This window comes from Lepisosteus oculatus, chromosome 3, assembly GCF_040954835.1.
Source record: "Lepisosteus oculatus isolate fLepOcu1 chromosome 3, fLepOcu1.hap2, whole genome shotgun sequence".
NCBI classification, from domain to species: Eukaryota; Metazoa; Chordata; class Actinopteri; order Semionotiformes; family Lepisosteidae; genus Lepisosteus; species Lepisosteus oculatus.
Genome location: NC_090698.1, coordinates 20,901,860 through 22,055,292, shown reverse-complemented (window position 1 = coordinate 22,055,292; position 1,153,433 = coordinate 20,901,860). Strand labels below are relative to the sequence as shown.

General features: G+C 36.5%; 15 protein-coding genes across 39 annotated transcripts; 7 read left to right on the top strand and 8 right to left on the bottom strand.

Moving 5' to 3' along the window:
- Positions 1-65,656: 65,656 nt before the first annotated feature.
- On the bottom strand, positions 65,657-95,842 carry npffr2a (neuropeptide FF receptor 2a). Of its 2 annotated transcripts, XM_006627126.3 has the most exons (5): positions 95,651-95,842; positions 84,480-84,817; positions 77,706-77,805; positions 73,611-74,424; positions 65,657-67,808 (listed from the first exon to the last, which is right to left on the bottom strand). In XM_006627126.3, exons 2-5 carry the CDS (start codon positions 84,808-84,810, stop codon positions 67,791-67,793), a joined length of 1,263 nt encoding a protein of 420 aa, XP_006627189.1. In that variant the 5' UTR covers positions 84,811-84,817; positions 95,651-95,842; the 3' UTR covers positions 65,657-67,790. The 2 variants fall into 2 exon arrangements, with proteins under 2 accessions (XP_006627189.1, XP_015194438.1); XM_015338952.2 differs by lacking the exon at positions 65,657-67,808 and having other exon boundaries at positions 71,941-74,424.
- Positions 95,843-268,056: 172,214 nt separating this feature from the next.
- gc (GC vitamin D binding protein) lies at positions 268,057-327,881 on the top strand. Of its 3 annotated transcripts, XM_069187018.1 has the most exons (14): positions 268,138-268,208; positions 270,359-270,436; positions 271,675-271,744; positions 273,715-273,847; positions 283,699-283,910; positions 299,677-299,809; positions 300,963-301,051; positions 301,429-301,555; positions 302,575-302,774; positions 305,058-305,190; positions 308,033-308,127; positions 308,538-308,670; positions 309,670-309,714; positions 311,349-311,441. In XM_069187018.1, exons 4-13 carry the CDS (start codon positions 273,785-273,787, stop codon positions 309,712-309,714), a joined length of 1,230 nt encoding a protein of 409 aa, XP_069043119.1. In that variant the 5' UTR covers positions 268,138-268,208; positions 270,359-270,436; positions 271,675-271,744; positions 273,715-273,784; the 3' UTR covers positions 311,349-311,441. The 3 variants fall into 3 exon arrangements, with proteins under 3 accessions (XP_069043118.1, XP_069043117.1, XP_069043119.1); XM_069187017.1 differs by lacking the exons at positions 270,359-270,436; positions 311,349-311,441 and adding an exon at positions 327,578-327,881 and having other exon boundaries at positions 268,057-268,208; XM_069187016.1 differs by lacking the exon at positions 270,359-270,436 and having other exon boundaries at positions 268,058-268,208.
- Positions 324,520-423,447, bottom strand: slc4a4a (solute carrier family 4 member 4a). 7 transcript variants are annotated; one of them, XM_015339888.2, is made up of 27 exons: positions 422,976-423,447; positions 410,482-410,555; positions 404,563-404,736; positions 391,850-391,985; positions 387,347-387,507; positions 386,525-386,677; positions 383,003-383,098; positions 381,098-381,174; positions 371,377-371,534; positions 369,677-369,764; positions 366,499-366,653; positions 365,483-365,596; positions 363,617-363,791; positions 358,864-358,997; positions 356,369-356,640; positions 349,857-349,927; positions 346,164-346,349; positions 341,436-341,549; positions 340,297-340,458; positions 339,044-339,222; positions 336,831-336,903; positions 334,790-334,858; positions 333,476-333,649; positions 332,615-332,776; positions 331,359-331,455; positions 329,506-329,582; positions 326,252-326,340 (listed from the first exon to the last, which is right to left on the bottom strand). In XM_015339888.2, exons 1-26 carry the CDS (start codon positions 422,993-422,995, stop codon positions 329,539-329,541), a joined length of 3,318 nt encoding a protein of 1,105 aa, XP_015195374.1. In that variant the 5' UTR covers positions 422,996-423,447; the 3' UTR covers positions 326,252-326,340; positions 329,506-329,538. The 7 variants fall into 7 exon arrangements, with proteins under 7 accessions (XP_015195368.1, XP_015195380.1, XP_015195382.1 ...); XM_015339882.2 differs by lacking the exon at positions 331,359-331,455 and having other exon boundaries at positions 324,520-326,340; XM_006627127.3 differs by lacking the exon at positions 383,003-383,098 and having other exon boundaries at positions 386,498-386,677.
- Positions 423,448-425,514: 2,067 nt separating this feature from the next.
- On the bottom strand, positions 425,515-444,267 carry dck (deoxycytidine kinase). The gene is made up of 7 exons (XM_006627128.3): positions 444,091-444,267; positions 442,464-442,579; positions 434,551-434,744; positions 432,831-432,978; positions 432,005-432,120; positions 429,203-429,302; positions 425,515-427,253 (listed from the first exon to the last, which is right to left on the bottom strand). Exons 1-7 carry the CDS (start codon positions 444,179-444,181, stop codon positions 427,227-427,229), a joined length of 792 nt encoding a protein of 263 aa, XP_006627191.2. The 5' UTR covers positions 444,182-444,267; the 3' UTR covers positions 425,515-427,226.
- A 2,180-nt stretch (positions 444,268-446,447) lies between these two features.
- On the bottom strand, positions 446,448-468,517 carry mob1ba (MOB kinase activator 1Ba). The gene is made up of 6 exons (XM_015339654.2): positions 468,312-468,517; positions 457,171-457,337; positions 452,118-452,211; positions 451,578-451,711; positions 449,693-449,856; positions 446,448-449,373 (listed from the first exon to the last, which is right to left on the bottom strand). The coding sequence occupies exons 1-6, from the start codon at positions 468,323-468,325 to the stop codon at positions 449,296-449,298; spliced, it is 651 nt and encodes a 216-aa protein (XP_015195140.1). The 5' UTR covers positions 468,326-468,517; the 3' UTR covers positions 446,448-449,295.
- A 631-nt stretch (positions 468,518-469,148) lies between these two features.
- On the top strand, positions 469,149-483,049 carry grsf1 (G-rich RNA sequence binding factor 1). Its single transcript, XM_006627194.3, has 10 exons — positions 469,149-469,619; positions 471,350-471,497; positions 472,021-472,176; positions 476,554-476,688; positions 477,893-478,031; positions 478,117-478,280; positions 479,233-479,345; positions 479,593-479,728; positions 482,264-482,313; positions 482,657-483,049. The coding sequence occupies exons 1-10, from the start codon at positions 469,383-469,385 to the stop codon at positions 482,687-482,689; spliced, it is 1,311 nt and encodes a 436-aa protein (XP_006627257.2). The 5' UTR covers positions 469,149-469,382; the 3' UTR covers positions 482,690-483,049.
- A 784-nt stretch (positions 483,050-483,833) lies between these two features.
- Positions 483,834-516,485, bottom strand: rufy3 (RUN and FYVE domain containing 3). Of its 6 annotated transcripts, none has more exons than XM_015339620.2 (19): positions 516,387-516,403; positions 515,971-516,259; positions 500,040-500,213; positions 498,961-499,078; positions 498,130-498,231; positions 497,408-497,531; positions 497,079-497,143; positions 496,140-496,205; positions 495,942-496,011; positions 495,584-495,676; positions 495,051-495,134; positions 494,070-494,237; positions 493,064-493,161; positions 490,453-490,572; positions 487,374-487,503; positions 487,021-487,097; positions 486,283-486,307; positions 485,883-485,960; positions 483,834-485,374 (listed from the first exon to the last, which is right to left on the bottom strand). In XM_015339620.2, exons 2-19 carry the CDS (start codon positions 516,230-516,232, stop codon positions 485,231-485,233), a joined length of 1,998 nt encoding a protein of 665 aa, XP_015195106.1. In that variant the 5' UTR covers positions 516,233-516,259; positions 516,387-516,403; the 3' UTR covers positions 483,834-485,230. The 6 variants fall into 6 exon arrangements, 5 of the variants coding, with proteins under 5 accessions (XP_015195106.1, XP_015195111.1, XP_015195100.1 ...); XM_015339625.2 differs by lacking the exons at positions 515,971-516,259; positions 516,387-516,403 and adding exons at positions 503,679-503,738; positions 509,379-509,984; XM_015339614.2 differs by having other exon boundaries at positions 515,971-516,485.
- Positions 516,486-520,748: 4,263 nt separating this feature from the next.
- On the top strand, positions 520,749-523,644 carry LOC102697725 (vimentin-like). The gene is made up of 3 exons (XM_015340175.2): positions 520,749-521,347; positions 521,819-522,487; positions 523,310-523,644. Exons 1-3 carry the CDS (start codon positions 520,882-520,884, stop codon positions 523,381-523,383), a joined length of 1,209 nt encoding a protein of 402 aa, XP_015195661.2. The 5' UTR covers positions 520,749-520,881; the 3' UTR covers positions 523,384-523,644.
- A 938-nt stretch (positions 523,645-524,582) lies between these two features.
- nop14 (NOP14 nucleolar protein homolog (yeast)) lies at positions 524,583-542,924 on the bottom strand. Its single transcript, XM_006627197.3, has 19 exons — positions 542,828-542,924; positions 541,992-542,184; positions 540,380-540,514; positions 539,323-539,464; positions 538,164-538,312; positions 537,147-537,281; positions 536,369-536,491; positions 535,827-535,958; positions 534,672-534,999; positions 534,206-534,336; positions 533,658-533,743; positions 532,745-532,880; positions 532,483-532,584; positions 532,046-532,199; positions 530,153-530,312; positions 528,003-528,150; positions 526,772-526,890; positions 526,412-526,567; positions 524,583-524,964 (listed from the first exon to the last, which is right to left on the bottom strand). Exons 2-19 carry the CDS (start codon positions 542,172-542,174, stop codon positions 524,865-524,867), a joined length of 2,619 nt encoding a protein of 872 aa, XP_006627260.1. The 5' UTR covers positions 542,175-542,184; positions 542,828-542,924; the 3' UTR covers positions 524,583-524,864.
- Positions 542,925-544,790: 1,866 nt separating this feature from the next.
- Positions 544,791-560,474, top strand: mfsd10 (major facilitator superfamily domain containing 10). The gene is made up of 13 exons (XM_006627198.3): positions 544,791-544,935; positions 547,190-547,394; positions 548,628-548,724; positions 549,848-549,951; positions 552,186-552,344; positions 553,518-553,706; positions 554,323-554,431; positions 554,869-554,980; positions 555,549-555,657; positions 556,884-556,974; positions 558,434-558,481; positions 559,721-559,810; positions 560,174-560,474. Exons 2-13 carry the CDS (start codon positions 547,209-547,211, stop codon positions 560,275-560,277), a joined length of 1,398 nt encoding a protein of 465 aa, XP_006627261.3. The 5' UTR covers positions 544,791-544,935; positions 547,190-547,208; the 3' UTR covers positions 560,278-560,474.
- Positions 560,475-561,349: 875 nt separating this feature from the next.
- On the bottom strand, positions 561,350-614,171 carry add1 (adducin 1 (alpha)). 6 transcript variants are annotated; one of them, XM_069187008.1, is made up of 19 exons: positions 613,955-614,171; positions 595,605-595,818; positions 592,473-592,635; positions 591,976-592,127; positions 590,588-590,668; positions 589,928-590,077; positions 589,679-589,822; positions 589,130-589,228; positions 587,985-588,158; positions 587,152-587,496; positions 582,359-582,454; positions 580,428-580,517; positions 580,303-580,320; positions 577,387-577,473; positions 573,799-573,955; positions 572,579-572,875; positions 570,909-571,010; positions 568,075-568,108; positions 564,864-564,955 (listed from the first exon to the last, which is right to left on the bottom strand). In XM_069187008.1, coding segments are annotated over exons 2-19 (2,385 nt in total). In that variant the 5' UTR covers positions 595,800-595,818; positions 613,955-614,171; the 3' UTR covers positions 564,864-564,954. The 6 variants fall into 6 exon arrangements, with proteins under 6 accessions (XP_069043108.1, XP_069043109.1, XP_069043110.1 ...); XM_069187007.1 differs by lacking the exon at positions 568,075-568,108 and having other exon boundaries at positions 561,350-564,955; XM_069187009.1 differs by lacking the exon at positions 564,864-564,955 and having other exon boundaries at positions 568,074-568,108.
- Positions 614,172-617,425: 3,254 nt separating this feature from the next.
- dym (dymeclin) lies at positions 617,426-768,112 on the top strand. 2 transcript variants are annotated; one of them, XM_015339502.2, is made up of 18 exons: positions 617,426-619,210; positions 621,414-621,516; positions 629,190-629,386; positions 634,125-634,177; positions 634,445-634,538; positions 638,403-638,536; positions 641,107-641,179; positions 649,888-650,013; positions 652,210-652,349; positions 675,566-675,748; positions 677,580-677,758; positions 680,100-680,225; positions 693,365-693,478; positions 693,841-693,935; positions 717,619-717,724; positions 750,143-750,325; positions 751,928-752,041; positions 766,146-768,112. In XM_015339502.2, the coding sequence occupies exons 3-18, from the start codon at positions 629,247-629,249 to the stop codon at positions 766,293-766,295; spliced, it is 2,010 nt and encodes a 669-aa protein (XP_015194988.1). In that variant the 5' UTR covers positions 617,426-619,210; positions 621,414-621,516; positions 629,190-629,246; the 3' UTR covers positions 766,296-768,112. The 2 variants fall into 2 exon arrangements, with proteins under 2 accessions (XP_015194988.1, XP_069043114.1); XM_069187013.1 differs by lacking the exon at positions 621,414-621,516.
- A 16,141-nt stretch (positions 768,113-784,253) lies between these two features.
- On the top strand, positions 784,254-805,856 carry smad7 (SMAD family member 7). Its single transcript, XM_006627130.3, has 4 exons — positions 784,254-785,845; positions 786,885-786,938; positions 791,763-791,834; positions 804,905-805,856. Exons 1-4 carry the CDS (start codon positions 785,380-785,382, stop codon positions 805,441-805,443), a joined length of 1,131 nt encoding a protein of 376 aa, XP_006627193.1. The 5' UTR covers positions 784,254-785,379; the 3' UTR covers positions 805,444-805,856.
- A 69,153-nt stretch (positions 805,857-875,009) lies between these two features.
- ctif (CBP80/20-dependent translation initiation factor) lies at positions 875,010-1,014,853 on the bottom strand. Of its 2 annotated transcripts, XM_015340089.2 has the most exons (14): positions 1,014,698-1,014,853; positions 987,766-987,986; positions 983,916-983,996; positions 977,918-978,040; positions 976,887-976,960; positions 975,128-975,232; positions 973,972-974,047; positions 948,859-948,935; positions 935,460-935,528; positions 924,041-924,548; positions 922,759-923,058; positions 903,235-903,390; positions 890,282-890,335; positions 875,010-886,065 (listed from the first exon to the last, which is right to left on the bottom strand). In XM_015340089.2, the coding sequence occupies exons 2-14, from the start codon at positions 987,943-987,945 to the stop codon at positions 885,850-885,852; spliced, it is 2,019 nt and encodes a 672-aa protein (XP_015195575.1). In that variant the 5' UTR covers positions 987,946-987,986; positions 1,014,698-1,014,853; the 3' UTR covers positions 875,010-885,849. The 2 variants fall into 2 exon arrangements, with proteins under 2 accessions (XP_015195575.1, XP_015195580.1); XM_015340094.2 differs by lacking the exon at positions 935,460-935,528.
- Positions 1,014,854-1,026,336: 11,483 nt separating this feature from the next.
- LOC102698737 (zinc finger and BTB domain-containing protein 7C) lies at positions 1,026,337-1,136,600 on the top strand. Of its 4 annotated transcripts, XM_015338826.2 has the most exons (4): positions 1,026,337-1,026,467; positions 1,074,390-1,074,445; positions 1,129,516-1,130,775; positions 1,131,967-1,136,600. In XM_015338826.2, exons 3-4 carry the CDS (start codon positions 1,129,529-1,129,531, stop codon positions 1,132,571-1,132,573), a joined length of 1,854 nt encoding a protein of 617 aa, XP_015194312.1. In that variant the 5' UTR covers positions 1,026,337-1,026,467; positions 1,074,390-1,074,445; positions 1,129,516-1,129,528; the 3' UTR covers positions 1,132,574-1,136,600. The 4 variants fall into 4 exon arrangements, with proteins under 4 accessions (XP_015194312.1, XP_006627264.2, XP_015194310.1 ...); XM_006627201.3 differs by lacking the exon at positions 1,074,390-1,074,445; XM_015338824.2 differs by lacking the exons at positions 1,026,337-1,026,467; positions 1,074,390-1,074,445 and adding an exon at positions 1,097,409-1,097,691.
- The last annotated feature ends 16,833 nt before the right edge of the window (positions 1,136,601-1,153,433 follow it).

Genomic DNA, 1,153,433 nt, shown 5'->3' with positions numbered 1-1,153,433 from the left:
TGCTTTGCTTTAATTCTTTGTTTTTTATCTTCAGTTCAGGATTGACTTAATATCTCATTACTGGTCTTACCTGCAGCTGTGTATGTCACATTTCATCTGCACCCTAAAGGGGCTTCTCATGCAAAGAACTTTCCAAAGTTCTAATTGAAAGGTTAATAACAGGCACAAGTGAACGTGGAAGAAAGGTTTTAATTTAGTTCTGAGGAGAAGCTTACATAACCGAACAAAAGATAAATGATAGTTTAAAGATAAGATTAGTTTGCTTAGCTATTATTTTTCTTGCATTAATTATATCATTTTAATAACAGGTCCAGATGTGCTCAGTCTACCTTAGCAGTTATGGTTGGTTTTTAAATTTATTGTATATGAAATGTTGGCATTAATTAGTCTTGCCATAACCAGTTATTATCTATGTGCAAATAATTCATCAGCAGGTTAATTTTATAAGCTTGGCATTCAGGACTTTGTGATTAGCATTAGCATTATTAGCATGTTAATTACCTACTGACATTGGGAACCAATATGTTATTCCTAAATACAGTTTTAAGAATGTTTCTTCTATCACAGATATAATTATTGTTGTACATACAGTATTCCCCAACATAATAATTCCTTAGCAATTCTTTGTACAGATTTTTTTGATGAATGGAGGCACTGTATAAGAAAAAATATATACTTCTGGTTTAGAAAATCACAAAACCGTGCTTTCTCTTCAAAGCTAGAAAAATGAAGCCTGGACTATCAGAGACAGATTGGGTCTTGTTGCTTACTTCCGGAATTGTTTGGTAGATATTCTTCAGTAGAAATCAGAATAGTTCCCATTTAATTCAGTAAAATATAAAACATAAATACCCCCCCAAGGATTTCATGTTTTTGAATATTGTGACATTCGTGTATAATAAATACAGAAATACTCCTGTCTGAGCTTGTTTACACAAAGAAGCTGATTTCGTTGGATTCTTCAAAAATAGCTAGATCTGATCTCTAAATGAGGAAGCCACTAGAAATAAAAATGATGGCACAATGGCACCAAGTCCTTCGAAGGTTTCTTACAGTCTTATGTTCTTAAAAGGCATTATTACTGTAGATCTCCCTATGTTGAAGAACACTTAATTCGTGATCTTTATATACTGTACTGTAGGTTAGTGTTACACAAATAGGTTGTTGTTGGAAAGGTAATATATTTTAAGGAATAACATGTGAAGTAGCTGCCTCTTGCAACCAAAATTTGTCCACAGGGATCAATGGAAAACGTCAGACTTAATATTGTCAGTCCTTCATATTCCTATGCATCTTCAATAGCATCCATTTCTCAGATTCCTAATAAGAGTACTTGATTTAAGTCAACAAAATATATTCCATAGTGCCCCCAAGGTTTAAGATTTTGAATTTCTCTTGCAGTATTTTAAGATGGATTATGATTAGATTTAACCATTTTTTTCTGGCAAGATCCGGAGATGTTAAAGCAGATGAGCAGGGATACTAAAGAGGACATTTTAACCGAGTGAAAGGCACATTTCAATCTGAGTTTTTTTCAGATTCTTCTGATTAAATGATTAATTCAGTTCTTGCTTCATTTTTTTATTTGCTTTATGGGGATAGGTGAATTGTGCATACCTGAATGTTGACTCAAAAAGAATCATTGGGGTCCAGATCTCCAATGAGAAATTCCTTAGAAGAAAAGCTCATTGCCCATTGTCTGACCTACAGTACAGTGTGGTGAGAAAGTTGACCGCCTTAAGATTTTATGGTTCATATTACTGAGACACATTTGACCTTCATCTAGTCCTCACCAAGCCCTGGTAGAAGAAAAAACTAAACTGATTTGAGAAATAACACACACAGTCCACATTCAATATCTTTTTGTGAAAACGGATGTGCACCCTTAGTTTTACCATCTCAATAAATAGGGTATGTATAATCACCTTTGTATCATTGACTATTTTGCAATTATTTTTTATCGTTTTATGTTTAATAAGTAATTAATAAAAATGCATAAAAGACATAAATACAAATAAAAATACACAGACAGGAATTAATACTCATTATTTGTTTTTAATGCCTCAATATTATACAATACACTTCATTAATCCCCATGGGGGAAATTATAGTACGTTGCCAACACAGTTCATAGACATAAAAGTAATTTAGAGTACACAAATTTTGTACTTTATAAAAATAACTTGTCTGTGGTTTAATTATCTTTCAAGGCCTCTTTAAGAAAAAAAATATAATTGGCTTTTGAGTTTATCAAGGTTTTTCATTTGTACAACAGATGTTTCCCATTAAAAGCAAAAATAAGATCCCTATTCCTATTGCTGAATACTTTTTCATTGCATGTAAATAAAATCTATTCTTAATATGAGCCATCAGAAGGTTAGAAAATGTTTATGTAGATTAATTTCATGCTCCTCTGAGTTCATACTAATAAATGCCATATGAAAGCATCTTTATGTGCTTCTCATGGCAAGTTAAATGCATACAGTATGTTTTAAACCATCGCCCAAATTATAAAGGATTTAGACACTAATCTAATTTGCTCCAAATGCCAAGTACTCTGATACCACAAACATGGCCTTCTTGAAAGACATGTAGAAATCACTAATGATTAATAGCTTGATATGTATTTCCATCTGTACAACAGGTACAAGAGTTTGAAGGAGATGTGAAACCTTATTGTTGTGCTGAGACTTTAAATGCACCTTCATATCCACGTTCACTTTAATCAATTATATGCCCTGAATCTATTTATCATTTACTGCTATGTGGCTGAGGTACTAATGGAACAAAAATGTAATGCCCTTTTTATTAGCCAGTTACAAATAGTCTATATAGCACTTAAAGTTGTACTAGGTGTTATAAAATGCAAAATGGTCCTGGGGAAAAGAAAATCAGGTTTCAAAAAAATGACTAAACATCTACATGTTCCCCCCTCTTGTATGTTACAAGTTAAAAAGGGAATTGTTTTTTTTCCATTACTGCTATTTCTGCAGTTTAAATTAAATTGAATGATTTTAAATATGTAAAATGTTCCAAAAGTTATATGTTATGTTACAATTACTGTACGAAACAAATGGTATAATTAATATTTCAACATTTAAATTGACTGAAATGAAGGAACAGTTAGAATATCCAGCCAAATGTATTTACAAACCAACACAAAGAAGGCACTGTCACATTTTCTGACCCAGCAACCTCGTGAAATATTATGAAGAGAAAACTAAATACCACTTATTACCTTCTCTAGGTCTTTCAAGGAAGCATCAAAGTGTTTTTTCATACATACATGAATTCCATATTCAATATCACCCATTACCAATCTCCTGTTATCAAGGAGCTGTGTATTAGATTTGCCATTTTGAAGTACTCTGTTGATGAGTGTTTTTAGGAATTCACTTTGAATCCTTTGACTATATGAAGCTTACCATCACATTCCCCTGAGTGTTTGTTACAGCCAGCACTTACATACAAATGTCAGACAGTCCATTACAGATGAGAAAGTGATTAACAAAGAGCATTTATTGATAAGGACTCAATAGTCTGACTGAAGGATGAGCCAGAATTAATTCAGTGACTCAAACACAACAAAGAATACAAACGCTTAAGGATGCAACATGTATAGTACCATTAATGATCAAATTAAAAAGATGTGATAAAATTAAAATGAGAATCAAGTACAGGAGAAGACTGACATTAAAAATGATGTAAATTCAGACAAGCACCTGCTTTTTGCATGGGGCTGCCAGGAGGCTGTAATAAACTGCAATTCAGAGCTTTATTTCTTCAGTTTCTAACTAGTTACAGAGCTTTACATGGTTTTGCTAATCTGAAGGACAGTTCATAATATTGACATTCCTGTCAATTCTTTACATAATGGAATCGTGAGGAGACAATTCTTAGCTGATTAGAACAAGCACACTATTTCTTTTCAGCATAGTATTGTGATACTCTACAGTCTTCCTGCATATTACTTTAAAATTAATTATAGGATTAAGAGCTTAATGTGAAGAAAACAGGGGACATACAGTAAGGGAAGTTCAACAAACCAGAAAGGGCTCCTTAGTGGGCTAACACAGGGACCAGTGTTAGATTTGTTAAGCTGCACTTCATTATTTTATCTCAGATCTGGTACATCTACTGTATAACTGTGTCGGATTTGCAGCCTGCATAAAAAATAGATGAAGTTGAAAATATTAATATTTATAGCACAAAATATAATTATATACTGTTCAGACTGGCATTTACTGTACTCTTGCCAAATGAAATTTAGCCTTGAAAAATGCATGGTATTACATGCAGGTAGAGATGTAGTTATATTAAAGCAGATGAAGCAAATTATGAGAAGTCCAAAATGGCTGTTAGGTAAGTCTCATTTGCAATGGAGTATTCTGTTTTGGTATCTGTGGTAAAAGGTTTTTTGCATCTCTTGAGGTAGAACAAAGAACAGCAACTTTACTGGAGTAAAGACCAATTAGAAAATAAAACTCTAATCAAACAGATTGAGGAAACAATCTTTTTAGCTAAGAACACAGAACTGTACAGTACATGAGACATTTATTTTTTATTTATTTTAAATACCGAATGGTAAAAATAAGACAAAAAAGTTAGACAAAATTGTATACATCATTCGTGTAGAATTTACTAGTGCAAGACACAATTGTGACACAGCACCCCTTGATTTAAACATTGTACTTTTAACTATACAGTGCCTTGCGAAAGTATTCGGCCCCCTTGAACTTTTCAACCTTTTGCCACATTTCAGGCTTCAAACATAAAGATATAAATTTTTTATTTTATGTGAAGAATCACCAACAAGTGGGACACAATTGTGAAGTGGAACGAAATCTATTGGATTTTTGAAACTTTTTTAACTAATAAAAAAATTAAAAGTGGGGCGTGCAAAATTATTCGGCCCCCTTGCGTTAATACTTTGTAGAGCCACCTTTTGCTGCGATTACAGCTGCAAGTCGCTTGGGGTATGTCTCTATCAGTTTTGCACATCGAGAGACTGAAATTCTTGCCCATTCTTCCTTGCAAAACAGCTCGAGCTCAGTGAGGTTGGATGGAGAGCGTTTGTGAACAGCAGTTTTCAGCTCTTTCCACAGATTCTCGATTGGATTCAGGTCTGGACTTTGACTTGGCCATTCAAACACCTGGATACGTTTATTTGTGAACCATTCCTTTGTAGATTTTGCTGTATGTTTGGGATCATTGTCTTGTTGGAAGATAAATCTCCGTCCCAGTTTCAGGTCTTTTGCAGACTCCAACAGGTTTTCATCCAGAATGGTCCTGTATTTGGCTGCATCCATCTTCCCCTCAATTTTAACCATCTTCCCTGTCCCTGCTGAAGAAAAGCAGGCCCAAACCATGATGCTGCCACCACCATGTTTGACAGTGGGGATGGTGTGTTGAGGGTGATGAGCTGTGTTGCTTTTACGCCAAACATATCGTTTTGCATTGTGGCCAAAAAGTTCGATTTTGGTTTCATCTGACCAGAGCACCTTCTTCCACATGTTTGGGGTGTCTCCCAGGTGGCTTGTGGCAAACTTTAGACGAGACTTTTTATGGATATCTTTGAGAAATGGCTTTCTTCTTGCCACTCTTCCATAAAGGCCAGATTTGTGCAGTGTAAGACTGATTGTTGTCCTATGGACAGACTCTCCCACCTCAGCTGTAGTTCTCTGCAGTTCATCCAGAGTGATCATGGGCCTCTTGGCTGCATCTCTGATCAGTCTTCTCCTTGTCTGAGCTGAAAGTTTAGAGGGACGGCCAGGTCTTGGTAGATTTGCAGTGGTCTGATACTCCTTCCATTTCAAGATGATCGCTTGCACAGTGCTCCTTGGGATGTTTGAAGCTTGGGAAATCTTTTTGTATCCAAATCCGGCTTTAAACTTCTCCACAACAGTATTACGGACCTGCCTGGTGTGTTCCTTGGTCTTCATGATGCTCTCTGCGCTTTCAACAGAACCTTGAGACTATCACAGAGCAGGTGCATTTATACAGAGACTTGATTACACACAGGTGGATTCTATTTATCACCATCAGTCATTTAGGACAACATTGGATCATTCAGAGATCCTCGCTGAACTTCTGGAGTGAGTTTGCTGCACTGAAAGTAAAGGGGCCGAATAATTTTGCACGCCCCACTTTTCATTTTTTTATTAGTTAAAAAAGTTTCAAAAATCCAATAGATTTCGTTCCACTTCACAATTGTGTCCCACTTGTTGGTGATTCTTCACATAAAATAAAAAATTTATATCTTTATGTTTGAAGCCTGAAATGTGGCAAAAGGTTGAAAAGTTCAAGGGGGCCGAATACTTTCGCAAGGCACTGTATATCTTAACATTTTGTCTGATTATTTGATTGCTACCCCACATTGTCTGGAAGATGTACAGTAAATGATTTGTCAAAATAAACAATTACATTTCATAAGTAGCCTTTTCCAGAGCAGCATGTTCTATTTTGTATTTGTAGTTTACATTTTTACTATCCCCATAAAATACTGTAGTGGCAAAGAATATTGAGTTTAATTGTGGTCACTATGCTATAGAAAAGATATTGCTGTTCTGAAATCAGTTCCGAAAAGAGCAACCAAGAGCAAGCATTTTGTACTTTAAGGGAATGTCCTTCACTGACAAGTTGACGGAACCGAACCTATTTAATCTTCAACAGAGATGACTATGTGGGGACCTAATTCAAGTATTCAGAAATCTAAAAGGCATTGACAAAGTCAACACAATAGATTTCTTTAGAATGAACAGTATAATTCATAACCAGAAGAAGCCGATACCCTGACTTCTTTTAAGAAATGGCTTGATGAGCTCTTTAAATCAATTAGCTACTAATTACAGAAAATACTGACTGGGATGAAAGGCCTCCTCATTTGTGCCTTTATGTTCTTGTGTCAAAGTCTGTACTTGAGACATCTATAGAATCAATTAAGATAACTTTCAGATCACCAAAGATACAAGCAGAAACTATCTTTAGGAGGATCTATGAGAGAAAATGGGAGGCACTTTAGAATACTGAAGGACTGGAATAAACTCTTTATCCATGTTATTGATGCTGACCAAATTGAACCTTTTAAGTAGATCGAATTACAGTATTTGAAAATAGTTACCAGTAACCATACAAGTAGCACAGGCTTTCAGTTTAACAATTTATAGACAAAGGAATCATAAATTAATCTTTGAAGGGCACTGTCATAACAGGGAAAACAGATAGCAATGCCATTTAAAAAGTCAGTAATATTTTTGAAAAGTTCTTCTATTTGTGCATAGGGCAGACATTTTTAACACCGATACTGATAATTTTGAAACCGCATGACAACAGAAACTATGATAGCTTAAAGCAAGAATTTAAAATTAAATTTATATTTAAATTCTTCCATCCATCCGTTATTAGTAAGCCGATTATCCTCGTAAGCATTGAGGCAAGCCAGGATCTGTCCCAGAAATAAATTAAAATTCTGCCCTTACGGTGTTGAAATAATGTGCTTTTTGTTTTACAAAGGCATCATGGAAGGGTGGTTCTTCCACTAATGTAGGAAAGTTCCATTAGTAGACATGGTACCCAAATCAGTACACTTAAATCTTGAGCTGATCTAGCTTGATGATTTCAGATACCAGTGAAATCATCATTGGAAAATCCCACCTTCAGACCTTGTCAGCCTTGTTCTTTTTTCCATTTTTTTCATGAATGGATTCCCATAGTCTGTGTTTTTCTCTTTTGCATTTGTTGACTTGTTGCATTTTGTACTACTCTGAAAATCAATTCTCATTGACATTGTGCTAATATGCGCTGTAATATTTATTGAAGTTTATTGCTACTATAAAACTCTGTTAAGTACTGATCCACTTTTATATACTTTGGATGATACAGTACATGTAACTGTAGATTCAGCTCTGCAACTTAGAGAGGGCTAGCAGTGAATAAATTGGTGTTCTCAGTATGTTTGAAGAGAGCACTTTTTTCTCATGTTCCTGTGTTCTAGAAAACAGGATATACAGTGCCTTGCGAAAGTATTCGGCCCCCTTGAACTTTTCAACCTTTTGCCACATTTCAGGCTTCAAACATAAAGATATAAATTTTTTATTTTATGTGAAGAATCACCAACAAGTGGGACACAATTGTGAAGTGGAACGAAATCTATTGGATTTTTGAAACTTTTTTAACTAATAAAAAAATGAAAAGTGGGGCGTGCAAAATTATTCGGCCCCCTTGCGTTAATACTTTGTAGAGCCACCTTTTGCTGCGATTACAGCTGCAAGTCGCTTGGGGTATGTCTCTATCAGTTTTGCACATCGAGAGACTGAAATTCTTGCCCATTCTTCCTTGCAAAACAGCTCGAGCTCAGTGAGGTTGGATGGAGAGCATTTGTGAACAGCAGTTTTCAGCTCTTTCCACAGATTCTCGATTGGATTCAGGTCTGGACTTTGACTTGGCCATTCAAACACCTGGATACGTTTATTTGTGAACCATTCCTTTGTAGATTTTGCTGTATGTTTGGGATCATTGTCTTGTTGGAAGATAAATCTCCGTCCCAGTTTCAGGTCTTTTGCAGACTCCAACAGGTTTTCATCCAGAATGGTCCTGTATTTGGCTGCATCCATCTTCCCCTCAATTTTAACCATCTTCCCTGTCCCTGCTGAAGAAAAGCAGGCCCAAACCATGATGCTGCCACCACCATGTTTGACAGTGGGGATGGTGTGTTGAGGGTGATGAGCTGTGTTGCTTTTACGCCAAACATATCGTTTTGCCTTGTGGCAAACTTTAGACGAGACTTTTTATGGATATCTTTGAGAAATGGCTTTCTTCTTGCCACTCTTCCATAAAGGCCAGATTTGTGCAGTGTTAGACTGATTGTTGTCCTATGGACAGACTCTCCCACCTCAGCTGTAGTTCTCTGCAGTTCATCCAGAGTGATCATGGGCCTCTTGGCTGCATCTCTGATCAGTCTTCTCCTTGTCTGAGCTGAAAGTTTAGAGGGACGGCCAGGTCTTGGTAGATTTGCAGTGGTCTGATACTCCTTCCATTTCAAGATGATCGCTTGCACAGTGCTCCTTGGGATGTTTGAAGCTTGGGAAATCTTTTTGTATCCAAATCCGGCTTTAAACTTCTCCACAACAGTATTACGGACCTGCCTGGTGTGTTCCTTGGTCTTCATGATGCTCTCTGCGCTTTCAACAGAACCTTGAGACTATCACAGAGCAGGTGCATTTATACAGAGACTTGATTACACACAGGTGGATTCTATTTATCACCATCAGTCATTTAGGACAACATTGGATCATTCAGAGATCCTCGCTGAACTTCTGGAGTGAGTTTGCTGCACTGAAAGTAAAGGGGCCGAATAATTTTGCACGCCCCACTTTTCATTTTTTTATTAGTTAAAAAAGTTTCAAAAATCCAATAGATTTCGTTCCACTTCACAATTGTGTCCCACTTGTTGGTGATTCTTCACATAAAATAAAAAAATTATATCTTTATGTTTGAAGCCTGAAATGTGGCAAAAGGTTGAAAAGTTCAAGGGGGCCGAATACTTTCGCAAGGCACTGTAACTCTTTTGTTTAAAGCTACAGTCAATGTACTGTAATTGTCTGTTAAACCTGGTTTTGTTTCCAGTTCATTCTGCTTCTGCTAATGAACAGCAGCGTTTTCTGCATCTTGTGTTCTGCAGTTGTATCTGGTCCAGGTGAGGCTTAGACCTCTTTGACCCATCCATCATCACCTGGGATAGGACAGTGCTTCTGATCCTGGAACCTGAGAAATGCCCAAAAGTTAAAACTTCATGTGGCAGCACAGCAAGGGATGTACCTGATATAAATGAGATGATAATCATAATGGATTCTAAATTCTTGATCAGTAAGCACTGGTCAAATGGGTGATACCAGCTACTAAAATCACTCAGCAGGTGTCACTAACTGTTGCATTGTTATGATGACTGATGTCAAATGTCTGTGCTACTAATCTTATAAAAGGAAAAGAAACCACAGTTGGATGTACTTTGCATCAGTTTGGAGGTACCAAATTACCACTGGCAATGATCCTTCAGTTATGTCTTCTGATCTACTGCAGAAAACAAGCCTTACAAAATGTCCTAAATAGTTTATAATCTAGACTTCTAGCATGGGCTATGCCTCTTTTATTGAAATCAGCATCAATCCACCCAGGCTCCACCTTTGGAGCCCTCACTTGTTTTTAAAATCTGGAACCTCTTTGTTACCTTGTTTTTCTTCAGCTGCAAAGCTGATGCTTCAGTGATTAAGGTCTTCCTAACAAAACAGAAAAGGTCATGTTTGCTTTGCCCTTTATACTGTACCTTGAGAGGCAAACTATTTACTCAATGGTAAACCTCAGCACACAGGAAACAAGCCAATCAGTTTTCCATTTTGTTTCTACCAGAAAAAAAGTAGTTTCCTCACTGGAACAGTACAGAGGAAACTGTAAACTTTAGCACTCCAGATGTGTTCAGGCCGTTATTGTGATTCTTCCCTCTACTCACAGGAAACAGTTACTCAGTAACTCTAGGGGAAGAAACCACACTCACTACACTTCCTTAGAATTGTGATCAGCAGTATACACACATACTGTACTGTAGAATGGAGCATTAATTACATGGTTAGGTCTCATTCAAATATGCCTTTTCAAATAGTCCTATCAATTTCATTTTATCATCCTCCCCATGGCTCCTCAGCTGCAATATGTTAATCCAGTCTAAAATAAAGCCAAGGAAACCAAAAAATTGAATAAGGATCAGAAATAATAACATTGATATGGAAGAATATCTTTGGTTCCAAGAATACAACATTTTTTCTAAGAATAAATTCCTGAAACATAGCTGTGGGTTATACTTATTCTATTTACACTTGGACAGTAATATTGAAACTTTCATAATTGTGAACCTGTAACAAGTACAATACTAACTCAAGAATCTAGATGGTAATTCAACATCTTATGATTTATTTTTGCTTTGTATTTATAAAGAACTGTGTGAGTGCTTGTTACTTTAATTCACTGGTTGTTCTTGCTTTTATCAGTGAAAAACATGAAAATGTGTTTTAATTTGGATTTTGATAACATCAAACAGCTTTGTGACCCATAAAATATCCTCCTGGATGATGACCCGACTTTGTCTCAACCTACCGTACCGCATCATTGGAACAGACTGTGGAATTATATAGGAATTATAAGTGGTAGGTCCAGACAGGTTCATGTACTGCAGGTTCAATTGTCTGGTTGATTTTTCATTGTTTGGAAGATTTGCTTTTAAAAAAATACAAGCAGTCAGAAAATTTACATTTTAAGCCTTTGTTTAAAAATACCATCTTCTGATTAAAAATTAGAAGATATTAAATGTAAACCACATGTTTAGACAGCTCCTAAAATATTCAATAATTTTCAAAAAGACAATGCTTCTTTTCACAACATGTAAAACTAGAAATTCTGTTTTTTCTCTTAAGTAATAGATGTCATATTTTATTTATTAATGAAGAACAATATTGCAACTTCATAGCTAGAAAGGTAATCTGTCTTTGACAACTGGAACATTTAGTATTTAAAAAAATGTAGTACACTTCTACGTATATATATTGTTTGTTGTTGTTACAAATAATTTTGTATCACTAGTCATCCTCAACTGACATTACTTAATTGATGAGTATTCAGTTCGGGCACATCAAAAAAAGGAGATCCTACCAATCATCTGATAATGAATTAAGAATACAGACTGGAATCGTTTCACACTTTTCACACAATGTCTTATGATTGAGGTCTTGGTATCATGTTAACAAATGTGAATCATACCCATAGTAAAAAGTAGAAATATACAGGGATTACATACTGTATATTGATGATTAAATAGTTACTGTATTTCTGTAAATTTTCAAACCACCTTGGGAAGTTTAAAAACGTTTTCAATACCTTGGTGTAAGATATGGTATAGAAATGTAAAGAATAAAACAAACACTGAATGGTACAAGTACTAAATGGAACAGTATGCTTTATTAGCATAAATGAATGTGATTAACCTTTGGAGCATAGAAAAAAATTACAACAGAAAAGACTAAATGCATTTTTCAGATGAAGTGAAGACAAATACATGAAAATATAAAACTGATGTTATCTAAACTCACAGACTAATTTCCATTCACCTTTCACTTGTTTGTGTATCAAGGCTATGGCCTTAGATTGTCAGTCTACTGAACATGCAATTACCATTGCAAATCATATCTGTAAGTAGTTTTACACCTACATAAAGAATTAAAGAATGAATACCTAAATATTTAAAATCTGTTGTGCTTAATATGGAATGTATACTTGGAAATGCATATTTTAAGGTTCACAGCATGAAAAAAGAAACAAAGACCCTTGCATATATTCAAATAAAAAGTACCTCATTTGTCTTCTCTGCTTTCACTGTGTGTTACTACTATTGTGTTATGTGCTATTATAACTGCATAAACATATAACCACATATAAGTCTTCACTATAATGGCATTTTTTTTTAAATGGTTAAGGTAGGGTAGAGGAGAACAAAAAACAATTGTAAGTTTTATTTTTCTAAAGTAAGTTTTATTTTTCTAAAGTAACCAATGTAACCAAGTTTCCTCTTGATCTGATTGTTTGGTTTCTGTGAAGAAGGAGCTCTCATAGAAACTGAACTGTCACGACCACCAGCCAGCAGAGATCAACGCGTAAGCGAGCTAATCAGTACCAGCAGCGGATTACTATTAACAAGCGTCACCGCACGAGTTAACACACCTGTATTTGCTCTACCGTGCGGCAAGCCGGGTTATTTATATTATTCTAAATAATTCTACTTCCCGTTGCTCGGTATTGAGTTCACTTCTTGTTGCTCTGCCTAGCGTTTCTTACCCCTTTTGCCTTCCTGGAATTCTGTCTACACCTTTTGCCTTTGGACTTCGGATCTCGTCTCGCCCCTTGGATTGTTTGCTATCTGTGCCTATTTCGGATTTGACCCTGCAGCTCTCTTTTCGACCACGATTCTGTCTCACATTTTGGATTGTTCGCCACCAGTGCCTTTACCGGATCTCGACCTACCTTCGCCTTTGGACTACAACTCAGCTCCTGGTTTTGCTCTGTACGCTTACTTACCTCCCTACAACTCCTACATCTGCATTGGATCCTTTTCACCTCTACAGAGCAGCGTTACATGAATGTCAGATAACAATCGAGTTATTTTAGATATTACATACAATTCAGATAATTGAGGTCACAGACTCAAAACAAAAATTCTTACAAACAGCCATTAACTGGGAGTGCAGGCCTTTATATAACATTCAGTATTCATCCCTTTTCTAACTGCTTGTCAGACACAGACAGAAAAACACACACAGTCACACTAAGACCAAGTTTCCCAGAAACCTACAATACCATACCATACACAAACATACTATATGTTTGGACTATGGGAAGAAACTGGAACACATGGAAGAAACCCATTAGAATGGGGAGAACATACAAACTCCACCTACTTTTGATAGCAGATCGGGTCTGGAATTGAACTCACATCCACAGCTGTGAGGCAGCAACGCTTACCATTGTTCTGCCATGCCACGGATAGCCTTATACAACACACCTGAAGAAGGCTCCACGGCCGAAACGTTGTGTTCTCTTTCTTCTTTTTTTCAGCATGGAATAAACGTATTACTTGTTCCTTTGCAGCCTACGCATGCTGACGCAGCTACCCACCTGAACTACAACCTTATACAACAGTTGATATTTATTATGAAATGTATAAATAAATTGTTAAATGGAATGGGATGCTAAGATTACCGTATGTATAGTATATGCTTAGTCTTGAAAAAAGGACAGATTTTATTTGTTAACATACTCATGGAACTGTTCTAACAAGCCACAGGTTGGTACCATTGGAATGATAAATTTTACTAGTCTTGCTCAAGCTTTTCATGTTTGACTTTTTGACTGAGCATTTTAAGAACCACAAATCAGTATAAAGATCACTTTGGTCATACTGTAGCTGTTACTATTGTATTATTGTACATATTGTTTATGAATGTAATGTTTGTGTGAGGATACCTTAAAAATCAAGTGTATAGCGATAACCTTCAGATAACTGAGGGTCTGAAAAGTGAAATATCAAGTTGCAGTAAGATCTGCAGAAGACCAGTTGGTTGCAGTAATGTAAAACTTCAAAAGAGTGCAATCAGTTCCAAAAAGGGAACCTACAGGTATCAATTTTGCTATGTTAAAAAATACTCCCTTTCATTCGCATTTTAAATATTGAAGAAAACATTTACTGTATCATTCACAGCACAGCAGATATATGGGAGAGGTAAAATTTCTGAAGACCCTGTACTGTATTAATATTATGATGCATGATGCATGGTGGTGTCTGGTTGGCGTGGAGGAGAGCAGAACACATGCCGAAGCATAACAATAACTTCCCTAAACACAAAACAGTCCAAACTGTAATTATATGCAAATATTTACACAACAACCTTTAGTTACATATTCCTTAGTGACAGTCAAAATTCTGTCTATTTATATACAACCTGGCCCAGGGGAGGGCAGAAGTCCAGGTCCTTTTCCCCCAGGCTTTGAAACTCTGATTCAGCTCACTACAGAATGAAGATTTTCTTGTTATATAGAAATACTGACTGCTGCTTTCCATTCAGGAGAGACAATGACATATTGAAATCTAGCAACAATTCATCTTTGCCTACAGTGAGGAATATAATGTTTTCTTCAATAAAGATTTTTTTTCCACTAGCCAGCCCTCATTATACAAAATCCAAATAATTGTGATAGGTTTAAATGATCTTGAGAGTTTTCTTGTCTTACTTCTTAAAAAAGACTGTATCAAGTCTGAATCCAAAAACCCTCTGAAATTTGAAACATAATGTTACATGCAAGGTGTGATTAGGGTGCTTTGTTGTAGGAGTCAGACTCTTGACTCTAATTTTGCAAAACAGTTGTAAATCTTTGTAGTTGTTATCTTTAGCACTATATTTCCAAGTAGTAAATTAGAGAAACTGAGCAGAGAAAACAGATAGTTTTGATTAAATGATTGTTTTTCCTGCCTTTGGTCTCTTTTACTGCAGTTCCAGACTTTTATTGAACAGAAACTCATGTTATGTTTACTGTAGTATAATATATGGTACATACAATGCTTTGGAACAATGTCAAAATGACTATTTGTCTCAAATACAACTTTTGTGTTTTGTATTTTTGTACCATGTTATTTAGTAATATTGGTTTATTTACATTTCATTTTGCTTTAACTAATTATAACCTTAGATTGGATCCTGCATTGTATTGTAAGACTAGTTGCACAAAATGAACATTTTAAGAACAAGACTATGGGACTAGATATGTATTAATGTGGATCATGGGTGACACCTATTAGCAATGGTCCATATGACCCATCACATAACTAGTGGTAAATTGTTCTTGGCAGGTTTTCTAGCTGACCCAAACTTTACACTTGTGATTTATAATTTGACAGCTCAATAAGATAATGAAATCGTCCATATGCTGGGGTTGTACAAAACTCCAACCTGTCAGGTCATCAGGTGCATGTCCTACCAATTAAATATAGTGCCATATTTCTCTACTAGGGCACCAATTTTTGTAGTCAGAAGACAGGACATAACCTTGAAAATCCAGAAACAGATGTTTCAAGGTAGAATGATACAGTAGGTAGTGTAGGGTAAGAGCATGAGCTGATATGAGTGATAGATGCAGAAGAGAACAAAATAGGTGAATTTGTTATCTCTCTTATTTTTGGAGTTTCAAAGGATATTTGTAGGCCCTGGGCAGGTATAGTTTTTTTTTTCTTGTCGTTGCAGGATCTTTAGGGGAGATAAGAAAGATAAGTTAAAAATTACTTTGTCTTTGGTGTATAGTTGCCTGCTTCTCTACAATCTGAGTCAAACAAAATCTATATCACCATATGAAAAAGGGATAATTAACAGAAAAACACTTAATTACAAAGCAAACAAAAGAAAAAAAAACATTTATTATTATACTATAGTTATATTTATAATAATACTATAGTACATAGGTTGTAAAAATTTTCCTGGAAGAATTTTATGTATCTTACACCCTTTCAGAATGCTTTTTGATACTGAAGTAAGCTTAATCATTAGGTTTTGATCAGTGATGCATATTTACCTGGTTTTACATTTGTGGCTTGAGATTTTGTGTTTACTTTTTGATTTCAGTGATGCTGTGCATGTACATAGTGGGAGACTGTGGTTTATTTAGAAAGAGTTTCATCAGTCTCAGAAGATAAAATAATTTCCAAAGAAGATATTAATGGGGCTGAACTGGATCACGATTTAAAACCAGAGGTACCCTGTGCTACACAAGCTGATGATATTGATGAAAATGTCCCACAGCTAGCTAGCAGGATTTTTCTGGGAAAAGAAGACCGATTTGGAGTACCAAGAAGGAAAAGATCATGCCATCTGTCCTCCAACATTCTCTGGGGAACATAAGTTGAACATATATAAAGAAGAACCTGTCAACATTTACTTGAAACTAGTCCCCAGGGATATTCTGAAAGATATAGTTTTTCAATCCATCTTATATGGAGTGCAGTACAGTTTTATGCTGTCTGTATTTTAAACTTACTGTCCTTGAGCTTAAACTTACAGTCCAAGACCTTCATTAGAATAAACTTCATGGCTCATATTTGCTATACCCGAATAAAAATGTACAGGTGTGGGAAAGCTTCAGTGCCAAAATCTCTTTATTAGTGTTCTGTGTTTTTAGTGATTTTTTAAATCTAAAATTAACATGCATATGTTTCAGCATTTGAATATTTAAAATACAGTATATGAATTTATTATTAATATTATTTATAATTTTTTATTGTGAATATTGAAAACCTGAATGCTCAAACCCTTACTTTACAAAATATAATGAATAACTTTTTTTTCAGGCACTTTACCATCTGCATTTAAGGTTGGCATGTTAAAGTCATTACTCAAGAAATTAATTTTGGACCTAACTCCCTAATCTTCCATTCTTGGAAAATGTCTGCAAATTAACTACTATAATTTCATAATATTCATAAAATATTTAAATCTGATTTTCATCCCACTCACAGAACCAAAACAGCTTTAATAAGAAGGGTCAATGTGCTTTTGTTTACTTTTCTTGTCCTTCTAAGTGTTGCCTTTGACACAATTGACACAAAAATTAAACATCTTCAAGTCAATCTTTGTAGCTACTTCGTCTCCTGGATCAAATCATACCTAACAGATCCACGCATGCATGATCAGATGGTCAGAGACATCACAACCCAGAACAATAGACCTAAGATGTAGCACCCAGGAAACCACAGTTGCTTTACTCAGATAACCCTGACAAGATCCCCAAGACGTGCTGTCCCAGCTTTGACTTTGCTAAGATTATCCATGTTTTACTGCAATTAATGTACCAAATACATTGTCTGATGTGGGAAGGGGCATCCATCAGACTTGGGACCCCCAGAGGTTCATTTGAACTCACTGGAAGCTTTATTTTCCTCTCCTCTCTGAGCACATGGCCTGTTTTGTTACATTAGTGTTAATTGCTATATAATTCTGTAAAGATATCTGTGGCAATTCTTTATGAAAGGTGCTATAGAAAATAAAAGATTGATTAATTGATTGGTAGATAGACACAAACACTGAGTAATAATTCTAGAATATTTTAAATACAGACCAAGTAGCCTTACCTCAGTTGCAAAACACCTCAATCAAAGCTGGTGGAAAAATATAATAACCACAGTAATATCTAAGTGAAAACTGTTTTCCCCAGAAGATAGTCAGCAAGGGATTAGTAGAGGGAGATCACACCTAAGTTATATGATTTCTCTGAGCAAATAAATACAGCAGTGGATAGCTTTAGGACATACTGTACAGTATGACATACAGTATCTTTGGACTTTCAGAAAATGTTTAAAAAAGTACTATATGAGGGACTCCAAATTAAACCTCAAGTTAAATCTTCATGAATGAAGTGTGTGTACACGGGTAAACAATTACTTGAAAAGCAGAAAAGTGGCTAATAGTATAACAGCTACACTTGTAATGAAAGATGAAAGATGCCGTAGAAACCAGACAAATTAAATTTATCATGGACAAGAACAAAGTATTACATGCAGGAACATCTATCATTTTCTACCTTTATACAATACAGGGTTGCGGGGGAGCTGGAAGTCTATCCCAGCAAGCATGCAAGAACATATATTTCAGATATCAAAATATTGGTATTGAACTACAATAAACAATACATGAGAAATCTGGGAGCTTATGGTGACTTATAATTTTCTTCAAACAATGCAGGGAACCAATAAAATGCTTAAGTATATTTCTAAGGGCTCATGGGAGGTCATATTAAAATTATAAAATGCATTATTTATACTGTATCTCGCTTGGAATATTTTATTTAGCTTTAGAGAGAATAAGGGAACTGAATCACTTAAACTTGCCACATAAAAAAATATATATTTAGGGATTTGATTCAGGTATTCAAAATCCTGAAATGACTTGACTATTGTAAATACTTCAAGATCAGCAAGATGCAAGGCACCAGAATGTCAAATAAAAATTACATTAAAGGGAATTCAAGTAAAAAAATCAGAGATGTATACAGTATAGGCTAATAGAAGTGAAGTCTGGTCATGTGGTTGAGATCCTTTATGAAAGGGATAAGTAACCCTGGTCTTTGAGCGTCATGCTAATTTCTGGTTTTTGTTCCATATTATACCTTACTGACCCAATTGAACAATTCAAGACAAGGAGAGAGATCAGTTGTTTTCCAGCTCTTAATACGTTGCTAATTAAAGAGTGCTTTTAAAATCGTGCAAAATCCCAACACTGGAGAACAACGGTTGCCTACCTGCTTTAGCTGAATTGGATAGGAATAAAACGTTAAGATCATTCATTTACTATCAAGCAAATATGCAAGATGGCCCTAGTCAAGAGGCCTAGTCTAATTTGTCTAATTTCTTATGTTCCTAAATCAATTACAAATGTCGTACGTTAGGCTCTACCAGGTGATTTATGAGCTCTGAAAAGCATACAGTACTAACTGGTCTCGGGGTTTCTAATCCATTTGATGACTTCAATACACATTTTTTTAATTTTTAAGAATACTGTTCCAAACACACATGCCTATGTGTATGGGTTTCTTTTGCTTAGAGAACAGATTTCTTATTACAGCCTAATCTTCTGAAGTCAAGATTTAAAGGGAATCCTATCCTCCAGCCTTGAAAACTTTATAAGTGCATCAACAGCAATTTAGATTATTTATAGGGGGAAGCGTATAAATGCTGAAAGTATACATTCCATAAATAATGTAAATTCTGTAATATACTATGATCAAACTGGATTCTTTGTGCCATGAGAACCTTTTTAGAAGTGTTGAATTCAAGAAATCTTTACATATTGATACATATATTGTTTTAGAGTTCCTAACTATAGTAAATACATATACTGTAGATAGAGTTTTGATCATACTTTTTGAATACTTTCTTTGAATACCTTGCCTTTGACAGTGTGTTACACTCAGAATGCTGCTAGCTGCAGAAGAAAAATCAGTCTGTACAAATAGGATTAATAAGTGAATTATTTTTAGGCTTACCTAAAACCAATACTGAAAAATTTGTAGTGCACAGGGACATGATTAAATGGCACTTAGACATGCTAGTATTTAGTGTGTTAAGATTAAAATATTCCCTAACTGCTGAATGATTCACAAAATATAAATGGTGCTCCCTGGACAATAACAGAGACATTATTGTTAAGTAATCTCCGGTTAAAACATTTACATTTACATTACTTGAAGAATCCCTCCAAAAAGATTATAGTTTTAGAAGAACATCTTTCTTATTGCTGATTTATTGTGGATATACAATATGAAAAAAATGCATCACTTTCACATCTTTCCGCACCATATTTGAAATTAGGCTTCCTTTCTGGGAAATTAGCACCAGCTGGTGAAAGATTACATGTAGGCTATAATGAACTGTGAATGCTATTTGAAAGTTTTTCTTTACATGCAGATGGTTTCTTTGAGAGAATGAGGTGGAAGCTTCTTTGGAGTCTCTGAAGTATTTGTTTAAACAGATGTGATCCAAATACTACAGGACAATGTGCTTCCTAATACGTAGTGCACAATTATAGAGAACTAGTAAAAAGTACAATAATGATAATGTTTTACCTTATTGAGGTTATCCTTTTTTATGTATTGTCTGTACATTTCATATATGCCTGTTTCATTTACTCAGATTCTTACTAAAATATTTTTTTTTATTAATTGCCTCTTGCTCCTATGTACTAAAAGGTTAATGTACGTCTGTGCCATTTTATCACAACAGGCAATGGTTTAGGATTAATGAAAAGTTCAAACCACAAAATGTAATAAGATACTTTCCACTTATCTTTTACAGCTTTGTGCCACACTATTTGCTAAAAAGACTATTTAGGATTAAGTCAATATCATTTGATAAAGGTCTCTAGATTAAAATTAATTTTCCTTAATTTACCAATTCAGACCTCTTTGGAATTTTTTATACATATTACATAGATCAGTCCATTATACTATGTATCTAACCAGAGGCTTCCTTCTGAGCAAGAAAGGCAATTTTCTACTAATAGCTGAGATCCCAGCAAATTTGATACTAATTTTTGTAATTCCCCACTAAATACACTACCATAATTTGAGTATTCCACCCTTATCTATAATAACTTATTTCTATCAAAAACACATGCATATAGTCTAAGAGTTATTTTTTTGAAGAAGTTTGTTAAAGGTCTTAAAAAATCTAAATACTTTAAATAATTATTACATATGCTCTATTTGAATCCAATACTACTAATGAAAAATAACATTCCTTTGACACCTGAATGTCATTGCTTGTTACATGAATGTCATACATCATGAAATGCCTTGCTTACATTTGTCATAGTATTAAAATGTTCTGTACAAAAAAGAAAAGGCTAAATTAAATCATATTTGAATGACAAATGTCACTTTGAAATAAAGCAAATTACAGCTGAAGGTGAGTCACTTGAATTACATTTACAACTAATCCACTAATAATTTTGTACAATTTCAAAAAAGAAATGCACATTTCTAAAAAACTCTATGACATTTTGATATATATTTATTTCAGAAAAATGTGTTTGGCAGATGGATCTAGGGAGTAACAATGACATTTACAGGCAACCATGACTCTGACTCAAATGACATTCAAAAGGGCAAGTTATTGTCATCTATTATTATTATTTTTCAGTATACTGTATAGAATACAATTTAACAGGTCAAGTTTGTTAACCAGAAGAAAGATAGTGTTAGCATGTCATAATCAATGAAAACCCTCACTAATTTCCAAATCACCAATAATTTTGCAGCTCGTCTGTGCACTATAATATATAATGGCAATAATAAAATATGGAAATAACAAAGAACAGCAGTATAGTACCTAAAATAATGAATAATAGCATGACTTTATACCTCCAAGATGTTACGATGTAGTCTTTGGACTGCCCTCTTTGGAATTTTTAATTGCATTCCACTATTATATGACAGTATTATAAAATAATGGAAACCTGTTGAATACCAATTAAGGATCTCCCTATGATTCTGATGACCAGGAAATTAAGAAAAGAACAGGAGGGAGAAGCTACTTCCCTAGCTAGGATATTCACTTAGAGATCCTTCCATATCTGGCATTGCTTAATAAAATATTGCCATTGTCTTCTAAGATACGGTTATTGTAATTATCTATATTTATTTGTTTTGATTAAATTGATATTCTTTACTATTTTTGTGTGTTTGCCATGGGAATGTCCTCTATTGTTTGGCCACATTTCTTTTCTTCTTAGCATTGTGTGATCCTCTGGTCAGGCAGCATAATTATGTTGGAGCTGCAGGAAACCAGATCATTAGAAACTGGAGGGCTCAGTCGTGGAGGTGGTTTCTGCATGATTGCATACAGTATGTGCCTCAGTGCAGCTAAGAATTTCAATCCAATTTCTTGCAATACCAGTAAGAAATGGAGGGAGTGAATGCAAGGCACTGCTAGACTAAAAGGGCATCCATAAGGAATATATTCCAGGATGTAAGGCATGTACAAATGTCTGCTGGCAGGAGCAAATAAATATTACATTTGTGTAGCCCCACCATCCTTTTCTCAGTAGTCCTAGAGTGAGATGATTGGATGAAATCCAAAATTCAATACTCAAACATAATTTTAGTTTCAGTCAGTTATCCAAAAGGGGGGAAAATGGGGATACGGTGCCTCTAGCTCCATTCAAAGAGGATGGATAACATCCTGGAGAGCACGCCAATCCACTTTAGACTGAAAACTGACAATATGAGACATGAGCACAAAAAGGGTCATATTCACTTGATTTGGCAGATAATTTAAGGTGAAATGATATTTGTCAGACTTTTACAAAATGTTTCTGAAAGCTTTTGTCTCTTATGGAAACTGCATTCAGACACAGTAATATGGACTTCAGTGGGTAATTGGAGAAGAGTCCCTCAGCATACTGATCTACAGATGCAGCCATTCAAAATGGGTGAGGTATTTCGCGGCATACCCCGGTGGGCGTGTCGCGGTATCACGTGGTATCACATGGTGTCACGTATCATTTGACGCTCTGCCGGAAACTATCTGGCGTCGCCTAGTAAAACCGCCAGGGGGAGCTTAACCTCTCATTTGAACTGTGTATTACAGCATGTTAATCATCAGTCATTAAAATGTTGGTATATTTTATGAAAGCAAGATTGCTCAGTTGGACAAAAGTACACAACCTACATTTATCAGAAATATTTATGCATCAAAGCCTTTACTGAAGATATTACTAATAGTATTAATAATGGATGACTTTGGACAAGCTGTATACTCAAAGTATAATTTCTTTAGCACATTTGTACAAGCACTTGGAATCTGTCCAAGCCATACTTTGTCAGGCATTTTGTTTTACTTCAACGGGCATAAAAACTTCCTTGCTTTTAACAGGGCGTTTCATAATTTCTAACTACGAAAATGATTTAAAATGCGACACCTATCTTTCAAATAGAGCTTAAAATATCACAAGGAACCTCAAGAGCACAGCAAAGAGTGTATTAAAAGACACTTGTATTTATCAACGCTTTCTTTTCCGTATACCAGATTTTATGGAACCACTTCAGAGGGGTGTCAGCCAGTCAGATTCCAGGAATCTGCACTTTAAAGGAAAAATACACACCGGTATTCCATTTCTCCCTAAACCTTGTAAGCTTCGAAGTCTTTAACTAACGTGATACCGGAGTCAACAAGCATACTTTTAGAATTTGATTTAAAGGGAATATAATATGGAATCGTGTATCTAAAGAATTTAATAACGGTATGATTATATCCGTGTACTGCGACAGGGCTGTGTAGGGCTGTTTCGCCTGCTTGTTCATGCGAGCTGTCTTGTAGCCTACTGGTCTAGGTGTGTGACTACCAACTGCCAGGATGTGTGTTCGAATCCAGCTGGTGCTGGACTTTTTAACAAACATTTCTTCGAAAAAATAGGTAAGCGATATTATGGGCAATCAATTGACTTTTATATTTCAAAATATCGCAACATGATCGATATTTGCGATATTTTGAACATATCTTCCCTTCTGACAGCGGTTCCTGCTTCTAGTGTGTGTGTGTGCAACAGAGTACATTTTTATAGAGAAATGGAGGCTGGACAGTATGCGTTACAATATAAACATTTATATTGATTTAAATCATGTTCTGATTTAAATCGCAAACGCGTGTTTAATTATGTGTTTTTTAATCATAATCAGGCTAATGCATTTCTACATTTTCTGTATGAACCAGCTTAGAGGTTCATACAGAAAGACAGCTTGTGTTTAAATTGAGTGTAAGGTAATTTATGCTTCTAAAGTCATGGTCAGCATTTACTAATGTACTGTGCTGTAAACTTTTTCTGTGCCTAGTCACATTATTTTATAGCGTTTTTATTGTGTTATTAAATCCGGTGGCGCTGTGTGTTAGTTTCCTGACTCCCATGTCATATGGTCTGTGATTGAATCCCATAGAACTATGACTTTATTTTTTAACAAACATTTCTTTGAAAAAATGAAACGTTTCCCTTGGTCAGAGATTAAATAAAACCTCACTCGCACCAAACAAATTTATATTTCTAAATATCACAAAATACGTTCATTGTCTTCCAATCGAGTCGAGTTGACATTGGAAGCCTGCCACACCCGGACTGTTAAACCAACGCATTAGCACGTCAAAGCCCATCGAGGGTATTGAGCCAGTATTGGCTTTAGTATTCCCCCCCTCTCCCCTCAATTCAATTCAATTCAAGGTGTTTTATTTGCATGACAGATGGGTACAAGCAGTGTTGGGTATGTATATTGTAACGCTTACGGCAGACAGGCACTGTGTAAGAGCCGGCGCACCAGAGCAGCGCACCGAGGGAGCGTCTGCATTTATAACTTAGTTTTTAAAATTAGTCAAGCAATATGAAGCATCTCGTTTTACTTAGTGCCTGAGCATAAAAAGAATAGGAGCATACTGCAACGCGTGTGAAGTCCATAAACGATATTAATTTTGGAACTTAAACATACAGTATATGGCTGGTCTCGGTACTCTAAAGAAAACATACACACCAGTATTCCATTTCTCCCTAAACATTTTAAGCATCGAAGTCTTTAACTAATGCGATACCGGAGTCAACAAGCATACTTTTAGAATTTGATTAAAAGGGAATATAATATGGAATCGCGTATCTCAAGAATTTAAAGACCAGACAATCGCAAACGCATTTTCAATAAAATTATTTTATTCATTCAGCAGTTTGTGAGAGGGACATCCAGCAGGGAGAGACACACACACCGGTTTTCATTGACAAAATTGTTTTTTTTTCAATTCCTCTTGTCTAACCCCCAAAGGAATGCCATTAGACTCAAACTGCAAAATAAACACATACAGAAAGAAAATATTTGTATAATTGCAAATCCTGGTACTGTATGAGTGATTGGTATGACTTTCCTCATTACAAATCTCTTATTAGAATTTAAATTTCTCTGTAACTCCAGGTCAGAACAGAGAAAATGTAACTGCCTTAAGGAGTTTACGATTATGAAAAATAGAAGGATAAGCATGATACGTATGTCTTCTGACATTTTCTAAGTCATGTTACTGAGCACCAAATCTTATTGAGAATATGAATCCATTTAAGGTTTATACCATTAAAGTAACTGTTTATTCCATGCTGAAAATGTTTGGACCAGACTTTTTTGAGGCCTGTTTAATTGTGTCTGAAGTCTGATGTTGTAAATTTTATTGTTAAAAAGATCCATGAAAATGTCACTACTAAAGTTAGCTGGTACTGTTGGTATTGTAAGTGGCAAGTAGAGCTCATATTTTAGATTTTGTGTAGTTGCTAGCGTTGAACTGTGTGTTGGATGCACATGAATTGAAGGAATGGGCAAACATAGCTGATGCGGATCCACAGAGCCAGCATATTAAGATGTTTATAATTAGAGGCAATTTGTTTAAATAACTAGGTATGGATACTGATGTGCAAGAGAGGTGGAAAGGCTGTTTCCTTAAGCCAGCACTATAAAATGTTTTATTCTCAGTGAGATGCTGCCATTTCATAGTGGGTTTCTAACACTGTGTATAGTTCCATCCACACAGTGCCTTTACTTCCATCCATTTCTAATCTCTTTATCCAGTACAGAGGATTTGGAGCCTATCCCAGTAAGCGACGGATACAAGGCAGAATACACCCTGGACATAGCGCCAGTCCATCACAGGACAGACAGACACAAACACACACACACCAGGGCCAGTTTAAATCTAACCTCAGAACCTTTCTTTTCAGAAGACTTAGTGTCTGTATCTGCTTCATTTTCTAATTTTGGTAGCACCTCTAACTGCTTGTCTTTCTTATATGCATTTACTTTGTAATCTGTGGTCCTTTTATCTGTTTTTCACATCTACTGTATTGCTTTGAGATGCCACCTTTAATGGTGATATATCAAATAAAGTTTTTTATTATTGTTATAGGGAAACATGATCAGATTTTCCCTGGTTCAGAAAAAAAGATCTAAAGTATACTAGTTTGTCACTCTTCTCATTCCCTTTGCTAAATGACTTTTCATACTAATCTGATCAATCTAACTGCCAGTTTTCTGTGCTTTCTCTATCCTGCTAGATTTGCAATTATTCTGAAAATTTTCATCTTGAAATAACTAATTTCTAAATACCTTTTTCACTGTTAACATCTTGCAGCAACTCTGCAACAAAATATGCACTCTGACAGTTCATCCTGCTACCAACATTAAATAAAACAAATCTTAAGATTTCTATATTTATGTCTTTATTTAGTGGTTTCATTAGTGACAAAGGCTAAACTTTCTTGGGAAAATGTCTTTTATGTGTTGCGGAAAAAACTGACTTGCTTTAACAAAATATATTTACAAATCCTTTCACCTGGCATTTTCGTAGTTAGAAATTATGGAACGCTCTGTTAAAAGCAAGGGAGTTTTTATGTCCGTTGCAGTTCTTTTGCAACATGAATATAATTATATCGTTATTAATTTATTGAGATACGCGATTCCATATTATATTCCCTTTTAATCAAATTCTAAAAGTATGCTTGTTGACTCCGGTATCGTGTTAGACTTCGATGCTTAAAATGTTTAGGGAGAAATGGAATACTGGTGTGTATGTTTTCTTTAAAGTACGGAGACCAGCCATATACTGTATGTTTATGCTCCAAAATTAATATCGTTTATGGACTTCACACGCGTTGCAGTATGCTCCTATTCTTTTTATGCTCAGGCACTAAGTAAAACGAGATGCTTCATATTGCTTGACTAATTTTAAAAACTAAGTTATAAATGCAGACGCTCCCTCGGTGCGCTGCTCTGGTGCGCCGGCTCTTACACAGTGCCTGTCTGCCGTAAGCGTTACAATATACATACCCAACACTGCTTGTACCCATCTGTCATGCAAATAAAACACCTTGAATTGAATTGAGGGGAGAGGGGGGGAATACTAAAGCCAATACTGGCTCAATACCCTCGATGGGCTTTGACGTGCTAATGCGTTGGTTTAACAGTCCGGGTGTGGCAGGCTTCCAATGTCAACTCGACTCGATTGGAAGACAATGAACGTATTTTGTGATATTTAGAAATATAAATTTGTTTGGTGCGAGTGAGGTTTTATTTAATCTCTGACCAAGGGAAACGTTTCATTTTTTCAAAAAAATGTTTGTTAAAAAATAAAGTCATAGTTCTATGGGATTCAATCACAGACCATGTGACATGGGAGTCAGGAAACTAACACACAGTGCCACCGAATTTAATAACGCAATAAAAACGCTATAAAATAATGTGACTAGGCACAGAAAAAGTTTACAGCACAGTACAATAATAAATGCTGACCATGACTTTAGAAGCATAAATTACCCTACACTCAATTTAAACACAAGCTGTCTTTCTGTATGAACCTCTAAGCTGGTTCATACAGAAAATGTAGAAATGCATTAGCCTGATTATGATTAAAAAACACATAATTAAACACGCGTTTGCGATTTAAATCAGAACACGATTTAAATCAATATAAATGTTTATATTGTAACGCATACTGTCCAGCCTCCATTTCTCTATAAAAATGTACTCTGTTGCACACACACACACTAGAAGCAGGAACCGCTGTCAGAAGGGAAGATATGTTCAAAATATCGCAAATATTGATCATGTTGCGATATTTTGAAATATAAAAGTCAATTGATTGTCCATAATATCGCTTTCCTATTTTTTCGAAGAAATGTTTGTTAAAAGAAAAGTCCAGCACCAGCTGGATTCAAACACACAACCTGCCAGTTGGTAGTCACGCACCTAGACCAGTAGGCTACAAGACAGCTCGCATGAACAGGCAGGCGAAACAGCCCTACACAGCCCTGTCGCAGTACACGGATATAATCATACCGTTATTAAATTCTTTAGATACGCGATTCCATATTATATTCCCTTTTAATCAAATTCTAAAAGTATGCTTGTTGACTCCGGTATCACGTTAGTTAAAGACTTCGAAGCTTACAATGTTTAGGGAGAAATGGAATACCGGTGTGTATTTTTCCTTTAAAGTACCAAGATCAGCTATATACTGTATGTTTATGTTCCAAAATTAATATCATTTATGGCCTTCACACGCGTTACAGTATGCTCCTATTCTTTTTATGCTCAGCTACTAAGATTTCCCTTCAGTGGTAAAATTCAATATCTACAACGGGCACAGTAAAGACGTTTACAGTAAGTCTTTCTACGACAGACCAACGGACCACGAGTGCCCCTGTCGGTCAACCAATCACGCACCGCGGTACCCCGTGTCATCTTACCTGCGGTATGTGTCTGTACCGCTCACTTTGAATGGCTGCATCTGTATCACTGTTGACTAACCTAGCAGCTAGGCTTTTATGCAGTAGAATTAAAGTGATCAGAAAGAGTATAGCAATGTTCCTGTTGCTTACAACGTAAAATTACCTGGTGCAGCTTAGCTCCTGTGAGCCATTTTCTTTGGATTGTTAGGAGATGAACCTCTGATAAGCAGAATGTTAACCGGAACATCATACATTTGATCAATTTTCACATCACCAGTAATGAATTGTCCATAGCTGCCCTTTGTTAAATTAAAATTCCAATATAGATTAATGTATCTGCCCTCAAAACCCTTAGTGCAGGTCAACTATCAGTAATTTGCTGATAAGGCAAGCTTGATTTACCAGTGAGGATCCTTTAAAGTGGGAAATAATAGTACATGCTGTATGACAATGTTGCGAACAATCACCACTCATGATGACATTACAAAAAAAATACTTCACAGCAATTTTGATTTGCTATATTGCTCTCCAGACCGCACAGTAACCTGAAAACAACAACAAAAAGAAATTACATGTCTACGTCCATTGTTGTCTGACCTGCAACTGAATTAGCTTGTCTTTAACTGCCAGACTGAGAGAGACTGTTGGAAACCTCATCGATAAAATATGATTGTCCTTTTGTTAGCAGCACTGAATATCAATGAATATTCAGAAAAGCAGCTACTGTACAAACGTGGGCAAGCAGACTTCCACATTTCTTCCTATTAAAGTCATGACTTGCAGCCAGACCCAAGAAAGTCTTGGCATAGACTCAGCAGACCATGTTTTGACAATGCTAGATCCAGCATTCAATTATCTCTGGGACGTTTACTGTAAGTCTTATCAGGACAAGCACATGGACAGTTTCTAGTATAGGTGAGTATACACTCAATGTTCACATAATCAATGTGAACAATAATCAATAATTAAGCTACAAATTCCTCATTCCAGACTTGTGTATTTGATATAGATTAATTCATGACAGTAATTATTTACTTGCCTAACCAGTGTTTGAATACAGATTTGTTATATGAGACACATTACAAGTTTCACTACTAACCAGATTACAGTTAATGTATGTTTAACACTGTTGCTATGATTTGTTGTAATCCCTAAATGATCATTCAGCCATTTGCAAGTATCACAGCAAAATGAACCACATTTTTAGTCAATATTTTGATGCTTTATTTTGCAAATTTTATTACTGTGCAAAAATAAAAATTATGTACTGTATCCTTTGTGGTTATGTACTGTATGTTGCTTTGTTGCATTTGGTATGATTGATCAATTCCTAGTTGTCACAGAGTACTTCAAAAATATTATTGTAATTATTTGTTTAATTAAACTCAAGCCATCATTACTACAATACACAATTTAATACCCCAGGTGTTTCCGGTCCACAGCATGTCAGTCTCCACATAGTGGAGAAGGTGATCAAAGTTTTTATATGGGAAATTGTCTCTGGACAATTCTGGATCACTCAGATGACATCTTGTACCTCCAGAAACTTATTTACTGCATCTCTTGCAGAAAATACCCAGCTATTGGTGAAACAGGAAGGGGATTGAGAGACCAGGGCTGTAAGGATCAAATATATTTTCAAGTCCATAGTTTGCCAATTCACCACTAACTGCCAGGATCATATTGATCTCTCCATCTGTGTTCCCAAAGAGGGGTTTTGGAATTCCTATTGCAGAAAGACATCAGAAACCAAAATTATCTTGAAACTAGGATCACATCTTCTCTCAACAGACTCGTTTCCTTCTAATCCTCTCTATCCATTTGCAGGTTTTGACTTCACAGCTCTTTTCACCTCTCTTGACATCACACCACCTGAAAGTCAGTACTGCTTCATCTCCTGCTCCCGCCCCCTAACCACTCCCAGGTTTTGTTGTCCCATGCTTTATGAGCTGCCAGTTATCCTCTCTTTTTCTCACACGTGAAAGAGGCTCCACAGTTGAAACTTTGTGTTTCTTTTCTTCTTTTTCAGTGTGGAATAAACCTTTATTTGTTCCTTTGCAGCCTTTGCATGCTGACTCAGCTATCCACTTGAAAGTTTTTATATGGGTGAGGATCCCAAAGGAGATCCTACTAGATCAAGGCACTTTCTTTACATCCTGCATTAGGTAGAAACTCTTCAGGATGATGCATATAAAAGTTATTCAGGCATCTGTATTTACCACCTACAGCAGAACAATAATTAGCAAGATAAGTCGATAAATATTAAAGGAAGAAGTAAATAATTATTAGATTTTTCTGACACTATTCTCTGTACTTAGCAATATATAGCACAGTATAAAAGAGTACTGAATCCTTGGTGTATAATTTACATGTTCACACTAAAATACCCAGGAAAGGGTCCAGACACATCAGTACATTTACAGTATTACTTTCTCTTTCTGGCTATGTATCTGATTTGTATTGCCATAATTTCATTTCATTATGTACAGTAACTCTATCTACCATTCAGCTTTCTAAGAGCATTTTCCACTACAGATCTTAGCTCCTTTTATAATTCTATTCCTGCTGCCAAATCAATCTGCTGATAATGGTAAAAAGTTTCATAAGTCTTTTCATCAGAGGATATTCAGGATCACTAATGTTTTAGTAGTAAAGTCCCACAATGGTCCTTAAGGTGTTTGGGAAAGGCTTTTGCTGATGCTAATGTCCGTAGTATTTTTCAGCAGTCTTGCTCAATGCATATTGCCTGAACACTGCACACATCAGTCCCAAAACAATCCCCTGTCACACTTCTGTGACAACAATAATAGGAATTTGACAGCTGTCAATGGGAACAACATACAGAGACACTCTTCACCTCTGATCATCCATTTCAGCCAATTTTCTGTGCTGGGAAATGCAATGTGTTCTTGTACCAGTGATGTAGAGACAGACACACAAAAACCTTACACACATTTGCAACTGTAAAAGTTGCTATCCTCTCTTTCCTATGCAGAAGATTATCCCGTAAGTGACCAAATGTAATATATTCATCTACATCATACTACATAAACTCTTAAACATAGTGGTCATAATTTAATTTACATTTCAATCTATTGCTATTACCAACAATGTTATATACTGTTACTGTATATAAATAATTCCATTAGGGTTAAAATCGTGGTTCAGACTGTGATTATAATTATGGAGTTGTTGGTAATATGCAATGAACAAATAATACAGTCTAGTTTTATTACTTTTACTGTATGTTAGTCTATAAATATTAAAGATTATACTGTATTTTTGGTATTTAAGTTTTTTTTTGATTGTATAAAAATATTTAGTTTACAAATAATTTAAAAGTTTAATTTTGCAACCATTAATCTGACGTGTATAAACACAATTTTGGTTATAAACAAATTGTAGCATTTTCATAGTAATTCAGAGATTCTCATAATACATCAGAACATTGACATAAAACAGAGGTAATTTTTAAAATGTTCTTTTATTTATTTTTATTATTCTTTTGTTAGAATGTTTACTTGACAGTACTGTAACATTAGTGTGGTGGTAGAGCATTGTAACATTGTATGTAAGTGTTGACTGGTGAGTTGTGGGTACTTTTCCCTGATTGCTCCAGTTCACCCAGCTACAGTATATGACTGGGGACCAGCATTTCCTGGGGACAAGCCTTGTGATGGACTGCTATCCCATTCAGGGTGGAAGTCATGAGTTCTCTGTTTGCTTAATATTAACTTATATATTTTTTGCTTAATATTAGCTTATCCTGGCAACCAGAGCTGGAAACCAGGATAAGCTCTGGAGCAATGACCAATGACTTGAATGTGCAAATCACCTACCACTGTCCCAATATGATATTTTCACATAAGATTACATGTAGGATTTAAGACAACACCTGCTGTATGCTACACACATTTTAGTTAATTAAATGGTGTGCCCATCAATCAACGTAGAGGTGGTATATTTTACAAGGAATTTGTAGTGCCAATTACTGGTAAATGTGCTTTAATAGATTATAATTGCAAACGTTTAATGAGGAAATTCCACACATAGACATTCCACTCCAGATCCCAGATGTCTCTCATAATAAAAAGCATTTGAAAGAGAAACCTCAAAAGAGAGCATATTAATTCTCCAATTTAAGCAGTCTACTATAGAGGAAACAAAATTTGCTGTTTATCTTACTAAACTCCCCAGACACTTTCAACCTTATTCTGTTATAGTAAACCTACATGGGTTTTTCATTGTTTTTTTATGGTTGCACTATCTACAGATGCAGCCATTCAAAACGCACATTACAACCCCGTACCACGCAAAATTATCTACAGTTCACCGCGTTGTACCACAGTTTGTGATTGGCTTGCCAAAATGACAGACAGGGGCACTCGTGGTGCATTGGTTGGTAGTGAAACGATTTGATCATTTCATCTCTTTACTGTGCATGTTTTAATCCGCTTAATATTGAATATTAATATGGAATTTTACAACTAAAGCACAATTTTAGTAGCTAAGCATAAAAAGAAGAGGAGCATAATGCATCTGATAATGATATTAATTTAGGATCAGAAATATATTATGTAAACTGTAGTTCAGTTGGGTAGCTGCGTCAGCATGTGCAGGCTGCAAATAAACAAATAATAATAGGTTTATTCCATGCCGAAAAGAGAAGAAAGAAAACATGAAGAAGGCTCCACGGCCGTAACACTGTATTTTCTTTCTTCTCTTTTCAGCATGGAATAAACCTACTACTTGTTCCGTATGTAAACTGTGGCTGATATTGGTAGTTTAAATAAAAAATACACACCAGTATTCCACTTTCTTCCTAAACATTTTAAGCATCAAAGTCTTTCATTTGGTTACATACAGAATGAAATACTGTAACATACAAGTTTTTATGTGCTTCTGACTGTATTAAGTTTATTTACTTCATAAAAAGTTATAATGTTTTAATCTTTCCTATGAATATTTGCACACGTTATCGCAGTAAAAAAACGCATACTTTTTAGAATTTGATTAATGGGGAATATAATATGGAATTGCATATCTAAAGAAATTAATAAGATATGAATTTAAGGATCTAAATATATGTATTTATATAGCTGGTAGCATTACTGTAATCCACTTTCTTTGTAAACGCTTTATTTTTAATTTGACTCATTCACTCATGATGAAGTATTATGTCTACTGTATATAAGATTTTTTGTATATATAACATATTCAATGTTAAGTTTTATTAATAATGAAATAAAATAATGAATTAACAAACTTGAATAATGTCACATGTTTAACCGGTTTAATTCAAAACACTTTATTCAGTGGGGCAATTTAACACACATCTCAAGCCTTTAAACGAAATTGTATATATTGTAATTAGAATCGAAAATAACAAAGCAGTATTAAAAATACCACTGAAACTATACTGTGGCTGCTCATTATTAACAGTATTATTTTTTAATAATAATTTCAAGCTTCTTGTGTCTTTTTCAGAGTCATTTTTTTCTTCAGTTTTCATAAGCTTTGCTTATTAAAATACCTACTTATGAGACACGATGTTTCAGATGTCAATAACTTTTTTTTAAAATGACTTAGAGCTTGCAACCTGCTGCGATTTGGACACAGAATGGTTAAAAATGGTAACAGGTGAGGCAGGCAGAGGGAAAGGCAATGACTTTCTCTGCAAGCTAGTTGGAGAAGTAAGTAGGTGACTCAAAGCCCAGCAGCAACAATAATTAATGCAGTGTGTATTCTCCTGTCCAGGTATAAAATAGAACAGTAGAGTACATAATGTGGTTATGAATCAGGAATGTTTGCAAATGTTGCAATAATTGTACAGTATATGCTTTTGGGAACACATTCGTTTTCAAGCAGGTAATTGCTCTATTCTGCTGCTGTAGAGTGTTTTGGAATCTACATGCTCTCCCCGCATTGTTATCGACAATGAAAAAGTCTCTCGAATAGGCATACTGTATAAATGATAAAGATGAGGATACGGAGAAAAACAAATTGCAACGGAAAACAACTGGTTTGACATGTGACACCTGTGGTGCGTCAAGTGCATATCCTACAGCGTGAGCCCATTTGCAAGGCTATTAAAAAATGTTGCTCAAGTTAACAATCTGGGTATGGCACGTTTCGACTGTTTCCTGCCAGTCATGGGCGAAAGGAACCTGTCTTTTATTGGAAGGTTTGCCTATTCTACTCGTACATGAGAATATAGGGGGGAAGGAAAAGTGCCCACAGTCATTGTTTTCACTGACAGACAAACTTGTGTTGTTAACACAAACTATGCTTAACAGAGCCGCTTGTAAGAGCATGGTGACTTTCTGCTATCTAAACCATTTTTTACAGCTTTTAAAGTCACGCAATGTTTGAATTAAATCAGTCAGAATCTCGGAGTGCCAATTGTAAAAATAACCCTTCTTCCTTCCTTTGTTTAACTTAAAGAATTTCATGAAGAAACCCTTAATGAAAATTCCATCACTTAATTTATCCAGATACGAAAATTCACACCAGAGCCAACAAGCTATAATAGTGGACTATTTTATGTATTCACTATATAGAAAACAAACCAAAAGTAACACTCTGATTGTGCTTTGAACTATTGTGTGTAGGGCTTTGTTCATTACAACTACAAGGACAATAAACGTTTTTTTAAAGAACGTTTAAAAGGAGACTCGGAGACTCTAGGAGACTCGGAGACCGCTTCAGAGAACACGTCAGGGCTGTGAAGATTAAAGATCTCTCCAAGCCCATTGTTTTTCATTTCACCTCTGACGGCCACGACCACACTAATCTCTCCGTCTGCGTTCTCAAAGACGGTTTTCCGAACTCATACATCAGAAAGACCACCGAAACTAAAATTATTCTGCAGTTAGGATCACACATTCTCCCTTCCCTTAACGACAGATTACTGTTCTTTTAAATTTTCTCCATTCATTGGAAGTTTCATTTCACACCTCTCTGCACCCATTCTGACTTCACACCTCTTGATTGGCCTCTCTTTCTGTCCCCTGCTCCCGCCTCTCACTCCTCCTCCCTCCCAACCTTTGTTCTCCAGCTACTTTACCTTTGCCTACTGCCCTGTCTCTCTCACACCTGAAGAAGGCTCCACGGCCGAAACGTTGTGTTCTCTTTCTTCTTTTTTTCAGCATGGAATAAACCTATTACTTGTTTTTTTAAAGAAACATGTCCAAATGTTTCTGAACTGTCCAACTGTGATATTTTAGCTTCTTAGTTATACGATTTCCTATTCATATAACTATAAAGTAATGTTAAATAACTACAATAACTTACAATAACAGCAAGCGGTATTCTTACTATGTATTCTTAGAAAAGGATAAACCATTAAAACTTTTTATGAAGTACAGAATATAAGCTTAATAAACTTAGAACAAGCACGTTAAAACCAGAACTCATGTAAGTTACCGAGTTAAAGACTTTGATGCATAAAATATGTATAGTATGATGAAGGTTGAAGGATGTGTACTTTTGTCAAACTGAGCAATCTTGCTTACATAAAATATGCAGACTTTTAAATGTTAAATGATTATCATGCTGTAATACACAGTTTAAAAATATTTAAAGTCTAAAGAGTATACAACTTAAATTATTGGAAAAAGATTGTCCCTTTGCAGTGACTGGGATTAAAAAACCGGGCGTTTTATGGCAACAGCTCAAAAGCTGTACATGAGACAGCGCCACCTGGCAGTTTTACTAGGCTTCCTCATACTATTATCATTTGAAAAACACATACAGTATAATACATTTCACAATCTTACCTTAGGCATTCAATGCACATGCATATTAACAAAGAAAGCTCATATTTTGGGGGTTCTATTGATTCTTACCCCAGTTAAGCCTGAAACTGCACTCATTGAGATCACAATCCAACACATTTCCAATAGTAGAATACTTGTCCAAATATAGAATTTTACTCTTGTTGGTACATTCTCTTTCATTTTCTGTGCTTACTTAACCATTTCTGCCAAAGATTTTGTTTCAGTGATGTATATTTTGCACTCAAATGAGTGGAATGTTGCATTAATTCTTTGGAGAAATTCTGAACCCTTACCCTAACCCTAACCTAGCGCAAACCCAAAGCTAGGGTTAGGGTTAGGATTCCTGCAAAACATAGATACTTTTTGATGGCATGGTTTTATGGCAGAAATTATATTTATTTCAATTATATAGAATTTTTTTTCTTTATTTTTCTTTATTTTGTTTTGTCTTTTTTATAAAAACTGTGAAAACATTACTTTTTCATCTTATTGTATGAAAATAATCTTTTAGGTTTTCAAATGAATTTTACAATACAGTACATAGAAAAATCATCAAAGCAGTCCAAATAGAGCTGTCCTCTGTCCCTGCCTTTTTATAAGAATGTTAGTTATGCAGAAAAATCTATGGCCGGAGATTTGCTTTCCTGTTTATTATATGTGTAGTCACATATTAATAAAAAGCTCTAAACTTTGTTAATGTTCCTGAACAATATAAACTACATATTGTAACTAAGAACATTAGTCCCTTTCTGAGCCACTGAATTGAATTAAAAAAAAATAAAAATGACCAGAAACTTATAAAATATACATGGGTTCTGGTTACTCTGCATGTACAACATTGCTCACCTTAAAATAACCTAGGGTTTTAATTTAGTAAAATCCATTTTTCCTAAATGTTACATAAATAATTGCCTAATATTTCATTTAAAAAGTCCTACCTACAGTTTAGCTGCATTCACTTTCCATTCATGTAGTTTGCTTCTTGTGTCATTGATAAAGCTCACAACGAGTTTACAACAAAGGTTTGGGAGGGATGACAGCAGCCAAGATCAATCAGAATCAGTTGTCAGTAATTCACAGTAGTCCTGATGTAATTTTTTCACCTAAAACATTAGAAATACTATACATTATAAATAGTGTACCTAATCCCATTTCCTCTCTTGCATAATGTACATGTTTATTAATTTCACCTCCACTCCATCTCCACCTTTGCAGCTACCTCTTGTTCACTCCTCTCCTGTATGCGGGTCCTAGCCACCTCGTCCTTTGGCCAGGAGGTTAGCCATTACCAAAACGGGTAAGCCAAACTTTTACTAAACACTCCATAATCCTTTCAGTATGCTTAATTCTTGTGTGTTGTTAATCTTAGTGAAATGGGATTAATTTCCTTCACCTTGACAAACAAGAATTACCATGCTCATTCTTCTTTGAAATTTAGAAGTAAAACTATTTTTGTCATGTGCTGAACAAAGCAGACATGCTCAGCTCTACAAATGCATTGTGCAATGTAAGCATTGTTGGATACTGTGAGTGCATCACATTACAATACATTAAATTGTTGCCCACCATCTTTCAAGTTCTGCATCATTTCTGACCTATTGTATTTTATTAAATGCTATTGACAGCAGTCACTTCCTCCCTTTTCCCCCTAACATGTTTCTTTATTGATATAATAAAATATTTTTTTAGGTTATTATTGCCTAGACTTTGTTTACTTTTGAGATAAATCTGCTCTGTACCACTGGCAAAACATTTTATATAACCTAATTCCATTGTCTTCTAATTCCATATCATTTACCTCATTTTACTTATCTAAAACAATGCCTCAGTCCTTCCTGATCCTATTTTCTGATACTATTAATAATGATATTTTAGAACTGCTTTACATTATTATAATATTATAAAGAATAGATCATTGTTAGCTCTTGCTCTTGTGTATATACAAAAAGCATTCATACTGTTACAGCTATAAGTGACTAGGAAGTGTCTCTAAGAGTTTAGAGAAAGTGTGTAACACCTGGCAGCGTAAACATTTCCAGTTTCAAAGTTGGATGTGTGCTGAGATGTACTGTAGGGGGTCCAAAAACTATGAATAAAGCACATCATAAAGTTTACCTTGGTTTACCTTTTGTTAAGTAAGTTGTATGTAAATGTTTAAGTGTAAATCAACAGTCCAGAAACACACTATATAAGATCATATCAAGAGGTAACAGGAGAGGGGAAGAGGAAAAGAAGAGAAAGAAAATAAAACCACAAGAAAGGAGTCAGGGGGAGTTGGAACATGATCATCCAGACAAAACCCAAGTGCAGCTATGTACTTGAACCTTGCTAAAAAGAGCTTGGTATTCTATGTTTAAGGGAACTTGGGTTTCCTGAGTAAAATATACTGTACCGAGGTTAAACTCAGCCTTTCCTGCTTGGGCAAGCATTTTTAGAATAGGGAGATAGCATCCCATTTATTGTGTGGCATTCAGGTTTGCAGATAGAGAGATTTAACTGCAGGTTGTATTGTATTTAATTTGGAAGGAAGCAAGGTCACTGTAGGCATTTTTTAACAGTTGAAATGTGATAATGTCTTTCTTTTAGTTTATTCTGTTTCTATAAGTTTAAGGTGTTTCTACTTTATTGATCTACTGCAATGTTTTGATAAAATCATTCTCCTTTTAACTATATTCGAATTGCTTCTGCATGTTTTTCTAGGTTAATAATATTTAATTTGTCTTTAATTTAACAATTGATTCTAAATATTGTTTAACCATCCAGATCTAGTGTCAGATCTACTTTGTTTTAATTTTTGAACACATTTGAATCACCTATCACCTATCAACTATCACCGATTAACACATTCTCTTTATCTCTACCATTGACCAAGTAGCATATCCTCTCTGTAGCTTTAGCAGCTGAAATTTTGTATTTAGCAATTAATTGGTTTGGCTTGTACTGTATGTACAGTATTAGTGAAGTTTGCTCAATCTATATGTCTTTTAAATTCAACCACACTAATTCCATCAATCCTACTATTATAATAGTACAGGAAACCATTTTCTTAAGAATACCATTTTGTTTTATATATACATTGTATAAATACATTTGTACATTGTACAAATTAAAATCTTTATATGTATATATATATTAAGGTAATGTTAAAACCATTAAAGAAATTAGAAGGAAGAAATATTTTTAGGTTTCAATTTAGGTTATATCCCAAAATATTCTAAATAATTATTGCTCTGTTATTTGTGGTTAAGCATGATAAGCATCATGAAACCCATTATTGGTTTATCAAATATTCTGAAATGGAGGCTATGCTAGAGAAGAGAACACAGGGTAAAAGACTGGGACTGTTTTTTTGTTAATCTGGATTTGAAAGAAACATCTATTATAACTTTTTTTTTAAAAAAAGTTTTGTTCTTAAAAAACAGCAGAGTGAAATTCTCTCATTCCTCATGATCATTGTCAGCAACAACGTAATTAAAATGTCAGAGATGTGGAGCTGTGTTTTTTATAGTTCTCTTTCAAATTGCACGGTTTCCTTAATCACATCTTTAATTGTTTTTTTTTCCATAAACAATACATATACTTGATTCTGTTGTCTGTGTTTAACCAGAGAGAATCTATTTATATTAAGCTTTCAGATTCCAAAGGGTTCTTATGAAGCTATCCTGTTGTAATCATCTCTCTTGGAATGTGTACCATTAGCATCATAATGTGGGCAGCAACAGTTTTTTACTGAACATAAATAGACACAATACAGATGTCTTGTAAAACTGTATTTTCTCTTTTATATTTTGTTCTCTCTTGAACAACAGCACGATAACATATAAATAACACAGAAAAAATGTTTATTAAACACATTATTTTAAATGCTTTAATTATTTTGTTTATATGCAAATATATTTAATCCTTTCAAAAATGTTATCATGTATTTTAAAATAATCGTGTACACAGATTTGAACACAAGAAGCTCTAGTCAAAGTATTTGGCAGACTACGTGTTTATTCTATTCATGTTAAATTTTAGCATACTTTATTGTAATGAGTTAGTGGATTGTAAAATTATAGAATGAGGATTTATCCAAGAATCAGAATCATTATCCTGACTAAATCAAACCTTGTGCTAAACGAATCCCAATAGACCAAAATACAGCATCTCAAATCATCTACCACCAGGACTTGAATAAAAAAGAAGAAAAAAGTCTTTAAGATCATAAGCAACAGGTCCAGCACTCAAAGGATATTACGTTAGGACCTGTAAGATGGGGAAGTTTCACAGGGGATGGTCAGTTTCTGGGTCCTCAAAGGAAAAACAAAACTCAGTGTTATCATCAATATTTTTATGACGAGCTGATATTGCTGCCATGAAGACATATAATGTGACAAGCAACTTTCCTGAGAAGGGATAAGAAACAGAGGACTTTGGAGATAGAGCAGGAGATTGTTGTCCTCTTCTGAGCTGTGCCACCAGTTGAGAAGACTCCCCCCTTGTAGGAATACTGGCTGCTGGGGAAGGGTACTCATGTGTTCTGAATGTTGTGGCCCACAGGGTCTGATAATTCAAATAGCTTTGAGTGTCTGAGATGCTCAGAGAACAGACATAGAGGTTTCACAGTTCTAGCTGGTTCAGTAGATTTTATCAAGGGTAATCTTGCCACTGTTGTTCAGCAAACACTATCATGAATAGGTGGAACCAGTGTCTTCTTGGCCACATTGGCAGGCAACCATTGGCTTCAGATGGTGATAGACCTCCTAGGAAGCTGTCAAGCCTTTAATGTGGTTTCTCACCATCAAGGACATTATCCTCACAACCAGGTAGTTGTCTTCAGGCCATGCTGTTGGGGTTGGCTCCCCTATATAGAGGTTAAATGCTTGGGACAAGGTGGAGGTTCTCAAACTGAATGCTGCAGTAGAGACAATACTGTCAAAGCAGTAATGTGTTCCATATCACTGACAATGAGAGCAAATGCACAAGCTGTAGTTAAGACTCACAATCACAGGGTTAGTTCTCCAATCCCTTGCAGACCACCTAGATTCTGAACACAAGATGCTCAAACTAGGGCCAACATGCTAGCCAGTTCATCCTCTGATAGTTGATGTTCAATGCTAGTCATGACCTCTTTTTTACTGAATAACTCTACTTTTACATGTTGTGCTTGGACCTTGTTTGCCTGTCTTTGAGTATTGCTCACACTATGTATTATGTGTCTCCTCTATATTATTCAGTTAGTCCTGGCATGGCCTGTACAATGACTTGCACTGATTTCACCATCTCTATACGTGTCATGAAACTTTACACTTATATAACGCTATTCTGGACATTCCCCTCAAAGCTCTTTACACGTAATGGAGTCTCTCCTCTACCACCAATGTGTAGCACTCACCTGGATGATGTGATACAGTAGCAGCCAAAGTGCACCAGAATGCTCAACCCCAATCAGCTATCACTGGGGAGGAGAACAGAGTGATGAAGCTAATTCATAAATGGGGATTATAAGGAGGCCATGATGGATAAAGGCCAGAGGAAACTTAGGCCATGAAACATAAACATCATGGAGTGAGAACCTATCATACACCTTTACACAAGAATACTAGAATGGTGTGCTAGAGGGAACCTGTGGATAAACTCTACAACCTGTATACCTAAACAAATACTGTAGTAACTCAATAACAAAAAATAAATGCTCTGAAAGCATGCACCTTGTGCCATACCATAGAACCTTTGGTGACTTTGGATACCTTTGTCTCCTCCCTGTTGTACTCTGATTTAATACCATATCTGAAAGTATTTTTACAAAGAATTAGCTTAGAGCAATCTTGGCTTTCAATTTATGGAAAGTGACTATACCCAGACTTTATTTAATCTGTGATGCGATAGTGTATACTTTCTGCTGACAACATATTTTATTCTAATACTCATGAGACATTACCACCAAGCAGACAGCTCAAATGCTGTTGCACAAGCTGTCACATCCAAAAGTTGGAGGTCTGATTACCAGAACCTGTTTCATTAATCTTTAATATTAACATCTGTTCATTGAAATATAGGAAATAAATCATGGAATTGACATTTTCATAATTGACAGTGGTATGCTTGAAATAAATTAAAACTGCTTGCAAAATTAGCTGTGAAATGAACACAAAAATCTCTGGCAGTGTTTAAAGACCATGGTGATGAGTGGAATGGTTACTGCTTTACAACTACATGCATTAGTTTTATATTCTAAGCACAAACAAAGGTTCAAACAAGTTTCATTTAGATTCATATGTTTACTTCTAACAATTATCTTGAAACACTTGATCATTCACCCTCTAAGTCTAAAACAAACCTTTATCCATTGAGAAGACCAACATTTTTCTTTTTATCATTGCCTCAGGACAGTTTTAGATAGGGGATAGTCAATGCTGATGCCTTTTTCTGGAAGGATGAGTTGTAATACAGCGTGTAGTATACTTTCAGTCAGTTAAATCCTGTGACTTGGTGTCTAATGCCAATGCATCAAGGTATAGTTTGGTTACATTTTACAGTGCTATCACTAAAAGTTAATTTACTGCATAAGAACTTAAAAAGACTTCAAAGGTTAAGGTGGTCATTTGGTTCATCTCACTTATTTACAATAGTTACAATTAATTGATAGATTCAGACTTGGATCTCATCCAGACATTTCTTGAAAGAAGTTAGGGTATCATCTTCCACAATGTGCATGGATAGCTTGTTGCAATCTTTGTAGAGAATAGTACCTCCTGTTCTCAGTTTTTAAATAAATCTTAGTGTTTATGTATTTGCATGTGAGTCCATATAATGTGACATTATTGTCAGATACCCTTATTTCCACTAACTTTCCCCTAGTTAAGTTATTTCAAGATGTGAGTGCAAGACTTCTAATCACGCTTGGGAATATATCAGGTTGCACTTTATTGGACTGATTCCAGTGCACCTGTTAAATTTTGTTATGTCAGAACCGAAGCTGTACACATTTTTCAAGTTTAACACAACATTCCTTGATTCAAATGCTACATTTATTAAGAATACAACCTAAAATTCCATTATGTAACTTAATAAATATTCCTTATTTTAAATGATACACTTTAAATTATGTATCATAGCATCATATAGTACAGTGATTATATTACACTGTTTTCTTCAATTACTGATAATTAGAAGCTGTGAATTAACTGGTTTAAGTAACCTTAAAAACATAGTGATACAGTACATTTCCATTGCACAACAATAACTAAAAATGTCATATTAGCCAAAGCAGAAGTTCCATTAAATATTCATGTCATGCAATTAAATCTCTTAAAAAATGCACAGGTAAGGAAAGAAAAAAATACATTTATACGGTGTTTCGCTAGTTAATTCTGTTGTACCTATGAATAAATGAGAAAAATGGCAAATTACAGTATTCAAACCCCATTTCGTGTCATAGAGTTCCAGATTGCTCCACATTTCTGCAATCCAAATACATACAACAGATTTGCTACAACCTAATAGAATTTTTCTTTTGGTCACACTAATATAAATTTATGTCCATAATTATCCATGTTCAATAGGACTAATCTAACCATAACAGATGTTATCTTTGGTAGTGTATGCCTCATGAGAGTGTTCATTAGTGTTCTTTTAATTGAAAAATAGACTGAATCAAATATTATGGGATGCTCTATAATAAATGACAGTCATGCACATTTGACACCTAAATTACATTGTATCTCTAATTTAATTAAATATTATTTTAAGGGATGTAAATGAGAAAAGATATCTGTCAAAGATATTCAGTGGAATAACAATCACCATTCAAAAAAAGAAATAATATATGTGCAGTTTTGGCACCTGCCTCAGATAGGGAAGGAAATTGATTAAACCATTAAACAAATCTGGAGAAATCCTGCTCTAGAGTGAATTTGAGTTATAACATGTACAAAATGCCTGATGTATGATCATTCACCAAAAGATGACTCTTGTTCAAACAAGCAATTCTAATAGGATTTTTTTGTGACTGGTAATTCACATCTTAATATACAAGGTTCAATAACAAATGGTCAGTGAAATGTATGTCATTACAGTATGTGTAATTATTATTGTAATGATGCTACACATATGGATAATTTCTAAGCCTAATATAATAAATTATTTATGTACTGAAGAGAATTCTTTACACTCTTAATGAGGCATTTTTTGGAAAACTGAATGACCCATTGTACTTTATTTTTCTTTCTATCTTTTCATATAAAAAGCTTTCATGGTAGCCATAAATTGTATATTGTATGTTACTATTAGTCAGTTATATTGTGATGGAAAACATTCAGCGTTAAAATACCTTAAAATATATACATATATTTATAAATAAATATATCATTTCAGGGTATGAGCTACTCTCTATCAGCTATTCTGTTTTGGTGTTCTGTCAATTTGAGATGCCTGAGATCTGCTAGTTCTTCACTGTGCTCTCTCAGTTCCTGCAACTGCATCTCCAGTGTATTCACTTTTTCCAACTGCCTTCTATATCTGTTTTTGCAGATATAATTTAGCTGTGGGGAGTCTTCCAGGATGCTCCACATTGTACACATTGCAAATCACAGGCTTGAAGATGATTTGTGATGGATGTTTTGTGAGGTTAGTGTTAAATATAGCTTGTTTATTGCGTCTGGCCTAGGCTACCCTCTGTATCACGATCTTCCACAGATGGAGTCCCTATCCACTGGGTGTGGGGAGGTTTATTACTCAACTGATAATGACAGATCAACAAACAGCTGTTAACTCAATTGCACTTCATCATTTAGCTCCAGGAAACAATACAAAAAAAGCACTTTGCGATTGTGTCCTAAATCTCCTAATAAAAAAAATAGATTCCAATATTCACAGACAAAATTAGTGGATATATTTAAAGCCATGATATTCAGCAGTTCTTTTAGTTTAATAAATATATACTTTATAAAGATGAAGATTTTGAGAAAGTATACTGATCACCTATTTATACTTAGAGCTACTCTAAGTACTGTATGTACTCTAAGGATTCCAGGAGAGTCCCAAACAGTGTATACATACAGTGCCGGGAGTAAGAATGCAGTTTTGTAGATATCTATCAATCAGCCTTTGCTCATTAACCTCTACCTATCATATTATATAATCTTTGCTAATATAACTTACTTAATTGTACCTTTTCTAGGGAAGTTTGAGAACTAACTTATTTCTCTGACCCATGCAAGAAGAAAAAATATTTAGAATTAATCACAACTACTTTTTTACTTGCACATGACAACACCAGGTTTCTAATTGGAAGTGAGGGATCAAATGCTCACAGTATGTTACACTCCTGCAATAACTATTTGAGACAAAATGTCCTACTTGTAACAAACAGTTCTTTCCGGACCCTATGCGGATGACACAATCCGACGGAGTGGGGAAACACTAGGGAAACGTCATGCAGGAATACGGGGCAGAAGACAGGGGGGCGTGTCCAAGGTGCGCTGGTGCACGGGGGAGGTGTGGCCGAGGCGAACAATCCGAGAGAGTAGTCCTTAGGGAATATCCAAAACACACGAGTAAGTCCAAAACCAGGAGATCCATCAGAAGAAGGATTAAAAAACCACGAAGGCCGGGTCGGAACCGGCGGACGGGGAACAGGAACGGGAACGGGAACGGAGGTAAAACCTTAACGGGACCAGGCGCTTCCAGGTCCCGGACTTGCACGATATGGAAATCAGATGCAGAGCCCGGATGAGCGTCAGCGCCTGGCTTTTAAGGTGGGCTGGGAATGGGAAACAGGTGCAGAGAATAAAGTCTAAGTGAAAGGGCTGGAGCACCCTTAAGGAGGGGGAACTATAATCGTGACACTACTAAAACATCAAGTTAATAATTTCCTGTAGTGATTTAAAAAATAGATATGTAAATAAATATGCTTTGAAATGTCCCAAATCATTTAACTTTAAGTTAATCTGCTCTTGGGATACAGCTGAAGCCTATTTGTACAAGCTTAAACCAAGATAGATCTGCTCCACTGTATCAAAAACATGAAACAAGCAGATTTTAATTCAGTAATTTCAAAGGCCAATCATCTAGTGGTTTTGATCTGAAAGCAAGAAACATGTTTATGTTCATTTATGCTTAAAATGTCTGTCCTGTAAAAATTCATAGTAATTGAATAAAACTAAATAAAAAACTTTTAATTCCCAAATACTATGAATAGTTCTTCTATGAATGTTCATTCAAAAGAATTTTGTATTTCTACATTTTTAAAAGTACCATGGACATGAGTATAACAAATTTAAATGTTCAACTACTTTTAAATATCCTGCTTAATATGATGATCATATGATTTATTATTTACGGGGCACTGTGGGATTAAGTGGGAGAAGGTGATGCCACCTAATTATTTTTAGTTTTGACATTAGTTTGCTCTGAGGCATATATTTATAGATTTTATCTGAAGAAGACACAACAGAAAACACAAGTGCAGAGGCAAAATTCCCATATTCCTCTGAAGAAAAAGCAAAAATGTATATGATCAGAGACAAGACAGTACAGTATGTTTTATCTGTTAAGAATTGTTTTTAGATTATCTATCACATTCCTAACAAATTAGTGGTTCACCTGATAAACATTGGGAGTTTTTAGCTGTGTTGTAAGCTTCTATTTCTGTTTATATTTTAAGCAATTATTTTATGAATCAAAACAGGTCTTCCAATTTGGGCTGGCAGTGGTAGATATAATTTAGTTTATTTCATTAATGTCTTCACCCAAAAAGCTAATGGGTAAGATTATCTTTTAATCACCTGTATAAGTTTGTCTGTTTACTGCATTTAAATTAGTTCAATTATTTGGATAATAAGTAATGTTAATACATCAAATTCACAATCATTGTAAAAATGTGTTTTTTATGCACTAATGTGATGTTAAAATAGTGGGTCTAAGAAACTTAAGTTAATGATGGTGTGATTTTTGTGTTGACCCCCTCCCCAAATACATACACACTTTTTATTTAAACTTAAAATTTTTCCATTTAGTTATTACAAAGTAACTGCATGTTAGCACTCTATTACAAAAAGTTTGTGACTTTCTGTAGCTCTCAGAATTGATTTGAGATTCTTCTTAGTGCAGTTTAATCAAAACTATCTGATCTCTATTTGTAACTTCACCATTTAAATATGTGCCTATTTTATTCCTTTCATTAGTTGAAGAGGATCTCCTAACCCTGACTAGACTGTGATTGGAAGTGGTAGGGGGCAGAGATTTTGCTTGCAAAATTCCACATTTATTAAACACTTCACCTCTATGTCTTTGAGATATGAATTATTTTACCCTTTTTCCAGCACATTTGAAAACTTATTTATTCTAGCTTTTATAAAATCCTTTCAGATGTAAAACACCTTGAAGTGCTTCACACAAAAGACACTTTCAAAATCTTTATCACTGTGTTTTATTGTGGTAATCCGAATGATAAAAAGCACAGCATGAACTGCTAAATGTGTAGCTTCCATAACCGTCATAAAAACTGAACAGGGATGGCACTTAAACATCTATAATAAAGTTTACAGTATTGTAAAATGTGATGTGAAGATTGGTGAAAATTATCCCAGAACATAATAATGTGTAAAATAGTATGTTACTATTATACCCCATTAACTGAAAATGGGGTATAACATAAGAGATAAAGACAACAACAATAATACCTAAACACAACAAGGAGTTGCTAAACAGAAGTTCTGGAGGCTATGAAATTGTAATTTTGCACTTCTTATGTATAAATATTTTACCTGCTAAGCCTTTTAAGCACTTGGCTACCTTCATTGGGTCCTACACCTCTCTCACTTCATCATCTCTTATTACTCACTAGCCTTTTGACTCTGGGATCCAACCATCATTTGCCTCCTCCAAGAGTTCAACAGTGCTCCAAAGCACAAGAGTTGCTTTTTTGCTTGTTCTGAAACAAATAGGTCTTTGGCTTTATCCTCTCAACAGAAAACAACCAGCTTCCTGCACTTGCCACAATGTCTCTCTTTTCTTCCAGTTCTCTTGATTCTTGTCACCACTCCCTGGAACTCAGGGACAACTCAAGATGCTTCATCTCCCATTCCCCGTCTCTCTCCCTTTATTTCCTCCTATTTCCTACAGTCCCAGATTTCACTGCTCTCTCATTTTTGGTTATCCAACCCACCACACCTACTGTACATCCCCAGTTTATTTTATAGTTTTGTCTCTTCAGCTTCTGAAGTCCTCTTTTTGTGGTCCTGGTAGGAGGCCCAACAGTTGCTGATGCCTGCTCCACTCAGAGGGTGTGAGTAATGGCATTGGTCTGCACTGGGCATGGGCTCCTCGTTCTCAACTCTCGCCAACACTGCTACTCCCCATTCACTGGTGTTAGGTCTTGATTTTTTCTTCTTCCCCATAAGTTTCCACCCTTGGTCTCTCAAGCACACCAGACTCCTCTTTGTTCTTATGACCATAGCTGCTGTTATTTTTTTATTTTTTGGAGTGTTTTACAGTATGTGAAATCCAACCTCATTCATTCAGTTCTTGCAAACATCAGAAAGTTGCTACTTACTCTCGTTCCTATTCTAATTTCGCATTAGTGCAAAAGACCTCAGACTGAAACCTCTTTCAAGGCTGACACAGCATCTTCAACAGCCTACAAGAGAATGCACATGATCTAGAACTCTATTGTTGTCTCTACTGACACCTGTTCCCTGTATTGTATTCCATTATCTGCATCATACACAGTTCTAATTCACTTCACTCTATGACAGACCTTCTCTGATTGAAACCTTGCATTTGTGACCCAACTGAATCAAAGAAAATTAATGCTCTTCACCATAGAAGAAGCCTACAGTACATGTGTTTTGGCATTCCTTTAATTCTTTTTGGGGGTTGTGTTAGCTTTGCCTGAGCTACAGTAGTGCCAAATAATGAAATATTACATATGATGTCCCTGTAGGTTTGTTGTCTTATCAAGGTAAATTAGATTTTCAACCAATCTACTGAAATCAAGTCATAATGAAAAAAATGTGCAATTTGGAATCATAATGGAGAAAAGCATATCTAAAGATCTAATCCTGAAACATTTTGAGCACAACATTTTCTAGATGTACAGTAGACAATTTTCTTCCTAATCGTCATGTAACCGATGCAGCAGATGAATGTTAACTCATGATAATTTGTGAAAGTTTAAAATAAAAGTGTGCCTCAGAAGCAGAATAACATCATTGCCAAAACCCAGCTCCCATTACTAGAAGTTGTTTCTAGAAATTGAGAATTTTAATGTGGATTCAGTTTCCCTGGATGGTGGATTATATACAGTACATCACAGGAGCTCTGCCCCCACCAGTCTGAATTCAATGAAAAATCCTTTTTGATACTTTGCACTAATAACATTTTTATAGCAATAATATTGTCTACTGCTTCTCCCTACATGATCATGCCCATGAGCAATTTTCTCCTGCTGTTTCTGCAACACACTAAATGGAATGCCAGTATGTTCACTTCTGTGCAGCAAGCTTTATGGCCTTCGTTGCCTAGCAAACTGGCAGTATCTCCAGTATGAGGAGGCTTTTCTAGTGTAAAAATTATTGACAAATGCATTCCTAGCAAAAGGATTTTGAATAGCAGCTAAAAAGATTAAGATCCCTACTGATTTCTTGGAATGTTTTAAAATCAGTGTTAAGGTGTACTGTACATATAAAAGCTAGCATCATTGTGGTACCAAGAAAAGTACACGGATACTGCGGTTAAACTTGTCATGTAGTGTACAGTAGATAGATGTAGGTACACACTATAGTGGAAAGAAAATAACATCATGCCGTAGTTAAATCCATAAATGTATAAATATTTTGTCTGAGACAACTACATTCACTTTCATGCTTCTTATAAAATGACAGCGTATTTCTGTCCTTGATTAAAGTAATGTATACTGATCATTCATCAATCATTGAGTTCTGATTGTTATTTATCGTGTGAAATTATACATTATATACATCATAGAAACTCTTATTGTGTTACCTCAACCTCAGATGAACCATAATTTCAGAATTGTAATCTCTAGTTTATAGTCAATAGCGTCTGATAATTTATGAAAAATAAGCAAACATTTGGTGGTGTGGTACCCACACACTTGCAATAATGTGATGCTTTTCACAAATTTCCCTGTGTTCTCCAGCTTTTTTGCTCTGTAGATCAAAAGTGTTTTCATTTTTTATGATTTTTACATCTAGGGCTCTGTGATTCGAAGGTTTGAAGAAAGCACTTGGTACTTCAACTATAGTTCAGACTTTTGTATACTACACAATTCTACACAATTAAGGTGTTTTGTAAACAGCAGGGATCTCGCAATCTGCATATACTGTAGATCCCAGTGGGCCCAACAATATTTATTGTGCTGTGTACAGAATAATACTCTTGGGGACAAATTTAAGATGTGGATGAATCAAATGCTCCTGCTGTTCCTGCAGCTGCTGTTGTACTTAAACTCATCATTTTAATTTTACAGCACCTGCAAAAATGGTCTCGCCATTGTTTAAAATTATTTTAATTATATAATTCTTCCGCATTTCAGAAAAAAAGATTTTTGTGAAAGGATGTTGGCTTATTCAGACTCATATTTACTATGATGAAAGCACATACAGTACTGTATATTCATATGAAACTGCCTACTGTATATTGATAACAATAATGTCAAACATATGTATAGCTGTCTGTCCATACTATTTTTATCCAGCAGCCATATCACTCTGCAACTCACAACTGGCAACCCACTGAAGCTAAGCAGGTATGAGCCTGGTCAGTACCTGACTTGGAGACCTCCCGGGAAAAACTTAGGTTGCTGCTGGAAGAGGTGTTAGCGGGGCCAGCAGGGGGTGCTCACCCTGTGGTCCATGTGGGTCCTAATGCCCCAGTATAGTGACGGGGACACTATACTGTAAACACGTGCTGTTCTTTGGATGAGATGTAAAACCGAGGTCCTGACTCTCTGTAGTCATTAAAAATCCCAGGGCGTTTCTTGAAAGCGTAGGGGTGTAACCCTGGCGTCCTGGCCAAATTTCCAATTGGCCCTTACCAATAACGGCCTCCTAACAATCCTCACCTGTGAATTGGTTTCATTACTTTGCTCTCCTCTCCACTGATAGTTGATATGAGGTGAGCGTTCTGGTGCCGTCGCATCATCCAGGTGGAGGGGAGTCCCCATTACCTGTAAAGCACTTTGAGTGGAGTGTCCAGAAAAATGCTATATAAGTGTAAGCAATTATTATTATTACCATTTTGATAACTGATACATTTTCCTTAGGAGTACAATGTATTCCTATTTACAATGAAATTTTATCTATGTGAAGTAATCAAAGACACTTTGTTTTTCCACCTTTTATTGACTCAATTTATTAAAATTATACAGTATATTGACACATTGACAATGCCTCAGGGCCTCAGGTAAAATATTTACATTTGTAGATTCAGAAATTCAATTTTAAAATGCCTATACTGAAAGTATTTTGTACCATCTTAATTTCAATGAAACCACAAAAAACATTTGCTAATTCGATGTAAAGAACAGCTGTTTCTCTTTCTAAAACATTTGAATAATCATTTGAACATAGACTACAATTATTTCTATTCATAAGTGACAAAATATCTACCCACTTTGAATTAGAAAACAAAATAATTAATCCTAAAATGTTTTACATACTGTATGTTATGCTCAGATGAATCAGAACTCACAGTTCTCTGTCTCCACAGAAAATGGCCAAATTTACCATGAGGAGTCAAACACCACCTGGGGCCATGAGAACTTGTTTCAATACTTAAACTCTGATCTGCCTCTGGTACAGTGCTTTGTCATTGAGCTGCTTTCTTGCTTGGGAAGTCCTCACAGCACAACACCGCTTACCTTGTTAGACATCATTAAGTATACTTTAACCACTTCATTTGCTTTTTGTGTAATTACACACACTCTCAAAATTTTCATTTTCTTAAAACCTTTAGGATCCATGTTAAAGTCTAAACCACAAATATCCTTACAAAAAGTAAGAACGTACACCACAGAAAACAACACAAGAAGCAAGACGTGGTAAACTGTTTCACATGCCTCTTGTGCCACTCTGCTAGCTCTCAGCCCTACTACTTAGTGGAATGTGATGCGTATACTCAATATGAAACAAGTCGTGTGATGCTTTCCCCCTCACTCTCTACATTTGGCAGAGGTTTCAAAATATTTCTTCATAACGCTAAGTTGTCTTTTGTTATTCAATATGTGGGTAATAATTCACATGCTTCATAGTATCAAATTTTCATAAAAAGCGGTACAGGTGTACTGTATGTTGAGACTCAGCACATGTACAGTACCACTGATTTACAGCAATTGAAACAAATGAAACCCGCCTAGCACCAGGTTGCCCCATGTCAGCTACCTGAGGGCCTAGGTTTCTATACAGCATTTCCTGAACAGCTGAGCCTGGGCTAACCCCCGTCTCGTCACTACGCATAGGGTCTTTTTCGCTCTCCTGACATTCCACGGTTTGTCCTTTCCGACATCCGTGACACTATGTTTTAGATAAATACTTTACATCATACATGCACAACTCCAGTTATTGATTTCCAGAATCCATCATGTTTTGGGATCTCTTTAAATAATCAAAAGCTGTTGTTGAAGAGTGTTTGAAGGGTGTTAAACTCGTCAAGTTAACCATTTACTCTATTAGTGCATTATGAGCAGAGAAAGAGCAAAACCAACAGACTCCAAGACCTTTCAGCATGAGGTGAACACCATTGCTTTATATAGCCTTCAGCTAATACGTGATGTAGTAATAATAAGAATTTAATATGACACCTTTAAAAGCGGCATCTCAAAGTGCTTTACAGTAAGAAAAAACTACAGTGAGAAGAGACAGCAAAATTATATGATTACTGTTAGGTTGGATTATATAGTGGGAAAGCAAAGAGGCACAGAACCCATTAAATAAAATCCCTTCTAAAGAATACGGTTTTGAGTCTTGCTTTGAAAGAGTTATGGGAAGGTGACTCTAATATCCTTAGGGATAGAACTGTAGAGCTTTAAGGCATAGCAGGGGAAGGCCCTGTCACCAAAAGCTCTTTCAGCTGAGCATGAGAATTTTGAAATCAACATGAAACCTGGTAGGAAGCCAGTGCAAGGTCTCCAGGATAGGAGTAATGTGATCACTTGCACAAGACCTAGTTAGGATCCTAGCTGCCGAATTCGGGACATACTGACGTTTGTTCAATGTGGATTTAGATACCCCAATGAGTAGGGCTTTAAAATAATATGAGAGAAGACGGAAGTGTTTTAGCAACAGTTTGTGACAATATACTGTAGGATGTAATCTGGCAATATTTTGAAGTGTAAGATTGATATTTTTACAATATATATGTTTATTACATTCTGAAAAGAGAAGAATGAAAACACAACGTTTTGTGTTGTGGAGCCTTGTGTCTTGTGGAGCCTTCTTTGGGTGTAAGCCTACGTATGCTGACGCAGCTACCCACCTGTACTATTTTCACAATATGTTGCACACGTGGATCTAATGTAAAGCCTGGAATGTGGTGTTCAGAGTAAAATCAAGTCTCTTATGGTAAAATCCAGCATGCTGTCCAATAAGAGAAAGAAGTATTGGTTTTGTGGGTCATCTTTGTCATAACCTCATAATTTACATTACCTTGCAAAAGTATTCAGGCCTATCATTGCTGCCTCGCAAATGTGGGGCCCTGGGTTCTATTCCAGGGGTGTTACCTGTATAGAGTTTGTACAGCATATTCTCCCTTTGTTCTTGTGGGTTTCCTTCGGGTGCTCCAGTTTCCTACAGTCCAATGATGTGCTTGAATGTTAATTGGCTTCCAAGAAAATTTGCCCAGGTCTGAGTGTGTTGTGTGTTGGTGTCTGTGTTAACCCTGCAGTGGACTGCTGTTCTGTCCAGGGTGTATACTGCCTTGTGCCCATTGCTTGCTAGGTTAGGCTATGGCATCCCCCATTACCCTGTACAAGATAAAGTGGATAGAAAATGGAAGGAAAATGGAAGTACTCAGGACCTTGCGGATTTAATATTTGTAATATACACAACATACTTCACATACTAAAAGCAAAAATCAAAAAGAAAAAAGTCTTTATTAATATGTTTTCAAACCCTTTGATTACAATTTAGGTTCAGAAAATTACCTTCTAAACCATTTATTTGAGTAGTCTCTGTGTGTGCAATAATAGAACTGTACTTAACATAATTTCAGTATAAACACATTTGTCTCTTCCGTACGTGCATCAGTTAAGTAGTGCATGTCAAGAAGATTCAGATTAAGAATGTCATCTGAGGAGCAAGGCAAGGGGAATACTGGTTAGGTACTGTATATGACTGTAAATAGTGAATTGAAATATGGTTGAGATTGAAGAAAATTTCCATGAGTCAAAGCTGGCTTGTATACAGAGTGTCAAGAAGGGAGCTATTACTTAAGAAACTGCACTGAATTTGCATTTAAACAGAGCATTCAATTGATTTGGCAAACATGCAGCAAGATTTGAGTAAGACAGAACTGAAATATTTTAGCCTAAAAGTGAAATGTTATGTCAAAAGTGCAAACAACACAATGCTTCACTAAGACAACACCATGCCTACTGACAAGCATGGTGATGGCAGCCATATATTATGGGCTGCCTTTCGTTATCCTAAGCAAAAGACAAGACATGGAGCATGATTAAATAAAACATAGGGAAATTATAGTAGAAAACCTTATATTGGATCTTCTAAAGATCTGAATCTGGGGCAGAAAATCACATTCATCAGGAGCAAAATCCAAAGCATACGACCAAAGCTACTGTATACTGGAGAAGCATAAAATAAGTAACTGAAAAATACTAAGAATATGTGGAAAGACTTGAAAACTGCTCTCCATAAGCAGTCCACAAGCAATTTTTCTAAAGACTTACCCAAAACAACTTGTGAGTTTCATAACTACCTTATGCAATCAACATATTTCATTATTTTCTCTTTAGTTTTTGCTAGCATTTACTGTAATATATCTTACCACCAGATGTATTCAGTTTGAGCTTTAATGGTTGGTTTTGAATACAATATTAAGTTTAATATATATATATAATTTTGTAATTTCACAAAAATGTAACACCATCCAAAAGGCCTAAATACTTTGCAAGGCATGGTATTTTCATCTGAATAATGTCTTGCTTAAAACTATTTCACAAGAGATTTATTTTGATTTGTGTTTTGCATATGAATACTCGCTAGAGAACTCGCCAAACCTGGATTTTCACCTGCAGGTTATTTATTTTTATATTTGAATGCTAAAACATATCTTTGAAACCTATGGAGGAATTGAGGAAGGCAGTAAAAACATCAGTTAATAAATGCACCTCTTGTATGCTTCCCATTTAAAACCCAAACCCATTGAAATCCAAAACTAATTTAAAACTGAATTTCATTAAACCTGTCCACTCTTAATTCCTTCACAGTGTAGATTGTGTTATTGTATAGATGAAGAGCAATATTTTGTATCCAAAGAATATATTATTAGATTTTCTTAAACCTCATCAGAGTTCCAGAGTCTGATCTTGAGCCAAAGCCAAAAGTAATTTAAAAATCTATAGGCTGAATTTTAACCTTTCTTAAGGAAAGCCAAGGATCAAAGTAGATAAAGAAGATGGCCTTCAAAGAATTAAAAGAATTACTTCACATACTTCATATAGAAAACTAACAGGGTGATTAAGACCATTGACAGCAAAGAACCATTTTATACTTGGATTTTTTATTTTTATTTTGATTGATTAATTAAATTTATCAGGGTCTAATTTGGATATTGCCACAAAGTTAATAGACTGAGAAAAGTTAAATAATTCTGTGGGAAATGTCTGACATCACATGACTCTATATGTATTATTCAGAACCATGACATTACAGGCAATGTCCATCATATGAATAGTGGAAGAAGATGGATTTAAACTATTTAAGGTGGGTAGCTGCGTCAGCATGCGTAGGCTGCAAAGGAACAAGTAATAGGTTTATTCCATGCTGAAAAAAAGAAGAAAGAGAACACAACGTTTCGGCCGTGGAACCTTCTTCAGGTGTGAGAGAGACAGGGCAGTAGGCAAAGGTCCGGGGGGTGTTTTTGGCTCGGGCAAGGGCCCTGTCAATCACACTGCTGGGGTATCCTCTGTGGATGAAAAATGAGTACATTTCGAGGGCTTGGTTTTCGGAGTCGATGTCGTCGCTGCATAATGGTATTATAGTATATAGTATTACAGTATATAGTAATCGTAAAGTATTAAACTATTTAATACTTTCTAACATTATTTCCAACATTCTCATTAAAAATATCAACGTGAAGTTTACTTTGAAGTAAGCAGTTTGCCAACAGACAGGAGGAAAAATCAAGATGTAACCTCACCAATAATTTAGCACTCAAGCCCTATTTAATATTTATGGAATGAGCTAGTATGCTGTGTGACATTTAGGACTCAGAGACCAAAGATCAGATACATGCTTGTCCTAGCTATTTGAGAGAAATTTGACAGATTACCGCAAGACACCATTTGCAACCAGGTGTAAATTATGCACTGCAATACAGTATACAGCGTGTATTGTCTCCAACAGTGACCACACATAGAGTATTAATAGTTTGTGAACTGCATAGATCATCTCCTGTTGGTGACAAATTGTAATCAACATATAATGAATAATAACAATCCCTATGCCATGCTTGTTCAATAAACCTCAGAGCATTTAAAAAGATTTTTAATTTTTCCTGTTATTCGTCTTCTCTAAATTTGTTGCATTTTAACTGACATATAACCTTTGATGCTCGATTTCCTGTACTTATTACTATGAACTCAACTATTCTAAAAAAATAATCCCCGATAGTCATATTGTGACTAAAATGTGGCAACCTCCTTGCCAATCTCAGACATTTCCATGAAACATAATATTAATTTATTGTAGGGGGAGAGAATGTTTTTCATTCACATTTTACCACTGTTTTCCTGCACTGATTTACTAAGACTGAAAAATAGGAATCTCTGAGCTGACATCAGTTGTCACACTTTCACACTCGCATTGATGGAAGGAATTTGTCAACTAAAAGCAGTGAGAGAATTTAAAGTTCTAGTATAATATTTACCTGCCTATACCAGCCAATGTTATTCTCAGAATAGTTACAACCGATCGGACTTTTCAGAATGTGACAGCTGTCCTCACTAATGAACTTGAATTGGGTCTCTGTTTAACTGTTATCAGTTTTGCCACCACCAGAGTTTGTGCATGGATTTTTCCTTTCTATTGCTTTTTGTGCAGATGTTTTGTTTTCTTCACCTTACCTCTATGACTGAGTGTACTCGCTGACAATTTTTTCAGATTTCCCTTGCTCTTAAATCTTTGATTGACACCTGGATTCTGTGGCGGAAATCCCATGTGTTGGAATTCACTTCCCAGATTGTCTCTTAAAAAAACTATACTGTAGTTTTGCCTGTGTCTGAGGTCTGAGAACCTCCATAGTGTATTCTGTGGTCTTTTATGCCACCTTGACACAGGAACTGATAAAAGGGCAGAAAATACACAACAGAGATCAGAGTAACTCTGAATGTGATAGGGTAGAAGAGTTAGAAAAAAAGGGAACAGTTTGCCTTTGATTGAAAATATATTTTATATTAAGCATGTTTTACATGTGAGCACATATGTTTTAAGGAAAAGAAGGAATAAATAAAAGTTATGTTAATATGTACTCAGATGTCATTAACTACAAAATGTCAATACAATGTGAAACACCTTTCAATAAAGTGCTGTTAAGGCATAAAGAGGTTGCAGGATTTAGTTTGATGTTACCTACATTTTATTCATTGCAATAAAAAATATTATATACAGGCATGTAGGCAGCTGCACAGTTTATAAGTAATGTATTTACATTCACACAATATGTATAATTGAAAAATAAATGTAGCAAAATCCAAATCAGCCTCAAATGTCTTGTTGAACATGTAGTATTATAAGATATTCATTTATTTCATACTGACACAAAATACACATTACAGAAGATTTTTCCATAATCATCCCACCCCGCCCAGCAATATACTTATTTAATCAAAGACACATTGGTGTTACAACACCCACAAACAATTGCATACTTTACTTTACTCATTTTAGAAATATAGAAATGGACAGCTTTGCTCTCCTTAGTATTTACAGTAGATGAAATATTCAGAAATACATTCTAAGGGACATTTATTTCAGTATTATGCTTTAAAGTATGTTCATGTGAATATATATTATCAAAACTTTATTCTCCTTGACAGCTTCCTAAAAACAGTAAAATTGTTAAAACAAGTTGATGTGCATATTTCACATGTGAACAAAAATAACTTCACAATTATTATATACTGTATTATAAAAAATACTTTCATAATACCATGCCCTCCAAATACAGTATGTCAGCCTGAGGAGTTTTGCATTTTTACCAATTTAAGAAAGGTGTGTAAAAAAAAACAAATAAAATGTTTCTCAGAGATACTGTGTCTTCTTGATAAGTGTGAAGATGAAAGATGCCCAATAATTTTCCATTTTTAAAATCTGTATAGTATTGTCAACCATGACGTGAACGTGTCTATAGTCTAAATCCGAATAAGGTCTTCATGTTGAATCTTTCTCTCACATTCCCCAACAAAATACAAAACACAGCACAAATACAAGTCTGTAAGATGTTAAGCCTAGCCTTAAGAGCAGTCTCAAACTCATTGCCTACAGGCTATCTACTTCATGAACAGATCTACAAAAAAAAAATATTACACATCAAAACATCCACAAGAATATTGGAATTACCAGAGAGAAGAAAGAATCTTCTCACATTTAAAAAAAGTATTATCAAAGCAACAGCTACTTTTTCAGAAAGCGAGCAATTTCTGTCAGCAATCTTAAAAGTTATGACGAAAGTGAAATGATTACTAAGTCTGGGAAGCCATTTACTGTTTGTGAATTTTTTAAACACTATATTATTAAAGTAATTGAGATTGTATGTTACAGTAAGAGACTTTTCAGCATGATCATTGAATCTTCACAAACAAAAGCAGAGCATGTTCTTGAGCTCTCGAAGGATACCAGAGAAAAAAGTAGAGAGAAAAGTACCTCGAAAAAAGTAGTTTCTAAAATTTTCAGTGTGTTTCAGACACAGTTGAAGAAAGTTTCAGTTTTGTTAACAGTGCACAGCCTGCAGTATATTTGAGAGGTACTGATGAAAACTTTTGTAGTTACTTTAGAGTGAAATCTTAGCTTGTCAACAATGGCCAGCAAAAGTTTTACTGCCTCACATGAGCATTGGAACAAAATTTCTTACCTGGATTAATAATTGTCAGGGCCCCAGCAATGATTGGTAAAAAAGTGTACTTTGTAATCCCAGTATGGAGAAAGATGGATAAGCAAAATGTCAAGCAATTAGTAGCATTATACTGCATCATTTCTCAATAAGTACTGCGCAGTATTGTTTAAATCTGACTGTCATATCTGTTATGAAATGTATGGAATACATTTGCTCAAGGTGCTTTTTGTATTCTTTCCTGGAAAAAACTTATTCTAAATATAGTGATTCTTTTTGCTTCACTGAGCTGCATTGCTAAGCAGGACAATTGCTTTTTAAATTGAAAACAAAGATGAAAATAGTCATGGAAGAGATTACATAATGTTATATTATCAATATCATGATCACAGAATTGATGGCACAAATGTTTTTCCTTCTAGACATAAAAGAAAAGCTGAATATTCTAAACTTGAAGCTGAAAGATCTAGTCCTTACACTGGTGACAGCAGTGTATTATGACGTATGAGCATTTACAGTCAAACAAAAATTCTGGAAATTCTGGATTCTAGTTCTTAACTACAGTTTGGGAGGGATTGTGACAACCAAGCCATCTTCACCCACCTGTTCTAAATAATAATTATTCATCCATCTTTTTCTATCCACTTTATTCACTACATGGCTAATGAGACACTATGCCTCATAGGTCTAAATCATAATTATTCATTATTCAATTTATTGTTAATTACTGTCCATATACCATATGCAAACTCCTCTTTTCAGATTTCTCCATGTGCATCCCTCCTTCCCTCTATTTCCACCATTGCAGCTACTCTTTGGCTAACTTTCCATTCTGCATCCTAGTCTCCCTGTTCTACGGCCAGGGTGCTGGTCCTCAGCCAAGCAGGTTAAACCAAATGTCATCATACTTCAAACACTCAATAAACATCTTCAAATGTATCTAACTCTTTGATGTCTTTAAATGTCACTTGTTAAGGAGCCCAGCACTGAAATACAGTTCACTATTTGTAAATACACTATCAAGCTTGACTTGCTTTTCGAGAATTTGATCAGTGATTTGCAGATTTCAGAAAGTACAAGGAAAGCATTGATATACTTGATCCACTTTCTGTTGTTGTGGAAGCACCATGTGATTTACACCTGATTGCATTCCTGAAAATTTCTGCTGCTTACTAGCAATGAAATAACAGAAAGGAAATATCAACGGGATTATGGCAAACACTAAAAACTCTCCAGCAAACAGGAAATTCTTGCTGTTTTAAATGGAAAAATTGTTTGACTTGCTTTAAGAGAATCACATCTACATCAAACTGTTTAAACTCAATCTCCTGTAACAATACTGGTGCTCTAGGAGGACGTGAAGACTGGCCCTGATTGTAATGTAAATTGAAATTGTGACCCCTGATTTTTTTAGCTGGTTATCCAAGACCAGATTTGGGTTGAACATCAGCCTTTTTGCATTCTTGATACTTTCAACATTTTGAAACGGATCTGCCACCTTTTTGAATGCACACCCAAGAATAATTAAAATGTAAAATTAAAATGAAATCTTCACATACCTACATTTAACATCTGCTATTGTCAACAGCTCTACAGTTTTCATGTACCATGTAACAGCAGCATTCCAACAGAGTTGATGCCACCCATACTCTGCTCACCTCTGAATAAGAAAATCAAAATACACACATGCTTAGGATGACGTTTCCAGACTCGTTTGTCTTTTGTATCAAAATCAATCTTATTCTTTTGGAATGTTCTTCCTCAAAAAGACATGAAAGATTAATAAATACATTTTTATAGTTTTAAGCAACCTTGTTTTCCCACACTATACATAAACTCCTTTAGCACAAAATGGAAGGAATGAAGAAAATGAACTTTACAACCGAACAGCAGAAAGTTATTTTGGTAACGAGCAGCAAATCAAAATGTTTCACAGTTAAAATGTTTTCAGATTTAAAAGAAAATCAACAGCAGTTGGTCATTCAAAATGAACCTAACTGAAAGAGTTTGTGACTTGGTTTGATTTTGGACAAACTCTGAAATTGGTGGTGCCTTTAAAATCTGCTATACACAGAGAAATTGAACTAACGTACTGTATACTGTACCCTTCATTACAGTAATCTGTCTCACATTAGAATGACAACTTGAACATTTTATGTAAAGTCACTTATATTGATCATTTTTTATAGAGAAAGCTACATATAAACCTATGGAATTTTAGCCTCAATATACTTAGGGTTACAATTGAAGAAATTAATATGAACTGATTTACAATACTCTTAATCTGAAAATCTCAACTATATACATTACATGTCTCAAGTGGATGTCAGCACCATTCCAATCCATACTATAAAAAAAACTCAATATACTGTAGATTTAAAACCAGCTTTTTTTCCTTTTTTGTGTTCTGCTGCATGCAACCTAATATCCTACACAGACATCAATAATTCTTGACACTGACATTAAAATTCCTGATCCCTTGAACTATAAACCATAAGGCAAATTCGAATCTGTCATTCAATATTTTTTTTCTTATATTATTACAATTTACAGTATGTGACCCTTTAAAAGTAAAGTATTGGATAAATAGAAGTCTAATGAATAATTGAAAACAGTAATTTTACCTTGATGTAATCATTTGTAATATTAGGAGTTGTACTACAAATATTTTAAATAACTGTACTCTACACCTAAGCACATACAGTACATTATTTTAGAATGTTATATTTTATTATTATTTCTGTTCATTTATGTTTGTATTATGTTTAGGTCTTTACATAAACTTTGGCTCATATGTAATAGTTATGCAATCATTTCAGGCTTATGTTCAGCAGAACTGTCACAGAATATAAAAAAGATATTGAGAAACAACCTTCAAAATCTTCAAAAGTTTCAATGTCCAAAAAAATGATGGCTCTTTAAAATGTATTGCTAATCTAAATATTTTGTAAATGTGTAATGTGTTTTAGACGCAAAACTGCAAACTGATTTAGATAGCAGCAACTGCATGGGCAAATCCTAAGAGAATATTTTACACCAAAGTAATGGTTTATTTTTAATTAAAATAATTTTCAAATACTTTTCAGTATTCCATGAAATCCACATTTGCCTAAAAAATTTCCAGTTTAGTGCTGTTCTAATTCTATGGTAACAAATAAATTCTTGAGTTTTCTTATTTGCAGTCTACATTCTGTTAATGGGAAATGCAGAATAATTTGGTTTAAAAACCCTGACATTTTATATTTATATTTTACTATGTTGTAATCTATAAATTTTTTAAAGAAAAATATACAATAAAAACCTAAGATCAAGATCATACATAATGAAGTTTTCTAAACTATTAAATATCTTGTGAATATGGAATTAATCAAAACTCATGAAAGTAAGGCACCTGTTGGTTCCAGCCCTTCACAAATACATTAAGAGCTGAGTATTAAAATCATTTAAATCAGGATTTAAATCAGGATTTCTATTAGTTTTACAGTGGTAGTGAAATGCAAAACCAGGAATGATAACATATATAATAGAATATAATTTTTGTTTACGTTGTGACTCAACAATTCTAAGAAAGTGACTGTATTTCAGTTTTAGACATACACTGTAGCCATTATAGTTAATAAAAATACAGCTGACATACAGTAGCTCTGTTTTAATGGAATGAAGACAAACACTGGCCACTTAAGTGTAAATATTGTAAATATTCAATGGATAATGTTGTACAGTATATATCCATCTTATTGTGATACACATTTAAAGGGGAACTGCAGTCCCAATTTCTCAGACCTGTTATTAAATCTTGGTAACAAAATGAGTTCATTTATGTTATAGAAATATTTTACAGATTTAGAATTAAACACAAAATTGTAAACACTGTGAAAATACTGTCGCCATGTTGTCACATACTTGCATTTGAGTTGGAATGCACTGTGGCCCTTCCGTCTCACTAGCCCCTGTCATGACAATTGTATTGCGATGAAGAGTGAATAAGTACAGGTTGTGGAGCAGACATTTCACCTCAGAAATGCTCCTGTGTGATCTTTATGCATATTTTACAAGTAGTATTTGTTGGCAAAACCATCTTAAAATCAAAATTAATATTTCTGTTAGGTTAAAAGAGATGCATGCACAGGCCGGCTTGATCACAATGTACTAAGTAAACATCACTGGAAGTTTAGTTGCCTCATTCTGAATCACAAAACATGGAGCAGTGCATACTTGCAAATTTAGTCTATTTTGTGATGTAAAATGGAGGTTTTATAAGTTATTATGTAAATTTTACTTTTTTGTAAAATGTTTTTTGTAAAAAAAAATGCAGTCATCCATGCTGATTCTTTCTAACCCCAAAATAAAAAATACAGTAGCTTTGCAGTTCCCTTTAATTATGTTGTGTGTTAGAATTACTCAGTCTTGTGACACATACTGTAAGAATAGTATATTAATAGCTGTCCAAAAATTAATGTGGTTTTTAACTACAGTACTAAACATCTCTATAAGTGCTTTGAAGACTTCATAAAATTTATCTAATTACAATATTTCAACTGTGAGAGCCACTAAGAAATGCACAAAATAATGAAAGTTAAACTTACCTGAAATATTTATTTTTCAGAAATGACTTGTGCCATATGAATCAGAGTTCAAAAGCAAAAAAAGTAACATTTCCTTTCGTGCTTTGAAACCCTTCGTAGAGCATATGCTGCTATGTTCTTGTATTATATGAATCAAATCCCTGAGAAATGGTATAATGCTAATTGCTGCCAGACATCAAAGTGAAAAGTCATTACATGTTCTCTTGCTAATACACACATACCCCATGTGTTCAATTTTTATACTGGGTAACAATTAACATGTAATGATCAGAATGAGTAATCTAAATATGAAAAACTATTGCTACATTATTGCAAAAATCTTTTTGGTCAGTTTTTTTGTAATTTGAGTTAATTTCTTAATTAATTAATTAAATGTATGCCAGTAAAAAAATCTTTCATATTAGAATGAATGTGACGAATTGAGCACCATTTCTTCTTAAAAGAAAGCCTTGTTCATCCTAAAGACTTTAAATTTAAGACTTCTATCCTAATTTCATAGTAAAAGTTGCCGTGATCAATATTATCTGATGATAACAAAATTTATAGCCAGGGTCAGTGAGAGAATGAAAAACTGATTCTTCAGGCAATTTACCGAGTGACTGCAATGAATGACAAAATATGTATGGAACTTATCTGTGTAGTATAATCCTTTGGTTTATGTGAGGCAATAAGATCAGCAGCCCTGGTCTGTGCGATTGCAGCTTATTCATGGCAGAAAATCTGTAATAGGGAGTCCTACGATAATACTGATCCAGAATTTCAGGGATACAGTAGATCAAGGGCAACCAGCATGTTCATTGAAGTTCGTGTCTTATGAATGGCAAGACCATAGCGGGGCTATGATGCACCAGCTCAGTTTAAATCTTTAAACTAAAATAGTTTTAATGTTTACATTGCATGGACTGTGAGATCTTAGGCACGATATTGTATAAAATACATAAAATACTACTGTCTTTGCAAGAGATTACTGCCAGAGGTAACAAGCTGTGTTATCATGTCCAGTAGCCCAAATTACCTCCACTTACAATGGCATTGTTGGATTTTTTTTTGTGATTAATGGGGATTTAACTAAATTGAGGCTCTGGAAAACATCATAAACATGCAAATAAGAGAGAACAGTGAAAAATAAGAATGGCACTTACTGTACAGTATAATGAAGACAATTCAGCTGTGGTAAAAAAAACAATGTCTAAATTGGAGGAAATATAAGGCAGAAAAAATACAGTCAACTGATATAGAGTCTGACATTAGTACCTTGGATCTATAACTACAGTGGAAAAATTAATTTTAGTATTCTAGTTTTAATGGTCATTTCTGTATGACAAGGTCATATATTAGGATTTCTTCTCTTATTAAAATGTAATTAACCCAATTTTTTTTCTTCTTTGAGAAATATCATGTTGAACAATGTGGACTTATTATTTACAGTTTTCATACTTAAAAATATTCCTCAAAAATGTATTTCCATCGAATAAAATGTTCGTAGAAAGTATAGAGTATTTCTGCACAAACACTACATATTTATAATTTACATAATATATTTCAAAGATACTGATCAAACAACTAAATTGCATTTAAAGATTAAACAAGCAATTAGTTAAATACATCATAAGTACACAATGTGCTAATAAAAACATACAATGTTGGGTAAAGAAACAATTCGGTAACCAGTGTACTCCTGTAGTTTTACACAGAAATGCAGTGAAACTTTTTCAGTCCTCAGTTGTCAGCAAACAAGCTGACTGCTACGCAATGTGCACATTTCTGAAAAGCAAAAAGCGGATGCAGATACTTTCTTCAGCAAGTATTGTGTTTGTAATACCTAAGGTGAAGTTATCTGACTTGTGTTTTTGCCTTCTGACAATTTCCTACATGTATTCAACCTCACTATTTTTACCTTAACATGTAAATTACTTTTGCATGTAAGGTACTATTTTTGTATTATACCTTATATACATTTTGTAGAAATTAGAAGTTTCAATGGTTCAGCCTCTGTTTATCCCCATAATTTATAGTGACTGCTTACTCTTAAAAAGATACCACAACCCTGAAGGTTTTTTCTTGTAAGACACATACAATTGTTTTTTTTCTGTTTAAAGTTAACAATATCACAAAGATGAACTCTATATATATAATCTATAATAATGGCTTAACATGACCAGCATCTAACTTTGACTTAATATACACATAATGCAGAACTACTATAAATGTTTATGTTTATAGATAACAGTTGGTGTTCTGCCTCTCAGCATCATGAAACTGAGGTAATTTTTCTCATAAAATTGTATGATTGTTATTTATGTTTTGCAATTATCTTTACAAATAATTCATGGCTGCCTTAGAAGATGTACTATATTTCTATACATTGTTCTAAAATTTCAGGTAACATCATGAAACCTTATATCTATCAGACCAGGATGACCCAGAACCCAGTAGATGTCACAGATCACCCTTAAACAGTTAATTTTTAAAGACTTGAAACACATTTGAATTTTTATCAATTTACTAAGTTAATAGCAAATAATCTCTAAACTACAGTGCTTCATTGAACACACCTCTTGCAGAAAGTGTCAAAATGTACTTCTTTTAAGTGCTTTGGAACTGGGATATGAGATTGACCCATCCCATAAAATCTTCTGAATTGTGACTGTCCAGGACCAGGGTTGGTAACCTGTGCTCTCGACACATGTAAAGCATGCAATGGTTTGGTTTCGTTGTCAAACAGGATAAAATGTGCTGAATAGTTTTACCTGTTATAAAAGCAAAAATGTATGGCACAACAGCAGGTGCTGTATTGTAATACAATATTTAACTTATTCTTATTTGGGGTTTAAAGCATTTTTCCTTAATTCATAAATATGAATGAGTAACGTCCTTGCTGGAATACTGTGGTTTTGTTAAAGTTTTTACAATATTATTGGAAGAATCCAGAAGGGTCAAGTCAGACATTCAGATCTAGCATTGTTCCCACATTACCAAAACATTAGATATTTACATTGTATATATATATGTCAATATATTTCATATACAATTTTGTCAGAATGTGACACAATCCCAAACTGGCAAGCGATTATTGGAACTTCATTGTTTTAACATTTTATGTGGGCGGTAACATTTTAAAGGATATTTCAACAACATTCATAGGCGTCTACAAATTGGTAAGCATTGGTTACATTGGAACAACATTTACAGTATATGTAAAGCTGTGATTTTTTAATGAAGTTATTGCACTGTTACTTCCTTGGCTTTGATGTACCACTCTTGAAAAACATGTACAGTATGTTTAAAGAATTATACAGCAGCTTTTTTAAATATACCAGCTATAATCTAATATGTATATTTAAATAAATCAAAATGCCAATTGCTATTGCACCACCTGCTGTTATTCAAATGTTTCCAATCGCTGTGTGATACCACAAATCTTGAAATGCTTGAAGTTAAGTCTTACAACTGCTGTGCAACCCTAATACAACCATTTTTTGAGCTTTTAATCTATCCAGCAAACACGTTTACAATGACTTTAAGTCGTTTAAAGTTATTTTCTGTAATTGCCCTGTGGATCTACGGAAATATAGTTTAATCCAAAGCTATGTGACTCGGCACAGCCTATGCATATTATATTGTAAGACCATATGTGGGTTCACTTGTGTTTCAAATCTGCTGCTGGTTTTACAGGTACTGTACTGCAGTGACCTTTACTGCAAGACAAGTGGCAAGGAATCTCTGCCTTGTATTTGTGGCTTCAATATCTTCTTATCTTCTTACAGGTCGTAAATAACCTGCCAAGACAGATGGAAAAAACAAATCACTAATACTTATAAATAATGTGCAGCATCTCTACACTTTTTTTGACTTACAGTAGATTCTCATGACATTCTAATCATCTAAAAATGACATGCTAATCCTTCCTTTTTATTTAATATAAAATGTGACCTACTCTGTAAATTGTCTTTCATACTGTACATATATATCCTGATGCACAAAAGAAGCACATGACTCAGTGGATAAAATCGACTCAGGTCAGGTGGATTTTATCAAACATTATAAACATGGACATTAAACAAAACGTCAAGATTTTTGATCACACATACAGACCAATGAAGCATGATAAGCAATAAACCTGCTTGTGGTCTACTTTAAATTGACAGTTTTCATCTTTTGGCTCTATAGTAGAAATGTCACACATGTTAGTGGATGGCGTAGTTTGTTGATGCAACTTTTCACCATGTGGTCTATACCTCACGAAGCCCCGTTTCTATGGATTAGTCTGCTGATCGTTGATGTAGAACATTTAATTATTCAGGCAACCTCTTCCACAGATGATTTTCATTAGGAACACAGAATATGGTTGTAATTTTCATTGTTCACATTTTAATATTTAGATTCTTAATCAACCCACTTTAAACACATAAAAAACATAAGAATGTTTACAAATGAGAGGAGGCCAAATGGCCCAAATAGCCTATTAAATTTGAACAATTTAAGTTGTTTTCTTATTTAAAATCACAACATAATCTAAGTATTTAGTTATCTCAAAGAACACTTATCTGCATACTATTTAAACTGTACATATTATCCTAGAAATGTAAATGTATAGAATTATGCTTTAATTATGCATTAGTGTACTGTGTACAGACATATTCAAACAGAAGGAGTATTCTCTTCCTATAAAGTAGATTATCTGTTTACACAGAAGCATGCTTGACACCGATTACACAGCAGACTGGAGATCAAAATGAAATATTAGTTAACACTGTATATCACTTTTGATAACTTTTCAAAACAAATTTGAATGTATATGTTGTTTAAATAGTCATCATGCACATATATTATGTGTTTTGTTTAAAAAAAAACATTGTTCTTGTTTAAATTATATTTTACTATACTCTAAATGATATTCTAATCTAGACTGTTCAACTCTGTGCTTAAAATTAGGCTGTTGTGCCAATATACCAACATCCACAAAAGATTCACACATGGTGCTCTAACCATCTTTAGTAGTAACTATAAGGGAAGTTCTAAGTTAAGAGATATGATGATCATGTAGAAAAAGAACACACTGTGCCAATGCATGTCAATTTAACTGGGAATGCATGGTACTGGTAACAATGGTTTTAATTGGTAAGGTTAAAAAGAATATAGGAACACTAGCTATTATTGTTGAAGGGATTATTTTCGTAATCGTTGCTCTCTGACCAACTTGTGCACAAAAGCATGAGGTGGATGATCTAGTTACTTGTTGAATGTGGAACAAATGCACCATAGTGAGGCCACCTTCATTTTAATCATAGTTGAAAAGTTTCAATAATGGTATTATTTGTAGAATACTGTACAAAGCCCGTTTTGAATCAGCAGCTCTTGCTTCACCATTTTTCAAAGGCCACCAACTTTTTAGAGTAAGAACCTATTCTAAAAATGATTAGAGTAAATAGAGAGGACTAACATCTTGTAAGACTTGTCACATATTTCCAAATACACCTAATGCAGCTTTAACATATAGACTGGAAGTTAGAAAGGATATTATGTAATTTTGGCAGGGCATTTTAGGTAGATCTGAATTATTTACTGTAAATGTACTGAAAATAAGACTTAAAAATGTATCTGTAATTACAGGAATAGGTGGCATTTATCACTGCTCAAACACAGATCCATTGTATATCAACTACTTATTTGTAAGGAATATGATCTTGTATGTCCATAATGTCAATTTTTTACATGATTGTAAAAATTTAGACATCTAAAATTACTGAAAAAAATGTAAATTTGTTTTCATGACCCCTTTTCCAAATGAACATTTTGCAGGGCTGTGTTGCCTTGTTGTCCTAGGTAGTAATTTCATTTGTAGGGATTACTCCTTTCTTAATGGTAAATTACAAGCTGTAGTTTAGTGCACAAAACAAAAAATGGGATAATTGAGTATTTAAAACTAATAAACTGGTCAAGGAACCATGTACCTAAACCTATATTTGGAAACACAGAGCTGTATTCTATTCTGCTGTTATCCTTACAGAAACCTTAATGAGGATTTCCCAACCACTGTCTTTCAAGGTATAAAGATGAAACTGTTTCCAAGAAAAAGAAAGATATTTTTCTTTTTTTAAGACAGATATCTATAATTCAGTGGATAGATATTGATTTCCATTGGAAACAAAAAGTTTTTTTAAAGGAAGGAAACTGATGCAGTAGAACATTCCTCTGAAAAGATTCTGCAATGTTGAAAGGGGCACAGAGAAAAATCAAACCAAGAATCTTGAGATGGTTTTAGTTTGAAAGAGAAAAAAAATCAATGTAAAAGTATTATACATTGTTGGCTAAGGTTTCTTTTGTCCTGAAGACATAAAAAGACAAGGTTGGTAAAAGCATGCTCATATCCGTCACTCATCAATAAGGATGCTGTTAATGTATAATTATTTGTTGCTGCACAATTGGTATTGTGATTTCTATGTGATCTTATTAATTCCTGTAAATAATACTGATAAAAATAAGCATGCTTTCAAAAGTCAGAGACATATCTGAATTTAATAAATGCATGGTCCGATACTGACACATTGTCAGCATGCTCAAAATCTCATGGCAAACAATAATTTCACCAAGTCATTTCAATTGAGCTGTAAGGAAATATCAATTTTTTAAATTGGGACAGTCACGTGGACAAGATTATGAAATCACAAACAAAATAATAGTTACATGAGTCTGTCAAATAAAAATTAAATGGTTTACATACTTTAATGACAGATGAAAAGCAAACATGTGGTCACATTTGTATCAAGGCATGCACTTTAAGAATGTGTTGTATGAAATTCATATTTATAGAAATGAACAGATAAATTTAACAAGACACCCAAAATGCTCATTTTACTTGATCATTTTGTGGCTTTCTGTGTTAGTTGTACTTTATTTAATGCAGTCACCAACAGATATATTCCATTACTCAAAGAACAGATGCATATTTAGTTAGAAAATACCAGCTTTAATTTATTTTTTGTTTTATCTTTTATTTAATTAATTATTAAATAATCATTATTAAAATTAATTATTTCCGTATGTTCCTGAATGACTGCATGCTGTAAGGAAAATGCATATAGCTTTTTGGTGAAGTAAAAATATATCATGCTTTTATTGTCTACATCAAATTTGGAAGTATTTACATGAAATATCTATTCTTTCTGCATGGTACTTAAATAACCTTGTAAATTCAAAAAATAAAAGCATAAATTATAGATAAAATGTATGTGTTTGTCGGATAAAGAATTGAAAAACCTTGTTCTCTTTTCTTGTGTTGTTGTGACACTCTGTATTCAACATGTACAGTATTATGAGTTGTCATGGAACTCAACCCATCTACCCACAGAGTTTTTCAGTTCTCTGTTTTCTATGTTTTATACCTGTCCTATAATTATTAATCTGAGGATAAGGAGAATATAGAGGAAACATGAAAACATTGTTATTATTGTGCACAGACATTAAAACCAAATTCTCTGGATGTAGAGTTTTAATACAATTTTAAAAAATCACTGAAGCCTTTTCTATTATCCTTCCTATAATTAAAACTGGTCTGATTTGAATTATTTGATTCTTATTCCTATAGGCATAATGAACAATAGTGAAATGAATGCAAGAGAATTGCTGTTTTAGTTATATTCTGTTTTTCTATATATTATGCAAACTACAAATGCACATAATACTATTTTATATAGTATTTTGCTCATCACAATGTAAACATTATGTAATGAAAAAATCTTAAGGATCATATTAAGGATCATACAATATTATAGATCCCACTATTTCATTATGTACACACTATGTACATACTATACAAAATAAATTTGTATGTTACTGTATGTATATATTATATTGACAAACATTAAATCTATTGGTTTTAATATTCAGTTTTTACTTTTGGCTCTCAGTATATTTTTAGAACTAAACTTTTGTTTATGTCAATTAATGAGAAAGTCTCTTTTCTTTTACTAAAATAGAATTCATATGATGCTTATCACGATAAACTATGCTTCAAAATTGCATTGCTAAAGTGAATTTAAATTACCAGGAGAACAACAGTAGTTTTGATTGTACAGTACTGCAAGTAACCTCTAACTAAACCCCAGTGTTTGATCTTCTTCCATAAACCCTGTGATTGGTCATCTTCTATTGTTTTTGAATAAAAAGAAGCTGCACAGCTATAGATGGAATATGTATAGTATACTATTATAAACAGTATGAGTGACTCAGTTAACAGCAATGAAGTATTTTTTTTATTTTTCTCATATTAAATGCCACTTTTCTACTTCTTCCAACCTCTAATTTACTGATGGAAAAAAGAAACAACATTTCCTGGAATGAGAATACTACTGTACAGTTATAGCTTATGTACTTTCACAAAAAGTTGTCACTTTGTTTTAAGCCCTCTGACCAGCAATACAGCTTGTGCAGTGAGGCATTGCAACTTGCCAATCACATGAAAGCTTTTTAGGTGCACTTTTACCCATCAAGGTCCAGATGGAACAATACCTGATCAGGTCACCTTTAAAAAGGCCCTAATTCAAAGCTTAGGTTACTGCAAGAAAGAGGCCACATTTAGTCTGTTTTCTGTGTATTCCATAATGTTTCTAATGTCACCAGAAGCAAGGGAGACAGCCATTGGCCTGCTGCAACCAATCATGTCATGTGTCAGTGTTGCCAGACACTATGAAGTAAGCCGCTCCACTTTGTCCCGACTGCACAGAAGGTTTCAGCAGATTGGCAGGACAGATGACCCATCCGGTCGCCCTCGAGTGACCACACCAGAGCAGGACCAACATTTCAGATCTGCCACCCGTATTGCTGCTGAAACTGCCGGCAGACACAATGCCCGCATCAGTGACAGGAAATACAGGCTCCATACTGCTGGCCTTAGAGAAAGGCAACCTGTCAGAGGCCCTCTGCTCACACCTCATAGATGTCACACCCATGGCTTGGGCCAGACAGAGGCTACGATGGACTCATCAGCTGTGGCATCAGGTCCTCTTCACAGATGAGTCACCCTTCAGCCTGTTCCAAGCAGATGGGAAGGCCAGAGTGTGGAGGAGGAAGTGTTTGTTTCTTTTATCCATCAGTATATATTGAAGCACTGTTGGAGAATGAAGTAGGCTAATAATTGAACCCAGAAACCAGTGGCTGTGTACATTACATCTTTTGAAGCATATCATATGATATCAAAGTTGCAAATTAAGTTTAAAATGTACTGTATAAATGCTAAATACAGCAAAAGTCAGCATTTCTTATTTAGTCTACAGACTGCATTCTGAAAATGAATGCCTTTGAAGAGTTGAATGGATATAAATTAATTGTGGTTGATGAAAATGAGCCCAAAATAATGCTGGATTAATCACATTTCTGTAATAATGTGAATCATCTTTAAAACTTCCTTCAGCTTTTTTTCTTTTTGATGAATAATAATTCGATCCAAATTTGTCAAATAAAACTAAATAACAACTCAGTATATTGAAAATAAAAAATATATATTTCTCTCAGATTTCTAATATAACGTTGAAGATCCATTTTTATAGAGAATCTCTTTGAATGCCATTGTCATTTGATACCTTTTCGAGGTCTTCCATTATCAAGTCCTGCTCATTTTGATTGTTGTTCCTTTTAGAGCTGTGGTTGTCAATGCTGTTTGTGTTCATTGAGATAGGATCTTTATTAACCTGGATGCCTGCTGGCAGCACCGCGTTTCCTTGAACTTTGTGCGAGTATGTGTCTCTGCGTTCAATGTTGGCAGAACACAGCTGGAATTTGAAAGCTGCCTGAAATCCTCTTCGGAAATTTTCATTGAAGAACCCATAGATGATGGGGTTAACACTGCTGTTGAAGAAAGCAAGCCAATGTGCGAAAGGATAGATGTAAATATTGATTACTCTGTACTGGTATTCAGTAAGATTTGCATAGTCGCTCAGCATCATTAAAGTCCATAAGGGTAACCAAGACAGAATAAACAGCAAAGCAACAATGAGCAACATCTTGATTACTCTTTGTTTCTTCTTCGATCCTGTTTGACGGTTTTCGTGGCCTGGTTTTTCACCCAAAGGAACTGCAGTTTTAAAAAGAGTAATGCCAATTCTGGCATACATAATCACAATAAGGGAAAGAGGAGCAAGGTAAATGTTGGCAAATAAAACAGTTGTGTAGATTTTTCTCATTTCTTGATTGGGCCAATTTTCTCTACACCAGTAGAATGGGTTTGTCTTATTGCCTTCACCCAAAAGTACTCTCACATTTTGCTCTTTAGTTACTTGCAGCATGACTCCAGATGGACACATGATTGAGATTGCCAAGACCCAGATAATTACAATAATCAGTGTTGAAGTTGAAATTGTCAGTTTCTGCTTGAAAGGGTAAACAATGCAACGAAACCTGAAAATGAAGCAAAAAACATACAATTTACTAATAGTGACATTTTGCAAGCTACATTGCAAATCACCATGCTTTTTGAGCAATACAAATGTTCCAAATACAAAGATACAGCTACCATATCAATGCATTTTATAGTAATGTTCAAATGAATAATACACTTGTTGATGGATTTCTGCTTGACATTTTCCATACATTTCTTTCACATATCCCTTGTTGAAATCGGTCAACAATAGGGTGCTTCTGATTTAGAATAGTTTTATTTAAAAAAAAATTATTGTTAAATTAGACACATTCTGTGTTCATGAGAGTGTTTTTAGATATAATCTATCAACAATAATTTGTCTAACAAGTGTGGAATAACCTGTAGAACAATCTCTGTACCTTGGACTCCCTCTTTCCAACGATTTAAATCCAAAATTGTATTCACCCTGTACAATATGTATATTAACTGTAAATAAGGTCTTTCATTAATTTCAAACCGATTAAACCAGGAGTATTAAACCATAATTTTTAGTGTAGTTACTTTCAACCCACTAAATAAAGTACAGACCTTAAAATAATATCAAGCTATATTCAATAACATTTATTGTACAGGGTATGTTACTTTTTTACAACCAGATTCTCCTTTTAGTGTAGTACCTTTTTGTGACAACGTTAATGCAACAGAACACTGTAATTCCAACTAAAGTCACCAGAGGGACTCAAAGCCCTAAAGAAATTTTCACAAGATAATTATCCTCTAGTTTCCCCATGTGACAAAGAGATCACTTAAATAGGAGTTCCAATAATACATAGGTGTCTTGATTCATAGATTCAAACAGCACTGTGAAAGCTCCTTTTTGTTTTCTTGTAAAGCTGTATTGAGAAGGCTGTATGCAAGTGCAAATATAACAATGTTACTCTCAGAATGAATTAAACTAGTACAATTACAAGATAAGACAAACTTCATTCTTTTTGAGTTTGCTGACATTCTAATTATCTTCATGAGCAAATATTGTTTTAAAAAACCATGAAAGGACAGCTTTATTTAAACATTTAGAGACAACTATTGATATCTACTTTAGAGGGAAAATGTTTCACAAGTGGAGGCAGCTTCTGGATAGCACCCCTAGTGGTTTATCTTTTATTATACTGTATATATAACCTACATTTGTTAAAGTTCTCTTTCAGTCCATTGTCTCAAAGCAGGAAGTTAACAGAGTCTAGCCAAGCAGAACCTGCAGGCATATATTATTGCACAACACAAGGCTTCTAATAAACACCAGGCACTGACATCAGATATTTGCTGGGCCTTGTTCAAATGTTTGACACCAGGGGTAACAATAGTGATATGCAGTAGATATGCAATCTGTACATATATTACAAAAGATGACAAAGAATCGTATTTGAAACATCCATCCCACCTATCTTGGGACCCCCAAAATAGGTTGTGTGAAAATTAGTATTAGATCAATACTTATACCGTACATCCTGTCAGCAGAATTAATGCTGAGTGCTGGCCAGTCTGACCCAAAGTCTTTTGCTTAGCCTGTGCTCGAATGACACAAAGCTATCAAAGAGCTGTCTGCTGAAATACAAGGATACTTTGGGGTTATTGTGGAGCCCCTGGGGCCATAAGGAAAAGGGAGCATAGATGATTCGGCTATAAAAATGGACCCAAAGGCACTGGCATTGAAGAAAGATTCAGATGTTTAGGTGCCTAGATGCTGGAGGCACACGTCTCTGTAGTGCTTCTCTATCAGAGGACCTGAGCCATTGGATTGAAGCTCAGTATAAGAGACACAGTTTTAATAAAATCTACCTAAATGGAGGAACAGTTTCTCTTCATTTCACACCTCTCTGCACCCAATCTGACTTCACACCTCTTGATTGGTCTCTCTTTCTGTCCCCTGCTCCCGCCTCTCACTTCTCCTCCCTCCCAACCTTTGTTCTCCCGCTACTTTACCTTTGTCTACTGTCCTGTCTCTCTCACACCTGAAGAAGGCTCAACGGCCGAAACGTTGTGTTCTCTTTCTTCTTTTTTTCAGCATGGAATAAACGTATTACTTGTTCCTTTGCATTTCTATGCAGTTGTGCATATGGCAATAAACTGAGCTGACCTGAACTGAGGTATTAGAACAATAATTACTGGGGGTTTGTGAAGAGGTCAATTCTTATCTCTTTGATTGCCCCAGTAGTCAGTTAAACTGCCCCAAACCCAAACTGTGCAGTCCACCGTAGCTACTCATGATTAACGAGGAACCTATCCAGTGGACTGCAATGTACTTAATGGGACCACTACCAGAAACCTCCCATGGACACAAACACACCCTCGGGATTTTCAACAATGCAAGATACTTCTATAATTTATTTTACTAAGATGAGTAACTATATTGGAACCATGTATTATTAGGTTATTTAAGAGCAGGAGGTATGTAGCATATAGCAGAATCTAAATCATTTTATTAGATAAAGCAAAACAAATCAAGGGAATCTGCAACACTTCTCAAAAACTGGATAGAGTAAAAATTGGCAAAAGCTGTGTAATAAAAAGTCGAATTCCATTCAAATGTATTTGAACACATTTTATACAATAATTGAAATATTTAAAAAAATATTATATAAACATAACAGTATTACAAATGCATAGTTGGAATCATTTTTCTAGCTCCTTTGTTACAATAATGGACTCTTTCTTACAGTACATTGCAGCTTCTAATTTCATTCTATAATCGAATTATATATAATATTTCTTTTCTATTTATATATGTGGAATGTTGTTATAATACAATACTGATTTGTGTATACCATTAAAATGATAAAGCTGTTTTTTTCTTTCAGTTCAACAGTTATTGATCAGAGCTGTCACTGAAGTGTCACAGGGGTAAAAGGATTGATGCTTTATGTCTCATGTGAGAATATGATAGTAGGCAGCAAGAGAAATTCATGTTCATGCTTTTTGTTATCCTCAAGGCAATTTTTGCTGTGAGGATGAATCAAGTGACCAAATTGTGACAATATTCATGGCCTCCTACAACTGTGGCTTAAGCACAATTTCTTTATTTTTAAATAACAAGTTGAATATCTAATCGACAGAAACGTAGAACGTAATTTTTTCTATCAGTTGTACCCGAGTACATTATAATTATTTTTACAACTTTTTCAAATTGCAACAAGAAATGCCACATTCAATCTCTCTGTCAATCAGTGCTGCTATGCTTTTGTGAACTAGTTTTTTGCAAGTCACGAGGTGTTACGAAACACTTGATATATGCATCTTGGTATTTAAAAATCTAAATTACCTGTCAACAGCAATTGCAACTAAAGTAAAGACAGATGCAGAAACTGATATTCCTTGGACCATCCCACTCATTTTGCACACCAGACTTCCAAATGGCCATCCTGTTAAAAACAAAAAGACACACATGTACAGTACTGTGACAGGCACATATTGTATAGGTTCAGAGAAAATTTAAAAAAAAATCAGAAGATGCCTTTTCTAACTTGTGCAGCTTCTTCGGGGTAATTAATCTAGAAAGATAACTGCTGTATAAACGTCTTGTGTTTTCTGTATTAACTTTGACTGTTATTAATACATCTTAGGTATGGACAGAGGAAAACAGGCATGTCATTTAACAGTCTATTTTAACATGTCATTTAATTCACATTGATCAAAATCTACACAATTGTGATCACGATAATTAATGGTTAACTACGGGCCAATATGAGCTTCTGTAGTAGCTAATCAAACTCATTTATTGTATCAATCAGCTCTAATTGACCAAGTGGCAGATATTCCTTGCCATTAATATAGTATATTCCACTTTACATATTCATAAAACCAGAAGACTACTTTTTGTACTGTTTCTTAAAATAAGATTACAAAGTTTCAGCAGGAAATTGTTTCTGAATAAAGGAAAACTGCCGAGTGAAAAGAACAAAATAATTAAATTGTTCTTGCCAGATTTAAATTTGGCACCGCAACATCCTGTATACGTCAGAAAATAAACTAGTTAATTGTATTATGTCAGAGAACAGTCACAATTTACATTTAACATGTACGTCAGTCTACGCTAATAATATTTTGTGCCCTAGGACATTTCTGTATATTTTGTCATAATTATTTATGAAAAAAAGAAAACGTTTATCCAGGCTGTTTACTATTTTTGAGAAATAATTACAGAGTAACTGGCATTCAATAAAATAAGTTACAAAATCACAGATATCACATTATGACAGTTCTCTTATTTTTAATTATCATGAACACCTTAAAGCAAATGCAAATTCACCACTATCTTTTCCACATTGAACTGATAATGGAATTCCCTTTCTAATAGTTATAATAAGCTTCAGAACATGCACATTTTGCCAAAAAAATTAACTATCAAATTTAAATTCTATCTACATAGCTTTCACATACATCACAGAAAAGCAAGTCCCTAGTCCACTATGTACACTATGTCTTTACGGTGCACTCACTACAACACTTTAAATATGTGGGATGGAGGAAATGTAAATGCAACCATTATCTTTAGTAATGTAATCGATCATTCGTAGTTATTTCGTAGTCTATTGAATATGAATATTACTATTAATTCTGAAACCGATTTTGATTTTGTCGCTGAATATTCTAAAGGATTATTTGTTTTCAATGGGTTTCTAAAACAATTTCTGTGAGGAAATAACTCCCGTATCATGAGAAGGTACTGTGCTTCACAGATAAACTGTGTAGAAGCCTGAAAAGTCATTGTAAATGCCATTACATGGTTCAAGTTCCAGTCGCTGAAAGTTTAAGTGAATAATGGGAGTGAATATTTTGGTGTTTCATATCCTTTTCAACTTAACCCACAGACGTTTTTTAGCTATATAAGATTTTCAAAAAAGAGGCCAGCCAAGGAACCTTTTCCTAAAGCATGAATATAGTAAAAGAAGCATGGAAAACCTTTTATTAGCTGCTTTGAAGTACTTTAGTGTTATGGAATGTATAACTAAAGATCACACAAGTTGTTACTTCAAAGACTGGTATTCACTGGGTAATGCAAGTTAAATCAGAAGGAAATTCTAATGGGGGAGTTCGATAAGGCTTTATTTTGGTTTCATAAGAACCCCATTTTTATCCACCATATTTTGTGCAATTAAAAATTGTAAAAACATTTTTAGTGCATTGTTATCATTCATTATGGCATTTACCATTTTAATTAAGTATAATATTACTATCTACTTGGTCCTGAAGCCCATTTTATTAGCACACTGTCTGAACAGTGTCTGCCAAATAATTAAACACCTTTATTTTTTTTATTTTAGTTCTTTGATGAGAGGTCAGCCGTATCTACATCTACATTTAGTAATATTAATAACCATTCAAATGTTAGTTAACACCAACCAAAGTTTATCGAATACAGAAAGATTCTTCTTACCATTTTCAAAAACATCTTAGTCCAGTACAGGTCAAGCTCCACGTCTGACCTGGCAGACAATAGGCACAAGCTAGGAAACACCCTGGACAGGAACACCAGTCTACCACAGGGCACAGAAACAAAGCAAAAACCCACGCAACCACTAGGAGAATGTGCAAACATCATACAGAAGGCTCTCCAAGCTGGAACCAAACCCAGCACCCAAGAGCAGCAGTGCTTACTACCATGCCAAATACAGTAAAAATGGCAAAACTGAGTTAAACATCTATATGGTAAAAAATGTAATTTTGCAATTATATTCAAAAGACTCCTAATAATATGGATAATTTAGCTCTGTTAAGGTGTAATACTGCACTGTATATTCCTCTAATGTTAGTCTCAAATATGAGAGCCAATAAAGTGGTTAAGTCAATATTAAAAAAAAATTAAGGGATAATTCATGTAAAATTAATCTGAATTTCTATATTAGTAAAAATAATTAATATTTACAGGCTTAAGTGCTTTCATCCACGTTTCGCCAATTTCTTGCCAATTTGATCTCAGCTTTCTGTTAAGTACTCTCTGCATTCAGTCTGTCCATTATGCCTCAGTGGATTTCTTAAGTTACTATGCAGATCCACAAATACTGTTTAAACCAAACTTGGAAAAGCTCTTTAATAATTGGAGAATAACATTAAGTACTTATTAGAAAAAACATTTCTCTAACTTTAAAATAAAGGGAGTGTAAATAATTGTAGAAAGGGGTAAATAAATTACAGAACTCAACTTATCGTGTCATCACACAAACTTACTGTGCTTGTGTATATATGTTTTACCCCCTGTAGCCAGGTAATATTGAGCCATAACCAGATATATATTTTCTACTAGTTTTTACATATATTTACAAATCTGTGACTTTCAGAGCCCTGCAAATAAAAGATCCTGCTTGGGACTAAATTACTCCTTAAATGGATGGGATTTTTTTTCACTATTCCACAATATTGCATCACCAAAGCAATTAGAGATTTAGGATGGTGGATGCCACAAAGAGGAAATCAGTATTTCCACAAATACAAAACAACAGTCCCTAATAAGACTACTGAGATATGGTCAGCCATTCTTCCTGTAGCCAGCTAGAAAAGGCTGAAAAGTCAAGATCATCTCCTGTTGATGGCACTAGCAAATAACTCTAATGTATTTACTACAGCTCTCAGAAGAATATGCCGTTTATGCACAGATCTTGACAGTGTTGTCTTGAAGTGCGATGGATTGCTTCATCCTACTGGAAAATCAAAGCTGCTGGATTGGTTTGAAAGCATAGAAAACCTGGATGTTGTCTATATACAATATCTGCATCAAAGGTGCTTTTATGTTAAAGGAAACTCCTTCCCACATCATTATACTTTCATCACCCTGTATGCCCTGTATTACCCTGAAATGCTCACCATATTATCTCAACATGTTGTCTTCCATTAGGTTTGTCAAGAGCAAATCAAAGATACGGCCTGTTATCCCTAGGAACAATACTGACATTACTCAAGAAATCAACAAGCTTGCCACTATTTAAATATATAAAAATAATGTTACATTTATCGAGTGAGCTATTGATATGAAACATAGATTTTATGTTCCAGTTCATCATTTTCTGTTCGTCGGGCAGATTCTTCAGTAGCTACTTAGGGTGGTCATCTCACCTTGGAGTGCTAGCCTGTTTGCACCCCTTGCGGAAGATTCCTCTCCGAAGCTGAATTCCTGTTCGGAACAGGATTCTGCTCCAAGACCAAGATACCCGAGTGTCCTCCTGTTTTTCTGAGATCTCGGCACTGGATTCCGCTCCAAAGCCTTGGCTGTCCAATTCCTGTAGATGGGCTAATTCACCTGCATTGAGATCTCTGGGCTGGACACTGACCACCCTCATTTTTTGCCACTCAAGCAGTCTGCTCTGATTTCAGTTCAGGACTCCACCCTGCAGTGTTCTATTCCAGTCTGCTCTAACTCCCATTCCAGTCTTCCAGGACATCACTCTGCACTGCAGAGCTCCATTTCAGTCTATTCTGGCTCTAGCCCAGGACCACTCCACTTTGCACTACAACTCCCAAACTTGACTGCATGATGGCTTCTGGCCTCCACCCTGGACTTTCTGCTGCCCTCCGTCTCCTGTGGTTCCATCCCACTTTCAGGAGGTAGCATCCATTGTCCAGGACCCCAGGGTGCAGCTTGTGCAGCCTTTATCCCTGCTACTCAGCAGCCCCATCCTAGCTTTGTAGAGTCCTGACCTAATATTTTAGTTTCTTCTCTGTTGCTCCTTTGTTTTTGTGCAGTTTCCTTCTAGTGTCCTAGCAGAGCCTTCTTTTCCTTCCTGGGTTGCCAGGCATCCTGTTTCCGCGTTGTCTGGAGAACATCTCTCTGTTAGCCTGAACTCCCTGAGGATTCCTGTTCCTGGGCCTGACTGGGACTGCTCCATACGACAGTGCTGACCCAGTGATCTGGGAGTTGAGAGGGAAGTTAGGGCAGGTCCATTACCTCCTGTCTGTTACAGATTTGTCCTCTAGTTGGTCCAAAGGGTGCCAGGGTATTCGCACCCGGGTGGCACGTCAGAGAGTTGAACCTGGGAGACCGAGCTGATAGTGCACGTCTGTCCTAGTCTCAAAGGAGGCCCCCCATAAGGACATGCACTGTGAATCACTGGCTCCTGGGTCCCCTGAAAAGAACACTGAATGGGGATGTCCTACCTCATCAGTTCAGTGAGACCCCTCCTGTCTGTTAAGCCTACAGGGAAAGGTATAGCCGTGCCCTGAGGAGGCTCTTCTTTTTTTCCCTGTCCAGCGCATTGGCCTCTGGGATTGCCAGGGCTTGCCAGCCTGCATCTCTGGCTACTTAGAAGGCTGCCTCTTGTGCAGCCCTCCTCCTTCTGAAGGCTTGGCAGCCGGTTCCTTCGTCAGCAGGCTGGGATGAGATGTTTAACTCGGGGCTGGCACTTTGCTATGCCAGCGTCTTGTTGGTCACCAGGAATACAGAGAGCCAGCATCTCCCAGACCATCGCACCTCACTTGGTTTCTTTTCCTGCTGTCCGGCTGGGGCCATCCTCGCTCTGCCGGCCAGTTCTTTTTACATTTTTCAGTTTTCCTTCTCATTACTTGCTGGCCTGAGCTGATTTAGTAATAATCAATTATTCTATTACCACCTCCTGTTTCCTGTTCATTTTCTCTCTGTCCCAAAGAACTCGTGCTCTCAATCAGTGAGGTCTCATCGGGTATTCTGTCACTCTCCGGTCTTTTGCACCTAGGTTCTGACAAATCACCACCCTCATGGCTCTAACTGGCTGTGGCATTACATAAGCATCATGGGTTTATTTGTTTGCTGAGCACCTGGTTAAAAATGTGTGTATTTGTAAATAAAATTACATTCATTTGTGCTATAGTATGGGATTAACTACAGTATACAGTGTCTTCTGTTACATTCCATTACACCCATACATCCAAACTGTACTACGCTTTGTAAGGATTATTTGTAATGTTAGTATTTTTCCTGTTAGTTACAGCTATAATAAAGTTGTTCCATTTAGGCACATGTTAACATTATCATTATTTTGATCAAATTTGTTGGCAATTTTTCATTGAAAAATTGTGGCTGCTGGCTAATTTTTCATTAGCCAGCAGCCACATCACCCTGCAACTCACAACTGGCAACCCACTGAAGCTCAGCAGGTGTGAGCCTGGTCAGTACCTGGATGGGGGACCTCCTGGGAGAAACTAAGGTTGCTGCTGGAAGAGGTGTTAGTGGGGCCAGCAGGGGGCGCTCACCCTGTGGTCCATGTGGGTCCTAATGCCCCAGTATAGTGACGGGGACACAATACTGTAAACAGGTGCCGTCCTTCGGATGAGACGTAAAACCGAGGTCCTGACTCTCTGTGGTCATTAAAAATCATTAAAAAAAAGTGTGTTTCTTGAAAAGAGTAGGGGTGTAACCCCGGCGTCCTGGCCAAATTTCCCATTGGCCCTTACCAATCATGGCCTCCTAATAATCCCCATCTATGAATTGGCTACATTACTCTGCTCTCCTCCCCACTGATATCTGATGTGTGGTGAGCGTTCTGGCGCACAATGGCTGCCGTCGCATCATCCAGGTGGATGCTGCACATAGGTGGTGGTGGAGGGGAGTCCCCATTACCTGTAAAGCGCTTTGAGTGGAGTGTCCAGAAAAGCGCTATATAAGTGTAAGCAATTATTATTATTATTATTATTATTATTATTATTGAAGGTTTGGAATCCGCTTACTATCCCAGCAGAACTATCTCCTGGGATGTTGCGTTAGGGTTCTGCCCAGATTAAATGAAAAACTGTCAGATGGGGTATTATCATTTTACTGCACAGAGATTACTTCTAATGCTGTGGTACTGGTTTCTGTGCTCCTTCTGAATTACAGAAAAGTAATGCATCTAGCTTGGAGGGTTTATACTGTACATGTTTCTGTCTATACTTCTCCATGGAGACATGATGTCAAGAAGGTTAACTATAAACTGGCATTTGCCAAACACAAGGTATGAAAAAAAATATGTTTAACCAATTAATATTATTTGAAGGATTAAGTAAAACACCACTGCCATCTGAAATTCCATTTAAAAAGTTGTTTTCATTTCCTCCATGGCATTAGGAGTGTGATCCTATTCAGTCTACTTACCAGTAATGATATTATCCAACAGGGTTGTTGGCATACAAAATATTCCAACTAGCAGGTCACTGACGGCAAGATTCAAGATGAAGAGATTGGTGACAGTTCGCATGTGTTTACTTCTGAGCACAATGAAGCAAACAATTCCATTCCCAACCATGCACACCAGGAAAATAAGAAGGTAGGAGACAATGAAAACAGCTGCCACAGGAGGCTGATGGAGGTAAAATCCAACATAGGTAGTATTGTATGGAGGATAAAAGTATTCCTGGGAATTGTTCTCAAAATGCCAACTCTTTCTGTCAATATATGATATATTTGGATCCAACTGTGTATTCATTTTGGACCTGAAAAACAAAAGATGAATGTTTTATTTACTCAACACTTTCATTTATTTTTTTATTATTCTTAATGAACAGAATAAAGTTGATCTACATTGATAACTGGCACTGTTTGTATGACAAGAATATTCATACATACCAATAAAATACCAATAAAAGTAACCTGTATATTAAAAACAGGAACTTAAAAACAGAACTAAACCACGGTTTTTCAACAGAAACAGAACTAAACCACAAACCATGGTTTTTCTTTTATAAGTGGTAGAACACATGCAGTATCATTCTTTCTTGAAATTTTAGAAGGAAATCCAGTACAATTTCAGACTCTAATGCGTTATCGTCAAGTGCAAAATAAGTGATGAAGAGATTAAATTGAGTTCATACTATGTTCTCACTTCATAATAGTTTAACACCAACATCAATCATAAGTTAACAATTTAAATAGGTTTTAACAAGTTGACACAATACTGTGCATACTGGTTACCAATATGGAACATGTAAAACTTAAAACACATTCACAATTTACAGAAAACAATGCATGAAATTTGAAAACTGATGTAATATTGACATCAAGATCCAATATTAACTTGTTCTTTATAATAACAGTCTCTGGAAGAAATTTATTCACTTCACATAATGACACAATTACCCAAGTGGAAGGATTTAGGCAGAATATCACTAATAGGATTATAGTTTTGACCTCCTTTACCTTCTCCTAAAATAACTTTCAAAGTTCAAAGTACAGTAACTAATGAATGCAAAGCAATATCATAACTATAAACAGTTCCAATTAGTTTAGTTTTTCATTTCCAAAGTAATAAAGAGAAAAAACGGAAACATATTATTTTCCTAATTGCCCATTTGAATATCAGTGCAACAGACAATCTAGATTGAATAATTATAGTTATATAGTACATTACTTTCCATTCTGAAGGATCACCACACTACGTGAAGTACTGTAGGTCAGTCATTATGCTCCATATTAAAAGCCAGTAACATGCAGACAGAAAGGGAGTATAGAATTGGGGTTGAGCTGCCAAAGAGCAATGCTGAGACACTCCCAAAACAAGAAATTATGACTTTCTCAAAAGGATATTAAGGACTTGAATGCACCACCAGATGCTGATTCCCTATAAAAGAACAATAAGAGTAGACAGAAGTTATCTTCTCAGACATTCGTAGTCTCTTTTATGATTAGACCTTAGATCTCAGAGTGAGATTTTCTTGTGGCAAATTCAAAGGTGTGAAAATATTCCAAAACTGGAAACTAAGACTTACTACTATCAGTAACAGCCTCAGTTGTTGTCTTGCCAACTTTCTTACCAGTGGGTAAGAAAGAAGACAGGTAGAGAAGCCTGGCCTAAACAGGATTGACTGTTACTGTATTTCATTTTGAAGTAAGAGTTAGGAATGCACTGGTACAGACAGTACAGGGTTTGAACGGTATTTTATCATCAGGATTGATCAGTTCGCCACCTGATCTCCCATATTAAGAGATGGTTTATGTGCAGGTTGCTCCTGCTACATGCTAAGGGGGAACTGTTACACTAATTGAGTCAAGGTTTTTTTTATAGATACTGTAGGTCTCCACCTACTTTTCTGAACAGTGCCATGGTATCTTTAATGACAAAGTTGTCAAGACATACTGTAGGATATACTGTATACTGTATCTCAACTGAAGGACTGCACCTCCTGCAGCACTGTGTGCTTTGTGACCTGTGAGAATTGGTTTAGGAAATTCTGGTCTAGAGAGAACAGTCCCAGTGTGATTATGTGAACGTGGGGGCTTTAATATACAGTATTTGAGTGAAAATTAGACAAACCTGTCTTAATTGAGTAATTGGCATTCAATGTGAAGGAAATTCCACAGATAGAATAGAACATGGCTCTGTGGGAAATTGGCAACACCCTGTGCTAGCATGTGTGTTTAGGATCTTGCAGGAATGGAAGAAAGTGAGATTTTAGAAATAAATATAAGGAGTTTAGATACTGGTGTAGCAGAAACAACTACAACAACAACAGCAGCAGCAGCAGCAGCACCAAGACTTGTAGTTTTGGTGTCAGGGAGGGTTTAATAAGTATGAGAATGAGGAATTTACAAGGACTAAGATTAAGAATTTGTGACTATTGAAAGAAAGATCTAGAAGGGTTGATGGCATTAGAATCTCTTGTATGTAGGTATCTAGTTATTCCCTTAAGACAATTTCAAACCTCCTTTTTAAAACTTAGTGGGTGAATGGAGCTTCTATTGGTTAGTCAGGAAGATCCAAGCTCTTTATATAATTGATTGTGTAATGACGCATACCTGTATATGGCATATTTTCAGAAGTAGATGGCTAGATTGAATGAATTTGTTTACAGAAAATAATTCCACAAGAAAATGCATCTTCTATATACACAAGATACAGTAAAACAAGGTGATACATGTTTATTTGTTATCAGCCATGATTTTTGTAATTGGATTTAGTCACCCTGAAATAAGGTTCCGATCAGTCACTTTGACTCCCCGAATGTATTAAATAATAAATTCAGGCAGAAATAATTTTAAGAAAAGCACAAACAAACACTGATTGTTTCAGACAAATAGCAATATGCACTCTGTTGTCCTGTTTTCAAAACACACGATTTGCTTAAATTTCCATAGGAAGCAATGGAGAGTTAAACACCTAAAGTGTTTTAATATTAGGTCTTATATTATGTATTTAAACAGGCAATACAGCATAAAAACTGGTACTCTTATTTAATAGGGTTCCATATGCTCATCTATGACATTAATGACACTAGGACACTACAGAACCAATCTGACCAGATTTTCAAATAGGATAGGAAGAAAATGCCCCTACAGTGCTGATTACAGTACAGGTTTTACTGTATACCAGACCATGTGCCATGATGAGTTACACTATTTATCTTGGTGCATGTTATGTGTGTACTCCATACATTTCCATCATATACTACTGTCCAAAAAGGTAAAATTCATAATGGTGTTCCAGATGCACTACAAGATCATCACACTACCGCCTCCAAAGTGAACATGGTCACACTGATTCACCACGTCTTCCTGTTTGTCAGATCTGATCTAATTTGCTACATGACCTACATAACTGGAAAATTGTATATTTTAATAAAGCAAATGAAAGTTAAAATGGTTTTCTTTAATAACTTGGACAATACAAACAACTTGAGATATAAGATTATGACAGTACAGACAGGTGTATCTGCTGCAGAAAGATTGGGATTCAGTGCAGCTAGCCTCTTTCAGAGCTCCCATTCCTAATCTCTTCTCCTTTATTAACAATATTAAAGAGAGCACAGTATTATCATTATAATAATGTCTAAGATCAAACCAGAAATTTGGAGCTTTAAAGAGTCCTTATTATATGTCCTAACAATAATTAATAATAATATCTTATTCATATAATATTTTTTCTTCTTTATTCTACCAAATGAGAGAAATTCTGATTATGTTTTCTTTATTGTTTTATGCTTGCATAAAGATCTCTGAAAATCCTGTTTAAAAAGAAGTCTAATAATGACACTAGTACTGAATAATATTACTTTTGAAAAAGGAGGGTAAGAAGACGCCACAAGGCTATAGGCAAAAGTATTTTAGTACTGATTTATTTCTTCTTTGGCTAATCCTTTCATGTGGAAGCTAGTTCTATGGTACATACAATATTTAAACAACTCCTACAGTAGGTAGCACACAAACTTTCATTTATTATGTCTGTTATTAGTGCACAGAGGTACTTTTAGAGGTTAAGGACATTTATAGCCTTGCAATGTTAATTCTATGAATTGCCTTATTTTCTTCTGTTTATGTTTCTTTTCCCTGTATTTTGGATACTCATTGAGTCTATTTCATAAATTAGCTGACACTGCAATGGCTTTTCAGCAGGGAATTATCCAACTGAGCCCATATGCAAGAACCATAACTAAATGAATTAGCTAAGAATTTTCTCATTCCTAGCACATACTACACATTACGGCTTACACTTGCTTCATCGTTGCACAAATGCAACTGTAAAACTGTGCAAGTTTTCAGTTGACGTGCACTGTTCTTAAGTCAAGACCAAAATGGCAGATATCATATTTACTGGAGAGGAGAGTCTTAAAATATAACTTGACATACTGTAATTCTGCCACACATTTAGGTTCATAAAGACAAATTACTCTTAACAATACAATTGTTTTTTTGGTTTTTTTGACACTGCAAAGCTAATATTGGGTTTACTAATTTATTAATAAACCATTGCTGGCATATACAAAAGGTGGAAAGCTTGTTCGATTTATGCAAAAGGCTACGATAATATGAAACTGACAATTTTCTTGTCACCTTTCTGCAAAGATTTTTAGTAAAACTTTCTTTTGGCTTTGCAAACAATATATAATCTTTGACCAAAGGTAAATATATAACCTATGATTAAGATAAAAAACACAGAAAGGGAAATAAAACAACCAATTGTTTGCTTGTTGCTGGCATTTGGTTGAATGCCTGTTGTAAGTAAACATCAGAGGAGCAGATATCTAAATTCGATTTCCATTTCAACTGAGCTCGGACACCCATAACCAACTACATTTGACATATACTAATCAGTTCTTCTGGACATTTATGTGTTTTCGAGCAGAAATGCCATCTAAATTAGCCATTTTTCAGATTCAGATCATTACATTTTCCTTCAAAGTGTTTGAAAATTCATCACCAAACTTAAGTAGGACTAGCCTGCATAAACAGTGAACTGAATAACTTCAGATTCACTTTTTGTAGCTTATACTACACATTAATAACCAGAATTTGGCAATTTTCTATTCAACATTAAAGCATGATGTCAGTTTTGTATTTACAACACTGTTCAAAGGTGCCCTGAAGGCATGTTCCCTAATTGCTTCCTACAGTATGTAATGTATAAGAAAGTGCTCAGTATTGCAAAAGACCTGGTTTTGCTTAGCACTATGAGTATGTCTTAGAATTACCAGAAATGACACCTGTGAAGAAAATTCAGACATCCCACAATAAAACAACACTAGTGGTAGAACAGTTAATATGAGAGATTGACTCATATACTGTAGCTTATGAAAGGCAGAAAATAGCTTTATGTTTCTTCTTTAAGAAAATCCTGATTTTATGGTTCTTTTACCAGAATGCCAGATTCCACTGTCAATCTCTTGGAAGTGTTGCTGTTGATTTTGTATTATAATTACTCTTTAAAGTAAACCTGCTAGCTGTATATGTAAGCTACAGTATAACTAGTTGCACATCAAAACTATAACTAAGTGGCAGGTCTGCTCTTTTTAGCTAATACAACTACTTGTTTTTTTTCTAAGCCATCAGTTATCTGTCACTGTCCAATGGAAATGTCCATGTATACAGTTACTTCCATCTCCCACTGAACATTTAATGAACTGTTTTGAGCTGATATTGTGCCTTGTTATTTTGTGTACTGCTGGTTCAGTGGTTCATTGTTCTCATGCAAAGTGAGGGATTCCAGGGGTTAAAACTGTATGTTGTTAATCACTGGAGAAAGTATTTTCAAGCAATGAAAAAAGAGCAATTTCAGTTTTCAGAAAGGGTCTCAGGTTTACGGATGTCACATAAATTTGAATGACAGGAGACCTGAAAAGTTTTCAGAGCAGTTACAAGAACATTTTTATGCTGCAATTTTCAAAAACATAGATATTTAGAACAAATATATATTAAAACATGAAAATGTCTTTTACACATAATTATTGCACAAGATGCAAGTCTTAATAGCTAAATGACTGGAATGAATCTATTGGTCGTGCTCTACAGGGTAAATAATTCCAATCACCATACACAAGCATATGAAAACAACCACTTAGACTAAATGGGGAAATAAGAAATACCAACCACGTTTAACTATTTTTCCAAATTATTTGGAAAAGAAAATGGGAATAATGAACAGTTCCAGGAATTACTTGTCAGTTTGTAAAAAGCAAGGTCATTCTGCAATCTGTAGAAAACACCAGCAGTATTTTTCATGAGGCATAGGTATTTCCTGAGACATATGGCAGAAAAAATGCCTGAAGCAAAAAGCGGAAATGAGAGAAAATAGAATGAGTATTCAGAACTCGCAGGCTAATCACTTCTTAACTTATAACCACATTCCTGTTGGCTTCAATTCCACTTCAAATCTCTCAATTATTGAAGTAAACAAAGTCACGCCTGAAAGAAAGGAAGAACAGCTGCAGCTTAAACCTTTTCTGGGATGTGTAAAACATCCATAAACTGGAATGCAAGCTAAACCCGTAATATTGAGAAAAATCAACAGCACTTGGAGTGTTATAACACTCTTCATGACAATACATTTTGAGTTTCAAGAGTAAACAACATATTAGAATGTAAACAGGAAAATATGATTACAACTCAATGGATAATAAAAGTGGTATACTGCTGATTTTTAAATTGACTTTTAACTTGTAAACAGAAATGAAAAGTATTGAAGAGAAAATAAACAGTCCACTAAAATGATTGCCCTCTAAGGTAGCATGTGGTAGCCATTTTGGCCGGGTGAGTAGAATGATAGAAAGTTTGCATATGTCACTGACAATAATATTAAAGAAATCAGAGTCATAAAACAGTTTATATTAAAATTAACATACATTACACCTTACCTTATGTGCAAATATAATATTATACAAAAATGGAGTTAGTTATTTAAAATAGTCATTTATGTTCTTATAAAAATAAATAGTAAAAACATGTAGCAAAACACTACCACATGAGCTACATACTTTTATCTTAAAAAACAGAAAGAAATTATTAAACAGGACTCCATTTCTGAATGGAAAAACCCTGCGTGGCATTGCTGTCATAATTAAGTCTTTTTAATCCATTTCTTCCTCCATGACTGTAACTGAGCATATCTATTCACAAATGTTAAGCTTCTGTTCTGAGTTACAGTAAACTGTCAGCCTTCTGCAGTTAGATCTGTGATCAGAAGTCCCAGATTTCCAATTGTCCTCTGCATGATCTATAATGTAGGTCTATTTGATAGATTTTATCTTTTATTATCCTTTACTTTAAAATCGTTTCTCTTTACTATATCGAAGAAGTGATAAAACATGAAATAGAAATAATTACCTACATTTTCCTAGATTGCAAACTTCCCATCCCATAGGATTAGGGAAAATCTGACTCAAGGTGTAAACATGATTAAAATTATTCCAAGAGTACAGTACCATTTTAACACTATTGTTATGACCCCAAGTGTCTAGGGGTAAAGGGGTGTAACATTTAGGATAATTTTTGGGGGATGCAGGTGGGTTCTGGTGAGGGACTAGGAAGCATGTCAGCAAGGGTTGGTGCAAAAGTGAATATTTTAAGGTGAATAAGTGACTGGTATGAAAGTAGGATGCAATAACACACAGGGTAAGGGAACTAGAGTGGTGCCAAAGGAAAGAAAATAACAAACAAAATGGAGCTGACTAAGAAAGTGAGGGAAAGCTGACCTAACTACAAAAGAAAACCCAAAACACACGGTCTTCGGCATCCTCAAACACCCTAGCTAACCTCCACTGACTACCCAAAACCATACAAGACAAACGGCACTCACCCGTACTAAACTAGTGTGACTAATTCAAAAATCAACTATGTGTGCAGAATATACCCAACAACCTAAACTAACCCTATACACAAAAGTTCACACAAATACACAAGTGAACTCGTAATACAAATAAGGGAAAATGAGAGTAGTTACAGTAGTAGAACAGGAACAGGGTACAAAAGAACAGTTTGGGCACGGTAATGGCGAAACAAGGATAAACACAAACAAACTTAAGTACAAAGTGATGAAGAAACCAACAAAAGCTGAAGCTATATGAAAACAGACACACGCAAAGCAAAACAACAAACCAACAAAGCAAAAGCAAAAACCAAAAGCGAAATGAAGCAAAGCAAAACCAAGCGGGACCAAAGTCAAACGAAAGGCTCCTTCCTTCTGAAAACCTCCATGTTATATACTGAATAAGATGAGTTCTGATTGGTCGAGAGTTAATTGAAGATGATGTAATACGTAAACAATGGTGTAATGATGGACCAATGGGTCCATCAAAGAACAATCAAAGTCAGAAGTGTGGAACAACAAAAACACACATGGACTACACACTGGGATGTAACACTATAGTCAATTAGTTTAACTTGCCTTCATTTACTACACATACAGTACATTATAACCTGTAACCTGTGTCAAGCACAATCACTGACCTAGGCCAAACCATTTCAGGTGAAGGGAACTGTTATATTTTAAAAAGAGTTGTATTCACTTTAAATCCATATGTAATACATGTACACTATGATATGCATAGGCAACCATGAAACTCATATGAAAGTATTTTCTATGGTATAAGAAATTCAATTTTATGTAGCTTGTCAAACAGCCCTGGACAAGTTTTATGGAATAATAAGATACAGATTTCTCTAGGCTGTAATCTGTCACATACTGGAAAACCAAATTAGTAATTGTATTAATGAATATTATATATTGTGAGATACTGACAGTGAATAGTGGATAAAATTAATTCTTTGAAGCACCATTTAACTTTAAAATGAATTGATCTCTCTTTAGTCAGTCATTTTCCAGGATTCATTACTGATATTGGGAATAAAAATCCTACTTGCATGATACATATCTATTTGGAGTTGAAAGCAGATGTTTAAAATGCTTAACTGTTTAAAGATGTTTAACTGCTCAGTGAAATCTTCTTGACTTGGAGGATTTAAATAAGTGTTTAAGGGTTTAAAGAAGACATAGAAGTTTATAATCACTGAGAATTGTAATTGCCTTTTCCAATATGCAGCAGTAATAATATTCAGTGTGGAACTAAATGTTACCTTCACAAAGTTGGATGGAACTACAGTACTGTATGTCTTCAGTAGGTTTAGAACAATTAATTACAAAAAATTAACTGTCAAAAAATTAATTACAAACAACAGGATGTAGCAATGTGTCTGTAAAATGATGGTGTTTTTCAGTTGCTGCCAGGAAAACAGACATAGTACTATAAGCATCCTGGCAGGAAACTACTTTCATCTTTAAAAGACTGACAATCCAGTGATTCCTTTATACATACTGCCAGGGTTTACATTCACTCTGACAACCCCACCTACCTCCATCCAGTTCATTTAGCAGATTTATCAGGTCATCCTCACTCCCCCAACTGGACACAGTGCAACCAATTATCATCTCAAAATGCGTGTAAATATACTTTAAAATATATAAAGAGGTAATCACAATATAAGAAATTAGCAAAAGAGAGTGTTCCTTTCAGCATCCAGTCTCTCACTAAAGGCTCAGCAGTTACAGCTTCATGGTCCTGCCAGGCTCATGAAGACTTTCTAGTGAGACCATTAAGTTATTTCCTAATAATATCCTGTATTTAAAATAAGACAAAAAATAACTGTGGAAAACATTGTAATTATATTTCCAGATGTGCCATTGAAGAGTGGATAAGCCATCCATCCATTTTACATACATTTGTAGATATTGTCTTATCTCAGCAAGCAACAGTCACAGGCAGAATATTTCCTGAACAGGATGCCAGTCCACAATGGGTAATGTATTTCACAAATAGAAACATATACAGTATAATCAGGTCACAATTATACAATGCAAGACTTTGAAATACAGACGATACAGTACATACTGAAAGAATGGTTAGTGTTTAGATAAACATGACAGACCTGTTGTAGCATACAGTACAAATTCTAACTTTATATTTATTTATTGAAAGTAATCATCCTTATTTTGTCAAAGCAAACTAATGTCAATCACTGCATTCTGCAAATTCAAAGACTGGGTTAACATACTGTAGTTACTATGTCCATCTTTATCCCCCATTGTTTAATATAAACCAAAATCCTTAAAAGATCATTAAAACAGTATACAGTACACACTTTTTCAATTTTTGGATGAGGTGTCCACTTGATCACTTCAAGTATTTTATACAGATTAGTGCAGCAAAACACTTTGCCAACTTTCAGTCAGATCAACAGGATGAAACACCTATGATACAGTTACTGCTTATTCAGACCCTTGATAAACAGCATTCAAGATAAAATGTGTAACCATGTTTTATGCTGTAAAATAATTACAGCATCATAGGAACCCAAAGAGTACGGCCGAAACGATCGACTTTATCTTGCAGAAAACTGAAACATCAACTGAAAACGCGCTGGTCTGTATATGAAAGACACAAACACTATTTGCAGTATTAATGCATTCTGCGATTAATCAGAGTACTGCTTTATAAACAAAATGTTTTTCAAAGATTATTCTGATGCTCTGAAAAACATTTTTTGTTTGTTTTAATGCTTTGAGGATCAAACTTTAGATTTTTAGATCCAAAACAGAGTGTTAGAACACGCAAGTATACCTATACAAATATCTAAAATAATGAAATGTAAAATAAAATAAATTAGATATTTAATGGTAAAATGGTAAAGGGCAAGAGCCGGTACCTTAATAAACGCCTATATATCACTTGATTCTTATACGTGAAATGCACAATAGCACATAGAAAATTGCATGAATGAGAACTGATTTCAAAGTGTCAGTGTCAGTAGAGTGATCTGATAAAGATTAACCGTATTGTAGAGATATACTTATTGATGATAACAACACTAAATAACAGTGATAATAAAAATAAAATAATAATGATAATTCAGAAGTTACTACATTTCAGTTTTTTCAAGGAGAAAACTTATGACATCTGCCGTTAAACGCGTAATGAAGTACAGAACGCTGTTAATTGTGATCACCACAATCATATCAGACACAGCCTTTATCTCCATTTCATTTAAATAGTAATTTTTTTTCTTACCTCGAACGAACACCGTACTTTACTCTTTAAGGCTCTGGGGAGTCAAACAACATTTACAAATACGAAAAGTTGTATTTAAAAGCTGTATGATTAATCTGTAGCAGGATTGTTGTAGGAATGACGGATTTTCAGCCTGACGGTCGTGATAAAGGAAAGGGGTCAAGGTCCGACACTCTCTACGGCGAAAATGAAAAGTGCTAACTGCTGCCAGGAGAAAGAAAAAGACACTCTAAGGCGTGATGCACAGTTTAGCGTCACTGCTAGGGGCTGGACCACAGACTAAAATTGGTTGATTAATTCTGCAAATAAATCAAGAATTGTTGGCACTGGCATGTGGTGAGATATGCTGATACAGTTACAATTATTCACATGTATCACATAGTAACTCTTTTATTTTTTAAGTATTGCTAAAATGCTATTTATTGAATATAATTTATCGCATAATATTGATTGTTGTCTACACCATATTTGCAGCTACAGTAGTTACATACAGTACAAATAATAAAAGTGTTATAAACGGCAAGAATGCGAGTTATTTTTTTCTAAAACAGGAAAATCTGTTCCCTTCTTTTGATTTGTGTTTGCCATTATACTATAATACGTATTTTCCCCTACTGATTTATGCCTACTTTACTAGTATTTGCTTGTAGTATAGATTTAGCTGTTTTTGATATTTCTCTTCGACGAAAGAGGGCACTGTAAGCCAAAAAAAGGCGATAGTACAATGAAAGTTATACTTCGTTTTAATAAATGTGATTAATGACTAAATCATACAAGGAGCGTCTTGCTTTAAGTTGTTCTCAGTTGAACTTGCATTCCAGTATTTAGATTGTACCTTCAAACTTTTGTCCCCAAATCTCATTAATATTTACAACTAAACAAGTCACTTTGCTTTCACAAATTCCATAGTTTTTATCTTTTCTTATCTTGTACTATTTCCATTGTATATTCTTAATTTATAAGTAAAGATTCTGATTTTCCTGCTTTCATTAGATTTAAGTCAGTTGATCGATTGTGCAGCTGTGACGGTAAACTGTCCTGATGTGGATTCTTATTCTATCGTTCATTATTTTATTTTTTCATACAGCAGTCATAAAGTTTAAGATTATTATTCTCTACGTTATTGGTTTAATGAGTTGTTGTTTATAACTAATAGCATTTAAGCCCGTCTGTTTTTGTTAGGAAAATGACTGTCTACCTCTCTTAATTCCTCGTTATGCACTCGAGCTATCAATTCATAAAATATTTTAATCTACTGTACATCAAAACTTAATTGGGATTTAGCAATTAAATGCATTCACACATACGATTATATTAACCTTCTCAATGGTTACCATCTATCTGTAAATCACTAACTGCATAATTCAAATACGAGCATGCCGAAAACGTCAGTTATAATATTTTTAACACTGACTCCCCATGGCGTGAATACGTAGTGTAGGAAGGCGGTTAGTGCTAATCTCTTACTCGCAGGTCATGTCATTGATTCAAGCGCCTTCATTGTGCTATTTCCGTTCTCCCTGTGTTTTGCGATTGCTTTTCTTTTCCCTTTCAAATGCATGGTGATGTGTTGTAATTAGTGACTACCAGGGTGTAGACCTGCCTCACTTTCAGGCTAGACTCCAGGTTGTCACAAGCCTTACTAAGAAAAAGAAGATTTTTAATAAATGATGGATAATTTGAAATAAATGTATTGAGCTTTACAAAAAGTGCCTTCACAAAATGTAAGCAGTGATACCAACTTTTAGCTTGACGTTATCTGATCTTAAAAGCTAAGAAGTGCAGTGCCTGCCTGGATGATAGTGGGATGCAAGACCTCTAAGGAAAATCAGTTTACTGCTGTAAGTGGAGTTGGGGGACAAGAAGGTAGTGCTCTTCCCACTAGACCTACATTTCAAAGCCATTGCTCCTGTATTGTGACCATGAACACTGTGCTGTTGGAAGTGCCTTCCTTCAGATAAGATGTTTAACTGAAGCCCGAACTGCTACAGTAGCTCAGTAAACTCCCCTGGCACTGTTCATTAATGAACTCCAAAATGAAAGGTTAGAAGTTTAAATCCTGTGTGGGATGCTACTGCTCTACCCTTGGGGAACATACCTCACTCATTTTGCTCCTGTACATGTCCAGCTGTATAAATGGGTACTCTCCAAGTTACCATTGTAAAGGTTTATTTTTCTGAACTGACTCTTCTGGTCAAATCAAATATAAATGCCAATTGAAATAAAGCGCTAAACAGTCATAAAAATCACATCTAAAAGTTACATATGATGAAAAGAGAAACAGGCAATAAGTAATGTTATGGAATCACAATAATCAAAACCTCAGGCCCATTTCTTAGTCAGAATTTTTCAGGGTTCTGGTACTTAAATCATAGTCTGAGCTATTGTTAACCTTTGCAAACTCTTGTCACTCTTCATCCATGAAAAACCTAAAATGTTAAATAATTTAAAATCAAAAGGATGTTCTTTTCTACACCCAAACCTTCAAACACACATAAACAGTATATCCTATAAGGGATATAACCATGGGCAGTTGCTATAAGGAGTTATAATATGTTTTGTTGTAACAGAAAAAATAGGGCACTATTTAAAACACAAGGGTTGCAGAATTTGTTATCCTAAAAGGCCATTCTGAGAAAGGACTGGAATGCCACCTGAGCAGAAGAAACTGAGAGGGGATACAGTATTAACAGCACACTTATAGAGAAGCATAAATGTGTATTAAAGATAATATTTATATTTTCTTTATATATTTTATATTTATATTTTTTATATATGATCATGTTTTTTAGATATGAAACATATATTTATTGTAAATCCACAGGTGAATAGTTTATAAAATCACATTCATCAACATTTGGACAGCTGGCTGAAGGTAGTGACGGCACTAAATATGATTTACTTCTGCTGTGATCTGGTCTTCATTTTCAAAACGGGGGAAAGATTCTATTCCTGCGATATATTGTGAAAAAAAACGAAAGAGAAGAAAATAATGAAGGTTTGAGAAAGAAAGCTAAATCCCACGTGTACATTTTTAAAATAATTGATGATTTTAAAGCTTTACTCACTTGTTGAATGTGGAACATTCAAACCAATTAAGTGCTTAAGTGAAATGACTGGCTAAGATAATTATAACATTTTAAACTGAAGTGATCATATACATTCTTAATTATGGAGTTTAGTAAGGCATTGTGCTATTGTGACTCATTCTGAGAAGTTCATTGTTTTTTTTTACTATGTCATATTTACAGTACTGAGTAGTTCTGTGTAATGTAGTTATGTTCTGTGTCTTTCTGACTTCTAATATGAAAATACAACAACTCTTCACTGAATATAGGATACCTCAATAGGATGCTTAAAATAAAAGTCATAGAGCAGACAATCACTGTGGAGGACCATAAAGGGTCTAGCCACATGTTCAGTTTAGATACAGTTCACCCCTAGGTTTCAGATTCATACAGTACTGTAACTGTTGAAAGCAGGTGATAACTCTCCTAGAGGTTATCATTGGCTCTGTTCCTCTGGAATATGGAACATTAGGAAAATACCACACCTCTCCCAAAAACTGGAAAAAAATATTGTCCCTGTGCAAGATAAATATTGACATTACTTTCATTTATCACATTTTGCTGTATATCATCTTCTTTCACAGTCAAGGCTTCAAACATATTACAGTGTAACAGCGTGAATCATATTTTGCATCTACTATCTTTACTCCCAGTTATATATATTTTTTTTATTGTAGGGACTAGTATCAGAAATTTAGAGATTTTGTCATGTTGCTGAATTAGGAAATGCAGGGAAAATAACATAAACAATATATATGTATATTATATACTGTTATCTGTTACACACATTCATACAGTATATGCACTAATAAGGAAAACACCAATACATATTTTTGGTATCAGTACTCATTTTCTGCACTAAAAAGTACAAATTCATACATGTGCAAATATTTCTTTTTAAAGATAAATGCCATGTGGATTTTAACAAAATAACCTATACAGAACAGTAGTGATGCACAATACATAGAACTGTTTCTCTAAACCAGATATCGCTTTCCAGAGTTATAAACTTTGTCTGCTAAGCATTAAAAGGAAGTAAATACTTCATAAAATATAAAAATACAAAGTCATTTGTATTTAATTTACTTTTGGTCTCTCCAATACTCAACATTTGCTGTTTTAGACCAAAAAAAAGATACAGTAGCTGAATTGCTGTTGCTTTGGATGTGTAGGAAGGTGGAATATCATTCATGGTATCTTGTTTCTTCATCTCCAGATGATTAGAGTGGTGTGACTGGCACTATTCTTCATATACTAGCAGGTCATCTTGAAACAGCACCTTTCTGCCTAAGAGTACCTCCTTCTCCAAATGAAGAACACCATTATGTAGATAAGGATGGTTGGCACCAACCCTGACGATCCATTTTAAATCGCTCGTTCACATCAACTGACCCTCAATAACGCTCCATCTTGACCTAAGGCTATGCAAACTGCATAACTCTCCAGACATAGTGGAACCCAGACATCTGTGTGCCCTGATCTATATTGGCTACATGGTACAGAATGTTAAATGGTTTTGACATTATCTATACTGGTACTGGTATAAGTATTGTGCCTTCCCCATCACACATGGCTAAAAGAATATACCTGTACTTTAATTCAAGGTATGTTATAGTTGTACACTGCACTAGCAAGACCTTAATTAGAATATTGCTTACAATTTGGTTATTTGTTTTATTTGAATTACTGCCTGAATACACAGACATGTTTTCAGCCAAAAACAGTATCGGAAAGGGATTGGAGAAGTACAGAAATGTTGCTACTGCTCACCACAGTGTTGCTAATGCTTTAGAAGTGTCACCTTCTTTTTTATTGCATTGGTTTCAGGAGAGCTGATGCTTCCAATCTTACAGCTTTCAGGAAACCTTCCTACAAAAGCTATATACAGTCTTAAGTATATATTCACTGTCAGTGTGTAATAAAAATAGCTTTAAACTATTCAGTATTGTAAAGTGATTTACTAATGCTTCAAACTTACAGCTCACATACAGTAGGCATGACAAGAGCAAGTGTTATGACTGAAGTACGGTATAATTGAATTCACTCTTCTCTCTTTTTAAATACTTTTCCCATTAATCCTATTTTGAAAACACTGTCAATCACAAACATGGTAGCAGCTCCATGTGAAGAAAGTTTTTTTTTATCCCTAGAACTAAAGTAACTAAGAATTCATAAAGGTTCTTACAAGGCATTACAAGAGAATCAAGATGCCAAGCCCTCCTTTAAATGTCCAATTGCAGTTCTTGAATTACTGCTATAAACTAGAAGACAAACTACTCCTTTATAAGATGAAAAGAATATATTTTTTAAGCACATATAATACAAATCTACCTGTTTTTCCAACAGTTCATTGGCCATATAGCTCACTCATTTTCTGTCTGTAGTTTTAATGGATTGGGAACTGGGCTAAGGAGAATCAAATTACATTAAGACTAACTAGCCAAACCAAAGAGTTGTCTAAAACGTTGATGTAGAGGATGTAGATTAATGGAAGTGGGTTATTTCTTAATCTACTGTGTCAGAATAAAACCTACACAGAGACATTAAACATGGAAAGCTGCAAAATGATTTCATTAAATGCATTTTAATGGAAAAACAAGCAGTAAGTACAGACATATTGTGCAGTACTAACTGATAATTCTCTTCCTGCTTCCATGTCAAACCACTCTTCTAGTCTTCAGTCATTACATGGCCAGTATTTACACATGATGTTTGTGATTTAAAGAAATTAACACAAGCAGCTTTTGGAGATTTAAGTGTTGGCTGAGTTATTGCAGGATAAAAGACTAGAGATGTTGGTAAGAAGAAGATAATTTGGGAAAAGCTGAGGAATACACTTATAACAAGAACACTTCCTAATGGGGTTAGGCATACTTTTGATGAAGATGATGAAGTTAACAGACTATATGTTTACATAGATACTGAAATAAGGATTGTATTTTAGATTATGTGTAGTTGCTGGCATTGAACTGTGTGTTGGATGCACATGAATTGAAGGAATGGGCAAACATAGCTGATGCGGATCCACAGAGCCAGCATATTAAGATGTTTATAATTAGAGGCAATTTGTTTAAATAACTAGGTATGGATACTGATGTGCAAGAGAGGTGGAAAGGCTGTTTCCTTAAACCAGCACTATAAAATATTTTATTCTCAGTGAGATGCTGCCATTTCATAGTGGGTTTCTAACACTGTGTATAGTTCCATCCATTTCTAATCTCTTTATCCAGTACAGAGGATTTGGAGCCTATCCCAGTAAGCAACGGACACAAGGCGAATACACCCTGGACATAGTCCATCACAGGACAGACAGACACAAACACACACACACACCAGGGCCAGTTTTCCCATAAACCAATTAACTTACCAGTATGTTTTGGAGTGCGAGAGGGAGTCATATCACACATATGGAGAAAAATGTAACCCAGAGAGAACATGTAAACCCCACACACACAGGATGGCAGGAATTGAACCTAGGACCCCAGTGCTGCAAGATAGCAATGCTAACCACTTCGCCACCATTATAAATGGATGGATATCTTAGTTATCTTTCTAGTTCACAGGTTTGCATGCATGATTTAATTTTAAAAGCCACTGAGACATCAGGTAATACTGTTGTATTTATGAAAAAGAAACAAAACAAAAAACATACTAACAACTGTGCCATCCTACTCCTTAGTTAATACATTTTATTATTCATAAACAGTTTACATTGTTAGCACAATATTTTGAATTATATTTAACCCTATTTTTTCTTTAGTTTTGTATTTAACTTATTATATGATAGTCAGACTTAATGTATATTTGAACAATGAAAATATATTTTTACAAGATGCGGGGGTAAGTGCAACAACTTATTACAATGCTAAATTTAATATTATTGATTGCTAATAGTTTATGCTAACACCTAACTTTCTTAATTAGATGTATTTAAAACAGTGAACTAAGTGTAACATACTATTCAGAAATACAATCGAAAATAGTTTTGTGGTGTTTGTATGTATGAAACGTTTCTAAAATGTATAACGTAACAAAATTGAAGACGATTAAAATCTGTAATCTTTCCACTTGTAATGTTAGACAGAACAACACGTTTCTGGTTTGACTAAGGATGGTATCAAAAAGTAGTCTAAGTGGTGAGAAAGCTGTGCTTAATGATAATTAAGGGACTTAAAAGTAAAAAGAGATGCTTCATATTGCTTGATTAATTTTAAAAACTAAGTTATAAATGCAGACGCGATTGCTGCTATAAGCGCTCCAGGCAGCAGAATGTTCGTTCTGTACTGCTGAGCTCCGCGCCTCCTCCCTCTCTGTAAAATCCTGGGTTCAGTAAAATGTTTCAGGCATTGATGTGAAGGACAACAGAGCTTTCACTGGCCGATTATCATTATTATCATTATAATCATTATTATTAATAATGATATTAATTTAAGGGTCTAAATATCTAAATATATGTATCTGTATAGCAGGTAGTATCACTGTATTCCGCTTTCTTTGTAAACACGGAAAAACAGATTCACAATGCAAAGCTGTATCGCTGTGTAAAAAAACCCGATTTGTAATGAGCTGCTGAGCTAAGAATAGGAATGTTCCTGCTGGCAGAGGGGGTGGAAAGTGCCTGCGGTCATTTAATTAATATTGCAATTCGCACTGATTCCCTTGCGAAGATATGGACTTAAGAATATTCGTGCCTGGTCAAAAAATGGCATTAAGCACTTAAAATTAATATGGTTAATAATAGTAAACTGTAACATGCTGTAACAAGATCGGCTAAACTGCGAAGAAAATGCTTTCAGAGAAAATGTTTCAGGTGTGAAGAACATAGATCTCCAATGCAATTTCAACCAAACCTGTTCCCACACACCCTGCCCCCACTACCATTAGAATATACACAAAGCACTGAAATCTTTCGAGCTAATGATCAGGTGACCCGAGAGAGAGCGAGAGAAACACCAAGGGGTGCGGAACCAGGGAACTATTTACATGGAAAACGGGCGATCTCCCCAGACTGTCCGCCCGTTTCACTGTTACCTGGATACCTCTTTATTTAGAACTCACTAACACTGATTTTTAGTTTAGAAGGATTCAAGTAGGGTTTTAGATGAAAGGCAGCGACCTTAATCAAGCCCAAATCATAACTGAACCCATTCAGAGCCTACATTACATTTTAGCGTTTCATTCTGAGCAGAAGACCCTCACACCTGAAGAAGGCTTGCGTTTTCTTTCTTCTCTTTTAAGCATGTGTACAATGTGTAATACAATTACAATCTGTAATTACAATGCTGTAATACAATTTGAATAGTATGGGGGGGGGGGTGTCTTTTGCTGGAAATCTCGCCTGCTTCTACTTTACGAGTACAACACCCTCTCTGCCGGAGTGCTGGCTGTGACGAATTAAACCGGTTTCACAGGTATTTTCAAAGTAGGAAGTACAGTGTTAACTGGTAGCTGGTTCAAAACGCGATTCAAATCAATATAAATGTTTATTTTGTAACGCATAGGTGACTATTCATTGTTATCAAAAAGACTTAAATTCGATCATGTTGTGATATTTAGAAATATAAATTTGTTTGGTGCGAGTGAGGTTTTATTTAATCTCTGACCAAGGGAAACGTTTCATTTTTTCAAAGAAATGTTTGTTAAAAAATAAAGTCATAGTTCCATTAGATTCAATCACAGACCATGTGACATGGGAGTCAGGAAACTAACACACAGCGCCACCGGATTTGATAACGCTATAAAAGCGCTATAAAATAATGTGACTAGGCACAGAACAAGTTTACAGCACAGTACAATAATAAATGCTGACCATGACTTTAGAAGCATAAATTGCCTTACACTCAATTTAAACACAAGCTGTCTTTAGCCCTCTAAGCTGGTTCATACAGAAATGTAGAGATCCAGGCTCAGAACACACAGCTTCATTAGCGAATACATATGCAGGACAACTAGAGAAGACCTTTTAAAGAGGATGGATTTTTAGAAACATCCCATCAGTGACATCACTGAAGTCAACTCCTAGGTACTGTAACTGTCGTGTGGATAGTTTCACAAGAATCAGACAAAGGTTTAAGCATCGCTTGTTCTAGATAAAACTGCAAAAAAAAACAACAACCCATAATGTACTTCTTTGCAGCTCTGTTTGCCCAAATCATATATTCACAACGTGAAATCTAGAAAATAATATTACGTAACCAAAATCCGCAATATGGAAACAGAACCTGTGTAATTGTTGATAGATGATGTACTCATAACATTTTTACAAGACGAACTACAACATTTAAAAAATGACTTGTATGTACTTGATATCTCTAATCAATCCACGGTGACATTGTTAAAAGCAGAGTCCCAGCACAAAACGAAACTAAAACGCATACAGTTTCGCGCTTCTTATTAGTTGCTCAAAAGTAATTTGACTGTATGAAATGCATAATATAAACCTAGAAACATATACGTGAGCAGTATTTACGCACTGTAGTATCAGTGTTAAGACATACCTCTCAAATACTGTAAATCAAGTTAAAAATATCTCAAGACCGATTCTGGTCATAATGAAACCATGTTTCGTGTATGTTTTCTTTAAAGTACCGAGACCAGCCATATACTGTATGTTTATGTTCCAAAATTAATATCGTTTATGGCCTTCACACGCGTTGCAGTATGCTCCTATTCTTTTTATGCTCAGCTACTAAGATTTCCCTTCAGTGGTAAAATTAGATATGAATATTCAATACTTAAACGGGCACAGTTAAGACATTAAATATACATATACATACTGTATACAGTACAGTTTTCATACGGTAATACGTTTATTTTCCTAAATCAATCTCTTTTATGAGCATGGGAAAGGCATGGAGAATCGATTCTCAAAAATTAATGTACTTTGCATGATTGGAAACAAATGCGTGATTGTGAAATGCTGTGGTGTTACTTTTACAAAGACGGTCACCGGAAAATAATGCGGTATCGCCCGCGCATTTTGAATGGCTGCATCTGTATACTGTATAATTCACATTGTATTATATAGTAGTGTCAATACAATATGACACTACTATATAATAATGAACAATTTACCATATAACACCCATATGGTAAATTGTTCATTTACCATATGGGTGTTATTATATTTAAATATAGATATGAAAATCTCATGTACATACATAAATTTCAATTTATACTGTTGATACAGGTGTGGATTTTATGTATTTTTAATGTTAATGTAATATATTGTGTACATGTATTTTACAGCACTAAAGATATCCCATGAAATCTTTATATTGTTATGTTTCATGATTGAACTTTTCCAGCCATACTTTTGACTTTTGCCATCAGTTTTCACTCCTAAGGAAAATTTCTGTTTTAATAATATTATAGATTTAAATATCTTTTTGGGTTGTTGAAAACCTTGATCTTAATCTTTAAATGACGGCTATTGATAAACATTCTAATACATTTTCTCAAATTGCAAGCAAAAGGAATTAAAAAAAAGATGTGCATATGAACTGAGATCCACATATTCTTCAAAGGCAATAATAAAATCATCCCAATACACTTCTTTAAAATTAACAATAAAACAAAATTCCGGGGACAGAAGTGGAGTCTATGTGGAAAAAACATTTAAAATGGAAAATATGCATTTCTTTTAATAAAGGGATGTGTAGGTTTGGAACTAGCTACCATGCCATCTGCTTGTACCAGGCTTTTGTCAAGAAACAACTGGGTTCAGAGTTCCTTATAGACCATTTCACCTGCTGTGCATTTAGTAACCAAATGAATGAGACCATGGGCCAAATGGCTTCCTCTCGTTTGCAGCATTTCTTACGTCATTTGATTGAACTAAAAATGGCATAATTTTTGCCTTACAGTACTGAATCACTAAGAACAGATTACTGAAATGTACAAATGTGTGGCACTTAGAAAATGAGATTTCATGGAATTACTGAGCTGTACTGTCTTGACAGTTCTGTATGGATATACTTGTTACCACAATTGAATTTTGGTCTTGGCAAGGGATTATTATTTCAACCATCACCTGCTGTGTCTCAAAACGTTTTAGAAACCAATCATGAAACATGACTCAATTACCATGTAATTGTCTCCTTTTAGTAGATTAGCACTCTTGTATTTACAGAAGGCAAATGGGACCGGAAGATGCTTAGAAACACCAGTATGGGTAAGAGGATATGATGAAAATCTAACAATAGACCAGCTAGAGTGAGCATTAACCTGTGATAGGAAATATGCACAGTGTTTTTCTTTTGTAAAATAAAATCTGGAGAGCACAAAACAGGAAATGAGAGTTTATGCAACAGCATCTCTGCTGCTGGTGAATTGATGTTCCAAGAAAGGAGTTTGAATATTAATGTATCTTGAAAATGTGCAAAAGAGGATATAATAGAAGACACAAGTCATAGGTTTATTACATGCTGAAAAGAGAAGAGAGAAAACACAATGTTTTGGCTGTGAAGCCTTCTTCAGGTGTGAGTGAGAAAGACAGGGCAGTCAGCAAAGATGAAATAGCACAGAAGAACAAAAGCTGGGAGAGGGGAGGAGGCAGAGAGGCCACTCAGGAAGTGCAAAGTGGAGAAGGGTGAAGAAAGGTGTGAAGTCAAAACCTGCATGAGAATAGAGAAGATTACATGAAAATAAATTGGTCATTGAGAAAAGGGGGATGGTATGAACCTAGTTTCAGGATGAGTTTCGTTTCTGTTGTTTTTCTGCTATGGGAGTTGAGAAACCCTTCTTTTAGGATAGAGACAGTGGAGTGGATGGAGTGGTGTTAGAAACGTTGCGCTCAAGCTGTTGTATAGCAGGTGGAATATTTATACATAAAAGAGTAGAAGTACAGAATTACAATTTGACCTCATCCCAGACTTCTATTTAATAACTCCATTAATGACAAGTGTAACAATATGGGTTTTTTGGGCTGCCCTTTCACTGGCATTAAGTTAAGCATTGGTGAAAAATGATGTCAGCAAAGTTCCATGTATTTTTCACACCACACCCTCTGATTTAAGAAGTTACTAGTAAGAAAGTGAAGACTTTCAAAGCAGTTTGTCATTACTTTTTCATAGATTTCTTTAGATAAAAAATGCCAACTCTTAAAGGAGAAGATCTTTTAGAAGGGATTGACTTTGATTTTAATTTCATGTATTGATAAGCAGGACATGAAATGTCAGATGTGATAGTTGAGATATATGTTTTCATTTTGTAAATATTAAATAGACTAAATTTTAGCCACAACAGATGTTAGCTGAAAGAACAACCATGGAAAAAGCAGATATGAATTGCAGAAACCAGACAATTTCCTTTGCCACCACTCCCAATATCAGTTTCTTTAGGTGAGTGTGCCACATGATATCTCAAAGATCATATGAATTGGCTGTGATCTTAGCTGAGCTGGTTGATAGAATTTCAAAGTAAAATAAGCGAAAATACAGTTATTAAACTTGATAAATCTAAAAATCGGCTTCTGTGCTTTTGCAGAAGATTTACCAAGATATTACTGCCGTGTATTTCTCATTCAATAGGCCTTTCTCTGTCTGCTGATGCCTTAACTCATTGTATGCCTCAAGATTTTCACCAAATTACAGCTATTGCACCTAACATCTTGTTTTTGTGCTATATATTATCTCCTCTCTTTATCACCTCATCAACAGCTGAACATATTAGCTTACAATTTTGAATTGAGCTACTGTAGCTGTTTAGTGACCCTGATTAGATTTTATAGGGAACCCTAGTAATTGTAAGATAATTTTCTGGACAATAAATCACAAGCACAGGTCTTTGATTGTATATGATGTATAATAATGAAATAATATAAACTTCCTACTAGCAGACTTCAGTTTAAAGAAGTCTATACACAGCATTTCTGTACTGTCGATAAACTGAATTTTGTACTATTCATAGTTTAAAACATAAATTCATTTTACAATGGGAAACATTGATAAAAATCATAGACGTGTCAAAACCAAGAAATAAATGGAGATGAACAGTAAATACAGTCTTTGGTTTTGGTCTAAGATGAGTTTCCTCCAAAATGGCATTTTAGCTCAGCGCACAGGTACACAAGTATATGCCCAATCTAGTGCTTGAGTGTTTTAATGGGGTTGTAATATCCTTAGATCCAGCCAATTCATTTTCATAATGAAAATTAAACACATTATGCTATAAAAATTGTTCTTTTTTTGTAAGTAATTTGAAACAAAGTTAGAATAATGTCACAGAGCAACAGAAATGCAATAGAGGAGGTAACTTGTGGAATGTGTTAATTGGGTTTGTGCATGTTTTTTGTGGATTTGGTGTGTGGTTTCTTGTACTTTCTAGTAGTCCCTAGTTCGTTTATATCTTTCTTCCTCCAGTGATCACATAAACATTCTCTTTTCCCTCATTTAAGTTTTTTTGGATATTATAATATAATGATATTATAACAACATTTCCTAAAGCTGAGACCAAGCATGTTTGACGTGTTTGATACTACTGCTAACAATACATTTTTATCTTACTAACATTATTTTTTCCTTGCTTTAATTAGAGTATACGGTATTATGAGCCCAGTGCAATGCACTCACACTGCGATGTCAAATTAATCTAAAATCATTACTTTCCTATCATAAATATATTTTTTTTGTACTAATACTACATTTTCTGTATTGTTGAGAATATTGGAAAATAGAGTAAAGTCATAATGCAAACTATGGTGTGGGGACACTCGTTGTGAAAATTGGGAGCTTTATTCTTGCTCAGAGGGCCCTGGATGGAAAAGGGTGTTTTTCTTTTTGTCTTGTTCTTCTGAACAGGATGCCAACTGCTCGCTAGGAATATTTTTTTATTTTAATCTTTTACCGAGTTGACACATATAGTAAAGGGTGGTTTCTGTTTTTAGTAGTAAAATTTAAGCATGTTTGTTTTTGCTCCTGCCATGAAAATCTTTTTTCTTGTACTATAAAATTCCCCTACACTGTTAGTACACAGCTGTGAATAAAAGCCTCAGATAAATTGCTTTTCATGTATTATTGATGCATACTTGAGACAAGAACTTTCTCCAGGCCGTACAATGTTACACAGATATAGATAACTAAACATTATATTATTTAATATACATTGAAGTGAGCTGTTGCTTTTTAATTCTATCCACAGGCATTTCATTGTCATGCTTCCTGTGAAGCAGAACTTTTTGTTTCCACAGTACTGTCTACTCATGCTAATGCCAGACACCCCATGACGTTACACAGCAACAGTGCCTATGAATGTCAGACATTTAATTCAGTACCTCACCTGTTATACTGTTTTAGCCATGTACTGTATTGATAAAAGTGTAAATCTCTGCCATATCCCACATGATTAGAAAATGAAACTTATGAGCCACTTTTTGCACTTGCATAAAGAGAAGTAGGTTTTTTAATATACTTGTACTTCTATCAGTTTTTCATTTTCCTGAGCATCATGTTCTCTTTCCTTGGTTTGATTGGGGTGTACAAAAACTAGATATTTGTTACTAATCAAAAATGAATTGGTCCATCTTGCTCAATTTGGTTTTTAGCAGCTAATTGATCTCACAAATTTTATCCAGCGTTTCCTTAAATATTCCCAGGATGTCAAGCTTTAACTTGGCAGATATTAATGTTTTGCACAATTAAATCCTGCACATGTTAATTTCTGATGGTGATTCTGGGTTTCATTGCTAAGCTTGAGTTTGTGCAGACTTTTTCAAAATCTTTATGGACTTTGATTATCTCAAGTGAGCAAAAGCCAACACTGTAGACCAGTGTAAATTATGTCATACTTGTCCAATACATTAACCTGGGTTTTGTAATGTACTGTATTGCTCATTCTTTTTCACTGTAATCTTTACTCGTTACTTTGCACCCCTAAACAGATATCTTTCAATAGAGCAGCTTCAATAGGATTAGCACAGCTGGAGTATAAAAATGTATTTTAGTGGAATACTGTAAGTATCCTGTAAGAAACTGGGATTCTTACTGTTTGTTTCTGTATGTAGGATTGTGGGTGGGGACAATCTAGATAACAGAATTAACACTTATTTTTTTAAATGTCTTGCTTCTAGAATATTCATTGATTTAATACATTTAGTGAACTGTTTTTTTAAATCAGCTGTTGGTTGAGAACGCCTTTGCAAAATCTTGGTTTTAGAGACACAGCCCTGTATGGTATGATTATGCAAAGAGTGTTCTGTTCTTTCCCCAAGCAGGTAGAATCCTTGATCCTGATAAGATACCAACTGTCAGGGTTGACTGACATTGGAACATCTTCACATCCCATATTTTGCTGTTCACAACATCATTAGTATTACAGGCAGGAGTTTTCTGTTGTCTATAGAGCACAGCCTGTTAACTGAAGAGATTAATTATATGGCCAAAAAAGAGTGATGACTGCAATGTATGTAAACATGTCTGTAGTATGTAATATGTAGTTTATAGCATTCTACAATGTGTTGTGTCATACAAATGACAAAGTTCAGATGTCTGTGAAGCAGAAGTCTCTTTATTTCATACGCATATGGAAGTCCGGCTTGCAACCACCAGACTTAAAAATAAGTAGCTGAAGATGGTTCTTTATACCTTAAAAACAAACCAGTTACTATGACACATTCTAAACAAATGATAAGACAGCAACACATGCCAATTAATTATATCTAAGTTGCAGACTAGACAACGGTTAGTTCTTTTCATGTTCTGGGGATATAGCCAGCTTACCAAATACATGACCTTTATCTTACTGACCAAGGACAGGCAGTATCTTTATACTGTATATTTGGGCGCAAAGCTAACTGGACTGCATAGTTCACAAAAATACAAAAACAAAAAATGATATTATCTCACTTCTCAGGTGTCTCTCTTATCTCTTCAAATGTAAGATACAGTAGTTATCTATTCAGGGATTCAAAAGTGTATACATGAGCAATGGATTCAAAACAATTTCATATACCCTCTGTAATGCATGTACATGTAAGTAATTTCATTCCATCCTAATTTGAACTTCAGCTTTTTAAGTACAATCTTTAACATTCTGTATGTGTCACAAATTCTCTCTTATTATTATAGTTTCAATATTAGGGAATAAATCTGAGATTCAAGTTTATTTTTAACAAATGTTATTATTTATCTTTTTTTCTTATTTCCAGGAGAACTTCTGTACAGACACCAGTCATGTCTAATTACTGTATTTCACCCATTGAAATGAGACTTCCCATCCCAAATCGAAAAGCCCACAATGTTCCTCAAAAGTTGGTAGAGGCATCTATTTCTACTGTGGAACACTGAATTTTGAATTTTCTGTGTTCAAAGAGCTGTGTGATCTCCAAAAACTGTCCACAAACCTTCTTGACTTGCTTTAAGATAATTTTTTTTAGGATTTCATTACAGATAGTTGTGGGTATTATTTCTTAAAATATGCCACTTTTGATGAAGATACTAGAGAAATCAAATTCAGGAGCACCAACAAGGATTTCAGGGGGAGTGTTAAAGAGCGCAATTAGACATGCGATGTTATCGCACTTGCTGGCTGCCAGATGAGAATACATTTACTTATTTTTATGATTAATTGTTTCTGCACCAAAACTTGCACTCTAAACATTTCCCTTGATTTAACACGACATTTCTTTAAATTGAATCAAAATCAAGTATAAATTGGAAATGGGGAGCAAGACAAGGAATGTGAAATACACGTACTGTATATGTTTAGAATACTTCAGTTTTACTTTTCTACTGTACTGTATATACTCCTGATGTATTAATGTCATTTTAATTTGCATAATTTAGATTTGCCTCCTTAAAGGTACAGTAATAGTATTACAGCATGTCTGGTATTTCTTATGCATGAAGCATATAGTAACATACAATCACATACACGTATTTTCCTTTTCTTCTTATCCATGCATTAAACATCTACTATCCTTTGTCTGTCAATGATCCAATTATTTACTTGTCTGCATGTAAAGCCTCTAAGTTAAAATTCTATGATCCTCCTAGTCCAATTAAAACAGTTATCGTGATAAATAATTTTTCATTTTAAGTGCTCATAAAAACAGACAGGTGATTACCTGCACTGCACTTTTGAAAGGCAGACTTTTGTAATGTACAAACCAGTGATGTAAGAATTTTTGTAGGAGTGAAATCAACATTTTTAAACACGTTTAATAATTAGGTAAAGATGAATAATGAGATTATGCTTTTTGAAATTAATGTCATTGCTGGTAATGAAAATAAAGATCTTAAATATGAAGGGAAAGTCTTATCTGAATAATTGCTGGTTTTGTTTATTGAATTCCTATGCATTTAGTATTTAGTAAGTAAAGTATTTTGTTGAGTTTTTATCATAATACAGGTACGTGATATGTGTCCTCCTTTATAATAAACAGCAAGTGACATTTGTAAATGGCTGTCCACCATACAATAGAAAGCTTAGAATCATGTTAACAGAAATTCATGAAGTAAGCAGCAGGGGTTAATGTAAAGCTTTATCAAAAAACTAAGAAAAAGCATTTTTTGATTAGTTTTGTTCTGAAAACATGAGCAAACATGACACATGCAACCAATTTCTGAATTCCGTCTAGCACTAGGGCAACAAGGCATAAATATATTTTTATCTCAAGTATCTAGCAGAACTACGCCAAGTCTTATGAAAATGTTCTGTAACTTTGTGGAAAACAGACGTAAGAGGATAGATCTGCATTTAGATATTTATTTTCACATTGCATCATAAATTCTTTTATTTTTTCTACGTTTGATTGCATATATAGTTTGGTATCACATGTTTAGTACTACAGTAGGTCATGTAAAAATAAAATAGGTTAGGGACAGAAAAGAAAGAGACACTTTCAATAGATTTAAATGGTCATGGAAAATGTCAAAAAACTTATATTTATATAAGAATTAACATGTATTTACAATACAGTAGTACTTTATTACATTAGTACAATAAAATGAAACTCTAACACTTTTTGAATCAAATCATTAATGAGAAGGTGAATGCAATTTTCATTTTTCAGTTTACAAACAAAACCAAACAAATGAATAAACCAAACCAAACATAAACAATACAAATAAGGGACAAAACAAACATTTTGTTTTTCGCGAATATGCAGCAACTATAACTACATTCAGTTGCTTGATCTACCCAAAAATGGTTGCTTTCTTGTTCTGTCCACTCCAATCTCTCCAATGCTGACTGCACAACAGGGGTGACACTGTTTGCCATTCCTTAATTAGATTCAGCTGGAAATGAAACCATTTCACAAGTTATTAAACTTCATTTGTTGTGTTAGCTGCAAATAAAGCAACAAAAACTCAAAATCTGTTACATTAAAATAAATTATTTAAAGACCTAATTTCTCAAACATATCTTAAATCTAACATAACATGAATCCTTTCAAAACTAGTTTTAGAAAAACTGGCGCAGACAACACTGGCTTGATAAGCAGAGTGTAAAATAGGTTCCCTAGGTTGTAGCACACACTTGGCTGAGGTTTGGGTGGTCTTAAGTCAGCTAGGATATCCTGAGATGGGCATGCCATGAGGATTCAAGTTTGTTATCAGATACAGCCTCATCATTCTTCCACTGAGTACAAACTCAGTCTTTCCCCCCACAGAACACACTGTGAAATAATGTGAAAAAAGAGTCTTCCGAGGGGCTCAACCATACAAAGCTACAGCTCAAAGCACAAGCACAAGCTGTGGACTCACTATTCATTGTTGTGGGTGTGATCCTTGGCATGTAATTAGTTGGCTGTGACCTTGATTCCTCACATGGTGTTGCACAAATGGAGCCAATGTTGAATGAGCTAGTTACAGTAGCTAAGGTTTTTCTTGGCTTGCCATAATCATTGTTTCCTGGGGTGTAATATGAGCTTGCAGCACTGTCAGTGAGAGCCATGACCCTTGGCCAATGCATGAAACATCTGCTTTAAAACAGCGTTGTGCGCACAGTATGTCAAATGATAAATGTTCCTGACAAGTGGGCATTTTCAGGGACTGCTAGTTTTCCTTAGCAGTATGAAGGATGTAGCCTTAAGCACAGCTGATAAACTACTGGCATTTCCACATTTAGATAGTTTAAACGTGGTTGAAATATATATACTGTATTTAAAAACAAGATATAAAAAACAGATGGCTATGAAAGTATTTGCAGTGAAGGAAAGTGTACATTGGAATCTGGTACAAGAATTGTAAAGCTGAAGTAAATAGGAGATTCAAAATTCGGAAAAATATGAAAAGAATAAAGTAAGCATTACAAATTAAAGAAAATGATGATAAAGAATTCACTGTGTATGAAGATAATGTGTTTCAAGTTTCAATTCTACAAGTTAAAATCTACATAATAATTTATGAAATAATAATATTTCCTTTACTAATATATCAAAATACCAATTCTGTAGTACCTCTAAAAATAATTTATATGAACTAAGTGCAATAAACTCACAACATACTGTTTTTGTTGTATTGTAAGTTGTACATTGCACTACTGTATATATAAATATCAATATATAAAATGTTACAAATTATTGCCTCAGCAGAATGCCTCTTACCTTTGTTATTACTGACATCTTGTCATTGAGATTCCCATTTGTATCCAGCAAATATTACTTCAATACACAACCTGTGTAATTTTCAAGCCCATACAAAAACACTCCATGTGTCATAAGAGATTAATGTCATCATTCTATCAGAAGACCAGACATTCATTTTTTTCAACCTACAAAGGAGTGGCTGCAGACTAGCTTTCTTCAGTATTCTATAGTACTGTATATACTAATATACTAAATGTAAAGTACTTATTATAATGAATTCTAATTAATAATGGTTACACATAGCAACAACATTTTTTTGGTCATGGACTTACAGTAAAGTATATTGTAACACTCCGGGGTTCATGTGGGTATGTGCCCTGGCCGCTACCGCCTCAGGTCAGCCCCCCACTGTCAGGGACTCCAACCTGGGCCTCCAGCAACTCAACAGGGACCCAGCCACTTGAGCTAAAGGGAAATCTCCCGTCAGCCTGGTGGCTACGGTCCCTGCTATTCACAGGGAAGGGCGGTGACGTTACTGCACAAGTAAGCCAGCTCGAACAACCTGCAATGGTGGCCGTATGCGTTACGCTCTCCCCCGCTTAATTTGCCATCCTCGGCGAAGGGCCATCCCACCCCACTGCTGACACCAACGTATTGCTCTGGGGTTCACGTGGGTATGCGCCCTTGCCGTTGCCGCCTCAGGTCGCCCCCTCACCATCGGGGACTCCAACCTGGGCCTCTGGCGTCACTCAACAGGGACCTAGCCTCTTGAGCCAAAGGGAAATCTCCCTTCAACGGCTGCAGTCCCTTCTATTCAAAGGGTAGGGCAGAGACGTCACCGCGCTGGTAATCCGGCTCGAACAACCAATTTTCCTTTTTTTTATAAAGTATTGATCTTACCCTTTCCAAGTGCACATTAATACTGCAGTATGACCAGCCCCAGCACAATATAGAATTATTACATTAAATCTCTCCTTGTAAAAACTGCAGATCTTTCACTGCAGAGTCACTTTAAAGCACAGTACTGTTGCTAATAGTCTAATTGGGAAAAGTATTTTTTGCAGATCTGCAAATAGATAAGAAAGTTAGAAAAAGTTTAACTTGGGTGTGGAGACTATAAAAACCCTATGTAAGATCAGAAATACAGTATTTAAAATATACGAGATGTACAGTAGAAAGTCAGTAATCAGATTTTTCATCAATAATTATAACATGTTCTCCCTTTCATTTCTCTTTTAAAGTGATAGATCACAAGATGTCTGAGAAATGAAGCGTGGATGGATTGACATGTCATTCAGAAATGTGGTATTAATAAGATATAGCATATTTCTTATATGGAAGAAATCCTCCTTCTAGCTTTTCCGATGGAACTTTGCATATATAAGATTCTGAACTTTGATGTACTTTACATGATGTTTTCCTGGCTTTATTTTTAAAGATGGTTTAACAAATCTAATGAAACAAAACAAAAGATTTCTCAAAGTAGAAAAGGGTTATTAATTATAGGGAACAATACCATATTTGGTGATGGGAAGATACCACAATCCCTCAACTACTCACATAACTACTAACTGTTATAGACTGTCCTCAGTCTCCTCACTACCCTTCCCCAAGATGACACTAAATGAAAACTACAATTTTTGCCCTCCCAGTCTCTGAAGAATTTCTCTCTGAGCCTTCAATAACAGTGCATCATTAGACTATTTCAGCTCTGCCCCATTTCTCACATTTGTTTGCCTCGCACTTTGTGCCATTTTGTGTCCCTCCACCACTCTAACTGTTCAGCTTTCTGCTTACAACAGCGTAGGTACACCTGTTTCCCTAAGCATGCATAACCACACTTCACTTGAAAGAATATACCAGGTTATTACCATAATCTTAATTTCCAGAAATTCTGACATTAACTTTCTGGGTCACTTCACAGTCGGTCTCTGTGGGTTGCTGGTTCAATGATGAATGGTAATGGTCTGTCATATTTTCCAAGTGCCAAAAGAGGATAAAGGTGGTTCTTGTTGACTAGGCAGCTAATAACCATCAAGTCAGACCAAAGAGTTTTCACGTTACCCATTCCACAATTTGTTTACTTTACTATTGCTGGCATGAAGAGCATTTCAAAGCTATATCCTTCTACAAGATGAAGTGTACATTTCAGTTGATGACGACAGCTGTTGATGACAATATATGCTTTGGATATAAAACATATCCTAATAGTTTGAATCTGTAATGTTCAAATAATAATATAAATTAAGTTGTGACATGGGTGACATGGTGCTCTGGTTTCCTCTCATAGTCCAAATACATACTGGTAGGTTAATTGGCTTTGGGAAAAATTGGTCCTGTTGTGAATGTGTGCATGTTTGGGTGTATTCTGCCTTGTATCTCTTGTTTGCCAGGATAGTTCCAGCTCCCTCACAACCTTCTATTGGATAAAGAAATTGATGGATGTACAGTATAGACCCTATAAATAATATTTACAGATTTATTAGTTTATTAAGGCAGCACATTATCTCATGTGAGCAAAACAAATTAGAAAACAACAGTCATCGGTCTTAAAACAATTCCACTTTTACTTAATTTACAGCCATATAAACAATTACAGTGTTCTCCCTGATTAACTTTTTTGGTAATTTTCATAAGTGGAAAGCAATTGATCTGAACATAAATAATGGGTAACGTAGGATAAGTTGATTCTAAGCTACCCATTATTCAAAATTTCAATACATTTCTCCTGGACAAGAAAGTCCGTGTCCTGTAACAACTGCACAGTCCCTTAATTTCATCTTGCACTCCAACACTTGACAAAAGTTATTACTTTTTAATGGTGCGAATGTGATGCTGAGAAGTAAATCTGAAAAAGTTTTTTTTTAAATATATGTCTTCTTTAGAGAAATGAAATGTGTCCAGATCAATTCCTGAGTTTTTAAATTTCATTTTTTTCCTTTTTAAATTTTAATTTGTTGGTAATGTATTATGGATTAAAGGAAACAGCCATTGATCAAGAAGGAAAAAGATATTGCTCTGATATTCTTCAAAAAGTTGATGTCCTCAGAAAGAGGTGCTACAGTACATACAGTACTAAAGAAAAGGAGTATTGTAACAACTAGGAATCATGGGTGTTCATTATTCTGACTACAAATGCATACTGTAGTTCTTACTTTATACAACATCGTTATAGTTATTTAGTGACATACTGTAATGGTCAAGTGATTGCCACATTACTGTCCTTCACATGAGCACTCAAAAAATACTGTATTGATTTATTGAATAAACATTCTTCTGTAATGTGCCACTGGGGTTTAATCATCATTTTAAATACCTTTGAGTCCCTCTCTGTAGTTAAGTAGATTTTGATACTGTATCACCCCCTGTAGCTACTAGCTCCTTAGTTATATTGCTGTTGTTGTTATGTTTTGATCTATGGTATCAACATATCATCACAATACTCATATAATATCAATTTTTTTTATTGTATAAAATCAGAATAAATGTGTAAATGATCTTTTTTATTCTTGTCATTGGCCCATCCTCATTTTAATTATACAAATATTTAAAGTTATAATCATAACACTTTCTGTGCCATAGCAAAATAACTCTCAGAGATATGCACATTTTGCCGTAAAACCATACATGATATCTGAAATATATGCAAATAACTTTAGAATGCAAGAAATCCTGGAGGTGTTAGAATTCACTGTTGGATATAATAACATATACTGTACTGTAAAACAGACAGAAACAGGGATTAAGGGAATGATAAAAAATAATACAAAGACTCTAAAGGAACTGTTTGAGACAGAAAGCATAAATTTGAAATGTGGATGAAATTACATGTAAACAATTGTGATGTACTAACATTTTTTAGTTTTTAATAGCAGTAGATCTACGTTATGTGTAGGTTCAGTGACCTTGATAATGGATTGGTGATTAAAAAAATAAATCTTCCAATCAGTAATATTCTTAGTGAAATGTATTACAGTACATACAGTATGTGTGTATTTTTACATACACATCTGCAATATTTCTAAACATATTATTTATAAGGTCTATAAAATTGATTTTATATTATAAATTGAACATGATAGATTCAAAGTATTAAAAATAATATTTACTTTCAAAATTTATAAAACCATGTTTTTTTATACAGTATTATTGATTCATATTATGAGTTTTATTTGACAAACCAATCTTCTTTGCTTTGCTTTGATTTATAATTTGATTTCTTATTAGCCCCAAATAATGTTTTTACTTTCTATTTAATAAAAGGATAAAGATGTTATGGCTGTGATTATTGATTTTGTACCACCTTAGACGAGTGTCCTGGAGAAATAAGGAACAAAGATTCTTTATTGGTACAGTATAAGGATTTCATCATCATTTTATTAAGTGCTAAGGACATAGTACAGCAGCATGTTGAATGTTTTGATTATTGTTTTTTCAACAGCTACTTTCAATAATAACACATTACCCTGCATAAGGGAAGTGTGACAAACCATGGTTACGAAATTTAATGCGTTATCTTGTGTACCAGCTTTTAGGAATTGCACCAGTTTAGGATTATTGTGTTTTTCATAGCCAATTTTCACTACAATGATGTTGAAGCAGAAAAAAATGAATGTCTATCATGTGTTACACTGGTAGAAACACTTAAATAAGAGGTAAAACATCACTGACTTTTTTTTCCCCGTATTTCCCAGTATTACTGTATGTGACAGTATAATGGTACCAAATACAGTATAAGCTGGTTGATAAAACAGGAAAAAGGAAAAAATTGCTGCAATGGAAAAAGAGAAGAAAAACCCAACATTTTGGTTTTGGAGCCTTCTTCGGGAGAAGCAACATTGTGTTTCTTCACTTTTCAGCATGGAATAAACCTTGACTTGTTCCGTTGCAGCCTACGCATGCTGACACAGCTACCTACTTGACGTACTGCTGCAATATTTAGTTGAAATTGTTATATTGCTCAGTATTTTTCTAGTTAGCTCAACACTTCAGTCTTTCTCTTTCCCAACCAAAGTGTGCATACTGTACATGTAGGGGTGTTGACAGTCTATCTTGTCTAAATACTATCACACAAATCAATAAAGTGACTTCGGTAACTTCAAATGTCAACTTCAAAAATACATAATCATTATGTTTATTGTTTTGTAGCAGACAGCCACGTATCTACTGTACCTCACTGGATAGCCAAGTTATGAAAAGAAAAAGACACACATCCAATTTACATTAAAAATTAAAATACAAAACATGGAGTTTTCTCTGCACTTTCACTGTACTTTTTCAAGATGTTAAATGGTAATAAGATAATACATTAAAAGGGTGAAAAGCTTCATACTGTAGCTGCTACTGTATATGGGCTGGATATACTGTATGGGGCAATGTACTGACTAAATAAAGATGGAAGCCTTGTACACTATGTGCCATTTGGATTGGTGGAGATATCCTTGAGTTTAACACAACTCTGTGGAGTCTGTACAGAAAACTTTTCTCAGATGTTTTGAAGTCCCTAGGGTTCTTGCTCAGCTCAATGCTAACTCTCAAAGATTTTTCTCAGACTATGTGAGAGTTAGGATGCTAATAATCAATGCAAATAGTTACACTGTAAACTGGAGCTGACTTTTAATTGAAAACTGTTTTGATGTTCTTTTGGTATTAAGCTTTCTCAAGATGAGAAAAAAGCATAACTTTTAAATAAAATGTTAAGTATACTCTAATCAAAAATATGATATTAAAAGCCTTTTACACACACACATTCTCTGCCATGTCAAGGAAGCTAGACATAAGGCACAACATAAAGCACAAAAGGGAGCAGACCCACAGAAGTATATTGGCTACAATAAACTTCAGTATCATGCATTGTCTGTGTCTGACTTTTGGCCACAATTCAAAGGGGCCTGGACATTCTAACCAAAATATAACTTAAAGGAGAACTAAGTCATCACAAATGATTAATTCTGCTAGAAAACACACTTAATGTCCTTCTCAAATGAAAATGCAAAAGGGGTAATGATTTTCTGTCATTTTACAGATAATTTTTGTCATGAATATCCCCTTACCCCATGTTAATAATCATTCTTACATTTTGTAGCCATTTGATTACATATCTGTCCTTTGTTGTCCATTCTCACCATTAAATTCCCAAATGTAATATATTAAATTGGTAAAATCTGTATATTTATCCCAGCTGCAGTGTTATTTGTATCTGTGCTGTCAAGCTTGGGATGCAATGTCAGGAGAGTTGTGAGACAAGTATATTTATACCTTTAACTATAATTTTTTATTTTTATGTTAAGTACTGCAGCTTTTACCTCATGTAAATCTCGGGCATCTAAATGATAGGAAACATTCCACACAGAGTGCCTCAGTTATCATAAATTAATAAAATGCTGTTTTCCTCTTTTATTTGTTCTTTTGAACAGTAGTCCTGTTAATCCCATAACATTGCCTTCTGTACATGCATGTATACAATTAAAAAACATGCAGTATTGCATATCCACCATTCAGCAGCATTTATTCTGAATACAGTTTAAAGTCTATACAGTATAAAGACATATAAAAGTATAAAACATTACAATAAAGTAATGTAATTCCTTTTAATTTACTGAAATTCTAAACCACACTGATGATAACCTGATCTGTAAGAACGTGATCCTAGACTAGTCTAGTCAAAATAATTTAATTTAGTCAAGATAATGGCTTGAAATTAACAAGAAAAACACAGTTTTCACATGTGAAAACCTTTGCATGAACCTATGTAGACAACCAGTGTTGACTGAAACTTACCATAAGCTTCTAAACACAATTACATAACACTGGCTAGCTTCGAGAAACGTACAATAACATGAGAGAAAGTGAGTCCATATGTAAGTAAAAACTCTGCCCCAGATATTTTCTGCAACAAAAGAAATTTTGTGACTCACACACCAATCATAATTTCAACTTGTCACTGATATTTATACAACTGGACCTTTGTCATCAAGCCTGAATACTGATGTATATCAGTAGCATCTTAAAGTGTTTTAGAATAAATTAACATTCTCAGCCCATTTTTGTCTCACTCACAGACTGGATCCAAGTTAGACCTTGAGTGCTAACCATTGGAAAACCAATTAAGGTCAAATCTAACTTGGATTCTTTCCAGGGTAGGAAAAGAACGATCAGTGCAATGCTAGCAAAGAACTGTCTTCATTTAATTTTTTCCCTGTGCAACAGAATATATTTGGATTAGACACAGCTATAAAATGAGTTAGCAGTCTCTCTCTCTACAGGACGAATTGCCTACAGTACTGTACAGTACTGTAGCTAGCATGTTGTAAGTGTAAATTCAGTGTTCACATTAGAACTTTCTAGAATTTAACTTTTATTTCAACACATTTGATAAAGTTCACTTCACAACAGTAACTCAATCTTAACTTGTATTTAAGAATATGAATGTGATTGATACAGTATGTGACCGATTTAACTTATTAGGTTGACCATAATGAGTGTTATAGTTGATGCATTTTAACCCTGAAAGATATTAATATCTGTCATCTTTCAATGAATTATCTGCCTTTTATAGGCAAATTGATATACCTGTTCTCACATATTATTATTACTCTTGTCAGTTTATTATGTAAATTTCGTCATTGCATTAATAAAAAATATATCTTGTATACTTTGACTAATTGTACCGATATTGCTGTTTATTTTGTCTGACTGATTCCTAGAAGTTGTGAAAAAACTGTAGTAATTTACTGTTCCAATTTCTAATGGTTCCAGCAATTCAAACCACATCAATATACAGGTACATACGAAAAAGTAGTAATTGTTTTAATGTCAGTATCCAGTGTAAAATAATTATTTATAATGCTCTAAAAGATGTGAAAGCATTGTGTGTTCAATCTTTTCTAGTACTTTAATTTATCAAACTTCTGATTTAAGTAACCTGTCTTTAGTCAATATTTTTAAATTGACATTAGTTTTCATCATGTAAGATTTTCTATGTCCTTATAAAGATTTTATCTTTAATTCAGCATACAACCAGAGGCAATTTCAATAGCTTTCTTATTCATTCACTGTGTTCACTCCCATGGCAGTAATGCAATTTTCATTTTATAGTCCTTGACATGCCTTATTAGAGACAGAGAAGGAAAGAAGGGCATTCATACAGTACTTAATTTTCTGCATAATTATTTTTTCCTACAAGCTTCCTTGCATACATGTTATATTGACCAGGGTTATTTTTAAATAAAATGTTACATTCCATTATGCATTCATATGTAATTTACTATTATGTAACTACTATTTATAACATTAACTTCCTCAGCCTAATGGAGTACATAGAAATGCATGTAATATTGACCAGCTTCAGTCAATCACCACTCAAAATCAGCATTTTATTGTAGTATTATTTCAAATAAAAAGTATTAGTTCATTAAGTATTCATACTTATTTACTACAAAGATGATTAATACGATGATATTTCTCATGTACAGCATATTGTACACTGTACATAGTAAGGCACATAGAATATTGAACAACTGTAGCCACTCACGTTTACTCCATTAAAATGCTTATTGATGTCATTATGCATTATTGTGCTAAAATGAGTGGGAATATTATATACAGTGGGTCAGTCATGTACTTTGTGTTGCATGTGTCAGTGGATGAAATGCTGTAGGTTTTTTATTCAACCTATTTTGGAAATCTACAGACTACTGTATTCTTGTGCATATTATTTTCTCCCTAGTCTGATTTACAGTAACAGTACATTTCCAGCAGAGTTTGATCCTATGGGACCTTGAAAAAATTTAGCTTTTGAAATGCAATAAACAACTAAATTTATTGTTTGAAAGGCTACAGTAGATTCATAGTGCTTGCGGTTTCACGACTATCATTTGAAGGATGTAGTCTAGATGGTGGAAAAAAGGTCAGTATCACATTTCCCTTGAATTAATTCTATGTAAAATCAAATTAGCTTGTAAGAGAGTGATAATAATGCAGTAATTAAAATTTGCAACATGTAATGGCAGTTTTTCTTTCAATTTAATATAAAAGAAAATAATCCTAACCCAGTGATTTTTACTTTTGACAGTTCTTTAAGTTCTGCAAGTTTTCTATTATCTCTACAATGGAAACAGTCACAGGTTAGACACAAGAGTTCAGCTGAAAAGATAAGCAGAAACACCATGGCTGTCTAGGACATGCAGCTTGGTCAGCTAAACGAGTTCACTTTAATTTCAATTAAATTACATTGTTTAATTTAATTGGTCATCTGATGTAATGTTCATGGTTAAACAGTGTGGACTGGAATCAGTCTAGCTTTTGTATTTCATGTAAAGTAGCTATAACATGAATTTGTTTCACATGCCTAGACTAACAATATGATTGACATTTTTAAAACATAATTTAAGTGAAACCCTTGAACAGGTGCGCTGGATCAGGATAAGTAAATATTAAAACAATTTTTTTTTAGATTGCAGATCATGCTAAAAAAATATTTGGGTGTATACAATACGTTACCCTGCCAATGACCATCTAGCTTTTTCATAGAAGTGGAATCTCCAAGAAACCTTAAACCTTATAAAGTGGAAATTCAAATCTCATATTTTCTCCATGTACAGTATGTTGCCATCTTATGATAGTTGACATTGAACTAATTGTTTGCTGTTTATGTATACTTTTTGATAGTGTCAGCTCCACACCATCATGCAGTATCATTATTAAAAGTGCTTTCAACAATCTCTGAAACACTGACAAAAAAAGAGTGAAACTGATTTGAAACTTGTAAAATTGCCTAGTTTGTTTAAATAAGGTGCTCAAAATTCAACATGAACTATGACCAAGAAATAAAATACAAGTTTTTTCACATTCATTCGAGAACAATGATTGAAGTAACACTGGGTCAATGAACAAAAAAGAACAGGAAAAAATAAAAAAGTAGGAAACAGGAGAGGGCAGCATTTTGGCACTATGGTTAGCATTGCATGAATTTCCTCCAGGCTCCCCAGTTTCCTTCCACAGTCCAAAAACATACTGGTAGGTTAACTGGCTTCTGGGATAATTGGCCCTGGTGTGAGCGTATGCATGTTTGTGTGTGAGCATGCAATGAAACTGGCATCCTGTCCAGGGTGTATCCAGCCTTGCCCCTGCTGCTTGCTGGGATAGGCTCTGGCTTCCTCCTTATTCTACATTGGATAAAAGAGTTACAAAATGGATGGATCAATGGATAGAGGTGAGTCAAGTGTAACAGTAAGATCCAAAGCAGTGGAGGTGGAAGAGAGCAACATGAGTCAAAATAAATAAGAATAAAGGGTAAGAGGTATTAGATGAAAATAGTTCAGGTGGGTAGCTGCGTCAGCATGCGTAGGCTGCAAAGGAACAAGTAATAGGTTTATTCCATGCTGAAAAAAAGAAGAAAGAGAACACAACGTTTCGGCCGTGGAGCCTTCTTCAGGTGTGAGAGAGACAGGGCAGTAGGCAAAGGTAAAGTAGCGGGAGAACAAAGGTTGGGAGGGAGGAGGAGTGAGAGGCGGGAGCAGGGGACAGAAAGAGAGGCCAATCAAGAGGTGTGAAGTCAGAATGGGTGCAGAGAGGTGTGAAATGAAACTTCCAATGAATGGAGAAAATTTAAAAGAACAGTAATCTGTCGTTAAGGGAAGGGAGAATGTGTGATCCTAACTGCAGAATAATTTTAGTTTCGGTGGTCTTTCTGATGTATGAGTTCGGAAACCCGTCTTTGAGAACTGGTTAGATGAAAATAGGCAATGGCTGATTTTGCACGCTGAGTTTGACGTAATTAGAATGCAACCAGAAAGAAATGCAAAGGAACAGGTAAAGGTTTATTCCATGCTGAATAGAAAAGTGACACAATGTTTTGGCTATGGAGCCTTCTTCAGGTGTGATTCTGAAGGGGTACAGTATACTGTATAGTTGTATATTAAGTTGAGAGTTGTATATTACTATGAATACAAAGGGAAAGAAATTATTGCAATTGTACCTAGACCAAATTATTGCAATTGTACCTGGACCAAAGGTACCAAATGTCTTTCCTTCTTTTTCAAGTACTCTTTTGTTCTTATGTTTAAATGTCTCTACTCATGCTGAGGTGATGTTTTGCCTCTTAAGTGTTTTTTGTTCCTGAGATATCATTTGTTTCTGATTTGTATTAACATACAGAGAGAGCGGGCCTAAGCTGGAATTATGACATAGGATGACTTTTTTTTTTAATCATTTCTACAAACAGAATTTTGTTTTAGTTTGAAGAGAAAAGCACAGAGTGCTGACAACTGCTTAAGCCTGGATCTCAGGAGATGACTAAATGGCTGTTAGAACTACTCTATGTAACAGTGCCTGGCAAACAGAAACTGTCTCACAAGAGTGGAAAAAGGAGTGATAAACTACCTAAAAAAGATATCTATATTGATCCCAGAACAAGTTTTCAGGAAGATGATCCCATGGAAATTAAATATCCAGGTACACTGGATGATGTTCTGAGAGCAGGGCAAGCATGCACTGACTGAATGATCACTCAGATACTGGAAAAGGTGTTAAGGCACAAGTTGCCTATTGTATTTAGTTTTGTAGAGAAAGCTTTTGACATTCTAGAAATTATCTGAAGAAAATTATGTCAAGACATTTCATACCATGCAAGTTTGTTATAGTCATTGCAGACCTACTGAATACAAGGCAAATGAGTGCTGAGCAAGAGTGGATGACAACTGCACCAACACAAAACTGGTTTAAGGTCAAACTGGGCCAAAAAGTGATGTGTGTTGTCTCCATGGTGATCCCAAATTAATGTAAAAATTTATTCTAAATTACTTTTGTTTACCTGGTATTGTACAAGTAGAACAAGCACTTTGATAAAACTTGGAAATGTAGAATCAAACTGAATTCAAATTAGGTGATTATGTAGGCATTAGACAAGATCAAGGTCCTAATTCACCAGCTTGTGTGTGACACTTCCACGATTTGTGTTTCCTCATATTTTAGAAATAATTGTGAAACACACTAAAAGTCCTCCAAAAAGAAAAACTGTGGTACTGGATATAGTATAATGCAAATACCAACAAATTTTATTTTTATCTAATTTCATGTGATATATAACATTTTTTTTTTATTTTCAAACACATTAGAGAATTGTTTTAATTTGTTCTATATGTCAAAATCATATTTCAAAAAGGGCACAAGCAGTATTTCAATAATCATAAAAAAGTTTACATTAAGGCAGTAACATTTACTTTCACGTGTCACAGTTGTGCTGATTGGGAATTAGGGCCAGCTCTACAGTACAGTACATTGCCTGTCAGTATGATGACTAAATTATGAGTAAGATAAATAAAATAATAGCAGTACATAGGATAGCAGATTGGGAGTAATATTGCAAGAGTACAGAATATTGTTCAATGTGAGTCTGGTGTGTATTTTGCATGTTAAGTGTTTTCTATTTTTAACCTTTGTTTGATTATCCCTTAGATCTTATAAACTTTGATATATACAAAGTTTCAAATCACAGCTGTCTTCAGATCTTCAGTACCCAGTCAGTCTGTAGCAAATGTGCATTACCAAGAGAAATATGACTGATGAGTGTTATGTATACTTTATTTGAAAACAAATTAAAGATTAATTGGTTTTATGCTTTGATGGTGAACTAGATTAGAGTATTACACTTGAAATTATAAGATTACTGTACGTCTATATGAACCTACCTGTAGTTCAGCATAGGACAACACAAAAATTTATGTAGATGCTAAATTCAATATTAGATTTTTTAAACTATTCATAAACATTAATAATCATTATCTAGAAGTGGGGTAACAAGCCTGGCTCTGAGGGACAAACATATCTGCTCTGTGGCCAAGATGGACACTTATAAGAAATCCAGGCACCAACTCCACCTTGGATGCCTGGTATGCAATTCACAGATGATGTCTTCGAACATTTTACATTACCTCACTTTACACACCCTTAATGTAACTACATTAATTATCATTAATTACTGTAATTATCCATGTGATCCAATTCACACAATCAATGTGTTCAAGGACAGGTACTTAACTGAATTGTTAAAAGTATTATGCATTTATTTAGGTCTTTTGTAATAACAGAATAGTCAAAGTACAGCAGTACTACTACTAATGGGGCGTAGGCTACTGAGCGATATACTGAACGGTATATTCTTTTTCTGTAAAGACCATACAATTCATACGATAGAATCTTTGAGGGAAATATTAGCAGGAAATGCAAATTCCAAGGAAATACAAAACTGTGCTTCTGAAAATGAGAGCTCACACTAGTGATGTGTTATCCACCGTGTATTGCTACTACAGGATATTCCTTTTCTTCACTTCATATTACCGACTTCTGACCAAACTGAAAATTGTACACATGAATGTATTAGTTCTTATAGCCAAACTTTTCATGGTATTAGATGCTTTTAGGTGAGCTGGTCTTAGGACTGACCTTTCATTTTGCAGCCACAGAGAGGGAACAACTACATGAGAGTGCAGGTGCAGATCTGTGAGAATACATTGGCTGTATTGTTGACTGCATATAATCATGCCATCAATCAGCTGAAAGTGCAGCTGGGAGCTGGGATCTTGGCTACCAGAAGTGACAGGAGTACCTCTCTTCCTGATAATGGGATATTATTCCTTTGGATCAGACAATATACAACCATTAAAGATTTTATGGCACTTATCAAGAATAGGGGGTGGTAACTGGTGTCTAAGATAAAATTGCATTCCCACCCAATGTATAAATGAGATAAATTCAACTGGTGAAGCAATTTCTTATTCCTCTACTTGATCTGCTCTGTAGGGGCCAGGGATCTGCTGACTTATAATGGCAGCTGTGCATTTCAGCTGGAATGTGCACTTTAGTGGTAAACAAGTGTCCCCTTTTATACAGAATTAAAAAAAACATATCATGTAATGAGTTATAAGTTTTTTACAGTGTTGTCCATTTTTTCTGAACACTCTTAACAAAGTACACTATTTTCTGAACTATTAATCTGTGCAAATGCTGTATTAAAATTGTATTTCCTGATTAGACAAAAAGCAAAATTACGCAGAGCAGTTTTAAAGCTGATGATTATAGGAAGTAGGAAAAGAAAAGTTTCAGTACTGAGATCAGCAAATTATTTATAATTAAAAGTAATGGTGATATAAATACAAATTGAATAACCAACACCCACATATGAAGAACATATGGCAAACAGCACAGCATGATCTAGATCTAACAAATAATTAGACATAACAATGTCCTCCAAAAGTTTTGAGACAGCAATGTCAAAACAGTCATTTTTACATTACAGTCAAGCAGTTTGTATTCGTGATCATCAGATGAATATGAATTGTAAGTAATATAGAGTATGTTTTTACATATATACAGTATATACTTAATATACAATATTTGAATTACTTTTGGGTTATTTCATGTATGCTTAGGCTATGATGTAGTATTACTGCCACCATGAATCAGAGATGCCACAGATGAGGTGCTGTTCTTTCTCTACTTCTGAACCTTTCCATCTTATGTAAAGTTTTATTTTTGTCGCATCTGTTCATTAAATCGTATTTCAAAACTCTCCTGCTCTTCTTTGAACTTTCAAGCATAACAGCAGCAGCAGAAGGAATCCTGAAGGAAGTACCTCCTGATGTTTTGACAACATTGCAGTACACAACATGCAACATGACCAGAAAAATATAACCTATGCATCATCAGGAAAAAAAAGTGGAAAATCTTACAGTGGCCAAGTTCATCTTAAATACAATTGAGCATGCATTTTAGGTGCTGAAAAAAAATGAAATCTGGACACCATAAGAATAAGGAAGAATTCAGTGACATCAACAAATACTTGGCAAAGCATCTCAAATGATTGGATTATTACCTCAAATGAATAAACAGAATTCCTTTCTGTTTTTGTTCTAATTTGTTCAAATGTAATAATGGAATTACCCCTCCAAAATAAAATGCATATTATATTATATTTATAATTGATATTAATCTCATGGTCATGAATACAAATTGCTTGACTATCAAGCAAAAATAACAGCTTTGTCTTTGTTATAATGGAAGCTAAGAGCTTATGCTGAGATATTTGGAATATTGTAAACATTATCTCCACATTCAAAGAAATGGATGAAAGGGGAATTGTGAAAGTCAAAAGAGCAGAAAAGGTTTTAACACTAGGGTTTAGGTAGGTGAGCTATGAGACAGAGTGCAAGAATATAACATTATCAGTCTCAGTCTTGTTAGCAAGCAGTTAAGAGGAGACTTGTTTCAGGTTTTCAAATTTTAAAAAGGAACATATAAAAGTGAATCTAGGATTTATATAAAAAAACAGTCCAATGAATAGACCTGAAGTAAAAAGGTGAAAACATATGAAATGCCAATTCTGCTCTGGTACTAAAATACTTTATACACTAAGAATACACTTTTGTTCGGAAGAGTTTGCTCAGAACAGGTTTTTGATACAGTAACATTGCGATCTTTTAAAACTCAGCTTGACTTTGTGATGGGCAAAACAGATCTTTGATGTGTTAAATAATGTAACAATGTGTATTTTGCTTTCATTTTTCATTTCATTTTATTTTAGAATTTCAGAATTTACCTGCACTTTTTTTGCGGTTTACACACAGACACAGCTGTCCACTGTGCTCAAAGAAGGATTTTTGTGATTCACTGCATTGTCTTATTCAAATTAATATACTGAAAACACATTCTCTCTCTTTCCTAGTGTTAATCCCGCATCAGCAGGGTCTGCTTGTCGGCACACCAGTCTCCATTTGGTGGTTTGAACCAAATCTTTGAGCTGACGTTGCCATTAACTGCGAAGGAGAAATACTCCAACCGCCTGCCATCGGAGTGGGAAAGGGGGGGGAGGAGAACAAAGTAATGTAGCCAATTCATAGAGGGGAATTATTAGGAGGCATGGGAAATTTGGCCAGGATGCAGGGGTTACACCACTTCTCTTTTAGAGAAACACCCTGGGATTTTTAATGACCACAGAGAGTCAGGACCTCGGTTTTACGTCTCATCCAAAGGACGGCACTTATTTACAGTATAGAGTTCCCATCACTATACTGGGGCATTAGGACCCTCCTGGTCTCCCATCCAGGTACTGACCAGGCTCACACCTGCTTAGCCTCAGTGGGTTGCCAGTTGTGAGTTACAGGGTGATATGGCTGCTGGCCCCATACTGAAAACACATTAAAGCAGCATATTTTATGAGTATATAGAATATTACATTACTTCAAGTTATTAGTCATGCCACCTGAAGTACTTATAGTGTAATAATTTCAAATTCAGTGTTACTGCAGGAAGATTAAAAAAGCTTGCAGAAGGTATCTGCTCTGTCTACTTCCTACATATTTTGGTTAAAATTACCTACTCTATTGTATTTTTCTGCAAAGAACTAAAAAAAATATAAAAAAAATCATGTTGAAACATCATAAGATTTAAAAATTTTATTTGGAAAAAGTATTTGTTCTGATTGCTCTCTGCTCATCAGCTCTCACCCCCTGACCAAATGAACTATTAAGCAATTATTTTGCAGACTTAAAATTAAAATGTACTTCAGTGCACCATTTATCTACAACCTGTGTTAGATTGTATACCATTCACTCCTTTTCCTATTATCTAACATGTACTTTTTGCCTCACTGCTGCCCTGACAGTATGTCTCTTGCTTCACTGAGTTTGTTACTAGTAAATTCAAGACCTTCCTAGACTCACTGAGGATTATCCCCTGAAAGGATGAGTTGCTTGGATACAATTTTTTTTGCTCTTTTATTTTTCTTTAAAGAAAGTGAGAAAAGCTCAGCTTTCCACATGGTACAGGATGTTAAAGGCAGGAGAAAGATTTGAAGCAAGCGTCTTATTTTCCTATGGTCTCATCTTCTATCAAGTCTTGATGTGGGACCACATTTGTGAGAACTTGGCAAGACTATATTTCAATGTGTGATTTGTCTCTCAAGAACACAGCAGGGACTCAGGCCTTGACATATGTACAGTAGTATCTCCAAGGGCTACCACTGCCTAATTTGCAAGAGGTACTGTATGAACAGTAATGCTATGACCATTCCTTAGCTGTCCAGGATTATGGACTTTTATATGAGGATGATCAGGGTCTTCAAAATTTTGTCCCACTCTATTTCCATGATCTGTAGCCTGGACAGTGCTGTTGTTCTAGCACTCACCAAGGTTTTCAGGTCTTCCAATTCTCTCTAGCCCTTGAAGATGGACCTCAGTACACTAAGGCCTCAATGGTAAATTGGACTTTATGTTATGGAAAAAGTCTGAGCAGGATCAGCGACTTGCACATGACAGAAAATCCAGGAATCCATGACTGAGATGTCTTCTGGAACAGCATGGATAACCTCAGACACGGGTGCACTGGCTTACCACTGCCACTCTCTGTGTGGATTCTAGCTCTCAACAAATCTTTAATATGTAAAAGGTGAATCAACATTTTCCAAGCACTTTTAGCACTAATGTTAATGCTCACTCCTGTACTTGCAGAAGGAATATTCTCAAGATGTATACTAACTCTCAGGCCTAGATGTTACACATCATCCCAGCTCACAGATGTTTAATAAGACTCAGGCAACAATTAGCTCACTGATGTCCACCATGATGCTACATAAAACCCTGACGTATCACTAATGAGGATATAATATAATGATAGCTTAATTTTGATGCTCAGTATGTAACCAACTGTACTTCCATACATGCAGAATTTCTAGGGGACGACAACCACTGTTCTGTAGGAAGTGAACAGAGCCTCTGTTATGTGCTGCACCATAGGGAGAAGGGGGAGAGGAAGTGACTGACCAATGAGCCCATAAATATGTTTGAAATATGAGTTTTTATAAAGTTTGAGTTTTGGAGAGAAAAACATTTGTGTTTGGGCTTGTTAAGAATGTTAGCTCCTGGCTATTGATAGAGGCGATGGAGCTTGCTAAGTTTTTGTTTCCATTTTGTATGCATTTTCTCTCACTGAATTAAGGGAATTGTTTTTTTTTCCTTTATAGCTGTTTGTCTGTGTTCCTCAGACCTACCGATTTCAAAGACTTCTAACAACAGTTAGAAGTCTGCCTCACTACTGCCAACAATGTCACAAAAGTCAATAAATGTGTCATTAGAGGCTCTTTTATAATTTTTTTATTTTGGGTTCACAAAGAGAAAAAAAAGCAATTTAAAGGACAGTAAGTCAAGATATGTTCCTCTGAAAAATGAGTTTAAGAGTATCCTTAGTGCTAGTGTGTAATTACAGGTACAGGCAGCTCTATTGTGAATGTGTTGGCTATCGTGAACAAAAGGAGCATTTATCTTTTATAAAGGCTATAGAACACAGCAATGATGCAGCACTGTTAATCATCCATGGGTTCGAATTCATATCTCAGTAATTCCAAAGGTAGCACAGACATGATTAAAATCAAAAAATTCTTAAAATCACCTGAAATTTTTTATTGAACTTCTAAACAGTCTGAACTCTTGATAATCCTGTAAATCTGCAGGAATTTAGAGCAACCACCTAATCCATGCAAAAGTGGAAATCTCCTATTCTACACAATAGTGAATAATTTCTGAGTTACTGTTGTCAGTGTGGGATCAAAGCTAATACTAAATTCTATTGATTTTTCATTTGAGAATCTCTTTATAAATATTTAAAAAATCAGATTTAATAACACTTCTCAAAAAAGTTAAAGATGCCTTACAAAACTGAAGCTACAAGCTGTTATCATTGTTAATCTCAAAGATTAAACTGTTTGCAAATGTCATATCTAAGCAAATGGAAACATATTCCACCTAATTCCTCACAACGGGCTTTTTCCACAGTCACTTTGCTTATGATCTCTACATTGTCTTTCCACATTCTAGGCCAAGCTCCTTGTCAAATAACCTCATGTTCAGTGTTTCAATTTCCTTAGGTGCTTTCATTTGATTGACTAGAATTGAAGCACGTCTATGCTGCACTAGAACACATTCGTTTCATGATCTCATCAATAATACAGGAGTGTGTTCAGACCAGGTCAATAATGTCCTTATAGTCTGTTCTCAGCAAAGGCACTTGAAAGTGATGTCCATTGTCTCTTTTCTAATTCATACTTACATTAGAACCATAGATTCAGGCTTCATTAGACTGCATGTCAGCATCACATCTTTTTACATAAAGAGATATAAACAGATTTTGCACTATTTGTTTCACAATATATTCAGCATCAGACTTTCTGAATACAATGTAAAATACATTGGAGAAAAACATTCTTTATGCCTGTGAATCCTGCTTCTATGACAATGTGCCTTCCACCCTCACGTCTTATCAAATAACAGTCCTTAGATTTCAGTTTAGACATTAAGATCCTCCCTACTATCCAACACATTGTAAAGCAAATCTGCTTGAGGACTGGAACAAAATTTAAGTGGATTTGGAGAGAGGGGCTTTATGAGTTTCTGTGCATGGTACAATTATAAAAATGCACACATATATTTAGCTTTTTTTCCAAGGTTTTACACCCACCAAAACACATCAAAATAGAAAAAAATAACCCTATTAAATCTATTTTTTTCATGAAGGATAAGGGGCAGGTTGCTACTGCTGAGGTAACATCTGTATTTTGCCTGAAAAAGATCACCAGATTATTATCATAGGTATGGTTATCTGAAAAAAGATATTACTCACCATCTGGGTCACAACATATTGGCGACACAAAATGGTGATGAGCTACCACATCAACCTAGTCTTGTAGGAGGGGGTGCCTGGGTGACATGACAGGCTCTAATTGGGTGACACTGTTATGTACAGTATACACAGTGTAGGCTCAGTGACAAAGACATTTCCTAATCAATAACGACTTTGAATCAATTCCAACTTTTCAGGGAAACTACTATTTCTTAGTTCTTAAAATAGTCAAAAATTATATCCTGAGAGCTTTGGGATTTTTTAAAAACATTTTTAATGCTTTAACATTTTAAGTAGTTTCCTAGACCTGTATATATAGTATGTTATTTCAGTTCTTGTCTTCCTTTACCAATTAAATGAAATGCATGAAATAATGTTGTTTGTACTTTAAAAATAAATTCTATGACATTCTGTTTCTTTTAAGAGTAAGTAGTAAGTTATCTAGACACATTAAATCAGATACTGTGGATTCTTTCAAAAACTGATAGGATGAACTTGTTACCAACATCCAAAGGAGCAGAATGGGCTAAATAGCCTCCACTCATTTGTAACTTTTCTTATGCTTATGTTCTTATTCATCCATCCATTTTTTTACCCACTTTATTTCATACAGTGTCATGAGGGAGCCAGTGCCCATCCCAGCAAGCAAAGGGTTCAACCAGTTAATCTACCAGAACTGTATGTGTTTGGAATGTGACAGGAAATTAGAAGACCCAGAGGAAACCCACACAAACAGGGGGAGAACATACAAACTACATGCAAGTAGCACGCCAGATCCAGGACTGAACCCAGGGCCACAGTGCTGCAAGGCAGCAAAGCTAACCTGTGCCACCATGCTAGCTGCTTGTGTTCTTATGTTCTGTCACTCAAAAATTAAACCCCTTCCAACAACTACATGGATTTTGTCAAAACTGCAGCCTGTATTGCTCCCTATCTGCCTGTGAGCTTTCAATTTTGTCAGAGAGAACTGCAAGTAAACCTCCAAATCAATGCTAACTCTCTTAAAGGCACTGTCATACTCAAAGTGCCAAAAAGATGAAGAAGACTCAGGTACAAATGCAGTTTGGACATTTATCATGCTGCCTTGGTTAAGGATGGCTGCTAAAATAACAAGGAATTGCAATAAAAAGTGTCTACAGGTCTCATCATGTCCAGTTTGCTTAGCTTCTGAGATCTGAAAAGATCAGGCTACAAGGCACAAATGCCACTGTCTTCTCTTTCAGAATAAAATTATAATTGCACAGCAATTTCACTCTGAGCATGTGTAGAACATTCTTTCCGGTCAGCTCATTGTTTGCTTTACTTTCTATTTTCATCCAAGTTTGGGAATTTTGTCATGCAATGCAGCTACAGTAAGCTCCTGGATTGGCTCATATAGTTTAAAATGGTCTCGGTTCACAAAACCACAACAGCAATCCTTATGGCACAGCAGACATTGTTTCTGAGCAGAAAATCTGCTGATCGCCACTTGAGAGCATACTAAGACAAATAATTTTTCTTGGTTCGCCTCCCTGCCATCCTTGTGGGCATGCGATAATAATAAAATTGCCAGCAGCTGCTCCCCTTCAACATTCGTTGCAGAACCTCACCCAAACTTTGTACAGTAGCTAAGGTGTACCTTTCTTTTCTTCTCCCTCCTAAGAGGCAAAAAGTCTATTTTCTTACTTCTACAATTCCGACAACTGCTTTTCAAGTAGAATAATTATCCCCAAGAGTTCTCATCACTGACCTTCTATCTCCGATAAGAGGTGTAGCAGCGAGGCTTATTAATAAGAAAGAATTAAGTGTTCTGAGCTTTCCCAAATGAGGCCCCATCTCTCTGTTCATCTCTGTGGTGCAGCCACAGAGAAGCTACTGTATTCATGCAGGCTGATTTAAGGATGTTTTCTTTTGATAAGGGACAGCTCCCAAATGGGGATGCAGCTTGGCTATCATGATCAATGGTCATCCATTGGCGCCTATCTGTCTAGGGAGTGCCAGATGGACATCTGGACTGCATTCCTAAGTGTCAAGAGTAAGTGACTCATATCTCACCTTGATCAACCAATCAGGGACTGGTAGGGCCGAGTAACCCATGTGAGACTCTGATGCCCATGGAACTTTCAGCCAATCAACGAGCTGAAGTTCCTCCAGGTAAAAACAGGCAACACAGAGAGCCTGTAGTGGACTTCTGTGGACTTTTCTAAAGGGAGTTCAAAGGAGAATTCCAGGGCAGGACGGACCAGGAGCAGAAGGCTCCCAAGGGCAGGACATTCTCGCAGCGCGCCTCCTGACCATCCTGAGACTCAGCCCGGACAACCACGGAACGGCCAGTGTGTCGAGTGCCAGAACTTTCCTTTGTTCTAAGAGTTGAGAGCGGAGGTTGCCAGAGAGTAACCAGAGGATCCACCCGAGGTTAGCACCAGCAGCAAGCCTCGTGAACAGGTCAGAACTGTGGACAGCTGAATCACAAATCAGAACTAGCGCTTCATCAGGAACGAACCGGTCCTCTTCCTGACTTTCTGGGACCCACAGTCATCTTTTCTCCTGTGCACAAACTTTGCTAGTTAAAGCCAACACTAACTAGCAGGCCAGTGAGCATCTGCAGCGCACCGTCGCAAACCGCACAGCACGCCTGGCACCGAGCCAGAGAGCACGGATAAGACAGCAACAGCCTGCAACTGTTTCTTTGTGCCCGCAGGAGATCTGAATCCCCAAAGATTGGATGAGTATTCAACTTCACTGCATTACTGCTCGAGAATTCAATTGTTATCCCAACCAGTCGATATCAATTTAATTCCTAAGAGTTATGTACTTGTTTTGAGTATCTAATGCAGAAGTTATAACCAAGTTCATTTACGAAATGTTCTTAATGAATGATATACTGAAAAGTGGGGCGTGCAAAATTATTCGGCCCCCTTGCGTTAATACTTTGTAGAGCCACCTTTTGCTGCGATTACATCTGCAAGTCGCTTGGGGTATGTCTCTATCAGTTTTGCACATCGAGAGACTGAGGGTGATGAGCTGTGTTGCTTTTACGCCAAACATATCGTTTTGCATTGTGGCCAAAAAGTTCGATTTTGGTTTCATCTGACCAGAGCACCTTCTTCCACATGTTTGGGGTGTCTCCCAGGTGGCTTGTGGCAAACTTTAGACGAGACTTTTTATGGATATCTTTGAGAAATGACTTTCTTCTTGCCACTCTTCCATAAAGGCCAGATTTGTGCAGTGTAAGACTGATTGTTGTCCTATGGACAGACTCTCCCACCTCAGCTGTAGTTCTCTGCAGTTCATCCAGAGTGATCATGGGCCTCTTGGCTGCATCTCTGATCAGTCTTCTTCTTGTCTGAGCTGAAAGTTTAGAGGGACGGCCAGGTCTTGGTAGATTTGCAGTGGTCTGATACTCCTTCCATTTCAAGATGATCGCTTGCACAGTGCTCCTTGGGATGTTTGAAGCTTGGGAAATCTTTTTGTATCCAAATCCGGCTTTAAACTTCTCCACAACAGTATTACGGACCTGCCTGGTGTGTTCCTTGGTCTTCATGATGCTCTCTGCGCTTTCAACAGAACCTTGAGACTATCACAGAGCAGGTGCATTTATACAGAGACTTGATTACACACAGGTGGATTCTATTTATCACCATCAGTCATTTAGGACAACATTGGATCATTCAGAGATCCTCGCTGAACTTCTGGAGTGAGTTTGCTGCACTGAAAGTAAAGGGGCCGAATAATTTTGCACGCCCCACTTTTCATTTTTTTATTAGTTAAAAAAGTTTCAAAAATCCAATAGATTTCGTTCCACTTCACAATTGTGTCCCACTTGTTGGTGATTCTTCACATAAAATAAAAAATTTATATCTTTATGTTTTAAGCCTGAAATGTGGCAAAAGGTTGAAAAGTTCAAGGGGGCCGAATACTTTCGCAAGGCACTGTATGTCCTCTTGATATGTCCAACACTTTGTAACTGACTGAATATATACCTTTTGTATTCTGATAACCCTCTCGATAAGATCTGTTAGGTTTACATGCATATTTTATGTATTAATAAATATATCCTCGTGTATTAGTACCTGTGTGTGTGTGCGTTGTTTGAGTTATATCGCATGGTTGGATTCTAAAGCCATCAAAAGAATCATTTTGTGATTTACTGCTACAATTAATAATTGTCCCAGTAAATGCCCAAATCCTACAGAACTGGTGCCTTCAGAGAGCACACTACAGAGGTATCAACTTGAGTCAGTGATCACCACAGGTTCATTTACCATTACCCGGACAGGAACCCTGTCACATATTGAGAAAATCAGTTCAGTTTAATTGTCATATGCTCAAGTGCAATTAAATGCTTATTTGAATGTATGCTCTGATACTTAGACATTAAGGACACACCAAAACATAACAGTTGGAGCAGCAAAAACAGGTTAAATAACATACATCTTAAAAAAAATGTTGGACAAGCAGTGTGAGAAGAGAAAAAACATCAGTGTGAGTGAGTGGTAGAGATAGAGCTCGCTGGAAGACACTGTCACTGTATCTGGAGGTATGTGCCTTTTTGCTCCTACAGTATAATGCTTAATGCTCTTATAACACAGAGGCAAGGTGAGAGAAAAGTGAGAAACCAGGGTGATTGTTATCCTTAGCAATACACCCAGCTTTCCTGAGACAGTGAGTTGTAAAAATGTCCACAATAGAGGGGAGCTGTACTCCAATAATGGACTGGGCTGACCTGATAACTCCCTGTAATGCCTTTCGGTCAGACAATGAGCTGTTGCCAAACCACACGGTAATATCACACATGAGCACATTTTCAATAGCGCACCTGTAAAATGTAGTAAGGATAGTTGAAGATAGACCAAGATACAGTAGATAAACTTTTTCAACATTCTGAGGATGTAAAGGCACTGTTGTACCTTCTGTGTAAATCCATTTACATGCTGGGACAACATAAAATCATTGGTAATGAAAGTACCCAGGAACTTGAAGCTGCTAACCATCTCTGTAGCCATCCCATTGATATGAATAGGGATGTGGTCCCACCCTGCTTTCTAACATTGACAACCAGTTCTTTGGTTTTTCTGACACAGAGGGAGAGATTATTGTCAAGGCACCTCTACACCATGTTCCTACCCCTGTAGGCCATTTCATAATTACTGGTGATTTTGCCAATGGTGGCTATGTCATCAGCATATTTATAGATGGAGTTGGAGCTGTGTCTGGCTACACAATCATGGGTAAACGAGGAAAACAGCAGGGGGCTAAGCACACAGCCCTGATGGGAACTTACTGTATATTGACAGTCAGCATGGAAGAAAGCTTTCCATCAGCCTTCACTGTCTGTGGTCTGCCAGTCAGGAAATCCAGAATCCAGCTGCAAAGAAAGGTGCTGATACCCAGATCATTAAGCCTGCTGACTAGTCTGGATGGAACTACTGTACTGTAGATGCTAGGAATTTAAAATTAAAGCACAGGAGCAAAGGAACAAAATATTTTTTGCTAAATGATGTCTATAACCACAGCTCTCTTAAAAATAATAATAATAAACTTTATTTTATATACAATAGTGCCTTTAAAGGTGGCTTCCTAAAGCGCTTTACAGAATGACAACAACAATAAATAAAAAGAATACACAAGATAAACCATCTACAGTTGAGAAAATTCACAATGCAATTTGTAACGTGGAGCAGAAAACGTGAAGCGGATAAAAATAAATAAATCAGAAATCAGTGTTGCCGAGAAGAAAAAGAAAAAAAAACATAAATAAGTAGATAAAAAATGAAAAACTGGCGAGAGGAGCGGCAGCCAAATGCGCCAGCGTTCCCTCTCAACCAAAACCGGTTAACTAGACTATTAGCAACCATACCCTTATGAAACCAGAGCTGGAGTTCATCAGTGATAAAGGAAGTTTAAGGAGTGAACTGTCCCTATATTCCCTGAGGGCTGTTGGCAGAGTTAAGAGACACTCCTTGCCAACCTATTGTCAGAGTTGGTGTTAATGAACTGTCCTTTGCCCCTCATTCAGAGGTTACAAGGAGCAACCTGTTCTCAAACACGTATTATAAAAACCATAATTAGTTAAGGGATGGGTACCAAATATCTTCTTTACCTTGAATTTAGAACTAATAATAATAATAATAATAATAATAATAATAATAATAATAATAATAATAATAATAATAATAATAAGGAACAAGTAATAGGTTTATTCCATGCTGAAAAAAAGAAGAGAGGAAAAACACAATGTTTTGGCCGTGGAGCCTTCTTCAGGTGTGAGAAAGACAAGGAAGTAAGCAAGAGCAATGTAATGTTCAGGTCAGAAAGATTCTGATTCTGTCACCTGCTCCCGCCCCTCGCTCCTCCTCTCTCACAGCCTTTGTTCTCCCACTACATTACCTTTGGTTACTGCCCTGTCTTTCTCACACCTGAAGCAGGCTCCACAGCCGAAACATTGTGTTTTTTCTCTCTTCTTTTTTTCAACATGGAATAAACCTATAACTTGTTCCTTTGCAGCCTACGCACGCTGATGCAGCTACCCACCTGAACATAATAATAATAATAATAATAATAATAATAATAATATATTTTGAGTTCTCTTGATCTTGAAGAGTAATATAACCGAATCTCTTTTATGAAAAAAGAAAAAGGAAAATAATGTATAGACACTTTATGACAGCTGTGCTCTATGAAAAAGAAAACTGAAAACATACTTGAAATTCTTCATGCCCTTTCTGGAGAATGGAGAAAAACCCAGAAGTTTCTTAACTTTGTGTTAATGTAAAAACACATCCCATGCCAATACAGACTGGACTTCTTTTCCTTTCATGTTTCAATCTCTCCTGTGCCCTCTCTTCATCTGTGATCTCTCTTCATCATTTTGACAGGACATTGAATTCCTTTGTCAGCTTCAGCTATTTATATGTTCATCTTATGAAATTTCAGGAGACAGTTTGTGCCCAGGATTTTAATTACCAACCAAAATGTGATTAATTGATAGATACAATAGATAGATAGAGTGGCCTTGTTACACTATCTCCAACAATTATACTTTATTATAAAACAATATAATACATTCGGCATACAATGGCATACATTCTTTTGCATTTAATTCATGGCATATATTGTAACATCCCATTTTATCAATTTACAGGTCTTTATCGGGGGAAAAAACCTCGCATTTTTTGCAGCCTTCTATACTACGGAAGCTTATTAGTGGCACGGAGGAAATAAATCTCATTTATACGAGATAGTCTTTCATTTATACGAGAAAAATATTGTGTTTAAATGAAAACATTATTGCTTTTATATGAGAAGAGTATTGCATTTAAACTTAACAGTTAATTTGTAAACAGGTTTGCATATTATATTAATATATTGCATTATATATGCAATAATATTGTTCAGTGCAAAGTAGGATTGACTTTAACAATAGTAGAATATCGTCACACTCCTATTTTTGGAAAACCAAATAATCTAAAGGAGCCTGTGTTCTAACTTGTATACATGAAATTCAACACCGTGTCAATAATCTTTCCCAGGTTAAACGCGAATTGTTTTAGCTGTTTCTGTGACAAGTAGAAATGACATGGCTATCCAAACATTTGTTCTTTTTGATGTGAAGCTGTATAAACATGTACTGTACATGTGGTATCTGTAGTCCATTTGCTGCCCGCAGCTGTAGCCGCTCAATGTCCTCTTTGTTCCCTTGCAGTCGGCAGCCCAGGTGTTTCTGGAAATATTTTTTCACTAAACAAGGTTAACTGGGACCCGGTGTCCAGCATGCAGGGGATCATGATGCCGTCTACTTCAACCTCAACACTAGGTCTTTCTCCTAAAATGACAGGAACTGCTCCAGGTGGTTCCGTCTCTGTCTCCCCATCCAAGCGCTCTACCGTGGCTGGGCGAGGTAGTGTAAAGGACAGGGAAGTGTTCTTTTTAAGGGGGCAGGCACATCGTAGATGTTCAGTTTGGTTGCACTGGAAACAATTTAGGCCCTGGCTGATGTTCCCTGTGTTGGTCTCTCAGTGGATCCCTAGAAGAAAGCAAAGACTGAGCTCCCCACAATTCTCCCTTTAAAGTCCGACCAAGCTCAACTACCTGTTGTCTGAGTTCTTGTCTGATTTCTTGACGGAACAAGTCCCTCCAGGCCTCTCGATTCAACGGGCAGGTAATTTCTACAGCACTAACCTAGTATTCCTTATACTTATACTGTATATTGCTTTTCTGGACACTGCACTCAAAGCCCTTTACAGATAATGGGGACTCCCCTCCGCCACCACTGATGTGCAGCACCCACCTGGATGATACGATACGACGGCCGCCATAGTTCATACTGTAGCTGTCAGAAATTTAGAAGGGGGAACTCTCCATTTTTCCCTGCCTTCCCTGCCTGCAAACAACAAAATTATTGAGAGAGAAAAGTACCAGGTACACTATAATATGTTTTTTACCAGCCATTTCTACACTGAGGATAAACAAAATGGCTTCCTCTATTAATTGTTTTTTTCATCTTTGTAAAGAAGATATTATATCATGAAAATACAATTAAGCTCCACCATAGAGTATGTTTAAAACAGTATGTTTAGTATTGCGATTACTGCAAATGCCAATTTCAAAACCGTAATCTCCTGGAATGCAGGTGCCCTTACTGTGTTCTCATTTCAGTAAAAGGCAGTAAATGCACATTAATGACTCCACTCCCGGAATCACAGCTCCATGCTCAGAGACAACAGAGCGTGACTTGGTGCTGAGTGCTGTTCATGGTGTGCCCTACCAGTACTGATTTATTTGTTGGTTTTTAATGCAGCGGTAGCTTTTGTAATGCCGCTTTGACTCCATAGCAAAATGAGGTCTATCAATGATATAAAATGATTCTATTTGTTTTCAAGCACTTGCTTTGTTCTAATGTCAAGAGAAAGATCTTGAGAATGAGAATGAACAAAGGTTACAGGGCTCATTGAGCCTATTACAGCTAAGATTCTGCAGTTTCATTGTTAAATTGCGTTTCAATTTATGTTGTTGGTCTTAATGATGCAAAAAGAATGTACTGAACAATCAGTGAATGCTTGGATTACAAGTTTCAAACTCTGCAGACATTGTTAATTCGTCTTCAAGGTGCTTAGTTATACTAAAGCTTATCCAAATGTTTTAGTAGAAGTAGAATTTTATTGTCTTCTGTACATGTACATTGGAATTCTTATTCGCACAGATCTCTCAAAACATACATAATACAACAGACAACACCACACAATACAGACAGCACATTACAAACATAATAAATAATAACAACAGACTAATCACAATAAAGTATAACTATAACAATAAATCGCTTTAATCAGGGAAGCAGATAGTTTGCTTGATTGTTTAATTCAGAATGAACACACTGCACAAACCAAAACATACTGTATTATTTACTTGAAAACATAACTTTAAATTATTAAACTTTGTGTGCAAGATTTTTTGTCTACAGTCAACTTTGTAAAATGGCTTATGTAGGGCAGAGTGGTAGGGAGTAACAATCTAAAAGATATGAGGTTGTGACATAATAATGTGCATTCGAATTAAAACTACCAATAGCAAATCCCAAATATATCTGTGATTGTTCCAGTAGCTTTTTCTCTTTAACACATGGACAGGCAGCAGGTTTGTGATGGTTCGATTTAATCCAGGCCAGTGACTCAGTGGTCGTTGGCCTGCATTAAATCGATCTTGAAATTGAATGGTTCTCTTGGTATCTCTGAACACATTGCAATTTATGTTACCGATTGAGTTTTCTGGTGGTAAATGCTTTCATAAGTGGTGCAGTTGAGATAAAGTGATCAAGTCAGATGAATTATCCAAGAAAGGCTTAATATGCACGGCATGCTCATTAATATAGATGCTAGTTCATGTCTGGAACAATGCTTTGCAAAAATGTTTTAGATGTAAGTGTTAGAAGTTAAGGCAGCTGTTATACTGTAGCATGCAAGCTGAAAAAAGCACCTTCTGTGTGGTGTTGGCATATCCTCCTTGCTGTTGAGTGGGTACTCTGTAAAGGCTATAGTTTCTCCCCACAGTCCAAAGACATGCTGTCCAGGATAATTGGCATCTCTAAACTGTCCCTTGTGTGAAAATGTACAGTATGCGTACCCTGTGATGGACTGTGAAGTACAGTGTGCAGGACTGGCCCTAGCTTTTAGGGGGGCCTAGGCAAGATCTTAGAAAGGGACCCTTCCAGATCACAATATGCATACACTATTATTATCAGCTCCCAACATATCCTTATTTGACTATTGGAACAATAGGAAACTTTTATTAACCAGCTTTAAAGAACACGTAATAAATAACTTCCAAGCAAGAAGCACGTATTTTACAAAGATAACGTGTTTTAACATTGAAAGTAAAAACGTGAAATGTGAGTTTGTTAACTTGTAGTAAAACACCTCAAGTAGTCTACATATCTACCTAGTCAAAGGTGGCTTCTCTACTGTTTGCTAGTTAGATGGATCTGACAGGCTTAAAATCAAATAAAATATAAATACATTATTACAATGACAATATTAAGTTTCTAGTGCCTCTCAGAATATTTTATCTAATTCAGATGGGAAATGTTCAAAATGCTAAATGTTCCATATCTATTCTCTGTACAAAGGTTGACACCACATTATAAAAAATATATAGTTTCTCTGAAATCAGTCCAGAGAAGGTATTGTAAAAGTCAACCCAGTGTACTTATTCAGAATAAACAGTGAAACATTAACCAGAGGATGCAAGTGGAATTTACATGGAAGTGTATTTAAAAGTAATAGTAGCAAAAGCTTCTTTATGAAATGGGTAATTCCATTGAAGCCGATACCATAGCTTCTTTTAAGAAACAGCTAGATGAGATCTATGGATCAAATAGCAGTAATAAACAGAACCTGTGTTAATGTATAATTATATCGTGCAAAAACTGAGGCAATGTGATCCGATGCTTTTTGGTATCTTCAAAACTTGTTAAATTATACCTCTTTATTTCTTCATTTACTTTTCTGTTAGCTAAACCATTAAATGATGGATTCAGAAAGCTGTAGCGTCTCGCAGCACATTCACACCTGCTTGAATTCTCCCAGAGCTCTTTTGGAACGATGCATTCACATTTCAAGCCTGGCCAGTGTACTGTATGTGTTGTGCATAGATGGATAAATATTTACATGTTTGAATAGTGCTTGTATACTATACTGTAGATCAATTTGATTTAATATACACCTGATTCTTCTTCTAGCTTATCTGAAATTACATTTTAATTAAATTATTTTGGCCAATGTTGAAAGAAATCTTAACTTGAGCTTGTATATTGTGAGTTTTTGCAACTGATGGATCTTAGTTAAAATTAAGCGTGGTTTGAATTTTAGAAAAGCTGGTAATACAGGAGAAAGAGCAGCAAAAATATTAATGCCCAAGTTTTAAGTTTTACCTTGTCTTTTTCCTTTTATCAGTGTCTTTGTAGTGTTTGTTCAATTTATTATGCTATCCATGCTTGGTGGCAGACAATATGAATCATTCTAAACAATAATCAGATAGAACTGCAAGAAGCCATGTCTTTGCAACACATAAACATTGGTCATTTTTAATGCACATGAAATCCAACTGAATCAAATTATTTTTGTCTCCAAAATGTAACCTACTTCATAATGATTGTACAGCTAATATTCAAGTCGGAAACATAATAACTTAAAAGACGTAGAATAACATTCCTTTAAAAAAGAAAACTCATGCTTTCTATAGAATAGGAATTGTTAACATCCCCTAATGCAGAGATTTAGATCCTAATTCAGAGATTTTTTATCACATATCTTTCTTTTAATTTTAGAAAATTAAAATCAGTTTAAAACTTTTGAATTTTCTCTTCAAAAATGAAATTTAATTTGTCATATACTTATCATATACAGTATAATGTATATGTAAGTGTATCTGTTAATTAATATTTGATTACATATACATCAACAAAATGTCACATTTGCCCAACTTATAAATTAATTGGCAATAACCAGACAATAACCAGTTACAGTGTTATTGATTTCTGTAAATAACATGTCCTATACATCAGTGAGCAGCAGTATTTGTTATACAGTATGTGTGAAATAAAATAATAATACCATAATACAATAAAATGTGCTCTTCTCTCTTCAGTATCCAAAAGGCAGACTAACTTGTGTCAAACAGGATTAATCATTGCTAAATTTGCTCTTGAGACATTTGTTGCCTTTCTTTCAAGAACACTTAGTCTGCAATTATATATTGTACTGGACATTTTATTTGTTAGAACCAAACTACTTGTAAATCCACATGACATTTCCAATTTACCTATTTATGAGCTGTAGCCTGGATAGACCAAGATAAGCAATTTACAAATTTCACAAGGGGGAAGCACATGTAGGCATTGTGGAAACAGAGAAGCAAGGAAACTATGAGTGTGCTTGAGACCTGACATATGAAACAGCTGTGCCTTCCAGAATGTGCATTCATGAAATATCAGTCTAGTTTTCCTTAATTTGTGGCAACACTTCATAACATCTGTGTTTGAATTTCGTTTTTCAATATGGGCTGCTCTCTCTGTACTGTAATGTTTTTTTTTCTTTCTGTAAGTTTGGACATACTGTAGGACAAAGAGCATCAAAACCAAATGGTTTTGCAGAGAAATATTACATTTCTCTTATATAATCATGAGCATCACTGGGCACAGCCCCAGGGGCTCATCACCTGAATATATTTTACAGCGTCCAAAACTATTTTAACAAAGCTTGAAAAAGTAGAATTGAAAACTGTGGGTCAGTCTTGTACTTTTCATTGTCTTGATTGAATACAGTACAGCAGTGCACAATGGGGGCAACTGATGATTAATCATGCAAGTAGTGACAATAAGTTCAAGTTACATTTTCAGCTCCTCTAGTAACATTGTTTACATGACAACATGTCAGTTGTGATCAGCTTGCACAGGCACAGAACTAGGAAAAAGTCTAGATAAAATGAAGCATCTCTGTTTGCCACCAGGCGCTAACTAAACACATTTTGTGACCCTGTTAGTGAAATGGATATTGAAATTTTGCTATTTCCAAACCAGACCAAAATATTACAAATTATTTTAATTTGATTTAATTGTAAATAGGCCCTTTTCCTTATATATATATATCTATGATACAACTATCCAGGATGCTGGATTATGAGTAAACTATTAAATATAAAAAATGGTGTATGATTAATTTATTTTTTAAAGTGAACTGTTTGAAAAAGATGGCTGTGAAAAATCTGATTATTTTCCAATATGTTTAACACCAAATTTTACTTCTTCCTGGGGACTTGTAAGAAACACTTTTTAACAGAAAAACTGATACTGGATTGTTTTGCAGAACACGAAAAGGCACAGGATAAGCCTGGTGGCATAAGCAGCCTTTAGCGACAGCAAGAGGCATGGCAGTAACAAGTGCAGTGGTTACAAGTAACAATGCGATCAGGAAAGATGAGAGTGCTTTTTGGCATTACTCAATGTCTAGAGGAATGGGGCATACTATTTCAAGTTCACTAGAAAACTGAATGCCAAAATACAGAATATTCAGCAGAATTTTCAAAATGTACTGACAAAATTTGACTCATTTCCTCAAAAGTAATCCCATTGCTTAGCTACTTTTCTCCTTCCTCTTGTAATGAAGTTATTTATTGCTGCTAAATGCAAGAAACATTGAGCATAGTTAGATACACTAAGAAATTAGGAATGTACAGTAGTTGATTATGGCAGGTGCAAAAAAGCCATAAACACAAGTAGACTACAAAAAATGGTGTAAGTGATATTTGGGGATTCATACAACAAAAAACCTTTCAGTAACGAATCAACCACCAAATTAATACAACACTGCCTAACAGTTAATGGGATGTGGGTTGAACAGACATATGATGATGCATCTGTTACAATTTTAATTGATGCAGGAGTGGTGTTCAAACTTTCATAAATACTGAATCTCCCGGGAACAATTTATATCCATTGGTATTCACACATTCTATTTTCTGCTCTGCAACACATGGGAATTAATTAAGGAACCTATTAACTTATGAGGTTTTTTTTAATACATGAGAAAATGTATTGATAATACCTACTTTACTGAGTCACTAGTAAATCACAGACAGGTCAGCAATGATCAATATCAACTAGGACTAAAACAAAACAAGCAGGTAAAGCTTTTAGAAGTTCAATAGTCTTGCAAGATACTTTCTGTGAATGCAAACTTTCCAGCAATTATTCAGTAACTTTCAGAAATGAAGTCCCCAACAGTAATCCCAGTGGGCAAAAGACGTATAATATACGTCTATTAAACGCATACCTTAGACGTCTAAATGTGGTCCGCAATTTGTCTAGAATGAAATTCTAATATACGTCTATTGTTATATGTCAATTATACGTCTATGATTAGATGTTCATTATACGTAAATGGTTGGAGTTCTATTATACAGATAAATTTAAAGGGCTATTATACATATATGGTAGGAGTTTCGGATAACTTTAGAGGACTATTATACGTATATGGTTAGAGGTCTATTATACGGATAACTTTAGAGGTCTATTATACGTATATGGTTAGAGGTCTATTATACGGATAACTTTAGAGGTCTATTACACATCAAAGAGGTTTTACAGGTGTAGAAACTAGTAAATCAAGCCAATGATTAGGTTTAGAAATGTATTCTGAAAATACACATTCACACCTGAAACATATGTATTTCAAATTATACATTGTATACAATCAATCAACAATCAACATATGGGCAATAATCATAAAAAACACAACTAGTCTTAAACTTCAGCTACAAATTCTGGTAACATGGCAAAATTCAGTATAGTAATGACAAACACAAACTAATTACATTAACACACTAACTCAAAACTACATTTTGATTCAAATATATATTTTAAAATGTACAACTTCTATATTTCCAAGAAAAAAAATATTACAATGGAAGTTAAGACGATTGTTGTCCACTATTTGCAAACCCTGTCTAATTGTCCTAACAGAACCAAAAACCTATTATTTTCAGTGTCCAGATCTCTTGGCCCCCTGCCTTGCATATGCATTCTTCAAGTAACACATTGCGTGCTCCTTTATTTCTGTTGATGTAGGGTGGGACTTCAGCACCTCAGCTAGGAGAAAATTATATAATATTACTTCCCAAATAAATGATGATTAATATCTTCTTTAGTATAATTTAAAAAATGAACGGTTTACTAAGCTCAAAGCTGAAATAAATGTATAAAATTTGGCTTGCATCATAGCAGTTGAGCAATAAAGTCTGTCCTAATTAAAGAGTACCCAAAGTTTGAAAGTACAACATAAAATAAGAATAGAGAAACGGCAAAACGATTTTTTGTCATCTTCCCCATTCACACTATTTTTATGTGCCATTTTTTGCTAATATTATTGCTAATAAAATAATATAAGAAAGATCTGTATATATTCAGATAGTATTATTATTGTTCATACTTACTCATCAAAAGAGGATTGCTGAGATATTTGTGGATATACTTCTAAGTTTGAAAAACGTGTCCAAAATGGTGACCAACGAATACTAGCAATGGATTGTGGTATATAACCGGAAAATTTGCTGAGTTCGATATTTTCTCAACGTATGCGTTTATTAATGTTGTCGATATTATGGTTGAAATTTAACATTGATAATACATCACGGCTATGTGCCCCCTGCTATGTGCTGATGTGCAATTTTAACACATGCAGTTAGTAAGGATCAGTCACTGTTGTATGGTATTATATATAATGACATTATGGAATAGGATGGGGACAGGCCTGGCATCACGGGGGGAGGGAGGAGTGTCGCCCCTTCAGTTTTGGGCAAATAGATTTACCTAACTTAATTTGCGCCCTAAAAAAATAGTTGTACTTTGTCAATGGTCAGACAACACTAAATGACACGAACAGTCGATCAGTCTGTTTGATGGGCAGGAGGGCTATGCGTCCAGGAACTGCACATATCAGTGTCGTTATTGAGTGTCAACATTACGATCCTGTTTGCTCAGGTGGACCGATTCCTTGCAGTAGTTTATCATTATACTTAAAATCGTTATATAACTAGGACTAGTTATAGCAGTCTGTGCTTTCTGTTGGTTTTACAACATTTTTTTCTTAACAATTCAGAACGTCCATGTAGCTGCAAAAATGAACGCTTATGGTACTTTTCGCTCCAGGCAATACAAACCGTGAGATTGACAAAAAATGTTAAACTGAACTTCATCGCAAATACCAGATTGCTTGTTGTTATCTTCTATCATGAAACACTAATCAATGGCATAGCTGTGACATTTCATTTGGGTAGCTGCATCGTACAGCTCCGTTTCAACCGAAATATCACCCCCCCTCAGAATTTCAGACGCCCCCCTACAGATTTTTCCCTGGGCACCGCGCACTGATGGGGGATGGGGTGTCCAGGAAATGGTATCAACTTTTCTCAAGAAAATAAAAATAGAAACTCTATAGGCACTCAAACATTTTACTGTTTTTTTTTCTGGCAGGTGGCAAGACCCCCTCCGCAAAACCCTTGTATGCCAAGCTGTGGGCATTGCAACCGTAAAATCGACGACATTAAAAAACGCATATATAACATCGAAAACACATCTAACACAGTGCCTGAGGCTTTTTACTGTATGTATCGTGTGTGCCGCAACTAGGAGTATACGGCACTCTGCACAGTGTCCGAAGTAAATTATTTTTGCAGTAATTCATTTACACGTTTATAATAAATATAGTAAATGTAATAAATGAATTACTGCGAAAATAATTTACTTCGTACACTGTGCAGAGTGCCGTAATTTACTTCGTACACTGTGCAGAGTGCTGTATACTCCTAGTTGCGGCACACACGATACATACAGTAAAAAGCCTCAGGCACTGTGTTAGATGTTTTTTCGACGTTATATATGCGTTTATTAATGTCGTCGATTTTACGGTTGCAATACGACGTTGATTATACGTCGAGGCAACGTATTGTAACGCAACGGGGGCTCAGGCGGGCGCCCTTACCGCATTAGGTCGGCCCCTGCACCGTCCGGGGCTCGAACCCGGGACTTCCGCGTCTCTCTGCAGCGACCTAGCCCCGTGAGCTAAAGAGAGATCTCTCCACAGCCCAGTAGCTGTGGTCCTGCTATCACAGGGAAGGGCGGTGACGTCACCCGCTCTGGTACGCCGGCTCTTACACAGCGCCTGTCGGCCGTAAGCGTTACACTCTCCCCCGCTTAAATCGCCGTCCCCGGCGAAGGGCTATCCCGCCCCGCTTCTGACACCAATGTAACGCAACGGGGGCTCAGGCGGGCGCCCTTACCGCATTAGGTCGGCCCCTGCACCGTCCGGGGCTCGAACCCGGGACTTCCGCGTCTCTCTGCAGCGACCTAGCCCCGTGAGCTAAAGAGAGATCTCTCCACAGCCCAGTAGCTGTGGTCCTGCTATCACAGGGAAGGGCGGTGACGTCACCCGCTCTGGTACGCCGGCTCTTACACAGCGCCTGTCGGCCGTAAGCGTTACAGTATATATACGTATAGCCGTATTTTCGCCGTGAATATACGTATATTCGACGAATCAATCCCCACTGGGATTGGTCTGTTAGCAAAACCATGCACGTTTCACACAATGATTTCTTGTTCCAATCTCTTTTCAGCACAACAAAGGGCTTTAATAATCCACTCCAAAAAGATTAAAAAAAATGGTTTGGCAAAAGCAACAGAGTTGCAATGCAAAGTGGCATATAACACTTTAAATATAAATGAAAAGAACAAAATGATAAAGATAAGCCCTCGTGCAATAATACTGACATTTTAGTGAAGGAAACAACTGCAAAGGAGAAAATAGTAATGCCTGTACAAATTGGTGATTGAATTTGCAAGTAGTATACTGTAAGTGATGATGTCAGTACACCGGATTATTTCATGACAAATGTTTTTATCCTTGTTTAGATAGACCAGTAGATTCTGAACTACTTTGTGCTAAGAATTACAAGAAAATGGCATAAATCTCAACATGAAAGTTGTGTGATATTTTAGAGAATCTTTTTACAGTTATAAAGAAAGTGGAACAAGTAAATGACTTGATCATTCAGTGTTTAAAGACATCTACACTTCTGGTTGATAAGCACAGTGGGACAAGTTAGACTAAAGCACCTCGCAGTACTGTCAATTAAAAAAGAGCAATGGAATCTATTTTAAAGGATGCAGTCATTGACTGGTATGCTATTTTGCTGTGCATTCGGTGCACACTAATGCTTCCTTAAAAAAATTAAAGTAAGCTATTTACAAACTCTATATTATGTACTATACTGTATATTTTATATTTAAGTATTTGAAAAGAGATAAAACACATAATCAGAAAAACATTTTAGTTGAACAAATTAATAATTGCAAAGTTTTTAAGCATGTGGTTAAAATGTGGTTAATTAGAACTGAGGCCCTAATAAACAATATCAATATCAAATATATATACAGTAGCATGCAGTTTAGTAAAGAGCACAGTAAACCCCTGATATACAGTAACTGTGTGCAATGGATATCTTAACTTCATATAATGTGACAAATGAAAATAATTTAAAATATTATAAAATAATAAAAACAACTAATGCACCTGTTTTTAAGGTTTTTGTCATTTTCAAGATGAAAGCCAGAATACACTTTGGGAATGGCCGTAACTGTAACATTAGTCTGACTGCTAATTTTTATCACTGCGAGCAGAAACGAGTATAAGTCTTTTCAGAATGCATAGGCCGCATTCATTTTTCAGATTAGTGTACTGTGGTTCTTTAAGAAAGCAAAAACGTACTCTCTTAGCTCGCTTATTTCATTAATAGCAAAGCCATCTACTTAATTATTTTAAATAACATCAATAGGAATCTAGGAATTAAATCAAAAGGTTGTAACTGATATTGTTGTTTTGTTATTTAACCTTGTCATCTTTGGAGCCTGCAAAGCAAATTCAAATGAAATTCTAATTGAATTTGAGAGATAAAATACATAGATTGTCATTCTTTTAAAACTGAAATTTAAATGAAAAAAAAAACATGTTCTCTAACTGCTAGAGCTGGATGTATAAAGGGAATTGAACCTGAAACCATTTAAAAGAAAGTGTTTTGCTTGTCACTTCACTAGATACTACAATAATTCAGAATTGCTTGGATTTGTTTTATGTCTGAGCCTGCAGCCTGCAGCTTAGTCTGATTTTATTAATTCCCAGGGGATAAACAAGGCTGGATAAAGTCGATACTCACACAAGAAAAACCCAAGAAAAATAAGATACAAACAGTAATGGTGTGTTCCTTTACCTAAGCTACAGCAATGGGCAATAGAATTGGAATCATTTGGAAGAGACATTAGTATGACAGACAGGAAGGAATAGACGTTAATATACCATTAGACTGCTGTAAATTCTAGATCCCTGGGCACTTTTACAGAAAGTCAGGGAACTTAAACTGATTGTCAAGGAGAAATCCAAGGACAAGTCAATATATTATTGACCTTTCAAATTTTCCAAATGTGATTGTAACCGATTCTTAAACCACATAATCCACAGGGCATCTTTCCTTAATAAAACCTACTTTGTGTTAGGTTCTCCAACTTACCTACTGCTTCCCTCAAATATATTCAATATTGTTACAAGTGTTTCTGTTTCTGTATAAATGGCGTGGGGAATGAAATGCTGGAGATTAATTCACAGGTTCGCTGACAGTTTTAGTGCCTGTTTCATTACAGTAGAGTTTGCTAATCACAAAGCAGGGAAATAGCTGGGAAGGCACAGAGAGAAATAGCAGGCAGCCACTGGATTTCTTTCCACTTTCCCTTTTATAAAGTCAATAGGTGGGAAAGGAATGTGCTTGGAGTAAAAGGTGGGAGGTCAAGTTGATCCGTATAATCAGTATGTACAGTATATAAACACACAGTGTGTGAGATACTGTTTTTCTCTCACCAGTTTTCTTTGATTTTGTTTTTAATCTGCAGTGGAATCTAGGTCTGGCATTGATCACTGTTTTTGTATTTCATTTCCTCTCATATTACATTAGAAGTGAAAAATTAAACAAGGCTTAAACTTTGTCCATCAAAAATAAAGAAAATGTTAAATCAATTTGAAAACATAAATCTTATGGTTAAGATCAATTTGTTTAGTAGTTCTGGCCTTTCAAAAGTGTAATTTTCTACTTTAAAAATTCTGGCTCTGTAAGATTATTATTCAACTGAACTCTTTAAACAGGGCTTGGTTTGAAAGGGGAAATCCAACTGGACAAGGGAACTACTGTAAAACCCTCAATAAAATTGACCAATTAGACCAAATGTCTTCTGCTCTTCGAAAAGGACTTGCTCCTCAGTCCAATTTCACAGAGTCTATTAATCATTACACTTAAAAACTCTGAGCTCCATAAAGCAGAATTGATTAAGTGGTTTTATGCTTAACATGGCAGCAGAACTGATGACATAATTGTTCTTTTGCCAATTACTTATGAACAGTAAGACTATTCTCCAGTACCTTTTGTAACACTATTCTTATTTCAGGTCATTAAAAATTATAAAGGAAAAAAAATAAACAAACTATTGTATTGTATTAAAAATAAAGACAAAGCTACAGTATGCAGAGCATATCTCATCAGGTATGCTTAATCTCCTCTCCACAGTTTTCGTTGGATGATAATTGCACCTGGGTTACTGTTACGTCCCATTGTGTGTTCTGTGTGTGTTTTTTCTGTTATGTCCACACTGCTGACCCTTGATTGTTCTCCCTTTCCCATTGGCCCACCATTACACCACACTTTCAGTTGATGTTATCATCAATTAGCTCTCAGCCAATCAGAACACATCTTATTCAGCATATAACATGGAGGTTTTCAGCAAGGAGAGGCCTTTAGTTTGACTTTGGTCCCATTTGGTTTTTGTTATCGCTTCTGGTTATTGCTTCGGCTTTGTTTGCTGGTTTGTTTTGCTTTGTGTGTGTGTATTTTCATATAGCTTCAGCTTTGTTGTTTTGTTGGTTTTTTGTTAGTTTCTTTGTACTTTCGTTTGTTTGTGTGTTCATCCTTGTTTTACCATTACCTTGCCCCAGTGTTACATGTTCAACTTTTGTGTTCTTTTGTACCCTGCTCCTGTTGATTACTCTTGTTTTCCTTTATTTGTATTCCTGGTTCACTTGTGTTTTTGTGTGAACTTTTGTATATAAGGTTAGTTTAGGTTGTTGGGTAGACTTTACACACTTAGTTGATTTTGTATTAGTACACTAGTTTAGTACGGGTGAGTAGCATTTGTCTTGTATGGTTTTGGGTAGTCAGTGCAGGTTAGCTAGGGTGTTGAAGATGGCGAAGACCGTGTGTTTTGGGTTTTCTTTTATTGTCAGATTAGCTTTCCCTCACTGTCCTAGCCAGCTCCATTTTGTTTGTTAATTTCTTCTTTTGGCACCTCAAGTTCCTTACCGTTGTTCTCACGCTTCCTAGTCCCTCACCAAAACCCCCCTGCTTCCAAAAGAATTATCCTAAATTTTCCAACCCTATACCCTTAGACACTTGGGGTTGTAACAGTTACATTATCAGTGCATAAGGTAGCTTTTGGTTGGCAAAAGAGGCATTACAAAACAAAGCACATACTGTAGGTTTTATCATGGCTTTTGTCAACATTTCAACAAATTCCAAAAGTTATTATCAGGAAAAATCATTTTACAGGGTCAGGTTTTAGATTTTCAGAAGTAGGAAATTAGAACTTTGAGTATAGAGGGTTTTTCATTGTATTTACATTAATTCATTATTTTTAACCTCTTTGCAACTTGACTGCATGCAGATATAGTGTAATGTATCTGATTTTTTGAATGGATGAAAAACTAGATCAGCTTAATGTGGAGGATAACATCTGCTCAAATGAGACTATTTGTTCTGTACCAGAAACAATTTTATGTGTGCAATTGTAGCACTGCAACATTGTGTGAAGAGGCATTAACAAAATGATAGGTTGTGCAACACATTTTTTTCAGTAAGAGGAGTGGTGTACATGTCTGTTTTAGCTGACCTCCAGTATTCCGTCAAGAGAATGGTCTACACTATTCCACATGTTCTTGCTCTAGGTAACTAACAAAATTACAAACATAGAGAAGGTCCTATCTTATGGTCTTTTATACTTCTATTTTATGGTCATGAGACTTTATGGCTTAATATTACTCACTACAAGATTTACACATTAATTGAGATTAATAAATATCAAATGGGATGCTTCTGATGCAGTAACAAGATGAATGAATGAAGTAGTGAATCTTATGCACCAGTCAGTGAATTGGATATTCTGCATTATTTTAATTTCTAATTAAACAATGCCTGTATTGAACAACTGTCAGTGGCTTATAATAGACTTTTGCATTGCAGCTCCATATGCTTTTTGTAACAACTGGAAATGTGCTATGAAAAGTGCTATCAGATTTTGTGATGTGGCAAACTCATACACCATCCAGTATAACTAGAAACATAACCTATTTTATGGAGAAGAAATACATAATATTGTATTGATTTTTATTCTATTACTGTTATTCCCTGCTCCATTAAAATAAAACTCAATTTGCATTAAATTAGACTGGAAAAAATATATTTGACTATGTAGATTTATGTTTAAAAGATGGTGCCATTTGTATAATCAAGTTATTTACATTTTGGGGATATTTCAAGAAGTGGTTACCAATGCTGTTTTGAATGAAGCCCCGAGTTCAATTCCTAGGGTGCTGTCTGCATGGAATTTATATGTCGATGTGGGTTAATTCTAGGTGTTCTGGTTTTTGTGCTTGGACAGATATTTCAATATTGTATTCACATTTGCAGACAAGCACACAAAACCTTAAGACTTGAAAGGAAAAAAGAAAATTATATATTTATTCCAAATTAAGTGATAAGAACCCTGCATTTTTCTCCCTAGAAAAACATGTAATGTGTATCCCTGGTGAGTTCAGAGACTGTTTGTATGAAGCAGCTGCTAATCATACCAGGTGGTCACGTTTCTTTACCTATACCAAGAAAAGCTTACTTGTGGGGATTGTGACTTGGATTCAAGCCCAAACTTAGACTAGCATTATTACACTGGTATCACAACAAAATAGGGCACTTGTACACTTGGGAATCTATGGCAGGTCAGGTGTACGTAGCTACTGGGAGAAAGAGAGCACAACACACTCACACCACTGGACCAGATCCAGCGATCACAGATGTATTTAATAGCTGATTCCTCCCTTTCTGGATGATATTGATGGTAAAAGGCATGCATGTAGTGCGGGTTAGATTAACAGCCAAAAAAACAGATATACCTCTGAATGATTGTCCATTCAAATATACAGTACTGTAAAGCTTTGTTAATCTGAATTAGAAATACTGTTTTAAATAATTAATTTAAAACAGTACAAATTGGAAAACCACCTGAAATATTCAGTTAAATAACAGATCTGTACAAGATCCCGTTAATGGTTACTGATTTTTTTTCCTAATACAAAGACTATACTTTTTTACATCTATTCATTGTTGATAAGATTCCAATTTGTACATTTTAATAAAGTTTAAGTTTCTGGATTCAAAGAATAACTGAGACAATTGTATCTGTTTTTTTATTAATCCAACATAAAGGAATAAGACAAATATACTGCAAGATGTAAAGTTAATGCAGTTTAATTAGTTTTTTATTTGAATCCCCCTTTGTCATTTGTCTGATACTACCTGAGTAACAGCTTCAGTGAAATACCTCAGAATAGTACAGTACACATCAAAATAGAGTTTTGCCTCCCCCAATTGAAAAAAAAAAATATCTGCATGATCATACAGTAAGGAGGAGAGCAGAATGAAAGCATTTATAAGAACAGTACATTATAATTCAGTTTTTGTAACATACTTTCAAGGAAAATAACAAAAGGACTATGATTATATTTGATCTCTTAGGATCACATCAAAGTTTGATTTTATTCAAAAACAATAAAGACAAAGAAAATCCAGAGATCCATAAATCCTTATTGTATAGTGCTTCATGTTTCATGTTTCATCCACATATTTCCAAATGTATTTTTAAACCTGCAGTAATTCCTTAATTTGAAGCTACAATTTTGCTGTTTTTCTTGCAAAGGTCACTCAGCTCATTTCCAGTTTATTTCTACAATTCCAAGAACTTATTTCTTATTTCTGTTGTGCAAGGTGATGTTTACTTGTACCATTTGTATGTTTTGTAAGTTTCTCTGTTTGTATAAAACATACAGTACAGTAGTTGCTGTGATGGAAGGCTAACCCTACAGAAAGGACACAATCCATGGAATAATTACCATGAGGTTTAAAGTTGAAGTTACATACATATAATAATGTTAATAAGTGCTAATTGCATGCAGTTGGCATCACCAAACACCTCCCAAGAAGACATAATATGCAAAGCATACTTGATAATGGATGCTCCTGGGGGGCTTCTATTGGACATCATTACAATTAAACATAATGGAAGTCCACAACATGAATATTTTTTAATTATTACTGGTTTTGTCTGAATACCTGCACCTGCTGTTTTGTAATGCTAGATCTGTTATGTTCTTTCTTACTGTACAGTATGTACAGTCTTAGACTCTATCTAAGTGTATCTAAGGGTACAGTGTGAGATTGATCTTGAGATTGGAGTGAGAATGGAACTAAAACACATTCTTCTAAAGTCTGAGTGTCTCTTCTTTTTGTTGAGCTGTGTTTTGGTAATTGGCAGAGTAAGCTAATTCAAGTCATCATTTGAACTCTTCAGACCTTTTCATTCTTACTGTAGATTGTTGCACAACAGGGAAACAGTCTTTGTTTAGGTAATTAACAATTTGGTGATTTCTTCTGACTATGGACACTTAATATAATTTTGCTTTATCATTTAATATAATTTTGATTTGGGATTTAAATCCAAATTTTATACTACTGTATTCAGTGCCTTCAATCATAGTGTTTGATTGCACCCAGACTTCATTTGTTTGGGCTGGCTCCTTTTTGGGTGCCAGGGGGGCATTGTAAATCTATTCTGATCTGTTGTTCTACAGACTCAGGGTTTGTTAGAACCTTCACTCTTTAGTATTTGTAGTATGTGTTGCTTATTGGATACAACAAAAGTTTTCGTACGCTAAACAATGACAAAGCTGAAGTTTTACTCTTAGTCTTCCATCACAAGCTTCTCAAATTTGCTGATCCATTCTTGCTGCAGATGGTGCTAAATTCAAAGCTTTCATTGATGTTGGAAGTAATGGCCATAAACCATTACTTTAAATCTTGCATGTTACAAGGATCACAAGGGTATCTTTTTATACTGTACCTATGTAACATTGCTTTGTGAAGTCCATTGGAAAGTCTGTCCAATTCTGAAATATCAAAACATTTCTTTGTTTTACCAGTATTAGGCTTCTTATTATAAAACTTTAGCTCTCTATTACATGCATTATGAACCAATAGAACATTTTATTTATACTTTATTATTCAAATTAGAATTATTCAGAAAATTCTATACAGTATATTAGCATTTGCAGTTTGTTAAAAAAAGATTGTGGTGCAAACTCTTCCCACAATGACCTAGAACCTAAACTTTTATCAAGTGCTCTTTGAATTGGAATATATCTCGGGTAAACCGCAGGAAGAAAACCAAAAATCAAAAAATACTGTAACGCTTACGGCCAACAGGTACTGTGTAAGAGCCGGCATACCAGAGCAGGTGACGTCACCGCCCTTCCCTGTGATAGCAGGACTACAGCTACTGGGCTGTAGAGAGATCCCTCTTTAGCTCATCAAAATAGTGACCATTAAGAGATCTCCAAAATTAACACAGCATAGAATGTTAATTCTGACTTAGTCTCTCTATCAATACAGCCATTTCTAAACAGTGTTCTTTCTACAAGGGTCTGCTCTTTGCTCCTGTTATGGCTGATGTCCTGTGAGGTTTAGTGTCAGGTTCTGATCTATTTCCTTTAACCCATATCCTTAAACTAAATACTCAATAAACTCTTACTTGCTGTACATGTCTCTTAATTGGATGGTGTTGTATTTGCTCTTAAAGCTTACTTTGGGTAAGCTGAAGGGGCCAAAGAAATGTCCTTTTTTTCCCTTCAATAGCTTTTCCCTAACTTCTCAGAGTAAATGCTTCCTATTCCCTTATGGTGCTTTTAGCTACCACATTTTCCTTGATTATGGCTTTCTACTGTATTTGCAGCTGTTAAGCCTGCTTTACTTCTGCCTACATGTTTTATATAGCATAGCTTACATTTTAGCTCCTTCTAAACCACCTTAGTCTTTGTTGCAAAGCAATGTTACGTCATTGTTGTTCAAAGTTATGAAGCAAAGCAAATGCATTTCATTTTGTTTTTATATTGGCTCTATGGAACTGGTTTTTCAATAAATATCCACTGTCTATGAAGTTTTGGCTCTTAAAATGTTCTGGAATTATGGTTTATTCTTTTTACTTTTACCCCGATTCTTTCTCTTTACAACATATGGCAATGGGATTGAATCTCTCTTTTATTAGGAATGTGAAGGACTTCAAACCCTAAATGTTAATGTGCCATCATAGAATGTGAGTTATTATAAGGACAAATTGTTAGCAACATAAAGGCTTGCTATTTGTGCCATTTGCCCCTTGCAAATACTTCTCTGACATTCTTAAACAATTAACAGGTTATTTTTGTGGTCTTAATTGGAAGCACAAATGAATACTTACAGTAGATAGTCTTGTACTAGGTCATGTTAATTAAGTTCTTCTTGTTAATGTATGAATTTAGTGTTTCAAAAAGAGCAGTCAGGCACGGGAAATTAATCTAGATGAATCAAGGGTCTCGGAATCCTTGTGGGTCGGCGCTATAGTGTGCTACCGGGCACCAAATAGAGATATCAATTATAATGCAGTTGTAAGTAATGAAATGATGAATGCTTGTTTTGTACAGTACCTCATGATAATTTACTATGGTGATGTTCGACCTGAACAAATAATCCACCAATGTCTTTTATTCATTACATTGAATGGCCTGAATCTTTTTTTTCTGCAAAACATTCAATTCCAATGATTGTGAATACTCAGATGGAGATACTCAGTTGTGATTTAGTTTGTTGCCTATCCTGAATGCCACATCCCTTTCAATAAGAAGCTGAGGCTGGAGTGAAAGTCATTTGGAAGCCTTTGGAAGATATGCTGGTGGATATAATAAAAAATGTAATGAAATTGTTAAATCCTGCTTATGGACTGCTCCCTGCAGTAAGCTTTTACTAAAACCACGGGTAAGCATTTAGCTGCTGCTTTCACAGCAAATAACACTGTATACCGTACCACTGCATTACTTTAACTCTAGATCCTGACCACTAAATCACATAAAAAATAAGAAAAATAAATCAGATCTGTTTCCTAAGATACTATTTTTGCCCCTGAAACTCTGTCCCAGGCAAAAAAAAAAGCCAACATTTTAATGTTCTATTCCAGCTTCTAATATTTAATAATAAATAACTTGCAATGATATGAGGTTACATTCCATATCTCAGAAAACCAAAATACTTTTGTTATTTTGAAAGCATGTAGGCTTCATCTTAAATTAAAAAGCAAAATATAAATTTAGCTAATTTTCCTACTTTGTATTTTGATTATCAAAACAACAAAACAACATATTTCCACATCATGATAAGCTTTATCCTTTGAGGGCATATGCGTTATTTTGAGATCTTTGTGTACTGCAGGCTCAGGAGCTGTATTTATTGTATTCCAGTGAAATTTTGTGTGGGAAAAAATTTTGATTGTTTGAAACCTGATCTTTAAAATCCTTCTCAAGATGCAAATAAAACATCAGTATTTCAGGATTCAAAAATTAAAATCAAATACCACTTGTCTTCATGGATTACTTAAAACTACATGCAATGAGTCTTTTGCATTAAAACATTTGTATTTTTCAATGCAAATGGTGACACATAAGGCTTTATTGTAACATTTTACTATACCATGTAATAAAATAAGAAAAATCAAAATTTTCTTACTTAGTGTTGTCACGATCGTAATCCCCCCCCACCCTTAAGGGCGCTCCCACTCTTTCTTATTTTGCTAATGTCGTGCACCTGCCCAAAAACCTGCCCCTCTTCATTTAAGCCTGGCGCTCTCGCTACTCTGGGCTCTGCATTGGAAGACAGACGCCCGGAGGTCCGCCTACCATCAAGTCACCCTACGTCTGTGGCTTGACCCAGCTGAGTCTGGGGCTCGGAGTGCCTGGCCTCGTCATCCCATTTTTGTTCCCTGTCCCTGTACCGGATCCCGTTCCGGTTTTTAACTCAGTTTTGTCCCATCTTGGTTGGATCACCCTGTTTTGGACTTTTGGACTTCTCCCCAGACTTCCCCCCTGGACTCCTTGGACTTGTTAGCCTTGGCTACACATCCTGAGCACCATTGTTCACCATTGTCACCAGTTCACCATTGTCACGCCCCCCTGTCTGTCAACCCCTCCTGATCCTCATCATCTCCTCCCTGTTGTCCTTTTCCACTTACTTCTGGATTTTACCATCTGCATAGGGTCCAGAACTACGCTTCACAGGAGCCTGGAGCAGATCCTGTTAAGTGGTAAATGTGATTGCAATTAGCTTGTTTCAGTTGGTAAAGTAAGTTTATTTAAATTATGTATTTTGTATTATGAAAAATGTCATACAAGTATTAAAACAGAAGAACAATATACAATATACTGAAGGTTACCAGACAGGGGGGTTATAATGGAATAATTTCAGTGAATACAGTTGTCTCTTTGTGTCGCATACTGTACCTGGGCTTTGTTAATACTCTAAAATGAGCATGTTTTAAAATCTTACAAAGCATTCACAGAGTAAAATGTCAGTTAAATACATTTAGTAAGACATCTTACTTTTTAATGCTCTTGGAGCTGAATCAGCAATGATATAACGGAAACATTAATCATGTAATTACTTGTGACAGAACAGTTGAGCTTGAACAAATATTGTCTTGTCTTTGTAAATAATGACATGCTTCTAAAGTTCCTGACCTCTTTCTAAACAGAAGATAGTAATTTTGCATGCAGGTTCATTGATGCATTGTGGATGAAATAGGTCCTGAGAAAAAGATTGTGTTATATTATTTAATCAGTGAAAATAAGGTTTTGTTGTACAATACTTCAATGCTTGATGTCACTTAAGAACTTACTACAATTTGGCAACAGTGTGCAGAAAACAACACCAGCACTATTGTATGAATGCAACAAGTTGGGTTTTGTGGTTAGAGGTGAGAATGTGAAGCCAGGCTTTAGAAGATCAAAATCTCAGCAATGAATGTGAATTTGTGTAGAATGCAAACATGTAGATTCTAGAAATTCTCCACCACCCTGATGAATGATTGTTGTTTTCTTTCATTAGTATGTACAATGTCCCATTTCACTAAATAACTGATATACTACAGTACTGTACATTACTGCACTAAGCCATATTTGTCACAAATGTTTTCATTATAAATGTCTCATCTGCTCCAATCACTTTTGCAATTGGCACTGAGAAAAACAAAATCCTTTTTCCACATATTAATAAATAATAATATTCAGCAACAATAAAAAAAAATCTTTCAGTATTACAACAGCAAAAGAACAAAATAGAATGAACTCAAATGTATTTGGGATAATAATGGGAAATGCTTAGACAATAAAGGCGGAGCCCTGGAGGAAGGGCAACGCCTCACCTTCATGTTAACAAATGCCCTGGCTCCTAGAAGATGAGCCACAGCTTTGCAGGTCCTATAAAGGCACACCGGACACCCCTGAAAGGGACGAGCAGGGCTACCCCAGAAGGGGAAGTATTTTTACACCGACAGTCCCAGAGGGGATGTCACTCGCGTAAGGCGTTTTCTTCCTGCCTTCCTTCCTTCCTGCCTGTCCCATCTCATATTTTCACTAGGGCGGGCACACCTTTTTCACATGCTGAGTTTTGTTTTTGGCCTTATGCGCTGAGCTCTACCGGACTGGACCCCATTAAATAGGGTAAGCCCAGCATGGAGGTTGCAATGCACAGCAGTACACCTTTCTTTTTGTCTTTTCATGTTCACCGCCTTTTGTGTTATTTTTGGCCCCTGCTAACCTCACAACGGTGCTTCCGTCCCTCAGTGAGGGGTGTTGACTTTTTACGGGTGTGTCACTGTCACAAAGGGTAATGGCATCTGTACTAAATAAATATTATGCTCAGGTGTTTAAAGAAGAATAAATCAATGACATGTCTGAGGTAGTGGAAGAACACAGTTCTGCATTAGTAAGTAGGTACTGGAAGTTTTAAAGATGACCAAATCTCCTGGGCTTATTGGTATTTTACCTATTATACTTAAGAAAACAAGCAATGCTCGTAACACAACTTAGACCATTTACACAACTCTTCTTACACTTGCTCAAGACTAGGACTGTGTTTAAAAGAAAAAAAACAGAACCAAGTATTTTTAGACCAACATGTCTAAATTATAAACTAAATATACTGTAAAACATATTATAAAGCTTGTTGAGGCTTACAGTATCTAAGAAGACTCATGACAGTAATGTCTGCCAAAGGTCTCCCTTATTGACTCGAGGGGGAATTAATATTTATGTAATCACTTGTTTTCTGGTTTATATTTATAATTCATTTCAGAAGATTTGTAGAATGTTGATTTCTTTTTGACATTATTAAGTGTTTTGTATTGATCAAAATCACAATATAATACTGACTGTACTGTGTAACTATCCACTACCACTACAGTAGCTAAGTACTTTACTCATTAGAAATGATAGAGGCCTTTCCTGTCCTCTAGTTGAAGGTTGGCTGCAATTCAGCCCCTTCCAAACCCAACCTGCCATAACTTGTTTTTTAACACAGTGTTCTGGCATCATAAAGCTAAAAAAGATCTCCCTCCATTTCCTTACATGGACACGGGATCCTGTGTCGGGGCTCAGCTGATTTCTCTATATTTGTGCTCCATGGAACTAAACTGTAAAGAACACGGTTGGGAATATTTCTTCACTGCAATACCTACTTTTGATTTTGACAGAGCTAGAATGCACATTGGTCTGAGTATCACTGTATTTTAATTCAGCAGGCAAGTTATTTATTAACACAAGTAAATAATTCTAAACATTTTATTTCTTATCAGCTAACATACATTTTTTACAGATGCTTAAAAAAAACAAAAGTGCTTTAAGTTTTTAAAACTTTGTTTCAACACTGCTGCCTTTCATGCTTTGCAAACTTCAAAAGAAAAAGAAACCTGCTTAGAAATCACACATTTGAGTTATGTGATAAAAAAGAAGTCGCACATCTGAAGTTGTTCTGATTATTCGCTGCTTGGTGCCTGGGATTTAATAAGACATGCAATTTTTCTTTTCTAGAAATCAGGGAAGAGAGAAAATATCAGTATTCCTTGAGTGCCACAAGAATATGCTGGGGAAAAAAATTCAGGTGCTGTAGCTGAGTCATTACTGTCATCATCTTACCAAGCCCAGAAAGCCCAGAAAAAGGCAAACAGGATGATTAGCTACATCACAAAAAGCATATAATGTTATTCCGTTGATGTTGTGCTAAAACTGTATAATGCCCTACTTACACCACATGTGGAAAACTGTTTTTAATGTACTGTATTAATGTAATAATAAATATACTATTCTAAAATATATTTCTCTGTATCACAAAATGTTTCTAAAATCCAATAAAGCTCTTTCCAGTGCTTAAGGAGATACATTGTGAATGACTGATGCCATTTCAATCTCAGTGAAAATCAATGAAAAGGTGATTTAAGTAAGGCTTTGACCTTAATTGTTATACTAAATTAAGCTCAAGAAGTAGAACAAAAGCACACACCGTAGTAATGTACAGTAGTATGTCAATATTTCAGAAACACAAGAAAACAATTTTTGCAGATATATAGAAATGCATGAAGTACATTAACAGGCTATTATGGCAGGAGGATAATAGAATCACTTAGCTATGTTAAATTTAGCACCATGTCCTCAACATTCTCAAAATTGCTTTTATTAGGTTGATTCTTCACCATGGAAATGCTTTGGGGCTAAGAAAGATGAGAGAGCAAAACAAAAAGAGATAATTTGGAACTGAGCTGGCAATAGCAGGTGGTGATAAATTAGTTGTGTAAAAGAAAATCAGATGTTTATGAATTTTCTTTTGAGATGATTACCTGTAGCACACTTTAATCTGAACCAGTTGCTTATTATGATGTGTGGTGTTGGCATGTTCTCTCCCTGTTGGTGTATGCTTTCTGCAGGTCTTCTGGCTTTCTCCAACCCCCTCATGCTAGTTGGTTGATTTATGTTGCTCAATTATGTTTCATTAGAAGGTAGATGGAGCTCTCTCCTCCCCTACTATGCCCAGAACTGAGTTACTCTGCTACATGGTGTAAAATGACCAGAGGAAGGGTAATCCAGGACTGGTATTTCAGGAACGATCTGCTCAATATACGTGACTTAGACCTGACCAAGATGGCCGCTAAGAGAAATCAGCTGACCTGCAGACGGACGACTGTAGGGGTGGTTGGAAAAATTGCCTCACCCGGTGGTGTTGGGACGAGACTGTCCCCACTTTCTTCAACTTTGGAATACTGTCCAGTCTGCTAGGCAATGTCCACTTCCATATCCTGGAGTCTTGGAGGACAACACCAATTCCCCTGGAGAGGCAGACCAACAGGACATAGGCTCTGAACTGGGAGATGAATTCTTAAATATGGATTTGCCAGACTGGGAACCACCAGAAAATCGAGGGAGGTTTGGGACGGCCCAGTTGGAAGATGGAAATTTGAGACATGCATGGGGACATGTGAGGAAAATTGGGGGAAAGGTTTATGTACTGTAGAGACAAGTACTCACACCACACTTCTCTTTTAATTTCCATGGAGTTTTTCGCCATTTCTCCAGCTCATCCGTCTTCCAGGCCAGTCCGCAATCCGTTCTCTCAATCCTTATTCAGTCCCAGTTCCAAAGTCCGTAAAATCCACGCCGTATCCAAATCACAAACTGTAGACCATACTCCTTTATTTCTTCCGTTAATCCGTTATTCTTAAATCCATATAAACACCGTCCTAATACCACTATCGCCTCCAAACGCATTCACCTACTGGCTTCCATGCTGGTTCACTGTTTCCAGGGCATATATATTTTGTTTCCTGATGAGACCCACTGTGTCTTGTTGTTTTTCGGACTGACCCCTTTCCGTCTGCAGGTCAGCTGATTTCTCTTAGCGGCCATCTTGGTCAGGTCTAAGTCACGTATATTGAGCAGATCGTTCCTGAAATACCAGTCCTGGATGACCCTTCCTCTGGTCATCTTACATTGGTTAGAGCCAGGCATTCAAGGAGAAGACAGCTAATATACTGTAGATAAAATAGTTTACCTACCGTACCTTAACTGCAAAGACAAGATTCCAAAAATATTTTATCTTTGCAGAAAAAATATTGTTAGGGTTTGACCTTTCCTTTCTTGAGTTATACTTAATACTTCCTTAAGAAACCTTAACAAAGTAATGGGAATGATGTGGTTTACCTTCATAAATATAAAATATAACAGTGTAAGGCGCTTTTAAATGTTGTGGCATTGTTTGTGTCAAAATATTTGCTTAGTTTTTTTAGCTTAGTAACAAACATCATAATTTTTGGTTTTTGTGAAGAATGAAGTGGAATTGGTCAGTACAGAAAAATCTAATTCTTTCATTGAACATAGAAATGGCCTCAAAGTATGTAAGAAAAAATTCAAGTAGTTTTACTCCACTGAAACTGCAACACCACTTTTAAGTCCATGAGTAAGTGGTAAGTGTAAGTATAAAGAATTCTTTAAAATGTTTCAGTTATGAAGTATTAAGGAAATTAAAAAATATTACATTTTGAAATATGATAACTGTATTACAATGGCATTCTAATTGCTTGCAGCTAACAAAAGAAACCGTACTGTATGTCAATTCAGTATTTGCAAAAACAACTTATTTCATAGGGTTCTTTGAGGCACAAAAAGGCATGCTACACTAGGGCACTATGATCACCCCACAGAACTGCTAACTGTATTTGTTACAACCCCAGGTGTCTAGGGGTAAAGAGGTGTAACATTCAGGATGGGTTTGGATGCAGGTGGGTTTCTGGTGAGGGACTTAGGAAGTGTGACAAAAGTTTGGTGCAAAAGTGATTTTCTGTATTTACAAGTAAAAAAAGTGAATAAGTGACTGGTACGTATTTACATGACACAAATAACACAGGGAAAAAGGAACTTGAGCGGTGCCAAAAAAAAGAAAATAACAAAACAAAACGACACTAGCTAATACAGTGAGGTGAGACCTCATAAACACGAAACAAAAGGTCTTTGGCGTCTTCAAACGCCCTAACTCACCTAGAGTACGCTGACTACCCAAAAATACAAACCAAACCAGAATACAAAGGTGGCACTTGCCCCTAACCTAGTGTGTCTAGACCAAAACAAACCTACGTGTGCACAATGTAACCTGACAACCTTACCTATACCTTTTTCCCTGGTGCACTACATGTTCACATTTAATACTAACATGGCACGAGTGAACCAGTTGCATGATTATGGGAAACGGGTACAGTTGCACGAAGAGATACACAAGCAAGGAAAGGGGTAATTAATGAGCACAAACAAGGTAAAATGGAAAGTAACAAGTGAGGCAAGGTAATAACAAAACACAAGTAATCAAAACCAACAAACAAACTAAGCTGGAGCTAACAATGAACACAAGTTGATCAAAAAGCTGATGAGTCAAGACTTCTTCAAGTATTTAAACTGTTGATCTTGGGTTCTGATTGGCCAGGAGTAGATTGGTGATGATGTCACAAATGCAGTAATAGTGTAATGATGGACCAATGGGGCAGGGGGGCAGTTCCTGAATAGAGGAAGTGGGAAAAGAAACACCCAGACATGCAGGAGGATGTAACAATATTAAAAACATTTTATAAATGACCAATACATTTCTGTGTGATATCATGTCATGGTACATTATTGCAGTAACGGTTTTACTGTACAGTATATAAATACACCATGAATCATCTGACAGATGCTTTAGAATTGCCCATTGTTGTAAATGTGTTTGAGATATTTGCTAAGCTTTGAACTCAATATTTGCAGCATTGCTTGTGCAATATGTACTGCACTTCCTTTTTGCTGTTATATTTTAAAATGTCTTTCTGTACAATTTTTTTAAAATGAAAACCTCTTTCAGACCTATATAGTTCCATTTCTACAGCTGTCACATCAGCAATGAGCAGAACTGACAGATTCACAATCCAAACTCTTCACAGAACATGGTGTAATTCAGTTTCTTCTACATATTGTGTGGAGACATTATTCTTTCAACTTTCATCTATGAGTTAAATCGTTATATAAACTGAAGCATGTCACTGCTGGTCCAATTCTGTTCTTTCTGGAACTGGGAAGAAAAATGGGGAGTCCATTGTTTTATAATCCACCTGAAGCCAAATGAGTGGGAAGCTTTCAAAACAGTGACACATTCACAACAGAATGAATGTATTTGGCTCTTAGTTTGTGTGTTATTTTTCATTTAAGGTATATTATGTGATAATTTGCTTTTTTATAAAGCTGAATCTGTATTTGAATATATATCTTATGTTGTCTTGTGGATGATACGGTATATTAAGCCAACATTCCTACTCTTTGGTCTTAAAAGATTCTATGGCAGTTATCAAAAGTGTAGCAGTGTTAAAATCCCCTTCTTGGATTGCAAAATCTTGCCTTTCTAAAATTCCCCCTTTGTTTAACCGGTTAAGCAATCATCTGCTATGTAAGTCTAGAACGCAGTGAAGTAGTTGATGAATACTTCACTGTGTTCTAGACTTCAGTGGAGATCTGGGTCCCCTTCTATGACATACCCTATGAAATTCTTTAGGACGATAGCACTATATACTGTAGATGCAAGGAATTAAAGTCTGAATTTCTGGGATATTATTAACTGTCCAAATACTTTGTATGTAGATGCATGAATATTTCACCAGATTCTTGAGGTTCATGCTTTTAGTATCCAAAGATGTGGATCTGGGGTTAGCAATGAGATTGCTAACAGCTAGCAGGTCCATTCATTTCCCATTACAGCATTATACTGAAACTTCCTGTTTCTTTAGCTGGAACTTTGAATGTTGATTTTTGTGTGGACTTTGATTTTGTGTTGAAAGTATAATTTGATTTCTGGGACTTTTTGGATGTATGGAGTTAATATCATGCCTTTCGTCAACGGTTTGTGAAGCTTTGTATCATTCAAAATTGTTACAAAGTAAAGTCACATTTATCTATGCATTATAAGGAAATGTTAATTCTTGAATTTGTAATTGCTATAGGATCTTGCCTCATATATACTGTAACCTGCTCAAAATTTTAGATTTTCAATTATTTGTTGCACATTCTGCAGGCTTTTTGCATAATTGACTATGTTTTGAGTTTCTTCTAATAATTCCACAGTATCTAAACTCTGTCTCTTAATAATGATGTCTTTCAAGTGAGTCAGGGATTCTTGTGTGGTGTTCGATTATAGTGTGAATTGACTTCATCTATTTGGTTAGCCTGGCACTAATGTAATCTCTTATTCTTATATGGAGGATATTATGCTTTCTGTTTTCTCAACATTGTGTTCTTTTTTATGCTGGTGTTCTCTTGACTGTACAGTGTCAGTGCTTGGTTGGCAAATTCAGTTTGCCTACTGTGCATTAAGAACATGTAAGACTTGCTTTTATAAGCTTTAGCAATTTCCAATTTGCTCTTTAAATCTGTATTCCACTCATAGTATTGATTGATACTATGTTGATACACACAAAACAAAATACATTGAAAGAAGCATTTAAAATTAATAAAATCAAAATATAATACAGGTAATCATAATAAATGATTCATAGAATATAAATAAATAAAGCACACATTGCATTTCTCTAGACTCCGAAAACAAGGAATGTCATTTCTGGTATGATTTAATTGTGAAAAACAGAGAAACTAATATCTCTTCTAATAATACCACTACTACAGTCCCTCCTTGATTGTGAATTTGTCTCAGGAATTGGTGGACTCCCTAATTAAACATTTGTACAGTATGTTTTCTTTAAATGGTTCACTTTGCTTGTTCATCAACGTGCTTTTCATTCTAAGTATGTAGTACATACCATAATTACCCTTAGTACTTCAAGCTCCTTTTGGACTATGTGTAATTCAAATAGTTTTGGAGCTTTGTCTTATTCGACATGCACTGGAAGAATATATCTAATTTCACAATTTTTTCCTCCCCTTGGAATTGCATGGAACCGCATGTTTGAAATGCCTGGGGATGCATGTATTTGAATAGTTTTTACATTTAATATTGTCTTGTTGAAGGCACCTTAAAATAAATATCATTTAAAATATATATATTGCCTGTCTTGACAGAGTATAGATTTGATTTAAAAATGTTAGAAAGTTACTTCCTGATATTCAAGCTGAGAAGATTCCATCTGTTTTTACCAACTTCTTCATTTTTATAGGGCTGTGATGAGACAAAGCCTAACCCAGAAGGCATGTAAGTCAATTGCAAAGACAACACATACAGTATTCAGTCACACACAAGTGTGAACCTTATCCAATTATGACAATGTTTAATTCAATTAGTTAATTAAGAATGACAGAATGTCAACCAGGCATCACTGTGGCCCTTCGGGGGTGAAATTATGAACAACATTTGTTTAATAAAAAAGGCAAATTTGTGTCAATATTTGTAAAACATGATCAAGGAAATTGATTGAATTTGGATTTATCAAAATATGATAACATAAGAAAAACCTGGAGAATAGATTTAGTATGTAAACTGTATTTGAAATGGAGCATCAATCCCAATAAGTTAGCATAAACCAGAGTTTTCAACTTACTTGTATTAAGGGTCATCAAATATATTATAGATTTAGCTCTCCTAAGGTCATTTACCATTGAATTATTTACAATAATTTAATAATTTAATTCCTATTTGAGAGGCCAATGTCCTGGTATTTCATGATAGAGTATATAATACAATGAATAATGTAGAGAACATAAAAAACATTTATGACATTATTTGCACACAGTGCAAAAATAGTGATATATCTAGAAACATATTAAAAGTCAGTGTAACACTGATTCCAGAAAATGATACCTCGTTACACAAGAGTTATTGATGGTTATTACTTTGCCATGTTGAAAATATGGAGATGTTGGGGTCTTTCAAATGAAAGCTTGTTCTAAAACATATGGGCTGAACGATTTGCACTGTAAGGGTTTTTTTTATAACTTTTTTAACAGACTAAAAGGCAAGCCAATAGGTAATAGATACTAAATTCCAAATTAAGCTTATTCTTGGATAGCCCTGTTCACTGAAGTGTTTTGGGAGAAATAAAAGATTAGTACGTATATTGAGTGGATGCAGCAGATGGAGTAATGTCAAGACTGGGTTTGCTGAGAGTGGAAGTGTAGTTGCTTGCTAGATGTGGGAACAAAAGATGTTCCTGTAAATGCATTTTGGCTAACTGAACAGAATAGGCAGCACTTCTTTCTCTCCTTCTTGACTTTGTGGACTTATGTGGACTCTCCACCTGTTTGCCAATTAAACGCAGAACACAAACGGTCGGGTTCACCTGCAGATCTATATTCTGTGTAGTTAACTTAATGCTAGCCTCTAAAACAACACAACAGCAAAAGATTTGTTGAATAGTAGGTGACAGATAGTCGATGCATACACAACGTGTTTAAGTATAGATAAGACTACAGAAAAAAGAACAAAAGAAACAGAAGCAATAAAAAATTGAGACTATCTGGCAGTCAATAACAGATCAGATCCTCCTTAAAATGTCCCTCTTTTCAACAACTGTAACAAAAAATGTAATCAAAATAATCAAGCATAATCTTGCATGATTTTTTCTAAGAGACTCACATGTTCCACCTTTTTGATTGTGATCCTCCAAGTCTCCGGTACTTGAAGCAGAGACAGAGGAGAATAAGTTGTAATGAATTCTGCAGACCTCAGGTGTCTCCGACATTTTCCACTTCTCTTTTATCACTTTCAAATAAAATTTGTCCACCCACTGTGTTTCAAATCACACACAGCAGTATTTGTTTCTGGGAACAATTTATTCATTATATTTTTTGTTTTCTGTCCTTTAAGACGCATTTCACTAGGGAAATATGTTTATTTTAAAATATTCAGTTTAGTCTGTGGCAATTCTAAAGGAACGTACTGTAATTTTAAGACTAAAAAGCAAGAAGGTGACATCACAGACATTTCGAGTCCAAACATTTAGAGGTAGATCTTTGTTTCATTAAAACAAATCTTGCACAGTTTATACTGTAGATATGAAGGTCAGGATGAGCTGAGATTGTGTATGAGAAAAATACACAGATTAACTGAATTCAAGATAGGAAAAGTCACCTGCATGAGTTTATTCACTTTAAACAGCATCATAAAGCAAACATGAGGTTTGCCTGAAATTTCTATTTCAGTTTTTGACATACTGTACCTAATGGTGTTTCACAATCTACTGTATGTGAGGAAAATTATAATAATAATAATAATAATAATAATAATAATAATAATAATAATAATAATAATAATAATAAACTTTATTTTATAAAGCACCTTTAAAGGTGGCTTCTCAAAGCACTTTACAGAATGACAACAACAACAATTAAAAATAAACATGAAAAATACACAAGATAAACGATGAGAATACACAGAGGAGACAGTAGATGGTGGTACTACTGTAAATACAGTAGGAACAGAGGGATAAAGAATGGAAACAATAAAGTAAAGGCTCTTCTAAAGAAGAAGGTTTTGAGTCTGGATTTGAAGCAGTTTAGGGAAGTTAGCTCTCTGATATCCTTGGGGAAAGCGTTCCGGAGCTTAGGGGCATATCGCGAAAAGGCCCTGTCACCCATAGAGTGTAGATGGGCTTGGGGGACAGTTAGGAGACCAGAATCAATTTGGGAGAAGACAAATGTGTTGATCAGCTTTTCAACCACAGTTAGTGATAACATAGGGCGTAGTCTAGCGATGTTTCTGTGGTGAAAGAAAGATGTTTTAGCAATATGCTGCACATGTGGGTTGAATGTTAAGCCTGAAACAAATATCACTCCAACTCTTTTCAATTTCGACTGAAGCTCAAGTACAGAACCATCCACAGCTAGGGTTACAGGACTGGCTTTACGAAGTTGATGGGGGGTGCCAATAAGCATGACTTCAGTCTTCTCACAGTTAAGATGAAGACAATTTTAAGTCATCCAAGTTTTTATGTCAGAGACGCAATTAGATAGAATAGAGACAGCCACATTAGTGTCAGGTTTGGTATGGTTGTATATCTGAGTATCATCAACATAGAAATGATAGTTGAGGCCATGTGATCTTAAAAGCTGACCAAGTGGAAACATATACATTCTGAAAAGCCCTGAGGAACACCAAACTTAATGAGACCAATTTCAGATCTAAATCCGCCAAGACAAAGTGACAGTGATCAGTGAGGTAAGACTTGAACCATTTGAGAGCAGTGTCAGAAACTCCAAACACAGTCTCAACACAAGAAAGTAAGATGTCATGGTTAACAGTGTCGAAAGCAGCACTAAGATCAAGAAGAATGAGCATAGAAAGAGAACCAGAATCAGAAGCTACTAGAAGATCATTAGTAACTTTGAGCAGGGAAGTTTCTGTGCTGTGAAGTTGACGGAAGCCAGATTGGAGGGGTTCGAAAAGGTTATTTACAATGAGGTGGTTATGTAATAGAAATGTAACAGCACATTCGAGAATTAGTGCAAAAAAGATTCAACTTTATGTAAAATCACACTTTTACCTGTTTTTTTTTGTTATTGCCAATGATTTTAAAAAACACGTGAGAAAAATAAGGCCTAGAGTAACATCAATCCATGTAAATGCTTAATTAACAATATAAAGTTTAAAATACTTTAAAGACTTCCTGCAGTTCAGCAGGCAGTTGACCAAAGTTTTAATGTAATGAAAAGACTTACAGTAGTTTATATACCAATGAAGTCTGTTACTTGTTACCTGAAAATCTTGCAAACACCTGGTGAATATTATGTTGGCTGCAGTGTGTTAATGAAATTCCCTTTATAAATGTAGGTTTGGGTAAAATGTAGATGGAAGTGAACAACTAAAAGATGAAGCTGAATGTGACATCTCAAAATCCATTACAGTTCCTCGTATCATGGATGACAAACCAGGCACACAAGTTTCCAGTTTCCCAGTGAGAGAAGGGAGTTCCAAATCAATATCAAATTTAATTACAGTATGTCTGCCAGGAGAGGACAGTTTGCCATGGAATATGTTGTCCAATTGCCAGTGCCTGCACACATACTATACTACCAGTTTCCCTGCTGCAAAATATTCAGAAAGTACGATTCCAGGATCTACAGTATCATCAGGCAAGCCTCTGCTTTTCCAATCAGTGACAGTTGCTCTTTGATTCTGGAAATCGGTATAAAACAATATTTTGCAAATGTAATGTCAGCACTATTTTAAAAGAAGTTACATCATACCCTTACAAGACTGAAATCTATCGACATATTTAAATAACATTTCTAAAACATGTGCTTCATGTGGAGGATCAGTTTTCTGCTGAATAGTAAATTCAAGAATGTAAATCCGATTCCTACTGTGGTTCCCACAGCAGTTTATGGTTTTATGAGTCATAGCTTTATGAGCTTCATGATGTAGTACAGTATTTAAACCATCATATCAGGCTCCACAGTTTAGAATGTATTCCTTATTTTGAAGAGTTTTTACATGCAGTATCTTAATTTAAAAAAAATCTGCAGAAACATGAAATAATAATAATTTGTCCCTCCATCAGCAGTAAGATTGCAGCTTCCAAAAAACAGAAATGAATTAAAGTGTTATGCAAAATTAATCATTATTACATCAACTCTTATTTGAATCAATAATTTGTATAGTGCAGAAAAGATTTTTTACAAATCTAAAACATTTTCAAAATAGTGGAATTTTGAGTTTTGAACACATCAGACAGCTCGGTCATGTCAATCTGACATTTTACCACTGATACTGTATTTATGAAAGCAAGGATAAATGGGGTAGAAGCATTTAGATTTTCCAGATAATTCATATGTATAAAGGCTTATTTTATGAGGTATTGTACTGTAGTTACAGACACTGCCCAGGTTTCATATCACTTGCAAATTTGACTTTATGTAAAACCGCCACGTTATTTCCATAGACTCTTTTTAGTCCATTTTTTTATTTTAATGCAGAATACAATGTATTTTGGTATTACGTTACTAATGTGCAATCTGGAGTTTATAATAAAAATGTCATTGTGGGAAGCAAAGCAAAATGAACATGAATACAAATAAAAGTAAAAGGGATGCAATTCCTACTGTAAGTATAAACTGTTATTTAAGTTAATTTGTTCATGTTCTATTCATGGTAATTGGAAGCATTGATATTAGAGGACCACTGGGTGAAATGTGTTTTATTTCATGTAATAAAATGTAAGGGAACATTAAAGAAAATGCCCTTATCAGGTTACACTGCCAAAACTATCCCTTCTGTTTCTGTGTGATTGTGGTCCTATAATAATCGGATTCAAACAGCCATTGTGTGTTGCATGCCTTAGATATGGAAAAGGTGGTTTATCACAGTTAATAGAAAATATACTGCACATTCCTCAATGATTCTGTTGGGTTTTACTGGACTGGTGCACAAAGCAAATAAGAGGCAAGCAAAACAACATTTTAAAATTCTGAAGGATCTTTTATAACGTGATTTCCTGCCTTTTTATTAGTCCTGTCACATGGCAATGACAAAACCTCAAAAATTCATTTCAGATGGCTGCTATCAAAAATCCAAGTGTCATGTGTTCATAATGTGCTGCTGCATTACAGAAGCCTAGAAGCCTAATCTCACAACATCTGATAGAACTTTACCTGCACTTATTTAAACTAGATCCTTTCTTTGCCTATGGAAGCAAATAGAGGAGAAAGAACAGTCAGTGGCTACATTGCTAATCCTATTACTTACTACTACAAGTATACTATATGTATAAATACTTGCTATTACCATTATTAGTAAGTGCTTTTAGACAACAGTTTTATTAACACTGCTTCCTGTATTGCACTTCATATATAAGATAAGATAACATCTTTATTGGCCATATACAATTTCTTGCATTAGGAGTTTGTCTTTTCACATACCCCAGCTTGCTCTCCATGAGACACACAGGCACACAGACAGGAAGAGAGAAGCTTGAGATCAGAGCGCAGGGTCAGCCATTTATACCGCACCCCTGGAGCAGTTGGGGTTAAGGGCCTTGCTCAGGGGTCCAACAGAGTAGGATTCCTCTGCTGGCCACAGGATTTAAACCAGCAACCTTCCAGCCACAGGCGCAGATCCTTAGTCACAGTTCCGTACAGTTCTGTATTAATTTATGTATATAACACATATATTACAGCACACAATTTAGTACCTCGATATAATATTAAAAACAATTTCATACAGTATAAACAGTGAACCCTTTATATCCAAACAAGTCTTTGTCACTGTGTGTTTGGTGGCCTCAAGTGGCCACTTCATGGTCATTACGGCCTTCAACCAAGCAATTTACCACGGCAAACTGTTAAAAATGCAAAACAAAATGTTAGTTCAGGTGGGTAGCTGCGTCAGCATGCGTAGGCTGCAAAGGAACAAGTAATAGGTTTATTCCATGCTGAAAAAAAGAAGAAAGAGAACACAACGTTTCGGCCGTGGAGCCTTCTTCAGGTGTGAGAGAGACAGGGCAGTAGGCAAAGGTAAAGTAGCGGGAGAACAAAGGTTGGGAGGGAGGAGGAGTGAGAGGCGGGAGCAGGGGACAGAAAGAGAGGCCAATCAAGAGGTGTGAAGTCAGAATGGGTGCAGAGAGGTGTGAAATGAAACTTCCAATGAATGGAGAAAATTTAAAAGAACAGTAATCTGTCGTTAAGGGAAGGGAGAATGTGTGATCCTAACTGCAGAATAATTTTAGTTTCAGTGGTCTTTCTGATGTATGAGTTCGGAAAACCGTCTTTGAGAACACAGACGGAGAGATTAGTGTGGTCGTGGCCGTCAGAGGTGAAATGAGAAACAATGGGCTTGGATGTGTCAACAGTGTCAAACTAACAAAATGTTAGTTTGACACTGGTCCATCATCAGTTTTATTGGATCACTCTTTTGGTTCTATAGTACAGATTAAATACACTATGTTGACAAGAATATTAAACTTTGCTCAACAGTGAAGGGCTCATAGATAAAATAAGAAAAATCAAATATTATTAAATGCTGAATGGAAAATACAAATTGTTTTTGTTAAAAAAACACTAATAATTACTTTATTCCCAAGAAATAACAAATTGAATCTAAGATTAATTACTACTATATGTTGTGAGAATCTGTGAACCCAGCAATGACCCCATGCGTTGGTAAAGTAAAGCAGTTGGACAGGTATAAATAAATATTGGAAAATATGCATTGAATGAGATTTATACTACAAACCCTGAATGTTAGCTAAACAAAATTGGTCCCAAAAAACTACTTCATTTAAAATGTAAATCTAGATCTAAAAGATGGGAAACCTTCTACAGAAGCTGAAATAGTAATTCTGCTCTTCTAGACATTTTGGTAGGAATTCTAGTTCCGGTCCCCAAAAAACAAATCTAAATACTCCAAACAATAACTTGGTGCTTTCTGTACAATGAAAAGATGCACAACAAAGGAAGTGAAGTTAGAGTACCCGACCCTCACAAACACATTCATATACAGTATATTAGAACTCATCTACATTAGTTCAGGTGGGTAGCTGCGTCAGCATGCGTAGGCTGCAAAGGAACAAGTAATAGGTTTATTCCATGCTGAAAAAAAGAAGAAAGAGAACACAACGTTTTGGCCGTGGAGCCTTCTTCAGGTGTCAATCTACATTATCTGTTCAAAATTATTCGGCCTCTGATATAATGAACTGTGAGTGTCGAAGTGGGTCATCAAGAACAGTACTAAATGTTAAGCACCCAGACTGACCAGGTCCAACCTTTCTAGTCTTGACATGTTCAGACTAGAAGATGGTAACAGTCTACTGAAGAATTGCATTTTTAACTTTATTTATAAAAAGATCATATTTTCCAGAAGTTATTAGCCAATGTAGTAGATAGTAATTACCCTCAGACTTTAATTCCAAAATACATCATAACATGTACACCAAATTATTGTCATCTTCTAACTTCATTCAAATCTGAACCACATCCAAGCCCAGACCTCCATCTGCCAATTAACTATCCCTGGACACTCCATAGGTGATCTTCTCTACACACAGTCTGAGCTTTATAATTACAATTTCCCATGGGTTGAAAGTGTCCTAAATCCATATGACATTTCTTCTAGTTCTTTCTGTGCTTCTCCTATGTTGATCATTCAGTGGACAGATGGGCTACATTTGAAAACAGGCTTTCTGACATCTAATTATGTGATTTCTAATTTAAATAATTTTAGCTGCAAGAGAAGAACATCATTCAAATACACTGTAAGAGGTACAGAAATATAACTAGAATACAGACGAGCAATACTATACAAAAAGCAGTACTTACTGCTTGTTTTGTAATGTTTGTGAAATATTTGGTCTAGGTAACCAATTTGAAAAAATATATACTGTATATTGCCTTGTTAATGAAAGACAATATAAACATGCTTAGAATTTCTGGCCTACAATATCAGTAATTGAAAACTATTGTAAAATATCTGGAATGGTGCTTATTGGGACATTGCTAATCAGAGAAAAAGAGGGTCTGTAAAGTGTTGTTTCACCTCTCTGACTCTTTTCCAACAGCTTATAACTAGCCTTCCGTTCTTCTCTGTAATTGGTATCAAGATAGACGACAGTCCTTGATGTCAAGTTACAACAAGGGGATGTCTTTATCTGTATTACCAATAGTCCTGCTGAGTTTAGGATATTGCCACAGCTAAATTAAATCACCCAGAAGCACTATTACACTTTTAATGCACAATTCCAAACATTCTTATGTCAAATGTTATGAATAACTTCATAACCTGTCAAACAGCAAGAGCAATAAATTACTGGAGCAAAACAATTTTGCAATTCTCATACTTTCTCTGGTACTATGAAAAACAGTAAATCTCTAAACATACTTCCAAGTAGGGACTGGGAGTATAATATGATATAATAATTTCAAATGAACAAGTTGGATAAAAAAAACAGTTTAGTGCAAAACTATAAATTTGTGCATTACAGGTTTATGTGAAACATGGATTAAATACAGAGATTCTTTAACAATGGCGATCATAAGAAGAGCTGGGAGTTACTGTATAAATAAAAAAAAACATGGTGAGGTGATTTCTTTGGAATAAGTCTAGCTTTGGAATCTGAGGTGATGTCTTTTCAGCAACAGAGAAATACAATAAAGACCAAGCTTTTAGAAAGTGTTTGTACTGATCAACTGCAAAATGTATCATATTAGAACTCCTAGCACCCCAAGACACTACTGATCCAAGCGTGAGAGAAATGTCCCCCCAGTGACCTGGTCATGTAGTTTACTGCCCTGAACCAAATAGACACCAGCCAGCCTTAGGTCAACATTGCCAAAACAGGACAAATAGAAGTAAACTAAATTACAGCAAGAAACCAGAAAATATAATCTCACCCATAGGGACACACAAAAACAACACAACACAATACTGAGATCTTACTCCCATAAAAGCCTAGCTGTGGGAGTGTAGACTACACTGCCAGCTGTGATGCACTTTCTGTTACACTGAAAATATATTTACAACTTTGACAAATATTCTTCCTTACAATAGAAAATCTAATCCCAGAATTCCCAAACCTGACAGAATCAGATGAGCTGTCATTCCTACTGAGGGAGGGAGGAAGAAAATACAGAAGTGGCAGCCCAGTATGTGATATCCTTTAAGAGCTTGAGGAACAGTTATTGAGCCTACAAAATAATAATTATATTTTATTGTAAATCTTTGCACATTTCTTGCTAATTGATAATGATTTGGCAACATGTTTATTAGTCATGCCAGTAAGTCTCCTGAAATACAAATGTGAAGTTTTAAAAAGGAAAAATAGATTAACTCTATCCTTCATCATCTTAACATGTAAGAAACTACTGGAAAAGAAAACATGTCAGAAAAGGTCTTATTGATGATGGTGAAATTTAATTATGAACCAATAACTACAAGAAGGCATCAAACCTTTGGTATTTTACCATTATTGTGCAAATGGGCTATCTTTACTGCCTGAAGATAACCAGAATACAGCAACTGAACATTTTCATAATTTAATGAAATATGGACAAGCAAACGATCCAGTCTTTCACCACTACAAGTGTTACTTTTATCAGTTACAGATTTGAAGGTCATAATTTTCTGTTGGGGTCTGACTTCAGATACGCCAGGTTGCCACATTGCTTGAAAAAAGTACTGATAAGTATAACACCACCTAACAATGCTGGAATTAAGGATGTTGTAAGTGAAATAGTGATTGCACTAACAACAAGATCAAGGCTTTCAGCCAGTCTGGGTTAAATCGATATGAGTGTCAGCAGAAAAACCTTCAGTCATGCACCTGAATGTTTGTAAGTACTGAAGGTAGTAAAACCATTTTTCTCCATTCATAAATTACAGTTAACCATCCCTGGCAGCTGGTCAAATAAGGCACTATAACAATAGACATGGATAGCAGAGTTGGATCCTCTTTCTACTATGGTTTTTACAAGACAGTAAGATTCAAGGCAGACTACAAGAGATACAGTACAAGAGGTGCTCATATAAAATGCAAATAGCTACTGTAATTAATCACAAGTAGTAGAATGGACTTCCACTTCAAGTGATGGAACTGTATCTAATAAAATGCATTTTATTGATAAAACTTACGATAAGCAGAGCAGCATATAAAGGTGCAAGATCAAGAGTCAAAGAACATCTGGCCGCTTTAAGAAATCTCATGCCATGGATGTGAGCACAGTTATTCAGTCTTTAAAGTAATTTCAGATCACCAAGCTAGTGCTATTTTACAGCAGAACAGATGACACCTCAAGGGACTAAAGGGAGTTTTTAGATCCAGGCTTGGTTACCCAACCTCACCTTCTGTGTTGGACAGGCTATGAGGTGCTGTGTCAGAGATGGCGTCAGGAGCACCAGGTTGGACCCTATGCGGCGCTGAGCGTGAGGATGACTTGAACCAATAAGCAACTAAATCCAAATGCAAAATGCAAAAAGTGAAGTCCAAAAACTAGAACAAGTCAGGTCAGGAGTAGAAGCGCGCACCAGAGAAAGCCGAAGAGTACTTCTCAATAGTGAGTGGGCACTGAGTGGAGTGAGAGGGTATAAATAGGGAAGAGCGTGAGGAATGACAATTGATTAATTAGTGCGTGGGCGTTGGCAGCGGGAGGTGCTCATTATTATGCGGTTCATGACATGCTGAAGAGAGGAATTGAATTGTTCATACCACGCCACTAGGGCTTGCTACAGACAAAACTACAAAGACTTTATAAATAACATATTTAAGTATAAATTATCTATTATAAATAGTTTGGAATGCTGCATATTCATGGGACACAATCCATCACATTTCTCAGACTCTTTCCTCAGACTCAATTTGTTTCTTACAATTTCATGAAAACTGAAACATTCTGATCATGACAAGCACAAAAGAATCAGTCACTGAGACAACTGTCAATATCTGAATCAATTTAACTCATGAGGTGATGCATTATTAAGAATCAATGCTGTCTTTCTGGTAAGGTAATGTGGACCTTGTGGAGTATCCAATGACAAATGTCTCCAACAGGAAGATGTGTCAAGGGTGTCCAGTGGTCCTTATTTCCTCCTGTGGTACAGTTTAACAGTACGATTAGTTGATTGTTTATAAACAATTAGCAAGGTAGACTAAAACAACAAAAAAACAATTCCAATTTAAAAATATAATGTTCAGAAGAGGCAGAGGTGTTTTTGGAGAGCTACATACAGATGCAGCCATTCAAAGTACGCGGCACAGACACATACCGCAGGTAATTGGCTACGGCCTCGCGCATCGTGACGCAAAATACCGCGGTACGTGATTGGTTGACTGACAGGGTTGGTCGGTCGTAGAAAGATTGAAATGTCTTTACTGTGCCCGTTTTAGTATTGAATATTTATATGAAATTTTACCACTGAAGGGAAATCTTAGTAGCTGAGCATAAAAAGAATAGGAGCATAATGTAACGCGTGTGAAGGCCAAAAACGATATTAATTTTGGAACATAAACACACAGTATATGGCTGGTCTCGGTACTTTAAAGAAAAAATACACACCAGTATTCCATTTCTCCCTAAACATTTTAAGCATTGAAGTCTTTAACTAACGTGATACCGGAGTCAACAAGCATACTTTTAGAATTTGATTAAAAGGGAATATAATATGGAATCGCGTATCTCAAGAAATTAATAACGATATAATTATATTAATGTTGCAAAAGAACTGCAACGGACATAAAAACTCCCTTGCATGGTTTCATTACAACCAGAATCGGTCTTGAGATATTTTTAACTTGATTTACAGTATTTGAGAGGTATGTCTTAACACCGATACTACAGTGCTTAAGTACTGCTCACGTATATGTTTCTAGGTTTATATTATGCATTTCTTACGGTCAAATTACTTTTGAGCAATAAGAAGCGAGAAACGGTATGCGTTTTACTTTCGTTTTGTGCTGGGACCCGTGGATTGATTAGAGATATAAAGTACATACAAGTCATTTTTTAAATGTTGTAGTTCGTCTTGAAAAAATGTTACGAGTACATCATCTATCAACAATTACACAGGTTCTGTTTCCATATTGCAGATTTTGGTTACGTAATATTATTTTCTAGATTTCACGTTGTGAATATGATGGGATGTCTGATGGGATGTTCCTAAAAATCCATCCTCTGTAAAACGTCTTCTCTAGTTGTCCTGCATATGTATTCGCTAATGAAGCTGTGTGTTCTGAGCCTAGATCTCTACATTTCTGTATGAACCAGCTTAGAGGGCTAAAGACAGCTTGTGTTTAAATTGAGTGTAAGGCAATTTATGCTTCTAAAGTCATGGTCAGCATTTATCTTTGTACTGTGTTGTAAACTTGTTCTGTGCCAAGTCACATTATTTTATAGCGTTTTTAAAGCGTTACCAAATACGGTGTTACTGTAGTTTACTGAGTCCCATGTCACATGGTCTGTGATTGAAACCTGTAAAACCGGTTTAATTCGTCACAGCCAGCACTCTTCAGGTGTGAGGGTCTTCTGCTCAGAATGAAACGCTAAAATGTTTGTGTATATTCTAATGGTAGTGGGGGCGGGGTGTGTGGGAACAGGTTTGGTTGAAACATTTTCTCTGAAAGCATTTTTTTCTTGTAACCGATCTTGTTACAGCATGTTACAGTTTACTATTATTAACCATATTAATTTTAAGCGCTTAATGTAAAATCTTGTAAAAATATATTTTCATTGTTCAAATATACATTAAGTCTGACTATCATATAATAAGTTAAATACAAAACTAAAGAAAAAATAGGGTTAAATTCAAAATATTTTGCTAACAATGTTAACTGTTCATGAATAATAAAATGTATTAACTAAGGAGTAGGATGGCACAGTTGTTAGTATGTTTTTTGTTTTTTTTTAACCCAATCTCCGGGAAACCATTAGTACATGTAGCCTGATCATGATTAAAAAACACATAATTAAACACGCGTTTGCAATTTAAATCAGAACACGATTTAAATCAATATAAATGTTTATATTGTAACGCATACTGTCCAGCCTCCATTTCTCTATAAAAATTTACTGTTGCACACACATACACAATAGAAGCAGGAACCGCTGTCAGAAGAGAAGATATATTCAAAATATCGCAAATATCGATCATGTTGCGATATTTTGAAATATAAAAGTCAATTGATTGTCCATAATATCGCTTACCTATTTTTTTGAAGAAATGTTTGTTAAAATAAAAGTCCAGCACCAGCTGGATTTGAACACACAACCCGCCAGCTGGTAGTCACACACCTAGACCAGTAGGCTACAAGACAGCTTGCATGATCAGGTAGGCGAAACAGCCTTACACAGTCCTGCCGCAGTACACGGATATAATCATACCGTTATTAAATTCTTTAGATACGCGATTCCATATTATATTCCCTTTTAATCAAATTCTAAAAGTATGCTTGTTGACTCCGGTATCACGTTAGTTAAAGACTTCGAAGCTTACAATGTTTAGGGAGAAATGGAATACCGGTGTGTATTTTTCCTTGTGATATTTTAAGCTCTAGTTGAATGATAGGTGTCGCATTTTAAATCATTTTCGTAGCTAGAAATTATGAAACGCCCTGTTAAAAGCAAGGAAGTTTTTATGCCCCGTTGAAGTAAAACAAAATGCCTGACAAAGTATGGCTTGGACAGATTCCAAGTGCTTGTACAAATGTGCTAAAGAAATTATACTTTGAGTATACAGCTTGTCCAAAGTCATCCATTATCAATACTATTAGTAATATCTTCAGTAAAGGCTTTGATGCATAAATATTTCTGATAAAGGTAGGTTGTGTACTTCTGTCCAACTGAGCAATCTTGCTTTCATAATATATACCAACATTTTAATGACTGATGATTAATATGCTGTAATACACAGTTCAAAATTAAAGGCTCAAATGCTGTACATGAGAGGTTAAGCTCCCCCTGGCGGTTTTACAAGGCAACGCCGGATAGTTAGTCACGTGACACACGTGACACCGCGTGATACCGCGTGATACTGTGACATGCCCACCGGGGTATGCCGCGAAATACCTCACCCATTTTGAATGGCTGCATCTGTATTTGGGTTAACATGTTCAATTTCAGTGTGTGGTAATTTGTTTGGTGCGAGTGAAGTTTTATTTAATCTCTGACCCAGGGAAAAGTGTGGTGTGGACGGTTGAGGAGAGAATGCAGGCTCGCGATGTGTCCGTTAGTCTTGATTCTTTTTTTCTTTTTCTGGTTTGGTCGGATAGTTTTTGTTTTTGTTTTGTCAATAAAGTTTGATAATCGGCCAGTAAAAGCTCTGTTGTCCTTCACATGAATGCATTTCACATGAATCATTTTACCGAACCCAGGATTTTACAGTATTTTTTCTTTAAAATACCAATAACAGCAACATACAGTTTACATAATGATGTTCCAAAATTAATATTGTTTATGACCTTTATGACCTCCGTTATGCTCTTCGTTAATGTCTAAGCCGGAACATATTATTACAGTATATCTCATTTTTTATTTCTTTAAAAAAAAAATTAAAAATCATTTGCCCAGCCTAACAGTATTGTTGTTATTGTTTTTATCCTGTAAAGCTCTTTGAGGAGCCACCTTTAAAGGCGCTATATACAATAAAGTTCATTACTATTATTACTATTGTTAATTTGCTGGACAAAGAGGTGAACATTATTACGCAGAAGACAAAGATAGCGATTTACGTTACATTGTGCATTGTGCTGTTGTAATAGAGTTTAAAATAATTAAAAGTCTAAACAGTATCAGCTTTATTTATGGGTTGTAATTTTAAAAAAGTCAAAAACCGCACTCAAAATGCAATTTAGAGCTTTCTGGCAAGAGGAGACACCCAAATTAATAATGTAACATTATTACACAGTTTGTGCATGAATAAGGTTATACTGCTATTTCCTTAGATACGCGATTCCATGTTTTTGTTTTTTTTTAATCCCCAGTGGAACCAGGCATCCATAAGAATCAAGTAATAGGGTTATTCCATGCTGAAGAAAAAGAAGAAAGAAAACACATTCTATAAGAATCAGCGCTTTTATATAGTGCCTTTAAAGGTGGCTTCTCAAAACGCTTTACAGGATAAAAACAACAATAACAACAAAACAATATTGTATTTCACTGCACTTTGACAGATCGTCCTTAAATCAATTGTTGATTTAAAGTTTGACAATAACCCTAACACTAACCCTATTTTATTTTTTCAAAGAAATTTTTGTTTAAAAAAAAGTCATTCCGGCTGAATTCAAACACCCAACGTGTGATGTATAAGTTGGGAACCTAGCCCACAGCACCACTGGCAAGGTCGTGTGATGAGTGTTGAAAAAGCCCTACAGAAACAGTATCAACAGATATTGTACAGAGTGTACTATTCTTGTGTTGCAGTACATGAATATAATTATATCGTTATTAATTTCTTTAGATACGCGATTCCATATTATATTCCCTTTTAATCAAATTCTAAAAGTATGCTTGTTGACTCCAGTATCGTTAGTTAAAGACTTCAATGCTTAAAATGTTTAGGGAGAAATGGAATACTGGTGTGTATTTTTTCTTTAAAGTACCGAGACCAGCCATATACTGTATGTTTATGTTCCAAAATTAATATTGTTTATGGCCTTCACACGCGTTACAGTATGCTCCATTTTATGCTCAGCTACAAAGATTTCCCTTCAGTGGTAAAATTCCATATAAATATTCAATACTTAAACGGGCACAGTTAAGACATTAAATATACATATACATACAGTGTGCATACGGTAATATGTTTATGTTCCTAAATTAATCTCTTTTATGAGCATGCGAAAGGCATGGTGAATCGGAGATTCTCAAAAATTACTGTACTTTGCATGATTAGAAACAATGCGTGATTGCGAAATGCTGTGGTGTTACTTTTACAAAGATGGTCAATGAAAAAAAGAATGTGGACCAGGGCAATACTTTGAGTTTACAGTCCAAGGTCATTCATTATTAATACTATTAGTAATATCTTCGTTAAAGATTTTGATGGCGACAGCTCAAACATGAGAGGTTGAGCTTTATTAGCTCCACCTTGCAGAAATTCCGGATACTATTATTTTACTTAAGGTACCACGTGGTATTATGAGGTACTATATGAGAATTTACGGTAACTCGCGCTAGGCTGTGTCAAGCGCACCACAAAATAATGCGGTATCGCCAGCTCGTTTTGAATGGCTGCATCTGTATACCTTTTGTATACACACCACTATACTGAAGACAGGTTTTAAATTTGCGCCGAAAAAGAAATCTCACTCAACCCCTTTTTAAAAAAAATGGAATTTTGAAACATCCTTGGTGCAGTATTGGCAGATTATTTGGATGGTACTTTGCTTAACTAGTTGCAATACAGTATGTTTAGAGGTATCTACTAGTAACAAAATCTTTTTAGGTTAAAATCATTTCATTTTTATTAAAAGAACCCATATAAAGCTATGTAGCTGGTTTGGGGAATAAAATCCCCTTTTGGGAAAATTCCTTGGCAAACATATTTTAAAGAAAATCTGCCATCTGTGTATATTAAAATGCAGCATCACTTTCATGTGAATTGTAAAATACGTACCATTTACAGATGCAGCCATTCAAAGTGTGCGGTACAGACACGTACCGGAGGAAATTGGCTACGGCGTCGCACATCGTGACGCAAGATGACACGGGGTACCGCGGTACATGATTGGTTGACCGACAGGGGCACTCGTGGTCCGTTGGTCTGTTGTAGAAAGATTTACAGTAAACGTCTTTACTGTGCCCGTTGTAGTATTGAATATTCATATGGAATTTTACCACTGAAGGGAAATCTTAGTAGCTGAGCATAAAAAGAATAGGAGCATACTGCAACGCGTGTGAAGGCCATAAGCGATATTAATTTTGGAACATAAACATACAGAATATGGCTGGTCTCGGTACTTTAAAGAAAACATACACGAAACATGGTTTCATTATGACCAGTATCGGTCTTGAGATATTTTTAACTTGATTTACAGTATTTGAGAGGTATGTCTTGACACTGATACTACATAAATACTGCTCACGTATATGTTTCAAGGTTTATATTACGCACTGATAAGAAGCGCGAAACGGTATGCCCAGGGTGTTTTAGTTTTCGTTTTGTTTTAATGCAGTGCAGTGGATTGATTAGAGATATCAAGTACATACAAGTCATTTTTTAAATGTTGTAGTTCGTCTTGTAAAAATGTTACGAGTACATCATCTGTCAACAATTACACAGGTTCTGTTTCCATATTGCGGATTTTGGTTACGTAATATTATTTTCTAATTTCACGTTGTGAATATATGATTTGGGTAAACAGAGCCGCAAAGAAGTACATTATGGGTTGTTGTTTTTTTTTTGCAGTTTTATCTTGAACAAGCGATGCTTAAACCTTTGTCTGATTCTTGTGAAACTATCCACACGACAGTTACCTAGGAGTTGACTTCAGTGATGTCACTGATGGGATGTTTCTAAAAATCCATCCACTGTAAAATGTCTTCTCCACTTGTCCTGCATATGTATTCGCTAATGAAGCTGTGTGTTCTGAACCTGGTTCTCTACATTTCTGTATGAACCAGCTTAGAGGGCTAAAGACAGCTTGTGTTTAAATTGAGTGTAAGGTAATTTCTGCTTCTAAAGTCATGGTCAGCATTTATTATTGTACTGTGCTGTAAACTTTTTCTGTGCCTAATTACATTATTTTATAGCTTTATCAAATCTGTACATTGTCTGTCGATAATGTTTCTGTAGTGCTTTTTCAGCCCTCAGCATGTGACTGTGCCGGTGGCACTGTGGGTTAGGTTCCTGACTTCCATGTCACATGGTCTGTGATTGAATCCCATGGAACTATGACTATTTTTTAACAAACATTTCTTTGAAAAAATGAAACGTTTCCCTTGGTCAGAGATTAAATAAAACCTCACTCACACCAAACAAATTTATATTTCTAAATATCACAACATGATCGAATTTAAATCTTTTTAATAACAATGAATAGTCACCTATGCGTTACAAAATAAACATTTATATTGATTTGAATCGCGTTTTGATTTAAATCGTAAACGCGTGTTTAAATATATGTGTTTAAAGGCGATATACTGTTTAAAAGCGCTGATTCTTATGGAATGTGTTCCGCCGGGGATTCAAAAAAAATATTTTTTTTAATCGCGTATCTAAGGAAAATTGCAGTATAACTTTGTTCATGCACATCATTATACAGTATCTCATTTTGTATTTCTATTTAAAAAAATCGTTATCCCAGCCACTATTGTTGTTATTGTTTTTATCCTGTAAAGTGCTTTGAGGAGCACAGCTTTCTCACCACTTAGATTACTTTTTGATCCTTACACAAAGCAGAAACTGATTGTATTTTCCGATGACATACAAGTGCAAAGATTACAGATTTTAATTGTCTTTTTTCTGAACTAAGGAAAATCTGATCATGTTTCTCTATAACAATAATAAAAAACTTTATTTTACATATCACCTTTAAAAGTAGCATCTCAAAACAATACAGTAGATGTAAACCACAGATTACAAAGTAAATACCCAGACAAACGCAAATGCGTTTTTAATAAAATGCTTTCAATCATTCAACAGAGAGAGAGCGTAAAACCTGGGTGTAACAGCTGTTCCTTTTTCTGATCACTCGCTCTCTGGATAAACATCTCGCCTGTCCAGTTCTTTGTTTTCCTAATTTGCCGATTCTGCCTGCTGCGATCCACTCCTACCCTCACACCTAAAGAAGACTATTTTAAATTTCTTTGCGCATCCTTAAGGTGATATCACATAAAGGTGATATGTAAAATAATGTTTTTTTTTATTGTTGTTATAGAGAAACATGATCAGATTTTCCCTGGTTCAGAAAAAAAAGATCTAAAGTATCCTAGTTAAGGAAAATAAATCTAAACGGGGAGAAAGCTATGCTGAAAGTTTATTAAGATACTTAGAAGACAAAGATATCATTTTATTTTAGTCAAAATTTTATGTATCACCTTTAAAAGTGGAATCTCAAAGCAAAGTAAATACCCAACACTGATTGTACCCATCTGTCATGCTAATAAAACACCTTGAATTGAATTGAATTAAGGGAGAGAGGGGGGGAGGGCGAGCAAGATAACCAGGACGCAAGGCAAATAAGATACACTCCACAGGCATTCACAACAGCAACATATGAAACGTTTGCACATATAGTTAAGTTATTACTTGGTTTTCAAAGTGCAATGAAATACAATATTGTTGTTGTTGCTGTTCTTGTTGTTTTTATCCTGTAAAGCATTTTGAGAAGCCATCTTTAAAGGCGATATATACTGTAAGCGCTGATTCTTATGGAATGTGTTCCGCCGGGGATTCAAATTTATTTATTTATTTAATCGCGTATCTCAGTATAACTTTATTCATGAACAAACAGTGGCATGTTACATTATTAATTTGGGTGTCTTAATTCGATGTATTTAAAGCAGTGAACTACTGTAGGTGTAACATAACATTCAGAAATAAAATGGAGAATAGTTTTGTGGTGTTTGTTTAGATGAAACATTCCTAAAACGTATAACGTAACCGTGCATCCATATGAATCAAGTAACAGGTTTATTCCATGCTGAAAAAAAGAAGAAAGAAAACACATTCCATAAGAATTGACTGAGCTCCGCTCTGTACCACGCAATGATCCCCCCAGAGTCTCTGCCCCGGGTTATTTGGGTTTTTAGACAGAGGGTAAAAAACTCTCTCTCTGGGTTGACCTCCCCCTCCCTGTGTATTGTCTGTTTTTTTGTTAACAAGGCTCGCCAGCTAATGTGAATCAAAACCTGTCTTTCTAGCTTTTAAAGTCGTGCGATGTGTAAGCCACAATTCAAATAGAGAAAAAAGAGCTGACTGACAAGATTTAAGATGTGGCTGTCAATGTTGGATTAAAAAAAACACATTGCCTGACGTTTGTTGTATTGCTTGAAAAATAACTTTATTTCGAGAGACTGGATAAGTAATTCAAGTGTTTTCTTTAACTTCCTGAAAAACAACGAATAACTTAACTATATGTGCAAACGTTTTATGATATGTCGCTGTTGTGAATGTCTGTGGACATATGCTGGCTGGACAGGAGGCTCTACTGTACACAGAGAGGGGTGGGAGGAGGGGACAAGCCGATACATACTCTTTGAGTTTGATTAATAGGGAATATAATACAAAAATATAGTACTAAAAATAAGATACACTCTACAGACATTCACAACGGCGACTGTCAGAAGATACGACACAGCGGCTCAGGCACCCGCTGAATGGAAAAGGGGCACTTTAATGTTCTGTATGGCTTATACTAAAGCCAATACTAATTTCAATACTTTAATATTCTTTTCTGTATGTTTAACAATAGTGGGTACTGGCCTAATTCATCCCTGCTCCTGTTGTTAGGTGTTAATGTGTTGTTAAGTGTGAATTTGTACCTGTTTCCCTGAGGTCTGCCTTTTTTTCTGGAAAACCATAACTCTGGTCTTGTCCAGATTGACTGTCGGCGCCCAGGTCTGACAGTGCTGCTCCAGCAGAGCCAGGTTCTGCTGCAGCCTCTGATCTGTGGGCGACAGCGGGACCAGGTCATCTGCAACGAGCAGGAACTCAATTTCCATAATTAATGCAGATCAGTAAATCAAGGGACAAAACAACTATTGCGCCCGGGTCCTCAATGGGCTTTGACGTGCTAATGCGTTGATTTAACAGTCCGGGTGTGGCAAGCCTCTAATGTTCAACCTTTAACTGTTTTTCCATCTACTGTATTGCTTTGAGATGCCACTTTTAAAGGTGATATGTAAAATAAAGTTTTTTATTATTGTTATAGAGAAACATGATCAGATTTTCCCTGGTTCAGAAAAAAAGATCTAAAGTGCTACACCTAACTTTCTTAATTCGATGTATTTAAAGCAGTGAACTACTGTAGGTGTAACATAACATTCAGAAATACAATCGAGAATAGTTTTGTGGTGTTTGTTTAGATGAAACGTTCCTAAAACGTATAACGTAACAAAATTAAAGACGATTAAAATCTTTAATCTTTCCACTTGTACTGTATGTCATCGGAAAGTTTCTGCTTTGTGTAAGGATGGTATCAAAAAGTAATCTTAAGTGGTGAGAAAGCTGTGCTCAATGTATTTAAGGGACTTAAAAGTAAAAGGAGATGCTTCATATTGCTTGACTAATTTTAAAAACTAAGTTATAAATGCAGACGCTCCCTCCGTGCCGCGCCGGGTGTAAATATCAAAATATACATTCGTCCCGGGCAGAGGCCGAAGAGTGCCCGGCTGGGGTGCGCGGGGAAGAGCAGGACAGGAGTGAAAGGCGGGGTTTAGGAAGGCATACAGTCTGGGCAGGTATAGATTACACTTTTCTAAAACGTATTTGAAAAATAAAAACGATTACAATCTAATCCTTCCACGTTTGATCCCAAAATCCCAAGAAATATAAATCTAAATGGGTAGAAAGCTATGCTGAAAGTTTATTAAGATACTTAGAAGACAAAGATACTGTATCAATTTATGTTGCATTAGCCTGATTATGATTAAAAAAACACATATAATTAAACACGCGTTTGCGATTTAAATCAAAACACGATTTAAATCAATATAAATGTTTATATTGTAACGCATACTGTCCAGCCTCCATTTCTCTATAAAAATGTACTCTATTACACACACACACACAATAGAAGCAAAAGCAGAAGCAGGGACCGTTGTCAGAAGGGAAAAAGGTGACTATTCATTGTTATCAAAAATGACTTAGAATCGATCATGTTGTGATATTTTGAAATATAAAACTCAATTGATTGTCCATAATATTGCTATTATATTTTTTCGAAGAAATGTTTGTTAAAAGAAAAGTCCAGCACCAACTGGATTTGAACACACAACCCATGAGTTGATAATCAGGTACGTAGACCAGTGGGCTACAAGGGAAGTCACAGGAAGAGAGAGGCGAAACAGCCCTACAAAGCCCTGTCGCAGTACACGAATATAATCATATCGTTATTAAATTCTTTAGATACACGATTCCATATTATATTAGCAGAAAAGCTTAAAACTACCACTTTTTCACACGCTATTTCACATGCTAGTTAAATACTTCGATGCTTAAAATCGTTAGGGAGAAATGGAATACCGGTGTGTATTTTTCCTTTAAAGTACCAATTCCTGGAATCTGACTGGCTGACACCCTTCTGAAGTGGTTCCATAAAATCTGGTATACGGAAAAGAAAGCGTAGATAAAAAAGCCTGGATTCTCATGTATGTCATACAAGTATCTTTTAATACAGCTGTGCTCTTGAGGATCCTTGTGATATTTTGAGCTCTAGTTGAATGATAAGTGTCGCATTTTAAATCATTTTCGTAGTTAGATATTATGAAACGCCCTGTTAAAAGCCAGGGAGTTTTAATGCTCGTTGAAGTAAAACATAATGCCTGACAAAGTATGGCTTGGACAGATTCCAAGTGCTTGTACAAATGTGCTAAATAAATTATACTTTGAGTATACAGCTTGACCAAAGTCATCCATTATTAATACTATTAGTAATATCTTCGGTAAAGGCTTTGATGCATAAATATTTCTGATAAAGGTAGGTTGTGTACTTTTGTCCAACTGAGCAATCTTGCTTTCATAAAATATACCAACATTTTAATGACTGATGATTAACATGCTGTAATACACAGTTCAAAATTAAAAGCTCAAATGCTGTGCATGAGAGGTTAAGCTCCCCCTGGCGGTTTTACAATTATTGTGTAAATTAGACAAGCAGCATCAATTTTTAAAAGCACACATACATGAAAGCCACTCTAAAGCTACTTAATATCTCCATATTAAGATACAGGAAGTTTAACTCTACATTTGTTTTACTTCTCCTTTCTTCCACAACCATTGTCTGTTTGTTTTGGTGCAGTATCTTGGTGTGAACTTGAGCAAAGTGTGGCCTTCAAGATTTAATTTATACAAATGTTCCCCTTGGCCACTACTGATTGCATTTTGGTCCTATAATTAAGTACCTAATTACAACTGGGTATTCACTAGAATCATGAACCCCCAGAAGACATGACAATCTCATTCTCCTATTTTTCATAATCAGACACTTCTTACATGTAAGGCCTTGATTAAATGTTAAGGCTCCTCCCGTGAAAAAGAAATTAACTCAGCGAAGACCACATAGAAAAGAACCAAGGCAAATGGTGGAGATAATATTACTTTTCTGGAAATAAAAAGGCAACAGCAAGGTGGGAGTTTATACTGTAGCATCAAAAGGTACCAAATCACAAAAAGTGGAGGATCTGATGTATTGTATCAGTATATTTGTTGGTTTGTAGTTTTAAGGTTAGTAACACAGTAAATCTAAATGACTTCGTTCTTTTTATACACAGTATGTGGCCAAATCAAACAATATCTTTTTTTTTACTCCCTCCTTCTGTGATGTTCTGTGATGTTAGAACAAAACAGATGTAATATAATTCAACTTTTGTGTTATTTTGGTCCTGCTGATAACAACAAAATAATCCCAGGGGTTGGTCTGTACTGACATTTCATGGATGTTTTTAACTCAAGTTCAGGAGGAACCACAAGAAGAAGTTAATTTCACACAGCTGTTCCTAATCACCATCATTAAACAAGGTGAGGCAAACCTTTGACTGTCGCACCACTGCAGCAGGAGAACAGCATATTGTATTGCAGAAGGGGTTTCTGAACTAAATTGTAAATAAAATTTATAGTTGGAGCATAAATTGAGATATATATTGAATAAGACAAATAAGTAATGTTGTTATAAAGCTATAAATTGTAACCATTACCTACTATGGATACACTGCAGGAGAAATACTCAATTGATAGATTTGTTAAAGACATTCAGACCATTTCTCTACTACAGCTTCATAACAAAAGTGAACAATATGCATACTTAACCTAAATTATTGGTACTTGTGGAGGTAGCAAGGTAATGTATATATGTTTCTACCACCTATTGTGTAAAGGCAAGACGCAACGGCACCAGGAAATGCAAGTAAACAAAAATACCTTCACAGCTCAGAGCTAATCTAATCAAATAGCAACCTCAACTCAATGAAAACACCTGGTGAATGATAATTTCAGAGTACGGAGTTTCCCTTGTGGGAACATGTGGGGGTTTTGATTATCTACATGTAAAGGAGTCCAGGAGGTTAGAAAAAGGAAAACATAGCAGGGAAGGACAAACAAAAAACAAAATGAGAGTGTGTCTCCATTTAGTATCATTTTATGGTACTTGCTCGCATACAAATGATTATATTTTTTGAAAAGAGCTTTACTTTTTCCTAGATAATGATTTATGTCCACACTGTTGTGTATCAGGGTGGTAATTGTTTTTTAATCTAGTGTAGATGGTTGTCTGTCATATGCTGGACTCAAGGACTCAATCCAATTGTAAATATTATTGCATATGTTTTGTGTGGGTGTACTAGTTTTGTGCAATAAATCTTTATCTTTAATTATTAACTATTTCTGTACCATCATATTGTTAAAAGAAAATTAAAGAAGACAAGTGATCTTGCTTAGCATATCCTAACTTTTGAGGTGTTCTTTGGGTGTTTTATTCTCCTTAAATTTCTTGTACTTAAGCCAGTATCAGGACTTTAACCTTGAACCTCTGTTACTAAGTCTTAACACCCCTGCCTTTCACAGAAATAGGTATGTGATATGTCTATATGAAGGACCATTTACATTTTTTGTTTTGTATTTTACCTTATGCTTTTAGTTGTGTGGAAATACATTACTCTTGATCTTTTTTTCTTCATGATACGTCTTAAATTCCAAAGGTTACTTCAGTTGGGTCTATCTTGTTCCTATTTGTCAAACTTTCATATCAAGATTGATTGTCTTTGTGATCTATTAACATTTTCAGTTGTCACGAGCATTCAGCTTTTAATATGGATCGGTATTCAGTTATGAGTTAAAAGTCTTTGAATCGCATAAAGCAAATGTGATGTTGTCAGCAATGTCACTGGATGTAACAAATGGAGACAGGTCATTGCTGAGGATACATTTATTCTGCTGAGTGAAGAAGGCAATGCTATTTATTTCACTTATGAGCCCTTTCCTTTTCTTTCATAAAGACAAATGGTAAATAAAATAGTTTCATTTATAAGTTCTGATAAATCAAACTCCTGCAGCAACCTAAAACCTTATGAAGCTTTTAATAACTGCAAATCAGGCAAGCGTACATAAAATTAATAAAAATAAATTTAATCGATAAATCCATTTATTTTTCACTAGTGGATCTTAATCATTGTGTTGATGTCTTCATAAGACGTGTCATTATAAATAATTTTAAAGTTATATTTTTCTGCTCTCCCTCTATAGTTGTTTGCACTGGAGATCTAACAAAATCTAGATCTAACTTTAAACATTCAAACACGCTTAATTTGTCTATACAATTCTACTCCAGTGTTCTATTTTGACCATTCTGTTTAGTGGGCATTCTTGTTTTTTTCTTGTTTCACCAAAGATTAATTATCCCTTTCAGCTAAAATGCAGAATTTAAATCAATAATTTCCTATCCTATAACATCTCACCTTAACAAATTCCCAGATCTCCAATACTTTTCTATAGCAAATATGATCTCACTGATTTCACTTGGTACAGTATTTGTATTGGAAATGCAAAAGAATTGTTTAACAAGCTTTTGATCAGTTGCAAAGACTGTTCTCTTAGCTCCTGAGACTTGTAATTATTTAAAGATTTGTGTTTACTGCAACAAGAACTCACAAAATTATAAGCCCCAAGACCAAGTAGTAAGACAGTACTAGCCAGGAGAAAGGAGCAGGATTTCTGTCCACATCACTCACAAGGACACTGGAATCCACTCTTACAGTCATATCTGCACTCAATATCATAAATAACAGTGAGAATTAGCCTCTCTGCACCAAGGCACCCATTAGGCCTAATAATCTATCCTCCTCAAAAATTTACTATATGAAGAGGTGTTAGTAGGGCCAGCAGGGGGCACTCACCCTGCAGTCCATGTGGGTCCTAATGCCCCAGTATAGTGATGGGGACACTATACTGTATACAGGTGCCGTCCTTTGAATGAGACGTAAAACCGAGGTCCTGACTCTCTGTGGTCATTAAAAATCCCAGGGCGTTTTTCGAAAAGAGTAGGGGTGTAACCCTTAGCGTCCTAGCCAAATTTCCTATTGGCCCTTACCAATCATGGCCTCCTAATAATCCCCATCTATGAACTGGCTTTATTGCTCTGCTCTCCTCCCCACTGATAGCTGATGTGTGGTGAGCGTTCTGGCGCACTATGGCTGCCATCGCATCATCCAGGTGGATGCTGCAGATTGGTGGTGGTGGATGGGAGTCCCCATTACCTGTAAAGCGCCTTGAGTGAAGTGTCCAGAAAAGTGCTATGTAAGTGTAAGCAATTATTATTATTATTATTATTATTATTATTATTATTATTATTATTATTACTATTATTATTGTATGGTTACCTACTGTATGAAAAGTTACAAAGGAATGTTTTTAATGGAGCTATTCATTGCTTGGTACGAGCTGAAGCTTCATTGAAATGTATTGAAAAAAAATGAATGCTATTTATTTTGACTATTGGGATATGTTCAGAATTAAAGAGTTACACAAATCTAAACAATTTCTATAATACAATAAACAATTTGTGTTATGTAATATAACCATATTTGCCAGAATATACTGTGATCTACACTTTTTTTTCCAAATTTCAGGGTGGTCCAACAGGCCTGTGGCTTACAGTATATTCTACTATAAGTTAAAAAAATCTGAAATTGTTCTGGTTGTTGACATACAGTATTTACCACAAGAGTGCTGAAAGTATTGAACTGTTTGTGCATATTGTAATGGTCCACCATTCTTCTTGGTTCCATAGTCTTGTTGCAATCAAGTGATAAAAATGAATATACAAGTTTTTTAGTTAACCAAAATGAACAAGATATCACAGTACACCTTTGCGTTTAAGAAGGAGGTTTAAAGGCAGCCAAAATCCTTATAACTGGAACCCCTTCCTCCCCGTTTCTTCCAGATATGAGGGAGTTTACTGTAATATTTACATTTTGTCTTTTCAACTATTTTTTTTTATTTTCCTTTATTTATTTAAAACAAAGAGACCTTTTTTTTTTCATTTCAACCATTTATATTCAGAAAGGTAACCTGTGCTTTGTAAAATTCTGTTTCAATTTCCACAGTCCAGATTTCTGGGTGTGGCTTATATTCAGGTACGGCTTATATTTAGGTAAATATGGTGTACTGATAAAACTAAATATTAAATATTTTATTTTAGTAATTTCAGATCACATAACAATTGTTTATTGGCAGAGAAAATGTACTTTGCACACAGTACCTACAAAGGAACAAGTAATAGGTTTATTCCATGCTGAAAAGAGAAGAGAGAAAACACTATGTTTATGTATAGTTAACAATTGCCTTTGTAAAAGCCTGATTTATTGCCATGATGGGTGATAGTTTGCTACCAATGATATCAAAGCTAATCTTCTTGCCATTTCTGTGTCAAGAGGGGATTGAAGGATTGTGTTTTTGTGGGATGTCAAGGAAAACACTTTGCAATTTACATAAATTTCTCAAATATTGAAATGGGCAAAAGGCCTTGTTCAACCACAGTGATTTTCTTTTGCTCCTTTTCCCATTACTACATGTACTGTATAGAGCTCAGCCAGCCAATTATGCAATGGCTACAATAATATCCAATAACAAATTCAGTCTATGTGCATAGAGACCCATCAACCAATAGGAACCAAAAGTGATGCCTCAGCTACAGATAATGTGCCACAGTCCTAAAGTGCACAAGCACATTTTTGTAAACCTCCAAGATTAATTGTTATTCAGGAGAAGATGTGTGCAAAATGTATAGGACTGTCAGAAAACACATCTCCTCAACATTGTAAGAAAAAGTAAGGGATATTTTATTCTTTGTTGATATTGCCTAAAGAACAAAACTTAACAGTGCGTGAACAATACAATAATAGCAATTGCCAAGGTGAAATTTTCATTTACAGTGCTGATGTAACAGCTAATTTCAAGAAAGAGGGTAAGGACAAATATGATTATATCAAATCAAAACATACTTGAAATAACTTACATTGCCAAGAAAAAAAATAATAAATTGATGAATGATATATTAAAACTAGATTGTGATAGACAATTTAGACTTCTTGAATTCATTGAAATAAGTCATCTAAGTAGTTTCATTTATACCAGACAGGTGTAGGAGGATGTTCCTGCATTTTACATTAATTTGTCATCATTACTGTTTTGGTTGAGTGAGGCGTCCATGCTTAACACCTGACATTAATTGACATTTATGACTAAATGTACAATTTCTGTTGTGATTCATTAAGTTGTGTTGAGCTCTATCTTTTTACATCACCTACAGTTTGGAAAGTTTTTCTGTAGCGATCGTATTGTATTAAATAGAGCTTGCATATTCTCTATTCAAAGCATGGAAAACAGAGCACTTGATATGGATAATTCCAGAAGTAATGGCAAAGCAATATAGTAAATTTCCTTAGATCTAGTTGGAGAAAAAGGGACTCAACCATATCATTGAAAAGACTGGGTACCATTGCAGCTCATGTTGTCTTAACTGACAGAGGCTTTAAACATTATGATTTCCAAGTTAACAAATTTCTGACCATCAAAATACTGTAGACTGTTACTGTATCTAGAAGTTGAGAAAACTAGACATTGCATTGAGAAAACTGCATTAGTGTACATCCACATGGAGACAATGGGTGGTCGAGTGGTAAAGAAATTCATAGCGGTAAAAAGACATGGCCTTTATCACTTTCATCTTGCTGTAAAAATGAAATTTGTGTTCAGTCTTACGAATTCAAGAAATAATTAGTTTTGTGTGCATCATAAATTTCTACATAAAGCTGAATAATACTTATTATTTTGAAGAAATGCATTTTAGGCATATTGCTGTAAAGATCAACAGTTGTCACACAAAGTACTGAATATGACTAAAAAGTCACAGTAAGTACATGAATGGGATGTGATTAAAATAACATTTGATTACATAGTGTTGTTTTTTTTGCTGCTAAGCTTTTTCACTCAATTTCTCAATTGTTGACTTCATTCTAAGGCAAGCAACTGATTCTGTCTTGCAATATCAGAAAACAGGTGTACAGTATACAAAGATTTTCACCACAGCTACAGGTTATAGAAAAATAAAGGTCAGCTTTGTGATGCAGTAGAGTTTGCTCAATGTGGAAGGCACTATCTTGGCTCAGACCCTGGGCCCAATAGTGTAGCTTTGAACCAAGATGATTACTTGGTAATTAAAATGAAAAGCAGAATCAGACAAACTTCTGGCCTGCTGGCTCAGCCTTTAGCACTAACAGTAAGGAGAATTCCACTTGAATGTAGGAAGCTGTCTGGATAAGCTTAATGTGGAACTGAAGGTAGTTAGATGCAGAGATTACGTCTGGGTCTAGGCTCCAGTAAGTAAAGAGAAAGAAAATGAAGGCTTTTTTGCTAGAGGTTTGTGCTATAAATGGATTGGGCTGATTAATAGGCATGTGGGACTCAGTTGGGAAAGCTTGAAAAAGACAAAGAAAACGTTGAAGATATAATATCAGGAATCTGATTGGTTAATTAATTAGACTAACGGTGTTCAATGCTAGTCTTGGAGACTCATTATCCAACAGAACGTGAAAGGTCACCTTTACAGTTTAAGTTTGTAAATACTACATAGATTTTTATCTAATTTTTATCATTTTACTATGTTAATAATAATTAATTCTGTTATGATGGGAATCGATTACTCTAGTCCCTGAGAGTCTTTAATTTAATTTATTTTAATTTTACATGATCTGTAAACAACTTTAATACATAGTATTTCTGCTTTAGAGGTTAAAATAAAATTGTCCCACATATTTAGAAATTCTTTATTTTATGATCACCCATTCATTACTTGACCAAAAAGCAAAAATAAGTTTTGGTTTTTGCTGTCCTAATAGTTCCGAAAGGCACTTTATGTTCAAACTGATAAATTTGTGATAAAAAGTAGAAGTGTTAGAATGTTCACTCTTCAAAAGAATTCATTCATTTTTGACATAGTATATTAATGGCCAAATGGCAGTTGCATTAAAGTGGATTTTGTTTCAAATAATTATTCAAATGTTATGTTATTTTTGCATAAGAATAAAAATAATACTTTGGAATGTTATGTAATAACAGAAGCACTAACATTTTACAATTCATACAATTATACAAAACAGTATGTGGTAAAACTGCAGTCAATATCTATACAATGCACATTTTAGAGTATTACTGTGACTAAACAAAATCACTAAATAACCCCATTCTTCTTTAATTACATACAGTAGTTCCAATCATTCCTAGGTCAAATGTGAATAAATAATTCCACACTTTTTGTTAATGGATTGTCACTTTTGACAAGGGGTATTTGTCTCTGTCCACAATTATGACTTCCTGCAAGTACTGTACTGTATATCAAACTGCCATAATATGCCACTGTGTGGAAAGATCAATAAATTGCTCCTGTCTGAATAAATACCAACAAGAAAATTCATCTGAAGCAATTCTAAACAACATTTTAATTGTTTAGAAAAAAACATTTTGGAATAGGAGGCAAAGCTTTTCATTTGTGATTGATGGATTTTCTGCTCTTACCTAGTACGTTCGGGAAGGACAAGAAATCAAGAGAATTTAGACCAAAATTACAAAGGGAAATGGGAGAGGTGTAAGCTAGACTTACAGATGCAGCTATTCAAAGTGAGTGGCACAGACACGTACTGTGGGTAATTGGCTACATCCTCACGCATCGTGACCCGGGCTAACGCGCAATACCGTGGTATGTGATTGGTTGACCGACAGGGGCACTCGTGGTGCGTTGGTCAGTCGTAGAAAGATTTAATTATCTTTACTGTGCCCGTTTTAGTATTGAATATATATATGGAATTTTACCACTGAAGGGAAATCTTAGTAGCTGAGCATAAAAAGAATAGGAGAATACTATAACGCGTGTGAAGGCCGATATTAATTTTGGAACATAAACATACAGTATATGGCTGGTCTCGGTACTTTAAAGAAAAAATACACACCAGTATTCCATTTCTCCCTAAACATTTTAAGCATCGAAGTCTTTAACTAACGTGAAATAGCGTGTATAAAAAGTGGTCGTTTTAAGCTTTTCTGCTAATATTATATGGAATATATTTGTGTACTGCAACACAGTAATACACACTGTACAATGTCTGTTGATTCTGTATGTGTAGGGCTGTTTCACCTCTGCTCATGTGACCTTGCCGGTAGCCTGGTGGTCTAGGTGCTGGATTAATAACCCACAGGTTGGCTTTTGAAATCCGTCCGGCGCCGTGACTTTTCTTTTAACAAACATTTCTTTGAAAAAATAGAATAGCAATATTATGGACAATTAATTGACTTTTTATATTTCTAAATATCACAACATGATCGAATTTAAGTCATTTTTAATAACAATCAATAGTCACCTTCTTTCCTTCTGACAACTGTCCCTGCTTCTGCTTCCTGCTTCTATCGTGTGTGTGTGTGGGGGGATCCCTTTAGATCTCCCTTCAGATTGAAAAGGTTATTAATCATATCTTCTGTGTCGCATCTTCCCAGTGTAGCTGATCTTTTGCTGCCTGGTAAACTATCACAAAGCTTTAGATAACTTAACATTTCTATTATCAACAAATTGTAAATACGGCATTTACATTGGCATTATTAATTTTTCACTTGAGTGTATGGAGGATTGTCAGCTGTCACTGAGAGTAGACCCCCCCTCTTAGGCTGCGCAAACGATCTTTTAAATTTTCGTAGAGAAATGGAGGCTGTACAGTATGCATTACAATATAAACATTTATATTGATTTAAATCACATTTTGATTTAAATCGCAAACACGTGTTTAATTATATAATTGTATTTTTTTATTCACAATCAGACAAATGCAACATAAATTGTAATCTTTGTCTTCTAAGTATCTTAATAAACTTTCAGCATAGCTTTCTCCCCGTTTAGATTTATTTTTCTTGGGATTTTGGGATCAAACATGGAGAGATTAGATTGTAATCGTTTTTATTTTTTAAATACATTTTAGAAAAGTGTAATCTATACTAAAAAGCTGTATTTATTTAATACCACTCGATACTTATATTAATTGATACTGTTTAAACTTTTATTTTAAATTGTATTACAGCATTGTACACATTTAAAAGAGAAGAGAGAAAACTCAAGCCTTCTTAAGGTGTGAGCGTTTCAGCTCTGAATGAAATGCTAAAATGTAATGTAGGCTCTGACTGGGTTCAATTCAGTGTGAACTGTAATACTAATTAAATGACCGTGGGTACTTTCCACCCCCTCTGACAGCAGGAACTCCTATTCTTACAGTAGCTCAGCAGCTCATTACAATATAGGAATGAGCTGCTGTTCAAACCGGGTTTTTTTACACACTGACACAGCGTCGCGTTGTGAATCTGTTTTTCCATGTTTACAAAGAAAGTGGAATACAGTGACATTACCTGCTATATAGATACATATGTTTAGATATTTAGACCCGGCGCAGCACCGGCGCGGAGCTCAGTTCTGCTGCCTGGAGTGCTTAATGCACCAATCGCGTCTGCATTTATAACTTAGTTTTTAAAATTAGTCAAGCAATATTAAGCATCTCTTTTTACTTTTATCATTAAGCACAGCTTTCTCACCACTTAGACTACTTATTGATACCATCCTTAGACAAAGCAGAAACTTGTTGTACTTTCTAATGACATACAAGTGGAAAGATTACAGATTTTAATCATCTTAAATTTTGTTACGTTGTACATTTTAGAAATGTTTCATCTATACAAACACCACAAAACTATTCTCGATTGTATTTCTGAATGTTATGTTACACTTAGTTCACTGTTTTAAATACATCTAATTAAGAAAGTCAGGTGTTAGCATAAACTATTAGTAATCAATAATATTAAATTTAGCACTGTAATTAGTTGTTGCACTTTCCCCCGCATCTTGTAAAAATATATTTTCATTGTTCAAATATACATTAAATCTGACTATCATATAATAAATACAGAACTAAAGAAAAAATAGGGTAAAATATAATTCAAAATATTTTGCAAACAATGTTAACTGTTTAGAAATAATAAAATGTATTAACCAAGGAGTAGGATGGCATAGTTGTTAGTGTGCTTTTTGTTTTGTTTCTTTTTCATAAATACAACAGTAGTACCTGATGTCTCAGTGGCTTTCAAAATTAAATTATGCATGCAAACCAGAGAACTAGAAAGATAACTAAGATATCCATCCATTTCTAATGGTGGCGAAGTGGTTAGCATTGCTATCTTGCAGCACTGGGGTCCTAGGTTCAATTCCTGCCATCCTGTGTGTGTGGGGTTTGCATGTTCTCTCTGGGTTACATGGTTTTTCTCCATATGTGTGATATGACTCCCTCTCACACTCCAAAACATACTGGTAAGTTAATTGGTTTATGGGAAAACTGGCCCTGGTGTGTGTGTGTTTGTGTCTGTCCTGTGATGGACTGGCGCTATGTCCAGGGTGTATTCTGCCTTGTGTCCATTGCTTACTGGGATAGGCTCCAAATCCTCTGTACTGGATAAAGAGATTAGAAAATGGATGGAAGTAAAGGCACTGTGTGGATGGAACTATACACAGTGTTAGAAACCCACTACGAAATGGCAGCATCTCACTGAGAATAAAATATTTTATAGTGCTGGCTTAAGGAAACAGCCTTTCCACCTCTCTTGCACATCAGTATCCATACCTAGTTATTTAAACAAATTGCCTCTAATTATAAACATCTTAATATGCTGGCTCTGTGGATCCGCATCAGCGATGTTTGCCCATTCCTTCAATTCATGTGAATCCAACACACAGTTCAATGCTAGCAACTACACAAAATCTAAAATACAATCCTCATTTCAGTATCTATGTAAACATACAGTCTGTTAACTTCATCATCTTCATCAAAAGTATGCCGAACCCCATTAGGAAGTGTTCTTGTTATCAGTGTATTCCTCAATTTTCCTTAAATTATCTTTTTCTTACCAACATCTCTAGTATCCTGCAATAACTCAGCCAACACTTAAATCTCCAAAAGCTGCTCGTGTTAATTTCTTTAAATCACAAATATCATATCTAAATACTGGCCATGTAATACTCTACATTGCAGAATAATAGTTTATTTTAAAGGGAACTAGAGAAACTAGGAACTAGAGAAATCAAGAAAGGCTAACTGCATTTTGGCTTGAAAGTGTATGGGAGACCTGTATGAATAGACTAATGGGCATAGCTCTAAGCAACCTCATTTAACTAATGAGTGCATAATTGGATATGCTTCTAATAAAACTCCAGTAAGTGATTTGTGATGTCTGAAAATGCCCTATTCCAGTAATTTACAGTACAAAATTACCAACCCATTTATCAACATAAAATGTGTTTTCAGCAGTATTGTTCTCATACGTACCATACTGTATATTCACATACCACTAAACCAATAAAAGTCCTTTCAATGTAATAAGCTTGACCATTTTGTTTTTTAGAAAAGAGTTACTTTCTGAGAATATAAATCATTTTGGGGGGCATAAAAAACAGGTCTAGTAGCAGGAATTTTGACAGTAAACAGGATCAATGAGAAAGTATTGCTGGAAAGGAATGCAATATCTTGGGGAATTAAAACAGAAGTAGTCTTAGTTATAGGAAGTAGTAGTTTCAGGGGAAAAAAAGTGTTTTGAGTTGCAATTTCAAGGAGTTTATGCAGGAACTTGGTTTCTCTCAGTATGTGTTATGTCGGCACCCATTTCTCCAGTGTCTTTCAATCAGGCAGGCAGTCCCAAAATCAATCAAGTAATTAAGCAGGCTATTTAAGGCATTTTCCCCATTTATTCAGTGTTCAGACATTGAGCTGGAGCTTTCGGTGCTAGCTTTTGCTTCGACTTTACGCTCACCCTTACAAATGCTGTTTTCCTAAATCTTTGACTATTGATTCAGCAGGATCTCATCGTCCTAGTTGCATTTTCTACTGGCTTAGTATTCTTTCCCCTTTTTTTCTGTCTTGCTGTCAGCCCTGAGGCTCTGCTAGCCAGTCTTTTCCACTGCTGCTACCTGACAGCCTTTTTTCCGCTGGGAGCCCTGCCTCTTTTATTGACAGCTCTTTTTTTCACTTCTGGCTAGGCACTGTTCTGCAGCCCCTCCTGTGCAGTTAATAGGCAGCCTTTTCCTGCTGGTTAGAAATCCATCATTCACTCATCTTCTCTCACGTACCCAATCAGCCTGCATCATTTTTTCAAACACCACTCATTTAACCCTCACTCCCACCGAGCCTTTCTGAAGGCCCCCATGGCTTCTCTGAAATCCTGCACTTGGAGTTTGCCATGTCATCCGCCACAGCCCTGTTACTACAGGTGCCGCAGTAAAAGTGTGTAAGTGTGTTGAAAGAACTGATGAATTCGAAATCAGTTTCTAAGGATTTTTCAAGTTCTTTGTACAAAGATATGTTGGGGTTCTAAGATGGTTTTCAAAAGAAAACAAACCTTTAATATATACAAGTTTCAAAAATGCACATCTGTTAGGCCTATTGAGAAAATGCAATGGTTATTTCCCCATACAAAGGACAGCTAAGCTCCTGAGGACTGAGTCTATTTAATAAGAGTGTTTATTCTCAGAATGTCTTCTATTCAGACAGTGCAATTAGAGAAGGTTATTTCAGCTCTCTCAAAGCAAAGTTCAACTATGTAATCCTGGAGACATTCTGAAGCAAGCATAGCTTTTTTCTAGTGTCATTCATTTAAAGACATGTTATAATTAAGGAAGACGGTGAAAACATGTAAACTTACTGTTGCAAAATTCACAGGACTGCTTTAAAACTCAAACAGAAACCTTAAATTAATGTATTTAAATGTATCAGTTCAATTCATTCCCTTAATCTTCATACAGTATATCCTATGGAAAGTTCAAATACAACAACATTTACAGTATATATTTTCTCCAAAAGGAAGTCATGTATATACTTTGCATTTAACACAACATAGTTGAAATATAGAGTCTGTTTAAAATTAGGAAAGAAAGGTATGCAAAGTTACCATTTTAGGTCTAATGCTTCTAATGATGTGTGATTGAAATACTATCAGTCTTGGAAAATGACAGAAATCACATTATAGGACACCTACAGATTTTGAAACTACTGGATGGTGCTTCGGAACCAAAAATGCATATTGTACTTCAGGATGCCCACAACTTTTGTCAGAGATAATTTCGAAACCTAAATACCTAGTATTTTGTGTTTCCATTTACGGAATGCTTACTGAATAATCACAAGTGATCAAAGGCACTGAAGCAGTTAGGTAGACAACATCAGCATCAAGGCATATGGTTTTACTCAGTAATTACAGTTCATGATATTAGTATACAAAGCAACTATTTAAGATTTTGCTTGAATTATTTGAGTTCTTAATCTTTGCTTCAGAAAGACCAATCAAAAGACAGTAGTAACTACTTAAAACAGAATAGATGTTTTAATGACAGATGAAAAACAGTGAAACAGTGATTAGCATTACTACCTGTGTGGAGTTTGTATGTACACTCCTGTATTTGCATGAATTTCCTCCCACAGTCCAAAAACATATTGGTAGGTTCATCAGATTCTGGGAAAACTGGCCCTGGTATACGCATATCTACGTTTTTGTCTGTATTTGCCCTGAAATAGACTGGCGTTGCATGCAGGGTATATTCTGCCTTGCCTCCCGTTGCTTGCTGGAATAGGCTCCGGCTCCCCACAAACCTGAATTAGAAGCATTTGTTAGAAAACGGATGGGTTTTTAAAACCATTAAATATTGTAACAGATTAGTCATTATTCCAGGTATACTGGGACATTAATTTTTTTTAAAAAATATTTATATTTAAACTTGTGATGTTGTGTTTTTGCTGAATATTTAAAGATTGCATTTTCTAATGGCAGCGTTGTGATGTAAAATGCTCAAAAACATATAAAATGAACAATATTTAGCTAAATGGATCCTTAAACACCTTTGGTTCATGCCAAATATTTTTTTCTTGAAATAAGATGCAGTACGCAGAAAAAATAGCATATTTTCAATAACTGAAATGTTTTCTGACTTACAAAAGGTTACTGACAAAAAGAATATACAGTATATATGCAGTACAGTATGTGTATACGTGTGAATGCCTTTCACTTAGCCAACTTTAGTTCTTATTAATAAGTACAATTGAAGATTTCTATAGATGCATTTCTATTTCTATACTATATTTCTACACCAAAAGAAGGCTCAACAGCCAAAATGCTGTGTCTCCTTTCTTTTGCTTTCAGCATGGAATAAACATTTACCTGTTCCTGTAGGTAGCTGTGTCAGCATGCGTAGGCTGCAAAGGAACAAGTCAAGATTTATTCCAAGTTGAAAAGAGTAGAAAAGAAACACAACATTTCGACTGTGGAGCCTTCTAAGGGTGTGAGGAAGAGAGGGAAGTCAACAGCTGGTGGGAGAAGGAATGACAAAGAGATCTAGAAAAAGATTTAGAGGAAGGCATAGCGGGTCGTAGTAATATACTGTACTTTAATTTCTATAGAAATATTCCCTCAGTCTCCATGGAAACTGGATACATTTGCATGAGGAGTTGAATGTCTCCCAGGGCTATGAAGACTCATTCAGGCCTCTTGTCCCAACCACCTGCCTCCATTTAACAGATGATTATTCCATTAGTTCAGGACATTTAAACCCTAATCTGCCTATGGTCCAGTACTCTGTCATTGAGCTTCCTTCAGTTAGGAAAGTGCTCACAGCTCAACCAGCCCACATCAGTGAAGGATAACCTGCCTGAACGCAGCCCTCTCCAGTTCCCAAGCCGTGTTGCCAGGTGGATCTGCGTCATCTATCACCTTTTCAATCCAGTTTAGCACCAGACTAGTGGCACAGAGCCAAACCCTTGCATACCAGCCCTGTTAGCTGCACCTCACCTTCAGTCTAAGATCAGCCCATTTGCGATGAACTGTCTTGTTCAGCTACTGTGTTTCAACCTTGCCTTGGCAGCTTCAGATCTCACAAATTTATTGTGCCTTCTTCAACCTTTCCAGAAGAAGCATCTCCTTCTTTCTACCTACCATTTTGTAAGAGCAATAAGGGTTCTTTTTTTCAGCAGGTCTATGAATACAGTAAAAATGAAGCAATATGTAGTGCAATTTTGTCAGGACCTTCAATACTTATACAATAATGGTTTAAGGGGTACAAACAAATGTAAGGCATACAGATTCTAATAAAATATATTTATTTGTTTAAATTATTTTCCAAAGGAAAAAAAGTACATTGTATTGCAAAGGTGGCATACTTTGAAAGAACGGGAACAGCAGGACACAAAGCAGGGGAATGTAATTTCAATGTCTTAAAGATCCGAATATTTGATTGATTTTTATTAAATGTCGAATGTAATCAAAAGACCTATTCAGAGTTTAATCATTTCTTTTGAAAGCTGGCTTGTACTTAAACACCTACAACTTAGCACCAACCCCTTAAAGTGTTTGGCACTTGAATTTATTTTTCTTCCTCCAGGCAGGTGTGCAACACAAGAAGAGAAATCCTGAAGATTAAAACTCCAATTTAACCATATACAGGAGCACCACCAGAACATTAGTAATCAGAATTAATACAGTACCTGCCCAGACAATGTGACAAGTGGATTTTCTACCAACAAATGGAAAATACACATCACTAAGAAGCAGAAAGAATGGGAAAATGGCTACTGTAGAGCTTATCAATAAAAAGGGTGTGAAAATGAAACCATATATTAGTGTGTAATTAAGTCTTATGTCTATTATGTCTGTTATACTGTAGAAAAGATAACTAAAACTAAACTCTGTTTAGCAGGTTAAATGTTTTTAAACAATAAGACATTCAAACCACATTATTATATTCTAAGAGTACACAAAGTTCAACAAAAGCAGTGACATTTACATGTTTAGCTTATTCCTCTAATAATCCATTTTTTATAAAACTAGAAAATTGATGTTAAGCCAGGGAACAGGATAAACCACGTTAGAGGACCAAACGCAGATTCTCAACAAGATGTTTCACATCATCCATCAAATTAATTGGTGAGAAAATAAAAAAAAAAACTTTTAAAAATGCCATTCAGGCACACTGCTTTTGTTTTATTCGAATGTGGCAAATGCAGAAGTGCTGGCTTTAGTACTGTATATTTACACTATGCCCATGTGAAAATTAAAACATTCAAAGTTTATGTAAGGAGTTTTTTAACAGCGAGCACAACAAATTACTCAACAGAAACAAAAATACCAGTTTTGAATATTTTTGTGTTTCTACCATCTGTTTTGATACAACTAAACCTACAGTATGATGATGAACTGCCTTCAAAAAGCTAAACCACTATAAGGCCTGAAGAACAATAAGCAGTGTGTTAAAGAAACAATTAAGCCATTATTAATGCATAAATAGATATAAGACAACTACCTACAATAATTTAAGACATGTTGGAAATGACACTACAGTTACAACTACTTTCCTTTGAATGTTTGAAACCTTACAAACTAAAGGAACATTTAATTACAAATATGGAATTTATTAGGAAAAGCTGTTAATTTTTGAATGAAAAAACAAGGACATGCTTGCTACTAAAACAGTAATGAAATCCACAACTACTACAAGTAAATGGCCTGTTAGGTTATGCTACATACACTGTAGTGACACAGAAAACTGGTATAGCAAAAAGCTATGCAATTCCTGAAAAACTGACAGTAGCTTGTGCTAGTGAAATTACATAATAGGAAATATTTGATTTCCTTTGTGAAGGCCAAGGTACTGACAATACTGTATGGTGAAAATGATGAATCACATTTATTTTGGAAGACAGTTTCACAGTGCATTGATAAGCTAACATGAAACAGATTTTGCTATATCCACATAATATCAGTAATACCCATTTACATGCCCATACTAAGTGTGTGTGAGATAAATAAATACTGTTTTTGAATAGATCACATCAACAAAGTCAGATGACATTTTACATATTAAGTGGACTAATTGTAAACCATTCTTATGAAATGCAAAATTTTAAAACTATGCAGTATGTGGACAGACTGTTTTGAAATTTGCTTTAAAATATATTGAAACAGGTACAGACAGTATTCTGAAGATAGCCCCAAAACTTGTACATTTTATTAAATGAAGAGAAAAACACTGCCCTCAGGTGCTCTGCTACATCTTGTGAGAAAATAAGCATGGATCATCATTCGTTTCTCATACATAAATAAGTAAAATAGCTATCTTGAGGCAGAACACTTACCCATATATCTAAACTCAAATAAGAATTGAGTGTTTTCTTAGCTGATAAGAAATCTAAACTTGCTGAATTATTGAAGGAAACTAGATGGCAAAACTATTTACCTTGCAGTCATATTCAGTGAAATGAATAAGCTGAATAAAGCTACAGTATGAAAAACAGAAGCCCCAATTTTGTTGCCTGTACCTTGCATGAAAAAAGAGACTTTCAAAAGGAAGCTACAGCTTTTCAAAGTACTCAAACGTTTGACCTGTTTTACCTGTTACAATTAATTATCTGAAACATTGACTTTAACATAATGACAGCTCAGCTAGTAGCACATTTCTGGTCCACTCAAATTTAATGCATATTATCCCAAATAGAACAAACTGCTACACAGATGGACTACTAATTGCATTAGTAAGAAAAACAAAGCTAAATTTCTATCAGATCAGAACTAAGAACAGCTCACTAGCATCTCATCGCATACTGTACTTCGCATCTTCTTCAGAACCAGGCTGTAATGCTGCAGGAGGTTGGAAACAGTTCTGCTGCGAGAGAGTCGAAGCCCAGGCGCAGGACTCTGTGCACTTACAGATGGTATCTAAGTTATCAGAGTTAGGTAGGACTAGGTTGAATGCAAGCTAATGTTTGGTCGGTCCAAAGTAAAAGATGTGCAAGAAAAGGAAAAGGAAAAAATAAAATGAGGCACATGACTCCCAGCCGAAATAAAGAAAGGCTGGAGAGTCAGAAGAGGTGCAGAAAAGGAAAAAAAAAATTATCTCATACCGAGATGGAGTCTGGATAAAAAATAAATAACTTCTTAACGGGAATAATGTTTCTGAATCAGAAATTAGACGCAAGGATTCGGCATTCTAAACAGACTTAAATGAAGTACTTTGTGGCAAAATAATTGGGAAAAATCAAATCATTAAGTATCCTTTACAAACAGAGGGTGACTAAGAAAGCCAGAAGCATCATTAAGTGTGTGTCTCACCCCCTCCATTGCAAATTCACACATCTCATCTGGGAGACGTCTCTGTGCCCCCAGGTGTAAAATCTTTAATTCCCACTGCAATTAAGATCTTTATTGGCCATATACAATTTCTTGTATTAGGAATATGTCTTTCCACAGACCCCTTCATGAGAAACACAGACAAGGAGAGAAGCTTAGGGTCAGCCATGTATACAGGACCTCTGGAGCAGTTGGGGTTAAGGGCCTTGCTCAGGGGCCCAACAGAGTAGGATTCCTCTGCCGGCTGCGGGATACGAACTAGCAACCTTCCAGCGACAGGCACAGATCCGTAGCCACAGAGCCACCACACCACCCCTTTTTTTGTATATATATATGTTACACTCTTAAACAATGCAAACTAACTATAGTACCTTGTCTCTTGTTTCTTTTCTTCTGTAACACTACTGTATTCTCTTCCCTTTTGGCAATGTTTATTTGTCATTGTGTTGTGTTTGACTGTGCCGTAAAACAAATTTCCCCTACGGGACAATAAAGCTTGAATTTAATTAGCGTGATTGAAAAATTGAAGGCTTTATTGTGTAGCGGCGAGGCTTAATAATAAGGCAGAATTAAGTGTTTCTGAGCTTCCCAAATGAGGCCTCATTTCTCTGTTCATCTCTGTGGTGCAGCCACAGAGAAACCATTCATGCAAGGTGATTTAAGGTCCAAGGACAGCTCCCAAAGGGGGATGCACTTAGCTAAGCCTGGCTATCATGATCAATGGTCATCCATTGGTGCCTATCTGTCTAGGGAGTGCGAGTTGGACATCTGGATTGCATTCCTAAGTGTCAGGACTAAGTGACTCATATCTCACCTTGATCAACCAATCAGGGACTGGTAGGGCCGAGTAACCCACGTGGGACTCTGATGCCCATGGAACTTTCAGCCAATCAATGAGCTGAAGTTCCTCCAGGTAAAAACAGGCAACAGAGAGAGCCTGGGAGATTCAGACAAGATTCAGATTCAGATTCAGATTCAGATTCAACAATTCTAAAGGGAATTCAAAGGAGAATCCCAAGGGCAGGACATTCTCGCAGCGCGCCTCCTGACCATCCTGAGACTCAGCCCGGACAACCACGGAACGGCCAGTGTGTCCGAGTGCCAGAACTTTCCTTTGTTCTAAGAGTCTAGAGTGGAGGTTGCCAGAGAGTAACCAGCAGCAGGCCTCGTGAACAGGTCGGAACTGTGGACAGCTGAATCACTATTCAGAACTAGCTCTTCATCATAAACGAACTGGTCCTCTTCCTGACTTGCTGGGACCCACAGTCATCTTTTCTCCTGTGCACAAACTTTGCTAGTTAAAGCCAACACTAACTAGCCGGTCAGTGAGCATCAGCAGCGCACCGTCGCAAGCCGCACAGCACAGCCTGGCACGGAGCCAGAGAGCGCGGATTGGACAGCAACAGCCTGCAACTGTTTCTTTGTGCCCGCAGGAGATCTGAATCCCCAGAGATTGGATGAGTATTCAACTTCAATGCATTACAGCTCGAGAAACTCAATTGTTATCCAAACCAGTTGATATCAATTTAATTCCTAAGAGTTATGTACTTGTTTGAGTATCTAATGTAGAAGTTGTAACCAAGTTCACTTTACGAAACGGTCTTAATGAATGATATACTGAACATATGTCCTCTTGATATGTGTAACACTTTGTAACTGATTGAATATATATCTTTTGTATTCTGATAACCCTCTCGATAAGATCTGTTAGGTTATATGCATATTCTATGTATTAATAAATGTATCCTCGTGTATTAGTACCTGTGTGTGCGCGTTGTTTGAGTTATGTCGCATGGTTGGATTCTAAAGCCATCAAAAGAATCAACTTTGTGATTTACTGCTACAATTAATAATTGTCTCAGTAAATGCCCAAACCCTACAGAACTGGTGCCTTCAGAGAGCCACTATAATCTACATATTTGGCGTCCCTGAACCGGTATTCTCTACAATTGAAAGACATCCCGACCTAGTTTGAATGACAGGTTGAGTGCTTGTAGTAAAGTTCCTGTTGTCAGGGAGCGAGTCAGTCCTGGCCCGATCATTTCACAGGCTCAATGAAATACCACAGGAGACATTTTGGTGTGAGAACTCTGATCGTTCGAACACCCCTTCTTCTGCAACAGCGAAAATGTTGTATTACCATCTATTATGACCCCAAGTGTCTAGGGGTAAAGGGGTGTAACATTTAGGATAATTCTTTTGGAAGCAGGTGGGTTTTGGTGAGGGACTAGGAAGCGTGATAAGGGTACGGAACTAGAATGGTACCAAAGAAAAGAAAATAAACAAAATGGAGCTGGCTAGGACAGTGAGGGAAAGCCAACCTTAACTACAAAAGAAAACCCGAAACACACGGTCATCTGCGTCTTCAACACCCTAGCTAACCTGCACTGACTACCCAAAACCATACAAGACAAATGTTACTCACCCGTACTAAACTAGTGTACTAATACGAAATCAACTAAGTGTGTAAAGTGTACCCAACAACCTAAACTAACCTTATATACAAAAGTTCACACAAAAACACAAGTGAACCAGGAATACAAATAAGGGAAAACAAGAGTAATCAACAGGAGCAGGGTACAAAAGAACACAAAAGTTGAACATGTAACACTGGGGCAAGGTAATGGCTAAACAAGGATGAACACACAAACAAACGAAAGTACAAAGAAACTAACAAAAAACCAACAAAACAACAAAGCCGAAGCTATACGAAAATACACACACACAAAGCAAAACAAACCAAAAAACGAAGCCGAAGCAATAACCAGACGCGACGCGACACGACACGACACGATAACCAAAACCAAATGGGACCGAAGTCAAACGAAAGGCCTCTCCTTGCTGAAAACCTCCATGTTATATGCTGAATAAGATGTGTTCTGATTGGCTGAGAACTAATTGATGATGATGACATACTGAAAGTGTGGTGTAATGGTGGGCCAATGGGAAAGGGAGAACAATCAAGGGTCAGCAGTGTGGACATAACAGAAAAAACACACACAGAACACACACTGGGACGTAACACCATCCACTTAGTAAAGCTACATTGAGAAAAAAAGCATATTGAGAAAAAATGTCCCCAGCTATGTTGGCCATTGTCAAAGATATGTCCATTTGCTTGTCAAAGATACCCTAATGTCTGAGATACTGTATATTGTAGCACTGTTTCAATGAAAAGTTTAACACTAGATGAACAAAAATGATAATCAGAAATAATAAGATTGTATTTTTTTAAATATTAACAAGTATGAATTGATTAAATATAATTAATCTGGTTAAAGCACAGTACATTTTTCAAATGAATTACTTTTTTTTATTATTATGCATTATTTATTTTGTACCACTTGCATTATCCTTATAACAGAGTTTTTATAGCATGTTGGTGTGTTCAAAAAGGAAAATGTAGGATTAAAACTTACAAAGTGAGGTAAACTGTTTGAACTAGGTTTTCCATTCGTTTGTTCCCTTGTGTAAAAATAAATGCAATTTCTTATTATAATACAGTATATGAAATTCATTGAAGTGAGTCTGATCATTAATCTATTCATTAATGACTAATCAGTGTGGTCAATTCTGTCCATTATGATTTTTTTTCTTCAGATCCTGATTAAAATGTACATTTTCTTTTCAAATATAAAACTCTGGGTATTTTCAATTAGGCATCCACCGATCCCAGATTTCTTTTTCCTTTTCAAGATGTTGATGATATAAGAAAGTCTGCATGCAGATGAATTTACCTGCCTTTAAAGACAAATTACCTTCCTTAGATCTTTTTGTTGGGGAAGGTAAATTATGTGGAGTAGATGGAGACACACTGATTAATCTGTACTTCTTAAGACTTTGAATGTCTGTCATTTATATATTTTTTTTTGTTTCAGCCAAGAATATATATATAGAGATAATTAAAGCTACTTCTGTGTAAAAAATCACACTGCTCTGTTTATCTGACATAGCTTGACTCATTCAATTCCAAAACCTTCTCTAATTTCTGTATGAAACTATTCAGCTATTTTCTGTTCATGTTTGTTACATCACCTACTATTTCTCTTCTCATTCCTGTGTTTCAATTATTTTGCAGCTTTGTATAAAAAAATTAAAGAAGACTAAAAAAGAAATGGTTAATGCTGCTAAAATCAATGTCCTTGTAGTTTTCACATCCCACACTATACTACACTCAGACTGACTTGCAAGATGACAGATACAGTACATCACAACCGAAGAAGGCTTGTTCCTTTTCAGATACAGTACATGTTTGGTTATCACTCTGCTAGTAGACTCTTACTGCAGCTACTGGTCTTACAAAGATTTGTTCCTGAAGAGGCATCCCTCAAATGCCAAGTTTATTCTCATGGTGTACTTGCAGGTCTGACATTACTTATCCTTCTTCCTCCATCACCACAAAACCTAGTGATTAAAACCACTGTCCAATCTTTAAGTGGTCTACTGCAGGGAAAGACTTGACATGTCCAAAGGATTAGACCTTGTTTACCTGCCATAAAATTATATACTGTTATATAAATTAATGCACTGTACATGCCTTTAAAACTGTATAAAAATACATGTTTTTAACCTTGAGTTGGTAGCTATTGTACTGGTGTAGCTCTAAAGCATAGTAAAACTACTTAAGCAAATTTTGATGTATGGTACTTTACAGTGGTGCCAATCAGGCAGAGATCATGAGAGCAAAAATGCGAAGCAATCTCCAGACACATTTATCGTGGGTGCCTCCCTTCCCTCTTAAGCGCGAATATACTTTTAACGAGAAGTGGGCTGATGATCAGAAAATACACTGATGAAGGCATTTGCTTAGAGTTATTAATACAGCTTCTAAATAAAGGTTTGTGCTTCTAATCAACTCCTGAGAATAACTAATCTTTTTTTTTGCTTCCACTGTCTCTAACTAATTTTAGAGAGTTGATAATACAAGAAAGTGTGAGTGCAGAAAGAAAAATGCTACAAAAATGTGAAAAATACAGTATATAGCTCCTAAAACTAAAATATGTATAATGTTGTGTACCAAAATATAACATTTTGGAAGCATTCTTTCCATGCGGTCACCAGGCTGCATTCAGTTTTAGGAAACGGAAGAAAGTTGGCTAGTGTAAGGAAGCAATTTGGAACATCTACCTTGTTTGGTTACTAGTAGTTGTTTAATCGTATCCAGTCATTTTTTTTAAAGCAATGACATCAGCTATAATTATTTGCTGGGAGACTTTTTCTAGATTCCCACATTCCATGATTGCAACAAATACTCCATCAACCCTTTTATTATAACTGATACCCAGATCAGAAAAAAAAATAATCTAAAAAGAAAGACTTTCATCATTAGCTGAATTTGCCATTTGCAATCCAGTTATGATTGTCAATCTGCCACACTTTATATTAAATTCCCATTTGTACACCCTTTTAGATGCTGACTTTTCCTTTTGCAAGCCCCTGCTGATTGTAGATCTCTCACACTTGATTCTAAATTCACATTCATCAGCTTTTATGGGATCATCGGTGAAAATAATGATCTGCTGAAGTGGTTATAAAATCAATTTGAAACTTTAGGTTGTCAATCATGTTATTCAATTTAGGTGTATTTAAAAATCAATACCAATCACCACATAAGCTGCTGGCTAATCATAAAGTATATTATAAAATATTCCTTGATACTGTGGGGCAAGTCAGACTGTAAAAGTGATTAAAGTTTACTGTTGGCAGAATTTATTCTGAGTTAAAAACAGACTGCATTGACGTCTACAAAGTAACAGTATAATGGGATGCTGAGAAGCCTTGTTCAAGGTGATGGACTGGTGTATCTATAGTATCAATTGTTTTGCTTGTCCAAACAAAGCCCAGGCCCACTCAAAATTTAGTATCTGGCTACACCACTCATGTGCGCATACAGAGTTAACATTATTACCTACTGTATGAGGACCCAGGGAAGAGTCATTTACAACCGGTATTTCCGGAACAAAACACTGAAAATACTCGATATAGACCTGGGCAAGATGGCCACCAAGATATAACCAGCTGACCCGCTGTTGGAAAAGGCCTTTGCAGCGAAACAAGGAGACACAGCTGAGCGACATCAGGAAACAGAATATAAATGCCCCAGAAGCGGTGAGCTGGTGCGGAAGCCGATAAGGTGAATGCATTTTCGAGGAAGGAGAGGAATAGGATTGTGCTTGATAGGAATAAGGAAGAACGGACTACGGTTTATGGTTTACGACTACGATTTAAGGATTTCGATTTGGTTACGATACGTATTGGTGTGGACATACGGACTTTGGATTTTGGATTGTTTAAGGAAACTGGAAAAGGATTACGGACTGGAACTGAGAAACGTACAGGCAAAGAACGGAGAAGATCAGTGTGGTGTGAGTAACATCCCTTTTACACCTGCTTTTCCCCCAGCGACACCACACTACCTATTAGTGCATGCTGAATTCTGGCCAAGGCCTGTATTTACAAACTTTTACAGATCTTGCTCTGAGAAAGTTTTAAACACAAATCTGTGCACAAGAAAAGGAAAAGAGAAAAAGATGCACCTTTTCCAATTTATTCCTATGTATGTCATATAATTTAGAAACCTTATTTAGTTTTCTTTTCCATACCCTGCAGATTTGCAAACACGGAATAAGTGGAGAGGTGGGCAATATTTAATTGGCAGTCACATTGTGCCATAATTAGTGTTAGGGTTGATTGAGAAGGAATGTACTCCAAACACCACATTACTTGCTCCTCCCAGCTATTGGTGTTGTTTGAAGATGACCTTAAACATTTCTTTGTGCTGTTCTTTTGGCCACCCTTTGACCAAGAAAGGCAGTTCTCAGACATCCAGTATGAGTGATCGACATTATTACTTAGTTTCATTTCTTAAGAACAAGGCTTCTTTGCTTGTGGATCCTGTGTTGTGATACATTACAAATGCACTATCAATAAAAGTGTATTGCTCTTTTACCATGGAATGGCTTTATCCAAACCTGGGACAAGAAGGCTGTATACAATACATTCATCCTGTATACATGGTAGAATTCTGATTAGAACAAGAAAGACATTAGTTAGATATTGTCTACCAAAGGTAGAGATCTTCTGATAAGAAAATAGTTTGGGTTTATTTTTCCTCTATAAATGTAAAATAATTACAAAAATATTCTGAATCAGTTTACTCCTGCAGAATTTTACACGTATTCATGTAGAATAATTCTGTTTTTTTGGCTCTGAGTGAGAGGTCATATTTGTGAAGCAGGTGTGTTTTTTTCAAATCAATGCAGTGGTAAGAAACGGAGTTTAGTGGTAAGAAACTAGTGGATTATCATAATCAATTTAGTATCCAAACATCAGTGGTTCCCAACCCCTAGTCCTGTAGGAACATGGTGTCTGCTGGCTCTCATTACAGCTGACCTCTAAATCTCTAGTTCTAATGGATGACTTAATTGATCTGTTTTCAAATTTTTTCAAAATTCTGTACATTACTTTAAGGTTATTGTTTCTAGAAACTTCAACATACAGAACTTTACACAGCCTCTCCTCGACTTCTTTGCTATTATTTTTTACTTAACAGCCCTTACAGTTTGGTCAATTGATTGTCAAGTCCCAATATTATCTTTATAAAACAAATATATTAATTTAAACTTAATTAACAGTTTGCATAATTAAATTACTGAAACAATTTAAAAATGAAAATTTCAACCTCATATTTAAATTAGTATATATGCGTAAAAAAGTATTTCAGGATGAGATAACATTCTGAGTAAAGAATAAATGATAAACATTCAATCATTCATCACAATGCAGGTGTGTTTAGCCATTCTATACTAGAGATGGACCGATCAACATATTGTGAGGCCCATAGCGGTCGCCGATTTTCTGTCCGCAGTATCGGCCAATGTCGTTACCGTTACCGATACGATTCGGGACTAACCAGCCAAAGACACAAAAGATGGTATAAGCTAAAATTGTTTTATTAACAAGTAAGACAACAATTGTTGCAATCAACTCACATGAAGTAACAAGCTACAGTCCAACAGTTCATTTGTCTAATGAAGATGACCAAACGCCATAATCAGAAAAGTATTTCAGTCCGGGAATGGCATAGCACAGCTGTAGGTGAGATATCAAGTGGCAGAATCCTACATCTTCAACAACCAAAAATGGTTGGTTATCTAGCGCACAATAAATTAGATTATTTTGGTCTTGATTCCTTTTGCTTTCAGGCTATTGCTGCTGTACCTTTGGTATCTCTTAAATGTCACCTGCACTGACTGTTGTATTAATGTTGGTGCAGCTTTATCTGTCTTTGCTAGCTCTGCTAGTTTCTGATACTCACTGTACTCGGTCAGGTGATGTGCTCCTAAATGAAGTTGGCTTCTTATTCTTAAATGTCGTATCAGGTTAGTTGTATTAAAATGTCTTGTGTTGCTCCCCCCATGAGACACGTTCGTTTTCCAAACATTGCAAATAGCATTGGCTTGATCTGGATCAGATATTTTAAAAACTGCCAGACGAATGACATGTTTTCATTCCAAGGCACGTGGCAGAATTTTGGCTCAAATATATTGCGTCATAGATCGGCTCTCAGTATTGGACAAATGAAAGGAACATTGGCCAATCACCGATCACATATTTAGAATGGAAATCGGCAGATTCCGATCTATAGCCAATCAATCCTTCCACCCCTATTCTATACATTTTAGATGGCTCTAGCTGTGGGGAGTTCGTGACAGATAATCAAGAAAGCAATATTTACCAATCACTCTGGTACTGTATATTTTTGAAAAATTCTTACAAGTTAAGATAATTTATTTTAGTTATTGATTCATCCAGTTGGTCGTTTCTTAAATTTATCTAATTTCAAAACCCACTATTTGTAACAATATGAAATAAATATCAAACATAAAACCAAGTGTACTATCATTTAATGTATAATTACTTTTTTGTATATGAAAAGATTTACTTAAAATGGCTTCAAAAAATTGTATGTAAATGTTCATGTAGTATATCTTGCTGTGCAATGTTCTGTTGAAATAGTGTTTAAGAATTAACATGCCAATCATCAATTTCAGAATTCACTATATGACAAAAACAAAATTAACCACAATATGTGGATATTCCGACATTCGTGTTTGTCCTATTTCACATATTAAATTTAAGAAATGAATATTTACAGAAAAAGAAAAAAAATACATTTTTTTAACACCCAGGACCCTACAATTCTGGGCCTGTGAATATATATTTTCTATAACAATACTTTATATTAAGTCAATTTACCATTTACATAACTGATTAGTAAAAGGGCTTCTGATTTCATGAATATTTCCTTTTTTTTTAAGAATCACAGCTCTGCCAGACCCTGCAGTAATTTTTCCTTTGTAAATGTTTTACTATCTTGTTTTTCTTATGTCCAAAGGATTCTATAAGGAATTTGAGCATGTACAAGGAAGTTGTTTGAAATGTAATGATGTTACAGTCACTGTTAACACTAGCATTTAATGGGCAGGCGAGCCCAGCCATTAAAAGTGGAGATACAGTATCAGTAACATGCCATGTAACAATAAATAATTGGACTAAAACTAGCTTGCTTCATTTGCTGTATCGTGCCTAATTGCTTGCAAGTCAAGTTTATCCCAGATGCTTCTTGCATTTAGCTGCACATATGCCTGTGCATTACTTTCTTTCTCTATTTTTTTACTTTTCCGTCAACGATATCCGATTTCTTCCGTGAGATTAAGAAAAAAAGAAAGCACGGCTTCCATGAAGACACACATTATCACTAAGTCATGGTTTATAAAATGAAGCACACAGGATCACCTCCTTCTTGTACACAAAAATATACTGTGATCTCTAGTTCATTTTGGATATAACAGCTTTTTTATCACTCGATATCAACAACACATCTTAACCAAGTAAAATAGCAGTCTGTTACAATACAAGCAAACAGTTCAACACCGTTCAGTTCTCTGGTGGTAAATATGTCTATGACCATTTCAAATTTTTTGGTAACTTATATTTGAAGATAAGCCGCAGGTCAATTGTACCATCCTGAAATAAAAAAAAGTGTGGCATATATTAAGGTTAATACAATAGGTTTATTGTATAAATTTTGACTGTGACAATTTAATTAATTAAACTATATTTTGTATTTTTACCATTTAAGTTCAAGAATATTTTAAAGTCATATAATACTTTCAGATCAATCCAATTATTGTTATTGAGTTATTATTCCCTGTGTGTCCAATACAAGCAGTGTGGCATTTACTGACAGCTTATGGATCAGTAATGTTATTTGGTGATAGCAGTTACAGTATAAACTTTGGTTCCTACCCTAGGTGCCTTTAAAGTAAATAAATGGGTTAAATTAAGGCCATACAGTCCATTGCGAAGTCATATACCAAACTGAGCGAAAATACCATTCTTTGTCTTTACCCAGAGGGTTGTCATCAGTGTTTCAAAATGCAGTTCTGCAGCTTTGTGACACTACCACTCTGAAGGTCCCAATTATAAGACAAGCAAGTTACTGTAGCTTGAAGTTTGATTACATTTTGTTTCTTGACATTGAATGGTATTTGAAAGTTGTCATTCTTGGTGAAAACAAATAGAAAAGGATTTAAGGCTTCTGGAATTTTATAAATTTTAGTTGCTTGCATTAAGCATTTATCAAGTAGGGAGCTGCATCAGCATGCGTAGGTTTCAAAGTAAAGGCTTATTCCATGCAGAAAAGAGAAGAAAAGAAGCATACTGTTTCAGATGGAGACATTGTGTTTCTTTTCTTCTCTTTTCAGCGTGGAATAAACCTTTACTTGTTTCTTAAGTATTTATCTAACAATAACGGAAATATTGCTGGGAAAGACAAGAAATAACCCTCTTAAAGAATAAATGCTCAACAATATAAAGATAATAACATTTTGTTAGGTATATGCGCTTTCTTGTCTTAGCAGGCAATTAATTGCATATAAATTCATAGGTACCATTACATTGGATCTAAAATTCTGTAAGTTACTGAATTTCAAGAAAGCATGGGTGTAAAATAACACAAATCTTCAGGTAAACGACATGTTTCATGTTTAAATTAATTTTACTCAATTTAAATAGTAATTGTAAATTAGTAAAACTCAAACCATCTCTTTTTCTCGCTCTGCCCCCTGGTACAATGACCATCTGCAATCTACCTGTATGAAGGTACTCTCCCGGGAACTTGAGTGTAGGTGGCATCTTTCTGGCCTAAACACAATATCAGGCTTTAAAAGATTACTTGTCTGAATATAAGGTTACGATAGAGTCTGCTAGATCTACCTACTTCTCTCACATCATTGAAAATAACCATAACAGCCCCAGGCATCTTTTCTCCACCATCAACAGACTGCTAAAGCCTAATTGCACCACCACATAACCTCCCTCATCGCAACTTTGCAACATATTTTTAAATTTCTTTAGCTCTAAGATAGACAACATCTGGCATCACATTCTCTCCACAACACAACAAACTTTTCTGGTTTCCTTCTCTACAACTTTTCTTTTCTTGACTCTGCATCCCTCAGTAAACTAGTTTCACACATGAAATCCAACTCTATATTAGATCCCATTCCCACCACTTTATTTCAGTCCTGTTTCACTTCTCTGCTCTGTTGTCCTCAATACAATAAATGAATCCTTGAGCACTGGTGTTGTTCAAAACTGCTGCCATTACCCCCATGCCAAAAAAGCCTAACATGGCTCTGGACAATCTAAACAGTTTCTGCCCCATCTCCAACTTACCCTTTTTGCAAAAATTCTAGAATGTGCTGTCATATTTCAATTACATAACCACCTCATCATAAATAACCTTTTTGAGCCCCTCCAATCTGGCTTCCGTCACCTTCACAGCACAGAAACTGCTCTGCTCAAAGTTACCAATGATCTTCTAATAGCTTCTGATTTTAGTTCTCTTTCTATCCTTATTCTTTTTGATGTCAGTGCTTTTTATTTCTTACTTTCTCATCTTGAGACTGTGTTTGGAGTTTCTGATGTTACTCTCAAATGGTTCAAGTCTTACCTCACTGATAGATGTCATCTTGTCTCTCTTGGCGGATTTAGGTCTGAAATTGGTCTCATTAACTGGTGTTCCCCAGGGCTCGATACTGGATCCCCTACTTTTCAGCATTTACATGTTTCCACTTGGTCAGCTTTTAGGATCACATGGCCTCAACTATCATTTGTATGCTGATGATACTCAAATATGCATCTGTGACATAAAAAACTTGGATGACTAAAAATTTCATTAATCTTAACTGTGACAAGACTAAAGTCATGCTTATTGGCACCCCCCATCAACTTTATAAAGCCAATCCAGTAACCCTGTCTGTGGATGGTTCTGTACTTGAGCTTCAGTCTAAATTGAAAAACCTTGGGGTGATATTTGATTAAGGCTTAACATTCGACCCACATGTGTAGCATATTGTTAAAACATCTGTCTTTCACCTCAGAAATATCGCTAGACTACACCCTGTGTTATCACTAACTGTGGCTGAAAAGCTGATCAACACACTTGTCTTCTCCCGAATTGATTCTGGTCTCCTAACCGTTCCCCCTACTCGCCGGGGTATCTAAATCCACATTGAACAAACTCCAGTATGTCCAAAATTCGGCAGCATGACTCCTGACCAGGTCTAGTGCAAATGATCACATTACTAGTATCCTGGAGTCCTTGCACTGGCATCCTGTTGGGTTTTGTGTCTACTTCAAAATCCTCATGCTCACCTATAAGACTCTGCATGGCTTGGCACCTCAGTCTGTCTGAGCTATTATTGCCCTGCTCCCCATCTCACAACCTTCGCTCCTTTAATTCTGGTGTGCTAACTGTCCCCAAAGCCCGTCTACACTATATGGGTGACAGAGCCTTCTCCTGTTATGCCCCTAAGGTCTGGAACTTTCTCCCCAAGAATATTAGAGAGTCACCTTCTCTAAACTCCTTCAAATCCAGACTCAAAACCTTCTTCTTTAGAAGAGCCTTTACTTAACTGGTTCCATTCTTTATCCCTCTGCTCCTACTGTATTTAGTACCACCATTTACTCTCTCGTCTGTGTATTCTCATTGTGTTTATTTTGTGTATTTTTTATTGATGATTTTTAAATGTTGTTGCTGTTCTCATTCTGTAAAGTGCTTTGAGAAGCCATCTTTAAAGGCACTATATAAAATAAATACATTTATTATTATTAAATAGTAACTTTAACCACTCTGCTTCATTATTATAAGTAGTATTCTTTGCCAAATCTTCAACATATTCTGAAACACAGTGTTAAAAGTTTACAAATATGAAGAAACAATAGATGGTTAAACGTAATTGCATAAGTGATGTCACTTTTTAAATTAATTACCAATTATCAAAATGTGGAAAGGATTACCAAAATATCTTGGGGAGGTGGAGATTCTGGTATCATTCTAAACAAAGTCTAATTTTTTTATAGAGTAATAGAAAAGAATAACCACTGTAGAACTGAATGGCCTGTTGCCATTATTAAATGTTTTTATGTTCTTTAGCTATCTTAGCATTTCTAAATAGCAATTGGTATTTCTCCAATAATTATATTAAGTACCACTATTTTGTATTATGCTTGTTAAAAAGATATTAATTAAAGACTTAAATTAATTAATGAACTGAAGAAAGTGGCCATCTGATCAAAAAAGAAATGCTTCATTAAACTATCAAAGGAAAACAAATATCTGGAATGTGAGGATAGGAAAACTCTTAAAGATTTCCATTCTCTGTTCCTTTCAGACCAGTATTTGCTTGATTGGAAGAACAGATGATAGCTTTATAATGTTTACCCCACTTAAGAGATTTCCTTGTGAGATAAGCAGATGGTCTGATCTGGTTCATGAATTTACAGAGACATAATCATGGAAAACACTACCTAAATATCAATATCTGGATTGCAGCATTTAAAGGATTAAGGAAAAACAAAGAAATATGGTACAAATGGACTGTATACTGCAAATCAAGATATTATTTACACAGATTGTTATCCAGAAAGGTAATTGTTTAATTAATACATGAATACACCATTGAATGATTTTATTGCTTTAGCTCCTAGTAACATTCATATTTTGTAATGTATATAAATATACATTTCCCACCTGTAGACCTCTTTATTTTTTATTTACATCAGCACTGCAGTTGAGGCAATAAAAACAGACCAACATCAGGTCATATTCAATCTGTAGAATAATCAACTGTATTTATAGGTAAAATAATTGGTTTTAATAAAGTGAACATAGCCAAGTGCTGTTTTAAAAAGTTTTTTTTTAAATGCTTTTGGTATCTTTTTTAATGATTCAATGAGAGATTACTCTGCCAGATAACTTTAGTAAGTTTTCTGTGCTTTTGTGTGAACATAATAAACCTCTCCCAAAACCACAAGAGTTGGCATTTCAGCCTTAAAAAGGTACTGTAACATTAGCAAACAATTACATTTTCTTAAAAAAAGACTAACAAGCAACACTACCTAAATAATATCATAATTGTGAGGATTTAATATTATCATAATACTTCATAGATGTATCAATTTTATTTAAACCGAAGAAGGTTCTAAGTAGTTGTTTTAAAAATCTGTAAAACAACTTTGAATACACTACCATATTGAAGCCAGTATCTTCTGTAATAGATTTGATTTGGAATGTTCTTCCAACAGTCTATCAATTTTTTTTACCTCTGAGAGCATTGAGAGAATATACTGTAGTTCACTGTTTTAAATACATCTAATTAAGAAAGTTAGGTGTTAGCATAAACTATTAGCAATCAATATTAAATTTAGCACTGTAATAATTTGTTGCACTTTCCCCCGCATCTTGTAAAAATATATTTTCATTGTTCAAATATACATTAAATCTGACTATCATATAATAAGTTAAATACAAAACTAAAGAAAAAATAGGGTTAAATATAATTCAAAATATTTTGCTAACAATGTTAACTGTTTATAAATAATCAAATGTATTAACCAAGGAGTAGGATGGCTCAGTTGTTAGTGTGCTTTTTGTTTTGTTTCTTTTTCATAAATACAACAGTAGTACCTGATGTCTCAGTGGCTTTAAAAATTAAATTATGCATGCAAACCTGTGAACTAGAAAGATAACTAAGATATCCATCCATTTCTAATGGTGGCAAAGTGGTTAGCATTGCTATCTTGGAGCACTGGGGTCCTAGGTTCAATTCCTGCCATCCTGTGTGTGTGGGGTTTGCATGTTCTCTCTGGGTTACATGTTTTTTCTCCATATGTGTGATATGACTCCCTCTCACACTCCAAAACATACTGGTAAGTTAATTGGTTTATGGGAAAACTGGCCCTGGTGTGTGTGTGTTTGTGTCTGTCTGTCCTGTGATGGACTGGCGCTATGTCCAGGGTGTATTCGCCTTGTGTCCGTTGCTTACTGGGATAGGCTCCAAATCCTCTGTACTGGATAAAGAGATTAGAAATGGATGGAAGTAAAGGCACTGTGTGGATGGAACTATACACAGTGTTAGAAACCCACTACGAAATGGCAGCATCTCACTGAGAATAAAATATTTTATAGTGCTGGCTTAAGGAAACAGCCTTTCCACCTCTCTTGCACATCAGTATCCATACCTAGTTATTTAAACAAATTGCCTCTAATTATAAACATCTTAATATGCTGATTCTGTGGATCCGCATCAGCTATGTTTGCCCATTCTTTCAATTCATGTGAATCCAGCACACAGTTCAATGCTAGCAACTACACAAAATCTAAAATACAATCCTCATTTCAGTATCTATGTAAACATACAGTCTGTTAACTTCATCATCTTCATCAAAAGTATGCCTTACCCCATTAGGAAGTGTTCTTGTTATCAGTGTATTCCTCAGCTATCCCAAAATTATCTTCTTCTTACCAACATCTCTAGTTTTTTATCCTGCAATAACTCAGCCAACACTTAAATCTCCAAAAGGTGCTTGTGTTCATTTCTTTAAATCACAAATATCATGTGTAAATACTGTCCATGTAATACTCTGCATTGTGGAATAATAGTTTATTTTAAAGGGAACTAGAGAAACTAAGAACTAGAGAAATCAAGAAAGACTTTTTTTCTAGAATTAATAAATGCACATCCTGTTCACTGGGGAAATTAAATCCACACTGAGCAATCTTCAATATGTTCAGAATATGACAGCGAGAATCCTATCAGGGATGCATTACACCTGTTTTCGTCCTTGCATTGGTTACCTATCAGGTTTCGAGTCAACTTCAAAATCCTCATCCCCATTCAGTACCTACAGTATATGGCTTATTATCTGTCTACTCCCCACCTTTGTCCGTCTGACTCTGGTCGTCTAGCTGTCCTCAAGAACATCTACATTCTGTGGGTGACAGGGTCTTCTCTAGCTGCACCCCAGAGCTCTCAATTTGTATTCCCAGTGATATCACTTTCACTTATGTTGGCAAAAGTCTCAGAAAAAAAAAAGATTCAGACAGGAACAAAAAATCAGTCATGCTAAAGCTGACTTGGGCCCCAAAATCCAGTGCTAAGCTTGAAAATTGTCTAAGTAGTACTGTGACTGAAAGCTAACTCTAACCCTAGCTGGGGTTTCAAATGAGTAGTTTCTAGTATCTACAGTATATCTGAAGCCCTCCAGTCCAACATTTTCCCCATACCAAAAAGTATGAGTGTGAAACAATCAAAAACAATTAAGAAAAGCTCTTGCTAATTTATTAGATTCAATAAAGTTTTTTTACAGCTTTTCATCCGACTGCCTCAGTTTTTGGATTCAATTACGGAACAGTGCACAGTGCCATCCAAGCAGCCAAAAGTGTTAGAAAAAAAAATTTCAGATAGAAGCAAATTATCACTGGTCCTAGTGCTGACTTCGGCCCAAACATGTAGCACTGAGCGCAGAAATTCTCTAAGTAGTGTGGGAATGCTAACTCTAAACCTCACTGGAGTTTCAACTGAGCAGTTTCGCAATCTCTGAAGCAATCCAGTCATCAGATTTTGAAATCTTCCTCAAACCTAAAAGTATGTCAAAAGCATTGATAAAAGATCATGTAATTTTATTAGAATCAATAATCTTTTTCGGCAACTTTTGATCCCACTGACTCAGTTTTGGGATACAAATACTGAATATTGTACCACTGCACCACACAGGCAGCAAAAAGTCTCCAAAAAAAGTTGCAGATAGGAACAAATCATCATTCGTCTTGAAGCTAATCCGAACTCTGTCTGGGGTTTCAACTGTGCAATTCCACATTTTGTCTCTGAAGCCCTCAAGTCATTGGATTTTGAAATGTTCTCCAAACCAAAGAGTATGAGTATGTAACACTCAAAACCGTTAATAGAAGCTCTTGTAAATTTATTAGATTAATTAAAGTTTTCATGCAACTTTTGATCCGACTGACTCAGTTTTGCGATACAATTACTGAATGGTGCACCACACCATCCAAGTGGCCAAAAGTCTCTGAAAAAAAAGTTGGAGACAGAAGCAAATTATCATTCATTCTGGGCCCCAAAATCAAGCTCTGAATGTAAAAATTTGAGCAGCAGGGCAAGGAGGAAACCGCTGATGTCCACTTAAGGCCGCTGTGTCAATAGAAACTTTGAAATAACTGAATGTCTGAGATGGGCGAAAATAAGCATTAAGCAAGAAATATCCTGGTCACTATACAATGCTGAACTGCATGGCAGTGTGGAAAATCAATTTCAAATATTGAGTCCAGTGATACAGTAAACATGTGTAGGTGTTGTGCTGTATTCCCTTTGTCGCTGTGTGTGTAACCCTGGTCAGCAGCATTAATAAATGTGGTGCCAACCCATGTCCAAGCCTTGTGCCTGCTTCATTCTGTACCGAAACCCCGCGGTCATTACAGTATGAAAGTGAGATGCAATGATGTGTTATTTTGTGCAAGAAGCAACAATATTTCCTTTCACTTGTTATAAATGCTTAAGCCAATAGAGAGTCATGACAATCCAGAGTATAACACAAAGACAGAGGACACTGGTGATGGTACAATTAATCTACACAGAATGTCTTTGTACTGTGGGAGGAAACTGGGGCACTTGGGTTCTGCAGCAGGACAATGATCCAAAACACACCAGCAAGTCCACCTCTGAATGGCTTAAGAAAAACAAAATGAAGACTTTGGAGTGGCCTACTCAAAGTCCTGACCTGAATTCGATTGAGATGTTGTGGCATGACCTTAAAAAAGTGGTTAAGGCTCGAAAACCCTCCAATGTGACTGAATTACAATAATTCTGCAAAGATGAGGCCAAAATTCCTCCACAGCGCTGTAAAAGACTCATTGCCAGTTATTGCAAACGCTTGATTGCAGTTGTTGCTGCTAAGGGTGGCCCAACCAGTTATTAGGTTTACGGGGGAATCACTTTTTCACACAGGGCCATGTAGGTTTGGATTTTTTTTTCCCTTAATAATAAAAACCTTCATTTAAAAACTGCATTTTGTGTTTACTTGTGTTATCTTTGTTTAATATTTCAATTTGTTTGATGATCTGAAACATTTCAGTGTGACAAACATGCACAAAAATAAGAAATCAGGAAGGGGGCAAATACTTTTTCACACCACTGTATCTAAAATATGTTATATATATTATAGTCTTATATTAATTACTTTACATGTTAATTTTTCAAATACAGTGGTCTTGGGTCATCCTAGTGGCTTGCTGTTGATTTTATTTCTTGATGTTCTTCTTTCAGCACTGACTCCGCATTTCTTTCTAAAACCTAATTCGTATGGTTCCCTAGTCTTCAAGATTGAGAATATTTATCATGTACAATGCTAGAAGAAGGCTAATTCCTTTTTGGCAATTTGCCCCTCCGGTTAGTAGCTGCTGACTCCTTTAAACATTTTATTTATATTCACTTGCAAATGAGGTAATTGAATTTCTGCTGGCTTGTCTGGATCTGGAGCAGAACATTAGTATTGTGTATTGGTAATGTTTTAATTGAATGCTACACTTGGTAGCCTTTGTAATGCCTTCATATTTATGCAAAGTCTGCACTACTTGCAAAGCATTGGCATATGAAATAGCATACTGTAGCTATATCAGATCTATCTTGGGATTTTTATTTATACAGTATATTGAACTTTTATTTTTATATTTATACTGTATATTTTGTATTGAACATCTTAAGCTTATTGTGGGAGAGGGATGGTGTGAAGGTTATAATTAAATTGCTGTTATTAATGTTATGAAAGTATTAATGGTGTTATATTTGTAGCATCTCTTCATAGTGTTGGTGCGCAGAACTCTTTTCAAAGTCACAAGAAAGGGATTTTGGCATTTCCATCCATGTACACTGAATATTAACAAATCACAGCTTGATTGTTTTATTTCTGAAATATTTGAATTATAATGATGTTTTAGATAAATAACACTGAAGAACATGTATAATGAAAGAGATCAATAATGTTTATACTGTATAGACCCAACAACCTGGATAAAACGTAGTTTAGAATTAAGTAGGGGTTGCTTAAACCTTTCATTTAAGACAACAATGTTTTAGAGTGTAAAGAACCACATTAATGCTTCCTTCAGAAGAGGCACTAACAGCACTAATGAGTAGCCTTTTCTAAAAACTAGTAGGTTTTCTAGTTATTTTAGCCAATTGAATGAATTGCATGTGCTGCATATAGTGTTTTTAAACACACTTTAAAAAACACGTTACATAGTGGATGGTCCTTGCTTCAGTATCTACTAAAGTGCAGCACTCATCTTCTTAGTAAGATTGCTTCACCAACTGAAAAGGTGAATATACATTAAGATGGAAATTTCGGAAGAGTGGATTGTACGAGTTTAGGAGGGAATTTAACTAGGGCACTGGGATTAACACTCCTACTGTTACAAACAGTGTTTTTGGACCATTAAAGAAAAAATAGTCAGGACCCCAGTTTAACATCTTATCTGAAGGATGCCACATCCTACAGAGAAAGTTAAGTCCTTATCTCGCCTTTTTCTGCTTCTAAATAGCAAGTTTCTAGTTTACCTACTTGCTTTGTTTCGCATCCCTCTCTACCTCTCTCTTTAACCTTGTATCAGCTCCCTGGGTCATCTCTTGAAAAAGGTGTTCTAACTGCCTCCTCCTCACAGCCAGCTTATCACTATGTTAGCCAAGAGAGGATAAGCTAATAAAGCAAACTTCGAATCACGGCTCTACTCCACCTTAATTACGGTTAAACCAAACTATTGAGTCAGAACAAAAATATAATAAAACACTCACATAAGATAAGATCACTTTATTATATACAATTTCTTGCATTAGGGATGGATTTGTCTTTTCGCATACCCCAGCTTGCTCTCCATGAAACACACAGGCACACAGACGGGGAGAGAGAAGCTTGCGGTCAGAGCGCAGGGTCACCCCTCCTCTTTCTCAGGAAATCACAAAGTATTTCAAATTCCCTTTCATTCCATATCATTAACCGTCCATCCATTTTCTAAACCACTTTCTCCAGTATAAGATCTCTGGGGATGTCAGATCCTACCACAGAAAGCAACAGGTGCAAGTGGGATACTCCCTGGATGGGACGCCAGTCCATCACAGGGCAAACACAGACACCAACAAGCACGCACTTGGACAAGAGGCCAGTTAACATACTAGTATGTCTCTGGGCAGAGGTAGGAAACTGGATCACCATGAATAATCCACACAAACATGGATAGAACATACAGTACAAACTCCATGCCAATAACACATGAGCAATTGAACCCAGGGCACCAGTGCTGCAAGGCAGCAATACATTTTATGATAAATGTGTTTATCATAAAACACATTATTGCTGCAGTTCATTGAGTCAAAGGAGTAAATGGCACATTCTGTATAGATGTTCTGCAAGTTATAGCATTTGTTACTATCAGAACATTAATTACAATGTTACAATGGACCAGTGCACACCCTCATCACGTGACTGTAAAGTGTATCATAACTTTTATTCTCTTACTCACTTATTGTCATTGTTTGAAGAAATAAAGGCACTTGCTTTGTGCTTTTACATACAGTAGATGTACAGTGCCTTGCGAAAGTATTCGGCCCCCTTGAACTTTTCAACCTTTTGCCACATTTCAGGCTTCAAACATAAAGATATAATTTTTTTATTTTATGTGAAGAATCACCAACAAGTGGGACACAATTGTGAAGTGGAACGAAATCTATTGGATTTTTGAAACTTTTTTAACTAATAAAAAAATGAAAAGTGGGGCGTGCAAAATTATTCGGCCCCCTTGCGTTAATACTTTGTAGAGCCACCTTTTGCTGCGATTACAGCTGCAAGTCGCTTGGGGTATGTCTCTATCAGTTTTGCACATCGAGAGACTGAAATTCTTGCCCATTCTTCCTTGCAAAACAGCTCGAGCTCAGTGAGGTTGGATGGAGAGCGTTTGTGAACAGCAGTTTTCAGCTCTTTCCACAGATTCTCGATTGGATTCAGGTCTGGACTTTGACTTGGCCATTCAAACACCTGGATACGTTTATTTGTGAACCATTCCTTTGTAGATTTTGCTGTATGTTTGGGATCATTGTCTTGTTGGAAGATAAATCTCCGTCCCAGTTTCAGGTCTTTTGCAGACTCCAACAGGTTTTCATCCAGAATGGTCCTGTATTTGGCTGCATCCATCTTCCCCTCAATTTTAACCATCTTCCCTGTCCCTGCTGAAGAAAAGCAGGCCCAAACCATGATGCTGCCACCACCATGTTTGACAGTGGGGATGGTGTGTTGAGGGTGATGAGCTGTGTTGCTTTTACGCCAAACATATCGTTTTGCATTGTGGCCAAAAAGTTCGATTTTGGTTTCATCTGACCAGAGCACCTTCTTCCACATGTTTGGGGTGTCTCCCAGGTGGCTTGTGGCAAACTTTAGACGAGACTTTTTATGGATATCTTTGAGAAATGGCTTTCTTCTTGCCACTCTTCCATAAAGGCCAGATTTGTGCAGTGTAAGACTGATTGTTGTCCTATGGACAGACTCTCCCACCTCAGCTGTAGTTCTCTGCAGTTCATCCAGAGTGATCATGGGCCTCTTGGCTGCATCTCTGATCAGTCTTCTCCTTGTCTGAGCTGAAAGTTTAGAGGGACGGCCAGGTCTTGGTAGATTTGCAGTGGTCTGATACTCCTTCCATTTCAAGATGATCGCTTGCACAGTGCTCCTTGGGATGTTTGAAGCTTGGGAAATCTTTTTGTATCCAAATCCGGCTTTAAACTTCTCCACAACAGTATTATGGACCTGCCTGGTGTGTTCCTTGGTCTTCATGATGCTCTCTGCGCTTTCAACAGAACCTTGAGACTATCACAGAGCAGGTGCATTTATACAGAGACTTGATTACATACAGGTGGATTCTATTTATCACCATCAGTCATTTAGGACAACATTGGATCATTCAGAGATCCTCGCTGAACTTCTGGAGTGAGTTTGCTGCACTGAAAGTAAAGGGGCCGAATAATTTTGCACGCCCCACTTTTCATTTTTTTATTAGTTAAAAAAGTTTCAAAAATCCAATAGATTTCGTTCCACTTCACAATTGTGTCCCACTTGTTGGTGATTCTTCACATAAAATAAAAAATTTATATCTTTATGTTTGAAGCCTGAAATGTGGCAAAAGGTTGAAAAGTTCAAGGGGGCCGAATACTTTCGCAAGGCACTGTATTTACTGTGCAGATTTAATCTATGTATTTGCTATGTATCTGTCTTATCTATTGTGGATCCCTGGTTCTGTTAATATCCTTATCTGTTTGTTCCACCATGTTACAGTATGTCAGAGTTACAGAGACTATCTCACACCAAGTTTCAATGGAAGCCTAGGGTAGAGCTTAGAGTATTTCCCTGGCACTCCAAGCTGGTCTGTGTTGAAGTCTGACTTTATATTATACCTTTATGTCTACATAATTAACACAGAAACTGCTTTGACATACTGTATTGTACCTAGAGAGAACCATTCTTGAAAGAATTAAATTTACTGTTTTTTGGATGTCTGTTTTCTTTGCTCAGAACATTAGTAGTAAATAAAATAAAAGTAAAGTAAATAAAAATAAAAGTCTGTGACCACCACTTTCACTTTACTTTCACTTTGTGGCTTTATCTCACATAATATTGTTAAGGCAATCAAATGTGTTTTTAGGTTATATAATTTCATTCTAGCACTTGCTTTCTTTGAACTTTTTGTATATTTTGTATATACGATTGTATACTTGGATTTTTAGATGGAACCTCTTGAACTCCAGGTGGCAATTTGGTAAAACCGACTCCATGTGTACAGTATGTGTCTGCAGCATTGTTTTATAGAGGTTTCCACAGGGTATTCCAGAATGAATTCAGTCCTTGAAACAACCTTCCTATGTATGTGGTCTGTTAATTTTAGGACACGTCTAAGACTTCTAAGAAGTCTAATATAAGTTTTAGTATTGATATATAATACTATGCAGTGGTAAAACTAGTAGCATCAAAAGGTTTGCAGGCTGAGGTAGGCCTATGGCTATGGAGACAGAGTGAATTATACAGAAGAAGAACCCAGATAGCAAAAAAAGCACTTGAGCACATGTGCACAGTGATGAAGGCCAGACTAGTAGACCCCTACTGCTACAGAGAGCTCTTTTCAGAGACTCTCCTGGGGGAGGCAGGAAAAAATGAAGCTCTCAATGCTGGAGACAGTGCCTTTATTTTCAGGAAGAAGCACCCCACCTCTCATCCACAGATCATAGCTTGATATGATGCATTAGAGCAAGAGTTTCAGTGTTCTGTAAATCCTAAACTGGCAGGGTGCCTTCTGCACAGTATTCAAAAACAAATACAAGCTTTGATTCACAGTACGTGAAAGACCAATTTCTGGCACAGCTTTCAGATTATTAATGTACATCAGAATTAGTAACTAACACTTTTAGGTTCCTAATTAATTTGTACTGTACATTTATATCTATAGAATTTACAATCTATTGATTGAAGCCCAACATGGTGTAATACTTTGAATAATGGATGAAAACACATATGACTCATGTTTGCATACAATAATAACATCTAGATACAGTACTTTATGTCTGAGTTATGAAACATTGTTGTTATAGTCAATATTGATCAGCTGGTCATAATTTGATATTTTCAAATTATTTTAATGTGGCTAGAGCCTGCCCTTTAAACATGTGTAATGTAAGCACAGTTGCTCTGATATATGTTTATATCATTAGTTATAATGAAGAGCAATCTTAAGAATTACTTTAAAAATTAAACATTGGGTATTATTTTAGACTTTAAATTTATGTTTGACTTTAGTGTTACCTAAGCTTTAAAACATTACATTAAAATAAAGTAAAAAATAATACAAATTGTATTACATGCAAAAGCAGCACAAAGCACCACAAGCAGCTGTTGTGGTGTGGTGTAATGACCTATATATCTTTGAAGCCTCTAGACAACTAACTGACACTTCTGCCTACCTCCCTCTCCAACAGGACCGTACCACTGACTACCAAAAGGAAGTGGTATCCACCATCTCCCTTCTTATCCGCAGTAAAGAGCTCCCCCAGGAGGCCAACTGGCTCATCATTGAACATCCGCAGGTATCTCAATTTTACCTCCTCCCCAATATCCACAAACCGGACACTCCTGGATGTACCATCATATCAGCATGCAATTCCAATTTCAGGGCCCCAAATGCTACATTTTTACCATGGACATCACATCTCTTTACACCATCATTCCCCATAATGAAGGCCTTACAGCCCTCAAGCACACGGTGGACAAACACACAGTGCTTGATCCATCCACCCACACCCTGGTATGCCTTGCAGAATTGGTCCTCACACTGAATGCATTCTCATTCAATAACCTTTTTTACTAACAGTTTAGTGGAGTTGCCATGGGCACCAGAATGGGACCCAGCTATGCCAATATTTTTGTCGGCTGGGTAGAAGAACACTTCTTCGCTTCCTACACTGGCTATGTCCCTGACCTCTACAAGCAATACATTGATGACTGCGTTGGTGCCGCCACATGCTCTAACGACCAGCTTGAAAGCTTTCTGCATCATTTCACCAACTTCCACCTGTCCCTCAAATATACAGTTAACATATCTTCCACTACTCTTACGTTTCTAGACATCAACTTCTCCATCAACTACCCCCAACTCTCCACTTCGGTCTATTACAAACCCACGGATTCACACAGCTATCTCCTGTATAGCTCATTTCACCCCAAACACACTAAAAACTCTCTCCCTTTTTCACAGTTCCTTTGGCTACGACGATTTTGCAGCAACGGCATTGACTTCCAGAACCATGCCCTCAAAATGTACTCCTTTTTGATCAACAGATGATACCCCAGCAGTGTTATTGACAGAGCCAAAAACACCCCTCGGACCATCAACTCAATCAGGAACTCCCGCCGTAACAACTGCATTCCTTTGGTGCTTCCCTACCACCCCAACACACTTCCTTTCCCCAGGACTGGGTAGAAGAACACTTCTTCGCTTCCTACACTGGCTATGTCCCTGACCTCTACAAGCAATACATTGATGACTGCGTTGGTGCCGCCACATGCTCTAACGACCAGCTTGAACGCTTTCTGCATCATTTCACCAACTTCCACCTGTCCCTCAAATATACAGTTAACATATCTTCCACTACTCTTCTGTTTCTAGACATCAACTTCTCCATCAACTACCCCCAACTCTCCACTTCGGTCTATTACAAACCCACGGATTCACACAGCTATCTCCTGTATAGCTCATTTCACCCCAAACACACTAAAAACTCTCTCCCTTTTTCACAGTTCCTTTGGCTACGACGATTTTGCAGCACCTGCATTGACTTCCAGAACCAAGCCCTCAAAATGTACTCCTTTTTGATCAACAGATGATACCCCAGCAGTGTTATTGACAGAGCCAAAAACACCCCTCGGACCATCAACTCAATCAGGAACTCCCGCCGTAACAACTGCATTCCTTTGGTGCTTCCCTACCACCCCAACACACTTCCTTTCCCCAGGACTATTAACGATAACTTTTCCATCCTACAAGATGGACTGCCCCATCATCTCATATCGCTGACCACCTAATCGCCGTAAAATTCTTGTTCACAGCTCCCTTGACCGCCCTCAGCAACCATCCACACCAGGCACTTTCCCTTGCAACAGAGCTCGCTGTATCACCTGCCAGTACACATCTAACACCACATTCATTCAAGGCCCCTCAGGACAATTCTGGATCACCCAGATGGCATCTTGTACCTCCAGCGACCTTATTTACTGTATGTCTTGCAGTAAATGCCCAGCCATCTACATTGGAGAAACAGGAAGGAGACTCTGAGACCACTTCAGAGAACATGTTAGGACTGTGAAGATGAAAGATCTCTCCAAGCCCATTGTTTCTTATTTCACCTCTGACGGCCATGACCACTCTAATCTCTCCGTCTGTGTTCTCAAAGACGGTTTTCCGAAACCAAAATTATCCTGCAGCTAGGATCACACCTTCCCCCTTCTCTTAACGACAGACTATTTTTCTTCTAACTTCTCTCTATTCAATGTAGGTTTCATTTCACACCTCTATACACCTATCCTGACTTTACACCTCTTGATTGGCCTCCCTGTCTGTCCCCTGCTCCCGCCCCTCGCTCCTCCTCTCTCCCAACTTTTGTTCTCCCACTACATTACCTTTGCTTACTGCCCTGTCTTTCTCACACCTGAAGAAGGCTCCACGGCCGAAACATTGTGATTTCTTTCTTCTTTTTTCAGCATGGAATAAACCTATTGTTCCTTTATAAACAAAATAAGACACCTCCACACATTTTGAGGACTTCAAGAACATATGTACTACAACACTACAATAGCAAGAATTAAAATAATTCATCATGAATTCTTATTTAGGTTTTAAAAATGTTTGAATTTTAAGCAGACAGATTCATTGTTTCCTTAATTGAGCTCAAAAAACAGATTTTTTTTGTTTATTGCTTTTGGGTCCCTACAGCTTTAGGTTATTATCACACAACACAAAGTAAGCATAAATTTGTTTAATTGCATTTTCAGTGCTGAGGTACTGTACGAGTGAAGATTTGCTAATATTCCCCTGTTTTGCATTAGACTATGATGTTTGATAAAATCTAAAAGTGCAGAACTTAAAATTTCCACTCACCACCTGGCTTCACAGTAACACTTTCTAATTTCCACGATCCTATGGGTAATCATTTATGACAAGATTCTTCAACCTCCTTAGTGGTTTGGTGTAAATGACACTTTAATGTTTTGTTGCAGTACAGTACATTAAAGTTTGCATCTTACATTTTGATTTCTGTCCAAATGTCTTTCTGTACTGTGAATTGATCTTGTTGACTCTTTCAGAATTTTCTTCTGTACTTGCATTAAGTCTCTTGTTTTGTTTTGATCTGAATTGAAGATAATACCATAAAGTAGCCAGCAGACATGATACTGAACTACAAAAGCTGCAAGTGTGTGTTTTTTGTTTGATGTATTTGAGTGGTCTATCCTCATCTTTCAGACCCTTCTAATCTAATACTGCTCCCCTCTTGAAGAAGACTGCAGAGTCATCTTCAACTCAGTTCAAATGAGATACTGTGGTTTCTCTTCAACAGGTTGTCACTTAGTGACAGTGAGGGAATTCCACTTAGTGACTCCATGTCACCCATTTGCTGAAGTCTCTAAGTTGTCACAGCTACCCAAAGAAATACTAGTGCATTGAACTAAGCTTATCCCTTAATATCAGATTTCCAACTTCATATAAATTGCTTTTCAATGACCCCCACTTCACTAGAATTATTCATCAATCCCTACGTTGGTGTACCTGGCTGGTGCTAAACACCTCTCCAGCTGACACAAGAAGTTGGACTACGGGTGATCAATCTAAGGCACTGTTTAAGTCTCATTCACTTCACATTAACATTGAATTCAACATTGAATTACTGATTACTGATTTGTGAAAGCACCCTTTGAAAACCCCTTGTGAAGGACCCTATACCAAATAAAACTTGAATTGAATAGAAATGAATTGAAAACACCTTTATAATTGAAACAGTGATTTGGGGATTTAATTTTAGATTGTACAGAAAGAAGGGTATTCTTAAGAAGGGAGATATTTGGAATTGGATGGTAAAATTCCTGATACCATAGAGCAGTGCGTAGAGGATGTACTGTACTGTAAATAGGAATTAGGGTTTGACATCTCTAGGAAGGAGAGGCAGTTTCCATGACAGAGAGGAGAGCAGACTGAACATGAACTCAAATAATTAAGAAGAAGAGAAAACAGCCATGTCATTAGAAACATCAAATTACAGTCTTTCAAACAATGAACACGGTAGAGTTTGTGTTAGAGCTGCTCTTCAGAAAATGGGCTCAAGGATATTAACAGGGATGTGTAATATTTTAATACTCATTCAACAGCGGTACAAGGGAAGAACAAAGGGTAGACAGTGTAAGAACATAAAGATGAGCAGAAACAGGAAAAATGAATTTTTCAATTGTACATGTAAATCTTGGTGTCAAACATGTTTTTCAAACTGATTGCAAGTCTCATAATACCTAACCTGGAGAAAAAACAGGTTTATCCTATCATCTTGCAAGGACAAAGAAAGCCTGCTGACACTGAACAAAGGGTGAAAGGAGGAAACCAGAGGTTGGAGCTGGAGCCGTAACTGCCACAGAGCACTGCATAGTGGAACAGAAGAGTTAAAAATATCACAGGCAAGTGCTCGTAACACCACAAACAGACAGTTGTATCATCAGTACCACAAAACTAATATCAAGAAGTATCCCCATTAATCCTGTGATTCCGAAGGTGAGTAGTTGCTTTGTCATAAAAATGTTTGGAAATTTTGAATTTTAGAATCAAGGAAATGTAATTATTCAATTCCTGTTAAAATCCTGGATATACTTAGAGATACAGAGTACTGTAGGCAGAACTTAAAATATATCTATGAACAGAAAAGGTCAAATTAAATACAGATATAAAGTTTTAAAATACTGTACAAGGACCAGAGGACTTCAGCTATAACAGAATATGAACCACAGTCATCAGTGCTTGAACTAACAGTATTGTAACTGAGTGAACCAAGATGGAAGCCAGAAATTAGGCACTCAGGAATTGTTGAAGAGCAAAGCACTGTATGCAATAAGCAATGGGACAATGGTGGCACAAATGAAGTCCTTGTTGTCTGGGAAATAAATAAAAAATGGAGGAAATGGGATAATAAGGGCAAGAACAGAGATACATGAAACAAAGGGGGAGGGATGGAAAGAATTACTGTGACAGGCAGTCAAATATAGGAGCTTAGTGAGTAGTTAAGACTGTGGGGACTGATAAGGACATATGGATGGTGACACCAACAAGGACACCCACAGATTTATTTTTCTCTTTCAGGAGCTTTTTTCTTTTATCTGTGCCATGCTTCATGGTTTTTCTGTACACTCTGATTTAATGATTAATGATTTGTGAAAGCGCCCTGTGGAAAAACAACCCTGTTGTTTTTTAACCATTATCACATTTTTAAATATAAGGGAACATGTGATTAAATTTTAATTTATACACCTTTTTCTCAATATTACTGCAGGACTTTAAACACATTATAGTTCATGCTGCAATGTTGTTGCCATATTTTAAGAAAAAATATAAGCTGATTATTTTACATTACGGGTATGGACCACATCAAGCAATAATTACAGCTCTACTGGACCCATTTCCTGACAAATATCAGGAAATGATTCATCACAAGTAATCACTCAAAAAATCCTGTCCAGATCATCAGACAGATCACAGTACAGCTGAGGACAGTGGAGTGCCCGATAGGCTGCAGCACACTAGGCCGAGAAGAGATGCTAGATTTTGCAAAACAGGAACAGGGAAGCAGAGCAGGAAAAATACTAGTTAATGTCACAATCATTTGAATTGTAATAATAAATTACTTAATATATATATATGTGGATTTTTTGCATTCCACAGAACTTGTTTCTGCCTGATTGATTTCTGCAGGCAGTTTAAGTGATGCAGTTACACTGGATTCTTAAGATTTTTTATATTGTCAATAGTCACGCAATGTTATAAAAACTGTTCTTTTACTACTGTACATTGGATGATTAAAATTATTATCATCAATATAAATTTGGGGAATTCTTTGTCTTTACAGATCATTGCTGTTTTGTAAAGATGTACAGCATACTGTACCATTTTCATGCACCTTTTGATTATGAAGAAATAATCTATTCTGTCATTACTTTCTCTGTCTCTTTGAGGGTTCTGAATACTTGAATCAGGTCCCCTTGTAGTCATTCAAAATTAAACAAATTCTTTTTGCTTGTCACTATGGAAAATTTTTAGAGCCTGGGATTATATATGGTTACTCTTCTGTGGACTGATTCCAGATTCCAGGGACATACTGTATAGCAAATGAGATGCAAGTACGCAAGACTCACCGTTTCTAAATCCATGTCGACTATCCCCTAGAATCCAATTACAACAGGTTTATTGGTCTATAATTACTTGGTTCAGTTCTGTCATCCTTGTTATGGATGGGAGCTAATTTAGCAAATATCCAATCTCTCAAGAGACTACTGAATTGCCTATAAATAGCATTTTAAATACAATTGGTAAAATATTATCAAACCCTGGAGACTAATTTATCTTGAAGTATTTTTAGTACTTGTAACAGTTTTTCCTCTTCAATGCTAATGATATTTAACACACAGCTTTGTGATTACTGAGCTCTTTGTCCAAAAGAGAGATGCCCATGCAAATACAAATTACCCCATTAATAACAAAATGTGTTAAGTTCGATATAAAGATGGTCCAGATCATCCAAGCATGCAGAATGATCAAACAGGGTTTACATGAGGCATTTACTGCAAGCTTGGACAAATAAAAAGAAGCTGGCAACAATAATACACCACAGAGGACTGTGTCTCACAAAGTACGATTACAAAATGTTATGAAAGGAGATGTTTCCTTCAAATTACTAAATTGATGCACAGTCTTAGGGGAATACAAACAAATTTTGTATAATATAAAGAAACAGCTCTCAAAGAGGGGTAACAGTTTCACATACTGAAACCAATAAATAAAAAATAAAAAATAATGAGTGGGTTAATTAATGTTATTAATTATTTATATGTTATGTGATGGGGCAGAGCGGTGGGTCTGCGTCTGTGGCTGGAAGGTTGCTGGTTCAAATCCCACAGCTGGCAGAGGAATCCTACTCTGTTGGGGCCTTGAGCAAGGCCCTTAACCCCAACTGCTCCAGGGGTGCTGTACAATGTCTGACCCTGCACTCTGACCCCAGGCTCTGTCCCTGTCTGTGTGTCTCATGGAGAGCAAGCTGGGGTATGCAAAAAGACAATTCCTAATGCAAGAAATTGTAAAGGATTAATAAAGTGATGTTATTATTATATTAATTTGTTATGGAGAAAGTACCAGTTTCTGTAAGGGAATGTATACTTGTTACAACAGCAAGAAGCTTAAAATTCGTTTGGATACCTCTCTTCATTATTTTATTATTTTAAAGTATTTAAAGTATTTAAGTATTTTTTAATTATTTAACTCACCACTTCAGTTCAAAATCACATTAGCATTCTGAAGGCACTGTCTAGTACATACTGAAAGACTCAAGTAGTCATCCGTCTTAGTTTAAAAAGTATTAAGGAAATTAATGTCAAGGAGATCATTCAGAAAAAGCTTGTAATACTTAAAATTGTTTTGCACATGCTACCTGACCTGGCAAAGGGTAATTCTTATCACAGAAAGAATCATCTTGATGATACTTTAATTAAACAATTAATTTAGTGACCAAGCAAAACATTTTCTTAATTGTTCTATGTGTGTATGTTTTATATGAATCTGGAATTTTGAAGGAATGATTTGAAACTTAAATTATTTTAAAAAGTTGAATTTGTGTTTATACTTTACTGTGGCTCACACCATAAAAAAGGTCATCGCGGTAGTAAAAATAAACAAATCTGAAAAAAAAATACTGTCAGACAACTTCTAAATAATGTTTCTCCAAATGCACTGCAAACAAGATATATGAACATCATTGTGCTTTAAGAATGTATAAATATTTCCAGTTGTGTTTTTCAACTTGCCTATTTTTTCTATTTTTCTTTTTTTATATTGCATCCCAAAAGTGACAATTATTGGATACACCTGCGCTGAGCTTCATTTTGTGGCCTCCGCATTCAAATCCTCAGATTTCTAATAATCTGTTTATTTGAAGATGGTAAAAATGTCAAACAAAGTAGGACTGTCAGATCAAAAGTTGTATGAAAAAAAAATTGAATCTTATATATTTTCAAGAGCTTGTATCAATGGTTGTGATTGTTTCACACTCATACTTCTGAATTTGGGGAAAATGTCAATAGCCAGTGACTCGATGGCTTCAGATAAAGTATACAGTGTACGGTATACAGTATACAGTGTCCAGATGCCTTCCACTTCTCAAAGATCCACATCACCATGCTCAAAGACATGTTAAGCATCTTTGAAATGTTTTATACTTATTCTGATCTTTGCTTTTATACAGGTTTATTCCTGAGTAGTTTTTCTTGGTCTTTATGTTTAAAGTTTTGCTTGAAATCCACTACTCGATTGAGGGATATTAAAAAGAAAGGTTTAGTTATTCTGAAATCATATGAACAGCTATTTTTGTGCTCAGACAGAGGAAACAAACAACTGTACTCATGTAGCTCATTAACAAAATTTTGTGCGCTTAAATTTATTTAGACTTACCACATCAAAGGGTTTGAATACTGATGCAACAATGACTTCATTTTTTTTATATCATATTTCTTTCATATAGCCTTTTTCTTTATTTTTGTATTTTGCTTTGAATGTGCAGAGAAGGCTGTATACTGTATACAACAAACATTAATAGCTACTTCAAACTAACTGCAAGACTTAAAACATCTGTAAGGGTCTAAATACTTTCAGAAGGTACTGTGTAATGTACAGTATAACCTTTTCTGTTTGTGTATAATATTTTGATGGAATCTAAATGAATGAAATTTAAGTATACAGTATTATTGGCATTACATTTATAGGACACAAGGAAGTTAATAGTATGATTTCTAAAGAACAGAGCAATCAATGCAAAAGTCATAGGGTGTGTCCTTAATTGGTTTGCACTGAGCTTAGCTACAGCTGCTTAGAAAATCTCCCAACTGAATTAGTTTAAAAATGCTTGCTTTAAAGGGAATAAATCCTTACAAGACTGATATCAACAAGCAATCTAAAACTACAAAGTAAACAGTTGTTCTCTGCAATAGAAGCCAAATGTACCGTATTTGCATATATATTGTCTTGTTGTTACATAAATGGATTTATGTTTAATATTATCTTGATTTTTATCACCCTGTACATTGCAGAAATTGTTTAGTCCTCCCACCCTGATATGTTTGTGTGAGTGTGAAGATCAGAGGAAGATAACCAAGTGCAGTGAACTCAATAACCTAGAAAAGGCATCTTGACAGAAAAGAGATTAAACATTTGTTTAACATTGTAGTCCAACTCTTCTGTGATTCATTACACAACAGTTCCCTGAACAGCAGGTCATTGACAAATAACTGGACAGTTAGTTTTGGATTTATCAGTTATGGTCTGCCATCAAAAGGTTTTAGAAGTTGTTCAATCACAAACATATATAGAACTCACACTTCCCACTTTAAGAAAACTTGCAACCTGTAGTTTTCTGGCAAAATGTCAATATGTCAGTATTTAAAGGGCAGGGATTTTGTGATTTATCCATTTTGTCAAATTGATATTGTAAACAATAAACCTTAAATTGTTTCAAAAGCTCAGCTGCCACAACTCACAACTAATCACAACTAATCACCATAGTTTCCCATATATGCCACAAGTCACTTTCTCCTCTTCCTCACTCGTGTTTGTATCCCTCCTCCATTCCATCTCCACCTTCACAGCTAACCCTTGGTCACCTTTTCACCAGGCATGGGGGTCCTATCTTCCTTGTCCCTTGGCCAGGACGTTGGCCCTCAGCCAAGTGGGTGAAACCACTTTTTCTCAAAACTCAATAAACGATTCTATTTTCACACAATCTGCTGTCATTCTTCATGAAATCTGAATTACATTAAAGGATGTATATTTTACACTTGGTTACTGAAATACAAATGGCACTTTATGAATCCTGTGAAAAGTAAATCTTGGGAAGGTGATGTCTTGCAACAGGCTTCCTGAAGGACCATTAAGGATATGGTTCAACATAAATTTAAATATTGCCATTTAAAAGAAAGAATAATGTTAAACAATAAAGATTTGGCACGGTCACGTTTCACACATCCTGCTCTAACAGTCATCTTCAGTCTTCTAAAAATCCAGTCAATCACTGATGTGGTTTGTCAAGTGCAGACAGTCTTAATTTGACACTGGAGGCACAAGGTCAAAAGTATTTGTTGAATCAATAACAATTGTAGACTAAAAGAACTGCTACTTTCACCAGTCAAGGTTCGGTAACTAGTATACAGTATGTGCTTTCCTACAAACATCTGAGACTTTAAATACAAATATGATAACTATTTAATGGCAGATACTAATATTTTAATAATTAACAAGTAATAGGTTTATTCCATGCTGAAAAAAAGAAGAAAGAGAACACAACGTTTCGGCCGTGGAGCCTTCTTCAGGTGTGAGAGAGGTGTTGCTCTCTCACACCTGAAGAAGGCTCCACGGCCGAAACGTTGTGTTCTCTTTCTTCTTTTTTTCAGCATGGAATAAACCTATTACTTGTTCCTTTGCAGCCTACGCATGCTGACGCAGCTACCCACCTGAACTTTTAATAATTAATATTTTAATATTTTAATATTTTTACACCAGGGATGATTTTTTTGTCCTTTGGGTTTAAAGAGCTTTGTTTATGTTTTCACCTCTTTGGCCTGTCCTAGGTTCCTGCAATTAAATGTCAATTGTGCATGTGAACTCAAAAGCAAGACCTTATAAACACAATAACCACTGAAGCATCATGCTTGTAACTTAACCCTTAACCTTTCAGCTCCAGTGAGAACTGGACTGATGTCCTTGGTAAAAGTAGTTTAGTACAAACAATTCAGTGTTATCTGCTAAGAAATCTCCATTAACATGGCCAAAGGCACAGTAAATAATGTTAATTACTGTACGCCCTTGTTGTCTTGCAAATGTTTAGAAAATCCTATTCTATCAGGAAAAAGTAGAAATTAATGTCACATTGAAGAGAATTAGGGATGGAACAGAAAATTGAGGCTGAAGGTTGGGAAAAGAGGACAAAAGAAGCAATAGTGAGAAATTTTGGAAAGTGAGAAAGCGTGTCCAGAGAGATGGAAATCTGGGAGGCAAATACAGTACCATAGGAAGGGTAATCTCAATCTGCAAATGAATGAAGAGAGTCAGAAATTTGATTTTATATGCTTGAGCACAAGAACAACCTGAACATTGTATTCAGCAGTACAAGATATGGAATCTGTTAAAATGGAACTGCAGTCCCACATTCTTAGAACACTTATTAAATCTCAGTAGCAAAATTAATTAATTGATGGTATCATAAAATTTTACATATTCTGAATTAAGCACAAAATTGTTAACTTTGTGAAACTACTGTATGGTTGCAACATGAAACTGCCACTCTAATGACTAATGTAATGTGATGCTCAAGTGAGTAAGTACAGGTTGTGGAGCAGACATTTTACCATAGAAATGTTCCAATGTGATAGGGCTGTTTCATCTCATTTACAGCTTTATTGTCTCGTTCTAAATTGCAGAAAATGGCGCTGGGCATACCTGGAAATTGTGTCCATTTTGTGATGTAAATTGGAGGTTTTACATGTTAATGTGTGTATTTTAGTTTCATAGTGGTTTGAAATGCACTCATCAATTCTTTCTAACCCCAAAATATAAAAATAGCATGCAGAGCATGTAGACAAGAAATATTGTAGAAGTTAAGTGTAGTACGTGTAGAATTTTTAAGACGGAACAAAAAACACTGGATTTGGGAAAATACATATTGTAAAGCAGAAAACATGACTGTCACACGCACCAGCTATGCTTGTTAGGATATCTGTTTTTTCCACACTCCTCACTAGTTATCATCCATAAATAGCTAACCTTTTTAAAATAACTGCCTCTGGCCAGCTGCATACTGCTTAAAACTAATGGGTGCACTTCAGATTTATAAATATATAGCAAACGCTATAACACTTATAGCTTAATAGATAGCAGACACTTTCTCAGGCAAAAAAAAACCTCTAGTGGTCTACTAGAATATTAATGTCTCACTTGTCATCCTGGGCTTAGATAGTAGATTGCTTTAGAAAAGGATTTAGAGACATATTTGAATCTTATTTCAATCTAAACGACAGGAGAAAGAGTCCTGGTGCATCTTGAAACAAGAATGACATTGAAGTCATGCTATGATTTGCACTCTGTATTTTAGGGGGAAAAAAGTGTTTTCTGAAGAATTCATTGAATTAATGCCTGATTAAACATTTTGTATCAGGCGATAATGCTTTGCATACTGAAAGAGATTAAAAATTTAAGGAATGCTATTACGGTAATTCCTTTCCCCCAAAGTATATATTCACAAATTATCAGTTAAATTATTTGCTTCATTTCTGAATCCACAAATAACCAAATGTGAAGAAAAAAACTTCTTGGTGACATGCATGTACTGTATGTAACACACCATATACGTTGGAATGGTTTGCAGACGTGCAGATGTACAGTAGATGTGATTGTGATCTGTTCCTATATAACAGTATATGTGACCATGGGATACAAGGGAAAATGTGTGCTAATCTTGGCAGAGCCAAAATCCCATGTCTGCCGCAAGGTAGAAGAGGTAATTAGGATGCTGAGAGCAGGAATTTCAATGTTAATGTCCACAGTCTCCAGATACAAGTAAAAAACTTCATGTCTGCAGTATACAGTACATTCTAAGGGATTTTTGTACATGACTGACAGTGGTGAGAGCAGCAAACCATTGTCACCTCTGCACACGATCAGTTTATCCATTTGAAGCATTTCAACATTGTCCTGCATCTCAAACCTCCACAGAGACTATTAAAAGAAGGTTTTATTCATTTGGTCTTTGGTCTCTGCCCTCCTTTTAGAAGCAGCATAAGAGAAAATAATCTCATGAAGGATAAAGTGCCAAAAAGTGTTTTATTTTAAAGTATCCTTTCAAATAAATTGTCAACTCACTTCATGAACTGTTAATTTAACAAGAGCTGTAGGAAATAATTTCACCTGAGGTTCTTCTTCCAAATTTAATCTGGCACCTTAACGGATATTTAAGTGGTGATTTTAGGAAAAAGCAGGTGTATCCACAGAGAATAAACGGAGGAGAGTTTTTTAAAAGTCAGCATGGCAAGGTTGTAAATAAATTAATGATGTTTACAGTATGTCCTCTCTTGAAAGGCATGAATTAGATGTCATGCATAGTCCTGAGGTTTTAAAAAGCATGCAATATGCACAGTTCAGAGCCTGTCACAATTTAGGAAGAAACTGACAATATTGATGATAAGTTAGTTCAGGTGGGTAGCTGTGTCAGGATGCATAGTCTGCAAAGGAACAAATAATAGGTTTATTCCATGCTGAAAAGAGAAGAGAGAAGACACAACATTTCAACTTTAAAGCCTTTTGACACCTGAAAAAGGCTTCACAGCTGAAACGTTGTGTTTTCTCTCTTCTCTTTTTAGCATATAATAAACCTATCACTTGTTCCTTTGCAATATTGATGATAATACATTTCTCTGTCATCACAGCTGGTGGCTGACTAGTCTAAATCAAACCATTTAAGAATGCTTTTATTTAAGAACAGCTTGTGAACCATGAAAAGAAGAATTACTAGGTTTTTGCATGATATTTTCCATTGAACTTTCCAGTTATACTTTAAAGAGATGGAGTATAACGCATCTTGCAAGAATGATGAAGGGTCGTGCTGAGTGTGAGCATCACTAGGATTATGTAATTTCAGTTATAGACCTGTAACGATCTTATTAGAAGCTTATTTTTAGCTCCTCAGTCAATTGTTGAAGATAAGACATTAAATAAAAATGTTTGCCTCCTGGTTAAATAACTGGAAGTTGAATTCTACTCTGTTCTGCTGAAATAATGAAAACATACAGCAAAACATCTACATGTTGTTTTTGCTGTAGTGAAACATGATGGAGATATTTTTAGTTCAATGTACTAGTCTTTTATATTCTCTTTAAATAGTATAAAGGTAAAATCACTATACAAATGTCAAACTGATAGATACGCAATGTAGTATCTCTTAATGAAAGTTGTGATATCTTGAATATCTTCCCTGAGGTATTCTGAAATCTTCATCTCAGAAACATTTTCTGTTGATCTCCATTAGAACAAGCACTGTTTTCATGATGTTGTGTGCTGAACAGTAATTGCATATTTATGTTATGTGCGGCACAGTTATTGTACTGTTAATGGGTCTGCTTCTCTGTTTTGTTTTTCTTAGGCATTTGTATTTTTAGTTTTTCTTCAATGCATTTGATTCACTTCTTTTAACATAGTGTAACACTTACGGCCGACAGGCACTGTGTAAGAGCCGGCGTACCAGAGCAGGTGATGTCACGGCCCTTCCCTGTGATAGCAGGACCACAGCTACTGGGCTGTGGAGAGATCTCTCTTTAGCTCACGGGGCTAGGTCACTGCAGGGAGACGCGGAAGTCCCGGGTTCAAGCCTCAGTCGGGATAGGGCCGACCAGATGCGGCAAGGGCGCCCGCCTGAGCCCCCGTTGTGTTACAATATTTACTAATAAATCTGAACTTTTATTCATCTTGGTGGAAAAAACAATAAAAAAAAATAAACCCATAAATACATGGGATGCAGATGACATGTAGAAAAACAAAAATCCTTCCACAGAATTTAAACAATCATTTAATTTAATAATTGAAACTCAAGATATCCATTATTAAATAATTTTTCATAGCAAAATATGAAAAATGATAACTGTCATGTCGGCATCCTTTGACTAGCAGTTGCCTTGTGAGACCGTCACATCCTCACGGTTTTCCAGGGTTTTGCTGCTCTGACCGGATCACCTTTTCGTAATCCATGTTAATTAGCTTATAATTCAGTTCCCGCTTTCTGTGTATAGCCGAGGCACCGCTTTGATGGCACTTCATCCTTTTTCCAAGGCACCCTGATTTTCATTTGCACTTCTGTCTCATTCTCCTCATTTATTTTTCTGAGGTAGACAGTCTTTACCCTCTACGTAAGTTGCACTCTCAGGACTGCCCTGAAACCGTTTGGTCTTTTTTTATGCAAGCTTGCTATTCGTTTTCTCCGCACCCAAACCTCCCTTTATTTTTCTCTTTTTTTCAAGTAGCTCGTTATATGATTTCTCCATACCTGAGCCTGAGCCTTCAGCTCCAACATTGCCTGGTGCACACAGCCAGCTTTCGCTGTGCAAAGTCTCAGCAGCCTCAATCTGCCCTTCTAAGCTGTCCGCATCCTTTCACAGGAAGCTTGCAACTCGGTTTCTCCCGTACACTCCTCAGGGGGCTGCCTTTCCAAGTCTGTTCGGTTCCTTTCATGGGTCTCGCTATTCGAGTTACTTCTGTACCCGAGACTCCCTTTTCCTGCTGGGTTGCATTTAGGAGTCTTTCTTTCCGCCAGGGATGCAGTTCGTCCAGCTTCTCCTGGGATCAGCGTTCCTCCCCGTTACAGACAGGCCTGGGCTGCTTAAGCCCTGCCAGTAATTCATTATCTCATTTTCACCTTCACTTTTCACTTTCTCTTGCACTTGGGTTCTGGTTAATCACTATCCACATGGGTGCATCCTGCCACAACATTACCGTTTTAGTAAAAAGCAAGAAAAGATCATCTGGAAGCTCTCCGTTGAAAGACCATACAGGAGGGGAAAGACATTTGCTACCTCCAGAGATGTCCTGTTCAGCTGTACTTTAATAGCTTCGGCAAGATACTAGAAGTGTAGTAAGAACAATATTGGAAAACCTAACTAAATTAGCCTTTGGAGAGGATCTTGATGCACAAAAGATTTGATTCCTCATCTCACCATCAAATAACCACAGAATTTCAAAGAACTGATGATCCTGACATCATTACTCTCGCTATAACAAAATAGAGAACAGGATAAAATATGTCTCTCAATATTAATATATGGTATCATTTAAATTTATTCAAAGCTTCAGTAAACTGTAACTGAATTTATTCAGCATACATAGAGTTGATGAGATTGACAAGGTTGATAGTCTATTATCTTGGATCTTTGGATATTTTTTACAGCCATGATGATGTTGTTATGACAAGTGTTTGCTTTATTTACAGTTATGATATATTCAGTACTAATTTTCATATATTTTATTGCATTTAAAAAAATCATAATAAATAAACCCTTTCACCTGTTTTTTCTTTAATAAATTTAATCATAGATAAGGTTATGAATAGTTTTGTAGTTATGTGTACTGCTAAAAACTATATTCACTAATATGGAATGCACAACAGTAATAGAAAAGAAATTAGTTTATATTATGTACTGTACTTAACCAGAACGGGAATTTGAGAGCAATGACAGGAATGGAAACAGCCAGTAACAGTGCATTGTTCATACCATTGCTGAAATCAGAAAAGATCAGTCTGAGTTGTGAATTGAATGAAAAAAATAGAAATGCAGCAACATGTTATGGTCTGATAAAAGATTTAAGATGGAATCTTAAAATACAAAGCAAACCAGCAAAAGCCTTTCAATAAATACTGCCCTCAAGACACTTTGCAAAAATGAACATATCAAATGAAAGCACAAAAAGCCTCTAGCTGAGTTTTAAAATGAATAGTTTTAGCAAAAGAGTTTAATGTATAAGGAGGTTGATAGCAAAAAGACCTACAGTACCACTGCTGTTTTCAATTGTTCTCTGTAAACAATGATACTTCGATCATGTGAAAGCTGGAATAGATTTTCTTAATAAAACTATGGCACCAGAGAACAGCAGTAGATTATTTAAGATAATGTTAAAGATAATGATATTTCCTTCCATTCAAATGAGGTCCATCAAAAACCATTTAATCCCATTTATATCTGCTGATTTTTCAGAGAACAAATTGACCTTTTGTCCTGCTCTTGACTATAGACTATTGTTCCTGTACCATTTTACTATTATTGTAGTTCAAAGAAACTATTACTTTCCTGTTCCTAAAATAATTTGCATATTGTACATGTTATTTTGTTAAACATTTCACCATCTTGTGGTCTTTTGATTATGGTACATTTAGTCAGCTTCTTTCATTTTAAACAATTGCATTCATTTATAAAATCTATTTTATTTCCATCTTCTATACCCCATTTCACAAGGCACTTTTCATTCTCAACCTTAGCCTAATACATCAAACTGCTTATATTGTATTATTGGTACTTTTTCTCAAAAGCCTGTGAAATAATCAGTTTTTTTCTGTATCCTCAGATTATTTCAATGAAATCCTTATGATCTATTTCCATTTCTATCAACTATAGTTCTATTAAATTTTAACGACAATAACTGACTTTTATACCTCTTCAACAAGACAAATTACATATTCAGATTTACAGTGGATTATGTAGTCTATTTCACAGTTTATTAACGTGACTGTTGTCTTGAGTGAATCTGCAAAATAATATTAACAGACTCACCTCAAAGGGCAATAACTAGCCACACAGCTGTCCAAGACATACTGTTTTGTCTCAGGAGGCACTCAGGAGGCCACTTTGCACTGCAGAGAAAAAACTTACCACAGGGGGTAGCAGCTAGTCATAAATACTCAAAGCTTAACAACCCATGTGGTTATGTTCTAACCCCATCACCAACCTCCCAGTGGTCTTCACTTGACACTGGGAGAGTCCCCAGGCATTTAAAAGACCAACATGAGCCTGAGCTGACCGAAGATCAGAAAGGATTTCATTAGCTCTCTTTCAGTAATTGACTTCAGTGTGCTGGATTCAAAAGGCTCCACAGAGACAGCATGGAGTTACTCCTTAAAACAGAGAAGAAAACATCTTGCAAAGCCATGACGGAGACCGGGGACAGGACATAGTCAAGGATCCACCACTGCAGCATTCATAACAATATCCTTCCTGCCTTGTTTCTGTTTCCCTGCCTGCATAGATTTTCCTTGTAGCTTCCCTAATTCCTCATCCGCCTGGTGTCCGATTGAGGGTCCCATTAATGTTGAGTTGGGCAGTATTGATCAAGCCCGCTTTGTGTGGTTGCGGACTCTGCACTGGTTCCGGTTCTCAGTGGGGCCAATTCTCGGCCCAGTCCAGGGCTTCCTTCTGATGGTGTGTGCTTGGCACGCCCTGCTCAGCCTAGCTCCTGGAGAGCTCCCAGTCGACTGCCCCAGCACTGCATCCTGTTTGCCCAGTTCCAGGTGCCAACCCTTCAGCTCTGCCCTGCACCCTGGAATACTGCACAACCTCAAACACTGGTGGCTCTCCCCTTACTCAACAGGGACTATGCACAGTTCTGGTCCTCAGTAGGCACCCTATTCAGCCCAGTCCAGGGCTCACTTTCTGTAACCTGTCCTGACAGCGCACGCTTTTCTTGGTTTACAAGAAGACCCCCCTGAGAGCACACACCCTGTTTATCCCATTTAAGAGCACGGTCCTGGTGACTATCCTGACGATGTGTGCTTTGTCTGTCCCAGCTCCAGGTGCAAACCCTTCTGCCCAGCCTGCACTCCTGTCCTGTGTCCTGCACTGTTCTGTACCAGCCTGCCTACTGCCTTGGGACCATCCCTGGAACTGCTTCAGGATGCCTGCCTCCTGCCTGCTCCTTGTTCTGACCTGTTCCTGAGACTCTACACCAGGTCCTCAATGGGGGCTCTAACAGCACAGGCTAAATCTACTTATCTCGGTTCCTCTCGCACCCCCCGTTGACCACCCAGACGACATGCGCTCTGTCCTTCCTGGCTCCAGGTGCAGACCGGACCAGGACCTAACCTGTCCTTGATTATCCATCCTGGATCTTACCCTGTGAAGCAGAGTCCATCTTGCAGTATGCCTGCCATACCTCCTTGCCCAGTAATACCTCCTTGCCCAGTAATACCTCCTTGCCCACCTGTGCTGTCCTAATGGGCAGCACAGCATAAGAATACTTATGAGTTGTGCTGTTTCTAAAGCATTTTCTTTTCAAGTGGAGGGCAGGTGGAGGGTTTTCTGTTTGAGTACAGATCTTCAGTCACATATGGTATTGAATACAGGATGTGATGGCAGCTGTTAGATCCAGAAATTTTTCTAATTTTCATGGTTTTCAGATAATCTCTCAGATCAGATCATCAGCAGGCTTAGAATATAAAAACACAAAGGATGAACCAGAAATATGCAGGACCAATAATAATGAGCTACCCATGGCTTTAAAGGAACAGAGAACAAGGACTGACTAACTTCTAACATTTAGAACAAAACATGGGATTTCAAAATCAGCATGTCAAAGGGATACAAAATATAGTTTAAAAAATGCCTCATCGCTAATCTCTCTGCAGTTTCATTGATACATTGTTACCCATACATTTGTTATTTTCAGTCTCCAGAGTCCCTCAGGTTTTAAAAATATGTTAATCGACAATTTATCCAGATCTATAAAGCACATGGTTTGCATTTGCAGAGAAATTGCCATTCTTGATTTTGCAGCAGTGACAGCAAAATCAACACTTTATTAACTTTTCAGCATGCTGGAGGAAAGTCCCTAAAACCAGCACCCCAAAGGCCCAGCTGACAATGATTAAACCTCAGAGGAAAGTTCTCTTCAGAATGCAAACTGTACAAAGCTTTATTACAGCTCTCTAAGACAGCCAACAACAAACAAAAATCTATAATAGGAGCAATTAATTGGCATTTTTATGGTCTGAAAAGCTGTTTCGGGGAGTAAAAGAGAAGAGACAGAATAAGCAATGTGCCACCGGCAAGGAGTTAGTTTATTGTGTGCAAAGCTTGTGTCACTTCAGTAACAATAAGGGCTTAATGCCAGTGATATACAGTATGATGAGAGTTTCTTAAACAATAGCATTGCTCTATTAAATGAAAGTTAAATAGTTAAACTACCTTATGCTGTGGTGAAGCAGAGTAAGAAAAAAAATCAATTCAAACATAACTAGCAAATTAAAACTAAAAACATTTACCACTAACACTTTTTCTTTTTTCCCATTTAGTAATGAAGATGAACTTTGGAATAAAAACATGGGGATCCTGCAGCCCTGGAAGACCAGAGCTGCCCCATTCTGCTTTTGGGGGCACACTCGTCACCTAAGTGATTTATAAAATCAAGCATGCAAACACAGTAAATAACCAGTGTTTTAATTTGTGAAAGACATGGCTTTACACAAATCTAGAAGGCATACAATGAAATACAACATAAATGCAATGTTTAACAAAGGACATAGCTGTAGTAATAAATACTAGCCATACTAGACTATTAACAACATTCAACAGACACTAAAATTCATAGGATTAACTACAGCAGTTTTAAGATGTGTTGTACAGTGAGTAGGCAGTGGAGAGAGTACAATCCTGAAATCACCTCATGGTAAATGGTAAAACTCACGGTTTGGGAGGGAAAATAGTCAACAAGAAAGAGTCTGACAATTGAACACTGCATGCTTTTGTTATTTGTAAGGCAGTGAAAACCATAGCCACTACAGCAGCACAATAAGTTAGTATCAACTCAGAACTGAAAGTGTCAGAACTTAAGTGATTAAGTAGCTTTCATGGTGTACAGTACAGTGCTAAGAGCAAAGCAGTTCCTTACAGTGGTCTGGGATGAAGGTTTCTGTCACTGAAAACATTTTTTTTCTTTCACACCTATCCATCACATATGTTCAAAAAGTTTTTCTTTTTGTTCTCTCATTGTTGTGGATTATGTATGTTATGTAGATTATTATGTATTTCTTAATGAAGAAACATTGCAGGATGTGTACTGAGTGGAGTGTTGGTTGGTGCACTGGTATTTTGCTTTTGGGTCCTGGCAGCATTTGTGCCACTGCAGGTTCAAGGAGGGGAAAGATGTGGTATTCTCTCTTTGGGCTGGGACTCTGGTTACTGTTGGGGGCTGATCTAGCCCATTTGGTAGTTAGTTAATTGATTAAAGGATTGCATCCAGACATTTCTTGAAGGATGTCAAAGAAATACTATTAAAGTCAGTAAGAAATTCTGCTTTGTTGTTCTGTCTCTGCTTTTGTTTAGTGGATACCCCATATTCTTTATTCAACCTGAAATTGGATTTGGTTTTCTACTTTGTCTTGTAATAATTCCAGACTAAATTTGGTCTTGTAACATATCCAGAATAGACTATCCCACTAAATGTACTGTACTAGCTAATTGTAGGTAGATTTCCTAAAAAAGGAGAAATATAGATGTTGATTTAATGTTGACATAATCTGGGAGTCACATTGAAAATGTTTAAAATTTATTACAGTATGTGACAGTCTGGAGTCAGGGTTGATTGAAATACAGTATTTTAAAAACAATATTTCAAGTGAACAAAATTGCTTTTTTTTTAAATGTAATATAAAGATTCCTATGGTAACTTGCAGACTTTGATTTTATTTTGGGAGCAGACATGAATGCTGTCATGAATCATTTACTTGACAGATCAAAGTCAGCAGAGATGTATGCCCAGTTTCAGACTTGTACAGGACTGAGAAACTGTATGGCTACAAACTGTATGATTTGGATGGGAGTTACAGTATATGGTGTGTGTTTAATTTCTTAGCCAAATAACTCCCTTTTTTAGAAACCATATAATATGATTAAGGGGTTCTTAAGTAGAAACATGAAAAGGAGTACCATTGAAATTGAAAGGGAGAGGTATAGTGGTCTGGGGGTGGGGAGAATACAGTACTGTGTTCCTGACAAATCAAGAAATAAAAAAATGATCACAAAAGCATCTTCCTTATTGAGTGAACACATTTTGTTTTTTTTATAATATGTTATATATCCAAATAACACTTTAAAGGCCAAATAAAAAATATCTCATTTTGGCTACAGTATAGTTATAACAGGTAGAAAATTATGGAGCATGCATATCGCTAGAAAAACGGGTCTTAAAACATCTTTCAAAATACCATACATAAATTATGGCAGTTATAAATCTATATATACTGTATATACTGTATATGTGGGGTTTTTATATGAACATTATTAATATTTGTCTGTTGATGTTATTTACTTGGTTTGCAATTATTTGCAGCATATACATGTAGGAGATAAAACTAAAGGTCTAACATCAGGTTATTATTTTTTCACATTTGGGGTCATGTTGAAATAATTTGTGGGTGGCAAGTGTGCTGTTAACAAGCAGAAAAAGACAAGGAATTGTTACACATTAGTATAATATTATCCTATAAACTGTGGTTTATCCTTTGAAATGTGTGGTGATTTTGTTAAGAAGAGCTGCTGTATGGAGAAATTGATTTTAGTTGAAAAAGTGGTGATGACTACTCAGTCATCATTGCAGGATAACTACTGTGTTCATTTGGGCTGTTTTCTAATATTCTGTGCAGTTGAAAGATTATCTGTAATTAGATGTCCAGACTTTATCACATTCATTCTTCACTGACAGCAGGGAAGTCATACTGCTGCTGCCTTTTAACTTTTTTGTTCTAAATGTTACAATTGTTTCCGTTTTTAATTGTACTTAGTGTACTCAAAAATGAAAAAGGTTAATTAACTATTTCTAAGGCATAATACAGCCTCTACAGGGTAACAACACTTAGACTGAAACCTAGAATCATATCTGCTTTTGATATTAATATAATTTAATAACTGACAAAGCTTCAAACAGGATGTCACATCTAAACTATAGTAAAGAGCCAAGTTACAATAAAGATATCCATGTTTAATATTAATTATACATGTATCTAATTGAATTCAGATTGCTTTAAGAAATGTGTTACCATGGAGATAAACTTTGGTCAGCTAGAGAGGTTTGTTTTTCATTTCTGCACTAAAGATCTGTCAGCTACGATGAAGACAGATAATAGCCTTAATTATACTGAATAAGGAGAAGGCATGTCTCCCCGCTGTAACCTAAAAATAAGTTATTTCAGTGAAATTTTTATTTTCATTTTTGTAAAAGAAATATAAAGGTATAATAATTTATTCGGGTGCCTATTACTTGTTCCTTTGCAGCCTACGCATGCTGACGCAGCTACCCACCTGAACTAATATATTATTCTCTTTATTTTGTAAATAACATGAAAAAGTCATTCTATTAATGCAGTCATTAAACCGTAATTTCGGTAACTGTAGTTTTTTATGTCATTCCTGTCCACTTCTGTTATCGCTAACAAAAACATTAAAAAGTGACTCCCAATGTCAGTGACTAAACAACCCTTGAACCTTATTTTTCAAGGACCTTTCAATGGCAAACATGTTGGAGAGTGAGTTGTGAACAATAGGGCAATAGGGCATCTATAAGGTAGATGGTTACTACCTACAATATAACTTTGCAAAATTTACCATCATTTCTAATTCTAGCAAACTTGTATCTTTCATAGTGACTTTTAATTTGTGAATGATGTTGGATGTGCTAAAACATGTTCTACCCCTCCTCCTGATGTAGAGGCATTCAGTCATAATCCCACAGATTACAGTTTTGCACCACTGATTCCTCACCCTACATTTCCAAATTCCTATAATCATTTGGCATCACATCTGTATTTACTTATTTGTTTTCAGATTGTGTCTTTGTTTAGTTTTGATGTTCTACAGCTCATCTTTTACTTTTATTCTAATCCCTACAGTATTTTTTCACATTTCAGCCAAGTTTTAGCATACTACAAATGTATAGTATTTCTTAATAGCCATTTTAGTGGCTGTGATTGGAATAGTGTGATTGGAATAGTTTGATTCTGTAGACACCTTATACACAAATATTTGGTAAAACAGTATAGAAAAAGTATTACAATTCTACAGTGCATTAAAAGCAACCATACAAATAGTTAGTATAGAGCGGTTACACCTCATGCAGTGATGTGGTTGAAATACGTCTCACAGCTACAGAGGAAAAAAATTTCAAGTTAAGGGAATCTTTCACAGCAAGAATGGTTAATGTCTTTCAGAAGATATGTCACTTGAAATATGTCCAACACTGAACTATTTTTTTTATTGCCCTTTATACAAATCCTTAAATGTTTTACATAGAGGACCTGGTAATGTGTCTGTCTTTTTGTATAGTTGAATGATCTTATGAAATACCAAGAACTACTTACCTAGTGTTTTGTTACAAAACAGGAAAGTGAAGTAATTGTGATTGAAGCAACACAGAGCTTTTCCCCTACATCTTAATACAAACTTTATTACAAGGAAGAATGCAATGTGTACTCCTACAGAAAGATAGTCACAATGAGCCATTACATTGTGGTATTATTTATTCAACATCTACTGTTGTTCTGTAAAATTACTTTAAAAGCAAATACTAGGTTCTTATTTTTCATTTCAAGGAAAACCTAAATTAATGTAATTTGACTGAAAAAAAAACATTTGAAGAATAATCCAATACTCTAACAAAGACATTTGTCAATGAATAGTTAAAGGCTCAATCTGACTTTTTTCTCACAGGGCTATACACTGCAGCAGGGGGATTGAGCATGTTATTTGAAGAATGCCAACAAACATTACTAAAAAACAGTGTTATATTATTTTTGTGCAGGCTCCAATATCTTTTTACCCAACCCGTTATTTTCTCACATACACACATTGTATTGGATATGTTACTATGTTCATGGGTTCCTCAAACAACTAGTTGATATTGCAGAGCGAGTTAACTACAGACTAGAAGAATACTAAAATGCAGTATTTAAAATAATTTTACATTTATCAAAACTCTAAATTTCAAACAAAATCATATTTTTCCACATTGTATTAAGTCTTAGAATGTCTTGCTTCACAATCAATTATCCAATCCATGGGAAACAGAAAGCCATTTATGCTGTGTACTGTAAGTATTGTGGAATAAAATTGTGATTGTCAGCTAATCACAATTAATATTGTTCTTTTTTTCTTATGCTGATCTACAGTATCTGAATTAAATTAAATATACGTGAGACTGGTTTAACAAGATCTTTACAGATATTTTGAACTAGTACCTGCAATCCTTTTGCGAGTTCATCTCGTTTTTTTGCTATTGTGAAAAACAACATTTTACAATACAAGCAATTAACTCCAGATATTTAAGAGTTCTACTACTGTAGGTGCTTCATAATACACAAGTATTATACACAAGTCTTAAAGACTGGACAGACACTCTTGAAGGAAGAATAAAGAATTTGTTGTGGTAATTCTTTGTGAAATTTAAGGATATTCAATTATATTATCATGCATATTTCTGGTATGTATCTATAAATGAACTGACATCCCTTCCAGGGTGTAGACCACCTGGAGGCCTGTGGTTGTACAATGGAAGCCTTACCATGATTAAGTGGCTTTCTGAAAATAGATATATAGAAATATGAACAGAGTTGCAAGGGGTAGATTGATTATAAATCCAGGCATATATCAAGTGGCAATCTTGGACACATTCTAATTCATTGCCTGCATTTATTGTTTTCAGTCTTCTGACATGGACCAGAAATTGATGTGAACACATTATTGTAAATTCTATTCCCATGGGTTCTGTCTCCAAACTGAGTGGAATAAGACAATTTCAGGAAAAGGATGAAGCCGTTGCATAAATAGTTATAAACAACAAGCTAAAGGTAATTTAGCAGATGGAAGCAGCTGCTACAGTATGTTTTTATCTCAACAGTTTCCTGCTAAAGAAGGTGGGTCATAATTTATTGAAGTTATGATCCTCTAAGACCATTACCTTTGTAATTGCTCAATGCTTTCAAATATGTCCAAATAAATTGACAAGATGTAGCTGGTTCAATCAGGCAGGAGAAAAATAATATGAAACATTATTAGGCACGTCCTACAGTTGACTGAAAAAAGAAAGGAGAGACTGAGTGTGATCATAGTCTTAAACAGTAAGACAAGGCTATCACTTGCGAAGTCTAAATTTACAATAACGAACATATACCATAGAATCGTAAGGGAACCACATTCATCATATTTTTAGATGATTCCTTAAATCAGAATTAAAGATATGAAAGACCAAATATTCTTCAGATAGTTTTGAAAAATTCTGACATCAGCTACTGTATATACTGTATACACTTATAAATTAAAGAATAGATACAAAAAGATCCCACTGCTGTCAGTCTTTACCAATGTAAAAAAAATGTATTAATATGTTACTTCAGATATATATATATACATAATGCCTCCCAACACTATGGAATAAACCACAAGATTTAGTTCTTTTTGTTATTTTAGATTCACGGAAAGGAACCAAAACATAACACTGATCAAGAAAACACCATCTTCATATCCAGACATTTCGACTTGGAAAATGTTACAATACAACAGAATACATGATTGACTGGCCTTGGTCAAGGAGAAAAGTCAAGCCACTTCATGAAAATCAACACATCATTATGCAGCATCTGTATAAGAATTTTTGCACTGCGTTATCCACTGCTTTAAAAGCGCCAGGTTGCCACAAGTGATAGACAGAGAATATGACATTTATGTCATAGATGTCCTACTCAATGGACGTAAGCCCCGTGTTAAAGGTCTGTTATGACTAGCATTAGAGTTCGATTTATTTGCACAGGACTATTGGCTCCTAACAGAGACCTGAGAATTGTTAGACGTTTACAGGCTTGCAATCACATCATGACATCCATTCCTCTGGTTGGTGTTGAATTATTGCTGTGTGTACTTGCAGAGCTTGTTGCATTACGCTATAAACAGGTTGGTCAGAGAAGCTTGGGTCAATTCCTTATTCTTCTAGCATGGGTACAAGGACTGTCACAATGAGCCAAGATGTACAGATACAATTTTTGATTCCAAAATGGATGGGAAGCTTATAAAAAAAACTCAATTTTAAAAACTTAAAATATAATAAGGTTGTATAACAGTAACATTTTTTAATTGTGATATTTATTAACTGTTAAAATTAATAAGGAATGTTGTTGTGTAAATGATAATAATGATAAATATGGCACATATAAGGTTTTAGAGAGAAATCAGGTCCTCACACCAATTTTCATAGGAATCAAATTCCTAAATGATATTATTGCTTCCCTCTATCATCAAGAAATGTTGAATGTGACCAGGTGGTTTCTTTATTTCTTGCACGGTGTTGTTCCAGAGCAAATTAACAAACAGAAATAAAAAAATGCAGACATATATCTATATATACTGTATATATATTCTGTATTTACATACAGAAATTAATGAACAAACACATGTATTATAATTTAGAAATATTTACATAATTGTGAAAACCTAGGCTCAGCTATTCACAGAACCAGGACTTATCCGACAAATGGATAACAGTATCATCCGGAAGAGGAATAAATACAGTATGAGGAAGATAAAGCTGTTCATACACAAGAAAATGACCTATCCATTACAAAACTGCTCTCTATGCTGATATTAATTTGTAAATGTAACACATGAAATAAATATTTCCACCACCATATGAGTTGGCTACTTTCAGATCTCAGTGACCTGGTAAGTTTCTGTTCTTCAATATGAATGCCCAAAGCACTGAACATCTGGCCTGTACAAGCTGGCACACGCTCACAATTGATCTTCCTCATCATCTGGGGTAAAAAGAGAGACGTGCCTGTTTCTGCAGAACATTACATGGTTTTGCAGAATACCTTTGGTTTCCTTGGAGACTGTAGCTCTCCTGTTTTTACTTTCTAATTCAGATAGGACATTTGTTAAAAAACAACTTAACTTCAGCTCAATACAGATCAGTATTAGTCAAGCCTAGACAAAGGATAACTGGATGTGATGGTACAGCTGGCAACATACAATAACAACTTTTTGGAGTGGGAGGTAAGAAGAGTTTGATGCCTGCGAAAGATGCATAAATGGAAATAACAAGACTTGGGAAACCAGAAAATGGTCATGCTGCAGAAACAGGACACTGATAATCTTTATGAACAAGAGCTGGTAATCTTAAGGTCATGATTGTCCACTGATTTCGGCTGTGGAGCCTTCTTCGGGTGTTTCTTTTCTTCTCTTCTCTTTTCAGCATGGAATAAACCTTAACTTGTTCCTAGCATGCTAACACAGCTACCTACTTGAACTGTAAAGTTCTGTATACCCAACCAATAGAGAATCCTTTGGAGAATAAATCTGAATGGAAATGTTCAGATTTCCGTTTGCATCCTGAAATTAGAATAGACATTAACATTTTCTGTATATTTGGCTGAAGACAAACATAATATTGTTGAAAATATTCAATGGTTTGTCAACAAGTAATATTTGTTTCTTCAGCCTTATTGAGAACTGAGAAGGGCACCATATGCATACTGTAAGCTAACACTGCCTTTAACTCAGCTTTGAATGATTTGTAGGGAGTGCAACCAACTGGATCAAAAGTCCAAACAATGCTTATATGGGTGTATGTTGAAGTGATTCTTAAAATGTATTTCATGAGTTAAAAATAAGCTCCATATCTGACTTGCTGAATTTCCATTGACTAATTATAAGGCTGCTACTGTATTTTTTAAACACTTTGAGTAAGTAACCTCTGTTGTTTTATTCTTTTTTTATTTTTTTAAGAGCATAACCTATATCCATTTAACATTATGTAATGATTAATATATTATTATAGAATTGAAAGAGACAATAAAATAATTTCATTTCTCACTATGAACTAAAGAAAATAAGAACGGTTACACGTCTGGAGGCTACTCGGTTCATATAGCCTATTCAGTTATTAGTAATTATTGAATCCTAGGATTTCATCCTAAAAGACAACATGGCTTTCACAACATGGATGGGTAGTTTATTCAGTATTTCAACATCTCATTTTGGGAAAAGTGCCCAATTTAAATGCATTTCCTCATACAGTAGTTTCCACTTGTGTCAGTTACGTTGATTTTATCAGTTTCTTTGACATGTTTGCATACTTGAATCGGGTGCTTTTGTATTTTTGTCTGTTCAAGATTAATGAAAAACTTTGTTCTATTAGCCTGTCAGTGTAGAACAGTGTAGAATCTATTTACTCAAGAAAAGTAGCAGGTTGCTCTTCTCTGGACTGATTCCAGAACATCAATATCTTTTTTTATAATCTGGTTACCAAAATTGTGCGCAATATGCTACATGAGTTAATGATTTCAGTTCTACATTTTATCTACGTAATGTTCTGTTGGCTTTTGTATAGCTTTTCCAAATTGTTTAGAACATGTAATGCATGTGTCACCATAAAGTAAACACCAAGTTTTTTTAGTAGTGTGTTCACTGTTTCCTATTTCATATCTGCAGTTTCTGTGTCTTCTACAGTATATATATGTGCTTGTCTACATTCAATTTAATGTGCTACAGTAGGTGTTCTCCCATGCTTGAATTCTGGCTACATTTTTTTTAATTTCCTTTTTTTCTTCTACAGGTTTTGTCTTCTGTTTGAGTATTTATTTCAATTTCACTTGTTTCCTTACTATACTAGTGTAGAACATTGATATAAATTAATAAGAGTAGTGGTCTTAATATGCATTCGTGTGATACTCCAGTGTTTACATCATCCCATCGGAGCATCTACCTCTGTAACCTGTAATTTCTCAGTTTTCTGTCCATTTTTTGGAAATGTAATCATTCCCATAAGTATTCATCACAGCAAGATAAAAGCGATAACATCTTGGCCAATTTGGAGATTCAGTCCTGTCAGTTATGTACTATGCACCCTGTTAAATATTTGATCAGATGTGCTGAGACTTGTTTATTTAATCTTACAATATTTTGTTTTTTTAAATGATTAACAAATGGCAATCTTTAATATTTGTGTGAAAAAAAGCTAACAATAAGAATATTGTTTATTGCTGTCTTAGTTACTGTACATGAAGAAAATGTACTGTAGGTATGGTTTGCTTGTGGTTTTATTCCTTGTAACACACATCATTTGGCAATACTTCAGTAAACCATTCATCTCGTCTGAAAAATGACTTGAGTGTCAACATTTTCTAAGGTTAATGTTTTACATGGCAAACTTAAGTTGACATTATATTAAACAGACCTGTGTCCAGTACTTTAATATCGCATTAGAATCTGCAGATTGGCTACTAAAAGAAAATCTATGTAAGTTACAAAATGAAGATCATTCCAATTATTTTACTGACTTCTACATTTGCCTGTGTCTTGTCAAGAGATAGAGGTAAGAAATGTGTTTTATTACAATATGGTTTGATGGAAGCACATTTCTCATTCAGTGTTTTGCAAATGTGTGTGCCAATTTGTGGTTTCACAAGGATTGAATGTCTTGTTTTTTTTAAGAATTGCATATATTTTGTTATTAAAATCTGCACAGCAACTCACAAAAGTTATTATTGATAGATTATATTATTTTATGTTTCTTTTGTTCAGTATTCTAATATTCTTGTAACTTGGTACAGTTTAATACTAAAAAAAAAACATTTTAAAGGTCAATGGCAATGCAGTAGTTTCAACAAAGAAAGGTGATTGATTTTTGTATTATTTTTAAGTTACATTTTAATTTCTGAATTGCATAAGCAGAACAGAATAGCAGACATACTCTTGTGAATCTTAAGAAAAAGCTCCCAATCAAAGCATTGATCTTGTTTTGATTTTTAAAAACTCTTTCAGTTTAATAACATTGCTGTTTGGAATGGCTAGTTTGTACATTTAAGCTTTGACTTAATGTATGTTTCTTTTACCAATGTTCATAATGTAAATTATATAGGCTATTCTATATCACACTCTAACTCCATGCATACAGTATATTTTGGAAAATGCACCCCCCTAGAAATTGAGTAGCAGGTATAGGAGTACAATATAAAATTACCATGTTGTATATTACATCTGTGATACAGTAAGATTCAGAGAAAAAACTACAATTGCATTTTTTAACTTTGACTAATGGGAAATGCAGAAAGATATCAAATAGGCACCCATAGCAAACATTTAACTATATTAGCAACTTTAACTTTTTTTTTTCAATTTGACAAAAAATGCAACAAATTTAACATGAGACTATTATTGATATGGGATGGAGTATCTTAAAGACACAGTAAATAAAAATGTATTCCAACTTGGAGTGAAGTGTCAACAATCTCTGTTGAACTTGTCTATTACTGACTTGGAAGAAAAACTGTCCTCCAAAGCCTTTAAATACACCATCTGCCTCAAATTTACATTTTTATATTAAGATTTAAATGTATTTAAAATATCACATCAAACATCGATGATTTGAAATAAACCAATTAAATAACTTTTTGGGATCTTTGGATTCATGTTACACATAGTTACCCAGGGTGGTGTTGCAATAGACTCTGATTCAGCTTCAATATACATTATGATAAACAATAACATCTAAAAAGTAAATAAATGAGGAATGGCAATATTTTGAAGGTTGTGGCCAGTCCCAGAATCTCAGGCTGCTCTTTTTTTTGGTGCATCCTTGGGATCTTTGGGATATTTTGCACACAGACCTTGTAAATACGCATTCTCTGGTTTCAGTCTTTATTGTTCCTGTTCCAAATTCCACTGACATTGATTATGACATTGATTTCTTGTTATGTAATTGAACATGAAGTAATCCCACGGATTGTCCCTTTGCATGTGCATGAACACAACTGATTCCACTTATGTTCATCATAAGTATGTATAGTAAGGTACATATTGCACGGAGTACAGTTTTAACTCACCAACCTTTGTAGCTGCATAATTTAATTAAATAAACATTGGTAAGGTGCAACATTTGCTGAATTGCATCCAGCTCCATGGTCTCAAAAGTCCAATTGAAGATGTTTTTAATGTACTGTAATATGATGGAGAACTCTTACAGTTAAGCGGTATATCTGGTAGTACTAGACCAGATCCAGATGCGTATAGCTAAGTGTCATCTTGAATCTGGGGGTGACAATTCCAAAGCAAATGAGGCGACAGTTGTGACCAAACTGAAATACTTAGTTGATTTGAAGCTATGCAATTATGCAGTCAAGTGAACTCGAATGCAATCTAAAAACTAAAGTTTCAGTTCCTGTTACTCAGCTTCTCATGAAATTCCTTTGGTGCTTTTTCAAATTTAGTGTGTGTTAATGCATTCCAAACGTTTCATTTGTCAATAGCAAATGTCATTTACTAGCCTAGTCTTGAATAATTTCTGAGTATTTTGCTTTTTTTTTTGCTATTTCTAGATTATGGAAAAAATAATAAACCCTGTCGATGTTCTGATTTAGGGAATTTATTTTGAATTAGAATGTCACTCTAAAGTAAAGAGAGGTGTTAGAGACACAGAATAAGATTAATTTGCATTAATTTTTTCTGATCTTCTTTGAACTCCAGGCCAACAATGTACATTTTCTACATTGGAAATCAGAAATGAACACAGTGTTCTAAATAAGGGTCTTACTCCTGAAATATGTAATGTATTTTTTCCTTTAACCTCTATGATTTTCTCTTTTATTTTCTTGCTTACCTACTTTACCTAGAAAAGGAAAATGCCTAAATCCTTTCCAAGGGTGCCTCTTTTAATTCAGTTTAATACACCTTTGTGCTAACTGCATGCAGAACCTTTAATCTGTCAATGTTAAATGTCATTTGCTAGATGTGTGCCTAGACTCTAATTTCTGAGTCTTTTGTATTTTTTATTGCTATTTCTAGACTATGGAAAAAATAATATCATTTTTAAACCCTGTCAATGTTCTGATTTATGTTTTTTAACTAGAAAGTCATTTTAAAGTAAAGAGAAGTTAGAAACACAGAATAAGATCAATTTGACTTAGAGGAAAGAAATATTGTATATTTTAAGTTGTGTATATTTTACATTTTTTGTGATGTGCTTTGCAAATGTATGTCTGTGTTGTTTGTATAGATTTACAAAGTTAAACAATTGAATGATATTTTCTGTTTCTTTACATTACACAGTTAATACTGCTTTACTGACACTAAATTTCTATTTGACATAGATGCCAAGCTAAGAGGACAATCAAATGCTTTTGTTTTGCAATGTCAGATTTCATTTTTTAGAACACTACTCCAATTAATATAGACTGAGATGATTTGCTTTGGTGCCATGGTAATGTAGCTACAGTATTTGCTAATGTCCAAAACTTTCCTTTAAGTATCTGCTATTCTTTCTCGTACATATTCCATGCAAGGAAAAAAGCAAAATAATTAAAATAGGTAGCCATGTTAGCATGCGTAGGCTGCAAATGTTCAAGTAAAGGTTTATTCCATGCTGAAAAGAGAGGAAAAAAAAACATGTTGGCTGTGGAGCCTTCTTCAGATTTAGGGTTTTAGATTTAGGGTGACGCCTGAAGAAGGCTCCACAGCCAAAACATTATGTTTCCTTTCTTCTCTTTTCAGCACAGAAAAATAATGACCTACATCTTATTGTTGCCCTATGTTGTAGAGCAGCATTTGGAAATCTTATTTTTGTCATCACTTTGTTTTGTAGATCTGGACAAGAAAACCTGCTAACATATTTGCTAAAAATCCATTTTAGTTCCATATAATTATTTTGTTTTGAAACATACTGTACAATAACATAGAACATGCAATAATTGAAAAGTCAGTAGGAGTTTTAATTCATAAATAATGATATGATAAGACATTAGTATTCTATTTTTATGGCAGTGATAGCAATGTTTTTTTTCTAGGAAAACCATATGAAAAAGAAAGGATTTGCCAAGAATATGCAGACTTTGGAAAGGAAACATTCAAAGCAATGTATGTATAAGTATTTAAAATGTGTTTGCTGTCCACCACAAAGAAACTTGATTTTTATAATTAATTAGAAACTGCCCAGTAATATCACAATTTATTTTGTACGGAAGAATTAATGAGCCCCACAATTAGTTGAATGCCCTCTGTTTGAGTGCAATAATAATGATTCTCATGACTGCAAAATAACAACATCTACCCCTGTCAGGTTGCTTCATCAAGCAGTGAATTTCAAGCTAATTCTCCACCATTAAAATTATAAGGAGCATTCAAAGCAAGCTATGGATAGTTATTGAATAAAAACAGAGACGGGAACCAAAAATATTGAAATCTGTTAATATACCTTAATATACCTTAATTATAATTACCTTATAATCTGTGAATGAACCATTTATTCATCTATGCATTTTCTAAGCACTTTTATCAATTCAGTGTTGCAGAGGAGCTAGAGTTTATCCCAACAAGAAACAGGTACAAGAAGACCAGTCCATCATAGGGTACACACAAACATGCAGACACTCACTCACACCAGGGCCAGTTTTCCAGGAAACCAGTTAACCTACCAGTATGCCTTTTCACTGTGGGAGGAAACCACAGCACCTGGAGTAAATCTACACAAACATGGTGAGAACATACAAACTCTATGTAGATAGTAATCCAGGTCTGGAATTGAACCCAGGGCCCCAATGATGCACCACTGTACTGCCCCACAGTTTGTTCTATCATCAAGAAATGGAAGGTGCATTATATCACCCAGATACTGCCACAGACAACTGGTGAGAGACACCACTTTGGAACCAAAGACAACTTTGAAAGAGCTACAGAGTTCAGACTTTAAGACATGAGAAAATGTGTCAACAATATTTGGGACCCTTCACAAAACTAACCTTTACGGCAGGATGGAAAGAAAGAAGTCATTACTAAAAATAAGCCATCTCAAAGTCTGCATGGCATTACATGCAACAGTTCACCTACATTAGCCTGTAAAAATGTGCTAAAAGGTGTTGTGGTCAGATAAGACCAAAATTGGACATTTTGGTCTAAATGCCATGTAACATTTGATGTAGACTCCACACAACTCATCTCCCTGTCAACACCATTCCTATTATCAAGCATGCTGGTAGCAGCACTGTACTATGATTGAAAAGACTGTTAGGACTGAATGGAAAACGGGTTGAGCAGAATACTGGCAAATACTAGAGGACATTCTGTTTTAGCCTACAGAAAACTTACAACTGGGACAAATATTCACCTTTCAGTAGGACAATGATCCACAGCACAAGGCCACTACTCTGGAGTGGCTTAGGATTAAAAAAGGGGAATGCCTTTGACAAAGGGGATTCACGGTCTTGACTTGGATCCTATAGAGAATCTTTGGAAAGCCTTCAAAACTTCTGAACATACAGTAAGCTATACCAAGTAACATGAGAAATCTTGAACTAATCTGCCAAGATACTGTATAGGCAAACTTTATACCAAGCTGACATTCAAAGTTAGTAGAGACATATCCAAAAAGGACTGCAGCTCTAATGGCTTCTGAACAATCCATATATTTCAGCTAAACATGCTGACATTTTCTGTAACTTATCTTTCCCTTAGTATCCTTCAATTTGAACATTTCAGTTTTTAAAAATATTAATTAAAAATATTAATTAAAATATTAATTAAAAATGTGTATGCATTATGTTGTAAATTTTTTAAATATAATGGATACCTTTGTCACAATCTTGTGTAGCTTCTATGTAGTTGCAGTGAAATTCAGTTTCTAGATACATAAAAGACCAATTAGTTCACACTTGCAAGTACATCTGAAATTATTTAACTAAATCTGATTTGATCATTTTTATATTTTTGAATTAGTCAGGGGAATATAAATCTTACTTTATAAGATCAAATGCCTTTTTTCAGAAATTATGCATGTGTACCTAAAATGATTTTAGTATTTTGTTTTTTTTTTGCTTTGTTTTGTTTTCCAGAGGTGTTATTCTTTACAGCCAGAAATTCTCCACTGGAACATTTGAAGAAATAAATGCTGTTACTGATGAAATGGTAAAGCTGGCCGACAAATGCTGTGCAGAAGAAGCTAGTCCTGACTGCTATGATAATGTGGTGAGTTTTGTGTTGTAGGAATGGCATGTACAGTATTTAAAGAATACCTGTCTGCTTGGCATTGTGTGATATGTCCTGCCCAAAAAGCTACCCAGAGACACTAAGACTTTTATATTGAATTGTAATTTTATTTTAACTAAACGTGAGGAGAAACTAGTCTCTTGATAAAATTCTTTTAGGCATGTTTTTTCTGAACACGTAAACTGATCACTACAACTAAAAATGAAAATAATATATTTGGATTCATGCTAATAAGGTTAAACAGTTAATATTAGTATTTTTAAAAATGTGACTGCAAAAATGTAATCCTATTAATCATTCCATAGGTTTTTTCAAGATAAAAATTTGTTTTTTCAAAAGAAAACATCCATCATGCCTCTTATAACTACAGTATATCCTTTTTAGCCTGTCATCTCCTACAAAGGAGACAATCAGCTGAATTGGTTTCTATGTTTTGTTGGCAAGCCATTTCTAATTCATTAAACCTGTCAGGCACCTTTTTATTTTTATATCTCAAATGTATGCATTTACAATTACATCTGGAAAGAAATGTTTAGTGTATTCTTAATAAAGAGGAAACATTATTACATACAATACAAAAGTTATATTCTTTTCCTTAATGTTTGTGTAAGTAAAATTGTAAGGTATTTAGCAGAGGTAGAATAGTTACAAAACAGAACTACACTTCAGGCTTACATAAAACACCAAAGAGTTAAAATAACATAATCCAGTTATTAAAGGTTCCCTTTGCTCCATTCCTTTCACTGACCCTAAAGCAGTTTGAAATTGGATGCATAAATATTTGATTCTGAAAATGTCTTATTACCTTTAATTCCTAAACAAATCCATTCTTCTAAAAGCTAGTCACAGAATGTCCTATATAATTTTCTACCTGAACCTAATTATCTTTGCTTTACTGTCTGTGTGGTTATATAAGAGCCTGAATACTATGTTTAATGTTAAGTAGTGCTTTCAAAGCTTAAGTTCCATTTCACTGTGGAGAAGACCCAGTTTTCACAGAAAACAATTAATAAATACTTTTCTGGGAATATATTTCATGGTTAAAGCTTAAACGAAAATGAATTGATTAATTTGATTAATTTGATATGTCATTTTAAAGCAAAATTAACTTTTTGAAACTCGTCAAAGAATCATTATCCTAATAACTGCAACAGATTCACAAAGCAACCAAGAAAATAATATTTTTTGGAGCAGGTGCATGAACATTGCTCAATCATTGATTGAACCAACAAAACATAGGTAAATTAATTTACTTTGGAGATCTAGAGGAAAACAGTGAGTGGAATAAATGAAAGACTAGCACCTGTCTTTTGGTGTCTAGGGAGAGATGGGGAGACTGTCAGAAAGTAGAGAGGGAGGAGGAGACCTTTGACAATGTTCATAGTAATTTTGTAACTGTTCTGATGTTCTTCCTTGAAGCCAAAATAAAAACCTGATCTTAAAAACATTAGCAAATTAATTATGCTGATTAACATTTGAGGTGGTATGGTGGCACTATGCTTAACATTTCTGTCTCACAATGCTGGGGCCCAGGCTTCAATTCCTCAGGTGCTGTCTGCATGGATGTAGAAGTTCTCCCCATGTTTGTGTGAGGATTCCTCCCACAGTCCAAAGATAGGTTAATTGGCTTCTGTGAAATTTGGATATGGTGTGAGTGTATGCGTTTTTGTGTCTGTGTGTGCTCCGCAATGGGCTGTCATCCCATCCAGTTTATGCCTTGCACTCATTGCTTGCTGGTACTGGCTCCAGCTTCCCAGTGACCTAGTATTTGATAAAACGGTTAGAAATTTGATGGATATATCGATTAACATTTGTCACCAACAAAACTAATTAACAGAAGGTCTACAGTGAAAGTCGCATACTAGTAGAATACGTTAGAAGTCACTTATGCTATAAATGTTGTTGTTTTTAGGATTCTGTCCCATCCCTTTCATACAGTGTGGACAAGCATGTGTCTTTTCACTGGTCTCTGAGCCATAGATGCCACACATCATCCCTGTTCACCCAGCAAATGGCAAATGGGGCTCAAGACTGGCAAGTAGAGCACTCACAGCACAAAAGCCACATTCTCATCTCAGAATAGAGCAGCATAAAGATGTGTATTGTTCTGCTGAAATGTTGTCACAATTTTAATAAGCTTCCAAGAAAGGAAAAAGAGAGGTCCCAGGAATTAAGCTGTGTAGCACAGTGCAGTCAGATTGCCATTAATAACTGCAAGTGATGTTCTACACTGACTAGAAATTTCTGCCCAGACCATGACACTAAGACCTCCCTAATAATTTACTGTACTCTTCGCTGCACAACAATTAACAAAATAGGTATTTTGGTCTTAATAAGTAGGGCATACTTTCCTCTTCTAAAAACTTCCATCTATAAATAGATTGATAGCTTTCTTTTAATTTTCTATATATATATTACCTATTTAATAGTTACCTGGTAAAAATACATTTCTGTGCACTGACAAATCATTTTGGGAAAGCAATAATTGCATGACATTCTAGTGAATTCTTTCAAACAATCTTTACAGATAGTATCTTGATAACAAATTACCATAGACATTAGTTCACTGGCAAATATTAAAAGGTGTAAGGTTGATAGAGACTATTAGAGACATAATAATAATTGAAGACACTGAAAATGCAATTAAGAAATGACCACCTAGGCTTTTACTAAGCAAAGACATTTGCAAAACTGAGAACTTTCCTAAAATTTCAGATGTAATTTAGAAACAATACAGCAAAAACTACAATAAAATTAAAATGATTTTGATCATTTCCAGACATTCTTAGGTCAAATGTGAAAAAATAACTCCAATTCCTGTTTGACAATAAGAATAATACTTTGCCAAAATTAGGCAAATTTGTACTTCTCCTCCTTCCAGTTCAATCAAACCTTTTGTTAACATACTGTCACTTTTGAATGGCCCATAATTTGGACACATTTTTTACATTTAACAAAATGTACCACTATAAAAAGTATGTTACTGCCCCTATAAAAACACATTTTAATATAAAATGCATGCATTTATCAACAGAATCAATGAGACTATGCAGGTATTCTGGAATTCAGAAATGTTTTATTTAATGTTATATTTAAAGCAAATTTAAAAGTGAGCTTTTACCTGCAAAATGACTAAAATTCTAATTTCTATAAATTTCTTAATTCTATATTTTACTTAAATATAAATTACTACTCAGTTACATTTTATTATTATGAATGTAGTCTTAATATAAAAGTGCTGTATTATTAAAATTACATGTAAGAAAATATTATCAAAGTGTCTTAATTCATAATACCAAACAAACATCGCCTTGAGGCACTGTAGTGAAACAAAAATAGACAAGAAAACAAATCTCAGCGTGATTAGACTCATCTTGTAGTTCTAAAAGTCAGATAAAAATGTTCAATTTATCCATCCATTCTCAGCAAGTTGCTTATTTCTGGTGAATGTTGTGGTCTTTAAATTTTGTCAGAGTATTATACAGTATGAATACTGATTTAATAACATTAATTGTGTTGCAGGGTTTCCTGGTGTAGTAGATAAAATACATTGAATAAAATACTTTGAAGTTAAAATTAATTATTAGAAGTTAACTATTAATTATTTTCGAAAAATAATTAGAAATTAATCTTTCTCATTCTTATTAGAAGAATATTATATATTGTAGATATTGAATAAATATTATGTCATGTTTTTTATTATGGTTCATGATAAACTCAAGTGACTTTGGACATTGTATAAACATTGTAACACTTCAAAAACAATTAGATGTTTTCACTTGTGTAATATCACGGCTGATGAAAATCAAGGAAGAAAAACAAATCAAAGAATTAGAATGCCTTCCTTAATAAGGAAAAAAACATCTTCATCCCAACACTTGTCGGAGCACACCTCCAAGGTATACTCTGATATTAGATGTGTTTGAAGGCAGTCCTGAACGCCCTGATACAAAGCCTAGGAACAGGACCCTCTCCTCATTGGTGAATTCCTCCAGAGTCTGCCACAGCCAGCCAATCAGCTGATGCGTGTCAGTGACATGTTCAAGGTTTTGTGTACACAAACCTGATGGATTTCAGAAAGTGTGGTAATATTGTTGTGTACTGGCCCTACAGACCAGTTAATGGGATGGCCCATGTGTGATGGTCTGGGCAGGAGTGTCTGGTCAGTACAGAATTCCACTTCTCCAGTGATTAATGGCAAAATGACTGCATGGCACTGCATTGAAGAAGTCCTGGAACCTCATTTCCTTCACACACTCCCCCTGACATGGCACGATTCCTGCAGGATTATGTATGTCCTCATGCTGCTTGTGTAATAGTTTGCAAGATGAGAATGGGACAGATATGTATTCAACAGACCTGAGCCTCATGGAATATTTGTGTAAAGAGCTGGAATGACATGTAGCAGGCTGAGAGATCAGGCTCTATAAAAGACAGCTCCTGCACCATTGTACAAAGCATGCATTAAGACGTATACCTTGTATACCTTTCATTGGTGGCCAAATAGTCTACGAGCCAGTGACTTTAACCCCTTTTGATCCACCCTGATTATGACAAATGTTAATCATTCAAATGAAGTTACCTGTCTCATGGCTGTTCATTGAAATATCAGTTCATTAACTTCAAAAAGTATTGTAATTTTTCTGATAACTTTGTGAATTTGCTGTAGTTATAGATGATAAGTTTCGTATACATACCATACTGTCTGTGTTGTAGATAGCATGTGCAATATCTACCCAGGGAGAATAGAGTAAATTGCAATACATTACAATAAAAATATTGTCCTTTAAATATAATCATTTTAAAATACAAAACAAAGTAATGTCTATACTAAAGAGCTGTGTGAATGAGGAACAACAGACAGTTTACAATTGAAAGTGGAGACATCAGAATCTGATGTCAGGTAACTTGGGATCAGATAGGCTCCCAAGCAACAAAGTGCTTTTTTACACGTAGAGTGCCTAGATTGATTATATATCTGAAACCATTTATAGCTGGGTGAGCTGTCTTTTAACAAGGGAAAATGTGTTTGTCCACCTTGTAAATATCTCTTCAGAAGCAGAAACCTACCAGCACTGCATTGATTCAATTTTAGTTTTTAAATGCTCCACAGGCACAGACAATCTGTAACTAAACAAATGAAAATTATGTTGTCAGTCTTTCATTATATTAAATTATTGTACTCAAAGCTATATTGCATTTCCTGGTCTCTAGATGCTAGTAACATTGTTTATTATGCATACATTATTATTTTAATAACTGAAGCATTGCAAATGGTTTAGCATTTCGACAAAAACACAAATCATAATGTAGTGTCCTAAAGTTTTATTCGGTGATATAATTAATTTTATTTTGTTTGTACACAAAATCTAAGACAAAAAAGCTAAATTAGTCATTGGAACAAGAGAAAGAGGGAACATTAATGCTTTATACCCTTGATGAATGAAGCATTATAGTTCCTTTCTATGTTTTTCTTATTTGATTTTCACCATGTTTCACATTCAGCATGTTAAATTGCCTCATCCCCTGTGGCAAATCAACACTCTCACAACTGAGCTGATATAGTGCTTGAGTAACTATCAAAGTCACTCAGGTATATCATGGTCAATCTTGATTGATTAATTAAAAGACCATTAATTAAAATATTAATCAATATCTGAAATAAGAATATTTGTTCTGAAAAAAATTGAATGAATAAATAAAGTGATTCGGTTCTCTTGGTGATTATCATATACTATAAAGGAACAAGTAATAGGTTTATTCCATGCTGAAAAAAAAAGAAGAAAGAGAACACAACGTTTTGGCCGTGGAGCCTTCTTCAGCATGGAATAAACCTATTACTTGTTCCTTTGCAGCCTACGCGTGCTGACGCAGCTACCCACCTGATCATATACCATATGCAGTATACCATGTATGTAATGGTGTATGAAGTATAAGTCTTACTAGTGATGAGCTTTACATGTGTGGAAGCTTACTTAGAGTTTCCATACAGACTTTTTCATTAATTTTTTTAATAAGATAGGATGCTGATCCGCTGGAGTTACATCTGTCTTTCACTGCATCAGTTTACTGTTATTAGTGAAGAGAGAAAATTAGAGCAATTTAGAGAAATCAGATATGATTGTGTTATTTCTAACAAACATACAGTACACGTATAATTTACTGAGCTACAGAATACTTATTTTTTTCACACAAACACATACACTGAGCTCAAAGCATACTTTTTTTCTTAACTGCAAAAATAATCTTTTGTTTCTCTTCAACTAAAAGTTTTTAGCCAATGCGTAGGTATCACATTTTTTGTATTATTTAGGGGGGAATCACAGTTAAAGATATTAACTCTTTGTGTCGGTGAAAGAACAAGAACTGATCGTGGAGGAAGTGTTAGCTGACACAATCACGTTTTCACATATAGTACCTGCTAGAAACAGTGCTAGAGTTTCTTAATTGGATGAATTCACATTTATCTCAATATAAGCAAATAATAGAAACAACATTTTTCAATATATACCAAGCTCAAGACAAGAGTTATCTTTTAACATGTGTGATGTAGTCAGTCAATTGAGAAATAATGAATTCAAAGTGTCCCATTTTAATTCCTTTGAAGGGTCTAAGTGTCAAACAAAATGTCAAGAGTCTCTGAATCCAGACCAAAAAAAAGGAGATAATTGGTGACTGTGACAAATATTCTTTCAATGCTAAAGCTTAGAGAGGTAGATTCAGATAGACCAATTAGGCTGATTTTATTTCAAAATGATTTTTTATATAATCAATAAATCATATGCTTAATATTACCATACTGTCTATATAAGGCCATAAACAATTCAGTAGTTTGGTTAGATGCTAATGAACGCGAAAGAGAGATGAGCCATCTAGAGTGTATTGGACATAAGGCATCTAGCTGAGGGAATGACAGCCTAGCTGTGAGGATAAGATGTCCAACCCCCCCCTCACTATTTTGAGGATTGAGCCAGGAACTGCTGTGAGGGTCTAGAAGGGGTGGCAAGAGGGGTGCGAAAGAGATGCACAGTGGGGAAGTCCTAGGTGCAAGATTAGGATCTAACCTTTCTCTCAAATTACTGATATAATCTTCACAAAGTAAATTCCCATCAAATCAAATTCTTTAAAAAATAAAAATAAATATAACGCTCAACAGAAACTATAATCCAACATGTCAAGTACTAAATGCATATTGTTACTGATACAGAATGTCTTTCAGTGATATATCTTCATCTAGGACAACATAAACCATAGTATAGTAACCATAGAATTCTTGCTTATAGTGAAGCAACAATTTTCATCACAATTCAAAAGTGTGATTTCACAATGGCATGGAATGACAAATAATCTAGATTTACATCTTTATCAGCTTTGGGTGACAAAGAAATCATCCCCATCAGGCCATCAAGACCAGATGACTCGCCCCAGTTGAGCCTCTTTATTCCCTCAATTCAAAGTCTTTTTCAGACTCGGTTAATTATGTAATGTGTTGAAAACATACTTTTCACCTTAGATTTACATTTCACATCATGAGAAAACTATGTGAACTGAATCTCCTTAGGGTGAGAAAATACCTGGGCATTCTACATTCAAATCAGAACAGAAAGTAACAATCCTAACAAGCAATTGGCTTCTGGGGTGATTTTTAGGATTCTGCCACTTTGTTTCTTATGAAAATAAATTATTTAGAAACTTGCTCGACCATTTTCAGGAGGCTCTTTCAAATACAATAAAACATTTATCAAAGGAAACTGGTTTTAATAACCTGATTTAAATGGAAATATGTAAAACATGGCAGTATTACTCCTACTTTGTAAATATATATTTATCAAAATAAAAATGCAGTTATGAAGTTTCATTGTAACTACAGTAAAAGACATTAGTCAAAATCATCCATCACAGAAACAATAACTAAAAATTAAAAATTATTTAACAAGACAGCTTTCCCTGTGGAATGATTGGATCTATGCATACTATCAGAACTGAAACAACATTTCATTGAAGTTATTTACAAAGGGGAGTAACATCACTTGACAACACCTGATAAGTGTCAAAACCATTATTTCTACCCAGTAATACACAACTCTAAACTCTGTAAACATTATACTAAATACAAGTGATAAATTACTTTTGCTCAGTATCTTTTTTTAATCAGTGATTATTTATGGTTGACTCTTTTTTGCATGTTTAATGGAAATGTTGATTGTGTTTCAGAAATCACTTGTATTTATTGTTTTGCCATCTGGCAAATCAGTTTTGTGCTTTTATGTGCCTTATAGTTTTTTGTCTTATTTTAAGTTAAGAGTGTAATTGCTTTTGTTATTTTTACAAAGATCTCCAATACCCACCCCTATACAAACTGTAAAAAGTATTTGAAATTTTGGTCATAAGCATTTGGTTTGACTGGAAGTAAAATACCAACTTGATCAGTTAAGGGACAGGTGCACCTAAGTTGAAACTTTGGTTGTATATTTATTTTAATAGTTGTTGATGTTATTGTTGTTCTGTCTTGTTCAACTGAATTTTTATATATAGTAGGTAAATAATACAATGTAAGGTAATTGAAATTATGTTTGTGTTTACAGTATAAATCTGGTAGTTTCATTGTGGTTTCACATGCATTAATCATTGTTGATTCATTATAACCCCTACATATAAAAACAGAGTTGCAGTTCCCTTTAAAAAAACAAATAAGTTTGTTTGGTCAAATGTATAGCCCATGTTCCCAATTTTCTGTCTAGCCCATCTCAGCCCCTCCGCTGTGAAGAGGTTAACACCCTTGAGTTACTGTAATTCCACACTGAAAAGAGAAAGAATATAACACACATTTTATAGAATATTTTATAGAACTTTCTTCAGGTGTGAGCACAGATAAAACATTTTCTCTGCAAAACAAGCTCAACATTTTTTCTATAACTTTGTGAATATGAAAAATTGCTCCTTGTTTCTTTTGTTCATTCCGAAAGTACAGTATCCCTTGAAAGAGAACATTTATGTGCTTTCAGAAAATGAGAAAATTTTGCTTTGGAGTAAAAGACATTAAACATGACAATTAATTTGAAATAAAACCATGCCTGCTTTATAATACAAACTGTAGCTAATGAGCCATGTGATCCTACTATAGCTGTTGGTAATAGTGCTATAAACTTTTATAGTTTATTGCAGTAGACTTGATTATGCCAGAATGAGCAATTAGCAGAATATCGTACACCTTGCAAAAACATTTTCAGAAGAATTTGACTAGGAAAATGTTACCTACAGTATTGTAGGCCTTATTTTCCATGAGTTCATTACACCTCCAGATCCATTTAAAAAATCAAACAAATCAATATCAGAGTATTATTAAATTTCACATTCTGAGCTTTTGTTGGCTGAATGCTTCAGCAAAGGAAAAAAAACCTTGAGAGACACTTCACTTTTTCTTTATTAATCTACTTACCTCCATTAGCTAAGGGGGAGGCTGCTAGGACTTGAATTAAATACAATACATAGCTAGGAAATAGAATTGCACTATTTCTTTGGTTGCTGTGTTAACTGGCTGGCAGACATTGAAATACCACCCTGTTGCCTATATTTACACATACTGTACCACATACTCAGTTCTCTTGAGAAAGCAAAAGGTGGGCTTTAAATATACCAAGGTTCTAAGAAAGTATACTGAAGTCACAACACTCCTTTATAAATTTAAATTTATCTCAAATTCTGTAATTACCGTTTTTTGTAATCAACTGCATTAGAAATATTTTATGTTCAGTAATGGTCATTGCAATTTCAGAGTATCTACTGTATCTTGTTTATTTTTTTAAAAATGCAATGTTTTCTTTCATCAGGCCACTAAAATGTCTGAAATCTCCTGTGGAAAAGATTCGCCATTTCCAAAACATCCAGAAATCTGCAAGTGTTGTGGTGAAAAGGGCCTGGAGAGAAAATTGTGCTTGGCTGCTTTGCGTGTTACTTCTGAGGAGCTGCCTTCTCTCCAAGAGTCCTCAAATGATGAGATATGCAAGCAATTTAAACAGGATCCAAAAGGATATTCTTTAAGGTACGTGATTGCAAAAGGTATAAAAACAGAGTAGAAAACAGAATCCATGATTTCGCATATCGTGTAGCAGCAGTCTTTTTCTGGTTGTAAAAATGCTTTAGATCAAAATGTACTTGTTTTTTAAATCTTAAAGCAAACTTCTTTTTTCTTTGTTGTAGTGAACTTAAACCTATAGGCCCAGATTAAATCAGAAGGTGTTAAGGTGTTCTCAAGAACTCAGAGACCCTTGTAACCTTGTGTGCTTGCAGACTTGCAGTGTTGTACTGTAAGTGAGTGATGTACTGTACTTCTCCATCAGCTGGTGCTGAAACTTTAGTAATATAGCCTGTAAAGTGTTAAAAAACAATTGGCTCCAAGGTGGAAGGGTGGGTTGAATGAATCTTCCTACACTTCATTATTTTTCCCATGTAAGGTCAGAGGGTTTGTAACTATGCATTGAGAGATGATAAACACAGAGATGGCTATTCCAAATAGGAATTTTCCTTACTGTGTGTTAGAAAAAGATTATTAAAAAATCTAATTCTAATTAGATTCTAATTATTCTCTTGAGAAATTATATTTTTCATTTTATTTAAACGTTGACTAGTTTTAGACTTTAGTATTTCTTTAGATAAGGCTTGTTATACAGTAGGTGGGAAAGATGTGGGATGGTACAACTCTTGGGTCCTGGGTTCAGTTCCGGACTGGAAAGCCTCATGTGTGAAATTTGTGTGGTCATTTCCTCCCAACTTCCAAAGACATGCTGGCTAGATTAATTGGTGGCACCAAAGATTGTCTGTGTGTCTGGGGATGGAGAGGCACCCTGCCCAGGATGTAGTCTAACCTTATACCCTAAACCTTTATGATAGTCTTCAAGTTTCCACGAGCATTACCAGGAATAAGTAATAGGTTGCAAAGGAACAAGTAATAGGTTTATTCCATGCTGAAAAAAAGAAGAAAGAGAACACAACGTTTCGGCCGTGGAGCCTTCTTCAGGCACCTGAAGAAGGCTCCACGGCCGAAACGTTGTGTTCTCTTTCTTCTTTTTTTCAGCATGGAATAAACCTATTACTTGTTCCTTTGCAGCCTACGCATGCTGACGCAGCTACCCACCTAAGTAATAGGTTTATCCCATGCTGAAAAAAAGAAGAAATGGAACACAACGTTTCGGCCGTGGAGCCTTCTTCAGGTGTCACACACATGAAGAAGGCTCCACGGCCGAAACGTTGTGTTCTCTTTCTTCTTTTTTTCAGCATGGAATAAACCTATTACTTGTTCCTTTGCAGCCTACGCATGCTGACGCAGCTACCCACCTGAACTATTACCAGGAATATGTTGTTTTCGGGTAATGGATAGATAATCTTGAAAACCTTCACTTTATGTGTAGGATGCAATGTGATGATTAAATAATTTTACCAAACATCATTTTTGCGACTGTAGTTGTGGAACTTTTTTTAACTTTAGTTTTTTATTACCTACCAGAATAGCAGAATTGCTATAAAGAACCATGTGGCCTCAGGATGCGCTGCCATTTCTGACTATATTAAGCTCACATATTTTATTACTAATGTGAAATTTGCTGCCATAGGTTATGCCTTAAGGTGTTCTTAAATGTTAAAATGCTATTGCCATTATAGTTGTAAAAATCATTTGATACTGTCACTTTGTGTGAAATATTAAGGTCCAATAATACATTACTGCTGCTGGGTCAAGTGTTAATATTAAAAACTAATAGCCTATGTGCCATTGATAAGGAAAAAAAACTCTAATATGGAAACAAAGACAAACCTTTTCTTGGAGAAGTTAAAAAAAACTTTATATTTTGTACATTAAGGGAACGAATTAAAAAGAAAAGGACTTAATAATGCAACTCATTGCCAGCCATGCAACTGGGAAACAAGTTCATTAGTCCAAGTGAGTTGCCCTCCAACATAGCAATGATATGATACACTCAGGAAATAACCGAAAACAATACCTGTGGGAGAAGGAAACAAACGGCTCATAGAATGCTGTTAAATTGAGTTTAAGGGAGTAAAGTACTGTAAGTGACAGAAAAAAAATATGACACTGTTGAAATGAGTCCTGGTAAATTGGATTAAAAAATATTAAATTCTTAGGGGTGGCACAGCGCCTCAGGGTTAACAACACTACCTCAAACTGCCTGGGCCCTGGGTTCGATTCCTATGGTGCTGTCTGCATGGAGTTTATATGTTCTCTACATGTTTGCATGTGTTGCCTCCAAGGGACATTTGTTTTCCTCCACAATCCAAAGACATAGTAGTAGGTAAATTGGCTTCCTGGAAAATTGACCCTTGTGCACTTTAGTGCGTGTTTGTGTCTGTGTGTGCCCTGCAATGGTGTCTTGTCCAGGATGAACAGTACTCTGCTTTGCGCCTGTTGCTTACCACAATAGGCTTTAGTTCCCCCACAACCTGGAATTGGATGAAGCTGTAAGAAAATAGATTTTGTTATACACCTTTTCTTCTTTAAATGCATTTTTCTTCATAGTTGCTAAAAGCACTTTTAATATAAAATGCTTTCTTTTTCCTCTTTGAAAGACATGCACATTATGTGGATGACAGTAAAAAACAGTAAGCTAGTAAACTTTGGTATTTTTTAATGAATTTAGACCAGAATTACAACACGCTTGCTGAATCTAAAACAAAAACATGATCCTGGGATTTAGGAGTAGGCAAATACATGTATTATATACAGTTTATTGCATAAACCCGCATGAAACTAGAAAGTACTTATTGAGGAAGATTGTGAAAAGGGATCTTTATTGTCAAAGTTAACGTAATGTCCGTAACGTAAGCAATAAGCAAACAAAAGATACTGGCATGCAGAAAAAGGTAGAAACTGTATAATGATACACTTACAAAAAAGCATCAATTGCTTCATAGTTGTGCACCCTATTTCCTAAAGAAGTAATGTAGTTATCCAAGGAAAAGCCAAGTATGAAATATAATGGACATAAAGGAGTAATAAATTGCTAATTCAGAAGACTCATTTACTGTATATTCAATGGCTGTCGAAGTATTAGGTGAAACAATGAATTGTAAATGACAGTTATTTAAATGTGACAAGACAATGTAGAAGGATTTATTTATTGTGGAAGATTCAAACAATGTCTTACTGTACATTTCTTAATGTAATGTCTTACATTTACAGTTTAAAAAAAACTCCATTGAATCATGCCACACCTGTCTTAACCTTGTAATTATCCAGAAAACTGTCTATGCTTTAGTTGTATGGTTTTGTTTAACTTTGTGTATAAGAACATAGCAAACATAAAAAGTTAAGAATTTGTTTTAAACTTTCAACCATGTCAATAAGCTATTATCTAAGAAATCAAGGAAACATGTTTGTGGGAATAAAATAGCAGCATCCATAATGGTTTAAAGCTCCCTGTCTAAAAAATGTAATTGATGAAAATTGCAACATGATAGTTTACCACATACTGTGCCAATTACAAAAAAGGCTACAATCTAGTTCTTCTGAAAGAAAACAGAAAAATATTATCTGAAAAACTTAATAACTATGACATGGAATCTGCTCCCAAGGACATAATAGGACAATTTTGTTCAAGAAGGTAAAAACAATAAACTTCAAACAAACAGATGAACACTCAAAGTTGTTGAGCATGATAACACATACTTTAAAGCTATTCACTTTTAAGTAAAACCTGGGTAATGAAGGAAATCTTGAAATTGAGCTCTTCCAACATCATTACACCTCTCATATAAAAGGAGGGATTGATTTATAGGAGAAATGGTATTATAAGGATACAACGATGATGGAAAGATTCATTGATATTAGAGAGTGTTGCATGACAATTTATACTTCATAGATTGAAAAGTCTTCAGAGGATTCATATTTCAAGATAAAAGTGTTTCAGAAGTTTTCACCTAATGCTCAATAATCTCAGTTAAGGAAATTGTATGTCTCATTGTATTACATTTTACAGTATATACATAAATGTATATGTATGTTTTATATTAACTGTATAAAGCAACACATTAAAATTAGGAGTGATCTACAGTATAGCTAAAATCAAATATTTGTTTATTTTCTAATCTGGACTTCTCAGCTACGCAATTCTTAAGATAATTGTTCCTCATTGAATGACTTAAAACAAAATATTGTATCTACAGTATGTATCACATTTTTCTCACCTTCTCATTTGCCAAATACTGTACATGCCTATTTCAGAATCAGAAACCATATTGTTATCCCAAGTGCAAGCTATTCTGCCTAGCATTCTAGTTACAGTATCTAATGTGTTACTACATCAAACAAGAAGGATATATTTTAAATGATGCAAATTAGATCTCTTATTGCATAAACAGGGCAGAGCTTATCAAAATTATGTACAGTGAAAAGCACCTACAGTACCTTGGGCTATAAAATAATCTAATGTCCCCAATATGAACATATGTTCTTCTTCTTCCAACCTTTTGATCTCTGGGGTCTAAAGGTTATCCACAAACCTTTTCCTCTCGATGCTGTGCTGTTCTCTCCATCGTCCTCCATGATGTTCTTGTTTCTTTCAGTTCGGCCTCCACTGTTTTTCTCCAGCTGTTTCTTGATCTTCCTTTCCTCTTCCCCTGTGGATTTCAAGAGGGAGCATGCTTGGTGTTAGTTATTGGTTTTCTCATTGAGTGCCCAATGTTTAATTTGTGTTTGTTCTTGGTTCCTTCTCTTCCATGCAGTAGATGTTCATTACTTATTACTGTATGTTTGGCCAGTGTACAAAAGTTGTTTCTCAGGCATTTATTTATGAAGATCTTAAGTGTATTGTTTGTGTTTCTTGTTGTCATCCATGTCTCCACCATATAGTAAATATGGTAAGTTGACAGTTTTTAGGTTTTGGTTTGCATCTGATTCTTTGTGTGAGACATGAGGACAATGCCGCCAGGGAAGTCAAGGTCTTCTAACTGGGACCAGGGTATCCACTGCATTGCAAGATTCTGCCAGTAGTGGTTTCCCTCATTATCTAGTCAGTGTCCAGGAGGAAGAGTAACAGAGATAGTAGGTAGCCTGTCCAACTCCTGTTTCCAGCTGTTGGTGAGATATCTGTTGTGAACAATTCAACAAGTAATAATATGCCATGGCTTTCCATAAGATTGTTTGATCAAGGCTGTCAAAGGCTTTCTGGAAGTCCGCAAATATGAGATATAAGAATGCAATCTATTTTATGGTCTGTTTGACAATGATATGCAGCATGGAATTGTGGTCAGTGCATAGTGTCTGAATCCTGCTTGCTGGTCTCTCAGTTCTTTGTCCAGAGCTTTTGATAACATTCCTAGACTTTCTTTGGCACAGATTTAAAATAGCATGATGTCATGGTCGTCTCCCCCCTCTAGAGGGGGCTCCTACACTTTTCATATTGTTTTTAGTTTATTACGTAAACCTGTTCATTGTTTCCTGGTTATTATTTAAACCCGGTGCTCCAGGAGCTCAGGACTCTGAATTGGAAGATGGACGCACAGAAGCCTGCCTACTGGCAAGTCCAGGAGAAACCAAACTACATAGGCTTTACCACGGCATCCTGACCAGCTGAGTCCAGGGCTCCGAGCCCCTGGCCTCGTAATCCTGTTTTTCAGCTCCTGGTTCCTGTTCCTGTCCCTGGTTTTAACCTTACTCTTTGGATGGATCTGTGCCCTAGTTTCCCCCTTTGGACTTCCTTTTTTAGACTCGTTCGCCTGCACTCCTCCCTTGCACCCGGATCACCATCTGTACTGCCCTCTGTTCATCATCCCATTTATTACTCACAATGTTTTTCCTGTTGTACTTCTCCAGTCTCTTCCAGATTATACCGTCTGCACAGAGTCCTAAACTACACACTTCACGGGAGTCAGGACCGCCTCCCGTTACACATCATACTCATATAGTTTTTGTAGTCTCAGAGATTGTCTTTTTTGGGGAGTTTTACTTGATGATCTTCTGTCCACTCTCTGTGTAGTTTACTTCCTTCTCCTCCCATATCTGCCCAAGGAATTGGTATATCAGGTCTGTTTCTTTAACTGAGTGTGTTTTGATGTGCTCTGTTGGTATTACAATAAGGTCTATACTGTATGAATCTACAAGTGATGTCGTAGAGCTCCTGTTGTGGTTTTGCTTTCACTGCTCCAGTGTGACTGTGTTTGAGGCTCTCTTTTTCCCTTGCTTGGATATTTTTGAGTGATTCACCCAAGGTCTATTCCTTGTTTTCCCCACCACAGGATTCTTCACACACCTCTTTCCTTGCTGTGTTTAGTCTTAGTCTGCCATCTCTGTTCCAGGGTTTGTGCTTCCTCCTGAAAGGTTAAAAGGTTTGAGTCTGTTTGAGAGGGTGATTTGGAAATGCTCTTATGTTTTTGTCCTGGATTCCTGAGCATTCCAACCAGGAGGTGGAGATTTGTTACTGCATCTGCTCCACTTATCAACCTGATACCTAGTAGAGGTCTCCTGAAATTTTTACTGATGCAGATTAACACAAATGACCAGCAGAACAATCAGGATCATGAATCCTGTGCGGTACCTCAGTGGTTAGGGAACAAGGGGAAAAGATCCAGTAGCTTCTGATCTAAGAGAGAGCTAGGCAAGAGACGTGGTCAAGGGCAAGTTCCGTAAAAGATCCAGTAGCTTCCGATCCAAGAGAGGGCTAGGCGAGAGACGAGGTCAATGGTGAGTTCTATAGTTCATATTCAAAAGGGCATAGAAGACAGCAAGGTAGGACCTCTGTAGGAGCTGTGAAGGGGCGACCAGTACTGGGAGAAGAACAGATGGTTTAGAAGGCTTAAATATTATGACAAAAGGAAGGTGCGCTGACAGGGGGAGTGTCATGGTTGGTTGAATGACAGAAACGGTATCGTTTGGAAGAAGTGCTTGGGGCTGGAGTGTAATCAGCATGAGAGCGCTTCCATGTGGGAATCTGGTTGGATGAGGGCGTGACAGAAGTGTGATGAATCTGGCTTTCTGTACTATTGTAAGGTGACACCCAAGTGGCTCTCTCTCTTGAGAGGGAAGACAGAACCTCCAATAGGAAGGTTGTTAAATGCACAAAATCACTCCATTGTTTTCCATTTTCATTTATTACTTTATTATTTATTAAGAGCACAATTACTCATAATTTGATCCAAGCCATTGTTTTCCTGTCCAGTTTTGGTATTGAAATCACCTTTTAGGAGGATGATGGCTTTCTTTCTCTGATTATTAATTATTTGCTGTAGGACTACAGAGAATTTGTCTTTGATTTCTTGCTCTGTCTAGATTTTTGGGCCATAGCACTTGCAGTGATGATTCATGAGTTTATTTGCTCTCATTCTACTAGGGATTGGCTGCTTCAGTAGAAAGTATTATACCAGCTTCCTCTGTGTGAGGGACATTGTCCTGTTTGTGTACATTATTGTCTCTTCACTTGACAAATATATTTTCTCTGGTTAGATCAATTTTGTTTCACTGAGCCCTATCAGTGTTAGGTGATAGTTCTTCATCGCTGCAGCTATTTGTGAAGATTTTCGTGCTTTATACAGCATGCACTGTTTTACGGACTTTTGTGTTTACAATAGTTTGTTAAAAAGGATGCCAGCTGAAAACTTCCTCTGGGTTTCGTTGCTCATTGTCATTTTTCCTCATTTTGTGGAAGAACTTTCTTGTTACAATCCTACTCTTGTAACCGTAGATTTTTGTGTAATCAAATTAATTCACTTAATGGTATATTTATCCACCCGTTCCAGACAAACCTTCATGCCTACCTTATCTGCCCAGTTGGCATTGCCATCCACTATACATCACCCTGTCTGAGAAACCTGTGCTTTTTCATTTTCCTGCCTCCCACATCCAGGATAAGGGATTGGATTTTGGGAAGTACTGTATTATGCACATACCCATTGCTGATAATGTCTGTAACACCCAGAGCTTCTACAGTATGTGTCTGTACATTATAAAATAATTTAGATTTGCTTTTTGTGCACATTGTTGTGCTTGCTACTTTTACCTAGCATCTTTAATAGATAATCTACTAAGATTCTGGATTCATTCAGAGGACGAAGAATATATATGAGTCAATAAAATAAGCTTTCAAGAGGAAACTACCTGATCATAATATACCAGTTATTTAATGTAACTCCATTTGACAATATCTATGAGCACTTTATGTGAAATTTTAATTTTAATTAACTATACCTGTCTTGAATACTGAAGAAATTGAATCCCTTGTTTCCAGAATATTTTGCAATAGGGTTAAGAGGATTAAAAGCCATTTTTTATTTAATTTTTATTTTATTAATATTTAAAACTATAAATATAATGCAGGTGTAATAGATGTTTTTTTTGTTTATTACAAAGCAGAAGAGGTGAAAATGTATCATTAAGATATTTTTCTTCCTAAATACCAATTACCTCCTCAACATGTTAACCATAATTAGAATAATTTTAAAGGCTTTTTTGAACTTCATTACTGATCAAAGAAGAAAGATTCTAATTATGTCTTTTTCAAATAAATAAGTAATTTAAAAGATCTAAGGTAGTGCTTTCTAAAAATCAGGATTCTCAAAAGGGCTGATTTTTTCAGGTGCAAAGAATTAAATTCCATGATGAACAGCAGCATAACCATAACAGAGCTGACATTAACATACATTATCATTGAATAAATCTTTCAAATTGGTTCAGCATTTTTCAGCTGGACCCCAGTTAAGATTATGAAGTCACTGCCAGCATCTCTGTGATGTACCTGGGCATAACAGAGTACACCCTCTCCTCAGGTAATGCAAAACTTGAAAAATAATTTTGACTTTACAGTATGTACAAACAGCCCATAGGTCCCACAATTAAATTGCACAGTGGCACCTTTGCTGATGTTGCAGTACTGGGACTCTGGGTTAGTGTTATGTGTATTCATGTCTGCCTGCCCTGCAATGGTATGGCATCAGATCGTGAGTGTATCCTGCCTATTACTTGCCAGGATAGGCTCTGTGTATTAAAATGGCCGTGGGAGACACATATAGAGTGGTTAGAAAATATACTGAAAGGATAATCAAGTTTATTTTAAGGAGCTAAACGCTGAGTTCCTTTCATGGATGATGAATTAAATTTAGTGTGGTCATGACCAGGATCCACCAAGGCTTCATTTTACACTCATTTTGCTCTCACAAATGTGTGGCATCACATGTGTTTTTTTCACTGAAAATGATAAATTATCCATACCAGATTCATAACATTTCATTACTTACAAACTCATTTCATTACTTACTGAAATCTCTCAACTTATTAAAAAAAAACTCCTGGTGCACATTTAAAACTAATCATGGATTTAGTTTGTGTTTGTTTCTTCCTTTCCATGAGGCTGTGATGCCCACTGGTCTTGTCACAGGTCTGTGACCATGTCATCCACTATAGGCTTGTCACCTAGCAGCCCCACCATTGATTTGCTGCTTGGCAGTCGACCAGTGGCAAGGCTCACATTCTTCAATCTAAGTGTTCGCTTCTGCTGTTCTTTCAAATTAGTGATGATGAAGAAAGTTGTCAATTGAAGATGGCTCACCAAGAATTTCACTTTCTCCGCTGCAGCTCATCTTTATGTTGAAGTGCTCGGATAGGAACATTTCATTGCTTCATTGGCTGCAAAGATATTTTCAAAATGAAACTTCTCCTTCAGTGTCAGGGCATGTCATGTCTGCTCTTGTGAATATCAGAGTAGCCTAGCTAACCAGCTGAAGATTGTTGAAAATCACAAATTTTAAAATCAGCAAAAACTAGTCCTGTTTCCACTCAAAGTGCTTCTCTGTCTGTTAATAAAGTACTTACTACACCCTCATTCTAGCATTTACTCAAGGAAACACATACTCTCCCAGCCTCCATCCCTCAAATTTATAGCCACTGAATAGCTTCTTCCCTCCACTCCCAATAGAGATTATTCTTTATTCATATTGCAATTCCTGCCCATTCCTTATGAAATGTTGCTGTTTAATCCTCCACATGCACCACTTTCCCTCCATCAGCAGGTTGGACAAGACATTGATATTGATTTAGACTTCCTCGTAAACCATACTATTGATTCTGCAAGTACTCAAAGAGTAGATTATGAAGCAATTTAGCTAATATTGAAATCTTCTGATCCACATGCATTCAAAATGCATTCAAAATTTCTGAATTTTTTGTAGGCTTCAGTACTAGCAGTGTTATTATACGTACATTTTGCCTAGAGAGCCTGGGTAAACTCAATTACATAATTCAATTTCTATTATTTTACAAATCTTATCTGTTATACTTAGTTTCTCTCACTTAAACAAGAGATAACAAGCTTTTCTACTTAGGAATTTTAGCACTGTATCTATTGCTGGGTTACAAGCTCTCCTACGCAATATGTACAGTATAATTTGTCCTGTGACTACTCAGATCAATGGAATTGGGCTGTTTCATTTGCTCCATCTCCATTATCAGGCTCAATTTCAGTATCTCCCTCTGCTCCAACTCACCAACATGAATTCTTTGTTCCCTCCAGGTCTAGAGATGCTCACAGTTGCCCCCTATCTAGTGGTCAGTGAAAAAACATGTAACAATATTATTAACTGTAAGCTGTTTTATAGTATGCAAAGGAACAAGTAATAGGTTTATTCCATGCTGAAAAGAGAAGAGAGTAAACACAACGTTGCGGCTGTGAAGCCTTCTTCAGGTGTGAGAAAGACAGGGCAGATAGCAAAGATTTAATAGCACAAAAGAACAAAAGCTGGGAAAGGGTAGGAGGCAGAGAGGTAGAGAGGCAGAGAGGCAGAGAGGCCATTCAGGAAGTGCAAAGTGGAGAAGGGTGAAGAAAGGTGTGAAGTCAAAACCTGCATGAGAATAGAGAGGTTTACATGAAAATAAATCTGTCATTGAGAGAAGGGGGATGGTGTGAACCTACTGTAGTTTCAGGATGAGTTTCGTTTCTGTGTTACAGTATGTCCTGTTGCAGTCTTTTGTGTGTTTCTCTTCTTCCTCTGTTGAACCTTCATATCTGATTTCTTCAGTCTAGCCTCCTCTCTTACCTCACTACTCGACTACACGATTCTTACAGTGAACCAGAACTTTGCCTCTGGCAGTTGGTCTTTCAGCAATTAAGTGGACTCTCATTCTTTGTTGACCAACACATGTCTCTAGAAAAGACAGATCTATACCGATGTTGTACAATTTAAGAATTTTTCTGGTTATGGTAAGGCAAGTAGTTTAAAGCAGGGTGGTCACTTGTATTTTCATATCAGGTTCCCCCTCTGCACGATTTTAATTGTGACCAATCATTGCTGTGGTTTATCCTTAGAGGTTTAAATGGAGAAATGCATAGCTATCTACTCAGTAGTTAACATTATTAATATATCATCCCATCTCACTCTACCTACCACTACTTCAGTCTATTAAGCTGATCATGTACTTCTCAATAAACCAGAATTGAATTAATGAGAGTAGGTATACATTTAAACTTACAAACTTATGGTATGATTATAATATAATTATAAATGGGTGGCACTATGGTGCAGTTGTTAGCATTGCTGTCTCATGGGTTTCCTTTGGGCACTCCAGTTTCCTCCCACAATCCAAAGACATAGTGGTACTGTAGGTTAAATGGGTTCTGTGAAAATTGGTGTGAGTGTGTGCATATTTATGTTTGTATCTGTCTGCTCTACCATGGACTAGCATCACATCCAGGGTGTATATTGCCTTCCATCTTTTACTTGCTAGGATAGGTTCCAGCTCCCCAGTAACAGTGTATTGAATAAAGCAGTTAAAATGGATGAATGGATTATATAAAACTTCGGTTGCTGCTGTATGTCTTACAACTGCTAAATAATAAATAATATTCCAAAAAAGAAAACAGGAAACAAAATTAACACTGTTCACATCTATTTTCTTTTCTTGGATTCTTTATGATACTGTATGAGATAATCTACTTATGTTTAAGTTTTTTGTGGGACTATCATGGTCCTCTTTGAATGTTTCTTTCTAGCCTTTTTCCATTTTATTTTTGTACTGTATGCCTTTCAATTCTTGGTACTTACAGGCTCTCCAGGCTCTTCTAAGTTTTATGCTGTACTGTAAATTATCAACTTTTAAAATAAAGCCCTTGTCTTGGGCTGGGCTGCTGTAACACATCAATTTCCCTTCAGGATCAATAAATCCTTATCTATCTATCTAAAATGTTTTACATGACTGTCAGTCTGTTATATGTTCATTTTATAGCACCTTGCATCCCACATCTTCTAAACAGCACGTCTGCTTCTCCGTCTCAATTTGTTTTTTCAGAAAATGTAGAAATTAGTTCTAAAAGTACATTGCAATCCAGTTTAAATTCCTCTACTTTTAGAGCTGGCATTCTTCTAAATCATAGACTTCAGCCCTTTTACTTCAGACACAAAATACATGCCTAAAAATATAGTTCCCTGTACACACTGTTGATTTGAACAGTCAGGTAAAGTTTTCATTCTTTTCAAATAACTTTCAGTTTTGGTCCTTACCTTTGATATTTTAACCTTTTCTTTTTTTATATTATCCAAAGTCAAACGTACCATGCGCAAGATTTCCTTTGGTAAACTGAATATGTGGTTTACAACTCCTTTCAAACCTTTTATTTCTCATCTTCAAATTTATGTCTTTCTTAGAGGTCTCCAATGCTCATAACCCCCTCTTTTACCAGAAAGATCATCTTTATATCAGAATGTGATTTTCAATGAGGTCTGCTTCTTTCCATTCCAACTGAATCTCTAGTAATTAAGCTAATTTCTTGTTTAGACTTGTGGTGTATTTGTTCCTGCTTTCCATCCTGAATTTTAAAAAGCACTCCACCGTGTGTATTGTTTCCAAAAACAACTAAAAAACAAAGCATTCTGTTGTGAACTTTCTTACATTTATTTCTGACATAACAGAATAACAGGTGATCAGGCTCAGATAGGAATGGCAATATATCATACTGTATATGTACTGTATATACTGTTATACTGTACTGTATATACAGTACCCTGTACATTTTTTCTAACATTCCAATATTAAATTTTCAATACTACTGAATAAGGGGAGTACTGAAAAGGTTGATGCACATTACAAATCCAATATAACATTTCCAGCAGCAATTCCACACATTAAAAATATTGATTGAAATTAAAAATTTAAATCAACCAAACTAACTGAGAATTCCTCTTGCGCAAAAGCCAACCAACACAGTTGGTAGCATCAATTGATTTAGAGCAATGATATTCACTGCTGGTCCTGAAATCCACCAGGTTTTATAAGTAATTTATAATCCTCAAGATCTGTAAACAGTGGTACTGGAACCCAATTAGGCGAGCAACTGATTCAAATCAAATCATTAGGACTCCAGGGTAGGATGAAAACCAGCAGGCACAGTGGTCCTTTAGGAAAAGGAATGAATATCATCAGTTTACAAGATAAAAATAATGTGTCAACATAAGAACCAGATGTTTTTCATCGATAGCACTGGCAAGCTTATTGTTTCCCACCTTAAATCTACAGTATAGTTTGTTTCTGTTTCTTTTTCTTTTTATTTAGGCTCAGATTTCAACTATAGATCTTATTATTATAAACTTTCTTGGAAAAATGTATTTTATGTAAACCATGTTTGCTATTAATTCATTTAGGGCTACAATATGTTCATTGTCTTCCAATCGAGTCGAGTTGACATTAGAAGCTTGTGACTGTTACACAAACGCATTAGCATGTTAAAGCGATTTTGAGGAGCCTAGCTTTCTTAACTAGTAAGTACTGAACTTCCTTGGTTTTGGAGGGGGAGGTGTCTTTCGCTGGAAATCTCGCCCCCTTCTACTTTGAAAATACCTGTGAAACCGGTTTAATTCGTCACAGCCAGCACTCCCGCAGAGAGGGGGGTTGTACTCGTTAATGTCTTAGCCGGAACACATCATCATATCTCATTTTGTATTTCTATAAAAAAATCGTTTGCCCAGCTTAACACTATTGCTGTTGTTTTTATCCTGTAAAGCGCTTTGAGGAGCACAGCTTTCTCACCACTTAGATTACTTTTTGATACCATCCTTACACAAAGCAGAAACTTCTTGTATTTTCCGATGACATACAAGTGGAAAGATTACAGATTTTAAATGTCTTTTTTCTGAACCAGGGAAAATCTGATCATGTTTCTCTATAACAATAATAAAAAACTTTATTTTACATATAACCTTTAAAAGTGGCATCTCAAAGCAATACAGTAGATGTAAACAACAGATTACAAAGTAAATACCCAGACAAACACAAATGCGTTTTTAATAAAATGCTTTTATTCATTCAGCAGAGAAAGAGCATAAAACCTGGGCGTAACAGCTGTTCCTTTTTCTGATCACTCGCTCTCTGGATAAACGTCTCACCTGTTCTGTTCTTTGTTTTCCTAATTTGCTGATTATGCCTTCTGCGATCCACTCCTGCCCTCACACCCAAAGAAGACTATTTTAAATTTCTTTGCGAGGTCCATTGTGCAATTAACCCTTGTATGTGCTGTCCTTAAGGTGATATCACATAAAGGTGATATGTAAAATAATGTTTTTATTATTGTTATAGAGAATCATGATCAGATTTTCCCCGGTTCAGAAAAAAATATCTAAAGTTTGTCACTAATATACTTTTAATACAGTCTTTGCTGTGCTCTAGAGGATCCTTGTGATATTTCGAGCTCTGGTTGAATGATAAGTGTTGCAGTTTAAATAAATTTCGTAGTTGGAAATTATGGAACGCTCTGTTAAAAGCAAGGGAGTTTTTATGTCCGTTGCAGTTTTTTTGCAACATGAATATAATTATATCGTTATTAATTTCTTTAGATATGCGATTCCATATTATATTCCCTTTTAATCAAATTCTAAAAGTATGCTTGTTGACTCCGGTATCACGTTAGTTAAAGACTTCGATGCTTAAAATGTTTAGGGAGAAATGGAAAACTGGTGTGTATGTTTTCTTTAAAGTACCGAGACCAGCCATATACTGTATGTTTATGTTCCAAAATTAGTATCGTTTATGGCCTTCACACGCGTTACAGTATGCTCCTATTCTTTTCATGCTCAGCTACTAAGATTTCCCTTCAGTGGTAAAATTCCATATAAATATTTAATACTTAAACGGGCACAGTTAAGACATTAAATATACATATACATACTGTATACAGTACAGTTTGCATACGGTAATATGTTTATGTTCCTAAATCAATCTTTTATGAGCATGTGAAAGGCATGGTGAATCGATTCTCAAAAATTACTGTACTTTGCATGATTGGAAACAAATGCGTGATTGCGAAATGCTGTGGTGTTACTTTTACAAAGACGGTCAATGAAAAAAATAATGTGGACCAGGGCAATACTTTGAGTTTACAGCTTGTCCAAGGTCATTCATTATTAATACTATTAGTAATATCTTCATTAAAGACTTTGATGGCGACAGCTCAAACATGAGAGGTTGAGCTTTATTAGCTCCACCTTGCGTAAATTCGGGATACTATTATTTTGCTGGCGGTATTATAGGAGAATTTACGGTAACTAGCGGTATTTACCGGTAACTCGCGGTAGACTGCGTAAAGCGCACCGGAAAATAATGTGGTATCGCCCGCGCATTTTGAATGGCTGCATCTGTATACAGTCGTGTCTCCAAACACATGTTCTGTTGGGGCCACAATGGTGTGATGTGAATTATCACCCTCATCCTGTTTTTCCTGTTTAGCACCTGGGAGCACAGATGTCTTTATTGTATATGACACACTGGAGACCCAACTGGTATATTTTTTTAATTCACATATTTAATGCACCTTCATTGCATTTTTTAGGTACATATATGAATTTGCAAGAAGGCATGGAAGTATCCCAGCTGGATTAGTACTTAATGCAACTGATAGCTACCTGAAAATGGTTGGAGCTTGCTGCAGTCCATCTGTATCCCAAATCTGCTTTCTTAGAGAGGTATTTCACTTTTTTCTCTTCTTATAAGTAACTTCTTTTATGTTTTACATTTGACAGTCTGCCTGGGAAGTAGTTTTGACAAGTTGAAAAATAAAATACATTCCCTGTCAGGTGGAAATCATTTCAACCTAGGGATCACAACTCTTTAATGAGCGATTAGCTCAAAGACTATGTGAGTACAGTATGTGGTGTTCTGATGTGTTTTAAAATTGTTTCATTATATTTCCAAAATAATGTCACTGTTGTCTACAAAAGGTCAGATATAAGCAGAATAAATTTCATGCATTTATCTACAGTAATTTATTTATCATTATGTTCCTTTTTCAAGTGGTATTTAAAAAGTAATTTTCAGACAAAGCTAAAGATAAATTATACATATTGAATATCAAAAGAAACTGATCACTATGCAGGTATGTTTTAATGGCATAATTTACAAAGGAATTTTTATATTGATTAAGTATTTTGGCCAAATGTTGATTAATTGACAATGAAACATTAAAATGACTTGGACTGTTGCGTAAGTAGTGAATCACAGCATTAGTGAGAGAGTTGACATGTGCACCAATAATGAAGTCATTTAACTTCGTCAACCTGTTGAATGTCAAGCCTGATGACAATCAGGAAAGAAACAATATAAATGTAAACAATCGTATCAAGAGAATAATCCCTCACTGCCATTGCTATGTTGGAGGCTGTTATTTGTTGTCTGGGAAGCACATTTCTAACCTGGTAAGAACACAGATCATCAATGATAGGCCACAGTCTGAGAGAACCACATACCACAACACTTCACCAAGATCAATAGGGAGGTCCAAGTGTGATGGTATAGGCAAAAATCAATTTGTAGTGATTAATGGCAACCTGACTGCACAGCTCTCCACTGATTGAAGTCAATGTACTTTAGATGGGACCTCACTTTTTGTCCTTCCTGTGGACTCAACAATGAGAATGTGACAATTTGAATGCTTTAAACCCAAATCTTAAGTCCCATGGATCATCTGTGGGATGAGCTGGGATGTATGTTCAATATTTGTTATTTTACAGATACAGTTCATTTTGCAGTCATAAGTGATGTTTATACTAATGCTCCATAAAAATGTAATTATATACTGAATACATGAAAACTGTACTGTTTCACATTCTGTATTTATAGAGACTTCAGCAAAAGGACTCAAACCACAATTTGCGAATAGTTTCAAATCTTTGCCATAACCATATTCACCTGAAATCTTTCAAAATTGGGTAAGTAATACTATACAGGCTTTTGCAAATCTGTGTAATTAATTTCTGTTATAAAGAAACAATTAATAAACATATTAATGTACATCACCATTAACCAAAGGGAAACTATTTTCTGCCACAAAATGTTTCACTTCTTATGTATTAGACTGTATTTTGTCTTCTGAATTTACTTCATGAAAGGAAGTTTGTAATTTATTTGTCATGTAACATGTCTTATGAGTTGTTTACTTTGAGAACATTAAGTGTGTAAAATACTGATCAATAGGAAATGTTACAGCATATCATTCATAAGTCAGTGGAATACTATGAGGTTTCCTTTGTAATGTACAAATTATGCTTAAGAAGCATTTCTTTTTTCATTTGTAATTTCTTTTTAGATTGACCACATATTATGGACAAATCATGAATGGCTCATTTGAAGAGGTCTCACCAATAGCCAGCTATCTTCAAGAAGGACTCTCAAACTGCTGTTTAGATCCACAGCCTGATTGTCTTATGAAGAAGGTGAGAAAAGCTTACTGTGTGTAGAGGAATACAAGAAAAGTTACAAATGAGAAAAGGTAGTTTTGTCCAGTTTGTTTGTTTGCTTTCTAGTACATAGGTTAATAACCTCCAAATCCTAACAAACTATTTCAGAGTATCATTTTATTTTAAAGGAAAGTTTTTGTAGTGCTGCGCATCCAGAGTACTTAGTGCTTCTTATACTGTAGGTACTGTTTTTGTGCCACAGCTGTGGAAAATACTGTTTTATACAAATAGACCAAGATAAACACATTGAGATAACCCAGCAGTTTCCTGCCACATATTCCTTTCACATCTGCACTGGAACAAGGTATTTAATTCGTACTTGCCCTTAGCTGTATCTGGAAAGCTGAATCTCCAGCACTGAATTTTGTTATGGCTGCACTGTTACTGCCAACAAGTACAGTAGCTGTGTTTTGGCATTAAGAATTTTATAAATATGTTGTTTATTGTATGTTAAACTAACTAGGATTGTTCTATTAAAACAACTTTTTCATGATGTAGAGTAAATATTCTGTTTTCAGATACTTGTGTGTTTCAGTTTTAATGAAATAGCTTTTTTCATTTGACTCTTGTTGAACTCAATCAACCCTGGTTTTTCCCATGAATTACACACATCACCACCTTTTAGATAAGGAAAGCTGTTTTACATTTTAGCTCAGTGTTTGAATACTTCTTGTCAAGAATATATGGGGATATAAATTGGAAATTTCTGTAACGTGTTTAGTACTACTATCTGTAACTGAAAGATTGCAATATAAAACTTGTATCATTGCTGTAGCAATAATCAGCCTGTTTTTGTAGATGGGGTTTGAGAAAAGGCATTTTTGATGCATGACATGAAAGAATTCAGAATCTTTATGTAATGTGGATTCTGTTGGGGTAATACTCTTCTGAATGTACATGCTGAATTTTGTACAAGTATTGAAATTATTGATGCATAAAAGCAAATTAATCTTATCACACTTCATGTCCTTGTACTGTATGCCTTTTTTTTTTAGCTCACAGGATTCAAGACTGTCCTCTGCAGTGCATCAGCATTCATTAATCACAGCAAGTTACAGAAGTGCTGCAGTAAAACTCATTTGAACCTGTTGACCTGTGTTGGATCTTTGGATGTCCAGATTCCTCCTCAGTCAACAGAATCTGAAGGGCCTTTGAAAACAGACCTGTGCAAAAATGCTTCTATTGGGCTTGAAAAGTAAGAAATGCTGACGTTGAAAAATAAAATTTATAAAAAAAAGTACTATGTAATCTAGAAACTCAAACAGTGTTCTCTCCCTTTAAGAAATTAAATAAGAGACATCTTTAGTTCTTAGCACATTGTTTAACAAAAATCTCTGCCATCAGAACAGACTATTCATACCCTATTATAAATAATAGTAGTTCTAAACTAGAAACCTAAGACATTTATCTGGCAGTATTTCCAGGCACAGTTGACTGGTCTATTATTAGTGAACATTCACTGGTTGGATGCATATAATTGTATTGTAGTTTTTCAATTTATAATAAACGTATAAGGCACAAGGAGTGTTTTTAGAGTGATTTATGCCAACTTATATTGCGGTGGTACATTTCCTGCAAAAAGGTTCTGCAAAAACTCCAAAAAATATTTGACTGCTCAAAAATGTAGGATTATCTATTCCATATCTACACTTTACGATTTTACAATTACATTCAGAACATCTTATCTCATTTTAAAGAAGCATTATAGAGTACCAGTACAAATTATGGCAACTGATTACAAGTAGAATGTTTCCATCTAGTGGGAAACCTTTGTAATAACAGCATAAACACCGTGTGCTGCACTTCTGAAATTCATGGTTTGGGGAAATTGGCAGGGTGGTGCAGTGGTTAGCACTGCTGCTTTATAGTGCTGGGGCCCAGGTTCAATTTCTGGGGTGCTTTCTGTGTATAGTTTGTATGCCCTCCCTGTGTTTGAGTGGGTTTCCTCCAGGTGCTCTGGTTCCCAGAAATTGAAGAGATGTACTGGCACTGTAGGTTAGTTGGTTTCTGGGAAAATTGGCCCTGGTGTGAGTATCTGTCTGGACTGGTGTCCTGCCCAGGGTTTATCCTGCTTTGTGACTGTTGCATCTGCCAGTTACTGCTATTAAACTGTAGACTAAAATGACACGATTTGCTCTTGTAAAATTGTTTAAAACAAATGTGGCAAAAAAGTTTTTATGCTAATGTGCATTTATTTGGAAAATAAATTTTAGAGTAAAAGGAACTGATATTGTGACTCACGTTGAGGGAGATAAACTAGTTTGGCCAACACATATACATTTTTTTCCACACCTGCACTTTTAGAGCTCTGTCACCTTAGTATCTGAGGTGAAGGTGATACAGTGGTACTAAGAAGAAATCTTTATTCAGCAGTTAAGAAAATACATTTACTGGATGAGTAAATTGTAAAGATGGGTACTTACTTTTTTCCTTAAAAAAGCCATTACTTGTGTGATAGTAATTAGTTATTTTTCAAACATTCTGATACTTTATCCTGATAGAATAACTTGGGTTACCCCATAGATAATTGATTTTATTATCAATGCCAGGTAGACGCAAGTAGATGTTTGCATATGTTTACTGGGTTGACTTCATGAAAAAAATAAACTTCCTTTTACCAATAATGAACTTTTAGGATATTTAGTTAACAATTGACTTAATATACTTGGAAAAACATGGCAACTGTATAATAAACTGTATAAACTGTATAATAAAATAGGATATCATTGACAGTTCCTATTTAAAATGAATTTTTAAGAAGGGATCTTCAGACAGAAACACATGAGAAACTGATGTATACAAGGATATACCTGTATACAGTACAATGTAATCCTAGTACACATTGAAATAAATATATTTAGTATATACACAAATAGGACCATGGGAAGCACATTACAATGATGAATGACTTCTTCCTATAGGGTATAAACAGTATTTACTGTATAATGTAGAGTACCATATCTTCAGAAATAAATCAGGCAGTGATATCTTTTTATTTTTGTTTTAATTTTTTAAACTGAAAATGCGCTGCCAAGAAAGAAAGTATTGGGTTTCAGTATACAGTATATTGAGGCAATACAAAAAAAAATTCAATAGAATTTCTCTTAAGTAACTTTTTGCAAAGATTCTATACCTTGCGTAACCAGTAATTTAGGTAGAAAAATAAGTTTAAATAGATTATAGTTATTCCAACTTCTATATAAATCAATAGTGTAACACAAAGTTAAAAACTGAAATTTGACTTGTTTATCTTAGGTAAGGTATATTTGCATGCTAATTCCTACGTGAAATAGTATTACAAACTCTTATTGTCTCTGTTTCTGCAAGAACTTTGGAGTTTCCAACATGTTTTTGTAACTGTATATACAATAAGAATACATAAATCACAGCTGTAATACATGTGCATTGAAAATACTGGTATTTCCCATGGGCATGGTATGTAAGATGTAATGATTATTTGTTTGTTTTATCTATTTAGATACTTGTTTGAGATTGGAAGAAGGCACTATCATGTCTCCGTTCCAGTTCTAGCTTCTGTTTTTGCGGACATCAAAAAGATAGTGGATTCTTGCTGCAGCGCTGGAGATGTCAGTGCTTGCATAGATGATGAGGTAACTCTCTGTCCCACCACCAGCTCACACAACTTCTAGACTCTACATTTTCATAATCGTATTTTACATTCAGTTTTAACTGGCCTCTTATACAGTATCTCTTATCAGATAGCACATTCATTTGTAGGGTATACAGTATAACCCTAACCTCCACACAGTGTGGGGTGGATGTTTGGCCAAACCACAAAGATATGCTGTTATTTCTTAATGGGGAAAATCCAAGAAACTTAGAAAGGTGAGTGCATCTTTCCTTTTTCTGGAGACCCATCCATTGAGTGGGAATCGGGAGAAAAGAAACTTAGAAAAAACACTAACCCTAACCCTCAGTATACAGTTATATACAGTGTATTGAAACGGTTCAGAAATGTTTCTTCTCCCGTAATTATTAAAGATATAGCACTAACTATATTTTAATTAGACACATTTGCAAGGTTGATATGAACAGCCAGTTAACACAACTTTGGTTTTTGCCAGAACACAGATGCAAAAGGTATTCTTGCATCCATTTGTAAAATCATCTAAGCAGTGTGACAAGAAAGATATTGGGTGATACAAATGTGGGTGAAATTCACCATAAACACCAAACCTGATGTCATATTAACAAAGACACAGACCCAGTAATAATGTATAGATAATAGACGTTACTGGATCAAGAACAGAAACATGAGAGGTTATCTTTCGGATTACAATTATAAATTTAAACTACAACAAAATAGTTCCAATAGTACCAAAGTTATTCAGCAACATGAGTAGAATTGAAGATCTTCATACAGTATCTTCACAGAAGATTAATTGAAGAAATAGAACATGTTTTGAGGTAGCAAAATCATTCATTTAGAAAGACATGGGGGGTTTCATTTTATTCACACCAAATGTTGATAATCAAAAGTATCAAAAACAGCACTAAGGTCCAGCTGTAAAAGATCAGATAAAAAACAATTTAGTAATTGACTTTCATCAGCTTATCATAAGAAACCTAAACGATTAGTTTATTAAGAATGCATTGATTTGGACCCAGATTGGAAAGACTAAATCTTATTGCAGAAGATGAGGTTGTAACTGCAATGTTCCACTATAATAACTTTGCCAAAAATGATAAATAAAAATGTTAAATATTGGTCAATAATTGCTAAATACTCTTGTGTCTACATTGTACCTTGTTCACAAAGGGTAATAATTGCAAGTTTAAAGGTAGAGGGAACAATTCCAAAGTATAATTCTTTAATGATATACTGTACATGACAATGGGACAGAGGATTGCAAAACTGTATTGGATTATAGATTCTCCCAGACAACTCTCCTTAACTGGATTTACAGATTTTAGAATTGAGAAATTATAAATTGTAGAAAAACGTTCTAAAACCTTCTAAAATTACTCTTCCTCTTATCAGCTTCCTACGATCAGCCTTGTGATAGTCAGCAAATTACTTCAGCATTGCTGGCCTTGCTAGAAATCCGAATGAACAGATAGGCCAATGTCCCCCGATCTACTTTCAGGTTCATGCTGATGGGATTTCATGGAATGAAAACTAGATTTTTCCAGAGCTAAGTGATTTAAAATTCCTTCAAGAATGGTAAATTGGTTAAGTGCAATAGCGTACTCAAGTGTAGTGGACAGAAAGTCACTGACAGGAGAACTTGAAATGGATTGGGAAACAAAGTCTAAATTAACAGAACTATACATTTAGGTTTGTGAGGAGTTAATGGAACCTCCAGATAAAAAACATAGGCAGATTCAAGGACATAGAGGTAACTAACAGACTGAACAAAAGTAAAGTACAGTTTGTGTCGTTTGGACATACAGTATTCACATGATATTCATATTACTGTATGTACATTATTTAAACATACAGTAAAATATAAAACTTACTTTTCTTTTTCATTTATTTGCATGCTGATGTTCAGTCTTCTTTGTATTTTTATAACTGATATATTTATATTGGACATTTTAATTATTCTAGCCTACTACATGGAGGCTGGAGACTTCAAGTGACCACTACAGTATATGTACAGTATATGTACAGTATATAAAACATTTGGTCAGAATTTGATTAGTCCCACAGTGTTAGGTGAAAAGTTATGGTTGCACTAGAATATTAAAGATGATTTAACAGCCTTTAAGGTCATTTACACTTTTTAAACACTCTCAAGTTAAAGAAGGTCCAGATCTAGGTGTTTCAGTCATTAAAGAAAAGTGCTTGTTATCTGGTATTCCTGGCCCTAGCCCTAGAACAGTTCCTGGCTTCCTATGTGTTATTCTGATCAGGTTATTGCACCTGCTTGTGTTCTCTACTTTGGGAAAGTTTATTTTCAGTGAATCTGCAGCTGTTGGTGGGGAAGCAGGAGGCAACAACTAGTCTATATGAGTTGCAATGGGTAAACATGCCTAGTAAATTATTTACCACTGTTGGTATTATTGTCAGCATTTGTCTGCAAAGAGACTGATAACATGTAAAATACTACAGATCATCAGTGAGTGCATACTGTATAATAGCATTATATTTTCAAAACCATCAATTGATGTTCTCCAAATTTGTTTAATTTGGAAACTTACCAACCCAAAGAGAATCATAATTAATTCTTCCCATTCCATTTGTTGGTGTTGCTACTGTTGCTATTGCTGTTGATGGTTATCTTTTGTCTATTAGAATAGCAATACTTAAATAACACTTTATTTTTTTCAGAATGGATACTTTACAGCCAGAACTTACTGAAGTGCCGATTTTATCACTGTTATAAAAATATATTTCTCCGGTTGACTGTTTCTATGTGAAGACTCAGAATCGAGGCTTTATGAGGTTTCATGTTTCACAATTATTGCTCGTAAATGTTTATCTTCCAGAACAAACAGCTGAAAGAAATTGAAAATGTTTTTTCAAAGACTGATGAAGTATGCCAAAAATACAAGACACTGAATTTCACCGATTTCAAAAAAATGTAAGAACCTTTTGTTGTTGTTGTTGTTGTTGTTGTTGTTGTTGTTGTTGTTGTTGTTGTTGTTGTTTCATTGTCTTTGAAGCACAAGATTTGTCTCTCAACCTGCCGGAATTGATTTTTTATAACTTGTTAAAAACAAAGTTGCTCTTCAGTCTGGTCAAAGACACACAAGTAAAGTAAATTATTCATTATTGTTTTACAAAATCAGATTTAAGCCAAGGGGTGGAATCACAGATGGAGAGGTGTGGGATTGCAAAGGAGCAACTAATTCAAAAAAGAAAGAATGCAAGATAATATTTCAGCTATGAAGCCTTCTGTCTTCTGTCTTTTCTTTTTATGTTTCATAGTGGAGTTAACCTGTAGTTCTAGTTTTTGTCATGTGATTTTCTTCTTTTTACTGAACTGACAAGGATGCTGCAAAGTGTCCAGGAGGAGACTTCTAAATCCAACAAGAATGTAGTGGATACCAAAGTTCAGCAGTGGGTGGATTTTGCTTCAACATGTTGTTCCCAAATGGCCCCTGCACTGCAGTGTAGGAAACTGGTGAGCTCCATGTTTAATTGGTCTCTGACATGCTTTCAGGTGGTACAGACAAATAATGTGATGTCAGAGTCTTTTTTTATATTCATCCTGCATGGTTTGAGGGATGAATTGCTGACCATATGGAATTGGAAGTCAGAACCCTGTCCCAGATAATCAAGGGGCTATAAACATCATTAATAATATGCAAAAAGGTCACCAATTCAATGTACACTAATGTACCTATGATTGAAATTCTTGTGTAATGACTCCTTCTGCTCACGGCAAGATTGTACAGGAAAAATGACCAGTCTGGGAACGTGAGCTCACAGTAGCAGAAAAATTGCTGTCTATCTAGGATTAAAAGTCTTTTCGAGTCATTTTTCTTCTGCCCCATATGGAAAGAAAATGCATTACAAAATTGTGTGATGATATCATTAATTACAATGAAAAATGTGTTCAGGTCAAAATAAAGTTTAAAAAATGAATGATACCTTAAACATAATTCATATATTTTACTAGATATAATTAAATTTTCTACAGAATATGCTACATTAATTTGCAGTATTATATATACTGTACAGTATACTGTACAGTAGTATGTTTGTATACAGTCCTGTATACAAACCTAACCTAACACCTCTAATTAAAGCAGTATCATGTGCAAATAAACCTCCATTCCTGATTATTAACAACTACCTATAATTACTTAATATTTACATAGACCTAGTAAGTACAGCAATATGACCAATTACCTTTAATATTATTGGTGATTTATTATTGATAATCCTAGGCAATTGGAAAAAATGTGTTCATGCATCAAAACGTGTCTTTGTTTACAAGGTCATAAGTCCTGATATAAGGTTAAGTCTGAAGGTATCCCTAATCTTTTGTTTTTTGGTTATTTATTTATAACAGGTAAACCATGACTTTTAACATAATTGATGATGTAGGTGATTCATAGAGTGTTTTCAGTGTCTCTACGCTTACCTTAATAACCAATTTTTTTTTTTTAATTTGCAGATTGATTTATGCATAAGTGGTATCAAGGAAGACTCATCACAATAGGTATGTAATTAAAGGCTCAAACTTTAGGAATGTATACTAATGGTTTTGGTTTAAAAGATCTATAGCTCATTCCAGATAAGCATCATGCTTGTGCTCTACGAATGAGCTTGGAAACTGTAGTTTTAACTCAGATATCTTAATTTGGGGTAATAGTTTCTCAAAAGTAATAATAATAATAATTGCTTACACTTATATAGTGCTTCTCTGGACACTCCACTCAAAGTGCTTTATAGGCTTATGGGGACTCCCCTCCACTACCACACATCATGCCAGAATGCTCACCACACATCAGCTATTAGTGGGGAGGAGAACAGAGTAATGAAGCTAATTCATAAATGGGGATTATTAGGAGGCCATGTTATGTAAGGACCAATGGGAAATTCAGCGTTACACCCCTACTCTTTTAGCAAAACCATGGAATTTTTAATAACCACAGAGTGAGGACCTCGGTTTTACCTCTCACCTGAAGAACGGCACCTTTTTACAGTATAGTTCACCCGTCACTATACTTGGACATTAGGACCCACATGGACCGCAGGGTAAGCTCCCCCCTGCTGGCCTCACTAAGACCTCTTCCAGCAGCAACCTTAGTTTTTGCCAGGAGGTCTCCCATCCAGGTACTGACCAGGCTCACACCTGCTTAGCTTCAGTGGGTTGTCAGTTGTGAGTTGTAGGGTGATATGACTGCTGGCATAGTAGAACATACTTTAAATTTAGATGTTTTTTGTATAATGTACATTGTGACAAACTCTAGTCTAGACTAGAGCAGTCCAAGGAATACACACACACAGAAATTCACACTGGCCAAGATGCGGGAGACTTTATTGCATAGTGTTTTTAAGATAGACAGTGAAAAAACCTCCAAGAAATGACATGCAACAAGTAACAAAACAACACCTCACCCACCCCTATGTACCTCTATTGTATATCAAACATACCACTAATTAATCCTCTTGTGACAATATGCAGTTTTTCACCCAGCACCAATAATCTAATAAATAACACTCATTGAGTCTAGATACAGAATTTAGAGACCCTTTGGTTACTTCTAATGGCATGTCTGTGTATTACAAAAATAAGAGTACTGTATGTACTCAAAATGGCAAATGAAAACATTAGAAATCATGACGCAGCAGTCTAAAGCAATTCTAAATACTGAAAATAACATATACCGTAAATTGCTGCTAAATCATATGTTTACAGGGAACTGGGAAATGTTACAGGATATGTTGTTATCAGGAAAAATAATTACATGATATATTACTTGAAAAAGAAAGCTACAACATAATAAGATTTGCAGAACATTGCAAGCATCCATTGATACACATTAGCAAAAAAATGGAGAAAAAATATTAAATCTCTCAAGAACAAATGTCTGAACCAAGGAAAACTATCAGTCTTTAAAATGAACAGAATTAAACAGAACTAAAAACATTGTTAAATTTTATGGGAACATAATCTTCTGAACATACAGTATCCGCTGAAATGTGATCATTAGTCCGATAAAAGAAGTCAATAGAAAATTACACTATGTTCTAATGGTGTTGGAAGAATTACTGTATAATTCAGTATAATACAGTATTTTAGCATGTTTTAAGTAGATTTAAGTTGATTCTAGATTTCTTTTTTTGCAGGAGTTCTGAAGCATGTGTCCTTGATTTCTATTGTAGGGATAATACAGGAGTTCTGTGAATGTGTGAAAATAACAATAAAATTACTGATTTTAACTCTTTTAAATGATTATTTTGGTTGTGAAAGACATTAATTTGATATTGCATTAAAAGAAGGGCACGTCATTGAATTGCATTATTACAGTAAGTACACAGTAGTGCACTTGAGGGCATTACATTTATAACGTGCAATATGCATTTGTTTCACTAGATGGAGCTCATACACTTTATTTGTGGCTTACTATGCCATATATTGCATTACTACTGTAGGTCTATTTTACAGTATATGAGTAAGAAAGGAATCACTACTGTAAGAGATGTAAAATAGTAACACATGTCTAAATAATACAGAGTTATTAATATAAATAAATGTATATTGCAATGTATCCCAAATACTTCATATGTGGGACCGGACTCCTTCATCCATCCACTTTGTATGTCAAACATTATGAGCCAGCATGTACCACTACACAGGAAAAAAAAATTCATTTCAAAATACAATTCATGTGTTTTTGCTACAATATTTTGAAAGTCAATCATCAGACAAAGCCACAGGATGACCACTTCCTGTTTGAAGTTAGACTGTTTTTTTATTATTCATTTTTTTGTGTCTATAATGTTAAGTGATATTAACGGGGACTTAGGAAAAGCTGGTAGAGTAAGATCCAAGAAAACAAGAGTTTGTCAACACTGGACTAATTAGAGACAAAAGCAGTAATTCAGTAATGTTTCTTAAAACCGCAAAGCCCTACAGCGGGTGGTGAAAACTGCCCAGTCCATCACTGGGGTTACCCTCCCATCTATCCAGGACATTTATGACAGACGGTGCTTGAGGAAAGCTCTAAGCATAATCAAAGACCCCACACACCCCAGCTACAGACTTTATGATCTGCTACCATCTGGAAAACAGTACCAGAGCATTCGGACCCAGACTACCAGACTCAGAGACAGTTTTTACCCCCGCACTATCAAACTGTTAAATTCCCAGCCTCTCTCTCTCACTCTCACCTCACCTCTCACCTATGATCCGAACCTCACAGTGCCTTCTTCCTTTCTTTCTCACCAAAAACCCAAACACACATTGAAAATCTACCTCTACTATACATGTCAAAAGCTCACTCCCCATAATTTCTATCCCTTTATTTTATTCTGTTGATGCATATTTTTGCACATAACCTGTTACCTTTTTGTTGTTTTGCACATTGTCTGTTGTTTTGTTTTTTGCACATTGCCTGTTGTTGTTTTTTGCACATCGTCTGTTGTTGTTTTTTGCACACTGCCTGTTGTCTCTGTCTTTCTTTTACTACACAATTGTATTGTTGTTGTTGTTGTTTTTTTCTCTTTGTTCTACTTATGTCCGAGAGTTAGCTAAATAGCATTTCGTTATACCATATACCATGTATGAGTGTAATGACAATAAACTTGAACATGAACTTGAACTTGAACTTGAACATGAACCAAACAAGCATTTATTCAACCACAGTGTGAACATTGGTTGAACATAAAACATACTAATTGAGCTCTATAATCTAAAGAACAGGAGATAATGACACAACGATCCATGGATAATGTCGATTCATGGTACAGCAGGAATGTCCAATGCTGAGCCAGTTGATCTGCAGGTTTACGTTCCACATCAGCTTTTAAAAATGTAAAGAAGCTCATAATTATGGGTTTAACTGGACCATTTTCGCATCAGATGCTGCTGTTTTAAAGAGACATAGAAAACCCACTGATAAACCTGATCTCCAAGACCAAGATTGGACTGGCTGTAGGGTGTTTGCAGAGTTTCTGGCTGCTGCTTAGTCAGGAATATGTCATAAGGCAAAACAGCAAACTTTTTTTAGGAGTGTAGTGTCATCATTTTCTTAAAAGATATTATCTCCAGTGCTTTAATATAGTACTGCACCTGTGATCCACTCCAGGCAGGTTCTCTTATTACCAGACAGCTAATGACATGAATATAGAAGGTGGTTAACTGATATCTATATTGTCACATACTGTAGTTTAGTTTTTAGAAATTCTGCTTGAATGGTTTTTCTACAACAGCTCAAGCTGTTAAATAGACTTTGCAATAGAAAGCACAAAATTCAGTGTTATCACAGTGTATAGTAGAACATTAATGGTATGAGCAGAAGAAAGCACAGTTCAGTCAACCAGTAGACACTGGAAGGTTTCAGCATGGAGAAGTGGGTGGATATCCCTGAAAACCTAATAAAAAAGCTACAGGAAATACCTGCTCAAGACTATCAAAGCTAAAGGTTTACAAAATACTGATTTCAAAGATATGAATAAATTTGAATGTTGGGTAGTTCTAAATGTACTGTATGTAACTCTGCTGGAGAAAGAGTCTGTTTCTAGATACAACATTCAAGTTAGATGACAAAAGAGATGGAGAAACAGAAAATGGATAAACAGAAACTTGATCAAGGATGGAGGAAGCCAGAATCCAGCAGCAAAGATAGACATGTACTGGGATGGATTTTGCAATGAGAGAAAGAAGGGTCAAAACAAGCAAAAACATTTTGGCAGTGATCCAGAACAAATCCAGAAATATATGTTTGAGGGTCAGGAAGTACTGTACATTAGCCACCTAGTTTGAAGACGAAAAAGTAAGTAACTGCTTTTAAGAGAACTAGGTTTATGTTTGGAGTATTTTTATTCTGAGAATAACCCTGTGTCAGATGGTGTTATGTGCTTAGAACTGTCCCAGTTGGCACTGGTGTCCCATGTACCTAGGATACTACATGGAGATCTGTTATATCAAATAAAGTATAAAGTCTTTCAATTTTCTGGATAACTTATTTTTATATGACGGCTGTCTGAAGAGCAAGTGTTTGCAGTATCATTCTCTGTATTGTATATGTTTCCCACTACTTCATTCACTGTGCTGTTCACATTCAGAACAGAGTGTACTGTGCAGTGTAATATGGAATCAGACTATTGTACATTACTTCCTAGAGGCAGCTGAACTTTTAGCTAATTCACTCCTGGTTATTGATTTGGGAGGAAAATTAATAACAAATTCCTCATAGCTTTATTGAAAACTGTGTAGCATAGCATCAAACCCATCATCTCACAGGGGATACATTCAAATGCAAAACAATTGACTTTATTATAAAAAGCAGGAATGCCAACTAATTGTGCATTCACTTTGAACTCTTCAGATTCTTTTCTTGTATTTATTATAGAAGACTATAATGTTTTTTTCAGAAAACATATGAACTGTTAGAAATGTGAAAGCCACTTACTGTAGCTCATCTCGCTTGTTTGGTTACTAGTAGTTAATTGATATGAAACTCTTCAGCTGTTTCTATAATGACGCTATGGAACCAGGTTTCACAACTTAACTGGGCAGCCTGTCCCATGCACACACACCCCTTTGTCTAAAGTGCTTCCTATTTTCATTTTTAAATGCGTTACTCTTACCACTATTTCATTTTTCATTGCTGAGTTATGGTTTGACTGTTGATTCTGAAGTACAGTAGGACATACCTGACCAGGTATTAAGCGAGTAGAGCCTTTAACTCTTTTTTGTATGAAGTACAAACCTATATTTTTTAGCAAAAATGGGACATACTGTTACGATCCCTGCCTCGCGGCAACGAAAGAGGCAGAAGAAGGCGTAGCCTTAGTTCATCAGTCCACCTATCACGGTACGCATTCACCACCACACCTCCGTCTCAGCTGGTATTTAAGCATTAGTCTTTCCCTACCTCCTCGCTCAGTATTGGTTTCCCTTTCGAGCTTCTTAGTTGCGCTACGCCTTCAACCTCCTCGTACTGTTCTGGTTCCGACTTTGGTTTTTCCCCTTTTACTACGTCTATTGGATTACGGTTCGGCTTCGGTTGCTTTCTTCTAGTTTGGTTCTCTGGCTTCCCTTGGATTCTCGGCTCTCCCCTTCGTCTACGGTTTTGGATTACGGTTTGGCTTTGGCTACTCCCTCTCGGTTTGGATCACTGGCTTCCCTTGGACTCTCGGCTCTCTCCTTCGGCTACGGTATTAGGATCACGACTCGTCTCTGTCGGCTCCCGCAAGTGGGTTCACTACTTGGTTTCGGTTTCACTGACCGAATCCGTAACAGAGAGACATAGAAGTCATAGTTAGTACTCCAAACAGTACCTCCTCAGTGCCCTCAGGACAAGTTATTTGTCTCGACCCCAGTCAGATCTTCTGTCTTGCAATGGGGACATGACTCCCGCTTCGCCGGACACCCTGGATTCCGACGTACCCTGGAGTTAATCTCTAGAGATTTCTGGTGGCCAACCATAGTTAAAGATGTCAAGGAGTATGTCCAAGCCTGCTCAATATGTTCCCGAATCAAGTCTTCTCGGATGAGGGTGGCAGGTCCTCTTCAACCCTTACCTATCCCCGACCGTCCTTGGACCCACCTCTCAGTTGATTTCATTACTGACCTTCCACCAAGCCAAGGATACACGACAGTCATGGTTGTAGTAGATCGTTTCTCGAAATCCGCCCATTTTATTCCCCTACCTTCCTTGCCCTCAGCTAGGGAACTAGCAGACCTGTTCATACTGCATATCTTCCATCTTCATGGCATCCCTAAAGACATTGTTTCCGATAGGGGCCCCCAGTTTATTTCACGATTTTGGAAGGCCTTCTGTAAATCACTGGGAGCCTCAGTTTCGCTTACTTCAGCTTACCACCCGCAGGCCAATGGTCAAACTGAACGTATGAATCAAGAACTGCTAACCTACTTACGGGCATATATCTCATCTACCCAAGATAACTGGGTATCATTGCTTCCATGGGCAGAATATGCTCATAATTCTTTGTATACTTCATCGACGGCATGTCACCATTCAAGTGTGCCTTAGGTTATCAGCCCCCTCTCTTCCCGGACTCCCCACCAGACACAGAAGTTCCTTCTGTTCAAGAATATATCGCTAACCTACAGGAATTCTGGAAGAAGGCTAAAGCCGCCCTTCTTTACACTGCAGCTCGGCAGAAGACCGCGGCGGATCGGCGCCGTCGAACCGTACCCAGATTTCGACGTGGACAATTTGTCTGGTTATCTACCCACAACCTTCCTCTAAAGCAACCTTCTGGCAAGCTGGCTTCCAGGTTCATCGGCCCTTTTCGTATCCTCACCCAGGTTACCCCTGTAACTTATCGACTGGCCTTGCCTCCTACCCTCAGGATTCACCCTACGTTCCATGTTTCCCTCCTTAAGCCCTTTCGCAGATCCACTCTGTCTAAACCGCAACAAAAACCCCCACCACCTCGTGTAATTGATGGACTTCCTGCCTACACCGTAAATAAGATCTTAGATTCCCGATGGTCTCGTGGATCCCTGCAATACCTAGTGGATTGGGAAGGCTACGGTCCAGAGGAGCGGTCATGGGTAGCAGAAAGAGATATACTGGATTCAAATCTGATCCGGGATTTCCATCAGAATTTCCCTAATCGTCCAGCTAGGGCGTCGGGAGCCGCCCATAGAGAGGGGGGTAATGTTACGATCCCTGCCTCTCGGCAACGAAAGAGGCAGAAGAAGGTGTAGCCTTAGTTCATCAGTCCACCTATCACGGTACGCGTTCACCACCACACCTCTGTCTCATCTGGTATTTAAGCATTAGTCTTTCCCTACCTCCTCGCTCAGTATTGGTTTCCCTTACGAGCTACTTAGTTGCGCTACGCCTTCAACCTCCTCGTACTGTTCTGGTTCCGACTTTGGTTTTTCCCCTTTTACTACGTCTATTGGATTACGGTTCGGCTTCGGTTGCTTTCTTCTAGTTTGGTTCTCTGGTTTCCCTTGGATTCTCGGCTCTCCCCTTCGTCTACGGTTTTGGATTACGGTTTGGCTTTGGCTACTCCCTCTCGGTTTGGATCACTGGCTTCCCTTGGACTCTCGGCTCTCTCCTTCGGCTACGGTATTAGGATCACGACTCGTCTCTGTCGGCTCCCGCAAGTGGGTTCACTACTTGGTTTCGGTTTCACTGACCGAATCCGTAACACATACAGCCTCTTAATGTGACAATTGTGAAACAAAATAATTGCTACAGTAAAAATACAGAAGTCAAACCCATGCTATATATTTAAAGAAAAATAGTTTAAAAGATTCTACAGATTTATATTTTCAAACACTGTTTCATTATTCATGAATCATTATCCTTTTGCTTTCATGAGAACTGGAACATAGATCATTGACGGTATTTATTATCATAAGTCAAAGATGTTAGATTGAAAACTGTGGGAAAAATCACAGACCTTACAGGATCAAAGTAAAGACCAATTTTTAGCAATTAACTGTCTTAGCCTGGAAAATGCTAGATGATTTTAGAGACCTGTCATGACACAATTTAGGTCAATCCTGTCTTGTGACAGGAAAATATTTAGCTTTCAAGGCATTTTGTCTTTAACCCTTGCTTTATATGTCTTATAAGAATTACTGTAAGTTTAATTATACCTGAACCTTTATTCAACCTTATCATATACGTATATATTCTGCTTTTTCACATATATGTATAGCGTAAAACCTGGTTTTCACAAGAGTTGTGCATGGACATAATCAGAGTCTACCAAATGACATTCTGAGGACAGGGGATGAAGAATGATTTAACTAATGTATATTAAGTGCTCCTACCCTGGAGTATATTTTTCCTGAGAGATTTTGCTTTCCACTTCAGTGATTATAGTATTTCTATCATACCAGTTAGATCATTATTAAGTACAAGACAGAAAATGAAGACTGATTGCATGTAACTAAACTTCCGAGATCAACACTGGAAAATTTCATGTCAAAACGAATTTAGCATTTAAGAAAAAGACCAAATCTTTCTAAATAGCTAACAAAAAGCTTGCGCGGTTTTACATTTCGCTTCTTTGTTTGATCTAAATAGTCTCTGAAAGTATAGGCTGACCTTCTCAGCATTTCAAAATGGGTTTCTGGCTGACGTGAATAGAAGCCTTAACTGTCTCGTAAGCAGCCATAGGACACCACCTACAGCGCAGTGTTCTATCTATATATGTCAGCATGATATTACAATATTAAATCCCTAAAAAAGAAAGCCAAAACCTTTCTTTTAGTGCTGAAGGGGATTTTAACCTTAGTTATGCTTATGTTATCCTATTTGTACTGGAATGTGGAAAGAAATGTCATCAGTCTCCTTTTGAATCTGCTTGCATTTTCAGGTTTTTGATAATGTAAGTTTCTTGAATCATACACCTAAACAGGCTTATTACATGTATTTTGAAAATAGAACATTATGTACTCTGTTTGTTACAGTGTGTTCACCTCACATTTGTTGTTTATGTGCAATTCTCTACAAAATGCCCAAATTATTGTAATAAAATCACTGTCAAAACATCTTGCTCTCTCCAGGGACCACTATCCAAAATATTTTACACAAATAAATATATGCCTGTGGAAACAGTGTTCTCTGCCACCTTAATCTGGCAAAGAGTGATGAAAAACCTTGCTATGCTGAAAGTCCTAGGGCCTATCAAACAATCAGGAATGATTCATATCACAATGCAATAATGCATTCCTTCCTTTCTTCTGATTGCTACCTAAGTGTAGTACCGGCCTAACCAACATCAAAGTTTACTTTTTCTCTGAGAAAAACAGATGAAATTCAGGCCTAAAATAGGAGTTTGTGTGATTCATAGTAAAGAGAATTCACAAAGCAAAGCTTGGCTCCAAACCCAGGTCACAGGTATGATATTGGGAAGCATTACCAATGTCATACAAAGTGCACTCAACCATGCCCAGGTACAGTACATGGAAGAAGACGTGGCCTAAAATGTCCTGACAATGACATTATTCCTCAATCTGGAGGGTTATTCTGACTATAGACATGAAGAATGCAGACTCACCCCTGCATTAATAAGCAGACTCTTATTACTCTGCTCTCTTCCCCACTGATAGCTGATGTGTGGTGAGTGTTCTGGCGCGCTATGACTGCCATTGCATCATCCAGGTGGATGCTGCATATTGGTGGTGGTGAAGGGGAGTCCCCATTACCTGTAAAGCGCTTTGAGTGGAGTGTCCAGAAAAGCGCTATATAAGTGTAAGCAATTATTATTATTATTATTATTATTATTATTATTATTATTATTATTATTATTATTATTATTATTATTATTATTACCTTTGGGCTCATAATTTACTTCAACTGTGAGTCGTAAAATCTACCTTCCAAGAGTGAGAAACATAGACCAGTACAGCAAGTCACAGAGACCACTGTGAGGGTTCGAAAATGAATGTTTTATTCCTCAAGTACATTGATTAACCAGAAGTAAATTTAGATTAAATTTACAGGTGGTATTTAAAACTGGCTTTCTACTAGAAGTAATAGCATATTTAAAAGAGAATTGGTGCCTCTGACAGACGCACTGTTCGGCAAGGTGGCTCCATGGGTCTGACTGCATGGAAACCCATGAGGAAGATACTATACAAAGGAGAAGGCTTTATTGCAGAGTTAATAGAGATTCTTCCACTTAAAAGACTATGAAGTGAGGCTTCCCTTTACTATTTTGGCTACAAATGTCCTCAAACCTACCTAAAATCCAATCTCTTTATATACCCAAAACAAGTGTGGGATTAATGTTTTAGAAGCATCACAGGCTCCCTCAAACCAATTTATGTAGACAGGCTTTATTTATTTTCTTGCTTTGCACCCTAGAACATCCAAAGAATGGTTTTGTCAGTTATATTTATTGGTGGAGTCAGATTATGGATCCAAGAGAACTAGCCTTTAACCAAATAGTGATACCTGTAGCTGCTGCTGAATAGCAATTCTGGTAGAAGTATTCAAAGTAAAAAGTAATTTGATTATTTATTTTTTACTCAGAGAAGGTATCTAAGTTATCAGACAGTATTAAAACATGCAAATTCAGAAAGAACTAAAAAAACTGGAAAACATCACTGGCATAGATTGAAACATGATATTTGGACAGCTGCATGTCAATGAAAATAATGTTGATAAGGTCAGCATTGCACATGAAGCTAGTTAATGAGGGACTTGATACACAAGTAAATCCAAACTACCCATTCAAGCCAATCTGGTCATCATGGATTAGATTATTTGTTTCCATCTTCTTAGAAAAACCCTTGCAAATAATTTAATATCTGATTGTGGCAGCAATGATGGACTATAACTACAGTATAGCGATCCACAGGGTCTTTGGCTTTTTAAAAGGAACAATCAAGAATGGAGATGATTTTTATTCTAATGGAAACAGCCATTCTCGGACAGAGCATTACAGGGCTAATTCGATCCCACGCTGTCAGCATCTGTTCAGGTGGAATGCCAACTAATACAGAAGATTTCCACTGCTGCATCAGTTGAGCAGCTACCTTTAATTCCTGTGGAGTTTACTAGGGATTGTAAATTTTCAGCTCTGTTAGTTCAGGAGGTAACTGAGATAGTTTCAATGCGTATAAAATTTTCCTGATCTTTTCCAAGTCTGCACTGGCTTCAGAAATTTAGAGATGCAAATAGCAATCTTGGAAAACTTCATTGATCTGCTCAGATACAAGGACTGGAAATACACAGTTTCTGAGGAAGAAATGGTTTAACACACAGATAAACAACGTTAGTATGATAGTATATTATGTATACAGTATGTTTAAGTTTTCACAATATCAACAACATATTTTTGACCTCCAAGCCCAAATCTAGGCTCCATGAAGTTGCCCCTCTACAAAGAGCACAACTAATGAATCTCACTGATTGTGTGTAGTGGTCTGCTTGTGCCATTGAAAGTAGTGTGCTACTTTCATTACCAAGCTATCACTTTCTGTAAGGTCACAGGAGAATCGAACCAGTCTCATTCATTTGTGTTCCAGCTGTGGCATTAAAAGTAACTGCTGAGCTGCTTTCATCCTTGAGATATAGTGTTTTCACCCACCTTGTAGCTGGGCTAAGTGCTGTCAAACCCCCCAAAAGGACGGATGCTACTTTCAACTGGACAAACTCGCACTAGCAGAGCAGAAATGAATGACACCAGTTTGGTTCTCCAGTGCAGTTGTAAGGGGTTTGGGTGACATTACTGCCTTTGTTTGTACTGTTTGTAGGGAAGCCAGCTTCATGGAGTTCCACACCCAGTGGGATGTGGAAGGTTTTAGAGAGGGAAGCAACATAAATGTATTATAAGAAGAAGTGTTAGATGCCGAATTGAACAGAAATTAAATTCTCCTCCTAAGACAAGTATGCACTCCACACAGTGTACACAATTCTAAGATTTTAAGAATTCTGTAATCTAGACAACATGGATCAAAAACATAAAGTGAATAAACTAAAAGCACAGCTTAATACAATTTAACATTACTGTGACTTTACAGAAACAACCTCTGATTTCATTATTAAAACACCTGCCAGTAATATTACTCTTCAATAAGAACAGCCTTTTTTTATCCTTTGTGCAGAAACCATTGACTTTATAATGCTTATTTTGTAATCTGTGATCATCTTCAAGTGGTTCTGGTGAAATAGAGCAATGTGGACATTGTACAGTGTAAAAATACAAACATTTAGTTCTTTTGATGGGTAAATTCAATAATGGGATTATTTTTGCTTTTGTTGTTCATGAAAAAGAAATGTTTTAATATGGATTTTAGTACATTTATTTTTCATTACATTACATGTATTATTGGTATGTACCAATAACAAAATATTACATACAAAATAAAAAATATTAATGTGATTGGGGACCTATTAGCATTTGATCAAATCAAGGTGTATCAGAAATATTTTTATAGTAAAGAGACAATTGACATGAAGATAATAATTGTTATAATTCCTCTTCCTCTGAATTATGTTCAGAGGAAACATAATTTGCCTACATGGAGATTTTTCTCTCTGTTTGCCTTAAAATCTGAATGTTAAAGGGACAATTGAGATAGTATATTGTTTGCACCTGAAGTCAATTCAGTTCCCTCTTTTGGGTTAAACAAATTGATCGAGCTGAAGCTCTTTATGTTGAAGGGACAAATGTACTGGCTCCTTCCAAATAAAGTACCGAGACAATTGGCTCACACATTGGCTCAAGTCTGTTCTTTATCAGGTGTTGACTGTTGGGTGATTAGGCACCCATAATAGAGTTGTGACCATTCTATCAGTGTGGCTTAGGTTGACTTAGTTTGAACTTTGTAGCTAAAAGACAAACAAAAAATGTGAAGGGCAAAGACTTTTTGTAAGCTGAAATTAAAGAAATTCAGTCAGAAAAATAGCCCAGAAACTGGGCATGCTACAATTAACAGGAATAGTGAAAAAGTCTAACATGTCTAATTATCAATCAACCAAAAATGTTTTTTTTTCACTGTAGGTCCTTATCATGTTGGCCAGGAATCCTCTAAAACAACTGTCTATAAAATTATCAATAACCTGCAAGGGGTGAAGTTGACAAAATCCAACTTCAATGGACTAGAAAGACTTTCACAAAAAAGTGAAAGTGATGGCAGTGCATGATATAATGATAAAACAAATTAGCCATGTTATTTTTCCTGTTTGCTGTAGTTTTAAATAAATCTACAAAATCCACCATAGCTTCCACAGAAATATCAAATAATGTGTTTAATATAATGCAGTGTATTACGGCATAGAAATAGAAATCTACACTATTACAACAATATGTATCTGTACTTATGTACCAAAATATTTTAGATTGTCGGTCCTGTGTTTGAGACAAACCTAATTAGCATCCAGTTGTATTTGAAAACTAGTGTTTATACTAACCTTGAATACAATATCCTCCAATCCGTTGCTATACACACACAGATGGAACTAGCTCATTTATTGCTGTATTGATCCTTTTAATTTAATAAAATGATTGGAACAAAGCTGTGTAATGGAGCAGATGGAATGGTTTCAAGCTCAGTAACCCTCCTGTAAAGAGTATCTTTAACCTGGATCAATGACATTAAAGCAAGAAGATATCACTTGTAAACAGCATGCTATTAATATCCAGTTGTAATAACAATTGTTCCTATTTTAGGCATAAAAAATATAAGAAAACATGGTGAAGTGCTTTAAGTCAGTTTATTTTCAGTATACATTTCATTTGAAAAATATAAATGCTAAAATAAATCATTTCACTTGTTTTTATTCTAAAAAGTCACAATAAAATCAATGAAAAAATATCAATTATTAATATCCTAGAATTAAACGTATGCTTCAAACAGCCTTAGTATATAGAATTTGTACGACATGCTGATATATTTGATTCTCTTTAAATAAACTCCATAAGTGATTTATGTGGTTATAACATTGCCTTATGGTGAAAGTACAGTACACTCAATTGTGCAGAGCTACATTGGTTTGGAAAACAGCTATAAATTAAAGAAATAACACAAGGAATGAACAAAACAGTATGGATTTATAAAAGATAAACATAACTTTAGGGATACATTACAGGTCATCGTAGTAGTTTTTTTTTAATTGTATTTTTATCCCATTTCTACACCATTCTTTATTTTTAAGATTAAGACACAGAAACTTTATTTTTTTTTAGTCCCAAGAGTATAAACTTTAGTAGACAGTGGAATACTTCTTAAAAAAGCTGGAATTACAAATCAACATATAAATTAATAGTTGTTAAAACTAAAACAGCATCATGGGCTGAAACAAAAAGCAAAGATTTGATTCATTTAATGTTTGATCTCATTTGAAAACTTTGCAATTGAACAAAACAAACTAACCCTTCTATAAAATAGCTCAATTGATATATACTGTATTGATAGTTACCTGCATCATCATTTTACTTTACATGTATAAGCCACTTACTGTAGGTAAGCTACTTGGTGCAGAATAAGCGTTACTTCTTATCCAAATACAGTTGGCAATCTGCTGAAACCTCATTTTTAGCATTATTGTGCTTGCAACTGGGGAAAATGTGCTGTTTATAATTGAGCCTGTGTTGGCCATAACAAGAAAACATGAACCTGTAACATGAGTCATGCAGCCGTTTTACAATGTGAAAAATTGGACTAAGCTCAACTGAACGGCAAACTCTTCAGAAATAATGTCACACTGGTGGTACTAAACCCATGGCTTAATCTCCAATGCCATGTTTTCCAAGGACATTCTGAAACGGGAATTACTAAAACATCTAAAAAATAACACTACAGTACATCTCCAAGAATCTTAAAATCGAATTTCAAAAAGCATATGGGAAATGTACCTGAGTATTTCTCCAGATTCAACCCAACTGAACTTGCAGGTGCAGAAACATTTTTTTTAAATTGCAATACATTAGTAGTAACTCAAAATGTCCCCTTTACAGAATGATGTGCCTGTTTCTTTCCCAAGACATACAGTAGGTATCTTTCTGGCAACGTTGTATCACCAAAAACTATTTACAAGGAAAACAAACACATTGTAGGAACATTTCTTTAGATTAAAAATGAAAGATATCTAATACAAATGACTGAATGTTCCTGTTTTGGTTCACAATAGTGAGTGATGACAAGCAAACCGGCTATCTTTTGAGAAATGCCTTTTCAGGGTAGTTATGGAAACATTAAGTGCTGTCCTATATTAAATTTACAGCTTGTTTTTAAGATTGTGTTATAATGCAGCACAAAAGCAGCATGTTATTTATTTTGATGTGGATAAAGTGCACATGTTGCTTTTAAAAATATTATTCCATCTGCAAACAGTTCAGCTTCCAAAAACAAATCAGTTCTTCACAAAATGAACACCAGGTACAGTATTTAAAGGACTGGTCCACTTTTCTGACCCCTCTGTACAGACACTTACAACTTCTGAAGGGTAATACCCATGAGATTTCAAAAACAGAGTACTATTCGGTCTTGCAATGATGCAAGGTGCTTTGGAAAATCTTCAGTACCAGAACTATCAAACACTGGCACACATTTATCTTAGTGAGAGAAGACTTTTGATTCAATACTTCATATGAGATATTCATTGTTTTTTGTTAAACAATCATCAAACAATACTGTATTTAGATCATCACTGTGATTACAAACAGCAATAAAAAGGGCATTAATGCAAACAGATCAGAGAATCATTATCATTAAATCTTCTTACAAATGCTGTAAGCCTGTCACTATTATTTGTATATTACAAATGTTTTTTTATTTCATAATACTTTTAATCTCTTGATTTTTTTTGTTCCAAATGAACTAAAAAAAGACAGAACAAGAATAAAGAATATTAATACTCTATTAAAATCCTATGCTGTGCCCTTTAAAAAAAATATTAAAAAATCAACATAGTATGTTTTACAGAATGCCTGGCATCTAAAAATAAGAGGTAGAGCTACAAAAAAGATCAGATTATTCTTTTCCTGCTACAGGAAAGTTTAATTACAGTAATTTCTTTTTTTAAACAAAGAAAAAAGTTCAGATGAGAAAAATAAAAACAGCAGATTAGGCCTCAAACTCCGTTGCCATGTATATTGAAAAATGACAACATGAACTTCACTAATGCAGGACAGCAGATGACAATGGTGATGTTTTGCATAGTAAAGGATGTAAAAACATTTAATATGAGATGGCAGTGCTTAGTACTGTTTGTGCATGTGTGGAGGAAAACAAAAAAAACAGAAAGATAAACAATTAAGGTTTCTCACACTTAAAAATAATTTCGAGGCATGAAAGTAGCATGGCAACCACAGTGCAAAAGTAAAAACACATCTTTCCTGGGTTATTCAGTTTCAGCTTGTTCTCTTAACAGAAAGCACTAGAGAGGGGAAGACGTCCTTCAGGTTCGTACAAACAATGCTCTGGTCCCTCAATCTTGCTTTCAGGAAAGAACAGAATTCCGGCAGTCTTGATTGCAGAAAGATATAAAGACAGGGTGGAAAGGTTTCTTATGTCTGTGCAAGGATTGGCTAGTTCAGAGAAACAGGCTGGATGTGTGTGCATTACAGTGATGTCTCTGATCCCCGACTCCTCCAGAAGAAGCCATTGTCTTCAGGTTCAAGTTCTATTCTAATCTGAGGCACAGCTTTTATTGGATTTCTTTGCAGCCTGAAAAAGAAAAGTGTCCATTCATCAGCTGTCACAGGTCTTACAAGTGCATTGCAAAATTATCTGCCCCCCTTCAAAAGTACTACCTGTTGCTGTCTGACCTTACAATGAATATAGTTCCAAATAGGACTTTGTTTAGAATCTACTCCAAACTGATCATGCTAAAATGCTTGTGTAAATAATATGACGTTTACAGAGAATTACAAGATTTCACATGCATATTGTACGTTTTGAACCCTTTTGCTATGACAACCCTAAATAATTCCATGTGCAAAATGACAGTTTAAAAGATCACAAAATCTGGGTAACATTCTTGTCTGTGGAAAATCTAAGTTTAATTTGACTTCAAAGTTAATGCATGTGACTCTGTAAATTCTGTAACATATTGAATATGAAGCTACAACTCACATACTAAATGCAAATTGACAATGAAGACCAATGACTATTTGAAACAAATGGATGATAGTGGCAGAGAGGCACTGATCAGGAGATGGTGATTCCTTTGAGTACAGTTAAATTCATCATGAAGAAGTGGATTGTGCATCATACCACCCAGACACTACATAGATCTAGTACATTGATCAAGTCACCTTTCTGAGCAAGCTAGAAACTAGTTAGGGATGCCACTGTGAAGTCAACAGCAACTTCAAAAGTTCTGCTATATACCGTCTACTGTATATGGATGTTTGGTAAGAACGATGTCTTTACAGATTCATCTTTACTCAAGGTTGTGGTAGCGTCTTATGAGGGTGCTTCTCATCGGTAGGGGCTGAGGTTTGTCAGGTTTTGGGGAAAATCAAATGGTGCAAAGTACAGGCAAATACTGAGAAAACCTTGCTTGAGTCACCCAAGGACCTAAAACAGGGTTGAAAATTCATAGTTCAGCAGGACAATGACAAGAAGCACAAAGACAAAACCACAGAGAAGTGGTCTGATCAGAAGAGAGTGGATGTCTTTGAGTGGCCTAGTCATTGTCCTGACTTGAATCCAACAGAAACTTTATGGTGAGGCTTGATAATTGCAGCCCCCAAACTTACAGGGTTAAGAAATGGAGCAATTGGACCAGAAAAAAATGGGAAAAAGTATACCACCCAATTGTACAAAGTTAGCAGAGACCTATTCCCAAAAAAACTGACAGAAGAAATAACTGCCAAAGGTACTTCCACAAGTACCACTTAGGGGGGATAAATACTTGTGCAGTCAATAAATTTCCCTTTGTATATCTTCTTAAATACAGGCACAGTCTCAACGGGCGGAGCGGTGGCTCTGTGGCTAAGGATCTGCGCCTGTGACTGGAAGGTTGCCGGTTCAAATCCCGCGGCCGGCAGAGGAATCCTACTCCGTTGGGCCCCTGAGCAAGGCCCTTAACCCCAGCTGCTCCAGGGGCGCCGTACAATGGCAGACCCTGTGCTCTGAGCCCAAGCTTCTCTCCCTGTTTGTGTGCCTGTGTCTCCATGGAGAAAAGCTGGGGTATGCAAAAAGACGAATTCCTAATGCAAGAAATTGTATAGGGCTAATAAAGAAACATTAAAATAACTGGTTAAATAAATTTTTCTAAAAGAAAGGAATTCCTAAATTAATGTTATGTTAAAGTTTATTCCATAAGTTGTTTTTTTCACTTCATTATTATAGTGTTCATTTTGTAGAAAGGTACTGTATGCATTGCACGGCTGATTAAGGATAATTTCCATACTAATAATAGTAGTCTATCTTATAAAAATATTATATCTAGCTGTAATTTTTCAAAGTTTGAGGATAAAACACCCTCCATGATGATAATTGATCAATGGTATTTTAGAAACAGTCATACAAAACCTATAAACCAAATATTTCAATTTCTAAATAATATAACGACAAAATTATATTTTTGCTATATTATTTATTAATCCCTTATTAACATTAAGTAGTAAAAACATTTTATTCAGTTGTAATATTGAAATGTGGTGGTGAAACTCAATGAAGAAATACATTTCATATTTCCAAATAAAATCAAAGGTAGAACAATAATACAGTCCTCAATTTCAGTCCTCCCAAGCAAAGCTTGGTGCACCTAAACGCTTAAACAGTACTCTACACCAAAATGATCTTATAAAATCTTTTAAAATACTTTTAAGCTCTCTGAGTCTTCCTGTCCTGAGCTCACTGGTAAAGCTTGAAATTGGCTTTCCTAGTGTAAGCCAGCCTGCCCTTGGCTATCTTTGTCTAGAAGATTACCACACAAGATGTGTACATGAAGTGGATCTAAAAAAAGATACTGAATTTTTTTTATCTTGGAGAACAATTTCAATGTTCTTTTAAAATCAATGGATTTTAACTCAGCCCCCACAAGTCAGATAACATGGTTACCGTATATTCAGTAAAAAACACCAAAATGAGAAAAAAACAGGGGAATGACTTGACATTTGAAGAGCTTATTGTTGTCAATACAATTAAAATAATAAGAATTATTATTATTACTGTTGTTGTTTGCGAATGCAATTGCAGGATTTATCTAAGGCCACACTTTAGCAAGATAAACGTCTTCAGTAGTTTACAGTCACATGCTGTGGCCAGCACTCTCATGTTGCAGTTTCATCATCACCTGCCGGATGATGGAGGCAGTTTAAGCTCAAATTCCCCATTTACTGACAAATCTCTGCTCATCTCCAAGGATGATCTGTCATTCAGCTGGAGAGCTCACTGAAAAACTTATTTTCAATAATTTTAAACATTAGTTGTGTTCACATCTCATTTAAAAAAATACAATTTTTAAGGACACTTAAAACTAGACACTACATTTTTTCATTTTTGAATGTTTGAAACCCTTTATTTTTTGTATCATCTGCAAATGATCAAATGCTAACTGTAGCTGAATCTAAACAGTTGATATAAATCGGGACAAGCAACCAAACCTGATTTTATATTATCAGATAGCATTCCTTAAAATAAGTATATGCCTCCCGAGTACATTCCACATATTCTTTCTCACATGTCAGTTTTCCATGAAACGTGACCACTAGCCACCACTGCCTAAATGGACTGTTGCCCTCTCACCCAAGAACTAGCCCTGTTTAAACTGCACTGAACAACTTTATTCCCAGCCTTACTGATTTACTGGAAGAAGCGTGCTGTGTAAAAAAATGCTTCTAGTAATTGTGCATTTTTTTCCACTACAAAATAGATTACCTGGACATGGAGTTGGATTTTAAATAAATCCGCTCAGCATGATGTGTGTCGTTCAAGGAAAGCTGGTGATTTTTCTCCTGTGGAATAGAAGACATATGGTTTCTGATTATGACTTGCATGAATTACTGTCGAGTCTTGTACAGTACATAAGCTCCAGGATCTATTTATGGACTACCCATTCCCTGCTCAGTTTTAATTTATGGACAGTATTCAGAAACATTCTAATAACCACAATTCAGTACTGATTGTACTTCACCAGCATTGTATTTAAATTAATGAAAATGTTATTTTTTAAAAAATAGCTCACTTATGATGGGATAGATTTGTATGACAGATATAATGAGAGGGATTAAACACACAACAAATTAGTATTTGGAAACCAGTAACATAAGGTGCCATTATATATACTCTCAGTATATTTGTTATAATATATTAATAACTTAAATAAAAAAACTGGACATATAATAAGCCCAAGAACTGCTAACTAGAAGTAAAAACATACGAGAGCTTCAGTTTACCAGCCATCCTCTGAATACACGAGATTCATTATAACCTCCACAGTACATTTATACAAGATGACAGTAAATATCCAAGACCCTAAAAATTCTACTGATTAACGTGAAAAGAATTTTACACCCTTCACAAGGACCATTCATGCACATCCTAGACTCTAAACAACCAAACTAGCTGCCCCTGTTACAGCCTTAGTTTCAATAGCCCAGGGGTAAAAAGCAGTGAGGCACTCCCTTCTCACCCCCTGCAATGACAGAATTGCAGCTGGTGGTCTACAAAAGAACTGTAACTTTGGCCCAAATACATCAAGTTCTCCCACTAGGACTTCCAGACTGTCTGAGGCTATTTATCTAAAAGAGAAATATTTCTGGATCCTAAAATAAATCTGAAAAGCAAGTCAGGCCATGACCACCCTACCATAACCTGGTTAATTACCAGAAAGTAAGCTTATTGTGCAATGAATTTTTAAAGTGTCCTGCTTTTCCAATACAATGCAGTTAAAATATACTGTATGAGTAGCATGTTAGTTAATGCAACCATTGTACAGAAAATACAATTTTCCCACTCCTGTAAATTATCTGCTATTTCTACATAGATCTTGTAATCCAATCAAAAGAAAAACAAATCTGAAAAGTGAATATCATGCATTACATAGGTAAAAAATACAATGCCTAGTCACAGTATATTGCTTAGGCTGTACACAGAATGTCCTGCACTTACTGTAACTCACGTAGCTATTTATGTTCATATCTAGTTTCAAAATAAGAAATGTAAGCAAATGAAGAAGAATTTTTGTTTCCACTATGCTATGTCATAAAACAAATATATTTTTAATCATTTGAACCTTGTGTACAACAGAAGAGGTTTCTTTCCTTCTAGTCATTTATTTGTACACTGCAGAAACACCTACTCTTAACACAACATGTCCAGTATATAGCCAATCAAATATACAGTATAGGCAACTTTGAGTAAATGTACTTTTCAATGATATCTTTCAATGAGTCACAGAATGACATTGCTTCTGATACTTTTATTTGCTTAGATTTTTTAAAAGGCAGAATTAAGCTTTGAATGGGATTAATGGTACACGGAAAAAAAAGTATGGTTAGTAAGACCAAAACAATCTTGGTGGAATTTCAGTCAAACAGTATGATTGAAGAGTTAGCAACAGAGTTGACCTAATAAGAGTCCAGAAAAAAGGGAGTTAGTCTAAGAGAAAAAGTAGACATCACAAAACCAGACAAGCAATGTGTGAGCAGCTCATGGAAAAAAAAATTCAAACACAGAAAATGAGTTACTAGACAAGGGAGCAGAGAATTGGATAAGGCTCTGCTACTCACTGTCTGATGTTTTGCTATCACTTAAGAAGGGTTCCTGTTCCATCATGTCCATGGGAATTTTAATGCTGGGAACATTTTCAGGATATGGAAAATCGGACTGTGGAGGAAACGGGTAGAAATCTTAGAAAATAAAACATCTGCATTCACATTGCTAGCTTGAAAATCGGGTCTTCTATTACACATTCAGGAACACAACTGTGAGAAAAAGATTAATCATCTTATAGAAGGCACTGTACTTAATCTTGTATGGCACAGAAAATGTTAAAATAGCAGAAAACAACAAAAGCCTGGAAAGAGTAGGTCTTCCTCTGCTTTTTAAATGTGTTTAACAAAATGAACACAAACACATTCTGATCTGAATGAAACAAATGTTGGTCCTGAAGATTATTTCCATTCTGGCAGAGTTGATAAAACCCCAGATGCTTATTGGAAATGTAAATAAAAGATGCTGGATTTGATTCACACAATGTACAATACGACAGGGATCTGGAGGCCTGGAGGACAGGTCTCTTCAAAGAACCAGCACCTGAAGAGCTGGAAGAAGATGTTTTTTGTCCTATGAAGTCAATAATGAATACATTTAGGAAATTAAGATCTGAATTGGAATGAAAATGTGCAGACATACAATTCTTTAGGATTTTCTTAGATTGCTTTTTTCTGGGTACTTTTATCCCATCCCCTAAAATTGTTTTTCGTACTGTGTAAAGATGTATTTTCTAATTTAGTTATGCAGACCAAGCAATCAGTCTCCAGTGTCTTTTTTTCCAAATTCTGCCTAGTTTTAGAGGGATAATAATCCTTTCTGGTGAAACAAGCCAAACACATATTAAATCAAAGTCATAAATGGTTTCATGAGAAAACACTACACTTCATCATATGGATGCGTAACCAGTTGAACTTGTAGATCCCAGTAGGGTTTACTGTATATTGGTTTAATAACTGTCAGCCTTCTGTTAACTAAAAGAGAAAGATTTGTAATGACCTAACCTGAATTAAGTTGTTTATATTTTCAAAACGTCAACATGACATTCGGTTTGGCACAAGCCTCCAAAAATGCTTAAGCTTGAACAGTCAGAATTACTCTTTCAGGAATACCCAGCTCAGCGCTAAAGTTATCTAACACAGCTTTGAAGAAAAGGCCATCCCGTAATCCATTAATCCACGGATAAGTAAAAATGTTACACCTACAAAAGCTTTTTAATCCATTTCCTTTTACATACAATGCACTGACCCCTTTAAAATAATAAATTGCTCACATCATCAAGGTCACTGTCTATGCTTCCCTTCTTCTTCTTCTTTTTCTTCTCATCCTCCTTCTTCTTCTTATCCTTTTCAGGAATCACATCATCCAGGAAGCTCAGATCATGCTGTGAGAAGAGGTAGTCCATAGCCTTTCTCACAGCCACTAAGGCAAGGATCTGTGGAGGGCAACACCTTGAAGTATTAGAGCCCAACAAAAAAATGTGACAGCTTGTCAAAATGAAGGGGCAAAACAGAACTGTTTCAGCTGTTGAGTCTCACACATGGAGAAGAGAGATCGCTTTATTGGCCATATACAATTTCTTTCATTAGGAATGTGTCTTTTCACATACCCCAACTTGCTCTCCATGAGACACAGACAGGGAGAGAAGCTTGGGGTCAGAGTGCAGGATCAGCCATTTATGCGGCGTCCCTGGAGCAGTTGGGGTTAAGGCCTTGCTCAGGGGCCCAACAGAGTAGGATTTTTACAGCCAGTGCAGATCCACACTCAAAACAACAGTTCATTATAATTCCAATGAACAATAATTCCAAGGTTTCTTCTAATGACTCTGATCAAGTCATCATGTCATGCCATTGTATATTCAATTTGTTACTTCTAAATTTATCTAATTCAGTAGAGGTTTAATAGTCTTTTACATTAACTTCCCTTAGTAGGTTAAGTAGAAATTCAAAATGACAAACATAACTTCAAAGTTGAAGTTGAATTCAAATCCTACAATACACTGCGTGTATGTGCAAAACCAAATTAGTTCCAACGGTGCACAGTGGCCTTTATTTGGCAAAGTGTTGAGTGAAATGGAACAGGTTTGTGGCTTCTAGGAAGCTGGAAAGGAGGTGTGCCCTTACGCAGGACTTACCATGACTGGGAAAATAATAGCAGCCACGGTTGACTTGAGAATCCAGAGCAAGGCCAGACAGAGCACCTGAATAAAGGTGAACAAATGCACTCGACGCAATGGGACATGCCGAAGGTAGATAAAGTCAGGCTGATGTTTCGCTGGCATTAAAAGCAGTTGCAGGCGGTCCATGAACTATAACAAAACAAATTCTACACTCAATTCAACTAGTCACAAAATGAGGGATCTAAAGATTTTTTTACAAAGTTTAACAGAGCTGTGAATTTTCTCTTTGCAAGAAAGTTTAGTCTCAATCATCTCAATGGCAAATAACACACTGAATGTGCCATAATAAAAAAATAACCTTTTTTCAACATTTAGCTTTGAGTTATGACAAATATATCAAGCCAACACTTCACAAGCAGATTCGCAAAATGTTATTAAAAAAATATTAATGTCTAATAAAGATTTGATCTTTATTAATCAAATCACATTTGATTGTACTGTAAGTACTCTCTAAGAAAATGTACAATTGAAATTGTGACTTCTAAAACTTCTCTACAAAGCTATGATACAATACACTTCCTTTTTCTTTTAACAATTAAATTAAGTATTGCCTGCAAAACCTTTCTAACTTTTAAAATGAACCATTTTGTAATGGTATTTTATTCTGAAGGGAAGCTAGTTATTTCTTGTGTGCTTCTCTGGTTGTTAAGGTCAAAAAGCACTTGTTATCAGAGGTTCAAGACCCAGTTTTTTTTTTCAAAATCAAACTACATATTTTTATGGAACAAGTAATAGGTTTATTCCATGCTAAAAAGAGAAGAAAGAAAACACAACGTTTCGGCCGTGGAGCCTCCAATTACCACCAATTACTTGTTCCTTTGCAGCCCACACATGCTGATGCAGCTACCCACCTGAACTACTAGAGGACATATAATTATTCTGTGAAGGTAGAATATATAGCCAAAATTAATGTCATTAGTCATGGATATTAACCATTAATCAGCAAAATGGCTGTAAATAATAAATAAATAAGTTCCTTTGCTGAAAATGATGTTAATAATTTACGTTTGTTTCAAAAGGAAATTAAAAATGTAACAATGTGTGATAAAGGTTTCGCTCAAGAGATGTAGATGATGTTTATTCTGCGAGCACCACTGGTGTTTTCAACACTGAAGTTATATTAAGCACATTAAAGAAAGACATGCACTGATCATTTTTGCCAAGACAAGCCTGGCTTGACTAAATTCACTGGTTGCCTGGTTAATGATTATTCACCCCTGTGTAACCTCTATTCAAACACCTTTATACATTTGCCTTCTAATAACTCACCTGTACTCCATTCAGGGAAGCAACACCCATGTAAAGGAAAACTCCATACAGCACAGGCATTGGAATGAACTTAATAAAAGAGAATATTTCAAAGTTAAAATAACATAGCCAGAAATTAACATAGGTAAAGTACAAAATGTGTCCTCTTTGTATTTTAAATTGGCATACATCTCAGAAAACTGAAATTGCTTTATTCAGATGTTCATACTGCTTTTAGGGAAAGGAAATTTCATTTTTTTTCCAAAGAAAATATTTTTTTAGGAGTTAGGAATCATGCAAAACTGAAAATTAAGGTGCGGGTAATTTCTTTACACTTTCATATTATTTTCTCTGCCTTTCTTTCTCTCAAATTTATATAATTTGTAAATGTATAATTTAAAACAATTTTACACCTTTATTCAGTATCCCTATATAGTTTCTTTTGCATTACTTTTCCTATCCATCTAAATTTAATTTGACCACATATACAGTATATAAGATATTAAAGCAAATAACCACTGTGTTATATCATTATTTATACAATACATTCTGTAATATAACTATTTTACATTTGGTTAAAGGTGTCACAAAGTGTACTGGGAAGGCTATCCCTTTTTGTAACTGGGCATCCTTGATCATTAACTAAACACCATTGGCATGCCCTTATTCACCACCTACTGTACTGTATATACGTAGCATCAAGATCAGCTTGTTCATATTACCCATGCAATTGAGAAAAGCCCTAAAAACCCTCTGTAATCTCAGCTGACTGGGAACATACTGTAATTACAGACAAATCTTAGCATACCAAAAGTGTGCTAGGGAACACACCTTTCAAATAAACAGAAATTCTTACTGTGTCATTTACAAAATGGTTAATTGTTTTCTTTTACATCTGAAGATAATCCATGACAATATTTACTAAATGAATGGATATTTAGTTATTTATTCACTTCTAATAAAACCCAAGCCCCAAAGAAAAATAAATGTTATTAAAAAGTCAAAGGAGCACCATTTGTGAGACACAATAAGAATCAATCACATTTTAAAATCTGAAATAAGCATCTTAGGGTTATTACAAATGAGGCCACTGATCACTTGCTTACACTCAAATGGTTTATTATGGGACCAATGAAACGTTTTATGTAATGTCAAATTTTCGTACTGTATGTCAAGCCATGTGTAACCTGGGGAGAGGGTGTATTACAAAACACAAGCATGTAAAAAAGTGGAATATCCAACTCAGGAGGACAAATACTGTACATCCATGCAAAAAAACTAAAAACAGAAACGAAATAAAGTAAAAATAATTGACTTGTTCTGCAGGCTATATGAATAATGTGTATAATTAAGATGATCTCATCTTAGTAAATTGTCAACTCAGTAAATTGAGCTTGCCACTAGGAGGCAGACACGACTTCACAATGTGAGATGTAATCTTCATGTCTTGGGTCTACAGCTCTTGAAAAGTCATAATATCTTCAGGTTTTTCTTATAGCTCAGCTCTGAGTGACTGAATTACAACAGTCAGTTACTTAAACAGGAGACATTAATATGTTTTTCAAATCTCTGATTCTTGACCCTTCACTGATATTTATAAATCCTGCAGAACTATTGTTCTCCAATACCAAGTCCTCTCTTACAGTTATGCACATTGAAATGTCCACTATTAGTTTTTTTTCCCTAAGCCCTTTTAAAATTTAAAGAGCTTTTTGTCCAAATTTAACAAGAACAAAAAACAAATGTTTTTATGAGGAAAGATAAACCTAAACCTTTGTTTTCCCAGACACTTAATAAGATTTGTCAATTAATTTCAGTTAATTAAGACTAACACATAAAGCAACTACTCTGACACTGGCAAAAGCATTTCCGTTTAAATAGGTTATAATTAATACTTGCATTACTGTTGTTTTTTTAAAAGCTAAAAAACTAGGCCTGTATTGTGAGCAAACATTTGAACTACAGAACACTGCACATCTTTGTCTTGATTCTCCTAATTTTGCACGTGATTTTGCACTTCCCTAAAGATAATTCCCACTAATAAATAACAAAATCAGTGTACCTTCAGCATTGGAGACATGAAGACAGACACACCCGTCAGAATGAAGACAACGAATCCTGTAACCCTTTGTTCTCTGAAAATACACACAGTTTTGTTCACCAAACCTGCCATGATTTTGTATTCTCTTTCTGAAACAAAACAAAGTTGTTCAACTGTATTTCAGGATTTTTTTAAAAACTTACTGAGCACTCTAACTGCTATGAAGCTGCACATTGTGCCATTTTCAATTCCTTTGATGTTTAAACCATTTTGAAAAAAAAACTGCCCCGCTTTAATCAGATGTTTTAATCTTTTCGATCTCAAAGTGAAAGCATGCATATATGCCAAAGAAAATAAATTACCACTTGCAATGATATTAGTATGAGAACAATTCTTGTACCCAACAGCTAAGACCCAGATGTTTGTAGGTTTAATTCACTCCAACATCCGATAGAAAATACATGGATTTACACAGTTAACTACCGTCAAAATACTCTTAGCATTGTAATCGCAAACATAACAATACAATAAATAACTGTACTTTGTTTATTTTTGTACCAAACTGAACCTGATTAGAGAAATATGAAGATGGCCTTTTGTAAAAGCATTCATAAATCTTTGTTGTTTATTATGAAACAACTGCATGGAAATGAAGTCTTTTAACATTAAAAACACAAACGACATAGAGGTACTGTGTATTCCTGATTGAGCTACATGTAAATGTATCTAAGGACATCCTAAACTGTTGGGAGCAGCTTTTAACACAAGCAGCCTGATACACTGTACTGTACATTTACTATATGTTTATTAAATTGTTATGATAAACTGAAATTTCCACACATCGTCTTTTACCAAACACTGGGAATGGCAGGAAAAGAAAAGCATCTCATCTCTTCATTTTTGTGCATTAAATATACCATACGCTTTTGATTTGCAAACTTCATTGTGCTTCATAACAATGGCCTAGTTTGTTGATTTTGCCAAGTGATCTGTTCAGCTGCCTCATGACCTAATAGGGGGTAGTTAAGATTATTAATCTAGTTTTCATGCCTGTGCTCAGTTGCTCACCTAAAGCAAGAGTAACTCAGACCAACTCACTAGTATTACAGATTATCAGGCAATAAAGACCGTGCTGAAAAACTACGTGATAGAACTGTGAGGGGGACTCCTCCCTCTGGAAAATAAAATAGCAATACCTCCACCCCTGGAAGAATCCCAGAATTTGTGAAATTGTGAAAGACCACAGACATATGAAACACTGGTGGCACTACTGCTTGAATTTAATTTAGTACAATATTTTACATTGAAATAAGAAAAATTGTATTTAAACCAATACTGATACATACAGTACAATAGGCATAAATATGTTGTTCAACCAATAGCGTTATTTTGGGGTATCAGTAAACCTACTACTTACATAAAGAGATTTAAGGTTTGTTAGAAAGAAGAACTACATCAAGAAGGAAAGAGTAGCTTTTGCAAAAATAATAACTACAAAATGTAAAAACATTCTTCAGCAAAGCCATGTGGTCACGGAAGTCAAAATAAAGCCATTAGAAAAATATGTGGTAAAGAAATAAAGTAAGAGTGCCTGTAATGTGTTTTAAAAGATACTTTGAATATAATGTAAAAAGCTAGACAAAAGTCCTGTGAACCAAACACATGCAGTACTGATTTATATTTTTCAGTACATCTACAGTAATACTTTTTTTTTAAAATACTTTTTTTTTTTCATAAAACCATAATTTTTCTTTCTTCACACTGTACTTTAGATGCAAACAAGTAGCCTTTTCTTGCATCTTTGGTTTTTAATATCAAATATTCTAATAAAATAAGAAATTCTGAAAACCACCTGATTAATTATTGTAGACAATGCATGTGTATACACAAACATTATTGAAAAGCTGGTCTCTGTCCCCGATAACACTGGCTTGGAAGGATTCTAAGAAACCTTCTAATGTACTGTATGTGGTTTTACAGTACAGAATACAGTATGTGCAGTCACATCTTGGATTCAAAAAGGCACAACACTGAGAACTTAAACCACACAGTCGAAACAAATGTGACTCTGCTACAACAAAAGGTCCTTTGATGCAAAGGATTTGATAACTCAGTAGAGTGACAGGGCCAATGGCGCACAATAAGCAAACCTGGAAACAATATCTGGAAGTCATAGTCAAAACTTTTTTAAAGCCGATTTTGTAAAAAAAAATAAATTAAATCACTCTGCCTACCTTACTCCCAAAAACTTGGGCTGTTCTCCTGGAGCTGACGTTTCAGTTTCCATCTTCAAGCTATCAATGTGTGCAATTGAGATTACAGTAGCAGCTACATACCATGGGAGTGCCATAAATGAGCACACAATCATAATAATGGCTACCCAGAAGAGATCCAGGTGGTACCCAGCACCTTTCTGTAAGAGGAGAAATAAAAATGTATCCTCAATATAAACATAAATAGTTACCCATGAAATAAAATAACAAAAGGGTCACAACCATCTAGTGAGTTTCCTGACTTAATGGCTTTTTTGTCTCAAAACTACAATAGTATGCAATAAACTAAATTGTTATAGTAAGCGCTAAAACATGCAATTCTCAGAATCTTCTCTGTGTCTTTATATGATGAAAAGCAAAAATTTTATTTTTAAAACAATAACCTGCAGTATTAAAAATAACTCAATAAGAATTTTACACATATTCCAGTTCATCAGGCCTTGATAGTGACCCTGCTGCATTAAGACTTCAGAGATGCTGAAAACAGGCAAGGCTAACCTGCCTCACAATCCCAACATTGTACTGTTCTGCCAAATCATCCCAGATATAGTGAGTGATGAACACAAGGGAATTGGATCTATTGCAGAGTCGCAAAAAACAAACAAATCTATTGCTACAGTAAGACCAGCCATAAAAGGCAGCACTACCACTTAACCTCCATTCAAGGCCTGCATTCCCCTTATGTGATCAATAAAGTATCTGTCTATTCTTTCAAACTACACATTAGAGAAATATAAAATACTTCACTTTTAACTTTGTATTTTTTCTTTTCCATTCAAACTGAGTGCAAGCATTACTTTATATGAATGATGAGTTTCTACATAACTGTGTAGAGTAATTGTTAACCACTAGAAAACACATTTTTTTAGTTAAAATCAGTCATGCCTACACACATTTATTTATAAAATGCAAGTTCTTATAGTAGTTCTTCTTTCTCACAACCTATGTTTGTGATTTTTTGTAAGGTAAAATATATGCCTCAGGGGTGCTGTTTTTTATGTTTTCCAATTTCAAAGAATGTTTCAAAGAACAAACGTGATATAAGTTTATCTGAAAGAAAAAGATACACCTAAACAGTCAACACAAAGGTTTGAAAACAAAATGACATCTTTAGCCTACAGTACATGTGTTTCCTGTGTCCAAGAATTTGTTCTTTAAGCACTGCAAGGCCATTCTGTCTAAGCCTGCAGAGCTTTCAAGTCCGACTGACCCACCTTGAGCTTGTGTTCTTTCCTGTTGACAATGACAGCAGTGATCTGCTGGTCCATGAAGATGAGGATGGTCACTAACAGGGCAGGGACACCAGCAGCCAGGTACACCCACCAGGGGTTCTCTCCAAACGGGAAGACAAACCATCCTCTGTTGGGACTTGTTGGCTGAAAACGCCAAGCAGAAAACATCAAACACCAACACAACCCCCAATCGTCTCAACTACAGTGTAAAACCTTCTAAATAAAAACATAATCATACTGTTTAAGAACCTTCATTTTTGTGGGTCATACAGTAATATGCACTTTTATTGCCATTATTAACATGTTTAATTTATGGTTCCTATAAATATTTTACTATCCAATGATATTACCTGATGAGATTTGATGACATTGAAACCATTTTCAAGAAAAGCTTATTTAGGGGTGTATAGTTTATGTTTTTTACTGTGATTACATGACACTCAAAATCAAGGACATGATTTCCTTCATACTACTTAAGATTTAAACCCTTTTGTAACTGACAATATAAATCAATATGGCCTTAGTTGTACCCAATATCAAATTCCTTTTTTAAAAACTTGTCTTCGTGTTATTTGATATATAGAACTTCCAAGACCAAAAAATAAAAAGAGGAACAGTGTCTGGGTTACAGGAAATATAAATCTGTTTCTATGGTATTTGTGGTGGATTTATGTAAATTCAGTGGTAATTTAATCCAAAACACTCTAGTGCTAAAATACTTAGCAAATTCCTGCAGTAAATTTGAGTACACAAAACTCTACTCTTTTACCACCTGCATGGAAGGGCCGTTCAGTAGCAATCTTTGCATATTAGATTAAGTATATTTTTCAAGACAAAGTAACTTTCTAAACAATCTCATTCAAAATTCAAATTTGCTGCACCTCCTCTAATTCTAAATGAATTAAGAATCAGCCAGCTGTGCACAATATGTTTTGACTATTTTAAAAAATACCACTTTCAAGTTTTGTTCTTTTAAGCATTTAGAAGCACTGAATAGTTTAGTAAATAAAAATATCTTCTCAATAGCAAAACCATTACACTCAGCATGTTGAAAATATATGGTCTTGGAATGTGAAAGTGAATTGTTTAAATACACATACAGTAAATAGCAAGTCCCATACCTTGAATTCACTTGGCACAATGAGTTTTGGTGTATCCACTCCAACCAGTGCATCCACTCCACAGAAAATCAGGATAGCCAGAATAATGGCAAAATCACTGATCAGCTTTCTAACCTGGAATGAAAGCCAATATCACCTTTTATCCAATGCAAGGCATTAACTGAAAAGCAGCACAGTTTTTATCAGTTTCTGTAATGTTAACTAACATTTCAAACATACCCAGGTATAAAACAATTTTCAAAAACTATAATTTACAGATTAGTAGGAAAGAAGACTGATGTTCTATTCTCTAACAGAGAAATCAGAGGGGGTTAAAATAATGTGCATTTTTTCCAGGATTGTAAATGTATTTGTTCATTTCCATTCAAAGTCTGCGTGAGCAATAACTTATAGGCCCAGAACACACACTATTTGGAGCAATTCCTTTTGCTTTTCATGTGAATTATTTTAGCATTTTGATCCCAAATGCGACAAAAATAACAATTCCTCAGCCAACATTAATCTAATTAACCCATCCTCCACAGCAGTATTCCCCTCCAGGTTTCTACTTAATGGCTCCTACAGTATATGGTCAAACAGCTCAATGGAGCCCCCATACAATAAGGCTTTGACTGTGTCCTGCATCAGCAGGCTGACCCTGGGGCACCACACCGGCACCATGAATCCTAGCAGTCTGAAGGTCCCTATACATCATATCTGAAGGACGTCACTATACTGAGGCATTAGGACCCACATAGACCGCAGAGTGAGCATCCCCTGCCGGCCTCACTAATACCACTTCCAGCAGCAACCTTAGTTTTTCCCAGGAGGTCTCCCATCCAGTTACTGACCAGGCTCACATCTGCTTAGCTTCAGTGGGTTGCCAGTTGTAAGTTGCAGGGTGATACAGTATGACTGCAGGCCATAATGTCAATTACAATTTTTGGCAAAAGCCATATTCCTGCTGCTGCCAGAGGCCCAGACTAGAGTCATCATCCTGCGAGAGTATTAAATGTAACAGGGAATATTCCTATTTAGAATAAAGGACAAGCATGAAAATACTTTTTTTTCCAGAATTTAACAATCTCTGGTGTACAAATGTGCCTGCTGGCCACAGTGTGCTTATCTTTTAAAAAAAAAAAATAAGTATGCAACAATGGTATAAACTACAGAACCTTCTTCAATGGCTATATCATGTTAAGCAAAAACAGGACTACACTGTGTCCAAAGAGAAAAAATCTCGAGAGGGATGTCGTTAATGCCAGGTATTTTACCCTTCGTCATGCCATGATCCTTCTCCTTTAGCTCAGAAAGATATATTATTGCCTCTAACACAACTGTCTCAGCTGTAGGAAAACAAAGAACCTAAGCAAGAGTTCTGACAATTAGGATTTTTTTGTTGCTCAAGATGGAAATATGAGAGCAAGAATCTACATGAGTAAAAAACTGCTTAACATGTAACTTCATTAAGGATGGGTTCAAATCCATGTAGTTTAACAGCCAAGACCTCATTTGGTGTTGCTACAGTATGTATCTTTTAAGAAAACAAAAGTTAAAAGATAACATACACAGTATTGTCAGCGTAGGGCTCTACACATATGCTTTTGTTTCCATGGAAGCAGACACCCATGGAGGTTTATAGATACTGTATTCATATGCCAGTGCCTGCATGAAATACGAGTAACTAACTGACGGACCTGGACAAAACCTGTAATCGCCTAACAGCAATGGAATGGAGATCATATGGTAAATTGAGCCAGGCTTTGGAAATTTAATTTGCTGCACTTTGTCAGATACACCTTACGTATAAAGAATGGATTTTAGTTGGTCAGCACTATATTCCTGAAAACCCCCAGTTTGTAAACTCTAGACCTGTATGAAAGGAAAACTTCATTAATATCTAAAATTGCAGTCATACTGTATATCATGTCCTCATCTTGTACTTTTTTGACAAAAGCCATTTTCATATTGTTTTGTATTCATGAATATGATACGGAGTGTATTAATATCTCCATGTCCTTTGGTCCAAGGCTCAACTGAGTGATAGCAATTAATGCAGACTTAGTATGATGTACCAAACATAGTCTATGTATTGACAGCATTTAAACCATTACAATACTATAGGGCAGTAAATGTTTAAAAAAGTAAGTGTGAGAGCAGTCACATTCCACATCAGATAGAACCACCCTGTTTGGATACAAAATCACTTATACAAAATACAAAACATTTAAAAAAAATCTGGTTTGGTCAAATAAAATGCATAATAAAGAAATATTTGTCATTAGTTTGAAACAAACTGAATTATTCTTTAAAACCTTTCTTTGCTATTATATCTTTACTTATATTACTTAGCTGGGAATTTGGGCTTTCTGTTGAGAAATAGTTTAATAATTCCAAATACGTTTCATTTCAGAAACCAAAATGTTTTTTTCCAATTGTCCTCCCACTGGCTTTGGACATTGGGGGTTTTACTCCAGGCCTTCATTACTGATTACATACCAATGAAAGGGGAAAAAAGATGATAGCCTAAAATATTCCTGGAAAACCACCAAAAGCCCCATCACTATATGCAGGCAGCAATACTCTTACATACCACAGAAGGAACAAAAGAAAATTAAATTATTTTAGTACAATTGTAAGATTTGACCCTACTTATTACAGTTTGTTTTCTATCTTCTGCTGAAAATACTAACCCAAATTCAAAAGTCAACAATATAGTATTAAGTGATATTAAAATGCTCCATGAAATACAAAAAGAGTAATTAGAGCATTTAGGAAAATTTAATTTGAACTCCCCAAGAGATTTGAAATAGTAACCTGTGTTTAAAAATATTTAAGAAACAAATCACTAAGAAGAAAGGGTTTCCCAAGCCCAAATTTTATAAAAATTCAAGCATTTTAAAATGTCTGGTTTGTCTTAAAGCAATTGCATGTTCTAAGTCCCCTATGCCAGGAACTTGTTGAACCAAAGCTTCACAACATATTCTTCTCTATTTTTTTCATCCTCTTGATGCACAGGTATTTTATTTTATACCTCTCTTGCACTTTTGATCCTGAATTAAACAATTTTAATTGCGCTTGCTACACCAACCTAAAACTACTCTATCGAACAAAGTAATACAGTAGCTATTCCAGTGGAATTGACATACAAAACATGCTTTGTTTGGAACACTTAACACTCAAAAACTGTTAACAAAGCCAACACATGCTGTATAGTCTGATGAAGTGGGAATAGGACAAAACTTTAGAGTTGTGGATATCCAAGACTTGTCTCCTGCAGTAGAGCCCCTCAGAGGTGGAGACATTCTTGTAAAAGTGCTGGAAAAACTTAAGTGAGTGAGGATGTAGGGCATATGGGCATAACTGCTTTGTATGTCTCCTTAATGATTTCTACAAGCCAATATGAGGACATCTTGAAGAAGCCTATTTTCTTTAACATGGGATCTGAAACCAATGTACAGCAAGAGGGCACAGTGATGTAACATTGTAAATACCTGACATTTACTCATATTCCTTACTGATTTGCCTGATTTGATGTCCAACACCCAGGCTCTCTTCAAAGTATGTGGTGACACAGCCTTTGACATGTAAAATTCAATGACTGTGAGTCAGGGCAGAGTAATGCTTGTTATTTAATTTATTTTATTCTCATATTCAGGACTTTTACTGTGTTGCACCAAATTGAGCATGGCCTGATTGGTCTTAAAAGGCGCATTTATCAGTCAATCCACCTGCTATGGGAAGATTGCTACTGTACGCCGTGCAGCTGAAGACAACCCCCATCTTCCTAACAGCATTTAAAGAGACTGTGAATGTTAAATGTCAAAGTGAGCAACTGCTTTCTGATCTCCTAGGTCACCCCTTGGCCTTTAATGTGGAGAAACCTAAACCTCGTCTTTGTGGACTATGATGGCTTCCTAGTGCTTTTCTAAGTGGAATCAACTTCTATTTGCAAATTGATATTATTATATTTGTACTTTTAAATGTCACTTTTTTAATAATGTCAACAAGGCCAAATATATACACAGTGCATAATTGTGATTACTTGGTTATGTAAGCTTTGTGGAATTTTGTGATGCTATTTAAATTATTATTCAATGAAATCTCAAAAACCTCAACCTTATTCAACCTAATTTTCCATTGTTTATCAGTTAATTTTTCATACTCAGCTGCAATGTATCTACTCCCAAGCAAGAGTGTTCCCTCAATTATGTCTATTCATGGAGTGCAACTGATGAACATGCAGAACATTAATTTTTAACCTGCAAAACCACCTGCTATAATGAATATAAATGCAATAGTAATGTGCATTACCTGTAGCCTTTTCTAGGAACAAGTGAAAAAAAAACAACAAAAAGTTAGATGATTGATGGATAGAATAATAGATAACCTTTTACTAGTAATGCTATTTTTCTGATCTTACCCCTCAGACACATTACTAAGTATTACATGTTTTCTTTATGTGTTCACTGGAAGGGCAACTTAAACCCGATGACATGTAAAACGGCTAAAAAAAACCCAACATAAAGTGGCACCTAGTGTACTTACAATTTAACCATTTTCTGGTAACAATTATAGCAAAATCCAAGGGGCATCAATAACCATGTTTTTGTTGGGGAAGCAAATGTTAACTATTAACATTAATAGTGGCATGCACCGATGTCTTTAGGTTCACAACACCTACAAATCAAAGCTGTCTTAAGAGACAGAGATATATTCAATAGATCATACAGCCTATTTTTTACTTACAGTAGTGGGGAAGAATGGGCTGGTCTTGAATTTCTTCAGACACATGGAGCAGGTATACGTTCCAAGGAACAAAATAAAGGACATCAGGGTGATATCTGGAACATACTTGCAGGCCTCTCCAACTAGCTCCCCTCCATACTTCAGGCATTCCTTCTTTGAAAGGGAAGACCATGTGGTATTTAAGAGCTGAGGAATTTAAAAACAAAGAGAGCACAAATGCAAATGCATTACAACACAGTATGAGAATTGTCCTGGCTGTTGTCATGGACATACAGTATGTAGAGATACAGTCTTTAAAAAAAATAAAAGCACTATAACTTTAACGATTAATTTTAAAAACTCCAAACATACAGTAAATACTGCACTGATATTTATATAACTAAAATCAATTTATTCTGTGTTGGCATTTGAATGAGTCTTGCTAAAGAAAGGTCTGGTTTGGTCTAGAGGCTTTCATGCAAATGTTCTCAAAGGACCTGCAAATACAATGAACCATTGACATTTCAAACCTTAATCAAGAGTTTCATATGTCATGTGGTTTGTATAACACATACAGTAGACCTGGAAATATCTTCAGGGGGTTTTTCATATCTATATAGGAAAGATGTTTAACTTTATTTCCATTTTTCTTTTAAGTATCTTATGGAAACCTTAATATCCATGCTACAAACCACAGGTAAGCAACAACAATATGTTAATTCATGTCAGAAATTATCCTCCAAACCTTTACTTGCAAAATGCAACATACACTGGTTCACCAGAAATGCACAGTCTTCAGTTAGCCTGAGCAATAGCAAATGTCCAACAAAGCATGATTTCAATTGAGAGGTTTTTGCAGGATTCTATCATACTTTGCTGTGAAATAAATATAGGGGTTTGCAATAAGGATGCAAAGCAACATTCAAGAGCTTCCTAAACATTTTTTATTGGAAATAAATCAGACCTTCCCAGTTTCATTACTGAAAACCAGAATCCAGTAGAATTCTGTCTCCTTAAGTTATAAATAGCACATCACCTGGAAAAATATTAAATTACTTAATTAAGAGATAAATGATGCCATTTGAACCTTCTCCACAGCATTGATCTGTTGATGACCTAGAGATGTGGAAAACCTTCTAGATTCTAGACTCCCAGAACCTGGGATTTCTGACATAAGATGACATTGAAGCCTGGAGATTCCTTAATCTCTGAGGAAGTCATCAGAATGAATTTGGACCAACATCTATTACGAAAGGTTTAAATATTGAGCAAAAGAATGCCTTCCATTTGAGTGGATGCAGTGACCAAACACAATGCTAAAGACATTGATGCATACATCTACAGTATATCAATCTCTTTCCCATGTCCTTATACCACGATCATTGTAGTGTCCTCTTTCAGAAGCCAGAGCATAGAAATGTAATGATCAGGTTCACTCCATCCACCTACACATCAAAAATGACTTTGTAGAACATACAGTACTATGAATCATCTGCAAAGAAAATAGAAGCTTCACTAGTTCATGGCCTGTTTGTCAGCACAAGACTCTCGACAACTCTGATGCTGTGGCTATAAAAGGACATAAACCACTGGTTGTTTGGCATATGGCCCTAGTGTGTGTGGTCAACTCCTCATTGTTTGCTTTGAAATACAACTTCCACTTGCTTTTAAGGGGTCAAAACAAAGACTCAGGCAGCTGTCGCCTGATGTTTCTGCATCATCATAAGGACCACATCTGCTGTTGGGGCAGGCCATGTATGACCTTGCCCTAAAGTTCTATGAACATCTCCAGACTCTGAGAAATAGTCACAAACTCCCTTGATCACCCCTTTCTAATGACGCAAATATTTGACTCTATTACAACAGTTCCATGTTCACACCAGGTTTCTTCTTTCAGACAAGATGATATAATGGTTTTGTCACCACTACATATTTTATAAAAAGACTTTCTTCAAAGTAAAAGCCTCTTATGTGCCCTGAATCTTAGTATTCCAAACCAAATCTACAGAACAAAGATAAAACTGAAATATTATTTTTAATGCTTTTCTACATGTTCTTGTATCATTACTTTACAGAAATTAGTTTATTTAAAATGATCAGTTTGTTAAATAAAACCAGATTTTAATGTGAGTGATTTTCGATCTACAATTGCTAATTGTAGCATAACTGCTACATTGCTAATTAAAATAAATAAATAATATTTTGTTTACTTTCACTTATTGTCACTATCAAAATAATACCAACAACAATGGTTTGTATAACACGTAGACTTGGAAATATCTGCAGGGCTTGTTCCATTTCTGTACCTTAAAAGCGTGACCAACATTAATTAGCTTTGTTGTCTTGTCATAAAACATGCCATTTTCTCATTCATTAGGCACTGACAAATGGCACTAGTCCCCTGCATTTAATTGGTTCAAATTATCATGTTGCAATTTAATTTGATTTTCATGAACTTTTCGTTGATCAATAAAAGGGGATATTTTCAGTTCACTCATTTCATTTTTTGTCTGATTAAAACCTTATTAATGTGACTTAACGTTTTATACAGATCTGTTTTTAATATTGTGAAAATAAATGCATTTTAGTCATTTAAAGCTAGATTAAAATGTTCAAATACATTAAACTGCTGAAAATTAAAATGTTTATAGCATATTTTTCCATTCTTTCCAGTATTAAGTTCATGTTAAATCACCCATACTAAATTACAGTAACTCTTCTAAACAATAGATTATACACAAGTGGTCTATAGTATCGCTGCAAAGGAACAAGTAAAGGTTTATTCCATGCTGAAAAGAGAAGAAAAGAAACACAACATTTCAGCTGTGGAGCCTTTTTCAGGTGTCAGTATCACTGCCTGTTAAGGGCCCCAGGAATGGAGGTTTTATTATAATCCCTGTTATATGGAGGCTTCAGTGTTTATCTCTTTACCAGAAACTGAAACTTTCCAGGAACAGCAGGAGAAGCAGTAACTATTCCTAGATGAAGACACAGAAATTTGAGCAAGTACCCTAACCAAGATTTAGGGATTCATTGTTGCCAATAAACAACACGGCAAATAATTCACCAGTATCTTTAAATAAAGAAAAAAAAACAGAATAAACATGCATTCTACAAACACAGCTTACATTGTCTATACAATATCTGAATGGATACAATATGCAATATACAATATTACAGAATGGATAGGGAAATTAATGTATAATATCCTCCTAAATGCAAATTAATTCCGAACAAATAACGTGGACTGCCTGAGTGTGCATATTTGCAAACTATCCTTCCTGCTTTTCAGATTTCCAGAATGTCAGATTTTTAACCAACTACTGTATCTCTAAGATGTAGATATTTTTACAGATCCATTCTTATAACTTAAGTTACTTAAGAAAAAGAACCACTAGGTTCATAGTTGAAGTGGGAAGTGAATTGAATTTTGTACTTTAATACATATAGTTGATATATCTCTAAGAGATTCATAAACGTAAGTGTAGGCATTTGGTGTCCCAATACAGCATTGCATCAATCACACTGCGGCCTTATGCATTTGCCAGTGAAACGCTGAGTGCTCCTCTAAACTGTTACACAAATATCATTAAAGCAAAATGACCAAAAAAAATGATATTCATTGCAGCTTTACAATGTAATGGGCATTAAAATCCCAGATGCCTAAAATTTGTTCTCACTCTCAACATCTTAGAGAAAAATTGAACATTTTACCAATTCGGTATGATTCAGTATCCAGGATGGTGGAGAATCCAAAGAATCAGTGAAGGTTCCTGAGCTGTTATCTATGGAAAAACACAAAATAAGAATTTGTAAGAAAAAAACATTGTTTTAATCACATAGTATTTTTAACAAATTCTTCTTTCCTCATAAACACTTGAAATAGTGAATTTCTATGCACAAGTTAATATTGAATTCTGTTTAAGCTGTCAAATTGAAGAAAGACAGTAAAATAAAGGATACTGCATTTTATAAACAGAGCAAAAATTTCATTATTCATATAATTTTATATAAATATAAAAATCCTCCAGCACTGGATAATTAAGCAAAACAATCTATCAGTTTTGCTTTCATATGTATTTTATTGTAAGCATTAATTCAGCTATCAGTAACTCACAACTGATTTTAGTTATCAAAGCTAATATACAGTAGAATAACAACAACCGGTTTCCCCTGACAACAGAATTGTTAATTACTTATCAAAAATTATGAAAAAGATGTTGACAATTTTTATCAAACAGTTCTGACTCAATAGTGATTTCACAATTTTTCAACAGAAATCAAAACATTAGATGAAGATCTGTAAAAGGTCAAATTAAATTAAATGTATCCACCAGACTCGTGACATTTACAGTACCAACAAAAAGAAAAGCAAAAGGTCTGTAAGGACCAAAGGTTGGTAAAATAAACTGGCCATAAAAATTAAAAGTAAAGTTTTCTTTCTTTGATCAGTTTTCCTGATCTTCCTGATCAAACATATAGTTTTTGTTAGTTAATTTCAAGTAATTTTTAAATAAATAAGGGAGATTTACTCAAAATGAAACAATGAGGATCTTATCCTGTTTTTGAGTATGCAACAAATCCAAATATATGGATTTGTTGAGAAGGAAGGCTAGGTATGCCAAGGAACTGCACCTTCTAGCATATCAGTACGCTGTACACTGCACAGATAGTACATGTACTGTACAAAGGCAATGAAGTGTTACTAAAAGGAACAGAACAGTTTGTATTTTCTCAAATTAGTACAAGGATTGTAATGATTGTTCAAATATTTTTGGGTTGTGCCACAAATCTTTGACATACCTGTAAGAATAAAATAAAACAATACCTCAGCAATTGTACTGAAATGTTTTGATTCTGATAGGAAATAAAATTTCAAAGTTTGTTATACACATTACAGTACACTTAAAAGGACTGTTCTTTTAAGCCTGCGTTCAGAGTAAGCAATCAAATGTTATAACTCTGTATGTCAAAAGAACAAGAACCAGAAAACCTTCCAGCAGACAGGTGGCATTTACACACAGTCAGATTATTATTTAGATTATCTACTGTACTTTATATGGATTCTCACCATTGTAAGTACACTTTGACAAGCACTTTCAGGTTCTGAAAAGACATGAAGCACTATGGAAATGGAGAAATTTGTGGTGAAAAATCACTTTACATCTAAAGATTATTACATCTAATAAGATTAGTAATTTATATAAAACTGTTCATTTTTCGTGCTACCAGTCTGTTTTGACATTAGTTAGTGGTTTCCCAGACTAGTAAAGACTACATATAAAGTAGACCTTGAAATTCTGCCTTCCCATCTGTTTCAACAATGTGAGAGAGATCTCTGCTTAATATCTGTTAACATGACTTGATGACAAAGCTGTTTCCTTCTTTCTGTCTGAAAGCATTTAGTCCAATACGTATGTATAATCAAGGTACTCGAATGCAGAGGTTATTCATTATGCACAATAATAGACAATTTCAAAAGCAACATTAAAATAAAATGAAAAAATAATTCAATTTCCACCAAAACAACTATGTAAAATGAAAGCAAGGAAGCTGGTTTAATAAACAATTGGAGAGCAAGAATCTATCATTCTTAGTACGTTTCTGTATGGCTAAACTTCATAGGTGAACAGAATCTAATAGTAATTCAATAGGAAATTTTGCCTAACAATAAATGCATTATGAATGTAAACCCATAACTCTAAACGTACAATGAGATGCCCTTTGTTGGCTTCCATTATTCTTTAAAGAGTTGTCATTATACTGCATACTGCCTTCAGTATTCAGTATAATTACTGGGACTACATTTGTAATCTCTAGCATCTGTTGTTTCCCCTAGTGCTGTCTATCACATTAAATTGTGTTTATGCCTTCTCATGCAAGGCAGAACAGACTACACTGTTACAGCCAGAACTGAGGGCCATCATAGCAGAAGACTGCTTGTGGAGAGAGCATGCTTTTGCAGTTTGTTTGCTGACTCACACTGTATCTGTTTAGCTAATTTGGTGGAGTTATGCCTAATCGCTAAATGTTGAAAAACACATGTACTGTTTTGATATTGATTAACATAAATTCTATTTATTTTTTTATTTATTTTTTATTAGTTTTGGTTTTGTCTTTTCTTTCAGCAACAGACTGTCTATGGTTTTATACCTTGAGTGAATCTGTTCACAGTATATGACGTTGAAAAGGGGGAGCATTAAAAGCCATTTGCGCACATTCACGGTCACGGTCATTTTAGTTTATCTCAAAATGTTTTGTACTTGATTCATTGTTTGGTGTTCTATTTAATCTGAATGCAAGTTACATATTTCCAGATGAGAAACAAGAGTAAGAAAATATCTCTGACCTCAGTGATTGCAACTATGATGCAATTCAAAGATCATATCCACAGTATGCTGAAAATGACGACAGCCTCTAATGATAAAATACAAAAGGTATGTACACAGCATGAGATAGGGTCATATTAAAGAGTGACACACCAATAAAAGTATCACTTGGAGTTTTAGTGGAGCTCAATGATCTGGATAACATTATTCTCACTGGCATAATGCCATTATACTTCCAAAGAAGAAGTGTAAAATCAGAAGAGCACTGCCAACATTGGATTGGGATTAGATGGCCAGGATTTTCTTGGTGTCCTATCAAAGTGACTGTACTGGGCATCTGCAGACTTGCAATATGTAAAGGCCCCTCATCCATTCAGTACTTAGACTCTTGTATCACACCATGGAGCTTGTAACATGTTTTGATCATTTTGAATTACAGCAGTATTACCACATTGTAATTCTGATCTTGTTAAAGTTGTTTAAACAAGGGGGCACTGTGTTGCAGGAGGTTCCATCCACCAGATGAGATAGTCAGAAATTTGGTTTACTAATTCATTAAAATCATTGAAGTTTCCATGGTACTGTAGGTAAGGGTAGGATGATTAACCTTGATGTCCTGGCTAAATTCCACTGTGGGCGTGCAAAATCCAGCATACCTGAGTCTAGATTCAATTGATTATTTATTTTGTCACTTGATCTGTTAGCACATAGAAGCTTCCCCTTTAGGTGCTACCGTACATTTTAGCAGTGGGTCAATTCTTTGGGTCATTTGGGATGAAAAGCACTAAGCACTAATTGGCTTAATGATTGGAAGTAAAAATGCTTTACAAAGGTGTAAAGGAAATACTTCTTGCTCTCTTTCAGTACGTGAAAAGTCTGTCATTATGAATCACATGATGTACTGTAGGTCTAATGTTAATTGTTGTATCATTGCTAATGTGATATTGAATGTATCTGAATTTTGAAAATGAAAACCTTTCTAGATATTTATTTGAAACTTGTGAATTTATGTGAAAATCTGACATAAATAATCAGATCATTATCTGACAAATCCACAGATAAGCAATGTATTTGACTGGCAAGACTGCATGAACACTGATCTTATTAATAAAGCAAATGTAAAAGTTTCTTACTGTACATGAAACCAAGTCTAAGAAGAGTGAATGAATACACTGTCAGAATTAGACTCAACACAATTGTATGTTACTGCACACAATTGCCCCAACATCCAGTTAACCATTGGCTAGAATTCAGTCATTTGTATACTTTTATGAGAAAACAAAACAAAATGAAAACTTACTAGTGAAAGCATTTTATTTTAGGACTTCTAAGCAAAGCTGAAAAACATCTCTTTGAAAAGTAGTGATTGAATATAAACCTATTGTAAACTTCCTTTTTGTCCTTTTGTGTCATCTTAAAACCTATATTTTTAAGGTAGCAACAAAATGTCATGTAGATGGCAAAATTATAGAAACGTTGAGAATCCAGACATTTGAATACAGAAAGACATGACAAAAACATATGCCAATAAGGATTATCAAAATTTAATGTAAATGCAATTAATAATTTAGGAAATGGCAGCTACCATTCTCTGTAAGAAAGACTCTCCAGAGGTATGATAATGAGACTAATTGCTTTTTACAAGCAAACCTAGAAAAATCAAACAAAAATTTAGCTGCTAAAGCTATCTCATAGAAAATACTTGAAATTTGCAATAAGGAATGGTTTAATCATCTGCATTTTTTTGTTTAGATAATAATAATAAGGAGTATTAAATAGCATTAAGTATTGTCACAGTTTCTGAGCATTTGTCCACAGTCTACAGTACTGGCACCACACTGCTGCTGTAACTTGTTTTGGTGGCCCAGTAAGTGGTTGAGGTTGCTCAGACTGGACAACAGTACCTTAACCTCCCCCTAAATCAACTGCTAAAGCAACTGAATTGTAAACCTTCTGACTTGTGTCATGGGGCTACTGGCACATAGTGGCTGCCATGTGCCACTAGCTGGGTGCCAGTCTACACCAGTGGGTAAAGTCTTTCCTGTCCTCCTGTAGTATATGTAAAATGCTTTGGAATGAAAAGAATTATATATTGTACATGCAAGTCTGTGCCATAATTACTTATCATTATCTACTGAGGATGTCATTGAGGAAATTTCAGTGAAATGTTTAGAAAAAACTGAGAAAATTGAGAAATTCAAGACAAACAGCTAGAGACTAGCATTGTACAGATAATATTGTTTATGAAAAATATAATAATGAGGGAGCTCTTTTTCCTTTAGTTCTCTTTATTTAGTTACTGTATCTTTGTTAATCCAAATCTGTACTTGGCAGCTGTTTGAGAGACCCTCCCTTCATGCTAGGTGTTTCTATAACATATTATCCTTTTGCTATTTCTTAATGGTATTAGCACTACAACAGATGCCTATTTTGTGGTCCCTAAATGACATTTGTTTCCTGTAAAGGATTTTTTCAGCCAACAAATCTTCTCATTAACAACTACAGTGACTCAGTCCACAAAGAATTACCTCACTAATGTTATCTGGTAGTTCAGTCAGAAAATCACTCCCTACTCATTGTTCGAAACTCTAACACCAATTTTTCCACTCCAGCCCCTTCTTTGTTTCTCCTTGACATAAATTAACCTTGTGATCTGAGTCAGTTTTCAACCTCATGTTGATTTCATTTGTGTGGACTTTCAGAAATCAATAGCTTCCACAGAGCTTGCGTCAGCTCAGTCCAGAAAGGCTCTCAGCAGCACCATGCATTAATGAAAGATAGCTGAAGTTACCATATGTAGAGCTATGAGAGCAGAGGAATGCCCTGGCCTCTGCACTTTGGTGCCCTTTGTAAAACTTTGAAAACCATTTTATTATTAACCAAGCTGCAGCAAGATTAATTCAATCATATAATGAAAAATGCAATATACTCTCTTCTGTTTTGAGTTTTGAGTAATCAAATTAGGTGAGTACACCTTATGAGTACATCTTTAATGAGTACTGTAAATTTCACTGAGTGAAATTAAAAGTGTTAGGAAAATGCATTCTATTGGGTTAACTCTCTCAATTCTGTCATTTCAAGTGGAAACAGAAGCATAAATGGTATCAAAACTGGATGGGTCTTCTAACCCTAATCCTAGTCTGGCCTGAAATGCATGCTTATTTAAATACCTTTTCTAACGGTATTTTTCAAGTGAATGAAAATTTGCCTCGAGAAAGTACAGTAACTGCTGAAGCTCATTTCCCCTCCTAATCTACTCTGTAGTGGGACTGCATATGACAGATAACATACATCAACAGAACCGTCTTTGTTCATTAACTTCCCCCCCCCAAATAACCTTTACTCAATTACGTGAAATCTTATTTAAGCACCCAAAATAGACATTCCTTAGTTTGTGGGTTGTTATCCTTCTGGGAAAGAATGATATGCCAATACTTGCCTCTTCAATATGCCCAGCTGTAAATGCATTTATTACCCAATAGGTTCCAAGCACTGCAGAGACTGACAGGAGTGTTAGTGCCAACTGGAGACAGTATCTTGAGATCATATCAAACCTGCAGTTACCCAGGAAAGCACAGCATTTGGTGTGTGCTGGAAGACTTGAGGGAGCTCAGACTGATTAATCCCAGACCTTGAAAGCACTCTGCCAACTGTACATCTATGGTTGAGGAATCCCACTCATAGTAGGCTACTAACATGACACAGGCTCTGATATTATAGCACAATCTGCTCTCTTTCATAGTTTTCATCATTTGGTTTTTCTTCCTTTGTTAAATTCTTTCATGACACGTGTGATATGCATGAGATTTGAGGTGACCAATGAATGGAAGTCTTCATAACATTATCATAGCTTAGAGAACTTAATGGAAAATAACAATACAGTAAGTGAATTCTTACCTGCCGATGGTGGCATACAAGTACAGTCATATTGTGTCACATAATCAAATTTAAAGTCAGAGTTGATAGGGTAATAATGAGCCAACTTGAGCATCTTCTTAAAGGCATCATAGATAAATATGAAACTAATCAACGAGGAGAATCCTTCTTCAGTGAAACGGGTGAAATATTGTACAAGGAAGCTGGCATCCGTAGCAACCAGAATTAGGCAGAAAAATGCAGACCACAGGCCTATCCACAGTCGAAACTCCAAATAGTCAAAGCTATTATCCCTAAAATAGAAAAAAAACAAAACTGAAATACAATTTTAGTTTTACCGCTAAACATTATAACACCAACCAGTTATTATTGAAGAAAAATATTCTAAAATTTTGCACACTAGAGAATTGCTCCAGGAACTCCGGAAAAATAACCTTGTACTTTTCATGTAACATAATCTCTTGGATTTGCAAGAGGTTGTTTGAAATCGTGAACTAAAATATTTGTTCAAAATTCCACCACCCACGATATAAAACAATTGCTGCACTCTCTGGAATCAGTCCAGAGAAGAGCGATTTGATACATTCTGTGATTAAGTAAATGTCCAACAATGAGGTTGAAAGAATTGAACTTTATGCTTATTCCACATTTTAGTAGTCTTAGCAATAAAAAGTTCAAAGCACAACATAAAATGTAGCCTCCATTGACCTACTTAAATTTCCACCAAAAATCACCTACTGTATTATAACACTAGTTTAGCTTATTACTAGTAATAGAACAGGTAGTGGGTTTTATCCATGCTGAAAAGAAAAGAAAGGAAACACAACGTTTCGGCTATGGAGCCTTCTTCAGGCGTGAAGAAGGCTTGAAGGCCACGCTTTGTTTATTTTATTTTATTTTCAGCATGGAATAAACCCGCTACCTGTTCCTTTGTAGAATGCGCATGCTAACGCAGCTACTGTGCCTACTTGAACTACTAGTAATAGAATATAATTAGATAAATCAGCATATCTGTAATATCACGTATAAACCTACCCCAGGTAACACAAAGCACCTGAATAAGAATTCTTTATCTCAACAGGGTGTAGAAATCAGGATTCAGAGAAAATTAATCAACAGTTGGGCACATCGGATATCTGTGGTTCATATATTTGTTTTGTTTTTTCAGATAAACACAAACACAATATATTGTGTTCAAGCCAGTTCTTATACAAGCATTAGATTATTATTCTTTTAAACACATATTATAATTCACACTAGAGATTACTTTAAAAAGTACCCTTTACAGGTAACATGATAATACTAAAGTTATATAATGTCCATTATAGTTATTCAGAGAAAAACATTGTACATTGCACTTGCACTTTTTTATACTGGTTATGTAAAGTACATGTGCAGTATATTGCACTTTTGTACAGTAATTAGTAAATTTATGCTCTTAGTTCTGTTTAATATTTTAGCCTTATGGGTAAAACTAATGTACAGTAAGGCCAGTGAACACAGAGAGACCAAAAAGAAAATGAAATATTAAGGACATAAAAATTCAGAACTGGGAGGCATACAATAGATTCTGTTATCAAATTAAACAGAAAGTACCCTAGTATTATAATATTTTTAGGTCTTAAAGTAGACCAGACCCCTTATTTACTTCTTCTACAGATGCCGCCTGTCCATTCTGCTTTCATAATCTTCCAAAATTATTTTAATGACAGCCTGCTAATGTGCACATAATACTTCAGAGTATACAATTCCAAAACCAGCTTTTTTCACCAAAAATTCTTGATGGAGCTTATCCATTTGTTGCCCAGTAAATATCAGTAAAAAAAAGCTTGTTTCCCTTCATGAAAGCACATTGTTGTTAAGGGTCTATCGGACAGCAATATAAGTAAGCCTGATCAAGTAATAGCCAATCTTGGAAATACTGTTTGTTTAACATTATCAATAGTTCTGAGTCATCAGCTTTTTGTATTTTAATTCAGTGTTGAAATTGTTTTTTGAAACTTATTTTTAAAAGAACTGACGAATATAATAAAAACATAGAAAGAACATGTTTTTAATGTTCTTTTCATTTAGAAAATATATTTCATAATGGTAACATGACTAAATACAAGGTCATCATTCATTAAAATTACAAGAAATATGTTTGGGTTCAAAATAACAAAAACAAAGCTTTTAAATGTAAACAATCAAAGAAAACTAAATCAATTCATTCATTTTCTAACTGCTTTTATCTGCTAAGGGTTATTGGCAGATGCTGGAGCCTACCCCAGCAAGCAAAAGGCATAGGGCACTCACATCAGGGCCAATTTTTACATAATCTGATTAAAATAGCTGTATGTCTTTGGACTGTGGGAGGAAACTGGAGCACCCAGTGGAAACCCATGCGAACATGGGGAAATACAAACTCAACACAGATATCACCTCAGGAATTGAACCCAGGGCCCCAGTGCTGTGAATCATGGTGGTGCGTGGTTTCTGCAGCCTACGGTTTGATTGGTAAAATACCTCGGACCTACTTGCTGAAATTGAAGAGCAGCCTCTCAAAGACCAAAACAGGACCTGTACTGCTGAGGATAATTAGAGGCTGACCACCAAAAAGGCAGAAAACAGCTCCAGAAACCGCAGTGCCCAGGAAACTCTCCAGAACTCCCTAAAAGAGAGGGGACAGCACATTTGTTCATGAATTAATAATGCTGTGTCAGGGGACATGCAGGCCGGAACCTCTCAAAGCAGCAAGCCTGCCTGCACACAAACAGCATGCCACTGTTTGGTGGAAGAAAAGCTTCTGTGTGAATGTAAAGTAATAGCTTAAGAAATGATGTGGGGAATAGGTCAGTTAAAATGAAAAACAATAACCTGGATCTGATGATAATTTCCTAGTTCTATTACAGAAAAGAGAGTTTGGGAGTATGAAAGTGAAAGGAAAAGAGATTATGGGAGTATCCATAGCTATGATACTGTATTTCCACTCTCACTTAAGATAGAAGTTGTATCCTAAGACTGGAGAATTGCAAATTTAAAAACAATTCATTAAAAGGGGAACTAGAAAAGACCATTCAGTCTTATGCCTGTTACTGGTAAAACTGATCGCAACAATTTGACCTAAACTGGACTAATAAAAAACAGTGATACTGTATGTTAGGAGCAAGAAAGGCCGGCAAGAAAGGCAGGTCTATTTGACTTACTGTACTTCTAGAGCAAGCTACAAGGACAGTTTATTTAGTATATTTAGACTTCTAGAAAGCTTCTGAAAATTTCCATAGTAATCTAGGTTAACGTATGCATGTGGATTGAGAACTGGTAAATGAAAAGGAAAAAAGTGCATTGTACATCACATTGAGTAGGTATAAGCAGTTGTATACAACAGGAATTTTAGGGATCCAGGTCTGGATCAAATGTTTACATTCTGATATAGTTATCAAACTAGTTTAAACTTAGCAACTGAAAAATAGTGGCAAACCTAGATGCACTGCAAAGCAAGAGTAAGACACTGTAACAAAAGTGTTCTTTCTGGACCCTATGCAGACGAGACGATCCAGGGAAAGTGAAGAAAACACAGGGAAAAAGTCATGCAGGATACAGGGATGAAAACAGGGGGGAGTGTCCATTGAGTGCTGGTGGTCGGGGGAGGTGAGACCGAGGCAAACAATCCGGGGATGAGTCAAAAGTAGAATCCAAAGACAGGGCAAAAGTCTAAAGCCTGGCAATCCATCCGGGACTGACAATTAAAAACCAGCGCCGGGTCGGGACCGGCAGGGGAAACGGGAATGGGAACAGGAACAGAAACTAAAAGCATAATGGAGCCAGGCGCATCCAGGTCCTGGGCTCGCATGATGTGGAAACCAATGCGGAGCCCAGATTAATGTCAGCGTCTGGCTTTTAAGGTTGGCTGGAAGGAGGCTGGAACAGGGGGCAGGTGCACAAAATCAAGTCTGAAGTGATAGAGCCAGAGCGCCCTTAAGAGGGAGGGACTACAATTGTGACAGACACTTTGAAAAAAACATGGATCGACCAGACACTTGACAGATAACATTTAAAATGCAAATTTAAGTGCAACGTGATCTATGCATGAAGTAGGCATAGACACAACACATCTATTATGAGTGACTCCGAGCTGCAGTAAGCCATAATGAAAATGATTGGGTATTTAAGTAGATTCTTCTAGGCCCTCATCAATACAATGCAGACACATAAAATAGAGAAGGTTTGGGTATGTAACAAAAATGTGTTTTAAATTTCTATAAATAGACATGATGCTCAAACATTTAAACACATGATTCAATTTAGAAAAATGTACTCAAAATCTCTTTACCAAAAAAGCATATTATAGCCATAGAGCTCAAGTAACTGCAACAAGAATGATTCCTGGTTTCAGGAGATTGTTATACTGTCTATGGACTAGTTATAGGAATAAAGCTCTTCAATCAAGAGCAAAGTACTGTAGACTGAGAGGAGATATGAGCCAACTGTAAAATCATAAGGAATACAGATAGGGCCAATACACTATTTGAGATTCTGTAACATAAGAACAAAGGGTCACATTTTAAAATTAAAAGAGAATCCACTTAAATCAGAGCATAGAAAACACTTTACTTAAAGAGCTGAAGGTATCTGGATCAATTTCCAGATTGGTGGTTTAATAAGAAATTCTAAACTCCAAGAAACAGCTGTCTGAGATTTTTGATTCACTTAGCTATTAAATTTAAAAAAATGAGTAAGATGCACTGAAAGGCCTTTTCTCGTGTCTAACTCTTCTTATGTTGTAATAAATGTGTCCTCATCTTTTAACAGAATAAGATTGCTCAACAATACAAAAATAGGACATTGTTTTGTTCTTTCACTTTTCTATTTCCAGGAAGTTCCTTTGCAGTTGAAAAACAACTTATTCTGAAGAATGCAAAGTTTATTATCAGTACATTAGAGACATTACAGTACACTGTAATTGGAGGTGCCAATAAAAATAAATAAAAGTTCAATGAAAGCCAAAGGATTTCAACAGTGTGCACTTAAATGCACACTGTTGAAGGAACAAATCTCAACATTATAAACCCAACGTTAAGACCAAGTTTTTGCCTGCTTTTATTTATTGTCAGTTGGCAGTCATGATATTATATGATAAGATTCCTTTTTTAATTAAAATTTGATATTGTGACATTGACCAGACTTCAAGCATTACTTATACACAATATAAACAAATGTTGTTTTATGTTTTTAAGACAGTAGATACTGTACAAAGATAATGATCTGGTCTGTATCTATAAAAACTGTGTCTATAAATACAATTTGTATTTGCCAAAATCTCTATGAACTTCAGACTTTGCCTAAGACTTTGGCCAGGAGTTCAATGAAGAGGAAAATGATAAGGAGATAAGTGTTAACAGTATCATATCTAACAACTAGAACTAAATATACAATAGTTTTACTTAATTAAATGAAATACATTTGATACATGCAGTACAGTATACCTATCCATCCATTTTCTAACTGCTTTATCCAGCACAAGATCACAGGGAAGCTGGAGCCTAACCCAACAAGAAACAGGCTCAAAGCAGGACACACCCTGGAGAGGACCTCAGTCCATCACAGTGCACAAACAGACAGAAAAACACATATACTCCCACCATTTTACAGAAGACAATTAACCTACCAGTATGTCTTCGGACTGTGGGAGGAAACCGGAGCACCGGGAGGAAACCCACATGAACAGAGTGAGAACATACAAACTCCACACAGATAGCTCCACAGGAATTTAACCCAGGGCACCATCAATGCAAGGTAGCAATGCTAATCACTGTACCACCATGACGGCATATATATACAGTAAAAAGAACAATTAAATTTCCATTTAAAGGTGCTTTCTTTTTTTCTGACAGGATCAATGCCAAATAAATGTTAAGGCTTCAAATTTTGTTAGTTTTATTTGCTCAGCTTTTTTACCATTTCTTCAAAGTTAAAACCTCAAAGAGCAAATTCAGAGAGAAGGTACAGTAACTCAGAGAGCAGAGACAATAAAGACCCACTGTAATATCTTTAGCAGCTGGTAGACAGATTATGTTTCCTATAGCAGACTTTTGATAAACTGTAAACAATCTGACGCTATTTGGTGTGACCCATGAGAGCATGCCAAAACAAAACAAACTGCTATAGTGAAATAGTGGCATAAAAGTTAGAAAACTGAGCTGAATATCTTTTACAAGAGATCATGGTGCTTTTATACAGAAATAAAGAACTAGTGGACTTGACTGATGTAGCATGCTGAATAGTAGCTGTAGCATACTGAGAGTAAGGAGAAATGATGAAGATAAGCTGCTACCAAGTCTTGTTTACCTGTCAATTTGGACAGCAAACCACAGGTGTTACTATGTTTCTGGCTTGAACGGATTTTCAGCTCATACAGTATATGTCACCCCAGGTAATGTAAGATTAGTTTTTCAAATATCTGTAGTTAGGCATGCTTCAAATTTTAATGCGGAGCACAAGATACATTCACCCATGAAACAGTGAAGCATTACACTTAAATCAATTCAATGATAAACTATTGTTTGACTAATATGTACTGTAGCATTCTCACTAAATTTCTAATCCTATATACTGTATAATTTCCATTTTTTAAAACAGGTTGGACAGAAATCTTGCTATCGTGTGTACAGCATGTATATCTATTCATCCATACAGTATGTGCAGCAATATTTCCTTTAAGTTATGTCATAATAATTAAATATAAAAATATTAAATATTAAATATAATTAAAACAACTGAATGCTGAATCTTTGATTTTCAGTTTAAAGTTTAAATGTTTCTATATAGAGATAATTCAGAATATTACAACATTTTAACACTAATGTGCATCTTTTTAAAGGTTAGTATAACATTCCTCATCCTTGATCTTTACCAGTTACAAAAAGAAGCATACAACCAGAAGCCGACTTTAACAAGGACTGCTTTGTAATCTGGCTCCTTAGTTATTTATAGCTCTGTTCTGAATAGCTCAATCAAGTCCATTGTAACTGGTACCCGCAGGTGCCGCACAGCTACTGCTGCACATCATTTTCAATCTAACTGCCTCAGCTACATAATACAAGGCTGTATGACCACATGCAAAAGACCAAATTACAGGGCGACCAGCAGGCCTGATTTTATGTGTCCGGACAGCTATCCTATCTATATATGCACATAAGGTTAAAAGAAAAAGAAGCTGATGAGTTCTCAAAACATTCTTCTCAACCAAATTACCAACAAAGCATTTCGGAAGAACAAACAACGGCTCACCTGCATATTGTCAGTCGCATCACCTAGCAAACCTCCGAAAGTGATTGCGTTGGTGACTGTTGCCAGATAGATGAAAAGAATTGCAGATAGTGATTGGATGTTTAAAGCATCATAAAAGTCACTCGCAAAATATGGGAGCTTCCTTTTGATGTCAAGGATAAGGCCGCCACAAAACCTGACAAGAAACAGAAGCATGGGATTTGGATTTTTTTTATTCAGAATTTCACAATAGTCAATTTTAAGTATATAAAAACTACAGATTGCTCGCATTTCATCCCTTTTCTCCATATTAATTTTCAAAAAGATGCGTCATAGCAATTTAAAAATGTTTTTAGTTTATGTGGATACTCAGCATTTAAGCATTCAGCAACACTTTCAGGATATATTTATTACCAAATGTAAATTCATATTTTAATATCAAATGGACCTATAAAACTCAAAGTGAATGATGTTTGTTTCAATCATATTGCACAGCTCATTGATGTAACAATGAATTGAAAAGTACAGTAATTTAAATAAGTGCCAAATAATTACAGATGTTACAGTCATTTTAAAATGTCTCAAGTACTTCTAACCTCAGGGACAAGTAAGTTTACCCATTCCTCTCCAGGCTATCACCCTTACATTTGTGTTATTAATGGAATGTTTCCTAGAGGGTCATATGTGGTGCGCTAGGGACAGCCACTTCCTCTCTATGGACCAAATGAAGACATATTTATTGCTTCTTGTGGAGACTAAGAGTAACCCTGTTTCCTGTAGTTAGGCAGTTGAATGCTACTGGACTCACAGCTCAGACAGTGCTGTGCCAGAGTTTAAGCAGTTGTATGACCTGTGCGAATGAAGTTATCCAATCACTGTTCAATAATAAATCATGAATTAATTTCAAGAGACATCTGCTGTCCATAAATGGCAACCTTAACATCTCCATTTGACTCTATAAACTGGAAAATAGTTACAGGAGGGTCACATTTTTTACATTGATCCTGTTGAAACATGTTTAAACACTGTTGTGTAGATTGCATTAATCTCTTTGCTTTGCTTATTTTTTCTGTGTTTATTTCTTCTAACTCACCTCCAAAACCTGTATTTATCTATTATTATATGTTCACCACAGTAATTCCCATACCAACACAAGACAGAGACCCAACACAAAAAGAACAAGCGAAAACATGTCTCAGAAAGACACAACTTTAACATATTAACGTTTATCCTTATTAATATTTAATTTAATTTAAGGCCAGTTTAAGGTCAGTGTGTCTTCAACAAGAGTAAAATAATGTTGTCTTTTCAATATTTCTGGATATACAGAATATCATGTTTATAACAGAAAACAATACATATTTAAGGGTCATTATGAATTTTCCTTACATCTACAGCATATAGTTTGCAACACAAAATAATTTACCCTTCTGTATAGAGTATTATAAAATTTGTATAAAAACCACTTTCCTACAAACCATATAATACCTACAGTATACAGTGTTTATGTAATGTTTGCGCAGATTTACTTAATAATTTTCATAAGTGTTTCCAGAAAATGAGGAGTTATCATTTATATTGATATCCAAAAATGCATACTGTAGCACTATGAAAATGAGACAAAGTACTGTACTTATTTCTATTTACCTTGTAATGCTGTTATAAACATGCTCAGAAAATGAAACCACATACTGTACTACAGCCATCTTATGCTTTGCATTTGTCATACTTCTGCACATCATGCATTGACTGTCAGACCTGTCATTAGCCATTGTGCCTGTAGCTTCACAGTACAATAGCTCTTTGTGGGGAAAAACAATGACCTGTGAAGTGTGTGTTTAATGGGTCTATTTGAAGCATTAAGCACTCAGGAAATTGATGGTTTACCTTCCAGTCTTCTTCAGCTCATCACTCACATGGTGCCCCCCACCTCCATGACCTCCATCATGAGGTGTGTCTCCATTCATCTGCACATTATCCCCTCCAGCATACATGTTCTTTCTGTTCAGAGGGAGAACAGACTCCATTATTAACATATAGAGACAAATTTCATTCACCAGGGACACAAGAAATAAATAAAAGGCAAAACACAATTATTGAACAAGGCATATACAATAATATGTTTGAAAATGTTCCACATTTCTTTTACAGACTATTAGTGGATCCACATAACAACTATACCATTTAAACAATACTGAACAGAATAATCTAATTCACAGATTCAAAAAGTTATTATCAAGAAGATTACTAAATCTTTGTAGTGTGTGTACTGATATTTTATTGAACAGACATAGGTAAATTCATTTGACATCATCAGTGCCACTCAATATGAGTTGTACTGTGAAAGCTGTGCATCTGTGACACTTAGCATCAGTTTGTAAATGTTGTCTTTTTTGTCCTATTCCTCTCATAGACCGTGGTGTGATTCTGCCAGTGGGGCCAATACTGCCCTAACAAATTAACACTTGGTCACCTTTATTGCAATCATTATTATTATTATTATTATGTGTCAGTTTTATTTCTCAAAGAACCAAATAAAATAAACAGAGCAAAATGATTTAACTTTTTTTACAATACAAATTACAATATTTTGTAGATAAGTTTTACTGACATTTATCTCAAAGGTTTCCATGTAGAATTATAACTTCTGACATTAATATGAGGGTCAATTAGATATTTTATGTAAATTCACAGCATTTTAATTCACGGTCATACAAAGCCTTCAAGCCTAACCAACAGCTCAGACTAAAGATGATGATTTCATTTTTGTTTAAATGAAACCAAAAGCAACAGCAAATTTCAAGTAAGCTTGAGGCTGTCAGCACAATTTTCTATCCCATAGCTCAGTGAGTGTGAACCGCTGCATATTAATAAAAACACAGTTTTTTTGCTCTTCTCTTAACCTTTTGTCTGAAGATGGAAGTGATTTTGGAGGTTCTATCCTTATGGCTGGATCCCATTCTCCTGGTGGAAGCACAATAACCTCATCCAAGAATTCATCAATGCCAGCCAGCAGGTCTTGTCTGTCCTTGGCTTTGTATGCTATGTCATGGAACACCTAAAGGCAATTAGAAACAAGATAGTGTACATCACAAGGTGGCATGGTGGTACAGTAGTCAGTGATGCCATGCAGTGCTGGGGCCCTGGGTTCAATTCCAAACCTGTGCCAAACAGACAGCACCACATGTTCTCCCCATTTTAGTGTGGGTTTCCTCATTGTGCTCTGGTTTCTTACCACAGTCCCCCTAAAATATTTATAATTATAAAATTGTAATCAAATTAATAATCATAGCAGATGTGGACTTTTTGAAGGAATAAAGAGCTCCTCAGACCTTCTAAAAAATTAGAATCTAGGACCCATGCACAGTATATAAGATGTACAGCTAAGCTTGCTTAATTTAGACATTTATTTTTTTGAAAACACAGACATTACTACAGCGCAAGATTAACCATTTAAAATCTGTTTTTCCTGTCATTATTTGTGAGTAAAATCAATTCATGAATTGAATTAATTTCCTTTTATATTAAAATGTTTAAACGCTTAAGCCCTTATCACCTCTTATCACTTGTTTAATCAAATTGGTAGAAAATTAACTACTAAACATTAATGCAAATGTTTAAAAGGAGGAAGCCTTTATTAAGCTAATTCAGTTTTCAAAATTATTTTGATTATAATAATTTATTTATTTATATATATTTTGAAAGAGAGCACACATTTTTTATCATTCCATACATTCTTTCAAATATTGAAAACTTTACATCTTTACATCTTAAGGTGCCTAAAATGTTTTTGAAAGAGAAGTTACAGTAGGTCCTATTTTCATATGTTTATGGTCAATAATGTCAACTTACAAGAGAGAAAAGTATCAAATGCTGACTGTACAACATTGTTCGGAACTGTAGCAGAAATCTAAAGTTTACATATAGGTTTTGGGTAATATACAATATATTAATGTATAGTAATACAGTATATCTCAAGTGAACCATTTGCTATATTCCTACATATTTATATGTATACAATCATTTTAACTTTTTTCTCCTTAATTAAATAAAAAATAATTCTTTGTAGTGTGGCTCTTATAAAAGAGACAAAGGAAAAGGCTCAACCCAATAATGGTCTTACAGGACAAATCTGTCAAAGACAAAATCTGATAAATACTTTCTGGGCGCAGTTTTCACAGGGAAGTCACTAATTTTGTTTCAAAATGTAATTTTAGGAAATCCTGTTTTTGTGAATGTTTGCTTTTCTAACTACAGTGCTTGCTTATGTTCAACAGATGGTGCAACTGGAAAGTACTGTATGTTGATAGTTAGCTTTAATATTCATAACTGTAGTCGAAATCACACACTGAACTTTTGGTTCAAACCAAAAATAAGGGTTAAAATAAGTATACGAGAAAAAAGTCAATATTAGGGAAATAGAGATATGCAGGGCTTGTAAACATTCAGTACAACTTGAGGAAACAACAAAACCTAGATTAAAAGATAATTGAGATACATTTGTAGATTTGAGTACAGGATCTTGGTCATAAAGCTTCTCTGCAATACTGAAAAAACTAATTTTATCACCAGAAATACAAGATTTTGTTTTTATAGACTTGTGGGAACAATGTAGTTAGTTACTTAATGCATCAAAAAGGAGTTACATTATCCACAATTTTCTAATCTGACCTAATTTTTTCTAATGACTCTAAAATAAGTCTTGACGCATACAATTACTGTTTGAAAGCCATCATTACCATATAAATTATATTTATATATAATATATATTTTGATTAGATTTTCTTAAATGGAATGCAGTAGTAGAATACATTTTAATCAATTGGTGTGTCTATTATGTTTTTCCATTTAGAAACAAAGTGTAAAATTCACAAGTGAAAGCTTTCTAGAGAAAAACATTGTTTTAGTAAAAAGGTTACATCCTTATATCTTCAGAATAAAAGCTTGTGTATATTGTGATGAGTGGCCAGTAAGAAGGAACACTTATTACTGAACTAATACAACAATTCTATTTGCTGTACTGCCGAAAAAACAATGAAATATTCTAGGACACACAATTGCCTAGAGAAATAAGAAAAAGGAAGGAAAGTGACAAAGAAGAATAAGGATAAAATGAAACATGCCACATGACCAGTGATGAAATTCAGTGAAGACAACTTAAAGCACTTTTTTTGCACAAAAAAGGTCCTAATGTACTGTATGATAAATAAATACTACATTAATTCTCATTTACTTCATTTTCACAAGAGACTGGTATACATGTAGTCACTTTAACTTTTATAGATTCCTGGACCACCAATTATCCAAATTCCCAAATCCAAGCATGGTGTAGTGGCTCTTTTCCAGTATTCTCTAATCTTTTAATACATGCCATGTGTCCAATGATTAGCCCTGAGAAACCATTGCTGTACCTCAAAGCTACAGTACTAAAGCTGTCAGTCAGGGGAAAACATGGACAAGTACACTTCTAAATTGAGATTTGTTTTTTGTTTTTAATACAAAAAAATAACATTTAAAACTGAGACTTTACAGAATGTCCAGATTTCAATTAAACATGTTTAAGATGCAAACGACTAAAATTGTAAGACAGCACGTAATCAAAAGGTAAAAGATGTCAAGACTTAAATTAAATTAATAAGCATTAAATTAATCCTTTAAAGTGAAAAAAAAAACTAGAACAGTCTAAAGAGGATTTACCAGTAAATGATACCAGATTAAAATTCTATAATTTGCTAGTTACCTTGTTAAATTCATTTGCACTAGTGCCTTAATGACTCCTATGTGTTACAGGATGGGAGCCCATTAATTAGTTATTTTGTGATGTCACGAAAAGAAGTCTTGTTAAATGAAACTCACCTAAGCAGAAGCACACCAAAGTATACTTTTAATTGTTACCAAATCTCCTGCCTCCTGGGACCCTCTGAGGAAATAGGTTGGCCCATAATCTTTTTTGATCTCTCCAGACCCAATTTGTAATCTTACTACTGATGTAATTAACCCATCTGAAAGTTTCCATTAATTAGCGGCACATTACCATCCCGTTTAAAACGGACAAAAGTCACCAGCACGCGGCACACGTACCTCGTCTGACATGAGGGTGGCTATCGCCCTTCCAATTTCATGGTAGGACTTGGCTTTGCCTTTAGGTCCCAGTAGGATAAACAGGAATCTGATAAGGAGAAATGGTTTACATTTTTAGAATAAGGAAATCATGCAGTGGGTAAGTTTGTGCTAGACGCTTATCGCGATCACTTCCTTCAGATGCAACAGCCCCTTAGTTTGTGCTTGTGAATCTACAGTATGTCTGTGGCTCATAAAATCCTGGGAAAAAAATAGTTTCTTCTGTTTCTTGTAATAAACGTAGGATACATGATCATAATGGGGCCCGGTCTTTGTTGTCACGAATCTCATCATTTTGTATCTACTTGTTTTCACAGATTATCTACCATGGCAAATTAAAACATTTAGTTGAATTCAGCTTCTGAAGTGTTTTTTTTTTCCAACCATTAAATGTTATTATTTTCAGAGCCAAAGTAAACACCTAAAACAGTTTGACAAAAAAGATTAATATTTGGGGGGGTTCCCATTTCTTGGCAGCAGGATGCTTAAACGTGAATATGAAGTAGTCAGGAAATAACCAATAACTCATTTTATCTAACTTTACCTATACCCTTTAACTTGATTTAAGTTCATTTCTCTCTAGGGTGCTATAAGCCACATTTATTTGAATTTGAAGTAATCACCAGATAGTATCATCTTGCATGTCCGCAATTATATAAAAGAGCAGTTTGTGCCGGATTTCCTTATTTTGGTTAGATTTGTCATGCTGTAAAGGTTAAAATTTAAAACGTACTTCATATTTCAGGTCCTCACCATTTAACATATTCACCTTTTGTCAAAATATATAAAAACCAAAGCTAAGATTGTTTTTAAAATGTCACAGTACAAAACTCTTCCAAAATATTACATAGAAATACAATGGTAAAGGTCCTATTCTAACCAAATTAGTATTCAATTATCAATTTGAAAAGGGTTTTAAATAGCTTAAATAATATACCATATTTATAACATGATGCACAATAGTTTTCATCTCTTATGTATGTGACCTGCCTTAATACAATTCCTTCAAATAACTTTAAAGGACTCTTTCCTTATGCTGTAGAAGCATGTCACAATTGACCATTTATTATTAAAAAAAGGTTACATCATTGCCTCTGGATTAAAGACATCTGTCCGTGAAAAGAGGGGGAAACATAACATAATCTGGAAAATACTTAGATGAGAATTATATGTAAGTAAACATTGTACTACATACTGTATACAGTATATGTAAAATGTTGTATATGCAGTAAGTAAGCTAAATAATATACTGTAGGATGGGTGGAATGAGGGAAAATTCATTCATAGCATGCTTGGATACATGGAAAGATTACTTCTTTAGAATGCTGGTGTAGATAGTTAAAACTCAGTTTGAAGGATATAATGCTAGAAACTTTCAGAATTATGACTCAAGTGGATATACAGTAGAAATGGTAAGCGTTCACAAAAATGGCCTCAGTGGTCAGAATGAATTGTTTGCCAGAGGCGGATGCTCGAAGTTGTCGTGTTTGTAACTCCTCTCAATCGATAAATATAAAAAACCAAGAGCTGAAGGAGAGGTTGATTTAACCGTCATGACGATAACGGGTGTCAACATTCAGTGGAATTGTCTAACCTGAAAATATTTTCTGGCCGGTTCCTTTAGGTTTTTTTTTTCTCTCAGAAACATCTACATCTCTTACCTTGTTGGAACCGGAACTTCGGTCAGAGCTCCCAGCATGACTGCTTGCTGCAGCCGGACAAACGCCACAAAGGGGCTGTCCAGGAAGTCCACTTCACCCACCAGCACATTGGAGGCCTCCGCATCCCGGGGCAGTTTTTTCATGAACTTGTTTTTCAGCTTGCAAACGACAGAAAGAATGAGCAGGCCAATTAAAATAACAAGCTTAAAATGAAACCCCTCACACCAACTTTTTGTAATATACATCCATAAGAGATTAGAACTTAATTTAAGTCAATGTGAAAAGTAATCATATTTTTCCTGGAATCTTTAAATACCATGCAATTTTGCTTTCAATTAGGCCAACATATAGGTTCAGCATGACATTATGTGCTAAGATATGATATGTGGAATTCATGACTTTTAAGATTCATTTGGATTCATATTAATGTTTCAGTTTATATTTATTTACTGTATACAAAATAGTCACCTTCAACCACTTAATATACTGTAACTGTGTATAATCAATTAACTGTATATCAGTAAAACATTCATGTTCTGAAAAAATAATTTACCATTTAGTTGAAGTAATTATAAAATAAGGACACTTCTGCTCATATAGTAAGTTATCAATTACTTTAAATATTACAAGTTACTTAAGTGCTTAATAACTTAATATATACTTAAGTAAATAACTATGTACTGTAACATACATTATCAATCAATGGAACAGAAAAGGTGTTAGCTGATTCACTGTTTCACATCTACTTGAGCAGGGCACAGTACTCCTTCTATCAAAGTGATCATGGTAATCTCTCAAGACCTTCAGTCTACTACTGTACTGTATGTTGTTATAAAGATTTTCATTTGTATTGAATGACAGCCTAATTACATTTTGTAAGAAAGAGTAGAATTAACATTAAAACCAACTTTCAGTCTGACATTGTCAGAAATATAAAGTTTACAGGTCAATGTACACACAAGTGACTAATAAAACTTTAAATAAGATCATAAATTTGCTCATCAGTCAGAAAGCAAATGTGTGTATTATATATTTCTAAATTTCTAAATGACTGAGTAAAACACTATTTTCGAATACTTTCAAACAGAAAGAACTATAGAAGACATACTGTATACAATGCAAAACATTTAAATACGGAAAAGTTAAGATAGAGAATTATTTTCAGCAATAACCTTCTTACAGTGTACAGTAGTTCCAATCTGACAATGCAAGGGCAACTTACTGTAGTTCAGTAAGTATTCTTGGAGTTGTCTTAGTTATGTGTTATAGTGCATCTTCTCAACACATGTACTGTTGAGAAGTGCCAGAAAAATTAAGCACTTGTGCCTAAATGACTATTTAATTCTTGGCCAAACTGCTTGCCAGATTTGGATGTGCTGGAAGCTTTAACTCATATAAGCATAAATGGCTGAAAAAATGAAGTGATTTAAAATGTCAGCTACATTTTGAAATAACACTTTCTTTTGGAACAAAAAGAGCCTAATTCTCCTCTAAAAAGTAAGAAGAAAAAATATTTTAGCAGTTCCCCAACAGTGACACAGCTCCCCATGCAACCCTCTTCAGTGCCTCTTAAGTCTTTAGGAAAAGACAGCGAGGGAATGTGATTCAAGTTTTCAAAATCCTTAATGCTAAATTAAAGTCAACTCTAGTTTAATAGTTTTTTGCTCAAAAAGATGCATAAAAAGCTTTGGGGGTATGAAACCTACAGGTCAGCCACAGCGATGATGCAGAGTTCCTGAAAATCTTGAAGAAATGACTAAAAAGAAGGACTGAAAAGCAAATTTTGGGGAAGCAATTTGTTACGAGCAATACAACATTCAGGATAGACCAAATGGTCTTCTCTTGCTGTAATCATTATAGACTTGTGTGGCAGAGAAAGTTTTCTGTGAAATACTTTTGCACGTAAGACTATATCCCTGTATAAAACATAATTTAAAGTAACACATAAGAACTGTAAAGACCAGTTAATAAACTAATTAACTAACTATAACCCCAAATAAAGAGCATTATTAAGGGATTTACTAAATCTGATTATTAAAATTAATTTGCAATGAAACATTTCTAGACAGTTTTACGTAACAACAAACCTTGGGAAATGCATTAATACAAACAAACCTAACTTGATGCAAAGCATTAAAGATCAAAATAGTTAAAAATTTGGCAAGCAATCGTAATGTGTTAAAAAGCTTCAGATCCTCATGCCATCCCAATGACATTTCATTAAAAGCATTCTGTCCAAAACTATGATTTCTACAACATCCACTCAATAATAATTAGAATATTAACAGTAATCTGTAAGATACAATGTAAGGAATGCTGAGTCAGTATTCATGTCCTCATTGTAGTATGCAGCCTTGCACTGTGCAATCGGACATTGACAGCCTTTGCAATTAGTTCACAAGGACAGTCTTCTTAAGGACGTAGAGCAAATCTTCTGGAAAGGTTCAGGTTGTACTGTTCTTGTAATTGGTACACACAGTATAGGCATGAATAGTACTTTTGGCTGTTTATTCTAATATCAATCAAATAAGTAAACAACTACAACATACAGCCTTCATTTATCTAATTCGTGAATGAATACTGAAATGCATTTCTGGATTTTCTTTTCTTTTATTGCAGAAGCAAGATGGTGGCAAGAAGGGGAGGGATAGCTGCAGGTTTTTTAAAACTTGGAAACGTTGACTTGTTTCTATTGAACTCTTGACAACTAAAAGTTATTTCTCAGTACAAGGTGTCAGAAGATTACACACACATTTAGCTGGCAACAGTAACAATGAATGTGATGGGGATAAAAACAGCTTAATTCCACCCTGAGAAGTGAAAAGAACATTTAACACCAGTGGCATCTCCCAGTCCAGACAAGGTTACAGGACTGAAACAAGGATTTTTATTCCAAAATCTGATTATATTTTTATAGCATTTCTAACTGTACAAATGAAGCCACTGTTTAAAAGAATAATTAAACAAAAAGAAGCTGGTAAAAGGCAGAAATCGCCTTCTGTAGTAATAGAGCATAACTAGTACAGAAACCGATAGAGTAGAATCTGTATGACTTCTGTGTTAAATTCTATGTAGAACAGACTGTAGTAATAGTACTAGAATATAGTAGTACAGCAATTATGGAGCATAAAAGCACTGAAAGGGCACAAATTCAGCCCTAGGCGGGTGGAGCCTCACAAAACCTACATGTTACAATGATGAACGAGGAATCACAAACTATCAATTTGATCCAGGACGTCAACATAATATGAAAAACACGTGAACAACATGAAAACTTTAACCTGCATGTAACTTTTACAATTTAAAAGTGGTTTTAAAGATAACTGTTGTTTTATCTCTTTGGAGTCTCTACCTGCATTTCTGCAAAAAATGCATTTGCTCTTTATACTGTATGTGAGCACTTTCAAAATTGGCTTGAAGTATAACAAAATGGAACAAGAATCAGAGACTAATGCCTCACCATGTACACCGCTGGTGTAATTTGTCAGGAATTGATTGAGATGGAGATGGGATGTATTTTTCACTCCAACTGTGCGTACATTTATCAGAAATGAAGAGAAAGTTACTTGAAGACAGTGCACTCCTAAAATCTGGCAAATAGCTGATGCGGCTAATAATTTCAGCAAAAAAATACCTTGATTGTTTTACACACTTGCTCATACCGTTTTTACTGTATGATCATGAAAAGTCTGGTATACTCAGATTGGTTATCATTTTTGGTGAATGATCAAATTCTAAGATTAAATGTAACAGACATACAGGTATGGCCTTCTTTCTTATAGCCTCCTTTCTGTTGTTTGGTTTAAAATGAAAATCTTCTGTTCTATATCTCTGGTCAAGTTACACTGTGGAGTGCTGGTAGAAAAAAACGTTGAACAACAGTGGCAGTTATGAGGTACCCGCCTGGAGATCTGCAACCCCTGGGTGATCTGAAAAGCACTATAAAAATGAAGGTTAAGTTGTAATTCAGTCTAGCCAAGCAGACCGAACTAACCATTAAGCCCTACCACTGCTAGAATTAAAACTTGAAAACAACTAAATCAAAATCGAGTATGAGCTTCAGTAAGTTACATTTTACTACACAACTATCACCTTACCATCTCCTTTACAAAATATCTAAATAAAGGGCTCCATTAAGACATATGAGGAAATGCTTTTCAAAATTGGATTATTACTTTTTGCAACTAAATGAATATCAGAAACAGCATGACACTGTACCAAGTTAAAAATCAAGCTGTTTAAACTTTGAACTCTGACTGCCTGTTTCAATAAGGTGCTAAAGTGTATCTGTCAGGTTTAATAACTGCTGTAAACTTTCAAAGTTGTATTTATTAGTGTGTACAATACTTTTCCTACTAGCTGAGCTGAACACTATTTAACCTTGCAATTGTTCTAGTAAGTACTAAGTTACCTTATTTCACTGCTTTTCAATGCATTCTATACTGTACAAATAAAAACAATGACAACCTATGTTCTGTGGCTGATATGTATGCAAAAGTTTTCATAACAACCACAAGTCTATTAGGAATTTTTAAATACTGTCCAATGCTGTTATTCATTATGTGACTGTTGCTTCTTAAGGTACCTTCCATAACAGCTTTGTATTCATTACTGTAATCACACAATTACAGGGCTAACCTGACCAAACACACTAATTAATTCAATTAATTCTAGATACTGTAACATGGCAGGTCTGTATCTGCCTTGAAGAACATTATATTACTCAGGAGAACTCACTCAAGCAAAACAGTTTTTGCAAGCTAGAACATGGTTTCTTCACAATGAGAACTGTTTCCTGCTTTTGAGGAGGGTCAGCTCATTGCTAAGTTTATTGAATCATAAAAAAGAAAAACCTGCTTTATTTGATACATCTCTAATGCATTTGGCATTTTAATACTAAGTCTTCTAGAGATATGAATATCAATACAAATCTTTCTTCAATCAATCCTGAATATAATGTATTAGAGTCTTTCTTAATGTATCAGAAGTGTTTAAAAAGTGTCCATTTTAATCTAGAGATGATGATCAACAAGTCCTTCATAAGTCAACAACTTCTTCATAAGTTTTAAATCCACAAGTTAGACAAGGCAATTATCTTTATCGGTCTGGTAGTTATTTTATTAACTATTATGGTAGTATGAAGGCATTTGACATGCAGTAAATTAAAAAAAACTCAGATTGCCAGGTGATAATTAACAAAAGGCTGGAATGTTTTTCTAAGGCAGAATGATAAATAGGGAAGGGTATTTTCAGGTTAATTTTTCAAAAGCACTGCTATTGAGCTGACAAAGTTTCTGTTTAAAAGCATGACTTAACAGAAAAATATATTTCCTAATGTTATTCTCAGGTCACTCAGGGTCATGTGAACATTGTCTATGTACAGCAGTCTGCAAACAATTTTGAATAGTAAAACTCAATTCATGGTTTGAGCCTTCTTTGATTATGGCATCCAGTTTTGACTGGTTCTTTATCAGTGCTTATAATTTCACTAAGTTTCATATGAATTCCTTTTGGCTTTAGCTCTTAAGAATTAAGCAGCATACCAGTCACATTGTGACATTAACTCTGGAATATACAGTTACAACAAGAAGGATTCTGTCTGTTTTGAGCGGCACTGAAAATGATATTAAATAAATAGGGAAAATAAAGAAAGGATTAATTTGATCTCTCAATAATGTCAAAAAACAACATATAAACAGTTATAGAGACATTTTAATAAGTCACTGCATTGTTAACTTATGATTATCAAGAAATCCCAGAAGATATTCAAGTATTACACTATATACACTACCTTATACTTTGCTGTGAAAAAAAACAACAATCACAACTACAATATGTCATCATTCACACAATGTCCTGTACTGTAAAATCACCTTTCCTCTTCTTGTCTCTTTTAAACTGGGGTATTGTTAGATGTATAATATTGTAGACACTATCTACAGCTTGGGATCATTGGAACTCTTCATGCCAATGCATTAGAAATTAATATTTTTTTTTCTACAGTCAGACTTTCCCATATTAGCCTCTTGTTACTTATACAAGGAATAATCCTTCTTTTGGCAAGAAAGATTACAATATCAAATCGCTTTAAGCTTAATAAGCACAATAATTGGAAGTTCCAGCATGTAACTAACAGTGTTTGTGTGATTAGGAGTCCTGTAAAAATGAGAAGAGCAGAGAGCAGAAATGAGCGTCATGGAATATTAAAAGGCTACTGTTTTGCATTCCAGTTATATCGAAGTCATGGTCTTGCATGAAAATCCACAAGAATATCCAAAAGTTGCCCTTATTGTTGAAGATAAATAAGGTCATGGTAAAGTCCCTCATCTTATCTAAATAAAGAGTTTACCAAGGCACCGAGGCAAGAACTGTGAAACATGACAACATGTGGCTCTGCACGTGCAGTGTGGGGTAGAATGTGAAGAGGAGGGCAAGGTGAGCAAGTTAATAAACAGTCAGTGGAATTCAAAGCACAATCAGTAAAAGAAGGATTGCCCAAACATCCAAAACATCAAGCAATGGAAGTGCTTTACATCTGATCCAGGTGTTTTCAAAAACACATGAGACAGTGCAAATTAGTGAGCAAGAGAGCTGATCAAAGAGCAGCACCACAGCCATTCAACTCTTTTATAAAAATAAATCAAACTTAAGCCCCTCTAACCAGATCATCAAAGCGGTGGAAGCATTTATACAATTCAAGGAAGTGCCACAAGAAACCAGCTGGCACAGTGAAGGGACACCCTAGCTGTTTATTTCATTTCTGACTGCATGGCTTATGTGAGTTTACTGTACAATCCCTTGCAGTGACGTCCAACTGTCCTACATTGACCTTAGTATTTAGATATACAAGCTGTTGCTTTTTCCAGGACACAAGTCCTAATTCCCTTATTTATACACAAACGCAAGAAACACTTAACAGCAGAGCACTACTGTAAACTGCACATCTCTGGACGAATGTCTTAAGTAGGTTTCTTTGTTATACAGTAAATACTGATGTGCCAATTAAGATTTTTGTATGCATTCAAGACAGATAGTCCAACAAGGACTTACAAACAGCAACATTATTTTTCAAGTAATTCACTTTTGTTATTAATGAAGAGTTAGACAGCCTGTTAAACAGGTTACAGGCTCAGACATTCTATAAAGGAGTCTCTTATGTTAAATTAAAATTGTCCATTATATATGGTTATGGTAAATGTTTCATTTTTTTCTGAAATCCAGAGAACTACATTATTAATATACAAACAGTATATATACTATATATAATATATATAGTTTATATATACTCTTCAATTTAAAAATGTACCTTAACAACATAGATCTTAAACGTAAGTGATTCGTTATTTTAGGAATACTGTAAACTAATTTACTGCTTTTATAAGCCCTAGCATTATGATACTTACCAAAAGTTTTGGCTTTCCTAACTGACCACATAACATTGGTCCTTAAAAAATAAAAGAAAAAAAAACACTTGCCTGATGTCAAATTAATGTAATGATAAAAACATGATTGATAATAATCTACAGTAAACTACAGTATGGGTGTTACATACAGTAAAATATAATTAATAATATTATTATCCCAACAACATATTGCCAACATTTTTGCTCTACTGTATGTTCCAACCACCGTGTGTGAAAACTTTAATTTATCTACTTGTATAACCTGACACAGAGATTTCAGAGAATGCCCATTAGGCACAGTGCTCTGAATCAGCACTTCAAGAGAAATGTCTGATGGGTGTGGAGGAAATGTGGTAGGTCTTACTGTTGATTTTGGACTGCATTACATATTAAAATTTCACATCAGAGACACTATAACATCACATAGTTTGGTTTTAAATGTGTAAACCTAACATCATATGCAAATACAGCTGCATTTCCTGTAATAATATACCATCTATGTGAATGGTAACAACATTGCAAATTCAAAGAGGCACCAGCTTTCAGTAAATGTTACAGTACATCCAAAGGTAATGTTTTGTTCAGTCTTCTCTATGGCTCATTTCAACCTTATGCATTATGCCCTTTAGGATTATGCACATACTGTATAGGAAACAAATTAAAAAATCTCTAGGGAACCATACATTCAGATATTAGTTGTCACTTGTACTCTAGATATCTTCTACCAAAAGGGGCTATCAAAAAATGTTATTTTTATTGTATCAACAAGATCTACAAAATAATGCCTACTTAATGCTCTCATATTATTCAGGTACCAAATCACAGTTCAATCTGGGTAATATGAAAATCCAACCATCCACCCATTTATCCATTATGAGAAAGCATGTCAAGACAAGAGGCAGTACAAAAAACTGACAGAGCACTATCCTGACTTGATAGGCTACATACCAGTAGGACAAACCCTCCAATGCTATATCCATCTTGCCTTCTCAAGGCTATTTTGACCTACCAGCAAGGCAATTTTATTTACACGCACAGTTCATGAAAAGAAGAGTCAAATTATTAATCACAGTTATTCTAAGAATTTGCATTTATCAGTTCTCCCTTGAGCAATAAAAGGTTAAACAAAAAAAAACATCTCACACAAACAAGAAAGAAGTCCAAACAAAGATGTTTATTTAATGGACCTTGGCATATAAAGCAATGGATAAACATCAAAATCATAACAAATGAGGATTCACAACATGTGACATTTATTTGAAGTACTTACTGTATTATAAGAGGTACACCTTAGATGATCAGCATCATCAAAGTCAGCAATTATACTGTTTTTATTGTAGACTAAACCAAGATTTCTTTGACCAGTTTAATTAAAATGTACTGTAACTACAAACGTTATTCGTCTTGCATCAGACTAAATGAAAAGGCACAAATGCTGTGCATATTTTGTATCAAAGAGCTATATTTTCACATTTTATATTATAATATAGAATATTAAAACTTAAGAGTGGGGAGCCATGTCAGTGTGAGAACTGCTTAATAATAAGTTGAATTCCATACTGAAAAGTAAAAATAAAGGAAATTCAATATTTCACTTGTGGAGCCTCTTCTCTGTGTTTTTATTTCATTCTTTTTACTTATCAGTGCAGAATTAACCTCTACTTGTTCCCATACCAAACTTCACAGAGATTATAAGGGGATTATCCTTCCCTCAACTGTGACTAAAGTACAGTTATCATCAATCCAGACGTTAACCCCTGTAATTTTCTATAATTTAACTGCCACAGCTTTAGTTTGTAAGTATCGTACAACTGTCTATTAAAGGATAAGAACTTCAGTTTAGGAAATTATCAAGGGGCACCTGACTTTACCTGTTTACAGGCAACTACAGTATTTGCAGGTAAAGGATGCACTTTAAGGAATGCAATTCAGGAAATAACAGGAGCCATCAGAAGGGAGGAGAATTATAACTGTTAATTTCATTAAATGCATGTGAGGAGCTGTTGTACCATGTCTGCGGCGTAAAGGGTCAGTCTGACAATGTGATGTAGATGTTAAACATATATACAGCATTATGATTCACCACACTCTGTTTCTCCAGAGTCCAACATTTAACCACAGCACATGTTTTTGTCAAAGGGAAACTAAACTAGTCTACATGTATATACCGCAGCCTACAGTGTACTGTTACAGAAGTTGTGATCTGTCAGTTTTTTACAGTTCTGATCACTTATGCTTATTTGAACATTAGGAGTGGTAGCAGGCATCAGCACTTGTATATCCTTTAAAATAAAAATAAATTAGGTCAGCACACCTACCTGCTCCTTCTCTGGTTTATCAGAAATGTCATTCAGGCTGCTTGATGTCAGGTTTCGGTGGGCAGTTGTTGGACTACCTAAAGAAACAAATGCCATGGACTTGTTAATGCAATCTCAGCCATCTCAAATTAACATATAATGGAATGAAAGCTCAAGTACCAGAAATGGCAGCAGCATCTCAGTTTACTCTGGAACTGAGGGAAAGATGGAGTCAAGCAGAGAATGAATTTAAAATGTTCTTGTTTGGTTCATAAATGAATCAACCATCGACTGGGGCCCTAGAATATCTGATCATTTGCTTGTTGCCGCTACTGCTTGGAAACAGAAATCATTTCAATCTAAATTATTTTTTCTTCAATTAAAGATAACAAGAACTAATTTAAGTGATGTTGGTTAATATATGAATATTTGTGTAATGTCCAAAATATAAAGCATTATATCTGGGGACAGTAGCCTGTTTGGGTACTAAATCTTTCCTCCTTTAAGGAGAATGTACAGTACTCTCATAGGTAAGTGGGAGAAAGTTGTCACAAAGATCTGTGGGTTGTGTGCCTTGTATCTCCTGCAAGAGGTGTGGAGGGCCAACAACTAACCAATGCCTAGGCATAGCCTGATGTAGGTCAAAGAAGTTCACTGAGCTCCAGAAATGGAGCAAAGGAAAACTACTCCTAAACCAGATTCCAGCCTAAATGTTTCAGGGGTTCATTCATCATTCAGATTTAGATTTATAGAGGAAAACAGTCTGAATTACATTTCATTAATACAAATCTTGTTAGGACATCCAACAATTAACAATTAGTCCTTAACAATTAACTAACTGCCTGAAATATTTAATATGCTAATCTAACGCCAGCCAAGGTGATTGTATATGAACCAGAAACAAGACATAGTGACATACAAGAAGGATACTTAAAAAGCAGAATAGAGTGGAAACAAACTATTGCACCTGTGATTTTCTTCTAAAAAGCTTTTTAGCTTTTTAGCTCTTGTATCCACTTTCCTCATGCTACGTCTTGTTCTCTAGGATGATATTTTTAATTGTCAGTTTGGTGCAGCCACTTTGAAAAAAAACATTTCTCATTTGCTCTCCTGGGGGTGATAACACTTGCCATTTTGTTTAAAAAATAAGGTTGCAGCATATTTGAAATGGTGTGTATGTATGAGAACTGCATGTGTCCGTGCCTGGTAGTGGTCATTGGAAATTAGGTGCCATTCAGGGTTCAGTTACGTTCTGCATCAGCGGCAGCCATTCGCAGACGCGGCACAATGTGTTCTACAGTAAAGCATAAAATGTATCCCACTTGAAGGCCAGGGATTCTAAAACAAAACATTGTTTTGAGCACTTTATAATCTTTGATGATAAAGTGTGAAGGTTAAATCTGCAAATTAATTATCAAACGGAGCCAATTGTTAACTAGCAGATAGTTGGGCCTGTTGATAAGCCCAACCACTCATCACTTCAAAGTGCACCTTCAATATAGTTCTGATAAGACTGGACAGCTGCCAAGAAGCATAAAACTGACAGCATTAATCTGATTCCATGTGTTTACTTTTAGGCTACTTTATTTTCAAGATTTAATATAAGAAATGAAAGTGACATGCTATTCACAAGTTCTAATGTTCCTTGAGGTCACTCAACTTCAATTAAAATAAAAAATACATTTGCTGTATGTCCAGTAAGATATCTTTGAAACTTTAAATTTAAAAATAAAATTGCATGTTTGCATTTACATTGAATAATTTACAACATAATAAATAATACTGATTTAATAAGGCCTTAACTTTATAGGTCCTAAAAGCCGAATTTCATGACTGAATTCACTTGTTTCAAATTAATTCACCATTTACCATTTTCAGAAACATCAAAGGCTGCTGTATTATGGCAAAAAGTCCCTTTCAACTTACTAAGCCATCCCACGCTCGAACTCCGCTGGACTCGAAGGTCCTCCTCAGAGGTGCGGATTGTTAGACAAGGCACAGAGTTTTCAAGCGGACTACGTGCTTTAGTGGCAGAAGCAGATTTGGAGTTCACGCAGTAGCAGCAAGGCAGGAAAAGGAAGGAAAGAGAGTAAGTGTGACAGAGCCAAAAAGCAAAGCAGTAGCGGTTAAATAAACACATGGGAGTTACAAAAAAATCCATTAAAATATGAACAAGTCTCTGAAGCTTTATGGTGCAGAAAAGACAGAAAGGCATTTCAGAAATTTATTATGAGTCTAAATCCCAAGTCACTTTGGTTGAGGGAAATTATAATTCCAATCTAATGTGAACTTCAGAAGTTTTTTGAATACCTAATATCCTCCACATTTTCTTGCTCACACAAACTCCTGTGAACAATCCCAAATTGCACTTGTTAAAGCATATATGGTATTTACCATATACCTTTGTTTTTACTTACTAGATCTTTGTTTTAAGACAACTGAGAATGAACGGGCATAGACAGACAAAATACAAATCGACACAAGTTGAAATTAAATATTGTTTGAGAGATTTTTTTTAGAATAGATTTATTCACATCTAATTTTATTCCAAAGAAAACAAAACAGTGTTTTGCTGGAAAACACCAAAGAAGCACAAATATCAACTGGCAACTTTACCTACCAATTACTGTAAATCTGAATACACTAAAGCTAAATTATTAACTAGGTGGGGATATGAATAAAACCTAGAACACATAAACTAAAGCTGAGCTTGGATATCAGACATCTTGTACCAAATATCAACATGAGAAGATACCTCTCTACAATGAAAGGATACATACTGTACTACAGTATACCTTAAGAACAAATTACTTTCGCACTTAATATGATCACAAAACAATGCTGACTTTGAAAACTGAGACAAATGACTGAAACTGATTAAATTGCCATAAAACCTTTATCCATTTATCCAACAAAGATAAATCTACAAATCAGGGATCATTTTTTACAATTAATTTGTGTCTGCTCCTGTTGAGTTTCCACCACCTTGGGTATCTAGTTATGCATGCAAGCGAATGTTCAGCTTCTACTGTAGAAAAACACAGTGGTTCACCCTGCATGGTCCTTCTTTTTGGGAAATCCGATGGGAACCAATGTTCAGTAGTTAATACAGTCAGTGAAGGTTCATTAGATAAATCACCCTGCCAAGGGCACAAGTGTCAAAAGTGGGTAGTGCTATAAAATGTTGAATTAGTCAAGCAAAATATGAGCTCTAGTATTGGCTGTGATGTTTTGAGTGCTTTAGGGAACAGTTACAGCATAATCTGAAAATTATTGTTGCCAACGATTTGTTAAAAAAATCAATGACATTTAACATCTTTTACGGCAGGGTGTAGCACAATAACTACCATAAATTAGATTTTGTTAGAAACGCGTGCACAATATTATACATATCTAAAAATATTACGCAATACACTCTCTGAGTTGGATTAATATCTTCTCAGTTTATATACAGTAACTGAAGACAGCAAAGGTTTTTTTGATATGATATAGTTCTGCACTCGGAAATAGAATGTGTTCTATAAACATTCAATCAAATGCAGCTCAATACGGTGTATAAAATAATAATCAATTATCAAAATGTAAATTAAAATGGGAAAATTCACATAAGGAATAGTAATCTATGAGGTTTCCAATAAGTAATCATACTTCTAAGAAGTATGATATTAGTTTTAACAATTTAATTGTACTATTTAAAGGCACAAAACAACATTTACTGTACATAGAAACTAAATTAGATAGCCATAAAACTTGCTGTCAATGTGAAAGAAATGAAAATTAGGTAATGCACTATTCAGCCATAATGTTTTAACAATTTTGTTTTGTTACATCTTTCCTATATTCATAGTACTGTTATAGCTATTTTATCTTCTTTATATTTTGTGAGGTTATTTTATCATCTATACCTAAAAAACACCCTATTACTAGAAATATTGTAAGTCACTTTTAATTATTGTAAACTCATTGTAAACTTTTAATTATTACTAAAATTAACTGTAGTACACACTACCCAAATTACTTGTGTAAAGGATTACATTTTAAAATTCATATGTCTAGGAGAAATTGTTTTTAAGAGATAATATATTACTTTACATAGTAACTAAATACACTGTATATTGTAGATAAAATATACTGACAACCTTTTAAAAATTATTTCCCACAACTTTTGTTAATTTAAAAAATAATCCCTTGCAAAAGTAACTTGAAACAGTAGTGGATTATTTTAACTTTCCCCAACACTTCTTTCTGGTTTGTTTGTATTTCTAACAACAGCAAGGATTTTTATTCAGATCTAAATGAGTTGTTTATATCATTAGTATTTTTACCCCTTTGTACATACGGTATATAGAGGTGGCTAATTACTATAAATTTGAATACTTAGAAGCCTGTATAAACAGCTCCTGCTTCAAGCATTGTGAAACATTCTCATAGTTCATAGCAAAAGCATGAGTATAAAAAACACCATAACATTGAATGGTGTTTTCTGTAACATACAGTATACCGTACAGTATATACACTTCTTGTTACATTTCTCCATTATCCATATGTGTTGTTCCTGCTTATATTATTATTTAATATGCCCATCACACATTACAACAAAAACACCTTTCTTCACAAAACACAAAATTTGAAAGGACCAGACTAGACCAGAAGTAGCAGCAGGAGAAAGCGTGTCAATGGTACACTATAATACCTTAGCAGTACTGTAGGTAAGAATGTCTAGGAGTAACACAAAGGCCAGGATGGGCTATCAAACCTTAGTATTAATGTCAAAAAGAGGTTTAAATATACTGTATTTGTACACTTCCTATTATTGTACAATATTTAATTATAAACAGTTACAGGTCTACCTATAATGGGTAGCCCATGCACTGAAAAACAAATATTTACCTTTATTATAAAATATTGTAGTTGATTTTACACAATCTGGCATGGTTTGTGTAGACTTTGAATGAAGTTCAAAATGATTTCTCAAAAATATTCATACTACTTCTTAAAACATGATTTTGGGAAATGCATGACTCATACCACAGCTCACTTCTGGATTGTTTTACAAAATCTTAATATTCTGGTCATATATTTCTGCAAGAGGAAGGCACTGTTAAGCTTTGTTTATTGAGCAGGGATAAAAGCTAGCCACAAAGACTGCAATAAAGCTCTGGATATCTATAATAAATCTATACTTTCCTTTGTCTTGTGATGTTGTGAACTATGAACATTAAAAAGGACTTGGTCACCTACTGTACATTAGTCACCCCAAGGAAAATCAAAACTTGGGGTAAAAAAGAAAGAAGAGGTGAAAAATAATTGTATGTATATACATACAAATGGTTGTAAGCAAGAAAAAAAGATGAAAGAATGGAAAAAAGATTCTTAAAAATAGTTTTAAAAAAGACTGCAACAAACTGGCATCTGTATTACCATTATCCGGGTTGGAAAACAGCCTACTTGCACTGGAGACTGTCTTGCCAATGTCAGCCAGTGACCGCAGGTTGGACTTCTTGGTCTGGTGACGATGCTTGCGTAGAAGTGTGTACATCACTTTGTCCTTCAGGTCTGCTTTCAGCTGGCCACTGTCAATCTGGCTGTCAGTGATCATTTCTACAATAAAAGGTCAAGACAGCTCAATCTTGAGCCTGTCACATATAAATTCATAAAGCATCCTCTCATGCCAACTTACTCACAAAAAATGAACTTTAAAAGATTATTAAAGATAGAACATGAGTGATACGTCACTGCTGAATTCTTTTGCGTATTATTTTATTTTTCTTACTGAATTTAAACATACATGCAAGTACATTTCTACAATGTCAAAGAAGAAAACCACACCCTGGACAGGACACTAGTTCACAGCAGGGCACACCACACTGTGGCACAATTTAGGGTATCAGTTAACTAGGCCCAGGCTATCTTTGGAAGGTGGGAGGAAACCTGAACATGAAAACCACTGAAACCCACCTGAAGGTGATGAAAATATACAAATTCCACCAGAAAGCGCCCCAGTCCAGAATCGAACTCACAACCCAAGAGCTGAGAGCAGCACTAACTGCTTCATCACCGTGTTGCCCAACAGCATTCCATTTCTCAAAAAACTGCATTGTGTGGCTGTCACACTCAGGCTCTCAAAACATTGTCTTCTTTGAATGTTTTTTTTATCATTTGCTAAAATCACTATATGACCAATAATCTCTCAATTCATTTAATCCAAGTCTTTTAAGCATTAAGGCCAGGCAGTCAAGAGAGCAAAACGGCCTGGTTCCCGCAACTTACCAACAACCTGAGGAAGAGTAGAAGCCTCCATGTCTAGCATGATGGTGCCTTTTTCTATACACGTTCTCAGCTCAAACAAGCTGTGTAAGGACAATGTGGCTACATGAGGCTTACTCCACCGTTCCCCTCCTTTCTCTACTTTCTCTTCAAACTTTATCCACCTGTTTCAAGACAGAAAGTATTCATCAGGCTGACATGTTTAAACATTTTTTACAATGACATCTTCCTGAGCCTTCTCATCTTAGATGGGACACAGCTTCTATTAAACCAGTAGTTCCCAATTCTGACCCTAGGGAACCAGACAAATGCTGTTTTTATTCAACCTCAGCAGTCAATTAATTAATTGAATTCTTAATATACACAATAATAGGTTTAAGTTGAACCCTTAACTTGTTTCAGTTCCTAAACACATAGGATGTTGTCATTTAATCACTGTGTTTCTTAACAGTTTAATATACCATTATTTAAATCAGTGAAGTACATATCTAATCCCTGTGTTTCTCTAGAAAATGTCTTGTTTATGGGTCCTGATCATGTAGAAAACTAGTGCATGCCCTGTTGCTGCGTTTAGAGACATATTTAAGTTTCAGCTGGAACAGAAGACCTGAAGAATGATCTTCAGAAAAATGAGCCTTCTTCAGGTACGTAAGTTATCTCCACATAGTGCACATGTGCATATAGTACTGCTATCAGTTATTTAAAGAAATACGTTCCTCAAAAAATAGAAAAGAAGAAGCTAAATAAAATTAATTTGTGATATGGAGCACTGTCTACGTTTTAGCCTCCTCGTTCACACAAAGCATTGTACAATCTGTGTTAAATGTAATTTGTATTGGTTCAGGCATTTACCCTTTTAGAATAATAAATGTACTGATATTAAGGCTGAACTACCTCTTTATAGAAAGAATACCCACTTTACCTCCTCACCTCATTCACTTTTGCTGCTTACCATAGCTTTTTTTAATCAGGCCGAGTAGACACGTGTAAAAATCTCTTCTGCTCTCATATTCACTCCAAATCCTGGAAGACTACAGTAAGTCTTTTGGTCTTCATTCCATCCTGGGCTCTTAATTATTGTATTTATATCAATTATTAACTTTATTGTTCTATACTACCGCTGTTTCCAGATCTCGTTGAGAATTATTTAATACCTATAAAACGTGATGGACTGGATAAGGAATGAATACCACTACCCTATAGTACCCAGTAAAGTAATCTGAGGGATGAATGCATTACTGATTTAAGTTCTCAGTAACTCCAGTGATGCCACATGGGGCGGCCCATAACAAGGGCACAGGTTCTAGAGAGGCCCCGATCACAAACACACCCCACACACAACATTTAAAGTGAAAAATAAGGTTTTAATTTATAGAAATCTTGTCCTGCACTAAAAGAGTAAATAACATCCTGCACTGTGGGGAAAAAATAAAGCTCCTCCCACAGGATTATGAGGAAAATACTGTAGTTATCTATGACACTGCCCTAGCCTGAGCTAGAGAGGAAAATAATAGTAACTTAGTGCTGCTCTTTCAGCCGGAGCAGGGGAAAAATATTAATTAGTAGCAAGCCTTCAGATGAGGGACAGATTCGGTCTGTATTGGCTAAAAGCTGAGTGGTCTGACAGGGCTCCTCCTAGGATTCTACTCCTTGTCAACACCCTCTCCTTCCCCTCTTGGCTGTCCATTTATACAGTCTGGAGCAAGATGTACAGCTGATCCTGCTCCAGTGAATGCTGGTGTCCTATCCACCAGCCTGTGATCTGCATGCTGCAATCGTGGACAGGAAAAACCACAGGAAAGGCCACACTTCATGAGGTACATCCCTATGCAGCATCACACTATAAAGTAATAAAAGTCATTAGGTATACTTAGACTTAAGGTCTCCAACCACAGTCATGGCCCCAGTTATAAACCGCAATTAAATCAAAAACTTCTATAGTGCTTGCAACATTGTGATCATTTCATTGTGATCAGTTATGCTTCTTATTCATTAAATTAAGCAATTTTAAGATAATATGGGACCGTAATCTGAGTGTCTTTCTGTCCTCATGGACTAGAAGTTTGTTCATTGAACATAATTATTTTTTTACTTCAACAGTAATTCACCATCATTTCATCAGTACTTTACAAGTAGTACAGTACCAGTCTTAAAAAACAGGTGACGTACTGTATCAAACTCAGTGGATTATATATCTACTGACAAGACTGGAAAACAAAATAATAAGAAATCTAGGATTACAATGTCATATAAGAAAATACATTTGAAGGAAAAAGGCCAAATGTAACTCCTATACATTTCCTCTTTAATAGCTCTGCAATCAAAAATGTTTTGTCTTCAGACAAACAAAAACATTTTATTATGTTTTTAACTTCCTTAAAATGTATAATTCTACCATTCTTCATGCAATTTTGCTTTCTACAAATTGCATTTTAATGTTTGATGTGGATTCTTACTTACGATGTTATTTATGTTATACTATCATCACTGAAGCCTCTTACAATATGATCATGTATTTTTATAATCAAGGTTAATCGAAAGCTTTTGATATTCCAGATTGCTCAGTTCCTCTTGAAAACATTGCATAGCACTGGTCCTGATATGGATTCCCTCTCAAGGTTTCTGAATTACTTATAGAACTGCATACAACAGGTAAAATCATTCATTTCACAACCTCTTTCAGGTATTAAGAAGGCTGAATGGAGCAGAAAAATCAAAGTATTGTTTTTATGCATTCAGTTGAAGGATACCACGACCACAAGGCCCCACCTTGCCCCTTGTAACCAAAAACAAATTGCACAAGAGAGGACAGCTTTAAAACAGAGTGATATGAGCTAACCTTTTAGAATAAAAAATATAGATGTTAGGCTCCCAGGTGGTTCAAGTAATAAATGTGCTTGCTACGAGCTGAGACTGAGCTCTGTAACCAAGACTCTGTGGATGTGAGTTGATGTCATACTACTAGTCGAGCGTAACCGGATTTCCCCTAGCAGCGTTACACAGTTGGCACACCGCTACCTAGTGGCAGGGCTGGGATTAGACAGCCACTGGAGGCTACTTTACGAGGCTATAGCATCACAAAACATTCCAAAATGTCATCTTCAGCAAATGATTTATGTTGCATGAACAATGCAAAAGCGAGATTACATTTGCAACATTCTGATTATATCTGATCAGCACAATCTGACTGACCAAATAATTTCCATTGACTGGATTAGGACACAAATCAAGAAGAAACACACTGTGCTATGTGACAACTACCGTTAAGTGGTAATTCAAGAAGCTTCATAAATTAATCAGAGAGTTGTTTAGTCACATTTGTTTCAAGCAGACATTATCACCACACAACAGATGCAGAGTTTACTCTGGTCACAGGTCAAACCAGAAACAAAATCTAAAGTATCTGTTTTAACCCTATGCCAAATTTATCATCCCTCCTTGGAAATAAAACATGAAATGAGCATTTTTTTATATGACATGGTCCTCTTTAATTTCTTTTTAAATGAACATGCAGTACATAAAATAATTTATTTCAATATTTCATTTTGACTACCAGCTTTATCCTTAGATGGTGAGACAGACCCTAACCCGGCACACACCATGGATGGAATACCAGTCCATCTTAGGGTCCACAGACAGACATATTTGGGGGGACATTTTAAAGATGCCAATTAACCTGAAAGCAATATTTCAACTGTGGGAGGAAAACAGACCAGCCTAAGAAAACCCACAGTGCCCTAGGGATAACATGCCCTGGAACTGAACCCAGGATATGAAGCTGCAGCACTAAACACCAGTTCAGTCGTTGAGAACATTAAAGGAAGATTATTGAGTCTACAGTATACTGTATGTGTTTCAGACAATCTTGCCAGGATTCTATTTTTAATCCATTACTATGATACATTTACTAATGTTACTAGAGCATCCTTTCAAATGGATTTTTTTTTTCAAAGCCTACTGCTGCACACCAACATTTTAACTCAAACGGGTGCTTGCCAAGTATTTCACATACTGTAGATCCATCCTGAGCAATGCAGCTACCAGATAAACAGCAACTTCTGTCTCACAGAAGGTCTGTTGTTTATTTTGATGGGTGAACTTTTAATAAATGTCATAAGTTGTATTTTATTTAGACTGCATTAAATTTTACCTTCAAGAGCAAAACCGTGTTAAATAAATATAATAATTAAATATAATAATGTTGTCTTGCATCATACTTTGAAAAAGAATGTTTTTATCCAATTCATCTGAGGAGTTGTATAGTCTTACTGGCAGTTTGTTATAGATTATTTTAGGGGTTCCTCCCTGTTAAATTTGTAATGCTTTTGGAAATAATTTTTTACATATTTATTTTTTCGACATTGATATATAACATTTCTTTTAAGATCAGCTTGCAAGCACTTATCAACATTAGTTACAGCGGAATCTGGTGGCCTACCACCAGATATCTTATTCTGCTGGATTCTGTCACACCAAGCAGAGCCAGTGTATTTCGTGCATACTTACCGAGCCGTTTCCTTCCATTCCATCTCCTGTCCATCTACAGACAGCAGTTCATCAAGCTCCGTGAAGAGCTGTGGGGGGGCTGGGCTGTCATCATCCTCCCCCAGAATGAAGCGAATCCTCTCGGCTGCCGGGGAGACTAGAAAAGGGAAAATACTCCAGTTTACTGCCTGGGAAGCAATTGTGGATGTGAGGTTCTTCTTCTTGTCCTCTTCCCCATAGCCATTCAATTCCATTGCCGGTGGCACCTTTCCTTTTGCCCTCAAACTGTTCCTGTCTCTGGAAAAAGACATCTCAACTCACTAAAGGATCAGGGGAGCCGTTTAAATGTGGAGCCGTTTAAATTCAGTAAATGTGGCTTATCTAAATGGCAAGCCCCCAGAGAGTCAAAATTATAGCTGGACATCTAAGTAGAGCTTTGAAAGCAAGATCCACCTGTACTAACTGCTTGTCTTCTTGGGTCCCCACTTTATAGCAGTCTGTCCCAGGTAAAGTGGACAGAATTAAATCTGACCACTGTTAGCACCCTCCTCCAGACCAAAAAAGTGCACTTCATCATTGGACTTCAGTGTGGCTTGGCTGTAAGCCCTCAAACCCCTCATTAACAACTAGGAAATGCTTCACAAAACTGTCCATTCTTCACAAGAGGGCTTTGCTTGCCTTCTCTCTTGTCTCCTAATTTGAATATTTAGTTAAGCATCACTGCACAGGAAAAAAAGGACTTGAGAATGCAATACTGCTGATATATAAATACATTTTCCCACTCTCTGGTAATTCATTTAAATTATGTTCATAAGTGTGATCACTTATATTCTGTATAAAAGCAGTTTCTTCATTCAAAAGAGGGTTAGAAAGACCAGAATCAACAGAGGTACAGCACTTGTGTAACCTCTGGTGCAGGAAGACCAGTAGGTACAGTTTCTCCCACAGGAGAGTTGGAACATCCGAGGTTCTGAAGTTACTTCTCTTCAAGTAACCATTTCAACTCCCCGCTTTTGCTTTTTTTACTTTGGAGTCATGAAAACGGCATGAAGATTCGATTAGTTTTAATTCGCTCTTCATCCAGTCATAGAATATGGACCTCGAACTTCATATGTGACAAACGGCAGAATAATTAGTTATGAGACTTCCTTCGCTTGAAATATTGTGATTGATGAGGAGTAATCAATATACACAACACACTGAAAAAGATTCATAGTAATTTGTGCATCAGTTTCACAATACATGGCATTTAAAAATATGCTTTGTATCAATGTCAGTCAATATTCAGTATTGACAATCAACCTTTCTTAAATTTTGACACTTCCCTTATACTGGTGCCTGCTTTACTAGGTTTTGTATTTTTAACAAATAATTATTCTACATCCAAATACATTTAAGAGAAAATAACATAAATGGCACTTTTGTGTTTTAACAAACTGTCTCATCATGTATCCATACCCTACAAAACAATGCTGACAATCCTGCGTTAATATGATAGCAAATTACACTGAACAAACTGTTTCCAAATTCACAGACAGGAGAAATGCTGTTGAATATTGCACTTACAAAACATTAAAGTTGTTTTCCCTCAAAAGCCATTTGGGCATAGAATAATTATTTGTGTGACTGGGTACATGCAAGTCATTATTGCATATGTTATTTTACAACAAAGACATAAAACGCAATAAGATGCAACTTTAACAGTGTGTGTCAGTTCTGAATCATTTATTCTCTAGTAGTGGAGGATGGTTTTCATCTCTATAAACACAAACCCATCAGTATGACACCTGGTTGTTTAGGCCTTGTGACGTTTTTGAAAATGTCATGAAGAACCCTGAAGTACTGCATGATTCCACTCCATTCCATTTCTAGTAATGTAAATATCTCAACTCAGATTGATTGCTTCCAGAGTTTCTTCATCTCCCCCAATCTCTATGTCCTTCTTTATATTACTTTTAGAACTCAGCTAGGCTAAGATTCACAAGATACTGCACTTTGACCTTCCCTTGGCCAGTTGATTCAACAGTACCTTGTCTTCAGAAGACAATCTATCATTACCATGTTTTCTAGGCCTTTTTGTATGTTTTGCAGCATAAGATACTGTAAGCCCTCAACACACAGACATACAAAATGTCATGGTGCCCAGAGTGCAATATGACTCTGCTTAGCCCTAGAACCACTTTCAGCAGTCCAGCTATTCATGGAGACTTTGTATTTGACTCTATGTGCTGTGGCTGTACAGTAGCTGTCGCTGCACACAGCACACGTTTCAGTTTCACAGCCTCGTTGCCAGTGAAAACAGATTAAGTTATTGCACACACAGAACAGGTGTTTTGCCTCACAGAGCAGCACTGTCAAAACTGAAACATTTCTGTTAACATAAACCATATGGCTTTTGTCTGGTACTACTCAATGTTGGGAAGCAAAACACCACAGGTGCTGGTATACACAGGTCTTTTCTTAAACCAGTGTAAAGGAAATGCAGAAAGCTGTACAGGAAGATATAACCTAGACATCATTGGAAAACAACACTGTAATATTATTTACATTATCACGTGTCAGTCAAATATTAGGATTGACAGTTACCTACAGCATACAGCTTCAGATGTAATGCCAATGTACTGTTTAATTGCTGTATATTTTTAATTGTAGAGCCTAATTTATCGCAGAAAATACACAACATGATTTTGTATAATTTTTGTACAGTTAATAAATCACAAGTTGTTTTTTTGCTTAGTCTTTTCTGTTGTTCTTTATAAAAAAACATTCAGTGGTTACTTCATAAAGGACACTGTTGTATAGAAAAACTACCTCATAAATTCCTTGCACTGTAATACCAGAGGCTATTGGCCTCTAACTCTTGCAGTTGCTAGGGGGAAAGGGGTTCAATATGGGTAGGTAACAGGGAGAACAAGGGGGAAGAAGAAAGATACAAATTAAAATGACACAGTTCAAGTGAATTTCAAAGAGATACATGCATTGCAGCCAAGAACCATGCCTGTACAAAGAACACTTTGTCTCTTGTGTAGAGCACATGGAAGTCTGAAAGAATGCTAGCTGCCCAAATGAGATTAGCTGAGTTGCCATCGTTTGCAGCATTAGAAGATTCTGAGTTTAAGCAAAAGTTGTCACTATAAATAACGAAATGTCTTTTTTATCATTTAACATAGATGCATTGAAGGAATTAAAAAAAAATTGAATATTGTTAAGACATTTACAACCTGCTCCATGAGTACTGAACATTATTACATAAAGTAATAATTTGCTTTAAATTATTTTCTTTTTTGATTATTCATTACAAAACCAAAGCTGTCCTGTGATGAAAATGGCTCGCATAATCAAATCATTAGTTACAGTAATACTAACAGGGGCAGGTAATATACTGATGCACAAAAGAAATGCAAGACTAAAAATGAATGTATTTCATTATATATTGTAAGTATATATATATCAAACAAAACACAGAAAATAAGAATAAAATAATTAATAAAATAATAATAAAAATAGATCAAAGAATCAAGATATGTTTCAATACAAAACTTGACCCACTGTCAAAATGAAAGCATGTCAAAATTGAAACTGGATGTGAGCTCCCTGACACAATCCTCACAACATTAATGCAGATCTTAAATAATAGACTTTAATACCATTAATAGACCTGATAATACTCTATTCTGCCACTCCATCTGTGCAGTTGCAGCCAGAAATTGCAGACTGGACAACTGTGATTGACAACAAGGCCTCAACACTGATTTCCTGAAGCAGTCATAATCCTAGCACTGTGTGTTCTTGCATCGTCCTTTGGAAAAGTGACACTTCTAAATTCTCTTCTAGGAAACAGAAACATCATGCATGACTACACTTAACTCAACAATGAAACTCAGAAACAGTTAAACTGGAATGATAATTTAAAAAAAAATCAAAGCTCACAGCTACCCACTGATAGATTTTTAAGCTAAAATATTCATACTGTTACAATATTGTATTACATTTTGTGGATGTCTGGTTAATTTTTAAATCTGAATGTAAAAATAATCCAAGACATTATTTTAAAAGTAATGAAGAAATGATATATTTTTCATATAACAAAAAGGATGTGGTGCAGTGGGAGTGGAGCTAGGAGGGTCTTACTCATGTACCACCAGGGGGCAATGCTTAAGTTTTGAGGATACTGAGGTCAAGTGTTCGTGTGCCTTGCAGAACAGAAAGGAAAAATGAAATAACACTAAAGTGTCCACCTTCCCAGAAACCTGTAAATGGTTGTGTAAACTCTGCTTCAATAGACAACAGTATTCACCATGCAGAATTGCACTTATTTCTAACAATCTTTTTTAAAAACAAAAAACTCTTAGATGCAATTACTAGTATTGGACACATGACTTATACTATACTGTCGTTGCCATCTTACAAGATTAAGTACGTCTTTAATAAGAAGAACAGATTAAACTGTTTCTAACCTTTTTTCACTGCAGTATTTGTCTTACTGTGAGAAGTGACTCAAATGCCACTATGTCTTGTTCAGCGCCTCTTTACCATATGAAGCATTTGACATTCATCCAATAAAAAAATATAATCTATAGTTAGCTGATTTACAAATGTAAAGTTCCATAGTATTTCTACCTCCTCCATATTACAAATACTCTTAAGTTGAGCCCAGTTTACATCACACGTACAATAAAACTACTATTATTTTTTAGCTGTTACTCTTATCCACAGCCAACAATTTGTACAGCTGTGAATTTCACCACAGCTATCTGAGTGAAGTACGGGGTATAACAGGAGTGCCCCACCCAGAATTTGGGAACTCAACCTTCCAGCTCATTATATAGTTATAGCCACTCCTCTGCGGTGCTGCCAAAATGTTTAAATATTTGCAGTTAATTCACCAGCAAGATATTTTAATACCTAGCTATGACCGTGAAAATCATTGGTTTCTAATGTGCTCACAATATTCTTCAGGTCAGATACCAGTATGTGCAGATGCAAATCACAAAAGTGAAGCAATTAGTTCAAACCAGGAAATACACGATCTGGAATTACATTCAGCTAGAAAATATTAAGGGAATATATTGCTATTTTTTATGATAATGTTCCATTTAGCTATTTGATTCGGAACAGTTAGTATAAGCAAGAGGTTAAATATGGTCTTAAAAATCTGTATACAGGGAAAGGCTGGTGACTTTAAATATTTTATAAAGAAATCTCTGATCCTCAGACCCATGCCGGTTTAATCACAACGCGTCAATGTGCAATGATAATGAGAAGGCTGTGTCTTATCCATGCGCAGGATAGGCAAATTAATATCTAATCCTGAGCATGCAACCAGTCTGAACCCTTTGTCATACAAACTGTGTGCTGTCACATTAGGCTGTCAGAGTCCAGTTGTCCAAGGACTAAAATCCTTAAAGTAAGAGTCCTATTAAAAGAATCATTAGAATACATATGTTACATATGTTATTCCTATAATCATACCAATACGATAATACTGGTAATGCTAATAATCTTATGGCAAATAAGTTTATGGAAACAAGTTTGCCTTTAATACCTTATTGACTTTGTGTTGCTTTGATCTGAGGTTTGTAAATATTAAGACAACCACAAAATGCCAAATCAGAAAATATTGATAGCATGGCATGATTTGCCAGACTGTGCAATTTAAAAGCGTAACCCTCCTTGAACTCCAATCTATTGGTCAAGAAAAAATACGTAAAGGAAACCGTGCAGAAACAGCAGGGCTGTCTTAACTAATTACATCTGCCACCTGAAAGACAATTGTGTGCTAATTTATTTAGACTCCTAAACCAACATTTGCAGCAATGTTTTATCCCAGCAGGATGTAATTCTTCCTAAGTGACCACCATTCTCAAGCACGGCATTGTCTGGATAGAACAGCCCTATGGTCGATATATAAACGAAGTGCAGTTTGCAACTACTGAGGCTGACTGCTTTATTACTGAGCCTCAGACAGGTCTGCCAAGTAGAAAGAAGAGCCAAGGCGTATTTGGCCATCCAATCTGAGACAGGGATTCAACGGAGAGATTTTTGTAATTACATTTTAAATCATATTTTGAAACTTTTACTGCTGCAAATGTAAAAACAACTAAGATAATCTCCAGTTTTTTTAAATGTAAAATTACTTTCATAAAATAGTCTCCAGTAGCTGGTTTTAATACATCAGCTGCAGATTGCACTTTTGAAAATAAAAATAACATTTCTACCAAATTTCCCACCAGTTAACCACGTACATGTGGACACACAAGCCAGATTTATTAGAAGAATTAGGGTAGATTAGCTAATTATAACCCCCTGCTGGAGAAGCGTTAGTAAGGATTAGTGTGGACTGGCTTTCAAATTAAGGAGTTTGCCTTGTGTCTGCAGGAGACAAGCACTCCTGTGCAATTCTAGCCCTCCTCCTTCAAAGATAAACCTACAGCATATCCCTGAGGTCTTCCAGACCTTCCTGACACTGACAACATGGACAAAATACTGGATCCAGTTTTTGCACAACTGAACCACAAAGATTAAACAGGATGCTGGGAATTGAGATGTAATTCTAACTACAGTATGTACTGTATATAAAGTTTCAATTTATTTGCTGTTTCATAAGTAAAATGCTATATATTTTTGAATGTTTTTAAGCCATTAGCACAAAAATGCAATCCATATACAATATGTATTCCTGAATCAGTCACTTCAGGTGCTGAGCCTTAGGCTGTGAAATAATGTAATGCACATGGAATGCATTCACTTTACAACAATTATCACAAATAACTGCCTTTAGGGTGTTAAGCCAATAGGAATACAACTCCATTCTCTATATTGTTTAGCTTGGATGATGAGCAAGACTCTGGGGATTTCAGTTTAACTTTCGCTAAAGGTTAGAAAAAGAAGTCCTTGGGACGGGCATATATATTTAACACCCGTTTTCATTATTTTATCTTTAGAACATACTTTTTTCCTCACTAATGCTTAAGAAGCTTTTAAGGTCCTTGAACTTTGCCTCCAAGTCACATTCGTCATACTGTAGGTCAGGGGTGTGTTGTAAATTACATTTTAAAAGTTTTTCATATACTGTATCTGCCAAAGCAAACTACAGATAGCTAACAGCAGATATACAATGAAGAGCATCAATGAAATCTGCATAGCAACATATGGGGAATTGTTTTGAGCATCATCTTAGGGACCCCTGCAGGCTGTTCCTTTTTGAATCAAAATGCATGGCACTTTCTGTTTTGCTGTATATCAGTTACTAATTTCTTTATGATGTTTCTATAATTATAGGAGAGTTACAAACAAAACACAACAATAACAAGGTCCTTTGCATGAGTCTGCTTCACCCCTATGCCTATTTCTCAAGTACTGTAAATTGGAAGTCTATGCAAATCTTGATTTATTGTATACTGTAATTGTTCAATTATAGTTACTTTAACTTGGAGACTTTTTTACATGCTACCTGATATCAAAACATAGCCCAGCTACTGTAAATATGACAACAGCAAAAAAAAGCATTTTTAATTTTAAATTATGTCTGTGTCTTAGGCAAACTAAGAATTTCTCCTTCAAGCTTATTTCTAAACCTGCAAATTGTCAGAACAATACTTTCTTTACTGAAGGAGTAAAAAAGGTCTTTACTGCATTGGTACATTGTCATAACTGTTAAGCAAATGTCAAACAAGCTGGTGCAACAGTTGACAAAGTGTGATTACTGAGAAACACCCAATTGCTTGACCTGTTCTTGTATAAATTAAATCCTAACTACTCATAAAGAATGTGTGCTGTAGGCAAATTTCTAATACTGCATTGTTTGTTCACCCGGAAATTCTGTATAAAAGATGGCTGCCTACTTGATGGCCAAGCACCAAAATGTAAATGAATCCCTGGCAGTGAAGGCCCTGCACAAGGCTTCAAACAAGACCTCTTTTAGGAGGAGGGTGGCAGGAGTACAGGGAGGCTTTATACCAAGATATAAAACTGGGAAAGGATAATGGAACTACCAGACATATCAAAAACCAAGTCCGACAAAAAACGATCCTCCATTTTATGAAATATTCTTTCAAACTCTTTGTTGATATGAAACATTTGAGCTAATACTGTATCTTACATATCTACACACAAGCTATTCGTGGCTTTATATTGTATACTGTATAAAGTGCTTTTTTCTCAAGCAAAGCCTCCTTAAAAATAACCAACAGTTCTTTACTCTGCTTTACAGGCCCTACAGGAAGTGCTTATACACAAGTGCATTTGCTTGATTGATGACTTCAGATTTCAATAATAACTACTTCATTTCAATGTAAATCGTTCTGCTTTTTTTCCCCCATCATCAAGGGTTCAACCTGGTTTGAAATATACTGCGGGTGTCTGATTCACACATAGATGAACCCCATAACAGTTAACATTGTCTGCTTGAGATTGCCGTAGGCTGTTAATGTATCATATGATGACCACTTCCCTTAAAATGATCATTCTTCTAAAGTGCAAATGCTTCACAGAACAATCTGAAAATCATGAGGATGCATTAATCACCAGTCACGTTACTTTGTTCATGAATCCAACACACAGCATGAGAGATACATTTGTATTTGCTAAATACCACTCTGAGCTTGCATACTCTGCCCTCTCTAAATTTCCTCCTTCATTCAGTTGATGATGTAACTTCTCACCTCACTTGACCTGCTGTGTCGTTGGGCTGCTGGCACATAATAGAACATAATATGTACTGTATATGATTATTATAGTAAACTTCATATCTGTATTAGAAATTATTATAGATTAATATTACTCACCATCATAATCTCACTAGGATTTTAAAATCTCTGCAAAAACTCAGGGGTGTTTGAACTCGCCTTTCAAAAGCCAAATAAAATCTTTGTTGTGAACTACACTCCTCCCGTGTACTTTTACAGTAGATTTTATAGTAGATACTGTAACTGGCCTGATTTCCACAGAAAGGCTTGCATCTGGCCATGTGGGTGCCTGTGTATCCACGCATGTGAGTGAATGTTTTTTTCACTGAGTAGTTGTTAAAAATTATGGCACAAATTTATATTTTAATAAGTAGTCTTAAAAATGTTCAATCAATGACATACTGTAGATCTCTAGGCCTTTGCTGTTGATATGTAGCCAGTTCCTAAGAAGATGATACTATTTCATCTGAGGAGGTCGGGGAGCTCCAGAATATTTTGTCAGAGACCAATAATGTTGACAAGTTACATACAAATCTTTTTTTTTTTCCAAGGGATTGAGTTATTGAAAAGTTAAAAGTGAAATGATTAGGACCTGGTCAATCAGAGGTGATCATTCTGTTGTTGTTCAAAAGAAGAAATTGCTGTGATGCTGCTGCAAAAAAGGACAATTCTGCTTCAGGTGTTGGTTGTTTACAGGGGACCTGGACTGAAACTAGAATGATAAAAGCAAATCATGTTAATCTCATAATTATATACAGAATATACTGTATATTTCCATGCAAATATATACAAAACAGTTAGACAATAGCTACTGCATAAGAATTGAAAAAAAAACAGAATTTGATAAAAAACCGATACAGGCCATTGAATGTGACAGATTGTCTGCAATTTTGCAGTGCTTTTGAACAGGCAATATCATAGATACAATTAACCGGAATCACCTTTGAACCCAGGAATGTTTTAATGACCAAGTGGACTTTGTGTTGAATACTGATAATGCAGTACAGAGGCATTTAAAAACAGTTTTATTTAAAGATATTTCCAAGTGTGGAATGAACAGTTGGACTGTATGCTTAACGTAATCAGGAACATCCGAAATGAGCATGCCAAATGCAATATACAGTGCCTTGCGAAAGTATTCGGCCCCCTTGAACTTTTCAACCTTTTGCCACATTTCAGGCTTCAAACATAAAGATATAAATTTTTTATTTTATGTGAAGAATCACCAACAAGTGGGACACAATTGTGAAGTGGAACGAAATCTATTGGATTTTTGAAACTTTTTTAACTAATAAAAAAATGAAAAGTGGGGCGTGCAAAATTATTCGGCCCCCTTGCGTTAATACTTTGTAGAGCCACCTTTTGCTGCGATTACAGCTGCAAGTCGCTTGGGGTATGTCTCTATCAGTTTTGCACATCGAGAGACTGAAATTCTTGCCCATTTATATTTATAAATATAAAATTAAATATAAAATTAATATAAAATTTATATTTTTAGTTTTTAGATTATCACTTTACAGATATGTATCAGCTGCTACTCAGAAAATAAGAAATGAAAGGCCCAACTTTTCTATTGTATCTAAAATTTAATGTAGAATAACAATTACCAAAATAACATTATTATGTTCTTCAGGAAAACAATTATGTAGGTCACTGATAGTGTCCTTTTAGTACAGTTTCTTTTGTCATAAAATCTTTTTTTTAGAAACTGGAACTTTATTCTCTTTAACAACAATAAGCCCAATTGTATTATAAATCAATTTCCTCAGAGACAAAAGATGTCAGGAGCAACCTGAGATCACTGCAGAAAAATCCAAAGCTACACTAAAAATAAGCCTAGAAAATCTTTAAAAATAAGCCTAGTAACCTGCCACTGACCTGAAAAAATATTTGAACTATTTTAAATGAATCAATAGCTAACTGTAACAGTGAACACTTGAATGTGAAAATGTTTATGACACCAAAACACTTTTCAAATGTCAAAAAAATCAGCTACTGTGACTTCTGCATGTGCCTGACTTAACGTTCAGATGCACACTCTGTAAAAAAAAGAACCTCAGTTGAATCAATCCCCAGATACCTTCCACAGGGTTGGCTCATTTTAATCATTCAGATTTATACTGACAAACGATTAAGGGATTTTTAATACTTATTTTACATAGTTTCTCAAAGAAAAGACAGGAAAATAATATTTGGAAAATGTTAACACAGGCATTTTAAATTCTAACTGATTAATAAAAATTCAAATGTTTACTATGCACCAGTCTATTCACATTGGATTTCATGCATCTGAAAGGAGAAAGATGAAGTAGCATTGAAAGCAAGTCAGTTCATCAAGGCAAACTCATAAGGTACTTAATGGTGACTTGATCAATATTTCACTGCTGAACAGAGTATCAGTCTGAAACAGGTATAATGGCTAACCTAACAAACATATTTTTTTTTCAAATTATTTTGCAAGCTAGCAAAACATCAGGTTACTATCATCCAAGACATTTAATAGTTTGACTTTGTATACATTAAGATAATGCTTTCTTTTGTACAGTACAGTATTAGATCTGTGATTCTGACTTCAAAGTTACCTGGAACTTGGTTGTGCCTGTCTAGAAAGAGATGTTCATAGACTGGATTTTAAGAGTACGTTATAAAAGATTCACTTTCTGATAACATCTTAGTTATTTATACTAACTCTGAAATATATTTTTAAATGATATTATTGCTGAAGCCAGCAGCCATATCACCCTTGCAGCTCTCAAATGGCTACCCACTGAAGCTAAGCAGGGTTGAGCCTGGTCAGTACCTGGCTACTGGAAAGCTATGGTTGCTGCTGGAAGTGGTATTAGTGGGACCAGTGGGAGGCGCCCACCATTCGGTCTGTGTGGGTCCTAATGCCCCAGTATAGTGGCAGGGACACTATACAGTAGTGGACACCATCTTTCGGATGAGACGCTAAACCGAAGTCCTGACTCTTAGTGATCATTAAAGATCCCCAGGCATTTCTCAATAAGAGTAGGGAGTTATCCCATTGTCCGGGATGAATTTCCCCCTTCTGCCTTTACCATGGCCTCCAAAGTGTCCCCATGTATGACTGCCTTGCACTTGCCCTACAATGCACTGACGTCCAGTCCAAAGTGTATCCTGCCTTGTGCTTGTTACTTGCCAGGGAGGCTCCATATGGTACACCATATGGTATAAAGCGCTTTGGTAAATGACATGACATGATATAACTGCTGCAGATCAACACTGATGCATTGAACAAAATGTATGGCCCATGCAAATGCAAGACTAAAACACATTTAATTTACTTTGATCGTGTAATAATTGTAGAAAAATTCAAAAACAAAACATAGTGCACCTAAATTTACTAAAAATAAATGTTCCTTGTATCACCCTGTTCTCCGTGAATCTAACAAAGGTCACAACTTCAATTAGTGTGGAAACTATAATTAATATTTACACTGGTTTTGGTCAGGCTATTTGCTTCCTCTGTTGTTAGAAAGCTGAATTCACTTTCCTAAACAATGTACAATAAACAGCACTTGATAAATAACAGTAGATTCAGTTCTGAGCAGAGACCAATGTCCCTGAAATGTAGAGCAATTCTCAGCTACTGACGTTCACACACAGTGATAGACACTAAACCATCCTGCCCCATTTGTGTGGTTATTACTTACACACTGAGAATCCCTATCTAAGTACTACTCCCTGGGGAATTCTGCAGACATGGAATTTTCCACAAAAACTGCTTGACACTATATGTTACTAAAATATTGTGTAGCTCATATGTTGCTGACTTGACTTTAAAATACTATTCCTCTCGGATATCTAACTGATCCAGTGAGAGACAAGCAATTCTGTTGGAAAATTCCACATCGTACCCAGCAGAGCAAAACCCATCTGTCTGATTTGACTGTCAGTACTCCATTCGTAGGGTGACCTAAAAATATCAAAAGGCTGAAAGTCCCTATTCCACAAGTAAGCGCCACTCCTACAGAAGACATCACAGGCTGTAAACAGAATGACAAGCGCTTTGCAGTAAGTACTTACTGAGTGGTTTGAGGATGCTGGTGCTGGTCTCATCATTGTTTTCCACGTCTGACTTGTCAGAGGCATTTTCTGTCACTCTCTCCTTCCTCTCCTTGTGTGTCGTTCTCCTCCTATGGCGTCTTCGTCTCCTGTAGCTTTTGGGCACGTGAACCCCAATATAGATGGTGTGGTGACCTACAGTAAGATGACACAATATATGACAAATTGTTCCTTGCTTGGCAATTTAACTCTTGCACTGGAATGGTTAACTGTATAACTTAATTAAATTAAGTGACTTAAGCTTATTGTGACTTATTATATGCTGTAAAACATACTGATATTTTTTTGTCTGTTCAACCACACAGGCAATATTGTTTATATGCATATATGGTGTGATGTGAAAGGGAAGGAGTTCTCTGTTGTATCCGTGTCTCAAAGTAATGATTAACTGCAGGAAATAAAACAAATCATGCTAAATCAACACCTAATTTGTCCATGTACTGATATGGAAAGACAAACCCTTAACATTTTGGCACCATAACAAAAATGAAATAAACTCACTCAATTTAACACACTTAACCAGTGTAAAACCAACATACAAATCCAAAATGTCAGTTGCAATGCAAAATGTAGATCAGTTACAGATAAGCTAGTTAACAATTCATATTCAAGTGTATGGAACTTACAGCCTAAAGTTGAGCTTTGATAAGAGCTGCTTTTGAGTGAATCAAGTTATGAATTAAGATACATTAGCCATTACCTAACTAGACTGTTGTGAACTTTAAAGTTCTGTTGATTTTTTATTCTTAACAAGATTGAAAGACTGTACATTCCTTCTTGTAACATGACATCATCAAGGCTCCTGAGAAACCTGGGTGTTAACACAGTTAGGGGAAACGTTGAACAAGATGGTGAAGTCAGGAATTGGGTGTCAATTGTTTCCTTCTGGACTACAGGGAGGGGATTTCAGCCCTTTGCCACAAAGTGAGGATGTAAATAAATGCCAACCACTTCCTTAATGCAATTTATACAGGAAATTGCTAAGCTTTTCCAGGAAACAACTTCTGAAAAATTACTTTTCAACCTCCTCTACAATTGTATACAATTATAATTTTGTTAACCTATACAATATTTTAACTAAACAAAGAAGCAGGTAGATGAAAAGTTTGCTTTATTTTGGATGGCATGGAGGGTCAGTAGTTACTTAATGTCCAAATGGTTTATATTGCACTTGTCAATTTTTACAGTTTTTGGAAGCTATGTGCTTAAAGCTTCATTGTATTTCATCTAAATAATATTTAACAGTACATAAAAAGCAAGCTCTAACAACTGAATACATATATAGCTGTATATGTATAGCTATGGTACACACTTGTAGGGCTTGTCTTAGTTGCTTTAAACAGGCTTTAATGATTGTTGAATCATGGCTGTAATGTAACTTTTTAATGCTAGATATGGCACTAAAGGACCTGGAAACACAATACCCAGGACTGACATTCAGTGCTGTGTACTACTGGAATGTTTTACAGATCGAGCCAGCTCCTGCAAAGAAAAGAATTCTTCAGCTTGTTCAATATAATTTAATTGTTTTTGCAATCTTTACTATTACAATCCATATTACATATTACAAAAATATTTTATCCTGAGCAATTTTGGTATGAAGAAAATAAGCACCAGTGAATCAATTTTAATGCAGAAATCATTTTCAAGAGAAAAAAAAATCACCGAAATAAAATATAGAACATTTACTATTATTTGTATGTCTGTTTTCATGTAAATTTGTATTTGTACAGGAGTGTTCTCCTTGATAATTACTGATCTCATTCTGTTGTGATTTTACAACTGCTGAAAGAAGTGAAATAGAAAAGATTACTTTTCTTCCTTTCATATGAGAAGAGTGTTTCCTTGACAACCACAGGCATTCTGAGGTATTAGCTCAGTGACTGAAGAGTTTCAGGAGCACAACTCTGACCTTATTACTTATGTCACCAAAGTGGGGAAATGATATTGCCTAACAGAACAATATGTTTTGAAAACATAGTCAGTTTAATATCTTTAAATGTTTGTCAGTTCTGTTAACAGTCAGTGCTTTTCTTTATACTTATCACCATATTGAACTCTCTATTTTTTCTCCTACCAACCATAACGGTGACCTAAAAGCATTTTAAGATTGCAAAATGACAACTTAAACTTTTATATACTGGTGGAAAAAAGAAACACAACATTTTCTGGAATGAGAATACTACAGTTATAGCTTATGTACACAAAAAGTTGTCAATTTGTTTTCAGCCCTCTGACCAGCAATACAGCTTGTGCAGTGAGGCACTGCAACGTGCCAATCACTCAAAAGCTTGTTAGGTGCACTTTTACCCAACGAGATTCTTTTTTTTTTTTTTTGATGATTCTATTTTTTTCTGTTTTTACATACTGTACTCAATGAGCTAAAGAATAAGTAACACTTAATTTTCACATCCAGGGGCCAAATGTAAATACCAGTTAATAACAACTAAAGTAATAAAAATTGATGCATAAAATTAAGAGCAACAAAGTCTTCCCATGCAAGTGTACTGTATATTATTAACTTTTTGTTATGACATGTAAAAAATACAGCTTTAACAGACCTATGATCTGTTTCAAGTGTGGGTTGCCTTGGATAACGACTTCCGGCAAACAAATCAATAATACAAATAGCACAAATTGAATTCACAAATCAGAACTGTAGTTTCATTTAGCAGGTAATTCTAGGAAAACATCTGTAAGTTCCTTAACAATGAAAACATAAGAGAACAAAACAAACTTTATTTTTTATATTTAAACTAAACTTAAACTAAGCATCTCCACAATGAGTGCTCAGAATTCTCAGTTGTGTTGCAGGACTTTTGGAAGCACGACATTCAGCTCCATTATTCCTGATGTTATTGGAAATGAACAGATATAAAAGACAAGACAGAAGGGAAAAGATGTAGATTAAGATCTGTAGGTTAGTAGTTCATACATTTATATAGTGTTAATCCCATTGTGGTCTTATTTCTGGATCCACACTTAATTTTCTGTATTTGTCATTTTATATGTTTTGCATATGCTTGGTTTTAAAGGGTTTACAGCTGTTTCACAAACCCTACCTTAACCTGAGCTGCTGGGAGCTGTGTGTGATCCAAATAAGAGCCTTTGATGAGTTCGTAATGCACATCAAAATCAAATCAAACCACTTGGCTGTCGAAGGCTGCATGGAAATGTTCCTACAGCTAATAAAAGGTGGGAAAATTGCTTTTTAAAAGTGCCAGCAAAGGCAGAGCTCTGTTCACCGAGTTGCAAAGCACCCCTTGTATTGCACTTCCTGTCCTTCCGTGAGGAGATTTATTTATAACATTAAAAAAGGGTCTGAATCAAAATGTTTATCACGCGATGAAGAGAATTTCTCATGTTTGCAGTCAGTTTTGTTCTGCTCATTTAATCACTGGTGTTGTTTGCTTGCAGTTACCCCAGTAACAGAGTCAGAGGAATAGTTGCGATCAATGCAAGAGGTGGCACAGTGCCACCTGGCCCACAGAGCATGCTAATCAGACATGTGATTCTCCAAACAATCAATCAAGCACTCTCCAAAAATAAGTAAAGAGACAAGGCTTAACTATTATGATAATTCATTTTTAATTCCCTTAAATTACTTTATTCTTCTTTGCTATTAGCTATAAAACCATTACTGTAGCCACAGAGTAAACAGTTGCCATGTAAAAGTGGACACAAGTATGAAAGAAAATGTTCACACATCTGTGTGCACTGCACTTAAAGTCGGCCTTTAACAGTTGTGCATATGATTACTCTTCAATGGTTTTCACACTTTCAATTTTCTATGGATCCTGTCTGTGTTCCTTCAATATGTATAATAATATCACTTTATTAACCCTTTACAATTTCTTGCATTAGGAATTATCTTTGCGCATACCCCACCTTGCTCTCCATGAGACATACAGACACACAGACAGGGAGAGAGCCTGAGGTCAGAACGCAGGGTCAGCCATTGTACGGCTCCCCTGGAGCAGCTGGGGTTAAGGGCCTTGCTCAGGAGCCCAACGGAGTAGGATTCCTCTGCCGGCTGCGAGATTTGAACCGGCAACCTTCCAGCCACAGGCACAAATCCTGAGCCATGTAGTAGGTTTTAATTGTTAAAAAGCAGACAGAAGGGTCCTGCAATAGGTCACAGCCATTAAGATAGCTCTCATTTGTGATCAGGATAGCATTAATAATGGGCTCAAGTAGTGTGACAGAAGCTATTGAATCCCATAAGATAAAAGTCACTTTAATATGTCCCATTATACCTAGCATTTTCAGGAAACATTATAAAGAGGTCTTTTTCACAATAGAAATAAACCTAGTATTGAGGCCTTACTCAAATCAGGTGATAAGATCTCTGCTCCCTGAAGTCTCTCTTCTTTGATTCACATTAAAGTATATTTCCTGCCCTAAGCAATTTAATGAGGCTGTGTTCTGAAGCCTCTGGGAATCAATGGTAGCAATTAAGTTATTTTATTTCTTACAGTATTTTTACCCAGTTGCTTTTATGTTTAAGATGTCAAAAATAAACAATTTATTGGACTTAATAACATCTGAATATTTTTTCTACATTTACTGTAATCACAAAGCAATGATAAAGAAAGAATATATTTTAAGATAACTCTAACATTATGGTTTATTCAAATTAACAAAATGTGCAAAATATGACCTGTGTTAACAATGATATAACTGAAGAATTGTACAACACATTTTGGATTTTAAAGATACATACAAAAGGGTAGAGACAAAAAAAGTTGTATGTTTGTTTTAGAGCAGTATATTCTTAAATAAAATGTATCAATTTTTAGAGCTATGAATGTTTGTTAACATTTCCAAGAGTGCTACTAAATTGTTTCCAGCGCAACACTCAGTATTACTACCACTGTTCTCAGAGAAATGAGCAAACAGTGATGAGCCCTCAGTGAAAATGAGGTGGAAGATGGGAGCAAAGCAGAACGCCCTGTAAAAAACATCTAAATCACATAGCAGGATGTTTGGACAATGAATACCTGTGCAGAGGGCAGTTCAACCTTAAATAAACGCTACTGGATTTATACTGGTAGACTGATGAATTAGCGTGTTTGATTTCAAGAGAAAAACTGGTAACCTTAATAAAAAAGGGCTCAGAAGCCTACGGAAGTGTGCTGTAACCTTTATTCAAAGCCGCACCCCACAGAGGAAGCCAAAGGGGGCATCAGGGACAACGGAAAGCCAGCAGGAGGATTTTGCCCCATGCCGGACACAGCATTACACAAGCAGCAGGGAAGGGGATTATTAAGGGAGTCAGTTTAAGGTAAATGAGAAAAACAGACACTGCCACAAAAATGAGCAGCTAAAGATGAAAAATCTTCAGATTCATTTTCTTCCAGATCCATAAATGTATGTTCACAACATAAGAAAACAACAAATACAGTGAAAGAAATGTTTCATGCGCACGCTAGTGTTCTTCCAGAGAAACTCACTGAAAGATGACAACAGGCAGCATCATTCAATAATCATCCTGGATTTTTCTCTGTACTATTTTTCTTTATACTATATCGGAATATTTAAACAATGGAAAAATCATTCTTTCTCCACTTTAAATTTCAGCACAGGTGAATATCCATCAGAAGGATGTTCTGCGTAGAATCAAAGCAAATAAGCAGGTAAAATTCCTGCATATCTTTGTTTTAATACCCCATTTTTATATCCAATAAAATGCCTGAAAAACAAACTGCTGTACAGCACACTGTACTGTTGTTTACACGTACAATGGTGTAGAAACATAGAAATTTAAAAGGACCAGGAAAGATTAAATAATAAGAGCAAACTGGGAGACAGTGCAGAGGAAACAGAAAAACAACATGTGCATCAGCTGGGGGTTTATATTACAGCTTCAAGCTAGCTTACCTTCCACCTCTTCCTCATCACAGACATGCTTCAGGAAGGATGCCCCTCGGTCCAATACTGCCTCGTCCTCCATCCTGTAGTAATAAAATAGAAAGAAAGACTGCTCACACTTCTCCTGGAGGGAACTCGTAGAGCCAAATCTACTCCTGGGGTTGCTAACTTGCAAACTGTTGTTCATTTTTTTTATGACTCTCTGTCAAACACAAAAAGACACTGTCCAAAGTGGTCTCACTTTACTGGAAATCCTGTCCTTGGAAGGACAAGGATGCTGGCAGGTGTAAGCGAAGTAATCCACAACAGCGTGTCGATGGGATGGGGGTGGCTTGTTGGTTCAAGTCTGATTGAGCTTGATGTCCACAGAGGTGACAGCTAGCGGTCCTGAATAAATCCTACGTCACCCAAGATGTCCACTCTAGTGCACTGTCTGTATAGTAATGCACACTTGAGATTCCAGCTCCAGCTGGCCTATAATACTATCGTATCCCACGCTCCTCACCTCAGCAACAAGCTGCCCATCACGTGGCTGCCCTATAATGATCTGTCGTTTAGGGATTAGCCCAGCTATAGTTAAGAGTGTAACACACAAGCACACAACAGGCATCCACTTGGGGAAGTCGACTGCTAGCTCACTTGTATTGACTTGCACCACATCTACTCAATGTGAATTCACATTTCCACAGTAAAGCATGAGAATCCAGCCTCAAGCATACATTTTTGCTACCTTAATGAATATCAATTTAGCTCTAATGATTTCGGTCACACAGCCTAAACATCTAAAGTGAGAATGTATGAACTGCTGTACAAACATCAGTGTTGTTTATCAACATACATTTTCTACAAAAGCCCCAAAACAAGAGATTCCTAAACACAGAGGAAATGCAGTTTGGCACTGCAGAGCTGGTGTTTCAGTGGATGGCTTTTAGAGTCATTCATTGCAACATTTTCAAGACTGAATTACAGGATTTTAAAATTGAGATTTCATTTTGTTATTATATAAATATTCTAATGGAAAACAAAAACAGTTTATGGGGTTAACAACTTAGAAAACCTAGTGGTTTAGAAAATGAGACAAATCAAAAGTCCTAATAATTTCCCATTGGATGTTAAACACCACAATGTACTGTAACACCTGTTTTTGATTTTCACCTTACTTTGCAGTCCACAGTATAGTCCAGGAAGAAAAACTGTCACCCTCCTTGCAGACTGGTGATAAGAATAACTGACACTGTGAAGATGCTCTTTTCAACAATATGTCTCTTGTTCTTGTCCAGAATTGTCAAATACAAATTTGAGGACAGATTAAAGCCATCACTAATTTGAAGTTTTGAAAAAGATTACATGAATTGGAACAACATTTTGTGACCTGTAAAGTGACTCTTTTAATCAATAAAGATGATTCATTGGCAGTAGCAGTATGTACAGTGTATATTTGTTGATTATTGATTTTACTAGCTCAGTAAGATGAAATAGTAAGATGAGCACTTTACTGACAGAATATTCAGAAACCTCCCATGTTCATTACATGTAACAGTACTGTATGTTCCTAAACTGTACACTGGGTCAAGGAGATACAGTACCTATGCATTATTATAAATTATTACATTATTAAATATTCTAAAAGAGCTGTTGAAGAATTTTTAGACACATTTTAGACAAGAGAATAGTATTATGAGAGAGAGAGTATTATCAACTACCTCAGAAAAAAGGATACACAGTAGTCCAATTCACAGATTCAGTTTCATTTACCTACAGTACATCTATGGTCATTATTCATGATTTTTTACAGCTGTTTCTATTGTATATAATGAAGAAATGGTTAAACGTGAAATCAAGCAGGTGAGATATAGCTGGATCTGATATTCTTCTTGTGACCATTACAGTACGTATTTACAATGGCTTTTATCATTATTATTAATATTTAAACATTCCAGAAATACCTCAATGACAGACAAGTTAACTAGGGAAATAAAAGACAATATCTTCTTTTACATGTACACATACATCCCCTCCTAATATCCTGCTGTACGATTCAGTAATCCTAGAGAATGAGGAACAGACAGCATGCTCTCTCTCGCCTTAAAGCTACAGTATAAGCTTTCAACTTCAGAACAGGAGTGGCTGTGTTACCGCTGAAAACATCCTAAAATCGGCAGTGGAACATTAGTGGTGAGTATATGAAGGTCATTTGAAACCATAGGTGGATTGGAGAGATAGTCATGGACCAGTCAAGCAGTAATGAGAAAACTGTTTAAGAATACTGGCTAGGACAACAAAGACTGCATTTATTTCTATTTGCATAAAAACTTTTGCAGGATTCATGCATCAGAAAGGTCCTTGTTCCATTCCCAGATCTTTTTTTAAGCTCTTCTTTTCTGAAATCTAATAAATGATGATGATTAAGTAACCTGCCCCACATTTTTTCTTTCAACCTACTTATTGCTGGGACATTCGCATCCTAAGGGTACAAAAGCTTTGTGATTTGAGTCCTCACAGATAATAGTAAAGATTCTATAGACATGTTTGCTACAGTTAAGATACAGAAAGACTTACAAGCCTAGCACAGAATCTACTTGATACATCTTCTCTGGAATATTAATTTACATCATATATGCAGTAATTTCAAACAATCAAGAAGAGTCCAGCCAGCGGTTAGTGACTGTAATACATCTACCTCTAAGGTATCCATGACCACATGAATTTTGTTTTATCAAGAAATATTTAGGGCAAATCTGAAATTACTTCAAAAAGGAGAATACAGTTGATTCAAATTCTCCATATGACCACCACATTTACTACCCCCATTCCATAAAAAATACATCATGCATCTAAGAACATTTAAACTTGTTTTCAGATGTGTTTTCTCACAAGAAAAGGGACCCCATTCACATTTTATTACATTTCAATGAAAGTCCATTTCAGTTAAAATACCTTTCAAATCACCATGAGTGAGTGTGGGTGTGAAGGCAGGAGAGCACAAAGTAATTACAGTGCTGGAAATTTCAAATTGCTATAATAATTTACTGTAAAGGGCTTATTCTATGGTGCAGGTAGCTACAGTATATGAGTCACAATGGTCAACCTTATAAAGGCAAGCCACACAGGGTCCCAATCAGCAAGCACAAATCTGTAGTCTGTATAATTTCGGATGGCGAGACCGCGTCACAACATAATGCATACTCTCTTGTACTATATAGCAATGTCTATCCATGTAACATTTGTGTGTGCTGTTTTAACAATAACCAATTTTTTTCCTAAACCTCTTTTTTCTTTACATTGATTAGTACTCACATTTGTCAATTTTCTTTCAAAGTCTAGTTTTAATTTAAAAATGCATATGTCACAGCATGAAGTTGCTGTATATAAGTTAGGTTTAAGATTTGCAGTTCATACCTGTGATCAGCTCGATAACCCTCTTACATTAGTACACAGAGTCAAACTAAACTGAGTACTGGTCACAGAGTGTAAAGACATATGCAAAGAAAGGGGATCAAAAACATCTTTGGGACATTTGATCAGTGGAATTAGTATGGACCATTGACTTAAGCAGTTAATGTCATTGGAAACCAGAACTGAGGGAAAGGTTCAAAATCCTTTTCTTAAAGAGGTCCTTACTGCATTGTGTAAGATCAATCAATGAGTTTGTAAATTAATACATTAGAACACTTAATTAGTGACACTTGAATGCAGACTATGTATTTTGTTACCTTCTGATATGGTAATTGACAAGTGTGTATGAAAAACACGAAAAAAACTATCATAATGAAAGTTTAAATACCTGCTGATTTGTTCAATTCAATCAAGAAAAAAAATTAAACAAATTAAATGGCTAATTCCAAACTGAAAAGTATAAAAGGTGTTTTCATGTTGTCCATACCAAAGCAAGCAAGGGCTACAGATAAGGGTCAAACTAGCATTTAATAATAATACATTCTAGAGAGCACGTCTACAGAATATGTGAGGAGATTGCTGAAGTGTACAGAAGGCTTAAGTTACATTCTGTTAGCTTATTCACCGTATTACCACTGTGGAAACTCCAAGTAAAGGAAGTCCTTGGAAGATGTGAATGTAACTGAAAATTTGGTATTTTTCACTCATACTCATTGGTGCAATAGCCAGCTGGCTTTTATTCTTTTGATAGATGCTTTTTATCCAAAGTGACTTAGAATCGAAAGGGCCCCAGCTAATCAGTGCCAGCAATGTCATCACATGTGTCCAAGGTTTACATTATGCAGTGATGAGCTACAGCAAGATGGTGGTAACCATGCATTCATCAACAGAGATGCAATTCCAAAGTCGATGGGAAGATGGGAAGGTTTCAACATGACAGCGTGTCTGCATCTTTATTTCAGATTGGGTATGTATAAGCAAGAAGTGGACTGCACGAGTAACTGCTGGCTAACAAGGTCACCTTCCTACTGATAGTTGCCGATATGACTAAATCCCCTCTGCCAATACAATTTTCATATACTGTACAACCAACCTTTCACAATCGTCATCCCTCCTCTTAAGGGTGCTCTGAGCCTTTCGTATTTTACTTTATTACATGCATCTGCCTCCTGTTTAGTCTGTCATTATTTAAGACTGGTGCTCTCACTATTCCTGGTACAGTATTGGAAAATGGATGCCACAAGGCTTGTCCATTCCCTGGATTACCGTTGGCACCGCCCCCTGTCAGTACCTGTCTCTCTCTCATGTCCTGTGTGTGTACATTCCAGGCCCATATGTGGTTGGGACAGTTCCTGACTGTGTCTCCTGTCCTGAGTGTGTACAGACCAGGCTCTGTTGTGGTTGGGTCAGTACCTGTCTCTCTCTCTCCTATCCTGTGTGAGTACAGACCAGACCCTTCTGTGGTTGGGTCAGTTCCACCCATCCATTCCTCTCCGTGTTTTCCCTATGTCCTTCTCCAGTCTCTTCTGGAATTTACCGTCTGCATAGGGTCCTAAATACGCACTACATGGGAGTTAGGACCGGCTCCCGTGACACAACCTCTCCACTGAAATCAGCAGCAGTATCGCTACCACTGATGGTTCTTCCGAAATGTCAATGTCACGTCCTGAGCCAGAGTTATCTCAGATGAGACAAGAATACAGTTGGAATTCTACCCATTTACCCCCAATTAGCCTGAAAAGTTTAAAAAAATTCAAAGTTTGAGGAACGATGATCAGGTGTAACAGAATTGATGGGTGATGATATTTTGTGTATAAAGCCATAATTCCTCATAAGGCAACAGAAGCTACAGTACAATTTTATCTGTCTAGAGTTCAGTTTCATCTGGATTTTTACAGTAATATACTGTAATAAATGGAAATGATCATCAATTCTATTATAAGTGGCAATAAAAACAAAAAAGACATGGATGTTCTGCCAGTTCCCTTTGTCTTTAATACATAACTATACATTTTATTAACTAAAGCTAGGATTTGACAGAATCTGAATGTATACAGTATGTGGGTAGAATGTGAATTGATTAAGTTTATCCTGCAATTAAAATATTGGATGTAATTGAACTGGACTGGAGACAGAACTGAGTTGTAGTGGAACTGACCCCAGAATTGGCACACATGTAGATTATTTGTGTTTGCTAATTCATCGCAACTGGTTAATCACACTCTTTTGTTCTAACCATGAGTTGATCCCCAGTTAGTACACTGCTTTTAGTGTGGATCAACTAACCCCTGAAGTTTCTAAGAGTCGAAATAACTATCACACCAAACATAGGCCTATCAAACTACAGTCTTGTAACATGAAATGAGGTTGTTCACCCTATCATTTCTTAGAGTTGGCCTCCAGCAGTGTCACGAATGGGTGTAGAGTAAGGTCACAGTGTATCTGCATTCCCCCTCTAGCTACTTCTGTTAAATCAAATATACAGTATGTTGAGGAGCAAGTAAACTGAAAAACAAACAAAGACAGGAAACACCTACAATTTTTCATCAGATAACACTCCTGCTCATCTCTATTTAACACAAACCTGGCTGGAACAAATTAATTATTTGATAAAGAGATTGTCTCTAAACCAGCTAACACTGCACAGCATCTGGTAAATATAAATATATATAAATTATAAATATATCATATAAAGGAAATATGAAGAAAAACACCTTGTTTTATATAAAACCTAACTGAAATACTAAAGAATCTGTTGAACAGTTTTAAACATTTTAGAAATCTCTGTGGGACACAGCTGCCTTACTGCACTCCCACTTCACAAGAAATCCAATGAGCATTGTGTCGAGTTCTGTTTCACGACAAGGAACTTTATGCAAACATGAGCCAAACTTTAAGGGAATGCACATTTGTCAGCTCATCTGGAACTTAACCCACCAGCATTAACTCTTAGGATTAAATGTTACTAGCACCCTGTGCTGCCTCACTTTGACACCAGACATGGAGCTCTTATTTCACTAAGTGCCAGGCTACTTTCAATTCCAGAACAGATAAAGTTCTGTACTGATATAAAGAGCCCTTACTAACGAAGCAATTTATCAGTCTGCAATAGTAAGATAAGGATTGGTGCAATCTTACTATACTAATAATTATTAAATCAGAGACAATTAATTATATACAGTTGGTCATTGTGGGACAAGTACAGTACAGTATTGCACCCAGTATACAATATATTTCTTTAAGTTTCTAATGTAGTGTTTTAGATCCAGTGGTACAGTACAATCAACCATGTTAAAATGAGGTGTTTAAATTCTAGGCAGTACCACAAAGACAATCATTATTAGCTTCTGCATAGATACAAATAAAAGGGTTTTCAAACCAAAATTTGCTTCAGATAAACAAAACACTTCATTCTTTGTGAAGAAAATCTGTCTATGTCCAAAAATCTTTGCTCTATGGGAGACAAGGCATTTTATTGCTGCTAAGATCTCTGAGTAATACAGTTAATACAAATAATACAAGACTGTAAGAGACTTTGAATTCTTTAGCATCTTAAAAACACTACCCACTGCACAAAAAAGGTTATTTTTATCCTCATAAGCTAATATTTTCCAGGGAATCTCTAAGAAGCTAGATCTCACAGGGGTAGCTCATCAGCAGGGGTTCCACATGCTCACTGAGGTGAGACTTCCCAAGCCCATATTCTCTTTTCAGCCTGCAGGTGCACATTACAGGACTTCCTATGGGTTCACAGCCAAGGCTGACTTCTCTGCAGGTCTGGGACTGGTACCAGCTACTGGCCTGTTGTATGACTCACCCATTGCACCACGCTTTGAGGGCGTTCTGCTAGGCAAAGGACAGATCTTACTAATATCAGAACAGTGAATCTTATTTACCAATTAACCATCTTCTGGTAAATAAGGTATTTTTTAAATTTTAAAATGAATATTTTTGCCATTACATTCTAAATGTGGTGCTAGTCCTATAGGGTGTACAAAATACTTGTAATTTTGCTTTTAATACAAAGGTTATACCAGGTAATACTGATCTTTTAATTGTTGATGGTACCTATAAAGGTAAACATGGTTGTATTTATTTTTAAATATATTTTTAACTATATTGGAGTGACACAAAAGGTCAGTGGGAAGCATTGCTGTCTAGTAGTTCTGGGGTCCTGGGTTGAATTCCTGGGTGCTATCTACATGGAGTTTGTATGTTTTTCCTGTGTTTATGCTGGTTTTGTCACGATCGTTACTCCTCCTCTTAAGGGCGCTCCAGCCCTTCCTCGTTCTGTCCCATTCCCCACACCTGTTCCTTATTCCAGCCCCTCTTTAGTTCCACCTTTAAAGCCAGACGCAGGCGATTGCTCGGGGCTTCTCATTGATTTCTATGTCGTGAGAGCCCGGGGTCTTGCCGCGTCTGGGTCCGTTATGGTTTTAGTTTCCTGTTCCTGTTTCCTTGCCCCGCCGGTCCCGACCCGGTTCTGGTTTTAACTACGGATGGATCCCCTGGTCTTGGACTAAACCTCCCGTCTTGGATTCCCCCTCTGGATTTACCCTTGGAGTGTTCGCCCTGGATTCACTCCCCCCGGACACTAGCACTGCATGGACACGCCCCCCTGTCTCCTGACCGACTCCTGCATGATATTTTGCCCTATTGTTTCACCACCTTTTTGGATCGTGTCGCCCGCATAGGGCCCGGAAAGAACTGTTCCTGACAGGTTTCTTTCCACAGTCCAAAAACATACTGTTAGGTTAATTTGCTGCTGTAAAACTGGCCCTGTTGTGAATGTGTGCATGTTTATGTCTGTGTGTTCCCCTACGAAGGACTGGTGTGCCCTCCAGTGTGTATCCTGCCCTGCTTCCATAGCTTGCTGGATTAGACTCCTACTCCCTCGTGCCCCTAGAGTGGAAAATTATGAATAAAATTCTAACGGTTATAAAACCTACAGAATCCTAGAGTGAATCTTGTTAGTTAAATGACACTTTTAAATTTCAATGATTAGTAACTGGCTAATCACTGGCTATTCACTGGAAAGAATACATTATAGGCTTTGGGATTTTTAATGTTACCATTGGCATATAACAGTGCTCATTTACATTTAATGTCACTCTTTGAGAGAAAACAGGAAAGTGAAAATTCATGTACACATTTCAAATCTATTTGTGCATTCAGAACTTAATGTTTAATAAGGTAAGTGTGTTTCCCTACAGTATTTACTTCAAGCATAGTTTTCTTTTGACAAAGGAAAAATGTCAAAAATACTCATTAGCTTGTTACTCAAAGTGTTTGATTGACACAGCTTTGCACATTTATGAGCCTGTTTATTGTTGTGTCTTTTCTAAAAAGGAATGTTATATCACTGAACTGAAAATAGATTTATTTTAAACGGTTTTTCTTCTGGGGCTTCAAGGTGGCATGATGATTAGTGTTTCGAGGGCACTTATTAGTGATTAAGGCTGGGGCACCTTCCATGTAGAGTTTACATGTTCACCCCACAATTAACTGGCACCTTGTAACCCGTGTTTTTGGGATAATCCTCAGATTGGACCCATACCAGGGTTTTCAGATAATAATAAATTAATTTAGGAACAAGTAAAGGTTTATTCCATGCCGAAAAGAGAAGAAAAGAAACAACATTTCAGCTGTGGAGCCTTCTTTGGGTGTGAGATTAATTTATTCTAAGCCTCCAAAAACATTTTCTAAACTCTAAAAGGTTTAGAATTACCAAGGTAATTCTTTGTAAAGGTGCAAAGAACCAGAAATTGATCACATTTACGACTCAGCAGATAGGGAATTTAGTTCTTATCGTGACATGAAAATAATGTTGTGTAAGAAAGAGCCTAAGCTCTGTATGAATGGCTCAACGGACCCTTTCGCAAGAACCTTTACTACAGACATGGATGTGATCAAAAGCTAAAGAGTGTTTCTTGCTCTATTAAGATGGATTTGTACCAAGCAAAGGCTTTTCCCAGCTCTCTAACCTTCTACCCTTAGTCTCCTCTCCCCAACTCTCTCAGCCTCTCCCTCAACTGGTTCCATTCTCTGACTGCTTTGACACAACTTTTAATACGAACAAGAAAATGTGAGAATTTCATTCAGCTACTGCTAACTACAATCACTGGTCAATTCTAGACAAGATTCCCCTTGAGGCTGTCTTCCAGGTTGCTGCCAATGGTGCCTCTTGTCAAAACACCCCTTCCATAGAGCGATCTGTGCAAATATCACTAACATGTCGGTAAATCCGATTGCATGTTAAGCTTTGCGAGCTTGATCATTTCACTAACTGACTGTGACCAGCATTTCCCAAGCAGTATAAGAACAATTAATAGACATAGAAGAGGCCAGGGATTTCTTGGCTCTCAGTGACAAAGCAGTCCCTGAGGGCTCCTGGGCACTTGGTGGTGCTGTTGATGAGAGTTGATTGAGTGACATGTTAATAGTAACTTGAAGGTGGGTGGGTTGGCTCTTTTCCATTTTCCCCCTGTGTGCAGCGGTGGGGTTTGCAGCCCTGATCTGATACAAAAAACTGGCTACTCCAACTCGAGTGGGTGAAACAAAAATATTTGGTGTTTTTAAAACAGCTTTGTCGTGTTCAAGATAAAGTCACAAATCTAATTGAAAGGAAATTCTTAATATGCTCCTTGAAAAGGCACAGTGAAAACAAGAACTAGACATCAATCCAATACTGAACTGCAACAGATATGTTATATGCTTCGATGGTCATGTCACTGCTGTTATAGTGTGTCATCAAGGATGTAGTTCTTTCTTTAGCACAACTTGCAGTACATGCTTTGAAAGCAAACCATTGTTAAATGCATCCCAAATACTTTTAGATATCTTATCTACAGTTTATCTATAGTTGTAATCTTCCTGTGATAAAAGTTTCTTTTTTCTTTTATGTTCTCCAAGACCAACTTAAATCTGTCTCACTGTGTGACTAAATTGATAAATTGATACCAAAAAATGCTGCAAGTAACTGGTTTCTGAAACAAAATGTCATTATTTGACCAACATTTTTATTCTCCTCTGAAGATGTACTCCTTCATTTCTTCATTCTTCAGTGTGGTATGAGAAATATGCCCAACTATAGATTACATAGCCTATAAAATAATATGAAACTACTGCAAGGTAATAAAATACACCTGCTATCCCAATTTTCTGAAGCTGATATCTCTTATCTGTTGCTTTAACGAAACCTATTTTCCTTCAACCACACTGTCTTACGGAATGACTGAACTATGTATTCAGAATAAAGTATCAAGGATCAAGGACAGATTATATTAATTCCATAATTGTGCTCCAGGAAGTTTAATGATTGCTTTTTCACCTGAAAATGTGATTTACTTTATAAAGCAGGCTATTCATCTGTGCAAGTCTGTAGTGCTAGACACGTCAAAGGCCGCTGCAAAAGCCATATGTTTAAACCTTTGCACAGTAGCACAGTATTTCAAGCTTTTGAGGTTTACTACTGCTTCAGAAATAAACACATGGATCTGAACATTTATTTTAGTATTTTCTATGCTTACATCCATTTACACAAAGCTTCATTTTTTAACAAAGAATGGCTTATTAAACTACTGAACCTTCCACTGTTTCAGTGACCAACAGGTATATGTCATCTGGTATGTCTCAGAATCTTCCCATATTTAATCATATATCAATACAGGTTGTAAAATGTGACATGTTAAATGCTAATGAATAAAGAAAAGGTTCAAAACAATGTGCAATTAATTCTATTTTTACGTGATCTTGAAGGTACAGAAACTGAAGTTTTCTGCTTTTGAATTGCAACCATAAATATTAAGTTACATAATGTTATAGAAACTGGTGGGTGTTTTCATGTATCAAATTATGATTTTAACCTCTTCTATTTGATAATTGTCTTATTTTTTGCTTGCATGTTCTTTATTTGAAAAATAACCCAAAGTCTTTAAAATAAGAACGCTAAGTTAATGAGTTCTAAATTACTGATGTCAGACTGGAAGAAAATGAATCCAACATACTGTATCAGCAAAAGGTGGATGTGTTAGAAACAAGGTATTCTTATTCTTCCCTCTCCCCCCCAGAAAAAAAAAACAATTTCCTATATCTTTTAGGAAATTAAATTGTTTATGTGGTTTATGAAAAAAAAAGTGCAAAACATCCTATTCATGAACAATTTAAGGAGAGTAAAAAAAATGTCCCGATTAGGAGTACAAGTAACTTTAAGACATGACTGTATATTGCCTCGTGCACAGACACTGCCCAGCAAGTGCAAATCAGAACAAATCAGTGTAAGTATATTTATTCTTACTATTATCTATTTTCAGTTATTAACATTATCCTAAAATCTTAATGTTTTGTCATTCTACATACACTTTGCAGTTTACAAGTTCGGGAATGTAATTTTATTTTCTTGGATTTAACAAACTCTTCACACACACAACACTGTGCAACTAAACAAGAAGGAAGACTATTATACAAAACAATTTCACATCGTGACTATTAATGCGGAAATCATACAGAAATCAAATGCTAATTCTCAAACAGAATGATCATAATCGCGAATTACCCCCAGATGTCGTCTTGTAATAAACTGGATGAATATAAGCTTTTTTATTTGCTGTTAACGCATTTAATTATTAGAATATGGATTTTTTTATGAACCTTCTTGCTAGTTACATTCGTCAGTCACTAAAATAAACAATGCCATTAGTTTAATTTTTAGTTAAATTGTTCTTATTTACAAAATGTACTACATTGGGTTCCGGATGTTAGCCTTAATCCTGTTAGTGGTAAATATCTTGTACAGTAGTACTTGAAACATAATGCAGAAACAAAATTAATAACAAATCTCTATGTAAAAAGCACGTTTTGATCCTCAGTGTGTGCAATATCCAAGACGCTGAAATGTGATACAGTTTCCAATAGGCTCTCTCTCACATCTGCTGCAAGATCTTATTACCTACTTACTTTTGACCGGGGCAATATTCATATTAACTTTACAGCTGGTTTCAAAAGTACATTAACCGGAAGCATAAATCATACGTGAACTATTTTGAATACAGTTTTTAAGATAAATCAACACACAATTGTAACGCTTTGAAATCGATTTGATTACTTACTTGTTCTTATCGGCGCTCATTTTGTCTTTTTCTTATCCTGAGCGATTTCCTCTTCAAGAACCCAGGAAAAACTGCACAGTCAAGTGCGTTGGCTCAGTTAAAGGGGCGAAGTTGTCTTATCTGTTTTCTCTGTTTTGATATGCGGTCTTACCTTTATTTTTTTTACGTTTAGTATTTTTCCAGTGTGCTAATCCCTGATATGATAAGGCGCGGCGATTAACTTCCAAGATAAAAGTTTCACCATGCACAATGAATGCCTTGCATGACTACTGCAGTGTCCTTGATTATAAGTATCATTCTTCAAACAACTTTTAAGTTAATTTTGTGAACAGCTAAAAACGCTGCAATGCCCAACAAAACGGGCAGACCATCTAGGAATACCTTCCTTTATTTGTTCGTGTGTGCTTTCTGTGTCGGCATGCAAAATGTCTAGTGTTATGTGCCCGTGTGGTAGTACTACTCAGTGTTCTGCGTGTCTTTTTTCCATATTTAAAGCACCATCCCTCCTCCACGTCACAAACCACAAGTGGGAGGTAGAGACAAGAGGTCACTTACTACTATGCTGAATCTTCTCACACTTCATTCAAGTCTGTTATGGTGGGTTTTGCTGTCATGAATGAACTGAAATTGGTGACATAATTGTATAGCTTAGACAATTTCAAGTACGTTAAAACACATAACGCACTTACGTTTTTGAAGTTATTAGAATCGGCAAACAATATACAATAGGTCTACAGTATATGTAAATATTTTATAATATGTCTTTGTTGTAAATGTATGTAATGTCTAGATTTTATTTTACTTTTATTTTTTGTTGTTTCATGTGAATTTCATTCTTTTATTTGCTTTGGCAACACTGAGTGTACCCATTGGTCATGCTAATAAAGCACCTTGAATTGAATTGATTTGATTTAATTATTTTTGAAAAATGTTCAAAAACCTGTCCTGCGTTATATTGATCCACTTTTATCATTACATCAATAACGTTATATGCTAAAATTGATTCTTGTTGTGATATTGTTTATATGACGTGTATATAATACAAATTTAGTTTTATCACTAAAATTCCCAAAATATTTGCTAAAAGTACTTTTCGTCTAGTTATTTGGTTTTAGTTAAGTTAAGATAGGAAGGTCACAGTAACAAAGACAAAACGCTTTGAAACAGAATTGAGCTTTTTGCGACCTCTGCTGGTTAAATTAATTTCTATTTCAATATTTCTCCTCGTGATAGGTTTACTGTACCTGTAAAGTATATGTGAAATTACAAAAGCAATGATTGATGGTTAAAAATAACCACTCACACTCAATGATAGAAATGTGTAGTGCAGTTTAATCATTTTTAATTCCTTTCAGCGTATCTTGAAATTCCAAGATATGCTGAAACATCCAAACATTAATTTAGAACTAATGTATGCATACATTGACAATGCATGCTGATGCTAATCAAATGTTTTCAGAAGAAAATAATAATGTATGAATACTGTATGAACACACTTCAGGATTCCTAGCAGTGTGAAAACAGACAGGACTGCTGCAGAATACACAAACGTTCTATAGAGAATGTAGAATTCCTTAAGGATTAGCACTGTGGAAGTTCTGTAGGGATTTCTTCAAGATCCTTCTTGCCTCCTGTAGGAATGTAGGATTTTGCTGGATTCATATGGGACTGTGGATTATCCATAAAAATCCAATATTCTGTTTTCAAACATAGAAACTCAGAAGCACCCATTTGTGATCTTTATTTTTTTTTAAAAAAAGGTAAAACCATTTAATGACACAGTAGTGACTACCACCTTGACAAGTAGTCAGCTACAAGTCAGAAGAGCAGGAAGCCTAAACACTGCTCTGGTTTTAAACTTGTTAGCAGCACAGAGGTGTGTGTTCATATTTAAGAGGTGGCTCACAGCTGCGGGGGACAAGCTTCATTTGATAGGTTTTAGTGTAAGGTGTTCCATCAATGTCATTTAAATTCTCATATATAAATGGACTTTTGTACTTTTTAAATGCCAACAATGAACTTACCTGTAAAAATATTCACTCATTCTGCCTTCTGCCGGTCCCTACCTGTTCTAAAGATCAGGTTATAATTTATGTGATAATCGCACCCCCAAGTGTCTTACAGACTTTTTTGTAGCAGAATTACTTTTTAAAAACCTTTTACAGGAAAAAATGCATTATGAGCAATAAAAAGGAAATGCTGTATATCAGTAGCACACAATTGCAGATTCAGTTTATCAACAAATGTATTCTAAGTATCAGAGAGAATAATTTAATATTCACAGTTTTAATAAGGTGAGGCATTACTCTTGGGAAGAGCCCAGAGCCGAGTTAGGTCCAGTTGTGAATTATTGGGATTGATATCTGCTTCATGATACTTAAACTTCTACAAGAGTCACAGATTAGGGAATGTTATTGAGATTTATAAATCCAATAGTTTGTTCCATCTGTACACATGCCCATTCAGGCCTGTAAGCAAGTTAAAACTGATTTCAACAGTTGCCAATGAAAATGACAAATGGCACAGGAGAACACATGACTCGAGTAAAATTAGATTCTCTTTAATGCCAACAATTGTTCTTAACTTGACTGTTCGGATGCATTTTGATCCCCCTTCAGTAGACAGTTACCAGAACCTTGTTATCTGAATATATTTAATGTGAATACAATTAGCATAGGAAAAGGCAGAAGATAATTCAATACCAAAGAAGCCTTTACACCTGTAATTATGTTTTTCTTTTTCTTTATTTCAACTTTTCAGTGTGGAATTTACCTCTGCTTGTTTTTTTAGCTTTCTCCCTGATGCTGCTTCCCTGTATAAACTGTATAAGTATAACTAATATCCCTAAGTTCCTGTCCATTCCTAAATTAAATGTTGCTTTTCCTTTGTATCTTTTGTCAAGATAAAAACGAACTGCATATACAATAACACAATCGTATTTTGCTGTTTAGAATCAAGCTCACTTTATTCTCACAACTGGCAAAAAAGGTGGGACTGATATTTCAGGTACAGTGCCTCCCTTTGTACAGAGGTAATGAATCTGTGCCTTGTGTGGACAAAATCACCTGTCTCTTTCAGGTGTTTTTCTTCAAACTTGCTAATCTTGTCTATGGAGTTTCTTCATCATACAGAATTCCCTATTCAAATAAACCCAGTTATGCAGTTCAAGTCCATTTTCAAAGTGATGATGTCAGACAATGTAGGAAAATCAGGCACCACTCGAATAATTTCACTAAAACCACTATTGAAAAAGCAGAGCTGGTCTTTGCAGATGACTCCTGACTCCTTCAGTGCCACACTGTTGAAGTGTCACATGCCACTCACTTCTCTCATTTGATTATATTAGCTTTCAAAATCTTTCAAAATACCATTCAAAGTCAGTGCATTGTTTGAATTACTTTTTTCTATTAGTGTCACTTCTAATGCAAAGTCAGACCAAGGGTAATATTACTGCACAGCATGTTTGATCAGGCAGTGAAAACTGGAAAATTATGTACATTACATACATTTAATACTTATACTTTCAACATTTATTTTAAAAACGAATTACTGACGTTTATTCTTTAGCAAAAGGCTTTGACATTTTAATTTAATAAGTTCTGTGTTTGTGAATCTACTACAGAAAACGTAAAACATTGCAGTTCTTCTAACATTTTGGAATCCACATTACAATGGCACTTTTTATCAATCCATCCAGTCATAGAACTACAAGGATTCTTTTAAAGACTCAGACCTAATAGAACAAGTTTAACACTTGAAATTTGAATAGGAGTTCTAATGAAACAATTTTACTTTTTCTCCAAGTAGTCCAGATCAAGTCTTTTACACATGATTATAGAAAAATAACAGGGATTTATATCACTGGTTTTATACTTTCTGTTACTCTAGGTATCACATGCTTACATGGTATATTTTAAGTAATTTCTCATTTTCATTCAGAATAAAGCAAGCTGTTTACATCAATGTTATAATATGCAAAAACATCATACAAATATAAAAATCTTTTTTTGCAGATACCTTTAGTTATCACATACACCAGAAAACACAAGTCTGCCAATCTTTAAAAAAAACTTGGCAGCACAGATGACACAAAAAGGAACAAAACAACAACAACCGATTACTTAATTAGATAATGCCTAACTTTTAGTTTCAAATACTAGATAAATGATTCAACCAAACATCTTTGCAAATACAGTACATCTTTTCTTCACAGAATTCATAAGGAGCTGATGTGCAGACATTCACTTCAGTCTATAAAGTGCTCAGGAACTCACTGACCTGTAAAATAATGATCATACCATTATAAGAAAAAAGACTCTCTATGGGAAACATTTTGCAGAACAATTTACAATTTTACACAAACAAGATGGGATCTGCCTAATGGACAGGAACATGTAATTAGCATTGAAATTATGAAAACATGATGATTACCCATTTGCACTTTATATATTACTCTTCAACTATAATTTTACAATTCCTTATTGCAACATAAACATTGTAAATCACAAAAAAGCAGAGTAACTATAAGGTTGTGGGTTCAAATCCCAGGCATGGCATTGTTGTTGTATGACTGAGCAAGTTATTTCCCTTTAATTGCTTCAGTAAAATGCACACACGTACAAAGGAAAGCTGCTTCGGATCAAAAGTATCAACTATATAAATTAACAATACCAAAAGTAAATCAATTTATCAAAAATGTAAAACTTAACAAGTTATAAATGGTTCACCCCATATTTCTAAAACAGCATAGTACTTCAGTATTCAACCTACAGTTTGCTGTTGTTTAGTGAATTTGAGAATTTTGAGCTTGTGAAAATGTTCCTTATCGTAGCATTTGGATATGCATTTCTAGAATTGTAATGTACAAGTTGGCTTGTTTTTGCAGAACTTTCTGCATAGGAAGGATTTTACATATGTAACTGTATCTCTATGTATATCTGAATATTTAAGAGATCTGTTCAATTTGAAATTTAGTGTTTACATTGTTACAGTTTTCTTATTGAGCTGTGAGTTACCAATAGGTAGGAATGCATATGCAAGTTTAATATTGACACAACCAGACATTGATGTTCCGTTACAATAATTTGTGAAAATGAATTCAGCATCACACACAATGAACACAGCAACACAGTCCTGCAATGACAAGGAATTGTAGGAGGTACAAATGTCTGTTTTTGCTTCAGATCTATTAATCTTTTAATAGCAATTTTCTTATTTAACTGTAAATTTTCGTTTATTTGCTCATTTGAAATCACCTTTAGTCCTTGCACTCACTGAAATATAAATATAAACAAACATTTATACCTGAAATTATATTTAAGTGCTGTGGAAAAAGCATTAAGAGAGCAGCCAGCTATTATTGATGAATAGAGCACAATGATAGTTTATGTGGAGTTATGGCAATAAAACACTCCTTATTAAATGATGCAGGCCATGGTTCTAAACTATAATAAATAATGCTCCAAACATCACTTTTTAGATCTCAACAACTGGCTGAACTCCAAACCATGTTTTATGACTTAAAGTACCACCTGAATTACAGTTTTAACTTATAATTCTAAGAACAGCTACAATAATAGAGAATTGGTTTCAGAGAACTTTCAGTTTTATCTATATATTTTTCAGAAAGGGGACAAGGTTCTGAACTGGCTCATTTGTGACTTGTCTTGTTGGATGTTTTCACCTGTGCAGTAATTTCAGTGTACACCAACACTTTTTTCATATCCCAGAGACATTAAAAAAACAGTGGACAGTTTTCTGTGATCGGGTATGTGTGTCTGTCTGGTAAACATTAAAGCCTCATATATAGGACTTTATATCCCAAAGTCCTAAAAAAGTGGTAAAAGCTTCTGTTAGCTCTGCTAAGACGTTTTTAGATATTGCAGGATTTACCCAGCTTTCAATATGTCTCAACTGAATGTCTGGGTCTGGGAACATTATTTTGGCAAGATCTACTGAAATGGATCTCATCTCTAACACTGAGATGAAGTATGGAACCACAACAACACTCAGGGAATTTACACGTGTCTTCCCCACCTCGAGCAGCATGTTCTCAAAACAGAATTATATTATTACTCATAATATTGTTCTCTGACACAAAGACAATTTAAGGGTTCCTATTTCAGACATGTTTAAGCTGACATCAAAGACCATTCTTTTCTATGCTAACAAAAATACAGATGCAAAAGATAAACTGTGCCCAGAGAACACAAAAACATTTTCCATACCTTTTCAATCATAGTGGCACACTTTCTTTTATCGCCTTTAAAGTCTTCATTTACATCCAAAGTCAAGACAGGAACATCATTCAAGTAGTCAAAATCCATGCTGCAGAAAACAAATATTAAATTGTTTAGGTGTTCTTATACAACTCTTAAAAACAGTATCATGTCCTTGGATTTTTATAGCCTGTTGACTAAACCTGACAGGTCCTAATGACAGGTTCTACATAGTCATCAAAATTTAGTGTAATATACTGTATTATGAAATTAACATTGTATTGAGTAAAGGTACAAATTCTGACCAAGGGTCTGCCACTGACATGTTAAGTATTGCTTGTGGTTTGAGCTTGAGTTTTGATTTCCTCATTATTAGCAGCAAATTTTATCAAGAAGAAAATATCCTGTGGAATATAACAGAGCATTAAACCTTTCACTTAACAGAAATTCCTGTAAAACCTATTTGTTAACAATATATGCAGTAAATTAAGAAACAAAATATCCTATGAAATATTCTGAAATGATAGATGAACATGTTGTTTTCACATGTAGCATGTTTTATATGCTTTTTTATAATAGCACTTTAATGTTTCAAAAAGCAACACAGTTGGTGTGCTTAAAAAAACTCTTCTCCACATCACTAAAACCACATAAAACTCAACCTAATCAAGCACCTACAGAGTCTTTAAAGAGGACATGATGGTAGACCACCAGCTTGCTTTCTCTATGGGAGTTGGGAGTGTAATATTCAGTGCAGTCTGAGCACTGTTGTCCAATGTAGGAGCACAGTTCCATTCTATACCTCTAATTATTGAAAAAGTATTAGTTTCCTTAAAATATTAAAATTTAACATTCGGTCATATCACTATTATTGATCATTATTATTAAAATATTATAATTAAATTTGAATTTTAATATATAATTATTACAAATATTAAGGGCAAAAATAATATTTAGCATAGAGTCCTATGTGTTGTATCTGAAATGTTTTAACAAATCTGCTTTGAAGCAGATTTTCTGCACACAAAATACAATTTGCCTGGCATTCTAAAATATAAGTTAGAGTTCTGTAGAAATAAATACAATCTTTTTTTAATATCATCATTTGTTCTGAACATGTGTTGATTAAAATCTTTTAACCAGTCCAATGTTCTGGCAATATTTAATGTGTGATGCATGTACATAATACAGAGCATTATTTATTTTTGCTCCCTAGAACAGGACCTGTCTTCCTCTGCTATTCATTTCTTTGCTTAATTTTCTGCTTACAACATTTAAAAAGCTGGAAAGAAAGATTGTATTCCTTTAAACCTATTTACTTGAAAACTCTCCTGAGGAAAATATGAAAATATTCTTGTTTAAAGTACTTTAATTGCTTTCATGAATGCTTCCCAGCAGGTGACTCGAACACTGAATCAGTCATTGGCACAGTAACAAAGTGTTGGAAAGGCTGTGAACAGGAGAGGCTGACTTTTAAACAACACAAAGGGTCATTTTAGAGATCTGCTTTGTTCATGATGGCCTATGACCTTCATCAACTGATTGCAGTTTTGATCCTATAACCTAGGTTAGCAGAGTATTAAAAGCAATGAGACCAGAAATACATGTACCATCAGAAGAATTATTACAGCATGATACAGTACCTGTATATATATATTCGTTTTATCATACTTTCCCAGTTTTCATGCAGCTTTACCATATTCTTACTTTAACTTCTCTGTGCTTTACTAAACTTTACTCATCTTAAACCATACAATTTTTAATAAGGGTTTATTTGTTTCAAGCGGAATCTTTGCACCAAGCCAATGCAATTTAAAAACCAAACTGCTCTGACCTAGATTCTATGGTCAATTGAGTCTCTATTAATCATTCTACACTTACAGTACATGGTGATAGCTTTTATAATTCTAAGTAAAACGTCCAAGTTAGACCTCTAAGCAACACTTTCTGGCACACTCTCCCATGCCCTTGTTATGAGACTTTACAACTCAAGCTCTTGTATAACTTTAATTGAACACTCACTGCACAAGGCACCAATCCCTTCTCTGTGATAAAACAGTCACAGAGTGTCTGTGTGTCAACATGAATATGTATACAAGTCTGTCCAATGCATCACAGAATCTTATTAATAAGAAGAATTCCTTGCACTTATATAGGGATTTTCATGTAATTTTTCATGACAATTAGTGAGAAATTGTCACACCGATCGGATTAAGGGACAACTTTAAGAAGGAGCAACTGCACAAGGCCGGAGAGAAATTTAGCCAGGCCCAGGGTAATAACCCAATCTTACAGTCCCATGGGATTCATAATCAGGACATCTGTTTAACATCTCAAGGACAGTATCTCCTAAAGCACAGTGTCCTCTGTCAAAGTGAGGGCGAACTGGGTTGAAAGGTCTGGTATAGATGAAAGAGTACTACCTACCAACCCTCCTGCCCCACTTAACAGCAGTAACATGAGATTCTTTAGAGGTCTCCCATCCCAGTATTGATCAGGCGAGAAAGTGGTAATCAACACCATGCAGGTTTTCTATTTCGTACTTATAGCAAATATCAGAGGTTGAAAAAAGCAGCACTTAAAAGTACACAGGTACTCTTAAAAATACTGTATGTTATTTGTCACAACAATGGACAAAAAATAGCCAAGTAAAAATACCCATGGTTAAAAACAAGAATCTTGAGATTTACAGTATCTACATCAATAGGGATTTCAGTGCCTCTGTGACTGTGTTGCTTTTGAAGTTTTAAATGAACTCCTAAACCACACAGCTGGGAGGATGTTTCTCTGCAGCAGGGATAGAGGTCTCACCGCATGGTTTTATGCTGAAGCCAGCTCTCGTGCTTGAAGTGGAGCTTCTCCAGATACTCCAGGGGAATGCCTTGTTCTTCCTCTCGGCCCCGTGCATGCAGTCGTTCCATGCATTTCTAATATTGAATAGTGACAACAATTGACAAATTTGCAAACACCAAGCACTATAAATAATCATTAATATATAATTTTCTACATACTCTCACTTTGAGATCACTGTTTCACCCCCTCTTTTTCTTATGATCATAATGCAGCACACTATTTAAAACAATAATGACTAGCACTTTATAACAATAATCTTTTTTAATACAGTGCCTATGATGTAAGTAATTAGTGTGCAAGTTTATTGGACAAATTTAAATTTCCTTTGTGTGCTGAGGCCTGAATTGTTAAAACCCTGCACTGAAAGCACATCTGGGTTTCAAAAATAAAAACAACACTCCTACAATGAACCTAGGACTAGTTATATAACCATAATAAATAGTCTGAGACCTTTGATTGTTGTCAAATGCCGCATGTATTTTATATCACATGACAACAGGCCAGAGGAAAGCTGCCATGCCTCAAAGGAATGCCCAACAGGACAAGCAATACTGACTGCTCTCCATTAGAGAGCATAATGACACCCTTCCCGCCAATATTGCTCACAACAAATGTACAGCTGAGGGCAGCCTGTATCCCCCTGTACCAGAATAAAAGCAGGCTGCCTCACAGAGCCTACCTAAAAGGACCCTGAATTTTACACTGAGTGTCTAAAAACGCTGAGGATATTGGTTACTGGATTCTAAGACAGTGAAATAAAGTGAAATTCCAGGTGCTCCCTTACCTCAGGAATTGCGCGGAGATAGATAATTCCATCTAGCGCAAGCTGTTTTCCAAACTGAGAGTGCAGCCATGTATGCCAGTCCTGATAGATAGCCCATTCAGTTTCATTAAAGCATTCACTTTCATACATATTAGAAGCAAAAATGTATCTGAAAAAAACAAAAGACAGGACACGTATATCTGGGATGTTGCAAGTGCCATAAAACAAAGTTAGCCTACTTCAGTATTCAAGTGCTCAACTATCTCTTTATTCTCTTTGTTTTACCACATTAAACCACAACCTACTGCTTTTTCCTCTGCAGGTGGTTTAATAGATAAACATTTAACACCCTGTTCTTACTGTATGTTTCGTAAAAGATGAGTATTTCAAGGTATATGTTCTGTCTGGAACAGAACGGACTGCAGTCTTGGAAGACTGAGAGGGTGCATGACTGATCAATAAACAGTTCTACAGGAAGCTGCACTTACGATATTACTCTTGTTTAGGAAGATCTGACTGAGTGGAAAAATGATACTTTGGAATAGGTAACTAACTCAGAGATATTGCTTTCCTTTTAAGTGTTAATGTGTAACAAAAAAGCCATAAAAATGAACTTATTAGAACATGACCCTTTCTGAAACAATTTTACTAATGCCAAGAAACACTGAAAAAAAAATGTCTTAAACCAGTTACAACAGGAAAGGCACTACTGAAAATCATTTTCTGAACTAAAGCTGGGGATCCACAATTATGGTATAAACATAAGTGTTAATAGCCATAAAAAAGATAATAACTTTAATTTAACTCTTGAACAATGCTTGCTAAGTGAGAAAAAAAAAATGTTAAGAGTTGACTTTCTGTAGCTGATTAGGTCAGGGACTTTCAGCATTTTCCAGAGAAAGTTTTGTTTTGTGCAGTATACTGTTTATATATCCAAAAGAAGTGGACAGCTATCTATGATTTTAATATTGTTTGTTTTAAACAATGTGCACATTTTCTGTTATCTATAATTGTTAACATTAACCATGTTAATGTGCTCACTGTCAGTAGCATAGAGACAGGATTTTTTCACTACATGCTGGCTTGGGAGATAGAATTAGATCATATTTGAAAGTTACAAATCAGGTACTGGACTAATAAATATATATTATATTATATTTTATAATTATAAAATATTACAGATATATGATTCATTTCGTACTTCTTGACATACTCAGACTTCTGCAGTGCATTTGAGCATCTTCCTCTGAATACCCTGGCTTGAGATTACACATCATGGCATGTGCACACAGCATTATAATTCGACTTAAGTAAATCAATTCAGATAGCACGCAACACAACTATGTTTTTAAATGCTGTATGCTGGAAAAATCACTGCAGAAGTCAGATAAAAATAAAATTTACCTTAGTTGCCTACCCACCAACTGATCACAAAATAACAACACACTTGTTGTTTACCAGAGGCTTCACTGGGTTTTTGATTTGGTCTTGGAGGGCAAGTCAAACGTTTGAATTAATCTGAGACAGAGGCTTGAATCGTGTCTAAAATGACAGGGCCAACTATGATTCAGTAACTTCCAGATACCGTAGGTCTTAGAAACAGGCACTAGTTCAAAGCCTGTGAAAACACTCAATGTGTGACGTTCTAGTCACGTGGCTTACTAAAATTGGTAAGACAGAACATGGTGCACAGAGGAGGGGGAAGAACACTAGCACAGTCCATCCGCCTTGTATACTGTACCTGTCACTGTAAACCGATCTCTCAAAGAACTGCACTGGGTTCTCAGCGTCCAGGAGCTTTCCATTCCGATAATTGAGCTGTGCACGCACTCTGCTCATGCAGGCATAGGTCTGAAAGGTGTAGGCCCATCTCTCTGGTTTCTCATACATCATCTGGAGGACATTCCCACCACTCTTCTGAGACGTTGTTAATTCCTTTTTTAAAGAAATTAAATACACAGTGTTACCTTACATATCTTAAGGCACTCTATAAATGAGGTGGAGTAAAGAGAAAGACCATTTAACAGACGTACAGTTATATAAGCTTCACTTAGATGAAACCTGTGCAGTATATAATTAAAGGTTTTCTTGGGATCATTAAGGAATATTATTTTTTTTCCAGGGTAATGCTCCCACGATCATTCAATGCTGAATTGTACTGGGTTTTTTTTTCTCACTGAATGTCAAAACACATAACATCAGGTTGAAGGCTGTTTTCATATGAGGACATTGCACGTGAATATCTAGAGAAATACTTTCTATGACTCAGAGCTGTAAGATATGAACAAATCCAGGGAATGAAGAATATTGTCTCTTCCCTTAAACTTCCAGTACATGGTACTTCCAAACATTTGAATGGTACCATATAAACATAAATATATTTTATAGGTTTTTTTTAGTCTATTAGAACAGCACAGGGGACACCACTGTACATTATTCACCGCTGGTGGTTATAAGGAAAGGTGAAGGTTTACAGTTTAAATCAATAAAATGCCCCTTAAGGTACTCAAATTACATTACCCATTCCATGAATACTGTACTATATTAGTGCCAAACATTAGTGCCAAAAAGATAAGACAGTCTGATTTGGTACAGTTAGTTTTACTGCAAATATTTGCAGTGCACCTACGGTAAATTTACTGAAGTTCCAGTCTGTATAACAGCAAGCAAATTTACATCCTCTGCTTTAAACAGATTATGAAGTTTAGATAAAGATAGCAAATTTCCACAGATGGAAAAGATAATTTTTTCCAAGAGACTGTCAATGTTCATAGCATCTGAGATCATGGAGTCCAAAGCATCAGATGACCAATATGATATGTTGTCTTGAGAATGACATGGAGCAGCTGGGGGACAGCTGCCTCTGCATGCTCCTAATAGCCACTAAAGGTTTGTCGCAATGGGAACTGTCAGGAATTGGAGCACATGACCATATTCTCTACGGCAGATGCAGAGTTGCTCATGTCCCTTCATGACTCCTCACATTAGAGAGGCTGGTCAGGCCTTGGGTACTTTCAGAAACATCAAACAATGCAAATGTGGTCTGATAAGTAATAGTACAAACTTCAGAGTCAACACTGTGTATGGAGAGTATCTGTCCATCTTCATCTCTCGCCTACAAAGGGATCCTAGGGTAAAATATGGGGATTTGTCAACACAGAGCTTCCCATTTTTCACTAATTCCAACATTACTGTTATAACATCTGAGCATGTCATCCTCCTGCCTTTCTTGAGCTGCAGCACATGATCTGTATTTTAATGGCTACAACAAGCTCTCCTCAAACTAGGCTAGTCAGCAGGACCCTCGGTCGTTGATTCACAGGCCTGCAAGGCCAACTGATCTCAACCTCACTGAATGTGCGTGGGAGACTCTTCCAGGATTACGTTCCCACAACATACTCCTAGATCCATTCCCCAGCAAGACTCTGCCCTTGAAGAAAACAGCAGACACAACTGAAGTGAGCACTGAACTTAAGGAAACAGCCTTTACTGTTAAATAATAAACCTTTACGTCCTACTGAAATAAATACATTTCCATTATTTCAACCTTACGACTTCCAAAAACAGAATTTATACAGTCATAACACTGACCTTTGCATCGATATTTGCATAGTCTGTTTAACGTCCAAAGGTTATCTCCACCATGTCTTGAGTAACAGCGTACCATTTGCAGCCAAAGGAAGAACCTTGATCAAAAGCTGCCTTTGTTCCTAGATCTGCTAACACCAACTGAACAATGCAAACATTCTCTGTTAAGGGAGTACATAAGTTACGCCTTTGGCAGAAGTTTCCTTTTCGAGCCTCGCAAACACCTTGTGCTTCTGAATCTCCCATCTAACTTGTTACTTTACAGGTTAAACTGGGCTCAATCGCTGCTGTAAAAAGGACAGCGCTAAGGAGAATATTTTAAAATGTCCCCCACTGTTACCTCTCTTCTTATGAAAGAGACATTGCACGTCTGTTGCCAGGTGAATGTTTTTGTGTGTCGCACAAAAGAAAAAGAAATCACTTCAAAACCTACTGTCACAGCACCAGCTAAAAGCGATTCAATACAATGAAAACATATAAAGCTGAAATCAAACAAAATGGATACAGAAGATCAAAAAAAGATTTTTTCAGGCAAGAATCAAAAACACACAATGTGGCTGCCTAATGTGGCTGAGCCCTTCTATCTCCGGAGATGGAGACGAACATTTGGAACACATAATAAACCAGAATCTACCGAGTGAAGGCAGTGCGTAGGGAAGGTAACTGATAACAGATCAGCTAGATACTGAGAAGTCATGTAATGGACAGTAGAAACTTGAACAACAGCGAAATGAAGGATCTCAAAACCTGACAGGAAGGCAGTGCAAACACTTCAAAACAGGAGTGATCACTTACAAAGACACATTCAGAATTCTAGCTGCCGAATTCTGTTCATAATGTATGTGTACAGTAATATACCGTAAGTGTTGTTTCAGAGGCTCTCCAAGTAGGGTAGTCCATAAACAATCGTTGAAAACAATGCATGAACCATTTGTTCTGCTACAAAGACAGACAACTTATCAGTTTTTTCTGTGATTTATTTAGATTTCCAGAAGGCCTTTGATCAAGTTCTCAATTCTCAAGTTACAGGTAGTTGGCATTCAGGAAAAAGTTACCTAAAACCTGATTTACAGTATATCAACAGTCTTGAGATGATTCTGATGACACACAATTCTGCTATAGTTAGTAGGCAAGTTTGTAGATGATCGGATGATCGGAGGATCGGCGAAAACTGCAGAAAATGAATTTAGAAAAGATTTTGATAAAATTCAAGATTGGGCAAGCACGTCGTAGGTAACGTTTAATGTAGACGATTGCAGGGTTTTGCAGGTAGTAAAAATATCAACTATAAATGCAAAACTTAAAACACTAAGCTACAAGAGGCTACTTATGAAAAAGACATGGGTATTGATGTTGACACATTGTTTACATCTTCCAGACAATATGAGGATGCAATAAAAAAGAGACAAGCTATACAGCCATGTGTTTGAAACCCATGGCTGTATCCGTCAACAAACAGCTGATAAGATCCCAGATTCTTGTAGCAATATGCTTATAACCACCAAATAGGCTATATCGGCCAAAACGCCTCCTCACTTCTGTAATTTTACTTATGTTTTAATGGCAGCAAAGGAGTGAGCCCGGCAATATTTCTAACACAGAAAAACAATACTTTTTTACAGGAAGTTCAAAAGCCAATACAGGATACTGCAGATAATCTGGCCCGTGGCACCAGCTAAAGATAATAAGGCATTGGTTTCACATAACAGATGGGAGGAAAACAACTGAGGCATAGTGCATTAAATACTGGTAGGGATAGGGAACACAATGAAAAGATGATGCTACAATAATTTATGAACACTCATGGATCCTCACAAGCGGTATTTAAAATTCCTAAGAAATTATCAATTTAAAATGGGGTGTGTAACCCTACAACTCCACTAACTTCTGCGGAGAAGCAGAAATAGACTGTGGCTTACATCTGTCATTTAAATAACAAGTAATTATATTCAATAATTAGTAAATAACGAGGCTGGAGCCAATGCATATGTTTGTGAATGCATTTAGCTCTTTTCGATTAATGTGCATAATGGTACAGTATCTATTTTTCAAGTTACGCAAAGAGCCATTCTCTTGCCACGCCTCTGGGTAGAAAGGCGTGTGGCTAAGGCAGAAAGGCTTTATTGTCTGTCTTTGTTTCAGTATTTTGTGAGGACATTGCCACCTTGTGGTTAATAGAAGAAATAAACTATAATAATCCCTTACACTTCCACAGCGCTTTTCTCAACATTCCACACTAAGTGCTTTACAGGTAATAGGAACTCCCCTCCACCACCACTGACGTATAGCCCCCACCTGGAGGAAGTGACGGCAGCCATGACTCTCACCACACATCAGCTGTCAGTGGGGAGGAGAACAGAGGGGTGAAGCCAATTCAAAGATGGGTATTGTTGAGAAAGGCCTGGGGGAAATCTGACCAGGAACACTGGAGTTCACCTACACCTTTTGAGAAACACCCAGGGATATTTAATGACGACAGGGAATCAGGACCTTAGTTTTATGTCTCATCCGAAGGACAGTGCCTTTTTACAGTATAGTGTCCCCATCACTATACTGGGGCATTAAGACCCACATAGACCTCAGGATGACTGAGCAACCTTAGCTCTCCCATCCAGGTACTGGCCAGGGTCACACCTGCTGAGCTTCAGTGGGTTGTCAGCTGTGAGTTGCAGGGTTATATCAGATATATTAGAACTGTGGAAATGAAGCTCTTGTCATCCCATTAAATATAATGCCTTAGCCCTTTATATACTACCTGTTGAGCATCTCTGCCCAGAGTAGCACAGGCCAATTCAGAGGCTATGGAATGGTGTGTGTAGGAAAGGTTAAAGCTGCCTTTAAGAATGTGCAGATACTTTGTGAGAGGTTTGCAAAAAGTTTGACACATGAAGCTGAGACACAGATTTAGTGATGGGCTAAAGCACTATGGTAGATTATGTGCATGTACTGTTAATATACTTTAATTACCCCTATGTATGGCAATTTCCTTGCTGTGGAATAAATTAAATTGTATTATTTATTTTACTGTTTATTTTATTTTTTCTTTGCAGTGAATATTTGTTTTTGTGCATCTCTACATTTTCTTGTGTATGAATTGCTTTCAGTTACAGCACAGTTCTAGTAGGGAGCCACGTCAGTTTGCGTAGGTTGTAAAGAACAGAGAAAGGTTTATTCCATGCTGAAAGGAAAAGAAAATGTTCTCTTTTCTTTTCCTTTCAGCGTGGAATAATCCTTTACTTCACTTGTAAAAGTTGTTTTCCTTCAAAGGACCTATATAAAGTTAGATAGTTGCCAATAAATAAAAAACATGGAATAAAACAAGTCAATATATTTTTACAAGTGTAATAGCTGCCTAACATTTAACTCAAGCTTGTTATAATTAGTTTGCAAAATGGCTCCAATGCAGACATTCTCAAACCACACAGTATTTTATTACCCCACTGTGAAATATGTGACTGCCGTTTGCCAATGAGATCCCGGGAATTTGTCAGAAACATTCTCAAAGTCACTCACGAGATCCAGTGCATGCCAGTTAGCAATCTAATAAAGTAATTTGTTTTCCTGAAATCACTTGTTCAGAATCAAAGAATTACTCTACATTCTGTCCACTGATCAAAATTGTAAGCAGTGGTCAAGGAATGTCACAAAGGAACTAGCAATTCACATACTTTTATACAGATCCACCGCGCTGGTGAATTAATGAGACGCATAAGGCAGAAATAAGGACAGCTGGTCATTGGGGCATTTTGTCAACAATGTGAAATGCATGAAGGCACTTGTTGGGGCATGATTTCTGAGACGGATCACTGACATACCACATGCACATTGTTCTGCCCTCAGCAAGAATGTAAAATACATTGTCTGTGGTGATAAAGCAGCTCTCTAGCTGTTGAAAAGGTGCCCTTTTAAAAGCTTTTGTGTGCAGGAAAGCACTGCATCTTGTTTTCTGTATGGTACGTTTCACCTGGTTGGCACTACAAGACACAGTAAAGATGGCATTCCCAGTGTAGGAGTGCCCACTGGCTGTAAAATGAGCCTGCAGTTATGCATTGAATCTACAAATAGAAACACATAGAATCATCTGTGCCTACTTAGATGCAAAATGCATTCCTTCCAGCTCACAAAAGTACATCTCTTGCTATGATTCTGGTGTGTCACTTACTCTAAATTACAATTTACACATTTCAGTTATGATTACAGACTATTAGTTAATACTTTTCCTCTCTGTGCATATATGCAAGGGTCCTTTTCACTTATTCCAAGGATGTTTCCTACCTGAAAATGAAAATGTTATTTTTTCACGTGTTTGGAAAGGTTCCTTATTAAATGTTTATTTAAGCTGTATACAAATGTTATGCATTAACAAAAGACCCTGGATGCCACAAAAAGTCCCTGACTTCCTATGGCGTTTCTCAGGTGCTACTAAACAGATGGTAGGTTTGCACTTCTGAATAAGGACAGCTGAATCCATAGTGATGTGCTCTCTACTGTAGATCACCCCAAGGCAGATAACTGGAGCCGGAAGAGGACTGGACCATAACGCAGCTATTCAAAACTATGCCATCTGTTTAGCTGCTGTGTTTAACCTAATACTGCAGGACGAAGCAGCTGCCGTTTCAGAAGTACCCAACAGATGGCAGCCTGCATTCCTCACGCAGCACAGACAAACCCTCCTTTCCTTAGGACAGAATCCCATCAAGCTTCAAGATATTCCCTTCAGAAGGCAAAGTGATGGTGTTTTTCATTGGACCACTCCAACTGGACCAAACAACAAACTCAAAGTCAAAACCGCTATAGCTTGTGGACAAAGTTTAACAAACAAAAACTATGTTTCATTTCATATATCCTTGACAGGATTTTTCCAAAGTTTATTTAAAATACCTGGAATTGGTTTATTCAGACAATAACAAAACTTAATTTTCATTCAGACTTGACTCGAAATTTCTCCAGTGTAAACCATGTGAGAGGAAAGCCCAGAGGTTAGTCACACACCTCAAAAACAGGTGATCATGTTACCCATTATTACCCATAATGCTAGACCATTGCTACTCACCCTGGGGTCCATGGAGAGGGAGTCCCTAGAAACAAATTAAACTTCTGATTTGTTCTGATGAAGGTAATACTTTGACTGCTCAATCTGTGCCTTTTCAATATTAATTTTATTTCATATAGGATTACTAAAATTAATTGTTAATTTCTGGGTTTTATATTTAATTAGCGGAACCTTATTAAGAGGGATTTCTCAGATAGGAGTTCCAGCCAAAACAGGCTGAAAACCCTGGTGTAGATTATTACATTTCAGTGATATCAGGAATTGTGTATTCTCTAGAGATCCCTGTTTAAATCAGGCACCTCAGTTCAGCTAGTATGTGCACCATCTGCTTTACAGACTTCAGGCACACCCTGCCCTCCATATAATGTGAACATTTTACAGTGGAGCATCTATCACAGACACTAAAAATACTGAACAATTGGTGCACAAGGTCCCCTGCAAAATACCACTTTTACAAACTTTCTATAACACATTACTGAGCAACCAAACTTAGTTTTTAGCAGAAATGTTGTGACTAATCGACTGTGAATTTGAGACTACATTGACATACAGAAAATACTCCATTTTGAATATTGCCATTACAGTTGTGCATTCTGTCAGTTTAAATAGGACGTTTCTATTCATAGTGATATCCTTAAAACAGGTCCCTCTTCCAGAATACTCTTGAGCAACGCCAATCTTGAAAAATAACTTGAAATGCAGTCATTTAATATCTCCCTAAACCTCCACACTGCACCAGTGTATTCGGATTTAGACCTGGGTGCTATGTGAATGGAGTTGGTATGTTCTCCCTGTGTTCACATAGGTTTGCTCCCACAGTCCAAAAGACATACTGGTAGGTTAATTGGCCTCTCAGAAAATTGTCCCTAGTGTGAGTATATCTGTGTTTGTTTCTGTGTGCCCTGTGATGGACTGGTGGTATCCTGCCACCAGGGGTTGGGCTCTGGCTCCCCTGTGATCCTGTTTTGAATAGAGTGGTTAGAAAATGGATGGATGAATCGAAAATCGGGCACCTCATATTCGCTGTGTTGAGTCTGCACATTGCACCACCTAGCTATGGGCTCAGGTACGATCTCCCACTCCTCGCTGTATCCCTCCAGCAGACGCACGAACGTGGACTTGCCTGCAGCTGACAGATCAAATAAAACAGGAATTCAACTGTTATTCAAACCTTCAGAACCAGACAATGGGCAACACCTCCATCATTACAAAGGGGATTTCCTAAAAAAATAAAATACCTGTCCCTGAAGTGAAAAGCTAAGTTGAAAAAGAATATTCTCCCATTGTTAGAAAGCTTTGTATTCCTGGTGATGGTCATGGCAACCTGGAGCCTAATCCGGAAGCACAGTGCAAGACTAGACTCTTGACAGGATAGCAGTCAATCATGGAGCCGACACACAGAGACAGGAACAATTTTGAGACACCAATTAAACTAGACAAAACAACAGAAGACAAAACTGGTGCCCTTTGAATAAACTCCAGGTGAACATGCACACTCCACACAGAAGGTGCTTCAGTCTGGAATTTAACCCAGGATCCCAAAAATGGCACTAATTACCACGCTCCAAGCTGATCTTAAAGGGAATAGTGATACACTAGGTGATTAGTCTATTTTAACTAATATCTACTGGTCAGCCTACATCTAGACATCATTTTCACACCTCTAGTTACCAGACTAGTTAAGTCATAAGGCCAGAAGAGACACATTACCTAACTTGTCTTCTTCATAGTGATGTATTTGTTCCAAATTGACTAAGTTGCAATCATTAAATATTATTTAATACATATATCTATTTAGAAACATAAACTGGATGTGTCAATTACCATGTTTAATGATTACTTTGTGCACAGTGGTTACCTGACTTGTGAATAGGGCTAATTTCAATTAACTGTGAGCAAGAAAATTTACAAAAACGTGTATTATTACACAGTGCTATTTATTTTTACACATTTGCCTTATTTCTATAAGAGTATAGGAATCTGAACAACATACTGTTCTATTAATTAGAATCAATTTTATTTTACATGGTAGAAAAGCCTTCATTTTAAGTATTAGTTAAACAAACTGAGAAGCATAAGCTCTCTACACAAACGATTCTAAGTAAAGACTCTAAGATACTTATAATAGTATCTGTTTTATTGTTCTGTTCGATCTTCTAAGTATTCATGATTTTTAAGAAATGTTTTATCACACGACTGACTGAAAATAAATTGCAAGACCAAAAAACGGACACACCATAATGAATATTGAACTATGCGGCACCTTCGGGAAAAAAAAAAAAACTTTAGTTATATTTTACATTTTAAAAATGCCTTGGTTTGAATTACTTGATTTCACAAAATAAAAGAAAGGTTAATTTCTTCTTGTTGACACAAAATCAGTACATATTAAGGTACTGTAAGATCTTACAATTATGAAAACCGCGCATAGATTAAGAATTTGGCGCCACATACGATAAATGTATGAAACAAAACTGCAGCTCTGCCACTTTAAGCAGTAAAACATTATATTAAGAGAATTAAAAACACAGTCATACTCGGAACATTTTATGTGTAAGACAAAATAACAGTCTGGATACAGATTACCAAACTCATATCGAAAGAGAAACTCTAGTTTACATTTTATTTTAATATACTTACCAATATTGCCTTCTATTGATATTTTCTTAACCCTTGTCTCTAAACTGTCGTTCAGAGGACTTGTGCAGGCTCTTTTCGGCGTAGGTGACATACTTGAAAGACTGAAACTTTAATTTTAAAACGACAATAAGCGCTTCCCGGTTCTGTGTGCAGACTGCAGCAGAAGTACAGAAATCGCCCAGGAAGGAAGACAGTTTGAAAATTTGGCGCTCAGAGCTGTCAGTCCTATGAAAGAAACCACGATTTCTTAAGCACCGCCTACTGCAACACTGCAGCTGTCAAAATCGAAGTTTGCACTTTTCAGCTGTTTCAAAATTGATATGCTTTCTGAAACTTGAACTATATAAAATATATGAAAGGTACTCCAGTGGATAAAACAAGGTGTATTACAATAAATAAAATGTAATGTTGTTTATTATTGAGCAGAACCCCTCTAGCGCCTTCAGGTTGCACAGGACTCTTACTTTATACCCCTACTACTGCAACACCTACCATAATGTTCAATTACACTGTGAAGACCAATCAAGAACATGGAATTGAGTTTGATTACTGTTTTATACTTTTATTCTTTTGTAAAATGTATTTACAGCCAAGCTTGAGCTTCATGATGTAATGTAATTTAAAAAAAATATTCTGGTAAATTTCAGAATCTGTTCCTCAATTCTAACAAGGACACCAGTAGCCCAGGATACAAACACCTAAAGAACAGATCCAATTCTGTCCTGACAATTCCTAAATGAGCTTCACCAGTCTGTGCTAGTAATAATGCCACAAAAGTCAGTGTGTGTTTTCTCCAATAACATTGTGTAATCCTATTCAAATTAATGGCAAATTCATGCCTTTTCATTCGATGTTGTCATGGAACTCTGGCACTGACTCTTGATTCATCCAGTCAACCTCGATGGAAGTCTAGGAGACATCAAAGATTTAGGAAGTTTTTTTGAAGCAACCTAAACTAATGGTTGTGTGATCAAAAAACGCTTTTTCTTATTGTGCATTTGGATAACAGTTTATGTCCTCTTCCTTGTAGGGTAGCAACCATTGCATTAGACTTGCACCTCTATTGATGGCACCACAGTCACAAGTGAGAAATCCTCTAGACTAGTTTTATCATTCAGGTACAAAATCCACTATTGTGTGTACTGAAGGAGAAAATGAAATTATTTCAAGTACATTATACACTTAAAATACATTCTCAGTGTGCTTTCATCAATGAACTATTTGCCAGCCCATATAAAATATTAGTCATTAACAGCTGCTGTACTGTACATACTCCTCCAATTAGCCTAATTGAAGTAAAACTTATATTAAAATTATTTTGCTTTGTTTGAAGTAATACCTGTACTTCCTCTGTCTCCATCTTCTTCTAATTTAGAAGAGTCCATTGCTCTTACTAAATTAAAGGAAGATAAGTACAGTAATTATTCGTAGAAAAGCACTGAAATTAAAAGAACGTTAAGACCTGGAAGAACCATTTTTTTCATGTGTCTTGTATTTTTCACCGTCTTATTGGAGGGAATTAAAATCGATACGTGCCAAACATTTATAATTACATCATATCTTTTTAGGTGAGGAAAAACAGCTAGTACGTTCTCCTGATTTCAACCAAAGGTAGAAAACATTCTGAGGTAATTATTGTTATGAAAGACTTTTACGGATGCAGTGGTCACCAGTATTACATCAATTTGAAGTTTCATGGATCTTTCAACAACGTATAGTGGTAATCTGTCCAGATGCACACAACAGAAATGTGTGCTACCCACCCAGAATAAGCTTTCAGTGGAAAGTGCCCTAGAGAGAAAGGGGTATCCCATTTTCTAAGAGGGAGTTCCCTGTGTGATCATGTGCAATTTAATCTTCAGCTATCGCATGCTCATTTAAAATAGCCCTTCTTCACTCCCATCACAAGCCCTTCATCCAAGTGAGCCCTAAGGAAATAAAAAATGTTCTGATGGAAAGGTTTCTTATTAGAAAAATATTTATTAGGAAGCATGTTTAATCTGCTTGAAATGTCAGCATTTTGCAAGGAAATCAATTAGTTAAGGTTTAAATTTTTAATCTACGCATTAGAATCTGGCAGCATTGGGGAGTAATGGTTAGGGCTCTAGATTCACATCTAGGTTGTGGGCCCGGATTCTGGTAGGGCACTGTTGTCACACTCTTGAGCACACAACTTTATTTAGATTGCTTCAGTAAAGTGCCCTGCTTTACAAGAAGCTTTGGACAGAAGTGTCAAATAAACAAATTTAAACAGAATCCAAAGAGTAAACTCTGCAAAAGGACTAAAATCTTCAATGACTGGTAGGAGCTCCTTTGTTTAGTTATTGGGGAAAGCCTTTAAAATAACACAATAACGGTTTGGTCAAAGGTAGCTTTTATTGTCCTTATAAACAGCATTCATCATACCACAAAATCCTATAATTTTAATATCTTAAATCCCACCACATAGCACAGTCTGTGTACATTATTTACAACCTTCTCCGCATAAATGTGTTGTATATTACAACTAAAAAATTAATTTCACATGGGCATTTTTACAAATCAGCACAAATCTGCCTGAATCTTTTTTTCAAGAGCAGAAAACAGTTGGCACAGGTACTTTACAGTATGTCAGTTCAAACAGCATTATATAATGAACTCTTCAGTTTCTTCCAAACACACTTCATTAAACATTAACGAAACAAATCTTAGATCGCATAATATTATTTTCAAAATAAACGTGTCACTTATTCTTTTTACTTAAACCCCTTAAAAATGATAAAATGGACATCTATGAATAAATCTATGCCCAATGTTTAAATGAGCTCTGAAGTAGTAGTGTGTGATTTTCTGCATATGCTACAACATATGCAGTTTTGTGGAACAGTCTGCATTCCTTAACTTTAGCTAAATTGGACCTCCAGAAAATGCTTTAAAATAAAAGCAATAATACAAAAAACAAAAAAGTGCAAAACATGAATAAGAATACTAATAAGTATAACAGGAATAAACTAAAGCAAGTACTTCGGATGACCAGTTTTACAGTGAATGAGTTAAATGCAATTTACTGTAGTCTGCACCTTACAATGAAAGATAATGTGGAAGTCCTTTGAGTGACCTATTACTCTCTATTTTAATTCAGTTTTAAGTAGTCTGTGTATCAGGTTTACTATGGAGTTAAAAGAAATGTCGTATTATCTGAATAACTGTAAAAGTACAACAAACTTTCATTTAACTACACAAAATGCTTTAAAAAATCCCAAATATGTAATTTTTCCCTCAGGCAACATCCTTTTAACTATTACCACCACAGTCCTTGAAAATGCAGGCAGCTGGTGTCCTCTAACATGTAACAATGCATTTCTGGATGAATAACTCTGAATATCTGTATATACGCCTTTTGAAAAAAGAACACCACCACACTCCAGCCAAAGTTTAATATTCATACCTAAAATTAAGCTAATTCTGAAGTTTTAAGTGCTACAAGGATGTATATGCAAATACTTATCTAGTGCAATGGAAAGCACATTAGATTGCATAGTAAACTACAGCTCAAATACAATTTGAAAGTCCCTCAAAAGCCCTCCTTTTACTTCAGGACTTTGGCTCAGCTATTGCTCACAGTGAATCACTATACTTAAATGCTGTAACAAAATTCTGTCCATACACTGATAAAAAGGTCTGCAAGTCTGGCACTTTGTGGGGGAAAACTGGGGCATCCTGAAGGGATACATTGAGGAAGGCATTTAATTTCAAGTTATCAAAGATGCTGAAGTACATCCTAATCTACCACTGATTTCAAATTCAATTCCATTGAATAGGTTCTCTGAACCTGAGGGTGTGTACTTCAAACCATTTAGAAAATTCACTGTCTTTTACCAGTGCTCTTATGCTGCCACTGGACAATGGTACTAGAGCTATTCACAGTGTTGGACATTTAACTGCCCAGTGTGAGGTACTACAAATCATTTACTAGACAGTTAAAATGAGTAACAGCGCAAAACCTTTTCTGTGGGTTTTTTTTAATTTGGTTCCATTGTAGAGACTCCTTTGTTGACTATTATAGCAAAATAGTTCAACAGAAGTTGTTAGTTGTGTTCAAAGCAGAATAAAAATCAAAGGGTATAAACATCATTCGGCTTGAAAAGCAGTCAGACCAGGCTTTCTGATTCATCCCAAGTGAATCAGCTTTTTCATTTTTCTAGCTGTTTAATTAAAATCTTAATGTGAAGGTAATTAGGTGAAGACAAAGCGATCCATTAAATTGGGAAAATAAGTAAAAAACAGCATTGCCCACTTAAGGATTACATGGTACCATGGCTGGTGTATTCGTAAACCAATCTGTTCTGTGCCTTTTATACTGAACTATCCTTTTCAGCTAACCTCTCTCCATGTTTTAACAGAGAAACTGTCACTAAGACCTAAGATTTACCTAATTCTCCATAGCCGAAACTACTATAATGTTGCCCTGGACCAGTAGCTAGCATCTTCTTCTTTTGTGTAAGGTTCACTGCCTGTAGTGTGGCACAATAAACTGACAAGTGCTATTTTTCCAAAAAGGAGGTTTTTCAAAAATGTACACACATATATACTCTGTAAATTGTTCAATATACAACTTTCATTATACAACGCCAGAGTTCAGTATAGCTATTCATAAGTTATTATTTTTTAAAAGTCTCAAACAAAACAAAATGAAAACATATATCCCGAACACCTTCGTAGTGTACCATCATGAAGGTCAATGGAAGTACCTTTGAGTGTGTGAAGATTTTCTGCACAAAGACAGATCTCACCAAGCAAGCATAGGTAAATAAATTCATTAAATAAACTCTAGAGCACTGATTTTAATTGCATTTTGTCAGTCATCTAAATGTACTGTAATTGCAGCTGTTTTCAGCAGGACTGTACCTACATATCTGTGAACCTGATTAGGCACTTGAATAAGACATGAGCTCTGTTTAGGGATTTACTTCAGAGTAACACTGGCGATATGTGAAACATTAACCCACCAGTAATGTGAATGTGTAGGATGTTAAAGTCACCTGCCCCAAGTAACATTTGCCAACAATCTGCTAAGCATCAACGGTCTGTCTTAGTTCTACAGCACTAAGAAACATCCCCCTAATCCTTATCACATAATGTAGTACATAAAATGAAGCAAGTTGTTTGTACAGAAAAAAAGTGTCTGGAGAAACTGAAAATAAAACAGAGCTGGCATATCCCCATTTATCTGTCCTTGGAAGTCAGCTTTTCAATCAGTTCCTGAAGAGGAGCAAGCTCTTTTCTATCTATCAGGTTGAACTCCTAAAGAAAAAAACAAAAGAACAATTTCAAGTACTGAAACTATATAAATCCACTTTGTACTCTATAGCACTCTTTTTTATTGTTTTTTTTATTTGAATTCACAAATGCATTTTTGACAAGATTTTGTCTTCAGGTGGTATAAAACCCTTCCAGTCTTTGAATCTTTTATTACACTGATTTTAATCACAAAAGTGAAAAACAGCTCCATACTTTGCATGGTTATTTTTAATTTTTTAATTTTTAATATACGTTTCAAGACAAATCCAATAAACCTCTGAACCTCGGTGGCCAACCACATATGTGCAAAGGATTCATTTACCTGAACGAAATAAATAAAATGCTTGAACGATGTATTAAGATGAGCCTCTTCTTGTAGCTGAATTACAGCATCAAAGTGCTGGTGGTATATATGGGCATACACCCGAAACAGACGCTTCAAGATGGTCTTTGCCACAGACATGAAGTTCTTTGGAAAGGGAACACCTAAAATAAAAAGTTTACAATGAAACACACAGGGGAATGTTGAACCACAACATTCTGGAATTACACTGCAGAACCTTGTAATGTTTTAATAATGAGCAATTTAAAATATGGGTAGGGCGGCACGGTGGGAACTGTAACTAGGAAATGATGACGCTCTGGCTTGAGAATGGTATCACAATGCACAGTTGACAATCAAAAAAGCACAACAGGGAGAAGAAGAAAAGGAACATGACAGAATTTTAAATTCCAGCCCAGCTTGGAACAGACCTACACAAAATTGTTCAGTCAGTGCAGTGTAATTTGAAAAGAGCATCTGCTGTTTCTGCAATAAAAGTTTATGTAGATATCCAAACGCAAATGAGTCTGCTACAGCAGGGATGGACCGTACTAATCATGTTTGATCATAGGGTGGTTCCTGCAAGGCTACAATCCAGCAGATTTCATGGGTCATCCATAAATGATCCATTTCTAAATACGTGGAGCATTTTTTAACTTCTGAAGCTGATTAATTGTTCCATTAAAAGAGAACTGCAGTCCCAATTTCTCAGACCCATTATTAAATCTTGGTAACAAAATAAATTAATCAATGGTACAGAATAAATGTAAAATTACGAATTAAGTACAAAACAGTTAACTTTGTGAAAGTACTGTAAGTCATGTTGTCATAAAATTCTGGTCTCACCACAGGTAAGAGCAAGAGTTCACGAGAATTGCGGCGTGAAGCCACCATTCCTGCTCACTAGTCACTGTAATTAATGACTTTCTGCAATGGATGTATGAGTGCATAAGTACAGGTTGTGCAGCAGAAATTTCACCGTAGAAATCTTCCAACATGATCTTCATGCAGAGCTGACAAGTAAGGTCCATTTATTGGCAAAACCTTTGGGAGCCATATTTCTGTTGGATTAAAGAAATGTGTTCTGCCTGCTTGTTTACAATGTAATAAGGCTGGTTGACATCATCTGATGTTTTGTTGTCTCATTCTGAATCACGGAATATGTACATACCTCGAAATTCCATCTATTTGTCCATCTGATGTGAATTGGAGGTTTTATAAGTATAGATTTTACTTTTATTGTGGTTTGAAATGCACCCATTAATGCTGATTCTAATCCTGAAAATGAATATATTTTTGCATTTTCCCTTTCAGTAGACAGCTTGATTGAAATGGAAATATTTAAACCCTGTAGATCTCAGGACCACAGTTGGTTATTCTTGATTTAATTGAATCAATCAGCTTACAATGTTGATCAAAACCCATGTGTGTGCCCATTCTGTACAAACTGATTATTGAAGGATGAGATACACCCATGATTTACAGTAGACATTCACTGCATAATCCTGGAATTATGGGACATAATCCAAGATGAGCTTGTTTTTAAGTGACCTTTTATCACAACTGTTTTTGCAAGTTATTCTACTTTTATAATTATTTATTATATAGAATAAGCTATTTTAAGAATGTTTTCTAACCGCAAATGGTCCTTTGAAAACATCCCTGAAGGTGATAATTTAACACATTTTCTGTTAGTTGTCATGACTTTGAGTTGTATTCTTTTTGTCAGGTTATCACGTATCACTATATGTCACTTAAAATAAAGGAATCTGCCAAATACAAATACAAAATCCTTATGGATGTCAGGCATATTTCTAGAAACACAATATCATTTCCATAAGCGTTAACATTAAACAACATTAAAACAAGCCAAAACCTTTTGTACCTATTTTTGATGGAAAGAGTGTCTCATCATCAAGTTGGTCCTGTACCCAAGTCATTAAGTAATCAATATATTTCGGTGCAGAACATTTAATTGGCTTTTTTATATTAGTTCCATCTGCCCAATGGTACTCATACCTAAAAGAGAATAAAGCAAAAAATTAATCTACGCAGTTAAATACAATAAAATAAGCAATGAACTGAGCAACCACTCAACAACATGGCTGAGTTTAAATACATATACCCATCTATTATTAGGAATCTGCTTATTGCTGGTGTGGTAACTGGTGTGGTAACTTGGAATCAATCCTAGATGCATTCAGCACAAAGCAGGACTACACCCTGGGCTCAAGAGCTGAGAGGCAAGAGCACTAATCAACATGCCACTGTGTCACCCTAAATAAATACATGCAAGTACACAAAACAGACATTCCTCTAATTAAAAATAATTTTAAATTTAAAGCTTGACAGGATGAGGGAGTTCTTCTAACTCCATGCAAAAAGGACAGCCACAAACGGAAACACAGAAAACAGAGTGTCATACTTGGGTCCAGCTGACATAAGAGGGCAGCTCTCTTCCGTGCAGAAGTCAGTGATCGTCCCATACAGCATGTTGATCTGATTGAAGAAATCTACAGCTGCATAGCAGAAATAGAAAGGTAGAAATAAAGTGTTCACATGCAAAGCTGGAATATGTATTGGTACCTACATGAAAAGCATGAATTGGAAAAGAAAATTGAACTAAGCATCTTAGACTTCACAGATTTGTTCTGAAAGGACAAACACAGCTGTGTTAAATCAACTGTAAATGAAGAACTGTTTTTAAGGTAGCGGGGATTTACAGTACTGTTCAAAGGTTTAAGAACACAATATTGTGCATTGGTCTTTAGTGCGGTTCCTAATTTCCCCAATATCACTGCTGTACTGGACAAATAACAGTGTCCACTTCTTAGGGTACTACAGACACCTACTAGAGTCTACATTTATTGACAGCCCAAACAGATCCATCTTTTTCAAGAAATCTGTACTTACTTAGTTACTTAATGTTGCTTTCTCTGAACACTGTGGCTTTCCTAAAATGTTGTAACATGGTGAAGTGTGAGATTATGTACAATTTAAGCTATTATTCAATGCACAATAACATGATTTATCAGGCATCACACAAGCCCTCTCACATTATGAAGTATTTTTGAGCCCACAGCAACAATTACACTGCACAATGTTGTCTAAATTAGCTAACAGTTCTATTCATTCATCAGCCTTACTTATTATAATACATTATATCATATAGTCCTCTGCAATCAAGAACAAAGGATCAATTATATTTATGAATGTGGCATATTGCCACCTATTGATTTCTAAGACTGTTGTTTTCAGCCCAAAGCACTTGTTTATAAAACCATTCATCCATTTTCTAAATACTTATTTCAACTCAAGGTAATGGAGTCAGAGCCTATTCAGGCAAGCATCAGGTGCAAGGCAGGATACACTTTGGATGGGACACCAGTTCATCAAATGGCAGACACACAGACACAAACACAGACACGTACACACTCTTAAATAGAGCCTGTTTTCCCAGAAACCAATTAACCAACCAGTATATCTTTGGACTGTGGGATAAAGCCAGAGCACCCAAAGGAAACCCCACAAACAAAGGGAGAACATTCAAACTCTGAAGAGCTGTGCTGCCCTACTGTTCATAAAGCCAATTGGTTAATATTTGTAAATTAAATACATTGCAATTAAAATTAAACTGAAGCCCTAAGCAATGTTTTTGCTTTTATCTTGGAGTGCTTAAAAATAAAACAGAACTCAAACCCATAATGTGAAAAAAATGCCTGTACTGATGAACAGTAAAATACAGATATAATACCCAAATTAAAATACCCAACTTTTTTCTTGATACATTTCCTTTGTGATAATTAGAAATATAAGCACTATTATTATAGTATTGTCACATTTTTTGGGAATCAACACACTATGGTGTGCTCTCAAAGAAATTTGGATTTTTGTATTAGGCCTAATTTTGTATTAACTTGATGTGTTTAGCATAGTGTCTCTGACCAAAGATACCAATTTTAACATGGGGGATATTGATTTTCTTTCTGGGAGTGATTCCTTTGCTTTTCCAGAGCTGCGGCTCTCGACAAGAGGCAGTCCACCTCACAACCTTTTTTCCATTCCAAACTATAAGACTGCCTTAGGAATTCTGCCCAGACAGTGCAGAGGTAAAAAACTGTGCTGGTTTTCCACATGGAATCCAGACAAATTGTAACCCTATTTCCCCACACAAATATTCTTTTTTATTTGAATGCACATAAGACAGCAGCAGTGCGTTAATGTAACTATAATACATGGATCGCTAAGTATTTTGGAAAAATGCAGATTAATTAATGCAAATGAATTGTGACGAAAGTTAATACAAAATTGACTCAAATTTATGATGACTGACCTGCATTGGCTTTATAAAACATTCATTTTTTACATTCACATGATCTATTTCAGGTGTTTAATTGGCTACTTTTGTAAAGTTTAATGAGGGCAAAATGAAAACTCTTTTGATATCAAAAGATTGCTTGAATAACATTCTCTCACCCTCCTGAAACTCAGTTCCAACACTGTTCCTGAAAATGTGGCATCGTGTTCCCTAAGCCTCACAATGCATGACCTTGAAGCTAGTGTCGGTAATATATCCCACGAGCAAACACTTAAAGGAAAAGGAGGGGAGGCCAGGCATCAATTTAACGCCGATTACACTGAACGAGTTCCAGTGTCACAGAGCGTGAAAAGGGAGCTGCTTTTCCAATTTTATTAAATGTCAGAAGTAAATCTTTGATGTCCAGAAAAACAACCCAACATGATTAACGGACATCTTTCCAGCGCAGGAACACCATAAGTTATTATACTGGCTAATGCTGCATTATTTCTATCTTTTGGTATGTGTTTACGTGGACTCTGGGGAAATTAAGCAATAACAATGCTTTCCTAGTACCATTTGTCTAGATCTAAATTGCCACATAGCTTAGATTCAGGGGCAAGTAGAGAGAACAAAGAAACCATGGAGGCTCTTTAGGAAATTCCGTGTTTGTCTATCTGGAAAATTTGGAAATGTGTGGTGGTTTTTGACATCCCATTTAAATTGGACACTCTCACTCTATCGGCTAAAGAACTACAAAGGCCCTATATTATAGACTACTAAATTGAAATTGTTGTCTACCATAGAGGCCTGCTTATGTAATAAAGTATATATTGATGCATCCAATAGTAAAGGTTATTTGAGGTTTAACACTCAACACTGTTCCAAATGTTTACCAACCACTGAAGCAGAATAATTTCTGGATCTGTCATGAAATAATTTAAGCACACCCTCAACATTTTCAAAGTAAGCATATTCCTTTGCCAGTTTCACTCACAGTATCACTGACAATACAATCAATAATATTTTAATTGGGATACTGACTCTTCTTTACTTACATCCCTTTTATAAGAGACTGTTAGATTTAAAAAAATAATAAACAAAAAAGGAAAACAGCTAGGCATACTCATTAATCTCATTCTCTATTAGCATAACATCTAACATCTCTCCATACAGTCTTTTTTTTAATGCTGTACATGTCATCATTCAAACCATATTCAGCTGTGCCTGTAAATGGAATATTGATCTTTTTTTTTCATGAGGTCACAAAGTTGTTCGTCCTAGGGGAATGCATCAGATAGGCTCCCTCTTTACCCTAGACTGCAAAGGACCCTCCTAATTGCCCAGGGATGTCTACAATTGGGCTTACTGAGCCCAATTCTGAGACAAGTAGAAAAGCAGAGACACCTCAGTGGTGATTTACAATGGCTCCTTCATAAAGGGCATAGGGAACTTGACTAAGTGAAAAATGGTAGAGTGGAGAGCTGTAATATTATGCAAGACACAAAGAAACAGGTAGAGGTCAATTCTACAGTGAAAAAAAGAAGCAAAAATACAGTGATTTGGCTGTAAAGTACAGCACCCAGAATGCTGTTTTTTTACCTTCTAGTAAAAGGTTTTCCATGAGCTTTTTTTTGGAATTGACCTCTACTTGCTCCTAAGTGAAAATGAGCCTGACGAGTTTAGGCTACATCCAGCGTTTTCATTTCCACTGTTCTACACAAATTGAAAATGTATTTTAAAAAGGGAGCAGTGATTGAAAAAAATATCCAGAGTATTGGTTGAGGAATAAAATGATACTGAAAAAATCAGAGCTGCTGAGACACACAATTCTTATTGCATATTTTGAACATATTTTGTCAAATTCTTGCCATTTTGTCATCTTTTTTACAGGAGTAGAAACTGTGGATTTAATACTTATGACACCACTGTGTACATAGAGTTGTCTGATATTGCCTATATAGTATTTTCAATATTGCACTGCAATATGTTTTCAAGCCTAATTTTTAAACTTATTATTCCCTATTGTAATCGGCCAGTACTCTACATACATGAGAGCAAATACTGAGGTTTTTGACACTGGAACAAAGACAATGATACATTTTAATATAAAATGTATTTATATTATAGCAGTTAATGATCATTTTGCTGCCTGTTACTCTACAAACCCAATGTTCTAGGGCAGAGGTCTCAAACACCATTCCTGGAAAATTGTAGTGTCTTTTGTTCCACCACAGCTCTCAGTTACAGCATATGCAGTACTGTAGTTGTGCTAATCATTAAATGAACTGAATCACTGTAATGCTTCTAACCTGGCCCCAAGTTGATTTGTTGGTGACAGTACCCTTACTGAAGTAAATACTTTGAATAATCAACAGTTATTAAGACATTTAAAAAAATTCCATACATGTTCAAGAAAATAATAAGCCTATTTGTCTGCTAAGGTTGAAACAAAAATCAGAAAACACTAAGCCCTCCAGGACCTGAGTTTGACACCTCTGTTCTGTTACTAATATTTCAACAATTAGTATAATTTAGTATAATTAGTAGAAACCAGGGCTACTCATCTTGTGGCCCTTCCAAACTAAGCCATTTATGAATTTCACTCCAACCATTGAATTAATATATTTATTCAATTGGCCATCAGCAGGATCAATATAAGAATTAGCAAGGTGTTGGGACTGGACTGAAAGGGCCACATGTTAAGTAGCAGTGATTTAAATTGCCCTGTACAACCTCTGTTTGCAAATAGTCTACTGTCATTGTCTAACCTCTGGACAATGATAATTTCCATTTTGGAATGGTCGCATTAAAAAGCTTTTGGCCAACTGTGGAAATACGACAGTATTCATTTCTGTTTGGTGATGACATCCTATTAATCATGACAAAGATTTTGTTCTCTTTCAGTAAGCACTACTTTTCCACATCATTCTTCAGCCAGTGGCACTAAATCCAAGGAAAGAAAGAAAACTGGTGATCTGCAAGACATTTCTTTCCAAAGTACTCAGATTTGTACACATACTCTGCAGAGATTGGTCCTATTTTTAAGAGGATGTAATACTTTTTTCAAGATAATTGCCAATTTTATACCGATTTAAGAGTGTGCAGAATTCATGCATTCACCTCCAATTACTTTCAGTGAATGTTTTTTGTTCCAGTTGTTGTTGTCCTGCAAACTTACTGTTCACTGCCACCCACTCATTCAAGTCTTCCCCTTCAGGCAGCATGACAGCCATGCAAAGGTTTCCACTTCCTAGAGTGGCTTCGGCATGTTTCAGGAGCTCATACTGGTGGGAGCCCTCAGGAATATTTTTCTTCGGCTTAAACGTCTTCGATGAGCGACTTCCGCTGTGAGCAAGAGCAACAAGAAAATGAAATTAGAACACATTTTTGAAGGAAAGCAAAGCAAGGCATGGAAAAAACGTTATTGTTCAAAGGTACCTGATGACATGAAGGGTAGTATACATTGTTTATAGGTATTAGATGACATGAAGCTCTATACATGTTAATGAGCTCAGAGGAAATCTTAAATGCTATGACATCAATAACAATGGTTAATTGGTATCACAGATTGAACACTTAAAAGCACATCTATCACCCCGACGGAGATGCAAGCCCTCCAACTACAATGTCCAGCAGCACCAGCCATAGGATTTGTATTTGTGTGACCATACAAACAAACCCTGGGAAACCATAAAGTACAACAAACTATTTTTGTCACATTTTAATATCAGCGAAACGTCCAATGCTTGTTAAAATAACAGCACGATTAAAATCTGCAGAAGAAAATACAGCAGAAGAACCTCTACTTTAAGTTGAGAACATACACTGAAAACATAAAGACCTTTAATCAAATGTTTGTGCATACAATCCTAGTATAAATGTCCTGGATTTTAAAATGACCTTATATTAAGCAATATGCCATATACAGTACTGACAAAACACACCTTTAAGATAAGTAGTAGGGCATGAAGTACTAGTATGAAATTTGTTTTAATATACATTTGTATTATTTTAATTCAACATTATAACACTTTCAAACCCAGTATATAGTGCCTAAGCTATATTTCATGACTCAACCAGTGAAAAATATTACCATTAGGTTAAAGTTTATGTTGAGCTAAGAAAATATTAAGGGTAACTGCAGGCTACAAAATTCTTGTTTCAGAATTCTTTTGTATGGCAACAAATTACCTAAACGAAAGAAACTTGATGAAGTTTATAGCCCTGGAGGGTAAACTTTCTACTGAGAAACCGAGTCAGAGGTTTGTTTCTTGCCTTGTGAAAACACACTTCCCTGTGCTGACTTGCAGAAGATTCCCCTCATATTCAAACATGCATATAAAAACTCTTGCGCCATTTGAGTGTCAACAGAAATGAAGGTAATGATTCACCGACTTCTGCTCTGGAAGCTGAAGTTGCATAAGGCACAAAATAAAATAATTTCCAACTGAAATGAATTTACCTGGTGGCATCCCAAAAACACAGTAATACAAACTGTACTGTATCTATTTTAGCCATTTACACCTTCTGATTAAAACAAGTGAATGTCCAGACAGTGCTGTTTATTTCATTTTAACAAAAAACTGAAACACTAAAATCAAAACAAATCTGGTTTAAACTGCTAAAAGGCATCACTGATATACATACAGTACATGACAGATAGTTAAAATGCTCTTAAATACAACATTCTACAGAGACAGAGGTACAGTACACCATTTTCTAAACAAAATGAAGAACCCTATCCAATTTACCTACAAGACACATTCATGAAGTATTTGACACATTATATGGTTTTCACTTGGGGTGCTTATATTGGTGTGATGCAGATCTTTTATGACATTTAATGGTTTAGCAGTTTTCCTTCTGTAATAGTTGAACAGCATATATCACCCAGTCTAGTCCTAGAATGTCAACATGTTGGATTTTAATTTAATTTAATTAAGCTAAATTAAATGAGCTATTTAATTAAGGCCTCAATCCAACTGAAAGTCATCTTACACCAGTCCTTTTCAACTCTCGTTCCAACTCCATTTCCACCACAAAATCAGATGACAATTTCAAACTACATCAAAAATATCAAAGCTGTCGTCCTTAAAACAACTTGATAAATGATTGAGAACATGTATGGTTACGCTAATTACTTCAATAATGTGTCCAACTAAGTAACCCGGTAATCAGTTGGAATGAAAACCTGAAGGTACTGAGGTTCATCATACTCGAACTTGGCGTTCCCTGTCCTGCTGCTGTATAACTCTGTAAGGATTCAGAAGCTCTTTCAACAGAATTACTGCCATATCTCATTTTTGCAGTAGTCATGCACAGAAGTTACAAATAAAAGATCAATAAAAATGTACCTTATATACAGATAAAACACGTCCTCTAGATAAATGTGTATATACTGTAAATGTATCCAAATTCCCAGAATCTTTTCTGTGGGGGCAGTCTTGAACATGATGAAGCATTGCTAATTTTGGAGGTGATAAGTTCACATTGCACACTGTAAAACAAATCTCATTACCGTATTAGTATGCTTGATAATTTGAAGCATGTTTATCTCAGCCTTGTGAGAAGATCACATTGTAGCATCCAATCAGATAAATAAACCTTCAAGGACAGCCCTACCACATGCAGTCATTTTAAAGAATGCAGTGCTGTCAGCAAGGGATGTGTTTCTTCTCCCACTGGCAAAGGAGCTGTATACTGGGACTGTTGGTCCTGTGACACGTTAAAACACAAGTGGCTCACAGGTGGCCAGGCCTCAGGACTCTGCCCACACTTCCTTATTTTCTCCGGTGTATGGCCATGGGGTTGGTAGCTGTGAGCCGTTAGCCGAGAAGTACAAAACACAAATACCAAATCCATCCATTTTCTTCTAGTTACTGGAGCTATCCCAGCAAGCAACGAGCGCAAGGTCTGGCCATTTTCTCAGTACACTCTGGAGGGGATGCCAGTCCATCACAGGGCAATCACATAGACACAAACATAGTCACCAGGGCCAATTTTCCCAGAAATCCAGAAACCTTGGGCCCCAGTGTAGCGAGGCATGGTGATTCTAAATTTGTATATTTCCAAATAGAAATACTAAGAAATAAAATCAGCATCAGACCAGATCCTCACACACAACACCGGGACAAATCAATTTGGAGAGCACTGATAAACATGGCCCAAGAGACAGACATGGCTTTTGAAAGAAAGGGTGTTACCTCTTTGCAGGAGAAACATTAAAAATAACCTGATTAAGGTACAGGTTTATTACCCACACAATGCAATGTTGTTTTAATTTGGGAATCTTGAAATGGCAGCAGTGTGCCAGACTCACTGGAGGATGTGGGTTAAAATACTAGGTGGAGTACTAATGTTTCACCCTTGAGCAAGACACTTCTGTACAAGAAGAATTAAAAAGATTAATTAGAAAGGAATGACGAAAAATATTCAATCCTGAGCAAAAACTATTCTTTTATATTCGCTTAGCACTGTACCACCCATAACCTATCCTGCAGGTACAGCAGGCAGCTCAAGTCAGAGCTTGAACAGGGTTTAAACTAACATATCAACATCTACTCTTAATGTTTTATTCAAATATGCTCTCTAACACACTAAAAACACACAGATAAAAATGTTTTCTGATCCTAAAGAAATTTCTGTCAATACAAACATCAGTGAAACTGATCTCAGTCTGGCCATTTCTTGAGTAAAAATCTTTATTGTAGACTTTGCTCGCCATATTTTTTAACAATAAATAAAATTAACTCACTCATTTGTCCTCAGATACAATAAAATGTTTCTATTTTGTTGCAAACAAAGAGTAACTACTGAAAATTAATATATAATTTTAAATAAAAATGTGAACAAAACATTTTTACAACTTCAGTTTCTCCTGAAGCAATGAATTGGATGAGAAGTCTGAAAATAAGATTTGGGCTAATTGATAGGTGCTCTCTTACATTACACTTGGCACATTCATTTGCCATATTCACATATACTGTATAGTTCTATAGGTGCTGATGTAACCTCTACAAAATGCAGACAATCCTAACAAAATAAAAACTGGCATTTGTTAACCACTTAATAAAGACTACCCTGGTTTAGCAATTTAGTTTTTTAACGATGAATCTCCCCTTTTCATTTTCAAAGTCTTGAGCATACAAATGTTTTATCTTGTTTCTCCATTTATCATCAGTGCCAGAGTCTTCAAGCTTTTACTGGTATTGTGCATCAAAGGCCTGAAATCACGGCAACACTTAAAAGATTTCTATATGGCTGTGGCCTGCTTTTTTATTCAAACCAGAAAGCTGATAAAACAATTGGACAAATGCATACCACTTGCATAACCACATTAGTGCAGCTGAAGAAATGTATGTATGAGAAGCATTTGAAGTGATTTTTCAATTCTGGGTACACATACTGCATTAACAATATCTGAAGTTATTAACAAGGACATGCACGTTTTCTAAGGAAACTGAAGAGGATTCTCAGTGCAAACTAAGTGAATTCAGTGTTTCTTGAAACACAGATTCTATGCATCTGTGTTTCAAAAACAGAACCTGATTGTGTGTGATATTCCACTTTGGAATTGCATGTCCTGGCCTACCTAAATTCCGTTTTAACTCAATTTGTGAAGTGATTTCTAATTTCTCTGCCTGACCCTTCTGCGTAATGGGGCTGTTAGAATATTTTTCTATCCCTCAGAACAGCGATTAAAATGACAATCTAAGCATAATAACCACAGTACTGTTCTAAAGCTGCATTTGCAACTAACAATGAAATAACAGAAAAACACAGATCTGAGCTGTTCAAAGGGACTTGTCCATCAGAGTTCATGGAGTTGTGAAAAATGTAGCAAGTGCCAGGTCTTCAGGATTTACTGTCACAGCCAGATGAGAGAAAGGAGTTTTCTTCAGAGTGTGAAGATGGAGCTAAGCATTCAAGGAGCATTACTGTAGCTGGTGGGCAATAGTCTTTTCATTTAAGTGGTGAATTTCTGCCATACCTGACATTCCAAACTGGAATAAGAACAACAACAAGACTTTGCAAAGGACTCCTTTAATGTGTGCTTCACTAAACACAAGAACGTCAGGAACATGGTTTTATCATATTTTATTTTTTATTTTGAAATCAAATCAGATGGCTTTACATAAACTCAAAACCGAAGAACTTGCTGACTTTTTATGTGGGCTTTTCCAAAGCTTCTTTTATTCCAGGTCCCAACCCAAGCCTTTGCGTTTCCCTAGCAACACCTGAATTCACCTACATCATTGCTGACAATTACACAGGGCCTCAAAAACAATAAGCTTGGCCACACATTTTAAGCAGCTGTCAGGCATAAAAAGAACTTATGCTCTACATATTGTGAACACATTAAATGGTCTCTTCTTTTATTTATTGATCCTTTCAATATACTGGTCATATGTAATGCTGTAATGTTCCTGTGATAGATCCCCCACAGTTGCAGAGGCATGCTCCTATGTCCTAAATTTGTAAACAACTTCAAAAGCTTACTTCTTTAGAAGGTAGTTTATAGGACCAATGTTAGGTACAGAATGTAGGACAGATTGAATTAAAACAGTCTAGAGCATAAAAAAATACTCAGCCTTCAAACTGATCAGGCAAAAAGACTAATTCAGTTTTAACAGTTCTAAAATGGAAGGTTACAAGAACAAAATGAAACGTGTCCTGTAAAATTAAAACTGATAATTCTGACATCAGACAATTTCCTAGCCTTCTGGAACAGTGACTTTTGAACACCATACCATATACTGTACAACCACTACTCTTGGTAACAGCTGGTACTTGGAAAAAACCTTACTCACACCAGCACTGAAACATCAAATATGCGCACTAAACAGCAGGTTTGATGAGTCATTAAAAAAACCTGTGAGAAACGGGGAAAAATGCTTCTCATTTTGCAATGTACAGACCAACGGTGAGCCAGAGCTAACCTTCGTGAAAAAGATTCCCCCTTCAAAAAACCTTTATGAAGGACACAGAATATATTCCCACAATCAGTTACAATTGCATACAGATATGAATTTATCAACTTGTAGGAATAAGTGTTGATACAAAAAAATGCATGTCCTATTCAACAGAGTTGCAATGCCAAACATATTTTCTTTAAAGAGAAAGAATGTGTCACTTCCATATACAGCATAAGCAAAGAAAGAAGGAAAACAAAGAGTAAATAAAACAAATATGAACTATACTAAAAAGAGACAGTGTAACTGAAAAAACTTTTAAAATATCTGGTCATGTCCTGCTGGTAAAAGAAAAAAAATGCATAATTAGAAATGTATACCCATTAGAAATGTTTACAAACACGTAAGGTAGAGTGTACCCCAATCCTGAGCCTGGATTGCCAGTATATCTATAAGTGTCGAAGAGCTGAGAGGAAGTGTAGATCGTCCAAATAAGCTAATATAAAGCTGGTTAAGATCATTAAGAGCTCCGCTAGACTGAAAATCTGTAGATACACAAGCCCTAGGACCTGAGAGTCAAGGCAAAGAGTTAAATGGGGGATGTAAAATGAAGGAGAAGCCTTTTTTTGTTGTTCAGATGAAGCTGATGCAAATGATGAGGATTTCTGTAGCAGGAGCCACAACATGACTGAATTGTTTCTGCTGTGTGCTGAATGCGGGTATGTAGAGGAATGAAACTAATTGTTGTGAACGTTTGCTACATGTTTTTACTTTTTTGAACTTGTATATCCTTAGCAAAAAGCCACCACCACCTCTTCTAAGAGTGATTATAAGTGGAATTGATGCCATCCAACAATAAAATAAGAAATTCAGATTTATTCTCACATTTCTAGGCAGGTGTTACAGAATCAGTTTTTTGGCCATTTCCTGTGGGTTTTATCGTAACAAATGCTTCTAATACAGTTTTCTTATTTACTGCATTGCTATGAGAAAATGTGCAGTTCAGTAATATCCTCAGGAAAGGTCCATCCTTCTGGATACAAAATAATCCTTTTTGCTCCTTTTCTTCACTATCTGAGCATTGTGTACTTAGAACAACTGCTTCATGACAGCAAAATAAATACTTCATTTTTTTACCATCTGTCTGGTCTGCTTTCTACTTTATATTAGAAAGTTTAGGAAGTATGACTGGATGTTCAAACAGGACACTATGGAATCATAATTTAGCTGTTTACAAAAAATATCTAAGAGTTCACTGCAAAACATGTGAAAAGTCAATTCAGTTGCTTAAAATTTTAAATAAAAGCCATTTTCCTTGTTATACCAAGCATTGTTTTTGCTCAGATTCTGTACATTAGCGGTATTTTAGAGAATAAATCAATTACATTATTTTCCAAAAAGCAAAAATAAGGTTTCACATAGTGCCATTTCCTACTTGGAGAAGTCTGAAAGGGTGGAACATTTAAGCTGTGATAAGAGGTCAGAAGCTACTGTGAGTCAGAAATTGAACACCACAAATCTTTTGGAAGGGGAACTGAACAACTGACTAAGAAATAATCTAGAACACTCTAGCGAGTTGTTACTTGTTTCCTGTTGAGGTTCATGAAACATCAGATTTTTAATATTTCTTCTGCCCAAAATGCAAAATCTAGACCAAAATTTTTTACAAATACTGAAAATAAGACAAATATTTCACATTTTAGATATCTGAAAATGTATAATGTTGGATAAGCTGCTATGATGTTGTATGACATTGGAAGGACTGTATTTTATTTCTATTTAAATCGTTACATATTAATTTTATTACAAATACTATTTTCATTTCTTCATTTATTCATATATCATTCCATTACGGTAAATCACAGAGTCAGTTCCTTACATTTCAACCTTATTGTGTCATGGGACAAACGCATTCAGATATGATAACAGAGCCTAGAAGAAATATCCTACATGAAAAGAGAAGAAAAACATCTAGAAAAGGATAAAGTGGCTGATTTCGCCTCATTTGTTTCATGCATATCTACCTTATACATTTTAGTTGCATTTAAGATGCATATCAACATTATACCTGTACAATTTGTGTGGGTATCACAAAGTTAAAATGAAGGAAAATGGAAAAACGCTAAATAAAAGAAATGAATGACCATGTCCCAATATACTCAGGAAAATTCCATAAAATATTAAGCTTGTTTATATATGTTAAAATACATATTCTGTTTTCTTTCTATGTTTTGGAACTATGGTCTAAGAAAAATGAAGACTGACTTACTGCATACAAGATTATCGATATACTGAAATATAGAGCAAGGTGACTGTTTAACAGATATCTCCAGTCACACAAAATCCTTTCAGCGTCAGCATGCTACAAATATAAATCTTCATTTTGGAGATGCCTTTAAAACTGAAAATAGAGACATCTGACATGAACCTCCCAAGAAATTAATTTTGCCAAACTAAAAGGCCTACATAAAAATGACTTATCGTGCAAGACTTATTTTTCCATACACAACCATGTGTCAACAGCAAGAAGTTTCTGCTGACACTGGGGCAGCAAAAAAGCGCAGAGACTTTTCCTGGAGATTTTCAGTGTGACTTATCAGAATTCTGCTACAATTTCTACTACTGTGCTTCCTGATGCTGCGAGATTTTTAATAGGATCACTATGGGAATTCAAGACACTATCTTGTTTTTGTTCTCACTTGATAATTTAATTATACAATTAACCTAATTACCTCAGACTTGTACTATATATAGTATCTAAAAGATGCTCAAAAGTTGTAGTCTTGCAGAAATACAACATTCAGGAATGCTGTAGATGGAAGGTTGCCGGTTCAAATCCCGCAGACAGCAGAGGAATCCTACTCCTTTGGGCCCTTAACCCCAACTGCTCCAGGGGCGCTGTACAATGGCTGACCCTGCGCTCTGACCCCAGGCTTCTCTCCCTGTCTGTGTGTCACATGGAGAGCAAGCTGGGGTATGTGAAAAGACTAATTCCTAATGCAAGAAAATGTATAGGGCTAATAAAGTGATCTTATCTTATCTTAAATTTGGGTAAGGATTACTCATTGACATTTCAATAACAGTATAGTTAACTAAAACACCTTGGAAGTATAGATTTTCTGCAGTTAATTATTCAGCCCAATTATGTTACCAAGAGCTCAGATGGAACAAAAACAAAACCGGAACAGAAACCAGAATCCATTAGACCCAGCCCTCCAGGAAGCCCTTGTTCTAGGGGCTGGTTTCACACACCATCTTAAGCTATATTCCTAGACTGGCTTCAAAAGATTGTTAATTAGATAACTGTTAGGGCTTGTCAGCTGATTGTATTTAAAGAGTGGAGAGAACTCCTGATTTTATCTCTGCTAAAATCACTAATCTGAACATTAGACGAGCCTTGCTTGCAATTCCTTGTTATACAATAGAAATATTATTTCTGACAGATGACAACTTTTGACCATCTTTCAGATACTGTTTAGAAATACAGTACACAGTACAGCAGGGAATACAGTAAGAGGTTCATCAAGAATGAGTATCTTTTATTTTTTAATCAAGGAAATTTTGCATAGTTATCATTTCCATGCTCTCCCTTACGACAGAATGCATTATATAACTCCAGAAGATGCAAGTGGAAACTTTGTGGAGCTACTTTTTTAACCAAAATGGGTAATGTCTAGAACAAACCACCCAGCCATGTTGCTGAAGCTGATACTTCAACTTTTTAAAAGAAATAGCAGAGCACGATCCTCAGATCAAATAGTTACTAGGAACCAAATGAGCAAGAAGAGAATGGCCTCTCTTATACTCTTACGTAATTACAAGAATAATGTTACGTGGATGAGTAGTCTCTCATTTGCTCTTCATTGTCTTTAGTTATATGTACAGTACAACCACAAAGAAACGCACTATCTGGATGATAAGAATGACTGAACACTAGTTAATAAAATACCGCATGTTCAAAAGCATTTTGCTGCCGAGTTGAGTAAACTTAGATTTTCTTTAACCAAAATCTCGCTATGTTTACACAATACAGAACTAGTTACAAGATTTGTTGGACTGTTGAGGACATAGAGAAGAAACTTGAAAAAAAACACAGTCAGGGCATTTTTGTTTAGAGAAGATAATAAGGCCAGAAAAATGCGTAGTACATTAGTAATTGCTAGATTTACTGCAAAACCAATCACACTAGAGGTATTAGGCTAAACCTTAATTCCACATGTACTTCTATAATCCTGAAGGGAAAATTTTCATTACCACAAAACAAAGCCGTAGACACGATTTGCATAGATAGATATTTAAAAACGCTAGTAATACAACTTCTCCAGCTATATAATCTCTAAACACTTAAGTACAGCATTTTAGCTAATTTCAAAACCGATTTGTCAGAAGCTACACTTACATATCTCTATGGTCTCGGTATTATTCATTCAGCTCAGATAGTCAATGCACTGGAAATGTAGCCAATGATAATTTTGAGGTCGTCCAACAGAAATCTCCGATAAAACATTAAAGCACACAATCAGAAAACTGGCATATACCTGGTTCTTGGGAAAACACATACTGTATATACAGATTGAAACAATTCCTTAAAACAGTACTTGATTACAACACTGTTCTGTAATGAAACAAGCGTTCAGACGAGCAATGCTGGCCTACTACAGCTTGAATTACTAAATCACAGTACTATGGGGTCACGAAATGTGCAGATGTGACTCTAAATGACAAGAAAACGCCAGAGATTTTTTTTGTAGCTATAAAATTGTTCATCCAGATCTGTGCTTTTTAGCTGAATGTTCTAAGTCACTGTCTCTTTGTATCAATCTAGTATATATTAATAGTTACTGGGTTGACTGCATGCAGAGCGATAGGCTCGGTTTCACATTGTCCAAGATTAGTCTAGAAACGGCAAAAAGTAATAAACACTGCATAACGTAATACTGATGACATGTATCACCTTAAGACTACACTGATGTTTTAGCGATACCCTACCATCATTTACATGTACTAGTGTAAGTACGGTGACTTGCTTGATGCGGTTGACTGAAAAAAACGTCAACGCCACCATCTACTTTGTCACATTTATAAATAGAGCAGTCGAGGTTTAAAAACGTAATGTATGGTACCGGCTACACTCAATGACAGCGTGCAATTGTAGCAGTACTTAAAATCCATCGTCCACCCCTTAGTTATGTAAAATAGTCGCCCAGTACAGTAATATCAAGTGATTCCGTTTTACTTCAAACAGCAGATTACCCACTTCTACATCGCAAAAGTAACACCTCGGTTGAGTTTTCACCTTTCGAAAAAGACCTTAGCTGATATGAGGCAGATCTGCAGTACCATGCAGTACCGAACCTTCCAAAAGCAAGTTGATCACAGGCACGCACACAACAAAACATATACTCACAACAAAAAGCTCATTTCTCTTTGCGAAAGAAGAAAAAACGCGAGGACAATTGGACTCCAAAATGCTATTAAATTAAATATCAGTGTATCCCAATCCAATTAATAATACAGGGCACAATCGGCAGCTCTTCCCTTTTCCTTGTTCTAGAATCCGAAGCCAAACTTCTTCTTCCTCTGCGAAGTCTCAGCGTCTGGTACCAGCGCCTCGCGAGACCGAGCTCCGTGCTGACAATGCGAGATTGAGAGATCAGTGGAAAAAAACCAACAGACTCATGTGTTAAAAAATAAACGAGAAAGTCGATTTATTGAAAACCAAAAACGTCAAGTTTTAAAAATATTTCGCTATATAAAAACGTTCACTGCCATAATTAATCAATTCTAATGTTGCTTTAACTGGGTATGAGCCAGATAACGAAACTGCAAATGTGTAAATGCTGCATGTTTTAATTTATGGAACTTCGTTATCTTCGGAGTTCAATGTAATGCTCTCTAATATGAAAGATCATTTTAAAGAGAAATATACTTTTATGTATATGACTCACGATTAATGTAATAAGGTAGGTGCTTATAGAAAAAAAATAACTTTCAGCTGTCAATCTAACCGCCTTCTGACATCTCATACTTAGTTGAGGTATTTTCCTAGCTTGAATGGTAAAAATAAAGTAAAGAATATAAATAACTTTGAACCTATCACATTATTTTAGCATGTACTTCATTATAAAGCAAGACGCATTCTTCCGTAAGGTACAACACCGTGCAGCCAAAACGTATCTTCGCCCCTAGATGTCACTGTTCCGATATTATGTGCGAGTTTTGATGAAGGACGTTCTCTTTGTGGTCTTGTTTATTCTGCTTGACCTTAGCGCACATGCGTTCATCATGCTGTTCCTTTTGCAGTGACATTATGCTGTTAACGTTATAATTAATATAGTACAGTGTATCTCCCTTTAAAAGTTATCTGAATACTGTAGCAATTTAAGTACAAAGGCTAAAGAGGTGCTGTACAAAACAAGGCACTGTAACGGCTATCTGAAGAGATCTAACTTTTCCGTAGGTTAATGCAGTACCGAAGATGTCAACTCCCTGTAGGTCAATGTTCATCTCCGTGCTTCTCCGAAGGTTCAATGGGAGGCTGTATTTCTCCTCGAAGAAAATCTTACAGCACTCAAATGTGCCGATAACCTTCTGTCCTACAGCAAGTACAAGCGGACGACTTCCTCGCCACCAGTGTGTATCTACGTATGCTCACTTGTTTCAGGCCCCTAATAATCTGGGAAAGCTCCCGGTTCAGCGTTGTCTATCCAGTCAGGTAAAATCATTTGAAGTGCAGTGCTGCACGTTCAGACATTTTACATGTAAACCTCATTATACATATTCTGTTCGGTCTATAAGTACCCTACTGTCTTTTGGGTTTGGTTTCAGCTTATTGACCTGTATCTTATTATAAGGAGTATTAAGAAGCTGGGTGTGTTTACTTATTGCATTAATATTGACTTTGAACGAGTTTCTGGGATGTACCCTCATTAAGGTGTGCGGAATGTAAGTTGACCCCAGAGTCGTTTGTTTGAGTGGACGTTCGGTACGATGTCACCTGGACCCATGTCTAGTATATATTACTATTAAGTCAATCCATTACGAGTTGCTAAAATGCAGCAGCAGCCTGATAAGCAAATTGGTAAGACAAAGATCAGGGTTTTGTTTGCTGTCTGTATTTGTTTACAACAAAACACCTGCAGCAGAGTATTTGTGAATCCAGATGTTGGGTACAGAAACTTAAAAGGTTTTAATCATCCAAGAAGTTCAATAATAGGGATCAGTTAGCCTCATTGATTAAGAGGTCAGTTAAAAGTAAAACCAGAAGAGACTGAAATCAGAAGGTCTAAAAGTAGCCACCTTACCTCAACACCTCTAGTTCACGGCGTTACAGGACTTTGAAGTGTCCAATAACGTTTGAAAGCGTGATTTCTTAATTAACTCATGTTGCAGCTCATTTTGATAATTAAAGATTAGCTGGAGCAAAGATTTGTAATGGAACAAGTAAAAGTTTATCCCATGCTGAAAAGAAAAGAAACACAACCTTTTGAATGCGGAGCCTTCTTCAGGTATGTCCTGAAGATGTGCACTTCACACGCCTGAAGAAGACTCCATAGCCGAAATACTGTCTCTTTTCCTTTCAGCATGGAATAAACCTTTACTTGTTCCTTTGCAGTCTGCACATGCTGATGCAGCTACCTACTTGAATGTCAAATGACTTGTAATCCAGGTGTTAAGGATGGCTGTGGATGGAAAACCCTGGTTTTGGAGGACTGGTGCCTCTGCAAATTTTTGTTCCAGTCTTGATGATGTAAAAGTTCATTACTTTTTTAGCGGGGCCAATCTGACAACTTCTTCCAGAACTTCAGGTGCTGCTGCTTTGTAGAGTGATCTGCAGCACCCACTTAAATTGTGTAAATAAGAACCAGTTCAGTAATTGTTACTGGAAGTATCAAAGTCTTGTAATAACATGGAATCTAGATGCCAGCATTTCCCACCCCTGTAAATTGTGTTTGTAATTTAGAATGTCATAGATTGCAATAATCAGAACAAAATACTAAAGTTAACCCAAATCTTGAAGTTGTTTTATATGTATCGAGAGCAATGTAGTTCACTGATGCAATGAACAGTTTTGCAGAAACTGTCCAACACACATAATAGGCCCCAGAGTCTAGGGCCCCTGGGGCTCCAGAGGCCCTAGGAAGTTAGAGAAATTGAATTTGTTTGAGCTATAACGATGTGTGTAATTGAAAAAAAGCTAATTTTGTGCCTGTGGTTTACAAGGAGGTTGAATAGCTGCCAGTACCAAAAAAATGCAGTTGATCTTCAGATGGTCATAAGCTGAACATCTGAACACAATTGAATGTTTCATCTGTGTGGTATAATAAACATAAACAGAACCTCTAGTGCACAGTATGTATATATCTATTTTTGCTAAACAGCTTAGATAATGGATGGAAATGTCCATGCCTGTTGGATGTAATGTCTGATTGATGTCCACAGTAGATTGGGGTTCCTTTCCAAGAAGATGAATACCCTCCCCTGCCAGACTACAATGCAAAACCAGAAGCAGAAGCAAAGGAGATCTTTATTGTTCGAGCCAAAGGCCTACCCTGGACCTGTACAGCTGATGATGTGCAGAGGTTCTTTTCAGGTAAAAGCATAATCTTAGTTAAAGTTAAAGTGGTCAAGAATCATTTTCATTTTGGTGAGGCTCACATAATAACATGCACGTTGTTTAGAAAGATGGAAGGAAAGTGTGCAAAAGCAACACTAAAAGCTCAAGAAAAGTTGTATAGCTAGATGACTCCAGAGAGATTTACATGACTCTTTTTTGGAAATATGCTTGTGTACTACCAGCAATTCTTCCTATCATTGCATTTATATATATATCTAAATAAATAGGCATCTTATCTTACACTGTAAATCAAAACCATCTTTTTGGAGAGACCACTGTCTGCTGAGATAAATTAAATCTCTCTGTAGACTTTTTAGATTTTGGCTGAAGGGCTCCAGTTCTCTTAATCTGTGTTGACCTTCCATGGTCGTGGGGCTGCTGGCATCGCTGTCCTCTTCTTGCGTTGTATCTGTGTCATTGAAAGTCAGTTAGATAGCTAAGTTTTTATTGATGGCTTTAATCTCTTTTGGGCAAAATAATCATTTTTGCTGCTTTACAGAATGCAGAATCCGCGATGGTGTCAATGGAATACACCTAACCACGAAAAGAGATGGAAGGCCAAGCGGCGAGGCCTTTATTGAGCTAGAGGATGAAGAAGATGTCCAAAAAGCTTTAGAGAAGCACAGGCAGTTCATGGGATCCCGCTACATTGAAGGTTTGCCATTTTTCACATTCTGTGTTACAAATGCCCAGGTAGTAAAACTCAGGTAAACTCAGATTTGCCCTGAATGCTGTTTTTTTTCCAATACTGTATTCCCACATTTACAGTTTGTCATACTATAGTTATCTTAAATAATATCCGTAAATAATTTCGGAAACGTTGTTTTGTAAATGTTATTTTTGGTCAGGTCCTTAAATAAGAAAACAAATGTGTTTTTACAAGGTGTGATTATGTGAAGCAATGTGCTATAGATCACACTTATCTAATAATATTAGTATTTTAACATAATAAGATTTTTTTAAGGATAGTCTTTAGTACCGTTCACAATGGAATTTCTGTTTTTAATAGCAGGAATAGAAAAGTAAAATCTGCTTCATCAGAAGCTAATTTACTTCAGTAAGCCTGAAGTAAGTTAGCTTCATTCACAGACGTTAACTAACTGGATTGAAATCTGGGCAAAAATGTGGTGGATAGAATCACTATAGGAGACCTGCTTTATACCATATACAGTATTTAGAATAAACATTACACAGGGTGATAAACAACCTAGTTACCTTTTAATTCCACAATAAACAATCCTCATCTGTCTACAAAAAATCATTGTAAACTAGGGTTTTCAACAATGAATCTGAGCTGTAAGACTACCTGATGATTCTTTGCCTAAACAGATTCTTTCAAACCCTTTGGATAGGAATAGATGAGCTGGCCTATCTGGTTACATTGTACCTGGAGGGCAGTTTCACTGCAGTTAATTTATTCCTTATATATACAGTGCACTAAATTAGTGGTAGTAAGTTGATCCAAGGTTCTCAAATGACTGGGTGATAAGCCGTACTTGTTGTTTACTACATTATAATTAATTCACATTGATCAGAATCTTCAAACCTCTAATTACAACAGTTCAAGTTAAATTGATTTATACATAAATTAAAAATACAGTGCCTTGCGAAAGTATTCGGCCCCCTTGAACTTTTCAACCTTTTGCCACATTTCAGGCTTCAAACATAAAGATATAATTTTTTTATTTTATGTGAAGAATCACCAACAAGTGGGACACAATTGTGAAGTGGAACGAAATCTATTGGATTTTTGAAACTTTTTTAACTAATAAAAAAATGAAAAGTGGGGCGTGCAAAATTATTCGGCCCCTTTACTTTCAGTGCAGCAAACTCACTCCAGAAGTTCAGCGAGGATCTCTGAATGATCCAATGTTGTCCTAAATGACTGATGGTGATAAATAGAATCCACCTGTGTGTAATCAAGTCTCTGTATAAATGCACCTGCTCTGTGATAGTCTCAAGGTTCTGTTGAAAGTGCAGAGAGCATCATGAAGACCAAGGAACACACCAGGCAGGTCCGTAATACTGTTGTGGAGAAGTTTAAAGCCGGATTTGGATACAAAAAGATTTCCCAAGCTTCAAACATCCCAAGGAGCACTGTGCAAGCGATCATCTTGAAATGGAAGGAGTATCAGACCACTGCAAATCTACCAAGACCTGGCCGTCCCTCTAAACTTTCAGCTCAGACAAGGAGAAGACTGATCAGAGATGCAGCCAAGAGGCCCATGATCACTCTGGATGAACTGCAGAGAACTACAGCTGAGGTGGGAGAGTCTGTCCATAGGACAACAATCAGTCTTACACTGCACAAATCTGGCCTTTATGGAAGAGTGGCAAGAAGAAAGCCATTTCTCAAAGATATCCATAAAAAGTCTCGTCTAAAGTTTGCCACAAGCCACCTGGGAGACACCCCAAACATGTGGAAGAAGGTGCTCTGGTCAGATGAAACCAAAATCGAACTTTTTGGCCACAATGCAAAACGATATGTTTGGCGTAAAAGCAACACAGCTCATCACCCTCAACACACCATCCCCACTGTCAAACATGGTGGTGGCAGCATCATGGTTTGGGCCTGCTTTTCTTCAGCAGGGACAGGGAAGATGGTTAAAATTGAGGGGAAGATGGATGCAGCCAAATACAGGACCATTCTGGATGAAAACCTGTTGGAGTCTGCAAAAGACCTGAAACTGGGACGGAGATTTATCTTCCAACAAGACAATGATCCCAAACATACAGCAAAATCTACAAAGGAATGGTTCACAAATAAACGTATCCAGGTGTTTGAATGGCCAAGTCAAAGTCCAGACCTGAATCCAATCGAGAATCTGTGGAAAGAGCTGAAAACTGCTGTTCACAAACGCTCTCCATCCAACCTCACTGAGCTCGAGCTGTTTTGCAAGGAAGAATGGGCAAGAATTTCAGTCTCTCGATGTGCAAAACTGATAGAGACATACCCCAAGCGACTTGCAGCTGTAATCGCAGCAAAAGGTGGCTCTACAAAGTATAAACGCAAGGGGGCCGAATAATTTTGCACGCCCCACTTTTCATTTTTTTATTAGTTAAAAAAGTTTCAAAAATCCAATAGATTTCGTTCCACTTCACAATTGTGTCCCACTTGTTGGTGATTCTTCACATAAAATAAAAAATTTATATCTTTATGTTTGAAGCCTGAAATGTGGCAAAAGGTTGAAAAGTTCAAGGGGGACGAATACTTTCGCAAGGCACTGTATATATATATATGAAAAGTGTATAAGCAGACTGTAGACTTCAGGATTTAATTTAAATGGTGTTCTCCACTCTTAATTACGATTAGATGTCTTGTATAAATATTGCCGAAATTCCAGAATACATCAAATTCCTCCTTTCCTATTTTCCAGTAAAAGGTAAAGTTAATACCAGAGTGAGGGTTTCTGTAGTGTTTAGCAGACTAGGGAGCATGTGAACCCCCTGGATGGGTGTTCACTTCATCACTAGGATTAACCCCTGGCAACGATCCCGACTTACACAGCTGGGAGGAGCAAGTTGGGTACCTCACGCATGACACAACAGCAGTGTCTGCAGCAGGAATGTAAGCCCACAACTTGTCAGTTATGAGTTCAAAGAGTTACACACTGTGCTATGCTGCTGTCACAAATACCTACAGTGATGTGTAAAAGAAAATTACACCCCCTTACAATTCTAGGGTTTTACACATTAAGAAATACCTAACTTTCATTTAGCCATCACCAAGTTCCAGCAGCAGATAAATCTAGCTTCATGTAACGGATAGCACAGAAATTATACTTTGTCATAAAAAATCAACATTCAGTAGCCTTGTGTCAAAAAGTAATGTGTGGTAACCCCTTTAGCAGCAGTAACTTGAAGTGAATGTTTATCTTAAGAGGTTATCAGTCTCTCACATTGCCTGGGAGGAATTCTTACCCACTTCTTCTTACAGAACAGCTGGGCTTTCAGCTCCGTGATGTTTGAGGGCATTTGTTTATGCACAGCTTTAGGTCCTGCCACAACATCTCAAGACGTTGACTTGGCCATTTCAAAATCCTGATTCTTTTCTTTTTAAGCCATTCTGTTGTAGGTTTACAAACATTAAGCAGCTGTTACCGTTAGGAATAATGAGTTTACTGTTACAGATGAAGAAACATAAATATAGTTTTACATTTTTATAATCTGCATAAACCATAAACCATTTTTGTCACTTTTCTGGAAGGAAGGAGTCTTGGTAGTGTGGTGGAGGAATTGTTTTGACCTCAGGGCCACACCATGACCACATTCTGCGAACTGTTACTGGAAACTGGCAGATATGCAATTTTAAGGAGAGACTGGTGTGAACCCTCTTGCCTTGTGACAAAAGGCAGATACTGGGCAGCTAGAAATCTAAGAGAAATAGATTTACATTTCTTGCTTGGCTTAAAGGTTGCCTTTGTCATCTGTAGAGATGCTGTGGGGGCGTCTTGCATTAGTGAGTGATCATTCACTGCGAATGTCACCACTCTTTTATCTACAGCTTAACTCCCCTCATGAAGACGTTAATTGATGACATACCCATTTTAACGCTCAAGAGGTGGTTTTAGTACTGTGAGCTTCCTTCCTACATATCTCTAGCTTAACTAGTTATGACTAAAGAAAAGTTAGTACTCCGAGTACATTTTTAGAGCTTCCACAAATAGTGTCCTCAAGGCAAATTTTAAAGAAAAAATAGTGTTTTAATGAAAACACAGAATGATATATTGCCTGTGTTTGGGAATCATAAGAAACTTACTCTTTCATCGACCAAGGTAGGGCAATACAATAAGGCTCATTCATACAGTAGTTTTTTAACATAGACTTTAGAAGAAATAGTATGGTTCAAACATATTGAAAACGTGTCCTAACAGTGTGTAGGAATTTCAGCTGTTAACTGTTAAACACTCATAACCACTTCCTTAAATGCTATTATTTAACGTTCCAGGGCAGTTGGACTAACATAATAAAAAAATTGCACTTTTCTCAAGTGGTTCTAAAAGGTACCTGAGGCATGTTTAATTTTTTCCAGTGTTTGAAGTGACAAACAACGATGCAGAAGATATCCTGAGGCAGTCTGCAGATTCTCCAGTTAAGGATGGAATTGTTAAACTCCGAGGACTTCCATACACCTGCACTGAAAATGATATAATTCATTTTTTTTCAGGTTGGTTTAGTTTTGTTGTTGTCAAAGTAGCAGTACCATTTACTGCTGCATACTATACTTTATTTCTCAGCTTTGTTTTTTCAAACCTTTATTAATAAAAGTAAACGTAAGGTACAAAACATAAGTAAATCAAAAAGTTAGTTGTTTGGTACTTACAATACAAAATTGTCACTGCAGTATGTGTTCTTTCAGTACATATGTAGAGACATTTATTGCCAGCACTGTGCTTTAGTGGCACGCATTGTCAATCCAGTCTAGTATTCTTTAAATTGTTTTTTTCAATGTCTGACAGATCTTTCCAGTTTTTATGCTAACCATCAGCTGAGTATTCCTTGAGGAATAGAGCATGAGCACATTTTGTCTTTATTTTCATGACTGTGTTGCATTATTTGAATTTTTCTTTGTTGTTATTATCATCTGTTAATTTGTTCATCATTTGTATATTTCAAGAATTACAAAATTGTACACAGAATACAAAAACAACAGGCAACTCTCCAGAGTCATACTACAGAAGATAACAGTTGCATAACAAGCAGAGTAAAAGGAAAGCCTTTTTATTTCTCTCTCAGAGGATCTGAGCATCCCTCAAGCTCCTTCCTGTCACATTTAAAATGTATTAGGATCAAAGGAAGATGTTCCATAAGTTCAATACCAGTGACAAAAAAAACATTCTGTTCCTTATTGTATATACAAGCCATTTTAGGGCATATGCATCTAAAGCATTCAGAAAACCCTATTGAGATTGCTAATGCTAGCTAACAATTTAAAGCTGTACATTTTTAACAATGGCCAGTGCTAAGTTAATAAATCTGTATTAGTGATCTGTCAGCAAATCTTCTATTCTGGAAAGGGATTTCATCAAGTGCATGACATAAAAATCTTTGAAGATTAGATCCGTGTAAATTATTCTGTAATCTTTGAAATATAATCTGTTCCTCCAATTACATATTAAGGTTTTTAGCTGTACAAGCACACTGACGGATAAAAAAACTAACAATAGAAATGTCACTTCGTGGCTTGTATAAATGTTTCCTCTCCTACCTCAGATTCAAAATGCACTGAAAGTAGTGCAAAGTTAAATCTGTGTAACTGTGAAGGAGTGTTTTGCTTTTTTTTTTAGAAACTTTAAATACTGTATCACCTTGAACATTAAAAAACACTTTCATGCTGCATCTGTAATTAGTTGAAAACATTTTGCACACAGGTCTTGACATCATTCAGAATGGAGTGACACTGGTAAAGGACTTCAGGGGACGGAGTACTGGGGATGCTTATGTGGAGTTTGCATCACAGGAAATGGCTGATCAGGCATTACAGAGGGACAGAGAAATAATAGGAAACAGGTACGAACACACTTCACAAGGATTGCTTGAGCATGTGACATTTCTATGACTTTGTTTATATTAAAAACTACGAGCTCCTTTTCAGATATATCGAAGTGTTCCCGAGCCAGAAGAGTGCGATTCGAGCCAAGTATGATTCGCAGAAGAAGAGGGGAGACTTCCAACCTTCATTTCTGGAGCCTGGGTCCAGTCATACAGCCAGAAGGACTGTTGAAAATGTCACTGATGTACCTCCTCAGCATAGGAGAAGTAAGATTAGCAAGTGGCTTAAACTGATATGTTTTTAATGGTTTCATTGCAGAAAATGCTGGATCTTTTCTGGTATTGAAATGTGCAGATTTTTTGGACTACTTAATTTAATTAAAATGTTCTTAAATAAAAAAAAAGATATATATACAACTCATTTGCATTGCAGGTTGAATACTAAAAAAAATCCTGCTTTGACAACTACAATCCAGTTGCAGTTAAAAGAAGCCATATGACCCCCACCGCGTTGTCCTGTTTCACACTTGCAGATCCTATTCTCTCTCTGCTGCATGGTCACATTCTTGATCATTTTCATCTTAGGCTTAAAAGAATAAGAGCAAGTGGTTCTTCTTGCCCTACCTCCTCTTAAATTAATATATTAGGCAGAAACAAATGTTTTTCACTTTTAACACATTACATGTAAGGCAGCAAGAAGAGTGGAATTAATGACTATTGACTTAAAAGTACAACTTTAAAGCACATGTACATGTGTTGGCAATAATCACTTAGTCCCACACAGGGTGATGGTGGGGTAGGGCATTCATCTGCCAGGCAGAGGGCACAAATCAGGATATACCCACGACAGGACACCACTCCATCGCAGGGCACAAGTACATTTATTCACATGGGAGACAATTTCGAAAAACCAGTTAGCCCACACTGGTGAGAAAATCACGGCAGCCAGATAAAACCCATGGAAATTGGACTCAGAACCCAAGAGCTGTGAGACAGCAGCACTAACCACCACACTGCCATAAGACATTCTGTATTCTCATTAAATCCCTGTTCACCTTGGCCGTTGTTCACTATGAAATTAATTCCTCAAATTATTAAAAATTTAAATTAAATAAAAAATCTTTTGAGTTTAACCATTCACTGTAAATTGGGTGTCTGTAAATTTGGCATCTTGGAACGCGGCAAGTTTTAAGAATGTAAATGTTTTATTTTTTAACAGGCATTTGTGCTCCGGAGTGGGAGTCTGAAAATGATCCAAGTGCAAACCTGTGTGCTTACCACATACATATTAGAGGCTTGCCTTTTCAGGTTACTGGACAAGATGTTGCAGAAGTAAGAAAATCTCCAATTCTTTAACAAACAGTTTCATATATTGTGCTTATTCATGTATCGTGATTAACGGTATAGCATGCAAGTGACTTAAGAAAATCCAGTACTCTCAAGTGATTAGCCCTCCTGTATACAGTATTATAAAGAACTTTAAGCACAAGATTTTATGTTACTTAAATCCTGTTCTTTCTAGAACAATTAATTGTAGTTGTGTTACCAGTAATGTGCAAGCTTTATGTTATTTTTGCAGTTTTTCTCTCCGCTGAAGCTTGTGAAGATCCAGATCGAGTACAGCGGGGATGGCAGAGCCACTGGTGAGGCCGATGTGTACTTTGCCACTCACGAAGAGGCAGTGATGGCCATGTCCCGAGACAGGATGCTTATCCGTGAGTTTCCTTCACTTCATGCTCTTACCATGGGCCCTGCAATATTTTTTGCAGTGCAGAAAATGTACAATGCAGCCAGCAGTTCTTTTGTTGGGGTTTGTATTTTACAGCAGAAACAAAATTGTCTTAAGTGGACCATTTTAATCGTTTCCCTGGTCTGAAGCAAGCAGGTCCATAAGGGAAGGTACTATATGTAACCTGCAGACCAGTGGTTCTCAAACTGTGGTACGCGTACCGGCAGTGGCACGTGGCGTGCCGCCAGGTGGTACACCAAATGACCCTGGAACTGTGTTGTGTGCGCTGAAAAATCGGGACGGGTTTTCATATTTTGTATTTTAATACGTGTCGAATACGCAGCCTGTGTACTACGATACAGTGCGCGCTAATACTTCAGTGGACACAAGAGATACTCTGTAATTCTATACCACTCTATAGGAATGCATGCTACGGATGCAAGTGACCAATTGTATTTAAAAAAAGCTACTGTATCTCCAGCAAATAGGGAGAAAGGAGAATGAGCGTGATTTTAGAACAATGCCAACGTTGTAAACACAGGAATGCATAGAAATACGTGCTAGGAACGCAGGTAATCTTGTGAGCACACGAAAGCATGATAACAGAAAAATATTTAATAACTGTTCTAATTTGAGAAAAATACACCGAGCTTCTCTGTGTTTCGCTCCCACGCGCATGAAATAAAAACTTTAAATAAATACGGAAATAAAAACGGAAACGTGGAAAAATGCAAGCTTGCAGATTGCTAAAGCAGGTAAGCTACACTTTTTTTGAAGAACCTTATTTACCGTTGGCAAAAGAGCTGACACGTATTATGTGTGGAGAAAAAGCTGCTAAACAGCTCGACCTGCTGCCCCCCTCCCTGTGAAAGACACAGTCATTCATAGAATTATTGAAATGAAGGATTATATCAAAAGAACACTGATAGAGCGCGTTAAGATGAGCAGATGTATTTCACTGCAATTAGATGAGTCTGTAGTCGATTTGGTCAATTTGCTCGTTTACGTTAGATACGAGTTTGAGGGCATGTCCCATGAAGACTTTCTGTTCTGTAAACCGCTACCAACAGGAAGTACAGGAGAGCACATATTTCATCTTCTGAATGAATTTATCGAAGAGAATGGCCTCGACTGGATAAAATGCGTCTGAGTTTGTACAGACGGTGCTAGAGCAATGACAAGCCGACATAACGGTGTAGTTGCACGAATTAGAGAGGTTGCTCCAGAAATTAATGTACGTATTACAACATCAACAGCGAGACCTTTGCCGTCAAGGAAATGCCTGACGATTTAATATCTGTTAGATTAAAAAAATTGTATCAAGGCTCGAAAAATTAATTCACCTCTGCTTTGCTCAACTAAACAGGCTCACCCCTCTCACTGAAATGGTGCTTTTTTATTAGTTGTTGTTAATGTTTTTTTCCTGTAAAACACTTTGAGAAGCCACCTTTAAAGGCACTATATCAAATAAAGTTTATTAGTGTAACGCTTACGGCCGACAGGCACTGTGTAAGAGCCAGCGTACCAGAGCAGGTGACGTCACTGCCCTTCCCTGTGATAGCAGGACTACAGCTACTGGGCTGTAAAGAGATCTCTCTTTGGCTCACCGGGCTGGGTCTCTGCAGAGTGAAGTGGGAGTCCCGGGTTCGAGCCCCCAAAGGTGGGGGGCCAACCTAATGCAGCAAGGGCGCCCGCCTGAGCCCCCGTTGCATTACATTATTATAATATTTATTATTATGTGTGTGTGAGTGTGTGCGCACACGCACGCTCATGTTGGTCATTAAGAATTTCTGGGGTTCCTATGAGATGATGCCTTGTAGGTGGTACTTGGATGCTTTGGTTGGATTAGGGGTGGTACTTGGTCCAAAAAGTTTGAGAACCACTGCTGTAGACTGTAGCCTCAAGAAAAAACATGTAGAACACTTTTCTGTAGCTCATTTAGGCTGAGTTATTGTGAACTACAATTAGAATTAAAATATGAACCACATATGCATCACGAACAGAGGAATATATAGCACTAGCTGTATAGTACGCATTGCCAAATTAAGAGGGTTTAATTCTCAGGTTGTGTGGGTTTTTTTCCCAGAGATTTTTAAAATATCTCAGCACTATCATGACCTGGTACGTCAAGACTTGGAAGAATTCACCTTCTCTTTATTAAAAAAAGATTTCCTCTGCCATCAACTGGAATGTATTCATATTATGCATTATGCATATTTCACATAGTTCTGTGATCCTGCCATATTAAAATATCTGTGCAGAAAAGCACAAAAGGGAACAGACTAAAACATCAACACCCTGGTAGCTTTGGCACAAGAGTGGGCAAGAGTCCAACATAACCTGTGTTCGAAAAACTGAATGCATTCAGTACATATGAATGTGCTTGTTTTAACATGACAGGGCTCCTTAAATTGCAAATGTTTAATTTTCAAGTACTGTCACTGTAACTTTCTTTGATAGTTTTTAACATTTCTTGTACCAATACAATGGATATAAATAGTTTTTCTTGTGTTGTACCCAGAACATCGGTATGTGGAGTTGTTCCTAAATTCTGGAAAAAACAAAGAGGAGGTAAGATTAAAGCTAATATCTGTCCTAGGCGGCTTGAGATGTCACAGTCAAATTGAGGGGAAAAAAAAAAAACTTAGGAAGTTTTCCTACCTACTTCTTGATTGCATGAGTCACTTAACCTTAATTTAAAACTAATTTATATTTCTTATTATGCAATTAGTGATAGCTATTCTGAGAATGTCTTGTATGTTATTTTGAAAAAGATTGTAAGTTTCAGCACAGTATCAACTATCAAAAAGTAAAAGCTGTAGTATTAGGAATGACATACATATTCATAGTAATTTTATTCAAAAAGAAACATTTTTACTAATAGTAACTCTTACAATTTCTTTACCCCCTTCAGGTGAAAACAGGAGCCAGTGATGACACACTGTGAAATCTCAAGAATGTTTAATAGAGCAATATCATTTTGGAAATCTGAACATTTATTTATTGATTTTTAAAATTACCATGCTTCTTTTCAAATGCTGTCCATGCAATCTGTTGTACACGTCGAATAAATTGCTTCTGTGATTTCTTTGAAAACTGCAGAACCATATGATTTTTGTATCATTTCACCGTAATATTAAAAATGTTATTTAAACATTCACTATTAGTATGGTTCTCAATGTATAAATGAATGAGCAATAGTTCTTCAATGAAAAATGAAGTATCCATATGCACAGTACTGATATGTATAGTACCACATATTACTGAATTGTTAAAATGGCTTTTAAATAAAAATATGTTCTTGAGATTCTTGGGTACATCAAATGAACATTAAAATATGTGTCTGCAGCAAGATATGTGCTAAACTTAGCTGCCAGTCTAACCTAGGCCATTGGAGAAGGCAAAGCTGTCAAATTACAAAATTATTTTGGCACTTAGTATAAGCTGTTTGAATTGAGAGGAAAATTCATTTAATAACTTAGACTCCCCAATCTACTGAGCAGCATGCACAGTAGGTCGAAAAAAATATTTATGAATGCACAATGACAAAAAATTACTGCAGGTTTGGTTTATGAGTAGCTCTAACCTTATTGTTTTGGAAGGCATTTCGTGGGGCTGTGCTGCATTCAGGCAAAATTCTCACAATTGGTACCAGAAGATGAATCCACTCCTGATTACTCTTGGGAATGCTAAACTAGATTGACGTCTGCTGTTAATATAGAAGATGCCTTATTCACATCTTGAATGCTGTTCAGAAGATCACCTTTTTTAAAACGTACGTCTGAATTGTTCTAAAGGCACCCATCCATGAAAGCAGAGTGTAAAAATGAAAGGAAGGATGTGATGCAAGACCTCAGTAGCACTACGCCCCAATGTTTTTCAACATGCCCCAGCTCTGCAGGTGCATGTTCTGGTTGGACAGCTTTGTTCTTTTAAGATTAAGATTCTTTTAAGATACAATGCTGTTGGATCTTCTTATAAGTTATAATTATAAGCATCTGAGAGCTTAATGACACAAATTGTGCAAACCCCTGCTTTTAAATGTTGGTCTAGAAATACTATGTATCTAATTAAAGATCTTAAACACGCCAGTTATTTCATCATTTATTTATTCATTCAAATCAAGGAACAGATTTAGTTTAATAATTTAACCATTATTCAGCAACAATTTCCATAACCATATAAAACAATGAAAAACATTTGAATTACTGAAAATGATGACCATTCTCTATTACTTTAATAAAAAGTTAAGGTTTAACAGTTTTCAAAATAAAAACTGAAGATAACTCAGTTCTAACCAGTTACTATTCTGCAAGAAAGTCTGCATCTTGAGAATCCAAGTTATGAGGATAGAGCACAATTGTTAACAGCTTCTATTATTAAACAGCAAAAACTTCAGCTAATAAATGCTAAAAAAACAGTACTTTTGTGAATTTAGAGGTCACAAAATGCTTTTCACACTAAAGCTCCAATAAACTGCACACTCGTATTTTGATAACAGGAATAATGATTAAACTTGTGTCAGCAACTAACAATACATCATACAAAGCAAAAGTTAAAAGGTCTTCCACTTCAGTTTTTTTTAAATTGTAAAATCATACTACTTCAACCAAGAATCCATATTTATTCCAACTGACAGGCCACAAACAAATGTAAAGTAGGGAAGTGGTGTTACGTTTGGCTTAAATCTGTGCATGTTTCTATGGCTTACAAAGTACAGTGCAGGAAAAATGTCTTCTCTATTGCCCAGTGACATTAACGTTTTGGGGTGTGCTGCACACATTTGTGTAAGAATTTAAGAGAGAAAAAAAGCTGTCCTGCATATTGAACTAAAAAGTGTTACTTCCTAAATGAAGACTGATAATCATAGGGTGAAATAAAACACTGTGTATTGCACTTAGAATCATTATCACGATTGTAACATTTTTATGGTATAGTACATAAAGAGAGATTAAAATTAATTCAGTTTGCACATACAGAAAGTATTGGTTACCTTTTAAAATGGTAAATAGAATTTACAGATTATAGAGTTTATATTATTTATATTGTGTAATACAACAAAGATGTTACCATTTAGATAACCTTTCATTGCATTACCCGATATTATATATACACAACACAACAGATGCAGAAAAACCAGTTAACTCATGCACCACATAAATCCACTCGGTGGACATTTTCTAAAATTTTTCATAATTCATTCTGATGCAGTCATCAGAAAGAGGTATTAAATGTACAATACAAGCACTTGAAAGAACATTTCATGCATTGCCTTGACTGTGTTGTTAGTAACTACTGTTGGTCAAAGTGAGCATTCAGATTACATCACTGAAAATAAATCCAAAAAGCCTTGTAGTATTTTTTTCTCAGATAAAAGCACCCAATTAAGATAACTGAAACCCTTCTACCTGTTTTAGATGATATGCTAACTCATTTATACAAAATAAACAGCTGCTGAATTCCTGGTTTTACCAAGATTCTCGATATGTTAAACTGGACTTGAGGAGTATTGCTTGAGTAATTTCTTATGACACACAGTGCACACTTGCACAGGATTAATTGAAGAGGGCAAAGGCAATTCGTTCGCAAGACAGTTCTCACAGAAGTCTTCTCTGCAGTTATTACATTGCTTCTGTAACGATAAAAAAGTTTAAATCACCAGACATTACAGTTTTATAAATTAATTATGCCCTGATTATAGCTCTCTGTCATGGTCCAGACTGCCACCGAGTTGTCCTAGGTACTGTGCAGAGTTTATTGCTGTTAGAAATGTAAGAGTTAAATGCACACTGATTTTCTGAAAGTTAAAAACATGAATAAAACATAAAATAATAAATGATTAGCATAACGCTTTATATAATTAAAATTCTAGAAATACTTTGCCATGTCTTAACTTCTGGTGCATTACATTCTGGGACATGTAATCCATTTGCAACCACTGTCACAAGTCACAATAATGCGGGTCGATGAACATTAGCCACTGGCTACATTATTCAGTTAATCTTCATAGTTAAATTAGTGTTTCAATGTAAAGCCAAAAATAAATTTTAATAGACATCAGGAAAAGTCTATATTGAAAACAAAATTAATATCAAAATGCACTACTTTTTCCTTTACTTAATGTTTCCTTTCTTGCATACCTTCACTCTTGCTAAGGAATCTTCCTCTTTGCACAGTCTGCATAATGAAGGTTGACTGTTTTTAGTTGAAGACTGGTCCTGGAACAGCATGCAAACCATAAGTGAAAAAACATGGTAGAACACAACAGAAAATATGGATTCAAGAGAAAACATCACTAATGAAACGAGATACAGACACCCATGCACGTGTCTGCCTTTACATAACATCAGGCAAACTTTGTCAGGAAACAAATTAGAAAGTTATCTCAAAATAAAACACTGACTGGGATGTGAGGCACACAAACAGCAGTTCAATAAAAAAGCCCTACAACTGGCCAGCTGATATTGCCTTCACATTCCATTAGCAGTACAGGGTACTGTACCTAGCTGGGGGTTTAAGTATCTTGCAAAACCTCATTACCTGTTCTTCTTCAGTCTGAGACGATCTTTAAACAGAGAAAAAAAAAGTGCATTATATCCTTTATCCAAATCAAGTTCCACATTTTACTCACACATTCTATACTGACAAAGATGGAAAGATCTGATCGATTTTGATTTTTCAAAGGTATATTTTAGAGTACCGTATATAAATTTAAGATATTTAAAATAAAATTGGCAAGACTAGATGAGAAGACACAATAAAAAACTGTTTCTTTTGCATGTAAAGGTGTTACACTGTATTTTATGGAACTCTACTTTCCACATCTGTTTACACTTATAGACACTGTGCCCACCACAGTCTTCTCCAGTTTTCAAAAGGCCATATTAAAAGGCTTTTCAACCCTCTTGACCAGCTGATGTCTAGACTGCCTTGGGTTATTTTGTAGTTGATGTCTTTAACCTGCTCTTTGATGTAGGCTGCAGCATTAAATCATCTCATTGTCAGTCTTTAAAGGCATGATCTTCCCTGGCTACCAGTTCTAGTTTATTTCAACAGCTGTTTCATAAGTTACACCTTTTGTCATGTGTATGGTAATTGGTGTCAAAGAGTCACCAACATTATTAGCATTCATCATTTTCATTTGCGTCTCTAATTTCCTTCAACTGTGTTAAAGTGTGCTTTGAAAAATCCCATTTCTCACTACACTAAACATGTTCACACTGATCCACAGTATTATTACCGTGTTATACTGTATATATTATAAAACAACCAACTTACAAACTTGAGTTGAGGCTTTCTTTTCCATCTAAAACAGTTCTTAATTTAACATTTTCTTCTTTAACAGCCTGAAGCTCCTGTCAAACAAGAAATTCTGTTAAAACTCATTTTAGAATTTCCATTGTATTACTTAACACAGACAGGATAAACTGCAGCAAAAACAAGAATGCAGACCAATGTATTTAATGGAAAATAATTTCCATACCAAAATCTCAGTTTGATGACTTTTTAATTTGATACTTCTTCACCTGACTCCAAACAACAAAGTTGCATACTGTTTTATGTCTGGCAAGAGCGATTACATACCAAGCATACCTTTCATACATTGTTAAGTCATTTCTACTGGCTCTCACCCTTTTTATATCCTTCATCTGCTGCTTGTAGTTTTTCACTGGTGGAGATGCCTTTATATCCACTGCTACGGACTCAATATGGAGGCCTGTCTTCCTCTCTCTTTCTCTTTTCTCCAGCTCCAAAACGGACCTGCATAAAAAACAATGTGTAGATGTGCATTTAAAGATTGCAAAAAAACTGATGCGGTAATCAGCTTCAATTAAGACCAATATATTTTGGTATACACATGCATACTTCCAGATTTTCAGAAAACCACTCAATCCTGGTAAGGGTCACTACAATCTGAAGCCTATCCTGGAAGCACAGGGTGTGCGACAGGCAGGACTATGCCCATGAAAGGACTTCAATATTATTTTTATATTAAAAATGAGTGATATGCGCCGACTCAAAGTGAATCATTGAGTCCTCAGTCACTGCATTAAAAATGAAGTTTTAGTAAGGCATGTAATATGCATCTGTAGAATATTCTCCCACATGCATTTACAAGACAATTAAAGAGCATATACAGTACTGCAATTTGTGTGTGCATTGGAAAATGTAACATTTGAAGCAATCACCCACCCACTTATATCAGTATAGATGTTTTGAAAACACTGGATTAGGACACTCAGTTTTGCACCACAAAATAAAGAACCAGCTCTGGCTAATCTGCTACTATGCCCTATGCACAAAACATCAATTTTTTACACAGCTGTTTAGATCACTTCCTACAGTTTTGAAGACATGCTAATGTACAAGCGTACCACAGAGACTTAAGATCAGGACTGTGGAACGGTTCTGCAAACTCTGCAAAGTTCTGTGCACCTTCTAATATGGCACATTCCTTGAGTGTCGTTACAATGCCTGCAGCATCAGAACATGCCCCTGCCTCATTACCTAACATGGCACCAGCGAAATACCTTTCAAACAATCTTTAATATCGCCGCAGTGTCATGTACTGCCTCAGAAATGTCAATTTAAAAAAGTATTTTTCTGTTCACAAGTAGAAGAGGAAACTTCAAGAATATAATTAATTAATTTCATTATTGAGGTGGCACCGCATAACCTGAGTTACCAGTAATGAACATCACAAACAATAATAGCTCCTGAATGCCGACGATTTCCAAGTTCATCCTCTGTGAATACGAATCATTGTTCAACAAGTTATTTGAAAGAATTTCTATTTATTCACAATACATTAAGAAAAGTTACACTGCTCAAAAACATATCTTTAAAGATGGCCTGTCAGAGAATAAGGTTACATATTCTAAAGAATTTACACTACATCTGGACTTTAAGAAATAGAAGATAACTATTTATGTAGGCCTTAACATATCCAGTAATCACCGACTTCATTCTTTCATCCAGCAGTTGTAATTTGATCCAATTAATCACTATCAGATGTGACTGACAGAGCTCTAATTAAAAAAGAAAGCTTGCTTATCAACAACAGATTGATGATCCTGACTAAGCACTATTCTGCAAAGAGCACATCCCCCTGTTATTATTACAAAAGTTGTCTCTTTTCTGCAAGGTCCACAGCAATCTTTTAGTAGACTTTAGTTGCTCCGTTCATTGTTTCTTTATTTGCAAGCAATGTTAGTAATAATGGCAAACTAAAACTTCCATGACATTGAAGCTTATGTCAATAAAGAACATATTTTAAGAGCAAATGAAGGAAAAAATCCTAATTAGCTCTAAATGTTCTTGAAAGATGTTTTTCATAAACTTTAAGTACCCCCTGCCTAGGGTCGTGATAAAAGACACATTAAAATGTGCAGCAAATGGAGAAAACATCTTTCCTATTAATTAATGAGAGAAACTTCAAATAATCCATCATAAACAAAAGTGATCTGCAGTGCATCTGACACAAATGTACCAGGGCTCCAAACTCTATCGCTTCAGAGCTTCTGTTTGACGCAGATTATATCAAAACCAACCCGATTTTCATTCTTTGGATATAAAATGAAAAGTTGCAATGATCTTGTTTTATACATTTTAAGTAAATACACGTTTTGAATAAAGTGCATGTTTTACCTAGGAGATTGTCTTAATGAGTTTATGTACATAGCATAAATGCATAGGTTCTGTATTTCAAAAACATTAAAAAGTTACTACTACATAAGACTACATTTAGTTTTCAATCTTTTAGAAGGTTTAAGAAAACTGAAGGATAACATAAATGAACATTCCTATTGGTTTCAAATTGAAAGCAAAAGTTCATACACACCCACTGCCTGCATTCCCACTTCTCCAGTGTGCCTTATAAAACTTGTTTCTAATTGCTGCCCTCTAAATCCTGATATCACTCTCTTCCTGTAACTGAAGAGGTAAAAAAGAAATATCTGTGATTTCATTAAAACCTTTGGTTATTTCTTCTGCTGTTGGTATGCTGTTAATATGGTGGTACAATAATTAAGTACAATTGTGCATTTAATTAATAAACATGCTAGGTAATTACAGTGTTCAAGTTTCCCCAACCATGAAAGTTTAAGATTAAGTTACAATAAAACAGATCTATCAAATTCTGCCTCATTTATTTCTGAATATACAGTTATTTGATTGCAACCAGTCTCCACTAAATAGACGATATACTGTAGATATAAAGACGTGCAGTAAAAAGACAGGGGGGTAAGTATTTTGTAACTATTTGTGTGCAACTACTAAGCGAGGGTGTGTCTTGTTATTTTTAAAGAGAATTGAGAGGGAACAAATATAGGAAAAAGTATAAATCTACAGGCTTCTCTTTGTGAGAAAGGCAAAAGTATTCAACTTGGTATGGTCCACACAGCCACTAAAAGTGGGAAGGGTTGAGACCAGAGAACAGAAACCTTGGAAAGTGATTAAGAGCTGAGACCTTGGAGAAAAATAAATGTTAAAAATAATATAATGAAGGCTGGTCCTTTGCAGGGCCTGTATAAACTGATTATTTAATACATTGTACAAAAACCCACAGTGAGGAATGTGCTAATGGTCACATGTACTGTGCTGATATAATACAGCAGGTTTTAAATTCCAATAAGGTTTTGGTAGGATTAACAGACCTGGAATACCAAGAACCTCCTGGCTCCAGGCTCACCAGTGAAAGGTGTTGCATACCTCTGCTTTCTCAGCTGCTCGATCTCAAGCTGCAGGCTCTCAATTTTGTCCCCAAACTCCTTCTTGAACAGCCGGTTGGCCTCTTCTGCTAAATCCCGTTCCCTCTCTGCTTGACGCGATCTGGATTTGAGCCAGATGAACTTGTGGTAAAAAACTAAAGTCATGGTGGGGAGGAAGATCCATTTTAAAAATAAAAACAGAAGAACCCAAATGAGAGTTGAAATAAAAGTAAAGGACTGTGAGAAAGATGGAGGGGATCTGTCAAAAGAATGTGAACCAGGCAGATTGTTTTTTAAATGTCTTTTATTATGCTATTTCTTACTACAGTTTACACCTAGGTTAGATCAACATACATTTCCACGTCTTTCAAATGCTGCATATAAATAACCAGCCCATCCATGACTTTCATACAGACAAGAAATCCTTACATATTGTTGTGGATTGTTTATGGTTATGTAATGCAACTATCAGTTTTATTGTCTTAAAAACTAGATTAATTTCTTTCTCCAGATCGTACTGATGCTACCAGCTAACTATGCAGTTCAGGCACATACTTCCTTTGCAAACCCCAGGCAGGCATATGACATCCAACGCTTTGTTTTAATTAGACTTGTTTTGCTCCAAAGCCAAACAACCTTTATGGGCCCAGTATTCAAAACACTTAGCTGCTTGGCTTCCTATAGGAATATAAGGACCCTAGTGTTGTGAACATAAATTATAATATAGAAGGCCTTTTACTAGAGCAAGCTGGATCAAACACATTGATCAGGGGCACAACAGCTTTGCCTCATCTGGGATCTCATCTAATCTGGGATTGTGGGGAAAACCCACAATTTCCCAACCTCTGGAAACAGAGCCCTGACCACTCCTCCAAACTGCTGGGACCCAACTGTTATACAAGAAAAAGCCTTTAGATTTGAAAATGGTTAAATTTGCTGCGATGAAATGAAAAATGTATTGGTAAGCTATTTCTAAGTGGCTGACAGGTTTAAATGCTTATAAAAGAAAAAAAAAACTTTTTGAATACAAACTGTATTCAATATTGTTAAAAAACAATCATTATGCCCCTTTGTGGTGCAGATCACCATAGCTTCCAAATTTACCTTACACAACTAACACATCTTTGATTTTGCAAGCATTATCAGCCAAAGTCAGCATTTTATAAACATTTTAAAAAGGTCTTGTGCATATACTCCAAAACATTCCATCTGGTTGGTACAACTACTTGTTAGTTCACATCTGTTCTGTTTTTATTGATCTGTTTACAAATGCAAAACTCCAACTGGCTCCTGAACCACAATGCCGACGAGGCCACACGCACACAGCGTCAGATAAATCCACCATCAAGAGTTTACTTCCTTTCCTACAAAGCGCTAGAAAGAATTCTCACGTTATAAAAACATATGAAGGCAAAAGAGGAGGCAGTCTAAGGTTAAACTGTACTGACAGAGAAAATTCAGATGTCTAGGACCTCAAAATTTCACTGCATTTACTCTATAAACTGGAAACAGTGTTTGGCGCAAAACAAAAGGAAACAGAGGAAAAGGGACTGATTTTAAGTTGCCACTTCATGATTAAAGCAGATGATAGGAAAAAGTTACCTAAGAAGATTCAAGGAGATTTATTTTACAGATGATAAGAAAAGTAACAGTTATGATCCACGTTTAACCTTGAGATTATTTTTCTGGCTTTGTCATATCTATATTACATGGGGTTTAAATTCAGTCATTTGCAGATTTACGAAATGGTTCATCATTTAGGTTACAGCCTAATGCTGTTTCGGGAGGAGTTTGCCTGCAGCAGAATTTAGGTTTCTGGCCTGTTTCACCATATCCTTTTCACTTTTTGGAAAACACAAAAGAATAAGCAATGAAGAGGATGAAAATGAAGTGATGGAACAAAACAATAAGAGACAGAACAGGAGAACAGTTGTTATTACAGGACAGGAGAACCACCAAGTCCTTCAGAAGTGGGTTTTGTAACTCAAAGGAAACAAAATACAAATCTCAAATACACATAGGTGTACAATAGACACATATTTACCCAAAGATCTTTAGAATCTGACTCAGCAACACACTGCTAAGGCAAATCTAAATCAGAGATGGGCAGCTTTACAATAGCAACCGATCAGAGCCTACATCACAGGAGATTCTGCTTCTTATCCAAATAATTGAATCAATTAGGAAATTGTGCCCAAAAGTGGAATAAAAGCTGTGGGATACTGCAATTCTTGATCACTTTTATCTCCCTAACTGGTGGTTTAATCCTTAGGGAACTACGCAACAATGTGTTATTACCAAACAGGTATTTATTGAAAGCTGTTTCAAAAATATGTTTAAATAGAAGAGGACACTTTACGTAAAAATGGTGCAAGGGTCCCTAAGTTGTCATTTAAAATCAGTTTGATTTTTTAGTATTACACAAAACATATTCATATCAGTAAGTCTGGCTAACTACTGATATAACCCTGACATGATCCTCTATTTGTTTGTCAAACAACGCACAAATCCAGCAGTTAGAATACTGGCTTTATTAATTATCGATATTTGCAAAATATCAAGAGATGCTTTGCAAAATTGCCCTGAGGAAGCACATGTTCCTTTTTTCTTACCTCTGTTCAAGTACTTTAATTGTTCCAGCCATCTGGTTTGCTTTTTCTTCTAAACGGCTGATAATGTCACTCTTCTGTTTTAGAGCAGTGTCAGAGCTCTAAGCAAAAATAAAATGGATATGATAACATGAAGTCTGATTTATAACATGGGACAATCTAGGAATTATATCTCAACTCTGACACACCCATAAATTTCAAATGGCAGCTGTCCAATGGCTAGAAGCCGCAAACTCCAGTAAACAGGAAGTCATCACCATATGCTGGTTTCAGAATTTACTTTAGGCAGATGAGCTGGGGCTTTGATTTAATATTTAACAAGGGCAAATCAAAAAAACATTTCACTTTAAAACAAAAATTAGGATACTTGCCACATAGCTGACTATGAATGTTAATCACAATTCTCTTCAGTTTAGAATATTTATTCTATTCTGTTATAATACATTTCTAAAACGGATACTGCTACATTTCTCTGCATCATTTCACAGCCAGCTTTAGAGATTACACCTATCTTCACCCCAAATAACACTTATCCCTGACTGCATCATACAGTACATCAGTACATATAAAATAAGAACACACACTTCCTGTTTTCTTTATCCTTAAATTAATGTCTAACAATTTTCAGCTACAATGTTCCTCTGGTTGCTCCAGCTTACGGGGATACTCATCAGGATAGCTAGCTTACAACCAAAGGATCAATCATCAAATCAATTTTATTAAAACAAAAATGCAATTTTATACTGTATCTCTTTTCCATTCAATAACATTTTAACCTAAGAATATTTAGAATCCTCACAAAGAACTTAAAAACCTCTTTAAACGACTGTTGTACAAAAAGATGACTGGATTGTCTTCCTTAACTTCATTACAAATTAGAAGAAATAAATAACAGCTTTTTTTAATTTCATCAAAATAATCAGAACTATTTGTTAACTCTTATTTCCCTCCACACTAGCAATGGCCAGGATGGGCTTGTCTCATTTGTTCTTATACCCTTATACTATACCTGTGACTTATGAGAAAGCTCATGATTGAGTGTCCTGAGGTCATCCAGCTGCTGTCTGAGAGCCACCAGAGCATCCTGCTTTTCGCAGATGTCTTTCTCCAGCATCTTCATGGACAACTCCATCTCCTGCTTCATTCCAATCTGCACTTCCAGCTCTTTCTCCACATCCTAATTACAAGGAAAAACCTTAAGCTAGGGCCCTGATAATCTTCATTTAGCTTCCTTATGCCCTATTTTTTTGTCACATTCCATCCAAATGCTGTCTATTCTTCATTGTGGGTTTGGTCGCAATAGAAGCTACAAAACCACTGTTTAAGTGAGAGTGTGCAGGAGACTATCTGATGGATCAGGTTTTCCTTATAGGGTCATATCACCTTTTATGTTGTTTAAGCAAGAAGAACAAATTTCACATGCATTCATATGTTTGGTGCTTTATGCTTAGCATAAGCAAATCACTTTTTGATGCTTGAGCATTGCTTGTAAATTTTGTTAAAAATAAACTAATGAACCTGCTACACCAGCTTACAACTAAAATACCAGGTTATCTGAACCAAATGTATGAGTTACGTAATAGTAAATAATTTAAAGCAAAGGTAAAAAAGGAGACTAAGTGTCTCAGTCAGAAGTGATGCACGCTCTGGTTGAGTCTGAATTTCTGGTTGAGTCTGGACTTCATCCAGCTGACATCAACCAACTGACTTTTCTGTGCTGTCAGTCATGCTGTATGAATACCACCAAGACTTCTGGAAGTTGGCAGTATTCAGACAACTCATTGCGAGAGGGTCAGTTTCAGGTGTTATAACATTTTGTACAGTAAATTACTGCATGGATGCCTCTAATTTGACTTTCTACACTGAAGAGTTAAATATACTTTCACTGCCCAATGTAAAAGCAATTTTTTAAAGAGCTTCTATCAGAAAAAAGGAAGCAATGACTCAAATAGGTGTGGTGCCACATTAACATATATGCAATCAGGCATACCAGACGAAGCTGGGTTTCTTCCTTGAGCTGTTTCCGTGTTTCACCTAATACCTGTCCATCAGCACTCCCATCCACTTTAGACACCTAGGAAAATCACAAACATAAAAGACCTGATAAGCACTGATAAGCACTTCAATACATATCAATTAATGCTTGGATTTAATTATGCATTTAAAGCATGGTTTCCAATCCTTGTCCTGACAGCCCATAAACCTGTTCCACAAACCCCCCCATATTAAGGACACTGAAATCTGGTGCACTACTACATAGCAAGCTCCACAGTGAGAGACAGAACCTACTGGAGGAACAGCATGGCTCTTACTAGTGTCACTTAAGCTTACTGGACGAGGCTAGGATTACGATAGAAAAAAATCAAATTTTGTACTAAAACCTATTGAACAAATGACTTGTTGTAAGATGAATTTACAAAATATGCTTAGAATGCATGTAGGGGTGCGTTTAGGATACTAGAGCCTGGCCCTGGCTTAATGAACAAGTGTTAACTGCTTGCTTCACAAAGACTCCAAACCTACCTTACGGTTTGACTCCAGAAGATAGGAACTCTCCTCCTTAACTCGTTCTACCTCTTCTTGCATGGTTATGATCCTGTTGTTTGCCACTGCCAACTGACCAAAATGAAACAGACAGGGATGTTTTGGTTGAACTACTGGGAGGTGTACATGCATGCTAATCCAGCCAGAAAATCTAGACAGGACAAAAAAATCTCAGAGAAAAGGCATGTGTGGGCCTAACCTAAGATAATAAAATAATTTAGGACAAAACTTAAACTTTCAGTTTTCAAATGCTTGACTGAGAAACCATGGCTGATTTAAAAAAAAACTAAAAACGTTTACATTAAAATATATGAACAAACTCAAAATAAATACAAACCTCTTCTGTTAGTTTTGTATTTGATTTCTCTAGAGCATCCACTTTTGCTTGCAGGTTATTCACTGAAGCGCTGTTGAATATGAAGTAGACCAGAGAAACAAAAAATAGATCTTAGTCAACTCCTTGCAATTAAAAATCCATTGTATAAATTTTCAGATTCACTTCATTTTCAGAGTATTCTAACAAAAATGCTGATACCTGAGGTGTCTGTTAAGTTCTTCCACATAATTCTTCTGGTCGAGAATTGCTGTAATCTGCCCATCTCTAAAATATAAAGGGAAAATAACAGGACTGTGAGCATATTTTGATATTGATATATGTTGGGTATAATGCATAATGGATATTTTCAATTGTCTCTTGTCTTGGAGAGATGCCCTGGTTTTATCTGACTTGCTAGTCTTGTGTTCATGCAATGCATAGCTATCTGACCAGATAAACTGTCCCAAAATGAGGGAACCCCCAGATTTCAGACCACCTTCAAGACTGGAACTCCTTGGAACTTGACATCCAAGTTCAAGTGACCAACTATAGTCCACAAAGATAGATAGAAAAGAAGGGACAAGAAAAGCCCAACCTTGGTCTGCACTGCTGATGCACTGCAGTGCAAACCCTGTCAAGCGCTGGATACTAAAGAGCTTAAATATGGATACAGGATCCGTATGTTTTAAGTTTGCTGAAATATTTCTAATTTAAAATTGGCAGGAATAGTTTGTCATCCATTTGTTTTTGAAGAATCCATCCAAATACAGTTTTACAAAGGTCTGCGTTTACATCTAAGTGTATTACAGTTTGTCAATGTGAGTACCTTGGTTTGGAAAGCTGGACAAATTAAGTAAATATTAATTCATGTTTTAGTTTTGTATAACCAATCATACTGTACTGTGTTGTCCAAGCTGTAAGGGACTTATTTAATTTACATATTTTGCTTGTATTCAAGCTGGTGTCAGGACTGACTGAATTTTATCTGTTACCTCCTGTACTAACATTTATATAACAATATAAATTATTTTCTTTCAAAAAGATCAGGCTAACTCACTGAAGCTGACAAATAAATTCCACAACTTCAGTGAAGGCTGCACAGGGTGTTAATAGATAAATTCCACCTATAATATACTTTAGACATGTGTACAGCCTTACCCTTCAGTGCTCTTACTGCTGTGTCCTCCATCTTTTAAATACATAGAAAAATCTATAACGCCAACCTGCAGAAAAAGAATGCAATTAAAATTTGAACTTCAAATACTTCTATTTCACTAACTTAGCCACTACGTGCTTAGGATTTGAGGAGGAAAAAAATGTATCAGTTAAAACATACAAAACTCCACACAGAAGGCAAACAAACCCAGGATCCAACAGCTGTAAGACAATAACACTAACCACTACACCTTCAAGCCCCCTTCAAGCAATTAAACAACCTAAAGCTTAAAAGTGCTCCACACACTACATATATTCAAAAAGGAGTGCACCTGAGAATCTAGATCTTCTCCCTTCATGCAAAGGTTTGCATCAATCACATTTAGCCCCACTAAAAGTCCAGCGATCACAGCTCCTTCTTCTTCCATCATCAGTGCATTTGGTTCGTAGAATTCACTGAAAGTAGAAATGAAATTTTTGTTTCATTTTCATTTTGTTGCCAGAATATATATTAAATATAAGGGTCATACTGCTCCTCCAATTAGTGCAGACTCTCCTGTAAGGCTCTATGGAGCTTGGTGCATGAATAGGTCCTGTCTCTCATGTGTAGTATAAAGAGGCCCAGTGGTCTGTGTGTGGCTTGTATAGATAAAACACATCACTCAGACTATATATAAAAGAAATTACATTCCAATTCCAAATTTAAATAAAATTCACACTTCATTATACCATTGTCTTTGTATTCAATTTGCACTTAAAAAAACCTTCTTTGCAAAAGGAATTATATTTTTTTAGCATTATATGTCCAACTGGATATTGTTTAAGATGACTCCTTAGGACGTGTGATTGAACAGATATAAGTTACCTAATCAATAAATTACTAACAAGCAAAATGGGCCCCATGGCTTACTCTCATTTTAAGCCCTTCTTTTGTTATTCTTATACTTGTTACTATGGGTTGTTCTAAAATATGAAACATATGCAGTCTGTAAAGCAGATGAAATCTAGGGTATTAAGGAAATAATTCTTCAAAGAGGAAAAAAATCCAGTTTACCTGAGAAGGTCCTTTCTGTTGATTAAAGTCTTCATATAATCAGATAATTTTTTCTGCATTAAAGCAAGACGGAGCCAGGCTCTTCCCCTGCCTATGGGAGTTCTAGAACAATAACAATTATATTATAATAACAGAAAGAATTGCTATAAATGTAAAAAATAGATCCAAATGTTCACAATTTAACGTGATGAAAAAGATCATTATCAAAATTCTACATTCAGCTGTCAAGAGTAGGAAGACCCTGGATATGTATGGCAGTGGAGGCTAATTTAAGGAGAAAGATTAAAACAAAAGACGGAATAAGGATAATTAAATACAGAATGATTTAAGATGTCCATTCTTCCTAAGCTACCTTACTTGTCCTCCCCTTGATTTTCTGTATCCACATGTACATTTATATAGGCAGCAAGAATGCAAAATATATTTTTAGAAGTTATCAAACGAACGGGGGACAGCATTTGCTTCCCTGAAATCCAGAACCAATGCAATTTGTCAAACCAGAACACTAAAAAAGACCATTAACCATGAGCTACAGAACATTTTTCAAATTTAAGAGGAAAAGAACTGATTAGTGCATTGCTCTTTTCTTTGGCTCTCTGCATTACAGTACTCTGTAGACAGAGAAAAGTGCACCAGGATAGATTTGGGATTTCTACAATGCTAAACTCACGGTGTTTCACAAATACCATATAACTTGTATTAATTCCAGCATATACCTAGTATGCCATCATCTCTGAGCATTTTCAAAAAAACTTTTTTATGAACAAGCCTGTGAAATGTAATCAGTTCCAGTAACAGCACCATGCCAGCCCACAATATCGCTTTGCTTACTTGAGTCCAGGCAGATCCTTAACACTGGCTGTGATTTCACCTGCTTCAGGGGTTAACTTTTCCACCAACTCCAGGGGTCCCCAGAAAGACTTATTCTGTCCAAGAAAAGTCTTCTTTGCTGCAAGAAAATAAACCATATTGAAAGTCATGTGGTAAATAGTATGCATGAATTCAATACAATACAAAAACCTGTATTCCTTCTGAAAATAATTTTAAACAACTTAAAAATAAGTACATTGGAACTCAGTTCTCAAAGTTTGAATCACAAAATGAAGCAAAAAAAATGTAAAACATCTTTCACTCTTTCACTCTCTGGCAAAAGGAGCATTCTTTCCACTGCTAAAAAAATTCACAAAGTATTTTGAGCATTTATGTCCTTTTCTACAAGTATAATAATTTGTATACTTGTTCAAAATGTTCTCAAATACAACTGTGTGGTAAATGAAAAGCTTTCAAAATAACACCACAGATGGACAATTAAGAATAGAGGAAAAAATGCTGCAAGCAATGTTACCACTGTTACATAAGTATAGGAATGCTTCATTTCAACCAATACAAACTGCTTAAGTTTTAGAAAAGATTAGAATGGGGCTAAAAGGTCTAAAAACAACGAAAGAAATGAACTCCAATAACTATGTGGTAAAAAGGAAATGTCCTAACTTCAGTGTGTAAGATCAGCAGCACCAGACCATCTTGTAACAAGCTCCACAAAGCATTTTGCACAAGATGTTTTTCATTTAATGTTTTTAGATTGGTTTTCAGGGAGTGTATCTTCAATTCTTAGTTAAATATCTACTGTATGCATAAATCAAACCCATGGATGGAAAGCAAAGATCAATTTCAGAATAATCACTCTTTTCCATCACCATTATCAAAATACAGTTCAAGACAAAATTTCAATACTTTTTGAATGCAAAATGCAGCAGTCCAAAAATATATCACTCCCAGTTGAGGAAAAAATGGGAGAAATCTTTACTTCACAGCACAAAAAGCAGCTTCACAACTATTTTCAAAGCTGTGTTACTTTGGCCCTGTTTGTATAAACCTGTTAACATAATATATAACTTAAAATATCATACTTTTTAGTCCGTGTTTTAGACAGTGTTCCATCACAACAAAGAACTGCTGAAGAGGAGCGTAGTCAGAGTCCAGTGTTCGCCCAAGGTTCAGCGCAGACTCTATCAATCCCTTTATGCTCAATTTAGCCATATTCATCAAATTCAGCCTTTCGATTGCAATAGGATCCTTGGGATCTAGGAAGAATGGTGAAAAGAGTTAGACATAAGGCACCATGTCCTAGAAATGACAATGGGCCAAAAGAATTCTGTATGTCTGACTTCAATGCAGCCATTGTACTTCATTCATTTACACCTGTGAAAACAAGGTCATTTAAGTGACATGACTATAAAGAAATACAGTTAAGTATGTAGAAAATTACATAACAGACTAAAGAAGAGCAAAGGAACAAGGTTAAACATTATAACACCGACCATATGGGACATTTTAAATGCAGAGACAAAGCTACAGATTTATGTTTGTACAAATTAAAAATAAAACATGCCTGCAATAAAAAAGAAGTCATTGATGCCAATGAAGTACAGTAACTGAAAATACTTCCTTGTGATAAACATAAAATGTATATATTTATTATCTTTTGTAGTTTCTTACACTACTTAAAAATTTTCAGACTGAATAACAGATGTTTTTAAATGTAATTAAAAATCGGACACTGGCTACAGCAGAAGCACAAATAATTGACCATACTACAATGATTAGAAACATCTCATCATGGCTGAGTGGCCTCACAATTCCTGTGATTGAAAAACTCTTAACAGGACTTGTGCTATTATAAATGACAACCGTTCTTTATGAACTTACCTCTTATCGTATGCATGATCTTACTGCTTTTTGATCGTTTCATAAGCACAATGATCATTATAACAATAAAATCCCACTTTATTAAAAAAGTCAGTTTTATTTTAAGTTGGCAAAAAACATGAACTAATACAAGTTACAGACGTACAGCTTTTCCATATCATTTCAACACTGTATGAACTTATACAACAACAATACTGCCAGTATCACCTATTTATTAATCAGAAAAAAATGCAATAAATAAATAAGTGTTTACTGTCATCGAAAATAACAAAGGTTATTTCTTCTTTCAGATTTTTGTGTGCAGTTTTTCTATGTTATAAAATATGTTAATAAAGGAGACTGTGGGACAACTTGATACAAGCAAAATCCTCAAAGGTTAGTTAATGCAAATTACTATGTTGATAGATATAATTCCCACTTATGTCCTTGATAGACATGGACTAAGGATGTGCATTTAACACTAAAGACAGGATGACTTTTTAGACGAGTCTCGTATTACACGTGAAAAAGAGTCTCTGAGATACTTCAAGAAAAAGTTGAAGGAGATTCTCTGATCTCTATAAGAACTAAAGGAGTCAAACATGACAGCTTATGAGAGGAGTCTTTTTATGTTATTACATTACACTAAATATTATACCAAACTTAAACAAAAAGATATTAAAAAACACTAAGAAAACAGATTTTCTGGACAAAACCGTAACACTAATATTAAAAGTAGTATTTGGATACATGATGTTCCAACAGTATGGATTCGCAAGATCTTCTGTCTGGATGTTCATATGTACCATGTACTAAACCTATAGATTTTCCAGCTACAAGAAAAGAGTTACTGGATGTTATCATCTATCATCTATTAAGTCCTTGAATTTTATTTCATTGTTTTCATAGAGGATTTGATCAAAATCATGATTATAGATAAGAAACATGTTCTGAAACTGAAAAAAAAACAAAACTGATATCATAAAGAGATGTGTAACAAAATTAAATTGATTTAATGTTAAAATGTCTTGTAATGGGACCTCCTGAGTGGCTCAACCAGTTTGGGGTTTTCGTAGTCATGAGTTGACACCTGAGAGAAATTTTGGATTCCAAATTGTTTGGGTACAGAGCACAATAATTGCTAACTTATTTTATTAAAAAAGGAAACTTCAGCTCCTGTAATAATCAGTTAATCCATCTTCAAAATCTAAGCCACCTAGAGTTAGGTGACTGCTGGACAGTATGTCTTTCTTTTGCGTACTAGTGTTTTGAACACACAATAACCCCGTTTTAAGTCGCTGTAATGGCTGACAAAACAGAAAAGGCTACGTAGTTGTCTGGTAAGGCAGATTTTCGATTACCTGCCACCAAACCAAACTTCATGACGAAAAATCGGTTTAAGACAAGACAAAATTAGAGCTAACAAGGAATCTTTTTCTGAGGAGGTCTGAGGAGGTCCTTTCTAATAACTGCATTCAATTTTAGGATAACTGATAACTATTTTAATTTTAGGAGTGCTACAATGTATTGAACATATTTTGGATGCAACTACCATTTGTACCTCCTCATGGGTGTCTTTTTGTCCCACATCTACTCTGGCACCCAGCATTATCTGCGTTGCTAGCTAGAAGGTGATAAGATCCACTGACAGCTTGGTTTTAACCTAATCAATCAGCAGGAGACCAGATGGCTCAACAACCTTTGGAATTGGAATTTTCCACTGATAATCAGCTAGGTCCTGCAACCAGCTGTGTCCTTAAAAAGTGGAAACCCTAAGAAATGGAGGGGTTAGAAGAAAGAGCAGGAGGAAGAGAGACTGGAGTGAGGAGCTTCAATACTTTATTTTTCTTCGACACACTGAATCCTATCTCATATTTGGCATAAAGTGACTTGGAATAAATGTAGGGGAAGAAGCTGTAATTTTCCAATTTGTGGAAATAATGCACATTTAACCTATCCAAGCAAATTTTGTCACTCTTGCTTATTTGAATGCATTTTTGGATAAGGGCTAACATTTGGATGCTTAAAAAGGGACTTTATTAGTCCTTTAGAATTTAGAATCCAGGGTCAAAATTAAATAAAAATGTAAGAATGGCTAATTTTAAGGCTACTGAAAACAATACTCTAAATGCACAAATGTATTTCATATTAAAAAAATCCAGAGTAATAAGTCATCTGAATAATATATTGAAAACAAAAATATATTATTAAGTTTTGACGATAAACTCATAACACAGGGACTTTAGACTTCAAACATTGGAAATACCAGATTTATCGACTTCAAATGGAAGTTTTGTTTTTTTATTTAAAAATCCATATCCTCACAAAATCCGAATTCCTAAAAAGACAACAGACAACACAATACATGTAACAGGAGTTACAAATAGAAGATAAATATATAGAGTACCACTGATGTGCAATTTTAACCAACAAATTATAAAGGCAAACATGTATAAGATAAGCCCAGAGAAAACTCACATGTTAAAATGTAAAGACTACTCTATGATTTAACTACACCAGACGAGGCAAGAACCTAAGACAATAACCAATAATGACCAAGCTCACTGCAGGTGTTTCATGCAATGTAGTTAATCAAAAGTCAACTTGATGACAAATAGTTCAATTATAAAAGAATTTGGTATGGTATACTATGTGTGAGCAAGGGGGATTTGCTTCATGAGGAAATGGAACAAGATATACTATGAAATGCAAAGGAATCATGCAGGTTCATCAGGTCCTGGCTCATAAGCATGAGGAAGACAAGTCAGAATAGCAACTCAATCAGCCATCTACACCCTAAATGGCAGCTCTGCGCGCAAGCTGGAATGGGAGGAGCTGGATGGTGATGCTGTGATACGCACCTTCAAACTCATCAAGCATTTGCATTTGCTCCAGCAAATCTGTGAAATCCTCCCATGAGTCTTTGCAAAGGGCAATGGCAAGAAACAGAAAAGAAAAAAAAGGGTAGAATGTCATGCACACCATGGTCTGAAATAAAAGTAACACTACGATTGCAACCAATGGGAAGGTGGTAATGTCTGTGCAATAGAGGCAATATAACAACGTAATCTTCAAAAAGTGTATTTCTCTCATACAGTATATAATGGATGGACATGGCTTTATTAACACATTCAGAATTTCAATATTCTCTAATGTGATGTGTTAAATTCTATTAGCCATGATGTTTGGAAGTTTTTTTTATTGCCTTAATATAGCAATGTAATAGGCGAGATCAAAATCAGGGGAAAAAATGTAAATCATTAAGTTCATAGTTTTATCTTTCCTCTGTAATAAATTAGGCTAATACAAGTTTAAGTACAAATCTTGCCCGACTATGTACTGTAAGTTGCGACACTGATTATATAACATGTCTATAAATATAAACTGAAAAAGAGTACACTGTGCAGTATGTAGGACAATTTGGATTGTTTAATTCAATTATTCACCACCACCCATGAGATGTGTAATTTTTCCTATTAGATTATTTTATTGAGCTCCCGTACTTGACAACTATTCTCACACAAACATTTGCCATAAATTGAGCTTGGCTCACTCATAAAATCCTTCAGAAATAATTACTGAAAACTGTTCTTACATAAAAAACAAACCTTGGAAGAAGTCGTGATTTTCTTGGTAACCAAAATTCTTCAAAGACTGAAAACAATCAGACTAAAATGCTTTCGGGCTTATGATCCATGATTCCATTCATTTTGGGAAGCTAAACAACACTAAGCTTCTACAAAATATTGTGCATTTTACCAAAGTTGACGTGGTTCCTTGTCTGCTATCATTTTTGTTTAATGTGATACACATTCAATAACATAAGAAAATACTGTATTTTTTTGTTTTTTGGGAATTTTAGGCACAATGATTCAATTTCATGTCAACAACAAATTATTACTGCAGATGTTCTCAAAAGGTGTACATTTTTACATCTGGAAAGCCATGTACAGCACTTACTGAATTCATCATACCCATCTAAGACAACTTTGAATTCTCAATTTAAAAACAAAAACCATTGCAGTGGTCCAAACTTCTGTGTGAAATCTCATTATATTGTAAATGAAAACCTATATTGGAAATACTAAAGAAGAATACATAAACACTTTCCATTCATCCATTTTCTAACCGTTTCTTCCAGTTCAGTGTTGCGGGGAAGCCAGAGCCTAGCCTGACTAGCCAAAGATGCAAGGCAGGGTGTGTCCAGGCTAGTCCATCACAGGCCACACACAGACATGCACTCACTCACATCAGGGGCAATTTCCCTAGAAGCCAGCTAACTTACCGGTATGGCTTTTATGGACTGTGGGAGGAGACCCACAACAACATAGGGAGAACATACAAACTCTATGCAGATAGCACCCCAGGTCCGGAATTTAACCCAGGACCCCAGTGGGGGCAAGGCAACAATACCAACCACTGCGCCACACAGAAAGGTATTCTTCTATAATGTCTCCCAACTGTGCTCATGACTAAAATGAGTGAATCAGTAATTTCATACAGTATGCCACCGTGTTCTGCTCCTTTAAGGAATTGTCTATCAAAATAATGCACATACAGATAAAGTTCAATGCATCCTTTATCTATGGATTCTTAGTGTTTACACTTAGTGTTTAGTGTAACCAGATTCTTAATAACACTTATAGAGGGAATGCTAACCATGAAGGTACACTTGATAAACTTCAGTTTACAAAACAAAGTAATTCACAGAATTACTCATTGGAAAAATGGCTAAAAAGTTGATTTAACAATGAATAAACAATGCAAAAAACAGAGAATCAAGGAAATAAAAGCAATACTATCCAAAACATGCAATGATATAAGGATGTCTCTTTGCTACACCTCTTTATAATTATATATTATTTATATATATATTAATTATATTAAGTTGTATGTGGACACTTCCGGTTATTCATCTAAGATTATTCACTCCATCTAAGACCACATCTGTTTTTTTTTATTTAAATGACAGATGGATATTTCATTTCATGTACTGGAAAACTGTAGAATTCAGTTAAAAGACTGTGCTCACTAGATTTTGATGTCTTTTTCAGTCCATTCCAATATATATTGCAAAGACTTTCTTCAAAAAGCTCAATCACTTTTACCCTTCATTTGGAATAATTAAACTCGAAGGATTTGTTTGCAAAGACCAAAAAAAGGGAGGAATGATACTGTGTAATTTTCAGTTTTACTACTGGGTAGATAGAACACTGTAGAAATTAATTGTACACCTTAAACCCAAACTGATATGACAGCCTCCATGTGTTGTATGGAACATCATCAAGTTAACAATGTTTCTTTTAATTAAAATATTTATCAACTATGCATTTTCCTCATAATATCTTGGGTATAACAATGTCCTAGTCTAATCCACACACTGCTGGCTTCATGGTGGATTTTGAAAAACATATTTTTATGCTTAGACCACATTATTAGCTCTTCAGTCCATAAAGATGCAGAAGACCTTTAAGAAATACTTGAATAAAACAGTCATGCTGTTGCATAAGTTTAATTCAAGCCTGTTACCAATACTCTGTTACTTCTGAAGGGCTTTGATAAGCCTTGCTCAAAGTTTGCTTTGAATAGGTTTGAAAGCTCCAATGGACTCAGTGACCATGTGATATGCTGAGTTCCCTAACGACATGCTAGTCTGGACTAGGATTGAAATAAAGCTTTAAAAACCCTAAAGGAAGCATGAACAATTGCTGTCTGACTCAGTGATTCATCATACACTGCCTTATGACACTGCTTGTTTCAATGGCATTACTAAAAATATTTTTTCCTTCTGTCAGATTTCTGACTCTACAAAACTACCTGATAAAGCTATAAAAACACAGAGACTGCCCCAGATTTAAATCCACTCTATTGTATTAAACATTTCCTGAGCATTATTGTGGTATGGTAATAAGATATGTGATATGCATTGGATGCAACATTGATTAGAAGATTAAAAATAGGTCTTAATGAATCAGTTCTTAATGTCATTGGCTCCTTTGATGATAATCTTCAAAGCTATGTTATTGGTATTGGCTTATCTCATTTTAAAGAAACCGATGAGTAACTAATGAGCAACTGCTATACAAGTGATGTGCAGGAGGAATACGGAGATGAGAAAATTATAGTTCTGTCTTCACAGCCTACACTTAGCAAGCATCAGACTAGCCTTATACTTAACAAAAAAAAATGTTTCCTCAGACAACAAAAAGGAAAAGAGTACCATATTAAATAATTTTCATTACAAATGTAGCTTTTGACATCCTGTATGCAGGCTGTCGTCATATTCTTTATGCAGCCACAGTCGTTTGAAATTATTAATTTCAGATCTCTTATTTACCCTAACAGCACTTTCACAATTACATGTCGTGATTTTATAGGGTAGCATAAGTACAGTAGGTAAAGACAGACTAGCTTCTTTATATCTTTTCTTATATTAGCATGCTTTTCCAGGTCCAAGTCTTTGGATTTTTAAAAGAGAAGAAATTGATTGCCCTAGAGTTTTCTTGCCCACAGGTATTGACTGTGTAAATATCTAGCTTGTCATACAAATCACCAAACACTTAGAAAAACCAGACACCCAATAAATATCTGAGTTTCTGTATGAATCATGGTTCTTGTAAGCATAATATAACCTTTAGATTGAAATATGTAAATAAAGAAGTTTTTTTTCCAGACGTTGACTAAATACATTTTTTAAGAGAGAGAGAGTGAAAAAAAAAATCACACTGTAATCACATTAGACTTTAACAAATGTAGTTCTTCCCCAACCATATATCATTTTTCAATACTTAGTAACCTTTGGTCCCGCAATCGAGGCTGTACCCTTGGGTTTTACACATTTCATGAGCCTCTCACCAGTACAGCATCTTTGGACGTCGGGGGCTAAATTAAAGGCAGAGAACCAGACAGAAGGTGCCACCTCCCACCACCACCTCTTGGAACACAGACCTAGCAGATGCTGCATTCGTCCATTTAAAAGCAATTATATTCTGATGATGTAGCTTACTTAGGCCAGGAAATCAAATGTAATTATAACAAGCTAGAGATTAAGACTCTTCATTTTGCATTTGAAAGTTTCAACAATCATATTAAAATGATCATTTAGAGCCTGCATAATATGCTTTAAAATGTATTCATGTTTAACAACCAAAAGACACAAATGAATTGGATAACATAACTACTGTAGCAGCACATGATTCAGTGAATCTCTACACTAGTTAGTAGTTGCTTAGTAGCACTTTGAGGTCTTCAGTTTAAGAATTGAAAAGGATAAAAAGGATTCATCAAAACTCTCTAATACAAATTCAGTCATTATACAAATAGCATGGAAGGACTCACATATGGTTTAAGCTTCTAAACACAAAACTGTACGACAAATTGAGAAGTGGTACCCAAATGCTGTATGTAATTTAAACAATATCCCAAAAATGTACTCTTCTACAAAGTGTGAAAGTACAGTAATGCACTAAGCATTATGAATTCTACAACTTAACCTTTGCTTCAATTGTGTACAATCCATCCTTTTCTTTTCTACAGACCTAAATTTATTAACTGTATCCCAATTTATGAGCAACAAGAATGATGAAGGCTAAGAAAAGGCCTGGCATTCCTAAATTACTATAGTGCTGTACACAAAACAAAAGATGGTGTGAGACAGCGAGTGTTTAAAAATGTTTATCACATCCAGAAAAAAGGATTAAAGGACTTGTTTTTAAATGCAATAACTATGTAAAAGATAAGCATTTAAACATCCAGCAAAAGATCTAGAACAGAGATCCGTTTAGAACAGATCTAAACATATTTCTCTAAGATGATTTTTTTTAATTTTTTACATTTTTTATTCTACAACCCATTCCTTTGAATGCTTACTAAACTACAACACAGTGAAGACTGAAATGTATCTGAAACTCATGTCACAATGGTAAATATCAAATCTGCATTCTGCATTTACAAATGCCCTGGAGACTACACCAGGCTTATTAAGATGAGTAAACAAGAAAAGTAATTATGCCGCAAGCTAAGACAATTTCTTCCAATTATGCAAACTCTGAATGTAATCATAAAGCATTCAGAAGCCTTCAGGCAACACTGACTGAAACCAAAATGCTAAATTTGTATACTTGTACACTATGCGTTATCCACAAAATTGTTGCTACCTCTGCATGAAGGAAGCAGAGCAAAACTGGCATCCAGGAAAGTCATTCCTATTATTTTTGTGTTACACACTTGTCAACACACTTGACAAAAATAAACAGGCATGTAATCTGCTGTCTTTTCATGTGGATTAAACATGTTTGCAAAAATGGGCTTTTCATGGGATGCCCACATGTAAAATGTAACACCTTTGCAATATCTTTGTCTTCCAAGTTTCCAGTGATAAACTCTCTCTCTTGATAACGGAGTTCTTTTCCTGCATTTAAGCCATTAAAACAAGACATTATGTAAAACCACCAAGAGGTACGCGTCAGAAATAATAGTACATGACTACAGTATGAAGTTCAGCTATCTTTTAGCTCCTTTTCGTTGTCATCAGCAACACACTGACATTTTTCACTACATACCTTCGTGGGCTGGCTCGGGGTCGGGAGTGAGAGAAATGTCGTTCAGTTCTCGCAGGCAAAGCCATTCTCCATCCACAGAGACCCGAAAGTTGCAAAGGTAAATGGTCTCCCTGGCAGCCTGTGTGATCTTGTCAGTGGTGGGGGTTGGGGCATCACTCTGAGGCGTCAGATCAGACATGATGACTCAGCTGGTACCACAACACAGAAAACTCAACTCTCCCCGATGAGCTCAGTGCCAATACACACCAAAAAAAAAATGAACGCTGTAGCTGTGGCAGCAGTCTTTACACAAACAAAACAAAACAGGCTGAAACCAACCTCAGCAATGCAGCAGGAGCACAAAGATTCTCTTTTCTCCCTCTATATCAAACCCCCACTTTGCTCCCCCCCCCCTCGACAGATGAGTAAAAGGAACACTGCTGTGACAATAACAAAGGCTTGCCCTGCTGTTCACCGAGCAGCTGCCACTATGAAGCACTTGGCCCCAGAAATTACAGAAGCTAAAATGCCTAGTGCTCCTGAAATCACAACCTTCCTCTCTCCTGGTCAGCCTGGTTCATACTAACAGGATTGGCTGTGCGCAGTGCACTGGGTGTAGACCAAAATGGCCGGCTAATAAGCTGTATTGAAGATCAAGAGTCACGTGAGCAGATGGGCTAAGCAAAAACAATTCCCAGGATGCCTCACTGATGCTAGGGATGCTGATGCAGGGAATCGCTCATCGCTCTCTCTTCCATCCCAGTCACCCCTGCCCAGGCTGTATTAATTGAAAGCACATTCACGAGGACAGATTCATAAGGAACACACACAGTGATAGTAGTACACACTGAAATGACTGAGGTAGAAATTAAATAAAATAATGGCTCTAATTTTTAGTTGGAGAGTTCAAATTCTTTTACCAGGTGTTTTTGCATCAGTATTTGTTAAAAAATGCAGTGCATAGAAAGCTGGCTGTATGTTCTGTTATGACCGGGAACCAAAATGACTAGTAGCCTTCTAAAGCTACTCTGTAGCACTGATAAAGCACTAATTTTGTAGTAAACCCACAAATGAATTCTTTTTTAATTGTATGCCATATGGTTCTAGATCTCCAGCATATAACACTGGATTACTGAATTTATAGTGCTCAATGCATACTTAAGTTCATAAACATATTTTAACTTTAGAGGCCTTAAATAATAATAATAATTGTGAAATAGGATTTTTCCTGTTTTAAAGGATATCATTGATTTAAAAAAGCCATGTTCATTTCTCCTCCTTACATCCTTCCTCTGCAAAATGCATCGTGCTGCAGCTCTGAAGTCTTGCTGACACAGTATCTAACCAAAATTAGACTGAACATAGTTCCTCATGCAGTTATAACATGAAAAAATGACTGCAGACATTTTAAGATGCTTTATTCCCACTAAAACCAAAAATAAAACCCTCTTCACTTAGAGAATGTATCATATTTTTCAAATGATCACAATGCATGTCATGTTTGTATTGTACAGCTTTCCTTCCACACAGATACTAATGCTAAGAGACCTTTGAACCTTTCAGCTAAAATCCAGAGTTATGTTATCACTGTTTTTCCCTGTGGGGGAGAAGGTTCCAAACAACAAAACAACTGTGGTGCAGGCTAAGAGCCATAGATCTATGATCTGTAGTATCCAATGCCCATCATGCAAAACAACAATTCTGCAAGTGCTTAGCTTTTAATCCGTAATTGTTTATTAATATTTAACTTTCATTTCAAACTCCAACAGTCTTTTCAGGTACAGCTCAAAATCAAACATTTAAACCTTAATATTAGCTATTTTTTTAGCTTCTTGTATTAAAAGGGTTATACATTCTAAATTAGCTTTTGATTCAGACTAACAAAACTAAAATAGGAAGAGAAATAAGACAGAAAATGTGTGACATTTTCATTTGTGAAAAACTCCTAAATATTCAAGGAATCTTGGTGCTTTCCTGAACAGAATCAGAGATATGTCACTCATTTACTAGTGTTGAACAATACTGTTTCAGTATCCATGTCCAGCTAACAACTGTACAAATTACAAGACTTCAAAACTTAAAAATTAAAAATGATAAATTAAATTAGAAACATCAGCTACAAAGAGACACTAACTACTGATTAGATAAAATGCATGCTTAATCAGAAAGCTTTAGAAAACTGAAACCTACTTCAATTTCTAACATTGATGTAATTATTAAGTCATACCTCATAATGTAGCTTGGACATGACCCAGACAATAAAACATGGCACAGATTTAATATGTCTGCAAAACTTAGTTAAGCAATCAAGTGATAACATTTGAGAAAGGATTAGAAATTTACACGGTGAAACAAAGAGAAAATAGCTAAAATTGGTTGTAAAGTTGTTTTCCACATTATGATTCTATACCAGATACACGAATTGAGGTCTAAGAGAAGAGTTCATTTATATAACTTGCAACTTCAGTGACAGGGGCTATTTCATTAACACAAATGTGAGGAATTTTCCTTAATTTCAAGCTTCGATTGTTTCAGGGAGAAATATTTTCCTTCAGGTCAGGAGGTAACATGTTACAGAGGTCAAATTACAATTCAAAAACAACTTTCAACAAATTACCCAAGATGAATCAGTCTTTTAAAAGTTTAATTAAACTCTTGTTCAGAGCGACATGTTATTTGTCTCCTCTTAGACATTCCTGAAATGAAGAAAATCTTGTGAGAAAACCAAAGGAACATACACTTTAACTGTCATACTGTATGGCACTGATTGAAAATTGAATGACCTTGCATTACTTTTAATATTCTGAAAATCTGTTGCTGATAAGGCTAGTGTGATTGAATTGTAGTCTATTGAATTACAGCTAAATTTATATACTGACCATCTATACTCAAACCTGTGTATATTTTTCTCCCGGAAAATTACAAAGCTTCCTATACCAACCTGTATTACATCTGACTAGTTTTGCATTAAATTAGCCTGATAGCTGTAACCTGTCAAGCACCTTATATTTTGCCTCTGGCATTACCATACTAGTACAAAACTGTCTTCTCCTGTACAGAGTCATTAAGGTTCTAAACATTTTTAACTTTCTGATACTATATCTATAATATTTTTCTTCTCAAATATTCATTTCATATCATACTTTCCAATTTACATTTACAGCTTTGTTTTCTTTTTTTACACCATTAAAACAAAGGAAACTCTGCAGGAGTTACAAGTATAGCTGCATCTGGGAGGGAATGCAGAATAGAACTTATCTATTTTTTTTTCTGTTACAGAGTCCGACATTTCATCATCAGTTAGTTTGGCTGGTTATTGTTTGCTATGAGGGAAAACACTACATTAATTTACTCTGGACACAGATGTAACTAACAATGATTTAGCTGTCCTTACAATGTAATAATTTGATATAATCAAATAATTTGTACCGAGGCACCCAAATATTCAAAAAAGCAGATTACATTTTTTGATCAGCACGCAGCAGGTGCACAGATGTATCTACCAGGAGAAACCCTTAAAACGTGCCCAAGCTGCAGAAGATTTTAAAAGGTTTTTATATGTTAGAAATGGCAGCACCTGGCAGGCACAAATTTGTCATACACAACATGATTACAGAATGCAACCCTGCTGTAATGTTTTTTTTACACTTTTACTACCAATTTCTGTGTCAAACCTAACATTAATATCACAGTGATGTCGACATTAACAGTGACGTTGTTAATGTCCCACATTGTGCTCCACATGCGAGACAGAAACAAGACAGCAAGTCCTATCCTGGTGCACTGAAACAATTAACTTATCTTGTTGCACATAAATTCAAATGGTTTTCAACTCTTGGTTGAATATGTTTGACCAATGTCTTTCCTTCCTCTTCAGTAATCTCAAGAGGAATCTTTTTTGTACATGAGAGAAAAATTATTTGTCTCAGCTCAAGTTTCCAATGATAAGCCATAAAAATATGTCCCTCCAACTAGGAGCACTATTTAGACACAGATATATCACACACTCCCCTGTCAACTGATCATATGACCATTTGCTAATATGAAGCTCCTGCCCTTTGTATTATTCACCTGTAGTATGTCAAATGAATCATCTGTGCTCTGAGGAATTTACAGCTACGCTATGTGATTTAATTCAGTGCTTGCACTAAAAAAGAAATAATGTTCTCCAGGACAGCCAGTTACAAATGCAGCATTCTTCTCTTTTGTTGTGTGTCTTCGTTAATGAAAACACAAATGTCAAGAGACACAACAAATGATTTTTGGCTCCAATACTTCCCCAGAAGGGTCAGATTCACTTGATTTCCAAACAAGTCAGTAAATGTGAAAAATCAACTTCACACAGTCAACTGCTTATTTGTAATCCTGTATGTGGTGGAATATTTTTCCCGCTGTGCCACATTATCGCCTCTGTGGCAGGGGGTACAGAACACCAAGCAATATGTACTGCAAGGTAAAATGAAACAGACACCATCACATCTGCAGTCATGATGCATTCAGACAGGTTCAGCTGAAGAGTGACGGCAGCTGAAGCAGCTACTCTTCACCATGCCTGGACACAATCAGTATATCCGACTGAGGTATCTCTCGGATCTACACTGTCCTACATCCCTGCATCCCGAGACACCCGAACGTCACTGTACTTAGGCCAGTTCCTGTGCAATAAGATGGCAACTCCAGGATAAGGGCATCAGAGCTTACAGTATGTCGACTTGGCATTGAATAACTGACAAATCGCAACCTATCGCTCCAGGACACAAGAGACGTTCCAACAGAAACTTACGAAATGCACATTGGCGCAATTTTGTGTTCAATAATCTACAGTTGAATCTACACCAGCATGATATTAAGCAAAGACAGATGCAGAGAAGGGTACCAACCACAAACAAATAGGTAAGGTTATAATACAATATGGAGATTATAGTATTTATTCGCTGCTACCCGACTATGCAACGCTATGAAAAATGTTCTCTTTGTGCACTAACTGCACCTCATTTTGCACAAACTTATGTTCTCACATTCATGCTTTTGTCAGACCTTCATGTCACAGCCCAACGTACAAGTAACTGCAAGTTTGTGGCTAGCCCACAGAAGCTCATATTCAAAACTTCTAATCACCAGTAAGTAACTTGTTGTAGACTAAGAAAAGTACAAGATGTAATACATACTGTAGGCTACATATTTAGACATTTTATCCAAAGTGTATAATAGTAACAAATATATACATAAAATGCAGTACTAAACCACACAAGACAGCTAAGGGATCAGTGCAGAAGTCATATTTTGTTAGAGTGTCTGTTTGTTCTGCAATGTATTTTTTGGAGATTTGGCTTTAGCATCAAACACATATAGGGCCAATTTCCCTTCAGGCAAAAGCCATATGACTAACTGCAAAACTCAAAGTACCAATGTAAATATAGCTGAAGTATGCAGTCAGAAAAAATCAGACTTCCGCAGAATGATCTGGAAACAAAACTCCCACCTGACAATGTCAACGGACAACAGTGGCAATTCAAGAACTAAAACCTTATGCAGAACATTTATAAAGGATGGGCATTTCCTCGCAGTAAAACGCTTGCTGCATTCTACAATAGTTTAAACCAAGTTGTTCAAACACGGTATTGCCAATGGTTTCACCAAAAAAACAGAACAGTCACACTCTTAAACCAGAGCCATTTAAATTATGCCACTTGTTAACTTAATCAAGCACTGTTGCATTACTTAGTTCAATCGAATCTGTAATATGTTCCCTGTACACATCAACGTCATTGCTTTATTTGCCGTTCAACACAAAGTCAATTAAACTAAAGTATTAGAACTGGAATACGACTGCACTGTCTACAATAAATCTATATTTTAATGCTTGTTTTGGGGCAAGGGAATAATTAATAACCAATGGCATTTTAAATGCTGTAAGAACTTTTCAATTCAGGATACGTGACGCATACGGTATGTCGAATACGGTGCTGCCAATAAGGACCACCAGAAAATGAATTTATCCTTCACGTACGCATACTTAAGATGATCTGCCAGTGGTCTTGTTGAGACTTCCATTCATCATTCGGAACAATGTTGCGTCTGTTGAATAGTCAGGAAGTACTGTGCAAGGTTACTCAATTATCATTGATAATATCAGGTCATTTAACAGCTTCTCGCAATCACAAGTGAAAACTCGCTACACAGTGTTAATAAAACTGAGGAGCTGTACGCACAAAACCAAAAGACCAAGACATTTTTAGACACCAGTCTTCCCAGGGGGAAGCTACGGGACTCCCCGCAAAATTCGCTGCACTCACAAAAACACATTTTATTCAAATAACTATGGTCTCAGCTGTGCGAGTTTTAAGTTTTTTGTCGGGTCAGAGCGCACAGCTGCACTTTCACGGTTCATGAAAGTGAAATTATTTGAAAGTGGAAATAATTACTCTTCCGTAGTAATATTTGCAGAAATACACTGTTGCCCCAGCGAAATATATTTTAATTTCAGTGCATATGTTACATACACAGATGAAAATAATAAACATTGCAAGCATTCGTAATTATTAGACTTTTTCATAAATCTTGAGACCGCAGAAAAAAAGAAAATTTGAAAGCCCATCCAAAGACTACTTACTTTTCTTCTTGGGTTTCTGAATCTCGAAATCATATTGCAGTGGAGGGGGAACCGTGGGCTCAGTCCTGCCCATCTGTATGCTACTCGCCGCGATTAGTGCTTCCTTAAAATAAATGACCGAGGTGGGAGAATGAAAATCCTCTGTGCTGTGTCCATTTTCATCTTGCTGTGCTGCAGTGTTACCGTCCTCCGCGGGATCTGAACTTTCTAAAACTTGCAATTCCCGGAGTTGCCCTGCTGATGCTGTACACTGCTCCGCCATCTTCAGCAGCTGCTTCTCATGTGACTTCTTCTCGCAAAAACGAAAGAAAGCAACGTTGCCGAAAAAATACTCATTTGTAATTAAGTGAGAACGGAACGCGTCAACAACTGCTTATTGTGTATTTTAAAAGAGGTATAACAAGACTTAAACTTACTGAAATCTCTTTCCTTACACTTCTTTTAAAAACTTAAATGTACTGTCTCAAGTATGACGCGTCTTGCTGTTTACCTGCACGGCTGAACTTCTCTGTCTCTTAAAGGCACAGAGACACTTTAGAACGATCTTCTAAAGAGCATAGGGCTGCAAGTATGTCGAAAGTAATCTTTTATCAAAATGACAATTGAAAGGGTTTCTGTCTGATCTATTGTTTGTTTTCTACATGCCTATCTGTTTTTATCTATTAGTTCATAATCACACATTCCTGAATGTCAAGTGAATCGCTGAGCCAGGAGATACTGACATCCCCCTCATTAATTAATAGCAGAATGAAAGCTGGAAGCACTGGGCAGTACAGACTGTAATCCCACAACAAACGGAAGGTTCAAAAGTTGTCTTTTAGTAGTTTAAATTAGGAAGTAATTTTATCCATTCTTTGTCCATACAAATACAGTTTATGTGCAAGCATACTGTGCTCAAAACCCCTGCAGCACAGGACAACATATTTGAGCAGAGAAGGATGTCCAGCAGCGCTGTCGGCGCTCGGCGTAATTCTATTTTCTCTGGCCCATTCATACGAACCACAAACCCCTGCATATCGATATGCATGTGTATTCTGTGTTTTTATATTAATCTGCTCGGCATGAATAATGGGAAGTTAAAAAAGCAAAGTAAGCAATCCATCATTTAATACACTGATGATTTATCTAAAAACTAATTTTGATTTTTTTCTAGGGGGAAATGTTAGTCTTCACAAGCCTTACACGTTTTCCGTACGGTATGCTAATTATAAAACAATCCACAAGGTGGTGCTAATGTTTTCTGTATCATTAACTTAATAAAAACGTAACATAAATTTACCTCAATGTATTCTTTTCCCATTATTTCAGGTGCCTTTTAAGACCTCTCTATAGTTTGTATGTTCTTTAAAGTGTAAAACTGTCAGACCATGCACTATTTTATATACCTGCTACAGTAGCATGATGTTCTAAATGTGTTTGAATGAAGAATAAAGATCTGTTCTTTTGAGTCAGCATTTTCAATTTTAACTTGATCTCTAAATGTGATGAAGCTGTTAAGCCTTACTGTCTTATTATTACATTCAATTCCAAAATAGGTTAAAGGTGTACACAATTATCTTCAATTTATATAATGTGTTTGATATATACCTGTCCATCTTTATCACATTATGATTATGTATAAAGAATGGTCTTGTTAACATAAGTCTGTCCATCCTTTGTCTAGTTATTGTTTCAGTACCTAACTGAGAATTGTGTATACTGTAGTTAAGGAATTCCCTAATCACAGTTCAGGTTGTGATCATGGTAGGTGGATCACATTGGTTTACTTATTTTTCAGTTCCTTGCTCTGAAAACTATCTTTCAGTTCCTCTCAGATTTAAACCTGTCTCCACCTTCTTCCCTTCAATCTAATTTCTTGTTTAAACACTAGTTGTTCTATCAGTTCTCTCACCCAGCACACAAGACTCTTTCTTGTTTAGCTGGAGTCCACACACCTATATAAGCCACACCTTTTCCAGAAGGTTTCCCAGAGCAGCAAATACTTCTAGCAGTCTTTCTACATGCCACATTTTTCAAACTCATGTTTTCATAGCCGGGTACATGGCACTGATAGTTTTTTCAAGATAACGGCAACGTAGCTTTTGTTGTTTTTTAGCTAGCTTTTTCTTCTCCTTTATAAATTACTGACTTTTCTTCCCTGTTTGTTCCCTAGTGAACTATGTCAACTGGATGAACCCCAGCCATGGCTACAAACCTATCCTCTTCTGTTGAGGTATTGGATGCTTGGGCACTTGGCAAGCTACATATTTTTTGATACAGAAAATCCACAAACCACCATCTGTGCTCCTGATAATTGAGTCCCCACAATGAAATGTTGCCCATTTTGAATGGATTTGGGGATGCAGTGATGCTGAGCTTGTACTCTAGAGTTAAAAAACACTTGGGTGGCATGATCCAGACAGAACTCAGCTTCCATTAGCCCCTATGTCTATTGCACAGTATGTCTTGAGTATGTAACATGGTTCACTGCACATTACAAAGGTTATGTTGCCACCTTCTGAAATCTAGAAAGTCTAAAACTGCTGTGGCCCTGTGAAAAAAATGTTGCCCATTTTGAATTATTTGAGGAAGTTGTGATGCTGAGGTAAAGGTAAAGGTATGGAGTAAGATGTTTTTACTCTGGTATGCATTAACCTGAATATTCACACTGTGGCAGCTTTGTAGTTCAGTGTGTTTCACTATGTACTTCAAAATCCAATAACTGAGTCAGTAAAGAGAAAAACCTGAGTATACATTTTTTTATCTGTTTTCTATTTCTTCAGGGATTTGGTTTAATTAAGGGGCAGTGCAGTGGTTCTGTGGCTAAGGATCTGCATCTGTGGTTCAAATCCTGTGGCTGGCAGAGGAATCCTACTCCTTTGGGCCCCTGAGCAAGGCCCTTAACCCCAACTGCTCTAGGGGTGCTGTATAAATGGCTTACTCTGTGCTCTGACCCCAAGGTTCTCTTCCTGTCTTTGTGTATCATAAAGAGCAAGTTGGGGTTTGTGAAATGACAAATTCCTAATACAAAAAATTGTATATGGCTAATAAAGTAATCTTAATTTGAAACTTCTTTCCCTTACCTCTCTTCAGAAACAACATGTTTGCATTTTAGCCTTCCAAAGCATCTTTAAACAATACCTATAAATCAGAAATGAAATTGGAATTTTCACTTGGCCTCAGAAAATATCGCAGGCACTAACTCATTTCCACTCTGCCTTTGGATGAATTGGATTGTCAAAGACCTTTTGGTGCCTCCTTAATTGGAATGTGGTCACCACATAACAGTCAATCACACAAGATATTTCTGGAGTGTAGGCAACAGTTATCTGAATATTTGCGAACTAATGTAGATCTTAAAAGTCTTTTTGAAATACACTTCTAAAGCCAGAAAGTTTACAAAAAATATTCTTTAATATTGATGTGTATATTTGTGTGGTGGAAGAACCGTGTGAAGAGAAACCTTTCACAGGAAACCAGTAACAGCATTGACACTAACAATAGGACAGTATTTTGTGAATGTGTCCACTAAGTGGACAATATTTCAGAAGAGAAGTCTACTGTAACTTTGTTATGATTAAGATATCCTTGCACATTTAAGTCTATGAGTCTCTACACTTAAAAAAAAACTCTGTTCTAACTTTTCTGTACCAATCAAATATTTTGGGATTTTAAACTGAATTAACAAGTTAAGTTTGCACTTCTCTATTCTGTCTGTGTCTACAGAAATGTGTCAACTGATGCTGAAAAAGATTAGTTTTGAACATATTCTAAACACAAATCACAACTCACACAGATAAATAATCAAGATCAATTCCATGCAAATTGATACTTGAAATGGCTGATAACAACATGTTTAAAACCACTTTTTTAAATGTAATTAAAACCACTGCTTTGAAGACTTTAATAAAGAAATTGTCTGTTGCTACCACATACAGTATGCTGTTGAAACTCTAGGAATTGACTTTTTTATTGCTACCATATTTTCACTGGTCACTATCAGAATATTCTGTTAGAAATTAGATGATGGGCCTTTTATAAGATGACAAAACCTATTAATATGCACTACCAAAACTCTTGAAAGGAAAATTTACATATTTTGTACAGCTTTGTCATTTCAATTCTGTAGTTATTTATAAATACCTTTTTACTGGACTAATTTCGGTTCTGTTGACAAATGTACAGTATATGGGGGCAATACTTAATTACATTACAAACAGTAAAAACTTTTTGGTGGCAACTTATCATGTCTTAGACAGTCTAACAGTCTAATAGTTTTCAGAACAGGAAATATCATATGTTTTCATATCTTCTCTTTTAAGCAAGATTTAACTAGTGGAAGACTTTTCTTTGGGACTTTTTAAAAGTGTCTTAAAGGTTTTCCTTGGGATATCAGTTCTTGAATTATGCACGGACATGCCTCTATTAAAACACATAACATTACTGCAGTGGAAAATTGTTGCCAAGACATTTTTCAAGTGTTGCCACAAGCACAAGATGCCCTTCCCTCAAGCACACAGCCCAAGCTGAGAACAAAACGAAAAATAACATCATACACACACCTGCAGGCATGTACCACTGAGGTGCAAAGCCGGGTCAGGCCATCTTGACTCCATGCTCCTCATGACAATGCAATTCACCAACAGTTAATAAAGTGTGTGGTGAAGGTATTGGCTAAAAGTCATCCTCCCAATTTAAAATGTCTAAAACCTGTGTGATTTTCAAGAGTAGCTGCAACATTCCTTGAGGCTTCATAAAAAGCTGCAGCCATCCACAGGGAGCAGCAGTCCTGAGGGTCATACGCCTGGAACATTTTTAAAACAAAGGACTTTGATTATTAAAACAAAACAGCCAACTCGAAAGCAATATTTCTGCTTCCCTGCAGACCTGTTACAGACAAGAAACCCTTGACGCAATACATCTCCATCCGCCATGAGGAGCACATCCTTTTCCCAGAAAACACTGACGGTGAGCGGCTCGAGCAGGATGCGGGTGCAGAGCCCCTCTCCCTCCCGCTGCAGAACGTCCTCGTACAGCCGCGGCCGCCAGGGGTTCCCGGGCGCCGCCATCGAGGTCGGCACGGAGATCCACCACCACCACGCCAACGAGAAGGAGGAGATGCAAGAGCTGAACACCCGGTTCGCCGGCTACATCGAAAAGGTTCAGACCCTGGAGCAAAGGAATGCCTCGCTGCAGGCCGAGCTGGCAGCTCTGCAAGGCCGCTACAAAGGGGGCCCCTCCAACGTCGGTGACGAGTACGAGCATAAGTTCAAGGAGCTGAAGGAGCTGATCGAGACGCTCACCAATGAGAAGGGAGCTGTTGACATTGAGAGGGGCTACATCCAGGAGGATATAGAGGTTTGGAGACTCAAGGTAGAGGAAGAACTGGCACTTAAAGGTGAGCCTTTTCTTTTACACCTCCTTAGCCTGCAGCCAAAGATTAAGTACTTTTTAATAGTATTTCTTTCTACAGTCCATTAATTGTCAATAACTCAGTAACACAGACACTCCTCAATTTATAAAAAATCCCAACTTGGAGCATACAAATTAAAGCACTACACAATATTATCTGCACTGTTACAATTAAAATCCTACATTCCTATGTTCTTGTAAATCTTTTGTATTGCAATGAATGAGAATGCTGCAAAGAAAAAGTTACCTACAGTATTTGCCAACCTGAAATAGTCAGCCTTAGTAACGTGCAGCATACCAAGAAATATCCATTGATTTTAAAACACTCTTCATTCTTTATATGCTTTAAGCCACACAACATCTTTAATGTTCAAATAAAATACCAAGACACCAAACCGGGATAAAAAAATGTTCTCTCCTCAATGTTTGTAACCTTGTTTCCTTGCCGTGAGCGCAGAGGAGGCTGAGGCGATCCTGCGGGAGTTCCGGCAGGATGTGGACAATGCCACGCTGCAGAAGGCTGAGCTGGAGAAGCGGGTGGAGCAGCTGGCGGCAGAGATCGAGTTCTTGAAAAAGCTGCACGACGAGGAGGTGACCGACCTGATGAGGCAGATCGAGGACTCCAAGGTGACTGCCAAGCTGGACACGGAGCGGCCCGACCTGGCCGCTTACCTGCGGAACGTCAGGGCCGAGATCGAGCGGGTGGCTGCCAGGAACGTGCAGGAGGCCGAGAAGTGGTACAAGAACAAGTTTGACTCGCTGAAGGAACACGCCAGCAAGCACGAGGGCCAGATGAAGAGCATGAAGGAGGAGATCACCATCTTGCAGAATCAGGCCTCCGAATTGCAGAGCCAGATTGATGCTTTACGGAGCCGCAACAATGCGCTGGAGCTGCAGCTGGAAGATATGGAGCTCAGTCACCTGGACAAAGCAGGCGAGCTGCAGCACCTCATCAACCAGCTCGAATCCCAGCTTAGCGAAACCAAGATGGAGATGAGCAAGTACCTACAGGACTACCAGGAGCTCCTCAACATCAAGCTGAGGCTGGATGCAGAGATTGCCACCTACAGAAAGCTCCTGGAAGGAGAGGAGAAGAGGCTGGGCATTTCTTCACAAAGCATTTCAGGTGAGTGCTTCCATAGAAGTGGACCAGACTGATTTAGGATGACTGGGTGACAGTTCAACATAGACAAAGTGACAAATCACCATGCATTCTAGGAGAAATCAATTTTCCAATGCATGTGATAATTCTAATTCCAACACCTGTTTTAAGAGTATGTCAGGAGACAGGAAATGAAAATGCTAATTTAGGGTTTGGGATGACAAACCTGAATGATTTTTAAATTATACTTTTGAACTGAAAATATTACTATCCATCTAATTAACACAATAAAAAACAGACCCCATATCCCTGTGGCAGTACCAAAAACAGGGATAAAGGATAATTAAACTGTTTTATACAGTTCAATCATCTTCTGTGCCTGTCATTTAATGGACATAGACAACCATGTTCTTTGAAGGTTTGACACACAAAACTGTTTGATGAATCATAAAACAATGTCAATGTCAATGTCTGGGATATAACATTGAAATAGGAGCACGGATTCTGTACAGGTGTGCCTGCACAAGTAAAAAAAGAACAGCCCCTTACACAAGAGGGTGCAAGCTTTCATACTTCAAATGCACGTGCCCATGCATATGGGAGTGAAGTAAGCACCCCCTGTTCATCTCAGAGTGCTGTGGAAAGTTGTAAGCGGGTTTCTGCATCTAAGCCTCACTTGAAATACCCAGTACTTTCTGAAAAGCGGTATTTTTAAGTGTCAGTCTGAGGGGTAATTGTACCGGTTTCCTTACCACAGATTCAGTGTCAAGGTTTTATAGCTGTAGATCTTTTATTGCAGTGCAGTAGGAGAAAAAGCTACGTTTTTGTTTTTGCTTCTCATTTCAGCTCACGGAGTCACAAAGGAAGAAAGAACCACCGCAGTGTCTCGCTGTGTGGAAACGGCCAAAGTCATTGCCTGAGAACCACTGGCCAGTACCCAAGCCAACCCACACTCTGCATGCCAAGACCTTACGGGGTTTGGTTACAACCAGTGTTTTCCCCAAACACAGAAAATCCAATGATGTGTGTAGTTATTACTAAGCACAGGTTCAAGTTAATGAAGAATATACCCTCAGTCACTGCCCAAACCCTCACCAATGTAACAACAATAAGAGTGTTCACATACATATATAAACCAAGTACTAGAGTGTAACCTCTTAATAAAGCTTGACTTAACTGCAGTAATGTTTTGGAGTATTTTTGTAGCCCTTGGCTCTAGGAAAGTTGCACAGAAACAAAAAAAAACATGGAACTGGGATTCCTATTTTTAAGGAGTCTTTAATTTAAGTCTGTATTCAAATCTGAAGTTCCACATTATCCTCTGCAATGAAACACTGGGTGTGATATACCATAATTCCTCATTAAAATGGTACTTTTTATGTATTTTACAAGAGAACATAAAAACAACCCATCTGGATAATACAACAGTACAACCATTTAATAAAAGTAATTGTCTAAATACTAACCGGTAGCTAATACAATCTTTTATATTCATTTATAGTAATGAGAAGAAAAGTCTCACTAATTGCTTTCTATAGAAAGCAGCTAAAATGGACAATAAAAAGATCAACGTTTTACTCCCTCATCAACACTAAAACATTTTAAATTTTTTATGTGTTTAAAAATATCTTTATCAATTTAGTCAAACACTTTCATTACCTAAGAGAATAGCGGCAGTGTCATGGTTGTAGGATACCGTTTGTGTTTCACTATTAAGAATGCACATATGGAAATTAAGTGAAAGTGCATTTCAAATTGAGAACAGAAGGCACTTCTTTACCTAAGAGGGGTTATGGGAGTATGGAACAAGCTACCCGGCATTGGTTAAAGCCGATACCCTGGTTTCTTTCAAGAAACAGCTGGATGAGATCATTGGATAAAATAACTACTAACCACTAAACAGTTTAGATGGGCCATTGGCCTCCTCTCACTTGTAACCTTCCTAATGTTCTTATTGTGGTAGCGCTGATGGGACTCTGTTTGTCTGCCCTGTACAAATGTGAAAGCAAGCCTTTGCTGCACATAAGCACACAGATGTGAAACACTGTAAAATGCACTTTACTAAAGTTCATGTTTTAACCCAGTCCATCATAAAAAGAAACGCACCAAGACTCTTGAACACACAAGATCAACTGCTGTAATGCAGTACCATCAACAGAAAAACGGGACATGAAATTGGTTTGTTTTCTGAGGGGGGTTACACAGCTCACAAATACATAATGAACATAACTGAAATCAAAAACAGATGGACAAGAAACCATTAAACAAAGACAACAGCTTTTTTTGCAGGCTAAGAGAGGATTTGATCCCAAACTCCTGTGGTATGCACACGATGAGATTAACGGGACAACCCCAATGTGTGCCGGAGACATGTTAAAGGGCAGTGAATCTTAGCAGGACCTCAGCTCTTGTTCTTCCGTCTCTTCAAAGCTTTCCACTCTCCCTCCTGTGTTGCCAGGCTGCCAAACAGCTCTTTCACCTTCCTCTTCCTCTCCGAGTCCCTGTGGCAGAAAACAAATAACGATTCATACTCTCAAGAACATACATGGCCCATGTAAGATAGATGGAACTGATTTACACAGAATATCAATTATAAAATGGAATTTGAACAATTTCTGAATAATGATCTAGCTAACCTAGATACATTTAAGAACAAATCCCCACTTTAAAAAAAAAGACACCACAAACCATATACCATTAAAAAAAGGCCTTCTAGTCTGTGACCATTTGCCCTTGTTTCTCAAATGTTCAATAAAAATTACAAATGGATGACGTATCAGAACAGCTATAATATCTGGGCTCTTGAGTGGAATGACCAGGTGTAGACAGTTGAACTGAGTACAGCGACTTCCAGTGTGGGTCATGTCACTAGTCCCTATCACCGTGAGAGGAATTCCCCCGGCAGTGGCGTTAAGCATTGTACATAGATGTGTTAAGGCTTGGACACTGATGGCCAGAGCTTTCAAGGCTTTCAGTCAACAGTGACCCCTGTGATAGTGAAGGACACTTCTCTCCTTAGAAAGGTGTTTAATCTCCTATATAAACCTGTGAAACGTGCAGCATGTAAAAAGATTGGTGGATTGATGGCTGAGCAGGTGGCAAAAGCTCATTCTGCAGTTCCTCATTCTACCTGTGAGAGTACAGTTATACAGTATTGTATGCCAAGACGTAAAGACACACCAGGCAATTCCTAAATTATTATTCCATATTCCATATATACAAATGGCAATTTTTAAATAAAAAAAAACCTGCAGACACAATGTCCTTCAAGAAGCAGGACTGGGGATCCCTGAAGTAAACAAAGGATTGCGTTCCACTGATATATCAAAGTTTTTTGTAACAACAAGCTGTATGTAAAATCCTACTTATGTATAAAAAGAGTGTATACAAGTTAAAAATCTATTAGCCCTGGAGGACAATATTTTGCTTTAGAGAAAAATATTTTGCTCTAGATTTGGCTAAAGCAAAAATTTTAAACTGGCAAGAACCAACACAGATTTATGACTGAAAGTTACAGCTTTTCTTTTCAGAACAATCTATTCAGAAAAACATTTTGAAGAGCTTCAAAGCTTGAAGCAACAATATGAAGCCACAATTAATCACACAAAGGAGTTCAATCATTATCTCTCTCTTTTAAGTGTCTGGATGCTTTTAAATTGTACATATCTCCGATCATTATTTTTATCTGTAGATTTCTTTTTTTCCCCCTTTATCTTATTGGAATTTATGTCAACACCTGCACCAAGAGAAATTCCTTGTATATCTTGTACTTGGCAAATGCTTTGCTTTCCAAAGCATCCTTTTATGAAATACTGTATCTCAGGTGAAACATTACAATTAATATAGACACAAACCAAAATCAGACAAAATCAATTACACACAAAACCAGCAGGAACTCCAATTCAAAGCCCACCAAGACAAAAACAAACAATAAAAGACTTTACATACCTGGCCATAACTTCAGACAGCTTCTCCCTGGCCAAGAACCTGGTGTCCTTGCGGATCTCCCGAAGCGCTCCCTTGAACTCCTTCTTGTACTTGTGCTTCAGCCTCTCTCGCTCCCTCTCCTGTTTTGTGCATCCACGCTTCTTTCCGTAGTCCAGGCTGGAAACACAAGCAAGTCATGAAAAAATGGAGATCAGAAAGAATTTCAGGGGAGACCACAAGTTTGTTTTTACGCCACACGTTGAAGCATTTCCATTGTGTAAAAATCTGTAAGGTGTCCTCGAGCTAGCTTTGTAAAATATTCAGTTTCATATTTAGCAATACTGAAACTTTAACTCGGTTGGACTTATTTAAGACACTTACACTTCCACGATTTTCGGCGTGTACAATTTCAGAGGAACAGGCTTCTTTTTTTCCAACACTAGCGGCACATGTGATGTTGGAGTGCTGTTTATTGCTTCCAGAATGTCTTGATGAAGTGCCTAGATAAAAAAAAAATGGATGACTGAAATTAACCAAAACAACCAGGGTCGTGTTGGGACTGATTACAGGATTTTACGTGAAACCAACTAAACAAGCGATGTTCTTTGATAACTTCTTTTTAAGCCAACTTTTTTCATATTTTGAAATAGTGATGTTTATTTTTCATGGGTTGTACTGACATGAAAGAACAACTATTTACTAATTAATCTTGCTGAAGTAAAACTGCTGACAAGAAGCACATCCTAAACTTTTAATATACCAACATAAAAAACTGGAAGTCTGTGATACATATCATGGATGTTTTGACCTGAACTGTATGCTTAAAAGTTGTCTGCTTTTGTTTGGGATGTAATCACACTTCTTTCCGTCCTCATATTTAAACCTTTTTTTCTTCTAACTGATGCATCAATATTGCAAATTCCATCGGTGGGGACCAAATTTGCTTCACAGGGGTTAGTGGTCAACCATCATTGGCATTCTGTTTCTCAGGCTGAGCACCTTGCTGCTCAGTGTGAACTCCTAGTGGTTCCATCAGAACATTCCTTCCATCAGCATTTCACAGAGATCTTAATTTACCCTACAGAGGAATTTCTCATCTGCTCCACTATGGTCACAATCAGGCTTGGCCTGATCTCTCAGTAAAGTGTGATGAATATCTGCTCGCCTCCCATACATGCCACACAGGTAAGCCTCTTCTTAGCTCAGGGTTTTCTCAAGCAATACTACTGACTTCTCCTTTGATAGTATTTTCAGATTTTGGCATCTTCTTAAGTATTAAATCAAGGTCTAGAGCCACTTTGGTTTTAACAGAGTATGTCTGAGGATTTCTGTAGCAGCGAGTTGTGTAGCAGGATGGTAAAGCGTGAGCTGAAAAGTTAAATTTATACCAAAACAACTTGGCCTACCGAGACACTGTCATGTTTCCTTACTTTACTGAATTTTTAATTTTTATGGAGTCTGGAGCAATTCATGACTGATACTTTGTCTATTAATATTTATTGCTTGAGGAATACTCCAGATCACCATCACTGAAAGGATGCTTGTCCTGTTAGACCTTTATTTATTGAAAGTTATTGACCCACACTATCAGTATGGAGGCAATAGTACTAACCCGTAAGTGGGAAGGATAGTTTTCTACAGGAAGATGTTTCATAAGGAGAGTTCCGATTGGCTGGAAGACTTTGCTGAAGGAAGGTAATGATTTATACAGTGATGTGCACCTTTTCACAAGGTCTAAACAAGTAGCCAATGAGGAGAATCTGCAACACAGAAAAACAGAAGTGAAAAAAGAACAGTTTTTCCTCAGCTTCTCAAACTACAGAAGTGTCTACTGTTCTGCCACCATTCCACAGGAAAGACTAAATCATATTTTTTTACAGTGTAAAAGTAATTATCTTTTTTTACAGTGTCATACTACCCCCAATTTTCTTTGCTCTGAAAATATAAAGCATATTATTTCAAGACTCTGCTTTTTCTTATATCGAGCGGAACGTGAAGATCGGGCATGAAAATTGGTCCAATACTTAAATTTACTGAAGACTCTTTATCTCCTTTCATAGAATAACAAAATTATGGAATGCATCTTGTTTTGGACTGATTTTGAGGACTTAAAATGTCAACAGACATTTAAGTATTTTAGTAAACTCTACCAGTGAGGTCTTCCACTCTTAAAAAAACAACAATCAGAGGTTCAATATCAGAATTCTAGATTTAAAAATTGAAAGTTCAAGTTCAAGACAAGACAAGGGAGTTCAAGTCTTCTTCTAAGTAGCATAGGTCTCAGTTTCAAATTGTTCATGAACGCAGCTTTCTGTACTAAACTCTACAGCTGCTTTATCAGGTTAACTAATTTAACAAACTCATAAAATAGTCTCAGGAAAAGGAAACGTCAAACACGGCCTTTTAAGTCTCCTGATCTGTTTGCTGGAACATACAAGGTGTTAGGGTCCTACAAAGACAGAAGCCAGCAACTAAACAACTATAACTTTAGATGCTGCTAAAATAAAAATACACAACTTGCTTATGTATCTGTTCACACTTCTTAAAGTGAAACTTTACTAGGCTCAACAGAGACATCCTTGGCCTTTTATAGGCCTCACACTATTGTGATAATTATGAGTATTTGCAAACACTTAACACATGCTTGTCTCAGCATGTATCTTGATACATGAATTAGGACTACCAAAAGGGTGCTACAGTACACTTAACTATGAAGGCTGTACAGCAGTGAAAGAAAAATAACAGTGACTGAAGGCAGCTTGTATGTGAGCAAAATGGCACAGAGAATGAGATGCATTAACAATAAGCTGACTTGTCTAGAGGAATTAGTAAACTGGTTCTGTGAGGCACAGACCACTGAACCAGGACTGTCACCATCTGTGTTATCATCTTCAAACTGCAGCAGCTACAGCACAAGACATTCAAGGAAGCGGTGACCTGAACATCAGCAGAATCACTGTAGCTCTCTGCATGCTACAGTTATTCTGCTATTACATGCTACTGCTGAAGGTCACTCAGGCATGACATGTTTATAGCTAAGAGATGAAATTACCATCTGTAAGACCCGAGGTGCAAGTACAGAGTGAGTGTTTTATTTACCAACAAATGTAATTTTGCCCTTCACAGACCTGAGCATAGTGTGTGTTGAGATGTTGTATTGTATGCTACGTGGACAGTCATAATGCTCAAGTCAAGCAATGTTACTGTTCAGTGATACACTGAAGATGACCTTGAGCCAGCAGTTGTTCTGCTCCTGCAAGCCAATCTAGAATTGATTTTCCAGCACGACAATGCAGGACCACTCACAGCTAAGATTACAATGGCAACGCTCCAGAAAAAAAACCCCAACAAGGGTTCAATATAACCATTCTTTTTTCCTGATTTGAAACCGTCAGAAAGGCCATGGGACCAAACATTACTTAATCATTAATTAGCTGCTGGCTGTAGCTGTACAGGAGGAATGATAGAGCATCTCCTTAGCAACCTCGCCAGAAACTCATCTGGTCTATGTGCAAATGTTACCAAGAGTTTTCACCAGTGCATGCTCAGGAAGGTCATTCCAAAATATTAACTCTATGTTTCCAGTTTCAGACTTATCATGATTCTCTGTTCTGAAACTTTTGTTCACAGTATTTAATGTTTATTCAACTTTGGTATTACATTTTTTCTGTACCTCACTATATTAAACACCATAATATAATACAACATGCAAAAAAGAACAACTTAATTGTTTCCAGCCACTTTCAAAGACTGTTCTCTTACTTGAAATGGTCAATCTCCAAACTGTCCTTAAACTTCAGCCCCTGAACAGCAGAGAGTGGCTGTTGCTTTATCTTCCAAACTTCAGCCACCTTTTCATTCTTCACCACCAGCAGGTCAGAGCTCTTCCCTTTTGCCTTGAACGGAGGCACCACAGCGTACCCTGAAAGACCCAGTGAACAAGATGTAATTGACAGGTGCCTGCAGGTGTCGTACATTGCAGCTGTCCAGCACTACTACACAAGCTATCTTAATTCTATATTTAACCCTTAAGAACAACTCAAATTGCTTGATGTTAAGTGAAGAATTTTAGTACACTTTGAGCTTTTGTGTGTTGTATGCCTCTTTCATAGGAACAGCATTTGTTCAGTTTTGATTTGAACAACTCAGCAACCTGTAATGATCATACATGAGTACATGGATGATGACAATGTGGGCTAAAAGCCTAAATTGGGATCACAATCCAAAACTCAGTATTAATTGGCATAAAACCTTTTCTAAGAAATATTACATGTTCTGGATCATTAATCAAGCAAAAAAAAGCTTCTTAAAGTAAAAGTGTCTAAAAAGAAAATAAAGAAAATAAATTCAGTGGGATCAATTTAAAGATTCTAGATAGCATTTTACCACTGAAAATGCTTCTGAGACAGAGAAATATATCATTGCAATAAGATCCTAACAGACCTTGAAAAATCCAGCTGAGTCCACTGTGATGTATGTTAAAGTGACAGCACATTGCAAGTATTTAGCTAGCCTCTGCTAATGCTATAATTCCTGGCATTAGAATTATCAGAATGTGTTGTTGGCTCTTTATTGAGTTTCCTTCCTTCCTTCTTAACTTTTATAAAACAGTTATCTATTATCTTATCTATTACAAAACCTCTACAACATACTTAAGGTGATAAATGTTTGTACTAGCAGGGTCCAAGTCCAGTTAAAAAAATTATAAAAGGGAGAAGATGGTAGAGCTATAGCTGCAAATGGAAAAGGCCAAAAAAAACAAAAGTTTGTTGTGATCCGTGTCAATCAATTCCTTCCTCAATCCATGGCTTTTCTTACTCCACATACACACTTTGTTTAATCAGGGCTGTCCAATCATTTCCACTATGGTTTTCTTTCCAACACAATTCTTAATAAGCTAAATCAACCCACAACCCTTAACTGCACCATCTTAATAATTTAGCCCATCTCTTCAGAAGTTGCCGCTTTAAAGAGACCTTTAAATAACCTGCAGAAACGCTGGCCCTCCAGGACTAGGATTGAACAGCCCCATCTTATATTAAACGCTCTATCATACTATGATTGTCTTGTTCCTGCCTACTACTACTTTCCCTCACAGGACCAACCCTGAACATTTTGAAAAAACAAAACAAAAAGTGATCAAAATTGTTGAATTCGATGAGATGTGAATTCCACTTATTCCACCTAAAGGTTTACCATTTTTAAATGAATTAATTTTCAAACACCTGAGCACATTTCTACTCCAGTGTTTATACTTCAAGGCTGGCTATAATTCCATTCCTGCTAACGTTTTATTTACACTGCTTGAGTGGCACAGATCTCAAACTCGAATGAAACCCTAAGTTAAAACCAAGTTTTGTTAGTCTTTTCATTAAAATGGTTTTAAATGTAGAAATCATAACCATCCTTTTGTTACCAAGTCCTGTAGGACTGGTTCAGCAGATCGGCGATGGTTCCCAATGCACTATACTGAAGGAAAGGAGCCGTGCCACCGGACGTGGCCATATAAGATCGGCGCTACGGACCTCTGTTGTCCAGGTGTTATGACGATGATAATGATTTTGTTACTGGCCACTCAAATCAACTTAGTCACAGACACAACAAATAAGCAGAACATAGTGCAGAAATTAGACCAGAACATCACATATACTGTACCTAATGATGTTTTATCAGGGACTGCTAAATGCAGAATCCCCAAAAGGAAGTTGATGAGTTCTGGTACAAATCTCTGGGATAGCGATACATATTCTATTGTGAGGGAACAAAGCACAAGTCCTGTAGTCACGTCCTCCAACGTAGTAACTGGACACTGCAAAGAAGCACAAAAAGCATTTTAATTTCATTTGTTTATATAGTCTGCATTTAACATTTGCAGAATGATTAGTGATTTTTTTAATTAAATAAATTATTCAGTGCTAAAAGTGACAAGACAATAACTGTCATATCTCAGTCAGCCCGGATCAAAGGTTTCTGAAGTTCCATCAGAAAGTTGTCAGAAGAGCTAGAAAACAGCACACATTCCATAAATCAGTGGCTGAGAAGAAGTAACTGCATTGATAAATAAAGCTGGACTGATGTTAGTAAATACCCACCTTTGTAAGTGATTGACTGATGTAAACCATAGCAGGAGTGACCACAGGGTGTCTGAAGTCCGAAGCAGGGAACAAAAGGGATGCAATCTTCAGATAAATCAGCTGAGTAGAAGGCAGAAGATGATTAGAAAGAAGGCACAGTTTACTAACACGTTTCATAAGATGCGATCTGATGGTAAACTAGCTTATATGATGGATTATACAACCAGACATATCTGAAGACAAAGCCATCTACAGTACTATATTTCTGGGACATCCATACCATGTCAAGACCTGGAAAAGGAGAACGTCCTTTAAGTTCTATTGCTTCCTCCATGTCATGTGCACTGTCACACAGAATTGACTGCATCGAAGTACAGGCGGCTTCAGGGAACATCTGGCACAGGCCATACAGCTGCCTGGGTGTGGGACAAATTAGCACAAAAATAACAGTTCTATAGCTGCAGTTCTGATTGGCAAATTGTGACCTTCCGTTCAATGTGGGCTGATACCTGTTAAAAACTGCCAGTTTTAATAGTAACGTTATAATAATAGAAGAAAATGCTGGTGGAGACGTTAAGCTAATTGTTGATGCTAATAACACAATACATATACTGTAACTTCTTACTGTATATAAGATGCCTTTTGCACGTCATATAACGTTCTCTGTACAATTTACAATGCATACCTAAATCAGAGAATCAGGTCAAAAGGTACCTGTTCACAATGAGTCATATCTCCGTTTGGTGCCCTTTTGTAACTGCCTTTTTAATTACTGAGGCAGCTTTTGTAAGGCATTTGGTTAGGTATAGTCAAACAAAGGCTTTTAATTTTGGGATAACTAAACTTTCAAGTAGATTTCAAAGGATGGCTTTTTGTAAAACATTAGTATAAAAGTATTTTGTGAAAAAAATTAATGAAGTTATGTGTCAAACTTAAGCATCTTATTAGCAGACTTCTATTTCAGTCACAACACTGCACAGGAAAAGCATGTGCATAGAACAGGAAGTTGCCTCTACTTTTCTAGATAAGTGTACAAGCTCCATCAATCAAACAGACATCAATGGGCCAAATTAAAGAAGTGTCATAGGTCATCTTCTGCAAGAATAAGCCATTCAACTATTTTGCTCATTTAGCTGCTAGAAGGCGTAGGAGTGGGCAGAAAAACAATGAGAAGGGTGGCGGTAGGTGCTTACGGAACAAGCTTGTTCACTGTTAGCAGGTCAGCGGGAGTTCTGGTTGCCAGTTCACCAACATATTCGAGTAGGAAGCCGAATAATTTCTGAAAAATAAACAAGTAACAGAAGCACCGGTTACGGCACAAAACAAAAACAATCTATGCAAAAATATTTTCATAAGGACAAAAAGATGAGGCAGTTTAATTTTAAGTAGTGTTTATTCTGATTATGGAAGCACTTGGGTTTTCAACTTGTAGCTTTTCACTTTCATTCCTCTCTCTTCTGGAAATCAGAATTTAAAATGACAGCAACAGCTGATAAACATACGACAGAATTATATAATTTAAATAGGACAACTTAGTGGTATAATTTGCATACAGCTGCATGGGTGTCTGACAAAACACCAAATATATTGTCCTACATCCAGGCAGTGTATAAAACATTAACATCCTCTAGAAAACACATTGCTAATATAATCTTTTTATTCATGATATTACTAGCATAGACCCCAATGACAGCTACAATATTGTCTAATAAATGTACGAGATGTATTGATCACCACATACTTGAAGTTTGAATTTATTTCCTGATGCAAGACTTGGGTGATTGCACTTCTGAATCCTCCCAACAATAATGCACTGCTTCTCAGGTGAATGCCCCTGGATTAAAGACAGCAAATCACTATAGCTTTCAGGAGCTAAAGAGGATAGAAAAGAAAAAAAGGGTAAAAGTTAACATCACTACTTTTGTCTAAACATTTTCAGTTCTATTCAAAGATTCCTCAAGTTCCAGTTTGAAATACAGACACAAATCTTTTTCTGTGCTGAAAAGTAAAAAACTGAAAGTACCTAGAGCTTAATAGAAAATTGAAATAGAAGCATTTTGTCAGAAAGCCTTATTCTTGCAAAAACTGCAGACTCACAGAAGAAAAAGCAGAATGGACGTTTGAATTTTTTTCAGACAGAAGAACTGTCCTGAATTTGTGTCCCACTCTTAGTAGAAACAGACAATATCCTGAGGCTGATGTCTTACCTGCAAATGTATATGGGAGCTCAGCTTTTGCGGCCTCCTGCTGTGCTATTCTCTCCTCCTCGGTCAGGGTCTTCTGTACTACGGGAAAGGCCTCCTCTTTATCTGTCTTCTCCTTTTCATCTTCCTCCTGGTTGCTGTCCTGCTCTGAGTCCAAGTCAGAGTGACTGCCCTCATCACCACTTTCTGCATCCTCCTCAGATTCCTCCTCCTCTTCATCTGCACTCTCCCCACCTTCCTCTCCATCCTCTTCCTCCTCTCCTCCTAGATCTTCTTCATCTTTCCCAGATTCCTCACCCTCCTCATCCGCCTCGATGTTCCACTTCCCATCCTGAGTAGGCAAAGCACAAAAGGAGTTACTGCTCTAATGAGCTGGTCACACAATCAGTAAAGGAGATTATTCAGAGACTACAAGTAAGCTTTAATAGGACATTAAAAAACTAAAACACAATAGCTAAACTCTGAAAACATAATGATACAGAAACTCAACTGCTCCAGTTATTATGCCTGAAACCAATTTTAAAGTGCTTTAAACTGACTATAAAAACATAAATGATTGTGACAACAAAATAAGAAACATCTTTATAGACTTTAGGCACTTCCAGAAGGATGGCTTCTGTTATTGTAAGGAGTTAATTAACTTGTTTAAACCATTTTAAAGTGAATTATTTTCTTTGTATCTTGGAATGTCAAGTATTTCATAGCAACTACACAATTTGGGATCAACACAGAAAAATTGAAAAAATCATCTCTTTGCCAACATCAACATTCTGTATGGATATCACATTTCAAGGTACACCTAATTTAAGAAACCAGAGGATGAGAAAGCAAACTATACAAAATTCCTACTTTGCAAATTAGATGGCAGTGGCGTCATTTTGTATTTTAACTTTATACGCTTGCAGTGTGCGGCTCTAAAAAAGTACAGTTTTTCACAGACATTCAAGCTGAATAACCACTTCTGTGCAGCATTTATTTTCAGGAACATAAGTATATGAATTTTCATTATTTCTTTCTTAGCATTAAAAACAGAAGTGACAAAAATAATGTTTCCCACTCAATTCACTGTCAAAACCTTAGGGATGTCCCATGGGAGATGTTAAGAATGTGTCCATATTTGAGAACTGCAGAGTTGTGGCATACGTTCTAATTACAGACCTGGTATGAGAGTGTACGGCGGTCCTCTTTATCCAATATGAAGCCATCATTCAGATCATCTGCAGAGAGATGAGAGACCTTCTTCGTGCTGTCCTCTTCAATGTCCCCCTGCATTCGGCGCAACCTGTCGGCCTTCAGAAAATACACATTTTAAAACAAGCCTTTTCTTGGTTATAAAGTCAGTACAAGCATTATACTGTGTCAGCTTTTATATTTATCTTGAGATTAGCAAAATAAATCTTTCCCAACACTGAAATACAATACAAAACAACGAACAGAAATCCTTGTTGATCACGCTTTCTTAAAAAAAGTATAAACATTGTCTCACTATTTTGTTAACGGCAGCTGCAAATAACTTTGCATTCGTCCGTACCTACTGTACATGTGGAATTCACCTCAGTGTTTGTCGTGGTGTACTTACTGTACCTTTTGTAATCTTGTCTCCGATAAAAATTAAATCCTTTGAGCAGTATCCCAAAGCACACCAAACAGAAATGAAAGCTTTTGCATTTAACGACTAGTTAAAGAACAGAACAACCAACCTCCAGTTTCTGGAGACGTTCCTTCTCTTCCTTGGCTAGTTCCTCCTCAGTCTTCATCCTCTCAGACGGTTGAGCTTTCATCTCAAAGCCCAGCTCCCGTACAATCATGTCATACTCATCAGGCTGATGCACAGAAAAAACAGATTGTCAGATTTTGCATGATGTTTTATTAGAATACTTTCGGCTTTATTTTACTGAAAGTCATCATGATGAGAAGTGCAAAATTAAGGTACTGGAAGCACTTTAGCCTATATGTCTAAAGAAACCTTGGTCTTCCTATTCTTAGGAAGGCCCAGCTCAATGGATAACTCCCAAACTCATCCTTTTCATTAAGTTCTTTGCCTCCATGAAACCCAGCACTTAAACAGCTGCTGACAAAGTCTGAATCCGGATCATCAGATCGGTTAAATCATGACGTCAGAATTGAACGGAGTAAGTTAGTGTCCACATCTTCACTGATTTCAGCACTGAACTTTTTTTTAAACTTGAGTATTACATTGTGTAATTAATCTACATATAATATACCTTTACCTTTTAATAGAAACATGTATTATAGTATACATTACAGATATATTGTAAAACGTTTTACAGGCGCTGTTATAGCCGATCATTAGGAACTTTCCCACTAAACTTCCATCATACTTTTTGTATTACCACCTCGTTTTACCTTATAGATAGATGTTATTATGAAATGGTGCATTCCAGTATTCAAACGTATTAAGCATTTCAACTCTCATAAAAACCCCAGTGCTGTGAAGATATGGCCTGTCTGCATTACCTTGGGCTTCTCATCTGCTTCCTTGAGCTCAGACTTTGGAGTCCTGTGAACCAGCAGGCTCTGAATGGATTTCCAGTCATTGTCGAGTTTTTCTGTCAATTCCTGTGCTTCCTCTCTCTGCGTCTGTCGCTCTCGCTGGAAAGGATAGCAAACACTATATTCATTCAATACAGTACTGACACCCCGACCCACCCCCACCACATCTGATCATCTTGTTGTCCAACACAAACAACAGTCATCTTAATTATGGTGAAAGGCAGACCAACAAACGCTTCTATGTTTAATCTTGACATCATGAAATTATAAACTTATCTGTGTATCCATTGCTTAAGACAAGGAATTCAAAGAAATGTCCAAAACTGAATTATCAAACTATATAAACAGCAAATTTATGAATGGTGACTTAATTATTTCCTTTAGACTAAATGATTCTCCCTGAAGTCAGTAGTAAATGATTTATGTGATACAAAGCTCCTCTGTGCTGCACTGCATTTCACAACCAATAAAAGCCAAGGATAAGAATTAATACACTCCAGGGAAGAAGACATGCTTTGTGCCTAAAGAATACTTTTTTTTGTCACCCCGCAGACAAAGTCATAAACAACATGGAACAGACAACATTAAAGAAATGTGACTGCAGTCTCTTTTGTAGCGATGCCTCGCACAAAAATAATAATTTATAATCATCTTTAGACTCCTTCAACTTTTAATGAGAGCTCAATACATTAAGGACAACAAGGCATTTAAGAAAGCATCTGGTTGAGTATTTACATTTGAGTAAAAGCTAAGAAAACATCTGAGGTACTTCTATTTTCAAGACAAATGTGAAAAATTCACCAGTTGAACTGCAAAGTTACTGCTTATTCTATCTATAGGATACAATTTTAATATAAGGATACTCCAAGCTTAAGAATTTCCAGAGTTTGCTCTGTTCAACAGCAAGTTGATCACCAGAATTTTTGAACTGAGCTTTCTGATGATCAGTCCATGCTTAGACAGAAACGTTCCTTCCTGTACCTTCTCCAGCTTTGACTTGACGATCATCTCTTCAATGAGTTCCTGGCGGGTCTTGGGCTTATGAGTGCCGTCATCATTGTTTTGCTCGTGTGGAGACTTTTTCCTCAGCAGGCCCCCTCCTCCTCCAAAGTGGGATGCAGTGAGCTCCGCTGTCAAAACAGGGACGCAGAGCATGTTAGAAACAGGGAAGGGGTTGAGAGGCTTAATGGAAGACACTTGTCTTCTAACAGTGCTGGTTCATGACTGAACAACTGTAGGACATTTAAGGAAAAATAACATTTCTTCCAATTCTTCTGGCTTCAGCATCCATTCAAAAGTTACGCCCACATTAGCTTTGCCTCACTACATCTTGTTCTTTAATCTTCAGCAGAAGAAATGGAATTTGTCCCACCATTAAAATGAGTCACATTATGTTGCTATGCAACACAAGCAATTGATGGAAGCTGAAGGAAACAAAACCTCAGATTTCACTAAAATAAAATACTTATGAAGACAGTGCCTATAATAATCAGGGAACAATAGTTCTTACTTTCTTATAATTTTTAATAATGAATTTAAATAATGAAATAATGAAATAAACTCAAATTGAGTGTATTTGGCATGGAATATCTTAAATGAGTGATTTTTTAATGAGATTCCTTAATATATATTAAATTACAGCTTTTGTGCTCCACTGAAAAGCAATATAAAATACAAATGTTTGCATTATGCATTTATTTCAGACCTTAAGTAAACTTTAATGAATTTTGTAATTAGAGTATCTTATTTCTTTGTGAAAATGTAAAGGCTGATCTAAATTAACTTACTTTGTTAATCAAAAGCACGGTCACCAATATAAACCTGAATAATTTCATATTAACTGTACTTAAAGTCCATGTCCATCCCACATCTTTCAGTATCAACATGAAGATATTTTTACACAAATGCATGTTGATTTAATATCAAACTTGGATATCACCTTACTGATACTCTCTGAAAGAGCCTTTGGTTGCTATGGTTACAGAGCCTTGTTAAACTAGGAAGAGACTTTAGGAAATGGGGCTGCAGAACCTCTCACTTACAGAACGTACGTCATTTAAAAAAACGTACAGAAAAATACACTGGGGGCAGAGGAATAAAATCATTAGTTGAGTCACACATTTACTCTTCCTGTACGTACCTGACAAAAGACCCTTTTCTTCCGTGTCACTGTCACTCTCAACCACATCATTCAGCTTCTCAATGTCTGCCAAGGACTGGCCGTAATGGGTTAATTCCTCCTCTTCGTTCAGGTTATAGATATCCTTCTTGTCATGAATGCGCTACAGAAGAATATCCAACTTAAAGTTAAAATCTGCATAATCAATCTTAAATGAAACTTTAGGACCTGTGACTTCAAAATATTTACTACCCATAGAGGTTTGACCCATTTAAAATAAAAAAAAAAGTTTTCATTGACTTGAGTTATAGTGCACAACAAGCTGTGGCCGCCTGTGAAATGCTAGACTATCAGTACTTGGTTTGTGTGTCCTAAAAATGGGTGCTTGTTTCTTACATGAGCTCCAGTCACACTATGAAAGAATGAAAATCCTAACTTCAATTTTCAGATATACCAGCATTCATGTCTTTCCAGTCTTGCACCATTCTGTTTTATTCGCACTTGCAAGTCTTAAACTTGGTTCTTCCTGGTCCCATTAACACCTTTGCAGGCCCTACACCTCCTTTAGCTATATAGTAAAAATATTGATACTATAGCATAGTGTGATGAAAACACAGAGGGGTGTTTGGACAAACTGTTCAATGTACAGCATGATTACATGTATACTTATCACATTAACACTATTCTCTAGGAATTTACTTTACCTGATGTTAAAACTCAGGCAGTCACATATATACAATCCAGCATTTTGGTTAATATAGTAATACCTGATATCCTTTATATATCATTGTTTTCAAAACACAGCATCACCTCTACTTGAAACTGCCTCTGAAACAAGCACACTGATCACAGATGAGCGAGGACTAATCTCACTTTCTTTACAGGCAGACAATTAATTACATTCGGACGCTGTTTTTGTGAGTACAGGATGACTGAATTCTGTCTACTTTGTCTCATTCAGGTTAAACAGAATTATGGTCACAGAAACTCAAGAAAAGTACCCAACGAACTCACTGTCCCTCTGTCATTCTTGTTTTGCTTTTCACATTTTCAGTTGTATAAAAGCACTGATAAGTACCTGTCTCTCCAAGGCAAACCTCTTTAGTATTTTTTCTTCTGGGGCCATTTTTGTATCATATTCTCCAAACCGTCTGTCAATAATTTTATTGGCCTTGTTCTTCAGTTTGTATTCTTTCAGCAGGGTCTCTTTACGCTAAGGATAAAAAAAAAAAACATTCAGAAATATTTTCAATTATTACAATTTATGAAAAAAATAAGGAGCCAAAAGAACCTTACGTGCCTGTTCCTATCTGAAAATATCTACCTGAACTAAAATATGTGTATTTGCTCACTTTCTGGTTTTCAGTTATTTCTTTAAAGCACTGCTCTTGCACCAAGTTTGCGTGTCTTATGATTATAATATAAACCAAAGTGGTCACAATTATCAACAAGATTATAGCAGCAACCTGAAGGCTGTATTAGTTGTCTGATTCAAAAACATTAATTGAAATAAACTGCAAAGTCTAATGAAGAGTTATAGTTTTAGGAGTTATAGTTTTAAGCCTTAGTAAGAATTTTGATCTCAGGACCAAAAAACCAAAATCATGCTTTGTTGATCAACAATACTAGAGTACGACATACCAAGTAATTTTTAAGATAAGTTCTAAAATGTTAAAAATGTTAAAAGGGGCAGCTATAACAGAGATTTAAGAAAACACACTGCTTAAATCAGAGATGACACAAACACAGTTCTATCTGGTAGTTTGACCCTGTGTACCATCTAAAGTCTGACAGATTCTAATGCAGACAATTACTATCCTCTGAGCTGCTCCACCGAGCACAGGTTGAGCCCTACAATAACCAGCTTGATACTGGCGGAGTGCTGCCATGGACAAGCTCAACAAGCACAGCCACCCCTGTAACCTCCTGGGATGGTTGCAGGTTGGAAGATGGAAGATGAGCCATATACAATTTCTTGCATTAGGAATTCGACTTTTCGCATACCCCAGCTAGCTCTCCATGAGACACAGACACACAGAGAGGGAGAGAAGCTTGGGGTCAGAGCGCAGGGTTAGCCATTGTACAGTTGGGGTTAAGGGCCTTGCTGGGGTTAAGGGCCCGACAGAGTAGGATTCCTCTGCTGGCAGCAGGATTTGAACCGGCAACCTTCCAGCCACAGGCACAGATCCTTAGCCACAGTACCACTGCTCCACCTCAGTGCTGGGGCAGAGCAGCGCTGGTTGGCAGTGCTGTTGGTGCTTTCCTTCAACTGGCCGGCAGGAAATATCCAGTTTGGGCTGCATAGCATGTAACAAGATAAAAGATAACTCGATGGTAGACGGGCTTGAGGAGTAAACACTTCCTCTTTCTCCCCTGTGTGTGGTCACAGAGCTTGTAGCTACAAGCTGTGACTCATGACACATACAGGTGCTTATTCCAGATCATGTGAATAGAACCAAAAACAACTGGCTCTTTGAAATCTTTTGAATCTTTTCTGCAGTAAGTACTAAAGTGTACGTGCACATCTTCTCCATCTCATGCTGATGCATCACTCACAGTATCCATCAGATTTTACAGGCAACAGGCAGATCTATATTCTTGTGGGGTGATGATGATAAAAGAAAAATAACGTGGTTATAAATTAAAAAAAAAAGATAAGTAATCTCCCAACTCTCAACCTACGCTCTCACCTTTTTTATGGCTTTGGAACGGGAAACACCAGGCAGGCCGACATCGTGCTTTGTCTTTCTTCCTAGAACGTCAAACTTCTTCCTATTTATCTTCACCTCAAAGGGGTTGTTCTTTATCTCCGTGGCAGTCTTGGTCTTCTGCACTTTGTCAGCAAGGCCTTTTTTCTTCTGTGTCTTCCCCATCTTGGACAATCTGTTACACAAACACACAAAGATTGACTGATCTGGCATTGTTACACAGTATTAGGGTTTATTCATCTTGTTGGTTAAGAACTTTTAAGTAAGAATAGAATCCTATAACGATTGGCCGACATACTGTATATATGTAATAAGTTGCAATTATGGATGTACTGGCTTTAAAGCATCTTAAAAATGGTAAATTGTAAATAATCAGCAGCAATACTTTAGAATTTCACAAAGAGTTGTGTCTAATTACTTAGCAGTCTGGAAATACATGTAAAAACCATTTGTTGTTGTTTTTTTTCACTTCTTTGCTAAGTGCTTTATTTTTAATTATCACTAGCGTAGGCTGAAGCTGGAGAACCCATTAAAATAGTTTGAAGTACAACACTAAAAATCTTTCTGTACATTTTAAGTTATTTTAGTTATAAATCATCGTTATCAAGTGCATCGTTACATAACAAAACACTAGTTTTACATACAGAACATCGCTTCTGTGCATTTATATCAGGCACAGCTATCAGTGCTGACACTTGTAAATAATTCTGCAAAGAACTAACCACTTATCTCATTGTCAGAATTCTGTTGCGTAACCTGAAAGTATGAAATACTTCCTGGCGATGATTAGAATTACAGGAATTCAAATCGTTGCTTACCCTTTCTTGGATAAAAAGTCCAAACAAAATTAATTTTCCAAATTATTAGAACGAATCCCACGTTGCTACAACATAGTGGCCATGTTTCAATGCATAAAAGGTCGGAGTTCAACAACCCTCTCTTCCGCCGTTCGTTACTGAAAAAAGTTATATTTTCTGTTTATCGCCTACTACTGGTAGCCTCCCAAAAGACATTTCTTTCGTCTTTGTAGTACATTACATTGTTTTCAACTTATTACTGCCATCTACTGTATTGGAGTATAAAGTGCACCTACCATCTGGAGTTGTACTGTATACTGGCAACTTGCTCCTGCTTTCCAATTCAGGTTCTGACTTTCAGCTCTTGTAAGAGTGATTGGGATTTATAACGAATTTCGGGATCTGCCAGAATATATTATTTCTGGCATAATAGTAGACTACATAAACTACTATAGTACAGATATCATGTGTTGGACTACAGGAAGTTGCTGACAATCTTTAAAAGATATTTAAACTTTCAAATTTTCTTTTAAATATCTCTAGTGTTCGCAAAAGATACAGAATTCCTGTAATTATCTGATGTTATTACAATTAATCTGTTAAATTTATGAGATGTAGGTTTTACTATAGGTTTTTGCACAATTTATTACATAGTGCTAGATTAGTTCAATATAACAATTCCATAACACGTGTAAATAATACTATAAATTATAATAATAATTGCTTACACTTATATAGCGCATTTCTGAACACTCCACTCAAAGCACTTTACAGGTAATGGGGACTCCCCTCCACCACCACCAATGTGCAGCATCCACCTTAAATTAGTATTTTAATTATTGAAGTCCATAACTGCTTTATATTAAAATTATGTTTATTGTAAACTTTAACTGCATTTAATTTAATCTTTTTTTTTTACTTTTTAATATAATTATTGCTTATTACAGATGAATGAGATACAGCTACATCTTCCTAATCTACGGTACATTGATTGTGTCTAGTTTGGGATGTAAAATTGCCACCCCACCACCACATATTTAAGTCTATTAAAATATGCCAGTCAAAGAAATGTATGCAAAGTAGAAAGACTTAGGCAGTGTTTCTAATACAGAACCACAAGTTCTGTATATGATGAAAAATTGACTATGAAAATAGTGTCCTCTTATGAAACAATAAATGGTGAAGGAATAAGGATAAATAAACCCCAATTCAATTCTGAGGTCACTCAACTCACTTCAGATTTTAAGTCTAGATAAAAGAAATGGACAGAGGGGTTACCTTACAGATTCAGCAGTGCTTTATAAGGCTTCTCTATATTTTGCCTTCAACAAACCCTTTTTTGTTGGATACAAGTGGGAATGTAAAAGACGGCTAGCAAAATTACTTATGGGACATCTCTGTTCACATGTATTTAATTGTCTTAGAAAATCAAGAATATATTCAGACTAATACATTATTTCAAGGATTTCTTGATTGTTTAATGAATACACTGTCAGATCACACACAAGATACTTCTGACAGTATCTTGTAGGGGGAAAACAACCAAATTATTAATATCTTTGTTTAATTTTACATAAGTAAAAAGCTAAAGTAACAATATATTGAAATGTTTAAGAACTATTGCTGCCAACTACTGGACAACATATGTAAGGAATCCATACAGTTGTACCGACCAGTGTCTTGAAGAACGTGGAACCGTATTGTAGGCCAACGAAAGTAGCCTTTTCGTTTAAACGTGTCTAATTTGGAAAACTAGAATTTTTTTTCTGTTGATGAAATAGGTTTTCACCGGATTAAAACCATTAGAAAGTCGTTTTCTAAATCTCCGTTGCAGATTTACGCCCTAAAACAATATCTCCGTCAGCGGAACTTACTCTTCGTGTCAGTATTACAAATTTCACATTTATCACGTCTTTGTAACCACACTTTACTTAAGGATCTGCGTTTCCCCTCTTTAAAGCCAATGTTTTCAACGCATGCGTCGCATTTGTGTCATTGCAAGTGAAATCTGAAACCGCTTCCTGGTCCTTGCAAGACTCAAGTCTGTGATGTACAATTGTAACTTGATTTAAATGTTAATGCTGCTCGGAGCCTTCATGTCGCATACCTGTAGTCAGTTTGGAAGAAAGGTAATAACAATATTAGTTTGGAAAAAGTTTTTCTCGAGCATGTTTATATTTATGCGCTTAATATTTTTATTACACGTTCAACCTTGTAGAGCATCAGTGCCGTCCTGCGTTAGAAAAGAAATAAAACTAAGCGTATATGTCTAGAATGTACCTAATGACAGTACAGCACTGCGAAATGAATTGAACCATCATCTTAGCTTGAAGTCTTTTTGTAGAGATGAGATGGCTTGACGTCGCACTAAGCTTTAATAAAATATTTTGTATATGGAATATATTATGTTAACATGCACGTACTAATTGTACACTTCACGAGATAGCATTTATTAAGTCACTGTGACTTAATGAATTTGGTCTGTTTTTACTTTCTTACATTATTTTAAAAATATTGAAAAAGTGGTAATATAATTCAGAAGTAGCCATTAAAAGTCATGGGTGGGTTTAAACCTACACGTTTTATTCATTGGAACACTATTTTATAAATTATTTTCAGCGTTTACAGGATTGTTTTTTTGTGACTCGTCTTTGATCTCTTCAGACTTCAGAGTTCAAGATACAGGTCCTAGATGGATCAACAAGTCCGATTTGTTTTGCTACAGCAACACACCATTTTTTCCTCCTTGGCTTTCGGAAAACATTTAATTTGTGTCCTAAAAGTGAATGCTTTTGTATGTAGATAAGAATATGTTTTAAACCATAAGTTTTCAAAACCGTTTGTGGGACAAAATTAAAAAAAAACATACTGAGGTCTGCTGCAATGCATCCACACTTTTATTTGGTCAAAAATACTGGACACAAAAGTATTGTACTAAATGGTTTTATGCTGCACAAGGAAATGCTTTAGTTCATTCTGAAATTTCCAGTTGGGTCAAATAAAATTCTGGTGGTAATATAATTGCCAGGTTCCTAGCAGACAAAGCACGGTGATACCTACTATTTTTCACAGCTCAGAATATCACTCAAAAGTATTTACAATCATGCCTGATGTCACTGCATTTTTAGCTGTTATTTCAAATAATGATGATGTGGTGAGATACCAAGTGGATTTGTTTATTGTCAATGTATTACACCAACAAGAATAGTTGGAAAGCAAATAAAATTCAAATTCATCCCCAGTAATGCCACAGCTTTATCTGTGGCATGCTTGTCATTTTTGTTCAGGCTCTGATGTTTGGTGAATAGCTTTGATCCTCTGTTCTGTACTGTTCACCTGCCAGTTGTTACCTTCAGAGGCTCCAAGCTCAATAAGTAGGATAAGGAAGGCTAAGAATAAGGATAATATTCAGCACACTTTTATCTTGCCTGTTTTCCTGTCATTACTCCAGGAAGTAAATTCAAGGAAATAATGTGTTTCAGGTAATATTGACTTGTAAGAGTGTTCTTACTGGCAAGCATTTGTTTTTTTATTTTTCCTTTATCATAGTCATTCTAGTTATAGAGTACTTTTTAAAGCATGTTTTTATGGTGCATCTTTGATTCTCATGCTGCTTCTTTTTAATCCTGTAACTTTTAACAAATATTTTGCACTGCATTCAGTCAAAATGTGTACAGCTGGATTTTTTAATTAAGTAGTGTCAGTGTTTTGCTCCTGATAATTTTAAGCAGAAGAAGGCAGTAACTGCAAAACTTGTTTGAAACTTTGGCTAAGAAGAGTTTGAAACAAATACATTTAAAAATTATTTCATTGTCACATGTACTGTAGCTGGTACAGTATACAGTAGTTAATTTAGAATTATGTTCTACAGTAAGTGTAAACTTATTAAGTGATAATCTTCAATCTGAAATTAAACAACTTGTTTTTTCAAGTCTGCAAAGATGCAATGTCAATGTACATCATTGTTTAATTCACTGTTAATGAATAGCTAAGAAGTATTTCTTTCCTTGTTCTTACAGTATATTGCGTAATTATGCATCTCCGACCTCTAAGACAATGTTTCACCTTTGGTTTTTGAGGGAATCGCTTCAGCCTTTTCGAGGAAATATGACACAATCATTTATAGCCAAAGTAGATTTCACCACAGGCGTAAAAGAGGAACAGTTTGTTTTTATTTAACTGATATTTGTGGCACGTTTGTTTAAGGTATTACAGTTACAATTATTTTATTGTTGGTTAGAAAGCAGTGCATCTTGTTTGGTATTATAATCCTATAAGTCATGATATGCATGCAAGCTAGGCAGTAAGGATGTCTCTGCAAAGTAAATTTAAGTTTTCACTGCTTATAGTTTTTGTGCTGTCTCTGTTTTCTTGTTGTTATAGGAAGTTCATCTTGAGAAGTATGAGTGAAAGAAAACAGGCAGGAGGCAACACGATGGCAAACCCTGAAAAAACCAACACTAAAGCAGAAAGTGACTCTTCACGGGTCATTACTGTGGTTTTTCTAGCTCTCCTGTTGGATCTTTTGGGGTTCACTCTGATATTACCACTTCTCCCTTCAATTCTGGACCACTACAGTCAGACCGAGGTAAGCACAACACTTTCAAGGTGCAGCTTTCTGCTGAGCCTGGGTAATCCTGAGTTAATGGGGTTGTTTTGACATTAATGCACAGATATTTGAAATGAGGGATTCCTAAAAACAAACTCGTTGATAGAGACGGTCAATGGCTTTCTTCAGGTTTCTTAAGTTAAATTACAGCAGATAACTTTCATTGTTCCATTTCTTATTTTTCTGTTTTGTTTTAAAAGAGTGCTTTCATGTAAAAAGGCATTCAAAATATTAGGCTATACTTTTACTAAAAGCAAATTTTCCATTACATAAGTGTTGCTTACTCCCCTTCCGAAATGCCCAGTCATGTTCCTGAGTTTCTAAAACAACTGCAACTTAAAATGTTGTCAAACCTTAATATAAACAGTTGCTTTATAAAAATAAAAAAACATTTTTTAATCTCCAATGGACATAAGTTAAGAAAGGATAATAAGAAAACCACTTTTAATAACATTTTTAGGCTGTCATTTTTTACATGCTTAAGTGTCAAAGTATGTTTTGAAGACAGAGAGATGAAAGACAGTTGGCTTTGAAGGAGCTTGACTGTTGTGCAGGAACAGTCGGTCCTTTGTTTTGCTGAAGATGCACATGGTAACCCGTGGTGAAATGTCAGATAGGTCAGCTGGCTATCTGGTGTGTGAAACCCCGAATTCTTTGTCGCCATATTTGTATGAGCTTGAGAAAGCCTTTGGTGTCCCTGCATGCCTACAAGTATTTTCAGAAGATTAACATAATGAGTTTGTTACATGAGGCAATTGGCTGGCATGCTTTATCTCTTGCACCTATATCCTGCACTGTTTCCCTGTGTAACATTCCTAGAGACCCAGTGTTGATGCCCCAGCCACCACCTGGTAACACGAATGATGGATTGTACCCACCCTCGTCAAGTTCTGGTGAATAAATGGACACTATGAAAAGTGCTTGTCCATATGTGCTTGTGTGTGTCCTGGGCTCACTAGTGTCCCATCCAGTCCTGTCTTGAGACCTGTGATTCCAGGACAGTCTTAAGGTTGCCATGACCCTTACAGGGAATAAGCTGCTTTGTGATAATAAGTGGACAAGAACAAATATTTTCCCATGAATCAAAAAATCAAACAAAGTTTTGAATCTTTTAGTTTTTGTTAAATAAACAAAAAATAATCTTTTTTATACTGTTCTGAAAATAAAAAATAGATTTGCGATGGAAATTAAACTAGTTGTTTGTTTCAACAGGATGGGATGTATCAGTCTCTACAGAGCATTGTGGACTTCTTTGGGGCAAGCATTGGGGTTCCAGTGGAAAGGAAATACAATGGTGTTCTGTTTGGAGGTAAGTTGGAAGGAGGTGAGAGAGACAGAGGTCCTTAACCTGGCCTGCCCTCCAGCCATGAGGAAACACTGGGAAAAAAGATCAGTTCAGTGGTCTCCTTCCATAGTAGTGCTTTAAATGGTTATGAAAATAGAAAAATCAGAAGTGCTCATTGGTGTCACCTGCCTACTTAAAAGAAGCTCATGTTCATTGAAATTTGTGTCATTTTTAAAACCTAAATAATATAGGTATTATAACCCTTCATTTATTCAGAGAAGAGTCTTGACTAACTTCTGTGCCACGCAGGTGCTGCCAGTCTTTTGTTTACCTGTTTCTGCACTGCACGTTGTTTAAAGGTATACCATGCTCCAAGCACATTATTCCAAGAACTTCAGCAAACAGAGCCTCACACACTCTCCTCCACTAAGAGTTGGCTCCCTTATTTCTGACTGAACAGAATAATAGGTTGGTCATTTTTGACGAACAGACAGAAGAGAGAATGACCATGAAGACTAGGACTTAAGGCAGATCTGTGGAATACATTGCAAAGCTTAGAAATAAGAATACTGTTGCTCTTAACAAGCACTCGAAAGACCACTTCTGAGTGCTGAAAAGAAGACATCCTAGTCGGTAGAGTTTATGTAATTACTGTAATTCCTCATTCCCCAGTGTTGCAAGAATCTGTTATCATTGCAGATGTACTTGTGTTATTGAGGCAGGCCACTGTTTCATAGATATAGTATATCTCTTCTTCTCAATTTGCATTGCATCATCCTAGTGATAAATGGCAAACAGACTCAAAAATCAAAATAGATTTTTTCACAGAAAAACCATCCTCAGAACATTAGAACAGTCATTTTAATGAGTGATTTGTTTGATTTGAAATGAACAATATTTTTTTTGGCAAATTAAGAAAATGCATAACTCAAAGCTGTGATAAGAGGATGTAAAGTGGACAAGTGTTTCAGTGGAAAGTTGGTTCACTGGTGGATGTTTCTGCTTGCTGTGGTGCCAATTTGCATCTTTCCACAGATTTCTCAGTTAAATGCCAGGAAAAGTCTCTTCAAAAGCCTTTTTATGTGCAATGGTTTGTGAGGTTTCAGGTCTGTGGATTTTAGCCCAGTTCTTTTGCTCTTCACATCAGGTCTCATTGGCTCCCTCTTCTCCCTGCTGCAGTTCCTGTCTTCCCCTCTCACGGGTGCTGCCTCAGACTACTATGGAAGGAGACCACTGATGATGCTTTTAACGGTAGGGGGCTTGGGTCAAACATGACCCCAAGATAACTACTTGAACTGTTAGCAGGGCAGTCAATAATCAAACTACAGATGACACATTTGGTGAGTTGATAAGGATCAGTCACTTATTGCAGTAACTTTGGTCTTGACAGAGGTCTGATTGTTTTTGTTGAATCCATGTTACATCATCATCTAAACAGTGCTAAAGGCTAGTGTTTAATTAACATCAGGTTTAGTGGGAACACAAGTTTGCTTGTGATTAATATAGGATTAAATTATATCAGATTACAAATAATCTGATATAATGATAGCATATAGATATACAGTAGATACTAAAAGGATTTTGACCAAGGACCTTGTGGATGTGGATGTGATCAACTGTGTTGAACTGATGTGAGCAACTTGTTTTCTGTTAGTTAGATAACATTGAAACCACAGCTAACAGCAAAGCAGTTCCAGTAATACCAACAACCCTTTCTAATCTGTTAGCAAGGTGGTCAGCAATAGAAAAGACAGCAACAAGGTTCAGCAAGAATGGGTACAAAACATTCAGCAGTTATTAGCAGATCATTATTAACTTTATATAAGAGCAGTTTCTGTACTGTACTTTGAGTACAATGCATAGAACCCCGAATCAAATGGCTTGTAGATTTTATTTAAAGTGATCTTATAAATGCTCAAACGACCCAGTGATCCCTGAAGCCTCCCGGATGCTTGCAGGCAAAATGGAAAGTTAGATATTACTAGGCAGGCCGGGGTCTACTTTCTGCCATTTTTATTTTTAATTTAGAATTGTCAGGTAGTTTTGTTATACACATCCAGTCAGCTTTTCCAAATTGTTTCTCACATCTTGGCTTACAGCTACAAGCCTCACAATCATATACACAGAGTATCCTTCAACAATCTTCTAATCTACAGTACACTAGATGCCTGCAATCTCTGGGATGTCTTAATGTTTAGCTGAGAGCTGATGAAGCTACAAGCTTCACAAGTGCCCCGTCCAAGTAGCTCTGGATAAACTCAGCCAATTGTTCATCACATCTCAGCTCTCAGCTACTAACCTAGTGGCTGTACACAGGGGAAGCGTAGGCAGATCCCTCTGCCAACTATAAGTCTTTTGTCTTTCAACACATCAGCCCTATACTGGAAGTTAGGTGCCGATTGGAGGAGAGGAATGTCCCTCAGTGATACGTTGTTGCCTCAGTTGGCCATGTACTGTGTCTCTTAACTGTTACTTAGTGTTTCCCGTTATTCATGCAGATGGTTCTATAACAGGAATTTTAGTTTAGGGCTAAAAAACCTGTTCAAAAGATTTAAACAAACAGAAATTATTCAAAGTACAGGTGATAAATAATAAAACTTGGATGGGCTTTCCCTTTTCCGTAGTACAGTCTTAAATTTTACCCTTTTTTGGTCTCTAAAAGTGTAAATTTGCTTTTAATTATTTTAAAAAAAGTCTCAAAGATTCACTCTGTGCATGCACCTGAAAATAGAAGGGTTTGCCTCACCAACACAAGAACAGTCACCAAAAAGATGTCCTTGAAACCAAACATGCATGGCACAATTCTGTGTCACCCCTATGAACACCTCAGCCTCATTACCACTTTTTTTTAATTGGCCAAATCCAAGATGCAAACGTTCTTTCTGAAGCACTTTGAATATCAATCAGTTGCAAGTCAGTCCATACAAATTCTTTGTAGGAATCACCATGATCCTCAATGAGCAAAAAACAGTAGTGGTGAAGAACAGCATCTACCTGTGCTCACTCAGCTCAGGGTTAGAGTATGGCATAACACTTTGCCAGATTAAATGTGCATTAATTGTGGCAGTAGTTCATAATTGAATGTTGTACGTTTTAATTTGGATTGTTAACTATGCTATTTTCATTGCATTGCAACTGCTTGTTGAAACAGCTGTGTAATTAACAGCAACAGGGCTTTTTAAGTAACAGTGAAATACTGCTTGAATTAAAGATACAATGTGGATCTGAAGTGCTTAGGTTGCTTATGCCTAAGACATTACAATGTATTCATGCATCTCATACTCGTGTGAAACAGATTTTGTCAGAATATGAAGATGTGATGATTTTTCATATCATCCCCTACTTGGCTTGATCTGGCTTTCTTTCCTAACAAGCTGGAGAATAATTAGATATGATCTAGACAGTAACCCTGCTTTCAACATGTTTTGAAAACAGGTACCCCCAGGTGCTTCTACACTACAGAGTTGTGTTCTCTTGGTTCATAGGTGGGGCTGATGTCTTCCTACGCACTGTGGGCAGTGTCCAGGAGCTTCAGTGTCTTTCTCCTGTCCAGAGTTGTGGGTGGCGTATGCAAAGGCAACGTCAGTCTCTGCACAGCAATAGTGGCGGACTTGACCTGCCCAAAAGCACGCAACCGAGGAATGGTAGGAAATTGGATGGATTAGGAGCTGTTAGCTTCTGTTTTTATGTTATCTACTCTGTTATTTTTAGTCTGTGCTTGCAAATAGTTTAAGAAGGCTTGTGCTTAATTTAATCTGATAACAGGGAAGTTTAGTGCTTGTAAATACTGACCAGCTTCAGTTTACTGCTACTGGTGGAATTCTGCCAGATTTTTTCAAGCCAGCTTCTGATAGAGATGAACATTCTGTTTGAAGTTGTGCTTCAATCAGTAGGAAATGCAGTGATGACTACTGGGACCAGTATTTTTCTTTAAGCTCCATATCTAAGAGAGCCAATACTGCTTCTCAAAAATACTTTACCCTGCATGTTGCTACTTATTGAACTCTTGTGTTTGGTTGGTGTGGCTAGTCAGTTTTAGAAGGGGCTGTAGTAACAGCTGATTTGCCACTAGAGGCTGCTATTTATCATCCAATCTTTATAAATAGCCACAGTAGGTGTTTATAATTTTTTGTAATGTTGGTGAAGGGACGCGAATTTCACATTCTCACATGGGTGCAATTAAGCTTTTGTTTTTTGAGATGTTTGAGTGCTGTCTTTTTGTTGTCTGTGACCTGAAAAAGCATTTGATAAATACTTTTGGACTTTACATCTTGATCATTGCAGTTTTTGTGTGCAGACCCTTGGATTCACCTTGGTTAAGGAGAGGGTCTGTGACAGCTGTATTTTCATTTTCATTTTAGATTTCACTTTAGGTTCATTTTAGCTGCCCTGTATAATTCATTCTAGCTCCTTTTTCTAAACAAAAAGGAGATCTTCTTTAATGGATTTTAGTGAATGTTTAGTTATATGTTGTATTACTTGAAGAACTTCAGTTCACTAAGAACTTCAGAACTAAGTAATTTCTTTAAAAAACAAAAGTGTTTTACTTCATATTTAAGGGTGACTTCAAAAGTCATGGCCTCCTGAGGTTGGAGCAGGACTGTAAACAAGTATAGAATTTTGGCTACAGTATTTTTTATTATCTGACAATGTAATTTTCCTTGATGTCTAGTTCTAGAAAGGGATTATTTGGGGACATAATTGACCATTGACAGAACAAATGCAGCATTAATAGAACTGTCTGCCCACCTAGAATTTCTGTAGAACCAGAGATCTGTGGTTCACACTTTCACATGTATCGCTCTTCACTGTTTTAGGCTATGATTGGTGTTGCCTTCTCTCTGGGCTTTACCTTTGGTCCGATGATTGGTGCCTATTTTGCCCTGAAACCCACAGAGGATGAGATCTTTTACCAGGGTCCTGCAGTGCTGGCTCTCTTGTTCTCTGCAACTGATTTACTCTTCATATTTGTCATGCTTCCAGAGACACTTTCCAGGAACAACAGGGTAAGACAGTCATGCTGAATTCTACCTGAGGAATCTGCGGATTACAGTACATGACACATTTTAGAATCTTCTGCTGGCACTTGATAAAAAATGGTAATGAATTGTGTCAAGTATTGTATTCACGGCTTTAAAGCAGTGAACTACGCTTAAGAAAAGCAGAACAGTAACATGATGATGAGATTTTGTCAGATCTCAGACTAGCACTTGAATACGAGTCCAGTGAAAACCAGGTTGTTGTTGTAAGAGTTGTCAGTGGATTTATTGGTGGGAACTTTTAAATCAAAGCCCCAATGTGATGTAGGAGGTACCATCCTTTGGATGAGATGTTAAACTGAGGCTGATTAATCTGGTTTACTTAAAGTGCCCTCTTAATTCATTTAGTGAAACACTTTTTTGGTTTTCTATAATGGGTCTCCTTCGACATGTAAAGATATTTGGGATTCTTTGTGATAACTAAGCAAACCTTAGTACAATTATTTTAAGTATGCTTTAGCAAACCAAAAAAAGCAACAAACCAGGAGATGTTACTGCCTGTATTTTTCCATTTTCTTAAATATTTTTTGTCTTATTCCCAAAAGGGGAAATCCACTGATGGGGATCAATTTGTTCTCTTCAGGTCTCCTCAGTGACTTCAGGGATACAGGAATCCACTGACCTGCTGAGCCCTCTTGCCTTGTTTCAGTTCACTGCTGTAACAAGAAGACAAGACTCTCCTTCTAAAGAGAGTGAGTATCCATTGTAAAAGGGACTTCATTGCACAAAAGGCTTGAGTTTCCTGAACAAATTACCTGGTCCTGCTGACGGCATTACTCTGGGTCCTTAAAGAATGGGAAAAAAAATCTGTTTTGATTAGCTATTAGAAACCGAATAATCAAGATGAGCCCAAAGAACCTCCTCTTTTTTCTAAACGCTTTTCTATATAATGTGCAAGAAGGAACATGAAATAAAGTTGTTTAATAAAAATAAAATAAAAGAAAAGTCTTTTAACATTCTAAATATATTCTCTGTGCAGGAGAATTCTGGTACGTCAAAAATAAAAACATTTTGTTCACAAAGAGTGAACATTATACAGTGTATCTTGTATCACTAGTCCCCTTGTTAATCTCTTATCTTTATAAATAGTGGAATTTTCCTTTTACTGTGCTGTTTTTCTTCCTTTAAGGTATACAGAACCTTAAAGTCCTGGGCTTTGTCTACTTCTCCTACTTGTTTCTCTTCTCTGGACTGGAGTACACATTGAGCTTTCTGACTCATCAGCGCTTTCAGTTCACTAGGTATGTAAGTGTCCAGCTGTGCACCAAAGGTCCTAATTTCCTTACAGTCTGAGCTGTCCTGGTAATTAATAACATGGGTGGTTTATTAAGGAAAATTATTAGACTTATTATTAGCAGAGATCTAAAGAAGTAGGATTTATAATTTAAGATCCCTTTAATAAATTTCCTTTCTAGTCTATTTGAAACTCTTTAAATCTAGAGGCTCATAGACTGATAACACTATGGATGGTGCATGGTTAAGACATCTCTAAATCAAGTGGGCTGTGAATTCTAACATTAGAAAGGAAATTAAGTATTGGGTGCTTCAGGTGGCTTAGCAGCTATTGAAAACCAACAGCTGTCTTGCCAGCTTTTGTTTTGTTATTGTCTTCTTTTACTTTGCTATAACCTGACCAAGGCAGTTCTGTAGTCTGGTAAAAAAAAATCAAATTTAATATCTAATCTTGTTGAGTCATAAATAATTACCGTTGTCTCACTGGATCTTTGCTTTGTATTTAAAGTGTAGGCACTATGCTGACAGAAATGCTGTTCTTTCATGTTAAGGCAGAGGAGTGTCCTTGTCTTACAGCATGCAGCAGGGGAAGATGTTCTTCTTTGTCGGCATTGCCATGGCGTTAATTCAGGGAGGGTATGCTCGGAGGATTAAACCAGGGAAACATATCAGAACGACCAGAATGGTAAATATACAGATCATGCAGGATGTGATGAAAGAAAAAAAAAGTGCGGAGAGAGTTGTAAGAGACAGTTATTAAAACATATTGCATTGAGTAAACCAGAACCATTGTTTTTTTTACGATACAGTACATGCTTGTCGAAAGGAACAAGTTGTATAATAGAGATGTGAAAAGGTTTTCATTTCAGGGAGATATTTCCGGGGGAGGGGGTTGTAAAAGAAATTTCTGTTCACAAGTCATTGGAAATCATTTGTTCTTTTACTAAAAAAAGAATCGCAAATTATTTGGGTTGTAGGGTATAGATAATTGTGACAAGTATAGACAATATTTTAAGGTTTGGCTCAAAACTTCAAACCCCATGAACGCACACAGGAGAATGAGGACAGAATCCCCTGACCCGCCCCTGCCATCACGTCACAGCAGACCAACTAGTCTCAGCCTACTCTGGGTGGCACTCAGCCAGTTGAACGCTGCAATTTAGGAAATCTTGTTTTGTGACATGATCTCTTTTTTTGACATGAATTCCTAACTTATGAAAAAACTCATTAGGGTTGAATCAGTATATCTTGCCACACTGTGGGATGCTTCAGTCTGGGCTGAAACATCCTTTTCCATTTCCAGGATAAAGTAAGCTGTTATTTGACTTTGCTCGCAGAGTGTTTTGGGGCTGTACTCTTTGAATCATGAATTGAATCAATTCCAAAGTGTGGGTCATAAGTACCCCTCTTCCCAGATTCATATCACTATATAGCTTAATAAGTGGTAGTAATGAGTTGGATTCAGAATTTTTTATGTGAATTACTACAACTGTATCATATTTTTCCCTGTTTTAAGCAAATAATATTTTTAAATCTGGGAACCTGCTGTACTCGGACTAAATACCATTCCTTTTTCCTGTAACCAAGATACTAGGGCCAGCCATTCAATTTTGACTAGCAGCTTTCCTGAATGAAGACTAATTGAGCTGCAAATCTACATTTTATAATGGCCCTGGCGAAGCAATAGCTCTGTTTTGGCTTTAAACCCAGAACATTTATAAGCTTGTGAAGATTCAGTTATAGTTATGCCAGGCTAGTTGAAAAATCAGAATAAATATTGTTTTTATTTTAGATCCATGTCTGTAATATGTTAAATAATTGAGTTCATGGGATTGTGTACCAGGACATTTTTCTCATTGAGAAATATTGATGATTCAGTGATGAATTTCTGTGTTCAATGCTTCTTTTCAGGCAATAATAATTTTGATCCCTGCTTTCATTCTTATTGGCTTGGCTTGGAGTGTATCGATGCTGTATGTTGGACTGTTGCTGTACTCCTTTGGTAAGCCTCAGAATTCTGTAACTTCTCAAAAAAGGAGCTTCATGAGTGTCTCAACGCACAAACAAGATGGCTAGAAACAGAGGTTAAGGCCTACAGTTAAGACATTTACCATTTGAGTCTAAGCACAATATGCTAAATCATAATAATGAGGCTAGTTCAAACTAAAAGAGAAAGTCCAGTGCTGCACAAATTAAATGAAGCAGAATAAAAACACACAGAGATAAACTGTAGGTTTGAGATGAAATGTTGTGTCTGCATGTGAGCTGAAAAGGAACAAGATGAGGCTTGTTCCACTCTCAACATAGAAAGAAGGAAAACAATTTGGCTTCAGAGCTGTGTGTGCTTACAAACGTCGACCTCACGTTTATTTTTTATTTTTTGCTTTTCAGTATAGAATTAGCATCTACATTTTCCTTTGCAGTATGCAGAGTAGTAATGTAACACCCTGGAGCTATGTACTGTATTCCTTGTTTACAGTGAGATCAATTAGTAATTTGGATTACCAGACTGAAGGATTAGGAAACATGGCAAAATATAGTGTAAGAGTTATTGAAAGATGCGATTGAGAGCTGAGAGATCACAGGTGTCTAACAGGTTGTCTAAACAAGTCTTGAGCAGAAAAGGGTAGAGAATGAAGAGGGTGGCTGTAGAAGAGGGAGAATACAGAGACAGTACAGAAAGTCTGGCATTAACTGTAATGCACTAATGCTTGAAGGAACATCAGACATTGATGAAGTAATCTCTATTCTTCTCTCTCTCAGATATTAGGCAGTGAGGCAGCAAATTAATTACTGATAATTTCACTGTATTTAGCATCTTTTACTTTGGAGATTTGTACCTTTGTTAAATATATTATTATAATTTAATGTGTTTAACAATTCACCGCAACTAAAAAGACTGCATTGCTCTGCCACTGATAATAGCTTATGATAATATTTCACTCCCAAAAATACACTACCAGGCTGCATCTTTAGAAAATAAAGCTAATTTATGTTTGCTGCTAATAAGGGCTGGTTATACAGTTATTACTGCTTATTACATGCAGTATTCATTAAAGCTCTGTGCTATCTCTCAGTATGTACTAGACATAATTGCATAGCCTAATGTTACAAAGGTCATACTTTAAAGAGAATTTTAAATGTTTAAAATATAGATTTTATTGAATTTACTTTTCCTTTTCTTTCATAAGAAATTTAGCAACTCCAAGTGGGGCCCCCCTTAAAATTATTATACAGCACACTTGTTGTACATGTAACCAGATTGATTTTTTTCCATCTTTAGGTATTTAGGATGGTTTCAACAGAAATTTATTTTTTAAGACTTGCTGAAGCCATTTCTTTTTCAAATGAATCTATATGTCTCATTTTCAATATCAGAATAATTTGTATTTTTAAAACTTTACCAAGGATCACAGAGTGAGTTCCAATAATTAATGGGTGATGAATATATTTGATTGCAGCTGCTGCTGTAGTTGTGCCTTGCCTGTCAACCCTGGTTTCTGCCTATGGTAAGTGAAACAAATGTTTTCTTCCACTATACCTCCATCACATTAGATGTAGCTGCTTTTGAAGGTCAGCAGATATTAGGACGAGATTACAGGATCAGTGACACACCAACACGGACATTTCATTTCCTAAGTAGAAGAATTTCTATATAGACTATTATAGATGTGTGCTGTTACTCTCACACAGCAACATACCTGGCCCCTGAAGGAAACACGGCTTGCGCTGAGAAAAAAGACGCTGAGTTGTTTGTCCATCCAGTAATACTGGGTTACTGTTATCCTCTGCCGGATATCACTCCAATGCTTAGATCTGTTGGAGAAAAAAAAGTTTTTTCAAATGGATATTAAAAATAGTTAAAGAAACTTATAAAAACCCTCGTGGCCGAGGACCTCCACTTGATCCAGGTCACTTCTCAAGATCATAAAATTCATTTTCCATGATAATGTCTCCAGCTGGCTGGTGAGGGAGTATTCAGCCACAGTGGCTTTCACTTGTTTTGCTTTGTGTTAGAAATGCATAAACATTGGACTATTTTCAGAGGTCTAGATACAATTACTTATTAAGTGGTTATTTTGTCTCCTTGCCACTATTCACTTTTAAAATCTGAGAAAATGTAGTGAAACAGTGTTACAGTAAAATAGCAAATTAGTATATTAAACTCTACAAATAATCATAAAATCCATAATAATGTAATAAAGATGATCAAGTCAAGTGTTCTTACTTAAGGTCATAAAATATAAAGCACCTTGAATTTGTTCTAGTACAGTGCTGACCCCGAGACTTGATAAAATGCAACCACAATAAATCTGCATGAAAAGCCATGCATATTTTCAGTCCTGAACAGAATGACTCAAGTTAAGACGCTTAAGTCTTTTTAGAATTGGGAACAATCTAGCCAGCAGTGTTGAGGAAACCCTCCCTATTATCAGTAAATGGCTGGATGAGATCAATTAGCTACTAACAACAAAGTGAACATGATAGCTTGAATTGCTCCTCTCATTTGTAATAATTTGTATATTTTAAGTGGTTACATTCTGTTCTATTATGTCTTTTCAATTATCTCCACTAGTTAATCAGCACTGAATGTATATTAACACAAAAAAATAAATACTCTGCAAGATGTTCTGGTCGGAATACAATCTTTTTATTTTACAGTTAACAATAAGAAGTCTGCTCCAGCCGAACTTCTAACAAACTCCAATTCTGCTCATACTGCATAAAATCAATTGCTTTGTCTCCAGGCTCAGCCAGTCAGAAGGGCACAGTGATGGGGATCCTACGCAGCCTTGGGGCTCTTGCAAGAGTTCTGGGTCCTATTGTAGCATCTTCAGGTAAGTCATTCACTGTTCTTATGAACTAGCATGGATGTACTATATTGAATTTCATTTTAGATTTCACCCTAGCTTAGACTGATGTTAGTTGTTTCTCTTTGGCTAGTGGTGAGCCAATCAAAATAAATCAATATGAAAAAAGAAATGCTCATGGGAATTGTAACTGTTTTAACTGAAAATAATGATATACAGACATAAAACCGGAAATTTAGAAGGCAGTGTCTTCTATCAAGGATAGTTTTGACAGTCTTGTTTATTGGAAAATCATCCAATATTGATTTATGCTGCCAGATTTTTCCGTCATCATTTATCTGCACAAGGCGAAACTCCATGATCTTTTTTCCCACTTTGTTGAACTTGCAGTGTATTGGCTGGCTGGGGCACAAACCTGTTTCATCGTGAGCTCTGCCTTCTTCGTTGTACCTCTGGCACTCCTCTGGAACTTCAAGGACACAAAAACAGAGTGAGAAGAGGTCCATCGGGTATTTTGAGGAAGTTGGGGTGAATCAACATGCCGCGCTGATCAACAAGGGTGTCTGAAAAGTGTAAAGATGACATCTAATAAGTTGTATTATTATTTTTGCACCTTTTTTAAATAATGCTATTATATGTATGTTTGGAACATAGAATATATTTGATTAAATGGTACAGTTGGGAAAACTAAGAGTATTGTTGAGTTGTCATTACATTTTGCACATCACCATTCCGTTTTAATCTTCAAACTGATTTCATGGCTGCTTAAGACCATTAACACTTTGCTGAGACTGTATGTACAGTAGCAGTTGAAAAGGCATGACTGGTGAGAAGAAAGTGTGTGGCTTCGATAGGATTATTCCAGAATATCCACAATATACAAGCAGGCTAACCTTTCCCAGAATCCACAGCTTACTCCATATCTGCGCAGAATTGCCTCTTGTCGTGCACTGTCTCGCTGTGGCTTCTGCTGTCTAAATCCAAAACAGACGATTCTTTACTTCGGCCGTGATTGGAGGAAGGAAAAGAATCACTACGAACAAAACCCAGCAGATTCAGTTTTATCTGAACTTTATTTTTACCTGGATCTGACAAAAATACGTACTGTATATCTCGATATACCAGTATAAATGCAGTTGTGCTTAGCACATCCTAACTGTGACCCTGCTTCCATTATTTCTCAGTACATGTATTTTCCATGAATGCTGCGTACTGTGTATTTATTTACTGCCTTTGGAAATACAGGAGAGGGGACTGTTCCAAGGGCCTAAAGGAAAGGGGAAAAGGTTGGTTCTCCATGGATAGGACAGTGAGCAATGCTCATATGCACAACTAATTATTCACAACCGATAAAAAGACAAATGTGCCACCTTCGCAAAGTGGATAGCTCACCAGGTCAGAAATTTAAATTGCTTGTTTGTTTTTGTCTGAAATAATTCTTCCCACAGAAAAATATGAAATCAGACTTTTTTTAAAGGAAAAGAATTTATTCATGGATGAAACAAAACAGTACCATGAAAATAGGAAAGCATATGTCCTCCACAAATGCACAGAATAACATACCAATGACTTTAAAAAGAATTTAATGTGAGTACAAATTAGAGCTTTAAAATCGATACATATATAATACAGAACTTGACACTAGATGATTACTGAAATGTGTCTGATGGCTTAGTACTGTTATTACATAAATCTGTCAATAAAACACAAAATAGCAAAAGAAAGTGACAGAGTCTTAATGTACAAAGAACAAAGTATACAAGCTGAAAGCCATTAATGCCATGCAGTCCTCCAAGAAACTTTTTGCACAAAATAGCAGTTTTATAGTGGTTTGTAATTGCAAGATTCACAAATTGTCTGGTCAAATGTAATCAGCATTGGTCCAGTGTCAAACTGTCCACATTCTTATTTCCACATGAATGATTGTTTTTTTTTAACATTGACCTCCCCTTTGTGTCTGACAGAGATTTTAAAATATCTTCACATGATTTCTAAAAGTCACCTTTCCAAAAAAAAAATGATTCTGAGACAAGAAGCAAAATCCAGGTGAAGTAGTTCAAGACATCCCGTGAGAACCATGAAGCATGGTCTAACAAGAATATTACCTCTGCCTTATCCTAAGAAATGGAAGAAGTACTGGAATATTCCCTTTTCTGATTAAAAAAACATCAAATTTTGATGCTGGATAAAATGGAATCCAGAGTGTTTTCATAACAAACACACTTTAAAAGAATTAATTTTGCTTTGGAAGCACTATTTAATTTTGCAGTACAATACACTGGTGTCTTTTTCTTTTGGTAGTGTCACTCATTTCCTTACTTCCCAAAGCATCATTCCCCATCGCCAGTACGATGACAGACACTGCCTGAGAGAGCAAGGAAATATTTTGTCCTTCCAAAGCCAAGAACTGCATATATAAAACTGAATAAACTGCTGAACAATACAACTAAAAAGACACAGGAAATTTACATCGCATTTTTGATGCATACTCCCAACCCAGCAAATTCCTAAAAAAAACAAAAGAAGTTTGTTTACTTATTCTATAAACAAAGATACGCAGATTCTTGTATTATTTTGAGCCACGAGTTTGCATGATGCTTTTCTTTGTAGCTGATGCAGTTTGCCGACAACCACAATCGGCTTCTTTGCTCCAGGATGCATTTATTGTGTCATTACAGCCATGCTTGTTGAGGACGGAAATACCTATTGTAAATTAAAAGTACTAAAATCATGTACAATGAGTATTTTCATTCAGATCTTGCGGCCTCCAGATAGTAACAAATGAGTAACGTGAATACATTGAAGCGTTTTAATTTTTTCAAAAACTCTGATTTGGCCGAAACAGATTACCTTCAATTACAACTAGTTTCATTAATTTAAAACACAATTTTCCATTAAAATATTACTTGAAAGAAATCTGGCTAGGTTATATTTTATTAGTGCAAAAGGGACAGTGTGGTCATGGTTTTTGTAAGGTTTGCTGCATTTTTCTTCAAAATTGTTCAAAATTTTTACCCCAAACCATCCACTCTGTGGTCTCCAAAAATGATTAGATGTACATTATCTTACTGAAGTCACTGAAATCATCTCCACATATACTAGAAGGCACCACTACTTATACTTAACAGCCAACATCTTAACAGTGTCTAGGGCAATAGAATTTAAAATCAATCTGTGTATGCTTTTGTCAGCTGCTGGTAATTAAATTCAGAAAACACTTGCCATCAAATCTGGGAGTGGTGAGTGTTGCAAATCTTTGATTTATTCCAGGTTGATTTTAAGACAAATCCTCATATTCCTTTCCTTTTTGTATCGTGCCAATGCCAACTGCTTTTCAGGAACATCTGAGAGGTCCAAGCTGGTTAACTGAAGTGGCAAGAAGAGTCACTGAACTGCACTGGAGTTCAAATATGGTTCTGTTCTGTACTGCCTCCCATTACATGCAAAGGTCAAAGTCAAACACCTTGATGTAAGCAGGACACTGATGTCATGTGTGTACTTGGCAACATTGTTTGACTTTTTATAATTGAGGCTTTTGTTCTTAATACTGGCCAGTACAGACTAGGCTCAGCAAGAAAGCATCTGAATCTAATTAACCAGCCTGTCACAAGGCAAAGCAGTACTGTAGTTGTACTCATTAATGGAGCACTAGAAAGACCTTGCAGCAGGCAGACTACCTGGTTGGACGCAGAGCTGGTTCTATTTTTAAATGGATTGTATTAGAAGCTGCAGAGCTCTCACAGCAGGAGTAAGGTCTAAATAAATTCACACTCCACTCTCAGAGAAACCATTATTTTTTCTTCTTCTAAAGTTTGTTTACACATTTCAAAAGCACTTTTACATTTTTCTCTCCTATAACTTACTATCTTAAAGTGGAAGAGCAAATGTCCCAGAATAAAAAGAGAAACAGTGCAAAATGAGACTAGTTCTCCAGATTTCCAAACTTTCGAAGCCAGCAACATTTTAAGCAAGTAATATGAGTTCTGGATTATTTGAGGCATTTTCTCTTATATTTCTGTACAGGTAATGAAAAACAGTTCGGCCAGAAGAACAAGAAACACTTACTACCAACCTTTTAGCTCATTCTCAAGGACAGCAATAATGTAAGTATTTCTGGCCGAGTTCTGTTTTAGAGCCATTTTGGACTTGCTCATCGAACATTTTATGAATTCTCAAAAATGTATAAAAGTCATTCAGATCAAAAATAATAAGATAGAGGTTATTTAAGTGAGACATAAAAGAAACATTCGGAGTATGTAAACACAGAAGGAAAATATTCTACATGTTTCTGAAGGCAGCTTAGCCATGCTATCCTGTGTTTCAATATGGAACAATAGAAATAGTTGAATGCCAGGCTTTTCTCCACAGCGCCATAATGGACAGCCCACAATGAAACACTATGAGACGTAGATGATTAGCACCCTATTATTTTGCTTTTTCAATTATGGTGACGTCAATTAAACACAATGAAAAGCAGTTTCTTCTTGTTTTTGTTGCATTCCTTATTCTAAAAGATAGTACTGATACAGTCCCAATACATTCTAGTGGTTAATTGCGTTTAGTAATATAAAAGTAAAACACTAATGCTCACGTCAGATGCGCACCAAAAATGACAAGTGTAACAAGCCACATGCTGCACTTCATGGTACTTTTTGAACTCAATCACCCCTAAAAGCACAGTTCCAATGCATCCAACTATAAGCAACTTCACCCATCTTTCTGGTGCATATTGGAGGTGAACACTAGCCTAAACAAACAAAACTCAGAGAAAGGGTATAATCGGCTGCGCAGAAGACAGGCCTTAGGGCTCCGATTTTTTCTTGTTTTTCTTGAGGAAGGAAGGCGTGCGGAATTTCTTCTTCTTCTTGGAGGGGGACTTGCTCGGGGATTCGTCGCTGCCCAGGTCAGCGGAGGCGGCGGCGGGATCATCGGGGGTGAGGGCGACTTCTGGGTCGGCCGGGGTGGGCCGGCTCTCGGGGACCTCAGGCTGTGGTGGGGGCTTCTCGGCCTGGCTCTGGGGCTCGCTTTCAGGTTGGGCGGCGGCGCTCTCCCCCACACTGGCAGGAGGAAAGGCTGGGGCTTCGGAGGGCTCGTCTGGGGTCAGGTCTGGGAGGGTCTGTCTCAAGGTGGCCGCATCACTCTCGTCCTTATATGTCTGATCCTGCTGAGACTCTGCAGGGTGAAGGAGGAAAGGGGGTGAGAAATGTAAGCTTTTCTAAAGGAATACCCATTACCGGAGGTGTTAGGAAGCCAGCCAGGAAAGAAGCAGCAATGGAGTCCTTTACTTGTTTTATTTTTCCCCATATCCCACAAATCAATTATTTATGTATTAAGGACTCCAGTTTGTGAGTACCATATGCCTCATAAATAAACATGATCTTCCAAGCTGAACTTCTGATCTGATCAGTCAATGCGTCTACTATGGCTTCCCTTAGTACTTACGTAGTAGTATTTTAATGGCTGGGTTTACATTAAAATAATAAAACAAATAAGACCATTTTCACCACACCACTTCTGCTATGCTTGTCAACAGTAAAAGAGTTCACGTGTTGCTAAAGCGCTCCCTTAAATTTCAAAGCTAGGCCACTAATAATGGCTTCGGGAGGTAAAATGTGCAAGTGCTTGCAGTCAGCCACACATACGATTGATCCAAGTCGATCTCACAGACTTCATTAACATAAGGATTCAAATATGGAAAAACAATTTTGTGCTGCTAGAGGTTGTCTGTGTCTGTCACAATAATCAATATTGTCAAATGGTGCTCCAAATTAAGTGGATTCAAACTAAATAGTAGAAATTGGTTTTCATCTATACAAAAAACGTTGACCGAGACATGAATGCATGGGTTTACGGATTACAAAATTAGGAAGATTCTTTCTTGTAAAACTTTTTTACACCTTCGCTAACACCTGTTGGTATAAAGTACACAAACTAAAGAATGCTATTCTTAAGTTCCGTTAAAATGTCTCCCAATTATGACACCCACATAATAGTCTTAATTGAATAATTAACACTAAATATTATTTAATTCAGTTGGTGCCAATTCATACACAATTAAATTAGTAAATTACTCATTTACAAACTATTAAGAAAACAAACGCGAAACATACCCTTACTTTCTCATCAAGCTTAAAGAGAATTAGTACAGTACCCCTTCAACCTGTGTGCTTCATAGATTATCACATAGTGTGACTATCACTATCACAGCCTTCAAATAATTCATTTTTTTGATTCAACAGACACCCTTTACCAATCTGAAGTCCTTTCTCTTACTTTCCCTTCTGATTAAGTCTGCATTTAGCCACTGCCCCTTATCTATGGGTTATGGTATCTCATTTTGTTGGGTAAAATGTAAACATGAGTTCTCATGATGTGCCATCAGATGGCAAAGGAAATGTTCATATTTATTTCTTCTAGACCTTTATAAAGTTTGCTCAATACAAAAAGTGTAAAAGCAGCTCTGGCAGGTCACACATTTCAAAAGCAGCTCAAGCCCAGTTTTATTAAAGTGTCATTCTTCAAAACACTTCAGGAATAACTCCTTACAAAATTACTTTCAAAATAACTTTACAAAAACAAACATTAAATTTATTTTGCTTATTTTTTTCTGAATTCAAATTTGGTAAAATCTCCAACTGCTATGCAACATGATGAACACTATACTTTATAGCTGACAGACTAGTGAACTGCTTGAAAATCCATAATGTAAAAATATACTGTAGGAACCTACCTAAATATAACTCGCTTCTACCCAGAAATCTAAAGATTCATGCCCTCAACACTCAGTTCCAGCTGGGCTATGGTATGCATATCACTATGGTATCACTTTTGTGCAGGCACTGAAGAATCGCAGATTTAAAGCTGACAGGTGGCAGTCAGGACTCAGCCATGCAACGGCCAAAATCAAGTGTTATCCTGTCTCCCAGTAAGCATTTTATATAAGAGTTCCTGAAGAATACTACTTACCCTTCTTAGAAAAGAAGGAAATGTAGACTGCCTAGTACTGAAAATCTTACTGCCTGAAACATTTAACAGCACCCTAAAGCTTAAAATGTTTTTTTAATGCTTTTGATACAGTATGCTGAATATCAGCAGATTACATTTCATAACCCATGATTCAGACAGCCGCTAAACCTCTGATTTTACTTTAATATAATATGGATGTTATGAACATCAAGTCTGCTTCAATAAAATAGTTGCTCAGAGAGAGGCAATACCTTCATTCCCAGACACTGGGAATGCTTTTGAAGTGCACTAACTATTGGAAGCAGTTGTCAATATAATGCTAAGGCAACACAAAGCTTTAACCCTGCAAGCTGTAAAGCACCAAAGAGTAAAGCACCAATAGTTTTTATTAATAAAGCACAGCCACAAAAATGCTAAAAAAAGAGGTAGACACATACCTTCAACTGGTTCCCTTAACATTTCACACATTATCTTAAACCTCTAAATAGAATGATTATAATACAGGTATACTGAATAATACATAGAAATTCTGAACAATTTCTTAACTGTAGTTTAAATATTCAAAGAAATGTTAAAAGATTAACATTTCTTAATATTAAAGGAAGAGACTTTTTGTTGCTAAGATTATTATGAACTGGTCAGGTCATTTGTCATCTCACACAAACACCTTCTTTCGAGTTGCATCATTCAAGGAAAGGGTGTGTTTCTTGAAAACACTGTTTGCAATAGTGAATGAATATTAAAGGTGCAACCTTTCTTTTAGCTATACCACAGGAATGTCTGCTATAAATCACAAAAATGTAGTTATTATAGATTATATAATTGTATTATATTGTCATTTTCCCCGAATTCAAATAAGATATTTAAGCAGGGAAGGTGCAGTTTCTCCTTTCTTATGCAAACCTTATTATACTGACAGCGGCTTCAACAATAAATTCAGAAGTGTTTTAAACTTTATAAGATGAAGAGAAGGAGGTTTGCAGTTTGTTTTTAAAATTAGTCTATAGAAGAATTCTTTATATTCTGATTCTTTTGGCAACTGGATAAAAGTGTAGTTGCTGAGAATGTTGTGTTTTTGTGTACAAGCGTGTGTGTGTAACACTACACAAAGAGCAAGGCCTGTAAGCCGTTCTATGCTGGGCGAATGTTTTGTTTTCATATGAGACGACGTCTGGAATAGTACCTGTCCCCAAAAGGAAAAAAAGAAGTAATACAGTCAAAAAGAAACCAGCAAATGATTTTAAAGCACAGAAATGCGGGATAATCAAGCCATGCAGGAGGAGGTTAGAACTGAACAAGGCCATGAGATGTTGTACAGTACTTACTATGGCAACAGGTACTCTTTTGCATATCCATCTCCTGTTTGTAATGCAGGCACAGGAAGAAAAAAAAGCACAAGTAGAAACATGTCTATGCAGTCATCACAGCCATCGTGTTAAAAAGAAATACATAAAAAGAATGGAGAAATACCATTCTTACAAGATCTCAGAAATGAAATGGAGAAGTGAATGGGGAAAGTAGAACAAGACAAGTGATGTAACTTATAACACACTTGCTTAGATTACACCTTCTTGAAACGTATCTAATACAGCAATTTAAAGTTTCCTTCTTTAGAGAAACTGTCTTTGTCCAGGACAGTGGGGCTTGCCATGGCTGATGGCATTGCAATACAACAATATTTTGAGGGGCTGGCAGAAAACCTTGGAACAGGGCAAAGACGGTTTGTTCTGTGCATTATGCCAGCGTGCTAATCCTTTTCCCTGAGAAGAAAGCACATTTCTGTGGTCATTCTAGGCTATTGTACATATACAGTACTCTGTATTATTCAGAAAAGGTATTTAGCTCCAATATCCCATAGTATAAGGTGTAATCCAAACACAATATAGACAAAGAGGTGTGAAACCCTGAAGTGCAAAAACAGTTAAAAGGAAACATTATATGTCACAAATTATATTTTATTTTGAATAGTCCTATCAACTGTAGTGAATATATATACTGTATATACTGAGCATCAAAATATACCTCACTTGCAACTACAATAAAAATCATAATGCTACCCTCACAAAAATGGACTTTTTTGTAGCAGATGCAGAGATATTTTAACAAACAGGACACAGGAAGATTCATTAATTCGATTATCTCATTAGTCATTATGCTGAAGATCTTTTGTCATGGACAGAGATCATCAACAAGCTGTCTACTGTTAAAGTCATAGGCTATCAGCATGTCTTACCACCACAGGAAGCAATACAATCTGTGTATCTATGACATGAAGGGATTCTTTCCTATTTTCTTTGTAGAGTCTAGAAAGTAGGGCATCTAAAGCATCACTAACATTCTAATCACGCAAGAAAGCCAAGGACACTTAATCAGCTTCAGGATGTGAGTTGTCGTCCTGGAATGTTGACCAATGCAGTCAGATTCCCATCAAACACTACAAGTGGAAATCTGCCATGACCAGACTCTCTTGCCCACACCCGCACACATGGGCTCTCAAACTGATTCTGTTTCCACATTTGTTGTGCTATTCTCTCTGAAATGATCCATCAAGGTGGTGTACACAAACTTGATTAGTCCCTAAAGAGGACTTGGCACCAGGGCTGCCTTCCTGCAATGCACTAATGTTACAACTGTGAAAGGTTTACATTCTCATCTTGATTAGCGGGACATGTTGGTTCCTTCCTACACTTTTTTTTATTTTTATCACAATCAAACACACCTCATTACTTGTGTCCATTCACCTGTCTCACTACTAAGGTGATTTAAATACTTGTGCAACAGCCAAAGTTGCATGGGCGCATGAAGATCTCTTATGAATTATTGATCAAAAGAATTCCAAAAACATTTAAAATAATATGCAAAATTGACATACTTTTTCTAAAATCAAACATATACAGTGTCTAATGATTCTTTGGATGCTCAGTATATATATATAAAGTACCCTTCACACGTATTTATACCCTCAATGAATTAGGAACATCATATCACAGAATCAGTTACACATTGGATAATGTGTCTTGCTTAAAAAAATCTTTAAAAATGCTATTCTGAAATCATAATAGCATTAAACATTTCAGCTTTGAAATATTAGGAACAGGGCTCTGTTATGTTCTGGGGTTGTTTTACACCTATAGGTCCTGAACCCCTTGATTAGATAGAATGAATCATGAATTTACTACTGAGAAGCAGAAAAAGGATATTACAACATAGGAAAATAATCCAAAGCATATATCCAATTCAACACAGCAATGCTTAAACGCACACAAACTAAAAGTTCTAGACTGGCCACCTCCATCTCCAGTTCTCACATTTGTAGTTTAAAATCTAAAAGCTACTGTAGTTCACAAACAGAAACCAAAGAACCTGGTTTCTAAGTCTGAAGGACCTAGAGCAATGCTAGTTGGAGGTACGGTCAAACATGTCTCCTCACAAGCACCAGAACCTTTTTTTTACACCACAGGAATTGTGTTGTCAGTGTAATCTATGCCAGAAGAGGATTTGTATACAAACTACAGGGGCATTAATAAATGTGACCCATGTATGTTTTGAACACAAGTTAATTATGAGAAATATGACAATTTGTTTTCAGCAGCACACATTATCCAATCTGTAAGGCTTTCTGTTATGCAATGTTGTATTTATTCCCATTTCATCTGGGGGTATGAATAAATCTGTAGGTATAAAAGTAAAACAGATTAAGGTTTGGGTAGTGAAATGAAAATTAAGAAATGTACAAAAACCCAAACTCCCTTAAGTGTCTTTTTTTTAATTGAATACTTGGAGCTTGTTCAGCCTCGTTCCATTCAACAATGTCAAAGCTGTCATTGTCAATTGCACTGGATCTCTACAAGCTAAGGCATTGAGAAATGCCCAAAGAGACTCAATTGAGTTGGTGGCAGTTTCAATTTAATGCTACTGCCTCTCAAAACATAGGAATCTAAATTTAATAAATATACAATATTTATTTTATTTTAAAGATGAATCCTGACAAAAAATAATTAAGCAGCAGTACAAAAACTGTTAATTAAAAACACCTCTTCATCTATTATTGTATTATAATCAACAAGCACTTTAAATTCAAAAGAAATATACACTGCATTCCTGTTATATTCCATTAATCAAACTCCACGGTGGACCGATCAAAGTGGAGGCAACGTACCTTCCTCTGCCCTGATAGGAGTGCTTGGAGGAGTGCGGGTTGGGGTGCAAACAGCAGGGCTCTGATCTTTCACTTCCTCCACAGCCTCCTGCTGTGACTGGTCTAAGACACACAATCGAGAAGCTCATCACAAAACAAAGCAAAACCGTTTTGTCCGGCGTTCACGTTGTGGTGAGATGATGCACACATCCGGTCCTTAAGTGCTATAATCTTCCAGATTTCCTGGATAGCTTCAAAGAATTGATGTACAGTTGCAAGGAAAACTTTGTGAACCCTCTGGAATTACCTGGATTTCTGCATTAATTACTCATAAAAATGTGGTCTGATCTTCAACTAAGTTACAAAAATAGTCAAACAATCTGCTTAAACTAATAACACACAAACAATTGTACTTCTTCTTGTCAATATTGAACACATCTTTTAAGCAGTCACAGTCCAGGCTGGAAAAAGTATGTGAACGCTTGTATTTAGTAACTGGTAGAACCTCCTTTAGCAGCAATAACCTCCACCAAATGTTTCCAGTAGCTGATGATGAGACCTGCACAATTAATTCTTGCAACTGTATTTATATCAGTAAAAATATGAACTGTTTAAGATCAACAGAAAGTGAAGTTCTATTTAGTTGCTAAAAGTTGAAAATAAGATTCAGTGCACCTCCGAAACTGGAGTTGTGCATCACTTGTGTGACAAATTCCATTAATACTGTATATCAGTGCTCAGGGTTCCCACAATTCCTCACAGTTAATTTTCAGTGATTTATTCAGGATGTCTGTGGTGACCTTGCCTTCACCTTCTATAATAATCTAATCCTCAACACTCTCTTTATTATACTTCAATTTCAAATGCTGACTGAGGGAAGAACTGACAGCCATTACCAGAAGCCTCAGAGTATGGCAGCCAAATCTCCACTTTATTTTGTCTAGCCGATTTTGCATACAGCTGAGTTCAACCATTTTTCCAAGCTGAAATTAAATATGGCTGCCTCCTTCATCCACTACAGTTAATAAACGGAAGCCGCTGTACTTAGAAGGTCAAACAACAGAGACACACAAGTTGCACTAATTAAGCACATCTCAAAAGAAGCAGAAACTCTGCTTAAACCTTCTGGTGTTTTTTTATTTGTTTTTTAGGATGTGTGGGAACCCCAAACAGAACTCAGTCATTGGTTTACAAAAACAATAATCTCTGGGCTTTTTATTCATCCAAACAAATATGAAAGCAAGCCTGAAACATCACATAGGTCCAGGTAAACACCGATTAGAGGACTCTGACACCAAAGAGAATCAAGCTAGATGCACATGCTACACTCTTTACCACCACCCAATAAAGCTAGTTATGGGTTATCTGGAAAATGAGAAATTAATAAAAAGACAATATTAGTATAGCTCCACAAGCCCCACAAGACCATGATCGGTATTATTAGAGGGATTGTCCAGCCAGTATAATTTTGTATTATTTTCTTTTTATTATTTGCTCTGATCGTACCATCACCTTTAAAAATCACCGTTAAGATTTCCCAGATGAATCAATCACCAAGAGGACCCAGGGTGGAATCAAAAGCCAGGCCAGGGTCAGATTATTTTAGAAGACGCAAGTGAGGGGAGGGGAAAACAGCCGGGCATTTCATCTGAGAAATCCCCGAATGCAAGACAGAGGGGGCTCAGAAGTACCTGAAGCCTCATTCAAAAGGTCAGTGTTCGAGCTGAGGGCTCTGAGGACCGCAAAGTGAAATTCCCTGTGCGGTGATTCCACCGAGTCCATTTCCTCTACTGCAGGTGTCTTGGCAGCCCCAGGGCCTAGCGCCAACCCCTCCAGCCCAGGATCCTGGCTCAGGCTTGGTGGGTGAAAGACGGGAAACTCTTCTCTCTTTTCAATATCAAGAGGCACCTCAGACCCAACTGGGAGGTTTGAGGAGGGCAGTTCTTGCTGGCTAGTGCATTCTGTAGCTTGGGCCTCTTCCCCCTGTACTGAATGCAATGTAACAGTTTCTATCTGCTTCTTGCCCTGCGCGAGGAGAAAACATGAGACGGGACTGCTGGACATCCAGTATATATCACACATGAAGAGGCATATTCTTGCATCACCCCATTACACCACAGGAGCAGGGGTGCAGATGGACCACCTTCCATAATATTATCAAAAACCTTCACCTCCCATTATAAGGCAATGACTTGAATAGTTTCCAGTGTGAAAGATAAAATGGGTGAACTTTATCCATAGTTCAACAGCTACATTAAAATCATTTCAGTGTCAGTACCTGTTATGATTAAAGAATTCATTTGAATGAACTTTTTTTTTTTGAGTGTCATTATTTCTGAAAAGCAGATTTTCACTAAAAATTGTTTCAAATACATGGAAAATTCCATTTTTTTTTCTGTTTCATAAAATCTCTTCTTACCGGGATTAATGTTTCTCCCATTACTTCCAGGAATAAGGCATTTTGATGGAAAAGTAATATGAGAGATTAAGCTAATATAGCTTGTGTGAAATAAACGGTCAACAAATGAAAACTTATTTGAAAACACAAAAAGGCATTATTTTCTTTCTACCTTGCTGGGTGAAACAGTATGTTTAAAAAGCCATGGAAATTCATATTTTTAGATAAACAGTTCCAAGACAAAGCCATGCTATAGCAGCTGTTCCAACTGGATTCACTGGCTGTGGGGATTATTTCCACTTCTGCCTTTTTATTCCTGGGTTCCTTTTTGCCATATATGATTTTGTTTTCAGCCTGCATCCAATACATAACCTTGGCATTAATCAACTTCTCTAAGGCATACACTGACACTTCTGCAAACAATACTACCCTTTCTGTTTCGTTTCCACTGCATCACTCCCATGATGCTAGCAAAGGTTAATGACAAGAATGAGGCCTCATGGGACACCTTACCTTCAGGGCCTTTCTGTTTGCGCTCCACCTCCTTGCGGTACTCTTCCAACTCCTGGTCAGTCAGCTTGTTGAATGGGTTTGGTCCAGTGGTGCTCATTATCACTCGTGGCTGGTACTCCTTCTCAATGATGGCTTTAGAGGCCGTCACCAGTTCTCCCTGAAACAAAAATACAGAATACATCCTGACGACAGGCCTCTACATTTTTATTTTCACTTTATTATGTCCTTTTAAATTGAATACCTTGTCTCTATTTGACACTAAAACTGAATCCAAACTTTAAATTAGTCTGGACTAGTCATACCTGTTGTGGAATTATTCCTATAAAGCGAATTAAAAAAAATCACTTAATATACTGTGAATGAAGAGTACACGCACATTTGCAGTTGAACATGTCAAGTCGATTCTTCTAGATTGGTGTAGGTTGGTTTCTCTGTTAACAGATATTTCAATATTTTCATAACACTGAGCATTTTCGTACTCCTGAAACTTGTACTCAAAAACACACGAGGAGACTCTAAGTCACTGTTTTCTTGTTGCTAAAAATATCTCATTACTAACATTTATTATTAATCGTAGTGCAGTGAAGTTTTTAAGAATGTCTAAAAGAGAGCTTTTTCGCATTTTCATAAATTGGAAAAGTACTGGGAAGCATTCTGAAAAACCATAAAGAGACTTTCCTACCCCACCTCATCCAAGATACCTCTGATCTCAGGTAAGAATGAGATCACACACTCCACAGTCATCAAAGTTCTATGTTAGGTTCTATAAATGTTTTAAATCTAACATCTGGCTGTTTTTTATAACATGTGATGTTCCCAAAACACCTTCGGTCAAACTCCCTAAACCCTTGAGCCCTGACAGTGTACATGAAACTTTTTTTTTTACACTGCAGTCAAGTATTCTGATGAGTGCTGATATTAAAGTTTTTAAATACTCAAGTCTAAGGATCTATTTAGCCCATTGGAAAGAAAAGGTATGTTTGAAAACTACAAAAAATGAATAATAAATATAAAAAATTAAAAGAAATGTAATCCCCATTTAGTATTTTATGTTAACGATTGCAGCATATAAAACAATACTGCATATGAGTATCACATTGTTGTTAATTTTTATAACAGGTCTTCAATTCCGGTTTAACACTTGTTGTACCTCTCAGCATCCAAACTGCATCACCACAAATAATTTTTTTTAAAAGGTCAAAAACTTTCTGGCAGCAGTTCCAATTTTCAAAATCCACAGCCCAGCAATTAAACAACATCCACTTCAATGTTTTTTTTTTATTCTTTTAAGGCCAAGAACTACCTGTGGCCACCTGTTTCCAAAGGTTTTTTGATGGCTCTAACCCTGTGAATATTATTTATTTTTTATTTTTGAGGAGGGAATTGGCCTTGTTTGTGTGAATGAATTCGTTGAATTCTCTTTAATCAGCCTCCATATTGTTTCATTTGCCTTTGAATGTCCCTGCAAAGCTAAATAACAGCAAAGTGTTATTTTACAGAATATACAATTGAATAAAATAATTTTACAAAGCACAAACGTAAAAATAAATCAGAATCAGTAACTGGAACCTGTTAAGAAAAAGATGCTCCACTTTCACAGTTTTTCTTATTAATGGTTATAAGGTTTAGTTATATTGAGTTTTGCCGAGATACAAAGAGAACAAAGTCCACAAGACTGTGTTAGGAGGAGCAGCTCAAGAAGAGATTTAGTTAAACTAAGCAGGATTTTTCCAAACATGGAATGGACTTCTTCAAAATAGGATAATTAGACTGGCCTCTGATGGCATCTCTCATTTAATGTCTCTCATATAAGTTCTCCTTTTTGGTCTATCACTGAGTCTCTTCAAGATACTTTTACAATCAGAACCCCCAAAAAGTTGCTGCAGTTAAAAATTTGTTATAGAGATGAATGATGTATAACTATGTTAAATTAAGATATTACACTAAACAATTTAAGGAAAATCTCATTGCAAGCCACTTTGTCTACATGCGTTCTACAAAGCCAAGTCAATCTTCACACAAAACAGGCTATGAGCAGATGATTTCTTTGACAGACATGCAGCAGTCTCACAGGACACGTGCTACTTCACTTCATAATTAAATATTATTTAATCAAATTCAATGCACAATAGATTAGTTGTTTACAATGGCTTACATAATCTTCACATATTATTATTCATATGTTTTATTAAAGCTTCTATCTAAAGCAACTTAAATTGATACAGAGGGACATTTTGTTGGTGCCATCTGAATGAAGCACCTTGCTCGGCAGCTGTCCCTCATCCAGGATCTGGACCCACAACCTCCCTGTTGCAGGCCCCAAGCCCTAGCCTCTACTCCACACTGCTGCATTATTCACTTGTTTAAAAAACAGACTACTGTACCATATGGCAGTGGTTAATACTCTGAACATTGTACTACTTCAAATCCAGTTTCCTGGAAGTCTGACATATGATTCCTGTGTATTAAATGTACTGTATTACATGTGATTTAGTTATGTATTTAGTATGATTAAGGTAAGATTTCATCATAACCAGAAATCTCAGATGTGAAGAGGCCATTTGGGCTATTGTGCTCATTTCAATCTACTGCTCCCTAGTCCTATAGCCAGTGTTGAATTTCTATTGATTCCCCACCCCCAAACTCTTTATTTGGACAATTTAGACCTGACAAACCTAAGTTGCTTGTCTGGGAGGTGATGAGAAACTGAAGTACCTTGAGAAAACTAAAGCACCATGGGTAGAGCATGTGAACACCACATGGACACCTACTCTATTCTGGAATTGAACCCAGGACTCAAGTCTTGTGAAGCAATGCTCAACATCTTCCAACCTCATGTATAATGTAATTTAACAACCAAATAAAATACCAAGTATTTGGCAAATTCTCTTTATTTGTCTTCCTTTAACGATGTAACAAGAAGTCAAAGATATTAGCAAACTAGTGTTGGCTTCTTTGTAGCAACAATGAAAGAAGAATCTGCTACGGTCTATTCTAATCAACTGAAATATTTTTTTAATGAGTATTTTGTCCTATTTAGCTCTTTGTTCTTCTCTACCTTTGCAATCATTGTGGTAAACACACCAAATGGGCGTGTTTTTATTTTTTTCAAAGCTTTTTAATTCCAACACCACAATGTACCAAAAGTCAAATTTTCCCCCCAAAAGGAATGTCTGAGGAGAACTTTAACATAAGTCATAATTTATCACCGAAATCTAAGCTTACTTGTTTTCTGATCTGTTGCCACCTACTTTGGAATAAGATTAATTATCAAACATATTTCAAGGGAAACATCTTTTGGGACAAATTAATGAAAAATTATACTGTGCATTACAGTGTTCAGGAATTTGAATTTGTTATTCAAATGGAATAACAAATAATTCTAATCTAATTTAAGACAAATATTATTTAAGTATGTTTAATGAAGACTCCTTAATTTCAACAGTTGAATTATAATACCCAAACCCCTTAATTTCTATCTTCAGTAGGGCAATGGAGAACAATACAGGGTTAAGGACTAAAACAGAGACCAGGTCAGAAAGAGGAAAACAGTGAAGGGTTAAGGTTTAGTGACAAGGCAGTAAGTACCTTTCTAATAGACTTAGCAGGGCTATTTGCCTGCTCTGTGTGATCGAGCCCGTCAATAGTTTCCGTACAGTCAGAGAGGGGAGCATCCTGCAACAGTAAACTGAGTGAACAGTGCACAACCAAGCCCTGACTTTTACACCCATAAACCAAGAAATGGAACACTCCACACAACACATGCAGAGAACATTCCCAACAGTGATGCACAGAGACATGAGGATGAGTGATTAGTCTGAAGTCATGCACTTAAAAGAAAGGAGCAGGCAAATGTAAACTAATGTTGTACGTCACCATGTGTCTGCTGTTTGAGGAACTGTTAACTTCACAACTTATAAATTGCAGTGCCTTTGCTTTCAAGTGATTTCTCAGCATTATTAGTTATCTTAAGTCTATCTCTGGGAATGGAGAGTTGCTACTTTCCATCTTGTTGGCTGTGGTTTGGAGACAAGCTTCTCTAGTAAATTTTAGTGAAATTAAACATACACCCCTGATGCACTGAATAGAAATCCTTCTTATACAGTATACCCAATTTGAAATCACCTGTTTTGTCTTTGCATTAACTTCCCTTTGCCCACATGGGGAGAACGAGAAAGCACAGATAGCCTTCTCTGATACACACAACCATCTAGCCATGTGGCTTCTGACACTACAAGCTGTGCAGCACCATACAAGACCACTGACTGGAGGAGGAAAGTGCACCTAACGGACGTCACCAGGGGAGACAGGAGATAGGAAAACCCAGGCTATCTAACCCTCAGTTCGCCCCTGGGAGTCTTGAGCAAGCTGGGCACCACTGCTTGGGCAGAAACTAACATCTTGACAGTGCCAGAATGGATTTTTTAAAACTAATTTACAAACATGAGACAAAATAAAGATCAGAAAATTAAACAGTAGCAGAATTGCATGGTGATGTATAACGCATATTTCATAGTCCCTCTATTTTTTGTTTAAACAGAGACAGTACCTAGTCGTACTTCACAGACTGTGAACCATGATGACTAATTTTCACATGCACTCAGTTACAGATGCCAACATCAACTGTTTGGTTCTCTAGCTTTACTAGTGATATAGTGTTCATGCTATTTTCACAGCAGTAAAAGAGGATTATTTTTCAACCTCACTTATTAGTAAATAGTTCGGGGATTTCTGAGATTGTCTGATAATGTAAATACTGCCTCTCTGATTGCCAATGGCATTGCCATTTTGGAAAACGTTTTTTTCGGTAGGAGGTGAATAACTTGCAGTGAAAGGGATGGGGCACTTAATGCATTATGCTACTGTACTGAACTGGAGCACCAGAAAACCAAACATGGCAACTGCCCAACACTGACTGCTACTAATGTAATGAGTCAAATAACTTTTTATCACTCACATCTGTCGAAATACCCCAAATGTTTTTTTTTTAATAATCTATATTATTAGTGGTGAAAAACCAAAGTCTGCAGCTTTCATAAAGAATTTAAAACCCTCAGTGACTAAAAACTCACTCATGAAAACTAACAGAACAGCAACAAAAACCATAAAGTTGCTGAGAGATAGGATGGTATGAATATCCCCCCTGTGAAACTTGCAGCACCCTAGGCCAGAGGTCTCATTCCATCATACGAGCGGTCCCTACTCCCTTCCACTCCTCTCAAGTTAGGGTTAGATGGGTGTTCTCTGGAAAGCTTCATAACATGACAGTCCAACATCATCTTAATCAGGAATGGCACAACTGTTGCTCATTTTACTACATTCTAGTGTCCTGGTTAGTAAAAAATCTTCAGAATCGCTTATGACGAAAGTCACTGTTTGGGTGAAACAAACTAACCAGTCTTTCACCCTGACTGCCTTTCTATTTAGTTTTTGTAGTGGTGTGATTATTTAGGCCATTCAAGACAAGTGAGCTGGATTCCAAGTGGGGTTATACAGCTGCAAACCATGTGCAAGAGGTCTGGATTTCTATTTCATTGTCCTGGTGTGATAGCTTTTGTAAAACAGCTTCAAGGACAGATCTGACAAACCACAAATGTTGTAAAGACATGTTATTTTACTCTGAGCTTTATGCAATGCTTGAAGAAAACTATTTTAGTAAAACTACCTACTTGTAACTAATTTGTTTCATTATTCTGTAGCATATGACAATGTCTAATCATAAAATAAATGTGAACATAAAAAAGAAAAGTTAAAAAACTCCCCAAATATAATTAAAATAATTACTTTCTAAAAGCAAAAAATAAAATAAGGCTTCACAATGGTCTTATAATTGGACATGTAAATCAATGTTCAAGAATTTTGTAAAGTACGACCTGCAATGGAGTTTGAGGAAAAAAGTTGATTTTGTTCTGTCTTTTTAATCTAGGTTATGGGCAGTTTAAAGTCTACTTTAAGCTGTATTACATGCTACGTGGAAAAAAATAGATAATTATGTAAATATCAGAGCTTCTCTCAATGCACAATTAAACTTCTTTGCATATATTTAGGTTATTCTGCCATTTCTAAATTGCAGAATAAAACAACATGCCTTTATTTATATGGGTAAGGGAAACTGTTCTGAGAACAAAACACTCCTCAACACAGGACAATATGGCAACAGAAGTGCCATAGTAACTTCAGAAGCCAACACATGGATAAAACAAGGCCAGAATCCTAAAGCCACTCACTCAAAAGCACCAATCATCAGAACACATTTTAAGAAGTTAGACTTCTAAGTAGTAAATGAAATTTAACAAAACAATGGGGGACACAAAAGCTGAATGTCACACATGCAGATTCAATGCTCACATTGACCAAGAGCAATGTGTTCGTTTGACATGCTGTAGCTGCTCATTTAAAGCTCAGCTTATAAAAAAAAGCTCACTAAACCAACAAAAAGAGGGACACAATCTGTCTCTTGTTGCAGAGGTAGTGGCACAGCATGTGGTTACCTCTAACACTTACCTGCCAGATTGTAACTCTCTGCAGTCAAAGAATAATTTTACAATTACTATTGGGCTGTAGTTACGGAAAACCAAATGTCAAAAGGCATAAAAAATGCTGGTTTTACGGCCTGACAAGAGGCTCACCTGGACGTAGCTGCGATCAACAACGGCTCCAGTCAAAACCTGGGACTGAGGTCCTGCGGTTTTGATGTCTTGCAAATTCTGTTCACGGATCTAAATGAAAATTCAGATTAAATAAACTTTAGAAAGTCAAGAAGCGTTTTCACACCTAATTCAGTCCACAAAAACTAATTAAACTGCTCAACAATGATCAGAGGCTGTGAAAGGACTGTAGAAATGTCAGTACTCTTGTAACATTTTTCTACTCCTCATTACCTACCAAGTGAACTGTGACAATAAGTAGAAAGGTGTGCTTGTGAGTTTAAGCGTGCAAGGGTGATGCAATCATGTGTAGAAGGCACACGGGTTCTTTAATCATACTGGAATAACACTGTGGCTTAGGGAAAGAAAGCTCATTGTAAGCTCGCTGCATGGCATTGCGTCAACAGCGATTTGAGACCAGACCTGCGGCATAACTATTATTAAAGCAACAAAAGTTCAGATGTCATCTCATTTCCACACAGCAAGACTTTCAAGGCTATGTGGATCAAGATGAGATCAATGTTATCAACTGGACTACTTTAGAGTCTGACCTTAATCCAGATGAGTAACCTGAGGAATGGGGTGTGGTGGAGGTGTACAGGGACATCAGCCACTACCAAGCAGCACTGCTTAGATTGCAACATCATTTCAGGTGACACTCTGGAACATCCGTGTGGGATGATTTCTACAAATTTACTCCATGACACTTGCATGCATTTCAGCTGATGAGGGAGCACCTGACCTGACTGCGTCCCACTGCCCACAACAACACGTAACTCTTTTTGGAAACTTGTTTGCAAGTGATAATCTTAGAGGTAATATTTAAAGTGTAAACCTTCCACGTGTCTTTCAATGATTATCTGTGATCTTGGGTTCTGTTGGAGTTTCTTAAGAGGTATTTAAAAATGCACCTCGCTAGGTTTCACATACTTTCAGGATCAACACTGACTTGTGGCCTAACACAAAGATACCAGGCCAATCAAGTCCCTGATGCATTTATTATTCATGTGTCATGGACAAACAAGACCCTGTTACATTTCATGTCTTACAGTTGTAGTCTGTCACTCGACTAAAGTTTTGCTCCACTGGAGTAATACTATACTTGTCTAGAACCATCAGGTTACATCAAACAGATATGGCAAGATGCTGCAGGAACAAGATCACACAGAAGTACAAATCTTGTTTTTATTCCAAATTTGAGATAACCGAAAAACCAGATCTTAAGTTTTTAGCTCGGGCAGCCAGAAATGTATACAAGACTCCTGTTGCAAAGCATTTTCAGAACCTTCAGGTTTAACAATTACATGCTTATGTACATTAGTTTGCAGTAATTGGTTAATGATTTGGAATTAATCAAGGAGAAAGACAGCAAGCTAAATTTTCTCTCTATACATGTATACTGTATATGGCTTTCTGCCCTGTACAATTTCTTCAACTACTATAGCTAATATATTCTGAAATGGATTAAACCAGCATTGAACAGGAGTTTATTTCCCTGAAGATTACTGATACTCAGACCTTCCACAGCTCTGAATTGAGGAGGAGGCTCCCAACATTTGGCACCTTACAGGCAACATAATTTAGAGTCTATTATTTTGTAGTCTTAGCAAAATGTATTTATAGATATAATGGCCATGATTGACAATCAATGTGCCCCTTTTGGGCTCATCAAATTTCAAAATACAGTACACTGTATGTACTGCACTTGCCAACAAGGCACCTTTCATTGGAGACCTCCAACTCCTTCACCTTTCTACAGTTTGATTTAAAGTGGTATCTTCTCCGGCAAATAGGACAGGGTGCACGCTGTAAGACCGACTAGAGATGCTCAGAAGCTCAGCAGGGGAAGCACTGCGCTTTTCCAAGGCTGCCGAAAGACAGCGTGTTTTTTTTTCTCGGTGACAATACCAGACCTTGTTTCTCATCTCCTGGACCTCTTTGGGGTTAGTGTTCAGTGGGACAAACTGATTGGCAGCAACCGCCTGTCGGAGTCCTTCTTCTTTAGTCCACTGTAATACCATGACAGAGATTAAAATTCATTGCAAAATAAACACACTGGAACAAAACAAGGCACACAAGCTATACTCCACAATATGTCATGCATCTTGAAAAGACTATGTACAAGAAGAGCAGCAAACCAATGATGATGCAATTTAAAGCTAAAAGGACCTGGACATTAAATCTTTTTAATTTACTTATACATTTTATGAAGTGCAGTAGTGTTAAAAACAAACCAAAATGCTGAACTCTACACTGGTATGTTTTGTCAATCTTAATTGTGGTTGCTTATTCCTGGTTCAGCTGGTACATCAACATTAGGTCCTCAAACATTTAAATTCTTTGGTGGTGCTATACTTTATTTTTACAAGAATCAAAACTAAACCCTTATCATCACCTTTTTCAACAAGTGAATGATAGAACAGAGCAGAAAGCTGAGCACTGTTCAAACTGCTTTACACCACGCTTATGCAATTTAAATAACGCAGATATGTAAGTGATCTGCAAAGTTGCTTTGCTGTTAATTCTGATACACCTTTAGTTAATCTCAACTCCAGAAATACCAAAAGGGGAAAATTGATTTTTTTTTCAGACACGTCAATGAAAACTCATGATTCGTTCTACTACAATCACCTACTACAATAATTTTTTTCACAAAAGGAAAGACAGAAATGTTCCAGTTCTACTTTGGTGATAACAATAGTTACACCTTTCTTTCGTAATACCACTGCAGTAGTAACACGTTCCAGTGAAAAGGGGATTTGGCATTTGACACTATTATGGTCTTCAATTTCATAGCCTAGTGACAGCCCCACCCTTGTCTCTATCCCTTCAAAAAAAGGCTATCCAGTTAGTTTTCTTACCTTTTTGAAGCGGTTTAATCTTTTTTTGTACCATCACCCTTGTGGTCAGATATGCTTTTGGAACTGTACATGAAAATACAAAAGTGTCTGCAGATACTTGCAGAGTCAGACTCTCATTACTAAAGATAAACTGACATGTACAGTATGTGCTAATTTAAGAAATATTTCTTAAGAAACATCATAAAGTCAATGATTAAAAAAAATGACTGCTCCACTCACTGATAAGCATCATACAGTTTGGGATTTTAATTGACCACTACCAACATTTTAGTCACTTACAGATAGTACAGCCTTATTTTTCAGCCTAACACAAGGTAAAACACTGCAGAGATTATTTTTATGTTCTTGCTATATGTACTATATCTCTTCATATAGAATAAATTAAGGTGGACACACTTGCAAAATATTAGGCAGCTTCGGACTTTTACCATTCATATTTAATAACCTACCTTGTACAAAAATCATTAATACTACTGCATGCATTTACCAGCACCATGAAGAAATTGAATAAAAAAAATATTTTTCCAAAATTGCACTAGTAACAGGATTATTATCTGATCGGTTATCTAATCTAAGAGTTAACTAAATTTAACTAATCTAATAATCTAGACTATTTTAAATAATCTTTGAGTCATTAAAATGTTGACAAAAACCATTGCTTATGAAATAAAATTATCAGCTTTTTAGAGGGAGAAAGCTGTATTAAGTAGCTTTTCTCACTGGGTGCTGGAAGAAAAACTATGTTGGTGAATTACTTTGAAAAATAGTTCAGATGTATTCTAAAGAGTTTGGTTTTCATTCACCATAATATGTAAAATACAGTTTATAATAGATTTATACATGGAACACATACAGGCAAATTCCATGCTTAATATGGAAAGGAGAAACAATATTTTGGCTGTAGAGCCTCCTTCTAGGTGTGAAAAGTTTATATAATTCTCCTGACTTCACACTAGCTGATCTAAGTCAACCTTATAAGCTGCTCACAGTGAGTACCCTAACAGTTCATGTCTCATTCCACACAGTAAGTTCACAAGACGTTTTAGGGGCAGTGCTAAGATTTACCTATTTAATCACTAAAGTAGCAAAATAGGAACAGGACAGACAGCTGGCCCATTAGACTAGTCTTTATCATCATTGATAATCGCTCTAGAAAACATCAAACACAAAAGCCAACTGAAAGCATAAGATGAGGTGTCCATGGAAGGTGAGGCGATATCACTGGCTTTGAAGCTACATGAAAGAGCAATATAAAAGCAATGCATGAGCGGGCATCACCAAAGTTGCATGTCATTAGACTATTTTACAACACCAAAATAAACATTCATCTTGAAACCACTTTTTTTTTTTACGTGGGCTACTTGCCTAAAACATTTAGATGAAGGTATAAGATTTAATACTTTTTATGAAGTCTGGTACAAGAGATGGTACAAAATGGTTAGATCTATAATTATATTTAAAATGAAGATCAGTAGACTAAATTCTGCCTAACAGTTAATGTTAATATTCTTTAAACGTTTAGGCTTATTTCTGAACATTTTCTGTGGCTTAAGGCTCTTTGTTGCACACATTAAATGTAAATGTCTTCCAAATATTCCGATATAGAATCTGTCTTAAAATTATTATATTCGTGCGATGTTAAAATGTTTTGTTAATTTAGTCATTCTTTAACACTGGTAATGCTCAGCTCAGGTAAAATAAATTCCTTTAACATTTTTTGTCTTAATACAAGTGAGATGTCCTTATGAAGGCATGTCTGTAACAGTAAGTGCGATGTTTTAATGCAATCCTAAAATCTAAATATGAAACAATTTTCAAACAGCACATACTGTTAAAACAAGGCCTTTAAAATATTGCATACTGTATGCTATTAGTTCAGAGTTATTATACGATGTTTTAACACAGCAAGTTAATTGCAAAATTAAAAGTAAAAATTTAAAAATGTGGCGCTAAAAGGGAACATGGAATGTACATGTAGACATGAAATACTCACTGATTACCTCTTCTCTCACAACAAAACACTCCCACTTTTCCACTAGACTTGTTTTGGAGAGTCAAAAAATTTAAGAATTTAAAACAAATCGTTCATGCCTGGTAAAACTTTAAGAAATGCACATATTGTTGTTTAAAAGGAAACTTAAAACAGGAGCTAAATGACCTGAGAAAACACAGGCCAGAAGGTAGGAGGGACGGGCATTAAAATTATAAGCAGGCTGTGACTCTAAGAATTTAGCCTTCAAACAAAAGGCTCCAAATCTTGAGCTTTTCTTTCATCAGGTTCACGCCAGCTGACAACAGAAAGTAGTGGTCAGAGCAGCAGAAGTGAATGAAAGAATGGCTACAAGATGAAGGAATGACAAACTAGGGAAGACCAAACAATGTCTGAAAATAAACTGCATGCTACATTAGGGAAGGCTCCATAAAAGGCAAACAGTTCAATTAGCTGTCCTGTGTGGCTTAAAAGGTAAAGACCTAGCCAATGTTAAGAGGGATTTTTGGTCAGGGCAACATAGTCAGGAGAAAACCCAGCAACAGCAAAAGCTGTGAACCTGTTTGAAAGGTCTGTTATCTTCCTCTGGCATTATTGTTCTTTCAACCATTTTAACATTTATATTCACTTCTTCATATTGTCAGTGCATTCTCAAAAGTGGATAAAATCAATCTAACAGACTCTAAATGGTTACTTGTTAAATGTGCTGGATGATTTAAAACCTGAGTGACACTAATCTTGATTTTGACTATAATGCACGCCAGCTAAAAATGCACTTTATATTACCTTCCTTTAGTTTTGTTTCTAAAAGTTGCAATGTTTACTTCCTCGTTTAGATTTTTCTTGTTGTACATCTAGTACAAATTTCCCTTAAGGATACCAAATTTGGTCACACTGATGGTTACATTAGATTTCAGACACAAACAGCCTGACATGTCTTTGCGACAGCACAGTTGTGGCTCCAAATAGGGGTATGCAGACAGAATGGAAATGGTTCCTAGTTTCCTACAAGCCATACTACTGTATACTGAAACTGAACTGGGTTTTCGTACCGACAGTCAGAAACACTCCCCAGAGTGCCATTCTAATTATATAACTTCATCTGTCAGAATAGATTTTTTGTTTTGTTTTTGTCATTTTAAACACACCTATCATTAATTAAAGAAAGCTCAGGGGAATTATTGGGATTATGAACAGCACAGGTAAAAAGAACAGTGCTGTTCTGGAGAGTCAATCACTAGGCATCTGCTGCAGGCCATGGCTAGTCTTCAGTTATGCCACACCCTGAGAGTTCTCCAGGAAAGCATTCACAATGTCATCTGCACGCATGCAACATTTCATGCAGCGGGCAGCTGGGAATGGGCACGTAAAGGCTTTAGGGATTTCAAAGACGTGTTCTGTTAAAAGGGTTAAAAAAGGAAAGAAAAAGATTATAAACTGCTTAAGGGACATAGTAGGATTAGTAAAAACACAGGTCAATGCAAAGGAAAGAACGCTCTTAAAATTAGTACCAAAGGAGTTTTTAATGAATCTGTCATTTCCCAAAGAGACATAGATTAAACCTGCATAATGTACACAAAAAGGAAAGCTGTAATTGATATGAAACAGCATCATTAGCAAGAAAAGCTGTCTTAAGCAGTTTTTGCTTTCTGTAAAGATTTGACAGACAAAAGTACTGATAGCAAGTAAGAGACGGAATAAGATAGAAGGCAGAGGGAAGCTACTGAATTCTTTTGGAAGCGACAGGCAAGATTTGCAGAAGATTGCTAGTTAACATCCCCAGAGCCTTCAAGAGCCAGCCAGCTGCCCAAAGTAGCTGTACGGTCTAACTATGAACAATAAGGTAGGCACAGACCAAGCAGTTGGTAATACAGCTTGGCACGCAGACACCGGACGAGAGAGACTGCAGCAAGGGTTTCACGTGATCGTGTGTAACGTTCGTCCACACCTTAGTCTTCGACTTGGGGCTACCGTCATTGGGGCCTTCTTCAGAGGTATCATCCCCCCGGCCCGAGTTCAGCCACCTTGTCTTCTCTCGCTGCTGCCTCTGAAAGCTGTGCTTGAGAGGGGAGCGAGCACCTGAGTCACTGTCCTCTGCAAAGGAGTAACCCATTGCAGAGGGAGGGATCTCTACATCACTGTATTTTTTTGTTTTGTCACGCAGAGAAGGGCACCGGTAAGGGTAGCCAGTTCTGTACCCCTGGAGAGAAAAAGACAGAAATTAGTTATAGAATGGCCTTAATACATGGCACAATTATTTTTGTGTCATGAACAAATATTTGAAAGTGTAAGACCTGTAAGAAAAACTGTTAAATACAGCTGTTAATCTTTCAGACATCATGACAGATCTTTGGGTAAACATTTTTGTAACACTCATGAATTCCTGGAATTTTGGATAGTTTGTTCAAAGAAGCAATAGAAATGAAGCCTAATCAATTTCAAACTTTAGCACTGGCATTTTGTCTTGGTTTGTGATTGCCCTCTCAGAATTTTCAGTTTATTCACGACTGACCCTTCTCCAAAGTCTGCAATTAACAATCTGATGGTGTATTTGAGAATAGAGACGAATGTTCTGTCCAATTCATGTAATTTTCACCCTTTGTTTTTTTAACTTTTTTTAACTGATATATGAGAAGTCGACATTTTAAAATCACAGAAACATGAAGTATAACCCCCAAAAAGTCTTACCAGGTTATCCAACATTCTCATGAGTGCCTCAAACTCCTGTTCTCCAACCTGCCACTTAGGATGAGAGGCATTCGTGTCGGAGGCAGACTCAGAGAAGTGGGGCTTGGCTTTGTACTTCCCAGGGTCCAGCATTACCAGGTTATCGGGCCCTCCTGCGCTGGCCAGAGTGCGCACCTGTCAACAACATCAGCACTTACACTCAACCACTTTGTCTGGAAGGATCTTCTGCTCAGGGATGTGAAAAGAAAACAAGGTACTTACAAACCTTTTTTCTTCTCTTAAAGGTTGCTTTCTGTGAGAGCATTTGATAACCTGCTCTAGACATTTCATGTTGATTTCAACAACATAAGTACATTTGGAAACAAAGTAAAAATGCTTATATAATGCAAACCAAACATTAGAGATAATCAGTTATTGTCTACAAAAGTTGGATAATACAATATTACAGTATACTGACATGCTACAATATCAATGGTTACCAGGCAACCTCACAGAAAGTACTACCACTTTCAGACCTACATAAGTACAGACAGTGAAACCATGGGAGTTTTAACGATACAGTAAATATTATAGCTCCTGGCAAGGAACGGAACGCTCACATAACATAGACAAACATTTTAACTATTCCTTTTGACAGCTTGCAGCCCAGCTTTATTCTTCACCTAGTATACTGAGACTTTAAGGGGCAATTCCACAATCTTTTACTGTTGACAAAAAAAAAAATTTCCTTAAAAGCATTAATGTTTTTGCTTAATATTAACTTTACATTACTATAGATCACGCTATGCAACAGCTCAAGCAGACAAGTGAGACTTGTGTAAGCCAGACTAAAATAAAGTACACCAAATTACCAGTGCTACTGTTTCTAAATGTGCCAGGAGATCTTTAATGAAGAAGCTTCTATTGTTCTTTCCTCAGTTACCAAACTGGGGCACTAGTTTAGAAATTCTTGTCCAGAGACAAAAGTGCCACCTACTGGACAACCAAAACCAGTTACAGCAACTTCATTTTCCTTTAATGTCTTCCACTTCAGTCAGGCTACAAGATGGTAACTCTGCTATATAAACTTACTCCTGTCAAAAATAACTAATAGAAATGATGGTAATTATCAACAGATTTCCAAGGGATAACATCGTTGCTTCTACCTGTATCTCACAAGCTCTGACCAGGTTGTGAATGTAATAAAAAGCTTCTTCTACTGTTTCTCCAACTGACACCAGGCCATGATTTCTCAAGATAAGAACCTGCAATAGAAAAAAATGAAAAAAAACAGTTATAATAATGTAACAATTATGTAATATTGCCATCCTTTTAGTAAACACATAAAACCATCCAGAGTTTTCGTCCTGGTGCATGACTAACTCCAGTCAATCACTCCTCTTAAAGAAGAATCTCCTTTAAATAAGAACATATTAATGGATGGTAAATCTGAATACAACTGATCACCACTGCAGAGCACTAAAACTTTAGTTAGTGCTTTGTGGTTTGGAGAAAGAACCAGTTTCCAAGTTCAGGATATCAGGACCTAAAACACTATTTTTTATTAAACAAAGCCAATCCATTCCTAACCACCATTGTCTCCATAAATACTTTTTGCTTCTGTTTCAGTCCAGGGGAGGTGCCCTTACTAAAGCTGAAACACTGTGTTCACTGAACTCAGGCCATTGAGGATGATTTCCTTTATTCTGAAATACCTTGCTCTTAGGTCCTAGATTTTTCTGTATTAGCACATTCTCCTCCTCATTGACCAGGATCCCATGGTAATCATGATAGGCCACCTCCCCCAGGGCAAGAGCTTCTGGGGAGATGGGCAACAGGCCGCACTTCATGGCTGACACCTGCAACACAGCAAGGACAAGGCTGATAAGATGTGAGGCCTATGCGTCTTATCACATGTAGCCAGTTAATTCAGGGTCAAAACCCAAACAACATTTGAGACGTACCGCGGCCCCAGCAGGTGTGTGGATGTGTACGACACACTTGATGTCGGGCCGGGCGGAGTAGATGGCAGAGTGCAAGGTGAATCCTGCTTGATTAACACCCAGGTTAGTGCTCCCACGGTCAACAATTTCCCCTTGCAGGTTTATTTTAACCTAGAATTACAAAATGCATTTAAGTTATAAAAACACAAGGGTTTTACAAAATGCCCTGCCAAGTCTACAATCAAACCAAACACCAGGAACATCTGGGGATATTTTGAACATTTTGAACTATAATTCACTACGGTTTCACAGAATTCATACAACCCATACAACAGAAGTGGCAAAGATTTACCATTTAAGAACAAATGCCAAATCATAACAATGTCCCTAAAGCACTTCTTATTTCAGTACCTAAAAAAACAAACTTTTTCATTTAAATTAAAAAAGATGACATAAAATCAAGTAGCAGCACAGACTACAATGACCAGTATCTAGTTTTCAGACAGATATAAAACTAGAAATATGTATATATATTACATAAACCTACAGTACCTAAAGCATTCTTAAGACAACAAATGGAAACTGAAACACCAATGAATGAAATTCTGTTGTCATCTCCACCCTGGTGTTCACTGAAGAGCTTCCTTCTTAAATGGTTCTAATATAGAAAAGGCAGCGTACCAGGTTAGAGGCAGTGACTTCACTGTACAGAAGCCCAAATGGCACAATCAGGAAACGCTCTTGCTCTGAATTCAGCCTGACCTGTAAAAAAAAAAAACATGCAAACTTTTGCCAGTATTCAACAAGGGAAAAAACAATGATTCCCATTGCCTAGGTTTTCAAAGTTTAAAGGGCAAGAAATAAGGGTGAACACTTACAGTAAGTTCAGTTTAGATTAATTCAGTGAGTGTAAAATGTATTTGGAAACTCTGCACCGATATTAGAAAACACATATAACACAATTAACAATGCAAGGAATAGGTTACCAAACTTCATTACAAAATTGAGAAACTACTGGGATTTATCAAAATTAAGCTTTAAGATGTTTGAAATAGAGTTTACAAAAAAATGGCAAGATCTGAAATGGTAAAAATATGTTTTATTACGTTTCCTTTTCTCACTGCATTCTCACACTGCATTCAAGAATTACTAAACAATCACATGGATTAAACAAAAAGACTTCAATGGCTGAAGGCAAAATTGACCTGTTGCACAACAGCTAAACAGCACGGTGTTTAAAATATTTCACGTGACCTGTGGTAGGCACTTTGGGTAACAACCTTCAACAAGTATGGGCAATGAATAAAGAATGCAATGAGGCCACTTTCCATCATGGGTATTTAATAAATATTAATTATGTTAGAAGATACCAATTAGAAACGTTTTGCTGAATAGCCCTTTCCTTATGTAATAATGGCAATAAAAACCTAAAAACCTAAGGGGGGTTCATCCAGTCATTAAGTTGCTTGTCCCTTCAAATCAAGCGGTGTTGGAGGGACCTGGATGTGTCCGACATATTCTTTAGCACGTATGCATGTCTAAGCTTAGTTACACAGAAGCTCTAGTATTCTGCGATTCTATGGCAACCACCAAAAATCACTGACACGAAAAACACACTAAAAAAAGAAGCATAATAGTTTCTTCTTTACAGGCATGCCATAGCAACCGAGAACTGCCGCAGTAAAACTTCAGTCATGAACTCCACAGATCTCCTTATAGATAATGCAACTGCAAAGATCAAATTAAACACTGCGAGCCAATGTCCTCCAGGAAGACCGCAGGAAACCTTCTGAAATTCATGCAACATTGTACAAATTAACTGTCCAAGTTCATACGATGTCACAGAAAGAAACATTATGATTTGAACCAACTTAATTGAAAGAAAATGACCATAACTGTGTTATATGACTGTTGTGAATGAGTGAAAAATATTTTGTTAATAGAAGGAGTTCAAGTGATTTTTAGCTGAAACAAGATATTAGAAAATCTCATTGGCAATGACAACTTGGGAATCGTCCAGAAATTTCCAGATACGTATTTATAATTACCTAGCTACAGTAAGTGCTTACCGTTAAGTGGTTGTAAATCAGTTGAGACCACCCAAACAGGTCAGTGAGGCGGTAGAAGGCAGCCAGCTTACAACGAAGCAGCTTCTCGCCCTTCTCGTAAGCAATGGAGTCGGAGCCCCGCAGGTCATTGACTGGAGTCACCATCCCTAAACCTGTAAATATCAGCACGGCCTCATAACTACAAGTTATAACTATCCACTCTGCTACTGAGCTGGATTTGGAGTTCACACCGAAAATTGACATCATGCTTGGATAATGTAGATGTAAAAATCCTGCACCTTTCAACAACAGTAAATAACTAGAAAATTCTGTATTTACACAAGAGGTCACGAAGCTTTTTATCTTTGCGTTATTTAAAAATGATCAAACTGTGGATTCGTCCTTCTGAAAAAACTGAGCCCAATGAGAAGTATGAAGCAGAGGGACCTGCCAGGCAGCACGGGAGAATGCTTTCTCCGGCTCTGATGTTCAGGTCATCACTGTTAAGTTCTACTCACTCATATTGAGGGCTGCCATCCCACCCTGTGGAGTGGCTGGATAAATGCTGGGCATGCTAGTATTCATGAAGTCTGCAATCTGCTGCAAGGCTAGCAAGCTTGTAGGGTTCTTGCCCTTCTTCAGCTGGTCTTGGATCATTGTCTCCAGCTCCTCACAGAAGGCCTGCAACACAAACAAAACATCTCAGAATTCAAACCCCACCTCTGTTGTTTTAAGAAGACAACCAACAACAAATTTATTTCAGGATGTTTTGTGTTGATGTATATACTGCTGTGAAAAAACATTTAGATATCTTCCCACAATCACCAATTATAATATATGCAGATAATGAGCACCATCAACTTCACTTGTGTTTTCTACTATAGACTACATGGTCTGTCAATACAAAGGGTCGCAGCAGTAAATTCATCACATTTACAATCAGAAATAATTGGTTCATTGTCAGGCAGTCCTCATATTTATCATTTGCTCCTCTATACATATCCAGAAAGCTTAAACTTTATTTTTTTGTTCTACAAGAATAGATCTATCAGGATTAACTGTTAATTTAAAACAAAACAATTAAACTTTCTGTGGATCAAGATAGAATTATATCTGCACAAACATGGAAAAGCAAGTGAAAACTACAAAACATTTTTGCACAACATAACATAAATCAAACACAATTACAGGCATTGGAAGAAACCAAACCTTCCTCCCTTGCATTTCCAGTTCATACTGGAATACAGCCAATTTCAAATTCTAGTTTGATATATGTCACTAAATGGGAGAGGATCAAGACTGCCCCATAGCTGTGAAAGAGCAATGTATTTTGCAGGAAAAAAGTTTAAGAATAGTAAATCCTAGGAGAGAAAGGAGTGCAGGCAACATTAGAACAAAAACAGGAAATATGAAACAAATAGAATCACAGATTGAAGTAATAAAAGCACTATAGACCATAGCTGTATGTGCCAAAAAACAAACAAATCCCACTGTCTCTATTTAAGATCAGTGTTTTTGAAAATATCTATCCAATTTTAAATGGCGCCAAAACTGAGGTGAGTAAATTATACACACTAACTGCAAATTCACAAAGAATAAAAATACAGGCAGGATTGCTCTGAAAAGATAGATTTGCTAAGCAGCTAAATAAATCCCCCAGATGTTTTGCATTGCTACTGTGGGATACTAGTGCGAATAAGACCATGTTTCCATGAATTATATTTGCCTACCGTACCACAGTGAACAAAGCCTGCCAGGATGTCTCTGTGAAAACTGTATACAGTAACTGTGGAAAACAGAATTAATGCAATAAAAATAATGGTAACCATGGTAACAACTAGGTCTCAGAAACGTCAAGACAGAGATTTAAATCAATTTCTTATGGTTTAGTAGTGATTTTCAGCTTCATTTTACATAAGAAACTCACAGGGGATTCTCAGAAGAGGTAAGCCAAATTTGTATCCTCACTCCATCTTCACAGAAGTGAAAAGCATTTTGTTCTATTCTGGTATTTGTAAGATAGTTGTTGATAAACTTTTTTTAAGTAGTCATCTAACCATGATCTTATCAGTGTTTTAATTCCATGATCCTCCCAGACCTATCCAGGCTCTGCCCTTACCAGTGTTAACTTTCTTGTGAAATGACAACCTCATGGACATCATTTACTTTATGAAGAGGTTACCAGGAATGTCTGACTAAATTAAAACACACTGTAGTATTACTACTTGAAGGTGGGAGAAAAGTATTGCTGTTAAAATGTTCTCTTGGTGGATTTTTTGGATTACAGTATGTAGTGCAGATTTCTTTTATTAATTTCTTTGGAAATAAAGAAACAGGTTTGCAGCACAGATTTAATTCCTGATCTTCTGATCTAAACCATAAAATAATTTATTAAATTTTCTTCTTTTTTGAACAATTTCCACAACAGCTGCTATAACTGCCTTTCTGTACAATGGTTTAAACAGTGCGTCTTCCATGCAATCTGATCTGCCTGTGCTAATCATATTAACACATCATAAGCCAGACACAATCCAGTCATTTGTACCCTGTAGAGCTGAGGTTACAGATGGATAAGGCCTGCCTCCTATTGACATTGTCCAGGAATGCAGACACTTAGCCACATTTCCAGCTCTCAAAATATTGGCCTAAGGAGTGCTCACCTCTCTTCCATCTATGATACCTTTGTGCTGACGTAACATATAGCGTAATCACTTGGACCTCTGCCTGCTTTTCCTAGAGATCTTACATTCTATATAGAAACTATATCAAATCTGCGGCGCAGTGGCTCTGTAGCTAAGGATCTGCGCCTTGGCAGGAAGGTTGCTGGTTCAAATCCCGTGGCCAGCAGAGGAATCCTACTCCGTTAGGGCCCCAAGCAAGGCCCTTAACCCCAGCTACTCCAGGGGCGCCGTATAAATGGCTGACCCTGCACTCTGACCCCAAGCTTCTCTCTCCCCGTCTACTGTATGTGCCTGGAGAGCAAGCTGGGGTATACGAAAAGACAAATTCCTAATGCAAGAAATTGTATATGGCTAATAAAGTGATCTTATCTTAAAACAATGACTTGCTTTATTGTACTCTTAAGAAAAATGCATTAACACTGTGGGATTTTATTGTTGCTGTTACACAACATCCTCTTGTATCTGCTTCCTTCAATGCTAAGTACTAAACAAAGAGCCTTCTGATTAGTCTGAGAATATAACTTGAGAGAATCATATAACCTTTTACATGGAAAGAAATAGGAAGTTAAGTTTCACTGTGTGAAAGTTTATTAAAAGAACTGCTTTTTAAGCATCAGATGAACTTTGAGCTAATTATTACCTAAGGGAATTAATATACAGTATGTATATCAATTTGCAAACTGCAGGATGTTTGAAATCAATGACGTAATACAGTAACACATATACATGAGTGAAGTTATACAGGATCCGGGCATACTGAACTGCTGTAAACTCTGCCTGAGAGATCGATAAGACTAACACTTAATAACTGTAATCTGAAATCTAGCTCGCCTTTTTTTCACAATTAGCAAAGTCAGTGTTATATGTCCATTTATGACAGAGTTAAAAAAAGAGTCTGGAGGGAGATTTCCTCAAGGTTTTGCATTTACAGCACTCAATGGTATGTAGACCTGGAAGGGTAAAACTAACCGGACTCTGCAGAATCATAGAGACCCTCTTCCTCTGCTCCATCATATTGAAGTCCTGGCGTAGGTCAGGCGCCATGTTCCTCTCTCTCTGGTACTCGGGACTGCTTTCGTCGACTCGGTCAAAGTAGCGCTCCTTGTGAGGGGCTGTGGTCGGGGGTGGGGAAGTGACCACCCCAGCGCCGGAGTCACCATTCATAGCAGGCTGAACGCAGCTCCTGAGAACAGGTTAAACAAGTATGTTTAGAAGAACAGAATGACTGTGCTTTGCTTAGTGTGCAGAAAAGCACTGCTATACGGATCATCAATCCTAACCTTCAGGCCCAGGACATGAAGGTTAACTATAGCATTAGGTAACTGCAGTGCAATTCTGCATTTGCGGTCTCATATGAGACCGTAACACATTTTTAGCATGTTACTGTTTTCGTGTCCATTCCTCAGTACCATTACCTATACTTAATAAAACCAAAAATTACCAAGGAAAAGTTTCAATAATCCTCTATGGTAAAAATGTAGTTTTTAAAGAAAAATGTCTTCAGTTAACTATGCTCGCAAAGTTATGCAAGTCATTCTGTCACAATTTTTCCACCCATTTATTTTACCCTATTCATTTCAACATTGTCTTTCTCTTGAGCTTCTTCTGTTGAAAACTAGATTCTCTCATCATGTGGGCAAGGCCGTCTCAGAAACATACCCAAGTCAGACAGCTTATAATTTAAAGACTGCTAGAAATAGACACCTCCTATATAGGGTGACACTAAACTTGAAACGCCTTTTCTTGGATTACATGCTGAAGACATTTGACGAAGTGTTTTATTCTTTTTTGCAAATGAAAGGAAATTCTGCCATACAGTGCTACAATTTGGAACTTTGATGAACTTCAGGTCCTCTGTATTACTGTTAGCTATTTTAAAATTTGGAAATGAAAAGAACATTAGTGTAAGATGCCTACAGATAATCAATTATTACACTTGCTGCTAAAGCACTTCATAAAACAGATTCCATTAGTGCTGCCAACACAACGGCAGGCATTCTGCTTTCATGTTTTCACAATACAGCTCCGAACATTTCAATCACTTGCATCAAGGAGCAGATTTTAATACCAGATCATCATTAGTGGAAGTCTGTATATTGTCTACAGCTACAGGCATTGATGAGTGTCACAATCCCACATTGTTCCAAAACTATTCAGTACTGAGTACAAATGTAATGCTACCCTTTAAATCAAATTCTCAGAAACTGACACAGATTGGGGTCACAAAGATTTATGCAGATAGAAAAAGATCCTAAAAGTGTATGATGTTTGAAAACAAACACTGATATCTGAAATAAGAAAAAAAAACTTCAACAATACAATGCTAACAAGTCATAATTTAAATATCTTCTCTTCAGCAGTTATGTGCTAGACCTTGCGCTTGGCTACTAAATTCTCACTATGACATATCAACTAAAATTATCTAGTATACTCCATTTAATCGTTTAAAAGGACTGGCTGGTAATGGTATTTATAGGTAATTCTGTGTTTTCTGCTAAAAATGTATTTAATGGGACTATCCTACAGTACAAACAGTCACACTCCATACTTTTCAAATGGTTATGTCTATACATAATACATTATGATACATTATTGATCCATAATGCTTTTGTGAAGGCTATGGTCTACATTGGAACTGCTAGACAGGAAATGCTACATGATCGATAGTAGACAACACTAATGAAGATAATGCTCAGTTAAAAACATCAAAGTAAAGCAGAAATCAAAGGCATTTTGAATATTTGTACATATTCCTGTTATGTATCAATTATCAATGAAGTTATGGTGGTTGGTTATATTCATGCATGTATAACTATTATATGTGTTTTGTGGACTGAACAAACTACAGTACCTCCACTGTTAATTAAACTTCATTAATCTATATTTATTCAAAAGACCAGTACTGCAAAGTTGGACTGACAATTCTTAGTAACACATTGCATACATTTGCACATATTTTAAACATCTACACATAAACCAGTTGTTGTTTAGTTACTCTGACATTCAAATTAACTTAATGTTTTCTGTGTGCAACACTGTATATTGACAGCTACAGGTATTTTATTCTTCAGTTGACAATAGCAATTGATGAAGACACTTTACATCAATGTTTGATAATGTTGTTAACTCTGGCTCAGTGCAGACAACTGAATTGTCGCAGCCTGTGACAGGTTTCTTTTAATTGGCTTGTTAAACAGATTTACACATTTAACAACAGACATAAAGCTATTAATCGGAAGATGTGTGAAGGCTACATGTCAAAAGTCCAGGATTACTTGTCAGCATGACTACAGAACTTCCATTAGTGTCACCTAATGAGCATGTAAAGACGGAAAAAGGAATCTGCACTTTAAAGCAGAAAGCATCTAAAAAGGAAGGCAAGAGATTCTGGACCCATAATCACATGAGGGTGAACACTAAAAATGGTGTGGATTACTGGTTTGGGCTCTGCACTCTGGACCATAGAGTCATGGGCTCAGATCCCAGATAGATCACTGCTTTTGTACCCTTGAATACTTTACTCACAATGCTCCAGTAAATGACTTGCTGTTAAGGGGGTCTCCAAGTCATTGTTGTAAATGGGAAACTATTCCTAATTGACTTACTTGGTAAATAATGAAATAAAAGAGTGCAGACAATTTAAGTAAAACATGTTTAGAAAGCAAGAATAGTACTGGCCACACAAGCCATTAGAGAACACAAGTCAATAATTGTAGGATTATGTAATGGCATCCACCCTTACCCATGTGCAATGCGATGTCACAACTGTTTTAAACAAACAAAAATTCTCCATTTTGCTGCCTTTAAAGTTTCTTTGCAATTTTAGATGTCATTATTAATAGAAATGCAAGCATGATAGAGAAAAGTTCTGTTTTGCAAACATCACAATATTGACTAGACGTATGCAACAAATGGAGGAAGCCCATCCATAATCAGTACAAAATAAAATGCATTATTATTTAGTACACTCTTTGTAAATTATATTAGTTTAACTTTACTAGGCCATCCTACACTGCTACTCCGCTACTGGGCGGAGCGGTGGCTCTGTGGCTAAGGATCTGCGTTTGTGACTGGAAGGTTGCCGGTTCAAATCCCGTGGCTGGCAGAGGAATCCTACTCCGTTGGGCCCCTGAGCAAGGCCCTTAACTCCATCTGCTCCAGGGGCGCCGTACAATGGCAGACCCTGCGCTCTGACACCAAGCTTCTCTCCCTGTCTGTGTGTCTGTGTCTCCTTGGAGAAAAAGCTGGGGTATGCAAAAAGATGAATTCCTAATGCAAGAAATTGTATAGGTCTAATAAAGAAACATTATTACAAATGTAGTTACCTCTAAGAGAATTTCTCTAAGTTTTACTGTATTTAGCAATGTTGGAATTCTCAGATCCTGCTGTTTGTACCAAAGGATGATCGTGACAGGACTGTCAAGCAGGAACCATAAATTTTCTTTTACTAAAGATTCTCATCTGTATTCAGTTCCGTCTGTTCTACCCCCCAACTTTTTTTTTTAACTCCTCGGGCGTTACAAAAATCTACACAAACAATATTTTACAACTGTAAATTTAACCAGTTCTAAGCTTTGAAAAAGTGTAGGAAAAATACAGCATATACTACATCTCATTTTAATGGATTCAAAACAAAACTTTTACTTTGTGTTCCATATGATCATTCACTGCATTGTATACTCGACAGAACACATGCTACGCAAAAGTGCACTTCATAGAAACAACATACTGGACTAACTCCAGACATGCTCAAAGTGCTCATTTCCTGTGAGGCCATTAAAAGAATAAAGGGGCATCAAAATTGAACAAAATACAAATTTATACTCGATGTTACTGGCATTTTCTATTCTTCCAGTAGGACGGTTGCGTGCTTCTGCAGTCAGTGTGCAGTCCCAAGAGGCACCCAAGCTTGAACAACAAATACAACTGAATACTCTGGGGAAGATCTGCATACACCTCAAAACAGCTTAGACATGCAACAACATTCTGTATCTGCTTGATATTGATGCCTCTGAATAAAAAAATAAAGAAATTTAAACTGTACAGCACAAAGAAATAAATATGCAACGCATGCTATTGCTTCCAATACTCATTTATTGTGTGTTGATCCTTCTCAGTATAGATAGTTAAGATATAAAGCGATATACATAAATGTCAAAGCATCAGAGCCATCAATTCAACAACTTGTTTGTAACACTGCCCAAATTTCCCATATAAGCAATCAGTCAGGTGCATCTTTCTTAGGGTTGAAAATTTATATTTTCCAACACTAAAGTGGCACACCCAAGCAGACACCTGTCCACAGACACACATCAACAAAATGACAAAGCTACTTCGTACTTTTATGTACTGTATTACCTTACACACTACCTTGCTTATCATTCAGCCCCAGTCCTGGAGTATTGCACTCTGCCTTCAATTTGTTTTTAATCAAAATGTGCTTTTTTGAAACTTTAATTGAACTATTTGGTTTCTAAACTTGGTTTCAGCGTTCCTCTGTTCAGAAAATCAAAATTATTTTAGGAGACCTTACGGAAGTAACAGAAAGGAAAGGTTAGAAATAAGCAGGTTCACACGCGACTAGTGTCTGTAATGTGAATGAATCTACCAATTATGCATTGATAACTAATAAGGCTGAGCTGTTTAGAATGCTCTAATAAGAGTATCAGAAAAGGCACAATCAGCAGGAGTATGTTGCAAGACCTGCTGCAAAACCTCTATTCTGTGACATTTCTGCATTGTTGTCCTCTCAATCTGAGTTTATACAGTTGTTAGAGGGGTGAAAATAATTTTATCACCAAGATTACTTTGTATATTACGCCTAAAGAAGGGGAAGAGGTGCCACCCTCCAGTGACATTTATAGTGTAAATTCAGAAATAGTAAAACTCTAGCACAGTACACAGCTGAGCAAGCATAACAGCTTGGTAGCTATATTCTGCAGAACACATGAAGGAATGCATCTTTTACTGTTTATAGTACATGTAACCAAGAACTAACACATTCACATATCGCCACCAACTACATGATAATACAATTTTTATGTAAATGCACTTAAGTTCATAGCTTTAACAAATCCAGTTGTCTCAATATGGGGGGAAATGAAAACACATGCTGAGATATATCAGATACAGTCATCTAATTCATTAAAGGATATACAATAATTCCATGATACTGTAGACACTACTCTAGATTCCTTATTTCACATGAACAATGCTTTGGCAATGTTTTTTTACAATTAAACTATTTTAAATAATGAATAACCTCCAGTATCCCCCCCATCTGAAAAAGAGCTCTAAACTGCAGCTCTGCAGCCAACCCCAAACAGGCCTCCAGCCTCCTACATCAATTGTGCTCGATTTCCAGTACTATGATTTCTGCCAGCACTCCAGAGCCAAACTGTAGACAGCTCTGCATTGTTCAGTAAATGACTACTGCTGAGCTCTTACTCATCCAGCAATGGCTCTATTCAAGTACCGTTAAGGAGAAAAAAACATCTACTATTAATTACCAGAAAAGCTCTTAACATGCATCCAGATATGTAGATTGCATTTAAAACAAAACACTGCTCCAGATATTTCCAAGTTCTGATCCAATTTCAGGAATGTATTACATTGCAAACATAATGTGCTATTTGAATAAAATAGCACAGCTCCTCCAGTTTCCATTTTAATATCCACGAAAGTGTTAAGTGCACGCATCACAAATCTTGCATCCACCTAGGACTAGCCTTTACTGAGCAAGAACATGTGGACTGGGTTTAAAAGAAAAACAAAGCAACAGTGTTATAATTTATATACAACACCCTACATTTATTTTACTTCTCCTGTTAGTCATTACTTGCTGAATTCCAAATACAAGTACAGACATTTCTTCTTTGTGTTCAGTATTATCTAATTAGTAAACATGGGTAAGTTCAAAGATGCATGAACAGATGACAAAATAATAGTGTATTTAAACGAGTTAAATTTTCATGTTTTGTAGAAGTCTGAAGCCACCTTTGACAGGTTTGAATTATTCATGATCTTATATTAAAATCTTCATTGTTTTATAATAAATCTACACCCAACTTTAACCAACTAACAGCACTCTGTGACCACCAAAGCCTTTAACAATTTTTCACTGGCACTACCCCAGTTACAGGCGGCCAGTGTCATGACCCAGTCTCAAACCTGAGATCGTAGAGCTCAGCTTGCACTCGGGTTGGGGCCTCTGAGCAACTCGAGAGTCCCCGGATGTTTGTTTTTAAAGTTGTGCCGCCTTCTTCCATCTCTGAACAGAATAACCATCTGACCACATTTAAATTGCCTAACTATATAGAGAGGGCTCATATGTTTCATACAACTGCTTGCTAGGTGAGTAAGCTTTGTAAAACTTATTTTATATACTGTACACAACTCACTGACCCCCTATATTTATTATAATAAGTCAGATGAAATGCAGTATACTGTATATGTACTGGCAATCAGAAACCCAGCACGACTGAGCCTGGACAGCAGTGAGATGGGAGAGCACCAAGGAAATGCAGGGCTCCAAGGAAGTGTACAGAGCAACTTGAATCAAGTTTTAAAATAAAATAATGCCAGATGATTGTGACTCAGAGTGTAAAATGAGCGTAAAATGCTTCACGGTCATGGCATATAAAGCACTATATAAAGTTCAAGGGGATTTTATGACAAAACTAGCCAGTGTTAGGGTTTTTATTAAGATGCTCAAAAACAACAGGTCTTAACCTGTCACTGAAGACTTCGACAGTTGACATTAGCACAAAACCTGAAAAAACAAAGGATCGGTCTTCACTATCACTTTGGATTTTGAGGAACACTGAGTGTGCCACTGCTTGCATTATGAAGATAAGCAGGAAGAATCCACATGGCTTTTGTTTAACTACTCTAAAATCCATTAGCCTTTCTTCGCAAATGTTATGGCCCTTTCTTCAAGATTAAGCAGGAAGACTCCACAAAATGAAACCACTCTGAAATAACGTAAAAGGAAAAGAAGTGAACAAAGAATCAGTCATTAAATGAACTTTTTGAATACTGTATTTGGAAGAAAAATTAAATAGGAAGGTTAGTTAAGCAGAAAAGGTATTACCATTTGCTTCCAAAAGAATGGAAATATCTAATTGCTCTATTTATGGGTATTAGACACTAGCTCTTCTATTATTCCAACTAAATTAAAACGCTGCATATTTAAGGCACAAAATACTAAAATGAAACGTCCATAATTCAAGGTAAACTCAGCTCACCCAACTTTTCATTTTCATATCAAACCATTTAAACGATGGTTCAGCCATTTAAATGATGGCTTCAGACGATATTTCATGGATTTAAAACAGTTTCATGTGTTCAGAACAATCAGGAAGAAGATTCAGAAGGCAGGAATTAACATGTTTTTTATTCACTATTGTCAGTTGACGACAAAAACTAAGAGTACAAACTAACAGGGAGAGAAGAATGCTACAGCAAGCTCTCAACATTGGTCTGAATAAACATTCGCTGGGGGGCCCTCCGAAATGATTTCAAAGCAACATCCCACTGAGTTGCAGGACCATGAAGCACTGAGAGGAACTGAATGTTTTTTTCTTTGTTGGTACTAAGGCAGTAAAATTTCGGACGTGACTGCAGCACTAGACACCAAACTTCCCACGCCCAGGAAAGTGTTGGTGAAAAAATATGGATTAACATTTGTACAACAGCTGAAAATTGGTATTTCTGCTACATTTAGAAATTAAGATTTAAGAAGATTTAAAATTTGAAAAGTTTAGTACATCTGTCTTATTAAAGGCTCCATAAAAATAATATTGAGCAAACTTAATAAACCAAGGGAATATGGTATATTCTATCAGCATTAACTCTTTGAATTCACAAGACATGGCTCCCAGTGTTTGAAAATAATTGACCATGATGACTCATCATAAATTGTAATAAACTAATCATCCAGACTAAAAGGGTAGACCTGTCCACAGTGTGGTTTTAAACAAGGCACAAGACAATGGAAGGCTTTACTTAAGGTTTTAAAGAAACAGTACTGTTTTGACAGCCGCTGAAGGGTTCTGACCTCTTCCTAACCCGAGCACTGGGACTGTACACACCCGTCAACTGAAGCATTACTGCTGCAGAAAATATGCACTGCACATTGAAAGTAAAAAATGGATATCTACAGTATAACTCGGGCTGACTTTTCAGACTTCTTTACCCATCTTTATAGCTATAATTCCCACTGTTGTACCACATCTGTTTCCTCTTTTAATACTTAAACAAGCTCATGCATTTAACTTATAATTCGGTCTTTGAACAAAACCAGTCACTTTGTTCTTGCTATAGGGAGCTGACACGAGAAGGTGTGTGAAGATTGCAAGATGAATTCCAATCCAAAGACAAAACTGAAAATGAACCTGTAATACTTGAGTTTTACAAATGAGGTGTTACTCACAAGCAGACACTATTAAGCTCACATTTAATTGAAATGAATTCTAGCTTGCCTTCCTACTACACTGTTGTAACAACTCCTGATAATATGAACTGAACAGATGGCAGGAAATTATAATACAGCGAAGAGCAACAGTAGGTCCAATAAGAACAGACTGTGTGCTCAAATGGAACAGAATTAAACCCTTCTCCAACTGGCCTCTGCTCTCTTAAAGTTTCGGTTCTCAGGACAGCAAGTTCACACACACCAGCTGCTTTGAATGTAAAATAAAACCTTGCTGACAGCAACACCTGTAAATACCTCATTTGAACTGAAGAGAGCTTTTCAATTAATCTCTTTTAAGATGAAAGGTTTCAATAAAACAAGTTGCCTCAGTGAGCTCAGAAAAGCCATCCTTAAATAGAAATCATAGAATTATGATCGTTTTAAACCCTCAGTTGTTGAAAATCATACAATGATGGAGTCACATTTTGGTAAAATATCCACTAATATTTTGAGAATGTTCGTTATTATAGCTTCCTCCTCAATGATTTGCTGATATTTGAGAGTGCTTCCCTTCCATGAGCTAAATGTCACTGTGCATTGGAAACTTCCATGACTGCAACAAGTAGTGTCGCTTTAGTTTCATTGACTTCACTCGTCAGAGAAAACTTTTTTTGGACATTGTATCGTGGAAATTAAGCTCCGACAAATAAGGTGGTACTGTAGCTGCTGACAGAATAACATGCACTTTCCTCATGTAATTCCTCCCCATCAAATGTACTCTTTAGCAACATTTTGCTCTGCAGATTAGCTGTCCTGGGGGACTACTGTCTGGTGATTTTTGTTCCAGCTAAGCTCTATATACCAGTGCTAACCAATCCCTTTAATTGATCTGCCTTCTTGTTTAGACTTAAGCTTGTACTCCTTTCTGCTCCATGTTTCAAAAATATCCTTTGCAATACAAATCGTTTCCAATGACGTTAGGATGGTCTGCCCCCAACTTGCTTACCCTTATGTTTTACCAAACATCTATTAATACAAGATATGATGTGCCGTGATATGTTTATGATGTATTAATGTGGTTTATAATTAACAACACATGAGGGATTAGCATTCCTACAATGAGAATTTTGTTTTCCCTCTGCCATGTCCAGATGGTTAAATTTCAGGCAACAAACCTGAACGAAGACAGTTCTGAAACTGGGCTCATCTGAATTACAAATCCATTTCAATGTTTCAATTGATGGAAAGCACATGAAAAAAAAAAAACTAGCTTTTCATGCAGAAACTGTACTGTGAAGTTGCATTTTGGCACAAACCTCTGTTTAGTGGTAAATTATGTCACTTCACCATGTAGGGTCACCACTAGTGGTCAGTGACCTTGTAGGCTGAGGTTCAGGTTTTTCAGCTCATGTGTCTGCAAGGAAAGCAAGACCTCATCCTCAGGTCCCGGCAGGGCTGTTCAACTCTTCCATCAAACATTTGATCTGTTTTCTTGGATGAAAAAGTCTTTCCTTAACTCATGTTTCTCTGTGTTATAAAATGTCACAGTACCAGGACTGGAAAAAAAAAAGAGTACCTGCACTGCAGGGCCTTGGCTCGAATCAAACTGACACACCACACAACTACTGAAATAATATGATTCGGTTTGCCTTAACGATGAATCATACATTGCTTCGATGCATAATTGTATAATTCCAGTACCATTTGTTCTTATAACAGCTAGCAATGTCCAAGGCTACCCTTCGAAAGGCTACTCTGCCCATGGCCTTTCCAGCATTTTCAGTATTTTGTTTCCATTTTTCTGTCAGCACCACCAATAAGAATTTAAATCTAGAACTTGATGCTTCTAACAAATACATACTTGCTGGATCTGGGTAGGCACAGAATGATTTGGCTTCCGGAAGGTGTTTACTGTGATCACTTGCCAGGTCAGCAATGTCATCAGGCATCTGACAGCAAAGCTATACTTGCTGCAGTTCTCTTTCAGGAACCCGAATCTTTGCTACCTTAATGTGGATTTCAGTCACTAGCTCCAAATTCCCTTTCAAAGCTATTTCTCCTATTGTAAATACAAGGTTTTCTTTAACTGGAGAACACTGTTTTTTTCCTCTCCTCAGTATCTGTCCTATAGATCTGCCACAGTCTCTCTGCAAATCAGACATACACCATTCACTTTGTTCTTGCCACAATAACATAAACAATAACAACAGCAATAACAGTCCACATTTCTTGAATTCACGATCTATTTACTGTTGAAATACTGTCTGTGTATCTGTATTCTTGAACTGCTTTCCTCTGTTTATTCTGATAAGCCAGGGAGACTGGGCTAAAGCAGTGGGGAAATGTTACAAAATTGAAAACAGTGGGGAAAACTATATACTATGCAGGTAACAGTAACACTGGATTGTGAAAACAAAGTTAAGACCTAGACAAAATATTTATAATAGCTTTTACTAAAATAGTAATAACCACAGAACCTAAAACAATTTCAGTTATTCCCCCTCTCAATCTCATCTTTTAAAATGAAACACACTTATCTGTAGTTCGTGTGTACTATTATTGTCAAATACAACAGACAAGCTCATTTAAACATTGTATGGAAAGACTGAAATCATAATTCTGTGCACGTCTTTGTGTGATGCACAGGTTTCAAGTCAGTCACTGGCCTCTAAATGTATCAATACTACTTTATCAGCTACAGTAAAGAGAAAATGTGCAGTCTGAGAAAATTGGTACAACAGCTTCCTGTGAGTGAGAAGTGGATCTTATTTCATAATGTATGGCAAAATTGTGATGGGCTGTATAATACAGACATACACTTTTAATCTTTACAGGATCTGCATTCAATAGGTATGACAGCCATAGGCCATGAGTCTGTGAGCCCTGCTATAATAGAAATAAACCTTTCTGTTACTAACAGCAATATTTAATTGTTCATGTTTCCCCTCTCAAGCAATGACCAGTGTCAGAACATCTTACTCTGTAAAAAGGAATTATGAGTGAAGTTAAACCACATGGACTCCCTTCTGCTTCACATTTAGAGCTCCAACTGCAGTAGGCACGTTGATCCAATGTTGCCAACACAGAGGGTGTTACAGCAATACACCCTACTTTCACTGTTAGCTCTAAAGCCAAATTGAGACTTGAGCTGTAAGCGCCATAATCACTATTCCCATCTGCAGATATTTGAACACACTGCAGCTGTGCAGTCTCACGACAGTGCTAAAGCAGAGCAGAGCTGTCCAGGAGGACTCTAGCACAGGGTCCATTAAAATACCTCATGTACGAATACCTATGGTCAGTTACCCAAACTCTACCGTCCACATAGTAAACATCCATACCTTAGATCGCCTTATAAAAATTATGGGTAGCAGTGTGGAGCAGTGCTTGGGGTTCTGGACTCATAACTGGAGGGCTGTGGATTCAAATCCTATGTGAGACACCGCTGTTGTATTCCTGAGCAGGGTCTTTTACCCGAATTGTTCCTGTAAAATACCTTGCTGCAAAAAGGTGTTAAAACTCCCCATAAGTTCCTTTGGATACAAGTGTCTGTCAAATTAGTAATTAGTCAACGGAATTTAATTCAATAGTTTCTGTGCAGTTTCACAAGACTGTGATAGATTACAAAACAAGGGTCAAATTGTCAAATACACATCTGTAAAGTTTCATAAAACTAAAAGGTATTACACAGTTTCCACCACAGCAAGAAAAAAGAGCTTTCCCCTCTTACACAAGACAACCTTAAGACCTCTTTCTCCTTTGAAAACCTTTGTGTCTTCACCCTAGGAATTTGCCATGGGAACAGACTACAAGATTAATGTTGCTTGCTCTTTCACAGCACCTTTTTTAAGATATAAATTGTTTTAAACTAAGGATTACTATACACCCTTATTATAATCTGAAAGCTTGGTTCATAACCATACTTCATTAGTTTATCCTTGTATGATACAAAAAATTATTGATCATTGCATATCACAAAAACCTTGCACAGAGATTTCTCATTCAAGTCAAGAATATACTGTTTTATGCACATCAGACCTCCTGAGATGGTTTTAAAAATATAAAAAGGCAAAAATAAAACAGATTTTTCAATGTTATTTTAAAAGCTGCCTATGAAGCTCTCACAGTTGCCTGCAAAACCAAGAACTCAAAAGTATTCTGATACAAAACATAAAACAGGTTGCTAAATAAAATTCAAAATCTGTCAGCTGTTTTCACTATGCAGATACTACTGCTGATGATTTTTGGATTCTGCTGTATTTCACAGTAAGGCTTATAGGAAGTCATTTCTCTGTTAGGTTCTCAAGATGTCCAACAGACAGCAGCTCAGGCTACAAGAACACAAAGGACTAAAACCATCTTTCCATTTAAAACAAATCAATATAAATTTTGTTTGAAGTGGCCTTAAGAGCAGTCAAGGCTGTGTAAAAGAAAATGTCCAGAATTGCATCCGAAGACGTGCTCTGACAATACTTCCAAGACATGTTGGAAGGTAGATTAAATGAGACTGCAGTGGCCTTTTTTAAATAATCTAAATAATGATGTTCATGTTTAGAATATGTTTTATTGACATACTTGATTATTTAGGATTTTTTCTGGACTTGGTTTTAAAAAAAACAAAGTACAGTATTTCTCAGTCCTAGTCCTGAGTGACCTCTGTCTCTTCTAGGTTTTGCTCTTAATCCCCAACTTTTTATTTCAATTTTCTATCTGAGGTCTTCTTAAAAAAAACTTTTGAGTTTTCAGCTAAAGAAAAGCTGTATGAGATTTGTAACTGGTATGATCCCTGCACTAATTAGTATGTTTCAGGACTGACCTCATTCAGGTATGCTAGCCAAAATACAAGAAGCTGGACTTAAGCAGAAGTTAAACCACTGACTCACTGTGAGAGTGGTTGATACAGTGTCATTCCCACCTGTGACTGTTCATCAACAACTGCTCACCTGTTAAGAGCCGTTCAGTCAGAAATAATGGAGGAAATTCTTATAAGCAAGTTCATGAAAGACTTATAAAGTTCTGAGTGCTGAGGCTGTTTGATATAATGCATTGTAGGTTATTTCTGAAACCAAGGACTAAGTGCAGAAAACATTTAAACCAGTAGATCAGTTATTAACACCAAAACAAAAATCACAGGACGAAAGGTTTCTCATAATCACAAAGACATTCTGAAATAAATTTTGAAAAAAACATTTTAATCCTCCTTTATAGCATTCTTTCCACTATTAGTTTTGCCTGCTTGTAGCTGATTATTTTTCTTTACTTTAATTGGATCTTTTTCAATTACAATCATTTAAAACACAAACTGTACTTTAAGTGACTGTAAGGCAAACCACATGGAAATTGTGCATGGCACCCCTACATGATTAATATTCTGACAAGGTTTTATTTATTAATTAATAAAAAACGTATAATTAAATTGTGTCACTCTCATATTGTGTTGTAATGAATGGACCAAATCCCTTTCCAGTACTTTTTAATGATTTAATATTGCTTTTTAAACATCATGCAAACTGCAAAAAGCACTTTTTACAACCTGCATTGTGCATTTTTTCTTACATCTTGTTAAGTGACATAAATGTCCCGAGTTATTCCCAATAAGGAACAGTGTCTGAATGCCTGGCACAGCATGACATTGACTCAAGTTACTATCAACCTATGTTGTTAAGATAAGAAAGGACACACACAGTCAATAGGGAGGCATTCAGAACAAAGAACGAGTTTTCAAACAGACGTGATATCAATGTCTAGACCTGAAATTATGATAAAAACGTTTCATGATTGATAATCTCATGTTATTATACTTAACTATAAAAATCTCACCGCTATTAACATTTCTTTATTATCTGTAACTGGAAACTAAAGTGGAGACAGCATGAACGTTCTGTGTTGATAAGCTACAGTAATACAGGATGTACATGCTATACATCAGAGCTTTTTTAATTGTAGATTTGTTGTACCCTCATGTTTGCTGGTATTCATTCCAAATGAACTTTCAGTTTTTTAATTGGGCCTTCATATGAACAGTTGGGAAAATGTAGCATTTCACATCTAATACCTAAAAAACATGTAAGATAACAAACCATTTCTGAGTTAAGGTTTCAGTCAAGTACCTGAGAACTCAGTCACACTTACAGTCATTTCAACTGAAAAATAAAACTCTGCATTCAAACTTTTTAGGTTTTGTATTTTACCCTAAGGTCACTAAGTTCCAAGAGATTTAAATGTTCCAGGTAGGAACTCAGTAAGTTTGTGTAATGCATCTTTTAATGATGATATTCTGTCTCTCTCCAAAAGCAGAATGGTTACACATTACAAATGAGAAAGGCTACCCAGCTCCTATGAAAATGTCAATGAGCAATTTTTCTTCAGGATTTCACACCTTCAACTAATCTTATTTTCCTTTTACAAAGAGTGATCTGGTGAATATTCCATATAACGTCATCATACATACAGTATGACACATGTCAAATTCATGTGTCTAACCCCCTCTGAAAGATTTTTAGAAACTATTACCAAATCCTAAAAAATCAGAACAGAAATTACAATAAGGTGTATGTCATTTGGAACCCCCCACTCCACACAACCACATTGATTATCAACGGGGAAATGAGGCTTCTGTCATCTATACCAGTTCATCCTGTCACAGGAACTGTATGTTCCTGTAGGAAACTTTCCTTACTTTTAAAACACACAACTACAATATCATGACAGATTTACATGCAAACACTTCAGCGGAACACAGCATTATTCTTAGCATTAGAGCAGCTTTCAAAGTGTTAGAGACTGAGTAGTATTCTTATTTGTTGGCAATTACTGTTTTAGAGTTCATTTTTTCAAATATACTTTTGTCCTGCATAGTCAACCAAACAAAGCTAACTTTTAAAAATTATACTTCAGTTTTTTACATTGAATTACATAATTTTATTCAGTATTTTACTAAACTGATAACCCATATTACATTATGCTCCATTGTACTTCAATGCTTGTCCATTGGAGATTATATTCTTTTATAACAGATTACCCTTAATTGTTGTAAATTAGTCCGATAGATGGTTAGTTGCTATGACAGCAAACTCAGCTGCTGAGATCTTCAAAGCTGACTGTGACAAAGCATAGCAGGGAAGGAGATTAGAAAAAACTTAAATCACCCTGGTAAAGCTCTGCGCACTGATGCCCATACATCTGGCTTCTTCAAACTTTATTACTGGAACCCTCATCACACAGGCAAAAGCTTAAAAAAATTTATAAAGGATGCGCACCACCACACTTACGAAATGAAAGACAAGATTCAGGAAATGCACAAGTCAACCCCTCCCTCTGATGTCTTCATGATGTTTTATCACTGAAATTAAATCTTCTCCAAGACATTCAACTGTTATACAGACTGCCAGAACACAGCTAACAGCTTTGGCACTAATACTATTGCTTGCTTTAAGGGAATATTAATATTACACTATTTAGTGCAATGGTGGTGTCTCAATTTACTTCTGACACAGCATAACACTAGGAGGTATTGGAAGAAATACTACATCTGTACTGTATGTATGCAACATGTTGTACAGTGGCTTCAATTCTATCATGGTTTAATCTGCATTTCTTCAGCAGGATTCTGCAACTCTGAAGCCTGCACAGGCTTAAGCTTTTTAAATGAACCAAAAATGTTATTTTAGAGATGAAGACGGAGACCTCAGAAAATCATAAACTTAGTTAAACATCGCATCAGAAGAAGACCCTATAACCAGTACAATTGATTTTGACAAGACCTTTGACTCTCATTGCTAGGTAGTTGTTCCTTAGCCAAGCAAACCCCTGCCAAATACTGTAATCCTCTTAATATGATTGCAAACACATTGAGCTGTGGGGTGTCATATGACTTTTCAGTAGTGAAAGGCCCCAAGAAAAAAACCTACAGTGCATGTAGGAGTATATATATATAAAAAAAAACATTTTTAAACAATCCACTGTGTCTGGATGGGAGGCAGGTTATTTCTTTATACTGACTGTGTATAAGCTCACTCCCTATAAGACATGAAATAAGCAACTTCTCTGAACTACAATGTGGTGTATGTTTCACCACAGTTTCACATAATCGGAACATGGATGTGGCCATCACAGTGGGTGATCAACATGTCTCATTTCTAGGCTCCAAGACGACGAAGACCATTTTTTCCCGTCTGACTAATTCAAACATTTAATTTCAGGTTAAAGCATCATTGTCCGCCTTCACTCTTCAAACTAAAGTGTGACTATTACACAAAGATTTCTCACAGACGTATAGATTCTTATTTCGGATGAAACATTGTGTACTGAGCGGTGTTATCCACTTTGCAACATGCAAAAAGATCTAATGAAAAAAGCAGCAGAAATAATAAAATCCATTAAGGAGAATATCCAGTAGCTTCTGCTGTAGAAGGATGCTAACACCATAGCACAAGTAAACCACCATAGCCATAGCACAAATTGGTAAACCACAAGGAAAACCAGACAGGCCTCGTTGATGCATAGTGATCATTATATAAACATTTATGTGTATAATATATTGCAGATTAAAGAAAATATCTATAAGCACTGCTATGTATCTTGGCCATTATGAACGCTTTTTTTGCATTTTCATCTAATGCACGCAAAAGAGATTAATTTCACCAAAAAAACAGTCCCTTTAAATCCCTCTTTGTTCTGGATTCAAGGGCAGGATATCTCTTAAAACTGAAAAACATACAAATGCTCCGATATATCCGGCACGTTATGACATTCGTCTGACTTTGATGGAAAAGCCCTTGCTTTGCCTAACTGTGGTCGCAGTCGTTTCTCTGTCCTGTGGCAAAAACTGGACTGTGTCATCAACTGAACTTCCAAGTTCTTCGTGAAAAAATTACTGCGACTGAAAAGCAATGCATCTAGAACTTTTCAGATCCTACTGAAAATGCATAGTTCACTGTGTGACTAGGCCTAATTTAAAAAGCAAAAGCTAAAAAAAAAAGCTTACACAGAAGTAGTCAGGCCAGGCTGCATAAATGCCAGCCTTGAAGGTATGCTTGCAAGAAAAATGCTTACTATTTAAATACATTTTACACACACACGTAAATATTAAGTCAAATAATTTCACGTAGCAAATCTTTTAAAGCAAGTGTATCTGTCATCTAAAATATTACGCCAATAAAAAACTACAGCAGCATGACAGCAACATCCTAAAGCCACCCACAATCATCGAAAAATTATAGTTTTAAGTAAAAATACTTACTCGTAAACAGTCAACTAGTTTACTCTTCGACATCAAGTGAATTGTATTATAATTGTTGTTATTGAAGAGGTTAATTAGGCAAATAGACTACATGTTTGAAGCGGGACGTTTTTATGATTCCCCATGGGACAACAACACGCAAATTTTATGTTTTATAAATACCCTGGATTTTGTATACCACTGCAACGCTGTCATCCTGAATTTACACAGCAGATTGATTTATTTGATTTATTTGACCAATTCGATATTCGAATGATCTCATTTAACATAAGTGTTTAATTTTCAACAGTTTGGGGCAGATTTTGTGCTGCTAGAGCCCCGATTTACCCAATAAGAACATTATGAAATGTACTTTACTTCCATTTTGGTGCTTCATTGTAACATCCATTGAATATTTTAATTATACCACGAACAAAGCTATTTCTTCTACTTTTATATTCAGCCTATGAATGTCAATTTCTCTTTCTCTGAATTGCAACCTCCCCGGGTAAAGAAAAGAAAAAACAAAAAACAAAAAACAATTTGCCGCACACACGCCCCTCTGCAGGACAGTCTACGCTATAGTAGTAACCCTGTAGGAGAAAAGCTACATATTTTTACAAATGGTAAATAGAACATAATAGCAATACACAGCCAATACTTGCAGACGTCTCATGATCTTACCTTTGAAAGAATCGAAAGAATATTACCCCGCCGTACCGCTTCTCCTAGAGTTGTATGTGTGTGTTTTTTTTTCCCCCCTGCTCTTTCGCAAAAACCCTCCGTATCCCCAGCACGTCTGTGTGCGCTCTCCTCCTCCAGCCGTCTGTCCCCGGCCGCTCCGCCTCCCCGCCCCCCTCTCTGGGTGCGGCATACCCGAGAGCCGCAGCTCAACAGCGGGCCGCACGATTGGACGGGCATGGATCTCACAGCCGCGCTTCCGAGCAAGGACGACGCTGGTTGGGTTCTCTGCCTTCGGGCCGTTACACTACAGTTACCAACCTGCCCGAGAAGGGTGGAAGTGATGTTTTGGTTTGAGACATTTGCTTTGTTTGTATTGTAATTTTTGTTATTATTTATGTATAAATAAAAAAAAAACATTTGCTTTGACGGGGAGAGCTAAACAAAAAAAATATAACAATTTATTTTATATACACGTTATTTGTGGATTGAGACTGAAATCCTATTTTTCAATGTAATTCCTCCTGGTGTTTCATTTCGTTCGTCTGTGTTCGAAAATGAACAGCATGACGCTTTGATAAAAAATATACGTGGATGACGGTTCTGTTTGTTTTGTTTTTAATGTTAAACTTGAACCCAATAAAACCTGATACCGAAAACGAGAAAGATAAGCAAATGACGAGGATTTCCATCTTATTTTGAAAGGTGAAAAAAGTCAAGAGTATCAAGTCCGATTAATTCTTCCATTTACTCACACACATTATGTTCTTCAAAAAGTTACGTTTTATGTTTATCCGAGTTGTTTTTACAATAATAGGTTTGGTTGCATTTTTCACATGGTCGAATAAAATGCTGTTTATTAACGCAAGTATATTTTATTAAAGTTAAGGAAATGTTAATGACTGTCAGTCGTTCAATGTTATAATAATAATAATAATAATAATAATAATAATAATAATAATAATAATAAACTTTATTTTATATAGCACCTTTAAAGGTGGCTTCTCAAAGCGCTTTACAGGATGACAATTACAATAATAATAAAGTTTCATAATTCTTTGGATGTAACGCAGGTGTGGAATATCGTTACTCATTATAGGAGACGTCTTCACCAGTGTTGCTGTAAAAAATAAAAAGCACTCTTTTATTATCCAGGTGGATGCTGCACATTGGTGGTGGTGGAGGGGAGTCCCCATTACCTGAAAAGCGCTTTGAGTGGAGTGTCCAGAAAAGCGCTATATAAGTGTAAGCAATTATTATTATTATTATTTGCACGATCTGAGATGGGATGGATTGTTTTAGTCGCTTCCTGTATAGAATATTCACTTTCTAGTACCACATTCAGATAAGAAAAATTGCCTATCCTTAGGTTATGTAGACTTGTTAAGCATTAAACATATTTGTAATCCCCATCTTTTGTGTAAATATTTTACACTTTCGAACGTATGATAAGAGATAATTATTATTAAGGATTTTTCTATATCTTAGTTGCTTATTGCGATTTTATCTCTGAATAATCGATCAGCTTACGAACCTTCTATATCAAATATAACCACAAAAACCTGTAATGAAAAAAGCGAATCCTGTTAATTTACACTACAAACTGCAAAAAGTATAAATGTTAATATGCAGCCTAAGAAAACAGCTTTTCTGATGTTTGCATGTTACATTTTTCATTTCATGATTAAGCTAGTCCTGTCCAACAAAAAATTTAATCGAGCCTTGATTTAAATTTAACCATTCTGTTAGATATTGTGTTTGGAAAAACAACGTCTTTCTTTAAAACACTATGCATTAAAAAAGTAATGGGTATTAAAACCATATAATATTTATAAAATACTGTATTGAACATCCTGCTTTTGTCCTTTAAAATGTTTTGGCCTCCAACAAAAGGGGGCGCCTTAGTTAATTCCTCGGCCTTTTCTGTCAGCTGATGGCGTCTCTGTAACTCGGCCCTCTCATAGTTTGGCTGTTTCTGGAACAAATTGAGGGTTAGGTTTCATTTTGTTGAAAACGATCATTTAGTAAAGGTAAATGGTTTTCACGTAACTCTTTATTTGTTAAACTGTGTTAGTTTTATAGATCGACTTAACGTAATAAAATGACGTCAAGTATGAAAATGGATTTTAATGACGTTACGTCATTTAATGTAATATCCAAGCTTAAGTTATTTTGTTGCGGTAAAGACGACATGCTTCTTTTATTCAGAGAAAAATGTAAGAGTAATTATATTGCTTTTGTGATCAAGCGTTTTTGTTTTGGTGTTTAATTTGTATTACACTGTTAAAATATTTGAGTTAGGTTTGCTGCGCTAGCTGGTTTTGCAAATAGTATTACAAAAACTAGCAAAACGTTTAATTTAAATAATTGTATTTTTTAAGCACGTTAAATTAGATCCTAGCAGTTTCTACAGTTTTTAGGCAACGTTTAATTTTAGTATGCTTAACTCGCCACTGAAGTCATAGTTTCATCAATCTGTGTATATGGATTTACGTCATAAACTTCGAAAGTACACGGTATTGATAGAGAATTCATTTGAGTTAAAAATGTTCGTCTTAAGCGGCTCCCAACATTATTTTACTGAATTACGAAAATTACTGCGGCCATTTTCCTTGTGGAAAATGCTTCTCTTCTTCCTTTGCTTCTATCTAGACTGATTTTCGCAGCAAATGTTTGTTGTTTTTTCTTGTAGATCTGGTTGTGAGAAGCAGCTACAGTGATTCATTCCAGCCATGGTCTGCATTCCGTGCATCGTCATTCCAGTCCTGCTGTGGGTTTACAAGAAATTCCTGGAGCCCATCATTTACCCCTTCATTTCTCCCATCCTGAGCCGTCTCTGGCCTAAGAAAGCAGTGCAGGAGAATCGGACAGGCACTGCAGCAGAAAAAGGGAAAAGTAATGGAACGTGCAAGGTAACCTTTCTGTCAAAAAAAAAAACCCTGCAAGAATTTGTGCTTTATAGCTGAAACATATTGAGCGTTGCCTTTCTTTTTTTATTGATAAGTTTTCTCATTGGCCAAGACAAATGTAAATATATTTCCCTAAAATGTTTTTTGTCTGTTTTTTTCAAATCCTTAAAACGGTTTTAATGCCTGTAATTCATTGACCATTACAATTGCAAAGGACAAAAGGAGATTATTTTGGCTTCAGGAAAGCCTGTTTTAAAAAGCAGAGTATTCGAAAATTGTGTTAATCGAAAACATTGCCATTATATTTTAGTTGACATTCAAACCAGACTATTCATTCATTTCAGGAGTTAAAAACACCTGAAGCATGCAAATATCACATGCTGTTTACTCAGATGGCAGGGATCGTGTAACATAGTTGTTCAGAATTTCAGGGAAGGCCTCTTGTTTTAATTATTACGGCTTACTGGTATGTACTGGATTTCCTTTCAGACGGAATGTGACTGCAACGGGGAAGCGAACAGTTCCACTGCCAATGGACCCACAGCAGTTTCTGACAAAAAGATGGACTAATATAACAAGCTGTAATTGAAAGAATGAAGATTTTTCCTACCCAACGGAGATTACCTGGATTATTGAAATAATAAATGATTTATTTAAATTATCCTTTTTCCTCTGTTTATAAAAAAAATGACCTCTGACTCTGGGCACATCAGAATTGTTTTTTGTATAAACTGTATGTAAACTGTGTTGAATGTATATCAATATGTAATAATTTAGAAAAATATTTAAACTGTACAATAGAAATCTGAAATGGAATCAAAACCCATTCTCTTTTGTAAGGGTTCTGGTGCCTCCGATAGTTGTATATCATGACATTGTTTTTTTTTATTTACTACTCTTACTTACGCTCTGTGCTTTCTCACATTATTGATTTATAATGTTATATGCAGCACTCCCTTGTAGCAGTGGAAAATCTGGTGTCTTTTGAAATCAGCAATTTGCTCGATTCCACTTAAGCATGTGGTTAAAAGGACAAGCACTGGATGAATGGCCTGGGTTTTTAATGACTATTAAACTAGTAATAATAGTAATTGCTTACACTTGTTATAGTGCTTTTCTGGACACTCCACTCAAAGCGCTCCCCTCCACCACCACCAATGTGCAGCCCCACCTGGATGATGCGATGGCAGCCATAGTGCGCCAGAATGCTCACCACAAACCAGCTATCAGTGGGGAGGAAAACAGTAATTAAACCAATTCATAAATAGGGATTATTAGGAGACCATGATTGGTAAAGGCCAATGGGAAATTTGGCCAGGACGTCTTAATTCACGAATAGTTTATTTTTTTGTTTCCTAGAGAATTTCTAAATGTAATAATCGTTAACTATTGTATTGATGTGTCAGAGGTGTAACAAAGTGAAACCTGTGTTAGTAAAATAATCAGGCTTGAGCTACAGGTTCCCTTGCAGTGATTGTGATTAATGCATATGCATATAAAGAAAAATGTTTTTAAATGAAGTTCAAGTTAAAAAGTTTTCAAGAATTTACGTTGTTTTGATGGATTGTGATGTGTATAGTAGTTCATGTGTACAGGCTCTGTTTCTGAAAATGTCCTGTTGTGCTTCAGAAATCCAATAGATGGCACCATAGTGTCTTATAAAGCAAGAATCGAGACCTACTCTCTGGTATTATCAAGGTGTAATTATATATGCCAAACAGCAAATCTCCTGCTTCTACTGTTTAGTTAAAAAGAGCAGTTAAGAAAGCCAGTGTGCATGTTTGATATTCTAGCTGTCTTTAAAACATTAGCACCTGAAAAGCTTGAAGAAGTTGTTAAATTGGTATGTTTGGGTCAATAGTGAGCCGAGGTTAAGAGTTGAGATGGAAATTTAAGACAATATGGCCATACAGGATTTCTGTTTAGCAACAAAATACTTATGAAGAAGTATTCATACTGTACGTAGTGCCTAACAGATTTATAAATATTTAGTAAAATGAAACTGTCTAAAAAAATACGTAATTATGTTTATAGTCTTTTACAGCTCAGTGTTTCTAAATAGAAGGCAATGATCCGCTTAAACCTGCAAGTCCCAGAATGCACGTGTTCATATCCGGGATGCATCCTGTTAACCTCTGAACCTCATTCCGACGTAATAGTCAGTGGCGACGTGGAAATATGGTGGAATAAAACAGAAAAGTGGGAGATACTGGCAATATTTAATTTTGGGTTAATTATAAACAGGGACAACCTTTCGATTGAAGCTTCCTGTGGATTGCACAGCATCTGGGACACGAACAGTTGGAAGGAAAAGGTGTCTTTTCGATCAAAGCAATTGATTTTTTAACAGGTATGGTTAATATTTAAGTTCTTTAAAGAGATGTATTTATATGCACGTATGTATTTTCTATTTATTTCATATCTAGGTATTTCAAGAGTTTATGCCTGTGAGATTTTTAAAACTGATCAAGAAATTAAGTAGAATCACAAATACTTATTGCTTCTATTATTTATAGTACGTTATAGTAAAGCTTCTAGACATGATATAAATTGCATACTTTGACTATCTCCTTACATTTCAGTTATATTCTTCGCAGAGTATGTATGTGTTGTTTGCGTTGCGCATCAACACAAACGACATTGTATTTTGAGAAGGAACCAATGGCCACGGGTGGATACAGGATCTGGGATAATTTGAGAAATCCTTTTTGTAATAGCTTGCTTATTAAATTGCAGACATTTAATATTATTTACTGTGATCGATTCGTGGGACATGACATAGCATTATCAGCGCCATTTCAATCAACAATAAAGATAAACTCGCAGTGCTCTTACTTTGCTGTGTTGTACTGGTCTGAACAGAAACTGAAAGTTCACGCCCTCAGTCAGTGACGGTCACGGTTTAGAAAATAGCCATGGAATTAGTATTTCTTTAGCGGTAATCGTACGACCGTATGATCTTTATATATCAGGCTGTGTAGGAACCAACAGCCATTTAAAATGGTGCTGTCAGGAAAGGTTATGGACAGGTAATGTGACACTTAACTCCTGTCAGTGCGGGGTAGAGTCAACATCCACAGAATATTCAGTGTAGCTCAAACCACTCTAAACTAATGTAAAGGGTAGGTGCATTTGGGATTTAAGACAGCAAGCTTTGTTTCCACAAAGGTTTGTGACAGTATGGAGCAAATCACCCGGCTATATTGTTCATTTAAAAAAAAAAAGAATGAATGAGATCCTGAGTCAATTAGCAGTTAGCAGTCCAATAACTTAGAAGGGCAGAATGTGTTCTTGCGCTTGGTAAACTTCCTTGTGTTAAATTGTCTGAAAAATCAAGATGGAGATAAATGTTAATTCTTTAAGAATACTTACATCACAAAAATCAAACAAAACTAAAAATACAGATGGAAGATTGCACAATGTAGTGTGGTATAAACAAAAACAGGTTAATAGAATTTAAAATAAAACAAGTTTTAAAAATGATTACAATACTAGGAAGATTAATAGTTTGTAACTATACATTCTAAAGCAAATGAAACAACAGCAATGCTACCCTTTTACAGGATGCATACAAGATGTTGTTGGAGTCTAAGTATGTTACAGAATCTCAAGAATATGGTCCTTGTTACAAAGATATTACAAAATCTTACACAACCTTCTGTATCATATACATACATATCATATACATTCTATATCATATCCAAGTGGCAGAAAGTAACAATGGTATGTCAAATGACCACAGCAATGCAAGAGAATGTAGACAGTCGAACTAGAGGACCAGCACGAGATGAACAAAGAGGGAGGGAATAAAAGAAGATGAAATCTTGCACATAGGTGGTGGCAGAGTGATGTAGGCAGCAATATTATCAGACTTCATTTGGATGTGCTATATGACTATAATGCTTGAGAATTCATTGGAAATTAATGAATTCTCAAGCGTTCATTCAAAATTGACTGTACTGTCAAGCCACCAGCTTGCTTGTGTTTTCACCGTGAGCAGGAAGGCACAGGTCGCAGAGCTTTTTCGGAAGATACAGCAAGCTCTCTTCTGCCTCATTACTGGACATTTGCTGGTGAGCTGAGGATATCCCAACCAAGTGCAACTTATCCATTCTAGACAGGAGTTTGTGCTACCCTCTGAGGATTTCACATAATAGTCAGCAATATACAGTTTAACCCGGATTTGATCCATTGAGTTCTAGCAGACTTCCATTATCGTTTATTGAACTTAGCATAATTTTTAAGCACTTAATATTTTTATGGTTATTAGTACACATATAATTAAATACAGTGCCATAGAGCATTGGTTTACAGTATGTATCAATGCTTTAACACAGAGGTCATGTCCTTGACTAGAGGTTGACTGCACCCAGAGACATTACTTGCATCCATATCCAAACCCACTGAGAGAAAAGTCAGTCTGTCCTGGGATTATGGCTTAAGTACTCATAATGCTTGCAAGAGCAATCATTGGTTTTTAAAAGCTGCTGTGCTGTTGGATAAGCAAAAGCAATAATTATAAACTATTCAAGAAGCCTTTACTTTCATTGCAGGAGACTTAAAGATTGATCTGGAGTCTCATATTTCTAGAAAGAGCCAGAGAGGTACCTGCGGAGGCAGAGTGATTCAGTCAACAAGCAATTAAACACATACCAAGTAAGCAAAGTAGTCTGCCGAATCTCTGAAGCTGTTTTAAAACTATATATATTTCATTTGTACATCTGCTCCTCCAGAATTTGTTCTCTTTTAAATCCTTTATCCTAACTTGATATTGGTCAATTCAAGAGTTTAAGACCTCAACATTTGAGTGTTGCAGCTCAAGTATAATAGCAGTAGAATTGTGATAGGTAATTCAAAATGTTGACTTCTGTGCAGACTTGAAACCTGACTTTAAATGTGGTCTGTGGCTGCTCAGGCTTTGTGGAATATTCCCAAATATTTTTGGATGTGTTTTAGTTTTTGTGTCTTCTGTCAGTGGCAAAACAGTATGTGGATTTCCTTCATGCATTAGACTTTGCCAGCCTGCTCTGTCAACTTTTCTGTTTGTTTTTCGGGGCTAACAGGTTTAAAGTCTACTTTTGGGTTTGCTGTTAGATACATGAATAAAACATTTGCTGCTCTGTTTACTTCCCCGTTTAATTAAACAGCACAAGGATGTTGGAAGATTTAAGGATCCCTGTTGGCAGTTTAAAAAAATGTTTTTTTTTTTGTTTGGAAACATTAGTAATTTTTTGTTTTTCAAAAGACCAGAAAGTGCTTCATAAATGAGTTTTTTTATGCCTGTGAAAGTGGGCTGAGATTTGAGAGCAGACCAATTCAATCCCTGGCACAGTGTGAAATGTAGCTAGGAAGTCAGGAAATGTCCCAAGTCCCACCATATTTACTTTTAGTTTACATAGTGCCTTCAGAAGTAATCGTTTTTTTAATCCTACATAAACTCTACTCACAGTGTTATCTACTCTCATTGCATATCCTAGTGTCCTGACAAGAGCTGTAAGACCATTGATCATTGGATTCTGGATTCTTATTTCGAAAGTCACTGATAGTAAAAAAGTATGTTTATTATTTATAACTCTTTCATGTTCTGGAGTAATATGCCTCTAAAATTGACCTTTTTTTGCCACATGCAATTGGTGCCATAGCAAGTTGACCGAGTCCTTTTCAAAGCTGAAGCTGAAAAGAGCATCTTATTTGGGTTTTGCTCTAATGGGCCCCTACTGTAAGTCTATCTATCTGCACCTGTCTCAACAGCAACAAACAAGCATTTTGTTTATTACAGTATCAGTCGTATAAATATAACAATGTTTTTTAGATTTCAGAATTTTTTTAGGATGCGTGATGGGGAGCAGCTGGTATTCTGAGACAAGGTTTTGATTTGTGTGCTGAATCTTGAGTGTTGTGTACAAAGATTTGTACCAATGGTGGGGATACTTGACTGTGCGTTGTCTCCTCCATCTTCATCGAGCTGTGGCATTGTAGTGAGGTTAGAGTCGGGCCTTTTTCACATGCACATGTCAGCTTTGCACCTAAAAGCCAACAGCCATACATTTCTCACTATGCATGTCTTGTCATTCCTGAGAACTAATGCAGCAGGGACGATAACTTCAGTGTTTTCAGCAGGCATTTCACTGGCTGATTATTCAGTTACTGCTGTCTAATTAACAATGCTTATGTGTTAATTGTGTTACTTCATTATATTCAGAAAATTAACAATAATCTATACAATTAAATATTCTGTACAGTAAAAATATTGACTTAAACATTCCTGTAAATCCTGTGGCCAGGCCTCCAACTCACAATTTTAATGTTTAACAGTTTAAAATTGTTTTTAATTCATGGATTGTGGATATATTATAGTTTAGGTTTTCACTATTACATTTGAAATACTTTGAAATTGATGCATTGTAAATTTTCTTTTATTTAACAAATATTTTTAAAATAAAATATTTTTTCTACATGACCTTGTTGGAGTACTTGTGACTTTCAACAATAATTGGAAGGAAGTCACATTTAGTCTATGCTGTGTTATAGCTCAAAGCAAAGAAAGTACTTGTATTTTCACATATTTGGCTCACATTTATCCAAATTGAATTACATTTACACCCGTTCAGACAGTTGGGTCTTTTACTGTTCCAAGTTCAAGAGCAAAACAGCAGTTCTCACCTGGGATTTGAACCCTCACCTTTCCATTGACAAGCCTCGAACTCTAACCTTGTGAAATAATGATTTACTTTGATTAATCAATGAGGAAAATTAACTTAACAGGTTAGAGTGTTTTCCCACTTTTTCCTTTTCTGTGTAACTGCCCTGCTTCGCCCCACTCTTACAGCCCTGTGCCTCTGTGAGTCTCTGTGGCTAACACGTTTCACACAAGTCTATCGTTTTAACACCTTGTGCCTAATTAAACAAGGCAGGCAAAGAGCCATGAAAAATCTTAATGGATACATCTTAAAAACAACAACATATGAAGAAGGCTCCATGGCCGAAACGTTGTGTTGTCTTTCTTATTTTTTTCAGCATGGAATAAACCTATTACTTGTTCCTTTGCAACATATTTCATGTGTGCCTAGGGGTGACAACACCTTGCCACTCAAGGCCAAAGGTCGTTCTACCTTCTCCTGACTGCGAATGGAATTCATACTGTTGTACACATAGGAGTGTGCTTCTCTTTCAACATTTACCACATAATACTGTATGCAGCCTTGCCTGTACTGCACTGCAGTAAGTAGGTGCATTAATAAAACATAAAGGGTACTGACTGCAGAATAACCAAAAATAGTATTATACTGAAATTCTGGAGTTTCCATGCTGGTCTGAGGTGATTATTATAGAACCTAATTTCTTAGCTGCACTGCAGGTCGAATTGAAAGTGCATGATGTGCTCCTAAAAGAATAGACTGATCTTTCAGCTGGAGTGGAAGCAGGAGAAATTTTTGTGAAATTAATTTATGCATAAAGATTTATGAGTATTTATCAGGTCGTAGCCCAGCTGGTAATTCCTACCACTTATGGCCGGTAGTGAATTTCAAATTCTCAATGGTCAAATACTTAGAAAGCTATGTTGGGAGAAAACATTTCCTCTTGGGGAAATGTTTCAGGTACACAAGTATTCTGCATGCTTTAGATATAATGAATAGCCCAATATATTTGGTGAGACAAAAGTTAGAAAATGTTTTACCTTTTGCTAGCAGTGGAAATTGTCGATTTTTAGGGCGAGAATTGCAGGTTCTTGTTGAACACCAAAGAACTGAGGAAATTGTTCTAGCAGCTGTTTTTATAACTGAATTAATATTCATGAAAGAAATCTTTCTTTAACAGTTTTTGTTAAGTGGTATTCTTTTTTTCCCCCACAAAGGGTCAACCTGACAAACGTGGTGTGTTTTTTTCCCCCTTATGGTGCTGTATCTCTGTAGTCATGTCGTAATCTGCTCTTCTCTGCCTTTGCAGCCTGTAACAGAATGGCTGGGATTAGTCTGCTCTAAGCAGCCCTGCTGTCAGGCTGCGCGTTTATTCAGACACAGCCATAGTGGGTCATCCTGTTTCAGACCAGACTGGCCTATTTCTCAGCTTTCTGTCAAGAAGATCAACGTTTTTCCCCCTTTCATCAGGTCAGCTTCCATGACACATTGCTGAACCTCAGATGGCCTTAGAAGAGAATAGAAGAGGGTCTGTGCCCTGTGTGTTCTTCTGCTTAGAAGTTGCAAAACCAATTTTGAACCAACTGCTCTTCTTTTTGAAAATTGGAAAACAGAAACTCTGCCCACACTCAGCTCCACCTACAATCACCCCAAATCCAAACACTCCACCCAGGCTTGAAAGCAGTGCTGTTGGATACAACAGACACCACCTTAGTTGGTTCTAAAGTGAGGGAGGATGATAGTTTTGTATTGAGAGGAGTGAATTTAAAGGGGTCTTATCCTGCAGATGTAACAGGCTTTTTTTTCCCATGTGAATTAGTACTATGATAAAAAATGCTAGGATTACTGGCAGACGTGTGACCAAAAAACAGGTTTTGTGAATTTTTCCTGGCCATAGATATCAAATGAAAGGTGTGTACTTTGTTTACCTTTTATTTTTAATGTACTTGACTTCACAAAATATACCTTGAATGACATCCTGTCATTAGAAGTTAATCATGATCACCATTAGCTACCATGGAATGTTTCTAGTATAGATTGCTGTATCAACCTGTTCTTCATTACTGGCTTATAAAGAAAAGGATAGTGTGAAAATCTTAATAGAAAAATGTTATGTATATATTTGGTACAAAATGCTACAGAAGCCACATAAAAAGAGAAAGCATTCAGCCATAGGACAATTACTGTACGTTTTTATTTGTTATAGAGGATTATAAATCTAAACATTCAAGGTGTTTTATCAATTCGTTCCTCCTATGTCAGAAACATTGATGCTTTTACTTTATTATGTTTGTTATATTTTCCCACTCAAATTTTAAATATTTTTTATTTAATTGTTTTTTTAAACAACCATGCCACATAGATGTTATTGTGGCACATAAAATCTGTGCTATGTTCTTTATCTTAACTCCCACATTTGTCAAATCAGTCGAGATTAGTTTATTTGAAATTGTAGGACTAAAAAAACCTACTTGAAACAAAGGTATTATAATAGTAATGGTTGTGTAAAAAAGATTTCACAATTATTGCTCAACATAACTTGATAATCATAATATAAAATATATACATTTTTCCAATGTTGGAAATTGTAATGTATTGTGCCAAACATTTTGGCTTAGCAGTCTTTTTTGTGATTTCATTGTGATTTCTAGTCTTTTATGTTTAATGCTTTAGTATGTTGCTTTGTAACTGAGGTGTGAAGAGAGAGAGTCTGAAAGAAGTAAGAAGTTTTTTTTCAGTGAAATCTGAAGACAGGCATGGTTAAATAATTAACATGCTTACACAGAAGGATTGTGAACTGTAAAAAGACAATGCAATAAAGAAGACCAAGCCCTACGTCTTTGAGCTACAGTAGGCAAGATGAAGTGCTAAAAGGCATAATGTTCCATGGTGACTGGTGTTACACGTGTTTAATAACTCAAGGCGATGAAATCTCAATGGGCAGGAAGACCTGCTACTTCTAATGTGTCAACCTGAATACTAGAGTAACATGTTAAGATACTTGAGACTCCCATACCCTGACCTGTTCAGTATAAAGTCAGTCACTGTGAAAATATACCCAGCTTAAGTTGTTGAAAATGTAACTTCAGTCAACATGGAATTGCACTGTATGCTTTTTCTTTCCGTTCTTCTTGATGCATGTTCTCTTCTGTAATATACACTGCACTTTCTAATAAATTCACATGCTGTCTGTTTAAACTCATGCTATGTATTCTGGCTTCTGTACTGAATATCAGCAGGATGCCTGGAAACTCCAGTGGCGTGTCCAGGTTGAGTTTCTTGTTGTTAAGTGCACCGTGAACCTAATGCATCGAAACGAAGTCTTTTCATCACTGGCATCTGATATTCGTGATTTTCGATGCCATTCCTAGAATTTAAAGTTCGGTCTTTTTGATTCTCAGTTCCTGCTTACATCCTGCTGCGTTTGTGGGTTCTGACTGAGTTGTAGTCTGATGTACTGTAGCTTCTCCTGGGATTGTGTATACAGCCCTACCTTTTTCAATGTAAAATTGCTCACTGGGAGAGGTCTTGTGACTAACCGTGCGGAAATGAGATGCAGATGTGCGTAGCACAGGGCTTCGTAAGTTGAGCTACGTTTATTTGCCTTGTCCACATCACTCCATCTCTGGCAGCTTTGAGAAATCTATCCACACTCATTTTTGATCCTGGAAGTTTTATCTACGTTGACAAACAGTCATGCAGAGTAGTGGTTCCCAACCCTGGTTCTAAAGTACTCCGTTGTTGTTTAGTTTTTGTTCGAACCATGTAAAAACAGCAGAAAATGTAGAAATAAGCCCATTATTACTTCAGTACTCTAAAATAAGTAGCAGAGGAGGTGATCCCTCCTGAACCACTGGCTTAGGGAAAATTGAGATACAGACTTTAAAACTGAGAAATTTTGTTCTGGAAAATAGGAAACTGTTATCTCATTGTTATCTTTGAAAATATTTAGTTTTCCGTTTATTGTATATAAAGTACCTGACAGTTGCACTCCTAAAGCTTATGTTGGAGTGGAAATGGAACTTTAGTCAGCTTATGCCCTAAGAACCTTCATGCACTCTAGTCACTCTACAGCAGTAGTTTTCTAACAAGCAACCACTGGGTGGAAGCATAACATCTGTTAAAGTTTGAAGCTACATTTTAATGGCATGTTTCACTAAACCGGCTTACACGTTTAACTGCAAGTGTCTTTCTTGTTGTAAGGAAGAGATGAGCTCTGTCTGGCTGTCAGATTCGTTTAACTCCTCCCTGATGCGTCTCAAATAAGCGCTGTCAGCCAGTTGATAATTAAACGATTGCGCCATTAGCAACCATTTTTTTAAGTATATTGCCCTCATGCTACCATATTGCATTTTCTTACTAATTAACTAGATAGCTGTTATGACAGATGATATGATGGCACACCAGCTGCCAGTCTCAGCGTGTCTCTGTCTGGAAAGTCATGTGAGCTGCGGTTCACTCGCATGGCCTGTGGCTGTGAGATAGGGGGTATCTTGTTGATGTAAGGGGCCTCCTGGGAACTAGTGAAATCTAACTTTTCTTAATACCTTTCTTTGAAAGGGGGCTGAATTAAATTTTAATATACAGTCCCACTTGAATAAATTAAAGATAATTGAGAATTTGTTGTCGGTCAGTTATGGAATTATGGAAAATAGGTGAAGCGTGGTGGGTAGTGCTGTTCCTCAGAGTTGGGGGGAACCTGGGTTCGATTATGGCCGTGCAGAATTGCTCCTACTGCAGTTTCATTCACTGGTGACCATGAAAAAGAGAGTTGGGCAATCTGTCCAAGTTCTCTTCCCTGTCGAAAGCACCTCTGGTGTGTCTCTGTTTGTTGTGTGAAATCAGGTGCATGTGACATACGGTAGAGAGTAAATTAGAATCACATTAATAGACGTGTCATGTCATGTGATTTGCCAATCCGCTTTAAACCATACAGTGTTGTGGGAAGCTGAAACCTACCCGGCAAGCAATGAGCCCACGGCAGGGTACACCCTGGATGGGTCTTCAGCCCATTGCAGTTAATAGTCATGTTTTTTTTTAATGAATTGATTATTCCAGTAAAGACACAATTCCTAAAATAATTCAATAAAAAAACATTTTTACACAGTAGGTGGCTTGAATTTGGGATTTGATTTGATTTTAGTTCTTTCTTTCAAATGAACAGTACAAAGTTTCAACCTGTTTTCCTGGCACCATCCATTGTTTATGATTATCCTATTATTTTTGTTAGGCTGTTATAGACTGAGGTCCAGCTCAACGCAGCAAGCCCCAAATTTCAACCCAGTGTGCATTTTCCAGAGCTTTAATAAGGGTTGAGAACTGATGGAGTGTTGCTGATAATGACTGAGCTCATAGTTGCCCAGCCAGCGATCTGCTTCACGCCTTCGCTGCTGCCATCTCACTTTAGTCTTGCCAGCCCTTGGCATCCTTCCAAAAGCTCTCAGCCGGGATGGGCTTGTGACATAGCCTGGATGTGAACTTGCAGCCTCCAGGTTAAAGGACACATTCTGCTTTCACAGGTTTTGTTTTTTTGTACAGGGATGTCAAGTACCCTAATCAGAAATTAGTCTAACAAACAGAGGGCTCCCACAAAGGATACAAAACAGAATTTTACAAGTGATGTGGAATTGACAGCTGCTTTTGCCAGCCTGAATCTATGGGTAACACTGTGATCTCTTTTCCTCCCTCCAGGGATCACGACTGAGGACAATGAAGTTGTGACGGATCCACCAAGCCCACGACTAGGAGATGGGAGCAAACACGAGCCGCGTGAACGATCTGTCAGAGAACAAGAACCTTAGGACCTTGATTGGGACAGAACCCATCTCGGAGAATGATCCCTTCTGGAATCAGCTCATCTCCTTCACCTTTGCCAGTCCTACCAATAGGTAAGAGCTTTGTCCAGCATTAATGAGAGCAGTGTTTTTCTTTCTTGGAAGAACCCATTTAGAGGATACCCTTGGCTTAACTATGAAGATATTCTTCTACCGCCCCTGATCATCAAGGGGGTGATAGTAAATGTTATAAAATCTTAGTTCAGTGGTATAAATAATTAACATTTTTTACGGAATGAACTGGGAGTTTTTTTTGCTCAAGTCAGACAAAAACTTACAGTCCAAACTACAAATATAAAACGGTCTTGCTGGTGCATAATGGCAGCTTTGCATCATCATTGTGGGTGCTTCAGGTCAGTAGTGGGTAAAATGGGTCCCGTTCTGTATGTATTCTCAGATCACCCTTTTGGCTGAAGGTGGTAGGTGGGGTGGGTTGTAATATACTGCTTGGTCCTTTATCAAGCCATTGAATATGCAGGAAATTACATTAAGATCCACAAACCTTACTCATAATTGGGGAAAGGTAGCTTTTATTTAAAGTTGAATAGGCTATAATTTTTCATTAGTCTAGTTCCGACTGCAGCTGTACGCCAGAATATACAGTTTGAACCACAAACCAAAACACATTAGTGCTCTTTAACTTGCCATATTCATTTTGCCTTGGGGTCTGTTTTGTGCTGCTTAGAAAGACATTAGTGCATGAACAGAACATGACTTTTCTGTCATGTTTATATAACAGATCCTGGAAAGAAATCTGAATCTTATATCTGAAACGTTGTCAGTGATTTTTTTAAAAACATCTCTGGTGTTGACAAGAAAGGTAAAGTGACTGTCTGCTTCAATGATAAACCTTATCTATCACCATATAATAATAATAAACTTTATTTTATATACTGTAGCACCTTTAAAGGTGGCTTCTCAAAGTGCTTTACAGATTGACAACAACAATAAAAAAAGAATACACAAGATACATATGGCAATTAAGACAAAAATGAAATGGAAAAAACCCTTTTAAGCAGCAAGGCTTTTTCCTAGAGGGAAGTAATTTGCACCAGGGTATAGTAGTGTTCCCTCTATGATTTGGGCCACAACCCTCCAAATACAGACCCAGAGTGCTTTTCACTGCTCTGCACTGCTCTGACTTGTCATTCTACGATACTTTTGGCTTTGCCCACTTTCTACTCTGCATACAATATAAAAGGCATAGCAGCAACTGTTGTAAGAAAACATTAGAATCCATAGGGTGCTGCTGTGAATGGATAAAGCTTGGAGCCTTTCATTCACTTTAGCTCTGAGGGCTAAACTCTGCAACCTTACAAGGCCACTGCAGAAAATAGTTTGATCTTCTTCCAAAGACTAGTCTGTGCTGCACAACCGGGCAGTTGTGTAGACAGATTCGAGGCCGAAAGAGCAAGAATCACTGGGACTGGCATTGAAATGTCCCTTTCACCCCAAAGAGGGTTATTCCCCAAACCTATATGTTGTTAAACAGTGTAGGGATTTAGTGCATCAGTGAGCTCGTCTCATCTTCCTTTAACTAAGGGTCATATTCATAAACCTGCCATTGCTGTGCTACTTTACAACCCATTATTTTCTTACTCTGAACACAGTTGACAGGCGTGATATAAACCTTTCAGGATGCTGACTTCAAAATGACTGCATGTCATGTGCGTTTTGTGACATTGGTTCTCTGAACAGGCAAATGAGTATGCATTGAGGTTTCATGAGAAACGTTCAGACACAGCAGGAATTTCCAAGGCAAAGACAGTGATCAGCAGCTGAACATTCCTTACGTTCAGTTTTCTTCAGTTCATTTTTAATGCATGCTAGAAAGACTATTTTTCAGTTTGCTCTATAACATATGAAAAAGAATTGCAGGTCCCTTGGAAGGCTGCATTTTAAATAAGTCAATCTACACAATGTGAAATTCAATTTATTGAAAGACACTGTAGATTTCTATCTGCAGAACCAGGAGACTCAAAAAGCAGTGGAACAGCATTTCGCAAAGCAGTGTCTGTGTGTATCCTCAGACCTAGAACAGGTAATCCAGTAGGGGGCGCGTAATCTTCACTTAACAGTGCTTTTTGTCAGAGTTTTATTGGGGAACCTTGATACTGGATATACCACATTTGTGCACATTTCTTATAAAACAATATAATTAATAATTTGGGCGAATGCTTATTTAGCCTTGGAAAAGTAATTTAAAATGTATTATTTCAATTGTTTAGAGTTGGATTTAATTGATAGCACCTTTTACACAAATGAGAAGACAGAAGGTATCTTAATTTTCCCTTTTGCATATTTCCTCCAAAGAAAATACAGAAAATAATAATATCTTTTTAGGATGCTCCAAAGCATTGTATCAAAACTTTAAACTTATTTTATATCTCTTTTGATACGTTTCATGCTTCTGTTTTTCGTAGTTTTTTTTCTTCTGACTTATTTTCTATTGCCCTTCTCAGACCTCTTTGTATTTATCACAGGTTCATCAAGTTTGTTCTTTGAATTGTACAAGGAAGTGGCCTTGTGGCAGGCAATTCACATCTGCTTCTTCAAAGGCTGTTAAGAGTGACTGGCAGTATCGTCCTTCATATTTAAAAAGATGTGCATTTACTTGGGCGTCGTGGTGGCTCAATGGACAGTTCCGATTGCTGCCTCGCAAGGCTGGGGCACTGGGTTCAATCCTGGCCCGCGGGTGCTTTCTGTGTGGAGTTTGTATGTTCTTGTGGGTTTCCTCTGGGGGCTTCAGTTTCCTGCCTTACGCCCTTTGCTTGCTGAGATCCAGTTCCAGTTCCCCTGCGAACCCTGTCTCGGCTAAAGAGGTTCGAAAATGCGCATGGAATTCTTTCTAAGATGTGCAACCCCGCTGCAGGAATTGAAATTGCTCTTGTGTCTTTGATTTCCTTCAGAATTTCCTTTGAGGATGACGCATTAAAGACATCCTCGTCGGTAATCTGAGCTGGTCCACTGTTCTCTGCTGTTCGGAAATGAAATTTTGGGCCTGTATTAGGACAGTCTTTCTTTCACATGGCCATTAGATGGCATTGGTGTACTGCGCTCCCACATGTTTAATGATGCATTGCAGTTTGGGCTTTTGAAGAAGATGAAAGAAGAATTGAATTTTTCATGGTGCAGATAAAAAAAAAACCCCAAGCAAATTCTAATTTGAAATTTCCTCACTTCACTAACGTTATTAAGTCTGTTCTAAATAAAACACTGATGGCGGTTTTCTATTTAGTGTTTTAGATTGATATTTCATAGCTGTCACTGCAGCTTGCTGCTTTTAAGAGTTAAATCTTATATTGCTTCTTTATTGAGTGCCATGTCGGTGAAGTTTTATAAACACCTAATAAACCCATTGTATGCACAGCAGTGAGCAATCCAGTCGTTGCATTTAATTACTGATTATGTAAATTAAAAATATAGTTCACTTTTATTCAAAGGATTTCTGTATCGGCAGTGCAATGAATAAAGTTAATGCCAAGAACATTTACTGCTGACATTCAGCATTTTGTTCATGTTCTGAAATCAGCATTTGGGGAAAAATGAAATGCTCAGTCTCTTCTAAATAAAGCGCTGACATCTGTATTCTTTTTACTGCTTCGTTTCAACCCTTCCTCCAAGGATTTTAATCAACCACCAGATTTATTTGGGAGTGATTGTAAATTGATGTTGAAGACCCTGGGTTTATGGTCCTAGTGATACTTAGTCATTATGCTTTTACCTGTGTTTTCAATCTGGGCTTTATTTACCAGATTTCTTAGTGTATGTTTAAACTACCTGTAATATCGCTCTTCTTACCTGTAAATGAGGGTACAGGGTTTATCAAAAATGTTTATTAATATTTGGTCACAAATGGTCACTAGTTTTGTTTAAATATTGGTTGATCTTAAATGAATGTTGACCAAAATGGAGGTGCATCTGAAAATTTCAGGCTAAGAAATTTATCATACTGCCTATTTCACATCTGTGTTCCCCTTAACTAGCAGGTTTGGATAACGAGTCCTCATGTGTGATTGCTTGTTGAAAACAGCCAAAAGAGACTGCTTCCAAAGCAATGGGTGTGTCCTCGTTGTTTGGGAAAGTAGGAGAGTTGATAGAAAAGTTACATAGATCCATGCTAAACTTTGTCCATTAGGCAGCTGACTTAATGGAGCAATCCATGGCCCTTTGAAAATTGAATTTTGAGACCGTAATATGCAGATTTCCTTTGGGAGTTGTTGTTTTTTTTTTGGTTCTGCAACATTAGGTGTTTACTTACAGTTATGCACAAAACTGGAGGTTTGTAAAAAAGGTTCATAAAAAGCAATTATACAATTGCCTTTCTGGTTTCTGGTCCTGTAGTGTATATATAGTGTTTTGTTTATCCTGTAATTAGATTACCCTGTTATTGTTATGCTTCTTTTACCTTTGCTTAATTGTAGTAATTATCTTACACATAGTCAGTGATGCTTCTTAACTACTACCTTACTGGACTCACATGTTACCTTTTTATTTTTTTAAAAAAGTACAAAACTTAGATTTTGAATGACATGACATTTTAGTTTTTAGTAGGCTTTTTTTCCATTAGTACTTCTGAAAAGCCTCACTGAACATACAAATCCTAATTAATTGCCAATTTTTACCTGTAAGTCAAATGTGCTTTTACTCATTTGTTTAAATTACAAGTTTGACAGTTGTACTTATTTTGAATTTTTTTTTATCACATTAAGATCTTGTGTTGATTGGCGGGGAGGCGTCTTGCTCAGGTGGTGGATAAAATGAACCCTGAGGGATTTCTTTTCTCTTGCAGTGCTGATGCAAAGATTTTGGAGGAAGCCATCACCCCACTTGCCAAGAACCTGGGTATGTCCACACCTTTTTAATAAAAAATAACTTTATTTATCCCAGTATATAACTCTAGTTCAGGAGGTGACGAGATGAGAAATGAGAGAGAAATGAAAAATAATGCTAATGCATTTCAGTGCTGTCAGAAGGTCTTTCAGCATAAACCTTTATCATAACAGAGTTTATAATTCGTTATAGTATTGTCCCATATTATTTTGTTAAGAGCCAAATGCTGTATTTATTTGTGTTTGTTTCCCCTCATTCCTCTTGCTTTTTTGCTTTTAGTTGAGAACAATCCAAGAACAGGAAACTTTGGGAGCCTTGTGAGAATTTTCCTGAACAGAACCAAAGAGCTGAAAATATCCACAGAATGTCAAGAGTAAGTATATAGCAAAGAAAAGAAGAAAAAGCTGCAGGCTCTGATGTCTTTCTTTCTTTTCATCCCTGACAACAGGGAACTTGTTAGCTAAGTTCTGCTACAGTAATTGGAGGGCTGTTGTTAAATAAAGATACAGTGGTTATTTATTTTTAGAGCCATCATCCATAAGGCATGGTTTAAATCCCATTGCTCATGTAACCGGAATATTTGTGCCATTTGTGAAAACACAGTGAACACGAAAGGTCCATGTGGTTCTTCAGTAGGAGATGAGAACTTTAACAGATTTTGAAGCGACCACAGAGAATGATGAGAGAATGGTGCCACTCCCATTGTGTTTGTGCCCGGCAGGGCTGCTTTGCCTGAAGGCAGAAGCTATCGAGCATATTCGCACACTTCATGTTTCCTGAGGGGGCTGGCTATTCTTGTTTCGGCACTTCCATTGCTTCCTCAAGCCTTCTCTCCCAAGGACAGATGTTGAAAGCTGTTGAGCTGAATGGCCACTGTAGACTGAAGCTCCTTTATTGGTGAAATCGCAACAACATTTTACCATGTCCTCGAGTCCTGTGATGGGGGTGAATCATCAGTATAAGAACTCGTTCTTGACCTCGGTGCAGCACAGAGAGGGACTCATTTCTGACATTAGTTGTGCGCCATTGGGGGAAACATGTTGGGCATCCAAATATATAAGCTGAAATTCAGTTTGCTGCAGTTTGTTTGATTTTTTGTGTTCAGTTTGCATCGTCATATTTTGCTGTTTGAGTTGAGTTTTACTGCATTACAGTAGCATAAAGTAAGATGCCAGCAAACTGCCTCGGTTTGTTTTCTTTTAGGAGTGTCACACCTTTATTTTCCTTCAGTGTCAAAGCTTGAAGTGGCACTAACCTGCAATAAAAAGCAGGAAGTTTTGTTTTTAACTCCCAGTTGCAGGCTAAGCTGCATTTAATCTGCGTATTTGCCATTTATATGTATTTGTTTTAAATCAGTCAACTTCTGTGACATCCGAGGGCAGTAAATTATTAACAACTACACAGATAAAAGCTGTAAAAAAGAAAGGAAATTCTATACTTGATTAGTGATTCTCGTATACAGTCTGTACCTCCTCAGTGGATGCTTATCGAATCTGTATTCCTGCCTGTGCAATTCCTAAGTAAAACCATATAACTACAGAAATAAATACCTTGTTTATCTAAAGTGTAAGAATATCTCACCTGCACTACAATGCAATAATAGTTTATTTATGATTGTTTGAGTATGTAAATGCTTTTACTTTCATGTCACTAGAAGCAAAAGCAAGATGCAATTTTTTGTATAAGGATGCTCTTGAGGAGGGAATAGGGAGAATCCAGTTTGTGCTTGTTTTTTTTTCTGAGTGTAACTTCTTAGGGCCAAATTGGCTTGGACTGACACAAGAAGGCATGCAACAGTATAATAATTTACAACAATAATTGATCTTTGCACAGCGCAGTTCATGTTACCCTGACAGTGGATCCCTGATGTAGTATCGTTTAAAATAGGTTATACAGTGCAAGTACTTGCGGTCCCATCTGACTTCATACACAGTGATACTTTTTAAAGATTGTCTACATTTTGGAAACTATCATTTCCAAGCTATGTAGTATCTAATGGAGGCTCTACTGCTGATGTGGATTTCCAAAGTGTTTCTATTACCTATGCATATACAGTAATTATGCATATAGCACAGAAAAGTGCCCAGTGTTTATATAATGCTTTATACATACTGTAGCTTGTCTTGTAATCCGGTTGATGAAAACTAAAGAGACCTCATGATTCAGAACTTGCATGGGGACTTCCGGTGGGGAGGAAGTGGGCTTGTTGCTCATCCATAAGGATTCCTGGATATGCGTCTCCCTGGCCTGAGAGGCAGCCGACTGGAACAATTGAGGCCGCATCAGAAGCAGACACCCTGGCTCCAGCTTCGCCAGCTCATGCCTCACCACGCAGGAGCCCCCTGGAGCCAGCGTGTGATTAAAGGCTTAAATAATACATTGTAGTGAAATCCACTGCTTTCCTAGGGTGCGAGACAAGTGAGAGAAGCACGAACTCGTGCACGGCAGTAACCGATGCCCCAGCAGCTGGCGAATGGGAGAGGGTCACAGGTGTGGATGCCAGGTGTTGCGCTTCTTCCAAGGGGAGCTGCTGGGCTTTCTGCAAGCCGCACAGAGCTTTTTCCTCTTCTGTGCAGACGTAAAGCTGTATTTAATTGTTTGTCAAAGCCAGCTTTACTGCCAAACGAACCCTTTGGGTTGTTAGGAATTTGTGTGGTGCAGTCCAAATAACAGAAGTACAAAGACCTACAAAAAGAAGAGAAAGAAAACTCATAAATAACATAGACCTATCATATAGAAAATACGTTGGTCATAAAGCCTTTCAGCACTAACAGTCCTTGTCTGCAGCTGTTTCATAATAGAGTTTATAGTTCATTATACTATTACCCCATATTACTATGTCAAGAGCCAAACCCTGTATTTATTTGTGTTTACATTTACCCTTGTGTGTGTGACGGCCTTGATTTCCAAGAACTTCAACTGCATCCTATTTTAGTGTACAGATACCAAACCCTTTGTAGATAAGGATGCACGTGGACTTTTGTGCTTATCATGTCGTGTTAACTGTTTTTTCCACATGGCATTACGTTAGTGTGGCGTTTAGTGCTGCCGCCTTGCAGCTCTTGGGTCCTGAGTTCGATCCCAAGCTAGGGTGCTCCCCGTGTTGTTTGCTCTGGATGTTCTGGGCTCCTCCAAAGCCATGATGACCCGGGTAGCTGACGTCTCTAAATTGTTTCCGGTGTGAGTGAGTGTGTGTGTGTGCTCTGTGATGGACTGATGTCTACACTGCAGTGGGGACCTGCCTTGTGTCCTGTTCCTGCCAGGTTAGGTCCCCACAACCCTTTAAGTATAAAAGCGGTTCCTAATAATGTATAGATGCACGTTTGTGGTACTTCAGTATAGATTGCATTCAACTAAATAGCATTACATTCATTACGCATTATTTACTTTAATTTTTCTGGTCTGTCGTTGATGTTTAATGTCAATTAAAATACAGTCTTCTACGATGCTGGTGTTCATTATTACCTCTGAACAGAGTGGAAACTGTGGAAGTCATAGGCAGAAGTGGGTCAGTGACCTTCCATGCAAAGATTTTGTTTTCCTTGTAATTGGCTTGTCTTAGATTCCTTTTACAGGAGACACTAACACACCAGGGAGGTGACTGTGTGGCTGTAATCAGTGTGTGTGCGTTGGTGAGGTCAGAAACTGGAATTCATCCTTCCTTCCTGAAATTTGTAAAAAAAACACAGGGCATTCCCCTTACTGCTGCATCAAGGGATTTTGTTCCCCTAAACGGGATGTTTGAATGAGACTCTTTGGCCTGCTAACCAGTATATGACAACTAATATGTTTTATTGTACAAATACCATAAAAGACAGGACTAAAGAAGGGTCAAAGGACATTTTTTATAGTTATCATAACATTGAATTACCTAAACACCTTTGTGTTATAGCTACATGAGTGTTTGACTAGTGCTCTAACACTTCCTTAAGCTGGATACTGTTTTGTATCCTTCTGTTATTTATGTCCGTTTTTCAAGTTAATACCATACTCCCCATCTCTGAAGATATAATGCCACAGAATCAGCCATATAATAAAACATTGTTTTATGTTATAGTTGCAATTTATACTTTTATACTTGGGTTGAATTTTAGATCTTGATTTTAGGTTAGTAGTGTTCTTAGTTCTCTCAAGTTTCTTAACTCTTTTTCTTCTGTTTCATTGCATGTGAATGTGTGCAAAAGGTATTTTGGCTCGTCGTAAGTCTAATGCTGTCACCTTCTTCTTACTTTTCCAGTCAGCTTTTTATCTGGCAAGCCCACAATACACTGTTCATGATCCGATGCTTGCTGAAGGTTTTCATGAGCCAGATGACAGAGGAGGAGCTGCACTTACAGTTCTCCTACCAGAAGAGGGAGCCAGGCACGTGTGGTAAGCCTTGTGTTAACAGCAAATCTCTTTCAACCAATACCACTCTAACTAGAGTGCTTCCCATAGTGCGCATGATAGGCTAAACACTTTGATAGAAGTGAAGAGTTTTCAGGAGAGGATAATGGACACATTGGAAGAATGATTGAAAGACATTACTGCAACAGGTTTTTGCCCAAACCTTAGTATATAAACTACAGTGGGTCAGATAAATACAATCTCACTGATTCATTTATGTGCATTTTTGTTGTGGTAAAAATATTAAACATTAGATTTCTCTAGAATTAAGCTGGTAAAGATTTTTTACCTGCTTGTGCTTCGGATATATAGGATCCACACTTAAGAACTAATAGATTTAATTAAAGTTTATAGTAGAAGCATAGATACAGTATGAACTTAAAATGGTGAAACTTCCTCAGTTTTTCTCTTTGCCAAGCACCTGCTCTTGGCTTAACTTTGAGAATAACATGGGAATTGAGCCAAACTAATCCACACCTCATGTTTTTCTAAAATGGCAGACTCTTTTTTTGTCAGAATTTTCAGGAAAACAGCTAAGAAATAAAGTGAAAAGGTCTTTGTATATAATCGCAGGAAGCAGCATTGCAAACTGGTGATCCTAGTCTGATCTGAGCTTGAAGCCAAGGAGGGCTGGGGCTGATCAGTACAAGGGTGAGAAACCCCTGAGGAAAAGCAGGTTACTGCTGGCTTGGTGGATCCATGGATCAGTGGACCACTCTGCTGTAGAAATGTGTTGTCCTTTGGGTGAGATGTGAAACTGAAGTCCTGATAACCTGATAAATGTATTTTGAAAAGAGTTATCTTATTTTAGTAATTGCTGTAGAATATTTTTTCTTATCCAGGCTGCAGTTTATGTTGGACACATTGGAATAACCTCAGTAAATGTGAGCAAGGTGTTTTGTAAAGTAGAGATGTATAGTTTTTAATCATATAAGTAATTGTTATTTAAAAAATAAAACACTACATCGCTGTTGGGTGGGTTTTTTTCAACAACTGATCACATCAAATATGCGCCATTGAACTGAATAGCTTACATGGGGGTTTAGTTTCTACATGGAATAATTGAATGACCGATTGGAATAGTTTTTTTGAGATTTTGGTATGGAGCATTGAGAAAGTAGAGTAGTGAAGTGGTCGTCCTCTCCTTGTGAGATCAAACATCATCCGGCATCAATAAAATTGCACCTTTAGCAAAAGACTGAAAACTGGCGACAAGAAGGTTTCTGTTTTCGCTGGCTGCTTCTCCTCAGCTCTGTGGCTGAAGCGGTCGGGATCAAGCCTGGCGAATGAGTCAACAGTTGGCTTGTGCCCAGGGCTGCTGCGTGTGAGCACGTGTGTGAGCTCGTGTGTCTGCTCATCTTTATTTTTTTTGTAGTGTTGCGAGTTTGGAGTGAGGTTACTGATTCAAACAAGGTCCATCAAAGTGAAGAAACACAGGGTCAGCGTCCACTTTGGCCCTTCTGTAGCTCTTTCTCCTGAGACCTGCTCTTTAATGAGAAACGATGTCATGACAGTACGCCTTGTGCGCTCTTGGAACGGACTCGATATTTGAGGAGATGCGGGAAACACAAGCCTGGCTTGAGATTGTATTTTTCTGTCAGTCTGTCCCTTAGTCTTTCAATTTGTTAATTTCTAAAAGAGAGCAGAGTTTTATGTTCTTCTCAATATTTCAGGCATACCATACCTTATACAGAAAGGCAGATTACTTTACCATCTTTTGAAGAAAAATAGTTTTGTGTTTGTCTGTTGGAATAACCATGTCTGAGCTCAGTAAGCCCTTGGTGCTGTTCTGCTTTAAAGTAGACTTTATAAGAGACTCAGTTCCCTGTGTTTTCAGGATGAATGGCAGGTTAGGAATGAATGCTGTTTTCTCTGTCTCTGTCTCTGTACCAATTGGAAATTATACGTGGAGCAGTATGAAGACGCTTTCTGTGATTTCTGGAGACGGCAATAAAATGGAAACAGCAGTCAAATTGTGGATCTGGAATAGAAAGGAATAATTGCATTAATATTGTCCATTGTTTTTTTTCAAACGTTTATTGTGAACAGCTGGTTTCCTACTGTCTGTTTAAAGTATAGTAGATATGAAGATGAGTAGACAAAACTTTGAAATTCAACCCTTGCAATTAGCTTAGCATGAGGCTCCCTTGCTCTACATTTTTAATAGGAATTTTACTGCCAGTTCTGGTGACCTGGTCTCCTTAAGATTATGAGGCTTCAAATACACATTTCTTTTTAAATTTAGATCAGCAATACAAGATATTCAGCATTAATACTGGTTACATAGAAATCCCCTTAAAGAGCTCTTGCCATTCCTGGCCTCCTCAGCAACTAAACTCTTTGATTCTCAGACCATTACAAGTTCCATAACCCCTTATGTCTTTGCTGGGACTGAGTTTCTTTTTATGTTCTGTGCCTTAGAGGGTAAACCTGCTTACAGTCAAAACCAATGCAATGCACTGGTATGTTTGTGGTGGAGCAATAGTTTTTTAGATGCTTAATTGTAACGATCTGTGGGCACAGTGATGAAACAATTCTCTTTCTTTGTTCCATAGCTTCTGAGAAAGAGGACCTGCTGGAGGAGATGATGTGTAACCTGGTTCATCTTATCATAGAAGTGCCCTTGCTGTGAGTATCCTTCCATGTCAGGCAAATCTGTCTTCCTTTCATCTGCAAGGGTTGTTTGGTTTCTACATCAAGAGCTGCCAAGCTCAGTTTTGTAGCCACTAATGCTCACTGATGCATTTTTTGGGAAGTTGCTTCGTAGGAAATGGATAAATGCTGCTGTTTAAAGACTGTCAAGGTCAGTGACTATTAAGTCCTCTGTAGTGGTCTGTGGCTAGACATAGGGCTGCTGCTTTGCTACATTTGTGTTGGATTTTTCCATTTTGTATCCACTCAGTTTGGAATTCCCAATCATTTCTCTTTGTCTCGGCTCCCAGAAATGACTCCTGTACAGTATGGGGAGAATGGGGATGAAGACCCATCAGTCTGCAACCTCCATAGTTAATTTTTTTTCCCAATAGTGGAGCTAATAGTCATTTTTCATACTAACATCAAGTCTGTCTCCACCTTGGGACTTACAGTACAGGAGCAAGGAGACCTCTGGCTGACTAATTCCAACCATAACCCTTGGGGAGGTGCTTAGACAAATTGTTTGCTAATGTCTGTGTGCATCTCCCTGCCACTATTAGCTAATCGCTTGACCCAGCTTCAACATGTGATATGTTTTTTTTAGAATTATTATTCCTGTGGAGAATTAAAAGGTTCATAAGAAACTGGCATTACTTCAGAAAATCCAGTCACCTATGTGATGAGTGAGTAGTGGCATGCAAATCGCTTTAATGACTAGCCGCCTTTTCAGCCTCATATGGCCTTGGGAATGGTATTTTGCCATTTAGTATTGTACCATGATGACAGCATTTCCGTGTAGCACATAATTTTTATTAAAATGCTTCATTGCAACATATGAGAACTACCTTCTGTTCTGTCTGCACATGTATTATGACTTCAATTTATAGTAAATGGTAAAGTTGTTATATTTGTACCTGCCAAAATACAGCTCTGTTGCATTCTTATTGGAATTGTTAATATATTAAATGTTGTTGAGATATTGCAAGAGCAATATGGTCCTAAGTGGAGATTTTTGAATAACGTGGTCAAACATTTGAACGAAACAAAGCACATGGGAAATTAAGAGAAGTACGTTTTTTTTGTGACTTCTTTTACATTCAAGGAATAATGTTTGGAAAAATGGGATGAGACAGTGTTTAGATTTCCCTAGCACACCTTATTCTGAATGTGCCTTGGGATGGGACAATAAGTGTCAATAGATTAAATTTTCGAGATGATACTAAACAAAATATTTCTGGATCTATTTTGTAGATTAGCAGAAGTGTAATTAAATGTCAAGAACAGATAAGTAATTTTTAAGCAATCCACCTATATTATTTGCGATTACTCAGTGTTCTTGATTACCATATGTTCTTTAATACAAAAAACAGTGCCCTTTCCAGGTAAATGCTTCCAAGTCCTTGTAAAGTTGATAGGTTCCCTGTATGTTTGACACGTCAGTAGGTAAAAGTAAATATAGTGTACCCAATTCCTTCACTTCCGAGATTTCATCTGGTCACCTTGTAAAGATCTTCTTCAATCATGAAACAGTTCCCCAACTGAAGCATGGACACAGAAGAGATGACCATCTCTGGGATACACAGCTCACAGCTCCCATGTGAGCTGCCGCATTAATTTGGGGCGCAACATTGTATCTGTTGTGCTAAATCTTGTATGGATTTTCCAACTAGTGTTCGGTGCACACTGCAAACACACAGTCTAGAAGTAAACAGTGCTGTCATATTACAGGAAAATAGCAGTGACATATCCTGTAATGAGATTCGCTAATTTTATTTTTTAGGAAGTGGAATTCCTTTTTTTTTCCCAAAGAAGTTCACATTGGGAGTGTTTTCCTGATCTCAGTCTATTGTTTCCTCAGAATTATATACCTTTTTTAGGCATAAAATGATTAGAAATAATGTCACATACTAGCCACTGTTTTGGTAATTATTTGGAAAGTATGTCGAGGTGTACTTTTTGCTCACCTGAGAAATGGAAGTACAGGTTTTGTCTGTTTTTGAAGGTGGTTTTCCATTATTGACTTCCACTCTTTCCCCAGCAGGGCTTTCGTGCCAGTAAGGATTTTATTTTCCTTTGCTCTCATCACCATGCATTAGATGGATATTTTTGGCAGGGGCAATGAAAAGCTGATGAAAAGGGCAGGGGTTCCAATTGCACTGAAACCCGCCTGCCACAGGTTCAGAAAGTCAGTGAATAAGAATTATTCTATTTATTTAAAGATATTTTGTGTGATGGAAGACAGAGATCACATATGGAATAAGACTAAATATAAAAGGTGATTGATAAAGACTTTACTGAGATACAAACCCTTTTGTTGGGGAGAGTGTTGTTATATTTCAGATGTATCTCATTGCTCAGTGATTGAGAGGACTTAAAAGTGTTATTTGCCTTATAATCCACTGCCTTATAATTGTTTCTATACAAACAGGTAGACCTTTTGTAGAATTTATGCCGTTCAGGATTACAAAACCAGTTATTTTATCATCGGTCCTTCAAAATCCTTATTTGTAAGTCCATTAAAGTTTTCTTACCTTGTGTCCCACAAGGGCTTTCAAGTCATTTTGGATCATTTCATTCTGAGTCCTCCTTGTGGGGCCATTAAATCTGTTAGTAGATCGAACGTAACAGGAAGTCATTTTCATTATGAGCACACCTAGTAGTCTGAAAGCCATATGGTTAATTTAACGGGAAAATGCATTTAAAAATCACTCAGAGGTTGACAGCTGGATAATGAATTTTTAGCCGCCCTGCTACACAGCAGTTTGAAAGCAACCACTTTTGCATGTATTCTACAGAAGACTGACCGAATATAACTAACTATTCAGGGGCACTCATAGGTCAAAGGGCATTGTAGATTTTATTTTTCATGAAACTAATACACCTATGCAGGTGATGATCTGGGCAAAGACTTTTCATAGAGGCAACAGCAATACTTAAACAGGGTCCTTAGCACGTTGTTGCTTTGGTATTGGAATCAGAATGCCTTTATCTTTTTACATTATCCCTAGGAAACAGATTGTTTGAAAGGTTTTTGTAAGTGGAACCTTACAAAGATCTACATGCAGTTTTGAAATGGCCATTGTTCCAGGGTCTCAATGCTATGATACAAAGGTTATCTGATGTGGGTCCCTGTATGTCATCAGCAGTTTTTAACAGTGGTGCGCTGGACACACCCCTGCGGCTGCTCTGCTCATGACAGGGACAGGATAATGCTGATATTTTGGGAGAGAGCTGGTCACACATGGTCCTTTGAAGGTAAAAGTTCCCAACGCAATGTGGGATCATTTTGCTGTGAGTATTTTAGAAACCCGGGGTACTTGGAGAAGATATGTCAAGCTTGTGACATTTGACTAAGAGCCAAATTTCAGGAAATGCCCCCAAAAGAGACCGTTGATTGTTTTCGTGGAAGAGTCCCTCAGCTCAGGTCTGATCTTTGTACACTTGCACAACTTCTTTATCAGATAGGGCCCATGTAATTCATTCTGACAGAGGAAATTATCAGAAGTGCATAATTAGACACAAGGCAAGCTTCGTCCTTCACTTTTACATTTTAAAACATCAGCTGCACTTCTGACTTGGCATTGTGTGGCACTTCCTATTGATGGTTATAGTACCTCTTACTCATGTTTAAAATTAGATTTTTTTGGAAGGTCTTGGTTTTAACTCCCACACTGTGTTATGGTTATTTATTGTCCGTATTTTGCCACAGTACTGATTTTACCTTTAATTTTTCAAAATATTTTGTATATATCAGAGTATTTTGTTCACTATTTGCAATCACGTCCAAATGAATGCCCCTTCAACCCACATCTTTTTTCCACAGCCATTGACCTGATCCTTTAATCATGATGGCAGGGGTGATTTGATCATTAAAACTGTCTTTTTTTCCTTCAGAACAGGTAGTTTTGCATGGCTTTCACCATCAAATTGAACGTTCAGTAAATCTGTGTGGCATGTTCCATCCTGGACCACAAAAATGGGTCAGGAAGAGCTGGTCTGTTGGTGAAAGTTTAAAGTCGGTGAAATGTTTCCTTGTCCTACTCGGAAAGTACTGAGATTCTTTTGGAAATAAAAAATTACCCTGAGGTCACTTCAGGAGTCTGATCTCGGCCGGTTCTGTTATTTCCTTCCCTTTTCTGTGCCATGAGACTTCGGCAAGCAGAGCCTGGAAGTTACAGTACCTTTTGTTGTGGTCGTCACAGATTGTCATTTTTCTTTTCTGTTTTTTTTTCTAAATTTTTAAATTTGTAATCTTTAAAGGTGCTTAATTTGATTGCTTAAGTGTATTCTGGAGTAAATTGCTCCATCGTTTGACACATAAAACACCTTTTAAGTGACCTCTACATTATTATCTCATAAAACAAACTTGCTCCTTCTATAAACGCTTTGCCGGTTTGCTGTGACATCCAGTGCCGTCCAGTGCTAAGCTTTTGGTTGCTGTTTTGCCAAGAAATGGAAGGCTGCCCGTTTTCTGTCATGGTTGGATTTGAATCCAGGGTGGCAAACATGGATTCTGGGTGTCTGAAAAACCGTTCTTCATATCCTCTTCTCATCAAACCTCTGACCATGACAGACTGTCAAGATGGGACCTGTGAGGGCAGTCCCCTCAGTCCCATTTCCCAGCCTTCTGCATAACCTTTCGCCATCCTGATCGCTGCACAGGAAGGACGACATTTAAACCTGCTTCCTGTGCGATTTCGAGGGCTGCGATTAGCAGTATGTTTTCTGGCCCGACTGGGAGTGACATCAGCTTTACAAGCGGATGAAACTGCAGATATGGCGAACAATAACTGGCCTCCTTGTCGTGGAAATGCTGCTCAGTGGTGAGAGTGGACCAAGTTTTCTTTCACTAAAAAAAGCAGGTAAAAAAAGACAGCAGATCTTAAGCACGGCCCATTTTGTAAATCCCACAAGCATAGTGCCGTGGAACACTTAAATTTAACTGTACAATTTACACTTTTCAACTAATGAAACGCCACATTTGAACAGTCTTTGAATTAATTGTAAGAGCAATACATATTTTCAGGTTTTATTCATAATTTAATGTAAGCATGGTTTGACTAGTCTAAGTTTTTTTTTAAAGCACAATGTATCAAAAACTATGTATTGGTCTGTAGTATGGGATTTAAAGTCATGTATTAAAACATCCTTTTATACATTGACTTTGCTTCTTGAAATACTTTCACGTTCATGAGTAATGTAATACACAGCAAAAAAACTTACCTGCATGCCCGTTCAAATGCTCCAAGAAAATAGTTTTTGCACATCAGTTTTTCTGTCTAAAAGGCATATAGTACTGTTGATCTATGTTGGAACATTTCAGTCAGCATTTAATTTTTATGTTTGCACCTCATAATTTTTTAAAAGGCAAAGTATTTTAGCTGTATTGTATTTTGTGTGCTGTGCATTGTTAATTATAATTTTAAAGGGGTTTAAGGTACTTTAATAAAAGCATATGCTGTATACTGTATATCATTTGTTGACAGTATTATTAGAACTTAAGGCTGTGTCATACAGGTGACTTTAAACTCCCTGTAGCTTATGTTCTTGAGTTCAAGGTGCAACAACCCACTAGTGTGGATGTGCTCAGCAGGCAGTGTCCTGGACAGTATCCAAAAACAGTGTACTGTCCTTCATCTCACCTTGGCTGGGTCACACTGGTGAGTCTAGTTGAGAGGGAAATTGATGCATTCATTCATAGGTATAGATGAAAATGAAAGAAGAAATAAAAATGAAAACAAAAAGGAAATGCTGATTGCATAGCACACCATTGTGACCAATTCTGTGTAAATTAATGTTTTACAAGTAATGAAATTCTGAGGCTCTGAAGGTGGTCAATAATGTCATGGGTGTAGGAAGTGAGGAAGAGTCAGCTGTGCCAAGGAGACCAAAACTTCCCCTTGACTGATTCAAGAATGTAAGAAAGACCGTAAAAACCACGGGGAAAGACGAACAAATCCTGGTAAAAATAGTTAATCATGTTAGAAAGCGAAAGGTGCCAGTGCCAAATAGCAGCACAGGGTAGGAAAATGAACGTGATAGCCGATGAAATAAAAAGGAAGGAACGAACAATAGGCATTGCTGGGACGGGAACAACATTTCAATCTGATACCTTTGTTGGCAGGCACTGAGGCGTGGAAACTAAAGCCGCACGTTTCTCAAGCATAAATATACAAGTGGAATTTTAAAGGTTCGGTGAGATAAAAAGAGCAAAACAGTGCGAGACTGAGGAAAGTTCGGCTTACTGCTTTGCCCATTTGTGAATGTTCATCATCTATAAGAGTTGCCACAGATTTGTCTTGAGCAGGTGCTCTTGCTGTAATACATTATTTTTAGGGGAGGGTTATGAAGCATTTAGTGCTAAATAAATGGCAAGTTATAAAATCATTGAGGAAAGTGTCAAGTTCACTTTGTAAATTGGATATACGTTTTTCTAATCCTGACCTGGGCTGGAGTGTGTGTGGTTTACGCATCACTTCATTTTATATATTGAAGTACTTTTACTTGGTGCACCACTACTTGGTGCATTCATCTTATTCCTTGCTGCAATTTGATCACTGTCTTTCAGTCATACTCCCAACCCCAGGCAAACAGCACCCTCCAACAGTGGCCAGGTCTGCTCTGCCAAAAGGGTGGCCCCCTGTTGTGCGAGTTTTCAGTGTGATTGGTTGTCCTAAGGGCTTACATCACTGTAACAAGCACATGTGGCGAATGTGCTCTGTTACAGTTGCGTAAGTGCAGTGTACTATTTGTTTTTCCATGGTAAAAATGAAGATTGATAACAGATGATTTCTCCATTGTGAATCCGAAGTTAAAACCACACTCGAACCAACTCTTAATGTTGCTTGGTTGACATAAACTTTAAATTGTGCACAAGATGTGAAGCCCTGTTTTACTACATGTATATTGAATGGTAACATTGACGCCAAAAAGTTTTTTTCGTCAGGCAGCATTCTAGTAAGAAAGTGTGTTCTGTCTTCCCACATTGTTAAAAGCTCTTGAGTGTTTGTTAAAGGTGTCATAACATCCAGATATGGATTCAATATAAACCAGTGTAATTTGAATGTGTTTACTTTTAAAGCTGAAATGTGATACCGAGTATAATGAGTTTTTACTACATGGGAGAGTCGTCATCAAGGTGGTGTGAACCAGAGAGAATGAAACAGCAGGGAAAGAGAGATCAATTTTACAGCAGCTCCGAATTCCAGCTTCCTCCAGCTCTCTCCCCTATCTCTCAGACACTCAGAGGTTACTGTGTGTCGTCTGACTCACTGCCTGCTCCAGGGGAACACCAGCCAATGTAAATGTTGATAATAGGACGGCAGGTCGCAGGTCAGAAAACAATCTGGCACGTTGAAGAGTGCCTGTAGCCCAGAAACAATGCAGAGCTGCGGGCTGACGCCAGCCCCATGTCAGGATCCTGCTGAAGTGTAATTAATTACACCCTTCAAGCTCAATGTGAGCTCTCAGGCTCCTCAATACTCAGTGTATTGATTCTGATTCCATCAGACTGCCAGTCTTCCTTTCTGACGATAGACTGCTGAAAGGAGAGTTCTGTGGTCTTTTTTCTCCTCTTTTGTCAAGCAGTGCCACTAATTTTTACGGTAAAGATAACCGGCACAGATCAATGCGTGGGTGATTTGTCTAGTCTGGGGAGACCTGTCTGCATTTCGCTGCCCTCTGGCTTGAATGTAATGGTCTTAGTTCACCTCCCAACCCCTTTCTCTTGAATGTCAGAATGGAAGATTACGGGCTTGGCGCCAAGCTGCCAGTCTAGGGTGATCCACAGACCATGCCACACCGGCCTTGGTAACTGTACAGTAAGAGCATCAAGGAGGGAGGACTGACAGGTGGTTAAATACCTTCTCACATCACTGTAATCTCCTGTGAACTGTTGCTCTGAAGGGAAACACTATGCATTACTCAATTTAAGCCCTTCAAATTTAAACAATAGATTAGGATTCCTGTTTTGTTTTGTTTTTTTTTAAGCAACCTGATTCCGTTTCTCTTCCTTCAGTGTTTTTCATTGTGCTTATAATGATCACACTGCCACACTTTTCATACGAGTTCGATCTGTTGTTTTCAAGTGTACTTGCCTGCGTCATTTGTGACCCCCCAAAAAGGAAAAGCACTTTTGGTCTAGTTAGGAACATCCTGAAAACATTTTTTTTTTTCAGAAAGAACTCAAACTGACTAATTGTTTACCGTCCCTTTTCATAATTTCAGTGTTGACATTTTGAAGCTTTCATCTCGCATGTATTCATTTTTTGTCAACCTGGAGGTTGAGATCTGAGGTCTTACCTGCGCCACTGTCAGTAAAACTGTTGTCCTTATTTTGTTTTACTTTCGTTTTTGGTCCTTCTGAAATAAAAGAACTGTGTACTTCTTTATTTATATAGTATACTTTAATCTTGAAAACTATATCCTGAAACCTTAGTGGAAGTCAAGACTTTTCTTGCTTGAATTGATTCTTGCTTTCTTTCTCAAGTTTTTTTCTTATTTCTGTGCTTTTTCTTTTCCCTTATAAACAAGTCCCATCATTCGTGGTCCACTGTGGGGTAAAATTCCATTGCTCTGGTAAATTCTGTCATTTTCTGTTATTCAGATCGAGGCTTTCTAACATACATCCGCTGTACTAATGTAAACCAGAGAACGTCATTGAACTTTGAGCTGATTGAATTGACATCTTTTTTTTTCTCTAGGGACATCACCTACAGCATCCTGTTTGAAGCAGTGACCACTGTCCTGGTCCTACTTTCTTCTCAGCTGTTTCACAAGGAAGTATTGAGGGATAGTCTCATTTACAAGTACCTGATGCAAGGTCGTTGGTGAGTGGGATCATTTGTTTTTCTCGAGTTCCGGTTTCAGACAGTAACCTCACCATTGAATTCTGTGCTTCATTATACCCCAAAACTGTTCCTGCCAGAGGAGGCCATTGCATATAATCTGCATGACATATTGATGTGCATGTTACTGACATACAAAATAACGTTCCCACACATTCTGAAATGCTTCCATAAATGTATTTATTATTGTACTGAAAAAATAGAGATTTTGAGATTAATGCATATCTCTTTAACTCTCCTTAGTATGGAGTTACTTCTGTTGTGCCAAAACTGTTGGAATGTTAATCATGTATACTATTATCTATACAAAATCATATTGCGGTATTACTGGTTTTTAGTTAATATATAGAGACATGTAAACAGTATTTGAATTGTATAGTAATCATATTGTAAAATACTATATACGAGTCAAAACGTTAACCTTGTTGGCATGCAGTATTAAAAAATGAGATGACTTGGAAATCAGTTTAACAAATATTTTATTTTTCATCTTGAGTGTTGTGCAGATATGGTAAGACAATGTGAGGAAAAAGATTATGGGGAAATTCTGCAACAGCCGCTTAAAATAGTAGATAAGGAGACTGCTAATGTAATATCAGACCAACTAGATATTTTTTACCAACTTGGAAAAGAAGACCAGTATTTTAACAGTATTGTTGTTTTCAAAAGTAATCTTACAAGACAGACTTGAGAAATCTAAGAAATCTCTTTGAATGAAAAGGGTTAAGTTATGACAGCTGCTATGGAAAGGCAGCGGTGATTCTGCCAAAAAGACATTCTCAAGGTGATACACCTTGATTAAAATATGGTATTTACCATGTTTTTTTAGTACGGCTGTTTTGCATGTTTTAGGAATTTGTTATTTTAGATTTTGGAAATAGCTGAAATTGGATTGTTTTTGAAAGCTCACTAGACATTGATATCTCTGTTACAGAGCAACATTAGCAATTTCCCTTTCTGGGAGAATCTTAAAAATTCACCCAATGTCCTCATAAAGAAATAGGCACAAAAAAACAAAGTATATGTTTAATAATCACAAAGGCGTACTGAAATGTGATATGTTAAGAGTGCTACATAGTGATTTTTTGATAAAGTATGTGAATTATGTTTAGTTGATCAATTTCAGTGCTTTACAAGGGCACTAGTTCCAAATGAGAATTCAACACGAAATAACTGTGATTTAAAATAAAAGTGATCATTATTATGACCAACTAATAAATGCTGAAATCTTTTGAAGAGTCCCTCACCACTTTCTAAAACAACATTTTTTTTCTTTCCACGTGCTGATAATTTCCACAATTTTGGCAGCTATTTTCTAAATCTTTTGCAGTATTTGTACTTTGTTCTGATAAAAGGACAGGGCTTCTACTACAAACCCTTACCAGGATGCTTGCTTGCCCCAGCCATAGACATCTCCCAAAAGCCAAAGAGTGACTGGAGGATCTGTTTGTTTAAAATAGACAGGATATACTTAGCCCAAAGCCTTGTAGCTTGTGCCCTATAGACTAGTGACTTATTATACCTGATGTGGGCTTACAACTTTTTTTTTTGAGAATATGGCAAATTTGACCAGAGTTGGAGCATGGCCTGCCACAGAGAAGGCCGAAAAAGTTTATCACTTTTTTTTCTTGTTTTCTTTGATCTGGCTTTCAGTTATGACATTGACACAGAGCATACAGCATACACATTTTAAACCACCTTTTCTAGACAATTCTACAGTCTGTGAAAATCAGGGTAGTTCTGAATGGTAAAATCAAAAGAATTGGTTTGTTTTGTGCATTGCAATATTTTGAAATATGAAACAGCATGTTTTTTAAAAAAATGACTGTGACTAGCTTAGTATTGTTGTTGGAAACTTTTAAGTAAAAGCTAAAATTCTGCCTATGAGAGTTTGTTTTAATGTGCTTCAGGGAGTAGCTATAAATTTATGCTCTTGCTTCATTCTTGCTTGTGGTAAAAAAATATTAATATAAGATAAATTAGAAATAAACAGACAAGAAATATGTTAATCTGAGTCCAAAGTGCACATACAGTAATTGGTTTATTTTAAAGCCCAATCCAGTTCACCTTGCTGGCATTTCAAATATTGCAATGTTTCTGTACGTCGGAACTTTGTAAGTGCTATTTTAACCCATGGTAAAGTGCATTGCATCTCTGATTGCATTTGTTTATTCACAGTTTACCACTCACCAGTAGACTGGTGAAGACTTTGCTCTACAACTTCATCCGGCAAGAGAAGTGTCCACCTCCAACTACTCAAATCTTCGAGCCACAGGCAGAAGGAGGACTTCTGTATGGACTGGCTTCAGGGGTTGCAAGTGAGTACTGAAGAATGAACTAAATCTTTAACGAACCTCGGGACATGCACACAAAGCTACTGCACTTTGCACTCTGTGTTTTAGCGATGGATAAATAAAGCCTGTAATTTATCTAGTAGGTCCAGCAGCTTGACTTGTCTCTCATCACACTAGTGACATTGGTATTACTTAGGTGGGGCAGGAGATTGGGTGAGCAGCGAGCTCCTATTTTCTGCAGTTGTTTTGGCAGTCTATTGTAATGTTGTGTGTGTAAAAAAAATCTATTATACAACTTTAAAGGAATCTGCAATTTAAATACTTAGAAATGAAAACTCACTGTGAAAACAAATGAAAATTATTCTTGTTCTGAGCACTGCCTGACATTGTTTCTCAGATACAGCGGCTCACACAGCAGGAAAAGATTACAGCATTCCTTTGGGGTGGTTTTAAAGGCTCCGAATTGGGTTCCAGATAGGATTGTCACTTTTTCAAGAAATAAATTGAAATATTCATCATTCAAAACTCTGTGGGGTTTTGTTTCCACAAAGGAGTTACATGAAAACGGTTGTAGTCAGTCTATAATGAAAATTATAGAATAATGAAAATGCAAAAAGTGTCTGATGGATTCAGAACTTTTTTTAAAGAAATGAATGCCAGCTTTACAGCAGTAAATTCCATTGGTCCTAGTTGTATGTGCATGTAAATGTCATGCCATCTCCTTATGGCTTGGCCAGTCACTGAACCCTGTTGATTGTCTTTGACTGATCCATCTGAAAATGTCTATGTAAATCCTCACACTCCCTAATACAGATAAACAAATTACCAAGTATTTTATTTAATGTGACATGTCCCCCTAATCAGTTCGATCTACCTGTGAGACTCCAGAAAGCCTTGAAAAAAGCTGCCACAACTTTGTCAAAAAGGGTACTGATTCTATAGTAGTGTCCTCAGTTCTGATGTGTTGTGTCAGCCGCTAAATCTTTACACCTGAAATGAGCAAGTGACACCTCTCAAATGGGAGAGATGATTTAGACCTTTACTGAATTGGCCTCTTGAGCGACTCATTTCAGTTCATCTGTGGTATTATGAACTCACTTGAACAAAATATTAGTTTTAATGAAGTCACTTGAGTGTTTTATAAACTCGCTCTCAAGCTTGGTCCGTTTTACATCCTGTAATTTGTAGAATGTGAGCAGAACACTCCTGACAGTAATGCATTGCCAAGGCAACCGACGCCTACTGTGATGTGCGATACCTGTTCTCTGAAGTCCTGTGCAGTTTCTTTTCAACTCTTAGCTTTAAATGAAAGTTTTAGTGTATACTGTAGTCTCTGGATCCTAAAATCTTGTTTATTGCAAGAGAGTACAATTTAAATCGCTGTGTTTTTGCATATTCCTACTACATTTCTAAAGAAATATTATTAATGAAAACTGGTCTCAGAGTAATGTGGTAGTGGCAAAAATGGAAAATGTAAGTAATACAAATCGCTTTTCTAAGTGGAGCCCAATATAAAACCCTACTAACAGTTAAAATCAGAAGTTTTTATAAACTGTACTGACTATAAAGTAAATAGCAATTTGTGTCCAGCTGTGTTAATCTACCTTGCCAGTACTTGGAAATATAATTAGTGTCATCGGTGTAGGTAAGTCTAACAGTAACTCACTACAGTTCACTTCCCAAATGCTTACGTCAGGTACAGTATGTGAGAATAGAACTTACAGCAAGGAGATCATAATGCCAAGGATCATCTTTTAATGGTGAGATTGTGTTTTTCAGAGTGTGAATGCTGCCTGTGTCACTCAGTGATGGAATGGTTTGAACTTTGTAAGCTTCATCTCTAAAGTGGTACTTTAACTTTATTGGAGGATATATCTGCATTCTTGTGGTCTGAGATGCAAAGACACACACACAGACAAATCACCCACATACACCCATTCTGTCAGACAGGCGGTGTCTCTAAATTACATGGGCTTGGCGGCTTTGCATGTCTTCTTGTCTTGTTCATTTGACAGAACTCGCTGTCATATTTATTCCTCCTCCAGGAGGCGATGCACTCATATTCATGACATATTTCAGCTGCTTGAGAAGATCAGCCCGCTCTGCAGCTTCTGTTCACAGGGAAACGGAGTCTGAGATGAAGTCACACGTGTCATTAAAAAAAAGCCTTCCAAACTGTAATCTTTTCAGGGTGTTGCTGCAAACCAAGGAAGACCAATGAAGCCTCTGTAAAATGGGCATTTTGCAAGAGTCCTTGTTTCACTCATGCTATGGGACTCTTCCCAGACATTTCACAAGGCTTTAGAAAGGTCAGCAGAAGGTCTGATTAGCATTTTTTGCTGCCCTGAGAATATTTGGTGCAGACTGTTATGAGTTGTGGCGGAGAGGGCTGACACTTCGGGCCTTAATATTTTTTCATGTTACATACTCAGAAGGTCAGGGAGATTTTCCAACACTGTGTGGTAAGATTAATAAAATCTGTACCTACACAAGTATTTTAAGCCGCACGTTTTGTGTAAAGGCCTGTTTGTGTGCTGATCAATTTTCAGCTGCTAAAGGAACATTCTATTTTCTTATGGATCCCCTCACTTTTCATCTTTCATTTGTCTGAAGACATTCATTTTCACAATTATGAAGAATAGATCTGGAAAACTAAGTGTCACTATAGCATCTCTGTTTGCAAGATCCTGCTTTGGGACTTATATTTTTGGGAGATGGTTCTTTGATGCACCTTCCTACACAATTAAGTGTAGAGAGATCCTTTAACAAATTAAAACTGGCACACAGAAATTAGTTAGAATTTGTTATTAACAGTTTTATACCATCATAAGTGGTATACTAAATCTTGCTTTTGACGGTATGTTATTATAAGCAATTGTAAATTATTTACAAAATTGACAGTGAGATGTAAACCCAGAGGAGTGTTAACAAAGTAAATTAGGTTTTAGATGTATTATGGACACTTTGTACCATCATGAAGTGTGAATTTAAGAAACTCAAGCATTGAGGAAGTTAAAGTACAGTATACTGTACTTATATCAATCTATGCTCTCGGCCCCAGTTTCAAATGTGAAGTTATTGCTGAAAGGAACTCCTGTTGCTTTTCCATTTTTACATTGTAAAGTTGGTGTTCTTTATAACCACTGTTTAATTTCTGATGTAGAAATAAACTTTCTGTTCAAAGGATTGAGAACATGCTAGAAAAGTATATTGCATCTAGTATTTTACATGTTCCAAAGGAGTGGCTGGAACTAGATATTTCTGAATATTTATTAACACGCCATTAATCTCAGCCTTTACAATTTAATGGGATCATTTAAATAAAACAAAAATATATTCTGAGATGAAATAATCCATGAAGCTCCTCCTGCAACTTCACTTCTCTTTATGTTTTTTTGAGTTGCCAAATCTTAGCTATTGACTTTTTTTTCCTTTAAAGAAATCATTTCTACCCTGCTGCTTTGTCTTGGCTGTTTTGTGAATCCAGACAGGCCAATATAGATTTAAATGCGTTTTAAAATCTGAAGGCTTTGGATATTCATCCTTACCATGTAAAATCAGGCAAACACTGTATATGCCTGATGGCAGGTATCCTCTGTAGATGTTTTATCAATAGACTTTTCAAATTCTCATTCCAAAGCTTTTACCTGGCCTCTAAGATTATTTATTGTCCTCCAGTGTCTTGTGAAATAGACAATTGAAATCGATGATCAGAGCCAAAGAAAGCAATTGTTCTTATCTTCGTGGTAGCCATGACATTCAGATATTAGTCTACACTAAAGTTGTTAGTGTTGAGCCAAGAAAGATATCCAAAATGGTGCATTCAGATTGTCCTTTTTTTTCTCCTGGATCCTGGTATGTACATGAAACACATGTCTATATCAAGGCTCCTGGGGACCTTCAGTATCTCAGTATGACAGCAATCTTAGTCATCAGAACAGCGTCCAGGTTGAACTTTTATCTGAGAAGTACTCATTTCTCAAGCTAAAGACTAAACAGCCGTAAGGCTTATTCTCAAATGGCTAGTACAGTATTGTTGTAATTCATTATTACACCCATTGTGTATTATGGGCTTTATTCTCATATTTCTTAAGTTAATGTACTGAACAAATATCATAATGATACCCAAAAAGATGCAATTCACATTTTTCGTTTCAAGTAGGCCCTATTTAATCATGATAAGGTACAGTCTGTGTGCATCGTAGTGAAGTGTAGTGAATACTATGCATTAACGTTTGTTTTTCACACTTTGGGATCACCACCTGTGATTGCTGCGACTGGAACGGAAATATGACAGCAGTGCTCCGATTGTATTGCTGCTGTTTCAAACACCTGGTCATTTGATCTTAGACAATAGTGTAAGTCATTGTCCTAACAGAACAGCCTCGGTCTTCTGTAAGGAATTGATAAAGAGACAAGTACAATTAAGCACTTTCTACTTATCCAAAAGCTGTAGCAGAATCAGCAAAGAGATGACTAGAAGTACACATTTACATTTATAGTGTATATCACGGGTAAGATGCATTCTTACTGCTCCATCATCTTTAACTTTAACTGCTATTGTGTTTTTTGTGTCCTTCAGTGCGGTTCTGTGAGTCCTTATGACAGTGATGAAGTATGCTTTATTAATTTAGCTTGGGGCTCTGACCTTTTCTCTTTAGCTTTAGAGTTACATGCACATGATGTGACCAAGTCTTGAGTGGCGACTCTTTTTAATTACCGAAGTAATGTGATTTCACGGGGCAAGAAAATCTTGCACATCAGTTCGCTGTGGGTTTAAACAACAAAGTGCCTCCATAGTCAGATCACGGGATTTTGTTTAATCTGTTTTTGCTTCCTGTTACCTAGCTCAAAGCCCCACTAATCAATTGTCTGTTTTATAATCTATCTGCTACATTTTCCAATCTACTTATCTGAAACTTTGAAGGCTTGCTGCCACTCAACTGATAATTTCCTTTCACTCTGGTACAATGTACTGTATCTGTGCAGCCCTAAGAAAGACACTTTGTGGAGTGGCAAAGTGCTGTGTTGTTGAAGGATGAGATGTTAATACATTGGCATTGTTGACGTTTAAGATGTACAACAATATCACTAAATATATGGTTGATGAATCACTCTTAAAGCCTCTTAACAAATCACTCTCAATTGTATGCACCTGAATCATACAATTCTTCAAGGTCTACATCTTCATCTTTGTAACAAAGGCATCATCGATCTGTATCAAGTGGCAAGATACTGTATCTGCATTTCATTGCTGTGCACTGGCTATTGCAGCAGCCATCTGAAGATGATGAAAGGTGCCCTTAATCCATCTGACTTGTAGAGATGTCTTTTCTTAGTGCTGTCCTTTTTTTTCCTCTTGCAACATATACTGTATATACTGTACTGCTACATATGGGTACTGTACTATAGATTTTGTAAGTAACCCCAATACCTCAGAATTTTTCAAGTGTTTTTTAAGGTACAGTGGGTCAGATTGACCATTGCTAACATGGCTAGACTAATATAGCCAAACCTGCATATTTGTTGCCTTTTTTATGGTTAAAAAATCACCTACTCTGATGGCTTACATGGCATGTACAACATTTGTTATATAAGCAAGGGTACAAGATACAGTCAGAAACTCACAAAGCTATTTGCTTTCAAGTGCAGGTAGCAATGTTTTTTTTTTCCACCAATGCTTGAATTTGCAGTACAAAATGAACTTCTGTATGACCTTATTCGAGGGCTTTTCACTACTTTTTTTTCCAACTCACTTTTACTAATGGATACACCTAGTTGTCCTAATGGGCCTTGATGTCCTTAATGAACTTTTATCTTATTCTTAGCGGTCTACATGCTGTAATGAAGCTAAGCTAACCTAGGTACTCATGGTTAATAGAAATATTTAAATGGTGCAGGCCCTAATTTTGAGGTGCTTGTGTGGAGGTGGGTGGGGGTTCTTCATTTATTATTTCCTGTACATGTACAGGTTTTCCTTCAGATTTCCCTTTTTAATGCTTATAGGTAGATAAGGAACAAAAATGCACTTACTTGCACTGTGCTAATGATCGTCACAACATGAGGACATTTTTTCAAAATTTATTTTCGTTGTTATGACTTTGAAGTTTGAAGGTTCCTGTCTGTTGAAAGGTTTGCAGAGGAAGCATCATAAAATGCAGTTCAAGACAACATCAGCCATCTACAGTACAAAGGTGACTGGAGTCATAAGAGATTGACTGCCTTGAGGTGAGAATAAAATGGTACCATACTCTGTGAATTCAGTGAAAAGTATTGTTTACACATGTAGCCTCTAATGAGTGATGCCTGTCCTAGCTCTCTCATGTCATACAACTGAATAGGTTCTGAAATGACATCTGTCTGGTTTCAGATATACAACTGGCAGTCTACCAGGTGTGTATCATAAGCGTAAAGAGGCTCTGCTTGTGAAAAAAAGATTTTTCTTGACTTGTTTTTGAGTTTGCTTTTGTAATGTTCATCTGAAGGTTTGATCACTCCACTAACGACAGTTCAGATAATGGTTGGGGCAGGCCAATAGATAGATTAAAACCTCAGTTTTTTCATTCTTTCTTTATTTTCAGACTTCCCTGCCCTCTCCCCATTTTCCTCCTCACATCCATTGCCTGCTAAATTATCTTTCTTATTTCTCACCATAACTTTTCGACCCTGAAGTGCATCTTACAGCCCTACTGTGAACCTCTTCTAAGTAATCTAAGAAGTATTTTATGATGTGGTGAGCAGAATTGAATACATTATTGTTGATGTGACGAAAAGTAAGCACTTTTTCACTGACATATCTGTGCATTTTGAACCTTTTCAGTGTGGTACATGGTACATTTTGTTTTCTGGGTAAGAGCAGTCGCTCTTTGAATTAGGGGCTGCAGTTAAATGATGTCATACCGAAATTCTTTGGTCAGATTGATATGATTTTTGTTGATTAATGTTAATGTTTTTATGTTTATTGATTTCCTTAAAGGAAAGTAAAAACCCAAATCCCAATATTTAGTCTCAAATCATAAGACCATAAACTAGATTACAATCAAGAAGCCATGCAGCCTCTCTGGTTTCTAGCAGGTAATCTGAGAATCTCATCCAGTCAAAAGAAGCCAGGGCATCACCCATGACAACATGATTGGATAGATTGCTCCAGACACCAATAACCTTTTGTGTAAAAAAAAAAAGGCTGCTGTTACAGTTCTAGAGCACTTCTTCCCAGTTTCTGCCTGTACAATCTAGTTTGTGTTTCATTGTTGATTTGGAACAGGTCAATGGGGTTGACTTTGGATTTTGAATAATAGTCTGTATTTTGAGACTTTACCACTAATTATCTTGCAGTGTTTTAAGCATTAACTATTTTTTTATTTCTGTAAAATTATTCTTGCATAATTTATTTGGCCATTTTATTTTTTTTTGTATACTCCTATGTGATATACAGTAGCTGCCTTGTCTCAGTCATAATTTGTTTTACTTTATTATTTTTTCAGATATGTTTCACATAGAAACTCCATTTTGTACTCGTCACTAACTTGTTTGAAGCCTGACAATAACAGTCACAAGTTTGAAAATATTATGATCCTAATGTTTAAAATATATGCTATTATAAATCCCTGTTTTGAATTTTAGCCAGTAGTAAATTTTGACAAGCTTTTCCTCTTGTGGGGAAACTATTAAACTATTTAACAAAGATTTTTCATTCCCCAGTTTGGTTACTAGTGGTGCCCAGCATATCATACTTCTCTGTCTTATGTGTGCATCAAACATTGTGCAATATCACAACCTCGCGCCACCAAGTAGGCATTCCTGATGTCATCACATAGGTTCCTGTTAACTGTTACCACCTCAGTATAACCCTAATGCTAATTTGCTCATTCGTAACTCCAGTATTAATCCATACATTTTCATATTTTGCTTTGGTGGTTACCTTTAATAAGAAAGCTGTGTAGATAAGTGGGCAGGGCTCTGGCTTGCAGATCAAATCTCTCCGGGATTTGAATTACATCAGGGTAAAATCTGGTGCTTGAATGAGATCCTTTGCTCAGATTTGAAATGCCCTGCTGTGTAAATAGTTACTCTCCCAATTTGAAATGAGAATGAATTAAAAAAAAAGTTCTGATCTGACTGATCTGGAGGAATAGGTGAACAAATAAAACAATAGTAACAGCCAGCAGAAAAACTTAAGGGTAACATACATCAGTATCAGGAAGATGCATGTGACACAAGCACTCTCCCAAAAATCCCTGCTTTAAACACAAAACGTAATGCAATTACACCTCCCATGGAGGTGATTATATATTTAAAGACTGTGGGTTGATGCAGAAGAAAGTCCACGTTGTCTCAAAGTTTACACTTTGGGTTGAGTTGATCACTTGGAGTTGATTAAAGGTGGAAGTTCTTTTACTTCTTAAAAGAACCTGCTCCTTCCCCACAAAGTAATTCATGTTAAGGTAATGTGCTGTTGCTTCTGAACTATTGGTTCTATCCCAAAGTTATGAGGGATCAACTATTGTACCTATTTAACTACTAACTGAAGTGACACTTGCTGTGTGGCTCAGCTCATGTACCTCAATCAAAGATATTAAAGTTCTTCTACATAGCTTCTACATACCTTTTAATATTTCAGTTTGTAGCTTTTATCATTTAAACGTAAGTGGCTTAGTTGCGTTATATTTCATAGATACAAATTTCCATTCACTGCAAATTGCAGCAGGCTTTGCATTCATTTATATAGTGATTGTTAATTAGTTTGCTAATAAGGTTATTAGGGTGAACTAATTTATTGTTCCTGCATTTTTGAAGGTTGAGGAGATGCTAATGATCTATACCACGTAATTTAGACAAGTTCATTCCCAGATCGTGCAGCCGTTTGATGATTTACCAAGCTAGTGAGTAGAAGCATCGCCAGAATGATGTTATTCTCATTTCATTAAAGTTAATAGACTGTTAAGTATAACATTTGTAGGTTAACCCCTTAAAATTGTTAAAAGGATGCTTTGAAATCATGTTTAAATCTCATCTCCTTACTTGATCGTTGTCTTCCTTATCCATATTTGAAGTCATTGCTTTGTGGTGTAGTCACTACTAAGGAGATGGTTTGAATTACAGTTTCTCTCTGAAGCATTTAAGGATTCTGTTATCTACATTAGGATATTTGTGGCAAGTTTACATGCATTACTCAGGATCCCATGCAGTGGCGTTCCAGGGTTAATGCAGTAGTAATGATGTACTCATGTATTATGAAGAGCAATTGTTTTTAGATTATAAGATACACAGAATCAACCATATATTGTCACTGTTTTGTAATGTGATGTGCTGTAACATTTCCTAATGCTATATGAAATGCTTTCATACAACATGGCTCTCACTGTCAGTAGTTAGTGTCAGAACTCACTGTCACAAAATGTGAGTTGACTCGCTGTAGTTTTACAAACCTTGACTGTAGTTCTAGGGGGTTCAGGGGTGCTACAGTATGTTAAAAACCTTTTTCAGGGTTTTAAGATGGCAATGGATGTTTTAAAGAGACCTTTAAAACATATTGGCATGTGGTCCTGGAAAAACAAAGTGAAGAATATCTAAAACAGAAGAAGCTATGGGGTGCGTTGATTCACAAGGAATTGTTGCTTTTATAAAGATCTCTTGCTTTCTCATGTTAAGATGCTGTCTTTCATGTACAGTAGCTCCCTTAGGCTAAACTTGCAAACTCTAAAGGTATGCATTTTAGATAGTGATGTTTTTTTGTGTTATGACTTTTTTCAATAACTATCTGAACGCAGCTTAGTAATGTCCTCTAATTCATAAGGCTTTGATATCTTGGATCTGGTATTTTAAATGGAACTGTCTTTCTTGTCAGAATTCTTTGTTGTTCCATTGTTGTGATGTATTATTAAGACCAGAATATTTTCAGGAAAGACATCTAAAGGTGACCTCCCATCCCTTCTCCTTTTTGTTGTCATAAGATGTTACCTCTGATTTTTTTTCCTAATCTATATCCTGAAGCTGTTTTTCTCATAAAATTTGTTTAAATCTTGATTGAACTTTACTAAATCATGGTACTAAAAATGCCATAGCTTTCTTCTTCAGCTACTTACAGCCCGGCATGTTCATTAACACCTGCTTCTCGAGGGCTGTTGTCAGTACAGGCATTAAATCATGCACAGCCTCATGATAGCATGGTAAAATTACAGTTGACATACATCTGTTTTTTCATTCTTTCTAGTGCGCGCATATCATTTTATGTAAGTGGAGGTTTGTCTTAACTGTAAAAGATTTTCTTAAGGATAGATGTCAGATATCAAGCCTTAAGGATTTAAGAAATGGTCAGGATAGCTTGGCCTTACCTAAACAATCAAACTTAGTTATATTAGTTTTGAACCATATACTTTCCAAAACAAAAACAAAAATTCATTTGCAAATAAGTGAAGGTATCTTTTTATCCAATATTATCACAGCTCACGCTCATCTCTACTGTACAGTTGCAGGATTAGTTAAAAGTCAGACAGTTCCGCCTGTTCTTTTTAATGAACTGCAGAGTGCTTGCTTTGTCCCTCTGTACAGATGAGAGAATTGGTCTCCTATCTCTGCCTCTGCTGTGCAGGCCGGGATGTGCTCTTTAGCAACACTGGGCTACTTCAAAGGACCAGCTGGATGCCCATGAGACAGAACCACACACCCTGACTAGATCAGATCAGAATTGCTAGGCTCCATGGTCTTTATGACCTTAAGGGAGAGAAGTCCTGTTAAAATTAAAATAATCATCCATTCTAAATTCGTTTGAACAGAGTTTAATTTTCCCAGCAGTGCATGGCCCAGGATGAAGTCTCCTTTGTTCGTTGCAGACGCGTATCGACTCGGGATCAGCAGACAGTTTGTCTGTGGTCTTGTTGTGATTGTAACTCTTGATTGTATTTTTTGTTTTTTTTTCTTGGAGAGCTTTCACGTTTGATGTCTCCTTTGAAAAATAATGAACACTATTAAATGACTAATAATGTGGAGGTAGTCTATTGATATTTATTATCATTTTATTTTAAATTCCATCATATCTCTGAGGGTGAGCCCAATGTGAGATGTTCCTCATAGTTCACTTTTCAAGCACTTTACATTATTGGAGAATATTGAAAATTGTTGCTTGATTCTGGATGTTATTGCAAATGAAGCATCTTTCTCTCCCTCAATAGTAGATGTACAGAATTCAGTGTAATGTAAGCATCTTTTGAAATGTATTATGTAGAGCTGTACTAATATCATATGCATTTTAACATTTTGTATTGACATTACATCAATCTTCTACAAAATGCATGGTAATTAAACAGAACTCAACAGAATGATTGATTGATGATGAAAAAGCCTGCACATTACCTCAAACATCACCATGTTTGAAAACATAATGATGAGATTAATAATAAAATCATCCTGTGTAAAGTAGTGGTAGTGTCTCTGACATTCTGAAGCATTAGATGAGACAGCTTGCTGTCTGCGTGTTATGTTCTACTCCGAAGCATTTTTTCAAGAAGAATGTTCTTTTTGGATATAATGTATTACATGCTGCTTCATTAGATATTTTTTTTTCCCAAGTGGTTCCACATTCCGAATTTGGGCACTGACAAATAAAACAAACTGCCTGGTTGCCATGCTGCATAATTAGTCACACTTAAAGTTAAGGGGGCCTGTTTAGGGGAAAGCTGTTATTGCAAGGAAACAGGAGATGGTAGCGTGAGTGAAGGTCTGGGAGACGACAATGCTGCATTAAGATTAAACATCTTATGAGAGTATAGAATCTTTGTGGTTTGTGCTTATTAAGACCGGGTTAGTCTGTATGAGAATATTGGCACTGTGTATTTTGTGATCTTGCCTTGTCTTATATCGTCAAGATTGATCTCTGAACCATTTGTTCTCAAAGTAGTAGGTGGCTGGTGTGAAAGCAAGGACTGCTAATTATTGAATTCCTTATCAGAAACATTGTGACACATATTGTGAATTAGAATGTACTGGACATTGCAGAAACATTTTTTGCTGCTTACTGAAGAAGCCAAAGACTAGCATTCACTTCCTTCTCATAAATTAGTCATCACGCTATTATAAAACATGCATATTTGGGGTCTAACCTAAAGGAGAATCATCAATGAGATGTTCCAAGAATATAGTTGAGCCAAACCAATTGTTTTTGTGCCGCTGGTGTCTTGGCTTTTTGTCTGTATTTATTTTCCTTTTATCAATCAAATATTATTTATAATAATTTATAATAATACTATTTGCCTTTTATCGATCAAAATAATTACTGATTTCAGCGTATCCCCATATAATGGAAAATGAAGAACAGTTATTTAATTTCAATGCATACCAAAATGCTGCAAACAGAGTTGTCTGTTAAATACCATAGTATGAAAAAAGCAGCGGCAAGTTACTCTGCATACTGTAGACACACACCAGCAAATGTTTTCCAGATTCCTTCTCAAATCTTGGTGAAGAGAATATTTCAACTGCTCCATTTTCCAAGTTGTTTGGACAAGGTTTTAGTGCCAGAAGTGGTGGGTGGCTGTAAAAAGACGGGCAGTTTAGCCAGATCATGAAGACGCAGACCTTCCAGTTACAGTAGGTCTAAATGGAGGTCCTCACATTCTGATTAGTTGAAAAGAAATTCCAAATTGTTCTTGACATCTGTGTCTTGGTAATCCTCTTTTTATCTCTGGGTGAAAAGACTTATGGGTGGCACGGTGGAGCAGTGGTTAGCATTGCTGGGACCTGGGGTTCAATTCATGCATGGAGTTTGAATTGGATAAAGTGGTCAAAAGATGGACGGATAGGATGGAAAATAGCAATGTTTTATTGTACTGTTCATCCACAAAGATCACTTTGTCCATTACTGAAGTGCAGTACATTCTGGGTTGGAGCATGGCAACCATTTTGCACCAGCATCTCGTTATACAAGACAGGTAGGAGAAGTGAGGAACAAACCTGTGTATGTACTAGACAAGAGGAGATATAGCATTAGACCAGATGGGGAGCTTTGAAATTGAATTTTAGCACTGTGCTCTTTAGAACAGTCCTTTGGCATTTTAATAACCATGAATGTTTAGGACTTAAGTTCAATATCTCATCCAAACCATGTCTCCTCTTACAGTAAAGCCCTGTTGCCATTCTTGCAGAATAGGTTTTAGACTTCTTAGTGCAGTACCACCTGAACAGTGAACAGTTTTCTTAAGAGCCTTTCTGATATTCTGGGGTCTGATGGTATCAAACTTCAACATACTGTAACTCCATGAGTACCACTTTTGAATAACATTCCCTGTTCATACCACCAACTCTTGGTGCTGTTGGTGGGGGATGAGCCACTTCTCTGGCCTATGATGTTGAAAAATGAGTTGCTCAAAGTCAGGTGGGTTTGAGGAATTAGCTTGCACTGCCTCCTTTCCTCTGTTTGCTTACTGTGAACCGAGATGTTAAAATACACAAAATACAAGGAAATACATGAAGACACCTCATTACTACTTATTTGATTCTACAGTGAACCAAGTAAACAAGCCAACATGCTGCTCCTCTAAATCAAATCTTTGCTATTGTGTGTAATTTTTTCCTCTATGCCACACTAACTCCTCCGCACCTCCCTCCCAAATTCCTCACCCTGTCGATTGATGATTTTTTTTCTTCTCTCTAGTGACTCAGGCAAGATTAGTGATGGCTTTCATAGCCAGGCTTAGACTGGCAGCTGGCCCTGCCTGTGGAGCCTGTGGCCTGAGAGCAGCCCATGACTCAGGTTATATTAAGCGGCTTTCATCCTGGCTGCTGCTGGTTCCTGCTCGCAGTTGTTCAGGCACAACTGCGCTTATCAGTTGCGAGCTGGGCGTCTGCCCACCAATAGTGAGTTTGCGAAGATAAATGTGCAGCTTTGGCTGGAACATTCACAGATTTTGTGCATAGGAATCCTAAAATCATGAACCAAGAAACAAAATACCAATTCCTGAATTGTGGCGCTATAAGCGGTCGAATATCCTGCTTCATTTTTCATTGAGAGCTGTCTGAGTGTCTTTTCTCAGGTATGACCCTGGGTTCACAGAGCGCATGAATACTGCCTACTCTTGGACTACTGTTACTGTACTTATTGTAGCTGCTTCAAAAAAAATAGGTGTGAGGGAGCTGCAGAGTATGTGCTAAAAACGCCTCAGAGAGAGACTGTCTTGCATTTGAAGCTTCATTGGTTTCACTTGTGAAATTTCTAGTGAGTTGAGTGGAGCTCTGCCCTGCCCCTGCTTGGATTTGATCAGTGCCTAATGCTAGACACCAGCAAAAAACACTAGGGAACTCTGGGTGAAGACTGGGTTTTCTACTATGGGACAATTCCATACTGTTTGGATTTTATAGTGGTTGATGGCTCTGCTGTATCATGCACAGTAGTGTTGAGCCCAGTTATGCCAGCATCACATGACATGACTTTTCCTAGGATTTTCAGTCGTAGCCTTTATTTACATAATCGTAAGAAAATCACAGCGAGTTGTAGAGAGTTGCAAACAGATTTGATTTTCTCATAGCGAGTCGCAAGTTGTAGGGGTGGGGTCTTGTGTCTGCGACAGTCAACAGCCATTGAGCGCTCAACTGGAAGTACAATGCATACAATGCGGCTGCAAGAAAAGAAGGAAAGCGAGTGTTTTGGACTGTGCAAATAGAGGAGAGGCTTGTGGAACTTTGGCGCCAACACAGATGTCGTTTGTTTACTTTCGTGCAGTGCTCCTCCTTTTATTCCAGTGTGCTCCATCTTGGCTGCCAAAATGAGGCGACCTCGCGGCACTTTTGTGGCGCAATCCGAGATTTGAAACCATGCCGAAAAGTTGTGAGGTAATCGTGTAATTAGTCACCCCCTGCGATTCTTAGTCGTATAATTTGACTCCCTTTAGGACAGGAAAGGCAGCGAGATTCAGCAGCTGCAGTGGTTAAATATGACATGCTCCATGACTAGAAGTCGTGTCGAGTCCTGTAATGTGACAAAGGCTTTACATTTGCCATTATGTGCCATAGGTGAGGTTTATGTATCTTGTTCACATCATTTTTGCTTCTTACACTTGTATATTTAATTGTGAGGCTGGAATATACAAGGCCACAATCTGGAGAAATTATTTTCTGAGGTTCAACAAATGCAGATTGATTTGCATTTCCTGCTTTTTAGTTGCTAGGAGTATAGGTGATATTTTATTTTCACTTGCAAAAAATAAATTTTAGCAGTAGAGTGCTTTACCACGTCTGTGTATGGTCCGTGATCTAATATTGTTGCCATGTTTTGTTCCCTTTTTGTTGTACCTCGGAGTAACAAATGATTTTCTTGAGCTAATCTTGAGTTTTTTTATGTATCGCTCTCAGTGGTCTTACACTGACCACTCAGTGGTCAAACCGTTTTAAACATACAATATGTGACCATGACAAAGACAAATAACCAATGTTTATTTTAATCAATTTTCACTGTAGCTACCCATGGAGTCAACCCTTCTCCTCCTGTTTAAAGATTGCAAAGTTACACAAAATGTTACTAACAATTGCAGGTCATGCTCGAAAATAACATTGGAGTTAGGAACATAATTCTAGCTAGGTATGCGAAGAAAAAGACATGTTGTGAAAAAAGTTCTCAAATGTACTTGGAGTGATTGGAGTGAATAGGAGAATAAAGTCTTAATGGTGTTTAATGCACCTTTGATAAATAATGTCCGAACTATATAAAATGCCCAGTATAAAGAGTTCAGTCCAACAGTTTTGAAGACACAGTGCTTGATCCTCATTGTAGACTGTTGATACTGAACCAAGATTCAAGTCTTAAATTGCAACTTTTGTCAAAAAAAACTTTCCTAGTATTAAAAGTCTGTGAAAAGCCACATAAAAGATTATTTTAAATTATGGAAAATTTCTAAATATAAACTGTATTCAGTATTGTTGAACCTTTTGATATATAGTTGAAATCGGAAGTAATTGAAATTGAATAATTGTGGAGTTACCTAAACCTAGAGCTTCAGACCTCTACATTAATGAGTTATCTCATGCCCCAGACCCCTTCTGGGCAGTTCCTGAGATGTTGCTCTTGGTGTGCTTGTGCAAAGTGGCTGTTCCACCATTCAGCTGACAACAGTCAGTGTTTCAGGTTTGCGAAGCCCCATTCTTGGCTATAAATACAGCGTTGTTGTCAGTGTGTTTATTAAACTTTGATGTAGCTTGTCTCTTTCTAGTGCTCAATTTATTGAGGAAACAAGCATAAAAAATTAACCCTTGTCCATTTACTGCTCTTGAAGCTAGAGGTAGAATTGTATTCTATTGGTGTTCGACCTTTTAAAGCAGGCATTAATAAATGAAAGTGGAAGTGAATTGACTTACAGACAAAATGTTTGACGTAAATTAAGAAAAACAAATTTGAAAAGTCAGAATGATTTTTTACGTTGCATTATTTACCTGCAATTCAGCAGTTATCTTTAATTAATTGGTGTCTCACTTTTTCCACCTGTAAGAATGTCTTTTATTTTTATCTAAATTTTTTTTTAAATTTCAGTCACTTCAATTAGTACCTGAAATCATTTTGACATAGCTGGGTCTTACCGACTCTTCATTAAGCAATATCTTGTACTTTTGTGACACCAGATCACCCAAGACAGTCTGTACTAGTACAAAGTATTTCTGAAAAAAACCTTAAGAATTCTATTGCAATTTTAACGTCTCGAGATAAACTGGAGCTTGGCTGACAGTGCGTCTGGTGGGAGGATTAATGCCCTGTCTGGCTTCTGTTCACTGACCATTCAGAACTACAGCCAGAGGGAAGTGAAAAGTAGAGCCGGATTACCAGATTTAAAACTGGGAGTCGAGGTTGACCATGGGGGCAAGCACAGACGAATTGCATCAACAGAAGGGAGAACTCAAACTTGACAGGAGCAATATCAGCTAGATACCATTGTGGCTTTAACCTTAATGGGGAACTGCCTTGATGAATCCAGGCCTTTAGTAGGAATACACCATTAATTTGTTCAGTCTTTCACTTTCCCAATAGTGCATTTAGGTCTTCATCTTTTTAAGATTTATATATGACGGTGCTCTTGGCTAAATGTAAGCATAACGAATTTAAAAGGAAATGTTGGTTCAATCATGAATTTACTCAAAAAATCTTTTTCCGACTGACTGACCGATTGTCCCTTGTATAGAACTGAAGAAACTGCGACCACATAAACATGTTACCATGATATTGGCAACTTGTTTGCTTTACTGTTTTGGCTGTTGCTTGGCCTAATGGTGAAGTGGTGAAACACCACATGCGCTGTAGCTTAACACCAACTCAACTTGTCTTTCTGATGTAAAAGCTTCATCTAAAAGTTACAGTAGCCTCCAGTGCAGATTTATGACTTAGGAAATTACCTCATTTTCCAAGGCTTTATCAATGTGCCAGATACAGTACGTACTGGATATGCAAAGCTGAACACATGGCAGATATATTGTACTTGCACCCACATTCAGGTGAAAAGTATAGAAGCCCCAAGCAAGCATAGTAGTGAGGCTCATTATTCATCATTTTATTTATTTTATCTTACAGTGGTTTCCTCTTTCAGGTGCCAGACAGAATTGCAAAGAAGGGTTTTACCTTGGATATGGTTCTTTTTCTTTTTGTTTTGTTTTATTATACAAGTTAGTGTTTGCTCTCCATAATTCCACAATTGGAATTTCTGGTTTCTTTTCCATAATTGCTATCGCCAGTTATTTTGTTTTTAACTGTGCCCAACCTGGAACTGCCACCTGTTAAACAGGTCAATGTTCCACACAGTGTCCTGGGTGGGGAGACAGTGGAGCTGTGACAGGCCCACCTGTTAGAGCTGTTTGACATGCTGCGAGCTGCACTGTCCACCACAGGAGCTGCCGACTGGTACTGACTAGAGAAGCAGCTTATAACGCACAGACAGCTCGACAACTCCCAGGAGATTACTGGTCGACATGCACGCTGAGAAAGCAGCTTTAGTATGGCTGAGCTGCTTGGGAACCCCTGCTTTTTTTCATCGTACCCCAGGCTTTTAATTTTAATTCAATTTTATTTTTGTATTGCACCCTTCATAACAAGTTTGAGACAGAGTGTTTTTGCAGTTATTTAAATAGATTATATGACTGAGTTAATCAGTATCGCAATATAAAATTAGAGTAAGTGGAAGTAAAGTAGTTTAGTGTATCACAGAGTAACAATGTATCTCTCGGCGATTTGAATAGTCCTGCTTTCTTTTTTGATGTTTTTCTGGGCTCTTGTTTTCATCATGAAATATGCTATACTATAATTCTGAATAGTTAACCAGAGTGTCACTTTTGGAGTATTCGTGCAATTGTGGGAAAGACTGCTTACTTACAGTTTGTAGGTCATTTAAATCAGGGAAAAAAAACCTCTTCTTCGGAATCTACTTAATTAGCAGATATCGCAGAGCACGGCAACCCTCCCTGTTTTCTTAGAAAAAGGAGGAGATGTTGATTTGCCATGAAGCTTGTTACAAGCCATCTCATCCATCTCTTCGAAGCAGTTTTTTTCAAGCTGAGACAGTTATCTGTATGTAGTTGCCAAAATATTAGTAAGTCAGGAATTAGAGTGAAATAGCATGAGTAATATCATCCTCGCCCTCTTGGACACCATTTATTGATTCCAAATTTTTGACCTGTAGCTTACAAGTGCCATTACGCTGCCAGAAAAGAATGAGCCTCTCCTTCAAAGCGCACATTAGGGCTCTTGATTAATAGAGGAAATGTTACACACTGAAATGAAAAAGTGAAAGAAATTAGACATTTATTGTTTTCCGTTTTTCGCCAATTTGGGACATGACCCTTTTTTAATGCAAGGGATTACTATGTGTTGTCTCTGTGAGTCATGTTCAAGGAGTGATGACATGTAATGAAGAGCACAAATTCTGTCTTGGGTCCTGCAGTATTCTCAAGCACTCTTGGGGTATTTAGCAAAAAAGGTTTTGGGGTGTGTTTTCTTCTGTTATTTCCTTTTTCAGTACATATCCATGAGGAAGCAGTCATGTTACACAAGTCTGAATGTTATCAGACAAAAATGAGAGTATATAACCAGCTTGAAATGAAATAACAGGAAAAAACAGATAAAATGTACTACAGTAGTTCTTAAACTCGCAAAGATTCCCGTCTTCTCTCAAGGTCAAACGTACTTTTTTTTAAGGGACTCTGAGGAGAAGTTCAGTTTTTCTTAATTTTCGGAGTTCAAACTAATGGTGATGACCAAATTCTAAAATTCTTAATTCTTATAATGAAACTGGCTTCAAACTGATTGTGCCACTTAGCAAACATCATGATCAGAAGTTCCAGGAAGAAATACTTGTGAATAATGCACGTGTATGGGGACTTCTGGTGTGGGAAAAGATGTAGAAATGTTGCTCTGAACAGACTCAGTTAATAATACATGAAACCACAGGACACAAAGCTGTCTGACAGTATGAAAATCTGGATTAGACGAATTAACATGATCTCCCTGCATTAAGTATTGGTGTTACTGCCACACGTTAAACTCACTGAGCTCTGAACAGGAACATAGGTCATGCTTTTCCACAAAAAAAGTGGATCACTGCAATTTCTGTGGTGTCATTTGTGTAGTGAGTGAATGTTAATGTTTTTTGCCATCTATAACCTCATTCTTTGCATTTTTTTTGCAGTTTTACACATTAAACCCGGCAGCTGTATTATAATGTAAACTCTTCATTAATCAGTGAGAAATCGTAACTTCTGTTAGTTGCTTCATTGGCATTGCAATCCATAGAATCAATAATTGAGTTCCATCGAGGTTATTTTTTGTTCATTTCTCTAAAACTTTTCTTTTCCTTTTTTTCTGTAGTTATTGCATATTGACAGCAGCTCGCCCACGTCTCGGCATAAAAACTAAAATCATTACTCATGGAAGTGTCAAACAGTGCACACACCTACAAAAATTTGAAGTGGAGTATTGAAATGTTGAATTTGTGTTTTTTTTTTCCTGTCAGCCCACATTGGTTCAGTGGGATTTCATTCCAAATTCTAGAGGCAAAAAGGGCCCAGCGTGTCTCCTGCTTTTAAAAACACAATTTGTTTAGTATAATATTGACAATATTTTCACAATATTTACCAAAAGTTTCAACGTATCTCGACATATTATGAAGTGGTTTGATGAGTCTTGATGTCCCACTATATTTTTGCCAAGCTACAGTAAGTTACCCTACTTTGCCTGGTAACAGTGACCTTGATTTACTTACTGTTGAGATCACATCTTTTTTGGCACCTGGCATGTCCTCTTTCACCTGATTTTAAAAAAATGGAAATGGTTAATGTGAGCCCAGAGGTGCTTTCTTTCAAAACAAAACATTTTTTGCAGTGGGTAATTTAACAGTTTTAGCAGTGCGAAATGTGAAAGCACTGATTGTAACAGAGCTGTTATTCTATTATAAAGGCTAGTATTGGTGTTTGATAACATAATCCTCTGGATTTTATATTTCTTCTGTTTATAACTCTATAACGTTAGAAACCAAATGCACTTTTTACATAAGCACTGAATTAATACACTCTCAATGTACTTGGCTGAGGAGCCAGTGGTTCCACATACCATCTGTGGAAATATGACTAAACACCTCTAAATCAGACCCCCCCATAAAGTCATTAAAACAAACATAAAGTACCTGCCATTACACAAAGCAGCGGTTCCCTACTCAGTGTTTCCTTTCAAAGGGCATCAGAAGTAAGAAAAAGTAAACAGCAGACATTTAACATAATTAAAACCTGACTGTATCACCCCGTGATAATAATTCTGAGTGACTAATATTAATAGTTCCAGAGATTAAACACTTATTTGCCCAAACTGTTTGTTTCAATGTGTGAACATCTTGTAAAAAGGGTTTGCGCTCTTATTGAACTTATATTGCAGTCTAGATAAACAAGCAGATAAGCTGATCTGCCTAACCTGGAAGGATTCCCTTTGGAGAATGTAATTTGAATGAATAAGTTTTTAAAGGATGTCTCTTGAAGGTTGCTACTTTTTTAGGCTTCAATGTGGGGGTGAAAAAGCCTGAAAGGTGCCAAAATGTGCAGAACATTCTTTGTGCATTTCATAATTTAAGTATTTTATTAGAAATTTATCAGTACGTATATGTTTTCTCATCTTAGAGAACTCAAGAACACACTGGAGGAATACTATCCTCTATATCTGTATGCATGATAGCACCCTTTTGTTGTCTGTGTGGTCGATCCCTGGGCGCCAGCTGTTGGTGTTCAGACAAGCAGACAAGTTAATTAAAGTGAAATAGCCCTGCATACACTGTGTCCATAGAACAGTTTTGATGCATGCACAGCAGGATGTATGTATGGGGAATAGGCAATTTATCTATGAAACTATTTACCGTTCCTGCATGTCCCTGTTTCAAGGTCTTCTGATGGAGTATATTCTTTCAGGAAAATAAAAAAAATAGTTTCCACCCTCACAGCCAGAAACTCCACTATAAAACGTTTCAAGAATTTAAGTGATCTGCCTCAGAAAACATTTTGATCTTTTTCCATTTTTATTGATTTATTAAAAACTTAATGGTCGTGGACATTGTTTAAACAGTGTATTTCATTCCGTGCAAAATAAAGTACAAAGGATGATAATTTATTTTTGCTGTGCAGTAATTCTGGAACTTTTGAGCAAGTGGTTATTTGGCACGTGTGGCCCATTTTTTGATGTACGGGGTCTTGGAGTCACGAAAAGCTTGACTCAAAGAATTGTATACGCATGTGTTTGACCTTGGCATAAGGTGTGACACAGGCTTTTGACAGCTGTTCACTTCAGAAAGCCCCCCCAAAAATATGCTGCTTTGACTCTGAAGAAAAAAGAAAGGGTTTGACAAATAGTTGTGATGTAAGCTATGGAGCTTCAGGGAAAAAGCCAAGTCACTCAGGAAGCAGTCATGCCAAGGCAAAGAGTCTTGGAGCCTTGGTCTAGCCTCTCTGGTGCCAGCGATGTGTAGGGGTCAGTCACAAGACATGGTTATCTTAACTCAGCCTGTCAGGCATTCACTTCTCAATTGCTAGACGTGACAGAATTAGAATTGTTTTGCTGGTGTAGCGCTGAGATTATTGTATCTGAAAATGCCTACTCTGTGCTAATAGTTTAAAAAATTATCAGAGTGAACTGGCCAGAAAGGTTTTCTTTTTTTTATGTCGTTGTGATGTTACTGCCAGGGGCTGTTGCTGACTAGTACCAATCCATTAAGTATGCAGACAGTAATTTTTCTGTGTCTCTGCTCCACTGCCCACTCTAGGCTTTTAAATAGCAATGGGGAGACAGCAAAGAAAAACTTCCCCCATGCTTTCAGCACTGAGCAAAAGACAGCTTGTCTTCATTTGTTCACCAAGTGGGTCTAATAACTTGCATTCCCTGGTATTCTTTCTGATGTACGTGTAGAAATTGTTTGTTAATTTTATGTACTGTATGGATGTGAATATACATGTATTTATGTGATTTATCAGAACACATTCTTTCAAAAATGTTTTCAGTATGTGTGCAAATGTCTTACACATTTTAAGCACAGAGTTACGGTATATGTATGCTATGAGCAAAGAAAATTCACTCAAAGTGAAATGGAAAACTAAGCTGTATTAGAAAATAATGTTTTCTAATACAGGTTAGTTTGGAAGAGAAGAAAACAAGCTTTTTATTTATGAATCTTTAATTCACATTGAGCAGAATCTTCAGAAATGCAATCACAGCTGTACATGAGCTGCCACTGTCAAATGTAGTAGTGTTTAATCCATATCCACTATTGACGAGGTTTAATATTACAGTTGTATTGTATCCACACATCTCTTAAATTGATTGATTTACAGTAAGTAAGATGTACTTCATTAAGGAGAATTAACTAACCATACAGTATGTATGCAACATTTAATGTGAGAGACAGGTTTATTTCAGTGGGATGGTGCTTAGTCTTAGCATGTTACTAGAAAGGTATTGGTTTTAATAAGGAAAGATTTAAGTACATCGATACATGCAGTATACTGTCGATAGAGTATTTGACAATCCATCTATATGTCTGTATATTTAATTTAGAAAACATAATACCACTTGTTTTTCTTAGTTAATCACCACCAGTGGTAAATTCCTACAGCAGTTTTCATTTTGTGTAAATTCAAAGCTGCAAAGTTCCTTCAGCTTTCCTTTATAGTCTTTTCACATTCAGAGGAGGGCATCCTAATTGTAAAACACTCATGATATCACATGTTTCTCTTCTGTGTGTTCCCAGGTGGCCTGTGGACCGTGTTCACTTTAGGAGGAGCAGGAAGCAAACCAAACCCTGACCAGGAGCAACTCCTACCCCTATCGAATCAGAGCCTGCTGTTGCTGTTGGTGCTGGCCAACCTTACTGACAGGCCGGACTGCCCCAACCCTTACCGACAGGCAATTATGTCCTTCAAGAACACACAGGGTTAGTACCTTTTGCAGGGCTGAGTTTTCTCTAGTCAGGACCATTTAATTGTTCATTTGATCTCAGCTCAGTAAACCTCAATAATGAAGTCAACGAAACCTCTGGCCATTCCATTTCAGGATTACATAATCTACTCTACCTAAATTTCCACCTTAATTTAATTGACAGAGCAGTATCAAACTTCCCCCCTAGTGCGCTGTGTAGTGAGGATACAGGTGCAAAAAAGGTTGCTGCACTTCACTGGTGAGTGATGTGGGTCCCCGCCCGTGTTCTTTGGGATTCTCTGGGATGAAAAAACAAGGAATTGTCATCACCATCATTGTTACCTATTGACCTTCCATTTTGTATGATGAACCAATTGTTTTTAAAGGAGAATTTTCAATAACTTTTATATATTCAAGTTGAAAACCTTTGAAATATGCACCAACACTTGCGACTCTGCTGTGAAGAAAACATCTTAAATTTTCTAAATTCTACGTTGAAAACTGATTTATCACAACACACGCTTTCAAAAGTGTTTTCAGTTTTAGATCCTAATACCCTCAAAGTCTGTGCCATTTTCGGCATCTCTAAGGTAACATAGCCTGAATTTCCTGTTGCTCTGTAGCAGAGTAATAGTGTCAGCACTAGGACAGGCTACACTGATACAGCCCAGTACTATAGGCAACTGATCATACATTGCAGATAAGTATTCAGAGGCCAGAGCCCACCTGCAATAAGGGCTGAATGGTTTCTCTCATTTGTGACTTTTCTAGTATTCTGTCCAATCTCCACTTATTCATTTCCTGATAGGTCCCGGTTGTATTTTGCCTACATTCTCATCTCTGGCAGCAGTTCAATAGTGCTACAGACTGGGTCTTAACCCACTGTCTCGAACTTATTTGGGTCATCTGTCATTTGTCTGAATTTTTTTTTCTTACACATGCATGTTTATTGAGGTTCCTATTCTCTTAGTCTAAGTACAATGTATTATGTAAAATAATATGTGCTTTGAACCTAATCTGTCTAGATTGAAGCTGCTTGTTATTTTGGTTTTGCAAAGGAAACAACTTGGGGGCTAACTGCATACACACTTCAGAATGCTCTAGGACCTAACTAATTAAAAATGATCATTTTACATTAGCCTTAATGTTTAAACAATAAAAAAATAAAAGACTTGTGTGATTTATGTGAATTTCTCAATAGGTCTGCTCATTTATCAAACAAAAAACGTATTTCTAAAATGGTCTGCAGGTGCTGGATATAAACCTTGATCCAAGTCTGTTTTGTAGTAATTTTCCCATAAGTCTGTGTGACATAGGATGAAAGAAAGATTATCGAAAAAGATGCATGTCTAAGGACTTCCTGACAGTGCAAAGGGACTGAGTGCATGCACTCCCCTGGGGCACCTTGCAGCCCTGTGCAGTAAATAAGCCATTTTTCTCTGTAGTCAAAGCTCTGTTCTTATAACCTGAAGAGAAAATGTATAGTATCCACTGTATTCAGTATTTTTTGAGTGCATTTAAAAACAAAACATTTCTCTTCTGAAATAATAAGGATCAGATAGCCAAGGCAGAAGTTCCATTTGTTTATGTGTGATGACTGGCTCACATTTGCACTCGCTGTGCTTCCCTTGATTAAATAAGATGTCAATTTTGCAGTGTGTATGCATTTTGTTTCCTTATATTCTTTTTTTTTATAATAATTGGGGGTAGCTTTAAAATAAATCTGCATAATTCAAACAGAATCAACGCAAAGTGAGATGAGGGTTCCAATTAAATTTGAGTACAATGCATATAAGGTCAGCTTTTATTCATCGCCAGTTGTACATTGACATTTTTCTGCATTTCAGATACATCTTCTGTCCCCTCTTCACATCCCCATACTTTCCAGATCAACTTTAATAGCCTCTACACAGCACTCTGTGACGGGCAGAGATCAGACCAGGCCACACTCCTCCTTTACACACTGCTTCATCAGAACACCAATGTGCGAAACTACATGCTGTCGCGCACAGACATGGAGAACCTTGTAAGTACACTGTTATCTCATCACCTCTCATAAAGGATATGTTTAAAGGACTTTAACAAACCTTGCCTGGTAATTGTCTTGGGAGAGAAAGGGCATTAACACTCAAAATAAAATATACATACACACTGTGTCACAAAACAAGAGAAGTTCGGTGAGTTTGGTTTTGACTATAATATATTTCAGGCCTCGCATTAGCACTATTTGTTTCGCCCTTGTTTTGACTGAACCAAACTTTTGCATTCAGTTCCTAAGATTCAGAGTCTTATTTAAATCTGCTTATTATATATTTAGTCCTGTCTTTTGCTCTCATGAACAGTTGTCTAAATAAGAAGTAAATAGGAGTTTTCAGATCACTTGATGTTATAGAATCCTTTAAAAAACTAAGCCTGTGTTTAGTTTTTTAAAGGATTGTTTTTATTATAATAGATGTTAGAAAATGAAAAGGGTACAGTAGGTCTTCATCTTTTAAACAGTAATGTATGCAATGAAAGCCCTTTAAAACTTACAGCTCTTTATTAAAGTTTGAGCTGTTTTGAAGCAGTAGCTTAAAATCAACTGTTGCATTGTGCTGTACAGAGCCCTGTACATCTCAAAGTCACAGCTGCACTTTCTCCTGTTTCACGGCGCATTTGGGGCACTGCTGTCCTTACTGTCTGCAAGCTATATGAAGGTGCAAGTTTATTCAGGGTCATCTTAGTCATCCGCTTTGTCTTTGGCATTCATTGTTTATCTCTGACATAATGGTTAATTTCAGACAGTTGGCACTTCATCTGGAATTTTGCGTTGGCAGATGTGATCTTATCAGGTTTTAAGTGTATTAAGCTTAGCGTCTGCAGCTTCCGCAGTGATATCTTATAAGACCCACCTGTGGTTGAGATCAGTTCCATTGGCTCCTGGATGTTCTGTGCGTTTGTATTGGATAAACCAGCGACGGACGTAAGAACCCCTAAAAGCCTTCTATTTTAAGCAGAAAAAATTATACATGTACATATTTGTATATCGTCATCCAAATAATTTAGAGTGCTACATATGTTAACAAGAAAGCATTTATTTTCATGGCTTAACTATATTAGCACGGTAATGCTAAGGAATGTTACTCATTCTGCAAGTACTTGAGAATGATGGACTGGTGCACAAAATAGTTTATGACATTTCAGTTAGGGGTATCTTGCGTCCCTGTTTTAATGGTGAGCCAATTATACATCTTCATTGTGATTTTAGCTCACATTGGGCAATTTCATCCACAGTTTGCCCGCAGTGAAAACTAGGCCTTTCAAATTTTGAAATGCTTCATTTCACAATAATGCATGGTGACCTATTTTAGTCAACACATTAAAGAAAAAATATTTCTGCTCCAGAATCACTTCAGAGAAGAGCAATCAGACACATTCTGGGAGTTAAAGGAATGTCCTAGACAGACTGAAAGAACTGAACACTTTAATCTTCAATTGAATAAAGACTAAGGAGACCCAATGCAATTATTCAGAACCCTAAGAGGCATTCACAAAGTCAACCCAGTGGACATCTTTAGAATGAGCAGTGAAACATAAACCAGATAACACAAGTAGAAACATGTTCAGGTGTGTTTAAGACTTAAAACAGAAGGAACTTATTTACCGAAGTGGTCGTGAGAATATAGAACAAGCTATCAAGCCATGTAGCTGAAGCCTATACTCTGTCTTCCTTCAATTTCAAGCTGTAATGCAAGAGGTTGCACATTTATATTTAGTAAAAAAATATGTATTGTGTAAGAACAAAATTAATTAAACAATATTTCAACAGTTTATGTCAAGTAGAGTCATGACATGCACGTGAAGGTAATGTAAACTTCACAAACCTTTTGCCATAAGGGCTGTTACAGACAAGTGGAGGCAATTTGGCCCAACTGACTCATTTGCTTATTTATCGAAGGATCTCATCCCAAAGGGTAAATCCCATTCTGGGCTAGTATATTCTGGCATTTCTGAAGTTGCCGTTTAGTTGGAATTTCTCAGTTTTTCACCTGACCTGCTAGATTTCTCAGGCTGCAGGTGTATAAATGTCTGCTTCACGTTGCCCAGGTGGGCACTGGACTGTAGTTAAAGTAAGCCCCCCCATCATATGTTAAAGACTATGGGATCGATCGGGATGAAAATAATTATAAATAGGTGCAAGAATTATTTATAAGATCTGGTTGGCCAAACTCTTTAAACTTGCATTTAAAAGAAAACCATTTCAGGTCACACCAGAAAGGAATAATAGTTCAACATAGAGTTGTCTTTTAGTACTGACATCCTGTACACACACAGGATGTGTGCTGTTGACATTGGATTTTGACTGCAGTCTTCTCTCTTTCATGCAGGTGATGCCCATTCTGGAGATTCTGTACCATGTAGAGGAGAGAAATTCTCACCATGTCTACATGGCTCTAATCATTTTGCTCATACTGACAGAAGATGATGCCTTCAACCGATCCATCCATGAAGTGGTGAGTATTTATGCACTTTGAGAGGAAGCTTTCTCACTATTGATTTTTCCCAACTTTGAGGCTAGAATTTGTCAGGAACTGAGCAGAAAAGTGGTAACATTTTGATATTGCGTTTGTGGATATCTTAAAGTTATCTGTCTCTTAATTTTTATTCTGCACAGTGCTGACTTGTTTAATTTCTCTGTCACTACATAACCTGCTTGCACAGATGTGAACATACACTTCTAATAGATCAATGTGACATGTGTTAGTCTCAGGAGGACGCTAATAATCTCCTAGACAAACCAGGAAAAATGGCAGTCTAGTTCATTGTGAAATGTACAGATGCTAGAATTTTGTTTGTACCCCCCAAATATTAACATTACTTGTTCAGTATGATGTGTTTTGTCTGAATGTGTTTGAAATAGTAGTTTAAATAGTTCCAAGCAGTCTGGGATCAATCAGCTATTAGTAACCAAATGAGTTAGATGGTTTGAATGGATTCTTCTCGTTTACCTTCTGCTCATATTTAAATTATAGAAAAAAATACAGTATACCAATACATGTAAAAGGCATTTACAGTATAAGCTTTTTGTTGAAAAAGTTCATTTTCATTTTTTTAACCAAAATTATTAATTTAAGATCATAAATGACATTTACCATCTTTTTAGAACCTACTGACCTCCACCACTCTGTTGGATCTGAGGAGAGTTTAGTTTACTAGATGTACTGTATGGAGACTTTTTATATTATAAAAAGCTGTTTTGAGGAATAAATGTTTGGAAAATATGCTTAAATACAGAGTACAAAACATGCATTTAACAGTCTTTTATGCACCAGCGCAATTTTGGTATAGCTTCAGATCATACAGCTCTCTTAAAGCAGACTTTGAAACCTTAAAAGCACAGTTTGGTTTTCCGAATTTAAGGACCAGACCTCTATAAACCCACTGAGAAAGGGGTTGTGAAGGTGGTGTGGTTCTCCTCTAATGAAATAATACACATAATGTTCAAAACAGCATGCTTAAACTGCCTATAACTTATATTAGATTATATATACAAAGTCAAAGAAGAGAAATTGCAAAATACCTTACAGTTAAATAAATTACAGTTTTGCTAGTTTTCATTAATTTTCCCTGATTCAGCTGTGTACTTAGGTTTTTGAAATTGTAGTGACATTATAAGTCAATAAAAGCCCTATACATGTCTGTATGATTTGCTGGTTGTATGTTTGCCATCCTTTGTACAATCTTTTTCTACTTTTTTTTTTGCAAATTACCTCGAACAATAGGCTTCTTATTAGATTTGACCAACAATACATTGTGTGAATGCAAGCTATCCTCAACCATTACCTTCAGGGTGTGCTTTCCTAAACTGTGGTATACTGCTCAAAGGTGGACTGCCACACAGCCCCAGGCAGTACTTGCAGGCAACTCATTCCGTATACTGAACAGAATCTTGACTTTTTTCTCTCAAAATCTGCGACCCTTATTCTTATGTTTCAAAGTACATGCTGTGTGAGAAAGATTGTGAAGTGAAATTGTGGCAACTTTTTTTAGTGCTTGATGTACTGCCCTGTGCATACAAAATAACTTGCTTTTTCCTTCTTGTGTATGTCATCTGAGTTTGAAGATGTGCTTCAGTGCAGATTGAATGAGGTAACCTAGCAACAAGAAGCGTCCTCCATTTACAACTCTGGAAAAACAGCAGCAAGCATTTATGGTTTGACCTGGAATCATTCATTTTTAGTAAACACAGAAAGCACACTGGGGAGAAAAGTGATATACTCAACATAAAATGAAGCAGTTGAAACCTAACAGTAAAAGAATCAGAAAATACAGTGAAACAGATTCAACAAGTCTGCATTGTCCTGTACTGGGCCACGTGAGCACAGCTTACCAAGCTGTTGTGCTGGTTATTTTGCACTGCATATCCTCTGGTTTATGTGAAATTTTTAGTTTAAAAAATATTCTGCAAGAATATATATATATTCTTTAAGGCTGCATTTTTTAAGTATCTACTTGTCTTTTTAACTCAAGATTCTATCGAAAGTGACACTTAGTTCAAAACAAGGTCTGTTTTAAAATCGATGAACAGGCATGCTAGTACAGTAAGAACAAGTATAAGAACAAGTAATTCAATGTTGAAATATTGAAAGAAGAAGAAAAAAGATTGTGGCTTCACACCTGAAAAAGGTTCCATAGCCCTCACTCTCAGTTTCACACTTAAGGGCTGTACAGCCTTCACACTTGAAGAGGGCTCTACTGATTAACTGTTGTTTATTCTTTCTCTCTGCTCTTCACTGTGAAATTAACCTATCTTGTCCCTTTGTAACCCACATGCTGTGGTCACTGTGGTCACTGCCTACTCAAACTGACCGCTAGTATGAAGTTTGCCAGTTGGGGAGAGGTACAGTTTTTCAGTGGTTAGCATTGCTGCCTTGCAGTTCTGGGGCCCTGGTTTCAATTCTCGATCTGGGCTGCTATCTACAAGTTATTAATTGAAGCTAAATAATTTCAAAGAAAATTTGAAAATTATGATTAGTTTCTTCCCATTTGTAATCCTGAGGTGTTGTATTATTAAAATGATTTCCATTTGGATGAAAAAGAAGAACTTGGCTTATTCATTTTGAATGAGGTAAAGTTGTTAAAGTAGTAAACTCATAATTCTACCCAGTGAGTGCTAATTGTGAGCCCCAGTGCCAGTATCTGTCACACAGCTGTGAACTTCATATATTGGACACAGCTTTGTGTGGCCTAAATCTGAGTTTACAAGTCCCCAAACACTGTTCTATTCTAGCTGAACAGACACAAATACAATTCAAAAGGATTTTTTTCGTGCTTAGGGTAGTGCCTCCATATGCAACTGATGTCAAAAGCTTAAGCACAGCAATTGAAAGGTGACATGCAACAGGTCATTTACAGTAGCTGTGTATTAAAAGTGATAGTTCTGTTATCGTGAAGTGGGGTTGGGAACTTCAGTTCCATGCCATTACAGCATCCACAATTTTATTTATTACTGCATTTATAGCTGCTGACACTCAGACCATAAAGTCTAAGGCCCTTTTCATTGTCTGTTGTGTAAGTGTCTGGCGACAGACCAGACGTTTCACATGTTTTCCACGTCCATTCACCGCAAAAGCAGCTTTGAAGGCGCAATCCATTCTGCCAGTGTCTTGTAGGAGATTCAAAACAGCTTGTGAGCTGTGAAAGAATGTTTATTTTCCATTCTCAGTTTAGGGTTGCAGTAGCTAATTCATTCTGGTTTATGTAATGCTGAAGTAAGTTGGAAGGACTGGAAATATGATTGTATTCTCTGCCTTCTGCTGTTTTGCCTCTATGATGCACATTTTCAGAGGTAAAAGAGCAGTGCAGTTGACTTTTTTCTCTTCCCCTCAGCCTCAATATGCTGATGGGTAGAAGTGGGTTCTATTCCAATACCTTTCAATAATACATAATGCTGTGTGATTCTTAGAATTGACAATACTTTTCCCAGACATGCTTGTTTGCTTTATTTAATGTGTGTCTACCTTGCTTTTTCCAACAAAAATCTTTCCAAAAAGTTGGTACATATATTAAAGACTCTACCTTGATTGAGACATTTTGAAGTTTGGTTTAAGAGGCGTCTGTTTTTAGAAGACAATTGGTCTTCCCTGTGGAAAACTTCCTGTGTTTCCTTCCAGTATACCTGTAATGAAGCAGAACAGATTAATTTGCCTTCTAGTGTTGATTCCTCACCAGGAAGTGAGTAGAATAAAACAAAAACATTTCCCCTATCCCACCGTTGTCACCTGTCGTACCAGGTGAAACTCAAGAGTTTCCAGTCAAAGGCCAGAAGACCAGAACAGGAGAATTACAATAGAATTCCATAGACTGTCTTCCTCTGCTCCCCTGACCAGTCTCTAAATTCTGTGCAACTTGTTTCTTTTTGTGATAGTAGTATTTCCTTAATTCTCATTATGATTCTGGTAATAACATAGAATGTTGAAGCTGAAACTAATGCATTAGAAAGGGGCAAAAATTATACAGTAATATGATTTTCTAGTTCATGAACCATGGTTATGCATACAAAGGTTTCATTTTTAGGCCCTGTTTTTTAATAAAATAGCATTATTGTAGCAAATGTGATATAGCTAAAACAGCTTTAACAGCAAATTGCATAATTCAATAATGGTGTGAAAATAAGGTGTTGACATCATTATGTGAATTATGAAGAAAAACACTTGATCATTGCAGGTCACTTAACCTTTGTTTGGGACTATATAAGAGGAATTTCCACGCAGCATAATTCAGTAAAGTACTGTGATCATGCTGATTTGTCCCTTGAGCATAGCTCAGCTGGGCCACAGTGATAAATAGACAAAAAAATGTCAGTAGCAGCTGCTGAATGCTTATTATATTAACATTGTAAATGCAGTCCTGTGGGGAATGTGTACTTACAAATAAGTTAGATCCACCCACAATCACCTGTGAATGCCCATTTCAATAATATTGTTATTTGTTTGCAAACAACTATCTAGAGTGAAGGAACAAGTAATAGGTTATTCCATGCTGAAAAAAAGAAGAAAGAGAACACAACGTTTCAGCCGTGGAGCCTTCTTCAGGTGTGCTCCATGGCCGAAACGTTGTGTTCTCTTTCTTCTTTTTTTCAGCATGGAATAAACCTATTACTTGTTCCTTTGCAGCCTACGCATGCTGACGCAGCTACCCACCTGAACTACTACCGCCTAGAGTGAAGTTCTGTATACTAGATAACAAATGTAAGGTATAAAACAAAAAGAGCCATCTTCCCCATTAAAAAAATTCTCCAATGTTTAATCAACATTTAGTTGTATTTTGAGAACTGTATTGGTATTTTAAAAAGATGAAGTTATACACTCGGATATTTCTATTTGTAGAATTTTAAAAAATGCAGCAGAGGTCATAGTGTACATATCCATGGTACAGATAGTAATGGATGTGCAGTAATAATGGATGAGTATAGTAAAATTTGATGCAAAAAAGCTTACATCTCTCAGGCCTGCTAATTAAAATAAGCCAATGGATTTTATTAAGAAAAACAACTGTAGAATACATTTGATTTTTTCACTGGTTTTCAGCTTCCCATAATTAATGCAGACTAGTTCCTGAAAATTAATGATAACTCTGATTTTCATTTTATTTCCCACGCAAGTTAGCCAAATAATTATGTCAATCAGTATAAACTCAGAAATCAGATTTCCTAATAAAAAAATGCATATAATGCCCTATTCAAAATGCCAGAATCAGTAACTTGTTCCTTTACACTGACACTGACCTGTTCACTGACACTTACTGTAGCGGACAGCAAAACCACTGACTACAATTTTTAATTGAAAAATACCCCAAGTGCCTGTAGCAAAATATTGCAGGCATTATCACATGTGATCTAGAGTGACCTAGAGTACTGGCAGTCCTGAAAATATGCGTTAGTTCAGTTTTAACAGAAATTAGTTTTGTTTTTATTGCATGGAATATAGATGAGCCACATGTCCAAAACAGCTGGTGAAATCAAATAACTGAACACTGAGAACACTGTTGTAACTCTGTGTAAAGCATTCAGTTGGGTGGGGGTGTTTTCCTCAATACCTTAATGGAACATGTTTTGTCTGTCATTTCTTTTGTGACATTAAGTGCCTGGAGGCTGTGTCAGAATGTCCTACGTATTGACTTCAGTAAAAGAGCAGACCTTGTGCTGTGAGGAACTAGTTTCCCATTTACCAGAGAAGATCTTGGACCCAACACTGGCCTATGAATTTCACCATCTTAATTTAATATAATTTAATATATAACGACTTCTTATCAAAACGTTTCAGATATGTACAGTATTGTATTTTCCATTGAAAGCCAAAAGAAGGTCTGTCAGCCCAAAGAATCTGAGGTAACTAAGGGATAGGTTGACTGTGTGTGCAGTACATGTATTGTTCTGTTCTATTCAAATATTAAGGAAGGTTATATCTTTTCTCATTTTTTCCGCTTGATTTGCTGCTTGGCATGTGGATATACTTCGCTTTGCAAAAATCTGTGAGTGATGTCAGTGCCTGCAAGGACATAATTTCCTTGTTTCTCATCCCCTTACAGATCATCATCTTCTCTGAAGTATTGGTAAGAAGGGCACAGGTTTGTTTGTATGGTTCTAGCTCCGGTGTCTCAGATGGGATCAATGGAGAGCTTCCTGTGTAGTCTGACAGAGGATAGAGAAGAGAACAGATGGTTAGGTTTATCCTAATATGAATATTGTCATCGTTGTTCACTGCAGAGAAATCAGATAGATGAGCCCCTATTATTCTGAGAGGAAAATGGTTGAGAGCATGCAGAGCACGTACTGTACTCTAATAGCACATACTGATGGTGGACATCAGATTGATTAACTGCTGAGTTAATGCAAACTATTATTACTTAAATAAAAAAAAAACATTTTTTTTCTAAGTCATACCCACTTTCTAATTTAAAAATGATACATTCCTTGTTTCAATTATATTATATTTAAATTATACTTAATTTAGAAAGGATCTGACGAGGTAATTTTTATTTTAATTCTTGCTCTTGATGTGATATGTTGCAAAATGGTTGCTAGGCACCAGCACAACACACCATTGCCTAAATGGTATTATAAGGCAGCTAACCAAAGCAGCTTATATTAATTATTGAGCCACAGAGCTCAAACTTGGCTTCTATGTTTGTGAAGTGTGTTACTGGCGGAGAGCATAAACCCTTGTAATAGAAGACTTTGTACAAAAGTCACTGTCTCCTAGCAGTTTAACTCTCTGACTGGAAAAAAGAAAACAATGCATTTGTTCAGTGACAACAGCTTTGGGGATATCTCAGTTCATTCTTCACTTCACTTGAGCTTTTGTTTTTGTGTATTATGGGCAAAACTACAGATGCAGAAAAATAACAAAGCAGTGTCTAAGTAAAACAGACCCTGCATCTCAGATCACATCACTTTAAAGGCATTCTGTTCACTCAGGAGCATTACATCTGCAAATACATGTCGCAGGGTACTACCACAGACAGAATATTGCGGTCTCTTTAGATAAATATTAAAATATATTTAAGGAGTAACATGTATCCAATATCAAATAATGCAGGCATGTCTAAAATATATTGCTTTAAATGAAGATTAAACTGATCATAACTGTATACAGAAAAATGATTGCACTTAAAATATGCAACTTGGAAGGTACTGTACATTTCAACCCTTAAAAGTTTTTTATGTAAAAAAGTGTTGCAATGGCCACCTAGTACCATCATATTGTCAGTTGTTTCTCTCCCTTAGCAAGCCAGAAAGGAGAGCTGGGAATGTCAGAAAAGGGAATGGGTAGAGGTATGATTACCTTATTTTCAGTATAAGGACAATAACTGAAATAAACACAGGTTAAATGTTAACACTAGATACAGCACTGCAAGACTGTACATGTTCTATAAGACTATTGTGAAATAATAAATAATATTTTTAATAATTCACACTCGAATGTTCATACAAGAGACTGAAGTGAACAGCAAAAACACTGACTACAAACTTGAGGTCCCTCAGTCACATCACAGCTACTTTAAATAGTGTTAATAAGCTTCAATGCATACAAACATATTTTAAATGCGTCTCAATTATTGCATTTCAATTTTGAAATTGGGGTAAAAGGCTCTACTAGGGGCTTCTTTGCTTGTGACCATGTGGAGAAACCAAAATCTGTGGTTTCTTTTCTGCAGAACTTACTTTATTGTTTTACAGATGGTTAATTAGAATGCCTTCCTTGAGTGAAATTGAACATATCTTGTCTTAAAGTCTCAATAAGGGATTTGCTATTGAGGCAGCATGTTTATTATATGATTATCTACAATGGATGATAAATCCTTACGCAGGGCTTGTTTGAATGGTATTTGATAATTCCCTCAAATTATAATCAGAATCCAAGTAAACTCCTTAGTAAAAAAACTGCATAGATATTGTGCAAGAAACTGGTAAGAATCTCATAAACTGCTAAGTGAATAAACACTTTATTTACATCTACATTTAAATAAGAACATGCTCAGCTTCTAAAGAATAATTATAAACTTACAGTGGTGTGAAAAAGTGTTTGCCCCTTTCCTGATTTCTTATTTTTTTGCATGTTTGTCACACTGAAATGTTTCAGATCATCAACCTAATTGAAATATTAGACAAAGATAACACAAGTAAACACAAAATGCAGTTTTTAATTGAAGGTTTTTATTATTAAGGGAAAAAGAAATCCAAACCTACATGGCCCTGTGTGAAAAAGTGATTGCCCCCCCCCCCCGTTAAAACATAAATCAACTGTGGTTTATCACATCTTTGGAAAGCTGAGTTCAATTTCTCTAGCCACACCCAGGCCTGATTACTGCCACACCTGTTCTCAATCAAGAAATCACTTAAATAGGATCTGCCTGACAAAGTGAAGTAGACCAAAAGGTCCTCAAAAGCTAGACATCATGCTGCGATCCAAACAGATTCAGGACCAAATGAGAAACAGAGTAATTGAGATTTATCAGTCTGGAAAAGGTTATAAAGCCATTTCTAAAGCTTTGGGACTTTGGAACCACAGTGAGAGCCATTATCCACAAATGGCCAAAACATGGAACAATGGTGAACCTTCCCAGTAGTGGCCGGCTGACCAAAATCACCCCAAGAGTGCAGCGACAACTCATCCAAGAGGTCACAAAAAACCCCACAACAACATCCAAAGAACTGCAGGCTTCACTTGCCTCAGTTAAGGTCAGTGTTCATGACTCCACCATAAGGAAGAGACTGGGCAAAAATGGCCTGCATGGCAGAGTTCCAAGACGAAAACCACTGCTGAGCAAAAAGAACATAAAGGCTCGTCTCAGTTTTGCCAGAAAACATCTTGATGATCCCCAAGACTTTTGGGAAAATACTCTGTGGACTGACGAGACAAAAGTTGAACTTTTTGGAAGGTGTGTGTCCCATTACATCTGGCGTAAAAGTAACACAGCATTTCAGAAAAGGAACATCATACCAAATATGGTGGTGGTAGTGTGATGGTCTGGGGCTGTTTTGCTGCTTCAGGACCTGGAAGACTTGCTGTGACAAATGGAACCATGAATTCTGCTGTCTACCAAAAAATCCTGAAGGATAATGTCCGGCCATCTGTTCGTGACCTCAAGCTGAAGCGCACTTGGGTTCTGCAGCAGGACAATGATCCAAAACACACCAGCAAGTCCACCTCTGAATGGCTTAAAATGAAGACTTTGGAGCGGCCTAGTCAAAGTCCTGACCAGAATCCGATTGAGATGTTGTTTCATGACCTTAAAAAAGCGGTTAAGGCTCGAAAACACTCCAATGTGGCTGAATTACAACAATTCTGCAAAGATGAGTGGGCCAAAATTCCTCCACAGCGCTGTAAAAGACTCATTGCCAGTTATCGCAAACGCTTGATTGCAGTTGTTGCTGCTAAGGGTGGCCCAACCAGTTATTAGGTTTAGGGGGCAATCACTTTTTCCCACAGGGCCATGTAGGTTTGGATTTTTTTCCCCTTAATAATAAAAACCTTCATTTAAAAACTTTATTTTGTGTTTACTTGTGTTATTTGTCTAATATTTCAATTTGTTTGATGATCTGAAACATTTCAGTGTGACAAACATGCAAAAAAATAAGAAATCAGGAAGAGGGCAAACACTTTTTCACACCACTGCAGTTTCTCAAAACTCTGAAATATTAAAGGACATACTGGTGTCAAAAAATATATATATATGTAAGTAAAAATAAAATGTTTAACGTTCTGCTTTTAAATATTATCAAGTAGAAAGCAAAGCAGAGTAAATCAAAGCTCTCCTGGAAACTTTCAAAACTCTTGCCAGTTGGTAATGTTTAGTTTCCTGGTCCTTTCTCTTTGCCAGGTTTTGTTTATTTTGCATTGTCGAAATTTAAGGTGAGAGTTTGGGATTCTCTTACAGTGAATCTCAGCCAAAGCAACAGTGAGGTTTTGCATTATGCATCAGTATATATCTTGTTAATTGAAGAGGCTTTGAAGGTGTATTTTGTATTGTACAATGTACTGTAGATAGGCTGAGATATCAATGCACAAGACCGTGAATCTGAAACAGCAGGAGGCATAAGTGATAATCCAAATTCAATCAAAGAAATACCAAGTGACGTTCTACTTTAGAGCCACTAAAAATCTGTCGTTCTTAAGTCATAAGAAACAAAATGGTTCTAAAACTTGCACAGAAGTGAACAATAGGCTGCACATATGTATATTAGAAGAGCTGTCCTGAACCCGGCGTGTACAGTACATTCAGCCTTGATCTGACTATATTTTATAGTCATAAAATGCAGTCAATAGTTCATGGTTGTGCTCTCATCATGTTTAGTATCTTGTCAAATACATACTAAATCAAGTCATCTTTATTATTTTCATGGTCAGGTATCACTCCTACAGAATAGATAGCTGTGACCTGACCCTACTCGGGCACACACTTATTTCTTGTTGTGGTTAATGCATAGACGGGGATGAGGAGGTTATCTCTTTTATACAAAATGAGCACATTCAGAATAAAGGCGATTATTCTGTTTTAGAAAGTGGGGTTGTTTCTCTTCAAATGTTGATACTAGTTCAACAGCAAATCTGTTGTTGTTTCTAATTAAATTTAAAACTGTATTTTGAAATAGACTTTAAGATGCAGCATGATTATTATTATTGTTTATGCAGTAAAGCTCCGCAAGAAAGTAAATCTTTCTTATCCATGTAGTATGAATTGTTTCAGTTCTTATTGAGCTTTAAGACAATTTCTGCTTTCATGAGATTTAGCATTTTTCCATCTTAAACCAGATTGATGTTTCACAAATTAAAGCCACCTCTCAGTGGTCAGAAACAGTGTTTTTAGTGAGATCCAGTCATTGTGATATGCTGGTCTGCTACATGTAGTTAACTAGTTAACTAAGCCTACTTTGTAGCATTTAGCTACCAAAATAAAAGGAATCAAAATGCAAACACAAGACATTCAGGAACACTGTTAAAACAGAGGCACTATAAGACACCAATCTGTCAGTAAAAAACATGGATTCTGTTAATTTACCATGAACCCTGTCTACATGTTAGTCGTGATATAGACAGGCCTGTTTAAACAAGGGAAAATGCCCTTGTGATAGCTAGATCTGAGCTAACACAGTAAAGCTCTCTTGCAGTTTGGTATTACTTTTTATTCTAGCTGCCAAAACTCACCTGTTTTGGGTTTGGTGTAGTCTCTGTTGTTTGTCTGAAAATTAATTGTGAAGTGCTCCTTGTAAGAATTTAGCCATTTGCAAATGGTATCTGGATTTCACTCATTTGAATTCTCCTTCATTTCTCTCTTTTAAGGATCTGCTGGTACCATCTGTTTTCCTATAAATGGCAGTTTTGCGAATTGAGGTTTCCTGGATTATTTTTTTTTACTGCTTGCTATTTTAACTAGATGTACAGCCAAAAACAGCCTATGAGAACCTCAGGAAATATACAGGGGGAGATCTGAAAAGACCCTGAAAAGAGTGCTCTATTAAGATCATTGTGTGAGACAATGTATGTCCCCACAGTATTTCAATTTCCACCCTCCATAAACTGCATAACCATCATAACTGGCGTTTTTGTGTAATAAAGCTGCTTGTTATAGTCCTAGATGGAATGTGAATCCTGAATTCCCTGACCACAGGCACTCGCACAATACGGCTGTACTTGCTGGAGATGTTCATACAGAGCCTTGTAAAAATATTCACACCCTCACAATAATGTTTAACATCACTTTATCAACTTTATATTTTCGCATACCCTAGCTTGCTCTCCATGAGACACACAGACACACAGATAGGGAGAGAGCCTGGGATCAGAGCGCAGGGTCTGCCATTGTACAGCGCCTCTGGAGCAGTTGGGGTTAAGGGCCTTGCTTAGGAGCCCAACGGAGTAGGATTCCTCTGCCGGCTGCGGGATTTGAACCGGCAACCTTCTAGCCACAGGCGCAGAGGCCACAGAGCCACCGCTTCGCCCAATAATATCACATTTTGATGAATTACATGTATTGATTTTATTCAAAGGAACATTATTCAGTACTGTAATGATCAAACATAGCACTATTTATTTAAAGACAAAGGTGGTTGAATGTTGGCAAAACCTGCAAAGAAGATATACTGTACAAAGTTACATTTACTGTTTTAATAGGTATTCTGCCCCTTGTCAGTCAGTATTTTGTGGAAGCACCTTTGGCAGCAATTGCTGCTGTCAGTATTTCTGGATTGGTGTCTGCCAGCTTTGAACACAGGGATAGTATAATTTTGGCCATTCTCCCTGGCAGTACTGCTCCTGTTCTGATAGGTGTGTGTAGGATAATTGATGGATTGCAATTGTCAAGCTACATCTTAAATTTGACTGGGCGTTTACATCTTTGACTGGCCCATTCAAGGATATTCACTCTCCTCAGACCAGTGACAAGAGTGGCTTTCAGTGTGGCTTTGGCCTTGTGCTTCAGGTCATTGGCCTGCAGAAATTAATTACAAGTACTGCAATAAAATGTAAAACAATTTCAGGGGGTGGATAATTTTCACCCCACTATCTCTCTTAAAGAAAGTAAGTGACTCAACATCTATAGTAGGTTGCTGCTTTTGTTGTTGTTTTAGGGCAGAATGTGACCTGATAAGATAACCAGAACCTTATGAAATAACACAATTCAAAGGACCAAATGAGCACATTCAGAATGCCACATGACTTCAAATGATTGTTTAACGTCACAACCACCTTGGTTTTGATGTTTTAATATTCACAGCAAAAGATATTGAATGATTTCCCAGTAGTATCGGATCATGCAAAGTGTTAAAGGAAACAATTGTTCTTTTTGTCAGTATTTTTTTATTTCATTTACATACAACCTTTAATGTGCAGTCCTAAGATATGAGAAATGACATTTCATTGAATGCACATTCATTGCCAGCACAAATAAGAACCAGCTCACTAACTGAGGTGTATTGCGAGAAACATTTCATCGGATGCCTCCTTGCATCATTCTTCCTCCATCAAGGTTTGCGACAAACCCCCCACCCCACCACAAAACCTATACATTACCTGTATCAACTATAGAAAACAGCAGAAGGATAAAGAATTCCATTAATCATATTATTGTTTTGTGTTTTAAACCTCCACAGATATTGAAAAACATTACCTGGTACACTGAGCGTACTCTGTCTGAAATTTCTCTGGGGAGTTTGCTGATCCTGGTGGTAATTCGGACCATTCAGTTCAACATGACAAGGACAAGGGTGAGCTTCAGAAACTAAAAAAATCAATAAGTCTTTAAACTGGATCATTTTTGCCACTTTTTCTGTTTTAACCTTTGAAGAATCTAGTGAGCAGCTCAGTGCTGTCCCTTTAAGTCATGTGATTCATTTTAAGGAAGCGTGTTGTACAGTAGCTTGACACAAAATGAAAATCGTTCCATTTTGTTTGGGTGTTGTGTATTACAGAGCTTCAAAGGCATTTGACTCATCTGTAAATGTTGTTGTGTCTTGGGGAAAAAAAACAATGACAGAACTGTGAATGATCAAATGAGCTGGTTGGTTATGTACACAAAGTTAATGGTTACTGTTTTGTTCACTTTTCACCCTTTTCTAATTTACTGCAGGATAAGTATCTTCACACAAACTGCCTGGCTGCTTTAGCAAACATGTCAGCCCAGTTCCGCTGCCTCCATCAGTATGCAGCCCAGAGGATTATAAGGTAAAGATTTTTTTTTTCATGCAAGGAGTTTGAAGCTGGCTGTTTTTTACCTTTGCTTATAGTACATGAAAGTGTGTCAGTCCAATCTGACCTGTCCCTGGATTGAATGCTCAGTGCTGAAATAAGGGTGGGAAAGTGAAGTAGTGGCTGTTTAAATTAGGATGGGGTGTTACTAGGCTGGAACTATTTCTTCATCATCATATGAAAGGTGCCATGTATGTGAAGGGGGCAGCTCTTGAGATTTTGTTGGTTTGAGCTGTAGTTGCTATTTCATGCTGAGAAGTGTGCATCTGCCCTCGGGCTTCCCAGCATGTTTTGTTTTTTTTATGAGCAAGCAAGGAAATGTTCACTTTAAAATACTCAAAGAGTAATGACTTCCTAAGAACCATTTGTGAGGCCAAGTAGATGTTTCCCCAGCCTAATTTACATTCTTCTGGGATTGGTACTTTATCCCAAATTCTTGATTGGGTTTATCAGGTTTAAAGAGGAGACACTTTTCTTATCCATCACTTCATGGATGCACCACTGAGGGTAGAGTAGCGTTTGACATTTGGAATTTTGACCAGCAGATTGTTGGTTCGAGTTCCATATCTAGGCACAGTTGTGTACTTACATGTGAAACAAAATGCTTTTCCCATTTTGATTAATTTCACCTTTATAAAGAAGTACAAGAATCTATTAGAGATAAATCCTAAAGGGTCCAGCACCCCAATCAAGGGACAACTTGGTAAACAACTTAGGATCATGTAACACTAATTTAGTAACCATATACATGGTCACATGTTCATAGCATTTTACATTTCTTACTTTAACATTGTAAGTTTTTTTGTTTGCATCATTTTCCATTATATCTTTGAATGTATAGTAAAGTGCTGCCATGTTTTCTTCTGTTTAATGGTTGTGCCATATGAGTACACGGAGAACAGTGAAGTGGAGGTCCTTTGCCACGAAAGATCACATTTATCCTTCATCTTTGTGCTTTATATCCCTTTCCAATAAGAAGACAGAATTGGTAATTAAAAATTGGGTAAAGGCTGAACAAAATAATGTTTTGTATTTTGGTTTGAACAAGCACCGTGCCACCTGAGGTTTGCGAAAATATATCCACACAGATCAATTGAACCCCAGCTGGATATGGATAATGTCTTTAATTTGATTTGGTCTGGTTATGGTGGATGTTGTTACTGTAACCTTGGTCAGTTCCATATAATTTCATCTCTTTGTGTGAATGCTGTTGAGCTGGTGTGCCTTCTCTATGTAGTTTTCACTAAATGTTAGTAGACAGCGTTCTTGTCTATTCTGAAACATTTATGTTGTATCCCATTATATATTATTTGTGTAGCCTAGATGATGCAGCTTGGGATTTTGGAAAACTATATATAGCATTTGTACAGTATGTGCCTTGTATGTTATATATAATTAGTTGCTATTTCTGCTCTGATTTGATTGTGTAATCACTCTTGCATGTGCTCTAGTTTAGTGTTGTGTTTAATTGAGGGTGAGGGAGGTTAATCACAGTTGCAAACGTGAAATAAAATGTCTGATCAAACTCAAGTTAATATACTTATCATCAGAAATGTGAAAACTAGTTTTAATTAATTTACTTTTCATGAGAATTCACAATGAATTGCAAGGGAAGTAACTGAGCAAGTAATCACAAAGGGAAAACAAACTAGAAAATTTAAGAAAGGCCACATTTATGCCACAGGAAATATTAAATGATCCAGTTCACGAAATGCCATATGGTTGAGCCTAGTGATAAAGATCAACTCATTCTCAACATTTCTCATTAAACACGTGCAAAGAAGGAGAGAAAAGCATCCGAAAAGGCAGGAGCTGATGAGGGCAAGAGCTGTGCTGAGGACAGATGGCGAAGTCAGGCGGTTACAAAAATGACAGCATGATGCAAGTCAGTTGGAAATAACCTGTCTCTAAAATAAAAACAGAGTTGTATTGGGAAATTATCAGAGATAAACAACAACAAAAAACGAAGGCAAACATTCAAATATAATTTCAGTTTAAAAAACATTTTAAGGATGTATGTAGCATACACTGGCCCAACTCTTATATTGCATGATTGTTTGCCTTGATCAGGACTCAGACTCAGTCGTGTGAGCTGGGATCAAGGACATGGTGTAATGGTATCTTCAGAAATTAATGTAGGTGCTGCACATTCAAACATGCTTGTATGTTTACTCTGAGTTTTTGGTGTTCTGATTAGAGATAATAGGCTATTTTTTACTAACTTTTTTCCATGTCTGACATAATTCTGCCAACTCCACATCATAGTACAATCGACTGACTTCCCTCGCTGAAGGTCTGCTAGTGCTTTCTGTCCATTCTCTGGTGCAACTCGGGTTCATCTTTTTTGTTTTTCAAGGTTCTCCAGTAACACATGTAGACAAAACACCACACAGTTTAAAGTTTCCTACAACGTCGACTAACACACTTTGAGAAACTGGAAGCTATGTTTTTAAATTATATTTACATTTGCTTTCAGTTTTTCTAGGGTGGAAGCTAAAGCTAAAGTCAGCTTAAATAAATTCAGACATTTTCATAATAATTCAGAATAAAATTCAGATATTTTCTTCTCCATGGTTGTACGAGGAATCCTCACTCTGTGCAGGAAAACAGGGTTCACTTGTTCACCTAATCTTGATGTTTTGCTGGGCACAGGTTTGGCATGGTGTAACCTGCCTCAGAAATTATTACATTTATAAACCGTTTGATTTCCTGCCTTTACAGAAGGTGATTTTCAGTTTCATTTCAGTTTCAGAGACCCGACTGCATTTCTGTTTAATGTAAATATATAACATATCAATTGAACAATGGTTTCTCCAGTTGTGTAGTGACTCATATGTCCTTCCACAGAGAAGGCAGCCTGCTTCACTATATTTATGTCCAGCTATTCCAGTCTGTATTATTACTCTGTCAGCCTATGTCATTATGCTCAGGCAGCAAAAGCAATTTACCCTTCTCTGTAAAAATCAGCAATGTAATTTTCAACTGAAAATCATATATTTCTCTTACAGTAGATATAAACACAGAAGGAGCCCGGATATGAGAAATATAGATCAGATGTTTACTTTTTTAAAGGTTTCATGCCATTATCTCCACAGTTACAATACTGTTTTCTTAATTTTGACAGACAATGAATTAGATTTGACTGTGTGGAAGGTTGCACACTCTATTGATTGGTCTTCCATACAAGAAGGGGATGACAATCGTTCTGCTGCCCCCAGAAAAAGAAAATGTGCATGGAATAGCAGAGTGGTGTATTTGTGGAGAATGTATTCTGAAAAAACAATTTTCAATGATGGATGAAACATTTCTAAACTGCACATGTGCCTCAGTCACCCAGGTCTTTAAGTTGTATGTCCAGACACAGTTAACATCACACGGGGAGATGTAAATGTGAGTCACAAGGTCATTCAAACATGGATCCTATAATCATGTAGTGTAGCCTGTCGACAACTGTGTGCTGGCAGATTTTTCTGTTGCTAAGCAATGTCCTGGCTCTCTATTTTCTGAAGGTGATTATGGAGTTATGCGACCCTGATCCATATTACATGTTACATTTCATTGAATAAATTGCACACACTTTGCACACACAATTCAAGATATTTATGGCACCTTGAATTCTTTCTTTATCACCAGATTTAATGAAAAAGATGTTTTGGTCATTGTCACAATAAAGTATGAGTTTATGATCTATAGTTTTTAAACGTCATTATGTTTTAAATTGATTTATTTATTACTGAATCCCCAAGTCTGCACAAGTAATGTTTGTTTTTCTAAATTAAATTAGGTACTAAAAAGCTCATTTGCAGGGGGCTGGAAGTTTGTATCTTGCACAACAATAAAAAAAAGGACGTTGTTCAGGTTTATTACTGTTTTAATAAAGAAGATGGGGGACTGGAGCAAATTCAAATAAAAGATGCTGTAGTCTTGGTTATTCATTTTCTCTGAAACTGCTGTTGTACTAATTTAACAATGAAGCTGAGCGTAGAATTAAAATTAAAAAGGTCATCTTATAGAATTAAATTTCAGTTTTTTAAGTCTAATTTGTTTCTCTATCCTAAATGTGGTTTACTGGGTTTACTATAATTGAAAATAAATAAACTCACTTCGTTAGTTCAATTTTAGTACCAAAGATGGGATTCTGCTTGTGTGCGATAAAGAATGTGAAATACTGTTGGATAAGCCTAAAGGGTGTTTTGCTATTTCAAAGCTTAACTGTTCAAGGCTTCTGCTTCTCACACTGTTTTGTACCCCACAGCCTCTGTTACTCTATCTTCTTAACAACTCTTTTTCACTCCTGAAAAAGTTTTTTTAAACAGCACACCAGAGAAAAAAAACAGTTTGCTTTTTGGTAGCAATATTGGCACAGAATAAGTTTGATTATGGAAAGCTGAAGAGAAAGACAAATAAAAATTGATACCAGTGTCATGGCTAAGGTGGAATTTTCACCATTTTCTCTTGCTGTGTTTTATGGAGAAGGGACAATTCAAAGAAGAGTGGGAGCCAGTGGTTACACAGTAGTCAAGGGAACTACTGTATATCGCGGCAGAGGACGACAAAATACTGCAAGGAGAAAAAACAGCAGGACCTCCAACTTTATTGCGATGGCTTTTTCAGCTGTCGGCAGTTTGTCAGCACCAAAGTCAAAGTGGGCGAACAGCAGCCATAGGCAGGGTATGAACTGAGGGTGTCCAAATAGTTTTTTACCTAAAGCTTTTACCTAGCTTTTCACAGTCCAGGCAGTGTCTAGGAGGGCAATGTTCAGTATTTTCCATAGGCTCTTAATTCTTAAATACACTTTGTGAGACTTGCTGAACTAGTGTACAATAGATTAACATTATAATTGGTATTATTAAAAGAAATGTGGTATTCTTACATGGTAGTAAGGATCTCTAAGTCACCTGGAGCTAAGGAATCTACACTAAAGTGCCTGGAATTGTCTGTTATTCGAAGCCTTGAAATTGATGCAGAGCAGAGTCAGCAGAAGTTACGAACTTTCAGGGAATCCAAGAAGGAAGCAGTTGGGTCTAATGACTACAATCTGTTTGCTAGCATCTCCCCCAAAACACTGAAAAGCCATCATTGTTCAGAAGCAGAGACAATTGTTTTTGATGGGATGGGTCCAGACCATACTCTTTTGCCTTCCAGGTCCAGGCTGCCTGCCACCCTCCATAACCTCTTAAAGCAGAGAGAAAGACAGTGTGCAGGTGGTGAAAGACTTATCACGGAAATGGAAAAATTGAGCAAATGTGGGTTTGTCATGATTTTTCGTAGCAATCTTCTAGGGGTAGGTCACAAGTGACAGGTCCGCGGAGGTTTAGGAATGCGTGTCAGCTGTTTTTGATGATGTAATATAAGGGATTGTACAAATGTCTGAAAACTTTGACGGATCTTTTCGTGACTGAAAAGAAATAGATGGTTAAGATGTAAAGGAGGTCTTTCCTATGTGTAAATAACAGAATTAAATGCAAACCATAAGCTTTTCAAAGTATCCACATGACAACTCAGGGGTAGTGTCATTGCCTTACCTCATTTAAGTCTATGATGCTATTCAGTGTTATTACACTTTTTCTGTGGTTCTTGTGTTTTTCTTCTTTAGAGCTTAATATTTCATGTTTTCTCATTCACCAAGATGCAGAAATAAAAACAAATTATGCTTGCATTGTCCTACTCAATAAAATTCACTGTCAACTTAATGAGCACTGTCACACTGCAAACACTTAAACACAGGCAGTCCTAACTCTGATAAAAAAAAACATTGGGAGACTCAAGCCAATGACATCTGAGAAGCCTGAGACAGTGGTGTACAAGCAATGAACACCCCATTAATCAGTGCATTATAATCCTGGATGTGACTTCCTTATGCTATTTACTTTATGAACGGAGCACCTCGGCTTTACTGCTTTTCCAAGGCGAATGTAGTGCAAAAGCCGCATTTAATCCATTTCAATGCATTCTATTAGTTGAAACACTTCTGTAGCAACAGTAAAATAGTTATGATTAAAACCGAGAGTCTTGGAGAATCTTCAGGTGTTCTATAAGTAATTGTATTTGTTGGGTCCTGAGGTGTCCGCCCCCTAATCTCGTAATTACAAGAAAAGCATCTCCTAATTACGAGATAACTAATTATCTCGTAATTACAAGATAGCAATGATTACTTTGGTGTGTGTACAGCCTGTTACGTTGTGCACTGAATGCAACTAGAAGCTAATGTGTCAATGTCCAGCGCTGCAGAATTTGTATGGATTTGCTTTCGACTGGAGATTAGCCATAATGAAATCTAGCAATTTTTGGCACATATGAACACAGTTATTATAAGCATGAGGACCAGTTTTGTGGGATTTAGAGATGAAAGCAATGCTAGTTCTGTAATGAGCAGTTATACATGCAGTCAGTCCCACTGCTTAAAACTGTAAGTCCACACGTAGCGATATAGGTATTATATGACAATTGTGCTATCGCGTGATCACATAAATTACGCGAAAATTTCTATCTTGTAATTATGAGAATTTTCTCATCGTTACGAGATAAGGGCGAGGATTTATTTTTCCTCCATGGCAGCAATCGTACATTGTTTCAAAAGTTCATTTTAAATTGATATATGCTGTCGGATATACAATGAATTTTGTCTGTGATTCAAAACCATTATTTCAACAATTAGTTGGATTTCATTTCCTTTTAATGGCAATGGCATTGTTAAGACCTACATGTTATGTTGTCTTGTTGATCCCTTACAAGCATGAATTCACAGACAACTTTCCTGATGGGTCTATCCTGTCTTCAAGTGTGTCAAACTTACCCTCTTTGCTGTTGTTTCATTTTTTCCATATAATTCCTAATCAAACATTTTTATTTCTTGATTTCTGATTTAGCATTACATAAAAAATACTTTTTTTAGTTTATTGCTGAAGCAATGTACATGGTAAAGTGCAGTAACCATAATATATTTTCAAGTATTTCCTTCTTTAGTCAACTGATTATACCATAAGTGGTGGTTTCAGTAAAATCAAAGCTAAAACACAATCAGCCTACCAGATCTGAGCTCGAAAAGTCTATGTTTAATACATTCTTCTCTAATGGAGAGAAATGGGTCCATAATTGTCAGACTATTCCTTTATTTTAGTTTTTTCTACTTGGTGTGGTGTTTTCTGTATAACTGCCAGTGACTAACAGTACTAACTGCTTATCATGGGGAATGAAAACGAGGCTGGCTGTCCTAGTGATGTGCAGAAAGGGGAATGCTGGGAAGCATCACTTCAAAGTTGTGGCTGCTGTATTTTACACTTCCGCTTTGGCTGGCCTTTGACCTGAGACATAAGTGCCTGTCATCGGGTGTCTCGCCTGTTCCTCGTTCTCCATCCTTTTTGCCTGTTTTCTCCTCTGGAATCTACCTCCGTTCCTTCACTGTGGTGCGCTACGCCTCCCTCTGGCTGGAGAATAAAGGAAAACATGAAAGATAAGAGAAAGAGAGAAAAGAAAATCCCAACTGTTTTTTCTTTCTTCTTTCTGTCTCTTCCTTCCCCTTGTTTTTCAGTTATACCTGCCGCCACATGCGGAGATACTTGTATGTCTTGGACAATATGTATTTCCCTCGCTCCAATTGCACCACGCTGGAGCACTGCTTCACTTCCCTGGGTGACACGGGTGAAGAACTCCTGCACTTTACTTGCTCTTACATTCTCAGGTCCTATGCTTCCAGGTTAATAACCTTTGCTGTCCATGTTTTGACTGCATGTCTGCATGTTCAATGTGACTGCTTATAGCATGACTAAATGTAATGTTTTTTTTAATCCTGCCATTATTAGCCTTCTTATCTTTATTAGAGGGGGGAGGGGGAAATGGGCCCAGATTATGCTATTCCAGACACTCTGAACAATTTTTATTTGAACACTGAAGTAGATGGATTGCTCCACTAGGAGGTTTAAAAATTATCTGAAATTCATATTTCATCATGCTACATTTCACAAGGACCACAATTTGCCATTCCTGATCAATTAACTTTCTAAATTGATTAAAGCTCATGTGCACTGAGACTTAACAAAATCATGAGTTCAGGGTGACCTATCATTGAGTGGATCTGGGTAACAGTCTAAAATAGTGTCATGTAGTACTGTACAGCAGTGTGCTCTTTTGGAAGGCAGTCGGTAATCACCATTATGATGCTAAAAATGGACTTCTTAAAAACAAATGGCTATAAGATTTCCTTGACAGTAGCAAAGGCATTGTAAATGCTGTCACAGGTTCACAGCTGGATTAAGTTTGCTTTATTTTATTTGGAGAGGATTTGAAGACATGCTGTTTTGGTATTTCTCTTTGCTTCTTTTATGTGTTCATGCTGTTGTGTAATTCCAGATTTCTTAACATACAGTAGTACTCGATGCTTTTCTAACCAGGCTTTTTTCCCCTCGATAAAAATACTTTACTTCTTTTCCTATCATATTAGCAACTTTGAATACGTAAAAGTTTTTACACGTTACTGCAAACTTTCTCTATAGACTTTCTCTATATAACTTTCTCTTATAGTATAATTCTGGTATGACTTTCTTTTAGGAACTACAAATTGTGTGCTGTAGCACACTAACACATTTCCTGTGATGCATTAAAAACATAAATATGTTGAGAGCCTATTTCTTCTAAACAAGAGAATAATGCAAACGGATTTCAGTCTCGGGTAGAAAATGGAATGCACATATAGCTGGGGTAAATCTGACACATTAATGCTCAAATCCATTGCAAATCAAAGGAGGTTAAATACCAATGGGGGTCTATTTTTTTTTTGCTGCTAGCAACACTTGTACTCAATGTGGTATCAACATGACAAGAACATGTACAGTATTTCTCTTTGGAAAGCCATATACACAAATGCTGCCTGCTAGGGAAGTCTAACAAATGTATGTGATGTGACTGCGTTGATATGCTGACCTTTTCCATAACTGTGCACAAAAGTAAGTTGAATTGTATAGAAAGAATATATTAAATCTGTGGCATTGGAGACTACATAAGCCATCACAAAATGCTAATTGTGATTTCTGCCCACCTGGTATTGTAGCCTAGGCATACCATTTCTCCCCATGCCAATTATTCAACACCAAGCCAACATGTACAATACTTTCTGACGCATTCAGTTTGGAGCTGTTGTCTTAAGCTACAAAACCTGATCTTGCCACAGTGACGTTCAGGTGTCTCTGCACAGTTTGGGATGCAGGATAGCGATGATTCTGGAGTTGCCTCAGTTGGATATGCTGATTGTGTGCAGGCATGGAGATGCATACTGTAGCTGTTCTGGCCCATTGTCAGTAGCGAGTTAAAGACGTTAGATTGCATTGTGTCTGCAGACATGATCAAGTCAACCAGTGCACACTACAGTGTCTGGTGACCCTGGACATTGATATTCCTGCCCTCAGTATCCCAATGGCCTCTTCCCTTCTACATTGCTGTGGTCATGACATTTTGACTTTGACATAATTAGTGTGGGTTTTCCTCGGTTTTCTGTTCCCATGGTAACAGATCCAATACTATGTGAACACAACACGATCACGTCCACAGATCTATAAACTATTCCATCATATACAGTGTTACTGTACAGGTGACTGAGATTTTTTTTACAGTTGGTTAATTTGTTTATTAAATGAAATAAAAGATTTTACTGATATACATATACTGTAGGGAAAATATTGCAAACAAGCGTGTTTGTTGTCATTTTAATGCCTCTCACTATGTTTAAAATAACCTAGCTTTATTTAGTGATGTGTTTTTATCACAACTCAGTTGCTATCAGACTATTTTATCTCCATTGATATTAAGACTAGAAATTGTTCAAAAATAAAATACATGTTGTTCTTCTAGCTTATGTTAGGACAGGAAATCAATGTGCTTTTATTTCCTCACTGGTTAAATGAGAAATATCCTGGTAAATATTCTTTTTAAAATAGGCAGTGACATAGAATTCTTATCATATCAATGCACTCAAAAACAGATCTTTAAAATAAAAAAAACGTGAATAATGTTTCAAGGAAATCTGATAGATCAAAAATTAAATAAAGAAGGTTAGAACTCTTAAAAATCTGTTTGTGTCTTTATGCAGTATAAGATGCACTACATATCAAATAGCATTGACTGGAAGCAATGTAGTTAATAACCCTCTACTGCTAACTGGCTTTAACTGGCTTGATACCAGACTTTCCAGACATCCAGATTTCCTATCACCTTAATAAATCTAAAATATTTGGCAGGTCTGTGTAAGTTTGTTGATTGAATTTACTGTCTTACTATCATCTTAAAACAGTATGATCCATCTCATAGACAGGCATTTTTAATAATTTTTCTATCTAGCAATTTATGACCAAAAAAAAACACTTGCCTGAAAGGATTGTGTTAGCTAACGGATTGGATTGAATCTTTTCATAGAGTTGTGCTTTTTCAGATGTAATACCTGAGGCCCACTAAAAACATTTAATTGGTAAAATACATTACCCCATTAGTTACAACAACTGTGTATGAGAATGTGAGAAAAGTTAGGAAAAATCTTATATCTTTCGTGATAAGGATAAATTCCAGGAATATAAAAAAATTATCTGCGCTCTGAAAATTAGCCAAGAATTTTTTAGAATCATCGTGTTTATATGTCCTTTAACACATTGTTCTCTAGTTGCTTCTGAAGCGAAGGTCCAGTGCTGTTTCTTGGGTGGCTTCACTACATATAGATGATTGTTTATGACCAGACAAAGGCAACAACACTGTTCTTAAATCTGGTTGTGTTCTTGGCAACAGGAGATTCTTAAAGACATGTTTGTGTTATTTTGTGACAGTACATGCAGCTGCTTCAGTACAATAATATGGCAAAATCACAGGTGCAGTATTAGCAGTTCCAGTTAATATGCTCTATCTACAGTGAAGGTGTTTGATTCACTAGATCTGTTCCCACCCTCCAACAGGTAGCAACTCACTTATTTTCCACCTGTCTCTGAAATTGATAGTCATGATGTGCCTGCTTGCATTGTTCTTGATTTTAGGTCTAGCAGTCATCTTACCCCAGACATTCTGGTACATTGTGAGCGCATGGTTTTTGCATGTTGACAGCTTTGGTGTTTCAGTGAAAAAAGTGATCTGCCCTCTTACTTTCTGTTGTTAAAGATACTGTTTTCATTTGCATGTTATTATCATGTAGTGTAAAAGAAATTTTAATCTCTTATTATAGACAGGGAATGTTTTAATTACATAATTCATAATTTTGAATAGCATTAGTATTATTAAAATAACCTACCACATTACTGGAGAGTTTGCCTACTGTCAAGTGTAAGGCAACAGCTACTTTTTCTGGCAACTTTGCTACAGTTCCTCATAATTTATAACCTTTAATAATATGAGTATGTGCTCACTTTATTTTAGAATGTACACACACGAGTGGTATATTTAGATTAACATTCACTTTTCTTCTATTCGCTTTCCGAAATTGTTTGCTTTGCTTTATTTCCTCCGCAGTTTGGTTTGGTTTCTTAAATATCCTGTAGCAAAATTATAAAACTGTCTTTCTCAGACTTGCTTTTCACATTGACAGAATAAACAATAAGTTAACAAAAGTATGTTTGCCTTGAGCAATGAGATTCCACAAGTGACATATACTCAAAGAACTCAAATATGTATAAATAACATGCCCCCATACCCTTATGAAATAGGAACAGAAACCATCAAATAACATATTTCAGATTGGATAATGTGTCTTTTTTTTTTTAAAAGGTGTTATATTGTAAATTTAATAGCTTTTCACAGAGAAAAGACAAGTCCAGATCACACCCCTAGTTAGTATTTTGTAACTGTCCTTTTGCATGGATTACACTGACAAGGTGGCTGCTTTAGTGTGCTGCAAGGCTCTGACTGAACAGAGATAGAATTGCTTTTGGTCAGTCAAACCCTTAGTTTTCCTTTTCTGATCCTTGGCCATGAGTTCGGACCAAATCGTTGGATTGGATTGAAGTCTGGAGCTTGAGACGGTCATGAGAGAATGTTCAGTTTCTTTATAGTTAACCATTTCTTTGTTACTGTGGATGTAGGCCTGTGTTTGTGTCATTTCCACGCTGGAATGTCCATTTTTGGCCAAACATGAGCTTCTTGGCAGGAAGAACCATTTGTCTGGCCAAAATGTCCTGGTACAGGATTTCTCCTATCTCGACAAGGGCTCTAGGACCTGTAGATATCATACAATCCCAAAACAAAATAGAATATTTAATAGTGGCACAAGTGTTTTCTCAACTTGAGCTTTTTTTACGCTAGGTAATTCTGCTAAGCATGCCCAGGAACCTCATTTTTTGTTGTTCAGAATCTGACCATAAGATGTGTTCCAATTGGCATTCAGATGTAGTTTGATAAATTAATATCTTATTATTGTGGTTTGCGCTCAGAAAAGGCTTCTTCCCTGCAACTTGTTCATGAATGCCCCATTTATACAGGAGTGGTCACATGGTAGTTTTCGACATTTAGTATCTGTAGGATTCCAGTGTGTTAAGCATCTCCAGCTGTTCCCTTTGGATTTATGGTTGCTTCCCAAGCCGCTTGTCTCATAGCCTGTGGTAGCAAAGTACATTTGCTTTCTCTTCCTACTAAGGTTGCCATTATACCAGTAGCCTTAAATGTCTTTATAAAGAGAACTACATTGGAAAGTGGTAGATTAATCTTTTTAATGATTCCTTTACAGCCGTCCCCCAACTTATAGAGGGGAATGACCATTTGCTTGCAGTCTTCATAAAGTTCTCTGACTTTAATCATGATGATGCATGCTGAATGTCTTCTGTGTATTTGCCTCCTTTTATACCCCAGAGAAACAGGGAACCTTCCGAGGAGTCTGTACAATTCTCGAGGCTTCAGTTGCACTTCCAAAGAGTAGAATGTTATTGTAGATTTGATTTTGTTGGATTTTATTTAAAGCGATACTTAGACGTGTGCACAAATGTTACCTTTGTGTTTCCAGGAATTCAGTTAATTATGAAAAATATTACTTTGCTCTGTGCAATACAATTATGATTACAGTCTAAAATATTTATAATTAATTTATGCAAAACTCGTTAACCCACCTGTACCTCATGCTGTTTTTTTTGTATGTGTGAATTCTGGAGAACTGAAACTGAAGGGCACTGCACATGTTACTCATGAAATTAGAATTACAACCTACTGTATCTCCAGGTGAATATAAGGAAAACTGGGTGCTTTAGATTTTTTCTCTAATGAAGATTTAAATAATATTTTCTGTTACAAATATACTGTATAAACAATAGTGAAATTCAATTTATATATCACCTGAAAACCAATATTTGAATTTAGGTGTCAAATGGGCTTTTTCTGGGGACTAGGTGTAATCTAAAGGAAAAGCAATTGTTTTATCCACCCCCCAAACTTGTTTCCTGTGCTAAACTGTGAAAAGATTATACACAAGCTTAAAAATTGAAAAAGCACAAAACAAAGTATGCTATGTTAGGGGAAAAGAAAGAAGAAAGAATAAAAGTCTATGGGCTACATCCCTGCAAGAGCAATGAAAATGAGATGGATGCACTGAAAAATAGTAGAGTTGACCATAAGAAGAAAAAAAAACTTTTGCAAAACAGCAAGTTGAAATCCAGACGTTTGCTGGTACAGAGTGCTCTCGAGGCCTTCATACAGGAATGACTTGATAAAAGCTTGTGATGAAATATCTATGTCTGTCTCTATATCTATATATTTACATCCTGCTGTGCAAAAGTCTTAGACAGCTTGGTCCCAATCAGGAGCTATTTATACAGGTTTCCCCTGCCAAACACAGGGGGTTACATTCCTGAAAGACCCTACATCTAGTGAAACCACAGTTGGTAAATACTTGAGACGAGGGTACACAGGGGGTTGGGCTCACATGGTCCATGTTCGATTCATCAGTGGCTAACTTGCAGATTTGTGAAATAAAATTAAACAAAGGAAAGTAATGAAAGGTGGTACGCAACATGGATGTGTCTTTGTGAATGAGGGAAACCTGTATATTTGAATGAACATCAACAATTCAGAGAGGGGAGTTCTTACTACTGGACCACAAATTGCACAACATCACATTCATCAATCAAATCTAATTTGCTTAGATTATATCTAGCACAGAAGTGTATCTACAATAGAACTATGATCCCTACATTAAGAAGGGTGCCATAAAACCATCTCGTATAGGTCCCCCACAACACCCACTTGTTTTTATGCTGTGATCTTTCAGTGTGACACAGACAGCGGATTTACTCGGGCCCTCTTGGAGCCTCCAAAAACGTCCAGGATATAGGGCTTACCCTGCAGTATGACCAGTGGCTTTAAGTTTAACTGAGTGAGCCTGTCTTTTTTAAAACAAACTGAATGATGAGAAACAACTGTTTTCTTTGGTGGTATTGTGCAATAGCATCTGAATTCCTCATTCCAATAACATTTCGTAATTTAATAGGTTTACAGTTTGGTATTTAAGGTTTTGGTGACTTTTTTTAAATAACAGTTTAATAAGATGTAAGCAGTTTTATTTATTCTAGTCCATTAAACATACAGAGCACCACCTTCAATGTTACAATAGACTCCTTAAATTTTGAAGGTCACCGAAAAGGTTTCGGTCATCTTCAGAAAAATGAAGCGTGTTTTGTTCACTTATGTCGTCTCATTTTGTCCAGACTCCTCACATTACAACTGAGCCAGTAGGTCAGCATGACACAGATGCCTGGCACTTTGTGACACAGAACAGCAGCTTGTAGACTAAACATAAATAATACAAGGGACTGTGGAAAAAAAACAGTGCCTTTTATATATCAGTGACACATAAAACTTCATGTTGAATCTTTAAAATTGGTGCTTATTTCTTCATATGTGAATGGTTCATAACACTGTAAACCACATAGAAACAAATGAAACAAATGCTAGAAACCATTGCTGTTGGTGAAGTTTTGACTAAAGAATATGAAATACAACAGCAGTGATCTCATATTTCCTTTACTGTGAAGCTCAGAACTTTTCAGCTGCCTTCATATAATCCCTGAGGCAACATAATTACAGAATCCATTCAAATATTTTACATAAGCCGTTTAGTTTTCAGTAGGAGAATAGAGAAAAAACCTAAACCTTTTTGTGAGTTTAAAGTAAAATGCCAGCTTTCCTTTCTTACCTCAATAATGTATTATAATGCTTTATGGTTTAAATGCTTGAGCTACAGTACATACTGTACATGGAGCTCATCATATTCTGTACCACTGGCTTTAGGGTTATCTTAAACTAAGATGCAGAGATGATTTAGATATACAGTATAGTAAGTGGTAATGCTGGCCCATGCTTTTCCAGACTCCTTGAACATACTTACAGTGCCACCTTAGTTTTTTAATATATTTTAAGAGGTCTGACTCTGCTCTTACTGTATACCACTATTCTCAGAAGGTCACCATCGGGTACTTATTTGGATATGTCAGTTTCTGGTTCAATTTCGGCCTGATATTAAATCCCGACTCTGTGTTAAGGTATTGAAAGGTATTGTGTGAGACGTGTGAGGATGATTTTAGTCAAGGCGTTTCAGCAACATTTCTGGGCGAAGCCTCTTGCCATTCATCATTCATCATGCTGCTGTGAAGAAGATTTCTGTATTATTGCAGAGTTCAGGCTCTCCTTTGGGCACCACAGTTGCCTCATAGCTCCTTGGTCTAAGGTGTCAATTTATGCCAGATGCGCCTGCCTCTGTGCAGTTTGCATATTCACTCTGCTCACGAGGGTTTGCACCATGTGCTCTGGTTTCCTCCCACTTCCCTTGTAAGTTAGATTTAGAATGATAATTATATAGCTAATATCAGCTTAGAGGATCCTAAAGCGTCGAACTGGGTGATCCACAGCTGCCGTTAAGTATCAGCAGCACTTCTTTACAACAAATCTCACAGAAATCACTCACTTCATTAATTGTATTAATGAAGAACTTAATACACCCTTTTTGAAATTAGGTTATTCACAGGAAGTCATTACTACTCTGTAGGGTGGATCAGTATATAAGATTCTTTCATAAGTAGAATATTTTTCTGCATTTAGCTGTTTTGACTGACAGTGCATATTGATGAACAATTAATGCAAACATTTTATGTTTTGTTTTATAGATTTTCTGAAGCTTTTAGCACCTGTTCTGTCACCCAATATAAAATGCTATTCAGGATAAGTGTCTTTTTTCCTCTTTGCAGTAAAGAAAAGAGAGTTAAATCTTCAGGTCTTTGCTGTGCTTGACAAATGGAAAATGCAGGCTGATGAAATCAGTTACTTTAAGCTATAACTTGCCACTTTAACTGGTCGTTGTTTTCAAATTCAAGTTCTACCCTGAACCATATGAATGCTAATTTTGTATTCCTCAATTCCCTGTGAAGACTAGCAGCTCAGCCAATGCTTGGTTGGCATGTGTGGAAAACATGATTTTTGTGTGATGTAATTTGATTAGTTTTGCTAAAACCTCTGCCCAAAATCTATGAAATACTCATCTGTAAGGAAAGAAATATTAGAAGCCTTCTGTAATGTTGCAGCATTTAAAGTCTCCCTGATTTGCCATGTATTTGTACAAAACTATTTTAGTGCACAGTTAATAATGGAATAGCTTTAGTTAGACTTGAAATAACTGCTAGTGAATCAAGTAAAACAATTATGGCAATTCATTATTATATGTTTTTAATTAGTTTAGTCTCCTGTGAAATATACTGTATGTCTTGAACACTCCTCTAACTTTTAATTTCTAACCTGTTAGCGAAAGAAGTGTTATTGGGTTTTTTTCCCAGTATCTAGTCTTTGATATATATTTTTTTACTTTTATCACCATCTATTTCCTGTAACTTATTTTCCTTCCTTTGTATTGCCAGGGGTCTTTTTATTGTCTTTTTGGTGCAGTTTTTTGCCAGTCTGAATTGAACACTGAAATTAATCTTCAAGAAAGATTGATACAGAGTAGTTTAAAGTTTATTTCTTCTGCACAGCCTTTGGTTCCAAAGCTTTACTACTGTGTGTTTCAGAGCTTTGTAGGATGTGGTTTTGCTTTCAGAAATTTGTGTTTTCTCCCTGTGATCAACTTTAGGCCAGTTCTGGGATCACAGTGCAGTAAGTAGCCATATAGATATATTATGGGCTTTCTGTGGACAGAGGAGGTAGACACAAGCTGATACCATTTCAAAAGGCAAGTTGCAAAATGGAAGCATGTATTTTTATTTATTAATTTTCATTAAGACATGTTGTCTGAAGTTTTGTTGTTGCTTTATTAATTATCCCTTAGTTACCAATTTCTTCTTCATTCAGCTTTTGGCAAATTTTATGATTGTGGACCCAAGTGCAAATATGTTTTTATTCCCTTAAATATATATTTAGTCCCCTCTGTGCTACCCCTATCCCCTGACATCACATACTAGCAGCATTATAATAAAATTAAGTAGTGTTTTTGTCTCTGTGGTATCCACCTCAAACATTTCTTTTCCTCTTTTGATTTGTTTTTTTAGATCCCTATGGTGCTATTATGGAACAGGAAATGTAGCATAACTTTAGGAATTGTGGTGAGGCCTCTTGGCCAATTTGAAAAATTCCCACCTCCTTTGTGTTTGTTCTTGTCTTCTTGCCATTTATTTTTTTTAATTAGCATATTTACATACCACAAGAAATTTCCCACAGAACTTTGTGTGGCTGCTCATGTAAGTCTCATCAATTAAATAGGTAGATTTTAATTAATTGTAATTTCCTTACACTGAAACCCAGATCTAACCCTGGCCATAACTGAATTCTGAGTTTCAAGAAAAACTTTCAAGTAAATGATGAGAGAATAATTAAAAAGTCCCAAGACAGAAACAGACATTCAATATTAATAGTATAATATACATTAAACATAGTCAGTATAATAGAATAGTAACAATGTTTAACAATGTTTACTCATTGCCCTGTGATACATTCACACTAACACCCTACAGTTCCATCAATTCTGCTTCTGCATTTAAATAATAAAGTGGGCACTATGCACAAAAATTGGACCTGAGCAGAATGCAGCTTCATTCAGTCAGAAATTACATTTTCAGTGGCTAGAATACAATTTATTGAAACAAAAAGGTCACTGAGAAGTAACTAAGTATTGATAAAGAAGTTTTTGGAGGAGCTTGGCAAAGAGTCACGGAATATGATCAGTCCTGTCAAGGTAAATCCAGACAAGTCCAGTTGTCAGACTGCATTTCACCCAGTTTCCATGCGTTTTGCCTGCAAAAGAATGTATATGCTTTCCACCGTTTTGGTAGCTCGGTGGCCATCTTGTGTTTTTTAATTCAAAAGTCTGCCATTATTGTAGCATTTATTAAGTTGTTAATTCATGAGAATAGAAGGCTGGACTGTTTTTTTTTGTAAAGCGTTCATCTTGTCCATGTGTAGATAAAGTTCTTGACTGGTCCCAATAAAAAGAGTTGTGTTAATCTTTTCTTCTCCCAGCATTCCTCACAAATTCCCATATTTATTTCCTCACAACATTGGTACTAGAGAATCCACTAGCTTAGGCTGAAAGAAGGACCTCATGGGCTTCAATAGTCATTGGCAAGTTGCCAGAGAATTAATGATGGCTGTGCCTTCCCAGTGCAATGCAGGAAACAGACATAGACCAACAGAATGAACCAGTATAGGTCATGTCTCTCTAATGCCATTTAAATTAGTTTTTTTATTCCACAACACAATTTTTTTTAATCTGTATGATTATTTCTTACATAGATAAAGTAGTCCTCGCCACACAATTATTTGCCTTTCTGTTGCTGACTTGAGTTCCCATCTTGGCTTTTCAGAGATGGATTTTCATAGTACATTTACTTATTTCATCGCAGTCATTCCCTATAAGCCTTTCCTAACCACTTTTCCTTTATTTTACTTTTTTTTTCTATAATAAATGTATTGCAATCTGTTAAAATGAAAACCTTTATGGTAGTGTTGAATCACATCTACTCTGACTTTCAAATCAGTGGCATTACAGTGCCAAAGAAAGGAGGAATTTGCTTTTTTGAGTGTGAAAGGTGTAGAAAATTGAAATCCATTACCTCCTAGTTATTGTATTGCTTGCCATGCTTGCTGCCTTTGCAGAGCAAACTAGCTGTGTCGCGACATCTGGTTATGTCCTCATGCAATCTCTTTCACTACTCCGGCTGCTGCAGAAACGTATCACCCGTACGCATGGAGCACCTGGAGTCAGTTTATGACCATGCCCATTCCAGGTGCTCTTCAGAATAAATACACAGAACTAGACAGAGTTCGGGACTCTGTCATTGAGGTTGAACACTGAACCCTGTGCTTCATTAAGTATAGAAAAAGGTTGACAATTAAGCTAATTTCATTTTTAAGAGAAAAACCACAATCTTTGATAAATGTTTAAGTGAAATGAAAAATGAAGGGGGCTTTCTGGAAGTATATGTTCATAGTTGAATTTTCATTGTAGTTAGCCATCAAATTTAATTATCTGCAGGCAGCACTTCAGAGATTACATTTTTAAGAGCTCCCCCACAAAAAAGAAGTCTGAAGACTTCACCTGAAGCCTAGAAGAATCAACACAGTGCATCTTCTCAGTTAGCACTTACAGTAGATCTACGGCCCTGTGCTTCTCTTTTTCATGCTTTCTAATTATTAATGCATTATTTATAAATATGATACTAACAAAACCTACAACTTATTATTATCATCATAGTGATTCAATAAAAGTGATTGAATAAAATGTATCCCATTGGAGGATTCGTTTTTTATAATTGAGAACTTCTCTGCTCATTGCAAATGAGTACTTCTCTTTTTGTTTCTAGTTGATGTTTTTATCCATGATTTCTTGCAAAGATAAACTTGCAGTATTGCGGTATTGCAGTATTGATTGGACTGGTCTGATATTCCATTCTGACTTCAGTTTATCCAGCTCCGTATTTCCATCCTTCTTTATCTGACCGTTTGATTCGTTGTGCGTGTTGCACTGCCCAGATTCCAGGAAATCTCGCAGTTAAATCAGAAATTTAGCTCAACGGGAGGAATCCTGACCGCTGTAGGTTAAGTTGTGATGAATAGCTCTCTATATTAGCTTGTTGCAGAGTGATATTTACTTTTGTTTTTAACAAATTAATGTTGTTCATAAACCATTAACAGCATTCCACTTCCAGCATTCACTCAATACAGAGGGTAGTAACCATTGACTGAAATAAATGTTTTATTACATGGCTTTCATACAGTCCCTCATAAAAGCTTAATTTTCAAATCAATGATGGTAGCCATTCAAGTATAATAGTCCAATAGTGTTTGGATTGATAACTGGCTAATGGATAAAAAACAAAGGGTACATATAAGGAATAAATGCTTAAATTGGAGTGATTTCATTTAAGGGATCTGTACTAGGACAAATGCTCTTCCTAATTTGTGTCATTAATATGGATTCTGCCATTGTTTGTAAACTTGTCAAGTCTGATGATTATTACAGAAGTATGTGATTAGCAAATGTTCTAGAAGCTGCAAAGGAAATTGAAAAATATTTTAAAATTTAAGTGTGCAACCAATTCTTGCAGGTAGCAAAAACATAAAACTACAGTTTTAAATGGATAACACTGAACGTGAGGGTGCTACATAAGTAAACATAAGTATCTGTGTTAACATATCAATTTAAATTTGAAGAAGAACTAAAGAAGGAAAAATGTTAGTATTTAGAGTTAAAAGTGTAGAATTTAAATCAAGGGATGGTGATGTTCAGTACAGCGTGACTATGTACAATCCTGAACTCGTACTGGCTGTCTTACACTGACAGGTAAAAAATCCTTTTTGTCTTGAGAAAACTATAAGGGGACTTCAGACTTGATTCAAGTATACAAATAGAACCATGGAAATAGAACCAGTGGAAGCAAAGGGGAAGTACTTTTTTAAGTGGAAAACATCTGGCAATATTTGACATAAAGGGTTGTGACAGTCAATGAAAAGCTACCCTGCTATGCTGTTGAGTCTAATAGATCAATTTCTTTTAAGAATCTCCTAGCCGACAGCCATGAAACAATTAGCTCTGAACAACCAAACAAGCTAAATGGGCCAAATGGCCTTCTCTCAATAGCAAACTTTCTGTTCTTATGTGTGTTTGCCGGCTTGCAAGATATGTACCCCTTACTTCAAATGTTCTGGGGAACTGTCAGTAGTGTTTAAACTTGACATTTAACCTCTGTGAGTGTGTGCAGTTGTACTTGGGGATGGGCTTTTCTGAAAGTGAAAGAAAATAATAAACTCAGACCTCAGAGACATTGTTGTAATGCTCTCCTGTCTGAGCTTATTGCTGTAATGGTGTAGTAATGGTGTAATGGTACTGTAGTAGTCTAAGTTAAATTCTTATTATGATGATGCTGAAGATTTAATAATTGAAATAAAAAAAATGTAACTTATGTAGGAATATTTCCCTAACATCCAGAGGCAACATTACTCTTGAGTATGCCATAAAATTGAGAGACAATTGTTTTGGAGAAGGCTGACGTAAAAAAAAAGTATTACTAATAAAAGCTAGTGTAGTGCTTGGACTGAAAATATTAGAACAAGGAATTTAAAGGACATTTTATAAATAAACTTTTTCTATCTTTTTAAAAAATGTACTTTTATACATATTGTTATACATACATTCCTGTGAAAGGTCAAAAATTGTGATGAAAGTCTTGTAAAGCATAGTGAGCTATGGTAAAGAATGACAGAAATTTTGGGAAATCCAGTAAATGTAGAATATCGATGTAGTGAACCCCAAGAAGAGTTGACAAAATACCTTTTATATTTACTGCAAAATCTGGCATTTAGATGTGGAGATGCTTTTTCTGGTGCATAGTTATCCTTTGTTGAATTTGATTTTGTTGTTGTGATTTTACTTGTAGAGTTAATTTTAATTAAAACAAATTTAGAGACAAATGTATTAGGTAATGCTGGTAAGAAAAAAAACAGGTAGCAGATATTAGTACCTATTGAAAGTGACATCTTATCACACTGCATAAATTGTCATTGAAGCCACCCAGCTGGATCCTATAAATGTTTATTTCTTGACATAAACTGCAGCTAGCAGAGTGCCTTTTGCAGTAAGGTGGCCTGATTAATGGCTTGATGTGAATTACTCTGTTGCAGGTAGACTTGATAATCACTTTAGAGAAACATGGTCATTTGATAGAATTGTGAAAAAATATTGTGATCTAAGAAGCCTGATCTGTGATGTTGTTTAAGTGAAAGGCTGCTGATATATATATATACAGTATATGAATGCATACTGCCAAAACTTGAAAATATATTATAGCAGTCCAGGTCCAGTTCCATACAGGATAGTTTTTGTCCATTCCATTAATGTATTTGATTTGTATGGTGAAAAAGGTTTCTTGCCATGTTATGTATGGCAGCTTGCTTAAGAATCACATGAACACAACTGTTGGTCATAAAGCCTTATATCCACCCTGGTCCTGTGAAGATACACATTGGAATATTTAGAAGATGAAATTGGATAGATTTTTAAAATTTCTGTCCCTGAAGCATTTTAAGCAGAACAATGCTTGTAAAAGAAATGGGAAGCAGTTACATTAAATTGGCACTTGAGAGACTTAATGAGCAGTACAAGAAAACCTTTTTTGTCATTGTTGTTGTCCTCATTTTGTGTATTTGTTTTTCTCTGTGTTGCACTTTTGCATGACTTAATGTGAAACTGTGTTAACGGTAGCATACCAATAATATATCATTTGGTTTATCGTTCTTGATTGATTAGCAAAATACTGCTTTAAGTTTGTGTTAATTTATTCCACTGAATTTAGCACTAAGATTGTCTTTTGTGAAAGCACAGGGCAAAGGAGTCATATTAAAGATCTTACATGATAACCTGAACTCTTTGTACACCTCCTTACCCCACCACCACCACAAAAAAATAAATTACTTCATTCTTAATTCTGTTGTTTATTTTTTATCCTATCTTGCTTCTGTACATGAAACATTTTGGAGCTGAAGCTGAAATGATATTTTAGTGTCTGAAAATGAACACGGTAACACCCCACTGACAGACATGTTGTGCCTCTCAAACTCCACTCCTGCTGTCCTCTGCGAATATCAGGAGTGGAGCTTGAGCGCTGGATGCCTTTCGGCAGAAACTTTAAATCTCTTTGCTGACATCGTAATTTCACTCGATGTGAGATATTATGGTCTTGTGTGCTCTTCGCAAGTTAAAGCCCATTTTTGGATGATTGGTAAATGTGCACTTCGGCCTTGCTGCTGTAGTTTTATCCACATAATACCACTGACTCTGCTTTCTGACAGGTGACTGCCAATGCACAACTGCTCCTCTTTGCAGAATTAATATGTACTTCAGTACATTCAGACAGCACAGTTATCATTTTGTGCATTTACACATGCTGAACATTTATTTTGAAAATATATGGAACTTACAGGGATTGTAAAAAGTTTGTTTCTCTTTCGCATTTTGGTACCATTTGGCACAATAATATTACACAAGTAGTGAACAGAATTTCAATCGCACTCTGTGGGAAGTGTTGTAGAATTCTCCCAGCTGCTAATACTAAGTGCCCTGTTGCACCATCCTGTAAAATTAAAACATACTGTGTATGAATAGTTCAGGTGATATAGTTTTAATCATAAATCTCACACTCCTTTTTATCTTCCATTTTGTAACCCTATTTTTCAGCCTTTTTGCCCTGTTGTCGAAGAAACACAACAAAGTCCTGGAGCAGGCCACGCAATCGCTTAGGGGGCCATTCAGTTCTGATGACACTGCGTCGCTCCCGGACTATGTGAGTAATTCTGCCTCATGGCTGCTCCCACTGCAAATTCGGGTGATTCACTGGATACAGTTTTTCCCAGGTTCCTTCTGTCTGTTGTGTTCAGGCCTTTTCTTCCTTTCTTTAAAGAAATATACAGTACAAAAGGTAAGATTCAATAAACTGATTTCCTCAAAAAGGCTTGAAAATATCTTAGTTGTTTGAATACATTGAGTACTTATCCACTTTCATGAGTCTATGTATGGGAAGTATTCAAAAATCCCTTCAAATTTTATTTTTTATCACAAAGTATCTTGGCTTTCTGCTTTGTCCTTCAGTTTGATTTACCTCCTTATGCACTGTGTGCAATTCCTCTCTATATTTGGAACTGGAGGGCTTTCTTAGACTTTACTGTCAATACAGCTGCATTCATGCAAGAATAAATGGATTTCTGATTCATGTTGCACTTTGCCAGGCAGTGTTAAAGGCAGTCTTAAATACAGCACCTTGCAAAGGTATCCACTGCCTTTCAATCAACAAAATGTCCCATTTTGTCAAAGTTCCAAATGATGTTTACACAATTTTAAATATATATTATTTTTAATCAAAACTTGAAAGCTTAAGATGAGCACTTTTGTAACTGTTTGGGAATTATCTGCAGTTCTTGCTGACATTTAATTTCTTCTACTCATAAAAGCATTTAGTGTGAGCACTCAGGTTCTGATTAAAATATTCACTTTTTAAAAGCATGTACATATTTGTGATTCAACGAAAGGGGACAGAGACTGAAAGCTTCTACAAGGCACTGTGTACGGTGTGGGACAAATAAGTAATTTGGCCAAAACTGGACAATTTATTTGCATTACACAGTAAAGGGATCCAATATCTCAACATTATCATTTAATCTCAAATTATATTATACAAGTGATACTGAAATTATATATATTTTAAATGAGTTTTGAATGTGTCCAAAGACATTAATGGATTGAAGCGATGAGCTCCTCAGACATGGTGCTGTAAAAGAAAAGGCACATTCACCTGTGTAGGGTCTGGTCTTTGGCAAAGAATGCTTGAATCAGCAATCTCAGATTAAGGGCTGGACTATACACCTGCAATACATTCTTAAAATAACCTAGAGCTAGAACATTTGGTACCATTTACATGGGAAGGAGATATTTAAAGTCCACCCTAAATTTGACAGGGAGCCAGTGCAATTTACACAGGACAGGAGTTATATTGTGTTTTAGTTAGCACAAAAGCTTCAGAAGTCTAGACATACTGAAGCCTATTTAGTACCCTAGTATGTAAGCCATTGCAGTATTCTAATCTTGTAATCTTAAATTAAATTACATTGCCTTCGTATTTTGCTGTATAAAGCAAAAAAGTCCCCCAAACAGGTTATAGTTGCTGCTTTATTTACAATACTTTTTTATCAGTGCATATGTGAACTGGAAAATACAAGGATGCACAGGGAAACAATAAGGCGACTTTGTCTACACAGCAGTTTTGACTGCAAATCTAGCACCGCAAGGTGAGTTTTGTGTTTATAGGTAAACTATCATAGCAAGGAGCTTCTACGACCCCAAATGCTAAATTAATTATTTCATTTATGTAAATGGATTAACAAACACCATGGGACAAAGAGAATCTGACAGGCTCCATATACAGTAGCTGTCATAGTATATGACTGATTTACACTGATGCTGCCCAATGTCTTCACATGCTAGCAGACAGGAGCAGGTAGTTGTGAGGCAAGGGGAGAGATAGTATACAGAAACATCTCGCTGATAGCAGATGCATACAGTTAAACTTGACTTTCTTGCATGGAATGACAGTGTTGCTCCATGAAATTAAATAGTACTCTGAGGTTTCCTTAACTCCAGTTAGTCCTGTCCTTGTCCTTACAGTCCTGGAGGTGCTTAGAGCTGATGTCACAGTTGTCCTTGGGCCTCTAATTCTTATTCATCTCCTGTCGGTTTTGATAGGTGACCATGTCTTTACTGTGCCCTTCTGTGCCTATGGATATTCAAAGAATTGGAGCCTGAAGTAACTTTCTCACATCTTTTTTTAGTTTTTTTTTCTCATTGCCAAAGCGATGCCCTTTCAAATTATTTTTATTACACAGTCTGTTGTGAAATTCTGTTGCATTTTCTCTAGAAAATGCAGGTTTTATTGGGACGGCAAATGAGAGGAGAAAGAGATGGCAGTAGTTAGTTGTTATGCTTCTACACTTCTTAATGTTAGTGTCATTTTTCCCCTGAAAATGACAGAAAAATATACAAAATCTAGAAATTGGTAAATGCCTTTGCATGTGTTTCTTTCCTAGTTTAGTAATAGACATTTATAACATATCATCCACCATTTAACCATTTAGATGAAAATGTAATTAAAGCAAAGATCTTATCTATCAGCAACAAAATATCTGCTGAATGTTGTAAACATAAATGCATACCTGTGTGTTATCTCAGGTTTTCACTGTGGGATGTTCTGACCTCCTTTACAGCAAATCCACAAAGCTGCCATATGGTCTTTGCAGTCTGGAACTTGCCTGGTTAGCACAGCAGTGCACTTCTGTGAGCCCTGATTGATAGGCTATGGAGACAAGCTCTCTCATTGGTGGTAACAGGTTTAGTCTTTGTCAAACCTTTCTATTTATTTCTGACATTGCATTTATTTAGAAATTTTAATATCTCAAGGTACTGAATGTTCACTGTACTGAAAAAGTCAGTACAGTGTTTATATTTATTTTTTCCAGTTTTGCATTTGGTTTGGTTATTGACTTGTTTTATATATTGCATTCTTAATTAATTAGGTATAGTACTCCACACATTAAGATTACTGCAATATGCTTTGAAGGTACTCGGATGGCCTTTGCAAGAATACATAAATAGTGTTTTGACATTTCTTTTTCAAATGAAACGATTTTAAAATCATTTCAAAACCTTTTTGTATGCTCTTTTGTCCTGGGTAGTAGATGAAATCTGTTCCAAGTTTGCTCCAGCCACTTCCAGACGAATTGATTGAAGTGGTCCCTATTTTATGGAGTTTTTTTAACTGTTGTTTAAAAGCTTTGCCTTTTTTAGACTACTTTATAGTATAAATAATTTGGGCAGTGTTGCAAAGACTGTGGGGAAACCTGACAGAAATTTGTGACATTTTAAGGGGGTTCAGGAAACCATGGATTGGGGTGAATGGTCTGGATGACTCAGCTTTCTGCAGAACAGTGACCCCTTGTGGCTGACTAGACTCCGGGATCACAAGCTGTGTGTGTGAAGTTCTGTCTCCTCCACTGCCGGGTGCATAAGCTGAGCTGTTTCCATTTCAGTTCACAAAACGAAGCAGCTGGCCTTTTATTCCTCTAGGTCACTTCTGAAGTCCGGTGGCTGGGCGGATGCTGACTGATTGTCAGCAGACAAACAGGCGACAGTGAAAAATCTGCTTAAAGACACCAAACAGTCTTAATTAGGGATTTTTATAACAGGGAGACTTTATAACCAGAGAGGTTATATAAATGTCTTAAGCTGCTAGGCCTGAATAGGTGCTTTTGCTGTGCCTGGCTCCCCACAGGTGGGCAAAAGTCAGTCAGGAAAGCTTTGTGAACAGACTGGCATTGTAACACCAAGGTCATGTGGAGATTTGAATTTGCATTTACCTCCCTTGCTTCGCTCGGTGTTACATGGTCCTTTTCACAACATTTGAGATGCAACATGGGGTTTTCTCCATAAGAGAAAGAGTTAAGCATCCTGTGTTCATCCTATGTTGTGAAAGATACAAAATAACCAGAGTCCACATCGCTACCTTCCCATTCACTAAACTGGACTTACTTTCAGGTTAGGTTGGAAGTTATTTGAATGACATGGCACTTCTATGCGTGATTGTTGATGCCATGGGTAAATAAGCAGTCCCAGACCACCACCAAGCATTGACGGTTACAGAGTGGTGGAGACGGTTGGTGGATATTTTAGCCCTTGTGAAACACACAAAGAAAGAAAATGATAAAAATCCATGCTTTGTGTGTAACTCATTGGATTTGTTATATTGAGCATTAATACCTTTAATTCTATCTAGGTCTGTTTCTTATTTTCTCTTTAACCATAATTTGCTAGGAAATATGGATGTTTTATATAATGTAGCATCTGGTATGAAACATTTTCCATGACTTAAACAGTAAGTGAAAGTAAGTGAATGAAAGGAGTTTAAAATGAAAACTCTAGAGAAAAGACTGCCTCCAACTCGTGGGACACAAACCTTACTTCATGAAAAGTTAAGATACAGGTTGCAAGTTGATACTTCACAGCATGCATCGCTGTGAAGCCTTAACATCAGGGGGTTTCTCCAGGTTTGTCATGGCCAGGTTTTTATTCCTCAGATGCTTACATTTGAATCAGACTTGCAAAAATATTGAGTGAATCTTCCAATACAGCTCAAAACACAATAAATTAATGAGGTGACTGTCTCTCCTGACAGGATTTTCAAGCACCAATGGTAGATTACCCTTTTAGGATTTGCTACCAGAGTGGCAAAATGTGTAATCCTGCTCAGGAAATTCCAGATAGATGATTCTTATACTGTTTTAGTGGTATAAGATTATTCAAAACTAGCCTGTAGTGAAAATAGCCTTCCTTATCAGATGGGATTCAAGAGGAAAAGGTTAATACAAAATCTTTGGCCACATTAATTTGTTTAACCTAAGATGTATGTAAAAAATATTCATTTATTTCTAATAACCTGGATTAAAAAACAGGCTTGAGGATATTGGGGCATCTAAGTAAGTGGTGTTATATGGATGACACTGTAAACAGATGTTTAGTTTTAAATATGCATTTATTTGCATATCTTGAAATCTCTGTGGTGTTGTCGAATATGTAGTGTTGTGCAGGCCTCTCAGAAATCCTGCCCAGAGGCATACCCAAGAGCAATACAGCTCCAACTGTCTTATTCACTTTGCCTTTGACAAGGAGAGTTCGCAGCTTGTTAGAGCCGGCTGTGGAGGTGTCAGTGTACTTCTATGATTGCTGCCTAAAGCAGTCAGTATCTGTAGGATGTACTTATTTTGAAGTACAGTAATTAGTAATAACAACAGGCAGGCAGAAGATCACCTTGCTGTATGTTTGATTAAAAAGAAACCTCTTTAACAATTTTTCACATTTTGAGTGGGATTTCCTATATGCCAAGTGAGCCACCGGTGTTCTTTTATTTTCCTTGGTGTTTGGATATATCCATAATCAAAAAAATTCATGTCCTGGACAGATCTAAAATCTCAATACTAGAGCAGAATGGGAATGGGCTAGATTTTTCGGAGCTGAAATAAGAATTTGTTTGTAACATCTTACAAATGTCCAATCATAACCCATATTATAAAAACTTCGAATGCTGGGCATTATCAACTTCTTGAGTATTAATCTGAATAAGGCTCTTCATCGTGTGGAAAAAAAGTTAAGCACTTAAGTGGACAGTTTGTCCTTGGCATCAGCATCATCATTAGAATATGTTTTGGCTAGTGCAACTAGAAGAGCTGCAAAGAAATCATGAAAAAATGAACTTCCACTGAAGTTTTTCTTCCATGAGATAAAACATTTGCTCTGTGCTTCTGTGTCAGCACTGTGCAGCCTTCTGTTAAAATACAGATTGATTCTATTCAAGCGTTGCTGTTGTTTCTAACCTCTGTTAATTGATTTTTAAATTTAATGCATATAAATGTCAGCAGACCTTATACTTAAGAAGCATAAAACTACCTCTATTTTTGAGGCAGTGTCTGAGTAGTCAGAGCTCAAACAATCCAATGAAATATTTGAATTTTATTGTCATGGGTTTGTTAAAATTACCTAAAGCAATAATTTCTCGACTTTTCAACTTTGGTCCATCCTTAGTCAAGACAATGAACTCCTCTCAGTTGGTATCTTTCTTATTTTTGTAGTTTAAGAACAAATAATGATTCCATATGAGGAAAATCCATTTGGCCCATCTAACCTATGTGGTAGTTAGTAGCTAATTAATCTCAGGATTTAAGGCAGCAATTTTTAAGAGTATACTTAGGGTATCAGTTTCAGCAACATGACTGTATAGCTTGTTTCATATTCCTACCTTTACACTATGAAATGTATTCTTAAAACACTTATATCACTCCACTTTGAAGAAAACTGAATTTAAGGGATTGAATATGGCTTCATACAAAGTTTTTATGCCAGTCTTCAGGTGACTGGTGTGTTAAGCCAATGTTTGCGTATGTGTTGGCGAGCAGAGTTGTATTGTAGAAAGCTGACTAAATCTTTTACAGAAAGTAGGTCAACTTAAAAACAAAAAAATAACCTTCCAAAACCTCTTTAAGGTCATGGTTTTGAAGACTCCTGCACTGTGGCTGCTGTAGTTTGCCAAAATCTGCCAGTTTTAAATTGCTTTGTGTTGTTTTCACTTTAATAATTCTGCTGTGAACGAAGGTTGGAAGAAGAAGTAACCATCCGTCTGTTTGAGCGCCAGTGGGAGAGTGAGTCTGTTGTGTTCTGGACCCTCCTGTCTCTGTATATCTGCAGTTTATTCGCCCTGTCTTTGTCAGTGTTTATTTTAGTCCGTCTGTGTTAATATGCCAGGGAAAAGCACCTGAAGCCAATTGAAGATACCTACTGCTGAAATGAACCTTGGTCCTCAGTCTAAGAAACCAACATCAGAGTTCATTAGCAAAGCATGCAGGCAAGGGTATAGCATACTCCCCTTGAACTTTACACAATCACACTGAATTTCATTCACATTTCAGGCTCATGCCCATTTACCTGTTAATTGTTCTTTAAGTATAAGTGTATATCTTTACTATCGTTGAGCGCTTGGGTATAGAAGATGGCTATATAAATTATTTATTGAATGGTCCCAATTGGCTTCAATAGATTTTTTTGTTTAATGACATTGGTAGACCACAGTACTTTTCAACAAATTGATGGCATTACTCTAATTTTTAAGTCAGTTATAGAGGGGTTTTCCTGTTGTCGAGGCGTTCATAAGTCAACAGTGTCATTTTAATGTTTGGGGAGTACATACTGTATATACCGTAAGGGCTGTATTAAAGATCTAAAATTATTTTGACTGGGTGAATCTGTGTGATGTCTTCTTTTTAAGGCGTGTCTAGGTGTAATATTTTCATTTACCAAAAAGGGAATCCAATCTATACAAGGATAAACAACAGTGAATTCAGGAGGCATCAAGGTGTCTGAGCTGAGGGGTTGAATGTGGCCATGCAGGGTCTTTTTACTGAAGTCAGAAGAGGTTTTGGGGATTAGTAGAATTTGGCTTCTATTTGTCTGTGCTCATGTGCTGGGCAGTATTGCTGTGTATGTGCCTGTGCTAGTGTGCGGGGCAGTAGTGGTGTGTATGTGCCTGTGCTAGTGTGCGGGGCAGTAGTGGTGTGTATGTGCCTGTGCTAGTGTGCGGGGCAGTAGTGGTGTGTATGTGCCTGTGCTAGTGTGCGGGGCAGTAGTGGTGTGTATGTGCCTGTGCTAATGTGCGGGGCAGTAGTGGTGTGTATGTGCCTGTGCTAGTGTGCGGGGCAGTAGTGGTGTGTATGTGCCTGTGCTAGTGTGCGGGGCAGTAGTGGTGTGTATGTGCCTGTGCTAATGTGCGGGGCAGTATTGCTGTGTATGTGCCTGTGCTAGTGTGCGGGGCAGTAGTGGTGTGTATGTGCCTGTGCTAGTGTGCGGGGCAGTAGTGGTGTGTATGTGCCTGTGCTAGTGTGCGGGGCAGTAGTGGTGTGTATGTGCCTGTGCTAGTGTGCGGGGCAGTAGTGGTGTGTATGTGCCTGTGCTAGTGTGCGGGGCAGTAGTGGTGTGTATGTGCCTGTGCTAGTGTGCGGGGCAGTAGTGGTGTGTATGTGCCTGTGCTAGTGTGCGGGGCAGTAGTGGTGTGTATGTGCCTGTGCTAGTGTGCGGGGCGGTATGCTCTCTACTATGAGAGGAAGTAGTGTGCATTTACAACATCCCATCCGTCATACTTTCCCCCTTTTCCCTGAGTCCCAGTTGCCTTCAGAGTTAAATGGAAAACAGCTGTCACTCTAAACATCTTGTTCTGCAATGCCTCAAGCAGTGCAAATGGCATCTGGAAGTAATGCAAACGGTAAAGTGGAGCTGGGAATAAAAGGCAATGTTTGTTTAATGTGGGATGCCCGATTTCTTGTCCAGGTCCTATAATTGCCCTTTACGGAAACGGGATATTAAAAAGAAGCATTGCAAATGCAGCAGGCTGGACATTACTCTCACCCCCACCTTCTATTTGCTGTGTTTAATTGCTGCTGATTAGTATTGGGACTTATAAGAAGAAGCCTTTGGTTAGACTCACAAGGGGATGGGACGTTTTCTTACAGCTTATTATTGTTTAAGTGATGTTTCACTCAGTGCAGTAGCTAAGAAGGTCTGTGTTTCCTGTTGTAAAGGGTGGAGTAATAGAGCAGTGCAATGTCCTGGTCAAGATGTACATGTGCCTCCCTTATTTGTGGTGCTGAAAAAATGGAAATACTTACACCTTTTTAACTTCTTCCTAACGAAACCTTTCTATTGTTATTATGTAAGGGTTAATTTATTGTGATGCACTTCTAGAGAAAAAAAAAAGCACCTTTGTGCACATAATTCTTTCCTACCATAAAGCTCTGCTGAAAGCCTCTTGTAATTAGTCCCCATCATTCCTGGCCTCACTCTGACGTCAGAACAGATGGGAAGAGATCGGCATGCGAGTCTATGCCCAGGAGCCAACGGCTGTCTGCCGCATCTCAGAGTCTGTGTGCGTAAGGGAGATCCCATAGGAAGACTCAGAGATAACTGCAAGTTTCTTCCGTTTCCTTTTTTACCGGAGTTAAAAAATGATATTTTTAGACGATTATGAGTTTAGTAAGGAAGAATGCAGACTAAGGAAAATTAATTTGCTGAGATTTCTGTGGCAATGTCAGTGCATGTAGTGCAAACACGTTTATTTATGCTTGCTTGCTGGCTACTGAACTTTTTTTTTTCAGAGCTTGTGATGGAATTCATTTATGGTCCTCTAATTAGATACATGTTTTTTCAAAAGACCTTATTTTGCCCTCAGCAGGCTGGCACTGGGGTTTTGTGCACTGTCATTTGCATTCATTAAGCTGTCATCTCCACAGCACTCTGGAAACCAGTGTAAATACAGGGCGTGGAGATGAGTCAGGGCGAGCGTCAGGACTCCTGGTGGGAAGGCTGTATCTGCCCTATAGAGCACTTCATCATGATAATGCCAGGCAGCAATTAAGATCACCCTGCTGCGGATTGGCCTTTTGAGACATCTCTTAAAACACTACATCTTGGGAGATGTGGAAGTTCAGTATCTGCTTATCATTTTCGAGCGGCTTATATTCATTTAAAAAAAATGGTGTGCCCCACACCTTTCTTGTATCGTCAGCTTCTTGTACCATCAGTAATTCTCTTGTTGCTTCTCTCTTTTATTCTCACTGTACAAAGATGTGCTTACGTTGTTAAAGAGCTTGCTCTGGTGCCTTCTCAATATGAAACAGTCCTCATTTGGGACCCTCTAATGTCAGCTCCTGCACCCCTCGATATGAGACAGTCCACACTCCAGAACCTCTAATGTCAGCTCTGGCACCCCTCAATACGAGACAGTCCACACTCCAGAACCTCTAATGTCAGCTCTGGCACCCCTCGATACGAGACAGTCCACACTCCAGAACCTCTAATGTCAGCTCTGGCACCCCTCGATACGAGACAGTCCACACTCTAGAACCTCTAATGTCAGCTCTGGCACCCCTCGATACAAGACAGTCCACACTCCCAAATCTTTAAACTCAGGTCAGGATCTGGTCCATTTGAGGTTGTGATGAGGGTAATGGTAGGTGGGATTGAACTGCATGTTCCACTGGTTCCAGCAGTGTTCAATAGGATTTAGATCTACTGATTGTTCTGGCCACGGAATGTGGTGAAAGACCGATTTATGCTCCTCAAGGGAACCATGTATTACCTGTCTCTAAGAGAATCTGTTCATTTGACTGGGGGTTCCAAAATATTTTGGCCATTAAGTACAGTATTGCTCTAATCTGTTTCACCTTAGTTTACAGCAAGATGGGCAGCTTTTCATGCCTTTTAAATCTTTTTAACTGCAGATAATATTCTACTAATTTTATGAGCGCTTATTTTATTATGATGAAATTTCAGAGTCTTTATTATTTTCCATATACCTTGAACATCAATGAGCTGATCTAGCATAATACGATATCAATTTTTCATAAAGTATTAATTACTTTTCATTGGAACTTCTTTATAAAACCAAACCAGTGTAACACCTTACCAACTGATGTCTAAAATGTAAAATTGATCTTTGCCTATTAGGGTGATTAATAAATTAAGCATGTTCTTGAAATTGAAAATTTGTATATATTGATATCAAAGTGATTATTTACATATCAAAGTTAATTATTTAACCTGTATCCACTTTTATGGTTATTTCTGATAATTCTGCTTTGTAAATGTCAATAAAAACTGCTAACTTGCATTTCTATATAGTGCACCTGACATGATATGCACCTGCTGTTATTTGGCACTTATTGCATTACCTTACACGTTTTCAGTGATTCTCTGTTGCTCCTGGAGAAAATGGTATAAAACTATCCATCCATTATCAGAAAGTCCTGTTAAGAGTCATGGCAGCCTGAATCCTGTCCTGGACTCACAGGGCACAAGGTAGGACTGCATCTGGACAGAGTGCCAGTCCGGTGCAGGTCACGCATTCTGAGGGACAATTTGCAGACACCAATGAACCTAGCCAGCGTGTCTTTGAAAACCAGAGCACCCCAAGAAACCTCCAGCAGACACAGAGAAAACATGCAAGCTTAGAAGTGAACCCTGGACCCAAGAGTTATAAGGCTGCTGCCACAGCACCATGCCACTCGATCCAATAATACATTCCACACAATTCGTCTTCCAATCATAAAATTTGTACGTTAGTTTGAAAGCAGTACAGTATGTTTGACCATTTATATATTGCTTGTAATTGGGTCCTCTTCTGCTAAAAACAGCTGAAAATTCTGAGGAATTGAGTGGTTGAACAACCATCCTGATCCTACCAGAAGAGTTTTTATTTTACCTTTTTTATGTGGTGCAGTGTGCAGCAGCTAAAATCATATGAAAGCACTGCTTCTGAATGAAGGTTAGGTTGGTGTTCACAAGGTGCAATTTAAAATTAATGTAATATCCATCTGTTATCTGCAGGCCACTTATCCTGATAAGTGTTGTCACAAACTGGAAGCTATGGCAAAAGATATGTCCATCACAGGGCCACTGAGAAAGAGACAATCGCTCATCAAAACTTTGCACGGTGAGATGTTGTATTCTGCAAACACCCACACAAACGTGGGGAAAAAAATGTTGACAGGTGCCTAAGACTCTCATGAAAGCCTGTGGAGAACGGTGGAGCTGTGAGGTTTCCTTAAATTGTATAGCTGTCATTTTCTTATATTACAAGACAATAGTTTGAGGAATATTTAGAGCTTTCACAGTTTTCTTGCTTGCAGGTTTAACTCAAAAACTTGGTCAAGTACTGTAGGGGTGAAGGTGAAAGGAGCGAGCTCTTCTCTGACATTTTCAGGGTCGAGTCCACAGAGACGATCAGAAAAAGTGAACCAAGTGGGCTGGTTATAGTACATCAAGCATCACTTTTCACTTTCTCTGGATTGTATGCTCTCTTCTCTATCCCAGGAGTAGCTGGGACATCATAAGGTCTTTTGCCTGGAATTTATTTCCCTGAACTTCTAATTTAATCATGACTTATTCTTTCTCTGCTCCGTTTATGTTTCACCCAATTAATATAATTCTCACCTGGACTGTTTGTATACTGATTCTGTTCCTCCGTCTTCTCTTTGGAAATGATGTGGCAATGAGCTCAAGATACTCCCAGTAACGACCCTCCAGTATAATTTGTTAAATGAATAAAAAGCAAAAGCTAGTGAGTAAGTGGGACCTTAATACTATAAACAAGGGAGTTGGCGTGAGCTTTCTTTTCCTGAGTAATTACATTGATTATTTGGAACTTGGAAGACCAATGGTAATAAAAAGTAAATACAGTCCAATTTTTGTTGCTGTTTTAAAAATCAGATCAAACTGGAGATCAATCTTGGAGTGTCTTGCTGTGCAGCTCTTACTTTTGTATTTATTTTGTGCCCATGTATTAGAACAAGGACAAAAATCCTGTTCTGGGGACCTGCACCCACACCTGGTTGAACGCTTGATGTTACTAGGAAGATTGATCCTGATTTTACTTGGATGCTTATCTGTAAAAGGTTTAGGTTTTGTAACCTTTGCAAGGTTTTTTTTTCTGCTGAACCGTTTGAGATCTTAAAAATTGAAAACACAATACAATTACCATACAATTTCTCTTATGAAATATTATGGTTAAAAGGAAAAATCCTACATGTGTAGGAAGTGATAACAAATAATTTAAATTAATCTTCACCAATGTTTTAAATTAATACAAATTTAAATTTAATTAAGGATTGAGTTCTTTAATTGAAAAGAAAAACCAGCAAGCATGTGGATCCCCCATACCAGGACTGGAACCCCCTGTGTCAGGACATTTAGTTATAGCTGCACCTCCGTGACTTGGTAAAATGTGAGCATTTGAAATACAGGCCTCCCGAAAATATATTTTGTGTTTTGTTCCCTTACATTTTCCTTTTTTTCCTTACAGGACATTCTGTTATTACCCTTTTCTATCTGTTTGCCCTCTTTCTCTGTCCCTGTCTTTCAGTTTGCCAGCATTCTTCCCGACTAGCCAAAACAACTGAATCTCCCCGTTTCTGTCCCCTCTCTTCTGTTATGCTTTCTTTTCTCATCTCATTCTCTCTCTCCTTTTTTTCGCTCTGTCTGCCCATCTGTCTGCCTCCTTCCCTCTCACTCTTTGCCCCCCTCCATCTTTTTGTCTGTCTCAGTGGATTTCCGCCAGGCGCTCTCCTCTCAGTGGCAAACTGAGAGTCAGTCTCTCTCCCTCTCAGCCTCCCAGTCTGGTCTCCGTGGTGACTATGCTTTCCTAGCCCGGTGGGATTTTGTGTCTAACAGGTGGCCAGCCTATCCTACATTTCATATTGTCACAACACCCCCCCTCCCCCCTCCTTCTCAGCTAGACCAGGTCAGTCTACTGATTGTGGCTCCAGTTCCAAGTCAGCAGGGGGAAGCAGCCCTCAAGACTGGGCCTGTATCTCTAATGTAAGTCTTTTGACTGCAGTGTAGAACCCATGGCACTTAGTGAACTGGTTAAAGGAGAAATTGACATTTTATTAAAAGAAAAAAGAGTTTAAAGGGGAAATAAAAAGAAAAGAAATAAAAAGAACATTAAAATTTGGAGTTTTTTAAAAATTCTCTTAAAAAAAGATTTTTAAACACACAAATTTCAAATGAAAAACTAAATGGGACAGTGGAGTCCATGTGAAACTATCATTAATACAATTAATCTTGTTGAAAAGTAAATTAGAGAAATCATGAAGCCATTATTCCATTTCTATAATTCTATAATGGAATCCATCATTTCTATAATGAGAGGATTCTGAATGATTTAAGATATTAATTTGTTTTTCTTTGTGCCAAACATAGTGAAGAGTACAAACCAGGGACTCTCTTTAGTAGAGTCCCTGGCTTTTCCAGTTCCTTTAATGAAATTCAAAAGCATGTCTCCTCCACAGTAATGCTAGTAAGCATATCAAAGCTCTCCTAATTATCTGGTAAAACTTCTAATTGATCTTGTACTCTTGTCTCATGGATTGCCACAGTGTTTGTTTTCTTTAGCTCAAAGCCATTGCTTCCTCATTGGAATATTACCAATTTTTGAGAGGACTGACAAAAACATTTTGTCTTGTAGAAAAGCATTAGAAACAAGTATCAGCCGATTAAATGAGCGTATAAACACAAATTGATTTTCTTCACCCTTTTTCATTGTTAATTCTAGACTTAATAATGATTTTCCTCTAAACTATCTGTTGTTTTGTTATATAATATAGATTGATGTCTCAATGGTGATGACAGCTTTTGGTTAAAAAAAAACTGTACAACTGAGTTGAATATGTGCCTGATATATCATAACAGCTCATAGATGTACAATAAATATATGGGCTTATCTGAACACGTCTGCTTTCTCCAACTGTTGTAAAGTTTCAAACTGCAAATGTGAAATCTTTCCCAAATTGTTAGTAGCAAATTAATTAGGTTACTTGGTTTATCGGGATACACAGACATCCTCCCCAGTTGTACAGCTTTGCTAGAATAAGGACAAATCTGGCCACCATCACATTATCAACATCCCTTTTGGTGTCTAATTAATTGGTGACAGCTGCTTAGATGTTCAAAATACACATTAACTCAGAGATCTGTGAACAAAATAACTACCAGTGTAGCCCTTGTTCTCAAAACGTAATTAAAATATAAAAACTTTGGCACCCAAAGTTGGTGAATTATACAAAACATACATACCATCCCCTACTTTACAGTACTTTCCTAGTAAAATGTGAAAATATTGGACTGTTATTATCTCACTTAAGCAACATCATTAGTGTTTGTTTTATTAGAGGAGATGGGCATCTCTTCAGGGTGGAGAATATTCTTGTGATTCATTTAAACTGTCTAAGAAATGACAGCACTTTCTTACACAAGTTCTCTAAAACAGTTTTAGTCAATTTAATTTGGTCAATTTTAAGGTTCTTTGAAAACAGGGGAGATAAAAAGCAGATTTATAATACTTATACCAGATACATAAGTGTGATTGTGGAACGAGCATGTAGTATTCTAATACACATCGGAGTAACCCATTTTGTACTTGACATATCATGGTTGCTTCCCTGCCAGGTCTAGATTCTTTTATCTTTACAAACTGTTTGCTTTCGTGGGCTCTTTTCTACAATATATCTTTGACAGGCTTTCCAGCTTTTGAATTGGTTTTTTAATGTTTTTTCTGCCATTTCCGTAATTCAAGAGCAGCATGATTTTCTATGGTGTATCATTACTTACAGTATATGTGGTCCTACTTTTACAGGAGTTATTAGTGTTGTAATAGAACTCGCATATGTTGTCAGTTTATGTTATTACAAAAAACTTTTGGAGTCTCCATACATGAACTGCATGCATGCTTTGAGATACAAAGCAGATATATATTTTTTTTATCTGAACGTGAAACTTGAATGCCAGATCACGTTTAGTAAAGCACTGCCACTGAGCCAATCTGGCATCTTAATGTATGAAAACGGAAAGAGAGTAGCAGGATAAAGGTGGAGAACAACTTAATACTATCATTACTGATCTCCTTTTTTATACTTCTGTGTACAATACATTGTGATGTGTAAGTTAAACCAAAGGCACTCTATAAAATAAAGGATGCTGTTGAATTAAATATTCTAAATAAAATCTGCAAGTTGCTAATTAAAAGTTGAAAACAGATCGAGCCGTGAATATGAAATGGGCACAAGTCAGCTGTCAGTAATGCCTTTTTCAAGAACGTTTCTCAACTGATATTGCTCTGCATATGACCATAAATAGTCTAGTCCTCATTAGAAAGAAATGTAAATTATGCATAGATAACATTCACTGTGGATAGGTGAATGGAATATTCACATCAAAATTTGTTTGTAAAAGAAACTGTTGTAGATAGTTCTTTACTTTTCCAGTCATTATTTGAGCTCCATTTGTGGTGAACCTTTAAAACCTACTAATATTTTATCCTCTATCCTGTGTTAAGTCGATGATCTCATTTCTCTAAATAACTAAATCAAAATAATGTTTCCATGCTCTTAAGAATTTGAATACTTCATAGACTTCTGCAACCAAATCTTCCAAAATAGATATGTAATGTTTATGGTCTTATTTAATACACAACCAAATTAAAGTAACATGACATGCATGATGTTTTAACAATTAGGGTCCTGGAAAGAAAAAGCACAAATACAAAGAGACTGCTGATCCCGCATATTCAGAGATTTGTCCTCTTGCATGAGCACAATTTGGGGTGGGAAAAAAAGGAAGACCTGGCTTTTTATGAATAAAATATACTTGGAGACTCACAGAAGCTTTCAGCTGTATTTTTTCTTTTTTTTTGTTAGATTATGAATAGTCAACACTGTTTTTGGAGTGAAACTATATTTGTCATCAATGAAAAACAGAACCTGAATAAAATTTCTGTCAGTGAGTCATGAATTATATTAGCTGTTTACCTCCGACTGCAGGGATTTCTGTTTCATTCTGTATTGTCTTATTATGTCATGGTATTTGAAAGAAGCTGTTGACTTGCAAACGCTCATCTCATTTGTTCATGGTGCTTTTGTTCCTGTCATTCATCTACAAAAGCATTCTCTGTTTCAACCACAAAACTAAATTACAGTGATGAGGCCTGAGCTGTTAGGTCTGTGAAATCATTGAGATATTATTTTCTAGTGTAGTGGTACTCCTTTGAGGATTCAAATCTCCAGTCTTGTATCTTATATACAAGATACAAACTATGTCTATATTTATTTTTTTAGTCTATAGGCTTCAGTGTTTTTTTGAAGATACATTGTATTCCCTGTTTGTTGCCAGCTCTTAGTTCATTTTTTGGACGTTTCTAATCATGGTTCTTTTTTTTAAGAGTTTACTGACCTAGTATGCCTGTCTTCTAAGTGGAATCCAGGGTGGTTATTTCATTTTGTTTTTCGGAAACCCCTTGTTTTTATGTTTATGGTTCCAGAATAATATTTTTTAAGCATAATGCGGCAGGAAAAGGCAGCAGGATTTAAAGTAACATGGTTTCCAAGATGGAATCACACTTGATTCATCTTGCATTTGTGTCCATTTTGAAGTGCTCAGTTTTCATTGTTTAGGAGTGTCCTCAAAGAATAATAATAATAATTGCTTACACTTACATAGTGCTTTTTCTGGACACTCCACTCAAAGCGCTTTACAGGTAATGGGGACTCCCCTCAACCACCACCAATGTGCAGCATCCACCTGGATGATGTGATGTCAGCCATAGTGTGCCAGAACGCTCACCACACATCAGCTATCAGCTATCAGGAGAGCAGTGTAATGAGCCAATTCATAGATGGGGATTATTAGGAGGCCATGTTTGGTGAGGGCCAATGGGAAATTTGGCCAGGACGCTGGGGTTACACCCCTACTTTTTTCGAGAAACGCCCTGGAATTTTTAATGACCACAGAGTCAGGACCTCGGTTTTATGTATCATCTGAAGGACGGCGCCTGTTTACAGTATAGTGTCCCTGTCACTATACTTTGGGATAAGGACCCACATGGATCGCAGGGTGAGCGCCCCCTGCTGGCCCCACTAACGCCTCTTCCAGCAGCAACCTTAGTTTTTCCCCAGAGGTCTCCCATCCAGGAACTGACCAGGCTCGCACCTGCTTAGCTTCAGTGGGCTGCCAGTTGTGAGTTCAAAGAACTTCAAAGAAGATAAAACTTCATTAATTCATTGAAAATTAATCAAGCAAATATTTTACTGGGAGTGTACAGCTGCAGAGCAGCACTGACTTTTTAAAAATATTTGTCTCCCTTCATTCTTAAGAATATAAGAACACATGAAAGGTGACAGGTGCCATTCAGCTTCAAAACATATGGTTGAGTAGTCCAGGACATCTTCTGCTCTTCATGTAAGAAAGTGCTTCCTGTTTTCAATCCTAAACACAACTCTTCTGAGACAAGATTTTCTTGTGTTGCTGAGGGTTTACTGTATATCTTTGCTGTGCTTGAAGCTGTACTCTGGTTTGACAGTGCATTTAAGGATTCTGAATACTTGAATCTAAGTCCTTCATTCTTTGTGCTCCTCAGGACTAGAGATAATCAATTTATTAAAAAGTCATTGGCTCGTCTTTAGAGCGCACCAGTGTTCTTGTTCTAATGTGAAAACCACATCTAACTGCTTTGTGGGATCTTACTAACACATTGTATAATCTCAGCATCAGTTATATTTATTTAATCTAAAAAACTCGTCATATTCATCTTGCATTCTGAAAAGCTGGTGGAAAGAGGAGGTGTAAGTGCTTTAGGAAAGAAAGTCTGTGCTGCAAAATATCATTTTGGAGGCCCCTTCCGACAGGCCTATGGCCTTTTTTTACTCCACAGTATATATGGATATGTTTCCATTCCCACTTGAGAAGCTGGAAATTTTATTGTTTGTCCACCTTGGCCCTACCCTTGTGCAATTATAATCAAGTGTGTTTTGTCCTAGTTCTGCAGATATGCTGTCTCTTCCTGTCCCCCTTTATGACAACCCTCTAGATAATCTTCTGCCAGTTCACTCTCTATGGCAAACACAATCCCTTGCTACCAGATGTGTATTAAAAACAATGTCATTAACTAATCACCGGCCTCATCCCTGGCGCACTCTAATCTGTAAATGATAAGGTAATGGCAGACAGATTGCACAGCGAGTTCAGAGCTCACGTATCCTCCCAGACGCTCATAAGCATCTATCACTTTCAATTACCAAATGTCAAGTGGTAGGCAGCTGATTTCCGCTTCATTTTGCTTTGCCAATGTCTGTCAGCAGCGCCTGTCTGCAAGGCTCCTGCATTTTGGTTGCAGGGAGTAAATTTAACCTCTCTTAACAAAGCAGTCTGTAACACTTCGTGTTTTCAGAGCGTCCGTTGGTAAATCTTGCCTCTCTCCATGTGGGCACTGCGGCATCACAACAGGTTCTCTCCAGACACCGATAACGGCTCGAGCTCAAATGCAAATGGTGATATGAGTCATTCTAGGGGCTTCTGCTCAACCCTTTTGCTGTGCTTTCTTACAGACTCTAAATGGCTGTCATTAATTAATCTTTATTTTAATTGATTCATTTTTAAAACCTTGGTTATTTTATATTATAAAATTCTCTCCACTACGGATATAATTTCCACACCTCCTCCCTCCTCATCCAACTTCTCTGGTTCCCGTCTCTCCAGCTTCTCTCTTCTTGACTCAGCATCCCTAAACAAACTAGTTACGCGCATGAAACCCACCACATCTATTTTAGATCCCATTCCCACCACTTTATTCCAGTCCTGTTTCTCTTCTCTCTGTCCCATTGTCCTCAATATAATACATGAATCCTTGAGCACCGGCATTGTACCAACGGTCCTCAAAACTGCTGCTATTACCCCAGTGCCAAAGAAGCCTAACATGGCTCTCGACAATCTTAACAACTTTCGCCCCATCTCCAACTTACCCTTTCTCTCTAAAATTCTAGAACGTGCTGTCACACTTCAGTTACATAACCACCTCATGACAAACAACCTTTTCGAACCCCTCCAATCTGGCTTCCGTCAACTTCACAGCACAGAAACCGCCCTAGTCAAAGTCACCAACGATCTCCTAATAGCTTCTGATTCTGGTTCTCTTTCCATACTCATCCTTCTTGATCTCAGTGCTGCCTTTGACACTGTTGACCATAACATCTTGCTTTCTCGTCTCGAGACTGTGTTTGGAGTCTCTGACACTGCCCTCAAATGGTTTAAGTCTTACCTCACTGATCGCTGTCACTTTGTCTCTCTCAATGGGTACAGGTCTGAAATTGGTCTTGTCAAGTCTGGTGTCCCTCAGGGCTCAATACTGGGCCCCTTGCTCTTCAGCATTTACATGTTCCCACTTGGTCAGCTTTTAAGATCACATGGCCTCAGCTTTCATTTTTACGCTGACGATACTCAAATATACATCCATACCAAACCCGACACTGATGTGGCTGTCTCTATTCTATCTAATTGCATCTCTGACATAAAAATTTGGATGACTCAAAACTTCCTTCATCTTAACTGTGACAAGACTGAAGTCATGCTTATTGGTACCCCCCATCAACTTCGTAAAGCCAGTCCTGTAACCCTGTCTGTAGATGGCTCTGTACTTGAGCTCCAATCAAAATTGAAAAACCTTGGGGTTATATTCGATTCTGGCTTAACATTCGACCCACATGTACAGCATACTGTCAAAACATCTTTTTTTCACCTTAGAAATATCGCAAGACTACGCCCTATGCTATCATTAACTGTGGCTGAAAAGCTGATCAACATATTTGTATTCTCTCGAATTGACTACTGCAATGCTCTGCTCCCTGGGGTATCTAAATCTACTCTGAACAAGCTGCAGTATGTCCAAAATTCAGCAGCCAGAATCCTGACCAGATCTAGTGCAAGCGTTCACATTACTCCTATCCTGGAGTCCTTGCACTGGCTTCCGGTCAAATTCCGCGTAGACTTTAAAATCCTCATGCTCACCTACAAGGCTTTACATGGCTTGGCACCTCAATACCTGTCTGAACTTTTATCGCCCTACTCCCCACCTCGCAACCTCCGCTCTTCAAATTCTGCCCTCCTTACTGTCCCCCAAGCCCGTCTACATTGTATGGGCGACAGGGCCTTCTCCTGCTATGCCCCCAAGCTCTGGAACTCCTTGCCCAAGGATATTAGAGAGTCACCTTCTCTAAACTCCTTCAAATCCAGACTCAAAACCCTCCTTTTCAGAAAAGCCTTTACTTAACTGGTTCCATTCTTCACCCCTCTGCTCTTCTTAATACCATCTTCCACGGTCTCCTCTATTGTTATTGTTGTATTGTTGTAATTATAATTGTGTCCTGTCTTGTGAAATTTTCTTATTTATTGTTGTAGTCTTCTTATTTATTGTTATTGTCATCCTGTAAAGCGCTTTGAGAAGCCACCTTTAAAGGCGCTATATAAAATAAAGTTTATTATTATTATTATTATTATTATTATTATTATTATTATTATTATTATTATTATTATGCAGTCTTTGGTTGCAATTGTTGATTCCCAGAAATGTTTCAACTTTTTAAAGGGTTCCTTTTGGGACTTAAGGAACAAATGTAGAAAAGTAAGTTATTGATTGAATCAAGGTTTAGGGGTAATTAGTCCCCTGAAATTGTTTTCAGTTAAAATCATCTTCAAATTAAATCTATCTGCAAATTAAACTTTTATTTTTTCAAGGCCATTTTTATAAAATATATTATTGCATTGCAGTTATGTAATTGTAGCTGTCAGGTGTAGCATGTTGTATACAGTCATTCCAAACATAATTGAAAATTACAAATGCTGCAGGGAGTTTTAACAGTACGTAAGTTTCTGAATTTTCTTAATTGTTAGTAACGTGAATTATTGCATTTTTCATTGAAGGTAGGGATGTGAACTTTTGTCAGCAAGTGTAAATACAAAAGACAGATTGGCCTCTTTCCCTTCAATTACAATTCAAGGACAATAATTGTCCTTCCAGTTTCCAGGTATTACAGAGGTGTGGTGCGTTCTTCAGATGCCTGAGTCCTTCCTGACTCCTCCTGACATCATTAATTTGTCTCTTTTTATTCATTTAGCACACTCCATTTCTCTAAACCATTTCTTTAGAACAATACCTCACTGTATTTGGGAACCTCAGAAATGATCTACAGAACTGAACTCAATAAAAGCAACTAAAAATCCACTAATAGTCACTGAAGAGCTGAACTCTTTATACAGTTGTTTCTGGTGAATTTCCAGCTATGAGGTTACTTACCTTGAATTATATATTGCTTATTACTAATATACAACATATTTAATGTAACAGTTCTGAGAAAATTAGGTCTACGTCTTACATGGTACTGTTCGGTTCTGAAATAGCACCTGCTATATGTAGAGGCAATTAAGCACTTCAATATGTGTTTTTATAGGCTGCACTAGACCAAATTCCAATTAATTTTGTTGACTTGGCAATAAAGTATTGAACACAATTGAATACATAAGATTTGTAGTGTTTTGAAGCAGTTCTGTCCTGGATATCTGGGAAAAATCAGAAGACCTTCTCAGTCCCTGGGTCAGTGGTTATTCACAGATTGACATAAAAGATGTGCAGGACTTCTGGCCCAGATCAATGATAGTCCCCTTTTCTCTGATAAGGAACCCCAGCGGCAGTGCAGAGCTGCCTGGGGTAGGACAACAGGGCCTGGCAATTGAGCTGTAAGGATGAAAGGGTATACAAGACGACAGAAATGGCGTGTTATAGATACAGAGGTATCTTGTGGATGGCGGAGAGTTCTGGTATCTAACTTTCACTAGGAAGGTCCCCTTGAGTCTTCATTTTCTGCTTCCACCTCTCGCTTTCCAGGAGGTCTGTGTAGTAGGAGTTTTCTGAGTGAATCTTTGTTGGTATTCAGGCACCTGGTGTGTCATTAGTTTCTCTTTGTCTCTGTTTGACACACTAAGGGATATATACTGAGAACTCACTGAAACTGCTGTGTTCATCACAATATTCTGTTTATTGATAATGCTTTAAAAATGTTAGTATATGAGAATTTGAACATTTCCTGTTTGATTTGCTGCATTAGCACAGGGTGAAGCAAGCACCAGAACTGTTTATCTATCTTGTATCAGCAAGACATTTTCTTTAAACCATACCTCACTGTAAGTATGCTAATCTGAATTATGGTTGATACAAAAGGGATAGCCAGCAGCCATATCACCCTGCAGCTCTCAACTGGCTACCCACTGAAGCTAAGCAGGGTTGACCCTGGTTAGTACCTGGATGAGAGACCTATGCAATGGTTGCTGCTGGAAGTGGTGTTAGTGGGACCAGCGGGGGAGCCCACCCTGCGGTCTGTGTGGGTTCTAATGCCCCTGACTCTCAATGGATATGAAAGATCCCTGGGGGTTTCTCAAGAACAGTAGGGAGTTATCCCAGTTGCTGGGCTAAATTTCCCCCCTCAGCCATTACCGTGGGGTGCTGGGGTGCTGTCTGTATGGAATACAGTGCTCCGGTTTCCTCATACAGTCCAAATACACACTGGTTGGTTAACTGGTTTCTGGTAAAATTGGCCTGGTATACCCTGGTTTGCTTGCTGGGATAGTCTTCTGCTGCCCCGTGAAAGCGAATTGGAATTGGAAGGAGTGGTTAGAAAATGGATGGATGGAGAAAAGAGATATTCTAAAGTTATGTGTGTTCAGGATGCAGTCTAACAATGCAGATGAACGGAAACATTTCCAATTGATTAATTGTATTGTAAATTTTGTATTAATTTTGTATACTTTTAAGTTTAAAACCCAGAGCCTAGCAAATGAGGAGTTCAAAAGGCTTATTAATTAACCATGCGCAACACCCAGCTCCTGTACAAAGGTGACTAGGAATGGGGTGGGGTAGGGATTGCTCTTACGTTTATAAGAAAAAATGGATATCCTGAATGATTTTTAAAATGGTATTCCCATCGGTTTTGACTCTTCTGCCAGGCTGAAACTGGGAAGGGCAGGAAGTACAGAGTGAGTCTATGTATGAAAACCTAGAAGCCATTGCAGATGACTGAGTGTGCCAAGGAAAATGTGTCTTTCACACCAGGGAAACACGAGCTCAGCTCATTTAATCAGGCTACTGTGTCTCCCACACACAGACGTCTCGCTTCGCAATTTGCATTTGACCTTAATTCCCTGGTCTACGGCAGTTTTTAGGGTAATCTTATTATGTGCTCTGATATCAAGGGACCTAGGCCACAAGTAGTGAGCACGGTTCTGCCTTTCAAGCAACCTACCTATCACATCTCACCTATATTCTCCAGCACCATTTCACTCCATCAGGAAATCAATGATTATTAGTGCTTGACAGATCACTAGTGGTCATTTCTCACTGCCTAGTCCTTCATCATTCATATTTTTTATCTTACAAGCCTTTCCTCTGCTGCAGACCTAATGGAGGTGGGGGTTTGACGTCAGTATTTCTTTTCTTGTAAGAGAACTCCTCAACTTCAGATGAGGATATTTTGGCACACGCTGTGTGCTCTTTGAAACAGCTTGCCTTTTTCCCTGCTGTGCCTTAAAACGTACTTAACAGCGATCATTTTGATCCAGTTGGCAACTGCAGTTCAGTGAATCAATTGTGATGTCTGTAGCCAGCATAGTCATTTAGTGATGTTTAAATTTGATAGTTTTGCATTCACAGCTGTCATCTAAAGAATCTTTTATAGTTCTAGCAATAATGCAGCAAATAAACATAGGATGCTTCACACAGCTCAACATGGAAACAAGGTACTGAAATTCTTACAATACAGAGACAGTAGTGATTCATTAATCTCTGAATTCCTTGTGAATCAGGGAGTGAGCAGGCATTTCTGAGAAGTCTAGACATCCTCAGCACCTTGAACTGTTTCTCCCTTTCAGTACTTAATCCCGTGATGAGGAGTTAAGGAGTTTTCTCTTTTCAAGTGTCCCAGTATCACTGTCAAGCATGCTTTGATTTATCAATATGATAATCAATGTACTCTCTACTACACTGATATTACTGTCTGTTTCAAACACGATGAGGACATCACATGATTTCTTTGTCATTGGTTACAAAGTGTAAGCAAATGAGTTCTCATTCTGTGTATAATTTCGACTTTTTTTCAAAGCAGGTCCTGTTTGCAAAAACCCAGCATACACCAGACAGTCTGTCAGGCAGTGACCTGCTCTGAAGCAAACTGTAGTTTTTAGGCATAGACTTAAACAGTAAACTGAGAATTAATAGATACAGCTAGAGTTTAAGAGCCTTTGTTTTGTTCATATAATCCTTATTAGAAACTATAATCATTCTGAATTCAGAATTTATTGAAGGTCATCAGGAATTTGGAGAGAAAATTGAGATGAGGTATAATTTTGAGGAGTCTTGCAGTGTTAATGAAAAAACTCTTCTAAATGTCTCAAAGCTGCAGTACTGTGGGGATGCAGCACATTTGTGTCAGTAATGATTTGGGATGTGTGACAAAGACTCGAGAGTTAAGGCCAGATGTCTTTCTGCTCCAGTAGGTCAGTACGTGTCTACTGTATGTCTGTGGCAGAGGCTAGGCTTAGCCGATAGCTATGTGAGACACAGAAATGCAGAGATATTTAGACAAACAACAGAGGCTGTCTGAATTACATCCTTCTGTGGGTGACCTTTGCAGTCTTAGTAAAATCTGTGGAAAATCTTGTAGAAGGTAAGCACTATATTCAGAGTATTTAGTGCATTTAATGCAGCATTCAATTGAGACCACTGTTTTGCCGGTTGTCATGAACTCGGGATTTAGCTTAAAGACCAGTGTTTCATTCTCTACTAGAAGCATGATAGTACTTATTGTATTAATAGACCCCTGCTAAAAAAACCTACAGAAAGTGACGTCTTTTTCTGGCATCAGATAATATGGAGCTTCTAGAAAAATGCTTCCTCATTCTCTTTGGTTGGCTTTAACTTTCTTCTTTTAGGATGTAACCTGTTTCACCTGATGGATTTCACGGAGGGTTGTATTTTTTTAGCTCTTTCTGAAGCCCCATATCCTTTGTTAATCTGATGCAGCACAACTCACTGCATCACTCACAGTGAGGTTGTCCTTATGCCTTTGCAGAAGAAAGCGCACTGTAAAAGAACCGACTGTGAAAAATTCACTGCTTAGTGCACTCAGGCAGAACTCCCATTGCCCTATTTTAATGTTTTTTTGTTTCTGTTGTTCTTCACTACTACTGCAGCTCTTGTTAGCAATCAGCAGTCATGTTCGAAGCATCCATTGTGTGTCAGTGACTATGCCATATTTCATTTGACCCTCAATTTGGCTGTCTTATATTGCAGCAGTGAATAAATTCAATCACTGACTAGAATTTGAAGAGGTGCCAAATAAAAATTATTTGAATTAAAATGGAAACCATAGCACACTTGAAGCAAACTTCATTTTTGTTTATTTCTACGTTCATTCACCTCTGTATCTTGGCGCTCATATATAAACATATATGGCCTCAGGTGATATTTTTGACGACAGTTAAAAATGGTTTTCAATACAAATTTGAGATGGTCTGTTGGGTTCCCAAATAGCTCAGGCAGCCCAAGACTTCTCTCTGAGTATTGGCTGAGCTTTGGCCTGGATATCCCTTCTTCTCGGACAGTTTGCCACACTACTGTACGTATCTGAAGCTGAGAGAGTCCCAGAGGTATTGCTGAATTATTTGAGTGCCACTAGGAGTGGGTGGAATACAGCAGCCAACGGCTTCCTTGGTTCATCAGGCAGAAACAACTCTTGAGGCTTACCAGGCGCCTGTTGGACTGAAAGGTATTAACTGCATTCCAGTTGGCACTGATGGTTAAAAAAATAAAGGTGATGAATTAACATCAAAAGCAAAACCACTACATTTTGACAGCCTATAGTCATGTGACTAAATGGATATTTGGGTATTAAAGTAAATTACTTTACTGTTGTTTTATGCTTCAAATTGTGAAGTGATTTGTTGTTTGAGAAGTAGTTATAAAATCTGCCACTCCAGTCTACAACAAAGCGTCATTGCTCACCTTTAGGCACCAATGTCCTTTCCTGACTTCATAGTACTTGACTGCTATATGCCAAGTTTCTAATGGATACACTTTAAATTCAGTGTCCCCCAATGTTTCTGTAATTCTGAGTACAAGCCATTTTTCTTGCAAATCCTGCTAGTAATAGCAGTGACATTCTTTTAAACAAAAATACATAAAGGAGTAAAGCTGTTCTTTATTGCTATTTCAAATTAGCATCTTGTAACACCTACCTTTTACATAAGTCTATCAACTATGCATTTATTCTCATGTTCTGCTGGCTAAAGTGCATGTGTAGTTCAAGTAGGTAGCTGCATCAGCATGCATAGGCTGCAAATGAGCAAGTAAATGTTTATTCCATGTTGAAAAGAGAAGAAAAAAAACACAACGTTTTGGCTATGGAGCCTTCTTTGTGTGTCCAGAAAAAAAATAGAGCGGCTGAAAAGAGAAGAAAATACAATGTTTCAGATGTGATGTTTTCCCGAAATGTTGTGTTTCTTTACTTCTCTTTTCTGCATTGAATAAACCTGTACTTGTTCCTAAAGTGTATGAGGGCGGGCCTGTCTTTCACTTCTTTGAAAGACAGACCTGCCTTCTGAAAGACACAGGTTTCAGCTCCAAACCTTCACCATAGTTCTTTCAGCTTTCAGATGTTTTTTTTGCTCCAACTGAAGCTTTTGTTTCAATAAAGCATCTTAAATGGTAGGGGTCATGATCTTTAAAATGTAAGCTTCATTTCTCAGGCCTATGCTCTGCAATAAATATTTAGTGCTGACTTCCTAAGAGCAGGAGACACGTCTTCATTTAAGCCATGCTGGCCTTTCCCTGACTTTTATTGTTGTCTTGAATAGTTCCTTTTTTTAACAATGAAGTCCTAGTACCTTCCGGGATTTGTTTATTGCAAACAACTAGCTGCTGTTGACTCAAATACAAAAAAAATTGTACTCTATTTCCATATTAAACATGACTGGCGATGACCATTGTGGTATCCTCCTGCCTCATTGTGGTTTTCCCCTCTGGGAACAAGTCACACACGTGCCATGCTAATTCCCTGAGGAGCCTGGAATACTGAATTTCTGACCGTTGTATCTCCAGTTTCAACCTTGGAGGGCATTTTTAGTACTTATTTGGTTCTTAGTCCACTCTTATCACTGTACATAGGATGATTGAATGCTGTTAAAAACTATAAACCAGTCAGATACACTCACACATTGTCCAGGTCTCATGCTTGGCCTGCTGTTCTTACTCCCTTCCAGCTAAGTGGCAGGAGTGAATTGCATTCTTGGCCTGTGGGGAGCTAAAAGCGAGAAAGCCACAGAGACGTGTGATGGTTGCCATTATTCTTTTTCACTTGACTTAATTAGAGTGTAGTTACCCATTGAAATGATTTTTTTTTGTTTTTGTTGTATTTTGTGCTTCACTGTAATTTCCATTTTTGCTCTGCTGTCGAGCTCAACCACATGGTTTTCAACACCATCAGGTAACCCCCCATTAATCTCACTTTTCCCTCACTGCTCCCCTGGTCCCTTCTGTAAAAACTCCCCTTACCACAGCCCAAAGCCTATTAATCTTTCTTTGCCTCATCTTTATTCTTTCCTCGCCTTGAAGTTCACAATGTCAGGGGAGTCCAGGCTAACCTAAACCTCATTCATCTTTCTCTACCTGTGGTCCCTCTCCCCCACTATTTCCCATGCTTTTAATTTGCACTTTTAAGCAATAACCTTCATGAGTTCCCTTTACTGTCTGGGGCAGAGAGGTGTGTTCTGTGAGAATGCAGTCATTTTTGTATTCACAGATGAATCTTATCAGTGTATCTAGCGCTTCATCAAAGTGCAGGCATATTGATATACAACTGAACAAAAATGTGCGGATGTACAGTAAAATGTTTATGCTTTACACTTCTATACAATCTTAAGCAATATTTTTGTCCTGCCATTTTGTGGCTTTACCATAAGGTTATGCCTTATAACTTCTACATGTTCAACATGTAGGGGCTAAACCCTTTTCAATCTACTGCAATAGTCATTCTCTACTGAAATAGCAACACCAACAAAAAATCCATTTAACTTCACATCAAAACAACTTTCTTTAATTAGACCTGTGCTACGTGCAATGTCCTACCATCCCAGATAAGGAGCAAAGTTATAAATGGGGAGCTGACGCCAGCTGTTCCTTCTTTTCCTAGTTCAAGTCGGTTCACCAAGGTCTGTCAGCTTTGTCCATTAGAATCTGTCTCCCCTTCTTTTCCTGTTTGTGCTTTGCTGTGCAGCACTGGACCTCTAGTTTGTCTCTCTGACTTTACATCAGATTTGAAATCAAAGCTTTCTCTCCATACACTAGTTCAAAGTGGCAGTGTTCTTTCTGCTGCCTTTCAGACCAATATAGAATGCTGCCCTGATTGGTTTTCACTCCAGGCTGTCCATGTCAGAAGGCCAGTGCTTTTTCTTTCGCTGCAGGAGTGTTGGGCTAAGTGTTTTTTTTTCCTGGTTTCCAAAAGTTAGGCAAAGAATGTGCAGTTTCCAAGGAGAGTCGTGACTCTTACTGCAATTAAACTGGTCCTGGAGGAAACTTGGCCATTTTTCATGTTAAGCTTTAAAGATCAGTCGGTCTTCACAGTGCTGTGTTTTATTTTTTGTGATGTGTTCCAGATCAGATCTACTTGTTTTGTAGATCTGAATGTGTGCAGTTGTTTATTTACCCTTACCCCATCCATTCTAAACTCCCCAACATCCCAGTGACCTCATTAAAAGAGAAGGTTCTGACTGTCAAAGCTGGTGAAGAATCTAGTAATGAAAAGAAGTGTGTTGAAGTTTTCTGAAGTCTTCTTTCCATGGTCCTGGAAAACCACAGCCTTGCTGTTTTTAATACCAGCGTTAAATAAGGACTAGAGTGGTGGACTGTAAAATGTGTTGACCGGTGCTGATTATGTTTGATGTGCAGGTGTTCTGAACACTGCTGAAGTCAACACCAGAAGGTTCTGTTGCTTTCCAGGAGCAGGGTTGTAGATCCCAGCTCTGATTCCCGTTTTTCAGAGTTTCTGTGGAGACGGAAATGAATTTACATGTCGGTACCGAAGCAACAGCCAAGCACTGTGACAGGAGGCTCACACTTAAACACTTCCTCTTGCATTATATTCTGAAAAAATCCCCTTCTGTTCGGTGCCAACGGCATGTAAAAAAAATGTGGTTTCATGACACAGTAGGTTCTCACAGGCTCCTAAATGAACCGCCTGTGCCACTTACTGTGCCTCCTCCAAATATGCAACAGGCCACTGAGAGCACAAAATCTCCGTCATTAAAAGACAGCGGGGATTTGTGATCGGTCACCAAGAGTGTGGTGTCATGTGTGTGTATTTTGCGTGCAGGGTTTGGTCGAGTGATTTCTCATCTAACCTGAACGACTCCAGAAAGTCTGTTGGAGCAGATAAGATCTCCACAGCTATTTTCCAGCCCTTATCCCCACAAGCCCAACGTGACTAGCATGCCACGTACACTCGGTGACGGACATTCACGTACCCCCGGCTTCCTCTGCTGTTCTGGCTGAAGGTCAGGAAAGAAGAAAGCGTGTGTTATTTTTAAATGTCTCTTTAATTCAACGATATACTGTAAATCAGGCCTCCAGCATTAGAAATTCCTGCTTTTGCTTACAAAGGCGCTAACAATAGAGGAAACATTGGATGTGTTTTTGGAAAGCCCCTTTTTTTTAATAAAAAAACTTATGAATACAGAGTCTATTGACCAAAATAATACAAAGCATTTCTTCAGATGAAGGAATTTTTTTTGGAAGTTTAGATTCATCAGAGCTGTATCCAAAAATGTGTTTACTTGTCAGAACCTTTTACAGAATTTGACTAGCCAAACATGTTTCAGCATGGATAGGTGTAATTCCTACATATCCAATTTACATTATATTAATTAGTGAGCTTTTCCAGTTGAACCGTTTTTAAGCTCTTTGCAATCTCCATATTTTATTATTCCTTTTTCTTCAGGGTAAAAAGATAAATCAGCTATGTTGTTGGCATTATTGGGAATTTAACTTGTTACACCAAGATCTCCTGGTTAAGCATAATGAAGAACAGATGTAGAGAATTATCTGCATGGTTAACTCATAAGGGGATGCTGTATAGAAGGTGCTTTATCATTTTAAGAATAAGTAAGGGCTAAGCCTGTAATTGCCTAGTACATAAAATGAATTCAAGTCATTCTCTTTTTGTTTCAGCTACTGAAGGGGTGTTTTTTTGTCTTTTCTGAACCACTTTATTATATTTCTTAATTTGCTACGCTTAGTCTTCACAATGATACGTAGCATGTTTGAACTCACCTGTGTATATTATTCTACAGAATCACTATTTTTCATCTGTGTATACATGTAAATACTATCTGGATAGTACCAATTTAGCCTGTCTGTAAAACTGGAAAGATGACACACAAGTGTTTTCCGTGACCTTTGTATTGTCACCTTGTCTGCTTCTTCTCTTCATTAAACCTAATAATACCATGATTCAAGAGCAACGTTGGTATAGGAAAATACCAAATACATACCAAGTCTATTCCTCCCTTCCACAAAAACTGCTGGCTGGCTTCTAACCAGAATCTAGAACCAGTGTAAACATGGCCTTTTGCTGGGTGAACTGCTCAAGATCCTCCATCTATTGGTTTAAACAAAGAAAATGCTAAACACTTCGATATTATAAAGAGGGAATTTCCATAGGATTAATATACAACTCTCTCTATTAGTGACTGTTTTAACATGTAAAGACAAAACATTTTGATTCAGCCTCAGGTTTTTTATTTAGCTTTACTTGGGAATTCATTTGGGGGGGGTACTGATGTACTGATTACTGATTTAAGGGAAAACTGCATGTCTTGTGGTTTTACCTGTGTTAACATCTTCCTTCTAAACCTTTTGTGGGCTGCATCTTTGAATTCATGGGGAGAAATGCCTGCCAGTGATCACAAAATATGTTCATTCACAGAGCAAATTCTTGTATATATCATTGAGAGTTCCTGAGAGATGCCTTGGAATCAGAGGCTAAATGGAAAAGGTCACTTATACTGGCCATAGCAATTTAGACAGAACTGACATAAAAACTCAGTGACTTTTATTGGCCAGTTTTAAAGACTCAGTGTTCAGTCACACTTTGTAAATGAAGAGTACAAACCTACAAATAAAGCAACTATTCAATTAGAATGACTAGACCCAACACTTTTTATTTAGTCAATATATTTTCAATGAATTAATTCAGAATTAATTCAGAAAATATAGAGGTGCTGTTGATTTTAAAACCCTGTTAACTGTGTGTGCTGCTACATGTAAGTGGGTTGGTGTTTTGGTGTAACATAGACCTAAACAGTACAGTAGTGATCTAAGCAAGTTTAGAATTCAGTTACTAAACCATAAATTAGACAATGCATATTGTTGATCACATTTATTCATTGTTCATTTACTCATTTTAGTGTTCCCAGTGAGTCATGTATAAACTACAAATATCAGTGCCTAAACCTACTGGATCAGGAAAGCTGAGTAAAGTATCCTACACTGAGAATTATCTAAAAAAGAACAGGACACTGATAGAAGTGTTTACTACTGAGCTTTTATGACCCTCACTGTATTGCTTCTGACGCCTTGAACTCAAGGGTGTGCTGTCTGAGGCAGATACTGACAAAATAATACCTTCAGTGTAACAAAAATGTTTTATCTGCTCGACAACATTCTGAAACTCCCCTCTTAAGATGGTGCCATTCTGCTACGCAGGGTGATAGCAGCCAACTAAATGTAAGTCAAGATACTGATGGAGCTCAGAGACACTCCAGGAGTTGCAGAAAAGTCCTTGTGTTAGTGCATTCCACTGTATGAAAGTATATAGTGTAAGAAAGAATAGCAGTTCTATAGCAACAATAAAATATCATTTAAAATTATAGTAAAATAAGTAGCAAAGAAAGCTGAATAAAATAGACCCTGTATTGTGCTCATGATTTTCTCTGTCCTTTTTTTAAACTGATCTCAATTTAATTGCCTTTTTTAACTGAGATATCGTCAGATCATCTAATCTTTTATTTAAAATGAGCAGTTTACACACATAGAATAGATGCTTATGGAAGGGAAACGTTCCCAGAGAGAAGAAGAAAAGGTTATTTTGATCGAATGTTTGTGTCTAGTCGTCTCAACTATGCATCTCTCTGTCCCTTGCAGGCACAAGATCTAAATGTGATCGAAGAGGTGATCCGCATGATGCTGGAGATAATCAACTCCTGCCTAGCCAACTCCCTGCACCACAACCCTAACCTGGTCTATGCCTTGCTGTATAAGAGGGAGCTCTTTGAACAGTTTAGAAGTCACCCTTCCTTCCAAGACATCATGCAGAATCTAGACGTGGTAAGTAGAATGAGAGGGTTTGGTATTTGTAGGAAGTGGAGGACAGGGAGACATATTCCACCTTTTATTTACCATCCAGCATACATTTCTCAACCACTAGACCGCATTAGAATGACTAGTGGTGTATTAATCCTCCTCAAAGGCATGAACAATATCAACTTTATGAACTTCAGAAACAACACAGACACGAACCAATGGATAGAAACTTTGTGGAATTCCATTTAACTCCGAGAACAGGAGGCACTTTTACTCAAAGGGTGGTGTTAGTATAGAACAAGCTACTGTGTTGTTGAAGGCTTCTTTCAAGAAACATCTGGATGAGATCTTCAAGTAGCTGCTGTCTAGCAAAGACACCTGTTTCTTTTTCATATGGCAAACCCCACAGCACAAACAATAGAGTTTGCATATATTGCCAAACCGAGCACTGGTACAGATCTCACTGAGCAGAACACAAGCTCACAGGCCCATGGCCACAGAGGAACTGATGGATAGCAACCCAAGGACACCCCAACCAGATATCACCCACCCAGTAGCGTCCCAAACCCTGGTAACTCGTCTTCACTGCAGCCTGTTGGTTTATTCTATAGCTCTGAGTGAAGCATTTAGCTTCATGAACCATTCAGAGTCTCCCTGTATTATACATTTTATGCTGCACTGCTGAGATTTACATGCCTTTAGATGTCTGTATATGTCTGTTTTTAATAACACAAGATCAGTGGTGTTTAATGTGCTGGAGTATTCCGTAGGAGAAACACACAGAGCTTTCACAACTTTGTTTTGGATTGAATGCACTTGCTTTTAGTGTGGGAAACTAAAATCAAATTAATACTTGGAAATTTCCAACAATTCCTTACAATATTGTATAAATAGAGGTGTACTATAACTATGCTGAACTACATTTAAAATGTATGATCTGGGTATGTTTTTAAATAAAATAATATCACAGAAATTGTATTTTCTGTCCTTAGCAGGGGAGGTTACCAGGGTTAGCTGTGTCCTGGGAGTTTTTGATATGAGTTTTCTGTTTTCTACCCTGAATTTTAAGAAGCAGCATAAAATCCTGTCATTAAATCATCCCATATGTTTCTGCTTACACTTAAAACCACACAGTAGCGAACAAGTCATGAATTTTACATGCCTTCAGCTAGTATCATTTCACTGGGGAAGTGGAAATGCATTTCATAGTTTCTGTGCTTTACAGATTGGTGTTCATTATTTTTTTCACCTCATGCATTTCTAAGTTCATGATGCCTTAACTCCACTCCATCTTAGTAAAATAGGCAGATTTTGCAACACAAAATATTTTCAGCACTTTTCATTGCAAGAACAACTAAAAAGACTAGACAAAGATACACAACTCCAATAAAAACTACTATAGCTACAAATAATAGTGAGCCTTAACAAGATCATGTTACTCTGCACTTATTTTTGCCCACCTCTTTTTCTCACTTTTGGTAAAATGAAAATGTCAGAGATTCGCTAATTCTCAGAACCAAAAGTGTTAAAAAAGAGCTTTGTGGAATTTGGGCTAAAAAAGAGATGGTGCCAAGTGCCTTGTGAACGTGGCTGCACCGCTGGTGATGACACGTCTTAATCCCGCAGGTGATTGGCTTCTTCAGCGCACGGCTGGAGCAGGCCGGGTCTGACCTATCTGTGGAACGTGTCCAAGAGGTCATCAAGCAAGGAGCTGTGGCTCTGCCCAAAGATCGGCTCAAGGTAAGACGTTGTGGGAAAGCTCATGAACATCTAAAACTGGCCTGGTCTTTATTGCTGGAAGCATTTTAAGTGCTAAATATTTGATTTTCCCCAGGCTATGATATTGACTTCAGTGTGCTAAGGGACTCTGTATTGTCTTCTGAAACTAAAGAACACTTAAGGGAGAATTTAACTTAACTCACTTTGTGCAACTGGCCTCAAGTCGTAAAATCCGACAAAGAGTACTACTTCATCAGGGACTGTATGTATGTCTTCATGTAATTACTTTTTGGGGGGACTTCAGATCAGGTGATTGAAGAAACTTCATTAACTGCATAATGTCCGATTATATGATTCATCTTTCGGTGGACCTTAGCCATGATAACATTTCCAGTGTATTAAAGATAGAATATACCTCTCATAAATGAAAGGAACTTTAAAAGAATGTATTAGTGATACGAACATGAACATTACAAACATGAGAAGGCCATTCAACCCATCTAACACAAATGGATTAGGTGTATGTAAAACTTGAAGAAAGATCTCAACTGTTTGTAGCTGCATACTATTATAATAAGATAACACAAAACTACCTTGTTAGAAGAACGTGGTTCTTCACCACAATGAGAAGGAAAATAACATAGGCCTCACATACAAACATTAAAACTATGTGTTTTCTTGTTGAATAACAGTTGAATAATATGTATTTAATTGTTATTAATTATCTTAGTTTGGGTGAGAAGAAACCAAGCTTGTCATTTATCAATCTTTGATGCACATTGATCTGACTTTTCAAAATACTTGATTGTAACAGCTGAAATAATTAAAATATATTTGGTCAATTAAAAAGGAAAGGTAAACAAGGTAAATGAAGGAAAGGCAGTGAGTGCAATTAGGAAAATCATGCAAAATGCTATGCAAAAGTATAGACAGTACTGTATGTATATACTAAAAATACTTTAGGCACAAAATTAAAAGCTTTTCACATTGTTGCATTCCATTTACACTAGTTTCAAACCTCCAGAAACAACGATATAATTCATGTTTTCAGATAAAGAAATCAGTTATCAGTAAATTAGTTTTTTAATATCTTAAGATTAATTGCAGAAATATGTTACTTTTTTTGGTTGAAGCTGACTTCAACTTTAAATGGGCACAGTGAGTTTGTTGTTTGTTGTGTTATATTAAATAAAACCTCTGTTCATTACCTTCCCTGTATTTGTTTTAGTTCTTCCTCCATCAACATGTTTCCAGTTCATTGAGAGGGTGTTTTCCAGCCTGTTCTTTTTTCAAATGGAAATTATATTGTTCTGTTAGGGGGAGACCAATGTTCTCCTCAGGCTTGTGCTCACTCTGTAATCAAGAACTATCATTTGGCATATCTGAGTGTTACTTTGGCTATAGCATAAAACTGTTTCTTTTATCCTTTTTCAGGGCTTTCATGATCATTTGTCATTAAAAATTCAGAAAAACACATAGTGTCTTATTTCTCTTTGATTGTTGAGTTTAGCAAGAAATGTAGCAAGCTAAAAGAAAACTCATTACTGTTATGGTGGCTGTTAGAAAGTTAAGTGGGTTTGGTTTTGTAACCTTTTAACTGTGTTTTCTTCTGCCTTTGAAATGCAATTTGCATCACTGGTTTTCCCAAAAGCCTTGTAAGAGGATCTACCTGCCATTTAAGATGTGTTGAATCAACCCATTTTCTGAACTCGGTTTAGGATAGAGACTTCAATTTTAATGTGTAGCCAGTTGTTTTCACTGCAGCTTGTAGGATGCATTTGGTGAACAAGAAGTAGAGAAATGGTGATGCTGCATAGAAAAACATATAGTCACTCTTTGTGCTGAAAAGTTTATTGCTGTTTTAAATTGGGGCATTCATACAGTAGCCTATTGAATTTGTCACTATCTTTCTTTTAATTAATTAGAAAAGGGGGATCCCTTGACAGAAATTATATTTGTGAAGCAAATGCTAAACGATACAAAAGTGAAAAAACTAAGTCCAGTGGCAGAAAGTTATGCTTTTCTTCCTCAGTCATCTCCACCTTAATTAAGAAATACAGTGACATTCAGTCTTACCACTATTGATTACAGCTTTAATGCAGAACAGCCAGTTGGAGACAGAAACTGCATATAATTCACAGAATAATAGTCTTTGGTGTTGTATGTTACAGAGGCATTTCAGTAATTAAGGGTGCAGTGATCAGGTTAAGTAGCCTGCAATATCTTATTTCTGGAATACCTGTGCTGGATAATGAAAGCTTGGATAAGATTAAGGGTAATTAAAGATGGCAACATTTTCATTAGTATTAATAGCTACCTAGACCATGTGAAGCATGGCCTTTTTATATAACATATAAATATGTGTACATTATTAGATTTACAGGGAACCAAGGCAAAGGAACGTGTAGTAAATCACTCCTTTGATAAAATCAGGAGGGGGAGAAAATGGCTTCATTAACATGAAATCATGGGAATAGGTTGGCTTCTACAACATTCTGCTTCTGCCCCCTGAGTTGGAGAGCTTACAATAAATCAAAGTCAAAATCTATGCATCCGTAGTCACCAGCGGGCTCCAAGCATTATTCATGACCCACTGTTGTGGTAATTTTTTATTTGCCTTCTGTAAAAGAAGTATTAATTTATCATAAAAGGGCTGCTGTCTAAACTCCCAGGTGGCTCTGCTAGTAAAGTTGCCCTCTTCAGTTGGTGGTTAAGCCTGGGATCCAAGCATCACAAGTGCTAGCCCAGGCTAAGGACATTAGCTCACTGGGACAGGATTCCCTTAAGAGGGTCCTGGTATCACATTGCAGAAAACATTTTCTCAGAACCAATCTGAGTCAAGGTCACGGTCAAACTTTCAAGCACTAACAAATGTATAAAGGAAAGACAAGCTTGTCATTTCATTTCCATTGTTGAACTGTGAGCTTAGCAGACCTTAACTAACCAAAGGTCAAATAAGAGGCTAAATTGACGCAGTTGCTTAAGGTCACTTAAATGATGAGGTATTAGTCAAAACAATGACTTGGGTGGAACAGAATAAAGATGACAAGATCTTCCCCTGATACAGTATGTAGCATTCATTAAACACAAGCAAGTGTTGGCATACACAAGTTGTATTAGGTAGGATGTTCAGATAACCAAAAAGGGTGTCCTTTTAATTTGGTTGCTTAATCAGGTTTGTTTGGGTTGTCCTCTAACTTGTTAACATGCTGAGAAGACCCTGATTTCTGACATTGATGGAAGAGCAGTTTAGTAACTCCGTTTTTTTTTCTTCTTGCTTGAATGAGCCTTTTTGCCCGGGACGATGCAACATAGAAAGAAGTCAGTGACTGTGCTGACAAGTGTATTGGTTGTTTAAACTGGGTTCGTTCTTGCAGTTGCCTCATTCATCTGTCACAATTGCTAATTTGGTCATATCTGTAAAAGGGAGATAGCTATAATGAGTTTATCTTTGTAAAATTAGTATTAACTCATTGGTGGACAATTAAAGGAATTGCTAAAACTTCGGTGGAAACCCATGCTATCAGTTCTGGAAGTGGATTGGTTGCTATTGTGCAACCAATTCGGTGTTTCAGGGGGGGTTGCAATTTTTAGGGTAAATAGCCTAACATGTCTGTGATATAAGTACCTACTGTATAGATAAAAATACACAAGTACAGAGCTGCATCTTTTTTTTCTTTCTAACTGTATTTCTTTTTACAATTTCGCAGTGCTGAAAACAGTGAAAATAATGTTGCAAGGACACTAAACACTATAATGTTTTTGAAATTAAGTTTGTAATACTCTTGTATGTAATAGCATACATGTTATAATGGTAACCACTACTCAGAAGGACCACATGTCATTTCTGAATTGAAACAGTTAACAAAAATCTTGTAGGTCTTTATGGCTGATCTATAAGACCTGTTGGACTGGAATTCCTGGACCCGGGTTGGTCAGCCATTCGGTAGAATGACAGGAAATGAGATAATGCAAATTAAATGCAAAACAACTTTGTGGCCACATGCAGGAGTAAGACTAAACATCAGTATAAATGTAGATTTTAAATAAATAAACATTTTCCATGTTAAATGCTTTTGGAAAGCCGCAGTGTCCAAAGCAACTCGGAAACAAAAGAAGGTACTGTAAAGGTAACTGCAAGATCCGGACAGCCAAAAAGAGACATGTGACACTAGGTACACCTTGGGAATAGGGGTTTTGAGTGTGGAGCTGTCTCGTCTGCAATATGTTAACCAAACTATGAACATCTACTGTATGTTGCTGTGACTTAGTATTTAAATTGGGACTTATTAGGGTTGTGGGAGTATGGAACAAGCTACCCGGCCATGTTGTGAAGCTGATAACCTGGTTTATGCCAAGAAGTGACTGGCTGAGATCCTTGGATCAATTAACTGCTAACTACAACCTGGCCACATGGACCGAAAGGCCTCCTCGTTTATAATCACGCTTAGATTCTTATCAAGCCAAAAATTGGATATCTGAGGTGTAGTAGTTCAGGTGGGTAGCTGCGTCAGCATGCTTAGACTGCAAAGGAACAAGTAATAGGTTTATTCCATGCTGAAAGCACAAAGAAAGAAAGAAAGCACAACGTTTCGGCGAAGAAGGCTCCATGGCCGAAATGTTGTTTTCTTTCTTCTCTTTTTTGCATGGAATTAACCTGTTGTTCCTTATTAGAGATATAGCCAAACACTACGTATTTTGTGCTTGTAGCGCTGCTTTGTGTTATGGCCTCTGATCAATACTCTGTAGTTGAAATATTTTTGTGAAATAAGGAACAGAATGAGTATTGCTGTCTAAGTGCATCTATCTCTCTGCACAGCCCTCTTAATGCCCCCAACGTCCCCTTTAGAAACCTGCCTGCTGATGTTCCCTGAGGCGCCATTTTCCCCCTTGTTTCAGCTGTCCTTCAGTTTTGTTCACTGTAACGTTCAGGAGAGGGCAACTCCACTGTAGATAACATCGGTGTCAGAAGGCTCAGATATTTGGACATTTTTTTCATTATATACCAGTTGTTTATGATGTAATTTGCGTGCACATTTCTGCATACATGATTAAAGCTATGATACAATATCAGAATAATGTTAAAATAATTTCAATGTTTTTCTTTTTTACTTAAGTTAATTTTACATTCGAATTAAGAGTATTTTTTTACCTTAATTGCACTACATTTTGATCGCCTACCTTGATCTCAGTAGTTAATTCATAAATGCATTCATTCAGGAGGATCAAGACTTTTGTATCTGAATCTCTCAGAGATGCAAGTTAGACTTTTGTTCTGTGTCTGGTAATAGTTATTGTGTGCTTACATACAATCACTGGCCAAAATGATAGGAACTCCTGGTCAAATGAGCAGACACCCTCATACATGACTGGCTTAAGAAGCATGTTCACATTCTATGGGCAGAACACGCCCCAGATCTCTGTCCTACTCTGTACTTATTGAAGTACTGGAATGTTGCGTGCAGTCTTACACATTACCCTCTTCGTTGTCTGAAATGAGTAGTATCCTGATTTAAGAATGAGATAATCTCTGTACATTTAAGAACCCTGTGAACTATGTATCACATCATTTTCAAGCTGTTCTAATTGCTTTCTAGAGGCCCAACACTTTGTTCATTGAGGTTCCTAATAATTTTAATTGGTGTTTGTTGAGTGGGGCAACTTTCTTTATGTAGAGAAGAGAGAAAAATCTATGCTTTATTTTTTTCCAATCTGAATCCAGAAAACACAGCAAAAAACAAAGAGTGTTGATGATAAACTAAATTCATCCCACAACTATATGGTTAAAAGATATATAAGAAATGCTTTAGTTGACAACTGTCTGTGTGTATTAGGCATGGTTTTGTTCACCGGCGCTAATGTCCAGACTGCGCCCTATTTTGTCTGTCAGTTATCCCCCAGGCCTACCGTAAGGCCTGCAGACAATGGCACCACCCCAGTCCAGCCAGCCTGGCTGCCAGCAGCAGATTTTTTTTCTTTTCTCAATTTGAATATCAACAGAGACAGGACTGTGTTGTTACTCTGGCTATCAGGCTCAACGATTTTTAGCAACAGCTTTCTGGAATTTTTTGTTTGGCCAACACTGCCTTGCTCTGTAGTGATAAGCAATAGACTGTCTGGCTCCTCAGCAGAGAGGCTTGCTTAAAAAGTAAGCCTTCCCGTTCCATCATTCTTTGGGTGACCCTCCTATGGCTCACAGGAGCACGGATCCCTGTGCGTTCTATTTCAAGCAATCGTAAAACATATCTTGTTTGTAAGGATACGTTCATTTTTTTGTGTTTTGTCACAGTTCGGATACAGATTATATTACAGTGTGTTACTCCTCTTATTTCTCTTGGCTTTATAGCTGCACAAATATTATGTAAAAGTTGGGTTAGAGAAAGGCTTGTTTTCATGGGTTCTCAGAGCTTTTGCCCAGCATTTAAGTTTTTTAAAAAATTGGGGGCTCTCATCTTAAATTGTATTCCCAGTACCACCTCTCTGACCCCACTCCGTTACCTTCTTTAATGGTAAGACAGAGAAAAGCATTTCTTGCCATTAATGAGGTTTCATACTGTTGTTAGTGAAATTGTGTCCCTTTGCTGTGTTCTCCTGTTAATTCAGTTATTTATGGTGTCTTCAGCATTGTGAGAAACAGATTCTCCATGAATGTGAAGCACTGAGATGCATTTAGTTTTCTTTGCAGATCTTATCATTACACAGGTTTTGCTTGTTTGTTGTTTTGCTGGAAGGTTCACTGAGTTTTTCTCAGGGCTAAAGTCAAATTTAATGCAGATATTGTGGTTTGGCAGTTTTCCTGTAGGGCAGGGTACAAATTTATCCTTTTCCGAAATAGTGCATATATACTTTATATCTCTCCTGCTCAGTTTGCTAGTTGACAACAGCCATCCTGTATGGCCACATTTGTGGATCCAATGTCAGTTACTTATGATTACGATTTCATTATGATACTGTAGGTCGTTGAACAACCTATCAGCTGAATCTTAATTAACAGTCAGAGCGTCCAGGACCAAATATATAATAGTTATTTAGCTCTGTGTTTGCGCAATTCTGTGGTAATTTCACAAACAATCATGAAATAAAAATGCAGTCACACTTGCTGAATAGGAATACGATCACAATCATTGGAGGTGCTGTTGTACGCACAGTACCCATGGAGCTGGCCCGACAACTAGGACTGAAAAATCAAATAATACTACAGAACAATTTTGGCAATAAAAGGTTATTTTTTTTTAGTTCCACCTTCATCTCTCTTTTATTACTTTGGACAGCCTAGGCCCTTGGTTAATATTGTGACCCCTTCTGCGTGTTTAAGGCTTGCAGGCCAGGGACAAAGGTGCTTGTTAACCACTATGGCTGATATTGCACTAGCAGGGTCTCAGCCTTGTTAATTCTCTGCAGCCAGCTCATGCAGGAATGATTGAGGAGGCGAAGTGTGACACGAGAGCATGACTGGCATCATCATTGCGGCACTCATGCAGGCACTGAGGCACAGGTACACCTGAAGGCTGGGGGAGGGCAGAGCCAGCAGAGAGCATTACATTACATGATGAAGGAAAGGAGAAGGTCTATTTTTTTTATCTCTGCCCTACTGCAGCTGTGGTACTGGATTTCACACATGTATTTTCATAGTTCTACATGTATGGTATTCCAGGGATATTCCCTCTTGGGAAATGTTTGAAAAATTAATTTTATTATATTTCCTGACGCAAAAATAAAAATTCTGGTTTTGGAAATGAGACCTTGGGGTAAATCCTAGGTATTACACAATTACAGACTGCATTCCAACAATTTTCTAGTTGACTAGGACCAATCAAATAGTTTATTTTTAACACTCTATTTGAAGTTTAATGCTGTTAGTGCTTAAGTGTAAACCATGCAACAGCCCAGCCAATAGTTCCTAATGACAAAGTTGACTAACCATTATGTTAAAAAGTTACATTTTACTGGACGTGAAATGGTGAGTGAATTCAGAAATAAAATATATTTTACAGTATCTTTTCAGTCTTGTTATAGAAGTAACTGATGGTAACTTAGAGGGAAGAGATGCTGGAGCTTTGGGAGTATATCCAGGGAGTGCTAGTGTTTCAGTATGCTTCATACTTCATTCCAGTGTCATATTATAGATACTATATCTATGACAAAGCACATTGTTGTGTTGCAGCAATCTTAAGTACTGGATCATTGGACACAAGATAAAAGTATCAGATTGGTTTGTGTGTTTTAAAAAATAATTTAATGATTGAAATTTAAAAATGTCCTTTTGTTAGATAAAATAGTTCCTTTTCTCACGCACTCCTCTTTGGAGGTGTGGCGTATGTTTACATGCAGGTACTTCAGACTTGATGTTATGCCAAGGTAAAAATCCAGACATCTTCCCATAATTCTGATTAATTAGAAATCAGCATTTTCTCCTGCTGTCACCATAATACACCATAAAGCCTATTAAAAGGTTCCAAGTCTACAAAGGGATTGATGGGATCAAGACTCCGTTCTCATGTATTTCAATGATGTAGCTTTTATAACTTTTTTTCACATACTTGTGCCTTCATTTGCCCTCATATCTTTTTCAGTCATCGCAAATTAAAAAAAAGCTAAAAGGCTTCCTCTTGCAGGCTTCCTACTGAATGTCTGAGGCATCTATCACAGACCTAGGTCACCACCCTTTTTTTCTTTTCAAAAATGGCATATAGAAGATTGTCGCATTTGAAGAACTTGGCTGCAGTAATTCTGCAGAGAGAAGAGGAGTTTGTTTGTTTTTCTTGGTAAAAGAGACTGATAAACAGGGGAAGAGGATTTGTATCACAGGACGCAAAGATCAGAGGCCTCAGTTAGCTTTTGGATGCGTAGTGTTTCAAGTCAGTGAGTCCAAACTAAACCCTGATAACAGTGGCTGGTCAGTCTGATCTCACAGTTAATGATTGGGGACAGTATGTCTGTCTCTTGTCTCTGTTCCTCTGTCTCAGTGTAATTATTAGCTCTTTTTTGTGTAAATGTCTGTTGAAGGAAACGGAAGAGATAACATGTTCAAGACCAGCCTCAGAACAAACAGGAATATTTTTCCTTCCGCTTTTGCTAATTGACAAAAAAAATACATCAACTACGACTTTTCACTTATTTTTCTTTGAAAACAGAAAAGCTCAAATTGGTTCTTATTTTGTCAGACAAACTGATAGTAGCTCTATTAATTGGACCCCATTTCTGAACAGACAGATCAGAGAGGGGTTATACCTCCTGGAATTGTTTTAGAACATTTGCTAGGAAAAGTGGTGAAAATAAAATTAAGGGCTTTCTGTTGCACTGATTATTAAGTGTTTTGACATAAGGTGATTAGGAATAGTCCTCCACAATAATTTAGATTGGCCTTTATTAAAGTATCTGAACAGGAGTCATTCAGCTCTTCAGACACATTTATTCACCTCATTCCTCAGCTGTTGTTTTCTACCAAAAAAAGGGTGTTCTCATACAGTACCATGGCGTTGAACAGATAGAGTGATTCAAAGTCTAAGCTAATCTGAAATAAGGGTGCACGTCTGTTCCATTATACTGTATGTCTGATCAAAGAAAACTGATCAGTACCATCACTAGCCACAACTTCCCTATGCTGTAAATCATAAGAGGTCTCTTTTCTGTATTTCAGGTTGAACGTTCAATAGGATTCTTAAATTTATATTTATTTCATATCATGGTATCTACTTAAGGAAGGTCCTGTATTCTTCCCATAATCATTTATAGTTCTTGCCCATTCCACAGTGGTTAATCAAGGGTGTATCATTATCTACCAGGGTATCACGTTGAGCATAGCATCTTGTTAAAGCAACAAAGTACAGAGCAGTTTGTAAAGCACAGGCTGCATTTCCGTGTAGACAGGGCTTGCAAGGGAGATGCTATCTCAACCAGGCAGGATTTCTTTTTTTTAACTCCAGTAAACATCATTCCACCCTGTCTGTCTGAGCAAACTTCCTTTAAAGGCAGAGTAAGAATGAAGAGTCCTGAAAGTAGCTACAGTATCTGGCCAGGCACTCGACACATAAAGCATGAGGCTGAGAACAGTCTGTCCGCCTGTCTTTGTGGGGTGACCCTGGAGGAAGTCCAGCAACAGAACACAGTCCCACACACAGGCACACAGGCACTGATCTCTGAGGAGCAGTCTTGACTAATAGGTTTGCGATCCTGAACAACAAGTGCCAAGGGCATATACCACCTAATGAAAACACGTTTCCTTAGTGTTCAGGTGTTAAAGCACAATGTACTGTATACTAAGAAGTCAAGGGAATTTGTGAATTGTTCAACTGCTCTTGATCTGTCTATTCTGAGCACTTCCACGCCTTTCTGCCACCACTCCTTCATGACAATAAGATGTTGCCTGGGACTCAGAGCCAGCCCTTCACTGCCATGTGAACCTTATTATCCCCACTGAAGTACTAGCCGTGGAGAGCACCCCGATTGAGCTGAAAAGAGGTGCCAAAGTGTAAACGGCACCAGGAACATTCAAGTCAAGTCCAAGTGTCAGGAAAGTGATAATGACAATATTCTGGGACCAAACACTATTCCTAAATATATAAATAATTACTACATTATATATATATAGAGTATGTGTGTATGATACATACTATACACATTATGTGGTAACTGACTAGAACTCATCAAAACAATGATTTAATTTCTGAAAGGCTTTGCCAGTGTAATCTTTAATGATGATTTAATACAAAGTATTTGCTAATCAAATATGTTAGTAACAGAGCTATAGCCTAATAAGGAAAAATAATATTCAGATAATCTACTCAATGTGAAATTTTAACATATTTCAGATTTCATCACTTTATCTTTCAGTATTTGCAGCCAAATGTGAAACACTCATTTCATGAGTCAAAACACCAGGGAAGTGAACATAGTCAAGGGTTACTTCACAAAAAATTGCAACTGTTGATTTCAGGCCATTGTGAAAGCAAATTTACTGAAGACAAATATTGAATATTGTATAACTGGCAAATTTAGGAAGCACTGTAATGCTTCATGTGAAAGCAATTATAAAGCTATAAACCTACTGTCTTCCAATTTCCACTTGGTGATCATCATTTGATTATTTGAGTTAAGTTTTTCAAAAACATAGAAAAAGCTCCACTTTAGCATAATACTTTTTTTCCTCATTCTGAAACTGTAGAAAACCCACTATGCAGAATCTTGAAAAGTTTGCATGGTCAAATTCATACATGGGTGTGAGCACCATCTTAAAGAGACGGACTTCAATACGATTAAAAGACATAAAAGCAGAAAAAAATGCATTGCGGCAGAAATTGTCAATTAGGAGTACAGAAACTACAGCAGGTGGATGTGGGTCTGTTGGCTCAACACAAGGGAAACACTTGACACTCAGGGCTGTGGAAATATGATAAGATATTCCTCCATTATTGATGGAGAGGAAAAAAAACTTGCCATCCCTTAGTCTTCTTATTTTGATCCTGCCTGTCTGTGGCAGGATATTGTTGGCCGTAGCCAGGCACTTATAAATAATAGAAGGGCTTGTCTTTTATCTCCTTTAGTAATCACTGAAGTATGACTTTCCTCCGAGACAGTACCTGGATGGTGACATACTGTAGGCAGCTGGCAGACATGGTCACCGAACATCTATCTTCTTTTCAGAAACAGGCACAATCCTTTGTAGCGGGGAAAGATCACCCTTTTACGTCTTTGTTCCATGCCTTAGCCTGAGCAAGCAGTAGAAATGAATTCATTTAAATGTGTGATGCTTAAAGTTTTGGAATAAAAGTACTTCTTAATGTGTTAAGCAGTGTTTTTTTTTAACAATTCTATTTGGAATGATTCCTTCATCACAGACATAGCACATCACAGTAATTATCCGAGTTGTGAATTATAAGCCTGGGATGATACATGGCCTCTGATGTCAGCGTGAAACAGAAGTGTAGCCACTTGAGACAGAAAAGAAGTGTAGCTTCTCAAGCAACGAACGAAAGTACAAGTATATATGGTTCTATACTGAGATAAAAACATCCTTCATTTTGAAGGCATTTATTGTAGCACAAGACTACCTTTTCAGCTGTTTTGATTTTCTTTGTTCAAGACATATTTACTTAAGGAGCTTTGACAACACTGAATGGTTAAATAAGAGATCTGAAAAATATTTTCTTAATTTTCCACATGCAATGGGTAATGGTGTGTAAATGAACAGCTGTGATACCACAACAGTTTTTTGAGAGCTGTTAAAGCTTTACCAGTTATGTTGCAAATGATTCTAAGTATCTAAGTACTTATTATTAACTTAAGCCACCCAAGGTCATTCACAGGGGTGTTCTAATAGTACAACACATGCTGTGAAAAGTCTAGGACTGAAGGTTGTGCTATGCCTGATGACAAATGCAAAACTGCTCCACAATCAGTTGGGAATATCAGTAAGGCACACCTGCCTTTAGATAGATAATACTTTATTAATCCCGCAGGGAAATTGATGAACAAATTACTGCTCTGAACAAATGAAGAGGTCATTGATCATAGTTTAAGATCTACATCTCCATGCCTCCACACACCCATCTGTCTGTGGGTGGAAATAGTAACAGTGATTGTTGATAACAATCATACATACAGTCTTTTAATTTCTAGATCACGTGGCAACTGCATGGTAATATTGCAACCACAGGTTATAGTAATACACTGTAGTAGTTTCTTTCCTTGGCATCTTCTAAAAGGACAAAGACAGAGTGTTGAAATAGCTTCTTACTCAGTTGAGCATCATACTGTCCCATTAAAGAGCTCGAAAGCATTAAAAGTTACTTATATTATTAAAATACAGTAGAAAACATATATTTTGTGTGGTGCATGGTGTTATGTCTAGAAATAAAATTGTGTGTTGTGGTGAAAGCTAAAAGCTTTTAAAATTTCTAAAATTTTATAAACTTTCCATTTAAGAGAAAAACATTCTTGATTTTGTATTACATTTGACAAATACAAATAAATTATATTTTAACAATACTTTAGACAAAGTAAAGTGTATGTAATCATCAACAGGAATATTGTTTTGTTCATTTTTCTACCTGGGTCATGTTTTGCCAGTCTTATCTCTCTGCATTTTGCTTTCATACATAAGACACTGCAATACCTTTAGATGTGCATGCAGACAGTTACAGACTAGAATAATCCAGCTGTGGTCATCTCTGTTTAGAAAACATGTTTCTGACCAGCCTGTTGATGAAGATTTTACTAATAAGATAATCTTTTGCTTGTATCCCTGTGGTTGGTGCTGGATACATCTTGTTAAATGAAACCTGATCCAGACACTGCTAGTGACTGACTTCTAAACATACATGTTTTGTCCACAAAGCTATACTGGAAGATTCCAGTAGATTCCAGATATTCATCTTAAAGTAGTCGGTCAAAAACAAGTACTGTCTTGTGATGGATTACTGTGATATCAGAATTAAAGTTGATTAAATTATTTGTTGGAGAACATGATAGAGGTTCATCTACAGAAAGATGCCTATTTTTAATTCTGCCACCCTGCATTTTCCACTCTTAGGTTTTAACCTGGCATAAAGTCATGTTGTAGGTTCACACTGGTTGTTTAATGTTAAAACATTTTGAAAGAAAGTATTTTGTAAAAAAAAAAACAAGTCAAGTAAGTTTCTTTTTTTTACATATTAACATGTTTACTCATTTAACACCAAAAATATTACTCTCACCAAAGGGTTGCAAGACAGGACTATACTCTACTCTGGACATCGATCCACTGCAGGGATCAAAGCACAAAGCTTTCAGGGTACAATTTAGAAAAGTTTGATATTGAGGAAAGCATGTCACGGGATTGTGGGAGGAAACTGGATCCTCCAGAAGGAACCATATGGGCATGTGGGGACCATGCAGACCCCACACGGAACATGTTCCAGGCTGGACTCGAACCCAGGAGTTTGAAGTGTTGAAGCATCTGATTTTTCTTTAATGGAGATGATAAAAAATAGGCTATGTACAAACAAGTGGAAAGCTGTATGGGACACACAACAAAATTGGATTATTCAGGGTTCAGATTATTACTTGTGACACCTTTCTGTTTGGCCTTCCTGAAGGGCTGTCTGGCGCTGCACCATTGTTTCTAACTCTTCGTGTTCTTATGCAGAAGTTTCCGGAGCTGAAATTCAAGTATGTGGAAGAGGATCAGCCTGAAGAGTTCTTCGTGCCGTACGTCTGGTCCTTGGTCTTCAACTCTGGAGTGGGTCTATACTGGAACCCACAAGGCATCGAGCTCTTCAGCATGGACTCGGGCTAAGCGTCTGCGCTCAGTGTGTGTGAGCGCCCGCGTGTGTGTGTGCTGTGTTTGTGTGTGTGCATGTTTGCAAGTGACAATATCCTCCCCCATGTGCAGCAGCATGGGATGAGGTCCTGCTGTCTTTGTGGTTCTCAGAGAAGCTGTTGCACATGGCTTTCCATTTCTATTTGTCTGGGACTCAACAGCTGTCTACAGTGTTCTGCAGCTTCACTATCGGAATGGAGCAGAACTCATCCCAGGAGACCAAAAAGGGTGAGCTAAGCAAACAGGAAAGTACGCATCCATGGCTATGATCTTAAACGAGCAGCTATATAGACATAGGTGTGCATTTCATTTACTTCTTAAGTGTTAATTATGTGATTTTATTTTTGCTACTTTCTCATGTTTCTAAATATTTTTCATAATTTTGGAGAAAGAAAAAAATGCCCTGGCCCTGAAATTCCAAGGAGATGTGATGTGATGAAACTGTGATGCGGAAATTGATTGCCGAACCCCTTTCTCTTCATTTTGTTTTTGAAATATTAAGTAGGGTTTTTAAGGGTCAGGAAAGAGGTGTGTGTGTGTGCGTTGAAGCAGATCACTTACAACAGTCATCCATTGAATGTATAGGTGCTCATTTCACAGATGAGCTGACTTTTTCATTTACCCGTACTTTTGTCTTCTCTTAGTTTAACACTGTGTTTTTACACACTAAGAGGGAAACCCCAACAAATTAATCTCTCACAAAACAAGACAAAGACGCGATAAGGCTGATAACTTGATGTTGTTTATTTTTGCTCACAAGAGGTAATCTCAGTACTAACATCCTAGAGATATCTCTTATACGTCTTCTTCATACAGTAGATGTATTTGTCAAATACTCAGTTAAGCCTGTCTAGAAAATAGTCTTTTCTTCCTGGTCACTGTGTCAGTATGAAGCTCTTTGAACTCGAGAGAAATTGAAGTGTGCAAAAGACAGCATGCCTTTTATTGCAGAAGTTTAAATATATTTTAAATGTGTTTTGTACTTAAAAGGGCTGAGGTACCATACAATACAAATATAAATGAGGACAAAAAGAGAGCCCTTATGAGCACCTGCGCATTTGACCTTTAAATTATCTCTGTTTGGATTTAGGAATGCATGAATTATTGTACAGATAGTTTTGGAAAGCATGTTTGTTACACTGTCACGAATCCCATGGTAGAGATTCTGGGTTATAAAGAAATTGTGAGCAAAGCTGATGTGATTAGGTCTTGTTTGGCAATTTCTTATTGTGTTACATTCGTAACAGCCGAACAAAATGGGTGCACTGTGTAGATATTACTGTATAATAATTTATTGGGATTGCCTTAGCTAGCTTTATATTGGGCTGTTGTGAAGGGAGACGGAAGGGGTCTTCACTTTTCTGTTACCTGCAGCTCTGTGGTTGTGATTGATAGCACAGATCATGCTGTTACACAATAAACAGGAACATCAGTCACCAGCAAAGTTCAAAAAGTGCTGTGGCAGTGTTTTTTTTTTTTTATTTGGACTGTTATTTGGTAGATAACACCTTTTATTTTGCAAAGCACACTGCTGTTTAGGAAGTTTAAAAAACATGTTATTGAAACAAAAAGGGCCTGTGAACCTGCTGGCCTGTGAAAATACAAAACTGTTGAATGTTACTATTCTCAGGTAACTAAAAGAAGAAAAAATACAGAAAATTTAAAATATTTACTTTAAATGTTTAACTGTGGGTGGCAAAATATTTATCCTCTGCAGAGCGTATACCAGTCTACACTGTAGTGTTTTTTATTCTACAATGTAAACAAATACAAATAAAAAATATCAATACCGAGGTAATGGATATTTGTTTTTATTGCAGTGATGGAGTTCTTTGAATCTTTGATGCTCTAACATCTTCTGCGAAGCATGGCTTTGAACACCATGTTTCAGCAGCGTAAACTCTGTGAAATCAATATTTTATTTTTTTCCTAATTCAGAAATGCCATGTTATTTTATTGCTCTAAGTGAAGAGGAATACAGAAAGTGTAGAGCATTCCCTACCTGTAGTGTATAAGCTCACACCCCAAGTGTATTTCAATCTTATAATTAGAACATGAATACATTAACCACCAATTTGAATGCAGCCTGAGTATCTCCACTGAAGTTCTGTGAATTCTTATCTGTGCAACAGTTTTATTTATGTTTTTTTTTCTGTCACATTATTATTTATCAATTTCGAGCTTACATTTCAGAACTTGTTTTAACAAAACCCAAGAGACAACTTGTAGGGCTCATATTCTACTTCGTCAGCAGCGTGCCACGTTTGTCTTCCGTTTACTTAAAATGGAGATATTTTTGCACCTGTTGAGGACTCAACATTAGGTTTAATTAAAGGCATCTTTAAGTTGATAATTTGTTTTAAAAACCTGTATCACCACAATAATTTGTGTCATGTATGTCATAACAAATTAAAGAATGAAAAAATATATGCAACAATATGCAGAAAACTGCTAAATTAGTTTGGATTTGGCTTTGTGGTTTTTTAACCTAATGAGGCTCTTGGAAGACTAACCTCAGGAAATTATATATAAGAACATAAGTAAGGTTGCAAACAAGAGGAGACCATTTGCCCCATCTATCACATTTAGTAGTTAGTAGTTAACTGATACAAGGACCTCATCCATCCATTTTTAAAGAAGCCAGGCCTAATTTATATAAATAAGAGCCTCCTATTTTTTAAGTTTAAATTCACTTCCACTTGTAACCTCTTTTAAATGTTTCACTGTTGATTCTAAAGTTCACTGGGTAGGCTTTGTCAATGCTTTTGAAAATTTTGAATACTCAAATCAGGTTTGATCTTTGTCCTCGCTGCTCAAGACAAAAACATTCATTTCTTTGAGCCAGTTAATTTATCTGGTTTCCTTTCTCTGGACTGGAAAAAATATCTTCTTTGTAACATGGTGCCCACAATTGGACATAGTATTCTAAATGAGGTCTTACAAGCGCATTGTTAATTTTCAACATGTGTGTTTTTAACTATGTATCCTCACATTTGGTTTGTCTGTGGCTCTCCACTTATTATTTTAATAACAAAAAGTAATTTAAGTTCAAGATGCTGATTAACCTCTTGTCTGGAAATGTTCTATTTTCATTCCTCCAAAACATGGCAGACTTAAAAAATATGTACCTCTGTGCTTGACATCTTTTTACCTGCATCCCAGCAACCTTTTTGATTGATTACATTTAGTGTTCCACCCAATGTTAATATCCACCTCTACCCTATATCAAATGTCAAATTCACAGTTTCTTCTCAGAGCTTGTGATTATACAAGTGACAAAGGAGGACTGAATGTTACTGAACACCTGAGCTTATTTTGTCATCAGTTGATTTCATTCACCTGACCAGTATGAGTTCAAGAGGTTCTGAATCAGGAAGGCAGTTTGTTTTACCAGAGCCTGCTAGTGGGATCATAGATGGCCTTTTGGACCAGAGTATCAAACAGAATTTACTCTTTCAAGATGAGAGATGAAATGGCCAGGATGCAAAATAGTGACATCCTGTATAAAGAGATGCACTAATCCTATAGACAGTCCCTCATGGTTGCCTGTGGTCCTCAGGTCCCTGTCCTGCACAGGGTAATTCAGGAAGAGCCAGCAGAGAACAGAGTGCTGCTTTGAAGTTTCGTGAGAGATCTTTTCTTGTAAATCAGACTGCAGCTATAATGTGTTACAGCAGCTGCTTTATTTTTGGAGCTTCTCAGCTAGCCACACTTGTTCTCCTGCATGTTTCTGTTTCATTTCAGTTCCTGCAATGCTGCAGTGTTTTTTTTTTCCAGTTTCTTCTTCTCCATTCCAAATTTGCCAATTAGAATTCAGAATATTAGCTTTCACTGGGTAGAAATCAGAACGCCTCACATTAAGGCTTTTTTGTTGATTCAATTGAACCCAGCTTGAAACTGTTTTGTTCTGCTTTAGAACTACCTTGTTATTGGAAAGTGTTTTTCTCATGCATCAGGTCTAGAGTCTTTGAAGAGCTGAAGTTTGTACTATTGTTTGTACCCTGCTGCTGTTGCATTAAGGTATTCTAGCCCTCCAGGACAGATTTGAGTCTTTCCTTATCAATTACATTTTCTTCTCTTTGGGGTGATGTTTTCCAATCTGAGCTACTGTCCATTAGAAAATGTTTTAAATGACTGCATTTCCACTGCTGAGCATCCTGCTTTATAGCATCCTGTGCTTCGTAAAGTGGGAATATAGTGACTTCATGCATACGTGATATCAATTTCTACAAACACTACTTCTTCCACATCTTAAAGACTGTGCTTTGCAGACACATAAAAATATAGACTACAGTTTAGATCTAACATTTGATCTTACTGTCTTACACTGCTTAACTCCTGAGTATGTATATTGGACCTCAGAATTGGTTTGCTTTTAATTTCTATATGCTCTCCTCTAAAAAGGGTGTTTTAATGATGGGTGAAAGTTGCATGCCGTTTTATTTAATTTTGTACTTATTTATTCCCATACCCTTTATTATTTTAGTTGATGAGTATGCATAAAATGGATGTTGAGACTGGTTAAGGCATAGTGCATTATATCTAAATGGCAAAAAAAAAATATTGTGACATTTCAGTTTTTAATTGAAAATGTACAATAAAGATGTATCATAATCAATTGATATTTTTTTTAAAAAATGTATTTTAATTTTTCTTCCTGCTTGTGTGGCTTTCTACAAACCTAACTGAATGTATTTCTTCCTTGAATTTTAAAAGCAATGGAAAAACGATTTCCCATAAAACAAATAAATAAGCAAGTAAAGAACTTAATTGTGTAGAACTCTGTTTTTTAAGTCTTTTTGTTAAGTGTTTATACTGTATGCTTCTTAACAACACTACCTTACACCTTGGGTACAACTCTGTGAACTATTGTTTCATTAACTATATTAATGTAAGTTCAACTTAAAAGCCTATACACCTCTAAGTCTATTTCCTCTCCTGGTTATTTTAGGTGGACAAGCAGCTTGGTCTGACACTAATTTCTTTGCCTGCCTTGATAACCTGTAATGGTTAAATATAAAAATAAAGACTACTGAATTACTTAAACCTCAATAACTACATTTATTTTATGCTCATTATTTTTATGGATGTGCAAATGATTTTCTCTTAATATAAACACAGAAATTGTTTCGGCAACAAAGTAATAGTTTCTACTCAGAATTTGACAGCATTCTTGTGCGATGCATGTAGAGACCTACACCTTTTTCTCTTCTTAAAATAGTCTATTTGTGTCATACTTCAACAGAAGCCTCCACTCTGCAGTTTGGCTCTTCTATAGTGAAAAGTATGAGGTGTGACGTCTGTCCCAGCTGTTTTCTTTAAAACTAAAAAAGCTATGCCTTTGATCCTCTGCTTACTCACCGGGTGCTGAATGCCCAGAGAATAATTCCATACCGTCAATTCACATTAGAGTAAGGTGCCATTCTGAGGATTTCTAGCGTAAACAAATTTTAAATACTTTCTAAAAGTATTCATAAGTAGTACAAACTAGGACTTTACAATATATACTGGTATTGAACTGAAATAATGATTGGTGCTCTAGGTGCATAACCACATGAGAAAATACTTTTCCTACCTAAAGCATGTGAAATACCAGCTGGAAGATCCCTAGTTATCAAAGTGACATGTTGGAAGCTTTCCACCTTCCTGCACAAAGTATGCCAAATGGGGACTATGCAGTCTGATAAAGGTAAAATAATGACTTCATTTATTATTAATTTTAGCAACCACTGGGAGGCTTATGGTGAAATTCTAAGATGGTACGCACTGGTCACAAGGTCGGACTATACCCTAGATGGGACCCATATGAAACGTGCATGTGGGGGGCTGAGGCAAGGCTTTAACATTGGAGAAATCCATGCAGACACAAGGAAAACATGCAAACTCCACACAGAACATGCGGCAGGCCAGTCTTAAACCCAGGATCCAAGAGCTTTGATGGAGCAGTGCTACCTACTATGCCACTGTATTGGTCCATATACTGCAGTATCATATGTATAAATATTACATTATATGGTGCTACAATGGGTACAAATATGGCAGAAGAAGTTAAAAAACTAAAATGTATAAGTGTGCCTTCATTAGAAGAGCATCTTATTTGGAGGATTCCATTGTTTGACAGCAATATAGCAGAAAGTACCTTTACCATCCTTTTTTACAAGTTACTATAGGATGAGTGATTTAAAAAATGGTCAGTCGTGTTCATTGCTGTGTTGGAAACATCGAAAAATCTACATTTTCTCTCACAGATCATCATGAAATATGAGGCAATGAGTTATCCTATTCTGCAATGGACTGGTGGCCCATCCAGGGTGTATCATGCCTTGCTCTCTTTTCTTGCCAGGATACACTTTGGCTTTCTTGTGACCCTGTATAGGATTACCATTAAAAAATGGATGGATGAATCGTGTTATCCTAAAACATTTAAGATAATGCCACCTGTAGGATGATAGTGGAATATTAAAGGTTAGCTAGAACAGCGTGTTTGTGTCTAGAAACAGGATTGGGAAGCCCTGAAACTGACTATTTCAGTGAAAGTTAGCATAACCTTGTACAAAGAAAAACAATGTAGGTTATTTTTAAACCTTTCCTTTTTTAAAATGAATTCCTTGTTTAAAGTATACATCCTTTCCTAATATAAGAAATTGTATATGACCAATAAAGTGATCTTAACTCATAATGGACCACATCTTTGCTAAACAAATGCTTCCTTAAAGAACCTTTACAACACAAATATATAAAATCTCACAAACTTTTTTAAATTCTATTATATTCATATTCAGAGGCCTACTGCTAACATGCAAACTCCACTCAGACAGATCCCTGAGACCAGATACAAACTGAATTAAACCTAGTGCCTTGAAGTTGTCATGCAGCCTTACACCATCATGCCAAAATGCTGAATAATATATGTCCATCGCCATAAATTGCCATAAATTGCAAAAACATTTATTCAAAACGTCGTCATTATTCAATAATGAAATCATTCAATATCTGGGAAGAAATAAATGTTTCTTTAATTTTGTTATTCTTACAATACATTATCTAGAAACGTGTATATACACTAAAAGTAGGATTATTTAGACTCAATATACAATGTTACAGATTACAGGTATTTTATCATGCTCAGGAACAGGTTAAGGTTCATTCCATGCTAAAAGGCAAAAAAGAAACACAACCTTTCATCTGTGGATCCCTTTTTCAGGTGTGTGGTTATTGTGTGTATACTGTATTATGTCACTAATTAAGAGTAGTGGTGTAAACCTGTCTCCTCTCTAGGTGCTCAGTCCCACTCTGGGTTTGGACAGTGCCGCCAACTTTAGGTTAGTAGGTTCAATAATTCCTGACCTGATCTTCCAGGGTGCAAGTGTCCAGTGGCCAATGAAGTGGACAGCTATCTATATGTGATGAATAAACTATAGATGAATATTACAAACTTGCTACATAATTTTGTTGTTGTTGTCATTTGTAGTAAGAAATTATATACTACAATGAAAATGCTTTGTCTGCCTGCCACTGCACAACTTACATCAGTGAACTTTCAGGCTTGTGTGGGCTGCCTGACCTTTTGCTGACCTTGGTCTGCATTCCAGCCCCCTCCTGGAGGGAGGGTCAGTTAAGACAGTTAACAACTATGGCGTAATCCTGGAGTCTGAGAGAAATAGGCATTTGTAAACTAGTTTCTCTAATTGGCCTTCTCTGTTACTAGTTTCCTATGCAGAAGGAAGTTCCGAGACTTAAGCAGTCAGCGATATTACTGTGTCAGTTACAGATTTCTAAAGGAACAGGAGATACTGTGACTTTTGGTCATCAAGCACCTTTTATGTCATCAAAGTCTGGTTTTATTTACATGTTTTGATATCACACTTCCATATTGTAATGGATAATAAAAGTGAACTATTTAAAAAAATAATAATCCTGTATATATATTTTAAGGAATTTCATGCTTTCCATATCATTATGCCAGGAAAATATTCCTGGATGCTATAGATGAAAGAATAAGAAGAACTTAACAATTTGATTTTCACTATTCACTAATTATTTCCCTATTCCCATTAATTACTTGTATCTATAATCTTGCTAAGTGTGATCTACACCACTCAGGCTGCAGTTGTTGTCTTTTTTAAGGTGGCTTGGATTAAATACAGCAGTTGCAATGCTTTAATAATTTCCCCACACATAAAATACAAATCCCTAGTAAACCTATTCCCTTTACATAATGGCAGCCCATTAAAATATGTTTGAACAAAAATGTATTGCTCTTTTTTATTCCAAAAACATTTAGACACAAAACTCAACTGTTTGATATAATTTCAAAAAAGTGCCTTGAATAAGCATTCAAAATCTTTGAGTGGAATGCAAATAAGCTATTAAGAACATACAAAAACATACAAAGTATGGAATCAGAAAGGAATATCAATTATTTTAAAAAAATATTTCTAGTTCCTTGCATATAGTTCTATTTAAGTAAGCATTTTTTTCTTTATAAATGCTTTTATTTACAAGTGCTTTCAAAACCATGAAGTTACTGCCTTGTTTTTGGTGTGTCATTGATTATTTAGATAAGCAATTATGAGATGAGAGTAATTTAGATTCAAATCACTCAGACTGTGGAGCCTTGTAAAAGCCTTAGCCACTGCAAATATTTCTGTTTAGGCATATTAATGACACAAATCCATGTCACATTTAACATTTGCTCCAACTCCTGGGACTAATTTTAATATTCAGAATTATGAAAGCTTCAAAGTCCTGATTCAGTAATCATTTGCAATCAATCATCACCAAAAGACTGAACTAACTTTGGTACCTATATTTCACTCTGTATTCAAGGCTAGGGGTAGGGAGAATTTATTATGATTTGCTGAAGTTTCTGAAATAGTTTGCTGGGTCCGAAGATCAATCGATTGATCTTCAGACCCAGAACTATGGATAACAAATCCATAAAGCACATTTTTCTTCAGAATCTGTCACTGTGAAGGGCACTTCCTAAGACCTTCTCTGTCACTAAGCATCTGTCACTTAAAAATCATAAATATTTTTTAGACACACTGAAAGAAGTCTGCAAAAAAGAGTGCAAATCATTTGTTGGGTTAATTTTATTCTACAGATAAGTACAAATAACAAAAGATTATGGACAGAACAATATCTTCAGCAGCTACATGCTTTTAGCTCATATGGGATTTCTGCCATTTCAGAGTTTGTCGGTTTTTAAAGCAGTTGGATTAAGTGCCTTGTTAAAGATCGTTCCTTTCATGTCTATTGATGTCCGAGGCATTGAAATATCAACATTGGTTGGTAGAAAGGGCATCCTGACTCTTGAGCCAGCTTAAATATTGGTTGACAATGTTCGTTGTGCGCACATTGGAATGCCTGGAGGGAAATCCTTGCACTGTTAGAACATACTCCCTTGTGTTTTGACTAGAAGATAGATCTCATGAAAACTAGATGACATGATAAAAACAAAAATAAAGCTTTTTTTTAAATGAGCCAATTCGAATTGTTTTATTTCACAGTAATTCAGTACAAGCTGGTTTTTGGTTTGTTGATATGAAGATGTTTTTTGTCCCACTTCCTGTTTTTTAATAAATTCAAATCTCCTAAACTGCCTATGAATAGAGGAGGGAAATAAACTGATCCCAGAGGTTTGGTCACCATAAAATGCTTTTGTTTGTAATGAAGAGAAGTTGAAAATGAACTCTTCAGCAAAGGATATTGTAATGCCATTGAAACCATCTGCTAGTACAGTATATATTGGCCAGAACAGTTCCATTAGTGAAAATTACATGGGTGTTCCTTTGAATGTTCTTGAATCATTATTAATGACCTACCAGACAATGTGCTGTGTTTTAGAGAACAAGAGTTTCAGGTACAGTTGTACCTATCACTGTAAATTGTTTGAATGGTCTCCATTTGTATTTCAATAATGTTGCCAAGCTTATGTTTGTGAATTACATGTACAAAGCTGATAATGACTCTTTGGTTTGTTGCAAAGTGCATTAGACTATAATACCCTTCTGTTTGTCCTTGCCAGTGACATGGGAACAGACATTTTTCCTGGAGTCTAAAAAGTTTATCCCAGCCACAAAAAAGTTTTACATTTTGCCCAAGCTGAAAAAATATACTAATATTCTGAAAGACGCAATAAAAATAGCTCATAAAGGCATTGTTACACAGTGCTGCCATAGATGTGTGCACACACAATGAAACAGATCAACAAATTAACTTGAGCCTGTGCATGAGTATCTTAAGATGTTGTAATTATCTCTGAGTGGACACTGTATTTAAACTTCTGTTGATTTTTCCTTGTCTTATAATTAGAAACTCTTGTCTTTAATATGCACACAACGTACCCAAAGGTGTCCACTAAAGGTATAAGAAATCTGATATTTGAATGAACATGTATTACAATAACTCCTTGGATTATAAGGCTAGCAATTTTCTTACTGTATTAAAACAGAATTACAGCAGTTGTATATAAAACAGCTGGCAGAAGCAGCTCTTTTCTTATATAATAAATCATCTCTCACTGTTCTTTATTCTGATTTGTAATACAGTTTTTTTAATATGCACTTTGTTGTTTTATAACAAGAGCAAAGACCAATATGTTAACCACAACTGGCTTTCTTTCCCTTTGTGTTCCAAAGTATTGTCAAATGCTAAATGAAATAATTGCCATTTTTAACCACTAGCTGTTACAGTAGTCAAAGTGCTGAGTGTGTGAAATTGGAAGGAATTTTAAAAGCTGCAAATGTTGAATAAAAATAAGAGCATGTCACAGTATTTCCAAAGTGAATCTGAAATCAGGAAAAAAAATATAGCTATTTTTGAAAATATAGAGCAATATTCTTCCCTTTTAAAATCTATCAAACCATACTAACCAACCACATTTTCTACTTTAAAATGCAGGGGGGTTGACAAACATGGAGTTTTTAGATGAGGATTGTATAATGGCTAAGTACTTTACAGCTTCAGGGCTCCTGACTTCAGTCTCAGCACCTACTTTTTTCTAGATCATGTTTGTGTAGATTCTGTCTGGATACTCTGGATTCCTTCAACCTATAAAAGACATGAAGGTTAGATTTGATTGACTGCCCAAAACTGTGTTTTACTGGGTGGGGGTCTTAAGAATTTTATAGTCCTCAGGTTTGTTCTGAATACAACTGCTCTGTACTCTTAACAAATGAGCACTGTGGGTTGACTCTCACTGTGGCATTCCTGAGCAATATACTGTACAATACTGTATATCAGGCTTTACACAAATAGAATTAAATTATTTTTGGTAAATTCCAGTTTGTATTTAATTCCCTTGGCCTCCGACAGACCTCCTAGGCCACCAAGACAACATTTGACACTCTTCGTGTTTTGAGGTTTGTGAGAATGTTGTTACTACATGTACCCATTCTGATTTGGGATCAGGGAGGATAACAAGAACCGAAACCAAATTAGCTTAGATTTGAGCTGTATGTGAAAATGGGGTATACAGGTTAGTAGCTGGCTGCCTGCTTTCCTGGCGACTTCCCCTGTCAGTGGAGTCTCAGAAGTGATTGATTGCAGTTTCCACTTTAACCAAAGATAACCATATTAAATGTCTGTAAGGCCTGAACTGCTACCTCACTGTCTGAAAGGAAGTTTGCATCCTTCAGGGACTAAACAGTAAAAGCTTCTATATATACTGTATTTGGTACATTCTTGGTTGAAAAAAAAACTTGATGCAGCACATGTTGAACATTTTCCTTGTATAAAAAGCATATTCAGTATATTACTTGATAACTGCATTAATAATACTGTATTAAAAAAACAATATTGACAATAAAACAGAAAGTTTGGTAGAGCCAGAGCTTTGGAAATAACTTATCATAACTCTGAAAGATGAAAACCAAAATGCTATGACTTACCTTGAAATCTACATGTGGTAAAGATAGCATTGGTTTTGATAGGCTGGCTATTTTACCATGAACTATTAGAGAATTCTAATTGATTGCTGGGTGTTTATTTCTTGTTGATACCATCTGTCTAAGTAGGTCATTTTCCATTAAGCCAGTGCTAGGCACACATGGACCATTCTGTTCTTACAGTTACAAGCACATACTATACAGTATACATGCATGTGTCTGTATTCATATAATTGGTTAATATCAAGTTCTGGGTTAATGGGTGTGTTCTATTTTTAAGGTGGAGCACAACCTCCAATGACTTTGCTCATGTGCATTTACACACCAAGAACAGGAGGCACTTTTTTACACCATGTGCTGTGGGTAAATGGAGAAAGCTACCCAGCCAGTTGTTTAAACTGATACCTTTGTCTTTGTTCAAGAAACAGCTGAATAAAACCCTTTGATCAATTAGCTACTAGCAGCCAAACAAATTAAATAGACTAAATGACCTTCTCTCATTTGTAACCTATCTAATGTTCTATGTTTTGAGCAGAAAGCTGTCATTAAATTACTCACAAAGGAGTGCGAGAACATTGTAAAATTTCACAAAGTAATGATGGATGACTTATAGTGGTTAGCCCTCTCCACTGTGCAGAATTGTGTAAGGTTTAAAGAGAGACAAACGAGAACCTCATGCTCTGGGAATCCATGTATGACAGGGAATGCTGAAACCACTGAACATGTTTGACAGGATCATTCAAGCAGATGGGCCTCAAGTTGCAGGCTTTGCAAGTGACCTAGAAATTAGCCCATAACTGTTTTAAAAATCACCCTATTGATCACCCTGTTTGCATCATATGAAACCCACAGAGAGTTTGATATATTCATAACTTAGCATAACAGGTACTGACAATTAAAATTGAAAATAACACTTTAATATTGCTTATGTGCCTTCATGTGTCACAAGTGCAGTTCATTCGGAGTGTGATTTAATCCATAATCTCTCTGCAAACCTCCACACAGGCAGGCATACACTTCAAGTGATCCAAAAGATGTAGCAAGTGAAAAACTGGGTTTGCTGTACCTTTGAAGTTCCAAAAGAATACGTCATTGTACCAGACTCATAATAAATGAGCCCTGCTACACATGGGCAGCATGACATGCCTTTAACTGATAACTTCTGGAATCAAATGGCTTTTGAAATAAACCTTTCTTGATTTTGCTACTAGGATGTTAGCTGTCTCTTCCACTGTCACATTCAATGACATATTAAATGTAAAAGTGCAAAGTATTACAAACAGGCAGAATGAACATTACAAAATGTAGAATTTGTATTTTATGTGTTTATGTTAAATAATTATTTTCCTTACTGTGAGAAAATAATAAACAGGTTAGAAAAATACTAGATATATGGGCAAATGTATAGAATTTACACATTTATCTATGTCTTGGATAGTAAAAAGCACTTCCACAAAGTGTTTGTTAGTGTTCTGTGGTTCGCATCTCATTCTGTTGATTCCAAGGAAGTCCACACAGTTAGCTTTGCCAACATCTTGAAGGACTTTGAATATTTTGCTCAGGTCCTATCTTGTTTGTTCAAGACTAAGTTCTTTTAGGCTCTCAGTGTAGTACATTCATTTTTACAAGGCATTTTCCCATGAAACCTTATTACAACAGTCTCACATTTCAACATGTTTAACATCTATCATTAAACTGAGTTTCTTGATTCTTTCTGAAGTGCCTCTGTGTCTTATATTCATTTCAGTATTTGGATGGACAAAGCTAAACCTAATGTAAATTATATTAAAGATATGATAGTTTCTGTTAGTTTGTGAAAATATTGTTGTGACCAGCTAAGCAACCATCTTATTACAACCTGGTAAAGCTAAAGGTATTTCACAATACTAAAAATGATTTATGTTTTTATAACCTGGGGAAATTAAGAAATAACTCTGTCAGAAAAATGCACATTATCTATAATGTGGGAGCTAAATTTATTTCAGAGCTAAGCTGGGGAACTACAGGGCTGGTCTTTTGTGTTACATGTAAAAATGAAGAGCCTGTCATTAAAATGGTAAGGTCAAGAGGGAACAGTAAACAGTGCAAACTCCAGCTGGATGGAGCTCATGTTCGGAACCACATTTTAGCCTGTGGTTAAAATACTTGTAGATTATTTACCTATTTGTTTTACCTTGTATATTTATTTTTTTTAAATAAATAAATGCCTTATTTCCAAACTGGCTGTGGAAAAAAATGGAAAATGAAAAATAAGCCTCATATGTGGCATCATTTCTTTTTGAGCTTTGGACTCGGATAAAGTAATTCTGCAGGAACATTCCAATACAACACTCAAATAAAATAATATTTTACCTGGACAAAATTCTTAAATATTATATTCCTTATTTTATTTTTCTCCAATAAATAATATTTGTTTGTTTATGAAAACAAAACTTGGGATAACTGTGTTTTACAAAGGTTTGGGATTTTCTCATGTTTTTGCTGTCCATTTTATAATTTATTAAGATTGGCCTGGTACTAACATGCATCACAGTTCTATTATATAACACATCAATTTCCCTACGGGATTAATAAAGTATAATCTATCAATATAAAGACTTTTTGCAATTATCACACATACCTTACATATAAAAGTATTTCCCTTTTAGTAATATGCAGTATACTAATAGTCAAGCAATCTTGCATGAAGAGTATAATTGTTTAAGAACAAGAGCACCATGACACAAAACATCGCATCTGATAAGGTTGCAAACTGTATAGTATTTTTTTAACAGAGAACATAAGTATTATGTAGCAATATGAACCATATATAATTATTATAGCCTGTTGGTGAAAATCGATGTGTTTTTGCTTTAATTGCAATGGATATGTTTTGATTTTTATAATTTTTCTTATTCTGTTGAGGCCATTCACAGCGAATATATTTGTTTTTGGTTGCGTGACGGAAAGATGCAGATTTCAGTGTTTTTAAGAGAATGGTCGACTCGAACTTCACTTTATTGTGAAAATTGCTGCAAGGAGCAATTGCATTTTGTTACAATTAAATTCAAACAACACCAAGAAGACCTCGCACCCGGGACGAACAGTAGGCAGCCCTCGTACTGCCGCCCATGTAGTACAACGCACTCCCATTCATGCAAACCATTCAGAACACAGACGTGGGTCACACTGAACCGGGTAGCGCCCTCTGGTGTGCGACACGTGCCCTCCGATGTTCCCTTCTGTATGTGTGGGCTACCAAATTTCAGTACCCCATGGTACAATTTTCACGATGATTGCTGAATTACGTAATTTCACTTTATAACCACCCCCCACAATTAAATTTCAATTATGCCCTTATGATACTGGTATATGTATCAGGACAATACAATAATGTAGTACTACCAGAAATATCCCGTGATACATTATCGTAGCGATACCTTAGGAATCCTGCGGTATTGCTCTATTACAATAACTACATGCTATGCTGTATCGTGACGTCACAGCCCACTTCTGTGCGCTTCTGCATGATTACTTCCAGACTACCTTAAATGTTGAAGGTTGCCAGTTGAGCGCAGCTCTTGTGCGGCGCCAGTGGGGAATCTGCTAACAATGGGACTGAACCATTGACTGGCGGCGCCTCCCAAGCACACATCTCCCATCATCATTATCATCCATCCCTCTGCCCTGCAGCGACACTGACTGGCACCCATATTAACATACTGCACCTCCCCTACTGTCTAGGACACAATTACGTCGGCATTCTTAACTCACACAAGATCTCTGTCCACCCAGCCGCCGAGGCCGCTTAAAGGGCCAGTTTAATCATCCCGAATGAATACACTCTACACTTCGCACTCAGTTATGAAAAAAATTATACTTACAATTTCGTTCCAGCCGTTATTATTTAGGGAAAAAACACATTAGAATTTCGGCTGTATCCATTTCTTTATAAAACACTGTAAAACGAGCCATTAAAATTGTGATCGCATATCTGTAAGCTAAATCTCTCGATTTGTTCGAAAATGTAAACCGGCCAGAAGTATCTTTTCAATGTGCCTACTCTGCTGTGCTACTTTGTTACTTTTTATCTGGGCGAGTTGCTGCATGGTGAAGGCTAGGTTACATATTATTATGGATCAGAATTATGTATTCCACCACTATGCAATTACTGGTATTTCGTTAAATTTCTGGTCTAGATATTATAGTTTAAAACGTGATCATTTTCAGAGGTCCAGAACACAGACGACTACTGTACAAAGAAGTAATCACGATTTTTGTCCAATTCAAACACATTTCAGGGCAGAAAAATCTTCTTCGCACCAGTTTCAGTGTTCTTACGCTTTATCATACAGCACCTTCACAAGACATGAAGTGAAAATACGTGAAATGCGTGTTGTGATTATTAATGTGCGTCGATAGAATTTCTAAATCTTTGACAGTAGAAGTATTGTGTCTATGCATACGATCGCAAAATACTTATTCGTGGAAATACTCGGTAAACCACCTCGCACCTTCACTATAGCCCAATACAGCTAGACAATTACTAAGACGCAGAAAAAGAAGTACATGTGTAAAATACCCTCGCTCATCAGTAGCTGCTTCAGAGATGCGGTTTTCCAACATCTTGCGTATTAACAATTTCTGTAGCCTAGTTTCTCGAGTACACTATATCTGAAGTGCAATTCAGCTTAAAGCGTATAAGGTAACGGCTACAGAAACGATTACCCACAAAGTTTCTATTCGTCTCTACAGTATCTCTCTCATTCTGGTGCAGTGAAATAGGTTAATGCAAGCCGTCTTCGACTGTCTGTCACGGCACAATGCCAACTGTTCTGTGCATTCTGCTTTTTTAAACCGTAGTTCATTTAAACCAGTCTCACAACCACATCATTTAAGTAGATAGTTTAGGTAAGAAGCACGGGGGATGTCCCACAAACACGTCAGAGTACCAGAAGAAGAACTGATGATTGCAAATTGATCTATGCGTTCGTTAACTATATACACTGAAAATATACAGATACACAATTAATGAAGGGTGACATGGAGCCGATTGCATACACAGGAAATGGTTAAAAATGCTACATTTCATTGTTATAAGTGTAAACTAACGCATCGAATACTATACCAAATAATACAATCAGAAGTTGATATATATAAAATAACAATAAGAAATTAGCAAAACATGCTTCACTAAAATGAAATGTGTGTATCTTAAATTTGAAAGGCCGAAATTGATCCAGTTAAATAATTCTTCATTCATTTTATCAACACCTCTTTGTTATTAACCATGTATTGTCTATTATTAACCAGGTTTCAGAATCGCGTTTGCTATTGAAAAGTAACCTTGCTGTGGTGTTATTAATGTTTTCCAATTTAACTGCCCTATCTGCCACCTTGGGTTAAACCGTATCTGGGTTTCGGGGCCAAGTAAGCCAAGTACACAGGACACACACTCGTCTTTCCGTTTATTATAACTTAGATATTGACCCATTTTACTTTCTCAGAGTTATAGTAAATATCAGTTTACTTGACATAATAAGTCTCATCAACCTCAATGCAATTATACTGTATACTCTGATGGTATATATATACACTGTCTATTGCTTAGAATCGGTCATTCTGAATGTATAGACGTTTCAAGAAATGCTAATAATGGTAACATTTTTAAAATGCGTGAACAGGACGAATATTAATTCCAAAGCCTAAATTACATCAAAAGTGTCATGTTAAACGATCCCACAATCATACCTTTATTCAATCCCTCTCATACACTAAACATTTTTTTAATATGTTGGTTAGCGAGAAAATGCAATACATTAATACATGGAAAAGCGGACACAATGTCTTCCTTTTGCTTGTCAACTTTCATTTTCCAAGTCAAACGATTTTTCATCAGCTCTGAGAATATGCAACTTTTTTTTCTTCCTAAGAACGATTTCTCTGGCTTTAAGTTACTTGATCTCTTGTTTGCGCAACACAATCACTTTTTTTTTAAAGCGACAGGGTGTCTAGACACCCACGTGATGGGGCGCGCCAATGCGCACTGGAGACAGAGCTAAGAGCGGAGAGAGTCGGGGAGAGAGATAAGCAAGCGAGAGAAGGCAAGGGCACTTTGGGCAATTCACGTCACTTTCAGCCCTCTCTCCCGAAGATCGCATCACCTCTGTGCAGACTTACAATTTGGAGTCTCCTTCTTTGACGAGACGGAAACTTCTGCTTAAAAGAGGTCGGATAACGGAGAATAAGGAAATATAAAAGATACGGTGCTCGTAAAAAAGGGACGAAACCGAAGGGTCTGCACAGTATTATACTGGCAAAGCAAGTGTTCAGTACAAGACATTGCAAATTTGGACTGCCACTTCACCAGGTCACTCACGGATTTGCTAGAGTTCAGACCGGTTTGGATCTTTGGAAAAACAAACAATAGCTTATGATTTCTTAAAATTAATAAACCTAATGTATGACCAAGAGTGCAGAACAGACAGGCGGATATAATCTTTGAAAGAAGAGAAGGGGGAAAGACAGTCTCAGCTAGTCCTGTTATTTAGCAATCGGATCAAGGATTGTGTGGATTAAATCTTAAGAAAACCAGGACAAGATTGGCTTTGGATGTATTTTCTCTCTGCATTTTCTACTTTTCGTAACATTTTTATTATCGTTACCATTGTCCACTGTAGTTTGTGGTTTATTTTTTTCACGTACTGTTTTATATTACGCTTTAAATATTGAAGGAACTATTAATGTAACGATTTTTGATTATTTCCTAACATTACCAATACCGATGAGTCCAGGTACTCCAGTTCGGCTGCTATTTTTGTGTTTTTGCTTGGTTGCATTGAATAGTATTACGCTAACATAACCTACTCTAGTTTTATTTCAGTATTTATCATTGAAGAACTAAACTGATTAGGTGCTCCTGACTTTTGTACCCCCAATATAAAGCTAATGTGAACGGGGGTTACACGGAAAGCCGTGCGCCTTTTTAATTGGATATTTTTTGTGGAATTTTGGTTTAGAAATAAAAGAGACTGGCGTATGCTACAGATTGCCTTTGCTGCTCCAAATCCTACGTTTTCCGTAATATTATTTCAGGCTGCTTGTCGTTGCCTGGACTCGGATCCCGGATTCTTCATGATTTGCGGACATCATGCTCGTTTTTTAGCCGGGAAACCCTATTTTCGTCCCGCATGTTCAGGACCAAACGATCGGGGCTCGTCCGGCGACTCTGGAGGAGCCGTGCGCCCGTGGAGGGCGACGGGGAGGCGGATACTCGAACGCATGGAACCGGGGGCTGCTGCATGGGGAAATCGGCTAAGGTTTCCAAATCTAACCGCGGAACGGAGGCTGAATTGAAAGCATTGACCCATTCGATACTGAAGAAAATCAAAGAGAAACAATTAGAGGCGCTTTTGCAGGCGGTGGAGTCAAAAGGGGGTGCCAGGAGCCCCTGTCTTCTCCTGCCGAGCAAAGTGGACTCCAAACTGGGTCAGCACACGTACTCCCTTCCTTTGCTGCTCTACAAAGTATTCAGGTGGCCGGATCTCAGGCATTCCTCGGAATTAAAGAGGCTATCTTGCTGTGAATCTTATGGGAAAATTAACCCAGAGCTTGTTTGCTGCAATCCTCACCATATGAGCAGGCTTTGTGAATTAGGTAAGTTGGTATTTTCTTTCTCCGGTATTTTTAAATAACGTGACAAAAGATAACAGGCATGCTAAATTTTAACTCAAGAGTCGAAAAATGTCTGGCCAGGCAATTTGGCGACAGTATTCGGACATTTTTAAGGGACAACTGAAAACCGTAATGCAAAGTTTTTGTAACCTAAAATCTAATCGATAACTTTGTGTGTTAGCGGTGGCAACCTGAAACGACCCAGTTAATTAAAATTTAAGACAGTAGGTAAACGCAAAGAAGCATAGTACCAATGTATGAAAGACTTGTAATGTCTTTGTAACAGATATATCTGTACAAGAATCTGTAATACATATGCTTTGATCTCCTTTGTAAGTTTAATAAACTGCATTCTAGACTAAAAAGTAACATTTTTTCCGTGTGTAGTAAACAAAAAGGTGTGGTAAGAATATATAGAATGAACTGCACTTTGTCACATTTTCAGTGCATTAAATTGTAAAATAAGTAAGGTGTCTACCTTTTTATTTTGGTCGCCTACGTCTGTTGCATTTTTGACGTTCCCTGGAGCCAAAATTTTCAACACACTTATCAGCTGTAACGAAGTGTAAATCGGATTATGGCTAAATTAAACGAGGCAGGATTGAGATTTTTTAAATTACTTTTGATGGTCCTGAGAGAGGTCATTTTATATATATATATAAATTACACTAAAAACTTCAATCCGATAAAATCAGTCTTTAAGAATTAAATACACGAGGTGCTACAGGATAACCGGACAGTCGGGATCAAGTTGGTAGTTTCCAGAGACTGGAGAGTTTTCAGTTGAGCCAAAAGAGGCCCGTATCACACAGCCTGAGTCGCAGATAGCAAGGAGACTGGCGCCAGGCGGCCCCCTTTGTTTATCTGACTGCTAAATATCAAGGCAATCACCGCCTCGCTGCCCTGCCTCCAACCCTCGCAGCTAAGACAAACAGTTTTCTAAAAGAATGCCACTGTTATCATAAGTTTCTGTCTCCCCTTTCTCATGGCTCTGTCTTTTCTCTGCCGTTTTTCATTTCAGAGTCTCCCCCTCCTCCTTACTCCAGATACCCAATGGACTTTCTTAAACCACCTGGTGAGTTAAACTTGGTTTATTTTGCAATTTGTTTTACCTTAACAGTAATGGCTGGAGGTATATGTGAACCTGTCACAGCAGGTTTATTTTTTGTTAATGGTTTGATTTTTAATGAACGTGTGACATTGTTTCATATGACTTTTAAGTAGTTGCTGAAATATTAATTGTACTTTATTTTGTTATTGATGTTGATTCACCACTGCTACGACTGATGATAGGCATTTCAAAGGCAGCACAAGGTGACAAGCAGAAATAACGACTCGATTGTTATAAGACAGCAAGGTCTACCTGTGACATGTAATGTACATATGGCTCTGTGGGGTATGAAGGATCTTTTGCCTCTTTTGCAAAATCTAGAGTCTCCATCAGATGTTTTGATTTATGGCAGGGCAATCAGAATGCATTTGTGTATGCCAGGCCCCTGTAATAGGATGGCCTGCAGCCAAGACTCAAGCCCATTCCAGGCTGGCACCAGCTCTGTAGTGGTTGTCTGCACAAACTTTTGGCTGGCGGGTGACCTGGCAGGCCAGATAAACAGCACTGGCAGCAGAGCACAGCGGGCTGGGGGCAAGAGGGGGGTGGGAGGGGGTCAGCGCTTGAGAGGAAATCGGAAATGCGGATTACTTGGTGGGGAGGGGGCAAGATATTTGGAGCCACATTTAATCTGGGGAAGGGATCTGCTGATTGTAGTAGACAGACATGGAGACACCTTGGGATGAGTTGCAAGTGCAGCCTTTGATGCAGCTTTGTTGTTTTCAAGTGAAAAGAGAAAAGAGTCGGTCTTGGTGTCTAAACATGAGTTTGGCAAGTGTATTCTATTGCCTGTGCCATTACAGCTGGATTAGCTGGACATGAAATGCTGCCGTGTAGTTCACAGTTTGATAACGCATGAATTATCCACATTTTGTAAAGTTTGCCCTTTGTTGTACTGTAGTCTTAGTTCAGACTGGTATGTATTTGGCGCCGACTTTGTTTCCCAGCTAGCACTGGCATTCCGACCTCCCTGCTGGTCTGTTGTGACACAGATAATCTAATGTGTCTCGAGTTGGAAAAATAAAAGCACACCTCTAGCACTTTCACCCACTTCGTATTGGATGTTCAGTACTTTTCCACTGAATGTATCAGAGTTAAATATTTCACGTTTTGTGTATGTTTTTTTTCTCCACCACAAGATATCTTCCAACATGGTTTTAAGAAAAAAAAGTATCTAAAACTAATACATATATTTAACCCTTCAGTATGGTTTTATTTACAAAAGTTGACTGGCTAGCCATATGTGCTGTTTTATATCTACTAATGCTAATTTGAAAGAATGTTTGAGTTGGGTCAGGAGAGATAGAGTCATTTGTCCAAGGCTGCCTGGACAGTCAGAAAGGCAGGTTTGGATTCATACCCAGATACAAGCTTGGATCCTCCCAGGTCTAAGGTTATGCACTTTTATAGTGAGTCATAAAATAATTGGCGCTGGAGGATCTGAATTTGCAGTGAGCTTTTTGAAAAAGTATTTTCGAAGTGTAAAAGCATTTTTTTCTAGTGGCAGTGTATACAGTATGTTCTTATTTAGTGCTGTTTAAACTTTTATTTTAGAGTTATTTTTTTTCTCCTGGTAGCTGCTTTTAAAGCTCTGGTACATTGTGAATGGGGACTGTGTAGCCACATTGCCTAGATAGGAAAACATATTTTGGGAAACTGCTTCCCTCAAGGATGCTTATCAGGGCCTCATTAACCTTTTACTACTCTTCCGGTGAGCTTGGCAGAGTCCTTTTTCTCCTGCATTCCCAATGAGTGATGCGGATTAATTAGCGCGTGCTGACCCTGACAGCGGTAGCTGAGCATCAATAAACACAAAAAAAGTCAGCAAATAAGTGCAATGTGAAAATAAAAGTTCCCCACCATCAGCTGTGAGGAAGTGATTAATCCAAACATCTGTATAACTTGTAGAAAGGCTTTTTGGAGCTCTTTTGAAGGAAAAGCAGGAAAACTTCACATTGGGACAATGGGGTGTGGAGAGAAAGGACTCATTTATGGGGCTTTCATTTTCGGCCTTGCCTCACAGATGTCATAACAATATCAGGTGAGCTTATTTGAAAGCATGTTTCGAGTTGGGTCAGGAGAAACACAACTTTTCCCAAGAGATTTCTGTTAGAAATGTCAGTCTCCACTATTGGAAAATTTGATTGCATTTTCTAAGTATTTTAGAAGCACAGTGGACAAAATTTTGAAAGCAATTTCACTATGTTCACATTTTTTTTCAAGGGCAGTCCTTGCAGTTTGACGCAAGGAATTCAAAGCTTCAGGCCTGGTAAAACGTATCCTTTAGGTGTTAAATTCTAGTCTGGTGAAAAAATTCGTAGCACCTCAGCTTTGTGGAGTCCTTATCAGAGCAAACCTATGGAGTTTGGTAAGAAAGTTCTTTAGTATGTGAAGCATTTTGTTGTTACTTGGAAATGGAAAATGGGTTGGATAATAGCCAAAGAAACCCATCCTGTAGTTGGTTCACTGCTGTACCTTCAATGTAGTGTCTGCAGCCCCACTGTCAAGTGGATCAAAATTTTCTAGACAACTTTCAAAACTTTGTTTTGCTGTTTTCTGTTCCTTGATCTCCAAATAAAATACAAAACTTTGTATCTCACCAGATTTTTTAACTTTCTTAAGAAATCTGGGATCCAGTTTTGCTCTAGAGTGTAAAGTTTTATCAGTCACCCTGAGCTAAACATACATGCACAGCTGAAATGTCTGTCATTGTTTTAAGGAAAACAATACCAACATTCCTAACCACAAAACCCATGTATAGTTTGCTTTTGTGAGATTTTTTTTCATTTTATGTCTTGTTCTTTTCTCTAGAAAGTGTTTATTTCAATTTAATGGACTACTCCCTAGAGATGTAGGTGGAGGTGCAGATTTCTGGGCAAGTTGACTAGATTGTCATACTGAAGCATCTGTTGAATGGAAAAAATAATTCTAGTGACATTAAGGTCTTTTTGCAAATTAAGGTGAAGCTAAAAACTAAAACAGTATTTAAATAGCAATATTAAGATAAATATTCAAATGGTGTCCAGCAATAAAGTATGATGAACTATGATTTATCTTGTATGTGTTGACTGTTATTTTGTTATTTCATTTTCCTCAAATGAAATAACAAATGTCAGGATGAATATTGTACCTGTGCTCACTGAGTTGAGCCCTTCAGGGATGAGAGGGGTGCATAAAGTGCCCCTATATCTCTTTGAGTCTGTAAAGGTAAAGAAATTAGCGTTTTGGTTCTCTACCAAATGAATTGTGGAGTGTTAGAAGTTAAGGATATGGTTTCTCAGCCTGCAAATTTTCTAGGACATTTTGGCTCAAAGATGGCATCACAGAGCTGTGGTCACTGATCTAGCCCTCAAAACCCAGCCTTAGACCCTGGAACCCAATCAAAGCGCACTGTATATGACCATGCATCTAGTTAAAGTAACCACCAGACGGCACAGGTACAACCACTCATCCAGATGTTAGAAATTCCAGCCTTGCCAATATGGCAAAAAGTTGTGTAAACAATAATGAGTAGTGAAAAGTTCACTCTGTCTTACATATACTTTATGGAAATCTTGTTTAGACTTTATTAAAAACATTTTTTAATTAAGCCTGAGATTATTGAGCAAGTTTTAAAGCTTGCAGATTTGTTTAAACCTTAAGCAGTGAACTGTATTTAGTCCATCACACATCCAGATCCTCTATCATCCAGAAAGAGCATTTTATTGCTAAGGTAATTCTCTTGAAGAATCCACTTGAACCTCACTTTACTGTTGCTACAGTTTAAGACCTAAAAGGCTGTCATTTATCAGAACCCTTACTATGACATCTTAAAATCTGATGCTGCAAAAGTGCAAGAAGTTATAAACTCTTCCAAATGTGCATGAAGCAACAGTATTTGCCAGAGAAAATCTCCACAGACATAATTGTTGTTTCTTTTGAAACACACTTAATTGTTTTCATTCTAAATCATCTAACAGAGCTGAAAACATGTACCAGAACAATTTAAACTGATTAGGCTACAGGGATATATAGAGAGAGAGCAAGCATACTTCCTTAGTTCACTAGAGTGCCATTAAGAAAATGTACTGTATACAGTTTTCAAGACTGAGGCCATTTCCGGTCTCCTTCATTGTTTTTGGTTTGATTAAGTGTATCCTGTTAAACTGTGTATTCCTATTATGGGCCGCACGCTGCGCTGATAAGTTCACAACGACATGTTTTAGGCATTCCCTTTTCTGTTACTTGTTTGTGTATTTTATGCTTCCATCTTGGAAGGAAATGTTACCATGTGAGAGTGCCCTAACCTGGAGACTTCTGGGGAGAAAATATGCAGCATCGCCTCTCTGTTCTGGGTTCAGTAGAGTGAGTCTGGGTATTGTTCAAAAGGCAAGCTTGGTAGGTGGTAGGAGATGCTTAAAGTTTTGATGGTGGGGTTGTGGGCTCCATGGTCTTTTCACGCATAATACTAGAACAATTGTATCAGAGACATTGGGATCTTGTACACAGAAATAATTTTGTTTATGTTGTTCTCTTTTTTGTTTAAAGTAGCTTTTTTGGAAAGTGTATCAGAATGAAAGGGTAGAGCCGTAGATCCTGTTGAATGTATAGCTAGACATTTTGCCTTCCAGTAACAGTGGTTACCCTAAGTAAGGAAGGGTTAAGGCATCTGTGGTTATACTTTTCAGGATCTGCTCAGAGGTTATGGTGAATTAACTTTAGAGTTCAGCATCTTCATGCAGCATTGATTTCATACAGTGATTAATAGGCACACAGCTGCTTAAATGATGTTACTTTTCTCTCTCTCTGCAGATTCTCCAGACTCTGTGCCTTCCTCCACTGAAACTGGGGGAACTAACTTTTTAGCCCCTGGGGGGCTCTCAGGTAGGCCATGCTCTATTACATTTGTTCACATTAAGCATTTTAGTTTGGAGTTGTCACAAACCAGTTTTTCACAAAAGCACACAAGTTTATGATGCGGACCTACACATAATCGGTTTAAACTAAAAACAATGTGCACTGTTTTGCATGAATAAAGTAAAAACAAAAGCTTTTGCAAAAAATACAGCATTTGCTTGTGAAACCAACATGGAGTCTTGTTACAAGATTGGGTTTTCTTAGAAAATGTGAAGGATACATTGCTAAATACTGAAGCTTAAACAAGCACATTGTGTGCAATTTAAATATGATAATGAACTGAGCACTGTATTTAAGAGGGGAAAATAATTGGTCAGTTCGGGCAGAGTACAAGCACCTCGTTTAAATTTGTTGCATATTTTAGTCCCCACAATGTGAGACTGTACTTTCTCTGATGCAACAAGGATAGCGTTCAGTAAAACATCAAAGCTTCCTGCATCCCTAATGTGAGGGGAAAATATTTGGAACATATGGTACAGTTGTGAAGGAAATGTATTACAGCATTTAGTTTTCTGGCGTTTATTACTGTTTTTCTTTCTTTAATGGTAGTCTAGCGTCAGTAATTGATGCCAACGCAGAAAATTGTTGTTGCTTGTTGTTTGTTTCTGTGTTGCATGTGCAGGTCAGTTTTCCTTAGAAGCCTGTAAGTGAACGGCAAGCTTCTGATTCTGTTACCTAAATTCTTGTAGACGGCTTACTGGCAGTTACCATTGTCTCACTTTTGCTATAATAAAGGCATGAAGCCCCCACCTTCCCATATGGGATGGGTCTCAGAGCTGTGACACCCTTGAGTGGATTTCGTTTTGTTTGTCTTCCACTTTACTGTGCACTGTTTTGCCTGTCAGAGATACAGTGACGTGTTTGTTCAAGAAGAAAGGACTGATCAACCAAACATAACCAGTATCTACCTGCTCTCTTTTAAAAAAATGTATGTGCAGTTTACTGTACACAGAGAACATTAATTACAAAATTACACATATTCAGCCCTTTGATGCTTTGTAATGGCTAGCACTGCTCAGTGAAACAGCCTGTAATGTATTTTGCCTCTCTTTTAGATTTGAGGGTACTTAGGAAGATATGTATTATGTCACAGATGCATGTGCCCATTACTGTCGTCTCAATGAAGTGGTAAGGGAGTTAAAATCTGTTGTTTTTTGAAAGTGTAGTCAGATACAGGTTTTTCACCGCTGCTGATAACTGTTGATGAGGATGTTGTTGAGAAGGTTTCTGGGGGTCAGGTTGAGAGATATCAGGGAGGTGGGGACTGAGTTCCTCAGGATACCGCAGCAAGGAAGCCGGAGCTATTAAAAGAGAGCGCTCTGAAAGTTTTCAGTTACTGATAACATCTCAATGTCTGGGCTGCTTGGAGAGGGAGGAGGGGGTGGGCGTGGTGGCGGTGTTCTGGAGGGAGGTGAGGGGGGGTACAGGAAATCACAGTTCTTGTAGGAGTGACTGCCCAAGGGCCCTAGCTTGGGGAGCAGTTCAGCTAATAATCAAAAAGTATGGCAAGAGATTTAAAAAAAAAAACAGTTGCCTGACTGCTCCTTTAACGGGCCACGGTAGTCCCTTTAGCCTTGGGGCTTAAGTGTCTGTGTGTGCACTTCATTGGGCCTGTCTTTTTAACCCCTTTCTATAGGTTCAGAAGGAGCTGATAAGAAAGTATTTATGATGAGACCAGGTCAGGAGAAAAGTGGCACTGTTAACAGAAATTCAGCAAGGCCCCTCTCTCTCTGTTCATATTACAGATGCTTCTCATTACTGCACTTTAAAGTTTTTTATGGCAGTTGGTAAGCACTACCCTTTTTTCCCCTTTTGTTAAGGGAAGGGGGTGGGGTGCGCTTGGGGGGGTCAACAGTCTGGTATGTCTGACGTTTAAGATAAGGCCCATTTCTTTATACACATGTCAGTGGCGTATTGAAATATATTGAAATAGTGCTGGAACTGGAAAGGGGAATTTGTTGGTTTGAGCTACTGTTTTTCACAGAAGAGAAAGACACAGGGTAGTGGCATTTCTGAAGAACATGAGGGGCAGATTTGAATTTTTAGAAAGTGGCTAAAAAACCCGATCTGTCCATTGCAGACAATGTTCCATTGCAGTCCTGTTAGCTTTTTAGAGAAAGAGTGCCAAGTCTGTGGGCATTAACCTAAAACAGCCCCTCTCGGCTACACCCTGCTCTGTAATGAGCAGTTTATGAAGTCTGTAGTATTAACAAAACACACATTTTAGACCAAGTGCAAACTGTGAAATACTAAACTGGAGACTATCTGCACCCCCCCGCCTGCCATCCCCCCAAACATGCACACACCCCCCTGTTTTCCTTCCTGGCTGGGCCCGCGCCACACTGAGTCTGAGTAATGAATGAGGCTCAGTGAGGGGAGGGAGGAAGGCCTGGAGCCAGGGACTTGATTTCTCTGGCAGGGGAAGAAAACTTTAATCCCTCAGGGGCTCTCACAAAAGAAACAGGCTCCTCCTGGAGGCACCGTGTTGACCTTTTAATTCACTCACTCTGCCCTTTTTATGTTGCGCTCTAGACTTTGTATTTAGAGAAGAGAAGGGGAGGGTGGGTGAGGGGCTGGGGGTGTGTGTGTGGGGGGTGTTCAGTGCTCTTTCATGTCTCACAGGAGGAAAGGGAATTGGTGCACTTCTTTTTAAGAACAGATTTAAGAGTTTTGAATGAGTGTTATGTAGCTTAGTTATGTTACTTTGTTAGCATTGAGTATTTTACAGGCGAAAGTATTGGAAACGTTACAGATTCTACTCACTTCTGTTGTTGGTAGTGGAAACTTTAGTCTCCCTTGTTTTTGTTTCTGTCATTTTAGAAATGTGTTTTCATTTTGCGGATTTCTGTGTATCTTTTATGTTTATGTATCAAATGTAATTGTAAGTTGTGTTGATCATGGGAGAAACTCCAGGGAACTTTACAGACAAATGAACAAGATGGATATTTATTACGCAAAACATTTCTTAATGATATTTCTTCTTCACTATTAGACAACCAAGTGAAAACTTCTATTCCTTGATCTCATCCATCTATGATGCAGAGTTCAAGGAATAGAATGCCTTTTTTTAAATTACTTTTAACGCTGTGACCATAGTGAAATCTGAACTTAGGGATTTTAGTTGAACAATGGGTTGGCAGAGCTGTGAATCAAATATTTCAAACTAATAAGCTTTTAAAATGTAATTTGCCCCCCGCCCTTCAACTGTAGCCGGTATGTAAACAAGGAAATGAGGTTTTGGTCAGCCTAGGATTATTTTGTGCTGTGTTAAGAATCTCCTGTCTGTCTGTGCTGCTGCTGTTGTCCTGGAAAGCGAGGTTATTAAGAGTTAACCTCAATATGACAGTGAAAGGCTTTAATGCAAACTAGGCCGCCTGCCAGACTGGGAGCATTAAAGCTCTCCTCACACATCATCTGACTGGAGCAGAATGCAGCCTGGCCAGTGAAGTGGATAGAGACTGCGACTTGGCAGTATCTCCCTGTAGCTTTTGGCCTCTGACACTCTGTTCCAGTTCCTCCTTTTTTTTGAGTTAGGTCTTTCCTGGCAGACACTTTCTTCTTCAGCCAGGGTGGGCTGGCTCATGCAGGCTGAGGAATGGAAGGCTCTTATAAGACCATGGGTGTGGGGGGTTTATGTTCTCAGAAATACTAGGAATAAGATTTTCCTTTTTTCTTTAAACTTTTAAAAACTTTTTTTTTTCTATCCACGTTATGGTTGTGCATTTCAATAATACAGTTATTTTGTTTATGCCAGCGGAGAGAAAAATGTTTTTTCATATATAGGATTCAATGCCAGACATCCATTCTAATTTCTATCTCCGCCAGATAAGTGCACATCTTTTTCCACTTACTGGAGCATGTAAATATTTAGGCCTTTGTTATTGTGCATGCTAGCCAGTGGGATCTGTGTCACAGGATTTTAATGATTCTGGAAGTGACAGTCCAGTTTTTAAAGCAGAATGGTATTTTTTGGATAGCCAAAGCTTGGAGAGTTGGAGAGAAAGGGCGATTGAGGTTGACATTTTAAAGTGGCACAGTGATGTGTGGCTTAATGTAAAGTTAATTTTTAAGGCCCCCTTTTTAATTTACTAGTGTTAAGTACTTACTTTGTGCTGTTAAAGGTAGTTACACTGTGAGCTGGTTTAACGGGATGTATCGGAGAAGGGGCAAATGGCGATCAGTCTTCTTCGTATGGTGGTGTGTGCGTGGAGGGGGGTGTTCAAAGACGTAGGTGGAATGCCTGTTGGTGCCGACTTGAAGTGACCCTGGAGTGGCTGTGTAAAAGAATACCATAAAATTGGTGCTGACAGCCAGTACCCACTTTCTCAAGCAGGATTGAATGACCTGCACAGGGACCTGGCTGCCTGCCTACTGTCACAGAGTAGCTTCCTCTGTGGGTTAAATTTAGGCTGAGGTGTATTATTAAACTGTGAGCTCCAGGCCTCAGGGTAGCTCCACTCTTCCTAGTCATTTGAGCTTGCGTTAATACATGGTTCATCATGTAACCTTTCGAGAGATTCTCTCACAGTTTTCTTGATGTGTAATTTCAGACGCTTCAGTGGTGCCATGCTGGTGTTTCACTGCGTGTTAGATTTATTTATTTGTTTTGAAGTTACCAGTACTACAAGACCTGCTCTAATTTCTATAAAGGGCATTCCTTCTGAGACTGTCTGCTTGCTGGGGTTAGACTGTGCCAAACTGGACAGCTGTCTTTCGTGGGTTACATCTCTATCAGCACACATCTGTCTTAAAGATACCATTTTAAAAAATGGAGAAAAACATATCCATTCAGCCCCGTTACATTCTTGGATTATTTGGGTTAACAGGAAAAGAAAGGACAACACAGGAAATGACATCATGTCTTTGAGGAAAATGGCTAAATGGTGTAGCTGTGGGCCTCCTCAAAATGTAAAACAATCTCAGAGAATGAAAGATAATTCAGTTAGAGGGCAGTAGTAGACAGCTTGAGAGTTTTTTATTCAGTTTTTTATGTAATAGTGCCTCTTTTTATTGAAGGAAAAAAAATGCCGGGTCAGCGGCAGTTCTCTTTAATTTTATTGCAGCCGTGTTGCTCAATTGACTGAGTGGGGATCTTTCATTACTTTCCACTTCCTCTCCAAAATATGCAGCCAAGGAGGCTTTTTGGCTGGGAGTTAATTTTGGTTTTGGCCTTCCACTGTTCCCCACCCAGTGTCATTATAATGCTTGAAATTTTGCAAAACAGCAAAAGAACGAAGGGAAAAGGGCAGGAAAGGCTATTATGCATATATAATACTTGATGTTAATTTGTGATTATGTGCGTCTGAAAATATTGGGGGTCTTTTTTAGGGTATGTCTTGAAGCAAAACTAAACTGAGCCTTGCTCCAGGAGAAACTGTAAATAAGCTTCTTCAAACTTGACTACAGCCTGTAAAAATCAATTTGGAAACCTAGCTTTCTTAATATCAGGAAAGAAGTGATGGCCAGGCACCTACTGGCTTGAGGAAGGAAGGTATGAGAATTCTGTGACTGTGCTAGTCAACGAGCTTGACATTTGTTGTATACATTTATCCTGACTACATTGTCTTGTTTGGGTTAATCTAAGCAACTCAAGGGTGGCCAATGATGCCAGTTGGATAATGGATCTCTAGGCTGACAACTGCTGATCTGTAAGAAATTCCAGTTTATGCTCCTGTTGTCTAATCATTCTGGACATAATGTTCAAATACCAAAGATTAATATGGTTTTAGTGCTGTCTACACAGTTAAATTTGTCGCACCTTTGCTATTCATTTATATAGATTGCAAATGCATAACATGTACTTGTTAATATGACATTGTAATGTATTACAGTACCTTGCATGTTGTCTAGGTTTAAAATAAAGTTGATATTTAATAATAATAATAATTTTAAAAGCCAAAAAGAGCTCTGCCAAGCATACTGAATTGGTTGTTTTGAAATTGCTAATGCAAGGTTCCCACGGAGATCCCTGACATTCTCGGGACAAAAACAATGAAGCCAGTTGTTCAGTCGGAGATGTGCTGTACCACTGTGGTTGGCTTTTGTGGACTGGAGATTGGTGGCTGTTTGCTGGGTAGAATGGTGAATGACATCACTGACTTTTTTTTCCACTGTTTTACTTATATTCATTCTTTCTGTTACTCCGGAGGAAACACTGAGCCTGAGGGTCTGGCCAAAATGAGTCTGTGTTAAAATAATAACATGGTGAGGTAGGGAGAGCCAGTGACCTGTGGAGTAAACTTTGTTTACTGTTCTGCACTGCACAGAGGAGTCAAACCATCCTAATGCTAATGGGAGAGTTCACAACTGGTGTGTGTAGCGGCGCAGACCCAGTTCAGATTCAGGTCACGCCAAGTTATTCAGACCAGGAGCTCCAGAAGAGAAGCTCAGGATTGGCAAAGCACTTTTAGAGTTACGGAGAGAGAGACTGAATTGGGGATTCCTGGGTTGTCACACACAATGTTTTTTTCTTGCTATCAGGGTAACCATTGCAGTTATTTCTTTCTGAGATGCTAGGCAAAAGCGTAGGAAAAAAAAGTTTAAAAACAACATTTCAGAGTCTCAGTCTCAATAAAATACGAAACATTTATGATAATTTTATAATTTGTAGATCCAAAGAACTGTGGTGTATGGAATAATCAATGCAACAACAGAAAATATTATTTTTCTAACCTTTGACCTGAAACTGGTCATTGAGTCACCTTGTCCTGTGTTGAATGGGCTTTTGGAAACTATTAAAAAATACTCTGAGGACACATTGACAGTCCTCAGGAATTACTTGGGTCACACTGCTTCTTGTATGGAATCCCAGTTCTAAAGGATAACATACTGCCAACAAAAAAGTTTCTATCTTGATACAAAATTTTGTGCTTTTTAATATTGATTGATTCTCCTTGTTTGCTACTCCAGAGTAGCATCACCTTATTTCCCATGTATTTCAATTGAGAAGCAAAATTGGGAATTGCATTTCATTTTTAAGACACGTCTCCAAATTGGAATTGCCAGTTGCTAGATTAGACCAGCACAGGAAGGATGAGGACTTTATATCATTTGTCATGGGTCAAGTCCCAGAGAGCCTTCAGTAGTATTGGCTGTGGCTGGCAGACTGATGCAGCTCTCGCTGGTAGCACTACAAGCTCACCAGTTCACAGCAAGTTGCAGGGGACAACTAGGTCATCTCAAGCTCACTCAGTTCCAGCTGTGCAATAGCAATTGTGCATGTAGTCTTGGAGAATCCTAGCAATGGCAGCATAAATACTGTAGTCCAAGAACCTGGATGAAGAGACTCACTCTGTGCTTTGGGCAGGTGCTTTTACTTGTTGAATCACTCAGGATTCCAAATTTTTCCTGTTTTCCCCTTACCTCTGAACCTTTATGAAACTCTGTTAGCTTTGACAATTAGCCTGCCTTGTTTATTTCAATCAGAATATTATAAGCCTTTTTCATTGCTTTGTTAGAAAATAAATATTTCTGATTTCTGTTTCTCATTGTATAATTAAAGCAGTCTTATATGCATGTTTTCCAAGCTTGGTTTTGTGGTTTGTTAACTTGGCCATCAGGTTAAAGTCATTCTGTCTTTTCAGATTGCTGAAAACACAATAATGTGTTTGCAATGAAAGAAATTATTTAACATCATGAAGCATAGGTTCCAAAGTTCTTACGTGAATGGTATTCTGTTAAGTAAAAATTGTTATTTGTTTGCTTGGTGTAGTTCAAAATATATTCTATGCATCATTGATTTTTGTTTTTTTATGATGTTGCCTATAAAATTTATTTTTGGAAACTAAACTTGGTGTTATTTAAGAAAGCTAAAATCTTCATTCATAATGTACTAAGTAGTTAATTTTGTTCATGATGTTTCAGAACTACATAGATATTCCTTTAGCAGTATGTTCTTAACACATTGGAAAAAGCAGTAAATAGGTTCTGCATTTAGTGACACTAATCTTTCGTTAGTGACCTCTAGACTCTGTACACAATTTCCCTCTATAATTCCAGTCAGCCGTAATGCCTTCAGTATTGGTTCCAGTCTGGTACTTTGCATAACCTGAGTTGTTTACAGTAAAACATCACAGTTCAACCTGAAAGTTCTGTTGGCCTTATTAGAATATGATTAAAAAAATGTATAAAGTAACAATATAACTAGTTTAATTTCTAATCTGTCTGTCTGACTCTGTGTTGCGTAAGCTCTCATACAGAAACAAAAAAAAACTTTTTAGTCAGAAAAAACAGCGAAAAAGTTCCGTTTCCCCTTCAAAACTTCGACATTGAAGTTGGTAAGGGAAGTGTTCAAACCTTATTTTCTCCTAGCACTTTATTGTAAGGTAATGGACCAGACCAGGCAGGAGTGTGTGTGTGAGTGCGGTTCAATGAAGTGTGTGATAGCATGTTCAGAGCCTGTCTATGCCAATGTGTGTGTCCAGGAATAGAAACAATCAGATTATGAAGGCAGACAGTAGTAATCATTAACTTCTTCAGGCTACTAGCTGTCTCCAGTCTGGCGCACCATGCCCCCACTCTGCTAAACTCCCCCCAGTAGAAGAGTCTGCAACTAGAGCCAGAATAACAGCTATCATGGATGGTTGTGGGGTCGTCACAACAGAACATCTAATTGGTGTAATACTATTTTTCACAGTGAGTCAGTAAAAATTCCTTCATATTCCTCTGATATTCTGCTACCTCCTTAACATTCAGTTTAAACTTTGTTTTTATTTAAAAAAAAATACCAAAATCACACACATGAGTGGCAATATTGTGTGTCTCCATCCCAGTATTATTAAAATATACAGAATTTAATTTGTGTGGTCCTGAGTATTATCATGTCATATCTCGAACGTTGGTTTTTGACCAAGTGAGAAAGTCCTTGTTACTTCAGCTCACGTTTCGTGAATGTAAAGAGGAATTGATGGGCTTTACAAAGATCTGTTTGAAGTAGAATAAGGGAAGATGGTATTGATTTGCTGTGAGGACACAATTGGTGTAAACTGTGTGAGACTGGAAGGCAGAGGCCTGCCCCACCCTTGCCTGAAGCTTCACTACTGGGGTAACGATGTGGAATGAGGTCTGTAGCCAGAATGCAGCACTGTAATTCGCATGGACAATGAGGCCTAATGACTGGGGCCAAACTAAAACAAGATCACTACCCATCTCCAGAGATCAAAAAGTCTCATCACATGTAACGTACAGGGGACAGAGAGACACACACAACCAAGACTGAAAAAAACAGCTCCCCACAGGCTTCATGCATATTCTAAGCACTAAGCGACAACATAATCTTAGAGAGAGACAGACACACGGCAGAAATCAGAAATGTATTCTTGACATTTTTACTGACAGATGTCCTAGATGTGTGTATAAACCAAGACATGGACAAAGCACATGTGCGAGTTGTGTGGGAAGTCTGTCAGTTGCAGACATGCTGATACAACATGCACTAGGCAGGCATAGACAATGCATACATTAGCTTAAGTAAAGAAATATGAGCAGTTTTGTTGAGCAAAACAAGGGCATTCAGATGTTCACCAGCATCCTGAGGCACAGGAACATGTACTGTGTTTTGGCTTTGTTGGGACTGAGAACCAATCTCAAAAGAGAATATGCTTCTTTCTACTGAACATATATTCTGAGTGTGTTTCCAGTAATGCACATGTGGACTCTTAATTCCACCTAAAGCCTGATACTGTATCGTGCTGTGATAACTGATATTTAGTATATATCATGACCAGGTGTTTCAGTTTACAGTGCCAATTTCAAGATTTTTATTGGTCTAGCAGATCTGGGAGCAGTATAGTGAAGTGGATAAGTCTGGCCTTTTTATAGACAGGTTGTGGATTCAAGTCCTCACTGCAGACACTGCTGTTGTACCTTGAGTGAGGTACTTTACCCCAGTTGCTCCAGTTGCTTGCTCCACCCAGCTGTATAAGTGGGGACCAGGACTGCTAGGGGTAATATTGTGATGGACTAGCATCCCATCTAGGCAGAGAGTCATATGCTCTCTAGTCTGTTAAACACTACAGAAACCAAGATAAATCTCTGGTCTGATGAGTTGCTGTGGAAATTACCTACCAGTTGTGAGAGAAGACTGTAAATTGTCTTCCAGTTAAACCTGGTGAGTTGGAGGTGTTGAATAAGCACATGATAATCATATACTTTGGATTGCTATTTTTAGGAGGTAAAGCATACATGAAAAAGTTTGAAAGAAGAAAAAGGTACCTTTCTTGCATTGCTTTAAAACCTTGTAGCTTAGCTCGGAGCCTAGCGATTTCTAGAATCTCATTTTAATCTTCACATTTTCTCTCTCTTCTTGTCAAGAATAATCTAATACTGTTACTCTGGAATGTGTTCTGGTGTTTCTGTCAAAGTTGCCTGCAGTGAACTCCTCCAAGCTTTCAGCCAGCCAAGTTGCATAGTCGTGGTTTTGAGATGAGACAAAACCACCAACAGCAAATGCTTGGGAGCGGTGTAAGTTTCTGCACTCTGCAATTGAAGTCTCTCCCTCAATCCACGCCAGCCTACCTAATTGTCATGTGAGGGTTCGAAATTGGCAGTGGTCTGACATCCCGGCCTTGGGATGGAGACCAGTCTGAGTGGGGGGTGATTATTAAACCACCAGGTACAGTGAGAGAGAGTCGAGCAATCAGACCTCTGCTCTTAAACAGGCACCGAACTGGCTGACTAATTCTTTCCTCCCTTCAGCTGCCTTGACAAGTCCCTGCAGGTAACCAATTAATGACCCACAGGCTTGGCGACACCTATTACTGTGCAAATAACACCCTGCAGTTCAAGAATCACTGGTGACCTCCAACATAAGACTTGATTAGGCTCCCGAAACAATAATCTTCTTGTAGCCAGATGAGCAAAATGGCAGAAACGGCTTGTTGTTCTTGGTAACCTCCATGTTCTTCTGTTCTCAGCCATGACAGCTAAGCAACATTTGTTCTGAAACTCAAGAAAATGAGGTGTGAGATAATTCCAAAACACACACACACACACATAGTGAGTGATAATGTGTGGGCTGCTGTATCCTAGTAGATTGTGATGACATGAAAGGAAAGGCTTCTTCAGTTACATTATGGAAAGAAGGTTTTGTTTTTAAAAAATATCATTCTCGTCACCATAAATGAACACTGGCTCATTTCCTAATAACAGGCTGCTTTTGCTTTAAGAGTTTTTTTTTCAGAGGTACTGCACAATTAACATAACTGAACAGTTCCCTCTGCCGATGTCTGCTTGAAAATTACTGGGTATGCTTGGTGTCCCATAAAGATGAAAGAGAAAATGACGGGAAAGGGAAAAAAAAGCTACAATGCCGGTCTAAGGGATTTTGTTTGGAAAAAAACTTTTTTGGGGGGGCAACAGTGTGAAATGTTGAAGAAAATCAAACCAGGACTGAGTGAAAACTGCTTTTCTCTTTATGTGAAAAGTCTTCTTCACAGCAGTTCTCTGCTTGTCATTGTTATTCGATGCATCAAAGGACAAAAGATTTAGGAGGTGGGGTAAACTGAAGAATTGAGATATAAATATAATCGAGTCCAGAGGTCTGTAGTCCCCTTCTCCCTTCCCACCAGTGTTCTGTGCAGTTCAGTGTCCGAGTTCTTCTAATCCTCAAGGCAGCTTTAAGTGAAGGCAGGTCTAAAGTGAAACTGTAGATATTCATACTGCACTGTACATGCAGTTATGCACAGAGAAAAAAGTTGTGCGAGTATATCATCATTTTGTACTTTATTTTTCACCTATCCTTTTTTGAGGGGGAGGGGTCTTTGGTCCAGAAAAGAGCTCAATCAACAAAACCTTTTGAGGCAAGCCAGCCAGCTATGAGTTCACTGTGGGTACATGCTGCCACTTTACAGAGCCATTATTCTCAGGAATGTGGCTTTTTCTTTCCTGTCATTAGCCAGTGGTGTTTGAGTTGGGGCCTTTTATTGGATTTTGGGATATAGAAAATCAAGGATGTCATGACTAATGCTGTCCGTATTTGTTGAAGCATTTTGGGTTTTTTTTGCAGAGAAATAAACTTTGAAAATTTTGTTAGAAAGGGGAGGCAATAAGACTTTCACAGTATACAAATTCCCATGTTTCCCCCTCAAAAATAATTAGACTGTTACAGACAATAGCTTCCTATTGTTAGATGAGGCAACCTATTATAAAACAATGATTGGGACAGATTTATAGCACACTTTGCGTCAGAACTTCAACTGGCCTGCAACAAAAATAAGAAACTCAGACAGCAGATAAGTACTAATGCTTATGTAAACAATGCTGTGTGGCTGTTTGATTTCCAGGGAGTTGGACTGCTTTCCGTGTTAGAATTCCAGGAATTCTTCTATATTTTTTTCAACATTAGGGATGCAAACGTTTATCCATGTATGCGAAGGTCTTCGTTTGCCTGGATTTTGATGTGCACAGTGCCAAAACTAGCTTTTATCGAATATAGGGAAAATTTTGGTGTAAAATGTGTAATAAAATGTAGATCTGTTGTGAATAATTCTCAGTTAGCGCAGAAAAAAAAGCTTCTCATAACTTTCTAGGTTTTTAATACTCTAATATCTAATATTTGTTTGTGTCTACATCAAAAGTCAATTTCAGAAACTATCACTGACACGCCTGTATCATTGAATCAGACATACCATTTTGTGCTATTACAAAATCATGCATGTGTCCATGTGAAAGCTTGGCATAATTAAATAGGCATTTGCTTCTGGACTATATACGTTTTCAGTCTGGAGCATTGTGGTACTTTCTGCATATTATACTTCAAGGCATTTCTCTTTGTGCCTTGAATAGCTGCAGTACACTTCCACATTGTGGGGATGAGATTAGCAAGTAGAGGCGCCGTTCATTCCTGGCATGGAATACATATTCCGGGGTTCCAGGAAGTGAATGTAATGGAATATTTTCAAAGCATTTGTTCTTTTACTATTTCACCACGGACCAACTTCCACATGTACAAAATCTGAATTAAGTGTTCCTTCACATTTGTTCGCTGGTCCAGTTTGGCAGTATCATTAACCAGCTCTCTAATTTCTTTGTCCCTCCAGATTCCCAGGCTCTGCAGGGGCAGGGGGATCGTGCGCACTGGTGCGTCGTGGCGTACTGGGAGGAGAAGACCCGCGTGGGCCGCCTCTACTCGGTCCAGGAGCCTTCCCTGGATATCTTCTACGACCTACCTCAGGGGAACGGCTTCTGCCTCGGTCAGCTCAACTCGGACAACAAGAGCCAGCTGGTGCAGAAAGTGCGCAGCAAGATCGGCTACGGGATTCAGCTGACGAAAGAGATGGACGGGGTGTGGGTGTACAACCGCAGCTGCTATCCCATCTTCATCAAGTCTGCCACACTGGACAATCCAGACTCTCGGACGTTGCTGGTTCACAAAGTATTCCCCGGTTTCTCCATCAAGGCCTTTGACTACGAGAAGGCCTATAGCTTGCAAAGGCCCAACGACCACGAATTCACACAACAGCCATGGACCGGCTTTACTGTACAGATCAGCTTTGTGAAGGGCTGGGGCCAGTGCTACACCAGACAGTTCATCAGTAGCTGCCCTTGCTGGCTGGAAGTTATTTTCAATAACCGATAGCAGCAGATTTCCTACTCCGCGGAACAGGACTAAACCCCCCCCTTTGTTCGGGGTGTAAAAAGAAGAAGAAAAAAAAGAAAAAACTGAGGACTTGTTTAATAAATGAGTAAGATTTAATTAAAAAAAAACGAAAGTGTATTTTATGTTATATATAAATATATTATTACTTGTAAATATGAAGACGTTTTATAAGCATCATTATTTATGTATTGTGCAATGTGTTAACAAGAAAAAGAAAATAAGATGCACTTTGCTTAATATAAATGCAAAACAAAGAAATGCCAAAATTAAAAATAATAATAATAATGAAACACAAGATTGGTGTTTTTTTTCTATGGGTGATGTCACCCAGTTGAATGTTTTTTAAAAGGAGTTAATGTTCTATTAAAAATAAAACTACACCTTTAAATTTATCTCCTGTTTAGTTTTCTTTGTTAATGAGTAGTGGTGTAATTTCCACTCGTCTATTCTTTAAGCATTGTACACTATAGCCTTTTAATTTGATTCTTATTGACAACACACTACAAGCTAAAAAGACCAGCCTTTTAGCTTTAGACTGGTGAGGGAGGAGTCGAGCACTCTCAGTCTGTTTAATGTTACAGAAACAGGGATTTACTCCTCCCTTATCAGCATCTAGAACTGAGTTTAGATGTTAGTCCAAACATTTACTTTTCAGACTGAAAAGTACCAGAGGTTATCAGCCTAAAATGTTATTTTTTATATTTTTGAGACATTTTGTAGTTAATAACATATAAGTAGCATACTTTCTGCTATCCATGTGTTTCAGCACTATAGTTGTTTCTATGGAGATAACTTTCATTCTATATGAACACACTAGTATTTTACGGTTCTACGGGTAGACATTTTAGCAAGTTCATTTTTCAGTGTGAATAAGGGAATACCAATCCTGGTCCCTGGGAACCACACACCAGCTGGTTCTTGTTCCAGTTAAATAATTGAGGCCTTAATAGAGCTAATGTGAACTCTCTAATTGTGTTCAGTTTTTCAACCTGTTGGAGATTGTCTTTTAACTACCGTTGTTCATAAGTAACTTAAGAACGCCAGTCTCTAAGTAGAAAGCTGGAGCAGTGGTTAGCTTTGCTGTCTCCTTGCTGGGGTCCTGGGTTAAATTCCTGGGTTGCTTTCTGCGTGGAGTTCATATCTTCTTCACGTGTTCATGTGGCTTTCTCTGGTCCCCAGCACAGTCCAAAGACATACTGGTAGGTTAATTGGATTCTGGGAAAGCGGGCCCTGGTGTGTCTGTGTGTCTTTGTGTATCCTGCCTTGTGTCCATTGCTTACTGGGATAGATTTGACTCTGTAATGTATGAAGCAATTAGAAAGAGGATGTATCTCTGTATAGAATGGTGAAACTTTTTGCATTGGTACCACAGCCATAAGAAAGGTTGCAGATAACAGGAGGTTTTGTTTGGGCTTTTGTTTGGCAATCACACAATTAAATAGGAGACTGCAAGAAATTGTCCTGTACAAGGTTTACACTTTTCATTGCTGTCCCAGGGCTCCCATCAATGAAGATTACTCATCTTATTCATAAAGAAACCAACAACTTTATTGTAAAACTATACATGAATGAGTTACAAGAAATGTTACAAGGGTTGAAACAGAGAGAGGTAAATAGAATAATGATGAAATCATTAGTAACAGCCTCTGTCCGTCTAGGGGAAGAATACTCAATTTTCCAGGTAATTCTTTCTTATAAAGGGTATGAAAACTGGTTGAGGACAAAATGAGATGATTTAGATCCATTGCTCTGAAACGCAAATTCCTAAATGTAGCTACAAAAAACACTATGGTTATAATCCATCTTATCATTTGTCTCGAGATTTCAGGGTCTAAGGTGCTGATCATTATCAAATGTCTGTATTGACCTAGATGACCTAATGACTTTAAATTACTCAATGCTATAGCAACAAGTTTTTAAAAAAACTCGTTAACTCAGCTATTTTACAAAGTTTTTACAAGACCCTCTATAAAGTAAGAGTCTGCAACCCACAGATTTCTGTGACTTTTATTTTCAGATAGTTTTGATTTTAAGTGTTGTATCGAACCTGTAAGATGTTTTTTTTTTACAGGAAGAGAAAAACAAAATGTCTTATAATATTCATATTCCTTACTTGGCTACCTGTTGCTGGTTTAAAAGCACATTTTAAATACATACCTACTTGAAGCACAATATCCACTATACAGCATCTAATTCAACAGTGGATTTTTGTATCCATATTATTTCAAAACTGGAAAATTTAAAGAAACAATTCATTTGAATTATAGAAACCCCTTAGATTAAATTCATATGATAATTTGTACCTTCAGAGATGGTGTCCTCAATATATAATATTGAGGACATTTTATATAAAATAAAAGCTTATAGATGCATTCCTAAAGGCTGTTTTAATTATGTTAAATTGCTGTGATGGCTTTTGTTTAGAGACAGAAGCTTTCAAAGGGGGTGGCAGATAATCTGTTTAGGTTCTGGTTTTGCTTCTTTCTTTACTGCCATTTCTACTACTTATCCCCTGAATGAATTTAACTAACTTAGCTAGGTGACAGCATTTATTATACAGTATGTGCCATATTGCTTTTGATTAAAGTTTAAAAAGGAGACAACAGTGCTCTAATTATGTGTTCAGGTGATTGCAGAAGAAGGCACTGGAAATGACAAGTTTGGTCAAAAGCACCTAGCTGCCAACACCTCTAGTATTTTGCGCAGAGTATCCCGTTCCTTTTCAAACAACAATTATTTTGCTCCTTGTCTCTTATTTGCAATAACTATTTTGGGAATATTTTCTCCTTCCTCCCTCATTAACAGCCCCTGACATCACAGGAAGGAAGCCATAATAATGGCATTCAGGAGCCTATAAAATCAACAGGCCATTAAAACTTCAGAAGGTCCTGCAATGCACAGACCCTGACAGACTGACAATTGCGCAACAATAAGCAGATGGTGTCTCCAGTCTAGAGGAGTTGAGGAGGGAAGTGAGGGGTGGCGGTGGAGAAATTAAGCACTTCAAAACTAGAAAGAGGTTTGAGAGCCCACTGTACCTTGTGTTTGACTGTCAGCTGTAACTTGAAAGAGAACTGGATTGTTCAGGTAAATAAAGGAGGAAGAAAGTCTGAGCAGGTATTGTAATTGTTTTTCACAACAGGACATAGGGTTGCTGTGAAGTGAACTGGTACCCTTCATGTGAAGTAATGGAATTAATTGTTTCTTAGTGTACAGTTGCTTATCAATGACATAAAGTTTAATTGATTCATTCTAATGAGTGGTAAGAAAGAGATTCCAGATTTTACCTACAATGAAGTGTATTTTTTTTAATAAAAAGAAAAAACCTAAGTAGGACAATTTGTCTAATGGTGCTGACATGGCAGTGTGATTCCCCACTGGACATGTACAAGTATAGTAGCCACATGGCAAAGAGGACATTTCTTCTGTGGAATCAAAGAACAACAACATGGATAATTCCTGGGTTTAAAGAAAGGTTTGAAGTACATTCTCTGAATCCTTCAAGAAATGGCTGTACAAGATCTTTGGGCATATAAACAATTATCATCCAAATAAGAATGGAGGGTTGAATTGCTTTTTTTATTAAATGAGAATCACTAGATTAGATAGAATTTGGAAAAAGCCAATTATGTGTCTGTCATGCCATGGCTGTTAGCTATGATCTCCATGACCACAAACTGGAAAATTAGGAAATGTAGGTCAACTACTCTGACCTGCCCTTCTTTAAGACACTCATCTCTTAACACATCGTAGTTTTTTTTTAAAAGACTACACAAGGTAAAGGTGTAAATGTAAAATTTTCAGATTGAGAACCAGAGGTGGTGTTATTAATCACATTCTTAACAAGACCAAAGAGAACGGAGGACAGCAGCTGAAACAAATCAGTAACAGAGGCCTTTATTTTTGTTCACAAAAATATTTTAAAACACTGCTGTTTCCTCTTTAACCAACAATATTATTCTAAACATTTAATCGCAACATGAGGGTCATATGATCACAAAGGCTTTAAAAATGAATGGAAAATAAATTCACAGAGGGCTTCTTTGGTGGCTCAAACATAAAAGGTGGCACACACAGGCTTAGATCTACGATCTAGACATCCTGGGTTAAGCCCTGGTCCTGTTACTAGCTGACTGGGACTGACATTCCCCTAGTACCCTAACAGCTAAATATTGCTGAGCATAGAGTTTGAGTAGAGTTAGCCAGAGCTCTGTGAACACACTTCCAACTCAGGTGAACATCACAAAAAATTTCTGTCCTTAATTAAGGCAATTTCTGTCCTTAATTTATTAAGGATGTGGAGTAAAATATATTGTTTTCTGGTGTTTTCTTCTATATTAGGATCTTAACTTTCTACACCAGCCTCATGGAAAAGATGACAGAAGTGATGAAGGTGATAGAAAATGTTTCTACAGAGTTCTGTGTGCCTTTGTACTTTGGAATTGTGTGAGAATATTGAGTTTGAGGGGAAATTGACTTTAAATTGTGTCATGAAAGAAATAACACATGATCAGAACAGTGCTGATATGCTCAAAGCTGAATTTACTAAATATCTTTCAAATACTAATGTAGACTGACTTCTAGGTCTAATGGATCCAGACAAATGTGAATTATGAATCTCATACAGACATGTGGTTCTAGATTTCTAAAAAAAAATCTTTCACTGTTTCTATTTACCATTCTGGCCATACAACCATTCTGAGACGAGGAACCTTCGAATAATTATTTTCATAATGTTCATGAATAGACACAACTATATCCAGTCATGGGACATCTCTTTTTGAGTTTAAAACTAAAGAACCTTATGAGAGACCCTTTATCTTTCCTTGTCTGGCAAAAAGTGCCTTTAGGCATCTCTCTTCCAATTTCTTTCACATCCTTGGAAGTGCAAGTGGAACCACAGCAAAACAATTAACCTTCACTGGATACTCTGGAAATATCTGATATGAAAAATATTTTTGGCTGTGACAAATACAGTATAGCTATCATTTTTTCTTATTATCAATCTTTCTATTATGTGGGTAAAAAACATAAAGACATAATTATCTCACAACATCTTGATCACAACACAACAGTACATTCTATCCGAGCACAACACTGGCACATGACGAGATATATCTGATGATTTAAACACAATTAAGTCCCCTCTGAGAGGAAATTAGGTACAGGCACTTACCTTTGGGGATCAAAGCTTTATTTTATCTGTACTGTATATGTTGTATATATGTCTCATCTGTGTTCTTTGCTGAACCGAAAGCAAATTCCACCAACTATTGTTGTGTGGCAATAAAGAATAATCTAATCTATTATCTTCCAGGAGCAAAGCAGGACAGCCCAGATACAAGCTGTGACCACCCATTTCCTTATGTTCACCTTTGGCACACCTTAGTGATTCATTCTCCAGAATGCAATCCTGAGGATAAGGGACATGTCCCTTCTTCCTCATGGAAATAGTTGTGATTCCATTCCTAGTGAAAGCTGAATTCCTAATACAGCTGGAATGGGTTGTGATCCAGAAATGAAAAATCATCTTATGATGGTCTCCAAAAATCTGAGGACACAGAGTTGCAATGTTTGCATAACATTTGGTGTTTCATATCATTTTTAGAGAATCCATGAATTCTGAGAAATGGTTGTGAAAATATCAAGTAAGTCTTAATATAATATTAAACACAGTATTACCTTTCCCTTCTGAGATTTGATATGTTGAATCCCTCAGAAGTCAGAGCAGCAGTCATTACCACCTGAGTTCTCTTTGTGTAATGTCACCAAACCGCTATATATTGTTCCATATGGTGTCACAGGAAGCTGGAGCCTATCTGGCAAGCAACAAGCGCAAGGCAGGGTACACCCTGGACGGGGTGCCAGTCCATCGCAGGGCAAGTGCAAGCCAATCTGACATGTGGACAATTTGGAGGCCACGGTAAAGGCCGAGGGGGGGAAATTTGGCTCCGACACAGGGATAACTCCCTACTCTTATAAAGAAATGCCTGGAGATCTTTAATGACCACTGAGAGTCAGGACCTCGGTTTAACGTCTCATCCGAAAGACAGATCTCTTAATTTGAAATTTAGATTTGCTAAAGAGAGGTCACAGCCAAGCTCACCGTGTCTGTTTTGCTGAGTAATTTGGGCTCCTCTAAGTGAGACCTCTAATGTTTACAGATAAACTACACAGACCTTTGAACTGTACTATAGGCTCCTACAGAAGGGTGATTAATCTGTTTTCTTTTCAATGTTATAGTACAAAGTTATATACCAAAAACACATGCAGTATAGGTCTACACATTTCCTTTTCCCAATGTTTCAACCATGTTTTCTTTTTTGATTTATATATGATTCATATCAACTTTAGTATACATTCACCAGTCACAGTCTGTGAAGTACTATACAGTATGTCTTTGGCAGTTGTGGGTCAAGGTTTCGCTATCTCCCTCCCGACCTTTGGAATTGGAAGTTGCTGGAAGTCGGATGTTACTGAAATAACTACCCCATGTTAGTATCCAACTAAAAAAATTCGGAACATGTACTCTGTTTGTGTATCTCTAGTTCAATGTAAGAAGCCATTAGCATAGTCTCTTTTTAAGGTTTCTCAGCAGGCCAATTTGACCCATTTTGACAGAGTGCATGTGTGTGAGGGAAGGATATATGTACTGTAAAATCTGCAAACCAATTGGAAATGACAACAGAAATACGCTTGAAATACCATGTTTTAGGGAAACGAAGAGTCTGTGTTAAAATGAGGCATCACTGAAAAATGCAGAGGATTGATCAGGTTTGACCCAGAAACTAATTTAATTCACAGCAACTTGTGTGCAATATACTTGTTGATGATGAAGGATGGATCGATGAATTTCTGCAGGTTTTCTTTGTACACAACAATACCAAATACACTTGAAATACTGGACATCATATGTCATGGTTGCCTTAGGTATTTTAGGCCTTAAGTCAATTGCAAATATTCCACTATTTTCATATACCCGAAAGAAACAGATTTTTAAAAATATTCTCCTGTAAGTGAATCTCAGGAATGGAATTGAGGTTTTTAATCTATTTATGTAACCGATTCCACTATTTTCAATGTGTCTTAATTGAATGGATGTTTTGAAAGTTACTTTTTAACTTCAAGTACAAGTGAATGAGACATCATTACTCATTATGTAAATAAGCATGAAATAATAAGCTTGTTAAAAATTAAATAAAAGTGGCCAGGCATTTTCAATATTTTTATAATCAAGGCCATTTTTTCTGCTTGTAAATGCATTGTCTTGTAAGGAAAGGGTGTTTGTTAGTTCACTAAATCTTAAAATGAGGAAAAAAAATAAACATGGCACCATTTAACATGGACAATGTACTGGAGACAGTAAATGCATGACTTAATGTACTTATGCAAAATATTTTTTGTTGCATTAGGAGCAGTGACTGCACTGGAATACAACTTTGACATTCATGCAGAAATCACATCTTACATTTTACATTTAATTGGATAACCTAAAATTCCTATTTCAAAATGCTGCTGTTTAGTAGGCATTGTAACACAGACAAACAATAACAACAGACAAATAATCAAATCCAACTTTAAAATTAAAAAACTTACACAATTTACCATTTTATATATTGGATATTAATGCATATTATGTGTATTCAGGAATTTCACAGATTATATAGAATTGTGGATTCTATGTTATCACAGTATTTTAAACATACAATGAACACAGGGATTAGGTTTTTTATTTCTGCAGTTTATATGTAAAGTACGTTTCAGAGGTTAAAATCTAAAACTATGTTTCATGTACAAAAATCAATCATCTGTGTCTCTTTGTGAATGTAAACTGTATGATTATACTCAGCTGAGCTTTGTGGATGGTGTATCTGAGAAGAAAATTGTACATTCATGGTTGAAATATGTGCACTACCAGAAGGTATCACCTCAATGCAAAGTCAGTGGACATCCTTATCATATGAATAATGCAGATGATGATAAACGTTCCCTTGCAAATACTGAACGTTTTGTGCCATTATGTTAGGAGCTAGTTTAAAAGGTTGATATCCTTAATAGCTTATCATTTTTTCACTAATGAAAGAGGAGGGTATAGAAATGCTATTGTGCGAGTAGTAACAGAGAAATGAACCTTTAAAAAAAGAAGCTTTGTTGAAATTTCAAACTTCCCTTACAACATCTCTTCCAAGACAGGAAGCACCACCCTGTATAATACCACAGACTGCAAACTATGGCGAATGAGAGACAGTTTATTTAACAAGACTCGACACCATTGCTCCCCAGCAAGTCTTCTAGCCTTTTGCCTGGGCAGACAACACAAACTGAAAATGTCAGAGAAAACAACAAAAATTGCAATACTAATCCATTAACAAAAATAACCTTGTTAATGCATTAGTATGTGACAGGGCAAAGAAAATCAGTATCCACAATCAACACGGGTGTATATTATGCTTTAAACATTTCACCTGGCATCTCTGCCCATGGGCCTCATCCTTGGAAGTTGGAAGTTTCCTTGCAGTCTGTTGCAGTCTGTGCAACACTTCAAAGTCCAGCAATCTCCAGACAGGGGCGGCTTATGTGCTACCCCCACCCAAGAAAACTGATGTACCCTGGGAAGAAGAGGCTATTCAACAATCTCTTACTTGCTATTTCCTGGGACAGTTTGTTTATTAAGTAATGAATGGCTGCTTGTTATTAATTCTCTGGGGGTTGATGCAGCTCCGTGAAATTGGCCCCCCTGAACATGTGGTAAAGTGAACATACTGGCACAAGGAGAACATTGCTAACTAAACTTCTGATTGATTTAATCAATTACTGTGGCTTTTATTTTAAGAATGTATTTTAAATGTGTGTTTTACCTTTACCTTGAAGTTAAATATAAGTACACAGCTTTAAACAGTATTCCATAATTTACGGTTATATAAATACATAACAAGTAATGAAACAGACATAACATGGCAATAATGTGTATGTGAGAAAACACTTGTATAGTATATACTATATATATTCATATAGGCGGCATTACACCTGTGCTGTGTCACATGTCTCATATTGTTCAGTAAATAAACTGCTAAAGATTCAATATTTCACTCTGGAAGATGTTGTTTAGGATTATTTACAACCTTGTGTCAATTGTAAAGGTTTATGGGCTATTTTTTCCAGAATCCACTTGTGTTTACTTTTTTACAGAAACAGACAAATATTCTCTTGAGTTCTTAATTGCAAGGAATCTGGAATACCTTGCCTCTTGTTCAGCCATCCAGGCACACAGGCCAATTAAGAGAGAAATACAATTATCACTGTATTGCTGATATGTTAACCAAACCGCGTTCCTTTAATCCGGAGATTTCTGGTTCAAATCCCAGCTATGCTACAACTGTGGTAGGAAGCTCCCAGGCACAAACAGCCCAAGTGTTGCCAGAGCTGGTTAGAGTGGATCCTGTTGATGGATTGTTGGCTTAACATACAACAAAAACTCTTCGTGCTAGTCAGGCAAGTGCAAGTGGAGGGCAAGTGTAGGTTGTCTCATCTCTCTTGGGGAGCTGGGGGTGGATTGTAGCTGAACAGTGATCAGCTGTTCCAAACTGGAAGGCATGAGAAGGAGAAAGGCAATTTCCAACTCGAAACAAAAAAAGAACAAGGTGGATAAAATCAAAATAAAAACTGCTGGAATGTCCCAATGGGTGTCCTTTCTCCAAGGAAGGGAGTTATTTAATTAAGAGACATTTGTATATGATATTGCTAATTACCACTGCATACCAATGAAGGTACATTCCACTGAAAAAGGGGGGCAGTTTGGCATGTTCAGTCAATGTGGGTAGGATTCCCCTGCTAAATTAGTCTCTGTGATTTGGTTTGTGTGTTCCAATATGTTCTGGGAACACTTGGGGAGGGAAAGCACAAGGATTAAAAATTGAATTGCTGAGATAACTCACACTGGAATGGCTTTAATGATAATGAGCTGGGGTACAGTTATATACAACAGCTCAGCTGAAAAGTGATGTGAGTCCAGTGTTGGATGGGAATGGGTACCTCTCTATCTCAAAAGGTACGAGGAGTAGATTTAATTTGCCATGTTCTGTCAGAAATTAAGGAAACTTTCCAGTGTAAAGGGGAAATGTATAGCTACACTTTTTTTATTTTTACTTATTCTTTTTTTACTTATTGTTATTACAAGTGAAAGCAGCACAAACATACCTTTATTTTCTGTAATGATGTCATGCCCTATGGCTCTGCCTTGTACAGGCCCATAAGGAATCAGATACTTCACCATAACCCAATCAGTTCACTATCACCATAAACAGACCAAACCACCATAAACTAATAACTACAATTAAGAAAACGTTACATAAAATAATCTTCATTCATGTAAGAATCGCCACAAAGACAAGATAAAAGGAAAGAAAATAGTTAAAGTAATCTCTTATAAAATTCCAAATTATAGTCTTATTTCAAGAAAACAAGAAATGACAGTGTTTAAACTTCTAACAACTGCTCTAATTCTCTGAGGCAGGGAATTTTATAGCTAAGTGTTAGTGAAAAAAGATACATTCCAATCATAAGGTCTTTGAAACATAATTGTAAAAATAAATATTTATCTCAGAATTAGGGAAGTACATTTATGTGCTTGTAAGTAATGTAGTCCTTTTTCCAACCATTGTATCTTTTGTAACTAATCTCACGTAACTCTATATTGCCTGATTTCACTAAGTGTGGACTATTCAGTTATACCTTCAGCTGGACAAAAACCCATCATATACAGGTAGGAATGGACAAACCTTCCCTTTATATATATATATGTGAGTCATAGTATTATGTGAAGGCCTTTCAGGTCTTGAGTGCAAGAACACTCAGCATTACACCTTGACATTCATGGTGTATAGTTTGTTTTGATCATTTAAAAATAGAAAATTATTAGAAAAGGTAGAACCTTTTGTAATGTAAAGTGCCAGAACATATTAATGACACGATACTTTAGAATACACAGCCCAAAGGAAAGAACCAGGAGAGTTAGGCAACATGTTTTTCGGTTCATCACATCTTAGAATCAAGCATTTTAGTTATATGTTTACCCTGTAAATATACTCTCTTGATTCTCATAAGTTTCACAGTAAGTAATGGTAAACTACGCTTATTATTCCTTATATTTGTATACAATGTTCACCCCATACACACAGCAGCCAGTGTAAGCCAATGTAAGATAGATTACCTACTACACAGCACATCAGATAGATAAGTGAGAATTTGCTTCACCTGTTGAACTTAAGGGCAACTTGAAGTACTATCGAGGTTCAGGGAGAAGAAATGTCCGCTAAAACCATTTAGAGCAGCAACCTAGATTTTGTAGAAGTACAGCTTACGCACACTGTTGTGCAGGTATTTAAACACCTAAGTATTTTGAATAGAGGGCCCTGTGAGCAATATACTGTCAACCTACTGGACATGTACATATTGCAGAGAATGGTATATAAAAGAGATCTGCTTATAATCATTTAAGCAAAATATTTTTTCAAATCACATATGCACCTGAGAGGCATTAAAAAGAACTTGTACATTGGTTGTCCCTCTCTGATCCTTATTTGTATAACAAACAATTGTGGAGTACCCTAGGATGTTCACATTATTTTTAACGTTGCTATTCACATGTAATAAATATTTTACTAAGCTCAGGCCCAGCCTATGCACATTTAAGTGTTTCTTATAAATTTGTTGACAGTGTGAATTTCACAAGAGTCCACTTTTTACTCACTATTCTCACCACTGAATTCCAGATGTATGCTTCGAAATGGTAAAAACCACTTCTTTGAACAACTCTTGCAAGCTCCAGCAGTATTGATCTGTTCACACTCGCATTGTTGTTCTGATACAGTTATCTGGCAGCTTATGATGAAATACAAATAAGCAAATTTAATAACAAGTATAGCAGGACATTACATTTAAAACGTGATGCATTGCAGGTACATGTTACATGCATAGATTATTATTTTTTCATCTTAAAATTGTATAATAATAATTTTATAAACAACAAGTTGAGGGTAAATAATAAAAAAAGAATCAGATACATTTATCTACAAGGTATGGTTATACTTATAGTAATATGGGTAAAGTAATTTCCTCTTAAAAACAATTTTCCCTATCTTCTTAGTAATGTAAAAAGTAATAGCTAATAATGGGAATTGTAAATGTATTCAATTTTTTTTCTAGCATGTAAACAAGTGCATTTTTACATGTATTTTAATAGATCTGTATTGAAAAGAGAGCATCAAATAGGCCTGGAGAGGGAGAGCACATTCTGGGAGCAACCAGAAGAGGAAATAAGAAAACACAATGGGAGATTTGTGAATTGGGTCTTAGTGCCCAGCTATTAAGGAGTATGTGCCTCTAAAGTCACCTGACCAAGTATTATTAATCATTAAACCTGTTTCAGCGTTTATTACAACATCAAAATTCTCAAAAGTTTGTAATAGTTTTTGTTAAAGCAAGAATGTAGCAAATTTAGGAAAACATTAAGTACCAAACATATTTCACTATAAGGAACAAGTAATAGGTTTATTCCATGCTGAAAAAAGAAGAAAGAGAACACAACGTTTCGGCCGTGGAGCCTTCTTCAGGCCGAAACGTTGTGTTCTCTTTCTTCTTTTTTTCAGCATGGAATAAACCTATTACTTGTTCCTTTGCAGCCTACGCATGCTGACGCAGCTACCCACCTGAACATATTTCACTATATATATGGTTACCTTTGTGGGAGCTGTGATATGAGTAATGTGAAGCATAATAAAAACAATCTTAGTTAAATGTTCTTCTATTTACTTTTAGCATTTTGTGTTGCTTCTAGATTTTTTGTTCCAAGGGACAACATAGTCTGCTTAAGGTCAGAAAAGGCCTAAGTTCACTTTTTTCTTTTCCCCAGATTTTCCTTAGTAAATCTAGGTAGTGTGAAATGCTCTTTGAACAGTTTTTAAGTGAAGAAGAAAAGGAAGAAACACATTGCCAGAGTTAAAGAAAGAAAATAATTTAAAACATTTTTACAGTCACATACTTCAATTGGATTAGGAATGACTTGCACCCTGAAATACCTCTTCTCATTCTTAAAGAAGAAAGTGGCCGTTCTAGGCACCGAAGGTTGATCAGTGGTTTAAATCAGACTTTCTGTTACATTATAAAATAAACAGCCCAATAATAGACTATTGCTTCAAAGTTAATCCTGATTAAATTATCAGTAAGGTACAGTTTTGACAGATTTAATATATTGTCTGAAGGAGTACATGCAAAGAAAAAATATTACAATAAATACTGTATATAAAACTATATATATATAAGTTTCTAAAGCAATTTTATTTCTTGTTTTTCTACAATAACTTGTTTGTGCATTCCATAACAATTATGGGTAAGTGGTGTTTTTCATAATCTTGTGGCAGATTAACAGACAATTATCATCTGATCGATGGGTGTGGTTATTAAAGAACTTGAACTGAAAATAAGTAAGACTGGAATCCATAAAAGTACAGTTTGAACTACAGCCTGAATTGCCAGCTGACTCAATTTCTGCCAAAAACATGTACTGTAAATGTTGTTGGGGGTCAAAGAGATGGATGCAATTTGTCGTCTGTGGTTTATGAATACAGGTTACTAAAGGGCCAGCCTCTTTTGAGCTCCATTTCCTTGAAATACTTACTGTCAGACTTGTCCTTTTTATATTAATGAGTCCACAAAAGCTACCAACAGCAATATAAAACTAAACATTCCCCTCAATGTGGTTAATGATGTGGGGATCTGCAGTGAGGAAAACAGGTCACCAGAGCTTTGTGCTTCTATAAGTGCCAGATTTCTGTCTCAACACCTCTGTTTAGAATCTTTTAAACCTCAAGAAAACATGCTCAATGAAAAGGACCCGTTCCTTCGGTTTCTTTGAAGTCAGCCACCGTGCTGACTTAAGGAAAGTCAGCTGAGGTCAGTGGGCCTAATACTCACAAGAACTGACCATGGAAGACAGGTTTCTGGGCCTTACTTTTGATTTGTTATTCTGACTTCAATGAGTATTTTTTTGCCCCTGGTTTGTTTGCAATGGCTGGGAATTTTCTTGAAATCAACCCAGCTTTTTTTTGTACTGTAGATTGGTTCAGAAGGAAAAGCTTAGAAACAGCCTTCCCAAGCCACCACAGAATTTATGTAGCTGTAATCTCTGCCAGGTAGGTACTGTATTTTGGAGGAGCAGGGACAGCAGAAGACTGTAGCAGAGCAGATATAGACTTGCATTGTTTATGGCTTGCTCCCATTTTTCAAAAGTCAGCTGTGCACCGTAGTAAATTAAGGGGAGAATGCTATAAGCCAATGTAAAAAACAAAACAAAAATATGCTATCTCAGCACAAAAACACAAGAGATAATAGCCATGCAAACAAAACCATACAAGATAAAACTGAGGAAAATATAACAGTATTGAAATATCTGACCTGAAATGCACTTCCATGTGGGGCTGTGAGGAAGTGGTTACAGTAGACATGAGGAAGGATCTGCTGTTGCACAAGGCCCCATGGGAGCTTCCAAACAGTATTTGAAGTTATGGAAAAAAATGAATCAATCCTCTCAAGTCCGACATTTTCCAGTTCAGCCATGATTGAGGTCACTTCTAGTTGTCTAGAACTTATAAGGAGCACTTTCAGGGATATGGTGCTTTTAAGAGCAAGCAGACGTCACTGTAAATTATGGAATATTTGTTTAAGAATCGACTTTGACCATTTCCTAAAGTTAGGAAGCAGAGACAATATATTAATATATACTGTATGAAACGAATCTTCAGATACCACATGTCTGTTTTATAGTTAAATTGTTAAAATGACCAGTGCTAATTAATACTCAAATTATCTATCATGGCTATAGAATATCAAATGCTATAAAGCTATAATTTGTAGACTTCGTGTTACAGTCTGCCAGATGTACATTTTTTGTTGGGTCCTAGGTAAGCACTTTCTGAAAAAAAACAAAAACAATTGTTGCATTGTTTTTACTACAGTAATGATGAAATTACAATTCACTTGAATATTTGAATACCTAATATTTCCTAATATTGAAGTATTAAATCAAGCTGTATGAGCACATATTAGAAATCTGCAGACCCTTCTAGCCACTTCGGTGGGGTGTCTTGAAAATGCTTTGCATGAAAAGGGTACATGCATGAGATGCTGCATATAGAACCACAGCTATTAGATTCAATACAACAAACTGTATGAGAGACAGATGAAAGCACTTACACAATTGTATTGTGATTCATTAATTGATTAATGTAGAAATGTATGATTTGCCAAATGACTGATTGCCAAGATCAGAGTTATGAGTAAGTCAAATAGCTGAGAAAGCTTAAACCCAGCGGGAAGCACACAACTGTACAAAACAGCAGAAATTTCCATTCCAAGAAAGTGAAGTCCTTGGAATGATATTCACCGAGAAATTTAGAGACCTCCCACGTTTCAAACAAAAGCGCATTGGAAACGATAAAAAAAGTTTTTTTCACTGTTAATTTACTCTTAAGTGTTGATGTGGTTGCAATAGGATCACAGAGCTTTCCTTGAGCTTAGCCTAGTATGACCTTGGTGGCTGATGTACTTGTAAGAGAGGTATATTACAAAATGTTTAATTAGTGGCAGTATAATATCCCGTTTTGTGCATTCCATGATACGTTTAACTGAAGTTTTATTTAATCATTATTTTTTATGCGTAATTTTGTCCCCAGAGAGAAATTGAGAATTATTTAATTAAGCATGACTGTAAAACTAAAATATTTAATCAAAGAAGGAAGGAGAACAATATACACTAGCATAATAATAACTGATTCAGTACTATTAACCCGAAGTCAAGTCATACTTCATTTGCAGTGTCAATTAATCAATCGATAAATATACTGAACACATCTCAACTCTACATAACTTCACATCATCATAAATGGAAGCTATTAACTGATTTGGGGAGGATAATAACGACAAGTTAATCACACAACTGTACCTACTGTAACTATCACTATCGAAATTAGCTATAGATATCAAACACAAAACACCTCCCTTCACATTCATCTCAAGGCTCTTCCATCCCATCTGTATCTCGCAGCTGCCCCTTGGCTTACTTTTTCTGAATAGGGTTCAAGTGTTCTCGTCCTATGGCCAGGAGGCTACCCATTAACCAAGCGGGATAATCCAACTCTACAGTATCTCACCAAGTATTCCAAACATTCACAAAGCATTCACTTCTTGGACTTGTTGTCATTTAAGATCCCAGGGCGTTTCTCGAAGAGAGTAGTATTGTTACCCATGTGTCCTGGCCAAATTTTCCATTGGCCTTTACCAATCATTGTCTCCTAATGGAACAAGTAATAGGTTTATTCCATGCTGAAAAAGAAGAAAGAGAACACAACGTTTCGGCCGTGGAGCCTTCTTCAGGTGTCAACCTGAAGAAGGCTCCACGGCTGAAAGGTTGTGTTCTCTTTCTTCTTTTTCAGCATGGAATAAACCTATTACTTGTTCCTTTGCAGCCTACGCATGCTGACGCAGCTACCCACCTGAACTACTATTGTCTCCTAATAATCCCCATCTCTGAAATGGTTTCATCACTCTATTCTCCTCCCCACTGATAGCTAATGTGTGGTGAGCATACTGGCACGCGTGGTTGCTGTTCCATGTTCCATTTGGGGGCTTCACACTAGTGGTGGTGGAGGGGAGTCCCCATTACCTGTAAAGTGCTTTGAGCGGAGTATCGAGAAAAGCACTATATAAGTGTAAGGAATTATTATCATAGAACAAATGCCCTAAAAACTTATTTGACAATGAAATCAAAGTATAATGATTTTATAATATAACTTTTAAAATGTAAAATGTAATTAGCAAACCTTATTCATGACCTATTAAGCATTAATAAAGCATTAGTTAATGTTTATTACAATATACATTAGTAATGTAAATTACTTGGTTATATAGCTTTACCACAATTCCTAAGGATATATGTCTCAAGCATTGGGCAAAGCAGCTCTCTGACTCCTTGAAGACAGAGCTGGTTCCCTGGCAATACTGCATATGGTTGTAATATATGATCGAGAAGTTGGTTCACCCTTTGAATGGAAGGGAAAGTTTAGGAAGGCCAGATCGAACAAACCCAGAGTGGAATTTAGCCAGCAAGGACACCATCTTAGCCTTTTAAAGAGTGGGGATTTTTAATGACCAAATATTAAAAACCTTAGTTTAATATGTCTCCCAGAGGGTGGTAGCCACCGGAGCATGGTGCCCCCAGTCATCGTACTGGGGCCTTGGTTTGGAAATTGGTTCAGAGGGAAGAGCGCCGCCTACTGCCTAGAGCAGTGATTCTCAGATGCTTTGAAATTATGCCCCCCTTTTGGTTTTTACCAAAAACTACTCCCTCCTTCCCACCACATACAGCTTTTTTTGATTGAAATGGAACCCTTTGCACACATATTTATATTAGATTACTAAAGTTCATTTGCAGTTAGTTATTATGTGGTACTCTTTATTATATATAATCTAAAATAGATTTTGGATTATATTTTATTGTGGGTTTCGTAATGCATTTTGTAAAATTTGTTCCTATATATTTTGTAACAGATTTGCAATATAGATCATATTGATCAGCTAACTATTTTACCAATGTAAATGGTGCAATTTATATAATGAGGAGATCAAATCCGCCTAGTGTACTTGTACACTCCATGGATACAGCAGTGCCCGTGCTATAATTATTAGTTTGTTGTTTTTTTTTATTTGGATTGCATAATAGTAGTCCCTGACAGGTCATTGGGTACATATATATTAGGCTAAAATCTGGTGCCAGTCTGGCTCTGAGCTGTCAATTCCAATCCAACAAATCAAAAGCTATCTTTTCAGTCAGGCTGAGTCTCGCAGACACTAGATCCCCTGTCTCTGGGACTGATAAACAAGATAAAAGGCTGCAAAAAATTCAATTTTAAGATAAAAACTTCCTTTTGCTTGTGGGTGGACTGTAGGAGTCTCTGCAGAATAGATATAACAGCCTGTTAGGAAAGAGTCCTCTGGGAATTTTACCACCACAGACTGAAGCAGCTGAGGAAAACCAAGGCATTTTTGTTTTTAAGGGGGAATAAACGAATCTTTGACCATGTCAAAACAATAAAGCGTAAATTTGAAATAAAACTTGGACATGTTTTATGGCCATAGGAGTTTTGAAATTGTGAATACAATTCTTATAACCATTGGAATAATGTAAATGCTGAATGAAGAATTGATCTGTGGGGATAAATCCACTTTCACCCTTATTCATACAGTACATATTTTGGATCATGATAATAGATGATCATAATAGAATACATGACATAATTTACTCAACAATTTCAACAAACCCTTTGAGCACAGCAGGAGAGCTTTAGACCTTAAACCTTGTTTGGAGATAGAATCCAGCCACACCTCTTGATATAACAACAGTATTTTGATTAATCTGTACAATTAATTTTATGACATTATAATATGATACAACATTTGATATGCATACAGTTAATCTTTATAAAGAACTAAATGTACTAAAATGTACTAAAAGATTAACATTTTGGTTGCATTTCCTTCTTATTTCTCCACACCCTTGATGAGGACATAGAGGAATTTATGTAAATACTCATATCCCTTTCATGTAGCAATATGTTCAGTTTATTTCTACATGCTTTACACATATCATTTTTAAATTGTTTGTCAAGCATCTGCTAAATCCGTTAGTCAAAGTGTTTTTTATACTTCCTTTGCGTGTTCTGAGTTTGCCACACCCTGTTTTTGTATCATTTGCTAATTGAACTAGTTTGATATATATCAGGCAGAACAAATGGATCCCAAAATGAATCCTTGCTGTACACTGCCTACATCTGCCCAGTAAGAGGCGACACTCTTTAAAATTTCAAGTCACTGTATTGTTAATTTGTTGTGTAACTGAATTATTTTGCTTGTATCACTTTATGCATTTTGCACGTTATAGTATAGTATAGCGTAGTATAGTTCTTTGGTAGCACGTTGCCTTGAATAGTAATTAGCAGATGTAATTATTGGTCAAATGTTTGAAAATAGGTGTTTATCAATAAAATAGCTGCTGGCATTAGCAATGGTCGCTTAGCAACTACATAAAAATGTTCATTATAGCAAGTTAAAAAAATTATGAGTTCTGTTTACCAAAAATAGAACCTCTTTTCCATGGTAACACCTAGAATCAGTCTCCAAAACTTGTTAGATGCATTTTATTGCTACTTGTTTTCTGAAATTAAACAAGTATCATTCACATTTATCAATCAGGTATCAGAAGCACAGAATCAGAAATCCAGAAGCACTTTTTATGTCTTCATAAGTAACATTTTTTGTTAAACTAGCTGGGATCACAGTTTATACATTATTATGCTCAACTGGGAATCGATTACCAGAAGCTTTTTTTTCCATTACTAACTTTACATGAATTTGAAAAATAAGGCCTCTCAAGATTTCAATTGTGGTGACTCATTATAATCTGTTCTGCACTAAGTACAGCCAGAGATGCGGTAGAAACTTAGACTCACACAGTTTTTGTTTTTTGTTTTGTAGAAGCACAACAACACACAATTTGTTTGGATATCATCAACTAAATGTTTCTTCATGTCTTTGCCATGAACCCTGCAATTGCACACAGGGGAGAAGATGATACTCAACCCTCCCATCTTAAGTGACCCAGCCAATTGTCTTTTAATACATCATACACTATACAGTCCCATACTGGAGATTCAATGCTGATTGGAGGAGAGAAGCATCCATCACTGGCAGCACGGTGTGCCTGCAAGCACCCAGTAGGCTGCAGGATTCATTGTGTTTGCTGAGAACCAAGAAAGCCCTGGTCAACTGATCTCACACTGCTCTTGACAAACCTGGGCAAGAGCTTTTATCACTTGAACCATTTAGGGTGGTTAATGGCACTCTGTGAAATTAATTTCTATTACAATACAGGATCTTCAAATGGATGTTTAACATTAATACTGTTGGTTAAAGAGAAAACTGCGGTGTTTAAAATCCTTAATGAGGATAAAAAAGGCTACTGCTACCTATTTTTTCACAATAGTCACAATAGTTCTGTGGGGTTTAAAATATCCTTAAAAACACCAACTTGGGTTTTTACTTTGCAAAGATTAAAATGAACTCTTTTGATTTCAGTGAATAAAAAGGGGTGTCACTTGAATTAAAAACAATATATACTGTACTCAGCCATAAATGCAGTTGCACTACCCTAATCTCCTCTTCTTTTATGTCTTTAGAGAAAATGCCATTCAGATCACTGAGGAATATAATTTTTCCTCTTTGTTGCTTTATTAAAAAAAAAAGTGTTTAATACCCCAGCTACTGTTCACCTCTGGCAAGACTGATGTAGACTTTGCTCTGAGTGTGTGTGTTTTGCTTGTGTTAATCTTGGATCCTTCCTCACACTGTATTATATTGTTGTGTCAGGAAGGAGAATCAGCAGGGGGTCTAGGGGGATACTGTCTCTCCCCAGTTAGTGCTGCTTGCTACTGCTGTTAATACACCATAAATCAATTTTCCACGGAGCCAGATTGGGGTTTCTTCAAGGAACTTCCTTTAATCCTGGTCTTTTATCTAATTAAACTGTCTGACAGAAGAGCAGCAGGGAGTCAGAAACATACCCCAGCCCTCCTCCTCTAAAAACACACACACTTATCAGCATCACAGACCAACTCGCTTTTACCACGTCTTCCCTTCTCTTTTAAAAAATTGTTATTGTGAATCTCTAAATTGTATTAGGTACTTTTTTTTTCAAATGAATTAAAATGTTTATAGGAAGGAAAACAAATGTAAATGTTTCATGAAAACTGAGAGAAAATCACAAAAAATAAAAAAACACTCAGTTTCGCTTCATAATGAAATGCCAAAGCAAGTACAGAGATCAAAAAGGTCAGGCAACACGTGATCTCCAAAACAGGAGTCTTTTTTAAAAACAACTGTCTATGTTCTTATAGTTTTATCAGATAGTTTGGATGCTTTGTAAAAGTCTGATCCAGGAGATGTTTTAAAAAAGTATCACACAATTGCTTGTGAGAACTTGTTGATCAAAATATATGGAAACAGATCTCTTGATCAAAGGAAGTCTTAATCTGTGTTCGTCTGTACTGGTAAGATGAATAGTTATATTGTGAATATAGAAAAAGCAATCAAAATATATTTTTTCTACCAAACATATAGAAGCATACCGTACCTAAATTCCTGAAATGGTTGTTGCCATCTTGCTTTATCCAAATGAACCAATAAAGTAAGAAGTGTATGACTCCAGCAACGTTACTGAACACATCGGTATGGTATGCAGGTGTAAAAAAGGTATTTTAGAAGCACTCAGTGATTTAACTTATCTCAATGATGTCTGTAGTCTTAATCACAGACTCTAAAGGCCTATCTGGGCTGTTGCCTCAAAATTTTCGTCAAACAATTATGGCATTTGATTACGTTCAACACAGAAGTCTTCCATCAGCTTACGCTATTTTCAGCTTTGCAAGCCCTTACTTGCAAAAATCGTCATTGAATAGATTGTTTTATTCTAACAGTATAAGATTTTTCAAGCAACAAAGTTAAACAAATGATATGAGGCAGTCTACCGATCTTTTGCCAGAACAGTAAAAATACTTTTGAACATTCTATTTGAAGAGCTAATGGTTTTGTGCAGAATTTCATTGCAATAGATCAACTAATCAAAATTAGTATATTGTTTTTTTTAAAAACAATCCCAGTCTTGCCAAACAAGTTCTTAGTAAGAAGCGATTCCTCAAAAGGACAAGATCATCTCTACACTATACACTTATCTATGTTTTCCTTCTTTTGCCACCATAAAAGCAGAGTACTGTAAAACACTAGAATTTAAGGTTCCTATTCACGGAATCAATGGAAAACCACAACAAAGTATAGTAAAAGAATGTAAGAATGGTTTAAAAAGAGGGGTCTATTTTGGCCTATTTAACTTTGTTTAGTTACAAGTAGTTATATGATCCAAAGATATGATTCAACTGAGTTTTGAAAGAAGCCAGAGTTTTAGTTTTATTAACATGGCTCAGTAGCTTGTTTCTACAAACCATTGTATAAAGAAATGTCTCCTTTTCTCAGTTTTAGGTGTACTATCTTTTGCATCATTTACACTTGGTTTGGAAGGAAGACCGTTGGGTTGATTTTGTCATATCCAGTTGAGGATTTTAAATACTTCGTGGTTGTCACCTTTTAAGACTAAAAAAGGTGGTGTAAGAACTGATAAACCATGTGAATCTTCATAAAGGATAGCCTTCATCTCTTCTTAAGGCACTACTGTGCTTGTAACTATGTGCTGTTGAGAACGTGTTTGGATATTGTGAGGAGTTTGTATAGAGGAAAGGACTGTGTGTTCTGCCAGTGTACTGGTTTAGAGCACAATGCTTCTCGTCTTTGCTGCTCATTGTGAATATGTCTGGGTGACCTAAGGGGAACATACTGGCAAATTCAACTAAACATTTCTTCCTAATGAGGTTATAGTGTTATGGGAATTGCTGGGTGTGTCTGGCTGTGTGAGCTGGGGCATTGTTATCCTGCTTACATAGGCATCTCAGATAGGTGCCAATGAATGACATGACCTTTACCTTTTGTCTTTTTCAAAACAGTTCTTGTAGTGGTCTTATAAATTGGACATAACATAACCAGATTGAATGCAATTATGGACACCACCAGCTGGTTTTTATAGAACTGTAACAGCCATTGTGCTGTATTAGGAACCATGCTATTTTGCAGGAGTGTCCATAAACATGCCAGTCATCTATATCTCCAATGCATTGTTTAATTTAATTGCAGTTGATGTTCTATAACTCCAGAATCGCTCTGCACTCCACTGGAATAGGTGATTTAAGAGCTGTCTCCATATACAGTTTCAACATTGGGTGAATACATGTTCAACCAGTGTTATGAATAGCTGTCTAGCCATGAATTAATCAGAAGTTGTTTAAATACTTCTGCTGGGAAACGTATTTTTGCATTCTTTTTTCTTATGGATACACAACTACTCTCGCAAAATGTGTGCTCTGTCAAGTGACCTGCCACAGTCATTGTTTTCTGGAATGTGAGTCAAGGAAACAAACAGCACATATTTTATTCCAGGGAAAGGACAGCCACAGATCTCTCTGACAGCACCACAACCCCATCTTCTGATCAGTGATAAGAGAATTATTGTGCTGTCACTTGAGGGTCATCCAGCTGAGTTCCACTATAGAACAGCAATCAATTAGTGGCATAGTGGAATTGAACCAGCAGCTACCAATTTGAAAGTTCATCCTGTACTCTGAATAGGTGCTCTTAAAAGACACTACTCAGGAAAGCTAGTACCCTCTTTCGTCCTGCCATTGAATGCCACAGAAATGGTCATTGTAAAGTCTGGAACAAAGGTTTGCCCAATAATGGGACTGCAATAAGTCTCCTGCAATCCTGTTCTGTTACATGATATTTAAGTATGCACAAATGCTTTGTTTATTTCAGACTCTTTATTTTTGGGAAATCTAGGTACAATAAACTAATTAACTTTTATTAAGTGTGTCGTTTTGACTATATGCACAGAATATGTGTGGCTGGGGTTTTTCTGTTAAATGTGTCTGTTGTCTGTTAACTGAAAGCTAAGTAACCATCTGCTTTAACTAACAGCTTTTGAAAAAGATAAAGGGGCAGCAAAACTATTACGTATAAAATACTGTGTGTTAAAGGTTAGGACTGTTGAGTCAGATCTTTAAAGAGCTAAAAACCACACCATGGTGCTGACACCAAACACAGTACATTTTAATTGAACTGGACACATCATCAAAATATTACACATACATCATATTTATGTCATCAAATCAATTTTCCTATACATGTGATTCACAGTGTATAGAAACCTTTAATGTGCAGGAAAATTTCAAGCCCTGATGGACTGAATGTACTGTTTTTGTAAAAAAAAAAATTGTATATCTGGGTCATAAATCAGCAGGAGAATGGAGATGAAATCAACACTCGCTGGACTTGGTTACCAACATAAAATGATTGTTGTGCTTTCTGAAGGTATAAGAAAAAACACATCTCCTTGCTTTAATATCTCTCTATGCCTTGCTGTTCCCACTTTTGTACTTCTGAACAGTACTGCACTGAGGGCGTTGTAGTATGAGGGCATTTTTATGATACATTCAAAAACTGTGATGTAATCTTAGGATCTGTTATGTCTGTTTTCCCCAGCTGAGTCAAGAGATTTGATTTCACCTCCTTTATTCAAGTGACTTACAACCTAGGGTATGTACATTAAAATAACAAAGCAATTCTGATTATGTTGGCTTTGATATTTAGAGAGAAGAAACAGCACATGAACAAATATGGTATGTGTTTTATTTGTTGTTAACTGGGCAGGGTATTTCAAACTCCATTAATTGATTCCACAGTTGTTGACAGACAAGTATACGTTGGGTTGCTAATTTAATTCTAAGCAAAGGATCTATTGAGTATTGAGCTGACATTATACAAAAAGAAATAGCTTTAATGATGGTAATATGCTGAATAGAAAGTGGGTGTCAGTACAGCTGAAGTTACAAACCACAAACTAATTGAAACGGAATGCTGAGAGACTCTGTGAATTTTTATTTCCATAAATCTCAGAAAATATTAGCCAGTTTTCTATAGTTCAAAGGATGATCTTGGATGTTGATTTTAAAGAGAACTTCCTAAGAAGCTGTTTAATTTTTCCTTGTATGAGAAGTTCAATACCCTGGAGCCTCATTCATTTTATTTTGTTCGTTAAATCATTCAGCATGAAACAGAAAAGAATAGCTAAAAAATGAAAAATAATAAAACAAATGCTTTTCTCAAAGTCTTTTCTATTATAAAGAACAGAACCATGTGCAAATTGTGCACGCTTTGGGTGTTATTTTGCTTCTTTAAAATCTATGTCAAGAAAGTATGACTTTGTACTTGCTGTAAGCTGTTGGAAATTACAAGGTCCAGACCCTTACTGTGATTCCTTGTCATTAGATGGTAGAACTACAGAGGTTCTTGTTATATATTTTTTTCTAATGCCTAAACTGTTTCTTGAAAGAAAGAATTGGTGATACTACAAGAGCATAGAGGTTCAAAAGTCACTGAACAGCAGGGTAATAGCAAGGCAGAGGTCACAGACAGACAATATAGGTACAATGGTGCCGTAAAATTTAAGTGCTGTTAAGAATCAGTGAACGTCTCCCTCCCATCCCCTCCACCCCTCCTGCCAACCAAACATTCTCACGTTTTCTGAAACTGAGTACATATTTCCTGAAGTCTCTCACTACGGATGGAGACAGAGGAGAAGAAAAATGCTCTCTGACGTCTTTCCATGTTTTCTTCATTCCTGAGCACAAACACACCCCACTCCCTACAAACTAGGATAATTAGCTGCTTTACTCAAGTGAATCTAAACTTCATGCTTATATCCAATCTTACAAACACAATGCGAGAAAAGCATGTTAACACCATCCTCCATCACTCCACAAGTACTCAAAGCAATGGTTCACCAGTTCTTTTGTGCGACTAAAGAAAATAATACACTGTTCTTTTCACTCACAGCTTTGTTATCTCGCCATCTTGCCTCCATCGTCCTGCTTTTCCCTCTAACTACAGCATTTCTCATCTCACACCTTGCTGCTTGCCACTTCTGCTGTGTTCTCTCTTACCTGATCATAGGATATGCTTGTTGATTAAAGTCTGTGTTAATTTCAGGACAGCAAAACAATGGCTCACTAGAAAACCTGCCCAAATCTATTGCTTTCAAAAGTAGAGCACTCAAAAATTATTCATTCATTTTCTAAACCTTCAATTTCAACATTCAATTCAGGGTCACAGGGGAGCCAGAGACTGTCCGGGCAAGCAATGGGCACAGGGTGGAATATAGCCCTGAACTGTCACTCACTACATATTCCAGTCCATTGCAGGGCACATACAGATAAAAAAAAGAAAATAACAACAATACAAGATTTGAATGGGACATAACATTTTGGTTTTGTTCCTGGCTAAAGTTTGCAACCATCAGCTGACAATTTCAGCTGACCACCCGAGCTTGTGAATGTAAAGAAAATAAGCAGATGATCATGCGTGCAAACAAAAAGTGATCATGATAGGAAAGACAGAAGTAGACTGTCTTTAGGATTGTACCACTGCCAGTATTTGTGACACTAGACCCTGTGAGCAATAGGACACTATCACACTCACAAGGTATGAAAGAGCACAGTCATTATTCACATTAAAGCTTCTCAGTTACATGATGCCAAGAACACAGCAAAATTGAACAGGCGGTAAAGGTCTTGTAGAAAAAGTCTGGTCTGTGGAATGTGGGAAGACATCATAGCATCTGGAAAGAACACACATTCACATAGAGAAATGCTATACAAAAGATGTCCAAGACTGGACTTGAACCCACAATATGACTAAAAATAGTAGAAGTATTTTTTAATGATTTTGCTTAAAGGAGTTTTTACACAGTTCTGGTGGAGTTCTGGTGTTCCAGTCAGTATTGGAAAAATTACTGCAGAAACTGCAGAAAATGATTTGTTTCATTGTAATGCATTGACCACACTGAGCATTGTATCATTTAACTCTAAAACTCTTTAAAAAATCAGAATGTACTGAAACCTGAGAAACAGAAGTTAAGATGTCAGTTCCTGTCTGAAACAAAAAATTAAGTTAAACAGATTTTCCAAAAACAGTATCCATCTTTAATTTTATGGCACATTGATTAGTACAAATTGCACAAATTATTTTGATGTCAGGAAAATGGCATATGGCGAAACTATTGTTGAAGGCATATTCATTGAGAATTAGGAACTAACAGCTGTATTAAACATTAGATCAAAAATGTTTTGCAGGTCTCTGAAATGTTGTAATATGACTCTTATGTGGTCTAACTAGTATAAACTTGCCTAATTGTTGGTTAGAACTTCTGCCATCAAGACAGTTATTATGTAACCATGGCAACTCACCAACAAGTTTAAATATGGAGAGGGCATGAGGGTATCGGAAAGGATGTGGCCAAATTTCTATGCAATGACTGAAAATTCCTTCCATTTTCAGTAACTGCTTAATTCTTAGAGGGTCATGCAGAGCTGGAAAAGAATACCTGGGAAAGAATACAATGTAAAGTAAGATGACTGCTTGACTGGGATGCCAGTCCATCAAATGACACACACACAGTGTATATATATATGGGGTATATATAAATAATATATATAGGAACAAGTAATAGGTTTATTCTATGCTGGAAGACTGACTCTGTATCATCCGGTATTCTTAATCACCGAGCCTAATCGATCCCTTTATAATTGCATGAATAGGTTTTGAACCAATATCTGCACTTAGTTTCAAAAGTACTCAGAAAAATATCTGTTTTTGCAAATATATTTGCAATTGAATTGCAAATATTATTCCATAAACCTATTACTTGTTCCTTTGCAGCCTACGCATACTGACGCAGCTACCCACCTGAACTATAATATATATATATAATATATATATATATGGGGCAATTAACCTACCCAACTGAGATCCAAAACCAATCAAACAAAAGCTCCTGCACCACAAGCTCTGTCAACGAAGAACTCTGCATTGATGTTATGGGCTATGGGTTCCCTGAGCCTCTGTTGGAGTCCTGTCAGCCTCACCTTTATGGTCAGTTGAGTTACTACAGACAACTCATCCAAGCGAGATATGCAAAATAAGTGCTAAGCCTATAGACATTTTATATAATTTGCAATAATTATATTTTGACCATAACATTGAAAGAGCTCTTAAAAGTCAATAATTAAATTAAAAAAATTAAATTCACTACAATGTTTGACTATAACTGTTGTTATCATAATCATAATATGTTTTAATAGTTGGAGCTCATAAAATCGGGGAGGAGAGTTCAAACATTCCTTCCCAGCATTCCTTGCTCAAAAGCCCTTCTGGTTTGTTGTGAAAGGGGGTTTGAGTGCCTGATCTTCTTGGCCAGGCCTTCATCCCTCAAGTCAAGCAGACTCAATTCCAAATACGTCGTAAACCTTTACCCATTTAATGTACTGTAAAGGCATTCACTTATAGATGTCTGTTTCTCCTGAATTTAATGTAGAATGTAAATAAATTCATATTTGCAAACTTCTGATTTGTTTAAACACAATTAGACATACAGCATTTAAGAATGCTTTCAATCTTGGGAAGGTAAGTGTGATTAGAAACTAGACAGGGTTTCACTTGTGTGATCAGTGACACTTAATAAATCTGACTGGGTCTTGGTGTCCTGTTACCTCCTTTTGAGGCAGCAGCTTGATGGAAGTGGGCATCTGTGCGCCAGATGAATTAATCTACCTGATGAATAGCTTAGATTGGCCAGTCTCTTTAAGCTGTGTTCCCTGCCAGTGTTTTACTCTCTCTCCTTTGTTGCATATCTCCTCACTCTTGCAGATATTAATCTGGCGAGAATTGCTTATACACCCAATAAACACTTAATGTGGCAACATTTTTGTTAATCAGTTTGGGGTTTACAACACATCTTTAGGAAGAGGACAAGCTCCTGATTCTCCCTCCTCTACATAAATTAGAGACATCATACTTCTTGGTTCTCTGATCAGTAGCCCTCTGCCATTCCCATCTTTGACACCATTGTAGCTTCCTTTGGCTTATATCATCAGGACAGTCAGATTGTGCCCATAAAGCCAGGTTGTCAGCCATATAGTCAAGTGGGTTAAAAGCAAAGCTAAACACAGTAACTCCATGGTAATCATCTATATGGCCTGAACATATGTTTTTGTCTATGAGACCTTTATCCGTGATATACAGTAAGTGGTGTAGTGCCTTTACCTTTAGTATTCTTAGTGGTTCTCAGGAATCCTTTATTTAGGTTTCCTAGTAATTCTCAGCTAGAAGCAATGGTTCTCCTGGAAGACAGACTCTGTATCATCCGGTATTCTTAATCACCGAGCCTAATCGATCCCTTTATAATTGCATGAATAGGTTTTGAACCAATATCTGCACTTAGTTTCAAAAGTACTCAGAAAAATATCTGTTTTTGCAAATATATTTGCAATTCAATTCCATTCTCTTCTTGATTTGCTTATTAAGCGTTGTTGCCTTATTTCTGTCTAGACGACTTTTAATAGGTGCCCAATTAATGGTGTTGAGTCACTGTTCTAACCAACCAACCAACCAAGTGGTGGTACAGTATTCTACATCTCTGAATAAGGGTCACATTCAATTTGTTAGGATTCTTAGTAATCTCTTAGGTAGAGATCAGGAACTCATTTTAAATAACAGGCATACTCAAGAACAGAAGTTGAGAACCACTCCTTTAAACAATTGAAATACATCAAAATGTGACAGGAATAATGGGTCAGAACAGCCCTAACATTCAATCTCTCAATAGCCTTCATAAAACAGTCTCACATATGTCTCTCACCCCTGTTCTACCAGTCCCTGGACTCCTCTATCTCACTCCCTCATTTGGTTGAAGCTGGGGATTCCTCTTGTCCAAACAGTCAACCAGTTCTGTCTCACTGCCTGACCCTTTCCCTATTGGTATGCTGTAATAGTCTGTCCCTGCACTCTGCCTTCATTCAACACGACCCAAACATCCAGGTGGCATGCACAGAACCGCACATCCTCAAAGACACCCATCTGTCAAGGTACCCCTGATACAACAGTAACACGACAGTGACACCCTTCTTAGGAAGCACATTCCTTCCTGACATATCACAAGATCAATGAAAAGAGGTCCAGTTAAATGAAAAAAGAAAAACATTGACCTATACCATCTCATTATGCAGTATGTAAGTCAAGGCCTCCAACACCAAATCAAACATACTAGCACTGATTTAACCTTGTTTTTGAAAAAACTGTCCCCTTTATTAACTGTATGGAGTTCAGCTTTTATAAATACACCCTGACACTTAAAGAAGCTAAAGAAACAATGAAGATCATGCAATGGACTGCATGTTTTTTGTGACAGCTTTAAACATTGGAACGTGCTAATCCTTCGGTTGCCCCTGGGGATTTTGGCATGTGCTGAAAATCATGTTGATGTTGTGACAATAATTAAAGTGATTTAAACACCACAGACTGAAATTTAATCTCATTAGCTCAGATCACAAATTCCTAATAGTCACTAAGATCAATCTTAAATTTGGGAAGAGCACTTTTTTTGTGAAACTTAAGAAGGGTACAGTTGAAAAACAATAATATATACTGTAATTGAAGTGAAAATATTAAATCTAGTTAAGCATTGTACAGTACATTTCAGTTACACAGCGATTTATCATGTTGACAAATGTTTCTGATGATATTTTAAATTTATGGTGCAGTAAAAATTTAACTTTTGACTTTGAACTTAAAAAATCTGTCTATTTCATTCCTTTAAATATAAGAAGTTCAAACAGGTATATGTGGACAACTAATAGCAGACTGTTTAACTGCCTAACAGGATTATGTTCTTTTGTAGCAGGAGAATGACTTTCTGTTAAAAAATAAAGGACTTTTATAGTATTCTTGCATCTCTTCCATATTGTTTTTCATAATAAGTTTGTCTCAAAATATGACTATTTTCTTGTTTAAAAAAAATAACCTCTTCGATGTTACTATTTACTTACATCTTTGTTTTGACTATATTTCACAGCCTTGCGCTGTTATGGATAATATAATCCATTTAGGAAGAGTATATGTCATAACAACTAAACTAATCCCTGTGTAATAGTTTTTAATGTAAAATTAAGTTAAGATGACAATTCCCTTTTTAAATACAATTAAGTGCAGTTTCTTCATTCCTTATTTTCTTCACATTGAACATTGAAAAGTAACCAATATCAAAAAATAATACATTGTACTGTGCTTGAGGCTTTTTCTTGTAAAAGAAAAACAAATATATTTTTCAATATCAACTGAATGATCATCAGCCCCTGATGATTATTCTTTTCAGTCCATGTTGTTTGAAAACAGTGGACACTTCTCAGAATACAGCTGAGTTTAATTAGATATTCAGAAATGCTTAAGAAAAAATGCTTGAGAAAAAATGCATGAAGGTTTTCCAGTTGCCAAGCAACTGCTACTCTGAAAGTCTGTTTGGAGCTAAGAAGGGAAAGAAGGCCCATGTTTTAGTGCTGCCTCTAAGCATTTTTGTTCTGTGGTTTCCTGCAGTAGCACAAGTCAGAGACTGACCCTTTAAGGTCATGACCTTTGCTAGCACCTCAGTGTCTTCACTAGTGGGTGCATCTTACTGATATATTTTGTCTACTATTTGGACAAATCGGACTCTCTAAAGGTCCTGCAGGTGGTGTCTGATGAGGAAAACACCTATGGTGTAATGACTTCAGAACAACACTCACTCCACATTTGGACTATGTGCAGCTGCAAATTTAAAACAGCATAGATTTTCTGTATTGGTCTAGGCATGGTCAGAATCTAATTTGATGTATTTGGAAAGCAATTAAGGTTTTGTTTCCAAATGTCAACCAGTCCATGATACATAGGGAAGATGGAAGACAGTATTATGTGAACTGCCAAAAAGCTACAGCTCTAATTTGTATGGTCATCACTGTCCTTTGGTCAAGGGATTGAGGTGGAAAGGTGAGTTGGGAATTATCCAGCTTACTCTAGTCTAATGTATCCTGTCTCTGTGGCACCAGTGGGGACTCAGTCACAGGACTGTGTTTCAACATGCAACATCCAGACTTAAATACTCATGATAATACTCAACGTGTCAGTTTTGGAGGATTTTTACTACAGGAACTGCTAAACCAACACCATTAAAACTTTAATTATCACTACCCTAGGCTTCAGCACTAGGATGCATAATCATGGGGGAGCTAGTTTCTTTACATGATCTTATTGCACTGAGTTACAGGTTTAAAAAATACTCTGATTTCAAGAATATTGTGATGGCATTTTCTAGCTTTGAACAAATAAAAAAAAACTTTACGAACCTTTTATGGTGACATAACCCACAGTAGCTTGAAAGGCATTTCAAAACCCTTGACTGGTCTTTTGGCACATTGGATTAAGAAGACACATGAGAGAATGGCAAGTCAAATTATAAAATTAAATTATAAAGAATAAGTAGATTCCTGATCTTAAATTAAGAGCGATTTTTAAAACTATTTATTTAATCTTTTAAACACCTTTTTCAAAAATTAAGGGAGAATAAACTTTAGCAGTCTCTTTCAGCTAAGAACATTACTTCTATTGCAGAAATGTTACATGACTATTGTACAGTAAGTGTAGACCGAGCTTCTCGTTAACATTTTAAAAGATACTCTGCCTAGTCAATTAGCAAATAGGTAACTGAAGGTTTTGATAGTTCATTAAGGTTGAATTAAGGCATTTAGGCTAGTATCATAACCACTACGACTGTTGTGATGACCAAAGCTTCATTAGCTTCAATTAAAAAAGTATTTATTTTTTAGGTATGCAAGACAAATAGTTCCAATTTTTTGGTTGACAGCATTATAGCACTGTGTAAAAGCAACCTTTATCATAGTATTTATACATCTGTATCACCTTGTAGAGCATTTTGTTATAGTATTTCTGCATATAGTGAAAGAAATTGTCTTCTTGAGTCTTCCATGTCCTGTTCAAATCTGGCAGAGCCATGAGCATACAGTACCTGTACATCACATTAGAAATTTCTTATTTAAGCCTGGTTGTTGAAAGAACCAAACTGGATGTACCCCACTAAACCTCACATCTTTTTTTCTAACAGTTGCTTTGTTTGAGGGAGCAGTTTTTCACTGTATAAAAATCACATACAGGGACGTACAATGTTAAAAGAGGCTGTGTGGTCTGGGATAGCTGTGCCAACAATCTGTCTCTCACAAAGGCAGAAAACCCTTATTCCTGTTGAAACCTGAGCAGAACTGCTGTCGTCTAAAAGTGAACCAAAGGACACTATTATCATTATAATAAAGATGAAATGTGAATGTGACAGCAGCATTCAACAGTATTCTGTGCTTCTAAGACTGAGAATACCAAGACAGAGAGGGAATTATTTAAATTTCTTGTTTTTTTTTGTTCTTTATTCTTATGCCAGCTTGTCCAACTATCCACCATCCAGCAGCCGTTAACCCAAAAGTGTAATTACTGTGCATAAAGTACACAGTACGTGGCAACTGACAATAAATCAAGAGCTTAAATAAAGTATAAGCTGAAACTTCATTTTAATTGCTAGTAAAATTAATATACAGTTAATTGCTTTTTTTGGCATGAACGGCAGAATTTTACTTCAGCAATTCATTACTCAGTTGTAGCAATACAGTTTAAAAGATGAGGGCTAAATTTATTTTCCAAAGTCCAACAACCAAGAACTTATCAATAGACCTTGTCTGCAGGTAAAAGCAAGACTTGCTGTCTGTGTTCAAAGTTTGTCAGAGGTTTCTCATAAAGTTGTAAGACGGTGGAGGGTTAAAGGTGGAGTAGCTTATATCTTTCACACAATAATTGCCTTAGCCTTTGAAAGACCTCTATTATGAAGTCTGTACCAGAATCTAAGGCCAAGCTTTACCTTGGCTTCTAAGTCAGCGTTATATCTGGTTAAAGTCACCTTCATTAAGTCTTACACCTCATTAAAAACTTCAAATCAATACTGTCCCAGAGGAGGTGTTAACTGTGGGTGGAGTATCTGGCAACTCATTTAAAAAGAAAAAGAAAAAATATATTGGACCCCCTTTCATACCTAGTGAGTATTTTTTGAAAAGCAAATTTGGGTTTCTCTTTTAAAAGAAGGTCTGTAAAAACAAAGTTATTAAAGTGTGTCCGATGAATGACTTTTCTGTATTAAGTAATGCGAGCACATTAAACTGCAAAAGATCAAAGGCACAGCAGTGAAACGATTTCCCTATTTTCTGCTTCTCTCTCCTTGACTCGCTGCCATAGCCAGCGGAGGGGAGTATGTAGACATTTTCCTGTAATGAAATGTAATGAAGCCGAGAACTTCTATCAGTCTTTTGCGGTTTCCACGGTCACCCATCCAGGAAGGCAAGCTGCAGGGCTGCGACGCAGATAAACATTTGTATTTAATTAAGATGTTCCGCTTAAACTGCCACTGAACACAAGTGCTGATAAGTGTGCATAGTCTTACACTTGTGGGATAGCCCCTGCAGTCATTGTTATTGCTGAAAGATGAGGCCTATGGCCAAAACATAATAATAAAAATACAATTTTGCCAGACATAAATGTGCCTAATTCTTAACAGTGATAATGCAATGATTATATTTCTGCATTATCACTGAAGGTATTTATTCTTTTTTAAAATATAAACCTTCAAAAATCTCTGTGTAACAAAACCAACAGCAGAAACTCACAATGTAATCCATAGAATCCTGCAAAAATGTGTCCTGGTGGCAGAATTCTGACTTACAGTATGTCTGAAAAAACTCACAGATGTCAAGACTTTTGCTAACATTTATTTCTGCAGCTGCAGCACTTCCACATTTTGTTCTAAATTTGTGTTAAACCAAACGTGGCCGATTAAAAAAAGCAAACAGCCACCTCTCCTCCCCAAAAAGAAACAACAACTTTTTAAGCATGAGAATATTAGGGTTTTAATAGTCATAGACATGTTTGATGATTTCTATGACATTATATAATGATATAATTCTAGTAATTTTATCATGATTATTGAATACATATGGATTCAGATATATTTGATGCATTTATATGAGAATGAAAGAAGGAAAATTTGAAAGCACTAATGTTACCATTCTGGAAAAAATATTCTGGAAAAAATAGAATAATTCAAATTCTTTATGTATTTGGCATTCAAAGAAGGATTTGACATTGAACATCTTTCATAATCTGATTTTTATTAAAATTCAGATCCATCAATTTCTCTGTCCTCCCTCCATCCCCCCACACGCAGACTTTTATGAGGAATAGTCAGTTATTATTCAAACCATTTTACTGCCGAGACCCCACTCCAGCTGGTGGAGATGAAGACAAAATGCATGTGTCTCCAGAGACCTACGCTTCATCAACACATCAAGCCTTCCTGCACTGAGCACAGACAGCAGACCATTAATGTTAACTGGACAGCAGGCGCAGACCTCAATACTTGGCCTATCTCAGGGGTCTCTTATTTGTGGTAAACTGTGAATGTCCCAACTCCATTCCATTAATGCTTGGCAGCACTCAATCAATTGTGCCCCTCCAAAAACAATAGCCTAAATTTCATTAAGCATCCTTCAGGCACGCGGTGTAATTCTGTAGTCTGTTTTTTACCAGAGGAGCCACTTGTGTAGTGTTGTTAACCTTGCCTTAGGTTTAAAGAGGTCCATGAAAATAAAAACACAGTAATGTGAAAAGAGCCACACAGGCAACATCACACCTGCTTCTGAAAAATGATGTTCTTTCTTGCCTTTTCTAATGTTGAGTAGCACTTGTGAAGATTATTTTATATAGAGAGAAAATATCAAGATAGTTAAACATATTTGCAGAACTAAATGGAGACTCAGCGAGAAACAAAGTTCTAAATTGTGAGAGCTGCAGTGATGCAGAATATTTAACATGCGGTCCAGTTGAACAGCTCTGTATGGAGTCCCATGTGTGTGGGGGAGGTAGTGTGGGTGTGTGTGTGTGCGAGGGAGAGACATAGAAAGAAAGAGAGGTTGCTTCAGCACTAATTAGCATGGGAGCATTAAAGCAGCAATGGGACACTTCCTCAGTGCTGGCGACAGTGGTAGCATGTGGGGCCAAAGCCAGACACGGCATCTGTTGGGTTCTGCTTTTTTGTGTTGCAGATTTATTTCCCCTCCTTTCTCTCCCTTCATGGTTAGCCTTAAGTCTGGCTGTGACAGGCAATGTTTGTAAAATTTTAAATGACATGACCCTTGAAAGAAAGAGAAAGTGGGAATAATCCAGCTGGAATATGCTCATTAGATTACTTTTATTTTTTTTTTCAATTTCTCCCATCTTTACCAGTAAAGGTGTAAAAGTATTGCAACTGTACTACAATATCTAAAGCCTTACCATTATATCACATTTCTTTAACCTACCTACAGTAGATTCTAATATAGCTGTATGAATAATTCACAATTTTGTTGCAGTATTGAGCAAATTGTGTGCATTATTTGTTGTAGAAATTAATAGCAAAGTATTGGATGAAACCTTTACTGAATGCTAATGGGTAGAAAGATATTAACAGGTATTTATTTGTCATTCTTGTTCCTGCTTTAAATGAATCATATGCAGTTTTTTGCACCTCATCAAAATGTAATATGTTTCAATATTTTTCCAGTACCATCAGATAGAATTGGAAGTGTGAAGAAATGTTTGCTACTAATCAATATCTAATCTAAACATTTCTCAGACATTGTTTCAATAGCTTGACAGATCGGTTTGGTTTAGATACCTATAACCCTTTGTGTTTCAATAAATCTTCTGTTTGTAATTCTGCATCCTATTTTTGCAATCAGCCCATATTTTTAAAGAGAGTTCTCCAGCCTGGTCATTTACTGTGCAGCAGGCTGTAATTATTCCTAGTATTCATTTGTATCTTAATGACTGATAACAGCAACTGCAATGGCCTCATATTGCCAGGTTATTTTTTGTTTTGCAAAGGGAGTGCACAGTGTTTCCAAAGTCAATAAAGCACACAAAATCATAAAATATGATGTGTTTAAACAGACAAAACGTTGATTCCATGCTTATTGAAGTTACATTCAACTGCTCAGAACTGGTGTCTCAAGAGGTTGCATTATGTATCGCTTTTAACACTTTTTGTGTGATACTAAAGCTTTAGTAAAACTGTAAAACTGTGTGTCTTTGTCCCTTGAGATATTTTGAATTTGTCAGTAACTGTAACTGCCTAGCATCATGTTTTCATGCATTTAGAAGTAAGTTAAAAAGTTGGTAAAACATAATGCTTAGAGATAATGCTTTTGCTTTTGGGTTTGCTTTTCTTGGAATACATGCAAATGACCCTCTGACCTTTTTGGTCTAGGGCGAAATTTGTGACTGCAGATAAACTTTACAATGATGGGGGTAAGGGGTGTCTGTTATTGCCGAATGCCTATCAAATCATGTATGACATGATTATATATACAATATGTCTGCCTTCTATATTTTTCCCTAATGTTGCAATCAACACAGGCAATGAAAGTTGTTCCTGAACCTTTTTATAGTAAATATACAAGTTCTTCATTTCATGTGTCATGAATATACTGTATAAAATTTTCTTAAGCATATAAAACACAGACAACACGCATCTTCATCAGTTGACCTACCCCTATAGGTCACCATTGATATTCCTGAATTTTAAACATATGTTGAATTTAATTCTACCTTGTTTATTATTTGTGGATTTCCCTGTTATTGTGAGGAAAGTCTGGTATTTCAGATTGTACACACAAAATCCAGTAGATTCAGTCCATTAAATCCAAAGTCTATTAAAGTGGGTCCATTTAAATGAGGGCTTACTGTGCTTAGACTGTAAGAGTTTCTTACTAGATCTGCACCTTGAAACTTTTAAAAATATGTTCCAAAACTAGGAAGTAAATGTTTCTCTGGATTACAGTTTTTACAATCCTACTGTTAATCTTTTCCCTTTCAGAGGCTGACAAACAGAAAGATAAAGCAATCTTTTTTTCATTCAAATTGTCGGTAAAATGCAACATTTTTGGAGAAAGGGAGTTGAGTGTCACAAAAAGCTTGACGCAAACACCAGAGACACATCTGGCATCAATTACCACCTAATTTCGGAAGTCTGAGCTCAGACGACTTAAAGGGTTTAAGACAGGGAGATAAAGGAGAGATGTCTTGCTACAGCTTTAATACTTAAAGTAGTAATGGAATGTTACAGTGTGGAGGACTCAGTTCTTTTACTGTAGCTGACTTCTAGAACAGCTTCAGTTTTTGTAGAAAAACGTCAATAGTACTTTGCGGTCATCTCCAGTAGACTCAACTGCAACAAAAATTGTTTTCTTTGGAAAAAAGAGCTACACTGCAGTACAGAACCACAGTAAAACATTGGAATTCTTGTACTTTTCCCTTTAAGACATGATGTCTTGACCAGATATTGTGGTTCAAGAATCTCTATTTTATCATTTCTACAATAACACCCATGATTTATGCACATACTGTTGATTTTTATTTTTCAGTGACTTGATATTGTGTGAATCAGTATTATTTGCAATGTTGTTACATTTTCTCAGTTTTCCAAGGGTGTGCAGTCAAGGCAAAACACTGTGGTCAGAGTAATCCAAAACATTCTGGTAGGTGCTGTTTGGTTAGAAATCACAGGGATGACTCAATATCCTCAACAATGCAGAGCTAGGGCTTTGTGGTTCAAGCCTCATTGAATGCTTCTTCGACAGGACTGACTTCAGAGCTAAACTTCCTTTTGGTAAACCACAGCAAGAGGGGGATATACCTCAAACCAAGGAATAATAGTGTTGTATGCAAGTACTTAACCCTCTGAGAACCAGAAAAATCCAAATCAATGAGTGAAACCCGAAAGAAAAACAAAATTACATTTAGAAGTATCCCTTGAAAAATTATCTAGCCAGATTCATTGATTCATAAGCTATCCCTTGTGGTTGAGGCTGATTGCCTGTCTCTGAATCAAAAGGTGAGTGATAAGCAGGGTCAGAAATAGGTGAAAGTTTGGGCCCAAACTTTTAGGTTAGGTTTTTATTTGAAATATATTTTTATATTTAACAGAAAATACAAGATGCTTTTATGCATTCTACTTAAAAAACTAGAACTGATCTTGCATGGTATTAATACCGAGTTGTAATTTATTTATGCACATACTCTACTGATGAAGCGTGCCAAGATGGTTACACAAGTTCCGGTTAGTTACTGCTCTTAGCTGCAAAAAAACTTTGTATTAGCTAAATTTGCTCACTTTGTGCTACCACTAAGCAAAGTCTCTTTTGGAAACAAAGAGACAAAAATGAAGTCTATGGAACTCACTAAATTCTCTGAGAAATTTTAATGCCATCTGTGAGTGCCTAATAATTGAAATGCAACGAAAGCACATAAAAAAAGAGTACAAAATGAATGTTGCAAACAACTTCATTCTTTCAATGCTTGTGATGCTGTGTAGCTGCAGAAGATTTAAAATGACGCGTCATTTTGAAAAGCAGAAACTATAGCAATGACTACAGGTATGTATACTCTTAAGTATGGAGGACGCATGAGGGCACATGCCTTTGAATGGATGCAGAATTTCTCTAGATTTGTCACTCTACCTGTTCGGAGTGTTGTCATTAACTGTATTGTATTGTGTGCAAAATTGCCTCAGATCAACAGCAAAAAATAGAAAACATATTGTGTTGGCATTATTAGAGAATAAGTTTCTGGAGAGTTTGCCAGAAACAGGCTTTATTAATGGATTATTGTGTATTTTAAGTGTCAGACTTATATTCTCCTTCATACCAAATTCAGTTCTTTTATAGTAGGCTACACCATTGCTTGAGCACTGTTGTTTATTTCAACTTGGAGATTGAAAAGTGTTGTTAAAAGACAATTGTGCTACATTAATATTCCAACAGCTGTCTATCCTGGGAAGTAATGCATCAACTGAGAATTTTAAATGTGGTGTAATAAGCTGTATTAGTTGTAGAGTGTTCAGATTTATGGGGGATTTATGTTTGTGTAGCTCCTGACAGAGCCAGTAGGGGATCCACACACAATGGCAGGTTGGGCAGTTGTTGTCTTGGGGATATCAGGTTGAGTCTATCCCTCTCATCCACTTTTTTATGTTTTCACTTGCTTCCTCATTTTGACATCTTTGGGTTTCAAAGTGCTAGGCTCCTTCCCGGACGCTCTCCCTCCATCTGGTTCGATCAAGGGCAGAGGGATAAGGAGAGATATTGATGTTTTGTTTCTCCAGGTTTGCTTTCACAACATCTTTGATGGTAGCCAGGTTATAACCAATATTATATGCTGTCGATATACTGTATCTTTTGTTCTGAGAGTTTCACTTGTCTCTGTCACTTTTTTTTCTCCCGACTCCTGCACAATACAGTATACCGTATATCAATCATACAACTTTAATTACAATCACCAATTTAAAAGATTTGTGTTATTTTTACTGAAGTCTGTCAATAATACAAACTAAGGAGGCTACGTGACTAAGAAAACACAACAGATGTGGCAGTAAGACTTCCTGTTTATCAGTCTTTTAGTCAGTGTTTTATGTTTAATTAAAAAATGCAAGCAATCATAGTCAGCCCTGCTATGACAAAAAAGTCTGGAAACTCTGCCACCCTAATCCACTGTGTAGTTGCATTTGGATTTGCTTTACCAGGGATTATTCTAGGCCCCCAGCATCCCTGACTTTAATGCTTTTCAGCTCCTGTTTGTTTTCTAAAGGAATTACAGTAATGACTCTAAGGGTGAGACCATTGTTTATGGTTGCCATCTTAACCTTTAAGTGTCTAGAAAGTGCATCAAAACCATGGAGCTGAGTGGCTCCCTTTCTGAAGAAAGCAAAATGAGACTTGTTTATTTCAAACTCACACCGTGAAGTGAGTATTTTAAATTTTCAATTAATTGTCTGAATGTTCCAAGATTGATTAAAATAGTAAAGGAGGGGTAATGTCATAGGGGTATCTTTGACATTTTTAAAATATTAATTGTAGAACATGAAACTCAGTCTCTTTTTGTAGTGTACAACTAGAACAAAAGGATACCTACAGAATAAACACACGTAAATAAAAGTATTTGCAAAACCAAGAGATGTAAGAAAGAATAAATGTAAATGAACAAATTAAAAGGCATCAATAAAGAAACATTTTTGAAGCTTCAGAATAAAATACAGGAAGAGATTTTCGAAAGGCATAATTACACTAATGTACCTAACTGATTGCTTTGTGTTTACCTGAAATACCATAAGCAGAGCTGTTAAATAGCTTCGTTCATCCATTCTAACATGATTCACTTTAACCATTAAGATGCAAGTCCATTGTAGGATTCAAGTGTACATTTGAATAACCCTTGAAACCTCAAGATTCCAACCAAACAATAAGATGAATCAAAAGGATTCAATACTTGAACATACTTACTGGCTAAATGTATAACTTGTATTTAATTAATGACTTGTCAATATGAGACAACTGTTACAATTCAAAACTGGATATCACTACAATAAATACATTTTAAAAATGAGCATCATGAAAAGGTGATGCTTATGCAATATCTTCACTGAAAAATAAATACATGTGAGAGAGAAAATAAAAGAGCCTGGAATATGTATTATTTACCTTGAAAGAGGAATTTGTCTGTTCAGTTATCTCACTGAAAAACTATATAACTGTGGCTATTTAAATCCCTAAGAAAACATAAGCTAAGAAGAATAGATCATTAGATGTGAATTTTAATGATGTCACTGTTTGTGTCTGATAACATGGACTGCATTAACATTAATTCAAGCTTATTGTTAGAATAAGTCCTTTTGAAATGTAATACTAAAATACGGTACTTTTTTCTATCTATAGTAGTAATATACTATCTACTATCTTGCTTTTTAATGTGTGAGGAGAAGTATACAGATTAAACATATTTTACTGTAAATGCACTGTAAAGGTAAAGATTAACAGAAGTGATATCAACAGATTTCACAAGTTTTTGTTGTTTAAGTAATGAGTATATAGTAAGAAATGGCACAAGACGTATGGATCCAAATGCTATCAAACTACTTAATTCATTCCTTTGAAGGATAAATTAGTATTACTACAGAAAAATGGTGGACTTCTTCCACATTCCAACTAAAAGTTTGTCTTGATAGCAGTGTTACCACCTTATAGCCCAATCTTGTCAAACTTTGAGTAGCTTAGCAAGGCTTTTTCTGGTAAGTGAAGGGATGGAAAACCTCCAAGGAATTTCAGGTTTCTGCTGTAAGTAGTGCTAGTAGACAACTAGGAGACATTATTTGTTTCAAAAGAGAATTTCTAAACCAATGCCCAAGTATAGTGACCAGGGATACTGTGCTAAGGATGAAATATTAAACTCTGCTCTTTTTTGCCATGAAGTATCCCATGGCTCTATTTGAAAGAGTAGCAAACCATCCTTGCTAAATAGTACTTTGGGCTTGCACAACAAAACATACTGTACCTAAAGCAACCCCTTAATTAATTTGGTGTGTAAGTAATTCTCTATTTCTCACTCCAGCTATTATGGAGTATGTAATTCTAGTCCTGAGTTAAATAAAGATAATTGCTGAACAGTAGAAAATAGATGACTTTAGATGGATGTTCACCAAGAAAAATAAGGAATGCTTCATTACAATTCTGAAAGTGTCTACATTAACTTTACTTAGTAAAACAAATGACCGATTCATAAAGATGTAGTGTTGGTAGAATATGATTTGTACATGCTCATATGTAGTCACAGATAGCAATTTACAGGTAATGTGATGTGCAGAGGTGTCTTTATCAAAATTATACTTTCATTGTTTGACAGTAGTTTACTAAAAGCTTACATATTTTATTTTCCATCTCCTCATCTTGATATTGCTTAATGCTAATGAGTATACAACAGTTACAAGATTCTGCATCGTTTTGAAGGAGACCTGAACTTCAGACACTCATCTCAAGAAAATTGCTGCATACTGTTAAATTTGCTCTTGAATAAAAAAAAAAAACAATGCAAACCCAAATGTTGAAAATGTTTCTGTCTTCAGTACAGAGAGGCTTGAACGTCATATAATGTCAGCAGTATCTTTGTAATCCAAGCCACGCCTGAGAGTGTAGAGTAGAACAGAGGACATCTGTGTTGTCCCATCTGAGTGAAATACTGTACTCATGAAAATGGAAGTCTTCTTAAGACATCAGCCAAACCAGAGCTCCAGATAGTTTGGTTAAATCCAAATTAATGTGATGTAGTCACAAAGTGAAAGTTTATTTAATTAGGAATTTCAGATAATTTAGTGTATTGAAAATATTTATTGAGTGTTTGAGTTTGAGTTTGAATTGATTTGACTTAGCCTCCTGGCCATGTAGAGATTGCGACAGTTGCTGCAAAGGTGGAGATGGGTTGGAGGAGAGATGAAAAAGAGGAGCATGATGGAGAGAAATCTTCCATGTATTTATAATTTTTAATGTGAGAAAATGATGACAGGATTGATTACGAATTAGGACTGTTGAGGCCTACTGAATTTAGCTGTTGTCACCCCTCCTGAACTTTAGTTATAAACTCAATTTGGTATAACTCACCTGTCTGAGGGAATGACAAACGTACAGTAAGGCAAGACCTGACAGGACCCCTCCTGCATCATGAGGAATGAGCCAGGGAGCTGCTGCAAGGGTGAAAGTGAGGTAGAAGGAGGGGTGCGAGGGTACAAATGAACAGGATTACAAAATGACCTCCTTCTAAACTTATAAACATACCTTAGACTATTTTACATGAAAAAAGGAGAGTTGATATGAATGCATTTTGGAGTTGTAGGTTTAGGAGCCAAAAAAAAAATTACAATTGTTTCCTGGTAGAACAAGTTTGGATAATAACTGGAACCTGCTCATGATCTTAATAAGCATTCAGGGTTTGCCTATCTGTACTGTATAATTATCATACCCATTCAGACCCATTTGAACTCACTGCACTCCTTCCACAATGCTGTTATAGTAAATTATAAATAGTCTCTATCCTTTTACATTCAAATTCTGCTTTCATGTTTGAGTTTGAAGATTACTAATTCCAAATTATCTGCTTTCTGTCATTTAGTTCATTGTAAAATGTTTTTGGAAGCTTTTCTGTGATAGTTTAAGCAAGGGTTTTAGTCTTTTGACCTTTATAGAACAACACCTCAAAAACCTAACAGGAAATGTATTTATTTTTGTTCAGTGCAGTTTTTCACTGGATAAAATATTCCTGTTGTATGACATTGATATAATTGATTATCAAGCTAAGGCGTCTTCAGTAAATGACTTCAACAGATAATGCTGCTGTTCTTAATACTGTTTTTCAATATTTTATTGTAGGATACATAAATACAACAGGAATTAAACAAATCTTGTCTATAACACATTAAATAAAAAAATGCACACCCTTCTTCGAACATGGAAAGAAAATTGATGACTTAATCAGGTCTCACTGACGGTATATCAAAGAAATTCTGTTGCAGTACCAAGAAATGATCATGTCTGCTTTCAGATTGTCTAAACCTGTTTCTTTTTTAATCTGTTCATACCCAATGTCAACCACAAAGGAGGATGTAGTGGTTGATTTATCCTGCTCCTTCACCAGCTGTGTGATTGAGTGCGTTTGTGTGTTGGTGTGAGAAGTGCCCTTTGTGTCACTGGAGCACAAAGCATGACGCTGATCTTTTCAGCTGTTTCTATCTGTTTATAAATGGAAGAAAATGTCACATATTGTACAAAAGTGATACCAGCCAGACTTCAAGATGTCTCTACTATCCTCCTGTTATCATGTTGATGTTTTTCTGTGACAAGAGCAAAAAATAGTTTGTTATTATTACATGGACATATACATACACTGCTATGAAAAAGCAGCAACCAAACACTGGCTTTATGACAGCATGTGAGGCACACTTTGGAAGCCTGTCTGGCTTTGTTACATCTTATTGCTGGGATTTACTTGATTGTATTTTCAGTTTTTAAGGAATATACACACTTTTTAAAAATGCTTTTATTTTTAATATAGCAGCCGTTTTTTGCTGAGTTGGCTTTGTGCATTTTGCACAGGTTGGATTGTCTGAGATGGCAGAGAGCTGCTGGTGTTCTGTAGGTGGCACAAACAGCATAGGAGAATGTACAGTAAGTGAGTATGTACATAATCTTAACAATGACATTCTAACTGCTTTTTTGTTTTTGTTTCGGTCTCACATCAAACAAGTAGGTGACGTGGCAATCTAACACTTATTAGATAGAATAGAACTGATAGAACTTATTGATAGACTTAACACTTCCCAGTCCTCAAATCCCAGTCACCTATAATTTGGCATTTTACTTTGCATGTAATCAAAGGAGATTGCTGTCAAGAAATGCAAGAGGGTGGTTTCTTACATTTCAGAAGGTTATAGAGGGAACATAAAATTGATGCTGCACCATGTTTAAAGTTACACCTTCACAATACTGACTAGAACACCACAGTTTCATGGTATAAGTTGGACCATTTGGTTGAAACATGATACTGGAAGATGTTGCAGAATCGTAGACATAACTGAGTATGTAACCTATATAAACAAAACCAGACAGCAGTAACTATGTATTTTGTCCTTGAATGTCTCTCAAAGTGCCTCTTTAGACTTTTAGTCTGATCTGTGTTATTTGTATATTGAAAGCAGGATGCATACACTGTGAAACCTTTCAGTGAGTAGATAACATCACAGTGTTAACATAAAGCTCTGAAGAACAAGAAAAGCCTCCCATCTTATGAAAGATTATGTGCTTTCATTGCAGCCACAGCAGCACATCAGGATTAAACCTCACCTCTAAAAGTTAACAGAGTCTGATTCAGATCCCCCACAAGCATTTCTATTAACAGAATGGCTCCCCAGCATACATTTCTGAACTATGTGTTAATAATTCTGAACACATAGACTGTCCTGGACTCTACTTGGTATTAATGTACTGTCACAGCAGGGCCTAAACATGCATGGAAGAATGATGTTGAACGGCTAATTATGTATTAATTTTAAAAACTGCATTAGTGTGCTGGGTCTGAACACACTCTTTGTTATCAGATTTCAAAGAAAATGTAGTCTTACTGGTATGTCCCAGCCTGCAATTTTTAACATGGGGTTAGTTCTTGTTTTCACCACTAAAATAGATGACAATCAGTAGCGTGGTTATCAAAATAGAAGTAATTTCAGGATTGTACCAATAATTCCACATTGAGTTATTTCTTAACCATTTTGCAATTTTTACATTTTGGGGTTCGGGTGTGAAGCATGCAAAAAAAGAAAATTCAGAAAACCTAAAAAACAACTACAGATTGATCTTTAGACAACTGCCATAATTATCCAACAATTTTGATGTAAACATAAAGTTTGAGTCAAGGTTAAGTTGTGCTCTCACTCTTCTTCGCTCTTAATTAAAAATACTTGCTGCGGTGCACCATTTTGCTGTCATCTTTTCCAGCATCTGTCCATCCACTCCATCTTCACCATTACAGCTGCCTCCCGGGTTCATTCTTGACCTTACTGCCATGTCACGATTGTTAACCCCTCCTCTTAAGGGTGCTCCAGCCCTTTCTTGTTTTTTACTCATCTCCCGCACCTGCTCCCTGTACCAGCCCCCTTTTCAGTTTCCCTTAAAAGCCAGATGTTGACGCTATTCCTGGCTCTGCATTGGTTTTCGTCCCAGGCGAGTCCGGGACCTGGCAGTGCCTGATCCCATTAAGGTTTTAGTTCCTGTATTTGTTCCTGTTCCCGTTCCCGTGCCAGTTCCGACCCGGTTCTTGTTTTTATCTTGTTGTCTTGGATGGATCGCCTGCCTTTGGACTTTTGCCCTGTTTTTGGATTCCCCTTTTGGACTCAGCTCCGGACTGTTTGCCTCAGCCACACCTCCCCTGACCACCAGCACATCATGGTCCTGCCCCCCTGTCTTCATTCCCGACTCCCTTTTTTCCCCGTGTTTCCTCACTCTACCCCAGATTGTGTTGTCTTCTAAGGGTCCGGTAAGAACGCCTTCCTGACAGGCCAGGGCGGTCATTTCTTCAGTCAGGTGAGTTAATGCTAAACGTTAAAATATTAAGCAGTTTTAAGCAATATTATCCTCTTACATTTGTTGTCTCTAGACATAATTAGAACTTGACCAGCCTACTGAAATACATGATGCCATGACCATTAGGGCTAATAGGTGAGGTCAGGAAACATGCTAGCCTTTAATTTGGGTGTTTATAGAACAGCATAGAAAAATATACAAAAAGGCAACCTTGAAGAATGATGTGTACTGTAGGTACACTGTTATACTTTTTTTGCCTTCTTACCTGCAATGTAAACATCCCTCCATATTTAATGCAAAATAAAAATCTAAACAAATACACAAAGCCAGGAAGTGTTAACACAAGAATTCATAAAAAGCACACATTTTCTGTTGCTATGAACAACGGTACAATTGCAACAGAAATGTTAATTAGGCCACAGAGTCTAATTCATTAAACTTGTACACCATTACAGACTGCTATGACAAGACACATTTGACAAATTACTGTATACAGCAGCTCTGGCATGCAGCAGTATTATGAACCTCATGCAAACTCAGTCTGTATAATTCCCTGAAGACAACATTTGAATGGCTTTTGTACAAAGGCACTAGTCCATGGGTCATCAAATAACAATGAAACCTTACTTCTCCCATGAGTTTCTATGTAGTTTCCCATTTCTTTATGTAAATGTCTCCACTAGATAATCCTTGGATAATTCCTGCAGTAAATAAAATTTAGCCAGGAACCACCAATCTATTCTCCAGCCAGGAACATGTGTTTTCCATTAGTCATCAAGTACCTATACCATTAGATGCCATAGCGTAAGGGTAATCTGGTTCTGGAGTGTTACACAACAGAGGGCTTCATAGGCAAAAATTGTCATGGGCTAATGACCTGAAAACAAAGTAAATTTTAATGTGTCAATAATTTAAAAAAATCAGCTTCATAATTTGATATATTTTTTATATTATGATAATTATATCATATTAGATTTTTCACTTATTCATAATAGGCCCCTTTAATCTTCAACTACCTAATTTTAAGGAATAAAAACATATAAATAAATGAACCCGTATATTTAAAACTTTCAATAAGATAGCCTGGGGATTTTTGCACACTCATTGTTATATAAGTGAAGCAACTGGCATCACTAGGAAGACTCTTGGAGAATTCCTGTAGATTTGTTGCCAAGAACAAAACTTCAGGCTTTTGCCTGATGGGTTTCATCAACAAATTTTGTTTTTGATAAAAGAGCTAAAACTCAAACTAGAACTATTTCAGGAACCCTGCAATTCCAGCCCACATCTCTGAAACTAAATTCTCTCATTTTGGTCTCCTTTTAAAAATACCAAAAATCCAATCTAAAACGAATAATAAATTAAAGTACCCCAAATTAAATCAGGGGTACTATCCGCAGGGAGTTTGTGTGGGTCTCCCCCAAGGTGCTCTGAGTTTACTCCCACAGTCCAGAAATATACTGGTAGGTTAATTAGCTTCTGGGAAAATTGGCCTGATGTTGTTTGCCTGTGTGAAACCTGGAATGAACTGGCATCCTGTCCATTCACTTGTTAGTGACAGTTTTATCCAAGAATCTCATTTGATCATTTTTGGAGAGCCTTCAGGAAGAAAACTATAATAATATTGTGGAATACGCTGAAACAGTACTTTTAATAAATCTCTACAACTCATGTAATGGGAGGTGGCCTGTTTTACGAACAGATTGAAAGACACTCAGCAAAAAAAGATATGGTTAATTTGTACTTCCTACAAAGAGCACTGTAGCAACCAGCCAGGTTCCCACCACATCATGCTTGTTTCTTTCCTATATACAGTACATGACCAAACAACTCAAATGTAATTACATAGCCTAATTGAATGCCAGAGCCCCAGACTAATTCAATTGCTAAAGTTGCTTCTTTTCAGTTTACATTTGTTTGTTTGATGGTTTTGGTCACTGGAACTTCCATCAACAAAGATTTGACATTGTCTGAGAGCAGTAACCTAATGGTAATTTTGAGCTTTATGAACGTAGTTAAAACAAATACAAATCTGATTCCCAACTGCATGCATAGGAGCTAAAGGTGGGATCCTTCTATTAATTCTTTAGGTTTGGGGTGATCTAATTAATGAAGTATCATAAGGATCTGTACTATGACCACTGCTCTTCTTAATTTATATCATTTCTATAGATTCTGATTGTTTACTAGTTAGTAAGTTAGAATGTTTTAGTGAGTGTGCCATGTCAGACTCATTCATTTGCTTGTTAAAAGTGTATATTAAGTTTATTTTTCAAATAAAAGGCACAATTCATTAAGGTCCTATGAGAATAACCAGGAGGAAATTACATTATATTGTATGTCTGAGAGTTTTCAAAATCTGAAAGGAAAGAAACAAAAGCAATGGCATTTAACCTCAGTAAGCAGATGCAGAGACCCTACTGGAAAAATAAGTACTGCACTACTAATATTTTTATACACAAAGAATTACTAAAGCCTGTAACTGATTACTATGCAGAGGTGTTGTAGGTATCTGGGTTAGCTGGATACACAATGATTTTTCATGATTTACTTTTTTGCTTGTTTTTTTATTGAAAATTATTTTCTGAGACAATTCAAGGTGGTTGAAGGCAATAAACCAAGTATTGATGCAGTGAATGGGCTCATTGCTTTTAAATATAATGTTGGTCAAGGGAGATATGTAAAAAATATTAAGATGTAAGAAACTATAAGTTATTACAAATGCTATATAGACTGTATACAGTATATTGTATCTCATATGATGCATGCAAATGGGTAAGCTCATCCGCTGTTAATAGGAATTCTCCACACAAACGTCTCACCCCAATCAAACACCAGGCAATCCCCTCAAACGTCGCTGATCTACCCTTCTTCCAATCAGAACGCCTCGCTTGCTAACACACCCTCCACTTCCAAACCTACTTAAGCCTTGTCTGTTTCATTAAACATTGCTCGGTATTGTTAGCTTCCTCAGAACTTCTTGCCTCGATTGGACAAACCTTTGGATCTTGCTTTTAGATATTTGAACCCTGAACTCACCTTCAACCTTGACCTCGTCTAGCACTTTGGATCTGTCTGCCTTTCTCCTTTTGGATAACCTTTGGTATCGAACCCGGAATTCGCCATCGACTATGTCTCTGCCTAACATTTTGGGATCACCAGAAATCTTTCCTGACTCAGCTCCCCCACCTCGGCATAGGGTTCTTCATTCGATCAACAGCAACGCGCCGTGTTACAGCAACATTTGTTTTTGGTACTTCAATCATTTAACATGGAAAGACTTTGCTAGGAAATTAGGCGCTGTGGTTAGGTTTATAAGGCTGCTTCTAGCGTCTCATTAAAAAAGCACATATGCTGGACAACTTCTTGTTCTGACATTTGCTGAAACACGATGCTTGTCTAAGCCAATGATTAACTATAACTTTAAATGTTGTTCATCTACCCCCCATGTACTGTATATTTACTAGATAAATAGTTCAGGCCTGTTTTTTATTTTAAATTAACTTAACAAAACAGATATTTGGGTGGCACTGAGGAGCAGTGGTTAGAAGTGCTGCCACTCCGTGCTGGGGCCCTGTCTTTAATTCCTGTGGTGCTATCTGTGTGGAGCTTGTAAGATCTTCCTGTATTTGTATCAGACAGTTCCTCTGGGTGCCCTCTTCTGCTCATACTGTCCAAAAACATACTTGTAGATACATTGGCTTCTGCGAAAATTGGCCCTGGGTCTGAGCGTGTGTTTGTGTGTGACCTGCAATGACCTGGTGTTGCATCCAGGGTGTATCCTGCATGGTGTCCATTGCTTGCCAGAATAGGTTCTGGCACCCCCATGATCCTGTATTGGATATAGTGGTTAGAAAATGGATAGATGAAAACCATTATTTATCCCCCTCAGAATGAAATGTTTATTTATCCTTTTCTTTAAGAGAAAATAACGATACAGGTAGCCTTCTTATCTGTTTTATGGTTTGAGACCCTAAAGGGTTTTAGATTAGATCGTAATAAATCAAAAAGATGCGATGATATGGCATAATTTTATAACAAGCTGATAAAGTAATTAGAATGCGATAGAAAGAGATTAAAATGAAAAGGTCTGGAGTAAGATTCCATTTGCAGATCTATGAAGTTGTAAGCAACTGCTCATGGAAATTCTGAATGTCCTGAGCTAGTTTTCTGTTTCTCAGATTGAGGCCATGTCTGATACTATACACACTCATAATTTTCTTTCTAGTAATAACCTTGAGCTGAAATTCAATTAATTTCCACAGAACAAGGTTTTCATAGCATTAATAAAAATGAAAAAAAATATACTCTTCTGTGGAAATGCAATTTGAATTCAGCACAAGGCATTTACCATGTTGTTTCTATTATTTCATTTTTTAAGGTCATTGTGAAAACTGCTGGATAAGGAGCACACCAACAAGCATTCCAGACTCAGTCATGCTGTATGCTGATTATTTAGTATGTTGTGAACAAAAGGTAAGTTCTGGCCATGTTTGTTTGTTTTCCTTAACCTCCAAGGGAAAAAAAGATCCCCAAAGACTTCCCATCCAGCCTGCTGTGCATCATAACCCCTGATTTAAGCTGTATTTTTTGGAATGTATGGGCTTTATTTACATCTTTACACGATACAGGACAATAAAACTTGTGATCATTCCTTTAGAAAGGATTTAACTAAATGCCGAGAAGTGAACATTTGATGAGCTAAAATGTCTGCTTTATTCTTGTCCTTTCAGTCTGATCTTATTTTTATCTGTGTAGCCTAGGTGGGTGTGTTACAACGAACAAGGAAAAAGAACGTGGAATAGGGAAGCTCCGAGATGTTTGTGCTAATTGTGGTGATGCTGATTGAGAATATACTTCCTCCCTCATCCCTTCTGTTTTCTGCACAGGAACCAATTCCTATGGTTACAGTGCTTTTTAATTGCCTGGCTGACAGATTTTGAAAATCTGCTTCACCTCTAATTTTTACCTTGACAGAACACATTTATTTTCTGGGATCTTCAGATATTTAAAGTATTTTTCATTACCCCCAAAAGCTAGCTTTCATAATCAGATTTCTTAACTGGGAATTAAGAGGGATCCCACTGCAGCAGACCTGAAAGCATTTGTTTTTTTTTTTTTAAGCTTTACACAAATAAAGTCGAAGCTAGGTCATAAACCATAAACATACAATCTTTGCAGAACTGTGCTTGACTATATAGCTGAGCTCTCTCAGCTCCTATTCATACAATATATGATACTTATTGATATTAACTACTTCCATTCATCGAGAGAATAAGTCCCTGCAAAAAAAGAGGAGAATGAAACACAATTGCCCACACACAGAGTCCCACACCATCACTGAATCATCCCCACAGTTGACAGCAGGAATTTGGCGCTTTGTATCATATTTCTCATGTGGTTTTTCACAACACCCACCACTTTAAAATATTATTGACTAAGATCTCTCCCCTCCATATTAGTCAAGAGCAGTACTTCATTGCTATCAGAGGAGCGGCAGTCCTCTCACTAATGTCAGAACCAGTTTTTTTCTGAATTTGCAATCATTGGCAATTAAAGCTAACAATATGTAACCTTCAGCTCAGATTCCTGAGGTTACAAGATTCCTTTTTTAGGCTCTGGTCTAAAAGTAGCTTATTTCAGATAGAAAAAAGATTAAAGCTATACAAAATTCCCAGCCAAATAAGAATGTTTTGATAATGTTGTGAAAAAAAAATAGAAATGCTTCACATGCTATAAACTGTGATTCACATCCCATTTCGTGTTAAAAACCATCATTATTTTTTGCAAGGACTTAAAGATACTGACTGACAAGAAGAGCTCTATAGTAGAGAATCTTTCCATTTTAAAATGATAGCTTTGGAAAATGGTAAACAAAGTATCAATAATCACAAGACACTTTGCACTAAAGTGGCTGCTTTCTGAATCGATGTGTTGGTACATGTATTGTAGCTAAAACATTTGGAAGGAATAAATAGGCACAAGGATGAGAATGATATGGTTCAGTTTTACTCACTAATCCTTGGCTCTTACTTACATCTTGGCATCCCTCAACAGAGAGCTGTCTCTTACTTAAATATATTCTTAAGACATTAATGAATGACAATATAAGATCTTTTTTAGGACAGATTTACAAGTGGGGAGGGGATATGTCAAACCCAATAAATCTACAGAAAATACATTAAATTAAATGCAGTATTGTGGTTTCTCTTCTCAGATAAATGTTTCCTGTTTTCATGATCTATCTTTCCCATTTGCACGTTAACATCCCACATACCATGCCATTAGTACCCATGCAAAATTACTGTATAACATTTTTATTTTTATTTTTTTATCACAAACAAGGATCAAGCAAATGGAGAAAGTCTTAGTCACTGCAATCCTAGTGGTATAATATAAAGTTATTGGATGAAACTGTTAAATGAAACAGTAATACTATAATACCAGTAAAATAATTAAATTCCAGGTACTGCAATTTTGGAGAAACCATACTCTACTCTAAGTCAAAATAAAGCCAGTGCTGTTTTCAGTAAATTCCTGTCTATGATTGACATCAATGCTTAGTTTTTGTGTTCACCTGTCATTAGGAAAAGCACACTTTTCTAAACTGTTGAGTTCTAATATTGAACATTGATACAGAAATAAAACAAATGAGAAGACATGGTACGAATTTACTTCAATTGTTACAGCTCTGAGACACATATGAGACATTGGTTACATAGTAAGGACATGAAAATGGCACTGGAAAGCTTAATATAAAAAAACAATGTTGTCTTTAACTTTCTGTATTAAATGGAAACTACAGTACTATCTCCTACATAAAGAGTCCATACCAGCCTGACCAGATACTGGAACAGTCTTGATTTCTTGGGATGATATTAAAAAAAAAGCAAATCCTGTGATCTTCTATAAACAACTGTGGATCAGGGACTAAAAAGCCCCTATTTGTGCTTCTACTGAACAGGAAGCAAATTAGGGAATGGACTCATCAGTGCCACTACTTATTTATCCTGTAGTTGCCAGGGAGTGCTTCTGAAGTTCACTGACCACTTTGGAAGTGATTGTGAAAATGCTTTGCTCTGATTAAATGGTCCTGGGCAAGTGTCACAACTCTCAGCCATCTGCTCTGTGGAAAGTCACATGCTCGCCCCAGCTGCTTGTAAGTGTCTTTTGAGATCATAAACATTGAAATGTTTTGCAGTATGCAAAGTAATGAGTCTTACTGTATGCATCCTCAGATTCCTCTTAGCTCCAAACAACTGTGTCACTGGAATAACACAATTAACATTAACATCAGGTTTAGACTATTTACTGTTTTTATATCTTATATATCTCTAATCAAACAGAAAATATTTAACCCTAAACCTAGGAAACTTCAGCTGACGCAAGAGTGCCTAATGGCACATGCTGCATGTTCAAATGAAAGACTTAAAATGTCTAAATATAAAGTTATTCACAAGCTTTCAAACCCATTTTATTGACACAATGTTTAGTTAAAATACTGTCTTAAGGACATTCACATATACTGGGACTTTTTGTTGGAGTTTATATGGCAGAAAATAGCATTTAAGGAACCTTTGTTTTGCTTAAATTATACTTTCTCTATTATGATCCCATTTTGTCAAGTCAGAAGGGGATCTGAGCTGTCAGTTCATCAGGATGGTGCTAGACACTCTTTGTGGCAAATAAACAGTAACAGTATTAAATAGTATTAAATTTTAAATAGGTGCAGACATAACATAAAATAGCTATGCTTTTGAGTTAAGCATGGTATTGTAACTTGTTGGATTTATATGGAAATACAAAAAAAATGAGAAACGTTTGTATTGAAGCAGAGCTACATAGTCCTGGTACTTAAGTCATATACTAAGAGCTGCTCTTGATGGAATATTTAGTATTCATACTCTATTTAGTAGAATAGTATTTAAGATGACCAGAAATAAAAAACACAAGATATGAAGATAATCATCTGAGCTTATAAATATTAATTCTTATTAATATTTGTTCCCAGGATTTATAAAGACAACAATTTGTGTTTTAGTATGTGATCAGCAATTATATATCTCAATATTTCTATTTTAGCCTAGTTAACAAGACTTAAAACAAACATTTTTTTCCTGACTTTTTAAAATAAGCAGATTTACTATACATTGCTCTGTGAAATAATTCTATATTGTTAATTTACTGACTTTATTTCCAATTCTGTATGCTACACTAGCAAATAGAAAAAAAGATTGCTGCAGTTCATAAACATATTATCCTCTTTTATGTTCATGTAATAATGAGGAAATATATTTATTGCACTGTAGTAATGCATATTTCCATAACATAAAGACCTTCATATTTTTTTCTTTCAAACTACACTTTTCATCACACATCATAAATATTTTGGCTGCCAGCCAGAAAATAGATACTTGTAGTTTCACAGCTTCTATCACACCTAATAATTGTCTCCAGATAAACAAAAAGCTCTATATTTTATCTGTATGTTTGGGTATTCTGGGTTATGAATATCCACCACCATTATTTTTTCTCCTCAGGATAATCAATGTAGTATTATTTTAGCAGAAACATACACTATACCCTGCAAGATCCAAGGACAACTGGCAGGTGTTAGGGTATTTGTGGAAACCTGAGGAAACATTTAAAAATTGTTTAGTTTTGTCATCAAGGATACATCTTTGGAATTACATCTTCGTCATCACATGTTAACAGTAATGAATACATTAAATATATCTACCTAGATTTTAATCATAAAAGGATTTGTCACATTAACTGAGTACAGAAAATGGTAAATAACCTTCACAAAGTATAATAACACCCAGTTAGAAAGGTGGTGTTAAGCAGATGTTCATGAGGAAATCAAAGTGTTTTATATTCATATCTTCCTTACTATATTTAAATTCTTCCTGGCCACCCACAACTTTTCTTTTATAGTACCCCAACAGCACCCTTGTGGCGGTCTCCCTGGTTCATTCTTCACCAGTGATTGGGATTTTGGTAGCTTTGATCTTATAGAAAGGGCTATAATTTCCTCAGCCAAGCAAGTTATTACCAAACAATAAACTATTAAGCATGCTACCCCTTTATATCCATTGGCTTGTTTTGTCATATTTCCAGTTTGACCAAACAACCAAAAGTGCCTTAAGGAATGTTTACTGTGAAGTCAGGCAAATGGCGGTTTGGCTTAACCTGCTTGACTGAGGGTCAACCACCTGGCTGTAGGACAGGGAAGCTAGGATGCCCATTCAGAGTGAGCAGTTATTCAAGGAAAAGCTGAAAATATGGAGATGGGTTGAAGTGTGATGTGGAGAGACAAATGAAAGGAAGAGAGGGGGATTTACTTTTACTTATAGCTTTTCAAGAAATTACTACATGGAGGATTAAGAGTAGGAGTAGCAGAGAAAAAGGAGAATTTGCTTGCTGTGTTCCCTGCTGAACATTTGTTAAAAGCTATATTTAAACATATATCAAAGAGGTGTGTGACAAAGATAAGGAACGCTATATATTTAAATTGGTCTTCTAAATGTCTTACAGCCCGATATATGAAAATTGTTGCAATAATTGGTAATTGTGGAATAATCATGATCAAATTTGGTAAAGACCGAAGTTCACCACACATTAATTAGATGCTGCTGCTCTGAAATGTTTTACATGCACAATATAGCTATAAAGCCTGCACAATTTGTACACAGTAAGCTAGAGTTAGAGTTAGTCTAAAACCTTGACTTTCGTTGATCTCTGTGGCCAGCCGGCTTTTTCATCCCTTGCACAGTGTCTCACAGATGGATTCCTTTTTCTCTCAGGCAGCCGCAAGCTATTCTAGATCAGGCCGTGGCATAACACTTAATATTTTATTAAGTAAATAAAATAAATAAATTGAAGTGCTGCTTCAATTTATCATTGGAACCAGTTCCCTGATTCGTGCTAAATTCCTTAATAAACGTTTGACCCCATTATGTACTTCTCTGCTTGTCTGACACCATGTTTCTAGACTATGCAACTCTGTCCTTTTTGAAAATTGGTTTGCTACACATCATTAGCATCAGTTTAGAAAGAAATGTAATAGAAACTAAATATAATTCATACATGATATGCAGCAGATCATTTCACAAGACAATGAATCTGTCACAGTCTTTGTGGAACATGGAGGAGGATCTGTTATGCTCATAGACTTGTTTGAATAGAAGGTGGAATTGATTCCAGAACTCTGAAAGTCCAAGGACCATTGGGATGATGACCTTTGGTGACAAATTGTACTTTTCGCAGGATGTGAAAAATGTGAAGCAAACGTCCAGTTCTACAGCCAACTGGATTAAAAGAGAACAAGATTCAATGTCTGGAATAGCATTCAGAATAATCTGACTTTAGCCCAAAAGATAAAACTGTTATATAAACAGAAATTTGATCAACTCCCATGGAAAAGTGCCTGGACCTAGTAAGGGGATCTAAACAGCATCTTTTAGAAGTTAAAAGACAAAAGAAGAACTACATTGCACTTTTGTATGAGGTTCTGGGGGGGATAAAATGCCTCCATTGTGTTTATTTTTATACCACAGTGTATTTTTATGGTGGTGCCTTAGCCCACCATTTAAGGCAAAAAGAGAGTATTCAGTTGCGAAAAACCCTTGTGCAGTTGGGTAACTGCATTATTAAATAGGACTCCTTTATCACATTTACAGAAATTTCAGAACACAGTAAAAGTGTTTCAAATACTTTTCAATCAAATCTATTGTAAAACCAGCCATACTCATTACGAATATGTGTATGGATGTACATGACTGGACATGTATGACATTCTGGAGGGACTCTCCTTCATATTGGCAGTGATAATTAAGTGTTGAGTGTGGTGAGCTCATTTAAGAAAAAAACCCAACTGTAACCAGTGACAATGAGAGGGGCAATGCCATTCACCTTCCACTCCCTCATTCCTTTCAGCTTCTGATGACCAGCCTGGATATTCACAGCCAGTCAAGCCACTGAGAATCCTAAAGCAGCTTAACAGTACTCCAAAAACACAGTGATTTACTGCAATAAAACTCAGGCCACAACAAAAACAAGCCTGCCTTTCCAGCAGATGTAATCTGCATATAGTGTGATATTTAATGAACTCACAGTTATTATCCTGACAAATTTACAGTTAACACTTTGATTGGATCAAGTTTTAATTTTGTTTTGTGATTTCAGCTTTTTCTTGGTAAACATCTGGTTCTGTTTGTGGTAAGCTGATGTTCACAACATAATAGAATTGCTGTTTTTTTTCTTGGTGTACTTTAAACAGGACCATGTTCAACCAAACCTCATTTTAATCACTTACACACACACAACTGTCTATGCTTGTGGGCAGTGTGCAAAATATTCTGCTGCTTCAATGAGCATTGGGTGTTCTTCAAAACACCTACTTGTATACTACTTTAATGACTCCACTGGTATAAGTCCTGGGACTGCATCACTTGTATTTATCATGTTTGTTTTTTGCTATCCTGGCACAGACCAAGTGGCCTGCAGAAACTAATCACATGCTTAGCAGGACACACACACAGGCAGACATGTCTATGTAGGCTGATCCCCCTGTGCTTTCCATCTGTCCCTGTGTGCTGAAGTCAGCAGTCCCAAGCCTGGCTCTCTGCCGTCTGTCACTTCAAGACCTGTGGAGCCGAGGTCATATCACCCCCGTTATGTGGTGCACAGCCGTTACCAGGCTGAGATTTTGAAAAATTGCTGGAATGGTAAATCAGCATCCCTGAACTGAAGCCTGTGACTTGGAAGTGTACAGTCATGAAAAGAGAGAGGTACAGTGAGGCTAAATGAATGAGCTAAGACTCTTTGAACAACACCACCCAAAAATATGAATATTTATCTTCAGTCAACAGTCAAAAAGTGTTTATTTATTTTGTCCTATACTGTATATCTATTAATATATTAAATATTTAATTGCCATTTATAGAGTAATATTTTTTAATTGTCATTGCCAATTGTTCTATTTAGGTCCTTTTTGCTAAAACGTGAGAGCAAAGATGACTGTGACTGCACTATGGAACTGCAGTAGTCTGTTGGCCATTTTTTAGCACCAGACATGGCGCCAGCTGTCAGACATTCGTGAGGGCATATGTATGCGCATTTGGGTTCAAAACTGACCAGTTCAAACCAGGTTATTTCTGAACACAGGGATGGGGTACAAACAAATGAGCTCAGAGATGAGGCAGCATTAGAAATTACAGCTAGAGGACAGAAGGAAGATTGGAAGAGGTGACTGATTTAGACTTCTGGGAAAAGATTAAGCTCCTAGCTCTGCGTGTGTTAGAGCACAGCAGCTAAGATCTGCAAAGTGATTCAGGATGAACCTCTGAGAGGGATAGAATATACATTATGTCCCAAGTTAGTAGAGTATAATGTCTTCCAACTTTCAGTAAGAAAAGTATAATACGGCATTGATATACTGTACCTATTAAATAATTCATAAAACTGACAAATTATTAATTTTAGATCAAGTGTATTTCACAAGTCTTTTTTATCTATTTAAAAAAAACTAAACCTATGCTAATTCTCAAATCCCCAGTCTTAGTAAAGGGCAGCAAGCAATGATGCCTGATTCCTGGGGAATGCCATTAACATCTGACTCACGAAATACTTGTAAAAGATACATATTTCTCATTTGCCTTTTGTATTTTTTACAGCCATTTCAACAACACTTCAAGACTGTGTTTGTATTGAAGTAGATCACACAAAGTAGATTTAAAAAAATGTAGATTTTGCACAGAGCTCTACTTATATCCCACACCAATGCCAGGTCCTAAGTGACTTGAGTTAGAGATTAGGGACTGTGCTCTGTCTTGCCAGATTCAAAGTAGAAATGGTGGAGCATAACAGTTAACAATAAAATCTGGTTTTTGGAGTACATCAGTGGTTGTATTAAGGGGAGTCCCATGAAAAGCTTTATGTTAAATCTGCATTTACAATGACTACTCCACACATTTTATGCTCTTGTGCTATATTTTACCATTCTGGAACAACCCTTTACATACAGTCTACTACAAAAACAGTCATTCAAAATGGAACACTCTTTTTGTGTGGTGTAAAACATTAAAACATCACAACAGATTTTCATTTCATAGCTGCTGTGAATGGGATGTTGCTTCTGTCAAGACAGTAAAGAATGCTCTGTGAAAAAAAAACATCCAAATAGCACCACAAAATTGATTTGAAAAGCTGTCCATTTTTCAGGTAGTTACAATATTCTTAACAACCAGTTTCACAAACTGCCAGTGTTCGTTATTTCAAAAACATACACACACAAAAATGGCTGTAATGACATGGGGTTTGGAGGGTTATGTTAATAAAACAAATGCATAGAGCAATCTAAGCCACACACCACATACCGTTTAAATTTAATCCTTCGGTGTTCCTCGTGTGCAGGACTGAATAGCTCGTACAGCAGCTATGGATCATTTATGTGAATGGGACAGTAGGAGTGTGATAAATGAGTCATTGTTCATGTAGATGTCTGCTGTATTCAGTGCTTGGCTGTCAAGACTGCAGGGAGGACCTTGTGGTGGCACTTGACATGGTAAAAAATACAAAATGTAAGGTTTTGACCTTGGAATGCTATGATAGACTAACTTACAGAGAGATATTAAACCACTGGGTAGTAGATCATTAGCTAAAATGGAGAATTCACAAATAGTTCATCCTTGTATTATTTTGTAAATGTTGGATTGTTTTGTGCTGTTTTCAAAAATTCCATTTTTTATATCTCAGGAGATGCAAAATATTGTTTCCAATAACAAAAGGAACATATCATTGTCACAGAAGATGCTGGAAATAGTAAAAACCAAGCTACACTAAGTTAAACTCATGGAAAAATATTCCAGCCACCCACCCTCTGAAATGTGCGGGAAAAAAGAGGGATCCTATTCAAGTCAATCCTATTCAAGTCAATTCTTGGTGTGTCTACGTCACCTTGTCTTAAAAGGATGCCGAGTTGCATGAAGTCATGTCAGACGTGTAGGATAGAGACAGAGGAAACCATGTCAATTGTATTAAAATCCATCTTTAGCCCACCCACCATTGTCTTACAATGACAACACTTGTTCCCTTTGGCTCATAGCTGATTATATAACTAGGAGTGACTTTCTGGCTGTTGTGTAGATTCTAAATCATTACAGCAAACAGCTTTAAAAAGAACAGCAAATTAGATAATAAATTCAATAATAACTCACATAATTAACTGTTTAAACCCATATATGAAGCAAAGCACAATACAGCACTATACAGTACATTAAGGATTTTGGCCTTGCCTTCAAGGTGCCCTAGGCCAGAGCAACTCATCAATGCCTGACCAGACCAAGGTATGGCGACAATATAGCTGTCATCCCCTCTTAAAGATGAAGCCATTAAGCTGATGGGTAGTCCTGGGGGGAAACAGGATGTTAGAAAACAAAAGCTATTATACACATAATTACCCAACTTTAATCACTATACAGTTCAAATGTAAACCTACATAGCTTCCAAATTATGTAGCATATATTCAACAGTTTAGATTTTTGGTGCTTTAAGCTAAATTACATGTATTATGCCGAACATACTGTACAAGCCACACTTTTTAAAAACAGTGAAAAACGGCATTGGTTTGCTAGCAAGAGGAAAACTGGTTAAAATCAAAACAATGTTTAGCCCTAAATATAAAAGGCAGAAAATGATAATAAGCACCCGCAACAATGAGAAGGTCAGGGACGAGAAATCTCTTTGCCTTTGTATGTCATAATTGCTGTTTTCAGAAGCACCACAAAAGAGCATTTTAGTTTTTTAGAAACAATCAGAGCACTGATGGTGCCCTTCACCAGTTCACCAGCACTGAGAACAGTTTGGGGTAGAAATGATGTCAGAATTTTGAGGCAGAATCTCAGGAAAGATTGTTGGTAAAAAGTTAGGTGGAAAAGTTATTGTGTTAGCCTGTTAGTGTGTTACTGCTGTTTTTGAAATGTTAGGAACTGTAGACATAAAAATGTAATGGACAGAAGTCACGAAAATCAAAGAATTCTTCTTGATCCTAAAACAGCAGAGTAGAGCTGAACACCTGAATATTAACAAGGGCTTCTTTCAGGTTGATTCTGCCCCTAGGAAACCCCCCATCTAAATCTGATGAGCACTGAAATAAAGAAATGGCAAAAAGGCATAAAAACATACTTGATCGATGCATTTAAAATACAGTATAAACAATACAGTATAATTTAAACATTCTAATAAAAACATAAAAACTAATTTTCCATAAGAATGCATCTAAATTAATTTAGGCGCTCAAAGTTAGCTTAATGAGTCACATAATTAGTGGAGTAGCCTCTGTCTGTCTATAATAATAGTGGTTCTCATGACTTTAGAATGATTGAGGTAGTGAATTTCAAGATGATACTCAACCTTTGAAAACTAAAGAGCTTTCAAATCAAGTCAGGTATAAAGTCATTGAAAAGAACTGTTCAGGAAAAGGGGACAAAAATATTGATGACTCCTCAAACAGAGTAACTTGGCAAGGTGGAAACCAGTTGAGCATGCCACTGTGAGGCCAACGATAACTTTAAAAGAGTTACAGGGTTTACTGGCTCATATCAGAGAAAATGTGCATTAGTCAACAGTATCCGGAACACTTCCTAAAACTATCCTGTATAGCAGAGATGCAAGAAGGAAGTCATTACTACAAATAAGTCATTTCAAAACCCGCTGGGAGTTTGCGAGAAAGCACCTGAGTAATCCTGAAAAACTGGGGTAAAGTGCGTCAGATGAGACAATCAAAATGGTCGATTTCAGCACAGCACAGCTCCCAGTCAACATCTTATACAGTCTAAGCATGGCGGTGGCAGCATTACACTATGGGGATGTTTGTCATCAGCAGCAACTGGAAAGCTTGTTAGGATTAAATGAAAATTGGACAGAGCAAGATACAGACAAATACCAGAAGAAAAACTGTTTAAGTTAAAATTGTGACAAAAAATAACCCTTTAGCAGGACAAAGATCCAAAGTTATACTGGAATGGTTTAAGAATATGAAAGTGAATGCACTTCAGTCGTAGTCATAGTCCTAACGTGAAGCTGTGGATAGACTGGAAAACTGCTGTCCATATGAGGGCTGAATACTTATGCAATCAGAGTATTTTCCTTTTTTTCTTTTTAGGTTTTGCTGACAGTTACTTTAATTTATCTTGGAGCATGCTGGTTTCGAGTAAATACAAAAATTGTAATTTCACTAAATGGGACACCAAAAGAAGTGTCTGAATACTTTTGCAGGGTACTCTAAATATGAAGGGAAGTCTATTGTTTGTGGTGGGTGGTAAACGCATGAGTCACGAGGCCATAGATTCACCAGAACTGCACAACTACAGTAGCTTTGGTCCTTTTACTCTTAATGAGCCTTTTAAATGTTATTTATTTTAAAGTCCCATAAGTAATATTCCAAGTAATGTCTTCCTTATTTAGGTTTGTAAGCCATTATTAATTGTAGACTTTTATTTGTTTTATTTATTTGAATGATAAGGTTTAAAGTTCATGAAGAAGCCTGTGTGTCACTCACAGAGGTGACATCCTGTATCCTATTCATTATTCATCCTGTAGTGCAACTCAGTATGCATTTATTGTCACGAACACTCTGTCAGGTTGTGCTAATTAAGAAGTTGTGTTAATTAAGCCCCATAATAAGAAGTGGTATATTATCTTGAGGTGCATTACATTTTTACCTGCATTAGTATTTTCTTAGGTATCAGATGTCTTTTTGCCACTGATAGTGTTTTGTGCTTGAAGTTTTTTTAGAGGTATTGCTACACAATGCATCCTACCATGGTGAAATATTTAAGAAAGAAAAACGAGCAGAGACTCAGTCAGAAGACAACAAAACTAACAAATAAAATGCCTTAACAGTTTAACATTAGTGATTTACATTAAAAAACAGAATAGAAAATAAAAGAAACACTGATGAAAATATTTGATATCAATTTTCATTTTTTACAAAAGAAGAGCAGAGTATTTAGATAAGTACAGCAAATATTATTCGCCTGAAAGTGTCAGTGGTTCTGCAGGCGGATTTTTCAAATTGCAAAGCTTTTCCATATCCCTTAAGATTAGTTTTTTTTTTTTACGTTTATGGAGTTTAGAAAACTCTGGAGTGGTTTTATAGTTTGGGGATAGGGTGAGAGTGCCTTAGGTGAGGCATTGTTGCTAAGCAACAGGCTTAGATTGTTCTTGAAGGCTGCTTGGGTTTAGTCCAATAACGGCGCTGTGCCCCTACCTATCAATGCTAACGCACACTCTTCCTCATTGCTGTGTTGTGTGTCTCTTTGTAATCTATAGTTACACTGATGAGCTACACATAAAACATGTTAGTATTTCAAAATCCTAAAGCCCTCTTTTGTTTTTCTATTAACTGAATCACAGTTACCAATGGATTTCAACACAGTGTCCTGCTTTAAGGGCTGTGGAGTAGTTTTTTCCTTTCTGTCACCATCATAACTTCCCAGTGTTAAATAAACAAGGAAAAATAAACCAGGACATTCCTATAAATCTGACAAAAATCCACATGGTCGAAATCTGTTAGTAAAGGTGAAACGTTCAAATGAGATGTAAATATTCCACACTCCAGTAACATTAAGTATAAAGTCAGTACAGGCATTTGGTGCAGTAGTACGGAATATATATTAGAATTAAAGAATATTTGAATACAGTAAAGAAACTTCATAGAATACAAGGGATTAAAATTATTTCACTGCCACATCTTGGAAGCGTGGCAACTAAAAGCCTTGGTCACAACTGTTTTGATGGTAGGACACAACTTCAGAACAATCACAAAATTAACCAATTTGAGGTCACAGACAAACAAATGAGAAAATAACTTCTGGACCAGAAATGTTATGCGTATGTGCAGCCTCTCTGTTATGCTCATTTTTAAAGTATTTTCAGAAGATGCTGATAACGAAAATCGTTCATTAAGCAGAACATGTCCGAAAATAAACCAGCTTGCCTATGTGTTGAGCAGAAATGAAGAGGTAAAAGACTTTCTAGGAATGAGAACATTTTATTTTGTGAAACAATAAAGGTGATTTCTTAGTCTAACAGTTTTCAACTACTTTTTCTTTAGATCCAACTTTATGGAAAAAATACTTGTCTCTTCCATAAGATTAAAATAAAAGAATGAGGTTTACAAAATATGCTGTGCTGTGTGACGTTGTTTTTTAATTTGTCACATAAATTCTAATATAATGCAAAAGTAACTGAACAATGCATATTTTTCTTAATTAAAGGTAGAAATATGGTATAACACTGAAAGGTAAGCAGGAAAGGTGGATAATTCAATATATTTTTATGTTTTTACTTAAGAAGTAAAAGTCCTTAAGAGTTTGGGAACTAATTTCTGTTGAAACTACAATTTCTTTCCTTTTCTGCAGTTCGGAAATGGGCTCTTGGATGTGCTGACAGATTTTCTGTAAGCCAGTATGAGTGTGGTTACTAGGAGACAGGAAGTAATTATTTACAGCATGCTAGTTCATGCGGTTGAGAGCCTGCTTGCATCACTTTGAATGCAACAGCAGAAATCATATCTGACAATATGGCAGCACATGAAAAGAAAGTAGTTTTGAAAACATGATTGCTATCTGTGTGGATTTAATGTCTTATGGAGACTAGTACATGTGCATTTTTCTCTAATAAATTCACTTTCATTTCAGTTTGAAATATCTTACTCTCACGACAGGTAGGAGGCAGTTGAAGACCTTAACATTTGATAAAAAGGAACATTTTCATTTTCCTTTATCTTATGCAGAAATAGAATTAGGTTTTAAACACACAAAAGCTCCAAATGAAACAAAAGATAAAACTTGTAAAAAATACACAAGTACAATTACAAATAAAGGTCTTCAACGTTTTCAGCTTCAGTTTTCAGGAAAGTAAATAGGAATGGAAGGAATATAGGACAAAAAAGATGATGACTCATAAACCAAATCGCCTATTATTCAGTTGTTCCCTGTTATGGGACTTAAAACATTTCATTGCTCAACAGACTCACAATACAGGCTCTCCGGTTGGATATTTTAATTTCATGTTCTTAATTATTAAACAGTTTGTTTTTCCCCACAGGAAATCAAAGCAATTTTTTCCCAGTTGTTACATTTTCTTATTTTCATTTGGGCCTTGTGGTTTAATAGCTAAAATCTACTCTGTAAATTAAACAATTTGCTATGCTGTTGGAGAAGCAACCCTGGCTTCTCTCAAGTAATGGCTGGATTTGCAGAATATAGCAGCTTTCTAACAAACAGGTTAAATGGGCCGAACGGCTTCCTGTCATTTTGTAACTATCCTTCCGTTCAATGCAGGAACACTCCTGCGACCCCCTCAGGGCTAAAGCTGTGATGTGGGGTCAGGCTGTTCATTGGAATTACAGCTCAATTACATTGATCAAGCACTTGCAAATAACTGGGATTCAGCCAGAACAGCATATGCAGGAGCACTTAACCACTGCTTAATGAACACGAACAGGTGAAAAGCAAAAAGAAAACCTTATGTTCTTTTTTAGAAAAAACATAGAATACTCAGAACCCAGATTGTGACTAGGAATGAGCATTGACCTTAAACCGTAGTGCCAGCTATAATGAAGTCCAACCAAACTGTCCACGTCAACGTGTGAAAGGTGATGTACATAAGCATTGGCTCTTCACCTTCAACAGCATGGACGTAGTGTTTGTTCCACACTGTTCCAGGAGGACAACAGTTCTGATTCTACATATATTATGAGGCATTAACTAAAGAAGGTAGTGGGGACGTCTGATTTTTGACAAAAATCTTGGCTTCATCTTCATCATTGCCATCACTCATTGAGAACAAATTGTACTGTTTTGAAGAATTCCATAGAGGAATGGATCTTATTATCTAATTACATTTGAACGAACCATAAAACAATATTACTAAGGTACTGTGATGGTACAACGGTGGTTGCTTTGGATGCAGAATATCTCCATCTTCTTTTGTTGCATTTCTTTTTGTCAAAATGTTTGCTTTATTGGGGAAAAAAAAGATTTTGATCTAAAAGATTTAAGCTGATTTCCACCTACCAATGGAAAATGTTAGCATAGGAGGTAATGCTTGAAAAACAGAGCCGAAAAACAGTACTTATATGGAATGGTTGTCAATATGAAGATGCTTTTGTTATGACTGTGGTATTCCGGAGCCAGATTTAGTGTCCATCTTTCTTCCAACTACCAGCACCAGCATTAGCATTTAGCCTCAGAGGATGTGCAGGCAGGCTCACAGTTAAAGACCTCTTTGTCAGTCGACCCTTTTAAAAGATGTAAAGAAATGGCCACACAAACGCTTGTGCAAGTAAACTGACGGAGCAAAAGGCACATTCTGTGCAGCTGACTCTCTGTGCCCACCAAAATTCCAGCCATCTCTTGAGAAACAATGTCAAACTGTGCAAAATGGAGACAGTACAGATTAGCGTATATGAGTAATATACAGTACATAAAAGACGCGAGTTAGAGCAGCAGAAGGCGGGACTGTGGTGAACCCCTGGCTCCAGACTTCTGGTCTTCAGAAAGGAAGAAGTACTGTGCAGTTACAGCAGGAAAAAGGGGATGTGGAGTAGTAGACAAATCTGCACATACGATTTCGCTCATTGTTCTTTCCTTGTCTTCATCATGGGGTTTTTCATAGTCTGGTGGATGTCCTTACAGTACAGTCTTTCAGAAAGGAGAAGTCCAGATATGTATGCAGTGGTAAGAGCCTTCACACACGTTTTTAAGCCACAACAGTACTGCTGCGAAGAATTCTGACATTTTGTGTATGCGGCAATTTTCAGCAAAACAACTAAAGATGTGTAAATGTGTGGCTGGTGGCATGTGGCAAATTGAAGGTAAATTCTTGACACAATAAAAGAACATTATATGGAGCATTGATTTAAGACCTACAGCAACATAACATACAGCAATTATCTTTGGACTGGACATTTACCATACCACATTGCTTTGCGCTTTGACTTTGACTTGAAAGTTCTCAGACAGAAATAAAAACAAGAGCTCCCAGCTCATTGCTATATGCACAACTCTTAATAAGATCAAAAGCCATTAGATGTTGGGACTGAAAATGTTCAAAACATAATAGAAGGACAGATCAGAGCAAGAATATCAATGTTTTTTATTGATAGTTTTCTCCTGATTAGGTCATCCACTATTATTCTCCGAGGTTTGAGAACAGCTACCTCACTGATTTTTCACCATTCTTCTATCTAGAACCACTTCCACTCCTACAGATTGTACAACCTGTATATATAAACAGCTTTCTTTAGCTCCTACCAGATTTTCTGAAAACTGTGATTCCCAATCAAGAACATTGATTTTTTCCTCCTAAATCATTTGGCAGTAGATATTATTTAAATGTACTTTATGTCCTTATCCCGCTGGAAAGTCCTTTTGCAATCACATTTCAACTACTCAGCAAGACCTTTGGATAAATTATTCCAATACACTTGGAAGCCACCCTTCCAGCTTAGGTTAGGTTAAGTTCACCTCGGACAGTTTTGATTTTCTGGCTATTCTTGCAGATTAATACTTTACTAAGTTCTTCTAAATTTTAGTGCTGTTGTAAATTTAGCCTGCAGATTCAGATGGTGTTTGAATTAGGGATAGAAATGGGCTAAAACACGATTTTAAAGTTTCCATGGCACAAACATTCTCATTATAAAAATAATTTACTAATGAGTATGTTTATATGGCTCTTGTGTCAGAACGGGTTTAGCTTCAATTTTTTATGGTGGAACAGTGTTTTTAAGATCTGAGAGTATGCAGAAAGTGACGAGTTACACAGCTGAGACATGGCCATAATATTATAAGTGTTACAAGTTGTCTGCAGTAAAATTTCCACTTTATTTGCAAAAAGTAAAGTGAGGGTTTGTAACTGGCCGATGGATGTACAAAACAAGAGATACTACAAAAGCACCATTTCTTTCTTCCAATTCCAAATAATAAGTAGAATATTAGCAATAATAAGTAATAGTAGCTCAGGTGGGTAGCTGCGTCAGCATGCGTAGGCTGCAAAGGAACAAGTAATAGGTTTATTCCATGCTGAAAAAAAGAAGAAAGAAAACACATTTCGGCAGTGGAGCTTTCTTCAGGTGTCAGAAGAAGGCCCCCCAAGAAGACTCCACGGCCGAAACATTGTGTTTTCTTTCTTCTTTTTTTCAGCATGGAATAAACCTATTACTTGTTCCATAATAAGTAATAGGTGGCTTGTAGATGAAGCATTTATTTTCCTATACAATAATGATCTTAAAAGCACTGGGAGAGCAAATTTAATGAATAGCAAAATGTTAATATCATTTTTGTCTTAAACAATTTAGTAATGAAATAATTTTATTAATGCATGTTATTGAAGAAGTGTTTACCAACATCACTTGTACAATACACAAGAATCAAGAATTAGAAAAGGAAGGGTCTATTGTTATATATGACTGGAGAGATTGGAGTAAAAGCCTTCTCAGCAATATTTCGAATCAAAGTCAAATGGCCAACAGACCTAAGGATCAAATAACTAAAAAAAAACCCTGCTCCTCCTGAGTGGCTCAACAGACTTCAAGCACTCAACTTGGACCTTAGGCTGAGCACAACAGTCCAGACACTGACCTCTTGAACCTGAGCTATTTTATTGACTGTAGCCCATGTTTCTGAGCTTTGGCACACAAATATCCGTGCAGATCAGATCCAAATTATCCAGAGTCTGTGCTTTAGGAGGAGAGGGGTTCATGTTGGAAAACATGTATAGTGAGCTAATTAAAAATAAAGCACTGTTCTTCCTTTTTCCAAACAAAAATGTATAAAACACTCCAAATCAACAGACACAAAACACTTTTTTTTCATGGCTGAATTGAATTTTAATATATGAAAGTTGTGATCACCTTCACAACAATCCTCATAAATGGTAGCACTATTCAGCATCAGTCCATACGAAAAAAAAAAAGATAACTTTAAGCAATTTCATTATTTTGCATATATTAAAATGCATACATTTACAATAGCAAGATACATACAAATGAAAAATGTGCAAAAAATTAAAAACATTTCTTTTGTATACTGAGGTATTTAGTCATGCTATCAATGACGTCACGGAAAGCAAAAGAAAATGAGGGAAAACCCCAAACAAAACAGGAGGGAAGAAATGAATAAAAACTGGGTTCACTGAGTTCATCCTTTCACAAGCACTTCAGCAGTAAAATGAGCTGGTAATGCTGCAAGCTTTTCTGCTTTTCTGTTTACTTTTGCATGTTGTTATAGCAAAATCAGGGCTGTCCAAACATTATTAAGGGAAGAGCCACTTTGTCATCAAGTTGGCCTGATAGCCACAGAACAACAGGCATGGTGACATTTTTCTACTTTAAAGCAGAATTTTTGTCTACATTTTTTTTGCAATCAAATTTGAAAATCTTTATTATAGTGGGGACAACAGATAATGGATTTGTGCTCCGTCTTGGAATGTTTCTTTATCATTAATAAACTGTCCTGCCTTTTTGATGACAACGTTTTGTCTCAGAATTTGCCCAACGCTGTTAAGCCTTGCACAACTAACTAAAATAAAATGAATGAGGATCTGGACTTGATTAAATATGTACTGTAAATGAAACATATTTAGCAAAAATGTTAGGACAGCCCATGACCTGAAATCACTGATTAAATAAATTAGAACAAATTTTAATAACAGTAATTAAGATAATTTTGGAAATGGCTATAATTGAAATATGCTTAGAACCCTTGCACCACATATTGATGTATTTGTAAAGTAATGAGAGAAATAAAACATCTGCATTTGAAACTCTAAATATTGATTTCATTGCATCAAAAAAGTCTGTGAAGATGATGACAAAGACAAATTGTAGCCACATCATTATTTATTTGTACCATGAGGTGTCATTGGGGGTACAATTTCACAAACAAGGACATACCTTGTAAATAGCGAAGACACATTCACCTCTAGTGGCATGCAGTAGCATGGAGGTTTAAATACATTTGCACACGCAAAGCAGCATACCTCACACTGCACCCTGCTTTGTCAATCAGATGTATCCATTCGTATTATCCAAGATGTTCTGTCAACACATCCTAAACTCTCAGTGAAGCCCAAGGTTTTAACTGAAAGCTAAAATCATACAATCTATTGTGCTTAACAGGCACATATCCTCAAGCAGCTCAGCACCTCACCAGTGTATGCTTCAATCCAGACAAAATAATCAACTTTTTTCCCCCAACATTAATATTTACTAAGTATTTATTCAGGAAAATGTGTATCTTAACAAAACAAAATGTTTCACAGTGCATAAACTCTTCATGGATTTCTTGCTTGTATGCATTGAATGATTTTAATTGTTGTGTGCAAAAAATAGCCAGAATTATGCAATGTGTCAGACACACAAGTTTTACATTTTCATCTCTCAACAAAGGCTTGAAGAGACATTACTGCTGTAGTATGATTTTTTTACAATGAAAGTCTGGTAATAAATGACACCAAATAGTGACATTAACTGAAGTTACCACTTGTCTGGAGCTGAGCTTGCCATCATATATAAAGATGATTATTGGGACACCTTTTTTTTAAGGTTACTGTGCTTAATGTATGAAGCCCTGCAAAATCAGCCTTGTACAGCACTGTCTGCAATTACGTTAACATGGGGATAAAGACAGATTTATGAAATAACGGCAGTGAGGGTACTCCAAGTGAAGTCCACTTGAAGGACTACTAGGCTGCCATTTTAGTAAGTAAGCTTACTTACTTTGTACAAACTCAGCGGGTTCCTAAAATGTTGTTCTATTGAATCTGGTAATTCTTTAAAAAAGTTATTTGTGATGCTTAACAATATCTGTAGAGCTCAGACAGAAGACAAAAAAGACTGAAGGGAGCCCCCTTTTAACCCATTTTAAATTTCTTTATATGTGACAATAGTTAGCTCCACATTCAATAAACTCAATTAGTGTTTACAGGCATTTTCAATTTCTTCTTAAAATGGAACAACCTTAAAAAAAATAAAAACAAACCTGCCAATAATAGTGTCCCAATAATAGTTCAGAGGCCACTATGAAGTGCATCTACATGTTTTGCACTGCACTTCAGCTGACTGATATTCAAAGAGACACTTTAACCTGAAAAGAGAATGGCTTTAGAGTTACTCTCTTAATTTAGAAAATAACAATTTCAGGAGCAGCACCACTAAAAACAGTGGTCTCTTTTTCCTCCACAAAATTTGAATTCCTGTTTTCCCCTTTTCCCAGCCTTCATTTTGGAAATAGATCACAGTCAACGGTGACTTCTGACTTTAGACTTTCATTGTCTGATCATGTCCTATATTTAAAAAAATGAACCAAAAGAGTAACACAAATTTGTCAGTTGTTGTGCTAATCTTCTAGATTATGATGAGGAAAATCCTGCCTTCTAAATTACAAAGCAAAACAAGCCACCTTATTTTTTAAAGCAACCATAGATCCAACTTAAAAAAAGATTGTTATTTTAATGTGAAAGAATACATTACATTGCTGTCCTCTTTCAAAACTGTAAATCTGGATTTTGATAACCTAATAGATACTTTTTGTGTACACAAAGTGCCATATTTATCAAGTCTTTTGACCCATGGATAATGCAATGTTTGGAATCAAACAGCACTCCATGAGTCAACTTTATGCACTTCAATTTAAAGCAAATCTGAAAACTCCTTTTTTAAAACATTATGATGTGAATTTTGCCTGAAAATTGCACTTACAATATTTTTAAAAATTCCCAAACTGACCATAATGTTAAAAAACCCCCAACATACTGCTCCCAAAACTGCAAAGTTACACTGAGTGTGCACAAATAACTGGCAATTTCTAGCAAGGCCAAAAGAGACAAGCTAAAGATTGTCACTGAAGTTCATGTTGCCAAGCAACAGAGACAGTCAGGAAGCAGGGCAGAATGCTACAAGTGCTAGACAAGTACTAAAGTGTAGCAACCAACCCATCAGGTGTTACTTCCTGCTGTTAGTCTTAGAACACCTCAAACATTTCTCACTCTAATTGCAAACTGTATAAAGAAGACATGCTAATGCCATGATACAGAAATCATTTAATATAAATTTTGATTTGCTAAAAAAAAGACTGTATATGTATTTGAAAACCAAGTAATATAGCCACCAGTTTGTTACTGCTTAGTACATTTCCTAGTAATGTAGTCCCCATTTGTTACTGCATTTTTTACTGTGCTTTAGCTGCTGGCTAGCACGGCGATTGGAGGTTGTCCTTCGAGGTCTCATTATGCAATGTATGGGTGGCAATGGCAAGTGTTACAGCAAGATTAAATTAACATTGACTTCCATCTCAAAAAAAAAACTCAATGTTTATTTAGACATTAGACCACACATTTGGACACCCTGAATGGAAAACAGAACATTTGGTATGTTGAACCTACACACAGAGTGTATGGAATGGACCATAGTCTTCAAAGCTGCCAGTCCTGTACTTTCAGATACCTATATTCATAACCATCAAACTTTAATTCCATTGTTTAATAAATAATATACACATATTCCAGAAGGAGGGAAATTCTCTAACTGCAAGCTTTGAAGACCAGAACAGGATGAGGCATACATCCAGCTCAAAGCACCAGGGAACTCTCTTGCAACATCTATGTTAAACCTGGTGCTGCGTGCTGATAGTTTCCATAGTATAAAAGCACACATAATACAACGATATTATAGATGCATAACTTAAATGATGAAAAAAGTATTTAAAAAAACAAATCACTTAACGTTATACTCACAACAAGAAGTGGGCCACGAGAAAACAGAAAACATTTCAACCTCCATTAAAATGTGTTATTAATTACTCTGAAAATGACCAATTTTCACAACATGCTGCAGATGAAGGGCTCACATTCAAACCAATTTGTAGTCCAAGCCAGTTGAACCAGAGGGTTTACTATAGGAATCCCTTTCGTCAGTGTTAGATGGCTTAACATGAACTGGATACACTCTGCAGATGACACCTTTGGAGTTAAAAGGCCCTGCATTATGCTAGTCTGAAACCTAGGCATTGTAGTCCTTTGTTTCTATTAATTAGAATCTTTTGAGTCTGGCAAAGTAGGCAGACTTCAAACCTAACTTTCCACCACTGGAAAACACTCAACACATTCAGGTGCTCAACGCATATCTCAACATGGAAGAGACTTCACTGTGTGAAGTTCAGCTTTAGTCAGCAACTGAAACCCAAAGAATCATTAAACAGTTAATTCAGGAAGTTAACAGGTCATGACATCATTTCCTAGTTGCCATTCCAGGATGTGAGAATATGACTTTCTGGTTCCCTTATACTGTACATAAAAGCTCAGCTTACTTCATGAAATATTGAAATTGTTTTTGAAACAGAAATCATGTTTGCTGTCTTAACTAATATTACCTTGTAATTTACAATAATAGTAAGACTTTTGCCTTCGACATTACATTTCCTGGAATTTTTCTCTGGCAGCAAAAATAAAGAAAAATAAAAACTACTATCAAAAGGCTACAATCTTACTGTTACTGAAGAAAAGCAAAACCTTGAAGTCTAATGCTAAAAGGATTGCATATCCTGGTTTATCTGTCTTGGATAAGAACAAGGTGCTTGGTATATATTAAAATGTCCTTCAAAAAATGTCCTTCAGGTACCATAAATGGCTTTAAAACTGTTTTAAATTATTTTCTTTCCATTTTTTTTTTCTTATGCTTAAATGCAAGGCATCAAATTCAATTGATTTTGGAAGCAACTTCATAAGTGTCAAAAATGAAAAAGCAAACTACTACCAACTAGATTGTAGATAAAATAAAGAGCAAATTATTTTAGAATTTGAAATAATGGCTTTGATGATAAACGCAAGGAGAACTGATCCACCATCAGAAAGCTGATCCAAAGCACAAGGACAATTCAGAGACGGCAATCAATTCAACCAAAATGTCTTTGGAAGGTGAGGGGAAAAATGGAGTAACTGGCAAAAAACATACCAATCTCACCCAACATATATGCAATGGCAGGATGATAGCTTTTGTATGCATATAATTATTCCCTGGATTCTCTCAGACAATTCTCTCAGGGCTCCAAATATATTTTAAAAACTGCTCCCCGCCTTACACATGTCAACACAATTACTCAGTTACTGTAGGTTAAAACCCTTTTTTACAAACCAAGAGGCTTGTGAGGGCCATCCTGGTTTCAGCAGGTTTAAGTGACTTTGACGTTATTAGATTCCTCTGAGGTAGGATAATAGTCAGTCACAGGTTGGCTGCACATAATTGGCTTTAATACATTCTTAATGATAGATTTCACTACCTCCTCCAATAATAAAAGTGATTGAATATAAAATGTCCTACCAGGAATGAACGTGAACTATCTGTGTGTATTTAAATATATTTGTTAGGTTCCATACAAGCTTCAGCATGCAAGACAATTAATCGAACTTCTAATTCCTAACTTTTACAAATGAACAACAAAAATATATCTGACCAACATTCATTTGCTACACAGCTAAGCCAGTCGGGAATGATTCAAGTTCTGGGCTTTATGCTCCTGATGCAAAGACACAGTCCACCTGATATGGCACTTTAAACATAAAATGTGATTCAGTGAATACACAAACAAGCAAAATACATTCTCCTCTCATTGCTCAAACCCAATCCAAGTAGGTATTTCCATATCAGTTGAAATGGCTTCATTAAGCAATTGGGTAAAATATGATCTAGAAATAATTGCTAACTGGCCTTTAAGCTGTGAACTACACATCATGGTAGCTTTAGTCAACGAGTCAGCATTGTAAGAACCTGTTGTGTGTTTTAAACCTTGAATATTCCTGAAGGAAAATCTTGGGGAAAAAGTAAGAATGGTGAATGTGTATGAGCATTTGGAAATTGAAAATACTTTTAGGGGATGCAAGATTTAGCAGAGAGAAAACATTCTGAAGCTTAAAAATACAAACTTGCAGTTGGTCTTGTGTCTGTTCTAGCCAGTCTACAGCAATAATTAACAGTTCACTCTGAAGTGCTAAAAGCCCAATTAAATATACAAAGTACTTTCAAAAAGGCAGAGAAAAGCCAAATGCTCCGATAAACATGAAGGAATAATGCATATGGCAAGGAAAAGCAATGTCTCTTTCGATGGTGATTAGAATTCACTGCTTAATATTGATGTCCATACTTTTAACTTGCATTTCACAACAATTTGATATGCTGTCATACTGTATAGATAACTAATTTTGAATTGTCAAATGTGTGGTGCTAATGAGTCAGCTCACATATATGAATCCTGCAGTTGCAGATGAGGGGAGATGTAGGCCGACTCCTCTGACCCTTTAACTTCGAGCCCATTTATCTTTTGACATGTGACCCACTACAGTAGCTGCCTCGTATAGACTGAAGGAGAGACATGCCCCCTTCGTTGATGGTACCGCAAGCCTGCTGGTGCCTGGAATGTCGCAGGGGTTGCTGTGCTGCCTGAAGGCCTGAGTTCTCACAAACCTACCCTGCACATCACTGAGGAATCATGGTCACAGCAGACTACCAACCCAGGCTCTAGCCCACGATGCCTGTATCGAAGGTGGGCTCAGCCTGTGCTAGGCTGAACTCCTTCACTACATAAGCCCACCATGTAGCTCCTCTGTAATGCTGGAAGAATATTTTTCCTATCTGCTTAAATGAATCAGACTGCCAGAGAAGCCTGCTGGATCCTTCCATTACCATGTACCAAATTCTCCCTTAGACAGTCACATTAATAAAATACTGCCATTATCAAAAGCGTGAGAAAACAAAGATTTCTGCTGTTAGGTTTTCTGTTGTATTCTTATATGTGACAAATTTAACACATTTATATTATATAGTGTATTATGTCTTAGACACACATGGAACTCATAAGTAATTTAAACACAAAGATGGAAAAGATTATTAGGCATTGGTTCTTTCCATGTTTTTCACACAGTGTAAGCCATGTGTATTCATTTTACCTGGCATATTGTATATTAAACCAAACAGAAAATATCTAGTCAGAAAAATCTTTGGTCAGCAGATGATCAGTGCTGTCTCTCCACAATTAAGGGATTAGGCTTTGGTAACTTTAAAATGGTTTCCCAGATAATCCTTCAGTGAAAACTACAGAGGACAGTTAAATGTCTTGCTGTTGGCAGCTCTGTAAAAAAACATAAACGTCTTAACTAAATTTATTTCTTACTATTTAGGCATGTATTCATGCTAGCCAATCCTTAATCCTGTGATGAAAACACAGTCTGGACCATCTGAGTCAAAAGGAATCTCCTCACACAGGCTGTTTGTGTCATCCTGTGGCAGTGTAAAAGGCACTGCATTTCAGACTTGTTCTCACTTAACCTTGCCCAGAAAGAAAGCAGCAAAACATAAATGCCTTCTTACAGTGCAGCAATTAAGTAAACCACTAGTTTATGTTCTGCTCATTAACTGGTTTCATTGATCTTTTTTTTTATTCAGTATACAATATATATTTTAGATATGCAACTAGGTAGTGAGACGTCAATGCTCTTAGAAATACTAATATTAAAACCACACAGCAATTGTTCTGCTGTCGTTTTTTTGACTGCACCTCAACTGTTAGTGTTATAGTTAGTCTCTATGACTGTAGCACTTTCAATTACAGTACATTCGAATCTGATATATTTCACCTGCTACACTGTACTCTTCCTTTGCAAAAGATGTCCCCTCTGTCTGCATTCTAACCACCATTGCCACCAGAAGCAGTGTGGCCAGCTTGTCTCTTTCAAATACATATACAGAAAAACCAGCATTTACAAAGTTTAAAATTAAAAAGAAAAAAGCTTTTTAAAGCGACACAAAAGTCTGTTACTGAATATGTTCTGAGCCATCATGTACATTGTGGATTTCTTACTTTACAGTTTTTAAAACAGTTTATGTTGCTTCACTAATATTTCAGTAACAAATACAGGAGTGAAATGGCTGAGGTGTTCAAATAATTTTTCTCACTTTAAGCTATGACTTTGGCTCTTTGTGCTTCCTAAACAAGGAGAACCCTTAGAGATTTTTGTTACTGTACCAGTGAGGGAGTGTATTGGTTGGTTTACAACTGCAGGCTTGCCTGCGGCACAGGTTTATGCTGCAAAGAAAACACAATTCTAACAAGGACATCTCTTTGAAACCAAAAAACAAACAAACAAGCAGCAGAGTCTTAGACAAAACATCACTTAATTTCCTTAGCCAGACATAATGGTGACACTTTATATTCAATTTAAAGGGATGACTAATCAAGATGTTAAGGTTCTACTGTCATATTTAATCCATATCTTAATATTATAAAATAACTTTTTTTTATTTCAATAATGCTGCATTTACTAAACATAATGAAGAAAGAGCAAAGGCATTTAACAACTGCATTGTTGGAATTTTAATTGGTTACTGCTATGAAAGTGATGTTTCTCTCATTTAATGACAAACACTTGAATTTTGATTTAATTAGACAACTTGCCTTTTGTTTCATTTTTGCAGTAGTGGCAGCACATAGCCAGAGTTGCTTTAACTAATCAGGACTTTTCTCTCACCTAAGACAGGAGATATTCTGAACATTATAAGAAAACCCAGTAAAGGTTTACTCATGGAAAGAAATGAAGGAGCTACATCTAAAAGGAGGGTGTGTGTCCTACAATGCTTGCTAACATTTAAATGGCTTTCACAGACAAGTTTCAGATGAATTTTAAGGACTTTTCTTGATAGATCTCAGTGATTCTAAAAGCCACCAATACCTCAGTGTAAACAGAGGCTTCAGAGCAGACCAGACCAGAGAGCACTGATCAAAGGCAACTTCATGTGAAAGAACATTCTACATAACCAACTGTCCACAGATGAGCTGTATTTAGAAATGGGCTGCAGCAGAGGTCACTGCATTCAAAAGTTATGGGAGACTATGTTCCTACAACAACACAACCTTCTGGAACCTCTCTTTATGATTTAAAAAAGATATTTTGTTGCCTCTTGAAGTGACAGATGAAACTCAAAATGTACAAACATCACACTGTGATGTTAAATGTCCATGTGTATCAGTAAAATGACATCAAAACCACATCATATAAAATCTCTAAAAAGAAAAGAATGCTATGTTAAAATATCACTTCAAGGCTTGTACTCATGTTGATAGAGAAAATGACATGACTATCCACCCATAATGCACTATAAAACTAAGAATGCACCCCGAGCGCGGTTCTAAAATTGCTAATGCAAATTTAAATTTGGTAGGATGGTCACAGGCACCCCAGAATACTTCTTAAATAATGAGAATGTTTCACAATATTTTGAGATACATATCCACCCTGCTTGAAAACCATGACAATATTTTAGATAATTTTATAAAGATGTCTTTAAATCATAAATAATTGTTTTGACTTGCCTGAAGTATACACATTTGCTCAAGCTGGGATAATGGAAAATACTACATGGTAAATGATTTTAATCACCTGCAAATAAAGAAACACAAATCTGAAATATATATATATACATACGTGTGTGTATATATAAAAACTTGCAAAGACATCCACTGCAAATTGGTTAAATTACGTCCCACGCTTAGGAAGGCTTTTCAGCTACTAGAGAAAGCTTAATTTCATGCTTGCTTTTTATGTTTTTCAAGCCTTTTTTGTAAGCTGCAATTTGCAGGGAATAGTCCATTTCTATTACAGTATGTACATTCAGTGACGGTAAACTACAAAACGTAGCAGTTGACAAGGCCTCTGGTCTCTCCAATTCTTTGAATAGTCTCAAATGATTCTTCTAGTCAAAAGCCTTCCCTATAGTCCAACCCTTTATTCTTTAGCTATTGAAACTTCTGACACTACCCCATATGACTGATCAGTTTTTTTTTCTTTTTAAAGCAATCGCCTTAAAACAGTGCAAAATAAATTAAACCCGTGCAATAGGTCTACCCTAGAATTTCAAATCATTTTCGAAACATGATTTAAAATAATAATAATATCATGATATCAATAACAACAATGACATCATTATGGACGAGCCCGGTTTGATGTAGACAGAAAGACAAAAGCAAGCGGCTTGCTGCTCTCTCTTGTTTGTTCAGCTCGAAAGATCTAACTCGGAACGTGCCTTCCCATTGTCACTCCTGAAGCCATCTGCTGCTGGCAGCCAGTCTGTGGGCCAGAGAGGCCCGCACACAATGGCACAGAGAAACAATGCCATACCCGGCTTTTGCCTTCTCTCTCCAGTCTAACTCCTTTGACCTCTCTGACAGCAGACACCCCTGGCTTGTGAAAAGGGTCTCTACGAAACAATACGCAAGTGTTTGTGTTGGAGGATGGTGACGGGGGTGCCTGAAAAAAGGGGAGGCTGGTTGGCACGCGAACACAAAAGAGCAAAGAGAATCCCCCCCTCCCACCCCAAGTCACATCCCCAAATCTGTCCCCTGCTCGTTTTCTCCCTCACAGCATGCTGGGACATCGCCCCGCACTCCTCTTTTTTTGTTCTCAGTCTGATGAGCTTCGCTGTGTCTCATTATCAACGGAGTGTGAATGACGAGCCCACCCTTCAGCACAGACGGTGGCGATGGTAACCCTGACACGCCTTCCTGTCTGTCCAACCACCCGCCCCACCCCCACCAACCCACCCACCCACATATCCCATAACCCCCGCCCGCAGCCTGGCTTCCTCTTCTGATGCGGGGTCTCAAGCTGTGAGTTTCTGGATGGTCCTGTTGTAGTACTGGGTGGTGAGGGCCTCCAGTGGGTTCCAGTGATAGGCATGCAGCTCTATGACCTCCATCAGCAGGGAGCGCGTCAGCTGGGACTCAGAAGGGCACAGCATCTTGTCTCGCGCCACTGCCAGGAGGTCTGTCATCATCTCGGGCAGCTGCTCCTCCAGCAGTTTGCCAGTGCTCTGCAGCTGTCGGCAAACACAGAGATGGACGAAGAGAGGAAAGAAAGAAGAGAGGTGGAGCGAGGAAGACTTGAGGTCAGCGCTTGCAAACGCACGCTCTGAAATTCTAATTTGTCAAGGGAAAAAGAAGACTTCAAAATAGGCATCTTCTACAGAGACAAAATAAAGCCCTGAAAGGTCTCAATTGACTGCAGGCTGGATTCCCAGCAGTTCTTTTTACCATACAATGAAATCTCTTTAAGAATAGAAATTAAAAGCGAAGTAACATTATTGTTAATCATGCAGGGGTTTCTTTTAAGTTTCCAAATGTGTCTTGCTGGTATATTTCAAAAAAGGTCACTGAGCATTCTATTTCAGAGTGCTTTCACCAAAAATGTTACTGCAACATAAAATAAAAAATAATCTCACTCCTTTATTTTGAAAAACTAGCTAATCTGAACCCAACTCGTGTAACTGTTGTGAGCCTATGCTTCAATATACAGTACACATTTCTTAAATTAGGTAGCAGATAATACATAGCTAAAAAATTCTGTTAATATAAGATTTTATTACTTATACTATAACCCCGTGTAATTTGCAAGGTTTTGTGCAACTCATGATCACTCATTGTAAGGTTTAGGTTTAGGTCAAAAGAGGTCACAATATTGCATCCATCAGAGCACCAGTAGTATTAGAATGGTAGTATTCTATGTAAACTGAATGACACTGTTCAAGAGCTACAGTAATATTTATGTAATACAGTATGAGCAATAACAGTTTACAGGATGTGGTATAAGATTTACTAGGTTCAAGAATTACTAATGTTTTATACTGTAAAGTATAATTAAAGTTAAAACATGACTACATAATTCATAATTTAGGGGGTATAGGATTAATACTATACTGGGTATACTACTCATAATTTTATATGGATTGTATTAATTCTGTGCAGTGTGCAGCTTGTTGTTGGGGAGCTGGAGATTGTTCCAGGTAGTAAAGGACACAAGGCAGGATACACCCTGGATGTGATGCCAGTTCATTGCAGGGCACACACAAACACACACACTCACACTCAGGACCAGAAGACAATTAATTTACCAAGTATGTTTTGGATTGTAGGTGGAAAACAGAGCACTTTGACAATTCCTGAGCACACATGGGGAAAACACAAAAACTCTGCAAAGATAGCAGACCAAATACTCAACCCAGGACCCCAGTGCTGCGAGGCAGCAATGCTATCCACTGTGCCTCCATGTCACCCTAATATCTGTTTGGTTGATAATTAAAAATGAAAACTAAACCTGAACCATTTATCTAGTAAATATACAAGGAGGGTATGCAAATAACATTATTTGTTAGAAATTATAGTCTACCACTGGCTTAGACAAGCAGTGTATTTCAGCAAATGTCAAAACAAGATGACAGCCATATGCGATTTGCTCACATATGCGATGTCCATTAGTCTTCTAATGAAGAGTAAATTTAGGAAACATAATTATAATAGAGCCTTGTCAGAACTGAGGATGCGATCAACTGAATCATCAGTAATATGAAACAATCTGGATAGCCCAATAGACTATGTTACATATTTTTTTTAGGCTCAAGAAGCAGTTACCCTGACAGAAGCGTAGCTGGCTGGAAAGATTCAGAGATGTCTGCTTCTTCCCAGGGTAAACCAGCTCAGCCAGTCAGCCATGCTTAAAGAACATGCTTGGGAATAATTTAATAGGCATTTGGGCTTTACTGACTTTACGGAAGGGGCTCTTTATCTCATGTACAGCATAATCTCTGAATCAGGGCAGTCAATCCCTGAGTAACCCTTACTCACTACAGCAGTAGTCACCCTACTAGGTACACATTCTTTGTTCTCTACATGCTGTTGATTGGACAGAACTTTATAAAATTTTGGGTTACATTAGTTTTATTAATTTATTCTGAATAAATTCAAGCACTCTCAAACCTATAGAGGGCTCCAAAGCGTAAATACAAACGTCTAAAAAAACGTTCTACTTTTTGGCACAGGATAAAAAAAAAAGGTTTCCTCCAATCTTGTTTTTGGAACAAGGGCAAGCTGTAAAATAGTGATAATAGTCCACATTCAGTTATTGTTAAAAAAAGGGCCAGTGTCAGAGTGCAAAAATGAATTCATTTCACAAAGTTCATAATTATGTCACCAATGTATAATAAAGTGAATCAGAATGGATTTTGCAAAGGGATTAATAAAAGCCTTCTTTTAAAAATGCAATCCCATAGCAAAAGATTTGGACATCTTTGTATTAACAAACACATAACCTGCCTCAATCTACTTCTTATTAATGTGGGGCCACTACGTTTTTTCCTTGTGCAATGATAATTGAAATGACACAGTATGGCACTTACATCATGAGTAGATAAGTGGTGAGTTTTACTGTACATTAACAGTGTCGTTGCGATACTGCTGCTGACTTGTCATTTTGTAAATGAAAGGTACATTGCCTATGGTGCTCATAAAATTATCATACAGGACATCATGCCCTTGAGTTCACCTCCCTAAGACTATGTCTGATCTTAACAAACCGGCCTAGAGAAGAGGGAGAGGAGTGATAAGTCACACTTTAAACTTGCTCAAGCCAAGATTAATAATTTATGAGATTCTTCCAGGAAAACCCCCCATCTTCATCAAACTCCTACAGCTTAGTCCTGACTGTCCTGCTGAATTTACATTAAGTGCATGACCTTAATGTTGAATTATGTCTCCAAATTAATGACACTGCAGTTCTTATACTATACATTAGATGGATGGCACTGTGGAATGGTGGCACAGTGATTAGTAATGGTGCCTTGCAACTGTTGCCAGTTCTAAGACCCTAGAGCCCTTTTCCTGGGGTGCAATCTGCATGGAGTTTGTATCTTTTCCCTGTGTTTTCTGTGGGATTCCTCCAGGTACTCTGGTTTCCTACCACAGTTCAAAGACATACTTGGCTTTTTCATAATTGACTTCTGAGAAAAGTGTCCCTGATGGAAGTGTGTGTGTGTGCGTGTCTGTGATGTACTGGCATCCTGTCCAGAGTGTATCTTGCCTTGTGCCTGATGCTTGCCAGGACAGGCTCAAGTTCCCCCTCGACTGTATTGGACAAAATGTCTAAAAAATGGATGGATGTACAGTATTATCTTACTTGTAAAATCTGATAAGAGCATTAGAAACTGCTGGCAACCAATGCTGATGTAGACTGCAAATTATTTATTCTCCAAAAACAGATCAAGTTAAACCTTTGACTGTTCATTTTTCCATGGCTGAAAAGTTTATACTGCTACATTTGTTTTACAAACTTTTTATTGTACTACATTTGGTAGTTCAGCTTTTTAATGTTTACTAGTCTCCTTCAAGACTTAATTGTATTTTTATGAGGCAAATAACACTGGCCAGACAAGAGCAATCTGTGAAGTACAAAACAAGCTAGCCTTTCTCTTGTTGTGAAAAATACTGCAGAATGTTAGCTCCCTTTTCACATTGCTCAAAGAACCATCAACAACGTTTGTGCTTATCATACAAATACATATCAAATTTTGTATATTCACAATTAATTAACAATAAAGCATTAAGCTTTGGTTAGGACAAAATTTAATTTAATTAAATAGTTCCTTGTGGTAGATGAATAAATTGTTATATTCATAAAAGCTTCAGTAAAGGTTTAGATTTTGAAGAAACATTTTTCTTCTTGCCTGTCACTGTCCAGTACCATTATTAGTAAAAGAAAGCAATGCTTAACCTTCAAAGAAAAAATCTACAGAAATATTTATCTCTGCCTAAAATAGAATATTACTGGCAAAGTCCTAGAAATGGGTTCGAACTGGGCCCATTGAGATTTAAATTAGTTTGCTTTGCCTTCAATAATGTCTCATTACAGAATCCTAAATGTAAAGCAGATGATGATTCTCACATAAGACCTGATATCAGGCTACAGTATGGGCTTCTTCATCAGCATCTTGGATTATTTCCAGAGTGTTTTACATGATTGCTTTTTGACATCTTCAAGATTCTTTAAAAGACAGGCATTCCCTGTTTCACAGATAAAATTAGTAAAATTAAAGTAAAATAACTTTAAAGTAAATCTCTCTCAGAACCGCATGCACTGAGAGAATCATGGCTCAATTTTAGCTTGAACAAGAGAACAGAATGCACGAATGAACAGAAGGAACCAAGAGACACCTAAAACACAGAAAAAGTATGAGAGGAATTTCATTTCATATTTTATACTCTTACCTCCATGGAGCAGCATAAGACAGCATCTTCTTTTACATCTTGTGATTCTAGCAACTGCAAAGAACAAAAAGCAAAACACGTTTATATAACTGTCAGCTTAACTAAACAAAAGAGGCATATAGCAATATACTGCCATTATATATTACACCTGCTGTCTTATGTACGTAACACAGCAGGTGTATGCACCAGTCACTGTTAATGAATTATTAGTGAGAAATTCTTAATCCTCAAACTTTTGAAAATGTCTATTCTTTCACAAAAATACACTTTTTTTAGTGTAAGAGAAGTTCACTTGTCATTTATTTCCAAGACTCAAACTCACCATAGAAACCAAATAATGAAGTAATAATCACTTGTTCCAGCTAGGATAACTTGTTTTTAAAATGGCTCTTGTTGATTAAAACCAAAAGGTGTTTTTAGTTCAGATGGAAAATCAAATATATTGTCCAGGCTAGACTTAAGTTTTCACCACATGAACAATGTCAGTGGTTCAGTTTACTGCTCCTTCATCATCCAAAGGTGAAGCTCACATGGCTTCACCAAGAAAAGGAGCACAAAGACTGACAGACCTGTGTTCCTATCATGAGATCATTTGGGAGAATCTGTGAGAAAAAAACGGGGACAGCAGTTTTCATTCCTGTTCCTTCTGTAAGGCATGTCCTCATGGGCAGTTTTTTTATTTAATTACAACCACATAAACCAAATGAGAACCATTTCTCATCATTGTTATGACAACATGGTTGGTATCCATTTATGTAGCAGGGCATTTACGGGACCAATCTGCGTAAATACCTTTCACAAGTGTACAACAGCAGAGTCCCATCAGGAATTTAAACCCTCAACCCTTCAGTCTACTCTATGGTTTACTAGTTTACATCAGTGATGACCTGTGAGCTCCCCAGGCTGGTCCCAAGAGCAAGATGGGTTCTACTTTTCATCTCATTTTTACACTCTTCCTTTCTTATTTAGTCTTGATCAGTAGGTTGTCATTTGTTGCCAAGTTTTTAAATATCAAAGAGCAAGAAGCACAAGGATTGTGCATCTCCAAGGTTGGAATAATCTACCACTAGTTCCTGCGCAGGTTATTTGATGCTCCCAGTAACAACATGAGCAACTGTATTTAATATAAGATCCTTGTGACCACTGGTTCCTGGTGCTGGTGATAATTCATGATGGACTATTTTCTGAAGTGCTTTAGAAGTAATAAATTGGAAAAAGTACATTATAGGATAGAATAATTTATTAGGTGTTTAAGGTCTGATTTATGCTTAATATACGACCAGTACAGAGTAGTTTTCATAGTTAAAGCAACTGCAAAGAGTAGAAATAAACAGACCAGGTCAAAATTTGGGAATTTCAAATGACCAAGATGCAGGCTTTATATAAAACTTCTTTATACTCCCAAGCTCTCCCATGTTCCACCTCCTGATGTCAGATGAAAACATAAATAACTAACATCATGACGCACTTAATTTCTGGTAAAGTTTCCGAGTAAAGACTGGTGGTCAGGCTCTAGAAAATGGACATTTCAAGCACTGTTTAATGTTTCTCAGTAAATGTAATTCAGGCTGACACGGAGGAAGCTTAGGAGTTGACGTGGTTGCCTCAGGCTGTTCTGGGTTCCCCTGCAGTGTATTGTATTATTTAAAAAATGTACAGTGAAAGCATATGACATGTTTCCTCAGACATTCAGTATATTTCATAGTTTATAAAGCAGAGCACACTGCTGGAACAGATACTTTGTCGATAAATATCAGGAATTGACCTTTCCTGAAATTTTGCAGTAAGGTCATTTGCAGCTCTCTAACTCACAGAAAAGATTGAAATCCTCTGGTGTACAGAGAGCAGAGCTTTAAGAGAAATAATTTGAACTCCAAGCATTCATATAGATAGGAGAAAGGAAAAACACTCATATTGACTAAAGAGGTGGATTGCATTGGACTTTCTACAATATATAAACTCTGCCAATTTAGGATCTGCGAACTGGCAGTTGAGTATTCTGCTCATCACGACCCATTGTGGCGATTATGATATACTGTAGATAACTCAAGTCTAGGAAAATTCCCTGTGCGTCACACACATTTTAAGAGGGAGTACTATTACATCCCTTTAGTACTTTTGTTTCCCAATTCACTTGTTAAAAGCACAAAATCATCTGTAATTTAACATTCTAATAAACTAAGAGTTTCATAGTAGCAATCCAATATGGGATTAAATTTACTCATGATTTTAATATGGAAGATATGAAAGAAGTTTAAATAGAAGTTAAGGTTCCATCACTGTGGAAACTATAGCACACATAATATATTTTAGTACCTAACATGTCCATTAATAAGCGTATCAGCTTTGCCTCTAAATTTGTTTTGCCCACTAAATTATTTTTCCTCTGCCACAAAGACAAGGCAGCACTCCTTCGGGAGTGGTATCTTCTGAAAAATCTCATTATGAATGGAGGAAGACCACCAATTACGTTAGTTTAGGAGACAGCAACCTGTAACCTCATGTGTCCTGCAGAACACTTGAGACAGATTTTCAGCTTTGCCTTTTGGATCAGTCCAGAGGGATTTACCTGCACCAGATGGATTGAGCTCATGTGGCTAAACCGATTTTAAAAGTCCTTTGGATCAAACACTGGGGTCAGTCTGCCCTCCCTGAGGCTAGGAGGTGACTGAATGTCAGAAAGAGCTGACCAGGATTCACTGAACCTATATACTTCATTTACATATTCAAACGCCAATGAGAAATGAGACACTCAAGCTTGAGTTAAGAAAGAAAAGAAACCAAACGAAGCAGAATACGAGGTTTATGCCAACCCTTTCAAAATAAACTTTTCTGAAGGCATTATTTAGAGCACCTAAACACAACACATTCCCTTCTTACCTTGTTTAATAAATAGCGGGCAATACTCTAACCATGCTAAACATTAAATTTAGGGCAGGGCAGTAACACAAGCACCTCTTTGTTAAAGGTGGAGGACTTTGTGAAAGAGACGATCAAAAGCAGTGCAGAGCAGGTCTGGACACTGTCTCCGAAATGGCTGACAAGTGAGGGCGATAAAGGTAGTGAACCTTAGCCTGTACCAACTGCCCTCCACACCACAGGAAACTAAGGAGACCAGGCATGCAGGGATTTCTAAGTATTTGATGTTTGATGTGATCTTAAGCAACATGGTGATGTGATGAGAAAAAAAGGCAATCCAAATATTACTGATTCTAACTGATACATTAAATTTCCTTTTCAACAGTAATGTGAAACCTCAAATTATGTTTCTATGTTCGCTACAGTTTACTGAGAAAATTAAGCAGCTACATTCTTTTGCCGTTATATCATACATGGATGTGATTATTCCTTTATAGACTTACAGAAAAATACATACAGGTGATGTTTGCTTTATTTGAATGTCATTGAATACTAACTCCTTCTCCAGAAATCTTAATGTTATCACACAGATATCATGTTTATCTATGCTACAGTATATGCCGGAACTGTACAGAGAAAGGAATTGATACAGTAGTTTACAGGTTGCTGCTTTATGAAATCAACCTTTGTAGAATGAATATTTCAGAGCTGAGTAGAACAGAAACAACTATAATAACATATCAGATTTTGGTACCATGTTAGTTTAGGAGTTGCAAATGACTTTATGATTACATAAATGATTAATCCTCAAGGATACATTGATAAAGCATCTAAAAATCAGAAGAATCTGACTTTTGTTAATAAACATCCACTTATTAAAAGGAACAAGTTCCTAACATGTTAAAACTAAGTGGTTATTTATTATTGGTTAGAATAATTTACCAATGGAATTGATGATTCCTGAAATGTGTCGTCTTGTACTTCAGTAGTGTTTTATGAATTAGAATCAGTCAATAGAGGAAATTTTAAATTTAATGCACACTAGATACTTACACTCTTTTCCACTGTGCACTTTATTTCCTGTACACAGAAACAAGTTATAGACATAAGACCTTTTTATCCTTTTTGTGCTCTTTAATATTGTTGTCAGAATATTTTTGTATGTTAATCCAACGTAAGTATTTTCAGTCATTCAAATTAAACAAAATGAGTTAATAAAGAGAATCACAAAAGAAAAATAAACAAAATAGAAAGAAATCTATTTTTTTCCTAAACGTCACCCCAGTCAGGCTTCAGGTACTTTTAAGATACATTTATCAGATGGTTTTCATGTTGTTTCTTAGCTGGTTTAGTGCAGTAAAAACAGAACTACACAGCCATTCTAATCTGCCTCTTGCAGGCTCAGAGTCCTAGGTGCAGTGAAGACTCAAATCAACCTTACGACAGCTCATAGGAGGAGGAATATTTTAAGAGAATGTTGGTAGCACAAACTCAATCCTTACTGAAAACAGTAACAGCCAATCACAACAAAATCATCTGTATCCGTCACTTAAGATATTACTAATCTACAATGCAATACAAAGCTTTCAAAACAGTACTTAAGTTTCACTTTTAGCCTCATTTAACAATTTATTAAAAGCAATTGCACATCCTCATTGAATATGTGAGCCACAAGCATGACTGTTGGGATCATTTTTGGTTACAATCCCATGTGCTAAACAAAGGGATCAATAAAAAACAAATTCGTAACACAGTGTGTCCACTATTTATGAGAACAGAACATTTCTTACATTTAGATTTTATTCTGTAAAACTGCAACGTTTTTGAAACATTTCAAAATGTCAGTTCTAAAATAAATATTATCTTTTGTTATCAGCGTTTTGCCACCCCCCTGTTGCAAAACATGAAAGACACAAGAAAGAGTGACACATGAACAGGAATATTCTTGATATTGTTAAATTAAAATGCACATTAAACTAGCTTTCCCTGTACCAAAAATATTGACGTCTGCCTTCATAGAATGATATGCCGAAAGCAGAAAATGCTGTTTTGGCAGCATTTCAGAATAATTTTTCACTTGATGAAATTCGGAAAGTCTAAAATTCAGAAACTTGTCAGTGACTTTTCACTTCGTACTGACACAAAATTTCACAGACATTGTGTGTACGTGTGTGTGTGTCAGGGGGTGCAACTGGAAATGCAGTAAGAAATCTATTTGTTCATCAGTACACCTGAAAGAATCTAGAGACACATTTTGGGTTACCATTGCTTCATACTCTATGATGTACTAGATTATGGTCCATATAGCCCAAACAAAGTCAGTTGTGCATTATATTAAGGAATTTCATATGAAATGTATGAGTCTTTTGTAGCCCTAAATCTTTAATTTCTTTCCCTTTTTTCTTTCGTCTTAAGCAAGGAAAAATTATTAGTTTGTATTTTGTCAGTCTAAGATGTACATTTTTAAACCATTTCAGAATAACACTAAATAAAATGCTTTAATATATGACACCAACAGAATATCTTCTTAAGGAACACACAATGTAAAACATTATTTGTAAAACTGTCATTTTGTACAGTACTGCTTTTTTTATTTCCCCTCCAGATGCACCAGTTTCAACACAAAAAAAAAACAGTTGTAGAAAAGATCTAAAGACAGTCATGTAGTCCTACTGTACATTTACCCAAAACAACACTAGATATTTATTAATCTCTTAATAAGGCTGAAACAATTATCTAGACTTGTTCCACCAGGAAACAACAGAGTTCTGGTGCGGTTCTCTTGACACTAAAGGAAAAAAATGGTGAAAGCCATACAAATAGGACCGCCTCTATTGTTTCATGTGCTTATTCTGTCAATGAAAGCAGGTTGAGGCAAGACATCTAAATAGGGACTCTGGGTTCAAATCTGGCATGGTGCCTAGATGGAAGTACTTAAAGTGATAGGCAACATATATCCAAATGGCAAAACACTGTATTCCAGTGATAGACTTTTCCTTTTTGCCGACCAGCATTGCATTACTTTGATTTTAAAATATTCATACAAATATTCTTTGGTACTTACAATTTGTTGCTCAAAATCATGCTTTGAATGATTGTTCAGAATAAACATACAGTATAAATAAAGAATGTAGAAGAACTACTGTTAGAGAATGTGTCATTTTACCTCATAACTTAATTTACAATAAACATATTTCATACATAAATTCCACATCTTAGGAATTGGCTTAATGTTTATCTTATCAAAGGTTTATCAAAATTCTGTAATAAAACATGAACATTTAATATATAGTGTAGCATTGTAACATTGTTATATTTAACTAAATCATGTGAGCACATCAATTTAAAACATATGTCTCCACTTTGTAAAAACTAATAACCCGGCCATGACAGTCTCAAATTCCTGAAAATACTTTCTGCAAAGCTTCAGAGTGATTAATGAATCCCACCCCACCCATTTCTAAAGACTAAAAGGACATGTATGTCTCACTGTAAATAACTTGAGGTAGGTTGAAGTTTATAATGAGTTCCAAACAGCTTAATAGTCATCACTCCAAACAGAGAAGCAGAGTTCAAATCAAGAAAGTAAATGACATGTGTCATTCGGTTTCCATAAAACAGTTAACTTTGAAAGATATGAATTGTGTTCTGCTGTGCAACAAACAAAAATCACATACTGTAGATAAGCAAGTCTAATTCTAATTAAAATGCTGGTTTGGGCATACTGTTGGTTGGTACAGAAATTCACATAGTACTGTGCTGTGTTTGAATGGGTTTTTAGGTTGTTGGTGTCTGTACTACATTTTCTGCATATGGAGATTTCTTCAAAATCCTCAGCTCTATTAGGTTTGGCTACAGTGGTTTTGAACCAATCACCAGAAAGAAAAATTGCATTTTCACAATGTACAATTCATCTACATTATGGATTTCACCTTTATAAACGTGTGAAACAATGTATCTGCTGCAACTGAAAATTTGAGGATAGGCAAACTTCAATAAAAATCATCTTTATTTACTAAAATAAACAATCTCCTACCAGGAAAATCCTTAAGGGATGAAACATGTCAATTTCGTAATGACATGGTTATGATTTATGCTAAAAGCATCCCTTTAACTCCATTATGAAAGAAGTTTCTGCTGTAAACAGCGACATTTGTCATTTGTCTGACATTATTTCCCTCAAAAGGCATGTATGTGAAATAGGTTAATAAGTAAAACTAGGCGTATCCTAGCCCTTTCAAGAAAGAATTGTGTGGTTTGATGATGGTAAAAACAAAGTAACCTTTAAAGCAGGTTTGGCTTCCTAATCTACCAGCACTAAATATAAGCCCCTTTAGTAAACAGCCTGTTATATTTGGTCATAGATCCAGTTACACCACAGTACATATTTGTTGTATTGTGCATTATCAGAAGTTACGGCCCCAATATGATGAACAGTTATAGGGAGCTGAGATATTTAGACTTTTTTTTAAATAGGGTGAATGAATGCAAAAAAGTAAACATGTTACTCTAGATCTGGACAAAAACAAGAAAATTGGATGTGTCCACGTATTTAAATCCCTCAAAACTTTTGACAACTCAATATACTTCTTCAGAAATTAGTAAAATATTAAATGGTGCAAAATGGAAATAATGGGGAAGTGCTTTTAAAAGTGAGAAAAATGAGCCATGGGATTATGGAACTAGCTTCCCGACCATGTTGTTGAGAAGCCACTTCTTCATTTCAAGAAACGGCTGGATAAGATTTCCAGAACAATTTAGCTACTAAACCCCAGATGAAATAAATGAGCCAAATAGCCTTGTCTCATTTGCAAACATGCCAATGTAAATAATGAAATCTGTTTAGTCTGTTCCTGGGATTGAGGGGCAGTCATATGATCGGCGTGGCAGTGTTCGTTTGACCTGAGTATGGGTGCGTTTCATTCCTGTGAAATGGAACAAAATATTAAAAATATAAAGGACAGTAAAAAATCAGAAAAGCCCTGACCACATTAGTGCATCTATTATGCATTTTATCTGAGCTTTGGCCTTTTTGATGGGGCAAGTTTAGAAAATTGGTATATTTGTGATAATACTTTGATTAAAACACCACAGAGTTTATCAATTAAATACTTTTTTGTAAAGTGACTGTTCTACACAAGTCCTAGTGACTATCGTTCTATTATTAAGTGAATGTTACTTGAATTCTTCTGTGTGTACTGTTCCACATGCCTACACCATAAACACAAAGATTGTTTCTCAAGAGACCAAAAAGTATTCATATTGCTGTCACACCCCTAAAGAATACTGTAGAACTAAACTGAGACTGACCTCGCACTGACTCTTCCAAAAATATCTTTCATTTCAGTCCTTGAAATAAAGGCATATTTATGAATTAGATTCTATAATGCACAACCAATAGTTGTACAGGACCCACAGCTGGTGACCCATAAAATAATTATTGTTTAAGTTAAAAATGAAGACATCTACGCATTGTTAGGATGTGAAGAAAGAATAACAAATGCTTGCACATTAGTAGAAACGTGAATATAAGTAAATATAAAAGGATGTCATGCTATATCAGTAAAATACTGCAGGGCATAAATGGTAATTATGTTTAGCTAAATTCAAGACTGACTAGAGGGAAATATAGGATAGTTCTTTAAGGTCTTATCACACTTTAGTATTAAGATGCAGTCGCATACATGAACTTGTGCTTCTCACAGAAGAAAACAACAATTGAAAAAAATACCATGTTCATGAATCGGTCGGAAAAAAGTACCGAAGTGCTACAGTTAAATTCGCAAACCCCATACTGTTATTTTATACTAATTTCTAGAAAGAAGTCTGTTCTGTGAAAAAAGATGGTTCTGAATTTTATACAGTCAGAGTAAAGTATATTAAGACTCTGGTGTGATGTATGTATACCACAATATGAAGCGTCGACTACAAATGCTTTTAAGAAGTAAGAGAAAGAGTCAAGAAATGAGTCTATTTCTAAGAAAATGTTTTACAATGATTCTCTTCCACACAGCAGACGACTAGTAAAAGCTGGGGTGAACAGTCTAAGTACGAATACTGCAGCTAAAATGGGAGCTAAATGGAATTAGTCATGGGAGAGTTTAATGCAATCAGCCCACAATAGGTATGGCTGGGAGTGAATGGAAGAAACTCCTAAGTCATGTTTAGTCCTGGAAAAGATCTTAGATCATTTAGCCACTAACAATAGGATGGGCCAAATGGCCTCCTATCATCAGAAAGTTTGCTCATTTCCTTAATGTATTTACACTGGACTCTAAGAGATTAAAACTACCTATTTAGCTACACAGCTTTTACTTCCATGCTTTGTGTGCTTTAAAATTTTTTTCATTGGAAAACAATATTGACATGCCCTTACTGAGTTACAGTTACTAAGCCTGTCTCACCTGAGCCTGTAGTGGCATTTTTAAAAGTCAGATTGTGACATGGTCTTGCAAGGTCTTGCAAAAGCATTGTTTCACCTAGGAGTGTCTACTGTGACTAATCAGTTTAATTAGGATTAGGACACATAATATGGTGAGATGTAAATTGGTTAATTTGTCGATCACAATCTTCATCTTTACAAAACACAGCGATGGGGAAACAAATGATCTGTTCTAAATTCTGAACTTTCTATTAAAAGCTGGAAGCTAAGTACTGCATAAGAAATAAATAATTACTGGATTAATACCATTATCTCATTTAAGAGAGCAACACTACATGCTAATTCACTCTGGCCTGCTGCTGTACATGCTTGAAAGCAAGCTAACTAACCAGAAGCACCTGGCTGGATGCAGGGAGTCCAATCCTATAGGGGACTGCACTGTGCAATTCAGTAGCAATATTCTGCTATCAGACAGCACTCTGCTATCTGGAACTCATTATGGCTTATCCTGTGCAGAAGAATATATTGAGGGGACTCTGGTGAAGCAGGTGGGAGTGGACACATTGTTTGAACTGCACAGAAGATATTGCTGTTGCTCTGGTATTTATCCCAGTTTCAAACAGAGAGGCAGAGAACCTGGAGGAATACCCACCCCCCTCCTCCCCCCTACATCATCTGCCAATTAAAGAACTCAGTGCAACCAGAATGTCAGGTGCTGGAGGAATGGAAATATCCTGAGGCGCAAGACTACTGTTAAGTCTGTAATTAGAATGCTAACAGCAGGATCAAGCTGGGGAGGGCGACTGCGTCTGCATCCGCGGTTTGAACATAGAGGTATGGGGGTGGGAGTGGCTGGCAGAGGGAGTGACTGCCAAATGTGCAGAAGGCAAGAGGGAGACTGATTGGTGCGTGGGTGGCCAGTGGTAGCAATCTTTAACCATCGTCAGCTTCAATGTGCCTTCAATTAAAAGCAGAATGCCGCAGAAGATTTTTTGGGCCACTTATTCTGAAAAGAATGAAGAAGTCGGTTATCATTTCCAATCCCATATGACGTTCCACCATGTGAAAATATAACGGAACTATCCAGGTTTCTCACACTACCATGTGCGTCTACAGTAGAAAGGATTAGCCTACTGTGCGACGTTCAAGGGGAAGATATAGAGGTACCAGTTAGTTTTTGCCTCCTGTTTTTATGCCAGGTGTTGATATGCACACACATACAACTTCTTTTTCAATGGTAACCCATCTGAACACAGCAGAGCTCTGCATCATCTGCATAAGAGAATAATATCACCCTTCAAGGGAAGGATCAGGATACAGAGACAGTATTAGGATCATTAAAACATGACAGAGATCGTCCCTCCAATGGTAGAGCAGTTCTTTTTCATGACACTGAAACTATGCCTGTGCAAGTAAGATTTTTCAGCATTTTTACTCCATTAATAAACTCCAGAGAGTGAACGCGACGTCTCACAAATCAGTGCAACTGATTTGTCCTACTCATCCACTTGAAAATATTTTTTTTTGACAAACTCATCCAGAATCCCATCTTCTGTACATCTCCTGAAAGGAGAACATGCTGTAAAGGTTTGAAAACGTGAAAATTTGGGTATTTGATTGAAAAAACTGAACATTGAAGGGACAAAACATCTTTACATTTGTAGAACAGAAAGGGATACGGTAAAGGCATAAGAACGACACAGGCTGCATGCTGCACACTATTAGAAAAAACAGCTTCCCGTTCAAATGTTGTTTATAATTCAAAGTCATTTACTGGACACTTCCCGTCTGTCCCTTTTGAGTGTTTGAATAGACATTAAAGAAAAAGTACAGGAATCTTTTATATTCATCTGATGCCAGTAGAATACTCGCTGTGATCAGTGTCTGTGTGGAGGAGGTAAGCTTGTTACAATCTGTGAGTGGGCGTATTAGTGTGTCGACAGGCCCAGTAGACTTTACGTGGCAACAGAACTTGTGAGTAGGTGGGTGTCACTTAGATTTCACACTTTCGGCTGAGAGTTCCTTCTACAAGCATTGAGAAGTAGTCCACAGAGAATGTACTGCTTCAGTTTATAAAAAAAAGTGTAGGATAATTTAAATAGCTGTGTGCAAGTGTAAATGCATGTGTGTGGGGGGGGAGGGTGCTGTCAGACGTTTAATTTGTACAATAATCTGTATATTTTATAAGTTAACCAATGAAGAGTGGAAACACTTGTCTAAATCAAACTTAATTCTCAGCGTGAGCTCTACTATGAGAACGTAACAACTGCTGGGAAGGTTACAAAAAAGAAAAGGGAACTTGTAGCTAATTTCAGCCTTTTCTTCTGAATATTTGTTATGGCCTCTCTATATGAACATTTACATTTTTAAGGAAGTGAAATCTTTTTTATAATTCAGGACCCATAGTCATACAGGGTATATTCTATACAGCTCTTTAAATATAAAAGAACATGATCCCCCACAGATACTACATAGCTTTTCCACTAATCCAAGACAATAAGGGTGAAAGGAAAAAAAATCTTCTTGTTTCTATTGTGGTTCCAGTAAAAGTCTCTAGCAGGAGTATGGGGTGAGCCAATGACTTGATACAGGCTATACAACTTTGCCCATGCCTGAATGCCCAGTGGAGGCCCAAAACTGATTGAATTGCTATTGTGTGACTTAGTTTAGGGATCCCTGTGTGTAATGCAAAACTGACCCCACAAATGTATTGGTGGAAGCTGCACTGACCCTGGCTCTGGCTTCTTCTGCCTGGATTCTGGAACATTGTGTAGCAGGGTTGACTCCAGTTGGATAGTACAATATTTGAAAAGTGGCATATGAAAAGTGAAACATAGCAATTGTAACCAAAAAAAGCCCCTATCAGGAAGATGAAAAAGAGCATTCCCTTGGCTTACTGCCATTTATATGACCGGTGGTCAAAATTATGATGTCACCCTGAAAAGCAGACATAAACCGCTTTTTGCATCACTGGAATTACCCTTCCTGAGAAAATGAAATCCACCTAATACTCCTTATTTTGCTGTATAATGCTCAAATTTTAGTAAAGTGCCAGCAATCATGAAAAATAGAAGGTTAATTATGCTAATGTATTTCATTATTATCTTGAGATATGTGTCTGATTTGAGATATGTGTTTAACTTGAACAGCTCCTGTCCTTTTACTGCAGTTAGACTGTATATACAGTAGTATGTGTACTACCTCTTTTGTTACAAAAGCACAACAGTGCTGCTCACCTACCATAAGGGCCTTGTGTAGTGAAAAACTGAGTAATACCCTTATTTGTCAGCTGATCTTACTTGGGCCTGGAACAGATGTGGTGGTAAAGTGTGTGAGGAAGAGATCCTCACTCCTGCTAACTTGTGAGACACAATGGCAGTTGGCTTAGACCATCACATCAGAATTGAAGTTATGGTGGCATGGTGGCACACTCTGGGGCCCTGGATTCAATTCTGGAGGTGCTATGTGTGTGGACCTCCCACAGTCCAAAAACATACTGGTAGGTTAACAAGCTTTGAAGAAAAGTGTCCCTGGTGTGAGTGCCCATTAGTGTCTGTATGTGCCCTGCAATGGACTGGTTAAAATGGTTAGAAAACTGATGAATAGATTTGAAGGCTCTAGTCATGGTGGATTTTAAACTGCAGGGTTTTTCAGGATCAAGAGATAGTAACACTGGTCAGCTGAGACAGGTGTGAAAACTGGCTACACTCACCTCCCTGAGACACGTATAGATGGGGCAGACCAGTACCCTGAAGGGCTCCCCTGCGCTGCTCCGCATGGTCCCGAAGACCTCGCACAGGAAGGTGATGAAGCCCAGCCAGCGTTCCACGTCTGACTGCTGCAGCTCGTCCCGGCGGCTGAAGTCCTTCTGGAGACGGACAGACAAGACAGTACAGTCAGCCGTGCCACAAGATCATAGAGCAACAGGCCGGAGGAGTTGGCAGAACCTCTGCACCTCCCCCACCCTGGCCTTTTGGATCATGCTTGCTTTTGTATTTCTGTCACTGCTCAAGCCTTTCTTATTGCATTTCAATACACTGTCACCACAGATGGGAGCTTTAAGATGAAAGAATCTAAGAAGCTGACTGTAATCAGGTTTCCCAAGCAGTGGTGCACAGTTGTTTTGCGCTGTCAGGATACTACAGGTTAGTCATCTAGGTTAATGTTAGGTTAGTGCAACAGCTCCTACGTCGTCAACAGGACCGCAGTGCATTTGTTGCTCCTCTGATCAGTGTTAACTCTCCTCACAGGCACTGTGGGGCCTGGAGTGTGTGAAAAGGTCAATGGCTCTGAAATACGAGCCATTATGTCTGAGAAGCACATCTGCCTGTTCTTGTTATACTCCAGTAGATACAGGAAAGCAAACTCTTCCAAATTCAAATTATTTTATAAGTCACTGGAGATTAAAAAAAAAAAGACAGGAACAAAGAACTGATGCTGATCTAAGTTTCTGCTAAGGAGTGAATAGGTAACTTCTCTTTCTTAGTGCTCATTACATCTGTTCTGAGTTAAAAACCATAAACATAAACCATAAAACTTCCTATCGTCATTGCCAGGCTTTGGACTGGTCAGTCTGGCCTGAAGTAAAGCACTGTCCTAAATGCCTTTTTCATACTCTCAAAACACGTTTGTGGAGTATGGTCAACCACATCTACTGAAGTGTGAATATAGCCTCCTTTTAACTATGAGGTGAAATAAAACAGGGGTATTAAGTGTTGTTTTTTTAAAATGAAACAGGGGTATTAAGTGTTGTTTATCAAATGTGCTCATAAAAAAATAGAGAAGCAAAGCTATTTAAAGAGACACCAGACCTGAGGATCAATCAGAAAATCAGAAAAGGCTTTTCAAAACTCAGTTAACTCAGGTGATGAGGAAAAGAAAAAAAAAACAATTGTTATTACTAAAAAACAGACAGAGAAAACAGGAAAAAAAAACCAATTAAAACGGGTTGCTTTTGCCATATGACTCCTCCACACTCACTACTCCATGGAGATGTATTTTGAACACTGCTGTTATGACAGAATACTATATTTTTCTGCACATGGATTTTGATTTCAAATCTTAAAAGTTTCAATATATTGCAAAGGAACAAGTAATAGGTTTATTCCATGCTGAAAAGAGAAGAAAGAAAACACAATGTTTCAGCCGTGGAACCTTCATCAGTACTTGCCCTCACAACCTGAAGAAGGATCCATGGCCGAAACGTTGTGTTTTCTTTCTTCTCTTTTCAGCATGGAATAAACCTATTACTTGTTCCTTTGCAGCCTACACATTCTGACGCAGCTACCCACCTGAACTGTTTCAATATATTGTTCACTTTGAGATATTCATGGAAATTAAGAGTTGGTGGTGTGATTAACTATTATCTGAAGACAGACTCAGCTCTAACAAGTGACAGACAGAAAATGAGTTTTGGCCACAGGATGTCTAGTTTAGTTTAGGGCAACATACTGTGTATGTAGTGGTGGTTTCTTCTGCTAGCTAGTCTGCACGCAATGTGAAGAAATGCATGCAATGAGCAAGACTGATCCAAATTAGATCAGTACTTTCAATCACCAAACAGACTGAGATTTGAGATATGTTTTTCTTTTTGTTTCCGTTACTTAACCCCAATTTATGTCTGACCTAGTGTCCACAGCTGCATTGTGCAAATATTGGGAGTTTTTCTATTCATCTTTATTCATTAACAAATAGCAATAGATATGCAGTGAATTTGTAAAAGGGAAGGAATTACTGATCTGCCAAATTTAATCTAAATTTGAGCCGATTTTAATTTTTTTTAACCTTAAAGAATGTTTCAAAGAAACAGCTATAACATATACTGCCTATTACCACGAAACTGAAAGTTCTTTGATTGTCTGAGGCTGACTATACTGTACATTAATTTAATAATGTAACAAGATATACTTTTATTTTCATTTGTCTTTTTACTGAATATAACCGGAAAAGACAAATCATTGTTATAAATAACATTTGCATGAACAATAGATTCGACAGCAGATCCCTGTGATATCTGTGAAGTTTCTCCCAACATTTCAGGATGAGGCTTCAATGTTTCAGTTGCCATTAGAATAATAATCTCCAGTTATCAAGCAGAAATCATCCAATCATGAGTAAGAAAGCTGAAGCCTATTGTGGTCATCCCAAAAGCTTGCTGACATTAACTGAGCAGGTGCACTGGGCAGAAAGCCTCTGGAGTAACATGGCAGGTGAGGAACATATTTGGTCTGTCTCTTTTGCTTCGGTTGATGTTCCAGTAGTACGATTAGGCTCTTCAGTGAAAGAAGTCATATGCAAAAACATATTACTTTAGTGCTATAACAGGGTCAATGAACTACCCAAGGATCTACTTTGTAAACAATACCAGCAACAACAAAAATGTAGTATACAGCTCCCTTTGTCACTTCACAAAAAAGCTGAACCAAGTACAACCTTTTCCAAGTATGGCATTTCTGCCACAGGACACAGGACTACAATAAGTGAAAAATTGGGGTTAAGACGTGGGATAGCATTTAACTAGGGCACATTGTAATGAAAGTACTTGCCTCTGTTTTAAGAAGATGAGTGTTAAGAGGGAACAGAAGCAAAGCAAAGAAAAGGGACAGATTATTTACTTTGAAAAGAATCCAAGGAAATGAACCCCCAAAACGTATGAATGTGGTAAATATTTTATCCACCAGTTAAAACAAAATATTAAATTACTTCTTCACTGTGTGGTCTGCAAGAAGGACATGGATGCAGAGACAAATCTTTACTTCCACCCAGTTTAGGTGCTTAAGCTCATGCGCTGAAGGAACTGGACCAGTGGAAAACCTAGGTCTGCTGTGACAGACCTCCCCTGTGGAGTGTGGAATTCAGTGGGTGTTTTTCTGTGCTTAGCTACACTCTCTCTCACCACATCCGGAGAACACAGGCTCACAGCAATGGGGAGAAATCCCGCGGACAGCCCTGTGAAGCTTTCGTGTTAAGAAAAAAAAAGTACAGAAAAGAGAGACAAAAAAGAATGGAGAAACAAAAACACACTGCGTAGCCAGCCACATGCAGCCACAAGTGCTACATTGTCAGTCTGGAACAACTTTAGTCAAAGAGGGAGGTTCAAAAGCTATTGTTTCATCTCCTTGAACAGATCTGAACAGCAGTCCCACTGGGCACTGGAGTACACAAGGACTGACTCAAAGCCTACCTGTGCTGGACGCTCAAAGAGCAGCAAAATCCCAGACAACACGTACAGGAGTAATGAAACTTGGTGGCAACTGTCTTGTGAGCTTCCTTTCAAGGCAATCTGAAGCGAAGCTTTTCATTTGCTGCTGTCAATATCCTGCATTCTGAAACTGTACAGCATCTGTATTCTTAACATTAGTTTTATCAGCTTGTTCCTCCTACACATCCTGTGCTACAGATCAGCACAAGTATCTGAAAACTTGTCCACCTGCCAGCTTTTTCATATTTTTTTTATAAATCAGTTATTATTAATGAGAGAAATTAAAATATAGCTAAAAGGCCAACGAAGCATCTGATGAAATGGATGTTTTTTTTATTCAATTAAAGGATCCAAGTATGTTTTGAATTATTCTGTTATGGATTATACAAGTTATATTACCTAACAAAACAGACACATATACTATTAAACATGTAGATAATTTTGTTCAAGTCCACAAAACAGTGGTGAAAATGCATTTCTAAAGCTTGAGATACTTATGTCTTGCAAGGCTGACCAACCTTCTTAAGAATGTTTCAGTTTCATTCTTCTTTGCTCGTTATACCTCTACCACTCACTATACCTCTCTTGTTACTTAGGAAAGATATTAGGCTTTGTGTAGCTAAAGAATGGATTTCTGTGGGCATGTCATTACTGTACCATGCCAAAGAATATAGTACTATCTGAACAGAAAAGGTTGAACTGAGGTGGTGTAGGTTAATTATTAACACTCACAATTTTGCTAGCTAACTCGTTTCCTTGTTTTTCACCAAAAAGGAGTAATTCAACTATTCTGGATCTTTAGAAACTGGTTATTTAAATTGAATTCCATTTCATACCACACCCCCACAGTGATACAGGCGATTCAAGACCTGCTAGAGCACATGCTGTGAGCCTCTTCTAACTCTACAGAATCAAAATGCAAACCAGAGTGTTTTTCGGGCACTGGTGGAGGAGCTCGCGCAAAACAACAACTTGGCCATATCTTTGCAGCAGATTCATGTTCTTGAGCAAGTGACACAGCCAAGAGTTGAACTGGAGATTCCCAATCTGTAGGACTGTGCCATTAAGGCCATTAAGCATTATACCTGTAGGCTTCTCTAAAATATCAACCTCTGTAGATTTGGGAACAGCTTACTTTCTCAAACTTTATTATTATTAATTTACCTAACAGTGATAGAAAACAAAACAAGTTGCTGTAGCCCTTGAGGAACTTGAGGTGATGAACAGTTATAAGAAATGAGGAATCATGTGGCAAATTTCCAAGTAATACAATTAAGTTTCAAAAATACAATTTTGTATCTTGCAAAGGAACAAGTAAAGATTTATTCCATGCTGAAAAGAGAAAAAAAGAAACATAACATTTTGGCTCTGGAGCTGCCTTCTTGACCTGAAGAAGACTCTACAGCCAAAATGTTATGTTTCTTTTTTTCTCTTTACAGCATGGAATAAACCTTTACTTGTTCCTTTGCATCCTACGCATGCTGACACAGCTACCTACTTGAACTAATTTCATATCTTGTTGTTAAACTGTACACTTAATGCAGTTTGTTTAAAATTACCTTGCAGATATCACTGAAGCTTTTTGTTATGATTTCCAAAAACTCCAGTTGAATAAAGCAACTTGCATCCCTTTATTAAAGCATTCAGCTCCTCTTTTGCTCCTCAATTCTTTATCTTGTGAAGTCATTAACAACTGATTAAAAAATAAGCAGGAAAAACATAAGACTCCAAATACAGTACATAAAGTACTTCATGTTTAATGAACTGCATGCAACTAGGAGAATAAAGACAGAAGTTTCACATTTATTGGATGAATTAGGAAAAACAAAACTTTTAACAAATAAAACACTGTACCACATCCCCATGAAACAAATCCAAAGTCTCTAGTGGAGCATTGAGCTGTACTGCCCTACTGCATTGTTGTAAAATGAAATCAAATCCCTTCCAGTTTCCAAGAGACAAAATTCAAACTGCCCACAGACGCTTCCCTAATTCTGATAAACAAGTGTCATGAAGGATAAATTAGAACTGAGCTATTTGCCCTACAGTTTGGAAGAAAGAGGCCAGAAACAGAAAATAAAAAACCCTTATAGAGAATAGAAATTAAGATACATCTGTATGAAGGCCAAAATCAATCAAGTAACACTGAGGAAAGACAGAAGACTGGCTATCAAACACTATAAAAAGCATCTTTAAACCATAGTCCGGTATTAATGTTTTAATTTTCCATTATTTATTACTTTGTGCAATCCAGATGACAAAGTTTCTCCACTACAATTAACTGTGTGCACTGGTAGAAAAACATATCTGGGTTTATCAATATTAGTAACTGCTCCATAATGTGTTAACTTGCAGTACTGAAGAACTATAGAATCAAATAAAACTAAAGCACGGATGCTTGAAACATATGTGAAAATTAAGAAAAGCAATTAAATAATACATACAGTACATCGTCTCCAAAACAAGAAAACCCTTCACAATAAAACAGACAGTTTTCTTTAATCCTTTGTAACAAGTCCTCCCCCTTCAATATTATGCAGCAATAGTAATGTTGCTGGTGGTGACAGCAATGGGGGAAAGAAACACAACTTTTCTTTAAATCAAAAGAAGTTTGAAAACATTTTATCTTTACAGTCTAGGGTTGAGGCTGCTTTGTGGCTGAACAAATTTGCTTTTTATTGTGTCAAGAAAATTGTGATTAGAAAATGTGTATCATAAAGCAAAAGGAGATTTTAAGAAGTTACAGCTGAAGTGAAAGGGAAGAGCTTCTTTGTAATATTGTTACAAGCAAGAGTCACAGGCAGACTCCAATAGATTAAAAAATAAATGGAAAAAAGAAATGAAAGCAAGCTTGTTGCCTCCATTAACAGAACAATGGAAGTCCATTCACATTACAAAAAGGCTGTCAAAACTTGGATCTCCATACAATAGCTCTCCAAATACTGAGCCTGTTTTAAAATTTCTTTAAAACTTAAAATTTCTTTAAAACACCACAACCTGAAGATTTAAGAAATTGTTAATCTGATTCAATTAAGACAGGTGTAAGGTGATTTAAGATGTTAAGGGCAGGGCTGGGATGACCACAGGGTCTTTCACAACTAGGACTGAGGCCCTGGTCATTCCGGAACATCAGAGCAAACACAATTTGCCAACATGACATAAAGCTGGCAGAGAAGAACACTTCGGCAGTTTTTCCACAACTCATGAAACTGAAATGATGTTCTTATTACTTAAGTAAAAAGTCCCCTAAATATCGGAAGCCGTCTGCTAGGTAATCTGTGTTAGTGAAGATACATTTACAAACTAAACTGCACGTTATTTATTCCCAACCTGAAGTCCAGCCAACACTTCAAGCTATTTTTATATGTAATAAAATTATCAGAGTAGTTCTCCTCTATTGGTGTCATATTATAGACAGGTAGGATGCTTCTATAGCTTTTTGCTGAACTGTGTACTCCATCATTTCCAACTCTAAACCTAAACTGCTTTGATGGACTTTATTTCCACAGTTTTTATCAGTATTCCATTGTAACCTTCTTGTTTGTAGGGATTATATCTTTAATGCTTTGGAAAACTTGAGTTAATTTTGCTGTAGAGTAGAGCACTTGAAAATGGGTCTATAAATGGACAAATAACAGAATCCCAGAATTTAAGACTTATTTTAAAATGTTTTCAAGGCAGAGTTCACCCTGTGCACACAAAGAGGGAAGAGCCAGCTGGCTCCGCAATGAGGATAATAATTGCACCCATCAGAATGCAACACTTCCTGTGAGCTCCACATTCTGTACGCCAAGATACAACAGTGTAGAGGAATGATGGAAATAAGAACAGCGAATTACAAATAACTGCGCTTGCATCAGCAGAGAAAAAAGAATGGGACTGCACTTGCTCCCACTGCCATACTGTCACCTTAGCAGCTCCAGCAATATACCTTGGGCATACTTCAGTGAAGTGGTCTGTGTGGTATATATAGAAAAAACATTTTACACAAAGCATTAAAAGCCAATGTATTTCTATAGAAAATGTAGGTAAATGTACCTGTTTGGACTACTGAATTATATCACTGACAGCGATAAACATGAGAGTAACTGAATGATGCATGATTACTTAACCATCTCAGTAGTGAACAAGTTGAATGGACATAGGAGAAAAGGTGATTTAGCCTGTTGAATGTTAAACTTGGTGAAAATCAAAACAACACAGAAAGGAATCAATATGCTTCACATATCAAATGAACAATGGACTGTATCACCCCTAATCTGGACAGATTTATTTTAATAAACCCAAAACTAAGGTTAACTTTCCTCTAAAATAGATCTCCACAAAGATCTTATTCACACTATTTCCTTGCCTTTAAAGAAGGATTTACTTGGTGGTATTTCCAGTTTTTATCTGTGGACTAATAATTGTACATAAAGGTATTATCGTTCCCATCAGTAACAATTTTTCCAAATGACCGCAGCAAGGACAATTAACCACGGCATCAACATTGACATCAACCCAACCTATAGCTGAAAAATACTTCTTGCAGTGAAAACACAATGAAATATCTAAATGTAAATGTTTAGTCTCGCAGCAATATTACCTTGATCCCAATATGAACCCTACTGTGGTAGAGATTTTGATTTCAATATTTCCAGATTTGGTTTAGCTATTGTCTTAAATTAGTTCTCACTTGAAAACACAAAATCAAAACAACATCAATGTTTTATTATAATACCATGCTTATCCTAATAACAAATCCTAATTTGGACAGATTTCTATTTGAATAAGACCACCATCAGAGTTAGTGTGAGCTTTCCTCTCAAATTAGATCTTTAAAAAGATTGGATTCACATCATTTTATAACCTTTAAAGAAGCTTTTAATACTTAGTGCTGTTTTTTTTATTGTTGACCAATATTGAACATAGTTCCAGTAGTTTTACTCCCATTAGTAGCAATTCCTCCAAATGAACTCAAAAGTATCAATTTGAACTTTAACCCATCTACAGCAGAAGTGACAGCTTATCTGCACAGTACTACACTGGTCAAGTGCTGGGAAATCACTGCTGCCCTTCCTGCTGTTTCATCCTGACATGACAAACTACAGATGAAAAATACTTCATTATCACTTGGAAAACATGACCACAACGCCAAACAAAATCAATGTTTCATAGTAAGATGACTCTGATCCTAATTGCAGCAGGAAAACATGCTTGTGTAACAACAGCCTTCTTGCAAGATGAGAAGGTGATAGTTTAACAGTGAATGCCACTATCGCCACACCTAAGCCCCATTGAAGATGTGTGGGATGAGCTAGGATAACGTGCAACATCTAGGGCTCAGGTATGAGTGACCAACCACATGCTTGTCCAGTCTCTACAAGAGGAATGGGACAGAATGCCAGAAGACTGCATCTGCAAACTATTGCAATTTTAAAAGTGATAAGCTTCATTTGACGCTCAGTATAGTTCCAAGAGGAATGAAAGCAACCAATTAAATTAAGTCAACTAATTAAAGTAATACAGGACTTGGGAGAGGGAAAAACACTTCCTTGGAAGAACAGACAGTAACTGCGTATGGAGAACATTACACAAACTCCAGAGAGCATTTTACTCCATTTCTAGTTCATCTAGGGTCACGTGAGCTGAAAGCCGACAATACAACATAAGCCCCTAGCAGATTCAGAGACAACTAGAGAGACAACTGAATCGACACATCAGGTCCTTACATCTAGAAAAGAATTCTGCACACAGCCAGCCAAGGAATCTGAGAATTTTTTAATATTTAAAAAAATATAGTAGGTTTTGCTGCAAAGAAGCATGACGACTGTTTAGGGGTTATTTTATTTACTTGGATATAATGGCATAACTAGGAATAGAGAAGATAAATAGATTTGGCAGACTAAAGAGAAGCAGAGATAAAGTGTTAAGTTGCTGATGTGCAACTGATGCGTATGGTAAACGTTTAACCCAAAAGGGTGACGTACCAATGTCACGTTATTAATAATTCACGTTTACGTGCTTTAAGCAGTTTCATGTTTTTGTTGCAATTACGTCTATTATTTTTGCAGGGCCTCTCGTCTTTTCTGCGAGCATCACTGCTGTGACTGTCACTGCATATGCTCGGTGGCTGTGCAGTCGTATCTGCTCATGTCCTTGAGAAAAAAAGAAACACAAATCGCACAATTGTGAAATAATCAAACAGCCATTAAGAGATGTATAAAAAGGGAAACAAAGCTTGTGAAAAAGAAAAAAAAAAGTTGATCTATATTCAAGTTGCTTTAGCGTAATAAAATGCATACTCTATTATCTGCACAAATCTGAGCAAACATTTAGTCTTGCTTGTTTACCAGCCGCTGCTTAATTCAACACAGAGAGCAGTGTAAGAACAGAGAAACTGAGATAAAAAAGCACCAGCTCTGCTGTTTACGTGCTTTCTGACACCACAGTACTGGCCGCGACAGATTCAAGTGCGAGTCTGCGAGGGGGTGCGAATGCAGAGCCTGGTGCCAGACAGGGAGGAAGTGCAGAACACCACTGGGGAAAACTGACAACGTGACACAACAGTGAGAAACAAACGCCGCACTCACTTCCTAATAGACACCGACAGCACTTTGCAGGGAGCTGTGAAACTTCAGCGGTGTAGACAGACGGGCTAACCGCAGACAGGAGGTCACAGATGGGGTGAGCAAGACAGAGTAAAAAAAAAAAGTCTAAACATAACTGCTGTGTTTGCTTGTTTGATTTCTCATTTCTATGGCGATAAGCGTTAGAGTGTGAAAGACAAACCACAAGACACTTCTAGCCGACTCATCTTCAGAGGTTCACTATTTTACAAAATTAGCCATTGTGCCTATAATTAAGTTATTTTTAAAATAATACAAAAATGACTTTTTATTGGTTTATTTTACACCACTTAAGATCAACAAAAATTATTAAAGCATGCCTGTTTTTTCCCCCAAACAGAAACACTGCACAAAAACACTAGTGGATCAGTACTTGGAGTATTTGGAGACCATAATTCACAGAAATCATATGAGCTGTTTATCCAAGCTTCCAGCTCTCTGATGGCCATTGATCTTACCTGGCACAAGTTACCTTGCAGCATAATGTCTATGGCTTGTCTGCCAAAGTTAAACAGCTTGTTAAAGTACTGCCATATCTGTTGAAATTTACACATACATGTGAAAAAATAGACTTTCAAATAAAACAAATTGGTCTTTCATGGTTCATGGCTTCATATCCAGTACATTTGAAAATAAATTACCAAAATTCTTTATGAAGTAAATATCACCACAATATTGTCTAATCCTTCCTGGAATTAGCTAGTTTTATTGTTCCAAAGTACTTTTCTCTGTCAAATCTATACTAAATGTTTTCCATTAAATGCTCTGATATTTGAAAAACCTTTAAATAAACAGTTTAATGTTTTAATTTCACTTTGGTTAAAATGTGCCGTTTATCACAATTGTTAATAATGACCAGTCCTTTAAACAACAAATACTCATTTTAACCAATTAATAAAGAGCAAATATCATCAACTGATAAGGAGACATAAATAAAGCCTAACAGCTGAAACCAGAGTAGCTACTGTCTGTTTCAGATTACCATTAGCTTGAACTCTTAGTTTGATCAAGAGGCTGATCTGTGTTCTAAAATGGCACTACAGTAGCTAAGAAAACCTGTTTATGACAAGATTACACAAAATCACAATTATTAAATCATGTACTGTTTTTTTAGAAAAAGGATTTATTTTTTACGCATTTAGAACTCCATATGTTGCTACCTTTAGTGAAATTATAGTGCTCTACTGGCATGAGAAGATGGAAACTATCAGCCAAAACAGTATTTGTTAACCCTTAAGTTTTTACATACAGTAGCACTGAGTAGCACAAGAATGACCTACACCTAAATAAAACACAAAATGAGTATTACATGAGTACACCTGCTGTGATATATAGAGAGCTTATATTAACATGAACACTTAACTGTAATTGAAAGCTTTACCTCTGAAACAGGTGAACAAAGTTACCATGCTGTCTACAGATGGTTTGATGCAAGAGGTCAATAACAGAAAACATTTTTGTAAAGCACTGTAAAATCACATAGTTGAAGATTCAACCTCTTCAAAGGAAAACCCTACCATCATACAGATATTACTAGAGTCCTAATATTAAAATTACCATAATCCCACCCAGCCGATCATTGTATTATTTTGGTATTTAAGTAAAGCTGTAAATTGCAGAGTGAAACCTATTGCCAGGGCAACCAACTCAAGTCTTTCCTTAGTTACGTACTGTTGACTTCTCCCTTTTTGTGTTTTTTTGTCTCTACAGTGAAACATACTTCATAAGAAACAAAATGAAATATAGATTTCACACGAATCACCAATTTTTCATATATTTGTTTCTTTCAGGGAAGAGTTCTTAGGTAAGTAACTTTCCAAAATATGTTACACCCACAAAAGACCCCACAGTAAAGTGCAAAAATGAAAGTGGGCACATAGGCATTTTTTGGTATTATGTGCATTTTCTATCAGAAACAAAATATACAGAACTCCAAACACACAAAAAGCAAGATGGAATAGGTACTGTAAGAACACCCTTCTTTCATAGTTTGAACTTGGAATGTATATTGACCTCACTTCTTGTATTTCTAAAAAAGGAAATACATAAAAGATAGTGCAGCTGTGTTTTTTAATAGAATAAAGTTATTTTTCTGAGGGTTAATAGTGCTATTCAAGGTTAATATACTAGTGTTTGGATATTATTTTTGTTCTGTGTTCTAAGAGAGAGGTTATTTTAATGTCCAATTATCTCATGTACTACGCAAACATCCTTCACTCTTTTCAAGGAAACAAATGCCCTAATTAATGTCCAAATTACTTCCTTATTCTTTGGTACACTTTTCTTGAACCTATCACTGACAGGAGCAGAGGAAACAGAACTGTAAGGCAATCAGGTGTAGTGAGGTACTCTTAAATAAAATCATTTCTACTCAAATCACAGAAGACGTGGACACATACAGTATTTGGTGACAGCTTCAGCTACTGTATATCAATGTGCTCATAAGCTCTTCAAAAGACTAACGAGAAAAGCTATTATAAGCTGGATGGATCAGACTTATTGTACATATCACACCACCTACAGGTAGCTACCATTAACAAACAATTATAAAAATATCACATTCCTCTTACACTCTAGGAATACAAGCTTTAACATTTTTTTTATTTCTTTTTACACAATGAAATTGTGCTTCTTTAACGTGTGCAAGCTATCAACACGAGAGAATTTCTTTTTCAGGCATTGTGCTGAAGCCAGCTACAAAGAAGGCCTTGGTCTAAGGAAGGGGTTCCCTAGGTTTTGCAATACTCACTTCACCTACAGTGGTGGAACAGCAACCCTCAGAAAATTAGAAAAAGTATATGAACTTTTTTAGATGTATAATCATACTAATACCACAATAGTTTAACTATCCGGGCACATACAGGCTCCTTCACCCACAAATATCTAAATAAATTGAAATGTCTGATTCGAAAATATTTCCTGATTACAGGGAAACAATACAACTGTGTGCAAATACATTTTATGTATCCCATAGTTAATTTTAGTAAGCGTCTATCGTCTTGTCTGCTTATTTGGATTTGAGCATTATAGGTGTTGTTGTTTTTTGGAAATAACGTTTGCCATTAGATCATATAATGGTTTGCTGCTTACAATAAACCAGATATGGAATGATGATACATGATCAACAAACAGCAGAAGAATTTCTAAGATAGATTTCATGGAGAAATGCAAGACTCAATCACATATATCTAATTCTATGACATTTTTATTGACATTTTATATTATCTATTTTTTAGGGAAGTAACTTTCCAAAATATGTAACACTGTATGTAAACATGCCAGAAATACAACAACAATAATAACAACAATTAATATATTTATACCTGTTGAGGTTCATTCTTTAAGGAAATAATTCACAAGTGATTTTCATATGTTGATGTGATATATAGATTTAAATGACTACTACAAATGTCATAGACTTAGATATGTGAGATTGAGGCTTGCATTTCTCCATGAAATCTATCACAGAAATTCTTCTGCTGTTTGTTGATCATATATCATCATTCCATATCTGGTTTATTGTAAGCAGCAAACCATTATATGATCTAATGCCAGCAGCCATATCACCCTGCAACTCACAACTGGCAACCCACTGAAGCTAAGAAGTCTGAGCCTGGTCAGTACCTGGATGAGAGACCTCCTGGGAAAAACTAAGGTTGCTGCTGGAAGAGGTGTTAGTGGGGCCAGCAGGGGGCGCTCACCCTGTGGTCCATGTGGGTCCTAATGCCCCAGTATAACGACGGGGACACTATACTGTAAACAGGCGCTGTCCTTCGGATGAGACGTAAAACTGAGGTCCTGACTCTCTGTGGTCATTAAAAATCCCAGGGCGTTTCTCGAAAAGAGTAGGGGTGCAACCCTGGCGTCCTGGCCAAATTTCCCATTGGCCCTTACCAATCATGGCCCCCTAATAATCCCCATCTATGAATTGGCTTCATTACTCTGCTCTCCTCCCCACTAACATCTGATGTGTGGTGAGCGTTCTGGCACACTATGGCTGCTGTAGCATCATCCAGGTGGATGCTGCACATCAGTGGTGGTGGAGGGGATCCCCCTTACCTGTGAAGCGCTTTGTGTGGAGTGTCCAGAAAAGCACTGTATAAGTGTAAGCAATTATTATTATTATTATTATTATTATTAGCAACAGATGAATAAACACATAAAAATAATGCATATGACGTACTCTTTAAAAACCATCAATGCACGGCAACAAAAGTCATTCATAGTTGATGAGGCAAAGTCTAAATTAAAGTAACCCAATGGAATGAATGTTCAATTTCTACTCATTGCATGACTTAACAGATACAGATTATTGATGTCTTGAAGCTAGCAGCACGACTCAAACGACTGGTTACAAAAACATGTCATAAAATGGCATAGCCCCAATTACAGGGTGGTCACTACACTGGCCTTTTAAATTTAAGGAGCCTTTGCTAGGATATTTTTACTCCCTGCACTAAACAAATGAAATAAGTATGTTGATGTGATATATAGATTTCAAAGACTACTACAAAATGCCTTTTTTTTAGTTTGGTAAAAGTTAAATCACAAAGAGGTAGAAATTGACTCGGCTCCTAAGCAAATGATGTTCTTTGGTAGTTTGTTTTTTAGGACTTTATGCAGAAAAGTATTTCGTGAGGTCTCCAAAAAAAACAACCTTATAATCTTCTTTAACAAAGTAAACCCACATGCCTAGTGGATCACCAGAGTGTGCCATTTTACTCAGTGTCTGGGCTTGTCTGTTAAATGACAAGTTCATTTAAGACAGTTACTCATTAAGGCCCCTATTCAATATGGCAAATCAATTTCTCAGCTGTTTAGTTCTAATGAAGTACTACTATGCCAGGTAAGTCATTCTGGGTGGTGTTTGAAGGATCAGTGTCAACATGAGCTTATATTTCAATATTTGTAAAAAGTAAACTTAACATTAGGCTTAGGATGGTATAAAATGCTGTATGAGAATGCCACTAAATGTCTAAGCCTCTATATTTATATAACCATAATTAACTTCTTGGTTTTGTAGACACATCCTTCTCCTGAAAGCACATAACTTAAAAAAAAGCTAAGCTTTATATTCGGTTCATCAGCCCTTAAACAAAACAATCTTTTATCTTCTTCTCTGCGTACACTTGCTGACAAGAAAAGGAAAAAAACAAGAAAATGTCATACGCAGGTAGTTTGACATTTAGTTAAGCACGCAAGCCAAACCTGATTGAGACCTCTGAGATTACGATGATCATATAGGTTGATGATGTCAACCAAGCCTTTCTTCTTGTGGGTACGCTTCCAGTAAAATTACATTCAAATACATATCACTCGCAAACAAAAAGCCATCAGCAAATAATCAAATACTCAGGAGATTCCCAATGGCTTTCTGGGTCAGCAGACAGATTAGTTGCAGGGTCAGACACCATGTTCTAGCCTCCTGCTTTTTTAGATACTGACAGCCACACCGTTTTCTTGCAACTGAGAGACATTTTCCCTACAAGCTCTATTAGGAAAAGGAGTAATTGATGTCAGCTAAGAATGAAAGACTAGCAAACATTGCTGTAACCAGCAAACTAGACAAACCGTGTTGGACGTTTCAATGTTGTATGAACAAGACTATGCCAGTGAACGCAAAGGTAGGATGAATGGCAGAAGTGCTCTGAAAAGATTGGTACCAGTACAGATATGAATGAGGTTCAAGACTTTTACTTCCTTTTCACCATCTAACCCAAGACAAAAAGAGCATCTCTAGAATTAGCAACTGCTTTAAAAATCTTGTTTTTAAACAAAGTGTTAAATGATTTTTGAGCCTAAAGATCCTATCAAAAGTTTAGTGGTCAAGTAAGCACAACAAGTCAACAAGATTATCCATGTGACAAATATGATGTGAATTGTGGACAAAAGACACTAATTCCATTTTTTTAACATTCCATTATGAGTTAAATGTATTATACAGACAGGGTGTAAGGGCTACATGTGACCCATCCGAGGATGCTTCCTAGCAAAACTACCCATACAATTTCACCTTTAAGAAACTGAAGAAAGACTGTTCACATTACAGATTCCCTTGCAATGTGCAATCCTTCCACAGTCTGACCCAATGATCTCCAGTATTGAGGATTTACCATACACTTGGATTATCTAATGAAAAACAAAGAATCCAAAATATATACAGTGTATTTAGATTTTAAACCATGTGTGTGCTTGAGCAGCACTACACAACTCAAATGGAGAGATGTAATAATCTTCTGACTTTAAATGAGGATTCACTGTCAGGACAAGGCAGAATCACTTCAATCACTTATTTAAATCACTTATTTCTAATGTACATACTAGGATTATCATTCCAACACTATTAATAAACAAATAAAAACCTTAAAATTAACATTTTCTACTTCCCAGGGAACAGACAAGAAAACCATGAACATACTGTACTGCACTAGCCAAGCACATCTTCCTGACAGATCACTATCACTAAAGTGCAATCAAAGCAGCAAATTGTGAAAGCATTTGTGTGACGTTTTCAAAAAAATACCAAAATGTTTGTACTGTGTGTTGAAGTCACAACTTCAAGACCTTGATGACGAATGGTTCAATGCAGGATTGAACAGAAGAACTGGAGTAAAATAGAGGACGTATGACACTATTTTTCTATTAAATCATTTTCTAGTAGCACAACCCCAGTTGTTCTTCTGACTTATATGTCATGATGTGAAATGTCTTGACAGTAGCAAAAGCAGTTTTTGATTACCTATGTCAACCACATGAGGTGACACATTTAATCCAATAAAACTATTACTACAGTCAGGTCTCTTATGGTCCAAAAAATACTTCAGGCCTCTTCAGGTCCTTGGGCATTCCTTATTCGCAGTATTCATATGTGTGAGTTTAAAACTGTGTCCTCTGTTTATCCAAGTAACCATCCACCCCATCAGTCCTTTCTCAGTTTATCCAGTTCATCATCCACCATCATCAATCCTTCTCTAGCACTGCTAACAGGCACTTGGATCTGCCTCATGTTGCAATGAGACCTGCTGTCCAGACCTTGTGTTGCCATGACACCTTTAATCCTGTCCTAGAACTGGCCCTGGCTGCAGCCCTACAGTTTCATTCACTACAGAATTGGAGCAGTGACATCATGCTAAGGCAGATCTTGTTTACAGTTTGCTGAAGACAGTTCATGCTTAAATACAGTAGCTCAGAATATAATTTTTAAGATTAAACAGTGGGGTATGTGATTATGCCTCCGAAACAAAATTAATCCTCAGTTCTGCAGTTTTTTTTTGTTTAGGGTTTGTTGTGTAGGGAAAAAAATAATAGTGAAATGTCCTACTTTGTTGCAAATGTGAGGCAAGTATAAATATAGCCCTATAGCTCCATGTCCATAATCACAAAGATGACTATGTCGGAGACCAAGAAACACAGACCCTGCTGCATTATTCCCGTGATGCTCTAAGGTACCTGTGGGCAAACTATGGCCCGCCAGCCAGTTTTAACTGGCCCATAAATGACTCAATGTGTGCCATATTCATTTGTAACTTTGTTTGGTGCTGTTTATTCTTACATTTTATTATTTGTGCCATTAGATGGTGCATGAACGCTTTACCATAGTAATTCCAAACTGTGTATCGCACTACCTTGGGGAGGCGCCATTATCGGTCAGGGGCGTCTCAGGTATCCCCAGTCAAAGAAAATTTTATTACGAGCAAAACCCGCTGTTCGTGCACACAGAATGTACGAGTCGCGCGCTACCTAGCTAGATTGTGTCACATGACACTGGCCATGAGTGTCGGCCGTCTGTAAGCAGTGTACCAGTTAACTGCGGCTTCGGTGTTTCATGTTTCTATGAGTGGCCATTTTGTGAGTTTTTTGTTACACGATCGCAATTGAGAGGTTTTTAAATATGAGTAAAAAACGTGACACGGAGCCTAGTTCTAAAGAGAAACAGAAGTGCAAATGCAGAACGTATGACGACAGTTTCTTGAATTTCGGTTTCACGTGCACAATTGTGGACGCTGAAGAATGTCCTCAGTGTGTTGTCTGCCTTAAAGTGTTGGCTGCTGAGAGCATGCTCCCCAATAAATCGAAACGTCATTTAGAAACTGTTCAAAGTAGTTTGATAAGTAAGCCCCGTGAGTTTTTTTCGCGCAAGTTAAATGAATGAACAGAAAGCTGCTTTTTCCAGCCTTTATGAAGCTGGGTTTTCAGATCAGATCAGAGTCAATGTTGAGAAGGAGATGCACTTTGCCATTTCAAGAATACTACCCAGTATTTTTGGTGATTTATGTTAACATTAGTAAACAAGCCCACTTACCCATTAAGAGGAACAAACAAAAAGACATTGTATTTCTCCCCCTTTTAAAAAAATGTTGAATATTTACTTTTTCTAAGTCATTTTATTTGCATTTTAAAAGGATGTTGACTATTTTTTAATTTATTTCAAATTGTCTTCACATTTAAATAATTTCAATAAAATGTGTTGTCAGGTATTTTTAAAATTTTGATCAAGTATTTTTGGTTTTGAAAATAATTAAAAAGAATAAAAATTGGATCAACTTTATTTTTATTTTGACCCATCATTTCCTTTTCAAATTTATAATCTTTTGTAAAATATCACACTGCCATAGAACTTACAAAAAAAATTTGGGAACCCCTGCTTTACCAATTTGATTCACCAGTTAGAGTGGGTCCATCATACTGTGAGGGAACCTGTGCCAAAATGAGCTGAATGAAGAAGCAGAAAGTTGACAGTGAATGCAGAGTGTTCAACAAAGAAGGGACTGCAAAATACTTTTTCACAGAGGTTGGAACAAAGACTAAACAGTATGTTTAATTTGTAAGGAAAGTGTCGCAGTGTTCAAAGAATACAACCTCAGTTGGCATTTTTCTACCAAACATGCTAACTATGCTAGCAATCTGTAATGCGAGGAGCGGGCTAATAGAGCTTCCAAACTAGCCTCTAGTTTACAGGCTCAGCAAAATGTATTTTTCCGCCCTTCCACTATCCAGTAGAGGCCAGCAAAAAGGCAAGCTACCTGCCTTCGTATAAAATTGCTAAACAAAGCAAGCTGTTTTCCAAAGGGGAGCTTTTGAAGGAGTGTATGATAGGAACTGTAGATATTTTTTGTCCAGAGAGCAAATTTGAGAAAATAAGTTTATCACGTAGAACAGTTACCCGTTGGGTCGAGGTCATCAGTGATCACTGGCTTGTGAGTCAAATGTCAAGTTTTATTCAATATTTATTTTTTTTATATTTAAATTTTTTTTCTCTCAGGTTATTGTTAACCTTGAACTAATAAGCCTACGTTGGACTTTAAACTTATATAGTGCTATCTGTAACAGTAGCCTGAAGTGGCCCTCTAGACAGTTTCAAAATGTTATGTGGCCCTTGGTCCAAAAAAGGTCTCTTCCTTAAAAGCACTGGGCTTCCTCAACCTACCTGTAACATATTGAGTAGGAGGCTCCTGAACTTCGTCCCCTGCACCATGAACAGGGCCATCTTATCACATAGCTTGGCAGCGGTGGAGGCAAAGCTGCGATCGCTCACAGCCTTTTGGTAGATGGTCCTGACAATTTCCGTGAGCATCTCCTCCGAGTTGGTGGAGTTCTGCGCCTCCTCCATGAAGGTTGTGAGCTGGGAGTCTACGTCGCTGCTGTTGTTGCGCATGCTGTTAAGAATCTCGATCAGTTTGTCCATGCGGCTCCTATGAGGGTTTGTGGTCTCCACAGGGATTTCATCCTGCGAAAAGAGTTGAGCTCATTCAGCCTTTTTCCTCCCCACATGCTACACATTTTGGTCAGACAACCATAATTCCAAGAGCGATCTTTATATATGTTTCAGTGGTAGAGCAAGTTTCACAAAATTATTTATTGGCACACACAGCGACCTAAGAGCAATTAATCATGAGACTGAAGACATCTTATTTGCAACTCAAAAGATAATGTAGAAAAGAAACTACATACAAAATTCCAAGATAAATTACCCTGCTCTGAGGAAGGCAACTCACGATGCCTTTAGGTCTTAATCCCAAAGCAGTCTGGATGTTTGCAGTTCACATGATGAAGTACCTTTTTATGATTGCCACCTCATTCATCCCTGAATTCATAAACGACTTTATAGTAATGTTCCACAGCAGCAAGACTCTTTAATAATCCTGTGCAAATTGAATTAAACCTGCTGAACTGATAACAAGTAGAGCAGATACATTTCTCATCCAAGTGCAACATAAAACATGCAAAATGCAAAGGGTAGCAGTTCCCAGCCTGTGCCGAGTCAAGCCACTCTGCCTGGCATGGCTTCGTTATTATTTATTCCTTTTCATTTACAGGTAGCACAACCTGAATGGTGAAAAAAAAAACTTAATCACTGTCATTGGATTTTGTCTCTAGTGAAGCCAAAGGGAAATTACAAGGGCGTGTTATAATTGTTCCAGACTGTGGCAACAATTTCATGAAACCACATTGCTGGTTTGTCTTGATTTTCTGCATGCATTATGGTCTATTTGTTTTAATCTATAAAAGATAAAGCAGCATTAGGGGAAATCAGCAACCTAGAATAATGTAACCTGAATGTTTCTTTTAACATGGACTGTGGGAAAGCTGTAATAGCTGTGGCCTTTGATGTTTCTTTCTATATGATGTAAAGCTCTGAATTCTTCAAACCGCCCTAATCTAGGCAAAAGGTTGAGGCAGCTGCCTGTGCATGAAGGGAAAGGGATCACCTTCTCTTTTAGCCTTCTCCTCAATCTCTCCTTGGAGGACTGAAGTAGATTGACTTTCGGTCTGTCTGGATGGCTGTCCTTGCGCCTTCCCTCTGACTGCTGGGGCTGACTGGGACCCTCAGTGTGACCACCGTCAAACTCTGGTTCTGGCTTGGAGAGGACGGGCTCCTCAGGTTTCGTGCTCTCAGTCTCTTTGGCGTTTCTGATGCCGCTCAAGGGCATCTCCTTGTCACCAGCTCCCCCAAGTCCCACTGCGTGCTTCTGGTTGTGGTGCCAACGGCGGTTCTGGCTGTAGCCATGGTGACCGGGGCCCTGCCTCCCTGAGGAGTGAGAGCCTGGCCCCTGATACTGGCGGGTGTGTTTCGTGTTGCTCTGGGGGTGCTCTGCAATCTGCTGCTGCTGTTGCGGGACTTGTTGCTGATGCTGCTGCGATGGCGCCTGTTGTTGCTGTTGCGGCTGCGGCTGAGGATTCTGGGATTTGCCCCCTCCTGGTGGCCTCTGCTGTCTCCTGGAATGAGAAGAAGTTCAACTGACCAAAAGCTACACCACAATGAACGAGCACCTTAAACATAATTCTCATATAACTCATGTATCATGTCATGTCATTTGCCAAAGCACTTTTTACCATACGGTGGCGCGAGAAGGCGGAGCCTACCCGGCAAGCAACGAACACAAGGCAGGATACACCCTTGATGTGGCGGGGCGTCAGTCCATCACAGGGCAAGTGCAAGCCAATCATACATGGGGACAATTTGGAGGCTACGGTAAAGGCCGATGTGGGAAATTTGGCCCGGACACTGGGATAACTCCCTACTCTTATCGAGAGATGCCTGGGGATCTTTAATGACCACTGAGAGTCAGGACCTTGGTCTAACGTCTCATCCGAAAGATGGCGCCCACTACAGTATAGTGTCCCAGCAACTATACCCACTGGTCCCACTAACACCAACTCCAGCAGCAAAAATAGCTTCCCAGGAGATCTCCCATCCAGGTACTGACCAGGCTCAACCCTGCTTAGCTTCAGTGGATCATATAACTCACCTACTAGATAAATGAACTAGAAGAAACCAATGTCTGAGCAGTCTGCTTACAAAAAAAAATTACATAATGTAAAGGCCCCCTGTTCTGTTCAAATTTTCTTAATACATCAAGATCTCATATCAAACTCACAATATGTGAAAAAAAAATGTATTTCAATACACAAAAAGCTGTTGCAATCTAACACACAAAGAATTAACCAGATTTTTTAAAGCTTTCTTATTAAAAGCATCCTAAATTCACAACCAGGCCATACAAAGCAACTGAATAATCATCTTATGCTGTCTGGACTTTTTTCCAGTGGAAACAAAGTTAAAGGTGCAGGTGGTAAGAGGGCAATTCTAATATAATAAAAAGATGTGTAACATTCCTTAGCCATATTGTGAAAAGCCATCTGAATTTCAAACAGTTAATGAGCAGAACTACAAAACTGATTATGTTAAATTAAATTAAAAAATTAAAATAAAAACAACATTATATAAATATATAAATACATAAATACATTTTAGCTCTGTTTTATTCTCCAGTTGATTTTGTTACTTGTATGAAGCAAACTGAAATGTTGCATTTTTATAGCAATGCCAAGAAAGAAAACAAATGCCAAATATTCCTTGTTTTCATTTAACAGCTCTTCACTAACTTCAGAATTCTACCACCAGGAAACTAGAAAACCAAATGTTTCTACTTTCATGATGCAAACTATTTTAAAGAATTTGTTCAAATGTTCCTTTTCTTAATTAGTTCAATATTTGTATAACTACTGCATCTTCTCAGGACAACTGCTTGCCTTGAGCACAATTTATAACACTACAAAGATATCGCCAAGATGTCTCCAAGGTTGTTAGACATTTATGTACAGAACCAGATTCTCAAGAACAGCTCTCACTCCACTTTCTCAACACATTTCATAAATAGTGACCCTGTGTTTTTCTGAGAAAATACATCCATTTTATAGGGTGCCTTTTAATGGTAACAGTCCTCTCAAAATGCTTTACAAATTCCTGTTTTTAAAAGTAAAGTTTAACAATACTACAGAAAAATAAACAACATTTCATAATGCTTTTGACTACCTCTTTGAAGAAGATACCGTTGTTGAGATTCCAAGGTCAATTAAGAAATCCACAATAAATACAGTCAAAATGAAATCCTTTAGCAAACGCTACAAGGTCAACCTCAAAACATCCAATGGTTTGGTTTCACATTTTTATTTCCTTTTCTTAGATGCTTTCATCTTTTTAAGTTTGAGCTTTCATATTTGTTTTATATGAAACTGACCGAAACACAGTGGGAAAAATAAAACATAGAATCAACCAACACCGTAGGAAGCACAGCTGTGAATGTGTTGTTTTCTTTTCGTAGAAACAGAAGGCAGAACCAGTGCAGGCACAACTGACAGGGTAAAGGGGACTGGAAGGAAGCAATTCCTCAAGGCTTCTTCCCATTCGAAGAATTCTGCGTGTCGGGAGTCAGACGTTGACCTCCTGACTCCACAGATAACGGAATTCACCTGGGCTTGATGGAGAGGCTGAGAAAATTAACACATCATTGGAAACGTCCAGGAATACCACAGTCAAAGGCCATTACTAATGTCGTTTTCACACTCTTCCACTCTGCAAGGCAGTATCTCACATATGGACTGCTTGAGGAATAATTGTTGCTTGTTGACTTGAGTGAAGTGAGCTCACTAAGAACTCAATGGGGAGTAAGAAATAACTTTTCTGTGCAGATGGAATGCACGGAAATTAATCAACTGCTGTTCCTACAAGAAGGTCCTATAATTAAGTGATAATAATTTGAAAATGCGTTCTCATGCCATGCTTTTATCACTTACAGTGTTCAGTTCTTCACTTATGAACTTATTTTTCAAAGAGTAGTCTTCACTGAACACTAAATGTAGAAATTTTGACAGCAAACCACATCAAGAAAAAACCTCCATTTATTATGATATTTTCTGACATTCTATGGTTCTCTTGGCCTCTTCATGTGCATGTGTTCTGCAAACTGAAAGTCAATTTGTGGTTAATGGATGCCATAAATAAAAGTTGGTATTTATGTTGAAAGATTGCGATCAAAGGTCAGAAGCTACAAGATTTTTATCCATGTCCCAATACTAGATATTTGTATGGACAAATGAAATGAAAAATATTAGAAAAAAACATAAACATAAAGCAATTTAATTTGATAAAGTGCGTTCATCAGCTTTGGAAATCAGTGAAATTTAAAGACTTTGAGATCGCCTTACCTTTAAAAACAAAAGTTGTTGCTTACAGGCTGAAATATTCATGTAGTTCCAGTTGTTGTATATTACAATGAACCCATTTCTGATAAAAAACAAATGTTCACTTCACTTCACAATGTTAACTTCAATGGAATACATTTATTTTTTTTAAGTACAAAGTGCTCTGAAGATGGTATTTACATAATACAGACAGAAAACAGAAACTTTTGGGTATCTGCAAGAAGCAAAAACAGTTTGGACAGAATACAAAACATATTCTACAGGGGTCTGAAATGTTTGCAGGACATTGTTTGCACCTTAAGTGATCCATGTGTCCCACCAGGTTTCAATACAATTGGGATTCGGGGATTGAGCCAAAAATGGCAGTTTAATAACACAGCTGAAGGTGTAAGTACAGGTGTGTGTAAGAACAGAAGAATTCTGTTATTCTACAATTTGCTTTTATGCTGGGATGCACTGAAATTGATTGATCACCCAGATCACCCAGAAAACTTTGGTATGAATAGTGATATATAAGAATAAAGCACTACTTTTCTACGTACTTTCTTGAGGGAGATTACCTGGCTAAAGCCTAATACTCTTGCTTTGTCATTTGCAACATTCCAAGTACTATACTGTAGAAAGTATAACTACAGTTTTGCTTGTGTTCAATACTTGGAAAGATATTGATGACAGAGAGTTAAGGATTATTTATTGTGGAACTCTCATCTGATGAAACAACAACGAAACCAGAGATGATTACCTCCCATAAAAACTCCAGAGGATTTTTTTCCATTCTCTCCCAGGAAAGCAAAACATTTATTCAGAAGGTATATTTATATTTCTGATTGACAAGCCCAAAATAAGATGTCCTAAAAGTCTGAACAAGGTATTCAACAACTTCATGCATGTTAACCCTTCCTGACCCTAACAATCAATCTCAGAGAACATCTTTCAGGCAGATGTTATATGAATGAGTTTACCTACCCACAGTCTTACGGTTTTTAACAAGGGATTTACAGAAAACTCAGCTGAAAGAGCTGTATAGAAAAATGTTAGCAAAACCAGAAAATTTGGTTAACTTAAGATAAGTACCACAGAACGTTAAACAAAAAAATGGCTATAAGCATGGTGCCAGATTCAGTGAGATCAATAAATACTGCTTCTAACAAGAAGGTTCAGAATACCTAACAAAGGATTTAAATAATCCCTTGATTACACTGTATGATCTGAAGAAACCTTTCTTAATGCCATTCAGTGGTAACCAGATTTAAATTAAAAGGCCTTCCGAATAATTCTTGCTTCACATATTTCCAGCTGGTCAAAGAGAAGCAAGGACAAAGGGATCTAGCAAATGTAATAATAAACATTATAAAGACACATTTCAAACAGATGTGATAACTGAATCTCAAACACTATTCATGTGCTGTTGTATTTAATCCAGGAAAGAAAAAATAACATTAATGTATAATGTATAATGTTAAAAGAGAAAGATATGATTGTAGGCACTGACAACACAAAATAACATACTGCCAAACATAAAAATTGGAATGGGAATTCTGAGTATTATTAGTCTATATAATCTATAAAATATGGCACTTAGAAAGTGGCTTATATGCACAGTCCTTAATATTAACTCTTCTTGTACTTTGGAGAATCAAGGTCATTATATAAACACCCAAAAGATTTAATATCATAGCCTTGTTGTGAGTCTGTCTCCTCCAGAGTGTTTTATAACATCTTTATAAAGAAATAGACATATAACTGCAGTGTCGTGTCATTTTGCATAGAAAAAGGCAGCAGTAACCTTTAGTCATAGACCTCAACCACATTTTTATTCAAATAAAGCATTTTTAAATAATTCAAAAGAAGACTGTTCTTTTGCAAACTGCTCAGAACTGTAGGTATTGTAACAATAGTGTATTGGCTATGCGGAAGTCAATTAAAAAGTTAACTTTTTAAATACCAACTTTGCACTGAGCAGAAGCTTCATTGTACTCAAAGGAGTATTTTACTCCATTTGAAGGATAGTAACGATTGTGTATCTGAAAAAAAAACCCATCTCGCCAGGAAGCAAGCCAAGAATTGTAAGTCAATATGCTGTATAACAGCCATGATATTAATAATGCAACAGAAACAGAGTAATAAACTGTACAAAATGAGCTGTTACACTAATCAAACGCACATAATGTACTTGTACATTCATTTTGAGAAAGTTGGAGAACTGCAACCACAAGCATACAGTATGTCTGCCGAATAAAAATATATTGTATTTAACAGATTTGACAAATAGACTATGTGTCTTTAGAAAAAAAAAAGCAGGATATTTTCCTATTCTTTCCGCCCTGTCACAACAAGCTGCAGACGACAACTTTTTTTCAGCACGTTGTACTTTCTGTAATTTCAGGCACTCTGTAAGTTTAGGAAAAAAAAATAAGAGCCAAAGATGGAATATCACTGACTAAAATCTGGCCCCCAGCAAATACACTCTTTAACTGTACTAAGGAACAATTTGGTCTTGTTTTCCATCAAGCTTTAAGTGTAACGACAGGGTTTCAAACTGAGTACATGACTCAGGCAGTCCTGTAGGCAGTGTGGGTTGGTGTTATGCACTTGAATTGGGAAGGTTATGAGCTGAGATCCTAGGTGGGCACTGCTGTTGTACCCTTAAGCAAATGTATTTCACTCAGATTTCTCCTTACTTTAAAAGTTTCTGCTGTATAAATGAGCACTGCAAATTATCACTGCAAATTATTTTCATCTTATTTACCTGGTTAAGGTTTATCGGTTTATTACAACTTTATCTCTGCTGAAATCCTCAGGTTTTTACAGTAGTTCCTTGTTTTAAATCCTCAACACCTTCTTGATCCTGCTTTCCTTGTCCCTTTGTTTATTTGAGAACTTACAGAAAAGCTGAGATGAAATGGCTACTTCCAGGTTTTAACTGTGCCCTAGTATATATTAATTCAGCACTATTGATTGACTGCTTTGGACACATTACTAGAGATGTCGAATACATTTGAGATTCTGGAGATTGTTCATTCTGGGTTAGAGATCTTGTTAAGCTTATGGAACATAAGAAAGGTTATTAATGTGAAGTAGCCATTCAGTATATCTAGCTCATTTGGTTGGGTGATTAAACTGAGGGTCTTGTCTGTTTCATGGAGAAATCTAGGTTGTCGAAAAAGAACAAGTTTTTCAATCCCACTTGTAACTCCTAATATTAAGAACAAGAAGGAGACCCTTGCAGAAAAAATACAGACTTATGATAAGTATGCAAAAAACAGGAACATGGAATATGGAAGGATATTTAAAATTACTGAGTAAGTCATATATTTTGATGGTTAAGTACACGTTATAAAATAGGTTTTAGTGTTTGTTATGAATTATGTTTTTCAAGCAGGTTTTCAAGGAAAAGCCCTGAAAGGCTTTGATTTACAGGTTTCTCATCAGAAAAACTGTTAGTGATTCATTTTTGGGGCTGTATAAATAGGTTATTCATGACATTCACTACATATTAATGGTTGCAGGCCAATAAAGCCAATTTTTGTGAGAATAAAAACAGTATATCACAGTGATTGTATATTTTATCAGTTATTTTTATTAAATCATTTTAAAACAGCCAAGTGTGTTAAAACTCCATTACAGAGGAACATATGAGAGGAATGAAGAAGTGCAAACAGGATCCTCATTGAGCCATTTATTTTTTGGTACACCAGAAATCCTGCAGCAATGTCCAGGAGGTTCAGCAGTGACTGCACGTTCCACTGACATCACTGTGAGTCCACCACTGCACAGTGATATGACCCAGGCTCTCAACTGCTGGATGTTAGAGCTCAACCAAGGCTTGAAACAAACACCTTTACCAGCTAGTCACCTGTTAGCCACTCCAGTGATGACATTTTTATTAAAAGTTTGCAAAGTTAACCATTATAATTAAGTCTATAACAATTATACTACCTTAAAAAATCGTAAGTAACTAACTCTACTTAACACAGGATTCCCACCACAGTGAATTACAAAACACCCAGCACACCAGGTTCAATGATAAAATATTTGTGTGTTAACCTAATGCTATGAACCAATCCTCTTGTAGAAAAGCTGGAATGTGTTGACAGTGTAAATACAGACCTTACTTAAAATAAGAACTGGTGCTATGGCCCTTTTCTGAATTATGCCCTGCTGCACACTTGTTAATGAGCACTTAAAAATAAAGTGCCACCCCAGAGAGTAAGAATCACAGCCTGGGGCACACATGCTGGGAATGCTCTGCCTGCCTGGCCAAAGAAAAGCAACAAGAGGCTCACTGTCTCTGCTCAGGCTGCAGGCCATAAAAACCCTGCAGCGTGGAGTAAGCTGGAGTCCAGCGTGCAACTGTAGGGATCATAACACTGCTGTCCCTGGAGCATGAACATAACTGCTGAGTGACCTGGACAACTGATGAACTATGAGACCTTGTGTGTTTTTCCTCCTTTAAGCGGGCATGAGCAGCTAGGTCTTGCCATGCCTATGCTCGGAGAAACACCATCCTGTTTGGATCAGTGATTCCTGCAGGAGGCAGTCAACATAACCTTTTGCTGTCAATGTGCCAGCTGCATTTTAAAGAGACATCACAGGAACTCAACTATGAAAATTCAGCTGTCCAACACCATGTCTATTGACAGCACACTGGCCAAACACACAACGACATAACCACAGATGGTCTCCTGTGGCTTGCTGAGAGATCTTTGGAAGAGTTTGGTTCGTTGTTGATCACTCCCTCAGGAACAATGTGGAAATAAGTATTTGAGGAGTGCCAAGCAGAAAACCGAGATCAGGAATAAGCTGAGAAACAGATGAACATCTGCTCCACATGAAGAACAGAGCACATCAACAACAGAACTGAAAATGACTGCATTTTTCCTACATTACACAGTCCTATAATGAAATTGGATTGATTTGAAACTGGCCAGGATTTTATTGTTGAGAAAGCCATAAAATACGGTATTCACTACAATTCATGTAGCTTGGTTTTGTCAGTCTTGTCTTCTCACAACAGTTAAATAAGTAAAAGAGCAAATATGTAACAATCAGACTATGGGCACTAAAATCTCAGGACTGTTTTCAGAAAGAGAACACTGTGTTCTGCATGAAAAAAATTACCTTACAGTGCAACCATGCTTTTACCAATCATAAAGCACATAAATCCGTTACTGCACATACATTACCATATTTATGTTTATGCCACTGTCTGCAGAGGTTGCACTGTGTCATGTATACAATATAACAAGTAGGTTTAATTCCATGCTGAAAAGAGAAGAAAGACAACACAATGTTTCGGCCATGGAGCCTTCTTCAGGTGTGTTCTTTCTTCTCTTTTCAGCATGGAATAAACCTATAACTTGTTCCTTTTCAGCCTACACATGTTGGCACAGCTACCCACCTGAACTACATGTATACAATATACCACTTACCTTTAATTTCCTCTCCATAAAGGACATAGAAGAGCTCCTCTTTAATCTTGGTCAATCAAGATCTTAGTAAGAGTAGGAATGTTAATCTCTGTGTCCTGGCTAAACTCCACATTGGACTTCATGTCCTACAGTATAAGTTACCCTTGAATTCAAGTGACAAAGCAATTCCAAACCTCACATCTCTACCTGATCTAATGTGTAGTGGGCCAGCTGACACACAATGGCTGCCAAACATCTTCCAGGTGGGTGTTGTAGTTCAGTACTGGATGAAATGTGTCCTATCCTTAGGGATGAAAAGCACTTTATAAATGCAATTATTATGTCACTGAGGCTAACGGCTAACATATTTGTTTTTTAGGTGATGTGTTCAATAATTGTCTCACACCACAAACTGATATTACATCTCAAAATCAATCATTTTGTAGAAGGTTGTTAACCCCATAAAAAATCAGTTGTAAAGTTGTGCACAGTTCATTCTGTTGTATGTTAGGAACTCATCACACAAAGAAAGAAACTGTCTTTTTGCATTTGTGAAGTTTGTTACTTGCCAGGCATAATCAAAGCCAATTCTTACAGCACAAGCAAAGTGAATGTTTGCCCCTAGCATCATGTTAAACTGTAGAAGAACATCCAATGGCCACTGATTATGTATCAAATCTGAGAGACTTACTTTAAGCATACATTCACTGATTTGCTTTTTGTTTTCCTATTCGAGCAAACCCCTTGCTTGGTAGCCAGTATCTAGCACAGACCATGCAAAATGAAGAGGAAAAGAAATATTTAAACAAAGAGAGGTTGAAGTTTATATCATGGTAGGAAGCAAATGAAAAACTGTATTTCCATCTGAGAAATGATTGATGCTGGATCTTCAACTGACATGCCCCATGAAGATTTGCCCTTTGTTATTAGTATGAGATATGCTTTCTTTCAGCTTTACCAGGGTACCACATTAGATCTAAGAACAAGATAAAAAGCATTTCAGAAGGAATAACATCAGGCATAAGCAGCTTTGACTTAACCTGCTTAACTGGAGCTCAACCACCTGGCTGTAGGATGAAGATGTTAGGACCCCATGCAGAGTGAAGAATCAAGCACAAGTTGCCAAGGTGGAGATGGGGCGGAGAAGGGATGCAGAAAGACAAATGCAGGTGAAAGAGAGGGGGGGTTTCTATGATATTGATAGCTTTCTGGGAAATTATGTTATAAAGGTTTAAGTGTTAAGAGTAGCCGAGGTGAAGGAAGTCTGGGTTCTGGTCAAACCCTCCCAAACGTTCTTTAAAAATATAAAACAAAAAGCATATATTACGGCTCTCATGATCAAAATTATTGAAAATTATTTCTCTAGCACAAAGAATTATTTTTAACTTCTCTCATTAGTTCAGTTAGTAGTGACCATGCAGCCATCAAATTCTATTACAACAGAAGCCAGGCAAGGCAAGGTTTATGGACAATGGAGATTTTGTATATCTTCTAGTACATTTCTGAATGCCAAGAGCTATCCTTTAAAATAATTTTAAAATAAAAAAAAGATTTCTGTGGACGAGTGTACAGTCCCTCCATTGGGAACTGAAAAACGGTAATCTAATTTAATCTATTTATCCTTACAAATGGGTGAAGAAACCTTTCACACGCAGTCAATAACATAATATTCCAGACAATACTCTTTTTGTACAAAAGTTCAAATATTTTATTAGGACACAAATTCTAATTACTTCAGATTAGCAGATGTTTGAAATAGACGTGTCTTCTGATGAGCTCTTTGGGACATGGAACACAGCTTTTACAGGGGCAGGACTTGGTGATCTCCTTTCCCAGTTTCTGCTGAACTCTACCCTGTCATAAAAAGTAGGAAGGCTGTGCTACAATGCGGCTGCCTTCCAATCCTGACTCAAAGGAAAGAACAGTAAAACTCTCAATTGACTAGGTGGAGCAGACGGGCTTGATGCTCACTGACTAGTTTTTGCAGCGTTCTAAAGAACTCTGACAGGTGGAGTTCAGATTTGGAGGAGGAGTGACCAGCACGTGCATCTTAAAACACATCTTATTGCAACACTTTGTTACCCTCAATTTTTTAATCATTTAGTTAAATGTGCAAATAAAGACTGACTGGAATGGCAGTAGTATGGCAGAGAATGGTTTGCGCAATCATCTGAAGATGTATTACTAGACACTGTGTGCATCATGACCTGCATGTGGGACATTAAGTGATGGAGCCTTTTTGGTTATTATTCACCTACTCACATCTTGAATTTTGACACCCTATCTACTCCAGCCACTACCAGAACTTTACTTTCACTCAACCTAAGTGTTGCTCACCTAGTCATGGGTCCAAGTGTGCACCTCAACTTGCGGTATAGCGGTGGTATTGATTATGGTCTCATATTAGCTCTACTGATTGGTAAAATCCCAATCGTGCACTGCAGAAGTCAGTGTCACAGCTCCCACGAAATGCCCAGCCCCATGAGGGCTCCCAGTTGACTCACAGGAGAAGAAATGCTGTTTGTTGAGTGATTTTCACAGTTAAGGTTCCCCTGAAACTTATGTTTCTTAGAGCGCTAAGCTCTCCATGTGAATGAAAGCCTTTTTCTCAATTTGGAGAGATTAGAAAACCACCTCCTTCAAAAATGCAGAAGTGGAAGACCCATACTGGTAAAAAGCCGCCTTACGACCAGGGTTGCCCAGTTTTTCCCACCACAAGGGTCAGACTAACCTCTCGCCTTTTGTTTTTCCACCGGCTGTCAGCACCACCGTTAACTTCTCCTGGTTGAGATGAACATGTCTAAAAGCAGGAGAGCATGAGGTACTGAGAGGAGGCTTGAGGGAGAACAACAAACGAAAAGGCAGAAGCAGGGAACACGTACAAACAACGGTAGGAGATGCGGGGGGCAGCACACAAAATAAAACAGAACAACGTAAAATGGATGAACTGTAGTGTAGGAATGCATTAGTGGCTCAGAGTGGAACCAAATGATAACTTGCAGATCCCTTATTGATCAGGCTGACTCCCCTTTAATTTCCTATAGACCTGACAACTTAAGCCTTTGAAGTAAAAAAAACAAACAGCTCTGATCCTCAAGATCCACTGGGACTTCCATCAAAGAAAGGATTTCAAAGCCCGATTTGTGCGCAGGGATCAACAGAAAGCATCAAGACTCAGATCAGGAAGTGAAGCCACGTTTTCTGTCATGGATATCAGGAACAGGAAGCTAACGCCTCATGAACATCCAGTGCTTTGCAAAAGTTTATGAAAGCAATCACAGCAGCATTTCCACTGTGCGGCTTCTTCCAATGGAAACTCCCTTATTTCCACAACTTACCCCCATTTTTCCTTGAAAAAGTGAACATGGTTCCCTAAATTCTCACATTTTATTTTAACAGAGATTAATAAAGATTGTATTAATCCAAAAGGGAATGAACACTGTTTCTCAGGGAGTAAAAAATACACAGGCAACAAACGCCTTTATTAAGTGTGAAATGTTTTAGATTAAAACAACAATAAACATATGCTTATACAGTAGGTGGTATAAAAAGGACTGGCATAGCCAAGCTCTTGTACAACCTGTACAGTGATCAAACCCATGACCTAAGCATTATTAACACTGCTCTGTAACCAACTCTGCTCACTGGCCATATGACTTTATGGAGGCGATATGACGCGTCATTTACAACATTTTATTAAGAATTTATAAAGTTGTCTCTATTCAACAAAAGTAAAATAGCAAAAAAATAAAAATAATTTTGTACCAATAAACCATCTCGAACAGTAGAAAAGCTTCATATTACAAGAGGATACCGTCATGAATTTCTTTAAACAAACTTTCACGGTTATACCAGTTTTATTTACAGTATAAAATCCACTATGGCTCCTCATGGTCCTGTATGGTAGGTGTAAGAACAAAACAATCCTTCATTTCTGAGGGAAACTATTTGAGTTGAGGCTCCTGAATAATAGTGCAAGTGTTACACACCAAATGCTACAGTACATCCTGTGTGCCGTCCAGTCTTCTGCAACTGGTAGTGAGATACAAGATGAAATTTACGAACAGGGAGACACAGAAATGTGGTATCACAGGAAGTATGACTTCACTTAGTTCAATAAGACAACCAACCATTAATGGAAATTAGTACCTTTGTAGCTAATCATAGTATTTTAATACTAAAAGACATGCCTACACAAGTTCTTTTAAAGTTAGCCTCCAGATTATGTAAAACCTGTTTGTCATACAGAAAAATACCACACCCCTCAACATGAAAAACACAAAATACCAACCATGTAGTTGTGAACCATAACTGTATTTCAATTTTAAGAACAGCTCAGTATGGTACAGATAGACTAAAATGTCATACCCGAACTTCTACTAGACTTTGGCCCAACAGTTAAAAATTAATTTTAAGTTATTTGCCCTGTGTTGTCCACCTTTTATTTCTGCGAGGGCAGGTTATGCACATTTACAGTGAAATGATTTTTAGATGGGCAATAGTCTGAGACGGTATGTATATCACTGACACAAATCAACCTCTTCACAACATATGCAGTACTTGTGGTGATTCTATTTTTTCTCTACCTGTGCTGTTGCTCAGATGAGCTACAGTGCATGTCGGTCATGTGCCTTACAGAGTAATATCCCCACCTAAATTATATTCCTGTGCAGATGCCCCAAAACCACCAAGTGGACAAATGGCAACAAATCTGTCTCCACTGCTGTTTAAAGGAAGCCAGTTTGTCTGCATGAAACTTAAAAGTTAAAGCTGAGCTTCCACACAATAGAAGGCTACACTGGGGACTGTAATGTATTTCTTCCTGGTCTTTGCAGAGATGCAGTTACAAACTTCAAGTCTAACCTGAGCCACAGTGAAAGTATCTGACATTACATACTGTAAATGGCAGCCCTTACATGTGGTTCTTCATTGTGAACAAACTGATTATTGACCCCATGTCTGCTCTTTTAAAGAGTTTGTCTCTACTCCAAAGCTCATACTTCACTCTTCAGCCAGGGCTTCTCTTTAAAGAAAGGTACTTGAGTCTGTCTGTTCAAGTAGAATCTCAGGATCAAAAGTTGCTTTTTCTATGGCTAAATCTTATTTGCATTGCTTCAATACGCTGTGTACAACGGACCCAGAATGTACTGAAGGAGAACGGCCTGGAGGGTTTTGTTTTAAGCTATTCAAATAATTAAATGTGCTTGTGTTTATAGTATATAATTTGATTTAATGTATTGAGGACAGACTAAACAAAGGTAACCTTAAAATTTTCTCAAACACTAGCAGTTCCACACTGTGTAATCAAAGGGAACTACAGCACCAATAATCCCCTGTTTTGCACACTGGAACAGTGACACACCAAAAATACAGTCATGTGAAAAAGAAAGTACACCCTCTTTCAATTCTATGGTTTCATATATCAAGACATAGCAAAAAATCATCTGGTCCTTACCAGGTCCTAGAATTAGGTAAATCTAACCTCAGGTGAAAAACAACACATAACAGATTACTATTTCATTATTTATTTAACAATAAATAAGCCAACAAACTGGCAGAAGCCAAGTGTGAAAAAATAAGTACACTCCATGATTCAGTAGCTTGTAGAACCACCTTTAGCAGCAATACCTTGAAGTAATCGTTTTCTGTATGAGTTTATCAGTCTCTCACATCATTTTGGAGGAGTTCTGGCCCACTCTTCTTTACAACATTGCTTCAGTTCATTGATTTTTGAGGGTAATCGTTTATGTACAGCTATCTTAAGGTCCCACCACAGCAATTCAATGGGGTTGAGGTCTGGACTTTGACTTCACCTTGATTCTTTTTCTTTTTCAGCCATTCATTTGTAGATTATCTGGTGTGCTTGGGATCATTGTTCTATTGCATGACCCAATTTTGGCCAAGCTTTAGCTGTTGGACATTTGTGTCTAGAATACTTTGTTACAAAGAAGTGTCCATGCTCAACTCGATGACTGCAAGGTGCCCATGTCCTGTGGCTGCAAAACTAGCCCAAATCATCACCCCGCGTTTGTGGTGATACGCTGTGCTTGGTTTTCGCCAAACATGGCGTTGTGCATAATGACCAAACATCTCCACTTTGGTCTTGTCTGTCCAAAGGACATTGTTCCAGAAATCTTGTGGTTTGTTCAGATGCAACTTTGCAAACCTAAGCCGTGCTGCCTTGTTCTTTTTGGAGAGAAGAGGCTTTCTAATGACTACCCTTCCATGAAAGCCATACTTGTTCTGTCTTTTTCTGATCATACTGTCATGAACTTTAACATGTTAACCGAGGCCTGTAGATCCCTAGATGTAGCTCTTGGGTTCTTTGCGATTTCTCTGAGAATTATACAGTATGGTCTGACCTTGGGGTGAATTTGCTGGGACGCCAACTCCTGGTAAGATAGGCAACTTGAATGTTCTCCATTTGTAATTAATCCTTCTCACTGTAGAATGATGGATTACAAATTGTTTGGAAATGGCCTTATAACCCATTATCTCATATTGATGAGCAGCAACAATTGCTTTTCTGAGTTCCTTGCAGATGTACAGTATTTTATCCTTGGCATTGTGTTAACAAACACCTGAATGATCCAGACCACCAAACTGCCAAAAGTTCTGCTTTTACTTCCTCATGATCAACTAATCGAGTGCATTTGATAAGCAGCACCTGGCTGCTAATTACCTTCTTAATTCCTATGGAAGCAGTAAGGGTGTACTTAATTTTTCCCACATGGTTTCTCCATTTTGGCTTAATTTGCTGAATAAATAATGGCAGTGAAATCTGTTATGTGTTGTCTGAGGGAGGCTAGATTTGCCCCGTTATTTATGCCCCGATATGTAAAACCATTGAATTGAAAGAGGGTATTCTTTCTTTTTCACATGACTGTAAATTTCTTCCAATCTATAAATGCTAATATGAGCTGATAAAAAAAAACTTTATGATTGCATCAGGATAAAATAAATGGTACCATTAAATAACTAAATTGGGAATTTGAGCAGTAACGCCCTGATGGCAGTGACGATTCACTTTCAGATTACTGTCTGATCGATCCGAGACAGCAACAACAGTGCTAAGAAAGTCCTTATTAATAATACAACAGGTACTTTGTTGTTTTACAGTTGTTTCAGATCCAGGTTTGGTTGGTTTTGAAGTCAGTGATCACAAGATACAGTGACCAGTTCATCCAAGCTAGTCTTACACTACTTACAATGACTTGTGGTCTTAAGTCTGATTGATCCAAAGTTACACTGTAGCTATTCACTCAGTAGCGAGAGACTGTTACTTCAAATGTCAATGTCAAGTCATATGTGTGGATAAATGCAAAACATAGCTGTGCATGTTGTAATTTTGCAATATGACGTGTGTTTCATCATACAGCCCTTGATGTCTGCCACTTCACTTGAGTCACACGACACAATGGTGGCAGCACTATAGTTGTGGAACCTGAACCCACCCTTTTCCAGCACGGTCTCCATACTGTGGGTTATTTCTTATTTCTATTATCAGGCATTGATTAAAGGAAAATATCCTGAACATTATATGCAATCACGAGAGTCTATGTAGAAAACCAAGTCAAACAAAGGTTAAGCAGGAATTAAGCCCTCTAGAATATAAAGTATCATTTTTGAAACACTGAAGGAAAAAAAGAAAGAAACATGTTTCCTGAATCGAGGCAGTAAGAAGCACATTCCTGTAAATCAAGCCTAATTTCAAACCAGCTGACATGTCGGCTAAATTCAAAACATATGTGTGCTTCCAAAAACAGCCATTCCTCTCTGGGGCTAAACTTCAGTTATGCTTTGCTCTCAGTTGCAGTTCTATATTAAACAAACCAAGGAATAAAGCAGTTTAACATAGTGTTTTTTATGCAAGGGGTGTTTTTTTAGAGGGGTTGTGGGTGGGTGGGGGGGGGGGGGGGTGGATTTATTACTACTATGTAATTCTCCTTTTTCTATTCATGTATTTCGAATACCGGCAGGTTTGGAGCACAAACTCACATTCTGTAAATGTTTTTTTTATGCGCTTTAACACAGCCTAAACAAACCCTACCACTCATCTCATCTGCCGTCAGTGCTCTGTACCCATTTACTAGCAGCGTAATCCAATAACCTGTACTGACAGCATGGCTACCTCACCTTGACACAACCTGACAATACATGTTCAATGTTTAATGTTTCATTTCTTAACTAAAAGAAGAACTGCTGACTCTTCTAAAAGTCAAGTAGGTAACAGAACCCACAGTATTTTTCTCCACATGAGCATTTTTTACCCTAAAACAACATATTCCCAAAATAAACAGGAACCAAGTATGCACTGTGAACTTAACAAGCCATGTTCAGACATCAATGGGTTGTAATCACTTTTGGTCGTGGCTTCGGTGAAAAATATTAATATAGGCAAAAAAAGAAAGAAAAACCATCAGCTAAAGTAATAACTACATGTTAAAACAAGACAATAAGATAAAAGAAGACCAACTTCTTTTACTGACAGACCTGACTATGCAACCCATAAACCTGTAACAGGAACACAAAAAAGTCCTCCAGAATGACAAACTACACTGTTACCACAAGGTCACAGGGTTCTGGGCATTTGTACTATATTGCTACAGCACTGAAAAAAAACGTACTGGGTACGGCTTAGAGGTCAGTGTTCCCAGAACATTTCAGTGTGCTTCACAGATATTGCAACAGCATTGCATCTCTTCTTTGTGTTTAATCTTTCCCTCTCAGACAGTCTCCTGAATAGTTTTACAATGGCACACTAGATTTCTTAAACTTGTACATTATCTATCCATACCAGGAACAATGTGCACTAGACATAAGTTTCCCGGAAACACAGCAGATCAGAGGGAGGAAATACTGTATGGTTGCTTTATTGGTATTGTTTCAGTGATTCTGCAGTTGCGCCATCTACTGACATATGTCTGCTAAAGCCCATGCAAAAGTACTGAAAAATGTTTTTACTCTGAGCACTGTGCACTAGAACACAGAGAGAAGTCATTAACACTGACAACCATAAAAAAAATACTGTTCTAGGCAAAATGTAGCATGTTGTTGAGGTTTCCGTTTTTCCTTGCCAATTCACAAACTGAATTGTTAACTTCCAAATGTTTTGATTTCACAGACATTTTTGCATTTTTATACATATTAACTTTGTGTAGCTAGTTAATAAATTGAACAGTCCCAGATTCTTTTTAATCTTGCCTCAACCTTTTTTGTCACCTTTGCCTTGTTCTGATATCAAATTTTTCAATTACATCACATGATTTTGTGACTGTACTTGGATGTTTTGAGAACAAGCTGTCTAGCTGGTTCTTTTTACTGTTTAACAAAATCAGAACACCAATTACTACATTCTCTTAAGAACTGGTTTAAAATACCATTGCTTCCAACTGTATCAGCCACTGACAACTACAGCATCAAGCTGGGAACCTTCAAAGAACTCTTTGCTAAACTGTTTATGTCATTCTTTTCACCCTAATCACTGAATTACAATTAGGAGAGGTCCTCACACCACATCAGGAGTGACCAGCACAGTCTCTGAATATACACTCTTTTGCTTTGCCATCGTACATGTATTCATTGAGCTCTGCATTCCAAGATTAACACCTGCTGCCAGACTGTGTCAGCGCTCAAAAATCCAAAGGCAGAACACTTGCTATGGACAATTTTCTCAAGACGTCAATAGATTGACCTGGAGAAACACAGACCTTCTTGAGTTTTCCCCCCATAAATCTTTGCGAAACAGAACTAAATTTCTAACATTCAAAGGCCATTCCTTCAGGAGAGATATAATAAAAGAAAATGCCAAACAATGCAAAAAAGGAGTTGAAAAACAGAATGAGAGCACAATTACATCCAAGAATGGGAGGGCTGGTTTGAGCTTTTTCCTCTTGATAAAAGAGGCTACACAAGTGAAGGGTGATATGGGCCAAAGGGAGGCCTGGAACCAGCCTCCCCTCCAAGCAGGATTAGTGCAGACTTCCATCACCGCAGCTGGGGACTGTATTTACACCAGAGGCACAAGACAGGGACACAGCAGGAGCATTCATCAGGCACATCGGTCTTCTTTTGACTCTGATACCCGGCCACACTCTTTATGAAGTCGTTAGGAGAACGGGGTGCTATTGTCCTGGCTGCTGATCGCTAAAGCAAGCATGACTGGTTTTTGAAGAGGTGTTAGAGGCGGCTTCATCATAATTTACATTCTGCTTTTCTCTGGAGCTAGAAAACTATGACTCAACAGAGGGTGAAAGAAATCCATGGCCCTCAGTTAGGACCTGCGTGCTAAATCTGGGGAGCTATTAGCTAATAGCTTGATTGGGTTGAGAGTCTATTGGTACACATAATAAAATCCCCAAACAAAGAAGCAGCCATTCAGCGCTTTTTTTTTAAAGCAAAACTAAACTGACCATGAACAGCATGAAAAGGCTTCATGCAGTCCTTAGAAACCACACTTTGCAGTTTATAACATCGCAACCCGTAGAGGATGTGACAACCAGCCTCCAACTACAAGCAGGTGGAATTCACGTGAAAACTACTTTAGAAATGCACATTTTATTTTAATCAATTCATTAAATTCAGTGCTTGATAAAAACACAGATCAGGTATGTAATTAACTGTGCCCTTGCCATATAGCATAGGACACCTGTGCATACCCTACTGAATCTCCACAGATTCTTATACTGTTTAACAAGACGAAAAGACCTTCCTGTAATAATGACCATATGAATGCCATTCAGAAAATACAAACATCACAGGAAAAGAAGTTTAAAATGTTAAGACCAGAAGCTTGAGATTTACAGCACATAATTCAAACTATTAACTATGGAGGTATTGAAACAATAAAACAAAGAAAAAAATTGTTACTATCATAGCTATATGGAGCAAAACAACCAATAAAACATATCAAATGTAACTGGGTCTTGTTGTAGAAGTCCACTGTAACATTTCTAAAAGAAACTGGGAGTTATGTTACCAAATGAAGGTGAAGATCAGGTCTACTTAGTGCAAGTTTATTTACACAATGAGTCATATCTGTTGGGACAAAGTGCCCAGTAATGTTTTCCAAGGCAACTTTGGGATGCCTCAAGAAACAGATGGCTGAGATTCTACCACAGCAGCAACCAGTAGAGTACGATGGGCCAAATGCTCCTTTTTGCATTTATAGCTATGGTGTTCTAAAGCTCTGCTATAAAGAGTCTGGCAGTATTTCACATTACTTCATGTTCACACAGTAAGAATGCTTTACTCATCAGCATTACAGTTATTTGGAACATGACGGTATTTTTGTCCTCATAATAAAAACAGCAATGCGAAAAAATAGAACAGCAGAATGAGCAGAGTTTTCCAAAAAAAAATCAGGTTAGTGCCATGGACAAAACTACATCATAGCTGTGTATTATAAGAAGGAAAAAGTGTCAGAGAAAAAAAAAACAGAACAGGCTTTATATCAATGGACAACTGGGGTAAACTGGATTTATAAATTAAAAACAAAATGGGACACTTTTTATATACATTACATTTTTGAAAAATTATAATTTTATTGACTTTGTCGAAAATGACCAAAATGTTACAGTATATGACAATGAGTGCAATGAACACCCAGAGCCTATTTTATCATTAAATCCATGTTTCATTGGTCAGGAGTTTTCACAGTTTGCCCTTTTCACAACGGTTTGCTCTTCTAATTTATGAGGCATGACAGATTTCAGAGTGGATATGGTGGGACAACTCCAGACTGGTAAAAGCAACGTGTTAAAATGATTCTGCTGTACTGGGTGTCATTAAAGAGGAAAGAGATAAGGTTGTGGAGTGCTCAAAATTAATAAGCATTTAAACTGCAATGTCTGTGTCATACTGTATATCCTGACTCAAACAACTACCTACTCACAGTTACTTGAGATTAGAAATTTCCAGGATGTCATTTTGCAGAAGTCCCCCCCCCCACTTCACGCCGTTCCCACACTTATCTCTGAAGTCCTTTAGGGGCCCTTTGAAAAATCAATGCCCCGTAGTGTATTCTGCACTGTCCTTCATGGTCAATAAAAAGAGAAGAGTCGAATCGTTTGACGTCACGGCATGTTCTGTGCAAAGGGTAAAGATTTGTCCTTTGTCAAGCCCTTCTAACAAACAAGCCCAAAAGCAAAAGCATACTAGCTGGCATAACTCAGATGTTAGGAGCTTGAACACCTTAGGGTACTGTAGATGTCTTTAAAATGCTGACCAATCCCATTGCATTGGTGTGGTTTCCATATAATTCAGACTACAACCCAAGGGAAAAATTATGGCATGATTTATTAACAGCAGATAAAGAAGACTATTTTCTGAAAGGATGACCGAAACCCAAATACAGTATGCTATAGAGCAGTGAGCCTGGCTGTGTCCAGGGATTTGAATTTAAAGTTACAAATGTCTTCGAGAATCAGGATACAAAGTCAAACTAAAATCTGCTGCCACGTTGAAAACTTCACAACCACTTCTACTGAATGTGATCTTAAAGAATTTCAGGGTTTACGTAGTTTATTATTTTAGGATGGAATTAAAGAAGGTTAATGTTCTGCTGTCACTCTAGAGATCTGACTGCATACATATTCAGCCTGGGTGGGTCTATGTTATTCTGTTATTCTGGTCAGACACTAGTTTTCTTTTTCAGTATATGCACTGACATAATGATGCATGGTATACCGGTTTATTTGTCTGACTGTGAGTGCACTTGAGACACTTCTAGCTGACTAGGCTCACCTCTGTCATGTCGGGACTTTTGGGCTGGTAGCTTCTCTTTAACCGATTAATTGTGCTCTGTTGTGATTCTAAGTCTTCCTGCAGAACAATCATGTCCTCTTGTCTGTGACTCAAGAAACGTTATAGGTGAGTGGGGGCCATTCATCCCATCTAAATTATTTAGCTGCTAGTAGCTAATTGATTCAAGGAACTCAACCAGCCATTTCCTGAAGGAAGCTAGGGTAGTGGCTTCAACAAGATTCAGTAGAACATGATTGATCTACTCCCTCCTGTTCCAATAATAAATCTACTACCTCTTAGACTGCACTCATAATCACATCTCCTTAGTCCACAGTCCTTGTTTCACTATTGTTCCTGAAAAGGTGCACAGAGTATAGACTGGCAATACCTTTGAGGGTTCTGAAAAGTTTAATCAAACCTACGTTGTTCAATATTAAAGTGATTAAGTAGATCTGTCTATGTGACTCAAATTTAACTGTTTATTCTACCTCCAGAACTGAAATGCTACCATTATTTTCCCCGTTTGCATGTGGATCACATAAAAACATCTACCAAATTAATACATGTACAGTAAATGCCATTCAAGATCTTCTTTATGACATGGGAACTTAAATTGAACATAACATTCAAGATAAGATCTTAGTAATCGTCTGTACAATTTTAACTTTACTTGATTTATATTCTACACTCTTTATCCTTATTTGCTTTTTTCTTTCATACAAAGTATAAAAAAAAGCAAAAGAATGTCTGCAAATACCAAAATCCATTTCATAGGTAGCATTTTCAAGCTTGTTTCTGCTCTTGCATTAAGGGTTTACTCTTCTATAGAGTTTCTAGTCCTGTTTTGGTATTTTCTAAAATGTGACAAATCTGCTCAGTTGATGCTTTTCCTTTGTTAAGTAGTTCACTATAAACAGATGTGACATTACTTTTGCTATAAAGTTAACTCTGTAAGCCAAAGTAGTAGCAGTTTAGTGTTAAAAACAGAGGTTAACTAATTTCGTTTTATAACATTCTTTGTCTTCTTCTTTACTGCCTCTTAGTCAACACATTTACTGTACTTCTCTTCCCTTAAACTGCTCCAGACATCTAAATAAATCTGTTAACATTTAGATTGGACTACATACAGGTTTAATATTTTATGAAATGCCAACTTAAAGAACTGCTCCATAATGATCTCAGGAAAACTAAAGTACTACAAGCCAGTTTTTACAAAGATGACAAGGCCACAAACAGAATGACATTTTACGGCATTTTTTTAAAATTGAGAATTGCCAATTATTTTGTTATACCCAGCGATTTAGTATTGCCAACTGTTTTTGACATGTCAGCTCATGGAAACGAACCCTGTAAACACACACATGGAGAATAAAGAAGTGTAGGCAGACTCCAATTTGCCCACCTTGGAGCCACTCAGGCATACACAGTCCTATACCAGAGGTTCATAGCTGATTGCAGGAGAGGCATGACCCTCCCTGACAAGCCTGCAAGCGGTCTGGAAGTCTCAGGTTTCAATTTGTTGCCATTAGCCAAAAAGAGCCCTTCCGACCCTCAGCAGCCCTCAGACTGTTTGGCAAACTCCTGGTCACTGTCGGCTAGAGATATGATCCAGACTCAAACCTGCTACATCTGGATTATAAAGCTCAATCGTAACTCAGGAGAATCCCATTTCTGGTTGTGCCACAGTACCAACACATACCCAACCCTGTCTTGTTGTATTTTAATGCACTTGAAACTATGCATACAGAACAGGGACATATAAATATTTGTTTAAAATTAATTTTAAGAGAACCTTTCAAAGCCACCGAAGGGCACCAGTGTAAAAACTGCAACTGAATTGGTCCTACTTCACTAATAGATGAGCAGCAGAAAAAGAAAAACAGGGTGTAGAGGACAGTGTGAATTCCTCTGAAGCCCTTGAAGGCTGGATGAATACAGCTTTTGTGTGGCGAACTGCTACACATCCATTCTGCTTTGAAGTTCCATCCAATCAAGCCACTTCCACCCCCACCTTCCTCCAAAGAAAAAAAATGACAGCGAGAAAGAGAGGATAAAAATCCCAAATGTTTTGTCCACGGGACTGAGCACATGCTTTTGAAGTGTGAATGTTTGGGAAGGAAACTAGCAGGAGCTGCCTGAGTAATCATGGGCTTTAACACAGACCCCACCTCGCGAATGGGCCTTCTGTCACTTCTAGGTCTGTGGCTGAAGCAATTACATGGCTCTCTTTGTGCTGCCTGCTGCAAGCTTTGCAAGTCTTAGGTCCAGGACTCAGGGGAGCCTTGATTTCACACATGTTTAAGAGCGTTTTATTTTTTTAATTACTATTTAATTATTTCCATAGTTAGGGCAACTTTAGCATAGTTTGTATAAGTTATCGCTCACATCAGGAAAATAACACTGCAATAATGTCATCAACTCTCAAAAGGAAATCTTTAAAAGGAGATAAAGGAGACTGAAAAACAAGCTACAACCTCAATGAGCCTTATCAAACCCTCGTCCCGCCTCAACTTGAGCCTATGTGTTACATCTGATCTACGTGAGTTGCAAGCCAACCTAAGCACACATAAGGATAAATGGCACTTCCATTTAGATCCCAGCAACCTGGATGTAGGTGATCCTTTCACAAAAACACATTGAGGGTTTATTGGGGATTTCAATTCTGCAAACAGAGTATTTAAAAACTGCATCGACACTCTATGCTCACATTTGGCACATGTAAATGAACTTATTTCAGTTGCTGTCCATGATATCTGCTAACTTTTCTAAATCTAGTGTAGACCACACATCTTATAACTGACTTTAAATTTGAGCAAAATTCAAGAAAACTTACATTATGGTAGAAACAAAAACATTTTCTTTTCAGATGCTACCTAGCGATCATGAAACATTTTCCACTAGAATAATTTATCAAGATGTTTTCTGTCTTAAGAACATTGAATCTTGTACATATAAAGGAAAATATAAGACCAGAAATAAAAAAAAAACATACACCGAAGAGAAAAAGATAATTATTAAGATTTGAATTTGACTGCACATCAAATTGCTGACAACTTAAGTTGTAAAAAGGCTACAGGGAGTAAGTCCTTTAGTAAAATGCATAGTCTTTCTCTGTATATATTTTTTTCATATTCAGCACTCTGAAGCCAGCATTCCAAGTCTGTAGCACATTTGACAAAAGATTAGAACAAAAAAAACATTGTGTTCTGAGGGTGTCAAGAGACTGCACTCACTTTTAAAATTGTTGTACAAATTTAATAGCGGCAAATTTCATTCACCATCTTTACTGGTGCTAGATGAGATCTATGCGCATCTCAAACCAAGGTTACAAGGGAAAACTGAGAAGGAAAAGGAAGAAAACTGTAGTATGAAATACTTCTGCTTACCTTCTGTCAACCCTCTTCCTTCGGAACAGTTTTTTGGTGTGGGCTATTTCAGCTTCATTGGACAATGGCGGATATACCTAAGGAAGGGAAAGGAGCAAGTACCGAAATTACATCAATTCAGGCTCATTACACACAGAATAATTAAAGTAAAAAGCAAAGCCAAATGGTTGATGTCAACAGAAAGCATACAAAGTTACAGATTCAGCAAATCTCATTCCCACCTGCCACATTACCTCAAGTGATTCATGAAAATACGTACAGTGAAAAGAAAATAATTTCATGTTTGGGGTGTGTGAAATCCCTCAAAAGAAGAAAATGGAAAGGGTTCAAGTTCCTAACCACCTACATTTCAGCCAGTATCTTGTGTGGAACAGCCTTTTTTCGGTTTTCTGACTCAACCATTCATCTTGAATGGAGCTTGTGCTTGTGAAACGTCAAAATGTCAGTTTAGTTTTTTAGAAACTTACATTTCACATTATGTGTGATTTTCAACATGTCCTTCTTTGCTGTCCGTTTGCCATGTTAACACAACATGTCAGCAAATAGGAAATTTAACAGTGGCGTATTAGCTCAAGTGTTTAAACAGTTCCCCAGCAGGCTCCCAATATCAAGCAGATATCTATGAGATAGCTCTGAAGATCTGAAGGAATCACTGAATGGATCACTTCTCATGCAGAGGTATTTTAAACCTTTTCACCATGTCTAATGGTGACAAAATCTGACCTCTAATCATAAGACTGTATTAAAAAAGTATTATTGATGGATGTATCACTAAATGGTACATACATAAGGGGAGTATTCACTCGACACTTCTTATATCATGAAACACCCACTGTGACTGGACACACCTATTCTCAACAAAAATAAAGACATAGGAAATAAGCTATTTGGAATTATTAATTTTACATTGAAAGGGACATTTGCAAAAACAAATAGTATATTAGCTTTGCTTGTTCTGATTTTTAGACCAGAAATATCATGAACGCTATTACTTTCCCTTTGTCCTTCGTTGAAAGAATGGTAACTGTTAGCAATTTAATACTGTTGAAAACAGCATTGGCATTCTTTAATAAAAAAAAAAATGCATGGTTCCCCAAATAGACATTAAAAGGCTTTGAAGTCAAAATTCAAAAGGTGTTCTTAAGGTACTACACCCTCTGTTAAATTTATCTAAAAGGCTTGACAGACAGATCCTGTCTTGCTATAAACCGCTAACCCTGGTTGCCATGGTTACAGATGCACTACAGACATACTATCAGAGAGGAAGGGGAAAGAAGGTTATTTTCTCAAACAGCTCTGGTGGAGCTCGTGGTTCAAACACTTACTGGCTTCATTATCTCCAGATCAGAAAAGTCTGCACAGGAAGCCATATAAAACCTACTGCTCCGTGGCAGCCTGCTTCCCTCTAATCCCAAATCCCAAATCAACTAAAATCGACTGCAGTACAGATCTCCTTAAGAACCACAGTGCCCTTTGCCTGGTTTCTCTTTTGCATGTGTCTTTTGCAGCCCTAGGTACGGCATTCTCAGCCTAGGAACAATACTGGTTCTCCACTCTTTAAAATATAAGGTAGAAGATGGAAAAAAGATCAGTTTAGTAGCACTACAGCTAAGATCATGAAAATAACTGAATTGTAAAAACAGAAAAAAAGTTTAAAAGTAATGTTAACTTGGTTAAGAATTTTATAAAATTCAGATATAACACTCATTGTACAACAGTGTAGTCATCAATGGGGGGGGGGGAGGTCACAACTAAACACACCCTGTAAAGCAAATATTGGGTTGTCTTCCATTAATCTAAAAGAAAATAGATTAATGGATCTTGCTTTTTTTTTAGCAAGATCAGCCATATGAAAGTTTTCCCAGTATTTAAGTTTGAACACTGTCCAATAATTCAGAAAACCCCAAATAAATCCCAAGAAATAGAGCAAAACCATTTAATAGGATTATCTCTCAGGACAAATCAGGTAGTAAAACTGGGCACCTTAGACAGGAAGCAGGGTTTCTGAGGGAGAGAGTGCATTACTAGAAAGATCCTTCACCTTAAAATTCACACAGAAAAGCAGTAAGACAGGCAGAAACGTTGAAACACTACCTTAGGACAGCAGCTTACCACTTGATAGAAGTGACCTTAAATGCAAAAGCATTCCATCCATTTGTTGTTAAAGATTACAAGGTTTCTGTAGGCGCTGAGAGTTGGTGTGCTTAAGTGCAAATGCATTTCTTTTCTACATTTTAAGTCAAGGGCTTTTGCTGAAAAAAGAAGAACAGATTTTCAAACGTCTTTCAAGTTTTCAAAAGAAGAAAAGGCAGTTGCGTCTGTACTACTTAATTGCATATTTTTGTAGATTTCTGAGGAGCTTCAGAACACAATATTCAATAGATGCTGAATATTTCTGAGGTTAAGAATGCAACACTTGGTATACTTAAATGCTTAAAACAATTGTTGAATTATGATGAAAAATAAATTTAACCTCAAGCATTGTAAATTCAAATATAAAAAAGATTAAGCTCAAAAGAAACAATATGCATTTAATTAATAACTTGTCTTCCTGTTATTCTGTACATTTAAAAGGCCAAAAAGAGAGAACATAAGCTATATATCTACTGCTATACAGTATAAGTATATCTATAATAGCTCCTGTTGCTTTGTTCACGGATATCAGTTGTTGTAACATTGTAACCAGATGGCCATCTGATTTCCAGATGGATTTTTTATGGAGACCTGAAAAATTGAAATAATCTAAATGTTTATATGCCAGCTACTTGTAAATTTGTAATAAATAATTTACAAGTAAAATAAAAATAAAATATTTAAAAAACAAAACAATGAAGAGTGAACTCTGAACATATGTTATCAGGAATGAAATAAATGAATTTTATTTGGTTTAATCTCCAGCCGTGAGCTAATTAAGTCCCAATCCAAATTAAAAATGCTGGTCTAAAAAGATAGACTCCGAGTTGAAAATACACATAGCCCAGGAAGCTAGATGAACATAAAAATGCAGAATGCTAAGAAGATCTAACCGATTCGTCCATTTTCCCAGTCTTTAGAAAAATATTAAGAGCTACTTCACTGTTTCACTAACGAAATGTGTGATACCTTTTTTATAGAAAATTCCTTCATTGCATGTATATCTGACAAATAAACCTCTAGGCTCTTAAACACATCAACAAACCCTTCATTCACTCCCTAAAAAAATGAAAGCAGTCCCCTTTCCTAGTTTAGCCCAACTTGTTCACCCGTTAATGCTTTTTTTACTTTAACTCTAATCCACTGTGGTAAACCATTCAGAGAAGGACTTCAGGTTTTACCAATGGGCTTCTGAACATTGTGCAATGGCACTTTTTAATATGTGCACCGTCTTTACCGACTAACCGTCTGACCGATGACAGCGTCCACATGGAGCCAAACCGGTAAGAGAGAGACTAATAGAAAGCCAACCATGACATGAAAAAAAAAATGAAAAGTGAATAGAAACATGCATTTTAAAACTGAAAGGGTGCCCTTTCACACAGAAGTTGACAGAAACCTGAACTGACTGCAGACGTGACAGAAGAGACGTTGAGAGTTTTGACCAGGAAATCCACATAGACTAATTCTGCTGCGCTACTCGGCAACAGCGACAATACAGGACATGAGCCAAAGGGCTGGAGGTGAATTGGGGGGGGCGAGGGGGTTCCGTCAGAGTTAACTGCCTGATGCCCAATGACCATGACTCCAAATGGTTCTAATCAGGAGCCGATTTTATCGCATTTCCTTAGAGACAATTTCACTAAATAAATGTTTCACTGTTTGCGGCTTTCTGTTTACTATGAACACAAAAACTACAGTTCTGCGTTGAAAGTTAAACCTACACAACACATTTAAAGACATAGTCAAGAAAAAACGTATGACCACAAGTTCATGTCATACAGAAAACAGCTGGCAAACAAAGATGTATAAAATAAGAGCAACTGGGTCTAAAGCATCCGCAGCATGATGACCCTTAATATAAGGACAAGTACAAATAAGAGGAGGCTATTCTGTCCATCAAGTCCATTTGGTATTTAGAAGCTAACAGATTCAAGGATCTCAACTAGCTATTTCTTGAAAGAAGCCAGTTTATCAGTTTCAACATCATGGCTGGGTAACCTGATCCATGTTCCCACAACTCTTTACCACATACATCAGTAAAAGTGAGGTGAGCTTTGTACTACAATACCTGCTGATTTTAACATGTATCATTATATGTTTAATGCATGGCAGAAGACTCACTTGTAAAAAAAGTGCAGGCCACTCTTTTAAAGTGGAAGTATGTGCATAGAAAAGGGACTCTGTATAAATGCCCACGCATAACTCTTAGTAGTTCAGCAAGATTTGCCTTGTTCAATCCCTTTCTCAACTGAGAGCAAAAAACTCCACGGTTTGAAAAACATCTTCCTACATTGCAAAAAATGGAAGGCTGAGCTAGATGCTATTAAGACATTTGCAGAACCAGAATGTCAGTCTCTGGAGCCCTTTCTAAACAGGAGCAAGATGTCCTCCCATTTCTTTGACAGGTTCATCTGTTCATCCAGGTGAAGGAGACAAAAATGAGTCATTTCTGTTTAGCAAGTTAAAGGGTTCAAATGCCTGGCTGCATAAAAAAGAAGCCTTGCAACAGCCGTTTTAATCTAATGGAAAGTACAACTTGCAGGTTTGCTTGTAGCTGGTTAGGAAGACACTAGTTACACACTGATTGGTAGAGGGTTCATGTCAGAATTTTGCTACTGTTTGAGCGAGTTATTAGCAATGTAATAGATTTAACACTAGTTTTAACATTCTGCTGTATCTTGCCACATCATAAAAATAGAACTGTTCATGCTTTTGTTCCCGGATTTTATTCTTTTGTCAGGATTTTTTATTTTTGTGACAGAATTGGAATCTTAGAACTTACACATTACCTTGGATACCGTTTTAACTAAATTCAATATTGTTCCTCTCAGTGGACTTGGTTTGGAGAAAGAAGTTGGGACTGATAAGTTCATAAATACAGTTTTATATGTTCACAAAATGTTTTATATGTTCACATCTCAGTTAGTTCTATCTGTTTTTTGGCCAATCATTTTTATGTCACATGATGAGGTTTGTAAATTGGTTTTGAGGTGTGACTGAACACAAATTCTGAACACAGTCTCCCTAGAAGCACAAAAACAGTGCTAACCCGAATCCAAGGTGACGGTATAATCTAGCTCAGGATTAGGTATGGGGAGGGAAAAAAACAGCTACAACAACAGAAAAAATATAATTTGAAAAAAGTTGTTAAGACCTACAAATCTCCTTGAAGTGCAGGTTCTCTCTCAAAGATGAATTACCAGGTAAGCTGCTCTCTCTCATGTTTTCCTGACGTTTTGGGGCTTCTTGTGTGAACTTTTTAAATGAAGACACTTTGATATTCTAAATCAGCCTACAGTCATCTGCTCAGAAAGGCTAAGACCCAAGATGCAAATTGCAACCCTAGCTAAGTTCTGCATGACACTACTTTCAATCTACAGTGATTAGCAAAACTGTACTGGGACTCATCAAAACCAATTAAAGGGTATGATGCCTAATGATAAGATCGCATACTGCATCTAATGAGTTCAATTCCTGAAACGTTTGCAAAGATCATATAAGAGCAAAGTTCTTAAATACACAGTCTAGCAATACACCCTTCCCTTACCAACCACAGAGGTTATGATCTAGAATACCACTGTGACTGATAAAACCACAGTGTGTAAATATGTGAGTATATGGTAAATATGGCATCAATGAAAACCTTTGAGATTTTGCCCTTAAAAATTACTAATACAGTAAAATGAAACTTTGTTTTTGTAAAATAAACATTTAGCAAATTTATGAAAAAAATAAAATGCTATAATCATTACAGCAGGAATGATCAAATATAGCAAAATAATTTAATATACTTAAGAGAACACTGGAATTATGTGTGCAAGATATTGTAAAAAAAATACACAACAGACATGAAATAATACACAACAGCTTGTTGTGAGGACACAACGAAGATGTGTGAGGGAAGTAAAATGACAACACAGAACCAAAAGATGGTGGAGAAGCCAGGTGCTTTTTAAACATTTCAGTGGGCCAAATGTACCGTATGCGCTACAGTAGTGGTCCAGAGGTTGGGAAGACAGGAACTCACTTTGTAAAATATGTGTGAGAGAGTCCTGGGGATGGCTAAACCATGGTTGGTGAGGGAAGGCTGTACTATTTAGGGGCAGATCACACCCAGGTAAGGGCTAAGATGCCTGACAGTCTAATCATATTCTGTATCTAGGAAGTTTTAATTTCTAAAACCTGCACAACAATTGATACAGAACAATTTTTACAAATACCACATACCGGGAAAGGTAGACGCCATTAGTGTTAGTGTGATGTAACAGCTGTAGACTAATTCCAGTTTATTGACCAAAAAATGCAATCAAATAAAAAACATCAAATCTTCTTTAAAATCTCCTCTAGATTATTTCCCCCACAGTCTGTGAAGAGGCTCAATGTCACCTTGACAGAAGACAGGTTAATATAATGTCAGGGAGAATGGGTCATACACAAGAAGTGTACAGTAAGCTGGATTTCCTGTGTTTGGTCATTCAGAGCTGAAAGATCAATGGCCATGAGGAACTGGAAGTTAGTGTTTCACTTTACTTCCTTTAACCACTTCCATACTCAGAACCTGCAGATTTCAGCACACCAACAGTGTATTTTTTATCAAGCTTTCAGTGGATCTCATTTAGTCATTTCTTGAAGGTTACCAGCCAATCAGCTTCAGCAGTATACCATGGTGTCTTGTTTCAGATACCCAACACCCTTTCAGTCAAAAAAGTGTCTCCTGCTCTCAGTCCAAAATTAAGTTCCTTGTCACTTCTACCTTAATAGGCCCTCTTGTTTTTTTTCCCCACTTTTGAACATAAGTAATTCATTGGCTGGACTCTGTACATACATTATGTCTGAGGATTTGTAAGCAATCCCTTCAGTCTCATCAGCTTGAAACTGATGAAGAGATTTTGTTCTTTTTTAATACTATCTGAGCACAACACTTTTTCAGATCTAGAATTATTTTCCTTTTAATTCAGTTTTACAGTACAATGACCAGAACTATACACAATATTCTCAGTGAGGTTTCACTAGAGCATTTGTGTGGTAATTGAAGATCCTACAGTGCTACTGAAATTATCAGGGATACCCACCAGTGCTCAGGTTATTTCAGTTGTTCTCCTCTTGTTTATAAGTGGAATTAATTCCTTATATCATGATATCTAGTTGTGCAGAGAACTGCTGGTACAAAATGGCTGCCACATGCTATCAAGTACTAAACTTCAGTTAGTGAAGAGCCAACTTCACGTAAGGCTCTTTGGAACCCAAAGTGTTTTAAAAATTAAAAACTTTATGCTGATTATTAAGAGCTGTAAAATCTACTGATTGATTAGCACTCAAAGAAAAACACCCCACTTGTTTAGAACTCTCTACCATTCCAGTTTTCACTAGAATAAAATTATCAGTCTGCAGCCAGCCAATGAGGGAAACGTCATCCAAAGAAAACAAACTAGGGCTTAATCCACATCATGATCTCTTCACGTATCCAGGCAGCCAAATCTTTCATGTTTATTCGACTCTTTTCGAAACACATTCCTGGCTGGCCAGTTTCATGGATTAATTCATCTTGTCAGGAGCTGGGTACTTGGTCCGAATCGAGATCCAACAAATCTGCCGATTGATATTCTTTGAACTCGCAGGCATCTTCCCTGCGGAGAATGAGCGAACCTTCATTTAATGCTCAATAGTGTAGGGGTGGGGAATGGAGGCTTTGAGAGTATGTTACAAACAATAAATTATAATTATGCTGTGTTAAAAGAGGGGTAAAACACTGGTTCCAGAAATCAGTTCTTGAGAAAGCAGAAATAAGCAAGTTCCCAGTATTTTGTAAAAAAAATCATAAACAGAAAAGGGAATCAATGACAATCCAAGTCAACCAACCTATGTGTAACATCGCTGAGAAACACAGTTTATGTATACATGTAAGAAGCATTCGCTGGTGATCATATCAAGCTACAGAAGCATGAGATAATATCTCATGTACTCATATCTTAATTAAGTGTAGGGTATGTATGGAAACATACTAGTCTTAAAAGCCATAGAGGACTGCAATATACTATCTGAAAGCATTTGTTGATGATTCAGGCCTCAACTGTGAGGACAATTTAGGCATCTTTTAGTGTAAAACACAAGTTAAAGCAAACCTGAATGCTGTATGAATCAAATAAATATCTTAAAAACTGGGTTTGCTGACTGAGCATGTCTTGAAAAAAGTCGTCGAGAACCAAGTTCTACTTTCCAGTTTGATATCTGTCTCATTTAAAGAACAAATGAGGCAGTGTGTCATAAAGAGCTTTTCACCACAGATGATAAAGTCCAAGCTGTTAGCCAGTGCTAGCAGACTAGTTCATTTTCGGAAAAGGAGGATGGGAAACTTTATAACTAAGTGTAACATAGATTTAGCAAGAATGATGCAATGTTGTTACAGATTTGTGTTCCTGAGCAAACTGTGTACAGTATATAGTGTAGCTAATTAGAAAAGCTATTACATGCATCTCCAGCTGAGAAATTAGTTGTGTCCTCTCATCACGAATAGTGCCATAGACATGTAATAGATGCCAGTTTACCTTGGCAACTTACAGGCGTCGACAGCTTTCTGCTATCTTTTGCCCATCATAAAGGCAGCTCAGCTCTACATTTCATTATCCATTTCAAAACAAAACATTCCTCCATCTGAAAACATGTACAAGTCAGCTGGTAAATGGCACTGAGGCAAGTTTGACATTTTTCTTACCACATGCAGCTAACAAAATACTTCAATACATCAACACATCCTGTATTCAACAAATGAAATATAATTAGCAATACACATTTCAGCAAGGGAGCATATTGACCTTTCACAGATCAGTGAAAATGTTTATATTCGAAATGTGAATGATGAGCTGTTTAAGGACTCAGAGAAAGTCCATTATGACACAGGATGGTTATGTTAAACTCATCCTTTTGCCCTTGGAGAGAAAAAAGAAACCCTAAGAGATTAGAGGAGTGGGAGAAAACATTTGTGCACAAATTAATGCAGAGATATGTGAACCTTTACATATATGGTAGCACAGTGCAACTCTCTTAATAAAGAGCATACCATCATCTTAAGTTTTGTAATGTGTCCTCTGAAGAAAATATTATGCTTAAGTTACTGATGCCTTCTGAGCAGAGGGAGCCCCCTGTGTGTTGTTAGCTGACTGTTGCTTATGTCACCAAGCAACAGTAATGCTGTTGCTAACATAACCTGACTTCATAGCTATTTATATTGGAAGGATATTCTGTTTAGAAAAGCTACATCTCTTCTTCTCTAGGCCTAATTAGGCTGTGGCCCAAAACTGTAGGGATCACCTTGCATTAGATGTCTGCTCCACTGTGGAAAATTAATTCTAATCATCAATATTTCTTAATTAGATTTCCCCAAAAACGTGTCATGCACAGAATGCATGCTATCACTCCCCCCTCCCCATCCTCAACTCCTTTATTTTTTCCTTACATCTGCACAGAAACGAGCCAACTGACTCGAAATTTGACAGATCATGTTGTGACTTAACAACCACAGCCAACTGGCTATTACCTAAACATTAGCTTTCCCACTCAAAAATAAAATCCTTCCAAGTTTCCTTGCTGACTTCAAGATTAATATATTTTAGCAGAAAAGGTACACTAGAAAACGAAAATAAAAACAGGAAATCTTAGTGAATGTCTTTCCAGAGTGCATAAAAAGTTCCAGTCCTTGCTCAGTACTATAAAAGCAAGCTTTGACTAAAGACAACCCCCTTGAGAGTGTGAAGATCCAATATTGATTATCCCTTTTCTTCTTTGTCATTGTAAGTCAGTCACATTTCCTTGCCAACCTTGGCATACAGAAAACTGCAATTCAGAAAGTGACAGGGATGCTTTTGGTAGTTAAAATACTTTGGTAAAGTAGCATTGCTCATCAACAAAGAACAATGTCAGTTTGATGTTTTTTTATAATATCATCATTCATCGTCACAAAATCTGTTGAACAATGAGTAAAAATTCCATATCTTTTCCAGAGTAATGATGCATACTCTTACTGCGATGCTCAGAAATTCCTTTATTATTTCCACCTGAAGAAAAGGAACAGTGGAGAAGTGAAGACATAGACATAACCAGAGTACGTAGAGCAACCTTCACCCTACAGGATAACAAAATAATAAATGCGCTTGCCTCGGATAGGCTGATACATGACAGCAGAAATTCAGCGATATTCAGAGCTTGCAATGCAACTCATATCCCACTACCATCTATAAACATAAAGAACAAATGTTGAAACACTGCATGTAATAAGACTTCTAAAATACAGAATACTTGCCAAGTTCATTACACTCTTCACCTTATGAGGATATTATGTGGACGGTTATGAAACCACAATGGCAGTCTTCAGAAAAAAATTAAATTATGATGTAATGATGTAATGGAATGTTAAATTGAGCAATAACTTTTTAGAAAAAAAATATACAGAAACTTAACACACCCATTACCACTATGACTATTTTTATTATCTGTACCTCCGTAAGAATCTCTTCATGACAGCATTTTGACATTTTTAAAATCTGATTTTCACCAACACAACATTACTCATGACGTCTGCTTGGAATAAAATAGGTATCCACCATCAGATTACCAATATACAAGATGGGGAGGGTTTGTTAAAGAAGCATTGGGCTCTCTGTCTAAATATTCCTCTGATCCCAGTAGAAACACATACACAAGGAAGGCAAAGCAATGGCTTAACTGTAGGAAAGGTTGTGTGAAGGGTCAAATCTTCTGCGACTTCAACAGTTTCACCATCAAACCCCTGTAATGCTGCACCCTAATGTGACAAAAGCATGCCATTTCTAAGCATTTTTGAAACCACTGCTCTGCTTTCTAAGCCAATACAGCGAAAACCAGTGGGGCTTCCTAAAACAAACTAATTTTTTTGCTCATGAAAAACATGCACCGGGAGAATTCTCTGTCAAATAGCTCCATTCCTCCTTTATGTTTTCCTTTCAAATCCATTCTAATGGCCCAGTAATGAGCACTTCAAAAGCTCAGCATGAAACTTCATATGGCCATGTCTGTATGCTCACAATATCTAAAAATATGTATGGAAACAGAGAATAAGGAATTCTTAGTTATTTATCCCAAAGCAGTAATTTACATTTTCTTTCTTTTGGAATTCATGAATGCAGAAGAGTTTGACAAAAGATGCAACCAGCCATTTATGCTAAGATTTTGGCTTTCATCCTGCTCTATAATTGAGCAGGAGGAAGTTGTAGGATAAATAAAGACTTCTCCAGCAGTCCCACATATACCCAGTGAATTAATGCCCAGCACAATAAGGTTTGCACTAAGGCTTACCCTGGGCAGCCTGGTAAGCACACCTACAACCCAATTCAATAGATCCTCTCTTTTAATTTTCCAGGGTTTTATGGATTTTGAAGTCTGAAGCCTGTTTAACAGCAATGTATAGGTTTTGTTTTGCCAGTTTCAATGGATCTTTGAAGGATATGAAGACAATTCTTAGATTAGTTTGATGCTTTTTAATTGCAAACACTGATGCAGACCCATCTGTCTGGAGGTTGTCTATTCTAGCCATTCATTTCTTTTCACTGGCTTTTTTTTCCAAATGATAGGCCATATTATGTTTGGAGTGCTATCCCAAGTGAAAGCTATTTCCTGCTTTGTTGCCATAAGAAAAACAGTGTGTTTTTAAGCATAGATTAAGTCATTTTAACCTGCCTGTGGAGGACAAACTTTTAAGTACAGTAATCATTCTGTTTACCCGTCTCCAAAACATCTCCAAGCAGCAGAGTGTCTTTTGTAATATGCCTCATGAAAAGCAGCAATGTATTCTGTCATACTGCTTTAGCATTGCCTTCCAGGACAAGAAACCAAAACATTTCCTGATATACAACATGTACAGACAGTGTATATTTAAGCATATGATATATGGCACTCTGTACCTGTACATCATTTGCATACATGTTGTCCCTGCTTTTCAGAATGTTGGAGATATTCAGAAAGCTGGGATGGAAGATCCCATAAACTGTAAAAGTGATTTCTCCCAGCAACGAAAGTGAAACATACTTTCCTTAAATCTTAAAGCCTGCATTATAAACCTCATGCATTTAAACTAACATAGCACATAGTGTTTCAGCCACAACACTAATATCTTTTATTCAAGGGTCCTGAGTGGTTGAACCAGTAAAAGCGCTCAGAGCAGATTGACCTCTAGGATCCAAAGTTCACATCACTAGCTGACTGCGACTGAAATTCCTCAAAAAGGAGCAAACAGTTGATCCTTCTGCAGATATGTTACAATTTTTAGCAGGCTGAATATAACAGGTTGAACAGAATAAAGACTCAAGTTTTTGCAGTATCTATTTTACATGTAAAGCAATAATGAGGTTATTACTTCCAATTAGGGCTTGAAATGAGAAGTGGTTTGCAGATGTACAGTAAAAAATGCACTGTTTACTCTATTCTGCTACAGGTCAATAAAAATTATATATGGTTCTGCGTATTCTTTACATGAGACAGGGTGACCACTACTCATTGCACTGTAATAAAAAAAATCAGCTACACTGCCCCTGCTCTGGGCAAGCCCTGTTTAAGAGTACAAAAGATTACATAAAATAGGTTAGAAACTCATAGTGGGTTACACTGTGTGCATATACAGTACATTACCTTAAAAAAAGAAAGCAGGGATTTCACTAAATCCCTGCAAAATTAGCCAGATATTTTGCACAATTATATAAACATTTAGGGATTTCCTAGTTAAATATTTAGGGATTTTTATGAAATCCCTGGTTTTTACATTCTTACTGTAGCATATGCATCTTTTGGCCTTTCTCCAAAACAGGCTTGTTGCTCAATGACAAAAGTGACTCATTTAAGACGTAATTTCCCTTTTCTTCTTGTCCCATTTCAAACTAATCGTGTCTTGTGTTTTTTTTAAGTTGAAACCATTGCATGAACTAAAATCAAATTCTACTTTCTATGTATCTGTTAACAGGCATATACAGTCCTATATAACTCATCCAACTTCTGCATCACCTTGGAAACGGAAGAGGCTTAAATTGACAAATTCAGCAATACATGTTGACAATGGCAATATATTTATCAATAAAATATTTCTGTACATGAACCAATTCGTCATCCATATGCCAATTGCCCTTTAAAGCTGAATCTAGCATACTCTTACCCTTCTTTAACATGAACATTGAGATAGAATTTTACTTTTTTTACACACTAGCTCAAGATCTACATTCATACTATTTGCAAACAGGTTATCGGTTTAACTCTAGAATTACCCTATTTGTGGGCAATTTTCCCAATCAGCAGACACAACACACCGTATACTGAAAAACCCCTTTTGTTAACAGTGAAGGTCACACTAACCTTGGCTGAAGAAAGCAAAAAAAAAAATATCATGAAAAACTATAGAAAATATCAAAAGACAGTCACAAAAAGAGATTCATTTTTCAGTGATTACTGATAACCGAACACTGATTAGAAGCAGTTGCCTAGAGCTGTGCAACAGTTTCCAACTTCACTGTTCTCAAGGGCACAAAGCCAAAAAAATCTTGAAAAGTACTTTTCCTTTCCTTTCATTTATATTTTACCACGTTTTCCACACCTATTCACCATGTCTCCAACAAGCTCCCTGGGAGAGGAATAACAATACATAAAACATTAAAAAAAGAAAAGTTAAAGCTCAACACAATTTCAACTGAAATCCAGGAAGCTTGGAACACACAATATATGGGAATAATAAAGAACAGGCTGGAGACTGCAGTGCCTTACCATAATAATCATGAATATACCTCATGCACTACTCATGAATATAATATCACAGGGTTATTATACAATTACCCTCAGCTGGAACAGTAACTGAAGGCAGAATGATGCAGTCCTGCAGTTGCAGTGTCACCATGAATTTTATGCTAAAATTTATTTTCCACTTACAAAATCTTATAAAATCATTTTGCAGATTTCAGAGAAAATAATTGCTCTTAATCTTCATTTCAAAACATTAGGCACGCACAAAATGTTGACTGATTGACAATCAACTTAATTTTCAAACCTACATTGTTTTGTGATTGGTCCTTTTGATCTTCCACAAAAAACACATTTACCTTAACTAGACAGATTGTTAATGCAATAACTAGAGCAAATCTAACAAAATATTAACTTTGCTTACATTATATTTTCTAGAAAGATTCAAATAAAATCTCAATGTTGTCAGGATCAAAATGACCTTGTTATTGTGGAAAAAAGTAATTTTGATCACTTGTGATTTCTAATGAAGTTCAAATGTTCAGTCTGGGCAGCATCGATCCTGCTCTCATTATGAAATTTTGAAAACCTCAATGTACAAAATATGATCCCATTCACATTTTTCCCAACCCTGGTAACTGGGGTACAACTTTTCATTGTTTTCTCCAGCATGGAGTGTAAGTACAGGTAGGGGAGAGATAGTTGATACAAAAGGTTTTGTTCAGAAATGTCTCACAATAATTAAAGTACTCGCTGTTGTGCATATATGGGGTAAAAGCCGTGATCGGATATTTGCTTAAGGTTCCAAGAAGCCCAGGGTTTATCTTCTTTGTAGCATGGGGTATTATCCGAGACTGAGCACTATTATGACAATTATTGAAACATTTTAAAATGAAGGATCTCTAATTGAATCAGTGAATGCGTAAATGTTTCAAATTTTTTGGCTGTGCTAATTTCAGACCTTACAGAGATGTGAATGCAAGAAAAGATTTACTTCTTAATCACCTCCACCCCTCATCGCCCAACTCGGCTTGAGTCTGTGAAGAGGGTGGATCGTCATGCTTTCTTTTCACTGACTGTCTGATTCCAAGATGTCTGCACACTGTACGGCCAACACCAGCGGCCGATGGCACAGTCCTGTTGCAAAAACATTTGCTGTCTGCCAGTAGGATCCCTCTGAACAGTTGCTCTGAACAGCGCAGCACGGTGATGTAACAGAAAGTGGAGAGTTGACAGGAGGAGAGCGGCCCGGGTCTTTTCAGGATTTCTGTGTGTATTTTCAGGCAGACAATGAGCTGTTTCTGGTGCCCGCGTTCCTCACTAGTCAGTCACAGCCGTGACAATGGAAGGAAAAGGGTGTAGGAGGGGGAGGCGCAGCACGTTGACCCTTTTATTGTTCTCCGGCGAGGGGGAGAACTTCCTTCTGTCCAGGAGTCAGTTTGCTTCGCAACGTTTCCAGTCAGCCCAAGACGCGCGGTCATATTTGTGGGAGGAGGCGGGGAAGCGGCAGTCACAGAGTTTGGGCTCCACACAGTTACGCCTGCTCTGATGCACGTAGGCTTCTGGGTTCTGGAGCCGGGCGGCACTTCGATTTCAACTTGGAGCCAACGTCGAGGCGCCTTGCTCGCTGACCCTCGATTAAACCCTTCCTTCAGCCCTTAATGTGTTTCTACATAGGTCAGAATTTAACGGCGAAAGCAAACAGGAGAATTTGTCAAAATGGAGGAACACGGAGCACCACTCTCCATTTTTTATTTCTGAGAAACCCAGTCTTTAAGAAAACATGTTTCACAACAGCCCAAAGATATGAACTAGTAATCAAGTCTCATGACTGGAATCTTTTGGGAGCTGTCTCTGGAAGAGAAGCCCTAGGATTAATCATTATGTGTGCCTACAACTGCTTTGCTTTTGCTTCTACCCTTATTTTGCTCCTCAATCCTTATCTACAGCAATACAGACTGTAACTGGCAAAGGTGTCAATTTTGTTTTGGAAAGGCTTAAGACTAACAGCATCTCTTTAAATTAACCCCTTTGCAGCATTCCTTCACAAAGATGGACACCTTAAGTCACAAATTCTACCTGAATTTATCAAGATAGGAAAGAGAAGGAAAGAAAAGAGGCAAGTTTTGGTCATAAAAAAATCTCGTACTTTCAAACCACATACTGTACACCTTTGTCAACCACATTGCCTCTGTCACAGAGTAGACAAAAAGCTCAAGGAGGAAAAGATGTGTTTGCAGCTCACATTACTGTGAAGTTGTTAGATTGTTTTTATAAAATCTTTTTTAAAAATCTGAAATGTAAAAAAAAAAGGAACTTGTGAAACTCTTTCTCACAGCGAGATGACAACGTGATGAAATGCAAGCAATCCCCATCTAAATGCTGTTTTGACGACTTCCGGAAATACTAGCCAAATCTCACAAAAGAGCCAAGTGGGTATTACCCTATTAAAACAAAGCCTGTTCCAGCTATGCCACACAATCAACAGAAAACGTTACAAAAACACAATAATAAATTATCACAACCACATTACAGCTCACTGTATTAACTGGATAGATCAAAACTGCTTCATAGAACAGCCATAACTAAAACAAATGTTTCATAAAAAGAACATACAGATTATCCAATACTCGAAATGCATGACAACTATTAGGCGCTATCTTGACTATTTGCATATAAAATACATATTACGGACATCTCCACTAATGCCAGAGCACTTGGCCAGGTGTAGGTGTCCATACTGAATTGCCAAGGCTTTGAATCTTATAGAATTTTGGCTATTGCCTGCAGCAATCCCAGTGGATGGAGAAAAAAAGACTTTGCCAGTGAAAGACTGTCAAAAGGTTCAGTGCTAACAGGGAGTGGAACAAAAGAAAGGTGAGAATTAAAATGCAAAACATGTTTTATTTTTTTCTTAGAGCCAGCATGCAATGCAGATCTTAAAGCTGTGGTCTGTGGTATTTAAAAGCAAAGAAAAATTTTAAGACAGCCAAAGACATAGAAGCCCTGTTGAAACTAGGAAAAAGAGTTTGGAGCTTCAAAGCAGGACAGCAGAAAGGAGCAAATTTTACAGTACCTAAGCACAATCTGCTTCACCATTCTTTTAAACGTTTAATTTTCAGAAAGCCTCAAGCATCCTGACTGAACTTCATGGACGGCATTATGGGTGACATTCACATTGGGTGCGGCAAATGTATAACGCCAAGATACTGCTACATGCACATATGGATTCCCATATAAAAGGGCTAAGGACTCCTCTAATATTTCTTTAACAACAACCAACACTGTAAATGGTTGGGACATTTCACAAAGTTTAAAATTGTCCAAGCAGATTATGTAGCACAAATTCAAAGTTAAACCGTAGAATAATGAAAGAAGTAGTTGAAGCAGGTAAAATCATCCCATCACCTATAGTTAACTACACCTCGGGAGGAAACCATAAACCACAAACTGGTCTCACCTCTATAGTCTGGCAGAGAGTACCACAGCATCAAAACATAGAACACCAAGTCCAGATACTTGAATAGCTACTTGCGAACTGCAAAGTGATCAACTGATTACCAGCCACTGCCGCCAACTGTTGAATGTTGCACTTTTGCACTGCATACTGCTCTTTTATTTACGATTGTATATTGGAAAATCTATACCGTATGTTGTATTGTGTACTGGAAGGTACAATATTTTCACTACTCGCCTACCTCTTTTATTTGTTGTAGTATTTACCTGTCTGTGTACTGGAAGGTACAATATTTTCACTACTCGCCTACCTCTTTTATTTGTTGTAGTATTTACCTGTCTGTATGCTGAGAGAACAAGTGTGAATAAGGATTCCAATGTACTTGTTACAAATGGCAAATAAACCTTGAACTTGGAAACAATACCAAAAACCATACTCATCACAGCATTAACATTCATTCCATTCATTGGTATGAAGTTTGGATTTTATAAGGAAAAAAAATATTAAATCGGTGGTAATTTGCTTCCCTAACCATAAACTGACTCATACACATGGCAAAGCAAAAAGAAAGTGCACCTTTTTAGGCTTCTGTAGCTTTGTGTGTTACATCTCCTATTCAACTAAAGGACCTCTTTATTTTCCCAGTACTTCATGACTGACAAAATGCGCTACTAATATGGAATAAAAGGGGAAATTTTTTCCCCGTCATGTACCTGGGTGGCTGGCAACAGTTGTCCAGCTGCCTGGCAGATGTGGAAATTACTTGAAATTTGTAGCTAATTCAACACCTGCCCACAGCAGATGGTATTCTGCCAAGTGGCAGGATATTATGGCAAGTGTCTGACTTGACAACTGCTGTCCATCGGCTATCGCCAACAAACTTGTCAGAACTGGAGCAATTTCTCCAGGAAGAATAGACTAAACTAAGCCTTTCTACTGTGCAAAGCTGGTAGAGGCCTATCCAAAAATACTGATGCAGTGATTTCTACCAATGTTGCTTCTACCTGGAACTGACTTAGGCTGAGCTGAATACTTATGCAATTTACTTATATCTCCATTAAAGTTTCAATGACATTTGCTTACTTCGCACAACAGTGTTCAGTCTATAATTTATCAATGCAATATAATACAGGCCGGGGTGGAGTATTTTGAAAGACAATGCAAGATCCTTGGAGATTTACATGCCAGTAATTTTTAAACTTAGTTGTCATAGTTTTTATTTACCGAGTTAGACTATTAATAAACTGATTAATTAGAGTGATCAAAGAGCACTCCAGCAAGGATCTGGAATCCATCAGCTTTCAGTTCTCAGCAGTAACTGTTTTGCCTGTTGGGTATTACCCCAGAACTTGGAAAGCACAGGAGTGAATTCCACTGTAGAATTCATTACTGTACATGACATGTTAGCAGGAAAGTCCAGTTTGCAAAAAAATAAAATGAAAATCTGGGAAAAATCTGCCCAGTGAGTTCCAGGAAAAGGCCCAATGTAAGGAAGATTCTCAATAAATAAGGGCGAGTACACATCCCAGCATACCACATGGCCAAACAGGTGGTTCGCTACACCACAGGAAGCGAAGTGTCGCCAGTGAGAACGGCCAACACAAATCAAGCCAGTTAAGAAACTAATTTGTATCCTTTTAAAAATAATCGTTAAATTATTCAGTGGTTAAAAGAAACTGACGTCAAAAGAAAAAACTCTTTGATGAAGGGTTGGATATGCTTAGATTGTTTCATGTTGCTGGCTCGCAAGCAAGTGTTTTTTAACTTGAAATGTGTGAATGTCTGGAACCCCTTGCTAAATGTGCTTTAGTAAGTCATTTTGGGATTTATTGGGCATTTACCATCACCAGTTACTCCTTCTATGCCTCCAGTTTGGAACTGACAACCCGCTTGGCTCACTGCGATGATCTTTGTACCAGCTCATGTTAATGAGGACCACACTCATTTTCCTCCAGAAACCTTATTTTTTGTCAGTTCGTTATGTCACTTTGCAGGCTGCGCTTCCTACAGTGCCTCGGATAGAGAAGTGATGCATTTCTCGCTGACAAATGCAGAGCCTCATAAGCCTCCTTGTGCATCCCTGGGACTGCTCCAGGAGGGCATAACCTTGGCAACTCCAGCCCACCCGGCTAAACTGCACGTCACTGCCTGCCGAATCCCAGTCATGGTTGGAAACTGACACAGCCCAAACTCACACCAGCGATACCCGGGCATGCTGCGGTAGCAACTTCAGCAACAGAGCCTGCTGCAAGCCCCCGGGATTTTTTTTAAGCAGCGGAATTCGAAAGGCACTTGTTTCCCTATCTGTCAACATTCACAAGCTACGGGAGGAAATAAGTGCAACATTCCTCAACACCCCACAGTCAACACTCGCAAGACAATACCTGGCTGAGGCGACCCCAGCTTGTATACAGGAAACTCGCTTTCCCTAAGAATTTCCTGCTCAGGTATTTACAGTTTATGTTGCTATTCCCAGAGCAGTGAGGAAAGGCTAAAATGGGGTGTTTTTTTCCCCACATACACACACATGAATGCGTTCCTAGAACTCCTGCAGTCTGAGACCGGATGCTGTATAAACAATTCTCTATCTCACACTTCAGTTTATGGTTTATGGGGGGGGGGGATCTAGGACCTTACTTCCTCTCATTTAAATAATTATATTTATGTTCATTTGAAGTCAGGTGCCATTTGGATTCTTGAATTTCTATCAAAATTAAATCAAAAAGAAAATTAAAGGCTATTCAATTTACCTATGATGGTATTTTCTGCAATAACACCGTGAACACTGTTACACCATGTGTAACAGGATCGATGATCCAAACAGAACTGGGGTGAGAGAGGAGTGCTGGAAAAATGCTGGAAAACAGTCGAGTTCAGTGCATTTTCATAGGTTCTGCTTAAAAATCAGCCTCTCTTAGAACACTGTATATATACCATCCTGTAACCAGCCAAGCAGAAAGCAGGTGAACCGTGAACATTTTACACTTTCTTCAAAAACAACACACTTAACATAATTTAAATGTCTAGCCATTTAGTGTCCACTATGTCCGTATGGTTATTTTACACTACTATTAATGCCATACTTAATTATTTTTAACATGAACACAAAAATCACTGTATATACAAGACAATGGGTAATATTTCTCCTTAAGGGAAAGGCAGAAACTAGTGCATTTGAGTGCAGACTCCTTAATCCTTCTTCAAAGAGAACGACGAGCAAAAAGAAAAGCAAGTCGTTTACCTGTTATTAAAAGGCAAAAAAAAGTGCCTGGGTGGAGGGACGGATGTGAAAATTGAAATAAAAGTAAAATGTCAGTCTCATGTCTTGGAGGTGCCAGTCCACTGCTTCTTTCCTCTCCTGGCCCGGGTACATACACACACAGATGGAAGGTGGCACTATATAGCACTTTTGACCTCAGTGTGCTTTACAGCTAGTTCTCTGCCAAGCAGCTGCTTGGGGATCATGGCAATGTCAGTGCTGATGTGTGTGCATGCCAGCTAGGCATCAACAGTGAGAGCTGTTCTTCCTGTGCTCGCTTGTACACTTCCATCCAAACTCTGCTCTTGTGCCCTGGCAGCCTTGAGAATTCATTCCACCACTCAGCCGCAAGGGGGAGACAACGATCTTAAAATAAGACCAGGTAAAGCAAACATCAAAAACCCCAGCCAGGCAACAGGTGGTTCAGAAATGAAGTACAGTAGTCTGGGTTAATTTTTCAATCTACACGTTCAAGCACTACAGAACAGTACATGCACAATTTAACATGTTTGATCCCTGGATGTCCTGAAAGGCAGTTTCATCTGGACGTACAGCCTGAAATGTCAACGTAAAATTTTAATTCCAAACATTTGGTCAGGCTCTCTATTTTGCTCATTTCAAAACAATTTGCAGTTGACTAGTGGGGTTTATAAACAGGACTAAAGGAAAGAAGCAGAAAACAGCAAGCAGGCTGGCAATCAGGACAGAATCCTATTGCCTAAGGGTGTTAAAGCACATTAGCATACCCTTCAAGGGGAGAAAAAGCCTCACTCATTTATGAGCTGCAGCGGGCTTCTTATATACTGTAAAGATGAACTTCTGCTTTCAAACACTCTTTGAGGGAGGTGTAGGTTCAATTTAACAAATAATGTTACAATGTTACTTCTCTTCTTGGCTAGTGCAAGAAGATATAGTAAAGTAGAAAGCTGTGATCTAAAATCTGATTTTGTAAAGAAAAGCATACAGCACAGTTTTCTTTTCCCCATGAGTCATTAGAAAGTCCAGTTTAGCTTTGGTGGTAACTATTTCATTGACCACTGACATTTCTCACCAGTAACCTTGGAGAAATAACCATAAAAGATGTATTTTTAATGGGTTGTCTTGGTGTTTTACTCCCTGTATTGCCTTCTGGCTGACGGGTCTTTTCTGGGTTGCAAGAATCCTGCTTTGAAATCTTCTTGAGTTATTCTGAACTTTGGCCCAGGAAGCCACAGAAATCTGTAGCCTGAGAAGTTTCTCATTTGTTGTAACATCACTTTCATGCGTTAAAAATAAATGTACGCCACTGTCAGGACCACATCTATTCAGACACGCAAATGAATCCAAAACAGTGGAGAGATATGTCCAGATTTTTGATAACATTAAAGCTGCCCATCACTCTTTGTATGTCCTATGACTACGACACAATCCCAGGGAAATTATTGCATTAAGAGCAAATTTGAAATTCACATTGATTTGATCAATATAGCTGTCGGCCTGAGAACTATCCATCTGTTTGCATTGCCAAATTAGGATTATTTAAGGATCAGTTTAGCCCACGACCAATCAGCCCTGCCTCTACTATAACATGGACACCAACCACATCCCTTCAGTACCAAAATCATCTAGAAGACAGCCAAGGGAAGCATGGAACAGGGCCTGCTTAGAACAGCAGGAAGAGATGGAAAAAACAACAAGCTTGAGGAACTTTTATTAGAGTGAAGGAATTTGCCTGGCAGAGGAAAGAACAGGCAGGTAAGAAAAAAACGGATCAACCTCGGACTATAAAACGCCACTTGGGAAGATCAAACAAAACAATCCAGAAAACAGTCTTCTGAAGATGACAGCCACAAACACATGCTTGCAGAGGACATTCCATTCAGCAAGAACTGCTGTAAAGGACAAATTTTTAAATCTGAAAACATTGTGAGACTACATATGCAGTATTTATTTAAGCAAATGCAGAATATATATTAAATCCAAATGAGAGAATAAGAAAATGTATAATTCTCCATCAACTATAGCAACTGCCAACGACGGGTCGCAAACTGTCATTGCTTTCTTATGGGTTATGTTCAATACCTGTTGTCATCAGTTATGTAAACGACATAGAACAAACAATTAGTTAAATTCAGTAATTAATTAACAGAGCTGCAAAAGGAAAAGCAAAAGAAGCAGGACTACTCAATAATCAAAGGCCTACTTTGAGATACTGTCAACTATAATAAGAATGCCTTGATCAAATATGTCCACTAGATGTCAGTGCACAGCTGCTGGATTGAGAGCACACTTTTCAGGTAACAGATCAAAATATTAATACAACAGGGAGTTCAACTTCTTCAGATTGAGCAATTGAATGAAGCACAGCGAAGCACTGTAAGGGGTCTTGCAAAATGTATGTCATTATTCAACAGTATGTTATTATTCAATTGTATGCTATTATTCAACAGTATTAGCTCTACATGGGCTATGTAGTGTGAACCACAAAAAAGACTGTGGTTAAAATACTGTACTTGTGGTATAATTAAGAAATAAAATAACTAGCAGACCACATAGGAGGACCATTCACAAAATGAGGCCCAGTTATGAGTTGAGATTAATCAATTAAAATAGCTCATTCTAATGAGTTTTCCTTCCAGAAATGAGAAAATAAAATCATAGAACATAATATATAAGACATTCTATACTTAAATATATCCAGAAATACCAACAACAATATACATCAGCACATAAGTTAAATAAAGGTATACAATATAATCTTAATATTTAAAATAATTAGAAAACATACAGGCCTTGGATGAAGACTATGATCGATCATTTACACAAAAAAGAGAAACCAAGAAAATAACAAGTACAGAATAGTGAATTACTTGTGAAATGTTACTTTTCCTAAAGAGAAACTGAACAGACACTAAAAAGCTCATAGAGCAGTAAGGCAGAAATACTATTATGAATATTGGAATATATGAAGATTTTCTCATCACTTTGCATTTAACTCGTAAGACTTAAATTACTGATGTACTTGACATTTTTACAAATAAAAGCGTTAAGACTTCATATTACTAGGTGAAAAATTATTTTTTTTTACATAAAAATCCTCTATAAATTCAGGGACAAGTGAACTCTTTATTTCACCAGAGGGCGCTTGTTACCAACTTAAAAGTTTGTAGTAGCACATGGTATGTATGGTTTTATAACTTGCTGCCAGCAATCTGAGTAAGGTTTCCTGAGTGCAATATACAAGCATTTGCCACAAGATGTCTCCAATAAGATGTGGTTTTCTTCTCTGCTGATTTCTATGAAACAGTGACCTAAAGAAAAAAGACTCCTTTCGAAACGAGTAATAGCATCAAAATGACCCTAACAACTGTTTTTATATTTTTGGTGGACTTACACGTTTATGTACCAAGTCTGCCATACCATGATGATTGTTCACATTTGTTCATTTTTGTATATAATACCACATAATATTCTTTTTCCTGAAAAACCAACACACAAATTGAACATAAAATGAAGCCCACTGAAGAAAAAAGACACAACAAATATGATCCTGCAAAATTCACTCAGCAAAGAAAAAACTGAAATATTTTATCAATGTGCAAAACAACAACATATTGAACACATCACAGTATGAAATTCTTAAAAGCTCTAGGGCAGGGGTGAATTGCTTCACTTGAAACTGAATATTCATGTAATGTAATTACACAAGTCATGTCAGTTATATGAATCATGGACAAAGGGGTTAATGAAAATAGTTTAACTGTACATTACTAAGATTTAAACAAATTATCTAATGTGTAACTTTGTTTTATGTCTCTTATTATGCTGCTACTTTATTGTCAAATCTCTATTTTTGAATAAACCCTGTAGTTTAAGAAAATGTAGAGAAAGGGATATTATTAATCCCAATATAATTTGTACAAAACACCTTGAACAATTTATCTAAGTTAAACCATTCCAGTAGTGCTTAAATGTTTTAAGGTTTGTTACAGTAAATTACAAACATGTTTAGTACAAAGTTTACATTTACGTTTTATTTTTTAAAAATCCACCTTAGCTTTTAACTAAATAGAGATTAATCTCAACAGCTTTGAATATTCATACAGAGAAAAACATCTTCTGGATTCTGTCTGAGGCTGTCTTTCATCTGATCCAGGCTAATAAACACCTCATATAAGAAAGACGGTAGAAATAGAATGTCATTTCTAAATGGAATAGGGACCACAACACAAGACAAAAGACATAGCTGACATTTTAGAAACCCACAATCAGTTATACCTGACCAGAATCTAAGGTAATGATATAATGTTGAGGAATATGCAAAATGCCTTTAAATCAAAGACAGATACAGTACCTTCTCTGCAGAGACTTTTCTACTACTTTCAAGCTGTCACAGATATGTTCTTAAACAGCTGTTGAGATGAGTCCTAGCTACTTATTCAAAATCATATAAGACTATGAACATGGCATCAAGCAGTGCCCCATCCCCGGAGACAGCCTGTTTGTGGAAGATCTTAAGACTGAGCAGACACACCTTGAATGCTGGCAGGAACTTCTCCATGTCATTCAAGTTGATGCCGTCTTCATCTTCAAACTTGCCCTTCACCATCCTACAAGAGGAGGAGCCCAATTGGTAATGCAGGACAGTTTAACCCACAACACCCCTGTGCAATGTCACGCTCAAAGACTTTTTTGTCAGTTTTTTATATGCATGTTATGACATTTCACAAAAAACACACATGCTGTACACAAGTACACGCAATCAAAAGGATGCTTTTGAACTACTAAAGCAGAGGTATTGGATAAATAAACTTAATGACAAAATGTCTATTTCCAAAATTTTTCTCTAAAGCATAAATTAACTCAAAAACAGATCATCTTGTCAAAAATGTCTTTAGGTTTTGAAATTGAAGAACTTTTTTATGCATTTCCTCTTTTGATCAAATGTTAACGTTTTTTTATCAGCGCTGGTGTGTTCTGAACCTGCGTTCCTTCCAGTAATCTGTGCTTTAATCTGAATTTACACCAATGAAATACAACACTAACATTACAGTAATTCTACTCAGTACTGTCCTTGGTTTGTCATGAGAAAGGTGTTTTTTGCTGATTACATATGCTCTGTTATTTTTGAGTTTTGAAAACAGCTGCTATTGTGATTTCCTTATTCAAACCCATTTTAAGAATTTCATCACTGGTACTAGAAAATCTGTATCCCCTTCTACTTTGTGTGCCACTTTTACTATTAAGTGACTTAATCTTCCAGCCTAAGAAATATTTATTTATATAGATGTTCTCATTAAACCTGTCAGCACTGGATTACAGTACAAACTGATTAAAATTCTCAGGATATTCCCAGGTTGACTGGGAAATTTCTACAAGAAAAGCCAATTTGCTGGATCTGAAATGGACTGTACAAAATCCAGGTGAGTTTCAGACCTACTACAAGCAAGCAGGATAAATAAATTCTGCTGTGATCAACAGGACAGTCAGTTAAGACACGTTTTCCTCAAAAGGAAATGGTTCATCTTGTATAGTGTATATTCCCCTGGAATTCTGTGTTTTGATTTGTTTTTCCTTTCAGTTTTGCATTGCTTTCCATCATTTTAAAACCAGTTGAGCAGTCATAAGGGAAGAACACCACCCTCGATCCCACAGCCCCTCCCAGTGAAGCCCAGGAAGCAGTGTCTTACCCCTCACGGTCGATGTGAGGGAGGTGTTTTGGCGTGCCACGGAAGGGCTTTCGATGAAACTGTGTGAAGTCCAGCTTCTCAGGCTGAAGATCCCATGTAGCTCCCCTGTTCAAAATAAACAAATTCCTAAGGCTCAACATCTGCTATCTTGGGAGATCTTTTCTGTCTCAGGATCTGTATCCATGATAAATCTCAGATAAAACTGAATCCTCATTGTTACTTACTAACCTTAACTGAAAGAACCTTGTTTCTGAAAGCTACACAAACACACTGCTGGAAATCAGAGGCTTGATTTATATTTTATCAAAGTGCTTTAAGATGATTTTTTAGGAACCATATGGGTATGCTGCTCCCATTACCAGGAATGCAGAAATCACAATTGAAACTACTAGAAACTGTGATCTGCAATTTTAAAGAGGAAAATCGAAAAGCTTAAGAAAGAGCCACTGATTAATTTGATGCATTAGAAAAAACAATCACACACAGGCGTCAACAATCTAGAGGACTTGTAAGGAAGCAAACTGTACAGAAAAGACAGAACTGGCACATCTCCGGGTTTGTCTCTGGGTCATAACGCTAGTCAGTCCAGGCAAAAAAAATGACTTATCAGTTAACCTGCTTAATGGCACTTCACCATCTAGAAGAAACTGAGCTATCAGAAAAAGGTAATGGGGTTTGGAGCACAGATGTTTCACTGGAATACCCTAACTTTTTTCTTCAGCCATGTCCTTGACTTTAAATCCTATTGATTGCATATTAAAAAGCCTCAGTACAAGACCAATCAATTTAGAGAGTTTGGCAGTAACTTTAGGAGGGTGTCCCATCTTCTTCACTCTAAGACAATATAATGTGTAACCTCAGTTATACAATGGCATACAAGCAACAGCCATACCAGTCCATCTCAGAAACAAAAAGCTTCCTTTCACCATCAAGAAATTAATACACAAAAATAAAGGGTCAATACTCCTCCATCAATGCTTCAGTTATAATATGAACAATTCTAATTACTACAATTTTTCCATTTGATTTAGTTACGTCACGCACAGTATCTAATTGGGACTGTTTTTCTTCATAGTTCTGAGGAACAAACATGCACTGTGCCATGTTCTAATTTTAGTTTTAGCAACGTAATTATACTAAGACATAATTTCAAAATAATACCTCTAGTCCCCAGTATTTTCTATAAGGCTTGATAAGAGGTTCATTTTCCTTTCAATTAGCAATGGAGGGTGTAAATTTCTATTAAAAATGAAGATCACTACAGATCAATGCACAGCTTCCATTTCATTATATTTAGCCCAAGGCTTAGCTGTTTCCTAATTTAGACTTTTGATTCCCATGCACAGCAAAACCACACTGTCATTAGATTATAACCAGAAACAAGCCAGTGAAAACAAAAAATAATTTCCTTCAGTGGCCACTGATGATATGCCCCCACAATTATCCAGTTTGTGAATTACTGTTGATTTTATTTTGTCTTTATGAAGTTGTTTTATCTCCACTGACCAAGAGTTAATTTTCAGAGCTGTCACTTATCTATGAATATGTAAGAGGATGGTAAAATCTAACAGTGTCTTCTTACTTCTCCAGTAATGCTTAGGACGAGCCTGGCGGTAGGCTAGGTCTGACTTCTGCAGATGTGGACAGATTTCAAAAGGCTCCTGGCAACAGGAAAAGTCGGCCATGTATTATCAGAGGTTGTACCTCTTAGAAGCCATAACTGAGAAAACTAGAGTCATGGAGTAAAGAAGGTTCTTACCCGTGAGACTCCAGCGTGTTGGCAGCCCAGATATCAGTTCCCAGGATGTCGAAAGAAGCCTCCCTGTTTCCATTCTGTTTTTAAAAAAGAAATTGCAAAAATTGTCCAAAAAGAAAACTCATCCACACCTTTCCACTCATCACTGTGTTACCAATTTAATGCCAAACTGTGAGAAACGGCAACTGAAGTAAATAACGTAATTTAATTATTATTGTTCCTCTCATCAAAGTCTAGAAAAGCCTTACTGGAAAGTGAACAAATATAAGAGAAAATCATTATTTTGTAGGCATCAAATCATGATTTAATTGTTATATGTGTGAACTGGAGTATTTTAAAGGGGGGAAACTGCAAATGCAGCTAAAAATATTTAATGAAGCCACTAAACACATTAACGGAGGAACAAATTAATGCAGGGTTGCATAGAGAAAAGTCTCTTTTTTTTACCATATTAGATCTACTGGGTAATTAACAATGACATTAAACTTCCATTTCTAGGTTTATTTTCTACTTTGAAAATTAATATACATACAAATTACTCACATACAAAACCTATGGGTGTTTTTTTAAGATAATCAAACAGCAAAAACATACTTCCTAAAGGGGTCTAAGATTCACAAATATTTCCAGCTTGAACATGAACAACATACAGTAATGAGTAACTGCATTGTTTTTGCCACCAACTGTACCAGGGATTTCAGAAGCAGTACTTTTTTTAAAAGCACATTTTTCCATAATGAAAGACTTTATTTATGAATGAATAAGGGAGAGAGGCATTAAAAAAGGGACAAATGCCTACAACAACAAAGGATTACAAATAAAATCAGGTCCATACACCTCCCTGATTCAGTGTTGGGATTTTAAAAGCAATGATGCATTTAAAACGACAAAACACAGCATATTTAATACAAATTACTCATAAAAATGTATAATAAATGAATTAAATATACATTCCTATCAATAGTGTCTAAAGGAAAGGCTAAAGACAGTCCTGTCCTATGCTAACAGTGCATCAGTCCCCAAGGACCCCGTACCTTTCCAGAGCCCCTTAACTGATTGTTCCTTCCTCGGCTTCCAGACCGCGATCCAGACCCAGGCCTTGATCCAGAGCTGGGCCTCGAGCCAGTGCTGCCGTTGCTGCTGTGCTCCCATTCATCCTGACAGGAAAAGAAACAAAATACAATATCTTACTACACAAGGACAGGAACGAAAAAGTTCAGTCATTCATCAAGAGGTACACTGCTGGGAAATGTCTGCTGTTTAGGGACATCATTTAATGCTACAGGAAGAAAAAGGAGCTGTACAGGCTGTTTCTAAAGAAAACGTATTATGCTGCCCTTAAAGACTTTTCTAATACTTGCTAGAGAGAACATGCAACTCTCTAACTCCTGCATGTAAAAATCTGTACAATTGGCTATTGCACCTGCATTAATGAGTGGAATTGTACAATATCACTGTTAAATGTAATAGAAATCAAGACCATATTTAAATCTATCTAGTGTATATGGATGGATACATCCTCATGGCACTGATCTTTTGAAGTTTTGAATTTTGATGCTGTAATTTATTGAGCTTGATTTGTGACTTATTTTCACTTTGTAAAATAACTATCTTAAAAATGTGGATTTGGAGATGTATTACAGAATACTGTACAAAATGATTCAAACAAATTTAAATATTAAAGATTATGCAATTGTTAAACATCACAACATTTCTTTGCAAAATGTAAAGAAAACAAATTTCAGCTGAGCACCCTGATGAATCACCGGACACATCAAATCAACAAACTTTGTGAGGAAAACATGAGAGATAAAAGCAATTAGTGGTGAAATAATCAAATCATAAAAATATTAACCGCTAATAGGGTAGTACTTAAGTGAATTATATAGGGCACAATTCCAGATTCACATTCTGAATTTCTGATTGTGAGCCTTCAGATTCGTAATTCTAGGCAGACTAGAACATTCCAAAGAATCAACTAAGAGGAAAAAAAAACATTCCATTGAAGCAGGCATAAGTAATGTCAAATGTTTGCTGCATTTGGAAAAAAGAAGTACAGCATTGCCAAATTGTGTGTTCGGGCACTGACAAATGATGAAAACATATGAAAAGCTTACAGACATTTGTTCGTTCATTCGGTCCATCTTCCTTGGTTGATTGTTAATGGTAAATGATCTAGGAATTTTTTTCAAGCCATTACTTAAAGTCTAACTCATTTGCTGTCGTTGGCCGGATTTGATTTAAATGCGTTTCAAGTGGGCCATTCGTTCTATATTAGACTCCACCATTCCACAGATTTTAGATATTTCTAGCGTTTTAAATTTTAGACATTTATATTACAACAATATACTTCCTATTAAATTTTACTTTAAAATTAAAGTACAACAAGCAATCATTGCACTTTCACGACAAACCTATTTAACAAAATAATCACTATGCTCAAAACTACTCACTATGTATGGGATATCCATAGCATTTTTAACCTTAACGGTTTAAAATACTGAAGTTAGCATTATTGGATTCTATGAAAAGATATGTTGTATCCAAAATACAGTCATAACGGTTTATTCAACAAAGGGCAAAACTAAACGTGTAACTATAAACATCCACCCCGTTATCTGAATGCTCAATTTACAGGTTTTTTTACAGCCAATTCCCTTTTGATCTCAGTTACTGTACTTAACGTTTAGTCATTTTTAGTTCCGTCAGTTTTAGTCATTAGTTGAACATACTACTTATTTTTAACATCCATCCACCTTCTAACTATTCCATCCAATTCAGGGGAGCTGGAGCCTATCTTAGCATGCAATAGTTGCAAGGTGGGACAGGAGTCCATCGCAGGGCATATTTTTAACTACAGTACGTTGACATAACGTGTTACCAGTGCTTCAGGTTATGCAAAAGCAAAGAAAGGAAAGAATTTCCACTTGCTGAAATATGTGAAGTGATAGGATTGAAAAAGACAGTGGAAAGGTATTTGCATTCCTTTGGACTAAGCCATACTGTTGTTTATCAGTTGAAAGATTTCTCGCATTTTATTTGTCTGTACCAAGTGAAATCTTATTTTCACAACACAATACTCTTAATATAACAAGTGATACTATGTAATTTTCTAGATCTCAGGAATGTGTTGTAAGCTTTTACATGTGAAACAATGGGAATTTGATTTAAGAACTATCAAATTATGAACAGTTCTGAGGAACAAACTTCCTTTGCAAACGGAGGGATGGATACATATCAAACGATAACAGCAGGATAGAAATATGAGTTACTTATATGGGCTCCAGCTATAATGATCAGCATCACCTGTAAACTCTGCTTGAAAGACTATAGTACTACAACAGTACCTGTGATGTTAAATGAGAAAGTTTGCCAAATAATTAAAATGTTTTTTAACTGGGAAGAAATCAGCAAAAAGCAAAGTTAAAGGGGTGTTGCATGAAAAAAGTAAATGCTGAATACTATTTTTAATGCTCTTTTGAAAGTACCAGTTATATACAGTAAATTGAGCATATCAACTTTACTTCATGATAGAAATAGAATGTTCTCTACTTCTTTTTAATTACAGGGAAGTATTACAGCCGGTGACAACTTTATCAGTACTATACACAAAGATTTTCCTTTTCTTGATTTAATGATTTAGTCATGTTAACAGCTCTTTAATGATGAAGTGGAAAAGCTCTAAAATGTCAGTTTGTATTACGTCTGATGATAATGTGAACACTAGGGACATTTTAAGAAACATAAGCAGATCTTTATAATTTGATTCTGAAGGTTTGACAATTCCCTCTCAAGTTTTACACTGCAAATTATTGAATTAAATTTATGCTTGCATTACATAATTCATTTTGTGAATGTGAATCATGACATACTTTACTAGGATAATTACCCTAAACTTTAAAAGGAGCCCATGTCACCCTTACAAACCACTGAAATACCCATGAAGATTCAAGATTACACAAAAAAGCCCTGCCCAGTTGCCTTAGTGAGCAGGTCTTGCTTATCCTAAAACTGTGTTTTGCATTTGTTTAGTTCACCTGCTACTACAATTCACACTGAATACTGTTTACACACAAATGCTGATGAAATAAACATCTTGATTTGGTGATGCTACTATAAAGAGTTAATCTGTGCTGTGATACTTCTGAGATTTTTTTAAAAGAAATTAGGTTCATCCCTATTTCTATAAGACTGCAAGAAACTGCAAAAATATGAACTCAAATCAGTACAAAAACAGACTAGCAAGTTCTGGAAAGAGACCATAAATTGTTTCTGTAATCCCAGCTGTGAAAAGCAAAATTACATCGACACACATCTTTATATATAGACAGAACCAGAGAACTGGTGCCTGAATAAAATCAGTCCTATGAAATATGCTGATAGCGCCGGGTGAAGTAGCTTACCTGATGAAGGTGTAACCGTGCCATGGTAAATAATACTGCACTAATAAAGAGGATTCACCCGCTTCCCAATCCTGCAAACCAACCAAGCTACTGCTCAAGAGGGTAGATCACAACGCTCAGGTCGAGTCCTTAACTATTAAGTGCAGAACAGCACAAGCCTTGGATTTTGGTCTGTCAGCCTGAGAGAGCAGAGCTGCACGGGAAAACGAAAGTGAAGCAGCATCAATCTGCCTCGAACAAAGAGCACACACATGCGCAGCCTCACCTACTACACAAACAAGCCACTCAGTCTGAACTGTGCTCTCTACCCTTTTCCCAGCGGGGAAGAAGAAGGGATGGAAAATAGCCAAAGGGTAGAGAAAAGACTCCCTTCTATCTGCAGGTTTTGTTCTAAAGGAGGTTCACCCAAGGGAAAACTGTCCACATGGTGTGTATCAGTGCAGGTAATTTTGATCTTTGGATATGGCAAGCGAGACGCCACACTTGGTTTCCTCCTTTAGATGGTAAGTTACTGGCACACAGATAGCACAACTTGTGGAAACCACATCAGACAGAAAAGAGCCACAGACTTATGTCTGATGCTTTTACAGTACTTTAACTGTAAAGGGCTTAATGGTTTAGGTGAAAACCAGCAGAAGTAAATGTTCTACAAATCACTAATGTGTAACATACAAAAGAACTACAGCACAAAAGAGGCAGCTCATACAAGTGTCGAATTGTGTTTGCATAAAATCCATTTTTCAAACAATTTCAAAACTACTGTACATAAAATTAAGTTTTATAATAATGTATACCATCTGGCTTAGATGCTGCGTTGACAGTAAAAATGAAAAAAAGACTTATTTTACTGTGAGCAAGAAATTGCAGAGAGGCTTAACTTAAAATTTGTTAATAAAATTCAAGTTGTAAATGACTATCAGGGTATCGTGAAAAGCAAGCTGAGTATTTTTGACATTATTCCCCTTTCACTGGGGTTCCTACATATGAGACAACAGACTTGTATTTATGATCTCTAGTTGATCACCTTTAGTTTGAGGTAAAAACTTCACTTATCCTCTTTTAGATCAGTCCTAAGGAGAAGACAATGCAGAATTAGCATCCATATTCCGTAAATATCTCAAAGTAATTATATCTATTGTTTTTCTGCTGGCAAATGTCATAAAATAAGAATACACAGTAAACTGGAAAATACTGTTCTTAAACAGCAAACCTTTGAATCTAGAAATCATCAAATGACTGAATTTATGTTGAAACAATACAGTATGTTCTAAGAAAAGGACCATTTGCTGCCATCTTTTAAGTCTTTGCAAAATGCTCCTAAAGCAAAAAAGACGGGGAAGAAACGTTATCCACAATAAGGCAAATACTGCTTAGCGCACACATCGAAAAAACATTTAAGAAAAGGCTGCAAGAACAATTTCATGGCCTGTTATCAACAGAAATGGACAAGTGTCTCTCTAAAGCCTAACACTGTTTTTCTATGAATCTAGCCAAGGCCTTTGCTACTACTGTAGAAAACAATATTCTGCAAAAAATTTGTAGAAACAAGGAATGTAGACAATTCATCGCATGCTGCGTGCCTACCACACACACTCTCCACACAACAGACCACAAACCAAACACAAACAAGCAACCAGGACAACTGCTGGTCATCGGCTCAGAAGTATTAGAGAGACAAGCAGTCTGTGCCAGGACACCATGAGCAAGCAGTTAAAGCAGGGGCACTCTTAGCCCACTTTGATTAAGAGCCAGGAGACCATGGGGAGGACAGTTCAGTGCCTTTCGCTGACACAAAATCTCTCCCTATCGCATCCATATCTTTTTCTTGTGTGCATATGAGCACAGAAACACATTTGCTTTCTCATATACTTTCAAACCTGCAAATAGCGCTCTCACATATTAATTTACTTGTGTTCAGTCTCACACATTGACATAAACCTTATGTGTATAATTAACTGCTCTTGAAATGCAATATTGTTTTAAGTGGCATGATTAATAGAAAGTTTGTCTCCCTATGGCACCACCAACATTAAAGAGCAGAATGTTTACTGTTGATGACCTGAGTACACTGTGCACTGCAGTAATTATGTTTTTGCTCGGTAACCTTGCACAATATCTCATCTGTGCTGTGCGTTTTGATATCATATATCGATTTATTGTATAAAATATTCTCAGATGAAAGCTGCTCAAAATGAATTGAAATCTGTGATTTTACCGACAGCCACAGCTTTGTTTTGATCCATCAGTTATACATTATTTAGGAAAAAATTAGAAGCCTACAATTAACCCAAGTAAACCACAACCAAAACTATTATTTAAAGGCATAACTGCAACTGCCACAACCACATTGACTCAAATAATAAACAAAATAATTTGTCATGCTTGGCACATGAACGGAATGAGAACATGTGTTTGCATTATGTTAATAAATCATAAACTGTGATAGCAGTTTTTTTATGTGGCTTTTGCAGCTTGACCACTCTGGTTTTTACGTGCCAAGCAATATTTAACTAAGCATGATCACACTTCAGTATAGCATGTGTCTAGAAACTCCTGTCTCTTGTGCCCTCAGGTGTCAGGCACAGAGGCATGCTACTGCTGCTTTCTGGAGACACGCTGTGAATTTTACCTGGTTGTTTGGTTTGGAAGAGCCCCTTCCCCTTGATGAGGACCAGCTTCCATCAATCCTATCACTGCAGTCTTCAGTCCACTGGATCAGAAAAAGAAAGAGAAAGAAATGTAGATATTGTTCACCTGCACCACAGATGAAGGATGATGATCTGTATTTGACATACTGTAGCTCCTTTTACGAGTTACTTCTCAATTTTTACTAAGAAAACCTTTACTTTCAAATTTAGCAAGACATACAACTAAGAAGAGGCAACAAAATAACAATTAAAAACAACTGCACAATTAAAAACAAGGGCTCAGAATGTGGAAGAAGATGCAAGACAAAGAAGTGATTAAGTAAAAGCCCATTTAAGGAAGAAGGTTTAGAGGGTGGATTTAAAGGTGCACAGGGAAGGTTACTGTCCTTAGGGATAGAATTCCAGAGCACTGGGGCATAGTAAGAGAAGGCCCTGTCTCCCAGAGAGCATAGACAGGATTGGAGGACAGACCAGAGAAAACCAGAATTAGATGAATGAAGGTTAAAATGTGGGGAGTAGGGTGATAGTCAAACAGGTATTGAGGTGCCAAGCCATGAAGAACCTAATAGGTGAGCATGAGGATTTGTGAAGTCGACAAAACCTGATAGAAAGTAAGTGCAAGGACTCCAAGACAGGAGGGGGCCGTGACTTATGTACTGTATGTCAAGCTATGTCTAGCTTTTCGGACAGCTGAGCTCACAGTGACCGCAGTCAGGTCATTACAGGTTTAACTGGACCAGTTTAACAGTTTCCCATGAAGGAGATTGGGGTCCCCTGTCATTCACTAACTAGTTAGTTTCATGCATTCCTCACTAAAAACAGTGGATTTCAAGTGTTCACAGTCTACTTGCTTTTGAAATGGAGGTAAGAAGGCCATGTATTCTGTATAACTGATCCCCCTGTCCAAAACACTAAATCTATATCCAACATTACCCTGAGCCTTTTAAAGCTGAGAACAGATGAGTCAACAACTCTTTGCTGGTTCACAAATATCTGACATCTTCGAAGCTGTGTTTCAAAAGGATATTCCAAAAAGTGCATTTGTTTTCACTCTGTAAAATGAAATGGAGAAAAACCTCAGGCAATCCCAATTCCAGTGTCATGTACTCTTGAATGGATTTTGCTACCTTCTGCTCACTAGGCATTTTAAATGCCATCTCACAACTCACAACAGCAGAATACCAAGCAAGTAAATACCAATGTGACATCCACCACAACTGACCAGATGGAACAAAAAGGTATCTGTACATCACTGAAGCATAATAGTTCAGATTTACAGTATACTGAAGTTTTTTTCTGCGTGAGCCAATGAGCTTTATGCTGAAACTCTGATGCAGGAGGAGAGAAAATACCCTTGTGACACAGGGAACCTCATTCATAACATTCAACATAGTGGGTGACAATTGGCTTATTGTGGTAAAATCTGACCTTTTTTATACCTAGAAAGGTTTAGCTAAGCAGGAAAACAAGTTTCTGAGCAAACAAAAATACACTTAAAATATACAGTTTCCCAACAAGTAAGGAATTTAATGATTAGGGGTCTTAAAAGACATGTACTATATCATAGAAAAGCTTCTGGTCAGAAAGCAAGCTGGATACTGAGGCCTAGAGATTTTTGTTCAGAGCCCAGGGTGTGATAAAGGCTGACTGGACTTGGTAAAAAGAATGGTCTTATACTATAAGTAGATAACGCATAAAGTGAGAAAACAGAACCCTACCTGGCTTTTTAATAGGCATAACAGGCTTTCAAAATATACTATATCCTTCAGTGGCTAAATTGGTCCATAAATTGGTCTGATTCACACAACATTTGTACTTTACTTATAAAATAGAATAGCATTTATTATTATTAAACCTTGCTATTTAGTGTGCAACTAGAGAAGAGAGCATCAATGAAGACAGAAATCCACAGGTGTCCAGTGTTCCCCTTTTCTCAACAGCCATCCCCTTCAGTAAAGTGCTGTAACACCAGACATTTGGAATTCTTATTCGAATATTAACAGTAAAAAGTGAACCTCTCAAAAATAAAATATTTTCTTGAGAGGCAGAGGGAAGAGTTAAGACAATAGACAAGGACGATGTAGGACTTTCCCCTTCTGCTTTACAAGATTAGCTAATCAAGGTGACCAAACAGAGCAAGTACGTCCAAATTTGGAATTACGTTATAAATCCCCTAAGCAGCTTTCCAAACATGAAGTAACAGGGTACTAGGTTCAGCTGTCCAGACAGGTAGAATATGGCAGCAGTAGAGCAGATGATTTGCCATTTTCACTTTCAAGTCTCAAATCCAGCTCGTCTTACAAAGGCTGAGCCCATTCTTTACTACTTCACTAAAGGTTTACACTGCTTTTTTTACACAGAGACAGTCAGCATATCTACATAACTGAGAGGAACGGCCTTTAATCTGCTCTTCTTTCTGCATGTGTTCCACATTAGCCACTTTTGCCATTTTTGTTTGAAATGAGCTGCTTATTTATCATGATAGCCATGAAAAAGGAGTAAAAATAGTTGGAGATGGTTGGAGAACAATACTGAAACACACAATAAATTTTAATCACTAGTTATTAATTATGTAACGTTAATGTACTACACTGATGGTGTTATGATATTGTGAGAGGCTGTGCTTTAAGAGATGCCCTTCTTCAGATGTCCCTGCTAGCTCCAGGGTATTATGACAAAAAAACATGACCACATGCATTGTAAGAAATGTGTTTATGATTCTGTTCCTCCCAATGTCATATCTGCACATGTATAAGGGGCACAGTCTATACTGTATATACAACAATTATAATATATTAATGATTAGAATATCTAATAATACATTGCTGCATTATAATGCTGCAGCATCTTTTATTTAACCATATAAGAAACTGAAGAGGTTCAATTTGATATAATTACTACATCATACATTTACAAATAAAGATTTATTCCATGCTGAACGGAAAAGAAAAATAGACACAAAGTTATTAAGTTTTAGCTGTGAACTACATCATAAATGTAACATGGCACAGAGAACTAAAGTACATTATGATAACAAGAAGGTATTTCCCAACTAAAGGCTAGTAGTATGCAGAGAAGACCATTTAATCAAAGAATACAGACTGAAATCAGGAGTGCCATAGGGGTCGCCAGTGATAATTATAATGGCAGAGTGGTATAAGACATACATTTTTTCACGAACTGCTTTACAGGCCATTGCCATTGCTGCAATCAAAACTCCAAGATTTGCTTAGATTAAAGAAAACAAGCAACTTTAGCTTGAACTTTATCAACATGGCTTTTGAAGGTTAAAGAACTATCTGTACAGATTTGCATAATTGAAGTCTTAAAGCACAAATCACCAAATAACCTCTCTGTCAGAGTATGCTATACCCTCTGCCAGTCTGAGAGCCGACAATAGTTAACACCTGGTATTCATCTTTTATATTAAGGATCCTGACCATATCTACATGGCTTTTAAGCGTTCTTGTCAAGAATGTGATTACAAATGATGACATGGTAAACCTATCTAAACTGAGGTAGGTAATCTTATCTCATCTTGAATCTGAGGTTACATTTCAAAAAGTTTATTTAGCAAATCCTGATACATTTAGCAAATAACATACACTTGAAATCTATAAATCTAAATAGGTAAATAAATCTGCACTCAAGTATGTCTGAACACTGCATGCTCTTAACATTCCTCATGCAATGCTAATACTAACCATTCACAACTTTGTCGTTAATTCTGTGTGAGATGCTGCATCAGACTGGTCAGATATACCAGCCACAAAGAGGCTTTCTGGCTAGGAAAAGAAAGAACAGGGCAGTGTAGCCGCAGTGAAGACTGACCTGGGAAATGTTAGACTGCATCTTCTCCCCGTCTCCATCCCCCTCTATCTTGTCAGTCAGCAGCCCCTGCACCTGGTACTCCAGCACGTAGCTGTCGATGAAACGCTCCAGCTCCTCGATCTCCTGGGAGCGCGTGCTGCCAGCCTCGGAGGAAGCCGAGGCCACTGATGAATTCTCCATGGCAACCTGCCGCTGGTGGGGAAGGGAGGGAGGGGCAGGACCTACCAGACAGAGAAACACATCACAGGTCACCCAACCCGCAATGGGACATACTGTACAAATACCCAGCACACACAGATACCCACACGTTTCCTCGCGTGGGTATCGACAAGCACAGGAATGTGCCAGCTTCTCACTGAAACCTAAACATCAGCACTATATTATACTGATCATTTCAAACAGATGGCTGGGAGCTCAATCTAGTTTCTCTTGTATGCTTGTAAACGTGCCTCTGTATACAATCTATGGAAACACACATACGTCACATTACTGGCTTATAATAAACGTCAATTTCCTTACAAAGCAACAACGAGAAGACACTCTTTTACTGACACAAAACATCTTAAGAGACTAAGCTGAGGAAAAATAGATAAATATCAAAGTATAATTGTACAAATGAAAGAAAACACAATGGAGGAACTGGAGGGAGCAGTGTCCTGCCTAGTGGGTTGTGGATTTACAGTGAACAATCCACGCAGGTGGGATGGTCATGCTGTTCCCTTGAGCAAGGTTTTTTTTACTCAGACTGTTTCAGTAAATGCCCAGCTATATACAATGTGTCTGGGCCTTAACTGTTTCAGGGTATATAAAGGATTAAATTCATAAAATGAATTATTTTTTAATCCCACCTTCTCAAAAACTGACAATTCTGAAATATAAAAATGTTCATGTTTTCTGCTATGGTCAAAAGTGCACTTTACTTTAAGAATAACAGGCTAGAATCTGTAAATCGTTTAAAAAAGGTGAGCTTTGACAAATGATCAAGACCACATACAGCACCAAAAAATACTGTAGTCCCTAGCCACATTCTTCTTGCCTTCTCCTATTTTTAACACCTAATTCAAATCAACAATGTTATTCTACTGCACATCATGCACACTGCACCAGTTTTGACGCTGGGAAGCTACAATCAATAGCTTGATACCCCTTAATGATCTTTATAAAGTTTTTACAGAACTGGAATCAATGTACCTTTTTAAAAAAAGCTCAACAGGAATTCCTTCACTTTTTCAGCAGTACACACCAAACCTTAATTAATTAAACAATTAAAACCTATAGAGTATAAAGGTCAGTTTTAATATATTTGAATGATTTGAATGTGCTGATTGACATGCAAGATCTTATACGGGCTTGATGATCATCCACAGTATTAGCAACAAAGAAGATACACAGCACAAATGAAGTATAGGTGAATACTAGGTTAACATGTTATATGTAACAGAAGCCAAACTGTTTAAATCCTTAAAAGTGAGCAGGAGTATTTGTTACCAGTGTTCTGAAGTCTAGAGAGAGGCAGTGCAAGGAAGCCAAAACATTAAAAACCCTTGTGTATTTTAGTTTTGGTTCAGCTCTACACAGCTTGTTCTAAACATGTGTCAGCTTAAATACATTTGAATACACCACCATGCACCAGGTTACAATAATCAAGACTGGTATAAATCAAGATGTAAGTGCTTCTGGATAGGAACTCTTTAGAACTGCTGTTGTGAACAATAGCCACTGAGGAACACTTACTGTATCTTTCAAAAAAAGGGTCAATGTGGTGAGGCGTATCATAAGAATATAGACTAGTTTCCTTGTTCTTCATTTTACTTCGAGTATATGATGCTTTCAGTGGTTTAAAATCCTAGGCTGCAGTGCAAACTAACTGTGTGCAGTGCAAACTAATTTAGCCATCAGTTTTCCATTTCTAGTTTGGTTTAGAAATCAGGTAAGTCTGGCATAATGATGCACAATGAGAACCCAACAAAGTTTTACATGAATAGGTCCATTCAGCAGAACGTCATTTAAAAAGGGAACAGGAATGTGTATTTTTTCCCACCTGGAACTTGATTTTGAGTAATTTTAAAGTGCAATGGAGAACATCCAAGTGAAAATAACCTTCGAAATACTCATTTTGCTGAATCTCACCAGATTAATGAAAATGAAATGCATACTCAAAGGCAGTTCAACATGAAGACAGCTGATCTATGGCTCATCTAAGACAATAGCTGAGAGTGGTAAAGTGCTCTTGTTACTAATACTGTTGTGCCCTTGATAGATCTGAGGGGAGACAACACGTGTGAAGATGTTGCTGGTTGAGTCAATACTGCCTGAATTGTTTTAGGGCTCAATGCTGGCTGAAATGCTCATTTCTGAAACTTACTTCAACAGGTTTTTATTTGAAGAGTCTATCATATTTCTTAATAAAAACATTTCTTGCTTCTTCTAGTTTTTTCACTGTCAGCAATTTTGTTGGATATCCAAGTTTAAAATATTTGGTTAAATCCATTAGGCCTGAGTTTTCCCTTTCTTTTCTGCATCAGTACATATATCATCAAAAACAGCAAATTAAAAAAAAAGACCTTACAAAAAAGATAAATCTGAGTTGTCAAACTGTTGTAGCTAATGCTCCTTGCTAAAAGAGAATGTTGTACTCTTTATAACAAATATCATTCAATTATGGCAAAAATAAATTTATTAAAGTGAATTCAGTTTAGGGGACAGACCACATAATTGAATACTCAAACATTTTCATATATACTATTTGGTTGCTTAGATAAGTATTCAAATACTTGTTAATTCCAAAAATGGAAAGAGCTTGTATAATACTTTTAAGGGAGGAATAAGTGAAAATGACTCCACTTACAATTACCAGGCTAAGAATGAATAGAGCCACGTGCCACAATAAGAAATTAAATTCCAACAGTTTAATTCAAAACTTCTAGTATGTATGACACTCATGAGGCACACGTTCTGTAAAAAGCAGAAGAAACTGCAGTAAATGAAGGCAGACATAAGTACTAAAAGCCAGCATAGTAAAGAGCAGCCTGCAAACAGCTGTACAGCAACCTTGGACATACAGACTATACCGCTGACAACTGAGCAACAAACAGGGAGAACTTACAGAGTGCGCTCCAAGTATTGGGACAGTAAGGCTTAACTAGATTTACACTAGAAACTTTAAACATTTCAAATGGAAAAATGGCTGATGGGCACAACTGAAAGTATTTTTTTCATGAATTTGATTCCGTTCTACTGTCTTGAGCCAGTTAAACAAATTCATAGCGTGAAGCCTCTCTGTTGAAAGAGCCACGGTATTGAGACAGCTGGTTGACAGGTGTCTTTCGTTGGTCAAGCATTTGTTGTTGGGTCATTAAGACTTTAAAGAGCTGTGGACATCATTTCACCTTGCCTCAGCGGCTTCAGTGTTCAGTGTCTGTCATTGGGAGTCAAAACTTTCTATTTAAAACAACTTTCTATTAAAGAAAAGCAAGCAGTTTTGAAACTGAATAAAATCAAGAACTAAAGCAGAAAAAGAGCACAGAAACTGGACATACCAAAATCAACAACTTGAAATACACTTAAGAAGAAACAAACTGCAGTTATCATTATCTATAAATAAACACCAGGTCGGTGAAGAAAAATATCTGAAATTGCTGACACAAAAACTCTCAACTGTCAAATAAACAACTAAAACAACTGTGAGCTACATGTTGAAAGGCTAGAATACAAGGGTGTAAATATCAAAACCAAAGTATCCAGAGTGCAGTATAAGTTATTGCAAGGGCTACTTCCGAAGATAGACTTCTCTCTACAGCACCAAGAACAGAAATGTCAGGTGAGAATTTCCTCAAAAATACATAGATAAACCAAGAGAGTGGAATAACATTTTATGGACAGATGAGACCAAGATATGCCTTAACCACAGTGATGGAAAGGTTAAAATATAGAGAAAGATGGTCATTCTACATGCTCCAAAAAACACCACATCATTTGTGAAGCATGGTGGAGGTCATGTCATGGCACTGACATGTATAGAGGTTTCTGAAGCTGGCTCACTTAACTTTATTGATGATATAACAAATCATGGCAGTAGCAAACTGAATTCATAAGTTATAGAAAGTTACAGAAAGGAAAAGCTCAGGGTCAAAAAAGGAGGTTTTGATCCCACTATGCAGGAGGGCTTTCCAAAGTCGTTATGACACCAAAACCACCAGCAGAGACAGCAAGCAGCTGTGGTGTCCACACCCTACACAGGCAAACACAAACTCCTCATTACTTTTTCACACTGGAAGTGGATGTCCATAAGGTGTTACAACCACAATTGTGCTACTTCAACTAAGAGCAGTCAGAGAAAAAGGACAGCACTCCTGACCTCTCCACCCTTTGCCCAAACTCATCTTTGTGGTCCCCTGGGCAGAATTCTAGCCCCCTTAATGGTCATATGATATGACAACAAGGCCTCCAACTAATCCCTTTTAAATCAGTGCCTGAACACTAATCAGGAAAAGAGGATTTGTGGTTGTAGTAGCACGCGTCTTGCTAATATTTATAGCAGCTTGGCTCATCTCTCTAGCCAAAGGCTGGGGAGTTTGGCAAGCACCTAGTCTCTCCACACTCACACTGCCTTTACGAGACAAGAATATTATAAGGAGTCTGAAAGCTTTCTTGTAACCCTTGGTAACCCTGTGAGTGTAATGAGTGTGTAACCTTTTTTTAAAGCTCTGACTTGGACATTTCCCAAATACTATACTTCAGAATTAGCAATCTTGTGCTCTCTACTAGAAAATATCCAAACAAGGGTCTTCAACATTCAGGGGTAACTGACAGTTCGGAGGGAGTAAAATGCCCTTTAGTGATATACATGATTTTGAAATAAAGCTGTTTTTTTACAGATTGTTCCATGTTGGGTATTTCATACTTATTTCAAAGCAAAAACAAAAGCTTACCTCAAGGAAGGGAGTTGCACAGAATTTAAGTCATAGCAACCAACAACAGAATCACAAGCTTTGCTGAAGGGTTACTGAACTTAAAATTAAAAAGACATTTTAGAAACCACAGAAGCAATAGAAGTTTTAGATCCGCTCACTTGGTCATTCAACTCAAAGAAAATAAGATAAAGCCAAGAAACTATTAACTATTTTAACTGTTAAAATGAACACAAAACAGGGCAAAACAGTTATATTGAACTTATACATGCTCTCAGTTGTCTCAGTTGAAATTACAATTAAAAATTAAATGTTAATTTTAAATCTAAAACACTAATAATTGAAATAAATAATAACTTAAATTAATTAGATTTTTTCCATTTGTCTCCATACTACAATCAAGTATGATTTAGGCAAGGCAAGATTTATGGTCTACAATGAAGAGAAACAATGCAAGTGTAGTTTGGGTTAGCAAAGGGTTACCCAAATCATTCAGCAATGCAGGTGACTCATAGTTTTTACAACAAAAGGCCACTTTACATTTGAAACTAAGAGAAACTCCATAATTTCATTTGCAGAACATCTAAGTAATGATTCGGCACTACAAGAATGTCAGGCCAACCAGTCCAAGACATCTTTAAATGGCATATGCTCCAAAAGCCCTGTTATAGCATGTCATACCTGGCATACACATTTCTTGATACCACTGCTCTCTTTGATACTATATTGCACCTTAAGTGCATAGCATTTTTACAGCAAGCTTTTTATTCATTTTGAAGAGAACTAATTTGTACACTAAGCTATTTAAGTAGTAATAAATATATTAATCACAAATTAGCAATTTACTATAGTGCTTTAAAAAAGTAAATATTTGTAAAAACAGTTGCAGTCATAGCTGTATTTAAAAACAGTAAATCTGTTCAAAATCACTGTTTTACAAATCCAGGAACAGCTCAAATTCAACAACAATCTCTTTGTTAATATTGTTGATCTCTTCATGTTTTTACTCACATCCTTTGTGTTTCAAAAACAAAACATTTCCAGGTCTAAAGCTCCGGTCTCTGTTGTTACTGTACGTTAGTGAATCCATGCATTCAGGAAGAAGCTGCCAGAAATGAGGTCAAGGGACAACCCATCAGGCAATAACCATGACTATGGAGAAAGGGTTTATTCAAATGCTGTACATTGATATGGATTTACAAACTCCCCTGAACTACTGTTTGTGGAATGGGAAGAGAGTTGTTAGCCATCACAGAACAGATATAAATAGTATTATATCCATGTTGAAAGTTATAGAGAAGGAAAGCAGGTGTGTAATGCATTTAACTTGTTGTTCAAACATTTACGGATAAAACACTGTTAACAACTAAAAAGTATTTTTATCTTTTGGTGGATTCATTAATAAAGAGATTTGGAATGAATGTTACTAAGAGTTAATTACTTATGATACATCTGTGAGGTTAATGACTGTCATGGAGCTGATTGTCCATAAATGTAGTTCAAAACTTACAATATGTAAAATACTGAGGATAGCTGTGAGGGTTGCAACATGTGTTTCCTTTTTAACCTCCAAAACCCATAGAAAAAAAAAGGAACATAGGAATATTAAAGTTAAACTTGTATTTATCTAATTATTAACGTCTTAAAAAGTAGCTGGCTTTTGTATAACTGGGATGCTTATATAAAAGAATGTGTGAAATGAAGCAGTCTGCATATTAAAAACTTAGACTGTTATAATTCCATACAAATACAGCCACGAAATACTAGTATCTATTATATGAAGCATGCCTCCTTCAGGCTCTCTAGTAAATTACAGTACAGCCAAGCAAACAACAAAAACAACTGGTGCAGGAGCCACTGAAAGATTGATGGGTTTGGTGTCGGAAACATGTTTTGAGATTCTGCTGCAGGAAATATTACATCACAGTCTAATTGGTGTACACAATAGACTTGGCAAATTTACAAACACATTTACTATTACAGCAGATTTAGGAACCAGTGGCAATGAGCTCAATAAATCTTTTTTAACTTGACTTGCACTGATTTACTAAAGTGTCATTTGATTTATCCCCTCTAGTTTTTATAAAATGTTGCAATCATTTTGGGGAGACTTAAATTGATTAAAAAGTACTTTAATTAGAAAATCAGAGTCCAATCTTATAGATTCCTTTCAATTCAATTCAATTTATTTTATATAGCGCCTTTCACAACAAGGTTGCCCCAAGGCGCTTAACAATGCAAGTAACCGTACATTTTATGAATACTGGATCCTAATGTTTGTCTCGTACTGAATACGACTAAAACAATTGACAATTTTGATACAGGGGTGTATACTGTGCAGAAGAAAAACCTGACAGCAAAGTGTGATAAATACTAGGTTCTGCTAGAGATGTAAAGCTTTCATTAAACAATAATACAATGAACATCTCAATAAAGTATAAGAGATACCAAATTAGATCACCACTCCTTCAGAGCTGCACTTCATTATAAACACATCCTTTTTAATCATAGACCTGTGTTGCCTGTGACTGCTTAACCACAATGCTTGTGTACTCTCACTGCTTTTTTTGAGAGATTAACACAGATCCTTAAATTTAAGCATTGGTTCAATCAGTTATTCACTCCTCCAGAGATGAAATACTACATATGACTTGACAGCCTAAAATGTAAGCCATGAAAACATTTCAAAACATACCAATTTTCTTCTAAGACCAGTATACACATGAAAACATGTACTGACCAGGAATAGTGTGAATAATTAATTAAATACACCTGGATAAACTCTACATACTAATTTTAAAACAAATATGACAAGATAGAAAATCTCCAAAACAGACCAATAAAAAAAAAAGTAAAACCACTACTTGTTACTTTTCATGTGTGAACTCGTCTCCAACAGCATGTAGGATATTTTTACTTTGCAGCTGTACAGTTCCTCTTTCCCTGAGGACACCAGGAGCCTCTCAGATGCTTCAACCCTCAACCACACTGGAGTTCAGTTCACACTGCTTCTTCCATCAAACTCTTCCATCAGCAGAAGCAGCCATATTTCTTTTTTTAGTTAACAGATGTATGTCTGTTTTATTTTCCCCAATGCCATTGACATCTTTGAGTATCAAACAGGGCTGTACAGTCCTTGTCCTGGGGGGCCAGTATGTCAGCAGTTTTAATTCCCAACGTTTACCAATGCAAATCAAATCAATATTGGCTTAACGGGACCTATTTAACGGCTTTTCAGATGCTGATCTAGAAAAACTACATAACCAGCCCTCCAGCACCAAGACTGGGCTGCTATACAACACAGTACATTCAGGGTTCACAAACTTTTTCTTGCAGCTGTAAAATAAAGATTTCAAAAGTAAAGTTTAGATGGAAAAAGCGAACCTTTAAAATAAAGACTGATTCAAGGTGCTCTTCATCCATGAGAACACTTTTCAAGCTGCTGTACTGTAGCTCAGCCCAGTGAGAGAACCTACAGACAACCAGCTCATGAACCTGAAAATACAAAATCAGGTTCACAAAGTTCAAATGATAATATTCTTTATTTAGAATTCTAATGCTTCCAATATAAAAAAAAATATGTCCTTACAGGACAGGTTGTAAAATAATAAAAATACTAACACTCACTGTTACACTATTTTATGGTAGTGAGCACATAAGAACAAATGTGAGGAGGTTATTTGCTCCAACCTGTACATTTCGGAGTTAGTAATAATATAATAGAGGTTTCAAGTTTTCTAAGTAAATGAAGGATCAGTCCATTCAAAGAATCATTGAAAGAATTCTTGCATGAGTTTGATTTACTTGTATCTGGTGTTGTTTGTTTGGGGGGTGGGGGGTTATTTCTAAAATACATAAAAGGATTACTGCCAAGTTTTCTATTGCTGGCTAGAATTCAAATCTTCTCAGCAAAAAGCCCTTTGCTGCCATTAGAGAAGAGATAAGGAAGGCTTCAATGACTATAATACATTAAGACATTCGATAAAGCTAGTTAATAAAGACAGCCCACATATTAAAATCTAATAAGGACAGCATCTAATGTTAACAGGACCAGTTTTATGAACTCCGATCAAGAGTCTTAAATGCAGCATTAGGTGAAACATGACATTAAGCCACAATCTAGAAGACTTATTTAGCTAAAACTTTGATTTCTATGTTCGTCAAGTGAGATTTCCTTCTCAGTGCCACAAGGCTCACCATATTTTGTACAATGGTACCGCTGCCTGTATCTATATATGCCTTGAAGCTGATGGCTTGTTTGACAACCAATAACACTGTATCGTCAATTTAACTACATAACTGAAAAAAATAATAGGAAGGAAGAGTATTCTTAAAGCACTGTGGGCTTATATAAAACCATGAATGCCTGGTGGTTTTAAGCTAAACATTGTGTATTGTACCACATAACTGATTACTGCACGTTACATGTAATTTGGCTTAGCAGATGGATTTTTCAAAACACTGAATATGTAGGCCTACATTTTAACTCATATGATCCTAAAAGTTTAAAGTTATATTATAAAAATGTTTTTCAGACTATTGTGATTAGAACTGCATTGCTCACAAATTCTCATTTTCAAAATGTAATTTAATTCACTACTCTTTATTGGGTGTAATGGTGCCAAAGGTCAATCCCTCTGAGAAGTGAACTATAATGACTATGAATGTAAAACTGGTAGCAGAGTAACTTCCTTACAATAAATGTGGACAATAGGTCCTGAATTAACCGATTCATTTTAGAAAACCTGCAAAACAGTCAGAAGAAATTGTGCCACACTGCAATATATCTAGCTAAAGCAAACAGCTGGAAAAAAAAATAAGGCAAGCTTAAAATGTAAAATGCTGTAAACTACAACAAGCCTGCTTCTTTGATGTATCAGTAATGGCAATGTTATGAGAATAGCCCCAGTACTTGTGAGGACCTTCCTCCTGACAGCCATCTGGACAGGCTATTCAAATCTGAAAAGATCTGTTTAAGACTTTTCTATGGCCTCTGTTGATTTACTACTTATTTCAAATGCTGTATGCTGGGTTTCTAGGTTTAATTTGGTAACTGCATGCTTTTTATTAACTCATAATAGATAAGTAATAGCTCTTGACTCCTTTGTCCCATCTTTAGCAAGTTCAATTCCTAACAGCATCCTTTTCCACTCCTCGGAACACAGGTACTTGTTTCTAAACCCAGACATTCCGTACAGATACTACAAGTGCAACACAAATGTAGGGGTTCTCTAATGGGTGTCTCATCCACTGTCCTGAATTCACAAGTCCATAAAATCTGCACGACTGGGGGATCCCTTTGTTTAGCACAACTATAAATATATGGTCAAACCACTTCATTAAAAAAAGTTTTTCCTTTATCAGACCTAGGCCTGGAATGCGACATAATTTTCATATTTTATTACCTTACCTCATTCAGAAACAAATCACTCAATTGAAAAAATCTCCAGCTGCTAATCAACTGCTAAGTAGTCTTCCCACTTAATCCCCATACTTACTTAGCTGAAACCTCTTACTTTTGTTCACATACAGTATTAGATATACAGCATAATTGCTGATGAAGCAGATTACTCCTCTGATCCAACAGGTACATGCAGTATCTTTCTTACAGGAAACACTGTACCTGGCTAGTTGATTACACATTTCGTTTACAGTACTACATCTGTAAATGTGCATGACGTAACAGAGGAATATCTAATAATGCAATCATACATTACATTTATTCATTTGGCAGGTGCTCTTATCCAATGTGACTTACAGTCCTGACACACCAAGATGTAAAAGATGCATACAAAAGCAGACTAAAACAACAATAAAGCACAGAAAACAAAAAGCAGTTTTAATTAAGTGTTAGGATACTGCACAGATTAAGGTCCTCAAAGAAGCTCTCTAGAGCTGCCTGTGTAAATTTCAATTGTTTGGGAAAACTCACATCTCACTTAATAAGCTGCTTAAACTCCCCAGCAAAACTGCTTTAACTTTAATATTAGCACTGGAATAACAATAAAGCAAGGCTTCCCTTCATGTCAGTTTTAAGTGCATATCTCCAGCAACAGCCACACTTTGAATTTAAAACAATTTGAAAACATGAACTTTAACAGATCCTTTATCAATTGCACAAATCTCACAAGCAGGCCACACAAGAGTCAGAGAGTACTTATTGATTTCACTGGACACTCACTGAAGCATCCTATTATCCTCACTCACAGACCACAATGCATTAGTCCAATTGCTGAAGACCACTTATGAGTTAATTGCCTAGTGAGATTCAGCCTATTGAGTATCGATGTAGCTCTTCAGTCCTCAGAACTCCGACAACCACAGCTACAAAATGCACTGCAACAGTATGTTTGTGAAGTAAAGTTTGATTTGGATTAACAATCTATTTATTAATCCTGCAATGCAGTTTTTTACATTTACAGCAGTATTGGAGGCAGTCAATGGCAGCTGGTCAAAAGGCATGGCATGTACAGTAGTACTTTATGTACAGTATGTACTTAAACACTCCCCTTCCAGGCAGGAGCTACAACAGTTGTGCACAAGAAAACAGCCAAAAGGCAAACATCTATCATTGGTGACCAGGGAAGTTAGAACAGCTCTAGTGTTATTTGAAAATAATACATTTCTGTTATCATAGAATGCTAACTATCTAACAGATGGAAAACTCTGCTAGATATTTACAAACTTCATCCATTACCCAGGCTAATCATCCTTCAGTTGTTTGACGTTCCAGTTTTTTTTACCATTTGTTTTATAAAACCAAGTCTTGCTACTGTAGAATGAAAGATTGGGAACCCTAAAGTACGGGGTATAAATTCACATACTGTTGTTTTCAGCTCAGGCGCTCAGGAGAGACTGAGGGAGTGACATGGAGAACTCCTAGAAGAACAAAAGTATACACAGGGACCATCATCTCAAACTCAATAGTTTAATGGCATGGCCGCAGTCACTGGTAATTCACTGACCCCTAGCCCACCTAGCACTGTCAACTCTCATTCAGTGACCGTGCAGTCCTCGTGGAGCCCTACTAGACAGGAGAAACAGATTGGCCTTGTTCACCCTGTAAGATAGAGACTTTCAAGATTAAGGCTAAAGTTCAACTGCAAACAACTTGTAATAGCATTAGCCACAGTCTAGTAATGCTGCAAACATTCATGAACTGCTTTTGAATGCTTCACACCATGCATTTTGTGAAAGTACGAAAGCAGTGTTCATTAATGGCATCTGCACATTATCATTAAGATAGGCCATATGGAAAAATGGGTCCACTTGGATAACCTCACCACAATAAAAAAAGAAGAATGATCGTAAATTAGCACTGTCACATCAGAAGATGTTCATCATCACTAAATCTTGGAATGTAAACTGACACACTCACCACTTTTTCTAAAAAGTTCTACTAAAGTAATGTTCTGCACAGGACTATACTTTAGTATACAAAGAACTAACATTGCAGACATGCACATTTTAGGAAATGGTTTTCATACCATGAGAAGCCCCGCAAATGAAAAACTGACTTCTGAAGAGATTTTCCTACCATCTGTTTAAAAGGGAGCCTGCAGCCCTGAGGGTACACAGAACAGCCACTGTGCCACTCTGTGAATAATTGACAGACTTACTTGCTGCTCCCAGGATGCAATGTGAAAGGTATCCAACCCCCGGTCACAGAGCTACTGGAATCGGTCCCTAGCTGTGACACATTGCGCAACCTCTGTGTTCACCAGTTGTCCTGGCACATGCCAATAGAAAATCGTTAGTTTGTAAGTCGCACAAATTTTTAAACGTTGCATTATCAGCACCTAACAGTAAAGCCTTTTTAAAATCTTTCTCATCGCAGTGCCTGACAAACTAATATCTGGATGTACATAGGTTTCTACAAGCATTCCCCTGGGGACCAACACCACTTCACAAGATGTTAGTGGACACTTGTCAAGATCCTTTAATAGGGTTAGGATTACAGGGTTACCTCATTTTGTTATCCCATCTATCTCTTTCACTATTGCGAATACTATCCAATTGCCCATCGATGGAGAAGTTTTGGTGCAAGGATGCTGTACAGTTAAAGATTTGTTTGGGCTGGTTTTTAAATACTGCTAAGACCTCTGATGTTGGTTCAAGTTCCTACTATGGACGTGACCATTGTTTTGATGCTGTCATGCAAGTGTGTAGCCGTGTGTCTGTACTTGTTTCACATACAAATTAGACAGCTGTGGATAAAATTCTGAACCATTCAAGTGGTAGACTTTATTTACCAAATAGCGACTGTGAATATATTTTGTTTTCTAAGAACCTACAGTTATCAATTAAGATGAGAATTAATGAATAGTATAATAATTTGACTACATTTGATCAAAAGTTATAGTAATCTTATCATGTCAATAATAGCATTCGGCAAATGAGAATATTGTATTTGAAAAGGCTGAAAGTTGTTTTTTATTACATTCACACTTCATGTTTTAATTTCAAAATCAGGCTTACTGTACTTGGAACAGAGAAATGAACTGAAAACTGCTCTCATCATTATTTTATTTTAATAGCAAAAAAGTTTTTCTAGTGTCCCATTCTTGATGTACAGTATTACTAAAATTTAAGATATACTTTGGAACAATGCACAAATAATTAAGTGTAACACGGTGGCATTTAGAAAGGTTAGAACAGTCTTATTGTACTGTAATACATCAATGGCTTGGTGGGACAGCAATACTGCAAACATACTTTGACTATCCATCTCTTCGATAATCACAAACTATTAATCAGCAAATATCTTACTAGCCACAAAGGAAAAGTTTTATTTTATAGGCAACCTAAACCAATGAGCAAATGGTGTCCTATTTCACAAAAATGCAATGCAATGAAGCTGGTACCCAAAGAAAATCTGTTCTTATGTTCCAAGCTGGAGTCTCAGTCTTAGACTGTCGCTGTCAGAGACCTCACTTAGGAGTGTGATGTGTCCAGTTGTTAGGATTCCCAATGGATGAACAGCAGATGCAGGACAAGATTCCCAGAAAACTCCACAAAAGCTTGTCTTTCACAATTCAGCAGCGCTGGGAATGGCACAATGCATCTAGAAAGTGCTGTGTTTGTATTTTGCAGCTGAGAGCCTGTTACTAAGTAATAGCATGTACAGTAATTGTTAAAAAACACAACCCTGTAAAAATGTACAACTGCTTAAACAAAGACCATGCCAATGGCGGAGGTTTAGCTTTGTCCCACAGGAACAGGACAGGAGAGCATATCACAAGCAATTATGATAAATCTACAGGTGTGCTATTGTCTCTTCTTGTTTTTTGCACATTCATTACTACTACACGTATGTGCATTTTTTGTTGATTTTGTGTTTGGGGTGTTAAAGTATTTGGCATGAACTTTACCTCCTAAAGAAAGTGGAGGGGACCTCAAATGAGGCAGAGATGTAAATCTATTCCAATACAATCTTCGCTTTGTTACACAAACTCCCCAAAACAGACAAACAGACAAAGATGTTGCCTGCTAGCTCAGTGTTACTACACTGCTCATTACGAGAAGCACACAACATTTGTAGACATTACCCCCTCAAAACTGCAGGACACTTTAAAGGCAGAATTTATCAAATGCTAGAGAACCATATAATTCAAAAACTTTCAGAGACAATGTATAGAGCTGATATCATATGCCTCCCAAGCTCCCCATAATGAAAAACAGGTACAGGCCTTTTCCTCATTTGCAACACAATCCTAAAAATCCCATGACTCAGCATTTCAACAAAAGTAATTGTAACACTCTAGTGAAACGAGCAAAAAAATAACATTCATGTAACAGTTATCAGGAATTATAAGTACACAAGAAATACTGGACACCTCCTGAGAAATAAAAATAAATTAGTAATTCTCAGCCCTCCTTGAATACAATTTCACCTTTTACCAGCCAGAGACAAGCTGAGGGCTGTTGCCTGGCAACATCCACAGAAAAGGTTTGAGGAGAAAAACAGGATTTCTCACTATTCTACGTTCCCATGCGAGAGCTCACAAGCAAGACTATGTTTATGTGGGAACCACACTTATATACAAGACAACCCAGCTGCTCTCTGTTCTTAAACAGCACTAAGTCACCATCTCACAACTGAAAGGCAGATGAGACAGATGAAGAGGAAGAGGTACCCTAAGGTTTCTCAGCTGTGTGCTTTCCTTAACACACAGAGGAGTCAGATTACTTCTCCAGAGATCTCTCCTAACAAACCTGGGATATACTCCTTAAAGGGTACAGAACACTCACTGAGACAGCTGGTGTAAAACATAATTAATACCACTTTGTCCAAGAAGAAGAAAATCATCATTTTTAATTAAAGGCAAAACAACAACAAAAAAATGCTACAACCGAGGTATTCCCACTTCTGAATAGCAAGAGCATTCTAATAAATGCCTTGGGTACAAGGCAGTTTAAAGCAGGCTACAATACAGGCTTGACTATATTGTTTGATCCACGTACCAACACAAAAATTAAAGGCTGGTTTTTAAATAGACAAATCAAAATATCCACTGGCAAACAATGAACCATCTTCATAAGTGCAGTTTCGACTCAATCCAGACCTGTTTCTATAAAATGTATAAACATCTGCGCTATCCATTAATAAAGCTTCATCCTGAATGAATCCCAGTTTGCTTCCTAAATTCGACTCCAGCTGTTTCCATAGTCACCCATTAATGTGTTCTGGCGCAAAATGGCTGCTGCACTGTAATGGCTGGGGCCCACCAAAGCTGTTCAATAATATTTTTTTTCAAAAGTAATGATTCACAATTAAAGGTCAGGGGTAGGTTTGAATTCACAGTGAAGCATAACAATATTTAGATATAGTTTCAACCTGAGGTGTAAAAGTGTTCTGATAACACTCAGACTCAAGTACATCCTCTTGAGCGTTTCCATGGCAAAAGAGCCCACCTCCCCTCAAATTACACAGCAGCTTCCTATGGCTCATCAGAAAAAAGTCCACCAGGAGTTTGTCAAAACCACCTTTCTTCCACCAAGTGCCTCAATTTCCGGCTTTTCACTTCTTTTCCAAAACCAGAATTCAAACTCTCGCTCCCACTCCTCTATTCTCAAGCCTGGGAGAGGACTATACAGTAGCAGTGGTGGGGAGAGTCACTAATCAAATCTATAACAATTTTATCATATATAAAATATAAATATATAAATTATATATAAAAATCAAACAAGAATTATAAGAATCGAATGAACTATAATGCATCTCATAAATGCTTTGCATCAAAAATATTGAGGTTTTGGCACACTCCAAAACAGCTGTGGGACTACGGTAGTAGTGGAAACAGTCACTTATCAAATGTATAAACAAATATATAAAACTCATATTTAACATATTTTAACTGGGCCCATGTTTGGATTGAGAGAAAGAGGGTGCAGAGGTTGCAAAACAGTCCTTGACCCTCCTGCTTATTGCTTTATTCACAGCTCAGACTAATGTGATTCCCCGGAGACATCAGAAAAAGTGATGGGGAGCGCGATGTCCATTCATCTTCTAACCCCTTTATCCAACACGGGGTCAAGGGGGAGCTGGAGCCTATCCCAGCAAACAAAGCATTTCAAGCAGGCTACACCCTGGGTGGGACACCAGTCCATCGCAGTGTACACACAAATGAACACACTTAACCAAGGACAAGTCTCCCAAAAGCCAATGAACCTACCAGTATGTCTTTGGACTGTGGGAGGAAATTGGTGCACCTGGAGTGAACCCACGTGAACAGAGAGAGAACGTACAAACTCCACTAAGACAGCACCCTGTGATTTTAACCCAGGGCCCCAGCGCTGCAAGGCAGCAATGCAAACCACTGTGCCAATGTACTGCCTAAGCTCTCTATCGTGTAACCTAAACTGTTTAAGCACTGAAAGTGCTCACTCATATGTACTCATCATTAATAATTTTATATAGTGTATAGTCCGTACTGAATTCCTGGTTGTCACTGAGGCGGAATTAACTACTTTTCAGCTTTTTTTAATGAGCCAATATTACAAGGTTCATCTAAAACTATTAATATAATATTAAATACCTTCTCTTGCCACAAAAAAAACCTAAGAAAGATCTGGTTGTTTTCTAAAAAATGTTATTTTTACAACAATGCAAACTAATTCGTAAATGTAAAGCAGTCAGTTCAGAGCCTGAAGAAACACTTGTTCTCCCTGAAAAGACCTTGTGAACACCAGAACAGACTCGCCCAATCTAATTGTACGGCTGTTCAGAAAATGAATATTTGCTCAACAAAGAAAAGACATGACAACAATAAAGTCCCATGCATTTCCCATGCAATCCGTCGCAGGGCACAGACGCACTAGGACCAACTTTCTCAGCAGTCAATTAACCTACCAGCATGTCTTTGGATTGTAGGAAGAACCTGGAGCACCCAGACGAAAGCCACGTGAACACGCAGATAGCACCCCAGGATCAGAATTGAACCCAGGGCCCAAGCACCACAAGGCAGTTCACAAACATTCATATTTCTTGTTTCTCTTTTGGTTTATTTCTCCTTTGTTTCGTTGCTCAGCTGCTGAACACACAGTATGATCAGGGTTTATAGCTCAGATGTGTTTGGCTGTTTCAGGAAGAGCTGTTGTCTTCTGCCTCAAAAGAGGAAGTTCCCTATCACAGTTTATATATTTAGACCATTTACAACTAGCCTGCAGAATGTATATGTATGGAAAAGGACCACAACGGGATAAAACAGATGAGATCCCACCAAGTATTAAGTACAATATTGTTAAAGCTTATATGAGATCTTTAAATTGCATTTTAAAATACAAGTACAGCAAACCTCTTAGCATTCCTATAATATGGCAGTACTCTGTACCCCAAAACAAGGTGTTCTGATTTAAAAAAAAAATACTACACTAGTATTACAATTTAAGTGTACTTTAACATGCAAAGCAAAAGCTTATATAATTGTTTTATATACTTTCAGAAGATGGAAAACAACTGCAAGTGAAGCTACTATACTGTACAAAAGAGGCTTGATATTCTAATCCAATTACCCAGTAGAACCAAAGCACAATGTAGAAACAGAGAGGATTCTTCTATAGCTTTTATCTCTGGTATGGAAATGTAGCAACTGAACTGGAGAAGCTCTGTGCTTTCTTCCATTAATGTAAGTGTGAATTCTACTCTAAATCAAATCAAGACCTCCTTGGAAAAACAAAACAAATTTTATTTATCTCACTTTACTGTGTTTATTATCTGGTGAAGTCAAAAGTACTGCATAAACAAATCCCAAAGGAAAAAAGGATAATTATGGAACAAGACATTCGCTATGATTCAAATTACACTATAATGATTTACAATATAGTCAAGAGCTGATCATACACATGGTATTATAACTCTTGGCAAATCATACAGCTTAAACTATTGTATTATGACACTCCACGAATATTAAACATTTTGAAATCCTTTACTGAATGACAGTCATCATCTCCAATTTCAGCAGTAACTCTTTGCAGAAAGTGCATGTGAAACGAAAGAGCAAATAACGACGATATAAAGGCGGATTGTGTTCCGGTAGGCCACTCAGGCACAAGACCACAGAGATGTCATCCACTCCATCATGAAAGGGGTGAAGATGACAATGGGCCAATTGTTAGCCAGCTTTGACCTGGTTGGGCACAGAGTGGGAAGCATAGGCCAGCACTGGCCGCCTGAACTGCACAGCTGCCTTCATTGTTACACGCACGTTTGCTATTGCGCAGGCCTGCGCTGGTAGAATTTTCTAGGCTCTCACATTCCCGGTATTTACCCAGCATTCTCCCAGCCCTCAACTGGGGGAAACAGCTGAGACGAATTCTGTATTTGGCCACACTTAATGTTTTTAAAAACAGAACTATGCCAACTGTGGCTTTAAAAATGAGATTTTTGAGCGAGAAAAGGGTTTCCAGGGTATTTAAAGTGCTCCCTAAATCACTTTTAAGGATAAACGCTGCTCAATGGCAGCAATGGAGAGAGAGCACGAAGGCACAAAATTCACTGTAAAAATTAATGATGGCAATTACTCCAGTTAGTGTACTTGAAAGTCCTTAAGCAGTCAAGTTCCTGATGTCACCTACACAGGCATTACAATCTTTCAACATGGGTCAAACTAATAAAGATCAGCAAATTAATGCTTTAAATCTGTTAAAAGCAGGTGGTTTGCTTCACCCATTCACAGATTAAATATATGAAGGTAGACCTTTTTGTTTCCTTCATGCTTTACGCTTACATTACACTTGCCTCTTGCCAACATTAATTATAGTTTAATACAAGAACAAATGTTGATTTGCAATTACGTGCTCCATCAGCACTTTTCTTCTTTCAGGCTCCAGTATTGATGGCTGAAGTGCAGTACGGGGCCTAAGAATCAACCTTTTTGCAGCCTCCCTGCCACATCAGCTCACACACCAAATGCAATGCTGGCTCCAGGGGTCAACCAAGGGCTGACGCACAGGCTCTGCAGCGCATTAGCATGAGAACCATATGCTGGGCTCCAATAAATGGGCACCTCCTTTCATTAGAAAAGCTTGCAATGAGATGTTTCACTGATCATTTTCAGCTATTATACCTCATGGAGCATGAATTTGTCTGGCATAATTTGTCTTCTTTTGGGGATCCTTCAGATATGGAATGGCCAAATGTTAACACATGCAGCACGGTGCATGGTGCCACAGTGGTCAGCGATATTCCCTCCCACTCAATGCCTGTCCTGGTCTCAATTCCATCTTGGGGTGTCTGTCTATTGGAACTTTGCATGATCCCTGTATGCACAATTTTTCACCAGGTGTTCAAGTTTCTGGCCATCTCCCATTATACAGAATTAGAATTAAATGAGAACACTGAAATGGGAAGAAAGGCCATCTCTCTACTGTGACCTTTCTGAGCCTCTACGACTCTTGTACCAGTAAAGGAGGACTGAAAACGATATATGCTTCCCTTTAAAACACAAAGGTCGGACCCTTTTTAAATACTGCAAGCCAGACAAAAGCATATCACTGACTGGAGGAAAATTTCAGCTCTCAGAGTGTCTTACATAACCAACAGAAGTTGCTGATCCCCATCAAATCAAGTAGAATTGGCCCACTGAAGCCCATCCAACCCCTGGCAGTACTTGAATTTTTCCACAGATATGGTCACAATGACTGCAACCAGCAATATCTAGTCTATAGGACTCAACCTGCACTCAAGTTTATATGTTGTTAAAAGTTAAAAGTTTTAAAAAACTAAGATCTGCAGTACAGGTGTGAAAATCACTGACTTATTGGGCGTGTCTCTAGAAGAGCCATCAAGTGGAGTGATGACCAAAGATAACTTTGAGCCCTATATCATTCGTAACTTAAAAAAAGGGTTCTAATGAAAAGATGGTCTTCAGCCCACCTGGCCTGTTTGTTAGCATCCTATATGCGTCAGGAGCCCAATTATGGGCAACTTGAATGTGAGTTTAGTCAGAAAGGGATGTGTGTGACTGGTTTACACAGTTTATGGTTAACTGAACCATTGTTTGTGATTCAGACGAGTTCTAGAACAAAACTTTGATCCTTTCTAATTAGAATTAAACACAATCATTTTTTTTTTTTACCAAGACACAAAGTATGAAGAAATTCCACAAACATGCTACTGTTCATCGAAGGGTGCAGAAAGGGTTTCTTGCAAACACATATCAATGCCAATGGAATACCGGAGAAAACAGCACAGCTACAGTGCCTTGCGAAAGTATTCGGCCCCCTTGAACTTTTCAACCTTTTGCCACATTTCAGGCTTCAAACATAAAGATATAAATTTTTTATTTTATGTGAAGAATCACCAACAAGTGGGACACAATTGTGAAGTGGAACGAAATCTATTGGATTTTTGAAACTTTTTTAACTAATAAAAAAATGAAAAGTGGGGCGTGCAAAATTATTCGGCCCCTTTACTTTCAGTGCAGCAAACTCACTCCAGAAGTTCAGCGAGGATCTCTGAATGATCCAATGTTGTCCTAAATGACTGATGGTGATAAATAGAATCCACCTGTGTGTAATCAAGTCTCTGTATAAATGCACCTGCTCTGTGATAGTCTCAAGGTTCTGTTGAAAGCGCAGAGAGCATCATGAAGACCAAGGAACACACCAGGCAGGTCCGTAATACTGTTGTGGAGAAGTTTAAAGCCGGATTTGGATACAAAAAGATTTCCCAAGCTTCAAACATCCCAAGGAGCACTGTGCAAGCGATCATCTTGAAATGGAAGGAGTATCAGACCACTGCAAATCTACCAAGACCTGGCCGTCCCTCTAAACTTTCAGCTCAGACAAGGAGAAGACTGATCAGAGATGCAGCCAAGAGGCCCATGATCACTCTGGATGAACTGCAGAGAACTACAGCTGAGGTGGGAGAGTCTGTCCATAGGACAACAATCAGTCTTACACTGCACAAATCTGGCCTTTATGGAAGAGTGGCAAGAAGAAAGCCATTTCTCAAAGATATCCATAAAAAGTCTTGTCTAAAGTTTGCCACAAGCCACCTGGGAGACACCCCAAACATGTGGAAGAACGTGCTCTGGTCAGATGAAACCAAAATCGAACTTTTTGGCCACAATGCAAAACGATATGTTTGGCGTAAAAGCAACACATCTCATCACCCTCAACACACCATCCCCACTGTCAAACATGGTGGTGGCAGCATCATGGTTTGGGCCTGCTTTTCTTCAGCAGGGACAGGGAAGATGGTTAAAATTGAGGGGAAGATGGATGCAGCCAAATACAGGACCATTCTGGATGAAAACCTGTTGGAGTCTGCAAAAGACCTGAAACTGGGACGGAGATTTATCTTCCAACAAGACAATGATCCCAAACATACAGCAAAATCTACAAAGGAATGGTTCACAAATAAACGTATCCAGGTGTTTGAATGGCCAAGTCAAAGTCCAGACCTGAATCCAATCGAGAATCTGTGGAAAGAGCTGAAAACTGCTGTTCACAAACGCTCTCCATCCAACCTCACTGAGCTCGAGCTGTTTTGCAAGGAAGAATGGGCAAGAATTTCAGTCTCTCGATGTGCAAAACTGATAGAGACATACCCCAAGCGACTTGCAGCTGTAATCGCAGCAAAAGGTGGCTCTACAAAGTATTAACGCAAGGGGGCCGAATCATTTTGCACACCCCACTTTTCATTTTTTTATTAGTTAAAAAAGTTTCAAAAATCCAATAGATTTCGTTCCACTTCACAATTGTGTCCCACTTGTTGGTGATTCTTCACATAAAATAAAAAATTTATATCTTTATGTTTGAAGCCTGAAATGTGGCAAAAGGTTGAAAAGTTCAAGGGGGCCGAATACTTTCGCAAGGCACTGTATACACAACGCCATGATAACAAGATTTCCTCTAGATCTCTAGCTATAAACAAAAGCACTGGCCAAACCTGACAGAAAAGCAGAAGACGGTACAGAGAAGCTTCTTTGCTTGACACACCACCGAAATTACAGAGGAGTCTGCCTCCATTTATCTTCAAATGCCAACAAATCATTCAGCAGCAAAGGCATGCTTTTGTTTCAGCATCAGGCTGATTCCAATCAAAAGCCAACCCCTTCTTTCTGTAACTGTGTTTAGTCAAGATAACCTTTATCACTCACAGCTTTGCATTGAAGGGTAAACATAGTTCCAATAAGCAATGATTTAATCAATGGGGTGCAAATCTTGTGCACACTGAGCATTTCTAAGTACACCCAAACGGTGATAAATTCAGCACAGCAAGGATTTTATGCTTATTTAAAGATGATTAATTAACCTCTGTATGAGGTGAACACTGAAAGAAAATACTTCTTCTATTACAGTTTAGACTAACAACTGAAAGAGTGCTTGTAATTAGACAGGTTTGCCAAAGATAACCTAGATAACTACATAAATGATAAACCCAATGGTCAGGAATACAGAACTGAACCAAACTGCATTTACTAAACAGGCAATAAATCCCTCCAACAAAATAAAACTGCTGTTACATCCAGAAAGGTAGTAAGATTCATAATCAGTGATTTCATCACTGTATAACAATATTCTGCTCTTACACATACCCCAGGAAACTCAAGTATAAGGTGCAGGTGCACAAGAGAGCCCCCAGCCCCCAGAGACAGTATAATGCACTCCTTCCTTGATGAAGCATTAATGTTATTATACTGCAGACACTTTGCAGCACATCTTAAAAGACACTGAAAAGTTTCCATTTCTTAAAAATCATGATGGCAGGGCCTTGCAAGCAAACAACTTTTGAAAAGGTCAGATCAAGGGTTTGTTCAATAAAGCATAGGGGAAAAAACAGTGACATTACCAGCTTTTAAAAAAGCAAAAGCAATATTTCTAGCACAGGCTTGTTAACAGTGTGACCAAGCTGGAAGAACACAAGATTTGTGAATCTTCTCCTGATGAGCTACTGCACAATCCTGGTACTCAAAGGCCTAGTATCTTGAGTTTTTATGTTGAGACTGAGCTGGAGTGCAGATAAAAATATATACTTAATAGGACCAAACTGAACATCGATTCCCCCACGGGTACTAAATAGTTATTTTATAGAGAGAGTGTTGGCCGTAATATGACTCTCCCCTTAAAACCTGTTTCTAAGTGTTATTTCACAATTTCTCCTTTAAAATGTTTGAAACTTACATGCGCTACTTTGAAAGAACACAAACCAATAAAGATTTTTTAACTACCATTCTGAGAAGGCTTTCCCCCCACCCCCAATTCAAGGTTCAGAACAAATGCTATATTTCCCCAATAGGAAAAGATGTACTTTAGCATCTCCTAAAAATCTGTGCTACATAAAAGGATAAAAATAGAACCACCAAACTACTGTCCCCTTCTCTAGACCTGGGATGGCCAATCTTGGCCCTGAAGGCCCAGTGTGTTTGGAGAGTTTTAATTACAGCTCAGCTTTTAGTGGGCTGGACCAGTTTAACAGCTTTTCCAAATTTTTAAATTCTTCAAGTGCTGCCTTTAAAGTAACCCCTGCCCTAGACAGCAACTGTCTACTGTTTTAATATAGTAAAAGCCTTCAAAAAACAGCTTTTTATTTATGCTTTTAAACAATGCTGATGACCGTCTCTAAAAGAAACAAATACAGTTCCTTACTTTTAATGTTTCTAATACATTCCAAAAATATTTAACTCGACTCCAGACTTACCAGGACAATTCTGTCATAAGACTGTAGCTTTCACATGACATTATACCCACACCAGACAAAGGTTTTTTAGTTGCAATCAACAGGAACCTGCTATGACATGCCTATGCATGGTATTCAGGATGTTGTTGAGTATTTTATTTTTAAGAACCAATTACCAACAAAAGACAAACTTGTTCTTTGCACCAAAGCAAGGTCCATCCATTTTCGAATCACTGTATCCAACACAGGGTCGCAAGGGAGCTGGAGACTATCCTTGCAAACAATGGGCACAAGGCAGAATACACCTTGGATGGGACACCAGTCCATCGCAGGATGCACACACAGGCATGCAGAAATTAACATCAGGGCCAAAAAGGCAACATTAAAAAAAACTGCAGTGCTATTTTTATATATTTTTCATATTTTTACATATTTTGGGGTTAGAAATTAACAGCCTTGATTAGTGAATCTCTACAATAAAATGTCTGCAATTCCAAAAGAGGCAACAACACTTGTTTGTTGAGGTGAAGTGGCCCTATTACATCGTAAACAAGCAGGCTTGTGAACATATCTTTTAATCCAATAGAAATATTGCTCTCAAACTGCAAGACGGTTTTACCAACAATTACTACTTACTTGTTAATTCTGCATTCAGATCACATTGGAAGATTTCTGTGATGAAATATCTGCTGCACAACCTGTACTTATTTGCATCACATTATATTAGTTATTACAGTGACTAGTGAGCAGGAAGGGCCAAATCAAGTCACAATTCATGCAAACTCTCAACCGTGCCGAGACCAGGAGTTTGCAACAACAATTGTGACCATACAGTATTTTTATGCAAAGTTTATGAATTTTTGCTATATTGTCAAGAATTTATTTTGTTGCAGAGATTTAATAATCGGTCTGAGAAACTTGCACTGCAATTCCCCTTTTAATATCAAGTCTCCAGCTGGTGAGTTGATTTCTGCTGGGCTCTGCACTCCGGTACCACAAACAAAAATGCTGAACTATATAGAGAATATAGTGATTTCTGGATCTCTCCATTGACAACATTCAAAATTAAGTCTGATTTGTATCCCCCTAATGTGATAATGATCTCAAAATAAATACACTGTGCCAACAGAGACTTTATTCAGGTTGAAACCTAGATATTCACAGCATTCAAGGACAGGAACAATGACAGTTCAACACAGCATGTGGTTTGCGTCCATGTTTTACTTCAGCAAAAGAAAAGTATCACAAATCAGCAGGATTGCACTAACACTGCAGAATTAAAATGTAATCACCAGGTTATGTAATGCTTAAGATAATTAACTGCACCTGGAGCTGATTCAAATTAAATTAAAGGTTCAAATAAAAAAATAAAAGGAGGACAACAGTCTCTATACTTTTGTCCTTCTAAGAAACTGCAGATCAATAAATGGACTGTAATGGGGATGCGTGTCTGAAAGCTTGCTGAACGGGCCCGAAGGGATGGCTGCTCGGTTGCGCATGAAGGAGAAACAGCCGATGGATCAATGCAGTTCATGAATGATGCGACTGCATGGAGGTATTGATGCAATCTGAGGAACTTGGTCCAAATTAACATCGCTCTATTCACCTATTCATCATCCCATGTGCTCCCTCGTACGTGGCACACGGACACCATACTCCAGACAGACAGCTCTGCAGCCCATTTCTTTTCCCGTTGTGTACACCGCTATTCCTATTGTCGAATGACTGGACCGGGAAGACACGGAAAATAATTCCACATGCATTTGTTGGGAATGCTGCTGTAAAACACGATCGAGACTGATGTTTATTACGTGAACCACGCCCGTTTTTTTAAACGTGACAAATGGTTCGACAAATTAACCAGACAACGACTATGCTTCCACAACAGACGTTGGCAATTTCCACACAAACATTAAATATTAAATATTCCTGGTTTAAAAAAAAGGAATAAAGGCGTGCATATGTGATTACTTTTTAATAACTGTCAGAAGAAGTAATTTCCCATTGTTCGCTTCAAGATGCATTTTGAAGAACAACTCGGCGATGAACAGTCGATGACTATATTACAGATGATCGCCTGCTTTGCTGTTCAGCAGCCGGAAAAGTGTGCACGCATTTAAGCATCGAAACCATTTGTACAGCACAGTCAGTCATTTAAGGAATGTATTGTGACCAAATTGTGTGAACTGGCAGGTATGACACAGCTGCCTGGTTTCACACATTGGCATTTCTTTGAAAAGAGGTCGTCTTTAAGAATTGAAATAAAAAGAATAATGACGAGTATGTAGCAATTGTAGGGAACATTAGAATATCCATAACAAAAGTATTAATTCGGACATTCGTCAAAAAGCTTTGACCACTTCTACGCCTGGCCTACCATAAATGCCTGCTTCCCCGCCCTGACATTGTGTAGTCTGTATGGACAGACAAAACCGTAAGTCTCCTCTGATTTAAATCGTGTAATTTTTTAAGAAAAGCTCCTTCCTGGGAAAGACTGATCATGCTTTACTTACAATCACTGCGGTACACAAGCTTGACATCCAAATTTAAACTAAGTGAAATAGTGAGGCTGTTGTTTTCCCAAAACAAAACTTGCAAGCAACCAAATTAACATTTCAACAGGTTAACATAATAATACAACTTTTCTTTACCATGCCCGAAAAGCGTACAAATCAAATGTATGTAAGAAAACAACACTCTCTTAGATACAAATAAATTAAATGTCCAGACTGGTAATATTTATCGAGCCCATCTGGCAGCAAATCGCAACTGCAAGTTGCACAAAATCCAACCCACTTGTCTAGTACTGAGCTTAACCACACCGTAAACACTCTAAACAGCCGGCAAGGAGGCTTAAAACTTGCAGAACTTCATTTATAAAAACATGGATTCTCACCCAATTCCAGAATTCAGGATGATGGGGAGTCCGTGATTACCTCCTGGTTTTAAATCCCTTGTTGCAGTGTCATGGCTCTTCGCATGGGTGTATTTTTGTGGAGAGAAACGTGTAAAGGAGGAAAGATTATGTCCCTGACACACTGGGGGAGAATGCAGGAATGTGACGTAGAGTCCGGTTGCCGACAGGACATGTGCACGGGGAAGCGGGAATTCTGGGAGGTGGAGTTTTGCCTTCGACTGTATTTCTACATCACAATGACGTGCGCCGGGAGCCGGAATCCTTTGGAGACGCTTCTCCTGGAAAGGTGCGGCTTTGCAGTGCGGTATCGATAAGCGCATGGTAATGTTTAGTTTGAATCTATAAAACGTGGGTTCGAAGGTTCCTAAAATAGCCTTCCATTTATTTACCTTTAAAGACATTTCCAGGACTGTAAGCGTTCTCTTTTCAGCATGGAATAAACCTATTACTTGTTTCTTTGAAAAAAAGTACAGTTCTCTGATTTTGGAAGACCGTCCATCTCAAGATTATCCAGTATTACCGGTCAACAGACGTGAAATACAGGAGAATTTGTGCTTGCTTGTTCTGTAGCATGGTCGCCTCTGCTTCGAGCATTATTTTCAGGCAATTCAAAAATAAAGGTCGGATGCTATAGAAAAGACAGGTGGCATGCCTAGTGCAGTCTCCACTCGTGTTGCATGAGCTGTCTGATCTCGCTCTGTCCAAGACAAGTGAAACACAAGGTGATCGGAGTGGGTTTTTTTTCCCTATTTTTAAGGTAGTATTTTCGTTTCACCGGATGTGTTGCACATCATTAGACCTGCTTGGCTTGGATTAAAAATAACAAGCATTAGAGAAAATAGTCCCAGCCTGTTTCTGTATATTTTAGTTAATGATTACAGTAGGACAAACTACTCCCGTCTGTGTCAAATTGTGCATTTCAATGATGAGATTAAACGTGGAGCAGCACAACTTCCATAAAATAATACAAGTCTTAAATTTAAAACTCCCTATGATCTCACGCCTGGGCAAAAATGTGTATTTTGTTCAGTGACAGCCGGTGTCGGGAAGATTTGTCTTTGGCTTCTTCCTGTACAATCTACTTTCTCTAATTCATAATACTTGGTTTGTTTTGAAGTAGCAAAACGATATTGATGAACATCCAGCTACTTAACACTGTTTCGGTCTCAATGAAACTTACACATGTAGTGAAGCATTAGCACAGAACGGTTACATTAAGACAGCAAAGTATTTTTTTCACGCAAAACACTAACATTGTAAAGATCCATCATTAGATGATTAATTTAGAGATCTACGCGTCTAACCCTAAATGTATATCTGATAAAAAAATTTTACCAACATCTTCTATTGAAATAGAATTTATTCGATCACGCAAAATAATATTTCAAGACAACAGCACTTACAAAGTCTATTTTTTAAACAAAGTTACTTAGGTTAGAATGAAACGCACTTGGATCGATGTCGTGTTCTCTTCTTGCTGTCATTAAGACAAAAAATAACATGTCTGAGCAGACCCAATATCACAAGGTATACAGAAATACACGAGATGCATCATTCGGCTGTGAGAGTACTGTAGATTAGAACCTCTTTGCTTAATTATTTTTGATTAATTGTTTTTTTCTTTTTAAAAATGACCCATGGCTTTATGTATGGCTTTATTTTAAAATATGTGTATCCGTGTAATTTGCATACGTTTCCCCCGTTGATTAAAAGGCCGCTTACGCTTAAGAGAAAGCGTTGACACTTATTTGAGAAATCCAGTGAGACAGAGGAGACGTCCATAGTTTGCGCTCATGTAGTCGCACAATGATGTAATCTTCCACCATGGCCAAAAGGTGTGGCAAAACGCCCGTGACAGAAGAAAAAAGAACTCGTTTTAAAATAATAACTGCAACTTATAGCGTCACATTACAATGTAAATTCTAATGTAGCCCAAGCACTCGTATGTGTGCACAATATTTAAAGTAATCCAGAATGCGCTTCCTGTGTGCAACACATAATAGCAGACTAATCTTCAGCCTACTGATTGTAGTAGGAAAAAGTTTTTTTCCTCGGCATGGTTGAACACATTCCTTCAAACCAAGCTCCCCCACGTGGCTGGTTTTGTTATAGCGAAATAATTTACTTTGTGTAAGTATAACCAGATAGCATAACTCTTCAACACAGACTACATTCATTATTCGTAAATTTTCAAAACTGGAAGGTGAGATTTTCGCCATTATAAGAGAGAGGATACTAGAATCCTCGTGTCAGTTACTGATTATATATCTTGCAAATTATCAGTAAAGGTATGTACTGTATATAGTCTGACATAAACTAAATTATATGTCCCTACCAAATACTTTGGAGCGGGAAGTATTTTAAAATTAACATTAAGATGCTTAATAAAATAGTAAATTAAGTTTTACATTATATTTGGTACAAAACTGACATTTATTATAGAATAAAAAATGTAACAATAACTCCTTCAGTTTGGAAAACAAAGACAAATTGTTATATATTTTCAGGATTTTTTTATGAACGTGAAAGCATTTTCTATTACCTAATTCTTCAGTATATTTATATAAATGTATATGTCTCTTCCATATGAACATATTAATTGAAGCAGCAGCATATGGCTAATAAAGTGATCTCTCCCTGTACCATGTGAAACGAAGAAACTATTCATTTACCTGTACCTTCCTTAGAATACCAAAACTCTATTGATTAAATGACTGCCAGCCCATGACATAGCAGGTATGAAAACTGTTTTGTAAAAAACCGTTTTAGGACTTCCATGGTTTTTTTTACTTTGCAGCTTCCACAATGTCACTAGAACTAACAAGAAAAGAGGCTGCAAAGGACTGGAGACTCACTGACAAACTGGAATAACTGAACCTGTTTAGTCTTGAACAGAAAAACAACAACACATGGGACCTGCTAAGTATCCACAACCTCCGAAGTCAATGTACTAGACTTCCTTAGAACGAACAGTGAAACAGGAACCAGAGGACATGTGTGCAAAATAAGAACAAGAGGTACTTCGTAACCCAAAGAGTTGTGGCACCATGGAACAAGTTTCCCAGCCATGTGGTTGAAGCTGATACCCTGAAGTCTTTCAAAACATGGTTGGATGAGATCCTTACACCAATAAGCTACTAACTACCACACAGGTCATATAGGCCGCCTCTTCTGTTCTTCTTGTGTTCTTATGGAGCGGAGATGCTGCTCTCACTGACGAAAGTGCAAGATCAAAGCTGCCCAGCAAACCAAAGAGGTCACTGCTGTTGAAAAAATCAAGACGCTAAAATCCGCCCAGTCCTCGTCCTGGAGCTTTAAGTGTGTTTGTAGGTTCTGTAAGTCTCTTAAAAGCAGTAGCATCTGAAGAGCTGTTAAACATAAAATGCTACTTGGTCATTAAAGACGTGGGGAATGTGTTATATGCGTAATAAATGAATTACGTACTTTTTTACGTTATTTGCCTACATGTACACATACGCCCTAAATGTTATAAATTCAAAAAGAAAATTACTTTGCCAAAAACAGACTTAGATTTGCATTCTGAAAAATTCAAATTACGTCTTGCCTCTTCACTTTAATCCACCTAATCATCAACCAGCAATCCACTTGTCTTGTTGTGTATTGAGACAATTTAATATTGATGTTAAGGAACGGAATGCGTCATTATTTCAGACGCTTTATCTTACCCAAAACAGTCAAAGGGGATCATTAAAATAATAAACATTTTCAGTTTAAAAATTAAATACGTCAACTTTCTACTGAAAAATGTTATGCGTGGCAGTCAACAAAGTATCTTGAACTTTGAAAAAACTAGAATTGCGCAAAACGCGCAGTTCACTTCATCAGCTAGTTTCTATAAAATTCATGTGCGACCTCTCATGGACATTTAGGGAATCGTTTTACTGTCTGCTAAATACACGAAGGCTTTTCAAGTAAGAAATTGAGGCACGACACACTGATTAACAAATAAAGCAATTAATTACATACCGGATACAAGCTTTTTTTCAGCCCAATCTGTTTCTTGAAAAACCTTTGTAGATTGCATTTCAGAGAAGTTTCATTGAGTTAAATCGGTGTTCTCCTGATTGCAGTGAGGATGCAGTTAACAAGATTAAGTAACATTGCAAGGTGTGTGGTTATACAAGAATCCTATAATGGTTTAGTAATATTATATATAAAACTGAAAACCTCCTATGGCTCCAGATTATGCAAAGTTTTGAACCAGCTCAAGGTTCGACTACCAGGAAGCCTGATGGCAGTACAAGATTTTTACTCAGTTTTGGAAAGGTCAAGGATTACCTCCCATTGGATTCCTCTCTCAGGTTTACTATCTGCTTTTAAATAAAATATGAATTGATATTTTTTACATGCCAAAGGAAAATCGCTGACTGGGTTTGTACTTATAATGACACAGTGTTCCCTTTTGATAGTAAATTATGCCTGGAGAGACCCCTATGTCAACGTGAGACAAAAAGTTTCTGAAATGAGCGAAGAAAACTGGCTAAGTGCAAATTGAAATAGGTTTTTCCCACTTTTTGAATTGTCTGTATCGACATAAGTATTGAATTAAAAATACCAGCAGGTATATACAGAATTTTAACAATCCGATTGACCGTGGAGAGGAACAGGAGGATCAATTCATTACCAGTGAATGTTTTTTTTTAAAAAAGGTGATAAAATGGGGCAGTAAGATGTCCAGTATGAAATAAAAGTATTTAAATAACCTTTGAATTCTGTTGAATTATACTGAATTCAAGATGCATTTAAACTAAGATTTTTAATACTATAGCTCTTTGCCATCCCAGTAAACAATCCCTTTAAATGAGAAGCAAAGATTAAAACACATGGGGGTCTGGAGTCATCAAGAAAAGTCATTTAAAATTATAAAAATGAAATGAAATAGATAGAACAGTCGTTCTGCATTGGCATTTGGGGACCAAGGTTATAATTGTAATTTAAGTCAGTGTATATTTTGCATTGCACCGAGGGAGCTGCCTTGACAGATACACGTTTTGAATTCCATGGTATAAAGCAGGGAAGTCTCGATGTATAAATAAGGATGGACGCAGCTCCGATGCTCTCCAGTGGTTTTTGTACAGCAATTAGTGGCGGCCATGATTTGGAAGCTACTGCACGGCCCAGGAGTGACGGGCTCCACATTTGGCTTTAATGTGGCTCCTCAAAAGGCACACCAAAAGAGCCTGGTTGAACTGAGAAGGGTAAAGAAAGCCACACTGGATGCAGAAGATCCATGAGGGAGAACAGAATGCTTGAGTGCAGTTTTATGATAGTCACGATATTGCTAAGTATAGCGCTGCATCCCATGGGATTACCTCCAACAGTCAACACCCAGGTTATTTTCTGAAACTCCAGAGTCACGACAGTGACCTTCGTTCACTTTGTCTGGCTTGCCTTTATGGTGTCTGGGTAATTTACCATGACCTGACAATGGTTTCCTCCATTTATTCTCAAATTAAGGTGTCAGATTTGGTTGTGCTATATTCGTCCAGAAGCCAGTCAGAGAGCAAGCTCTTAAATTAAAATATCTGGGCTCACATTAAGCTTCTCTAATTTTTTATCGTTCATTCATTTTCTTAGCACTTTATCCAATACAGAGTCACAGGAGAGCCAGAGCCTATTCTGGGAAGCAGCAGGGAAAAGGTGGGATAAACACTGGATGGGACGCCAGTCCATCACAGAGCATGCGCAAACACAAATACACACACTCACACAAGAGCCAATTTTCCCATAAGCCAATTAACCTGCAGGTATATGGAGGAAGTCAGAGGAATCAAAGGAAAGCTGTTCGAACTTGGGGAGAACATGCAAACTCCTCACAGATAGTACCCCAGATATTGAACCCAGGTCCCTGGTATTGCAAGGCAGCAATACTAGCCACTGCATCTCCGAGCTGCCCTTTATTTATCAAAGAAGTTAAAAGTGCAAATCCATTAAAACAATTGAATTTGAGTTCTGTAATACTATTTGCTGTTAATTGGATTCAAAAACTTATGTTAGTTGAAAGCCTTGATGATTGTACATATCGCACTTTGAGTTTAAGGATTGTATTTTAGCAGTGGAGACACCTGTTGTTATGGAAGCAGTGGAGTAGTGCACTGCAGTGGAGTAGTGCCCTACTGTATATCTGCAAAATGATGGGTTTGTGAAGTAGAAATTTTGTATCCTTGAATAATGTACTTAGCCTCACTAGAATGCCAAATTCTATACGTATACAAAGGTACAAATGTAAGTTGCTTTAAAAACATCAACCCAAAAATTCATGGTCCTATTAATTAATAATACATGGCAGTAAAAGATTTTTCTTCAGTTCTGCATATTCCATAATATTTCAGAGAGTGATCCTTTTGAGTTTTTTTTTAAGTACAGTATTCTCCTTTATATAAAATGCCACCCAATTTTAATGATTACGTGGCAAAATTGTTTTTTGGTGGGAATCAATATATTGAGGCAACAAGATCCTTAAAATGTTATACAAATACAATCTAAATTTATTGTCCAGAAAAATCATCGGATAAAACTTTAATGAAAATCTAATGAGTCTAAATACAATTAAATCACCCCAGTGGTCAGGAGCTTTTTAAAATAAATATTTTTACTTCAAGGATAATAAAAGGGCACAATTACAAAGGATGCAAAAGTTAAGATCAGAAATAAGTGTCAACATGTATGTCACTGCCTTTCTTCTAAACTGCAAATACAAACTTTTGACTTATGTGAGTTAAGTGTTACCTACATGTACAATATGTATAAGTTGCTTTATATACAGTATACTGCACATATATACAGAACCGAGACTTAACATCAACAGGCCGTACAGGTGTTTCAATGTACTATAGATATTTGACACAAGAAAGCTCACCATACATTAAAGTATGAATGTGAGGCATTAAAAAAATATTGTTTCTCTATGTTTAAATCCACCCATAACATCAAAGCATGCTTCAACTCGTCCATGCGTGCAGTTATAATTGTAGACAATACTAGCAGTCTTTCATTTGACACAGAATCTCCTTCCAAAGCGTAGGTTATCTGACCAGTTCAGCTTTATTATTAAGTATATATAAGCATTTTTATAAATATAAAACTTGGGAGGAGGGTTTGGCACTGCTGTTTGAAGCAAGAACGGACAGCTGACAACAGGATGGTACCAAGGCATCAATTTGGAGGACGACGAGGACCTTAATGACCTTTCTTCTGCCTGTGACCACACATCACAGATTGTGGCGGACAGTGTGATAAAAAGGGAATCCATAAACATGGAATTAGAAGGTGGAACATTTTCACATGTCGCAAATTGGCTCTCCCCACCAGTGACCAAACTGAGCTAGAAATGCAAAACTGCTGCGTTAACATCGTTCATTCTCCATCTATCATTATGTCCTGGGTGAGCTGAGTTAGGAGTGGTAGATGTGGTACAGCCATAGTAACACATTCTTTATGAAGCTAAACCAGATAATTTATTTGATCTTCATTGGTTCAGTGGCAGGTATTGCTGCCTTGCAGTGGTGGGGTCTGGGGTTCAAATCCACGTGTCTATATAGGTGGAGTTTGTATGTTCGCCCCCTGTTTGACTAGGTTTCCTCTGGGTTTTTTGCTCTGGTTTACTCCCAAAGACATACTGGTAGGTTAATTGGTTTCTGGGAAAACTGGCCCAGGTATCAGTGTGTGCATGTTTGTGTCTGCGTCTGCCCTGTAATGGACTAACATCCCATGCAGGCTGTAGCCTTCCTTGCACCTGTTGCTTGCAGGGGTTATACTCTGGCTCCCTGTGACCCTGAACTGGATAAAGTGGGTAGAAAATGGGTGAGACTGAAATGACAAGTTCAGTTGACAGAGCCTTGCTCATGTTGCAGTTTTCATCAAGTTCAATATTTCATGAGGTGTGGTGTATGCAGTCTGTTCTGAACTCTATATACATGAAATGCTAGTTGCTCATTTTGACTTACTCTTCAGTCCTGCAGATGGCCATCTGGAATTTGCAACACCATAGCTTATTTTAGGTTCTTTCTTGTAAGACAATTTGCACGCAATAGGAATCCATTTGACCCACTTACTTTGTTTACATCTTGTGTTTTATTCATCTGAAGATTGCATTCTGCCATTTCCTTAAAGAAGTCAGAGCATTATCTTTCAAAATGTAATCAGGTAACTTGTTCCACACTAACTCAACCCTTTGATTTCATATCTATAATTTCGGGATAAGGTCCCTTGACTTAAATTCTACATTTTTAACTATAGATCCTAACATTCCATTTACCTCTTGTGACAGACTCTCCCTGTAGCCAGGGCAGTCCCAAGAGTCTGAATATATAAAACTCACAATAGCAAAGAGAAGAACAGTTCAGGACGCTTTATAGCAGTCATTTTCAGTATTTATAACATAAAGCACTCCAAAAAAACAAACACCACTAGCACTGTGCACAATCTTTAAATATCAATTTACCAGTCTAATTACACACATAGGGAGAATGTGCAGTTCTAAACCCTTTACCACTTAACCAATAATTAACTCAGTCACCTCTGGTGTGGCTGCTATAACAAATTAGAGGCTCAATAGTACCCTCTAGTGGCAGATCAGCTGTAGCTGCAGGCCCTTCTTAAAGGGGCCTGGCACACATTTTATTTTTCCAAAGCCCAGTGCACTTTCTACAACAGTGGTTACCACATTTGCTTCTGAAGGCCAGCAGGCTACAGGTTTTTATTCCAGCCAAGTTGTAAGTTATATAATTAAATTCTTATTTGAATTAATAACAGGATTTGTTTGAACTGCTTTGTGTTCACCCCTTGAATATGCTGGAGATTGTCTTTTAACTATTGCACTTCATTAGCAAACGTAAATCCCAAGCTTTTGAATGCAACAAAAATCACAAATATTCCAAATCAAGTAAGTTGTTAATCCAATTAAGGCTTCAATTAGGTTATTAAGATCAGATAGAATGAAAACCTGCAGGAGTGTGGGCCTCCAGGACTAGGAGTAAGAACCCCTGTTCTGAAATATTTGCTATTTTGGTATCATTCATAGCCTTGTCTAGTTTACTAATTACAGTCTGGGAATCAGTCTGCTATGAGGAACTTTATTAAAGTTTATTAAAGCCTTCAGAAAATCTAAAGATGCCAGGTCGTGTGTGATTGTTCCTGTTGCTTGTCCAAAGAACCAGAACAATTAATATTTTATTGGTCCACACAGACTATCTTCTTGGAAGTTCTTTCTAATTATCACTTCCATAATTTGACGTCATATAAAAAAGACTTATTGCTCTGTAATTGCTTGATATGTTGCCCTTTTGGGTGATGGGTGATGTATTAGCACATGTTTACAAAATATTACTATTTGTAAAATGTAGATTAAAGAATGTACATTTAAGAATGTAATGTTTAATGAATGTTTTAATTATACTGTACTTTTGCTCCCTCTTTTTTTTCTTACATTCATTAGATGCTTGTCTGATATTTGTGCCAGAAACCTGGTGGAAAATCAGGTCATTTTTTCTGTTCTTTTGTTTTGCTCTCTATCTTACTTTATGTTTTCCAATTACTCAGCCTGAGATGCAGGACAGGAAATGATACTAAAATGTGATGGGGATAAAACTAACTGAAGTACTTGCCCAAGTGAGGAAAGAGAGGGAGAAATCCACACTGATCCATGATTTTTCTCTAAAATGAGTGTTGTTTTGCCAAATGAAATGGGACAAAACGCCCTAATACCCTCACATATGGCTCTTCCACGTGTACATCCAAGCACGGCAGAAACTATTGAATCTCTTTGTCCTGAGGTCATTCTAGAAAGATATATCCATCTATGTAGGCCAGGCTTAATGAATGACTTATTTTTAAACATGTCCAGGCCTTTTTAATACTTAAAGAAAATGAATCATTTGACTCTGGTGCCCCACATTAAAAAAGGCCACCCACTGAACTGCAGGTGCCTCCCTGGTGGAATATGGCTGTCTTTCAACCCTAATACCAACCACAGAAGCCTGCCGTGCCCACTGTAACTTTCAGAAGGCCAGTGGAGTTAGCAACAGACTTTATGAAATAGATGTGAAGGGATGACACGTCTCAGCTCATGTCTCGATTAGGGTTTTCTTTTTGCAATAGTGGGATTAACTAATTCAAAACCTTAAAAAAAGTGTGGTAGAATAATTACTTATTATCCTCTTCCATTAGCTTTGCAGACTATATTCCTTCTGGGCAGTGTCATAGCTGGAATTCAACATCATCTAGGAAGAAGTTTGAAAATGGATTACATATTGCATGACTCTGTAAATGTATCATGTTTATTGTTGTGTGTAATATGTGTTGTTGGAATATTTACAGGTAACATTTTGTATTTCAGATCATTGTAAGACTGTAAAATGGTTTCTAACATTATTTTGTAAATACTACAAGTCTCCAGTCAGATGTCGAGACACCTCAAATATGTGTTTACTTGACACTTTGAAGTCACATAATCTTGATCTCAAATAAAGATATAAGCAATATATATAAGCAATATATTAAATGTAATCAGTCTAATGCTTATATATAAACTATAGACTGATTGCATTTAATGGTTATTTGTTATAAGGGTGAGACACAAACATAAATGTATAGGTTGAGGAGACATATTATGTTTTAATGTGTGTGCATGCGTTGGGATTCCTATTAAACATTTATAGATGACAAATGTTTCATCCCTCCATATTTTGTAACTCGTCCACCGGACTTGAAATAAAGACATTGTCCTACTGAAATCTAAAATATTCAAATTATTACAGTACCTGGCTTTTCAGTAAGTTTTAAAAACTCCACCTATGGCGAGATTTTAAAGAGCTTTAAAAAGTCCAATTGTATGACCTTAATTGGTGATTTGTTTTCTGTTCAAATTATTCACACCTAACAAATTAACGTACGTATACTGTACCTCAAACGGCAAAAACTGTTATCTATAAAGATTAGTTATTGAAATGGTTAAATAAATAAATTTTTCAAATGTTCTGTTATCCATTTACTCACTTGGCCGAAATGCTGCTGTGAGAGTGATTGTAAAGAAACGATGATTGGCTACAGTTCAGTATTCCTGCCCCCACTACCTTTTACTATTCGCTATTACCGCTGGTCTTAACTCGAAAGGGGCGTAGTACATCGCCTGTGCACGAACACCTGATAGAGAAGTCTCAACTGTAACTTCTGTTTTTTTTTGTCAGGTGTTCGTCTTAAATTAAATATTTTAATAATAAGAGTGTTTTCTGAACATACCGGACAGGAGATATGACCGAAAACATAATTGTCTTTTTAGTAGCAACAAAGTCTTCAATTCTTACACCCTCTTTAAAAAAACACTTTTCTTACCTTTTAAAGTGACACACAGTATAGGATACTTTATTGCTACCTGTTTGGCCTTTTTGGAATGCAAGTACTGTTAAAATTCACAAAGTCTTTGAATCCTCCAATGCTGATATTGCAAATGACGGCGGAGGAGTGAGTAGTCCAGCTTTCAACATGTAATGAGAATTTTCCACGCACTGAATGTTGAGCGTGGGTGATGTCCTCCTCTAGCAACTATGTACTGGGTATTATAAATACATATTAAAATAATGTTAAGGCAAGGAGGGAGGGTGAACACATCCGGCGCCTGTCGTTGGTCTTCACTGTTTTAGCATAACAGAAAGCTTTAGCAACTAAGCATCAATTAGATGGTGCCTGGACTGGATTGCGTGATGGGCAGCGTTAGCGACAGAACAGCCAGGTACGGTACCGCGGAATTCTCTGTCCTCTATCCGACATGTGCGCGAACTGACTTCAGTAGAGATTTGTTTCCAGACTGGCAGTAGCAGATAGCAGTATTTGCTCTAAGTGGTAGCAATAATTAAAAAGACAAGCACCACTGTCTTGTGATCAAGGAAACAGCAGGGAATGTGTGAGAGCTGATCGACTGAACTGGGTTTGTTAAAAAGTTTCTTGAGTAATAATCTTTAAACTACAGTCACTAGTAGTACCTGACGGCATAACGATTAATTGATGTATACAAGAAAGCTAGACGTTCGAAGTGTTCGTTACCGTCAGTTTTAAAGAACAGCTGCTATTAAAACACAGCATTTAATTAATGCATTTAGTAATTCTGAATAGCATTTTTATTTGATGTGAAATGGTTTGAGATTCTCTGGAGGTGTGTGGGAGTGTGCCAAGGGCAGGCAACGCAGAGGTGGCTCCAGCTAGCTCGCCCGGTTGTACGGACCGCTTCTACGTTGCGAGACATTGAGGGTGAGATAAATGGCTTTAAGATGACCAAACAGAGGGTTAGGAACTTTTTACTGATTTTTTATGTCGTGTTCAAAATGACACCTGCTTTTGTATTTATTGTATGAAAAAGTGAAACAATCACGAATTATCTGAACTCGACTGTACAAAATAAAAATGGCCAATTGCTTCAGAAAATAGGATTGTAGATTTAAAGAAATGAGAACGTTTCCAAGATTATTGTCATCATCATGATCTACGGCTGTAAGTTATCTGAGATTCATTGTTTTTGTTGTAAATATAAAGACAATGAAGTTATATATATATAAGAAATTTACAATAGCCTGATACATCCTCTGTTTGTCTGAGACTTCTGGAACAGTTGTGTGTGTCGTTTATTATATCTGTTCATTTAATTTTGCTTAGCACCGTAAATCTTTCTATTCTGAAAAGTTCAGGAAGGCTCAAGCTACACAAGGCATTTCCAAATTAGATCCAATTGTGATCTTAAATTACAGGTGCTCTAATTCTTAGCCAAATAATTATTCATTTAATTAATACCGATGAGTGGTACAACAAAAAAAAAGGAAAGCTTATGACTGCATATAGTCCTATGGCCTTTAACAAGAGAAATACCAAATATTGTGCACTTGTCAAAGCACCATTATGGCACAGCTTTTTAAAACAGCCTTCTCGTGTCAAAGCAGTAATTATTATCATGAAAAGCTGAGGTAGTAGAAGAAATAATAAGAAAAGTTGTGTTACGGAAACAACATTTCTAAACGTAATAATTAAGGCAGCATACTGTATGTTTTTCTGGGGGGTGGCATAGTGGCACAGTGCTTTGTGTTGCTGTTTTGCAGTGTAGGTGCTCAGGGTTAAAACCTGACCCTGGGTTGCTATCTGTGTGGAGTTTGTATGTTGTCCCCGTATTTGCATGGGTTACCTCCAACCGTCCAAAAACATGCCGGTAGGTTAATTGAGTCTAGGGACAATTTGGCCCTGGTGTGTGACCTGCGATGGGCTGGCATTCCAACCAGGGCATATCCTGTATTGCACCCTGTATTAGATAAAGCACTTAGAAAATGGATGGATGTACAGATCCTTTTCTATAAACATAATTGTATTTCAGACGAGGACAGAAACACGCAGTGTTTCTAAGTGCAGCTAAATAATTGTCCTGTGAGAGGAATACAAATTTAGTATCATCAGTATGAGCAGCACAGAAGCGTGGTGTTTAGCAACGTTTCCTCACAGCATTTGGCTCTGATTATTTGTATGAGTTTTTACCAGGTGATCCAGTTTCCTCCCACATTCCAAGCACATGCCGGCAAGGTTAACTGGTGTCTCTGAATTTTCTGTGTGTGATGGCCAGAGGTCCTGTCTTACGCCATTTTCTATCCTTACCGGGACTACTGTACGTGGCTTTCTGATAATACAAGTAGATGGATATTACCAGTATTATTACTGAACAAGTTTTTTTGTATGAAATTATATATTTCTTGAGAGAGAGGTTTATTGACCAGAATACACATATACACACCCAGTTAATGGGATCTTAGATTATGTGTACAGCATATTTATAAAGGAAAGGCTTTGACTGTATCTGCAAAAAATATTGAAAATGGAGGAAATGAATGGTCTTCTATAAAAGCAGTCCATTCATCACATTTGGAGGACAGAAAAGGCAAGTTTTCATTTTAATAGGAAGTGGCATCCCAGCTCCCACTACTGAATGAATGGAAACAAGGAAAGAGAGTGTGGTCAGTCGACTGACATGAGTATGTGTGGGCTATTCTTTGACTGAACCCCGTGAAGTTGTTTCAGTTAACTGTTTGTTTCACTCCAACGTGCTGTTTAGTTGCCACAAAGGACCACCTGTCCCACAGAGCAAGATAAAAATTTCATCTGCAGCTGCATATAATATGTTTCCAAAATAAACAGTTCAGTGAAGTTTGACTATTTTCTATTTAGATACAAACACAGAACAAATACATATACACACATCACCTTTGTACGTACAAAGTCACAAGCACACACTTTTTATTGTTATAAATGATGGTTCTTCTGGGATAGTCAACCCTGATGCCAGCAGTTCAAAATGGGAGCTATGCAAGAGAGACAGGCTTTGACCCCCATTGAAGTAAAAAGAGCAGTGTCAATAATGAGACTAAATTTAAATGTAAATGTTCTGACATCAGCTTGTCTAACAAGAAGATTTTTAAATGTTATAAAATAAAACACCACATCAGTTAGGAAATGTCAGGCATGGTCAAGTTGTTTCCTTGCTCTTTGTTTTTGTGTGGCCCTAATAAAAAAGAACAGGCTTCAACCTTAAAGATACAAACATCTATTTAACTAGCTGACAAATCACACATCATTATTTTTTCTAAATATTTAGAATACGTTTGAAAGCATAGGCTCAACTTTTTATAAAGTCTAGACTTATCTGGGTCTGTGGGTAGCTTTTTTGGGATACAAAAACAGAGTGGCGAAAAACTTGCATATTATGCATATTGCAGCCTCTCATCTTCTGGAACCTATTTATCTGGTACTGTAGCAGTGCACATTTAAATATTAGGCATAAAAAACTGGAAGTGTTGTCTGAAAGTGTGTTTAATTTCACAGCACTGAGTGAAGCACGTAACCTTGGGTGAAGTATGTCAAAATGGAAAATAAGTATTTGGACAAAAAGGCACTATCGTGAGAAGCTCTCAATCTCTTGTGGGTTTTGTTTACAAACATGAGAATTTCTCAAGCGTGTCAGCAAACGTTTTCTTTGTCATATAGTAACTTGTTTCTACACTCGTCTGGAAGTGGGTTGAAAGTGCTAAGAATGTTCGTAATCCCAGGATATTATGAAAGCTATAGGCTTTTAGCAAGAAAAACCTGTCTCATACAAGAATCTTTCTACTGCTTGAGACATAACTGGAGAGAAATCACCCTCTATCTTACACAATATACAGCTCTTAGAACAGGATACCTCGTCTCTGAGGAGTGTGAGACAAAGAAGTCTCATGCCGTCATTCATATTTGAAGAATATTACTTACATTATTTGCAAGGAGTTGTTTACCTTTTTGTGAACATTAAATTAATTAATAAAAATGTTAATGTACTATAGCTTTCCCTAGCAAAGAAACAAAAAAAAAAAGTTTGCAAATAGTTTAACCATATGCTCTTTGGTTTGAGTTATAGTTCTGTAAACTGTGGGACTCCATCTGCTGGTCGTTTTATGTACTGCCAGAAGTCCCATGGGATCTCATTGAAACAATTCAGCTGTGTTTCAGCACCAGTTGTGAAGGTGGGCGAGTTGGAAGGAGGATGTGGGAGTGGTGTGAAGAGGACAGATGAACTGAAGGAGGAAGTCTTTGGTTTGTTCATAGAGGATATTGGACAGGATGGGGAAAGTGTCAGGTGTGAGAAAGGGAAAGGGTGGGGGTGGGGGGGTGGGGGTCTGTCCATGCTGATGTCAATTTAAATGATGGAAACACTGATTCATTTAATTACCGTTTATTGTCTTGTGTTTTTTTTTCTCCTTCAACATGTACTTCCCATTTCCCATGTAGAATAAATATAGTAACTTTAAAAGTGCTTTATATCTGCTCTATCTTTTTTGACACACATAATCTAATTTTACCACAGAACTGGAGATTTGTATGTATACGCTTGTGTTGGAAGGAGAGGAATGACTGTTCCCCAGTATGTGCACATTTACATAGTTTTGAGTGTGCTGTTCTTCCGGATAGTAAAACTTTATTAGGTATTTGGCTCACGGGATGTCTGGACATTTCATTACGGCTTTCATCTTTGGTCCTCGGCCTCAGAATTTAATATTTACAGAATGGTTTTCAAAGCTTTATTCACCAGAGCTGCCAAATCTCAGTACATGATTGTAATACTTTAAATATAAGATACATTTGGAAGGGTGTGCTTTTAGTTTTATTTTGGGGCACAGGCGAAAAAACATTAGCTTTGAAAAAGCTTCTAACAAGTTGCTTTTACTAGTTAGAGCAGTGAACAGTAAAGCAGGTTTTTAAATTCACTAAACCTTAAAAACATAGACTTTATTACAAATTTGCTCCATAAATTGGTGGTGTTGTGTGTTTCAGAACCAACTCTCAAGACACACTGCACTATCATGAGTTTTGTGGTATCACATTTAACAAAAATAACTTTTAAGACATTTTTACCTGGGTTCTCTCATTTGGAATCTGACTGTCAACAAGGGTGTAATGTATAAAATAAAACATGTCAGTTTCATGATGGAAACATCAAGTAAAAATGACCTCCTGTGAGTGGGCAATGCCATCTGGAATCACTTCACTAAAACAGAGACATTACCTCAGTATCTCCTAGTTTGTTATGTGTGTTAAGATGTTATTTATTCATTTGAAAAGGAAAGTCTGAAAAGTAATCAAATGCTTATCATCTTGACAGATCATCTCCAGAGAAGTAATAATGATGGAATTCAAATTTTCTGTGTTTTACCTATTTTATAGTTTTTCTGTTTATCTGAGTGATCCCCATTCATATGCACAGCATATGAATACCAAAGAAAATGATTATTTTAACAAAACAAGCCTGCTGCCATGCCTATAGTGAGATATTTAAAAAAGCATTTTAAAATCGAAGTAGAAGTACATACACCATTATCCTTGGTTGTTACTTGTTAAAGTAAACAATACTACCATCTTATCAGTGCATAAGATCCTACAATGTGAACAGACAATGTAACAAGATATGGAGTAAAAATAAAGAAAAACACATTGTTTACTTTACAGTTTACATTTTGTGTTATTTTCTCATTTAAGAGGGAACTGCAATGCTATTTTTACATTTCTGTATTGAAAAGAATAAGCATGGATGAGTACATTTCAAACCACAATAAAAGTAAAATGTACACAGTAACTTGTAAAACCTCCAATTTACATCACAAAATAGACATTTCCAGGTATGTGCAGTGCCATATTGTACAATTCAGATTGAGGTAAGAAAATGTCCTTTGATGTGAAGAGGCCCTATTTGTCTTGGTCCACGACTTACGGCTCCCTCTACCACATGTTGATAAAGTTTATTGTATAACCCTGGAGGAGGGGGCAGCTCTCAGCCGTGGACTCCCGGAGGTTTCCTGACAGTTAAATGAGGTTTTCCCCCTCCGCTGTGCTGTGTAGCTTATTCTTTGTGTGGTATGTTCTCGGTCGACATCCAACCCCTAGAGGGTGCTTCACTTCTTTCCTGTTCCTAGTTCTGTGTGATTATTCATGTACTTCTGGTGTGTCTGGTTTCCGTTTCCTATTTAGTCCCTGTGTCTCCAGTGTTCCTGGCTCAGCATTAGTGTACGGATGTTGCGAGGCCCGCCTAGCACCAGGTCACCCTACGTCCATGTCCTGAGGGCATAGGCCTCATCCCCAACATCACCTGACCCCTGAGCCCAGAGCAAACCTCTGTGTTTGTCCCTTTTTTGCCGCTACGCATAGGGTCTCTCTGTTCTTCTGTTCATTCCACAGCTGGCGTTTCCGGCATCCGTGACACTATTACATTGTGAACAAGCAGGCTTTTAATCTAATAGAAATATTGCTCTCGACAGTTTTGCCAACAAGTACTACTTGTGAACTCTGCACAACTCACGTTGGAAAATTTCGATGTTGAAATGTCTGCTGTTCACCCTGTACCTATTCACTTGTACATCACGTTACATTAGTCATTACAGGGACTAGTTAGCAAGAAGGGCCACTTCACGTCTCAATTCGTGGGAACTCTGACTCTTGCCCAGAGAGTCACCAGAGGTTTGCAACAACATGGTGACTTACTGTACTTTCCCAATGTTCATGATTTTTTGCTTAATTCAAATTCTGTACAATTTTTCTGTATCATCAATTAATTTATTTTGTTATCAAGATTTAGTAACCAGTCTGAGAAATTGGGACTGCAGTTCGTCTTTAGCATAACAATCCAATGAGACAGTTAGCTGTGAGTTGTATACCTAGAAAATATGACCTGGGTTCTCCAGCCAGTGACAATTTCTCCAGTGACTGGCTGTTCAGTATATACTGTGCCTTGTAGTATGGTAGTTGGGCTGGAACTCTTTGCCTTGATGACCAAGACCAGAGTACTGCAGTGAGAGCTATTACAAAAAGAAAAATGCCTCTCATCTTGATGTTACAAGATTGTATGAAACTTTTGACCTTTCTAAAGCACAGTAAGCTTTAGAAAATACAGTTTTTTAGAGTGCAGAGTTTGGGCACGGTGACGTCATCGCCCTCCCTGCGCGTAGCAGGGACCACGGCCGCCTGGGCTGAGGGAGGTCTCCTTTAGCTCATTCGGCTGGTTCCTTGTTGCGTTACGCCGGAGACCCGGGTTCATGCCCAGGTGCTGCGGGACAAACTGGCGGGGTGGAGCGGCGAGGGCATGAGCCTGCGCGGAACCGCGACGGTCACACAGTCCAGGTTTGAGTGTAATTCTAACATTAACTTAATATGTTGAAATATATATGTTTTTTTTTACAAACTTCCAAATGTAGAAATTAAGGTAGGTGAATAAATGTGTAATAAAAAAAGTTAGGGTGGACTTGAGGCTTTTCACTATGACTGTCTCTTCATCAAGAATGAACTGCTTCTTTCCATTTCTCCTGACTTTGATCAAAACAGTTTCAGAAAAAGAAGCATAAACAAATCAGAATATGAATTATCAAAGCCTGTGTGATGCAGTTGCTTTTAAGTTTGAACACTGTGTCTTGTTCTGTCCCTTCCCGGTGTAGATGGTGCATTTCCTTTTGTTATGTTTTCTGTTGCTTTCTTCTGCTGTATTGGTTTTAGCCATTATAACCTGCCATTCCAAGAAAAGGAGCTGGTGAAGATACCTGCTTCACCTGAATGCTAGTAACACATATACACTATTATGTTGCATTATGTTATGATATATTATGACAGTTATTATGAATATGTTAAAGTGAGGAACAGGTAAAGGTTGATCCCTTTTTTTCTAGGGTCCCGTGGTCGAAACATTCCTTTTCTTCTTACCTTTCCATGTAGAATTAATTTCTACTTATTCCTACACATATATTATGAATTAATAAGTCAGAATGGAAAACAAATGTAGCTTATGGATGACTCCTTTATGTGCCCCAGAAGTAAGAGGTCTGTCATTGTTATTTGTCATCAGTGGGACTGCTTAATCAGCCTTCTTCTTCCCATCCCAACCCGTCCACTGAGCACTGAGACGCGCTCTCCTATAGCCTAGCTCTTTGAAGTTGGTTCGTAATGTGGAGTTTCATAAGTTTTGATTATCTGTGAAAGAGAGCTTTAGAGGAACCACAGCTATCATGGTCATTTTGATAAATGTTATGGAAATACCCTTATAAAGAGTGAAAGAGTTTGAAATAATACATTTGCCGTGTTCCAAAATGGTAATTAAAAGGTTTTGTGGGTCAGTTGTTTCCCCTACGATCTTCACGAGAGGGAGGATGATTCATGATTGGTCAGTGGCTCTCAGAATTAGTCGGCTCAGATCTTTTTTCGTGAGGAACTAAACCATGAGTAGGAGGGAAAATGGACATGGTGCTTGAGTTCAAAACTGCTAATTTTACTCGTCTTTCACTAAACTTGAAACTCCTTTGCAATCCATTGCCACATGCTTTGGTTTCCACTTTGTTTATGTCAAAGACAGATAGAAGATAATAATGAAAACATTTTCCTTGAGTAAGTAATCAAAAAAAGTCCCATATTTTCCTCTGGGCAAACTGTTAATGATGTTGCAATTAAAGTAGCTTAACACGACGTGCAGTTTTCTCATAAAGAGGACCATAAGGTCTGGTTAAAATTCTCTTGTGTTCTCTCTCCTCTTCTTTTTTGGTTGAAGTCATCATTCTAAATAGTTGATAAACTTGTTGGCGAAAAAGGACATTCAATCCCTTCAAAACACAGGTTTAGCTAAAAGCATTCCTTGGCAGATTTGAACAGTGAGCTGCAGTTTTAAGGTATAGTACATGTGAGGAAGAAAGAAAAACAAGACTGCTTACTGCATATATGGGTCCAAGATCTATTTTTTTACAGTTAATCAAAATCTAACAATTGCTTAACAAATGCTGCAAATATTTCCTCCACAAGAGAAAATCATTGTAGTGATCTCTGAAAAGCAAACTTGCTGCCTTTTAATTATGATAGCCCTGTTAGATCTCTGCAGCCACATCAGGTCAGACGAGACAGAAAAGACATCCTACCAAAATAAGGGAGGATGGCTTCAGCCCATTAACAGCATTGCAGCACAGCATCAAAGGCCAGAGGTCTGAGAGCATTTCCTGCATATTTTGGCACTGATGGGATATATTTAGAATTGTGTGTGTGTGTCTCCAAAACAACATAAAACAAGTCTTTCTGGATATGCTCTGTGCATTTCAGGCCAAAGAACTTCCCACAGGGATCCAAGACGTATGGTTGCTGGCTAATGTTTAATTAAACCTTCACTTTCATATCTTAGTGGGTACAGTATAATATCCCCTTTCGTTGCCCTCTTTTTGGTTGAGGCTTGGTTAAAGTATTCACTGTAATCATCATTATATACAGGATATAATATAATATATATGGTAAATTAATTGGTTTTCACTCCTGAAGGCACATTTCTAAACATATATTTCATTATGTCCTGAAGGATTTGTCTGAGAGCTGCGCTAATCAAATACTTTAGAAGGTACGGTATATTAAGGGACTCTGACCATTCTTGTTTACAGTAATTCTGTATGTAGGCATTATTTCTGTTATTTTTGTATTTAAAACTTTACAGAAACTCATACATTTTGCTCAGATCATTATTTCTTTTAATCATGCTTTAGAGTGATATGAAGTCCACAGTGCAATATAGTGCTTGCTACCACCTGAACAATTTAAAGAGTGTTCTAACGTGTGGGTGAAGATCTGTGTTCTGTGTTGCAGTCTGGGCCAAAGTTAGGATATTTTGTGAATTTAAAACTTTGTTTGCACTTTGCAAATGCATATCTTTCACATCCTCCGGTTTTTTAAGGTTGCGTGACAGATGCTTTGAGACTGATAACAGTAGCTTCATTTGACAGATTTGGCCTCTATGACATTCACTTAAAGCTATATGCATCGTCAACATTAAAGTAAATTTATACATACAGTAACTAAAAAAAACTCTTGTTTTGTAAGCCCTGGAGTTAATGAAGGATGTAGCGGGTTGCATAGAAAACACTTTGTTTATAAATGACTATAATTCTTGTTTCACCCCAGACATATGATAACGATGTAAGATGAATTTATCATGACTGCAGAGGGAAGACCAACCATTTTTCTGCCAGGAATCAACTATAAATATTAATGGTAAGCCAAGAACAAAACATTTCTTTAATACAAGGCTATACAATTCCTATCCTGGATGGCTGGAATCTACCAGGTTTACCGCTGCGAAAGAACTAGGAAAGTGTATTAAACTGGATCAGTTAAAACCAATAAATAGAACAATTTCTTAATTTCTCAATTGGAATGGAAGCCTGCAGACAATGTGGCCTTCCAGGAATAGAGTTGTAAACTCCTTATTTAATGTCCTACTTAAAAAAACATATTTTTTATTTTAGTTGAATTAAATAACAAAGTCTTTTATTTTTTTCAATAGGAAATGGAATTAAGCTCACAGTTCCGGTAAAGCTAAAAAGCTAAAAGCAGAGTGTCAAACATTTTATGTGATATTTTATTTTCTATAGAATAGGTCTATAGAATGTATGGAAAGTCTAAAATGCTTGTGTACCATTATAGATTGTCATTGTCCTGTGTAAAAAATATACTTGAACTTGAACTTTATTGCCATATGTAACCGGTACTGGTACAATGGAATTCTTACTTACAGAAAGTCTCTCGATTGTAAAACAAATGTAAGAAACAAAACAAAGTGCAAACAGTGCATCAAGACAATGTACAAACAAACAATAGACAATGTGCAAGTAAACATGCAGACAGTTTGAATGTAAACAATACAGACGTGTAAACAATGACTGGAAACGTACAATAAATAAATTACAATGAGGTAGATGGTGATGGTGTAGGTGTGGTCCGAGGGGGATGGCTAAATGTGTTCGCCAGTCTCACTGCTTGTGGATAGAAGCTATTGAAGAATCTAGTGGTAAGTGTCCGTATGCTCTTATATCTCTTGCCTGAGGGCAGTGGGGTGAAGAGCTCATGCCCTGGGTGGTGACTGTCCTCTGTGATGGCCAGAATTCTACCACGGCAGCGGTCCTCATAGAGCTGTTTAATCTCGGTGAGACCTCAGCCGATGATCTTCTGGGCCATATTGACCATTCTCTGCAGTGCCTTTCTTTCTCGCGAAGAGGTGTTGCCATACCACACGGTGATCCCGTTGGTGAGGACGCTCTCGATAGTGCAGCGGTAGAAGTTCACCAACACATGTATTGGCATCCCCCATCGCTTGAGGCACCTCAAGAAATAAAGGCGCTGCTGAGCCTTCTTCATGATAGAGTCAGTGTTCACAGTCCAGGTTAGATCTTTAGAGATGTGAATTCCCAAAAACCTAAAGCTGGTGACTGTTTCCACTTCCGTTCCATCAATACTGAGTGGGCTGTGAGTGTGTGGCCTGTGTCTCCGAAAGTCCACTATTAGCTCTTTCGTTTTCTTTATGTTCAAGTCCAGGTTATTGCTATGACACCACCTAAGCAGCTGTACAACTTCATCCCTGTAAGTGGACTCGTCATCATCACTGATCAGTCCTATTATAGTGGTGTCATCGGCAAACTCGATGATGCGGTTGTTGCTGTGTCTTGCTGTGCAGTCGTGAGTAAATAGGGAGTACAACCTTGGACTCAGACAGCAGCCTTGTGGGGTTCCAGTGCTCAGGGTGAGTGGTGTTGATGTTTTATTGCCTATCCGCACCACCTGTGGTCTCTCGATAAGAAAGTCCAGCAGCCAGTTGCAGACAGAGTTGCACAGACCTAATCCCCTGAGCTTTGTCACCAGTTGACTGGGTATGATGGAATTGAATGCTGAACTGTAGTCCACAAACAGCATTCTCACATACGAGTTCTTAGTGTCCAGGTGTTCCAAGGCTGTATGCAGAGCCAGGGAGACACCATCATCCACTGATCTGTTGTTCTGTACAGCAAACAGAACAGGTTCTGTATTGCTTCTGTATTAATCATCCATTGGAAATACAGTAAGTAACAGGTTTCTTGGTTTCTCACCTCTGGTCAGTTTTACATGTGGCTTCATAAAGAAGTGTTTAACGTGATTTTATAAAGATCTCCACCCAACTACATTGTCTGAGGTATCAGTGGGAAAGTACTGAGTAGGTGGGGAATTAACTGCTAAAATAAGTCAGTTTTCTCTTGCGGTAGCCACATGCTACTGTCAGCTACTGTCTGGGAACCTAATGCAAGTGAAATTAGTATAAACGAATCATGATAAACATGAACTGAGGAGCATACCATGTTTGTTTTGTCAATGATCAACTTCTTTCCTTTTTTTGCATTAATAGAGATTTTTTGCACAGTTTGACACACAAGTTTTATAACATTTCAGTTAGCTTGTTCAATACAATGCAAGCCATATGTATACCTAATTAAATATACACCTATAATATTAAACTAATGTAGTACATAGTCTGTTCTTTAAAACAGGGGTTTTCAAACATTCATTTCAAACATTTAATCACAGTTTGTAAAATGGTGATACAGTATATCCAGGAAAGATGTTCATTCTAAGATATCTTTTGTAGTTGTAAAGAAAGAGGGGTTGATTATATTTGCATATATTAATCCAAACATTGTACAAAATACAGAAGTATTTAAAATCGAAGAAGTAAAGTGAAACTTGTAAACTGTGTACATTATATACATATTACTTCCATTCACCCTCCTCCAAGGTATTGTTAGACAACATATGCCTTTATACATAGTAAACTGAGGCGTGTTATATTAAAGTGGAAACTGCCTGGAAACTCTGGTAGAACTGTAAACATAAATGCAGTTAAAGAACATGGCATCAATTTTAAAAACATGATCAATAATCATAATAATAGTAAAATATTTATGTGATGTACAGTATGTTTTAATATTTTTCTAAAATATGTTTACACAATGACACTTGTGTACTAATAATACGAATAGTCTTTTTCAATAATATGATTATTAATTATCATATACTAATTATAAAATAATATCACATTGATGTATTCAAATATTGGAAAAGTGTAAGTGTGGCCATACTACATAAATCAAATTAAATCATTTTAATTTATGCATATATAGCACCAAACTAACACACTAGCCACTTGAAAGAGGCCATTCAGGATGCAGAGGATGCAAGGTGGAACTAAGAAGCATAACTGGTCTGACCCTGGATGGGAAGCTAGTGCATCATAGTCCAAAATAGACGGACAATTAAGAATAGCCAATCAAACCTAGCCAGTATGTCTTTGGGAAGAAATTGGAGTTCCTGGTGAAAACCCACACAAACATATACAGAACGTTCAAACTCCACACAAACAAAATCTTGGTTTGAGAATAGAACTCAGGATCCCAGACCAGCAGTACTGCTGTGCCACTCTGCCACTAACTCTTTTTAATTAATTATGGAAAAACAAAGAAAAACCCACCAGCAGGCGGTATGTGTCTGGGAAATGAATTCTAAGAATAAAATGCCTTTGCGACTTGCAAGGAAAGATATTAAAATTGCGGGCAAATTAAATTAATTAATAGAAAACAGAATACCTGACATAGAAATGAGTTGGAGCACTAACAAAAGTACATAACACTATAATAAGAATGAATAGATTAAAAGGCACTAGGTTAGACACAGAGCAAAAAGAAGGGGTTACTGTTGGAACAGGGAAATACTAAACGGGATCCAATACAAAATTAGCAATGGTCAAGAAGAAGAAAGCTCAGAAAGCGGTGGATCCCGTTAAAGAAAAAGTATACAATTTATTCTGCTCTTTTGTTTCAACAGGGTGTAGTCAAACTAAAAAGTTCTGAATTCAAATGAAGGGTGCTAATACTTTTCCACTTTGACAGTAATCACAACCGTGTTCCCAGACCGTTGGTACATTTCTCTTCAATGCTTACTAAAATCAAGTTTTTAAGTGTTTAAATATGCTCTTATTTGGCTGTTTTTTTCATCACCCATGTGTTATGTGTGCACTGTTGAGGACATGTCTGCCAAAATAGAACTAGCTGCCCACCTTGTTGAAGTTGATACAACTGACAAGAAGTTGCCAACAACCAACAACTAAACACACTAGATGAGGCCTCAATCTTTGATACACATGAATAGAATGCTTCAGAATAACCAGTGAAAAACAATAAGTACAAAACCAGACCACCTAATGAAAACCCACAGAAACAGCATGCTTAAGAAGGAATGAAACTGGTCTTAATACACATCAATATCCTGGAAGTTTTACAATAAAGATACAAAATTTGTTTTGGCTTTATACAACTTTATCCAATAAAATTAGCTAAATTGCCTTTTTGATACGAAAACTGCCTGATCAAATGTTCTGTGCAGTTAGGAATCTCCACTTGTCAATTGCCACAGCTCAGTGCTATGACTCTTATATTTGTACAAGAAAGAAAAGACAACATAAAGTTCACTGTCTGGTCGTCTTTTTCACTACATACAGTACAGTATGCCCAGAGCTTGAATAGCTGAGGTAAGGTATCACAGACACCAGGTGTGGCACAGGAGCAGATGTTTCTGGCTCTGGCTGACTATACATCTGTGCAGCCTCCACAGTTGCTCAGCTAGGAATCCTGACAGCTACTGTAGCTCAAGATTTAGATCAGTAATATGTATGAGAATAAACCCAACATGTGCTGTGATATGACCTGTTGTAAAACATGATACTTTAGCCACCTTCCATCTTCCCAGTTGCAAAAGCTCACATTAAAACAAAGACTAGGCTGCCCATGTCTGAAGTTATAAACTAACATTTCTAGTCTTACAGTATATGAATGTTGAAAAAGAGACATAAAATGTCTACAAGAAGGAAACACTTCCTAGACTAAAAAAATGTTATCTGAGGGAGAAACAAAAGCCATTTTCTGCAAAGGACTCTGTAAACTTTGGTCTCCTTCCCAATGTTTGAATCCCATAAACACATTCCTGCATTACAAAACTAGAAAGGTTTGTTTAATTTTTCCTGCCATTAAGTACTGCTGAAAGACAAGGCTTAAAGACTTAAACACACTTGGAAGGTGAACAGGGATACATTTCTTTAAGATCACTTTATTGGCCATATACAATTTCTTGTATTAGGAATTTGTCTTTTTGCATACCTCAACTTGCTCTCCATGAGACACACAGACGGGGAGAGAAGCTTGGGGTCAGAGTGCAGGGTCAGCCATTTATACAGTGCCCCTGGAGCAATTTGGGTTAAGGGCCTTGCTTAGGGGTCCAATGGAGTAGGATTCCTCTGCCGGCCACAGGATACTAACCAGCAACCTTCCAACTACAGGCGCAGATCCTTAGCCACAGAGCCACCACACCGGCCCAAAAAGGGGTTCTTAACCTGGGGTTCACAGCCCCCTTGGGGGTCGCAACGTAGTCCCGGGGGGGTCGCACAATAGGCAACAGAGACAGAATTATACAACCAGTGTGATCCCTTATGTACCTTTAGTTCTGAATTTTTACAAAATCCATTTTAATTGAATGGACATGTAGATTCTGACTCATAATGAATATTAAAGAAGAAACTGCTAAAAGGGAAACCAACAAAGAAGTGAATTTGAATTTTAACGTTACAAAGTCACATGAAAGAGTTATGGGTTTGTGAGAAAAGTATGATGGCCACATGATTGGCCAAGGGCTTGCACGTTTTTGCTTACAACAGCTTTGTTTTAGCATAGTTAGAATGAAGGGTCATGTTAATTCTTTGAAATGTCTGTAAACACGAGTGAACATTGCTTTGTAACTGTGCTCCTGCTGCCTTTTGTGAAGAGTTTTGGATGGAGTGTGAGAGGCTGTCGATGGCATTGAGCACTGGCTGTTTTTTCTATGATATACCATCGAGCCATAGGCCAGTGAACGTATAATTAGCATGTCTATACACACACTCTCTTAGTTGCCTAGCTTTTACATTTATATATGAGCATGAAAAGAAATCCTTCCTTTTTTTCCACTTATCCTTAGTTGAGCTTGACCCCGGCTGATTTCTACTTGCAACCTGCAATTGTATTCAGAGCCAGAAATAGGAGTCGGAATGCTAGGGTGGGCTGCATGTGTGTCACACAACAAAGCTTTACAGATGGGTGTTGCCTGGTTTTTAACATCCTCCCCCATAACCGCCTATGGTGTTTGCATGGAAACGTAGCGATTGTGCACAGTCCAGCTCCCCACCCACTACTTCAGACCAGATTGTGCCTCCTTTAAAAAGCCAGTCTGATTTAGAGGTTTGTAGCCCTCAGCCCAGTGTAGAATAACTGCACGGTTCACAGAGCAGAGTTTCCCAGACAGGCAAGGGCAAATGTGTTAAAGCCCCATCTTTCAATTACTGGTGATTAAAGGCATGATCTTGCTAGACTTCATCCCCTAGGACGCTACGCCCCTAAGAGCACGTTAGAGGCCACAGTAATCATGTCATGTGTAAAAATAGTCCAAGCTAGTAGGAAAACAAACAAACAAACAAACAAAAAATTGAACTTTGTTTTTTTTTGGGTTACATAGTTTGATTTATTTAAGGTGGAGAAATCCCAAGTGCTGTAATAATTTTTATTTGATCACATTCTTTTGTACTGTATACTGTATGTTTCATTAATGACTGAGTCTACAATTTTAAACATTGATGGAAATAATTCTTTTGAGATTTTCCCTCACAGGTAGACTTTTTATTTCACAGCAAATGCTCCAGCTTCTTTTAATCATTGTGGACAATGATTTAAAAAGTTCAGTAAAAAAAATGAATCCATTACAAGTGCAAGTGTGATTTTCAGATGTGTTATTTAATCAATAAGAAGTCATCAGAAATACCTTTTAGGAGGTAATATCTACATTTACACTATTTTGATCACTATAACTAATGATTTTTAAAATTATTTTCACCAAATGTCTTGTTAATTTAACACAAATACCTGTATTGGAATACTTCTTAAAACTAACATTCCCCATTACTGCTGTTAGGATAGCACATTTACCCATTATGAACATAAAAGCTGAAAGTGAGCTAGTGTACTTTGCTATTAAACGTGGTATAATGTGTACTGTACAGTATTTATGTCTTCATCCATTGTTGTAGATTTGTTTGTTTGTTTATAATCATTGTCTTGCTGCATGACCCCGTATTGGCTCAGCTTCAGCTGATGATTGGATCAGCATGGACATTTACCTCCAGAACCTGCTGTTAAAACATCAAATTCATGATTCCGTCAATGATAACAAACCATCTGGTTCTTGAGGCAGCAAAATTGTAGTGATTGTGAAGGGATTCTAAGGCAAGATTAGTAAGCTTCTGAGGTTGAAAGTAAACGGTAAGTTTTAACACAAAGGTAAAAAAGAACAAACACTAAGTGGAAACAAAGTAAAAACCCAGGCTAGGGTCAAAACTGTAATTAAAGGTCAAAGTTTAGAGCAAGAGAGGGACAAAGCAAAAGTAAAAAAGCAAGCAAGGGTCAGAACCAGAGTTATTAACAACACACAAAACTGCATGCATGCAAAGACTGAAGCCAGCCTCAAGCCTAAGCGGTGGTTTAAATACTGAAGTAGTCTTAATGATAATCGGATGCAGGTGTGGGTGATAATTACTGAAGCAATGTGGTACAGAAAAGTCACAGGGAAACTTGTGAGGCAAGTGAAGTGTTGTAGTTCAGAGAGCAGAGCACTGGTGCCAGAAACTCCATGATTAGGGTTTTGAGGCCCACTGCCTCACAGAGAGCAAAAAATTATAATTATAAACTGCAAAATATTATCGTGCCTCACAAAAATAGCCCCAAACCATGATACACCTACAGTACTACCACTCTTTACGGTTGGGATTAAGTTCTTCTGCTGGAAGGCTGTGTTTGATTTTCTCCACACAAAATGCTTCTCATTGTGGCCAGAAAGTTAAAAATTTGATTCTAGACAGAATTCTTCTTATGGATCATTTAGTTGTTTTTTGGTAAACTTGAGATGGGTGGCAAAGTTCTTTTTAGAGCATAAAAGTAACTTCCTGGCTGTCTTCCCATAAAAAAAAACATTCCCCTTCAGCTTTTCCTGATGGCTGACACATGAACATGGACATTAGGTGCTGCAAGAGAGACCTGCAGATCGTTAAATATTACTCTGAGGTTCTTTGTGACTTTCTGGATGATTTTTTCATCCAGGATGATTTCTTTCAGGATGGGAAGATCTTAGATGGGCAAGTGGCCCGTGGTAGAGTCACTGTGGTCTTGAATATTTTCATTTTATAGATTATCTTCATGACTGTTGATGGATGGAGCACTAAGTGTTTAGAATAGATTTGTCAACCCTCTCCAGACTAATGAGCATTACGTACTCTTTCTCTGAGGTGCTCTGAAATGTCCTTTGGACATAACATGTTTTCACTAACATGTATGATGAAGACCAATCTCACAAAGTCTCTGATGTTTATATCAGTTCCGAATAGTCCAGACCTTCTTTACTTCTTTATTCACATAGTCACCTGATTCTAATTATCTCCTTAATCATGCTAATTGTACTAAGGGTTCATGTTACGACCCCAGGTGTCTAGGGGTAAAGGGGTGTAACATTTAGGATAATTCTTTTGGAAGCAGGGGGGTTTTGGTGAGGGACTAGGAAGCATGATAACAAGGGTAAGGAACTAGAGTGGTGCCAAAGGAAAGAAAATAACAAACAAAATGGAGCTGGCTAGGACAATGAGGGAAAGCTAATCTGACTACAAAAGAAAATCCGAAACACACGGTCTTCGGCGTCTTCAACACCCTAGCTAACCTGCACTGAGTACCCAAAACCATACAAGACAAATGGCACTCACCCGTACTAAACTAGTGTACTAATACAAACTAAGTGTGTAAGTGTACCCAACAACCTAAACTAACCTTATATACAAAAGTTCACACAAAAACACAAGTGAACCAGGAACACAAATAAGGGAAAACAAGAGTAATCAACAGGGTACAAAAGAACACAAAAGTTGAATGTACTGTAACACTGGGGCAAGGTAATGGCAAAAAAAGGATGAACACACAAACAAACGAAAGTACAAAGAAACTAACAGAAAACCAACCAAACAACAAAGCCGAAGCTATACAAAAATACACGCACACAAAGCAAAACAAACCAACAAACGAAGCCGAAGCAATAACCAGAAGCGAAGCAATAACCAAACGGGACCAAAGTCAAACAAAAGGCCTCTCCTTGCTGAAAACCTCCATGTTATATGCTGAATAAGATGTGTTCTGATTGGCTGAGAGCTAATTAATGATGACATCATACTGAAACAGTGGAGTGATGGTGGGCCAATGGGGAACGGAGAACAATCAAGGGTCAGCAGTGTGGAACACAGAAAAAACACACACAGAACACACACTGGGACGTAACAGTTCACTTATTACTGTATTTCACATACACCGTACCATTGCATCTTAGAAAACATTGAGTTGAAAAATGCAAACTCTTTTGGCTAGGAGAATACCCGTTTTAATTAAACAAGAGTTTTATGGTAGGAATTCCTATAATTATATTGGGGGTTCACAAACTCAGCACTGCAGTATGGATGGCTCAGTGGGTGTCATTTAGTTAGATAAAGGCTGGTGAAATAATTAACAAGCCTATGGAGTGGATCAACATAATTATTTAAAAAATGGCTTAAAAACAAGACTTTATTGTACCTTTGTAACACCTTCCATGACAGTGTTATTTATAGACTTCATAGAATTTACAGACTTTGGGGCACCATGTAGCATTGATCACATAATGTAGATGAACAGGGACTCTTAATTTCAAGAAAGTGGATCAATGAAATTTCTTAGTATTCTTCCTGGCCAAAAACCTGCATTGACTGCAAGTTAGGTTAAACACAACATTACTGTTAGGAATAAGCAGATACATTCTGACTTATTAATGGATAGAAAATCCTACTGAATTTTTAAGGCTTCATCAAATATGATTGACCTTTTGCAAAAAATGATGGATACGAAAAAGAAAAGTTACCAAAAAAGGCCATCTGAGTCCATCTTGCTCATTTGAAAGTTGGCAGTTCATGTAATGCAGCTGCATAAAACAACGTGGCTGGGCAGTTTGTTCCAGGACCCATGATTCGTTGTGTGAGGAATTGGCTCTTATTTGCAGTTCCTGACTGTGCTTCCCTGTAACTCCTCCTTGTGCCTTCATGTCCTTGTTTCCTTGTTGAGCATGAAATTGTTCATTGGGTCCAGTATTATCAGTACTATTCAGGATTTTGAATACATGTACAGTATCAAGTTGCCTCATAATTTCCTCTGTAACAAGATTTAGTTCCTTTAACCTGAATATGTGAGTATGGCATTGTTCTTATACTACAGATCTCCTTTGAAAGTTTTCCTGGCCAGCAGTGTTTGTGTTTTGTAATGCAGTGACTACTATTGTACACAATATTCTAAATGAGGTTTTACAGGTGTACTGACCTTAACATTACTTCCTTTGATTTAAATTCTAGACTCTTCATAATCCTGCTATTTGTGTGCTACTTTTTATCACTTCCCTGCATTACCTAGAGGACAATCACAAGTCAAAAAACTCTTAAACCCCTGTCATTGTTTGCTTTTTGATTCTTGGCACCACTCATCTGATATTTGTAATGTCGCTCTACTTAAGTACAGTATATATTACTTTGCACTTACAGTATCTGCAATGAATTTCATGTGTCTATCTGGTCCTGAATAATTTGTCTAAGTCTCTTGGCATTTTCTTTCCTGCTTTTACAGTGTTTATAATCATCAATACACATTCTAAATGCCACATAACTAATTGACTAATTATATGCAAATGTGCTTAGTCTGTTAATCATCTATTAAGAATTTATAAATGATGTCTTACGACTAAGATTTAATATTGACCTGTTCCAGCAGCAAGTTAATCACAAATGAAAAGCTGAATATTATTCAATTTACATTACCTTACATTTACATCAGACAGGCTTAAATCTTTTTTGCTTCTGACAGTTTTGGGGGGACTCTGAATATACTCATTACTAGCTCTCATTTTGGAGCAGAATTTTAACTGTACAGTTCTTTTTTTCTTTATTTAAATGAAATAAAAAAATAGTGGCACAATCTACACTATACAGGATGCTGATGTCATTGCATTATCTTAAATGTGTGTGAAACATTCAAAAACATAAATGGCATTAAGCATCTTTTTGATTGCATTTGACAGGCTAGAGTGTAATTATCGCAGCCATTGAAGGCATACGATTTTGATAAATATTTAATTTAAGATGAAATCCAATTACATTTATAAAAATGTGAAAAACTGTCAATGTCCAGACATCAATACCCAACACACCCTTGTATAACATCCACATATGTTTAATGTGTAAGTTGAAATTTTCAATTTTAAAAACAAATAAACAAACAAGGCTTCCTTTAATATTTAAAAAGTGAATATTTGAGTGTGTTTTTTATAATGGACAAATGTAAATATGGATGATTATAGCTTACAGCAGACAGCATCCAAATTTGGGAACCACAGAGGCTAGCTTGAATTATGGAGGTCAGACGAATGTACTGGTAATAGTTATGCGCACTTTCACTAAGAGCAGGAGTTACTTTGCCTTGGAAGGAAACACGCATGGCACACAACGAACCCCTGCTGGCCTGAAATAGCTGCTGTAAAAAAAAAAATCAAGAAATAATTGAAGGACAGTTAAACCAAACTACTTAGTAGCCTACATAAAATATGTGATTCATCTTTCTTTAATTAAAGCCAATATGACCAGAAAAGCTGCTTGTTTTCTCCTTTCATTGATATCGTCTGTGTTTCATTATTCTGTATGGAAACAGTTTGCCAATATAAATTGAATAACATTAAGCTTTCAAACCTTTCAAACCTGCCTCAACATCAGGCATTGGTTTGTGGTCATCAGTGTATCACTGTCCAAGATGCATTGCTTCAACTTTGTTTGTTTTCATAGAGGCTTGTGTTCTAGGTCACCTTTTCAAGCCCTTTTTTGCAGTTGTGCATTAATACCTGCATGGGTTGCACTTATAAAAAGAAAATTGAACTAATGTGGATTGCCTGCAAAAAGATTGTTAACTGATTGTGGCAACCACAATATTCTGTTAAGCTCTATGTTAGGAGCTGGATTTGGGAGCTACAGTATCTGATGTTTTCACAGTGGACAGTTTATATTTATCAAGTGGTTGCAGACTTTTTTTCTCTAGCCATAAGATTGACCAGTGGTATAACACCTTCCAAAAACCTGAAGGTATTAAAGTATAAGGCAAATCATTGAATATAACATAGAAAGAAAATTATTCTTCTATTCCAAAGTTATACATTTCGCTGTTATAATACCTAGTTAAAAAGAGTTTTCTAGCATCGTTTGCTAGAAATGTTTTAGGTCTTATTTAATAAATGTCTGTAAAACTGAAACTTATTGAACCTTGGAAAATACTTCCCCATAACCTACCAGTAGAGGCACTATTCTACAATGATAACTATTGAATATTTTTAGTGTAACAATATTAATTGCCTAGCTGATTCTGCAGAAGTTTAAATTCTGTGGAAGTTTATAGTTAAGTGTCTTCAGTCTAGCTGAACCATGTGAAATCCCTAGAAACCTTCACTGGCTTTACCAATGTTTGTAGATTTTCAAGAAAAAAAAATGAAAATCAGAGAACATTTGCAAAGCTCTCACCTGAGTGCCAAATTTTGCTCTGCTCTGCTCTGCTATTGTTGACTCCGTGAACACAATTTACCAATTTTCTAAAACGGTGACTAACTGAAGGTGAAGGAGGCTTAGCAGTTGCAGGCCGTTCTTAAAATGAACACAGAATCTTGTGTTCATTTTATTGCTCCACTCCATGCTTATGTCTTATCATGCTAGGTTTTCTACCTTTAAACTTTGATAAGATGGTCTTTTATAACATTAGGGGCAAGGCTTTTTTATCAGAAGCAAAAAACGTTGAAAAACAGCTTGCTATTTCAATTCTTCAAACTGACAGCCCTATGACTAAGAGCATGGCCTCTTTCTGTTAGGTGACACTATGGGAATCTAGCTCTATGGAAGACATAAGTGTCAAGCGGGAGGGGGCACATCTCCTCTATTTATGAAGGGATGACTTATCCTGCAGGTGCCTGCATTTTTTATCATCTGGCATGTCCTCAGAGGGCACTCAGGGATGACAGATTCCAGCTAGGTGTTAGACGTTGCCCGCCGTATTTAATTATCACATGCTCCACAGTGTCTTCTGACATTACTGTGGCTGAACACGTCCTCTGAATGTAGATGTGTTTGTCTAGCATTTGAGGAAATTAAAAGCAGAGTCTGCAATCTCACTCTGTGTATATCTAAACTGTATACATATTCAAGACTGCTCAGAGTGAAACATGGCCCTGTAACCTGAAAAGCCAGTTCCATTCTAGGCTATGCAATGAGTGCAGTGTTGTTCAGGCTTGCAGTGGGTGACATGTCATTGACTGTGTCTCACTAGGGGTTAAAGGATAAGTACACAGGGAGAAAAATAACTAAAATAACCAAAAAAGTACAGGTGCTTAAATCTATGGGAACATTGGGCTGTTGCAACCCTGGCAAAACCTGGACCTGGTTGGTGCAAAGGGGATAATATTGTTAAGCCAGTACTCTTCCAATCCATGCCACTGCAACTATAGCTTCCTTGGAATTATTATTGCATTTTTACTTTAGAAACATTAAACATGTATTTTTTTTTGCAAATATCAATTGCACTACTTTATCATTTAATTGTTGCATTCTGTTACCCAACATGTTACCCAAAAGCCTCTGTTTTGGGTAATGTCATGAATGGGTTAAAACAAAATACTTGCAGGCCACAAGCAGATTCATGATCAATGGAAAACTGAATTGTCGGTATGTACAAAACTTTACCATGTAGCAAAAAATTAAATAAAACTAAAAAATGTAAGTTCCTTTGAGCATTGTGTAATCTCATGAATTGATCTTAAGATTTGTGTTGAAATGTTCCCTAGTGCTCCTCCTTAAAAAATCAGGATCAACACGAACTATGATGTTAATAGAGTTAAGTGTCTTCGTAGTTCTGTTTAAATAGTATGATTTATTAACGAGGTAGATCTCGAACTCCATGCACATATGCTTAGCTCGTCTCAGCCTGTTGGGATGTTCAAAGATGAGGAAATGGAAATTTATTTGGAAGCTCCTTTAAAAGGGTTTGTTAACCTCAACTGGTGTGTCACGTATCCCCTTTCTGTTATCATCAACTGCTGTGAGAGTATCATGTTTCACTGCAGATAACTCTGATTGACTTTTCTCTCAATGTCTTATCTAGGAAGATGTATGGCCCATGTACTTCCCAATGAAAATATCACGTAAATAGCCTTTTATTCCAAAAATGACATCTGAATGGAAATTTCCCAGTTTTTGCATTGGTTTCTTTTTGTTTTTAGATAGGCGGCCGTACTGTTGGTGACTGGAATGTGACCCACTTATTGAATTATCCAAAGAAATTGCATACTGGTACATAAAAATATTTATTCTTTTTGGCATCAAAGATGTCATGATAAGGTTTAGAAAAAAAACTCAGAAATATTATTTACTTCTGTCAGCTCAGGGTTTCAGACATATAGCTTTAGACAGTGTATAAACATGGCGACATCAAATAGAAAAATAATGCCTTAAAAGGGTTCTTTAATAACTTATCATTGACACTTCTCTGCTTGTAGTTTCAAGGAAATGTAAATGACGTAATGTTGGGTTTTTAGATAGTAGCCTGCAGTGTATTTTGCGTACAAGCAAAAGGAAATCGGCTGCAAAAGTGCTTATTAAGTACCACAAATTACAACCTTTTCCTGCTTGAAAACCACTGCAGAACATAAGAGGTTAAAAAGTGAATACCCTTTAAAAGCAAAAATGCTGGTTATGGTTTTTTCACAACAGAAGCTTTTCATGTTTATAATATGGCAAGAAAGAAAGTAGTTGGTTGATTTGAAAACACAATTAAAAGGGAGCATGTTGAATAAGACAATGATGGTTAGACAACTGAAACCAGAACTGACTTAGTCAGTTATGGTGCTTTTTTGGAGAGTGGAGCTCTAAAGTGGGCTGAAGGTTCTTAGCCTGTTACACAAAAATGAGTGTACAAAAAGTACTTATCAGCTATGGTACTATCGGACATGTTTTATTAAATTCCTTATGTGGACAGGCAAATCGATTTATGCTTATATTCTGTCACTTTTTTCACTTTCATTTACATCATTGTAAAGGTTGATAGATATAATGGGGGACATGGGATATAAAGCACAGGAGGACAGAGCAGGTCAGAAGGAGTGTTCATATGGACAGAAATTGGAGGAAGTAGTGTGAAAAGGTGAAATCTGTAACCGAATGGAGAGGTTCTAAAAAAAACTATCGTTGAGAGAAGGGAAGTGATGTGATCCGACTTTAAGGATAACCCTGGTCTCTGATGCTCCCCACTCAAATCTCATCAAGTATAAAGAGCCTTCACCCTCTGTGGCGGTAAAATGACAAGAAATGAAACAGATACTTTGCTTTCATTCTAACGCACTGGGGACATTTTGATTGCTTTTAACCTACTATGTGTCCTCATGCTCTCGGACACTCCTCTGGTCTAATGTTTGCCCTTAGGGTAATCATGAAGTCCTTGAACATCTTCATTCTTTTTCGATACCATGTTCACAAATAAATGGCATCTAGCACCTTATTCCTGAAGAATGGGACACATACGCACAGTTTGCTTTGTCACTACAATACTAGCTGCTATTGATTGTCATGGTGGCCTTCTGTATTTCTTCATATAGTCAATGAATTGAAAGGCCACTCAACAAATACAAAGTCTTTCTCTATGTTGTGCCTTAATGCCACCCATGTCATGAAGTACCTATTTCCAGACATAAGTGAAGACTAATCATGTAACACTTCATAACATTAAAATAAAAAAGGACAAATGAAACAAAACGTTTTTTGTCATGCTGATGCTATTCTGTCATATAAAAGGAGCTGAAAACTACATCACTGATGTGTTTTGCACAAGAACAACTAAAATTAATTATACTTGATCACAAATGTAGACTTGATCTTAGTATCTTCATGTGTAAAATGAGTTGTCAATCTTGATCGCTGTTTTTCAGTGAATCTTAAGATATTGCTTAAAGGATCCAGGGGAGTGTGAAATGTCACAGAGACTTTGGGTACTAATTCCTGCTTACTAGAGAATGCTGTGGATCCAGGTTTCTTCACCTGTAAATGGACACAGTAGGTTCATCTAATGAGCCCTTTAAGAGCCTGTAGAATGTAATGCTTGTTAATTCAGAGTCCAGTATTTCTATAAGTAAACCAAGGGGAAATGTTATGAAGTGACAGCAATTTTGTTTCATATGAAGACATAGTGAGCACACCGAAAACATGCTAAAACATTTTGAAATAATAATTCTTTACTTTTATGAACTGAGAGTTTCACATTTATAGAATTCAACAAGGTGGCTAATTATATGAAGTCTAAACATCAATACCCCTTCTAATGCTGCTACTGATAACAGTAATGAAGATAATTATGCTTTTCTGCCAATTATTTTTAAAAACTAAGCAGTACTGACAAAGCTGTGTTAAGATGGTTATTGTAAGTATCAATAAAAATAAAATAAAATCCAAAGAAGGATTGAATGTTAGAAAAATTGTCACAATTGACAGAAAACAGATTGTTAATGATCTTTTTTAACAAAATAGGTTAATTTAAATCCATGCAGCTGTTCTCCTGTTTGAAGTGCAAATTACTCCAGTCTGCAGTTTTTTCTTCCAACAGTACACATGGTGCAAATAATTGCTTAAAATTCAGCATGCATCTAATGGGGTTTAACAGGGGAAATACAGCAAAATAAAATAAAAATCCTTCTTTTAGCACAATTAGTGTGGTCCCCCCTCTGGAAAGTAATTGCATGAAAAAAAATTGTATGATGGTATGGTGAACTAATTGTTTTAAATGCGGTGCACTTTCTGCATTCATGTGACATGGTCTCATCCAGTGCTAAATCACTGAATTAACTAAAGTGTCCAATTAGACATCAGAGTTCTGAGCAAAGACAGAAATGCACTGACACTTCTTTGTGCTCACAAGGCCAGTCAGATAAAGGATTATGACTATAGGTGTACAGTATGTGACACACCTCAGTTCTACTATGGAGTAATCAGATGACTATTTTCCACATGTGGAATAATTCTAATTACTGTTTTTTTGATGTCCAGTATCTGAAACTTCCACACTCTGCATGTTTTCAGTTCTGCCCTTGCCAAAATTTTACATTAAGCTGTAACAACAAATTAAGGTAAGATGTTCTAATTTCTTCTTTTACTGTGGAAGCTTTTGCCCTAGGAGGTAGACAGTTTGATTGACTAGTCAATTAGGAATCCCATTAGTACACCCATTCCTCCATAAATCTTTGTTAGCACAGAGAACATGGAATCTAATTGTAAAATTCCAATTTGCATAGATGAAAGTAGGGCGGGGTTTTTATTGTGTGATGGGTTCCCCATGATCTTGCACCCTTGCCTGTAACATTATGATCATCATTGAGATCCTTTGTGTATTGTGCCAAAAGATGACTTCTGTGTAATAGTGGTAGACATTGTACATTATTTGATTCTTTTCTTATTGTTTTTCTTTCTTTATGCCAAAACTAAGTTCTATGGCTGCTACATCTGTCTTCTGCTGAATGTTTAGCTGTGTTATCATAAACAATTACTATTAATCTTGAAAGAGCTGTATTTTGTAGATTTATGATTTCATAGCTTTATGTGTAGAGACAAACAAAAGTCAATGAAGCTAATGAGATTTGTTTTGTAAATGTGTTAATTAGTTACTACAATATGTCATATTGGCTTCTCATGTATTGTTAACCTTAAGTTGTTGTGATCAGGGTGTAGCAGATTCTACTGAATGTGAATTAAATAGTGCTAAATGACAATTCTTACCCAAACCAAGTTATATTTCTGCAATCAAAGTCGTTAGAATTGTAGAAAACACCAGAAGAGTAAATTATAAATACTTTTATATAAATTAATTGTAATCCTTGATTGCATCTAATGTGTTAAAGACCTTTTCACAGTAGAATATTTCCTTTGGACTAAAGACTTTCTGTGAGTTTCTAAATAAATTGTCACTGGGCATGACTTAGATTTTAATTTTGCCATTACTGACACTTATTTGCACCTGTCCAGAGAACATTACTAACTGGCTGGGAGAGGGTTGTGGGATTTTTTGATTTTCATAAGATTTAGTACCAACTGGAGAGTGGTACAGTATGTCTCTCACTGATGTCATTTGCATGCTCACAGATGCCTGGCACCTCCTAGGAGCTGTTGCTGCACCAAAAGCCAAGAAAAATCTACAACAGTGCTTCAAAAACCTTTCCAGCTTGCAGCATACTTTATATGTCCCTTATGTTTCACTGCCTGCACACAAAAAAACATATGAAAGGTTAGAAGCAAGGGGAAGCCATTTAGCCCATCAAACATGTTGGGTAGTTAGAAGCTAATTGATCCAAGTATTTCATCCAGCTGTTTTGTGAAAGAAGCCAGGATATTGGCTTCAACACCAATGATGGGCAGTTTGTTCCATACTCCCACATCCCAAATGATTTTACATTAATTAATACTAACATTGCAAGGATAACATATTTTGAACTGAACCAGAGACAACAGTTCTAATTACAAGTATTTTACTCTATTTGACATGAATTTCAATGTGAAAGGCAAGCCTGATTAAATGATCATAACTGCTCAATATTTGATTCGAAGCTTCAACAAACTACACAAAGCTCCCAATCAACACAACTCCCTCTATTTGATGTCACACAACTGGTATACGCTGTGTTCAAATTTCATTTTTCAATTTTCATTTTCATTTTCAATAAGGAAGTCCATGTGGTTTGGGGATTCACTCATTTTTGTAGTAGTTACTGTACATTATTCCTAGTTCAAGCTGGATACCCCTGGAATGATCATATCAGTTAAGGAGAAGTGTCTACAAAAAATGAAAAGACATGAACCAGTTCAAATAATTATGATGGTTTTATTTTTTTTCAAATAAATTATTAATCAACACCAAAATGTATCAACCTATAAGTACATCTATCATGCTATCATGCATTCGGTGATGTGCAGAGGTAAATGTTACATTTGTATTTTGCATAAAAATTAAATCTGAAGTGAAATTCTTTTAAATGAGTGATAGGTAAAAGTCATAAAGGGTGTGGGATGTAGAAGGATAGATATGCACAGTTCCAAGGCCATATGTGAGGGCGATACTAAGGAGGGATGACTGTACCAAAAGACTAGAATGACTCTGTGCAAGTTTAACATGGTCATGGCTGTTCCACAATGAAGGTGATGTAATAAATAACTGTAACATGTTTCAAAGCCCACCAGTCCCCACAACATTTAAATGACTCAGTAATTAATTAACTTCCTATAATAACTTTATTGCTCTTCACAATCAGCTTTTTAAAAACTTTTATGACAGCACCAATTAATTGCTTCAAGCATTCATTACCCTTGTTTTATCAACCATCAGGCAAAATTCCCCTTTATTTTGGTAACAGTGGAACGAAGATTGCCTTTTGTAATTTTAAATCATTTTCCCATCTAAAATACATTGAACATGGAAGACTTCTACTTCTGCAGTTTGAACTTTATAAACAAGCATTATGTTGAGACAGAACATACTGCGAGTACTAAAGACTTACTTAATCCACTAGCTGGACATATTACTTTTCTCAAACATTTAAATGATTTTTGGAAGCAGTCTTTATCATACTGGCAGAAAATGCTTTTGTCATTGCATCTTTATTTTTGTGAAAATATGATGACATTTTTATATATATATTTTAAAATAACATCAGGAAGAAACATTTGCAAGGAATAGGAATTAATTTTGTTGCTGTCTTGGTTTTAAAGGCACACGACTGAAGGTGTCTGTAGTATAATATTTTGTTTGGACTAAGAGTAGTAGATAATTCTAGGTCATTTTATCATGTTCACTCTGTCCAACTGCACAATGGTATTTCTGGTTTCAGTCCTTGAAAAGCAAGAACTGATAGCAGAAATGTAGCAACTTTTTCAGATGACCTCTATAGATAAGGCTGCACAAAAGACACGATTTGTATCATCACTACAAAGTACTGTATGCTTGGAAGAGAAGATTCTGTGCTAATTCCGATGTCAGCAGTGGCCGGACTAGCCTTGTTTTGCAGACAATGTCTGGTCACATTCTCAGAATATAATGCATTTAACAAGAGCGATTGGAGAACACACCATTATAGAAAGTGCTGTCTTGATTGATATCTAGACACACTTTTTGTATCTTTAGTAAAGTAAATTCTACAGATTTTTAAAGTTTTCACTGCAGGGATATGTCCTAGTCCCTGTTGTTGACTGATTTTTGTAATAACATAATCAAGTAAATCCATTGAACCATCATTTCAAAGTCATCTGTATGCATATAAAAATTTTAGGTGTAGAACTGTCAGTTTTTTTATAGTGCTGAAACATTGTTTAGCAACACAAAGACATTTTTTTAATCTTGAATGCCATTTCAGTAGACCTTCCATTTGTATTGATAAGCATTGCAGGCAGACAATACAAAATACAAAACGAATGTCTTTTAAAGGAAAACACTTTGGTCATAAACAAGACATTTAGGAATATAAACAACAGTGATGAACCATTATCATTGGTTAATATTCCATTTATACAAAAACAATGCTCAATGTAAGGAAAAGAAGTTCCCTGAATAACAATATGCCTTTATGAAATCTGTAACAAATGAATATATAATGTCCTCTCATACTGTATATAGCCCTGCCCTTGAGGTTATTCAAACATGGACTAAGATTTCTAACTAGTTCTAACAACCAGTTTGATTCCTAAAAATAATTGTACAAATTAATTTATTTTTGTCAGGCATAGGATGATGTTATTAGTACAGCTATGCGTTTCTGCTTTTTCAACAAATATTTATGTATGTATGAATTTCTAGATTACTTTAATAGCTTTCTTACATGAGTCTATATTGCACTGATTACATTGATTAAAATAAATTAAAGACTCAAACAATGACACACCTCCAAATGTGTACTAGAATCCTCAGCCATCTGTCTTTCTTTAATCCACAGTGTTAGCACAGTGTTATTAAATTGCAGGACCAAGGTAAGGAAGATCGACAGTGAAAATTCTTTAAAAATACAAGGAGGGTAAGCCAACATATGCTCTAACTGCATAACTACTAAAATAGTGTTGTCTGATGTCACTTGACGCAGCAAATAAAATGAACAATGTCATGTGTCATATTCATGATGTCAGTTATAAAGAGGTTTGCAGATTTTCATAACATGAAAACACAACAGTCCATTCTGTGCTTATGCCAAAGCTTTAACAAACATGCTAAGAGTAGCACAGTTGTTAATACAGCACTGTAGTTTTCTACATAATCAAACTCCTTCTTCTATCCTGCATATTCTATATTCTTCTATCCTGGGGTAGAGGGGTGGAGTGGTGGCTCTGTGCCTGTGGCTGGAAGGTTGCTGGTTCAAATCCTACAGCCGGCAGAGGAGTCTCTGGTGCCATACAATGGCAGACCTTGTGCTCTGACCCCTGGCTCTCTCCCTGTCTGTGTGTCTCATGGAGAGCAAGCTGGGGTATATGAAAACACGATTACTAATGCAAGAAATTGTAAAGGGTTAATAAAGTGATGTTATTATTATAATATATGTACAAAGATGTCAGTTAAGATACTCAACTAGGTCCTGTTGGTACCAGTGGTATGGAATAAAACATGACACTTAGATTTACGCAGAGAAGTAAGCGTCTTCTGTAATTATGGAAGTAAATTATTTTTAAAAGCCTCACCCACCACCAAGTTTTAAATTTGACATCACATCATTTCTTGTGGAAGCTGTAGGCAGGGGAGTGGGGTAGGGGTTACTAATTTAATGCTGTTTGTGTGTGTGGGAATGCTTTATAATAACATGCACTCCAGCCAAGCAATGAACAAACAATTTAACAATAACAGAAAAAAGTAAGGTCTCCTTAACATTTCGTGGGCACATATAGCCATTTCTCAAATTGTTGGTAGATTAAAGATTTTCACTCTAATTTAGGCAGTAAACCCCGATTCCATGTTGTCTTTTGTCCTTTTATGTTCACAACCACCGTATTTCTTAACCCAGTATTGTTTTCATGCACATTCTCATATTAAGCACAGATTAATCACCTGTTAACTGCTTGTTTTGTTTCATGCTAAATTTTAATCTTTAATCTAACACACTGCTGGAAATATGAAAAATAATGACAGCTCACAGTATGATAGCTGGTGATCTGTGGTGCTTGACATACAGTACAAGCAACGTGTGTGTCTTTCTTTGAACTTAACTAACTAGAACATGCCTATCATGTAGGTTATGGTTAAAGCTAAATGTATTTGCTGTTAACACATTTTTCCCATAGTCATCATGATAATTAATCTAAATGGTTATTATCAAGGTGATACAAAAACATTCAAAGAGGAAATTTTTGCACACAAAATGTGTTTTGCCTCTTCAGAGAGGTAGTCAGAAATCAGAAATCAGCCACGAGTGTATGTCCAGAAGGTTGTGGGTTGAAGTCAAAGTGTTCTCAGTCTGTTTTGTGAATACGCTAAAAAACAAATCTTGTTACCAAGAAGGGCTAAGGAATTTTTTGAGCAGACTGGTCTTATGCCACCCACATGAGCATTGCCGATAGATTAGTTAATGCAGCATAAGAAGTGCTACTTATTCCCTTGCACTTACCGTATAGATACTCTAGCAATCGAGAATATGTGACATATCATGTCATCATATGGTGTATACTATAACTCAGTGTGACAGAAATCACCACAATTGATTATAACACAGTTCTGCTCATGCCAAAGCACTGTAGGTAACTTATACCTAAAAGACCAAGCCTTTTTCTCATAGAAATAGTTTACAGTATTCCATTTATGATTTCCCCTTAACTCCTCCTATATAGATCCGTTTTATTCATTCAGATTCCTTTCATAGTAATATAATTCCACAGAGTGCAGGATTTGTGATCAGGCTAAAAACTCAGATTTGCTTTTTAACTTACACTACAGTATTGGCACAGGTCTCTAGAATAGCATTTTTGTCTTAAATTACGTTCTCTTCCACCTTTGCTTTTGCCCTATCATTTTCCCCCCTTTTGCTTTCACCTGTAGATTTCCAAAAGAACACAGTAAGGAGGATTTTTCTCAAGCTCAGGTTCACTCTAAGGATTTCAATTAAAGGTTTGCCATGATTTTTACTGTGGCTTCAGGACTTTCTGTTTATGGTTATGTGGATTATCCTTTAGTCGATTCGAATGCACCTTCAAATGTAGTCTTGTTTTTCATACACTGGAGCACAGAGTCCTTTTGACTTGAAGTCTCAAGCTTCTTTGTTTGTACACATTTTTGTTGTTCTGCATCATATTTCAATAATCACACCCTGAGTTTGTGATTGTGGGGGTTTCCCCAATATCAGTATCAATTGTTGTCAGCATCTCTGTATTGTTGTATAATACGTCCATGTGGCCATTTCAAATATTTTCAAGATTTTATAAGTAATTTTCTATTAGAGCTTTCTGTAATAAATTGACAAAATATTATAAAACATAACATTGTCGGAACCATTCACCCAATTCATTTTGATATGGCTTCCCATGGTTGGATTTAGCAATATAGTGTATCAGTATATCTTTTTATGCTTTACTCTGTTTTTTACAGAGCCCAGGGCTATGTACATATCTAAAGAATACATTTAAATATCTGATTTTTAATTTACAGAGCTGTTTGGCAAGGTACCATCTTAAACCTCTCTGAAATGCTCACTCTTGGTGTTCCAGTTCGTACTGGCTTTCAAAAGACTGGTCTCTTGCTATAACACCCACTGGCAGATGGGGCCACAAATTTCAGCTGTTGTGTCCCATCTCTCAGGGACACTGTTCCTCTGTCTATTGGGTAGATATGAACACCATTTTTGATTGTTAACTAAATTAATATTTTATTTATACTTCTCTAGGAGGTGGTTGAAAATATATTTCTCAAATGAATGGCATATAAAAATGCCAATCATTGAAATATCTAATTTATGAATATTTATTTTAGTATATACAGTATAACAATGCACTCTGGACAACTGTTTAAATATTGTGTTTAAGAGTTACTAAAGTACTTGGCTTTAAAAAGACAGCAGTATGACAATTTATGTGACCATGGCAAGTATCACTGTTCTACTATTTACCAAGCTTAATCCTTCTGTTTACTTAAGAGGTTTCCCTGCTCCTGTCTCATATCTCTTCCCATAAAGCTGTATTAATTAAAAGGGTGGTGCATTATAATGAAAGGCATGATTGTCTTCCTCATCAGATACGTTGCATTTAAATATTTGTAAAAGGGGCAGAGAAAATCAGCATGGATTATTTTCATGTCAATAATAAAAACTGACCACCAATTTGAAGAGAACTGCATTACTGTATAGCTAAAACTCTGAAATCCATAGCAAAACATTCCCACTCTACTCCAAAAATTACAGTGCCCAATGAAAGTATTGGGACAGCAAAGTTCAAAGTCATTTTTTCTTTACAGTCAAGCAATTTGTATTTCTTATTATACATGATTGGTATAAAAGATACACTCAAAGTAATAAATATTTTTTGTTTTCTGGTAATTCCATGCATTGATTTGTTCATATCAGAATAAGTGACCATATGTTTTGAGACACTTTCACCTTAAATCCAGGGTATGAACATCAGCATTTGGTTGTACATTACTTGTGATAACTGCATGAAATCTGTGACTCAAGAACAGCTCAAGAATTCCCCCAAAAGATTACCAAAAAACCAAACTCTTTGTTCGAACATTTGAGATGCTTTCCCAAGCCTTTGCTGTAGCAACTTTGGGTTCTTGCCTAATTTTAGGATGCTCTGACTACAGGTTTTTTTTCATTAACATGAAAAATGTACGCTCAATTGGACTTCAATCTGTCCATTTTAAAACTTTCCACTGTTTTCCTGATGAGTTCCTGGATTTATTGGCTGTTTGTTTTGGGTCATGGTTGTGCTACATAGTGAAGCGCTGCCAATATGTATGATATAATTTTTTTTTGCATAAGCAGACAAAATATCTCTGTAAATTTCAAAATTAATTCTTCTGCTGCATCATGTTAGCTCTTGAGGTGCAAGCCCAGGCCATGACATTACTTCCACCATGTTTCTCGGGTAAGATGGTGGAGGTAATTTGGAGCATCTGCAGCTCCTTTCTTTTGACATTTATGGACCTTGCCATTACTTTAGAGAATTTTTATCTTGGTCTCATCTATCCATTTTGCTCTAAAGCTCTGCTGGATCATTTTTCTGCTTTCTACTGAGCAAATTCTAAGCTGGTTTTTCTGTTCTTAGTGCTGATGAGAGGTTTCCATTTTGCGGTGTAGCTTTTGTAACTCTGCTCTCTCAGTCCTCTACAAGCTGTGGATTTTGATACCTTCATTTCTGAGGCTGTTGGCAATTTCACTGACAGTTGTTTTAGGGTTTCCTTGACAGCAGTGATAATATATCTGTCATCGGCTGCAGATGTTTTTCTTTGTCCACCCTGTCTTGGCTTATTGGTAATTATACCTGTGGTTTCTTCTTCTGTATATTCCAAATTGTTAATTTGGGTATGTCCAATTTCTGTGCTATGGTTTTTCATTTTTCCCCAAGCATTTAACAGTTGAATAGTTTAAAATAAATAGAGTCCTACAGGACTGGAATTTGTCACATATGATGTAGCAAGAAATGTGTACTGTACATCGATGGAATATATATGCTGCAAAATAAGCAGAATGTGTAGAGAAGGGATACTACTAAGTAGTAGATGTTAGTGGTCACCTGTAGTGTATACATTATTTTTTTTGTGAATTATATTTTCTGCTTGAAACTCCATCTTAGTATTATAGAGGCCTTGTTATTATGTAGAATCTTCAATGAATCTATTGAATAGTGAGTGAAATCTGATTACTATAACTGCTCCCAGGCAATGGAGGAAATGACTGTCAGCTGTCAAAGTGTTTCAGAATTGTTGACAGATGGCAGAAAGTATATATTAACCTGTTAATATAAAAATAACCAGATGAAAAATGAAAATAAAATAAGATGAAAATAGCACAATAGCTCTCAAACAGAATCCCAAATGGAAGCTTTTATTTGAATTGCTCTGTTCATTATGTACTGTATAACTACTCTGTTATTTCTCTTGCCTATTGTTATGTTTTGTTATTTTTTATGAGTATAAATAAGGGTTGCCACTAATCATGAATGTGCGGTGTGAAGATAAAGCTTTTGATACAAAACATTAGTCATAGAACAGAAAACACTTTTATCTTACAAGATCACAAGATTTCTGACACGTGCTCTTGACACAGGAGAAAGAAAATGGTCTTTACTTGTAAGTTTAGGTTTTCCCTGGCATTTAGCTTCATCCATCATTTTAATAGGGCCATCATGGATGTTGCACTCATTAGCACTTCTCAGATCTCGTAGCCAGGTGATAGTTTTACCATGCTCTTTAAGACCTTGACGTAGTCTTCCACCTACATAGTGCCCTTGACACAGTATAGACAAGTAACAACTTCGCCAAAGATACTGTGGCTGCACCGTCTGACATAGAAAAACTCTCACAATTAAGTATTTTTGTCCAAATGAGAATGAGAATTACAGTATGAACTAAATGTTGGTGAAAAGGCAATCCAGAAAAGCAATGAGTTTGTAATGGATGCAGCCTAAAGATTGTATTCATCTGCTAAAGATTTCTATTTTTTTTATTACTATCTTTTGTGGTGACAATTGTTTTCAGGACAGACTTGTTTTGGCCAGCTTTGAAATAAAGTGTTTCTTTTGGACCCCAGCTCTGTTAAGCCTGTGTTTAAAAGTAAAGCTGTTATGTTATGACATAAAGAAGAGTGCTAGAAATGTACCCTGTGGTGTTTCTCTTTGACACTCCTTGTGGGGGCAGTTAATTTTATGTCTGACATCTTATGAGACACAAATCTTTTGAAAGTCATACCTGTGCTTCTGGTTTTAAGGTATGGATTGCCTACCAACATAACATCTACACTTGACTTTTAAAAAACATTTAACATGATAAATTCCTTTTTATTGTATTGCTGTAAACAATGACAGAGGCGAGGTGGTCAGGTTATTTTAAACCCATCTCACTCCCCTATCCCCATTAATCATTTAAGACATACAAATGGAGGTCAAAGGTTTAGGAAGTATGGCTTTACAGTTATTACGCTGCACCATGACAACGGAAAACATAAATAAAAACATGTCTCTTATCATCAAGAGACATTTAATCCTCTAACCTTGCCCATACTCAATTCTACTTCCCCATACCATCATTCCCACTACCTATGTGGACCTAAAAAGTCTTATTTCTTGCATTGTTCTGTGTATTGAATAACATATGGAAAAAAAGAACACATGGCAGCACAATCAAAAGTCAATTTGTTCAGATATTCAATAGCTAATCAAGGAAAGATGCTTTTTTAAGTGGTCATGGAATTATTTAACTTATTTAACAGTTTTAAAGCACGGTTCAGGAGGAGGTTAAACGTTAACATCACCCACAACTGATCACCTTCTAGGTAGAAGTGTAATGGATCAAGAGTTCGCTCGCCCCTCACACATTGCTTCTTATCTCTGCATGTAATCATCACGCCTTTAACAGCTTGCTGGCTCGTCACTTGTATGAAGAGGGGGGCATGGGCTCTGACTTGTCCTAATTGTTGTTCTCTCAACCAGGTGAGACCAACCAGTTAAACAATCTAACTCAAAACATCCTCTACTCCAACATTAGAGTTTGGCTGACCTACAAAAGTGAAAAAACATCAAAGGTCTCATGAAGTACTTGCTTTTCCACCACAAAATTGGAGTAGATCATGGTTACACCAGGTATACCTCTCCCTAACTGGTTAGAAATCAGCCCTAGGAACTTGAACTCGGGCTTGAGCCCCCAGACCTACTGTACAGTACTGTACCACACTCATTTCAAATTTGAAATCATGTAAGAGGAATTGGAATCCAGGTCCCTTGAGGATTTGCTTTAAAATCCTTTCCTAAAATCTTTTCCTTCTATCTGTCATGGTGACAATCAAAGGCAAAAGAAAATGTCTTTGTGAAGATTGCAAACAACTGTGTAGGAAATTCAATGTCAGGTGTTGTCGCCTTTAGAAATTACAGCTTGTGATGGTAAGCAGATTGGAATGTCCTAAAAAGACTCTACCATGTTGCACAATGTTACTGCCTCAGGGGTGAAAAAAGCCAGACCTACTGTATTGACCGTTTAGGATGAATTGCACTCTCACAAAATAGTGTCGTGGCTTGTAGCTTTAAGGATTTAAGAAGTAGTAAATATAAAGCTTTAGGTAGCTCCGCCTTAGTGCTTTGTTAAATGGATTTTTGCATCTTAACCACCAATTTTTGAGGTAGTGGCCACAGTCAATGCACACTCTGTCATTTGCCTACGTGTCATTAAGTTCTCTAAACAACAGGAGGACAAGAAGGCAGACATATCATCTCTGTTCTCAGGTGAGACCTGCCTTATCTCTCTCGTTACTGTTGGTTGTAACTGCATTACCACCAAAGACAATAGCGGAAGGGACATTTTGTATCATGCTACTGTAACAGATACTACTGTATGCTCATAAAACTTTACTGATTCTCATTTTTATAAATAGATATCATGAACATTTCACTTTGAGAAGGTGTAGCTAAAACAGCCCAAATACTGTATATGTGCTCTTAAGAAATGCAGCTCTTTGCGATGTTGAGAAAGCACATTTTAATTTTCTTTTCTAAGGAACAATTGCTGCTCCATCAAATCTGAGTATTTCTTTCCAGGTTCTTACATAGTACATTTAACAATCTGCTGAAATGTGTACAACACAGAAGTTGGAGTTATTTTAAAACATAATAGTTTATGACCAGAAGTTTTCTGCAATTGTAAATAAATTGAGTTGTCATTAAAAAGAAACAAACATTTGTTTCTGTTAATAATTCTCACCACCCAGTGGGCTGAGGCATTCTAAAATATTCATAACAGATGTATTATACAAGATGTAACATTGTAACAGTGTTACTATTGCTAGACAATTACTTTTGTCTACTTTTGTCAGAAGCCAGTACACCTTAATTGATCAGATTTAGAATGTGTATAGTTTGCATGATGTAAACTATCATGTAAATTAACCTTAAGTTAATTATCATGTTAGAAAAAGGACCAGCATGGAAAGGACTATACCTGAAAATGAAGAGCCAGTAGTCACTACAGCACAACCACATTGGAATTCAGCACACCATACTTTTAAATGTAATTATTTAACCAGATATATTAACTGAGAGCAAAATCACATTTATATTGACAACCTAGAGTGTGACCCCTCATAGAGCAGGGTTTTGACTGGAGCAGCGCTTGATTGAAGTTCCTGGCTCAAGAATACAACAATAGTGTATAATGCAAGACTTGAACTTACAACTGTTCATCTGGAGTCTGCTACTCCTCGCTACTGATGTATATAGACACACTATGTGCATTTCATTAATTTCTCTACAGGATTAATAAAGTATTATCTATCTATCATTAAAGAGAGAAAACATAAACTTGTTTTCTTAGCAAGGCCTTCACTTATCAAATGACAAGAGTTCTCCTAAATTTAATCGACTAATACTTTGTTTTGTAAATCACAGTAACAATACTATGCAAGGCAGTATTTCTACCTGGGGATGAACACTAAATTAGCCACATAAATAACAGGTTATTCCAAAGTGGAAGAGGAGAAAATAATATGATTTAATAAATATGAACTGTTTAAATGTGTTTGTATTTGCACATGAAGGATGGATTTTTAAAAACATTTTTTTTAAATTCCCTGGATCCCAGTGATGCATTGAAAAAAAAAGACTGGGACAAAAAAAGTTCTGTTTTCTTCAAGACGTTTTCCTTGCATGTTTTGTTTTTCAAAGGTCACATTCAAGGATATTTTTTTCTTGCCTATATGGTTGGTAATAAACCTTGATCTTCTTAGCTAATAGCTACACCAACCTTCTCATTCACAATACCAGCCATGTACCCTCATTACTCTTTCTGATACATCTACAATATATGCAAACATATAGATGAAAACTTTGTGTAGGCTGATGAACTGATGAACTGCAGTTGCATTGTGACAGCAAAATGAAATCAGATTTAGCTTAATGTAATGTAGTTTAATGTAATGTAATATTTAATGTAATGTAATGGCACTACCTCCTTACAAAGGTTAAGTAACTCTCTCTTATCATCAGTACGCATCAGTCCTGCCATACATCGACCAAGAGGAGTAGGTCTGTGGGGTCTGTGGTGTCTGGCAGTGTGCTTTTTGAAGATGCTGGTTTCACTTTGTAAGATAAAAGGATTCAGAGTTTCAGACAGGCAAGGAAACAGAATACAAACTGGTCCAGAGCATTCTAAGGTCAGAAATGATTTCACTTATTTCTTGTAAAGCACATACACAGATGATTGAACAGAAAATAGTAGGTGGAGGTAATGGAGGGGGGAGTAGTCATTTCTTTAGGGTTATATTTATTTAGAGATTAACATTTGGAGTGAAATCTTATGACAAAACAATCATATTACAGAATTTAAACAATTGTCCTTATGGTATTCAAATGATTTGGAGGTTGATCCAAGCTTTGGGGATATATCTAAAATAATCTAACCCATGATATATAGAGACTTCCTCTCTACAGATTCACGAGAATCACAGGAAATGAATTGTACTTAGTGTTAGTAAGTAGGCCTTGATAGTTGAAGATAATGTGTAAGCTGAGAGGTGGGCAGCTTCCTGTAATGCCACACATATTAAAGTTGAAAAATGGAAAGGTTTGGTCAGGAAGCTCTGTTTCACTAAAACATTTTTTTTTTTAATTTCCACTCCAATATAGGCCAAATTTCTCTAGGTCAGATAGGTGAGATACTGATTTTGGGCTGAGCTTTAGCTGACCCCGTTCTGTCTGCCATTGCCGCTGCAAAACAGTTTTAATCTGAAATTGCCATTAATGGAAATTTATCACACCAGAGTGGATAGTGTACAGTAGCATGAGAAACACTTGGATGAATCTTAAAGACAACGTGTTTGCAATGTTCATTTATCTCAGGGAGTGACTTCATATCTCCAACATTTCAAACATTAGTGTCCAGTGGATTGCTGAGCATGTTATGGGATGAGAGATATTTTTAGTCCAGTCAAATCTCCAGTTTGTGGGAACAAGCTGAATAGTCATTCCTCATATTCAGTGTAAAATAATAAAGCTCAAATGGATCTTTAGCTACAGACCTCCACAACATTCACATTTTAAAAACACACCAAAACATAAGTTAAACAACACCAGCCCAAATTGTTTGCAGATCCAATTTTTGAAATACCAGAAATCATACGGTGTAAACTATGCTTACGCAAATTACTTCATGGACGGAATTAGAAACATTTGGTTTCTTTTCCAGAAGACAGGTGTGTTCCCTCTTGCTCAGCATGTCTTTTTGGATCTTTTACAGTGACTTTCAGCAGATGTGAAACAAATGATGTTCTGCAGCAGAAAGGCAGAAGCTAGTAACAACTAGTAATGTTACTCAATTACTCAATTATATGTTGTTGAATGAAATTTACTATTCTATAGTTAGACATTAAGGCAGACTCTAACTACAACCTAGGGCACAATGGAAAAAACCTTACTTGAGTAATTATGAATCTATGTAAACTGGTCCTTTAGAGGTTAAACTACTTTCAATATATATTTTGTGATTATAACAAAGAGTCTGTGTCATTTAACATGTTGGCAGTGAATTCATGCTCCATGATGATAGACGTTGTTGTTAAAAATATTTCATTCACATGTCTCCATAATTATCTCTTACATATATTATTACATTTTTTGTAGGCAGGTTTGTGAAGTTAGATTTTTTTAATTGGCAAATGTCGCTGATATGTGTGGGCAACACCCTTAACTCAATAGTCTAGAACAGGCAGCTATTTGTAAACTTGTGGCCTGCAAAGGAACAAGCTGAGGTTGATTCCATATTGAAAAGTAGAAAAGAATAAACTTTCTTTTTACATTTTAGCATTTAATTAACTTTTCCTTGTACCGTTGATGCAATGTTTGTTGATTAATTTGGGTTTTGATGATGCATTGTACACATCAATGAATTGTCCGTGCAGTGTGAAAGTACTTTTTAAAGAAAATGGCTAAATCACATAGTTTTTGTCGGACAAATGTGGAGCCTGAATTCTATTTATTCCCTTAAGCCAAGTTTACTACTACAATTCAAAATCACCATACATTATTATTAATTATTTTGGCCGACACTTTTTTTCCCAAAGTAGCTTACATTTGTATTTATTTATACAACCGGGCATTTTACTAGAGCAAACCAGAATTGAACCTGCATCCTTCCAACGGTAAGTCCAGAGCCCTAAGTTGCCAGACTCCATAGTGCTACCATATAGGAGCTGTGGATGCATGCAAAACCGTTTTATATACTGTACTGTATATACTGAAGCACATTTGCATGCTCTCAAATTTCATGTGTTTTTGTGAAGTTCACTGTGGCCATTTGGAAGAGGGGTGATAAAAACACCGTATGTCCTACAGAGATGTTTTGATATTGTTTGGCAAAGCAAGACAGTGACCCTGACTTTCACAGTTACCGTACCTTCCCTGACAGAAGAGGGCTTGTGCCCCAAAATCACCTTTCTCGGTGTTGCAGTTTTCTGTGGCTGACTGTGACCTTTGGTACGCGTAAGGTGAGAACAGGCTTTTGGAGCCTCTGAGTGAAAGAGGAGAAGGAAAGTGTGAAGCACTAGGAGCTGCGAGGTTGCCTCAGTGAGAGCAGCTGTGAGGAGGACAGAGTGGGCGGAAGTGGTGCAGTTCGTGGGTAGGTTTCAGAATCCTGCAGCAGATTCCCATCTCTCTTAGTACTGTAAGTCTTCTATCTTTCTGGTTAACCCTCTATGCCACGTCCTTTTATAATATGAAAAAAAACAATAATTGTAAAAATTATGTATTTTGTTTTGTTGGCTGATGCTGGCTGTGAAGCCAGGGGCACAGTTCATTTATCTATGCAAAACAAGAATAAGGTCTCTGTGATGGAGCAACGAGGACTATAATATTGCGGGAAAGTACATTTTAAACTTTTGGAAACTTCTGTGGGCTTACATTACGTTTTTGTAATATTTCTAAAACAAAAGCATTATAATTTGTGTGTGCAAAGCTTTAAACAGCAGATAAGAAATCAGTTAATAGGGCACACAATTGGTTTTTCCCATGCAATGAAGAAGAGGACAATTATATTTCTACTAGAATGCTGACAGCAAATTCAGTCAGTCAGGCTTTGTCAAAAGCTCTTTAACATCAGATGACCCATCCACTGGTTGCTTCATCTCTGCCTCCTGCTGTGTCTCACAGCTGGGGATGCAGTCATGACTTCCCATTTAATCCTGGTATTTCCAAAAGGTTTGTTTTACTTATTATATTAGTATAGGTTATTTCTTGAATTAAAGACAACTGAGTCCATACATCCATTTTCTGACCACTTGATCCAATACGGGGTTGCAGGGGACCTGGAATCCATCCCAGCAAGAAACAGGCACAATGCAGGATACAGCCTGAATGAAGTGCCCATCCATCACAGGGCACACACAGACACAGACACACTCACACCATGGCCAGCTTTTCCAGCAGCCATTTAACCCACCAGTATGTCTTTGAACTGTGGGAGCAAACCAGAGCACTTGGAAGAAACCCACACAAACACGCGGAAAACATATACTGTAAACTCCACACAGATAGCACACCCGACCTGGAATTGTATCCAGGGCCCCAAGAGCTACAAGGCAGCACTACTAACTGCTTTGCCACAATGCCACCCCACAACTGAATCATTTACAAACTTACATACAGTCCATTTTTAAAGACATTACTTCTTTTTACATTTTGGGTTTTGAGACCTGTAAAGTACTTAAAATGACATTTGCAATGAATTATAGCAATTTTAGTATTATCTGACAGAAATGCATTAGTCAGGTCTGTGAAGAAATAGTCTACTGACCACTTGTGCACTCTTACCGTTACAGGTAATGATTTTTTTATGTAGTCAGCTGAATCCTTTATGAAAGAACCATACATGTGTCATCTAGGTTTTTTTTAGCATTTTTCTTCCCTTTACATTTTAGGTTCTTCATACAAGTATCCCATTTTTGTTAACTTTCAATATGTGACAAAATCTTAACATCTGATCAGTTTAAAATATAAAAGTATAATAAAATAAATACAAAATCTGCATTTTGCACTGCAAAAACTGTATTTTGCTGTATATCAGTTTTCCACGGCTGTTTGTGACCTTCAGTAGACTTAAGGTGAGAGGAGGATTTGGAGACTCTGAACAAAAGGGGAAAAGGAAATCGGTTGCTTTTTCATCAGTTTAAAGGCAAAGACTTTGAGATCAAAGATTTTCTGAAAAAAAAAGTTTTTGTCAGTGTAAAGTCAGATTGAATAGTAATAAAAATGTGAGTTAATTGTAATTTCAATTTACCTTCAACTTTCAACTTACTTTAAGAAGAAATTTAACTTAATGACTTAATAGTCATAATGACTATGACTGTATCTTTTTATTATTAAACAATGCAACTTTCAAATATAAAATTATCCAAATGAGTTGAGATGTAAAATAGTAGAATATGTGAAAACTATTCCAAATACAGGCATTTTGTTCTTAAGCAAAGGTCACAGATCTGAACAGTACTGAAATTACGGGTAGGGAAATATGCATGTTTGGACTGTGAACTGGTTAACGGATAAAAAATAGAGAGTATCACTAATGAGTGAATACTCAGTTGGCATGAAGTAATTAGTGGAGTACTATAGGTATCTGTATTAGGACCAATGCTCTTCCTAAATTATATAATTGATCTGACTTCTGGTATAGTTAGTAAACAATTCAAGGCTGATTAAATATTAGGCACATTATGCTTAATGTATACAAGTGCAGAGTATTAATGCAGGAATAAAAAATATAAGTAAAAAGATATACAATTGGAAACATTAAGCTAGATAAGAAAAAGACAGGTATTTATCTTGACACATTATTTATATTTATTAGACAATATGAGCAAACAAATAAAACGCAAACAAAATGTTTGGGAATACAGTATAGTTAAAAGCACAGAATTTAATTCAATTGATTCAGTGCTAAAATGGTATTATACACTGGTAAGACCTCATTAAGAATATTGTGTACAATTGTTGTCTAGACATTTCAAAATGATATTGCTGCTCTGGATGCATTCCACAGATGGGCAACCATGCATTCCCAGGCTTAAAGGAATATCCTACACTGACAGGCTAAAAGAACTGAACCCTATTTAGTCTTGAACAGAGATGACTGTTAGCACAGCTGAATCAAGAAATCAAAATGCCTGAAAGGCAAAGTCAACTCATTGAACTTTCACAATCAGCAGTGCCAAAGGACACAAATAGAAACTACTGTATGCATTCAAAACCAAACTATTAAGAAGGCACTTTTTTCACAAAGGGTTGTGGAACTATGGTACAATCTATCCAGCTATTTTGTTGCATCTTCCCTGGTTTCAAGAAATGTCTAGATGAACTCCTTGGATCAATTAGCTGCTAAATACTATACGGGCTAGGCCGGCTGAATTACCTCTTCTATTTGTGACTTTTCTAATGTTCTCATCACAGTCATGGAAAGTACAGGGCTCTGTCTCAGTTTGTAGAGGATGTCAAAGAAATCTGAAGTGTGCTATTCAGTTTGTGCTTAGCCTTTGATGCAGCTTCCTGCAGGTTATTCTCACTTTTAAACCACGCAATGTATTTGATCTCCTTGTCTCTCTGCTTTATTCGTAAATTAAAAAGAAACCGCACTGAGCAGCCTGGTTTCCAACACAATTAACATTTTAATACACAAGAGGCACAGAACACATTGTTATTGTCTTTAGTGTGTCGCTTAAGAGGTGTCAGTGTAGGTGATGGTCACACATTTGAACATTAACGCTGAGGGAAATGCCTGCTGACCTAATTAGTTAAGGATTCCCTTTTGGCTATTTTTCCCCATTATGCACCATTATTGTTGTAGAAAATGAAATACATTCCCTCCCTTGTATGAAATGCAAATTCTCAGCACCATTTCTCTGGATTAACAGTAAGCATTCTCAGATTCTATGGATGTTTCCTACTCAAACTCAGCCTGAGTTTTAGAGACCAAATACAGTGTACTTCTTTTCATTTTTGTCTTAGTTCTATTGTTTTTGAATCCCACGTGCCTTTGAATTGTTATCTTGCATCTGTTACAGTGTTTTTGCATTGTCTTTGATGTGTTGTCATTTAAAGCACATTAAGCTAATTTAACAAAAACTAGGGTCACATATGGAAGATCTGATATGTGACTGACAAAAAAATTAAAAAAGGCCGACTAAACAGCAGCAGTGAGAACAGATGCTGAAGCCAGGAAATGTCGGGGAGAGAAAATCATAGAAAAGTGGTGATAAAGATCAAAGGACACACAGACACTGATCGGAACAGGTGTACTGTGTTGAAGCCTGACACAGAAACGTTAAGTATGGAAACTTTCAACATTTTATGATGAAAAGCTGTAGAAGACACTAACTGTGATTCCTGCTAGTCCAGTAAAAAAGCAGTTGATTCTGTGAAACCAAGTATTTATAAATTGTAGAATCCTGCATTAATGGGATAGTTTATGTTTTGTAGATCATTAAAGTATTCCATTTAGGCCTAAATAAGGTATGGCAGTCTTGACTCCTACTTATTTAGAGATAATATGAAATAGAAGTACCCCATGTTGTATCCCCATGGTGTTTAGAAATAATTGTATGGATACGACATGTTTTCTTTGGACAGATTTCAGAATAAGAAGGGTGAAACACAGAGGTCTCTAAACGTGTGTGCCAACAAATACAGGCTGGCAAAGGGCTCAAAAATGAGCATCTGTCTGTGAATTATAATGTATTCTAATCATCATGTGTTTTCTGCACAATTAAGGATTAGGTTAGACTGCACTTCACTGAGTCCTGCTTCATAAACAATGCAAAAAACTACACTTATATTCACCAACAGTTTTCAGTGGTGAGGTTTGTTTTGTTTTGTAAAAATGAAATTCTTTTTAAATGTTTAATATTTAAAAATATTTTTAAATATTGAAACTACTAAATGTTAGCTTTATGGGTAAGCTGTTAATTACCATATAATAAAATGCTTTCTTTATGTATCATTCATATGTATCATTCAAAATTGTGCAATCATTCAAGTCAATGAAGTATGTTCTGTACTTTATGTAATACAAATGAAAGTACAGTTAGTAGCAGCAATGAAAGACCATAATACACCAGAGGGAAAATTATCTTTTGTAGCCTAGACGGAAGCATTAGATTTTGTGGTTGATAGAAAACTTAACTGCTATTTTTATATGAATTGCTAGTTATACAAATTCACTTAACTGGCTTTTTTTAATATTATGAGGGCTTGCTGTTGAATGGACTAAAAAGTATATGTATGACATTTAAGTTATATTCAGATTCTAATGTAACTGTAACAGCTATACAGTAGATAAAGATTGTTTATATGCATTTACACAAAACTTCTGTGGCAATCTTTCACAATGATCACTGTGCATTACTAGAACACATTTTTCCCATTTCGGGTTTTAATCTGTTCTCGGACATGAAAACAATTGTACTGTCTTATTTTTGTCTGCGTATCTGTGTAGTTTTGCATGTTGTCACAAGCAAGTGTTTCTTAGAGGGGTTTTAAAGTCTGTATACCCTGACGCCCGATTGGGCAAGAGTGAGGTCATGTCAGTGCACTTTGAGATCCACAGAAAAGCTTGTCTGAAGACAGAGGAAGCTGCACTGAAGTTTATTTAAAACTCTTACAGTGTACCTTTATAGAGGTATTTTGAAACAGACAAATGTTATACAATGAACAAAGTCTGAACGCCAAGGTAGCTTACTGTTTGTTTTGATTTCAGTGTCAGGCCTTTTGGCCTTTAACTGGTTTAAAAAGCTTGAAATGTTTTATTAAAAAAATATTTACAAACATACGCTGCTAAGATAAGATGGAGATACCTGTTTCTAACAAATAACACAGTATAATTTTTAAAATTATTTACAGCTTGATTCACGGATGAAGAGGGCACATAAGTGAACACATTGTGCAGTCGGCTTCAGGTAATCTGATTGATGGCCTTTATTCTGATTAAAGTTTTCGTTAGATTGCCTTGGTGGCGATGATATTGCATCATCTAGGATGTTTACATTATTTTTACATAGTGTATAATGAATTACAGCAGGAAGCGGCTGGTAGGAAGGATTTCATTCAGTCTTTCTTATTTTACATATTGATTTCAAGCAATACAACATTTTACAAGTCATTTTAATCTAGAGGGACCATATGGTCACATATAACATGCCTTTGTTTTAGACCAGTATGTTAGAGAAGTATGAGAGAAAAAAACTAATCTTGCATTCATTACTCACTATTGTAGTTATTATTTCAGGTTAACATGGTTTTAAGAGCCATTTGTCCTCATTGTGAGATGCTAAGTGCAGTAGCAACTAAACACTAACATTGGCGTCTTGCTGTCTTTAACATCTTTCTGCCATCAGCATACCATGTGTTAAAGGCATTGATGGTATTATTAATGTTACTTCTATTTTTTTCTGCATTGCTTGATTAATTTCTGTTGCAACAGTGATGTTAAAACCTCTACTAACCACTACTGTACTTAGCATGTACAGTAAGGTATTATTCCAGATGTACACCTGTGCATGTTTAATGATCAATCAAAACTTACATTAGATATAAAAATTAATGATAATTGAGATACAAATATTTTTGTATTTTTAGACTTTTGTGTGCTGTGGTGGCAGGGTAATAATAAGACTTTAAGAAGTGTGTCAAAGCTATTTTTTGCTCTAGATATCTCTGTTTTCTTTTGCTGTATTTGTGGATTGTCTTATTTGGCAGCTGAGATTTGCTGTCACAGCAACACTTTAAAAATAATTAGTAGAAGAGCTGTGGTAGTCAGACAATATGAATATAACTATTCTTATGAACAATATGAAAAGGATATTCTTGTTGTAGGCAGTGCTCCAAAGGCAAAAACACATCCTAGCTAAGACAGGTTAAAGCTATGTTTTAAAAAAGACCTAATACTTTATCGATTAAAAGCAATATATGTTTTCTTAAAGACCACAGCATGGAAAATTATCACAGGTCATGGAAATTTACATACAGCAATTACAATAAAACAGTTATACTTGGATTTTCAATTTATATATATATATTTTAAAGAATATGATACGTGAACTACAGTACCTATATACTTTACATATCTAACAATGTACACTTTCACAGTTCAGTTTTTTTTGGAGTGTGAGCATGTTACTGTTAATGGAACGTGTAAAATTAGCTCTGGCTCTTTACAATGCTGGAAGTTAGAACGGGCTACAGAGATTTCGGATTCCACTTTGTATACATCTGTAAACTTTAATGGTTTACAGATCTGCATATCTGTAAACAGATCATTTTCAACATCTGTTGTCCATGTTGTCTCATCTGGAAAGCCTGTTTCTAAATATTCTCTTGCCTTGGCGATTATCTTTTACCTGTGATTTACCTGCCCAGTTTGAGCCATAGAATTATGTGCTTATGACAAGATTGAGTTAGGCTACTTTAAGTTTTTTCTTACTTTAGTTTTACTTGATACTTTTAATTAAATATCTTAGCATGCATACAGTATATTATCTCAGAGTCAGACACAAAATGTGTAAGCACACTGTGACAAGCATTTTATTTCATTTAAGGCTTAGTCACAATACTCCACAGTACAGTTCAACACGAACCATGAAAGTATTCAGTTTTTTTTCCTGTAGTATTCATATTTCAAAGCATTCAAAATCCATAACTTTTCAGCTAGGCCGCTGCAGTCCATATACATGCATTGTCCACAAAACAAAGTAGTGGACACCATCATGTGGTGCTCATACAACCAAACATATCTTAGCATGGGTTAGCAAGCTTTGAGAATGAAAAACACATTTTCATGTATACCTACACTGTGCATATGAAAAGTACTGCCATTCCTGCTAATACAGCAATTAAAATCTAAGAACACCTAGAGCAAAAATTTGAACCAAAGAGAAGAAATCTACTGGCCCATTTTACCCACAAAATTGGTAAAATGGGGCTCAACAATCCCATATTATCCTAGGTTTTATGGGGGTAAATGAACAAGTAGAGGTTAGTTTCATGCTGAGAAGGAAACAGAAAAAAAACAACTAACAATGATCATCCCTTCAGGATTTTCACATTTAAAAGGAAAGTCACCTCTGTCATGGTCTTGGCATTCACTAGACACAAGCTCTTTTGAGAAAGTGTCAGCTGTCCTTCACTAATTCCGAGAACTATGTCCCAGAAAACAAATTCTAAAGACTGTTCTAGGGCTTGGTAAATAAATATTTTACAGTAGGTTTCATCCCCAGTAATTGAAAGCATGTTGCTGGTTTATATAATTCCAAAGATAGCAGCTCTGCAATATGAAAAACACTCACATGCTTCCAGTGCCATGTATGATTCCAGTAAGATAGATCCTCTGTCTATTTACATCTATATCCACATTGTGTTGAAAATCAGTTCTAATGCTACAAAATGTAATAAATTAAAGTAGAGGAACATTTGGAATATAATATTATATTCCAGCTGGCTTGAATTCCTGTCTTGGACAGAATTTAGTAGCAGACTGTGTTTCTAATTAATCTGCAACTTCAAACTCTGTCATTATGTTGGATTTGGGTGACAATGACACAAACGTGCTAGAGCTCTGAAGTATTTTCACAGAGTAGAGTGATAAGTATTAATACTTTGGCTTTTGATGGTGATTTTCTTTTTTGCACTTCATTCACCCTGCAATGAACAGTTAGAAAACGAATCTAATGGTTTACATATGCACAGGATACAGTACTTGTTGCTATGTTTTGTAGGTCAGAAGACTAAAAATTCCATATTGTGTGCTTACTGAATATAAAGTATAGTATATTGGTATGCTGCATGTATATACATTATAAAGATTAATTTACTTAACGATAACCATACTTGAAATTGTGAAGTATGATTACATTTGTTCTGTGAATAAGTAAAAATGAAAATACAAGGGCTACTACTGCGTAATGTAATATGCAGATTGTATACTAGCTGGTGTTAACAGTAACACTAAGCCCTACCTTAACATAAAAACTCAACATTGATTTTGCAGAGTACTTAATGTATCCAGGTGCACAGCAGTTGCTCCTGCACTGGCAGCCTCCCATTCATTTAGATTCTTCCCATGTCTTCTTGGCTGGCGTTGTCATTGAGATACAGAATAATGAACCTGAGGTTAAAACATATCCTTGTCCTTACCAGAATCGGTAAGGCGCATGGTGTGTTTCTGCTCAACCCGATCATGAATGAGGGGAAAAACAGACCTTGCATTCTTTCACCATTTCAGTGGATACAGAGGGATAATTATGTTAACATTTGATTACTCTGAGCAAAGTCTATGAAGACCTAAAGGCCCATGTCTACTTCTCAGTATGTGAGAATGTGATCTGTCAAGGAAAAATGTGCTCTTCTGTCTTTAGCCTCTTTTGCTCATATTGCAGTTGGACATCACACATTGGAGAAACAAAAAATGAATAAAAGCAGATAGATGTTTAACATCTGCTTTTTCCCAAATTAAGTGGAAGAACACCTGGCAGTTTCCTGTGGGTGATGCTGCAGACAAACTAGTGGAGGTGGGAGTTGGTTTAATGATGACTTGGTTACGCAAGCTGTTCAGTTTGTCACGTCACGGAAAGAGAACTGCACCCTAGTGTGTCTCAGGTGTGTCTGAAAAAAGATTAACCTTGAAGCATTTTGTCTGGTGACACAAATAACTCAGTTGCTGTTAGAATATGTACAGTAGGTACTGTACCATTCCATGCTAAAAAGTAGAAAGAAGGAATAAAATATATAAAGTAACAGCTGTACACCCTTCCACACAAAAAAAACATTTAAAAATTTAAAAATGTAAAGAAAGAGTGAGAGGGAATCCAAGGGCAAGTGTGAAAGGCAAAACTTTTTAAAGACATTTACAGTATCTGATCATTTCATACTAAAGGAATGTGTGAACCCAGTCTAATGATGAATATGGCCTATGGTGTTTTCCTTCTGCTCTAGCAATAAACTACTACAGGAATGTCTACATCACCTGAGCAACTTGTAGTTTGTCACAATTGACGTATTCACCTTCCACCACTATATATAGTACAGTATGTAATAGTCTTTGTATTAACTATTTTGGAATGAAAACCCTGTTGAATTGCATATTACATATCAGCTGAATCAGTTCTCTCCTTTACAGCTCCTTCTATCAAATATATTTTTAAAAACTCCCTTCCTTTCTTACACTTCATCATACTTTGTTAATTATGTTGATATGCCTTTATGATGAGCCTTACAGTACTTCCTAAACCAAGCCCTCAGAATACAATCTTTTTTCATTGGCAGGTATCCTTCTCACATCAAGGACAGAGCTCTCACCTGGGTCAAAAGTATCAATCCCAAGAGGAATTCTAACACTCAGAGACAATTCCACTCCTCCCTACCCATTCTAAACATTATACCTTAACACCCATGGTCCTCAAACAAAACTTCATTTTATAGAACAGCTCCTCAACCAAACTTTCTTATTCAATCCTCATAACTTAAGTCTTCTTGGCCACAGTTCCTTAAATCAACCACAGCCACCATCTACAACAAGCAGTTTTTGTTGCACCAGACACCACTGTATCACCTGCAAATACCTACCCAACAACATATAGTATATATGCATGTTCTTCTTGGCCACTTTGGCATTACCCAGATAGCATTGCAGGTGTCCAGTGATCTCATTTATTATGTTTCTTGCAGAAAGTTCCCTGCCAATCACAATGATGAAATAAAAGTTTCTGAGAGTATATCAGACATTGTGCATGTCAAAGACTCCTCAGTTTGTGCCCTTTTCAAGATTGTAAAGACTCCTGTACAATATAAACATCAGAGGTCAAAATGAGCATTAAATTGGGTTCAGACATTTCTCCAGCACTCCATGTTCAGCTATTCTCATCCATAAAGGTATGGCAAAAGATAAACAAATAGGTTTTGACCTCTATCACATGAAGAAAATGATTAACGTACTGTAATAGCAGTTTACTGACTGCAATTAATTGTTTTTATACTCTGATAAGCTCCCTCTCAGGAACTGTAGGGATATGGAATCTCCATCAAACAGAATTATCCACACAGGTCCAAGATGCCTGTCAGTGTCTTTTGATATTTTACAGTTGCTGTATGAACATTGATACTGTCCTGGGACATGCAATTACGAATTTCAATTCTAGAATTTGATTCCTCTGAGCTTTGAACAGCTATGGCATTGCAACGATACAACAAACATGACACTTTGACTGTTTTACTGTTTTCACATCTCATACATCACTAATCAAAGAGCAAAAGTTAACCTCAAAGTTCTGTACAACCTCAACTGAGTGAAGACTGCATCATTCCATGTGCTGCACAGTAAGCTGAACTGAGTGACTCATGATATAGTAAACTGCTGCATCCCAGATATTTTTAAGCTGTCTCATCATTTTTTTTTAAATGTGCAACATGTACTTAAGTAACTGTCATAAGACATGTGAATGTCTGTCTGCATTGTTTCAATCAATGTCATTGATTTGATGTATGATGTAAATCTTTGGTTTTATTTTTTTCCATTGTGATGTGCTGCAGATTTTAAACAGCACCGTAACCCCCCACTTGCAGCTTGTATTAAAATATATATGCTCTGTGGTTGACACTAAGCACACTCAAACAAAGAAAGCAAAGCTAGATATTGTGGGTTGTGTCATTACTTCATAGCCGCTTGTGGGTGGCAGTTTACTGTCGCTTATCTCCTGATCAATTTACATTATAATGTACCTACAGACATTTGACCATTATACTGTAGGTCCACACTGAGTGTGAATAAGGACCTTCTTCTTCCACCACAGCTTGCAGAAACACATAACCCATTGGTGGTCTACCTTTGTACCTTTACTTCTGTACGAAGCTCATTCTGCCCGTTTTTAAAGCTGTGCAGTTTGTTTGGTGCTGTGGGTCTCCCTGCAGAGAGGAGGGAGAGCTGAGCAGACTGCCCATCTGCAGTCAGCGAATTGTAGGTTACTGTTCTGCATGGAGACTGGAACTGTGATAAATAATGAGGGTGGCAGATTCCATAAATAGCCAGGCCCTGTTGCTCTGTGGTCCATTTCTACAGATCCAGTCCAGTCATGACTTTCCAAGTGATCCCTCCCTTTTGCCTCCTCCTTTTCGGTTAACATCTCTTCTAAAATTGTTTGTTGGGCTCCTGTAATTAAGTCACTGCTGGAGTTGTTTTTTTATTTTCGCTAGTGGACTAGGTAGTGGATGTCACTGCTCCTGCTGATTGCTGAGCCACCATTTCATACTCATTTATTAGTCAGACTACTGATCCCAACAGAAAGTTCTAATTTTTTAAAGGGCTTCTTTTTAAATTGCTCTGCCCTCAAATGTAAAGCTCACACTGTGAAACGTTTATTTTTAACTTTTCTGAGATGTTATGCTTGGAAGAACAATTGCTGTGCAATTTAAATGCATTAGTATGAGTTTACTCTTATCTGCATAAGATGTGGGTCACCTGTACTGTATAAGAGGCCTGTGTTACATTCCCTACTGCAATGAATCAGAAGTGACATAATATACCCTAAACCTCAGCAGATTTGAGATTTGTTTTAAAAAAAGGCAAAGAATGTTTTGTCATTTAGATTACAGTTGGTATTGCTCTATAGCTGTTTCACGATTTTGCCATTTGCTGTTTCTCTCTTTTTAGCATCCTACACCTTGACCTAAATACATAGATTACCATTTCTACAAAACTATTTCTCAAAATGATCTGTGCCACAGACAAATGTTCTCATTCAATTGACTGTGCAATGTCCTTTTTATTAACATGCATTTCATGTGAAAACTATCCAGATCCCATGTGAGATTTAATGAAGGTAGAAAACTGTATATGTACAGTATAGATTGATGAAAATTTTAGATTTTAAGAAAGTTAAAACACAGGGCCCATGTAGAGAAATTTAAAACCTTGATCATGTTGGCTGGGCACCCTTGCCTTCATAAAACCTTGAAACTTAAACCTGTTTATATTTTACTTACCAAAGTAGTGTTTTTATCATAAAGTGCTTTGAGAAGCCACCTTTACAGGTGATACATAAAATGAAGATTATTATGATGATAATGATGATGATGATCATCAGGGCCCAAGTACATCTCTGTCCCCCCTTTCCCTCACTTATATCTGTGACAGCCTGTGAAATTTAAATGAAAATACTGAAAAATGTGATAATGAAGTTTTCGTCTTCTGTAATGTCTTAACAATGTCCTACAAAAGTGCAATTTCATTTTCTATTCTTAGATAAAACTTAAACTAGGAAATAGTGTTTTTTGGGGAGATAATACATCCTGTTTTGGTTAATAGTCCCCATTTTAGTGCAACCGTTCTATTTGGGAGTATTTTTTTCTGCTGAAATGTGTGTTTCCCATATACACCTTTCACATAAATGTTTTTAGAATTTTAAAATAAAAGTGAAGTGTGTGAAAAGTACAGTTAGGTAAGACTGTTAGGTTAGTCCCAACCTAAGTTTGTATGCTCAAAAACATTTGAAGCAGGTATTTGCTAAATCAAATAAAATTCTTATGTATTGCAGAAGTACAGTTTGTGATGGAAGCTTGTTATTGTAACGCTTACGGCCGACAAGCACTGTGTGTAAGAGCCGGCGTACCAGAGCGGGTGACGTCACCGCCCTTCCCTGTGATAGCACGACTAGAGCTACTGGGCTGTAGAGAGATCTCTCTTTAGCTCACGGGGCTAGGTCGCTGCAGAGAGACGCGGAAGTCCCGGGTTCGAGCCCCGGACGGTGCAGGGGCCAACCAGATGCGGCAAGGGCGCCTGCCTGAGCCCCCGTTGCGTTACATTGGTGTCAGAAGCGGGGTGGGATAGCCCTTAGCCGGGGACGGCGATTTAAACGGGGGAGAGTGTAACGCTTATGGCCGACAAGCACTGTGTGTAAGAGCCGGCGTACCAGAGCGGGTGACGTCACCGCCCTTCCCTGTGATAACAGGACTACAGCTACTGGGCTGTAGAGAGATCTCTCTTTAGCTCACGGGGCTAGGTCGCTGCAGAGAGACGCGGAAGTCCCGGGTTCGAGCCCCGGACGGTACAGGGGCCGACCAGATGCGGCAAGGGCGCCCGCCTGAGCCCCCGTTGCGTTACATTATGTTTAGTATGGATGCATTAAGCAAAAGGAACAAAACCACTATTTCCTGCATGATATACTAAGTGTCAAATAGAACAGTTATCTTAGAACTCTTCTCTTAAGAGAACTTACTTACAGTTTATAAATTATCTTAACTTAGTATCTTAGGTTAAAATGACAAAATCTTTTTTTGAACTGATTCTATTGAACCTGTATTAAGGGCAGCATATGAGGTCCCAGATCTTGATTAATATACAATAACTCTTTGCAGTGGAATTCTTTACAGTCTGATACAGTCTGCCAGGCATTGTTGTCTTGATATGTCAAGCATAATACGATTCTTCTTATGTTTTTCTTTCTTGATTTTCTTCAAGCTTGACATGCAACATTTAGTGTTAATGCAACAGCCAAAGTCATGTTTGTTCATTTTTCAGTCATGAATGAACAATTCATGAAAATGGCATATTTAATCCATATCCAAAATCTGTATATTTTATTAAAAAAAACATACATGTATTAATGCTATTAATTTAAGTTAACACTGTGTTTATCTATTGCAGGTTATAAAGAATGAATATGTGGAATCTGCAATCCCTAATCTAAAGTTTTCCTCACCAACAAAAATTGCAATACAGTGAAAATGCTCATGATAACACAGTATTTGTATTGACTACATTGTTGTGTACTACAGTCCAGAAACAAGTAAACAAGGAGATTAATAAAAGGCATCAATTAGAACCACCAGTTTACATCTCCTCAGCCTTTGCAATTTCTGTTTATATCAATATAAACACACAAAATAGTTGTTAATAGTGAATTTAAAAAGATTAATAGTCTTTGAACCTGCAACTATGACATTTTACAGATTATTCACTTTAATACATGTTTGTCAGAAGTATGGTTACACAGGAAACTACAGAAAAAGGTACCTGCCGTATATTATGCAATTAAGTGGATTGTGCAGTTATTTGCTTAAAATTGTAAGTGGCTTTGAGAGCATTTTCTTCTACTGGGGGATTTTTACACAAACAATTATCACCTCTAGTTGGAAGAACATTTGATGTGTAATGTGCATTCCTCTGGCGGGAGATTAAGGAGCACTTTCTAAGTGCCAGGATTGTGAGAAAGTGTGTAGATAACACCAACACTAGTTTTGACAGGGCTAAATGTTATGGGAAAAACATTTTTTGAGGGTAACTTCAGACCTTCTTTGATTTCCTTTTTATTCTTTGGAAAAGTGATGCTTGCTGTTGAGTATGAAACATATCCTGTAATTGATTGGTTTCCTCTACACATACAGACAGCTTTGCTGTAAAGGCCTACAAATTCTCTCATATCTGTAAGATGAATCTTCAAGTGTTAAAAGAATTATCAGTTTTTGTGAAACCCAGACTATTTCAAGTTACTACATGGCAGCACCCAGTTTTGATGATTTACGATGGGCATACAGCGTACATTCTTTCTCAAGAGGAACGCCTGACACTTCAAAAAAGCTCTTAAATGATCCTGGAACTTAGCTGTGGCTTCAGTGTGACAGAAAATAGACTGTTGCATTCCAAAAGTTGAAAGAAATAATCAGGAAAAGCAATTTGTGGGTGACATTAAATGCACTGAGACATGTTCCCTGTGTGATCAATACCAGAGAGGCTCATAATAAACCATTTGTTAATCTGTATTTTGTTATGTTATGCTTCAGTAATCAGAGAAACATAGTGTAGCAATTCATCAGTCAAGCATGAGTTTCTAGGACATGGTTCAGGAACAACAGTTATCTTATAACCTAGCTGTACTGTACAGATCCCAAATACAGAACAAATGCCAAGCCAATTCATAGATGGGGATTATTAGGAGACCATGATTGGTAAAGACCAGTGGGAAATTTGGCTGGGCACTGGGTTATAGTGTTCCCATCACTCAACTGGGGCATTAGGACCCACACAAACTGCAGTGTGAGCACCCCCTACTGATCCCACTAACACCACTTCCAGCAGCAACCTTAGCTTTCCCAGGAAGAGTCCTATACAGGTACTGACCAGGCTCACACTCGCTTAGCTTCAGTGGGTTGCCAGTTGTGAGTTGCAGGGTGATATAGCTGCTGGCTAATGAACACAGAAGCCTACAGTATATCTTCTGGAATTATTCAATGCATATAAAATAAAATAAGACATTTTACCTTCATGGACACAGACAACATTTAACTTAATTCATTCAATTTTTTTTTTAATATCAACTGGGAAGTTTATAAACATTCATCCGTGCATGGGACTATTGACTCAAGTGCTTCCCATAAACCATCAGGGGTCATACTGTAAGTAGCACGGCTCAGCACTGTGGCTCAGTTTCCAGTGTTACAGAATAGTTCTGTGCAAAGGTATTATGGTATTTCATATCTTTAGATCATCTGATGTGCAATCATCCAAAATAACAGGGGATAATGAGGGACTCTACAGATTTTGCATGTTGAAATAGGAAAGGCCCATTAATCAAGTAGTCCATTAGGCTGACTTGTTGTCAATACCATTAAGGATAAATATGAATCAGCACAGTCTTCTATATACAAAACTAAGAAAGATCTATTTCTTTAACTTGTTTATTTAGAAAAGTGGTGAATAAGTCTGCAAACAATATTACCAAATGAGATCTTCCTAGTAAATTGTACATTTTTAATAGAACTCCCCTTTGTTTTAATTTTATGCTTTTTACACTATCATAACATTTTTGTTTGCCTTTTTACTGTAGAAGGATTATACTGTATGTCAATGTATAGTAAGCACCTAAGACGTTTTCATAGGCGGCTTCTTCGAGGTCGGAGTTTCCAATCTTAGATTTATAGTTCACAATTTTTCTACCTTAGTGATAACACTCTCCATTTACCTACATTATGCGAGGAAAGGCCCATTAATCAAGTAGTCCATTAGGCTGACTTGTTGTCAATACCATTAAGGATAAATATGAATCAGCACAGTCTTCTATGTACAAAACTAAGAAAGATCTATTTCTTTAACTTGTTTATTTAGAAAAGTGGTGAATAAGTCTGCAAACAATATTACCAAATGAGATCTTCCTAGTAAATTGTACATTTTTAATAGAACTCCCCTTTGTTTTAATTTTATGCTTTTTACACTATCATAACATTTTTGTTTGCCTTTTTACTGTAGAAGGATTATACTGTATGTCAATGTATAGTAAGCGCCTAAGACGTTTTCATAGGCGGCTTCTTCGAGGTCGGAGTTTCCAATCTTAGATTTATAGTTCACAATTTTTCTACCTTAGTGATAACACTCTGCATTTACCTACATTATGCGTCATTTGTTGTGAAACAATCTGGTAAATTGAATGCTTTTCTCCCTTTAAATTTAGAACTGGTGTTTATTTTTTCGCCATGCTGGTGCAGGGTAAATGAAGACAGTGTCTTCCACACAGTGCACTTATACTTCCAACCAACAGCACCTATATCAAAACTAAAGCTTTAGAGGGATGACAGATGCAGCCCTTATTAATATCACTACATGCTCATAAGTTCCTGGCCCACCACAGCAGTTGTTTTTGCACAGCGACTCAAGGATGCACTGCCGACTCAAACCTACCCTACCAATTGCCTGTGGACTCCTGGTGACAATCAGCTAATAATACAGGCCAGGTTACAACCAGCCATGGACTCTGCCTGCCTAGCTGGTAGAAAGAAAATGGTTGAAATCTGTTGAAAGTCTCAGTTGAAAGTTAAAATGACCTTGAAAGTATTCTAAGTAGCTGTGTGTATAAACTGTATTAGATACTGTCCAACTGAAACAGTTTTTCAATGACTTCAACAAACCTAGGCCATGTTGAAGTGGAAATAAAGTAGTAATTTAGTAGTAATTAGTAATAAAGAGTGTTAATTGTATGAAACCTTTACTGTCAATGCAAAAGGCATTGTTCACATAGGAAATGTGCAAAAGCTTTATTGAGAAGTCATTATATACTGTGCTAAAAAGGAAAAGTCCCTGCAAACTGGTAGGCTGTCAAGTGTATTAACACTTCAGACCTCTGTTCAGAAATTCATGCAAATGTCATCTGGAATCTCTAAAGAGAAATTATGCATTTTTAAAAAATTAATCAGATTTAATTATTCTCCACTGTAAGTCAAATCAAATAAAAACTGTTTTCAATATCATTTAAAACTCCTACATTTTCACACTGGACTGCAAGTTTATAATTTTTCTTGATTTTGGTCGTCAGTGTTATATAAATTACAATTTTGGATTCAAACAGGGAATTATACGTTGGTGGAAGAAAATGAACATTGTTTATTTTGTTCAAATCTTAGGTGAATAGAAGCAAGTATCTTTGTCATTGCTTAGTTCAACGTATTGTTCTATCCAGTTATTAATTCTGGATTGAAATAAATTGTATAATTTAAACCTGCAGTATTTCTATTTTTATATATTAAAATAGCTATTAAAATCAAGAAATAAATGCACACTTAAGTCAGTGCTCATTTTGTATTGCATACCCACCTAATTTGCAAAAGTCAGTATTTCTGACAGACTTTAATGTGTTAGAAACTTTGTAATGCACAGGACCTGCAAATATGCATCTCTAACAGGCACATCTACAGTATCAGATCTATGCAACTAATGTCTTACTGCAAGCTTGCAAGTGTCCATTAGATTGGAAGACCTGCTGTTGTACCTAAAGCTGAAGTTAACCTACAATTTGAGTAAATATCTTAAATGATTGAGGAGCTCTTGGTGGTTTTAAAATGTCCTTCTAGAAGCTGCAGCTCATGATCTGCTATACACGAACTGCATACTAACAAAGTAGGACACTTTGGTAAAACTGAATGATTTCCACTACATATGAGGAAACAATTCTCAGAGTCACATCACCTAATTTATGAAAACGTTCTAAAAATACACTTGCAAGCATGATGAAACACTTTTTTGTGCAAATTCTGAAAATGAAGATGACAATGCTGCAAGGTGCCCTAATACTGGGCATCAGGGCATGGCACAATATCATTGGGATTCGGGCACCAACATTGTAATTACTGATTTTGCTGAGGAAGGATAAATCAATTCAACAAATGATTGTGAGCACGATCTGGTCATGTCCTATAATATTTTAATTGAGATAAGAAAATATAATGTATGCTGGACTATAGAACATTCTGTATGGAATCAGCATGATCACTTCATATCTGTAGGGACTTTTGCCAGATACTTTTCTCTCTTGTTCCCAATGCATGATGGCTATGTTAACTGCTGTCTCCAAACTGAACCTCTGCATTAGTGTGTGTGCCAAACAATGGACTGGCATGCTATCCAGGGTGTAGTCCTGTCTTGCGTTACCACTTCTGGAATAGGTTCTGGGTTGCTGTGGCTCTTACCAGGAATAAGACGCTTTCCAATAATGGATGGGAGAATGAATATTTTAAAAATAGCATTTTCTTGATATTTGAAGGATCACATTTTAACTGTGGTACTATTTGTGGTTGATTTAAAAAAATAGCATTGCAGAGAATTTGAGCCAAAGTTGAGAAATATTCCCTTGCATAGTACAGTAGAATTCAGGTTTACTTTACTGTACATTTTGTTGTTTTTTGAAATATTAATACATAGAGTGCATTTAGCATGCCTTAAAAATTTCTTACTGGAAATTGGCTAAAAAAGCACAAAATATACATGGATATGTACTTCATCCATGTACGTTTTGTGCTTTTAGAGGGAGAAACAGCTAATAAAAGTGGATATTACCACAAATATACAGTAGGTTCAACTTTCCCTGTTGTTCAAAGTACAGTTCCAGTTCTCTGGAGCCTTCCCTTGTAATTTCTAGTACCTTAGGCTGTGTGGTTATTTTATTTAGTCTTTTTGTTTTCCAAGTTCAACCTGGCAGTGACAGTGGCTACTCTTTCTACCTCACTAATGTAGATTTTATTATTTCTCTAATTATTATGAGGCCGTAGGTTAAAGGCTTCTGAAAATGTTTGGAGATTTCTTTCCACATTTATCTGAGGTGGCATTGATTTATGGTCTTGTCGGCTGAGAATAAATACACAACTGCTGTTTATGTTTCCTCTTTGGTATTGTGGTGTACAAACCATTATTTCTTCAGGAAATCACTGGCATCTGTAAATGATCTTTTTGTAACTTTTAGCATGAGTTAGGACAGTGAGCAGCAGAGTTCTGCAAAACACAGTTTAAAACCTCCCCATGTCTTTATACTGTAGTGTACTGTATGTACACACTTGTCATTTTCCTTTTCATAGTAGAGGTTTTTATTTTTTTGTGTTAAAAGTCTGAAGTTTCTGATTTCAAGATATATTTTATCACGGAGTATGTTAGGCATAGGGAATGTGAGGTTCAGTAGTTTGCCCTTTGATCTCTTGATAAACACCCATGATGCCATTGAGAACAGAAAAGTAAAAGCTCGTCTTGTTTCTGTTTTTTTAAACACACCTCAGTGTAGTCTTATATGAAGTGGACTTCCGGTTTTCACTGTAAAACAGAAATTAGGGTGTCAAGTTGGAGAAATATTACACACATACTCTCTCTCACTGTGCTTCTTGTACAGTAAAAGTACTTTTGCAATATGAAACAAATGACATTTCAGATTAGTTTTTCATTCCCTGCTTCAAGAGCACAGTTAGTGTTATTTTCTTAATTTATGCACAAACCTCATGTACAATTCTAATAAGAGTGTTCTGGTTGATTAAGTGTTGGTGATGAATATCACTCCTACTTCAACCTGTCAGCAGTTTGTTATTCTGCTGATACCAGTAAATGGTGTCATAATCAGACAGAGAAACTTCGTAAAATAGCACCAAGTGCATCTATTGTTACTACTGAATAGAAATGGGATTTATTACAGTGAAATGAAACCTGAATGGCTCATCTCCACACCTCCTGCTTACAGGCAAATTGTTTAATTGAAAAGCTCTCCAGCACTGTGTTCACACAGGGTTGTACTTCCTCTGTAGAAAAGGAAAGTCATTTGATTTGGTGCACCTTTCACATGCATGCAAGAAATTACTAGAATAAATGCATTATTAAAAACAGGCTAGCATAATGTGGACTTCATCATTTGCAGCCATCTTACCAATACTATTAGAATTATTAGAATTTTTCTAATGCATTAAAATTCTTATTCATACAAACTATAAATTTAAAGACATTGTATGAAATGAAGATTAATGCTTATTTTCACATATGTAACAGCTGTCACAGTATAACACTCTGGTGGATTGGATGAGGGATGAAGATGAGGAAAAAATGTTAGTCGTAGTTTGGTAAGGATTTGTCCATGTCAGTAAGGTTTGTGAATTTGACACATTCTCACTGCAGGAAACTAAACAAAAGTTGAATTCCTGAGCTGCACTTTTTGAAATATTTTGAAGTAACTCTAAAGTGTGAAATTTAAGGGGGATTGAAAGAAACCGTGAGAAAAAAAAACCCTATTTAACTGCTGCTCTTTCACAAAAACCACAGTTGGGATTTTTTGTCACGAAAGCAGAGATAACGGCTACTGTAACCTTTAAACAGTTTTAATGTCAAAGAAATCTTTGCCTAACTTCCTGAGTCAAAGAAAACCCCCAAACTCACCTTAAAAAGAACAAATCAAAACAAGAACCATTTAAAATATCCATGTCTTGGCAAGCTGGGATTTCAAAAGTCACTTTATCAGTTTACAAACTATATAAAAAGTGAATCATAAATATATAAAAAGTATATGTTGTATGAATTTTACAATTTAAGACCAAAATATTCACTTTTCACTTTTTTGCAGTGCAGTCTCAACAGTATTGGTCCTAGAAATAATGGCTTCCTGGTACAGTTATTGGAATTAAAAAGTTGTGTAGCTCCAGAAGCAGTTGGATGGACTCTACTACAGTGTGTTCCTCATTAAAGGACCAAAAAGACTACGGTACACAAACAAACAGAACATTCAAGCAATACTGTTCTCCTGTTTCTGCAAGAGATGCCCTAAAGTAAACATTTACCTGGATAACACTGTACAATATTTTAATTTAAGGGAAGCAAATCAAAAGGGTTAACAAAATGTTAGGCTATATATACAGTATTTTGTTAAAATTGTAGAATCCTCTAGTCAGGCCTCATGTAGAATATGATGTACAATTTTGATCATCACATTATAACAATATATTGCCGCACTTGAATCAGACTAGAGAACAGTAAACAAATGCGTTCTGGGGTTTAAGTTAATGACCCACACTGACAAACTGACGGAACTGAACCCTTTTAGTCTTGAACAGAGAAGATTAGAAGGGCAGCTGATAAATGTGTTCAAAATCCTTGAGGCATTGTCAAAGTCAACCCAGTGGATGTCTTCAGAATGAAAAACACAAACACGAGGACACAAGTGGAAACAACATGGAAGTGCTTTAAAACAGAGAACAAGAGGGACCTTTTTATCCATAAGGTCATGTGAGAATGGAAGACGCCTTAAAATCCTTCAGTGAACAGCTAAATGAGATCCTTGGTATTAGCAATAAGCTGCTAACTTCCAAATAGGCAAGATGGGCTAAATGGCCACCTCCAAACTCTTGGAAAAAAAAACTGGATTTACTACCACTTACTTCTTTAAGGAGATAATTCCTTAAGGCAAAACTCATGTAAATTGATATTGGTCTTAAAGGAGCAATTGTTTCATGTTTTTTATCTTGGTACCAAAACCTGCTTAACTTGTTCAATTCTAGAACTTAGGATTCATATTTTGTTATCTTCTGTTTTTATATCTGCAGATCATCAAGAGAAGCAAAAAATGAAGTATTTTCTTAAAATATCATGCATTTTAGTTGAAAACCAGTAAGTCATATCATAAAATATCAAAAGCAAAAACAAGTTATTCACATTTTCCAACTTTAAATAGGAATAAACCTGTTGACTTATTTGTTCCATAATTTGTTGATGTGGAAGGGGAACTGGATGTAGACAGTGATATTGCTGTTTATGGTAATGTATGTAAAAATATAGAAAGAGGTTCATTCACAGAGGCTTTAGACTTGTTTTCTATTTTAATTATTTTGAATTCTATAGTTGTTAAAAGTATTGTCTGTTTCTGCATTTTTAAACATTTTTAGTTCATATTCTGCTTTTTTTCTATTTGTCCAATGTTAATTACAAAAAATAACAAAATGATTTTCTTTTATTGTTTTTAGTTTAGTAATCTGTCTCTCCATTTTAAGTGTGAACCTTGTATTATAAAGGTCACTACTGTATATAAATATACAGTAGTATTTTGTATTAATTTTGCCCATTATTCAGTTTCATTCAGATCAAGTTTAAGAACTACGGTATCCCTGGATGAGCTCCTGAGTACTATAAAAAACGCAATTAAAACTGCAGGCCAATGGAACTGAAAGAGTTAACTTAATAACAGTGATAAAGAAGCTGCCCACCTCCTATAACCACCACCCTCCCCTTCTGTAACCTGGGTGGGTAGGATGTTGAGCTAGAGCTGTGTGAAACTGTGTAGGAGAGGCTAAGAAAAACATTCCGGCCCAGGCAGAGAGATTGTTAGAGGGGAGGAGGGGGCAGGGAGGGAGAGAGGTGAGGTAATATCTCTTGCGGAGGGAGTGCGGTTAGATCACATTCCTCATTCTGTCTTCTCATGCAATAGGCCATAGGGGCTGGGAAAGACATGGGAGGTGGGGAGAGCTAGTGTGAACCGGCCTGGCAACTCAGGGGGCGTTTCCCTGGCACTGTCTCACTCTGATCCCCCCCACCCTCCGCACACAGAGGCACACAAACGCATATAGTCAGAACCCGCAATAACATTCCCAGGAACAGCTTTAACCCACTCCTAGACTGGCCTCCTCTTCCAGAAAACATTGTAGGAAAATTGCACCATAACAATGGGATTTTTAATTTTAAGTAAGAGGTCTCCACCCATAAAAGACATAAATACAAAAAACTATTGTTTATTATTATTTTATTAATTTCCTTCATATCATTCTTGGGAAATCTAAAACTAATTAATGCTCCATCTAAATGGTAGTTTGCTGGTACTCATCACTAACGACTACTTCTACACTACTAATACTTTTTAAAGAATAAGGAATCCCTGCATTTTCCTTGGATATTCTAATTATTAATTTAATTGATTGTTCTTGAAATCCTTAGGGTTCAAAGTAAAAAAAGATTATTTCAAACAGTAATTTGAAGAGAAATACTGTACAAAGATTGCAGCTGGAATAAGATGGAAACATTGAAGGGCAAGTGAAACAAGTTAAAATTTACATACTGAGAAATTATGCAGGTGCTTTGACTAAAGTAGGTTGTCATCATGCACCCTGGTTTCACCTAATACTGTATGTTCTTAGAATCTTTGAATGATGGATTCTGAGAAGAGAAGAAAATTCCATCTTATCAGGAAAATAATTTTATTCACCATCAGCGTGGCACATTATAAAGTACTGTACATGATACAGTGTTTGCAAATTACTTGAGTAGCTTTGTATCATTTCTGTTCTTTAGTTACAAGACTGGAAAACATGCCTTTATTTTTGCTTAACATATATAACGCTTCACTATGAACACTGCATTCCATCAAATTTAGATCTCTCTGACAGAATACTAATGTATATACCATATGGATAATATGTTCCCTTCCTTCTTCATTCTCATCTGAAAGTGCTGATACAGCAATTCCTGGGCAAATTTTTTTCTTTATGATAAATACCTCAATTTCAGTGATTTGCATAACTTATTTGCCAACTTATCTGCCACAGGTTTAGCTTTCCCGTGACCTCTGCATTCCCATGGCAACATATCTCTTCACCTGGGTTCTGCCAGCCAAGTGTGAAAAGTTTGACTAACAGTGAAAAGGAAAACACTCTCCAGTTATAAAGAAACAAAACTAAACAAAACACATATGCAAACTAGATGGCTGTGAGGAACATTTAGGTCCTGTGAAGTCGTAAGGTGGTAGGAGAGAGACAGAGGGGGATGATGTTGACCTGATAGATTTGACAAATGCTCTGCACATGGCAAAGGTCTAACCTACTCCTGTTTTGTGTGCCTGCAGTCTTCAAGTTGGATCAGGGAGTTCACTGTGGCTTTGGAACAGTGTGAGTGGCAGTCGGGATGTTGTCCTAAAACGAAGACTGCATTTCTAATATTAGTCACTTTCATTCTGTGGGTGTGGCACGCCAGGGTCTGACCCAAAAACCGTGGTTTCCATGTGCTTTGGGAGCAGTGCTGATTTGGAGATACTCAGTTACAGAGGCCGAAATTGAAACTGGGAATCATCTGGTTTTGGAGATCAAGGGGACGAGCTGACGTGTCGGTGTAAATCCTGGTGTTTTTTTTTAACTAGGCTAGAAAAAAAACAAGAGCTGGTCTCGTCGTTCGTTGCTGTCCAGCCCAGGCCTGGATGCAAGTGACCTTAGCAAAAACAACTTTAAAATTGTTTGAATACAGGAGCTCCAATAGGAGCAGAAATGTGTACGCATGCTCATGGAGCAAAGTAGTGAGGCTGCAGACTGCAGAAGGAGGAGGAGGACAAAGCATTTCTTGTGCTTACTCAGTCACTCCTCTCATTTTTGCTTGTATTCTGAAGGGTGGGGGGGACCAACAGGGAGATACCAGGGGAATTCTTTACCACAGAGTTCTTGACATCTGTCTACTACTGCCTGCCCTTTGAGCAAGAAGTGGAGACATAGGAGAAATAGTATATTTTTTGTCTATCTGATTGTCGTGCCACTGTTCTTTAGTCTGCAGAGAGTTTCTTGCTATATTTTGTTTAATCCACTTTACTTATTTGTAAACATTTTATTATGCTTATGCACATTAAACACAATAAAAAAGCACTTTGCATATTTCTACTGGAAATATAAGGTACAATTTCTTTTAACGACATGACCTAGGGTGGACCGATGCAGTATTCCTATTCTATGTGAGTGAGTGGAGTGGGTGTCTTAAGCAGAATAAATTGAGCAAACAATGGCACAGAGGGATGTACAATATGAGTGGCAAATGCAAGATGTACAAATATATAAGAGCATAAACAGATTACAAATGAGAAGAGGCCATTGAGCCCACCATGCATGTTTGGTTGCTAAAAGCTTATTGATCTGAAGATTATAGCTCTCTGTTGAAAGGTCCACAGGATTTAGCTTTAAAAACAAAAACAGTGAACAGCATAAATTGTAGTACAAAATAGCCATTGTTAGAAAATAGGAAAGGACCCTTTGTTAATTTAAACATTTGTGATGTTACTAGAAGTAAGAAAAAAAATAAATCCAGCAATTTTGCCATTTAACAGAAAAGTTTAAAATGCTCATCCATGAACACCTTTCTAGTGTTATTTCTATTTTCAAGGAAATGTTCAATGTTTCACATGATGCAATTATGATCTACAAACATTTGTTAGAATTTATTAGAAACCTGATTAAGGTGAAACACCCAGGTTATCATGCAGCAGCTTAAAATAATTTAACACACTTTGGACTAAAAGATGTAACTCTCTTCGACTGAAATACAATATTTAAAACATTAGCATTTGGCACAACCCTAGTATAAAAGAATACATGCACTTATTGAACAGTAGTTAATGACAAGTGTCTCATGTGAATCACATCTTTGTTTCAAGCCTAATTTGGTTGCTTAGACTACAAAGGGAGATGGTATTCATCATTCCTAAAAAGTTTGCACTGTACATCCATTACAGCTGAACATGTAAAGAACCATGTGGGTTTCATACAGAATAAAGATGTTTAGTTGTTTATTCAGATCATAGAATGTTTAGCCCTATTTTAAACTCAGAAAATTTCTAAATATCCCAAAACATCAATTGCTGTAAGTTAAAATGACAAATGTGCAATCTGTTTTAATGTGGGTATCTAGTGTAGCTCTGAATTCTACAGAAACATGGTAATCATTTCCTCATGTTGCTGATGTTGAGCATCATTGCAATGTATGCACATGTACTCAAGGATGCAATGTGAAAGCTGTAAAGAAAATAAACTTTGCGCTTGTCCGACAACAGAACTAAAACTTCAACTTTTAAAACATCAAGGTTGCTACATTCTACATTTGATCTCCAAAGATTTACAAAGTAAGTCTGGGCCTTATTATTATTACTGCAGTGAGAGACCTTCAAGAAAAAACAGGTTGCTGCTGTAAGTGGTATCTGTGGTCCAGTAGGAGGCACTCTAACATCTGGACTATGATTTCCAAACCAATGCTTGGGTATGGTAGACTGCAGGTTAGGAGGTGTTGTCATTTGGAGAAGGTGTTAAATTGATAACCACTGTATGACTTGGTAATTGAATATTCCATCACATCACACTGTAAAAATAGGAATTTTAACACCAAAGTCTTGACTTAATTCTACTCAGGCTTGTGCAATTTGTATAGCTTTAGTATGATTTGTATACCTTTTCCTTTTACTTAAATTTGCGAAGTAAGTAAGCGTGGATAGGTGGCTAAGGATCTGTGCCAGTGGCTGGAAGGTTGCTGGTTCAAATCCCGTGGCCGCAGAGGATTCTTACTCCGTTGGGCCCCTGAGTAAGGCCCTTAACCCCAGCTGCTCTAGGGGTGCTATATAAATGGCTGACCCTATGCTCTGACCCTAAGGTTCTCTCTCCCCATCTGTATGCTTGTGTGTCTCATGGAGAGCAAACTGGGGTATGTGAAAAGAAATTCCTAATGCAAGAAATTGTATATGGCTAACAAGTGATCTTACTTCTCCATCTGATTTGCTGTGGGGCTGCTGGTGCATAATGGCTGCTGCATATCCCCCAGGTGTGTGCTGCAATTCAGTGGATGAAGTGGTTTCACTCCTATAGTATATATTAAGTGTTTTTGATTTCATTCATATACAGTACTAGTTAAGCAAACCGCATCTGTGGTTGTGATAAATAATCACAATGGAGGATTCACAGAAGGACTGATGGAGCTACTGATGACACCACCCAGTCACAGACTACAGAAAATGAAGTAATGTTTTGTTACAAAAAAGTTACTATTTGCATCTGAATTTTAATGTGAAGTAATAACCCAATTAAGAGGCTGAACTTGAAATATTTAGAAGAACAATGTTTTTATCTTAATAAAAAAGTTGTGGTGTAAAATACTTGACACATCTGACTCATTGTTAATAATATCTCTGACTTATTTTTAATGACATCTGCTGACTATTTCCCTATGAGTCAAATTTTAATTGAACTATTGTAAATCCTACACCCCAAAACAAATCATATCCAACTGGGCAGTCTAAAGAACTTTATGAAAGAATTCGGGCAGTAATGAAAGAACTGCTTCTTTCATAAAGAAGCACAATAAATCAACAGTAATATTAAACCAAGAGCACAAACACACACAAATGTACACAGACCTGTAGTATGTACAGAGAAAACATGCTCACATGTCTAGATATTTAAAAAAAGGAATCCTAACCTTTAACTGTTCACGTATTACAAAGAAAGCCTTCAATTTTATAGCAAAAATAATTCAAATTACTGTTTAAATTAATACTGTTTAATGATATTCACCACTTCCTTGCACTCATCCAACACATTTTTAAATTGACATCATTCTTTGATTTTGTATTAAAATCCAATTGTATTTTAATGGATAAAAAAAAACTGACTTGCAGAGGGATTTTATGTACCTGCTTGCAGGTAGTGTACTGCAGGGCCTGTGCTCACACCCACTCACCCACACACTCAAACAAATATCCTGTTAAGCTTTTCTCTTTTTTTTTTTATCTTCACTGTCTCTGAAGTCTTGGCCTGAGCCCCCACACTCTTCCCACATTTCAGCACAGCCCAGCCAGCCTGGGAGCAGGTCTGAAACCTCGCTGCTAGGAGTGTTATTATCTTCTCAGCAGCACAGGTGGACGTGTGGGGATCGGTGCCAAATAGTTTTGGTTTGGAGGGAGGGGTGGGTGTGCATTTTTATAACCGTCTCGAGGAAGGGTTCATTTTCCTCTCGTGAATCAGTGACAGTGCAGCGGCACCTCAAGCACAAAGTTGAGCTTTTCTCTCTCATGCCTAAAAGGATACAACACTGTTTCCTGGCAGGGACTGGGGGAGAGAGGAACTGAAACTGAGCAACCTGTGACAGAAGGTCAGCATTGCCTATTCTTACAAAAATAAGTATCTGTGCAATTGGGGTGTTAGAAAGATGACTGTTGGTTTGGGCTTTTATTCATGTTTTATTTCTTCATGAAGACTGAGAGTGTTATGTCTTAAAATCTCTGAAGAGTGGCATATAGCATTTAGCTCTGCCAAGATCACCTGGCTGTAAGTGCTGGAGGATTAACTACTATACCTCTAAAGTTATCTTAACAGCTTGCATGCTTTTCGAATTCCTAAAAAAATATAATAAATCTTGTTCAGTGCTAATCCAGTAAAAGACGTATAAGATATTGATGAAGCTCTGTAAACTAACATAGCTTCTTTGGGCTGACTTTTTTTAAAACATTTGCTTGTTGTTTCTTAATATGTGGCAAAATAATTTGCTTTGTGCTTTCAAATATTGCATTGTGACTATGAATGATAAAAGGTTTCTGAAGAAATTTAGTAGGCCAGTTTGCTGAATTCCTACAAGTTTAATTATGCAGCAGTCTCATTTATTACAAATCATTTAAGAAAAATATCCAGTTAGTTGTTTTAATGTTTAAATAAATTTTGAACATAATGTTCAAATCACATTGTTATTTCTTATCAGGTGTGTGCAGTACAATATTAGTAGAGCTGCACTGGATAGACTAGAGAATTGGTCTTAACAGCCTTCTTCATCTCCTTTCATGGTGGAATGGGCTGTTTCGAACTCTGTAGTAGAACTGTTACGAGGTCAAAAAACTCTTAGAATTCTGTGAAGTGTAATTTGTATAATTTGGCAACTTGTTTAATTGAAATCGGTGAACCTTCGTTTACACTCGGCTGCGACATCACAGTTTCTATTTTCCCTTTCATCAATTGCATTTCCACAATTTCATATCAAACTTGCAGCTAGGATGATTTTTTTTAAAAAAGGCAAATTAGTTAAGCTCAAAAAAAGCAAAGGGAGTAGGAGAAATACATGAAAGGCCAATTAAGAAAAAAACTGTCTGATACAATAAAGTAATATGCGTACATTTTATGAAAAGAAAATAATGTTCTGTCTTCTTCTTGATAATACCGTACCATTTTTGAATTTTGAAGAAAGCATTCTCCACAAATTCTAACAATAAATACTGCACTACTGTTATACTTAAAAATAATAATGTACATTTCCTTGGTTTGTTGCTATACGTTTTCTATTGCCATTTTAAATTTGAATGTTCAGAGCATTAAGCTTCTTATGGAGACTAAAAAGTTCCTTTATTCTTTTTTAAAACTCTTAAACACAGGACTGCTTTGTGAAGTATACTTACAGTAGATTGTATATGCATACAGTCTATCAAGGGGCATTGTATGCATATGGCTATGCATTAAACATTGATGTTACTGTCATTCTGAGCAGGGCTGTTACATTCTAAACTGGAGTTTTGCCATCAATACTTCAATAAACGTAACCTAATTGAAATGGCTCCTCTGCTGTTGGAGTTCGAATTGGGAATTCTCAAAGAAAAACCAGGAAAGAAAAAGATAAAATAAGTACAAGTTCTGTGCTGTTCAGCTTAATGTACTGTAAGATCCCAGGCAGTCTCGATGTTTGGCATTTGGTCAAGGTCAATTCAAAATCTGTTTTCTATGATAGTGAAGAGATGGCTTAATCTGATGACTCGTTTTATTTGTCCTCCTGGCACAAACCCATGATTCATATGTAAGGGATTGTATTAAGTGACCTTTTTCGTACGTCAAATTCAAATGAGCTAGTTTAAACAAAAGCTTGTGTTTACGTGGTCAGTGTTTAAGTAAGTGTTCAGCAGCTTAGCGGTGTTATACTTTTCTCCAGAGGAAAGGCAAACCCTCCCTGAATGGAAGGGTCATGTAGGGATAAAGACCACACCCCCTTTCTGCGTGTCTCACTGCTTCATGTCTTTTCATTACTCAGGGGCTGGGGTTATCTGGTGTTAAACCTGTTCCTGGGAGTTCCTTGGTTACAGGAGGGTTGCATTTGTACTGGTGCGTTCACAAACATTATTACTAAGGTGGATTTGTTTTTATCTGTACTCTGTGTGGCAATACCACAATCTGCCCGAGGGTCAACTGCAGTCGTTTCCTCATTAATTTGAAATCCTAATGCACAAGTTATCCTTCCCCTGCGTTTTCTGCTGTTATTCCCAACTGAAATCCCTCGGCATTTGGCAAACCTAGAGATGGCTGTGGAACATTTAAGATCATGTTTATGAGTTGTGATCTAGACAGGTGTCAGACAAGTGGACAGTTTAGCTAAAGGGAGTGGTCATCTTAACAGGTATGTGTGTCACTCTGATGTGCAGTAAATTACTGCAAAGCACACAATAAAAAAAGAAGAGTTCTGCTACTATAAAAGAAGCTAAAGGATAGTCATAAAAAATACATCTTTTTTTACATAACATCTTTATATATTTTTTAGGTGACCTTGAATTTCCTAAATGGTAAAATGTAATTCATATTTTTGCAATATATAAAAATAGGGGTTTATCCACTATTTCCACTAGCTAATATTTGCAATCTCCTGAAGAATATGACCCCTAAAGTTAACCAGGAATTTCCGGGTTTCTTTTTGTTTCTGTCCAGGTAATTTATGGATACATGTACGTACATACATACATATGTTAATACTTTAATTAAATGCCAAACCAGCAACTAATGCTGGTTCATGCTATGTTTGAAAACCATTCTGTTCGACTACTGTACAAAAGGGACTTTATCTGGAGTGTGACAAACAGTACAGGTGGTGTGTGGTTGACAAGCCATTGAGAATCACTGATGCAGCAAAAATTTGGGATTCAAAAACCATCCGTTTCCTTTGTTCACTCTTCAAAAAACAGCAAAAATACATTTTGGGGTGAAAGTCAACATTCCCATTAGGCTTGCCTAAATATGCCATGTGGTTTCCTTAGTTCCTCTACGTGTTTGTCAGTGATCCTCCTCTGTTACTGCAGCAGTACAGGTTGAGTGAGTAAGACTGGATCCCGATACTGTCGGAGAGGAGATGAATAGAGGGTGGGAGGCAGTTTAAAAAGGGGGTTGGGGGTGGGAGGGGTTCTTCGTGCCAGTAGCTTGTCTGAGAAAATGTATTTGTATGTTACTCACAAAAGCATTTTCAAATGGTCATGTATACACACCCATGAGGTCTTTCAACATAATCTAAGCATTTAAGGAAAACAGAAACAGCATCTGTTCTCAGGTCTTCTGACTATAAGCTAGGTATGGCGGTATTAGTCACAAAGCAAAATTACCTGTAACTCCCCACCTTCCCATGTAGTCTGACCACACAGATCTGGAGGAACCACCCAGTTCTGGAGTGAATGAGTGGTTAAGTCTCCGAGTCCTTCAGACATTATGGAGACAAACAATATGGAGGGAACCAAGACCAAAAACCAGCAAGAAGGTTTTCTTGTCACCTCATGTATTAAGGGTGGAATTGATAGATCACCCCTGATAGTCATGATGGTGATCAGTCATTTCAGTAATGTGAATGCTATCAGCAGGGCTTGGGGTTCCCAGGCAGCTCAGCTAGTGACACCACTCTTTCAGAGTGCAGTTTGAGTTCTATGATTTAGATTCCATTAGTCTGAGCCTAGGTCATGTCACTAGCTAACTGCGATTATTGGGATTATTCCAAGCAGTGGTGCAACTGGAATAGCCTGGGACTTAGTCAGCAAGGGCACTCTTTACTTTTGGACAAAGTACGTTAGCTATCTCGGATTGCAGTGAAGTCAGTTAAAGATATGCAGTTTTGCCAATATAGGTGCTAACTTACCTGATCAAGTGCAGGGAGTGAATAGCTTTGCATGTTGTTGCCAGAAAGTTGCCTGTTAAAAACAATTGATGATTCCGTAGCTGGATCAATATATAATACTAAATATATGGAATTCATACATTCTAGAATGAATGTCCTTACTTTTGCAAACTTCTTGCAAAGACAAAGAGCAGTTATGATGATGGAAAAAAAGTGTTTTGATTATTTCTGTGACCTGATGTCCTACAATGACAGTCCTCAACATACTGAAGATGTCTGTTTGGTAAATAAGTCCACTGCAATCAAAAAATATATTTGATACACTATGATGAATGTAGGATGGCAAGCGACATTTAATTGTCAGGGAATGATTAATTATAGGATTAATACTGTAGGTCTGTTTCTCTTTTTATTGCACAGTACCAACTGAAAACACTATTCAGATTTTCTGCAGGAAACCTTCATAACAGTATGGAGAAAACACATTACTTTTCTTATTTGTGCTAATAAAGTGTTGTGAGATATGCCTGTCTTAACACATGCTAATGATGCCCATTAGCTCTCTAAATCGTGCTAGCACTAATGTGCTAACTAATGTGTGAATACATTTTTTACATGTGCATGTTAGATATGTCTGTACATTCATCTATATAACATACTATTTAGTAAGTAAATCTTAATGGCTGTTCCTTCCAATTGGAATGGCCAATTTGACTGATTATGTAAATTATACATTACAGTAATGATCTAATAAACTGATCGACTGATCGGAAATAGTGAATTTAGACCTAATGTCATTAGCCACAGTATTAAAGTAGGCCTGTTTACGTAGGCGTTTCCTTCCTGTGGAGTGGTGCTGTCTCAACAGAAAAAGCCCTCAAAACCATTGGCAATCCCCTGATTGCAATTGTTTCTTTTCTCTGGAGTGTTGTAGATATAGCCTTCTGCCACTATGAGCTTGAACTGCGTAGTGGCAACTATGAGTTATACCTCAGAATGTGTACATTGACAGATCGGGCCAGAGGTTTGCATGTGAAAAAAAATCTCACCATCTCTTGGGGGAAAAGCATATTGTCTGCAAAATACCCAATAGAGGTACAGTATATGATGTTCACATAAACCCCAATAGAAGGTTTTTATGTGCAGTGTGCTAAGACTATAATGTAAGATTTATTTTAATGTACTGTATAACTGCATGCTTTGAATGCCCTTCATAACATCCCTGATTCTTTCTATATCCGAAAGGAATATAAACCTGGGAGAAATATTAAAAACACAAAATGTTAAGAACATCTGTTACTTTCAATAGCTGCAGTCTGCAATGCATAGTTCCTGAAACACCGGGTACTGTATATTTCCACATTCATACTTTCAGTTAAAGACTCTGTATTGAAATATGGGATTAAAAAAAGTACCTAACATTGCTGGCATTTCTTCACCATTCTTACTAGTGTCATGTATTTGAAGAAAAACTAAATTCTAAAATTCATGGGATTTTGTATGATCATTAATAAAGGTGATATTGCCATTAAATATTTTGCCAGTGTGTGTCATAAAATATGTTCTCCATCTACTGAACAAATTGAAAGTGAATTTTGATTTTTATTTATTCTAACAAGCTCCACTTCAATAAAACTCTACTTGGGCTTCAAATGACCAACACTTTTCACACTTTCAGATTTCAAAGAATGTGCCATTTGTTTATAGAAAATATCACATTATCTGTTTGTCAGGAATTGTCTTTGTAGGGACGTTTTCAGAAATTCTGTTGCCCACACTGATAGTAATACATGCCCACACACATATATACAAAGCTCTGTCACAACACAACTAGACATTGAAACTGTTAAATTCATTTAGATAGCTAAAGAAAATCATTTCTAAAGCATCAGTTCCACAGCCTATGTCCAGGCAGAGCTGTTAACTTGTTTGCAAGGGATATAGAAAGATGAAGGCTACAAGCAGTGGACTGGAAGATGTAAGATGTACAGTTCACAGCACAACAGTAGCATACAGCATGTCTTCCATACATACTGTATATGATCATTTATATGGTTCAGCCTATAAAAAACTGAAACAAATGAATCATGTTTTGAGTTTCATCATTAGGATTGATTTCATAAGATGACACAATTTTTATAACTTATTGTAGTATTCCACAAAAAACTGGTGTTTAAATAATTAACCTGAATCTAAGCAGACTTCACATATTCCAAACAAACTAAGAACACGTTCCCCCCCCCCCCCTCCAATACTTAAACTTGAACTGTGTCCCACCTAGAATAACAACATGATAAACCACAGTGCACAATTTACAGTCTATTTGTGTCAAGGAAAACTCAATCATCTGCAAATGACTCAATTTTGCAGGTGTGAGTATGAAAAGTATGGAAGCACAGTTTAAGGAAAGAGAATAAAAGCCTAAATCACCTAATGAGGAAATTTGTTTATGAGTACTGCAGAAATGGCAGCATCATTAATAGTGGGGCTGGAGACTGTGGCTGTTAGAAGAACATGTAAAATCTGGAGCCTTTTCTGTGTCACTCAGTGCTGGTGTCTCTGGTGACTCGTAGTGGGGAGCTGATTGACAGGCACATAGCTCCCCTGCCCTGAAGCCTGACTGGTATTAATTAGAAGGTGCTAGAATGCCTGAAGGCAGTGAGTGGTGGTGAGCGACTGAATCACTGCCCTAGCTGTCAGCTGCTTTCTCAGTATTATCACAGGAAAAGGTGTGCTTGCTTAGTCTGTGGTCTTGATGGACGTACAGTAAACATTAAATCATGCTGAAGGTTTTTATATTAAAAAGGCCAGCAGACTGGCCACAAAAATATCATTACTGCAAAGCTTTTTATTTATGTACCTATCAAAAAGCTTAGTTAAATAATACTGAGGATAACTGATGTACAGTAGTTCCTGATTTTTAGGATTATGACAAGAGTAGTTCATTCCAAGGACAGACATTTTGTCATTTAAAAAAGAAATAAATGTCTAGTAGGACATAAAGTAAGGGCATTAAATTAATTTTACTATGTCACTGTAGCTGGAATTGGAGAGTCCTGAAATTAGTTGAAAATCAGAGGAAGCCACACTTTATAGACTTTTGTGAATTAATGTTGAGAGGTTAACTCATGAAAACAGGAGTAGTTGCACAGGCATTTAAGATGATATTTCAAACTAGCAGCAATGCACAGGCTGCAGACCCTGGCACGAGGTATTATTTATGGCACTGGTTAATCAATTGGCTAATAAAATAGAAAACACTAACCTTTAATTGAAAATGATAATTCATATATAAAAAAGTATAAACAGAAAATAATTAAAATGTATCAGTCTGCAGTTCTGAAACAAAAAATACTGATGTAGCGTAATTAAAGGAAATGGTTTCCTCCCACTTAAAGCCTGCCCTGTAGTGCTTTATAAAGTTTTAACTTGAACAAAAAAAAAACAAAGCAACTAAAAATACTTTTGCTGGCATAAATAAGGCTGCTTTGACTCCCTTCCTTCTCTAGCCCTGGCAAATGTGTGTTGAAATACTTTAATTACATCTCAGTAGTTTTAGGTAGGAGCTGTGGGGGTGGGTGGGTAGGTGTGGGGGGGGAGATGCCTGTTGTCCTTGAAGGAGCTGAAGGCAAGGCTTCCCACTTGAGTGGAGCTGGAGTGGGAGGTCTGTGAAAACAGAGGTTGTTTGTCTATCCAGAGTGGGGCATTGATAGCCAGCAGCCATGGGGGTGCCCAGAGCATTCCCACAACCCCAGCCTCCTGATAGAACAGGAGGCGTGAAGGAAGAGCGAGACCCTCCAATGCAGAAAATGGAGAAGGTTACAACTGCAGAAGTAAGGGATTGTATTGTAGTGCATTGGCAGTGGTAACAAGCACATCCTTTACAGTAGATTGACATCAAAGGGCATGATGTGAGAGTACAGGGCCTATTGCAATTAAAGCCAAAAAACAAAACCCAACACAACATGTCACACATCTTCTTGATCTGTTTTGGTGGTAGTGAAGCACCCAATTTCTATGAAAAATCAGAATAACTAAAACAATTAAAAGTGAACAGCATGATTTGTTGAATGGTAAGTGGAAAAGTGAACTTCTTTACATTTTGTAGGAAACTTCTTTTTTTTAAAACTGATTTCAAGAGGTGCTATTTCCAGCTGGATTATTTCCACTTGAAGGAAACTTTCAGGCAAACTGAATAAACACTTTTCACATTAGTTGGTCAACAGTTGATTATGATAAGTTCGACTACTGTGGAACAGGACTAGCATGTACAAGAAGAGGTTTCTGTGGTAGCTGGCAAAGTTAGTTTCAATGAGATACACTTACTTTGGTACAGTATGAATAACAAATTAATAAACAATCTGTCAGATGTTTCCCTAGTCTTATATTTTGTCTAGAACAATTTGAACTTTATTCTATGGTATAGCTTCTGTAGTTTGCCAATTCTTTTATTTTGGTATAATTTACAAATTTAACTAGATTCTTTGAGCATATCAGAATAGAGTTCATTGATACAGTATATAATTTAGGAGGAGTATTACTCCAAGTATGGAATACTAATTTGAGCATTTTCCCCTTTTCTGTTGTTTTCTACCCTTTAATTAGTGAATAATATATAAGCTGCATACAGTACAATTTCTTGAATACCTATTGTTTGCATTTTGAAAGCTATGAGTTAAATTAGACCTGCTTTGCTTTGGAGACAAGCAAGATACCCTATCACCAAATGTTCTAAGCTCTTGGCAAGATAGAAGCATAATGCTATCCTTATACCTATATAGGGCTTTCTGGACACTCCACTCAAAGCACTTTACAGGTAATGGGGACTCCCCTCCACCACCACCAATGTGCAGCATCCACCTGGATGATGTGACGGCAGCCATAGTGCACACTGTATGCCCTCACACATCAGCTATCAGTGGGGAGAAGAACAGAGTGATGAAGCCAATGCATAGATGGGGATTATAAGGAGGCCATGACTGGTAAAGGCCAGGAGGAAAATTTGGCCGGACATCCCAACTTTTTTTGAGAAACGCTCTGGGATTTTTAATGACCACAGTCAGGACTCAGTTTACGACTCATCTGAAGAATGGCGCCATTGGTACAGTATAGCATACCCATCACTATACATGGGCATTAGGACCACCATAGAATCCATTACAGCTCTGGGCGAGTGCCCCCTACTGGTCATACCAACATCTTCAGGCAGCAACCTTAGCTTTCCCAAGAGGCCTCACTTCCAGGTACTGGCTGGTCTCAACTCAATCCCTTAGCACTTTTGACCTAAGGGGTGTGCCCATTACAACACTAACTTAAAGTTATAAATGTTTCATTTTTTTCCTCATATTGCATGCAGAAAATGCCAAGATGTTTTCCACTATAATTAAATTAAAATGTTGTTTGATTAATTATAATAACATGACAGGGTATTATTCACTAGTAAATAAACATGACTACACTATCCTGCATATTGAAACCTTAAACATTAACATCATCTATCCTCCCAAAAGCTGGACATGCTCTCTTACCGGGTGTGGCCTAGTTATTGATTAAGTGCCTGAAGTAACACATGGGCAGACAAATAAGATCTGCAAAAACAGCACTTGTGACTATCTGTGACATATTCACTTCTGTAGAGGAAGTCTGCACTGTATCACTGATCTCTGTGCTCTGCCTTGTTGAAGACACTATTTCCCCATTGCCCAGTGATCAGGATCTTATCAGATACATGACTTGGCCTGTTTTCCATTATCTTCATGTATGCTTCTCAGAAAAAAATGTTATCTTTCAGTAGATCTCTGATGTTGTCTGCAATGCTTCTGAGCTCATCATAACAATTTATCAGATCAGATTTTTATAGAAAAAGGGGGAAAACAAGCAACATTATGTTTTATCTTTTGTTTTTGCTGATAATGACCAGATGTGCAGTGGTTATATACAGTATCTGCACTTATTGTTACATATTATTTACTCACAATTTTAATTCAGTTATTATCATACATACTTAAGTCTCATAACACAAAATTCACAGATGCCAACTATTCATACTGCAATAGTCATGATCAATATGAGAAAAAAGTAAGGCAGATAATACATGGCTGATTAAATAAAATTTCAAATTGCAGTCACCCTCAGGCAACTCTAGAAACCTTAAGACGTCTTTGATTCAAGATCTAAATTTGTGTGCATTAACTAAACCTGAATTTTCTATAGCAAAAAGTAATAACCATATTATAAAATGATCCAATGATGATTTGCATGTAGTTTGGCTTTCTGACTTGGACTATGATAAACTGAAATAGAGATTGATTAAATGTTTCTATTTCCTTTGAGACACTATGATATGAGATGGAACTCATATGTGAATGTGTTTAAGCTATGGTGATCTATGTCTGTGAAATGAAATGTGATTTAGGTTTTGTAGCAACTAATGCAGCGTCATTGAATAAACATGGAGGGAAATTAAGTTTTGCGAAGGATTATTGTGTGTGATAATACTGGTGTCAACTCAAAGCTGTAGCTTAAAACATTAATTTAAAATGCTTTCATCACTTGATCTACTGTATATGGTTTCTTATATTTCTTTCAATTCCTTTTATATTCTAAATAAGACACTCCAGTGCTTTTATGACCAGAGTTTTCTGGTCATCCCATGTTCTGGTTTGAAGAAACATAGCAATGCACCATTAGGAGATCGCATTAATTTAATTTAAATTGAATTCAATTGAATTTAATTATTGAGATAGAATCTGATCAGCTCTAAAGTCAAGATCAATACTATCAAATCAAAGCAGCCAATTTACTGTATTCAGCATATTGAAATATAAGAAAATATGGCTGAATGGGTCTTCTCTTATAACTTCTCCCAGATATATATTTAAAGAGTAAATCAAATAATCAAATACCCGATTTACAAGTGTAATGTGAGTCACAGGTCTCAGCTGTACTGCAAGCTCACAAAGTTGGTGTCACAGGCAAAAAAGTTTATAGAAATGAATTCTGTCACATGGAGTTCACCAGCATTAAGAAACATCCCTGGCTACAGTTCCAACCTAAAGATTCCCATAGGTTTGAGCAACTGAAATAAAGGATGACCATTACTGTGCTCTTTCTTTCCTGATACTGTACAAAATGCACTGACCATGTTGACTGCAAAAACGTCAATACTTGTTCCATCTTCTCTGATCCTCAGATTCAATGTGGTGTTATAATCATCTTATTATTCTAACAAAGCTCATCAGTGCTTGGTTTCGAGACGCACTATTCCATTTCAAAATCACACTGTAGTATAACCGTATCATCTCTCAGTTCTCACATGTAAACACCCACTTACAGATATATGCGCAATATCGCTGTGTCCAGTTGGCGCAGGTGACTGGAAAACAGAAAGGAGAAGGACAAAGTGGTCCTTATTCTGAAAGCATGTAAACATGAAGCTGATCAAATAGCAGCCATGATGAAACACTTGAAACTTTGTCTTGGTAGAGGTGTAAAATATTAGAGTGCAACAGGAATGCTCTGCTAACCTGTTCAAACTATTACTGCAGGTGACTTTGGAAGCTATGTTCCACTTTGATTTTAAATTGATTTGAAAAATACAACATACATCTACAGTACATATAACTGAGAATACAATATCAGTCATTCAGCGTGATTTGAAGTAGTTAGAAGTGAAATTTTCAGTCTTTTAACATTAAAGGATAAGGTGGTAAAATGGAGGATAGACAAAACTCAAGAGCAATACAGGTAGTCTAGGTTTGTCTCAATGTCCTCACCCATGATGCAATTCATGGGCACACATTGGAAAATGTTTTATATTTGTTTTGTACAACTTTTATAAATTCGTCTGCACATAAGAAAGTAGTTTAAAAGCATGTATCTTCACATTCCTTAATTTTTAGTTCATTTTTTTACCAGCTGTCCCCACCATTTTTCAGATTTTATAATGTTGGTGATCTTATTATTTCAAACTTAAGGTCAGAGTATTCAGTTTTTGTGTGAGTAGCATTATGAAGAAAACCAGTGAGGATTTTTTCCTTACTTAGTTTTCTAAATGAGCATATGGTACAAAGCTCCATCTACAGGCTAAGTATTGTAATGCAAAGGAAAAAGTGCTGGTGTGGTGGTCTTTTTCCCCCAAAAAAATGGGTGACATGATATTGACACTTTCAGACAAAGGTACTTTAAAAGATCCTACTTTACAGCATTACTGACACCTGCCCTTGAAAAGATTTTCTTTTCCTATTATTCCTCAAATTCATTTCTGATTGAGGTTTAAAACTGTGCAGAATCTCTATAATTGATACTTTTACAGAAAAGTCTCATTAAGGTTAGTGGTTATGGACTCAGATTATACCTAATTGTGGACATTGTAATAGAAGATTTCTATATTTCTATGTTAAAAAAGTGAAAATCTGCAGAACAAACGTGCCGTTTAAGTCAAGCACAGAATTCAGACATTGTACACCAAACTATAAGAGGTCATGTCCGACCACTGCTTTTTAATTGCCACTCATGTTGTGTATAATGAGTAGGTTCTGGTCCTGAGGGGACTTAAGAAGCAGGGAGACTGAAATCCTTGAGTCTGAGTAGACAGTGGTCTCCTGGTCTGGCTTCAGGCAAAACAAGACCATTAATATACACCTTTCTGGCCTTAGATGACTGAAAATCAGCGGCCCGTGTCTAAGGTCTAAGGCAATCATTTATGATTTTTTTTTTCCTGTTTGTCTTCTCACTTTTTTTCAGGTCTTATATTAAAAAACAAATTTGTTTCTTAAATGTCAATTAAATTTTGGATTGATGAATAACAGCCACACATGAGGGCAAAACATCTTTTCACGTAATCATTTTTCCTTGCAAGATGAAACACCTTCTCCTTTTTCCTTTTTTAGAGGCTTAGAATAATCTTTTCTTTTCTCCTAAAGGCTCCTCACTTTGGAATCACCAATTATTTACCCGGCTGAATGCTTTCAAACTGGCAGTGTTGAGATGCAGACAATGCACATGTCTGGTAAGACGTGCTGTCATGCCATCTGCCCTTCCTCACACCGTGAGCCCTTAATGCCAACGTCAGAGCAAAGGCATCCGAGGGAGCCTTTAGGCACCACCATTAGGGAGCTCGTAACTGTTGTACTTTCTTTTATTTTTAATTGAAATTTGTCTATATCTCCATTAAATCTTCAATCTTCACTTCTTCAACCAATAGGATCACAATATGTAGTTTGTGTACAGTGAAATAATAATCCTGTAAAATGTAGTGTTTTGGGTTTGTTCTGAACTTCTGTGAGTTCTATGGTCAGTTATAATTATTAGTTCTAATTATGTGGCATGATTCTTTTAAGCAGCAGGGCGCAAACATGTAAAAGAAAGGAAGACAATTTAGTTGGTGGCTCTCAAGTCTGTGGTCCCTAGAGGCCTTCATTCTCATTTGATGTAAATTGGATGACAAAGAACATCAGAATAACCGTGAGCAAGTAAAGAAAATAATTTAGACAATTTAGCCAATCAAACTGAAGAAAATCATACAATAAGCCCTCTGCACTTGTCTACACTCAGCGCTTTATTATGAAACAACAGTTTCATAGTAAAGCTCTAGTCCTTGCTGAGATAAGTGACAATGACATACAGTAATATGGTTATCTCTAAGCTAGTCTGAACTAAATTTGAATATTCATACGTAGCTTGCTTAAAAGGTCACGACTGTGTTTAAATGGCTGTATTATGAAGTGCACTATTGAGCAATGACTTGGTACTGGTACAGTTGGAAACATGGGAAACACTCACACTAACAGCAAGTGGAGAGCTGTCACAGACATGATGCTCAGACTGAGCTGATGTAGCACCCTCTGGTGTGCACTGTCAACGCCCATGAGAACCTAACGCATCGTTTCCATGTCAAAGATGACTGCAATGTCAAATATTATCATAAGCACCCAATTTTTATGGATAACCTAGTAAATGTATTCAAAATATATAGCATAAACATAGATGACTGAAACATATGAACCATCCCAAAAACAACCAAGTTATGAATTCAAATGTTTCTTACAAAAATGAGTATGAAAAAACTGATAGATACATGGTTGACCAAAAATGGCAGCATCCAACCACTTATAAAAGGCTTCCAGTACCAAAAGAGACAAAAGAATATTCCTATTTATTTTTGTTTAACTCTTTCACAATAGTATTTCCAAATGTCAATGAAGTACAATAAAATACCACAAATCTACGTATTCCAATGTATCTTTCATTAATATTAAAAATAATGTTTTTCATATGCAAGTCTTGTTGCTCTATCTTTCCTGGATGGATGAAAGAACCCAAAAAGCATTCTTCAAAGGAGAAAAAAAAAAAAAAATTTGAGACCTGTTTCAGGGATGTCACCAAATCAAAGGCACAGTGAAAGATTTGTTGAGTCGAGAGTGTTTTAATGGACTTAGCGTCACTGTTTTAGAAGTTTTGTATAAGAAAAGCCATCACATAAGAAAAAGCCTGCAATACTTATAAAATACTCTGCAAAATAAGTCATATTTCCAATACAAGGCTGCCAACATTTCTCTTCAGAGTTGAAAGTTCTATATTAACTCTAGAGAAATTATTAATATTATTTTCATGCCAATGAATGAAATAACTGTCAGTAAATGAATATTTCAAAACCAGCTTAAGACACAGAAATACAAATGAACAAACAATATTTTGTTAATGTACTGTAGTGTTTTCAGTGTTAAGGGTGACTCAAGAAAAGCAGTTGATATGTTCAGGGTATTAGTCATTTAGAGAATGTGATCTATTTATTTCCATGTTCATAACTAAACTATTAGCGATAACCTTCACTTAATTAACCCATCCATTCCCACCCACATTATAACAGCTGGGGAACAGGAGTCTAATCTGTCACATGGCAGCAAACACCATGGATGGGATGCCAGTCCATTGCAGTGAGCACATGGACACAGACATATTTCACACCTGGGCCAGTTTTTGCAGAAGCCAGCTGACCTACCAGTATGTTGTTGAACTGTGAGAGGAAACAGAGAAACCATTCAGACTCCACACAGATAGCACCACAGATCCAGAATTGAACCCAGGTCCTAAGCACTGCGAGGCACTGTGCCATTGGCCACCTGCCCCTCTGCAACCCACTAGAATCAATTTAGACAGTTAAATAACAGCGACAGACAGACACAGGTCTGAGGGTTAAAGTGGGAAAAATACTTTTGCAACGACATGAAAAAGTCTCCCAACCCATCCTTTGATCCTCTGAAACAATGACATTTTAGCTTTTTGGAATTGCCCACCTCCTCAAAAAAAAGGCTCTTTATTCCTTCAGTATTATTTAGTGTGCTTAGTTGGTGAGCCTTGTTTTGATTTTGAGTACAAGGGCAGGGGCAAATGCTGCCTGTTTTTAACCATGTTTTTTTCACCTCCCCTCACATTTTCTCCTGCTTCCCAAAGCCGTTTTAACAGAAAACTAAAAATTCATTTTGTCTGACCTAAATCAAAGGGTGTCTGAGCCATGAGCTTATTACATACTGTGCTTAACTTGTGTTGTGGAGGAGGATGGGGTATTATTATCTTTCAGCTACCCACCCTGCTATAAAACTAGTGGTGCGACATCTCGACATTGCAGTGTTGCAGCTTTCTCCCTGACATGGTGTACCCAGCCAGGCTTCTCCACTCTGTTTTCCCTCACAAGTCTGTTCTTGAAGGGGAGACCAGCCATCATTTATTACCTTCTTTTTTTCTTAGTTTTTATTGGATATTCCTACTCTTTTTTTCCCCTCTGTCGGCATCTCCTTCTCTGAATTGTTGACGGGTACATTTCGGAGGCAAATGGAAAGCTGGCTTTCCTTTGGCATGAAGTGGAGATGAGAAAGGTCACATTGTGCCACCTTCTACCCTCTGGGAAATACGTGAGAAATTAAAAGGTGGGTGGCGTTTATCGAATAGCCAATTAACCAGACTGCTGTGGGCAGGTAGATAGCTGCATGTGTCTGTTGTTTTCCTTTTCAGGAATTCTAATGTAAAATAATAGCAGCAGGTTATGTTATCGTCTCATGGTAATTTGATGACTCACAAAAGTATTTGGGCAGTAGTGCAGACTGCCTCTTCGGAAAATTAGGGTGCAGAGTCAGTTTAAGACCACAAAAATACAGGGAGAAGCTACGATGCTGAGGGGCACTGTGTTTAAGTTTCTGAGCTGTAATGAAAACGAACATGTTGAGGGTATTTTATTTCACTCACTGCTTGTGTTGCCGTTTTTTTTTGCTTTGAGGTTTTATTGGGAAATCCGCTAATACATGTTTATCGAACTTGTGGTAAATCTTGGGAATTTGTAGAGCTTATTGATAACTTCTCATATGTACTATATATACTATTTGGCACATTGTATCTTTGCGTATGTTTATTTTTTATTTGGGGAACATGAAAGTGACCAGCAGTATTGAAAAAGTTTGTCATTTTAGAGCGGATTCCCTGAACAACTTGGTTCTGAATCAATCACAATCAAGTTTAAGAGTAAAGAAAAATGTAATGATTAAATTAGGCAAAAGCACTATTTGTTTAATATCATACACACAATTTATATTAATTTGAAAACTACAGAAGATAAAGATATGTAGCTGTACAGTATTTACTAACCAGAAAGTCTTTCAGTTGGTATATTTCAGTAATTCACCAAAAAGTAGCTCTGTTGTTAAATATGAAGTAACCAAAACAAACTATTGTTAGTTCTCTTTAAAATGTGGTGATATTTTTTTCTATCAGACTTGCACTTGAGTAAGGTTTCTCAGAGACCTTTTCTTTTGTTTTCTAGAAACAAAAACAAAGAAGCATGACCCTGATTGGAACAGCACATTTTACACATTGAATGCTTCCTTGTTTTGCATTGAGGTCACACTGATCCAGAAATCTGGCAAGTGGCAAGACACCTAAACAATGAGGTCTTTGGAAAAAGGTGATGAATGCACATATTGAAGAAATCTGACCTTTTCAGTCAGAGTAATGAAGTATGATAATCTGTGAATTGACCACATCTTTACCATTTAGAGTACTAAAATAAAAGCCCAGTTTTTAGCTACTGTTTTTTTATTTTCAAAAGTTTTGATATCTTAACATAGAAAACATGGGCCAGCCACAATTTGTGATAACTAACTGAAGTAAAGTGCTTCAATGTGAGTAGTAATTGCGTGTCACATATTACAACTTTATACTGTACCTTCAGTGACAGAAGATCCAAGTTTGATACTGTATACATTATACAGTCTAGATGATTAGGGACAGTTGCAAAGTATTGTACTGTTTTCTAGAAGGTTTGTGTGTTTGAAATTGAAAGTTCTTAATTTTGCACTGAAATAGACTCCAGTTGTACCAAGCAATCGACAAGTAGAGAAACCACTTGTTAATTGCTTCAGATGAAGTAACTGAAAAAAGCATGGCAAAATCGACTAAAAAAAGTATGAAAAGTTAGTAAAGAGCTCTTATGGCTATCTACCATAAATAACTGCTTTTCTGTCCTCACTGTACAAAGCAGTACATGCAGTTTTTAATGATTTAATGAAACGTTAAACACATACAGCAGTAGATATTTTAATGTTACAACATTTTTCAAATAAATGTACCATGTCATGGTGCTGTAGTTCTTATTTAATTGTATTTCACTAAAGATTGTTTTTCTGCTATAGAGCACATAAGGATACTGGAGTAACACAATCTTACTCAATGTTGTTCTCATCCTCTCATCACATGTTGAGTTGGTATTTCCTCTAGTATGGTTGTAATATACAACAAAGCTTGTGGAGATTCCTGGAAATACAAGTACCTGGAATTTTTAAGAGAAATACAAATAAGGAGAGAAGCATTGGCAAATACTGTGGATTTATGATGAAGGATTTAATGGATTTATAAGGATTCATAAGAAAACATTAACTATTTCAATAATCAATGCAGGAGGGGATATGTTTTCTAATCATGCATATTGTTTTTCCATCAAAAGCCCCATTTGAGCACCATAATAACTTAACATTTTATAGCACAACTTCAGCAGTACATCGATGTCTATTTCTGCCATTCAGTACTAAGTATCTCCAGGTGTGTGTATACTATAAATGTCATTGCACACTTATTTTCTCCCCTTAAACATGTCCTATCAGTTCAATAGAGAGAATACGAGATGACAAAGGAGGTTGGTGCCTAGATTTTAAAAATCTGTTGCGTTTTTTGTGATAGAGTAGTTGATGAGCATTCCAACTTTGAGTTAAGGGCTACTTTCAAGTTCACAAACAAATGCAAGACCCACATGTTATCTTTCTGATATAGAAATATTAATATAATAATGGTTATAATAATAAGAAGAATAATATTCAGTAGGCTAATATTGGCTTTACAACGTACTCTTTCTTCCCTTTGTAAACAGGCAAAATTTGTTACAGTCTTCCACAGTTTTAAAGACTACCTGTTTAAAACCTCAGCGATTTGCTACATAACATTTGATCATCCAGTCTATTCTTTTTATTTAATATGGCTTCTTGTTGAAATTTAAAAGTCTTAAATGTTTCATCTGTACTTGATGTACTCTATTGCTTGATTTCTTACACAACAGAATAAATCACTATGCACTGTCACATCTTCCCTCAGGCTTTTATGTTGATGAACACTGAAAGTCTGATTTCAGTTGAGTTCAATCAGGAGGGGCAAACACTAAGGCAGGGATTTGACTCAGAAAACTCTGGTGTTTGTTTGTTCCCACTTTTTTCCTTTTTGCTTCTAATTTTTGACCAGTAGAGTGTCTATTTTTGTATTTATTTCTGGTGCATCTGTTTGAGGTATGATGATGACATAGGCAAAGAGTCATGGACTTGGATCGAGTTTGAAATTTCAAATAGTCATATAAAAAGGAGAAGGTTGTGGTTCTGGGAAATTATCGTCAATTCATAGCTGAAATTCATTCCTTTCTCTATTCATGCAAGACCTCTGTATGTAACATTTTTTTATTATAATACACATGTTAAGTAAAGACATTATTCTAAGACTCAGGCAGATTGTTACACAATGCTGGAGGAGGTAGAGTATTATTAAACAGTTTCACCTTGTTTTTCCAGTGGTCCAGAACAAGCTTAAGGTAAAGTGGGTCATTTAAATATGCTGGTATAAAGTTCTTGGTTAAAAAGAGGTAGTTAGAAATTAGCAGCTAGATGATGCCCACCCCCCCTAAATCAATGTTTAATTTGTGAGACATCTGAAGCACTAGACAGCTCTGTCACAAATCTTGTAAACGGTTGTTCCATTTTGCACTAATATCAGACATGTTCATACCAGCTATATTATCATGGCAACCTGAGCATAATGTCTCATTCTAGCTTTACTTTCTGTTGAACCAGAGAGACTTGCTGTAGACTTATCTGCCCAATGAACTACTGAAAGTTCACAGTTTAAGCTAGATGTTAATAATTGTAATTACCATCTCATTTTTTTGTGTTTTGAAGTTTTCTGCCAACTATCATTCAAATACCCTTTCTTTTAAAGAAATGAATCCATACTAGACTTGCCTAATAGCTGACTTTGAGATTCTGTACTGCATGCAATTCAACTTGGGAGAATGTTGGTTCTGTAGTACTATTCCTGTTGTTTCTATCCCATTTCCATGTTCTCGTTAATGAATTAAAGAAAGTTCCAATTTGAAAAAGAAATACTTAAAGTTCTGAAAATGGCTGATAAATGTTTAATTACATGTCAGGAATTAACTGGAATGATTAGAATGAAAATGTTTATTTTGTAGTTTGAAAACATGAAATGCTTTGTGGATTGACAAACATTTTTAAAAGGATGACTGGTCCTGTAAACAGTGCTAATTCTGCTATCAGGTGTTGTTGGCTATCCAAACAGAACTCCTGTAAAATATTTGGAATTCTCAATATTATAACTGTATGATTTTCCAGGACTGGGAACACTCCAATTTAAATGTTAAAGTGTTTTATATTATAGTTAATAATAATAATTACTACCTGTAATTAGTTCCTCTTGCATAACAGGGTAATTCTGTCCCTAAATAATTTGAAAAGTAATGTATTTTCAATTATGCTGGATATTTGTGGCTCACAAATTCCTATATTCCAAAATAGGTTTTAACCTTTTTTAACATTTTTCTTAGGAGCTTGGCATTTTGTAGGATTATCACAGGTTTAGTCATATGAGTTCAGTGTATTATGGACAGTGATGCTTTAATGATGATGGTTGTTTTTTTTTATAAGATCTGGATGCTCCATAAATTTAGCTAAAAACCTAGTGTCAATCTGTGCTTGTGTACAACAAAGTGTCTTTTTCCATATATCCATTGCTTTCTGGATATTCTTGGCTCCTTAACCAAATTGCCATAGTCAACTTTTGGGAAGCAAAAAGTCTTACATTTCCAGACACAGAGTCTGAGCTGAATTAATCCCCTTACTCGGTTGTGACAAGACGCACCCTACCACTCTGGTCTTGTAATTCGATGGTGATCAATGGCAAAAGCACTATTTGGTTGTATACAACAGTGCATTAGCCTAGAGTGCATAATGAATGGTGTGTGGCAGAGGGATTTGCACTAGCACAGCTCTTATGTGGGCGTGAAATGAGTACTGACTGGGCTGAGAGGTCTGGAGAGCTGAGCAGTGGAACAGCACAGTATGTCCCCCCATTGTACCATAGTTTACAGTCCAATTCTGGTTTAGTTCAGAAAAGCCTTAGCTGATACAATTAAAGTAAGCCGTTAAATGATGTGGGGGCATCCAATTTGTCCCCCCCCCCCCCCAAACAGTTCTCCTGAGCAAACGTTACTCTGACTTGTCTGAAAGTACATTACTTATAAAAGTAGAAGACACATTCCAGCAGAAAGAAACAAATGTATGTTTAATAAGTTAGATTGGGGAAAAATGGTGAAACACCACAGGCACTTAATGAAAAAATGGTGCCTCCCATATCTGGACTATTATGTACAGTATATACATAAATACTAACTAATCTAGTGAGCCACATTAATTTTTTAATTTTTATTTCTTCAAGATGTCTTCCTTAACAATACCCGTTACCTAAGGTTTCAGCAGAGCATGTTATCATTTGTAGGCAGTGGTGGTTTGATTGTTCTGCTACACACAGTGAATGGGAGTGAAAAAGGATTATATTGAATTGATATACCCATAGTAGTGTTGCTACAGAACCACAGGTAATCAAATATATTGTTCTCTAAATAACGGCTTCATTGTAGATGAGACTTTTAAGAATCTCATGGAGGAAAGATTTATTTCAAATCGATATGAGTATCATTACTTTTCACAGCAAAACATACTATTTGGAGAAAGAATCGGACAATCATAAAAGTAGCAGTTTAATTTAAAATGGTGAAGTAAAACCTCAAGTGACTACCTTATACCAATAATTCCAGAGCACAAAACTTACATTTCAAAGTCATAAAAAATTTTAAGACTATCAAATGTATTTTTTTCCAATTTCCAACTGCCTTGATTAAGTCAGTTGGTTTTATCTTTTCTGAATTGCCCTGAAATTCTAGAATTTTTCCAAGTGACTTCCTGCCGTTCTCTCCAACTATCTGCATACCACAAGGGTGCCAACAGTCCTGCATTTGCTTGGAATTCCTATATTTCAGCAGCCAAAAATGTTCTTCCTGTAAAAGACTTGTTCCATAGTTTTATGTGTTCTGAAAAACATTAACAGTGGTCAATGATTTGCTAATTTACCATTCTTCATGTCTCAGTATTGTATTGAAAGTCATTAAAGTGATTCTTTTTACAACATCCCCTGGATGGGGCGCATGCCTGATGCTTATCATTAAGGGCTAACAACACTTCTCTTTTTAGAAAATAAATTACATCAAGGGTAGTTTGTCCAACCTAAGTCAGAATACAATAGGAGTGTTAACAATTTACCTCACAAGCGGGACAGATTGGGGACAGCCCAGTTGAGCCTAAAATAAGATTTTACATAACATTGCGACATACAAACGCTGTGGTCATGACGTTAATGTTAGTCCCAAGAAAGCATCTTTCCAGTTTTCAGAATCAATAAGGAATGTCACTATGAAAGTCAATAGATGCAATGATTGTATCAATATGCAGAGGAGAAGCAGTCCAGGATGTATAGTAACTAGTATGTTAAAAGTGTTTAGTGTTAGTGTATGGTTAAAACACCATACAGAATTACTATTCAGGGTCCGAATTACTCACGCATATTCCCCCCACCCACTCCTTACACCCCTGACTTGTGTTCCCTATTCGGGCAATGAAATGTTGGCACCCCACTTGTACCATGTGGGGAATCTGTGCCATTACATCACATACATACGTAGTTATGGGGAAAAGATTACTTTTTTGTCTGTGAAGAAAAATAAATGGGTAAAAAAAATATTTTCCTGATAAATGAGTGGACTCAGCCTTATACATCATCTTTTTCTAATCACATGTAAGTTCAACAATACAACAAGCCTCTCTTGAAAGTTCTTATTTTCAGTTTTAGTTGCATTTTGACAGGCTTGCTTGATTTTCTGTGCACTGTCCTTCCACACTCTATAGGCAGAATTCTTAATCAGTCTGGAGTCTAGCAGTTGAAGTCTAAAGTATCCATTTGGTTACTAGAAGCTTACAAGTCTACATATTTAAGACAATTGTTTTTAATTCATTTTAGTTTAGGTCAGAAGCAATAACATTACCCATTAATAAAATGTTTGTAGGAATACTTATTGAGGAGTCAGGCTAAGCCACAGAGCTGATGGACCACCTAGCCATAGGACGAGGAAGTTAGGAGACCAACACAGAAAGAAATTAACCAAGGAGCAGCTGCCAAGTGGAGATGGGTGGAGGAAAGACTCAGAAGGACAAATGTGAGCAACAGAGAGATGCTTACTACACTATTTATAGATTTCCAGGAAGTGACGTCATGGAGAATTACGACTTGGAGTAGCCGGGGGAGGGGTATCTTGGCGGCACTTCATCCCTCCTGAATTTTCCTTAAAAACGGTTTTATTTGTGTGTAGCGGCAGATGTGTGAAAAGCACAGCAAGGAAAGAGTTAAAGCCCTTAATGAATCACAAACCAGAACTCTGTGGTGGGAAATCGGTGCCCTCCTCCCCCTCTGTCTATGTGGCACATCCTCTTCAGATCCTCTTCACATTATAATTAAGAAGAAGTGTGTTTAAGCAAATACACCAGTGTGACCTCCCAGAGTGGGCTGGAGACCTCTGCACTGTGGGGCCCCTCTTATAGGCATTGTTGTTCAAGCCCTGCAGCTGTTTGACTTGGCTGGATTTTCCCAAGGGTGTATCAGTGCTTTGAGTGCTCTAAGCCTCATGTTTACTCAACCTGTGTTAAAAGGGAAACTTCAGCCTCACCAGCTACATTTATGAATGCAATTCATTTGGGATAAAATTTTACTGAATTTTTGTATCTTTTTAAATACAGTGTTGTCTATTATATTCTATCCTGTTTCATGTCTTTCTTTTTTGTTAGTTTTTCTACATAAGCCTTAATATATTTGTTAGAATGTCCAGTTATATAATATGTAACAGCTTATTATTACAACTCAGTACCACTATGGTAAAATGTGGTTTCGTCTTAAAAAAAAAAGATTTCTGTAGTTCCTTCCTTCCTTATAGAACTGTGAGAAACCTGAGTTGCTTATCGCAAGTTCCCCCTACCGTGAAGTGAAGAGAGATTACATAAAAGAAATTCAAAAATAAAAGCTTGTGGCTTTACGTCTTCTACTTGAGTCAAAGGTAACTGAAACATTGGAAGGTGGAAATGACAGGTTTCCAAGGAATCCACTGGGATTGTGCTAGCAATTTTTTTCAGTCTGGAATATCTTCAGGTGTGCAGTCATTGTTTCAAGGTTCTGCAGCTTGAATGCATGTTTATCATTAGAATTTGAATTTATCTAATGTTATTGCCACTTCACTCTGGAGCGCTTAATTACATAGTGCTGCATATTTTAGTGCTGGGTCATGTTGCTCATCCTTGAATTGAGCTGGGAAGAGAGTTCAAAGTGACTTGTGCTTTTCAGAACGGTATTGAGAAAAATGTTATTCTTATACCTTAAGCATAGGAGAAACTGTAGTCACTGGATACCATTAAGAGCAGCATAGGGTAATGAAAGTGAAATAGTGCTTTTCTGTGCATTTAAACACTCATATGTATTACTAACATTTCTGTACCTAACAAGTTTATTTGAACATTCATTTGAAGAATCAAAAACCTTGATTTATTGCTTGAAAGGGAGGCTATGCGGTGAAGCTAATTATTTCTATTATTTTTAAATAAATGCTAATCATTAATGGTTATTTTACTTATTATCTGCAGGGAATGACTTGATGAAAAGTAAGAGTTTGCTCTTCCCATTCTATGATAATTGGCTCCATGTCAGACAGACGTTTTATACTACAAATTAAGTTGTTTTCTACAAGAACAAAGTGTTATTTATCTTATATGAATCCTACTGCATCAGATGCTACTTACAAAATGATTAAACATTCTTCAATTTACTATGGACTGTTATTTTAAAGACACATAGATAATTTGTGATATCCAAACAGCTAAATTTAAGAACAAAAGCTATAACTGATGACTAACAGAAACCACTGGACATCACCTTCAAAATGTAAGGGAGTACAGTAAATATAGTATAACAATTTCTACATAAGTTTTCCAAACTTCTTCTCTGGCACTCTGATACTATTTAGGTAAGTGGTCTTCAGAAACATCTTTATAAAGCCACCAATGATTGATCAGGAATACCATTTATGTTTAGGTTTACTATTTACCATTTATGTTTCTATGTGGTTTAATACACACCAGCACCATGTTTCACTATTATTTTAAAGTGGCTTTATAAAGGTGTCTGTTTTTTATTCTTACACGAAATACTGCTATTTACACTTTTCAGTTTAGAAAACTGCTATCACTGAACTTGACAGTTTTCACTTGAGTTTTCAGAAGCCACTATTTGTCTCTGTTTCTCCATTTGCTCAGGTGAGATCTTTGAGCTTAGGGATCTCTTGTAACATTCAAAATAGTATCAGCGTACTAGAGAAGGAGTTTGGAAAATTGCCATACTGTAATAGTTAAACCTATTGTAATAAGATAATAAAATGATGTGATCTGATCTTGTGAGATTTGAGAAGCTATGCAAGGCTGGTTCTGGTAAGATTTAGAATAGGTGATCTCAGGGGAAAAAAACAGGTTGCTGCTGTAAATGTTGTTGGTGGACCAGTAGGTGGTGCTCTTCCTCCAGGACAAGAAATTCCAAACATCTAAGATCAGTGATAGGGGAAAACATCCTTCTTATCCTGATAAACTTAGTTTTTAAACATCCCATGACATTGTAAGAATACAGGTAATAACCTTGGTATCCTGCTTTAATTCCACTCTGGGCTTGCCTATTCTTGTTTACCTAAAGTACTCCTTTCATGAAATTGGTGAAGTAACGTCTTACTTCGCCACCAGGCCTACTCTGTAATGGTGCTGCTGAGGCAAAGCAGAAATTCCACATCATCTAGGTGGGCTTTGTACTGTACTTCATTTATGAATGAAGTGTCCCTTCTTCTACTTCCTTTATATGTAAAAAGAAATCAGATGAAAAGCTATGAATAATTTAATTATTGAATTAAATCTACTCTTAAAGTAACTGCTAATCCATGAGTGACTTTTTTTCAAGGTAGACACCACCTACAGTACATCAGAGCTCAGTGCTATTCTGTCTGCATTTTAAGTGCAAATAAAAGCTCCTGAAGGTTTCTTTTTTACTGTTGCAGTCCAGATAATTATAATTCTTAAAGAGAATACTTAAGAAATCCTTCCTGTATCTAACCTTCCTTCTGTATGAGGAAAACATGTCAGATATTACATATCTTTTCTTATCAGTCTACTGTACAGCCTTGTAATAATTGCTATTAGTATTACAGAATTCTAAAACAGTTACATTTGTGTGAATACTTAAAAATAATAATAATAATAATAATTAATAATTGCTTACACTTATATAGCGCTTTTCTGGACACTCCACTCAAAGCGCTTTACAGGTAATGGGGACTCCCCTCCACCACCACCAATGTGCAGCATCCACCACAATGTGCAGCATCCACCAAAAATACAATATAGCTCAATCAAAAGTAAAATTGATTTCTTTGTGATCGCTCACATACATTAAATCTGTATAATAAAGGACTTCAAAAAAAATAAGAGTTTGCACACTGCCACATACAATCTGTTGTACAATCTGGAGATGTACAGTATGTACTTTAATGGCATTGTGCTCGTGAGATGAGTACCGTTTAGTACATCCTCAACGTATTATTTTCTGGCAACAGAGTCATTTTTATTATCATGTATTTGACTGATGATTTTAGCTAGACAACTTACATTTGTACCTATTTACATAGCTCTTTGCACACACACAATGTGAGTGCAGTACAGTGCTTAATGTTACAACAGCTACGTCCCTCTCAGGATTTGAGCCCATAACAGCTCATTTCAAAGCCCAGAGTTTTAAATTCTAATTAAAAAAAATTGTTGGTATTAGAAAACATGGAGCAATCAGTATTGTAAGTTGTTCTGATCATCTCTAATGTATTTCCTAAAGAAGTCAAATGAGGATAGACTAAGCATAACCAGGTTCAATGGCTCTGAGCCTGTCAAACGGAAAATGTCATCCCTTAAAATCCACACAATGTCAAAACCTAGTTTTTTGGCACAACGGAGTTCCCTGCTGTCTAAGGAGTTGTGTTATACACTGACTGTACCATAAGCAACTGTGATCAAATCCCAGCAGAGGCTCAACAAAGCTAGACCTGTGCATTGGTGCAATGTCTTGAATTGCGTAAACAAATAGCTATTTGTTGCTGCAAAAGAGAAGGGGAGCCTAGACTGCGAGATGTAAAGGCCACAAAGCTTGTTACAGAAGGTGATATCAGCTTTTGAGACCTAGACTTTTCCAGTGGTGCAGGGCACTGGGCTATCTAAAGAGGAGTGCAGCATACTGCTCTGAAGCCATAAGTGTCCATGATTGAGTCCAGGGTTTCAAAGGCCTCTTCAGTTTCCTTTTGCATTGTTTCTTTTTAATTCAAGATTTATTTTCTAGTGAATAATAGAAGGTAAATTGTATAATACTAGGATGCTATTTTTTTTTCCAGAACAATTGTGTTCAAAATTAATCCTCAATCCTGGCTCATTCTCACCTTGATTATAAAACCCATTAATGATCATGGGTATTTCTATCTCCCATTCTAAATGGGAACTATTTTCAGCATTATTCCAGTGTCATGATTGTACCTGCATCTATGCAAGAGTGTTTTGTGAGCACTCTTGTGGCTCAAGCTAGAAAGATTAACTGGGACAATTTTATTTAATGAAAGAGACGATATTGCTTTCATTTGAGGGAACTACTCCTTGAAGTACCATGATTGTCCACAAGCTTCTCTGCAAACAAGCAATGACAGTAAAACCCAAAGTGCAACTGCAAGGAAACTAACCCTAAAAGACACAGTGAACAAGAATTAGTCTGTTCTTCTGGTAGAGGAGCCACAATATGAAACAAGCACGTGCTGTGATGTTTTCATTTTATTACCTTTTCTTACATGGTGCATGTGTGGTCTATTACACTTTTGCTAACTTGAAGTACTACTATGTACTGTATTTATAGTTTATAATTTAAATTTTGTGTTTTAGTTGTGTAGTGTGCTCCATAAGATACCAGGGAACCTAAAAAAAATAAATCTTGGATTGAATGGTTACCATTCCTCTTGGGTCAAAGAAAACTATTCTTATTGCTCATATTTGCATTGCTATAGCCTGGATGTTATAAAACCCACCAGTCAATTGTAGATTCCAAATCTGTCACTTGATGGTAGGTTTATGTTTGCCAGAGGTTTCTTGTGCCTACCCAATGGAAATACACCATAAAGTATTGGGTTTGGAATTTGCCATTGGTGAGTGGGATGAACTTTCATTTTAACCCATGCCTTTGTAACACATTTCAAGTTAAGGCAAAATGTAAAAAAAAAAAACAAAGCTGAACCAATACTGGAAAACTCATTTATGACCAATCCTACCTTAAGCAAGCATGGTCTGAAGTATCTGGACACATAAAAATGTTCAAGTGGCTAAGGTTTTGAGGTTTTTAACAAAAGAAAAACATTGAAAACAACCATCCCCAGCACCAGGCATATATCCTTTTTATACCATGATAAATCCTACATAAACCCATGTGAGAATGTGCAGGTACACCCTTTACCTTTTATCTTACCAATTAACTTATTATCGTCTATTTACAAGCATTAGAGGCTGTTTGGTGGCCTCTAGTGGTAGGTGTCCTACAACTGCAGTCGCTTCATCTACTGCCACAGTATTTCAGTATGGTCTAAACTGACCAAAATCGATGGGTGCTAGTTAATGACTAAATGCTATTGCTATTCCAATCAATTCTGATTAAAAGACAAAGAAATTTTCATGAATTCCTTAAATGAATACACATAGTTGAATTAATCATTATAGAATACAGAAATGAAGTGTTCATTTTCACATTTTTATATCAAATCTGAAGTGAAAAAATTATCTTTCTTGAATCTTAAAATTCCAGTTGCTTGTTCCTCATATACTTGATCTCTTTTGCAGTTTTGTTAACTGTTACACACCATAAATGTACATCTAGCTGACTTTTAGTATGTATTATTGTACATGTACAATAGTTTTGAAGAGTTGTGTAAAACATATGCAGATGTGTAAACATTTCAGATCTGTGGTAGGAAGTTTAATGTTTTGAACAATCCTTGAAATCAGGTTGTTTAACACAAATACCACAATCATTTACCTTCAAGTACTCCTATTATTATTGTGTATTATTTGAATCATCAGCAAGAACTACTAACAGTCTTTGATTACTAGAGTAGAAATATGTTAAATATTTTTATGAGTTCTACAGTAACAAACTGTACCTTTCAGAGAAATGCACTAAGCTTTTTTTCATATCCTTTTCACAAATGTGTAGGACTCACTCTTTTTGTAATTATTCTTATAACCTTTTAATTTTTTATTAACTATCCAAGATGAAATACCACTTTACTGAAGAAATGTGTGTAAATGTACTTTGCTCAAGAGGTAAAATACAATAGCACCTGAGATTTACTCAGGTAATGTACAAATATCCAGTTACAAAAAGCTATTGAATGTTTTATATCCTGTTATAAAATGTGCTGTTTAATAACTTATGCAAAAACTGAATATTCACATCTGATAGGTTGAATATTGTTAGTGAATCAGAAATGTGGGCATAGGAGTTGCATACAGATTAAAAGAAGCATGATTTGGGGGTGCAGCACAGGCATACAGTATATAAGATTTTCTGGTAGTTGGCAAAAGAGAATTGGGGCATGGGTCATTCAGCTAAGATAAGAGTCTTGAATGTTGTTCATCTGATATGAAAGGCAGTTTCCACAGCATTAGCCAGATTTGGCATAGATGGCTCAGACCACTTCAAACCAACTATAGTCAGATGAAGGAACAGAGTGGCCTCTCAGTGAGATGTGTTTTGCAGTTATCCAAGCTGAGAGAAAATAAAGATACAACGGGGAGCTTCTTTATATATTGAAAGGAGGAAAATTTAAGGGCTTAATTTTCTTATTGAACACAAATACGTGCTGGGATTATATCCTGTCATAGATACTTTGGTATCTATTTAATTGAAATCTAAATAATTACAATGTCAGCTACATACCTCAGAGTTAAACAGTTTCTGGGCCAGGTAAGAACGTGAGCTGGCAGGTTGGTTATCTCCTTTTTGGACCAGAAATTTCAGGCCGATGTCCAAACTCAGCAATAGAAGCCCGCTACCATAGATAGGATTTATTATGTATTTAGTGGAAATGTAAAATTGAGTTGATTGTTAGACAGTTTACCAAAAAGACCCTGTAAAATATATTAGGCACTATATTGCAGTAACACCAAATTTGACAGAATGCAAAGTTAGAACAAAACAAATACCCTTAAAGTGTTCTTGTCACTTAAATATTAAGTGACCTTTTATCCTTGTCATAGCACCCTCCCCACTGCTTTAATGTTACTGTCTAATAATGCTCTGTCTACATAACACTGAAGATGTGGATCACCTTGACATTAAACTGTGTGACTGGCATTTATTTTTTGGGTTTTTCAAAATATGAACACTAGATTAAAAGCACATTAGACTGTAAGAAGCTCATACCAGACAACTAAGTTATTGCGGTCATAAACTTTACAGTAGCTCTGGATTTAAATTGCTGACTGGCAGTCTACTCGGTCATACAAGAAGGAACCTCAGTCTACTGTCAGTGTCTAGATAGTTAAAATTATAGGAGGTGGACAAATGTGAATGCAAAAAAACAAATAACTTCTGTGAAATGACATGTTATCTTTTTATGGAAACTTAGGCCTGACCCCATTTGTCTTCCTGTGATTTTTTCTTGCTCTGTTTCAACACCACATAGGAAATCAAACACCGTTTGATATTTCTCTACAAAATTCAATTAAAAAAAGAATTCTGCTATGATTTTGTGCTTTTCTTCTATAGATTTGCTGATGTTTTCCACAGTAATCATTTTTATTGTGAATGTCTTGGTACTTCTTTCACTCTTGAATGGCACATTTGTTAATCAAAATACATAATTGCACAAATTTAATCCAATAGAACAATGCTTAAACTTTAAATACACATAAAAACGTGATAGTGTTTAAACAGTAGATTTTTCTACTTTGAATACAATGGTTGATGTTTTATAAATGTATTAGAATTTTATAAAGACACAATTATGTATTGTCAATGCATACCTTTATCTGGTTTCCATTTTTTGTCTTAAATACCAGATATGCAATACGTTATTTAAAATTCAGAGTTTTTTCTTTCTCAAGAGTTGCTAGATCCCTCTAGGGATGTGAATCGGCATCAAACACACCTTAAAGTTAATAGCTTGTTTTAAATGTTTCAGATGAAACCAGGATGCAGCTAAGCATGACATATTTACATTTATGGCACATCAGTTTCATTATGACTGGAAGTTTAACTGAAGTTTGTACTAATGCTGCAATCACGAAGAGCATACGTGTAAACGTTACAGTTCTACATAGCCATTGCTGAAAACTGATGTTCTATTTGGTTTCTAGAGAAGGTTGGGCTGATTTTTATTTGTCTTAAATAATTTTGTGGAAGATTGTTTCCTTGAGTCAGTCTCATATACTGTAGCAAATTAGTCTGTATGTGAGGGATCATACAAGTCAGTGTAGTAAAAAACTTCAGGTGAATTTTAATTTTAATGTAACTGGCTTTATGCCAGTCAGAAGTCTTTCTAGGAAATAGGAATTATATTGAATTTGTGCTATTCAATTAGATTTAATGGCATTAAATGTTTACTGAAATAAGATGACGGAACTGATATGACAATAAGGTGTCTTATCACTTTTTAACTGCTAAAGATTTCCATTACATTTAAAAAAGAAAAATGTCATAAATATTTTTTGGCAAATATATAACTACTCCTGTATATGATCACAATATTTCTCACATGAAGATGCACATGAGGTTTTCCTTCCTTATAGACAATAGGAGATGCACCCAGTCCATCTTTCTCTATTGCTACTGTACACTCATGAACTAATTATACATTAGGGGAAGCTGTACAGTATGTTTATGAAAGACTAATCTTTGGAAACATATTTTATACAATGTATCAAAGATATCAGTTATGAAACATGACAACAACATACATTTGGAAGATATAAATTCCGTCTGACTCCACTATCCATATAAATTCATGCTATTTCTGAGTACACATTTCTATTAGCACTTTTGCTAAGATGTATCAGTGTACACTGTAGTTGCAAAACTGACATGATACTTTCTGTATGATTAGCTGCTTCTGAGGTTTAACAAAAGTTATTTTTACTCTTTGCCTTTAATGCTTGTACTGTATATTTGATGTCAGAGTAGAATATTACAACCTCTCCTATGTGATATACCTGTGCTACTATGTTACGATTTGCTCACTGCGGACCTTCTGCTTCATTTTTGCAGATTATTTGACGAGATGATGGCGAGTGGAGATGATGACCTGATAGGGATCCCTTTTCCCAACCACAGCAGCGAGGTGCTCTGCAGTCTGAATGAGCAACGCCGCGATGGGCTGCTTTGCGATGTAGTGCTCATTGTCCGCGACCAGGAGTATCGTACCCACCGTTCTGTCCTGGCTGCTTGCAGTCAGTACTTCAAGAAACTTTTCACAGTGGGAGTTGACGGTGAGGTGCACAGCGTCTACGAAATTGACTTTGTCGCCCCAGAGTCTTTGGCTGCCATCTTGGAGTTTGCCTACACCTCCACTCTCACCATCACTGCCTCCAACGTGAAAGACATCCTCAGCGCAGCCCAGATGCTGGAGATCCCATGCATCATTAATGTGTGCCTTGAGATCATGGAGACAGGTGGAGAAGAGGAACCAGAAGAAGAAGACGAAGAAGAAGACGATGGAGAAGACGAAGAAGCAAAGGGGGAAGAACACAAAGAACAAGGAGATGAAGACATTGACAACACAATAGAGGTGTCAGAGATTCAGGAAAAAGTAGTGAACAAAAGGATTCAGGAATCTCCTCCAAGGACCTTGCAGCAAGAAGGCCTCTCCTTTCTGCAGAGACAGAAAAACTCTGAAAGCACAGAGCTGCTTATGGAGAAACCCAGAGACTCTGAGAGCTTAGAAAGCAGAGCATTGAGAGACTTTTCCATTGAGTCCTTGTTGCAGGAAGGGCTGTATCCAAAGATGTCTGCCACTGACCAAAGGCAGAGTTTTTCCCCACTCCTACCTGGATTTTTTCCTCCAATATGGGCAGCAGATTTCCCAGGGTTTCCTCAGATCTTAGACCACCACCCTACTCCTCATCCCTTTCTCCAAGAGGTGGATAACAGCCCACTGGATTTGGTGGTCAAGAAGGAAGCAATTAAAGAGGAGCTGAAGGAGGAGATACCTGCTGGTCTCTTCTCTGGTGACTTCTTGAAGGACCTCATGAGCACAAGCATGGGCATGGCGGCTGATGCCCATCTGGGGTCTATTAAGGAGGAGAGGGACTTCAACTCTTACCTGAGCTTCCTCAGTGCCTCCCACCTGGGGAGTCTCTTCCCACCATGGCAACTGGAGGAGGAGAGGAAAATGAAGCCAAAGGCTTCCCAGCAGTGTCCCATCTGCCACAAGGTCATCCAGGGAGCAGGCAAGCTGCCTCGTCACATGAGGACCCACACTGGAGAGAAACCATATATGTGCACTATCTGTGAGGTCCGCTTCACCAGGTGGGTGAAAAGCCTCATTTACAGATGGGAAAAACACTTTTTAACGCATGAGTGAGGGAAGTATTACACAACACAAGACTTTATGTTTTATGTGTTTCTAAACTAAATATAAAAAATATTTTTCATCCAAAAATATACAGCAGGCCCAATTATTAATATTCTTTTCTTGGTTAGAATTAAAAGAATGAGAGTTCATGCTTCATGTGAACATAGCATGCTGTTACGCACAGGGTTTGCAGTCAGTGTTGGGTTTTGTAGTAGACACTATGCGATGCAGTAAGAGCTGGAGGAAACAGGAGGCGTGGTATGGGAAAACACACAGGGGTTTAATGGTGCACAAAATAATAGTGACAGTCAGTGAAACAGTGAGTGGGGGAGACAAATAGTGGCATCCAAATCCGAGCAGGTCCGAAGGGGGGTCAAGGCACAGTCCAAGAGTCCATTAACAATAGATCCATCCTGAGACGTGATGAGGTTAAAATCTCCGGGAATAGGGAAAACACAAACAGACAACCGACATGGAGATCCTGGGATAACGGGGCGAAGTCCTCCAGACTCCAGGCTCAGAACATGGGAGGAGTCGGGATGAAACCTATGCTCTCAGGAGACGGACACAGGGTATGCTGGTGCTAGGCGGACCTTGTGACATCCGTATCCTAATGTTGAATCCCGAGGACTGGAGGTGCTGGACTTTAAATAGCGGTTAACACATAACAGGCCAGACCTGGGGAACATAGCAACAATCACGGAACTAATGAAAGGAGTAGTGGAGTGCCCTCTAGGGAGCAATTTCATCCGTAACACATGCATTTAGTTTAAAATACTCCCACAACTTGAAGCAAGTTTAGACAAATTCGACAATTTGAAATAGGATTCTTGATTTTCAAAAAGGTATCAGAAGGGTTGGAGGGTTCCTATACCTGTCTGTTCTTGGTAATTGCCTTCAAACCGCCTTCAGCAGCATAGCAAGGTGGGATTGTGAAAAGAATTAATGACACAATTTTATACCAGCAAATTTCTTTTTTTTGGACGGGCAGAGTTTACCACACACAAGGCCCTACTATGCAGTATCTCATGATCTATACCCAGTGTGTTTATCTCATATTTTTGTTACTCTGATCTTGTTCAAAAACGAATTTCACCGATGTCCACTTGAACCTCTCTGGTGTTGCTGCCTTGTCTCTTTTGCAGACAGGACAAGCTCAAGATCCACATGCGGAAGCACACAGGAGAGCGCCCATATATCTGTCTCCACTGCAACTCCAAATTTGTGCACAATTACGACCTGAAGAACCACCTTCGCATCCACACAGGCGTGCGGCCCTACCAGTGCGAGCACTGCTACAAAAGCTTCACGCGCTCCGACCACCTGCATCGCCACATCAAGAGGCAGAGCTGTCGCACCTCCCGGCCACGCCGGGGCCGAAAACCTGCAGCCTGGCGCTCCTCCAATCTCCTCTACCCTCCCACCGCTCACCATGACGACAAGGGGCTCTCCATGGGCGGCAGGCTCCTGGCTCCTGGTCTCAGTGTTCCAGGAGCCGGCTTCCTGGAGCGACGCCATCTCGGTGGAAGGAATTTGAACGTGGAAGACTTGGACAACAACAGCACAGAAAGTTTGGAGGCCAAGCTGTCAGACAGAAACCCTGTAGGGGACAGGGAGAGAAACAGGGGGGTGTTCGCTTTCGCTTTGGCCCGTGATGACGGGCTTCCCCATCGGTCATTCTATTCAAACAACTCTGACCCCTGGGGAATGAGATTGGACCACATTGCTCCCATTCCAGAGGCCAGAAACTAATGATATTCCTATGGACAAATGGATATCCCATAATCCTTCAGGACATTTATGCCAGAGAGGTTTCATCAGAGACACAGCTGTGTTTTTTTTTCTCAGTCTTCAAAATATGGAATCAATTCATTTCTATTTGCTTGTTTCAAATTTTGGAAACAATAGAATCTTTTTGCAATACTATATGATTTACATTGGATAGAACAGATCCTGAATAAATCCTGTTTATCCCTTTATGATTATGTTAAGCTGGAGTTCAGAAGAGTTCCTTCATATTATTTTCTAGAGGGTATTTACAAATCCACCAACTTTATAGTCTATTGGTCATTATTACTGTCAGAATTACTGTATTTCATATCAATGTTTCAATGTATTTAAACAAAAACTTTGAGAACTTTTAACATTAGAGAACTTGATTGAAATATATATCTCTTAGTTCATGAATCATTTGAGTCAAACTTCTTCTAGCCCACCCTCAATGGAACTACTTGCTGGTGCAAATTCATTGTAAAATTTAAGAACAAATAAATTTGTGTTATATGAGACTGGACTTTAAGCACAGGTATAACTTTATGTCAAAGGTAATGCAAATCTGTATGGTTTCTTTAAGTACATGTTGTGCATATATTCCACAGGAGGTGCAATGCATCATTTAATTAAATTTCTTGTTCTTGATAAGCTCACTTCAATTGATTGTGACCTGCAACATCTCAGATAGAGTTAGAAAGCAGCAAAAGAGACTCAGATGTTGTAAAATTATGAAGTTTTTTACAGTGATGCTGAATGACATTTTACAAATTCATGGATATATGACATTGGCTGATGCTAATGCTGTTAGACTTTTTTCCTTAACAGTGTCTAATTTGACAGAAGTCTCCATGTAATGGAAAATAAGAAAAATAATAATAACAAATAACAAAACCAAATAGCGGACCTCATTAATTTAACAAATTTTCATAAATCATAGATTCTTAAGCCTTGTAACTTTCTGTGTAATTAAGATGGATTTCATTTGCATCTCAGAAAGAAACCTTGCCCTAAATACAGGTTTGCCAAACTCATGTTTACCAAATGATGTCAAAATGAGAGAAGGTTAAGAAGGTTATACAGGATAATGGGTATTCATAGCTACTGTTGTAAGTCTCAGTGCTAGCAAGACAAGATGCTGTAGTTCAAAAGGTTAAAAGTCTTGTTAATGGACATTCTTTTTTGTTGAATATGATGAATTTAGCTTTCAGCCTGTTTGTCACACTTGTAATATATGTATTGTAAAGGACTAAAAAATTATGACATTTTCTTCTGGGGATTTTGTTAATCTTTTTATAAAGAAAACCTTTTAATGATGTACAAAGCTGAATCCTTCAGAAAAAGAGTACAACTTTGTTTTTAGCAACACTTTTAGCTTTTGCTTTTATTGGTATCATTAAAGAATATGTATACCTAATAAATGTCTCTAAAAATTGGATGAAATCTCTATACATACAGGTTATACATACTTAGATTTATCCACCCTCTTATATTTCACAGACATGCTAGTAAGTAGATGTTGGTAAAGCATTCTATTAAGACTTTCACATTTAACTAAGTACAATTTCCCCATTTCAATTACATATACCAATTTCTGGATGTAGAGGTCAAATTCTAAATAACACATTGAGACAACAAATATAAAGGGATAGAATACTTAATACTTTAGTGTTTGGTATTGACTCACCTGATTAAGGAATTAACAGCCCTGCCCATAAAGTCAAGGCTGCCTAATCCCCTCTCATTTTGGAGGAATGAACCGGGGAGGCAGCTGTATGTGTGAAGATGAGTGGAGGGAGAAGCACATAAAAAGGTGCAGGTTTTATTACTGTATAGAAGAGGGTAATGTGAGATTGCAATTTAACCTCCTCCTGAACTTCTGTATAACAACTCTGTATTTTAAAATAGGGTACAAATAAAGAAGATAGCAATAGGTTATGTACTGGAAAACAAGAAACACTGTAATAGTGTTAGTTCTAAATGATAATAAACACTTATGTGTGGGTTGCATCTTTTTATATTAAAACCTGGAGCATACTAAAGCCCCTCGAGTTTGCCAGCAGACAGCAGTTCATTTTTATATAAACCACATACCAATCAGATATGATTTATCATGCAGTGACAAACTGCATTTGGGTGTTATCAGCCAGTTCAAAATATCACTGGGCAAATTATCTTTTTCCCCTCTGATATCCTATTGCTAGAATACTTATTTTATTGTGATGCTTTTATTTATATATATATATTCACTTATATATTAAAAAATATAAAAATAAAATCTGAAATGCACAGTAAAATACTGGATGTGCAGTTTGAAACTCCTCAACAAACTAAGTATAACCAAGACCTTTACTCCAACCCTTTAGAATTCTAACCCAACTGCAGTTGAGAGAATTGTTGCTTTCGCTATGCATTCTGAAAATCAAAATAGAAGTACACATCAGTTTTGCACCATGTGTCATTGAGAAGCCATCCTACTGTAGTTTTACATTAAGCTCACAGTTCTCAAAGTTTCCAATAGTAGCACTACCTCCTGTATTCATTTGCTACTTTATTGTAAAGTAAGGAAATGTAGTCAGAAAAAAAATAAATCTGAGAAAGGGTAAAATTAGTACGAGAGTTAAATGAGCAGGTAGAAGGATTATATCAGTTAAAATTCACATTTGGGAAGTTTCATTTTGGTGTATAACCTTCTTAAGAACATTTCAATGCAGTTCAGTCAATGGATGACAAAAATGTAATCCTCCCACAATGGATAATACAAACCCAACAAAACAAGTAGCTACTGGAGACTGGGTGAAAGTAATTAAAATGCTGAGGGGGCTAGCAATGTCTAAATCCAAACACTAACTCATAAAAAAAAAACAGCAGCACAAAGGCTTCTGGAATTAAATGATATCATGCAGAAATTGATTCAGGGTGGAAATTTTAATTCATGCCCCGGAAGCAGGCAGTTTAACATACAAAACTTTTTTCATTAAACTGGAATTATTTGTATTGTATATTTTATCCTGCAGCAAAACATTTTATTTCTGTTGAAGGAAAAAAATATGGAGTTCTGGAGCAGGTAAATTACAAAAGTGTGCTGGTCATTTAGTAGTTTTATAAGGGTGCATATTGATAATTTATCCTATTTGCACAAATATGTACAGTAATGTGAAAATATTTAATGATGATGTCTTTTTCATGAATGGAATAGTTCCCCTTTTTATAACAGCAAATCATCCAAAGATGTTGAAATTTGTAAATTAAATTAAACAGGTTTTTTCTGCTTTTTGGGAGCAGATTTGGAATTTATTTTTTTCTATTTATGTGTATTTTAAGGTGTTTTAAAGCAGTCATTGCTTTTGATTTTGAATGACTGAAAATTTTGCCTTAGTAACAAATGAGAAAAGAAAAAAGGGGATTTATGGACCTTTAATTACATATAATATTCTTTTTATTGTGTTATCGATGTGCATTTGGATTAAGATGACAGAATTTTCTAGCTATTTATGCATATTTAAATTTGCCTTGACTATATTTTATTAAGAGATTTTATAAAGTCTTTCCCAAACACTAGAAAGTTGTATTCTTATGAGTCTGGGACTCTTTTTTTAGATTAACTTTTATTCTTACTGGGTTTGAAGAGCTCGACACAAGTTTGTTTTTTAGACAGTCTCAAATACTTTTCAAACTTGCAGCGAGTTGCATGCATTGCATTACTGAAGATGGATCGAACTATTTATGTTTATTCTTACATGTATTAGGTTTACAAAGTTAAATGAGAAAAATGAAAACATAATGATACTGGTGGTAGGTGTTTATGTTTAATAGGGTTCAGTTTGCTGTGGCAATTTATTCACAGGTCCAATTCATTTTGTAACTAAATGATGAACCTTGTGCTTTTTGGAAGACTGCAAGAGGTGTTATTGAAATAATTACAGATATTGCACATCTTAGTGGGAATCTTGTGTGTTTCTTTCTCTATAAGCTGAAAGCCTTGTGCTTTTATTAAAACCATGATTTAAGAAAATGTTTTTGTTTCTTTGCCTTTTATTCACATAGATTCTTAATTTTTACATGAGCATTTGTAAATAGAAACACTGTGTGCGCACACACATACAGTTTATGCATTTGTATTGGTACAGTATATTTCTGGGGATTTCCCATTGGCTCATATTCTGTTATTAGCTACTATTCCAACATAAACTCCACACAGAGTGAAAACAGACCCAAAACAAATCATTCTGGAACTTTCAGATTTTAAAGAGGCTGTGTGGGTTATTATATTATTATATTATAAAAGTTATTTATATTGTGAACATTATAAATGGGAACATTGTAAGAATTTACTGTACAACATTTAACCAGACTTTGAATGAAATACATTTTACATTGTTAAAAGTAACCTAGTGACAGTTTTTTATATATACTGTAGATAGACCTATGCCTTGTTTTAATCTCATTCACTCCTATATATTAACCTTTAAGATATCAATATTTTTTTATAATTTATTTCTCTGTTTATTTTGATTGCCATATTTTTTCTTAAGGCTCAGACAGCAGTTTTTTATGTTTTCACTCTTACGGTCTAATTAATGAGAGCATTTACATGCTGAAAACAACTGAACAAACTGACTCTGTGTGGCAAATGTGGTTGGCTGGAACTCTTGCTGAGTAGATGGAAAAACTGCATTACTTGCTTAACTTAAATGCTTATTTTCTATTCATCCAAGCTTGTATAGCTTTTGCACAATCCATTTTTAAAAGCAATTGCCTGAAACAGATGCTCAAGTTTATCAAAGAAGGTGTAACTTGAAAACGCCTATAGTTTTAATGCTTTGAAAATTACACATGAACGTGTGCCAACGTATTTAACAAGTTATACCAATATTAAAGAGAAATAACTACAGCCATCTACATTATTTAAAGTCTAAATGAACTTAATTTCTCCTCAGAAGGCTTTTTGGTACTTTAGAAATAAATTTACATTGTGCTTCAATCAGCACAATCTCAGATATTTCCAAGACCTGAGACCTGAGACTGAGAATTTAAGATCTGTCGCCAAGGAATTTCTCAAACTATCCTCTTAATTTAATAACATGTATTTATTTTCTCCTTATAAAACTATTTTGCTATTTAATCAAATGAGCAATTTCCATTTATTATAATCTGTGTTGCACTAGTGACATCTGCTGGATGAATAGGCAGCAGTATCTGTCTCCACAGTCTCTGTACAGATCTTTTTCAATCACTGGTCCTCAGACTTTGTAGTTGTAAAAAATAAAAAAAATAGAAGAAAAATGCTCTATCTACATATTTTACATGGCATGCATTAAAATATATAATATATGCCTTCACAATATAAAACAAAATATTTGTGCAGTCCTATCCTCTGTCACCACTCTTCTGATAACCCTCACTGTCGTCTCTCCTCAACTAGCATCCCTAACTTCTTTTGGTTTCTTTTCTTTTTTCTTAAATTTTCTGCAATTGAGAAATCTGACATTCAAAATCTTCTTTCTTATTGCTCCCTCTAAAATCCCATCTGATTCTTCACTTCCTATATATAACTCCCTACTGTAACAGACTGGACTGTGGAGTAGTAGATGGGGCTCTGGACTTATTCCAAGTCTCCTTCTTGGAAAGAAGTGATAGAAACATACAGTACAATAAAAACTTTCAGAGTTCTCTTGCTCAGCTTCCACTTTCCCTCATCTTCTTTCAGCCACCCCTCTGACTCAGACCTGGCTCCTAATTCCTTAATCCCTAACATACTCTTGTGCTAGGGCTTACATCACACTTATTTCTGCTGGGCAACTTCATCTACTGTACATGCCTTCCTTTATCTTCAATATCTCTCTGCTTTTTGGAAAAACATTCAAACATTTGGACTTAATTAGCACTTAATTAGGGTATGTGTTACTTCCCCAGTTAAAAAGCAATCTCTTCTTAACAGCTTTTCAAAGACAATACTCTTTCTTGGCTTTTTCTCTTCTCTAAAGTTCATGTATTCATCCTTAACAAGCCCCTTTTCTCAGTCCTTGCTCAACCCATTACAGACTAACTTCTATCCTGCACACCATTAAACTGCTCTAGGTTGCTGCAATTCTTAGCAGGAATAAGCACCTTTCTGATAATGGATGGATATTGGCCATCGCCTCAAATCCTTAAGGACACATGAAAGGTTACAAAGGAACAAGTAATAGGTTTATTCCATGCTGAAAAAAAGAAGAAAGAGAACACAACGTTTCGGCCGTGGAGCCTTCTTCAGGTGTGAGAGAGACAGGGCAGTAGGCAAAGGTAAAGTAGCGGGAGAACAAAGGTTGAGAGGGAGGAGGAGTGAGAGGCGGGAGCAGGGGACAGAAAGAGAGGCCAATCAAGAGGTGTGAAGTCAGAATGGGTGCAGAGAGGTGTGAAATGAAACTTCCAATGAATGGAGAAAATTTAAAAGAACAGGATACCTGTGGGTGTTCCATGATGAGCCGGTTCGCCTCCTGGGGGAGCTCGTTGCTGCTGATAAGAAGGGAAATGGTGGATACCACTTCCTTTTGGTAGTCAGTGGTAGGGTCCTGTTGGAGAGGGAGGTAGGCAGAAGTGTCAGTTAGTTGTCTAGAGGCTTCAAAGATATATAGATCTTTACGCCACACCACAACAGCACCTCCTTTGTCCGCTGGTTTGATGACGATATCATCCCTGTTGCGGAGAGACTGGAGCGCCTGATTTTCTCCTTGGGTGAGGTTAGACCTATGTTTACTGGGTATAGAGAGTGCCTTGGGAGCTTGATTAGTGCGTTGGTTGATGAAATAATCAACTGGTGGAAAACGGCCAGAGGAGGGAGTCCAACAGCTCTGTTTGGGATTAATGTTGTTAATGACATCAATAACCGGGTTGTTATCAGCTGCCTGTGAAGAGGAATTGTCGGCAAAATGTGCTCTGAGACGGATCCTGCGGTAAAAGCGGTTAAGGTCGACATTGGTCTGGGGGATGTCCAGCTTCCTGGGAACTGGTACAAAACTGAGCCCTTTGCTGAGGAGGGATCGCTCATCCTGTGAGAGGGAAAGGTCAGAAGGTATGGTGACAACAAGGTTAGGGTTGGTGAGGGTGTCCGGGGTGTTGATGGTTTTCTTCTGTAGAAGATGACTGAGTTTTTTGTCCTTCTCTGTAGTGAGAAACTGGTAGAGTTGAGAGTTGAGAGATCTAATGAGGTTAGTTATGAAGGGAAGATGGTGTGGAGCTGTCAGCCGTAGAAATTCCTTAGCCTCTTTGATGTTGTTGTCAGAAAGGATAATCTGTTTTTTGAGGGAGAAAATGGTAGAGAGCATTAGTTTCCTAGAAAATTGTTTTAGAAGTCTCTGAGTGTTACTCTGGGTGTTATCAGAGTCAAAAGAAAAGGTATTAAATTTAAGGCGAAATCCTTTAGGGATGATATTATGTCGACGACATCTGTAAAGGAATAGAAGGTGGTTAGAAAGCCTGGTCTTGGAACAGATAGCTGTGAAGAGACGGAATGCTGGTTTAGTGAGAGAAGCGGGCAAGTGGCCCAGGGAGGAAGAGAAGGTATGACGAAGAGATCTAGAAAAAGATTTGGAGGAAGGCATAGTGGGTCGCAGCAGCTGTAGGCGGTAGTAGTTCAGGTGGGTAGCTGCGTCAGCATGCGTAGGCTGCAAAGGAACAAATAATAGGTTTATTCCATGCTGAAAAAAAGAAGAAAGAGAACACAACGTTTCGGCCGTGGAGCCTTCTTCAGGTGTGAGAGAGACAGGGCAGTCTGACTCACTCCTCCTCCCTCTCAACCTTTGTTCTCCCGCTACTTTACCTTTGCCTACTGCCCTGTCTCTCTCACACCTGAAGAAGGCTCCACGGCCGAAACGTTGTGTTCTCTTTCTTCTTTTTTTCAGCATGGAATAAACCTATTACTTGTTCCTTTGCAGCCTACGCATGCTGACGCAGCTACCCACCTGAACTACACATGAAAGGTTATACTTTTACCTTTTTTTTTAACGTGGACATCTCCAGACTAAGATTATCTAATACTGTCCTTGTCCAAAGGGCAAACAAAGGAGGATTTACATTTTTCCAAATATCAAAACCTTCTTTTCTAGACCTTTTAACCTAAAAAGGTTAAAAAAAAGGTTTTAATTGAATAGCTGAATGTATACAGTCCGAAAAGTCACTAGTTAAAATTATTTTGAAGGATAAATTAATAATGTAGTTATTTAATTAAAAAAGAAACCTTGAAGCTGCTTATTATATAAAAGTAATGAGAACTGATGTGTTGATATGTTGTTTACAGTAGTTTATGCATTTTGGTTTTGTTTGAAACTTTTTGTATGTAATTCATACAAATTCTGAATTTATGTATTTTTATTGTATGTAAATGAATTGAAAATCTGTAATAACTCCTATAATACATTTTTTTGTCTCACAAAAAAAGGTTACAAATACGAGGAGGCTATTCCACCAGTCCAGCCTGCTTGGTAGTCAGAAGTTAATTGATCAAAGAATCCCATCCAGCTGTTTCTTGAAAGAGGCTAACGTATCATCTTCAACAAAATGGATGCTTAAAATGGTATCAACAAAATGGTAGCTTAGGATACACTCTGACAACCTTAAAATCTTTAAAAAAGTCTATTTTATTCTTCCATGTAAGCCACCTAGGAACAAATTACAAAAATGACCTGAAGAACGATTTATCAGCATGGGATTGAGGCAAGCAAGTTGAATGTAGTGCAGTACCTATATTCAAAGGAACAAGAGCAGTGTTTAAATGCATGACCCACTAGTCCAGAGCCCTAACCACTAATCCACACCAAAGTTAATTTATTCAGCTAATTTGCTCAGGTCCTATGTCCTTCCCCTTTTCTGACCTATCCATCATTGTTATTCAACATTTTATCCATCTAACCCTGCCAAAGGGTTTAGCATTATCCTACTCTCAGGAGTACTGCTCTACTGGTTTAAAGCATCTACATAAACAATACTGTGCTAAGAAAAAGTTTGGAAACCCTCTAGGTTTCAGATGGAGTTTTTTTTTTTCCTGGGTATCCTTTCCTGAAAAATATTCACATTCTTTTCTTTTTCCGATAGTTGAGGCAGAAACATTGATTCTTGGATGTTACTCTGGGTTACTGTTTATCCTGGATAATATTCCAGGTTGCTCCTGGCAGATCTTGGCAGCACATCTGTGTCCAGGACAGAGTGATCATGGTTTTGACTATTTCCCATTTGTAGACAGTAGATGGATGGAGACCCACATTTTTAGAAATGTATTTTAATTCTCTACAAACTGATGAACATCAACTATTTTTGAGGACCTCTGAAATCTTTGATTGTAGCATGACTTTCTATTCATCTTTATGGTGAGGAACAAACTCACAGTTGCTCATAAGTTGCTAACCATTATATAACAGAAGGCTGCCCAGTCTCAGTTCTTGGTAGTTTATTACTTATACCTAATTATTTAGCCACTTGATTTTAATTATCTCCTCAGCTGTGCTAAGTAAACTTGGGATTCACGTATTATTTCACATACACTTAATCTTAATTAACATCTTAATCTTATTTTTTCTCCACCAGTCTGCTCCTAAATTTTAGAAATGGTAAAAAAAACTTGATTTGAAAAAAAAATGAAAATAAAACAAATAGGAACACAAATTGCTGAAACAAGTTGCACAAATGGTGAACAAAATTACTCAGGCTGCCCAGAAGAGGGAGCTGAAATGCTGTCTCGATAATTAAACCTACTTATTTGTGTATGTTTAAAACCTGTGTAAAAACCTTTGCAAGAGTATTAAAACTTATGTTCCTTTGTTTCAACTACTTCAGAATCATCTGTACTATAATAATGTAAATGTATGTATTATTAATGTAAATCACACAATATTCTTGTGAATTCTGTTATTCACACATAGATAAGACTGGGTATGTTCACAAGGCAGGGCCATAAGCAATTAACCCTGTGCAAACATAATTAACTTCAGAACATACAAAATTAGAAACAAATGCAAATATTCCAAAACTATATCTAAACTACTTAATGTAACCAAAATGGAGACAATGTACAGTACTGTAACACCTATTTTAGTCACATTTTCACATTTACAATATAAATAAATAGAAAATAATAATACCAATCATGCTGTCTTCTATTTTAAAAATAATTGGCATGTATCTATACACAGAGATGTTTTCGTTAACTTCTTAAACAAGCATTTTTCATTTTCATTTTCTCTAATTCAATTGCTTTTCTATTTAACATGATGTTTACATCTTTTTGGTAGGATTTTTCTAATGAGACTGTTAATTTTTTTTTTTACCTGGTTTTCAGGGAAGCAGTAACATAAAGTAATCTGCACCAACAAAAGTTGTCTTTTCAATTTCTGTTGGCAGATACAGTAGATTATTTTTGGACCTTTTTTTCTACATTTTTCTTATCTGTTTGCACCAAAACACTGCACAGCGTAAGCAGGAAATGCAAAGTCACAGCACAGAAACCGGAGCTTGATGTCTGTGTCACTTGAGAGATATCCAGCCTGTCATTTGGAATAAATAAAAATGTAAGCTCTCTGAGGTTCAAAGACCTTTCAGCCACACACTAGCAAGGATGTTTAGGTTTACAGTATATCAGTCAGTCACTCCTTCTTGGAGGGAGAAGTTCTGCAATCTTTCCCTGAAAAAGAAAAATGGGGATTTGCAATGGCAAGTGTTGTACATCATTAACCTGACCACAAACCTGCCACAAGTGATACACATCTTTAGTCTCAAGATCTCCACTGGGTTAGAGGTTGCTCTGTCTAACACTATTTTTATCTTTGAGCTGAAGCTCTTCAGAAACTGGAAAGAATGTATGGAGAGTCTTCTTCCTTCTGTGTGAAAGCAAACTGACCATGTTACAGAACAGGAAAAACAATAAGATCACTAGGAAAGTTTTGCAGATTGCTGGAATACTGGGATCATCTGTGGTCAGACTTCTTATAAGTTAACATAGGACATGACTCAGATAGTCTATGGAGTGACAACTGCCCTATGTGTTAAGATAATTACAAATTAATCAGTAATATTCTGAAAATAGAAAAAAAGAAACACAACGTTTCGGCTATGGAGCCTTCTTCGGGTGTGGCTGTCTTGACACCTGAAGAAGGCTCCACAGCTGAAATGTTGTGCTTCTTTTCTTCTCTGTTCAGCATGGAATAAACCTTTACTTGTTCCTTTGCAGCCTACGCAGCTGACTGCTCCCTACTTGAACTAATCAAGTAAAGGTTGATAAAACCATTGAGAAAAGGTTGAGAAAAAAAGTAAAGTAAAAACACAATATGCTGTGTCTGTTTGCGAGAAAATAATCCTCTGCTTACCAGAAACAGGCCTGTGACTCTTAAATGAGTGGAGGTGGAGTGTACAGTATATTCGACAGGAAGACCTGTGGAATGTACGGAAGGAGTACAGAACTCTACTTAAAGGGCGCAGATGATATCCCATTGCATGTGAATGTGTTGCTGAAAGGTGACACAAATGTACCGATTGTGTATTCCAGTGCATGAGTAGCATGGCCATAAGAGAGATGCTGAATGCAGAAAACACAGCTATCTTCCAGGGGCAGCTTGTTTCCACCACTGGCACAGCTGTGAAACCCAGGCATGTGAGCACAGTAATAATGCTATTCTAATAGTCAATAACATATTTGCTCCCTTTTTACATCATTGTACCCTAAATAAAAAACAATGTATGATACTTTATGTAATGCATAAGGATACTGGTGACCACAATGCTGAAAGCACACAACAGCTAAGGGAAGCTGTCCGCATAGGATACCTTCTGGTTCCTCTGGTTTGTTTCCTTTTCTCTTCTACAACCAGAGAGCACCAAGAGCACCCAGAGACAGTGTGTATAGAGGCACATATAGAATGCAATTAACATAGGGGTGCATGAATGTGAAAGAGAGCATGAAGTTGTGCTATGACATGGGCAGCAGGGACGTGCAGAGACATATGCATAAAATCTTCATCTTCAGGGGGACAGTGCTGCAGTGAAGTACTGGCAGAGAAATGAGACCTACAGTAAAGGGGACAGTAAACTGCCACACTATTTTTATATTCCAGGGTTAGAAAGAGTCATCAGTGATAAGTGGTTTGCAAACCAAATCAAAAGCAAAATGTACACAGTAACTTGCAAAACTTCCAATTTACATCACAAAATGGACAAAATTTCCAGGTACTGTATGCACGGTGCCACATTCTGTGATTCAAAATGAGGCTACAAACCTTTTGGTAACGTGAAGTGCCCTGTTACATAGTAAACAGTAGAAAGAGTACCTCTCTTTTAATCCAATAGAAATATTGCTCTCTACCTCGAGACGGTTTTGACGATAAATAGAACTTACTTGTTTACTCTGCATACAGATCACATTCAAAACTTTCTGTGGTGAAATATCTGGTACACAGCCTGTACTTAATTCACTCATACATCGCATTACTTTAGCTATTACAGTGACTAGCAAGCAGGAAATTCTGCCTCACGTCACACTTTCTGGGAACTCTCATTCTCACCCACTGCCAGACAGGGGTTTATGACAACATGGTGCCTTAGAGTACTTTCACAAAGTTCACAATTTTTTGCAATTTAAATTTTTTCTATACTGTCAATGAATTTATTTTGTTACTGGGATGTAATAACTGGTCTGATAAATTGGGACTGCAGTTCCCCTATAATATCCTCTTAATTTCACTCTTCGATTATTTTGTGTTTTACTGTACCTCTTTCAGTTAGACAAAAATCAGGAAGGAAGAAAAAATTGTGGCACGAGCAGCCAAGAGCTGACAAATAAAGTGAAAAAGAGAGAAGCAAGAACAGAAAGGAGGTCTTTTATGGTATTCTCAAAGAGTAGTAAATGTGACAAGATAGAATACAGATCTGAAACAATAAGGCCAGAACAAGCAGAGAAGGTTGAAAAAGACTGGGAAGGCATGGGAAATCCTAAATGGAAACCTTTTTTGATTATATTTTTTAAATACCTGAGCAAACAAGGAGAAGAATAACTCTCTTAAGTATTTCTTGGTAGCAAAAGAAAGCACACAAGGAGAATAACACAAAATGAATGGAGGGCAATAAAGTATCTCTGAAAACAACCGTTTGTTAAATCTTTTTTTGTCTATCAGAGAGACACAAAAGGAGTGCGGATCACTGTGGGGATGAGACACAGGCCAGCTTTCAAGTTAATACACACAGTCTTGGCGAGATAGATTAGACAGTGCTTAGTCACTTACCAAAGTGAGAAAATGAATGATAGTGCTGGATCCTGTAACTCTATGGGAAACGTGGTTAAAGAAAGGGCATTACCTGTTTACTGGTGGTCCTGGAATATCCAGTCTTACCTACAGTGACAGGATGATATCTGATGTATCTGTGGGTACTCTATAAAATGAAAGGACAATATCGCTGCCACAACAGGTAACATTTGACATTATTTACCAACTTTGGAAGCATGGAACATGGGAAAAGTGTATCAGCCACTCAAGCCACTCAAGCAGTTACTTAGAACTTATTAAGAGTACAATATACTTTCAATAAAGAGAAGACTTTCAAGCCGCAGAGGGTTATAAATTTACATTGACATTTTTTTAACATGACTCACTCACAAACTGATTAAAGTTTTACAATGGACTACAATGGATTGGTACAGTATGTAACATTAAGATAATGGAAATATATTTAAATGTACTCCATTTGTACAGGTCATGCAGGCAATGAATAATGTGAGGTATTGTTCTTTTAAAAAACAAATATGAGACACTTTTTAGCTAAATATGCATAAACATTTTCCACTTCCTTATGTAGATCAGAATTATTGTACAAAATGCAGATATTGGTCCATATCTGAATCTTGACATCTGGCTTTAGATTAAGGAACTGTAACTCAATTTGATATTTTCAGAGTTTTTTTAATACAGAAAACAGATTACAGGTGTCCTAACCACTGAAAAGATTTGAATGGTTATCATCTGATCTATGGCTTAGTGTTTTATTGCTGCATGAAATACTAAGTAAAACATTTATTAACATCTCTAATTAATGTGAACATTAATCACATTAAGAGCCACTTGTTAAATAATGCACTAGCATAAGAGCATTGTGGTGACATCCTGGCTCATCTGAATTAAACATGTTTGACCGTAAATACTGGCTTAAATGGTTTATGGTTACAGTGGGAACTCTGAGGGTACCCTCTCAGCTAATAGTAGAAGGGTCAAGCCGGGAACTGTATCAGGTTTGAGCTTTAAAAGAACAAGAAGAGGTTAGCTCCACTTTGAAAAGTACAAAGACGACTGAAGAACACACCTGAATAAGGTTCCACAACCAAACCCTCTCCTCCTTTGTATTTGTCAGCGTGAAATCAACCTCTACATGTTTGTATAAAAGGCAGGGTAATTGACTGTGATAGAGGAAAGAACTTAAATTTGTTTTGCCTAGCAGTATAGCAAAAGATACAGTAAAACGGAAGGGAAAATACATCCATACTTACACACAATATAATTTTTACCCCGAGGCAGTATGTACGTGCAGAAGTCTCTGTATATCCCTTTTTGTCACTTCTTTGTAATGCTCCAGGAAATGAGGTAATGTCATTTCTCAAACCGCAGCATACTACAGAACAAGAGCTACTATACAGCTTACAGCCATTTTATATTAACCAATGAAATGTGTTTGAAAATCTTTTTGAAGGGAACTACAAACATACCAATACTCTTGTGTACTAGTTTGAAACACTGACCTTATTAAACAAGTTCACTTTCTACGTTAACTGAAAAACTTATATTTGTTCACATCATGTAACTGTTTGATATAGATCTCCATAACTCTCTGGACTGGGGAATAAGCACTTCTGGTAAGTATTGATCTATTGTAGCTTTCAAGTATTTCCCATTTGTTATAAGAGTTTCATTAGTGACTCACTGTGCTCTAGCAAGGCCCATCATGGGATATTGATGAGAGGCATTGCGAATATTACCCTGCCATGTTGTATTAGGTCAAACCTGGTTCTATCACCCTGCTAAAAAAACCTCTGAAAACCTGGTCTAATTTGATATTCATTTTGTGGCCAACGTGCTAGACCTAATACTAGAACATTTGGTAACAGCTAAAACAATAGGAACAAGTTATTTTATTCCTGTTAAAGAATCTAGACAGGTTTCAAGCAACTTCACAGTACTGAAACAGTCCAGTTCAAAGTCACTTATAACATTGAATTTGATATTTGATCATTTGAATGTGATATAATTTACCATATAATACTCTGAAATTAGAGACCTATACTGGAATTTTGGGGTTTGCTTTTAATTAGTTTCGAAAGCAGTTCAGGACAATTGAACACACAGCTTCTGATACTTCTTATTATTTGTTTTCTTTTTATATTATTTTTGCTGTCCCACAAGCTTCAGTAGTGCATCTTCTTTATTTCAGCTTCTACATGCTACCACATATGATAGCGTGCGGTCAGATTTTTCATATTTTTTCCCATCGACATTGATATTTTGGGGTTTAAAATAAACTCTCCAGTGGAGAAGGATTATACTGTATACAGATTTTGCCAGCACAAAATGTGTGACACTGGTCAAGATCTTTCTTTTACAGTATATCTAAAACCTATTAAAAGGGAGAAGTACCAGCACTACTATTTGTGTCTCTGTACTGTATATACTGTATGTAAAGGGCCAACTCAAACTAGAAATGCTGTTGTAGCCAACACTCTCAGCAGAATTTGCTATTGACAGTTACGGTAATATCACTGTCAATATTTTATAAACAATATGCAAGTGATTATGAGATAATACGAACTCTTTACAGGCCATATTATTGATATTAAAGCTGTAAAATCTGCAATTTTGATACAAAAAATGTAAAAACAAACATGGTTAGGAGATCATCTACAGTACTGTATGTCTTTTCAGGTAACTCTTTCCTTACTCTTCTTCACACTCCAGTGCTAGTACTATACATTGGTGGTTTAAATGTGAAAAATTACATAATAATAAGTTGATGCAACTAAAACGCAAGCTAGCAGAACCATACACTAGTTACAAGTACCATTGATTTTACTCATATTGAGATGAGAATAAATAGTATTAAATATGTTCAGCACAAAAACACTGCCAAAAATGTATTGACCTTGTACCAAGAATTGTTTTGCAACTTCTGGAATGTGGGAGAAACAGTTCCAGGCAAAGCATCCTGGAACACATCACAGAAGATGAATGTGATGATTAATGAAAAAATATGCATTCGCATACTTCTGTTTTACTCATAATAAATGTTATTTTCTTGTGATTTTTAATTATATGTTTTTTTCTGGAAATCATTTTCAATATTATTCTTACTGGAATGCCAAAATGTTGTTAAAGGAAAGCCTTCCTTGGGATATACAGTCTGCTTTTGTCACAACTTGATATCACAGTTTTCACAACCCCAGTATAATGATGAGGCCATGTTGTCTTAGTATAGTATATTAGGCAAGGGTATACTATACTTCAACTCTAAAGAGTACAGCTGCAGAAACACCACTATATGTTCATTACATTGGAACAAATAACCAAACAACAGGAGGCAGCTATTGGTTTTGTAGCTAATATGATACAGGACCCCATTCACTTTCTTGACTAGTAAAGCCTTAGAAAAGACTGCCAGATTTTTACTTTGCTATTTTCTATGAAGTGCCAGGCAGAGGGCTGTTAATGTGCTCTCTTTCTGACTGATGATATACAGGTCATCTCAGATGCTCCATGTATTGAGGTCAGGATAGTGGTCAGACTTTGATCTGTTTTTTCTTGAACCACAGTATTACACTTTCTGCATTTGTGACATGTTTCAAGGTTCAAAGCTGAGTATCAAGATGTGCATGTAAGGAACCTTGTGTAAAATTCAGTTAATGCTGTGGTTCAATTAATCCCTGTTGTTTGAGCGCTGCACTGACATTGTAATAATAATAATAATAATGATGATGATGATGATGATGATGATGATGATGTATGTTTTTTCAAAGTTTATGATACATTTAATTCTAATAAGATCTGTGACTTCTACTGTAGATGAAACACTAAAACTGCCACCAGAGTTTTAAGCAATTACGTATCACCTTAATTGTTCATCTACAGTATATATTTTTACCTGATTAAAATTCTTTGTCACTAAAGAGAAAAATAAATCCATACCTACAATATGGTTGCATACTGTAGGTATTTGTATATTAGAGGCACCTATAATGGTAAACAGATTGATATTTTTCACACCAACATGAATCTGATTAAATCAGATTAGTGTTATGCCTCTTTAACCTGTGTTGCACAGAATGAAACTTTGGTTTCTGGGTTTAAAAGACATATCTTATGGAACGGTGAAGCTTTACATTATTATGAAATATTGATAAAATATTGTAACGCTTACGGCCGACAGGCACTGTGTAAGAGCCGGCCGTTGCTTTACAATATGATAAACATTAATATCTGAAATAACCAAATTATAACAGCCACTGCTTCATTGTGTTTTGTGTCAGATGGGTGTACACTGGGGCGTTCCTCATGAAATGTCTAAGATATAAATGTAACTATAGTATCTGTAGTTATCTATAGTATTTGTATCTGTTGTTGCATCTTCATACTCTATTGTTAGAAAGGAGGTGGAGTGCAGCATCATGACTTAATAATACCAGTAATACTACTAACAATCATGTCAGTAGCAATTTGCAGGACTTCCTCTAAGGAAAGAGTGTCATTATGAACTGTTATTGTAGTCTTTTTAAGGTAACAAGATAGACAAAGTGCACGTAAATTCTCAAGAGGGCTTTAAAGGCTTTTAGAAACCTTTTTGCTTCAATTAAATGTAAAATACTCTCAGAAACAAGCAAGCATCTCTAGAATTCATTTGAAAAAAGAAACTAAGGAGATTTTTTCCTTTCTATTGAAATATGGATATAGAGAGAGCCTACATAAACATTTTATATCTGATATGAAATTGTACATTGATAAATCAGAAAAGGAAACTTCTTCTTCCATAGTACATACATTATATATGAAGTTCCGCCTTTGAATCTCAAAATAAGCATGGCTAAATGAACCAGGTCTTTAAAGAAAATAAAGTGATTGTGTGCCACTTTCATAGTATGACTATACTGTGCAGCAGATGGCAACACTTTCCTTCGATTCGGTCACATAACAACATCATAACTTCTTCATAAACACTGCATATCACATTTTAACAACATGCATAGTCCTTTACACCATTTCTGCAAATGACATTATAAGCATGCAATTAACTCTTACTGTTTGAAACAAGATATACTTTCAGCCTAAAGCTAAGAGCAAGGTAGAGAGCAAGTATCATGAGACACCATATAATGGAATTGGCTGTGGATTTTTGCACAAGCATTTCAGAAACAAGTCTTTGAATGTTTCTATGAAATGTTATTTCGCTTTATGGTTTTTATTTATGTTAACTTATGTAGTCTTTATGAAAAAGTTATGAAATTTACTGTATGTTGTGTAGCTTCATCAAAGTAAAGCATAACCAAGACTTGATTCAATTGATTTCAGCAAAGTATTCTCACAGTTCTGTACTAAATAATCCATTTAGAATCATTTTTAGGAATCTCAGCTGGAATTCAACAATTTCCCTAATGTCTACTGGCTGAGGCCTTGACCTGTTGTGTGTTAAACTGTACTTTGGAAACAAGATATGGTCTTCAGGCTAGGTTGACATAAGTTCATAGAACCTACACATCTAGAAAATCGACACAGCTGAGAAAAAAAAAATCTTCTGGGATTAATTAATGGCAGCCTTTTTATTGTTCGCCCTTTGCTGGCTCAGACTAGAACGTGCACCACCCTCTGGTGTTAAAAAAATAATAACTCGCCTTACAGTGTTTATACTATGTATATAGGAAAAGGAAAGTTTTATAATTTTGTTCCTGACTTATCTGTACAGGACAAACAATGAGTAGCAAATTATTTGTGGAAGGTACTATTTTTTATGTTTACTTGTTACACTGCATTTGCAGCCGCCTGGAGCATTCCCAAGTTTTTTTTTAAAAGTATAAAAAGAGGCAGCACGACACCATGGTGCTTAGTACTTCTTCCACAGCTCCAGGGTCTTGGGTTTGATAATGGCCTTGGTGGTTTATCTTGGTGGCCTGTGTGGAGTCTTCTCTCATGTTTGCGTGAGTTATCTCTAGTTGCTCTGCTTTCCCTCCATCCCATTCAGTGGATAGGTAGTTCTGTCGTCTCAGTGCTGCCTTGTGCCCTGTACTTCTGGGATACACTCCTGCTTGTCATGTGTGATCTTCATGATAATAAGTGGCCTTATATACTTTACAAAGGAAGTAAAGGTTATTTCTACACTGGAATGTAGAAAATGAAACACAGCATTTTGGCTGTTGAGCATTCTACAGGTGTGAGTGGCTCAACAGATGAAAGTTCAGCAGCTAAAATGTTGCATTTACACTTTTACAGTATTTCAGTTTGGCATTAATCTTTATTTTTTGCTTTAAGAATCCCTCAAACAAGTGCGAAATGGGCCCAGCAAATAAATTTACAAGTAAGAGGTACTCTCCTCTCTGGCCTTTACTGAAAAAAATATGAAGTGTGTGAAACACAAATGGTCATCTTCACAGATTCCCAAAAGCCAAGTCTTGGATGCCTGACTCTGAGTAGTTTCATACGTCTCTGTTATCCATTTCCTACAATATCTGTGGAAAGGTGGTAATTGTGACCAATTTAGTAAATAACTAGTTGAGTTATATATTTAAGAACCCAGGATGGAACAAAAACTCAGAACATTTTGTTTCTCAAAGACCTGACTTTGGCAATGCCTGGTCCACTCAGACTCATTTGGATTAGCCATTCAATATTCAGCCAAGTTGAAGAGCTCAAACAGACTGCACATTGAAATTGCATTTCATTCCAATATCAAACAACCATTTTCCCTCTCAAAATTGGACCCTTTCTAAATTGCAAAATAATGTTTTAGTGGAATACAGTTTAATTTTGCTTTTGTTGTCTCACTATTGTCTTTCTATTGGCTCAAGTTTGTGAATTATAATAACAGCAACAATATTATTTTTATTATAAGAATATGAATAATAAATCAGAGCATCTTATGATTGTTGTTTATTTTCAGTTCCCTCTCTGTATGAGGCTCAGTGAAGAGAGATGGAAAACATGCAAAATTAACATATTCATTTTAACTCAGAGATCATATGCTCAATATGAGTTCTTGTATTCATATCCACTGCTTACCATTTTTAAGTTACGTTTTCAATTTTGTTGGGATTTAAGGAAGCTGTTCTTTCATGTGCCTTAAATAAATTTGCTCTCAATCAGAATGCAAAGAAATGTAAACTCTGGACTACTTTTTAGAGTAAACATGAGACTTATTTCCTGCTTCAACATTTGCCCAGGCAGTGACATTACCCCCAAGAGACACACTGTGTTTATATTAAATATTAAAAAGACTTCTAGAGTATTTTTAAAGTACTTATCTCATGAAACAAGATGCTTATAAACTAGTACTGTACAAAACATAAAATACATTTCATTTGTAGTATATTTCATAAAGGATATATAGGTATTTTATTCTCTATACTTTTTAAAATTTAAATATGTTCATTTACTTAATTCCCAAACCCAAATCAGTGAGAATATTAAAACCTCTTAATAAAGATTGTATGCATTAGTATACTGCAGTTTATGCAGTCAAGTATGCCTAATATGTGAAACACTGAAGTAAAGTGCTGCAAGCAAACAATACTTTTATCTGATGTAATTACTGTATGTCTTTAAGCCACTAGTTGCAAAATTTCCTTTTCAGTTTTTCCCCA

Bases quoted from the DNA above. Each gene is read 5' to 3' on its own strand.
- npffr2a (XM_015338952.2), bottom strand. From the start codon at position 84,810: ATGAATACACAGTTGGATCCAAATATATCATATATTGACAGAAAGAGT. The intron at 77,806-84,479 runs GTAAGTAGACTG...TGTTTTTAACAG, and splicing joins GTTGGATAATATCATTACTG to GATGGCCATTTGGAAGTCTG. The intron at 74,425-77,705 runs GTAATTTAGATT...CTTCATTTTCAG, and splicing joins GTTGCAATTGCTGTTGACAG to GTTTCGTTGCATTGTTTACC.
- gc (XM_069187017.1), top strand. From the start codon at position 268,145: ATGAAGATCATTCCAATTATTTTACTGACTTCTACATTTGCCTGTGTC. The intron at 271,745-273,714 runs GTATGTATAAGT...TTTGTTTTCCAG, and splicing joins AAGGAAACATTCAAAGCAAT to AGGTGTTATTCTTTACAGCC. The intron at 301,556-302,574 runs GTGAGAAAAGCT...TTTTTTTTTTAG, and splicing joins CTGATTGTCTTATGAAGAAG to CTCACAGGATTCAAGACTGT.
- slc4a4a (XM_015339882.2), bottom strand. From the start codon at position 422,995: ATGAGCGCCGATAAGAACAA. The intron at 383,099-386,524 runs GTAGGCTGTTTT...CTGCCACTAAAG, and splicing joins CAAGACAGTCTCCAGTGCAA to CACGTAGTCCGCTTGAAAAC. The intron at 349,928-356,368 runs GTAAGAATTCAC...GTTTTTCCATAG, and splicing joins TTGTATGCCACCATCGGCAG to ATAACAGCTCAGGAACCTTC.
- dck (XM_006627128.3), bottom strand. From the start codon at position 444,181: ATGTCACCTACGCCGAAAAGAGCCTGCACAAGTCCTCTGAACGACAGT. The intron at 432,121-432,830 runs GTAAGGGAGCAC...ATTCAATATTAG, and splicing joins ATCTCCGCGCAATTCCTGAG to AAATGCATGGAACGACTGCA. The intron at 427,254-429,202 runs GTATGGAAAATG...ATTATTTTACAG, and splicing joins GTGCCACTATGATTGAAAAG to GTCAGTGAGTTCCTGAGCAC.
- mob1ba (XM_015339654.2), bottom strand. The intron at 449,857-451,577 runs GTACAAAAGGTT...TTTTTATTTTAG, and splicing joins ACTCTTTCCATCAAAAATAG to GTGTTCCCTTTCCAAAGAAC. The intron at 449,374-449,692 runs GTAAATGAATCC...TTTTTTCTTTAG, and splicing joins ATTTTATTTATTTCGTTCAG to GAGTTCAACCTGATAGATAG.
- grsf1 (XM_006627194.3), top strand. From the start codon at position 469,383: ATGTCAACTCCCTGTAGGTCAATGTTCATCTCCGTGCTTCTCCGAAGG. The intron at 472,177-476,553 runs GTTTGCCATTTT...AATTTTTTCCAG, and splicing joins GGGATCCCGCTACATTGAAG to TGTTTGAAGTGACAAACAAC. The intron at 478,032-478,116 runs GTACGAACACAC...GCTCCTTTTCAG, and splicing joins AGAGAAATAATAGGAAACAG to ATATATCGAAGTGTTCCCGA.
- rufy3 (XM_015339614.2), bottom strand. From the start codon at position 516,232: ATGGCGGAGCAGTGTACAGCATCAGCAGGGCAACTCCGGGAATTGCAA. The intron at 495,677-495,941 runs GTTTGTATTTAT...CATTTTGGTCAG, and splicing joins ATACAAAACTAACAGAAGAG to TTGGCAGTGGCAAACAACAG. The intron at 485,961-486,282 runs GTAATGAGGTTT...ATGCTGTTCCAG, and splicing joins CTCAGACTGAAGAAGAACAG to GACCAGTCTTCAACTAAAAA.
- LOC102697725 (XM_015340175.2), top strand. From the start codon at position 520,882: ATGAGGAGCACATCCTTTTCCCAGAAAACACTGACGGTGAGCGGCTCG. The intron at 521,348-521,818 runs GTGAGCCTTTTC...CCGTGAGCGCAG, and splicing joins GGAAGAACTGGCACTTAAAG to AGGAGGCTGAGGCGATCCTG. The intron at 522,488-523,309 runs GTGAGTGCTTCC...TTCTCATTTCAG, and splicing joins TTCTTCACAAAGCATTTCAG to CTCACGGAGTCACAAAGGAA.
- nop14 (XM_006627197.3), bottom strand. From the start codon at position 542,174: ATGGGGAAGACACAGAAGAAAAAAGGCCTTGCTGACAAAGTGCAGAAG. The intron at 532,585-532,744 runs GTATGGATGTCC...CCTTCTACTCAG, and splicing joins CTTTTCCAGGTCTTGACATG to CTGATTTATCTGAAGATTGC. The intron at 526,568-526,771 runs GTAAGTGTCTTA...TTGTGTTTCCAG, and splicing joins ACGCCGAAAATCGTGGAAGT to CCTGGACTACGGAAAGAAGC.
- mfsd10 (XM_006627198.3), top strand. From the start codon at position 547,209: ATGAGTGAAAGAAAACAGGCAGGAGGCAACACGATGGCAAACCCTGAA. The intron at 547,395-548,627 runs GTAAGCACAACA...TTGTTTCAACAG, and splicing joins ACCACTACAGTCAGACCGAG to GATGGGATGTATCAGTCTCT. The intron at 548,725-549,847 runs GTAAGTTGGAAG...TCTTCACATCAG, and splicing joins CAATGGTGTTCTGTTTGGAG to GTCTCATTGGCTCCCTCTTC.
- add1 (XM_069187007.1), bottom strand. From the start codon at position 595,799: ATGAATGGTGACTCCGGCGCTGGGGTGGTCACTTCCCCACCCCCGACC. The intron at 587,497-587,984 runs GTAAGACTTTTT...TTTTCTCTCCAG, and splicing joins TGAGAATGTTGGATAACCTG to GGGTACAGAACTGGCTACCC. The intron at 564,956-570,908 runs GTACGTTGCCTC...TTCACCCTGCAG, and splicing joins TCCTATCAGGGCAGAGGAAG to AGTCTCAGCAGGATCAGACA.
- dym (XM_069187013.1), top strand. From the start codon at position 629,247: ATGGGAGCAAACACGAGCCGCGTGAACGATCTGTCAGAGAACAAGAAC. The intron at 717,725-750,142 runs GTGAGTAATTCT...TGTCCCTTGCAG, and splicing joins CTGCGTCGCTCCCGGACTAT to GCACAAGATCTAAATGTGAT. The intron at 752,042-766,145 runs GTAAGACGTTGT...GTTCTTATGCAG, and splicing joins TGCCCAAAGATCGGCTCAAG to AAGTTTCCGGAGCTGAAATT.
- smad7 (XM_006627130.3), top strand. From the start codon at position 785,380: ATGTTCAGGACCAAACGATCGGGGCTCGTCCGGCGACTCTGGAGGAGC. The intron at 785,846-786,884 runs GTAAGTTGGTAT...TTTTCATTTCAG, and splicing joins GAGCAGGCTTTGTGAATTAG to AGTCTCCCCCTCCTCCTTAC. The intron at 791,835-804,904 runs GTAGGCCATGCT...TTGTCCCTCCAG, and splicing joins AGCCCCTGGGGGGCTCTCAG to ATTCCCAGGCTCTGCAGGGG.
- ctif (XM_015340089.2), bottom strand. From the start codon at position 987,945: ATGGAGAATTCATCAGTGGCCTCGGCTTCCTCCGAGGCTGGCAGCACG. The intron at 978,041-983,915 runs GTAAAATTCACA...TTTTCCTGTCAG, and splicing joins CTTCCAAACCAAACAACCAG to GATGAATGGGAGCACAGCAG. The intron at 974,048-975,127 runs GTAAGACACTGC...CTCCTCTTGTAG, and splicing joins CCTCACATCGACCGTGAGGG to GATGGTGAAGGGCAAGTTTG.
- LOC102698737 (XM_006627201.3), top strand. From the start codon at position 1,026,415: ATGGTGCCTGGACTGGATTGCGTGATGGGCAGCGTTAGCGACAGAACA. The intron at 1,026,468-1,129,515 runs GTACGGTACCGC...TCATTTTTGCAG, and splicing joins GTTAGCGACAGAACAGCCAG to ATTATTTGACGAGATGATGG. The intron at 1,130,776-1,131,966 runs GTGGGTGAAAAG...TCTCTTTTGCAG, and splicing joins TGTGAGGTCCGCTTCACCAG to ACAGGACAAGCTCAAGATCC.